This window comes from Cnephaeus nilssonii, assembly GCF_951640355.1.
Source record: "Cnephaeus nilssonii genome assembly, chromosome: 10".
Classification (NCBI taxonomy): domain Eukaryota; kingdom Metazoa; phylum Chordata; class Mammalia; order Chiroptera; family Vespertilionidae; genus Cnephaeus; species Cnephaeus nilssonii.
The window spans coordinates 59,067,598-60,214,745 of record NC_137081.1 but is presented as its reverse complement, the minus strand read 5'-3'; the positions used below and the strand labels follow the sequence as shown (position 1 = coordinate 60,214,745).

Below are 1,147,148 nucleotides of genomic sequence, written 5' to 3'. Positions count from 1 at the left end.
AAAAATATAATATTTTTAAAAAGATACATTGGCTGCATATTTCTCTGTGTTATAGCGCCACTGAAAAATCATAAACTCTTGCAGTCAGGTGATTGTCAATTTTTTTCAATAAACAAATGCAGTGGTTTGAGCACAGGAGAAATTCATAAATATTGGTATCTGCAACATCAGGAACAATGTTTAATTACATCAATAAGATATAATAGTCTTTCTGGAAAGCTGGGCATTTTGCATACACACATTTTTTATTATGGTGGTGATAAAAATGAATGCCAGCAATTCTGAGACCTACATGTATTACTTTGTTTTCAAAAGTATATTGAAGCAAATATCAAGCATTATGGTATTTCATCCAAAAATACACGAGTATGCATCACAAATGAATAAAGACATTTCTTTTAATAATATGACCAGCATTATTACAGCTAACAAAATTAATAATTCACTAATTCTACTTAATACCCAATTTATGCTGAAATTTTTCTAGTTGTTTCAAAGATGTCTTTTAGCCATTGGTTTGAATATGGATCCCAAGCAGGATTCCACATTTCTTTGGATTTTATGTCTCCTAAGTGTATTTTATGCTCGAACATCCCCTCTTTGTCCTCCATGCCATAGTTTAGTTGGAGAATTGAGCCTCTTATCCTGTAGAATATCCAGTAGGCTTTAGCTGATTGTTTTCTCGTGGTATCATTTACCTCATCCTGCTGTCCTCCTGTATGCCTTACAAAATGGTTGTAATATAGAAATAATTAGATTCAGATTCGTTTATGACACCATATTCTCATAGGTTGTGCTCTGTACTTACTCATGCATCACATTAGGAGGCACAGACCGTCTGCTTGCATTTAAGTAGTACCAGCCTGATTCCTCCATGAAAAGGTTCCCATCCACTTTTTACCTAGTAATTTTAAAATCCATTGATTACTCTCCCTATTCAACATTTAGCTAGAGGCTGTAAAAGGGTGATTTTCTAATTTAATCATTTATTTGGCATTTATTAGTCATAACTCTTCTCTAAAGGACAGCTCGCTTTATTTGGCTGTTTTAAATAAGAAAAATAGGATGTCTTTTTTTTTCTTTCTTACAAAGATAAATTTTTAGTAAATAAGTTGTATTCAAACACATTTAATAGTATCTAATTGGTTTTTAAAATATTACTTTTTTGCTCAAACCTTTCATTATATTAGATGCTTCAATCCAGTACAGTCTTTATAGGGGCATACCTCGTTTTATTGTGCTTTGCTTTGCTGAGATTGGCAGATACTGAAATTTTCTCAAATTGGAGGCTGGTGGCAACCCTGTGTCCAGCAAGTCTTATTGGCATCATTTTTCCAACAGGTTCTGATGATGATTAGAATTTGTTAGCAATAAAGTATTTTTAATTAAGGTATATACATTGTTATTTTAGACATAATGCTATTGCACATTTAATAGATGACAATATAGTGTAAACATAACTTTTATATATACTGGGAAACCAAAAAGAAATTGTGTGACTTGCTTTATTGTGATATTTGCTTTATGGCAGGGGTCTGGAACTGAACCTGTGACATCTCTAGGGTATGCCTGTACTTTCTGCTGCTCAATCTCATGTCACTTAGACCAATGGGGGTCCCATTAAATTGGCTCTTATAATATTTAGATATGGTGCCCGAGGATTATCTTGTATATTTCCCAAATGGTATCAGCCATTTCTTCAAAGATTGTTAGTTTCTTTTAGTGAGAAATGATATTTAGAGACTGCAATCTTTGCCCTATAAGTATATTGCTAGTGGTAGAAAATGTATACATGGATAAATTATATTATGAAAAAACTTTGAGTGTATATAGATGTTCCATATTCAAGTGTACAATTACAAGATTTATACTCCTTTCATTTTATTTGTATCCTAGAGGCCCGGTGCACAAAATTCGTGCATGGAGCGGGGTTCCTTCAGCCCAGCCTGCACCCTCTCCAATTGGGGACCCCTTGGGGATGTCCGACTGATGGTTTAGGCCCGATCCCTAAACCGTCAGTAGGACATCCCCCTCACAATCTGGAACTGCTGGCTCCTAACTGCTCACCTGCCTGCCTGCCTGATTGCCCCCAACTGCCCTCCCCTCTTAACCTGGTTGCCCAACTGCCCTCCCCTGCCGGCCTGATCTTGCCCCCAACTTCCCCCCTCTGCTGGCCAATTTGGTTCTGATTGGTCGGTTTCTATGCCAGTCACTGTCAAAAGCTCCACCTCCTAGGCAGCCATTGGCTCCACACAGCACCCAGATTTGGTTCTGATTGGTTGGTGTATATGCCAGTCAGCGTCAGAAACTCTGCCTCCTAGGAAGCCATTGGTTCTTCACAGCACCCACATTTGATTCTGATTGGTCAGTTCCTATGTCAGTCAGCGTCTCTGGGCCTATCAACGGGGCCTGATCAGAAAGGTGGGGCTGATCAGCAGCCCAGGTGAAGGCCTGAAGAGAAATGGAGGCACAGCTGCTGGCAAGACTGGGAGAGAAAGAGAGAGGCAAGTGCTGATCAAAAGCTGCCACAGAGGCAACAGATCAGTCCCTGCTTCTCTCTTCAGGCTTCTCTCTGGCCCTGATTCGCAGCCCCCTCAGCAGTCAGTGCTGGGGCACTGTGCCTGCAGTGGAAGCAGTCAGCGCTGAGTTGCGGTTGGTCGAGCCTCCGTGGTTACAACCCAGGGTTTTTATATATTATGATTAATTTCTTCCACTTTGGATGAAGGAAGCATAGACTACCTGTGTCTGAAAAAGAAAGGGTGTTTTGCTTCTAAAAGATAAACAGTCCAGCAATGCTTTTACACTATAGCCTTAAAATTTCAAGATATATTACTAGCTAGATTTTTTTTATTGCAATCTAATATTTAGAATAAACCAAATAAAAGTTTAAGTATCAATGAGAAAGGTAATAGCTTTGTGTCCTGGACATACTTTTTTCTTTTGAAAATTTCTCTAAAAATGTAAATGCCAAAAATATCACTGCAATACAGTGGGGAAAAGATGGTGTCTTTTTAAAAAATATATTTTTATTGATTTCAGAGGGAGAGGGAGAGAGAGATAGGAACATCAATGGTGAGAGAGAATCATTGATCAGCTGCCTCCAGCATGCCCCCTACTGGGGATCAAGCCTGCAACCCAGGCATGTGTCCTGAGCTGGAATTGAACCATGACCTCCTGGTTCATAGGTTGATGCTCAACCACTGAGCCATGCTGGCCAGGCAGATGGTGTGTTTAATTAATAGTCTCGGTAGTCAATATTCACATGAGGGATGGGAGATTATCTTGACCCTTTATATCAAACCATACACAAAAAATTGATTCTAAATTGCTTTTGAATTTAAATGTGGAAAGTAAAACCATCAAACACTTTTAAAAAATAGAATATATTTATAACCTTAATGTAGGCAATAACTCTGAAACAGAATATGAAACAATGACAGAAGTAAATTGATACATTTAACTGGTTAAATTAATTATTTCTGCTTATTCAAAGAGACAATTAAGAATAAAAAGGCAACACCAGAGTTTGGGATAAGACATTTGTGCCACATATATTCAACAAAGGGCCCATATCAAATTGCATAAAGAACTCAAAATTAATTTTTAAATTAGTCAACCAAACTGAAAAATGTGCAAGAGTCTTATGCAGACAATTTTTTAAAAGTACATGCAGCTATTCTCTAAACTAAACATATAAAAAGTTGCTCAGCTCATCAGTTGTCAGAGAAATGAAAGTTAAAACCCCAAACAACATCAGTGCACAAGCTCCAGAATGGCTAAAATGACAACAACAACAAAAAGTATTGGCAAGGATGTACAGTAACTCAAACTCTAAAGCACTTTTTATTTGCCAGTTTCCACTAAAAGTTAACCCAAGTATAACCTCTGGCTAGAAAAATAAGAATACACTTATTATATTTATGTTATTAACATATAATAAATATATAATGTAATAATAATTAGCAATCTATCACAATAAAACCCTCCCACCAAAAACTATCCCATAATCTATTTAATCTCTGAAGCTACAATTTAAGGTAGTGGTAACTTTGGGGAACTATGTAATGGTTAGGGCTGGTATTTGCTTTTTTGGTGTGTTTTTTCCCCCCATTTATTTATTTATTTATTTATTTGAGCTCTGATTACCTGAGTGTATTCAACTATTAGAAAGTTGATGAACTGTGAATTTATGACATGTGCATTGTTAGGCATGTATAGCATACATCAATTAGTAGAAAATGTCATCTCTAGAATGACTATTATTAAGAAACTAGAGGCCCGGTGCACGAATTTGTGCACCAGTGGGGTCCCTCAGCCTGGTCTGCGGGATTGGACCGAAACCTACTCTCCAACATCCCCTGAGGAGTCCCAGATTGCAAGAGGGTGCAGGCCAGGCTGAGGGACCCCACCAGTGCATGATCGAGGCCAGGGAGGGATACAGGAGGTTGGCCATCCAGAAAGGGACTGCAGGAGGGTTCCAGGGTGTGTCCGACCCATCTTGCTCAGTCCTGATTGGCTGGACACCAGCAACAAGCTAACCTACCAGTTGGAGCGTCTGCCCCCTGGTAGTCAGTGCACATCATAGTAACTGGTTGGCCAGTCAACTGTCTGCCCCCTGGTGGTCAGTACACATCATAGCAAACAGTTGAGAGGCCTTAGTCTATCATTAGCATATTACACTTTGATTGGTTGAATGGATGACTGGACACTTAGCATATTAGGCTTTTATTATATAGGATTGTACTTTTACTCAACAAAGTATAAAAATTTGCTGTTGTAGATGAGGTATATAAACTTTTTAAAAAACATACTTTCTATTACAGTCTAAAAACTCTGTACCACTTGATGGCCATGTATCTTAGTAACAGTTTCAGATTTTCTGATGTGAATAAAAACTCTGATCAAATATTTAAATTTTAATATAAAAAATAGCAGATTCCAAGAAACAAATAATGCTACTTTGACCTCATGACATAAATTCATCCATGCTTAACATTTGAAGCTTAAACTTAAACAAAATTTCCCTTTATGAGTAAATCCAAAACTAGAGTTTGAGGCCCAATCTATCATTTGAGCACTTACTTAAATAAAGTTAGAAAGGAAATAGCAGAAATAACAGAAATCACCTGGCCAGAACGCTAGGAATCAATTCCCTGGAAGCAGTAGGAAGCTAAAGCATTTCTCTATCATGCATTCCTCAGATGCCCAAACCAAATCCCAATTAAGCTTTATGACCTCTGCCTTGCCATAGATTCTGCAATCAAATAGCTAGGCAGATATTTAAAGAATCCTATCCAGGAATTCAGCGTTTTGATAATATTAGTCCTGTAATTCTTGGTATTTCTCTTGATTAACATTATTTTTTTTTATAACTAGCCCTTTCTTTTATATAACTTGCTTTTATAACCAGCCCTTGCCTTTGCCATGTTAAGCAATTCTTGCCTAGTGCCGGAGTTCCTGTTACTTGGTTTCTGTTTTGAGTGACCTATCTAGGAGTGTCCTGCCTCAAATGTCAGCACTTTCTAGACAGAAGTATCATGATGTTTCTTCCTTTTTTTCCCAAGGCCTGAGGTCTGTGTGATTATCATTTGATGACTTGGTGCTGACAGCCAGTGTGTCCCAGGACAATGAACTACCACTGCCCTATTCCCAAGCTTTTCTGAAACCATGCAAGCCAGGACATTCACCTGTCACTCACTCCTCACCAGACCTCCGTGTGTCTGCATGGATTTCCACCAGTGCTAGTTTCCAGACTTCTTTTTCAACCAGCCTCAGGCAGCAATAGCCTGAATGGGCACCAACATCTGCCTCTCTAGAAGCGGTCATTTCTGAGGTACATTTTCAGCCCAGTAGATCCTTCTCACCTCAGAGTCCCAACTATCAGCCTGGCCCTTCTGATAATTCCTCATCTATGAAATGATTAGAATATGATTAGAATAAAACAATTTTAAGGTATCTTCCAATTTTAAAACACTATATTTATTTTACCTGTTATTAAAAAAATGGATTTTCAATTATACTCTTATAAATTTGCAAGAGCACAGGCAATATTGATATCAAGATCTATTCCTAAGAATTTATTAAAGAAGGAGCCCACCATGAGTTTATGGAAAATTTCAGCATTTGACTTGTAAAATTATGACTAAAACAAATGGAATGTATGTAACTTTAAAGCTATAAACAATCAATGGGAATAACATGACCAAATAGAGTGTAAATGTGTTTTCTGACCAAAAAAAATAAAATAATAAAAAATAAATACAGCTAACAAATAGTGAGTATAAAAAGGCAGAGTGTATGAAACATACAAGTTTACTGTCTGTCTCATAGGATGTGAATTGGTGTAAGAGGTTGTCATATCTAACTAAATTCTGAGGGGAAAGGAGATAATAATGAATAGGAAGTTACTAGCTAATTTCATTATTGTAACTCAATGAAAGTGGTCGACAGTATCAATAAAAGAATGGAGTAAGTATATATATTAAGCTAGCTAATAGAAAAAACACACAAACCTTTAGTATACAGTAAGTAAATGAGCATATCACCAATTTAATCACAAATGGTTCACATTGATTACTAGGATAAAGTCCAAATGAATCAGTAATCTCAAAACAAAAAATAAAATGAGAAAAGTACTGAAAAACATGGGTGAATTTGTTTTATATCCTGGGAGAGAAAAACACTTTCATATCTACCTATCTATCCATCCATTCATCCGTAGAGGAATGATCTATACCAGTGGTCAGCAAACTCATTAGTCAACAGAGCCAAATATCAACAGTACAACGATTGAAATTTCTTTTGCGAGCCAAATTCTTCTAATGCCACTTCTTCAAAATAGACTCGCCCAGGCCGTGGTATTTTGTGGAAGAGCCACACTCAAGGGGCCAAAGAGCCGAATGTGGCTCGTGAGCCGCAGTTTGCCGACCACTGATCTATACTAATAAAAGCCTAGGTGGTCCTTGCACCCTCACGTGTGATATTGTCACAAGATGGCCGCCACAAAGATGGCCACCACAAGATGGCCTCGTGCACAGCGGAGGTGGGGCCTGGGAGTCCTGCAGCTCCGCACAGCGTAGAGGAAGCCAGTCCTCGCAGAGGAGGCAAGTCAAGGCAGGGGAAGGCAGTTGTGGGAGATCAGGCTGGCAGGGGAGGGCAGTTGGGGAAGATCGGGCCATCAGGGGAGCAGTTAGGGGGTGACCAGGCTGGCAGGCAGAAGCGGTTAGGGGTAATCGGGCAGGCGGGCAGGCGAGCAGTTAGAAGCCAGCTGTTTTTACCATTAAAAAAAGAAAATCTTGCTGTTTTTAGTACTCCTTCTCTCAGTTGTCTTCATTGGGTACTATAGTTCATATATGTATATTTGCAAAGATGTTCTTAGTTTTTTAACAGTCTTAGATAAAATTGGATTGTTGGCTTTAGGCCACTAACTACTTCATATGCAATGTTTCTTTCATAAAAGGCTGCATTCTTATAATGGACAAAATATTTTTTAAAAAGTCAAAATGTGTTAAAACTAGTTATGAAATGTTTGTTCCTATGTCTGACTAAAAATTATTACTTAATTATATTCAACAAATGTATATTTACTGAAATTACTCAAACATCAAGACATCAACTCTTTATATACATGTATGTTTATAATCATACACATATATTCACACATAAGCACATATAAAAGCTCCTTTTATTTAAGGAACTTATTATAATCAAGATGTACCTCTGTGCATATATTTATATACAATTTTATACACATGCATATTATTTTCTAAGTATTGTGTCCTTAGAATTTTTCTTTAATTTTTTAAATTCCTAAAGAAACCTGGCTTCAAAATAGTGTTCTTTATACATTTACCACCATGCCAATATATGTCATAAGTGATTTTTAATGTCAGTTCTTGAGGTTAAGCCTCAAGGTTAGATCTATAACTGAGTCAATAAAACATTTTTGCTTTTCTGCTGGATGACTATAGTTTAATTTTATCTCAAGGAATATAGCATATACAAAACTAATTTCACTATATGACCTCAATTTTAAATTCATAAACTGTCATATCAACTCTAAGACAACACATTTGGCCCAGAGCCATTGTAATAGCTGCCTAAGACAGTTCATATCATTAGATCACGGGGAAGTCAAATTACTCAGAGTACAGGACGATGCATCACTTGTGAAGTCAAACCCTTCTCTATGCCAAGAATTCACAAAGGGAAAATGAAGAGGGTGAAGAAGACTGATCGGCAGCAAGCTTGACTGTATACCTGTCAGAGTGGAAATAAAGATCTTAAGATTCTGAAGGCACAAAGCCATTAGCTTTGGCTGTGTACGCCTGGAAGGAAGACACAGATGAGAACAAAAGCTGCCTGTGATTTTGCCTCAGAGGATGAGAACCATTTCACCTGTGGGACAGTAGAGACCCAGCGACTGCAAGTCAGTGGAGCAGGATGACTGTGGTGTAGTTTTCAGCCATCAGTGGTCAGGAAGCAATGTTTTATGGAGTTAATCTCACAAATGCTAAGATTGATCAGGTAAAACACATTGGCATTGCTCCTGGGTTTGTTAGCAGTCACCTGCAATGTACAAGTTACATAAAAGATCATAAAAAAGAAATAAATGCTGCATGCACTTACATGATATAGTTTTCATTGCTGACATAACAATTAAATCAGGCAATGAATAAAAGTCTTCTTGGCTGGGCTAGTTTTCTGGTTAATAAATTCTGGTCAATTACAAGTAACAACCTGAACCTTACAAAGGGTCTAGTATTTCCTAGGGTCTCTTGCACATATTGATTTGTATTGAGTGTGGAGCAGGAAAAACTGCAGCTTTCCCAGAGGTTTTAGCTCACAGCATAGAAAAGCCTAAAATCCCTTTTATTAGATGATGGATTTTTGTGCCACTCTCTCCAATCTAGGGGTTAAGATCTATCCTGGGTGTTGTTGACCCCAGATTTATTGAGAAATTTAACTAGCACATCAAAGGTCCAGGAGTCTTCTGGCTATAAATAAGTATATAAATAAACAATTTTTTTTTCTAGCACTGTATTCTAAGTTGTCATTTGCTAATAAAGGCTTCTAAGTCTTATGACTTCCTATTTACAATTAAGATGATTTTGAGGCCCTGGCTGGGTAGCTACCTTGGTTAGAGCATCATCCCAGTATGCCAAGGTTGTGGGTTTGATTTCCAGTCGGGGTACATATAGGAATTAATCAATGAAAAAAAAAAAAGAATTAACCAATGAATGTATAAATAAGCAAAAAAACAAATTGATTTTTTTCTCTTTCTCTCTCCCTTCATCTCTCTCTAAAATCAATAACTAAATTTTTTAAATATATATATATTTTATTGATTTTTCACAGAGAGGAAGGGAGAGGGATAGAGAGCTAGAAACATCGATGAGAAAGAGACATCGACCAGCTGCCTCCTGCACATCCCCACTGGGAGATGTGCCCGCAACCAATGTACATGCCCTTGACCGGAATCGAACCTGGGACCTTCCAGTCCGCAGACCGACGCTCTATCCACTGAGCCAAAACGGTTTCAGCAATAACTAAATTTTTAAAAATATATGATTATGAAATATATTGTTAATGGGAAGAACATTTTAAGGAAGAAAATGCTATTGTTCTGATTATAATGTTATTTAAAGTAAAGTGAGTCTCTTGTAGGCAGCATATATTTGAGTTTTTTTGTTGTTCACTCAACAATTCTGTGTGTTTTTTAAATTTTGAAATTCATATATATTTGAGAGGGAGAGGGTGATAAAGAGAGAAAGAGATTGATTGAGAAAGAGAGATTGAGAGAAACATTGATGTGAAAGAGTAACAGCTAATGGCTGCCTCTTGTATGTGTCCTGACTGGGGACCAGGGATGGAACCCACAACCTGGGTACGTGCCTGACTAGGCATCCAACCCACCACTTTCTGGTGTATGGGACAACCCTCCAACCAATTGAGTCACACTAGCCACGGCAACAATTTTATATCTTTTGATTGGAGAATATAGTCCATTTATATTTAAAGTAATTATGGCTAGTTATGTACATAGTGCCATTTTGTTCATTGTTCTCCAGCTGCTTTGCATTTTCTTTGTTTCTTATTCTCTTGCTCTCTTCCTTGGTGATTTTCTATAGTGGGTAGTATGATTAGATTCCTTTCTCTTTATCTTTTGCATACCTACTATAAGTTTGTGCTTTGTGGTTATCATGAGTCTTATATAAAACATATTTATAACAGTCTATTTAAGCTGACAATTTAACTTTGAATGTATTTACAAAGTCTCCATTTTTATTCCCCCTTGCACATTTTATGTTTTGATGTCACCACTTAAAAATTATTGTAATCCATTTATAAATTGTTGACTTCACTAACAAATTATTGTAATCATAGTTATTTTTAATACTTTTGCCTTTTAACCTTCATACTAGACTTATAATTGACTTATCCACCACCATTACTACATTACAATTCCATTATTTATCTTTACCTGTAAGATTTATACTTTCATATGTTTTTCTGTTACTAATTAGCATCCTTTCATTTCAGCTTGTAGACGTTTCTTCAACATTTCCTATAGGGCCGGTCTAGTGTTGATGAACTCCATCAGCTTTTGTTTGTCTGGAAAACTCCTTATCTCTTTTTCAATTCTGAAGGACGGCTTTTCTGAGTAGAGTCTTCTTGGTTGGAGTTTATCTTTCAGCACTTTGAATATATTGTGTCACTTCCTTATGGCCTACAGAATTTTTACTGAAAAATCTGCTGGTAGTCTTTTGGAGGTTCCCTTATATAGCAAGTTCCTTTTCTCTTGCTGCTTTTAAGATTCTCTCGTTGCCTTTCCCTTTGACAGTTTAATTACAGTGTGTCTCACTGTGGAGTTTTTGGCTTCTTATTTGAAACTGGGCTTCCTGTATCTGGGTGTCTGTTTCATTTTTCTCCAGGTTAGGGAAGTTTTTAGCCATTATTTCTTTGAAAATCTTTCTGTCCCTTTCTTTCACTCTTCCCCTTCTATGACCCCTGCGTTGTAAATATTGGTCCACTTAAGTTTCTTAAGCTGTCTTCATTTTTTTTTTTTATCATTCTTTCTTTCTTTTTGTTCCACTTACTGGATGAATTCAACTGCCCTGTCTTTTCATGCACTAATTCTTCTTCTGCTAATGTAGTCTACTGTTCAAACTCTCTATTGAATTTTCAGTTAAGTTGCTGTATTCTCCAGCTTTGTGATTTCTGTTTGATTTATATTCTTATCTGTTGAAATTCTCACTTTGTTCACGAAATGTTTCCCTGACCTCAATGAGCATTTATATTACCACTATTTTGACGTCTCTATGAGGTAAAACACATCTCCTTTCATTAAAGTGTATTTCTAGAGTTTTAATTTGTTCTTTTGTTTGGAACACATTCCTTTGTTTCTTTTATTTTTCTTTGCTCTCTGTGGTGTTGGTTTATGTACATTAGATAAAACAGTCATCTCTCCCAGTCTTGATAAAGTGGTCTCTTGTAGGAGATGAACTTTATCATTTAGCCTGGTCCAAACTCTTGGTGTTTTCCTCAAACTTTTGTCATTGTCCAAGCTGCCTTTGTTTTTAGTGGCTCCCAGGAGTGGAGGGTGTGCCAAGACCTGTCTATATCCCGGTGGAGAGGATCTCAATCAGTACTTAGAAGCTGGCTGCTTGAATATCAGGCCTTGAGGCAGCAGTTTTTAAAGTGTGAAAATGAGCTCTTTCTGGGAAAGACTGGGAGATAGCCTTTCTACCTGTCCCCTGTGTGCTGAACCTGGGGGTGGGGATTGGAGTGAATAGCCTCAGTGAGTTCCTCTAGTATGAAGGTTAAAAGGCAAATCGTTCCTCTGTTTGCCATGGCCTTGTGGACCTAATGGATGCAAACCAGGAGTAGGTGTTCTGGGGCCTCGCCTTCTGGTGGAAGTTTTACAATTTGAGGTAGTAGATATTGTACCCAACCATTTACTCCTTAGGGAGAATCTGGGAGTTGGGGATTCCCTGTCGATTGCATGTTATTATGCCAGAGGTGAGGTTTATGTCAAGAGTGTGTGTCAGCCTCTCCTATCGGTTTTTATGTGGGTAATTTTCTTATTCACCTAATGAATATGAACATCTCCACTAGTTTTGGGATTTTTTCCGAAGGAATTGTTCCAGGTGTAGCTGTAGGTTTGGTGTGTCTGTAGGAGGGGGTAAGTTCAGGAGCTTCCTGTGTCACCATCTTGGACCAGAACTCTGAACATTTATGAACACAGAAGAAAGGGGTTTTGCTGCATCTTCTAAGGGAGATAAAAATGGACATATACCTTCTTAGTAAAAATGCTTTTATGTTTTTAAATATACTTTTATTGATTTGTGAGATGAAGGGAGAGGGAGAGAGAGATAGAAACATCAATGATGAGAGAGAATCATTGATTGTCTGCCTCCTGCACACCCCCCACTGGAGATCGAGCCTACTGCCTGGGCATGTGCCCTGACTGGGAATCAAACTGTGACCTCCTGGTTCATAGATGGATGCTCAATCACTGAGCCATGTCAGCTGGGCCTAGTAAAAATGCTTTTAAAATTAAATTTCCTATATAGGCTTCTTGTGACAAATGCTTAAAAAGAAACAACTATTGCCACAGAATTATTGTTAACAGAAGAACTAATAGTAAAATGTATATTTAGTGATAATAGTTACAGCAGCAGTATATACTCCAGTCATCCTTGCTTAGATACATATTTAGTTGAGTATAAAGGAATTATTTTGGATATCTTTTTTTTTTTTTTGGGAAGTAGTAGATATTGGTATTATATATAAAACTAGAGGCCCGGTGCATGAAATTCGTGCACGGGAGTGGGGGTCCCTCAGCGTGACCTGCACCCTCTCCAATCTGGGAGCCCTCAGGGGATGTCCTACTGACGGCTTGGGCCTGCTCCCCGTGGTTCTCTGCTCTCTGCGAACCTGCCTGCTTTATGCCACCACAGGCCCTGGTGTCTGCTCTCTGTGAGGGCCTGCTTGCCCTTAGCCGCCAGGGCCAGGGGAAAGCAGGGCCCTGCTGTCTGCTTTCTGGCTTGCTGCCACAGGGGCAAGCAGGCCTCTGGTGTCTGCTCTCTGTGGGCCCTGCGGGGGACTGCTTGCTCCTCACTGCCATGGCCAGGGGCAAGCCGGGCCCTGCTGTCTGCTCGCTCACTGCAGGGGATTGCTTGCCCCTTGCCACAGCAGCAAGGGGCAACAGTCTCTCGCAGTCTGCTGTCAGCTCGCTTGCTGTGGGAAACGTTTCCGCCCCACCCCCGGCCACTTGTGTGCGCACCGGCTCGGAGCACCTAGGTCCCGGGGATGTTCCTGCCCCGCCCCCAGCTGCTCCATGCCTGTGTTCATAGGCCCGGAGCGGCCAGGGGTCGTTCTGGGACCCTGGCTTCTCTGAGCCTACGTGTGGGCCTACAGGCTCAGAGCAGCCTGGCTCCTGAGGACGCGTGTCCCTGGGACGCAGGCTGCTTGGTGCTGGCGTGTGCACAGTGGCCGCCCCACCCCCAGCCGCTCCATGCAAATTAACCTGCCATCTTTGTTGGGTTAATTTGCATACCCACTCCTGATTGGCTGGTGGGCATTGTGGAAATACGGTCAATTTGCATGTTTCTCTTTTATTAGTGTAGATTCCTGTTCATCCTTCAAAGCCAAAATCCAAATGACACCTCCTCTCTTGCCTTCATTGATCTAATCCAGATTCTTCCCACTTAGAGATCCTTGAGTATCCTCTACCAGAGTGCTCAACTTTTTGAGTTATAAATAACTGTTTGTATGTCTTTGCCTTCTTCATATCTTATGTCATCTTTATGGCATGTAATGACATACGTTCATATCTTATTTGTATCTTCAGTATTTGGGTAGTGGGTGGGACATTGAGTTGCCCAATAAATGTTTTTTGGATTACTAAATATAATGAAAAAAGACTCTTCTTTAGACTGGCACTTAATTTTTGTCAACTCAGAGTTGTTTGATTAGTGAATGAATATTGATTAAGAACCTAGTGTGTTCACCATCACTGTCTTAGACTTTTTTCTCATCTCTTCCATAGTTCTTTTATGGCCAAATATTGTGGTGTTCATTTTTACTTTCTTTTTTTAATATTCTCTTTATAAGTTTGCATAAAATAAGTATCTCCAAAAGGAAAATAAAAGTTAATACTTCTTTTAAAAAATAAGTATTGGTACCTAATTTTTTTTACTATTATCTTCTCTCTCTCTCTGTGTGTGTGTGTGTGTGTGTGTGTGTGTGTGTGTGTGTGTATCTTGTAATATTCATAAGGACTGAATATGCAATAATTATAAATAAGATTCTGGATCTTCATTTATCCACTCATTTAACAAAGATCTATAGATACCTTACTATTTGTAATTTGTAAGAGACTGTAAGCCTGTAAAAGACCTGGGTTTTGCCCTCAAAGACCTCTTTGATTTCCACCTCTGCCATGTGGAATATATAGTAATTTTGGTTACATTTATTTCTTTCCTATTCCTTTGGCCTTTACTACTCATTTCTTTAAAAATGCAAAATATTTAGAATATTTTGTTTCCAAAACAAAGTCCTGGAAGGAAGTTTGATCTTCTTTTCAGCTGTCACTTATAAGGCAAAGCAGAGACTCCAGTTCCTGTAAGAAGAAGGGACCTTTATTCTATGTACCTTTTAGTACCTGTATGCTTATTTGGTAGGAACCCCTAGTATATCTGGAAAAAGTGCTCAAATTTTCCTGGATATTTGCCCAAATATTTCCAATTTTATTAAATACTTACTCTGTAATCCATAATCAGCCATTTTTTCAGTTTAATTGAGAGAATATTTATAATTCCTAAGCCATTAATTGCACTCAATTTTCACTTGCCTTGATTAATGTTCTACATTGATGACAATCTCGAGAGTAAATACAGCCTTGACTACTCTGGCACATAGTGATTTCTAAGGGATTTTATTTATCCATGTAAATAATTATTCTGTTACATATATTTAATTTTGAGCCATTTGAATACCTGAGCAGAGTGTTTTCAAATTAGCCTATTAGAGTTGATTATAGCTTAGTAATGAGTAAAACTCTGATTGTACATCAATTTAATAACTTCAGGTGCCTGAAATCATTTATTTTTTGAACAAAAGAAATACATTTACTCCATTTAAAATAAATAAAAACATACTTTAAGAACCAAATTTTTATTAAAATATTCTTAACATTTTTTCCACCATTTTGATCATCTTAAACATATTTATAAAAATATGGTTGTGTCTTTAAAAATTATTTATGCCAGTAGCATTTTTACCTTTGATAACAGGATTCACTCATTGCCCTTTAAATAAGTCAGATTCTATTTCTTCTTAAAGTAATAAATAACAGTCTAGACAAATAAACATCCATTTTCCAGATATTGAGAGTTGTGTGTATAAGGTGCATTAAGCTTTTTAGATTTCGTATTGTAACTTTATTGGGCATAAATTTCTAAGTGCAACACATTTTCATTGAATATGAAATAAGTATTTTATTTTTAAGGTACTTCATCTACCTCAAAATTATTTGGCATATACTACATGTTAGGTACAGTGTTAGTTACTAGAGATAAAACAATAAACAAGACAGACATGGTGTCTACTTTCATGTTGCTTAGGGTTTGATGGGCAAGCTAGGCATTAATCACAAACATAATTATAAAATTATAGCTGTGACACATGGTATAAAGGAAATGTGCATGAGTGCCTACTATAGAGAGATTTCAATTACCATGGAGGTTGCTATGGTCTGAATGTTTTTACTCTTCCAACATTCATATATTGAAATCTGACCCCTATTTTAATATTTTGAGGCAGGGCATTTAGGAGGTGATTAGGTCATGAGGTCGGAGCCCTCATGAATCCAATTAGTGCCCTTATAAAAGAGGCCCCAGCTGGGTCTTCTGCCCTTCCACCATGTGAGAACACAGTGAGAAGATGGGTGTTAATCAGAAAGCAGGCTCTCACCAGACACTAGATCTGCCTGTGCCACAAACCTGGACCTCCCAGCTTTCAACTGTGAGAGACAAATGTTTGTTGTTTATAAGCTATCCAGGTTGTGGTATTTTTGTTATAGTAGCCTGAATGAACTAAGAAGTCAAGGAAGGCTTCTCGGAGGAAGCATCACTTACACTGAAATCCCAAGGATTAATAAACTTTAATCCATGGGAAAGGGAGAAAGAGAACTGCAGGCTTAAGTATGGGTGATGAAATGTGTAATGAGAGAACCTGGCAATGAAATTACAATTATTTATTAATGATGCACGTGAAATTATTGCTATTTGACCATTTTTGACATAAAGTGGCAATTTCAAACTCATATTGATATAATGACTACAAAAGAATTAACATCCAAAAGATCACATTTAGGAAAACAGTTGCTTTGCTGTTATTCTTAGGCCTCTTTATTTTCCCTAGATGATAAAAAAAAAGGCAAGGTGATTAAGCAATCATGTAGAACCCATGGGTGTTATTATAACAAGAATAATTTTTATTGGTTTTCATCTTTTCTTTCTTAATTAATGACAGAATCAACCAACCAAGCAACCTTTAAACTACTCACGGTGGGCATAGTTCAGATACAAACAGAAATGCTTTTAAGGACCTTGCAAATTTGTAACTATAAAATTCATAGAAGTTTTGAACTGAAAGTAGGAAGATAAATGTCTCAATTAGATTAAATGAAGCCACTCAAGCGGCTGGGAGATGGATTGTATAATCATATAATTAGATAATCCTTTATGCCTACTGTCACAATAGCATCATTTCCCTTTTCAAAAACTGTAATGATTCTGTTGCTTTTGTTTAGATTCTTTCCCAAGTGTCTCCTGTCTTTTAAAAAAAATGTCATTTATTTGCCATCCTTGTGAACAGTCTCTACTTGGTGAAGTAAAGTAAGAGGTGAGTGTGAAGTTAGGGGAAATAGATGCTGGAGAAGAGACTAGCGTTCCTATATCCATTCTTTCCCATACAGCACAGATTCCTAGAAAAATTATACTTCCATGGTTTAATACACAATGCACCACACCAATTGTTTATACTAGAATGTAACAAAAAACGCAGTTACTGGACTTGGGAAACCACTGACCCATTCTCTTGCACAATAGGAACTCTCCCAGGAGGAGCTTGCAGCCATTCTGTTTCTTTAAAATCTTATACAGAATAATGTTTGATGAATCCATGAAGACTAAGCTTCATAAAAAGGGTTTAGTTTTAACTAAGTAACTTTCCACAAAATAATTTGATCCATGCTGACAATAGTATCATAGATGCTCTATACTTGGTAATTATCCATTAATGATAGGCAATTTACATTAGTGAAGGTAAGTAATACTAATTTTATACAGCCAAATCAAGTATGTAGTTTACTATTTCCTTGGTAATTCTCTGGAATATGAAACTCAAACAATTGTGGAAAAAATTTTTCCTGATGTTTACATATTTCAATTCTTTTATATTCTCACTCACACTCAGTTTACTAGATATTAATTCCCATTACAATGAAATCTGATTCTTGCATTTAACACTCTACTAAACTGTTCTGATGTAGGTTACCAATAACTAACGGTAATCAATGAAGGTCTAACTTTGCATTAAAAATTCTAGAACTCCCTATTAGACTTTCCTGTCCTATATGTGTAGTATTTGTCCTGGGCCACTCTACTAGTACACTGCTTTTGGAAACATTTTCTCTGCTTGACTCCTGTGACACTGATCTTTTGAATTTCATCCTATCTGATTATTTTCTAATCTTTATCACCTGAATTCTCTCTTTTACTTCCCTTCTAAATTATCATATTACAAGGTAATCTATCAATTATCTGTACGTTCCTTTTGGTGATCTTATCTGTTTTAATTCAATTGCTCCCTATATGCTAACAACTCTAATCGCTTTACCTTCCAAATCTGATTTTTCTACTGAACTACTGATCAATATTTTCTATTAGAAATATACTAATATGCTGTAGGTAAAAATATTTGATCAAAATTTATCTTCTTCCTCACTGGCAGTTTAAGTACAAATTGTAAACACAATTGTTTTATAAGCTGGAAGCAATAAGGAATTCTTATTACCCCTTTGCTAATTGCTCTTGCCTTCATCTAGCTCAGAACAAATATATTTTGAAGTGTGCACAAACTCAGGTTTAAGCACCCTTGAGTCCTTGAAAAATAAAACTACTTGACTACAAACTCAATCAACCAAAAAGGAAATGAAAATCAGGGTCTTGGGTATAATGAAGCTATAAGAAAGAATACTAAAATTCTAAGACTAAATAATAGTGAAAATTAGTTTGGGATTAGTAAGAAATGTAAATAATATCAACCTAGACAAAATGTCAAATGCTTAAATAACATTGGGGGATGGAAAGGGAATGAGAAAGTGGGAGAAAATATAAAAGTATATTTTCCAATCTTTATAGTTTCATATTAAAATTATTTTGAAAGTTGATAAATTAAGATATAAAGGTTTATTTATATTATTTGAAGCATTAATAGTTTCCATTAGAAAATTAAGAGCATACTATAAATCTTATAGGTAATTTGATGGGGGAAAAAATATACTCAAAAGAGATAATATAGATCATGTACCAAATATTAGGAAGAAAAGATTTAAAAAATTGTAAGCACACAGTGATCAAATTCAACCAAGTATATTTGTTTATAACAATAAATGTAAATAAGAGAAATCATCTATTATAGAAAAAGGCTCTCTGATTGAATAATAAAACAAACCAAGCTATGTTATATTAAACAATTTCATCAGAAATAATATTCCAGGATGATTGAGCAAGGTGCTTTAAAAAATTGATAATGCTTAATACCTATTTCTGATATTTTAAAAAGTCACTTAAAAACTCTAAGTAAAATAAGAATAGAAGGAAAGTTTCCTACAGTGATTTTGTTTAAAGCCAGAAGAAATACCTAGAAGCATTTTCATTAAAGTTGGTAATAAAACATGAGCCCAATATAGTCACTATATTCTAACCTTGTTCTAGATGTAGTGATTAATATCATTAGACATGCAAATGAGATTGGCAATATAAATATTTTTAAAAGAATCAAAATGTTTTGCAGTAGATATTATATATGAGAAACCTAAACATTAACTTTAAATCAATTTAGAATAATATGAGAATTCAGACAGTGGCTGCTTAAAATTTTAATCTATAAAATAAATGTTAACATACAGGGTGGGGCAAAAGTAAATTTACAGTTGTTTATATGGAAAATCCTATCTAATAATAGACAAATATGCAAATTGTCTGCACCTTTGCTACACCCAAGCCACGCCCACCAGTCAAGCCACGCCCACCAACCAATCAGGACGCTTATGCAAATTACCCCAACAAATATGGCGGCTAATTTGCATACCAAGGCTGCGTCGAAAGAAGCCAAGAGCTGCAGAAGGGAGTAAAGCTGCGAAGAAGCAAGCAAGCCAGGGGGAGGAGAAGGGAGGAGCGAAGGCAGGGCCGGGGGCGAAGGGAAAAGCAGGCGGGGCCGGGGGAGAAGGCGGGGCGGGCGACAAGGGAGGAGCGGAGGCAGGGTAGAGTGCAGCAGGAAATCCTATTGCAGGATTTTTCCTGCAACAGGAATGCTAGTAATACAATAATAAACTGTGTTTCATGTACTCACAATTATAAACCTCCTTTTGCCTCCCTCACCTGTATAAATAAATAATCTATACTAATAATAGCCTAGGTGGTCGTCATGCCCTCACACCATGATGCCCTCACGCCGTTACAAGGAGATTGCATGCGCAGCAGGCGCACACGGGTGGGTGGAGCTGCTGCCCAAGGAGGCGCACTTGGGTGGGCAGGGACCTGACACTGCATGTGCTGTGCAGATCAGTGAGGCCTGGGGGTCCCGCAACTGCGCGCACCATGGAGGCGGGACCCCTGGCTCCGGCCTACCTGTTTGGGGCAATCTATCCAGGAGCCCGGGGTCCCGGATCTCACTAGTGTACAGTAATAGCCTTCTTGTATAGAAACAAGTAAGCAGATAAAATGAAAGGGGAGGGGTGGAAGGGAACTATTTTATTTACCCTAGTAATAAAAAGACAAATATTTAGTGTTCCAGTTACTCATTGCTACATGACAGATCACAAAACTTAGTGGCTTAAAATAACATATTTCTTATTATCTTTGTGATTTTATGTTTAGGCTCAGCTGGATGGTTTTTATTCTCCTCTAAATAATTGCTTCATAAGTAGCACTTCCTCTAGCCTGTAGGAAGCTCAGTCTTCTGTGGTCTTAGCGCTTAACAAAAACACTGGGTTACAAGTGAATACTATTAGGGGCAAAAAAATAGAATAGTAGAGACTAACTCTAGTTATAAAAAATATTAATCCTGCTCCGTTAACCATGATGGTTTTGTTCTAATTAAAGAAGGCATATTCTGATCTGGCTGGGAGTTGTACACCCAGGGAGTTAAGAACTACCTATTATGAAAAGATTAACAACCTGCCTGGAGGGTGTGGCTCAGTGGATGATCATTGATCTATGAAGCAAGAGGTCGCTGGTTCAATTCCTGGTCAGGGCACAAGCCTGGTTTGCTGGCTCGATCCCTTGTAGCAGGCAGGGATCCATTCCAATACTGCTGGCATTGGAATAAAGGCACATGATTCAACCCTATGTCTGCTTAATTGGCTCAAATAGTGATAGGCAGCCTCTACCCATTGGTTGTCCTGTCTCAATATGACCATAATAGTGATTTTAACAAATAGTAATTGACAGTGTACAATGTGCCAGGCACTGTGTTAAATCTCTAACAATGGAAATCTTCTTGAACCACTTTGACTGTATAAGGAAAGTGCTGCCATCTCTGTTGTATTAATTGACCCAAAGGTAAGCACATATTTACTGGTGAAGCTGGGATTTGAACCCATAGTCAGACCTCTTTACTACTGCTCTCTGAGACTTCAAGACTGTTTTCCCATATTCATTACCACATTTTGAGAAGAGGAAGTAAGATCAAGCTGTAAAACTCCTCAGAAGATATCCAGATAAAACTAAGGGAGGCTTTGATGATGGCTGTGTTGTAGGCAGACAGACAGACAGGAGCAGAGTAAGGACTATGGGCCAGATACAGAAGGCCATCAGCGTGGAAAGGCCCCAGGTGTCTAGCAATGGACAATCAATCAATCATGAGGTGGGACCTTGCCCCTACGATGACTTTTCCTTCCCTAGCATATCTCTGGTCCCAAGCAACAAAACCAGCCATGGCTGACATCAGGACCAGCTACACTGAATAATGACCCCCTACCCTGGTGCCAGCCAGTCAATCAGTGGAGACCACAACCCTGAAAGGACACTCTTTCTGAAAGTAAGATGCTCATTGTCCAAGGTTGTGTGTTCGATCTCCAGTCAGGGCACATACAAGAATCAACCAATGAATGCGTAAATAAGTGGAACAACAAATCAATGTTTCTCTCCCTCCCTCCCTCCTTCCTTCCCTCTCTCTGTCTCTCTCAAAATCAATAAACAAAATTTTAAAAAACTTTTAAAAAATAACACGTATTGTAAAGATGGCTACTGGCACATCACAAGTCTTAATGAGGTGGTAAAACCAGTTTTATGTAAATATTCATCCATTCCTCCTACCCACCACCCCCTAAGACACCACAGCCATCCCAAACCCTTTAGGCAAAAAGGACTAGAGAAATTCAGCTCAGTTATTTAAAAATAGGTTTGCCCTTCAGCTAACACCAGAGAAGCCAGAAATAAAAAGGCAAGAAGACAGATTAGAGGTGTTTGATGTATTTGTTTAGTTTATGCCAGAAGCATGCAGCCTCTGTGTATTTCTCCCAATTTCTTCCTGTCTATTTCTAATAAACTGTTGAGCATAGCATTTTCTTATTTCTCACCATCTAAAAATAACACTTCATAATTGCTATATCAAATGAAATTTTTATTTTCTTTCCAAATTCCAACTGAAATATAAAAACATATTAATCAGGTTCTCTGTTGCAAGTATCAGAAAACCCAACTCATGGTGATATAAACTAAAAGGAAGGGTTTGCTTGTATAACTGAATATATAGATGTGGTGCCAGATCCAGATATGACATGATCTACGTGTTCTTGCAACTGTTTTTATTTTTTTGTTTTTATTTTTTAGCTCTTGACGCTGTTCTATGTTGTATGTGCTTTCTCCTTAAGCTCCAAGGGATCCTAATATCTCCAGCTCTACATTTTCCCAATCTCACACTCTCCTGTACGGGAAACTTTTCAACTGGAATTTAAATGTGAGAGATTTAAAACCTGATGCCTTAAGACAGTTATTGTCTCAAGATTATGGATGTATTGCACATGAACAATTAACTTTCTTCCTTGGAATATTCGATGTTAATAGTGGGTCCTATCTTTGGGAGAATTCAGAAAGTAGTCATTGAAATTATTTTTCTGTGCTGGGATTCAGATGAAGAACCCTAGCTAAGAAAGGCTGAGGGAATTTTAAAACTATCTGAATCTACCTCTTAATGGGTTGAGTTATGACAAATAATCTTCCATAATTTAATCATTGTGGCCAGAAGGGTGAAATAAACAGATTAGTTAGAACTAACTCATAATGTGCATGAGAGTCATAGACTGCATGACTTAAATTACAGGAACTTATTTCCTCAAAGTTCTGGAAGCCCCATGCCTGAAACCTTGGTGCTGACATGGTTGGATTCTGGTGAGAACTCTCTAGTTTGAAGACAGCTACTATCTCTCTGTGTTCTCTCATGGTGGAAGGAAAGATCTCTCTCTCCCTTCCTTATTTAAAGGGGCCCCATCAAAACCTATTACCCCCAAAAGGCTCCACTTCCAAGTACCATCACACCAGGTTTTAGGGCTCCAACATGTGGATTTGGGGAGCATGCACTCAGTTCATCTGCCAGGAAAAGAGATTGTGAGTGGAAAAGTAATGGTTCTGGGAAGGGAATATGGGGCATCATTAACCACAGAAGGAAAAGAGATGTTGGAGGCTAAATAGAACAATAGCTCTTTGCTACACCATATTTATACAAATTCACTGTTTTTAAATTTACTTCTTTTGTAAGCTTTTTTATTCTGCCAATTTATAGTGCAGTCTTGGTTGGAAATTTATTTCAAAATCAAGAGCTATATTAAGTGCCTTGCCTGTTTATGAGTCTTCCTGCCATGATTTTAATATTACATATTCTTAAAACGGAGTTTATATTAGTGATGGTTGCATAATATTGTCTTTAGTGACTTGAGACAATATAATAAGCTATACAAAAATTAAACTGTCATAAGATATAACTTTCAAATCACGTTGACGCTTTTAATTGGTTAAAAACAACAAACTATAATATATATCTTATCCTTAAGGAGATAGGCACAGAATGAAGAAGGAGTTTTGTTTTTTTCTTTGACAAATTTCAGTTTTTCTTTTTTTGGTTTCAGCACTCCCACATATTTTCTTTCACTTCATGTCAGATGCAATTTCTCAAGCTGAACAGGAGTAAACTCTATTCATTTCCACATTGTCACTCCTGTTCAGCTTGGTTATAAATGAAATGAAAGCATATTGTACAATAGACCTTCACATACACTGTAATGCCAGAAAATGATTTCAATACACAGGAATAAATGTTACATGTATTTAGGCCTTCTGGGACTTTTTAGTTTCACATGGGCACACATAAGATATTTCCTATTCTAAGGAAACATACAAAGAAAGACTCCACAAAAGCAGTAAAAGATAGAATGTAAACTAGAAGAGAATATGTACCAAATAATATCAATCACCTAGACAAAGAAGAGTGCAAGAATGCTGCATAATTCCTGTATAACCCAAAGGGACTTAACCATGGTGAATCACTTGATTCGTTCAGCCATGTGTAACAGGTCAATGAAAATGCAAATACTGGAAAATTCTCAAAAGGGCAAATATTTAGTGCCATGTGGATTCTTATCCAACTGATCTGTTACTGCTGCATAAATAAAACAAACATAGGGAAAGGCCAAGAGCAAATTGTGGGGATTTATAGATCAGCAAGTCTCCACTAATTATGGATCTGGCTTAGCCAATAGAACAGTAGATATGAGGCACTCACACAATTCATATTTGATGCTTTTTAAGCTAAGATATAATATGTTATTAGTTTCTTTGACAAATACTTATTGTGCATTTTCTATATTCTAAGTATTGCTCTAGGCACTAAAGATGCAGTGAGCAAAAGCCCCCCAAATCCCTGTTTTTATGATGCTTAACATGTTAAGCGCCCAGCCTATTTTGTCTTCCTGATGGAAAGTATAGTGTCAGTCACCAGTGACTGACTGGGCGCTTAATGTGTTAATTTTAGTTTGGGGAGAGAGAAGATAAATCAAATATATCATGTCAATAGCAATTAGTTGGTGGAAAGGGCTTAGAAAAAAAAAATAAAGCAAGAAAGGGGATTTAGATAATTAGGTGGGTGAGGGGGTTAGTTTTAAGCAAGGAGTCATAGTAATACTCTACCTGGAAGGTGACACTGGAAAAAGACATGAGAGAGGCAAGGTGAAGGGTTTAATCATGTGGACATATGGGGCAAGGAATTTTGAGGAAGAGAGACCAGCAAGTGCAAAATCCTTGAAGTATGAGCATTCTTGATGTGAATATGGTATAGCAAGAAAACAACGTGGCTGGCATGGGAGAGCAAAGGGAGATTACTAGGAGATGAGAAATGATAATGGGCAATCAGATTATATAAGGCTTTGGAGATCATAGTAGAGACTAAGTCTCTAAGTGATAGAAGGAGATATTGGAAAGTTTTCTTAATAGGAATGACATGATCTAATTATGTTTTCATAAGATTGACCTGGATGCCATGTGGAGATAGACTAAAGGGCCGATGGTGGATAAATAGGGAAAGGCAAAGAGCAAGCCATGGCATCTAAAGATCAGCAAGTCTTCCTTAACTTTGCAATAAACCATGCTAGACATGACAGTGACTTAGAATAGTGTGGTAGCAGGAAAGCCAATGAGAAGTGGTCAGTCTTGGGATGTTTTGGGTGGAAAATCTGAATAATTTACTATTGTATTGGATGTGAGAGTGAAAAAAAAGGAGTCAAGGATAATGCCAATATTTCTTGACCTAAGACACTGAAAGATAGAGTTACCATTCATATAAACCGAGAAGAATATACAGAGGTAGTTTGAGATGAAGAGAACCAGAAGTCTTCATTTGGACATGATAAGTTTGAGATGCCCATTTGACATCCCACAGAGATATCGAGAGAGCACTTGGATATACAAGTCTGGCATGTAAGGGAGAGCTAGGCTATAGATATTAACTTTAGAGTCACTAGCAGATTGTTTTTAAAGTCATGAAACTAGATGATATTAAGAAGGGAAAGAGTATATATCCTATATAATAAAAGGCTAATATGCAAATTGACTGAACGGCAGAACAACCGGTTGCTATGATGCACACTGACCACCAGAGGGCATATGCTCAATGCAGGAACTGCCCCCTGTGGTCAGTGTGCTCCCACAGGGGGAGTACTGCTCAGCCAGAAGACCTGAGCTGGGCTCACAGATGACGAGCGCAGCAGCAGTGGCTGGATCCTCTCCCGCCTCCATGGCAGCACTAAGGATGTCCAACTGCCGGCCATCCCCTGAGAGCTCCCAGACTGTGAGAGGGCCAGGCCAGGCTTAGGGACGCAATCCCACCCACCCACTCCCAGTGCACGAATTTCGTGCACCAGGCCTCTAGTATTAAGATAAGCCAAGATTAAAGAACTGAGCTCTGGGCCACTCCAGTGTTTTGTGGTCAAAGAAACAAAGTATAACTAGCAAAGGAAAGGAAGAATGAGATAATGTTAAGCAAAAAAGAATGACCAGGAGAGAATGGAGTCATAGGAAAAAAGAGAAAAATGTTTTTAGAGGGAAAGAATAATCAACTATATTAAATACTGCTGATATATTTTGCTATGTTAGAATTTGACATGTATTGCCCCTTTGAATATAATAGACTTACTAATTCTTTGTTAGAAGAATATTAATTTTGAAATGGTTGGTTTTGTGGTTATGCTAAATTTGAAATTCTGACTTGGTTTCCATTATGATTAATGGAATGCATTTATGAGATGGATTTTTTGGGAATATCTGCTTTTGAAACTAATACCAAAGTCATTGACCCTTAAAGAGACATAATGTCTGGGCATTAGTGTTATTAATCAAGGAGTTTAAAAATGGGTTCAACTGTTGATGATTAAATGACAGGTCTGAATTCAATACAACTTGATTGCAATTGCTATGATGTTATTATGTCTTGTATAGCTTTAATAACAGATATATTGACCATTCATCTAAAAAATGAAAGTGTTTTTGTAGTCTTCTAGTTTCTTCCTTTAATTGACATATTTATTTACAAGGACATACAGCTACTTATACATAATAAAGCTGCATTTTACAACTGTGGTTGCTGTCAGGAGTAATCTTATAATTAAGTTCTGTCCAATGAAACATAAGTACAGTATGGATCTTCTGGGAAATATTTTCTTAGGAGGAGGCATATCCTTTTCTTTTTAGTTCATAAAGACATAATAACTAGAGCAAAACAAGTCATTTTGGAACATCACATAACTTTGGGAATGGAAGCCTCTCATGACAGAGATACAGGAGAAAAGCTGGGATCCTGAGAAATTAATGACTCAGAGCTGCCATATGTTGACAGCTTACATCAGGACTAATTGTATTGAATTAGATTCATTCTGAAATGGATAACCAGACATCACCATATGTTAGTTTAGAAAGTAAATGGTGATTTGACTCAAGGTATAGTAACCCTATTCTTTTCATGTTGGTATAGATGAAGCTACAGTATTATCTACAGATTAAACATTTTCAAAATTTCATTCATTTTTAGCCTTTTCTAGTAAAAGCTACCCTAGGCTTTACCATGAAAATATTTACTCATCAACTTTTCCTATTAGCAAAGAGAAAAATATGTCCCTGGATGCCTTTTCTTGAATCTTTACAAATCAAATCATATCCTTAGACTATTTTAATATTTTAAAAACATAAAGCTGGAGGTGAGGTTATACCTGATGTGGAAACAGTAGAACTCCATGTAAAAAAGCCTCAGGCTTAATTCTCAAGAAAGTCACCAGGTGGTTTAAAGAGTCTTGTTTCAACTTCTAGACCTACATTTAAAACTCTGGATATAGGAAAATTCAAAGGAAGTCCATAGTTTTCTGTGTATACATCATCGTCTGTTGTATCATTGTTAGGAGAGCTTCCCCTTCCTCACAAATACCTTTTTATGTTTGTTTTTAATAATCTCTATCATTGGTAGAATGGTTATATCACCATCAACATTAAAGGAGTTATTTACAGTGTAAGGATTGCCAGGAAAAGCACATGGAGAAGCTGCCGCATTTCCAAAGATTTTCCCATTCCTCTGTCATTGTTTTCTCCTGCCAAGGTGTGTTCTGAGTGACTGTGGGGCCCATTACCCTATATCCATAGCCTTTGGTTTTATTAAGTGTTGTAAATGACTTAGCACCACACTTCATCTCTTTGATAGGCTGGTCAGTGTAACCTGAAAATCCACGAAAAATAAATGGCATGGTTATTATAGGCAGATAGAAATTTTATGCAAATATGATTTTTACCAATCTCTTCCTCTCTCTCATATCTGGAGGGGCCTTCAGAAAAAAAAAAATTGCAATTAGACTTCACTGTAACCAATGATTAGATCTTATCCTTCAGTTATTTGGCTTTTGACCATTTTTTATCATTAAAGTCTCAGCTCAAACAAATCTCACCTCCTGAGTATGATGCCTATCAAAAGTGATATGCAGGAAAATCTGTTGATAAGTATTGGTCATACTGATTAGTTGGATTCTATGTCAAAGTGCTATATCAATTAAGTTAATATTTTAAATTATATGTGGCTCCTGCAGTTATGTAACTTGATATTCTAATCATTCAACATTAATTACCAGTAACTTTTATGAATTATTTAAAATCTATACAAATACATGAATAAGTATGATGTTTTTTATTAGATAGATTTTCCATTCACATAATACACTTCCTGTTCACATAAGGAGTATTTATTGGATGCCTACTGTGTGCCAGGCCCTCTGCTTACTGAGGCTAAAAAGAAACACATAGTTCTTATTTTCCTGAAGCTCATAGACTAGAGCAGGGAAGCTATCTAGTTCAATTATTCATTTTTATGGGTTAAGAATATAAGGCTCAGGGACGTTAAATGACTTTCTTAGGATCATGCAATTAGAAGCCAAGACCTAAATAAAGTCAGATCTTCTGCAGTCTGTCTGCACAGTGTGATTTCTACTCCTACAACATTCTGACTCCCCTGTCCAACCTGGGGCTTTAAAGCATGGGGAAAAAATGACTCTATGTGCTCAGTACACTTTCCTCCATACTTGAAATTCCAAATAGCTCTTTGTCAGCCTTCTATTCTGCTCAGTCTAAATCCCATTTTATTTTTTCACTTTCAGGTAGTAAAGTAAGTAATAGACTCTTTACACAGAGCTGGTAATCACTTCTTGATCGACTCCAGACCAAAATTAAACTCTTTCTTGCCCACTAAGCTCATCTGTCTTTATGGACAGAGGCTTTTCAATTATCTAAGACCATCACACCTGCCCCTAAAATGGCCTTATTTTCTCTATTATTATAAACTGCTTCAGCATACTGCAGTGAGCTATTTGCACTCAAAATTTTTTTTTTTTTTTTTTTAGTTTTTAACTTCTTAGGTATAAGGATGTTCTTTGAGAGACCATGGCATATTCAATGGAAGTTTCTTAGTAGATTCCCCGCCCCCCCCCCCCCGGACTGGTCCAGATTTAAACAGTCTAAAATCAATTCCTCTGGAGCCACTTGTCATTTCTTGTCTTCATTTTAGCAATGTGGGTGAACACATGTCAGACTTTGCTTTTACCCAAAGGGGGAAAAAAATAAAGAAATTGGTTATCAGTTCTTGGCCTCGCTTCTACTGCTGTATAAAAATAAATTGGCTTCCTTCCACGTGATGAAGCAAAACTGTCCCCAAGAGAGGTTGGTCAAGAGTTTTGAGGTTAAGATAAGCAAATATTTTTGTGTTTGAAGAATTTAGGACATTTAAGCTGTTCTGAGTTAATCCACTTTTAAAGAAGAAGCTCAGAGGAGAAGAGGGAGCCAAATCTGTACTCATGCTGAGGTTTTATGTCCCACCCTTATATAACATCGATGCCTTGAATTCTGGCACTAGAGGGTCTGTGAGATGCTGTGAGGGTCCTCATGATTAGAACAATACTGAGGAGGAGGAGGAGGAGGAGGAGGAGGAGGAGGAGGAGGAGGAGGAGGAGGAGGAGGAGGAGGAAGCCAGATGACTGGGTTCTAACAAGGCAATATTCAGCTCCCTACATTTACCCTCTTAACATCTGTCACTAAAGAACAACAATAGTGAGGGAGTTTCATGCAAAACAATGAGCACACATCATATCCAAACAGGACAGGTTTAGAAATATATCTCACCGAATACTGCTTTACATGCAGTCAAAGGCTTAGAAATCTAATGAAGATGTTGTTTCCATGGCTCATTTCTGCTATTAGAAGCACAGACTTGAAGAGAACTCTGCTGCATCAGCCAATGCACCCCAAGCTGAGGTGATACTTCAGAGGCCAACAAGACAATCTTGTACTCTTCATGCCAAACTGAATGCCTCTCATGGCTTTCCCATTGTGAAACCTGCCTCATGACTTTCAAAGTGCTATGACTAGCCACTTGGCCCAGAGTCAAGTGATCTATCTTTTTGGAAAGTTGGAGATCTGGCCCCTGCTTACTCCACAGCCTCCCCCTCCCCCCTCTCCTCCTCAGGTTCTGTTCTCCAGACTTACTGAGCTACTTACAATTCTCTAACAATTCTGTGTGGTATCTTTCTGCAGGTTCCCCCCTCCCCCCTTAGGTTGTTTCCTTTGCCTGATGCATTCTATCACCATGCCCTCCATCGACCACTTCTATTCTCCATCTCTCCTCACCTGAATAATACCTAGTTATACTTAAAATGTCATTATATGTAGCAGGGGTGGGGAATGTTCAGCCCACAGACCATATAAGGCTCGAAAAATCATTTGGTTCGGCCCTGACAAGGCAACCACAGATAGGACTCCAAATTCAATAAATCTAGGAGATTTTTCATAGCAACATACATTTACAGTAAGTGAATTATAGTAAGTGAATGATGTTACAAATATCTAAATGGCCCTTAGCAGAAAAAAAGGTTCCCCACCCCTGATATATAGTCCATATATCTGCTATTTTCTCTGGCCAACCCAGTGTGAAGGGGCCCTGCAGCATGCTCCTGTAGCATTCAGTGTGATCTCTGTATGAACAATTATTAAAGTTGTTTGTCAAAATTTTGTCCACTGGGACCCTATGTTTCATGAAGGAATCATGACTTTTTGTCATGAAAGTCTCAGAATTAACACGGTGTGGGTGTTCAATACTCACTTAACGAGTGACACCAGAGTTGAGGCAAGTTCCCTGAAATAAATTTAAGGTTGGCTCTATTTCTTTATCCCTCCGTCCTTGAGTAATGTTTATTGGTGCTTTCTCTACATAAAGAACCATTGTAGGCACTGGGTAGACAATGATGAATAAAATATAAAGTTATACAAATAATAAAGAGACTGCCTCATGCTATATATAATCCTGTTTTCTAAATGCATTATCAGAGAGAATTTATATTGAATGAATTATTCAATGTTTTAAGACAATAATGAGAAAAATATACAGCAAAGTTTTGAGTATGACTGAAGGCAGAAAGTATTCAAATAAGTATTTTTGTAATCATAACTCTTAGCACCAAAAGACAACAAAATTATCATTTTTTATTTCAACTGAAATAATGTATGATGTTATCTAAATTTTAAAAATAATACATTTTTATAGAATATACAAAAGTTGACACAGAGCCTAAACTGAAATAGACAAGTCTCTGTTTTTCTGTTTGTTTCTTTCAATTTAACAAACTGAGCTATAAGGTACTTTTAAAAAATATATATTTTTATTGATTTCAGAGAGGAAGGGAGAGGAAGAGAGAGATAGAAACATCAGTGATGAGAGAGAACCATCAATCGGCTGCCTCCTGCATGCCCCCTACTGGGGACCAAGCCCGCAACCTGGGCATGTGCCCCTGACCAGAATCGAACCCGGGACTTCTCAGTCCACAGGCTGATGCTCTATCCACTGAGCCAAACTGGCTAGGTCGCTGTAAGGTACTTTCAATATAAAAAGGTAGTGGTGTTTGCTATTAATAAAACTAAAACTATCAAACAATTATTTGTAAGTTTTGTTGTGTGGTCTCCATAACTCTTAGACATACCCATAATTTTCCCTGGATATATTCATAGAAATTTTCATCATAATTTAGAATATTGTACAGTAAGGACCTGTGTATGAAAGAGCATCTTCCAAAGACTGTCAGGAACACTTACCAGAAAGAGGAGACAGGTAAAATTTAATGTCATTATCTAATTTTGATCAGGTTAAAACAGATTTTTTTCAACCCATATGAATTCCTTTAAATTGAGATGCTGAGTACTTCACTAGAGCAAATACCTAGATGTACTTTAGAGTACAGCTTGTATTTAAAGGACTAGCCACACATATTTAGCTAGATTCTTTAAACCTTTCTTTTGTTTGCATCCACTACATTTTTTTTTCTCCTTTAAAATGTTTCCATTCAGATGCTCACCATCAATTTCCTTTTTGAAATGGAGAAGCAGCCACTGGGAGGATAAAGGACTTTTCTGAACAAGCACCAGGGACTTTAATCTGAGATGTTTACAGCAGAGGTGTCAGATTCTGCAAGCCTTCTAGATTATTCCCTGTTTGGTGACAACACGCTGCAGAGGAGGTTAAGAGATGAATAGCAGATGAATCACATTTTAAATACCTTCTAACAAACTGTATTGAAGCTTGTATTCAGTTCTCTAACATATTTAATGGTGTTTCATTTCTCCGAGGGCGTAATAAAAGTCATACAGACACATTTTTTGAAGTCCCACAGCTTTTCTCCCCTCTATCCCATCCAAGGTGGCAGAATGTATCAAACACAGATCAAGAAAAAATTAAGATTAGGTGGCAATTTCAAAACAGGTAGAAGATTAAAGAAGATTATATTTTTTTATTTTTCTTTTAAAGACAGATTTACATACATATTTGATTTAATTGCTTTGAAATTATAAAGTGGTACCTGAGTACCCATCACAACGATAGTGCTTTATGCTTTAACTAGTAGCCCGTTTGCACGAAGATTCGTGCAATAGACCTTCATTCACCTGGCTGCCTGCACCAGTTTTCTGCCAGCACCAGGGACCCAGGCCTTGGCTGTGGCCACCGCCTTCTGCCTTTTTCAGGGTCAGGACTTGGCCCCGGGCGGTAGCCTTGGGCTCGGCGGCACCCAACATCCTTGCTAAGGATCACAGGAGCCGACCCCCAGTGGTTTCCTGCGATCCGTGCAGGCTGCCCACTGGTGCCCAAGGCCGGGAAAGCCTCCGCCCCAGGCTTTCCTGGCCTTGGGCTCGCAGCACCCAGCGTCCCTGCTACAGATCAAAGGAGCCGACCCCCAGTGGTTTCCTGCGATCGGTGCAGGCTCCCCGCTGGTGCCCAAGGCCCGGAAAGCCTCAGCCCCTGGGACCCCCGGGAGCAGCAGGAGGGGCCAGGCCACGCCCCCCCAGGTGGCCGATGACCCCCGGAACCCCCGGGAGGGGCGGGAGGGGTAGGGCCACGCCCTCCCAGGTGGACGATCAACCCCGGGACCCCCGGGAGGGGTGGGAGGGGCGGGAGGGGCCCGGACACGCCCCCCTAGGTGGCTGATCGCCCCAGGCACCCTCCGGGAGCGGCGGCATGGGCCCGGCCATGCCCCCCCGGGGTGCCGATGGGCCCGGCCACGCCCCCCGGGATGCCGATCGCCCCAGGCACCCCGGGGAGTGGCGGCATGGGCCTGGCCACGCCCCCCCGGGGTGCCGATCGCCCCAGGCACCCCCGGGAGCAGCGGCATGGGTCCGGCCACGCCCCCCCGGGTGCCGATGGGCCCGGCCACGCCCCTCGGGGTGCCGATCTCCCCAGGCACCCCGGGGAGCGGCGGCATGGGCCCGGCCACTTGGCACCGCCATCTTGAACTTCTCAACGGCGGATATGCCACCTGGAGTCCCGCCCCCAGCCTCCTGCCGGCCCAATCGTGGGCATAGCGGAGGTGCGGTCAATTTGCATGTTTCTCTATTATAAGGTAAGATAGCAACTTTTGTCTAATAAGTCAAAGTATTTGAAAATGATTATTTTAGTGTCATATATATCTCACTAGAGATAGATATAGAGATAGAGATAGAGATAGAGATGATAGAGATAGAGAGATAGAGATAGAGATACATAAAATCCCAGAGTTGATAACAGTTGCAATAAAATGTTTTTAAGCCATACTGATTTCTGGGTCTGGAGTCACTATCTCTAACTAAAGAAAAAGTGTTAAGGTGAAAGGGGTGATGATTTTACAGAGACAAATAAACCGTATAAATATCAGAGACACTGCCTATACTTCTAAGGCTGCTCTGTGCTGCAGTTTAGGAGTGTGGCCAACCTTCTGCTCTGCTGTCCATTGTTGACCGCTGGGAGCAGATTAAAGTCCCAGAGAATATGCTCATGTTTCAGCATTCATAGTAAAGATCTGTGAATAAATATGACCAATGTTGGTGAATAAATATACAGGACTTTAAGCATATTATATAAAATGAGTAATATAGCTAGTAGAACTGAAACCAGATGGGAAAGAATCCAAAGTAGCATACTAATCATACACATACAGAAACACACAGAACACAAAACAGAAAGCTTAATTTATTAAAGGAAAGAAAATGAAGGTCTAGGAATGGAAAATATGACATTAAAGAAAGCATTTTAATATTTGTAAATAAACAGATTGGTTTCAAAACCTAAACCCAACTGTTGGCTGTATATAATAAATGTAGCTAAATTAAATGTTTCACACATTTGAAAAGTCAACATTTAAAGTTAGAACAAACAGAAAGGAGGAAAATGCCAACAATAAGAAAATATGAATTGTATTATTAATAATAGAAATGTTGATGCCAAGACTAACCTTTCCAATGAGAGAAAGAGGAAAATGAACTTTACAATACATTACAATCCACATTCAGGCTCAAAAAACATAATATTAAAATAAAGGACAAACTACAGGAAATACAAGTAAGTGTGATAAAACAGAAAGCTCAGAAATGTATTAATCAGATAAGGAATGTAGATATGACAAAGTCATATTTCACAATAGCATAAAAAGAATTATTATTTGACTTAAATGACTTTGAGAAAACTGGATAACCATTTGAAAATATAAAGTTAACTTTCTAACTTATACTGTGTATCAAATTAAATCCAAATGAGTTGAAACTTAACCTGTAGAATAGGTAAGTACTGAAAGAACAGTCAAGTATTGTGACTTCTAAGCGACATATGTATTAAATAAAAAATAATTAAATTGCTCAAAGTGACAGACCTAAATATTGGCTGACTTGGTTTTGAATATAGAAAAGTTGGTTCCGGGGTCAAAGGATTTAAATTATGCTGTGGGTAAAAACATAGACCAAAAAAACCCCGCATATGTAATCCTAGGATAGGAAATATATTTTAAGAGTAACAGGGACATTTGGTTTTAGATAGAAAACTTGATGGATTTGACTACATGAAAATTGCAATCCTTTTTATGTGAAAAATACCAACATGACAAAATCAAAAGTCAACTGAGAAAATAGTTGCAATATTCAATATAATAAAAGACTAATCCTATATAATAAAAGGGTAATATGCAAATTGACCCTAATGGCAGAACGACCAGAACAATCACTGGACCAGTCACTATGAGGCACACTGACCACCTCTTGGTCCCTTTCCCTGGCCGGCAGGCTCTGATCGCCTGATGGCCACCCGCTGCGGGAGTGGGGCGGGGCCAGCAAGCGGGCAGGAACAGCCAACCTCTCAGTCCCTTACCTCGGCCACCAAGCACCGATCACCCAATGGCGAACAGGGAACCGGGGTGGGTGGTGGCGGGGGGCGGGGCCGGCTGTGGACAGCTGGGGAAGATGGCCCTGATCACAGGCCAGGCCTAGGGACTGTAACCACACACGAATTTCGTGTGCCGGGCCTCTAGTATCAAAATAAACCAAATGGCGAAACAACCGAACAACCGGTCACTATGATGTGCACTGACCACCAGGGGGCATGTGCGAGATATGGTGGGTGTCGCCAGCAGGTTGCAGAGTGCAAACATAGCGGGCATTAGCCACAGCGGAATGGTGGAACAGATGAGTGGGGATGCCAGACCAAGGCGGGGTGCTGGTCTCACTATCATCAGGGCGAGCCTCTGGTGGTTACTGAAAATTCTTTGCTCCCACACACCGCAGTCCCGCTCGGTGCTCGCACCCACTGCTGGTGCCAGAGCCACCACTCGCACTCGCTGCTCGCACCCGGCGCCGGCCTCAATTGCTCAGCGCCATAAGTGGGTGCAAGCGGCAGCTGCCAGCCCTGATCACCCCTTGGGGCCTCTCCACCTCCCCCTGCTCCTGAGGGGTGATTTGGGCCGGCAGCCACCTCTCGCACCAGCTGCCAGCACCAGAGCTGCCGCTCATACCTGCAGCTGGTGCCCAGCGCTGGTCCCGATTGGTTGGCACTGTCAGCGGGTGTGATCACCCCTGAGGGGTGATCAGGGCAGCAGCCACGGCTCACACCTCCCACCCACTGATGGCGCCAGCCGCAATTGCTCCACGCTGTCAGCGGGTGCAAGCAGGGCCTGTGCCACCTTCAGTGGGTGGGAGCGGTGGTGGCAGGAGCAGGGCTGCTGGCAGACAGGGGACCAGCGGTCATGGTGGGAGGGGCTGGGCGGGGGTGCAAAGGATGGGCCAAGACCCATCCCTGTGCCCACCACAGCCTCAAGGCCCACAGTTCTTTCCAAGGTGCACGAATTCGTGCACTATGTCCCTAGTACATGACATAAAAATTAATATCCTTAGTACATTAGAGGTCTTACATCAATGAGAAATGAAAAATAGGCATAGGTCAGACAAGAAAATATATAAATGGTTAATAATTTTGGTAGACACAAAATTGTCAGTAAAAATGATCTTGTGAGAGTATTCATTTCCATGGAAAGAAGAACAATCTACTACTGTTAAAAGAAAAATGGCAGGTTACAGAAACAATATGATATTAATATTTTCCATGACATATATATATATATATATATATATATATATATATATATACATTTACATATATATGATATAGAAAATTAATATGTAATTTTAACTTGATCTCTCCTTGTCTTTTTTAAGAAGTTTTTGATGGCTTGCAGGATCTTTTTGTAGTACTGTATGGGAATAATGACTAGTGGGATATTGCACGTGAGAGAGAAGCTAAATGAAAAGGGCAGGTAATAGTTATTATTGGTTTCTTGCTAAAAATTATGCCTCTTCTTCTTCCTAAAAAATCAACATTTTGTGAGGTGCTATGTGGACTCCACTCCAACCTAATGACAAAAGTCTTAATTAGACCAGACCAGCTAGTAGCAGTTATTCCATTCCTCCTGCCTGTGGCTCAAAGTCCTAACAAATGAGGCTTTAGAATACCAGTGAGTATTTCTGAGAAAGCGTTCTTCATTCTTAAAAAGGGGCATGAGTAAAGGGCTTCCTCCTCATGCCTTTGGATATTTGGGGATAAGAATGTGCTCTTTGGAGTTGTTGCAACCATCTTATTGCCATGAAAGGGGGGAAAAATGCAGAACAGCCAAACTTTGTGTAGAACACCCCTTCACAAGGCCTCACATTGTGTTCTGTTTTGTTTTTTAAATATTTTTATTGATTTCAGAGAGGAAGGGAGAAGGAGACAGATAGAAACATCAATGATGAGAGCAAATCATTGATTGGCTGCTTCCTGCATGCCCCTCACTGGGAATCAAACCCACAACCCGGGCATGTGCTCTGACTGGGAATGGAATGGTGGACCTCCTGGCTTATATGTTGACGCTCAACCACTGAGCCACACCAGCTGGGCAAACCTCACATTGTTGAGCTGCTAAATAACTATCCTGAACTCACCTGCCCTCTACCATTCTTTTTTTAAAAAAATTCTTTATTGATTAAGGTATCACATATTTGTCCTCATCCCCCCATTCCCATCCCACACCCCTCCCCACACATGCCCCCACACCCCTGTTGTCCTTAACCGCTGGTTAGGCTCATATGCTTGCATACAAGTCCTTTGGTTGATCTCTCGCCTTTACCCCCCACCCTTCCCTACCCTCCCTCTGAGGCCCGACAGTCTGATCCATGTCTCCTTGTTTCTGGGTCTGTTCTTATTCATCAGTCTATGTTGTTCATTATTTCCCCTAGATGAGTGAGATCATGTGCTATTAGAAATACACTTATAAGAACCAAAAATGAGACAAGCAATAATGGTTATGCGGACAGGCAAATGAATCAGTCTGTAGCGAGTTTCTTTCTGGGCCAACAGTTCTTTTGAGACCCAATTTCAATGTCCAACAGTTCCTTATGTGTACATGTCAGCACTGACATTTCAGTTCTGGATGGTGGACAAATGGTGGTAATGCAGGTCTGACTCTCTCTGGTTTGGTTCTGGGCAACCTGCAGTGATGCACAACTGCTAACTGCTAATATGGGAAGGCCACGTCAGCATCTTCCATCTCTGGACTGCTTCTCTTCTGTCTTCATGGCTGGAGTAGTCCTGTCAATTCCTCTCTGTTGCTGGAATCCACATGGTCTCAGAGTTGTTTTCTGAAAATATACAAACATATTCTCGACCAAAAGTTAATAAAGGAATATTTTCTATAAATTTGACTTGGGATCCTATTTCATTTTTTGCCCAAATGATTTTCCTCTGGCTTGTTTTGACACCTTGTGTGTTTTTCATGGGTGTCTTGCTTTTAGCCTTACAATTAATTTTCTAAAGTATTAATTTTCTAGATGTAATTTACTTACTGGATATTTTACCTTACATGGTATTCTTCTACTATCCCCTCCTTTTTTGATTTAAATGTTAGGAGGCTTTTGAAAATTTTATAATGTAGTCTTGATGGCATTTTAATTTTTTGCACTACAATATTACTGTTTTAGGTTCATTACATGGTGCACAATTTTATCATGAGATGAAGTACCAATAAAAATTTTAGTTAACACTTTAGGAACACCTGTTTGTCCAGTACAATTAATTTTTCTAGAATATTCGCTTGTTTCAACTAGCCAATTTAAATTTGCCTGAAAACTTGACTACTATTTTACTGTCAAATTTATTACTCTAACAACAATCTTATTTTACCCTGTAAATATTAGTGGAAGGGATTATTTGCCTTCTTGAGTAGGTCCTGAGCATTCCTGATGGTAGTCTGGATTTAGATATCATAAACCCACTTCCCCACACCATGGGTACAAGACAACTCAAACAATTCTTGTAGGGGTGAGAGGGCAGCTGCTGTCGGCCAAGTCTCTGTCGGTCACCTGGATCCTGATCTGAGCTGGGCATGGGAAGCACGAAGCAACCATGGGGGCAGGAGACCTCCCTCAGAAGGGGCTAGGGTTCAGGCCCCTGCAATGTTGGGGGGGTGAGGGTCTGTGCCCCACCTCTGTTGATCCCCAAATTCTCTCCTGATGGCCCCTCTGCGACTGTGCCTGTCTTAGGTTGTTCCTTCCTTGAGGAATCTTACCCGTCTCTGGCTAACCAGCCATCCTCCGGGGCCAAGCAGGGTGACATGAGGTTCAGTTTTGTCTCCTTGGTAGACCATGCCCCCGTGGCCTCCATTCCCAGCACCTGCCTTGGGATCCCCTCGCCTGCTGGCGGGGCCCTAGCACTGATCACATATCTTGTGGAACCCGGGTTTCTTCTCCAGGGAGGGCTCAGTTCGCCCCACTGGGTGAGAGACAGATCCATGGCACCAGTCATCACGAGACTTCAACCTCGACATGAACAGAGAGCTCATGCAACAGCTGTGAGCAATTGAGTTGTGAGAAGAGGGTCTCTCTTGGCCTAAAGGGTAAGAAGGACCAATATAGAATGTTCAGGTGCCTTCCCAGGAGGCCCTCTACACAATGAAAAGGATTAAATCCTTACATGTCCTTTTTAAATTGCTGCCAGACATTCAAAGAATTAGTTTGTAAGTTTGCTTGGGATAATTGTATATTATGCTGTTGTAATTCTAAAGTATCAAGAGATGTGTTAAGTTTGTTTCCAAGCACCAAACAGATGATTTTTTTTTTTTTATCCCCAAGGGTGCGAGGAACTATTATAAGTACTAGGGGTGATCCAAATCTGGGAAAAATTTTAATGACAGTTCCTCTACCATTCTTATGTAGGAAGATAAATCCCTCATTAGCCATGTGACTTTTGTTTAATTATGTATTTATTTACTTGCAGCTGAAAGCATTCCACCTGGTACAGACAGGGAGATACTTATGGAAAAATTAATTTGCAAGTTGATAGGAAGGAGAATAAAAGAAATAAGAAATATAATCAGTGTAGGTTAGATTTTTCTAGAACATTTTGAAGGCAAGAAAGCAAATAGATTTTTTAGCAGCTTGCATGAGAATTTGACAGAGTATGAAGGCTTTACAGAAGCTTTACTCTATGTGAACTCAATGTAATTACTCCTCTGCTGTATATTTTAGAGGTTCCATAAAGATGTGCATTACTTTATCTATATTAAGTTTGGATTTACCTTTCTGTTGGATGTATCGCCATGCAAAAAGTGGCACTCAGATAACTCAGCTTTATTAGGCTTTTATATGAGATAAGATGAGAAAGTGTTTTCCTTTGAATAATACCCTAAAATATTTTCTACAGAGACAGATTCCAGACAGTTCAGGAAAATATATATACTGTTCACTTCTTAGAACTTTAAGTTGCCCATATTTTAGGAAAAAATAAGAAATACTGCTATAAGAAAAGTGTTTAACCAAGTGTTTTCCAAACAGAGAATGATTACCACTGAAGAAATTCCAGGAACTATTATATACGCAAGTAACTTCTAGATGGGGGCTAGAGATGGATGAATGGATGATTATTCCTTGAGAATAAGTTGTAAATATTCATTGTTTAGGACCACTCTATAGATGACCAATGCCAAATCAATAATAGTATTAGAGTGAAGTCCCATCTCATCTTTAAAGACATTACACGTAAAATGGAATTCATACAATACTTACTTCATAGGATTGTTGCAAGAAGTAAATTGGATTATTTTGAAGATTAAAGAAAATATTCCCTTTATTTATTTATTTTACTTTTTGTTAATCCTCATGTGAGAATATTGTTCCATTGATTTTGTTAGAGAGAGTGGATGGGAGGAGGAGAGACACAAAGAGAGAAATATCAATGTGAGAGAGACATATTGATTGGGTGTCTCCCCCCACATATCACCACCAGGGCTGGGGGTTGGGATCGATCCTGCGTCCTAGCTACGTGCCCTGGACCAGAATCAAACCCAGGACCATTCAGTCCATAGGCCGATACTCTATCCACTGAGTCAAATAGGCTAGGGCAAAATATTCCCTTTAGAAAATCTTTTTTTTAAATATTTTTTAATTGATTTTTTACAGAGAGGAAGAGAGAGGGATAGAGAGCTAGAAACATCGATGAGAGAGAAACATCGATCAGCTGCCTCCTGCACACCCCCCACCGGGGATGTGCCCGCAGCCAAGGTACATGCCCCTGACCGGAATTGAACCTGGGACCCTTGAGTCCGCAGGCCGAGGCTCTATCCACTGAGCCAAACCGGTCTCGGCGAAAGTCTTCTTGGCCCATTAAAAATATGCTTTATAGCTCGGCTAGTATGCTCAGTGGTTGAATGTTGGCCTATGAACCAGGGAGTTACGTTTCAATTCCTGGTCAGAGCATATGGCTTGATCCCCAGTAGGGAGTGTGCAGGAGGCAGCAATCAGTGATTCTCTCTCACCATTGATGTTTCTATCTCTCCCTCTCCCTTCCTCTCTGAAATCAATAAAATATATTTTAAAAATATATACATTATAATTATTAATAATTACAACAACTTTTAAGAACAGCATTTCATGAATATGTAAGTTCTACGTATGTTAATTATAAGTAAATATTACTAGTTTACTAGTAATTCTCTTCCCCCCACAAACATACTGTGGATTTCAGGCTGATGTCAGATATTAAATATATGACTTGAATTTTGTAGAGAGCAAAAAGTTTTATTTACAAAGATATTAAGTGGTTTTGACAGGGAAATTAATCATATTAATTTATAACTAAGAAGTAAGAATAAGGTTATATTTTAAGATATTCCTGAAATCTGCTAACGTAGTTGCTTGGATCATGAAGCATTAAAATAGCTACAAAAGCACAGCTTATGGCATTTCTTTAGGAATTGGCTGAACCTGTCCTCTCATGGTTGAGGTGAGGAAAGATGATTTGTGTATTTAATTTATGGTATTGCCAGAGAGTCAAGACACTGATTTTTTTTTAAAATAGCTTATTGATTTTTAGAGAGAGAGGAAAGGAGAGGGAGAGAGAGAGAGAAACCTTGATGTGAGAGCATAACATCAATTGACTGTCTCCTGCACACCCCCTTCCAGGATGAAGCCCTCAACCCAGGCATATGCCCTGACTGCGAATCAAAGTGGCAACTTTTTGGTGCACAGGATGACACCCAACCAACTGAGCCGTACCGGCCATCACATGATTCTTTGGTGTCACAGACATACAGTAGATATGGAAATAAGTGTTTCATAAATCTTTGTAGAAAAGGAATCCAACTATCTCAGGAAAATCAAATACGGTGTCCTTTATAACCCTTCAGGTGGTTATATTCACTATTATATGTGCTCAGAATTGTACAAAAATAAAAAAATACAAAGTTCTTATTAATAAAATTTCTACCTTTGATAGTGTCCAGTGGTCTCATCCTTCTCAAGCTTCCACAATGAGTTCATTGTTAAATTATACTCTGCTTTATCTTCAATATTAAAGTTACATTAAATGGCAGGTAAATAAAAGTAGGAACTTTTAATCTTATCTATAAAAGTAACACATGTGTACTCTTGGTGAATAAAAGAATGATGTGGTCATCCCTGTTAAAAATAGAAGAGCTCAGGGAAGTCCTGCGAGTGCTGTGATAATATCACTTTTCTGGGTTTTATGTTTAATAGGAACATTGAAGTTATGTGGTTATTGTGATTGTTCTTTCTTAATTCTGATGCTTGGCTACTTAAATTGGTGTTCCCCATCGAAATGGGTTCCCGGAACAAAGGCTATTTATTTCTGCAGTAGAAATGCTGTATTATGAGTGAGTGGTTTGTAATTTCTGTAATTCTCTTTTTCACTATAACCTATTAGGGCCCTATTCTAAGATCTACTTCTGACTCCTTTGACATTGGGCAAATTGCTTTCTACTCTTCCTCAACCGTGCTTTCCCTCATTGATGTAACGAGAATACTTAGCTCTACTTACTTCAACAGGAAATGTGTTTTATTAAAGGGCTCTTAGCTTCTTGAAGTAGAAAATTGTAGTTTTGGTGGAGTTTGCTATACTATGGCACTTGGCATCAAATCTTTTGAAATCTTTATAAATGTCTCTCTCTATGAATGTGCTTTCAAGGACAAATGAAAAGTAGGTAGTTTGTTGTGCTGCAGAAGAAGAAACTGCTTTTATTCTAACAAACGTAGCAGGTTCTTTTCAACTGATGGCAAATATTTTTTAGGCCTTTAAAATAAAAATTAATGGCATAATTATACATAGAGAATAGGACTAAATATAATGTAATTATTATGAAAATATGTAACCTATCTGATAAAGAATAATATGCTTCAGTTTATCAAAAAATGTTCAACTTGGAGAATTTTTATCAATTAGAAACATCTGAATTTCTAAGGCATACATAGGGATTATTTACAGATCAGATATAAAATAGTGTGTACCATTACACTTTAAGTTTCCACTTTTTAATATTTTTACCAATATAACTTTTATTTAGGATCTAGTAAGCCAGGTATTATAACTGAGAAATTATATAAACTTCTTCAGGGATGATAAACTCTATGGAGCCAATAAATAGATTGGCTTAAATATACCACCTTCTGCCAATCCTATGTGGAAGTCATTTAATAATGCTCTTTCCCATCAGAGTTCCCAATCTTTCTCTTTTAATTATGAATGCTTTTTTTACTTTAATGAAGATGATGTAGAGAGGTTGGGTGAGGGAGTTGGTTAGGAGAGTGGAAGAAGAAAATGAGATATCCAACTTAATTCAGAGTCTGTGTTGATTATTTGAACGCATTATCCCTAGAGATTCAAAGTTAAATGAAAAATGGAATGGCTTATTATGCTATTTTAATATTCTATTTGAGGGATTTTCTTATGATTCAAGGAGTAACACATTTATGAAATGTATTCTCAGAAAAGGCCTCCTGCTGCACAGCATTTGTCTTAAACTATGTTACTGATATACCGTATTTTTCAGTGTATAAGATGCCCCCATGTATAAGACACCCCCCACTTTTCCAACTCAAAATTAAGAAATCAATATTTTAAAGATTTTGCTGGGTTTCCTCTTAAGGCCTTCTTCTTTTTTGGCATCTTAAGGAGTTGTTCTTCCTGTTTTCTCCACTGTCTAATCATACACTCAGTGGGAGGAGGTCCAAATTGTCTCTCTGCAGCTCTATTTCCATGCTCTTTTGCATAGCTGATTACATTCAGTTTGAATTTTGCAGAGTAAGACAATCGCTTACCAGTATTTATCTTTTTATTTTTTGACATCTTTATGGGCTCAGAACACTCGGGTCCCTGTTGCATCTGTGTAATCTCCACCTCCACCTCCAATTACGGTATCAGTTGAGGTCAGTAACAATAAGGCTCGAGATTGGAGGAAGCCTATTTGACAAGGTATGAGCAGCTGTGCACCCACGTGGCCCCTCCTCAGCTGACTTCAGTGTAAAAGACACCCCTTGATTTTCAGTCTAACAATTTTAGAAAAAAAAATAGCATCTTATACATGAAAACATATGGTATTGACTCCCTCCCTTTACCTCTCCATCCATTGCCCTGTGACCTGGTGCCTCCCTCTGGTGGAGGAGACTTCCATGCCTTTATACTTTGGCTGATGGATATAAGCAAATGTGACATATGCTTTTGAAAGAGATTTCATCCCAGCCTCTTGCTTTTGCCCTCTGCCATGAAAACAGAATGTCCCAGACGGGGACTGTACCTCTACTCTGAGTCCAGGAATGAGAAGACACAGCAGGGCTAAGCAGTGTTGAACTCTGTCACAGCAGCCGTAGCCAAACCACAGTTGCATGCAATCCACTGAGCTTTGGGGATTGCTTATTAGCAGCAAAAATGTCCAATTGAGAAAGTAACTGCTAGACCTTTTTTGCTATAACAAAAATGCCTAATATATCTGACAAAGATTTTGCAGGATACCTGAAAGATAAGAAACTGTTATGGGAAACTTAGAAAGTGTTATACAGTGGCAAAATGTTTTGAAACATTTTTGTTTGAGATAGGTTGGGAGGCAGTTGATGTACAATACAATAAAAGGCTATGGCTTTGGGCACAAAGGCTTCAGAACAGCAACTTGCAAGCATGAGTTGTTAGTAGGTACATTTGAGAAGGCACTGTAAAGAAGCTGAGCCCAGCCGGCATGGCTCAGTAGTTGAGTGCCAAGCTATGAACCAGGAGGTCACAGTTCAATTCCCAGTCAGGGCACATGCTCGGGGTGCGGGCTCAATCCCCAGTGTGGGGCGTGCAGGAGGCAGCCGATCCATGATTCTCTCTCATCATTGATGTTTCTATCTCTCACTCCTTCTCCCTTCCTCTCTGAAATCAATAATATGAAAGCTGAAGTCAGAAAAGAATTGGTGTGCTTAAAAATATAAGGGTCCCAGCAATTGTGAGACTTGCAGAATTGAACAGGGAACAGTTTTTCAACTTCTATCAGTAAAACATAAGATTAGGAAATCTTTTTAAGTATCTCAGATCTATGCTCCATGTTTAGATTTCTGAGTGGATTAAAATGAAAGGCTGGGCTAAATGGCTGTGGTAAAGGAAAGGAAATAATTCAACAAAAATCTAATAGACTGGAAATGTCTGAAATGAAGTGAGGAGAAACCTACTTTCAAAAGAAATTGTGGGGGAATGAGGCTTATGGAGCTGACTATATTAAGTAGAATTTAGAGAAATATTCTTTTTTTTCCCTTTTTCCTTTTTCCCCCCCAGAAACTTGTATTGTCAAAAGTAACAAGAGCTTGGAACAAAGACAATGTGGACTCTCCGAGATACTAGTAAACTATCTCCAGCTCAGGAAGTGGCTGAGAAAGCTGTTCTATCCGGGAGAATCTGAAGCCCAGAGGAGTCACACAGGCACAGCAGTTCTGAAATGTGAGTAAGCCCTGTGAAAACCCCTTTCTCTGAGGCAGGCAATGATCTTGTTTGGGGCCTCTGTCCTGCTCCTCTGTTCACTGTATTCCATGGATTTTAGCTTCATGGTCGGGAAGTTCTCCCTTTCCTGTTACCATCCTTGGCTGCATTTGAATAGAGCACTGGAGAATGTTTAAATATGATTGCGTGGTTCATCTTGGCCCATGCTTACAACCCTGCCATAAGAACAAAATGTCCCAGGTAGGGGTTTCCCCTTCAGTCTGGGCTCCAGAGTGAAAAGGTGTTAGAGAGCTGATCAGTTCCAACACAGCCTAAGCCTGCCTACAACCTACATGTCGCATGAGGGGAAATAAGTGATGGTTGATGTAAGCCACCCACTGAAATTTTGGAGTCATCTGTTATCCAGAACTAATTAAGGTAGCATTTGTCTTTCCTTTTTATTCACAAACTTGTTTCTAGTTTTTCATGTACTTCCATTATGCAAATTGGAAAACTTGTTCTAAAGGAAAAACATCCTACAAGTGTATGAGACATATACCCTCATCAGAGATATATCTTAGAAATACCATCCCAACTGCCCCTCTATAATCACCAGCTTTCTAATTTCCATGTTATGAATTGGCTCCCAGTTGCAGATATAGAAGTTTTTCCAACTCATTCAGAGTAGAAATATAAACTTACTCATTGGGCGCATAGAAAGTGAAAAGTGAAAAGAGGAGGAACTCAGCATAAAGATAGTTATTGTAATAGAAACACATAAGTCTCCACACAGCCTTGTACATCAAGGAATACATTGTAAATGGAAAGGAAAGATAAATAACAAACCTATTCTTCATAATATGGGCTTTTAAAAAAGCAAAGTTTCTGGATGCTCTGTTCTTTTCATAAGGGAGCTTCTAAAATCTAAGGTTTCACTATATGCAGTGATTTTTTTGGGGAATATATAATTGTTTTTTTCAGTTCGACACTTCTTGTTCCAATACGAATCTGCCTCACGCATGTTTGCATTATTCCTGCCTGGCACATAGGAAGTCCTCAATAAATATTTGTAGAATTGAACTATATTCGTGATAAAAACATTGTATAGTTTTCCATCATTGTTGAAATTCCCAGTTGTTGCACAGCCCTCAAAGTAAGAATAGTGTTTACATTTTTTTAAAAGTTGTCAAAAGCAAAAACCTAACAATATGCAGTAGAGAAGCTAACATAGTCACTATTTGGCCCTATGCAGAAAATGTGAGCTGACCTCTGATCTAAATTCAGAGAGTATTCCCTAAACTTAGTCCCAGACACAGGGAATTCATGCAATGACACAAGCAATATTTCAGATGGAGAAATAACATTACAAATAGAGGAAGATGCATATGGGAAGAAGTTGCTAGAAAGTTATTCTCAGTCTTAAAAAGCGACAAAGGAAGACGTGCAGTCTTTTTCTTCCTAGTAATCTGAGTTTTGTTGTGTGAGGATGCAACAAATGCTTGAAGGTGCCATCTTGGGACCACGAGGGTCCAAGCCTAATGATAAAAACCAACACACTGAGCATTGTAGAGTGAAAAGATGAGTAAAACCTGGTCCTTCCTTAATGATGTTATTAAACTCAGAATTGGCCAAATTCTTGAAGTATCATGATTATGTATCTTGCTATGCATGATAATATAGTTTCTCCCTATTATATAAGTCAGTTGATTCAAATTTCATATTCCTTGCATCTGAAAGCATTCTAAGGGATGCTGTAATTGAAATCTGGTTGTAAAGTAGAATAAACAGTCAGCTATTCTTTGAAATATCTGCCTGGGGTTTGTGAGTTGCTTGGTTAAGAGAGGACAGCTGGACAAATGAGCAGCTCAGGTATTTAATTCTATATCAAGGAAGACTTGGCATGATTTATTTCAGTGTTGTCATATTATCATATTGAACAAGTGAAAAATAGTCCCAGTAACATATAAACCATATGTTCCCAAATAACGTAAATGATCATAAAATATAAACAGTGCTCAGGCAAGTCCACTCTGGTAGCATGCGTGGGGAGACAGCCGTCCCACAATCACAACAATGACTTAAACAGCCCTCTCTTCTGACTCACGTAAGTGACGACTGCTTCTTTACTAATGACATCTGTAGACCAGCTTCAATCCCCCACATCTTGGAATAAAAATTATGAAGATACCCATTGTTCCCACCTCTGACCGCATTCATGCCAGAACTGGCCCACGCTTCCCTAGTCCCTTTTTGAAACTATCAAGCTCAAACCCAAATTCTCTAAGCAGCCTTTCCCAAGTTCCTATAATTGATAATCTCCCAGAGTTCCTCTGGGTTATGTTTACCTTGCTGTAAAAAGCATAGTAAGCCTAATATTTTTGTTACAGGCATTTTCCTGGTGGTCTTTTATTTATTTATTTTGATTAATAGACAACTCATAAGAAGTTTTAGGTTTACAGAAAAATTGAGCCAAAAGTACATAAAGTTCCCATATACTCTGCTTGCCACCTCTCAGTTTCTCCATTTTTGCATTGGGGTGGTATGTTGGTTACAATTGATTAACCAACATTGATGGACATTATTATTAACTAAAGTCCACAGTTGCAAGGTTTACTCTTTTTGCTGCATAGTTCTATGGACTTTTCCAAAAGCATGATGTTAATGTCTGCCGTTACAGTATCATACAGAATAGTTTCACTGCTCTAAAATGCCCTGTACTCTACCTGTTTATTCCCTGCTCCCCACACCCTGGAAACCACTGATCTTTTCACTGTCTAGATTTTTGCCTTTTCCAAAAGGTCATGCAGTTTGAATCATAGAGCATGTAGCCTTTTCAGGCTGGATTGTTTCACTTAGTAATAGGCATTTAGGAATCATGATTTGATACCTTATTTATTTTTATCACTGAACAATATTCCATTGTCTGGATGTACCACAGTTTATTTTTGCATTCACCTACTGAAGGATACGTTGGTTGCTTCAAGTTTAGGCAATTATGAATGGAGAGGCTATAAATATTCTTGCGCAGGTTTTGTGTGGACATAAGATTTTAACTTACTTGGGTAAAAACCAATGAGTGGGATTGATGAGTAGTATAATAAGACTATGTTAATGTTTTATTTTTTATTTTTTTTAAATAAATCTTTATTGTTCAGATTATTACAGTTGTTCCACTTTTTCCCCTCCATAGCTCCCCTCCACCCAGTACCCACCCCACCCCATGCCCTTACCCCCCCCCACTGGTGTAAGATTTTTGTCCAATCTCTTCCCGCACACCCCACACCCCCTTCCCCCCGAGAATTGTCAGTCTGCTCCCTTTCTATGCACCTGGTTCTATTATATTCACCAGTTTATTCTGTTCATCAGATTTTTTATACACTTGATTTTTAGATTCACTTATTGATAGATATGTATTTGTTCATTATTTTTATCTTTACCTTTTTCTTCTTCTTCCTCTTCTTAAAGAATACCTTTCAGCATTTCATATAATACTGGTTTGGCAGTGATGAACTCCTTTAGCTTTTTCTTATCTGTGAAGCTCTTTATCTGACCTTCAATTCTGAATGATAGCTTTGCTGGGTAGAGTAATCTTGGTTGTAGGTTCTTGCTATTCATCACTTTGAATATTTCTTGCCACTCCCGTCTGACCTGCATAGTTTCTGTTGAGATATCAGCTGACAATCGTATGGGTGCTCCCTTGTAGGTAACTGTTTTTCTCTTGCTGCTTTTAATATTCTCTCTTTGTCTTTTGCTCTTAGCATTTTAATTATGATGTGTCTTGGTGTGGTCCTCTTTGGATTCCTTTTGTTCGAGGTTCTCTGCACTTCCTGGACTTGTAAGTCTATTTCTGTCACCAGGTAGGGGAAGTTTTCTGTCATTATTTCTTCAAATAGGTTTTCAGTATCTTGCTCTCTTTCTTCTTCTGGCACCCCCATAATTCTGACGTTGGTACGTTTGAAGTTGTCCCAGAGGCTCCTTACACTATCTTCATATTTTTGGATTCTTTTTTATTTTTGCTTTTCCCGTTGGGTGTTTTTTGCTTCTTCATATTTCAAATCTTTGACTTGATTCTTGGGATCCTCTAATCTGCTGTTGAATCTCTGTATGTTATTCTTTATTTCAGTCAGTGTATGCTTAATTTCTGATTGGTCCTTTTTCATATCCTTGAGGGTCTCACTAAATTTCTCGGAGGTTTCAGAAGATTCTTGAGTAACCTTATAACCATGGTTTAGAACTCTATATCCAGTATTTTGCTTTCCTCCATTTATTTCATTTGTGACTTGTTTCTTTGACTCCACATTTTGGCTGCTTCCCTGTGTTTGTTTCTTTAAATTGCGTAGCTGCTAAGTCTCCTTGAGTTGATAGAGTGGCCTTGTGTGGTTGGTGTCCTATAGGGCCCAGTGGCTCAGCCTCCCCAGTCAGCTGAGGTGGACTCTCTTGGTGCACACCTTTGTGGGCTGTTTACACAGTCTTGTTGTAGTTAACCCTTGATTGCTATTGGTATCACTGGGAGGAATTGACCTCCAGGCCAATTGGCTGTGGTGACCAGCTATGTCTACACTGGAAGATCTGTTGCACAGGAGACACCCTTATGGGGCAGGACTTGCTTCAGTAGGGCTTTGATGCTCACTGAGTCTACCCCTTGAGTGTGTCTCTTATGGATGTGAAGAATTGTAATCCGGTATGGTTTCACTCTGACCACTGTGTACACTGGCTCTTGGATCTCCAAGGAGGTGCAAGGTCAGCCACTGTCTGGGGCTGCCCAGCAGGAGCTACAGAGACATCTGCAGATTCCTCCTCTTTTTATGGGGTTTGGAAGTGCCCAGATGAGGCCCAGCTGTGAAGCAAGGCCACTGCTGCTGCCAGGCCTTGGGCCTTCTTTTGGAAGCTCTGGGGCTCTCTGACCCAGCTGCAGTTTGACAGGTTTTTGGCGAAAGGACAGGCCATTCATATGCAAAAGCCGATGCGCACAGCTTGGGTGGGGTTGTAAATTGGGTAGGGTGGGGTCTCTGGGGATCACCAGGGTGGAGCAAACAGCAATGGCTGCCAGTCAGTCCTGAACCAGAGAGGTCCCAGGGTCTCTGCGTCCCGTGCCCCTGTGCAGGAACAATGATTGCTGTGAGCACCTCTAAGAAAGCCACCCTCGTGTTCCTGTCCCAATGTCAGTCCAGTTTCTCCCCATATGTGCCTGAGTCCCCCAGAGTCTCGCCCGGAACTGGAGTTCAGAGCAAGCGGGAGCTTGTATCTCCCTCCCAATTGAAAAAGCAGCACATCCAGGTGCCCGCACTTTTTGCGCCTCTGCACCTCTTACCAGTCTCAATGCGCTTTCTTCACCTCTCTAGTTGTGGAACTTCCACTCAGCCAGCTTTCCCGCGGTTCTAGGTGGTAGTTGTTCTGCCGTTTAGTTGTGGTTTTGATGTGGTTGTGAGAGGCAGCAAGTATAGGAGATTACCTATGCCACCATCTTGGTTCTCCCCGACTATATTAACTTTTTGTCAAAAACTGTCTTCTAAGGTAGCTGTAGCATTTTGCATTCTATTTGCAATCCCATAACCAATGAATGAGATTTTCTGTTGCTCCCCATCCTTGCCAGCATTTGGTAGTGTCATTGTTCTGGAATTTTGCCATTCTAGTATATGTGGAGTGGTATGTCATTGTGTTTTAATTCACAAGTCTCTAATGGCATATGATACTGAGCACCTTTTCATAGCATCTTTTCACATGCTTATTTGCTACCTGTATATCATTTTGGTGAGGTATCTGTCCCGACCTTTTGCCCACTTTTTAATTGGGTTGTTTTTTGTTTTTTTTTACTGTAGAGTTTTAAGAATTCTTTGTATGTTTTAGATGCAAGCCCTTTGTTAGGTATATGCTTGGTGCCTGATGGTCTTCTCTGTGTTTTTTTTTTGGCATTAACAAAAGAAAGGAGACATAATTTCTTAAGAAGTAAGATGCAACCAAAATGGAGAAATTTTGAGAAAATTAGAAATGATGAGTGGATAAAAAAGCTGTGGTACATTTACACCATGGAATGTTACAGAGCAGTAAAAGAGAAGGACCTCCTATCCTTTGAGACAGCATGGAGGGACCTGAAGAGTATTATGCTAAGTGAAATAAGCCAGTCAGAGAAAGGCAAGTATCATATGACCTTACTCATATGTGTAATCTAATGAAAAAAATTAACTGATGAACCAAATAGATCCAGAGACACAGAAGCATGGAACAGATTGCGGAATCTCAGAGGGAAGGTGGGGGAGGGTGGGTGAATGGGAAGGGATCAACCAAAGAACTGTGTGCACATATGCATAACCCATGGACACAGACAATAGTGTGGTGAAGGCTTCGGGCAGGGGGGGAAGATGGGCTAGAAGAGGTCAATAAGGAAAAAAGAGGGACATCTGTAATACTTTCAACAATAAAGATGTTAAAAAAGAATAAATTTGAGTTTGATTCACACACACACACATGCACGCACACACGCATGCACACACACACGATGCTGAAAGAGAAAGGATGTTTTCCAACATTAAATCCTCACAGTAACAAATCTATAAAATATCTCACTTTAGTATTATATTTCATATGATGATCTGCTAAATTCTGCCCAGGTGTTAGCTTTGTGCTGAACCTCTTATGAGGCTTTTGATTATATCACTAATATCTCTACATCTATTACAGAATAGCAAGAAAGTCAGCAGGGTATAGAATAGCTGTGTAGATCTGACAGTGGTCATGCCTTTTGCCTCTCATCAAGCCATTTAACCAAATTTTAAGGAAATTGCAAAATATACTTTTAATTTCCAACATAGATAAAATAGGAAACATAAGCTATGCCTTCCCCCATAAGGTTGAAATTGTGTACATTTTAATGCATATTTTTAAATTGCACAGCTGAGAATATGCAATCTTCTTGGGAGAAATACATATGTGTAAGCTAGAGGAAAATGAAATACTGTCTCACCAAGTGGCCTTTTTTATTATTATTCAATTTACTTCCTTTCACCATTGCAGATGATAATAAACTTGAGTAAATATCAGGTCTTTTTCACTTCAAGGTTTTAAGACTATTCCAGTTACAGAGACTAGAAATATATTTGGAGACTTCCTGTTATTTTTAGACACTCTAAAACCATAGCCTCTTCCAAGAAATGTCTTCTGATTGTTTGCCTACCAACATGTCACCACCACCACCCCCGCTCCACTGCCCACTTAGGAAACATTAATCATCTGGTGGTTACCTGCGGCATTTTCTTAAGAAGTTGGTCCTGTTTTCCATGTTTCTAAGGAATGTCTAAGTATCAGCCCAGTCGGTAATCTTTTGGTAATTATGGCATTCATTGCTTATTTCCAGAATACTCCAATCTTTGGAATACTTACGCTGGAAATCTGTGAAAGCCTCTAATATTTCCTTGGCATCCTATATAACCCCCCCCACACACACACACCCACACACCCACACACACACACTCTCCTGAATTTTTTCATAGCAAAATATTTATAGTACTTTTTTCTCTAGTGTTGTGGTTTTATAAATATCATATATCAATAATGTTTGTGGACAGAACTGTCAATCTCTTTTCTTTTAATAATTCCCAATGTCTGACTTTTAAATTCTACAGACTCTGAAGATTTTAAAATGTAGTTAACTACATTTTGCGTCCTGTTGCTTTAAAGATCATGATTTTCCATCATCCTTCTGAAAGATGTCAGGTGCAATGTAGAAAAATTTCCATAACTTTGTGTGGTATATTGATAAATTGTCAGAAAAATAAACAGAAGTTATACAGGGACTCAGTAATCCAGAACCACTAGGAAAATTCCTCAATAAAAGAGCCATACATAATTTTGAGTTTTATGATTTTACCAGGAAGAAATAAATGTTGAGCACAAATAAGTAAATAAGCATAAGTAATTAATCAAACTAGAACTGTTACCTGTATGTTACCTACAATTATATATCCAAAAAGGCATTTTAGTTGAAAGTAGTATGAGTGTTGAAAGGTATAAAATGTAGTAGCTGTCCATTCAACTCATTCTGTTCTCTCATAATACATTGTCGAGACATTTTTACAATTGTTGTTTATGATATCCACTCCAAGAAGTAAATACATGAAACCACTGCTCCTAGAGACTCTCATATTCGTCCACACATCCTTGGGAAAGTGACACATTATGTCGCTAACTTATGAGTATGATTTAATGATTAGAAAACAAAAATGAAGACCTCTATGGAACATAAATTATCCACTAGCAGCATGATATGGTTTTCACATGCATTACCTCATCTTGGGTTTCTATCATATTGCTGGGAGGCAGGCATCTTTAGCTCCAATTTGGAAATGTGAAAATTGAAGTTGAGAGAAATTAAGTGCTAAAGCAGAGTGATTTGAGAAGATTTTCTAGGAAGCATGAAACTTGACAGTTACTTTGGAGAAAAGTGGATGTTGAACAAGAGGAAAAAGAACTTTCTAAGAAAGGGAATGGAGGTGAGACTCTTGAAACAAAATGTGTGCTTTGTTATTTCCCTTTGTCTAGTCCTTTTAGTAGACCCAGTTCTGAGTGTCTGCCCAGCTGAAACGAAATTATTTTCCTGAGAATTTTTAGCACTCCTCAAGAGGAGGTCATAAAAGAGCACAATATTCTTCCACATTATATCTCTTTTGCTTCAGGTAGTTTGCAGTGAGTTCCTGTTATTTGTAACCAAATAATCTTATACAGAGATATTTTTTTCTATAATTTTTATGCAAAGCATAATAGAAAAAAATTAAGTCTTTAATATTAAAAGAAACTATGACTGTAAGAAATTTCATGACACTAAAAGTAATTGGAATTGGAAATGTAGACATTTAAAATTTTATACCAAGCTAGTTAATCCAAGAATGAATTTTGCAGATTTGTAAGGGGTCCCTTTCACTTCCTTAGGAATCATTCATATTTTAAGGATGAGAAGGTCTGGGGGTTCGTGTCTATGTCTGATGGTTCTGCTTAAGACTCTACTAACTTTATGCTACTCACTAGAGGTCTGTGAATACTGTGCATTCAATGTTTTCGCAGATTATTTGGGGGCTTTGTTTCTAGTATCATATTTTGTACACGTTTTAGAAAATGGGTTTTTATATTTTAGATGCCGTGAGACAGGGAGAAAAAAGAAACATGCTAGTAAATGTTTCATTTGAATAATATATTAAATGGAAACTACATTTATAAACATGCAGTGTGTGTGTGTGTGTGTGTGTGTGTGTGTTGCATATGTGTGTCTGTTGATGTGTGATGGGGAGAACTGTGAAGAGGAAATCCCAGAAATGGAATTTCTCTACCACATATGGTGATTACATTTTAGCATGCTGGGAAGGAAATCAGGCACAAAATACCTAGTATGTAAGAAGGTTTTTTTCCTGTCTAATTCTCTCTGCACCCTGCTGAATACATACCCATTTATGTTTAATTCCACACAATCCAAATGTAGTCACATTTTGAATGGGAAAAGAGTTTAAACCAAGACAAGCACTTACCTAGCTATTTTCTTATATTCCCCTTGGTTCTCTGTTACTGTCTCTAATAAAGACATGAACAGCACAATGTACATTTTACAAAATTAAATATGTCTCAGAAGATCCAAGATGGTGGCGGAGTAAGTGGAAGTTACTAGTACACTCACCCCCTCCCAGGACCAAACTGGAATTACAACTAAAATATAGAACAAGCAGCCTGAATAACCAACTGAAGACTAGCTGAACAGAATTCTTATAACCAAGGAGTTACAGAAAAAGCTACATCTAGCCTGGTAGCAAGGGCGAAGACACGAAAAGGGCTGCCCTGCTACCACTAGAGGAGACTGAGATTCTGGAGGGATGTCAGCTGTAAAGGTTTCCCCTGAGATGTGTGGGGCCTCAACCCCACACCAGGCTCCCCAGCCCAGAGCATCACAGCCAGGAAGAGGTGCCCATATAACATCTGGCTGTGAAGATCAGTAGGGATTCTGTCCACCATGGAAGGATGGAAGTTTGCTAGAGACACAGGCAGTGTCTTAAAGGGCCAGCACACAAAATCTTATTTGTAGTCACTCATCTTAGGCTCCCAGGGAGGAAGGGAGGAACAGATTAGAGTTGTATGAGGAAAGACTGGGGTTTGTAGCTCTAGGGAGAGAGCCAACGGATCAGCAGCCAGGGTCCCTGTGCTGAGTTCTTCTCCCACACCACAGATGCCATATATCTTAGACAACACGAGGCATTGTCCCAAAAAAGGACACTACATAATGATAAACAGAGCAACCCAACAAGAGGATATAACCCTTGTAAATATTTATGTCCCCAATATAGGAGGACCTAATATGTAAAGCAAATCTTGATGGACATAAAGGGAGAGAATGACAGTAATGCAGTCATCGTAGGGGATTTTAACATCCCATTGACATCAATGGATAGATCTTTCAGACAGAAAATCAACAAGGAAACAGTGGCTTTAAATGACATGCTAGATCAGATGAATTTAATTAATATCTTCAAAGCATTTCATCCTAAAGCAGCAGAATATACATAGAACATTTCATATTAGGACACAAAACAAATCTTTTTAAGTGCACATGGAACATTTTATAGAATAGACCACATATTAGGACACAAAACAAATCTCAATATATTTAAGGAGATTGAAACCATATCAAGCATCTTCTCTGATTATAATGGTATGAGCCTATAAATCAATCACAAGAAAAAAATTGCTTGAAAAACACACAAGACATGGAGGCAAAGTAACATGTGACTAAACAATGAATGGGTTAACAATGAGATCAAGGGAAAAAATAAAAAAATACCTTGAAACAATGAAAATGACAACACAACACCCAAAATCTATGGGACACAATGAAAGCAGTCCTATAGTAAAATTAACAGCAGCATTACAGGCCTACTTCAAGAAACAAGAAGAATCTCAAACAATTTCATTTTACACTTTAAGGAACTTGAAAAGTAACACAAAGTCCAAAGGGAGTGGAAGAAAGAAGATAATAAAGATCAGAGCAGAAAAAAATGAAATAGAGTCTAAAAAACAATACAAACATCAATGAAGCCAACAGCTGGTTCTTTGAAAAGATAAGCAAGATTGACAAACCTTTAACCAGATTCATCATGAAAAAAAAGAGAGGACCCAAATAAATAAAATCAGAAACAAAAGAAAAAAAGTAACAACTGACACCAAAGAAATACAAAGGATTGTAAGAAAATATTACAAACAATTTGCCAATAAGTTGGAAAATCTGGACAAAATGGATAAATTCCTAGAAATATACAATCTTCCAAAACTGAATCAGGAAGAATCAAATAATCTGATTAGACAGATTACAACTAGTGAAATTAGCAGTAATAATAATTAAAAAAAAAAACTCCCAAGAAACAGAAGTCCTGGACCAAATGGCTTCACTGGTGAGTATTAGCAAACATTAAATAAGAACTAACACCCTTCTCAAGCTATTCCCAAAAGTTAAGAAGAGGGAAGAATCCCAAGCTCTTTTTATGAGACTGGCCTTATTCTCATTCCAAACCCAGATAAAGGCACTTCAAAGAAAAAAAATTCCTGATGAACATAGATGCTCAAATTATCAAAAAATAAAATTGAATGTGTCTCAGTAAATAAATTCAAAGAGTCATGTTTTATTTAATAGTTTAAATCAAACTATTAAAACACACATTTGCTATTCTCTGATATTAGTGTGTAGAAAGTTCTCCCGTAGTTTTTCTTAATGGGCAAAATTTTCTTTAAGACTATGCTTAGCAGGAAATGCTATCATATATAATTACAAAATGCTTTTTATTTCATGAAGTGTTTTCCTATTCCAATCAAAGCCCCCTTTGGATAAAATGGGACATTTCTATTGCTTTAAAATTTGGAGAAATTATGGTTCTGGGTGGTCAGTTTGCCCAGGGCAACTCTAATGAATAATTGAAACAGCACTAGAATCCAAGCTGTTTATCCCTTCGGTCAGGGCTCTAACTGCTTCTCATTGTGCATCATTTAGATTCTCTGAAATAATGTCTCCAGTTACCGGTATTTGTTTCTCAGTTTCTAGAAATTTAAGAAAGAAAAATAGAAGGAGGATCTAAGGAAATTATTACAATAAGAAAGTTGAATCAGTGAAGGAAATATAGAGCAGTTGAGACAGTTTAGGCTGGAGAAGAGGTTCGATAGGTGACTTGATATGTGTCTTCATATAAAATGTTCCTGTGAGTAGGTGTTTTGTATCTGTCAAGGAGATGGTATAAATTATGGTGATAAACTAATGCGTCAGATATAAGGTAACATTTATGGACAAGGGTGTGCTAAATTTAAAAATAGGCAACAAAAAGGGTAAAACTCCCTTTTACATTGAAATAAAGAGAATAAACACTTAAGATACTGTTTACCTGATTATATTATAACATTATTTTTGGTTTTTCAAGCTGTAATATTATTTCTGTGGTCATATACCAAATTTCTGAATTTCTAAAATGCTCAAATCTTATGTGTAAAGATATCTATATGTGTTAATTCCCTTTGAAGTGTACATTGCCTTATCCTATTTGAATTGAATATTCTAACTGGAAGGAAGTGCAAGAAATTGCAATCTATCAGATGATGTTTAATTAACCACCAATACCTCAGGGTAAATCCAAAAGCTCTCTGCTCATGCAGTAGGAATTCCAATTCTGGCTCCCCCTTTTCTGCCTTTTCCCTCATTTTGCTTCAGTTTTTTCTTTCCTGTGTCATCACTGGCAAGCTCCTCTCTGGATGGTAGGACAGAGTTCAGCAGAAGTGAGAATTCAGTATTTCCTTATGTGATTACATCTTCGTTTAAAAAGTAGCAGAGGAAGGAGAGGGAAATAAACATCACAGCAAATTTGTTGCATTTTCTTGGAGCATTTAGAGCCACATTATGAATGAATATTTAAATCTATACACAAGCTCCTGCCAGCGATTGAGCAGTAATTAAAATACTGTGTAGAATGTAAGGGAAATTTAAAATATGGTCTCCACACATGAGGAGTTCATAGTAGTAACTATTGACAAAAATAACTTTTTATAATTAGACATTAACTTACATGATACAGACTTTAAGTGTTACAGAAGCTTACAAGAGAACAGGATTGATTGCATCATTCAATAATATTGAGCATATACTATGTTTATTCATTTATTCATGCATTCAATAAACTTTTATAGAGTACCTACTAAATGTCATGCACAGAGAACAAAGCCATGAATTCCTGCCATGGTAGAGCTATAGTTTTAATGAGGGTTGGAGTGAGAAAACATAATAAATAAACATGAAAATAACAGTCAAATATTGGTAAGTGCTATGGAGGAAACAAAAGCCAACTATCGGAGCCAGGGAGTGCTGCAAGACAATGGGAGAGGTGCCGTTTCGGTAGGTAGCCAGGAGGCCTCACTGAGTCCTTGAAGAAGCTGAAGGAACAGTCCTTAGACTCCTTGGCAGGGTCATCCCAGGAAGAAGGAGAGCAAAGGCAAAGGCTCAGAATGCTTGGGGAGGCTGAAATGGAGTGGATTTGGGTAAGAGCAGTAGGAGAGAGGATCAGAGAAGTGGCGATGGACTGATCATCTGGGACCGTGGTCAGCAAACTGCGGCTCGCGAGCCACATGCGGCTCTTTGGCCCCTTGAGTGTGGCTCTTCCACAAAATACCACAGCCTGGGCGAGTCTATTTTGAAGAGGTGGCGTTAGAAGAAGTTTAAGTTTAAAAAATTTGGCTCTCAAAAGAAATTTCAATCGTTGTACTGTTGATATTTGGCTCTGTTGACTAATGAGTTTGCCGACCACTGATCTGGGACCTTTGTAGATCAATGTAAAGACATTGGCTTAGTCTCTGCGGTGGGAAATTTTTGGAGGGATCTGAGCAGAAGAGTGCCATGACCTGACTTGTTTGTGAAACAAACATTCTGACTGCTCCATCCAGAAGGGGCGGTAGGAGGGCTAAAAGGGAGACACATAAGGAGTTACTGCAATGACCAGGCTGGTAAAACGGTTACTACTGTTTTCAGCACAATGTTCCTTGAGTGAATAAAAGTCATATATATATATATATACTCTAGTTTTATTACACTTGACAGATATTGAATTTTGTTTTTTAAAAATTAAAGATAAAACTCTCCACTAGCAAAAAGATTATGAGTTGCTGAAGCCTTATATGATGGTTAGCATTCTTAGCAATAAATTATTTTAATTAAAGTATGTGCCTTTTTAAGCATAATGCTATGCACACTCAATAGACTACAGTTATAGTGTAAACATTACTTTTATATGTATTGGGAAACCAAAAAATTCACTTTATAGCTGAGGTCTGGAACTGAATCCATAATATCTCCAAGGTATGCCTGTATAGCATGAGAAAAGTACAAATCAAACTGTATTTTTTCTAATTCATTAACCAGTTATTCCTGTTAGTATGCCTCAAATATTATTTGTAATATTCTATTTATAAAATATATATTGTAAAATTATTGTATTTAATAATATTGCAAAGAACTTAACATTTCAATCATATATTACACTTAGTTTTTTTGTGGATAGATTATCTGTTTTCAATTGATTAAGTTGTTATTTTGATGGAAGTACTAAGTAAGCTATTTAAATTGTCTTCATAGTTGGCTTTGAAGCCTGGAATTTCAAGCCCTCACTCATTCTTATTATTTTCCAAATTTTTTTGCTGTTCTAGCTAATTTATTCATGGGCTTGTTGCCTTTTAATAATTTTTAATAAATCTTTAATGTTTTTCAGGTGTCATTAAATTCAGACAGTCTTCTTTTATGCATGCATGTGAGTATACATTAAATTGTAATAATACACATTTTATTCTAATTGTATATGTTGTTTACAGAGACATTTAATGTACAAGAACATGGAAAGATTTAAAGAAAATAATAAAAATATGTAGAGCAGGCAAATGAAGTAGCTATTTTAATCAGAAAAAAATAAATGACAGCAACAAAAGTCATTTACTACAAAATTATGAAAGGTTTGATTCTCCAGAAAGATACAACAATTTTTACATTGTATGGGCATAGTAACACCTTCGAAAAAACATAAAACAGAATCTCACAAGACTACAGGGAAGAAAAGACAAATTTACCATATAGAAGATTTCCTCAGCATTTTGTCATTTATTGATAAAACACTCAATAATTATTGAGCAATGCAATAACAAGTTTGCCTAATTGAACCCACAATGAAAACATACTATTTTACTGTACAACTGAAACCTTTCCAAAAAATTGCCCATTGCACTAGGTAATAAAGTGATTTTCAACGAAACTTAAAGTAGATGTGATCACACCAGTTCTCTCCTCAAATGCATATATATTAAAACTTAATAAAAATCATATGTAAAAAATTATATTTGTTAAGGAACATAGCTAAATAATTGACAGGCCAAAATTTTAATAATAGAAATTAAAAATTATTAGAACTTGTTAGTAATTAAGAACCTGCCCATTGTAATTTGTGGGGTAAAGCAGTCCTAAATTGCCAAATATCAAATTTTATGTTAAAAAAGAATAAAGAAGTTAGAAAACTGTAAGTAAGCACAAAAAAATTAGAAGCAAAGATATGCAAAATTTAAGAGCAGCAATTAACAAAATAGAAAATAAAAATATGATGGAGTGGATCCACAAAGAAAAAATATTTCTCTGTAAAGACTACTAAAATACACAAATCTCTAGTAATAGTTATCTGCAGAAAGACAAAGAAGGCAAAAATAATCAATGCATTAGAGTTCTTAAAGGGACCATAACTGCAGATATAGCAGCAACTAAATTTAGTAAAAGAATGTCATAAATAGCTAAATAACTGTACTTTACATCCCATGACTATATTTGCAAATACCAATCTGTACTTACTAATCTCGTCACCCCTTTCACCCAGTTCCGCAACCACCCACCCCTGTGGCAACCACCATGATGTCTGTTCATCACATCTGTGAGTCTGTTTCTACTTTGTTTGTTTGTTCATATTGTTCTTTAGATTCCACATTTTAAAATACTGTGTAAAATGAACTGTAGCATGTAAGTTAATGTCTAGTTATAAAAAGTTATTTTTGTCAATAGTTACTACTATGAACTCCTCATGTGTAGAGACCATATTTTAAATTTCCCTTACATTCTACACAGTATTTTAATTACTGCTCAATCGCTGGCAGGAGCTTGTGTATAGATTTAAATATTCATTCATAATGTGGCTCTAAATGCTCCAAGAAAATGCAACAAATTTGCTGTGATATTTATTTCCTTCTTCTTCCTCTGCTACTTTTTAAATGAAGAAGTAATCACATAGGGAAATACTGAATTTACCATAAAATTATATGGTAGCTGTCTTTCTCTGATTGAATTCTTTCACTTATAATATTTTAATAACTATGCATGGTGCCAGGTGGGTAGTAAAAAAATCAGAGAAAACACTTTATAAAATATATGATTATCTAACCACTATGCTGTACACCTGAAACTAATATAAAATAATGTTGAATATAAACAGTTATTTTTTAAAAAACTCAAAAAATAACTAAATAGCAATAAAGATTAAAGCAGAATAACTGGAAGTATTTTAAAAATATAATTGAACAGAACTCACTCTAAATAAAAATGAATCTAATAGTTCTATAAAAATTAAATAAATTTACTTTAAATTCAAAACCTTAGCCCAAAACAACCACCAGATCAATCAATATTCTATCAAATTTTCAAAAAATAAGTGATTTCAATCTTGTACAAAATTTCCATATCATAGAAGAGTAAAATTCTAAAAATTACTCTAAGATATTAATATCACCTCACAATGGATATAAAAAATAGAGTGGAAATTTAGTGTAATCTCATTCAGGAATATAGATTAAAACATTTTAAAATATTAGCAAACTGTGTACAGAATGCATCAAAAGATAAATACTCCCTGGCCAGTTGTCTCGGTTGGTTGGAACGTTGTCCCTTGCACCAAAAGGTTGTGGGTTCAATTCCTGGTCAGGGCACATACCTAGGTTGTGGGTTTGATCCTGCATATGGAAGGCAACCAATTGATGCTTCTCTCTCACATCGATGTTTCTCTCTCTCTCTCTCTCTCTCTCTCTCTCTCTCTCTCTCTCTCTCTCTCTCCCCCTCCTCTCTATAAAATCAATTTTAAGCAAAGCATATCCTTGGGTAAGGACTAAAAGAAAGATAAATATATCACAATCAATTTGAATTTATCACAATGAAATTGATTAATGTGATTTATTACATTAGCATATCATCTCAGTGTATGCACAAAAAGCTTGAGAAAATTTAATAATAATCCTATATAATATAGAGCTAATATGCTAATTAGACTGGACAGCGTAACAAGGAGCCACAAGGCAGCCAGGGCTGCGAGGGCCGAGCCCCTTGCATGAATTTCATGCATTGGGCCTCTAGTTTACTATAAAATATTTGGCAAACTGTCAATAAAAGGAAACTTTTTCCATAAAGAACACCTAAATAAAACCTCAGAACAATTATCCTTAACAATTTTCTTTAACATTCTTTGTAATATCATGAAAAAGCAAGAATGTGTATTGTAATAATTTCTTTTCAACATTTTTGAAGGAGATTTTAGCCAGTTTGGTAAAACAAGAAATAAACCTATGAGAACTAGATGGGAAGAAGAGACACTGTCATTATTTGTAGATGATATGATTCTTTAAATAGAAAATCAATGTATTATGGATTGTTACAATCAATGGGAAATTTTAGTAAGGTGCTGATCTAAGAAAATATATAAATTTATTTTTATATACAGTTATACAAATATTTTGTTAATGCTGAAAGTATCCTAGTTAACATGTGCAAAGTATAGAAAATAAACATATTCTGAATGGGAATTCCTTAATTTTTTTCCTCTTAAACAATGAGTTTATAGTCTTTGGCCCTTTCACTATTGAATTTGATTTTCTTACAATTCTCCCCTCATCTCTGATCTAAGGGTTAGATAATTATAAGGTCAATTCAGTTATCTCTCAGACTGAGGTACGTGGGTAGGATACTGGAGCTGTGAGCAGTATAGTAGGAGGATCCCCAGGTTTTGTTTTATTTTATTTTATTTTCATGTGATAGTTGATACTCAGGATTCAGGGACATTATAGTAATGTACTATTTGTCCTGACCTCCACTCCAGCTATAAGGTAGAAAACTCTGACACCTCCCACCACTAAACCTGGGCCCACATCTTGACTCTCTGGCCATGCGTTCAGTCTCATTGGTCCTATAGATTTCTCCTACATTGGAATCCAATGTGGTATATCAGTGCATTTCCCAAATCAGGCAAAGTGTGTAAAAATTCTGCGCTCAGATTAGGACCCAGCCAATGATAGTGCCAATTTGTCACTATTAAGATTCACTTCTTGGGCTTTTTCTATTGAGCAAATGTAGCCATGGGGCCAAATCTGTTGACATATCCTACATATCCCTTTGCTGTCCTTACATTTCTGTTTGTACTATTTCAGTGCCACTATGAAACACTTGTCAGACTGCTGCATCTTTTAAAATTCATGTAAGCAAACCTCTCTCTGCATATGGCATATTCCCAGATCCTCCCTATTGTGAAACATTTTCCATAATTAAAAACATGCATAAAAATTAACTGTAAATAATTAGAGGCAGGGTTACTTCAGATTATATTCTATATGAATATGGAGACAAATGTGTGATTCATGGTGCAATGCTCTCTGCTGAGCAAGAGGCAGGATGTGGCTTTGCTCAAAGCTTGAGTTATATACTTAATTTTACACGTTAAAATTTAATGACCTTTTAAATGTAATATGCCTTTACTAAACAGATTTTGTTTCTTTTCCAATAGCCTAATTTTATAGTATTGTAGGAATAATAGTTTGGAGCATAGCTGGTAGGGTGTTTTTCCTAGTATACTTTTAACTATTTAATTTTAATTGATTTTTAAAAGTTTTTCCTTAAATAGCACTGCAATTTCTTTACAGTTCTGAAAACATTCTGAGATCAAATGGTTTAAAATAGAATGTTATATTTCTCTGGCTTAGAGAAAATTTAAAACTGTTCAAGTACATACTTTTCACCAATGTGTTAAATCTACCATCATATGTACATACAGAGCTGTTTGTACTCATCACGATTTATGGGTTTTGTAAATTAAGATAGTCTTGGACCGGAGGAAACATATTTTGAAATAATGTCTCCAGAGGTTTTCAGGGACAATTAGAACAGGGAAAGCATTTTTATAGGCAGAAGAAATGCGTGTTTCACAATACACTTACCTTCAAATGTTCCTGACAAGACTTTCACAGGATCTTAATTTTACATTCCTTCTCTCCTGTGCAGGTTTTTATTTCCCACCCATAAAATGAGGTAGTAAAGAAAGGTTAGAGAGTGGCAGGGGACCTGTTGTTATATTAAATATCGAGGCAACCAGCACCCATTCCAGTGTTTTACACAAAATGCTACTAAAATCTTAAATTTGTGGAGAGTGTTTTATACTTTACAAAATGGGTTCATATTTACATGATCTTGACTCTTGCTTTATGAGGTATGCTGAAAATATATTATCATTTCCATTTAATGAGTAATGCTAAATATGGAGTAGATTGAGGGTATTTTGGATATTTTCAAAAATGGTGAAGGTAAAATTTGACTCAGAAATTCTGATTCCATGTCTCTTCTTCTTCTACCTTATTGCACAAAGTATACTTTCAAATAGTGGTTGACTGACTGACTGAATAAAAATAAAATATTTTCTCATGGCTTACAAGTATATATAGGTAATTTTAAGAAAAATGTAATTGTCTTCAAAAAATATTCACCAAGATTTTAATTTTTAGATTTTGGAGGCATCTGTATTTCCAATGAAATTATCATTTACTCCAATAATGAAGTAAAATGTTAAACAACTAAGAGAAAAAATATATACAAAGTGAAAAAATTTAGAACTCTGGGCAAGTTAATACTTACAAATTTCTTAATTGAGGAGCTGTGTTTAAACTATTTGAAACATTGTGCATATTCCTCCCAGGATTAAGGATTATAATAATAAAACTTGGGTGTGGTGAACAATAACATCTCCTATAATCTAACTTGTACTGTTGATAGTGGCTTGACCAATGTCTAGACACTAGAGAGATAGTATTTATGTGACAGATGTGTGATAACAAAGGGTTCAAGGAAAGCGAATAAATAGGAAGATAAAAGATGAAATTGGAGAGTTGATAAGGACCAGAGGTGAGAATCAAATTACAGGATACAGTCTGTTTTCAATGTGAGAGAAACAATTTTATGAATATTAAGCAGGGACAAATGAGGAAAAGGAGTCAGGGAGCATACCTGATTGTGTGAAAAAACTGTTGGCACTTGTAACAGTGTCATGGTGAGCGAATGAAAAGATCTTTTAAAGCTCAGAGAAGAATAGACAATACCTTTCTGGCATTCCCCCAATATCCCAGCTGCCATTCTCTTTCCCTGCTGAAACCACCTGCACATAGCTATTATGTAATTTTCATCATTCTTAAGTTGACCATACTCTTGAAATGAAAAGTGTTCAATACATGGGAAAGACCCTCTTAACCATAGTAGTAACCATTGGGGCTGGCCATGGCGCTGGTGAAATATGCTGTTTCTAATAATGTGTTATTTTTTCTTATAATAACAAATTTGGGAAAGGATTGGAAAATGGAGTGTGTGAGGAAGGTAGGATCCTGTAAAATGTGCAAAATAGATAAATGCCATTGGGTTGATAGCATCTATTACTTGAAATATATTAGGTAGTGATCTCCCAGTTTTTTATTTATTTAACTTTATTTTTTAAAGCATTACAGATGTCCCTTTTCCCCCCCTATTGCATCACTGGGTCAAATGGCAGTTCCATTTTTATTTTTTTGAGGAAATTCCATACTGTTTTCCATAGTGGCTGCACCAATCTGCATTCTCACCAGCAATGCACTAGTGGTATTCCAAATGATGAAAAAAATGATGGTCAGAGCCAAAGAAGCTGCAAAAGTCATCATTTCAAAATCTTTTCTACCTCTTTTTAATTTAGTCCACTCTGGTTTACATGTAAAGTGTCTTGATGTATATATTACATAGGTTATGTATAAAGTTTGACTTACTAAATGGTTCATTTTGGTGATATCTCTGAGGGCTTAAACAAATATGTTTTGTAATAAATTGCTAAATACCTAAAGCCATTGCCAAGGTTGTAAAAGTCTTTTGCAATTAACTTGAACTTGGTAATTTTATTAAACAAATAGACTCATAAATTTGCAGGCAGAAAAATCAATAGCTGTGATTGATATGTGTTCTGTGCACTCTTGCCCTCAGTTTGAAAATAAAATGTAAAAATGTCACCAGTCCTTCCTAATGTAATTAGTCCCACATGAATTTAGAAACCTCTTCTAGTCTCTTTACCATCTGAAGCAGAAATTCTGATGTCATTCTAAAGTAAAAAATGGTTATATTCATATTAATACTATGTTATCAAAGAATTCATGAGAAAGCAATAGAAATTTCATAAAAGGATGGAGTATTCATTTCTTTTTTCCTTAAAAACTTGGGTGTAGGTATTGATAATAAAATTAAGGTCTGAGTTTTACATACATATGAATTTATAGAACAGAAATATATACAATAGGTAGCATATATTTTCAAAAGATTATACTTGCAGTTGGGTCAGGTAGTCAAGAAATTTGAGGTGTAAATTCATGGAAAATTAGGGCTATAGTTTGGGTTCCTTGGAAGCTAGATGCTGAAATAATTGTGGTGAAATGTGTTTATTAGGAATCAGCACATGCGAAGGGCAGGAGGGAGAAATAGGACTGAATAGAGAAGAAAAAAAAGGAGGAAAAATTTATTGATTCAGGCTAAACACTCCGTCAAACCACAAGGGAGCTTTGAAGACAGAATTGCCCTTTAAAGAGTCCCACACTGGGACTAAACGGCTAAACCTTTATAAACCTTTTCCACTTGGTCATCAGATGCAGGTTTCCCTGGGAAAGTCATGACCTTGGGTGAGGAATTACTGCAAAATTTTTGGCTGTCCTAAAAACTGTGCTTATGTTTGAAAAAGAATCTTTATTTTTTAGAACTGCTTATTGAAATACTAGAGGCCCAGCGCACGATTAAGTTGTGCGCATGTAGGGTCCCCTAGGCCTAACCTGCCACCAGGGCCATGTCCTCCGCCCTGCGAAGCCTTGCAAGCTCTGCAGATGCTGCTGATGCCCTGCAAAGCTCCAGAAATCCCGCCCCTTGCGGCCGCTGCAGGACCCAAAAGTCCCGCCCGCCACGGCCACTGAGGGACCCAGAAGTCCTGCCCGCCGCGGCCACCGTGGGACCCAGCAATGCACCTCCTGGTGAGTCCGGTAGTTGGTCATGACATGGCGTCACGACCACAGGCCTTTTATGATATAAATTTATGCATATAAATATGGTATGTGAGATTAAGAAAATTAGAGACGTGTCAACTTTGATTTCCATTGACTAAATATGGGTCAAATTGAGTCATGCTACCCCCCCAAAAAGACAGAAAAGTATCAAAACACTTAAAAATGCACATGCATGCCCTAACCAGTTTGGCACAGTGGATAGAGTGTTGGCCTGCAGACTGAAAGGTCCCAGGTTTGATTCCGGTCAAGGGCATTTACCTTGGTTGTAGGCACATCCCCAGTAGGGAGTGTGCAGGAAGCAGCTGATGGATGTTTCTCTCTCATCGATGTTTCTAACTTTCTATCCCTCTCCCTTCCTCTCTGTAAAAAAAATCAATAAAACATATTAAAAAAATACATATGCATGAGTTCATTATACCATTTTAAAATAGTGTCATATTAGGAGATTGCTTGGATAACTACTCATTATTTTGAAGATAAATAAATAAGGAAAATACCCAGCACTTTTTCTGTCTTTCTTATGCAAATGTATTTCAGAGTAATCAAGTGATTGAGAAAAATTCTTTACAAGAGAATTTAATGTAATAAATGTGGAATGATAGAATAGAAAAATTACCATTTAGCAACACTTAATAAAACAGTGGCTTTAGGAAATAATTATTAAAGAATGCTCAAATATTAGGTACAAGTTTGATTGAGAAGCTAATTGATGAATCAGGTTGAAATAACTGAACCAACTGTTCAATCTTGCTCAGTTGGACAATTGTATTTTATATACTTCCTGATAAGATGCATTAAGATGTACATGGCATTTCCTATAGAGCATCCCTACCAATAATTACACCTATGTCTTTTAAAGTCTCTAGCACTGACTTTATAAAAAATGTGGAAGATATGCAATAAAAATAACAGAAAAATCCAAATCCTAAAGCAAGAATGTGGATAAAATTATGACACAGTTTTTCAACAACTAATTGATATAAAAAAAAGAGAGGAAAAAAAACTATCATACAAATTTAAAGACTTATCAGACATTAGCCAGATTCAATTGTAAGGATCCTGACTTAAACAAAACAACTATATATAAATCTATTATCATTTAATAAATATTAGAAGACATTAACAAAATCTTAACTTCATAGGAATAATAATGTTATTGTGGTTAAAACATTAAAAATTTGCTCATTAGAGATATATACTGAACTATTTTTCATATTTATTGATTTATTAATGGATGAAATGGTATATAGTGGTTGTGATTAGAGGGGTAAATGAAATAAAATTGGCAAAAGTTGAAAATAAATTGTGGGTGATAAATTCATAGAAATTTATTATAACATTTTCTTTTATATATGGTTGAAATTTTCTATAACTAACTTTTAAAATATTAACCTATTTGTATAGAAAGCATTTTTATCAAACCAGTTTACCAAAAATGCCATAAATGACAGAAAATATATTGAATGGCAAATCTGGATTCAAAGGAATATTGGCAATCATTTTCATAGGCTGAATCCCACGAGATGAATTTTAACACATGTAAATGCCATTGCAAGTTGTCAAAATAAAGGTAAGTTTATTAAACTGCATTTGTGAGAAAGAGCTCACATTGTTTATTTGGAATGAATTCTACTGTGTCTACCAGTATGATTGAAGATTTTTAAATGGTTGATGCAAAGAAGTAATTTTTGTTTGGTTCTCACTTCATTATGTTAGCTGAGGTTGCTTAGTTCTGCAATTTTAATTATACTACAGGCCTGGTGCACAAAATCGTGCACGGGTGGAGTTCCTTGGCCTGGTCAGTGATCGGGGCCAATCGGGGCCATCTCACTCAGTCCCAATCGGGGCCGTTTGGGGCCAGCTGGCTGGGGGGAGGGACCATGGAGGTTGGCCAGCTGTGGGAGGTTGGCTGTGGGAGCGCACTGACCACCAGGGGGCAGCTCCTGCATTGAGCATCTGCCCCTGGTGGCAGTGCACATCATAGCGACTGGTCAACCAGTCATTCGGTCGACTGGTCGTAATGGTCGCTTAGGCTTTTATATGTATAGATAATTAACAAGATTGAAAATTTTGTTTTTGCTTTTCATCATCTTAAGCAGAGTATATTGGCATAATTTGTACATTGTCTTGATGCCTTACATCACTCTTGCTCATCAAATGTACCTGCTATAATATGTTTGACAATCTCTGTGGATGCTGAGTTGGGAAGAAGAGTGCTTTACAGTAGCTGGTTCTGCTCTTCTTACTGCCTCCTTAACTCATTGCTAAGTCTTAGTATTTTAGCTCTACAAGCTTAGAGCCTGGTCTCTCCCCAAATGTTCAAGTGCTCTACTTTTCTAAGCTATAGTGCAGTTTGAGGGTAGATCTGTTTAATAAGGATAATTAGGTTAGTTGTTCTTTGGGAGGGCTCTATTTTTTCCTAGTTTCTCACCCCTCTATAATTTTACTAAGATATGAGATTAAGAAAAACAAACACCTCATTAGAACACACAGAACAAAGGAACTATTACTGAACATAAGTCACCATTTGCACTTTAATGTATTTTTCATTGGTTTTAAGCCTCTCTTTTTTAAAAAAATGGTTTTTAAAAGAAATGTTTTTATTGATTTTTAGAGAGAGAGAAAGGGAGAGGGATAGATAGAAACATCAATGGCCTACTGCATGCTCCCTACTTGGGATTGAGCCCACAACCCAGGCATGTGTCCTCACCAGGAATCAAACGAGTGATCTCTTGGTTCATGGGTCGACACTTAACCACTGAGCCACACCAGCCAGGTGGTTTTAAGTCTCTTAAAGCTCAATTGTTCGCTTACAAAATCTCATGGTTGGGAGCATCATTTGATGCTTGTTAGTCAAGGTTTCCCAAACTTGAGCCATTAATGTAAAATTCTTCACATTTGTTCTATATAAATACAATGGTTTTTATAACATTTCATTAAATTGAATCAGTAATTTTACATAAATGTATTTAAATAGAAAATTTGTATTAGCACCAGAATTGTGCCTTTTTGGGAATTTACAAAGTCCCTTTGAAATGTTGATAATGAGTAAAGAAACAAATTTTCAATAGTGTGCTACCTAAAATGATAAATGAATAAACACATCTAACTGAAGACATCATAACGTACAAGTCCATATTATCATCACCTTTGATAAATTTACAATTTAAGGAGTGACATTATTGAAATCACTGCCTTCTACACCAAATTCTCTGAATGCTTCATTGACTAGTTCTGCTCCGTGTCTCTTGAGGAATAGCACATATTTAGATTGTAGAGATGACTTATTCATCACATGTAATTCATCCATCCCTAAACACTTGAAATATTAAACATTTTATGCTTATCATTTTATAAAATGTAACAGTGGCAGAATACAGGTAATTTCCTAATCATTAAAATTATCCAATTGACTTTTAACTAAAATATGACTCCACAGGTGAATTTTCCCTATATAAATTAGGTTTTTGAAAATCTTATTTAAAATATTTTTATGGATTTCAGGGAGGAAGGGAGAGGGAGAGAGAGATAGAAACATTAATGATGAGAGAGAATTATTGATCGGCTGCCTCCTGCAAACCCCACACTGGAGACAGAGCCCACAACCTGGGCATATGTCCTGACCAGGAATTAACTGTGACCTCCTGGTTGATGCTTGACTACTGAGCCATGCTGGCTGGGCTAAATTATCTTTTTAAACATTGGTATTCTCTAATATCCAGTTTCTATCCTTTAATGGATTAATAGGATTTTGCTGCCAAAATTATGTTGAAATGGTCTTTAAAAAGAGAGATTTTTATAATGACCAATAAATAGATCCAAATTATAAGCATAAGAATTATAGATAAAGATTTGAAAACTGCTGCCTAAATATCAGGAAAAATGGCCCAACTGAAGGAAGAACAGGGTAAGCAAAGCCATTTGGAATGATTGGTGCCTTTAAGATCTGAGAGTAGAGTATTTATATCCAGGAAGAAACTGATATCAGATATTTAATAGAAGCTGTGGCATGTAGCTTTGACAGCTTCTTAAACTTAGTTATCTCATATAAGAAAAGTCATTAATAGAATATTTGATAAATTCTCATTTACTGGTAGTATTATGTCTGTGATTGAGTGGAAGGAGAACGGTGACGGAAACCAGGTCCTGTGACTAAAGTTGATGCTACAGAGTGAGCAAATTTATAGCCAAGGAATATACTATAATTCTAGAGCTATCTAAAAGTAAGTCCTTTAATAACTATAGTGTTTTCAGATGTAAAAATTTTCTGTCAGTATTTCATTTAATCTTTTTTAAAAAATATATTTTATTGATTTTTTACAGAGAGGAAGGGAGAGGGATAGAGAGCTAGAAACATCAATGAGAAAGAAACATCGACCAGCTGCCTCCTGCACACCCCCTACTGGGGATGTGCCCGCAACCAAGGTACATGCCCTTGACCGGAATCGAACCTGGGACCTTTCAGTCCGCAGACCGATGCTCTATACACTGAGCTAAACCGGTTTTGGCTTCATTTAATCTTTATCATGAGGATGCCTTACCCACTGTATTGAATAAAATATAAATGGTTAAGTCTCAGCAATTAAACATTTTGATTGGCTTATGATTTAAATTTTAATGTCTTTGTAATAAAGAGCTAATTTTAAAATCATGCCAACAGGCTTATTAATTCTATATGTGTTTATTTAGCACCTACTCTATAGAAAATGCTCTGCCAGAGCATTTGAGTAAGAAGAAGAAGAATATGAGTAAGACAGTTAGACAGTGTGTGCTCACATTTCAGTTATAGCAATTGTCATAATGCATCATGATTGCTTTTTTTTTGCATGTTTGACCACCTTTACTTTCACTGTGTGTGTGTGTGTGTGTGTGTGTGTGTGTGTGTGTGTGTACTCATAATGTAAAAGAGTATTCTAATAGGGTAATAATAATAAAAAAGCATTTGGAAAATACCGCATTTAACTGTGACTTGCCTGAGAACAGAGAATTGTGGGCTACAGAGACTATTTCATCTGTTTCTCCTACAACCCACACTATTTCCAGAATATTGTAGAAACTCAATATTTGATGAATTTTAGGCAGTAGAAGAAAGGAAACGTTGTTAGAATAGTGATAAATTTCCTCGAACTACTAAACCTTAAAACAAATGATTCCATAAGCAATAAGGTTGTATTGTTTTTGTTACAAATGCTATCTAGGTAATTTTAAGGCTACTATTTAGGGAAAACAAATGTCAAGGAGAAAATTCCATGATGATGGATAATGTTTTTTAATGCATTATTACAATTTGCCAGGTGATCATGTCAGTTAGAGCTAGCAGGGAAATAAGTATGTCAAATATTGGGTTAAAATTTCTTGAGGAAGTGAGCAAGAGTCAGGCTTTGGGATGAAGTGTAAGAAATGAGAATGAAGCCCTAGGGTACAAATAAAATAGGAAGGGCAACTCCAGCTTTAAGAAGGTGGAGGCTTGGTAGCTATAGCAATGGGAAAGAAAACTTAAGAAGGCAATGGCCAGAACCCAGAGCCTCAGCTAGCTAAGTGACCAGATGATGATGAAGAACCGGGGTGGGAAATGGAAAAGGAGTGAATGAATCCTTCAGTGGAGTTGCAGGCAGTAGTGAACATTCAGATGGATCGCCATGAAATTACCAGCTTTGCAATAGCACTCACAGAGCATTTTGAGAAAATTTTACATTCAATGTTGTTCAAGCAATGAGGGTTTTTAGAAAAATGCACAGTAAAGACAGGTTTCAGATAGACCGTCCCAGGGTAAAGAAGAGAGGATGTTATTTTTTAGGCACTGGGGGAGGTAGTAAATTTTTAAATGGGAGAGTTAGAGGATCAGAAGTGTGCATTATGGCAGTGTCCAGAATAAGCAGAAGAGAGAGGAGAATTAAGATTGGTGCGGTAGGGAAGTATCATGTCAGACAGAAATAATAATCCTTGGTATATGATGGTCACGATACTAAGCATTTTATATGTATTATCCCCATGTAATCCCACAATAATTTGGTGAAGTAGATAAGGATTGTTGCTCTCCATCGTAAGGTTGGATCTAAAGCACAGAGAGACTGCATGATGTGCTAAGATCAAAGTGGCAGAAGACTGGAGGTCACAGTCAGGAAGCAATGCCCGTTTGAATATAAAGACTGAGCTCTCAATTACCAAGCTGCAGCACCTCCATAGATAGCATTCTAAGTCCAAAATTATTTTTGTTCCACATTTTAGAATGAAATAGTTCTGTGAACCACGTTTTTCAAGTTTAAGCTAACTTCTTTTTAAATCTTCAATTAGTCTCTTATATAGCATAAACCAATTAGACATATGTTTGAGACCAACTTGGCAGATTTCGCGATAATATGACAAGCCTGGGCTCTTATTATCCTTTCCATGCGTGCCCTTTTGAGCCTTAGATACAATATCTGGCTGACTTTGGGTATTGATTTCACTTTGCTGCCAACATCCTTCCATGGGTGTTGAAAATCCAGGCTGATCTATTAATACACCCTTCTGCAGCACAGGCTTGAAGTGAATTTTTAAAGAACGTGCTTGCAGGCAATTGTATTTCTAGACCTTTCACATAGGATCCTCAACAATAAGTTTCAAAAAATATATACAGCTTGGTCCTTCTCCCACACACCAAGGCCCAGCAGAGGCAGCCACACACTGGATCACTTTGTAGTTCCAAACAGGTTGCCCAAGGCTAGTCACAGGCTGAGTCTGACATAGACCTGCACCAGAATCCCTCCCAAAAGGCAGATACATCCAGTGACCAGCTTCAGACAACATCAGAGCAGAATTCAATTATCTTTACAATCAGCATATCCAAGGGGAGGTCTCGGCAGGCACCATACCCTGCTGAGGCATATTTTGCTTTGTGTGGTCAGCACCTGCACAATAGCTCATGCGCTGTGGTCAGCATCAATCCTCACAGCCAGCCCAACTGCAAATCAATCCTATGCATGAATGGGCCAATAGCAATCCAGATTCAATTACAACAGAAGGGCTCACATAACCTCCAAGAGAGACATTCATGGAGCACCAAGTTCAGGTCAGGTGATCAAGGAGATTGTGCCACTGGGTCCCACCAGTCACCTACTACATAAGGCCACCCTACTAAGACATTGGGAGACATAGCAGATCCACCTAGTATATAGAAATAAACCCAAAGAGGCAGCTAAAATGAGGAAACAAAGACCCAAAATAGCAACAGCAGTCTTGAGAAAGAACAACAACATTGGACAAATTTTGCTATCTGATATCAAACTATACTACAAGGCCATAGTAATCAAAACAGCATGGTACTGGCATAAAAACAGACACATAGATCAATAGAACAGAACAGAAATAAACCCATGCTTTTTTTAATAATGTAATTTTTAAATTCTTTATTATTGAAAGTATTACATATGTCCCCCTTTTTCCCCCATTGACCCCTTCCAGCCTGCCCCTGCCCCCACACGCCAAGCCTTCAGCACCCTATTGTCTGTGTCCATAGGTTATGCATATATGCATACAAGGTCTTTGGTTGATTACTTCCCACCCACCCACCCTCCCCAGCCTTCCCTCTGAGATTCCACACTCTGTTCCATGCTCCCATGCTTTTATGGTCAATTAATATAGGATTTCCCCCGCAAAAAAATGTATACATACTGAACAGCTGATAGCTCAATTGATGTTTCTTTTCAGATGTAATCGCATGGAAAAAAATAATAAGAGCCCAGGCTTGTCATATTATCGCAAAATCTGCCAAGTTGGTCTCATCAGTAGATGAGTGAATAAAAAAGCTGTGGTGCATTTACACAATGGAATACTACTTGGCTATAAATAAGAAGGAAATCTTACATTTTGAGACAACCTTGAGGGACCTGGAGAGCATTATGCTAAGTGAAATAAGCTAGTCAGAGTAAGACAAATACCATATGATTTCACTTATTTATATATGGAATCTAACAAACAAAATAGAAACAGAGTCAGAGATACATAAAATAGACAGCTGTCAGAGGGCAGGAGGGGTTGGGTGTCTGGCTGAGAAAGGTGAAGGGATTAAGCAAAAATAAACAAAACTAATAGATATAGGCTGCAGTATGGTGATTATGAGAGGGAAAGGGTTCTGGGAGTTATAGAAAAGGGTAAAATGGGGATAAATGGTGACAGGAAGAGATGACTTTGAATGGTAAATGTACACTACAATATACAGATGATGTATTATAGAATTGTACAGTTGAAACCTATATAATTTTATTACCCAATGTCACCCCAATAAAATCTATAATTTTCAAAATGTAGTGCCACTTATTATTATTTCACCTTTAACTTCCTTACATTATTAATTATATTTTTCTTTTCATTAAGTTTGTTGGGGTGACATTGGTTAATAAAATTATATAGGTTTTAAGTGTACAATTATATAACACATCATCTGTATATTGCACACACAATACAATATACAGATGATGAGTAATTATATTTTTATGTAACTATATCAGTCTAATTCAGTAGTTTATAGGTACTCTCTCCATCCCCCAGTTAGAGCACGATTATTCATATTTCTTTGAAAGTTACCAAATAGTTATTATTTTATTATCATCCTACCTAATAAAACAGTAATATGCAAATTGACCGCACCTTCGCTATGCCCAAGCCACGCCCACCAGCCACACCCACCACCCAAGCAACGCCCACCATCCAATCAGAGCAAGTATGCAAATAAACCCGACCAAGATGGCAGTTAATTTGCATACATAGGCGCCCTGAGCTGACCCCCTGCCACGGATTGCAGGGAGCCGGAGCGGAACCCCTGCCATTGTAGGCGGGGAGCTGGGTGTCCGCTCCGGCTCTGGAGGCTTTTGGCCTGGGGCACGAGCGGACCCCCTGCCATCGATTGCAGGGAGCTGGGGGTTTCTTCGGCCTGGTACACCAGCGGACCCCCTGCAATTGATTACCTGGGCAGGGAGCTGGGGGTCTGCTTTCGGCCTGGGCAGGAGTGGACCCCCTGCGATTGATTGTAGGGACCTGGGGGTCCACTCCTGCCCAAGAGGCTTTCGGTCTGGGCAGGTTTGGGCAGGGGCTGAGCCGGTGATCAGAGGGAGCTGGAGAGGCCTGCCCAGGCCTAAAGCTTCGGCCAGAGGCTTTAGGCCTGGGCAGGGCCCAGCCCTCCATTGGTGTGAACTATAGAGGAAATACCTTTTCTGACTGCACATTGGCTAAGCTTCCTGTACTGGTAATATTCTTAGTAACTTGGGTAATAAGAATCCAAAAAGGTGATCTAGGGTTTTTCCACCACACTTCTGGAGAAAAAAATGAAGGTCCACTGCTGGAAGGCTAAGAAATGTCATATCCTGCCCTAGCCGGTTTGACTCAGTGGATAATGCCTCAGCCTGCAGACAGCAGGGTCTGGGTTTGATTCTGATCAAAGGCATGTACCTAGGTTGCAGGCTCCTCCCTGACTGGGGCCTAGATCAGGGCTCATGCAGGAGGCAACCAATCAAAGTGTTTCTGTCTTTCCCTTTCTCTTCCACATTCTCTAAAAATCAATGGAAACATACCCTCAGGTGAGGATAAAAAATAAATAAAGAAATGCATGTCCTATGAAAGATACATCTTGAAAATGCCTAAAGAAAGTTGTCATTTTTTCTTGGTGAAGGGACTGGAGTCCGTGTTGATGAAAACACCTTGGTGGCTGTGGTGACTGACAGTGGCTGCAGCAGTGGGGTGATGGGGCTGGTGCCTTCCCCTGACCAGCCCGGTTGCCTCCCACAAAGGGAGGCCAGACTGCGGCTTAGGTACGCTCCCTGTGGGGCGAGGGCCTAAGTCGTCAGTAGGAAATCCCCTGAGGGCTCCCAGTATGTGAGAGGGGGCAGGTTGGGCTGAGGGACCCCCGACCCCCAGTGCACAAATTTCGTGCACCGGGCCCCTAGTTAAGTATAATAGTACATATTGTATATGAATTGTCATGAATTTCAAACTCAGGGAAAATATAGATAAGAGTTTTAGAAAGTCATTTGGGGATTACATGCCTTATCTAAAATGAAAAACTCTACACAGTGTCAAATTATTGCAATGTAGAAATGCATGTTCAGTGTTACCAGATCTTAGTGTGTGTGTGTGTGTGTGTGTGTGTGTGTCTCTGTGTGTGTGTGTGTTCAAAAAACCCCAGAAATCTTCATTTTCTTGTGTAATTTCTTTAATGTTGAATATTTGCTGAAGCAAGTTTTTAAACACTGTGTAAGGCGAAAAGAACACATCTGTTCGTCCATCTAGCAGCCTACATGTTTGTGCCTTCTAATGTATTTGTATCTGTCATTTTTATACAATATTTAGAATACTGTCTTCACAAATGGAATCATCATAATCCAGTGTATGAATATATACTATTTGTTCCTACATACAAGAATGTAACATAAAATTAAAAAGGACCCCAGTACGTACTAGTAAAAAGTCCATTTCACACATATATTTGAACAAGATTTTACGAACAATTTCCTATTGCACAGAAATGCAGTGGTGATGGTATTGCAGCCATTGATTCCAGCATGAGTTACTGTATCATTTATAGAAGTATTAACATAGACATTTGTCAGGACTTAATAGCAGTTGCCAGATTCTATATGTGCAAGAATCAAACATTTCTGTAGAAACCCAAGGAAGTGTAATCATTCTCTCTGTGTTTTATTTTTTCTTTCTTTTTTTCTGGGTTTAAGTTTCAGTTTAATTCAACCTTTGAGTGAGACCTTATGGTAGATGCTGTGAGGACACAAAAATGAGTAAAATGCCTTACCTCAGGCATGGGGAACCTTTTTTCTGCCAAGGGCCATTTGGATATTTATAACATCATTCGTGAACCATACAAAATTATCAACTTAAAAATTAGCCTGCTATATTTGGTCAAACATTTAATTAACTCACCCGAATGCCTTAACAGGGCCAGACCAAATCATCTCTCGGGCCTAATACGGTCCTTGGGCTGGACATTCCCCACCCCTGCCTTATCCTCTAGCTGCACCTGTGTTCATATCTTGCCTGCCTATCTAAATTCTACCTGTTCCCTCGAAGCCCAAATCTTTCCACGCCCCCGTGCATCTTATTGAGGGGCAAGACAAATAGTCAGATTAGTATAATACAAATGATACTATGGTAAGTTCTTCAAAGGAGACACCAAAAAATCATCTGGGTGCATAAATGTGTTAATACATGAAAATAAAACAGCAAAATGTAACAGAAAACGACTAGTAAGAATTGAACACAACCCTGTTTATTTTGGCCATCTGAACTCTCTTTGAGGATGTGATTTTTGAGCAGGGACCCAACCTAGAGAAGTGACTCTCAGGAGCCAGGCAAAGGGCACAGACTTGGCATATCCTATAAGTAGAAAGAAAACAAGTAGGACCAGAACCAGTGATGAAGGAAAGTAGTAGGGAATGAAGACAAATTACACCGGGTCTCATTGACCTTTATAAAGGCTTTGGAAGTCATTTGAGGTATAACAGGCAGTTGTTGAGGAGTTTTAAGCAAGGTAATAACACTATGTGATTTATATATTTTAAAAGATCACCTTGGCTTAAGTGAGCTGAGTAGATGGCATTTATTTTTTGAGATATGAAAGATTGGGAATAGCATCAGGTGTGGAGTGCATTTGCTTTTCTATGGTAACAAACACCACAATGCTTATGGTTTACAAAACAATTCCTCATATGTGTAACCTGTCAGTTGCTGCAGTTCAACTTTTGGGGATCTGCTTTTTGTATCTTTTTAACATATAGTCAGGTTGAAGGAGCAGAACCTATCTGGAACATATTATTCTCAAAGCATAGAGAAAAGAGCAAGAGATAGAGCCTGATTTTGAATTTGTTCTGAACATTTTTGCCCAGATGTGAGTCACATTCACTCCCATTGGCCAAAGCAGGTCACATGGCCAAACATGACAATGGGATGGGACCACATTCTTCTATGAAGAAGCAGGTGCTGCAAGTCAAACAGCCACATGTGAGCGTATGTAGCTACTTTACAGAGGAGGGAGGGAGTGAATAGCTGGGCTCAGAATATAATCTACCACAAGAGGTAGGGGGGACAGGTTTAAATGGTAAAAGGTGTTCGTGGGAATATCTTCAGAAGAATACAAGTCTCCAGCATTGGAATCATGTGACAGGAGGATTACCTGGAATCTAACCTTGCTTTGACACGAAAAAACTTGTGACCCTGAGCAAGTCCCTGGACTTTATTTTCTTCATATGTAAAATAATAAAGTTGTACTAGAATCAGGAAAGCTTAAAATGTCTTTTGAGAGGTCCATATATCCTAATGTTATAATTACTGTATACACAAATTTATGTTAAATTTATCACATTAAATTATCTTTATGTGATATAATTACTTATATAGAAATGTACATATCTGAATATGTATATTTTCTGGAGAAAGATGCTCAGCTGCTCAAAACCACTGGGACCTGGAGAAGGTAAAAAAACTATAGAAATAAATGATTTCTAAGATTCACAGTCAGTTTTAAACAACTTCTTACATACTTGCTGAGGCACATAATATTCCCAAGTTTAATGAATCATCTTTTTTCATTGAAAGCATACTAATTGTAACAACAAAAACAGCACAAAGGAACAATTAGTGGTCTCCAAACAACCCTGTTTATAATTGATATTAACTCCCTGGTATGAATCCTTCTGTTCTATTTTCCATGAACATGCAAGCATATATGCCACTTGTACAATGCATAATTTCAATTTTGTTTACTTTTCACAAAAAAGGTAATGCCAATAAGTTTAGACCAAACATATTTTCTGTAACTTATTTTTTCTCTCACATAATATATTGTAAAGATCCTTCCAGAATAGTATATATAGATTTCATTTCTCTTTAATAGCTTAAAATAATAATTCCCAAGTATGGATATACTATAATACATTTGACAATTCAGCTATTTAAGTAGTTCAGATTTTCTTCATAAAATTTCCATTATAAAATGTTGATATAAATATCTGCACATAATTCTTTACATTTACTGCCTTTATTTTCTATACTAGATTGTCCCAAGTGTTACTGCTGTGCCAAGGATATGTGTACTCTTAGTTTTGTTGGAGAAGTGGGTGTTTTGATTCATTGCACAGATATCGCCTCCAGGACTAGGGCACTCCTGTCCTAACTGGGGAGGTTGACAGCTAACTTCTCTCAGCTCAGTTCCTCTCTGGAACTTGCTCCTGGCTAAAGGCAGTTGAATAACCCAAATATTATTGGATTGTTACCCAAAGGTTACTGGGTTATGAAATGTTGTGCCTCTTTCCTGAGGACATTCCCCATCTAATGGCTGGTCGATGAAGTGGTATAAATGTTTGGTCTCCTTGCTCTACACTGGGACAAATCTCGAAGGCCATCTTTAGCTCCAGATCTCAATATGATTGGCTGGGTCTTTGTTGCAGCTGCAAGGAAGTTAACTTCCCCTTCTGCCCAGTTGGGTTTCCTTTACTCCCCACAGATGCTTATACTGAGAGTATTTTCCAATAGGCTGCTGCTCATTAATCCTATTAATCTGCATCTCTGCTCCCCAGGGCCCCAGCCTGTGACAATGACAGATGGATTTCTGTAATGTTTGGATTTCTCTGACAGTCAGGAAGTAAAGCCTCACAACATTGCTCTGTAGACTTCTTAACAAAGTTTGTATCGAATGAAGCATTTCGTCACTCAGATTTCCTCAGCAACAATTTGGTTATCTGATTGTGAGTCTTGTCTAATGAAAATCCAGTGCAATGAATGATTTGTTCACTCTGTCCCAATAATAATCATCTTCTATAATTTAAGTGCCTTCCTGTAGTATATTTATGTGAGTTTTCTTCAGAGTTAAGAGTTTACAACTTATAATAAACTCAGCAAATGTTTACAAAGTATTTACAAAGGCAGAATTTATGTTTATTAGGTATATAAGACTAAAAGACAAAGTGTTTGGAATTATCCTCATTTTTCTGTGAAGAGCTAGATTTCTAACATTTTGTCTGAAACTAATTTCCCAGAGTCAGACTATTAGACAGGAACTTTTAAGCAATCCATTCCTGAAGCAACTCTGTAGTGGTTCTCCCTGGCTCTCCTATCAATGCAAGAGGCAGACCTACACAGGGAGACTGTGAAAGAAAGATGGGAGGAAAAGAACTAGGGCAGGAACAAGGCGCTCTTATAAGCAACACTATAAATAAACTCCAGGATTGCTTTTTCTGTGGTAAATTGGATATCTAGCGATAATTTTGTCAAAATATTTGACATTTTGGTGGACACACCTACTTTGAGAAGTTTCTATAACCATTACACTTTACCTTTAAAAGTATAAAGATAATACAAAATAAGTGTATCCAGGGCATATAATATGTGCTCAGTAAAATCAGCAAAGGGGGATGGTACAATAACTAGATTTCCTTTAAGTGCGTAAGAGCAGGCCAATATGGAAAGGATACACTTTAAGTTGATAAGCTTCTTTATAATATGTTGACAATAAATCACTTTAATTTTGGCCATGGGGGTTGGAGGGAGTGAAAAGAAAATGTTTACTGAGCTTTAAGCTACTCTGTGTGCTGTGCAGAAATACAACAGATCGATTTCATTATCTGAAAGTAACTGACATGTTGAGTGTCAGTTTGAAATATGGCTGGAACATACCTCATCCAATTAAAGATTCCTCCTCCCCCCTCCCCAAGAACAATTTTCTGCAGCTCTGTACTGAGGGAGAGAATTTCACTTATGATAATAAAGTAAATGGCAGCAGCCGAGGGAGAGTGCTCCTCCTTTATTGTCCACATCCTGCCCTGCTAATGAGCTCAACTTCACCCTGGGGAGAGCTGTCTATTTGGGGCAGGGGAAGTTATTCTTTCTCATCGCCAGCATGCTTCTAATTCCTTCCTGAAAAGAAAGTGTCAGTCATGCCTAATTGCATTAAATTAGGTGTGATAGTTTAAAACAGCACACAGTTGTCTTAAAGCTCAACTCAATTAATCAAATTCTCCCTTCTTTCCTGAGCTCCAGGTTGGAGTTTTAAGCCATATCCATCTAAGAAATGTCACTGTAGGGAATTAAATGGCATGTGTGTCCAAGGTCACCTAACTTCATTTTCTGACTACACATCATACCTATTGTCAAGAGGAATTTAATCCCACCTTGTGTATGGAGCTCTCCTAGGAATGAGCCATAACAGCAGAGGTCATGGAATTCTGAATCAGACGATGTGGTTGATCACACACACACACACACACACACACACACACACGCGCGCGCGCGCAGTAATAAATATGAAATCTTTATTAATTTAACTCATTTGGAATCACTAATTATTCATGCCCCAGACTACCTCATCTTGCAGAAAAGTTGCTAAGGAAAGTAACAACACAAAGAAGATTTCACAAAGCAAGCTTGCCTCCATAAAGAAATATGCCTTCCAAACATGCATATATTTATTCCTGCACTCATTTATGTATGAATTCATTCAACTTTAGTTCTAAGTGTTCATTGAATGCCTTCCATATCATATAGAGATAAATGATACACTAAAGTAAGGTGACACATTATAGTTGCAAAATCTGGTCATTTAGTTAGAACTTACAGATATTTGTCAGTAAAATAGGCTTGAACTAATAGGTCTTATCTTTTCAAAGGTGGTTTTTTTCCCCCTTTTCATTAAAGTTTTGTTCTATAGAATAAATTTTTGTTTTTTATTCTAACCTGGGCTGATTCATTCTACCTGGTATTCACATTAATTCCAAGAGATTTATTATTGTTACCAGAATTTACAGATGTAGTTAACAGGTTCTTGAGATAATACCATTCACCAAAATATACATATGCATATCTGTCCAAATATAGATATGCATTAGCTTTCAGAGCACTTATCACAGTACCAGCTACCAAAAAACATTTGATTAGTATATGTTGATTTAGCCAGCACAATTTTTTGAAAAACAAAAACAAAAAAACCTTATATAGGTATTGTAGTCATCTAGCTCAGCTTATAGAATTTTTCTCAATTTCTTTTCCATAATAGACTTTCAAACTTTCTCAGAATTTTCATTTTATCTTGTAGTCCAGTCTCTCTGTGCCATCTGGATGTGCACCTGAAGGAGCTGTGCGTGTTAGGAAGGGGGTCATTGCAGCAGATAACCTCTATATTGTTGCTAGAGCTATTTCATCTAAGTGTGGCTTTATACTTAGCAGCAAAAGCAAAGTCACTTTTGAATGTTATCTGTTTCTTCACAGTTAAAGTGTAAAGGAAAAACCTTAATTTTTAAGATTTTTGAAAATAAAATCATTTATATTCCTGTATTAGTTCACCTTCCTATCAGTCTGCCCATTTATTTGTCCACCTGCCTGGCCGGCCATCCATCCATCCATACATACATAAATCCATCCATCCATCCATCCATCCATCCATCCATCCATCCATCCAGCTATTCACCCTTTCAGGTATCTTTTCCATACAAAAGAAACAATTGGACAATCTGTTCAATAAAGTAGTATAAATTTAGAGACATAAATACAAGATATGTTTAATGTATTTAAAAAATCATACAGTTAGGGTGGAATAAAAATAACATAATTTAGAACTGTTATAATTGACAGTAAGATAAAGGGGGCAATTTGAGGTTAATAAATAACTCGATGGGTCAAGAAAGGGAAAATTGTACCTCTAGGAAAAGGTATTTGGATAGGCTTTATAAGCTAAATATAAATTTGATGAATGGAGAAATAAATAAGTTAGAATTAAAGCTGAACTTAAAAATAAATTCAGCACCTTGATAGAAAGAGATACAGGCTTAAAATGTCCTTGGAGTAGAAAGTACTGTAAGTACTACTGCTCCTAGTTTAAAAAGCACAAGGTAATTGGAAAACTGTGTGTGGTCTAAATGAACAGGAATGTAGAGAATCTGAAGAGAATCAAAGACCATTATCATAGTTTATGAAAGCATGATTCCAGGTTCATCACATTCTTCCATCAAAAGTTAGGGTCAAGCCCTAGCCGGTTTGGCTCAGTGGATAGAGTGTTGGCTGGTTGGGGCTTGAGCAGGAGGCAAACAATCGATGTGTTTCTCTCACATTGGTGTTTCTCTCTGTCTTTCCACTCTCTCTAAAAATCAATGGGAAAATATCCTTGTGTGAGGATTTTAAAAAAAAGTTAGGGTGGATATGCCCTTTCCTTAAAACAGGGCAGGCTTATGAATGCTTTGACCAATAGAGTTCAGTGAAATTTATGATATGCGACTTCTGAAGCCAGATCATAAATGACCGTGCAACTGTTTCCTAGTTCTGTTAGGAAGTTCACTCTGATGGATGCCAGCCACCATGTAAAAAATATCACCACATGGAGATGGCTGTACTGGGAAGGCGAAAGATAGGCTCTGAAGTTGATAGCCCACCTGATCTTCAGCATCATCTGCCAGCACTGAAATAACCCTTTTTTTAAACCAGTCTAGGCAGCTTACTACCACCCCTGCCAATACAACCAAATGAATATTTTCCAAATGGGCCCTTCTGAACTTGCCCACATATGGTGAGCAAAATGAAATAGTTGTTATATTACACCATGAAGATGTGGTGCGATTTTATAGACTGCAATAGCAACTACAATAGAAATTTGGTACCCAAAATAGGATCCAAGCTGGCACACATTAAATAGCTGGCCAGTTTAGGCTTCTCATGCCAGTCAATCAAGAGGGAAGGAAAAGGCTTTACCCTGCTGGTGAGGGTGATCCATCCTGACTTTCAAGGGTAAACTGGGAAGCTTTACATCATGGAGATAAAAAGGAAAGTGGCTGGAATGGAGAAGATCCCCTGAAGTGTCTCCTCTTTTGTCCTGTTGTAAGTTAGGAAAAATACTATAATACTATAAGCAGCTACTAATATCCCAGACCTTTATAAAATAAAGACATAGGTCACCCCACCTGACAAGGAACTATGGTTAGTTGAAGTGCTTACTGAAGACAAAGAGCACATAGAATGGGCAACAGTAAAAGAAAATTATAAATATCAGCTCAACTATATCAGCTATAAAACCCAGGATCTGCAAAAAGTTATAAGTACTTCTTTCTTATTCTATATTAGGGGCCCAGTGCATGAATTTGTGCACCTTGAAAGGAACTGTGGGCCGCAAGGCTGCAGTGAGCACAGGGGCAGGTCTCAGCCCATCCTCCGTGTCCCCACCCGGCCCCTCCTGCCACAGCCCTTCCCCTGCCCCCTGCGTCACAGCGCCGGCCCCACTCGCACCCGCTGATGAGCGATTGGGGCCAGAGCTAGCAGCAGGTGCAAGCGGAGCCAGCACCATCAGCAGGTGTGAGTGGCGGCTACTGCCCTGATTGCCCCTTAGGAACAGGGGGAGGTGGAGAAGCCCTCAGGGGCAATCGGGACTGGTGCCAGGTGCAGCTCTGGCACTGGCAGTGGGTGCGAGCGGGGCCATTGTCAGCAATGGGTGGGAGAGGTGGCTGCTGGCCCTGATTGCCCCTCAGGAGCAGGGGGAGGTGGAGAAGCCCTGAGGGGCGATCAGGACCAGCAGCCACCGCTCACACCCAGTGACATCGCCAAGCAATCAGGGCCAGCGCCAGGCGCCAGCAGTGGGTGTGAGTAGCGGGCAGAACCGTGGTGCATTGGAGCAAAGAATTTTCAGTAACCACCAGAGGCTCACCTCAATGACAGCAACCAGTGCCCCGCCTTGGTCTGGTGCCCCCAGTCACCTGCTCCACCATCCCGCCACCGCAGCCGATGCCCGCCATGTTCCATGCGTGCCCCTTGGTGGTTAGTGCATGTCATAATGACCAGTTGTTTGGTTGTTTGGTTGTACCACCATTCGGTCTATTAGCATATTAGGGTTTTATATATATAGATTACTATATTAAGGGTGTCCTAAAAATGTATGCACACATGTTGGATAATTATAAAGGTAGTGTTTATTAAAATACATTTCAATTTCAAAATTGAGCTATCAGCTGTTAAAGTGTATAGACAATTTTTGGGGACACCCTGTATATGTAACGTGAATTAATTCTCTTCTATCATATCGCCCTTTCTATGAAATGTATTAATATTAACTAACTAGAGGCCCGATGCACAAAATTCGTGCATGGGGGTGGGGTGTCCCTCAGCCCAGCCTGCACCCTCTCCAATCTGGAACCCATCAAGGGATGTCCGACTGCCCTAAACGGGCAGTCGGACATCCCTCTCACAATCCAGGATTGCTGGCTCCAAACTGCTCACCTGCCTGCCTTCCTGATTGCCCCTAACCACTTCTGCCTGCCAGCCTGATCACCCCCTAACCACTCTCCTGCCAGCCTGATCAATGCCTAACTGTTCCCCTGCCGGCCCAGTCGACCCCAACTGCCTTCCCCTGACAGTCCGGTCACCCCCAAATGCTCTCCCCTCCATATTCCCTCTTTAGTAGATAGGGTTTTTTTTCTTTAACATATTGGACAGTGTACCTGCTGTGGTCTTCACAAACCAGTAAAAATGTAAACCCAAACTAAAAGTGTCATAAAATAAACTTAAACAGGAATTTCATGAAACCTTAGAAAGGTGATATGATGTGGTTGTTTCTTCCTTTTTTCCTTCTTTCTTTTTCTTGATGTTTCAACTTTTGTCCTTTCTTTTTTCCTTTTATTCCTTTTCTGTCCTCTCTTTCTCTTAACTTTTCCGTTGGTAGAATCGTCAGTACTTGAATCTGTCTTGCTTCCAGAAGACAAAGAAGAGGGAAACACACAGTCATCTGAAGAAAAAGATGATCTATGATGGGATCGGTGGTGTTTCTGGTTTTGCTCTTTTCCCGGTTTGATTGTCATTTCTGCCGGCCCCAGCATCTTCAGGACTTGTGCATGGGCACTTCTTATTCATGTCTACAAAACCTCCCTGCCTTGCTGAAAACTGTAGGGGAAAAGGCCTTCCTGGGTGGGCTCAAGCCCTGCCCAAGGTGCTGAGGAACCAGGGTGGGGAGCACTCTGCACCGCCGCTGCAGAGCCAACCTCCGGACCTCGGGGTACTCTCCAGTAATGTAACTGCAATGTCCCCGTTTGCCTTCAGAAATTGGTTGTAAGTTACTTCCGATGTGAAACCCTACCTCAGACATTTCCATTGTGGTTTCTAAAGATTTTAAACAAAACCCATTTACCTCCCTAACCTGGTCAGAAGTATCTACCTAATGGGAGAGGTTTGCTGGGCAGTATCGCCCAGATATCACCGCCCATCTCCAATCACTCGGCTGGCGGCAAGGGAAGTTCCAAGGCTATAGTGTGTGTGGGGGATCACTCCATGGGGGTGCAGCCTGACACCCAGGCTGCCTCTGGGAGGGAATAGCTCTGGGGGGCATGGCTGCCTCCTAGGCCTACACCCCCCAGCTGCAGATGGGAGCTGATTGCTGAGGGGGGGGGGAGGTGTATAGACAGCCCCTGGGTCTCGCAGGCCCACAGCCCAGGCGGGGACAGGCAGCAGATGGCACCAGCCATGCACAAGGGCACCTTGCAGGCCCAAGGCCCGGGCTGGGGCTGGGAGAGGATCGCACCGGCCATGTACGTGCCTCGAATGCCCAGACCAATGGCCTGGGCCGCGGCCCGGGCCTCCACGGGCAGCTGCTCGCGCCGGCCGTGTGTGGGCGCCGGCCAGACCCAGGGCCCGGGCTGCGGGGAGCAGCTGATCGCGCAGCACTGGGCACCGCCATCTTGTGTCTATGGGTGCCACCATTTTGTCGCGGAGTGATGCTTAATTTGCATATTGCTCTTTTATTAGATAGGATATATCTCATTATTAAATTACAGGATATCAAAAGAAGAGAGTGACTCAGCTAGAAGGATAAGCATTATTCAAAGATGGATACAGGGACTTGAAATCCTTTTTAGGTAGAGAGTCAGCAAGTTTTTGTTGAATGTGGCATATTTGCATCTTATTAAGTTGAAGCACAATTTCTCTATTGTATTTATTTGGAAGATGTAGGTTTTCCTTCACAAGAGAAAAAGGCCTGGGCTTAAAAATGCTACAAAGTATCCAGTTCTTACACACATTTGCACTAGTTATTATCTTGCAGACCTGGTCCCTCCCAACTGCCCTCCCCTGCTGGCCATCTTGTGTCCACATGGGGGCAGCCATATTGTGTATTGGAGTGATGGTCAATTTGCATATTACTCTTTTATTACATAGGATAGAGGCCTGGTGCACAGGTGGAGGCCGGCTGGTTTGCCCTGAAAGGTGTCCCAGATCAGGGTGGGGGTTCCCTTGGGGCGTGGGGCAGCCTGAGCAAGGGGCCTGTGGTGGTTTGCAGGCTGGCCACACCCCCCAGCGACCCAAGCAGAGGCCCTGGTATCTGGGATTTATTTATCTTCTGTAATTGAAACTTTGTAGCCTTGAACAGAGGCCAGGGCAGGCCAGGGTGTGCGGGAAGCTTGGCTTCCTCCATTGCTGGGGAAACCCAAGCCTCCTGCTCGCTCTGTGGCCACAGCCATCTTGGTTGGGTTAATTGGTATACTCACTCCTGATTGGCTGTAGGGCGTGGCTTGTGGGTGTAGTGGAGGTATGGTCAATTTGCTTATTAATCTTTCGTTAGATAGGATTTTTTTTTAGAGGGAGAGGAAAAGAGAGGGAGAAAGAGAAACATCGATGTGACAGCAAGATGTCAATCATCTGCCTTCTGCACACCCTATACTGAGGATATGCCTACAACCTGGGCATGTGCCCCAATGGGTAATCAAATTAGCAACCATTAGGTGATGGGACGCTGCCCAACCAACTGAGCCACACCAGCCAGGTTATCCTTCTTACAACTTAAATACAGCATGTTCAAAACCAAATTCAAGATGTTCCGTCTCATAAGTCTTCTTTTCTGTCTTTTTTAAAAACTGCTAATTGTATCACTCTTTTACCAGTATTCCAGACCTTAACAGATCAATTAATTTCTGCAAATTATTATGATGCATCCTTTGAATTTGGCATATGGTCTGACAAAGTCTCTCATGTGCATTCTTTCCGCAGTACCCCTCGTTTCTACACTCCATCCTTCAATCTCAGTTCAAATGCATTTCTTTGATGGATCTTGGTTAAACTTTCCTCGATACACTCCCATATCTGCAAGAACAATTCCACTCCAATACAATCCTTCATTATTCTCAATTCCATAACACAGTTTTTCTCTTATGCAGAATTTATCTTTGCCTCTGGGTTTTATTGTTTTGTGTATTTATCAGCTGGCTTTCGACCTCCGTTCCACAACACTAAGGGTAGAGGCCACGTTTCATCTTCCATTGAGAAGGCACTACATAAGTATTTGTTGAATGAATGGATGGATGAATAATGAATAAATATAGGAAAAGATAAAGGAAAAGAAGAAACGTGTTAAAATAGAATGCATGGAGTACACTGTAGAGTGAAGTGGGAAAATGTTGTGTCATGTCATGTGATAAATGAGAAGTGGAGTTGTTTTATCTTTTGTTCTATAGAGAGAAAAAATAAATGTGCCTATTTCTGCCACCCCAAAGGACATTTAAAAAAAAAGTTTTCACCCCCTACTTGGAGAAGAAACTGATTAGAATTTTTAAAAATAGAAGAAATAAATAGCAGATATCAATATGCAGGGTGGGGCAAAAGTAGGTGTGCAGTTATGAGGATGTGAAGCAGAGTTTATTCTTGTATTATTTATCAATTGTTATATTATTTTCCACACAAACAACTGTAAATATACTTTTGTCCACCCCACTCAATGTGTAAGTGTTAAAAATACATAAATTATTAATTCCCCTCATATAAACTTTTCACCAACATATTTTTACCTTCAAAAAATTACAGAATGCCCATAGGCTGTCTTAAACTTGATCACCTCTGATTTAAACATAAATAAATGCATTTCAGACTGCTGTTTATGGATCAATAAAAGTGAACATGGAAATACTCTGGTTTAATGTGATTTTCCCCCCTTGAGACTACAAATATGTTCATCACTTCACTCCCCTCATTAAAAAAGAAAATAAAAGACAACCAAAATTTCCTCTTCATGACATCATACCATTCTCAATGCCCCTTCAATGTCCCTCCTCAGAGTAATCTTCACTGTGTCTATTTCCTCATCCTGTTCCTCCATCACACACTCTTTGACACTTTGCAATCTGTTTTTGTTCTCAACTTCTTACTGGAAATGCTCTTTTCACCAATTAGCATAATCTACCCACTGTGAAATCTAGTAGCTGTGTGCTGGGATGTGAGCCTCCTTCCGAAATTTCACATGTAGAAGATACATATAGCAAAGGTATGGGGGCAGGCTTTCCTTCACAAGAGAAAAAGGTCTGGGCTTAAAATGCTACAAAGTATCCAGTTCTTACACACATATGCACAAGTTATTATCATGCAATCCTCAGCTTCAGGAGTTAATACTTGACACATTCTTCAAGGTGTTACTCTTATGCACCAGGCTTGGATGAGGTGCACTGCTTTCTATTGAGTAAGATTATACATTCTTGCTTTAGCAACTAAGCATCATCCTGAATGGTCAATGCCATGACATATTCGCTAGTATACACTATATGCTATTTCTCTTTGGGGAATTGTTGAGATCATAAAAATGTATGTTTGCTGGCTTTTCTATAACTGTCCCATATACTTTTCTTATTTTGACCTGTTTTGTTTTTCTGTAATAGTTGTGAAAATTTTTTTTAATTCTCACCCAAGAAGTGAGGATATTTTTTCCATTGCTTTTTTAGAGGAACAGTTGGAGGGAGGGAGAAGGAAGGGAGAGAGAGAGAGGAGAGAGAGAAATATTGATGTGAGAGAAACACATTGATAGGTTGTCTCTAGCACACACCCTGACCAAGGTTGAGGATGGAACCTAGAACCCAGGTACTGCTCTTGACCAGGATCAAATCCACAACCCTCCAGTGGGCAGGCCAACACTCTAACCATTGAGCAACACCAGCCAGGCTGTGAAGTTTTGTTCTTTTTTAATAGTGTGAAGTGTTAATGTTCCATTCTTTGAATCTACAATTTTTTTCCTTTAAACCTCTATTGCTTCTGTTACCAGATTTCTATAATATCCTGGTAAAACTTACCTCTTATACTCACTCCCTTGACTATTTTGTAACTCAGCTATCATCTTTATATGACTCCTGCGTTAATATCTTACAAAGGTCTTCCCTCTTTAACTCTAGCTCAGTTTCCAACTGTTTACTTGACTTATCTTCATGTATATGCTGCTATCAGTGCAAACTACGTACACTTATCTATCCTCAAAAGACAGTCTAAACACCTGTTCTTGCATAAATATAAAACAAATTGATAATGTGTAGTTCATTAGAAATTTATATTCAACATTTTCATCAATGATTGGATGAAACCCCAAGTAACTTTCTCATGAAAATTTCAGATGACTAGATAGTGTAACATATGTTACATATGGTTGAGTTGTTGTCTTGAAATATTTAGTAAGTCAAAATTACTTGATGTGTATAATAACATAAAACATAATTGGGAAATAGTTGTCCCAATCTTGATTCTTAAAACTAACTCTCTCTCTCTCTCTCTCTCTCTCTCTCTCTCTCTCTCTCTCTCTCTCTCTCTCTCTCTCCCTCCCTCCCTCCCTCCCTCCCTCTCTCTCTCTCTCTCTCCAGAAAATGTTGACATAGCTGAACTGCATGGCTTAAATGTTCTAAAGGAATGAGACTCCTGTCTAATTTAATTAGAAATGAAGTGACCAGAAGAGAAGGCATGGCTTTCTCTGTGCTAACTTGATTAGAATGCATCTGGATTATTATATTCAGTTATGGTTGCTACATTCAGAGATCTTCCACAAGTGGAAAAAGGGATGTTCTGAAAGCAGGTAAATGGTTAAGAAAAACAAAACTGGGAGTACTTAAATTTGAGTGAGAATCACAAAAGCTTCATTAATTGATTTCAGAGACTTAAAAGGTTTTTATGGAGATCAGGAAGATGTGCAGCATATTAAGTAATGCTCGAGTTCTGATACCAAGCAAACCTGTGATCAGATCTTTGCCATGACATTCCATTGTTGTGTGAAATTGGAGCAAGTCATTTAACTCTCCAACCTTTCGTTTCTGAACTTCATTAAGTAATTGAAAGAATGAAAATAAAAAATACAGGTGAAATGCTAGGCACAGTGTCTTGACACATAGTAAGTAATCAGTATTTACAAGTTGTAATTATCAGTGAGTAGAAATTAGACGGGCAAATTTTAGCTTTAAAAGTTTTCATTAAAACCTACAGTTTACATGTACATCATTGGAAACTTTAACTTCAAGAAATTTATCTTGATAAAATTCAGGATTATTTTTATCTCGTCATTTTTTCAGTGTTTTTGAAGAGATTAATGAATTAATTGTATTCTAGACTGTTTAATCTGTGTTATAATTCTGACTCTCCAATGTTAGTTATCTTGGAAATATGTTATTGGAGGGAATGAGTAGGTAAGCATAACTAAACCCAGTGAGAGAAATGCCCTGGGTCCTTTGATGCCTCTCAGATTGTACCATTGCTCCAAGGAGGTTTTCTCTGCCTTTGGGTACAATCTGCTGTGCAGGCTTTGAACTAAATGGTAGAAATATATTTTGCCAGTTTCCATCATTTCTAATCTTTTGAGAGTAACTACTTTTTTCTAGGACCTGTATATCCTTAATGGTAAATGTTTTGATAAACCAGTGATGGTAGAAAGAAGCAAATAAATGAATAAATGTATGTAACAAGAAATAATTGCCCCTCACATCCAACTACCACTGTCCTTCAGAATCTGGAAGTCAGCATTAAAAATTCAATTGGTAAAAGTTTTTGGTGAAATCAGCAGCTCTCGCTGAAGTTTTATATTAGTATTTTCTCTTTTTGATGAGAAGGCATATATATATATATCACAGGTCAGTACTACAGTCAAAGCATTTATTTTAAATGTTTTACATTATTTAATAGATAGCCTTAGAGAAATTAAAATTTGACACAGATAATACATAAGAACAGGTGAGATTAGTGAAACCAGTGGAATGGAATTTATTATGATAATTATTATTGTGAATTGATGTATGTTTTCTTCATGTTGTATTCACATTTCTTCTTGTTTCTAGCCTATTTCCCGCTGTCTGGGTTGTTATGTCTGTATGATGGCTCTTCTGACTATCATTATGCATGAACTCTTCATTGCTTCATGGGGGAACATGGAGTGCTTTATTTCAACTAAATGCTACAGCAGTGGTAATTAACCTAATTTTTTTTTCTGTTTGAGAATCACATCACATTACATATTAAAACATCTAACTTGGGTATTAGGGAGCTCCACTAAGCATTCAACCATTCGGAATGCTGACAAGTGGTGCGAAACATCATTAGAATACACATTTATTTGGGCCTCAGTGATTCTCTCAAATTATTTGTTTATTCTTGAGTTCACCTTTTCTTCAGAATTCATTTAATTTCTCTTTCACCTTAAAAAACTGTGTTGTTGTTGTTGTTGTTTTTTTATGTAGGTTAGCATTCACTCATTTCAGAACACTGTTTTCGCCAGCATAAGATGAATTGAAATTTACTAAATATTTGATTCTGATGAAGGTTCAGTAATTTTCTCATTCAATAAGTTGGATCGAAATAGAAAATATCAACTCCATCAAAAGCATGCTAGCATATATGCTGATTTAGTATATATAGAAGAATCTCTCTGTCAGCTTCCAAATGTAAGTCCTTTTAGATGTTGCCTGAAAGCACAGATTGCCTTAAAAGTTATAAAAAGGGGGTAGTTTTGGTATATTTTTAGGCATATATTTTCATATTTCAGCTTATGAAAATTAAGTTACTTTTCAAGATTTAATGTTTACAGAAAACATAGGAGACATTTAAGTAAAAATTGCTCTTACTACCAAATATTGAAAATATGCCCATGTAACTACACAATTATCTTTGTTGCTTTTAATCTCAGTATAATCCTCAAATTCTTTTCAGGCTGTTAACTTTAACTTTCAGTAGAGGTCATCCAATGATGGCCTACCATCTGTTTTTGAAAATAAAGTTTTATTAGAACATAGCTGCATCCAATCATTTACATATTGTCTATAGCTGTTATTATGCTATGGTGGTAGAGTTTAGTAGTTGCAAGAGTCTGTTATGGCCCACAAAGCTTAAAATGTTACATATCTGGCCCAACAGACAACATTTTGGCAATCTTCTCTTAGAACCTTCTGATGTGAGAAAATTTTTCTAGCCCATGAATAGCTTGAGGGCCCACTGTGCTCTCTGACTTTAACAAGTTGGTAGATTCCCACTATCACTAAATGTTTTTACTCCCTTCTTAATATTTTTAAATGAACTATTTAGTGCACTTTTTATTGAAATATAGTACACACACCAGAAAAGCTATAAGTAAAAATGATAGAAAATACTAGTAAGTGTTGGTAAGGATAGGGAACAGCTAAAAACCTCACTGATGATGATAGTGAAAACTAGCACAACCACATTGGGAGGAAAATTGGCAATATCTAGTAAATCTGAGCATATAGATGCTGTATGACCCAGGAATTCTATTCCTAAGTATATATGCAACACAAATGTATACTGATATTCTCCAAAATACATATATTAGAATTTTCATGGCAATATTATTTGAATTAGTCAAAAACTGGAAACAGCCCAAATATCCATTAGTAGTAGATTGACTAAATAATGTGGAACACTATACAACAATGGAAATTTATTGTTATGGATCTAATTCCATACAACAGTATGGATAAGTATTGGACAAAAGAAGAAATATACAGAAGAGTACATTATCGTTATTAATAATAATTATTAAGAGTATATTATCCTTTTATATGAATGATATAAACAGGGTAAGCTAACCCATTTTGTTAGGGGGGAGGATGACAGTTACCTGTGGGGCTGGTAGTGTTTGGAAGGGAGCACGAAGGGAGTTTCTGAGGTCCAGTACTGTTCTATTTATCTGGCAGCTGGTTAAATGGTATCTTTTGTTCTGAAAAATGTATTAAGATGTATAGCCATCATGTGAGCATTGTTGTTATTACATTATAATTTTAAAAAATAGTGCATCCCTGGAAATACCATAGATTGGTGCCATCTTCAGAGACATGAAAGCTATAGATAGATAGATAGATAGATAGATAGATAGATAGATAGATGATAGATACATACATACATACATACATACATACATACATACATACATACATACATCTTGGCCAGTACAGAGGAAAAATGAAGTTTTTGGAGAATGATTTAAATTGTTGCTACTATTTCAGATATCTCTTCTTTAGTTGGACTAAATCAACTCAGGCTCTGGTTGCTGGAATGTAGTCATTGATCTGGCCAAAGTTATTTTTCTCTCTATTGATTAGCAATGATCACCAGATGCAATTTGCTTTCATCTAGCAAGATAGCAGCACATTTTCATCGTCTTACCTGTGGCTGTTTTTCTTAATCTACTATCCAGCAATCTTGATCAACTTGCCTTTCGACATATATTGGGGACATATGTGTGGTCTAAGATACTGATGCTATTTTACTGTTTGAAAATAATGAACAGGCTTCCTGAATGTTCTTATAAGACATGTGTGTCAGAAGGTGGAGAAGATTAAGCTTCATGAAAATCCTTTGCTGCTACCTCAGGAAGTTTTTAGAAATCCAGTGGTAGGGCTCATGTTGTCATATTACCGTCATGTGAGAGACATTGTTACACATTATACTCCCAACACTAAAGCCTTGGTGGGACTTTTGTATATTGTAGGCAATATATAGCACATTTGAGTGTGCTCTACAAATCATTTAATATTTAAACCAGATTTTAGAGGATTCTAGAGAAGAAAAGATTCTGAAGCTGGTCCTAGATGCAGTGTAAGTTGCACTGCGCTGGAACTTTCTGACCCAGGAGATCCAGTGGTACTTGAAAATTTTGTGATTGTTAGAAACGTTGCCAATAATACCTTAAAAGCCTCAACAGTAGAATCACAACCCAGACCCTTAAATTTTTTTAAAAAATTATGTCTTCTTCAAGTAACTGTTTTATTTTTGTGAAACAGATTCAGGTCTACTCCGGTCCTGGGAGGTCCAAGAAACCCGTCATCAGTGGGTATTATCCTTCTCATTATACTATACAATTAGGCATTTACAGCAGCCAAAAATTGAATGATTTTAAATTCAGCTAAGCAGCTCCTAAGGGTACAAAGAAGTCGCATGTGGGTGACTCCAAGATCCCATGCATCTATGTCTGTTGCTTTGCTATTCTCAAACTACATGTATGACCTCAGAAAAATTTCCTAATATTTTTTGACAAAAATTTAAAAACTAGTGCTACATACTATAATATCAATGAATCTCACAGATATAATGAAAGAAAGAAACCAAACACAAAAAGGTACACACCAATATGATTCCATTTACATGACTTGACACAGGAATTGGCACAACTAATCTATGGTGTTAGAACTCAGAATAGTGTTTACCTTTGGTAAAGTATTGATAGAATGGCACACAGGGGAACCCTCTGGAACATTATAAATGGTTGTCTTGCTGTAGTTGAGTTACACATATATTGCAAAACTCAAGTTAAACACTTAAAATTGGACTTGTCAAGTAAAAAAACTTAAATGTAATAATGAGAGTTGAGAGAATTTTCACAAATCTGCTCTTCATTTCTATATAAGGGGACTGTCTGAGATGCTATGATCCTATCTAATAAAAGGGTAATATGCAAATTATCTGTTACAAAGATGATGGTGCCCATAGCCACAAGATGGCGGTGCCCAGTCCTCTCAGCCCCGCCTGAGTCCCCCAGTCTGGGGCAGCATGAGCGGCCTGGTGGAATGCTTGCTTCGTCACGGCAGCAACAAGGCAAGCGTTCCACCCTGGCCACGGATGGGCCTCTGGGCTGCGGAGAACCTCTGGGCAGCAGGCACGGAGTGGCCAGGCCCCCGCAGAGAGCTACTGGTGCACGGATTCCTGCACAGGGCTACTAGTTGGATAATAAACATTAAAATATGTTTTTTAAAATAATGAAAGATTATAGCAATGGTGTAGGTGGCCCCAAGACATACATGACACAACATATAGTTGTATTTACAGATATGGGTTTATTTTATAGCAGAAATATACAAAGAAAAATTAAAATCAACACAGATGAAAGTCACAGAATAAAGTCCAGAGGATATGAGGCACAAGCTTCCAACAGACTTGTCCCAGTGGAGTCATACAGGATGCAGTTAATTCCTCCAGCAATGAGTTGTAACTGTCTACCAGGAAAGCTCAGGAGAGACTTAGTGCCCGGAGTTTTTATTGGGAGCTTGTCACTTATGTACCTTTTAGACATGTAGCAAGATTCTAGACTCACAGAAAAAAAGCTGGTATTCCACACAAACTACACTGTTTGAACAGTTTAGGTACAGTAAGCCATTGAAATCAGGGAGTGGTGGGATCTCTCCCCAAGATCCAAGTTCCCAGACACTAGCTGACCAACCTTGCAAGCAGGCCTTTCTAAGGATAGCAGTCTCCCACCTGAAGAATTAACTATTTTCTGCACAGCAACCAAATATGAGCAGATCCAATCCGGTCTCCTATACTTCAGGTAAAAAGATGTGCTTTAGTCTACTACGTAAGAATCATGACCAGCTGAAGTGATGGATGAAGGGTAAGAACGCCCAAAACATGTGGTAGAAGATGGAAGGTAAAATATCAATTAAGGCCACCTGACCAGTTTCCATTTTAGAAAGGAAGAAATTCATAGTTGTGGATTTCTCTCCCTGCCATTGTAATAAAGTTATTATTGGTTTAATATATAGATTAACTTTATATAAAATTGTATTTTTTAAAAATGTGGATTATAAGTAAATTGGAAGAAATAATCATCACACAGAGGACAGGGATTGAGGTCTTCTTTTTGAAAGAAAGTGAGCACAGTTTTATTTTATAAGAGTTAATTGCTTTGTGTTAGACGGAAGCACATTGTTCTAGCTGTTTTTTTGTTTGCAAGGATAATATAGTTAGAATATGGATGCTGAGTAGCCAAAGTAGGGAACTGGGCTACTTTTTCTCTTGGTCATTTGTCCCCTTTATAGATCTTCCCCTCTTTTGATGGGCTAAAAATTTGGGAACTATACTTCTCAGACTCGCTTGTCTCTAAGGATCTGAATTCTGCCACACTTTGCCAAGGAGGTGAGCGCTCATAAGAACAGACAGGAAGACAGAGATCAAAAACCATTTTCTAAAAGTAATAGCAGATTGGTGGGCTCTTGCAACTGTGAGGGTTTCTTTCTCTGGAGGTAACCTGTCTGTGACTGCAGGGAATCTGTGATTTCAGGGGTAGTGTCCCATAATTCTAACTACTGCAGTAGCAGCATTTTCTTTTTTTCTCAACACCACGGTGGCAGCAGAAAACCTAAAAGCTAACAGGGCTCTTTCTGTCTGCTGCTCCTCTAGCACTGACATTGGCTTTGTAAGCACCTAATGCCCTACATTAAATTATTTCTGCTTACAAAGCCTAGTATGATTTCTGCTTTACTTGATTTTCTATGTTTTCTTCGGTTATAAATTCTGCAGTCTTGTGGCTCCCCTAGATCAACACAATAGTTTCATATTTGCCACAGCAAGAGAAAAGAAAGAAAAGGACACCCTGTGGGGCTTAGGCCAGAAGTGACATCACTGTCATTCACATTTCATTGCCTATACCCAGTCAGACAGCCCCAGCAAACTGCTGGGACGCTGGGAGGTGTAATTTTCCATATGCTCAGGAAGGATTGAAGAACTAGATGTTTATGAATATGACATGTGAATATGGGTGGGGGGGACCATATTCTAGACAAGGACAAAATTAATTACTGGGAACATGAGGCAGGAAATGACTTATTCCAGAACCAGTGAGAAGAGAGAGAGAAAAAAGAACCAGTGAGGATGCCAGTGTGGCTGGACCTGAGTGACTGAGAATGATAAAGTCAGGGTAATGGTAGGTCAGAGCACAAAGTGATTCAAAGTTCCTAATACGGATTTAGGCTTTTAATCTAAATAACTCGCAGACGTACTGTAGAGATTTAAACCTAGAGTAACATGATCTGACTTGTGTTTTAAAAGTGACTTGCATTTGTCAAGCTGTCAAGGAGACAAGCAGCTTGGAGTTTATTTCCAGAATCCGGATGAAAGGTAGCAATGGCTTAGACCAGGGTGGGAGCAGTGGGAGCAGTGAGAAGTGGTGAGCTTCTGTACATATTTTGAGGATCTAGTCAATAGGATTAATTGATGGATTGAATGTGGTGTATGAGAGAAAGAACTGCATCAAGGAGGACCTCAAGGTTTTGGCCTGAACAACAGCAAGAATAGAGTTGCTATTAACTTAGATGGAATGGTTGTCATCAGACACAATTTGGGAGGACATTAGGAGCTTTGTTTTAGGCACACTGAGATGGAAATTCCATTTAGGAAATTAATATATAACTCTGGTGTGCAGGACTAACATCTATCTTAAACAGGTACATTTTGGAGTCATCAGAATTAAACAGTAAGTAAAGGCATGACACCAGGTGGGCTCACCTGAAGAGTGAGCCCAGACAAGGAAAAGTAAAAGAGCAGGGACTAAGCCTTAGGGCACTTCACCTTAAAAGGTTGGGGAGATGAAGAGGAACCAGCAGGAGACGGAGAAACAGAGGCCAGTGAAATAGGGAGGTAAGTGTTCCCGGGAGCCAAGCAAGGGGAATGTTTAATGGGGAGAGTGAAAAGATGAGTCTAGTAGTGCTTATAGTCAAGTAACAAGATGCCTGCAAATTGACTATTAGCTTTAATAACGTGAATCATCTCGATAATAACAGTTTCTATAAAATTGTGTGAGTTAAAGCATGCCATCCATTTTCCATGCACGTTTTATGCTTTCCAAATTCTTTGCCCTCTTTGTCTTTAAAATAATTATCTTAATTCCTTCTTCCAGGTTACCAACTCCACTATTTTCTGTATCTCATTATTATTTCTTAATGGTATAAGTTTCATCTTTAATTTGCTTCCTTTTTATTCTTACTTCGTATTCTTTAGGTTCTTTTCCATTCCTAGAGGATATAAACTTAATTTTCATGCATTTTGCTTGTGTCATAATGGTATATATTCTTCTAGTACAGGTTTTTCATCTTTCCCTTCCTATATTTCTTTTCTTTCTTCTTTTTTTCTTCCCTTCCTTGCTGTCGTTCTGCCTGCCTTTCTTAGTACTTTTGAAGAGTGGCTTTTCATTTTATTTAGTTTATTCATAAATATCTCAAGTTAGAATTTGTTTGCCTAAGTATAAGGTAATTAGATCCTGCTTGAAATGTTTCCTCTTTGACCTTCTTGTCTGGTTCTTCCTTATTTATGTTTATCCTTATCAATCCAAGCTGAAAGTAGACCTGCACTTTCTTTAGGTCCAACTATCAGAAAAATAGTTCATAGACACAACTATATACTCTGTTTAGTCAGAGACTATGTCAAACAATGGAGAAGATATGGATTATACTACTAGGGACTAGCAGTCTAGTCACCTGAATCACTTTGTAGCAGCTTCTTCAGATTAAAATAAGGTATTATTTTGATTAACTCTAGAGACAATTCAGATGGAAAATTTCTAATTACTTTAACGTATTTCTTGAAATATTAACAAAGAATATTACATTGTTCTAATTCCAAAATGTTTCATTACATTTATTTCAACATATTAGATCTTTTTTTAAATTTCTTTATTGATTAAGGTATTACATATGTGTCCTCATCCCTCCATTACCTTCCCAACCAACCCCCCCCCCTCTCATGCCCTCACCTCCTTGTTATCTGCATGCATACAAGTCCTTTGGTTGATAACATATTAGATCTTACAAATACCAGTGCATTTCATTCTGGTTAAAAACTTACCTTATAGAAAGGTTAATATAATAAGAATCAGAGGAAATGACTCACTTTTACATATAACGCATTATATTATTCAAAACTTTCTTTTTTTCTCATCACCAAAACATTAAAACACAAATATCACTCAACTGTTTAACCCATAGAGGGCATTTTTTTTTAGTCCAGTTACAAAAAAATGTATGTTAAATGGCATGTTAAATGGAATTTTTCTTTTTTAGTTTTTAAAAATTATAGTTAACAAAAATAAGCCACTTACTTGGTTGAGCATCATATTAACTTTTCCTTAAATACCTTCAAAACTACCTCTAATTTCATTCTAATTTCCAGTGCACAGTGAGTGGCATGTGTGTAATTTTCTCATAGAAAACATAATGCATTTCCCTCTCAATGTGCAAACGCACCTCAGTTTTCAATGCAGAAGCGAAAAATCTCTCTTCTTAAAGCTTTGGAACTTATTGCAATTATAATGAAATAGGCAAAGTGGCTTTTGAGAGTGCACGTGACTTTGGAGAACTGTTTTTGAAAGGAATAATATTTTCATTTTTCTTCTAAACAGCAGCTACCTCCTTTCTGGGATATAAATGCCATCTAAACCAATGACTTATTACCAGATAGCAAATGTAGGCTGAAGTCTTGCAGTTAGGTTAATAGAAACCTGAATATTTTCACACAGATTTACAACATGAGGGATTTATTGCAGCATAAGGACAGAGCATTATCTATCCAGGATATATTTTTTAATGTAATAAACAGATCCCAGAAGACTGCCATCGAATACGTTCTTGGATACACTCACAAGTCCTATGATAAACATTAACAGGAAAGCTAGAATCATGGGAGAAATTCAATAATATAATTTATATTGATCAGTTTAATTTTGAAATGGTCATGTCAACTACTGAACATTGCATACCTCAGCATTCCTTAAAGCAGCCAAGTGTATTAGACTGTACTAAAATTTTGCTGTATGTGTACATTTAGTGGAAAATGTTGACTTGGTGCAGAAATTTTTTCTTGCCTCATATTATCTAGCAGAGATATTGACAAATGATAAGATCTGGAAGAGAGCACTAAATTGGGAGTCAAAAGTTGGTTTTGAATTGTGACTCCTCCACTGACTAGTCTTGGAAACTCACTTGACTTTTCTCAGTGTCTGTTTTCTCCCTGTAAAATAAAGATTATACGTCTAGCTACCCTAACTAGGTCTTTAGGCTTGTTGATAAGACCTATGGCAGCTTTTACAGGAGATTTATGAAGAAATTTCTGTTCTTTGATGGAGGTACCACTATTTAAAAGGTGATGAAGCAATTGCCACTGATATCAAACCCCTACAAAATGTACAAAAATATCCATTTATTTCTCATTCATGCATCTACGGTTAGTTGGTGGTGTTCAACTGATCTAGGCTGGGTTTGTTGGGATTTGCTTCAGACTATAGGTTAGGTCCAGGTCTCTTCCACATTTTTCTCTTTCTCCTTGGACCAACAGGGATCTGAAAGCTGGTATTCTCAAGGGGAAAGGCAGATGCACAAGAAGATAAGCCCATTTGCACAAACACATTTCAAGCCTTTGATCCTGGAATAACAGCTACCATTACATTGTCTAAGCAAGTCACACGGCCAGCCCACCATCAATAGGATCAATAGGGTCAGGAAAATATCCTCTGCTTCTCATGGAAGGAACTGCAGAGTAACATGGCAAAGGGTATGGATGTAGAGGGGAGGAAAGAATTGAGAACCATATGTAGACAACAACAACAGTAAGATTTTTTTCTTAGCACTGTTTTTCTTCTCCTTTTAAATTAAAAATCTACTTAAAATAGCAGCTGTCGTAGTATTTTTCTCTTCAGTTAGCTTTTGCAAACCATACATGCTGCTTCTTGATGATGATATCATTTAGTACAATCATTTATTTAAATGTATCTCAAAAGGCTACTGTCCCAACGCTAGGACCATGATGAAGAATAATCATAAAAGTTAAAACTCACTACAAAACTCTTGAAATTTAAACTGTGGGAATAAGTTTCAACTAGAGATAAATAAATTAGATAATTAAAATGTTGTAAAACGGCTTCATTTTAATATCAATGACCAAGTGATATGGGCAAAGTAGGCCCCCTCCTCAATCATTTCCATTAAATCATGTGTGTGTTTGTGTACATAAAAATACATTTTTGGGAACAGATTAAGTTGATTTCATCATGAACTAGAACTTTACATTCCAGAACATATTTCATATCTTTTTAGCAGAACCCCTTTTTGCTCCCTTTCCCATAATTCTTACTGTCCTTATTTTTAGTTCCCTTTAAGAATATAATTTTTGTCTCAATTTTTGTTCTGGCCTAATATAGCACAGAGGAATATAGGATGGATTGTAGAATCAAGTTCTCTGGCATTTACTCTTTACTTAACATTGAACAAGCTACCTAGACTGTGTAAATGCTTAACTATTTTTATTGTTGTTGAGATACAATTTACATGACATTATATAACTTTAAGGTATACAACCTGTTGATCTGATGCATTTATATATTGCGATATGATTTCCACTGTAGCAAGAGCTAACATCTCTATTATGCCACATAATTATCATTTCTTTTTTTGTGATGAGAACATTTAAGATATAGTCTCTTAGCAACTTTAAAGTATGTAATGCACAATTGTTGACTATAATCACTATGCTGTGCCTTATATATCAGGAACTATTCATCTTCTAACTACAAGTTTTACTCTTCGATCTATATCTCTCCATTTCCCCACCCCCAGCTTTTGTTAATCATCATTCTATTATCTGTTTCTATAAATTTGGCTTTTTAGATACCACTATACTTGACATCATAAAGTACTTGTCTTTCTCTATCTTATCTTATTTAGCATAATGCCTTCAAGGTCCATCCATGTTGTAGAAAACAGCAGGATTTTTCTTCTTTCTCATAGCTGATTAATATTCTATTTTATATATATATACTGAGTGGCCAGATTATTATGACCACCCCATCAGTACTTCATTGAGCCACCTTTTGCCTCCAATACTGCGGCGATTCTTCTTGGCATTGACTCCACGAGATGTTGAGAGGTGACACGAGGAATCTGACACCATGCCTGATGAATAGCACTGTTCAGTTCTGTGAGATTTGATGGTTGTGGAACCAGCTGCCTGATGGCTCTTTTAACTTCATCCCAAACATGCTCAATTGGATTGAGATCTGGTGATTGTGGGGTCCTCCTAAGCAAGGTAAAGTCTCCCTCATGTTCTTGAAACCACTCCTGCACAATACGAGCACCGTGGCATGGCACATTGTCTTGTTGGAAGAAGCCATCTCCATTGGGATAGGCCATCAACATGATAGGATGAACTTGATCAGCAACGATACTTAGGTATGTTGTGCTATTCAGACCTTGTTCCACACGAATTAAAGGGCCCAAATCATGCCAGGAAAACATGTCCCAAACCCCACCAGCTTGAAGGGTTGTACTCATGCATATGGAGTGCATGCTTTCATGCTGTTTTGGCAAAATTCTTACTCTGCCATCTGCATGATGCAACTGGAAATGTGATTCATCGGACCACATGACTTTTTTCCAATGCTCGACTGTCCAATCCTTGTGTTCCTGTGCGAATTGGAGACATTTTATCTTGGTAACTGCAGACAGCAATGGTGTTCGAACAGACCTTCAGCTTCCATATCCCATATGATGCAGTGTACGGCTAATTTGCCTACAAACATCAAGTGGTCATAATAATTTGGCCACTGTATATACCGTATATACTAGAGGCCTGGTGCATGAATTCGTGCACAGGTGGGGCCCCTCAGGATGGCCTGTGGAGATCAGGTCCCAGCTTGCAACACCAGCCTCACAGCCCCACAGCCCCGTCTGGCACCCCGCCTTGGCCTGGTGCCACCCCGTCACCTGTTCCACCATCCCATCTGTGGGGTGATCAATTGGGCCTGGGCCCCCTGCCCAGCTCCCTCAGCACCCAGGAGCCAGGCGGTGGCCCCACCCCCCACCGCTGCCACTGGTCACCATCTGCAGGGCAATTGGCGGGGCGATTGGGCCCCCGCTCTCACCCACCTTGACCTGGCACTGCCTGCTCACCTGCTCCACCATCCTGCCACAGTCCCGCTCTCATGGGGGCCCATCAGGGCCAGCAGCGCCTAGACTGCCGCCCACTGCCAGCACCACATCACCAACGCCCACCATGTTCCGTGCCACCCCCTGGTGGTTAGCGCACATCATAGTGAGTGGTTGAACTCCTGGTCAAATGACCACCTTAGGGGACAATTTGCATATTAGGCTTTTATTATATAGGACTAGAAGCCTGATGCATGAAATTTTTGCAAGAGTAGGCTTTCTTTTCCCCGACTGCTGGCACCGACTTCCCTCTGGCACTTGGGACCAGGGCTTCCCTTAGGCCGCCGGCAGGTATCCGGGACCCAGGCTTCTCTCTGGCCACTGGTAGACATTCGGGACCCAGGCTTCCCTCTGGCTCAGGCTTCATCCAGAATGATGTCTGGAATGATACCCGGTCTAATTAGCATATTACCCTTTATATGTATACAGTATATACTATATACTATCTACATAAGATGCCAGAAATGTTTTACTATTACGGAGAGGAAGGAATCCACAGATGTAGGGAGAAAGATAACATTAAATGGATTCAGTATGTTGAAACCATTCCCTCCACCACTCACATCCCCACCCCATTCCCATCCTCTTTCATAGAGGAAGTGCTGGTTCACTTATATTTCCACATTTTCAATTTGTATATTCTACTTAAGGCCCTCTTCAGACAATTTTTATTTTGAAGTGAAATAAAGTAATTGTCATTAGAAGAGAGGTATAAACCAAGGGACAGAGGGCTTCCTACAACAATTGGTGTATATTTGTTCCTTATAGAATAAAGAAGAAGCCTGGATAATACCAGGGCATGAATTCCATAGTCTTCATGGGGACCTCAAAGTGGCTTCCCAGATAACCCACTGGTGTGTGTGCCTATGTGTGTGCCTATGTGTGTGTGTGTGTGTGTGTGTGTGTGTGCGTACTTGTGTGTGCGTGTGTGTGTGTAATTGTGTGTAAAATAAAACTGCCATATATTCCAAACTGCTATACAGCACAGTAACAATTATGCATTTGATTACATGTGTATCAAATTAATGTTTTATGTACAACCAACTCAAAACTTATCATGTCATATAGTCTTTAAATTTATCATCACACTTCATGTAGCTTCTGGAAATTCCATATAGACTCAGATGAATGGGAAAAAAGAAAATATTATCTTAATATTATTATGAAAATGTTTTGACCTTTGGAGCCCTTAAAGGGTCTCAGTGACCCCCAGGGGTTCCTGAATCACATCTTTAGAACAACTGGTATAAATCACTTTATCTCTTCTGAATCCTAGCACAATTATCATATGAACTATACACATTAACCTTAAGAAGAAGAAATGGCCCTAGCCAGTTTGGGTCACTGGATAGAGCATGAGCCTGTGGACAGAAGGTTCCATTCTGGTCAAGGGCATGTACTCCAGTTGCAGGCTCGATCCCCAGCCCCGCCAGGCGCATGCAAGAGGCAAACAATCAATATGTCTCTCTAACATTTCTGTTTCTCTCTCTCTGTCTCTCTCCCTCCCTGACACTTTCTCTGAAAATCAATGGGAAAATATGTGTGGGTGAGGATTAATGAAGGAGAAGGAGGAGGAGGAGGAGAAGGAGAAGGAAGAGCAGGAGGGGAAGGAGAGTATATTTTGATTTCTCAGTTAGATTATAGCTCATAGGAGGCCAATCTTTGTTGTGCCTTTTTCTCTACTGAACAAGAGTAGGCATCCAACCACCCAGCAATCTTGGTTCATTTACTCTATGTGTAGTTCTCTAATACTCTTATCAAAATATCAATAAAATGATTACCAAAGGCATTGGGAACTGTTTAATTGATGTGGTTATGGTAAATGGTATATCAGTTACATTAACAAGTTCATACATTTTATTTCTTATTGCCTTTGTGAATTTGATTACTTTTAAGAATCAAGTGGTCTCTGAGAGTACAAATTTCCAAAAGGAATGTCATTCTATGCTACAAATGGTCACTATTCTTCAGTCTGTTTTTACTCTTAATCTGTATCCTTTAATGATAAAAATCTCAAAAATTGGATTTGATTTTATTGAAAAAACAAATAAGAAACACTTGTACCCTAGTGAAAAGACCTGCCTTTAAAAAAATATTTTAAGTCTCTTTTTTTCTGAGCTTTGACATAGGAACTTTGTTGTACAATTACTCAGCTCTAAACTCAGCTCTCTCAACCATTTCCAGTCACTTCTAAAGCCAAGTTTTTGAAGGATTCATTTATCAAAATTACTAAGCACAGGATTCTGAAATGGATTCATAAAAATTGCTGTTATAATTTGGCCTAAATCTGTAGCTTTATAACATTCATCGTGAGCATGGGGTTACATTAGTGGAAATATTAACTAAAAAGCTGGCCTCAAGTTAGAACTTGATGTCATCGTAACCTGAAATAGCTTATGCTATAGTCTTCTCTGGGAGATAATTATAATAAAAGCTACCACATATTGTGCAGCTCAATATGACATGCTAAGAACTATGTCCAGTCCTTTATATCTCTCCATTGTATTCCTGCCACCTTGTGAAGTAGCTATCATACTATCCTTTTCATAGATGAGTAAAAGGAACTTCAAAGAATAATTATACCAAATAAGAGAAATTCAGTTTGTATAGCAAATAAACCCAAATTGGCAGTGGTGTAATGCAACCAAGCTTTGTGGCTACTAGAGCTTTATGTCCATCTTGGGTCAGCTCTGCTATATATTTTCTTTACTCAGAAATGCAAGTTAACAGAGGTCTATCCTTTTGTTTATGACTGGTTGCTGTGACAGGGAAAGGGGACAGGGAGGGTTGTGCACGGGCTCTTAAAGACTTCATTTTTATGTATATTTTATATACCAAGGCAAATGTTCATGCCGAACTTCAAGGGGACGGGGACGTGCAGTCCTCCTATATGCTGGGAAGAAAGAAAACTACAATCAAAGTGGTTTTTTTGAAATTTTGAGTAAAAAGAAACTAGCTCTCCAAATATCTGTTCTTTTGATGCCACTGGAAATAAAGAATGAAATTGTTTGGCGGTATGTGATTATTTTTGACGCACTAGACAATGACAATGTAATTTTTTTTCTTCTTTAGAAACTTCAGGGGTAAAATGTCGTAAAATCTCTAGAAAAATAATTGGCAATTCTTATACCTCCAATTCTTATTAACTAGTAGAAAAACATACTTCAATTGGAAGTTCAATGTTTATATTATTTCAATATGACAGTTATTGGATTGCATGTGACATTCCTAGGAATTATGGCTTGCCTTTTGAGAGAAACTACCAACTTATTAGTTCTTCAAAGAAGAATTCTAAGGTTTAATAAATTTATCTTTTTTTTTCATGTCTCCTTCCTCAGCAATGAACAAAAATCACTACACCCTATCTCAAATCTACCCCTCAGTTCATATCAAAGCTCGAGACTCATCATAATGGGATAAAATTCTCATGTACAAAAAATATATATCATTATATTTTTGGAGTTGTAGCTTTGTTCATTTATTTTTTGCAATTAGAGAATAAGTTACTGAGTGGAAGATAATAGGTAGGACATTGTCCTGTCCTGGCATGGAAAAGTCTTGGACTTTTGGCCTGATGATTTGTGTTAAAACCTGCTCCTCTTGTTTTATAGACATGAGGAAGGACAGAGGCCTGCCACCCCATCTCATGATTATTCCTAAGTGCATTCACATGCAACTTTGAGGTTCACTAAATGGAAAAGGTCTTTTTTAAGTGGCACAAAGACTGCTTTCATGATGGCCTTCTCTTCTAGCATCACTTGTGGAAAGGATCATCAGTGACAGATAATTGGTATCTAATTATTGAAGCTAACACACAAGAGTCAGCCCACACAGAGGCCCCTGCCCTGTAGAGGTCAAAATATATATTGGTCCACCAATATTGCAATGGTATAATGCAACCAAGCTTTGTGGCTCACAAGGGCTTCATGTTCATCATGGGTCAGTTCCGGGCTCTGGTAGTCACATCCTGACCCACAGGAAAACATTAAATCCAGAGATCCACTTCAGCCTTCTTGTAAAATAATGGGTGAGGCTAACAACATAGAAGTCTGTGCTGTGGGAACTGGCCAACTATATCAAAGCAACTACATAGGCCAACATATAGATGAGTCACTCCAGGCATTCTGTTAATGGCATGAACCAAGATTTATGGTAGATAAGAAATTTAAATTATAGAGATATATAGGTTAAAGACTAGTTGGTAGAATGATGTACTTCTTGAAATTGGAATAAGTACCACTCACACATATTTTTATCTTTTAGGTAAAAAGTAGACTATATTTTAATATTTAATATTAGAGGCCTAGTGCACGAAATTTGTGCACTGGAGTGGGGGTGTCACTCAGCCTGGATTGTGAGAGGGCTCAGGCCAAGCCGAGGGACCCCACTGGTGCACAATCAGGGCCAGGGAGGGATGCGGGAGGTTGGCCAGCCAGGGAGGGACCACGGGAGGGCTCCAGGGTTTGTCCGGCCTGTCTCCCTCAGTCCCGATCAGCCAGACCCCAGCAGCAAGCTAACCTACTGGTTGGAACATCTTCCCCCTGGTGGTCAGTGCATGTCATAGCGAGTGGTTGAGTGGCCTTAGGATATCATTAGCATATTACACTTTGATTGGTTGAACGGTCGACCTGATGACTGGACACTTAGCATATTAGGCTTTCATTATATAGGATGAAATAGATGGTACCTTTATTTATTTCCCATGGACAGATAGATTTGAGAGCCAATAAATCTTGAGCAGACATCACCATGCTATTGCTTCTCCATCATCCACTCAGAAACATTGTGGGAATATACATCCTGATTCTTGGGTTCCTTCCCCTCTTGTTGATATCCCAATGTCTGTAACATTCCAATTTCTTGGAGTCGGTTCTTTTCTACTAGTCACTCTCTGTCTTTTATGGCTCTATGCTCTTCCATAGAGAGGCTGTGTCCTTCAGCGACCCTGGCCAACAGGAGCAAAGTCAAATATTAAAAATAGCCAGCACCCTGACAACTATTCTGCCACCACTTAGATCTCCAACTTTCCTTATTTTCTTAATTTTAATTTTTTAAATTATAGTTTACACTCAATATTTAACTTTCCTTCTTTTCAAAATGATATTATTTGCTGTCAATTCCATTCTCTGGCTGCCAACATCTCTGAAGCTTTTAGAATGCCTCATCTCTAACCATGAAGACTGTTCTGAGTAACTTGCTCTCTCTCTTCTAAGCAACCCTTCCCAATTTTTAGGGCCCCAAACTTAAGTCTTGGAGAAAATTCCTAGGGACAAGACACAGGCATTGAATGACAACAGTGTTGCATTGGTACATTATTTATCCCCGCAGTTTCTGTATCCCGAACAAATTTCTTAACTTTATTCTACCTCATGGTGAGTATTTGCTAACTTGGGGCATTCCTCCAGAGATCCAGAGATGTAGACACATTTGTTGTCTTTTTCATTTGGAATTGATATTTCTACTGAGAAAGAACACACTTATCATTACCAAAATCCCCATTATTTTTTCATTTAGGAGGGCCTCCATATGCAAATGAAAAATATAAAAGGCCTGTTTTATATCACAGAGTTCTCAAGGTAGGTTTTCAAATATGTAATTAAACAAAACACTTTATAGGCATATATATGGATATCATGTTTTTGCATAATGAATGAAGTCCTGCTCTCACTCAACCATTTCATCATAAACTTTTCAAAATGTTCTTATTATTTTTCCATATTTGAGAAGAACACATTCTAATATGCACCTGTAGGCTCTAAAAGCCACATTTCCCACTATTGTAATAGTAATGAATATATCATGACCATAGACCAATTTTTTTTTTTTTGATTGATGAAACCCTGAACTGGTTAGCTTAGACAATTTGCAATGTTATAATTAAGGAAGGGGAAACTAGGCACTGATCAAGTGCTAAATTAAAAGTGCCTGATGTATCCATTCAATCTCCCTAAGAACCCCCACCAGCCTAAATGAAGCAAGGCAAAATGAAAGTGGCAAAAGCTAAAATGGGTGCCCACACTCTGGATTCTAATGCTTGTCTATTTCTTCCTACTAGTTAGTCTGAATCTAGATATCAAGAAACAAACAGGGCAATACTACTTTATATTTAGTCCTCACCTCCTTCTTTTCATTCACTTCAAGTGTTCCTCATTACATCTTTTCTCAAATGCCAGTGGTAAGGAATATTGCCATAAGATGTTAATTGAGACCTAATTAAAATTTCACATGCCAATCGGAAATTTCACATTCCTTATTTCTTTAGTTTGTACAGGAATATCAAATACTAGAGGTCTGGTGCACAAAATTCATGCACGGGTAGGGCCCCTAGGCCTGGCCGGCGATCAGGGCTGATCTGTGGGGCAACTGGCGGGGCGATTGGGGCCACGCCTGCACCCGCCTTGGCCTGGCATCGCCTGCTTGCTGGCCCCACCACCCACTGCTGGCGCCGGTTGAGGCCTGTGGGCTGGGGGCAGCTCCTGCATTGAGCGTCTGCCCCCTGGTGGTCAGTGCGCATCATAGCGGCTGATCGTTCCACCGTTTGGTCGATTTGCATATTAGGGTTTTATATAGATAGATATGTCTGAAGTAGTTCATTTTTCTCTATCATTGTCCAACTTCTGTCATTCTATTCCACCATGGCTCTTAGTGAACTGTCAGCCTGCAAGGCATAGGAGTGCTCAGGATTTCACATTGGTTTCCTCTCAAACTCCAATTGCCGGGCTCTTGCTGCTCAGTTGTTGATTTCACTGGGATGTGTGCAATTTACTATTTTAACCGATCTGTATGTAATCAAGGGTATTTTTGTGAGCCTACTAAGTGTTAATTGCTACTAATGGCTTTGGTGATCATTAGGTCTGGGAATGAAGTTGAGAACAAAGTGTCTTTGGAAACACAGCACCTTGGAGGCAGTGGCTGTTTGCGCTGCAGCCCTCCAGTCTCCTTAGCTCCCAGGGGTTTTGGCTGGCTTGTGCCCCTCCACAGCGCATCAGCAGCTCTCTCAGCTGTGACTGGTGTACAGCCTTTTAACAGTTTTAAGTGGTAGATGCTAATGGCTTTGCAGCCGTGCAGTTCTCCCAGCAGGTCTCGGTGCCTTGTAGTACTTTAAACACAATGTACTTTGACAACATACATAAATTAAAGCTACACTGGCATCTCTAGTCTTTGGCATGTGCTACTTGTCAACTTTCCAAAAGGCAAATAGTTGATGTAAGGCATTTCAGCAGGCTGGGGTCAGAGTGTTTGCTCCCTGTGCTTCCCAACTCTGTCCTGGGGCTCCCATCTTTAGTCCACCCACTGCTCTCTTCTTACCCTACATTAACACCTTCCATCCCAAATTCACAGTCATTTTTGGTTTACATTTTAGCTCCTTCTTTTAAGTCCCTTTGTTTGGTCTGACTCATGGCTTGGCTCTCAGAGCTGAAAGTGGCCACACTTTCAAGCTAAGGTTTTTTTTTCATTTTACACACATATAAGGAAAGGGGCCAGCAGATGGTTGTCTGGACAGAGGGCTTTAGGATATTGAGTATTCTTGTTGTCATCATATCATCGAAAGGGCAGCAATAAGTGTTTCATTGGTAATAACGATTTGAAAATTAAGAAGAGATGGAAGAGAGGCAAAGAAAACCCTTGGTCTGTTGAGTATCAGTTGGACGGGTAACTTCCTCACCTGTGGTGGAAAGCAGTAAATGGGAGTCAAACAGAAAATGAGATGGAACTGAATTGCATGGAGGAGCTTCGGTCTCACGGAATATCACGGATCTCTAAAGCTCACTCAATGGGAAATGATAGTTCCCAGGCAGCTAAGGCAGCCAGTCATGACATTTAATTTTGAAGTTCAGAAATAATGCCTTTTGTGAAACCTCTCTGAGTAGGAAATAGCCTGTATTGCACACAGCTCAGATTAAAATTTTTCAGTGAAGTGTTGCATTATTGGGCCTTGCTCTCCACTGAAAATCTAGGTCGTATAATGACTAAATTTAGGGATCATTACAATGACCACCAGAAACTTTTGATGGCTCACTATAATGATGTACTAAATGTTGAATACTATCCTACTGAACACTAGAAAAGTACTGCTATGTCAAATAAACACGACTATGAATAGTAAAATTATTCTTAACTCTATAGAAAGGGACCTTAAAAATAAACAGTGTCAAGCTTCTCTCTTCCAAAAACAACCGAACAGGAAAGCCTCCTACTGAAAGCATACAAGGGAAGGGTAATATTTTCAAATTCTTCGCAAAGAGACTCTGCCTTTTGAGATGAATCCTGAATCCTGATCAAACTGTTGACTCCAAATAACATCCGTTTGCCTACATCTCACCTGGCATGCTCTGAACCACACCTTTGTCACTTCATCTGTAGCAGTGGAGACTAAGGGATAAGAAGTGTTTTAATAACTTTATTCAATATTGCTGGCACACTTTGAAAGCCATGCAGCTCCTCTGCCTGGGTGGCGGTGTTTATTCCCCGGACATGAAAGCATTCCCTGGTGAACCACTCAAAATAACAAACATTCTGCTTTGTCTTCTTTTTTTCCCCTTCTGAGGGCTGTTTGTTGTTCCTAATTGCTTGCAATATTGTCACTTATGGGAAATAAAAGTGCATATTAGTGAGTTCCACTTCCATTCTGCAGGGATTCCATTCCATTTTAATATTCTTTTAGACAATAAGTGAAGCAGACTTTCTGCTACTACTATGGCATTTTGAGTAGAGATTTAAACATCTATAGGAGAAATAACTTCTAAATTATTCCAACATACTGATTTATGCATTTTTTAAGCAGTATCAGTTATGACTCCTAAGTTATTTGTATTTTATTTTCTGGGGGGAAAAACAAACACTGAACATGGTATTTTACAGAGAAAGAACACACCCCCAAAATTATTTCAATATTAATACTTACATAACACAAATTGTAGGCCCATGTTTAATACTTTCAGCTAATTTTAAAATTTCTACATATAAATTATACAAATTTTAAACCTTCCTGCTCTGGTAGAACATTACTAGTACATAGCAGAAAAAAGAAAAGAAAGAAGCAGCACAAATGTTTAATATTTCAATAACATGCTGAATTTTTAAAGACCAGGGATTTTGTAATGATTGACTGTTAAGCTAATCTCAGAGCAGTCTGGTAACTGGTAACTGGCTTACTTTGAGTAAGAATTGAACAAACTGTATAGCAACTAAACAGCCAGAAGTCTTATTTAAGCATCAAGTAAAAACTTTCTCAACATTTAGAGCTTGTTCATCAATTATTTACAGCAAGGTTTACTTACAAAGTACTCAAGCCTAGTAGAGACAAGAAATAAAAATACCTAAAACTTAGTAAATTTTTAAAAATATATATTATAGATTTTTTACAGAGGAAGGGAAAGGGATAGAGAGTTAGAAACAGGCATCAGCTGCCTCCTGCACACCCCCTACTGGGGTTGTTCCTGCAATCAAGGTACATGCCCTTAACCAGAATCGAACCTGGGACCCTTCAGTCCACAGGCAGACGCTCTATCCACTGAGCCAAACCGGTTAGCAAAAAGCTTAGTAAATTTTTTACACAAAGTCACAGGAAGTCTATAAACTCTCTCCTTTGATGTTGTTCTGGAATCACTTGAAATTCTGAGAATGCTGCTCTTTTCTCTTTTTCCCTGAACCATGTCAATAAGACTCACTATTTTATTTTATTTTTGTACTTACTGAAAACATCCATAAATTGGAGGAAACTATTTTAAAAATAAATGCAGTTCCATTATTATTACTATCTCCAGGCAAAACAAAAATAGATCTTAAAAAAACACACAAAAAAACAGGGCATCATATGGGAGTTGAAGAAATGAAACAGGTTGTTAAGAGTCAAACTCAAAACAAAACAAATTTTTAAAAAGACAGAACTAAGACTGATAAAAAGCTAGTATCAGGACCAGGACATGAAGTAAAATAGTGAAATTTGTATTATGTATTCTTCAATATCTCCTATTAATTGACTCCCTGCTAAAAGAAATTCTGGTGTGACGTTAAAGCTTCTTTATGTTTTTATTTTCCTAGTTATTTTTAAACAGTTAGAAAGCTTTTAAAGCCCCACAGTATACATCCCTGTGTTGGAGGTGAAGGTGGGATTGGCAGCTATGGGTCTTCCTGGTGTCCTTCGAAGCAGGTTCCACAGCAAACTGTGTCTTCTTAAAGGACATGATGAGGCCACGTGTAGTCAGGACTGGGCATGAAAAACAAATCCTGGGTGGGGGGTTTATTTCTACTCCTTACCAGCTATAAGAATTTGCTGTTCCTTTACCTCCATGAGCCCTATTTTTCTCACCTGTATATAATAACTCCTAATCTGCCGACCTCCCAGTCTCGTGAGGGACATGGTTAGAATGCACTTTGAAAACCAGAAAGCACTATACAAACACGATGCACTGCGACTGAAAAGGACTTTTAAAACCTGCATCTAAACCATATGTTTTTACACCCAATGTCTCATTAAACTGTGGGATTCCATGTGAATGTGGGAAGGAATGCCAGGGTGATAACCCTCAAATTCCTGGGAAGGATTCTCTGTTGGTTTTAATTAACTACGTCAGGTTAACCCCCACTGGGACCCCTTCTCTGTTTTTATTCCACCGATCATGGCAGGGAGCCTAGGCCTTAGTTTTCTGTCTTCACATTTGGTGCTGGTTCTATTCGGGTGATTACAACAAGCATCCAACCAATCAGTAATGGCTTAGAGAAGCTGAGAATATTTAGCTTGGAAAAGGGAAGACCAGGATGATAAGTTCAGATAGAAATTCTGGCTTAGATGTTATATTATTCAGGGTTCTCCAGAGAAACAGAACCAATAGAATATGGATATGGATATAGATATAGATATAGATATAGATATAGATATAGATATAGATATAGATATAGATGATATAGGAGAGAGAGAGAGAGAGAGAGAGAGAGAGAGAGAGAGAGAGAGAGAGAGAGAAGAATATTTATTATAAAAATTGCCTCAAAGGGTTATGGAGGCTGAGAAATCCCAAAATCTGCTGTCTGGGAGCTGGAGAATCCAGGAAGCCTGTGGTGTCATTTAGTTGAAGGTCTGAGAACTAAGGGGCTGGGAGAGAGGAGGGATGGGGACTGGGGTGGGAGAGGGGAAGTGCTGGTGTAAGTCTCAGAGTCCAAAAGCTCCAGAACCAGGAGCTCCGATAGCCAAGGGCAGGAGAAGATGGACCACCCAGCTCCAGGAGAGAGAGAATAGCTCTTCCTCTGCCTATGCGGGCCCTCAGCAGATTGGATGATGCCTGCCCACATTCTGTGAAGAGGGACCTTCTTCATTCTGTCTACTGATTCAAATGCTAATCTCTAGTCTTTTTTAGAGACATCCTCATGGACACACCCAGAAATAATGTTTCACCAGCCATCTGGACATCCCTTAGACCAGTCAAGTTGACACATAAAATTAACCATCACAGATATTATCAAATATTTACATTTCTGTCATGTGAAAAAAGACTAGCCTTATCTATAGTCCCTTGCAAATCATTAGATTCTGTGTGCAAGTGACAAAATGCCCTTTTTTTTTTTTCTGGGGCCTTAATTGACATTGACTGAAAGATACCTTTGAAATATGTGATTGAGGAGGAGGAGGTATCTGCTTCTGTATTGGTCTGAAGTCCCTCTGAAAAGCTAATATGACTAAAATGAAGTTGTTCTGCCTTGAAATGTGAAGGTAACATAAAGCCATGGGAGTTTTCAAAAATAAATGGATAGGTAGGAGTAGGTTGAGAAAAGTTCAAGAGACTTTTGGGGGAGGAAAACATAAAGCTTATGATATTCTACCCCAGAGTGTCCAAAATTCTGGTCCCATGCTGCCAACTTAGCAGATGTTACTTTAGAGGAAGATGGATGCCGCTGGCAGTTGGCTCCAGCACTGTGATTTGAAACTTTAATTGGCATTCCTAATGTGCCACACAGTTTAATCATATGGAAAAGGGGTGTTTCTTGAATTTATACTCTACAAAGTATTCACATGATGTTGAATGGTTTAAAAAGTCTTTTTCTCTCTTTGGAGTAACTTATAAAACATTCTTTGTATTATCTTTTTGTGTGTATATGGAAATCTCAATAGTAATTTTTAGTATAAAATATTACTAGGAAATACACAGAGCCTCTATTTTTTTGCCAATGTTTTTGTGCATTTATGTAAATTTTAGTTTCAAAATAATTGTAAAATGAAGACTTCTGAGGAAAATTTTAACATATTTCAGTATATTAGATTGTTTTTTGTAGTCCTTTACTGGAAACACAAACCCAAACACACATACTCACATATAAACATGGAAAAATAAATGAATGTAGTACAGATCTCCATGTACATGGACTTTATATATTAGTTATTCTAAATTATAGCTTGAGCCATTTGGGAAGGTGCAATTAAAGTGATTGATTGGAATGACAAGTCAATGCTGTGCCTAATAACTCCCATAGACAAAACTTGTATAGTTTTTTTTAAAATTGCAAATTTATTTTTTTCACGGGGAATCAATACTTTAGGTTATTATTTTTTTAGCCATTCCCTGATGCAGCCATAATTTGAGTGTGATGAAATATGGCTTAGCAAGGCATGCTTTAATGAAATTCCTGCAAAATAAATATGATAAAGGATGCTCCAACCTAAATGTTGATAGATAGTGAAGGTCTAAACTTCTACCTATTCTATTTTCCACATAAGAGATTTATTTTAAAGATATATACAATTAAATCACAGCATTTAATTCACATACTTTCCCCCTCTTTTTCCCCCTGTTAAAGGAATGCATATTAATTAGCTCTTTTCCTGTTCAAAATGAATGTTAGCAACTCATGAGGTCCCATATGCTGACCTGAAGTCATGCAATTAGAGCTTCTAAATAGTAATATGGAGACCTATATGACATTAGCTAATTATCATATGGGCTTTAGTTATCTGATATAAATTCTAAAGCTTACTTTTCTCAGAAAAATGTAATCAAAAAGAGCACAATTAGGGTGATTGGGAACTCATTTATTTATCTCGAATTTTCTTAAATCCTATTCCTTTGCTATTAACTTGGTCATAGGTAAACATGCTCAGATTTCTAACAGAATAGACTGATTTTGTCTGTTTAGAAGTTTTGCATAAGTATAATTATAATGTACTATTTCTACCTTCTTTTGCTCAACAACAGGGTTTTTTTTTTATAGTTACCCATAGTTTTGCTCATAGTTGAGCATCATTCATTTTCATTGTATATTATTCTATTGTGTGAATAGGACAAAACTTATTCATTCTATTGTTGATTGGCATTTGGCAGTTCTTTTTGAGGTGGGGTGATTAAAAATAGTACTGCTATGAACATTTGGCATGTATTCTCTTAGAATTGGAGTGGAATGGAGTTGCTGGATAATAGTTTAAGCACATGTTTAGTTTTAGTAGATACTGTAAAGTATCTTATGAAGTGGCTTTACCAATTTCCACTTGTACGGGTAGGCTATGAGAATTCTAGTTTCTCTATGATGTAACACTGGGTACTTTCTGTATTTTAAAAAAATCCTCACCCAATGATATGTTTAGAGAGAGAAAGAGAAAGAGAAACATCCATGTGAGAGAGAAACATCGATCAGCTGCCTCCCCGACTGGGAATCAAACCTGCAACCTTTTGGTGTAAAGTACGATGCTCCAAACAACAGAGCCACCTGGGCAGGGCTACTTGCTGTATTTTTCATTTTAGCCCATCTGGTAGGTTTGTGACAGTACCATATTGTAATTTTACCTTGTATTTCCTAATGACTAATTTAGATGAGCACTTTTTTCTCATGCATTGGGACTTCTGTAATGTTTTGCTTCCTAATGAAAACCTAGAGACAGTGGCTGGCCACTCTCTTACCCTTTCTTCACCCCCTTTAAGGTGTTGTGTTGCTTGGAGTAGTACTAGCCATGTTGCAATCTTGCGGCAATGAGCCTAAGGATAGAAATTCGACTTGTGGAAATGGCAAAGTGAAAAGATATTGGTATCTTGAATGCTTCAGGAGATGAACCAATGTTAACACTACTTGTAATGCAAGGAAAAATAAGCCTGTGTTTGATTAAGCCATGTGCTATTATGGGTGAAAGCTTTCCGACCAAGCAAAACACAAACATTATTGGGTTGTAGGTTATCCATCCTCTTCATTATTCATGTGTTCATTGACATAGATTAAACTGCACAGGAAACAGCCTGCCCTTTAAGTCATTCTGTAAACTTGAAGATTGCAATGTCTGTGTTTGTTTATTTATATATAGCTTCCAATACAGCTCCCTAAAAGTAAAACATTTCTATAAATATTTGTAGAATGATTTTCCTTAAGCCACAATGATAAGATCCGTTGGATGCAGCTCCTCTTTTTCCCAATTATCCCTTTTCACCTACACTACCCACATGCATACATATTTGCACATTTATGCTGCCATGTTTCATAATGGGCGTAACATCATTTTAGAGAAACTTGTTTTCTGTTCTCTTTTACAGGGCTCATTCTAGCAACCTTGCAAATCCAGCCCTTTTCAGTGAAGACTTTTAGAATGAGTGTTATTAAGTCTTAAAAGCAGCTTTCTCTCTGTGGAAGGCATTTATAGCTGCTATTGAGCAAATGGTTATTGGCAATAACGTGGTGGTCTAAAGTGGAAGCCACTGCAGGCATGTAGTAGCAAAGTGTTAATTTCATAGCAGGCGGACTTGTGGAGTAAGACTTAATGAAAGTGAAATCATTTTGAGTAACACAGGGTATGAACTTAGGGCCTTCAGTGGATTTTCCAAGCAGACTGCTCAGTTAAAACATCTAATCCCCTCCCCTACTCAACAGTGTTCTCTTTCAGATTGTGAATCCATCTGACAGCCATTTCTTTCCATTTCTTCAATGTCTTCCCTTTCCTAGTTCTCAGGGAAACAGTCGGGTGTCGTTATTGTCTTTGACATGCTGGCACAGCCCAGGAACAGAGTGTCTATTTCATTGCTTAAGTAGAAGTTTGAGTCACTAAATCTTGTGACTGCCTTAAGCTGTGTATGTTGGAAACCAAGTTCCAGGTACCTCAGTTTAGTTTACTGGCCTTTGTAGGCCTCCACATGCACTAAAAATAATGTGCTTGTTTTTTGTTTTGTACTTAGAGGTCTTCTCCTGTAAACCATTTACCAGGAAGAGGTTATGCTCTTCAGTTTCATAATGTGTTATAACTAACATGCCTTCACACAAGCAACTGTTATCCTTTTCTCTCACGTGGGAGCCCCTGGTGAGAGCCTGCACTAGAAAAAACATGACTGCTAGCGGGAAAACAAAAGATGATCACCTGAATTGTAACTGTTTTGACTTAGTGACTTATCAAAACTACAGCTGTGCCAAGTCCGGTCTCCAGAATTTACAGTAGGCAAACAAGGTTGTAGTGAAATCTAAAGGGACATAAACAAAGGCTCAGGGATAGGTTTGCATACACTACACTAGCAGCTCGCTTAAACCGAGGACCCTACTGGCAGTCAGTGCATGCAAATGTACTAATATTCTACAGACTGGTGAGTTTTGATTGGCTGCAAAAGGGGATGGGTCCTGACCAATCACTTGGGCTGCTTTTCTTTTTGAAAGCACCCATTGGGCCTACATACATCTGCATAGCATTCCTCTCTCTCTAGTCTGTGACTCTGGATAAATTATACTCTGTGCTACTTTTTAAAAGGTTCGGAGTGGGCCGGGGTCAAGCACCTATGACATGAGGTCATAATGTATCAAAAGAGATTTTTATTCCAGGCACCTGGGTGCAGGCGGGCTGAGTCCGACCAAATGGAGTCAGCGAGGAGAGTAGGGAGAGAGAGGTTTTTATTAACTTTTGCTGGCTGCAAGCCATTCTGCTGTGGTAAGGGTCCATCAGTCCTTGGTTCCTCCCAGCGTCAGATGGCTAATGGTTATCTGGGCTATGCGGTGCTCAAGGCTGCAAGCTTTCTTACTAAGCACAGTAAGTTTTGCTAAGCACAAGCTTAGCTGCAAGCTTTCTTGCTAAGCACAGTAAGTTTTTCTCTGCCCCGTTTTATTCTCTTTAACCCTTTCACTTTTGAGATCAGAAATTATATTCTAATCGAGCTAATATTTTTTTGGTCTAAGTCAGAGTTAAACATTTTGGAGCATTCTTTTTTTTGTTTGTTTGTTTGTTTTTTGGATTGTTTTATTCTGTTATTGTTTTTTTTTCATACGTGTTTGCATTGTTTTTAATTGAAAATACCTGCTCTTGAATTGTGGATGCTAAGTTACTAGAGGGCCACAATCAAGTCCTAAGTCTGTCTTTTCATTTGCACCTCCCTGAGTATCTGGGACATGACTTTGCCATGGATTTCCATTGGTACCTGGAGCTCCATGGTTGCGTGGTAGAGAAACAGAACCACCACTGGATTTTACCTGAATCACAAAATATGAGTCACAGCTGCAGGCATTTTTTTCAGCACGTTCTATGTCCTGTTTGGAACTGGGTTCCTGACTTTTTATTTTCAGAGAATTTAGTTAATATTCATAAGGATGCTCTCTCTACATGCTTTTATTTCTGAGAGAAATTCTTGCTTAATGGAATTTCAAAAAAAACTTTGAATTTGGTCTCTAGAGCTTAACATTTCTTAAAAATGGTTTTAGGTTATTGGTCTACAGAGAGAATAGACCCTTTTCTCTAAGTTTTCATGCACCAAAAGCATTAAGTTGTCACCAATGTAGAATATTCTGAGTGACACACAAAATAAGCCAACTTTTTAAGAGCTTGCAATTTAAAAATAGGTAAAGTTGATGTTACTGGAAAAATTCTAAATGTAGTTTTTCAAAAATATTATGATAATGCCAGTAGGCTATCTTGATGAGGACAGGCACTGAATTTGCTTTTGCAATCACTGTGATGATATAGGTATCACTACCATGCATTTCACAGACTCCACTTAATCCTCACCAATTGTTTTAACAGATCCAATCCAGGGTCATGTGCTACATTCTGTTGCCATATCCCTTTAGACTCCTTTGGTCTAGAACAGTGGTCGACAAACTGCGGCTCACGAGCCACATGCGGCTCTTGGGCCCCTTGAGTGTGGCTTTTCCACAAAATACCACGTGCGGGCACGCATGTACAGTGCGATTGAAACTTCGTGGCCCATGCGTAGAAGTCAGTTTTCGGCTCTCAAAAGAAATTTCAATCGTTGTACTGTTGATATTTGGCTCTGTTGACTAATGAGTTTGCCAACCACTGGTCTAGAAGAATTTCCCAGTTCCTCATTGGAAACATTTTTAAGATCACAGGGCAACAAATTTTGCAGAATGTCCCTTAACCTACTTTGTCTGATGTTTTCCTATCCTTTGCTAAGATTTAGGCCACACATTTTTGGCAGGAATATTACAGAGGTGATGCTGTGATCATTTTATTACTCCCTAAAAGGCAGTAATAATTTTGATTTGTCCCATTACTGACGATGCTAACTTTGGTTATTTGATTTAAGTTGGTGATGGCCAACATTTCTTCATTGTAAAATTATTCTTTTTACATTTGAAATTAATAAGCATTTGTGAATCCCTCTTCATTCCCGCAACCTCTGGCATCCTTTCCTGGGCTCTCCTTGTGGCCATCTCCATTGGCATCACCCTCCCAGTGGGAAAGCCCTCCATGGGATCTAGCTTTCCATGCTGTGCTGTCAACAGTATTGCCAAACACATCATCTTCATCCTGTCATGCTCCAGCACCCACACCAGGCCAGGCCTCCCTCCCAGGCATGCACTCTTAATAGTTTATGGATTTACGTATGCAGGAAGGGAGGAAGGAGGGCAGGCAGGAAGGAAGGGAGACAGGTGAGAAGATGGGAAGAATTTTAAAGAATCAGGAAAGTCAGGAACCAAAAGACCTTTAGGAAAATGTTTTCATATTTTTCACGGTTATTTGGGGTGTTTCTCTTTTTAGTTTTTCTACTCTTTATATCTTTGTTCAAATATGTTGTTTTTTTCATTGTGCTTTCTATGTATTTGTTAGGATGTATTGGGTCTTTCTATTTTTTGATGGCCTACATAGTACAGTATCAGTTTTTTGCACATTCCCCATGTGAGTTTGAAAATAAAGCGCATTTTCTGTTTCCATTGTATAAAATTAATAACTATCTAAAGATTTACTATATTTCTTATGTCCAGATTTTCTTATTTACTGTCTACTCTATTTTTACAAACTTAGAAAAATGTACCAAAGTCTTATATAATAATTATGTTTCTATTTCAATTTCTTCTTATATTCAAGCAGATTTGTTTATATATTGTGACCATATTAATTATATTATATTGTTATATTATTTAACACATAAATATCCACATATATAGTACATATAGTTTACTTCTGTTAATCTCATGATTACTTTTAAAATATTACAAATTGCTTAAAATTATATTGCTGGCTTTGATATGTTAAGATTTTGCTAAATATTTTACATTCATAATCATAGGGATATTTGTGTCATTTTGGGGGTGATAATATTTTGTTAAGTTTTGATAATAGATTTATGCTAGTTTCTATTTTCTGTCATTTTTTTTCAGGTACGTATTTTTCTCACCTAGCCCTTGTAACTTTCACCCATTTAAACACACCTGTCACAATCAAACCTGTTCTTATTACATTATTGGATATCAAATCAGTCATTTGCTAACTGTTTTTGAATAATATAACCCGTTATTTTTTTATTAAGTGTATTTTATTAAGCTTTATGTGGTACAGAAATAAGGTCCCTTTATTGAAATAATTTTAGTTGTCAGGAAGAAAGGATTTTTTTCATCTTTTCTTTCATTTGCTTATCAACAAAAGAAAGGCACTCAGTATTCTTGAGGTTATGCAATTATAGGTGGCCACCTTGATATTTTAAAATTGTACATATCTCAAAAGCCAAACTGGTAAATGTAATGCAAGAGATTATTTTAATTTAACCTCCCTGGAGAAAGTATTTCTACTTTCACAATTTAGTGAGAGTATCTAATCAAGTTTGCAAAATAAATAGTGCCATAATAGACTGCTGAAGAACAAAATAAAGATTTTTGTTAGGAGAGATTTTTGAAGACTTCAAGTGACACGGTAATCATCGTTTAACAGCTATTTGTTTATAATCTCTCTCTTCCCACTAATATTAATCCTTACCTTATACCAAACCTTAACATGAATTCACACCTATACAGTTTTTAGAAATTATATTAGGCCATAAAACCTAAATTGAATAATAATCTGAGACTAAATTCTAGTAACAAACCATATATAACCTTAATTATAAATTTGATCCTAATCTTGTCTCTTATAATGCTAGCCATGAAAAGTAACAATAACGCATACCTAAATCTATAAAAGTAATTTTCAACACCCATAGGCAGGAACACCGAATATATATTTACTTATTTATAATTGATATAATTGATTATTTATAATTAATTATACATTGCTTGTGGGTAGCATTTAATTTTTAATAAACCTTTGCAGAAAAGTTGTTGAAATACATAATGATTCCTACTATGTTTTATAGGCTAATGTATATATATAATCTTTAAATTATGTATATAATTTTAGTGATTGAGAAGATAATCATAATAAATCTAATAAATTATAAATATGTATAAATTATAATAAATATAAGCTTGAAAATAATCAAGAAAAAATTTTGAAATATAACTTGATAAAACTTGTTACTGAATATCACTGGATGGTAGACTTAGAGGTGATATTCCCCCCCCCCTTTCTCCTTTTCCAAATTTTCTCTATTTATAAATTAATTTCATAGAAAAATATTTTAATAGAAGATGCCATTGCAATTATTCAAAAATACAGAATGTAAGATATCAATTTGACTATGTCTTATATAAAGGGAGCTTTAAGTGCTTTTCAGGTGAATGCAGAGTTTATTCAACCAGGCAAATCAATGATCAAGGCAAAACTCCATGCTTACACTTTTCCATGATCCCTTTGACAGGAAGATGCCTCCTCCCCTCCCTCCCTTCCTCCTGTTCTTCCTCCTCTGCCTCTTCCTCCCCCCAATCCCTCCTCCTCCCTCTCTGCTTTCTTCTTCTCCCCCTCTTCCTTCCCCTTCCTTCTCCCTTCTCCTCCCCTCCCCCCTCCTCATTCTCCTGCTTTTCCCCTTCCCCCCTTTTCATTCTTCTTCTTCTCCTCTTTCTCCTTCTCTTTCTCATTCTTCTTTTGGTAAACTTATTCATGTTAAAATGAACAAAAATAACTTCCAGTCCTGCCCTTCTGGTCAAATTCTGCAAATGTTCAAGCATATTCTCTGAAAGTAAAAAAATATATGATTCATTCTATTTTTACAGAAGTAGAATTAATTAACCCAAAATATTTTTACAAAGAAGAGTATTTATTTAATGGGCCAACTAAGAAGTAATGACATTTCCTTTTTATAAGTAAACTAGTGGCCCAGTGCATGAAATTCATGCACAGGGGTGGAGGTTCCCTCAGCCCAGCCTGTAACCTCTCCAATCAGGGACCCCTTGGGGGATATCCGACCGTAATCTGAAACCACTGGCTCCTAACTGCTTACCTGCCTACCTGCTTGATTGCCCCTAACTGCCTCTGCCTGCTTGTCTGATTGCCCCTAACCCCTTTGCCTGCCTGCCTGATCAACCCTAACTGCCCTCCCCTGCCAGCCTGATCTCACCCCCAACTGCCCTCCCCTGCTGGCCTGATCTCGCCCCTAACAGCCTCTGCCTTGGCCCCCACCATCATGGCTTTGTCTGGAAGGAAGTCAGACGTCCAGGAGATGGCCGGTCGACCAGGTCTAATTAGCATATTACCCTTTTAGTAGTATAGATAGATTATATAGGATAGGATTGCTTAAATGGGGGCGAGGGGGGGCTTTTTCATCAGGAGGAGATGCTCTTGGCAGACAAAAATATATAATCCCTATATCTGGACTGATAGCCAGCCATATGCACTATACTGTCAAACCGGGTCATTAAAAAATTAAACCATTTTTTTACACCTTACACCAAACAGCTGTTGCCCTTAAAACCCCTCCTCAACCCCCACCTTAGGTTCTGCCTTCTCAGTTCACCCATAGTAGGTTCTGATTGGTCGGTTTCTATGCCAGTCAGCATCAAAAACTCCGCCTCCTGGGCAGCCATTGGCTCCTCACACTTCACCCAGATTTGGTTCTGATTGGTCAGTTTCTATGCCAGTCAGCGTCTCCGGGCCTATCAACAGGCCTTATCAAAGGCAGGACTGATCAGCAGCCCCAGTGGAAGCCCAAGAGAAAGAGAGGTGTGGCTGCTGGCCAGGCCCTGAGAGAAAGAGAGAGGCAAGGACTGATCAACAGCTGCCATGGAGGCTATGGATCAGACCCTGCTTCTCTCTCCAGGCCTCTCTTCGGGCCTGATCTGCAGCCCCCTCGGCAGTCAGTGCTGGGTCGTGGTGCCCACAGTGGCAGGCAGTCAGTGCTGGGTCGCCATGGCAACCCAGAACTGACTTCCAGTCAGTGGAGCCTTTGGTCATTTTGAATGTCATGTACCCTGGGTTTTTATATATTAGGATAGAGAAGGATGGGCAGACATAGAGACAGTGAGGAAAAAGTTTGGTGCTCTTTAGAACACCTAATGTGTTACTAAAATAATGTCATTCAGAGTTATAAAAATAGATAATGACTCTTTTACTTTTAAAACTTATTTGGGACATTAATTTGGTTACAGTATTTTGATAGAGAAAGAATCAAATCCAGTATTGACACAAACATAATATTATTAAATAAGCATTGATTTTTTTATTGTGGCAATTTTTAAATTTAGTTTTTTAGTTTATTGTCAGAATTAATAAGGAAGTTGCATGGTAACCCATACTGTTATTTATATGCTGATCTATTCTACTCAATTTTCAGATTTCTATTCAGGGCAAAATTCCAAATTATTAAATGGAAAGGATTCATATGATCACAGAAACTATTCACTTACTAACAATAACTTACCTTTTTCCTGTAAATTTTCTTCATTCTTTTCCCACACATGAACCTATCCTGGACCAAAATATATAATTTCCAAGAAACATTAAGGACATTAAATCTAACATTTTTTTCTTCATGAATCCAGCTTGTATTATACTACTTACATTTAATTTTATGTTGCCTTAAAATACTCTAAAGTTGTTCACTTATCTTCCTAAGACCAAGTATCACATTATCTTTCTATTGCCTTCCTCAAACACAACACAATGCACTGAATAATACTGAATGACTAAGTCTTGTACAATTACCAGAAATCATCCATATTAAATATACTCCTCTAAGATTTGTTTGAGTTTTGGTGGGTTTTTTTTTTTTTTTTGCCTTTAAACCCACTGTACCTTAAGTAAAACCTAGGATTATTCATTAGAAATTAGTTTATAATGAATTATGCAATCATCCTTCAAATGAGGAGATGACCTCCTAATTGAAAATACAAATCAATGAATGGAAAACAAGAGAAGAAAAATTTAATGCAGATACCATTGTTCAAATGAGGAAAATCTATTCTGCCTGTTCAAGCATTCTTTTATACAACACAAAATTTTGACATAAGTATGAATATTATTGTTGAAATCAAGCAAAGAGTAAATTATGCAACCTACTATTTTGAAGTGCACTTTAATCTAAGAATATGGCTGAGAATAAAATACTTTTGAAGTTTGTATCCAGAAATTTTATAAATAAAGGTGCAATAGGACAGAAATTATTTATCACAGCTAGTTGTGTACATTCTCTGAAAACACCTGTCTAAGACTGGCATTCGTCCTCTCACTCAGTTTTGAGAAGTTCTAAACATTTATTTTGGAGTGTGTTCAATAAGGCCAAAGAACACCAAGGCTTTGAGTTTTCTCCATTTATCCCTTCCATAGCACCCTGTTAGCTTTCTTCAAGGACAAAACATCCTTGGTGTTTTCACTGTAGCTATTAAGTGATTTTTTTTTTTGTAGCTCTAAAATGTCAATTTCAGCAAAGCATTAACATCCAAGAGAAGCTTCTTTCAATTTCTCAATTGCTTATGTCTTTCATTCCTGCTGCTACCCATCCCAAAGATTTCTGACTAAGTACCTCTAAAGCACACATTTACTGAAAACATTTGTAAAGTGAATGTAAAAAAAAAAAAAAAAAGAGCCTGTCACTCTCCATAAGAATCTTTGTAGCTTCTCTTTGCTGTGCAGCCCTGACATTTCAGTAATTGCTTCAACCTTAGTGCAGCCAGGCTTTGTGTCTTCCCTAGATGAAACGTTTCCTAGACTTCTTATTTTAGAAGTTCTCCCCTTTGATTACTAAGGCACTAAGTTTTTCCTCAGCCCCGGCCAAGGCTGCTTTTAGCCTGTCAACATGTCTGAATCAAGTTTTCCTCAATGAAAATGGAGTACCCATGGTGAAAAGTGGTTTCATCATTTCCTGTCTCCTATTAAGGTCCCTCTGGGTGAACCAAATTTACTTGTGGAAGTAGTTTTCTTTCCTTTTTTTAATTAGGCTGACTGGCATTTTGTAATAACTGCAAAGCCACTGGAAAGAGATGTTTATAATAAGTACATCTGAATATTAGTGGCTTGCTGATGATCAAGAATTTTTCAAATTGAAATAAAACACTGCAAGGAATGATGGATGCTTGGGGAGGAAATAAGCTAAAATTAAAGGAATGGATAAGATGCTACCCTATTACCTCTGTTCAGTGTACCAGACACTTGGCAGTACTTTTGAGTGTTGCCTGTTTGTATGAGAGGTGGTGGCAGGAGAAAGGAGTGGAGAGGACTAGAATACTGTGCAGTTCAAAGAGGTCATTGTGGGAATTATAAACTAGTACACTTTCCAAAGAGACCTAATATAATCATCTAATAAATCTGAGGGTAATAAAAGATGAGATCAAGATACTTAGGTAAGCCAGTATAAAGGGTGTGGTTGTAAAACTTCTAAAAGCAATAGTAATTGATTTAAAAAGTTAAAACTTTGAAAATCACTTGAACATTTTATTCATACTATCTCTTGGGAACTTGTTACCAATAGTGTTGCCAATGTAATGTTGTGATTAATAGTCCCTGTGTTTCCCCCATACTTCCTTTTGATTCATGACCACTTTCCACTTTCATATGTAATCTGCTAAGCATTGTGCACTATGCTTCACTGAAGAGCTGGCACCATAAAAGGAAGAGGAAATAAGAAGTCCATGCTTGGGAAAATAAGAAGCAGTTAGGCTATAATCAATAGATTTGAAGTATTATGAGAAATCTTGACAAAGTTTCCCTGCCCCAAATTATACATCTATTCCTACCCTATTATCGGCAGAGTGGGGGTGTAGAAAAGAGCTAAAATGCTAAGCTCAGTGGCTCAATTTATTTACCAAGTTTACATGCTAAGGCAAGTCCTGAAATTGTTGCATGATACTTCAAGGCTGCATTGGCTTGAGTTAGCCTCTCAGAATTCCTCCTCGCTGGCAATGCCCAGGATCAGTAGGTCTACTCTGGTGTGCTTCAGGGTAGCCTGGGAGTAGTATAGAATAGTCAGTCCTGACCTATTTCCTTACATTTGAGAAGGGTGGAAGCATAGGACAGAAAAAGAATGGATCCCAACGTGACTTAAGGTCCTAACTGGCACCACCAGCATGTACTTTGTGGACTGAGTTTAACTGGATGCCAGTGAGAACGGATACTGAAATAGGCCAGTTATGCCCACCCTAGTTTTATACTATCTAGCCCACCTCTCCATCTGAAATCTCAGGAATTTAGATGTCAAGGGTAGTATTGTCAATTGATTGTGAATCCTTAAACCAGTTAGAGTGAGAGCTCATAGCAAAATTAGTGTTACAGAAAAATAAAGTTATGTTTTCTTCTCTGAGTTAGTGAACGAAAACTACAATACCTTATACCACTTGATGATACAGTAGCAAGCTAAATCCTTTGTGTATGTCTAAAACAGAACCATTATTTTGAATTACATCTAAAACCAGAACAGAGAGACTATTTAAGAACATCCTTAATATCAAAGAAAAAAACAAAAGGTATGCCATAATTTTCAGAAGCATCCAGGCAATAAATTAGACACACTGTTAATCCTAGTCTAAGCAAAGAGAAAATAATAGCTATTTTTTAAATTTGGTAAACATTTTGAATTCACAATCGATAAAGAAATGAGAAATGTTTTCCTTTATACTGAATCTCCTTTTTTCCCCCAACTCTGGGGCTGTGGGGAAATGAAGCAATAAGAATTTTTGTCATGGTTTTCTATTTCCTCCTTTATCACTGTTTCCTTTCCTTCTTTAGTTGTTTTTGTTTCTTTCATTCTTATCTTCATCATACTTCCTGCTCATCCAGTTTCTCCATTTTCCTTCTCTCCCTTCTGTCTTCTCATAAATCAATAGGATATACTAGTATGTAAAAATATAGCACAGATCAAAACTGATTTAGATACAAGTTCATTTGTTTTTAGTAATCTAAAGAACCTTCTTTACTCAATTAAATATTTAAATAAATGATTAAAAAATGAACAAATTGTTTATATAAATTTTCAAAACACATATGAAAAACACTTGATTCACTTATAACTTAAGAAAAGCATAAAGCAAAAGATATTATTTTTGCCATAGCAGAGTTGCCAAATTTTAAAGTTGCTTAAGTTGTACAGTTAAAATAACTTATAATTTCATAGGTCAATTATACCTCAATAAAGCTGGAAAAAAAAATTGGTGAGACCCAACTATTAGAAAATGAGGTATGTACTGAATTGGAAAGCTTTCCATAGTTACTAAGATAAAAATAAAACATTATATTTATGCAATATGATACCTTTTATAGAAACACAAAGAATATATTTATTTATATATCTATGATTGAATAAATAGAAATATCAATGAGGAAAGAGTTGGATAAGGACATTGCAGATGAAGTTAAATGTTGCCATATAATAGCTTTTTGAATGATATAAAAATTGGTAACAATATTTAATTTTGCTGAAAAATATAGAGAGCTAGGATGAAAGGAGTCAGGCTTTAATTTTGTGTTTTTATGACCTATTTAAACATTTTTAACATGAGTCCATACTTCTTTTTCCCACCAAAAGAGATTTTTCTGGGTCCAGACATTACTGAACATTCATTTTATATGTTTTTGTATTAAAACCTAATAAAGTGTTATTTAAAAAATGAAATTGAAATAAATTTCTACCTCATTTCTTTTATGCAGTTTAAGGTATAAATTTTTAAACTGTAGAACATTCAGTACAATCTCATGGGAAGCCCTGCTTTCACTTAGGATAGCACTGAAATTAACTTACGGTTTTCAACCTTTACTTTCACTTTTTTAGACTCTTTTAACATAAGCCATTTTGTAGTTTCTCCCTGTCCTCATTCTGACTTGGACTTGCCCAGGCACTTATAGGAAATACATGCATAATACCTACATGGAATTAATGTTAGCTAAAACTGTCAGAGGTACACTAAAACTTTGGTAATTGATAAACATTTACGTATCGTCCTTCTAAAGGTGTTTGCATTTTATTTTATTTATTTTTAAATATATATTTTATAGCTTTCAGAGAAGAAGGGAGAGGGTAGAGAGATAGAAACATCAGTGATGAGAGAGAATCATTGATCAGCTGCCTCCTGCACACTGGGGATTAAGCCCACAACCTGGGTGTATGCCCTGCCTGGGAATTGAACCGTGACCTCCTGGTTCATAGGTCAATGCTCAACCACTGAGCCACACCAGCAGGGCTAAAGGTGTTAGCGTTTAAAAAACAAAAATTTATGAATAACTTACATGTTATTGTAGAATTTCAGCTATGATTTATAAGTTTAAAAATATGAGTGTAGCCCAGCCGGTGTTTTACGAAGGACAAAGTTTGTGAATTCTTTATCCAGTGCCTAGTGCAAAGTACTCAACAAATGAATTGACTTCAGAGATGGGCACTGAATTTTTCCTCATTTTCTCTGTAAAGAATTCTATCCAGAGAGGTGAAGAATGCAAGTTTATTTATGCTATTCATTGAAAGCTTAACTACTCTTCTGAGCCTGTGAAGAGATGCTAATTAATAGCCAAAGTATTAGAAAATGTTGTCTTTCTATTAAAAACTGAGCCAATGCCACTAACACAATTTTAAAGTTATGGTTTAGACACAGTTACTTCAAAGGCAATTCTGATTCTCAGGTGTTTCTTTTTAAAATGCACTGTTGGCATTTAATTCTTATACTGCACATACTATGTTATTAATACTTAGATTTTAAAACTTCAGTAAAATTTAATGTACAATGCAATTCAAATGAAGTATCTTTTAACTTCAACTACATGATATACAAGAAAGGTTTTTAAAATGGTACATTTATTATTTCAGTATATCCTTATGAGCAGGGATTTCAATGTTAGTCTCAAATGCATTGCCATGTTCCATTTTTATATTATAAAAATAAGCTGGAAGGCATAGCTGATCTGCGTATTTCCAGACTCACAATCAAAGGCATTATTTCTCATGAGTGATACTAGAGACTACAGTTTTCATAAAACATCTGGATTACTATAGCTAAACTAGTTCCGATTTTCCTTAGATATAAATATAATATCCCAATGTAGCACAACAAGATTTTCAGCATTTTTTTCCTTTATGTCAGCCCCTGTAGTCTCTGAATAAATCAAGAACTGTTTACTATTTGTTCACTGTTCAGCTTCATTTCCATCTCACTTAACATATGGAGTGAATGTAATGTATTTATTTTTCAAGAAACTTTTCTGTTCTTCTGACACCATGCATGATTCAACAAGATACTATCAGAGTCAATGATAGCTCTGGTGAATTGCCCTCCTATCTCAGTCTGACTAGCAGAATACAGTGTCATGAAGTAGCTGGCATGTTTTCTCTTCCATGCCGATGATCCATTACATAATGGTTCTGTAGAGCTCATATCTTAAATCATGCAATCCTTAGTAACATAATCTTCTTTTGGACAGACTCTTAAGATTTACACATTTGAAGCTATCTTTCTGCACATTTGACCTTAATGTAATTCTTCTTAAACCTCACTTTTACCTACTTCCCAAACCCCCAAAGTCATTTAACTATCCGGATGGGCTATCGATCGCTTGGTGATGTTCACTGCAGTCACACTGGGCAGTCCTCGCTGATGCTTAACCTCATATTGCTACAAATCTTACCCAACTTCAAACTCTTGGTTCTGTGATCCCAATATTAATCACATATCTGGTCCTTAGGGTTTAGTATCAATCTTTGCTTTACTAACAGACTCTTCTATGTATAAAAGAACCCCTTACTCTGTCTACATACAATATCTTCTTGATGCTTACAGAGTCAAGCCTTAACACCAACCACTACATGATACCTTACAGATACTGATAAGAGAAATACTTCCACGTGGGGAACTATGGGACACACCATTAATGTACTTTTGGGGGAATTTTTCTTTTTTAATGATATACCCAAAACCATAGTCTACTTTGCACCCAAATTTCAGAGCAGCAAAAATATTGCCTACCCATTTGTGGCAGTAGTTTGGGGCCCTGTGAGATGCCAGGCACTGAATTAGGTGCCAGTGATACAGTGATGGCTAAGACAGTCATGATTCCTGCCTCTGAGAGCTTACAGTTTATTAGAGAAGAAGGTTAACTAAATATCTATGTATATAAAAGCCTAAGCGACCATCGTAACCAAATGGATGACCGAACAAGCTGCGTGGGGCGACTAGGCCAGCAGGGGGATTAGTGAGGGGTGACCAAACGACTGAGCAGCAGGCTGCATGGGGCAACCAGGCCCACGGGGGGAAGGGGGGGCAGTTGGGGGTGACCAGGCCAGCGGGGGGGGGGGGGCAGTGAGGGGCGACCAGGCCGGCAGAGGGGGGCAGTGAGTGGTGACCAGGCTGGTGGGGGGGGCAGTTGGGGGCAACCAGGCTGGCAGGGGGGCAGTTGGGGGTGACTAGGCTGGCAGGGGGGCAGTATGGGGCGACCAGGCCGGCGGGGGGGGGGGCAGTTATGGGCGACCAGGCTGGTGGGGCATGGCAGTTGGGGGCGACTAGGCCGGCAGGGGGGGCAGTTGGGGGCGATCAGCCAGGTGAGCAGTTAGGAGCCAGTGGTACTGGCAGTCGGACATCCCCCAAGGGGTCCTGGATTGGAGAGGGTGCAGGCTTAGCTGAGGTGACCCCCCCCCCCTCCCCCATGCATGAATTTTGTGCACCGGGCCTCTAGTGAGATAATAATACAGGATGATAATACAGGATGATAAAACTTATGATAATTTGTCATAAACATATGGAATGGTCAGGTGAATGTTTCCAAGGGACAATCATGTAAACTGGGGCCTCCGAGACAATTGGCTATTGGCTAAGTGAAGTGGCAGTGGTATGAGCATTCCTGGTAGAGAAAGGATCATGTGCAAAGGGACTGAGAATTTTTGTTCATTTATTTCCAGCAAATTGAAGTCTTGTTGCTGTAGAGTCATCCATAGTCTTAATATTACATTTTTCCACTTTAGGGTGTGACATATTGAATTGAAAACAATCATAGTGTCAGAAACTATAAAGTTGTTGCATTAGCTTTGTCACTGAGCATATTCAGGAGTGTGGTGTGACTTTCTATTGCTTCATTTTTCTCATTCTCACCCTGCCATCTCGTATTGTTACAAGAAAATGCACTCACAGACTTCTTGGTGTCACTGAATTAGAATGAACATATCTGTAGAGAATTGATTCATTTTCTTTCTAGTTGACATGTACAGCATGCACTGGATGATGAAGCTTTGGTGAGCATGACAGGCAAGAATAAGTAGAGCATGGATTCCCTCTCTGTGGCTAGGAAAACTATCCACCATTTGAAAGGAGGCTTCAGATTAGCCAACATAAGAAGCTAAGTACTTTTGATTTTCACCAATCTCAGAAGCAATGCTCAAAATGAAGTGCTTTGTTTCCCTAGAAAAACTGCCTTCAAATTTTAAAAAAGGTAAAAAAGAAAAAAAATACCCCACACACTAAAATCTAAAAGTAAGAGAGTATCAGAGGTGCCATTTCTGTTGTCCCACAATTAGTCAATAGAAATCAAAGTTGAGACAAAGAGGAAACAATACTCCAAATTCTACAGAGAATTATAAACAATTAGGGTTAGACACCACTTCAAATGAATTAGAATATGGCAAACAGGATAGTGTGTCACTTCCAAGATTAGGTTACAAAAAGACTCTGGCTACTATTTTGTTTACTCTGTCTCAACCTTTATCTTGCTAACTCTGAGGGAAGCTACATGTCATGTTGTAAGCTTTCCTATGGAAAGACCCACACAACAAGGAACTGATATCTATGGTCAATATTCAGTAGAATCTGAGGCCTGCTGTATGGGCTGAATTGTGTTACCCCAAAATTCATATTTTAGAGTCTTACTACCCCCAGCATTTCAGAATGTGACCAGATATAGAGACAGGGTCTTTTCAGAGGTAATCAAGTTTAAATGAGGTCATTAGGGTGGACTCTGATCTAATATAAATAGAGTCCTTATAATAAGAGGAAATTTACCTGGCCAGCATGGCTCAGTAGTTGAGCATCAACCTGTGAACCAGGAGGTCACAGTTCAATTCCAAGTCAGGGAACATGCCCAGGTTGGGGGCTTAATCTTCAGTGTGGGGTGTGCAAGAGGCAGCCTATCAATGATTCTCTCTCATCATTGACATTTCAACTCTGTCTTCTAATTCACTGATTCGATCCTCAGCTTCCCCTAATCTGCTGTGTATTACTTCCAATGTGTTCTTTATTTGTGTTATGTCATTTTTTATCTTAGACTGTTCTTTTTTCATAGTTACTATATATTTTTTATACTGTTGAGCACTTTTACCATCATTACTCTGAACTCTGTTTCAGATAAATTTCTTATCTCTGCTTCATTTATCTCTTCTTCTGGAGTATTCTCTAATTCTTTCATTTGAGGGTTGTTTCTTTGTCTCCTCATTTGGTTGTCTGTTTGGGTTTGTGACTATGTTTTAGGTAGATCCTCTATACCTCTCAATCTCTAATGTAGAACAGTGTTCAAGGCTGCTTCTGACTAATTGGATCAGGCAAAGACTCAAAGCCTCCAGAGACTGCCTCTGTCTCCAGACTAATATGATTCTGACTTGAATAACCCCTGGCAATCGTCCTCCTGTGTGCAAGAGTTGTTGTTTTTTTTTCAACAGGGTGGGGCAATTGCTTCTCCTGGAAGCTCACTGTTACTTTTAATCTCTTAAGTAGTCTCAGGGCAAGGTGTTTTCCAATGGGGTGTGTCAATTGTCTTCCCCCCAGGCAATGCAAATGAGTATGTGGGAAAGATGTCCTCCACTGTGTGAGGGAATGACTCAGCCCAGGAAACTTGAGGTGTCTGCCTTCTGAGCCCTATCCCCCGAGTCCCCAGTCCTGAGTTCTGTTCTCACAGCTCCAATCCATTTCACTCTCCCTCTGCCACAGCATGGGTGGGTGTCTTCACAGGGAATTTTTATGTGTTGGCCCTTCAAGAGGGTGCCTGAACTTTCAGCTGCCACTCCCTGGAAGATAGTACCCTGATGCTTTTCACAGCTAGATGTTTTGTGGGTACCCTCCTCAGATTTGGTGCTCTCTGCTGGGGAGCCCAGCTTCGGGATTAGATCCCAGAGTTCTCAGTGGCATCCCCCTCACCCCCGCCTCCAGCTAAGATATCTCTCCGGGACTTCAGTTGCTATCTGTGGGTGCCTAGCCAGCCCTTTTGCGCCACCACCCCTCCTACCAGTCTCTATGCGATCTCCACCTTCGGTCCTTGGGTATCAGGGTTCTTTCCTATGAGTTTTCCATTGATTATTCAGGAAGTCTTTCTGTATTTCAGTTGTGATTCCAGCTTATTTATGGGAGCATGTCCGTGCAGCAGCCACCTACTCTACCACCATTTTTAATCTCTGTCATCGTCACTGATGTTTCTGTCTCTCCCTTCCTCTCTGAAATCAAATATATATATATATATATATATATATATATATATATATATATACACACACACATATATGTAAAAGAGGAAATTTGGACACAGGCATGTACAGAGGGAAGATGATGTGAAGACACAGGGAGAAGTGGGCCATCTACAAGCCAAGGAGATATAACTGGGACAGAGCCTTCCCTCACAGCCCTCAGAAGGAAACAACCTGCAACACCCTGATCTTGGACATCTAGCTTCCAGAACTGTGGGGAAATAAATATGTTGTTTAAGCCACCCAATCTGTGGCTTGTTAGTCAGCCCTAGCAAACTAATACACCTGCCAACAACCATGTGTGTGAGCTTGTTAGTGGATCTTTTGAGGCCTGTCAATAGCCAGGTGAGGAGCTTGGAAGATCCTCCCCCAAACTGAGCCATGAGAAATGGTTACAGAAGCACTAGAAATAAGTAAATCAGGAAAGGAAATCTAATATGTGGTGAAAACTGATGGATATATTGGGTTTAGTAGAAAACTGAAAGTGAATTTTTCCAAAGAGGTTATGGATATTGGACTCTGGAATTCAAGGGTAAGACCACTTTGCATTTTGATATCAAAGTCTGTATTATGAGAATAGATTAGTTTTCTACATTTCTCATGTAGAAAATATATGATGAGAAAATCAATATGCCAAGGATAAAATATTATAGAATAGGATGAGAGAGGGAAAGAGGATCCAGCACAAAATCCAAAGAAGAAGAAATAAAATCCTAAAAGTAAGGTAATTGCAAATGCATCTTGAAATCAAGAGGAGAATCTTGAATTTAACAAAATAAAAGAAGAAACTCCTGATAATAGATTTCTGCCCCCTCTCTCCCAGTTGAGGATATAAGCAGAAGAAGATTTTACAACCCTCATTACCCTTTTCATCTGTTAACTTCAGTGTCCACTATTGCTTTTTGAGGATCCATTTTAATCTCAACTTGGATTTCCACTCTTCCTAATAGTTGACCAAGGCCAAGCCTTATACCCTCTATCAAGTGTTTGTCTTCCTCTCCAGGTAACCTTTCTTTTCTGGCTCCGTATATCCCCTTATTACCTCCACCCTTATACAGTCTATGATTTCTAATTGTGTACCTCAAAAATGTAATGTAAGGTGAGTGCTGTGCAATCTTTAATTTTTGGTACATTTCTGTGTTTGAAATATTTCATAATTTATAATGAAAACTAATGAAAGAATATTTGGAAGTCATGGGAAGTTACGTTTTATAAAATAGAAATTGTTTATAATTGTACTACCTGTTGGTAATCACTATAAAATTTTGGTCTTTATCTTTTCATTCTTTTTCTATGTATATGTTTATATGTAATTATTTTATTGAGTATTTTAATTATTTAGATTGGAATTATAATTAATAGTGTATACTATAACCTACTTTTATGACTTAAAATTCATGCTGAAAAAATTTCCAACTTTAAATATTTTTCTGGGCATAATTTTTATGGCATGATTTTTGTATGTATTAAACTTTGTATATCCTAGTTTATGTAATAAGTCTGTTACTATTGGTCATTAAAATGATTTTCCTGTTTATAGAAATGCTTGTTTGTATAACATTCTGTCTTTAAGAGAAATTTCTAGAAGGAGATAAGCATGTTCTTAAGGCATTTGATTTGTATTGCCAAATAGTTCTACAGAAAAGATGTGTAATCAATCTGGACAGAATTGGCATATTTATAATATAAACTAGAGGCCCAGTGCACAAAATTCATGCACTTAGGGGGGGTCCTTCAGCCTGGCCTACCCCTTCTCGCAGTCTGGGAGCCCTCAGGGGATATCCGACTGACGTCCTAAGCCATCAGTCGGACATCCTTAGCGCTGCTGCGGAGGCGGAAGAAGATCCTGCCACTGCTGCTGCACTTGCTAACTGTGAGCCCAGTTCAGGGCTTCTGGCTGAGTGGCACTCCCCCTGTGGGAGCACACGGACCACCAAGGGGCAGCTCCTGTGTTGAGCTTCTGCCCCCTGGTGGTCAGTGCACATCATAGCAACCGGTTGTTCTGCTGTTCAGTAGATTTGCATATTACCCTTTTATTTTATTTTATTTTATTTTTTTAATTACTTTATTGATTAAGGTATCACATATTTGTCATCAACCCCCCACCCCAATTCCCTTCCCAACCCCCCCACCACACGCATGCCCCCTCCCCCTGTTGTCCGTGATCACTGGTTAGGCTCATATGCAAGCACACAAGTCCTTTGGTTGATCTATCTCCCTTGTCCCCACCCTCCCCTACCTCCCCTCTGAGGTCTGACAGTCTGATCAATGCTGTTCTTGTTCATCAGTCTATGTTGTTCATCTTTTCCCCTAGATGAGTGAGCTCATGTGATACTAGGAATACACTACCCTTTTATTATATAGGATACTTCCTACCAGAAACACAGTATATCTCTCCATTTATTTAGATTTTAGTGTTCTGAGCTAATATATTTTTTAAAATTTTATACAGGTTCTATATATTTTTAAATGTATGTGTGTTTAATATGGTTCTCAGATAAAATTGTTTTGCACTTTTTCTCCTCTCTCTCTCTCTCTCTCTCTCTCTCTCTCTCTCTCTATCAGTATTTTAAAATTTTATTCTCATTTATAAGCAAATCTAGATAACAAATATGAAAAAAAACAATAAATAATAGTATTCCATGCTTGCAAAATTGTGGTGAAATGAACACTTTTTAAAAATCATTTTTTATTTTTCAAATACAGTTGACATAATTATTATATTAGCTTCAGGTGTATACCCCATGATTAAACATTGTTATATAGCTTACTAAGTGATTTTCCCAATAAATCTCCTACCCATCTGACACATATGTAATTATTAAAATACTATTGACTATATTCCTTATGCTATACTTTATATCCCCATGACTAATCTCATTATTCACTTAAGTTGCACTAGAAATATCTTGCTATTGATTCACAATCCATGTACACTACTATAATTTATAGATAAAATAGTCCTTATGCATTATTTAAATTATTTCATTTGGTTAGAAAATTGGCTGAAAATTGAATCAATTTGGGGGAAATTATAGTATATTAGCTGATTTTGTAAATACATTTCTTGACTAAAATAGAAAATGCCCCATTTACTGACATCAAAGCTGAAGTGATTATTCTCAGTGGAGGAAATAGTGAAATGAATTACCTGATCTTGGAGCTAACACAGATCATCCAATAATCACAGGAACTACCTGATTACCTCCTGGACCAAAAACAAGAGATATATTCAGAAAAACAAATCCAGCTAGGCATCTTTTTGTCCCACTTCCTCTAGCTTTTAGTGGGCAAAAAGCATCTTATAAAAGCCATCCTTTTGAAGTCTGCTTTAGACTTCTACAAAAATGATCATAATTTCCTCTTGGATTGTACCCAATTTGAGGTTATAATTGATTGCTCAAAGAGAGCCAGTCATGGGTATTCAATATTGGAAATTATTATTTCACATTTTTACTATTATATCTGTTTGTCTCTGACAGATGATAAAGAGAACCCTTCCTGCACTCCATTGAGTGTTCTTATCCCAGATCAGACAGTGCAAGCTTCAACTTCTTTCCTGCACACATCTGACTTTAGTAATGAGAGTATTTCTGTGCCAATGAGGAGTTTATATAGATGAAGAATTTAATATAGGGAGGGACCCATTACAGTGCATAGCATTAATCTTGTCCACTTGACTCCTGGCCCATGATTAGGCTCCTGGGATGCCACAGGTTGGGAGACCATGGGACTAGTTAGTGTGGGACAGAGGATAGGAGAGCGGTATAATGGAGAGCATTTCCTTCCTAATACAATGTGTATTTCACACACACGCACGCACGCACACACGCACACGCGCGCAAAAGTTTACCTGTGCTATTATTCTGTAATATGCATTACTTAATAAAACAAATGTCATAACTCAACAAACTCCAATGTTTATATTCCACAGCAATCTGATGACACTGAAATTGCTCATTTTGGAGTAACTAATTCGAAGCTCTGGCTTACCAATTGTCATGCAAATGATTATTTACAAAAATAAGGATTACACTTAAGTATAATAAAAGTTATATTATGAATTTGGTACATTGGAATTTAAAGAAAACATCCTTGTAAAAAACAACTTCTAAAATGTTTTAAATTCAATGCATGTTCCCAAACAAGCATAGAAGATATTGCTATAAAATACATTTTTCCCCCAAAATATTCTCTTTCTAATATAGACATACATGTTCATAGATGTTTGTGGTGTAGTATCTCATGAAGGTGAAAGTGGCCTGGTTGTCTCCCAATATTTTCTTTGATGCCATAAATTTTTTTAAAAAAATTAACAGCATGCTTTTCTCTCCTGCCTACTTAGTTACTCAGTTCTTATGAACAAAAATTACATTTTATAATTGCAGCAAATAAATCATTAAAGGAAAAAAAATTACCATCTTCTATATGTTTGAAGCAATGAAGTAAAGGGTTTATTTTTACCATTGATTTAATTGGAATCCCATTTTTCTTGACAAATGGAAAAAATGTTTTAAGCTTTAATTTCATATGATCTGTACTATCTAAGAGATAATAATGCATTCAATTAGCATTAACATGAAAGCTAGCACTCTGGCCACAATTAATGCTTACTTCATCACCCGACACAAAAGAAAAGTGAATAACACGGAGCGCGTCTGTTAAATGTGCCATAGTCAGAAGGGTGTTGTTTTTTTAAACACACAGTAAAAGCATCTAGTAACTAGCTTCAGTCTGAGACAGAAAAATGTCTAAAGCATGGCTATTAAGGTATAAATCACTATTGGAAAGAGCTGAGCTGTGTTTCCATACGTGGCTAGAAAAAGCGGCTCAGCGATGCTCTTGGTCTGTTAGAAAGTGTTAGGCTGTCATCTGACCAAAGGTGCCTTTTGAACCACTCTCTGAACTGACAGAATGTGGCATTCACGTTAGACAGCTTACAGAAGGCCAACCATTCTAAGACTTAAGCACATTGGCTTAGCATGTTCACTCTCACAGGATCCCTCCAGGACATTTCCTATGACGCGGCTTTCTGTTTCACCTCCCATCAGCATGGGTGGAGATCGGAGGCTTAATGTGTTTCCCTGAAGAATGTGTTTCCTACATTCTTCTTCGTCATTGGAAGTGAATCATAAGTGAATTAAAAACCTCCACTTGCAAACAGAGGTTAGTACTCCTGCAGGATTCCGTTACACCTTCAGACAAGAACCTTTGAAATGAAGTAAAGATAAAATTACAGAGAAAGACAAGCAGTGCAAAAGCCTGCTATTTGGCCTTGCTAAGACCCCATCCCTGCTATTGTTGGCTTGTGTCCATTGAAGTACTCCCATAAAGAGGTTAGAAATGGAGTGATATTTAGTCCAAAGCTGGTTGAAGAAGGTGAAGTAAGAGTGCTTGCTATAGGCTACTGTGTCTTTCTAGAATAATTCTGACATAGTTTCTATCATCACCTAGCACCTGGCTGTTTGTGGGCTCCGGCATTAAAATTACCTGGAAGGAAGCTTGTCAGAAATGAAGAATCTCATGCCTTTCCCAGATCTACTGAGTCAGTGTCTGCATTTTTAAAAGATCCTAACTAGAGACAGGCGGCATGGCTCAGTGGTTGAGTTTTGACCTATCAACCAGGAGGTCACGGTTGTATCCCCAGTCTGGGCATATGCCTGAGTTGTGTGCTCAATCCCTTGGCGGGGGTGCAGCATGCAGGAGGTAGCCAATAAATGATTCTCTCTCATCATTGATGTTTCTATCTCTCTCTCCCTCTCCCTTCCTCTCTGAAATCAATAAAAATATATTAAGAAATAAAAGACCACCAGTAAATTTGTCTGCACTTAAAATTTTAGAAGCCCTGCTCTTGATTTAAATCAACACATAACTTGCTTCATACTAGCCAGACTAGGTTCTCTTGATCTTCAGGATTTTATCTGCTTTTCTTCCTATCGCCTTTGCACTTTTCACTGAATGAATAGAAAATATTTGTTGGGAGGCAGTTTAATATTCACTTAAATTATTCAGCTTCCAATTAAATTTTATTTTGAACAAATTTTACTGTGTCATAATGTGAATAGTATATTTGGTATAGCATAATTAGAGGTAAAACAGGCCATGTAGGTAAATTTTATATAGTCTGAGTTTATTTTTGAGTTTGTTGTTTTACTGTTTAATCCTGTGTATTTCATGTGAATTCATGTCCTAAGATAGATGCCATGAGAGTAGTATGTACGATAGAGGGATGGTTCCTTCAGCCTGAACCCTGGAATAAAGGGATGAAACAAAACTACTTTGACTTATGACTTATGTTGTACACAATGTGAGGGAGAAGTAGCAATTGTTTTTGTCAGGCATGGACAGCTTAGGTTGTATGTTGCTGTAGCATAACCTTGCCTACATTGACTGATGAGATGATCAGCTATTCTGTCACTAACAACTAATTTCTCTTTCATTTTCTCTCTCCCTCCTCTGTGCGTGCGTGCGTGTGTGTGTGTGTGTGTGTGTGTGTATTTCCCCCTAATTTATTGTTTTTGCTTATGTATAAATCAATTGCTTCATGGTTCTTCTATTGTGGCTTCAAGTATGTTTTTGTTTCCCTTTGTCTTTCCTTTTCTGCTTCTCATACCTACCTACTACCAACCCACAAGAGGATAAGGTATTTTGATATCCTGTCGAGCAGAATGTTAATGACAAGCCAGTTAATTGGAAACTGGTCAGCTTTTATATTAGTATAGATGATGACTCAGCTGTGGCATGTTATTTACTATGTGGACAATATTTTTTGGTAACAATTTCCATGATTGGAAAAATGTCACATGGCCTTAAGTTTTCTTAGAAATGATAAATAGTTATTAAAGCCTGTGTCTTCAAGGCTTTCTCAAAACCTTAATTAACATCTATTAATGGAGTTTATTCAGGAAACCTAGATGTAAGCAGAAGCTGCAATAACATTGAAAAGAAAACTGAATATTTCTATTGTGGTTTCTCTTTATTAACCAGCATACATATTTTAATGAAAATCAAATTGATCTCTTATTTCAGGATATTTTATTTGGTTTGTTTTACTCCTAATCACCCTAGTGTTAGTCACAGGAGATGAATGATGCCATTCTATTCAGTCACTTCACAAACCTTACAATGCAGAAAGAGAGTTCTATATAATCTCCAGCCATGCTTCAGTCAGCTAGGTTTATGTCTATCTAATCCTTACAACCACGTTCTAGGTTGACAATTCTTAAAACATCAGTGGCTATGCATGCCAATTTCATGGAATATCCCTGTGAATTTAAAGTATTCCTCCTGCAGAGGAGAAATGGCTTCAACATTCTTTCATTTCTGTTCCATCAGTTTTCACAAATTCGTGTTCCTATACAGGCCTATTTCATTTAGTCACAGCATTGCAGAAACCAAAAGCTCAAAACACTTCTAAAACTATTCAATGGAATACAGACAAAATAGAAGCTCAGGCTCATGATGGCTGAGCATCTGCCCTCAGAAATACCGTGAAGTTTATGATGGCGAAACTGGGGAGAGAATGCATTAGAAATATTGGTGGTCTTATAGAGGAAATCCTGATTCTGCACCTTTCTGTATGATCTTCTCTTCTGTGAGTTTCAATGCTGCCAGCCATGACACAAATTACATTCAATATTCATTATAGCCAATTGGATATTTCTGTTTTGATGCCATCCTGTATTCCCCTAAGTCAATGTCTGCTATTTCAAACAGCCTCTGTAAGCTGAGACTCTTCCTCAGGACCAATGATGGACTATTAAGCTATGCACTATCTTATACTTTTCATCTTTCCCCATGTTTCAAAACAAGATGGCTATTTTTATTGTTTTATTTTAAATAATTAATTTCATTATATTAAAGTCTTGGACTAACTTGTGTCCCCGTAAAATTCATATGTTGAAACTCTAACTTCCAGTGTGACAGTATATGGAGATATGTTTTTAAGAGGTAATCAATGTTAAATGAAATCATAAGAATAGAGTCATAATCTGGAAGAATTGGTGGCATTATAAAAAGAGGTACCTCTCTCTCTCTCTCTCTCTCTCTCTCTCTCTCTCTCTCTCTCTCTCTCTCTCTCTCTCTCTTCTCTCTTTCCAGTGTGTGTGTGCATGTGTATGTATGTGTGTGCACAAAGAAGAGGCCATGTGACCAAACAGTGATTTGGTAGCCGCCTACAAACCAAGAGAAGCTTCAGCATGAAAACTTCACTAGCTATTACGGAAATTCAAGTCAACACTAAATGAGATACCACCTCACACCTGTTAGCATGGCTACACTAAGACAAGTAATAACAAGTGTTGGAGCAGTTGTGGAGAAAAAGAACCCCTCATTCACTGCTGGTGGGAATGTAGACCACTGCAGCCACTATAGAAAATAGTCTGGAGGTTCCCCCCAAAATTAAGAATAGAGTTACCATATGATCCAGCAACCTCTCTTCTAGGTATTTACCCGAAAATTTTGAAAACTTTTATTTGCAAAGATATATGCACCCCTACGTACATTGAAGCATTATTCACAGTGGCCAACCCATGTAAATAACCAAAGTGTCCTTCAATAGATGATTGGTATATACAATAGAAAAGATGAAATACTGCCATTTGTGACAAGATGGATGGACCTTGAGATATCATGCTAAGGGAAATAAGTCAGACATAAAAAGTTAAGAACCATATCATTTCACTTATATGTCAGATATGACTGATAGCAACAAAATAATAAACAAGAAATATGAACAAACAAAAACTCATAGACACAGACAACAGTATGGTGGTTACTAGAGAAAAAGGGGGTGAAGGGCAGTAAAAGGTAGAAGGGTTCAAGTATATGGTGACAGAAGATTAATTGACTTTGGGTGGTGAGCACAATGCAATATACAGGTCATGTATCATAGGAATGTACACTCAAAACCTATATAATTTTATTAACCAGTGCCAACCCAATAGATTTAATATAAAAATAAAAGAAACCTAAGTTATGAGCACCTTAATCTTTGAAATTCCCAGCCTCCAGAATTGTGAGAAATTAACTTCTGTTGTGTTAGCCACCCAGTCTATAGTATTTTGTTAAGGCTGCCTGGACTAACATATAATTACCTACTGCACTACTATCCATCCCCCTAATCCACAAACTGCTGGAGTGAACACATCTGCATTTTTCAAATGCTTCTCTTTAGTATTCTTAAACCAATGGAATGGCATAAATAGTAGGAATGAAATGATTGGCTTGTAACATGTCAATGGAATAGAAATTAGGTATACTATGAATATAATGAAGGAGCAGCTATAAATAAGATTCTGACAACAAGGGGGTGTGGGTGGAGGTGACAAGAATTATAAGGAAAACTCTGTATCTATTGATCCTCTATGTTTCTTCCTTGGTTTTCAAAAATATACAAATAATCAAACAAATAAAAAACTAGTGACTAGTTTAAAGGGGAAAGGAGAAATGAATTTTTTTGCATTTAAATCAAAAGCTTAAATTTTTTATTGCTTTGAAAAAATAATGTAACTGATTTCATGTAAAAATGAGTGACAGAAAAATACAACGTCAAATCCCACACATTTTATTATAATAAACGAAAAAGGAGTAGAATGACAGCTGTAGAAAATGATAGCACACCAGAAAGATAGGCTCATATAAAATACATCTAGAAAATAGGCAGAAGAGCATATAGATCTTTCAAATGAGTATGAAATCAGAAAACTCCAGACTGTGTTAAATGCTATTGGTCAAATGATTCAGATTCTTAAACTGATAAATTGTAAGTGCAAAGGCATGGAGGTGAAACCTGTAGACTAAAGGAATTGAAAATTATACCAAGTTTAACAAAATTTAGCAGTTACAATGTCTAGAGATGGCACTTTGGTGATAAAACTATAAATAAAGACATACAATGACTACCATAAAAGTTAACACTAGATACTTTGTGGGGAGGGAGAGGATAGTGATTGGGATAGGAATGTATAGAGGCTTCTTAGGTGGCTCGTAAAGTTCTTGACTGGGGTAGTGGTTACAAGAGTGTTCATTATCATTATTAAGTATGCTCAATCCGTGTAGTACTATCACAAAGTAAAAAGTGAATTTACTCGCCCTAACCGGTTTGGCTCAGTGGATAGAGCGTTAGCCTGCAGACTGAAAGGTCCCAGGTTCAATTCTGGTCAAGGGCATGTACCTTGGTTGTGGGCACATCTCCAGTAGGAGGTGTGCAGGAAGCAGCTGATGTTTCTCTCTCATTGATGTTTCTAATTCTCTATCCCTCTCTCTTCCTCTCTGTAAAAAATCAATAAAAATATTTTTTTAAAAGTGAATTTACTCTTTAGCACCCTCCTTTTTCTTCTCACTGTAAGTTATCAATAAAGTTATCATTTATAACACACTAGTTTACACCTTCCCAAATATTTTTCTAACCTCATACATATAAACTTGATATATAGATAGTTGGATAGATAGATAGCTGGATAGATCATAGATAGATAGATAGATAGATAGATAGATAGATAGATACAGATAAATATTCAGTAATAACTATAAGCATAAACTTATTGAAGTTTTTATGTATTTGCTTCATAGAAATTCAATCAACCTTTACATATTACCTGTTGACTTCATTTTCTCACTGAAAAATATGTCTAAGATACATTTTCTATTAAGCTCCTCCTTCTGAATGGCTATACAATATTTCTTAGAATGGCCTTAAAGTTATTTATTTATTTTAATTATTTTAATAAACAGTGTGTACATTTATAAATATATACAACATTTATAAATATATACATATATGAAATATATAAAGAATAGCAATACAATGAAGACTTGTGCTCCCATCAACCAGTTTAAAAATAGGTCAGTAACTTGGAAGTTCTTTAGATGTCAGACATTATCTTAGTCCCTTTCTTGGGCTATTTTACAAATCATTTTGGTTATTCTCGGAGTTTCTTGTTCTATGCTCATATATTTAATATTTTATTACATGTCTTTAAATATATCATGAATAATTATTTTAAAATCTGTGTCTGATAATTCCAATATCCAGTCTTAAGATCATGAGATTTTGTTATCTAATATTTCCATTTGTCTATGGTATCTTGTCTTCTAATACATTTTGTGATTTTTTTCAACTGTGAGTTCATAATTTTTGGATCTTTATTTATGGAAATTCAATGTGAACATTGGATTACATGTTGGTGGTTTGTCATTTTAGTGAAATTTTCCAGTTAATTTTGATGGATACCTGGCTAAACTACTAACTTGGAACCATTTTCAAATGAATTCTCCACTTATGTTTCATAAGGTTACCTCACAGAGTTGAATTTTCTCATCACTGGCTCTTCAATGTCTACTGAAGAGTGAATGGAGCAAAGTAAAAGTCAATACAAACAGCCTAAAGGGCTACATTTAGTACTGTGGTGGAGCTTTAAAATGTGACTTACAGGGATGTGACTGTGTTTTTGTTCTACAATCCTGACAGCTTTCTTGTGTTTTATATTATATCTCATTTATCCTCAAACTGCTCTAGTAGTTTATAACATTTAACTAACTTTTTCCTGCAGCATTCTCAATTTGTGCCTGTTTTTTTTTCTGCCACATACTACTGCCGTAGGGCCTGGAGGTGGTGTGACTGTCCTTATTGCTCATTCCACTTTCAGGTCATTTCCCCTGTCTGCTTTCTTTTCTTTAAATTCAGTCCTTTGGAGTGCTGATTTCAGACTAGATCTCCTATTAGTTCTCTTTCTTGCTGTCATCTAAGGATTCCAAGATTTTTTTCGTGGTTATTAAATACCTTGGTACCTAGCTCCTTCCTTCTCTAACTTTATGCTTATCATTATTCTGTGTGATTATACCCTCCATGTTATTGATGTGTCCAATACTTAGCCTCTCAAAAATCTCACATGTAAGCATCTTACTCTGACCACTTAAATGCCCTTTCTAATTCAACTTTGCTAATTCTCTCCATCAGTTCTTCTGTTTCTAGTGAAACCTCCAATCCTTTGACCTAAACTATTCTTCACTGTCATATACCTTATCTTATTCTCAATTTTCTCTTTACCCATGCTACCCTCCATGATTAATCACTTTAGACACTCCTTTGCAGAGGCCCTCACTCCTTTGCCTTTCTCTAGTGCCTTCAAAACGTGCCTGGCAAAAATGCTAAAATTAAAATGATTAAATGCATCATCTGCTTACTCTGAAAGTCTGACCATTACTGGAGAAAAACAGTACCACACTGATGGTTTTGTACATCATGTATATAGTCACCAGTCTTCACCAGCTACTCAGGAGTGCTAAGCAGCTCTATATTGCCCTGGTAAACTTCCTTGCCTACTCCTCTAGATGACTGTTTTGTATTTCTCCTCTCTCAAACATTTTACACCCTTTCACTTTCTTCACCAACAGTCAGTTAAGTTCTATTCTTGCTTCACTGACAACATAGAAGCCACCAGGAGACAATATCCTTGTCTTTTTATCATCTAAACTAGAGGCCCAGTGTATGAAATTCATGCACAGGTAGGGTCCCTAGGCCTGGCTGGTGATCAGGGCCAATCGGGGCCTTCCAGCTGCCAAATGGGCCTCCTTTCCCTGGCTGCCAGCTGCTGGCCAGGGCCTTCCTTTGTTCTGGGGGCAGTGCAGTCAGCGCATGTCATAGCGAGCAATTGGTCTCCTGGTCAAACTCCCATGGGGACAATTTGCATATTAGGCTTTTATGTATATAGATGTTCAGTCTCCATGTTTATGTCTCAATTGCTCATTAAACCAGTTAGGGTGCTTTTGCCAGCAAGCACAAAACTCACGACTAAAGTTGGTTTTTAAATAGGCTTTCTAATATCCCATTAAATAAAACCAGAGATATGTGGTTTCAGGAATGATTCATTCCATGAGAGCTCTGAGTGGCTTCTCTAAGATTATAAGATAGCTGGCACAACTCCAACATCATGTCCTAACACATCCACAGGTGGCAAAAGTTTCTCTTTGAATGTCTCTCCTTTTTAATCAAAGAGAAAAAAGTTCCTCAGACTTTTCAATAAACTTCCTTAACTATTTCTTTGAGCATATTTGGATCATATACCATTTCTAAACCAATTGTTTTCAAAAAGGAAATATGATTGGCCAGACCTGGTCCATTTTAGTGGATCCATCAATCCCAGGCATATCTTAACTCAATTTGGATTATGTTAGAAAGAACAAAGAAGGAAATCGCAGTTTAGGAGACAACCAACATTCTATATTGCTCCTTTATAATATGCTTTCTCCACTTTATAATATGTTTGTCTCTATACCTATTAAAGATAAACCCATCCACCAAGGCACTTAATCCCATTTCCTCTTGCTTGCTCAATTATTTTGGCTCTCAAGTAATCCCTTTTTCCTTTGTATCAATAATTTCTCCTTTTCTAAACAATTATTCTTATTAATATATGAATATGTTATAATATTTCTTAGCTTTAGAGAGTGGTGACCTTTTATTAAATCAAGACAAATACCATTTACATCTTTGTGGATTCCAATGTATGTAGCAAAATGCTTTACTCATAAATAGATACAACATAGTTATTTGTCAATTTTAATTTTCAAATTGTATTTTCAGAAAGACTGACCAAACATCATATGTGATTTACACAACCACTTGGTGAAGTAGGCTAAAAATGAATAATTATCTTTGTTTTGCTACATGTTGATTTGGGGCCAGTCATTTAACCTCTCAGTGCACTAACTTAATAGTTAGCAAAATGGGTATAAAGTCACGAATAAAGTTTTAGTGAGGATTAAATTAATTCAGCACCCACCACATAGCAAGCATGTTTGTGTTAGCTATTATTATTATTTTAAATATGGGAAACTGAGGTTCATAAAGGTTAGAATTACACAACTAGAGAGCAATTTCTTCATCAAAAATCTAGGTTTTATTTTTATTTAAATTTAGTGATCTTTCTACTCTACCATATTGTTAGAGTCAGTGGATAACATTTAATATGGATTTAAACATAAATTCAATTTCAGACAAAGTTTTATTTCCTTTGGGAGACTGATATTTGTCTTCTTCCTGACAATGAGAATTTAAAACCTGATTAGCTTTACCCCTGTTCACTGGCTGCTGAGACAGTGAATCAAATTTAAAGTGTAATCATAGCAATTATCTGTCTTTATTGCCTTTATCTTCATTGCCTTTATCTATGTCTTATTTGTATTCTGGTTTTTCCTGGTAATTACTTTTTACATATATTTTCTTATTAGCTCTCCTTCTGAATTCCTTAGAAGAATTACCATGTTGAACAAATAAATCTCTGCTACTACTATTGTTGGAGGTTGCAACATAGAGTTGCTCACATGAGAAGTAGATAAATTGCAAGCCAAAGCTTACAATTTGGAGCATCCACCCTTGTGGCTCTTTATTTAGGCTCATAATTGAAACCACTATTTGTCTTCTCTGTCTGTGATGTCTTAATATATGCAGAATGGTTCTTTCAATTGTCAGTTACACAAGCCTCTTTTTGTTTCTCAGGCTCAGCTGCTCTGGGGGGACAACAGTATTTCTTTTGAAGTGCTCATACCAGGGTTCTCCAATATTAACACATTTGCCACAGAGCCTCTACATTTTATCTTTTTAGACTGAGAGATTCATGTACGTATAGCAGAGTATGTAAAGTGCATTACTCTTAATTATGCAGTCTAAGAATTGTTTGCATATGTTTACATCCTTTTAACCCCCACCCAGATAAAGATAGAGAACATTTCTAGCACTTCCTAAGATTCCTTTGTGCCCTATCTTATCCATACCATCATGCCCAAGAGCAAACCTCTGACCTCTATCACCATGGACTCCTTTTACCTGTTCTTGAACTTTCTATGAAATGAAATCATACAGAGAGTATGAATTTACCTGTGCCTGTCTTTTTATTCACTCAATATCTATAAGATTAATTCATGCTTTGTATTATGCCTCTATTTGGGCGGTATTGTTTGCTCCTAAAAATGGCTGTATTTTGTAACTAGAATAGATTACTCTTTTTTATTTTTATGTTGTATTCCATTGTATGAATATACATCATTGTACAAATATCCCATTCTCCTTTTGATGGGAATTTGGGTTCTATCCAATTTGGGACTGTTGTAAGTAAAGCCTCTTTGAATGAAAATCTATTTTGGTATTTATGTGATGCTGAAGAGGCAAAATCATAGAAACAGAAGTTATTTTTGTTTCCTTCACTCCTGGTTTTTGGTTTTTGTGGTGAATCTCCTCAATTCTTTGTAAAATATAATAAATATAAAATTTTTGCAAAGTAAGGAAAAAGGAAACTAAAAGGGTTAAAATGCCAGTTGGGAGAATTTCATCTACTACAATTAACAATATTTCTCCACACCATTTATTCAAAATAAAAAAAGATACAAATTTTAGTTTTCTTTATACCCAATTCTTACCTTACTTACTTCACATTCACAATACAATAGAAAAGACATATTGAGCTGTGGCCATCCCCTACAGATTCTTTTCCTCCCCAGTGCTAATTCATATTCCTTTCCCTTTAATATTGCCCCTATTCCTTTGCTTATCTGAAGTAGAGACAAAGGATACCCAGTGCTTTTCTTACTCTGATATTATCTGGAGCACAATGGCAATTTCTCTCTACATGTATATACTGCTTTCTCTATGCACACAAACTGTTCCCTTTATTATCTTATGTAAACGGTTGTATTTTATAGGAATGTTGACTTTAAAAGATCCTTCAAGTTTTCTTCATTCTTACAGAATTATCTGAGCCATTTTACATGCAGTTTTTGTCTTATCTTATTCACTGAGATTGCTGATAGTTTAAAATATATAAAATATTTCAGAATGGTTTTCTCCTTTCATCTCACCTTTTCTCTTTTTATCTATATGCTTCATTTCTTAACACATTTTTACAGAGATCTTATTTCTTGTAGAGCTCATCATTGCATTATCATGCTTTGCTTAGAGTCTGTATATGAGTTTTAAATTGTTATCTATTTTTTTTCAGGGATTCAGAATCTAAGTACTGCACACTTTTCTGTTACAAATGAGTGGAATAATAATACTGAAGTGGAGGTAGGGAGGAGTGAAAAAGTGTAAAACACTGCTTTTTAGGATTTCCTGGGACTCAAGAGTTTGAATATTAAAAAAACAAATTTACTATGATATAACATATTTGTATTGTTATTTTTAATACATTTTAAATGCTTATATGATATCAAGAAAACTACATCTGGATAAGTGTCCTCAATATTTCTAAATCTTGTGTTAAAGAAACTTTGAGTAAATTCTGGAATAAGAAAGTAGATTACCCAGACCAATTTCCCTATGTAAGTTAGCTCAGACTTTGATTACATATTACCACAGGCTAGGTGGCTTCAAGGATTGAAGTTTATTTCTCGCAGTTCTGAATGTTGGGAAATCCAAATAAAGGTGCCAGTCCTTTCCTTGGTGAGTACACACACACACACACACACACACACACACACACACACACAGTGAGAAAGAGAGATCTTGAGAGAGATCTCTTCCTCTTCTTATGAGGCCATTAATCCCATGGTGAAGGCCCCACTTTCATCACTTAATCCCGTGGTCGCCAACCTTTCGGACCTCACGGACCACCAGTGGTCCACCAGTGGTCGGCGACCACTGATAATCTAACTTTAATTACTTTACAAAGGCCATATCTCTAAACACCATCCCATTGATGATTAAGGCTTCAACATATGAATTTTGAGGGAATGCATTCAGTCTATAACATCCCTCTTATGGGTTATAGGGAAGACATGCTTAATCTCATTTTCCCCCTAAATGCAGAAGATGTGGAAGGAAATTCCTATAGTATTTGGGTATCATGAAGTACCTCAAAGGCCATCTGGTCCAACCTTACTTATCCTGTGCATAGTGCCGGGGCTGACCTGAGCGATGGATAAATGGATTACTCTGATACATGTTTCTGTGAAAGAGAGGGCTAAGGGACTGCTTGGCTATAGTGACCAAACAGCCCCATTTCCCTGCCTCTTTTGGCTTTTATTGTAACAACAGCTTGAACTAAATTTAAATATTAGATACTATCGGCAGGGTAAGCATCCTTGAGAAAGCACATGCTTCTACAAGGTCGGGTCTAAAGACTAAAGAGAGATTCCAATAAAATACCCGGGGGCTCAAACATGTTTGGAAAAGTCAAGGAAGGGGCTGGCCACCTTTGGCAAGGTCTCCCTAGAGCAGTGGTCGGCAAACTCATTAGTCAACAGAGAAAAATATCAACAGTACAAAGATTGAAATTTCTTTTGAGAGCCAAATTTTTTAAACTTAAACTATATAGGTAGGTATATTGTTATTAACTTAATTAGGGTACTCCTAAGCTGGCCTTTGCTAAAAACTCAAGGGGCCAAAGAACTGCATGTGGCTCACAAGCTGCAATTTGCCAACCACGGCCCTAGAGGCCCCTGACCTTTTGGAGATTCCTCCTTACAGACTTTCCAACAAAGTTCCATGCTTCCCCACAGCGTAGGGTAGGTTGAATATCAGCAGTGTCTAGAAATCTCAATGTGATACAATCCATATGGATCATAAATACCTAGTATTTCAGGTATTCATTGATATAGAGCAAATAATCCCACAATTTAATAGCTTTTCACAAATAATGTTATTTCTCATAATTCTGAAAGTGATAAATTTGGGCAAGAATTAGCAGGGCTATTGTTCTAATCTGCCTATTGGCAATGGGGTCATTCACTAAGTTGCATTCACTGGCAGCAAGACTGGGCCTGACAATTCAAGAAGCTTCCTACCTGACACTCTGGTGCATCCCCACACCAGGCTAACCTCTAACTGCTTGTAGCATAGTTGTGAAGACAGAAGCTGCCAGGCATCTTCAAGTTTAGGTCCAGAAGAGGCAGGTCATCACTTCTTCCACATTTAATTTATTAAAAGAAGTTACAAGGAATCTAGGTTCAAGGGTTGGAGTGGGAGAGAGCAGAACAGACTTCACTTCCTGATTAGAGCAGCCACAATGTCTCATTGCCACAGGTTGTAGGACAGGAGATGTCATTGCAGTCACTCTCTACCACATTTGGAATGTAATAAAATCAGCCAGCACCACCTCTTCTCCCTTACCCTCTGCCAATCAATGTTCCTCATTATTTTTATTCCAATGGTCTCTCTACCCAGTTTCCAAAACATTTCTCAGGCATATGAACTCTAATCTTGATCCCTAATTCTGGACCAATTGAATTATTAAAATGTGTTAATAGACTTTATTCTCTAGAGAAGCTTTAGATTAATAGCAGAATTGCATGGAAGGTACAGAGATTTCCCATATGGTCCTGCCACTTCCTCACTCATGCATAGTCTCCTCTATTATCAACACCCCCCACCAGAATGGTACATTTGTCATAATTAGTGAATCTGCATTGACACATATTTATATTTGGACTCAAAGTCCATAGTTTACATTATAGTTCAGTCTTGATGTTGGACATTCAATAAGTTTGAACAAATATGTATCATGTATATCTACCATTATACTATTAAATGACCCAACTAAATATCTATTCTTCTGATATATATTTTGTTCATTCTTTTCACTGTCTGAGGTAGAAAGATACTCCACAGGGTAAACTATAATCCAAATCCCTGTGAATATTGTTAATTGTTTTCAGCTCTCTCTCTCTCTCTCTCTCTCTCTCTCTCTCTCTCTCTCTCTCTCTAGAGCATTTAAGTACTAAAGAGAGCTAACATGCTCCCACCCAAGCTTGTTCTTTGCTAAAGACTCCTCTCTTCTATCATTGTTTCTAAACCCTTCACTAGCCTGACAATTCACTTACATATGGACTCCATTTGGCTGATATAGCACTTAATAGAAACACAGTTCAATTGGAGAGTCTGCACAGTGCAAAATAGATAGTGTCATCTATGCCATAGTCCTGGGTACTATTAATCTAGTGACACTGTTCTCTTATACTGAGCTTCTGAACAAATAAAATTCTTAGGTTTTGCTCACATTTTCTCTTGTCATTTCCCCCTTATCCTAGAGTTAATACATCCATCTGGTTGTATATAAACCTGGTATGTATAAACTTAGGTCAAGTGTCTGGGGGCTCTTAGGGAAAGTGTCTGGGGGCACATTGGGAGTGTACAGTCATCTCACTCCATTTGAGTAGAGTCCAATAATCAAATTAGGATATATCCTATATAATAAAGAGGTAATATGCAAATTGGCCATCACTCCCTCATAAGATGGCTTGGCAGGGGGTTAATGAGGGACAACCAAACGACTGAACAAGCAGGCTGCTGGGGCAACCAGGCCGGCAGGGGGGTTAGTGAGGGACTACCAAACGACTGAACATGCAGGCTATGTGGGGTGACCAAGTTAGCGGGGGGTGGGGGGACTGTGAGGGGTGGCCAAGCTGGCAGGAGGGGCAGTTGGGGGTGACCAGGCCAGCAGGGGGACAGTTGGACGCAACCAGGCCAGTAGGGGTGGCAGTTAGGGGTGACCAGGCCAGCAGAGGGGGGCAATTGAGGGTGACCAGGCTGGTGACGGGGGGGTGGGTGGGGCAGTAAGGGATGACCAGGCCGGCAGGGGGGAACAGTTAGGGGTGACTAGGCAGGCAGGCAGGTGAGCAATTAGGAGCCAGCAGTCCAGGATTGTGAGAGGGATGTCCAACTACCAGTGTAGGCCCAAGGGGATTGAGCCTAAACAGGCAGTTGGACATCCCCCGAGGAGTCCCAGATTTGGAGAGGGTGCAGGCTGGGCTGAGGGGACCCCCCCACCCCCCCACCCCCCCACCCCCGTGCACAAATTTCATGCACTGGGCCTCTAATATATATATATTTCAAGTAAAATGTTTAAATGAGAAAGTAATAACTTTTAATACCTCTAAGATTTATTCCTTCATATTCACTAATCTTTAACTATACAAATCTTGAATATTTTTAGGTCATAGCTATAAACTACTATTCTGAAGTAGTTTGCATTGCAGACATGGTTTTTAAGTAGACTCATTAACTCTGCATGTCTTAATATAAGAATGTTTCCATTCCTTTTTTTTTTTTTTTTTTTTTTGGCAAAACATAATGGAACATTTAAAAAATATCCTCCTATAGTTACTTGTCATAAAATCCTGATTTGAGATTTTGTTACAGGTCTCAACTCCTATTATTGTTTGTCTTCCATTAAAATGTGCTGAAGGTTTATTCTTTTGTATTAAGAAAAGTCTGCGCATCTGAGATTCTTTATTCTAATAACCACTCAAGTTTTTAATCATATGCCCTAGGATACATTTATTTAGTTAGTTAAAATGTCAGTTTTTTCTTTCTATAAAATGATTATTCATGACAATGCTTCCATTTACTTCATTCACCCTTTCAGCAAGTGTGCTGGATGGAAGGCATACACCAGTGAGCCACGCAGGCCAGTTCAGTGCTTCTGTGAAGTTGACATTCTTATGGGGGAAATTAAGTAAATGGAAAAGTCTGTGTTATAATTTTAGATGTAAGTTTCATAAAGAAATGAAACAGAATAGAATGAAAAGGAATTCAAAGCAAGGGGGAGTGGATGGGGGGAGGACTTCTGTTAGGCAGTCAGGTAGGGCTATCTGTCAGCATCTGTGGTGCTGGCGTTTGAGCAGAGACTAGACTCCTGGGAAGGAGCCAATCCAAGGAGATGTGTGGGCAGAGCATTCAGGTCAGAGGCACAGAATGTGCAAAGGCATGAGGGTGGATCAAATTTTGCTTGTTCTAGTAGCAGTCTGAAAGTCATAGTGAGTGGTAGCAGCTGAGGTAGGAGAAATCAGTGAAGAGGGCAAGCATGGTGTCATCTGAGTGCCATGGCACATATTGTTCAGCTTCTAGTTTTAAATATAATGGAAACCAGCAGACACTGCTGGTATCACACTTAAAAATATTTCTCGGAACCATTTATCAGGCTATTTAGAAGGCTGCCAGTTTTGAGTAAGATCTATGGTGAAAAACAATTTTGTGGCAAGTTCATATTGCAGTGCAAGCAGTATTGCTGCTTATTGTACAAGATCTGGCAAATTCCAGAATTCTAGAAGAATCTGTGGTAAATAATGGCAACATTTGAGTCTCGGGCAACACCCAACAGGAGATTTGCAAAGCAGAGTCCTTGGGTTCTGGAGCAAAGTCATATATTAAGCAGATTTCTCCCCTGCCATGGTATTGAGCTCTGGTAGACTGAGTGCCTGCTGACAGAACATCAAATGTCTATGCAACTGGAGTTTCCATAACTAGTTATTGTAACCCACCAAGTTAAAAGGACTGTCAGAAACAACCATTATCTGCCATATAAGAGAAGTGCAACATTTGGGATCAGTTCTAAGTCAATGTCTCAAAACTCCATGACATGTTACACCAATATCTCTCCTTAAGTGTAATTACATAGAAGTTTTCATGTGTTGCTTAGTAGGATCATCTGATAAAGAAAAGTCTGACCAGGTTCAAAGGTGGATTGACTTTCACAAAAATTTACACATGGAAGTTCATAGCATTATTTACAGTAGACAAAAATCTGAAAACAACCCAAATGTCATCAATTGAGGAACAGAGAAAAGCATGTGTTATATCCATTAATGGAATATTATTTTATCATAAAAAGAAATTGAATACTGACACATACTAAAATATGGATAAATCTTGAAAACATTTTGCTAAGTGAAAGAAGCCAGTTACTAAGGACCACAAATTGTGTGTTTCTGTTTCTGTTACAGAGTAGGCAAATCTGTATAGATAGAAAGCAGGTTAGTGATTGCTCAGAGTTGGGAGAGATGGAAGATTTGGGGGATGATTGGTAAGTGCTTTCTTTTTGAGGTAATGAACATGTTCCAAAATGGATTGTAATGATGAAGCACAATTTTGTGAATACACTAAAAGCCATTGTATTTAATACTTTAAATGGTCAGTTGTATGGTGCATGCTTTATCTCAATAAAGCTGTTTTAAAAGAAGATGGATTGGCTTGTTATAATGGTAAAAGTTTCAAATGGATAACTGATACACTACAACTCTATATAGTGATGGTCCTGAAAGACAGTGGCAAGGGAGAAATCCTTGCAGTTGGGAGAACTTTGAGCAGAACTTATCTAGTCATCAATTTAGAAGGAAGAGAGAAGTGGTTGAAATTAAGGATGAACACAGATTTCTAATCAGTGACAAATAGTTTGGTTGATTGGGCAGGGACATGGAAGATCCAGAGCAATGAGGTCTGAGAAAGAAGCATCTGGATGGATCTATGGAAATGAACACAAAAATGTATGATCTATTGATCTGGCATCAAGAAGGGTTCAGGAACCTGGAGAAGGCGCTGTGTGTAAATTAAGAGTCCAGAGATGAAACATAATTTTGAAAGGCATATTGGGAAGTCAAAGACTTAGCTAAAGGAACTAAGTTCTCCTTGTCTTAGGACCCCTTGCTTTTTTTTTTTTTTTCAGGGCACACATTTCACATTTTAATGCACTTTTTCCACAACCATTGAATCCTGCTGGGCTGTGCCCAGGGCTCCAGATGGCAGGACCTGGAAGGTGATGCTATGCAGCAAGCCATTCCTGTGGAGGGACTGCCCGAGAGACCCCACGAGGATGCCCTGGTGGCCATGGTGGGGAGAACCCATCAAGGACCGAACCTGCCCTAGAGGGCCCTCAGGTCTTGCAGCCCCATCTCCCCACTGCCTCCCAGATGCTTCCCGAAAACAGGGCCCCTTGCTTTTTATTAACACAATTTGTCCTAAGGCAAGATGGAGATATACACATCAAAGGGTAGTGTTAAGTACAGAATCCATTGTCAGATTGGGGAATTGCCTACAGCTGTTCAGGTGTTTGGCCAGTAGGAGGCAATAACAAGTAGATTAAGATGCCCTGAGCTGTCCAGCAGCAAGCAAAGATTTTATGCATCCTTTTCAGGTTTGGGGAAATGCCTTTAGCCATTCCCAACAGGCATTAACATATGTGACTCAGCCCTTGTTGAGTCCCCACGTTCCATCAAACTTTTGATGAAACTCTTGCCATTATGACATGCTGGAATTGGCTTCTGGCAGTATGGACCTTTTTGTCTCACATTAATGACTACCAGGAATATCTATCACAATGAATAATCTGTGAATAGGGGGCGTCATATGGAGATCAACCAGCTTCTGCCTTGAACCACCCGTTGCTGGCACAATGATCCCAAAATGGAGAGGCCCTTGGAGCAAGGATGAAGAATATGCATGGATCTAAGGCATATAGCTACTATTGTTGCTCAACATCTAATCAGCCTTAGGGAAAAGTTCTGAGGTCCCATTGTTCCAAGAGATTAATAAGCAACTTGGAACAAGTTGATTACACCAGACCTCTTCCACATATGAAGGGGCATCAATTCATCATTATTTAGATGGACACATATTATGGGTATGGGTTTACATTTCATGCCAACAGCAGCATAGCTAGCACCATTATTCAAGAAATCGCTTGAAATCAATTGATCTTGATTTATCAAGATGTGATTCAGCATAAAATAGCCTTAGACCGAGGAGCTCACTTTTTTTGCTTAAAGGAGGTGTGACAATGGGCCTATGGCCGTGGAATCCATGGCTCCTGTCTTATGTCAATATTATGGAGAAGCTAGTAGACTGATAGAACATTGGGATGGTATGATAGGTAGAATTCTAAGATGGGCACCCAAGATTCCCAGCCCCTAGTGTGTGTGTGTGTGTGTGTGTGTGTGTGTGTGTGTGTGTGTGTGTGTATTCCTAGATATTCAGACTAACACTAATCTAGGTTTTTCTGTGAAGGGATTTTTTTTGCATATATGATTAATATCCAAAATTAGTTGTTCTTAAGATAGGATGGTTATCTGGATGTATTTAATCACATGAGCCCTTAAAAGCAAACAGACAATTTTCTCTGACTGATGACAAGTCCAGAATGATTTGATGTACTGTTGCTGGCTTGAAGAGGCCATTTGGCAAGGAATGCAAACAAACTTAGGGAACTGAATGTGGCACCCAGATGATATCCAGCAAGAACTTTACAGGGAATTGCAGTCCTAAAACCACAAGGAACTGAATTTTGCCAATAATCTAAATTGCTCCTAGTGGCAACGTTCTTGGTAATGCACCATTTATGGTGTTTCCCCTTTTTATATCTTATGTCCCCAGTCTCCTATTGGTGTTCCTTAGAATCAACTGTCATATAAATTCTTTGTACTTCATTCCCCATTAAGAAAGAAACATTTGGAGATTCTTAAGCCAGAGAATGATAATCTAATTAATATTTTTAATAGCCACTGAAGCTATTTTGTGACAAATGGGCAATTGGGAGGATGAGCAATAGTGTAAGAAAGGAAATAAGATAGAAGGCTTTTTCAATAGTCTTCTATTTAGACCCAGGTAGAAGCATTTAATCAGGTTGGATGGATTAAGTATAGAACTGGAGTTAGAGAAAAACGTCAAATTTTGGCATGAATAATTAGATGTGTTCTTGAGAAAATGAGGAGGAGGAAGCTGCTGATGGAAGGTGCTGAGGAGCTAGGACAGATCAGAGGGAATAAAAATTTATTTTTTATGCACCTGTTCACTGGTGAACTCTAACTTCTAAGGTTAGATCCTAGGCAGACAGTTAAATGTGGGAATGTGGAGCTCAGGGAAGAAGAGAATAAATTAAGTTTAGAACAATAAAAATATGAATGGCATTAACTTATTACTTAACCTAGAAAATAGAATTTCATAGTTGATATTTGGCAAATGCTACTTGCTAGAAAACATGCTTATATTCTATTGAATTTTAAAGAACAAACAGTTGACATTTAGAAGACTGGATCTTTTTATTTTGTTATTGCAGGAATCCTCGCAAGTCTCTCTAAATTTTCTTTTGGGGACTAATGAGGAAATCTACTGGCTCTGAAAATAGTGTTCAACTTCTGAATAAATTTCCCTTAATCAGTCTTAGATTAAAAAAACAACACACCTATGCTTTAGTAGTCTGATTTTATGAATGGTTTTCAAAATATTTTAAGAAATAAAACAATCACCTATCATTTCATCATTCTGAGACCATGGTAATTAATTTTTTGTATATTATCAAGAATACAAAATCATTATTTTGATTTAATTTTTAACCTTGCATGTCTTGAAAGTTTTCTGAGTTTCAAGCTATTTATTTACAGAACACATTTTTCAATCTCTACATAATATTTCATCACATGGCTATACTCTAATTTTCTTATGGCTTGACATTTATTTTATTTACAGTTTTCTATTATTATAACAGCAAATTGCACTGCATGAACCATTACCAAGCCTTTTATTATACTTCTCTTCATTTCCTTATGTTAGATTCCTAGAAATGGGAAAGTTATTTAAGATTGTATGGCACTATTGCTATCTTGTATTCTAAGCAGGTTGTACCAATTTATTACTACATGCAAATGTGAAAACACTTTTATTATTGCCAGTATTAAGTATTGCCTTGGCCAATTTCATACAAAATACATCATTTTTAAATTTTATATGCATATCTCTAGTTACTAAGGAGGATTAACTTTTAATATATTTTGCCATGTTTATTTCTTCTTTCTTGTTATTCAGATATTTCAGATATCTTGATCATTCTTCTAGGGAGAATAGTTTGTATTTATTATGTATTTATAAATTTGGGGGGATGACAAGAACTGTATCTCTTGTTTTGTATACATTTTCAAAATGGTCTCTAGGATCATTATCCCTTTCATTTTTGCATGTAATGACTTTGTTTCTAGAGGTCATACATTATATGTAGTCAGTGCAACTCTTCCTTTCATGTTTTCCTTTCTTTGTATGCTTCTACATTCTTTCTATACCCTGACATCAAGTAAATAGTCACCATTATTTTCTTAGTGTTATCATGTTTACTTGAAATTTTAGTTAAACTGAAAATGAATTTGGTTTTAAGTGTGATATATAAGATAAGGATATCTCAAATTTATTCCTAATATCATGTATTGATTAATCATTACAAGTTTGAAGATATAACAGTATTTCTCAACAACTTCTTTTAGTTAATTAATTTACACTACATACCTGTTATGATTCAGAGTATTATTATTTTACAAATTCATGATGCTAAAACCACTTATATTTGTTGAATGCCTTTGCCTGTCTTTTTAAAAATTACACTTGACCTTTAAAATATTTTAAATTACCGTCATTCTACCAACAATCCATTTATGTCTATAAACGTACTTGAGAAAAAATGGATATCTGCTGTATATTTACTATGCTATTGTCTCTCAGTCCCAACCCCACTCTTGTATACCCTGCTTTGTGAAATAGAGCTCTGAAAGCCACATTTCTTTTTAGCTAGCGGCTGTGTCAGGCTCTGCCACTAGGGGGTGCTAGAGGAAGGCTGCAAAGCTCAAAGAGGCAAGGAACTTGCTCCTTTCTGCTTCCTGTGGCTTCAGGTAGGCCATTCCCCTAGAAGCATTTCTTCTCCTAGAGCAGTGGTTCTCAACCTTTCTAATGCCGCGACCCTTTAATACAGTTCCTCATGTTGTGGTGACCCCCAACCATAAAATTATTTTCGTTGCTACTTCATAACTGTACTTTTGCTACTGTTATGAATCGTAATGTAAATATCTGTGTTTTCTGATGGTCTCAGGCTCTACAGCAGCGGTTCTCAGCTAGCGGTTCTCTACCTGTGGGTCGCGACCCACAGGTTGAGAACCACTGCTGTAGAGCCTAAGACCATCGGAAAACACCGATATTTACATTACGATTCATAACAGTAGCAAAATTACAGTTATGAAGTAGCAACGAAAATAATTTTATGGTTGGGGGTCACCACAACATGAGGAACTGTATTAAAGGGTCGCGGCATTAAAAAGGTTGAGAAGCAGCAATTCATTATAGCAGCAATTGTATCCATTTTTTAGATTTCCCAACCCTCATAAATTCAGCCTCACCATGGCCCCTCAGAGATCCCAGCACCAACTACCAGTGCCCCCTCCTGAAAGGTCTGAAGTTTCTCCTAAAACTTCAAAGTATCAATAAGTCAATTTCTTCCCTTTGTTTCCTCAGTCCTAGGGGTGGTAACTGCTACTGAGGCTGGCTATCTCTGTGGTTCTGTGAAGTTGTGTAGGTGTTTTTATTGTTGTTTATTTCTACCTTTTCAGTCACCTAAGAGCTTTATACCTCTCTGGTGTAATTGGGTTGACTTTTTTCCCGACTGGACTCTGACTAATAGCTGGAACATATTAGTTCTCCTCTGTATTAGTCAGGGTTCTCTAGAGAAGCAGAAGCAATAAATGGGTAATGCTATATGATTATGCACAATTAGGAAGTCCTGAGCTCTGCAGGGTGAATTGGCACGTTGAACACCCAGGAGAGCTGAAGGCTGGCAGGCTTGAGACCCAGGAAGAGTCAATGTTTCCCTTCAAGTCAATCGGTGCAAAAGAATTCTCTCTTACTCAGGGGAGCATCAGCCTTTTTGTTCTGTTTAACCCTTCAACTGATTGGATGAGGCCCACCCACAGGAGGGAATGCCATCTGCTTTATTCCGTCTATTTAAATGTTAACCTTATTCTGGGCAAGCAGCAAGGGGCCAGGGTGGGCTGGAGGGGGCCAATGGGGGAAAAAAGGGAACATATGTAATACTTTCAACAATAAAGATTTTTTAATGTTAATCTTATTCTAAAATAACCTCCCCCAAACATCCAGAATGTTTTACCAACTGTCTTCCCATGACCCAGTTAACATATCTACATTTATTGTTTTAAGTATTTTAAAAGAAATTTTTAGTTATATTTCTATGTTCACATTATTCCTTTCTAGATAACTATGATATATTTTATACTTTGGTGTTTGTATGCAGGGGGTAACTTTCCAGTATACTTCCTACCTGGTTATTGCTGAAATAAAGAAAAACATTTTATTTCCATTTTCATTTTAAGTAATTATTTTTCTGAAGTTACTGAAAGAAGAGAATTATATATTTTGGGGGAATAATTATTGAGGATGTTTCTAACAGAGTGTGTATGTTAAAAGCCTATGCTAGCATACCTTGAACCTCCTGTTCCATCGGTGCTAACACAATCTACTAGACCCGTGGTCGGCAAACTGTGGTTCCCGAGCCACATGCAGCTCTTTGACCCCTTGAGTGTGGCTCTTCCACAAAATACCACGTGTGGGCACGCACGTACAGTGTGATTGAAACTTCGTGGCCCATGTGCAGAAGTCGGTTTTCAGCTCTCAAAAGAAATTTCAATTGTCGTACTGTTGATATTTGGCTCTGTTGACTAATGAGTTTGCCGACCACTGTACTATCTAGACAAATGTCTGTATCAGAATACATAGTCACTAGGAAAATAAAGAAGGCATGGAGACTAGTAAAGATGGGAAATATCAAAACAGGCATTACTAAAAATAGCAGTTACTTCTAAAAGAAATACTATTTATAGTGAATTACAAATGTTACCAGTGATGTGATCCATGAAGGTATAAAAAATGCACTTTTTCAGTATGAGTCTTGATAAATGAATTTTGCCATGATCAAAACAAGTTTAAAAATAAATGGAGTTTTTTAAGTTTTATTTTTTATTTATTAAATCCATTTAATTATATTCTTTCTGAAATACAAAAGATAGAATAAATCACACCATGAAAGAAGTTGAGATGATAATATGATGGTGGCCAATTAATACACATAAATTTATTTTTTCTGGATAAACACCAAAGTACTTAAGAGGATTAAGAGATAATTCTTAAGCAGCATTACCTGGAAGACTATTTGGCATTTTAATATTGATTTCCAAAGTGCTAGATGGCAAGTCCAAGCAAGCATTTGTGGTCACATGCATATAAGTCCCAACAGTTACTGAGGATGAGAAATTGTCACTACTATTACCATACAACCTAAAAAATATCCATCCGTTCTAATTGCTCACCTGAAATGACCTTGAACAAAATCTCTGAAGAGTGGCTTGCACTTTTTTCTTCAGTCGTAACCTGCTTCACTTTATAACCTAGGAAGACAATGCTATTAGGACTGAGCTGGGGCAGGGCATACTGTTTCTTACACACAGACCTTGGACTTTTTCTATAGTCCCACCACCTCCCAGGCACTGCAGGCCCATGGGGACACGAGTTCCTCACTGAGGATAAGCTTGCTATTTCTAACGTCATTGACAACCTTTGAAGGGTCCCAGGAGGTGTCAGGGCTGCTGTCCGTGTCCGAGGCCAGCTTCGGTGTGGCGGGCATGGATGAAATGTCATGGATAGATGGCGACTGAGAAGAGGTGGCATTGCCACTTACTGCTGCACCTGCGCTGAGGGCTGGCCTTTCAAGACACCCTTCTTGCTTCTTGCTTCCCAATCCATTACTTTTCTGAAAATTAGCTCTTCCCATTCATCCATTGCATGTTCTCTTTCTTCCCGCTGGGCCTCAAAAACTTGAGGTTGCTGGTGCTTCTGATTCAGCAGGGTCATTCTAAAGCTTTTATGGGATTTAAGCTCTAAGACTTAGGCGAGTGTTTGTGAAAGATCTTTACTTTGATTCAAATACTTATCCAGGGAATATGGTTAGCGTAAAATAAAATGTGGGTTTTAGTTACAGAAAGACACAATCCAAACAGACTGCTGAACCTCAGAGGGAAGGTGGGGGTGGGTGGGTGGGTGGGTGGGAAGAGATCAATCAAAGAAGGTGTGTGCACATATGCATGGACACAAACAATAGGGTGGTGAAGGCCTGGGGCAGGAGGCGGGGGCGAGCTAGAGGGAGTCAATGTAATACTTTCAACAATGAAGATTAGCCCTAAGGGTTTGGCTCAGTGGATGGAGCATTGGCCTGCGGAATGAAGGGTCCCCGTTCGATTCCAGTCAAGGGCATGTACCCTGGTTCAGACACATCCCCAGTAGGAGGTGTGCAGGAGGCAGCTGATCGATGATTCTCTCTCATTGATGTTTCTAACTCTCTGTTCCTCTCCCTTCCTCTCTGTAAAAAATCAATAAAATATATTAAAAAAACAATAAAGATTAAAAAAAGAAAAGAATGACATAGTTGATTGTTTGCTAATAGATTTCAGTGTGAATATATGTTATTGATGAAATCATGTTGTAGTCCATTTCAGCCAAGGTCAAATGAAGGAATTAAATTACCCTGAAACAGAATTTAGATTGGTAGAAGGATAACCCATTAGAAGGGCTACTTTGTAGTATATTTAGGGTATCTAGCTATGTCTTCAGAACAGGGATAAGCAAACTTTTTCTGTGACGTGTCAGAGAGTAAATATTTCAGGTTCTGTGGGCCAGAGTCTCTTCACAGTTACTCAGCTCTGGCTTTGCGTGTGAAAGCAGCCAGAGACCATAGTAAACAAACAGGCATGGCTGTGCTACAACAAGACTTCCTTCACAAAAACAGGCGGCAGGGTTTGGCCCAGGGGTTGCAATTTGCCGACCCTGCTTTAAAGGATTAGAAGCAGAGACTGTAAAATCAACATTCCATGGAGAAACATTTTTGGGGAGTTCTGTTTTGGCAGCTCTCAACATATGGTGAGGACTCAGGGGTTCAGTACCACCAAGCTCTCCATTTCATGTGATCTTCGGAGTGTACTGATGGACAGATGCGCCCTTCAGGCTTCAGAGGTATTACCCTAAAAGGGTTTTTATGGTAGTTGAGCCACATTACTGATAAAATTGACTCTTCTGATGCAATTGCTTTTTATTTAAATATATGAAAGCTTGTTTTCATCACACTAAATCAAATAGATTCATATATTGGCCTGCCTCTCCTCACCCTCTTATATGAGAAATTGCATTACCTGTGTCTTCTGTTAATTAAGCAACTATACAGATGCTCCTCAACTTACAATGAGGTTATGTCTTGACAAACCCATCATAAGTTGAAAATATTGTTGCAGAAGACCAAGAAGACCAAGGACGCTTCTGAGGAAGTAGGAGGGACACTGTTTAATAACGCCAGCGGACTCAGGGAACAGCCTTCCAAATCTGAGTGAAGGAACGCGCATGGGGCCCTCCCTGTGATCTTTGTTCCACAAACATGGATCATGCTTCCGGTCCTTTTCTCGGGCCTTGCAAGAAGGCCCCCAGGTGTTGGGGGTCTCCAGGCCATATCTGGTGGTCTGGCCTGGCGTCAGAGTCAACAGCCCTCCCTCTGGCCAGTGCACTGTCCACATTCCAATGGCCTCTGTGACCGGTTCTGCAAGACCAGTGTCTGGGAAAGAGGTAGTGACTTAATCATAGGTCATCAGGAATGTACACCGAGCTTACTGGCCTTGACTCAGATCACCAGCCCCAAATATCAGGGCTACATTGGAATCAGCCCTTTTAGCCTCCTCAATATCAGAAGTTAAAAAATGCATTTAATACACCTAACCTACCAAACATCAGAGCTTAACCTAACCTACCATCTATGTGGTCTGTGTTGTGGCGAATGACCCAGAAGAGGCGACAGCCAGCACCCAGAGGAATCAGGAAAGTAAACCTTTATTACGCAGCGCTGCTAGTCCAGGGGACTTGATCCAAAGCCTGAACTTCTGATATATATCTGAAGGTTTTGATATATATCTCTTCTTGTGGTGGGCCCCTCGGGGTGGGCTTTATAGCTCCGCCCAAGTCAGTTAGAATGGGGAAGTAAGATTACTGTTTAACTAGATACTGAACTAGGCTGTAAGCCCCCAAAGCTGCCCTCCCCCCTATTTCTCCTCTCATCAGGACACTTACATTCTTTATTTTTTTTAAATATATTTTATTGATTTTTTTACAGAGAGGAAGGGAGAGGGATAGAGAGTTAGAAACATTGATGAGAGAGAAACATCGATCAGCTGCCTCCTGCACACCTCCTACTGGGGATGTGCCCGCAACCAAGGTACATGCCCTTGACTGGAATCGAACCTGGGACCCTTCAGTCCGAAGTCTGACGCTCTATCCACTGAGCCAAACTGGTCAGGGCAGGACACTTAACATTCTTAACCCCAGTTGGAAAAATCATCATGAGAGAGTGAGAAAGTGTCATATTGCATATCACTAGCCCCAGCAAAGATCAAAATTCAATATATGGTTTCTACTGAATGCTTATCACTTTCGCACCATCATAAAGTTGAAAAAGCCTTAAGTCACCTTCTGTCCTAATGCAGCCTCACGTGCAAGGTCAGGGCACAGTGCTTTATGCCAGGGAAGCCCCGTCGGGGCTGGCCACTGTGCTATGATGGGCTTATGTGCTGAGACAGACCAGGGGGTGCCCATGGAAAGCGAGCAGGTCACTCAGGGACGGTGACAGGCTGCAGGAGGCCCATGTAACAGGTCCTTCACTTTCTGCTGCTTAGAGGCTCTCCTTTAAAATAAGCCAGTGCCCACAGACAAAAGACAAAAGAACCTCAGCTTAGTGTGGAACACGATTGGGAGTGGTGGCACCCTATACAGCACAGGCTCTGTCTAGGGGGACTATATAGTTCATCAGCTCAAAAACAAGTAATTGTTTCTGTGAAGAAAAAAAAAATAAAAAGACTCCCAGTGTTGCCAGAATTTCTATTTTTTTCCAAGAGGTCACAGAAATTAGGATTATTTTTTTTGGGGGGGGGGACGGGGCGTGGGGGTGGGCTAAGAGGATAAAAGTTTCCTAATTTTTAAGTTTTGGAAGTTAATTGATTTTTTAAATATGTTTTTTAATTGATTTTAGAGAGGAAGGGAGAGGGATAGAAACATCAATAAGATAGAAACATCATTGATTAGCTGCCTCCTGCACACCCCCTACTAGGATTGAGCCTGCAACTTGTGCATGTGCCCTGACGGGGAATCAAACCAGTGACCTCTTGGTTCATGGGTCGATGCTCAACCACTGAGCAACATGGGACAGGCAGGAGTTAATTTTTTTAAATCCTTACACAGTGTATGAGCTTAAAACAAAACAGGTCTGACAAGTTAAAATGACCCTTGTGCCACATTTTACAGCTTCTGTAGTAGAGACTGATTTTCTTTTTAGAGAACTTAAATTTGGAAGTATAGAGAAGCATATAATAGGCTTGTGTAAGAGCCAAAATAAAAGGGGAGAGACTGACAGAAAATGAGACAGAGTTGGAGCCATGGCAAAATGAAGTCACCTATACCTACAACATAGTCCATCCCAGTAAATATTTGCTTTTCAAATTAAATAAACACATCTTCAAGTGAAATATTTGAACTACCGTAAAGCATGAGTAACCAGAGTAAGTCAATTGGCAGTAAGTCAATTGAGAGATGAGTAGAAAAGATATGCAAAAAAGCCTCCAGAAACTAAAAAGAAAAAAAGAAAAGATAATGTAGCCTATGAGAGGGGAGGGAAGAGAATCTGCTCCCTGGAGTTGCCTCTTTACATGATGCTTTTCATTCTAGTTCTAGACCTTTACTACATGTAAGTTTACAATCAAGTCTTCTTACTCTGAGCTAACCTGACTGGATTTCTTCGTAATGAAAAGAATCTGAACTAAGCCCATAACATTATTGAGTATATCTGGTTGTCATACAGAGCCATGGGGTTTAATCTTACTTGTGGGGCCCCAAGAAAACTCACATGCAAAATTATGCGATTCTAAAATCTAAGAATTGTTCATCATACGATGATGTACTTTTTTGTTAGTTATTTTAAGATTATAAGGTTGTTGCCCATCATTCAAAGGCTCTGTTGCAATTTTTGGAGCAAGTGATATTTTTAGTAATTAGAAAATAATTTGAAGATAGAATGTAGTTCTGTAAAAATAATTTAGTGAAAGGAGTTTTAGTTACATGCTATGCAAATATTTTAAATATTATAGTTTCTGGTAAACTGGAATCTTATTTTTTTAAAATGTATCTTTATTGATTTCAGAGAGGAAGGAAGAGGAAAAGAGAGATAGAAACATCAATGATGAGAGAGAATCATTGATTGGCCGCCTCCTGCACGTCCCCCAATGGGGATCAAGCCCGCAACCCAGGCATGTGCCCTTGACCGGAATTGAACCTGGCACCCTTCAGTCCACAGGCTGATGCTCTATCCACTGAGCCAAACCAGTTAGGGCTAAACCGGAATCTTGAGGGTTTTTTTTTATTTTATTTAAAAATGTCATAATTTCTTTAAGTTGAAATTCTTAAGTTTGAACCTTGCTTTCAAAATATATAAATCATTTTCTAAAATACAATAAGTCTATGTTTTATAATATGAAAGACAGAGTGAAATTTATCTACCTATCACATGTGTTACATTATTATTTTAGTGCTATCATTTCATGTCATATTAAAATATTTTAAATACACATTTTAACATGTTTGGATTCATGGACACCAACAAATTAACTCTTAAGAGTTGATGGATGAAGCTGCTCTTCCATGTCTTAAGGCAATTTGGCCATTCTAAGATTGAATATCAGATTAATCTGCACTAAGTAACACAGGTTTATTTTAGCCATGCCACTTTTGGAGAAGTGAGTTTAGCAAGAGCATTGAATTTACCTTAATGTGCTGAATAAAATAAAGCAATATTGATTGATATTTCTCACTGATTCTGTGTGAAGATAAAATAATTTTAAAGACCTAGACTTTTATTTCCAGTTGGCAAATTATCTAAGGATATCTGAAGAAGATGAGCAGCTATCAAATAACACATGAAGAAATTATTGATGTGATAAGACAAGGAAAAAGTATTAATTATGACTTACCTAAACCATTTCCCACAATATTTCTGAACTTGAAATCCATGCATCTAACTACTCATACTTTGTGGTCTCATTGGATGCTGAACCTTTCCTGAACTGTTTTGCTGTAACATTTTTATTATTTTTATCATTGACAATATTAGATACGGGGCCTATATTAGATAGACTTTTTCTTCTGAACCACTCAAGAGTCATTGTGTATCCATAAACTAAAAGACTCACAATGTCAAACAGGGAGTAAATAGAACACTATTTTAAAGCTGGTAAATGTATTGCCACAATCATGAAAAACTGATTCTATAAACAGCTAAATTTGCCACCAGAGGAAGACTAAGTAGTGGGAAGAACCTGACGTAATATATTTCTTTCAAAAAGTGATGGATGGCCTTAGCTGGCTTGGCTCAATGGATAGAGCATAGGCCAGCAGACTGAAGGGTCCTGGGTTCGACTCTGGCCAAGGGCACATGCCAGGGTTGCAGGCTTGATCCCCAGTAGGGGGCGTGCAGGAGGCAGCCAATCAATGATTCTCTCTCATCATTGATGTTTCTATCTCTCTCTCTCTCCCTTCCTTTCTAAAAATCAATAAAAAATATATATTTTTTGAAAGTGGTGGATAAGAGCCCTGGTCAAGTAACTCAGTTGGTTAGAGTGTCATCCCAATATACCAAGCTTATTTATTTATTTATTTATTTATTTATTATTTTATTTTTTCTTTATTGATTAAGGTATTACATATATGTCCTTATCCCCCCATGGCTCCCCTACCCCCTACTCATGCCCTCATCCCCCTGATGTCTGTGTCCATTGGTTAGGCTTATATGCAAGTCCTTTGGTTGATCTCTCCCTCTTACCCCCACTCTCCCCTACCTCACTTCTGAGGTTTGATGGTCTGATTGATGCTTCTCTGTCTCTGGATCTGTTTTTGTTTATCAGTTTATGTTGTTCATTATATTCCACAAATGCATGAGACTATGTGATATTTATCTTTCTCTGACTGGCTTATTTGCTTAGCATAATGCTCTCCAGTTCCATCCATACTGTTGCAAATGGTAAGAATTCCTTCTTTTTTTACCACAGCATAGTATTCCATTGTGTAGATGAACCACAGTTTTGTAATCAACTCATTTGCTGATGGGCACTTAGGCACAATTTATTATAGCTAAGATTTGGAAACAGCCTACACCAAGCTTTTGGGTTCAGTCTCTGGACAGGGCACATAAAGAATCAACCAATGAATAAATAAATAAGGGGAATGACAAATCAATGTTTCTCTCTCTCTCTCTCTCTCTCTCTCTCAAATCAATCAATCAATAACAATTTTTTTTTTATGTGGTGGAAAGGAGATGTGGGAAATGTACTTCTGGCAGGTGACTATAATTATTTACTCTATTGGCAATTAGTATGTTTGGCACATGGTAACTATTACTTGTTTATTTATGCATTTTTCTATGTGATTTTCCCCCTATGGATTGAAGAACTTTGATTACAAATATAAAAATAAGTACACTAACTAATAAATAATCTACACTAATGAAAGAGAAAAATGCTAATTGACCATACCTTTGCTACGCCCACGGCCAATCAGAGTGAGTATGCAAATTAACCCAACAAAGGTGGTGGTTAATTTGCATACACAGGCGCTGAGCTGCCTGGGTCACGGGAACATCCTCCGGACCCAGGCTGCTCCTAGCCTGTAGGCCTGCTCTTAGGCCCTGAGCAGCAGAGGTCCCAGAATGCCCTCTGGCCACTCCGAGCCTATGGGTGCAGGCGCCAAGCAGCTGGGGGCGGGGCGGGAACATCCCCGCATCACCATAGCAATGCGGGGATGTTCCCGCCCCTCCCACAGCCACTTGCAAATGCTCCAGCACCAAGCGGCGGTTTGGGTCCATGCCATCAGCCCGGCACCCATGATGGGGGCGCTGGTTGCTGGCCTCTGGGGTGTGCAGAGATCCTGCCGGCCACTGCTGCATGTGGTCCAGGGGTCCCTGCATGCCCCCCAGCCTGGTGCCCATGGTGGGGCTGGCTGCTGGCCTCGGGGGCGTTGGGCGATTGGGATGTTCCCACCCCACCCCCAGCAGCTTGCAGGAGCTCCAGCACCAAGCGGCGGTTCGCATCCATGCCCCCAGCCCAGCGCCCTCGATGGGGGGATGGCTGCCAGCCTCTGGGGTGTGTGGAGACCCCGGCGGCCACAACCGGTGGCAGGGACACGCCCCTAGCCCAGTGGACACAACACAGGGGCTGCATGAGCTGCAGAGGAAACACCTTTTTAAAAAATATATATTTTATTGATTTTTTTTTTACAGAGAAGAGGGGAGAGGGATAGACGGTCGGAAATATCAATGAGAAACATCAATTAGCTGCTTCCTGCATGCTCCCCACTGGGGATGTGCCTCCAACCAAGGTACATGCTCTTAACAAGAATCAAACCTGGGGCCCTTCAGTCTGCAGGCCCAGGGTTTATCCACTGAGCCAAACCAGTTTGACAGTAAATACCTTTTCTGACAGCTCATTGGCTAAGCTCCCTGTAGGCCGACACTTGCTGTGTTCTTGGTAACTTGGGTAATAAGAATCCAAGAAGAGTGATCTAGGGTTTTTCCACCACACTCCTGGAGGAAAAAACGAAGGTCCGCTGCTGGAGGGGCTAAGAAATGTCATATCCTACCCTAGCTGGTTTGGCTCAGTGGATAGAGCCTCAGCCTGCTGACCGCAGGGTCCGGGTTTGATTCTGATCAAGGGCATGTACCTAGGTTACAGGCTCCTCCCTGGCCGGGGCCCAGGTCAGGGCTCATGCAGGAGGCAACCAATCAAAGTGTCCCTCTCACATTGATGTTTCTCTCTGTCTCTCCCTCTCTCTTCCACACTCTCTAAAAATCAATGGAAACATATTCTCAGGTGAGGATAAAAAAAAAAAAAAGAGAAAGAAATGTCATATCCTATGAAAAATACATCTTGAAAATGCCTAAAGAAAGTTGTCATTTTTTCACAGTGAAGGGACTAGAGTCCATGTTGATGAAAACACCTTGGCAGCTGCAGTGGCTGGCAGAGGCTGCAGCAGCAGGGTTATGGGGCTGGTGCCTTCCCTTGATCAGCTTGGTCGCCTGAAATCCCTCAAGGGGTCCCAGATTGGAGAGGGTGCAGGCTGGGCTGAGGGACACCCCCAACCCCATGCACGGATTTTGTGCACTGGGCCTCTAGTATAATATAAATCCATTGGCAATAGCATTTCACTGAACTGTTTTGGATACATTATTTTGCAAGAATGATTGGCCTAATGAACATCCTTGGGAATCAACTCATGTAATTTGTGTAATCAATAACTTTCCAGGCAGCAACAATTTGATCACCATATTTAGAGGGAGAAGATATTGGCTAATGAAACACAAAATTTTGAGCTTTAAGTTAAAGCTATGGTTTCTGTGTGCATCAGAGTTGAAGCAGAAAAAAAGATGGTGCGTACAATTGGGTGATTTAAGGAATGTTTAATAAAGGACAGAGCTGAGGTACACCCCCAGGGATAGTGCAATACCCTGAGGCTTGTCACAACAGCTTTCAACAACTATGTGGTGAGGACTGACTGGAAGAAATAAAGCAAGAAATAAAGTCAGCCCATAGTCACTCTAGAGGGATACAGTAGGGGGATTATATAACTTGACCTCACTCTGTTGCTTTCCACTAATCTCCTGATAGTGTTGTCTATTGGACAAGACAATCAGAAGCCTTTCAGAACACAGAATAGGATACAGGATGGAGAGTAAAACTGAAGAGGTAAATCAAAAGAATTCAGCATAGATTTTATCTGGTATTTTCTGCCCTTTTTCTCTGGGTGACCTTGGAAAGTTACTTAACTTTTCTAAATTGGATCATTCTCATCTTTTAAATAAGATCCAATACAATTCTAAATTGTCATGATTCTCTGAAGACAACTTCAGAATCAGTTGTCCCTAAATATGCAAGGTTTTACACAACTTAATGGAATATGATTTAAAGTCTTATAATTATTTAAATGTTTACTTTTAATTGCTCCTAATTTGTATATGGTTTTATGACCCTATTACTTACTCTTGGCAGTAATCTAACTTTTAAATACAACGACTGTATAGTAAGAACTTTACCCTATTTAATATTTTTCTTCTTATAAAGGAATTCTTTTGAATTTCAATTCATTTCTCTTCTCTAATACATTTTGTTTTATATGTAAAATTTTTCACCATCTTAAAAATATATTCAATTTAATCTATTCTTTTATAATTTTAAAACCTAGAATTTCAGCATAATTCTAATTTATTTTTAGATACTTTTGCTTTGCATGATACATTTTTAAAAATTATTGAAAGAAATAATTTTAGATACAGGACAGGGAGACGTAGGAGATATGAGAGGGTCCATGGGAGAGGAATGAATAGATGGGGGCTTGGAGACACCCAAATGCTTATCTTACAGAGGATAGAGAAATGCCACAGGATAAGGGGGTAGGAAGACATACATTCACAGAGGATAAAGAAAAGTCACAAGATATCAGGAAGAAGGAAACATATTTTCACAGATGATAGAGGAATGTTGCAAAATAAGGAGAGAAAAAGAGGGGGGTACCACATGGGCTTTGAGCTTTGAAACTGATACTATGTAGCAGAGTGACCAATGAGGAAAGCAAGGGGGACCTAAATTAAGAATGGTCCAATTAGAAAGAGTCAGGATCAGACAAAGAACTATAGAATATATAAACTAATGAAACAGATTTCAGATTTTAGATTGCAGATTTTTGGATTTTGATTTTATCTGATGAGAGAGAAAGAGAGAGCAGGCTTTTCCCATTTGGGGACCCCTCCTTGGGGGCCCCCTCTGGGAACACCACTGCCCAGACGGAGTTTGTATATGCTTCCAATAAACTTCTACATTTTTATTAAAGAAGACTTTTAGTCCACGAATTTATTCTGCAACTTCATCGGACAAGAACCCACGCGAAGAAGTCTGTACCCCGATCCCCACATTTCACTATGAATGAATAATTAATATTGATTCAGCACTTTGAGTCAAGCATATTTTGAGTTAGAAATTTTAGATATGTTGTTTCATTTAAACTTATACAAACCTCATATTACATAAATACTAGAAACCAGTTTAATAGAGAAGCAAACTGAGGAGTAAATATTAAATCCTAGGTCAAGATGTAGTAAGTGATCAAGCCAGGAGTTGAGCACACATCCATCTCCTCTCAAAGCTGAGGCACTTCCTGAAACACACAACATTAGTGTTTATATTCTCCTTTCACTTCCTCTGATAATTTTTACTATACTACATGTTCCTTTCTTCTGAGAAAATCACACAAGCATCTGTGTTATGGTTACATTTTAAGTTTAAAGCAGAACATCTGTAAGGACAGGATTATAATGAGGTCCTTGTTTAGTAAATTGTCTGCCTATAACAATGTATTTCTGAGATCTAGAAAGTTCAAGTCAATACTCACAACAAAGTACACAAAAGATGCTGTTTACCTTTCTGATTTTCACTGTTGACATATTTCCAGCTAAGGACTTAAGCTTGTTGATCCAAAAGAAGACAAATGAGGCAAGTACTGAAATCTTAGGGGATGTGCTTTCCTGTTCAAAAGAAAGTACAGTGGGTGTGGGGATTTAATTTCCAATAATGGTAAAATAGTTTCTTGTGGAACAACTTTGCCACTGAGAACAACTAGAATAGATGGGGAAAAACAAAATCTGGCCCACAACATCAGAGAACTAGCAACGTAGCCAGGATGTGAGAGAAGAGAAGTAAATTAAGATAACCCGGACAGTCTTTATCTCTTTTCTTTTTAACATTATTTGCCAAAGAAAAAAAGAATTCGCACATTCATGTCACGTAGAGATGAGAGGCCAAAAAGTTGAACAAAAAGAGGCACTTAATGAATAAGAAACTGAACAGATTTTTGACAGTCTCAAGCTGATGAGACAAATATGGGAGATCAGGGAGTATCAAAGAGCAGAGGTCCTGGATAACATTAAAAATGTACATTTAGGAATCTGGAAGTGTTACAACCTAAGAGCAAGGGTGAACTGGAAATACACCAGCTCTCACAAAGGACCAAAACAACTTCAAGAAAGTTTAGTCCCAAACTGAATTGGTCATCATTTCCTACTCAAACTGCCTGCCATAACCAAAAACATGTTTTTGTGTTTGTTTCTGAAGAGAAATTACATCAGATAGAACCTCAGTTTCTTTTCATTTTTTAATATACACAAGGGCTGAAACATAATAAGACATAAAAAGTCAAGAATGCCAAATGGACAAATGACAAAAAATATCAAAGGAAAAATTATAAAATCAAACAATCCACCAGATAACCCTCATATTGGAGTAATCTTACACGACTTTAAAATAAGAAAGAGATTGTTTTCACAATAAATAATGTTGAATTGATTGAATACCAGGTGGAGTTAATCTTGACCTACACCATACATAAAATTAATTCAAATTTCAAAAATAAGTCAGTTATGTTTCTAGAAATTATGAGAATATCTTTATGACCTAGTGTTTTCAATGGGGAGCTCTCTGTGTCCCCACCTGTTGCAGGTGGAAGTGGGGTTCTTGTGACGTCACAAGAAAAATAATTTTCTGAGACTACACGGGAGAATGAGTGATATTTTTGTGCATGGAATTAAACTCCTGAGTTTCCAAGGTCCCATCTCCCTCCATCCTGCCAAGGAAAAAGTTCCATTTCATCTTCAGCAGAGCTAGGATTAAAGCCCGTGTCCAGAGTTGCCACCCCATATTTGCACAGTCCATTCCATAGCCCAGTATCAGACTAGCTTAGCTTGTGTTCCCAGCTGTAGTCTATTGCATGTGGGATCCACATGGTGATGGGCCATGCGCTCCTACGGCCACATGGCTATGGAAGGAACATGGGTGAGTGCAAGGCACAGGAGCAAAGCCAGAGGAATAAGAGAGAGAGAATTCCTTTGTCTACATGCGGATTTTAGCCTTCTAAGATTTTGTGCACTTGCAGTGGCTCCACGCCCTCTAGCCAATTTTCTTTGTTCCAGGTTAGACTGACAGGCAAGTACCTTCCCTAGTCACCCCTACTTTACCGCACAGCACCCGTCTTTCCCTTTGACCTGCAAGGAATGGACTGGTAGATCCCTGGGGAGTGTGAAGTTGCAGCTTCCTGGTGAAGCTGCCCAAATGACCATGCTTACAATGTCTGGCCTTCCTTTGCTCCTTCTGATTATTAATATTAATAACTAGCTAATTATAATGGTAACACTAGGAGTGGGGAAATGATTCTTAAACAGGTTATCTAATGTACTAAACATAAAAATTATTGAGAACTCTTAGAACTCAATAAAAAAGTTGTGTTTTTTTAATGCTTCTAGGTGTTTTGTGAACTTTTCTCTATGTTATTATTTATGTTATACTTCAAAATATAATCCTATGTAATAAAAGTCTAATATGCAAATTGTCCCCTCACCCGGGAGTTCTACTGGGAGTTTGACCACTTGCTATGATGTGTGCTGACCACCAGGGAGCGATGTGGGACATGGAAGTTGTTGGCGATGCAGCACTGGCAGTGGGCGGCAATGGAGGTGCTGCTGGCCCCAATGGGCCCTGATGAGAGTGGGACCGCGGCAGGATGGTGCAACAAGTGAGTGGGTGGTGCCAGGCCAAGGTGGGAGCAAGTGGGGGCCTGATCACCCCACCAATTGCCCCGCAGATGGTGAACAGTGGCAGCTCTGACACCTCCATTACACAGAAGTTAAAATATTTCTTCTAATTATTTTCCTTTCAATGTGCACGAATCCATTCACCAGGCCACTAGTTCATATGTAAAGGAGGAAAAATAGAAGTCATTGTAATTTCAAACAAATATCTCTAGAGTATTGATTAGCCCAAATCCAGAGAAAGTGGAGAAGGAGAGCTAAGTAGGCAGCTCTGAGAGAAGCAATAGGTCCAAAGCACTGATAAAAGCATTGATTTCTTCTCCATTTTCACCATTTAGATCAAGGGTCACAATCTTTTGTTTTTACAGAGGTCAGACAGGTGATATCCTATATAATAAAGAGCTAATATGCTAATTAGACTGAACAACAGAACAACTGTCCGGATGACCTTCCAGACAACCTTCCGGATGAAGCTGGGGCTGCAAGGGCTGAGCCCCTTGCACGAATTTCATGCATTGGGCCTCTAGTAAAAAAATAAAGATAGAGTTTGCATATTTACTCACATAGTAATATTCTGTAACTTCACACAGAAATGTTTTTTCTTGAAAATCACATAACTCTTCTTTATATATTTGCAACCTGATGATTAGAATATTGAGCCCTGGTATCATACTGCCAAGGCTGAATATAAGCTTTTTCTTTTTAGTTATGTGATCTTGAAGAAATTATATAATGTTAACTTTTGGTTTCCTTATTAACAATGTGGGGAAAATAAACATACTCCATCACTTATTCAAAGCAATTTATGGAGTAAGAGCCATGTGTCAGGTATGATTTTTAAAGCAGGGAATAAGCAAGAAATAAAATATTCAAAGATCCCTGATATAGAAGTAAAATCTATTTGTGGTGATAACCATGGAGGAAAGAGAACTAGGGAAGGGAGATAGGAGTGTCAGTGGTATATTATTAAATTAGGTGGGTAGTTTTCACTGTGAACATGACATTTAAGTTAAAATTTGAATGGAGTGAGAGAGCAAGATGTAACAGTCTGTGGTAAAGTCATTATAGACAAAGGGGATGGGAAATGCCAAGGCCCTGAGGGACAATAAGGCCTGCACTACTTGAGAAATAATAATGAGGCCAGTGTGACTGGAGCAGAGTGAAAAAGGATCAGAAGATAGGCCACCACACAAACCCTGATTTTTCCTCTGAGTGAGATGTGGAGGTGTGCAGAGTTTTGAGCAGAATAGTAATGTGATATAACTTGCGTTTAACAGGATCAGTTCAGCTGCCTCCTTGAGAAAAGATTCAAGGAAAGAAGAGATGGAAAAAGGAGGTTATCATAAAAACCCATGTGAGAAATAATAGCTGTTTGGTCCAACGAAGTAGCTCCATCTTGCATTTAGCAGAGTAGATTTAATTTTTCTACATATTCTAAGCTTAAAGATAACCAGATACCAAGGTTTCTTATTGAGAAAAATCCTTATTTTCTAATATTGCATCGATTTTTTTTAACATGTGAAGATTTGCATGTGCAAAACCCATGTCCACAGAATTTTCACCAGAATCATATGTCACTGGAATACTGTTTCTAACCCTCCTGGCAGCTCTTTGCTGCTAGGTCTATTCTTCATAAACAGATGGGTCTCCACAGCTTCTGGCTTGATGTCTCTCCTTTCTTATTCCATGCTCGTTGGAATTGGCTTTCCCTTTCCTGTACTATGTCTTGAAATACGACAAGTTATTTGAGAAATATAAACCTTATAGAAGAACAAATTGGAAACTGACTAGTATTTTTTTTTAGCCCTAGGGAACTATTTTGACAATATTTTTCTTTGATATTTATCTCAAAATATGAGAGGTTAAGAATTGACAAAAGAAATGGATGAATAAAACATTTCCCAGCGTTTACTTAACATTAGGAGAAAAAAAAAGAGCAAAAACATAGATTGGCTCTGAACCACAGATAGTGTCTATAAAATGCAAATTGGAGAACACTTTCTAAATGTTATTAAAATTTCATCTAAATTTCTATTTAAAGAGTGCATATTTTTTTAAATCTATAAATCTTCACTTCTATACTTTCTAATGAGAGAATTTTCAAAGCCTTGCAGTAAATGCTGCAATACTATTCAGAATTAATAGTCAGAATAATTGGCTTAGAATTCTGAGTTCTATAGGATGGTGTATCACAGGTAAAGTTCATAATTCACTTGTATAAAACTGGTTCTTCTTTTCATTGGCACTGATAACAAAAAACTCAATAGTCAAAAGGTAGATAAAAAGAGTGGGGGAAATGAGTCCTAGATAATTCACCTCTCAGTAATGGCTAAGTAAATTGAATGTGAATACATGAATTCACTCAGGGATTTTATACTTCTTCTGAAACTCTGGAAGTTGGGTTACAAAAGGCAAAATATTGTGCTAAAATGAAAGTTATCTTCCAAAATGCTTTGTAAAGAAAAGTTCTGAATTTGAAATGTTGGAATTATTATCGTAACTCATATCAGTACTCTGTGTCCTGGCGCACAGATCATGCTTCTATTCCTGTTCCTTCTTAAGAGCTTCCTGCATTTTTCACATCTTTGGCAATTTGGGATAACTCTGTTCTTGCCAGAGTTAGCTAAGGAAACTTCAGGCCAAACCAGAAATATAGAATAGAGTTACTTGCTTATTTATTTGGTACTAAATTGGTTGAACTCTATCATGTTCTTCTCTGAATAAGCAAAGCTTATGGAACGTTCAGCAGGGAGTTGTGGACAAGCTGGTCTTCACAGAGAGCAGCATTCATTGTCTAATTAGGAGGCGTTAAAAAGTCTGATCATGAAGAGACTATATGATAAAAAGCCAGTTTTCTTTTAGTTTGAAGTGGTTATTGAAAAGAGAAGAATATAAGACTCTATTATGATTCATGCTATAAATTGGGCCCTTATTAGATGGCAGGCACTCAGTTTTATCTAATTGGATAATTAAATGCTCAATGCAGACAAAGCACATGGAACTTACATTTTATAGGGGGAGCATGTGTGCATGTGTGCTCATGTCCAGTTGTGTGTATGATGCATCATGTACACATGTGTAAATGATAGGGTTCGTGTTTAAGTCAAATGTTTATTCTGATTCACAGTTCAAGCTATTATTTCTAGAGATTTGAGGAGGAAGAAAAAGCAGTTAGAGAATTTCTAATTTGTACCCAAATGGCATTTATCACCTTAATTCCTTCTCCTAAATTGTACCCATAGCAAGGAGCATGCAATCTTTCTGGATTCATTATAAACCCTGATTATATATGAAAACTGACACAGAGCATTCAAATTACAGGAATATTAGAAATAGTATCATTTATTGGGTACATAGTGTGAGTCGGGTATACATAATGCATCATTTAGTTCTAAAAACATCTATTATGGAACATAGCGTATCCTTATTTTACCAACAAAGTGACTACTTCTCAGGAGGGTACATGTCTAAGTTCACATAGCTGCCGTGTGATAGAACTGGACATTTAGTCCATGACTATTTTGCTTCAAAGTCAAAAAACTGTTTGTGGCCCCCAAGCCAGAGAAAGAAGAAGACATGTGGATGAAAACACACATACAGTTTTATGTTGGTCAATGAGAGAATATGAGTGTGATTTTTAAAAATTTACTAATTTCTATGGTATGTTTGTGATGAAAATAAAAGCAAAAGTATCACTTTTGAAAAGTTGATTCTAGTATAGTTAACTGCTGCACTTTTCTTTCTCTGATGGGTACCTTTAGGCCATTAGTTTGAGCTTTATATCAATATTAGAAATCTAACTGCTGGCAGCTTACAGAGTTTGTAGATTTGTGAGAAGAAAAGTATTATTTTCAGTTGTTAATTTTAACCACTCTGAAAATTTTTATTACTGATTATTGAATATCCTTGAACTGAGTATGACACCTATGTGTCACATGGCAGACATAGTTTCATTGTGTGTTTAATGAGAAATAACTATAAAAGCGAATTTTTCACAACCGAGTATCTTATAGCAACTATACACAAGACTGATAACTCTGGGTATTCGCTTCCTGAAAATAAATTATACCACAACTCACAGATACACACACACACACACACACACACACAAGCACACACACACACACACATATGTAATGCTCCCCTTTTTCAGAGAAGCAGTGCAAAGATGTCAGTCAAATTGATAATAACTGAAAGTCTGGAAAGAGAATTGTTTTTAATAATCCTGGGACAAGGATACATGTAAATGCTTTAAATTCTCTTTTCTTTACAAATATGAGTAGTTGCTAATATCCTAGAATATAAATTATGAAACATCAATTCCCATGTTTATGGAATTCTTGGTGGGTCTACCATTATGCTCTTTGTGACTTGCAAACTTGATTGATTTTATATGATACTAATGACTGTTCCAAAACATCACTACCTACTCTACTCTTACATGTCTTCTTTAATTCTACTAAGTTTAAAAGGCTGGGGTCTATTGTTTAAATGGTTTATCATTTTCCTTGTTTTTAACTATCTGCCAAGATTTACTTCTACACTTGTTATTACTATCCATTTACAAATGCTTTATACTTATCAAAACTACATGTGTGATATGTATATATGATATATATTTCTTTTGTATATGTCATAATATAATTATTATGCATTTCCAACAATGTATGATTATGCATTCCAGGCTAATGAATGAAAAATCCTAATAATAGGTTCTTTTAAAATATTTAATCTGTAGTATAATATGAGCTTCTGATGTTTCAAAATAAAGTGAAATATATTTCTTTATTTACTTGCTTCATAAGTTCCTCACAGTTAATTGTAGTCACTTTGTCCTGCTAAATGATAATCATTCTTCTGTCATTTAATGTTGAGACAATTGCCTATTCACATCAATCTGGCAACACAAATGGATTTAAAGTGAAATAGATTCTCTCTTTTTTTTTATCTGGACTCTAACCAGGTATTTGGTCCAGAACCAAAATTTGTGACTCTCCACTTAATGCTTTCTATTTCTTGTTTTCTGCTAAACCTTGAATAATTTATGTTTTCCTACTTAAAATTTTCTTGTTCAGTACATATAAATTTTATTTTTTGCATTGTGTAGCAACATAAAAAGTTTTATTTGAATAGGATAGCTGAGGAAAAAGCGGGACTAAAGAAAAACATCAAATATGATTCTAGAGACCTTTTGAAATGTTACAATTTAAAAATAGTGGTTTTGGTATGTTTCTTTGTTTCTTGTATCTGACTTAATCTAACTCTACAAGACAATAACTTTTACATTTTTACATCAACGGAGTAGATCATTATGGTAGTTATTTGTTGACTAAAAGATTTTGTGGTTGTTACATTTAGTTTGCTGTAGTTATGAGTAAATAAGGGTGTCCCATAAAAATGTATACAGACTTTAACAGCTGATAGCTCAATTGATGTTTCTTTCTTTTCAGATGTAACCCATTGGAATTATTATAATTATTCAAAGTGTGTATACATTTTTTGGGACACCCTATATTTAAACAACTAATTAAAACATACTGGAAAATTCTTCATTAAAAGAAGGTGATATTATAAATATAGTCTTAAATATGAAAAATAGTAAAGTTTACCTGTTTGTAGTTTATTTTTATAAGCATAAATATTCACATTTTAAAAATAAATTATTATTCTTAGGTGTGTATATAGTTTTGCCATTACAATAAATTATTCATGAGCTTTAATAAACAAGTGAAATATTATTGACAGGATGATTTATATATATGTAATTTAGTACATGTATTTAATAAATAAATGACTACTGATTATGTTTTAGACATTGTATTCAGGCCTGGGAAGCAGTGACATAGTCCCTGATTTCCAGGGATTTACCTTCTAAGATATGTCTATATGGTATATACAAGTGAAAATGTCTTGATGTTGTGGATATGTAAATTGTTTCATGCTTTGAACTCTAATGGCACTTGACATTTTACTTCACATTTGCAGAAAGGTTAAGTGATAGCAATACCACATTCCCTTAAGTGAACACCAATGCCTTTTCACAATGTCCTGCTTTCAATCTATTTACTTATCTCTTTTATGAATTCTGAATAATAACATAGTCTTTTACACATGTCTTTCTACTTGCTTATCCCTGTCAATGTATCCTAAAAAATAGCATAGTCAGGCTAGCCTGACCACATAGCTGGTTGGGAGACTCACTTGTTGCTCTCCATGGTGCTGAAATATCATTGTGGTCTTAACCTTTTTTTTCTCTAATTGTTTCACACTAATGATTATTGCTTGACCAAGAATTCAAAACAGGGACAGGAAAAGTCTAGTTGGAAAAAGAATTATAAAAAACAGAAAGGTTTACAGGAGAGCCTTAGCTATTGATTAATGGATATTTGAACTAATTTATTCATTCAACAAAAGTTTACTGTACAAAAGGCACTATGCTTGGAGTGAAACTACAACTCCCTCCACTCCCATTGCCACCTTGTAAAAGTATACTTTACTCTAGTGCATCCTACTGTATATTGGAGAAAACAGACATCAATCACACAAATGTGGAAAAATGTAAATTTGCAACTGTGTTAGGCACTAAGAAGGCTACAGGTCTGTATGGATCATGAGATAAAGTAGAGCAAAGATGAGTGTATTAATATGGAGCTTGGTTAAAGATTAATTATATTTTATTCAACTTACTAAATTATTATAAAACTATATATTAAAAATATAAAACCTACTGGATTGTATAAGACCTCCAAATAAAATCTTTTAAAAAATATTCAGTGAGATCTTGTTGCTGTGATCTCAACATTTAATAACAGATTTTATACTTGAAATAGCTATAATACTTGCTGATCATGACATTTTAAATGATGATATAATAGTCTATTATCATCAAGGCTGAGAAAATATGTTTGCACAAGTAGGGGAAAAATTCAAACCTTTATTTTTAGGGTCAAATATTTATATCAGTTGAAATGGTATTTAAAATGATCAGCCCCACTATTTTTTAATAATAGTTGTAATTTTGAATTTTTGTGGATATAAATGGTTTTGAAAACTGTTCAAAAATTTTGCCAAAAAATTTGAAATAATTATAAACCTTGCATATGAAGAATGCCCAACCTTTGTTAGAACAGCCAATCTGCAACTGACATGGCTAACACAGAAATAGAAAATAAGCAGCATATAGAATAGAATTACCTTATATTTATGTTGCTAGAGCTTTGGGTCATCTACGAGGGCTATGATCACTAGAACATCCTACCCAAAATCTTTGCTCCCCCATCTATAATGGACTATACTTTGAACTACATGCATTGTCCCTTGTGCCCTGAAAAAAAAAATCCTCAAATCATTTCATGAGCCATTGTCAGAGGCCTATAGTTGAATGCTGAAGTAGATGTCCAGAATTAGACACCTTCTTATTTTATGACACCTTCAGGAAGAATGGGACATATTCTCAGACCCTACTTGCTTAGGTCATTCTCCAAAGAGCCCTGAACAAGCTTTTTATGACTACAGACTATCTGACTTTGGACTCTGACAATTTGAGGTTTCTCTACTTGGTCACTCCTGATGGGTGAGGTGATCAGTATATCAAGGGATATCTGCAAACATTTTATAGCCGACTAATTGGAAAGCTCAGCTCTTAGCTGGTTTCAATTTTCTTCTGAGAATTTATTACCACCTGATAAAAGTGCTTATTTGTTTAGTACTCACCACACTGAAATGCAGCATTCAGGAAAGCAGAGTCTTTGTCTTTTTGCTCACATTCCCAGTGAATGTTGTAAGCACTCAATACATATTCACTGATGAAGGACTAGACTCTAAGTTCCATGAGGGCTGTCTTTATTTTTATTTGTGTTCAGTTCTATGCTTAGCTCATTGTAGGTATTAAGGAGATAAGCAGAGTCCAGATTATAAAGATTATCATAAGGTTTATTTGGGATTTTAGACTATTTCCTAAAAGCAATGAGAATCCACTGAGCTATTATAATTAGAAAGAAATATTATTAGATTTTTATTTTAGAAAATAAAGTTATTGCTTTCTGTTTCTCTTAATAATAGTATCTCCATTCTAATATTCATCTAATATTAAACCTCTCACAATTATATAACACCTTTTCCTTCTCCTTTATTGCTAATAATTTGCCATAACTAGATATTCTAATTTCAGCAATATCTATCTATCTATCTATCTATCTATCTATCTATCTATCTATCTATCTATCGGGATATATTACCCATTTTTCTCCATTTTAGTTGGGGCCTTCATTAACCAGGTCAATTGTAACTGCTAAACTTATATTCCTATCTTTAGTCTATTCTCCATCTAAGTTGCTCTATGCCTCATAGCCGATTAATCTTGCAATGTTGGTCATCCCATTTATCTAAACAAATACTTCAATAACTTCTCACTAATTAAAGATAAATTCCTAGCTTTCTATTTGAAAAAAGTATGGTATAAATCTTGATTAATTTCAACACTCATCCACATAAATTATTGCATTTAATCTTCTTGTGAGATAAGCAAACATTGCTTCTCCTCTCATTTAAAAATATAAATTCAAAGGAAAATATGTGGCAAAATTACTATAATAAATTTCCATATACCATTCACCAAAACTTATCAACTGTTAAAAAATTTTTCACATTTTCTTCATCATGCTCTCTGGAGTTATTTCTAAACCATTGTGAGTAAATTGAAGCCACTATGCCCTTTTTACCCCCCAAATATTTCATTAGAGTAATCAAAATTTATCAAAATTAGGATATTTAATAGTGATATAAAACTAATTGTAATTTAACATGAATAAAAGAGCTATATGTAGATATTACATAGACTTCATTCATAATTTACCTATTATCCTAATAATGTCATTTATAGACTAGAGGCCCGATGCACAAAATTTGTAAAAGGGGCTCAGCCCCTGCCACTGTGGCTTCGTCCGGAAGGTCATCCTAATTAGCATATTATGCTTTTATTATTATAGATACATTTATTTATTTTTTTTAGTGTTTCATCTAACAAGAATTCAGTGCAGTTTTTTATTTTATTTTATTTTATTTTATTTTATTTTATTTTATTTTATTTTATTTTTATAAATCTTTATTGTTCAGATTATTACAGGTGTTCCTCTTTCCCCCCCTCCAATAGCTCCCCTCCACCTGATTCCCCACCCCACCCCATACCCTTACCCCCCGCCACTGTCTTCATCCATAGGTGTAAGATTTTTGTCCAATCTCTTCCTGCACCCCTCAGACCCCCTTCTGCCTGAGAATTGTCTGTCGCCTCCCTTTCTATGTCCCTGATTCTATTATACTCACCAGTCTATTCTGTTCTTCAAATTTTTTTATTCACTTGATTTTTAGATTCACTTGTTGGTAGGTATGTATTTGATGTCTTTTTGTTGTTCATAATTTTTACTTTTACCTTTTTTTTTCTTCTTCCTCTTCTTAAAGAATACCCTTCAGCATTTCATGTAAACCTGGTTTGGTGGTGATGAACTCCTTTAGCTTTTTCTTGTCTGTGAAGCTCTTCGTCTGACCTTCAATTCTGAATGATAGCTTTGCTGGGTAGAGTAATCTTGGTTGTAGGTTCTTGCTGTTCATCACTTTGAATATTTCTTGCCACTCCCGTCTGGCCTGCATAGTTTCTGTTGAGAAATCAGCTGACAATCGTATGGGTACTCCCTTGTAGGTAACTAACTGTTTTTCTCTTGCTGCTTTCAAGATTCTCTCTTTGTCTTTTGCCCTTGGCATTTTAATTATGATGTGTCTTGGTGTGGTCCTCTTTGGATTCCTCTTGTTTGGGGTTCTGTGCGCTTCCTGGACTTGTAAGTCTATTTCTTTCACCAGGTGGGGGAAGTTTTCTGTCATTATTTCTTCAAATAGGTTTTCAGTATCTTGCTCTCTCTCTTCTTCTGGCACCCCCAAAATTCGGATGTTGATACGCTTAAAGCCGTCCCAGAGGCTCCTTACGCTATCCTCACACTTTTGGATTTTTCTTACTTTCCGCCTCTCTGGTTGGGTGTTTTTTGCTTCCTCATGTTCCAGATCTTTGGTTTGACTCTTGGGGTACGGTGATCTACAGTTGAGTTTCTGTATATTCTTTATTTCAGACAGTGTATGCATAATTTCTGACTGGTCCTTTTCCATTTTTTTGGTATTCTCATTAAGGTCCTTGAAGGTCTCTTCAAGTTTACAGCAGTTTTTAGAAGATTATTGAGTAACCTTATAAATGTGGTTCTGAACAATGTGTCGTCCATTAGTTTACTTTCCTCCATCTCTTCTATTCATGACCTGCTTCGGTGTCTCCACATTTTGGCTGCCTCCCTGTGTTGATGGAGTGGCTTTGTGTGGTCAGTGACCTATAGGGGCTGGTAGCTCAGCTTCCCCAATCTCCCTAGGTGGTCGCTCTTGGTACCCCCCTTTGTGGGCTGAGTGCAAAGTCTTGGTGTTGTTAAGCCTTGATTGCTGTTGGTACACTGGGAGGATTTGACCTCCAGGCCAATTGGCTGTGAGGATCAGCTGTGTCTATGCCAGGAGACAGCCTTATTCAACTAGACTTGCAAAATTGTAAAAGCCTCTGTGCTCAGCTTGGATGGGGTGGAGTTTTAGGGTGGAGCCTACTGCCTTGGCTTCCTGTCAGCCCCGCTCTATGAGGTTCCTGGATCTCAGTGTCCCTCAGTGTCCCTCTGTACTCCCTGCAAGCACCTCTGAGAGAAAGGCGCCCTGGAGTTTCGCCTGCTGCCAAACAGTCTAGTCTCTTCCCCAGTGAATCTGGATTCCCAGATTCTCACCCGGAACTGGGTTTCAGTGCAGTCGGAACTGGGGCTCAGCACAGTCCGGAGCTTTTGTCTCCTTCCCGCTAAGGCAATTCAGCGGCACAGTCAACAGTCCGTCCTCTGCGCGCATTCACGTGCACACCTCCGGAGCTCTGCCTTTCGCTGCTCCCCTGAGTTTCCGCCTTATAGCCCAGATTCCCCCAGTATGAGCCTGGGTCCCCAGGGTCTTGCCCAGAACTGGGGTTCAGTGCAGTCGGAGCTGGGGTTCAGCGCAATCTGGAGCTTTTATCCCCTTCCCGCTAGAGAACTCCGGCCAGGCACTCAGCCGCCCCGTCCTCTCCGGCTCTGTCCTACCCGCACATGCGCGCGTGCACGCCCGTGTCTCCGCCCATGTCTCCGTACCTCAGGCTTTTATGGCTCCTCTGATTTTCCTTGTGGTTTTCTCTTTCCTTCTAGTTGTGGGCATTTCAGTCAGCCAGCTTTCCTGTGGTTCTGGATGATGTCCGTTTTGACTTTTAGTTGTATTTTTGAAATTGTGCGAGGCTGCAGATTAGGTGTTTACCTATGCCACCATCTTGGTTTCTCTCCCAGTATCCAATTCTTGATTATACATTGCATTTAGCAATTATGTCTCTTTACTCTCCTTTGGTTTGGAACAGTTATTCAGCCTTTCTTTGACTTTCATCAGAGTGATATTTTTGAAAAGTACAGAGAAGATATTTTGTGGCATTTCCTTTAATTTAAATGTCTTTTGCTTCCTCATAATTACAGTCTATTATACATATTTTTTGGTGTGAAATACTAAATAAATTTTATTGTGTACTTCTTAGTGTATTTTTTAGTCAGCTGGTTCTATTATTGGTAATTTTAACCTTGATCATTTGGTTAATATAATATTTATCTGATTTATCCACTGTAAGGAATTTTTAATTTTCTTGTAATTAAGAAAAACCTATGGTAGATTGCCGGGGCTGACCAGCAGACCCTGAGTGACGGATGAATGATTACTCTGACACAGGATTGCTGTGAAAGAGAGGGCTAAGGGACTGTCTGGCTAAAGAAACCAGGCTTTTATTGTAACAGCGATTTGAGATAAAATTTATCTTTTAGATACAATCAGTGGGGTAAGTAATCTTGGGAGGACACGTGTTTGCAGTGTCCTTTAAGCAAGGACACCCAAAGATTAAGCATAAGGATTCCAGTAAACACCCGGGGGTCTGCTTGAGCATAGACTTGTTTGGAAAGGTCAAGGAATAATTAGGGGTGCTGCCTCCGGCGATCCCCTAAATCAGAATTCTGATAAATAGGGTAGGTCACCTTCAGTGAGAAGGCTATAAAGGGCTAATTCCAATGTAACCCTGATATTTGGGGGGATAGTGATCTGAATCCATGCCAGCAAACTCAGTGTACATTCTTGATAACCTATAATTAAGTCACTACCTCCTTCCCAGATACTGGTCTTGTAGAACCTGTTACTGTGAACAGTGCACTGCCCAGGAGGGAGGGTTATTAATGCTGGCACCAGGCCAGACCATCAGATATGGCCTTGAGACCCCCAACACCTGGGGGCCTTTTTGCAAGGCCCGCAAAAAGGACCGGAAGCATAATCCATATTTGCAGGACAAAGACCACAGGGAGATATAAAGGAAAGCCCCATGCATGTTTCTTCACTCAGATTTGGAAGGCTGTTCCCTGAGTCCGCTGGTGTATTAAACAGTGTCCCTCCTCTTCTTCGAAGCGTCCTTGGTTTTCTTTGGTCTTCTGCAACATCAGCACACTTCCCTTTTCTTGGAATGTCCTCCTTATAAACGTTCCAACCAAGTCTCGTGTGCTCCCCAACAGTAGATTACAAAATTGGTCTCCAGTAGTTCCCATTTGTGTGTGCAATTTGATTTTTTAGTTTCTCCTTTCAAGACATGGAGTATTTCACTCCACCTTTGAATCTGGGCTTGGCCACATAATTTGCTTGGGCTAATGGGACTTTACTGTGAACATGCACTGCCCCGGCAATGCAAATGTATGTCCACGGAACCTTGAAAAGTACGCTAAATGTAGCTCACACTCTATTGTTGCTTTTTGGAATCCTTCAACTACCACTACTCAAGAAAACAAGGTTAGTAGGAAGGATGACAGACCAGGTTGAACAAAGATGAGCCATCCCAGCTGAGCCTTATCCCCAATTAGCTTGCCAACCAGTAGATAAGTGAGTGAGGCCATCCTAGATCATCCAGCCCAAACTGAGCCAGCCACAGCAGAAAATCATCCAGACAATCCATAGAATCTTGAGAAATTATAGCTTTATTTTATTGTTTTAATCCACTGAGTTTTGGGATAGTGTGTTATAAAGTAAAAGCTAGTAATTCTCAGGGAGCTACTTTGTCTTGTTTCACCCACAGCTGTTACCGACTAGATTTATGGATTCTTGCCTGAAATATTACTACAAAGATTGCAAAATGGTATTGCTATTTTTTATTTTTATTTTTTTGAGATGAAGAAGGTAAGGATGGGGTATTATATTCTTCAAAGTATACATGCCTACTAAATGGTTGTGCCAACATTAGAACCCAAATCTTTTACCTGCTGGTCCTTAGCTTTTCTCAATTTGCCACGCAGAGGTGAGTAGCCTGATGAGAGAACAGAACTGTGTCACTCACAAGAGGGAGCAATAGAGAGAAATCACAGTGTCTGTCCCTGGTGTTATAGCTGGCACTCCGTGTCCTCACACATTCAGAGAAGCACCTCTGGTAGGTGGGAGCTCCATACTTGACAGGGGGACAGGGTGGCAGGATGGACAATGTAGGCTGAAACATTAAATACAGGTCATACCTATTTTGATGATAATCGATTCATGAGACTATATAAGGATAACATCTCTAGAAATTGTCTTTTATGAGTATCAATAATCCCACTGATACTAGATTGTAATTAATAATATGTTTGTACAATGTGGCTCTTAATATTTTTGAAGTTATTATATGATCCCCCAGTTTTGCCAAATAAACGAAGTAAGGGGAAGCTAAGATGGGTGAAGTGACACTGTAGAGGGGGAAAACACCCTTACTGGACTCCCTCTTACAAATAGGGAAACTGAGAATGAAGGAAGCCAAGGGCCAAAACTAACCAAGTCACCAATGAATAAATGATGAGGCAGGGACTTGAATTCAGCAATCGCAATTTCCTAGAAGAGGCCCTCCCACGTGGCAGAGGGGGATAGGTCCCAAGTCTTCAGATGCTAAATACTAACGGAATCTTAAGTATGTGCTTTGTGCCAGGCACTGTTCTAAGTCTCTTATTTACACGTTAACTCATTTAGAACCATGGCCTTTCCACACTACAAGTTAACCTTACTTAGAAATGACTGCCCATTAACATTCCTTTTGAAATGCAAGCCTACAGGTACTTCAGGGTGCGTAAGTATATTAAGACCATACCCTCCAGGCAAAAAGAAATCCAAAGATCCACTCTTTGCCTCTTCCTAAAAAAAATTAAGAGCGTCAGGAAGCGTTTTGCTTTCCCAGCTCTCTTACCAACCAGAACACCAGGACTCGGCAGGGTGGATGAAGTGAAGGGATAAGAGGCCAAACTGTGTTCCGTCCTTTCTACTTAAGCGCGCCCAAAACTCAAGTTCCCTGCAGCCTCTCTCCACCGCAGAGCCGACGACTGGTGTGCGGTAGCCCCAGCTTCCCCAGGGGGCAGTCCCGGACGCCTTAACATCCTCGCAGGAGGCTCGCAGGTGCAAGGGGCTTTGCGGGTGCAAGCCGGCTTTGGCACACAGTGGGGCCCCTGGGCTGCCAGGGTCGCGGGGCGCTCGCGGGGGAGAGGAACGGACCCCGGGGTTGCTCTGGGTGGCCGTGCTTGCCAAGTATCGCGGGACTTGTGCACGTCGCTGGAGCCGCGGCTCCGGAGCAGCAGGAGCGAGCTCCGCGCGCACCGCCCCAGCCCGGGGAGGAGCAGGAGCGGGGAAGGAGGAGGAGGGCTGGGGGTGCTGGTTACGTAAATGAAACTAGCCCTGTGAGAGGCCGCCCGGCTGGGTCTACGGGAGGGGGAGGGACCGCGCGAGGAGGAGGGGCTCTGAACGAGCGGGCTGGGGTGGGAGGGGGGCGGGGGCGAAGTGGCCAGGCGGCGGTGGTGGCGGCTCTGCCGAGGTGACAATGTGCTAGGAGCCCTCGCCCGGTTCCCTGCGCCCCCCCGGCCTCCGCGCCTGCTCTCGCCGCGCTCGCGGAGTCCTCTCGCCCGCCGCCGCGCTATGAGGGCGCCTGTCTGGGGCTGGCCGAGACCGGAGCCAGCTCGCTCTGCTCGCGGGGAAGCGTGAAGAGAGGCAGCGGCGGGAACCGGGCTGCGCGCGGCGCTCGGGGACCGGCGTGGGTTCCAGGTGAGCGCAGGCTCGGCGCGCCCGGCACTCGGCGCAGGTGGCGGGCGCCTGCCCGGCTGGGTCGGAGGCTGAATTCCGTGCGTGGACCGCCGTTCCCTCTTCGCGGGATCCTGGGCTACGATCGCAGGTCTCTGACTCTCTTGCTCCCCCTCTCTCCCTTGTAATTGCCGGGGGGCGAGTCCCCTCTGAGCGGCCAGAGTGCCCGGGTGGGCTCCGCAAAGTCCTGCAGCGAGTGTCAGGGAGCGGCGCCCAGCGCTCCGGGCCGGTCCCGGGGCAGGGGCGCGGGCAGACCGGGCGCGGCGGCTCTCCCTGCTCTCCGATCACGGTCTGCCGCCGCTGCGGGTCCGGAGGGTGGACCGGGAGGCGCGAGGCGCCGAACTTTGTGCCGCTGTCCGCCCATTTCCTCTGCGCTTTCTCCGCTACCCGCGGAGCGGGGGGCGCCGGCCACCTTCCGCGTCTTGCTGACACTCTGCGGAGGGGCGGTTCAGACTTTCCGCCCGGCAACTTTCTCCCACCCGCGGCGGGAGGCCGGGGGCAGCGGGGCGCGGGTGCTTTTACACCGCCCGCTGCCCGGGACGTTCTGGATCTTGGGAGTCTTCCTCGACGGTTGTCTTCCTCTTTTCCTGCCTCCCTTTGCCCGTCTCTTTGAGTGCCCCTCTGCCTTTCATTCTCTGTCTCTGACTCAGTTTCTTTCTCTCCCTGGCTCCCGCAACCCTCTGGGTCTCCTTGTTTCTCTTCCATTCATCTCCCTGCCTTTCTTGGGATGTCCCTGTGTGCCTGTTATTCTGTCTCTTCAGCTTGTCTCTCCGTGTTGCCGTCTTTCCTGCCTTTCCATGCCTATCTCTATCAGCCTTTCTCATCTGCCCTGCCTCGTCCTCCCGAACATCAGCTCCCAGATCCCGAGGCGCCTTGGTCAGGGGAACACACCCTGATCCACCTTCTGGGCACCTTCAGGTACAGAGACCTCCCTGCTGGGAGCTAGAGGGGATTGGGGGGGGGGGGGGAATGGAAGCAATCTGCCCTTGACTGAGCTGTGAAGTCGAGGGGCTGGGCTGAATGTAGGGCGCAGGGAACAGCCTCCCCTCCAAGGGCTCAAGGGTGCTGCGCTCCTGCCCACTGAGCGCACGGAGGTTGCTGGTTTGGAGAGCGAAAGCTGCGGGCGCCCCTCCCCTTAGCCGGTTCCTTGGCTAGGATCAATTGAATTTCTAGGTGGAGAGTCGACATCTCCAGCCTTTACAGGCAGTGGGCAGACAAACTCAGAAGCTTAGAGATCTAGTGGAAACTAGTCTCGAATGGGTGGGAGCTTTCGGGAGGCGCAGCTGTTACTAGAGGAGGAAAGGAGCACTGGGGTAGGGGTGGGGGCGCGAGGGGGGACTGCCTGCTTTAAACTGCCATAGCACTGGATCCTGGAGCGGTTTTCTTGGGAGAGGTCGCGGTCACTCCTCGCGGAAACACAGCCCAGAGATGTTACTTGTGGGGCTCAAGACACTTGGCTGCTCCTTGAAATTTCGTGTTTCCTTGGAGCCCTCAAATCTTTGGCTTTATAGTGAAGGCTGCCTTTGCTCAAGGTTGCTACTCCGTGTGTGTGTGTGTGTGTGTGTGTGTGTGTGTGTGTGTGTGTGTTTGCACACATGCCCTCTAGTGTTAAAGAAACCTGCTGGCTTTAGAATATTGAAAAGTAAGGTCAATCTGTTGGTGACTGACTTTGAACCTTCCTTATATTGGACTTTTTTTTTTTTTTGCATTGCGTTACTAATCTTTCCTTTTCACTGATCTCTACAAACTCCCCCTTCTCCTGCAGAACTAGAACCTTAATATTGAAACCTTGTTCCAGTGACTTCAGAGATGGGTAGCTTTGGAGAGTTTCCATAGGTGAAGGCTGACTTTACATAAAAAGTGCATTTCTCCACAGTTTGCCACACGCCAGGACTTCACACCTTTTTCCTGTGCTCCTGCTCTCCTTCAACTCCATTGAGAATGTCCCTCTCCTGCTCTTGTTTGTTTAAAAAACGCTTTTAACTTACCATTTCTGTGATACTCATCCCATTCCAGGGCTTACAAGGCACTGTGTCTCAGATCAGGTTTGGGGAGGAGGAAAAGAAAGCGTTTCCAAAGGAAGGACACCACTGCAGGTGTGCATTTATTAATTCTGGATCGCAGAGTCCAGAATGGGGCTGGGTGTGACTCAGATATGCACACCCTAGTTCAATGTGGGAAAACTAGTAAATGCTTAATAAAAACTTGTTGACTGATTAGCATGCAGCTAATTATAGGCTTTGAAGTCACCAGCTATGCTTATGAGCCTATGTACAAGAAGTTGCATTTTGCCTTCTCCCCCCTCTTTTGTGTTTCATTTAGTCTTTCATGAATGGGAATAGAGGACCACTACAAGTGATGCTGAAACATGAGTCCTCTGTGCCTTTTTAGCTCAGTCACTGCTTGAATTTGCCCTCTCTGCAAGTCTTGTTGGCTGATGTTCTTTAACATCATTGCAGAGCATAGAGGCTCTGGTGATGGCATTATTCAACCTTCCTACCTGAAAGTAAACGAGGACATGACATCGTTTGTGGGTGAATGCTTTTGTGTTGTTTTTTTTTTTTTTTTTTAACAAGTGAAAAGTTCTCTCTTAAAGAATAGATGTATCAGCTTAAAGTATTTGGGGGCTATAAATTGATCTGCACACTGAATCACTTATCTTAAATAATTTATAGGTTTCCTTACTGCTTTGAATATATATGAGAGCTGTGATACTACATGTATATAAGAATTTGCCAAAATACTTGGAAATGTAATGCCTCCTGATACATGATCTAGTAGGAATCTATGGGCTTCAATATCGCTTTTCTGATGATTTGATAGTTCTCTCTTAAAACAGTTGGGGATTTGCCATGAGTATTGTTCAAAATCATGCTCAAGACAATGTTGCTTTAAAATATTACTTACACATCACCTGATGCTCTCCCCATTTTTTTTTGTATTTAAAAATAGCAAATACATAAAGATGAAATTCTGATATTGGTTGAGATATGTTCTGATTTCTTACCACTAAGAATATTGAGGTACATTTAACTTTTTAATTTAATGTGCATTAATTTCAGGTTATACAGTTCCGTCAGAGTGGAATAAAATGTTTCCATTTTGCCAACTTGATTTTTAGAAGTGGTAGTTGTAACAGGAACATTACCATGTAATAGAGATTGTGCAGCTTTTAAAAACTTTGTCATTTTAGGAAGAGGGTGAGAGAACAAGCAAATTAGTATTTTTATTCTTTCTGGTTAGGCAAAAGAGAATATTGGTATTTCTGAATAACAAGAAAAGTAAGGGAAATGACTTAGAGTAAAGTATTAATACAGTCCTAACCTGTGAAATAAATAACACTATTACATGTATGTGACAGGTATTCATTGTGCTTTAAGAAAATGAACACTTTTGTAGTTCTATTCTTTAATTTGACTTCTTAGACATACTCTCAAGTGGCACTTTATGCAATAAACCAATTTTGACTGAATTTTAATACAGCACCTTCTTGGGTTTGTGTCACTGTCAGCAGTAGGAATATGAAGACATCTTAAATTAATAAGATCTAACAGGATCACTACTTTGAAGTCTGAGTGACCATATTAACTAGTAGTCTACTTATTACAAAATTTAACTGGGCTCTTGTTCTAAATCCTTCCTTCTACTCTTGTCATCAGAATAAATACATCGGAAATATCAAATCAATAATTAAATATATATGCTCAGATTGACTCTGACAATTTATTAGAAGACATTTCTTAACATCACTGCTCTCCCCACACATATACATTATAAGTATATGTTTGAACACATAAATCACATTTACAGCTCTGACACTCTCTGCTTTGATAAACCATTTATCATTTTAACAGGTTAGACTTTTGCCATTTAATTATGAGTGTACATGTTATTGAAGAGTCTAGCTTTCCATTGTTAAATTTAATACTAGAGATTTCAAATAAATTATGAAAATTAATACACACATTAATTTAGTTTTAGTTGGTCATTCACTTGGAGCATTATAAGAAATTATCTTTGGGAACAAAATATAAATCAAACAGACCTTATTCATTTCATACTAATTTCTCCTTGATTCAGATTTAGTCCCATGTATATGTTCAATGTGGGAAGAAATATTTATGATAAAATATTTAATAGATTTCAGCTTGATTATCAAGACATAATTAAAGGTGGCTAAAGCCATTTGTGTGATTAATGTATGTCCTAATGTCCCTTGTAAAGGCCTTAGCTAAAATTCATTTTTAGCTATCAGTTTCCCAATTTTATTTTCTTAGTATATCTTGAAATCTATTTAAGCTGAAATTCTTAATTTTTTAGAAGTTACTATTACAGATTATTAAAAGCTGGCTGGGGCCTAACGTTTAAAATGTAAGTTAAATTAGGGAGATATATCTTTTTTTCTAAGGGCCCAACTTCACTCGAATGTCCACATAATTAGTATAGTCCTCATGAACTATCAGTTTCTTTCTTAATGTTTACCCTACTATAATCATCCAACCTGTACAATAGAACTAAAACAAGATGCAAAATATCTTTTTTTAAAAAAGATATTTTAGCAGTTTTTAAAAGTTGTTCCATATTAATTGTTAATCCTCCTAACATAACTTGGAGAAGGATGTAGGGAAAGTAGTGAATTTTCCATCATCGATATGAACATATTTATGATCATATTTTTTATGTGAGAAAGTTAAACAGACTGTCTGTATTAAACATTGAGACTTTGAATTTTTTTAGAAGTACTTACTGTTAAGATATATGGGAACACGATATATCATATCAGGGTTTTAACATGATGTGGGATTAATTGGGAATCTGTTTGATGCATTAAATTATATTAAATTGTTATATAAGTCTCATTTAAGCTCTTGTAGATCATCATAGGGAAGAGTGTGATTAAACTGCTGTTTGGCACTTTGGTGAACATAATACATGAGCTTAGTAACCACTGTAAACAGAAAGAGAATTGAAAGTACAGCCTACATATTCAAAATCATCCAAATTATACCTCAGAGATAGTAGTAAATGTCAGCTTAGTCTCTTGTCTAATATTAATTGGCTTGATACTCTAAGCACAGCACCTCTTTTTTTGTTAACAAAATGGATTTTGACATATGGGGAGGATTATCTTCCTGTAGACCAGAAGCGTAATAACTGACTTAATTTCCTCTTGAGTTTTTAATTCTATAATTAGTTTTAGATGGAGAGGATGAGATTTATATGACTATCAAGACCCCTATGCAACACTGCCATTAGTCTAATGAACGAAAAGTGGGACAAAATACTTGGAAACAAATATACATAAGGTATAGCCATTTTAATTTATTTATGAGGGAGTTAATATGGTTAATTTAGTTATAAATTGATAAAATGATTAAAATTTATTGAATACTTAACTTTGTAATTGTTTTGTGGTTAAATAAACCCCTGACAGGATTTACCACATTTTATCATTTTATCCTCAAAACCAGATGAATAGTACGTAGTGTTACTATCCTGAGTGTGTAAATGATGACTCACTTGCTCAGAATCGCCCAGGCAATATGTAGTAGGGCCAGGGATCACATCAGTGCTTTCTGTCTCCGAAGTCAGTGCTCTAATAGTTCTCAGTCTGACATTTTTGCTGACTAATACATTTTAAAAAAAATGAGTGCCAACCTCCATGTGAACATTTTCTGTTGTACAGTAAGAATGATTTACAAAGTCTACTTATGTCACCATCATTTTATAAAAGGGAGTAGGCATTTTAACACCAACTAAGATGATATAACTGAATCTCAAAATATAGTTCTTAAAATAAATTAAGCACCCTGTGCATTTTCCTACACTGCAGTTACTTTTTCTAATTTAACAAATACAGATGAAAAGTTCATTGCATTATTGGTAATTAATTTCACTACATTCTGTAAACTGCGATTGTAATCCTTATTAGCCTAACCTACTATAATATACTGCCTTCCGCATGGACCCAAGTCAGCCACCAGGCACAGGACAGCATGGGCGTCATATTCATGACTTAATGAGACATAGACCCTAAAGCTATTCCATTCTCTCTCTAGTTTCAATTCAGGGCAATGCATTTGGACCTAGGAAAAATGCTAGCAATTGCTCTAGCTTCAGTTGACTGCTTCAATGTTTGTTGAAAGGTTAAGAGGATTGGAGGTGACTTGTTCCTTCCTGGTAGTTAAGCACAAATCACTGTCACTAAGATGGTGCCAGTCTGTGTCCTGGGATGAGGAATGAGTGCTGGGCAAAAACACAAGGTGCATGTCTCAACTTCCTCTTCTATCCCCCCCCCCCCCCCCCTAACCAGCTGTCTCAACCTTTAGGGATCAGGTTTCTGTCTTTGCCTTGGTGAGGACAAAGCAGTTTTGCTTTAGGTAAGAAAGAAAATCCCAAAGCTAAACTACTAACTGCTTTTATAAAACTGACTGCGGCTATTAAATCCTGTGGCCATTGAAGAGGAAAAGAGGGATGGTAGGGTGTGTGAGATCCAGCTAACTGACCTAAGACTTTGTTTGAGTGTCACTGCTGACAAACCAGTTGGCAAACTGAAATTACCTAAAGAAGTTTTTGGTTTTTGTGTTTGAATACAGGTTGTCAGGTCCTATTGATACAGATTCTCATTCGCCTATGGTGGGTCCACAGAATATATCTTTATAAACATTTCCCAAGCAAATGATCTACTTCTAGTATGTAAGTTTTCAGATTCATTTATTAATATTTTTAAACAAATTACTATGTTCTGAATGCCATTTAATGTGCTTTCGAGTAAAAGAGGGTAGAGGAAACTCCATACTGTTTTCCACAGTGGCTGCACCATTCTGCATTCCCACCAGCAGTGCAGGAGGGTTCCTTTTTTTCCCCATCCTCGCCAGCACTTGTTTGTTGATTTGTTGATTATAGCCATTCTGACAGGTGAGATGGTACCTCATTGTCGTTTTGATTTGCATCTCTCAGATGCTCAGTGACTTTGAGCATGTTTTCATATGTCTCTTGGCCTTCTGTATGTCCTCTTTTGAAAAGTGTCTATTTAGGTCCTTTGCCCATTTTTTTTTAGTTGGGTTGTTTATCTTCCTTTTGTTAAATTGTATTAGTTCCCTATAAATTTTGGAGGTTAAACTCTTATCGGAGATAACATTGGCAAATATGTTCTCCCATGCAGTGGGCTTTCTTGTTGTTTTGTTGATTGTTTCTTTTGCTTTGCAGAAGCTTTTTATTTTGATGCAGTCCCATTTGTTTATTTTCTCGTTAGTTTCCATTGTCCTTGGAGCTGTATTGGTAAAGATATTGCTATGACATATGTGTGCTATTTTGCTGCATAGGGCTTCTTCTAAGGTTTTTATGGTTTCCCATCTTACATTTAAGTCCTTTATCCATTTTGAGTTTATTTTTGTGTATGGTGTAAGTTGGTGGTCTAGTTTCATTTTTTTTTTTTGCATGTATCTGTCCAATTTTCCCAACATCATTTATTGAAGAGACTGTCTTGACTTCCATTGTATGCTTTTGCCTCCTTTGTCAAATATTAATTGAGCGTAATGGCTTGGGTCAGTTTCTGGGTTCTCTGTTCTGTTCCATTAGTTTCCTCAAAAAATTAAAAATGGAACATCCATTTGACCCAGTAATCCCACTTCTAGGGATATATCCCAAGAAAACAGAAACACCAATCAGAAAGGATATATGCACCCCTATGTTGATAGCAGCACAATTTACAGTAGCTAAGATTTGGAAACAGCCTAAGTGCCCATCAGCAGATGAGTGGATTAGAAAACTGTGGTACATCTACACAATGGAATACTATGCTGCTATAAAAAAGAAGGAATTCTTACCATTTGTAGCAGCATGAATGGAACTGGAGAACATTATGCTAAGCGAAATAAGCCAGTCAAGGAAAGATAAATATCACATGATGTCACTCATTTGTGGGCTATAATGAACATCATAAACTGATGAACAAAAATAGAACCAGAGACAGAGAAGCATTGAACAGACTGTCCAACCTATGAGGGAAGGTGTGAGGGGGAGGGCGGTTAGGGGGTAAAAGATCAACCAAAGGACTTGTATGCATGCATATGAGCATAACCAATGGACACAGATGGAGGTGAGGGCATGTGTTTGCTGGTGGGAGCGGCTGGGGAGAGGTCAATGGGGGGAAAGGGAGACTCATGTAATAGTTTAAACAATAAAGAATTTAAATTAAAAAACAAAGGAGGGTAAAGGGGTATAAATGGTGATAGAAGGAGACTTGACTTGGGTGGTAAACACATACTACAGTACAGTATATAGTTGAGGTATTATAGAATTGTGTACCTGAAACCTACATAGTTTTAATAACCAATGTCATCCCAATAAATTCAATTAAAAAGTTCTTTACAGATAATTTAATCATAACTACTTCCAACAGTAGGTTTCATTAGTGCCTCCACTTTAGAGATGAGGAAATTGAGATGCAGAAAGGTTAATGAGTAAGTTGTCCCAAGTAAGCTGAAAAGTGTCAGGGCAGGGTCTATGCTCTTTTGATGAAATGATTGACAAAACAACCTGCTTTAGGTCAAAAGCAGGAGAATTGAAAAGGGAATTTCAATTTCTGTGTCTTGTTTCTATTTGAGTAAGTTTTGCCTTTGGAAGAGAAGAAAACCTGACCAACTCAGACTTCTGGAGTGGAAAGCAAAAACGTTTCCTTTTTAGAAGCTATGGCACCAAATTAAGGAAGAAAGTTAATATGAAAGGAACAATAAACATGAAAAAATAAATCAGTGGTGTTCTTCATGTAGATAGTTGTCTCTACTTACATGCAGACCCTGCCCTGCCCCAAAGAAAACAAACAAAAATCCATAGTGATGCAGATAGGAAGACACAAATTAAATCCATAACTAAATCAGATTTCAAAATATAGACTTTAATCCATAACTAAAATCTACATCTGTAACTAACCTAATAAAAAATGCCTTATTTTTTGTAACGTTGTTGATAAGTTCTTTACATTACATTAGGAGATATTCATATGTATGAAAGGATTGGGGAAATCCTAGGGACTTTTGTTTTTTTCTCACGTATGTTTTTGTAAGGTTTTTATAGGATCAGATATCTTTGCTAATTTGTAGTCACTGGTAATCTAAGGAACTGATGTATCCATCTTTGATGTGGTGCATTTTCTCCTTACTCCTGACCTTTGGTTGATTTTCAGCAGCTTCCTGTTATTTAATATTTGTGTTTAATGCACTAAGACAGTGTTTTAATTAGACTTTTATTCAGTTTCTTTTAAAAATGAAAATCATTTTAGTCTGACTGATAATTGACTAGATTACGTGAATTATTTTTGTTAGAGACTCCTGGTAATGAGTCAGTCCACCTGTCTGTTTTTTTGTTTTGTTTTGTTGTTTGTGTGTGTTTTGACCAATCTGCACTTAAAAATAATTTGGTTTTCAGATTCTATAATCAAGTGAGAGTTCTTTGGATTACTGATTAACCTAGTTGCAAAACAGTGCAGTCCTTTCTCTTTTTCTCACAGCAAATTCTGCCTCTTTTTCTGAATCCTCAAGGCTTACATTTCTTTGATTCTCTTGATAGTTTAGTCTCAAATGGGATTATATATCACTTGACTGGAAAAATATTAGAAACCAGCCTTTTCCTGATCACGACCCAGATTTTACCCATATCCTATGGATTTTCAGTGTACCTCTATATTTTCTTCATAAATAAACACTGGGTACATAATTTCCTAATACTCTTTTTTTCCTCCCATATCTTTCTCCTTGCTCCTCCCTTCCTTTCATCTGTCTTCATGGTACTCTCTAAACTGTCTATTTTCTGTGGCTTAATAAATCCTCATGTATCAAGACTAGACTATGAGTTGTCTTGATTTTGTAAAAAAAAAAAAAGTAAATAGAGAAGAGCTTTTGTTTATTTCATAATTTAGTCTCTGAATAGGTAAGAGGCAGATGCTCTAGCTCTTGCATCTGGGTCATTTAACAGGAGGCTGGGGATGCTAAATTCGCATCTCATTACCTTTGTCTACTTTTAGAATTGTGTGCTTGAGCCCTGTGGTCAGCTGGCAGTTGGCAGGTCCCTGGCTCCAAGGGAATGCTGTTTATTTGAGGGGCTGCCAGTTTCAGTTGCCAGGCAGTTCTCACATTCCTTGGTCAGATTTTCCTTATAGAACATCCCATATGTGTTTCATTAGTAACTCTAGACTATTGACTTCATGTCAGAAATTCATTGTGGTACTATTATTGCTGGATTGAGATGAGCAATTTTTATAATTTATTTTCTGTGGCTCCCATTCTCTGACTTTAGGACAGTGTTTTCCCTATTCCATAAACCTAAAGCAGATATTTTGTCACAGGTTTTTAAAGAGTTTTATTGTTGTGCACTAAGTTGAGATGAATCGTAGGTAATTGGATGGTGCAGCTGAATTAACACATTGAATTGCCAGTTATGAGGCACTTCATTTGCTGGAGCAGACAACAATGGGCCCGTTTTGCTTCTACAATGCACAAATTCTTATTATCTATATAAAATTCTAATTTGAGTGGGATAACATGTATGCATCACTTCCAGTCCTTTTGTAAGGAAAATAACCTCCACAAATGTATTTGCAGCTATCTCATTAAATAACTTTGAACTTCAATAAATCTTTTTCTTTTAAGAATGTTAATCAGTTGTCTCATTCCCCACAAAAAGGATAGACTATAAAGCATTTCAGAAACAGAAATCAGTAGTACTACTTTTATCCGTGTTCCTTAAGATATGTGCAGATGTAAAGTTTGCTTTTATTTCAATAGAGAGCCACGTTTGCATCAGCGTGAACAGCATTGTTGTTCTCATGACTACGGTAATATGCAGCGCTGTAATAACTTTATTCGTTCTTGGGTTTTCTTCATTTTAGGTGTTTTAAGGATAGCTTCTCTAGGTCAGTGGAATTGCTTTGAAGCAGACGAGTATCCATTTTAAGAGTAAGGATTGAGACATACATAGCTTTATCTAAATTCCCTCCTTAGGACTCATTAACTTAAGCATTAAATGAAGGGATCAAAAAGTTATCAAGCTGTTACAAATTGTATGGAGTGAAGTCAGGCCGAGGAAACTGACTAAGATGTAGGAGAGTAACCTGAAGTTCAGGGGAAGCCACGTTGCCATTAACAAGGACTTGAGGCTCAATAATGCCAACAAAAATAGAAGTCAGAAGTGAGAGACTGCAGCTGAAACAAAATATTTAATCAACATGTACAGCTGGAATAGCCAGCCTTCTATTCACCAATTCTGCTTCTATGTAAACATCTATGAAGCTTATTCTCATCATCTTTCCAGACAGTCCCTCTTAGCACACACTAATGGAATTACCTGGATTGCTGAGGGACAATAAGGGCAGCTAGGTATGAATCTTAGAACCATAGAATAAAGTCCCTTTTATTTTGGCACGTAGGGTCTTTAAGCCTAATGATCACAGTTCCTGCTAACCATAAAGCACTGTCTTCAGTGAGACCCACTCAAGTACAGAGGGCTCAGCATTTTCTAGTATTTCATTCTTCAATATATAGCATTGTCTAGTCTTTCATTCTTAAATATAAAGCAGCAGCCAAGGACCACCAGACATTCAAAAAATAATTTGAGAAGACATTTTTAACAAAAGTCTGCAGCAAGAAAAAGAGAGTTCAAGATAAATGAAAACCAATAATTAAAAAATGACCTTGCAGGGAACAGATCATTAAAAAATCACAAAAGAGAACAAAAAATTAGAATCTTAAAGAGATTCAAGAAAACATTGACTTCATAACATAAGAGCATAATATGCAAACGAATAAGTAAGCAAGAATTTTTAATTTGCAATTGAAGTTTTTCAAATTATTAGTTAAAGGGAAAATTTGCACTTTTAAATAGAGAAAATATTTCAATAGTGCAAATAAACAAACAGAAAGATGGAAAAGATGAGTCACTATGAACTTCCCTGAAGTGTGACTTACTGCTAATTGGAGCTCTGTAAGAAAAAAATATAGTTAGGACAAGTTTTATTTTTTATTTTAAATATATTTAATTGGTTTTAGAGAGGAAGGGAGAGGGAGAGATAGAAACATCAATGATGAGAGAGAATCATTGATTGGCTGCCTCCTGCATGCCCCCTACTGGGGATCGAGCCCGCAACCCAGGCATGTGCCCTTGGCCGGAATCGAACCTGGGACCCTTCAGTCCACAGGCCGACTGTGGACTGTCCATTGAGCCAAACTAGCTAGGACTTAGACAAGTTTTAAAGAATTAATAGAATAATTCTCATATTTCTGAAGGAAGATGATTTGCAACTCAGAATTTCATATTCACTCAAAATATTTAGTGCAAAGGTAGAATAAAGACATTTTCAGACCTATAAAGAATAAAGATATTTTCCTCAGATATAGCCTTTCTTACAACTTTACTTGAGCTTGACCCCCAGCAAAGTATAATTAAGATAAAGACATGACTCAGCCAGCATGGCTCAGTGGTTGAGTGTCGACCTGTGAACCAGGAGGTCATGATTCGATTCCCTGTCAGGACATATGCCCAGGTTTTGGTCTTGATCCCCACTGTGGGGCATGCAGAGGCAGACAATTAATGATTCTCATCATTGATGTTTCTATCTCCCTCTTACTCTCCCTTCCTTTCTGAAATCAATAAAAGTATATTTAAAAAAAAGACATGGCATGATAACTATGAAGTAGTCCTAGAAGACAATTCATATTATTTCAATATGCTATAGGATTAGTGTAAAAAAAAATGGAGGGCTCTGGCTGGTGGAAAGCATTGGAATAAAGTGGGGACATTATACATTTAAATATATTTTATTGATTTTTTACAGAGAGGAAGAGAGAGGGATAGAGAGTTAGAAACATCGGTGAGAGAGAAACATCGATCAGCTGCCTCTTGCACACCCCCTACTGGGGATGTGCCCGCAACCAAGGTACATGCCCTTGACTGGAATCGAACCTGGGACCCTTGAGTCCGCAGGCCGACGCTCTATCCACTGAGCCAAACCGGTTTCGGCCATTATACATTTAATGTGCAAGAAATATTTTAAAAGACAAAGAAAAATAGTGCAAAAAATTAAAAACTCCAGGAAAAACAAAGGACTATGCAAGAAGGAAAGTGATCATAGAACTTTAGTTGGCCGTGAAAAAAAAAATTTCTTACATTAATTAACTATAAATGGTACTTACCGATTTTCAACTTTTAGTATCAATTTTTAGATAAAAATGTGGAAGATGATGACTATATAACAGAATGCAAATATTTTCAACAATGGCAATATTTTCATAGTAAACATACAGATGGTAGAGGTTGGGAGTTAGGTATGGAGAAAAAGGATAGAAATTGGAAAATTAGCATTTTACAGAATGTTTTAAGGGATAGTGTCTATAGTTTATACAAGAAATAGCAGTGACCATATATTCCTTAAAGTTCAAAAGATAACTTAGAGGAGTAAGTTATTAAGAGGAAGGGTACGGAAGTGGGGAGTGTGGTAAGTGAGGTAACTTAGGTAATGTCTAAAATACTTTGGGTCCGTTTGTTTGGTCAAAGTATGATTTAATTCGATTTTTAAAAAATATGATTGCTTTCATATGGGTATATATTCTCCAGAGTTCCACAGATTCCAATCACTCTCTGCTGAATCGCCCTGGCACATAGCGACATTTGAAGTAAAACTTCTGTGGCAGAGCTAATAAACAAAGGTGATGCTCTCTGCTGAAAGGAACTGGTTTGGGTTGGGGGAAGGGACTGCACTATATAAAGAAACATAAATACTTGGAACTTTGGTTACTAAACACAGTAGCAGTCATGGCCTACAGAATTTTAAAGATCATGGGGATAAGAGGAAAAGAATTGGATTCTAGTCTTCACAAAGCCATCAATACATTCTGTGGTATTATGTCCTTTAAGTTTTCCGATTTTCAGTTTCCTCATCTTTAAAATGAAGCAACTGGTATAAAAAATAGCCAGTATCACTCTAGATTCTAGTGTTTATTTTATGAAGACAGGACTATTAACTTCTTTGAAAATGAAATGAACTGTAACTTTTCTAGGTATGATAACACACTCAAGACTGACTCGGGGTTCTTTTCTTATTTATAAATGTTATTGACATACAATATTAGTTGCAAATGTACAACATACTGATGAGATATTTATATACCTTACTAGAGGCCCAGTGCACGGAATTCGTGCATGGGGGGGTGTCCCTCAGCCCAGCCTGCATCCTATCCAATCTGAGACATCCCTCTCACAATCTAGGACTCCTGGCTCCCAACCGCTCGCCTGCCTCTGCCTGATTGCCCCTAACTGCTTCTGTCTGCCAGCCTTATCACCCCCTAACCACTCCCCTGCAAGCCTGATCAACGCCTAACTGCTTCCCGGCCGGCCCGATTACCCTTTACTGCCCTCCCCTGCCATCCTGGTCACCCCTAACTGCACTCCCCTGCCAGTCTGGTCGCCCCTAACTGTCCTCCCCTGCAGGCCTAGTGGCCCCTAACTGCCCTCCCCTGCAGGCCTGGTCCCCCCCCCCCCCTCACTGCCCTCCCCTGCTGACCTGGTCCCCCCCAACTGTCCTCTCCTGCAAGCCTGGTCCCCCCCAACAGCCCTCCCCTGCAGGCCTGGTCCCCCCCCCCCTCACTGCCCTCCCCTGCTGACCTGGTCCCCCCCAACTGTCCTCTCCTGCAAGCCTGGTCCCCCCCAACTGCCCTCCCCTGCTTGCCTGATCTCTCCCAACTGCCCTCCTCTGCTGGCCCAGTCACCCCTCACTGCCCTCCCTGCTGGCCTGATCTCCCACAACTGCCCTCCCCTGCAGGCCTGGACACTCCCCCCACAACTGTCCTCCCCTGCAGTCCTGGTCACCCTAACTGCCCTCCTTTGCCAGCCCGGTCACCCCTAACTGCCCTCCCTGCATGCCTGATTGCCCACAACTGCCCTTCCCTGCAGGCCTGGGTGCCCCCCAACTGCCCTCTCTTGCTGGCCTGGTCTCCCCCAACTGCCCTCCTCTGCCAGCCTGGTCTCCCCCAACTGCTCTCCTCTACTGGCCTGGTCACCCCTAACTGCCCACAACTGCCCTCCCCTGCAGACCATTTTTGGTGGCCATCTTGTGTCCACATGGGGACAGCCATCTTTGACCACATGGGGTCAGCCATCTTGTGTCTTGGAGTGATGGTCAATTTGCATATTAATCTTTTATTAGATAGGATGAAATGATCACCATGATAATTCTGACACCATCTGATACTATAAATACTTATTACAATATTGTTGACTATATTCCCTATGCTCTATATTAGATCTACATTTCTTATTTCATAAGTGGACATTTTACTTCTTAAGCTCACTTTTTCCACCCTTCTTCTCACTCCCCTTCCATCTAGCAACCATCAGTTTGTTCTCTATAAGTTTGTTTCTGTTTTGGATTGTTTTTATTGTAGTTGATTTCCAGTTTTATGCCACTGTGATCTGAGAAGATGCTTGATATGATTTCTATCTTCTTGAATTTGGCGGCGGGGTCTGTTGTTATTTCACCTCTTTCATTTCTGATTTGGGTTTATTTGGGTCCTCTCTCTTTGCTTCTTGGTGAGCCTGGCTAGAGGTTCATCAATCTTGTTTATCATTTCAAAGAACCAGCTCTTGGTTTTGTTGATCTTTTGTATTGTTTCTTTGGTCTCTCTGTCATTTATTTCTGCTCTGATCTTTATTATTTCCTTCCTTCTGCTTACACTGGGCCTTTCTTGTTGCTCTCTCTCTAACTCTTTGAGTTGTAGGGTTAGGTAATTTATTACCATTGTTTCTTGTTTTTTTGCAGTAGGCTTGTAGAGCTATGAACTTCCCTCTCAGGACTACTTTTGCTGTGTCCCATAGATTTTACATTGTTGTGTTTTCATTGTCATTTGTTGCCATGATGTTTTTTATTTCTTCCTTGATGTCTCTGGTAACCCAGTCATTGTTTAATAGCATGCTGTTTAGTCTCCATGTGTTTGATTTCTTTGGATTGTTTCTGTTTTGTATGTTTGTTCATTTGTTGTTGATTGTTTTCACTACATATGAGTGAAATCTCTTTGAGTGAAGGTGTAAATTGCTTTTTTAACAGTGGTCTCTGTTCTCCTTTAAGTTTATCTCTTGATCTTAAGTATAATTGAATTGACCACTCAACTCAGAATCATGCATCTTTCGTTTTATAATCTGTAATAATCACTTCCCAAATAGGGTTGTTTTGATAGAATTTTTAAATTACTCAAGGCCTTATTTTCTTTTAACATTTTTAAAAGCATTAACAAACAATTCTTTAAAAGGTCCATTCTACCTCTTGTTTTCTGAACATACTAAAATATATATATTTTTTTATTTTAAAAACCATTTTTTAGTGGTTTCCAGATAGAGATGGTGAATTCTATAGTCCCCTGTGTTGTTAAATTATACCGGTTACTGTGATTACCTGATGTGTCTGCAGATTCACAGAAGAATTGATAGGTAAAGGATGGCCATTTCAACATTAAGCAGATGTGAGGATATTGTCATCTTAGATTGGCAGCTGCTTTTGAAGTTCTCTCTGCTTCTTGTTGTTTGGGCTAGCACTTTAATTTTGTAGCTAATCAGAAATAGTTTCTTTAAAAATGCTAGCTATTCCCAATGAATGTGAGAGCACATATGGGTCCCCCAAGAAATTACTAACTCGCTGGTGGTTTGAAGAATTTTGTAGTGTTTGTGTATGTGTGTGTGTGTCTATGTGTATGCTTTAGCATGTGTAGGAGAGAGAGAGAGAGAGAGAGAGAGAGAGAGAGAGAGAGAGAGAGAACTGAGAATCTTTCCCAGTTTCCCCCATAGCTTGGGATGTGTGCAACATAACACTTCTGTGGAAAATTGAGAAATAAAATTCCTTTTAATTGATATGTTAAAATCTTTTATGATATGGAATGATAGATGATTCTGAAATGAGAAAAAAAATTTAACCTGAAGGCATTCTTTAAAGCTGTGACTATCTGGTATCTGTTGACAGGTTGTGATTACAATCTCTTGGGTTGCCTCCTTTTATCATTTTCTGAGCGATCTGGCTCTTGGATGGTGACTCCAGGGCAGTGGGAGCTGTTTTGTCCTGTTATCTCACCTGGTTTGAAATTTGCTTTTAAGGTGAAGTTCTTGGCAATTTGTTAGAACCTTTAGTGTATGAACAACCCCTTGATCCTAATATAAGTTTGGAGGAGGCAATGGAGCATAGTTGTGTTAAAGACACAAATGTAAGACAGTGGTGCTTGCGTGAATGCAGTTCAAACCTTTCGACTCATCCAGTGACTAGCAGAATGACAAAGCAGTTACATAGCCTCTATGGAATTTAGTTACCTCATCTTTAAAATGGGAGTAGTAATAGTACTAGCTAACACTAATACAACTCAGGTCTCTAATTGGGCACGAGGGTCTCTTTAAGTGCTTTACATAATATTAGCTCATTAAATTTTCATAATACTAGGAGCTAGATACTTATTTTCATCCCCCTAATAATTGTAACTACTTTAATGGCTTGTCATGAGGTTTGAGATGACAACACAAGTAATGTACTGATCACTGTGCTTGGCACTTAGCAAGTGCTTAACAGAGCTTAGCTATTATTAGTGCATCTCCTTTTCCAGGGTCCTCTGCTGGCATTTAGTTTGACGGGTCCCTATTAAATCTGGCCTGCTTAACCAATGTTCAGAATAGAAATCTCAGACCTGGAAGAGTTACTGTAAGGGGTAACTACAAAGTCAGGTCCTGGGAGACAGTAAGTAAATAGGAATCAAAGAGAGGGTTGAAGCCAAGCAAAATAGAAACACCAAAAAAAACATATTAGTGAAATATATAGAATGTTATGTAAGAGAGGAGAAAAGGTAAATGTATGGAAGGGAAGGACCTATATCATGGTAAGTATTATATTATGGTCTTGTACAAATTGTGCATAATTCTTAACACTGCAATGCCATTTTGCAGAAAGTGATCTAGCTTGGAAAAAGGGTGATAAGCTTCTTCATTCCCTATAACGTCATTTGGAAAATTCCAACATCACTGCTGATTTTTTGGGGGAGTTCTTGGTTAAATGCAGTCATCTACCATTTTCACCTTAATTTTTTGATCAGCTTAGTTCATGTTATTTTTTCTTGGCTGACCCATAGAGAAATTGAAAGATGGGTGCTTTAGTGTATGTGTGAATATGAATAATAGTAAAAAGTTTAAAATACATTGTCATCTTAGCCTCACTATCTGAATGAAAAAGATGAAACATTATTATTATTATTATTATTATTATTATTTTGTTTAGAGACACAAACTTTATGTTTAGTGTGTCATGTCTAGTTGTCTTTAAAAATGTTTAACTGGAGATTTTCTGTTGCTTTTTAAATTTTATTTATATGAATACATAATGTGAAATAACAAATTGTAATTGATTTCTCATTTAGAAATATTTGTATTCCAATTGTCTTTTCTTATCACGGAGGAAAATATGTTGTTTTGAACATTGATAGTTTGTCAGTTCCTTCACAATAATTTGTACAAATGATAATTATACATAAATTAATAAACTGCTGGTGAGAATCTAATGATGCGTCATGCTGTTTTTGATTTATTTCTGAATTATTTCCAGACTGCTGAACTGTACCAAGATTAATTGTTTAGTTAACCTACAATTTCCTCAACTCCAAAAACATGTTTAGTAATATAGAAGTTATTTTTTAAAATGGTAAAGGACTAACTTACATTTTGTGAGATATTATTACTTAAGAAGTGGTTATATAGGTTATTAAATAATATATGTGTTTTATCTGTGTTTAAAAATCCTTCCCCCCCTAAAAAATAAATCCAACCATAGTAAATATCACATTAAATGTAAATGATTTACAACAGAAAAAAAAATCCTTTTCCCATAACCTCTTACTACTTTTACTAGAGTGATTCAAACAATTTTCTAATGTTGTCTAAAATAACGTTGGGTCCCCAGCTTTCATTTGCCTGGTATTCCTGTTGACTCATTCTGAAGTTGTGTGCCACTTAATATATCTGAAGTGTTACTAAAAAGAAAAGCTTTAACAACCTTGTAAAGAATTTCTACCTGAGAAATATTTAAAATCAAGTAATAATTTTTGCTTTGTTTGTGAGCCATACGTAAGGTTAATCATTTTCAACCATGGTTATGATAAGTTTCAGACAGACGATTGATTGGTTTTCTTGTAATGTTGGAACTATCTGCCCAAATATTACAACACCTATAATTATTTTATAGTAGGATGGTCCACTGATAATTAACCTGATAAACTTACTTTGTGAACAGCTTTCATTTTATTTAACAAATTCTTTATAAATTAGTAACTCACAAAATATATGCACTATCATTATAAATCTGAAACCAAGATACAGAAAGATTTAGCAATATTATTGAATTTGCAATGTGATTTTGACTAAAACTAAATCAAAGGTATACAGGGTGTCCCCCCAAAAAATGTATACACACTTTGAATAATTATTAATTCCAATGGATTAAATCTGAAAAGAAAGAAATACCAATTGAGCTATTAAAAAAATGTATGTATATACATTTTTTGAGATACCTTTTATACTTTTTTCTGTCATAGGGCAGGGCTGATGTGTGTGTGTGTGTGTGTGTGTGTGTGTGTGTGTGTGTGTGTGTGTTTCCCAAAGGACTTGTACTGAAAGTTGAGTTTTCATTTGTATGAGTTACTTGGGTATTTTTAAGTGAAGACCTTTACGGTCTGGTGCTTGGACACCCTCAAGCTAAATATAAGTTACTGATCTTATTTTATGACTAGAGGCCTGGTGAAAGGATTCGTGCACTGGTGGGTCCCTTGGCTTGGCCTGCGTGGATCGGGCCAAAACCGGCTCTCTGACATCCCTGAGGGGTCCTGGATTGTGAGAGGGTGCAGGCCAGGCCGAGGAACCCTACCGGTGCATGAATCTGTGCACCAGGCCTCTAGTATGCATATAAGATATTTGGTTAATCTCTTTCTGCCCTCCCCCTCCCTCCTTCCCTCTGAGATTCATCAGTCTGTTCCATGTTTCCATGTGTGTGGTTTCCATTCCTGCATTGAACATCTGCCCCCGGTGCATGAAAGTTCGGGCAAGAGTAGGCCTTCCTTCCCCCTGCTGCAGGCACCAGCTTCCCTCTGGTACCCGGGACCTGGGCTGGCTTCCCTCCAGCCCCGGCTTGGTCAGGAAGGACGTCTGGAATGATGTCTGGTCTAATTAGCATATTACCATTTTATTATTATAGATAGGTAATTCAGATTCATTCCTAACTTTAAGTTGCTTTGTTAACTATAAAGTTTGTTTTGACCTTTTGTTAGACCAAATTAAGTTTTACTCCAACACATTTTAACTTCTCTGTCTAAAATCTTATTTTCAGTGTAACTTTTTTATCAAGTTTAATTTAGTAGTTTGAGTATTGAGACAACCTTAAAATCCTTCACTCTTGTCATTCCTCTCCACACAGACACACCCTAAAACACCTACATTTAGTCATTTTAAAAATAATATTATTTTCTGTCCATCTATTTTTCCCCCAATCATATATGTATGTAGTATTTGCCATGGAAACATTTTATGTGATTTTAATCAAGTTGTATTATGTGCATCTGCATTTTATTATAATTCTCTAAATACCCATGCACTTTTAATTGGCCATATGGCTACATCTCATAATAACTTAATATATAAACTTGTGGTCCAATAAAATGTTGCCACATTTTAATAATTTATTGGTGCATGAAATGATTCCTGCATAAGGAGCCAGCACATAATCAATTAATAAATCTGGCCAGTGGTTTTGGGATCTACTTACTTTAGGGCACTATGTAAGTGCAAGATCAGGCACTTCCAAACTTTCATTAAAGGGCACATACTAACAAATGGTTTTTAGCAATGGGTTCATGTTCACCTCCTGCAATTACTGAGTGATTTTGCAATTCTAAAACCCTGGGGATCCACTAGGCAAATCCTCTTTTCTGTGTGCCTTGCATTTCTGCTTGCTTGCTCGGTTTTCAGATCTCGGTCTTCTTGAATTGTTATACTATTTAAATCATACATCATATTAAAAAGATGATTTTCTCATTCCTGTTTCTGAGGATTATTTCTCATTCAGAAATGAAAAACATCTGCAAAATAGAGCTATTTACTTTCATAGGCCACACTTTTCTATCAAGAAAGGGCTTTGTGTACCATAAATATAAACATCATTTTTTCTCTATGAACAATATTATAGGTTCATGAATCATGAGTGCATTACTACAGATTGTTATCTTGTAGAATTTTTACTCTTGCTGCTTTCTGTTTCTTTTAAACAAGGGTGTTCATACTGTGCTATTCATGACTGAATTTTATAGGAAAATGTGTGTCTCATTTGTTCATTCACTGTGCAGGGGCTTCAAGGACAGTGCGGTTCTTTAGTATCTAGAATTCTGATCTGATGGTATGCTTGGCTGATTGCCATCAAACAAGTCATTCAGAGGACTTAAGCATCCTGATGTCACACGCCCTGTATTAATCTCAGGGGCAAAATTCACACTGCACCCCAGTTTCTAACTTGTTCACCTGCTAACTTTCTCAACCCAGGTTCACATCTTCCGTTGATTAGAAATTTCATGAATTTTACCTTTTGGCTGACACCCACATGTAGACCGCTCTCTTCAAGGCCAAATGTGCTTATTGGAGAGGCCTAACACCAACACCAAATAAATAAATAAATAAATAAATAAATAAATAAATTAATAAAAGGAAGGAAGGAAAGAAAAGGAGCTTTTATCCCCAGATTGATGCTGTGCCATGGTTGGCCTGTCTCTCCTCCCTTCAAGTCCTTGCAGTCCTGTGGCATGCTATGCCTTGGACTGCTTCACTGACCTTGGCTTCCAGTGCTGCTAAAACTGAATAGGGCAGCGTTTTCCTTTTCTCTTCCAACAAGCCTCAGGAGTGAGATCTGGTCACTGGCATTTATTATCTGACCTTTAGTCGTGTTTCCCCTTGAAATGGAACTAATCAGGGGAATTGTCCTATTTATTAATGTTCATGAAGCATTTATGTAAAGTCATCTCAAGTGGCAACGCTTTTTAAATATTTTCCCCAAATCTATAAGGCAGAATTGTTTTATTTTTTTTTCTGTTTCCATATATATATATATATATATATATATATATATATATATATCCCTGTTGCTGTAGTTTAATGAATCCTTTCATCCACCTTCCTAAATTATAGATGCATGTCCACATGTATTTGTTTTTTGTACATTATGAAATCCAAGAAGGCAGTTTAGCACAGTTCTTTTTGTGCTGTACCTAGCGAAACGCTCTACGCGATTAAGTCCTTACTACATGCATTTAATTAGATTGTGCATGTACCGATAGGCCCCCTGGGACTTCCAAAGCAGTTGATGTTTCTTTGGAAAATGATGCAGGCCAAAAGATTTAGGTCAGTCAAATTGCTATCTGGCTTTCCCAGGAGGATAATTGAATGTGTCTTTCCACTGTGCTATATTAATGTCTTCTTTGTGATTTTTTTCCTCTCAAATTCCATTGTCAACTGGTCAAAGATTGTGCACTTTATATACTTGTTGTCAAACTCAGTGGGTGTTTGAAATACCAATGTCTTTATGATTTTCACTGAAGTAATTCAAGAGTCCTGCCACCTCTGTCATTTCTAAGAATTAGTCTGGAACTCCTTTGCTTCACAAGGGACATAAGTCACAGAGTTTAAGATTGAAAGGGATTTTGAGGGGTTGCCCTGTCACCCCACCTACCCTCAGTCATGGTTTTGCCTAGTCTAAACCCAGCACTCACATTTTTCTCTAAAATAAAGCTAGTTCCCATTCTGTAGTTCCTTACATACTCCACATTGCCAATAGAGGGTCTCTCCAAATATAGTTCTGAGCATGAAACTCCTGGTTGTAAAAACCCTTGAAAACTCTTCAGTTTAAATTTTGAATTCTTTACCATGTCATTGAAGATCCTTCATAGAAATCTACCCCAAATGACCTTCTCAGCCTCATATCTCATCTTTTGGTCCCATCTAATGTAGTATTTGCAGGATTCAGTTACTTCTCTGAATATGGCACGAATGTCCATGACTCTGTTTCTCGCTCACACTGCTTTTCAGCTTTCAATTACCTATCTCCTCATTTCAAGTCAGCTCAAGTGGCAACGCTTTTTAAATATTTTCCCCCAAATCTATAATGCAGAATTGTTTTATTTTATTTTTTTTTCTGTTTCCTTAGCACTTTGTTCCTATTGATGTTGCTAACTTATACCACATTATCACCATAGTTAGTTGTATCCTCATCTGTCTCGCATTTTAAATTGTAAGCTATTTCACAACGGAGGCATCACATATATTTTTTTAATTTGGTGCCGAAACCTGGGATCGAACTGGCATCGCATTTTTTATCATCCCCCTAAGATCTACCAAAGTCTACAATATAGGCAGTCATTCAATAAATATCTTAAAAAAGTGTTAAATATTGATTCTATAGGATAAAGACTTATGAAGTTACTGATGCTCTATTGAATGAATTTTTGTGACACTTCTCGTATCTTTTTCTGGAATATGGTGGGTATAAAAGGATATTAGTGTTGCCCAGCTGGTGTGGCTCAGTGGTTGAGCGGTGACCTGTGAACCAGGAGGTCATGGTTCGATTCCCAGTCAGGGCACATTCCCGGGTTGCAGGCTCGATCCCCAGTAGGGGGCATGCAGGAGGCAGCTGATCAATGATTCTCTCACATTATTGATGTTTCTATCTCTCTTTCTCTCTCCCTCTTTCTGAAATCAATAAAAATAAAAATATTAGAGGAGAAACCAAGATGGCGGCATAGGTAAACACCTGAACTTGCCGCCTCACACAACAACTTCAAAACTAAAACTAAAAGACAAAACAGACATCATCCAGAACCACAGGGAAACTGGCTGAGTGGAAATTCTACAACTAGAAGGAAAGAGAAAAGCACACTGAGACTCAGAGATGTAGAAGGCAGAGGTACAGAGGCGAGGTGCGTGCGCAGAGAGGGCTGGCAACTGAGTATGTGGCTGACTTTTTTCAAGCCGGAGGGAGACACAAGCTCCCGGCTGCTCTGAACTCTAGTTCTGGGCAAGACTCTGGGGATCCAGACTCATATGGGGAGAAACTGGACTGTCCGGCAGTGGGCGGAACTTGAGGGAGGCTTTCTCTCAGTGGTGCTTGCAGTGATTACCATGGGACACTGAGACCTGGGGGGGCCTCTTAGGGCAGGGCTGATGGGAAGCCATTGATGTGTGCTCCGCCCTGAAACTCCGCCCCACCCCAGCTGTGCGCAGAGGCTTTTGCATATGAATGGCCTGGTCCTTTGAAATCTAAACTTACCTAACAAACTGCAGCTTGAGTCAGAGAGACCCAGAACATCCAAAAGAAGGCCCAAGGCCTCACAGCAGCTTGCATTGCTTCACAGCTGGGCCTCATCTGGGCACCTCCAAAACCCAAACAAAGAAGAAGAATCTGCAGATCTCTCTGTAGCTCCTGCTGGGTGGCCTCAGGCAGAGGCTAAATGAGCACCTCATTAGAGATCCAAGAGCCAGTGTACCCAGGGGTCAGAGTAGGACCATCCAGATTACAACTTCTCAGATCCATAAGGGACACACTCAGGGGGCAGACTCAGTGAGCACCAAAGCCCCACTGAAGCAAGTCTTGCCTCATAAGGGTGTCTCAGAAGTTCTCCCATCTTAGACACAGCTGATCCTCACAGCCAGGTGTCAGAGTGGGACCATCCAGAATACAACTCCTCAGATCCATAAGGGACACACTCAGGGGGCAGACTCAGTGAGCACCAAAGCCCCACTGAAGCAAGTCTTGTCTCATAAGGGTGTCTCCAGCACAGTTCTTCCATCGTAGACACAGCTGATCCTCACAGCCAATTGGCCTGGAGGTCAATTCCTCTCAGTGTACCACCAACAACCAAGGCTTAACTACAACAAGACTGTGCACAAGCCCACAAAGGGGTGCACCAAAGCCACTCTATCAACTCAGGGAAGCAGCCAAAATGTGGAGACAAAGAAACAGGTAACAAATGAAAGCAAACGACTGGATATAGAGTTCAAAACCACGGTTATAAGGTTTTTCAAGAATTTTCTAGAAAAGGCCGATAAATTTAGTGAGACCCTCGAGGATATGAAAAAGGACCAACTAGAAATCAAGCATACACTGACTGAAATAAAAAATAATATACAGCGATCCAACAGCAGACTAGAGGATCGCAAGAATCAAGTCAAAGATTTGAAATACAAAGAAGCAAAAGACACCCAACCAGAAAAGCAAAAAGAAAAATGAATCCAAAAATATGAAGATAGTGTAAGGAGCCTCTGGACAACTTCAAGCGTACCAAAATCCAAATTATTGGGGTGCCAGAAGAAGAGAGAGAGCAAGATACTGAAAGCCTATTTGAAGAAATAATGACAGAAAACTTCCCCCACCTGGTGAAAGAAATAGATATACAAGTCCAGGAAGCGCAGAGAACCCCAAACAAAAGGAATCCAAAGAGGACCACAACAAGACAGATAATTAAAATGCCAAGAGCAAAAGACAAAGAGAGAATATTAAAAGCAGCAAGAGAAAAATACCCATACAACTGTCAGCTGATTTCTCAGCAGAAACTATGCAGGCTAGACAGGAGTGGCAAGAAATATTCAAAGTGATGAACAGCAAGAACCTACAACCAAAATTATTCTACCCAGTAAAGCTATCATTCAGAATTGAAGGGCAGATAAAGAGCTTCACAGATAAGAAAAAGCTAGAGGAGTTCATCACTGCCAAACCAGTATTATATGAAATGCTGAAAGGTATTCTTTAAGAAGAGGAAGAAGAAGAAAAAGGTAAAGATAAAAATTATGTACAACAAATACATATCTATCAACAAGTGAGTCTAAAAATCAAGTGAATAAAAATTCTGATGAACAGAATAATCTGGTAAATATAATAGAATCAGGGAGTGGACTGACAATCCTCGGGGGGAAAGGGGTGTGGGGGGTGCGGGAAGAGACTGGACAAAAATCATACACCTATGGATGAGGACAGTGGGGGGGTGGGTAAGGGCATTGGATGGGGTGGGGTGGGAACCGGGTTGAGGGGAGCTATGGGGGAAAAAAAAGAGGAACAATTGTAATAATCTGTACAGTAAAGATAAAAAATAAGAATATTAGTGTTATCTAATCTAAAGATAATCACCACAAATTCATAAAAATTGTGGGTTCAAGAGGGTGAATAAGTCTGATAAGATGGCTCTTTAATGCCACCAGGGATCCTTGTAGCCTTTCTAAGGTTCATGCACTGAAAATAGCTGCTAGAGTTCCAACCATTGTATCTATCTACATTTCGGGCAGGCAAAGGCCAGAGAGCATCAAAATACACTTAGCAGCTAAGGGAGGAGAGAATAGATATTGGTGAGGCAACTGGCAGGTTTAGCCACATCAACATCAAAAATCATATTTTCTTAACTTTTTGATAATTTCTAATTGCCTAATTATTCCCCAATTTTGTCCATACTGTTTATAGTTCTTTTAATGCTGAAGTTCTATCTGCTATACAGCTGTTTATTTCATTCTTATTTATGAACTGTGTTGCTTTTTTTCTGAATTTTTAAACTATTCTTTGTTTTTGGATTTTATAACATGACTTTTTTTTTTTGGTAGAAGATTTGAAAGATTAAGAAACGGAGAAAAATAGAAATTAATATTATAATTTTACATCATTCAGAGAGAGAACACTTTGTTACATAGTCCTTCAGTCTTTCTGAATTTTATACACATATGTATATATGTAAATATATGTTCATATATTTATAATTATTTGTATATTTGCTACCTTATACATCATATTATTTTAGAAAGTATTTATATTATTTTCAAAATATAGATTGAAGATTTATACATGTAAATAAATACTATTTGAGTCATGAGTTTTGTGACTGCATGGCATTCTATCAGCTGCACAACTCAACTTATTTAGTTGATCCCTAATTGTTAGACATTCCAGTTGCTTTTAAGGATTTACAATTATAAATATTATAAATGACACTGATGAAGTTCTGTGAACATGAATCTTTGCCTGTATCTTTAGTTAGTTCTTAGAATAGCTTTGTGGAAGTGGAAGGGGTGAAAAGATAGAGATATGTAAAGGAAAAAGTAAAATTTCTACAGAGATTAAAAATAATGACGTGAAAGATGTAAAATATTCTATGCTTTAGTGTATGTTTGCTGAAGGTGGGATGGGGTGTGTTAAGCAAGACTTCATCTCAGAGGATGAAGAAACCAACATTTTTTTCATTTTTCTTCAGGTAAATAGGAAAAGGTAAAGAAGGAGAAAGCATTCACATCTCTTTATGTAGAGAGATTGGTGGATGTGAAACAATTTGCCAGCCATAAACGTTCAATGAAAAAAAAAGGGGGTGGGAACAAAGTACTGACTGAGAACCCACTTGAGTTAGGAAACAGATCTCCACTTCTCTCCAACTGGATGGATATATAAAAGAGATGATGAAACTGTTTCCAGTTAGGGAACACCACAATGTAGACACTGTCAGTGTTCACACACTGCCAGAAATCAAGGGGCGAGGGTGTCCTAGGTCTTGGCCAAGGCATTACCTAGGCATTTAATCCTGGCGTCGATTCAATATGGAATTATATACTGATACGAGTTGTCTAGTAAACTTCAAGAGGATTACTTTTAAATTATGTACAGTATTCTGGAGATTCTGATTTGTCATACCTTTCACAATTGAAATTATCATAAGATTATGATCAAGTCATATTTGCAGTAGAAAATTAGCTTATGGTTTTTGAAGTCCAAATGAAAATGGGAGAGGAGGGCATACTAGTGATGACTTTAGAAGTTGTATGTTAATCATTTTGCTTTGATATAGAAAAAAATAGAGATATAAATCAAAAAGGCAGTTGGTTTTCGTATACCTCAAAGATCAGAACAAATGGGGGTAACAACCAGCATGACTTTGAGAGAAGTAAATCACTGTGAGTTAATCTAATTTTGTTCTCTGACACAATGACAGGACTTAAATATGAGGGGAAGCAAAAGAGTTCATATATCTTCACTATGCTGTACACCTGAAACTAATACAAAAAATATTGACTGTAAACTATAACTTAAAAATAAAATTTAAAATAAGAGTTCATATATCTTCACTTCAGTAAGGTTTAGTTTTTGTCTCACACAATGTTCTCATCAACCAGTAAAGAAAATGTAATTTTGTGTAAAGGAGGGGATAGCTTGTTATTTGTCATGGAGTCAGTAACCTACCAGGACAGACCATGTAAAACACCAGAAGGGTTTATTGGGTGCTTATACTGAATGATATTTGTATTCATATCCAGAATTTAAGAATACAAAACATGGAATCTATAGAGTAGGAAAGTTGCTAACTGTCGGAAATTTACAAGAATTCCAAGTGAATATAGGAAGCAGGAAAAGTGGCTGAAGTAAGTTGAAGATCGATGAGAACCATTGGTTAAAATGACACTTAAAAAGAAAAAGGTAATATCTAGTGTAATGGAATGTAAATTGTATATGTAGTGCAAAAATATGGTAATTTCTAGGCATTCTGACACCTTGTTGCTATAAATTAGAGAAGAGACCTGGTATAGCTGCTTGGATTATTCAGGGGGATCTATAGTGTTTCCTGCCTTCACTTACATTACTCATCATGGAATAATCAATCCTTTGTATGTTCTCAGTTTTAAGACTAATACAGGTTCATCTGTTGTAGGTATTTTTAATCTTTAGGTTTTGCAAAGTACTTGGCTATTGCTTTGTAAAAAAAAAAAAAAAAAAAAAAAGGAATTGTGTTAATTCCTCCAAAAATAAATAATTACTTTAGTAAAGCTGTTCTATTTCCATATAAACAATTTTTTATTCCAATGTTAAATTGTTGGATAATCTCTCTGAAGATATTGAAAATGGTAATTAAACTAAACATATGTAATACAAGAATGCATAACACTCAATTTAAGACATGATAATATGAAGAGCCAGGCCCAAATTAGGGCATAGATAGGCACCAAATATTTTTTATGTCACAACTGCTATTGGCTACAGTGACTGTAAAATAGAACCTGATTGTGGGATTGTTAAAATATGAAGTTGTGTGCATCTGTACTAATAAGATATAATTTACAATGTCTTAATAGCCTCAAGCTATTTAATCTAGTAATTCCCCTTCTGGGTATTTTATCTTAAGGCAGTGGCTTTCAACTGATGTGCCACAAGAATTTTTAAAATGTGCAATACCTGACTATTTAGCCGGGGGCGCTGACCTCTTTTCCCTTAGGTTGTCAAATAAATAATGACAACAGCCAACACAACAAAAGTTATCCGGTGTGAATGACTTAAAATATAAAAGTATATAATATATAAAATACAGAAACAAATATATTTCTGAATTTCTTGTTTGTTATCCTAGTTGTCCAACAACATTGGGCAATGATTATGATTTATTCTAAATTTTTTTTCTTGGTTTAAAAACCCTTCACTGATTTATGTTTGACAATTTTCCTGTGATCCCAAGATATCTCAATGAAAGTAAAGCATTTATTTATTTCTACCTTTATTCTTTAATTTTAAATTTGGATATGGTTTCAAACATACAGAAAGTTTGCAGTTATTGTAGTTGTGAGTACCTGAAACAGGGAATAAGGTTCAGAGATCATGCTTCTTGAGTTGAAGTGCTCTTGTGTGCATTTTCTAAGAATAAGGATATTATCCTGTATAACCACAGTATAATTACTGAAAATAAGACATTTGTTATTAATTAACAAGAATATTGTTATGTAACTCAAAGTGCATCTAGGATCACACATGCATTTGGTTGTCCTGTCTTTTAAACTTCCTTTAACCTGGAGCAGTTCCTCAGTTTTTAATGACTTTGAATTTGAAGAGGTCATGCCACGTATTTTCAGACTTTCCTCATTAGGTTCAGGCCAGATAATATTCAGACATTCCTCAACTTGGGTTTGCCTGGTATTTCCTGATGATTAATTCAGGTTATGCATTTTTGGCAGATAGACCATGGAAGTGATGATGTGTCCTTCTCAGGAATAGCATACTTGAAGGCACATCATGTATATTTGTCCTATTGTTGATGATCTTGTCTTTGGTCATTTAGTGAAGGTGGTCTCTGCCAAGTTTCTCCATTGAATGTTTCTACTTTTCTTTTTGTAATTAGTAAGTGATTTGTGGAAAGACACTTTAAGACTATGGAAATACCTTGTTGATCATGCTTTCACCCACAAGTGCTGATTCACAGGTGTTTTCTATCCCCATCATTTTTAAATGCCAGAGAAAATGTTGCCACCTAGAATTCCATATCTTTATGTCTCCTTCCCATGTCTGTTATGCCAGGATAGTTTTTCAGGATTTTAATAATTTCAGGGGACTTTCTGAGAGTAAGTTTTGTGTCGGTATTAGAACATTTGTTTTCCTCTTTTCTCCTCCACATAGATTTTTCTGGACCCCTTAGATCTCTGCAATACATAAAGTGGATTTTGAAAGATATCTCTGTTAGAAATTGCTGTTTAATTTTCTGTTTACAAGTAATTTAACATTTTTATTATTCTCCAACTTCCAGTTATGTTAAAGATCTAGGATTTGTGTGGGGGTTTTTGTTTGTTTATTTTGATTTTTTGACTGTATATATTTTGCTCAATTTGTGAAATGTTTCAGACTTAGGTAGCTGCTATTAATGCTACCCAGAACTCTAGCTGCATATTTTTAAAGCATTCTACAAAACATATTGTTAATTCAAGTTATTTAAAACATGCCATGATGTAATCAGAAAATGTGGATTGAATAGCCTTACCTTTTGTGGTCAGTGTTAATCCAGTTTATTTAGTTAAATTGAAGGTTTTTTTCTCTCTATTATTTTTTATCAAATGGCATATTTGTCAATCCAGGAAGTCTCTGAAAGATGTGTGCATGGTAAAATCATTACTGGAGATAATTTCCTTGATTTGTACCAATCAATTGTGTTTGTAAATTTCTCCATTAGCTTTAAAAATGATCAAATGTATATTTAGACAAATGGACATTCAAACCCATGAAATTTAAAAAATGTATATAGATTAAAATAAGGTAACTAACTAATCAATAACACCTGAGTATAAAAACCAGTGAAATGTAGTTTTAAGCAGTTGCTTTAACTAATGAAATGAGCTTTTTGAGCCTAATTGAGGATAGTCCTTCCTCCAGTTTCATAGTAAAGAGGTCCGATTGTAGTTGGTATGTAGGGATCAGGAACAAAACACTGATGTTTGAAAATGGAAGAGTGGAAGACAGCTTGCAAAAGTAGGAAACAGCTGAGGGCAGAAAGTATGTCTCATCCAAGAGAGACAACCATTTCTATGTTCTCTGGAGGCTCAGCCTAACAAAATCTTTGCTTTTTCCAAAAGCTAAAAATGAGGATTCTTATGAAAAATATTACACTTCTGAATATTTTAAAAATACTTTTGAATCCATGATGTGGAATAAACAAACCATGTCAATAAGCCAGATTTGGTTGTTACACTCCACTTTGCAACTTCTACTCTGGATGCAATGGAGGGACTAACAGGTGTTGTAGTGAGAAGTAATTGGGTCAGAAAAACTGATTCTGAGCCTAGGATCACCTCTTAACAGTTGTGTCAAATTGGAGAGTCACCTAATTAGTGTTAACTTTAATTCTCTTGCCTACAAAAATGAAAATAAAGTGTAAAGAAACATACAGATCTGCTAATAGTTGCTTTATAAGTCTATTGAAATTATATATGAACTAGAGGCCCGGTGCATGAAAATTCATGCACTGGAGGGGGGGTCCCTCAGCCCGGCCTGCCCACTCTCACAGTCCAGGAGCCCTCAGGGGTGGGAGGCGATCCGGCCATCAGGGGAAGGCAATGCCCCCATCACACCTCTGCTGCTGCCACTGCCAGCAGCGCAAGCCTCGGCCGGCCCTTGTTACCTGAGCCTCGGGTGGCCCTGGGTGGCTGGGAAGCCACCATCTGAGGCTTGCCTGTGCCTCGGGCTGGCTTTGGGCGGCTGGGGGGCTGAGGGGACTGGGGGATTCCCGAGGCAAGGCACCCCAGCGGGGCTGAGGGGACTGGGCACTGCCATCTTGTGACTGTGGGCGCCGACATCTTTGAGGGTGTGGCAGTCAATTAGCATATTCCCTCCTTATTGGCTGTGGGTGCTGCCATCTTTGTGAGGGTGTGACAGTCAATTAGCATATTCCCTCTTTATTAGATAGGAGATGAATTTGCTTTTTTATTAAGCTTTAATTTTAAACTTCAAAAAATGAAAATTTAAAAAGGCATAGTTTCTTATGAATTTCTTGATTTACTTCTTTTGAAAATATGTTTATATTGATTTTACTAGAGGCCAGGTGCACAAAATTTGTGCACGGGGGTGTGTGTCCCTCAGCCCAGCCTGCACCCTCTTCAATCTGGGACCCCTCTAGGGATGTCCGACTGCCCGTTTAGTCGGGCCTAAATGGGCAGTTGGACATCCCTCTCACAATCCAGGACTGCTGGCTCCCAACTGCTCGCCTGCCTGCCTTCCTGATTGCCCCTAATCGCTTCTGCCTGCCAGCCTGATCACCCCCTAACCACTCCCTTGCCAGCCTGATTGATGCCTAACTGCTCCCCTGCCAGCTTGTTTGCCTCTAACTGCCCTCCCCTGCAGGCCTGGTCACCCCCAACTGCTCTTCCCTACAGGCCTGGCCCCCCCCCAACTGCCCTTCCCTGCAGGCCCAGTCACCTTCAACTTCCCTCTGCTGGCCTGGTCACCCCTAACTGCCCTACCCTGCAGGCTTGATCACCCCCAACTGCCCTCCCTTGCAGGCCTGGTCCCTCCCAACTGCCCTCCCCTGCTGGCCTGATTGCCCACAACTGCCTTCCATTGCAGACCAGGTCCCTCCCAACTGCCCTCCCCTGCTGGCCATCTTTTGGTGGCCATCTTGTGTCCACATGGGGTCAGTCATCTTTGACCACATGGGGGCAGCCATCTTGTATGTTGAAGTGATGGTCAATTTGAATTATTATTCTTTTATTAGATAGGAGGATTAGATAGGATAGAGGCCTGGTGCACGGGTGAGGGTCAGCTGGTTTGCCCTGAAGGGTTTCCCGGATCAGGGTGGGGGTTCCCTTGGGGCGTGGGGTGGCCTGGATGAGGGGCCTGTGGTGGTTTGCAGGCTGACCACGCCCCCCAGTGATCCAAGCGGAGGCCCTGGTATCTGGGATTTATTTATCTTCTATAATTGAAACTTTGTAGCCTTGAGTGGAGGCCTGGGTCTGCCAGGGTGTGCGGAAAGCTTGGCTTCCTCCATTGCTGGGGACAACTCAAGCCTCCTGCTCTCTCCAGCTCCATGGCTGCCAGTGTTTTTGTTGGGATTTATTTATCTTCTATAATTGAAACTTTGTAGCCTTGAGAGGAGGCCTGGGCTGGCCAGGGTGTGCAGAAAGTTTGGCTTCCTTCATTGCCGGGGAAACCCAAGCCTCCTGCTTGCTCCGTGGCTGCAGCCATCTTGGTTGGGTTAATTTGCATACTTGCTCCTGATTGGCTGGTGGGCGTGGCTTGTGGGTATAGCGGAGGTACAGTCAATTTGCATATTATTCTTTTATTAGATAGGATAGAGAGAGGAAGGGAGAGGGAAAGAGAAATAGAAACATCGATGAGAATCATCTATTGGCTGTCTCCTGCATGCCCCCTACTGGGATTGAGCCCACAACCCAGGCATGTGCCCTGTCCAGGAATTGAACCAGGGACCTCTTGGTGTATGGACTGATGATCAACTAACTCAGCCACACTAGCTGGGCTCTTGATTTATCTTTGACATTTAAATACAAATTTGCTAATTACGTCTATAATTTTCTCTTGTTTGAGAGGCTTTGTGTGAACCAATAGTAAAATCATTCATTCTTATGCCAGGTAGAGGCCTTTGCCATCCTGTGATTTTTACATACTCCAGGAAGATCCAACTCAATGTCTATTAGACATCCAACTCAATGTCTATTCTGTTTGGTGAACTGATTACACCTGGTTTTGGCAAACACAAAAGCACACCATCTGTAGTAATAAACTGGTGTTTCTTCTTAGTACTATAAAGAAGCAGATCACTCTGGGCAGAAATTCTGTTGGTTGCTGAGAACTAATGTTACTCTAAAGGTGTTTGTTGCTTAGGAGAATTTTATTTGTATTGTCCATAGTGTGTGTGATCTATCCGAAAAAACACATCGTACCTTAAAGGATTATTTTAAATATTATTAGATTGTATATTATTTTGTTTCTTTTGAACAATTCTTTTATAAAACAGTATACCCCAAAACATAAAATCCTATTTATGGTGAAATATAGTGAGCTTTGAAATTAATGTGCTCTTCACAACATCCCTCCTTAAAAAAAAAAAATAATTAATAACATTTTATTAAATAACTTTCTCCTTATAATTACATTGACTGTCTTAAAAAAGAAAAGAAAATGGATGTTTGTGTATTTTTGTGAGGCATGCAAGTGGCATTCCTACATTTTTCTCAGTGTGTGGTCTTAAATTAAAATTGACATGCAATTACAAAGTGAATTGGTGCAATTCCCTGGGTAAATCAAGCCAACCTCTCCATCAGAGATCTTAATACATTAGACAAAGATGCATTTTAAAAACTTGAATTATTTTAATAACCACCTCAAATCTCCAATTACATTTACCTACAGACATCTCATGATTTTGAATTGCTTTATGTTGTTCTACGGGCATTGTGCTTCTTATATATGATTCTGAAGTCTGTGTGCAGACTCTTGCTTCTTACCTAAGAGTGTCCTCCTTGACTGATGTTTAGAACAGTTGGGAATATTTCTATTCATCAGCCCATTATGTTTTGTAAGAGGTATAATCTATATTTCACAAAATTTTATTTCAGTATGTTAAGCATGTAGTGTCTTGTGTGTGTTGGTCTGGATTTGTATTTCTGTGTCCTTGGCAAGTTGCTTACTCTTTTGTTTTTCTTTTCACAGATGCATTTTGTAGGAGTATTTTGAGGATGACTGTTTGCAAATCATTTTGAAATTGCCAAGCGCCATATACAGTAAGTAATATGTATTTCTATTTTTTCACTCAATTGCAGTCATGCTGAATGAATTTGGCAGACTGTCATAAAAGAACACATTTCTATTTACAGTTTTTGATATCTGTGAATATCGATAAAAACTATATAAAAGATAAAAACTTGAGCTGTTGGCTAGTTGGAATTAAGTTGTATAACTTTAAGATTTCTAATGGCTGAATTTTACTATTCTATGTACATAACGCACACAATAATGTTTTTCACATATAATTTAAGATTGCTTTCTTCTGAATTGTACATTGAGAAGAGTGAAGAAAAAATTAGTGTTATTTTAGCCAGTGTTAATAAGGAAGTTTTAAAAAGGAGTATTGAATTAAGTATTAAGATTTGCTGAGCATTAGGATTTGCTAGTATTCCGATTTGCTCCATATCAGGCAATTTACATGTTGTGCCTTTAATTCTTATTCAAATATTTTAAGTTTATTATTTTTATTTCTATTTTTTTAAATAAGAAAACTGAGACTCAAGAAGTTTTAATGCCTTGCTCCATATCTATTCAAAGTGATAAATCTGGGCATTGGACATAAGACTTTTCAAGATATGCCTTCAGCAGTAGCAGAAAAAAATTAAATAACTTTTATTTAAGAGCCTGGATGTTTTTAAGAGTACAAACATGTCCTGATTATGTTTTTGGGTTTTTGTGTTGCTGAAGTATTATCCTGAAAATGTTGCAGGGTTGTTTTTTTTTTTTTCTTTTGTCTATCATGTCATTGCTTTCATTTCAAATTATGCTTTCCAATCCTTACTTGAACCACTTTGAACTAGTAGGAAATAAGTGACATGTAACTTCCTTAAAGAAAAATTATATAGTTCACCTAAATTATTCTTTTACTAGAGGCCCGGTGCACAATATTTGTGCACTTGGGAGTGGGGGGGTCTCTCAGCCAGGATTGCGAGAGGGCGCAGGCCAGGCTGAGGGACCTCACTGGTGCACCAATTGGGGCAGGGGAGGGACGTGGGAAGTTGGCCAGCTGGAGGGGGGAACCACAGGAGGGCTCCAGGGCATGTCCGGCCCATCTCACTCAGTCCCGATTGGCCGGACCCCAGCAGCAAGCTAACCTACCGGTTGGAGCGTCTGCCCCCTGTTGGTCAGTGCACATTATAGCGACTGTTGACCAGTCGACTGTCTGCTCCCTTGGTGGTCAGTGCACATCATAGCGACTGGTTGACTGGTTGACTGCCCCCTGGTGGTCAGTGCACATAATAGTGAGTGGTTGAGCAGCCTGAGCATATCATTAGCATATTACACTTTGATTGGTTGAACCGATGACAGGACACTTAGCATATTAGGCTTTTATTATATAGGATAAAAAGTGTTTAGAATTAGTATTAAAGTTCTTCAAGAGTCTTCTTTCATTCAGTAAATACAAGTACACAATTAAATACTACCATTTTATTATTTTAGAGCTGGAAGGGACCATAAAATCATTCTTGGCCTCCATTTGCTCAAATTTCTTGATTGATGAAGTGGGATGATCTGGAGGAGAATTTTAAAATATAATTCTCAAAAAAGGTAGAATCAATGCTGGCAGCATTGATGCTTACTCATTGTCTCCAAATACAACTACTTTAAAAAACGACAGCATAGTATAGTGGATTAAGATTTCTGGAATCAGACCACCTGGCTTTAAATCCTGGATTTATTACTTACAAGCTATGTGACTTTGTTTTTTGTTTTTGTTTTTTTGTGTGTTTTTTTCATCTGTGAATATTTTATTTTATTTATTTATTTATTTTTAAATTTCTTTATTGATTAAGGTGTCACATATTTGTCCTCATCCCCCTATTCCCATCCCACACCCCTCCCCATGGATGCCCCAACCCCCTGTTGAACTTAACCATTGGTTAGGCTCATATGCATGCACACAAGTCCTTTGGTTGATCTCTCCCCCCTCCCCCCACCCTCCCCTATCCTCCCTCTGAGGCCCGATAGTCCGATCGATGCCTCCTTGTTTCTGGTTCTGTTCTTTTTCATCAGTCTATGTTGTTCATCATTTCCCCTAGATGAGCGAGATCATGTGTCACTAGAGATATACATATATGAACTGAATGTGAGATGAGCAATAATAGTTATGCTGACAGGCAAATGAATCAGTCTGTAGTGAGTTTCTTTCTGGACCAACAGTTCTTTTGAGACCCAATATCAATGTCCACCAGTTCCTTATTTGTACATGTTGGCACTGACCCCTCAGCTCTGGATGGTGGACAAATGGTGGTAATGCAGGTTCGATTCCCTCTGGTTGGGTCTCGGCCGGACCCAGGGGCACGGCTTCATCCGGACCCAGGGGCACGTGGCCTCACCCGGACCCAGGGGGTGCGTGGCCTCACCTGGACCCAGGTGCGCGCGGCTTCCCCCGGACCCGGGATCCAGCCTCACCCAGATCCAGGGGCACACGGCCTCACCCGGACCCGGGTTCCAGCCTCACCTGGATCCAGGGGCACATGGCCTCACCTGGACCCGGGATACAGCTTCACCCGGACCCAGGGGCGCATGGCCTCACCCGGACCCAGGGGCGCATGGCCTCTCCCAGACCCAGGGGCGCGTGGCCTCACCCGGGCCCGGGACCCAGCCTCACCCGGACCCAGGGGCGCATGGCCTCACCTGGACCCAGGGGCGCGTGGCCTCACCCGGACCCAGGGGCGCGTGGCCTCACCCGGACCCAGGGGTGCGTGGCCTCTCCCAGACCCAGGGGCGCGTGGCCTCACCCGGATCCAGGGGCACATGGCCTCACCCGGTCCCGGGATCTAGCTTCACCCGGACCCAGGGGCGCGTGGCCTCTCCCAGACCCAGGGGCGCGTGGCCTCACCTGGACCTAGGTGTGTGTGGCCTCACCCGGACCCGGAACCCAGCCTCACCTGGATCCAGGGGCGTATGGCCTCACCCGGACCCGGGATCCAGCTTCACCCGGACCCAGGGGTGTGTGGCCTTACCCGGACCCACGGGTGCGTGGCCTCACCCAGGCCCAGGACCCAGCCTCACCCGGATCCAGGGGCACACGGCCTCACCCGGACCCAGGATCTAGCTTCCCCCGGACCCAGGGGCTCGTCGCCTCACCCAGACCCAGGGGCACATGGCCTCACCTGGGCCCAGGGGCGCGTGGCCTCTCCCAGACCCAGGGTCGCGTGGCCTCACCCGGATCCAGGGGCACACGGCCTCACCCGGACCCGGGACCCAGCCTCACCCGGATCCAGGGGCACACGGCCTCGCCCAGACCCAGGATTCAGCTTCACCCGGACCCAGGGGCGCATGGCCTCACCCGCAAGCTATGTGACTTTGAATAAATTACTTAATTTTTTTTTAAAAATGGATATAAGATTGGGAACTACCTTATTTGTGGCAAGTGAGATAATGCATGTAAAATATAGCACAGTTCCAGGTATAGAGTAAATGCTCAATAAATGTTAGTGGTTAATAAGTTGGAAGTGATATTTTTAGATATATTAATTCAACTATGTTTGTTAATACGCATCATAGCTTCAGAATCCTGTCATATAAAGTACACATCAAAGATATTCAGTGACCACTGCTGATTGACATGCCCAAATAGAAAGTAAATTTCAGTCTTTTTTATAAACAGAGCAAGGTGCTTTTTAGTAGACATCTTTACTTCTTTCAACCATCCTATCTAATAAAACAGTAATATGCAAATTGACCGTACCTTCGCTATGCCCACAGCCAATCTGAGCGAACAAGATGGCGGTTAATTTGCATATGCTGAGGGAGGGAGGAGTGAAGAAAACAGAAAGCATGGCGGCTGTGCGGGTGGGCGGCGGCGCAGCTGTGGAGCACGAGGCCATGGTGGCCTCTGAGGCAGTGGCGGGCAGTGTGAGCGGCGGCAATGTGGCCACAGCGGTGGCGGCGGCGGCGGCGGTGGGCGGGGCGCACAGTGGAGGTGGCAGGCGGGGCATGGCGGGCGGTGTGCAAGGCCGTGGTGGCCTTGGAGGCGGTGGTGGCTGCGGGCGGGGCGTGGTGAGGCGGGTGGCGCGTGGTGGGGCGGGTGGGCGGGCGGGGCTGAGGAGGCGGCGGCAGTGTGCGCAGCGGGTAGGGGGGATCAGAGGCTGCGGCAGCGCACAGCCACAGAGGCAGCTGCATCAGCGGGCGCAGAGGGTCAGGAGTGCGGGGCAAGGTGGGCTGGGTTGGGTGGGCGGGACGGGCGGGAGGCGCCCCGCCCATTCGGCCCGCCCCGCCCCGCCCCGCCCCGCCCGCCGCAGCGGGAGAGGTGGGGGGCGGGAGGGAAGCCAGCCACAAGTCTTGCAGGAAATATTCCTGCAATGGGTCTCTAGTTAGTAATGAAACACACCATTTTGACAAACATCAGGTATTTATAGTGTGGGGCAAAAGTAGATTTACAGATGTTTGTATGGAAAATAATGCAGTGATTAATAAATAATAAGACAAGAATAAACTCTGTGTTTTGAGTACTCACAGCTGTAAACTTACTTTGCCCCACCCTGTAAACAGTGTATAAAATTAGCATACATATTTATCTTACTGTGTGTTGACTATATTCCTAGGTTGAAAGTGTTTATATACTTTTTGGAAGAAACAGGGGCAGTTGTTAGGTGCTTAGGGAACCCAAAATGTTTTTTTTTTTTTGAAGAAGAAGACGACAGGGCAAACATAAATACAAAGTAAAAGAAATAATGAAATGATTGTCAAATAATTTGGGGGAATGATTTCACCCAGTGTTTTATGAAACAATTTATGGAAATTGAGGAATGTGGAGAAGAAAATAATTTTATTAAGCATTTAAAAATAATTTTATATTAAGCATTTAATTCTGGCAGAAGTGTAGCACATACTTTACATTCAAAATCTCATTTCATTTAAGCAATAATACCATGAAGTAGGTATACTAGTATTATTATCTCCATTTTTCACAGGAGAAAAATGTAGCCCAGAGAGTTTAAATCTATCATTCATGGAAATGAAGCTTGAGATTTATCTAATTCTAAAGCTTCTTTTATTTTTTTAAAAATTAAAAAAGTGTTTTTATTGACTTTTTAGAAAGAGAGGAAGGGAGAGGGAGAGGTAAACATCTATGTGGGAGGGAAACATTGATTGGCTGCCTCCTGTAAGCGCCTCCTGGGAAAGAGCCTGAGACATTTTGGTGCATGGGATGATGGTCAACCAACTGAGCCTCACCAACCAGGGCTTACCCTTCTTTCCTTATCCTCTTAACCTGGCTGTTAAATATTGAAATTTTGTGGCTGATCTGACTTTCTTTTATTTGCATAAAACACTGCTCCTAAACCTCAGATCAGACATATGAATTATTTAATAAATAAATAGATTATGATTTATTTCCACTATGATGATTGCCTTATATTAAATGTTGATAGGAGCACCCAGCAATCCAAACCTAACTGCCTTGAAAAATGCTGTTTGAGTAAAGAAAATTTTAAAAATAAAAAAGCTCCTTCCCCAAGGTTTGGGACCATATCTTATGCTTTTATTACTCTTACTTTTCAGAATTTGAAGTGACTGACCACACCCTTTTCTTGCAGTCCGTCAGCCACTTTATGCAATACAGAGAAGTTTGGAATGCAGAGTTCACCTGGACGGATTCCTTCTTGTCCCTGTTTTCCACCCTCAGGTGTATCAGCTTTCAGGGACATCCTAGACAACACCTTGTCCACACTGCTGCTTTTCCTTTTCAAGTCTGTGGTGATCTTCACTTTCTTCCAGTTCAGTCATCTGCTGATCCCAGTCTCTTTACACACCACTGCTTGAAACAAATCATCAGCAACATTTTACCTGAGAGATATTTTTACACTTACTGTAAAATATTTTTGCTCTAAAAACGAAGGGGCCAAGTCTTTTGCATTCTCACACTAACTGCTCTTTATTTTAAGACTGAAAGACTTCCAGAATGCTTTTACTTTCCATTTCAAGATTTGGTCCCTGAAAGACAAAGCTGGTGGTTACATTTAGTAATTCTATTTCATTTAATTCAATAAATATTTATTGTATGCTCCTATAATAAGAGAGGCACCTTGCTAGTAAGTACAAGAGCAAGTGGAAGGGAAAGACAAAACTGACTCTCAAGAAAATTCTACCATCAATTTGAGGAAATAAAATTCGCCCAGGCATAAATAAGGTGAATGATGTGTTATTAGATTATGGTATTATGTGAGTAGTCTAAAGTAGTCAAATTAATAAAGCTATTATAAATAATTTGAAAAGGTTTAATATAGGTGAAAAATAAAGCATTAGAGGAGATTTAAGAAAGGATATGTAATTCTCAACCCCATTGGTTCAAGATTTCATCATGGAGGTTGCATTTGCATTAGATCTTGATGCAGGTGGAAATGTGAACAGAGAAGTCAAGGAAATGGTATCCCCAGGTTCAGAGGTAAAGAGCCATACTTTACATTCTATGAAGGGTAAATTATTTAGCTTGGCAACAAAATGAGTTTCTTGTGATGGACTAAAACCAGGTAACAGTGGAAAATAAGACTGTAGCTAGGTTGTATAAAATACTGATAATCAGAATATGAAATTTGAATTTAAATTTAATTGGCAGGCAATTAAAAAAAACAAAGAGTATTTTGCAAAGGCCAGTTGTGTGAACAAAAAGTTTCTTCTTTGGCTACTAGACAGGAGTTGTCTTCACGATGGATTCCAGCTGGAAGACTTGTAGACAAGAAAAATAATTTTAAGAAAAATGAGCAATATAGGAATGAATGGATGAGGTAAGACATGAGGTCATAGCAGTGGGAATGGAGAGGAAGCAATAGGTGCAGGTGAGATTTAGAAAAAAATAGGGTCTAGGAATACTAATAATAATTAACACTTGAGTGGCATTTACTATGTACTAGGTTCTATTTTAAATTATATTTATTATTTAATTTAACTTTCAAACAATTCTAAGAGGTAGATGCTAATGTTACTTACATTTGCACAAGAGAAAACTGAGGCAGCCTTTAGCTAAGTAGATTGTCCTAGGTCAAATAACTAAGAAATGGTAGGGTTGATACCGTATTTTCCGGCGTATAAGATGACTTTTTAACCCAGGAAAAACTTCTATACGGCCAGTCATCTTATACGCTGGAAAATACGGTACTTTAGTCCAGTCAGCCAAGCTCCATATAGCTGCAGATAATCACAGTACACCATTTTTCTAAAACAAAACAAAACACATTTCCAGCTTGATTGAACCAGAAAATTATCTTACCAATAGTCAGAGAAACAGGTCCCCCCCACCCAGAGTGTATCCCTTCTTTAAGTTAAGTCTTTGGGTGGGGAGAAAAATTTGACCTTTAGGAAGAAATATCCCTTATGGTTAGTGATGAATGGCTTGTATACCTTCACTTCAATGCTTGGCAATAGGAGCAGAGTAATTTACGATATTGCTCAATTGTAAATTAGACTAGTAAATATGTCATCTTAATATGATTTGTTTTCTTTCCTTAGTAGAGTTTAAAATGAAAGAAGTTTAGAGTGCTAAATTAAAGATTTACTATCTTGGGTCCATGAAAGAACAATTATTTTAGACTTAGTTTACCTATCATGCTAAACAATAATGTTGACAAGGGGAAAAAACCAGCACCCAGCACAAAGAGTATTTGTCTTTTTCTGCATTGGAGAAAGCAGCATAATGTGCAGCTCAAGAGTGTGGGCTCCAGAACTATACTAAGGCATGGTCCGGATCCCAAATGAGGCCTCTTTAGCTGTGGGACTTTGTGTGAATTATGTAAGCTCTCTGTGCCTCAGTCTTTTACCTTTGAAATATTATAATAGTAGTACTAAGTTTCCTGAACATTGTAAAGGTTAAATGAGATAAAGCACTTAAAGTGGCTTCTGAAACACAGTAAATTCTCAATAGGTGTTAGTTATGTTCATTGTACTTTATCTCATCTATCATAATATTTAATTACAGAATTTTTGCCATCTTAAGCCTTTTTATTGTGAATTTGTATGTATTCAAGGCACAAAACAATGATTTTTACGAACAAAGAAATCAAGGAATAGAACACTTGATGCATTCCAGAAAACCTGCTTTTTCTGCCTCCCAAACATTACTCCTCTTCCATCAGTTTCCTGACAGATAACACTTCTGTGACTTTTCTAGTAAGCACTTCCTTGCTTTTTATTAGTTTTAGCATTTTATCATGCATCCCTAAATACAAAATGTGTTTTAGCTTTATTTTTGAACTTATGTACATAATAATCATAGGATGTGCTTTCCTTTGTGTCTGGTTTTCTCCCTTGAACATATATCCTAAGTTTCATTAATGTGTTTGTGCAGTTTATTAATTTTAATTGCTATGTAGTATTCCATTATATAAAACTAGAGGCCCAGTGCACAAAATCGTGCACGGGTACTGTCTCTAGGCCTGGCCTGTGATCATGGCCATCTTCCCCAGCTGCCGGCAGCCAGCCCCAATCCCCGCCGCCACCCATCCCTGGTTCCCTGTTTGCCATTGGGCTATCGGAGCCTGCAGGCTGGGGGAAGGGACTGAGAGGATGGCCAGTAGGCCCAGATCAGGTGATCAGGGCCTGTGAGCTGGGGGTGGCTCCTGCGTTGAGTGTCTGTTGCCTGGTGGTCAGTGCGCATCATATCGACCGGTCATTACGCCGTTCGGTCGATTTGCATATTACCCTTTTATTGTATACTGAGGATACTACAGAGTTTTATTCGTTGTATTGTTGAAGGACACTTAGGCTGTTTCTGATTTTGGGCAATTATAACTAATGCTGCTATAAACATTCTTTTAAATGTTTCTTGCTGCTCATGTACATGCATTTCTGTTAGATATATATTTAACAATGAAATTGCTCAGTTGTATTCTATGTAACTCTTCCATTTTAGTAGATAATGCCAGTTTTCCAAAGTAGTTATATCAACTCCAATTAGTAGTGTATGAGAGTTCCCATTGTTTCATCCTTACCAGTACTTGGAATAATCAGTCTTTTTAATTTTAGTCATTCTCATGAAAGTATAGTTTACATTTTGCTCATGAATTAATGTGGTTTAATTGCCATATAGATATTATTGTCTGTAAGTTTCCTGTTTGCCTTGCCTATTTTTCTATTGTGTTGATTTTCAAATTGTTAATATGCAGATGTTAGTTATATTTGGATTAAGAACCCCTTTCAATTAAATGTTACAAATACCTTTTACCCCCTGTGACTTGCTTCTTCAGTTTCTTAATGGAGTTTCTGAGGAAGACTTTCTAATTTTAATTTTAATTATTTTTCTGCCACTTTACATTTAGGTAATTCCACTTACAATTGATTTATGTGACTAGTTTGAGGTAGAAGTCAAGTTCTATTTTCCTTGCTAATGGATATCCAGTTGTTACAGAATTGTACTGAAAACTTTCTGTAACCTACTGTTCTTAAATGCCATTTTTATAATAAACCAAATGTCAATATATGTCTGCATTTTGGGGATCAACTATTCCTTTTAATTCATCTATTAGTCTATTCTGACTACTTGTAACAGATTTTAATTATGGTTGCTTTTTTATTATTCATGATATCTATGAAAACAAGTTCTGCCACCATGTTTTTATTTAAGGCATTTTGACTTTGCCTTATTTTATATGAATTTTAGAATTACTTTATCAGGTTTGACAAAAAAGTTGTGATTTCAGTTGAGATTGAATTCAGTTTATTGTTCAGTAAAGTGTTGCATAATTACTATATTGAGTCTTAATTTATAGGTCAACATCATGTATATTTCATATATTTAGGTGTTTTTACTTTCTCTCAACCATATTTTATGGTTTTCTGCATAGAGGTCTTGTACATTGTGGTTGATTTGTCCCTACAAGTTTTATGCAGTTTAAAGGTAATTTTTTATATTGACCTTGCATAAAGCAGATTGTAAAATCATTAATTCCAATATTGTCTTAGCAGATTCTTTTGGATGTTTTACATAAAAATCTATGTTGTCTATGATCAAAGATAATTTTATTTAGTATTTTTCAAACTTTATACTTTTATTTCTTTTTCATGTCTTATTCAATTGGCTAGAATTCCAGCACAATGTTGAATGAAAGTGGGAAGAGTGGAAATTCTTATTTTCAAATCAAAGGGAATACTTTCACCATTTTCCCATTAGGAATGATTTTACTGTAATTGTTTTTGGCAATAACGTATAATAGATTTAGAAATTTATTTTTATTTCTGATTTTGCTGGGACTTTTCATCATAATTTGGATTGGAATGTTATCAGGAGCTTCTTTGTCTGCTGAGATTATACAATAGTGTTTCTTTTTTACTTTGTTAATCTGATTATTTAAATGGATTGATTTTTTTTTTTTTCAGATTTCAAATTCCAGCAGCAGAGATGTTACTTCCTTGTGTCTAGTGTGGGACCTGGAATGTCAGAGCATTTTCTGTGTTTATTCTCTATCCTCCCCGTTTAGCATTTCCCACATGCTTGCACAACAGAGGAAGCCTCCTGTCACACTGTTGTATTTCCCCCAGTGGCAGAGTTGCTGTTGCTTATTATTTGGTGCAGTGTCCCTGTTGGGGTAGGAGGACTTGGCTCCAGTCTTCATCTGAGACTGTGCTGTGCACCTGGGCTTTAGGTGTGTGGCTCTTTAACCATTCCTTCTCATTCCCATGGCGCCCAGCCAAAATGCCTCCTTGACTCCACAGGGTTCTTTGGTGGGAGTGTCCTGTTCTTCCCCTAGTGATAGCAGATGTATTAGTGTCAGATTCTGGGCTCAAGAGAGTTACCTGCCCCTCCAGCAGGGCCAGATAACTTTGGCTTCTACCTCTTTCACAGAAACTATGGATCTTTTCTAGGGCACTGGGAGTATGAGTTTTTTTGGTTCTAAAAGACAAAATTTTTCTTTGTGTTAGAGAGAGTCTTGGGAGTCAGATAGAATGTTGTGCCTTTGCACACTGAAGTGCTCTCTTTGGTGTTCTGTCCTGACTTCAGTCTTTCTTCTGAGTGGCCAGTAGATGAAAAAAAGAGCTTATGAATGAGTGCATATCTCTTTGTGTCTGGGGGATCACAGGGTGTCTATAGTGTTCTGTTAGCCCATTCTGGCCTTGAAGTTTTATTTTATTTTGTTTTGTTTGTTTGTTTTAAACTTTACCTGCTTTCTTCTTACCCAGTTTTATAATGTGCACCAATTTTTCTCATGTTTCTGGCAAAAGTGAAATAAATGGTTTATGTCCTGTCTCTCCTCAATGTGGCCGTTACCCTTTGAAGTTTAGTTAATTAATCTCTTGGCCTTACAACCAGCTCTCTGATGGGCTCAACAAAAGTTATTTTGCAGATTATCTGTCCTTTTCTCATGGTTAGGATAAGAGCAATATTCTATTGTGGTTTTCTACTGTCTAAATGGAAGAAAAACTGCAATTTTTTTCATATATATTTTAACTATAGTTGGTTTTCCAAAGCAAGATGAGTTCTTTTTTTCTCCTTAAATGACCTAGTATGCATTTACCAGAGCTTCTTTTAATAACCTTTTTACACAAATATGAGTTGTTGCTGTTACAGTTTTGTGAGGAATTGCAACTCAGTGGAATTGGAGTACCATGGTTATTAGAGAATCTAGTCACCGCATGTAGTTTTCCACCATCTTAGCCATAAGATTTCATCCTCAAGGTTTTCCCAATGGCTTAAGTGACTACTGGAGCCTAGCTATCATATTTGGTTCTATGCAACAAAAATGAAGGAAAAAATACAATGACAAAGGGGCATGCTCCCAGCTAATTTATTCCCCTCAAAAAGATTGCCTGGAAACGTCACCCAATATTTTCTACCCAACCATTACTTTTTGTTGCAAAGAAAGCTGTTACATGTAGTGTTTTGGCAGCATACACAACTGCTCTGAATATGTTCCTTGTGAGGATGAGGATGAAGTAATTTGATCTCTGAGGCAAGATGGTGCGAGTTAAAATAGACAGGTTCTATTATTAAACAGAGCTCGGTTCTGATCTCAGCTCTGCAAATTACTAGTGTTGTGACCTTGAGCAAGGTCTTATCCTAACTGTGTCTACTTTCTCAGCTGTGAAAGGGCATAGTAATAACTACCTAGAAGCATTTCGGTGAGGGTTGAATATTATAATATATGCAAAAGGTCTGTCCCAGAGGAAAAGTTCAGTAGTTGGTTTCTTTTATTTTACCCCCCTTATGTTAACAAAAATCCAGTTATTTGAGGGGACAGAGTCTATTCATGCCTAATACTGATTAATAGGCTAGAAAGGCAATTTACCTTATTTCTCTTGGGTAAAGCTTTATCTTTTAGATGGAATTGAATCTCAATTTCTGCCCTTTAAGTATATTATTTTAATATTTTCAACTATACTGAAACATTGCTCAATATTTAGCCTTATATAGTAGCACTTATATAATGTCAAAGAAAGAAGTAGATAGAATGAGTTCCATTTGAATTCTGCCATTAGAAGGTATGAAACTTGTGAAAGTCATTATAACCCTCTGGACCTGTTTTGTCAGCTGACAAGTCAATTAGGTGGACAAGTTAACCTTTGCCACCTTTTCAATAGTTATAAAGCAACACAATTCTGTGCAATTTTTTGCCTTACACAGACACTTGTGCATATCATCTGTAATCCTAAATACCAGCAAATAAGGTAACACTTATTTATTAAAATCAGAGTTAAATTTTTATAGGAACTGACTTTGTTGAGAAGTTTTGCTAATTCTGAAACAAAACAATAGGTATTAATTGAACAACATGGTATTGTATGTTATAAAACTGGCTTCAAACTGGTTGTGAAGATTGCTGGCTTAGACAAAGTGTGTCACTTTGGACAAGTCATTTAAATTCTCTGAGCTTGAGAATTTATAAAATGGGAAGTATATATCAAAGCCATGATGAGGATCAAATGAAATAAGAACAATGTAAAAGTTCTTTAAAAAAATGGACAAGTTCAATTTTAAGCTCTTTGGAAGGTTCTGTGAGTAAAGTACAGTAAATACCCTCAGTCTCTGGTATGGAGATTGTATGATGACATTTTACAAATAGAATGAAATGAAATCAAGCTTTTAAGGATCTCTGTTTTAAAGTTCAGGTTAGATTTTGCCAACCTATTCATCTGCCACAGGAAATCATGGAAAGGAGGGGGTTATTTAGTGTACTCCACAGAGGCCAGATCAGCAGGCATGTCTCCGACTTTGTGTGTGAAGCGTCTCCTTGAGGTAAATTTCCAGATGTGATCTTCCAGGCATTCCTCTTGTGATCCAGCGAGGCTGAAACAGCAAATCATTGGCAGGGTGTGACTGTTAGTGCTGCCTGCTCTCTTCAGTCTGCCCATTTGAGTTGACAGTTAAGGCTCCTTTTCTGTAAATAGCACGTTAATAGTAAAAGCATGGTTGACATATGGCAAGATAGTTCCTGTTGTTAAACTAATTAGATGCAACAGCAGTGCTCAGTCTGAAAGAAGATACTCTGTTCTGTGATAAAAGCCTAGAGATTAATTTTGTCCCCAATTTGACATCTACCCTCTGTTTCTTTATGTGTATACTAGAGGCCCGGTGCACAAAAATTTGTGCACTGGAGGGGGGATCCCTCATCCCGGTCTGCCCCCTCTCACAGTCCGGGAGCCCTCAGGGGATGTCCTACTAACAGCTTAGGCCCGCTCCTACTAATGGCTTAGGCCCACTCCCTCTGCGGGAGGCAACTGGGCTGATTAGGGAAAGGTGCCAACCCCATCACCCTGCTGCTGCTGCTGCCACTGCCAGCCGCTGCGGCTGCCTGCCCTCCTTGGCCCTCTCAGCCGCCACGGCTGCCTGCCCTCCTCGGCCCTTGCAGCTGCCACAGCTTTGTCCTGAAGGACATTCCGGTCTATCAGTCTAATTAGCATATTACCCTTTTATTAGTCTAGATACATTTACTCATCTTGTTACTGCCTTTGAAACTCTTGAAGTATGCCATATGTATGTTAAAGTGTGAAAGGTATACTAATATTAAGTATACAGATTGACGGATATTTACATAGTTATATACTTGTGTTACTATTACCCAAAACAACATATAGAACACTTCCAAATCCCAAGAAGTTCCACCTACATCTCTTCCCCATCAATAACTTCTTGGTTTTCAATGTGTTTTTACTTTGGATTTATATTAATGAGCCTCTAAAAGGTATGAAGTATTTTGAATGGCAATTCCAATCTTTTAAAAATTTCTGAAGGTATTCATAATTACACAGAAAAGCATCTAAACAATAGTGCAATGACCTGTAATAATAATATTGCAAGTAATAAATTTCCTTATACACTCACTGAAATGAAACAATTGCAATGTGGAAATATCATGAAATTCTGCCCAAGTCTCCCACCTGTGAACCAAAAAATAGAGCTTCCACACATGCTGGTGAGCTCTCTCCAGGTCATGTTGCCAGGCAACCTCAGTCAGTGTCAGAGACACCCAGTTGTGAAGCAGAGAGTCAAACTAGAAGGGATCTTAGAAACAGTAGTGTCCAACAGAAAGAAGGGGTGAGGAGGGAGAGAGAGAGAAAAAGAGTGTCACTTGAGCATTTATCCATGTTAGTCATGACCACAAACAGTCTTTTTTTTTTCTAGTAACATGCAGCTAGCTTAGAGCAAAGTTCTTTGGGTTTCTACTTCCTTCACTGTATTTTCCTTCTTTGTTGTGTCTACAGTTATTAAGTGCAAAGGTTTGGTAAGATGCATCATTATTTTTTAGGAGAGGAGGATGGATGTTACAAATCATTTTTAGCACATTCAAACCATTTAACTCTGAGTTTGTTGAGATTTTAATTATATAATACCAGTGGCCCAGTGCACAAAATTTGTGCACTGGCGGGGGGGGGGGGGGAGTGGGGGCGGGGATAAGGTGTCCCTCAGCCCAGCCTGCACCCTCTCCAATCTGGGACCCCTCAGGGGATAACCGGCAGTCGGACATCCCTCTCACAATCCAGAACTGCTGGCTCCTAACTGCTTGCCTGCCTGCCTGATTGACCCTAACTTCCTCTGCCTGCCAGCCTGATGGTCCCTAACTGCTCCCCTGCTGGCTTGATTGCCCCTAACGACCTCTGCCTCAGCCCCACGTCTGGAACCCAGGATTCCCTCCTCCAGCCGACCACAGGCACCCAGGATCTGGGCTTTCCTCCTTCTGGTCAGCCATAGGCGCCCAGGCCAGCTGCAGCCGCAGGGGGATGGTGGGTAGGTGGCTTTGCCTGGACTGTAGCCTCAAGTGCTAATGGCCCAGGACTGCGGGGTGGGCGGCTTCTTCGTCTCCATGGCCACAGCTAGACACAGTTACTGGTGACCAGGACTACGGGATGGGCGGCTTCTTTGTCTACCAGGCTGTAGCCAGCCGTAGTTGCTGGCGCCTGGACCACGGGCGGGCGGCTTCTCCGTCTTCCCTGGGATGCAGTGTGGGAGACTTCTCCGGCTGGCTGTGGCCTGGGATCATGGGGCAGGCAGCTTCTTCATCTCCCAGGCTGCACCCAGCCTCAGGCGCTGGGGGCCCAGTTTCTCCATCTCCCCCAGGACGTGGGACAGGCAGACGTGAGGCTTCTGCTGTTGGCTGCAGCCTGGGATCATGGGGCAGGCGGCTTCTTCCTCTCCTGGCCTGCAACCAGCCTCAGGCACTGGCGCCTGACTTCTCTGACCCCCACAGGCCTGGAGCGGCGGGGGGTGGGGCTGCCTCCATATTTTCAGGTTAATTTGCATGCTCACTCTGATTGGTGGTAGCATAGCAGAGTGACGGTAATTTGCATGTTTCTCTTTTATTAGTGTAGATTATCTTTAATTCAATCATGCTTAAAATACTCTGATTTTTAAATGGACATACTTTGTTGTAAAGTGCAGAATAAAATGCCTGCTATCTGGAGTTAACCATTTGCTTGGGAAAAAGAAATAGGGAGGGACACATGCCTAGGTCCTTCTGGGTGGGCATCAGAGGCATTGATAGACACCAAGCAAATAGGGTGAGAATTTGGGATGGCAGCCTCTCTGGAGTCATCTACTGTAAGGATACAACTTTTATGTGTTTTTCTAGAGAGGGATCTTCTATTCTCCACAATGTTGTATGACAACTTTTCTACTGTCTTATGCTCTAACCTTTCTTCCTTTTTATTTTCCTTTCTTCCTTCTTAACAGATAACACATAGAGAAATTAGCATCTGCAAAATAGGAACAGAGGAGGTTACTACTAATTTACCACTATTCATTTTTCCTTTCTGAGGGTCCTAGCTCATATGAATATTTTCTTTCTCTTCTATATCTTTAGCCTTCTCCCTCTTGATTTCTTCCCATTGGCATTAAACATGCCCAGGTATCTTTCTCCTAAAAATACTAAACAAAATAAAACAAAAAATATATCTGTGCATAAATCCTCCCTTTATTCTAAGTCTATTTTCAGCTACACAGTAGCACTGATCTCTACTCCCAGCAGTTTCTTAGAATTGTCTATATTCTGTGTCTCAAATCTGCATCCTCCATTCACACCTCAACACACTGAGGCTTGCTTTTTCTGCTTGTCTGAAAATGTTCTTTCTAAGGTCACTAAAGTTAGTCCCGGGATTATAATTGAATAAACTTCTTGGATTTCTTCGCACAATTATGTACCATGGATCACATCCTTTATTTTAAAAACATTATTTCTACTGGGATCTATAACACTGCACTCTCCTGTTTTTCTCCCCCACCCCAATATGCCTTTATCCAACTCACTTGTGAGCTTACCTGCCTTTCACATTGGTACTTTATGAGTTCTTTTTGTATCCTCTTCTTTTCTTGACACAGTCTCACTAAAGGCATTTCATCAGTCCCATTGCTTTAATTAACATTGGTTTGCTGACTCCCTCTTCTTTACATATCCTGAAATTCCATTCCTACACTCACCTGACTTCTGGGAAGCTCCACCTGTATATCCCACAGAAGCCAGTAAAATGACCTTATATGTATGTATAGTTCTTATTACCATTTTATAAACATGGGAACAACTGGAGTTAGCTGAGCATTTAACCTTTCGGTTATTTCTAAATGAAAAGGTGGTGGAGGTGGAACTTGAATCAAACTCTAATACTCTTTACCATGCTATATATTGCTGAATTTTTATGAAAATACACACAATGCTTTCTATTTCTCTGCTCTGTGATACAATTGTTCATTGTTCTGATGGTGTTTTGTTTTTGTTTTTGTTTTCTTTGCTATTATTTAAAGGCTTCAGTGTGTCAGTACTGGCAAATGACTACAAGAACAAACTTTCTTAGGTATTATCAATTATCATTTTGGTTTGGGTTGAAATGAAGAAAGAATTTAGAATATATACTCAAGCTTTGGATAAGAAATAAGGAACTTCTGTAAAATGGTAAATGGAAATGGACAAATATTGGAATGGCCAAACAATATGTTGTTTTCTCTATAGAATGAGATGAGAATACAGGAAAGTTGGGAAAATAATGGAAAAAATAATTGACAAATGGAAAAACAACTAACAAATATCTTGTGCATAGCCAACTGCAAATTAAAAGGAAAAATTCAGGTTAAGTGATTTTTGTAATTAGAAAAAAGAGAAGAATACGGAGAGAAAATTAGATGAATAAAAAGGAATATAAGAAATATGATGAAGGGAAACATGATTTAAATATGATCAAAGGGAAATGTAATTTAATAAAAGTAGAGGAGTGGAAATAATCAGGAATTAAAAATGGTATAAAGAAAAAAATCCCATGCATCATTAATTCAGATTGCTGACTTTGTACAGATCTTTGCAAAAAATGTGAAGCAAAAATAAAAATAAAATGTTGATTGCTGTTCTGCTGGGGTGGAGCTGGATGGATGTGAGAAATATGAGGATTTTTATACTGATTATAGTTTTTTGCAGGAGAGTAATCATACAAGCATTTTCTTTCTCAGTTTGAACACTGTTTCATTCCACAGAAAATAATAGATAAGAGATTTTGGAGTGGAGCACACCTACTGATTGGTTCTGATGTCAATCAGTGGTTAGAATGTATTTACTATGCTTATCAAAATCAAAAGAAAATATTATAACCATTCAGCCACATAAATAGTGGAGCTTTTCCTTGGATTAAACAGATGTTATTGATGGTGAAGCTTTATACTTTTGCTGTTTTCACTATGAAACTATAAAACCTGTGAAAAAATGTATGAGCTGTTTGTTTTTAGATTTCGAACCTTGACTAAAAAATAAACTCTAATAAGAAAAAAAATCTATTGCCCAAGCTGGCTTGGTTCAGTGGATAGAGCATCCGCCTGTGGATTGAGGGGTCGGGTTTGATTCCAATCAGAGGCGTATGCCTGGGTTGCCGGCTCGATCCCCAGTAGGGGGTGTGAAGGAGGCAGCCAATCAATGATTCTCTTTCATCACTGGTGTTTCTGTCTCTTTCTCCCTCTCCCTTCCTCTCTGAAATCAATAAAAATGTATTTATAAAAAAAAGAAAAGTATCTATTAACTAGAGGCCCAGTGCATGAAAATTCATGCACTGGAAGGGGGGTCCCTCAGCCTAGTCTGCCCCCTCTCACAGTCTGGGAGTCCTCAGGGATGGGAGGCGACTGGCGACCAGGGGAAGGCGAAGTCCCCATCACACCTCTGCTGCTGCCACTGCCAGCAGTGCAAACCTCAGCCGGCCCTGGTTACCTGAGTCTCAGGCGGCCCTGGGCAGCTGGGCAGCTGCCATCCGAGGCTTGCCTGCACCTCGGGCTGGCCCTGGGTGGCTGGGGGGCTGAGGGGACTGGGGGACTCTGGAGGTAGGTACATGGAGCGGCCAGACCTGCCTGGGGGTGGGCCTGGCCATGCTGTGCGCCTGCTGCCCCGGCAGGGCTGAGGGGACTGGGCGCCACCATATTGTGGCTGTGGGCACCGCCATCTTTGATGGTGTGACAGTCAATTAGCATATTCCCTCCTTATTGGTTGTGGGTGCCGACATCTTTCTGAGGGCATGATGGTCAATTAGCATATTCCCTATTAGATAGGCTAACTCATGGCTTCTCACTGCTATGATGTAAACTATAAAGAACTCATCTCTAGAAAGGACATTTTACAATTGAGTAAATTTGAGTAGGGAAATAATAGCTTCTTACCATGCCTCCCTCCCAAGTTCTTCATCCCTCTACCATATTCCCCATAGCTAATTTCTGTTAAATAAACTGAAAGAATTTTTCTAGAAATTGATTAAATTGGCAATGACTGGCACAAAGTGATAAATGCACATCTTTTGGTGACTCAGAGACATAATATTTTTTATTTCATTAAAATATTAATTAAGGGCCGAAACCGGTTTGGCTCAGTGGATAGAGCATCGGCCTGCGGACTGAAGGATCCCAGGTTCGATTCCAGTCAAGGGCATGTACCTTGGTTGCGGGCACATCCCCAGTAGGGGGTGTGCGGGAGGCAGCTGATCGATGTTTCTCTCTCATCGATGTTTCTGATTCTCTATCTCTCTCCCTTCCTCTTTGTAAATAATCAATAAAATATATAAAAAAATAAAAAATATATTAATTAAGGTCTTTCAAAATATATTTATAGATTAGACATTTAAAAACAGACAATAGGATCCCTGGCCTATGTTGCTCAGTATTTAGATCATTTGCTCCCATACCTAAGGGTTGCAGGTGCAATTCCTGGTCAAGGGCCAACTGCATGTATCTGGGTTGCAGGTTTAATTATTGGCCCCGGTCTTGCGTGCAGGAGGCAACCAATCAATGTGTCTCTCTCATATCAATGTCTCTCTCTCTCTCTCTCTCTCTCTCTCTCTCTCTCTCATTCCCGTGTCTCCCTCCCTCCCTCCTTCCCTCCCTCCCTCTCTCCAACTCTCTCTAAAAATCAATGGAAAAAATATCCTCTGGTGAGGATTAACAACAACAACAAAAATAAAGATAATAGGATAGATTATACTAGCTGTATACTACATCATTTGTGTGTGTGTGTATGTTTCTGAATAAAACCAAATACTAGGGTGCTTGCTTTTAATGGAGTTTTTTTGCTCATAGTAACTCAGTTATTGAATCTAAACATATTTGTTATTATCTCACCATGATTGTTTTCAAATTACAGTATACTATTGATAGGAGACCATATTTTTCCATGGCGACAAGCACTGTAGTTTTCAGGTATTTTAATTAGCATGACCTTTTAATCTAAATTATATAGAAGAGAATAATATTTGGGGGTTCAAGTAGGTATGTCTTCAATATGTTAAAATGTCCTTAGATAACGGGAATTTAAAATTTGTGTTTTTTCTTTTCTATAAAGTTAGTTGGATTTGATGAAATATAGGGTGCAACAGTGAGAATGATTAGAAATGAGTAGTCTTCCCCAGCTTCAGTGATCTTTTAAATACTGGTCCTGATGATTTAAGAGGGTATTTATTCAGAAGAAAGGCCACAAATGCTACCAGAAAAAGACAGTCCCTGAATCTTGGGTGAGACTCCAAGTTTGAAAAGTTAGCCACTTTTTTGAAAGTTTTAGTAGAATTTTACACATGGGGCAAATGTTTTTTTTTCCAAAGCCACATAGATTTTTATAATATTGGAGACATTTAAAAAAGAGAAATTTGGAAACAGAACACTTAAATTAGGCTTTATTTTAATAAGGTTCTACGCTTCTTTTCTTTCTTATTTACTCTGTTTTGTGAATAACTTTTTACAGACCTTCGGGTCTGTTATTCTGTATTTGTTATATTTCATTATAACTGTGTGTGTGCCCATATATTCTCATATGCATATGCACAAATATCACATAACTCAGAATTTTATTCTTTATCATTATTTTTGGTGGTTTTCTTATCTACTCCAAAATAAATCATATATTTTATCATCATTCAGATAATGTATAATATTTCTGAATAATTTAGAAATTAACAAAAATAGTAAGAGGAGTGCAAAGATAAAATTCACACATTTCCACCAATTTTTTAAGTACTGTTTTATGGGTAATGTAAAAAAATATAGTTGTTACCATAGTGAAAGTGATTATCTTGATTTGTTCAATTTCATATTATTATATTAGCTTTTCTTATGCTATTAAAAAATTTCATGTTTGTAACAGTTGCATAAAATACTATGTTAGCGATGTGTCTATTTTGAACTGTCTTTAATTAATGATGCTACTGTAACATCGCCATGCACAGACTTCTCCAATGTGGGAGTTTCAAAAGAGAATTTTGCAGTAGGCAAAATTAGTATTTGAAAGTACATGATTATATTTAAGAAAGTAGTTCCAAAAGCATATTTATTTAATTTATTTATTTAGCTATTTTTTTCTTTATTTTTTCCCCCATGACCATTTATTCCCCATACCTTCCTCCACCTACCTCCCTTGCCCCTATAATCACCATACCGTTGTCCGTATTCATGAGTTTTTTCTCTTTTTTCTTTTTTTGCTCATTCCCTCCACAGCTCCCCAACACCCCCCACCAGAGATGTCTGCCTGCTCTCTAACTATGAGACTGACTTTTTTTGCATGTTAGACCAGTTTGGTTCATTATATTTCACATATGAGTGAAGTGATATTATGGTACTTGTCTTTCTCTGACTGGGTTATTTCACTTAGCATAATGTTTTCCAGGTCTATCCATGCTGTCACAAAGGGTAAACTTTTCCCTTTTATGGCAGAGTACTATTCCATTGTGTAAATGTACCACAGCTGTTTTATCCACTTATCTACTAATGGACACTTGGGCCACTTCCAAATATTAGCTATTGTAAATAACACTGCAGTGAACATAGGGGTGCATAGATTCTTTCAAAACTATTTAGTGTTTTGGGTTTCTTTGAATAAATTCCTAGAGGTGGAATTGCTGGATCATAAGGCAGATCCATTTTTTAAATTTTGAGGTAACTTCATACTGCTTTCCACAGTGGCTGTACTAATATTCATTCCCACCAACAGTGCACGAGGGTTCCCTTTTTTCCACATCCTCGCCAATGTTTGTTGATTTTTTGATGATAGCCATTCTGACAAGTATGAAGTGATGTCTCATTGTTGTTTTAATTTTCATTTATCTGATGATTAGTGACATTGAGCATCTTTTCATATGTCTGTTGGCCATCTCTACGTCCTCTTTGGAGAAGTGTCTATTCAGGTCCTTTGCCCATTTTGTAATTGGTACTTGCATAAAAACAGACATATAAATCAATGGAACAGAATAGAGAGTACACACCTTTATAGTCAATTAATATTTGACAAAGGAGGCAAAACATACAATGGGCTGAGGATAGTCTATTCTATAAATGGTATTGGGAAAATTGGATAGAGATGAGCAAAAAATGAAATTATACCACCTTCTTACACTGCCCACAAGAGTAAACTAAAAATGGATAAAAGACTCAAGAGCTAGACTTGAAACCATAATAATCTTAGAAGAAAACAGTGGCAGTAAAATCTTGGACATTTCTCACAGCAATATTTTTTTCTGATATAGCTCCTTGGACAAGGGAAAAAAACAGAAAAAATAAACAAATGGGACGACATCAAACTAAAAAGTTTTTGCACAGTAAAGAACATCATCAACAAAATGAAAAGACACTTGGGAGAACATATTTGCTGATACATCTGATAAAGGGTTAATATCCAAAATTTATAAAGAACTTATAAAACTCAACACCAAAAGAATGTTTGTTTTTAATAAACCACATTTCTTTCCAAAAAAGATTTTTACTAATTTACATTTCTTCCTACAAAATGAAAAAGGACACATTTATCCCAGCTTTGCTAAAGTATAATTTTCTCAAAGGTAGTGTTTAATTTTAATTTACAGGTCTTTAGTTACAACAATTAAATTAAATCCCCAATTAAATTAATTAGAAGTTTTTCCCTTTTGCCAGGGAAAATGTTGCCTTTATTTTGGATTGCCTTTTCATGTGCTTGTACATAAAATGGTAATCTTTGCTCAACTTTTAAATCTTGTAAAGAGGCATGATATCTTTCCCTTTCTCATGTGTTTTTGGCAAATTTCCTGTCTTTGTAGTATTTCTCTTTTCTATTATCCTATATAATAAAAGCCTAATATGCTAAGTGTCCAGTCGTCTGGTCATCCATTCAACCAATCAAAGCGTAATATGCTAATGATATGCTAAGGCCGCTCAGCTGCTCACTATGACATGCACTGACCACCAGGGGGCAGACAGTCAACTGGTCGACCAGTCGCTATGACATGCACTGACCACCACGGGGCAGACGCTTCGACCAGTAGATTAGCTTGCTGCTGGGGTCCGGCCAGTTGGGACTGAGCAAGATGGGCCGGACACACCCTGTAGCCCTCCTGCGGTTCCTCCCTAGCTGGCCAACCTCCCATGTCCCTCCCTGGCCCCAATCATGCACCAGTGGGGTCCCTCGGCCTGGCCTGTGCCCTTTCACAATCCGGGACCCCTTGGGTTTTGGCCCGATCCTGCTCAACACAGGAGTGCGGCTCAGCCAAAAACTGGGCTCATGGCTGGCGAGTGCAGCAGCAGTGGTGGGAGCCTCTCCCACCTCTGAGGCAGTTGGATATCCCTTGAGGGCTCCTGGACTGTGAGAGGGCACGGGCTGGGCTGAGGGCCTCCCCGCACCGAGTGCATGAATTTCGTCCATTGGGCCTCTAGTTAGATTATGCACTGAGTGGCCAGATTATTATGATCTCTGAACACATAATAATCTGGCCACTCAGTGTATGTATGTATGTATACACACACACACACACACACACACACACACACACACACACACACACACACACACTGAGTGGCCAGATTAGAGGCCCAGTGCATGAATTCGTGCATGGGTGGGGTCCAGCCAGCCTGGCCAGAGGGAGGGTACATGGACGGTTGGCCGGCCTGCCTGCTGGTCGAAATCTTGGTCAAGGGGACAATTTGCATATTAGCCTTTTATTATATAGGCTATAAACTGAGTGACCAGATTATTATGCATTCAGAGATCATAATAATCTGGCCACTCAGTGTATAATCCATTATATTGTATTGCTTTATATTGATTAACAAGTTACAATCTTTAGCAATTTCATATGACAAGGTGCTTTGCTAATAAAAATAGGAATTATAATTCTTTGGGGATATAATAATTTTACATAACTGTTAATTAATTGGGGACTAATTATTCAACATTCTGATTTTTAATTCTTTATTTATATCTTCCCTCTAATTGCCTGTCTTTTAAGGCACTTAATTTATAATTAATAACTTCACCAGGAAGGTTGTGGGGGGAAAAAAACAACTGAAGCTGCAAATCAGACTACTAAGTAAATATATAGTAGCTTTAATATGATGTTTTTAAATTGAAATTTATTTTTTGAAGTAGAGGAATTTGAATATTTCACTTGCTAATGTTTTTAAAATTAGTTTTAAGAAATGTGTATGTTTCTCACATGTATCAAATATGGCATAACATCACTAAATTAAAATAAGCATGCAAACAAAATTTGATTTACATCTGCGCAATTTTGTGATAAAATTTCAGAAAGGAGCTCTAATTCATTTTGCGTCTAGAATTTTCTGTGGCCACGTCCCTTCTGCACCTTCTCCTTTATGCTGCTGGGATCCTGTTGTACCGTAGAGTTCTGGGCTTTTGTTCAACTCCCCTTCACGTTCTTTTCATCTCCCACTAATTACCAGCTGGAGCAGAGTGACTCTGATATAATTTCACAAGATAATTTAATATTATTCTTCATTATTTTCTGCACATAACCACTCCTGTTTTGGAAAGAAAATCTAGAAAAGAAATAGCCATATAATTCTACACATTTCAAAAAAGTAACACTTGTAATTCATTCTTTATGTCTTTTGTCATAAAGAATTCAGAAGCCTTAAGGCCAGCTAGGAAGCTGAGGTTAAGGTTTTCTAATGGTTAGATGTCTCAGTGGAAACATTTGTTTTCTTTTTAACCATGTGATTTATGGCAGAAAATGGCCAGCTTGCTGGTAGGATGTCTATTGGGAACTGTTTTAAATCTCTAGGTTTTATATCCAGTTGAACATTTCGGTTTTCTATTTTCCCCTCTTGGTAACTAATAGTAGACAAGTTTAAGCCACTGGTATGTTATATTACTAGAGGAATACTGAGTAAACATTAAATACCTAAGACAAATAAATAATGAACAATTTTTAGATTGCATGTAGAAAAATTTTATTTTTGAGGGTCATATATTGCTTTTTACAAGATTTCTTCATGAAGACTTAATTTCATTATGTTTTAATGCTAATATTTTGCTTGTAAAGTCTCATTAACATGCATTTCAGGTTTTGACATTCATAGCATGTTCATAGAATAGGTGTTCCTATAACCAAGTGTGACTAAAAAGACCTATCTGTAACAACCTATCTTGATAAATGGCATCTGCCTTATAAACATTCTCTGTGAAGTTTCTCTCTTCTTTCAATCTATGACTGATAATTTTGTTTGTTGCTGTATTTTCTCAGCATTAATAATGGCATATAACAATGTGTTAATAAGAGTTCTACATCTAAAATCACTCCTAATTCCACTTACCTCCTTTCTTATTCCTTCTCCAATGCTCTTGTCTATCTCCCCTACTGGATCCTAACGCAGAAGTCAGGGATTCTGAATGTTTATGTGTTTTATCTTTAGTGCCTAGCATAGTGTTGGCATCTATATAGACACTTAATTGTCTGTTGGATAAAAGAAATAAATACTTTAGTTTTTATAATTAAGGTAATAGCTGTATTCTAGAAGTAATGGATGCCTCTATTAAAAATTCAAACCAGCAGAAGACTATAAATCAGTTCTACTCCTCAGAGATTATCAGGTTTAGGTGACAAATAAAACAGCAGTCAGACTGTCAGCTGCAGGACCTGATTCATTCAAGCAGGCAGGGGGATAATTTGGCCAGGCTCTGGTGCTGAATCTACTAGTAGGTGACAAAGAGAACAAGAATTGAACCTATCTCTTTCTTTCACCTGGTGGGATACAGTCTGTTTCCTCCCCAGATGTCAGGATTGTTACTCTCCCTCCATAGCCATGTGTCTCAGCTCAATAAATATAACTCAACCTCTTTTTTTCTATCATCTATCCGTGACCCAGACCTTTTTCCTATGGAAGGATTAGATGTGAATGGGACAAGGACTGAAAGTGGGAGTTCATAGATTTAAAAGGAGAACAGGCAGAATGGGTTTCTTTTCTAGCCATGTTCCTCTCTTTACATGTAGGAATGGAGTACGGGAAAGTTGGATTTAACCAATACATTCATTTGCTCGGGTTGTCCTAACAAGGTATTTCAGACTGTGTGGCTTAAACAACAGAAATTTATTTTCTTAGAGATTCTAGAAGCCTAAAACCAACATGTCAGTAGAACTGGTATCATCTTGAGGGCTCTCTCTGTGGCGTACAGGTGGCATCTTCTCTGTCTTTCCTCTCTATGTGTCTGTAACCTGATCCCCTCTTCTTACAAGGACTCCAGTCATATTGGATGGAGGCCCACCTATATGATCTCATTTTACCTTTATTGCCTCTTTTTTTTTTTGAAAAAAATAAATTTGCTTTTTTATAGCTTGGGTTTATTTATTTATTTTTCTTTATTGATTAAGGTATTACATATGGGTCTTTATCGCCCCATTTCCCCCTCTCCCCCCCCCCCACTTATGCCCTCACCCCCCTGGTGTCTGTGTCCATTGGTTAGGCTTATATGCATGCATATAAGTCCTTTGGTTGATCTCTCCCCCTTACCCCCACCCTCCCCTACCTTCGCTCTGAGGTTTGACGGTCTGATCTATGCTTCTCTGTCTCTAGATCTGTTTTTGTTCATCAGTTTATGTTGTTCATTATATTCCATAAATGAGTGAGATCATGTGATATTTATTTTTCTCTGACTGGCTTATTTCCCTTAGCATAATGCTCTCCAGTTCCATCATTGCCTCTTTAAAGGCCTACCTCCAAATATTGTATAGTTACATTCTAAAATACTGGGGATTAGAACCTTACATATAAATTTTTTTAGGAGGGCACAATTTAGCCCATAACTACTAGTACAGGAGTTTTAAAACTTCAATGTATTAGAGTGGGAAAGGGCATATGTAAGAGATGTGAAATTTTGTTCTCATATAGCTTACTATTTAAGAGGGACAAGCAAACAAATATACAGGCCAATTAACATTTTAAATATACTAGATGGATATATGCAAAGAAGAAAAATAAAGTGAGATAAGGAAATAGAGAGTGCATTGTTATTTTATACTAGATGCCCGGTGCACAAAATTCGTGCACTTGCGGGGGGTCCCTCAGCCCGGTCTGTGCCCTCTCGCAGTCCAGGAGCCCTCGGGGGATGTCTGACTGACGTCTTAGGCCCACTAAGCTGTCAGTCAGACATCCTTAGAATTGCCACAGAGGCGGAAGAGTTGCTCCCACCACTGCTGATATGCTCGCCAGCCGTGAGCCCGGCTTCTGGCTGAGCGGCGCTCCCCCTGTGGGAGCACACTGACTACCACCAGGGGGCAGCTCCTGCATTGAGTGTCTGCCCCCTGGTGGTCAGTGCGCATCATAGTGACAGGTCATTCCACCATTCGGTCATTTGCATCTTAGCCTTTTATTCTATAGGATACGCTGTAGATGAGGCCCCTTAGAACCATAAGAAATGCAACAAATTCACTGTTAACTCATTCTCGAATTGCCCCCACTTGAAATCAAATTGCCTCCCTGTGGGGCGTGTGCTGCATCTTGGGAACCACTGGGCTTGATACTTTCCCTCTCTGAGCTTCATTTCTGAATACATATGCATATACCATGGGAATTGTAATCTCTTCTCCACTTACCTCACTGGGTTGTCATGAGGAGGTTCTGAGATAATAAACCTAGAAATGTTTCATCAAGTAAGTGATGTCTAAATGGGAAGGGATTGTTATTTTTCAGCCCACGGGTACCCTCACAGGTAGCAGGTGCTGATTAGGGGAGGAGGGCATGATTGTTTCCTGGGACTGTAGCTATTGAAGCTTTGCAGAGGGTTCCACAGCCTTGGGAGGGGTGGGCTCTGGCTAGCAGCCCTGTAGCGGTGGTCATCCCTGGAGGCGCTAGCCAGGGGGACATTACGGGGGCGGTGAGGCCAAAGGGGGAGTAACTGTCAAACCTCCCCATTTGGTGCCATTCTTTAAATTGTATGTGGCTGTTTCACAGCTGTATGTGCTCAGGGTGGGGCTCCAATCTCCTGGAGTGGGGTGGAGGCCAGGGAGGTGGAGGGGCGAGCGGGGCCGGGCCAGGCCAGAGCCAGGTGGGCTAGGAGGGTGGGTTTAGCCGCGGCCCCCGAAGAGGTTCAGTGTGCTTGTGCTGACAGACACATGATGGTGGACAGTGCGGAACTAAAGATCAAGGGCAGCTTGAATTTACTTCTAATATTTGGCTGTGGAGACTGCACCGCTGCTGTCGGGGGGAATGGGTCTGACCCTGGGGGGCTGCTTGGGCCTGCCCCCACTCAGGTCTGGAGTTGTAGGGAGGAGAGGCGTGCCTGGCCCCAGCAGAGGGGGTCCGGCAGCGGCGGGCCACAGGCCCCGGTTGCCTCGGGACCCGGGTGCCTCAGGGGCTCTGACCAGTCATCTCCGGTGTGCTATTATTGTGGGCGCCCAGGTAGGGGTGGCGGGGGAAGAGATTGGGAGTTGGAGGTGCAGGCTATGGCTACCCCCAAGGCTGGGTCTTCTCCCTGCCCAGTTAGCCTCCCTGTCCTCCCGGGGGTGCGAGGGCTGTGGTAGGGTGTCCGTGCAGGGGGATTAGAAGAGCTCCCCGTGGCCACTTCTTCTTCCTTCTTTGCAGTCCAGGATTCTGTCAGGCACTCTCCTCAGACCCCTGGGAACTTGGCTCTGGTCGTCCCATCCCTCCATGGCTCCCTGCCGCCCCTGCCCCACTTGGCTCTCCCCGGCCACCTGCCTGTCAGGAGGCTGCCAGGCTGCCCTGCTGTAGGCACATTGACACAGGTAGGAGGGGTCGAGTTGCAGGGCAGAATGACAGGACCTGCTGGTCCCACACCCACATGTGGCAGATAAAAATCAGGATGGATATCTTGGCTGTGGAGGTTTCTCTGAGGAGTGAGGGGTCCCTGATCCACACCAAGCCCAGTGCTGGGGGTTCCAGTGCCAGGAAGAGAATTCCTCACAACTTTTGGCTATAAAAACCAGTGGGTGTTGTGGTTGAGTGACATGAAGGCTGCTGGAGTCCCAGGCAGTTCCTCTTAAAGGGCCCATGCAGAGACTTACTCAGATTCTCTCCCTCTGAGCTATAGTGCTGGGGCATCAGCTTGAAAGGAACCTGGGACATTTGGGGAGGAACTAATTTGTCTGGAATCATGGCAAGAGCTGGAGGGGCAGCTTTCTTCCAGACAGAAGGGCTGGCAGAGGCTAGTGTTTCTCTGCTAGGCCCTCCACATCATAGAGCCAGCAAACAGGCACCATATCTGAGTCTCCATCAACCTGGCTCAGACTTTTTGCCCCACCCTGGTGATTCCATGACACCCCACTCCTCTGAACTTGCAGGCTCATCCAAGCTATTTCCAGTGGCTTTTCTATACAATTGTCCTCTCTTGCCTCATGCTTTGGACTTTCATAAAATCTCTCAAACAATCATCAGCTGGTGTCAGCGTGCCCTGTATAACTCTCAGTAAGTGACCCCAGGCCTGACACTAGCAGCAGCCTTCCTTGGTTTACAGCATTGCATCTCCTGGGTATCTACAAGGTCAACACAAGTAGCAACCATCTACAGATTGCTTTGTAGATCATGCTGGGTGGTCCTGGGCAGGACTCAGACAGAGGCTGACTTTATACCTTATGGGAGGCCCCAGAGCCAGTGCACCTGGTGGTCAGCAACTTAGACCCACACCAGTTTACAACATTACCACCTCCACAAGTGACACATTCAAGGGGCGGACTCAGTGAGCACCAAAACCCCACCAAAGCAAATTTTGCTCCATAGTGTCAGCTTTTACACAGCAGCTCTTTCAAAACTGATTGGCCTGGGGATCAGTTCCTCCCAGTGATGACAACAGCCATCAAGGATCAACTATAATAGGACAGTGCACACAGCTCAAACAGTGGCACACCTGGAATGCCCAGCTCAGATGACTGGGAAGGCTGAACTACTGGGCCCTACAGGATACTTACTACACAAGGACACTCTACAAAGTTCAGGAGACATAACAGATCTACCTAATACATAGAAACAAACACAAGGTAACAGCCAAAATGTGGAGACACAGAAACATGCCACAAATGAGAGAACAGGAGAAATCTCCAGAAAATGAACTAAATAAAATGGAAGCAAGACAACTAGCAGATACAGAGTTCAAACAATGGTTATAAGGATGCTCAATGAATTTAGTGAGAACTTCAAGGAACTTAATGAGAAGATCAAAGACATAAAGAAACCAGTCAGAATAAAGGATATACTCACTGAAATGAAGAATAATTTACAGGGATCAACAGTAGAGTAGAGGACGCTGAGATTCAACTCAAGAATTTGGAAAATAAAGAAGCAAAAAATACCCAATCAGAACAGCAAAAAGAAAAAAGAATCCAAAAATAAGAAGATAGTGTAAGGAGCCTCTGGGACAACTTCAAAGGTACCAACATTCACATTATGGGGTTGCCAGAAGGAGAGGAGAGGAAGCAAGAAAATTAAAACCTATTTGAAAAAATAATGACAGAAAACTTCCTTTACCTGGTGAAAGAAATAGACATACAACTCCAGGAAGCCCAGAGAGTTCCAAATAAGATGAATCCAAAGAGACCTATGCCACGACACATCATAATTAAAATGCCAAAGGTTAAAGACAAAGAGAGAATCTTAAAAGCAGCAAGAGAATAGCAGTCACAAGGGAGTGCCCATATGACTGTCAGCTGAATTATCAGCAGAAACTATGCAGGCCAGAAGGGAGTGGCAAGAAATATTCAAAGTGATGAAAAGCAAGGACCTACAACCAAGATTACTCTACCCAGCAAAACTATCTTTGAGAATTGAAGGTCAGATAAAGAGCTTCCCAGACAAAGAAAAGCTAAAGAAATTCATCACCACCAAACCAGTATTACATGAAATGTTAAAGTGTCTTCTTTAAGAAAAAGAAGAAAAAAAAAGATAAAATCAATGAACAATAAATCCTCATTGTTTTTTCTTGTTCTTTTGATGATGTTCAAGATGATAACAATATTACCATTACTACTAATAATGGGTACTGTATAGTGAGCCCCTCTTATGAGTCAGACACTGTTATAAGAGCTTTACATGTATTAATCAGCTTAATACTCATCATAACCTTATAAGGTAGCTATTATTCATATTTTGTGAATAGTAAAAGGGAGGCCTGGATCATTTAAATAACTTGAATTAAACCATATAATTAGTGAGTGTTGGGACCCAGATTCAAATCATGGCATTGTAACTCTGAAATATATATTTCTAAATTTTAAGCTAGGTTGCTTTCTAATAGTCAAATCTTACAAATATTTAAATCTTCCTTGGTTTAAATGCAAATGAAGGCCTATATAACTTTCTTGCTCCCATTCCATCTTTTTTTCCATGAAAGGAGTTTATTTTACTTTACCTTTGTCTGCTTCTATGTCTCTCATTATATCTTTCAGTGTGGTGTAGTTTTGGACCCTTTAGTTTAGGCTGAGGGTATAATCCTGAAGTTCACCTTCATTTTAGATCTTCCTTCATACAAAGATCAGTCTTCCTGTCAATAAGACCTGTAGCTAATTCAGTGTATTTGTTCAGTGCTTGCTCACCTGATTTATCGGTCCATAAACCAAATTCCGCAAAATAACCCAGTCACCAATTCACAGAAGCTCCTGCATAGCCAACTTTTAAAGTGTGGTGGGTGCCTAAAACTTCTGGGAACATTAACATCAGTCTTTAGCTACCTTCCAGGATCCTTTGGCAGCCTCAATACAGCCTCTTAAAATAGACTGAATAAATTTGCACCTATTATTCAATTTTCTACAAAAGAAAGTATATGACTACAGATAAAAACAAGTTTAACATTAACTAAACTAGACTCCTCGGATAAGGGATAACTTCTAATTAAAAACAAAAACAAAAATGTCTTTATTTTTATTTTAATAACATAGTTACCAAACTTCTAAACTTTATTCAGATTTTACTTTTTTTTTTTATAAGCGAAGTCCATTTTGATAAAGATAGGGAAAATGGTATATATTTTCAAACAGAAATCGTGTAATATCTCACAGAATATCCGGCTGATACTATTATTTAGTGGGCAGGAAGAAAAGAAAAGGCAATTTTGACTGGGAAGATGGTACTTGATAGTTTCCTAACTCTTGAATTTTTTCTACCTAGAGAAATATTTTTAAAGGGAAATAACTGTGCTAAGAAGATTTTGAAACAATTAGAAAAAGTGTTGTAATTTTGGATAGGAGAGCCAGTAGTTTTTATGCAAAGTTGGTCATGCTCCACATGGGCTTGGCAAGCCCGGGATATTGCAGGACTTGGACTTGGTTTGAGAGACAGAACAGTGTTTGCAAATAAGTAGGGGCTTGCTGAATGAAAAACATAATACAGATGCTGATTCTCTTAAATAAACCTGGGCCACCAACTGTGCTTATGTTGGGGAGTGTTACTGTGTATATTGTACCATCCTTCTGCCCAACCAGTTCTGTTTTCATGCGAAGGGTATTGAAACAATATCCAAGATTACTCTTTTACAAGTGCCAGTAGATATCATTTGTGAATGATAACATGTAGTATAATTTCAAGGTACAGGTAGAATTAAAACCTTCCAATATATAAGAAAAGACAATTTCATAAATAAAAATTTAAACAGCAACTTACTTTTATCCCATAAAATACTAATGTTAGACTTTTCTCGTATTAATGTCTTGATGTATAGTTCTAGCAGGTTATGGAATTAGAATAACTTGAATAATTCTTGAAATGGTAATAAGATGTGATTTTCGCTTTTTATTATAGCGAAAGTTAAAATTAAATTCTCAATAACTTCTACTGTTAGGCTTTTAGGAAATGACTTATCTTAGACATTTTAATATTTAATATTAAGTGATTTCAGATTTTTCTATTATAATAATATTCTTCCTTTCTTTTAAAAATGTCCACATTCTTTATTCTGCTTAAAGCACAATATTTTGTGAAATGGGTAGGATAGAATATATCCATATATATAAAAGGCTAAGTGCCATCCATCCGACCGGTATCTATGATGTGCACTGACTACCAGGGGGCAGATGCTCAATGCAGGAGCTGCTGTGATGTGCACTAGCCATTTAAAAATAAATAGCGTCACGGATCTGGTGCCGACAAACCAACACTCGGCTTCCCCCAAGTGGGACACAGGCCCTGCCACCACTCGGGAGCGACATCCCACCAAATTACAGCTGATACTGCCAAGACCCCATGGCGCAAAATGTGGCCCACAGCCCAGCCCAGCCGAGCCAGGAAACGGTGGCTGTGGGCGCTGGGTAATGATGCCATGTAGCAACGCTTGGCTTCCTCTCCCTAGTGACTAGCCTCCTTGGAGTTTCTTCAGCCCAGGAACATGACTTGCTTTATAGCCAGGTGCAAACATTTTACACTGTAACCAAATGTCTGTGAAGCATTTTCCCATGCCTCATCTCATTTGATCCTCATAAAAGTCCTGGAGTAGGTAGATAGGAGAATCCTATTTTCTCATTAGCAAGACAATGGAGATTTAGAAAGTTTAGAAACTTGACCCAACTGAAAAGAAATAAGAAATGGTGGAACTTGAAAATGACTTCAGGATTTCTCGCTGCACAGAATATAGTCAAACACTGCTGCAGTTAAATATTTTACCCTTTGTTCTCCCTGCATGATCTACAGTAATATCTGCTTCCTGTTGATATTTACTGCTGTGTTGCTGACAATTACTTGAAAGAGAAGTTGGGGTGCTTCACTGGGCTGGAAAAAGTTTAGCTACATCAGAAAGCAGGTCTAATTAAGCAAGTTTATCTATAAAAAGGCTAAATTGACCCACACATGCATGATACATATAAAGCTCTTGCTGGCGCCAATTGCACGCATGTTTCAATCTGTCATTGTCGATCATAAATTTGGTTGACACTTCTATTATAGAGAAAGAGCGAATAGCGATATTAAAATATTTCTTCTAATTAATTTCCTTTCAATGTGCATGAATTTGTGCACTGGGACACACATATTATAAATAGAGAAAATGATGCCCTAACTGGTTTGGCTCAGTGGATAGAGCATCAGCCTGCAGACTCAAGGGTCCCACATTCGATTCCGGTCAAGGACATGTACCTTGGTTGCAGGCACATACCCAGTGGGGAGTGTGCAGGAGGCAGCTGATCGATGTTTCTCTCTCATCGATGTTTCTAACTCTCTGTCCCTCTCCTTTCCTCTCTGTAAAAAATCAATAAAATATATTTTTTAAAATAAAATAAATAGAGAAAATGAAAAACAGAGAGGCAAAATGCCTACCTAAAGTCATCGTTTTATGTTTTTTTTCTTTTTTTTTTGTTTTGGTTTGGCTGTTTTTGTTTGTTTTGTTTTGTTTTACTATTGTGGTACTGCCTTTACTTTATACAGGGATGTAATTATTTTTAAAATAGATTTTCATATTTTGAGAGAAGCCAAGTTTTAAATAACAAATTATTGAGCCCATAAAATTAGGTTTTAAAACATTTGGCATGATTTCATCAACAAATAAATTTCAAGGAACAAGATAAAAAGAAATGGAGTGTGAACGTATATATTAAAAGAGTCTTAAGAGACCTATCAACCAACCATAATATATTTAATAGAAACCTGATTCAAACCAACTAAAGGTTAAAAATTAAATTATGAGATAATCGGATCCACAGTTAAAAACTAAGTGGATCTTGAATGACATTAAAAAATTACTTTTGACTGATTTGACTTTGGGTGGTAGGCACACAATGCAATACAGATCATGTATCATAGAAATGTACACTTAAAACCTATATGATTTTAATGACTAATGTTACCCCAATAAATTTAATACAAAAAAGTAATAAAATAAAGTGAAAAAAATTACTGTTTGATTTTTTTTTAGGTGTGGTAGTGGTATTTTGGTTATATTTTTAATTCTGTATCTTTTAGAGTTTTACACAAAATATTAACAGATGATATGATGTAATGTCTGAGATTTTCTTCAAAACGATCCTGGGTGTATATAGGAAATGAATGGTTGTTATAGAGTAAAATATATTGGTCATATGTTGGCAGGTTTTGAAGCTAGGTGGTGAGTATATAAGTATTTATAATATTATCCTCTTTATTTTTGTGTATATTTCAAATTTTCCTTAATTAAAAGTTTTTTTCTTAAGTCATGCTGGTAAAACTATAGAGGAAATGTTGAAAACATTCTATTTTTCACCTTTTAAGAAGAAAGTGGCATGAAATGAAATGCTGTCATACTTTGTTCCCTAAATGCTTTAATTGATGAGTTTTATTTAAATATTTTTGCTATGTACTAGTATATTACTGAATTCCCAGTTGGCTAAGTCAACATATTAAATGGTGAGATCATGATCTTGCCAATATTTTAAAACTTTACTGATTTTATTGATTATATGTTTCTCATAGACATAGTATTTAGTTTGACAAGTTATAGAACTCCAGTCCTATATAATAAAAGGCTAATAGGAAAATTTACTGAACGCTGGAACAACTGGTCACTATGACATGCACTGATCACCAGGGAGAAGACACTCAATGCTGGAGCTGCCCCCTGGTGGTCAGTGCGCTCCCACAGGGGAAGCACAGCTCAGCCAGAAGCCAGGCTCACAGCTGGCGAGTGTAGTGGTGGTGGCGGGAGCCTCTCTTGCCTCTGCAGCTGCGCTAAGGTCCTCTGACTGTTGGACATCCCCCGAGGGCTCCCGGACTGCGAGATGGGGCAGGCTGGGCTGAGGGACACCCCTTTCTCTCCCCCCCCCCCATGCACAAATTTTGTGAACCAGGCTTCTAGTAACATAACAAAAATGTAGGTTCCTTTGTATATATTAATCTCTTTTGAGTATGTACCTTATTGGTGATTTTGAACATGAACTTTTATAACTGACTGTCATAGTGTCAAATGTTGATTTGGTCAAAAATGTTGCTTCTGACTGGTTCAAGCAAAACACTTCCCAAAGTGCAGCAGCAACAGCACAATCTGTCATATTTGCAATGAGGAAAAATTGGCAAGGATTACAAAAGTTACTTAAGAAAGAACTTCACAAGGAAATGAAGCACAAAAGGAAATGCCACATAAGTGGGATGTAGGGCAAATTCCTGAGGAGATCACAGAGAAATAGCAGAAGCTTGTAGGAGCTGGGTCAAAAAAACTCAGTAAGAAACAGGATGCCACATTTGTGGCCTCACCATTTATTTCTCCAAGTTTACTGTTAATTCCAACATCGATCAAACTCATTACTTTGTCAGTTTCTTCCCATTCTGAAGTGAATGATGGTGATCTTTCAGAATTCCCTTTGGAATTGTGTTACGCAGTTGAAGAACCACTCTAGTTAACCCTTGGATGTTTTCTCATTTGAAGGATAGGCGATGAGATCAGAATCTGGTTTAGACACATTTTTGATAAATGCATGTCAATCAGGGATTTTGGCAGTGACATTCTCCCCAGGGTTCAGGCTCTCTCCACAAATCCCCCATGTTCATAATCCAGTAGTCTCCGTTCCGGGATCCACTCCTACTTGTTCTTGTCCCAACAATGGTATGGTTTTTGACTTGTTTGTTCTTTTTTTGTGAAAAATTATTCTACTGACCATTGTGGGTTTAATTTTCTTTACCAAAGGTTCTGAGTTATTTTCTATTGGAGACTAATTGAGAGCCAATGGACTCTTTGCCAAAGTGACTTCATCTTGTCCTTCATGTTCATCTCTTTTCCCTTAGAAATTAAATGGATTTTCAGGGGACTCACAGGCTGGAGAGCATCCAAGGAGAAGGCCTGCAAATTGCTCAGGATCATATTCTTTTCAGAGATCACTGTCCTCTTGTTGAAAAAGGTTATCTGTATGGTTAGTTCCCTCACTGTTGACTTATGTGGTTCCCACAGAAGCGGTGGGTGGTCTAACAGGAGGCTGGAAGGAAAGCTTGCACACTCTGGAGATGTGTTAATTTAGAAATATTCCTGGTTGTGACTCATTCGATGAAAAGTCCAGAGGGGACATAATAGATGTTTGTTGCTGAGGTTGGGTTGAATAACTTTTACACTATTTTTGAGGGCAGTGTCGGAGGGGATAGAGGAGAGCAGTCAGGTGTTGGGCCTGTGGAGCTGTTTCTATGGTTACTCACTCCTGGAGCAGTAATTGCTCTGTCAGAGGCGTTATCAGTTCCCGGGAAAGGAGCTCTTGCAATTTCTAAGGAGCAAGTTTTCTTTGTAGCTGCTGTGTCCATGAGATCCCACAGAAAGTTCTTGTTTCCTGAAGGAAATGTATCCAGAGAAGCAGATAGTACAGTTTATATAGTGTCATTCATCTTCGTTGGCTAGGACCCAGTTCTACATGTTGAAAGTTCAGTGATTCCCATGGGGCTGGTTCCTTCAGGAGGTCCTAGAGAAGAATCCATTCCTGTTTTTCAGCCAACTCCATCCCTAATCCTTGGTTCAGGTTGCATCACTTCAACCTCTGCTTACATCATCATGTATCCTTCTCTCTAAAGTCATCTTTGCACTTTATGACATAGCTAAGAATGGTGTTGTTTATGTCTCTTTTATCCATCTTTATAATAAAGGATTTTATATAATACACTAGAGGCCTGATGCACGAAATTCGTGCAGGAGTAGGCCTTCCTTCTTCTGGCTGCTGACACCAGCTTCCCTCTGGCACCCGGGATCCGGGTTTCCCCCTCCCCCTGCCCCACCGGGCCGCCGGCAGACACCTGGGACCCAGGCTTCCCTTGCAACCCCAGCTTTGTCCGGAATGTCATCCTGAAGGACGTCTGATCCAATTAGCATATTACGCTTTTATTATTATTGATAGAAACTTTATTATAGGATCTTTTATTTTAAGGTATTCCTTATAAATCTGGGAATGTGCATTTGGTAACCATCAGTCTTATATATACTTTTTTTCTAGGACTTCTTTTCTGCAAAAAATTGAAGGGACCTCCTCCACCAAAGGAAGACAGAAAATTCGACAGCTTGAGTTGTTTCACATTCATATTCAGTAAAGCATACACATAGGAAATATATAGAGAAGAATCTTTCTCTTATCAGGTTTAGAGGCTCAGTTCCAATGGTTAGCTGTAATCTTTACAGAACAATAAAGTAAAAGTGAAATAAATAATTAGCATGGAATTTTTTTGAGAAAAATAACAAGCAGACAATAAACTCTAAATATCATGTATTTCTTAAATTTGTACAGTTTGCTTCTTTTTTTGAAAAACTATGCTGAATAAATGTATGTTTTATATAAATATTGAAAGTAGACCTTTTGGTATAATAATTTTCTAAACTGTCACTTTATATAAATTTTGAATTTGTTACAATCTGGTTAGTTTGTAACAGGGGCAACAGCATTTGTTGCTTTTGATACAAAGGCAGCTGCCTTTAACTTAAAGAGCTTCTGCCTCAGCAATTTGCACTTTGATGTTTTAATTTTGGGACAAATGTTTATGAAATATTCTGAATGCCTTTGTATTTAATGGCTCTTCTTCCCAAATGTCTGTGAAAACTATGTTATTGATTCACATCAATAAATTTATACTTCAGTTGATATTGTTTTAAATGTAGCAAATGATATGAGAATATATATTGTAAAGATACAATCAACCAGGTCCTTACTGTCTTATGCAGTATAAATAGAACAGATGTATATGGTATTAACCCTACACTGTTGTTGAATATCTCTCAATAATTGTGCACAGTTCTTTGCTCTGCCTTTTAGAATTCTTACTCTGGTTATTCTAAGTCACTCTATACTAATATGTTGTTTCTCCTCTGGTAGTATTTTTTGAATGTATACTGTCTATTCTAAAATAAACATTTGTTGTGGATACTTTCCATGCAGACCAGATGGGGTTTTTAAGGCTTAATAATTGATGGCTTCATGTAATTGCCCTTTCTGAGAATTTGAGAATTTTTGTCCCCATATGTTAATGTATCTGCAAGATGGTTTACAAGCATTATCATACTTATTCCTTATTGCAGATCTTTAGGTTTGGCATTGTTATTCTCATTTCATAAATGAAAAACAAAACAAAACGAAACATAAAAAGGCTTCCACAAATATGAAGTTAGTAGACACAAGCCTATTCTATATAATAAAAGGCTAATGTGCAAATTGACCAAACGGTGGAACGACTGGTCTGTATGATGTGCACTGACCACCAGGGGGCAGATGCTCAATGCAGGAGCTGCCCCCTGGTGATCAGTGCACTCCCATAGGAGGAGTGCCACTCAGGAGAAGCCCTGAGCTGGGCTAACGGTTGGCGAGCGCAGCGGTGGTGGCAGGAGCCTCTTCCACCTCTGCGCCAATGCTAAGGATATCCAACTGCTGGCTTAGGGCCTAAGCCGTCAGTTGGACATCCCCCGAGGGCTCCTGGACTGCGAGAGAGCACAAGCCAGGCTGAGGGACCCCCCCTCCCACGTGCACGAATTTCATGCACTGGGCCTCTAGTTTGTGTATAAAGACCAACTCTTAGCCTCTACAATATATAGTATCCCAGGTGATTCCTATTTCAGTGGCATTGGCTCCTTCAAAGTGCTGAAGCAGGGTAAGTTCAGAACTGCACTATTTGACAATCTGGTGCTCTACAGAATGTTATGATAGAAATTTGAGAAGAGAATACAACTTGATGAAATTGAATAGTTGTTCAGGGCCCAGCACAGTAATAGCATATCTAGGATTAGCTGTTCGAATTTTAGCTACCTGGCTTGCTTACAACTTTCATTTGTTTGGACTTTTAATTCTGAATTTGAAAGCCAAGTGCTGATATATATGAAAACATTAAGTAACTGATATATTTCATGTTATATCTCTATGCAAAACAAACTGTATGATAATACATTTTTCTTTTCTCTTTTTTCCTTTTATTTTTTTTAATGCAGTGGGATGCATTTTGCTTTTATGCTGGAGTTCACCCCTGTGGCTTGGATTTATCACAGTAGCATCTGTCTTCGGTCTGTTTGTTAACTAGAAATCAAGGCAAGCCATGAGGAGGTTTGTTTACTGCAAGGTGGTCCTTGCCACTTCGCTGATGTGGGTTCTGGTTGATGTCTTCTTACTCCTGTACTTCAGTGAATGTAACAAATGTGATGACAAGAAGGAGAGATCCCTTCTACCTGCTCTCAGGGGTAAGTGCTTAATGAAGTAAATGTTGCTTTTATAGAACTAGGGAATGGTAGTGACTCATGACAAAACATGAAACTTCAAAATAGGTTTTTTTAAAAAACAGCTTATTGAGTTAGAAGAACACTTTGGCAGAACTATTAATGTACATTTAACTGTGGTAAAGCTACTCTACTTTTCCTGGCCTCGGTTTCTTGTTGAAAGAAATGAGAAGAATGAAGTAACCTCTGAGGCACCTTCCAATTCTAATCATTTCTATGTTCTGGGGCTGTACAAAAAGAATAATTCAGCAAACATTCAACTTGGCCAGAATTTTAAATATAGGCTCCAGAAGCAAAAGCCCTTAGAAACCAAGCATTTAACATAAAGAAGGAAACCTATTAAAGTGAGACAGTGGGAACTGTAGCAAAATTGAACTGTACATGACACCCCTAAAGACATCCAAACATAATAAAACAAACAAACAAACAAACACTTTTTAAAAGAAAATACATTTTTGTGGTCAGGTCCAACCTGTTGGCCATCAGATTATTGTCCTACTAGAGGCAAATTGCACAGATTCCTGCATGTGGGGGGGGGGGGGGAACGTCCCTCAGCCTGGCCTGCACCCTCTCGCAATCCAGGACCCCTCAAGGGATATCTGACTGCCAGTTTAGGCCTGATCCCTGAACCGACAGTTGGACATCCCCCAAGGGATGTAGCAGTGTGTCAAGCTGCAGGCAGCCAGGGAGGAGCCCACGCTGGCGCCAGGCGCCACACTGTTCGCGCTCATCCCAGCCTGCTGTGCCTGCTGCCGCCTCTCAGTAGCGTTGCTGCAGAGTCAGGAGAGGCTCCTGCCGCCACAGCTGCACTCACCAGCTGTGAGCCCGGCTTCTGGCTGAGTAGTGCCCCCCTGTGGGAGTGCACTGACTACCAGGGGGCAGCTCCTGCATTGAGCGTCTGCCTCCTGGTGGTCAGTGTGCGTCATAGCAACTGGTCGACCGCTCGTTCTAGTCGTTTGGTTGTAATGGTCGCTTAGGCTTTTATATATATAGATATTAAGGGCAAATGATAAATTAAAGTATATGATAGTCACTTTAACTCAATATTTACCTCGTTTGGGACCAGTCTCAATGACTAGAGAAGAGTGAATTCCAAAGAAGCATAGTGATGTGTATAAATGGGGATTTATTGTGACATTATAGGCATTCATTTCCTCCAGTTATTTCAAATAATTTTCTCTGCTTTTTGTTGACTTATAGACCTATAAAGATATTCCTAGTAAATGAATGCTTCTAAAGTGTTTAAGGGTGCTTGAAATTAGTTTTATTCTCATTGAATCAAAACTTTTTTTCTTTGACGTCTACTTTACATTAATTCTGTTTAGCAAAACTTTTCTTCATAAATATGACAAAAGGTGAACTTTGAGTCCTATTTGAAATGTTTGTCCCTTTAGGAAGGTGAATATCAAGTAAGGCATTTATATTAATGCCTTACTTGATATTTGTATTTATTTAATGAATGTCATCAGCTTTCATTGTTATATATATATATATATATATATATATATATATATATATATATATATTTTAAAGATGAGAGGGACTTTACTTTTTAAAAATATATATTTTATTGATTTTTTTTACAGAGAGGAAGGGAGAGGGATAGAGAGCTAGAAACATCAATGATGAGAAACATCGACCAGCTGCCTCCTGCACACCCCCCACCGGGGATGTGCCCGCAACCAATGTACATGCCCTTGACCGGAATCGAACCTGGGACCTATCAGCCCACAGACTGACGCTCTATCCACTGAGCCAAACCGGTTTCGGCTGTTACAGATATTTTTGAAGTTATTTATTAATTAATTTTCTAATAAACAGAATTTCTTAGGTATTGTCTAGATGTATGAGGTTTCGGAAAACACAGAAGAGCATTTCCAAAAAATTAACTTTTGTCAAAAGTATTTAGGACATCCTGAGTTTGCTTTAGATTGCAATAATGCCCTTGCTCAATTGGAGAAATTCTAATTATCTTCCTCTTTCCAAAATTAGTTTAACTTTCTCACTATAATTTTTGACTATTCAAAGGTTTGAGAAAAAGTACTTGAGAACTTACTGAGCCATTTAAGTATTTTAAATGCATCTTTTATACATTTATACTATAACTATTCAAAGTGGAGAACATAATGAGTCTATCAGATTTTGATAAATGAACATGGGTTTGATTTGCTGGTCTTTACTTAAAATCCTAGAACAAATCAGCCTTCTCTGCTTCTTTGTTTGAATCAGTTCAGTTGCTGCTGAAAGTGGAAATGTGTTTTGATGAATTATATCAGTTTGGAATGATCACTTTGTCATTTGCTGAAGGAGACATGTAGATTGGTCACAGAAAATGTTATAATCTGATTCAGCAAAATTATAATAGCCTTTCTACAAGTACCAAAAAAGTACAGTTTTGCTGATTTAAGTTCTTAATGCTCAGTCTTAAATCTAAAAATGTGAACTGTAATGATACAATGCAAAAATAGTAATTTGGTCTTGTACTTAAATTGTAAAATTAAGTTATATTCTCTTCATTTTTAAGAGTTGTTTAGTTGTATGTGATGCTTGTCTTGAATGTTTGGGAGTTTAGTTACATTTTCTATTTTTAGTTATTTTTTCAGAATGTCACTTCATTTAGGAATTTGTGCCATGTATTTAGAATATATTTTATTTACAGGCAGATGATGTTGTGCAAAGTTTACTTACCTGAAATTTTCATGTTCAAAATATGCTAAAACAGGCCTTTTTGACTTGAAAAAAGTTGATCTTTGGGGATCTGTGTGTCATTATCTATAATAATCTATAATAATAAAAAAGCATAATATGCTAATTAGACTGGATGTCCTTTCCGACGTCCTTCTGGACGAAGCCAGGGCTGTGAGGGAAGCACGGGTTCCGGGCGCCAGAGGGAAGCTGGTGCCGGCAGCCAGGGGAAGGAAGGCCTACTCTTGCAGGAATTTCATGCATCGGGCCTCTAGTTATTAAAATAAAGGGTTTGAGATGAGGTGGTTTCTAAGAGCCCTTCTAGTTCTAAACATTACATTTTAAACAATTTTTAAGTACCCAATATTAGCATACACTATGAATTAATTTTTGAGAAATGTTCATTTATTTATTAATCACTCGATTATTTAAGTGCCTATGAAGTTAACATGTTGCATACCTTAAACTTACATAATGTTATATATATATCAATTATATTTCAATTAAAAAAGAAAAGAACAAGAAAAAAAATCCTGAGCAAAACCATAAGGACATCTGAGCTCACAGGTGATGTAACCAGATTACCACAGGGTTAAAAGCCTACGCTTTGTTGCCCTGACTGGTTTGGCTTGGATAGAACATTGGCTTGCTGACTTAAGGGTCCCAGGTTTGATTCTGGTCAATGGCACATGCCCAGGTTGTGGGCTCAATCCCCAGTAGGGGGCATGCAGGAGGCAGCCGATTGATGATTCTCTCATTTTTGATGTTTCTATCTCTCCTTCTCTCTTCTTCTCTGAAATCAATAAAAATATATTTAAAAAAATTTTTTTAAAGCCTAGGCTCTGTTGAACAACCTGGTTCTTACTTCCTCCCCATTGAACTGGTTATGTGACATTTTGCAAATTCCTTAATAAAATGATATTGTTCTCACTTAAAATGAGAAACTGAGAGGCAGTAAATCCTGCTTTACATGGTCGCCTTGAGGTTTAAATGAGATGATGTACATAAACCCTTCAGGGGAGTATTGACCCACAGTAATTTTTGTATCAATATCTGCTAAATGTGGAGAAGAAGACTGAAAGGTCTGAATGAGGCTCCACCTGGCATTGCTGTCCAGGGTGAATAGGGTCCAGAGTAGGGGATGAGGAGGAGCAATTATTCTGGATGAGGCTCCAAAGGAGGAAGTAACTCCTTTAAAAATAATTTGTTAAGTGCCTACTATGTGTCTGTGGTAAATCCTGGAGATAAAAGGGAACTGAGGTCCCTACTAGTGTCTTGAAGCTTATAGTCAATAACAAAGTAAACATTTTTCTCCCATTCTTTGTCGCTCTCTCTTTGAAAAAGCTAATTTAGAAATTTTGACAAGCATAATGTGTATAATGAGTACTAAGATGACAAAGAGGGATGCTCTGAGTAGAGGAAAATATATCTAGGGTAGTAGATAAAACTTCATAGACTGTGGCATTTAAGTTTAGATTGAAAACGTTAAAGTGGGAAATAACTAGTTAAAGAAGAAAATGCTAAAATTTTTATGAAATGATAAAGGTTACTGAATACCCAGGATACTTCTTAAGGAGAAAAACATAGAGGTCTTATAAAATTAGAGTGATTAAGACGGTAGTATTGGTCCAAAAGGACACAAAGGGTAGGCAAATTGCCCAGTGGAGCAGAATAGAAGTAGACGTACACAGGAAGCACTGCACATCAATGGGGAAGAGAATGGCTGTTCAATAAGTGGAGCTGAAAATAAAATGGGAATCCATGTGGAAAACAGATGAAACTGAATGTCGACTTCATGTCACAAACCAATATAAACTTTGGATATATTAATGTCAAAACAAAACTAAAACTTTTAGCTGAAACATTTAGGCATCTACTAGATCTTGAATTAAGAAAAAAAAAATCTGGCCCTAGCTGGTTTGGCTCAGTGGATAAAGCATTAGCCTGCGTACTAAAGGGCCCCAGGTTTGATTCCTGTCAAGGGCACATGCCTAGGTTGTGAGCTCTATCCCCAGTAGGGGGCATGTAGGAGGCAGCCCATCAATGATTCTCATCATTGATGTTTCTATCTCTCCCTCTTCCTCTCTAAAATCAATAAAAATATTTTTTTTAAAAATTCTGAAACATTATACAAAAAAATTGATCAGAAATAGAATATAGATAAATTTGTATTAAAATTGAGAAGTTTGGTTAATTCAACTATAACTTAACAAAAGAGAAGTTACAAACATGCAACTAAGAGATTATTGTCAAATGCATAGAAAGAACTCCTATTATTAATACAATAAGCCAAATAATCCAATCGGAGAAAAATGGGCAATAGACGTGAAAGGGAACACATCTAGCAAAAAAAACTTGTGAAGAAACATACAACTTCAGTTTTGATCAGGGAAATCCCGACCAAGGCTACAATGACCTATTTATATCCATTCATTTGGCAAAAATTAGACTAATAATACTAATTGTTAGAAATGATGCATCTCTACATTTTTATTATAATTTTAGTTAGCAGTTTGGCATTATCTTTGAAATCTGAACATTTGTGTATGACCCATTGCTTGTAGTCATATACTCAAGATAATTTGTTCCATATACACAAATATTTCGTAGTACTACTGCTCATAACATGAAAGGCTAAAAATAACCCATATTCCCATCAATGGAAAAGTTGATGAACAATGGTATGTCAATAAAAGGAATTAGTATATAGTAGTCAAAATGAATGAACTACAGTGATTCGCACCAAAATGAGTAAATCTTGATAATACAATTTTAAGTTAAGTATAAAAGTTAGGTCTCTGAAAGATGTTATATAGCATGATACAGTTTGAAAGCTAAAATCAACTAAAATTTGCAAATATACATTTTAGGGACATATCCAGATTAAATGAGATTTTAAATAAAACAAGCGAGGCTAATTATTAATATGGGATTTAGGACATTGACTCCTGTCAGGGGAGACAGGAGTATGGGATAGGGGGGAACATTTTGGCTGAATGTGGGTCATTTCTAGGGTTCCATGTTTGTTTCATGTTAGGTTTGATGTGTTTATCACATCATATAGATGATTAAATGAATGAATAAGAGCCACTGAAAGGATTTAAAAATTGGGGAGCCACTTAATGGGTTTAAAAGGCAGAGCAGACATGATCACATTTATGTTATGGAAAGATCACTATGGATTTACTTAGGACAGTGAATTGGAGGAGAACTAGTCTCTTCAGGAGGCTGGGTCAGAAGCTGTGGCAGAATTCCATGAATTCTGTTCAGGAAGTGATGCCTGCTTGGAGCAGAGTAGTGGCAGTGAGGTATGAAAGAAGTGGGTAAAATGAACAGGTATTTGAGATATGGGAGCAAGAGAGCTGGATGTTTGACTGACTCTGATGTGTGTAGGAGATAGAAGTGTCAAGGACAAGTCTCAAGTTTCTTACAGGGCATTAGTTGATTCAATTTCCTGAAAGTGAAGAGAATGTAGGAGGAGATGATTTAAGGGTGGATGTTGAGTTTATTTTAGACATGTTGAGTTTGAGACACCTGTTAAGCAACTGAATGGAATTGTTTCATAGGAAGTTGGCTACATTATTAAACTCTAAATATCAAACTTAAAAATCCATCCCTTCTGTGGACCTTTTCCCCCTAAAATGGATTATGTTCTTTATTAAATGGAGTACATGGAATATAATTGAATATTTGTAACTGAGTCAGCATTACCATTTTATGTATTAATTATTGAATGATGCTGTAAAAAAAGATTATTTCAAAGACTTTATGGGAGCATGTAGACTTGTTTCATTGTTAGTTAGTTTTCTGTGATTCCTTTCCTATTTTTTAAGGAGTCCTTTTTGGTAACATAAGTAGTAATTAGAAGAGCACATTAACTCTTTTATGCCACTCTGGGGCCACCTAGAACTAAAACGCACTGGAGGATATTTCTAACTCCTAATTGGTATGGCACACTAAGTGGTGCTACTCCCAGGTTGGAAGAGTTAGAATAGACAGCTGAGTAAATAGGTATTTAAACAGTCCAGTGCGGCTGCAGTGCACCTACAAACACTGGGAACATTTGAAGTTGTTTTGCTGGTTTGCACAAGCACTGCACAATATCAGATCCTACTCCTAGCTCCCTCACTAAGGGCCCATGTCCTAAGGCAAGTGAATTGACCTCTCTGGGCCTCGGTTGCTGTCTACATAATGAAATGAATATGAGTCATGGTTTATAAAATATATGCTAGTCTCCAAATAAAGGATGTTTCTCACTACTTTTTTTTCAATAAAAAAAAAATCAATAAAAAGTTGATATTTTAGTGCCAACTTTTGATTAGTCCATAGATAACGTGTGATCTGATATAAAATTGGTGATATGTAGGTGACATGGTAGGAAGCTGTCTGCTTAGAAACTGCAGAAAGGCCTTCTCATCACAACAAAGGCAGTAGGGGTATAAAATTATCATATTTAAGAATGGAAGGAAACTACCATTCTGTACCTGATCCTGAATCTTAAACATATTATACATGCTTAGGAAATTAAATTAAATTTTCTTTCTAAAAAAAAAGGGAAAATAAGAAACTGCTGCTTATATGTAAACAAAGATAAGTGCATTAGCCAACAATAATAACAATGATCAAAAGTTATTAACTACTCTATTAATGTACAGATTTATTCTCTCCCCCCTCAAAAAAAAATCTGTGAAGTAGGCATTCTTCTTCTTCTTTTATGTATGGGGAAACAGGCAAAGTGAGTGAATGGGAAAACAATTCTGTGTTTCCTCTTTACTCACACACACAAATACTTCTCACAACAGACATGTGGGTTTTTCCCATACTAAGCAATTCTCTGAGACATCAGCAGGGTGTCCTGCAATTCTGAGACCATCTAACTGTATTTAGCATCAGATCCCACAAGTTAAGTGTTCAGTTCAGAAGACTGCCTTCACTTGTCACCAATTGCAAATATTAGGTTGTCACCCGTACTTCTGACCGATCACTTATAAATTGTGGTTTCCAAGACCTGCTCTTTGGACTCAATAATTTGCTAGAATACCTCACAGAATTTAGGGAAACATTTATTTACACTTATAAAGGATACTAGAGGCCCAGTGCATGAAAATTCATACACTCGAGGGGGAGTCCCTCAGCCCAGCCTGCCCCCTCTCACAGTCCAGGAGCCCTCAGGGGCAGGAGGCAACTCGGCGATCAGGGGAAGGCGATGCCTCATCACACCTCTGCTGCTGCCACTGCCGGCAGTGCAGGCCTCGGCTGGCCCTGGTTACCTGAGCCTCGGGCGGCCTTGGGCGGTTGGACAGCTGCCAGCGGAGGCTTGCCTGCACCTCAGGTGGCCCTGGGTGGCTGGGGGGCTGAAGGGACTGGGGGACTCTGGACGCTGGGGCCCTGGGGGGGCTGAGGGGACTGGGAGCCTCCATCTTGTGGCTGTGGGTGCCGCCGTCTTTGTGGGCGTGGCAGTCAATTAGCATATTCCCTCCTTATTGGCTGTGGGCGCTGCCATCTTTGCGACAGCATGAGGGTCAATTAGCATATTACCTCTTTATTAGATAGGATAGTAAGAATATGAATGAACAGCCAGAACAATACATAGGGTGAGGTCTACAAGGGTCTTAAGTGCAGGAGCTTCTGTTCCCCATGGAGCTGGGGTATGCCCCCCTCTTATGTAGATACATTCACCAACCCAGAAGCTCTCTGAACCCCATACTTTTGTACTTTGGGGATTTTTATGGAGGCTTCATCACATAGATATGATGAATCATTAACTCAATCTCCAACTCCTCACCCCTTCCTGGAGCTTGGAGGTAGGCGTGCTGAAAGTTCCAAGCTCCTAATCATGGCTTAGTCATTGTGGTGACCAATCCTATTTGGGAGCCGCTCAGGAGCCCACTCATTCATAAGAGTTGTCTCGTTCTAACAAAAGACACTGTCGTCACCCAGGAAATTCCAATGGATTTAGGAGCTCCATGTCAGGAACAAAGTCAAAGACAAAGTGTTAGAACAAAAGATGCTCTGAGTGCTGTTATTACTTAGGAAATAACAAGGGTTAGAGGAGGTCTGTGCTAGGAACCCGAGTAGAGATCAATCTAGCTTTATTCTGCTATTTCACAGTGAGGTTATGGGAAGTGCCAGCACTTTTACAGTCAATAGAGTAGGATTTGGTTATTATACTGTACAAGAACTTGGTCATCAATAAATGCCAATTTTCATTGGACTTTAAGAACCATGCATTAATTCAGATACAATCTAGAGTACATCTTCTGAAAACCTGAATTTGAGTGTTTTGTCTTCACTCTCAGAGACACTCTACGTTCTGACAGATCTCCCTGGTTAGTAGGATATGGCAACTCCAGCCAGGAAAATATTTCCCAGGGTTTATATCTTTAATTTTTTATTTTATTTTATTTTTTATTGATTTCAGAGAGGAAGAGAGAGATATAAACATCAATGATGAGAGAATCATTTACCAGCTACCTCCTGCACAACACACACTGGGAAACGAGCCTGCAACTCAGGCATGTGCCCTGACTGGGAGTCCAACCATGACCTCCTGGTTCATAGGTTGACGCTCAACCACTGAGCCATGTCAGCCAGGCCATATCTATAATTTTTTAATTTTTGTCTTTTGTTGTTGTTAATCCTCATCCAGGATATTTTTTCCATTGATTTATTTTTATTTTTTTAGAGAGAGTAGAAGAGAGTTCATATCTTTTATACAACAGTATTAACTCTTCTGATATTTAAAGGTTCTAAAAAATTACTCTTATCCACTTCTGTCCCTCAGTACCCTCCCAACACTGTTCTGAATAGTGGAAATAAAGAAAATGAGTGGAATTGTTGACTGGCGATCTCAATTAGGTACCTCCATGTTTCTATTGGTCCTGCCTGGGAAACTAACTGATCCCTTCTCATAAATCTAGGGACACAGGTACCCATGTGCTATTGGAGTTTTGACAGTGGACTATTGTATCAGTCCTTTCTTTTGTTTCTTTCTAAATGATTTCCTCATAACATGAACACCTAGCAATGTACTCATTTATTAAACAATATATGTTTGTTGATTTTGTTTGATTAATCTTTGGTGCTCCAGGGGATAATTCCAGTGTGCAGGTATGACAGAAAACTGGAAAACTGGAAACTGATGAATTAGGGTGTTAATGCTAACACCATTTTTTTTAAAAAATATATGACTTCACCTTTTGGAGGAGGTAGAAGAGTGTGATGGATTAAAATGCCTTGTCAGTATTGGAATTGCTCTGAATAAATTATGATGACTGCTGGAATTTTCAGATGATAATATTTATAAACATATAAAAAGTGGGGCATATAGGCACAATCAACTTGGATTAAAGGCAGGTATTTCCCAGATAATTTTCAATAAAGTTTATAAATAGTGTTCAAATATTTATAGGCCTTACAAAGTTTTGACCTTTGATATTTACTTAGTTCTTTCATATTTTTATTCATAATTTACTCTGATCCCTCTGCTGTTTCACACAGATATATTAGTGTCAGAAATAAAAAAATATGTTGTAATAACGAACAATTATTAGGTATGCTGTGCTGGGTGCTTTAGATACATAATTTTTATTAATTCTGAAAGTATCATGGAAGATAGGTACTATTATTATCCTCATTTACATATGAGAAATGGAGACCTAGAAAGGTTAATTAAGTTCCTCAAGGTCACAAAACTGGTAAGAGGGAACAAAGGACTCCCAGCCTTTCTGGTCAGGTTTTACAGCCCAGACTTTGAAGGCCTGTGTTATGCTGTGTCCCTGACTCAGGTGTGCCTAGACTCTTTAGGCAGAGTACTCATAACATTTCTATACTATTATAAAATATTTACACAAACAGGGATAGTTCTGGAGGACAGAGAAGGAAGAGGCCTCAGACCTATAAAAACATATCTTCTTATAACGTGGGAGAAAAGTACTCTGTAGGCTCACCATCCCTTATTTTCGACTGTAGCAATTTTGTATTTATTGAGTCTCTACTAATTAATTTAGGTTGTAATTTTTCACAGCAGTTTCCTTTGGGGTTAACCCTCTGAAGTCTTAGAAAGAATACTTAAAAGTTGTGAAATGGAGCAGCTCTATTTTTTTTTTTCAGAACAATTGGGTATTATGAAATATACTGAGTTTAATCAAATGGAATATATGTTTTCAAGAATCATAGAGTCTATTGGAGCCCTGATGTATACATACATGGCGTATTCATAAATAACTACATTACAGAATAGAAAGTGGGGATTGCTATGAGAGAGATACCAAATAAACTACTGTGTATAGTATATAAATGATGTAGACATGTATAAATTGGGGGAGGCTAGATGTCAGAAGGAAAGAGAAAGCTGTTGCCTTTCCCAAAATAAGAATATAAGTGTTCAGTGAATTGGTTGATTGGAGCAGAATGAGACATAAAGGGGATTTCTAGATTTTAGGTTAGGATAAAGACAGTTTTTAAAGGATTCTGAATGCTGGGGAAAGGAACTTTTAACTTTGTTCCCTAGGAAATGGGGAACCATTGAAGGTTTCTGGAAAAGGTAAGATCTGATGATCATCAGCTGATGTTTAGAAGGAGAATGCAAGGCTGTTTAATATGTATGCAAGACAATAGCACAAAGACATTTTTATCTTGGTTTAAATAAAGACTCAGCAAAGTTTTATTCATTAATTAAAGCCACTTGAATTAGATGGTAACTAAATGGAATACTAAATCATTTCAATTGATTCACTTGGCAAATTAATTGGTAGGGACAAGAAAGTTTTCCCCTTTGTGAGATTGAGTTTAGATATTGTTTTAAAAAGTAAGTGCTCAAAATTTTAATTAGTATTAAATTAAGCTGAGGCAATTCATGAACACACATCTGAGTGCTTGCTTTGTGTCAGAACTGAGGATAGAAAGATAAAGAAGACATGTTGCTGTTTTCATGTTTCAAGTGGAGAAAGGGATTCAGAATTAAATGAATGAAATGTGAGAGAGAGAATATATGAAACAAGGAGAAAAATTCATTACGCTCAGATCTGTCTTTTGAGGGCAAGATCTACTTTTTGGTTCCATAAAGACCGGAGTTGCTTGAATAGAGAGTTGGGCATAAAACTGTTTACAAATAGTTTACTTATAAAGTGGAGATTAACAAATTTGATCTCCAACCACTAGAAATCATTGTCATTAGAGGGCCATATTGCAGCAGAGACAACTGGCTAAGATTGATTTTTTATCAGTTTTGTGCACTTTTTTTCTTAACACCTAAAACAGTTCTTGCCCCATATTGGGTGCTCAATTGATAGTTGTTGAATGAATGAAAGATGAATGCATGATCAGCTTGGCACTTTTCAGATGTTCTCATGATTATAGAGTATTCAGTTTAGATTGATGATTAAGAACTTGAAATAACTAAATTATCATGGCAAAAGTTTTGGATGCTGTAATTGTTATTTACACACATAGTCCAACCTTTTTGTTTTATCCTTTATTGGCCCATATAATTTTATTTTCCGTCCAAATTGGCAAATTTGTAGTCAAGGGACTATATTTTCTCTCCCAGAACCTGCCTTGTGTTGCATTTGTATATTGTCTGTGTGATGCGTAGGCATGTGAGATCACTGCATATTGGCAGGCGGTAGTGCTATCGTTGAAGAGAGCTCTTGGTGGAGCAGGCATACCCTGTGGGATGTGTGGAATGAATCAATATATAGAGGACAGAGAGGAACACTTATGAAAGTTAGATTGAGAAACTTTGAAAAGGATATAGGCATGTGGTGTATTTAATTCATCCATAGAATGAAGATAGGGAAAATGGAAATGATAGAAAAGGAATAAAAGAAAGTAATATTGGACATTTTTAAAAATGAAAATCATGCCGAAGCCGGTTTGGCTCAGTGCATAGAGCATCGGCCTGCGGAATGAAGGGTCCCAGGTTTGATTCCGGTCAAGGGCATGTACCTTGGTTGCGGGCACATCTCCAGTAGAGGGTGTGCAGGAGGCAGCTGATCGATGTTTCTCTCTCATCGATGTTTCTAACTCTCTATCCCTCTCCCTTCCTCCCTGTAAAAAATCAATAAAATAAAAAAAAATGAAAATCATAAAGAAAGATAACCAAGAATAAGGTGATGCCATTGTAGAACAGGGCTCGCAGTTAGTAAATGAGTAAGGCTCTATGTAACCATAACTTTGGGAATGATTGAGGATAGTAGCTGGTTAAGAATTACTTTTAAATATATTTTATTGAGGTATAGTAGAATGCTCCAATTTAAGTGTAAAGTATGATGCGTTTTGACAAATGAAATCCAGGGTTTAGCCTCACAGTGATGATTTCCCCTAAAATGTTCCTGCATACCGCTGTCCCGTTAGTTTCTCCCGTTTAGCTCCAGACAAGCCCTGATCTGGTTTTCATGACTATTGCTTAGTGTTGCCTATTATAGAAAGTCTGATAAATGGAAAAGTACACTATGAACTCCTGTGCTTCTTGCTAGTTTTGTTCACCACATGGGTTTTGAGACGAATCCATGATGTTGACTGTGTCAGTGGTTCTATTGCTGATACGTATTCTATTTTATGTGCATATTACAAGTTGTTTATCCTTGTATAAAGCTGCTACATTTGTTCATAAGTTTTTGTGTGGATATATGTTTTCATAACTCTTGTGTAAATATCAAGGAGTGGAAGTGCTGAGTCATATGCTAAGCATATTTAAATTTGGTAAAATGCTGCCAGTCTCTTTTCCCAAAATGTTAAACTATTTGCTGTTCTCTTCAGCAAAGTAGGAGAGATCTTATACATCATAACTTGTTTGGATATTTCCCCCTGACTTTTATTTATTTTTAAAATTTTTAAAAATATATTTTTATTCACTTCAGAGAGGAAGGGAGAGGGAGAGAGAGATGGAAACATCAGTGACGAGAAAGAATCATAGATTAGCTGCCTCCTGCACACCCCCTACTGGGGATTGACCCTCAGCCTGGGCATGTGCCCTTGACTGGAATTGAACCCGGGACCCTTCAGTGTGCAGGCCGATGCTCTATCCACTGAGCCAAACCAGCACAGGCCGACGCTCTATCCACTGAGCCAAACCAGCTAGGGCCCCCCTGACTTTTAAAAGGGAGAATAAAAATATAAAAATCTTTATAAATCCACTTATTTGCTTCCATGTAGTGGTTTCTCTTTTTTCTCTTCTATTGAGTTGTAATTCATTTCATTATTTGGGGCATATATAATTCTATTTATTATTTATCAAATGAGATATGAACTGAATCTCAAAAGACAGATTCCTAGAGGTAAGAAATTATTCTTGAAGAAATTGGCACTCTTGTAGAATTAGAAAGTTTGTGTGCATTATCAATATCTTCACTATCATTAGAGCTACTATTTATTGTCTACTATATGCCTAGTTCTACACTCCGTACTGTGGCTATATCATTTAGTCTTCAGACATTTCTATTGATAAGTTAAGAGAGAATTATCTTGACAGAATTTTATGTACTTACTAGAGGACTGGTGCACGAAAATTGTGCACTGGGTGGATCCCCCAGCCTGGCCTGCGCCCTCCCACAGTCTGGGACCCCTCGGGGGCTGTCCACCTGCCAGCTTAGGCCTGGGAATCGGGCCTAAGCTGGCAGCCAAACATCCCTCTCACAGTCTGGGGATCTTGAAGTTCGGGACCCCTTGCTCCTTACCGCCCACCTCCAGCGGAGGTGGGAGAGGCTCCCGCCACCGCTACTGTGCTCGCCAGCCATGAGCCTGGTTTCTGGCTAAGTGGCACTCCCCCTGTGGGAGTGCACTGGCCACCAGGGGGCAGCTCCTGCATGGGGCTGGGGTGGGATGCGGGAGGTTGGCTAGCCAGGGAGGGACTGCAGGAGGGCTCCAGGGTGTTTCTGGATCCCAGCAGCAAGCTAACCTACCGGTTGGAGCATCTGCCCTCCGGTGGTCAGTGCACGTCATAGCGAGTGGTTGAGTGGCCTTAGTATATCATTAGCATATTATGCTTTGATTGGTTGAATGGCTGACTGGACGACCAGACACTTAGCATATTAGGCTTTTATTGTATAGGATTGTTTAGAATTATCTCTCTTAAATACAAACTACTCCAATTGTGTGTTTTTTTCCTAAAATGACTGCACCAAAAATGCTTTCATGAAGACCACTGATAGCCTCCATCTTGCTAAATCCAGTGGCCAGTTCTCATCCTTTATCTTACTTGACTATGAATAACATTTGAAACAGTTATTCATTCATACCTCCTTGCAATACTTTTGTTACTTATCTCAGAGGCTCTCAGCTCTTCTGACTTTCTACCTCATTAACTGCTCCTTCCCAATCTCCTTTGCATGGCTCTCTTTTGTCACCGAACCTCTTAATATTGACCTAGCCCAGGAAATGGGGTTGGATTTATCTGTTTCTTATTTATACTCAGTCTTTTCAATGATCTCATCTAATCTGATCTCAGTGTTTTACATGCCATCTTCTAATTTTACAACTTCCAAATTTATATGTCCAGCCCACACCTTTTTTCTAATTTTTAGACATTTATGACCAAGGCTTACTTGATATATTCTTTTGAAGTCTGACATCTCAAACTCACTGCGTTCGAAACTGAAATTTTAACATTCCACTGAAAGCTTCCCTACCTGTGGTTTTCTCTATCTCAGTTTTTACAGCTCCTGTACTCCAGTTTTTTAAGCCAAAAACCGTAGTCATTCTTACTTTTCTCTTTCTCTCATAATTCACATTAGCAGATCCTATTTATTATTTCTTTAAAATGTATTCAGAATTTAGACTTCTCACCAATGAACTGGTCTCCCCACTTCTAACCTTGGTCACCAATAATCTATTCTCAATAGATCAATCAAACTGATTTAAAAAAAAAACTGATGTTAAATCATGTCACTCCTCTGCTCAAACCATTTTGTTGGCTCCCTGTAACTCAGAGCCAAAAAATTATAATCCTTAAATTGCCTAACTAAGTTCTATATCACATGTGCTGAAGTTAACCACCAAGTTCAAATCTTGTTAATCCCCCTTGTTATTGCCACTACATTCATATTGGCTTTTTTGCTATTCTTGGAATATGCCAGGCATTATTCCACTTCAGGGCCTTTGCACATGGTTTTCTTTTGTCTATAATGTTCTTTCTGTCTTGTTTTTTTCCTCCCCTCTTTTAGGCATTTCCTCAAATGTAAGTGACAGAGGGTGGCCTCCATGGCCACAGTGTTTGAAAATATGAATTATTTCTTATCTCTGCACTCCCTATCCTTTTTCTTTGCTTTTGTTTTTCTCCACTGCACTTTTTACACCTGACTTAATAAGTATTTCACTTGTTTAAATGATTTTTCTTTTTTTTCTACCTTTCTGACTGACACCAATACTGTAAGTCCACTTAGTTTACTGCTGGCATCTACTGTGCCTAGAAGTGCCTCTCACATCAGGTGTATGAAAGAAGGAAGGAATACTGACTGGTTACTTGCTTAATGGATTTATAGGGCGAGAACTCAACTTTTTGTGTCTAAAATAATTTACCACTGGAGAGATTCCTCTCAAGACTCTAACTGGAAATCTATAGAGAACATCAACAGTGTATAAACATGATCAATATATAAAGAAAGCATGAAATTTTCAAATATAGGTTTTCCAACAGCTGAAAGCATCAGTGTTTTTTTTTCTTTTTCCACATAACTTTATAATATTAATAAGAATATGTGCATTATTTTATATGCTAATATTTTCCATATTTGATGCAAATTGGTAAACTAATTCATAACTATGATAATGGGTTGAAAGTGTCTGAAAAAAAATTCATGTCTGTCTGGAACTTCAGAATGTGACCTTATTTGGAAATAGGATCTTTGTGGATGTAATCAGTTAAGGTGAGGTCATACTGAATTAGGATGGACCCTAGATGCAATGACTGGTGTTTTTATAAGAGGAGGAGAAGACAGAGGAGTCGCGGGAAGAAGAAGACCGTGTGAAAAGGAAAGCGGGAATTGGAGTTCTGTTGCCACAATGCCATCCAGGAGGTGGAAGAGGCCAGGCTCTTCCCCGGAGACTTTGAGGGGATCAGATCATAGTCCTGTTGAACTTGATTTTGGACTTCTGGACTCCAGAACGTTGAGAGAATAAATTTCTTTTGTTTTAAGCCACTAAATTTGTGGTAGTTTGTTATGGTAGTCTTAGGAAACATTTTTTTTTAATGATCCATGGTCGTGACAGTATAGGAAGAGTGAAAGCATAACTTGTCACAAATTACGAAGTAATTCAGTCAGGATACTGAAGGTGATATGGAGAAGTCTTTATTCCTGGTTCAAAAACTACCACAAATACACTTCTCCAACTTTCTAACTTTAATATCAGGATAAAAAAATATATAGTTCTATGAATATATGAATGCATATTTTAGAAAGAAAGAAAAAAACTTAAGAAATATTGAGAATGTATAAACTTTTACCTATTTAGATAAGCAGGCTGCTGCGATGATTGTTATATTTCATAATTTGCTGTTCTTCTTGTGACAAAAGGAGCTACAAATGAATTGGAAACTGTATTTTTCATAATTCTTTATAGTGGGTACACAGAGTAAAATTTACTAGTATGAATCACTCAGGATAGAATTCATATTATATGACATTTTAGATAGGTATAGAATTTTAGAGTTAGTAACAATCTTAGAAATAATCTAGTATAGTTTCAAGGTTTTAAAATTCTCAATGACATGAATATATTTTTCAAATAAAATCTTATATAAGTAGAATTTATAATCCCTAAAGTATAGAACTCTTATGTGTATGGGAGGAATTAGTGGTCCATAGCCTATATATTTTTCCCAATGAGGAACTGGAGATCTAAGGAGAGTGTATCAATTATCAAGGTTAGACAGTTATTAGAGACCAACCTAAACCTACCCAGAGCCTTGAAGACTCTGATCTAGTGCCCTATTTAGAAATTATAGTGAGCGTGAATGGGTCTGTACAATTTGCAACCCTGCTTTTGGCCTCATGAGTTCTATAGTGTATCTTCCTGAAATGTATCACTATCATGCCCATGATACCCAATGTCATTAAAAGTTACTGATTTTACAAAAAATTGCCCCAAATCTATTAATGCACTATTTTTGATGCATTTTGGTATATTTTATAGTAATATATTTTATCATATAGGTACCAATTCTAAAATACAACTTTAAGTTTATAGTAATTTACTGAAGATTTGTGCAATTCCAAGCATAAAGTAACCTTTTTCTCCTCTCAATTTACGTAGTACCTTATCTAAACTCCTTCCATTATAATACCTTTATTGTTAGGCTACTTATGTGAGGCTTTTTTGTTATTGTTCTTACTAAGGGCACTATGTATTTAGGACTTAAGATCTATCTGTCACTCAGGGAATCATGTACCTGAGTGTGTTTCATAAATCAGGTACAGAACCAACATTTGACGACTGAATACACTTCCATCTAGTTTGGATATTCTTTCCTACTTTACTTTAGGGTGTTTTTTTTTTTTTGGTTTGTTTGTTTTTGAGGATCTTTAAGTTGTCTATGCTATTCATATGCCCACCAAGTGGAATGAAATGAGCATGACCATATATAGACAATCTAATCTTATGACTTGACATAAAATGTCTGGTAGAGTCTGTTGATGACTGTTATGGACATTGCATGCCCTCAATAAATATTTGTTGAATGAACATTTGTAATAGGTCTGCATCTCAAAGCTGAAGAACAATTTGTTGTTACCAATGATTTATAGACTTTTACTTTGACTAGTTCCTGAAATTATCTTGCCATTGGGCTTTTTCCTCTGAACTATCTTGTGCCTTGATGTTCCCCTTCCAATCTATTCTCAACACCAATGACAGATAAATCTTCCTGAAACACTAGTGTGATGATGTTACTTGTCTGCTCAGTGTCCTTCATAACTCCCCACTAATGGCAGTTCAAAGTCATAACTCCTTAACTCTGGTACTAGAGGCGGTCTAAGTCAGAACACAGCACAAACTTCCAGTCTTACCTTTAAATGCATATATAGTGGTTACTACCTGTACTGTAGTGAGAGACAGATCTACATTTTAATCCAAGTCTGTCATTTTCTAAAGACATGACCTTGTAAAAGTCATGCGCCACTATAAGCTTTAGTTTCTTCATCGTGAAAATAGGAATAATGACCACATCCACTTTTTTAAAAAAAAATATTTTATCGATTTTTTTACAGAGAGGAAGGGAGAGGGATAGAGAGTTAGAAACATCGATCAGCTGCCTACTGCACACCCCCTACTGGGGATGTGCCCGCAACCAAGATACATGCCCTTGACCGGAATCGAACCTGGGACCTTTCAGTCCGCAGGCCGACGCTCTATCCACTGAGCCAAACCGGTTTTGGCGACCACATCCACTTTTATTCCTTCCTTTAATAAATATCTATTGAACGCCTACTGTATGTGAGGCACTTCTCTAGGTACTGGGATACATCAATAAAATGCAATAGACAAAATTATTGTGCAGCTTGCTTGCTAGTTGGGAGGATAGATGATAAATAGAATAAATGAATAAATACTCTATAGACTGTTAGAAGGTATAGGGACTATGAAAAAAATGTGGGTAAAAATATGAAGAATTGGGAAGAGGTAGCAGTGAAGAGGAACAATATAAATCAGACTTGAAATAACTGAAGTGTTCTTCTTCCCTTGCTCATATCATAGAGCTACCAGAAGAATTCAGATTTTAGAGATGCAACTGATTCAAGCTTTCTATCACTTCGTGTACTGTCAGAAGGTCCTAGGGAACTGGAGTTATGTGCAAGAAAAAAAAAGTTGGTTTTGACAGCTTAATCTTCTTAAGTAAGTCTTTGTAATTTAAAATAGTCTAGATAAAGGAAAGTGAATATTTTTCTTATGTGATGAGTGAGAAATGTTCGGATTTCTTTATTAGTATATTATAAAGGGTGGGGCAAAAGTAGGTTTACAATAGTGACTACACGAAATAGATTATTCTTATATTATTAATTATTAATTATGGCATTATTTTTTATATGGACAACTGTAAACCTACTTTTGCTATATCCTGTATAGGTATCACAATTAGAAAGAATAGAAAATATTTTATACCATCCTCTACTTTGCATATGACTCTCTTTGTTGTTGTTTTCTTTATGTTTCTGTATAAATACACAAATTAGGTAGGGAGAAAAAGAATTTGAGCAAAGGGTTCTGAATCTTAATTTAAACCAATATGCATCTTAATGACATTGTTTTTCCCCTGATTATAACTTTGTGGAATTCTTCATGATAGGCTAAAACCCAGATTCCTATTTTGCCTTCACATCTGTGGACCATTGGTTTTTCACACTGGATGCACAGCAGACTCACCTGGGGGCTTGAAAACAAATGCTTCTGTTTGAACACCAGGTTCTTCTCCCTCTTCTGATATAACTGACCTCTGATAGGTCCTGGGCATTGGTGCTTTGTAAAATTCCTCAGTTGATTTGATAGGCTACCTGGCCTGACAACCATTGATTTATGTGATCTTGTTCCCACCTCTTTCTCTAACCTCATTTCCTCCCATTCTTTCCATAATTTACCTTTCTCTACACGCAGGCCTTTTTTTCCATTTCCCCAAATTGAAAATTATGCTCATCTCAGGGCCTTTGCTTTTCCTACTTTACTCAAAATACTTTGCCCCAGATATATTCATTTGACATTTCAGCAAATACTTATTGATTACCTCCTCTCCCTACTGTGGATAAAACTGCATAAAAAAAAATCCCCTTTAGCCTGGCTGCCTTTTCTTATCATTAAAGGATTCATTTTAAATATCAGATACTGACAAACCTTCACTGACCATTTCAGCTGAAAAAGCCACTTCCTATTTTCTATCTCATCTTATTTTAATTTTTCAGTCCTTATTATATACTAGAGGCCCAGTGCATGAAATTTGTGAACTGGTAGGGTCTGTAGACCTGGCCGGTGATCAGGGCCAATCTGGGGGGGTTGACTGGCGGGGCGATCTGGAGCCGCCACTGGCACTGACCGTGGCTGGCCTGGGGCCTGTGGGCTGGGGGCAGCTCCTGCATTGATTGTCTGCCCGCTGGTGGTCATTGTGCATCACAGAGACTGGTCATGAGACAGGTCGTTCCACTGATCATTCTGCTGTTCAGTTGATTTGCATATTAGGCCTTTATTATATAGGATTCTGGATTTGTTTTATCCATTTATGTATTAATGTGTTTCCTACCTCTAGATCACATGTTCTATGAAGATGAAAATTTTGTATGTTTCATTCAACATTTCGTCCTCACTGCCTAGAATAGTATTGGCTATATTCTATAGTATTGAAATAGAGTAAGTACCCAGTAATTAATCATTCAACTATTTACTGTAACTAAACAGGGGCTCCATAGATCCTAACCTGAATCTTATTAACTATGAAGTTATTGAAGCATAAGCTTTAGGGTCATGAATGATCACAGACCATTTTTAATTCTTGTATTCTTTGTAAAGAAGTCCTCTAAAATGAATGTTTCAAGCCTCATAAAACCTGGATATCTCTTATACCTAATCTACTTTTTTCCTAAGTTAAATAGGTATTAATTTGTTAGAAAAGTATTTGTATTACTTTAATTAAAATTACTTTCGTAAAATAATTCTGTTCTAAAGAGTAGGCTCTGTTGGAATCCTATGACTTGCGTGTATAAAACATTTGAAACCAGTAATATATGTTTGCAGTAATAGCTCATTTTGAGAAACAAGAGGAGTTAATTTTACCTTTTATTGTAGAAATGGGTTTTTCTGTTAATCTGCTATGTTGGCCTATTTAAAATAAGCCACATAGTAATTATGTTTAATTCCATACTATTAAGTAATTAATTGTTGAAGAGCATTTGATGTTTGCATATGTTTTAGAACATTTTTGGTAAAAAAGTGAATAACATGGAAATATATGAATTGACAATCTTAAATGCTTGACTTAAAGTAGTGTAAAATTAAGACTTTAAATATTTATTCATGTGAATGTATATTTAATATGAAATAGAGCTTTAGGGTGAATAAAGTTTTGAAATAATTTTACCTAAATAACTAGAGGCCCATTGCACAAAGATTCGTGCAATAGGCCTTCCTTCCCCTGGCTGCTGGCACCAGTTTTCCTCCGGCACCCAGGACCCAGGCCTTTGCTCTGGATACCGCCGTCCGTCTTCGCTCTGGCCAGAGTCTTCACTCCAGCCAGAGCCTTCAGTCTTCTCTGCTCCGGCCGCTCCTGTAGCTCCCTCCCCTCCTCCCCATCCTCCCCCTCATAGCAGGCATCCCACCCTGCCTGGCCGCTCCATGCCTGCATATGCAAATTAAGCTGCCATATTTGTTGGATTAATTTGCATACACACTCCTGTTTGGCTGGTGGGTGTTGCAGAGGTACGGTCAATTTGCATATTTCTCTTTAATTAGTGTAGATTTTTAATGGCATGAACCTTGTTTTCTCTAAGAATAGAGGGAATAGCAGGCTTAACTAAATTGATAAATCATTTATCTTTAAGTTCTTTGAAACATTGCTCCTGTTGAGTTGAAGGAATACTTGTTTCTTTGAGAAAGTCTTGAAAGCAAATATCGTATTTGAAATAAAATATTAAAGTAGTAAAGCAGTTATTCACGGCCCTCCATGATTTGATTTAATATTTCTTTCCATTTACAAAGAATCTTTATTGTTGAGATTATTACAGATGTCCCTCTTTTTCCCCCCTATTGTCTCATGCCACCCGGTTCCTGCTCTGCCCCAGGCCTTTGCCCCCCTATTGTCTGTGTCCATAAGTAATATATATAGGCATATTAGATCTTTGTTTAATCTCTTCCTACTCACTAACCCCCTTCTCTCTGAGAATCGTCAGTCTGTTCCATTTCCATGCCTCTGATTCTATTTTATTCACCAGTTTATTCTGTTCATTAGATTTCTTTTTTTTTTGTCTAGATAAAACTTTATTATCAACTAGAGGCCCAGTGCTTGAAATTCATGCACTCGGTGGGTCCCTCAGCTGGACCTGTGCCCTCTCGCAGTCCAGGAGCCCTCAGGGGATGTCCGACTGCCACGGAGGTGGGAGAGGCTCCCACCACCGCTGTTGCGCTCGCCAGCCGTGAGCACGGCTCAGGGCTTCTGGCTGAGCGGCATTCCCCATGTGGGAGCACACTGACCACCAGGTGTAGCTCCTGCATTGAGCATCTGCCCCCTGGTGGTCAGTGTGCATCATAGCGACCATTCATTCAGCTGTCCAGTCCATTTGCACATTAGTCTTTTATTATATAGGATAGTGCATCTAGAGCACCATCATCCTTACCAACTACTAAATCATTTTTTGTCTTTGCTAGTCTGATCTCTGTTTTTTATTGTTTAAAGTATTACAAATAGTAGTACATATGTCTCTTTTTTCCCCCATTGACCTTCCACCCAGCCTCCCCAACCCCCAGCACTTGCCCTCACCCCCCTAATGTCTGTGTCCATTGGTTATGCTTATATGCATGCATAAAAGTCCTTTGGTTGATCTCTTGGCCTCCCTCCCCCCAACCCTTCCCTGCCTCCCCACTGATGTTTGACAGTCTGTTCGATGCTTTTTTGTCTCTATTTTTGTTCATCATTTTATGATGTTCTTTATATTCCACAAATAAGTGAGATCATGTGATATTTATCTTTCCTTGACTGGCTTATTTCGCTTAGCATAATGCTCTCCAGTTCCATCCATGCTGTTGCAAATGGTAAGAATTCCTTCTTTTTTACTGCAGCATAGTATTCCATTATGTAGATGTACCACAGTTTTCTAATCCATTCATCTGCTGATGGGCACTTAGGCTGTTTCCAAATCTTAGCTATGGTGAATTGTGCTGCTATGAACATAGGGGTGCATATATCCTTTCTGATTGGTGTTTCTGTTTTCTTGAGATATATTCCTAGAAGTGGGATTACTGGGTCAAATGGAAGTTCCATTTTTAATTTTTTGAGGAAACACCATACTGTTTTTACCCCACAGTGGCTGCACCAGTCTGCATTCCCACCAGCAGTGCAAGAGGGTTCCTTTTTCTCTGCATCCTCTCCAGCACTTGTTGTTTGTTGATTTGTTGATGACAGCCATTCTGACAGGAGTGAGATGGTACCCCATTGTCGTTTTGATTTGCATCTTTCTGGTTATTAGTAACTTCGAGCATGTTTTCTTATGTCTCTTGGACTTCTGTATGTCCTCTTTCAAACAGTGTCTATTTAGGTCCTTTGCCCATTTTCTTGATGGATTGTTTATCTTTCTTTTGTTAAATTGTATAAGTTTCCTGTAAATTTTGGAAATTAAACCATTATCAGAGATAACATTGGCAAATATGTTCTCCCATGCAGTTGGCTTTCTTGTTGTTTTGTTGATGGTTTCTTTTGCTTTGCAGAAGCTTTTTTATTTTGATGTAGTCCCATTTGTTTATTTTCTCCTTAGTTTCTATTGCCCTAGGAGCTGTATTGGTAAAGATATTGCTACGACAAATGTCTGCTATTTTGCTGCCTATGACTTCTTCTAAGATTTTATGGTTTCCTGTCTTATATTTAAGTCCTTTATCCATTTTGAGTTTATTTTTGTGTATGGTGTAAGTTGGTGGTTTAGTTTCATTTTTTTGCATGTATCTGTCCAATCTTCCTAACACCATTATTGAAGAGACTGTCTTGACTCCATTGTATACTCTTGCCACCTTTGTCAAATATTAATTGAGCATAATGGCTTGGGTTGATTTCTGGGTTTTCCGTTCTGTTCCATTGGTTTATATGTCTGTTCTTGTGCCAGTACCAGGCAGTTTTGATAACAGTGGCTTTGTAGTATAGCTTGATATCTGGTATTGTGATTCCTTCAACTTTGTTCTTTTTTCTCTGTTCATTAGATTTCTTATTCATTTATTTTGATTTTTAGATTCAGTTTTTGACAGGTCTGTATTTGTTACCATTTTGTTGTTCATATTTCTTATTTTTTTCTTCAAGAATGCCCTTCAACATCCTATATAATAAAAGGCTAATATGCAAATCGACTGAAGGACTGGTTGCTATGATGCGCACTGACCATCAGGGGGCAGACGCTCAATGCAGAAGCTGCTCCCTGGTGGTCAGTGTGCTCCCACAGGGAGAGCACCGCTCAGCCAGAAGCCCTGAGCCAGGCTCATGGCTGGCAAGCTCAGTGGCGGTGGCAGGAGCCTCTCCAGCCTACATGGCAGTTGGATGTCCCCCGAGGGCTCCCACACTGCGATAGGGCGATGGCTGGTCTGAGGGACACCTCCCTCCACCCCCCTGCTCACAAATTCCGTGCATCGGCCTCTATTTCATATAATACTGATTTGGTGGTGATGAACTCCTTCAGCTTTTTCTTGTCTGTGAAGCTCATTATTTGACCTTCAATTCTAAATGATATCTTTTCTGGATAGAGTAATCTTGGTTGTAGGTTGCTTTGAATATTTCTTGTCACTCCCTTGTGGCCTGCATAGTTTCTGTTGAGAAATCAGCTGACAGTCGTATGGTCATTCCCACCTGCTTTTTTTTTCAGGGAAAGAGTGTTATTGACTCTTCTTAAAAAAAAGTATGATTCTTTTCTGCCATGTAGATTCGCTCATATTATTTATATGTTGAGACTTATCTTGCTACTCAGGGTGTGGTCCTTAAACCAGTAGCCTTAGGATAACCTGGGAACATTTTAGAAAAATGAAGAGTTTTATGTCCCACCCAAATCACCTGAATCAGAATCTGCATATTAACAAGATTCCCAGGTTATTTATATTACCCACATGCACATTCAAATTGTAGAAGCAAGGTCCAGTTTTTGAACTTACAATTTTTTTTCACGATTGCACTCATATCCTACCTATTGAAGTCATCCCTGAAGCCTCTAGAGACGTCTCAAACCTGTGAATTGCTGTATTTTTTAAAACAGTGCCTTTAATTACTATTATTTGTGTACAGGCTTCCTCCGTGAGTATACTATTCACACCTAAATCACCTCCTAGCTGAATGGATCCCATAGAGTTTCCAAAAATGTTATGTCAATAATTATATCCATGTTTCCCAGAACATTACAAATGGAGTACTGAGTTTAATGCAAACTAGATTTCTCTGAGGTAAGAAGATAGATTATTGTCTCTAAACTTCCTAAAGTATTGCTTAATCACTAGCATTGCCGCTTCTCAGAGTCAGAAACTTTCCGTCTTCTCTCCAAGACAAATTTGTAGTGAGGAAACCTGATGTCGAGGAGGCTTCCTACATTTACTCTGTGGCTGAGACCCAACAGTTATGTTTGATGCATCACCTCTACTTCCAGTGGGGCAGCTGGCTGTGAATTCCTGCTTTGTCACCTTACTTTGTGTGACCTTTGACAAGTATCTTAGCGTTTTAAATCTTAGTTTCCTCATCTATGGAACAGGGATCATGACAATGCAGTAATATATTACCTACTTCATAGGATTATTATTAGGATTAAATTATATCTTGCAAAAATGCATATAAATTAGAATATAATGAATACTCTGAAATGACTATTATTGGTACTATTATTTCCTTTCAAATGTAGACTATTTTAGTGTAACTGTCCAAGGAAAAATGATGCAAACATTTTTAAAATTAAATTACTTAGTTTATATTTACCTTAATGAATAACTCCAAATCAATGGTTTTGAACTTTAATATAAATATTTTCATGAATCTGGTCAGTAATTTAGCTAGCCACACTTACTTAAATAATATGGCAAGTAGCTGAGGGGCAGAGGATCAGAAATTAATGAGGCAGAAGGCTTCCTTGCTTTTGAACAGATCAATATCTGTAAGTGAACCAGGGCACTTACAACTAAATATCCAGGAATGAATTAAAAATAGATTCACTGTTTGATGGAGTTAGGATTTGAGATTACGGTCTCTGCTAAAACCTGAATACATGTTCCTCTTCTATGATTCTGTCTTTCTGTAATGCTTGTCAATTACAATAGGAATTGATATACCTGCATGCTTAAAAGGATATTGAAGAGTTGAGCTTTTTGATCTGCAATAGCTTTGAATATACAAATACAAATCATAATCATTCTTTAGTAGAATCTTTGTACCTAACAACATATCGACAAATGTCTTACTTGTCCATGTAATTATAGACATTCTTCAACCTCATTAAAGTTTTAAATCTGGTCATGAAACTATTGATGAAAATAAAATGAAAGATAGGTCATATTCTTCTCCAGATCCCAGATTATCATTTACTTTCAACTGATAGAAGCTCTATTTTGTGCAGGACCTTGTACTGTGTGTGGGATATGAGGGTGAGCCAGAGCATACAGGCAATAGAAACAGAATTGCATGTTGATTATAATGTGATAAAAGCTTCTAAAAGGGTGACTTGATCTTGTCCGTGTCAAGGTCTTGGGGTAAGAAGGAGCTAACAGATTTGAGAGACTGAGAGAATGCTAATATTGCTGGAGGACATAGACCAAGGAAGCTGGTGGTGTGGTCAAATCATTTTAAGTTATATTAAGAGTATTGCTTTTAATTTTTTTTAAAGCAATGATACACTATTGGAGGATTTTAAACAGGGAAGCTGTAAGCTTATAACTAACTGCTGTGTGAAAAAATAGATTTGAAAACCAGAAAAGTGGGTGGGAGGGAAGTCTTATTGGGAAGTTATGGCAGTAGCTTGGAAGAAGACATAATGGTAGCTTGAATCAGTTTAGTGGCATTAGAGATGGAGAATAGGAAGAGCAGATGGCTTTGAGAAAGTGATATTTAGAAGGAGTAGCAGGCATCACTTAAGAGATTGTTTGGAATTGTTTGGGGGTGAGTGAGAGATAGGTGGTCAAGATGATTCCAGGTTTTCTGCTTGAGCTATTATATGGGCGACAGTGGTCTTTGCTAAGAAAATGAGATTAGTCTTGGATACTGTTGCATTTAAGGTGCCTTTGAGAGATTCCTGTAAGAGTGTTGGGCAGGCAGTTGGGTAGATGTTTCTGAAGCTTAGAGAACTCAGTAAGAGGCAGCTTTAAAATGTGAAAACTACCATTTTGAGGCAAATGAAAGGAAACACTCTGTACTCATCATGTGAACCAAGGAAACGTGTGCTCTTACCTTTCTTGAATGGGAGTAGTAAATAGAAGTAGGCTTCCAAAGGCTTCAGATGCATGCAGAGGTTTGGAAGCGCTGTTTCTCCGAGCTCCGCGGTATCATGAAGGTGTGTCTGAGTGTCTTGTGTACGGAGGAGGTGTCTGGGCAAAGGAGGCCAGGCCCTGCACTTCATTTCTAGGAAAGGGGCTCTGCTTTTAAGTACTATATACATTGCAACTTCAAATTATATTTTACTTTTTAAAATGATTCATTTTTTAATTAAAAAATGTACATCCATGGATGGAAACTCTCTGAAATAGTATTGAAGAGTAGTGAGGCATCTCATTTTACATCCCAAACATAGGGAGCTGAGGTCATGAAGGGCAACAACTAATCCGTATCTCCCAAATTATTTCTTCAGAGACTAAATATTGGATGAGAAGGACGATTGGTTTGGTCTCATGCAAAATTATTTTTATCCTTATGTAAATTTCGGAAACAATGGGGCAAAAGTTGCTTCAGTTTGCAGTTTCATAATGTGAGTTTTGCCTTGTCATCTGAGATTACCTATACACTGAACTGAATTATCTCCTTTCAGCTTGGGGAATTTTTCCAGTTCCTTGGAATACAGACAAGTGGTTCACATGCAATATTCCTTGCCTTACGATGGGATAGCCTAAGATATATTTTGTCTTGCTTCTTTTTCAATAGTCTTATTGTTAATTTATATTTTATCATACCTTTTATTGTAACATCATTTTCAGAATCAGTGAGTAAACTTGACCTTTTTCTTGCTACATGGGACAAATAATTACCCCACATGGAATGTCCCTCTACTACAGGTATAATTTCAGCTTTCTGATGCCCTTTCAAACTGACACCCAAGTCTAACAAATGTGTCCTGGAGAAATTGACATTTTTCTCTCTCATATCTCATTACAATCCACATGAACAAACACAGTTTTAACATTGATCATTTTAGGCCAGTGAAACCTTAGAAATCAATGTCACAGGCTAAGGGAGAAGTTATATCGTGAAATTAAACTTTATGATTCATTTGCAAGGATGAAAACGTACTCGGCTCATCTGAGTAAGTAAATACTGCTAAATTTATTGGAATATTGATCTGTTTTCAGGGGAAGGATTAAATAAATTTTAAAATGTGGAGGTTATAAATGTATGCAAAGCATTTTCTACTGTGATACAAATCCTGGGCCATTTCACCTTACAGTCTGTAAAGAGGTTGCTGATAACTGAAAATTCTGTTGTAAGTTATAACCATCATCTATCACCAAGTTTGTATGTGGAAGTGAGTATTCCTGAGAATAAATAGTGACAGGGACAGATTAGTTTCTCCATAGCTTCTTTCAGTGTAGAAAGCCACTTTATTTTACAGTTGAGAAACTTAACCACCTTTAGCAGGTAACATAGAGCCTGTTCTAGGGTACACTCTCTGTTTCCTTTAACAAGTGGCATGGAGAAGCTATAACTTCTTACTTGACTTTCATGTTGAATGATCTTAACTAAGCATCATTTTTCATTTCACTTTTAAAGTGATTTGAAGATGATCCCATAAATGTGACTATATATAAAAACCCAGATAACACTAGTTTTTAATCTGCCAAGAGGAAAAAAAAGAGAGTATGTATTCAATAAAAAGTTTTGGTATATTCTGTACCAGTGTGCTGGGAATATTTAAGGTACTGGGTATATTTAAGATGCAGAGAATTTTTGTTAGTGTTTGAAGAGAAAAAACAAGAAATTAAATTTACTTAAATTGTTGAAAGGATAATTATTTCTATCTGGAAATAATTTAGGTGAAAATAAAATATATGTATGTTATAAAGTTAATTTGTCAGTAATATGAAAAAACAATCTTGATGTAAATATATTCTTTTTATAAACTGCCTAATGTTCTCTCCTATGTGGAGAGCAAATTTGGTAACAACAATGTGTAGTGAAACTTTCTATAGCTTCTTCAGTTTTCACTGATTTTTAAATACAAAAAATTTTTTTTTAATCTTTACCAATTCTGAGCTGGGATAGAACTTCCAAAGAAATCTGATACAGGTCATTATAGTAGCTTAGAAAAATATAATTATTTATAGCATTGAAGTGATCTCCAAATTATATCATTAAAAAAATGTGTACATTGATTTTAAAGAGAGAGGAAGGCAGAGAGACAGAGAGAAAAAAAAACAGCAACAACAAATATCATTGTGAGAAAGAGCCCATCTGTTGGCTGCCTCCTGCATGCCCCTACTGGGGATCAAGCCCACAACCAGAGTATGTGCCCTGATCAGAAATGGAACCAGAGACCATTTGGTGCATGGGATGATGCTCAACCAACTGAGCCACATTGGTCAGGGCCAAATTATATTATTTTAAATAACAAAGTAGTTTCACCCCTAGCTGGTTTGGCTCAGTGAATAGGTGTCGGCCAGCAGACTGAAGGGTCTGGGTTTGATTCCGGTTTAGGGCACGTGGCAGGGTTGCAGGCTCGATCCCCAGTAGGGGGCGTGTAGTAGGCAGCCGATCAATGATTCTCTTTCATCATTGATGTTTCTATCTCTGTATCCTTCTTCCTTCCTCTCTGAAATCAATAAAACTATATTTTTTTAAAAAAAGAAAATACTTTTCTGTTTTGGGGGGTTTTAAAATAAAGTATATCAGTAATTTTATCTAAAAGTTAATATAAGTGTTAATCACATTAATACTGGTATTTATTTTAAAAACTCTGTAAGTATTGGAAACTATAACTTAAATTATGCATTTAAAATAATGCAATTTTCCCCTCTTCCTGCCCTCTTTTCTTTATTTAATCTTTGGATTGGTTAAGATTATTTGTTAAAGTTGGTCTGTGATCACACACTGAAGTATTCAATGGATACTTTATGTTCATAGTAATGAAAAATTCAGGCTTTAAACATTCTCTCAAACTGATTTCCAAATAGAACAAATTAAATGAGATTTTATTTGCTTAATAAAATAAAAAGAACTTGAGTATAGTTTATGTATCACAACCCTTTATATTCTTGGCATTCCATTTAATTTTTAACACCAATTTAACATGTGACAGTGTGCCCTTTGTAGTGTGACATATTGACAGTTTTTAAACATGTTATCACTTACCTTGTTCCTTTTAGAGAAAATATTGTCCTTCTTCCTAAAGATAAAGTGAGAATAAAACAGATCAATGTGTAATGGTATCACAGAACTGCAATACATTTTACTGGTTAGCTTAAGAAAAATCTATTATATTTGGTTATAACTATAATCCTTAATTTTAAAGTTTTATTTTTAATAATAAAATGCTTCTTAAAGAAACCCATTGAATGCTAATTTTTTTATTTTGTAGGAGCTACAGCTTTAAAAGTTTGATGAAATGCTTAATTCTTATACTGTGTTGCGGTCAGGGATGAGTTCCAATAACACAGTGCTTTCTTTGAGTTCCTGTGCTTAACATTTATGTGAAATTTGAATGTTAATTTCTCTTAAAATCCTTTTGATAGCATCCTGCCCAGACTCCCCTCGTCCCCCCTATGCATACAACTTATCTTCTCAACTGGTAGTTGAGTTGTGTGAAAAATTACTTCCCGTTTACTTGGTGTTCCTCTTTTATATCAATTTTTATGTTAGCTTTGATTTGCGTATGAATTCCTTTTTTTTTTTTTTTTTTTTTTTTTTGGATAAGGAGTTCCTGGAAGAAAAAGTGGGTTTTCACTTATTTGTCATATTTTCAGCACCAAACACAGTATCTAGCATAATAATTACGTGGTATTGAAGGGAAATATACAAAAAATAAAGAAATTTTAGAAAAAACAATTAACTTTTATGTGTGTCATTTCAATTTTAGTGCTTTTAATGGACTACATCAGCTTCATAATTTGATGACCTTTCTTTTTACCTGTCTTGGCAAACTGTAAAATATGAAGAGTTTACCTCAGTAACTGCTTTACTAGTACATCACATGAAAACATGTCCTGACCGAGTGTCTGCAGAAGACTTCCATACCTGTTTCATTATTTATTAAAATGCTCTTCAGGAAGCTGGATTTGGTGAAGGCTTGCCGTGCTGTATTTATTGGAAATCTTTGGCTGTATTTAGTTTCCTTGGTGTAAGTTGTTATGTGATCTCAGCACAGTTGTCCAGGTCAGAGCACTTTGGTACTTTTGTGGTAGTTCTGAAACTGGCCCCTGGCCAGATTACTACGCATTTATCTACAAGTAACCTGAAATGGCGAGATAGCATTTTCAGTGATGAGATACTGAAACACCGAGCAGGAGCCCCTGGGAGCTAGCTCTCTCCGACGCTTTGATCCTGGCAGTAAAAGAGAGCTGTGTCTCTTTGACTTTGCTCTTTTCCAAGTCCTTACCTTACAGTATTTACTTTTAATAGTAAATAATTGGCTTCCAAATATCAAATGCTATTTGCATTAATATGAAGGTTGGTTTATCCTGGAAGAGTATCAATTAGATATTATGATATTTCCTTTTTGACTTTGGACTTCCAAATCAGATGGAGATAATTCCATGTTCAAAAATATATGTTGCTTATTAAAACAGAAGTAAAGATTGTTACTGTTGTAAATGAGATGTTCAGTTTTAGATATAATATATACTGATTAATAGGTACTAAGATTACAAAAATATATTTGCTAATGTAACAAATACCAGCCTTGTATAAATATGAGGATTTGGTAATCAGACATTTGAAAATCACTATTATGGAGACATACTCTGAGTATTCCAATTTGAATTTGTGGGCATTCACAATTGCAAAGTTGCTTTGGCATTCATTTTTAACCCCTTCACTTCTAAGACCTTTTCTTTATCTCAGACTTATTCCAGTCACTTGTGATTAGATTTTCATGTCAGAATGGAAGACTCAGTGTTCTTAATTAGTGTTTTAAAAAGTAAAACACCCTCTAATTGTGTGTGTAAAAAGAGCTCACATATCCAAGGAATTAAGGCCATATTGGGTTTAGCAAAGTGAATGAAGGGGAGAATTATAAGAGATAACTATGGAAAGTTAGCAAAGAGGCAGCTAACACACCATCTTCTAGATTCTGGTAAAACTTTCGATTTTATCTGAAGTGCTGTGGGAAGCCACTAAAGAATATTAACAATAGAGGAGGAGCATGAGAGGGAACTGGTATAATTAGATTTACATTGGAAAAATGTGGGCATTGTTTGACAACTAGTTTCGAGAGAAATAAGAGGAGAATCATGAGGACCAATAACTTGTCTATTGCAGTAATCCAAGGAGACCGAAGGGGGTTTGAAATTAGGAGGATAAAATGGAGATGTTAGAAATGCATGGAGTTGATATACATTAATATGTAGAATGAACATGTCTTAATGATATATTGGATCCGAAAAATAAAGGAGTGAGAAGAATCAAGATGAAATTCAGATCTCTGGCCTAAGCCAGTGATCAGCAAACTCATTAGTCAACAGAGCCAAGTATCAACAGTACAACGATTGAAATTTCTTTTGAGAGTCGAAAACCGACTTCTGCGCATGGGCCACGAAGTTTCAATCGCACTGTACGTGCGCGCCCGCACGTGGTATTTTGTGGAAGAGCCACACTCAAGGGGCCAAAGAGCTGCATGTGGCTCGCGAGCTGCAGTTTGCCGACCACTGGCCTAAGCAATATATAAATGCTGAGGTCATTTAAGTAAAATTGGATGGGCCTGTAGCGAGAGGAATTGTTTGGGAGTAAAAGGAGGAGAATGGAGTTATTAGATAAGTGATTGAAAACTTAGTCTTGAATTAAAGAAGAGGACCTTTGTTGCCTCTACCCTGGAAAACAAACAAACAGTCCAGTCCGGAAAAGATACCTATTTAGGCCCTAATGGGGATGAATATTATTAGGCACAACCTGCGTGTTGAAAGATCTCATACTTTAATTGGAGAGGTTAAATGTATATGCATATGTTTAAATGGTCCCAGGATAGAGCCTATTCTTGTGCATATTGTAAGGAATGTGGGTATGTTAGCTTATGCCAGAGCAAGATGTTGGGATTATATTAGGGTAAGGTACTTTTGGAAGAATTATGCTACAAAAGCAAGTACTGGCAGATGACCTATAAGATGTGACCTCATAGTCAGTCATAGAAATAGGATTTGATCCTTAATTTCCCTGGCATGATACAAGATGCAATGGAACTCACCCTGAGATTGGAGATATCGGACTTCAAGCCAATGGAAATATATTCCTTGCAGAGTGGTATCATGGAACCAACCTTTGTTTTTCTGATCAACTCTATTACATATTTTGCAACAGAATTAAATGGGAAGGAGTGGTCAAATAAAAAGGCTATAATATTGAGGACTCTATAGCAATCAATAAAGTTGGTATTAAGCTCCTTAAGAACATGGTGGGAAAGAGCAGCATGAACTAGGAATTAAAAATATGGGCAAGACAACACTATCAGTGATGTCCAGTCTCACCCTCAAGAAACTTTTTAAAAATTGATGGAATGATGAGGACCTAAAATTCTAACATATAGTAAAGGCTACATATTTTTTAAATCTTCTAATTATTTATTTATTACCTTTTTTACTGAACTCAGGTGACTAGTTGAAATGAAAAGTATGATTTATGCATAAATCAGGAAATATATTGATTGATTCAAAGAAAGAGTAAAGTTTTTGACTCAATATATTACTGCCAGAGATGCTAGGAAAAAAGGATGATTCCCTCTTTCTGTGAGAGACATCATGTGGATTTATATCGAACCTTAAAAGGTAGGGCAATTTATGTCAGATTTGGTTAATCTTGGCCATGTCACACACATGCTTGCAATAATAGGTAAAAGTGCAATTATGGAGTAAGGCTTTTTTATTATTATTAAAATATCTTGACCAGTGTATTCTGAATTCATGAATCTTCTCCTAATCACACTTTCTAGGAATTTTCTAATGAATTAATGCATAATGATTAAAGAATAAGGCCAAGTAATACTTTATGAAGCTGGATTTGGTCCTGTGGAAACTGCATTAATCTGATATTTTTTGGCCTCAATATTTTAAAATCCAAGTACAGTGGTAGGTCTATATCATCTATTTTAAGCTATAAGATTAAACCTAAGTATCAAATCATACCCTTCTATTGCTTCAAAAGGCCACATCCTTTAGGCCAGAAGGGGCAAAAAAGGAGAGAGTAGACAGTGCTTAGTCCACCTGACTATTTATATGCCTTATTTATATGCATGGACCCTCTAATTCCTAAAACTCCCTAAACCTGCCTATTTTACCCCTAAAAATCCTTTCAATAGCATAATAAATAGCACTTATTGAAGGTTTCCAATGAATAGCTTTATATAGCACACATATTATTTGACATTATCTATAGGTTAGTGCTTCCCTCCTTTCCTTTTTTTTTTTTTTTTAAGATATAAAACATTGAGTCACACAGGTTAAGTAACTTGCTCAAGATCACACAAGTAGTAAATGGTGGGACTAGCATTCTAAATAAGGTATCTATTGTTTAAGAAAAGTAGAAGAGAAAAACATGTAAGAAAAGTGGGAAGTTGTCACAGAAGAGCTAAAGGGAAGATGTATTTATCAGTAGTGTGCTCTTTGTATCACAAATTGTATTTAGAAGACTTTTTTACACATAGATTGCCAATGCTAGAATCCTAAATCTCTGGGGCCTAAGACATGCCTATAATAAACAAGTAACTAATATGTACTTTTAGTTTATTAGAATATGTCTTTCCACATTTAATGTAGAAAATAGGTCACTGGAGGATGATAAATTTTAGAAATCATTATTATAAGGGAATTAGGCTCACTCAATCATATTTGAGAAATATGTGTCAGAGTCTGGTAAGACATTCATTACATATAGTGGTGCTCTGTTACTTTGGAAAAGAAAACAAAAGAGTAGGTTTGAGATTACGGAATGATAAATATCCTAAAGCTGTGCAAGAAACAAATCTAAGGGAATAATCAATCTAATGTGTACGCTCCTAGCCATAAAGCTTACAAAACAAACTAAAAGCTTCCTTTTTCAACTTCGAGCTAGATCAGACTAATATTTTAGAAAATGGTGATAGCTATTGTCTTACCAACTTGATGTGTAGACTGAAACACAAAATTCGCTATTAGCCTAAAACTTAAGTATTTTGTAGGAAGGGGAATACAACTGAAGCTAGTAAGTTGACTTCCGTGTGGGATGGGGCCCAGGGTTCTGACTAAGCTGGCTTTGTTAACTTTCAAATCTCTGGGAATGTACATTCAACTGACCTTTGGGAAATAGAGTAAAAAGAAACAGGGAAGCTTTAAACAAAACCATCCTCAGAGTTTCAGTGTGTTAACCTTTTCGAAGGTACTCAACCAGAACAGATCATCACATAAATTTCAGAGACATTGAAACCTAATTGCAATAAGGATTTTTTTTTAATGTGGGGAACAATATGCATCTCATTCCAATGGACCCTTGGCTAGGGCAGGATTGGGTGGGACAAAGAATCTGAGAAAGAGCTGACTCTTGGCCTAGTCAAAGGCTGAGGGTGCAAAGGCTTGAGGGTAAGCCGGAATAGGAAGGTAGAGTGAGGGACCGAGGGTCCAGAGGATCTATCCAAGTCAGATAGATTGTAAGATGTGATGCTGCACTGTGGCACATGGGTAAGATTCAGAGGGAAAAGGTCACCTTTGTCAAGGAAAGGTATCTGGATGGAGCATTTCCTCTCAGAGACTGGACATTCACTCCTCAAAGAAGGAACTATTGTTAAGGCACAGGTGCATTAAAAGAAAAGAATGAATTTGGTGTGGTTCAGATAGAGCAGTTTATAAACTAGTCATGGATACAGACCTATAAGCAAATAATTATCACATAGTGTATTAAACAGAGACATTGTTGTGCAGTGATTAAGGGGATGGGTTTGACCTACATTTGATTCTCATTTCTGGCCATGTTAACTTAGAGAGATTATTTAGTTTTTAAACTTCCTTTTCTACATCCTTAAAGGGGGGGGGGGTATAATAATACTGATGTTATTGGGCTGTTGTTTATAGATCTGTATGTTGAAGATCATCAAACATTTCCAGCTTACCAGGGACAGGACTTGACTTAATGCCAACAAAATACATAAACAATGTGGAGACTGATGGCTTCAATAATGTGTTTGAAATAACAAGGAAGTGAAATCACATAAATAAAATATTAATTTGAAATATTCTCTAAACCTTTCAGAGACAATATCGCACTATTTTGTTCTCTAATTTGATGATTGAATTATAATAGCTTTATTTTTATGTTATACTTTTAATTAATAAGTTTTAAATGATTAACAAAATGTCCAACACTGTTTATTTAAATGATTGAATATCACAAAATAGAAGTCAAAACAAAGTGGTAATTTTATGTTCAGTTCATTTTAATACCTCATATGCATTTTTATAATTAGTGTGCTAAGATAGTAAACACTTGTTCATTTGACTAATTTCTGAGGAAGAAGTTCAGGCACAAACTGTGCTTTCTACCTGCCCTGGCCGGCATAGCCCTCCACTCAACGCTACACAGTTTCAATTATAGAAGATAAATAAATCCCAACAAAAATGATGGCAGTCACAGAGCTGGAGAGAGCAGGAGGCTTGAGTTGCCCCGGGAGATGATGGAAGCCAAGCTATCCACCTGCCTTGGCCTGCCTTGGTCTCCGCTTAAGCTACAAAGTTTCAATTATAGAAGGTAAATAAATCCCAACAAAAATGGCTGCGGCCACAGAGTGAGCAGAAAGCTTGGCTCTGCTCAAGGCTACAAAGTTTTAATTATAGAAAATAAATAAATCCCAGATACCAGGACCTTCGCTTGGGTCGTTGGGGGGTGTGGCCGTCCTGCAAACCACCACAGGCCCCTCATCCAGGCCACCGAATGCCCCAAGGGAACCCCCACTCTGATCCGGGACACCCTTCATGGGTGGGGGCCATCTGGGCAAACCAGCTGGCCCCCACCCATGCACCAGGCCTCTATCCTATCTAATAAAAGAGTAATATGCAAATTGACCATCACTCCAACACACAAGATGGCTGCCCCCATGTGGTCAAAGATGACTGTCCCCATGTGGACACAAGATGGCCACCACAAGATAGCTAGCAGGGGAGGGCAGTTGGGAGAAACCAGGCCTGCAAGGGAAGGCAGTTGGGGGGGACCAGGCCAGCAGGGGAGGGCAGTTAGGGGTGACCAGGCCAGCAGAGGAGGGAAGTTGTGGGCGACCGGGCCTGCAGGGAAGGGCAGTTGGGGGAAAACCAGGCCTGCAAGCGAGAGCAGTTGGAGGGGACTAGGCCTGCAGGGGAGGGCAGTTAGGGGCAAACAGGCTGGCAGGGGTGCAGTTAGGTGTCAATCAGGCTGGCAGGGGAGTGGTTAGGGGGTGATCAGGCTGGCAGGCAGAAGCGGTTAGGGGCAATCAGGAAGGCAGGCAGGCGAGCAGTTGGGAGCCAGCAGTCCTGGATTGTGAGAGGGATGTCCAACTGCCCGTATAGGCCCGATCCGGGATCGGGCCTAAACGGGCAGTCAGACAACCCTCGAGGGGTCCCAGATGGAGAGAGTGCAGTCTGGCCTGAGGGACTCCCCCCCACCCCATCCCCCGTGCACAAATTTCATGCACCAGGCCTCTAGTAATGTATAATAATAAAAGTGTAATATGCTAATTAGATGGACAGCCAAACGACCTTCTGAACATCCTTCTGGACAAAGCCGGGGCTGCGAAGGCCTACTCTTGTACGAATTTCATGCATGGGGCCTCTAGTAGATGTATAAAAATGTTAAAATGGCTATACATTCATTTAATAAAATATTAGTATTATACAATATACTGAATTGATCATAAAAGTTAAAATAGTAAAATTAATAATTTCTTCCACTGTTCACTATAGTAGGTGGTATTAATGTGATCATATTCTATTAATATATTAGAAGATATGCTATAAAAATACATTTTGTGGTAATGGTTTTTATTTTCTTGCTTTTCAAAAAAATGTGTGACAGTCCACTGTGCATCCATGATTATATTTTATTTAGTTAGAATAAAACATTTTTTTTAATTGTTTCATTTATGTATTTTGAGTAAAATATTTTTGTTTAGTATTATAAAATATCAAATCATCTAACAAAGTTGAAATCTTTAGTGGACTGAACCCATCTATTTTTATATATGATAAAGAATATTGTTAATAGATACCTCTTAGGTTAATAAAGACACTTAAATTATTTCCATGTAGAGAAATTGTTTATCAACTTTAAAATAGGTGAATTATAAACATTTTCATATCTATATTGACTCTTTCATTTTTAAGTTCACTTATTAAATATTTAATTATTTACAAAATTCACATTGATAACGTAAAATGTGTAAATCAGCTCTTGATTTGCTTATGTGGTAAAGTTGTTTGAACAACTCAGCACAGTTTAATTAAAACATTTTATATATGTAAACACTAAACATAACACTAAACTCAATGTTGTGTTAGGTAGATGAATAAACACCAATTGCACATTCAGTTTTTAATATATGAAGGGTTATATGTAAATTAATAAGAATAAGACTTTGCTGTTGTTCTCAAGGAGCATAGAGTCACCTTAGATATATATCCAGCTATTTCATAACTGACATTTTAATTTAATTTTTATTGTGTTGAATACAAAGAATTGTTGTCTCCCTTTGGTGTTTTCCATATGATTATTTCTGTTACTGGTTTCCATAGAATACCTAAATAAAGTATTCAATTCCTCTGAAATTGTAAGCCATTCATTATGGCCCTAACTTTATAAGATGGAAGAAATATTGAAAAAGAGATTAGTTTCTGACATGGAACTTGAAATAAATATGGGCCAGACTTGCTTACTACATGCTATGGATCTATCTCTCAGTGTGTTTTATTTGCAGTTACTATCTCAGTGGATCTACAGGTCAGTACTTAACCTCTGGTGGTATCAGTGCCACAAAAATTGATCTGATGTCTCTCAATTAGTTCTGATCATTGATGGTGGGGGTGGGGTGAAGGTGGAGAACAGGCATTAAAATTTTCCCATTGGTGAAGAGAATAGTTTTAACTTAGTTATCTTTCAAATATATGTCTCTAATTGTGAAGAGAACAAATTTAATAAGCAAAATACCAGGTGAGTGGTGGCTCAATCATATTAGCATTTTATGTATTATATTATTGCTTGTTGTCTCAGGAAAATATTTAATAATTAAGAGTGTACTTAAAGTTAGAAAGAAAGGAATGACAATTTAGTAAATTTTAATACAAATTTACATAATATAGGGCTTTACAATTGCATGACTGTGTGGAAAGCTGATTATATTCTGTACATTTTTTAATTTTTGATCTTACGTTTTTCTGCTTTTAATTTCAGTGAATACTACATATTTTTGAATTTTGTCTTTTTCAAATTAAACTTTAAATTTATATTGAGAATTTATGAAAATGATTTTAAAGTGTTTGTTGATGAAATGACTAAGTCATTTGGTATTGATATTGGTATATAAACAGTAATTATATCTCACTTTTCAGAGGAATTACAAGCCACATACTCCTATATTATAGTTTTGGAAGTTTGAGTACTTATATCATGATTTTTATTTGTTGTGAATTTTATTTTCAGGTTTATGCTTTTATTCTGTGTGATTCTTGGTATGTCGGAAACTTGTGCCTACTATTGTATTTTTTAAAATCTCCTTTTAAATCCCTCACTACATAATCTGCAAGATTGAAGTATATATATTTTTAAATGTCTTTGTTTATAGATTATTTTAGAGAAAGAGGAAGAGAGCAGGTTGGAGAGATAGAAACATTGATGAGAGAGGGATATTGATCGGCTGTCTCCTGCACACCCCCTACTGGGGATTGAGCCTGAAACCGCTCACATGTGCTCTGACTGGGAATCAATCTGGTGACTTCTTGGTTCATGGGTTGATGCTCAACCACTGGGCTATGCCAGCCAGGCTGAAGTGTTAGTATCTTTGAATTATTATCTAATTGTTTGCACTACAACAGAACAGAATTTATGGCCCCAAACCTCACATGGCAATAAGAAATAACACTGGGATCTACACTCCGTCTAGGACCCTTTGCCCTGTGTCCCAGGGGCATATCCAAGACTGGAGTGTCTTTATTATTCCCTTCTTGATGAGACAGCTTATTGATGAATTCAAAGGGGGACACAAATATAAGAGAAGGTTTTCACAGGTACTTTGATCTATTTGTTTTGATGTCTTTACAATTAAAAAATCCCACTGCTATCAAGGTGAGCTAGATAAATGCTTTCCAAACTTTAGTGTGCATAAGAATCACCTGGAGGAATCTCTGTTAAAACCCATATTTTTAGCTATAACCTCAGGTATTCTGATTCAGTAGGTCAGTAGGAGGCTTCAGATTTTCAGTTTTAATGGGCTGCCGGTGGTTGCTAATGCTGCCTGTTTGTGGACCATGTTATGAGCAGCACATTGGTAGATAATGTTAAACAATTAGAGATATCAGCCAGATGTTTAAAATTTGAGCATAATGAGTTAATTTATTAATTAGGCACATAAAGCATCTTCCATGTGTTTGAACCTAAATCATTAATATAACTCCAAGGGTATAAATTTGGTGGTGCTGAGCACCTCTTTTGTTACATACAAATTTCACATTAGAATAATCCTGTGAGATTCTTAATTCCTAAAGTTTATGGGACCAGTTTATATCTCAAAATGGAAGCTTCTGCTATAAATGATCACCGATCAAAAAAACATGCAAATTTTTATTTTCAAAAGAATATTTTAAAAGATCATGTCTGAAAAATACACTAAAATATTTTGCTTAATGTACCTGGTAGTGTCTATTGCCAATAAAATTTACATTTAAGTAGAATGATTATCATTAAAAGCTGACTTTTAAAATCCATTGTGTAATGAAATCATTACAGATTTTACTGATTATACAAAGAAATGAAGCTAACTTTCATACTGTACCAGTTACTAGATTGTTGTTGTATTGGTGTGCTACATCTTGTAAATTCACCATCCTACCTAATAAAAGAGTAATATGCAAATTGACCCTAACTCCGCTACACCCACAAGCGATGCCCACAAGCCACACCCACCAGCCAATCAGGAGCAGATATGCAAATAAACCCAACCAAGATGGCTACAGCCACAGAGAGCAAGGTTTCCCAGGCAACGGAGGAAGCCAAGCTTTCCACCTGCAATTGCAGGCCTAAGCCTCCACTCAAGCTACAAAGTTTTAATTATAAGAGGTAAACAAATCCAAACAGAAATGGTGGCAGCCACGGAGCTGGAGAGAGCAGGCCAGGGTTGCCCCCGGCAATGGAGGAAGCAAAGCTTTCCGCACACCCTGGCCGGCCCATGCTTCCGTTTAAGGCTACAAAGTTTCAATTATAGAAGGTGAATTAACCCCAACAGAAATGGCTGCCAGCCATGGAGTGAGCAGGAGGCTTGGCTCCGCTCCAGGCTACAAAGTTTCAATTGTAGAAGGTAAATAAATTCTAGATAACAGGTTCTCCGCTTGGGTCGCCAGAGGGCATGGCTGGCCTGCAAATCACCACAGGCCACTTGCTCAGGCCGCCCCATGCCCCAAGGGAACCCCCATCCTGATCTGGGACACCCTTCAGGGCAACCGAGCTGGCCCCCACCCCTGGACCAGGCCTCTATCCTATCTAATAAAAGAGTAATATGCAGATTGACCATCACTCCAATACACAATATGGCTGCCCCCATGTGGTCAAAGATCCTGCCCCCATGTGGACACAAGATGGCCAGCAGGGGAGGGAAGTTGGGATGCACCAGGCCTGCAAGGGAGGGCAGTTGAGAAGGACCAGGCCTGCAAGGGAGGGCAGTTGGAGGCAATCAACCCTGCAGGGGAGGGCAGTTAGGGGTGACCAGGCCAGCAGAGGAGGGAAGTTGGGGGCAAACAGGCTGGCAGGGGAGCAGTTAGGCATCAATCAGGCTGGCAGCGGAGTTGATAGGGGGTGATCAGGCTGGCAGGCAGAAGCAGTTAGGGGCAATCAGGAAGGCAGGCAGGCAAGCAGTTGGGAGCCAGCAGTCCTGGATTGTGAGAGGGAAGTCCGACTGCCCATTTAGGCCCGATCCCACCGGGCTCCCAAATTGGAGAGGGTACAGGCTGGGCTGAGGGACACCCCCCTCCGTGCACGAATTTCATGCACCGGGCCTCTAGTCTATATATAAAACCTTAATATGCAAATAGACTGAATGGCGGAACAACTGAACAACCAAACAACTGGTCGCTATGACGTGTGCTGACCACCTGGGGCTGTGCGCGGAACATGGTGGGTGTTGGCCGTGGTGGGATGGTGGAGTAGGTAAGCAGGGGTGCCAGACCAAGGCGGGGCGCCAGTTGCTGTCATTGGGGTGAGCCTCTAGTCGTTACTGAAAATTCTTTGCTCCGGTGTGCCATGGTCCTGCCCGGTGCTTGCACCTGCTGCCGGCACCAGCCCCACTCACACCCACTGCCAGTGCCCAGTGCTGGTCCCAATCGCTTGGCACCGTCCACGGGTGTGAGCAGCAGCTGCCGGCCCCAATCATCCCTCAGGGCTTCTCTACCTCCCCCTGTTCCTGAGGGGTGATCAGGGCCAGCAGCCAATGCTCGCATTTGCTGCTGGTGACAGCCCCGCTTGCACCTGCTACCGATGGCGGCCCTAATTGTTCCACGGCGTCAGCAGGTGTGAGTGGGGCTGGCACCGTCAATGCATGGGAGCTGTGGGGGTGGGAGTGGGGCTGCCGGCAGACAGGGGACCAGGGGCTGTGGCGGGAGGGGCTTGTGGGGGCTCAGAGGATGGGCCGAAACCTGCCCCTGTGCCCACTGTAACCTCACGGCCCACAGTTCATTTCAAGGTGTACGAATTTGTGCACTACTTTGTAAATAAAATCTCATAAAATACTAGAAAATTGATTTCAGGTTCTAATAATGGTGGACCATCTTATTGTAGATTAGCATTTCTAATAAGAAAAAACAGAAAACCTAGATGCTATCTTAACCCTACCAGACCTGAGGCCCTGAACCTAACTGTCCCCTTAAACCACACAAAGTCAATTCAAACACATGGGGGCAGACATTTGCAATGGCTAACCATGAGGTTTGACCATGATTGGTTGGTTATTTTTAGTTTGTGACGCATTTCTTTTCACGTACTAGGCAAAGTACCGAAAATTAGGTACAGTGGTATAGCGGCAGATTCGGAAATTACCGAAAAATCGGTACAGCATTCTGGTAGGGTTAAAAAAGTAAAATTAAAATAAATTTAAAAACACATCACAGCCAACCTGTATTTGAAAGCCAAATACCAGTTACCAAGGTTGGGAGCATGTGAGCATGGAAGATTCCAAGGGTCCTGGAAAAAATTGAAGCAGATATGGGAGCCCAACACTCAGCACCAATTTATTTGTCTGATAATTGCTAATTTCCAAGTAATAGTTATGGGTTAGAAGCCAAGCTGAATTTCTGAGTCTTCAAGGGCTATGGAGTACATCCAGGTGCAAACGAAGGAGGCCTCATGGTAATACTCAAAGTTTCAGCTGATAACACTGAAGGGCTACACCTTGGATATTGGGGTTGTGATAGCAGGATTTTAAGATGATTTCCCAATGACCCGCATCCTTGTATCATCCCCTCCTCCTAAGTGTTTGAGGGCTTCTGAACCTGATGGGATATTATACTGTGACTAGAGGTATGGTACACAAAATTTGTGCACTTGGGGGGAGTATCCCTCAGCCTGGCCTGCACCCTCTCGCAGTCCAGGAGCCATCATCAGTCAGACATCCTTAGCGCTGCAGTGGTGACAGAAGAGGCTCCCGCCACCGCCACTGTGCTCGCCAGCCATGAGCCTGGCTTCTGGCTGAGCAGCGCTCCCCCAGTGGGAGTGCACTTACCACCAGGGGGCAGCTCCTGTGTTGAGCATCTGCCCCCTGGTGGTCAGTGCACGTCATAGCACCTGGTCGTACCACTGTTCGGTCGATTTGCATATTTGCCTTTTATTATATAAGATTAGGTTCAATTTTAAGACAGAGGTGAAAAGATTTTGCAGATGATTTTGAGTTAATTACAAAGGAGATTATTCTGGGTGAGTCTGACTTAATCAGGCAATTTCTTAAAAGAAAATTTTCCCATTCTTATGAGAGATTCTCCTACTCTTTTGAAGCAGTATGCTGCCATCCTGTGAGAGGGTCTAGAATTTGGGAGCAGCCCTGGCTGGCAGCCAGGAAAAAGACAGGGATCTTATTCCTATAACTTCAAGAAACTGAATATTGTCAACAATAATGTGCTTAGAAGAGAATCCTAAACTTCAGAAAGGAACATGGCTTGGCCAACCACTTGATTTCAGCTTATGAAATCCTGAGCAGATGGCATGCTGAGCTGTGCCCAAATTTCCGACCCCTGCAAACCCTGAGAATCCTCAGTGGTAAGATGAACATTTTGGCTTAGGTGATTTGTGTAGATCATTTTATTTCTAAATATAATATTCCCAAATTGCAATGGTTAATATTATATTCTGAATTTAGTTTTTTAGAGTTGATTCTGTATGAAGACATTTGTTTTTTTGTTGTATTGGAAATGATTTTCTATACCTAGGAAAAATCCCTTTAAGTCTACTCACCAAACTCTTAACATCTGATGTTATAATGGTTACTTTGGGTGTAGGATTACAAAGTTGTGGATGGGAGAAAGAGAAGGGAACTCTGTTTTCTTTATACTTGTCTATATTTTTTATTCTTTTTCTTTTTGTAGGAGGAGCATTCACTCTTTACTCTCTTGTACTCCCTGATATCAACTTTAATCCAGTGGTACAACCAGGGCCAAAAATAATTTCGAGTTTGAAAGTCCATTAACTGTATTATCATTCAGACTTAATGCCAGAGGGGAACCCATTCTATATTCAATGAAAAGATAGATCACTCATGTTCCCAGTCCTTCCTCATACTCACTCCTTTCTTGGAGCTGCCCAGGTACACTCATTATCATCAAATTTTTGTCTCTGGATATCCAACCCCAGTTTATAATCTATGTCATTATACTTTATTAGAATCTCATTATAGTTGGTAAGGTCATCTAAAATCTTTCTCTCTCAAGAAACAGGGAATCAAATCTGCTCTCACTCCTTTAGGGACACTTGGATTATACATTATTTCGCAACATAATTCCATGTTATCTTCCTGTCTGTCCTTAGTGTATTACTATTTGTGTGAATGGTTTCCCCCTGTTTGGGGTAAATTTTCTAGTTGTTTTTCTGCAACTTTTATCTTTCTGACAGTTCCCTATACCTACCTGACTCAAATTTATTAATAGAAAAAATATATCTATTTTCTCTACTGACATATATACAAAATAGAAAACAAATCAGAACAATCACATGCTATCTACAAAATATATATATTAGTATTTGCTCTTTATAGATAAATACATATTTAACAGGAAACAAACCCTCATATATGTCAGCACAAGAAATAAAAAAGGAAAGTAATAGATACATCCTTTCCAATATCAGAGTTTAAAATGCTTCAATTCTTATGCTACTTAAGATTTGTTATTGTAACTTACTATATAAAGTATTGCCATCAGAAGAAATCTAATTTAGTAGATTTAAGAAGTTTTATTTTTAAGTTGTGAGTGAAGAGTATGAGAAAATGAAATAAAATTAGTTATTCCTGATTCTAGATAAGATATAAGGCATAGCATCATTGATGGATTTTTAAGAAAAATCCCTTTGTGGAGCAGGGGTTTCCAATCAATAAGTGAGAGCCTGCCATTTAAATCAATGTGGTATCTGATACACTGTGTTAGCAGCCTCTCGGTGGTTTCCCAACATTCCCTTAGGAGAAAACACAGCTCTCAATGAACAACTTTTCTTATTTTGTTGTGGATTTTAAAAACTCTATTTCCATTTGGAAGTATATGCTACCACACTGTCTTCTCCTAAACTAGTAACCCTAAGTCTTGGAGGATATGAAGAAAAAAAAAAAAGCTTAAATTTTAAAAAAGGAGGATTTTATTTTCAGATATTTTGAATGTTCTTAATTGCAATCAGTGTTTTTCTCCAATATTTAGTGTGTTTAGTTTAGTTTTTGTACTCTCTGACCTGAAAAAGAAACCCTATATTCTTTCTTAACATTTTAAATCCTTTTATTCCCCCTAATATTTTACACAACAAAGAACAAGTAACTTGCCATTTGAATGTTGTTGTGAAAATGTGTAGATTTCAGGTACTGCCTCAGAGGTGCCAGCCAAAATGAAACTAATCAGTGTTGTTCTAGGCAATTACCAGCAGATAGTAGCAAATTAGGTTATTCTTTGACTTTTTATATATATAAAATATAATGACTTTTTTATTGCCTAAACACATAAAAATTAATTTGCTATAGTTGACTCAGAAAAGTATTTTGATTTCTCTGCTCAACATGAGCAACAGCAGCCCTTTTCTTAAATACAGGGTTAACTTTTCCCCAAGTAAATAACCATTTTTATTCTTTTTGACACTGAAACCGGACAACAAATGGGTCCAGGCTACCTGTCACTACTTGAGCCACTTAAGCATCCACAGATTGAATCATGTATGAGCATTTATTCCAATAATGCCAGAAGAATGGGAGAGCAGCAGGTCATCCATGAAAGTCTGATCTGCACCCCTCCGCCACCCTCCCCCCCGCCCCCTTCATAAGCCAGCTTCTTATATTGGGTAGAAGGACAAAGTTCACTTGGGAAAGTAGGCAAAAGGAATACAAATGGGTCAAATGGTTACAGATTGCAGGCAATGCTGGCTGGGGGGTTGCAAAGGGAGGCACCTCAGGAACTCCGTTGTTTTGGCAACAAGGTTATTAATCTTTCCATGCGGTTAGGCAGTTTTCAGTTAAGGAGAATGGACTGCATTTCCAGGTTAAATCCCCGGTCCTGGGTCATACAACTCCCAGCCAGGTTAGAATATGCATTCTTTAATCACAACAAAAGAATCATGGTTAACAGCATGATTGATATTTCTTATAACTACTATTATAGTTAGTCTCCACTATTCTATTTCTCCTTCCCGCCCCTAACAAAACTTACTCTATTTGTATCTCGCCATTGCAACCGGACCTGCACATACGGACTTTGTGTGATTCTTCATAAGGAGGATATTTGGCATTACATTATAGCTGCCTTCTGAAGTACTGGAATGAACTTTAGTGATGACATGTATTATCTTCAAATTTTAGGTTATATTTTTAGTACAGGTGGAAATAGGTTTTTTTTTGTTGACACTTTTCACTGCATATTGTTTACTTTTGTGCCTTCCAAAGTTTTTTTAATCAACATAGTCTTAATGTAGTTAAAATTTTTATAGCACTGTAAAGAAGTAATTATGTCAGGTTTCATTCTCTTAGTTTGCAATTGATAATACTGATAATCAGATAAATTAATGGATTTAAGATTGTCACATTTATACTAAATGGGAAACTGGAGTCAGACCCAGGTTCGGATGTCCTGTCTGTTGGTCTTTAGTGTACACCTCTCTAAATTTGTTATAAGGAAAGTTGAATGCTCTTTAGAGTTTCAGATAACTTTGTAGTCAAACAGAAGAGCAAACAGTGTAGCATATAGAAAATTTATTTTTGTTAGCAATGTTTTTCTGTTGTGCCTTTCCAGTTTTATATTTAGATATTCAAGAATAATAGCAACCTGAGAACTGTCCTTTTGAAAATTTCAGATAATTTATTCTTAGCTATAAATTCATAAATCTAGCAAATATCTAACTGAAAAAAAGTTCTTATTTCTTCTTATTATTTTTTGCTATTATTACATTTTTATTTATTGTTTGGGGTTTACTTTCTTCTATAACCTACCACCCACAGCTTAAGAGAAGGAACTATATTTATGAAATGTAATTATGTTAGCCCCTCCGAAGCATTGTGGACACCACTGATTAGCCACACCTTATCTATGCTGGCCAATCAGATTCTCTCAGAAGTTTGGAAATTGGGTTTACAGATGTTGGTTTCTATGGCCACTTGAACTAAGGTAATATAAAGTCAGGATGGAAGAATTCAGTCTTTCTTGGTTTATGTGACTAGAAAAGCAGAGACAATTGAACCAGAGTGGAAGAGTTGGAGATGGGGAGATTGTAGGTAACATGTATGAAGAGGAAGAGGATCAAGAGATTAAGTATCCTCAGAGAAATAGAGATCCAGTTCACAAACATGTTTTTATTCCCTTATTCTAATTCCCAGAATCTTGACTGCACTCCTTGCTCTTGGCTTTCTTGAGTTTTATCTGTATTATTTGTTCATTTATTTTACTTCATTCTTATAGACCTAAGCACCTTAAGTAAGACAAATTAAAGACACTCATATTTTAAAAATTAAATGGATTATTTATTTTTTAAATATCTTAATTCCACATAATATTTTGTTTTACTTTAGGAATAAAAATTTTATTGTCATATTTGAAAATGCATACATTTAAAAAAATTAAATATGATTTGCCTCTAATCTTACCACCTGGAAGTAGCTTCTGTTAATATTTTGATATATTTTCTTGTAATCTGTATGAAAGCACACACATTCACACACACATTAATTCTTACTGAATTGGAATCAACAATATGTACAGTTTCATGTTTTACTATTTTTATTTAACAAAATAATTTTTGGAAATTGTTTTCATTTACTGTAACATAATTTACTTACCCATTTTCCTATTTCTGATTATTGTGTTTTTTAATTTATGGATATTAATTGTAGACTCATTGGAGCTTTGATTTTTTTTATCTCTTCTTATATTAAATAAATCTTTATTAAATGTCTACTGTGTATTAAACACGTTGATACAGAAGCCACGTTAGCTTACCTTGAGGGGATTAGTGCCTTAATGTGATATGTTAATCAAATTTGGGTCAGCAATTTTCTGAGGAAAAAGGGTTGAAAACATTCTTCTTAGAGGAAAACTGGGCCTTAAACTTAGTCTTAACATGTGGATAAATGACTGAAGAGGAGCATACATGTAGAGCAACAAGAGACAAATTAGAAAGATAAGCAGGGCCCAAATCATGGTAGAGGGAGGCTTGTTTGCCATTATATAGGAATGGGCAAAACTGAAAGTTTCAAGTTGGAGGAGGGGCCTTGGTCGATTTGCATTTTCAATTGATTATATGGCAGTAGAAGATGGATTATTCAGGTGTAAAACTCGAAGTGAGGAAGCTACTTGAAGTGAGAAATTATTGAAATAGTCCACATAGGAAATGAGATCCAATATTACTATATTAGTATTGAAAAGAGATGAAGTTATGGCTTTATTGAAAAGATAATTTATGGTATTGGATGACAGGTTGGTTGTCAGAAGGTCAAGACTAAGGAGAATCTCAAATTATTATCAATCGTCTAGCTGGCTACGTTTACATTAGATATAGAATGCAAAAGGAAGGGCATATTTAGTAGAAAGTTAATGAGTATGAATTTAGACAAGTTTGGCTTGCGTTATCTGTTGGACGTCCAAGTAAAGGTGACCAGTGGTCTGCTAGTGTACTGATCATCTTACGTTGTTGCAAAAACAGAAAGAAATGACATAAACTAATGGTTTAAATCACATAAATTTATTTTCTCACAATTCTGGGAGCTTGAAGTCTGAGATCGGGTGCCGACTCCATCAGCTCCTCATGAGAGCTTTTCTCCTGGCTTGCAAGATGGTCACCTTCTCTCTCTGTCTTCAGTGGTAGAAAGGGGTGAACAATCTCTCTCACTTCCTCTTCTTATAAAGCCACACACAGTCCTGTAAGATTAGACCCTAACCCTTATGACCTCATTTAACTTTACCCGCTAAAGACCCTGTCTCTAGATACAGTCACCTTGGAAGTAAATATTTGCTCTGTGGAAGACACTGTTAAGAAAATGAAAAGACAAGGCCAGAGACTCCACAGGAAGAGTATGTTTACAAATCACTTAGTTTACAAAGGATTTATACCCGAAATATATAAAGAATTCTTAAAACTAAATAATTAGAAATACTCAGTTAAAACAAATAAATGAAAGATAAATAAGATGAACAGACATGTCACCAAAGAAGATATATGGGTGGCAAATAAACCCATGAAAAGAGGCACAACCTCATTAGACATAAAGCGAATGCAAATTAAAAATACAATGAAATACCACTACATTTCTATCAGAGTTAAAAAAGAAAAGGGAAAATGGACAGTAACAAATGCTGAGAAGAATGTGGAACAACTGGAGCTCTCATACATTGCTATTCAGAACTTGAAGTTGTCCAGTCACTTGGGAAAATAATTTGTCAGTTTTTGATAGGTTCAATATACACTTCCAATATAACTCAGCAGTTGCATTACTGGTTGGTATATACCTAAGAGAAATGAAAATTTATTTTTACACAAAATGTTATACATAAATATTTATAGGACCTTTATTCAAAATCACCAAAAAACATTGAAATAATCATGATGCCCTTCAACCAGTGAAAAGATAATGAAACTGCAGGACAACAGTGCAGTGGACACTCGGCCCTGAAAAGGAATAAACTATTGATTTGCACAAAATCACAAATTAATCTTAAATAGATTTTGCTAAGTGAAAGAGGCAAACACAAAAGCAACATACTGTATGATTCCAGTTATATGATATTTTGGAAGAAGTCAAACAAATAACTTTCAAAATAAAATTAGTCAATAGGTGAAATTTCTCAGTGTTCTCATTGGTTATCAAATCTTTATTTTGATTATTAAATGGTTGTTTTTGTGGTGTGCTGGTGTATGTGTGTGAAAGAGATTTTTTTTAATAGAAAGTATTTGCATTAAACTATTATTAGTCGTAGAAATGCATGTGAATTCCTGTAGCTTAATTATATCTTTTCATGTGATATAATTGTCTATTGGAAATAAAATGGACACTAGGATTTAGTATAATTAGAAATTTAATTTGGTCCCAGAACTTACTTACATTTTGCCCACAATGGTTAACATCACTGCAAATTGTTTCTCCATTACTGAACTACAAAGAAGAGTACTTTGAAAATTAGCAGATGTCTAGCATGCTATGATTAAATAATTTTAAAGTAGGAAACATTTCAAAGTGTGGTAGTTTAAACTATTAATTGATTTTTTAAAATTTAGACAGTATGCTAGGTTCATGAAGGCACAGATGCTATGATTACTGTGCTGTTTATTAATGCATAGGCTAGTGATTAAGAGCATCAGAGATATCTGATACATATTTGTTAAGTAATTTTGAATAAATGAATTTGTAATAAGAACATCATGACTAAATATAACAAAACCATTTTTCTAGAGTACACTTTAGCTGAATCTAGAACATATATATATCTTGAATATGTTTCAGGATTTTAGCATTATTATATTGCAAATATGGGTTGAATCCCTTAGTCACTGTTGAGGGAGGGAGGAATAAAGAATAAATAATCCTCTTTAAAATTAAGATCTTCCAAGCCTAATATTATAGATACCCAATAAGTCTTTGCTGTAAACCTGGCTTTCTATTATGTAGTGATTTTTTGATATTTTTGTTATAGTATTTTTAATGAGTAAATTAACATTTATATTTTAATAGACAGCTTTATTGAAGAAATGTAGTATTATGAGGATTCTACTCTGATGAAATTGCAAATGAGGCTTTGGTAATATTTATTTATTTAAAAAAATAAAGTTTAGCAATTCTAAACTTAGATTTCCCTGATTTCACTGTCTGAAGATTAGAATTTAGCTATCCTGAAACTGATCCAAATTAGTACCTGAACATAGTTACAGTATTTTCAAGAAGTTTGTTGTGAAGTGTAATTTGTTCTGAAGTTGAATTTCTTCTTTGATCAAATTTTTGTGAAGACTCCTCTTCTGTTATGAAAAATTTTAATTGTTTTACATATATGGCAAGTGTTTCTTACCTCAAATATAACATGGGTTTCCAGTTCTGTTGCACAGAGTTTCAGTTTCATTTTCTTGGGGCTAATGCAAACATGTACGCTTCAGGTTGCTTTGAGGAGCCCATCCCAATTACAGACAATATGCTCAGAAAAAAACAGAGTGAGGATAATGACACCAATATGTTTCTTCAAGTAATGGAGCAGGATCCCTACATAAGACTGCAGTCCTTGGTTTAAAGGAATAATTTTCAAAATTCTCAAATTTCTTGCAATTCTAAATATTGGAAAGAAGTTTAGAGGTGAATATCTTATTGTATACTCATAGTTACATTGAAGTCAAGCCAGTCCACGGATCATAAAGAAATAAAAAAGACCCTTCCGGTAGATACCTCTTGCAATGAGTTTTACAAGTATTTCAAATATGTAAATTCCAAGCTAAGTATTCTCTAATGCTGGCCTCCATTTTGCGAAATCAGTCATGGACAAAATATGCAGCCCATCAAAATGCTAATTAAGTTTAAACAGTTGAGAAAAGGGATGTACCAAAATCTTTATAGTTGGTCTTCTAATCTAATTGAAAGAACACAATGTACACCAGGCAGTAAGTCTGAAGATTGATCTCCTTTTGTCTAATACCATGCAAGTACTTTGATTCGAGCAGTTTGGGTCCACATCTGCCAAGGGCTCTGACATTATTCCTGGAGGAAGATTTTCATGAACAAATGGGAACTCTCTTCCAACTTCCAAGTCAGTGTTTGGCTTTAAATCTTTTTCTTGGCGCTCCTCATTGTGTTTTTAAATGATATGCTATTCCATAAGTTCAAGAGACTAGTGAAGGGGGCAAAGCCCTTAGCTAGTTTCACTTTGCACTTGCTACCATGTGGCAGGTCTCCCCCCAGCACCTGAGGGAGCCCTAAGGGCTCCGGGGAACCCTTTTCTCCTCCTGGCTTCTGTTTCTTTCTGATCTCTCTGGTTTTCCCGGCTCTGGTTGCTTAGAAGGTGTTGTAGGATGGCATATGCTCTCACCAGGTGATGCCATCCAGGCTACGATGCGTTGCTTTAAACAGTCCCAGTAAATTGCCAGCTAGAAACCGAGTCACTGGGGCGCTGTCCAGCCACTGACCCAGAGACCCCTCCTGCCAGATGCACAGTGGATCTTTGACCAGGGCCTGGAAGCTCTTTTTGTGTCCTTCCCTGTTGTGGTATTTTAAACTTTTCCCTACTGACAGCTGATTGGCTGTTTCTCTTCAAATTATAGAAATGTATTGATTCTGAAGGATTATTTATTAAGAAAAATTAAGTTTTTGTCTGACTTATTGATATAGTTTGCCAGCTATTAGTGTCCAACTTAAGAAATCTGTTATAGAAACTGACATCCCTAGAGGCCTTTAATCATAAAGTAAGAATATTTCATGTTATAGCTCCTTTGTTTAAATTTAACTATACTGAAAATAGCAAAATTGATCCCTTGATATACCTGATATATTCTAATTGCCTAGAATGTGAACCACAAATTCTGCATTGTAGATGCCATCACGGTAAATGTTGTTTAACTTAGGCAAAATTTATATTATGACAAAACCAAAGCTTCTGAGAAAGTAATTGTTTCACCAGGAGGCAGTTTATACATCTCAAACTCCATTGCTAAAGTGTAAATCACCCTTTGCTTACCATTGATTTACCTGAAGGACACAAATAATAGAAAGAACATATATACTTTTAAGATATATTTTTAGTAGCCCATGTGTTTATATAGGGGTGAGTGTGTATGTGTGTGTGTATGTGTGCACACACACACGTTTGAGTGCATACATGTATACATACACAAATTTTTTCACACATTTTCCTCTTTTTGAGAAAACTATATTTTTATTGATTTCAGATTGGAAGGGAGAGGGAGAGAAAGATAGAAACATTAATGATGAGAGAGAATCATTGATTGCCTCTTACACACCCCCTACTGGAAATCAAGTCTGTAACCCAGGCAGGTGCCTGACCAAGAATTGAACTGTGACTTCCTGGTTCATAGTTCTATGCTCAACCATTGAGCCCCACCAACTGGGCACACATTTTCCTCTTTTTACTAAATGTTGTTGTTTTTTGTTTGTTTTCATTTTCCTTTAGGCCGTCATGTGTTGTTACTTTGACCTCTACTACTTAACAAAGCCTGTCCTCTAATTGGATAAGTAGGTAAACAAAACAGTGTACGTGTATGAGTCTAGGAAAATTCAGAAGGATGGTCAACTTGACTACACATTGGAAACTCTTGTGTTTTATAGAAGTATTAGAGGCCCGGTGCACAAAAATCTGTGCACTCGGCCGGGGTGGGGGTGTCCCTCAGCCTGGCCTGCACCCTCTCACAGTCCGGGAGCCCTTGGGGGATGTCTGACTGATGGCTTAGGCCAGCTCCCTGTGAGGAGCTGGCCTAAGCCATCAGTTGGACATCCTTAGCGCTGCCGTGGAGGCAGGAGAGGCTCCTACCACCACCACCGCACTCGCCAGCCTTCAGACCAGCTTGTGGCTGAGCAGTGCTCCCCCTGTGGGAGTGCACTGACCACCAAGGGGCAGCTCCAGCCCCGCCCCCATCTCTCCACAGCAGCTGCTGGTGGCCTCCCTCTGTGGAGGGAGGCAGTATAAACTACTGGATAAAGGTGTAGGCTCTGAAATCATCTTGTTTTGGTTCAAATCTTTGCTTTACATCAAGTCAGCTGCACAATCTTGGGCAGGCTTCATGAAAAAAACCTGAGTTCAAGAGTATAAAAATTAAGGCCTTAATTGAAAGATACCTTGACAAAATATTTTAATGAATTAGATCTTGGACTATGAATTACAAAAGGGAGAATAAATTAACATCTAGTTAATATTCTAGCGAAACTGGCTAAAAATTTGCTGAAGTATAATGTTATAATTTATGTGTCAGTTGAAACTTTGAATGATCTTCAAGTGTAATATAAATTAATATCACTTAAAAATATCTCCTCAAAAGTTCTTTTTTATTTTTAAGTAAACATATTTCTTGCTTTACTGAATTGTTTTCTAATATCATAAATTTGATATTCAAATCATATTGAACACAAGTAATAATTTTTGTTAAAAATTATATATATATTTAAGTATATATATAATTTTATCACAAAGCCCTTGAAAGTAAAGTAATTTTCTTTTTAGATTCCACATATAAGTGAGATCATCCAGTTTTTGTCTTTCTGATCTACTGCACTTAGTATAAAATCTTCACTGTCTATCCTTGTGTTCACAAATGGTAAAATTTCCTCATTTTTGGCTGAATAATATTCCACTGTATGTATACACATTTATTTATCCCTTAATGGACACTTCAGTTGTTTCCATGTCTTAGCTATTGTAATTATGCTGTCATGAGCATGGGGGTGCAGATAACTTTTTAAATTAGTATTTTCATTTCTCTTGTATGTATTGTCAGAGGTAGAATTGCTGGATCATATGGTAGTTCTATTTTTAATTGTTTGATGAGCCTCCATACTGTGTTTTCCATAGTGGCTGCACCAGTTTACAATTCTGTCAGTGCACAAGGGTTCCCTGTTCTCCACATCCACTCTAGCATTTGTTATCTCTAGTCTTTTTGATGATAGCCATTCTAATAAGTATGAGGTTATATTTCATTGTGGTTTTAATTTGCATTTCCTTAATGACTAGTGATGTTGATCAGGAACAAGACAAGTGTGCCTACTCTCTTCATTCCTATTCAACATAATACTGGAAATCCTAGCTAGTGCAATTAGGCAAGGAAAATAAATAAAAGGTATTAGAATTGAAAAGGGAGAAGTAAAATTGTCTCTATTTGAAGATGACATTATTTATATGTAGAAAATTCTAAAGACTCCCCCAAAACTGTTAGATCAAGTCAGTAAAGTTGCAGGATATAGAATTAGCATTGAAAATTCAATAGGTGCATTTGAACTTCTTTAAAGAATTTATAGGAATTTATTTGAGGCCCTCCCTGTGCAAAAGCTTGGGGATATTCACTGTCCCTTATGTGGCAGGATAATATTGTTGGCTTGGTGATCTGACAGTGTAATAAGGTTGACCAAATTCCGGGTGCTAGATCAAACTGAGGTTTGGTTGCCCTGTTATAGAACTATAGTTTGATGCATTGAAAAAAGATGGAACAAGGGAAAGAATTGCAACAGTAATGCAGTGGGTTAGATTGACGCATGATTAATAACAATGTAAAGGACAGAGGTAAGTGGGACCAGATGTTAGAGGGTTCTAAGAAGTCAGTTTAGAAGGATATAGTGAATGTTTGGATGTGGGGGATGATGAAGATGACAGAGAATGAAGGATGATTTTCAGATCTGTATATAAAGGGAACCCTGGGACAGGAGCAGCTTTTTTGGAGGAGATAATGAATTTAATGTTAGTCATGTTTAATCTGCAGCAACTGTGGGAGATACTGTGTAAGATATCCAGAGGCTAAATGGATTGTCAGGTCCAGCTCTCTACTATTATCCATTTGGAAGCCATCACTTGGGAATGGATTGGATATTAACTGGACTTCAGAATTTGGGGTGTCTAGGGTCAGGTCAGTACAGGGGAAAGGGAACTTCTGAGACGACTGGTGACATGTTTTTAGAATAATGTGGAGACAGGTATTTAGTAAACTCAATGTATGCTGAGGAATGTGTAATAAGGTGGATGATGGACCTGTAGGGTGAGGCCAAATTATGGAGGGGAGTAATAGAATAATTAAGACCTGATGTACTTTTTAATTAAAGAGACTTTTTAAAAAGGGGAATGAAATCACGTGATGAAAGAGCCATTTAAAGACAACTAATCAGCCCTGGCTGGTTTGGCTCAGTGGATAGAATGTCGGCCTGCAGACTGAAGGGTCCCAGGTTCCATTTCAGTCAAGGGCACATGCCTGGGTTGCGGGCTTGATCCCCAGTAGGGGACGTGCGGGAGGCAGCCAATCAATGATTCTCTCTAATCATTGATGTTTCTATCTCTCTCCCACTCCCTTCCTCTCTGAAATCAATAGAAATATATATATTTTAAAAAGACAACTAATCAGGTGGATGTTGAAGGGCAGACTTTATTACAGTCAAACATGTCAATATAAGATTGCCCAAATATGTAGAGAATTTATATAAGAAATGATTTGAGCCAAACTGATGACATTTTTAAGAAGCAAGATCTTAAATGCTCCAGAGAATGACTGTTTTGCCAGGTTTTTATACAATTGGAATTAAGTAGGGAACGCAAGGAATCCTATCTAATAAAAGAGTAATATGCAAATTAACCATCACTCCACAACAAAAATGGCGCCCCCCATAGCCACAAGATGGCGGCGCCCAGTCCCCTCAGCCCCGCTGCTGGAGTGTCTGGGCCTGTCCGCCGGAGGGGGCAGATCCAGCCTTCCAGCTCCACCGGTGTTGCAGTGGTTGGGCCAGTCAGCCCCGCGGGGGTTCGCGCAGACCAAGCGGCGGGCAGACAGAGCCAGGACAGGCTTGTAGGAACCAAGCGGCGAGGCTGGATCTGCCTCCGGAGGGGGCTGATCCAACCTTCCCTCTCCACTGGTGCTGCAGTGGTTGGGCCTGTTAGCCCATCGGGGGTTCGCGCGGACCAATGGGCGAAGCTGGATCTGCCCCTAGACACGGCAGACAGAGCCCAGACAGCAGGGCTTGGGGGCTTCCTTAGCGCAGAGGCGGCGGGAACACCCCCAGGCCCAGCAGACAGAGCCAGGACAACAGGGCATAGGGGCTTCCTTAGTGTGTCCCTGTCGGCAAAGCCCCCAGGCCTGGCAGACAGAGCACACTGCAGGGCATTGGAGCTTCCTTCGCATGGGGGCAGCAGACAGAGCCCAGACAGCAGGGCTTGGGGGCTTCCTTAGTGTGGCAGTGGCGGGGAAGTCCCCAGGCCTGGCAGACAGAATCCGGACAGCAGGGTTTGGGGGCTTCCTTAGTAAGGTGGTGGCGGGAACACCCCCAGGCCCTGCAGACAGAGCCTGGACAACAAGGTATAGGGGCTTCCTTAGTGTGTCAGTGTCAGCGAAGCCCCCAGGCCTGGCAGACAGAGCACACTGCAGGGCATTGGGGCTTCCTTCGCATGGCACATGGTCGAGGCAGGCAGAGAGCAGACAGCAGGGCATGGGAGCTTCATCTCCATGGCTGCAGTGAAACCCCCAGTCCCTGCAGAGAGCAGAGAACCATGGGGAGTGGGCCTAAGCCATCAATAGGACATCCCCTGAGAGCTCCTGGATTGTAGAGGGTGCAGGTTGAGCTGAGGCTACCCCCATGCACGAATTTCATGCACCGGGCCTCTAGTATTACAATAAAGTGGGAGAAAGCAAGATATGGGATAGTTAGGATTATGTGTTCCCTTGAGGGTGGGTATGCCTTCCAGGGGTCTGGACAGGAGGATTACTTCTGACATTTCAAAGGTGTGTTAACCTAGATTCACAAGAACAAGGGAGAGGGCTTGCTTAAAATATTTTACTAAAAGAAGTTACAGGCCTGGGGCAAGACTGTCCAGATAGGAATTTATGATTAGATCAGATCACGAGGTTCAATCTCTGAACTTGTGCATACCCCCTTTTTCGTCCTCAAGCCCGTGTGATTAGAAGAGATAGGAGAGGAACATAACAGCCAGGATATCAGAGATTAAGAAAGAGAATGAAGTGGAAATTTATGTTCGCATGACATTAGATTGAAAATTGTATTTGTGATTTGCTTACATTTAACAGATGTTCTTTGTTGTTACCACACTGCTTCCAACTAGCCATGGCTTCTAAGAAAATACTCCCCTGTGACCTAGGCCTTAGTCATCTTTGCATTTGGCCTTTTCCTTCTGTTCTGCCTAGCTCTCATCTTTTACTCTTTGTTTTTGCTGACCTGCTGAGTTGGCAGGCAGCTCTGGAGGCAAGCTGTGTTGCTTCAAGAGGAGAAGGGAGAACAACATATCCTGCAGTTCAGATCTTGCTTTCTTGGCAGGCACAGAAAAGCAGGCTTTAACTTCTAGTGAAAGCAACTGCCTTAGATTCAAGGCAGCAGTTCTGATACTCCTGCAATTTTAGGAAAGAAATAAGACAGCAATAACAAACAAAAAAAGAAACCCAATTTAACACAGAGCAACATCAGATTGCACTTATCTTTTTCTCTCACTGAAAGACAAAGATTCAGTACACCTTTTTTACTGTCTTTGCATTTTTGCCATGAAAGATATTTATTTATTTATTTATTTATTTATTTATTTATTTTTCTGTCTAGTTAGTGTGGGGAAAATACTGCAGGGCTATTGGTGAGAGAGACCCTGATTGGCATTTCTGGACACAAGAAATTTCAAGTTGGGTCTTTGCAGGCCATCTCCATTTAGGTTTAGCACCTGTGGTGTCATCTTGGGATGCGACACAGTGCTATTTATTCTCATAAGTAACTTACAGATTTTTTTCTAATATCTGACTAACTGTTCTTTTAGTCCTCCATGAGAAAGGTCCAGCAGGTTCAGCCCCACGTGTCTTAGGAACTGTCCTTGCCACATGTTTGCTGAATTATGTACCCCCAAAGTCCAATGTTGAAATCCCAACCCCCAATACCTCCGAATGGACCATATTAGGAAATAAGGTCTTTACAGTGGTGATTAAGTTAAAGTGAGGCCCTTAGGGCGGGGCTCTAATCCAATACGGCAGGTGTCCTTATAAGAGGAAGAGACCCAGGGATATGCACAGAGACAAACGGCCATGGGAGGACACCTGCAAGGAGACAGGCCTCAGGGGAAACCAAATTCCTCATGTCTTGATGGTCTACTTCCAGCCTCCCGCACTGTAAGGAACACGTGTCTGTTATTGAAGCTGCCCAGTCTGTAGCATTTTGTTGTGGTAGTGCTAGCAGACTACTGCATCGGACATTCCTATTAGTAAGTTTGTAATTTCCCTGAGTTTTTGGTGGCATATAACTTCTCTCTGCTGTGCTGAAAATATGAGACATCCTAATGACTTGATGGTCTTTCTCTTGCCCTAACTTGCTTTTACATTTGTAATATGATACCAAAGCTAAGTGCTTTCTATTCTCATTTTCTTCTTAGTCTGATGTGCTTCAGTTAGGTGCATTTTTCATTTTTTAGACATTTGGAGTACATTTGCTAAAGCTGAAATGAGAATCTCAATAAATGAATAAATAATGATTTAGTGACATTTGCTGTGTGCTTGAACTTTATTGATCTTCACGAATGAAATTTTTCTAGTAGAGAATAATACATCAAGGGTTTCTTATAGATATTATTTAAAATGACACTTTTTAAAAAACTTATATCAGAAAATGGATTATCTGATAAACATGAAATAATAGGGTGATGTAGCCAAGAGTATATGATCTGGAATTAGCAAACTGGTTAAAATCTTGGCTCAGCCTCTTGAAAGCTGGGCAACAATGAGCAAGAGAATTAATTAAAAAGTCTCCTTTTCCTCATCCATAGAATAGGGATAATAATAGTGGTGCCCAACTCATTGAACTGTGATTGACACTGAATAAACTAATTAGTAAAACAATATTTGGTTTATGCTAAATGTTCCCTATATCTGAGCTATTATTTTCTTTTTAAAAAAATATATTTTATTGATTTTTTACAGAGAGGAAGGGAGAGGGATAGATAGTTAGAAACATCGATGGGAGAGAAACATCCATCAGCCGCCTCCTGCACACCTCCCACTGGGGATGTGCCCACAACCAAGGTACATGCCCTTGACCAGAATCGAACCCGGGACCCTTCAGTCCACAGGCTGATGCTCTATCCACTGAGCCAAACCAGCCAGGGCTGAGCTATTATTTTCTTAAATCTTGTTGCTGGCTGATCTAAAAAATAATTTTGGATTAATATTGTTCCTAGTGGAACCTTATTGTGATATTAATTGAAGCAGGTTTTCTCACTCTTGGTTTTTTTGACATATACGATATCATAATGTACAAGTCAAGAGACACAAGTACCAAATGGATCCAGTAGTCAGGATTTATTATATATAATGGGAGATAACTATCTTTCTTTATTAAAAATTACAATAATAGTAACTTTAAGAGCCTAATGGAGTTATTTAATGTATTTAGTAGTTACTAGACCAGGTTTTCATGTTAAGAGTAGTTTTTACATACCCTTTTTCTGGCCAGGTAAGAAGCTGGAAAAGAATTGAGTTGCCTCTTTATTCCTTACGCAGTCTGTAAGAAACAGTTATCTTTAGTTGCCACTTTGAGGATGTGTCCTACAGTTTTTGTCATTTTGAGAATGTAAACAATTATTTCATTTTCATTTTGTTTGATACCTTTTTTCTGTGAACAATACCAGCAAGTCTTCCCAAAATGAGAATATAGCTTTATCAAAACATATCTTTCTTCCTCAGTTATAATAAAGGTTTATTACTGATTTGGGTAATTTTTGTCAATCTTCCCTCCCCTCCCCTCCCCTCCCCTTCCCTCCCTTCCCCTCCCTTCCCTTCCCTTCTCCTCCATATCTTTGAGAATCTCTCCTGATTCTGAAAAATACAGCAGCCAATTTAAGAAGGACATAATATTGAAATGTAAATCATTTTAACAGTTATGTATTAGATGTGGTGGAGCTCAAAGAGGGGAGGTATGAATAGACTTCTGCCTTTTTGAGGTTTAATAACATTAGGGATATAGATCAATATCTTATATATGATAGTAGTACATATGATATATACTATATATGATATATGAAAATATTTATAGTTTATACATTATATATAGTAGAAAGAATAGTGAGTTTTTTTTCCCTGAAAACAATGAAATATTTTTATACTTAATATTTTTGTTATTGCCTTTTCTTATACTCATACTCAAAATCAATCAAATTCACTTCAGAAATACAGCATCCTTATATTGTAATATAATAGGAAGTACCTGAGTCATTATTGAAAAGTTTAAAGAAATCACATGCTTATTATTTCAACAACCCAAACTGAGTATTTTATGTCTGTCTTATAGCAACCAGCACACTATTTGATCCCCCTCCCTGCCTTTAGGACATAGGACAGTATAAGCTCCAGAATAGAATGTCTTCTCGGAAACTTGGGGAGCATGTGTCAGACTGAGGGTGCTGCTCAGATAAGAGCCAGCATTACTTCTAACTCTGAGTAACAATATCTGGCTTATCATCTCGTGAATCAGACATTGTCTGCGTGGAAATCAGGAGATAATGCCAAGGAGACATCAAATGTGCAGAATGTTCTTTTCTGTCCAGTAAGACTTGTTAAGTTTCACTCCTGTTTAAATCTCAATTACTGAAAAAAGCAGGTGGTGAAAATTTATCTCATTACTTCTTGAAGTTGAACCCTTCAACATTTAATTATTAATTAGCGTTTGAAACAAGTTAAAAAATCTATTTAGCTTTTTTCTTTTAAATCGAGTGCAAGTACTCATTGATACAAGTGTTAACAGATGAATGGATGTCCTTAAGATATGTAGGTACAATATTCTTTCTTTCTAGCTAACCTTATACTCTACTCCAAAATATGAACAAATGTAAACCCTGTGATTCTCCTATTTAGTAAAACATTTAACTCGGTGTACTGTTCTCTCCTAACTCTAAACTTTCAAAAGTCTATTTAGAATTGGTTTTCATTTTAAAACACTATACAGGTCTCAGTTTTCATACTTTTTAGCAAAATCAAAGTTAGTATGCAAAAACAATAGTTTGAATATTTATGTCTTTTTTTTTTACTTGTACTCATTTATACTAATACTCCTCTACCACCTCCCCTCCCAAAACCCAGCCTGAGTGCTTGAAAATATTTAATAATTGTCACTGCCTCTTGAATAAAGTCCTAGGTCCTAAACATTTATAATTTAACATCCCTGAGGGCAGACACTTGTATGTCTGACTTGTGGCTGATACTCTCAGTGCTTGCTGTTGTGCCCATCTTACAGTAGGCACTCAGGTAATATTTGTGAAATAAATGCTGTATCCCCTGACCTCAGTCTGCTTTCCCAAGGTTATCTCTCATTATCTCCACATGTTCTACGTTTAACCCAATGAGCTTATTTTTTCTGCTCCCTGAACATATCCCCACTTTCTCCATGCATTGTATGTACCTCTTTTACTGAAAATGGCTTACCCCCAATTCTCTATATTGCCTATCATTCTGTGAACCATCAGTTCAAATGTACTCTCTTTATATGATTTTGCCAATCTTCTCATATAGTTTATTTTTGTCTTCTTAAAACTCCCTCAAAAATTCTATTTACATTACTGTTGTTAAACTTATTTCTTTTTGTTTCTGGTTCACATTCACTGAATATGTCTTTTCTCACCTCCCTGAGGTGAGTATAAGCGGTTAGAAGAGTGTTTTAACTCCTCTGCAACAGTACCCTGCTCAGTATGCTGGTGCTCAGTAAATGATCGCTGAATGAATGGCTTTTCTACTCACATTTCATTACAGAATCGTTTATCTTTTAGTTGTCATTTTTCTCCCTAGGTATCTTAAAAATGATATGATTTGTTAGGGGTTTAAAAGAACTTGGCTCTCAAAGGTATCTGAAACATAACTTTTGATTTGAGATATATAACAAAAAGGAATTATTTCTCCCTTAAATTGGGAGGAAAAATCTTGACTTCAATGTCTAGCTTCTCTACAGTTTGTTTAAATTAATCGCTGTCAGAATCAGTGATTTAAAATAACTAACATCATATGCAAAATACCTTATATGCTACATGGCAACAATGGGTGCTCAATAAATACTCCTTCTTTCCATTTTCTATTATTCTTTCCCTTCACTTTTATCTTTTCCTTCCTGTCCTCCCCTTTAAAAGTAGTAATTTTCTTAAACAACTTTTAAATCCTTTTAAACTTATAAATCTTTTTAAAAACTTTTATGACGTGGAGTTCCTATTATATCCATTCAGCCTTTTTCTTTTCGTGCCTTTAATTTTCCATATGCAAAAACTGAGGAAAATTCTATTTGCTCTATACTGAAAATATGGAGATTAATGAAACAATTGTGCCTTAAGCTCCTAGAATCAATTATATAAATAGAACTTATTTTAAAAAAACAGTTTTGATTGGAAATGTCAAGTTTTTCTGCTACAATCTACCTCTTAAAACCCTTCAGAATGAATTGCATAATTCGAGAGGCCAGATACAGATACATAGACACACACACACACACACAAACACACACTCAATTGATTTTTAAGAAAAATATGCAATTGGAATTTAGTTGAAAAAGTATAGCCTTTTCAAATAATCACATTAGAAAAATTGGGCATCCATATGAAGAGTAAATGGACTTTGCTTCAGATTTTGCTCTATATTAAAAAATTAACTCAAAAATGTTCACATTTCCATGTGTAAAACCTAATACTATAATACTTCTAGAAAAAAACATAACAGAACATTTTTGTGACCTTGTTTAAGGCAAAACTGTTCTAACTACAATTCCAAAGCATAGCACATAAAATATTGATAACTTGACCTTCATCAAAATAAAAACATCAGCTTTTCAAAGCACACTGTTAAGAGAATGAAAATACAATCAACCTATTTGTAGTGAGAAAAATCCCAAATCAAATATCTGATAAGGTTCTTTTTTTCAGATTATATAAAGAATTCTTAAAACTCAATAGTAGCCCAGCTGGTGTGGCTCAGTGGTGAGCATAGACCTATGAACCAGAAGGTCCCAGTTCGATTTCCTGTCAGGGCACATGCTTGGGTTGCAGGCTCCATCACCAGTGAGGGCATGCAGGAGGCAGCCAATTAATGATTCTCTCATTGATGTTTCTCTCTCTCTTTCTCTCTCTCTCCCCTCTCTCTCTCCCTCCCTCCCTCCCTCTCTCTCTCCCTCTCCTTATCTCTGAAATCAATAAAAATATATATTAAAAAAAAAAATCTTAATAATAAAGACCCAAATAACCAAGTTATAAAAAGGACTAAATATTTGGATATTCCGGACAGAATACGTATAGCAACTAAGCACATGAAAATATGCTCAACATCTTTAGTCATTAGGGGAATGCAAATTAAAACCACAGTATGATATTGCCATATGCCTGTTAAAATGATTAACAACAGTAACAACAACAAAACCGATACCATGTAGAGAACTTTGGACTGTCTAAAATCTATACATTGTTGGTGGAAAAGCAAACATTTAGAAAAACTGTTTGGATGTTTCTTATAAAGTAAACATACATACAATTACTGTAACCCATAATCCCATTGCTAGTTATTTAATTAACTAAGGAGGGTAAAAACTTATGTTTAGCCAAATGCCTGTATACAAATGCTTACAGCAACTCTGTCCATAATCACTGCAAACAACCCAAGTATTATGCATCTGGTGGCTGGACAAACTCTGGTATGTCCATACTATGCAATACTCCTCAACAATTGAAATGAACTAATTACTGATTAATGCAACAACATGAATAAATCTCAAATCCATTATGCTAAGTGAGAAAAACTATAATCAAAGGGCTATAAACTATATGCTTCTTTAAAAAAATATATATTTTTATTGATTTCAGAGAGGAAGGGAGAGGGAGAGATAGAAACATCAATGATGAGAGAGAACTACTGATTGGCTGCCTCCTGCACGCCCCACATTGGGGATCGAGCCCTCAACCCAGGCATGTGCTCTGACCAGGAATCAAACCGCGACCTCCTGGTTCATAGATTGACACTCAACTGAGTTACCTTAGCCAGGCTAAATGATTCTTTTTCTATGGCATTCTGGAAAAAAGCAAAGTTATAGAGACAGAAAACAGATTAATGGTTGTCAGGGGAAGGGGAGAGAAATTTCATTTTATACAAAAGGACCCCAGGACATCTTGTGAGGTGATGGAACTGTTTTGTGTTTTAATTTTGGTGGAGTCGCACAGCTGTGTGTGTTTTCCAGACCTGATAGATCTATACATCAAAAAGGTGAGTTAGTGATGGAACTATTTTATATTTTGATTTCAGTGGTAGTTATGTGGCTGTAACATAAAGAACTGTACGTCAAAAAGAGTGACTTTTACTGAATGCAAATTATGCTTTAATTAAAAAAATAGAATTAATTATTGCTATATTAATTGGGAGAAGGATATCACTTTCGATTGCCTTGGGTTCAAAATTACATGAATCGATGTTAAGATAACCTGTGTTGGCATACCTGATGCCATATCTGGGTCCTTTTATAGATGTCTCTGCCTCTACTAAGATACCTGAGAGGTGAAGGATTATTGTGAGACCAGCGGCCCGATGCAAGAAATTCATGCAAGGGGCTTGGCCCTCGCAGCTGTGCAGCTTGCCTCAGTCCTCACAGCCCGGCTGTGTCTGGAAGGTCATTCAGGTGTCAGGTCTAATTAGCATATTACACTTTTATTATTATAGATTATTATAGATGGGTGTTTTGGGTTTAATGTAAAGGAACTGACTGGAGAATCCTGCAGGCGGTATGTTGGTGTTGGCTGACCAAAATGACATTTTCTTATAGTCATTGTGGCTTCCTTAGGGGAGGAAAAACAGTCATCTTGCTTTGCTTTTTTTCTTTTACACTGATAGATTCAGACCGAGAAATATTGTTCTTTCATAGCCTCACAAACAAGTGCCTGTGAATAAATATAAAGAAGAAAGGAAAACTATTTCTTGTGTGTTTTTTTTTTTAAGATAAAAGATCTCTTTTAATATCATATTGCTTCATAGGCTCAATCACTCAGTGACACTACTTAAATCAAATTGTTTTTATTTGAAACCTTAGAGAGTTAACTATGGTGACAAACATTGGAAGCAAGTTTTACAATTAAGGGAACTTGAGGCAGGTCCAGAAAGATTAAGTGATTGCTGGTGGTTGCATAGCTAATCAGTTGCCAGGTCAAGTCCTTTAACTCAGGCAGTTTAAGATTAAGAGCTCAGTCTTTTGAGCTAGCCGACATTCTCATTCTTTTTACCCTCCCCCCCCCCCCCCACACACACACACACACAACCTACAGGATTTATATCCTTGGGCAAAGTGTTTAACTTTGTATCCCATTTCTCAAAGTAGTTTTAATGGTAGTTCTTATCCCATATAATTTTTATTAAATAATGCATGTAATTAACAATGTCTGTCACATAATGAGTATTCAGTAAATTTAATTTGTTTTGGTTATATTTAAATCAAGTTTTCTTTCTCTAAGGCTGCCTTGCCTTCCTGGCAGAGACAGGTGCCACTTTTACATTGAGTTCTTTTTTTGCGTTAGGACGTTTAGATCTTGTGCCAAACAGTGGAATAACCATTTGTAAATAATAGAATGTTTGTAAATGAATTTAGATAATTTGTGCTTTTGTGGCTTATGTTTTAAAGAAATAGGATTTAAAGAACCTATAGTTTGAATGTGGGCTGACAATAGATAAAAAGCCACTGTTGAGAGTAATTTTTGAGGTAAATAGATCTTAATAGCTAAATGCTTTCCTCCCCACCTTCTACCTTTTAAAAATTTTACTTTATGTGACTTTTCTAAGAAACCTGAGAGTATACCTGTTCTGTGTTTGTGGTGATGATTAATACATTTAATAGAACGGATAGATTTTCCTATTATTGCACCTACCAGGTTCTTGACACTTCTCTATCATTTTCTTGCCTGAGGAACTCTGATTTATTTATTTTCCATTTACTTTATACTCATGACATTTTTCTCCTTTGCTTTTACTTTCTGCATACAAATAAAATGCAGTTTCTGCATGGAACATTCATTTTTAAGATTTCATCTTTTGTATCTGTACTATACCATTGGGAAATTTTCCATGTATGACCTTTTCTTCTTTATGGCACAAGGTTCAGTTCTTTCTTTTACTTCTCTTGTCTTGTTTTTTTTTTTTTCCTGTGATATCTTTCCCTTAATTTTCCCCCCAGATGCTCTCTGACGAAGTGTGTTATGAATTTCAAATAATCCATCTTCTAAGTGACATTCTCTTCCTCTACTATTATCCACATGAGGAACAAAGATGGAAGAGTGTTAAAGAAACATAAACTTTACCACAGAGGTTACTGCTAATTGATGACTTATTCTTTTTTTAAAGAATGCCTCACCTGAGGATATGCTTATTGATTTTTTTAGAGAGAGAGAGAGGAATGGAGAGAGGGAGAGTGAAACATCAATGTGAGAAATATCAATCAGTTGCCTCCCATACGTGCCCGAGCAGGGATCGAACCCACAACGTAGGTGTGTGCCCTGGCTGAGAATTGAACCCACAATCTTATTGATGTGTAGGACAATGCTCCAACCACTTAAGCCACTCAGCCAGGGTTGATGACTTATTCTTGTACTTAAGAGATTTACTCATGAAATGCAGGGTTTGGCAAAAGCAGGTTTGTAGTTGTTTGTATGGAAAGTAATAATACAAGAATAAACTCTGTGTTTCACATACTCACAACTGCAACATACTTTTCTCCCACCCTGTATTTTGCATTTTACATAGGAAATCTATATTAAATAGGGAAAAAATGCTTCTTTTAATTTGTAAGAAATTAAGGTATAAAACATGTGTGGGTATATAAATAATGTTTCAGAAATTATCTTTTTGTGCACAAATATTCATAAAATTGATTTCCCTCTTTCTTTCTGATTCCCTTCTTGCCAGGCAGGAATGTGGGGGTCTTATTCTTCCAGTTATAACATCCCTTAAAGAATGCATGCTGGTAACCAACATAGCAACTTCTATGTGGAAGGAAAGAAAACCCCAGTAAATTATGACAACAAAATTATTGGTAGAAGTTTCTTCACAGAAAGCTTTATGAAATGAAATAATGAAATATGAAATTAGAAATTATGATCATATCTTAAAAAGGTTTTTATTTTTTTATTTTTTGGACTCAGAACAGAAGCATTTAATAAACAGAGAGTGGATCTGACAGAATGCAGTTGGCTGTGACTAGTTCTGTGTGATTTCAGTGGGCTGCCTGACATGCTCAGTGTTTAATTAAACTGACAAAATATGATGTGTGACATAATTTTGTTAAAAGTAAAAGAATTCTCTTTTAGGCAAAGATAAGTAGAGGTTTGATCAGGGTTCTAGGCTCTCTGGTTCACTAAATCCCATGTAATTGTTCCTTTACTCATATGATTTCTCTCATAAGTAGGCATTTTGTCAAATGATGTTTTATTTTGCTATTTTGCATAGGTTGGTACGGCTGCCACTTTGAGGCAGCAGCTCTCCCTATGAGAAGGTAGGATAATGTCTTTGATGGGTTTATCCCCAGCAGGGGTCCTTCCTCTTGAGCCACTTTTCCAACTTGTAGTTTTCTTTCTTCCTCCCTTCCTCTCTCCTTTCCTCCCTCCCTCCCTCCCTCCCTCCCTCCCTCCCTCCCTCCCTCCCTCCCTTCCTTCCTTCCTTCCTTCTGTAAATTGAATCTGTATTGTTCATGGAATTGCAGTTGTATACAGATTGAAGTAAACACTGCTTTTTATTTTTAAGGGAGTGTGATCAGTCCTTAGTCATCTAATATTATTATATGGCCACAGTGTTCACAGCAGTTTAAACATATCTCATCCTCTGCAACATGTACGTTTTCAGAGACAAATAAATATATTATCATTATTAAAACAGATAGAGATAAGCATGTAATTGCAAGATTGCATTGAGTTTCAGCTCTAAGAATGGGAGTGACTAATTGAAGGAACTGTCCTAGAGGTGCAATTGTAGAGAAAAAAGCTGCATGGATAGGAGGAAGGATGCAGTTCCATGTAATTAGAATAGTGTGAGTAGAGAGACTTTTAAAAATAAGAAGCTAATTTTAGAGACAGCACAAAGGCAAGCTAGTGTCCATATGCAGAAACATACTCTGTTTAAATTTCCAGTTTCAGATTCATTCTCATTGGGAATATTGCATTTTCAAGTAGTGCTTTTGAGGCTTATGGCCTAACCAGAACAAAGGCAATAGAGTATGTTCTAATGGTCATTCTCTGACTTGAATGCATGATGTATCTGTCTACTGGGTCTAGAATTGCCTGTTCCCTCAGAAAAAGGAGATTAACTGAAATCTAAATTGTATTGTTAAATAAACCAATAAGAAGTTTTATCTTTGTAGTTATAATTCTGTGATAGGCTTTTCTTCATGCTAGAATTACTGATCCCCAATAAAGATAAAAGCTTAGGTAAAGAAAAATGTGTTTAAGCAGATTTTGTCCTATTTCATAGAGCTTTGCATCTTTTTATGTTGCCAGCTTGAAAAGAAAGAAACACTGAATATTTTTCTGGATAAAAAATAATTGAACAACATGTTGACCAAAAGTCAGTACAACTCTGTTGAGTTTAACATTCCCCAAACATGCCCTCTAGTTTGTACAAAGAAAAGTGGACAACATATTTTATTCACCTATAATAATTTAAGTATTACTGGACAGGTAGGTTTATAGAATTCATCATAGAAATATTTTAACAGTCTTATATTTTTAACCTAAGGCAAAATATTGATCATCCCATTCTGGGATGTAGTTAATCCATTAACTGATCAATTTAGCTGTCCTGATAGCTTCAGATCCATACATCAAGCAGTTTTTATAGCACTTAAAAAACCCTTTAGTTTTTGGTTTTTGAACTTGAGTTAATTTTCACTATTACTTCTTACTAAAAGTTATTGGTAGAGCCATCATTAAATAAATTGACATTTTAAATAAAATGTGTAGCTGATATTGACAACAGGAAATGCCCAAATTTTGGTTAAACTCTTAAATCTTTTCTTAAGGCACCACCACTCAGGTTCCACTGAGTTTGTTACAAACTTTAATAATTTTTTCCACATGCTTTTAGGGTGGGAAAGTGTGTCAAAACAATAAAAGTGTTCGCATATTTATATGGCATTTAAAAATAGAATCACCTAGAATAAAATGTTCACATTAGAAAAATTGAGGAATAATGTAAATTAATTCATTTTAGTCTTGCATTGAATTTACATGATTCAAGAATTTCTGCAGATAGCCTTCTTTTATGAAAAACGAAAGAAAACATTAAGAAAAAGACAGGAGGGAAATCTAATGTTTTTCTTAAATTTTGACACAATTATACATTGACAGGTTGCCAAAAATATACAGGGAAGTTCTGTGCATTTTTTTATTCCCTTTTTTTTCTTTTTATTCATTAAATATTTATGCAGTATTGACTTTATTTTTTTCTTTATTGATTAACATATTACATATGTGTCCTTATCCTCCCATTACCACCCCCTTCCACTCATACCCTCACCCCCCTGGTGTCTGTGTCCATTGGTTAGGCTTATATGCATGCATGCAAGTCCTTTGGTTGATCGCTCTCCCTTACCCCCCACCCTCCCCTACCTTCCCTCTGAGGTTTGATGGTCTGATCTCTGTCTCTGGATCTGTTTTTGTTCATCAGTTTATGTTGTTCATTATATTCCAAATGAGTGAGATCATGTGATATTTATCTTTCTCTGACTGGCTTATTTCACTTAGCATAATGCTCTCCAGTTCCATCCATGCTGTTGCAAATGGTAAGAATTCCTTCTTTTTTACAGCAGTGTAGTATTCCATTGTGTAGATGTACCACAGTTTTCTAATCCACTCATCTGCTGATGGGCACTTCGGCTGTTTCCAAATCTTAGCTATTGTAAATTGTGCTGCTATGAACATAGGGGTGCATATGTCCTTTCTGATTGGTGTTTCTAGTTTCTTGGGATATATTCCTAGAAGTGGGATCACTGGGTCAAATGGGAGATTCATTTTTAGTTTTTTGAGGAAACTCTATACTGTTCTCCACAGTGGCTGCACCTGTCTGCATTCCCACCAGCAGTTTTCTCTGCATCATTGCCAGCACTTGTCTTTTGTTGATTTGTTGATGATAGCCATTCTGACAGGTGTGAGATGGTACCTCATTGTCGTTTTGATTTGCATCTCTCAGGTGATTAGTGACTTTGAGCATGTTTTCATATGTCTCTTGGCCTTCCTTATGTCCTCTTTCGAAAAGTATCTATTTAGGTCCGTTGCCCAATTTTTTTTTTATTGCATTGTTTATCTTCCTTTTGTTAAGTTGTATGAATTCCCTGTAAATGTTGGAGATTAAACCCTTATCGGTGATAACATTGGCAAAGATGTTCTCCCATGCAGTGGGTTTTCTTGTTGTTTTGTTGATGGTTTCTTTTGCTGTACAGAAGCTTTTTATTTTGATGTAGTCCCATTTGTTTATTTTCTATTTAGTTTCCATTGCCCTAGGAGCTGTATCAGTGAAGAAATTGCTTCAGCATATGTCTGAGATTTTGCTGCCTGTGGATTCATCTAATGTTTTTATGATTTCCCATCTTAAGTTTAAGTCCTCTCTCCATTTACTGACTTTAATTGCTGGGTAACTAAGGTACACACAATAGACATTTCATGATCAATTATGAAATAGAGACATATTAGCAGATAAACGCAATTGAATATATGAAGTGCCATGGTGGAGCAAAGTGACCTGGGCCCACATAACCCTGCTTTGGAGCTGACATGGGGTTGGAGAACAGAGACAGAGGAAGCAATGACAAGAGAAATATTTACATTTGTATATGTTTGAAATACATGTACAGAAATATTTGAGTAGGATTTACTCAGAAATATTTTATTTTTTATTTAATTATATTATATTATGATTTCAATATCATTTAGATATAGTTAATCTACAGAATAAATGTTTATTAGATAAAACACTTTTAGAGTACTTAACAATTTTGTAGGGACTCAATACATATTTTCTGAACGTACTAGTTCATTAATTAATTCAACAAACATTTACTAAACACATGTTTACTAGTGTTAGTCATTGCACTGGAGTGCTAGTCATTGCACTGGAGTCACGGCAGGCCATAAATAATAAATGCCCTACATAAATGAAAGAGAGAGTTACAATGCAATGACTTCTAGAACAAAGAAAATTAGAAAAGACAAAGGGATAGGAAGTGATGGGATGAAAGACATGTTACAAATATTAAGTAGGAGGTCTGAGTAGGCCTTATTGCAAAGGTGACATCTGAATAAATATATAATGTTTATCTTTGTAATATTTGGGAGTTGAGCATTCCGGACTGTGAGAAATGCCAGTATAAATGTGGTATCATGCCTGCTGAGCTTGAGGAGCAGCTAAGAGGCAGTTTGGCTAAAGAAGAGGGAACATGTTGGAAATTAGCAGGCAAAGAGTGTAGAGAGTTAATGGGAGTGAGATCACACAGGGTCTTTTAAGCAATTGTAGACTTTGGATTTATTTAGAGTGAAAGGAGGAACCATTATAGAGTTTTGAGAAGTATGATATAATTTGTATTACTTTTAAAGGGTTTATTCTCACCACTGAGTTAAAAGAGACTTGTCAGAAGCTAGATAGAAGCAATATTAACAATTAGAAAGGTATTATAGTAATCTAGGTGAGAGGAGAAGATGGTTCAGATTAGGATGGAGTGCTGGAAGGGTTTCTATAAAATCTGACTATTCATCAAGAACCAATAGTTTTTGAGGTGTGAGAGAAAGGCAGGAATAAAGGATGACTCCAAGGTTTTGAGACTGAGCAATAACCTGAATAAAAGAAAATATCCCCTTTTACCTAACCTGCTGACATTAATATTCAATGATAAAGTTAATTAAAGTGGATTTGGTTATAGAATATGAACAGAATAATTTGAGAAAAATAGAGGGAAGGTAAAGAAAAATTAGGGAAAATAGCCATGTTGCTTTCTTTTTGGTACATTTTTTTTACCCTTCAGTGGTCCTAGGGGTCTTGATCATGGCTTCAAGGAAAGAGATAAAAGTGATACTAATTTATAATATAAAGTTTTGATAAGATATAACATAGACTTATTTTGTTTTCAAGGCATTGCTTTTGGTATCCATATGTAAATGTAAAATTCCTACCAACTTGCATATGAACCATTATGTTAAGCTACTTTATATACATCTTTTTTCTTCAAAGTGATGCTTTCTTAACACAATTAAATTGGTTTCATCTATTTTTCATCAGTGAAATGGATCATGTAGATATTTCAAAATGATTAATTTTTCACACTATTTCACTGTTTTTATGAATAGTTGCATTTTTTGTGTGATATATAGTTCTCAAAATATTTTCAGGATTTAAATACTTTACAATTTTCATGTATTATTTTGTTTTTCCAATTAGCATTATGTACCAGACAAGATCCCTGCAATAAAGAGATAGCAAGCTCAATAAGAATGACTGGGGAAGGGTTAGTAAAGGGGATATTTACAAAGGTGTTGCCAGGGTTGAAACTCACAAGGGATAGTGAAGCTTGAAGGTTGCTGTTGCACCCAGAGTTTAGGATCCTGGAACTTTCACTACTGAGGGCTGGAGGAGGATAAATGAGGGCTATTCCTACAGGTGCTTGATATGTGACCCTTGATTTAAACTTAAGGGGATTCAAACTGAGCCGGCATGCAAAGATTTATACTTCTATATTTATTGAGTCCATCACAAAGCAGGGTTCTATACTTGGTGTGGAAGTAAATAAAGAAGAAATGGAAGGGTGTTCTTTCATGTCGTTTCTGTACAGATAAATAAGAGAACCCTCATAAGATGATGTCTGAAATTTCTGAGACAACATGATAACACTATGTAGGTTCACATATTGATAACCAAATGCAAAATAGTTGACTCAAGAAGGTTAATCTAAGTTAGCATTAAAACCAGACATAGGAAGGAGTAATATGTATGGAGTAATTTAGGGCTGGTGTCTTTTAATGAAGAATATGCGGAGAGTTAGAAAGAGAAACAAAGAAACATGATTGAAAGTCACCAAATAAAGGAAAAAAATCTACTTTTTTCTCTTTCCTATTGTGACAAAGGAAGATTCAAGTTTGAGACAAAAGTTGTAGCATTTAGCTACTAATAAGATCTTAAAATACTTATGGGTGATTTAAAATGGATTATAATGAGGTTTTTCTGTAAATTGTATTTCTATATTGGGTTGCCTTTTTATAAAACTTCTGGAATCAATCATAGTCAGGAAAAATGCTAATTTTCCAAAAACAAATTTAAAAAAATAAAATTGAATGCTTCAGAAATGTTTTCTGATGTATGACTTTTTTGTTGCATGTTGGCACTTTTTTCTTTATTAATTCAAGCATCAGGACTTTCCCACTAATATTTCATCAATACTAAAAACCAAAATAACAAATTTATTTTCTTTCACTGGACCTATATTGGGAGTTGATGCCATTTGGATGAATAGCTGATAATGAAAATTGTCCTGAATTTCTGGATTTAAAATTTTTACAACAGATATAAAAAAAACTACTTTTGTTTCCTTAATCCTAACACAGTGTCAGATGTCCCTGAAGAGTATGAATTTAAAGATGAACACTTTTGCTACTGATAGAAAAAAATACTTTTGCAGTTCATCTTTATTTTCTTGATTGTATCATTTTTATAATTCCAAGTACCTTTGAACTTTAATTTCTCTATAAATACAGTCAATGCTTATTATCCATGGATTCTGTATTTGTGAGTTCACTTATTCACAAAAATATGTGTGTTACCAGAAATCAATACTTATGGCGCTTTTCTAGGCTTTCTTGCATATACACAGAGCAGCAAAAATTTATTTACCCAATGCCATGTTCCCAGCTGGGAGAGAACCAGGTACCGCTCTGCCTTCTTGTTTCAGCTTTCTTCCTGTAAACAAGTGTCTTGGTAGCAGTCTACTTAGTGACAGGTTTTTTGTATTTTTGTATTTGTATTGGTGCCTTTTCTGCTGAAAATGACCTCACGCATAGTGCTGAAGTGCTGTGAAGTGTTCCTCAGCACAGGAAGGCTGTGATGTGCTTTACAGAGAAAATAACGTGTGTTAGATAAGCTTTGTCCCAGCTCGAGTTACAGTGCTGCCGGCCCTGAGTTCAATGTTAATGAATCAACAGTAGGGAACATGCAGAGAAAGGAAGAGGAAATTGGTTGATTTGTACATAAAGTTGCTCTGCAAAGTGGTAAACTAACATCTGTAGTACAGGATGAAGCTCTGCAAAAGATGGGAAAGTGGCTAAACTTGTGGATTCCTGAGATGATGACCAATAAAAAGCATAGTGAACAGCCTTGTTATGAGACTGATAGTCAAAGAAATTTATCATCATGTTACCCAGAGTCAGGAAGATGCTGAACCCTTCTTGGCTAGTGCTGCTGGCTTGCTCATTTCTAAGGGTGATGATACAGCAAGAAAATGTGAAACTTGCAGGGGAGACAGCTTCTGCTGTTAGGAGACTGTAGAAGAAAGGTTAAATACCTGGTGAATGTTGTACAGGAAAAGGGTTATGTGGAAGAGCAGATGTTCAAGGCTGAAGAGACTGGCTTATTTTCTAAAGGACTTCAGCAAACCAACCTGTGTGATACAAATAGCACTTGGGATGACAAAAAATATTTTGACCAGAGCCTTGCAGGAACCTAACCCTGTATTTCCCCAAAGATCAACAGTTCATTATTTGTTAATGCAGTGTTCACTGCAACTTTACAGAACATAACTGCCTTATATAATAAAGATGTAATATGCAAATGGTCATTACGCCGTGAAGCATAACGACTGACTGCGTAATAACCGGATCACGTCAGCAGTAGGGTGGGGCAGTGAGCTACAAGTGGGTGGCGGAGAGCTACAGGAGGGGGCAGGGCAGCAAGCTATGAGGGGGGGCTGGGGGGCAGAGGGAGCTACAGGAGGGTGGGGCAGTGGGTGGAGAGCTACAGGAGGGCGGCAGCAAGCTACTGGCTACAAGTGGGCAGCGGAGAGCTACAGGAGGGGGCAGGGCAGCAAGCTATGACGGGGGGGGGGTGTTAGGGGAGCTACAGGAGGGCAGGGCAGTGGGCAGAGAGCTACTGGAGGGCAGCAGAGAGCTACTGGGGAGCTACTGGCACACGGATTCGTGCACAGGTCTACTAGTTAGGAATAACAAGAGTCAACCATACCTCATCTACATATGTGTATAGTCATTATGTTTGAACATAAGATTTTATGAAACTGCTGTTCATGACTATGATGGAAATTATTAACATATAGCTTACTGTTTACTATAAAAAAGACTGGACCTAATTGCCACTTTTCGCTTTTCATTACCATGTATTCAAGACTTGGCTCAAAACCACAACCTAACCCTGCAGCTCATGACTGTTAGATTTCCAGAGCTTACACATATACTTCCTTGTGTAATGCTCTCTCATTTACCATGTTTCACCCAAGAGAATCAGTAGAACACTGTTGCCTGGTCATAAGTATTAGGGGACTGGGACTACCCATCTCTCGACCCCTGGGGCACCTTATGTAGGTGGAGGTGAGACAGCAACTTCAGCATTTAGAGAAAGTTGGTCACACAGCTATTTTATGACCAACTGAAGTTAGTACTGTTTGGTACAGTCCCCAAGGTAAAAGTACATGGGAAAGGAATGACAGCAAAATTCCATATCAGATGATGAACCAAAGAACAGAAGGAAAGTTTTCTTACTTGAGATCTGGAGAATCAGTCAACTGATAAAGCAGAAGACTCCCAGGGGGATTAAGATGCTAACATTTATTGAGAACAATCAGGTTTTTACCGACATGATTTTGTTTCTTTTCTTCACAGTCCATGAAGGTGGGCAGTCACTATTTTCATTTTGTTGATGGGGAAAATGTGGTCACTGAGTTTTAGTACTTTTGCTGAAATCACACAGAAAGTGAGAGAGTTGGCACTAGACAGATATTCTCCACACTACAGGCCTTGCTGTTTGTGTTGTACCACATTGCTATGAGGATTATATTTTCCTTTTAGGTTTTGAGCCACATTTTGAGCCACATTTATACAATAAATAAACCTAGCATATTTGATTTTTAAATTCTTCTTTTTTGATATTTGCCTTGAGGACATGTTTTATTGATTTTAGAAAGGTGGGGAGAGAGAGGAGAGAGAAACATCAAGCAGCTGCCTCCCACAAGCACATCCCCCCACCAGGGATTGGTGATCAAACCTGCATCCCAGGTATGGGCCCCAACTGGGAATTGAACCGGCAACCTTTTGGAGCATAGGACAATGCTCCAAAATGCTGAACTACACCAGCCAGGGCTAAATTATTTTTCTTATTGTAACATTAATGCAAATAAAAATTGAAAAATATAAAAGGTGAGAAAATTACCCATGTGAATTTGTTTTTACTAAAATGGAGTTTCTATATACTTCTTTTAATATATCTATGTCTATAATCTCTCATAGGAATGTGGCAAATATTTGAATTAGAAGCAAAAATATAAGCAATCATATTCTATCCTATTATTTCCTACATTTTGTAGATGACAAAACTGAGATACAGAGAGTTTAAGTAATTTACCCACATTAAGAGATTTAATAAATTGGGAGCTGATGTAAACCTAGGCACTCTGGTTTCAGAGACGGTGCTCTGTTCCAATAATAGAAAATAAATTACATTTAGTAAAAATCACCTAGCACCTCATAGTATTTTATAAATATGACAACTCTATAATTTACTGACTAAACTCAACTCTTTTTCTTCGATAAATACTGAACCGAATGGGTTGTATAGATGAGTTTTAACCTGGGACTGATTCATGGAAACCAAAATGAGTGGTTAACCTAGTGGCAAATTTTTTAAAACACTGTACTCACTATTGGTTTTGCAAGTTTGGGTAAGAAATCTTAATCAGCTAAACACAAAGGCTTCACTGGGAACACATGAAGTAATACCTCCATGGCATAGTAAATATCTGTTGGTTTTGCTTCTTGGCTGAATACTGTAAGTGAGACTTATTAATGTTTGTAGTGTTTCCCAAGATGGTCTCTTAAATCTGCTCTATTTTATTTCATTGTAGCTACCATTTAAAGTAATAAATATTCCTAAAGTATGACAAATAGTAGTGCTAAAGTTTTAATAGCCAGAGTAGAATGAATAATAAAACTTACACGAAGAATCGTGATTTTTCTGACCTGAGATCTGGTACATGTTTTGTGTGCTTAGTCAAAGATTTTATAAATGTAGTTGAATATGCAAACTATAAAACCTCATTAATTTTAAAATTGATTATTCATGTACTTTAGGGGAGATTTGGTTTAAGAGCTTTTAGAAGTTTACTAGCCTCATTAATTGTTACGCTAAGAATTTTATTTACAACATTCCCATAGGTTTTTTTATGTAACATTTGGCATTGGAAAACTTAAAAGTGAACTGATCATGGGATCTGAAATAAGGAATTAACTCTGAAAAGAAATATAAAATAATAGTAAACAAACAAAAATATTTTATATTATTTGTGACAATATTTGTGAATAAACACCTCTTTAAATTAAAATTAAAAAGACACAATTTTTATCCACTAAATGGGCAAAGATTAAAAAATATATAACATTCAGTGTTGGTGAGGGTATAGTCAAATGAGCATTCTCATATACTGCCAGGGAGAGTTTAAACTGACATGACTTTTGAGAAAGTGATCTGAAATAATAGAGCAAGATTTTATAAGTAATCCTTTAGAAATACTCATAATCTTAAATGAAAGGTTTATCTACCAAAAAAGGGTTTATCTACCAGCATTGTTTTTAATATTGAAAAACTGGAGAAAATATTGAAAGGTTTGGCAAATTCTGGCCTGTTACTGTGGATGAATCTTACATAGTAATTAAAGTAAAACATACACCTACCCGGTTTGGCTCAGTGGATAGAGCATCGGGCCTGTGGACTGCGGGGTCCCAGGTTCAATTCCCGGTCAGGGCCATGCCCAGGTTGCGGGCTCGGTCCCCAGTTGGGGGCATGCGAGAGGCAGCCAGTCAGTGATTCTCTCTCATCATTGATGTTTCAATCTCTCTCTCCCTCTCCCTTCCTCTCTGAAAGCAATAAAAATATATTTTAAAAAAATTTAAAAAAAGTAAAACATGCTTTCAAATAATTCATTGTAAAAAATATTAATTGTTCAATGTTGAGTGAAGATAGGAGTGTCTAGAATTCTTAAACAGAGGGTGATCACCATTTTGCAAGGCAGAAGGAAATATAGATATGTTACGGATCATTAACAGCAGTATTAAATTGTGTTGTGGGGGAAATGGGTGACTGTTCTAAACTGAAGGTATTTTTAAATATTCTGCAGTAAGTTATTATTATTATCAATGGTATCATAAAAATCATTAAATGAAATTAAGCCATTTAAAATTTGTAATTACAAATAAAATGTGGCTTCTTTGGAAGAGTGTATTTTAACTTGACTAACCTGGCTTCCATCTGGTTTACTAAATAGCTTCAATCCATACATATTATATATTTGTGTATTTCATTTATTCCCGGTATAATCTTGTAATTTGTATGTACAGTAGAAGTTATTTTTAATGACTGGAATTTTAGTGGTAGGTAGAGAAAATTAAGATGATTTGCTCATCGCAGATTCCCACATTTCCTTTTGTGATGGAAGAATGTCTATTAAACAGACTGTAATTGCTAATAGAGAGAGAGATAAAGTAAGCAAGTTAATAAGTAAGAAACAAGTTCCAATTAGCGTGAATGTTGGTTGGAAGAAGGTGCTTTTTTCATTCTTCTTTATCCCTGAATAATGATGTCAAAATTGATGGAGGCACCTCTGATCACTTGCTGGCATCTTCATTGAAAAAACAATAATTTTTGTTCATTTCAATATACTTATATTTTTCCTAAAATTAGGGGTCCTAATTACCTTTTTTTCTTCCTTTTCAAACTACCAAATACATTGCATATGTGAGATAAATGATAAAGAATAAGTTACTAAAAACATGTTTGCATTGACACAGAACAGCAGTGAATACAATGGTTGAGAGAGTGGATTCTGGAAACATATTGCTTGTGTTTGAATCCCAGGATTGCTATGTGAGGTAAGGAAGGTTAACTTCTTTGTGCCTCAGTTATCCTTAGTATTGTAACATAAAGAAAACAATTGCTACACATTTTGGAGTTGTAAGGATTACATGAATTAATGATTACAAAATACTTAGAATAGAGTCTGGCATATGGCATGTTTAGTTATTATTTCAAGATAATTTTCTTTCAAAGTGAGCATAATTATTACAATGCATAGCTATTTCTTTGAGGAATACATAAACATATTCAAACTGGGGAATAATTTGTGGGGAGCCCCAATGTTATATGGAAGGATATAGAGGGTAATCAACATATAGAACTGACCATTAAAATATTTCTGGATATAGAAAAATAAGTGGTAACCAGAAGTTTGTTGATGAATTTATAATTAGAGAGATAAATATTATGAATGCTATGGGGTATAATGAAATGTTTTTAGAAGAAAAAATTCTTATGGGTTTCCCAAAACAGTATGATGATAAATATTCATGGATCAGAATAAAAGCAAGTCTTTCAATCTTGACAAAAGACATTATGCAAGAAGCTTTTCTTAATTTTATTTTTTAAAATTTAGATAATTGATAAAGAGAATACTTTTGAAATACATAAAATACATTTTAAATAATTTTCAATTATAAGTTCTTATGATTAATACTAGAGGCCCAGTGCACTGATTCCTACACATTGAAAGTAAATTAGTTAGAAGGTGGCCAGTGGGGTGGGACTGGGTGAGACGGGCTGGACACACCCTGGAGCCAACCTACCATAGTCCCTCCCCAGCCAGCCACACCTGGGGTGGCACTGGGGCTCGAAGGGCATCTGCGGAGTGAGTGGGGTCCCTTTGGCAGGTGGGGTCCCTCAGCCTGGCCTGCAGGGATCAGGCCAAAACCGGCAGTCCGACATCCCCGAGGGGTGCCAGAGTGCGAGAGGGCACTCTGCAAAGTTGCTGTCACTTGGCAGTTCTTGCGTTGAGCATCTGCCCCCTGGTGTTCAGTGCACATCATCGCTACTGGCCAGTCAGCCAGTCAGATGGTTGCTTAGGCTTTTATATATATAGACTAGAGGCTCAATGCACAAAAATTCATGCAAGAGTAGGCCTTCCTTCCCCAGCTGTGGGAACCAGCTTCCCTCCAGCAACTGGGACCCGAGCTTCCCTCCTCGGGCCGCTGGCAGGAACCTGGGACCTGGGCTGGCTTCTCTTGGGCACCTGCGGGCACCTGGGACCTGGACCGGCTTCCCTCGGGCCACTCGCAGGCACCCAGGATCTGGGCTGGCTTCTCTCGGGCACCTGCGGACACCTGGGACCAGGGCCAGCTTTCCTCAGGCCACCCGCAGGCACCTGGGACCTGGACTGTCTTCCCTCCAGCCCCAGCTTCATCAGGAAGGACGTCCAGAATGACGTCCGGAAGATGTCCGGTCTAATTAGCATATTACCCTTTTATTATTATAGATTACTTTTCTTATTAACATACATCATCAAACAAACAACTAAAACAAAGTCAAATTAAATTACTTTGAGCCATCTTTAACAATACTCACAATACAATATTGAAAAAGAATATTGAGCAAAATGAACATTCCATTTACCCTTCTGTATATCTTCATATAGTTTTTTTGGTAATCAGTATTTTGGACGTGAGTATATTTGTATATAATATACTCAAATACTTTGTATTCTCTAAATTCCTTGTCTTCCTAAAGTACTTTAGTTAATACAGTTGATGATCTGTGCAAGTATCACTTCAGCAAGTGTATTGGGAGGGAGGTGTGCTGCGGAGAGCTGTATCTAGGCACCTTGGCTGCTTTACTTGAACCATTTAGTTATTCTGCAAATATTTATTGGGCATGTACTAGAATAGCTAATCTCATCCGAGAGAGAGAGAGAAAGAGAGAGAAAGAGAGAGAGAGAGAGAGAGAGAGAGAGAAGGCGAAGGCGAAGGGGAAGGCGAAGGCGAAGGAGAAGGAGAAGGAGAAGGAGAAGGAGAAGGAGAAGGAGAATTAAATATTACTTAAGTATTACCTTTCTGTTCAAGGTGTTGAAGTGGTTTCTTTAGCATTTAATGAAAAAAATTAAGAAACAGAGTTAAGTAGCAATAAGTGAAGGTTGAAATACACATGGGCTAGGATATCAATCTGTACATATGATTAAATGATAGACCCAGCAATAAATGGAAGGAAGTTTTAGAATGTTTTCCCTTAAGGGTCTTTTAAAGACTTTTATTTCCCTCCAAGGAGGTGGCAAGGGAAGGAGTGTTTACTTGATTTCCTAACTTGAAACCCTGTTTAGATTCTCCTGGCATGTTAACATTGGTCAAATTTCAGGATATACAAAACTCAAAGCACCCTTCCATACTCAAGGCACCTGCATATTTATTTTCTCCCTAAATTTTGGCTATTTAAATGATGTTATCAAAGTATAACCACTTCAGCTATTTTTTTTCCATGAATTGGAATCTATGCTAGTTAAAGTATCTCTCATCATTTCAGTGTACACATTTTGCAGTTCTTTGGGTAAACTCATAGACTTCTGTTCAGGATGCCTAGCCAGGATGTCACATTTATTGTCTGGGATACAGGGCAGAAAATGTTGGATTTGGAAGAAAGTTTAGTTTTTGACATTTTTCATGGTCTCTTATATAAGTCACTTGACTCTTTGCTCACATTGAAACATTTAGTATTATTTTTTTATGTTGCTGTGCATGCAAGCTTTCTCTACATTAATAGATAGAGTTTCATGTCTTTGCTATCTGGATGTACCTGGGGAAGCCCTGTAATCTAGCTGATTTTAACATAAATTCCACAGAGAAGTTTTAAAGGCTGCAGACTCTTCCTCTATCTAAATCTCGTTTTCATTTCTGGATACTGACGTCTACCCTAACACCCTTCCCTTGACTTTTTCACTTTTATTTTCCTTCTACATCCTTCCACACTTGAAACCATCTCAATATTAGCATACGTACCTGTCTTCTTGAAACCGAAGTAGGCTTTCTTTTAGTCTACTACCTTCTGCTCCTTTTCCATGGTTACCGCTGTTCAGGACTCACCTTCTTAAAATGCCTCACATCACTTCTAATTAGAAATGCCCTGTGCCCTCTTAACCAGAAAATCCATATCACTGCCCAACATTTCCCTTTATGTGGCAGTATCATCATTTTTGTTGTTGTTGTTTGTTTGGCTTTTTTTTTCAGTCCTTTCTACAGTGAATGATAGTAGAAAAGTGGACTGTGCTAGATCAAGTATTATCATTCCAAAGATACTCCCACCCAAAACTCAGGTAATAGACCCTGAACATACCCTGAAGAACTTTTTGCTGATATTCCATGGCCAATATATATCCCTTTACCCCCATACTGCAAGAGTTTTCCATATGACTAATTTCCCATAGATATGAATTCTATCAGAGATTCAAGTGGAGTCTGTTTTGAAGGTAGACCATTGTCAAATGACCATTGATTTATCTTATTTATGCTTTGATAATATGTCTGGTGTTTAATAGTATAAAGTAGCCTCAACCTTTAATGGACACTTGTGGTTGAACCACAATAAAGCAATGTGCTTGAGCCTTGGGTTTTCTTAGTCTCTAGGCTCTAATTCAAGCAATTTCATGTCCATACAACCAAAAGATTCTTTAAACAGTTCATGAATATGACAGACTTCTTCAAAAATTGCATAAGTTACTAGTACCTACATCTGGTTAAAATCTAGAAACCAGTTTATTATCCAAATAGATTCCCTGGATTTATTTAATGAATTGCCTCCTTTGCTTCTTAAAATAACATAGCATTCATGAGTTTTATTTTCATTTTGTACAAAGTGAAGCTGAGGTAAAATAACTTACCTAAGGTCATAAAACAAAGATACAACTGTGCTGACATTTTGTCTGAATGCTATGTATCTTCAAAACAAAAACTTTCCTCTATTTTATATTTCAGAGCAGTTGAGATTTCTGTGTGATATATATATGTATAAAATTATTGCCCATTTCACAGTCTTTATATCAAAATGTTTCAAAAGAGAAAATAAAAGTTTCCCACAGATACTAAAAAGAAATTTCTGCATTTTCATTTCATTAACTTTGAAAATTAATGGAATCTAAAATTGTTTAATACTCTCACTTTCTGAGTTAGCAGTGGCACATGTGTTTTGAGCATGCCTTGTATACAACTTTATTATAAGGAATGTTGTGAAGCATAACAAACAATTCCTTCCCTCAAAGGAACAAATAACAAATATCTAATGATTGGTTCAAGAAATAAGTGCTATTGTTGTTCAGCTCTCTGAGTTAGAGAAAGAATCGGCTTCCTTGAGGAAGTGGCTTTGAAGGAGAACTTGAAAGATGAGAGATACCTTCCTTCTGTCCTCTGCTCTCTGATCCATGGATACGTCTGTCTGGGACTCACCTTTTTATAATGATTTGTGCCTCTGGTAATTAAGCAGTGCCTTTGTGTCCTCTCATCGGATAACCGCATCCTGACTGCCATTTCCCTTTATGCAGCAGTAGCAGCAGTTCTAGTTGAGTCCCTGCTGAAGTGAAGAAGTGGGAAAAAGTGATGGTGTGGGAATAGGGGTGACCGTGGCAGGCTTTAATATCAAAGGCAGATTGCCAATGCTGGGGAGTCCTGGACAATGAATGTTAAATGTCATGAGGAATAACTCAACCTTGATGTTTCTGTGGTAGTAGGAAGGGAGAAGGGCCATATTCTCAACCCAAAGACCAAAGGGAACAGGTTCATCTGGTGAGAGTGGAGGGCAGGTTGAGGAGAGCTACACTATGCAAATAGGCTGCCTCTGATATATACTTTTCAATTTTTACTGTCGGAGAGGTTTAGCTTAAACACTATTTATTGGTTGCTGTTTTTAGAGTACCAGTCAGTAATAGTCCAAAAGTAATATTTCAACTATAAATGTCACTTTCTATTGTAATAGGTTAAAGCACATTAGCAAATCACTTTTATTAACTTCCTTACTTGTGCTTTCCTGGACATTCTCTCTACAATGGGCTAATTATGCATTTATCATGGGAAATTTGTTGCTGAACTGGTTAACATGATTCTTGGTATATATAGTTTCTACTGTATGAATGCTACCTGTGTTTTATAAAAATTAGGTTGATATATCTTGAGTATGACAGGTCTGTCTAAATTGTGATCCATGAAACAATATTATGACTCTAAGGTAAGTGGACCAAATTCTAGGAAATTAATTTTAAATTAAGTATAATAGAATCCCTAAATTATTTAAATATACTTAAAGATATTATAATACATTCTAAAACTGCTTAATACTAATGCTTTTACCTACCTCTATCATTAATGGTGAAAAACCCATGTATTAAATCCATCTTTCATGCCAGCTATAACACAGGATATTTTTATTTTTTTATTTTTTTGGCTAAAATAAGAGAGAAGCTCATTGGTAAAGTTCAGATAAGGTTTCATGCTATTAGTGCTGCCTAAGAAAAACTACATGTATTATAAATATTTCCTTCTTTATTCCCAATGTTATTCTTTTTCTATTCCTCAACATAGACCAGTTATTAGTAACACTGTATTTTAAATTGTTCAGAAATCTTTTATATGTTGAGTTATTTTCCACAAGCATCGATTTTGAACATTCACATCAAGTTTCTTGCTTAAGAATGAAATCCCTATATTCTCTGTCACTCTCTTTTTTCTTGTTCACTAAGGCAATTTAATTGCTTTCAAGTAATTTCAAGGTCATGCTTAGTTATTGGTCCTGCGCCTTTTCCTAAAGAAGATTTTCTATAATGAAAATGCCAGAGAATGCAATTCCACACAATTGATCTATATTTATATTCCTGCTGAGCTGTGATATTCACCCTAACCCCCTCCTCCGGTCAGGAAATAGAAGTGTTTGGCAGTACTAAACTCAGAAAATAAAAACACTCTAAATGGAAGAAAAGTGCCAATTTAGATCATTTATTTGAAATAGAAAAATGTTCTTTATTTTCTTGCTCAGGTTTGAATAGTGACAACTGAAAATGTGGATTAGTACTAATTGCTAATTAAGACAAAGTGCAATTATGATTTTAGTATAACCTGTAAGAGTCATGTGTGAATGACTTCTTTGTGCATGAGAACCTTTGTTGCTTTCAGGTGCAGCTTAGTCTCACAAAAGCTCGTGGAAATAATTGCATCCATATGCACAAATTGGGGGAAACACAGATGGCCGCTTCATTCCAGATTCACTGACTTTATGAGGGACAGAGAGGTGTGAAAGAGGCTGTGTGCTCTAACTGATGAGGTGCCATGTAAAGGAGGGACTGAAGGCTTCAGGGTCCTAGAATGTTGGGTTTGATACCTTTGTCCATCATTTAATTGAAGTAGACTTCAGGCAACGTACCCAAACCCTGAGCCTCAGTTTCCTCATTGTTCATACAACAGATCTTCTGTGAGGATTACATGTGATGATGTATTTTAAGCTTTTGGCATATTGAGTTTCTCTCCCACCTTTGAATTTAATATGATGAATAATTCATTTATGAAAATTATATTTTCTTAAGTGCTTTGTAGTTTGGCTTGCTTCATTTTTGACAGTGCTTTTAGTAGCAGACATTGGCACGTTATACTGTAATTGTTGCCCATGGTCATTAGACAACGTTTCAGCAAGCTGTAATATAAATCTGACCATACCTTTTTTTCTTTAGTAAGGAATATATATATATAGCAATATTGCATAGAGAAATCTCTCTATACATGGGTTTGTCTTAGCTATAGATATGAGTACTTATGCATTTATAAGTATAGTCAGTACTGTACATATTCATTTGCATAAACTTTTGATTGTATGCATCTTTATTCAGAACACTGATTATTTTTTCAAACAATAAGTGTAACTTTCTGGGCAGAGGATTTACCTCTGAGTTTTCTTTGGTGATACTTTAAAGCATGGGTTAACTTTTAGAATACCAATGATTAAGTTACAACTTGGAAACTAAATATTTACTAAAGCTAGCTATACCTATTAAAATTTTAAATTTTATAAACACAACATAAAGGGATCCAACAGATTGATGCTCTCAGGAAAGTAACTTTATTAGCTAAGAAGATGGAATACACCTATAGATATACCAATGTACACAACTGAAACATCTTTCTGGAAGAAAAAATAAATCTAGCTTGTGATGAAATAGATGTAATTAGTTCACCACATGCACTCTGTCATTTTTTTTCATGAGAGGATTTAGTTATTTATATCAAATATTTGCAGGTGTGAATTCAGATTCCTGATAAGGAAAAGAGAAGGATAAATTGTTTTCTTCTGAAAGGAAGTGAGCATTGCTGAGAATGTGCAGATTACACACTACTGAGAAGCCTTGGCTGCTTGTCAGAAATGCTTTCCTAACAAAGTACACATATCGATGGCCCACAGACTAATTTTCCAACTGTTATACACATCAGTGAAGCCTTAGATAAACACTATGGTACATGATTTTTTAAAAAAAGTCTGAATTATTGAATCTCCACATATGTTGCATATTAATTGAAGGCACATGTATGTAGAATTCATTATACAGAGAACTTTTTTTGTTTCAGGGACTTTATTATCTTTAGCATGCACAAGTCTATCAGGGTTTTTTCAAATTTATTATATTTTAATGAGACTATGATTTGATATTATAAATCATTATAAGTGCATTTGTCTAAGTTTCCTATTAATTTGTCTACCGCCCCCGCTTCCTAAGTCTAAGCAGTTGAAAGACTTTATTCCTTTAAAGTATGATTATGTTAGCTTGATCCGTAGTCTTCTAACATATTAATGCATGGACTCCCTAAGACAATTGAAATAATTGTGTAAATTCAATAATTTAATTTTTAAATTGATAATTTTGATCAAGGATGAGAATGCATGTGGTCCATTTTCCTGTTATTTCTCAATATTCCAAGAATAACAACATGAGAGGGATGCTTCTGTCAGACCTCAGTGCCAGAATAGGCTGATCTTCAGAGCAACAGTGTAACTTTCTTAGAATAAAAAGTGTGAATCTATAACTAATTATGTTTTTCTCTTTTCTTTTGTCCAAAAAAAAAAAAAAAGAGTCAGAACTAAATCTGTGTTCCAGTTTTGTAATTATGTTGAACCTTATAGTATTTTTACAGGAATTATTCATGGCTTAACGTTAATTATTGAGTTTCACTTCCATTAATTCTTTTTTTATCAGAGAACTTTAATTGTCTCTGTAAATTACTTTATATTCTTTGTGAGTGAAGCAGATTACAAATAAATAACTATAAATAGATAACTATAATGCAGTGTGCAAAGTTTTACCATATTGTGAAAATGTATTAAACAGAAGTGGCCACAGGCTGTGTCCTATACACTATAATTAATTACAATAAATTTGAATCACTAATATAATTTGCAAAAGTAACCCTGACCTTCATCTCTTCTGTTATATTCAATATTATTTTACCTTATTTTACCTTTAGTAGATATGAAGAAAAAACTATTCTGTACTTTAATTTTATCTAGATTCAGACACTAATTTCTTTTGTTCATTAATCATACTATGACCCTTTATATTCTATCTATATATATAAAAGCCTAAGCGACTGGAATGACTGGAATGACTGGTCGCTATGATGCGCACTAACCACCAGGGGGAAGACGCTCAATGCAGGAGCTGCCCCCTGGTGGTCAGTGTGCTCCCACAGCCAACATCCCCCTGCAGGCCAACCTCCCATGGTCCCTCCCCCCGGGCTCGGACAGGGAACCGGGGATGGGTGGCAGCCGATGCGGCCCCTTTCCCAGGGGGGCCGAGGGCTGGCTCCCTCCTTGGGGCTGACGGCCAACCTCCCATGCCCTGTCCCTCCCCCCTGTTGGCAAGCCCTGATCAGCCCGCCGCCCACCTGCCATGGTGGCGGTGAGGTGGTGAGGGAAGGAGGGGGGAGGTGGGGAACCATGTGGTGGCAGGACATCAACGATGTGGTGTCGGCGTCTGGCGTCCATTCCTTTCGTGCTTGGCCCGGCGACCGTCACTTCCTCTTCAGCCCAGCCCTGATTGGCCTGGCCCCAATGGCCCTGATCACCAGCCAGGCCTAGGGACCCCACCCATGTACGAATTTTGTGCACCGGACATCTAGTATATTATAAAATTATTTACATGTTTTCTAGGAAAGTATTCTATACACAGTTATTCAGTTATACACTGGAGACCTGGTTGGTTTTGTTGACCAGTGGTCACACCGATAAATTCAATAAAAAAGTAGAGGCAATAGTGCTTGTTTTAAAATAAAATATCAGAACAATTTTGGAAAGCATTTTTGAAAAGAATTATCAGGGTTGTTTTTGTTCTCCAACATTAATTGCAAACTGATTTGAGCTATTGTTTTTTAAAATGCCCAGGGATAGAAATTGCTCTACAGTCTGCTCCAGTTAAATTCAGGCTGCTTTTCAGGAGTAGAGTTAGAGGCCAGTCTTTGATTTTCTTCTAAACTCAGGAGGGTGTTTCTTGACTCTCTCTTTACCTGGTTCTCCATGGTAAATTATAGCTGGCCTGTCGGTTAACTTGTTACTCTCATGGAGCTAATATTCTCCTCTTGTTGCTCTCTCCCAAAATTCCCATTGTTATAGAGAAAGTTAGCCTTTCGGCTCGATCATCCCTATACTCTATTTAAACAAAGTCAGTTCCTTTGGGGAGAACGTTGAAGATCTCTGTTCTGTGACCTGCATTTTCCCTGGACCAGTGGTCGGCAAACTGCGGCTCGCAAGCACATGCGTCTCTTTGACCCCTTGAGTTTTTAGTAAAGGCCAGCTTAGGAGTACCCTAATTAAGTTAATAACAATGTACCTACCTATATAGTTTAAGTTTAAAAAATTTGGCTCTCAAAAGAAATTTCAATCGTTGTACTGTTGATATTTGGCTCTGTTGACTAATGAGTTTGCCGACCACAAGGCCTGGGCAAAATCTCTGTGTTTCACTGCTCTGTGGCTGAGGGCAGAGCAGTGGCTGCTTCCCTCCAAGGTGACACCCCTATTGAGGGTCACTTTGGTTGTTTCCATGTCTTGGCCACAGCACAGCGAATAATGCTGCAATGAACTTAGGGATGCATATATCTTTGCGAATAAGTGTTTTCGAGTTTTTCAGGTAGATACCAGGAAGAGGGATTGCTGGATAATATGGTAACTCTATCCTTAATTTCGTGAGCAACCCCCATTCTGTTTTCCATAGTGGCTGTACCAGTTTACATTCCCACCAGCAGTGAATGAGGGGTTCTTTTTCTCCACCTCTCCAACACTTGTTATTACTTGTCTTGTGGATAACAGCCATTCTAACAGGGGTGAGATGCAATCTCATTGTAGTTTTGATTTGCATTGCCCTAAAAGTTAGTGAAGTTGAGAATTTTTTCCATATGTCCGTTGGCCATTTGTATGTCTTCTTGGGAGAAGTGTGTTCATGTCCTTTCCTCATTTTTTGGATTGTTTAAAAAACATGTGGTACATATATACAGTGGAATACTACTCAGCCGTAAGAAAAGATGAAATACTGCCATTTGCAATAACATGGATGGATCCTGAGAATATCATGCTAAGCAAAATAAATCTGACAGAAAAAGTCAAGAACCATATGATTTCACGCATATGTGGGATATAAAAGTGAAAGTAACAAATGAGCAACAAGACAAACAAACAAACAAACAAACAAAAATTCATAGACACAGACAAGAGTATGGTGGCTACCAGAGGGAAAGGGGGTAGGGGTAATGAAAAGTAGAGGAGGTCCAGTGTATGGCGATGGAAGGAGATTTGACTTTGGATGGTAGGAACACAGTGCAATATACAGATGATGTATCATAGAATTGTATACTTAAAACCTATATAATTTTATTAAGCAATACTACCCCCCAAAATGTAATAATAAGTAAAAAGTAACACTTCTTTATAAGCAGGACACTGGGCAGGGGTGGTACCTTCCACTCTTCTTAGTTTTCCACTCCTAGGCTAGAACGTTTGCCCTGTGAGTGAGTTGGGGCAAATGTGATAAAGCCCCATTATTCTTGACCTGCAGATGTTTCTTTGGCCTGCCATACCTACGGTAGACCTATTAGTGGAGGCTACATAAAAGAATAATCCTGAGGCCTTTCAGCCACAGTCTGGAATAGAGTTTCTGCAACACAGACTGGGGTGAGGGATGAGAAATGCTAGCTGTCTGCAATTTAAAATTTATTTTAACAATGCAAGCCCAAAATATAAGCCCATGAAAATACCAAATTTGATTTACTCATTCCATCCTTTTGAAAACCAACATTTCCTATCCTACAAAATGTATCTTCAGCAGTTTCCCCAGTCTATTTTAAAATAGCCTCTGTGATTAAGCTTCTTCCACAGTCTCAGGAAGCTGTTCCATAATTCATTTATTGTTCATAGTCAGGAAATCACTCCGGATATTCAACTCAAATATCCTTTACCTTTGTAAAAATAACTTTTCTCAATTAGGATAGTTTATATTTATCCTACTCACTTTTATGCCCCTAATGTTTTCATTTTGCACAAACATGTATGTCACAGTTATCCAACACAAATATGTATACATCAATAACACTTTAAATTTTAAAAATCTAAAATGCAGCAATTACAAATGTAATCCACCATATTGAATAAGGTGTCTGTGTGTGCGTGTGTGTGTATGTGTTGTGTTTGTAATAGGAAGAAAATAACAGATGTTCTCATTACAATCTTTTGCATAATTGCTCAGTGTTTTAATTTGATGAACCAGGCTAATTAATATAGAATTCTTAATATTACTAGAGGCCCGGTGCATGCAATTTGTACACTGGGGGAGGGGCCTCTCAGCCCAGCCTGCGCCCTCTCGAAAACTGGGACCCCTCAGGGGATGTCTGACTTCTGGTTTAGAGATTAGAAAAAATCTTGTGAGTGAAAAAAAACAAAACAAAACAGAGGCCACTCCAGCGAGGGTGGTTCTGAGGAGCTAGGGTTAACTTTCTGCGTGAAGATTCACCAGGCCAAGGGAGAAGGGAGAAGGGAGAAGGGAGGAAGGTGTGTGTGTGTGTGTGTGTGTGTGTGTGTGTGTGTCCGCGCGCGCGCCCGAATGAGAGAAAAAGAGAGAGAGAGAGAGAGAGATCACATCCCCAAAGACTCCAGACTCTTTTATTCTAAAGCACAAAACTTTGCTTTCCCCATATTTATCACATTTCTAAACACAAACCATCGTGCTCTTCAAGCAGCATGTGTTAGGGAAGGAGAATGCAGCCTCAAAGCAAAGGGTGGGGGTGTCAGAAGTAACTCCTCTCGTCCCCCAGCTGAAGCTCCTCGGGGGCCTGCCTCCTTGCGAATCCACATTTTTCTCTTGGTGCGTGGGAGGTAGGGAGCGCAGCATTATCCTGGGAGGGGAAGGTCACGGGGACTGCACCCGTGGTACTCGCCCCAAGTTTCATTTCCTCACCCTCCCGGGTCGCTTTCCACCCCACCACTGATCCAGGTAATGGGGTCGGAGGTCTGCAGCTGGACGCCTCCAGGCAGAGAGCGTGCTGGGGGCTGGGTGGTCCAGCTCCGAGGCCCCTGCGTCCACGCCCCACCCCCACCAGCTTCCCACCTGTGGGCAGTGGCTTGGTGTGTTCCATTCTGATGTGTGCCAGACTCAACCCAACTGGGTGTGGGGAGAGATTGGGTGGCTCCGAGGCAGGTGGCTCCATGGCTAGCACCTTTGAATTGCGTGCTTCTGGGGGGGAAAGAAAACTTCCCCATAAAGAGGTTTTTCAAAAGTCTTCAGGGACCAGGAGATTGGCCGGCCAGGGCCTTCCTTCCCCCAGCTGCCAGCAGCTGGCCCTGCCCCCCGCCCGCACCTGCCTTTGCCTGGTGCCGCCTGTACCCGCTGCCACCTACCCCTGGTTCCTTGTTCCCATTGGAAGATCGGCACCTGTTGGCCGGGAGGAGAGACTGGGAGGTTGGCCAACAAGCCCTGATCAGGCGATTGGGTGGTCAGTGCGTGTCATAGCGACCAGTCATTCTGATCGTTTGGTTGTTCCACTGTAATGGTCACTTAGGCTTTTATATATATACTAGAGGCCCGGTGCACAAAATTCGTGCACGGGGGGGGGGGGTGTCCCTCAGCCCAGCCTGCAGCATCTCCAATCTGGGACCCCTCAAGGGATGTCCGACTGCCCATTTAGGCCCGATCCTAAACGGGCAATCGGACATCCCTCTCACAATCCAGGACTGCTGGCTCCCAACTGTTTGCCTGCCTGCCTTTCTGATTGCCCCTAATCACTTCTGCCTGCCAGCCTGATCACCCCCTAACCACTCCCCTGCCAGCCTGATTGCCCCTAACTGCTGTCCCCTGCAGGCCTGGTCACCCCTAACTGCTCTCCCCTGCAGGCCTGGTCCCCCCCTACTCTCCTTCCCTACAGACCCAGTTGCCCCCAACTTCCCTCCTCTGCCAGCCTGGTCACCCCTAACTGCCCTCCCCTGCAGGCTTGATTGCCCCAACTGCCCTCCCTTGCAGGCCTGGTCCCTCCCAACTGCCCTCCCCTGCTGGCCATCTTGTGGTGGCCATCTTGTGTCCACATGGGGCAGCTATCTTTGACCACATGGGGGCAGCAATCTTGTGTGTTGGAGTGATGGTCAATTTGCATATTACTCTTTTATTAGATAGGATAGACTAGAGGCCTGGTGCATGAAAATTTGTGCACTCAGGGCGGGGGAGGGTTCCCTCAGCCCGGCCTGCACCCTCTCACAATCTGGGACCCCTTGGGTAGGGTCCCTAGGCCTGGTATGAGATCAGGACCTATCAGGGCTTTCCTTCCCCTGGCTGCGGGCAGCTGCCCTGCCCCCACCACTGCTTGCCATCTGTGCAGCGCTGCCCCCTGCTCCCTCTGCAGGCAACAGGTATGGGGTGCAATGGCTTGGCTGGCCTGGGCCTCCCTCTTTCTTTTTCTTTTCTTTCTTTCTTTTTTTTTTTTTTTACGTAAGAGTAATGTTTATTGAGCGATACAGAACTGAGTACTATGAAGGGTTTACCAGGATGGAAAGGCACCACACACCGCCCCTGCCACCCCCAACACACAGAGACTAAAGTATTTAGAAGTTATATGCAACGGCCATAACTGCTGTTCATAACAAACAAACCACAGCATATTTATACTGTATCACATCGAGTGATTATAGAAATCCACTTATATATTGCTTGTATAAAATCTTTTTTTTTTTTTTGTAAAAAATATTTTTTAAAAAAGAAAGTATAAAAAACATGTGTAGTTGAAAGCCCTGCCAGGACAGCCAGTCTGTAAACATTCAGTGAGTATGTGCTTTGGAAGGCTGCCCGTGCCTCGTGCCCACAGCAGCTCCAGCAGGGCCGGCGAGGGTGGGCCCCAGCTGCCACTCCAGGCAGGACCCATGGTGGGTGGGTACAGCAGGGACTCACACTGTGCCCTTCTCCAGCCTTGCATCAGGATCAGGGTCAGGGCTGGGGGCAGGCAGATTGCAGTTTCACTCTGAGTTCCATACTCAGCCTAATTTTGGTTGCAACTCATGGGCTTTTCCTGGCTGCTCGGAGGTCCTTTGGGTGGGTGCCCTGGTGGAGAGGCCGGAGAAGTGCCCACAGCTGCCTGGTTGGGCATCTCTCCAGCCCAGAGCCTCTCTCCTGCCTCCTGCAAGCCTGGCCCCATGCAGAACAGCCACCCCCCCCCCCCCAGGACTACTTTGGTCTCAGCGTTTGGTCCTGGGTTTCATCAGCCTGGGTTTCTTCCCCTGGTGTGGCTGATCTGAGTTTCATAAAAATAGCCTGGCTCATGCTGGCTGTGCTGAGCCTCATTGAAGAGTTTTTCATGCAGCAAGGAAGAGACCTCTGGGACCCTCTTCCTCCTCCCACTCTTTAACTCCTCCTCCTCCTCCTCTTCCTTCCCCCAGTCCCTGGTCACTTCTTCTCCAGCTGCTCCAGCAGTGGGTTGCCTTCTGAGTTGGGGTCTTAATGCTGTCGGTCCTGATGATGGGGCGATGCCGGTTGAGCATAGGATGAGCCGCTACCACTCCTGCTTCAGCTCCTCCATCTGGATTTTCAGCTCCACATTCATGAGCTCCAGCCACTCAGATTCCCGCTGAAGAAACTCTGTCTGCTCCTTCTTCTTGTTCCGGCATGGGGCTGCCGCCACTTTGTTCTTTTCCTGGCGCCTTTTCCTCCACTCCTCTTCCTTGTCTAGCTCACTTTTCACAGGTTTCCTGCCCAGTTTCACCTCCAGGAAGTGCAAGGGGGCCATCCTGTCCCCGGTGTTGTGGATGTCAGTGTATTTCGGCTCCTCTGCAGTCAGGGCTGAGCTGGGGAATCTGGTCAGGGGGCCGAGCCCTGGCAGAGAGCCCGTAGTCATGGAAGGGTCTGGGATCTGCCCAGGCATCATAGCAGGAGAAGTGGCAGTCCAGCCCTGCAGAAGCCGTGGGGAGAGGCTGCAACCCTGGGGCTTGGGCCAGGCTGCAGGCGCCATGCCTGCTCAGGCGCTGCCATGGCGCCAGCCCCGCCCTGCAGCCAGCGCCTCCTGTCGCAGCCACCCAGTGTCCCTCCCACAGGCTGTGGCCTGGGTCTCCCTCTTTAAGGTGATCAATTGTGGGGCTCTGCCTGCCTGCCTCATCGCCCCTAACCACTGGCCTGCCTGCCTCATCGCCCCTAACCACTGGCCTGCCTGCCTCATCGCCCCTAACCACTGGCCTGCCTGCCTCATCGCCCCTAACCACTGGCCTGCCTACCTGATCGCCCCTAACCACTGGCCTGCCTGCCTCATCGCCCCTAACCACTGGCCTGCCTGCCTCATCGCCCCTAACCACTGGCCTGCCTGCCTCATCGCCCCTAACCACTGGCCTGCCTGCCTCATCGCCCCTAACCACTGGCCTGCCTGCCTCATCGCCCCTAACCACTGGCCTGCCTGCCTCATCGCCCCTAACCACTGGCCTGCCTACCTCATCGCCCCTAACCACTGGCCTGCCTGCCTGATCACTCCTAACTGCTTGCTGGGGGGCAGGGCCAGCCCAGCAAGGGGCCTTGGTGGTTCTAGTCTCTGGTTGTTCTGACCGGTATGCCGTTATGGGTGCTGGGCTTTTATTGTATAGGATTAGCAGGAATGCAAAGAAATAATTCAGTAAGAGCCAAGTGTTTTCACTATAAAATTGCTTAAAATATCTTAGACTTCATAAATAAAATATAATATTGCAGTGTGATATGCAATATCCAAACTTTTCTCTGTTTTACTGTTAAGAGTATATTTAAAGTTTAGTGCTCTAGTCTTGATTTTTGATAAATTCTCTCATAATACTTTTGTCGAGAAGATCTCCACTTTGGGATGGAGACAATATAAAAGAAATGTTATTACCTTTTATCATTTTTATAGCATGCATCATACTTTTGGATTATATTTTATTATTAAATGTATGCTTTTGACTGTTTTAAATAAAAGAATTGAAGGCCAGTATCAAAATGTTTGTGTCATTTTTGATATATTTTATAACACATTATTGTATTAAATCATTTTAAAATGTTCTAATTCATTTATAAAATGTTCTAACTCATTTACTAGCATAAACCCTTTCTTCAGAATTGTCATTTCTGTCAGAAAAATGATATGTAAGGGTTAAACTGAACGTTTTTATTTTATTTTATTTTATCTTTATTTTTGAAGGTATTACATATGTCCTCTTTTTCTCCCCATTGATCCCTTTTAGCCTGCCCCCGCCCCCACCCAGGCCTTCACCAGACTATTATCTGTGTCCATGGGTTATGCATATATGCATACAAATTCTTTGGTTGATCTCTTCCCACTCACCCACCCACCCCTGCCTTCATTTTATTTTATTATCTTACTTTATTGAAGTAATTTTAAATATTCAGCAAGATATTAATGACTTGATGACCAAATGACGACTGTAAGGGTCTACAGTCAATAACTCAATGGGTTATGTACATTATAAAACTGCTTTACACTAATCAATATTTACTAGTACTCTGAGAGTTTATTATACAAATCTAGATAGATAGGCAGAAGTCCTGTCTGGCAACCCTGTTATCACAAGCTGAGTATAGAGAATCTTGCTGCCAGTGGAGGCATTTTATGCTTCTGTCTGAAAAAAAAAAAAGAAGAAAAAAAAAGGCTGTAACTTAGTTGTGTATGGTTGTTTGGATGGTTTCAAATTGGGGCTTTGACAGTCTAAGTTCCAGCTGCTCAGGCCTGTGAGTCTTCCTGTGAAAAATTGTAAACTCCCAGCTAAGTTAACTGCAGTCATTTCTGATAAATCTCACCTATATGGTAGGAATTGCCCTGCACTGCTCTGTTTAAAACTAATTTGGTTCTAAAATAAAAACTAATTGAAATTATTTTTAAAAATCTGAGGCAGATGTTTTGTATTTTGTATTCCTTAGAAGGCCCAGTTGTTTTTGTGAAGGCATTTTGGTAGACTAAATGAGAAATGTACACCTTCTGTTATAGTATGGATCCTTTGGAGTTTAAAAGCAACTACCCAATTTGTTATGCATGCTCCCTGTAGGCTATATTTCCTTGAATGCTGAAAATATCTTCTCCAGTTAACCTAATTAACTGAAAACTGTCACTGTTGGAATTGCACTGGTGTAGCCAAAAGCTTAAAATGTACAGTTATTGCTAGAACCAGAAGTGGCTTTAAGAATACCTAAGAATGTACTTAGAGGACAGGTAACCTTTTTAAGACTAAGAGAAATTTATGTTCGCAGAGAAGCATCGTTTACTCCATAATCAGAACAAGTAGCTAATTTTCAATGAGAATAATGTATCGCGTGTGCTTGGTAAGAGACATGAGATATGAGTACCAGGTACACTGTGGGTGTAGATAGCTGAAGGTACTTTTTTGGTGTTAAAAGGCCCCAGGTAGAGAAAAATGACTCTACTTTCTGTGCAGTGCCCAAGCAAATGTTTGGATTGTGTCCCACTGCTTGTTCAAAAGCTAAATAGAATACTCAACACGTCCACTTGAAAAGTACTAGTAGAAAATTTTAAAATATAAATTCAAGTACTGAAACTTAAGGGCTCAAAAAGATTTCATTGTCCATTAAATGAAAATAATATAATGCTACTTATATTTCAATAGAATCTCAATTGTAGAAGAAATAAAATAAAATGAGTAAAGAAAATGAGATATGAAATAGACAGTAAATGGTGAACATTTCTTTTAAACTGTAATTTTTTAGAAACTATTTTAGGGTAGAGGATTCTTTTATCTTATTCTTTTGTGTGATTTTAGTGATATCTTTAACAAAAATAATAGTGACTTCACAGATTATTAAGAGAAACCCAAAAATATAATGAATGCTTGTCTATAATAAGGACTAATGCTCTTAAATATTTTTAAATTTTAGTTTAGTACAGTTCAGCAATATTTGCTTAGCATCTCTAGTATACTGTACTCTATCATTATAAAAATGAGCAGTACATAATCCCTGTGTGTGTTTGGTGAAGAAGATGCATTAGATATGTAAGTATTTTTGTAAATATTTGTGCAAGGTATTATGCAACCACAATGAAAGAAAACAGTTCAAAATGAGAGTTTAGGGCAGATTTCTTGGAGGAGTTGCCACATTAAGATAAAATAATTAAATAAAAATAAATAAATATATTTATGGAACATCTTGTAATGTTTAAAGAAAATTTCCAGATAGTATTTCATTTAATTCTTGATGTTTCACAGGTTATTTTCCTCATTTTTTTCAAATGAGAAAATTTATGATAATGCAGTGAATAACCTTTCCCAATATACATGTACTCCCCCATACACTTGGTACATTGCAGAACATGGCTCAAACCAAGGTAATCTTCTAAATACTCCCACCGCGCCCCCCACATCATATTAAGTTGCTTGTTAAAGTGAATAAAAGTAATATCTACACTAATAAAAGAGAAAGATGCAAATTGATTGTACCTTCATGACACCCACCAGCCAATCAGAAGTGAGTATGCAAATTAACCCAACAAATATGGCGGGTTAATTTGCATACACAGGATCCGAGCAGCCGGGGACAGGATGCTTATGTTGTCACCATGGCGATGACGCAGGCGTTCTGTACTGCCCCAGCCATTCTAGGCCTCTGGGCAGCGTGGGAAGGCAGAAAGGCAGCTCCGGGCTGGAACAAAGGCGGTGTTGGCAGCCAGGGGAAGGAAGGCCCATTCTTGCACGAATCTTCGTGCATCGGGCCTCTAGCATAAATATAACCATATAAGGCAATAAATGGAACTACCTTTTGTTTTAAAAGTCAGATCTTTCGATGTGGTAGTTTTGTTGCTATTTTCTATGTGTAGGGCCTGTCACTGTTCGGAGATTGGCATATAAAATTTCCCAACATGTTGCATACAGAGTTATCTCAGAGTTGATATATGTAAATTACCTTTAAAATTGGGCACGTGTTATATACAGTATAGATAAGTTATTATTAGTGTTTTTCTCAAGCTTGTTTCTTCTATGCAGAACACAATTCTTTTGAGCAGCCATTAAATCCAGCTGGACAATTTCCTATAAAAGTAGGCCACCGGGCAGTTTCCACGGTAGCAAAGTGTAGTGCCTTCCCAATGAGAAAAGCAACAAGTGCTGTTGGGAAATGAAATATTTGACCAATGTCCTGTTCCCTTCTGTGGAAGTTTGCCATGCTCAAAGCCTTGGAGTAATGCTGCACAGCTTCAATATGTATTCTTAACTTCTGTTGTTGCCCTAGACTTGATTTTTTTTCAAGATTTTTCTTTTACTTTAAACAATGCTTTATTTTTCAATTACAGTTGACATATCTATACCTAATAATAGACAAACATGTAAATTGACCGTACCTCCGTGACACCAACAGCCAATCAGGAGCGAGTATGCAAATTAACCCGACAAAGATGGCAGCCCTGTGGGCAGCGCGCACATGCTGAGTGGCTGGGGGTGGGGCAGGAGACTGGCGTCTTTGCCCAGGCAACGAGGTCCAATGGTTTGCCCGCTGTATCTGCCTCCCAGGGGTGTGCCTTTACTGGCGGCTCCTACACGTGGTTCCTACCACTGAGGAGTGGTCAGACCCCAGGGCCACTGCTCTGCTGAGAACCAGGAGGCCACTGCCCTGAGGCCCAGGTGAGAGCACGGCTCTGCCTCCTGCTTTTCAGACCCACCAGGACACAGGAGCAGAGCCCGGCCTTCTCGGTCTCTCTGGAAGCAGCCTCCCCGGGCAGGTGAATGGGCTAGAGATCATGCCTCCAGCTCCGAGCTTTCTGGTGGGCAGGGAAGAGGCAGCTCGGCTCCTCCTCCTCTCCCCAATCCCTTCCCTTTCTAACCAAGGGCCTCACTGGGAACTTAACTTTCTTTGTTAAACAAGGGAATTCTGGACAATGATTGTCCGACCCAGCACCCAGTGGGAGAACATGTCTGGGGCCAGGGTGCCCCCACCGGCCCGGGACCGGGCAGTGACTGTGCACAAGCACACACCTTTCTTCCCGCGGAAGATGGACGGCTGCTCAGAGAACTCTGTGGAACAGCAGGGATCCGCTGAGCAGTTCTTGGGCATCCGGCGACCAGTCTACCTGTGAAGAGTTTACAGGAGAAGGGTGTCTCTCTGCCGCAGGCGCTCCTGGCCAACCCCTCTGACACCCCAACGGTGAGGTTTCCCACGGAAACTGCAATGCAGGTTGAGACCTGCATTTCCTCACCATCGAGCTCTCTAAGAAACTAAGAAAGAGGCTTCCAAAGCTGTGACTGTGAACGCTTCACGCAAACCCACATGACCGCCTCCCCAGTCAGCACCCAGTGCCTGCTATCACCCACGGGTCTTCCATGTTCCCTTCACCCAAACCTATGACAGCACACATCCATCGCTGCGACCTTAGAGGACCGTGATGGAAAAAGGCACCATGACTGCTCCGGGGATGCAACAGTGGGGCAATTCAGGGTGCAGAGAACTGGCCGCATTCCCAATGCCCTGATCTGGTTACTGCGCGGGATCAAGGCTCTGACTCCCCAGGCCGTGCCTTCCCCGTAAGCTACACACAGCCCTGATGGGCACCGCACTGCTGGGCAGCACGGAGCAGATGCATGAAACCCCCCAGCCCAGGAGCGAGCCAGTCTCAGGCAGCTGGTCATGAAATGGCCACTGCAGGGATGGCCCTGGTGGCCTCCCCGTACTCAATTGCCTGCCAAGGTCCTGACCCTATGGTTTGGTTCACTCCTCTTCCTCCCCAGCCCCCTCTAGAGACCCGAACTTGTATATATATATATAAAATCATCTGAAGAGAGAATGATTCAAAAGTTTCCAAATTTAGCAAAATATAGTAAAAAATATAAACTCACAGATCAAAGAAGCTCAGTGAATAGCAAGCACAGGACATAAAGAAAGCTACATCAAGACACATAAAAGTCACATTGCTCAACACCAATGATGAAAAGAAAAATCTTTTAAGTAGTCAGAAGAAAAGAGACACACTATACACAGGAATAAACATAAGGATTTCAAAAGATTTCTCATCAGAAACAGTGTAAGGGAGACAATAGTAGAGCAACATCATTAAAGTACTCACAAGGGGGGAAAATCCTCTCAATTTATAATTCCAGACTGAGTGAAAATATTTTTTAAAATAGTTAAAATATATTTTTCATATATAAAAGATTGAATGTTTTTTTTTTATCACCAGCAGATTTGTAGTGTAAGAAATGTTAAAAGAAGTCCTGCAAGCAGAAATAAAATTTTGCCAGATACAAATAACGATCTATGCCAAGAAATGGAAAACACCAAAGACAGTAAATGCATAGGAAAAAATATAATAGAAGTTTCTTATTATTTAAATATATTTAAAGGTAATTAACTATTTAAACAAATAATAATGTAATGTCAGTTTTATAACATCTGTGAACGTAAAATACACAACAATAGCACAAAGATTGCCCAGGAAAAATGAAATTTGTTACAGTGAAGTTTCTATACAAGATGTGAAGTGGTATAATATCCACTTGAAGATAGACCATGACAAGTTAAAATCGTATATAATAAAGGGCTAATATGCAAATAACGTCATGACCTCATGCCATCACTCCATAACTTCTCAGACAATCAACACTGGGGATAGAGGAATGGGGACCAGCCAGGCTGCAGCCCAGGAGAGGGACAACCACCCGCTCCAGGGTCCCGGGTTCCAGCAGCTGCGCCTGCACCTCTGACCCAGGAGAGGGACAAGCCACCCACCCCGCAGTCCTGGGTGCCAGCAGCTAGGGCTGCGGCCCTGGAGAGGGACAAGCTGCCCAGCCTGCGGTCCTGGGCACCAGCAGCTGTGCCTGTGCCTGCGACCCAAGAGAGGTCCAAGCCACACGCCCTTTGGTCCCAGGTGCCTGCAGCTGCAGCCTGGGTGAAGCTGCCTGCCCATGATCCTCTGTGGCTGTGGCCAGCCTAGGTGAAGCTGTACAGGTTCCTGGGTGCCTGTGGCTGGCCAGAGGGAGGGAAGCCCAGGTTCCAGGTGTGGGGTGAGGCAGAGGCAGTTAGGGGAAATCAGGCCAACAAGGGAGCAGTTAGAGGCGATCAGGCTGGTAGGGGAGCAGTAAGGGGCGATCAGGCAGGCAGAGGTGGTTAAGGGCGATCAGGCAGGCAGGCAGAGGGGTTAGGGGTGATCAGGCAGGCAGGCAGAGGCAGTTATGGGCACTCAGGCAGGCAGGCCGGTGAGTGGTTAGGAGCCAGTGGTCCCAGATTGCGAGAGGGATGTCTGACTGCCGGTTTAGGGATCTGGCTTAAACCGGCAGTCGGACATCCCCAAAGGGGTCCCCGATTGGAGAGGGTGCAGGCTGGGCTGAGGGAACCCCCACTCCATGCACGATTTTCGTGCACCGGGCCACTAGTAATATTATATTAGTTTCAGGAGTACAACCAAGTGATTAGATATTATATAACTTACTATGTGACCACCTCAATAAATGTAGTACCGATCTGACACCATACATAGTTATTACAATATTATTGACTATATTTCCTATGCTCTGCTTTACATCCCCATAAATATTATGTACCTATCAATTTGTACTTCACCTTTTTCACCCATCCCCAAAACTCCCCTCCCATCTGATAATTGTCAAAATGTTCTCTGTATCTGTGAGTCTGTTTGTGTTCTGCTTGTTTTCTTTTTTGTTTTTAGATTCCACATATAAGTGAAATGATATGGCATTTTTTTTCTCTGTCTGACTTACTATTTTTTACTAGAGGCCCAGTGCACGAAATTCATGCACTGGGGGTTAGGGGGGTCCCTCAGCCCGGCCTGCACCCTCTTGCAGTCCAGGACCCCTTGCTCCTTACCGCTCACCTGCAGTGTAGGCAGGAGAGGCTCCCCCCACCACTGCTGCACTTGCCACCTGTGTTCCCCGGGTTCTGGCTGAGCGGTGCTCCCCCTGTAGGAGCACACTGACCACCAGGGGGCAGCTCCTGCGTTGAGCTTTATAGCGACTGGTCTTTCCGCCGTTCAGTCGATTTGCATTTTAGGGTTTTACTATATAGGATGGCTGTGTCATATTTCATTGTATATATGCACCACTTCTTTATCCTATTCCTTGCTCTACTTCTATTGATGGACACTTAGGTTGCGTTCTATATTGGCTTTTGTAAATAATGCTGCAATGAACATATGGATGTATATGTCTTTTCAATTTAGTGTTTTGGATTTCTTTGAATAAATACCCAGAAGTGGAATTACTGGGTCCTTCTTTGTCTCTTGTTATGTAGTCTTTATTTTAAAGCTTATTTTGTCTGGTTTAAGTGTTGCTACCTCAGCTTTTTGTTTGTTTTTATTTTCATGAAATATCTTTTTTCATCCCTTTACTTTCATTCTGTGTGTGTCTTTTGATCTGAAATAAGCCTCTTCTAGACAGCACATGTAAAGGTCTTGTTTTGCTATCCAGTCAGCCTCTGCATGTCTTTTGATAGGAATATTTAACCATTTGCATTTAAAGTAATTATTGATAGCTATATCTTTATTGCCATTTTGTTATTCATTTTTTAAAATTTTTTGTCTTCTTCTTCTTGAAGAAGACCCTTTAACACAGGAGTGGGGAACCTTTGTTCTGCCAAAGGCCATTTGGATACTTATAACATCATTTGCGTGCCATACAGAATTATCAACTTAAAAATTAGCCTTGCTATATTTGGTCAAACATTTAATTAATTCACTTATAATGCCTTCTCAGGGCCAGACCAAATGATTTTGTGGGCCATATATGGGCCCCGGGTCAGATATTCCCCACCCTGGCTTTCACATGTCTTGTAATACTGGTTTTGTGGTGATGAACTTGTTTAGCTTTTTCTTGCTTGGGAAGCTCTATCGTTCCTTTGATTCTAAATGATAGCTTTGCTGTGTAAACTTGGTCTTCGCTTATCATCACTTTGAATATTTTTGCCAATTCCTTCTGGCCTGAAAAGTTTGTGTTGAGACATCATCTGACAGTATTATGGGAGCTCCCTTATAGATAACCAACTGCTTTTCTCTTTCTGCTTTTAAGATTTGTTTTTGTCTTTTAGTTTGACATTTTAATTATGATATGTTGTCTTGGTGTGGGACTCTTTGGGTTCATTTTATTTGGAACTGTGTTTCCTAGACTTGTATGTCTATTTTTTTCCCACCATGTTAGGGAAGATGTTTGTCATTATTTTTCACATAGATTTTCAATTCCTTGCTCTATTTCTTCTTCTGACACTCTAATGATGTGAATGTTGATATGCTTGAAGTTGTCCCAGAGGTTCCTTATACTATCCTCATTTTTTTTAGATTCTTATTTTTTTATTGTTGTTCTGATTGGGTGTTTTCTGATTCATTATCTTCCAAATCTCTGATTTGATCCTCTGCTTCATCTACTCCAAGGTTGATTCCCTGTAATTTATTATTCATTTCAGTTAGTGTAATTCTTCATTTATGACTGGCTCTTTTTTATGTTTCATATCTCCATTTTTATGTTTCTTGCCTCTTGGTTGAACTTCTCACTAAATTCATATAATTTTCTCATAAGTTCTTTGGGCATCCTTACAATCAGTGTTTTAAAATGTATTTGGTAGATTGTCTCCATTTTGTTTAGTTATTTTTGTGGAACTTTTGTTCTTTTCTTTTATTTGGGACATGTTTCTTTGTCTCCTTATTTTGTCTGTCTCTCTGGGCTTGTTTTTATGTATTAAACAGAGCTGCTACATTGTCTGTGGTTGTATAGAGTAGTTATTCTATAGGGTCCAGTGGCACAGCCTCTTTGATCATCTGAGCTGGGCACTCCAGTTGCACCCTCCTCTTGTAGTTCAGTCTTTAAAAATATATATGTATGTATTGATTTCAGAGAGGAAGGGAGAAGGATATAGAGATAGAAACATCAATGATGACAAACAATCATTGCTCGGCTGCCTCCTGCATATCCCACACTGAGGATAGAGCCCACAACCTGGGTATGTGCCCTGACCAGGAATCTGACCATGACCTCCTAGTTCATAGGTCATTGCTCAACCACTGATCCATGCCAGCAGACTTGTAGTTGAGTCTTGATGTCTGTTGGTAGATCAGTGGGAGGAATTTACTCTCAGATCAGTTAGCTTCGAGGACTGGCTGGGCAACTGTGGAGGATCAGCTATGTTTGGTTCCAACCCATAGAGCAGGACTTACTTCAGGGGGGCTCTGGTGCCTACTGAGTCCACCCCTTGTGTGTGTTGCTTGTGAAAGTGGTTGGGCAGTACTTTGATTTGATCTAATGCTGTCTACCAGGTGTGCTGATTCTGGGGCTTCCCAGGAGATGCCCTGCCCAAGGCCACCTGGCATGAGTCATAAGGCAGTCTGCAGGTGGCTGCTACTTGTGCTGGGCTTGGAGATGCCTGGGAGAGGCCAAGCTGAGAACTAAGTTCTCTATTGCTAGTACCAGGCCTGGAGCCATTCAGTGAGAGGTAAGGGGCATGCTGAGGCCAGATTATGCTTGTTGGAGAGATATTAGGAAAGTACAAAGCATGATGGGTCTTTAGTTAAAAAAAAGCCACTGGAAAGAGATTGGGTGGGCCTACAAGTTGGGTGGAGTGGGGTTTCAGGGAATCAGCAGGGTGGGGCCAACAGTGTTAATCAGATTGATGGAGGGTCAATTATGGTGGCTACCCGTGGTGGTATTGGGGGGGAGGTTGTCTGAGAAAGGAGCAATGAACTCTTCCAGCCCTTTGTCTGAAAGAAAGCTGCCCCTCCAGCTCTTGCTCTGATGCCAGACAATTCAGTTCTTCACCTTGTACCTTTGGTGCTGCTGACCCAGAGCTGAAGCTCAGAGGGAGTGAGTCCAAGTAAGTCTGTGTGTAGGCTCTTTAAGAGGAGAACATGGGATTCCAGCAGCTTCTCTATCTTACTTAACCACAATCCCTGCTGGTTTTCACAGCCAGAAGTTATGCGGACTTCTTTTTTTTTACTGGAACCCTGGGCTTGTGGGACTGGTGTAGGATTTGCTCCTCATGGGGAATTTCTACAGCAGAAATATTCCTCCCAATTTTTATCTGTCAGACATGGGTGTGGGGCCAGCTCTTTAGCTTCTCCACCCCCCTTCTACCAGTCTCAATGTGGCTTCTTCTTTATATCCTTAGCTGTAGGACTGCTGTTCAGCTAGATTTCAGAAGGTTCTGATGATGGTTGTTCTTAGTTTATTTATAATTTTGATGTGTTGTGGGAAGATTTGAGTACTGCATTTATCTATGCTGCTATTTTGACTGGAACCTGCCCTAAACTCTAAATAAGGCCTGGGTATTAAGATACAACAGGGTAGCAAATATGTAAAAATTATTTGCCAGCTGTAATCCTTGCCTTAAAAGTACCACTTCACCTAAACTCTAAACACATTTGGTTGAGGAAAAAAAAACATTAAAAGAAAAAATTAAGATATTTTATTTTAATTGGTGTAATCTTTTTTAATATATATTTTTTTATTGATTTCAGAGATGGGAAGGGAGAGAGAGAGATAGAAACATCAATGATGAGACAGAATCATTGCTTGGCTGCTTCCTGCATGCCCCGTACTGGGGATGAAGCCCACATCTCAGACATGTGCCCTGACCTGGAATTGAACCATGACATCCTAGTTCATGGGTCAATGTTCAACCACTGAGCCACATCAGCTAGGCTTGGTGTAATCTTATAATCAATCAATTTTCTTTCTCTATCTCCCCTCCTGTCCCTTACCCTCCTCTCCTCTCTCCTCCCTTATCCTCCTCTCCTCTCTCCTCCCCTCCTGTCCCTTACCCTCCTCTCCTCTCTCTTCTCCTCCTATCCCTTACCCTTTTCTCCTCTCTCCTCCCCTCCTGTCCTTTACGCTCCTCTCCTCTCTCCAAATAAATGTCAGTATTTAACTTGGCACTGAGTAGTTATGTACAATATTTAATTGGCAGACTGACTTCACATTTGAAGGAAAATATTATTTACTTAACACATTCTCTTGCTTTAAATGTTAACTATTCCTCTCCTAGTTATCTTGGGTGTTCTCATCTTTAATATTATCATTTTCAGAAATCTCCATCTGACATAACCTATATGCATAAAGCATTATACTTATGTATTGGATTAGATAAAAAAATTAATGAAGTAATTTTATGTTCAAAATAATTTAATGCATATTAATGTTTTTGTCAGTACAGTTCTTCCTATCAGCTAATTTCTCAATACCTAAGCCTATTTCTTTGAATCCAGGTCCAGTTTAAAAAGCTCAATATATTTTTTGTTTCAAAAATAATACAAAAACAATCTTATATGTATAAGATAAATATCTTTATAAGCTCTACCTGAGGCATAGGTGACTGAATTGAGGAAGGTTTTGAAAGTGAAAATTTCTATTGCAAATATCTAGAGATTAATCTGACCCATGTTGTTCATAAATACCAAATTTAATGTTGCACTGATACTTTTCATGGCTATGCCTTTTTTGATTCCTGCAGCTGTTAGCTTATAGTGGAAGTGTTATAATATCTTGAAGTATTATTTAGTCTAAAAACTATTTCAAAATTACTGGAGATACTAGGTTTGCTACTAGATCATCTTATATGATGTGTTAGCAGGGAAAATTTTATATTACTCTATCACAAAGTTCAAAACATATATTTTGATAACTATTAATTTAATTGGATTCTATTGTAACCCTATACATTTTATTATATGCATTAAAATATTAATCTGAAAAGAGCTATAAGTGCTTCACTAACAGGCCAAAGGGATTCATGGAAAAAAGAAGGAACAAGAACCCCATTTTAAAAGGTCTAATTTAGGCCCTAGACAATTTGGCTCAGTGGATAGAGTGTCAGCCTGCAGACCAAAGGGTCCCAGGTTCAATTCTGGTCAAGTGCATGTACTTGGGTTGCAGGATCCTCCTAGGCTTGGGACCTGGTCAGTCTCATGCAGAAGGCAACCAATCAATGTGTTTCTCTCACATCAGTGTTTCTCTCTGTCTTTCCCTCTCTTTTCTATTCTCCCTAAAAATCAATGGAAAAATATCCTCAGGTGAGGATTAACAAATAAACAAACAAACAAATAAAAGGCTTAATTTAGTATTTACTTTCAATTATTCTCAAAAACAAGCTATTTTTTTTCACTCCACCCTCAATTAATTCTTGCCTTCAAATCTCTTTCATTATGCATAATGCATATGGTCTCTGCAAAAGGAGAAAAGGAAAACAAGAGCTTTCTGTTAATATCTGAATAGAATGCAGTTCTATTTATTCATGGACTATCCCAAGAAGTATTGGATTATTTGCTAAACTTATAAAAGAAGTGAATAATAAAATGAATTACGTATAGGAGCATTTAGAACTTTTATAGTTTTTTCTGAATAAGTTTTAGGAAGTTAAATAATTGACATATTTTTAAATACATTGGCTTTAATATTTATAATATTGAGTACAATGTGTTTTTTATATTATACCTTATGAAAGTTTTCAAGATTAAGCATGAACCCTTATAAATTGAATATTACAACCTCAAATTATGTAGATTAAAATAATTGGTTTTATTTCCTTTAGATTCCATATCTATAAAACATATTTGATAATGTTTTATCATATTATTAGCAAGGTTCTAGACAAGATAATTATTTTAGGTTTTTTTTCAGCTTTGAGATGATGTATTTTATTCTATATATATAGGGTGTCCCAAACAAGTGTGTGTATATATATATATATATATATATATATATATATATATATATATCTTTTTTGAATAATTATAAAGGCAGTGTTTATTATAATACATTTCATTTTAAATATTGAGCTATTAACTGTTAAAGCATATGTACAGGACACCCTATATTGCTGTATATATATTGTAAGAAATAATTATATGTATCCTTAAGATACCACTTTTATTAAAATACGTATTTTCTTTAGGTTAGCAAATTGAAATAGAACTTTATGTCTTCCAGTGTAATTAATGTGGCATATTGAAAGAGAATAAAATCACAAGTTTTGGATATATTTTTATCCCCACTAACCCTATTCCTAGTGTTAGGTACATATTTTCTTTCTGGCTTCTGGATCTGGAACATACCCAACTAACATAATTAATAGAGTGGAGACAAAAGGTTAATATTATTGTTATAAACCAGAGAAGTTCATAAGAGGCATGTCATTTTTTTCAACTGGCAGTTGGCAATGAAATTGAAATGGCTAATACTAATCTCAGTCTCAGTTAAAAATAACGAAGTATGTCTCAGCATTTCTTATCTTTTATATATACAGAGACTCAGAAACAAACTTGTATATATTGATCATCTCTTACAATATTTTCTCAGCTGATATTCTTGCTTCTCATCTATATATGTATCTCTATATAAAAGCCTAAGTGACCTTTACGACCAGACAACTGTCCAGTATATATGATTCGCACTGACACTCAATGCAAGAGCTGCCCCCTGGTGGACAGTGCGCTCCCACAGCCAACCTTCTGTGGATGGCCAGCCTCCCACAGTCTCCCCCCACTCCCCACACCAGCTGGCCCAGATCAGCCTCGAATGGGACTGGGGAAGATGGCCTCAATTGGTCCCCATCACCGGCCAGGCTGAGGAACCCCAGCCATGCATGAATTTGTGCACCGGGCCTCTAGTTTTATTATAAACAACTATTCCTTTTGCTACCACTGATTAATTATAACATTCTATGCTTATACCATGTAGTTCAAATACTACTAATAATTTCTCATTGCCTCCAGAACAAATCTAAAATTAGTAGTATAGTTATTAACTCTTTGGTGGCAATAACTGTGAGGAATACCAGTAAATAGCAACCCTCTTCTTTACATGGGTTCTAAACAAATGAAAAATTATGAAAAAATGTTATCAGTTCCAGTACTTTTATTAATGATAAAGATTAAATTCAAAGGCATAGTTTAGTATGGGAACCAAATGGCTCAGAGTCAAGTAGACCTACCCAGTGTGACACAGGGTACTTTGGGAGGACATATCCATTATCAGCAAGATAAGTAAGAAAATAATTTTGTAAATTAATAAACTTAATTTTTAATTCATTTTGATGAATTTAAACAAATAGCAGAATGCATGCTAAGTTGCTTGCAATTGTAATAAGGCATTGTTTTCATAGGGGATTTGCTGTTTAAACATTTTTTTCATTCAAATTAATACTATATAATTGTTGCAGCAAAGCTTTATTGAGTGCTTACTCTGTTCAAAGCATTATACTAGGTTTTGTTAGGAAACAACAGAGACTAGAAAAGTCTCTATTCTCCCATAGTTCATAAATTATTGAAACCTCTCTTTAGGTGGTCTGAAATTTGAAACTTAATTATTTCATGTTGATCTTTCATCAAATATTACAGTAGTCATATTCTTCCTTAATTATGTCTAGTAAAATTATTTGATATTTGCTTAGAAATAAAATAGGGAGATTAACAAAACTTTATTTTAAAATACTTATAAGGAACTTTGACAGTATAACAAAAGCTGGTTTGGACCAGTTTAGAGAATCTAACAAATGCTGTCCCACAGACTTCTCTGCAATGGTAGAATGTTTTAAAACTCTCACTGCCCAGTATAGTAGCCACTAGTTCTGTGTGAATCTTGAATACCTGAAATGTGACTAGTGCACCTGAGAGATTAAATTTCTATTTTATTTAATTAATTTAAATTATATAGCCACTTGTGGTTAGTGGCTACCATATTGTACAACACAGCTCAAAAGTGTATTTATAAAAATTAACTGGGGTATATTCTTGGCTAATTGATGAGGCAAGGAATTCACAAGTGATAAACCAAGGCAGAGAATGTTGGAGCCTCTGGGAGTCCCTGAAGCCTCCTTCAGCCCTCACGCTCCCGCTTCAGTGCACAAATAATGTGGTAGGCCTTGATATCCGATATGAAAGGAACAAATGAGCCAGACAATTGGAAGCATGAAAACTTGTGTATCTAGGAGGTGTCAAAGTGAAGCCACTTCCAGCCGGAGAGTTACATCTAAGCAATTTCATAGTTTTCTTATCTAATATGTGCATGTCAAATTAAAAAAAAACACACAGCCGAAACCGGTTTGGCTCAGTGGATAGAGCGTCGGCCTGCGGACTGAAGGGTCCCAGGTTTGATTCCGGTCAAGGGCATGTACCTTGGTTGCGGGCACATCCCCGGTGGGGGGTGTGCAAGAGGCAGCTGATCGATGTTTCTCTCTCATCGATGTTTCTAACTCTCTATCCCTCTCTCTTCCTCTCTGTAAAAAATCAATAAAATATATTTTAAAAAAAAAGAAAAAAGAAAACAAACAAACAAACAAACAAAAAAACACACACAACACCCTCAATAATTACTTGCTGAGTAGATCATCAAACAAAGTGAAGTCACTTTATGATTAGAAAGGAATAAAGTAAATAAATACATGGAAAGATTACAAAAATAGAATAAAGTACTGTTCAATTAATTCCCTTGTGGTCTGAAAACATGCATTGTATGGTTTTTATTCTTTACATTTTTTAATGTCTCAGAATGTGATCTGTCCTGTTAAATCTGCTATGTGAGCCTGAAAAGAATGTGTTTTCTGTTGTTTGTTATTAGATGGAGTATTCTATAAATATCAATTAATCAAGCTGATTCATTGGACTGTTCAGGTCTTCTATATCCTTAGTGATTTTCTGCCTGCTAAATTTCTCGATTATTACAAGCGGGGTGTGAAAATCTTCAATTATATAGTGGATTTGTCTAGTTCTTCATGTAGTTCTATCAGATTTTTGACTCATTTATTTTTATGTTCTTTTGTTAGGTGCATACATGTTGAAGACTATTATTTATTTATGATGATTTCCCCACTATATCATTATGTGAAAACCATTTTTTATTCGCAATAATTTCCTTGCTGGGAAGTATACTTTGTCTGAAGTCAGTATAGCTAATCCAACTTTTTCTTGAATTCTGTTAGCATGATCTATATTTCTCCATTCCTTTAGTTTTAACCTACCTAAGTCTTTATATTTAAAATGAGTTTCCTGTAGACAATATAGATTTTTTTACCTACTCTGACAACCTAACTTTACTTAGAGTATGTAGAGCATTTACATTTAAAATGGTTATTGGTACAGTTGGATTAATATCTGCTGTGTTTATAAATATTTTCTATTCATTGCAATTGTTCTTGAACCTTTTTTTTTTACTTTTTTTGCCTTCTCTTTATATAATTGAGATTTTATGATGTTATCTTTTCTTACAACATAAATTAACTTCCTAAGTTAAAATTTTGTGGTTGCTCTAGAATTTACAATATGCATTTTAAGATAATCTAGTTATACTTTCAAATGTTATACTATTTAACATATTGCACAAATAAGTTTAACAGAGAATTACCAATTTCTCCATCCTATACTTATGATACTTCTTTTATGTCAAAGTTCCTTATAAATATTTTAAAAATAAGGTTTTGTTAAATTTCATTTTTCTATATGCTTATTTCTGTTATTACTTTAGACAAACAGTTATTGGTCAACTAATTTTAAGCAACCTTGACAGGACAGTATTTCCATCGAGAGGTGCTAAAACATTTGGCTATCCATATGTAGACATAAAAAATGAACTTTTATCTAAACATTTATTTATTAAAAATTATTTTGAAATGGATTGTAAAGCTATATGTAGTAAGTATAACTATACAAATTACACAGAAAATAATAGGAGAAAATTCAGTGATTAGTGCAAGTAGATATTTCTCAGGTAGGATATAAATGAGCAAATCATAAAAAAGAGATACTATGCTCTGAGAATTATTTGATGCCTTTAAATTGACTTTCAATATACAGTATAGTTTCAGCTAGATCAGAGATCATGAATTGAGTTTTAGTTTGCTATTGAACAGGTAATTAAAGTAAACATATTAAATGGAATGCTATATAAACCTTTCTGGAGAGATTTAGACAGGTACGATATATCTATCGGTAAGCAGCACAAATTCTGAAGTTAAGCTGCCTGGGTTTGATCAGGGCTTCACTTGTTATTTGGGCAAGCTTAGAAGTTATTTAAACTTTTTTTTTCTATTTCTGTGTTTCTCCTTTCACATAATGGGATAAATCGTGCCCACCCCATAGACTTATTATGCAGATTACATGAATTAATATATGTAACATGCTTAAACAGTGCCTAGCACATGAGCACAGCTTAAGTGTTACCTGTTTTATTATTGTTTTTATTAAATGTTAACACAATTTTTCATTGAAAAATTTCTAGTGGAATATGTAAGAAAGGATATCATAGAAGAAAACGAAAACTGTTGGTTGGTGAGGCAGAACTATGGAATGTATATTCTAAGATGCAAGAAATGCTAGGGTAGGGTTTTTTCTGTATTTTTCACTGGCTATGTCAAAGTATCCCAAATGAAGCCTGGCATTATAGAAGTCAATAAATGCTTGTTGAACTCAACTGAATAGAATGTAAAGAGACAGTTCTCTAATACCCAACACTATGAGTTGAATGAATGCTCAGCTACATGTGAATAATTATAACTAAACATGCAATATACATAAAAACTGAACTTCAAACTGTTTCATGAAATATAACTGTACAATTGAAAAAGGAATTCTGCATTAATTAGATAATTTTCAGGTAGGAAAAAAAGGCTACAAAATGTCTCAGGATGTCATTGGGATTTGATGGGACAAAGAAAAGGTTAGAATAATTCACATTAGATGAGAAAAAACACACAAAGAAATGGAAAACTCTAAGAAGAAAAATTATTATTAATCAATGAATTCCTGAGTTGTACCCCATGGGGAAATATATCATACTGAACCCTACACAGTTAAACTTAACAAAGTTTGGTTCCATCTTTCCCATCTGCTTTTCTCATCTGCATGGTGAAAAGATGACAACAAAATTGAAGTTATCTAAATAATTACAGTGAAAACTGAACTTTATAACTCAGTCTTGGACCTCCAGTTTTAGCTTGCTTTAAAGTCATGGGAACACTTTTTCATAAGGGCAGAAGCCTTCACATAATGATCCCAAATTCTTTCTTTTATGGGAGATAATGTCCTTTCTTCAACAATAGCCAGCTGAGGGTTTCTATTTCCCTGGGAGAAGAACACGTTGTGTCAGTGAACAGGCAAGGCAGTAACAAGTCGCTACCATCATGTGACTCTGTTCCGTTGGGTGCACTGCTTAATATATAAAGGAACTTTACTGCATTACTCTACCTTCTCAATTTTCCCATCTATTTTTCCTGAGACACATATTTTAACTTCTTAAACTATCATAGGAGATAAATTTGCAATACTGACTTGCAAGCTAAACTCTATTTTGTAACCCCATTAGGTAAAGAGATCTAGATACTCTGGCTCTAAATAATTTTCTATTTAAAGCACTTTTGTGCATTCAGACAAAACACCTAAATGTACAATCTTGAGATATTGTGAATCTATAATTTTATAAGATGTGCAGGTATCTGGGTGTTCATGAATGGAAATCAGTATACCCTAAAACATACAATGCATATATATAATTGGTCTCATATTTGAGAGTGCATAAAATAGCACAGTACATAGGAAGAAAGAGGCTGGAGTGAAGAAATAGAGCTGGAAGGAAACAATATCTAAAGGATAGTGGAATGTGTTTGCTGTGCTGGGATGGAAGATTAACTAAAATTTGATCAATAATCAACCTTAAAGTCCACTTCTAAAAGAACAGTTATCTTATGACTGCACTTAAATTCACCAAACAAATCCAATTTTGAAATTACTGAAGTGTTTTTACTTCTGAGTACTATAAAATAAGAAAGGCAATATAATTCAAATTGTTTCAGCAATACAGAAGAATAAATATAAAATAACCGTGAACATATAACAATATAATGATGCATATTAAATTAGTTGCTCCTTCCCAGTAGTATGATGAAGAGCTATTAACCATAAATTGCTATGGAATTACCTGTTAGATGACATTAACTCCTAATATAAGAGATTTTAAAGCTGTTTTCTAAAGTGACTGCTACTACTTATTCCATAGAATACTGGATTTATTACTAAACATTGGAAGGCTATGTAAGAGTAAGCTGCTTTTTTTCTTCATGTTAAAATAAATACATGGGGAAAAGGCCTCCAAAGGTTTATATAGAGTTACCTTGAAAAACAAGTCAGAGTACAGAATCTCCCAAAATAAATTTTAACCACAAAGGTTTTAAGTAGTACAGGATTTAAATTAATTATGCATATACAGGGGACAGCAAAAGTAGGTGTATGGTTATAAGTGAAACAGTTTATTCTTGTATTATTATGTATTGATTATTGCATAATTTTTTGTATTATAACTGTAAATCTACTTTTGCCCACCCTATATAATGACAATTAAACACTTCCATATATAGTATAAAAAGGTGAAAATGAAATCATCAAACATTATAAAAAAAAAAGGTATCAATAGGATGGTTAAAAAATTACCACCAAAAAATCTTGTGTGTATATATAATTTTTGCCAAAATATAAACATATTTCATATACATACATATATATGATATATTTACTATATATAATCAGGTGGGATGTTAAGGATTGTAAGAGGAAACTATAAAGAAAAAAGGAAGAGGTTATTGCTTATGTTTATGCTTAGAGCACTGTCTGTTATTTTATATTGGTTCACTAATTTAATCTGTAATTTACCCCATAGTATGCCTTTGACCTTATGATGTAATAAAAATTCACTTATTAAAAAAAAGGTTTAGATAATAAAATCCAGGGTACATTTGACAATATTTTATATAGATCTGATGAATTTTAAGAAATAGCTTGTACTTACTGGCAGTTAAGCATTGTGTTGATTTTTATGTCAGCATTTATATTGTAGAATTATATTTTTTTTGGCACAGAAAGTAGATGCTTATTAAATTAGTATTGACTTAGGTCTTGCATGTTTTGAATGACTGAGTTCCTAGAATGTTTAGATACTTTATAAAGGGCAAAGGCAATTTATGATGGATTTCTGAAATTTAAATGACATATTTGCATTATTTGGTCAGCACAATCAATTTAATTCTTATGACTATTAAATGAAGCATATTATTAGTATCCTAGTTATTTTTATTATTATTATTAACTAACAGAAAAGGCCCAGAGGCTGTGGAAAACTAAAAATTCAGTATAAATTAATGCTGAACAATAAGATTTAAATACAAGGATCAGCAGCTGGTTTATGCAGATGGCCATTAAAATGTTGGAATGCCTCAAACAAAACATAAGCATAAGGGGTGGCAGTAGGAGACAGGTAGTCATTAGATATGTGATCGCTGAGGTTAGCTTTTAGTCTGGGTAGAACGCTGGACTTTTTCCCCCTCCCACCAGAGATTTTCTCCACGAAAAAATAATTATCAAAATGTTACATTTCACATTATGCTGCCTCTTGCAGCAAATTTACATCCATTTATTTTGATACCCTGAAATTATTACTGGAGCTTCCGACAAAGATCTGATTTAAAAATCAAATAATATTTAGGTAATAGAAAATCCGAGCCTATTCTGTGACAGCTAACTTGAAGAATTGATATAAATTCATTTTTGTGAATTTATGTGAAATATTCAAGCTTACTGTCATGATTGCATCTGATCATTTCGAAATGTAAACCCTACAGACCTTCATTAGTCTCATATTTTCAGCATCATAGAGATTGGAAATGCACGATTCTAAGCAATTCATGCTGATTAATATTTAAGATAAAAGAAGCATATTGTACCTTCATGATTCCACTTTTTGTGTCCTACTATTCTAAACTTTCGTTTTCCAGTATTTTATTTCCCTAAAACCCCACTCATCACTCCACATCAGAATGAATACATATATGCAAGACCTTAGCATACCTTATTCCGCAACATGTGACAATGTGATTCTCAGGGAAGGTAGCAAAGCACACCTACCATTTGAACCTATTCCATGTTTTCCTCCTAAGAAATTCTGTCTAGTAATTTCTCATTTGCTTGGTATTGTTCTATTATCGAAAATCAGTAAGAAGGTCAACCCCATACCCAGCAGCAAGAAGTGAGTACAAAAATGAAAATAGGACCTACATACCAAGTACCAAACAATGATGACAAATCAACCTTTCTTGATAGCAAAATGTCTTGAGACAAGAAAAGAAATGCATGCTATCACTTTATCTACAGTGATTTCCAAAACGTGCTCTATGAATCTCAAGGATGCCTAAGATACTTCATTGGGGTAGAAAAATAAAATATTAGAATTTTTCTTTATTTTTACCTTATTTTAAACCTTTTCCTCTCGGATGTCGAGTGTGACTCGACATGGTTAGCATCGGTAGCAGCTCGTATGTCGAATTGTATTGAATGTATCAATAATTTGAAATATTAAAAAATCCAAATAAATAAGTTTGTATGAAAAAAAATCCAGTTTTTTATTCTACTGCCGCGCTTTGTAAAATCTGGGGTATTTAAAAAATTAAATCCCGAGTAGAATAAAGGAATCGAGAAAAAAGCAAGCAAGTGCAAAGGGTTAAATTTTCTATTTTTGATTTGCTATAATATCTATATTAATCACCAATGAATAAACCTAATTTATTACAGATACATGCTTATATGTTTTTAACTGATGGAAGAACATGACACACACACACACAAAAAATAAAAAAGACCTTTAAGAAAGTATATTAGAGAGTTAAAGTAGAATTCAGTCCAGAGAAAATGATGGATTAAGTGTTAATTAATGTAGTTTAAGTGTAAACTTAGTCATATAAGTGAGGAATCTACTAAGGTTTCTACATACTTTCTAAACTCTTTTATCACCAGGAAACATGCCATGCTTCAACCAAGTAGCTGAGAATATAACATAAGGGCTATTTATAAAGGAGTCTACAGAATTTAGGAAAAACAAGAAGGGATGGTTGTTATCTGGGGTTAAGTCATTACTACACCCTCCCCTTAAATGGAAGAGGAGGAAGCAATTATATGAACTTACTAAAAAAATACTTCTATGGAGAGAACCATCTGACAGAGACCATACCCTTTGGTCTGGGGACAGAGCCAGTTTGTGACTAATACATAAGGATAAACCAAGGGAGTCAATATCTTGGCTTTATTTTTGTTCTACTGTCCACATACTTGCTGGTTTCTCCATTGGCCAAAACCATCTGAAATCAGAGAAGAAAGTCCAGATGTAGTTCATACAGGTCAGATTCCTGGGTAATTATTTGAGAAAGATAAGAGTGGAGTTTGGATTTGGAGGAACAAATTTCCTGCAGTCCAGTCATCTCCTCAGCTTTCTACTCTTTTCCAGATGAAACATAGGTCTCCCTACTACAAGGGATACACAAATTCCATCAACTCCTATATCCTATGAGTTGAGGTCAGTCTACTCATATTCCCAAGCAAAACCTAAAATGTTCACAAACCTCACTGTTCTTCAGATAAAATAATCTAGACAAAAGTAGGGAAATGAGTTCATAAATAACGAAATATAGCTGCTGTAGTCTCATGATTTATGTGGGCTGTTCATGAGGTCTTAGATGATAATTATATACTTGTAAAAATATTTTTATTGATTTCAGAAATGAAGGGAGAGGGAGAGAGATAGAAACGTCAATGACGAGAGAGAATTGGTTGGCTGCCTCCTGCACACCCCTGACAGGGGATCGAACCATGGGCCCTGACCAGGAATTGAACCATGACCTCCTTGTTCATAGGTTGACACTCAACAACTGAGCACACTGGCAGGGCAATAATTATACATTCTTTTAGCTACATCTGTGCAATGTGTATCCTATGCTCCATCAGTAACTAGTTTGTATAGTATTCTTTACCTGGTGGTGTATGATCTTGTGATATAAGCCTTTGATTGATTTGCCCTTATGGGGTTGCCTCATTTTTCTATTACTCAGTCTAGTACAGAAGTGAGGTGCTCCAGAGGGAAAAAAAAAACACCCTCCAGGTTCCAAAAATAGTTCTGCTTGCCCCTGTTGTGTGGCAGCAATCTAATTTCCTGTTGGTAAATAATATCCATCACCTCAACCATTATTGTGGTTCCTTTCTCTGCCAGTACTTTCAACAGCTTAAGGAGCTCATAATGGCCAGAGGGTAGACTCAATTTCCAATTAAACAGAGCCTGATTGTGTTCTCCAGTGGAAGCATTGCTCACATGGAAACTAGAACCCTTCTATGTATAAAGCCTGAGGTTATATAGAGAGAAAACAAATATTGCTTCAATGAGTTATTTGCTGAAGAGATTTCACTCTCACTTCCTTCTTGGATTACTGGGCCTATTCATTCTATCTATAGAAGATATGATATCACACTTTGGATATTTGTAATCCACAAGGTTTTTTCTCCCAAATGGTGCTCAGCAGTCTTTAGCATATTCTATTTCAACAGGTCAGCTGCTTATAGACGTTGAGGACATGAGACCAGGGGATATTTTGGGTGAACCCATGGTCGCATTTCTTTGCCATAAATTATTTTCCCTGGTCTGAAGTGAGATTATGCCAAAACCCAAGAAAAATAGGATTTTGTACGTCTACAAATGGTGATACTGACAGAACTGTGGCCAGAGAAGACAGATTCCAGATCTCTTCCCCGCTGTAAGAAAACATTTTTTTCCTCACAGTGATGAAAGGGGTCCAATAGAATCAGCCTCTCACCTGCTGATCAAGAATGGTGTCCTTTGTGTTTTCTCTTGCTATTGGCTGGTTGGGTGGCCATAATCATATCAACTGTGGTGAGAAGTTCATGTCATCAAATCCATGCATACTCTTCCTCTGAGTTATCCTGGTCTATTAGTACCTCTCCTGCCCATTGAATAACTGAAAAAAAGAGACTGTAAAACATACTGACTGTCAGCTATGGGAGGGATAATTTTGTCAATCTGATTATTGCAGGCTCCTCTGCAGTGGAAGCCCTTTCTGGAAGATTACCTGGGACATTAATATCTATTTTTGCATCCTCTTCAAGGGGAGCATTCACATACCCCTCCTATCAGACTTCTCTGTCATTAATTTTTCATTCTTATTCCTTTAAATTTCTTACCAGCTGTCCAGCTTGTTAGCTACTGCTCATGGATTAGTGTAGCCATTACTACCCCAAGCTATTTCTCATTCACACAGTATTCAGTCAAATTTCCTCTCTGAAGTTTTGCCTTGTAGGCAGATTCCCTTCACCCACTGACTTTCAGGGCCACCCCTGAGTTAGACTTCAAGTAGCTGCTAGCATAGAGGATAGATTCTTATTTAATGTAGTCTTGCATTGTTTCTTACTTTATTAACTGGTCATAGAACATTCCCCATGACATTATCATTGTGAGTGAGAGAGCCAACCCTCAGTGACTCAACAGAGAGGAACAGGGAAATAAATAGCTCAAAATCATTAATCTTTTGTCCCCTAATACTGTCAGTACCTTCCCAACCAAAGTTAAAGGACAAGGGAGCTTGCTTGATGTGAATATAGAAGTTAGCAACTTAAGATAACATAGAAGTTAGCAGGCTGGATATGATGCAGAATAAGGGCTAAAAAAAAGAAGAGACATTCAACACAACTACCATCAACAAAACAGCACATTACAGCAGGTTTAATTTGATGACTTAAAATACTTTAGGTATTTGATGTGATTCATTTTTCTGCGCATACTTAATTTAATATTATTTTATAATAATTTTAATTGTAGACTTTTATGAATGAGTTTCTTTACTCATAACAACCAACTGACCAATAGTCGCCTCACATTTTCTGTGACTAATATTAGTTAATAAATTTTGAGAATTTTAGACAATTTTTGCAGCTTTATCTACACTAATAAAAGAGAAAATGCTGAGGAGAGAAGAAAAGATGGCGACCGGCAGGAAGGTAGGGAGAGAGAGAGTGTGAGTGAGGAACCCATAGAGGAGAGTGTAGATGTGTGTGGTGTGTGTGTGTGTATGAGATAGGGTCAGTTAGATTCTGCAGGTCTTCCAAGGGGCTCCCGAACAGGGCAGCCCTAGACGGCGGAGCCCCGCGCACAAAGCGGACACTTCTCGGCGGCTGGTGCGGACGCAGAGACCACGCCATCTTGAGAAACAGAGCTGCCTGAGACTCAGATCCTGGCTTCTGACACAAACCAGGACCCTGCAGCCACCGGGAAAGAGAACAGCTATCACAGCTTCAGACAAACAAACAACAAGAATCCAGACTTCCCGGCAGATTTCCGTGAGTCAAAGAGCCTATCCCCCGCCTCGCAGGCGCTGATAGCGCCATAGTAACTGATAGACCTGCCCCTCCCCCAAGCTGCTGAGCGCCCACAGCGCGCGGAAAGCGCCATAGTAACTGATAGACGCGCCCTTCGCCCTAGCTGCTCACAGGAGCGCGCACAGCGCGCACAGACAGCGCCATAGTAACTGATAGACCCGCCCCCGGCCCAAGCTGCCGAGCTTTGCGCAGGGACGCGCTCCCTCTTAGGGAATTTGGCGCGCGTTCGCGCACGGGACAGAAGCAGCTCCCCGTCGGGGAAATCTGTCAGTGCGCACAGAGGGCTCCCCTTCGGAGAATTTGGGGGAATTTGGCTCGCGGGTCACAGCTCCCCCTTCGGAGACTCTTAAGAGCCAGCACAGAGGGGCTTCCCTTTGGGGAATTTGGCGCGCAGGACGGACTCCGCCCCCCTTCTGGGACTTTGGGAGAGTGCACTGAGCCGGCTCACCTTCAGGTTTTTAAGAAAGTGCGCTCTAGCCGGTTTGGCTCAGCAGAGAGAGCACACACAGGACGCAGCTCCACTTCAGGGAATTTGGCACGCAGGACACAGCTGCCTGGGATCCCTGACTCACAGCGCATTCACACTAAGAGCCAGCGACCCCAATTGTTGGTGCGTGCACACACAGGGACCCTGATTCTCAACGAGAAACCGCACAAGGCAACAGAGACTTTGACACTCGAGTCTTGGTGCAGACACAGGGAAACTCTGACTCCTGGCACATGCTAAGGATCTCATTCTCGGCACATACCAACAGTGTGGTGCAGACAGGGCCCCTGATTCTAAATGTGCACACGAGACCACACAGAACACTGGGGACACTGATCCTGGGCAAGTCTGGTTCCCACCAACCAAAGACAGCCACACGTCCTAGTGTCAGAGCACTTCAGTGAAACTAGGGTGGAGCGAAGTCCCCACAGCACACGGCCCAGGTCCACGCAAACAGAAGCTTAAGCTTTCTGGTAATAGCCAGAATGGGGAAACGAAATAACTCACAGAGGAAAGAAAATGTGGAGTCGCCAAGAAAGGAAATTAGTGAAAATGAAGCTTGCAACATGACCGAAAAGGAATTCAGAGTAATGGTCATGGAATTTATACATCGGATGGATGAGAAAATCAACAACTTATGCAAGAATCAGGAAGAAATGAAAAGTGATATAGCTACAATCAAAAACACCATGGAAAGTTTCAACAGTAGACTACAAGAAGCAGAGGACCGAATTAGTGAGTTAGAAGATCAGGTACAGAAACAAGCTCAAGCTGAACAGCAATTGGAGAAAAAAATTAAAAAGCAGGAGGAAAGCCTAAGGGAACTTCGGGACAACATGAAACGAAGTAACATGCGTATAATAGGGCTGCCAGAAGGACAAGAAGAGCAGCAGGGATTAGAAAATCTATTTGAAGAAATAATGACAGAAAACTTCCCGGATATGGGAAAGATAAAAGTTACGCAAGTAAAGAGAGTCCCAAGCAGGATCAACCCCAAAAGACCCACGCCAAGACATGTCATAATTTCAATGGCAAATATAAATGATAAAGAGAGAATCCTAAAGGCGGCAAGAGAGAGACAGAGAGTTACCTACAAAGGAACACCCATCAGATTGTCAAATGATTACTCATCAGAAACACAACAAGCTAGAAGTGAATGGAAGGAGGTATACAAAGTGTTGCAAAGCAAAGGACTGAATCCAAGAATACTATATCCAGCAAGACTATCAATCAAAATTGAAGGGGAAATCAGGAGCTTTGCAGACAAAAAAAGCCTCAGGGAGTTTATCACCACCAAACCAGCAATGCAAGAATTGCTAAAGGGAATACTGTAAAAAGAAGAAATAAACAGGTAAGAAGGAATACAGACACAAAAATAGATATGACTGCAAACAAATACCTTTCAGTAATAACTTTAAATGTAAACGGACTAAATGCTCCAATCAAAAGACATCGAGTAGCTGAATGGATAAAAAAACACGACCCATATATATGCTGTCTACAAGAGACCCACCTCAGAACAAGAGACTCACACAGATTGAAAGTGAAGGGATGGAAAAATATCTTTCAGGCAAATGGAAATGAAAAAAAAGCTGGGGTAGCAATACTTATATCTGACAAAATAGACCTCAAAGTAAATGCCATAACAAGAGATAAGGAAGGCCACTTCATAATACTAAAGGGAGAAATCCAACAAGAAGAAATAATTCTGGTAAACATATACGCTCCCAATATAGGAGCACCCAAATACATAAAAAAACTCCTGGAGGATATCAAGGGAGAGATTAATAGCAACACAATCATAGTAGGAGACTTTAATACCCCACTATCACCACTGGACAAATCCTCTAAACAAAAAATCAGCAAAGAAACAGCAATCCTAAATGACTCACTAGACCAGATGGAATTAATTGACATCTTCAGAACATTTCACCCCAAAGCCACAGAATATACATTCTTCTCAAGTGCACATGGGTCATTTTCAAAGATAGACCATATGCTGGGTCACAGGCAAAGTCTCTTCAAATTCAAGAAGATAGAAATTATATCAAGCATCTTCTCAGATCACAGTGGCATAAAACTGGAAATCAACTACAATAAATACAATCCAAAGAAATCAAACACATGGAGACTAAACAGCATGCTATTAAACAAGGACTGGGTCACCAGAGAGATCAAGGAAGAAATAAAAAACATCATGGCAACAAATGACAATGAAAACACAACAATCCAAAATCTATGGGACACAGCGAAAGCAGTCTTGAGAGGGAAGTTCATAGCTCTACAGGCCTATTGCAAAAAACAAGAAACAATGGTAATAAATTACTTAACCCTACAACTCAAAGAGCTAGAAAAAGAGCAGCAAGAAAAGCCCAGTGTAACCAGAAGGAAGGAAATAACAAAGATCAGAGCGGAGATAAATGACATAGAGACCAAAGAAACAATACATAAGATCAACAAAACCAAGAGCTGGTTCTTTGAAAGGATAAACAAGATTGATGGACCTCTAGCCAGGCTCACCAAGAAGCAAAGAGAGAGGACCCAAATAAACAAAATCAGAAATGAAAGAGGTGAAATAACAACAGACCCCGCTGAGATACAAAGGATTGTTACAAAATACTACGAACAACTCTATTCCAACAAACTGGACAACCTGGAGGAAATGGACATATTCCTAGAAAAATATAACCTTCCAAAAATCAATCAAGAAGAATCTAAACAGCTCAATAGGCCAATAACTATGGACGAAATTGAAGCAGTCATCAAAAAGCTTCCGACAAACAAAAGCCCGGGGCCTGATGGCTTCACAGGAGAGTTTTACCAAACATTCAAGGAAGAACTAAAACCTATCCTCCTCAGACTATTCCAAAAAATTCAAGTGGAAGGAACACTTCCAAGCTCCTTCTATGAAGCCAGCATCACCCTAATACCAAAACCAGATAAAGACAACACAATGAAAGAGAATTACAGACCAATATCCCTCATGAACATAGATGCCAAAATCCTCAACAAAATTCTAGCAAATCGGCTCCAGCAGTACATCAGAAAGATCATACACCATGACCAAGTAGGATTTATCCCAGGAATGCAAGGATGGTACAATATCCGCAAATCAATAAACGTGATACATCACATAAACAAATTGAAAGATAAAAATCACATAGTCATATCAATTGATGCAGAAAAAGCATTTGACAAAATCCAACACCCTTTCTTGATAAAAACTCTCAACAAGGTGGGAATAGATGGCTCATACCTCAACATAATAAAAGCTATATATGATAAACCCACAGCAAACATCATACTCAATGGACAAAAACTAAAAACATTTCCCCTAAGAACAGGAACAAGACAGGGATGCCCACTCTCACCACTCCTGTTTGACATAGTACTGGAAGTATTAGCCATTGCAATTAGACAAGAAGAAGAAATAAAAGGCATCCAAATTGGAAAAGAACAAGTAAAGCTGTCTCTATTTGCAGACGACATGATATTGTACATAAAAAATCCGAAAGACTCCGTCAAAAAACTAATAGACTTAATAAATGAATTCGGCAATGTAGCAGGATACAAAATTAACGCCAAGAAATCTATGGCCTTTCTATACACCAATAGTGAACTTACAGACAGAGAGACTAAAAAGGCAATCCCATTTACCATCGCACCAAAAAAATTAAGATACCTAGGAATAAACTTAACTAAGGAGGTTAAAGACCTATACACGGAAAACTACAGGACACTGAAAAAAGAGATAGAGGAAGACGTAAACAGATGGAAGAACATACCATGTTCATGGATTGGTAGAATCAACATCATTAAAATGTCCATACTACCCAAAGCAATCTATAGATTCAATGCACTCCCCATTAAAATACCGACGGCATATTTCACAGACCTTGAAAGAACTCTCCAAAAATTCATCTGGAATAAAAAAAGACCCCGAATAGCCACAGCAATCCTGAGAAAGAAGAATAAAGTAGGAGGGATCTCAATACCAGATTTCAAGCTGTATTACAAAGCCACTGTTCTCAAAACAGCCTGGTACTGGCACAAGAACAGACATATAGATCAATGGAACAGAATAGAGAATCCAGATATTGACCCAAACCACTATGCTCAATTAATATTTGACAAAGGAGGCATGAACATACAATGGAATAAAGACAGTCTCTTCAATAAATGGTGTTGGGAAAATTGGACAGATACATGCAAAAAAATGAAGCTTGATCACCAACTTACGCCATACACAAAAATAAACTCAAAATGGATACAGGACTTAAACATAAGACGGGAAACCATAAAAATACTAGAGCAATCCACAGGCAGCAAAATGTCAGACATATGCCAAAAGAAATTCTTCACTGACACTGCCCCTAGGGCAATGGAAGCTAAAGAGAAAATTAACAAATGGGACTACATCAAAATAAAAAGCTTTTTCACAGCAAAAGAAACCATCAACAAAACAACAAGAAGGCCCACTGCATGGGAGAACATATTTGCAAATGGCATCACTGATAAAGGTTTAATCTCCAACATCTACAGGCAGCTTATACAACTTAATAAAAGGAAGATAAAAGATCCAATAAAAAAATGGGCAACAGACCTAAATAGAATCTTTTCAAAAGAAGACAGAAGGAAGGCCAAGAGACACATGAAAACATGCTCAACGTCACTAATTATCCGAGAGATGCAAATCAAAACAACAATGCGGTACCATCTCACACCTGTCAGAATGGCTATCATCAACAAATCAACAAACGACAAGTGTTGGCGAGGATGCGGAGAAAAAGGAACCCTCGTGCACTGCTGGTGGGATTGCAGACTGGTGCAGCCACTGTGGAGAACAGTATGGAGTTTCCTCAAAAAACTGAAAATGGAACTCCCATTTGACCCAGTAATCCCACTCCTGGGAATATATCCGAAGAAACTAGAAACACCAATTAGAAAGGATATATGCACCCCTATGTTCATAGCAGCACAATTCACCATAGCTAAGATTTGGAAACAGCCTAGGTGCCCGTCAGCAGATGACTGGATCAGAAAACTGTGGTACATCTACACAATGGAATACTATGCTGCCATAAAAAAGAAGGAATTCTCATCATTTGCAGCAACCTGGGAGGAATTGGAGAACATTATGTTAAGTGAAATAAGTCAGTCAATGAAAGAAAAATACCACATGATCTCACTCATTTATGGATAATAAAGAACATTATAATCTTGAACAAAAAGATAGATACAGAGACAGTAAAGCATCAAACAGACTGTCAAATTACAAGGGGAAGGTTAGGGAGAGGTGGGGGAGATAAGAGATCAATCAAAGGACTTGTATGCATGCATATAAGCATAACCAATGGATGCAAAACTCTGGGGGGTGGGGGCATATATGGGAGGGGGTGTGGGGAGGGCAATGGTAAGATATGTACACATATAATACCTTAATTAAAAAATTGAAAAAAAAAAAAAAAAAAAAAAAAAAAAGAGAAAATGCTAATTGACCGTACCTTTGCTACGCCCACAGCCAGTCAGAGCAAGTATGCAAATTAACCCAGCAAAGATAGTGGTTAATTTGCATGTGCTGAGGGAGGGAGGAGTGAAGACTGAAGACAGCATAGAAGGAAGAGGGAGGGAAAGCAGAAAGCAAGGCAGCTGCGGGAGGGAAAATGCGGGCGGGGCGGGCAGTGGTGATGGCGGTGGGCGGTGGCGGGCGGGATGGCCGCAGAAGGGAAAACACAGGGCTGGGGTGGTGGGAGGGAAAGCGCGGGGGGGGGGGGCAGTGGCTGCAGGAGGGAAAGCGTGGGGTGGGGGCAGAGACAGCGGGAGGGAAGGGAAAGCACCAGGCGGCGGCGGGAGGGAAAATGTGGGGCAGCGGTGGCGGTGGGAGGGAAAGCGTGGAGGGTGGGGGCGCGGCGGAGGAAAAGCGTGGGGTGGGGAGTGGGGGGCAGAGGCAGCAGGGAAAGTGCAGGGGGGTGGAAGAGGTGGTGGTGGCGGGAGTGAAGCCCGCCGGAAGCCCTGTTCTTGCAGGAATCTTCCTGCAACGGGCCTCTAGTAATAAATAAAATATTATATTCGGGAATTGTTTTAATAATATGTTTCTATTTCCACAGTGACATGTACATTCAATGAATGCAATGCTCTTTTGTGTGTGTGTGTGTGTGTGTGTGTGTGTGTGTGTGTGTGTGCGTGTGGTCAAAGTGTTTGTATTTTTGCAAACTTGATTAATCTTTTCTGGGATGATATGTCAAATGCTGAGTTTATTGTGTATCTTAGGAACAATTTATAATGAATGTTGGGTTATGTAAGGGACTTCTTTAAAATGCCCATTGTTTCACTTTAATAAAAAATATATTATATTGATTTTTATAGAGAGAGAAGAAAGGAGAGGGAGAAAAGAGAGAAATATTCAATTGGTTGCCTCCTTCAGGCAACAGACCTAGGATGGAACCTGTAACATACATATGTGCCCTGACTGGGAATCAACTGGGGACCTTTCAGTGCCTGGAGCAGTGCTCAATCAACTGAGCCACACTGGCCAGGACCATTGTTTTAGTTTTGATGTCCCCTTCCATAGGACTTCCCAAAGCATTTTGAAGCGAACATTAGTGGGGTTTTTATTTTATGAGTTTTTTCCCCCCCAAAGAAGTATTGGGTTTTTGTTTTGTTTGTGTTTTGGTAGTGCAAGCAGAGGTAGGGGTATGGTGAAATTTCCTATTCAAAGCAGAAACTAAGGTGATTACTACAGCCATTGCAATTTGGGGACTATTTATTATATGTTTAATGAGGAGGCTCACTTTTAAATTGATTTAAAGAGAGAGGAAGGGGGAGAGTGCGAGAGAAACATTTTTGGATCGGTTGCCTCCTGCATCTCTGTGACCAGAGATTGAACCTGGGCATGTGCCCTGACCATAAATCGAACCAGCGTCCTTTTTGTGCATGAAAACACATTCAACCGGCTGAGCCATACTGGCCAGGGCATGAAGTTCATTTTTAATGCAGAAGGAAATAATTTCATATTTCAGCATGATTTTATTACCTTAGTAAACAGTTTATAAATTGGGCCAATTGTTTCCAGGAAACATTTATGACTATAACATGTGCCAAACAACCTCTTAATGTATATAAGGATGGCATTGGCTTTAATAGATGTGTAGAATGTTTTATAAGGATGACTGTGAAAGTGAAAACTTTTTATACTAATACTAGAGGCCTGGTACACAAAAATTTGTGCCCTCGGGGGGGTCCCCTCAGCCTGGCATGCACCCTCTCATAGTCCGGGACCCCTTGGGGGATATCTGACTGACAGCTTAGGCCTGCTCCCCAGGGGATCGGGCCTAAGCTGGCAGTCAAACATCCCTCTAGCAGCCTGGGAGCCCTCGGGGGATGTCCGACTAAAGGAGTGGGCCTAAGCCGTTAGTCAGACATCCTTAGTGCTAGTGGAAGCGGGAGAGGCTCCCGCCACCGCCGCTGCTCTGGCCAGCCATGAGCTGGTTTCTGACTGAGCAGTGCTCCCCCAGTGGAAGCACACTGACCACCAGGGGGCAGCTCCGCATTGCGTGTCTTCCCCCTGGTGGTCCTTGCGCGTCATAGTGACTGATTGTTCCCAGTCATTCCACCCTTAGGGTCAATTTGCATATTACCCTTTGATTATATAGGATTATATAGGATGTTAAGGTACATATAGACATATGTGTACACACACACCCCCACCACCACCACCACCACACACACAGACACATATTGAAACAGGTATTGCATAGCTAGAAGGGACATTATAGTAGTGATTACTTGGAGGACATTGGAAGAACATTGGCCTGTGTATTGAATACTGATTCCTTTTAGTAAAACAGTCAAGTCCAGGATATTGCTTTGAGGTCCCAGTTACAGAGCGCAGAGTCTCCAAATGTTCCTTGACCTTTGCAATTATATGTCACCACCGTGAAAATTATTTTTACTTATTTAAAAATGTTTTCAGGATGGATTCAAATTGCTGTGGGGATGAAGTATTGTCCATCTTTCCTGGTTTTACAAAGATATAATGGTAGTAGGTATGTGAAATACCAAACATTTAATGGATCTGAAAATAAATTAATGTTGGTATATTTTCACAAGTTCTCTTATTTTGTGCAGCCTGATCTGCCCAATGCTCAACTTCATCCCTATCTAACAAGCATGTTAAAAAAGAAGTCAGAGAAGGTTTTACTTTTGATATTTTGTATTACATAATTATTAAGTGTTGATTAGCCGGGTCATGTTATATATCTAGACTTGAAAGACAACATGCAGCATTGACTTAATGAATTAAAATAGGTTGTTTCTTTAGTGTTGTGTATGGTTTGTAAGTAAGCAGTGAAAGATTTGATGATTGTATTATTGTCAGTATATAAATAATACAGTTGGGAATCAAATCCAACACAAGAGTCTATTTACTAGTATTCAGTTCATTATCTATGTTTTTATGTATGTGTGCACCTGTGTATATCTTACAGCTGTTATTTCAAGAAACCAAGAAGGGCCAGGAGAAATGGGAAAGGCCGTGCTGATTCCTAAAGATGACCAGGAGAAAATGAAAGAACTGTTTAAAATCAATCAGTTTAACCTTATGGCCAGTGATTTGATTGCCCTTAACAGAAGTCTACCGGATGTGAGATTAGAGGGGTGAGTTTACATGTGCTATATAATCTTACACATCTCAGAATACCTCAGAAATTCATCTAATTCAGATTATTTCCGTTCCAGAAGTATGTGGTTCAGAATAACTATGCCATAGCCAGATTTTACTGTGCATGCATATGAGGAGAAATCTGAACTATTTTCTTCCATGGCATAGCAAAATATGTTATTTGAAAATAATTGCAGAACACACAGCCTAACAGGTTTTTTCTTCATGAGATGATTTTTGTTTGCTTTTCCTTTGCTTTATCTTGCTAAAGATAGAGCAAACATGCTCTTTAATAGATTATTTTCTTGCCAGCATATATGACTCTTACACTTTGATTTGAAAAACTATATGCTTTGCTATTCTAGCATAAAAGTAAAAAATTGCTTGTATGATTCTTTGACCCTTTAAAAATTATTTATTATGGACTCCAGCAATTTATGCTGCTGTTTATAATTAGAATACTCAGTTATTGGCCATGGAGGAAATAATTACTTGGAAATAATAATGCTGCATGAAAAATTAAGTTGAAAAATTAAACTTGTATGTGATTAACTGTAAGCTATGCTCTAGATCAGGCGTCCTCAAACTACGGCCCGCGGGCCACATGCGGGTGTTTTTGCCGTTTTGTTTTTTTACTTCAAAATAAGATATGTGCAGTATGCATAGGAATTTGTTCATAGTTTTTTTTAAACTATAGTCTGGCCCTCCAATGGTCTGAGGGACAGTGAACTGGCCCCCTGTTTAAAAAGTTTGAGGACCCCTGCTCTAGATAGTTGAAGGAACTTTAAATGGATTAATGAAATTAGATATTTATAGTTTTGTCATTCTAGTATATAGCCCTTATAAAGCAAACTCTTGGAACTCAGAAAGTTATATCCTGAGATTTTAGAAAATTTCTAAGTTTACAGGTATGTTCTAGGGCATACTTCTATGTAAATAGAAGTTTTTCTTTTAGGTATGTAATTACTTTTCCTATATACAACAAAATCATAGTTAATGCAAATAAAGTTCGCCACATATAATTGGTTATATTATGTTAGTATTGTAGTGTTGTTAACATCATAATGCTAAATCTGAATTTTTTCTCCTTTCTGAATTACATCAGATGAGTCCAAAGTAGAGTAACTGACACCTTACTGAGATGCTGGGGCTGAGTTGCCAGAAGGTTCATTTGGTAGCTAAATAAGTAGCTAAGAGTGATTTTGTACACTCTTTTATGCTTTTCAAATGTCTCTCTCAAAAAACCACAAATAACTATCAATTATGGATGTTTTTGGTCCCCAGCAAATGGTTAAAACATCAAATACTACATTTGTGCCTTCTTAAGGGCTAAATAATTTTATAGGTAGTTTTGTCCATATTTGTATATTTTTGTTGTATTTGAAAAAGCACAAAAATCATATTCTTCTGATTAATTTAATTTGAGCATTTTATATGCTGTTTATAATGTTGCGTTTATTATTTAGTTTTATACACCATGCTCTAATAAAATGGCTAAATGTGATACTTAGGCATTCTGAAAACCATGTAAGCATTAGTTCAAATTTAAAAAAAATCTTTATTTTCAACTATCAGAACACAAATAAATTTTATATAAGATCTGGAGTGATTAGGGTAAGAATCATTTTAGTATAGAGCCATCCCTTTTTAAAAAAGTAAAATCACTCTTGCTGGTTTAGCTCAGTGAATAGAGCATTGGCCTGCGAACTGAAGGGTCCCAAGTTTGATTCCGGTCAAGAGCACATGCCTGGGTTGTGGGCTCAAACCCCAGTGGGGGCGTGCAGGAGGCAGCCTATTAATGATTCTCTCTCATCATTGATGTTTCTATCTCTCTCTTTCTTCCTCTCTGAAATCAATAAAAATATATTTAAAAAATAAAAATAAATAAATAAAAATTTAAAAAGTAAAATCTTCATTGAGAATCCATTGAAAATATTTGTGGCCAATGCTATATTTTCTTTTTTTAAATATATATATATATATAAAATAAGTCTTTATTGTTCAGGTTATTACAATTGTTCCTCTTTTTTTCTCCCATAGCTCCCCTCCACCCAGGTCCCACCCCACCCCATGCCCTTACCCCCCTCCCATTGTACTCGTCCATAGGTGTTCAATTTTTGTCCAGTCTCTCCCTGCACCCCCCACATCCCCTTCCCCCTGAGAATTGTCAGTCCACTCCCTTTCTATGCCCCTGATTCTATTATATTCACCAGTTTATTCTGTTCATCATATTTTTTCACTCGATTTTTAAATTCACTTGTTGATAGATATGTATTTGTTGTCACTTTGTTGTTCATAATTTTTATCCTTACCTTTTTCTTCTTCTTCCTCTTCTTAAAGAATACCCTTCAGCATTTCATATAATAATGGTTTGGTGGTGATGAACTCCGTTAGCTTGTTCTTATCTGTGAAGCTCTTTATCTGACTTCAATTCTAAATGATAGCTTTGCTGGGTAGAGTAATCTTGGTTGTAGGTTCTTGCTATTCATCACTTTGAATATTTCTTGCCACTCCCCTCTGACCTGCATAGTTTCTGTTGAGAAATCAGCTGACATTCCTATGGGTACTCCCTTGTAGGTAACTAACTTTTTTTCTCTTGCTGCTTTTAATATTCTCTCTTTGCCTTTTACCATTGGCATTTTAATTATGATGTGTCCTGGTGTGGTCCTCTTTGGATTCCTCTTCTTTGGAGTTCTCTGCACTTCCTGGACTTGTAAGTCTATTTCTTTCATCAGGTTGGGGAAGTTTTCTCTCATTATTTCTTCAAATAGGTTTTCAGTATCTTGCTCTCTCACTTCTTCTGGCACCCCCATAATTCAGATGTTGGTACACTTGAGGTTGTCCCAGAGGCTCCTTACACTGTTTTCAAATTTTTGGATTCTTTTTTCTTTTTGCTTTTCCGGTTGAGTGCTTTTTGCTTCTTTGTATTTCAAATCTTTGACTTGATTCTTGCGGTCCTCTAGTCTGCTGTTAGGTCTCTGTATAATATTCTTTATTTCAGTCAGTGTATGCTTAATTTCTAATTGGTCCTTTTTCATATCCTTGAGGATCTCACTAAATTTTTCACAGGTTTCTAGAAGATTCTTGAGTAACCTTATAACTGTGGTTTTGAATTCTATATCCTGTAGTTTGCTTTCCTCCATTTCTTTCATTTGTGACATGTTTCTTTGTCTCCGCATTTTGGCTGCTTCCCTGTGTTGATAGGGTGGCTTTATGTGCTATGTGTCCCATAGGGCGCAGTGGCTCAGCCTCCCCAGTCACCTGAGGTGGACACTCTTGGTGTACCCCTTTGTGGGTTGTGTGCACAGTCTTGTTTTAGTTAACCCTTGATTGCTGTTGGTATCACTGGGAGGAATTGACCTCCAGACCAATTGGCTGTAAGGACCAGTTGTGTCTATGCTGGGAGAACTGCTGTGTTGGAGACACGCTTATGGGGCAGGACTTGCTTCATTGAAGCTTTGGTGCTCACTGAGTCTTTCCCTTGAGTGTGTCTCTTATGAATGTGAAGAGTTGTAATTTGGTGTGGTCTCACTTTGACCACTGGGTGCACTGGCTCTTGGATCTCCAAGGAGGTGCTAAGTCAACCCCTGCCTGAGGCCACCCAGCAGGAGCTACAGAGAGATCTGCAATTTCCTCCTCTTAGTTTGGGGTTTGGAGGTGCCCAGATGAGGCACAGCTGTGAAGCAATGCAGGCTGCTGATGAGCCTTAGGCTGTCTTTTGGAAGCTCTGGGGTTCTTTGATCCAGCTGCAATTTGTAAGGTTAGGTTGCAAAAGGCCAGGCCATTCAGATGCAAACGCCTCTGCGCACAGCTTGGGTGGTGTTGTAAATTGGGTTGGGCTTGGTCTCAGGGAATCACTGGGTGGAGCAAACTGCAATGGCCACCAGTCTGCTCTGCCCCAGATAGATCCCTGGGTCTCTGTGTCCCGTGGCCCCGTGCATGAACAATGAATGCTGCAACCATCTCTGAGAGAAAGCCGCCCTCATGTTCTGGCCTGATGCCAGACAGTCCAGTTTCTCCCCATATGAGTCTGGGTTCCCAGAGTCTCGCCTGGTACTGGAATTCAGAGCAGTTGGGAGTTTGTATCTCCCTCCCGATTGAAAAAGACCATAGCGTACTCAGTTGCCAGCCCATTTCCACGTGTGCCTCCATACCTTCACTCTTCCACACTTCTGCACCTCCTACCAGTCTAGATGTGCTTTTCTCTTTCTTTCTTGTTGTAGAACTTCCCCTCAGCCAGCCTTCCCATGGTTCTGGATGATATCCATTTTTTCTTTTAGTTGTAGTTTTGATGTGGCTGTTCAAGACAGCAAGTTCAGGTGTATACCTATGCTCCATCTTGGTTCTCCTTTAACCCTTTGCACTCGCTTGCTTTTTTCTCGATTCCTTTATTCTAATGCTAACCGTGTTGAGTCACACTCGACATCCAAGTGCTAAAGGTTAATATATATATATTTTATTGATTTTAGAGAGGAAGGGGGAGAGAGAGAAAGAGAGATAGAAACATCAATGATGAGAGAATAATTGATTGGCTGCATCCTGCACGCTCCCCACTGGGAACTGAGCCTGCAACCTGGTCATGTGCTCTTGAGTGGAATCAAACCTGGGACCTTTCAGTCCCCAGGCTGATGCTCTATCCACTGAGCCAAACCAGCTAGGGCTATATTTTCTTTTAATGATCACTTAATATATTAAATACTGGAATAATTAAGCCTTATAAGGAAAGATGCAGATTGATTAGTATTAAAAAAGTTCACAAAATGCCATATTTACTTTGGATAACATAGTTTCAAGCTTGATATTTTGCAAATAGTCTAGGAAGTTATATTGGTGAGATAAGAAATTTTCCATTTCATTTTAATATCTCAAGGAAGTGTATGCTATCAGTGAAAAAAATCAGACAGAAAACAAAAATAATGTAGGTACCATCCAGATTTCCTAGATAAATCATGAAGTGTATGTGAAGTCCACTGGGGACATTTCCAAGTCATTTTGAGAAACTCAGTTGTGTGACTGCCTGGGAACAAATGCTGGAAAACATACCATGAATCAGATATCCACACTATTATTTAAAAAACGTCAAAATCTATTAATATTCATTTGATGTAGAAAACGTATTTTTTTAGTTTTGGTATTAGTTACAGTTTAATTTTTGTATATTTATTTCTTAAATGGATGGGGCACATTAAGATAGTGTCAATGATGACTGCTGTAAATGTATGCAATATAAAAAGATGGGATTCACAAATAATTAGTTTTTAAAAACTTTTTAGTAGAAAACTTAAGTTGACATTTAGAAAGTGCATTGCTCAATTCATTAGAATATTTCAGCATTTTATTAGATACTAGAGGCTCAGTGCATGAAATTTGTGCACTCAGGGTGATCCCTCAGCCTGACCTGCACCCTCTTGCAGTCTGGGAGCCCTTGGGGGATGTCTAATTGACAGCTTAGCCGTCTGTCAGACATACTTAGTGCTGCCATTCAGGGCTTCTGGCTGAGCAGCGCTCCCACTGTGGGAGCATACTGACCATTAGGGGGCAGCTCCTGCATTCAGTGTCTGCCCTCTGGTGGTCAGTGCACATCATAGCGAGCAGTTGAGCAGCCTTAGCATATCATTAGCATATTACGCTTTGATTAGTTGAATGGCCGACCAGACACTTAACATATTAGGCTTTTATCATATAGGATATCCTTAAATTGGCTCAATCAAATTCAGAAAATTGTCCAAATAGTTTAATGTTGTATTTGGCTTTAACATAAATCTACATATGCTTTGAAGAAGTTTTTAGAGGGATGAATTTAAGCAAATTCTTCATATTTTTCCAAGGAAGAGATGAGATAATAATAGTTCTTCTTGGAGACAATTGTAATTAGACATCAGGACAAGTTGAAGTTAATTTTCAGACTGTCCATCTCTATGGATGCTGAAGTACTTAATATTAATTTGCTTATTCACTTAATATATTTAATTTATTAATATTTAGAATTCATTTATCTATATATATATAAGCCTAAGCGACTGAATGTCCAGGTGACCTGTTGCTGTGGCATGCACTGACCACCAGGGGGCAGACACTCAATGCAAAAGCTGCCCCTTCATGGTCAGTGTGATTCCACAGCCAACCTCTGCGGCTGGCCAATCTCCTGCAGTCCCTCCCTCCAACCGGCCAGTGCGATCGGCCTTGATCACCAGCCAAGCTGAGGGACCCCACCCGTGCACGAATTTGTGCACTGGGTCTCTAGTCCTACCTAATAATAGACAAATATGCAAATTGACCGCACCTTCACTATGCCCAAGCCACGCCCATCAGCCAAGCCACACCCACCAACCAATCAGGACGAGTATGCAAATTACCCCAACAAAGATGGCAGCTAATTTGCATATCAAGACAGCGTAGAAAGAAGCCAAGAGCTGTAGAAGGGAGCAAAGCTGCGGAGAAGCAAGCAAGCTGGGGGGAGGAGAAGGGAGGAGCAGAGTCGGGGCTGGGGGAGAAGGGAGAAAAGCAGGCGGGCTGGCGGAGAAGGCGGGGCGGGGGAGAAGGGAGGAGCGGAGGCGGGGCCGGGGGAGAAGGGAGGAACGGAGGCGGGGCCAGGGGAGAAGGCGGGGCGGGGGACAAGGGAGGAGAGCAGGCAGGGCTGTGTAGAGTGCAGCAGGAAACCCTATTGCAGGATTTTTCCTGCAACGGGAACGCTAGTATATAATATTTAGTTATTTGAGGGATATAAAATAATTGTATCACAAGTAATCATGGTACTCGGATAAGTTAAGTTCAGTCAAGGTTGAAGGCCTTACTAAATATCTTACTTTCTTGAATACCCTCAGTTTCTGAGATTCCTGTTAAAGTTTGTAAATACATATAAATAAAATTCCAGACAGATGTAATCAATCCTTTCTTTCCTTTGCCCATCCTCTATAAACTAAAAAATTGCAATGTCATGAAATTTTGATTCAGAACTTTATACAGATAATGTATTATAGAAATGTATATTTGAAACATATATAATTTTATTAATGATGTCACCCTAATAAATTCAATAAAAATATAAATTTAAAAAATTTAAAAAACATAATTAACCTAATGTGTTAATGCATCATCTTTAGGGATTATTAGCATATTTCTCATCAATTATGTGTCTACGTTTTTTAAACTTATGTAATTTGGGATTTAAAAATAGGGTCTAAATATTTCAGTTTTTAGAAAGCATATAAATATACATCTTTAGTTTTTAACATAAGATTTTAGTGAGAGAGGAAGAGAGAGAGAGAGAAATGAAAATTGCCAAACTAAAGAAACCTAGTAAAAATATTAAATATATTATTTTTGAGCACCTAATATGCTAATATGTGCCAACTACTGTTCTATGTGATGGGGAGATAGCAGTGAACAAAATGAAGTCCCTGCTTCATGGAATTTAGAACAAATTAAAGAATGAAGGAAGGTAAGAGATAGAGTGGAGTAGTGAGCAAAAGCCCCTTTGAGAAGCTCAATTTAAGTTGAGTGGATCTTCTGCACTTAAAAATTATTTCATTTTGCTAATACACAGAGCTGTTAAATAATTACTAGGTTCTTGGAACTTAGAATGCTAGAAATATAACAGATCTATGGATATATAAAACTACAGAAAAACAACAGGATAAACATTAAGTAATGCATAGATGTGTGCATGCATGTATGTATATGTGTGTATGTTCATGCATGTGTGTATTACTTTTTGAAAACAGTGTTTAACTTTTATTTCCATGAAAGTCAGCAAAATCACATTTTGGTTTACTAAGTTTTCTGTAGCCAATGTTTTCCTATGCACTATGCTTTTCTGGAAGCAGAGAAAAGAGTATGATTGTGATCATAATCAATGAGGTGGGTACATGACTATTCCATTAAATGTAAAACAAATAAAGAGAACAAAAAGCCAACTCTGGAGACTTTTTTTAAGCAATTAAGCAGAAAATCTTTAGATATGGAACCAAAACACATAGGTTTAATATCTATGGTTTACTATTGGATCTTGGATAAGTCATTAATTTTCTAAGCCTTAGTTTTTTTTTCATTGATTAAACCAACTAATCAAACAGTCAACCAATCAACCAATATTTGTTATTTATTTAATACAGGCTTAGCTTTGAGAATAAAAATAAATGGATATATCAGGCTCTGACTGTGAAAATATAAAGAATATATTTACCTAAACCACTAACTATAGTATTGTATGAACAAAGCAATAATTGCAAAAATGACAAAGTAAGAATAAGATTGGGCTGAGTTTCTGGAGAAATTTATATTTATTATTATTATTATTATTTATTATTATTATGTGGAATTTTCTTATGCCTTGGGCTCTGTTTTTGGACTAACCACAGTAACTTTTTAAGCAAGCGGCTTCTCCCTTTAGTCTTCAATTTTCTAAATTAAGAAATTACAAATATTTATGGGGTGAATATTTATTTGAAAAAGTTATGGGGAATTAAAAATTAAAGCAAAATGTTAAGGTTCCTTAGCATTTACTTGTATTCAGACATTTAATAGCACCTCAAGTTCTTGTACTGAGTTATTTGAAGGTTATAATTCAGCTGGCATTTAAATCTATTTCATCAGGGAAAAATGAGAAAATAGGAAATTTATTTTAGCTATTTATTTTGTAGACCAAATAACGGCTTCTTATGTATGCATACTTGCAAGCTGATAAGGAGAAAAAAACACTAGTAGTCTTGCATTATTGTGGGAGAGGAGCAGTAGCATACAAATTCTGATTAAGTTTCCCTCAATAGCAAAGAGCTTATTTACCACATAAAATAGAAATAAACCATAGGATACATTTTTCTCTGCTCAATTTCATAAGTGTACCTGTTCATTTACATGGATTGCCTTTCTCATGAATTAAAATGCGATCAAAGTAATATTGATTGCACAAAGGAGAAATTGAAAATGAAAATATTAATTGGCTTTCTGATCTCTGTTCCACATCTTTTCTTTTTAATTTGAGAATTACTACAACTTTTATATGTTGACAAAAATTTTTCCTATGAAGATAATTTCTATAATACTTTGATTGATGCTCATGTGTAGAATTAATTTTACTACCCAAATTGAAAGTACTGTGTAAAAATGTGTGTACATGTGTGTTTATGTATGCATATAAACATATATATGTATATATATGTACATATATATACATATATATTTGAAGAAGATGGAGATGATAGGTACTATTACTATTATGTTGGGGATACTGTTATACTATAATTTTTCTTTCAAATAAGGAAGTTGAGTAAAACATTACTAGGTATGTTATATATTTGTATACTACTGTATGCAGAAAGAATGTTGCATAACTCCATTTACACTATTACTTAGAATTTTTAAAATTGTGGTAAATATACAAAACAAATTATTATCTTAACTATCTTTATACAGTTTAGTAGTGTTAAGTATGAAGGTGATCGGAATATGCCACCCCCAAATATGCCACTTTGACATACATATAATTTTGAACTGAAGGCAACCGAGAAAAAGCAGACATGAGTAAAGGTCTCTTCTCTCCCTCCCTCAATATCTAAAGGCAAAGCATAAATTAACCTGGTAAAGTTATTCCTCTTTCTTGAACCAGGAGGGGAACAACAACCTTTATCACTAGAGGCAAATAAGGTGCTGAGATGACTCTGCATAAATTAAACCTTATCTTCTATTAGTTTTCTCATATATTAGCCTTTCCTCATTTTACTACTCCTAGAAGCCCAGACACCGTTTTCTGTATTGTCACTTCTCCACGATTTATCACCCTTCATTAAAATGATATCTAAGCACTGGAGTTTAACCACTTCTTTGGGTATTAATTTATTTTCTATGAAGGTCTTCAAAGTATTAACATCAAATAAAATCTGTATACCTCTTCTCCTGTTACTTTTTCTTTTGACAGTTTAATTTGCAGGCTCCAGGCACAAAACCAAAGAGGGTAGAGAAAAGGTTTTCTCCCCTCCCCTACAGGTGTATCCATATTATTGTGCAAACAATCTTCAGAACTCTTTCACCAAATCTATTAAACAACAACTCCATATTCCTTCCTACCCTTAGCCCCTGGCAACCACCATTCTAATTTCTGTCTTTGAATTTGATTACTCTTGGTATGTCATATAAGTGAAATATACAGTGTTTGTCTTTTTGTGACTGGCTTAGTTGTAGCATATGTCCCAACATTTTAAGGCTGAATAATATTCCATCATGTGAATATATCACTTTTGTTGATACAATCGTCCATTGACAGTCACTTGTGTTTCTTTCACCTTTTGGCTACTGTGAATGATACTACTATAAACATGTTTTCACAAATATCTTTTTGAGACCCAGTTTTCAATTCTTTTGAGTGTATATCCAGAAGTGGAATTGCTGGATCATATGCTATTGCTGTTTTTAATAATTTGAGGAAGCACCATCCTGTTTTCCATAGTGGCTGTACTATTTTACATTACAGGGCACAAGAGTTCCAGTTTCTTCACATCCTTGTGGACACATTTTTTATTTTCTCTGTGTGTGTGTTTTAATAGTAGCCATCCTAATAGGTATAAGGTAGTATCTTGCAGTATTTTTAGTTTGCATGATTAGTGATGTTGAACATCATTTCATGTTGTTTTATGCTATTTGTATATCTTCTTTGGAAAAAATGTCTAATCAAGCCCTTTGCCCATGCTTTAATTAGATTTTGTTTTACTTGTTAAATTGTAGAAGTTCTTTGTATATTCTGAATATCAACCCCTTATCAGATACATGGTTTGCAAATATTTTCTTCCATTCTGTAGGTTGGTTTTATTTATTTACTAGAGGCCCAGTGCATGAATTTGTGCATAGGTGGGGTCCCTTGGCCTGGCTGGCAATCAGGGCCATCTCGCTCAGTCCCAATCAGGCAAGCAGGGACAGCTGGCCAGGGGGAGGGACCGTGGGTGGTTGGCTGGCTGGCTGTGGGAGGTTGGCTGTGGGAGCACACTGACCACCAGGGGGCAGCTCCTGCATTGAGTGTCTGCCCCCTGGTGGTCAGTGCACCTCATAGCGACTGGTCGACTGGTCGACCCATCGTTTGGTCATTTGATCGCTTAGGCTTTTATATAGATAGATAGATTTTAAAGCATTTATTTATTTATTTATTTATTTATTTATTATTATTGATTTTTAGAGAGAGAGGGAGGAGAGGGAGAGAGAGATATCAATGTGAGAGTAAAACATTGATCAGCTGCCTCCTGTACACCCCCTACTGGAATCGAATTTACAACCTGGAAATATGTCATGACTAGGAATTGAACCAGCAACCTTTTGGTGCATGGGATGATACCCAACTAATTGAGCCACACCAGCCAGGGCTATAGATTGATTTTAAATCCCTCAGTTTATCTATTTTTACTTCTTTTTCCTGTGCTTTTTGTGTCACATCCAAGAAATTGTTGCCAAACTTAATGTCATGGAGTTTTTCTCCTATTTTTTTAAATAAAATATTTATAGTTTTACTTCCTATGTTTAGGCCTTTGATCTATTTTGAGTTTATTTTTGTATATGATCTAAGGTAAGAGTCAGACTTCATTTTTTAATGTGGATATTCATTTTTATCAACAGTATTTCTCAGAAAGAAATTATCTAATTGTATAGTCTTGGCACCCTTGTTGCGAATCATTTGACTGTATATGTAAGGGTTACTTCTGGAAACTCTATTCAGTTGATCTTATATGTTTTTATGGGAGTACCAGACTGGTTTTTTTCTTATTTTTTTTATTGTTTAAAGTATTACATGTAGTAGTACATATATCTCCTTTTTTTCCCCCATTGACCTTCCCCCAGCCTCCCCTACCTCCTGTCGCATGCCCTCATCCCACCCCCACAGTGTCTTGTGTCCATTTGTTGTGTTTATATGTATGCATACAAGTCCTTTGGTTGATCTCTTTCCCCGCCTCCCCAACACTCCCCTGCCTTCCCGCTGTAATTTGACCGTCTGTTCAGTGCTTCACTGCCTCTGTATCTATCTTTTTGTTCATCAGGTTATAATGTTCTTTATTTTCCATCAATGAGTGAGATCATGTGGTATTTTTCTTCCATTGCCTGGCTTATTTCACTTAACATAATGCTCTCCAGGTCCATCCATGCTGCTGCAAATGGTAAGAATTCCTTCTTTTTTATAGCAGCTTAGTATTCTATTGTGTAGATGTACCATAGTTTTCTAATCCACTCATCTGCTGATGGGCATTTAGGCTGTTTCCAAATCTTTGCTATGGTGAATTGTGCTGCTATGAACATAGGGGTGCATATATCCTTTCTTATTGGTGTTTCCAGTTTCTTAGGATATATTACTAGAAGTGGGATTACTGGGTCAAATGGGAGTTCCATTTTTAGTTTTTTGAGGAAACTCCATACTGTTATCCACAGTGGCTGCACCAGTCTGCATTCCCACCAGCAGTGCACGAGGGTTCCTTTTTCTCCGCATCCTCACCAGCACTTGTCGTTTGTTGATTTGTTGATAATAGTCATTCTGACAGGTGTGAGATGGCACCGCATCGTCGTTTTGATTTGCACCTCTCGGATAAGTAGTGACCTTGAGCATGTTTTCATATATCTCTTGGCCTTCCTTCTGTCTTCTTTCATAAAGATTCTATTTAGGTCCGTTGCCCATTTTTTTATTGGATAATTTATCTTCCTTTTGTTAAGTTGTATAAGTTCTCTGTAGATGTTGGAGATTAAACCTTTATAAGTGATAACATTTACAAATATGGTCTCCCATAGAGTGGGCTTTCTTGTTGTTTTGTTGATGGTTTCTTTCACTGTCCAAAAGCTTTTTATTTTGATATAGTCACATTTGTTTATTTTCTCTTTAGTTTCCATTGCCCTAGGAACTGTATCAGTGAAGAAATTGCTTGGCATATGTCTGAGATTTCTCTGCCTGTGGATTCCTCTAGTATTTTTATGGTTTCCTGTCTTATGTTTAAGTCCTTTATCCATTTTGAGTTTATTTTTGTGTATGGTATAAGTTGGTGGTCTAGTTTCATTTTTTTGCATGTATCTGTCCAATTTTCCCAACACCATTTATTGAAGACACTGTCTTGACTCCATTGTATGTTCATGCCTCCTTTGTCAAAAATTAATTGAGCATAGTGGTTTGTATCAAAATCTGGGTTCTCTATTCTATTCCATTGGTCTATATGTCTGTTCTTGTGCCAGTACCAGGCTTGTTTTGAGAACAGTGGCTTTGTAATACAGCTTGAAATCTGGTATTGTAACTGTAATAAGTTTTGAATTCAGGCAGTGTGTGAGACTTCCAAATTTGTTCTTTGAATTTTTTTAAATGAATGATACCTCCTTCCAGGAACTGCCAATAAAACTTTCAGCTGTCATTTATATCCTCATCACTTTATAAAACAGAAATCTTTTATTATTTTACTAGAGGACCGGTGCACGAAATTCATGCAGAGTGGGTGTGTCCCTCAGCCCAGCCTGCACCCTCTCCAATCTGGGACCCCTCGAGGGATGTCTGACTGCCCGTTTAGGCCCGATCCCGGATCCGGGATCGGGCCTAAACGGGCAGTCAGACATCGCTCTCACAATCCAGGACTGCTGGCTTCCAACTGCTCACCTGCCTGCCTTCCTGATTGCCCCTAATCACTTCTGTCTGCCAGCCTGATCACTTCCTAACCACTCCCCTGCCAGCCTGATTGATGCCTAACTGCTCCCCTGCCAGCCTGTTTGCCCCTAACTGCCCTCCCCTGCAGGCCTGGTCACCCCTAACTGCCCTCCCCTACAGGCCTGGTCCCTCCCCAATTGCTCTCTCCCACAGGCCTGGGTCCCCCCCCCCCCAACTGCCCTTCCCTGCAGGCTTGTTCGCCCCCAACTGCCCTCCCTTTCAGGCCTGGTCTCGTCTCTCCCAACTGCCCTCCCCTGCTGGCCTGATCACCCACAACTGCCCTTCCTTGCAGACCTGGTCCCTCCCAACTGCCCTCCCCTGCTGGCTATCTTGTGATGGCCATCTTGTGTCCACATGGGGGCAGTAATCTTTGACCACATGGGGGCAGCCAACTTGTGTGTTGGAGTGATGGTCAATTTGCATGTTATTCTTTTATTAGATAGGATTAGATAGGATAGAGGCCTGGTAAATGGGTGGGGGTCGGCTGGTTTGCCCTGAAGGGTGTCCTGGATCAGGGTCAGGGTTCCCTTGGGGCATGGTGCGGCCTTGGCGAGGGGCCTGTCATGGTTTGCAGGCTGGCCATGCCCCTGGCGACCCAAGCAGAGGCCCTGGTTTCTGGGATTTATTTATCTTCTGTAATTGAAACTTTGTAGCCTTAAGCAGAGCCAAGCCTCCTGCTCACTCCGTGGCCACAGCCATTTTTGTTGGGATTTATTTATCTTCTATAATTGAAACTTTGCAGCCTTAAGCAGAGGCCAAGGCAGGCCAGGGCAGGCAGAAAGCTTGGCTTCCTCCATTGCCGGGGAAACCCAAGCCTCCTGCTCTCTCCATGGCCACAGCCATCTTGGTTGGGTTAATTTGCATACTCGCTCCTGATTGGCTTGTGGGCGTGGCTTGTGGGTGTAGCTGAGCTATAGTCAATTTGCATATTACTCTTTTATTAGATGTATTTGCACTTATGAAGATCTAATTGTGTATCCATGAAAACTGAGGGAAACAATTCTTCATCACAGATCATTATGCATGTAATACAGAAAATAACTAAAAATTATAGTACATAGAAGTGGGAGTTTAAAATTACCATCATGTAGAGGTGAGATAAAGGAAAAGTTTTATAAGAGGGTCTATTTGAAGGTAGGCTTTTTAGGGTGTTTGTATATGGAACCAGGCTTACACAGGAAACATTTTTCTGGACAGGAAGAAAAGCATAGGGAGGAACAAGCCAGTTCTGGTTGTAGCAGAGACAGTGAAACTACTTGTTAATAACATGGATTATAGGTAAACTTGGGTATGTAATAATGGCTATTATTTCATTTATACTCTTAAGAGTTTATATATTCAAGTTGAACAAATACCTTTTTTTTTCTTTTGTTTAGCAAATTTTAAATGAGAAAGCATAGAAATTAGTCTTTATTTTCTAAATGTACTATGGTAGTCATATTTATGTTTAAATATTTATTACATGAGTTATTTTTTACTAAAGGAGTTTTATATTTACCTACTATTATGGCTATTAATGTTTCATTATATTTCTGTTTTTTGTTTTGGTTTACTATATTTTGTTTTATGTAATTTGGGGCAGAAATATTTATTTTGTTAAATTTTCATTAAAAACCAGACCTTTATCAATAAAATGTGATAGAACATAAAGAATTTTTTGTAAAAAAATTTAATAAACCATCTTTCAGTGCATAAATTTTGGATAATTGAGGAATAAAAAGGGTAATATAATTTAGGCAGAAAGTATATGAGTCCTGATCAGGACACAGTCCAACCAGCATGAAAAGTGGTAAGTAGCCATTTGGAATCATAGGCCTAGGGAGGAGGATGAAGAATCTTAAATCAGGGCTTCTGCCTCTGCTTAGACATGTCATGATAAGCAGCTAGGAGGTGTTGGAGCAGAAATATGCCATGAAAGAAATTATATTTATGAAGAGATATGCAAGCAGTTTTATATAGCAGACATTATAAGAAAGGGAAACCTAAATTTAATAGGATTCCCTTTGGGCTGTTATCATCACATACATGTAATTAGGTTAGAAATTGTCTGGGATAGTTTTCTTAGAAATATAAAGCAATGAGTAGTAATAAGTTAAAATGAAGGGGAAAAGATGAATAAAAATTCAGGGTAGCTTCAGGAGGTATGGGCATGAGATAATTTGCAATTGTATCTCTGTGTGTGTGTGTGTGTGTGTGTGTGTGTGTTTTAAATCTGAAACAAGTAAAGGGGAGGGGAAGGAACTATAAGTAGTAATGATCTCAAGAATATTTTGAACCCTGGCTGGGTAGCTCAGTTGGTTGGAGCATCGTCCCCATAGTGAAGGTGGAAGGTTCAATTGCTGATTGGGGTACATACAAGAATCAACCAGTGAGTACATGGATGAGTGTAACAACAAATCAATGTTTCTCTCTCCCTCTGTGTCCTTTTCTCTCTTTCTAGGGTCAATAAATTTTTTAAAATAATATTTTGAAATGATACTTTAGACTTGGTGACTGACAAGCTATAAGGGAAGAGAAAACAAAAAACAAAGGAATCAAAAGATGACTCTAATGTTTCAAATTTGGGTTTCTAGGTTTTTGTTGGTATTGCTGTTTTACACACACACACACACACACACACACACACACACACACACACACACTGTGTCTGTGTTATGTGCCATTGAGTTGGCTCCAACTCTGGGCGACCTTCTCAGTGAGTGATGTCCACAATTTCTTGTCCTTAAGAGCCCTGCTCAGCTCCTGTAGACTGATGCCAATGGCTTCTTTTATGAAGTCAATCCATCTCATAGTCGGTCTTCCTCTTTTCCTGCTGCCTTCCATTTTCCCCAGCATTGTTGTCTTTTTAAAAGAACATGGCCTTCTCATGATGTGCCCCAAGTAGAGCAGCTTCAGTTTTGCCATTTTCCCCTCCAGCAATATGCAGGTTTAATTGACTTTAGGACCTTGTTCATCTTTCTAATAGTCCAGGAACTCTCCATAGAACTCTCCCCAGTACCTTATTTCAAATGAATCTTTTATATATATATTAGCCTTATTCACTGTTCAGCTTTTCACATTTGCACATCATTTGGGGGAATACAAAGGTGTGGATGATCTTAGCCTTGGTCTCCAGTGACACCTCTTTGCTTTTGATTATCTTTCCTAATTCTCCCATTGATATCCTTTGACGTCTCAGCCTTCTCGTGATTTCTTGGCTGCAGTGCCCATTTGGATTGATGACTGAACCCAGGTAAGCAAAATCTTTAACAATTTCAATGTCCTCATTGTCTGTATTAAAGTGTTTTTCTTCTGTAGCTACGGGTTTGACTTTTAGATGTACAAATGGCACTTTCTTCTTTCATTGTTATTTTATTTTATCTTTATTGTTGAAAGTATTACGTAGATCCTCCTTTTCACCCCATTAACCTCTCCCAGCCTTCTCCCATCTCCCCCACTCCCGCCACGCCCTCACCACCTAATTGCCCATGTTCACAGGTTATGCATATATGCACAAAAGTTCATTTGTTGATCTCTTCCCACCCACCCTCCCCTGCCTTCTCCCTGAGGTTCTTGTTTCAAGTTGTTGCTACTTTCTTCCAGTAAGATGGTATCATCTATATATCTTAAGTTACTGATATTTCTTCGACCAATTTTCACTCCTCATTCCTCTGAGTCTAGCCCAGTTTTTCCCATGATATGTTCTGCATGCAGCTTAAATAAGTAGGGAGATAAAATTCACCCTTGTCTGACAACTTGGTCTACAGGAAACTGTTCTGTCTTTTCATATTCTGTCCTGACTGGCTTTTTGTCCACAACACAGGTTAAGCATCAGGATAACCAAGTGCTGAGGCACAAATTTTTTTCCAGAGCAACCCATAGCTTTTTACAATTCATGCAGGCAAAGGGTTTACGGACTGTAAACCTAGACTGAACTTCTAAAATTCTTCAGAGCACTCCAATATCTAATGAAGGCTTTCAATTAGATCTCAAATGCCCCTTAATTTTCTGAATTGAACATCTGGCATTTCTTGCTCCATATACAGTAGGAGCCTTTGTTGGATCACCTTAAGCATCACTTGACTTGCTTGGGACATTAGAGCGATGGTCCTATAGTCACTGCACTCCTTGGCATCTCCTTTCTTGAAGATCCGTATGTATGTCAAACATTTCTAGTATGGAGGCCTTTGTTTTGTTTTCCATCTTTGTTTTGGTAGAGAGCTCTTGACTTTCCTTTTTTGGCGTTATCTTCTATCTCCTTGCATTGACTGCTGTGATAGTTCTCTTTATCTCTATGTGATAGTTGTTGAAAGCCTATGTTCAGGATACTAACCCTGATTTTGTCATGTTTAACTTTTGCCTCTCACCTGTCTGCTATTTTTTTATATTTTTTAAAAATGTATTTTATTGATTTTTACAGAGAGGAAGGGAGATGGATAGAGAGTTAGAAACATCGATGAGAGAGAAACATCAATCAGCTGCCTCCTGCACACCCACTACTGGGGATGTGCCCGCAACCAAGGTACATGCCCTTGACCGGAATCGAACCTGGGACCCTTCAGTTCACAGGCCGACTCTCTATCGACTGAGCCAAACCAGCCATGGCTCACCTCTCTTTTAACAATTTTTAGTGTTTCTTTTGTCATAGATCTAGTTTTTTTCCTTCCTTTTTATTTATGGCATTATCTTTTTGCATTCATTCCTAATATTATTTCTGTTTTAAGTTCACAGTTCAGTTCTTCTGGTTGCTGCTCAATTCAGTTTAACAGTGCAAATCTATTTTTTATGTGGACTTTAAATCCATCAGGAATCTTATTTACAGGACATTATATTTTGGTGCTGTGATTCTTTTAGTGCTCTTCTTCAGCTTTACTCTCATGTTTGACATTCACAGTTTCATGTTCAGTGCCACAATCTGCTCCTGGCCTATTTTTTCAGAGGGAATATAGCTTCTCCATCACCTGCTTCCAATTACAGAGTCTATTTGGTTTCTATATAGGCCATCTGGTGACATCCATGTATACAGTAGTCTGTTTGATTGTTTGAAGCATGTGTTTGTGATGGACAACTTGTTGGCTTTGTAGAAATCCATGAGCTGATCTGCTTCGTTTCTAACCCCTAGTCCAAATTTTCCAGTGACATTCAATTCTGGTTTATTTCCTACTTGTGTGTTCTAGTCACCTGTAGTTACCAGAATGTCTTGTTCTGGTGTGTGACCAATTTCTTCTTGGATACTTGCACAAAAGCTTTCAATTTCATCTTCTGCCTCTGTAGTGGGTGCATAGACTTGAATAATGGTTATGTTAACAGGTTTCCCTAAAAGTCTGATTTATATAATTCAGTCTGACCTTGTAGCCCCTGACTGCCGGTGTTACATCCTACTTCAGCGTTAGAGCCACTTCACTTCCTCTAAGTTTGCCATTTCCCAAGTAGAACCCTTTGTAGGTGTCAGACTGTAAATGTTCCATTCCAGTCCATTTTAGTTCACTGACACCAAGCACTACAATATTTAGACGTTCCATTTCTTGCTTTATAATTAACAGTTTACCTTGATTCATGCTTCCTATGTCCCATGTTCCAATTGTATGTGTTTTGCAGCATCATCCTTTGTGCACATCAGCTGCCGGTCATCTTTCTGACTTTGGTCTAGTTACATCATTGGCAACAATGTCATTTGTACTTGTTCTCTGCTCTTCCCCAGTAACTGAGTGCTTTCCAACCTGGGCGTCTCATCTCAGCACTAGCTTGTTTCATTTTGGACTGTTTATCCTAGAGTTTTCAAGGTAACACAAAACAAAGAAGAAAGAGAACAAGAAAAGAAAAAGCAGTAGTGGTTTACCATTTCCTTTTGCGGCTCAGTGTGTGGGTCTAAAACCTGTTTGGGTCTGTGGTGTCACAGTCACCAAACACCTACAAAATGTAAGTGCTCCTGTAATTACACACACACAGAAACATACCTACGTACACTTTTAATTGGGTAGGGAAATTCATTCCACACATGTGCACATTAGATAAATCAAAATATTGTAGAAACTATTGTTATGTTTATAGGCAAAGTTTTTGCCAGCATATGAAATTTGTAGTAATTCTCAAATTAAGAGGAAAAGATGTGGAACCAATATCAGAAATCCAATTAAAATTCCCATTTTACATTTCTTCTTTATGAAATCAATGCTACATTTATGTGTGCATTGTTAGCATATTTGAACAAACTATGATTTTTTTTTAATGTGATTCTTTTGTTTTGAAAATTACCCCTTAAAAGTAGATTTCGTGGTTAAAATGTGTAGTTTTTTTTTAACTTACCATATAAAAGAAATCTAAAAATCTAACTTACCATATAAAAGAATTTCATTTGTCTTCTGTATGAAATTCTTGCTCACTATTTTTTCCAATGACAGATGTTTTCTGTACACATATCAGTGCATTAGGGAAGGTTAAATTGTTCTAATACCAACTTACAATGTGATTTTGCTGAGGAAGAATTTGCTTTCATAGTTAATATACCCGGGTCAGTAAGACATTATTTTATTGACATGGGAGATGTTGGCATATGTCTAAAAATTCTCATTGTATATTGTAATTAATATTTCATGACTTTTCAGTGTCTCCTTTAGAAATCAGTATAATTTCTGAATGATAATTGCTTTATAATGAAAAAATCTGTGATTGGTCTTTGAATTTTATATTTAATGTCTTAACATTGCTATGTACGTTTGTCACATTAAACATATTGCAAACAAAAATAAATAAATTTTATCAAGTACACTCCAAGTCCATCTTGAAATTTATGAAATGTATGAGTGATTATAATTTTAGGATAGACATATGTGTGGAAAATTATATTTTACCTACAGCATTTAATGTAGTATGCTTTATTTTTTCCCTCAGGAAAGGCATTATTTCTGTTCCTTTTATGTCTTTTCCTTTTGAAATAATGATACTGTATAGATAAGAGAGACATTTTCACTAAAAAGTCATACAAAGCTGTGTGGTTATAATTTTTAAGAAGGTTATTATTTTAAGATGGTGTTGTATGAAATTCAAGGAAAGATCCAGTATAAAGTAATTACTTTATCATCCATACTATGTAAGATAAATTTGAATTTTACAATGGAAGTTAATAAGTAAAATTCAATTTCATAAATATTCATCTAGGGTCTCCTTTCTGACCAGCAGTTTTGTGAGAAACTAAAAAAACAAATATAGCACACAGTTCCTATCTTGATGATTTTACATAACATAGTGATTAGGAAAATATCATCCCATAATAATATATACATTCTCTAATAATAAATGTAGCTAATAGTTAATATTTTTTGAACTTTTTACTGCAGAGCAGGCATTGCATTAAGGAGTTTACCTGTATTATCTCATGGAATTCTCAACAAGAGAATATCCTATGTTTTGTTGCATTTGTTTTATGAATTAGGAAAAACACTCAAGAGATTAAGGAACTTCACCAAGGTCATGCTGCTGATATTTGAATCCAGGCACTATAATCCCAACATGTGAATGTAATAGGGAAAAGATAGGCTAGAAAGTTATGTTACCAAGAGCTTCATAGAAAACTTGACCCATGGGTTAGCCCTTGAATAATTATGTGGAACGTAAGAACACAGAGATTCCAAATGGGAGGAAGAGATAAGAGACACAATATAGGATGATTATATGGTCCATTGAGACTCATCTAGAATAATAGTGAGCTTATTTTGCTGACTGTTCATATAATCATGCTGACTGTGCTGACTCATACAGTCACTACCCTCAAGAAGGAGCCTAATGTTGTCCATCATTATGTGACCTTTCCCTTATCTACTTTCACTTCCACTTTGTAAATTATTATTTCACAATTATAACAGTTCCCTCATACCGCTTTAATCTTCACTGTCAGCTTATACTCTTACTTTCTATTTTATTGAGGAAAATAGAAGAAAATCTCCACTAGTCCTACCATCACATCTACTGCCTTACTCGCATTTGTAGCTTTATAGTCTACCTTCCCTCACATTACCACTAATGCATTGTCCATACTTCTAATCACAACCAGCCCTTCTATCCTTCACCAGATACCATACCCTCTTTTTTTAAATTTTTTTATTGATTGAGGTATTACATATGTGTCCTTATCCCCCCATTACCCCCCATCCCCCTAACTCATGCCCTCACCCCCCTGTTGTCTGTGTCCATTGGTTAGGCTTATATGCATGCATATATTACTCAAGCACATTGTTCCAGCAGTTCTGCCTACCTTTTCAGACATCAATTCTTTTCTCTCTTGGATTCTCACTAACAGCATGTAAATGTGTGTTTATTCTCCCTTAAAAACAAACATGTAAACAAAACACCTCTTTAAATAACACCTCTCCTTACAGACATCTCCATTTCTCTTCTCTTCTTATTCAAAATATTTTTGAAAGAACTGGCTAGCATACTCACTATCTTGAACAACACCCCTCCTCCATTTTGTCCTAAATCCACTTTGGTTAACTTTAATCCTATAAAACTGCTCTTGCCAAAGACACGAATGATCCCTATGTTTCTCAGTTTAATTGTGCATTCTCAGCAGTCCTCGTTTTTCTTGAGCTATCAACATAATTTGACACAGTTGATTTTTTGGTTAATCCTCATACCTGAGGATATTTCCCATTAATTTTTTCCAGGCATATGCCCTTGACCAAAATTGAACCTGGGACCCTTCATTCGGAGGACCAATGCTCTATCCACTGAGCCAAACCAGCTAGGGCTCTCTCTCTTTTTTTAAAACAAATTTTTCACTTGGCTTTCAAGTCACTATGTTGTACTAATTTTCTCATATCTCCATGCACATTTCTTCTGTTATTTTTTGGAGTCTTTTATTTTCCCTAACCTCTAAATGTAGGTATGTCCCAAGAGTAAGTCCTTGGAGCTGGTGTATTTTCTGTCAGCAACTACTCTTTTGGTAATTTCATGTAGTCTCTTAATTTTAAATATCATCTCAAATTCTAGTCTAGACTTTTCCTGAACATTCAGAATTGATCATCCAACAGGGTTCTTGATATCTTCACTTAAATGTCTAATATTTATTTGAAACTTAACATGTCCAAAACTTAGCACCTGATAGTACCCATGAAACCTCCTATTTCCATGGGGTTCATTATCTTAGGAAATGGAAGCTCCATTCTCCCAGTTGTGATACCAAATCTTGGTGTCTCATTTAAGCACTCTTTTTCTCTTGCAACTCACATCTGACACATCAGCAAATTTAAAATATTAGCCCTTCCCATCCACTGCTATCATCATAATCCAAGCTATCAATAGTTTTCACCTGAGTTATTGTAGTAACCATGTCCACTTTTCCTTTGGTACCTTACAGTATTTGATCAAAATAAGTCAGTGATCCTATTAAAATATGTCAGTTTGTGCTACTACTTTTCTTAAATCTCCTCAGTGCTTTGCATCTCCTTTAGTGTAAAAGCCAAAATCCTTTCAGTCACCTACAAGAGTCTACAGCAGTGGTTCTCAACCTTTCTAATGCCGCGACCCTTTAATACAGTTCCGCATGTTGTGTTGATCCCCAACCATAAAATTATTTTCGTTGCTACTTCATAACTGTAATTTTGCTACTGTTAATGAATTGTAATGTAAATATCTGTGTTTTCTGATTGTCTTCACAGAACCGCTGCTATAGAGCCTCAGACCATCGGAAAACACAGATATTTACATTACGATTCATTAACAGTAGCAAAATTACAGTTATGAAGTAGCAACGAAAATAATTTTATGGTTGGGGGTCACCACAAGATGAGGAACTGTATTAAAGGGTCACGGCATTAGAAACGTTGAGAACCACTGGTCTACAGGATCTGTCTTTCCATTACTTCTCCCACACTCTGCCTAAGTGCTCATCCACTTTCTTATTCAGTTCCAGGTGTGAACACGGAAGCACACCAAGAATACTATCACTTCAGGGCTTTTGGATTGAATATACACATGGTTTGTTCCCTTTCCTTCATGGTATTTACTCAAATGTCACCTACTCTCTGAGGTCTTCCCTGACTACTTTACATAAAATTACACTCATTAATGACATGTTCTCTCTCTCTCTCTCTCTCTCTCCTTTATACTACTGTCTACCTAAAGAAGAATGGTTTTACTTATGCATCTTCTTTGTTATCTGCTTCCTCCCCTAGAACATAAGTTTATTGAATGTAGAGTTCTTTCTGTGTCTTATTCTCTGTTTTTTCCCTTGTTCCTAGAAGAATTTTTGCTATATGGTGGATACTCAATAAATATTTGTTGAATGAATTATAAATTAATGAATAATGAGATATATTGTTAGTATACAGAGGATGTGACAGGCAGGAAAGCTTGACTTGATTTTGTAATAAAAAGAGAGCTGTTATGGATTTTCAGAGGGATACTGACATGGTGAAAGAAGTGTGGATTTTAATTGAGCTGAGTTAGCATTTCTGTTATCTTTTTCTTTTTTCCCCCAGCAATGCAGTCTAGCCAGGAGCAGAGTAAGGAAAATGGAAATTGGAATTAGTTCAATGTTGGGAATTATTATAGTGTGCTTTGTAAAAGAACAGAGCAAAATTGAAGTAGTTGGTATTTAGTGATACCTAAGAGAGGACAAACAAAATGTTAAATTTAGAGTTGGGGGATCCTTAGCTTCCATTTATTAAGAAACAACCAGATACAACTCACTATGTTAGGTGCTTATACATGCTCAAACTGTCTTCCTCCTCTCCAAGACTCAAATTAGGTTTAAAAAATAAATGGCATTACTCTCATTCTATAATTAAGGAACCTGAGGTAAAAAAGACACTTGGGGGTGGTGGTGGATGAACTATTAGAAATGGCTTTTTCCTGTAATTTATTCTGAACTTGCTGCCAGATCTTCCTTTCCAGGCTTTGGATGACTTATCTGCAGTTTTCTAGCCATTTTAAGCTAGCAGACTCATTTTCAAATAGTAAATGGTGCAGCCTAAATTTTGGCTATTACTGTGTGATCATCATACTCTCCAGTGTGGCAGGCATCCAGGTTTTCATTTTGAGTGATGGGCGTTTTGGAGGCTTCTTCACTATCAATTGCTAACAGGGACCAAAGACTCGTAGCTGATTTCTTTCAGTCTCTGTAGCTCAGTTCCTGCTTCAGGCAACTAACCACCCAAGCATTTGCTTCTGGGTCCCACTGAGAGCTCTACAGAACACAGCAGACAGCTCTACAGAACACAGCAGACAGACAGCTCTACAGAACACAGCAGACAGACAGCTCTACAGAACACAGACCCATTGAGAGGACTTGAGTACAGCTACCTCTTACTATGTCCACTTGCCCTTAGAAACTCATGGTGCCATGCCACATGAAAAGGTACAAATGTACTTCTTCACTGCTCCCCGCACCCCCACTCCCCCGCAAGACCTTATGGATTCTCTAGGATGCCTCCTGCCTTGCACCAAGGAAATCACAGCTCCCCAAGTACTTTTTCATTGCATTCTGTTATGGCCCAAAGCATCACTTCAGGTTCCAGTCTTAGAGCCAATAAACATCCATGCATAAAAGGTGATTCTGATCTTTGAAAGACAGTCACAGTCTCTGAGAATGAGTTAAGAATTCTGTCATTTGGCTTGATAAGTGAGCAGTACTTTTCTCCCTTGCCGCAGAGGTAGGAAATACCACCATATACCCAATGCCTTTGAATTCCCTTATTTCATTGAACTCCTCTTCAATTTCCTGTTCTTCTTTCATTGAAGCTGGATTTTGGGTGACAGAGATTCACAGTCACAGTATCAGTTTTGCTGTTTTTCCAGTAGTTTCTTTTAGAACTTGGGTTACTTAACACTAGCTGGCCTCAGTTTTGACACTTGTTGAATGAAATACTAATAAAGAGAATATTTTTATTTCATTTTACATTTTCACATTTATCTGTTATTAGACAATATATAAGTTGCAAAACCAGAATTTGTACAAGACTCTCTGACTCTATAGTTGTGCTCTTCCTGATGTTCCTTATTTGAGTTCGTTGAGAGGACAGAGGACACTGTAATATGTACAGAGCAAGGAAAAAGATTAAGATTATAAAGGGAAAGCATAAATATCTATGAAATGCTGCAGTGTGGTTCTAGCCAGTGTGGCTCAGTGAATCAAATCCTTGGACTGAAGGGTACTGGGTTCGATTCCAGTCAAGGGCATGTTCCTCGGTTGCAGACTCAAACCCTGGCCCCAGTCAGGGTGTGTGTAGGAGACAATCAATAGATGTGTCCGCTCACATCCATGTTCCTCTCTCTCTCTCTCTCTCTCTCTCTCTCTCTCTCTCTCTCTCTCTTTCTCCCTCCCTCCCTCCCTCCCTCCCTCCCTCCCTTCCACACTCTCTAAGAATCAATGATGGAAAAATATCCTTGGGTGAGGATTAACAAAAAATAAATAAAATAACAATAAAAAAGGAAATACTGCAGTGTGCTTTGTTCAATGAATGTAAACCGAAGGTCTAGTGAATGTATACTGTACTATTAATAAGTATTCAACTAGAATAGATATGTCTGCATTTAAGGCATCTAGAAGTTGATGTCAAATGCATCTCCAGACCAGATGATTGAAATGGACCTTGGAGTAAAAATAAAAAGAAATGTGAATATTGCTTTGATATCATTTTAGGGAGTCCAGAATTGGTATGCCTTGTGGTGGGGGTGGGGACTAGTGGGAACAACAGGAATGATTAAGTGGGTGGCTGAGACAGATGGTGTCGATTTCAAATAAAAAAACTCAAAGGGTAGAGGATAAATAATGATGAGATTAGCATTGGGAGTAAAGGGAAAATTGGACAATTTCATCCCCAAAATTCAGGCAATCGAGGATGAGATAAGACCATTTAATGTTTACTGCCTTTGACAAGGAAAATTACACAACAGCAAATAACGCTTGGAAGAACATTTTTCAAATATTTTTGTTATAAGCTCTTGCTACAGCCAAGAGGATCAGGTTCTAAGAAAAGAAGGCTGAGCAATATAACAGAATCAAATGTATTTTTTTTGAAAAATTTGTGATTTCCATCATAAGATTGATAATCTATATCAGAAAACAAACAAACAAAAACAAGTTGAGTGAGAAACATTTTCATATAACTGGAATTTAAGTTAAAAGAAAATTTTTATTGGTGGAAGAACCACCAATGTGTATATGTGGGAACATGTCTATTTAACTGTTAAATCTTTGTGTCATGTGCAATTCCAAAATAACATAATAACTTTTAAAAAGACATTTAGTGTCTTCCATAAACAGTTTCAGTTATCTGGGAGTCAATTCAGCTGTGAGTGATTTTAATAGAAGTAAATTGCTTCAACTGTGTGCTTAATAGACTGTATCACAAAACTGAAGCCCAGAAGACAGGAAGCTGAAAGACATGAGGTATACATGAGATGCACATGTTTCAATGATAGTCTGGCTGTGGCAGATGCTTTCTGGGAGAACTTGGCTGGGGCTACACAACTGCCATATTTTCACATTTATTTTTGATAATATAGGGGATAGACAAAGATAGGATCTCTCTAATAAAGAATATTCATTTACTTTTTAATATATGCATCGAATATTTGTGTCTTACAAAGAATATGGTTAGATAATTCCTTACGGTGAGCAAAGTTAGCAGATATTCTGGATCTTTCTGTTAGATGAAGAAGCAGTCTAAAAGAAACATCACCAAGGGGCACTGATTGTAGTTTTTGGCTAGAGAAAGTGAAATTAAACCAAGATCAGGGCTCCAAGCTGAGAAGAAAATTACACAAAGAGAAAGGCTACTAGAAGACCTGACTAGAAAGGATATTGTTGGGTCAAACTCCGCAGGTGGCAGACAATTTTCTATTGATTGTAAGCTCAATGGAGTATTGGGCAGAGCCACTTTTTGCTTGAGATCTTGGGCACAAGGCGGCTGTTATTGAAGGCTCTTTGTGAGAAGTTTGCACGCCATGACCTAAGTGTGGTATGTAGTCAGTTTCTCTTGAAGTCTCACAAGCGTAAATACAATAGCTTTCTATTTGTCCTGAAAGAAGGGTCTAAAGCTGTGGTCAGCAAACGGCGGCTCGCGAGCCACATGCGGCTCTTTGGCAACTTGAGTGTTCTAATGCCACTTCTTCAAAATAGACTCGCCCAGGCTGAAAACCGACTTCTGCGCATGGGCCACGAAGTTTCAATCGCACTCTACCTGCGCGCCCGCACGTGGTATTTTGTGGAAGAGCCACATTCAAGGGGCGAAAGAGCCACACGTGGCTCGCGAGCTGCAGTTTGCCGACCACGGGTCTAAAGGAACTCAACTAGCTTGTTCACTAAATATTTTTAGAGCCTACCAGGTCCCAGGATCTGTGCCAGATCCTGTGATTGCACATGTGAGTTAGACATGTTCCCTGCCATTGTGGAGTTTACATTCTAGATGAGGAAAAGAGAAAAGAACTCAGGAAGCACATTGTATATGAGAAAACATAACATGATTGATTGATCTGTTTCTACAGCACACACATATACCACTTTAAGAAATTGTATTCTAAGGTTGATAGAGGCATTTTAGTACTGATTAAGCTTTTGATGATTAAGCAACTTGTAGGAGTTAGTTCAAATGTCTGAAAGGTTAAAAAAGGCAGCCTCTTCTTTGAGGTTTGGAGAGTGACAACAAGAGTAAGCTTTTCCTTCATGTTCAAAATAAAGCAAAGGGTTTTTCCCTTTTCCCTTTCCTTCCATTCCCCCTTTCGTCTTAAAAATTTTAGTCCAAAAACTATTAGGTAGGCTGAGCATGAGTGGGGGGCCATGGTCAGCCCGTCGGAGAGTCAGAGCCCATGCCGGTGAGAAAGGCACCCATTTGTGGCGTAAGGTGTCAGAGCCTGTAGAGTATTAGGAGGGCAATCCCATGAGCGTCAGAGCCCAAGCAGGGTGAGGAGACAGTCCATGTAGGAAGGTGAATTTGCATGGCGTATCAGAACCTAAACAAGTCTGGGATGGCCGTCTCATAGGCAGTGGCCTGGCCTGGCATGTCAGAACCTGAGGAGCTTGAGAAAGGCATCCTCATAGGAGGACTTCCCAGAACAGAATGCTAAGAGCCTGGGTGAGACGAAGAGTGATTTCACAGGGGCCTAGCCAGTGTGTAGTTGCAAACCAAATTGGGTGTGCTGGCATCAATGCTTGGGGAGAGGTGTTTGGCATGGGGAGCTGGGTGAGTAGGTTGTCCATTTAGGAGCCGACCCAGGGAAGAATGGTGGAGCCTGGGTTGGGTGAGGAGGGCTGCTGAGTGGCAGGGTAGTCCAGAACTACATGTCAGAGCATGGGTAGAGGGAGGAAGATGGCCAAATAAGGCTGGAGTGGTGCCATGCGCTTTGCTGCAGAGCTCATTTGTGTGAGGAACATGACTGAGGTGATGCATACAGTGGGCTTGATCCAATAGGGCAGACTTCTTACTGTCCCAAAAGGGAGAGAAAAACATGGAGAGAGAAAAACTAGAATGGACCCTGTGGTATTAGAATAAAATTGGGGGTATTGATGTTAACTTCTGAATTTTAATATGTAAAGAGAGACAGAAATACATTTTAAAAGATAAGTGTGTATGTGTGTTTGGGTATATGAGTACATACAAATACATACACATTCAAACACACACACAGATTTTAAGATACCCACTTGGCATCATTGGATGGGAAGTAGAGAAGAGTTAGATGCACAGATCAGCTCTTGAGAGTTGGTCCTGGCCAGCTCGAGCCCACCACTGACGTGACCTGTGATGCCGTGTGAACGGGAAGGGTTTCATACTACCTGCTACTCTTGGAACTTGTCCTCAATTTCACTTGCCTCCCACCATTCCTCTATAACTTGAAACCTAATATGTATAACAACTAGATTGTAAATTGGTATGCTCCCAGTCTATAAACTGGTCTTATGTACTACGTCTCAGTTGAACTACAAAATAGCACATGAGTTGGCAAGTCAGAGGATAACCCATTTCACAGATGGGAAATACACAGTTTGGAGAGGTTAAGAGACTTGCCCCAAGCTGTACAGTTAATAATTGGAAGAGACAGATAGGATACAAACCTAGTTTGTATAATTTGGACACTCTGAGGTCCTTGACTTTGAAATGCAGGCTCTTGGGTGTCTTATTAAGGCAGCGGCAGTGAAGTATGAATGCATAAGTGCTAAACTGTTTCTCAGCTTCACAGCTTGTTTTTCTCAGCTATTTCAAGATTATTCCACTGGAGAGTTTTGTACTGCTGGCCTGCTGTGAGTCACTAATGATATAATCCATTTGTGGAAGTGGTGGTAAATTGTGGGTTTTGATAACTCGGCTATGAAATTTTTATTAATTATGTACTATCCTGTTACCTTTTTACTTAGTAGGCTTGCTACTTATGGTCAATACAAGAATGAAATACATACACAATGTCAAGCTAATCAAGTGAGTTTTATTTTTACTTGTCCTTCAGTTTGAACATCAATTATGAATCTGGATTCCTGAAAAACTGAGTTTTAACTAACTTTACCAAATAAAGAGGGTTTCTGAGGGTCAATTTGAAATGAGCATTCCCAATAAAAATGTTCTTTGAACTTAAGTTTTATAGACATAATCTAGTTGCAGTATGTTTACAGTATATGATTTTTCGTAGCTTACCCTTATAAGAGAATTTATGATGCATTGAACTTGTGCAGTCTCAGTATCTACACTGATAGGTTGGATGGTCTAAAAGTAGTTTCAGCTAGACAAGTAGAGAAGAGTTAGATGCCTCCATGTTTGCAGATTCCTTATGGAATGCCAGTGTTCAAGGGAAGGGGACAGGGAAGGGAGCAGTTGCAGCCGCAGTCTGAACTAGGCAAAGCATTCCTAACCTAGGGAACAAAATTTGTTGGGCCAAGCAGAAAGTAGACACCAATCTATAGAGTTGAAATAGACTGAGAAACAAGGGAAGCGTAGGGTATATAGGGTTTTTATTAAATAGGAAATTTAGGGAGATAAATATCATGATTTTCTAAGCTTACATACAGTTCCATGAGCATGTTGAAAAGCATTAAATGGAGTAGACAAACATAACATTTAAAAAACAAACATTGCCCAGCTGGCATGGCTCAGTGGTTGAACATAGACCTATATGAACCAGGAGGTCCCGGTTCAATTCCCAGTCAGGGCACATGCCCAGGTTGTGGGCTCTATCCATAGTACAGGGCATGCAGGAAGCAGCTGATCAATGAGTCCCTCTCTTCATTGATGTTTCTATCTCTCTCTCCCTCTCCCTCTTTGAAATCAATAAAAATATATGAAAAAATAAAATAAAAAACAAACATTAACTTGTTTAAAATAATTATTTCTCGTCAAAGGAGGTGTTTAAGAAAAACTAGTAGAAGTATTTGACTTTTAGTAGATTTATTTGAAAGTGTATAAAAATATATCTTTTCCTATTATAAGCATATAAAGAAACCTTGACTTTTTATTTATTAATTTTTTGGATTTAGCATTAAGATATAAAGCTGAAGCGTTTTTAAGATTCTAAGCAGTTGTGAAAGTGCAACTTTTGTTTTTGCTCTCTCTTATTTTTATTGTGATTACAATGGATTACATTTTTCTGGCTGCATATCTATTTATTATAAGAAGATATTTTTAGCCTTGGAGAAATAAGGACATTCTTCTTGTCAGCATAACACTATTGCTTTTCATATGCTTGATTAAAAAGTCTCTGCATATTTAAAAGAGAATTATCATAAGTTCTTATGAATACTAGAGTTGATATTATTTCATTTCAATGTGATTATAATAACCATTGTATTTTTTCTAAGCAAGTCATGTATAATATTTCCTATCACTTTGTTAGTTTGATTAGACACGTTGTAAATTTGGGTCTCCCAGTATTTGAAATGAACCAGTGCGACAAACATCTGCATAGTCTTACCAGATAATTATGTACCTTTATTAGAAACTTAACTAATGATTTGAATAATTTTAATTTTATCTTTCTTTTTCACTTTCTGGAACAGCTTAGTTTATGCAGCAAATACATCAGTGTGTGACATAGCTGATCTGTTAATTTCAACTGTTCTGATAAATACTGTGGTCAACTCAATTTATAGAGATCCACATTGACCACATAACAGGACATTTTCAACATACTAAGTTTCATTCAGAAAGCCCTGTGTCTTTCTATTGTCTGAATAGTCACCTTTCCAATATAGACACTGAATATGAGAGGCACTCATCAAAGGCCAAAATTGAGAACTATTCTGGATGGAATAATTCAAACCATTGCTTCCCTTAGTGCTGATTTGTAACAGGAATGATATAAGGGTCATAGACTACTTGTGCAATTTGGTTAAACCTATGGACACCTTCTTGGAATGTGTAAATTAGGAATAAAATAAAAAAGAACCCAATTATATTGAAATATAGCCACCAAAATATTTTGAAATACACCTATAAAAGAATAGTGTGTTCTGCAATATTACCTCTACCTTGAGGTACTTCTGATAATCATCAGATTTTCAAAATAGTGATAAACATAGATGATAATCCCAGATGCCTGCAATTGTGATGTGATGTTGAAAATGTCTATGATTATTATTTGTGTCAAAGTAACAGGTACTGCAATATTTCCATGGTCTGCTGCCTACATTTATAGTTAAAGTAATTGCTGTTTCTCATTTAGAAATTAATGAACCATATATATTTTTCCCATCCAAGTTCATGAATCCCTGATTTTTACCCTGAGCCCCATTTGGGGGAAGTAGAAACCAGGATTAAAAACAAAAACAAAAAACCCTGTGACAATGATTCTCTGAGAGGTAGAAGTGATAATCACAGCCTTGGACTATGCTACTTAGATTATGCACACATACACGTGGGAAAAAAGGACTGTTTCCCATTTTGTATTAGAACTTCTATCCTTTTGTTATGGAGAATATGTGCCTCTTATAAATCAGCATGATCCAGATTATTCTTGTTCAAGTTCCAGCACAGAAACATATAATTTAATTAATAAATGCTCATTTTAAGAAACCTTGGTACTAAGAGAATGAGAAAGCAGTTACTTAGGTTTAAAAATCTATTAGGAATAATGGCATGAATGCTGTTATATAAAGCAAGAAAGGGGAAACAGTCTTGATGGGAATGTCCCTTTATTTTGTTGTGTTTCTTTTATGGTTATTGTTCTCTTTATATATTCCTGAAAATGTGGAAGTTAAAAATAATGTTTAGTATATCTTTTTTAACATGTCAACTAAAGCAAAAGGAAAAAAATTATTCTGAGAATACTTTCAGTGACTTAATTTTATCCCAAAACTCCTCTTAGGTCAGATTTATAGTTTAGATGATCTAGATCAGTGTTACTCATTGTGGGCCAGGGACCAGCAGCATCTGCACTGCCTGGGAACAATGGGATGCGCAAATTCATGAGCCTCTTCTGATCTATTGAGTTATAATTTTGGGAATATGACCAAAGGATATGTCTTCTAACAGACACAGACAATGGTAAACAATAGTAACAACAACCTGAGTTAGTTGTCAATATATAAACATTGTATGACTTCACGTTCAAAAGAACCTAGAATTCTAGTCTCGTGAAAAAAGAAAAAGAAAAGTTAATTTTCTGGGCTACATCCAGACTATAGACTATTATTCAACTCAATGATAACAAGAATGAGCTCTCAAGCCATGCAGAGACACGGAGGAACTGTAAATGTCTATTGTTAAGAGAAAGAAGGCAATTCAAAAAGGCTATACACTATATGAGTCCAAATAGATGGCAGTCTGGAAAAGGCAAAACTATAAAAATGGTAAAAAAAAAAAAAAATCAGTGGTTTCTAGTGTTATGAGCTACGAAAAGAGAGATGAATAGATGGAGCCCAGGGGATTTTTAGGGCAATGAAACTATTTTGCATGATACTGTTCTGGTAGGTACCTGTCATCACACACTTGTTAAAACCTATAGAACGTACGACAGGACAAGTGAACCCTAATGTAAACAATGGAATTTAGTTATGAATGATGTATTTATATTGACTCTGCAGATGTAACATATGTTCCATACTAGTATAAGATATTAATAATAGGGGAAACTGTGGTGAGGAGATGGGGTATAGAGGAAAAGATGGTACACAGGAACCCTGTATTTTGTGCTCATGTTTTCTCTAAACCTAAAACTGCTACAAAAATTTAACTATAGTAAATGGATCTGCCAACACTGAGCTAGATTTTTAGTATGGTAATTCTCCACAGTGAGTAGTGGCCACTCTCTTTTGAAGGATCAAGACACATTAGTTTGCCTCAACACCCAAGTTACCATTTTAGGAATTTGATGTATATGCTGCAAGTCCCCACAAACAATTACTCAATCCAAAAGTAAGTTTTAAGAGCAGAAATGGAATTAAATTAATTCAAAAATTGAAATCCTTTGCTCTTGAGAATGCTCAGTGAAGGGGCTAATGCTATCATGCCTAGCTCTGGTCATTTCTCAGATGGTCTAGGTACCATGCTATGTGCCTTGCATATTCTAGCTCATTCACATCTTCTATGGGATGGGTGCTAAGAGATGGAAACAACTTGCTTGAGTTCATATAAGCACAGGATGGAGGAGGTAGCAAGTGTCTCCTGGCAAAGCTGGAACTTAGAATCACTGGCCCAAACTGTGATTATGTCTGACTACTCTGGCATTTGACATATTTGGCAGGAATTTTTCAAATGGGAAATATAGTATAGAGTGAAGAAACTATGTCTAAAGCATGGGAACTGCTAAGTGAGAAAATAACTAAAAAATTTGCAGGTTTTGTTTCACTCACTCTGCGTATCCAGATAGTCACTGTCCTTCATTCTATCAATTACATATTCCTCTCCCTCCAGTCTTACAGTCACACTGTCCTCATCATTTGCTGCCTGAGGGTTTGCAATAGCTTCTTAATTTATCTCCCTGTCACCAGCTTTGCGGTCAACTTCCTTCCACATTCAGCCAGCTCCAATTTCTTTCACAAGTCTGCTAGAATTATCTTCTAAATGCATATATGGTCATATGGCTCCCTTCCTAACATCCTTTACTGACATTCTAGGCTAAATGCCTTGGAATCATTTATAACTCCTCAGGCAGTCTAAGTTCATCTTCAGCCCCTGCCCCAAAGTGCCTTATGATCCAGACATACAGAACCAACTGGGGGTTTTTAGAGGACTCAGTTTTCTCTTACTGGCATACCCTTTTGCCATGCTGTTCCCTTAGCTTGCCACGTCCCTTCTTTGCCAAGTCCACCTGACAACACCCCTCTACCCCCTCACCCTTCATAACCCAACAAAATTATCTCCTTCCTCTGAAACTTTTTCTAATACCTTCTATCCCCTAATTCTATACCAGGTATGATCATTAGTACCCCTCACAGAGCACTTAGTTTATACCTTTTTGATAGCACCAATTACACAGTTTTTTTTAAATACATATGTTTTTATTGATTTAGGAGAGGAGGAGAGAGAAATAGAAACATCTGTGATGAGAGAGAATAATTGATCAGCTGTCTCCTGCACGCCCCCTCCTGGTGATAAAGCCTACAACCCAGGCATGTGCTCCAACCAGGAATCATCTAACCTTGATCTCCTGGTTCATAGGTTGATGCTCAACCACTGAGCAACACCTGCTGGGCACACAGTTTATTATGATTACTTTTTACACATCTGTTTCCCTCCTTTAGAGTGCAAATCAGATATTATATTTTCTTTATCTCTGTTCTTCCAGTATATAGTAAATATTCAGTAAACGCTAGGTGAACAAATAGGTACATGGATAAATGGGTGGATGAATCTGCATGTGAAATATGAATGTTATTCTTCAGCCTGATTTCTTTAGAATTCAATTACCAAATGGGAAATCGGTGGTAAGTTGCACACATGATCTAAATTTTTGTAGATTTTCTCATATTCATTTTAAAATTATAAGTATGCATAAAGTTTTCCAAAGTGAGAGAGGGTGGATGATTTTATATAAAATGTGGGAGATAATGCCTTAAAAGGTGATTTTTTTTTCAGGGTTGCAGGATTGAGTGTCAAAGGACTTTGCTAATAACTCATTATAAAATAAAATGTCTTGGATTTGTTGTTTTTTTATTCTTAAATAGGCCATGAAGACATACCAAATGTTGGTTTTCAATGACATTAAAAGTTAAAGAGGCGTCAGCTGTAATTTCAGATCCAGGCAAAGCAGCTTTTCAAAAAAGGACACTTAAGTGTCACTACTTTTGGTTTGGGACCCTCATTCATGATGAAAATCTTGAAGAGCGTTAACTCTGGCATAATTCTATTTGTTAACCTGACTGCGTATCCAATTAAATACTTTGGGAGGCAGACATTTTTGGACACACATTTCTCTATAGCTGACTTAGTGTGCATTTTATTATGTGCTTGATTTGAAAACAAATTTCACAGCAAAATTGACAGAAATATGCTGCTTAGTTTGTAGTGCAATTGACATACTCAGCATGAATATGAATTTATGAAGGTGTCATCAAGTCGTTTAAACCAACCCAAACACACGCAATGCAGATGGCATTGAAGGCATCAGTGCGTGAACAATAATTTGTGACATCTGTAGCCTTCTCATACTCATTTCGGGTTTTGTGCTCTTTGTTTGGTGACTATTTTAAGCTGTTTAAAAATACAGACAGACTCATTGCAACATGAAAATTGTTTTTCTAAACATTAAAAATAAAAAGCTGAATGTATGTAATTATTGTTCTTTAATATTCTACTACTTTAACATAACTAGAATGTTAAGTATATTTTGGAAGTTCATTTTTCTTTCCTTGTTTCTCTATGGTTCTTTTTCTCAGGTTAACAAACAGATTAAAAAATTTGTTTAAGTATTGTTTTTTAATATCTACATTTATAACTTCTTAATAAAAGGTACAAATTTTTATAGCTATATGTATTTGTTGAAGCAAATAGATTTTTTTTCTGATTATAACTATCTTAAAATTTTATATAAAATTTTCCAAAAATTCATTATCAGGTAATAAAGAATCTAAAAACCACCACTCAAAATAAGCATAGTTAAAATTTTGCATTCATAATTCCCACCTTATTTTTCTAAACTAATATCTTTATATAGATATCTCTATTTATATATATAACTAGATAATTCATCTATGTAGTACTTAGATTTTTACTGATATCTTTTAATCTGCTCTGCATTTAATATCATGGCTATCTTATGATATCAGTAACTGTAGATCATTATAAGCATGTAAACATGTTAATGATAAAACAAATATACAATGTATCTAACTCTTTTGTATTTAGTTCATCTTTTATTGTTGTATAATGAGTCATTTTCTTAATGTCCTTTAGACTATATTGTCAATAAAGCATTTAATAGAATAGGTTTTAGAACTAAGATTAGAATCCAGAGGCAAATTAACAAAATAAGAATATATTCCTTAAAAGGAAAGTACTTTATCCTTGGAGGGAAAATATTCTTTGCCAATAGGCAGTTATGTAATAACATTTATAACATTTCTCCCCTTACATTAACATTTTGCTCTCTGGTAAGTACTTTAGTAAAATAACAATTTTAGGTTTTATTAGTTGACTTACAATGAATATCTGCTTTCTCCAAAGGGATCATTAAAACTTCAGCAATGTCGTTTTGCTTTTTAAAGCCAGTTAGTTTGATAAACTTTCAAAACATGAGATAAAGCTATTTAAAATTTAACGATAAAACACGTTTTTCAGTTTACTAGAAATAGCTACTGTATTTTATAAGTACAAGTAGAAATGATTTATTTTCTAATTTGATCCAGGATTACTGCATGTTATATTTGCATGTCTCTTGGACACTGTCAACAATGATTTTTCTTATGTTAAAAAAAGTGAATTACAGAAAAATACTTAATATGAACAGTATTTCATCATTTTAGTCATTTCTCTGATATCTCAGCTAATATTATGAATGTCAAATAAAGTCCAAGAATTATTGTATTATTTAAGAACATTTTAAGTCTTTATTCTGTCTTCCATGCATCTCTAGTTGCACAAATGGCAAAAGCACAGGTTACTACTGTTGTGTGTGTTTTTGTTTGTGTGAATATGGTGCAAGTATTTCTAAATGTTTGAAAGTTGCCATCCTGTTCTATATACATGATTAGAATTGGTCTGAGCCTCAAAGGGCTGATTTATGTTTGCTTTTGTGATGTTGATTCCGTTCTGGAGTCATTAAGGATCCTTCTTTCCCACTATCAGTAATAAACCAACAGTCTTAAACTTTAGTCTTAAAAATTAGTGAAGAACCAAATATTGTTTATCTAATAGTAAATTGACTTCCCTGGACACATGTCCAGAAATTACAAGGGAGGCTCTCATTGGCTCACCTTCGGTCAGATAAACACTCTGGACCACAAAGAGTAATGATCAAGAACCAGGAGTCACAGCAGTCCCCACCCAGACCATAGACATGGATATGGGCTGCTGATAATCCCCAGATAAAGAGCAGTGTTGTCTCTGAAAGGGAGTGGCTACTAAGAAGACAAAATAAAGATGTGTACAGTACTGCAGGGATGGATTGTTACAAGATACTTAAAATGAGGTTTATTGAAAGTTATAAATTATAGGTATAAAATGTATCCATGTTAATAAAAATAAAATCTATTACTAAGCTGACTGCCAGCTGGGAAAACAAAGCACAAAAAGTTATGATTATGAACCCAGCTGAAGTCTTGCATGTAAGTTAATTAGTATTTATTAATGTTAAAGCTGAAAAAGATAAGCATATTCATCTCTGAATAGCAAAAAACATTTAATAAACAGCAGACTATTTTGAAATTAAATTGGTGACTATTTCATTTGTACTTGTATATAACAAATGAAGTAAGATATGACTTTTCTCATTTGTGTTTGCCTATATCTTAAAAAAATAATTGTAGAAAATGAAGCATATTTTACTTTATTTTATTATTAAAATATATAGCATTATCTCACAGTCAAACACTCAAAATATGATGTTTTATTTTTCTGCACCTTGCCCTAGCTCTAAAGTATTTCTTAATTCTCTGGTTTCTTTAGTTACTAACTATAATAGTCTTGTATCAATCATTTACTTAGTGTGCCTCAATTTCCTGATCTCAAAAACAGATTTAATAATCCTATCTCATAAAAACACAAGTTTTGAATGAGGTCATATATTGGAAACATTTTGGATTGAGATAAATTGTTTCTCTTCTGTAAATAATTATACTTTCTGACCTTTCCAACAATAGCATTTATAGAGAGAATGGAGACATTCTCAATGATAAATAGGAAAAAAAAAAAAAAGGTAAAAAGTGAGATAAGAAGTAGAAGTGAATTTACGAAAAAATGGAGTTGAAATGCTAATGATAAGCGTGATGTCAACTTCCATCTCAATAAATATTAGAAGACTGACCGCATTGTACTGTGCCACCCTACTAAGGTGTGGTCTGGGGAGAATGCTTCAGTGATTTAAGAAAAGCTGTTTTACCAACATTAGTAACCATCGCCTCACCTCACAGAAAAAAAGTCACATTTTTATAGCTATAATAAGGTTGCTCGAGTTTTTCTATGAAAACAACAAAAAGAGTGAAAATAATAGATTTTTAAGCAAAAGTGTCTGATCACATAAGACATCTTGTTTGGTTTCCTTCCTGTGTGTGTTTCTTTCCTCTGCCTTGTCCTGGATGAAATGCCATCGCAGGCTCCTTGGAGGCGGGCTTGCTTGCAGCAGGTCCCATGATGCGAGAGCACTGTAACTCAATTTTCTGATTTAATAGTGCAGGGCTATTCAGGCATGAAATTACCTCCTTCATGTAGAGCAATCCCCTTTGCCTGGCAAGTCAAGGCTCAAAAACTTGATGTCTACTGTGATTACAGCTGTTGACCCAGCCAATTGTTGTGGAGTCAGAGTTAAGCTTTTCTCTGCCCCCACTGAAGGAAATATGTCTGTTCAGACACTTGAAAATAGATATGTGGCTCTCCTCAGAATCTCAGCACTGTGCCATCAACATGCTGGCTTCGAAAGAACCCTATATGATTGTAGCCATGATAGAAAGTGTTGTATTTTTTAAATTGACTATAAAAATGCCTTTATAGATATAAACGTGTTACTTTTAATAAACATTCTACCAGGTTTAAAAATTACATAGGAGGCAAAGTCCAGCTGGGCTTTGTTTCTGACCATCTATTAGGCAGGAAACAATCAATTTGTTTTTTCCTCATGAACTTAAACACCCTAAGTGCTATTGTTTTTGCATTGCAGCCCCTGAGGTCTGAAAGTGGTAATAGTTTACAGAGCTGTCCAGTAAGAGTCTAATTTGAACCACAAATGTGAGCCATGCATGCCATTCCATTTTCTTCCAGGTTCACTTTTAAAAACTAAAAAGAAATTGGTGAACTTGATTTCAATAGTATACATTTTAACTTATCCAATATATCAAATGCAGGAATATTTCGATGCTTAATCAATGAAAATGTATGTGTTCAATTACATATTTTATATTATGTTTTTATACTGTCTTCAAAATCTGGGATATATGTTACACTTGCAGGACATCTCAATTTGGAATAGCTATATATTTCAAATACTCAGTAGCCACAAGCTTCTATCATTGGGCAGTACAGGTCTACCATCCTTAACATCACCAAACAACCTGGACTCAGGGTTTGGCAGTCCTTAAATAAGTGGCAACCACTGGAGATGTGAAATGGTTGAAAGCATTGGACACAGGGCACTTGCTTTAGTGCGGCTTTGTCAGTAAGGTAAGGCCATAAAGGATAAGGTTCCTTGTATATACGAGTAGTACAATGGAAACAATTGCAAATATTCACACACACACAGCACTTATTTTCCTGGCTTAGTGACTTTTCTTATCTTAAACAAATTATGGGTTAACAAATGTAGATTTGTTGAGATTTTAAAAATGACTTTCAGAAGAAAAGAAAGTCTAGAAAATGACTTTCAGGAGAAAAGATAGATGTGGAAGGCTGCAGCTGAAAGCAAGAAAACTCATTTTAGGGTGAGAGTGATACATAGAGATGGAAGTTCTCCAATTACAGGAAGCAAAATGCAGACAGGTAACAATTTGTTATGTGATAGGAATGGACAACTTGGGTTATCCATTTTAGTGCCTTTGGTGAAGATTTAAATTATTTTTTAATAGGTGAGATGTTGAATTGATGGTTTTTAGACCGTGACATGATACCTACATGGGCATGAACTGGCCAGGTTTGCCTTATATTTATATTCAAAAGGGTTGTGACCAATGATAGAGCTTTTTTAAAAAAAACAAAACTGAATATGCTTGTCACTGGTTATACAGTGTGCAAAACGTTATAGTTCACAACAATGTTAAATAAAATAACTTGTTTTGCTTTTTTGTGTGTATGAGTGAACATGGCATAACTTTACATTTAACTCTAAAATTTGCTTTCTCATACTTATTAGTCAGAAATTAGTTTCATTCTCATAGAGGTTTCCAATAAATAATTTCCACCGGTTTATGTTAAATTCACAAAATTTTAGAAATAGTTTTTAAAGTATTTTAAAGGCAGGACTTAGGAGACTAGAATTTTTCTAAGCAAATTTTAAAAGTTTCAAGGTTGTTATTTACTTACTAGAGGCCAGGTGCATGAAATTTGTGCACGGGGGTGGGGGGGTTGTCCCTCAGCCCAGCCTGCACCCTCTCCAATCTGGGACCCCTTGAGGGATGTTTGACATCCTGTTTAGGCCAGATCCTGGTGGTGGGATTGGGCCTAAATGGGCGGTCGGACATGCCTCTCACAATCCAGGACTGCTGGCTCCCAACTGCTCACCTGCCTCTGCCTGATTGCCCCTAACCGCTTCTGCCTGCCATCCTGATCACCCCCTAACCACTCCACTGCCAGCCTGACCGACACCTAACTGCTCCCTGGCCGGCCTGATTGCCCCTAACTGCCCTTCCCTGCTGTCCTGGTCCCCCTCAACTGCCCTCCCCTGCTGTTCTGGTCCTCTTCAACTGTCCTCCCCTGCAGGCCTGGGTCCCTCCAACTGCCATCCCCTGCTGGCCTGGTCTCCCCCAAATGCCATCCCCTGCAGGTCTGGGTTCCCCCCAACTGCCCTCCCCTTCAGGCCTGGGTCCCCCCCAACTATCCTCCGCTGCAGGCCTGATCCCCCCCAACTGCCCTCCCCTGCAGGCCTGGGTCCCTCCAACTGCCATCCCCTGCTGGCCTGTTCTCCCCCAAATGCCCTCCCCTGCAGGTCTGGGTCCCCCCCAACTGCCCTCCCCTTCAGGCCTGGGTCCCCCCCAACTATCCTCTGCTGCAGGCCTGGTCCCCCCCAACTGCCCTCCCCTGCAGGCCTGATCCCCCCAACTGCCCTCCCCTACAGGCCTGGTCCCCCCGCAACTGCCCTCCTCTGCTGTCCTGGTCCCCCTCAACTGCCCTCCCCTGCAGGCCTGGTCCCACTCAACAGCCCTCCCCTGCAGGCCTGGTCCCCCCCAACTGCCCTCCTCTGCTGGCCCATTCACCCCTAACTGTCCTCCCTGCTGGCCTGATCACCCACAACTGCCCTCCCCTGTAGGCCTGGTCCCCCCCAACTGCCCTCCCCTGCAGGCCTGGTATCCCAACAACTGCTCTCTCCTACAGGCCTGGTCCCCCCCAACTGCCCAACTGCCCTCCCCTGCAGCCTGGTCCCCCCAACTGTCCTCCACTGCAGGCCTGGTCCCTCCCAACTGCCCTCCACTACAGTCCTGGTCCTCCCCCCCAACTGCCCTCCCCTGCAGGCCTGGTCCCCCCACAACGGCTCTCCTCTGTAGGCCTGGTCCCCCCCAACTGCCCTCCCCTGACAGCCATCTTGTGGTGGCCATCTTGTATCCATATGGGGGCAGCCATCTTTGGCCACATGGGGGCGGCCATCTTGTGTCTTGGAGTGATGGTCAATTTGCATATTACTCTTTTATTAGAGAGGAAGGCTTAGGTGTAGTCCAATAAATTTTTAGAATATCTTTGTTGTGAAGAATCATTTCACTATTTTAGAAACACATAGCTTAAAATTTACCTTAATTTTTATTAACTAATTGACAACAAAAGTTGAAATGTATTGTTATTTAAATTAGCTCAAAGTTCCATTTCTTGATAATTGAGATATTGACAAACATTAATTAAAATAGTTAAAGAGTAAATATCACACATATATTAAATATTTTGGTAAAAACATATTATTGTGTGTGTATGCATGTGTTTCTGAAAAAAAAGCATGTTTTGCTTCAGATCAAGATAACAATAGATATATCTGACTATTTCTGAACAATAATAGCAAATAATTTTATTTGAAAATACCTGTAAAGATTTTACAGCTGTTGTGCACAAAATCAGATGAGCATAAATATTATATGTATATGTCCATAGGATTCACCCCATCTTATCTCCTACAAATTTAGATGGTACTGCTATCTCTAGCTGCTTTACTTTTCGCTGTTACTGAATAGAACCCATAGACTCAGGCTGGAAGGCATTCAAGTTTGTGTCCTTCATTTGAGTCCCCAGAATTAGGACAGCTCTCTTTGGGGAAGAGTAGGTGTCCTTTCTCAGAGCCAACCAGTCTGCATAGTAATTATTTCCTGAAGAACCGTGACTCTGATAAACATCACTTGAATGTTATAAGTTTTTCTCCTATGACTTTCTCCTGGCGCCTGAATTTCCCCAGATGCCTGGTCTTTGCTCAGTCTTAGTCCTGGTCTTGGCAGGGTCTGACAGGAGCACACTGCTCTGACCCAAGAAGCTCCTTTCAGTGCCACACAGAATCCCACTGTGCCTCAGAGATAATAAATAATGATACTTTTTCTCATCTAATTTATCTCAGCTAATTCCTTCAGAGTGAATGTCAAAAGATTGCTTTGCTTCCTACCATTTGCAGTTAGTAGGTGGCCTCTTACTAGCTGTGCTGCTTGGGGCAAGTAACTTAACCTCCCTGTGCTTCATTTTCCTCACCTGTGAAATGGAACAATAATAGCAGCCTATCTTTTAGGATCACTGTGAGGATTAGATGACTTGAGGGTCAAATGAGTGAATTCATGTAAACCACATGGAGTAGTTCCTGGCACTTGAAAAGCAGTTGTAATTATCAGTAGGAGAGTATCTTCTCACAGCAGTGGTTTTAGTTTCCCCAAAAGAACTATCCAACAAAATGTTTTAAAATCTCCATATCTGAGTCTCAATTTACACCGACTGGATTAGCATCTTGAGAGATAATCGCCATCACGTGCCCTTCTTTTAAAAAGTTTTACAGTTGTTTCTGATATCCAGCCATCTTAATTGGTGTCATGTTATATCTACAAACTCAGTGATCATGATGTGTTTCATTGACCCTAGACCCCCGGTCGGCAAACGGCGGCTTCCGAGCCACATGCGGCTCTTTGACCCCTTGAGTTTTTACCAAAGGCCAGCTTAGGAGTACCCTAATTAAGTTAATAACAATGTACCTACCTATATAGTTTAAGTTTAAAAAATTTGGCTCTCAAAAGAAATTTCAATCGTTGTACTGTTGATATTTGCCTCTGTTGACTAATGAGTTTGCCGACCACTGCCCTAGACAATTAATTAATATCAATATTTATGTGGAGATCTTAAATGAGAGGCTGAGGCTAATTTTGTCTATGCCATACACATACAGAGTTCAAAAGAAGAGCACTTGGGATCAAAGCTGATCTATGAAGATAAACTGCAGAGAAAGAGAGAAATCAAGAATTCTGTAAAGTTCCTTAGAGTGAGCAGTCATTTGCTGAGGGATTGGTGGTAAATTGGCTGGGTCTGTTTGAACCAGATGATACTTCTGACTGTCACTATATCTTAGATGTCCCCAAGATTTCCACCACATTCTGTGTAGGATAAACTTTTCATATTATCCCTGGTATTTTCTTAGCTAAGATTTATTAAAGGCCCTTTGGGAATCAAATACTGTTCTGTGGGCTTTGCATGATTTTATCACAGCAATGCAATGAACTAGAAACTATTAATATCACCATTTTACCTATAAGGGGTCTGTGGGCAAAGAGACTAAGCAATTTGCCCAAAACCACACAATTTATAAATCAGACAGCCAGGATTTTAAGCATTTTAACCTTAAAGAGTCAACTCCAGAACCACATTCTTAAAACCACTACTCTGTGCCACTGTCTCCCTCAACCACAGTTCTTCAGTCAGATCCTTTTGAGAATAAATATATTCCTGTATAGAGACTATTGTTTCTGGGAAACAGAAGCGCTCTTATCTAGGAATTCCTTTTTCTCTTCTGACTTTTATCTTCAGCCACCAGATTTGGCCACTAACAGACCTTCTCAGTGGCAATTGCTGTTCTTAGCATTTCAAGTTTAAATGCTATTGAGCACTGTTTTCCATTTTCTTCTAATAGTTACCATGGGAGAAATGAAGCCATTTCTCTTTCAGGTTCTTTTCTTTAGATAGGATTACATAATTCATATTAATAATGTGCTCAACCAGGTGAAACAGCGAATTCCTAAGAAATCATAATTTTCATAAGTTTTAAAGACTGTTACTTCAAATTTTTTCAGATAAATACTTCTTTAATCATATCATCCTGATTTTCTCTGCCCCCAGCACTTACCAGATTTTCCATACCTCGATCTGACAAAGATTTTTAAAAAATCTATCCTTTCTTTGTTTAGTGCTCAAGGCCTTCCACCCATATGGGGGATATAGCTCATAGCTTCTTAGTGCTAATGAAACATGGACTTCTTCAAATTTTGAAAAAGTGGAAGCTGTGAGACTTCAATGAATTACTGTGTCTTTTAGACCAGAAGATAGTTATGCATGCAAACCGAACCTGCACATCTAAGCTCCTACAGTGAAATGACTCTGTCACTGGCAAGCATCCCTCCTCCCACCCCAGCTTCATGGGAACAGAACCCCAGCTTCACTGTGAAAAATGGGACTACTCACATTCATAGATCTTCAAATTGGGTATTATTGACCCATGCAAGCTAGAAGCTGAATATGCGAAGTCCATTCTTCTGCCCTTATCAATTTCATCAGACCTGGCCCTGTGAGTCAGTTTGAGCCAATGGGACTATGAGGTTCAAAAATAATTTTCTTCTCACCTTCTAAGTTTTCCTGGCTGAACTAACAATCAAATTAACATGGTACAGGTTAACAGGAAAAAGTTTCAAAAGTGTTTTATGGATGTACATGCAGGCATGCCATACAAATAGGAGACATGAGGACATGTTGGGCAATTGAGGTTTATATGTCAAGATGGAGCTAAGGAGAAAGACAGGGGCTGTGTTTTGGGACTTCAAAGGGTTGGAAGGCAATTCACATGGAGATGGAAGATCAAATGTTTGCTGGGCCATCTTTAACAATGGGACACAGAGAGGACTTTGGTTAATGGGCCTCTATACCACATACTAGTTTACAAAGTAATAAAGTATCTACACTAATTAAAGAGATACATGTAAATTGATAGTACCTTCGCGACGCCCACCAGCCAATCAGGAGTGAGTATGCAAATTAACCCAACAAAGATGGTGGGTTAATTTGTATACGCAGGCACCGAGCAGCCGGGAGCAGGGTGAAACGCTTATGTCATCGCTATAGCAACGACGCAGACGTTCCGCACCACCCCAGCAGCTCCAGGCCTCTGGGTAGCGTGGGAAGGCAGAAAGGTGGCTCTGGGCCAGAGTGAAGGTGGTGCCGGCAGCCAGGGGAAGGAAGGCCCATTCTAGCACGATTCTTCGTGCATCGGGTCTCTAGTCCTATATAATAAAAACCTAATATGCTAAGTGTCTGACCATTCATTCGACCGTTTGACCAGTCACTATGATGAGCACTTATCACCAGGGGGCAGAATCTCCGACTGGTAGGTTAGCTTGCTGCTGGGGTCTGGCGGATCAGGACCTGGCCAGATGGGCCGGACATGCCCTGGAGCCCTCCTGGGGCCCTTCCTCAGCCCCGATTGTGCAATGGTGGGGTTCCTCGGCCTGGCCTGTGCCCTCTCACAATCCAGAACCCCTCGGCCCCTCAGGAGATGTCAGAGAGCCGGTTTTGGCCTGATCCCCACTGGCCAGGATGAGGGACCCCACTGCTACATGAATCCGTGCACTGGGCCTCTAGTTGTTATATGTGATGATATCTCCCTTCCTGGAGCAGGTCTTCAATCTAAATTCCTTTTCAGCAGTTAGGGGAAAAGTCAAAGTTATTTCCTGAGTTTTATCTTAAAAATAACCAGCTAAAGACAGTCAGTATCTCAATGAGTAATCAATATGATGATCAATGTGTATTTCAAAACATGGTAATACTAATAGAAGCTACTGCCTGTCATTGTTGATTATTTTTTAATTATTTAAACTTTGTGATATTTACAAATAAAACCATGTTTGAATAGTCACATTGTAATTATAGATCTGGGTTTTCAGAATGAAATTTATTATTCTTTTGATACTCTTTTGCATTCTGATTTCAAAGAACTAGGTTCTTTTAAAATTATTATTTCATGAACTTTCTGTGGAATGCCTTTTGGCAATATATTTGTTAAGTGGTCATTCAGCCAATGTTTAAATCTCTTGAGTTCTAATCTTGATTGGTTCTGTTAATTTCTGCTTCCTACATCAAAACATGAATCGTTCTCTTGCTATCTTATTCCCTTGGTGCCAGACAGAAATTATGTTTACACATGAAAGCCTACTAGAATTTTTAAAATATTATTTTTAACTTTCCCTCTCAATCTCTAACATTTTCTGGATAAAGTCTCTAAACATCCTCAAGTTATTTGATTATTTTTTCAACATGTAGTACATGCAACAAGGTGGTTTCCCCTTGAGGATGTGACTACCATCTCAGAACAGAATATTGGGGTGAGGAAGGTGCTGAAAGAGATTATAACTTCCTCCACTTTTATGGAGTGATACTTTGAATTATAAGGGATACGTCTGAGCAGATAGCCTTTTCAGCTGAGGTTATAGAACATTCTATAAATGTTATTAATCTTGAAAAAAATAAAATGACAGTAACAAATTAGAAAATGGGGAAGTTGAAGGGTTGAGAAGTTAATATGCTCATCGTAAAAACTAGAAAATCAAGATACACCATCAATAATTGACATAACAAAAATGGGGATTTAGATATGGTATTTACAAATACATAAGTACAAATAATAGAGTAATTTACAATGGTAATATCACTATATTGGGAAGAGGAGCATGATTTAAGTGAACTAAATATTAACCTAGTATAGCAGAATATCAGTGGCTGATGTTAAATAACCCAATAAAAATGAGCATATATGTTCACATTTAAAAAAATTTATGGTTTGCCCTAACTGGTTTGGCTAAGTGGATAGAGCGTCAGCCTGCGGACTAAAGGGTCCCAGGTTCGATTCCAGTCAAGGGCATGTACCTTGGTTGTGGGCACAACCCCAGTGGGGTGTGCAGGAGGCAGCTGATCAATGTTTCTCTCTCATCAATGTTTCTAACTCTCTATCCCGCTCCCTTCCTCTCTATAAAAATCAATAAAATATATTTTTAAAATTATGGTTTATTGTTTGCAGCTATGGAGAAGTAACAACAGAAAGGATTCAAAGTGCATGGATCTGATGAGCTTGACTTAGAGAAGGGAGGTTGATCAGGAGATTATAGCTTTTAATTATAAGGTTCTCTGAACCTTTTTCTCTCTCTGTATTTTTTAATCATTTCCATATATTGCTTTTATTTAAAAACTAGAGGCCCAGTGCATGATTAAATCATGCACGTGTAGGGTCCCCTACACACTTTCGCTTTCGATCACGGGGGAGCTGGGTGCCTGTCCGCTGGTGCACCAGGCCTTTCAGAAGCCTCCAGCATGGAGGAGGCTTCTGAAAGGCCTGGTGCCTGAGCCGACAGGCACCCAGCTCCCACGCTTTCGCTTTCCATCGCAGGGGAGCTGGGTGCCTGTCCGCTGGTGCACCAGGCCTTTCAGAAGCCTCCGCCACGCCAGAGGCTTCTGAAAGGCCTGGTGCCTGAGTGGACAGGCATCCAGCTCCCCCGCTTTTGATGGTCCGCGGCGGGACGTGAGCTCGCTGCCCCAAAGGCCCCTTCTGTGCCGCAGCACAGCCATGGTGCAGACGCTGAGCCAATTGGCCACCCCGGCCACCCCGAGTCCCGCCCCCCCCGCACCTCCTGGCCAATCATGGGCATAGCGAAGGTACGGTCAATTTGCATATTTGTCTATTATTAGGTAGGATAATAATTTTGTTGGGTTTAGAAAAATGATTCTGTTCTGCCATTAATGTCCCTCTTAAATTTGTGTTATATTTAAATGCTAATAGTTTACTATTAATGGACTAATATGCCTATTATAGGAATTGCTGTAATAATGGAATGCTAGAGGAAAGGAGAAGAATTTTTACCTCTAAGGATAAAATAAGTTTCAAATAATTTTTTAGGTTGAAATATATTAAGTAGAATATAGCCTTCATTTTAGAGAAGATTTTAAACTGTATTACGCTTTTTTAAATTAAATTTAATTTTTTTATATATACAACCAAACAAGCACACAGTGGCAGCAGGAAGCTTGAGATGCAGTCACTTTTCCTTCCTGCATTCAATATCACATTTCATAAATTTGAGTTTTTATTTTTATGCAATTTATTTGTAAGACAAGGTAGTTAGTGAGTGAGTTTTACAGTAAAAGCTAAAATATATGAGTGGAGTGATTTTTGCTTACATATATGCTAGAATTTTTTATTAGTGCAAAAATAATCAGTCTTATAATTTTGTCATAAAATTTGATTAGGGACATAAAACTGGAGATTGTAATACTATTAAAATGTAGAGACTCTGCAATTTTAAAAATATCTAATTTTGGAATGTGTCTCATTTGGATTCCAGAGACAGAATTTTTTTTACCCCGGGGTAAGAAATTTTTTATATGAACTCTGTTTTAAATTTTCTAAGACTTGATAATCAAGGCTTGGATGGAAAGCATAATACATTATTCAGATATGCATTATGTCCTTGGTCTTATAATTGCAGAGCAAGAATCCCAGCGATACACAGTTGCCATATTCCACATAGATGCTTCAGAAATTATTTCTTCAACATATGTAAAATTATTTCTACTAGCAAGACAGTTATTTGGTGGGGACTAGAAAAGAGTGATTAACTTACAGAAAGTTAAATATTAAATCTCCATAAGGCATTAAATCTCTATAAATTATTATTCCTGTAAGCTTTTATTTTAGAAATAAAAATGATATGTTGAACAGTGAACATAGAATTAGATGTTGTCCTTTCATATTGAAATCAGTTCTCTAGGTATTATTATTACTTAATTTATGCATAAAACATACTTATTATTATCTCTAATTTGAATTAAAAGCTCTTGCTGCATTAACTATGTGGGTGAGAATGGTGAATAAGAGGCTCCCACTAATGCTATGAATGAGTGGTCTGGTAAGTGTATGGTAGGAGGGACGAGGGGTTGCCACTATCCTTCTTTTAAATGCATTTTTCCATGAGTACTGTACTTTAAAACTTGACTAATGTATATGATGATGTTGTTCATCTTTTTAGTTGTATTGTGAGTTAAAGAGACTTTAGGAGATAGAATAAAAAATTTGACATTCTATATAATTTTGTTTTTCAAAGATAATACAACCCAATTTTGCAACAATATAATGAACTTTAAAATACATCTTTTAGCTTGGTTGTTGTGGTTTAGGGATTGAGCATTGACCCATGTACCAGGAGGTCACAGTTTGATTCCTGGTCAGGGCACATGCCTGGGTTCCAGGCTCAATCCCCAGTAGGGGGCGTGCAGGAGGCAGTAGATCAATGATTCTTATCATTGAAGTTTCTATCTTTTTCCCCTTCTACCTTCTCCTCTCTGAAATTAATAAAAGCATAAAAATATTTTGAAATATTATCAGTTCTTATACTTGGTCACTGTGTGTGTGTATGTGTGTGCGCGCGCATGCACTCATATTGGTTGGCATATCCTATCTAATAAAGAGGGAATATGCAAATTGACCGACACACCATCACAAAGATAGCCGTGCCCAGTCCCCTCAGCCCCGCCAAGGGGGTGGCAGGTGTGTGGTGTGGCCGGACCCGCCCTCAGCCCCCCAGGTGCCCAGGGCCGCCCCGAGGCGCAGGCAAGCCTTGGATGGTGGCTGCCCAGCCGACGCCTGAGGCACAGGCAAGCCTCGGATGGCGGCTTCCCAGCTGCCCAGGGCCGCCCGAGGCTCAGGTAACCAGGGCTGGCTGAGGCTTGCGCTGCTGGCAGTAACAGCAGCAGAGGTGTGATGGGGGCGCCGCCTTCCCCTGATCGCCAGGTCATCTCCCACCTCTGAGGGCTCCCAGACTGTCAGAGGGAACAGGCCAGGCTGAGGGACCTCCCCTCCAGTGTATGAATTTTTATGCACCCGGTCTCTAGTATGTAAATAATATGCTTTGTATTTGTTTATGAGCACCATTATCAAGTTCAGCTGGCTCACTGAAGGAATGATAGCCCATGAAGCATTTGTCATAGGTATTAATAATGTAATCTGAATGACTGCACAGTGATGTAATTAAGAAATCCATAGTTAATAAAACAAGAGAAAAAAATCTTGTGTGAATGTATGTTGATGACAGTGTGGGGGAATTATTCTCTCTAGATGCACCTTGAAATCCTGGCCTGTCTTAGAGGCTTTGTCTGATTTGTTTCTGTTGCTTTCTTGACAGAAATTCAATTTAGGAAGGAAAGCCCTGAGACCAATGCATCTGTTAGCTGCTTTGTGAAGCATGGCATTGAAAACTGTCCCACACCTATTAGCAATCATGACGAGAAGACCTTAGTGATGATGGCACACACATATCTCATCACCCTCTAACTTTATTTAAAATGACATGGGATTGCGCCCCACAAATATCTGTTTCAAATGGGCTTAGATAATTTTTCACTGAAACATACAGAAACAATCAAAATCACAGACCATAAAATGTTGTTCTTTAGACTCTAAAGTTTAGATCACATTTTCTAAAGCACCCTTTGTAACTGCTCCTTTCACAGGCTTCCTTTATCTTCATCTGTGTTCTTATAATGCTGAGAGTCAATCCTCAATGTCTTTTTGCCATAAACATGTGTATTTGAGAATTATTTGCTTTGCATTTACAGAATTGGTATCTGTTTGAACCGATACATCTAAAAGGATTGATTTGTCTGGGAAGTGCTTTTCCATTCACCTAAGTTCTTGTTCAGTTAGAGTGACTCATGTTAATAGATACTGGTGCCATCTGTGATTTGTCCTTGACCTTTCAAAGACTCTGAGATATTCAGCTAACTTTATTATTGCTGGTTATAGTCTGTCTCTTGACAATCACATTTTCACAACTATGTTGCATTGATGAAAGCAAACTTCTGGCATTTATAGTACTTATACTGCCTAGTGTTAGATTTAATTCCATCAGAATACTTTAATGAAAAACCTACTGTAGGAGAAGTTGCACTACATCTAGCAGGGAAGACAGATAAAGGACTATTTGACAGAAGAATAATGCAGGCATGTATAAAGTGTTAATGGTGCATCTTTAGTGGAGAAAAGAAAAACTCTGCCGTTCATGGGAAAGGAGCTAGTTTAAGGTAATCAGGGAAACTCCAGTAAGGTAATATTTGAACTAAACTTTGAAGGATATATATATTTTAACTTAATGTAGTAAGTACTGTATGTTCCCTGATTAAAGATCTCATTTTCAGGAAACATTACTTCTCTGAGTCCTTTTTTATAAAATTTCTTTATTGATTAAGGTGTTACATATATATGTCCTTATTCCCCCATTACTTCCCTCCCATCCCCCCACTCATGCCCTTACCCCCCTGTTGTCTGTGTCCATTGGTTAGGCTTATATGCATTCATACAAGTTCTTTGGTTGATCTCTCTCTGAGTGCTTCTTGAGGACACAATTCTGATTTTGGATTGCTAGTATAAATACAAATGTAGGCACATTTAAAAAAAAATACAGTTCCTTTAGGTGGATGGTTTACAGTTGAGGATTATTACTTTCAGTATCCTTTTCCTTCAACCATGATCCAGGAAGCCCAGAATGACTAAAATCCATATAGTAAATTAAGATCAGTAGCCTGAGAAAATGCAGGCATTTTCTTGGCTGCCTGATGGGCAATACTAAGGTCCAAGCTTTTGTCTGTAATGAAAATTTTATAAACTGAAATATTTAATAATCTCCCATGATTCTATTCATTTAACCACCACATACATATAAAGAAGCTTTATATGTATTATTTATGTGTGAATATATATAAAGCTTCTGTTTAAAGTATACTCTCTTTTGATATTCCAAATGGCTCAAGCCATATTCCTTAGTACTTCAAACTGTATGTCAGTAATCCCATTTGTCCACCATCAGTTGCTTCAACCTAAGTGTTCATCGGGTTCACTGAGGGAAACTAATAAAAATGCAGAAGCCTGAGCCTGGCATTGGATATTTTTGTGTAGAAAGTCTGGGAAGAAAAATAAAATAAGGACTTTTAGTATGTAATTTAGGCTGCTCTGATTCAGTCAGTCTATGATATGGGGCCTGGAAGCCATTGACCTAGCTTTGTATACCAGCTAGTGGAAATACACATTTCTTACATTTCCAGTCTGTGCTTTTGTTTTCAAGCTATAACTGGTCCCCAAGCAAAAAGTAACCGAGAAGGAGGTGAGGGATACAATATAATGAAATTCATTATCAGTACTCATAACCAGTCAGCCATTTTTGCCTTGAGCTGCCCTGCCAGGAGATGATGGGGGAATAAATGGGAGTGTTTTATATTCCTCCCTGTTCACTTGCAGTTCTGTTTTCATGTTAAACATCTGGATGATTAATAACTTATTAATATTCTGCCATAGGAAGCTCTCAATTTGTCAAGGTTGAAAGCCTTCCTGCCAAGCTATCAGGATTGGCATTCCCAGTTGTAACTGAATTGTCTTTTCTATGATAATCGTTTCATGTCACGTTTTCTATATATAGAGAGAAATATATCTTTTTAATGTCAATTTTCCTTTTGCTGCTAAACCTCCTTCTAGTCTTGCAATTCCTTTCTAAGTCATTCACACTAGAAGCCTGGAGGCTTGCCTTAACTCCTGATACCCAGGCGACCCCCTGCATCTGTACCTCCTCCAGTGTTCCCTGCAGAGTGAGTAATAACAACTTTCACCCAATGCTGTGGAGGAAACTTCAGGATACTTTCTGGATACTTTTCTTTCATTTACACCGCACCTCAATTTATTCTCCAGCTATCTCAAACACTTATTCATCCAGCTCCACAATGTATCCTGAACAACTGATGATGGTCAAATGGGATTACTGACATCTGTTTGGAAGTACTAAGGAATACGGTGTCAGCCATTTGGAATATCAAAAGAGAGTAGACTCCAATTCACTTCTCTCTGACACCTAGGCTGCCATCCTCCATCACTACCATTGCCTGTGTTCCCATTGTTGCCTGTCTCCCATTCATTATCCACAGAGCAGCAAGAAGCAACTTTGTAATAATTAAGAATGATGCCATCACTACCTCAGTAGCGATGCCCCATTAGATTCTGATTGCAATAAATAAAATGCCAAAGACTTACCTTACTTACGAGGCTATCATTATTAATAGAGCTTCTGCCCACCTCTTTTACCACACATATACTAGTATCACATTCCCACAAGCCCCTTTTGATCCAGGCCATAATTCTCTTCTTTGAACATTCAAGCTCATTCTTTGTGGGCCGCTGCCCTTTGCTCTCCACTGAGGCACTTGACCCTGACTGTCTCCTTGTTAATCAAGTCTAAGTTCAAACATCAGCCACTTCTGCTATCCCTTCTCTGTTCAGCCTAACTATAGTGCCAATATTTCATATTCACTCTCAATAATTGATCCCATTTCATTGTTTCATGGACTTAAATATTTTAAAATTGCACATTGATATCATTAAATTTTGCTCCCCATAAAGTATCTGATTTTGTTTGTCTTATTATTACTATATTCCTCACCCTGGAAAAGTCTTTTTCATATTGTAGGCACACAATAAATATTCATTTAAAAATATAATTCAATGCATAATACATTTCAGTGCATAATGATTGGAATTCCTGACTTTTCTTTTTTTTCTGTTCTAAAATTCCCTGGATTGTGGGAGGTCTTTAGTATGTTTTCCTTTCTAAAACCCCCAATTACAATGTTCAGTAATTCTTTCCCCAGTTTTGATCTCACTGCAATCCATTTTTCCATAGAATTAAATGTTCAACAAAGTTAAATTTTTAAACCAATAAAATGATGTGTTTTTATAGTTCCCCAAGTCTATAAGATAAAGTCAAAAGTCCTGAGTAATGCCTATAGGCATTTTGTAGTTTAGTCTCCATTTTTATTTCTTCCTTATTTTCTGCTATCTTCCCCTAATTAATCCCACTATCCAATCATATAAAACTATGAATAGTCTCAGACATACCATATTAATTTGTAAGTTATATCTTTGCCCACGTTAGTACATTATTGCTATGGATGTTCACTCATGTCAGTTCTCTCCTTTTCATAGTAGTTAGTGGCTTGCACAAGTCTCTATCTTAGCATTTATTGTGCTTTATGGTAACTATTTCTTTATATATATCTACATATACTTCATTTATGCAAATTGAATGAGTGATGGATAGATGGATGGAAGATATCATGCTGCTAACCTGTAATCATCATGTGGACAAGATTCTTTATAAATCATGTGAGTGTTGCCTTGTCACAGGGCTTTCCGCATGTTAAAGGCTTAACAGCATTTGTTAAATGAATGCATAAAATCAATAAGGACTTATTGAGTGAGTAGTTAAAATAATAGTATTCTCACACATTTGTCTAAAGGAGAATTATTTTCCTCTTTAAAAAGTATAGTTATTTTGTGTTTCATACCTGTGTCTGCTAATATTGTAGTCACTAGTAACTGAGCTACAGAACACTGGGAATGTTGCTAATCCAAACTGAGATGTGCTGTGGGTATAAATTGCACATGTAGACTTGGTAAAAAATATGTGTAAATATCCAGGCAATAATTTAAATGAGTTACATATTGAAATGTTAATATTTTGGGTATATTGTGTAACATAAGATATATAGTTAAAATTAATTCACCTGTTTCTTTTTACTTCTTTGGTGTGACAACTGAAAAATGTAGAATTACATATATAGTTTATATTTTATTACAATTTTAATTGTCTAATTTCCAATATGGCTTTTATTTATTAAGAGCAGTCATGTCTAGCTCACACACTATTTATGCCAATGATACTACTCTGTTCCTAGAAACAGCTCTTGTAATCATTTTTTTTTTTTCAGGATGAAATAAGTTAGATGTGTATCACATAACTTTTTATTTGTCTCTAATTTATCAGTAACCCTCCTAAAGCATAATCATTGACTCAGTTTCCTTTTTACCTCCATTGCCTGAAAAAATCTAGAGATTGTTTCCAAAATTTTAGAATATGCCAAACTTTAGTATCAGAAAATATAAATTCCTTTAATTTTCTTTATATTTTATTCAGCTTTATCTTAAATGCCTTATTTGCATTGATTTTTAATTTATAAACTCTGCCTTATTCTCTTTGAAAAATTTATAATTTTATATTTATTTATTTACTGTAAGGCAAATTCAGTAACTAAAAACTTTCATATAATTTTTTCTTTAGTTGAATAAAAGTGTGGTTCTGCAGAAGTTTGCTTAATGCAGCTACAAATAACCCACTAAACACTCCAGGTTTAGGATCACATTTGTCTAGGGTTGTAAGAGGAAGGGAATTTTGCAGTTAAAGAATAAGTCTAAAGTCAAGAACACAGCATCTATTTCACCATACAGAATCAGGCTTTGGGATTTATGTCTAATTATTCATCAAGCTCATCTCTGATGCCATGTCCTATTTTAGGACTGCATTACCTCTTACCTGGGTGACTTCAACATTCTCCTGTCATTTTTTTTTCTCTCCAGTATTATCTCCCTTAAATCTATTATCCATGCAACTACCAGGTAGATTATTAAATAATTATAATCTAAAAATATATCTTTCCTAAGTAAGAGCCTCTGTTAATCATTAGCTATGCACCCATTAAGTGCAGAGATGAAGTCTAAACCTCTTGGGAGGGCATACATGTGCAATTGAACTTTTGGCTGCTTCTCCAACATGGTGTCTTGCTTCTTAGCTCTTCCTCCTGCCATATTTTCTAGCAACACCAATCATGCCTTCCTCTTTCTCATCTTTGTACCCTGCTCCTCTGCTTGCCTTTACTGTATCCTTTTGTTGCCCTCTCTTTAATAACCAATTGATTTGCCTATCATTTTGGTACCCAATTTTGTTATGAATCTTTTTATTAAAAATCACCCCACTATACTGTTTGTTTCATAAGGCTGAGATCTTGCCTTATTTTCTGAGGCTCATTTTCCTCATCAAAAAAAATGAGACTGACACATTACTTGTAGGAAGATTAAGGTAATACATGTGCCTGGAGAATAGGCAGTGCTCATTAAGTGTTAGTTTATTGTGATTCCTGTTGTTATTACAATTAGCAAAACTAGTTGTAGTTTGTTTGCCATATTGTTGACATCTTGTAGGCACTCAGTATATATGTGCAGACTGAATAAAGAACAGGTGATCAACTGCACTGAGGAGCCCAGGAATAAGAAATAGGAAGAGAACTGAATTGAACTATGAAGGACAAAACTGTGAAAAAGAAAGCTTGCGGCCAGAAATTTTCAGCTGAAACCAGCAATGCCTCCATCCTGGACTGAACCTTGATCACTCAATTTGACTATCCCCTGAGGAGTCATTTTTCACACAATCATTATAAGTTCCTACAGAGACCTTAGTAAGTATCAGGACTGAGAGAGCATACTTAGTGCTAAAATAGAACTTTCAATTACCCTCTGCAGTAGTATCCTAATTTATTTCCTACAGTTTTTTTTTTTTACTACTAATTCGGCTCTTTTCTACTTAAACAATAGATGGCTAGAATATATTTTTTAGTGACCAGAATGTTAGCCAAAATCCCCTTTATATTTTCTGTATTATTTTATCAACATTGATCAAGTCACTTCCAAGTTGTCCTAATTCCACATCACAGAGTCAGAATCTTCATTGTGTTTGGGTATAACAACAAAAACTGCAAGAACTATGGTTTTCTAAAAGAAAAAAAAGGAGGAAAGAAAAAGGGTTTGTGAAAAATTCAGAAAAAAAGAAAGAATATCAACAAATGGGTGTGAAAGGTGTTTCCTACTGGATGAAATGAGGTTACTCACATCCTTCATAAAAGCCAATGTAATTAAGTCTTAGGATACTTGGGGTTTTGTTGTCATGGTTGTTGTTGACCTATTTTTAGGTCACAAACCTCAGTCGAGAATTTAAAGAAAGCTAAGATTTACTTTTTTCTCCCAAGAAAAATGCAAGTAAATACAAACTTTTTCCATTTAATTTTAGGGAATAAGACCCAAAGGATGCACCTTAGGTTAATAACTTCTGACAAATTCTATAAATTAGGATTCATGATACTAAACTGTACTTAGTTTTCTCTATCTCCTGCTAAAGATTTTTTCTTCTAAGTTCTAACACTTTTATTACTGCTTTAGCATTTGGTATCTGCTCCCTTCGTTTACATATGCAGATTCTAATCTCTAAATTCTACTAGTAAGTTTGTTTCCAGTAAAAAGTTTTAGAAAAAATATCCAACCTTTCAAAAGTTGTCCTACATGCCCAGTATATTATTTTGGCATTACCTCAGAGAGATAATTGCATGTTTCTTGAATTTCAATCATGTGTGTCTATATATCTAGTGACAAAATCAGTAATTTAAATTTCTTGTAGGGCGATTTTATATCAACCTTCCGTTTAAGTTTTACACTAGACTAATATACATTCTTTCTGTATTCTCAATTTTTGTCATGTTCATGTAAAAACTGTAGATCATTGAAATACCTTGAATATTTGGATCATATATTTTTACAATAGTGTTCATAGTGTTTTTCCCTTTTTTGGGTATTTTCCCCATATTTGTGAATTTTTAGTTATTGGGAAATGCCATCAGCATTTGGTGATAAGTTATATACAAAATGCATTTTAAATTATACAAAGGTATGAATATATGTATTTGTTGAACATATGTTCCCAGCAAATTGCTAGATGCTTGGAGTGCAGAGATTGTTCTAGTTAGGACTCTGCCCCAGTGGGGCCTACAGTGTAGAAGATAGCTTATAAACTGTTAAGCCACAAAATGGATTTGCAATTATAATTTGTGATAAATGGAATAGAGGAAAAAGCAGGATGCTGTGATATAGAATAATCTGTGAAGAGGCCCACTTCTTTGAGAAATATATATTTTGGGTGATATAGTGAGGACCATAAAATGACTAGCATCTGGCCACATGAAAATGGAGAACAAAATTTCCATCAAAGAGAAAAACATGCCCTCTGCTGAAATGATCTTGGTATATTTAGGGACCTGAATGAAGGCCTGTGTGCTGACATATATAAACTATTGGAAGAATGTCAATGTGATTTGAGAGGCAAGTTTAATATCATGCAAGGTCTTGAGGGTCACGTTAAGGAGTTTGTATTTCACTTAAATGTAATGAGGGCTATTTAATGACTTCACACTGGGAAATGACAAGATCATAATTTCATTTAAAAAATATTGTTTTGAATAGTTTATAAATACAATGGATTGGAGTTGGGCAAATATGGTGGCCGGGAAACCATTTTGGAGGCTCTTTTTCTAGTACTGCTAAAGAAAATATGATCATTTGAATTAAGAAGCTATAGTGATGATAGACAGGAGAAAATAGATTCAAGATATATTCAGGGAATAGAGTTTACTGACTGGAGGTGGGGGGTAGTATTAGAAATGACTCCTAGGTTTCTAGTTTAAAGAACTTAATGGGTGTGGGTATCATTTATAGAGATGCTGAAAACTGGAAGAGAGGCAGGACTGGTAGTTCAGTTTTGGGTATGTTCATTTGAGATGTCTGTGAGACATTCTAGGGATACACCAAGTTGACAGCCCAGAGAAGAGAATAAGGCTTGATATAGAAAGGTCTGACTCATCAGTATCTAAATGGTATGTAAAGCCATGGTCCTCGATGAGATCCCCTGAGGTGAAAATATGAAATGAGAAGAGAAGTGGATTCAAAGGTAGCATTCAAGGGCAGTCTTTGTAAAAGTAAATCGAGGAAGAAGAATTGGAGAGACAACAGGATAAAGGAGACACACACACACACCACACACACACACACACACACACACACACACACACACACACGGCGGGTGGGGGGCGAGTAGTGGAGATTAGAAACCCAGGAGAAAAGAATGGTAATCTGAGAGATCTCTGAAGGTGAGGATTGTAAAAGAAACAGTGAGTTTGGAAAAAAATGCATGTCATTGGTGATTCTCTCCAAAGCAATTTGCTAAGATACTAGAAGTCAGACTGAATTGGGTTTTAAAAAGAATGAGAAGTAAAGGAGTAGACACAGTGAGTATAGGCAATTTTGAAGAATCTTTGCCTCTGAAAGTATACAAAGTGCTTGGGGAAAGGGTAGCATAAACATATGCTCTCTGCTTACTCCCCTCCCTGTAGTCTTCTTTTTTTTTTTAAGTCAGTAGATACTAGTAGAGAATGTTTAATTGACTAGAGTAGATAGAAGCAGGTTGCAAATGAAGGTAATTATAATCCTTTAATGTAATACAATGATTATTGAGAATTATGCATATTCATTTCCATATTTCTTTTTTTACTTAGATACATACTTTTTATTAATCACAACAGTAGAAATAATAGGATAAATCTCAAAACATCTTATGGTCTTCTAATGTGCATAAAGTATAATATACATTTTGGATTGTTGTAGAAGTCTGAAGAAACTCAAGCGACGCTTAGAGAAATGGAGTTACACGGCTTTATTACGCCGGTGGTCTCAGAGGAGTTGCCTCCAGAGTCTGAGCAAACCAATATGGTAGAAGCCCTTTTTTTTATCCCCTTTTGAATTCTTTGTTCCCCCAAATATGGATGGGGACTTCCGGACCTTTCATGGGCTTGCAAAAAGCCCCGTAGGTTGTGATGGGGATCTTGAGATCATATCTAAGGGCCTGGCCTGGCGCCAGCACTAACAACCCCCTCCAGGGTTCATGGTCTATGGTCTCTATGAAATGTGAGCATTTAGGTAACAGGTCTTGTAAGACCAGATTGTGGCGAAAAGGGGCAGTGACTTAATTATAGGTTATCAAGAATGTACATTAGGTAACTGCACAGATTCAAATTGCTAGCCCCCCAAACATCAGGGTTACATTGGAATTACCCTTTTAGCCTTCTCAGGATCTTGAAATCAAAGGACTGAGCCAATAATTAAAGATTTCCCTGGTTTAAATAGGAAGAATGGTCATATTTGCTATAAAGGTGAAAAAGTATGGGCTTAGGTGTAAAGACAAATAGTCCTCGTTATGTTGAGGTGGAGTCACATGGCTTTGAGTTTGAAAGTAAATGTTGTATATGGGATTAGCAGAAAGCAGATTATAGATATACATTCTTAAACTATTCATGAAGTCAGATTCAAATTAATAAGACATATCTAGCAGACACTACATTAGAATATAGAGAACAATATTGGGTATGGTATGGGGAATGAGGTATCTGAGTTGTTATGAAGAGGAGAGGAAGGGGAGAATTTTGCTTAATAAGGGATAAGAAGGGAGTGTAGACATAAAGCTGAAAGTGCGAATTTGGGTGTTGCTATATACCAATAGGAGATGGTGGGTCTGACACTGACTCTGGGTATATAGTGTCAGAATTGAAATAAATTGTAAAACACCTGCTGCGTCCCAAAATTGCTTGATGTGTAAAAAACTACCCTACATTTAGTGAGCAGAAGTGACAAAAGTGAAGTTAGAGTATTGAGAGCAGAGGAGTGTTTTCCTTTATAATTTGGTATTCAAGACCAGATCCACAGTATGTTATCATTATGAACTGTGGCAGCTGAAACTATGACTGAAGGGTTTCATTTTTACAGACTAAAACCCTTTTGATATTGCATAATGGAACATTGAGGAGCCACTTTCTCTACATATTTCCATGTCCATCATTTTCTAGATATGAAGATTGATTGACTTTGTCTATTTTCATTCAATAAAATTTGAAAAATGAGAGTAACCCTTGTCCACATGAGGCTATCAAGCACTTGAAATATAACTAGACCTAATTGTGATGTGTTATATGTATAAAATAAACAGATTTTTGAAACAGTGCAAAAAATAATGTAAAATACCTCAATAATTTTTATATTATATGTTGAAATGATATTTTGGATATATCAGATTAAATAAAATATTAAAACTAAAGAAAAGTTAGTGAAGTTGTAGTTGTTTTATAGATCCCATTTTCTCCATGGGAAGCAAATTATTTATTGTTTTTCTGATTATTGATATGATAAATTATAAATTTGCAATGTAAATGACTTATATATTTTTAAAAATCTCTAAATAATACCTTTTTATTTATTAAAATTAGATTAAAATCATATTATTACAATAGGATTTCACTTTTCTTTTGTGTTTTTTTACTGAGGGAATTGGTAAACCGGAGAACACAGAATACAGTGCTGGACTGCAGGGTTGGGTTGGAGTCAGTAGGGAAGGGGAAGTAGATGAGCATGAAGGCACTGGGTCCCTGAACATCAGAGAAAGAGGAAATAGTCTAAATGAAATCTTTGGCCACATTTATATTTTGCTCAGTGATAGATTAGACTGTGAGCATAAATCAAAGCCTGTCACATTACCAGTGCTAGCTGGAAGCCCCAAACCAAGCTTGTATTCCTATTGACATATGGTGCTACCCTGAGTCTTATGTGGCTGTGAATCTCTGTCTTGACTTATAGCATAAAAGAACACTGTGAAAATGAGAACTTGTTGCTTGGTACCACCTAAGAAACTTAATCCTGTTCAATTTTCCTAAATGATGCATAGGAGAGATTTTACACTACTGAAATATCTTTCTTGTTTCCTAGTGTTACATCTGCAGGTGCATATGGGGAAAATCCTGAAAAGAATTTGGTCAACTGTGACTACATAGCCTCATGTATGGGAGTGCCTACATCCTATTCAATGTTATACTATTAGGCTGGGATATTGTATATTTTCCCTTCTATTTTAGTATTATGTTCCTTTCTCATATAAGATATTGCTGGTGAGACAATGATAGCAAGAGTACTCTGTTTGACTTGGTTCCTTGAGCATGAGGCCCACTGAAAGCCCCTAGGATGAAGTTTATTGTGACTGTCAGGAAGAAAGGTAGGAGGGGATGAGATCAAAACCAACTGATCTCTAGCCCTAGCCAGTTTGTCCAGTGGTTAGAACGTCGGCCCACACACCAAAGGGTCTTGGGTTTGATTCCCAGGCAAGGGTATGTACCTGGGTTGTAGATTCGATTCCTTGCCCCAGTAAGGGCACGTGCCGGAGGAAGCCCATCAATGTGTCTCTCACGTCAATACACTTTTCTTCGTTTTTAATTCACAGTAATTTAGTATAGGCAGAACTTTTAGAATAACCACTTTCCATAGATTGCTATCAATGTTATTTCTTATACTTATTAAGAAGAAAAATGTCAAAATAACTTGTTTCCCCTTCTTTAAAGTTTCTTATATAGTGTCAGCTATATCAAACACCTTCCATTTATTTTTATTTCTCTTTTTTTTAAAGTAAGTTATTCAAGTTGCTTCTGTCTTCCTAAAAAATTTATATTTTATATTATTTAGGGTAAAAAAAAACACCCTTATCATTTGCTTTACCTCTCATGAAATCCTTAAAGAACATGACAAATAACAAATAAAATTTAAACTTCAGTTTCTAGTGATGAAATTCTCACTGTTTAGTACATAACTCACATTTAACTTCTCATTCTGAAAGATAAGTTTGAGCAAAGTACTGTTTCTGGAGGGGATTACATCTGGCTCTACATTTAGAAACCAGTCTCATATGTTTGAAGGGGAAACATAATTGCCTAATTGTGTAAATTAGTGGGAAGAAGGGTTATCAACAACATTTTTAAGTTTACATTTTAATTTTATGTATTATATGTTCTATTCTAATTTATATACTTTTTGATTTCAATGATAGTAAAAGATATTATACACATGTTCTAGCAATTGTTAGTCTCATGAATTTTATAAACCTTGCTGACTCTGATGCTTTTCTTATGTATAAAAGCTTTAAAAATATCTATCAAAAAATTCTTGCTGAGAAATTAGCATTCCAGGAATATGAGAAGTATGCAATGTTAAGAGTAAAATAACATTTATTTTTCATGATTCTATGAGAAATGTATGCTTGTGGCTCATAAAAAGAGAAAAGAGACATTAACAGTACTTTAAAACTGTTTAAAAGCATTTAAAGTAAAAAGTAAAAAAAAAAAAAATTAGAAAAGCTCTTCTAAGACATTTTCTAAAGTGTGTACGGGAACAGAATTTGTGTGGACTTAATCACCTCTGGACGTAGTTGACAATATACAAAATTGCCAGAAAGAGATCCTAGCTGAGCAGTAGGAATCTAGGAGGTATATCTTGCAATGAAAGACCAGGAAGATCTACTAAAATAGAGACCATCCAACAAGGACACACAACACAGAGCCCTGAGGGCATTTATATCAGATATGGGTTAGATATCAGATTTCAGGAAATTAAAAAAATGCAAATTTGAAAAAAGAGCTGGATACTAAAAGGTCAAATGCATAAATAGGTCAGTGAACCCAAACAGAGAATACTCTGGAGACAGGCCAGTAAGCCAGGACTATCAGAATAGGGAAACTGAGACCAGATAGTTAAACAGTAGTGAGCAGCCATCTAGAAAACCTTATCTTCCCTAAACCAGGGACACTTAAGAGTAAGTGGTTTACACATCACCTCCCCCACCAGAGAGGGTAAATAGCTTAAATCACCCTACTCAGAAATCCAATTAGTGCTATTTGCCAGCAACACCAAAAGACTGATGAAATTAAGAGAAGAAATCTCATTTTGATACACCAGCATCAAGCTGATGAATATTCTATTGAAATCCTTCCCCTAAGACCTCCCATAAGTGCCCAGCCTTTAAAACCCCTATAAACAAAGGTCCTGCATGTGCTCTCCTTCCTAGGAGCCAGCTGGTGGCTCCCATCCTTTTCCCACAGGCATGCATTGCCTAGACTTTATGGGACCCCATGAGGCTTGCCACCAGGGCAGCAATGGGCAGTGGCAGTTCATCCCAGGCAACCCCCCCGAACCTGTCCCCAAGGCCTCCTTTTTAGTGAGCCAAAGTCTAGGCTCATTTTCCCAGCTCATTCTTGTTTCACTCCCCTCAGCTTTAATAAATGTCCTCTAAAATTCATCTGGATTCGTGTGGTGAAATTTTTCCTGCATGAAGTTAAGAACCCACACACTACCTACTGGCCCTAGGCAGACACTCTGACTTTCATCAGTGGAGTGAGTCTTCATAGTCAGCCTGGGACATTGACATTCCACCAGGATTATATTTACTCAGTTTACTCAGAGGCTGTGAACAAGGTGATTCCCTAAATTTCCTACTGTCAGCCATAAACAGAAATGTGACAGTAATCACTTTTGTTTCTTCAGTCTTCAGACTTTCCTCTCCTACTGACTCTTTTCTCAGCTTAAACACCCCTAAATTATTTCTATCATACAAAAAATCAGGTAAGCAAAGTTACATACAGGAAATATGCCCTCCCTTGACCTCAAACCCTCCTCCAGATGTTGCACTATTTCTCACTTTTTCTGAACAGTCAAACTTCTAGAAAAAGTCATCACTGACTGTCTCTACTTGCTTATTTCCAATTTATTACTCCATCCAGTGTAATCTGGTGCCTGTCCCCAGATTGCAATTCCTCTCACTGGGGTCACAAAGGGCCTCTGTGCTGGGAAATTCAGCAGAGACTTCAATCTTTCTCTAAGTGCTACTGACTATGCCTTCCTTGAAATCACATCATCTTAACGCTTAACTGTTATCTAAATTCTCTCAGTGTTCTTTTCAAGGGTCCTCCATGAGTTCTTCTTTTACCTATCATATCCATTCTTGACACATAGTTTTTCATCCCTAATTACTAATTTTGTGAATAATCAATTGTCTGCTGATGATTTCCCATTATCTGCTTAACATTTGACTAACTCCAGAGCTGCAAAGTCAAACATTTTATCTTTTGGTTTCCATATATTTTTTAATCTATCAAAGTCAACACTTAACCTAAAATGATGAATAATCTCTCTTTTGCCTCTCTCATACCAGTTACTCTTAAGGTATTGCTTATCTCTAATAGTGATACTTGGAAACCTGGAGTCGTATTGTACACCACTAGCATGACTCAAGTTCAGTTTTATTATTTCAAATCATCTTACAAATAAGCCACTTCAGTTTCTGCGTATAATGAACTTAAACCACATCCACCCAGTTCTCTTCCCACTTGAGCTGTCTTCAGATGGCCATGGCTTCAGGTCTTCTTTGGGAAATGGAGCTATCAAAGTGCCAACATAGCTCTGTGGTCTCTGGCCCTGAAGGTGTCATGTTCCCTGCTGAGGCAGGAGAATGCCACGCCCCACCTGGGAAGTGAGGATTCCTAGCAGAGCTTGTGGTTTGCTGAAAACTTAGAGCTCAAACCTTTAGTCTGTGTGCATAATGACCTCTAGATGCCCACACACTGAGACAAGAAGATCCTTGGCAAGCTAATTTCTGATAATTGAGGAATGAGGAAATATCTCATTTACAGCATACTCAACCTTCAGGGCAGATCTGGGATGGTCAGACTTGAAACTTAAACTAATTTGGTGTCTTCTTTAAGAAAAATAATAAAAATTGATTATAAAATTAGATATAGATGCTTAAGCTTCTTTATAGTACATCTGCCTCTGTCCACTTCATTAACTTTCTGAGTCATGTAGACTCAACAGTTCCCCCATGAATGAATGTTCCCATACGTTCCAAATATAAATGTTATAAATCAGCCATAAATGAAAAGATTGAATGTATAGTTAAAAGAAAAACTTGAGATAATTTGTAGTGATTATGAAGTAGAATAAGAAATCTAAAAAAATATTAGGCTTAGTAAAAATCTTGGAGCTCAAAAATCTGAAGAGAAATTAGTTACTTGATGATTTATCAAAGAAACGAATTACCTACTTTCCAGTACTTATATTCTCTAAATAATTTGAAAATAATTTCTTCCAGATATCAAGCTCTTAAATTAGTTTTAGTTCATTTCTTTACCTCAGATCTTAAAATTGTATGTGTGCATATATGTGTGTATGTGTGTGTGTGTGTGTGTGTGTGTGTGTGTGTGTGTATTTCTGAAAAATCAAATGTTATTTTTAACTTGAATGACCTTAACATTTGGCCTTGTGGTTGAAGTTCTTAAAATGTTGATGTCATAAAAATTCTACACTTGAATATCTTATTGTGAATTCTACTATTTTGGTGTTAATGACAATAATAAAGCAAGTTCTAATATAAGTAGTCAAGACTGAATCATCCTCATCACTATGTTCAAAACTAGTACCTTTTTTACATTAGGATTCTTATGAAAATATACTCTTTGACTTAGTATTTCACCTAACTGAACTATTTTGTTTTGCAGGTAGGTACTTCTTTTGACTGTTGGCTTGAGTTTGACTTTGTTCCCTAACATTGGGATCCATAATGTACCATTTGAGGTCTCAGAGAGGGCTGACCTTTAGTATGTAATAATATGATAATCACAGCTGCAGTCATTTCTCCTTGCAGAATGACAAGCAATTCTATGTGTGGTTTTTAGTAACGGATTCCAGTGATAACTCATTTCTTCCTGCAGCATGTGGAAAAAGGACTTACAGTTCAGACACTAACTCTATTCACTACTTTTGAAACCTTTCTTCTGACATGGGAACATTCTCTTTAAGAACACGAAGATCAACATGGAAATGAAGTTAGTTCTTGTTCTGGCTAAAAACATCTCTTGTTTTTCTTGTTCTAGAGAGTCCTTTGTTCTGCTTTCTCATTAGTGTTTGAAGTGGAGCGCACAGTGGTCTTTCCTCTTTCCAAAGAGGCTACATTACTGTAGTTCTCCAAGAGGGGCTCTCCCCAGTGTTTCTCCATAATAGTTTGTGTTTCCTGTATAGTTGTCTCAATTCAAGTTGTGTTTGCTATATTGAGAAACATTTAAAATACCATGTGTGACTGCCTTTTTTTTTAGTACCTCAGGAACATTACCATTTTAATCCTTTTTCTTCACTATTCTCTACATACCTTTAATCTATTCTTTCCTGCTTCCTTTGTCATGTACAGGTTTATCCCACTCTCCCTAGAAAAGAAACCATTAGGTCTATAAATCCTATGTAGAAAACCTTAGTGAAATCAAATATTTACTCTAGATACAATTAAAATCCCTAAAACAATGTTATCATTAATTCTACAATGAGTTATATAAATTATTGGTCAAAAAAGAAATATTTCACAGCTTTTCTCATTAGTACTGTTGTCTCAATGAAACTGTATATCGAACAGACAACATCATGAAAGATGAAAGGAGTTTTAATAATAAGGAAAAGAGATAAGGACAGACTATATGAAAATGAAAGAAAAAAAAAGTACCTTGTATTCCATTAATCCCTAAAATGATTTTTAATAAAACACTGAAAGACCTGGCCTGTTCCTCTTGGTTTTGATTTATTGTTGTATGCTTCATAAGAGATGAAATGTGTAAGCATTTGTCTTTTTATGGGGAAATATCCCCTAATAGTTCTTGGCACACTGAGGAGGCAAGGTCACGTTCAGGGCATTCAGTGACCTAGATTCGGCTCACAACAAAGCTACAAGGTATTTCTGAGACTTTTGTCAGGTTATTTTCTATGTTGATGCAATTTTCCCACTCATAAAAGTAAAGGCATTAATTGGTCTGTAAGGCACCTCTCTTGTCTGTGATTCTATGGACATTATTATAAACACAGTGTAAAATAAGGGAATAGAAAACGTATACTCACATATAACTTTGTCCATGGTGGCAAGAAGCATGATGTCTTAAGGGTCCTGGTTTCTTAGTATGTGCCATAGCCGATATCAGTAATCCCCCCTCCTCTTTGCCAGCTTCCACCTCTCCTCCCCACATCACTGCACTGAATGTCTCTGTGGACATAATTCTACAGAAAGGAAATTGGGTTAACTGTCCAGGGAGTAAATTACAATGCTGGTACCAGGAATCTAAGCCATCTGGAAACTAATGAAACAGGGGTTGCAATGAGAAAATAGATGCTAAATCTACCCAAGGTGGTTATCTCTCAGGAAGAGAAATTAAGAAAAAAAGAGTTAATGCACATATGTTGTCCCCAAGCACAGACTGGTTCAGCAAGTGTAAGTGCATGGAGTAGGTTGGATTGGCAAGGGAGCATCATGAAGTGGTAGAAGCTGTGGGCATGAACAGGAGAGAGAGGCAAACAGTTCTCTCTCTCTCTTTGTAATGTCACTTTATTCCAACAAGGTGTAAGGACAAAGAACATGTTGCTTACATAAGTCATAAAGAACACTGAATTAAGAGATTTGTCCAGGTCTAGTCCAGAGCTTACATGTAGCAAAGAAATACTTGATTAAGTGTGGATTTCTATTTGTTAAATCAAAAATTGTAGTTTTTGGTTCATTTATTTGAAGGCAATATCTAGAATTTATTTAGCATATAAAACTTATAAAAGTATCCACATTTAAGTATTCATTGTTTGTTTGTTTTTATTGATTTCAGAGAGGAAGGGAGAGGGAGAGAGAGATAGAAACATCAATGATGAGAGAGAATCATTGATCAACTGCCTCATGCACACCCCCTACTGGGGATCAAGCCCACAACCCGGGCATGTGCCATGACCGGGAATTGAACCCCGACCTCCTGGTTCATAGGTCGATGCTCAACCACTGAGCCACGCTGGTCTGGCTCCCCATTTAAGTATTTAATCAGGTGGTCTTAAATCTTAAATATGAGTTAAAAGGGAAAACCATTATACTGATATTCAAATTATTTTTCAGATTTTTAAAATAAAGATCTAAAATTTTTAATAAATTAAGTAAACAACCCAGGCCGGTTTGTCTCAGTGAGAGTGTCAGCCCTTGATGGAAGGATCATGGGTTCAATTCCAGGTCAAGGGCACTTACCTCAGTTGCAGGCTCCATCCCTGGGCCCAGTCCAGGGTTTGTGCAGGAGGCAACCAATTGATGTGTCTCTCTCACGTAGATCTCTCTCTCTCTCTCTTTCTCTCTCTCTCTCTTTCTTTCTCCTTCTCCCTCCTTTCTACTCTCTCTATAAATATCAATGGAAAAAATCCTCAGGTGAAGATTAAAAAAATAAATTAATTAATTAAGTAAACACATACCATGTTTTAGACAGCCCAATACACTAGTTATCAGCACTATGCAGAGGCTGCTGGGCAGATACCAAATCTATTTGGAAGTAATTATATTCACTATTTCACTTCATTATGTAATTATAGATGGGTAGCTGCTCTACTTTGCTGGAATTCATTACTTCATTTTTAATAAATCATTTGGAAATTGCCTTACTACAGGTAAAAGTATTTATCACCCAGATTCTCATTCTTCAATAGTAAGGGCTGCTCTTAACTAGCATTACATTGAAATGAAGAACAGATACACTTGACATTTTGATATTACTCGCAGTCACTGAAGCATGATATTTGATGTTACATTTAGCAATAACATTTGAGACTCAGGGCATTCATGAAGTGTTCATGATAGGAAGGGTGGAGTTGATACATAGAGATTGCATTGACTTCAGTTATTCATTAAAATTCAGAAAAAGCTCCAGAATAAGGTTGTTCTTTATATTTTTTAGGTAAAAATAGAAGTTTACACTGTTGTGTGTATGTATAAAGAGAGAGACAGAGAGAATAAAATATATACTATATGTTATGGCAAAATAGTCATATGGTTAAAAAGAGCAGACAAGTTAAAAAAAAGAGCAGAGAAGTGGTTGATTTGTGGGCAAAAACTTTCTTGCAAATAAATTTTCTGCAGTTGTGATAATGTTTTATATCTTGAGAGGAGTTTAGGCTACACAGGTGTTGGCACTTAACAAAGCTTAGGAAATGCACACTTAAGATTTGTGCATTTCATTGTATTTAAGTTTTACATTAAAAGTAAAAAAAAACTGATTTAAAATCAAATTCTAGTTAATAAGCATGATGCAAAATATAGTGGGGAGTTTGAAATTCATTAAAGTAATATGGGTAGAGGGCCTCATAGGAGAAATAAACATGACAGAATAACAAGGGAAGCAAAGACAGAACTACAAGAGGGAACTAGTCCTACCAGACATTAAAACATAGCTCTATAATTAAAACAGCTTAATAATGGGGCATGGATAAAGATGCAAATGGAATGAAACAAGAAGTATAGAGATAACTGTAGGAATAAGTGGAAGTTTAATATATGATTAAAGTTACATCTCAAGTCACTGTCCTAGTGCTGGTAGTGAGGCTGGGATAACTGGTTAGTCATTTGGATGTGTCTGTCACACATCAATGATTCTCTCTCTCTCTCTTCTCTCTCTCTCTCTCTCTCTCTCTCTCTCTCTCTCTCTCTCTCTCTCTCTCTCTCTCTCTTCCCCTCCCACCACCACTTCCCTTCCTGTCTGTACTCAGTGGAAACTAATGTGGAGAGAAAAAAGTACTTTTTATTAATTAACTGGGTGTGGAGAAAAGAAGAGGAATTTATGATGCATACAGTCTTAACTATTACTTAATTCAGCAGCAATTAAACCTTGTTATTACTCTTTGTTATTTTAAAATTTTATTTTAGTAGTTAATTCAAATTGATTTCTATGCTTTAATTTCTTCACTTATTTTATACATGAGACTGATTTTAATTTTATTTTGTTATTATTTATGGGTTTAAAATATTTTTGTATATATTATATATATATATATATATATATATATATATATATATATATATATATATATATATATCATATATGGTATTTAAGTTTTATACCACAGGAACAAGGTGTAATTTTTCCCTGTAGCATTTCCTTAATGTCAAAAATGTATGCTATTCAATTTCAGCATATTATTGAGTATAATTTATATTGATTTATATATAATGATATTTTTAGAAAAACATAGTTATAGGTGGATATGTAGATATATAATGCTTTAAGTAAACAAAACTAAAACATTGTCTGTGCCAAAGTAAAAAAGCTAAATTCTCAGAAAGCCCACATACTTGACTCCATACACACAGACTCTTCACATTGACCCCATTCCAATAAAGTGCAATGACCTGCCTAAGTGTTTGCCCCCTATTCATTCTATCCCCAATTCTTTTTTTGTTTTTTTTTGTTTGTTTGTTTGTTAATCCTCACCCAAGGATATTTTCCCACTGGTTTTTAGAGAGAGTGGAAGGGAGAGGCAGAGACAGAGAGAGAGAAACATCAATGTGAGAGAGACACAGTGATTGGTTGCCTCCCGCACGCACCCGACCACGGCCAGGGAAGGAGCCTGCAACTGAGGTACATGCCCTTGACCAGATTCAAACCCTGGACCCTTCAGTCCAAACTGGCTAGGGCTGTGTCCCCAATTCTTAATCTAAAGATGAAGCGGTGCCTCTGGGAACAGAGCTAGTCATCTTTATATCCAGGATGATGAAAGGGCGTCTCGGCTTAGGGCATCCCTGTAGAGTTGTCCGAGTGCGCGCAGCACAAAGACATCAGCTGAAGGACTGAGTGGGTGCACTTGCTTATGAGGCTGTGCACTTTGCTGAGGGGCTATTTCTCACTGGAAGAAAGAGGGCCTTTTTCTGGGCACAAAGGCCTCATATGCTTTTAAGTCTGTAGTGGCAGGACTCCACTGTCCAGAAGGGGTGTATTTTTCTAATCATACAAAGGACAGTGTAGTCTGATGATGGCCCTGATTCTAGTTCAACAAGCCCATTTATAGCTTGCCTGATCCTAGTGCCTCTCTCCGTTAACACGTTGATCCTACGATCTAGCTCCCATGTTATACCTGATTCATGAACTGTTTTCTGAGCTTACGTATCAGTATCTTTGCCCTGGTAAAAGTAGACGCCCAGTGTCTTCATGAGTGAATTATTTTCTCCCTTTGAACTTACAGGTACTGTGTTGTTCTATTTCTGAATTCATCATCTGGAGTTGGTCCCTTTATCTGATACTAGGCCCCACAAATATCATCAAATTTTCTTTTACCCTATTTTCATTTTGCTTGTTTAGGCACCACCTGGCAATGCTTTCGCCCCTGACCAACACCAGGCTATTCTTGACATAGGCTTTTACTCTAAAGCATCATCAATAACAATTCTCTCTGGAGAGAGAACTTCACTTGACCAGTTTGAACTTTCTTTTATTTATCTATAACTCCATCTTCCCTCAAGAGTGCATGGTTCATTAACGACATATTGCTTGGTATATATATATTTGATGAATACAGTAGTCCCTATTATCCAAGAGATCTATCTTCTAAGACCTCCAGTGGATGCCTGAAACCACAGATAGTACAATGCATACCATCTCCCCCCCACCCATACATACATACAAAAGGAAGCACTTTATGGCTTCTATTTGGCATATCCAAATTGCTAACATACATCACTGCTCTTCTGCTTTGGGGTGATTATTAAGGCAAGTAAGATTTACTTGGACACAAGCACTGTGATACTGCTACAGTCAATTTGATAACTGAGAGGACTACTATGTGACTAACAGGCAGGGAGTGTATACAGCATGAATGAGCTGGATGTAGGGATGATTCACGTCTGAGTCAGGAATGAGCTGCATGGTGAGAGATTTCATCATACTACTTGAGTGTGCAATTTAAAACTTATGAATTGTTTATTTCTGAAATTGTCCATTTAATATTTTCAGGCAGTGGTTAATGATGGGTAACGGAAACTGCACAAAGTGAAGTCGTGGGAAAGGGAGGACTATTGTAAATAAAGACTTTATATTGAAAGACTTCTATAGCTAGAAGGTTACAGCACTTATTAAAATAAATATGTAAAACATACTGGAGTTTAGGAAAGTGAACAGTTGAATATCCCTGGAGAAAATTTGGTTTCATAGGGGAGGTTGATTGAGCCCTACCTGGAAGGATAAATGTGTTATTTAGGGAAGAAAGCATTCTAAACACAAGGAATTCAGAGATAAAGAGAGATGCCTGTGTGAGAGAGAGCTTTGTTTCCTGAAGGGACTTTGAGATGTTCAATATTGTTGAAGACTTAAATGCCACTGAGAAGAGAAGATCACATGAGTGGTGCTGAGCCATATCAGGAGGAGCCTTTGGATTATAGCTGTAGGCAATGAAGAGCCATCAGAAACATTTTAATAAAGGAGAGGCTGTTTGGATCTTCATTTAGGTCTCCAATGAGGAGGGTATACTTTTGGCATCAAGAATGTTCTACAGATGCACCATATTGACTCCATGACATAACTTAAAGAAGAGGTGGTGGTCTACAAAGAGGATATAGTGGAATGGAAGAATAAGAAAGATACTGAAGGAAGCATTATCAGGATTCTGTGACTCATGATGTTGAAATCACCATAATAATGTTAGCATCAAAGTTTCTGGCTTTGAACCTATGTGGCTGGTGGCTTCATTATCTCGGAGAGGTGAAAAACTTGAGGGCCTGGCTGGTGTGACTCAGTGGTTAAGTGTCAACCAATAAAGCAGGATTTCATGCTTTGATTTTGGGTTAGGGCACATGCCCAGGTTGCAAGCTTGATCCCCAGCAGGAGACATGCAGGAGTCAGCCGATCAATGATTCTCTCTCATCATTTATGTTTCTATTTCTCCCACTCCCTTCCTTCTGAAATCAGTAAAAATATATTTTAAAAAACACACAAAAACAAACGAGGCTCAGGGTGATCAGCTGACTTGGATAAGCCCATCAATGAAGGCAGAAGCAAAGCCTGGTCCCGATTCCAGGACTATTGGTAAAAAAAAATCAGTGTTATTTTTTCACTAACAAATGTAAGAATTTAAATATATGAATGCAGTAGCAAGTAATTTTGTTGCAAAATACTTCCACTACAGTTATCACATTCAATAAACACATTTATTTTAGACAACTCATTGTTAAATACTTTCATAACTCTTTCATGAATGAATTATATTCAGAGGTCACTCACAGAAAGGGAACAAGCTCATAACCTTGTGTTCTAAAACAACAATGGTCACAGCACTTACTTGAATGACATTCTTTTACTTTTAGCTACAAAGTTGATTTACATCATTAATTTCTAAATACAGGAAAGTTCTTCACAATAGAAAGAATATAAAATTTGCTTGTATCATACTTATTTTTATGTCTTAAAAAAGATTATTTATTAACTATTGACATCATGGAAATAACTCCAATGGGACTATATGATTGCCATTTATTTGGTAGGAATTACATCTATGATGTTTTAGTTTTTAATATAAACCAGATGTCAGCTGAGTGTATCCAGTCTATTAAAGTCAAGATGAGGTCAGTTTAAACCCCAAAGGAATTATCTGATGAAGTCCAGAGCTCTTCCTAAAATTTATTCAACTCCCCCAGTGGACTTAGGGTTTTTTAATTGCTTTTGTCACTGCTTTCTCCATTTCTCACAAAGCAATCCAAATACTAAACCTGGCTTCTTCCTAAAATTAGAGACATAGTCATGCAACCACTAATGCAGTGCATTTGAGAGTAGGGCAGACTTGATGAACAATAGAAGGAGAGTTGGGATTGCATTACAACATTGTAGTCCAACATGAACTTTAGACACAACTCATCTTTCAAATATCCTCCAGTTATCACAACACTGAAGAAAGTCCACTGGCTACTCTCAGCATTGTAATTGCTCATCACCTCTCTCTACACCTTTTTATTACTTTCTTTACTGTACCTCACCTCCTGGCCCCATCCTATTAGAGCAAAGCAAAGGCTCCTCTCATCTCATTCAAAGCAGTTAGACTTTGTTTCCTGGGATTGCATGTGTTCAGGCTCCTGCCTGCCTCCCCAGATTCCTTGTCTAGAAATTCTCCATAACAAAGTAAGTTTCTTAAGAGGCAAATAACCTTATCCTATCAGATAGAACTGCAGCTTTTGAAACCTAGCTTCCTCACTTAGAAGCAAGCTTTTAAATGATCTGAATAGCAAGATCTTTATTTATCAAATGGGTGTAATAATATAACTAGTTCATAAGAAATATTATAAGGATTATCAACTGCTTACTCCACAAAAGACCACCAGAATAACCACCAGCTTGTCAGTTCTAGGAAGAGGCTATTTATATAGGTGGATGTTTAAAGAGATTGGGAGTCTGGGTCTAAGTGGTTTATGACTGGTTTTTCAACATAAAAATCTTATTGGGATTAATCAAGTATGTGATGTAATAATTTAGGATTGGTGGATAGAATGAGGTGATAGTCTTGAGGTGAATTGATAATCAAGAAGTTTGTCTAGTTAAGATATATTGTTCTGAGAAGAAAGCCATTTTCCCAACTGAGCAGGCTGTTCTCCTTAGAAGATGTATTTTTGAGCAATTTATGTATAGATTGGAAGTTCTGAAAGCATACATTAAAGTTATTTATAAATTTACAAGAGGCTCAGTGCACGAATTCGTGCACCAGTGGGGTCCCTCGGCCTGGCCTCTGGGATTGGGCCAAAACTGGCTCTCTGGCATCCCTTGAAGGGTCCTGAATTGTGAGAGAGTGCAGGCCAGGCCGAAGGACCCCACTGGTGCACAATAGGGGCCGGGGAGGGACTGTGGGAGGGCTCCAGGGCACATTCAGCCCATCTAACTCAGTCCCTATCAGCTGGACCCCAGCAGCAAGCTAGCCTACCGGTCAAAGTGTCTGTCCCCTGCTGGTCAGTACATGTCATAGCGACTGGCCGACCAGTTGACTGTCTGCCCCCTCGTGGTCAGTGCATGTCATAATGAATAGTTGAGCGGCCTTAGCATATCATTAACATATTATGCTTTGATTGGTTGAATGGACAACCAGACACTTAGCATATTAGGCTTTTATTATATAAGATAGCCTTGTCATAGTACTGATAGTTAACCACTGAGGGTCAAATGGGATGACCCATATAAAATATATAGTATAATGAATATATATATATATATACATATATATATTACAATGAATATATATAGTACAATGAATATATAATACAATGAATATAGTACAAAAATATATAGTATAATGAAGAGTTCAATAAATGTTTGCCACTTAGTACTAGCTTCCTTATTATGTTACTGGAGGCCTGGTGCACAGATTTGTACACCAATGGGGTCCATCAGCCTAGCCTGTGGGGATTGAGCTGAAACCAGCAGTCTGACATCCCCCGAGGGGTCCCGGAGTGTGAGAGGGCACTCCGCAAAGTTGTTGTCGCTTGGCAGCTCCTGCACTGAGCGTCTGCCCCCTTTTGGTCAGTGTGTGTCATAGCTACCAGCTAGTTGGCCAGTTGGCCAGTTGGCCAGTCACTTAGCCTTTTATATATATATATATATATATATATATATATATATATATATATATATATATATATATACTAGAGGCCCGGTGCACAAAATTTGTGCACGTGGGGGAGGGGGTTGGGGTTGTCGGACATCCCTCTCACAATCCAGGAGTGCTGGCTCCCAACTGTTCACCTGCCTGTCTTCCTGATTGCCCCTAACCACTTCTGCCTGCCATCCTGATCACCCCCTAACCACTGCCCTGCCAGCCTGATTGATGTCTAACTGCTCCTCTGCCAGCCTGTTTGCCCCTAACTTCCCTCCTCTGCTGACCTGGTCACCCCTATCTGCCCTCCCCTGCAGGCTTGATTGCCCCCAACTGCCCTCCCTTGCAGGCCTGGTCCCTCCCAAATGCCCTCCCCTGCTGGCCATCTTGTGGTGGCCATCTTGTGTCCACATGGGGGCAGCTATCTTGATCTTGAGTGTTGGAGTGATGGTCAATCTGTATATTACTCTTTTATTAGATAGGATAGAGGCCTGGTTCACAGATGGGGGCCAGCTGGTTTGCCCTGAAGGGTGTCCCAGGTCAGGGTGGGGATTCCCTTGGGGCGTGGGGCAGCCTGGGCGAGGGGCCTGTGGTGTTTTGCAGGCCAGTCATGCCCCCTGGCGACCCAAGCAGAGGCCCTGGTATCTGGGATATATATATCTTCTACAATTGAAACTTTGTAGCCTGGAGCAAAGCCAACCCTTTTGTTTGCTCCGTCGTGGCAGCCATTTCTGTTGGAGTTTATTCACCTTCTATAATGGAAACTTTGTAGCCTGGACTAGAGGCCTAGGCAGCCAGGGCAGGTGGAAAGCTTGGCTTCCTCGGTCGCCAGGGGCAACCCTAGCCTGCTCTCTCCAGCTCCATAGCTGCCGCCATTTTTCTTGGGATTTATCTTCTATAATTGAAACTTTGTATCCTTGAGTGGAGGCCTGGGCTGGCCAGGGTGTGTGGAAAGCTTGGCTTACTCTATTGCTGGGAAAACCCAAGCCTCCCTTCTGCTCTCTGTGGTGGCAGCCATCTTGGTTGGGGTTAATTTGCATACTCGCACTGATTGGCTGGTGGGCATGCCTTGTGGGTGTAGCAGAGTGGTGGTTAATTTGCATATTACTCTTTTATTAGGTAGGATATTTCTTAAATCAGGGTTTGAATGCTGGAGGATTGGTCCTAACTCTGGCTGAGAAATCAAGGTTTGATAATAACCCACAGGAAGCAAGTATTGGTGGGCAGTCCCAGCTTTGGTTAGTAGGTAGAGAGCTTATGGATATTCAAGGCAAGGCAAGAAGCAGAGACCTCAGCAGGCAGGCAGAACATGACTCTCTGAGCTCTTCCAGCAGAAAATAATAAGCAGAGACTACGGTAAGCAAGAAGGAAGATTTAATAGCAGGCAGCCACAGCCAGCCAGAGAAATTTTAGATTAGGGCAATAAATGATTTAGAATGACTACAAGGAAAAGACGATGGTCTTTTGTTCCACATTGCTACCCTGGACAAACAAGTAAAGCAGTTCTTAAGCCAGGGAGGTCTAGACACCACATCTATTATTCAAACTGCTTTGGAAGTGAAGAATACAGTGGAAACCTGACCACAGGAACTAAGTATAAGAGACAAATTATTAGAACATGGCCATGGTCAGAATCCTAGCAGAAGCAAAGCAGACCCAAATAACATACAGACCTTATCTGTATTTTATACAGTGTTTCATAATAAAAGGATAGTGTAATAATAAGTGAATTTCATACAATTCCTTTATAATTTCATTTGTTTTCCTCAAAATTCATGTAAAGTAGATATGGCAGCAGTGTTACCCAAATTTAGGTGATGATAAAACTGAACCTTAAAAAGAGTCTGTTCACAGATACTAAATGGCAGAACTGGGAGGCACACATAGGTTTTCCAGACAGAGAACTTGCTCCAGTATGTTTGAATAGGAGTGATGTTACTTAGGTTTGAGTGATGTTATAATAGAATAATTCGTAGACCAATTTTCTTACACTCTTTCCTGTTCTGATCCCTAGCTTATTTATTTGCCCTGGGCCTAGAAGATGAAATAACAAACCCAACTGAAGATATGAAAAAAGAAAGTGGAAAATGTGGTGTTTCTACACCTCTAGTTCAGATAATAACAAAGCAGAGTTACCACTGGGAAGTTGATCTGATGATTCATACAATAGTCTGACTGTGAAGTTTATATTTCTCAACCCCTTATTAAATATATTTCCTGACATGCAGAATGCTAGATCCTGGAGAGGCAGAGATAAATAAGATTAATCTTCTTTCTTCTTTTAAAGAATCCCTTAGCCATTGGATAAGATAGATTTATTATGAAAGAGTAAAATAATGTTATAAAGATTGAGGCATATATGCGCTATAGAATTGTGAAAGGAAGCAGAATCATTCTTTGTGGGGTTAGGGAAGAATAGAGAAATTACCTGGCTCCCTGTTTCTCTTTCCTCCAGTTTGTTAATCTCTCTCTGAGGTCCTTGTGGCATATTTCAGAAAGAAGCCAACAAGCAAGGGAGTCTTGGAAGCACATCACTAGCCCAATAATTCTCCCGCCTCATCCACCCATCCAAATGTGTAGAAGAAAACAGAAGGAGCGAATGGCTTTAGTAGCAAATAGGCCAAGGATGCAATACAGGGTCTACCTGGATTTTAAAATAAAGTTGTTTGGGGAAGATGGATAAAATCTGATTTTTAAAAAAATGAATTATTGAAGTAATTATAACTTATAGGAACTTACTTTTGAAAGGTTTAATAAAATGTAAATAGAAATCAATCTATAGAAACCCACACAAAATTAAATGCTTCATTTTTATGAGACCCCCAAGCTGTTTAATGATTATGAAAGAACCAGTTTCCTGTTGCCTAAGTCTTCTTTGCATGGATGCATTGGAAAATGATGAAATTTCTCTCTGTACATATGATTGTTAATGATTTGGAAACAGAAACCTTGCGTAATTCTGCAACATTCAGTGCAATTCCCATAGCTTTTAATAATAAGAAGGTTATAGAGGACTTGTATTGTAAATCTTTATTTTTAATTACTGTTATTAATTTTCTTTGATTGAGATGATAAAAGGTAACCACTGACTCACTGAACAACAATCCAACAAGTCATCAAACTACAGTGTTGAAAGCCTTTGTTTGTAGTCTTAAATGGATTATGTCTAACTAAACCACTATGTAATTATGAATCTTTTAGTCCATTTTTCTTTTTTTTGATGTGGCATATTATATTCAATAGCTTATCTGAAAACATCAATATGATTCAAAAAAGGATAAAATTAAACTGTAACAGTCTGTATTCCTGTAATATGTGCATATCCAAAGGGAAAGATGGTAAATTAGGTACACTATATCACTGTATTTTCATGTTCCAGATATAGGAAACATGATCCCACCCCTATATCTTCTTGAAAAGAGAATGGGTGGATTTATTTCTCATATATTTATAAATCAACAGCTGATGCAGTGAAGGCTGGACTGACACGTGACAGAAGAGATTATAAATTAAGTAGAGAAGACTTTCCGAATCCAGGGCTTACAATTATAGAAAAAGGTGACATTAATTTAATCTGCTATAAACATAAACAGATATTAACCTTATGTATCTTACTTTAAAATGTTGATGTAAGCAAAAAAGGTTTTATTTATATACTTACATATTGAAATTTTTTTTTCTTAAAATCCAGAATTTCTGTTCATTAACTTTTGGTAACAGTTTTCAACTTTGGCTGTACATTCAACCATTCAAATCCCAGAGGGAGATATATTTTAAAATCCCATTACACATGACCACACCCAGACACTGAAATCAGAATCTGTTGCTGAAATTCACACATCAATGTTTTTGTTTTTGTTTTTTCATGCTCATGGGATGATTCCAATTGCAGCCAAAATAAGAGTCACAAATATATTATTACAGAATTAAAAGGAAATAAACTTTCACTTCAAGCATTAGAGATTTAGCATGTCATACTATGGTGTAAATATGAAATATTGCTATGATAATACTTATGATTTTCCTAGAATACCAGATTTCAGGAACTTAATTGGACTAGTAGGCATCAACTACTCCTTCCAAACTGATGAAAATTGCTAGTGCAGTCTGCTACTTTTACTCTCATTGTGCTCCCACCAGAATGTCAATTTGCCAATCTCATTTAGATGTTTATATAAGAGAAAAATAATCTCTTCATAAAACAGAGTGCTAAAAGAGTATTTGGTCTGTATGTTCATAATTTTAATGAAAGCTGATTTTTTATGCTCAGTTTTAATGAAATGATACTGGGGAAAGGTTATTTCTCTCTCTTTTTTTTAAATTGAAAGGAGAGGGAGAGAGAGATAGAAATATCAATGATGAGAGAGAATCATTGATCGGCTGCCTCTTGCATGCCCCAACTGGGGATCAAGCCTGCAACCTCGGCATAAGCCCTGGCCAGGATTTGAACCATGACCTCCTGGCTCATAGGTCGATACTCAACCACGGAGTCATGCTGGCCGGGCTTATTTCTCTATTTCATTATATATATATATATTTGCGTGTAAGATTAAGTCATATTTTTGTATGATTTAAATGTGTGTGTTTTTTTCTAATTTTTCAGACACCAGTAATATTTAAAATGTTTAATATAGCATATACCCCAGGGAAGAAGGCATTACTGTTACTAGTATTAAATAATACACTACTTCATTATTATCATTATTATTACTTTATGACCCAGAGTATTGAATTAGCTCTCTGACTTGAGACTTGTATTCTGTAAAATCAAGGTTGGAATTATTCAGCTTTGAAAATCCTTTCCAATTCCAACATTTGGAGATTCTGAGCTTTACTTTGTAGACCAAGTAATATCTAACACTGATTCCAGATTATATACTTTATTCTTATGAAAAATATATAAAAGCTGAGGTGAATAGTGTTGAAGTTTTTCTTATAATATTACAGAGAAGTTGTTTGCCATCTGTCAGGGAGAAGAGAGTATTAGAGTTTCAAACTCTACGAGCTTAGAAACTAAATATATTAAAAAACAAAACAAAACACTAAAAAACACGTTAAGTACTTTTTCTGTACTACACAAAAAATTATTATATTCACCTGTTCTAAGATATGCATTTTGTATAGTTTATATGTCTGAAATCAGGATGAGTTTTATAGTCAACTAGAGGCCCGGTGCATGAAATTCGTGCACGGCGGGGGAGGGAGCTGTGTCTCTCAGCCCAACCTGCACCCTCTCCAATCTGGGACCCCTTGGGGGATGTCTGACTGCCTATTTAGGCCCGATTCCATTATCCCTTTCACAATCTAGGACTGCTGGTTCCCAACTACTCACCTGCCTGCCTTCCTGATTGCTCCTAACCGCTCTGCCTGCCAGCCTGATCACCCCCTAATCACTCCCCTGCCAGCCCGATCAATGCCTAACTGCCCTCCCCTGACACCCCGGTCACCCCCAAATGTCCTCCCTTGCACATTCCCTCTTTATTAGAGTTTTTTCTTTAGCATATTGGACAGTCCTAACTGGTTTGGCTCAGTGGATGGAGCATTGGCCTGCAGAATCAAGGGTCCTAGGTTTGATTCTGGTCAAGGGCATGTACCTTGGTTGGGGGCACATACCCAGTCGGGAGTTAGCAGGAGGCAGTTGATCGATGTTTCTTTCTCATAGATGTTTCTAGCTCTCTATCCCTTTCCCTTCCTCTCTGTAAAAAATCAATAAAATATATATTATTAAAAAAGAAACATTTAAGATTCCTCCATATCTGCATGGCTGGTGTGACTCAATGGTTGAGACCCCAGGCTGCCACCGCTGGAGGGGTTTGGGCCCTGGCCAGGCTGAGACCCCAGCCCAAGACTGCCGCCTCAGCCCAGCCAGGCTGAGACCCCTGCCCTGGCTGCCATCTCAGCCTGGCTGCAGATAGCTCAGTGGGTGCCTTCCCTGGCCTGAAGATCACGCATTGGGGGTGCACTGCGCTGCCGGCCTGACACCCCGGCCCCAAGCCCCGCGGCCCGCTTCGCCCCCGATCGCGCACGGCTCAGGGGGCGGGGCGCTGCTGGCCTGACACCCCGGTCCCAAGCCCCGCGGCCCGCTTCGCACTGATCGCTTGCGGCTCGGGGACAACCAACCGGACACCCCGGACTGCCGCCACTGGGCAGGGATTACTGTGTGTGGGGCAGTCGCCTCCCAGCTAGACACCCTGGACTGCCACTGCTGGGCAGACTTGGGGACTCCGCTGGGACTCGGGGCTAAGAGGACTGGGCGCCGCCATCTTGTGGCCATGGGCGCCGCCATTTTGTCGCCGGGTGATGGTTAATTTGCATATTATCCTTTTGTTAGATAGGATGGTTAGTTGCCGTCATTGTCTACCCGTTGGCAGTTGTTATGTAGCCACTATATTTTAAGCTATATGAACATGGTCATGGCTGTTCATATAGTCATGCTTCAATGAAGTTTTGTGTGCTGATTATACTCCATATGTACAATTGTCATCTGACATTTCTTCAGATAGATGACAATAAGATTCTGTTGCGGGGGGAAAGTTATTGTCTGAAAAGAAAGGCAAGGAGATCACAACAAGAATTAAAATTCATATGATGAAGCAAATATTTATTGTTGGAACAATTCTGTATTTTCTTGCTAGTCAATAGCTGACTGATTTATATAACTTTGCTTCTTATCATGTCTATCAGGGATCAACAGAGGGGACATCACCAGAGATCTTATTAGAAATACAGAAACTTGGGCCCATCCCAGACCTACTGAATCACAATCTGCATTTTCTCAAGATTCCCATTTAATTCCTTCACACTTTAAAGCTTGAAAACACTTTACAGTACCAAGGAAGATACACAAAAAAACATGAAGCTGATTCATATTTTGTAAGTGCTAATGATGTCTCTCATATGTTAAGCAATACAACCTAAAGCAAAGAGAAAACCCTTAGAATAGATGACAGATGATTAATGACTGTGACGTTGAGTGTCTTTTCATATGTCTATTGGCCATCTGTATGTCCTCTTTGGGGTGGGAATGCAGACTGGTACAGCCACTGTAAAAAACACTATGGAGTTTCCTCCAAAAAAGTAAAAATGGAACCACCTTTTAACCTAGTGATCCCACTACTGGGAATCTATCCAAAGAAACCAAAACACTAATTTGAAGGAATATATGCATCTCCATTGTTCATTGAAGCATTATTTACAATAGCCAAGGTTTGGAAACAGCCAAAGTGCCCATCAGTAGATGAATGGCTAAAAAAGCTGTGCTACATTTACACAATGGAATACTACTTGACCATAAAAGAGAAGGAAATCTTACCTTGAACGACATCATGAATGTACCTAGAGAACATTATGCTAAGTGAAATAGCCAGTGAGAGAAAGACAAATACCATATGATCTTACTTATTTGTGGAATCTAATGAGCAAAATAATTCAACAAACAAAATACAAGCAGAAACATAGATAACTGTTGCTACTGATTCATTAGCAAACATGACAATATTCATAGAAATCTATGTCCAGCCCGGCTGGTGTTGCTCATTGATTGAGCATTGACCTATGAACCAGGAGGTCACAGTTTGATTCCCGGTCAGAGCACAAGTCCAGCTTGCAGGCTTAATCCTGGAGGCATGCAGGATGCAGCTGATCAATGATTCTCTCTCAGCATTGATGTTTCTATTCCCCCGCCTCTCTCCCTTCCTCTCTCTGAAATCAATAAAATATATATTAAAAATAAATGTCCAAATAATTTGAAAAGATTTTTCTATAAGCTTTATTTAAGTGTTAGGTAGATTCTAGTGATAAAAAACATTATGTCACAGTTTATTTGAAAAAATTTTTTTTTTCATTTTTTAGTGGTACCTAAAATTATGGTGTACCTTACCATAGGTGAAAGAATAGCTTTGATGAAATACAGGCAATAATACCAGTTCAGTGTAACACAAACCTGTCAGAAACAATGAATATCCTAGCTCTTGCTGATGCATATATCATTGCACTTGAGGTAATTAGATAAACTGACAGAAAATGATTGATTGATGTGTATAGCTTAAGAATTATTCTATATTTTTTATTGTCATACAAAGTTTGCTTTGATAAATAACTTTTCACCTGGGAATAAGAGGAATAATTAATAAAAAATATTAGCCACATTTTATGTTTATGCTACATTAAATAATAATAGTGTAAAGGTTCTCTAAGTATACATAATAGCTGCATTAATAGTAAATTAGGTCAATATAGCTTTGTCACATATTATGAATAAAAAATTAACATTTGTGAGTGCATTTTTTAACCACAAATAGAGCATGATAGAAATAGTTTAAGAAGATAGATCCAAGTGTCTGCTTTTTATTTTGACCTTTTAAATGATTTATCTATACTAACATGTCATTCATATTTTCTTCGTTGGCATCTAGCATAGTGTAGAAAAAATTGATTTAAAATTCATCACTTTGTTCCAAATGATATTGAGTAGCCTTTATAGCCTATTATCCTTGGGTTAAAGCCAGTTGTCATTGACTGTTAGATTGCTTTCAGCCTGTATTTCCAGTTTTACTTCTTTATTGATGATAATGATGATGATGATGATGATGATGATGATGATGATGATGATGGTGATTCTTACCATCCTTTTTCCTTAGCATGCTGAAAGAGATGGGGTGTGATGAGGCTGAAGAATTGAGAGTTGAGAAAAATCATGGAGAGAACCTTTCTGACTTATCAGGATGGCTTTCTAAGTTCATATAGTGCTGAGCTGCCTGGGGTTACAATTTAGTTGACGAAGCACATAGAAACTACTTGAATCTTGCTGGCAGAATGGGAAGAGATGACTATGAGTCAAACTACCTTTTTGCACTACATTTTTCTTTTCCTGTATACACAATATCATATATTATGGATGCTTAATGTTTTTCAAATAAATATATGCTGAAGGAAAAGTATATGTATATAATTTTTAGTTCAAGTATATGTACATTATTACCTGGTTATATTGCAGGAGACTTCACTGAGCAGGTGAAATTTAAACTACTTTAAAAGATGATTAAACTATCAGTAGATACACAATCAGTATTTGTTTTATTATATGCCTTTAACTCCCACATTTTATTGGATTTTCTCATTCACCCATGAATGAGACTAATTATAACAATGCTTGTTTTGTGTCATGTATTAGGTTGTTCATGAGTGGCAAGAAATGTTGGATTCATTTTATTTGGTGGAATGATTTTAATTCCCTAGCTCTTCAGAATATTTTATATGAAAAAAATAATCTAAGGTGAATAAACTTTAATTCTTGCTATGGATACCCAGGGACATTTTTTTTATTCTATAATGATGATGATGTAAAATCACGTGACAGAAATGTCTGAATGTTGACAAGTTCATGGGAGTAAGAAACATCTGCATGTTAAACTTCTGATACTACCAGAGCAGTATGCATATTATTTATCCAAATGTACATTTTTGAATTGATTGCCTGAAAAGTAAAATCTGGGCTGCTTTGCACAAGCAAAGTTAATTTTTTTTTTCCTCAAGACATCAAGTTCTAATAGTAATAACAATTATGGGTGCGCTCCAGACACCAGCAACATCTGAATAACATGAAAGTTTTCTTAAAAACACAGAATCTCAGGCTATAACCCAGACCTATTGAATCAGACTGTGCATTTTATTTTATTATTTTTTAATATTTTAAAATTTATTTCAGAGAGGAAGGGAGAGGGAGAGAGAGATAGAAACATCAATGATGAGAGAGAATACTAGTAATTAATCGGCTGCCTTCTGCACGCCCCACACTGGGGATTGAACCTTCAACGCGGCATGTGCCCTGACCGGGAATCAAACCCTGACCTCCTGGTTCATGGGTCGACGCTCAACCACTGAGCCATGCTGGACAGGCCAGAATGTGCATTTTAACAAAGCCCTATTTCCATTAAAGTTTGAGAAGTGCTGGTGGCCTGCCTATTCCCTGTCCTGATCTCAGATTTGATTATATAGCACTAATTGAGAATCTATAAAATACATCCTGGCTCCTGAACTTTTCCAACAAAGGAGACATGGTGCCCACCACTCTCAAGCAGAATGAAAAGCATGCGTGAGTAGATTTTAGAATAGAAAAATAATCTGTTTTACATGCTTCAAAATTCTGTGGATGTATGCCTTTTCTATGTTCTCATGACTTTTTGAGTTTTATACAATAATTGTCCTTTTCTCAACAAAGAATAAAATTACATCCAGTAAATGAATTCAGCTGTCCCTGTTGTACCTGGTCTCCCTGTTGATAGTCTCAGAATGTTATTTTAGCTTCCTTAGACTCGTGGAAATCATGCTGCTTGGTTCCCTGCAGGAATGAAATGAAATATTAGTAATTGTGCATATTTAATTTTCAAAATGCCAACTGATTACTCACAGCATTTATAAAAAGGAAAATTATTGTAGATGTGCATAAAATCTTTCCTTAATAAGGACCTTTGAAGTCTAAAATTGTGCTATCATGGATATTTTTTATTTCAGCGATCAGAATAAAAAATGAATTATTTATTAACATATCTTTCTTCTTTTCCTTTTTCCAGATGCAAGACGAAGGTCTACCCTGATGAACTTCCAAACACAAGTGTAGTTATTGTGTTTCATAATGAAGCTTGGAGTACCCTCCTTCGAACTGTTTACAGTGTTATAAATCGTTCTCCACACTATTTACTTTCTGAGGTCATCTTGGTAGATGATGCCAGTGAAAGAGGTATAAATGTTTTTCTCACATATTTTCTTAAATTAGAACACTTTATTATGGTCAAGAAGACAGCTGGGAAATGATCTGTATTTTCCTTGTAATTATACTAACCCTGAAACCACCCCTCATCATCAGTGCATTTCCATCAATGTATCTAGGCAATCCCAACTCTAGAGACAAGTAACTAATTATTACAGTTTCTTGCATGATTCCATTTGGTTCTTACTAACCCAGGAAATCAGCCAAAATGACTTTCAAAAGACTTTCTTTTTCCCCAACTCAACTGCTCATATGATTGAACATTTATATGACTTTATGGATACTTATCCTTTTTTTTTTTTTTTTTTTTAGTTCAGGTAAATGCAAAATAACTTAATGAAGGAGCCCGCATTTGCCAGTGTGGCTTCGTTTCTCCATTAGAGTCTGACATGTTAACTTCCTATTTTATCCTTATCTTTGTCAGCCAAGTGACAGGTTTTAATTACTGTACATTAATACACTCATGAAGTCTCTATCCTTCATGTCACCTACTGCAAAAAATGTCGACAGGAGTTCACCACCATTTCTGTGTGTTGGGTTTTCATCTGGGCAGTAGTATCGCTGCGGTGTCTTAAAACAGTTTCAAATAAAACTGTTAAACTTCCTTATAAATTCTTATTGCACGTTACAGATTTTCTCAAGTTGACATTAGAGAATTATGTGAAAAATTTAGAAGTACCAGTAAAAATTATCAGAATGGAAGAGCGCTCCGGGTTAATACGTGCCCGCCTTCGAGGAGCCGCTGCTTCAAGGGGGCAGGTCATCACTTTCCTCGACGCACACTGTGAATGTACCGTGGGCTGGCTGGAGCCCTTGCTGGCGAGAATAAAGGAAGACAGGTAAGGACTCACGTGTTCTCTCTGCCTGGGCTATGACTGAACCTGTCAGGACAGTGTTGGCTTTCCATCAGAACATCTCTTCCAGGTTGCTATTTTCAGGTGTATTCCTAGCTTTTAAAAAAGCCGTCCCCACCTTTCTCACTTAATAAAGACCTTGGCTTAGTAGTGCTGAACATGAATATTTGATTAAGAAATGGTCAAACAATTCAAATAGTAAACATGTTGAATATTCATTTTTAGGGGAAGGAAATCAGGCTAATTTGAAATAGTACAATTGGGTAAATTACATTTTCAAAGCACCTTATTGTACCCTCACAACCGCTGTGTGAGGTAGGTAATGTATATATTCTTACTTGTACCTAATAATAGGGAGGAACACATAAATTAAGTAGCTTGCTCCAGTTATTGGAAGTGATGGGAGCAATTCAGTTGTTCCTATTCCCAGACTAGTCTTTTTCCTGCTAGGTCAATGTCCTTATTCAAAGTCTAGTTCAAAACCACCTTCAGGATCTTAAAAATAAAAACACATAAATTCCACATTCCAATCATAAAACATACAGAGCACAGCTATATAGAATGCTTAATTATTTAAACAGCATTGCCACTTTGTACATAAAAATGATGGAATCTGAAAGATTGAATGTTACTTGTAGAAATTAAGAACCTCCTGGTTACCTGAAATTCTCTTTAATGATGAGGCTATGAGGTATGAGCTTTTGCTGAAGATATTCATAAACATTGGTGATTAATGAGTATAATTCCCAAGCACTTAGGAAGACAACCATGTTGAATACTGTCTGATATAAAAACATAGCATTGTATAAACACCTTGCTTGCAAAGTAAGTTCCCCTGCAATAGAAAGGTCTTTCTAGAATTGAAGTTTTTAATTAAACACTCAAAACCAGGGCTGTGTAGTGAGAGCTAGTCCAGCTATATCACTTAAATGGCAAGATTTGATACTGGCCACGAAGATGGATGGATTTTGCCAGTAAAAGGAACCCTAGCAGTTGAATAAAGCAGTAGGAACCTTTTAGTCAACTGCGTGTAGTACACAGCTAATAACATTTTTCCACTCTGTGTATTGTACAGTACTCACAGGAGGGTAAGACTGGCAAAATAAAATGAACTTGGAACATCTTAAATGCATTTCTTGGCAACATTCATACATTATGCTGCCTTTTAAAGCATGTTTCATATTCAGCTTAGAGAGTTTTTAATATAATATTGTTTCAATATGGTCATGCATAGATCATTTATTTTTTAATCTAACAACACATTTAAATTATATTTCTATGTAATGAACTCTACTGTTTTGTTCTACTTGTGAATTCTAAAGTTGCCATAACTAGATAATAAAGTCCTGTTCAAAGTTATTAGATCTAATTTCATCTTCCTACAAATTAAATTATTAAATTTAATAAATAAATAAAGGAAGATATGGATTTTGTAGGGACCAGTGTTACCAAGAAGTTTTTTCAAGGGTAGGTGAATTCAATTAACTTCAGAGAAGTCTAGTCTTTAATTAATTGTGTGGAATATAAAACAGAATTGAAAATAAGTATTAGTGATGCAGGTGTTACCAAAGCAGAATAAATGATGGACAACATTTATTTGCTTTCCACATCTATGTACGATTCAAAAGCATATTTGTATGTTTACCTTCTACCAAATATGACAAATAAGCTCTGCTCTTCAGAATTAGCTACAACCGAGGCAAACTTGGGTAGAAGTATGCATTTACTGTGGAGATGACACAAGTTTGATACTATAATAAGACATATAAGCTGGGAGCATGGGAAGGCACAACATGGGTTAAGAGAGTACCTATTGATCTCCCATGGCGAACAATTCATTTTACCTTAAAAGCCACCATCAAGAACCCCAAATCTCCTGGCTTTTTCTCTTACTTTAAGAAAAGATGAGTCAGGGTATAAACACCAGAAATTGAAGTTGGTTATCTTTCCATATCTTAAAAGATGTAGATTGTTACTATAAACTCTTAAGTCTAGGACAATTCACTCAGAAATTGTCATGACCCTAATATCTTTCATGGGAAACATTTACTTATACTGTACTGATTATTACTATTTTATTGTTATTTCTGTTTGTTGATTTTTGTTGTTTGTTTTTTGTAATAGATATTTTCTCCATAAAGATTTTCATAAAACGATCTCCTTAATCTAACGTAACCCCTCTGAGATTTGAACTACCAGATCTAATTTGCAATCATCCATTCTCCACTCCCTATAAGCAATTACTTTCTATAAAAGATATAGCTAAAATGATGCATAATATCAAAGCAGCTGTACTAATCATGCTGTGGGCAGAGATTTTATGAATAATAGACCATGTCCATCCTGCTGAGTTAGTACTTAGAATGTATTTGAAAATCAGCTTGAAGATCAATCACTGTATCTGATTAGATTATACATGGTAGTATAAAGTTGACTGAAGGAAGATCTGGTAAAAGGAAATAATTCCATAGGAAAAAGGACAAAATAAAAACATATTAATGTCACAAAATAATTAAATTTCAACACATCAAATATATTGAGCTGGAAGAAACACCTGTAGCACTTAAATTATTATTTATGTGTAAACTGGTTTTACTTCTTCTGCAGGAAAACAGTTGTATGCCCCATCATTGATGTGATTAGTGATGATACCTTTGAATATATGGCTGGGTCAGACATGACTTATGGGGGTTTTAACTGGAAACTGAATTTTCGTTGGTATCCTGTTCCCCAAAGAGAAATGGATAGGAGGAAAGGAGACAGAACATTACCTGTCAGGTATGTAGATGCTATCTTCCTAGGGTAGTAAGTGTGTTCCTATAATAATTCAGAAGTATTATAAATTTGTGTTCTCATTTTTAAGTCTTTAAACATCAGATATTTTTATTCATACACACATATGTGTCATCATCTTTTACACTATCATCTAAGAATCAATGGCTATATTAAATCTAGTTTAAATTAGCACTGGCAAATTAGCATTGGCAGAAGTAGCCAAATTTCTTTTTAAACTTTGTGTATCCTTATATTAAAATATATTTATTGTCAGTTTTCTGTGTGACAGATATGTGCTAGCCTTGCCAATTAATGTAGATATATACCTTACTGAAATGTATATGTGTTATAGTAGAGGTGTACCCAAAATTAAAATAATAAAAAAATGTTTCGGTAAATATTCTAAATTTACTTGAAGAACTATCTTCCTGACAGATACAAGAGAAAGATCCATTTAGTCAATTTTACTATATTAATAATTATGAAGGATTTATTATTTGTTCTAAGTCATTGAAAATAGCTACTTAGTTTGAAATATGTATTCATAAAGTACATTTTTTCTTAATAAAAAATGAGAAATATATGCATCTTTAATTTTCTAGATAGTTATTACCCACTTTATGAACATAAAATTATCATCTTCTTACTTTAACATATCATTGTGTACTTCTTAACTGCAATACAATTTTGATTTTATGAATAATATTTTGTGGAAGGAGTTCACTAGTTTAGCTCTTTAAAGATTCATTTGGCAAATCATCATTTAGTTAGAATAATAGAGAAATACCCTAACATTCTAAAACAATATATGTAGCCCATTATCTAAACAAGAATGTTTCCTAACCTAATGAAGGATTGACTTATCCATTGGCAAGATTAATTATGTAATGAATTAATTAAAACTAACTAACAATTCACTAATAGAAGGGAACAGCTCTAATTGTTTGTTATTGAACAATTAAATTTGAGGCTGTTAACCCTCTACAGGAGGTAGTACTACATCAAAGAGAAAAAAAATATGGCTACAAACAATTGCATAAAGATGTGAAATTATTATATCAGCATTTAAAGTGTGATTTAGCAGCCCTGAAATCTTGTAGCAATCTGCACATTCACCAAGTCTTACTGAACCTTGCCTTTAATGATTTGAGGAAATACAATAGTTCATATTACTATTATTTATAAGAAATTCTGGTAACATTTAGTGTTAGCTGATTTTTCAACTTCAGATCCCAAGTGAAAACTGTCAAAATACTTGAAAAATACACTCAAATATAGATGTGTTTATTCATTTGAAAATGAAGTAATAAAGAATGTGTTTTGTTTTTTTTGAAACATTGATCATGGAGGTAATAGGATTGTAATCCGGCATAGTCTGAAACTGTCCCCCAGGTGCACTGCCACTGGGGCCTCCTGGGAGGCGCAGGATCAGCCACCACCTGTGCCCTGCCTGGGACCACCTGACACTCGCTATAGAGTGATCTTCAGATGGTTGCTACTTGTTTGGGATTTGAAAGTGCCCAGGAGAGGCCATGTTGCAAGACAGGCCACATTCCTCGTAGTGCCAGGACCAGGATCACTTAGCAAGAGACATAGGTCATGCAGAGACCAGTTGCTGCTTATTTGACAGATAGTAGGAAAGGCCGAATCATGAGGCATGAGAGACCATTTGTATGGAAAAGCCACTGTAAATGGCTTGGATGGGCCCACAAATTGGGTGGAGCAGTGTCTCAAGGAATCAGCAAGGCTGGGCTAACAGTGTTAACCAGGTGGATGGAAACTCAGATATGTCACCCACCTGCCAGCTCTGTGGGGAAAGGGCTCATCAAAGAACAATGGCCTCTGCCAGCACTTCTGTCTGGGAGAAACCTGCACCAGAACCTTGAGCTGGGAATTCTGTTGTGGGGCCAAGAACCCTTGCTCCTTAGAGTGTACCTTTCTGGCCAAGATTTCTCTCTTGATTTTTAATGACCACACGTGGGGGTGAGACCAGCCCATTCTGTGTCTCCGCCCCTCCTAGAAGTCTTGATGTGGCTTCTTCTGTATATATTTATTCATAGGACTTCTGTTCAGCTAGATTTCAGGTAGTTATGAATGATGATTGTTCTGTAATTTAAATAATTTTTAAATTATAATTTTTAAATTGTAATTTTTATGTCATTGTGGGTGGTTCCAAGTGCCATATTTACCTATGCCACCATCCCAACCAGAGCCTACCTTTATTTTCTCACAGAATGAAAAGGTAGATAATTATATGGTAGCCAACATTCATAATAATTTACTGATCTCATTCATGAAAGTAAAGATTTACATAGAAATCGGACATTATCTCTCATCTTTTATTAACTAAAACATAAGATGAAATAGCCTACTTGCTATACTTTGTGGCTTTATTGTAGTAACACGGAAAGCTGATAAAAACTAAGTATATTTTATTTGTATCCTTCAGTAACGGCACAGTATTTTGCTCTTTAAATTGCTGAAGGAGCCAGAGCAAAAGAAAAAGAGAATGCTATCTTTGCTGATGTTTCTAGATATTTATGGCAAAAGGTTAATTAATGCATGGGTTATGTTGTAACAGCCCACAGGTAATTTTCATCAGCATAGCTATCATGTGAACTTTCTTTGTACTTATAATCTATTACTTGAAGATGTGATCATTTTTCTCACATTTATACAAACACATTAATCATTCTAGGTGTTGAAGACGTTTTTTTCTTATTTGATTAATAGAATTCTGAATAGCTAAAGTGATTAAAGAGGTTGAAATTTTAGTTTTCTTAGTGGAATATTTCTTTTAAAATGTCAGTTAAGACAGAACTTCCTACTGACTATAATTTGCTAATTTAGTCATCACTTAAAAATACAATCAAGCCTCTGTGTATATAGAGAACCAATTTGAACTTGTGACCTAACCTTAGTTATACCACTTTTAAATTAAAGTTTATAATTGTTATTATTATTCTCTTGTCACCTCTAGGCTTTGATATTTCAATTTGATAATAAATGAAGTGTGTGAAATACTTGGTATTTGTGAAGTTATGAGAATGGAATAATAGCACATTTAATCCCTATTATTTAGTTTTCTTTAATCTGTAAACTCTCCTTAATATTTTAGTTGTTAAATTATATGACTTTTTAGGAATATCTCAATTATAGGTGCAACAATCGAGTAATCAAATTGTTAAACCAGAGGTCATATACCAGGAGTTAGCATGTCAAATATGCTGTGTAGGTGAATTTTTACTTGGCCTACATAGTGTTTTGAATTTTAAAAATTACCACCACCAAAAACATGAAATGTTTTAAAGAAAAATCTGGATTTTCAGCTTTTCTTGAGAGTCAGAATGTCTTGCTCTTATGGTCCTGGGTGCCTAATTGGCACCATCAGGTGGAGTTGAGTAGAACCTGTCCCTATAGAAGTAGCATGAAAGTGTAACATAATCCCTATAACTCTTTTTGTGTGTGTGTGTCCCTGACCCTGAGGCTGAGGATCAGTTGTTGCCATTTGTCATCATTCTTATACTTGGAAAAATATTTCTCTGTGCCTGCTTCCCAACCAAAGGTGAAATAAATATGCTAATTACAACTAATCAATTCCACATATCGATATTATTTACCTGACTAAAATCTTTTTAAATTTGTAACTTTTGACTTAGAGGAAATGGCTGCATTTTAAAGATTAATCAAGTTAGCCTTGTATGAGTATACATATTCATAACCTAATGGAATAGCAACTAGTAGCATAAATTATCTGGTAGTGCAGATAATCTCCCAAATCATTTAATTAGTTTGGGGGATGTATGTTTACAATTTATGTAACTTTTGAGTTGATTTGGTTCAGGCTATTGGAATGAGTTTGATTTCATATGCAAATACACATTGTGCACCATGCTAGGTTTTGCACATACGAAGATTAATAAAGCATTCTGTGCTCTAAGGTTGCTCACTCTCTGGGAAGGGTCATATGTATGTTGGATGAGGGAAAAAGACCAGCATATGCGGTCAGAGCGTGGCTACACAGGAGTTAAACTCAGCCAACTGCTAGAGTTGTGTGGGCTTCTGGAAAAGAATCCACCTCTATTCTTATTCATAACTTTCACCTTTTAGTTATGCCTTGTAAGTAATCCTCAATAGTTATAAAGATATTTGTTTCTACTTTAATTTCTTAATTATTAAAATAGATATCTTTACTAGGAAGCTATAGGTTATTTAACAAGCCTATTTAACTTTTTTTTAATCCTTCTTTTCTTATTTTATAGACTTTTGCATTTAGTTATTATTAATAATCTTAATATGACTTCTTTCATTTTCACTTGGAGTACCATTTTCATTATCGTCCTAAAGCAAAATAAAAGAATTTTATATATTTTTTCTAATTCTTGCTATCATAATAAATCAAACATAGATATAATTATGAATTTTCTCTTTCTGACACATTTTACTTACTTTGATATCCCTTTTAGTAACATGTGACTGATCTCTTACATTTATTTTTCTTTCAAAGAAAGGAATTTATAAAGAAGAAAAAATTAATAGCGTTCTTAATAACAGCTCAGATGACAGTTATTGTGCCTTTATTGGGAAAAACTCATAGAAATTTTACATATCTATTTCTAGCATCTTTATAGTATGACATTACAGAAGAAATATTAAAGCTGGCTTTGAAGAATCTGGGTTTTATTTCAAGCTCCTCCAATTGGAAAATTACCCAGTCTTCTCAACTATTAAATGGAAAATTATTCTCGCTGCCTTGCTTAAGTCATGAAGTGCTATAAAATATTAACTGAGAAATGTATTTGAAAGGTGTTATTTTAAATTTATTCCTGATATAACATATGTGCATTGCAAAATAAATGTGACAAGTACCTAAAGCATAATGAAAAAGAACACCAACGAGCCACTTTTTTAAATATTTTGTTATATTTCCTTCTGGGTACATTTCTCCATAGTTTAGAAATTGCTATATCATGGGTATTTTCTTATGCCAGTAATTTTTTTCACAAATAAAAATTTTAATAGCTCTAATATCTCAATTATTTACTTAGCTTCTCCTATATTTTTCATAGTCTAAAATCATTGGAGAGTTTATTTATACTTCATTCTTGCCAATTATGTCTTCTTATCTATAGTTTTTATAGATAATGTGGTCTCCTTAGAATTATGCAGACAATATGAAATTTGTCTTAATATTGTTACCTTCTGCCAATTTATCCTCTTCAATTTATTGTTCCTCTAGTAAGTGTAATAAATGAAAACCATTTATTTTATTCTGAAAAATGTTATAAAATATAGTCATATTTCTTATTATTTAATAGCAATTAATAATGTAATTTTTTAATTTAAACTCATGTATTTTCTATTAGGTTTTTCTCAATCCAATGAAAATATACTTTCAATTAGAAGACAGAGCAGAGATAAATTCTCTCAAAGCCTGTGAGACACTTCTTTACAATTGGAGATACTAAAGCAACAGCACAGGGAAAGGTCAAGGTTGTGAACAGAACAAAGACTTCCATAGAAATAGTTGAATTTTGGAATGTTCAGCTATCCACATTCTCACCTACTCATGTTAAAACCTAATACTTGTTGATTGAGAAAAAGATACAAACTCACATGGAATCTATGAATTTATATTCTTTGGAGAAAAATTGCATGTTTATATTATATTGATTTCTAATTGTTTAGGGTATAAGTTATAAGACTTTCCTAGCAGTTGGTTGAGATGAGAACAAAACAAGGGTAGTATAAAAAGTTTTCAAGGTGATGAATCAAATATCACATTAATATGCTGAATAATTTTATCGCGTTACCCAAAATATTTTAAAATATCTGATTTCAGACGGCCTCATTGCTTATTTTGACCCCTCTTATACAATGAAAGTCAAAGGACAGATCAAATCCTGTGCCAACTACTGTGCATCCTCTTGGAAGCTAATGGTCTTATCAGTTCATGAGGAATATTAAAAATGAAAATATACTTATAAATTAGAAGACAGAGCAGAGATAAATTCTCTCAAAGCCTGTGAGACACTTCTTTACAATTGGAGATACTAAAGCAACAGCACAGGGAAAGGTCAAGGTTGTGAACAGAACAAAGACTTCCATAGAAATAGTTGAACTTTGGAATGTTCGACTGTCCACGAAGGAAAAAAATAACTGCTCTTTTTCTTGGGAATGTAGGTATTTGAGCACATATAAGGTATTTGATTCTGATACTTGTTAAATTGGTTCTTGGGCAGAAAAATAAGCCATTTCCCATACTAAGAAAAACTTTAATTTTTTTCTTATCCTTTAAAATAGCTTTGAAACTGTTTGTGTTCCATAGCTTCCACAGGATTTGAGTAAGCTTTCTTGCTTAGAGCTTAAGCCAGAATAAACTCCTACAGCAACAGTTTCTTTTCTATAGAAAACTGCATCATCTCACCCAAACATATGTTCAAATGAGTGTCATGGTGTGAAATATTGCACTGAACTTCCCACTTTTTCTCTGTAAAAACCTTTAATCACATTCAACATTTGATTATTCATTGCTCTAATAAAATAATTGTTATGCCTTTGCTTCTTTTCTCTCTCTTCTGCTTTCTATATTTGGGTACAGTGGACAGATTAAGGAAGGAAGAAGAGAGACTCAGCATGTAATTTTCCTTTGATTTCAAAACCTGCCAAATGTTTAACCAAGTGAAGTCATTATAATCTATGGTATTAAAAATAAAATTGTTTTACTATTTTAGATTTTTGTGCCTCACATATGTATATGTAATGAAATATTTATATTTGTCATTTCTTTTTATTATGGTTTATACTGTATGAGAAATGTTAGTAATGTAGAGCTATAAATACTAGCAGCCTACATATTGTGATATTTGACCAATGCAAATAACAGCTTAAAGCTGAGCTATAGTCTCTCAAATCTTCTTTAGATTTTTTTTTCTCCTGACACCTTGGGTATTTGCCAGGTAAGATTAAATAGAATCCTGATATAGCAAAGAAAAAAATAGTGAGAAGAAATAATGTTTATATAACTTCGAAGAAATTGCTCTGAAAAGCATTGCTAAAATTCACAGGAAAACATGGTACATAAATTTGGAACTGGAAATCAGGAAAATGTATTTTGAATTAGCTACCTCAAATTCTTTGCTGTATAAGTTAAAAGGATCAACTGAGAGACCTCTGATTAGTAGATGATGGAAGGAAGGAAGGAAGGAAGGAAGGAAGGAAGGAAGGAAGGAAGGAAGGAAGGAAGGAAAGAAGGAAGGAAGGAATGAAGGAAATATGTTTTTTTTTAACTGGGCCACTCACTACTATTTGTGGTCCTAGAACAAGTCATTTGAACACATTGTGACTAAATTTTGTTGATCAAATCTGTAGAGTTCTGTAGTTCTAAATACTATAGTTCTATTAAAAATTAATTGGACTCTGAAACCAATAAAAAATAAAGTTGATTGTAATCTTGGCAAACACAGATGTTTTCTTCTTTTTAAGTAAAAATAATATTTATAATGTATAGTACTTGTTGGTACTATGCTTAAAGTGTTACATGCATTAACACATGTCCCCATTTTATAGATGATGAAATTGAGGCACAGAGTTTAAGCGGCTTGCTGAACATCATCTGTGGGGATGAGTTTTGAACTAGATACTAAGTCCTTACTCCTAAAAACTAAATGTAGCTGACTCTTAGAGACTCCTTACTGTGTGCCTGCTTTTCATACATATTGTGATAATCCCAGTGTGAAATGTAGGATACATTATTTTCTCAGTGAAAATGCAGGCATTTCAGTCAATAATCACATTTACTTTATCATTTAAAAAATTTTTTAACTTCTGGTTAAAAGATACAGTTATGTTTTTATGTCAAATACTTACTTTTTGGAGTCCTTTAATATGTTACATTGTTACAAAGCTTTATATCTTTAATTCTGAAGTACTATCACACTGAACTCCCAAAACCCCTTTTAAAGACTTTAAAAATCTTGGAATCAATGAAGACATAAACTCATCAGTTTATCAGGTGTGAGCCAAGATTTTTGTTATAGTTTTAGAAATAAAATTGTAGGTAATTTAAACTTTTAAATAGATTGTTGTTGTTTTTTGTCCATGAAATACATTGCTCATTTTAAAATTTTATTTATTCAGTAAATATATATTACTAGTCTAATGCTATTAAACCAATATATTGAGTATACTTACAGAAATAGTAAAATGTACATAGACATAATATGTAATATTTGATAGCAGTCACAAGTGCCTTGAGGCAGAAATAGGGTGTTATAGAAGGTAGAAGGGAATTATTACATCTAGATTGTACTAAGGGCAGACTGCATGGAATCTGTGTTTGTAATGGCCTAAGAATAGAGCAAGTGTTTACAAAGGAAAATAAAAGTGACAAATAGATTTGAACATATGTACCAAGGTGAGAAAGTGTGAAACGTTTAGTAGTAAAAGCTAAACACTTTAAATACAGGGAAATAGTTCAAAGGATAGATGGAGCTCATTGGGTGACTCCAGATCCCTGGTGCCAGGATAAGAAGCTGGCATTTATTCCTTAAATTAGGGATTTGAACATCTGGTTAACATTTTTAGAGAGTTTTAATTTAGAGAAATTAATCTGGCTATGGTTTATAGAATACATTTTGGAAGCAGCAGGCTCTAAAAGCAAGAAGATTCCATTAGCACACAGAAATATGGGGACTAAAATTGGATAGTGACCATGATAACAGAGAACACAGGGAAGCATCAAAAGTGCTTTGGAAAGAAATTGGAAGTATTTGGGAAATGAATGAATGAGCCACAAAAATTAAAGGTGCTGAAAGGCATTTTCATCATTTTATATTAAGGCTCTGGGAAGGAAATAGAGGACATTGAGAGAAGCAGATATAAACGGGTAGCACATTCTCAGTTCTGTGCTAAGCACAATGAGCAGAGTCAGAAAGATTTTTTTTTAAAGAAAATAACTAGTTATTTAAAAATAACATTTTAAAGAAAATAAAAAAGCACACAATGCAGAGGGAAGAAGAGAGAAAAGAAGCACAGATTAGGAGTCCCACTCATAGAGGTGACAATTAGAGACATATGACAAATGAGTTTATAGAAGGATAGAAAGAGAAAAGTGTTACTGAGAGACCCTTGGGAGGACTACATTTGGGGACAAAAGACGATAATTGTTAAGTGCACATTGTTAGGAAACAATGATATAAATTGTATAGTGCACTCATGTTGCAGATGTGAAACTAAGAACTTGACTAAGATCTGACAACCAGCAAGGGAAAGGAAGAGGAAGGGGCATCAATAAGAATCACAAAATGAATATCCTACTTGGAAGAAGGAAAAATCTCTCTAGAACAATGCAAGGGGAGTCAGAGATGAAAAGATTTCAAGCAGGGGAGCCGATGAATTGTGTTAAATGTTTTCAAATGGAGACGTCCAGGAAAGGCAATTGAGGTTCATAATCGATAAGGCCTTTCAGAATAAAAAGTTGTCGTAGAGGTGGGAGCAAGATCCAGATTTTAGTTAGAAAGTGAAGGGGAGTTGAGGGAGTATATAGAAAGTATCCTTTCAAAAAGGTTATCCGTGAAGGGAATAGAAAATATATGTCCCTAGTTTAAATGAGTCTTAGGATGGCATTGAAGGTGTATTTTGATTTAGCATAGAACTTAATTGAAGAGTTTTATAAGCTCAAGACGACAATCTGGATAAGTCAAAAGGCATAAAACATAAATGTAATAGCCAATGAAAAAGTGGCTGAAAGAGTAGTCAGAAAAGAGCCAGCTGAGAGGACAAGAGTAAATGCTAGCCCATAATGAGAAGAAAGGAGATATTCTTGACTCTGAAATAAGAGAGAGGGTCAATAAGAACATCTATCATCTATCTATCTATCTATCTATCTATCTATCTATCTATCTATCTATCTATCTAATTATCTATCTATCTAGAGAGAGGTAGAGGTAGAGAGTGAGGGAGTTCACATTTTATGCATTGACTCAATCTCTAGTTTCTAGAGAAGCGTCCCAAACTTTTGGAAAAGTTTCAAATGAGACAAGTGAACAAATAAACATAGGTAGAAGGATCCTTAGCAATTTGTGGACTAAGCAGAGAGTCAATAGCATGGACTTCCAGTATGACCAGTTGAACTCATCATATTACTTTTTCAATGACTTTGTGGGTCTTCGGAGCATAAATAGATGAGGTAAAGGTTAATCTTACCCAGGTACTATATTTACAAAAAGAGAATGAGTTATATAAGGCCAGGGCAGAGAACCTAGGGGGTTAGGCTAGTTTTTTTTCCTTGACATGGCTGAATCTTGGAGATGCAGTGGGAGAAAGAAAGCAATTCCTGAAGGGGATTATTATGTGAGAACGTTGAATAGCTAAGAAACCAAAATCACCAATGAAGAATAAAAAATGACTTCCATTGGATTGAAACAAGAGGGCTTATAAAATAAAGTTGTGTTCAGAGTGGCAGATTTCAGAGTTCAATGTCTTGGATATGAAATAGTTCTAAATGGTTTTGAAATCTAAAATGGGGGTGTGTTTATGGAGAGCTAAAATTAAGGACATTCAAGTCTTTTGTTTGAATGGTTACATCAACAACAAAGATATATCACCTAACTTTATTATGTGCTGGGCACTGTGCTAAGTGTTTTTCTTCTATTAATTCATCTTCACCTACCTACTGTGTATGTAGTAGGTCACGTTCATAGCCATTGAGCACTGCACCACCCCCTCCATTGAATGAATTAGTTGGTTGGTGTGACATTGTATAAACACAATATAAAAAAGAATATAATCTCAGATAATTCAACTATAATCAAGGTCTTTATCTTCTAGGCACCTGAACACTTAAGGTTCACATAGGCATATATAAATTGCTCATTTAGTTTACTTATAACAGAATGTGTTGCATAACACTGGCTTTGGCTATAAATATAATTTAAGGAATCGTCTATAAACTATTTGAGACAGCTGACATTGCAAAGACAAAAAATTGTCTCTAGCAGCTTATTTCCTCAGAAATACAGGATTTTTTTTTAGTTGCTATTTTATTTTTGTTACTTTTCAAGAATAAGTGAAACTTTTTGAGTCATTCCTATATTTAAATATGATTTATTGTAGGCATTTATTATACATTTCTCACACATGTATAGGAATTATGACCAAAATGTAAGATCAAAATCAATACTGGTATTTAACTTTAATGCATTAGTCCTTTATTAGCAAGTAGATAAGTGGATAGGCACTCTTAACTGATCATTAAAAATGCATTACTTAACATTCTTAAGCACTTGGTTGCATTATGACAGGATAATTGAAGCAGTTTTTTTGTTCCTCATTTCATTATATAAGCTTTCCAGCACTCTAGTACCGTATATAGTTATTGCCATAGAGTTCCAAAACCCCAGTCAGGTGAGGGTTGTGGCTACCATAAGTACCATCTGTTTCACTTTGTTAGTGTTTCTCTAATAATTCAGAAGGTCAGTGATGCTGTTCCTGATAGGAACTCAGCAAGACTAGAAGTAATAAAACTGCTCAGAGACTAAGAGAGCCTGTGCTTCTCCAACTGATGGGCAGTTAATTACCTGAGAATAAGACAGTGAGAGCCCTGGGAGAAATCAGGAACGTCACAGTCTGGTAGCTATCCAAGTACAATATTATTGGGTGGTTTTTCATTGAACTGTACTGTTCAATTAGAGGACATGAGCATATCCTGTGGCAGAAGAGGATATAATTTCAAGAAAAGCAAAACAATTGATATTGTTCATCCAATATCAGACTAGGTGGATGAACATTCCAAATTAGTTACTCAACCAGTGTTTCTCCTCTTGAACAGCACGTTACAATTAGCTGGGAACTTTACACAACACCAAAGGTCTGGCCCCATGTCCTGTTAATGAAATCTGAATCTATGGAGAGTGGTACCCAAGCATGGAAATGCATTTTTTAAAAGTTTATCAGGTGTGCTAAGATGATTGGAAACCACTATACTACAATTAATGTTCAAAAATATTAATTTCCAATGTAGATAAATTCAGTTGTGAACAACTAGAATTTTCTTTCCTTTTATTTTTTTAAAGAATGGTTTCTTGATTTTAGAGAGGAAGAGATATGGAGAAAGAAAGAGCAACATAATAGACTGCCTCTTGCATGCGCCCTACCAGGGATCAAGCCCCCAACCCTGGCATGTACCCTGATCTGGAATCCAACCAGCAACCTTTTGGTACATGGGACTATGCCCAACCAACTAGGCCACACTTTTTTAGTTAAATTTATAATACTATATAATAAAGAGGTAATATGCAAATTAACCCTCATGCCCTCACAAGATGGCTGCCTATGACCAGGCCGGCAAGGGGGTTAGTGAGGGACAACCAAACGACTGAACAAGCAGGCTGCGTGGGGCGACCAGGCTGGCAGTGGGGTTAGTGAGGGTTGACCAAAAGACTGAACAGCAGGCTGCATGGGGCAACCAGGCCAGTGGGGGGCCATGAGGGGTGACGAGGCCAGTGGTGGTGGGGGGGGCAGTTGGGGGCTACCAGGCCAGTAGGGAGGGCAGTTGGGGGCAACCAGGCCGGCAGAGGGGGCAGTTAGGGGCGATCAGGCCAGCACACAGAGGTAGTGAGGGGCGATCAGGCCAGCAGGGGGAGGGCAGTTAGGGGTGACCAGGCAGGCAGGCAGGTGAGCGATTAGGAGCCAGCGGTCCAGGATTGTGAGAGGGATGTCCGACTGCCAGTTTAGGCCCAATTCCAGGATCAGGCCTAAACCGGCAGTCGGATATCCCCGGAGAGGTCCCGGATTGGAGAGGGTGCAGGCTGCACTGAGGGCACCTCCACCCCCATGCTCAAATTTCGTGCACCGGGCCTCTAGTACTTGTATAGAAAGACTTGTATAGTTCACACATCAACATTGCTTTAATGATCTTTTAAAATTAATTAATCATTTAAAACGAAACATTTGACTTCTTAGTTCTTATAGAGAAGTTTCAAATTTGAGAACCAAAAGCATTTATTTCTAGGAAAATGTTTTAGTATCTGTGCCAAATTTACTTTAAATCTCTGCATAGCAAAGGGATCTATGTTTCTCCAGTGCTATATGATTGATTGTGTTATTTTAGTTAGGTAAAGGGAAGAATATGTGATTAGATGTAAAGCTCTGATGTTTGAAAATACTTCTGTAATTCTTATTACTTAACTGTCTATAAACATTTTATAGCATTCAATATTTTTCATATTTAAGTAGGCTATATATATTTCCATAGAAAAACCATTTTCACGTGAAAATGATTTATAATCAGATGACAAAAGATCACAACTGGCAGTTTCATGATTAGTAATCTCTTAAAGGGTGGTACAAAGAGCACTAACTTCTCTTCACTTTGGCTTTCAAAAGGAATGTAGATGTCCTCCTCTTAAGTGCCCTGTGTTCCTTCCATGTGTCTGTATGATCACCTATAACAAAAAGAGGCTAATCTAAATTTAGTTTTACAGAAAATATGATAAAATGCTATTTACTAATTTTAAAACCTCTTATACCTTGGCTTTATGATTTCAGTTTGAGATTTTTGAGTAGTATTATTTTTAATGTAAAATGTCTCAAAGATATTTGCTACAGTCATTAAACTCCACATATTGTTTTCAAAAGATATTCTTTTCTTTTTGTTTTGTTTTTTCAACTAGGACCCCTACTATGGCTGGTGGCCTATTTTCTATTGACAGAAACTACTTTGAAGAGATAGGAACTTACGATGCAGGAATGGATATCTGGGGTGGAGAGAATCTTGAAATGTCTTTTAGGGTAATTGCCTTTTCCTTTATTTTTTGACTCTAAACATACTATTCTGTTGCATGCACACATAGACCTAGTCGTTTACTGTGGAATCTTTTTTTGTGAAGTGATGCAAATTGCTGATCTGTTGGTCATTTTAACACTTATTAAAAAGATTTGCTAGAGTCTTTTGCATGCAATATTTACTGTTAAATGGGAAATTTTAGGTATTTTTTTAAGTTTTCAAAAATAATTATTTTATTAATAGTACAAAGACATTGTCTTTCAAGTGTTTAAAATAAAGACAGGCTTTATTTTTTTTTCAATAAAGCAGTTCCCTATAAAATCAATGTGTATTTTGGCACTAAAACTATGTTATCTGAATTTGCAAGTGCTGTCTGAGGTTATTCTCAAATAATTTTAACAATAATCTGGTGAAAGGATTTCTGTATAATTGTGTGTGTAGCATGACTACTTTTACAACCATAGACTTTGTTTGATGAATCAGTTTAAATAATGCAAATTCACTTATTAAATGACCTTCTAGGTAAATAAAAATTAAGGATTACTCCCTCATATATATGATTTAAGAAACATATGAATATTTTTAACATTTTGTTATATTCATAAATTTAAAATACAGACACATAAATGTGCTTTCATGCTATCAAATAAGTGCTAACATACTGTTGTTTTTTCTTCAAACCACATATATTATCATTTTAAGTGAAATAAGTTAGTAGCACTGTTATTTTTTCCATTTTAGAATTTAACATGAAATATTCAAAACACTATTGTTTGCCAAAATTATTTGTGCAATGAAATTATTAGAGTTTATATATATTTATCAATGATATATAGATTTATTATATACTTTGGACAGTAAAGTTTGTTTTTCACTTACAAAATATAATAATGTTCTATAAGAAAATGTTCCAAATTGAAACTAAGAATTACTTTGAATTTATATAATATGGAACTTAATGGATCTTGCATAATCTGAATTATTTTATAAGTACTAGAATGGCGTAGTTATACAATTGTTTGCCTATAAACCTTTCTTATAGTCAGATGTCTGAAAACATCATTAGTTAATGGAATTTTGTTCTTTCTGTATTTGCTTATATATTTATAGTCTATTGCAACTTGCTCTACAGTCTTAGTACAATACTCAGGAATGTGTTCTTGCATCAGGCACATGATGCATCTTTGCACAACCTTTGGGGACATTTGGGGACCTACCATTTTTACTTCATGGGGTTCAGAAAGTGCAGAGAGTAACAAATGACAGTTAAGAAATGGAAGAAGAAAAGAGAAAGAGGAAAGAAGGAGGGAAGGAAGGAAGGAAGGAAGGAAGGAAGGAAGGAAGGAAGGAAGGAAGGAAGGAAATTCAAACCTTAAAAGCAGTTTGTCCTTAATCTTAGATGTAATGATGAGAGTATTTACATACTAATAAACCAATATTCCTTGGATATTGCACTGAGATTACATAAGGAAAAAATCAACATGGGAATATTACTATTATCTGTGATTCTACAGCCCACCTTTTTTCATTCTTTTCTAAGATTCATGTTCACCTCTAGTCTTCTTGCCTGTTAAGCCTGATTCTCTGCCAATGGACTTCCATTGCTTTCAATACATAGCTCCAGTACTGGGTGGATACTCTTCATCTGATTTAAAGATGTGCTTAGGAGTAATTTAGTGTAATAAAACAGAAGAACATGATCAGAAAATGCAACAGAGGTATAAATGTATCAAAAAGGAAGACTTGAGAATATGAAATTTGAAAATTTGATAATATTTGATGCAGATACCAGGGGGACAGAGTGAATGCAACTAGTGGCCCTAAGTATGATCAGATCCCTAGAAAATGATATAAGAGGTTTACTGTGATTGGTTGCTTGAGCTTATTAAAAAATAAAGTATTCATAAGTGACTACTTTTCAATTGTTTTAAAACATATCATTGACTTCAGTTTCCATCTGATTTCAGTAGAAACAACCTATATATTTTGCTTTTTGATAGACTCTTGATTCATGCTTACTTTCCTTTCCATGATATGAATAGAACAGTTCACTTAATAACTAGTACCCTAGTTGAGGAAGATAGTAAGAAAAAAATGCTGAAACAGTATATTAACAAAGGAATGAGACTTCCCCGTTAGACTAATTATATGAAAAGATATGACTTAATAAAATGAGACTATATTGAGGATTTACAATCAGAAGACCTGAGACTAATATCCAGCTCAGTCATTATAGAGCAAACATATTTTGAGTATGTAATACATGCTTTACACATTCAAATGCTGAGACCACAAAAATGAGTAAGGCATAATGCTTTTACTCTCAAAAAGCAACATTTCTATGAGAGAGATACATAGTTATTATAGACAATAAAATACGATTTCTTAAAAAGAAATTTATGTATGAGGTGTCTTTGTCATGTAGGCAAATCATTTAACCTCAACTGTGGAAAGGTGATTGTAATCATAGTGAAATTCTATTTTGCAGCTCTGGTTTACGTAGATTTGAGGGTAATTAGAAAACAGAGAAATATTAAGGGCTTGCAAAATATCACGAGTCTGACTAGCCTTACGGGAGTTTAAGCCAATCTAAAGAATTGCATCTTGCAGATTTATTTATAATAATATCACTTGGTCTTTGATGCCCAGAGTATTGTAAGTACTGAGACATTGAAAATTTGATGAAAACTCTTAGATCTCCCCAGAGTAGGTTTTAACAGTTTCATAGGGTTGAAGAATTTCTTGAAGTGTCAGGATAAATAAATTTTGGCAAAAAATATTAGTGATTTCTAATATTTATAGAGCGATTAAGTGGAATAGTTGAGAATTGAACCCCAGTGTTCTGAGACCATCAGCTATGGTGCTAATTACCACACTGCTACCTCCTCATTAAGATTCATCCCTCCATAACATGTCACTCGTAACTGCTGATGATATTATCGGGAGAGAGAGGAGAAGCTAATATGCAAACGTGATCTTCCTCCAGGCTTCTGAGATGGCTGCCTCATCTAGTGATCTTATCTTCCTGTTATAGGCTTTAGTCTTCTTTGGTATATAACATACGTACATCTGATAACAGCGAGACTATGTACAGGTAGATGCTAATACTCCTGAAAGCTTAGCCTCAGATATTGCTCTCTACTTCCTTCCGCAACAATCATCCAAATAACATAAATCCCAAGAATACTGTCTAAACACAAATGTTGATTTATTTGCTGACATTTATTGAGTTTTTATTCAGTCAGTTCATGGGATACAGTAGTGAACAAAACAGACAAAATGGTGTGTCCTTATGGAAATTATATCTTAGAGAAGGAGACAGACAATAAACAAGGGAAGTAAAATACAGGGGCGGACAAATGTAAGTTTACAGTTGTGAGCAAGTGAAACAGTTTATTCTTGTATTATTATTTATTAATTATTGTATTATTTCCTATAGGAACCACTGTAAACTTACTTTTGTCCACCCCTGTATGTTAATATATTGGTGATAAGAGTTAAAGAGAAAAAATAAGGGAGAGGAATATGAAATGGTAGATGTTGGAGATTGGTAGGAGTTGAAATTTTAGATAGGAGAAACTCAGAAATGAATACCCATATAAAATAATTGATAAAAAAGTGAACCCATGATAATATATATTTACCATCAAAAGTGTCATTTTTAAGCAATATCTATGATGTCAGCATAAATACCACCCAACAAGCATCACCAGCAAAAGACCTTGCTTTTCATGAGTAATAGCACAGGAGCAATATTTCCAAGAATGCACAATATTCTGTTCATTTTGAAATGAGATAGTCTGCCATTGTTGAGCCAATTGAGGTCATAGGGGGAGAAAAGTGAGAAGTCATCAAGGGACACAGAAGAGTGTCCCACAGCCATGAATGATAGAGTAACAGTTACAAGAATGATCTAGGAGTCCAACAGCCTGGATTCAAGTTCCAGCTCTGACACTAATTAGCTGTACTAGAGGCCCAGTGCATGAAATCCATACACAGGGGGTGGGGGAGGTGTCCCTCAGACCAGCCTGTGGCCTCTCACAGTCTAGGAGCCCTCGGGGCTGCACTTGCCAGCCATGAGCTCAGCTCAGGGTTTCTGGTTGAGCACGCTCCCCCTGTGGGAGCGCACTGACCACCACGGGGCAGCTTCTGTGTTGAGCATCTGCCCCCCTGGTGGTCAGTGTGTGTCATAGCGACCAGTTGTTCCTCCGTTTGGTTGTTCCGATGTTTGGTTGATTTGCATATTAGCCTTTTATTATATAGGATGATTTGGGCAAGATACTATGTCTCCTCAGCTCGAGTTTCTTCACATCTACAATAAGAAAGTTTGTAGCACTTTCCTGATACGCTTTCAGAGATGATTAAATAAAGCTTTGTATATAGTATTGAGCACCCCAATGACCACACATATAGTAAAGTGTGTAATAAAAGGCAGCAATTGTTGCTGTGGTTATAAGCTGTGCAACTTTGAGTAAGTCCTGACACTCCTGAGACTCACTTAATAACAACCTTCCCCTTAAAAATAAGTACTTAACCATAGATAATCAATGAAGGGAATGTACATGAAAATACCTTTAAAGCTAGAATATGCAATACTTACATAAAGTACTACTTCCCTAATTGTTAGTTAAGATGTGGTTCTAAAACTTCCCTGCCCAGAAAAGAGATTAAATTTTTTAAATAAATCATTATTGTTCAGATTATTACAGCTGTTCCTCTTTTCCCCCCCAGCTCCCCTCACCCAGTTCCCACCCCACCCCATGCCCCCCCATTGTCCTTGTCCATAGGTGTAAGATTTTTGTCCAATCTTTTCCTGCACCCCCCACACCCCCTTTCCCCCGAGAGTTGTCAGTCCACTCCCTTTCTATGCCCCTGATTCTATTATATTCACCAGTTTATTCTGTTCTTCAGATTTTTTATTCACTTGATTTTTAGATTAACTTGTTGATAGATATGTATTTGTTGTCACTTTGTTGTTTATAATTTTTATCTTTACCTTTTTCTTCCTCTTCTTAGAGAATACCCTTCAGCATTTCATATAATACTGGTTTGGTGGTGATGGACTCCTTCAGTTTTTTCTTGTCTGTGAAGCTCTTTATCTGACCTTCAATTCTGAATGATAGCTTTGCAATCTTGGTTGTAGGTTCTTGCTGTTCATCACTTTGAATATTTCTTGCCACTCCCGTCTGGCCTGCATAGTTTCTGTTGAGAAATCAGCTGACAGTCATATGGGTACTCCCTTGTAGGTAACTAACTGTTTTTCTCTTGCTGCTTTTAATATTCTCTCTTTGTCTTTTGCCCTTGGCATTTTAATTATGATGTGTCTTGGTGTGGTCCTCTTTAGATTCATCTTGTTTTGGGTTCTCTGCACTTCCTGGACTTGTAAGTCTATTTCTTTCACCAGGTAGGGGAAGTATTCTGTCATTATTACTTCAAATAGGTTTTCAATGTCTTGCTCTCTCTCTTCTTCTGGCACCCCCATAATTCAGATGTTGGTATGCTTGAAGTTGTCCCAGAGGTTCCTTACACTATCTTCATAGTTTTGGATTCTTTTTTCTTTTTTACTTTTTTGGTTGGGTGTTTTTTGCTTCTTCGTATTTCAAATCTTTGACTTGATTCTTGGGATCCTCTAGTCTTCTGTTGGATCTCTGTATATTATTCTTTATTTCAGTCAGTGTATGCTTAATTTATGATTGGTCCCTTTTTCATATCCTTGAGTATCTCACTAAATTTCTCAAAAGTTTCTAGAAGATTCTTGAGTAACCTTATAACCATGGTTTTGAATTCTATATCTAGTATTTTGCTTTCATCCATTTCTTTCATTTGTGAATTGTTTCTTTGTCTCCACATTTTGGCTGCTTCCCTGTGTTTGTTTCTATGTACTGGGTAGCTGCTAAGTCTCCTTGAGTTGATAGAGTGGCCTTGTGTGGTAGGTGTCCTATAGGGCCCAGTGGCTCAGCCTCCCCAGTCAGCTGAGGTGGACGCTCTTGGTGTACCCCTTTGTGGGCTATGTGCACAGTCTTGTTGTAGTTAACCCTTGATTGCTATTTGTATCACTGGGAGGAATTGATCTCCAGGCCAATTGGCTGTGTTGACCAGCTGTGTCTACACTGGAAGATATGTTGTGCAGGAGACACCCTTATGGGGCAGGACTTGCTTCCGTAGGGCTTTGGTGCTCACTGAGTCTGCCCTTTGAGTGTGTCTCTTTTGGATGTGAAGAGTTGTAATCCAGTATGGTCTTACTCTGACCACTGTGTACACTGGCTCTTGGATCTCCAAGAAGATGCAAGGTCAGCCACTGTCTGGGGCCGCCCAGCGGAGCTACAGAGACATCTGCAGATTCCTCCTCTTTGTATGGGGTTTGGAAGTGCCCAGACAAGGCCCAGCTGTGAAGCAAGGCCGCTGATGCTGCCAGGCCTTGGGCCTTCTTTTGGAAGCTCTGGGGCTCTCTGACCCAGCTGCAGTTTGACAGGTTTTAGGTGAAAGGACAGGCCATTCATATACAAAAACCGATGTGCACAGCTTGGGTGGGGTTGTAAATTGGGTGGGGCGGGGTTTCTAGGAATCACCAGGGCAGAGCAAACAGCAAGGCTGCCAGTCAGCCCTGCACCAGAGAGGTCCCTGGTTCTCCACATCCTGGGCCCCCACACAGGAACAGTGATTGCTGCGAGCACCTCTAAGAGTAAGCCATCCTGGCGTTCCTGTCCCCATGCCAGACAGTCCAGTTTCTCCTCGTATGTGCCTGGGTCCCCCAGAGTCTCGCCTGGAACGAGTTCAGAGCAAGCGGGAGCTTGTATCTCCCTCCCAGTTTAAAGAGCAGCACTTTCCATGCCTCCACACCTCTTACCGGTCTCAGTGTGCTTTCTTCACCTCTCTAGTTGTGGGACTTCCTCTCAGCCAGCTTTCCCGTGGTTCTAGGTGGTAGTTCTCCTGCCGTTTAGTTGTGGTTTTGATGTGGTTGTGAGAGGCAGCAAGTATAGGTGATTACCTATGCCGCCATCTTGGTTTCTCTCCCAAGAGATTAAATTTTAGGAAAGAAAAAAAAACACTTTCTGTTTTGACTGTTTCAATGTCCTTTGAGATGACTACTGGCATCCTAAAAACCTAGAGTATAAAACATTTAGCTATACTCATAATCAATTTTAATAAAATAATTATTTTTAAAGAATCATCTAGACTAGGCATAACAGTTAACAGTTACTTGGGTTGCACATGAACACCCACACTTGAATCAATAAAAATGGACATAACACTGTATATGAAATAGGAGATTTAAGCCACTGGACAGCAGGTCATCGAGGACAGTGGTGTCCGAGAGATGGGACACAACAAGGAGAGCAATTGCCTCAGCTTTACTGCCAGAGCAACTTCAGAAAGAGAAGGAGGACCTGCACAGAGCCCAGTGGACTCCATGACGTGAGAAGTTGGAGGTGAATGACTGGGAAGATCAGGCAGCTAGAAGTTGGACTGAGTACCAGAGGGGAGAAAGCTACACAAACAGAACTCAATAGTAAACCGACCAGCACATATGTGAGAAAATGACCCAAACTGAGGAAAGAACCACGAGAAAGAGGTCTCTTTGCCCCTCATTTAGGACCAGCAAAAGTAGGCTGTACTCTCCAGCCAGCCTGATTCATGGGGCGTGGGCAGAGTAAATATTGGGGAACTCTGTGATACACTTTTAAATAACCCATGGATCAAAAAAGAAGTTCAAAATGAAATTAATAATATTTTGAACTGAATGAAAGAAAGGAAAGCACAGTGTTTCAAAGTTTGTAGTGCCGGAAAAGTAATACTTAGGGGGAACTTACAGCACTATACATCTCTGCTGAAAAAAAGAAAAATTGGAAATCAACGACTTCAGCTTCCTCCTTCAATAACTAGAAAAAGGAGGAGAACAAATAATAAAGATCAAAAAAAGGAGGAGGAAACAATAAAGATCAAAGCAGAAATGATAAAATGTAAAAGAGAATAAGTTTCCTTGAGAAGAATAGTAAAATTGATAAATTTCTAAGCAAACGTAATAGAAAAAAGAGAAGACAAATTACCAATATTAGGAACGAGAAAGGTGACATCATTGTCGATGCTAGATATAGTAAAGGCTTATAAAGTAATATTAATAGCATTATGGCAGTAAATTTGACTTCAATAAAATAGACAACTTCCTTAAAAGACAAACTATCAAAGCCCACAAGAAGTAGATCAATCAAACAGCCCTAAAAACTGGTAAAAAAAGAAAGAAAGAAAGAAAGAAAGAAAGAAAGAAAGAAAGAAAGAAAGAAAGAAAGAAAGAAAGAAAGAAAGAAGAAAGAAAGAAAGAAAGACTTGTACTTTAAAAAACGACTATTTGCAAAGGAAACCCGCTTGCCAGATGACTTCACTGGTAGATTCTACCCATAGTTTTGGGTAGAAATAAGAACAGTTTTACACAAACTTCCAGAATATTGAAGAGGAGATAATACCTCCCAATTTATTCTGTGAGGTCAGTTTTATTCAAATAGCAAAACTTGACAGACGTTAAGAGAATAGAAAACCACAAGTCAATACCCCTCATGAACATAGATGTAAAAATTCTAAATAAACTTTAGCAAATCAATCCTTTCAATATGTAAAATGAAAATGCATCATGACTAAGTGAGGATCACCCCAGGAATGGAAGGCTGATTTAACATTCAAACACCAATCAATGTAATTTACCATGTTAACACATCAAAAAGGAAAAAATCAAAGGATCTTCTGAATAGAAGCAAGAAAGGCATTTGAAAAAAATCCAATTCCATTCCTTATTAAAAAACAAACAGGACAAAAGCACAAACAACAACAACAAAAACCTGAGCAACGTAATTATAGCAGGGAACTTGCTCATCCTAATAAAGGGCTTGTAGGAAAAGCCTACCTCATATTACTGTTAAGAAACCAAATGTTTTCTTCTTAAGATCAAAAAAAGATAAGGATATTGGCTTTTACCACTTCTACTTAACAGTATAATGCAGGTTTTAGGCAGTACTAGAAGGTAAAAAGTATAAACAAATGCTATCCATATTGTAAAAGAGAAAGTGAGACTGACATTCCAGATGACATGATTATCTAGAAAATCCAATGGAATTTATTTCAAAAGCTACTAACACAAGCAGGTGATCTACCCAGTTTGCAAGATACAAGAATATTATATAAAAATCAATTGTATTCCTGTCTATATTAGCAGCAAACAATAAAAAATCTAAATAAAATTTAATTTATAATAGAATCAAAGATATGAAATAGTGATAAATCTGACAAAAGGTATACTAAAATCTAAAATTTTAGGTAAATGCAAACTAATCTATAAGTGATAAAAAGCAGACAAGTTGTCTATGGACAGCAAATTGGGGTGGGAAACTAGAGTTGGAAGGAGGGATTCCAAGGGGGCATATGAAAACTTTGGGGGATAATGAATATATTTATTACCTTGATTGTGGTGATAGCTCCACAGGTCTTACATAAGCCAAAACTTATCAAATGGTACATTTTAAATATATGCAGTTTTATGTATTTTAATGATATGCTATAAAGCTGTTAAAATATTAAAGCATGCACATACACACACACACACACACACACACACACACTGCTGGCATCTACAAAAAGAAACAAATGAAGAAACATGTAATTGATGGTATCATCTACTGCAGACATGTATTATTCAGTCTAGATCCTCAGTATGTCTTAGCCTACTTACTTTTAAATATCTACTGATGTGAGTCAAAAATCTACCTCTTAAGACAATTGTGTGGAAATGAGATAATACTTATTGGAGTTTTTCATAAACTATTCTGTACTGCAGAAATATTAGTTTCATTATCATTACCCTTAAAAAGTAGAGGCAGTTTTGTCAATAAGCAATATTTTAATTGACAGGATGGGGTTTACTTGAAATGATCCAATTTTTCTTTGTCTTTAAAATCACAATGTAAACAGCAGTAAATTTATCTGAAGGATATAACCAAGTGAAATGTCCTATGATGTGAAATCCGCTTATTTCCAAATTGCACAAGCAATGAAGTGAAAAAGAAATAGAAGCAGACATCATAAATAATGGAAAAATGAAAGGCAGACGGTTTTATCGAACAGAACAGTATGGTAAATGAGGCAAAGAAGTTTGTAGACTTTGGGGGATTGTAGTATCCAGAATTTTAAAAGAAAGTAAAGAATTTTCTAGAAATGTCCACATGATTTTGACAAGTGAAAATGTCAATCATAATTTTAGACAGAAACAAATTTAGACAAAGTCTAGTTCTTTTAGAATTCTGCCTTTTTTTAAAAAAAACTTAATATAAATCTGAGCATAATGGATTGTCTATGTTTAAAACTTGACTATTTTGTTTTATTGAGTTGCTGATAAAAAACAAATTTTAATAGAAAAATTGCAGTTAAGTGAATTTAACTTAAGTTCATGTTATCCACAATTTTGGTGGAAATGGTTTTGTGGAGCACTTTTATCTATAATAATAAAAGCATCATATGCTAAGCACGCTTAATCTATACCATAAAAGGCCTGTGGTCGTGATGCTGTAACAGCGGAAAGACCAAACAATTGGTCACGAGGAGATGCTCCATGCACCTCCTGTGGGCCGGGACTAGAGGCTTGTGTGGCAAGACGGGGCTCGCGTGGCCAGCGTGGGGCTGGTGGGGCCCGCGGCTCCCGCAGGGTGGGTCTGGGGTTCCGCCGGTGCGGCGGGTCTGGGTCTCACGCGATTTCGTATGCTGGGCCTCTAGTATTAATATAAAGATTTATTAGCCTCTTCTTTTCCTAGCTTTATTGAGGTGTAATTGCCAAATGAAAAGTGTGTATATTTGAGGTTTACAATGTGATGATTTGATATACAGGGGTAGGCAATCATAGGTTTTCCAGTTGTTCATATGGAAAATAATACAATTAATGAATAATAATACAAAAATAAAATGCCTTGCATACTCCCAACTGTAAATCTACTTTTGCCTTACCCTGTACTATATTGTGAAGTGGTTACCACAATCAAACTAATCAACACATCCATCACCTCACATAGTTGCTGTGTGTGCTTTGCTTTATTGCTCTTCACTCTTTTGCACTTCTCAAATATTGCTTTTATTTTTATTTTTTTAAGTAAGTCCAAGATTTGTGACAACCCTGCATAGAGACAGTGTATGGGTGCCATTTTTCCAACAGGCCCAAATGATGGTTAGCATTTTTTAGCAATAAAGTATTTTCTTAATTGAGGTATGTATGTTGCTTTTTTAGATATACTGTTATTGCACACTTAACAGACTACAATACAGTATAAACAACTTTTATATGCACCGGGAATTCAAAAATTTATGTTACTCACTTTACTGCAATAGTCACTTTATTGCAGTGGTCTGGAACTGAAACCACAATATCTTCAAGGTATGCCTGTATTTCATACAGTATTATTAACTATAGTTACCATACTGTACATTAGATATCAGAACTTATTCATCTTATAACTGTGTGTGTACTCTTATTGGCTTCTTCTTTTTTTTTGAGTCCAAGAGATTATAAACTGACATCATATTCATGTATAGCCTCCATAAAGAATATAAACAAATGTTGTCCTAGCCGGTTTGGCTCGGTGGATAGAGCATTGGCCTGTGGACTAAAGGGTCCCAGGTTTGATTCCAGTTAAGAGCAGGTACTTAGGTTGCAGACTTTATCCTGGGCCTCTGTTGGGGTGTGTGTGCGAAGCAACCAATCAATGTGTCTCTCTCACATTGATGTATGTTTCTCTCTCCCTTCCTCCCTCCCAACCTGCCTTCCTCCTTTCCACTCTCTAAAAATCAATAGAAAAAATATCCTTTGGTGAGGATTAACAACAACAACGAAAAGAATATAAGCCAATATTAATGAAACTGTCCAGCACATTTCTCTCAGGTTACCTATTTGGTGCAGGGTAAACCTAAGCACATTGCAAATGACTTGAATTTTTAGTTTTCGTGTTTACAATTAGATATTCTGGTGTCTGTTACCACGCTACCTTAATCCATTGCTTAAACATACCTTATTGAATCTCCTTATTCTTTGTTTAATTGAAATCACAGAAAAAATAACTCTGGGTAAGAGATAGCTGAGACATTGTTTATAAAGACTATGTTACATCTATTATATACATTTTAAAACCTTGGGTCAGTAGGATCCATATAATTATATTTAATTAAGATTCTCTAGAAGAATCAATTTTTCCAAAATAAAAGTGTGAGAATTTTATTTTGGATGTTAAATGCAATAAATACATGATTTCATATGCTCCTTTAGAAAAAAACAAATGAACAACAGGAAAATTAGACATTAATCAAACTTTAGGAGAATGTTAGCTAATGGTAGCAGAACTTGTTTTGCGTTTAAAACTATAATAGCCTAAGGCTTGGTAACTTTGATTACTCTACTTCTTCATTAAAACTTTCTGGTTCACAAAACCAGAACATGAGAATAGATTTAGATGGAATAGCCATCGATGTAATGCTTCACCTTGCAAACATACTACATGGAGACATACTTATGTTTTTAGAAATATAAGGCATTGTAGGAAACTTAGGTACACTAGAACTTGTTATTAATCTCTGCTTCTCTTTTATCATCTTAATCATCTCCTAAAGTTATTATTATTTTTTTTAAGAAACAAATGTCTCATGTTGTCACAGTCACAATAACATTCACTGCTCTTTTTCATGACCTCACAGTCTTATCATATGAGTGTTTCTCTGCAGAATGTAAACAGGGAATATTTATCAGCCTGCAAATATACTCATCTAATGTCTAACCTATGCTGTCTACTCTTTTATCTATTTATATCAATTTATCTATACTAAATTTATATGTATGTGTGTTTGTGTGAGTGTGAATGATATTTATGAAGACGCGGAATACAAGTTTCTAGTATTAATTAGTGCAAAGGATATAGTTTAACAATAAATTAAGAATTTAAGAAGTTATAGCATAAGTGGTCTCTATTGCCAGTAAATGCTGAGTGATATTCACTATACATCCTAAAAGAGTTGGGACTCAGATAATTAAGAGAATTAGGGAATTATTAAACCCTGGAAGATGGCTAGAAATGAAATGCATAAAAGGAAAGAAATGGAGTGAAAGTTATATAAAAATCTTGTGTAAAATATGAATTTTCATTTCCCTTAACATATAAAGCAGAGGTGAATGACATTTTTACAGGATTTATTCAGAAATATACATTGGAAATAAATTTTATTGGAAAATCATTCCAAATTTTTGTTCTTCTTTAATTAAATCATTGAGTGGAAATAAAGGTATGTGAAAAAAGAATTTGATTTTTGAACTATGATAAAATGTTGCTCCTTTACAAATACAGTGGTATTTCAAACATACTAAGCAGAATTTCCCTGCTTACAGCAATAAGCCAGGTATACCTGTTTTTTTTTAGTGAGTTTCAGTACATTTAGAAACCAAGAATCATTACTAGATATAAATATCTGAATTGTCACCTTTGGGAAACACACTCCAACTCTGTGACTGTTTGCTGACCCTTCTCTGCTAAAGTGGGCATACTCAATACGCACCTGCATTAACCTTAAACATTTATATGATCCTTCCCACCCTAAATATACAGAACCTCAATTTAACTGTTTGAATTTATGGCAATGAAAAAAACTACCGGAAGAAATTAAATGTGCTCAGAATTATTGTACAGATAAATATAACATCTTCTATGATGGCCAGATTTTACTAAAGCCTCTCATTAAGGGTCCTTAATTATACAAAATGGTGTGAGAATTAAGGCAATTATCCTGCTTATTTACATTTGAAATGCGCCTAAGTCATTCTGATGAAACATTTAACTTTTTTTTGTAGTAGCTAAAGATGCGGTGCTTGAATTGACTTGGAACTATTTATTTTACAAATTAAAGTTCCATTTTTCTTTATGGAAATGAGTTAAATAACTTCCAAAAATGTTTCTAGTTTTGAAATTTTTAGAATCATTTATATACACTGTGTTTGATTAAATGAGATAAACCTGTCATTAAATTCAAACCAAGTTTGCAAAATATACAATTCAAAGAATTTACTAATTAATTCAAAAATATTTAGTAGTTGGGTATAAGGAGGTAGAGGACACTAGGAGAGGGAGGACAGTCCCTGTTCTCATAAGATTATGCTGTTGGGAGAAGATAACAATAAAGGAGTAAACTGGGGAATTAGCCTGTTAATTTCAGATAAAGACAAGTGCTTTGAAGAAAATAAAATGAGAGGTGGAGCACAGCATTGCATCAAAGTGGTCCAGGAAGATCTCAAAGAAAGCATTTTATCAGAGTTCAGACTGACAGGAAGCTGTGCAAGGTTTTGTAGAGGGAACTTTCAAGATAAATCATCATGCAAGATAGAGTAAATGCAAAAAGCCTTGGGCAACTGAAATTATGAGCTTAATTCTCTCCTTCTAAGTCTATAGGATCACAAATATCCTAAAGCTTTTGAAGGGGGAAAGCATTCTTATTCAATGGCTAAAGTATAAATCATTCTGTAGGACAAATTTTGGCTGATTGATTTATTCAGAGAATAGTTTATATGCACCTACTATGTACCAAGCTCTGTGCTAGGAACTAGAGATAGAGAAATGAACATAACAGGCCAGGCCACGCTCTCTAGGAGTTTATTTTTTGATGAGGCTTTACATTTGAATAGCACTTCATAGAATGCTTTTACACATATTATCATAATGGATGTTGGCATTTCCCCCATAAATTAGTTGTTTTGTTTTTATCTTTAATACATTTTGGAATGTTTGCATTATACTGTGGATTACTTCTTTGTAGCAGCCAGGTATCAGTATCCTCTCATTTTAGCCATTAATCAATATAAGTATTTATATATGTACTAGAGGCTCCGTACAAGAAATTCCTGCACTGGGGGTGGGGGTGGGGTCTTCTCAGCCCAGATGTGAAAGGGCGCAGGCCAGGCTGAGGGACCCCACTGGTACACCATCAGGGCAGGAGAGGGAGGCAGGAGGTTGACCAGCTGGGGAGGGATCACAGGAGGGCTCCAGGGCATGTCCGGCCGTCTCGCTCAGTCCCAATCAGCCGGACCCCAGCAGCAAGCTAACCTACTGGTCAGAGTATCTGCCCCCTGGTGGTCAGCACACATCATAGTGACTGGTCGACTGGTTGACTGTCTGCCCCCTGGTGATCAGTGCATGTCATAGTGAGTGGCCTTAGCATATCATTAGCATACATTAGCATATTACACTTTGATTGGTTGAATGGAAGACTGGACACTTAGCATATTAGGCTTTTATTATATAGGATACCTGCAGTAGACACTGTGAGTGGTATACATACAAGATATGGCTCTTGATCTCAATCAGTTTGGAGAGTGAAATATGGTCAAGGTGTCATTTCAAGGTGTAAATATAAAATGCTACATTCAAAGCAGGAAAAGATTTCTGTGGTCAAGGATAGTCAGGGAAGAATTTGTAAATTAAAAAGTCAATGATTGTATAAACAGCAGAAGAAAAGCAGGGGCTAGAAATAGGTGAGCTTTCAATTTCCATTCTATACACTTGTGGTTCTCCTTTGTGCTTTGAATAATACCTAAGCTCAGGCTAGAATATCTGATCCCCCCTCCATTTTATTTTCTCTCTTGAAAATTATATGAATGAAGTATTATTAAACCATTAAATATGTATTTTGCAGAAGTAGGGTTCAAATGACAGAGTTAATGAAGTATTCATTAAAAACTTAAGAAATTGAACCTATTGCCCTAACCGGTTTGGCTCAGTGGATAGAACGTCGGCCTGCGGACTCAAGGGTCCCAGGTTCGATTCCAGTCAAGGGCATGTACCTTGGTTGCAGGCACATCCCCGGTAGGGGGTGTGCAGGAGGCAGCTGATTGATGTTTCTCTCATCTATGTTTCTAACTTTCTCTCCCTCTCTCTTCCTCTCTGTAAAAAATCAATAAAATATATATTTTTTTAAAAAGAAATTGAACCTATTATTTTTATATTCCTATTTGATGCCTTAAAGATTTCTAGGACAAAATTACAAAAATGCTGTTTCTATATGTGTGCATTTTGTTAGGAAACCTCATGCACCTTGCTAGCCAAATTTAATGCATTCAAATTCATATACTTTTTGTTAAAGAGCAAAATTTAAATCACTATGGTAACTACTACAATAAATGTGCAACATCTTAAGCTATGATTATACTGTCACACTTAGTGATGTCTGTCTTAAGCAATGACTACCAATCATTTCAGGGTTGTTGTAGTCAACCAGACATGTAGTTTAAAAAGGAAACCAATTATGAGATTTATTTAAATACGGCTAAGTGATTTCATCAATAACAGATTTGAGATACTAAGGGTGATCCTTTTGAGGGTGTGAGATAATGTTAAGGAAAGACTTTGAACCATGTTTTCAGGTACCAATAACACTGAGTCTTAAGTACCATTGAAAAGGTAGCTGTAGAGTCTTAATAGATGTTTAAAATTATCTTTAAAAATAATGCAACTTAATTGTTTTCACTACATATGTAAATATTCAGCATGATGAATTACACATTCTTAAAATATTTAATTATAAAAACTAGTCACTGGTTTACACTGGAAATATGCTAAAATTGAAATAAAAATTTTGGTGTAGGATTATTAGCTCTCTTCTATGATATGCTTGAATACTAAAATATGTGTCTGCATGCACTACTCAATTGTCAAAGATTTGACTACAATTTTACTTATTTTATTACTTTATAGTTCAGCAATATGAGATCTCAGTCTTGTAATTTTTTCAATATCAATGGGTCAACAACATTTTTTGTTTATATTTTTAAATTCTGTGTTTTCATTGGTTAACCAACTTTATATTCTGTATTTTTAACTGTTCAAATGAAGCTGTTTGGGTTTGATCAATCATAATTCCTGCAACTCCTGAACTAAGATAAGAATCTATAAATAAACAGTTTAAGGGCAAAGTGCTCCCCACTGAGCCTGTAATGACATATTTGAATAGTAATTAGACCTGATGAAAGACTCCATGATTTCTCTGGTCCTGTAGGAAAAATCCTCAGGAACTGTAACCTTTCTTTTCATATTTGGAGAACGGAATGGAAACTTTTGGGTCTTTAAGGTCATGGAAAGTTAAAGATGTACCTGAGGAAGTTGGAAATGGTTGCGGAGTCGAGGCAAAGTATAAGGGGAGTGACAAGTTGATAGTTACCTTTTTGGAATTTATAATTAAATAAGCGTCTGAGAATGGATGAGTTTGCCAAGAAAGAAAATAAGAAGAGTAGACCAGCAAGGCATGTCCTTAGGTAGCACCTACATGTAGGGGTGGGAGGAAAAAGAGAAAATGAATGCTATGTCAAAGCTATCAGGGAAGAACAAATATAACACCCAAACTTAGAAAGTTGTGGTGATTTTCAGCAGTGTCAAATGCTGCAGAGAAGTAAAGAAGAATGATTAAAGGTCCTAAAATGCTTCATGAGCATGTTCAGATGTTAGAATAAAGATATATATATATATATATATATATATATATATATATATATATATATATATGCTAAGTGTCCGACTGTTCGTTCCACCATTCGACCAGTCACTATGATGCACTGACCACCAGGGGGCAGATGCTCTGACCAGTATGTTAGTTTGCTGCTGGGGTCCGGCCAATCGGGACTGGGTGAGACCGGCTGGACACGGCCTGGAGCCCTCCCACAGCCCATCCCTAGCCTTTAAAATATTTCTTCTAACTAATTTCCTTTCAGTGTACACAAATTCATGCACTGGGCCTCTAGTTAGAATGTAAGATGCTAAGAAAATTGGATTGTGAAGATGTTTATAGAAAAGAAAAACTTTTAAAGAAGTTTCCCAGAAAACAGGAAAGAAAACACACAGTAACTTAAAGGGTAAATATGACAAAGTAATTATATTTGTTATTCTTTTATTTTATCATAGGTGATAAGGTAAAATATAAGCTGGTAGGAAGAATTAAAAAAACCTAGGTAATATTGAAAAAGACGAAGGAAGAATTGATGGGTAAATACCTGCAGGTGTTGGAAGAATATTATAGAGAAATAAAGTACTCTCTAACACTTTTTGGTCTATAATGCAGTTTTAGGCCTATTATTTCATTATGTCCTTACCAGAACACTGTCTTAGTGTCTTATTCTATAATTAACAGTTTTGAGTCTCAAATAAACTAAGTGATGTGGCTAGAAGTTGGCGGGGTTGAACATCAAACCCACATCTTCTGTTCCAGGTCTCTTAGTCCTCTATTCTGAGTTCAAGTTCCCAAGGACAGGGTTTAACTTGGGAAAGAAGATTTGACTCTCTTCCCAAATGGAAAGAAGAAACTAAGGCATTATTGGGTGGTTCAAGGAGGGAATGAATAGAAAGTCAGGTCAGCTGTTCTTGAACTTAAGAAAAGTAGGAAGCAAAAGATTATGGACAGAGAGGATGGGGTTGATATTGGGGCTTGCCAAAGGAGAAAGTTTGGGATGAAACCTGGCTTCTTCAGCAAGCATTTGAAGGAGCATTGATGGTCCCTATTAAACAACCCTTACATGTCACAAGAACGGCATCTTGCAATTCTGATGAAATAGAGGAAATGATCCTCACTGTGCTTTAAGCATCATGTCGGGAGAAATAAACTTTGCACTGCACTCTCCACATTTGTGACTGATAAGTGAGCTAAGTAACATGCTAAATGGTTATTTCTTTACTCTTCTGCCAAAGCATAATGTAACTGGCATTGATGACTACCAATTTATTTTTTAAAAAACCAAAAACTGTCAAAGTAGAGGACTACCTTCCCTCACAGCAGGTTTTGTGGGTATTTATAATGAGCTCTTGATGTGACACTAATTTGGATATTTTTATAGGTTTCACATTTATCACACTAAACATTTTACAGGAAAAAAAAAGATGCCAGTAAGATGATTTTTGGAAGGGAATCATAGTTTTCCATGGATGGCATTAGAGTTTTCTATGTGCTCCCTAGGGAAAGTGTTTATCTGAAGCAAAACTTACAGTTTCCTATAAAAATATCGATACGAAACGAAATGTAACTAATTAAAAAGTGGAAATGTCTGTCTATGAAAGGATTGCAGTTGGGGTGAGTACCTCTTAAAACAGTCCTTTTCTTGTAGGATTGAGAGGACTCTTCAACTGTCAAATGCAAACTGATGACTGGACTTTAACATGCTCAGTTCTGATACAACTGGCCTGGCCTATGAGCTTCTTAAAGACAGAGGGCCATGTTTGATGATTCTTTCTTTATGCCCCCGAGCCCAGCATGGTGCTTGACACAAAATCAATGGCCTGTATATATTTTCTGAATAGATGCCAGCCAGGGCCTGAGGGAAAATGCTGGAGAGGGGAGAGGTCATTTCCTCTCTTCGAATTTATCATGGGGTCTTGCCTTTGAAAGGCATTTGACCACTTCCCAAGTGATGCAGGGAATTTTGTTTCCAGGAAAATGCTATAGCTGCAGTCAGGTGAGGTGGGCAGTTTACAAAGGGACAAGCAGAGTCACTGAAGGACAGCTTTCTGAAGTACCAGGTTTCTTCCCCTACCCGATCCAAATTCTGTTTTTAAAGCATATTTTTATTGATTTCAGAGAGGGAGGGAAAGGGAGAGAGAGAGAGAAACATCAATCATTGATTGGCTGCCTCCTGCATGCTCCACACTGGGGATTGAGCCTGCAACCGGGCGTGTGCCCAGACTGGGAATGGAACCAGGACCTCCTGGTCCATAGGTCAACATTCAACCCCTGAGCCATGCCATCCGGGCCGATCCAAGTTCTTTTAAGCATCTCTGGCGTCCATGAGAGAGCAGGAGATGTTGTCACACACTGCAGCTGGGGACAGGTGGTCTACTGACTTTCAACGGGGACTGTTCTGGCATGAATTCTAGGGCAGCATCCCGCAACTGTCATGAGCTGCTCTGTGGCCAGAAGCAGCAGATACTGCTGATATCTGACAGGCAGACAGATCATCGGACAGTGGAGGAAGCCAATGTAAGATGTAAAATATTACATTTTTACTTGTGGGAAAAAAGTTCTTTGTGGTTTTCCTTTTTTAAAAAATTGTTTTTGGTAACATTTGTGACCTTTATAAAATAGGGTAACTCCAAATCTGATGGGGTGGAAAATACACATTGATTGCCTCATAATAAGTTTTACAATGTCATCTCTCATACTTTCTCTTGTTCAGAGAATCGTATTTGTACCATGTACTTCTAATACAACTAAAATAAAGTCAGCTTCCCTGAGTAGGAAAATGTTGATTGAAATTTTGGATGCATATATCTTTTTGAATTAGTGTTTTGGATTTCTTTGGATAAATACCCAGAAGTCAACCTAGGTATCATTTAATAAGTCATAGACCCTTTCAATCCATTTGTCAATCATTGTATCTATATACAATTCTCTCACAGTTGAGGTTTATTTGTAGGATTAACTGTACAATGAGAAAAGCACAGATTTTAAAACTTCTACTTTTGTCTTAGTTAATATTCCCCTTAAAACCCCTGAAAATACTTCCAGAACCTCCAGTATTTATTACACTTTAAGATTATTGATTATCGAATCATGAAAAAGTGTGACTGTCTCGCATGTTATTCCTTGGGTTCCCTTTTTATAAATTATCTGCTTGAGACAATCTATGCTAATAAAAAAGCAATACCTTTTTGTAAATATGAAAAGCTCGACACTAATTTTCTTAAGCAGAACCACCTTATATTACGTAAGATTTTCAATATCCGGTAGACAGCTTGTTCATTTTGTGTCTGCTATATTCATCCATTTCATTTAATCAGAAGATGGGAGATTTGCCATAATGCAAATAGGACTCTGTTGCTCTGAAATCTAAAGGGGTAGTTGGAACTTTCTACAGTAGCATCAGTCCTAGTAAAATGTGGGATAATGACAGGTGACAGTTTTTCCGAAGCTGAGAAATAAAGTGGACATAACACATGGTAAGTCTGAAGATTAGAAATCTCCAAGGTGAAGAAAGTTGATGAGAGGCTAAATGTGAAGGTGGAATGTACATGTTGGCATGAGTATGTTGGAGGCATCTCCACTACGTATTTTAAAAGCTGGGATGGGTATTTGTATTTGAAAACAGTGGGAGGTGAAGTTAAAAAGACAAGTATCACATGATCTCACTCCTTTGTGGAATCTAATGAACAAAATAGCTCCAGAGACATAGAAGCATAGAACAGACTGTCGAATCTCAGAGAAAAGGCAGAGGTGGGTGGGTGGGAAAGAACCTGTGCTAGTATGCATAGCCCATGGACACAGACAATAGAATAGTGAAGGCCTGGGTGGGGGGCAGGGCCAAGCTAAAAGGGGTCAATGGGGGAAAACAAAGGGGCACATATGTAATACTTTCAACAATAAAAACAAACAAAAAACACTCGATCTGTGCCCTGGCTGGTGCCTCTCCGTGGTTAGAGCTTCTGCCCACACACGGAAAGGTGGAGGGCTCAATTCCCAGTCCTGCGTTGCAGGTTCAATCCCTGATCCCTGTCGGAGCTTGTGCAGGAGGTTACCAATGGATGTGTCTCTCTCACATTTCTGTCTCTGTCTCTGACTGTCTCTCCCCTCTCTCTCTCTTTCTGCCCCCTTCCTCTCTACTTTCCACTCTCTCTCTCTAAAAAAAAAAAAGAAGAAGAAGAAGAAGAACAAAGACTCCATCTGTGGCCACAACCACCTCACTATACCTCTGATACTCTCTGGTTCATACACATACTGTCTGGGTTGTACTTCCAAATAATTCCTCCACTTCAAGCCATACCCAGTAAAACACATCTTCCTTTGTTTCTGCTCTATTTCTTCTTCTTCTCTCTCTTCCTCGTACTCCCCTCACTCCCCAACCTGAAGAATCACTTGCCAATTCTTTGACAAAAGAGAAAGTACACTAAGTTTGGAGACATCACTTAAAGGAAATTATTTCAGGATTAATGTGTTAAGTCCTTAAAAAAATGAGTAGGTATAAAAGGGTTCATTTTTAATTTGGGGCTTTCAGGAGATTATTTCTAAGTTAAGATGAATAGTACTTTGTAAAGGAAAGTACTTGATAACTGGTCATTTTAGGAGCAAATTAATGTGATAAATGAAATGATATAAATGCAACTCAGAATTGTCTACGTTTAATGCCAATGTGAAAATAAAATATTCAAATTACTCTAGTATATGGCTATTTCTTGAAAAACTATCTTGTGGACAAAAGTTCTTTGTGGTTTTCCTTTTTTTAAAATTGTTTTTGGTAACATTTGTGACCTTTCTAAAATAGGGTAAAACCCAAATCTGGTAGGGAGGAAACCCATTGATTGCCTCATAATAAGTTTTACAATGTCATCTCTTGTAATTTCTCTTATTCGGAGAATGCTATTTGTACTATGTATTTCTAATATAATTAACAAAAAGTCAGCTTCCCCCAAGTAGGAAAATGTTAATTGAATTTTTGGATGCGTATATCTTTCTGATTTAGAATTTGGGATTTCTTTGGATAAATACCCAGAAGTGTAATACTGGGTCATAAAGCAGTTCTAGTTTTTAATTTTTTAAGGAACCTCCATAATGTTTTTTATCATGGCTGCTTCAATTTGCAGTCCCACCAACAGAGCATGAGGGTTTCCTTTTCTCCACAGCTTCACCAATGCTTTGTTTGTTGATTTATTGTTGACAACCATTCTGACAGGTGTGAGGTGACACTTCATTGTGTTTTTTAATTTGCATTTCTCTGATGATTAGTGACATTATCTTTCCATGTGTCTATTGGCCATCTGTATGTCCTCTTTGGAGAATGTCTACTTAGATCCTTGGCTCATTTTTAAATCAGATTGTTTATTTAAGAAGATGTGATAAATACATATAATGAAATGTTACTCAGCCATAAAAAAGAGTGAAATCGTACTGTCTGTGACACATGGATGAACCTATAGGGCAGTGATGGCGAACCTATGACACGCGTGTCAGCACTGACACGTGTAGCCATTTCTGATGACACGCAGCCGCTGAGGCGGCCGCATGCCGAGGATGAAACATTTGCTGCTCCTGAGGATGAAACATTTGCGAAATAATGTTTTTTTTCCTCAAAGTGACACACTACCCGAGTTATGCTCAGTTTTTTGGCGAAGTTTGACACACCAAGCTCAAAAGGTTGCCCATCACTGCTATAGGGAATTATGGTAAATGATATAAGTCAGACAGAGAAAGGCAAATACCATATGTTTTTACTTATTGTGCAATTGAAAGAATAAAACAAACAAACAAAACAGAAATTGACATGTAGATACAGAGAACAAACTAATGGTTGCCAAATGGGAGAGGGTTGGGGGACTGGGTGAAAAAAGTGAAGGGAATATCATCTATATAATAAAAGCCCAGCGACCATTATGGCAGAATGACCAGAACGACTGGTCACTATGATGCCCACTGACCACCAGGGGACAGACGCTCAATGCAGGAGCTGCCCCCCAGTGGTCAGTGCACTCCCACAGCTGGAGTGCTGCTCAGTGAGAAGCCGGGATCACGGCTGGTGAGCGCAGTGGTGGTGGCGGGAGCCTCTCCCACCTCCACGTCAGTGCTAAGGAGCGGCGAGCCAAGTGATAAGGAGCGAGCAGGCGGGCGATTAGGAGCGAGGTGTCTCGGATTGTGAGAGGTATGTCCGACTGCCGGATTGGGCCTAAACCCGCAGTTGGACATCCCCCGAGGGGTCCTGGATTATGAGAGGGTGCAGGCCGGACTGAGCAACCCCCCATCCCCTCTGCATGAATTTGGTGCATCAGGCCCCTAGTCAATAATATTGTAATAACTATGTATGATGTCAGGTGGGTACTAGGATTATCAGGGAGATCATTTCATAAAATATATAAATGCCTAACCACTATGTTGAATCCATGATCTCTGACAACTTAGGTGAGCGCTGGAAGGTCACAGCAGCTTGATGTAGGAATTCATCTTGAAATGTTAGGGTGATATCAGAATATCACTCCAGCTCTAGAGACCTCTTCAAGATCACATAAATGTCCCCAATTAAACTCTGAAGTGAAAACTAGGCCAAGAGTCAAACAAACAATATAAAGAATCCTCTCCCTAATCAAAACAATTATGAGGAGTAACTAGCAAGCTTCATGTCAAGAATGAATAGAGATGCCTACAGAAGCCCTTATACCTGACCCTTTTAAATAATGAATTCCATGCCTTTTATGTTTGTGTCAACCTGTTAAGGATCATAGTGCCTTCAGGATCTCAATGCAGACTCATTTAGATTTTGTTTCAATTGTTAGAATTAAAGAATTTGTCATCAGTGTACTTGAGTATGTATAAACAAAGTGGAGAATTGAAGTGCCGACAGGGATTATTTGAAAGAAACATTGACTATAGAAAGAAATGTTTTGAAAATTAACTCATCAGTATCTCGTTTTAGTTTTGCCTTTGTCAGAACTAAGAAGAATGTCTTTTGTTCCTAATTGCATTTTATGAGACATTTTTGTGTACACTTTGTGATTTTTCCAGATTTTGCTGTATTAATTGACTAGCTCAATCACTATGTATTACTTTGAAAGCAGTGATTTAATGGTATATGTAAGTTCTGATATTTTTCACTATATGTAAATTATACCAATTGCATAAAGTGAATTTAAATTTCATGTGATGATGAAATTCAGTTTCATAATGTGAAACAGGTGATGCTTCTTCTTGAAGGGATAATAATGTGGTTAGAGAGATAAGACTAATGTGTGAATTAATACACACATGAACATTTCACAAGATGAAAACCTGTATAGAACTAAGCTACATGGGGTGAGGTGGTCTAGAGGCAAGTATAAAAGCTACGAGTCAGGAAATACTGAGATCAATGAAAGGTAGCATATAGTTAGGAGCTGCTTGCCAGAAGAAATGTATGTGAGTTGGGCCTAATAGGGAAAACATCATAGAAAGGGAAAGCACGTACATTAATTCTTAGTTTTAATTCCCCAAACTGTGTCAAGTTATTATATTCCTCTCTACTCTCTATTTCCTTTGTCATCACTCTGGTTGAAGTCATTATCATCTCTCTCCTAGAATAGATTAATGCAATAACTCCTTAATAAATCTCTCCTATTAGCGCCATTCTGATCCATTCTTCACATAAAGGTTAAGTATCTTTATGTGCATCAGGTTGCCTTCATCCTCATTAACAACGCTGTGAGGTAGGTTCTTCTAGTCTCACATTATTACCTGAAACCTGAAGCACAGAAAGATGTGTTCACCCTACTAAGTGGCAGAGTTAGGATATGGTCTCAGGAACTAGAACCTACACACTCATAATCATCATGGTATGTGCCTCCATGGTATATTGCTGTTTTTATTTAGGCTATTTTAAAGACTTTTGCCAGAGGTAGTATATGTGTGGGAGGGAGTGAGGGGGTAAAGATTAGTATAAAAACAAGCAGCTGCATGAATTTGGCACAACAGCTGTAAAATTAGAAACAATAGTAGCACTTGAACTGAGATTTCAAAGTTGAAGCTTATGAAGTTTATGAACCTTAATTAAAATGTCACTGGTGCAGATGCCAAAAAACATGAAAAGAATAATGTATGTTAGTTAATTGTCTTCTAACTAGGAGAAGAAAATCAGGAAGATAATCACATGAGCAATAGGCATTTTACATTTTGATTAATAACTTTCTCCATCATCAAAAGACTCTCATAAAAATATCTGGGAACAAGGACAAGTAGCTAACTACCTTCAGTCCTCTGTGGATAAAAGGACAGTTTGTATTTTGTACATGATCAAATGTACTTGAGAGAGATATGATGTACAAATATTAATTTGTTAGAAGCCTAGAAAATAACAATCAGATATGCTCGATGATGCAAAATAATTTGGACATCATTTGTTCATGTGCTAATTTGGACATTATGTGTTCATGTGGATGAGACATCGTGTTTATTCAGTGTATACTCTTTGTTCAGACACTGTAAAATAATTTTAGAGAACAAAATGTAGTATTCTAATTGGAGACCAATTGGCTATTTTTTAAAACTCCTTAATTTACCTAATCTCCTAGACATTGTTATTGTAATTCCAAAAAAGGCTTAAATAAAATATTTCTAAGAAGCAAGAATAAGCTGATAATCTGTAGAAGTTTGTTTCCCTGAACAACAACAATGATAGTTAAGTTAATATACAGATAACAATTTAGTTCTTCCTATATAAAGTGTCAGGCACAGTGCTTGATACACAGAATCTCATTGGGATCTTAGGAAGTGGTTATTATTATCCCTATTTTCCAACGGGGAAATTAAGACTTAAATAATTTTCACAAGTACTAGTATACATAGATACTAAGTGACAGTCACTAAAACATTTCTATTTGCTTATTTCCAAACCCAAATTCTTAATGACTGTGTCATACTCTCTCTTCCTACTTTTCTCCTTTCCTTCATTTCTTCCATCCTTCCCAAACATTTATTGAAGATACACTGAGGGAAATTATCCTGATAAGCACAGGGGACTCCACTCATTTTGAATTCTTTTCACTTTAATATTGAACTATATTGTTTTCTGGGAACTATCTACCAAGTACATGGTAACTACCTGGTCAATATTTGATCAACTAAATGTTTTGTTTTTATATTAACTGGGTATTATCATGACCATATCACTCTATTTAATGCATAATGTTATGTATTCCTACCTTGATATTTTCATGTTCATGTAAATTTGGGGGAGAGACTCTACCTAGGAAATGCCATATGAATGTTTATCCCCACATTCTGTGCGCACAGATGGCAAAGGGAAAAGTACTCACTTTGTTCCAGGAGTCAGTCGACTATGGCTCAAAAGCAAAACACAGGCCAATATTCGCTGAGCTATGGAACAGTTACCTCTACCTCTATTATCTCTCCTAAATGTGTTTAAGAACTGGCTCCATCTGTGAGACTCAAAATCAGTGACAGCTTTTTCCTCTGTCTTGTAAATCAACAACCATTATTGCATTATGCCAATACTTGCACACACAAAATCTCATTGCAAGTTAGGAGGATTACCCAAAATCAGCACTTTCATATATCCTCACCATTTCCTATTAAGAAGGAAAGAAGTGAAACCATTGGAACCTGCTTTTAAAAGATTTTAAACTAGATATTATTCTGTTTTTGTGTGCGCGTGTTTAGCAATAGAATCTATAAATCTACAAACAAGGGTACGGTGAAGAAATGGCACAATGCAAATAAAGTATCCTCGCTTACACAACCAGTTACAATCTATATTTGCAAAAAGGCAAATTGGGAACCTAAGGAGAGTTGCCAATCACTAATTTATATACAATAGGGCTTACTGTATAGTCTGAGTTTAATAGGGTACAAAGTTAAAATAGTTTTACTTTTTTCTCCAGTCATTGTTTCATGCTCTGAAGAACATTTCTTTCTAATCCCAATGTCATTTGGAACAGATTCTGTAGCTTTCTGGTCATTTTAAGTTATTAAAAATACTAGTAATTTAAAGCTTTGGTTTCAAAAGCAATACATATCTCACATTCTCTTCTCTCCTGGTGCCCATGCTGATAGAAGTGCTTGGAAGGGTTTTCTGGGATGCCAGTCCCCCAAGGTATAGGATCAAATAGGAGGGCTAGAGAATGACAGGTCCTAACTGATATCATGTTTTATGATAGCTGCCAATTACTGTCTCAGTGTGGTTCCACTTGCTATTTGTGGCCACCAGCCATATGATAGTAGGACCAAAAGCCAGATAATCTAAGAAGGAGTCCACTATGTGTTCATCAAGGGGAAAATTCGTGATTTTCACCATGACACTTTTGGGGTAGCTACAGAAATAGGAAGCATTTCACAATGAATAAAAGAATGGATAGTGCTCGCTTCGGCAGCACATATACTAAAATTGGAACGATACAGAGAAGATTAGCATGGCCCCAGAAAAAAAAAAAAAAAAGAATGGATAAGAATAGAGGAAGGGATGTCCTGGCCTGTGTTTCTCAGTGGTTAGAGCATTGACCTGGGCATTGAAGGGTCTCAGGTCCAATTCCAAGTCAAGGCCATGTACCTGGGTTGCAGTTAGATCCCCAGGCTGGTTGGGGCGTATGTAGGAGGCAACCAATCAATGTCTCTCACATCAATGTTTCTCTCTGTCTCTCCTTTGTTTCTCTCCTCCTCCTTCTCTCCTTTCCACTCTCTCTGAAAACAATGGAAAAAAATATCCTCAGGTGAAGATTAACAAAAAAAAAAAAAAAAAAAAGAAATGAGAAAAATGAAGGATCAGGAACAACCTATATCATTACACATCTCATGTTAATTTACAGTGACAGGAAACAGAAAAATGTTGAATGGAAATTTGAACAGAGGAATGGAGTTTTTGTTGTATTTAGTGATTTTAAAAATTTGTTTATATATTTTTAACCTATTTGAGAGATAGGACATTTTAGGGGATACTAAGTGAAGACAGATATAGTGTAGTAATGAGGGGAATGATTCGTGTTTCAGGAGAAGATTAAGGGGAGGACCAAACCAGTGAAGTCTTTAGGACAGATTTAAGGGATGTGATCTAGACTGACAAGTACAAATTTGTCTCTGATGGGAGAAGAGTCAACTTCCTCCATTTCAATACTAGGGGAGAATGTAAAGATGTATGTAATTTCCATGCTAGAAAGATGAGAAAGTTACCAATTAGTTAAATACTTTGATTAATTAAGAATGAGCTAGCCTGTCTTTTGAGGGGAATTGTAACTTCCATTCTTCTTTTATATTGCTTCATCATTTCAGTGTTGGATTGTAACATCTTTTCTGTTAGCATTATACTCTTTAGACAGTTAGAAAATGAGAAAGGATAGCTGCTATATGTAACACACAAAACAGAGTTGATGAATATAACTTGTTATTTAGCATCTTTCATTTTCTGGTAAAAATGAATATCTCATACCACTGCCTAAGCCCAATAGCAGCCCTCTTCTAAGATGAATATTACTTGAGGGACTAATTGGAGTAATGTTTTCTTTAAAGATAAGCAACTCTCCTTGAAATAAGAATGTTAGTTACAGTATAAAACCAGGTCCTTTCAATTACATATAGCAATCACTATGACCTTATTTATTGGGATAAAAACTATATTACATATGTAATATATGTATGAAATAAATATCCAAGTGTATAGTATATGTATATATAAATCATATCTATATACTACATATCTATATAATATACATATAATATTTGTTTATATTAAACACACATAGTAAGTATAACTTATGATTATACAATGTAATTGTATAGAAATAAATGTTTATGGGTACTTTACTTAATACATACCCTCAATTTCACAGTAAATCTAGGATAACAAGAAATACATCCCATATGTATTCCAAGTATTCATAATTTGAAAGGAGTGATAGTGGAGTAAACCACTGCTTACACTACAGTGAAATTATTTCTTCATAAAAGCATGCTTAAAATATAAAACACACATCCTATCTAATAAAGAGGGAATATGCTAATTGACCCTCACGCCATCTCAAAGATGGTGGCACCCACAGCCAATAAGGAGGGAATATGCTAATTGACTGTCACGCCCTCAAAGGTGGCGGCACCCACAGCCACAAGATTGCAGTGCCCAGTCCCCTCAGCTTCGTTGGGGCGCCTGCTTCAGGAGTCCCCCTGTCCCCTCAGCCCCCCAGCTGCCCAGGGCCGGCCCGAGGCACAGGCAAGCCTCAGATGTCAGCTGCCCAGCCTCCCAGAGCTGCCCAAGGCTCAGGTAACCAGGGCCGGCCGAGGCTTGTGCTGCCAGCAGTGGCAGCAGCAGAGGTGTGATGGGGCATCGCCTTCCCCTGATTGCCGGGTCGCCTCCTGCCCTGAGGGCTCCTGGACTGTGAGAGGGGGCTGAGGGACCCCCCCTCCAGTGCATGAATTTTCATGCATCAGGACTCTAATATTAAATACTAAACAGAAATGTTCTTGGAGATGGGCTTTGAAGGATGCACAAATGTTGAGGCTATATAAAGGAATCTTAGCACAGTTTAATAAGACTAATAACATATCCAAAGACAGGAGATATGGACAACTGGGAATTAATGGTCATTTAAAATTCCAGATGGATGCAGAATAATAGACTGATTTTCCTTCAAATCAAATTTAGTTATTGAACATGCATCTAACATGTACAAATTAATTCATTCACTGCAAATTTTGGATACCAAATACTATCTGTTAAACAGCAATTAGGTAACTACTAGAAACTAAAAATTAGGTAGTCTAATAAAGACACATAAAAATAATTGTCTTATTTCTATTATTGTAATGCTACAGTATTTAAGTATATTAAGTAATTTCAAACTAGAATCCTTTGCCAAACCTTAGTGTATTAGTTCTACATTGTGTTCATCCAATGTTTGCTTGAACCATATAAGATCTGACGATTTTGCCTTAGCCTCAGCTGTTTCTCAGACAATATTACTGCATTATCTGCAATGACTATTCTATGACAATTGCTATTTTCCCCAGATTTGGCAATGTGGAGGCTCATTGGAGATTGTGACTTGCTCTCATGTGGGTCATGTTTTTCGGAAGGCAACTCCATACACTTTTCCTGGTGGCACCGGTCATGTCATCAACAAGAACAACAGGAGACTGGCAGAAGTGTGGATGGATGAATTTAAAGATTTCTTCTACATCATATCCCCAGGTAAACAATTCTGACAATTTTCATTCTCTGCAGGGGAAAATATAATTTTAAGGATGTTGAATATGTGTTTCATTATTGTTGCTATTCTACCTGTTTAAATAAAATGTCATCACCATTATGTTGCAGAAAGTCGTGTTTGAGAAAGTTGTACTATGAAGTTAATTTTCACCTAAAATGAGAAACACTATGTTGATCTCATATGCCTAAGTATCCTTTTTTCTTTGTTTCTTTCTTGGCATATGCATTATATTAGAAAAATGGAGCAAACAGTACACAGAGAGCTCTAAATGTAATTAACATGTATCAGGTCAATATAAGAAAATAATTTATTTTCAAGAAAAGGAAGCCTTTATTTTCTTGTTTCACATATAAAACTGATTGAGTTGGTAAGAAATTTTGATAATGTTTAAGTGGAGATGTTTTCTACTGCCTTATTTTCTTAAATAGCTGACTAGCAAAAGGTTAAATGACCTACAGAAACAAGATAGAAAATTATGCACATATTATTTTTTATTTTTAAATACTTTTTAATAACAGTAAGTTACTCATCAATAGGTATGTGAAAAAGCTTAATAGGGGCAATAAAATGTTATCCTACTTTATTACAGAGAAAAATAGATACGGAAATGGAAGTAAATTTGGGCTATCACTGGGTGGTGACATGAGTAATTTTATTCTTTTCCTTTTATTTCTCTATATTTTCTAAATTTTTATTATAAAACATTATTAATTTTCCACATAAGACATAAATTAATTTTAGTAAACTCTTAAAAATTGAAAAAAAAAATTGAAAGTCATTACAAAAGGAAAGAAAGCCTTGTGAGAAAATCCCATTGCAGGATTGTGTGATTGTAACCAATTTTATTCTTTATAATTTTCTAGAATTTCTCCAGCCATCATGTTACTTAATTTTTAAAAAAATTTACTCTGAGATGTTACTTATTTTTTAAGGAAAAAAAAAATGAAGCATGAGAAGATACAAATAAGAAAATGACACAGGGTTGCCTTCCAGATCTCAGAGACACCAAAGCATAAATTAATATAACAGGAATTCTCAAATACAATGATAAAGTAAACTTTAATGTTCTGTTTTGATAGTTTCTATGTAGGCCCTATGGCCATCAATGTCATTATTATGAAAACCATAAAAATAACAAAAATCCATGCCCACATCCTCTTTTCTATATTATATTCAACTAGAGGCCCAATGCACGAAATTTGTGCAAGGGGCTTGGCCCTTGCAGCCCCAGCTTTGCCAGGAAGGTTGTTCAGCTTTCTGGTCTAATTAGTATATTATGCTTTTATGATTATAGATTATAGATTACATGGCTTTGACAAGCTTGTTTTATTTCTAGTTGACAGACTCTGATTTCTGAAAGTTTATATGAGGCTGTGAAACTCTTATAGATGTGAAGGGAGTGAGCAGGGTGAACTTTCCTATTAAGATCGAGCATTACTCTATAGAAAAGAAAAATGAGGAATGCATGTGTAAATGTGTGATTAGGAGAAGGACTTTTTTTCACACATTTTCAAGGCCTCTTCTTTGTCAAGCAGCTATTGCCAGATACACTATTTCATGCCTAAATGTATTTCCCTTTACAGTGGAAAGCCATTCCAGATGTTCACAAACTTGAGTTCAGCAAGAGCATGTAAAATTCACAGCAAGGCAGTGGCATTTATACAACCTTTTCATTTTCTTTCGATGACCCTTTTTGAATATAAATCATTACTTGTAGAAATATGTAAGTTCAAAATGAAGAAAGGAGCGATGGAATGAAGAAATATGTAATGTGTGATTATATACTCCTTACATTTAGGAATATAAGTAATTGAAATAATTGTAACTATATGTATTATATTCACTCTTGATGAATATTTTTTGTAAAAGTGATGTGTAACTCTTTTGTATAATTTCCCATTGAGCAAAAAAGGCAGATAAACAGTGGAACCATTTCTGAAACTAATAAAATGACAAGCTTTAGAGTTTAAAGGGTGAAAAATAAAGCTTGCTGTCTGGAACTAATGACACCTTGTTACTCGATAGGGACTGTATAGTCTGGAACGTGTAGTTTTTACATTACAATAAATACCACTAGGAAAGTTATTGTTCTTATAAAACGGGCTCATTTAAATCCAGAAAGGTGCCTTGGAAAGCAGAGAAAGGGCATTTGGGGAATGTGCTGGAAGTATGCTGGAGTTTCCTAAGAGGCATTTATGCTTATGTATGTCTCAGTCACAGCATTGCTGAGCATGGAACCTGCCGCTGTAGTGTGAGCAGAGAGAAAATAAAAAACATGAAACATTAAATTGCTTCTCAGTGGAAAAGGAAGAGTAGTAAGCTGGAAACTGGAGTTGGATGCTTAAAAACAATTCTAGCCCTGGGCAGGTTTCAAATCATCCAAAAACAGATAAAGTGGGTTGTATTGAAGCAGCCAGGAGTCTGTCATATGAATGGTGTCTAGCCATTTGGAGTGGATAACTATTCTCGTCATTACCGATGGCTTCTGTTACTCTTACAATAAAATCTCAGATTTCTTTGCTATTGTCCAGAATTGTTGGGTTTCTATTTTTTATCTCATTGGGTAACAGGTAAGTTTATAAAGAGGGAAGGTGGTGTGGGGGAGATTAGAGGTATACATACATGCACATTCATACTGAGAATTATATGCTTTATTATCATAGTCACCAAAGGCCCGGTGCATGAATTCGTGCACGAGTAGAGTCCCACAGCCCGGCCTGTGGGATCAGGCCAAAACTAGCTTTCTGACATCCCACGAGGGGTATTAGATTGCGAGAGGGTGCAGGCCAGACTGAGGGACCCCACCGGTGCATGATGGGGAACAGGGAGGAACGTGGGAGGTGGGCCATCCGGGGAAGGACTGCGGGAGGGTTCCAGGGTGTGTCCGGCCTGTCTCACTCAGTCCTGATCAGCAGGACCCCAGCAGCAAGCTAACCTACCAGTCAGAGTGTCTGCCCCCTGGTGGTCAAGTGCACATCATAGCGAACAGTTGACTGTCTGCCCCTGGTGGTCAGTGCACGTCATAGCGAGTGATTGAGTGGCCTTAGCATATCATTAGCATATTATGCTTTGATTGGTTGAATGGAGGACCGGACAACTGAACACTTAGCATATTAGGCTTTTATTATATAGGATAAGCACACACATATTTATGAAGAACTCTAAAAAGTTTATACTGAACTCTGTTTAATTCTCCTGAACCACCTTGATATTCTGGCTAAGGAAATTGTTCCTTTCTAGAAGCACCACCATGTATCAGTTAATTCGTCCAAGATGTTTTGTGAGGAGAATCCTATTTTTTATACCAGGACTTCTCTGAATCTTATTTTTCACTTATGCAGTTATTAAAGATGCAATTTTTAAGTACTGATCCATTATGAATTGAATTCGGACAACAACATTGCTTCCTTTCAATATGGTCTATAAAATATCCACTTTATTGGTTGTTTTCAGGGACACTTCAGCTCTATCTCAAACTAGGTATTCTTCCTTTCTAGAAGGTAGATTATTCATTGTAGTTTTGACACCATGGCCAATACATTATTACTCTGTATCATATTGTTTCAATTTTATTATTATCATTTCTATATCCAAGGTAGTTCAGATACATGCATTTCCAGTGCTTAGTAATTTCCTGTCTGTGTAGTACTTGAAAATAAAATAGGCTGAATAATTAAAAGAATGAATGAATGAATGAATGACAAAATGAATGAATGAATTTTGAAAGGGAGCCACTTTATTTTTATTTTTTAAATTCTCACCTAAGGATATGTTTTTATTCATTTTTAGAGAGAGGAAGGGAGAGAGAGAGAGAAATCTATTGGTTGCCTCCTGTACACACACCAACCGGGGATCAAAACCACAACCTAGTTATGTGCCCTGATCAGGAATCAAATCTACAACCTTTTGGTGTATGGGATGATGCTCCAACCAACTGAGCCACCTGGTCAGTGCAGGAGACACTTATTTTTTCCTTTCTACTGAATTCTTCATTGACATCTGGTCTATGTCAGGGAATCTCTTCATAAGACTTTCAGCAAATGAGAAGCCTTTATCCCACCTCTCTGAGCCAATTCCTGGTTAAGGACCCACTGACAAAAGAAAGGTGAAGGTTACTCTTCTTACATCTGCAATATTTTTCCTTTGAGTTTGCCATCAGAAAAGACCATCCCATTGGCTTACCCATGTACTTAGGGATTTATGATTCCACCATAATCAGAGGCATACACAGTAATATAACTTTTCAAAAATTTATCTTTATTGTTGAAAGTATTACAGATGTCCCTTTTTTGCCCCATTGACCCCCTTCACCCCACACCGCCCTCAGGCCTTCAATACACTATTGTCTATGTCCATGGGTTATGCTTATATGCATATACAAGTAAGTTATTTAGTTAATCTCTTCCTACCCGCCCCCCTTCCCTCTGAGATTCATCAATCTTGTTCCATGCTTCCATGTCTCTGGATCTACTAGTATTTTGTTTGTCAGTTTCTTTTGTTCATTAGATTCCACATATAAGTGCAATCATGTGATACATGTCTTTCTCTGACTGGCTTATTTCACTTAGCATAATCATCTCCAGGGCCTTCATGCTGTCTCGAAGGGTAAGAGATCCTTCTTTTTTACAGCTGCATAGCATTCCATTGTCTAAACATACCACATCTGTTTAGCCACTGATCTACTGATGGACACTTGGACTGTTTCCAGATCTTATCTATTGTATATAGCACTACATCAAAATAAAAAGCTTCTGCACACCAAAAGAAATGACCAACGAAGAGAAAAGGGATCCCACTGTATGGGAGAACACATTTGCCAATGATACATCTGATAAGGGGTTAATTTCCAAAAATATGTACAGAATTCATACATCTTAACAAAAGGAAGACAAACAATCAAATTAAAAATTAAGCAAAGGACCTAAACACATCTCCAAAGAGGAATACAGATGGCCAAGAGACATATGAAAAAATGGTCAAAGTTACTAATCATCAGAGAGATGCAAATTAAGTGACAATGAAGTATCATCTCACACCTATCAGAATGGCTACCATCAACAAATTAACAAACAAGTGCTGGCGAGGATGTAGAGAAAAGGAAACCCTAGTACACTGTTGATGGGAATGCAGACTGGTGTGGCCACTATGGAACAATAGGATGAAGTTTTCTCAAAAATTTAAAAATGAACTGCCCTTTGACCAGGGATTCCACTTCTAAGAATATATCTTAAGAATCCCGAAACACCAATCAGACAGACATATGCACCCTACAGTAATGTAATGTTACCTTCCAGAATTAATATAAAGTCTAACAAGCACAATTTACACAGATAATAATGTTTTCTCATAGAGTAGCATAAGACTTGATAAACTTAAAATAAGATTATTTTCCACACATTGATTTTTATTTTTCTCAAGCCTCCCCATTAATTTAAAGTTAAAATGGTATATATATAAAATGTATGTGTGAATTAATTTTATCTGATTTAAAAAATATATATATTTACTCTATAGCCTAATTGTTTTGGCCTGTACACATTAGCCATTGGCAATAGTGGTAGAGTTGGCATTGTCTAATTATGTCTCCTAGATGGTTCTTAGAATGAAGAGTAGAAATACTTTGAAATAGTGCTGAAGAGTACGTGTTCAACGCTTGTTTAGTTTGATTTTGGGTTGTCTTTTTAAGAATGCAGATACGATAGCATCATAGGTTTTTACAGCCCCGTAGGCTCTTAAAGGGTGAGATTTTACCACTAATTTGGCTGGCTGTTTCAGCTTAAGCCAATCCACTTGTTCTAGCAAATCCTTTGAAATGATGTGATGTCAGAAGTCAACCACTCTTCACAGAACAGTCCAGGCTAAATGGCAACATTCTTTCCCTGTTGGTCACAGGTAAAAAGCTTACTTTCAGTGTAGTCACACTAACCATATATTTGAAATGCTGGCTGTTCTATAGATGCATATTTATTTTCTTTCTTTGGGGAGGCAGATTTCTAAAAGTATATCAATCAACATGGAGCTTAGAAGCAGCTGTTCTTACATAACCTCCCACTGTTCTTCCTTTTGTTAATGGACAGCTTGTGCTCTTGTTTTGAGAGAAAAAAAAAAGATAATAAAATTTAAAGACTCCCAAAACATACCTTGAAGGATATTTATGTGTAACTAGGAAAGCAGCATATTTTCTTTTGGCAATATTGTTGTATTTTGATCTGTATTCCAGGTAAACAGAAAGCACATATTTGCAGAAGGATCCTTGAACTTGTTTTGAAGGTTAACTGTCTATTTGTTAACCTTTTAAAAATCTTTGGAAAATCTGCTCATTAAACGTAGCCTTTGTTAGCAGCGTCTTTGGATCCTTATTAACATCAAAGGCCTATATTCATTTCTATCTCTTGAAATTTGTATCTATAAAATACAAATATTTTTCAGCATGCTGAATTTTTAAAGCTACAGTATTTAATAACCAGCCCTTTGAGTGTAGGGCCTAATTTCTTTTACAAGTCAGAGAACTGTGGTTTCAAGATGATTTAATAAGCACAGGTTTTGATGTTTCCAGCAAAATGTGCAGCATGCACATTTTTTAAATAATTCAAGGATATCAGTTTTTGCTTGGGCTAACATGAAATCATCTGAAAAGAGTGCAGCACTTCTGAAAGTAAACTACATTTGTACCTATGAATTTTGAATTTTTATTTTTTAACCAATGCTTTTTCAGCAGCACACACCATGGTATCACTGAATGAATACAATATTATGAGGTGAAAATTCTAAATTATTTTGCTATGCTATATTGTAAAAACACATAATCTTTTACCTGTGTGATATCTTGAAATGTTAAATGTTGAAATAAGGGATGCCAGCTCTATTCAGCATTGTTGGTGTAATGGATAGACAACTGCTTTTCCTTGCTACTGTCAATCAAACACTTTTGAATTCTTTAATAATTCTTTAAGGCATTGTGTCCATTTTTATTGGTATTTATGGATATTTATTTGTATTTTTATATCTGTGATATGTGTCTGCACTCTGCAGATGGGGGATATAAACACAAATAAGATGTTGTCTTTGCTTTTAAAGAGTGAACTCTTGGTTTGGGGCGGGCGGGGGGTGGGGGTGGGCCAGAAGGGGTCAAAGGGGGAAACAGGGGGAAATATATAATACTTTCAACAAATAAAGCTTTAAAAAATAAAAAAGAGTGAACTCTCTACACCAGTCGTTGGCAAACCGTGGCTTGCGAGCCACATGCGGCTCTTTGGCCCCTTGAGTTTCTAGCAAAGGCCAGCTTAGGAGTACCCTAATTAAGTTAATAACAATGTACCTACCTATATAGTGTAAGTTTAAAAAATGTGGCTCTCAAAAGAAATTTCAATCGTTGTACTGTTGATATTTGGCTCTGTTAACTAATGAGTTTGCCGACCACTGCTCTACACCATCACGATTAATTAGTTTAAATGAAAAATAAGATTAAGTGCATAATACATGGGGAGCATGCTGCCAGAATTAAAAGAGATACTTAATGTGAACTACCTACATTTTCCTTGATTCCTACTTGTCACTCATAAACTCAGAGTCAAATGAGACTTCAAGTCCTTTCTATTCTGCCTGCTAAGTTCTCTCAAATCCATTCAATTATCCTTATTCTCAGATTCTTCCTGCATCCAGATAACCTCAGGTCTGCCCGGATGGCTCTCCCTCCCTAAAAACTTGCCCACATTTCACCCACCCCTATGCTGCTGCCAGAGCACCTCTCTGAAAGAAAATCTCTGTCGATCTCTTACTTACCTAACAACATTTTAATGATTTCACACAAAGTCAAAAGTCTGTGTGATCTGGTCCTTTCCCAGTTTTTCAACTGCAGCATTTCACACACCAAAGCTCAATCCTGCTGTCTTCTGCTTTTAGATTTTTGCATATGTGTAAAACAGTATGAGTTCATGAATGCTGCTACCTCTGCATGAGATACCTTCATCTTCCACCTGCATTAATCATTCATGTATCAAGTTTGGTATAATTTCCCTAGGAACTCCAATGGCTCCCTGGAGTTCTCCCATTGTAGCATTTACACATTTTTAAAGTATTCCTTTCCTCCACTAATCTATGTGACTAATGTAACTACATGTTATTTATTTATTGGGTTTTGCTTTTAGAGTTCATTGTGTTCAAACCTGTTTTTATTTTATTACATATGATGGAGGCAAATACAACATATATGTCAATCACCATCGATATCCCCTTCCCTAAAATTTCTATATACCGTTCACATTCTTCTCTTATGTACTTGCACACATAGATATATACACAAATATAAATAAATAAGATTATATAATAGGTACTGTTTAGATTTCCTTTCTCTTAACATGTCTTGCAGTGTTACATATATATAATTCACATAGGATTGTATAATTCCACTTTGCAGCTAAATAGATTTATAGTGCATAGATATATCAACACATATTTACCCATACCAGTATTGAGAAGCATTAGGTTTCAGTTGTCTGCCATTGTAAAATATTACAGAAATATTTCTTATAACCACTTTGTGAACCTGAGAGGATATTTCTAAAGAATAGTAGCATTGAGAAAGAGAGCTCACCCTAGCCAATTTAGCTCAGTGAATAGAGTGTTAGCCTGAGGACTGAAGGGTTCCAGATTTGATTCCAGTAAAGGGCATAAAAATCTATGTGTCTCTCTCACATTGCTGTTTCTCTCTCTCTCTTTCTCTTCCCCTAACTTACACTCTCTGAAAATCAATTGGAAAATATCTTTGGATGAGGATTAACAAGAAAGAGCTCTAGTGGCAAACTGCCTGGATTGGTTCAGATCCTGGCTCCATGTAGCCCCTGTACTTAACCTCTCTGTACTGAGTTACTTTACTACAAAATTGCTATTATAACAATAGGGCCTTCTACATAATGTTTTTTAATACTTAAATGAAAAAGATATATAAAGCACTTATGATAATTGCTGGTAAAATTAAACACTAAATTTGTTATATATTTCTGTTATTAGCTAGATTTATTTATAGAAATAGATTTATTGGATCAATGCATATTCACACAAATATTATGGTAGATATTTTCAGTACTTCCATCTAAAAAGACTGTAACCATTATCACTCCCAGTAAGACTGCTTGAGTACTTATAGTATACTATCAACACTCTAGATTATCTGTCCTTTTAATTTTTGCATACATATGTTTGTGCATATATGCATATGTTTGTTTATATTTGCATATATATCTTGTCTCCTTTATCACATTCCTACTAGGCATGGACATCTTTTTTGCCATTTTTTATTTGGATTTCTTCTTTTCCTTTGTATCCTCTATTCATTTTACTGTTGCATAATTTTTGCTCCTCTTTTAACATAGGTCTTTTAACTCTAGATATATAAATGATATCTTAAAAGGAAGTTAGCTGTTGAAGCAAAATATGTCAGTCTTAGCCTTTATGACTTTTGGGGTTTATTTTTTGGTAAAACAGTCTTTCCTAACCTAGCATATTTTAGGTGCCCAGAAATATTTGGTGAATGATTTAGGTTTCAGTTTAATAAAATGCATATTTTTTTTCTCTTAAGTACTCAGTGTTCTTTCTGGGCAATAAACATGAACAGAATTTCAGAATCACATAACCCTCCTCAGGAAAAGTATTATTATCTCCATCCATGGAGCATAAATAAAAGTATCAGCTATAACAGTTAAATTTTCAATAAATCTATTAATGTGATTATATTACTTCCCATTACCGTAATTCTTTCTAAGTATCTTGAATGCATTTATGCTCCATAAAGCTGATAAGCAGATGGTATCAATAATATTTATTGAATGTTACAAGATATTGAATTTGAACAGTAAGGAGTAGTCATTGTATCTTCAGAGGTTTTTTTTATTAGAAATTCAGCAGCTATTTCAGATAAAACCTCTCAAATAATCTTATCATTATCAAATCTGGTTAGTTTTAAAGTATTTCTAGAGTGAGTAAATATAACAAGTTCTTGTATAGATTTATTCACAGAATAATCACCACCTTCTAGGATTTAGATACCAAAATTATACATACATCTAGTTTTTGCTTCTCCCTCACACAAAGCATGCATAACTCCAATCTAACCACTCTGTGTGTACAAATAATGCAATATTCTGAAATTTCCAATTAGTACATTCCACTTCAATTGGATTGTATTTGTCGTAATTAATTGTATTATTTTAAGGCTGTTGAAAGTAAGAATTTTTAATGTTCTTCCAATTGGTGCAAATGATCAAAAACACTTGTATAAGATGCATGGAGTTTTACTGTCAGGAGTTGGCTGAGTTTTTATTTGATGCAAGAGTATTAAATATGAATAAAACATGATTTACATACATACAAAGGCTTTACAATTCCTATGTTCATCTTGTCACTTATTTTTCAGAGTGCCCCCATTTTATTATTTAATTTTAGCATAATTAAAACTGAACAGCTTAAGAATTATATAACTAATTACATGAAATTTCAGTTCTAATTCTTAATTGAATTGAATGGATCACTCTCACTCTTAGCAGCCCTCATCTACAAAAAATGATTGGTGGTCAGGTGGTTACACATGATTGCAGATTTCTTCTAATACTTTCAGGCTAAGTCTCTAGTATTAGGGGTTCTGGTGGATCATCTTTGCCTGATTTCTATGCTACACTCATCTTTTAGCGATTTTAAATAAAATATTTGTTAAGTTCCAGAATTATTTACTTACACATGCTCTTAGAAAGGTGAGTAGGGTCCAGGATAACTTTCTGGGAACTAGCAAACCCAATATTTTGTAGATATAAGAATGACACAAGGCAGATTAAATTTCCCAGATGTGCTAAATTGAGGCTCTTTAAAATGGACCCTTGCAAAATCAAAACAAAACAACAAAACTAACCTCACAGTGCTACCAGAAATCAAACTTAATGACAGATTACCTCAGCATTCAAATAATTTGCATTCCCTTATAGTAGCTATCCTTCAGCTTGTTAACACAAATTACCTGCCAAAACCGGTTTGGCTCAGTGGATAGAGCGTCAGCCTGCGGACTCAAGGGTCCCGGGTTTGATTCCAGTTAAGGGCATGTACCTTGGTTGCGGGCACATCCCCAGTAGGGGGTGTGCAAGAGGCAGCTGACCGATGTTTCTAACTCTCTATCCCTCTCTCTTCCTCTCTGTAAAAAATCAATAAAATATATTTAAAAAAACAACAACACAAATTACCTGGAAAATAAACATTCTATTTTTATTACTTATCTTTATCCAATGGTATTATAAGTTGAAGAGAGATTTTCAGCAAGTCCCTGGTAGGAAGGAAGTCTGGACAATGGATATGGGCCAGGATAGAAGGGTACATCAGGTAGACAGGATGAGGGCTTTGCAAAGGGAAGGAGAAACAATTTCTGCAATGTAGGATGTCTGTTTAACAAATAGATTTTTTGCATAATTTTATCAGAAGAAGTGTAATATGCAGTACTGTTAGTGTGGAATTATTATGCTTAAAAATAGATAACCATCATATTGATAACTGTCTGTCTATGAGCCCTGATGTGAGAGTGCTGTGTGAGACCATGTGCACAAATACACATAGAATCATTAACACGTGGTTATGTAGATATGAATGGGATGATTCAGCAGCACTCATAAGAAAGTATATCTTTCTCTGACTCAGTACTCTTAAATTGGGGCAAGGCACAGGGGCAAGAGCCAAAACAGAGAGGACAAGAGTCTTGCTCTCAGAAACTAGGAGAACAATTAAGTAGGAGTATAACTGGTATTAGTGACAGCCCTAGTTGGAAGGACTCTGACTTAGGTTAGAAAGCAGTTTCAGAATTGTTAATACCATTTTATCTCTGTCTTGTAGTCCTTCATAGTTTTATCCTTGATCCCTTGTCTTTAACATTTGTGGTAGTCAGTTCTTAAAGCAAAAACATTTTATTAAATCCCATGATTCTTTGGGTTAGAAGTTCAGGCAGGGCTCAGCAGGATGATTCCTCTGCTACATATGGCATTGGCTGAAGTCACTCAGTGGTATTCATCTGGCAGATGGGCCAGTCTGAAGAGTTCAAGGTGGTTTCTCTTGCATATCTGATACCTTGCTATGAAGGCTGAAAAGCTGGGCTGAGCAGGGATGATCAACTGAAATGCTTGTCTCTGGGTACACAGGTGATTTCAAGGAAGCTGTCTTTCCTTAGAGCAAATGTTTCAAGTGGCCTAAGTAGAAGCTGCAAAGATTCTTATAAGAATCCCAGCATATCCATTATCACATTCTATTAGCTAAGCAAATCATTAAGACAAACTTAGAATCAAGACAGGGGATTTTAGACCCAATGTTTCAAAGGAAGGAGTAGCACAGTATTTGTGACTATTTTTATCATAATGTTCCCCCTGAATTTGGGGTAAAGAGAGTTTAGTTAATCATACTTTTTGGTTCATGGCTATGACTTCTTTATTTTCCCATGATAGGCAACCATTCCAATTTGCTCAATATGTATATTTCATTTTAACACTTTATTGAAAAATGTATATTGTTTGGGGTTATTTTTAAATAGCATAAACGGTTTTGAGTTTTCCATTCTTTGTCTTCTCTTTATAACCCAAACATTAGGGTTTTAACACCCATTCCTGGTTTCTAAATACACATCTACATGCTGCATAGCCCTCCATGGTGGCCCTCCACTGCAGCTTAACTATTCACCCTTTGCGATGGGTACTCAAAGCAGCTCCAACTCCCTGACACCATTAATTTATTAGTTTCTGATTATTTGATTAACAAATAATATCAGATATTTTCTGTGTGCTAGGTACTCTAGATGCTAACAACACACTGCTCTCATGGACTTATATAAGAACTAGAGGCCCGGTGCACGAATTCGTGCATGGGTGGGGTCCCTCGGCCTGGCTGGCAATCAAGGCCTATCAGGGGGCCGGCTGGCCAGGGGGAGGGGCTGTGGGAGGTTGGCCAGCCAGCCGGGAGGTGGGGCTGCAGGAGGTTGGCCAGCTGCGGGAGGTTGGCTGTGGGAGCACACTGATCACCAGGGGGCAGCTCCTGCGTTGAGCTTCTGTCCCCTGGTGGTCAGTGTGCATCATAGCGACTGGTTGACCGGTCATTCCAGTCGTTCCAGTTGTTCGGTTATAATGGTCATTTAGGCTTTTATAGATAGATAGATAGATAGATAGATAGATAGATAGATAGGAGTATTGAGTTATACCCAAGATCAAAATTTCTGCGCCACAAAATTTTGTAAGATGGTTTTGCAGAATCACAGCAAGTATCTTCTCCCAGGTGCCTGTTAACTTTGTCCATGGGTTTTTCATTAAGCAGGATTCATTTTCTTTATTTTAAATGCTGTTTAAAATGTTAAATGTGTAATACATTCACATAGTTCAAAAATAAAAATGATATAACAAGGTCTCTGTAGAGAATCTTGATCAAAACCTATTTTCACCTCTTCCATTCCTCTCCCATACTTTGTGTAATTTCTCCTGTATCTTCCAATGAGAAACCTTTGATTTTGATGTTGTTAAATTCATTGATTTTTCTGCCTTCTGGTTTATGCTCTTGAAGTTTTTTTAGAAAAATATTTTCTAATACTTTTCTAGATATTCTTCTCTTTAATATTTTGGTTCTTTAACATCTTCTTATTGTGAGATATTTTATTGCCTTAAATATTCTAAATTATATCTTGTTCGTACTAACTTTAAAATCATATGCAAGGGATACCAAGTTTACTAATTTTTTAAATAGAATCTGATCTTTGACCTCTGGAGGTTATGAGCAGTGCAGTGCATGAAGATTTTTGTGTTTTTATTGTGCTATATTTAAATGAGAAGTTTGAGAAGCTCTCACAATGACTTGGCAAATGCTACCAGCATTTTCTATGCAGCTCTGCTCTGTGCAGATAAAATCTATTGATTTGCATGAGGATCTTATAACTTTCTGGAGGGAAGGAACTAATCCTCTTTTAAGTTCCACATTTAAGGGCTTAAACTAGGGTGGCCACAAAAAAGAAGGTAGGTTGCAGAGAAGGTAGGCAGGACCAGTGGGGCAATACTGAGCCGGAATCAGAAAAGGTGGACATGGACACAGTTGTTCTGGTTCACAGAGAAAAGATGAGACCACCAGTTGTAACTGAGAGAACCTGGGTCTGGCTGCTCCTGGCAGTCGTGTGGTCACTGGGGACTAGCAAGTGGGACGAGTAGGTAAGAATCCTTGAGGCCTGCCATAGTGCTCTCGACATGACCTCTAGAAGCCATAGGTGCTTTCCTATGAAGAAACTCAACCTTATTTGTGAGCTGCTTCACTGTTAAAAGTGTTTGCCTCATCTTCATTTCTGTCTCTTTATGGCACCGTATCTCCCTGAGTCCTGAACCTGGAGGCACGGTTCCACTGTATTCAGAACCTTCAACACCTCATCTCTATGAGACTAAACACTGGGCATCCCAGCTCCCTGTGGAGGTGGCTGGGTGAGAAAACCATACGTGCTTTCTACTAGAGAGCCTGGGCCAATTAAATAGGAGCAGTCTCATCCCTGAGCCTAACTCAAAAAATGAGTGAGCCAGGCCAGCCTCACAGGCCAGCAAGGTACCACCTCAGGGCTCATGGCCATCCCAGAAAAGAAAGTTTTGCTCCTACCCTTCAATGTGAAACATTTATTCAAGTCCACCTTGATGTACCAGTCTTGGGTATTTTTATTATAGCAGCCTGAACTTAGATAGCAATGTATCAACACCTGCATTTTAAGAAGACCTCTAGTGACTTTTGTTCAGGTTAAAGTTTGAGACTATCATTCAGTCTCATTTTTTTCTCTCCTCTGGTTGACCCCTTGTTTCCTCTGGCCCCTGGAATAGATACGCAGGTTTGTTTCTTTTTTCAACATTTAATCTCTTAATTCTAAAGTCACTAAGCTTTATAATATGATTAATCAATACAGAAAGAGATTCGTTAATAATAATAATAATGATAATAATGCAAGATTCCATGTTAAATTTGAATGTCAAGTTAGTTACCAGAATTCTCCACTACCTCTGCATTAAAGGAACTGAATTGGGCTCCTCCAGTCAGGTACTCAAATTCACGTGAATATATAAAGGAACATGGGGTGAAGCCTGGAAGGGAATAGATCTTACTACAAATGGCACCAGGATTTAAACGTTACTGCCTAGGAACTATGTGAGTTACATTTTTTTGTATCCAAATTTGGTATGCCCATATTTAGATATTTAAATTTATTCTATAACCTTGTGTAATTTATTTTTAAAATTAGGTGTTTCCTTTTAATTATGTGTAATTATGCATATGTCATCCTTTTTTGTTCTACTTTTCCAAGTGGTATATAAATATCCTAGTCATATATAGATCATCTGTGATTAACTCACTCTCAAACACTGTGGTTTTCGCAGTGTGGTCTCAACAAGCCTAAAGAGCATCACCTGAGAACTTATCCTACACTGAGGGTAGGGCCAGGAATTGTGTTTATTGAGCCTCAAGGTGATTCTAATGAACATCAAAGGTGAGAAACACTATTGTAACCCTTTCTGGTCAACGTGTTCCAAGTGGCATTGTCATTATCTGTGCTTATTAGCACAGTCTCAGGCCCCATTCCACACTCACTATAATGAACTGAATGTATATGTCCCTCTCAAAATTCCCAAATTGAAATCCTAATCTCCAATGTGATGGTATTAAGAGGAGGGGCCTTTGGGAGATGATGAGGTCATGACGTCATGAGGGTGGAGCCCTCATGAGTGAGATTAGTGCCCTTATAAAAGGGAACTCGGAGAGCTTCCTCGCTTTTTGCCACATGAAGAGACAGTGAGAAGTACTCAACCTGGAAGAGGGTTTTTACCAGAACGGGACCATATTGGCACCCTGATCTCAGCCTTCCAGCCTCCATAACTGTGAGAAAATATTTCTGTGTTTACAAGCCAGCCTCTCTCCCCATACCCTGTAGTCTATGGTACTTTGTTATGGTAGCTCAAACTAAAAAAAACCAACATTTTTAAACAAGATCTCTGGTGATTCTGGGCCATGTTTGAAAAACACTGAAGTCTAGTAAATATTCAGTCTCATTTCTTGTCTCCTCTGGTTTGCTCTCCCGTTTCCCTCTGACTCCTGCAATAGATGCAATGGTTTACCAACATTGAGCCCCTTAATTCTAAAATCAAGTCACTAATCTTTAATATGATTACTCCATAAATAAAGAGATTGTAGCCTACTCCCCTACCCCCCAAAATACAAGATTCCCTGTTAAATCTGAATATCAGATAAATGACAAATAATATTTACTGTGTGTCCCATGTAATGATACTTGGGATATGTTTATACTAAGAAATTGTTTCATCATCTGAATTGCAAATTTAACTGGATATTCTCTATTTTTATTTGCTACATATGGCAACTCTACACATAATCAAAATCCCCTCCTTATAGAACTAGTAATTTCTGTCAGCATCAATGTGAATATTTACTAAAATAGCCATATCTTTTTACATTTACAATTCTTCATGTGTTCCCCCCAAAAAGAAACTGAAGATGAAATTCTGGTCTCTACTCTCTATACCTTTGTATACCCACAAAAGATATAATTAGTTCCTTAAATAGGAACTGGCCTTGAGATACAAAACACCTGTCTAAGACTTGTCAGAAGAAAAGAATTCAAAAACAAAACATTTTGGGGAGAATATATTCTCCAACTTACAAAAAATCAGCAACTAATTGTAGTAGGTTAAATATTTCAGATGCCAGGGACACATTTTGCAGCTAAGTAATTCTGGCTTATTCATCGGGAGTCAAATTTGCTTTAAATTCGGTACTCTCCCTGCTGGATCACTGCTAACAGCTCCTCTAGTCTTGGGAGATAACAGGTAACACGTGCTATAATGTTTTTTGGGGGTGGTTTTCTTTTAGGTTAAAATGGTCTCTGCTATAATCCATGTAGGGGATTGGCAGTGGAATATACTAGTAGGTTCAGTGCCCAGGACGGGGAGAAAATGTACTTTCTTAAAGGAATCTCTTTGTGGTCATTCTTGAGCCAAACACTATGTGGAGATGAAGTGCACCTTTATTTGGATGCGAGTAGTGGATGAGAGCACTTTTTAATTTCAATCATATATTACAAAGTCTCTCCCTGCTCGCCAGGGTTCCACAACTTACACAAGTGAACTTAATCAGTGATATCATTACTGCAATTTAAACTCTTCTACAGGAGTACTACCGATGTATAATGTGTAGTTTTTACCAAAAGTCTCATAGAAGATCATTTAAGGGACAGGCTGCTAACAGTGCACACCGCTGTACACTTAAAGTTTATTTTTGGATCAAATTAGAACACCACAGAGCTGTAAATTTGATCAGATTACTTTGGCAAAATTGCCTTTTCTGAATGTTTTTTTAGATTTTGCCTTCACATTTTATCAATTGTCATAGAAGATATAGTTCCATGCATTTTGATTCTCACCTTTTTATTTTGATTACCTTATTTTCTTTTTATAGTACATTTACATTATATACATTATCTTTATATTAGGGACATAGTGTTATAATTTTTGTTTAATATGAAAGTCAGCATTTGTGTGATAAAGGGCAGTTTAAAAAATAATATAAAATAAACATACTTGTACCCAACATGCTTTAAAAACTAGGTACTAAATTGCCCTAGGTCCGTGGTCGGCAAACTTCGGCTCTCAAGCCACATGCGGCTCTTTGCCCCCCCTGAGTGTGGCTCTTCCACAAAATACCACGGCCTGGGCGAGTCTATTTTGAAGAAGTGGTGTTAGAAGAAGTTTAAGTTTAAAAAATTTGGCTCTCAAAAGAAATTTCAATCGTTGTACTGTTGATATTTGGCTCTGTTGACTAATGAGTTTGCTGACCACTGCCCTAGGTGGTTTTGCTCAGTGGGTAGAGCATTGGCCTTTGGACTGAAGGGTTGTGGGTTCCATTCAGGTCAAGGGCACGTACCTGGGTTGCAGGCTTGATCCCCGGTCCACATCAGGATGCATGCGGGAGGCAACTAATATATCTTTCACTCTTCCACTCTCTCTAAAAATAATGGATAAATATCCTTGGCTGAGGATTAACAAAACAAAACAAACCCACCTAGGTACCAATTGTATTTAAAAGCACCTGCATGCCTCTTCTTAATTGCATCATCTTGACCATCTGCTGCTAGAATTGAGTGCTATTCTAAATTTTGTGATATTCTATTGCTTCCTTTCCTTACTAGTTTTTACCACATATATGTTATTTGCTTGTTTTGATCGTTTATATAATGGGAATTATTTGTATGTACACCATACCATGGATCAAAAATTCACACCCTTTGCTAGCCCCATTTTGCCTCAGGTTCAGCTATGTTTTCCAGTATAGCCCACATGAAATTATACAGGTCCAAATAACAAAATGAAGTATGGCATAAATTTAAACAATATAACCTATCCTTCATTAATATCCCTACTGAGTATTTCTAAATCCCCTCTCTTTCTAATAATGTAAATTCAAAGGATTCCAGTATAAATATTTTTCTCCAACAACTTATTCCCCTTGTCTCAGCTGGATGAGTGACAAGGGCAATAGATAATATGACAAAAGTAGAATGGGAGTAATTAATATGCCTGGACAGCTTGTTTCTCATCATTATGTCTTATGAGGAACTAAAGAAAAACTCACAGCTCATCATCAATATTCCCTTTATAGAACTATTTGCTTTTCTATAAAAAATGCAATGCAGAATAAAACTAATCAAGACATTGGCTACACATAAATACAAATATAATACAAGCGTTGAAAATGCAGAGAAAAGTATATGGCACAATTTGATAAGATTATCTCGACATAATATATGATAAAAAAGCTATTAATTATAATTTTTAGTACTTAGAAACTTCCCTAAATTTCTATTACTCAAAAATATTCCTTTCATTCTGAATAACTCCTCTAGACATTTAATGAAAATAAATTTCTAGAAAGTTAGTTTAGATGAAAAATAAGGATATAGTCTACTTTTAATGAAGTAATGTTTATGTATTCTGAATGGTGCCTGTCTGTATCAACAAACATCTTAATTGTATGTTCATCTGCCCCTGAGGAGTGAGAAGTAAATTGGAACACCTTTATTTTTTTTCTCCAAAACCACAAATATCTAGCTCTTGAAATAAGTTGATAGCTGCTGCTTATTACAGAAATAGAGAAGAGTAAATGTGCTATTTCTGAAGGACACAGAGCTCTGTAGGAAAATGCCTGAGGCAATCTTCATTAAGGGAGAAATTCATTGACTGGTTTGAACAATTACAACAGCAGCTGTGTTGTCTCTGTGATCTCCTTTGGGCTTGAATGCGGTTGTAGTGGGTTGCATAATTAATTTTGTCTTATGGAAAATATTTGAAGTTATTGCTCGTGTACTCGGCATTCAAAATACCTTGATTCTTAAGCTTGGCTAGCACTACAGACACAGTTTGCTTCTGTGTCTTTATACACACTCTTCTTTCAGCCCAGAATGCTCCATTCTTTATTCATCTGAAAAATGCCTTCAAGATCTGGTTCAACTATGGTCAACTATTTTTGCTGAATCTCTTCACATATCACTTTATCTGTAGCCATAAAATTGCATTTATGACTATGTGCTTTTATTTACATCTTTAACTCAATTGGGAGCTCTTGAAGATTACTTTGTAGTCAGATGATTACAAAACTTGTCCAGTTTCTATAAATCTTTGAATCTTAATGAGTATCAGCAACTCATCTGTAAAATGGGTGTATTCAATTCTGCTCTATCTACTCCACAGAAAAAGTGAGTCTCTAAACAAGGGGATGATATGTGATCTATAAAACTACATAGTTTGCAAATGACATATCTCTATTTTTAAAGTAATATTCTTTACTGAACTCACTTTTCTGGATGCTGAGAGTTCAACCAAACAAGTGGAGGGGTCTATTACAATAATGCTCCTTCTGGTTGCTCACTCAGCAACAGAGATATCACCAGAACGTGAATGTGTCTTCTGGCACTCAAACTTGTCAATAGCTGCAGCCCACATGTCTCCTCCCTCAGAGCCAAATTAGTAGTGAGGTATCTGTTAAATGTAATGAACAAAATAAACTAGCAAACAAAATAGTAACAGATGCATAGAGACAGAGAACAGACTGACAGCTGTCAGAGGGGGATGGGGGTCCTAGGTGAAAAAAGGTGAAGGGATTAGCAAAAACCAAATCAACTCATAGACACAGACAACAGTATGGTGATTACCAGGGGGAAAGGGGGCTCAGGAGAGCTAGAAGACATAGATAATGGGGGTGGGGGAGGGGACTTGACTTGGGGTGATGAACACATAATGCAATATACAGATGGTGTATTATGGAACCGTCATCTGAAATCTATATACTTTCATTAACTAACTATGGGCCCAGTGCACAAATTCGTGCACCTTGAAAGGAACCGTGGGCTACGAGGCTGTGGTAGGCACAGGGGCAGGTCTCAGCCCATCCTCCACAACCCTGCCTGGCCCCTCCCACCATAGCCCGGGACCCCTGTCTGCCAGCAGCCCCCGCTCCTGCCACTCCCATGCGCTGATGGTGCTGGCCCCGCTTGCACCCGCTGATGGTGCAGAGCAATTGGGGCCAGCACCAGCAGCAGATGTGAATGGCGGCTGCTGCCCCATTCGCCCCTCAGGGGCAGGGGGAGGTGGAGAAGCCCTCAGGGGCGATCGGGGCCAGCAGACGCCATTTGCACCCGTTGATGGCGCCGAGTGATTGGGACTGACGCCAGGCACCTGCAGCAGGTGCGAGTAGCGGCTCTGGTGCCAGCTGCTGGTGCAAGCAGGGCTAGTGCCAGCAGCAGGGTGAGTGCCGGGCGGGATCACAGCATGCGGGAGCAAAGAATTTTCAGTAACCACCAGAGGCTCGCCCCATGACAGTGACCAGCGCCCTGCCTTCCTGGTGGTCAGCGCATGTCATAGCGACCAGTTGTTCTGTTGCTCTGGTTGTTCCACCATTCGGTCTATTTGCATATTAGCCTTTATTACAGTGATGGGCAACCTTTTGAGCTTGGTGTGTCAAACTTCGCCAAAAAACTGAGCATAATTCGGGTAGTGTGTCACTTTGAGGAAAAAACTAACTCCAAGACTCTAGTCGCAAATGTTTCATCCTCAGGAGTAGCAAATGTTTCATCCTCGGCATGCGGCCGCGTGTCATCAGAAATGGCTACACGCGTGTCATAGGTTCGCCATCACTGCTTTATTATATAGGATGCCAACCCAATACAGTCAATTAAAAAGAAATAATTTTAAAAACAGATTCTATAGCATATTCAGAAATTGATATGCTCTAAGAAGTGTTATTTATTATATTCTGCTACATAAATTATATTTCAGTACAATATGAATGATGTAAATATTGAAATCCAAATGCCTTATAAAGCCTCAATGATTTCCATTATAAGAAAAAATAAGCTTTTTTAAAAAAAGATGGCCAAATTTATGAAATTATATTAATTCAAGCCTAAAGGCAAATGCTGAAAGTTTATCAGGTTTCTTATGTGACCACAAAAGGAAAGGCATGAAAAGTATGAAATCTATTTTCTCGATGTGTTTCCTGTCGCTCAAAGTTTTTGTTGTGGGAAAATAAAATACACACAGGTGTGCACCTGTGCCTGCTGCCTCCTCTTGGGAGCTTTCTGACGTCTCGTGTCTCTCTTCCCTAACTCTCCCTGAGCAGAACGAATCACTCCATTAGCAACGCTTCTGTAGAATTGCCTAAACCTTTGTTTTAAAATGTGACATTGCTTTGGAATGATCTGTCTGTGTCTGCTTTGTCCCCCAAACAAGCCTGTCTTTTCCTCTTGTAGGACCTGCCTAACTCACACCCAGGACTCAGAAGGGCCCCAGGAAACACGGACTCTTGAAAAATGCGGGACTTTTTAAATTTTTCCTCCAGACCCTTAGTATTAAGTATGCTCTGAAAAAGGCAAAGGAAACAGGGGGCTTGATTGAATACATGGTAGAGAATAGAGAGGTTTGGGAAAAGGAAAATGAAATGGCCATATTTTCCGGAAACCTTGGTAGTAATGGAAGGCTGTTTAGCTCTTTCGACTTTGTACTGAGCGAACGAGAGTTTGTCACTTGTTGAAGCTGTGCTCTCTATTCATATGGATGCATTTAGAGGAGGGACATAGGAAAGAGCTACTTCAACAAAGGGCCACTGTGAAGAAGGGTCCTGGGAGTCTGTTATTCAGCTTGACACCCTTGGTGTTGGCACTGTAAGGACTCAGCTACAAAACAAATAGGAAATGTGCCTGTGACAGAGCAATGGATTTCATCTGTACGGAAAAAACCCCGGTCTCTGAAAGGAGAGGACAAAAATGGAAAAACATAAAAGAAATGTGATACTTCTGGAATGATGACCTTATTTTATATTCGGGATAGGTCTACGGAGTTTAAAGCCCTAAGTGGAGGAAAATTAGATCGCTAATTCTTTTGGCAATAAATTTGAATTGTAATAAAATGTATATGATATTTTTTCTGGTAACTTGAATGTATTGTTTTTCTTCAACAAAGGTTGGGCTAAATATAATATAATCCTCATCCTCGTTAATGTTAGCACCTGGAGGTGAACAACGGGAAACAAGCAGTTAGGATGCAGTTGAAAATGAGAAAGAGGATGGAAGGTGTACAGCAGGGCATCTAGGGAAGCTTCTGCAGATGGTTTTAGGAGGCCAGAGCTGCCTTTCTAAGTGTAGTGATTTCCAAGCTGAGACATAAGTGATGAGCAGCATTTAGCCAGGTAAAAAGGAGACTAGTTCGAGCATGGAGTTTTTTTGAGAGAGGATGAAAGTGTGGCACTTCATTGAATTAAGAGAGAGTGTGGTGCTTTTGGGGAACTGAAGGTGAGAAATATGATTGGAAAAGTTAAGCAGCAGGAGGGAATTTATCTCAAAGGGCAACTGGGTTCCAGTGAAGGACATAGTGGAAAGTCAATTGCTTTTATTTATTTTGAGAAATCACTCTGTTACGTGGTGGGAAGATTGGAATGGGGGTGAGATCGGCGGCTGCAGGATGCAGTGTCCTACACCAAGTGCAAAATGTTGATACTAAGTTCAGATAGTGGAGAGAATAGGGAGATGTACACAAGTCCAGGAATAGTTTTGAAGGAGAAATAACAAAATGTGGTGATCGCTTGAAAGTTTTCAGTTAAGAGAGGAGGAAAGTGAAAGATGAGAGCAAGTTTTCTGATGCAAGCAAGTGGGTGGATGGTTATGGCCTTTGTCTGTCTGAAATGGGGAGCTGAGGAGGATGTTCTGGGCAGTGCCCCCAGGGATTACATGGTAAAGACTGAAAACCCTTACCAAGTACTTGGCTTTGTTTGCTGTCTCATAAATTTCTCCAGGGCTGAGAGCACTTCTGATTCCACTTCAAGTGTAAAGGTTGTATGTTGATTCCTTTGATATCTATGGGATTTCTCCGTGGGTATTATGAGCATCCTTAATGAGAACCCGTCCTATGTTTTTTCCTAAGTGGAGGCCGCAAAAAAAGAAATCTCAAGGCAATTGTGAAAATGATTTTAAGCTACTTGAGATTAGCTGGAAGAATCATATCTTGAATATTAGTGGAATGAAAAAGCATCTTATTTCTCTGTTATGGCAAAGAAAGTCTTATGGGGAATCTCCTAGAATGTCATTTCTGAGGAGGTAGAATGGAATGTTTAAGCATCCTATGAAAGAAAAGAGAAAAGAAATGTCCATGAGGAAACATAACAATAGGGTTTAAAAGCGATATCAATGAGTGGCAATGTGATTGGCAGCTCCAACATAATGAACTCAGCTGTGTGTGAAGCTGTGCAAGTTACCACAATTGTAGATAAAAGCCTCTCTCATATTATCTTCCTCGATTAGTATCCAAGCCAAGACACCAGATTAGTTTCATATCTAAAGAAACAAAAGGCTAATTTTAAACGAAGAAGTTTCAGCTGCCACTTGCAGATTTAGTAAGAAGACAACTCACTTTTTTCCTTTAACAGGAATAAATATTCACCATTTTAATTTGTCTAACAGGAGGGATAGATGCTAATTAATTGCTTTTACAATAGGAGGAACTTTTCATTTATGATTCTAGTCATTTCTGAACACTGATATTTTGAAATATTTCTTGGCTTTTCTTTTTTCATTAGGCAGAGACATACAGAATTGTTATTTCAAATAAATTGAAAATGGATTTTATAATATGAAGAAACAGGGTAAGTAGAATAGTGTTATAGAAACCATATGACTGCACAGTGGCAGATTTGCAGATTTCTTTGCTTCCCTCAATGATTTTGGTTCAACAAATTCCAAGTAACATATTTCATTTCCTACTTTCAAAGAATAAAGCTTTTTAGATAGAGCACTTATGTATTTTCTTTCATGAAGCACTAGAGCAACTGGCTAAAGAATAACTTTAATCATTAAACCATTTCTTAAATCATTTTTTATATTTCATATTTTCTTTATCATAAAATGAATATTTATGCATAAAAAAAGAAATAAATTGTTTTTAAAGGCAATAAGAAGCAACTGTAATTCTAGTACCAGTGATAATCACTGTGGGCATTTCTGGATATATTCTTCAAATCTCTAGATACAGGGGGGAGAAGAAAGAAAAAGAATTAACTAATATGCCTTGCACATTTTCTCATTCGGGAATTATATTTACACTTCATTATGACTGCATTATGTTACATTATCTGGATTAATCAAAATGGTTCAAACCCCAGTAACTGGGATTCTGGGTCATTTAAAATATTATAAACAACATAGCAATGCATTTTTTGAAATTAAATTTTTGCCTAGCCCCATGGTCGGCAAACTGCGGCTCACGAGCCACATGTGGCTCTTTGGCCCCTTGAGTGTGGCTCTTCCACAAAATACCACGGCCTGGGCGAGTCTACTTTGAAGAAGTGGCGTTAGAAGTTTAAGTTAAAAAAATTTGGCTCTCAAAAGAAATTTTAATCGTTGTACTGTTGATATTTGGCTCTGTTGACTAATGAGTTTGCCGACCACTGTCCTAGCCTTACAATAAATCATTAGAAGTTAAATGTTGGAGTAAGTAGTAAAATAAAAGAATCAGGTGTTTTTATGATCTGACAATTTCCTTTATCTCTCATATCTCCTTTAAATCTACATTTAAAACAGTGCATATTTATTAAGAATCTACTTGGTACTTTAATTTGTTAGGAAGCCTTAGGGATTCTAAGATGAACACATGTCTCTTGGGATGAGTGACAAACATGTAATTATACCAAAGGGCCAAGCAGCATGAATTAGTGGGTCAGAGAAGGACCTGAGTGCCTTCACAAACGGAACTATCGAGCAAATCAGAAGTCTAACTAATTAAATGATCTCCTGATACCGTGGGAGTAAAAGAACAGACTGTGAGGGACAACTTGAATAGTTAGTGGTAAGAATATTTTAAATAAGAGATGCAGTTTGTGAGGTCAAGAGTCACATAATGTGTTTTTACAATGATAAAGTTTGTTTTACTTTTGTAATTACAATTCAATAAATTTAATTTAAAAATTAAAAAAAGAGACCAAGGAGCCATAGGCTTTCTGGTCATCTTTTACAAGTGGCCCTCACCTTGCCAACCCAGGGACCATCAGGAAAACCAGGAAGCCTTGCCAACCCAGGCAACTAGAGACCTAGAGGCCTGCTCTGAGGTGGCTGAGAACTGCTGTTCTCTAATCCAGGGCATTCTTGGTTCCCAGCTCATTTGTGAGATCACAGGGTTAATTTAAATTTTAAATCATCAATTGCATTCATCTCACTTTTAGAACCTCTCCTATGAAGCACCAAAGGAATACAAGTTACTTTTTTTTTGATGGAGCATTTTATTTAAAGCGTGGTATATTTAAAGGATGCTTTTAGAATTCAATTTAGAATTCAGATATGAGGGATACTTTTCTTTGTCTTGGGTAGAAGTCTTTTTCAACATAATTACAATGGTCAAATTTATTTTGTGATTAAAAACCCTCTTTAGTAATTTTAACTTGGCATTTGGTTGTTCATAATATTAATGTCCTGATATTGATGAGTAAGGGAAGCTACAGTGATTTATTTTAGTTTCCTGGGCACTCCATGCAGTGGGACTTTTTGCTGCAAGGCCCTTTAGATGTACCTAACTGGGTAAATTAGTCCTGGGACAAGATTCCTAATTGGTGCAGTATATTCTGCTTTGATGCTCTAAATGCCATAGAAGCAAAACAAAACAAAACATTATAATCAGTAACTTTGTAAATATACCACCTCTAACGATTAAGTGAATACAAATTTTAAATGGTTAAAATATTTCTTTATGAACAAACTAGTAGCCCGTTTGCACGAAGATTCGTGCAATAGACCTTCATTAACCTGGCTGCCTGCACCAGTTTTCTGCCGGCACCGGGGACCCAGGCCTTGGCTGTGGCCACCGCCTTCTGCCTTTTTCAGGGTCGGGGCTTGGCCCCAGGCGGTGGCCTTGGGCTCGGCCGCACCCAGCGTCCCTGCTACTGATCAAAGGAGCCGACCCCCAGTGGTTTCCTGCGATCGGTGCAGGCTCCCTGCTGGTGCCCAAGGCCGGGAAAGCCTCCGCCCCAGGCTTTCCCGGCCTTGGGCTCGCCGCACCCCAACGTCCCTGCAACAGTTTCCTGGTGGGTGTGGTTGGCAGGTGTGGCTTGGTTAGTGTGCGTGGCTTGGGCGTAGCGAAGGTGTGGTCAATTTGCATATTTGTCTATTATAAGGTAAGATATATACATCCCCGTCAAAGGACCCCCTGATATACCTGGCAGCCTCCAGTGGGGTGTCAGACCCCATACAATAAGCATTCCAAATTAAGGCCAAGGTTTAATTGGAAAGGCTACCACTATAAAATGTAAGATAGGATGCAGATTAACATTAGTATAAAGAGACATCACAGTATCACACCAGATAGATTTAATATGATTTTCCTAATTACAAAGTCATATATTTACTGTAGAAACTTTTTAAGTATATATATATATATATATATACACTTAATATATGAAATATAAATGCTTTATAGGTAAATTTTGGTGAGAAGGAAAGGAAGAGGGATAAGTGAAGATTTTAGCTGTGTTTGTAATGTTTTATTTTTTAAAAAAAGATCTAAAGCTAATATGGTAAACTATGTGCCTTTTTTACACTAGATTGTGGGTACATCGTTTAATTTTTCTATTTTTTAATATTTAAACATCTAAAATAAACCATTTAAAAACACCTATAAATTCACCACATAGTGAAACTCACACGGCGTTTAGTGATTATCCTTCCAGCCTTTGTTATATGAACAACCAAATACATATTTTGTTATAATTGTAGAATTTTACTTTTTTTATACTTTTTTATATTTTTTCTTTGAGCGATGTATTATACATTTCCATGTAAGAGATAGTACATATTATAGATTAATACATATTACTCACCGCTTGAATCCATTAGGTGTTTTAGCTACCTGTGTGTTTTTTGGTGTTGAGGTTTTTTTTGTTTGTTTTTGTTTTTTGTCACAAGTTAATTGTTGCAATTGGTTTGTTTTACAGCAAATTATACTCAGACTGACCAGTTTAAACTTTTTTGCCAACTTTATAGGGGAAGGTGTTTCCTTGCTTTCCTATGAGATGATTTTTTCTCCATGGAGTTGCATTTCTTTTGGCAACAGTTTGAACGGACACATTTTCGCCCAGGAATTCTGTTTTAAGGGTCTCTGGGATTCGTTTTAATCAGGAATGGTAGCAGGTGGACATGAAAATGAGTGTCATAAAGGAAGAAGTTAATTTTCAGAGATGCCTAGAAGCAGGAGACATGCCGTGCAGGGGCCCGGCCGGAAACACCAGGGTCAGGCAGGAGGCAGAGGGAGTGAGGAAGATGTCCCCAAGAGCCCCTAGTGCGGTTTCCGGGGAAGGAACAGGCTGGCAGGCTGAGCAGGGCTAGGCTTCCTTAATTTGAATATTTTCCTCAGGTTCTGGTACAGAGGAGCTGCCCCTAGTTGTCTGGTACCTGGCCCTGTGGTGATTAGAGCAAGTGCACGGCGGCCCTGGAGTGTGAGAGCCCTATAGACAAGGTGCTTGGGGGAGGTGCAGGCTCTCTCTTTTTGGGGTTGCATGTGACAGGGATGGTCCATGGTAGATTGTTTCTCTAGCAATCACCTACCCTGAAAGTATCAGTCTTTCCAGGGTTAGCAAGATCCCAAGTGTGAAAGCATCAGAATACAGAAAAGAAAGAGGTCTAGAGCACACAAGTTGGTGCTAAATATGATTTTATGAGGAGTGCATGATGCATTTGATGGTAAGGGAATTGGAACGAAGATAAGATGGTTGTAAAAATCATTTTTTCGTTTACTGGGCAAATATTTTCTGAGTGCTGACTCCATGTTAGACATTTAGTCACGGGCAAAACCAGGCACAGACCCTACTTTCATTTAACTCACACTGCACTGCGAGCCTCATTTTAAAACACATTATACTGCCCTCACCGGTGTGGCTCAGTGGATGGAGCGTCGGCCTGTGGGCTGAGCGGTCCCAGGTTCAATTCCGGTCAAGTGCATGTACCTTGGTTGCGGGCACATCCCCAGTAGGAGGTGTGCAGGAGGCAACTGATCAATGTTTCTCTCTCATCAATGTTTCTAACTCTATCCCTCTCCTTTCCTCTGTGTAAAAAAGTCAATCTTACCTTATAATAGACAAATATGCAAATTGACCGCACCTTCGCTACGCCAAGCCACATCCACCAACCAAGCCACGCCCACCAACCACGCCCACCAGGAAACCGTTGCAGGGACGCTGGGTGCGGCCGAGCCCAAGGCCGGGAAAGCCGCCCAAGGCTTTCCCGGCCTTGGGCACCAGCGGGGAGCCTGCACGGATCGCAGGAAACCACTGGGGGTCGGCTCCTGCGATTGGTAGCAGGGATGCTGGGTTCGGCCGAGCCCAAGGCCACCGCCCGGGGCCAAGCCCCGACCCTGAAAGAAGGCAGAAGGCGGTGGCCACAGCCAAGGCCTGGGTCCCCGGTGCTGGCAGAAAACTGGTGCAGGCAGCCAGGTGAATGAAGGTCTATTGCACGAATCTTCGTGCAAACGGGCTACTAGTAATAATATATTTTTAAAAATAATAAAACACATTATACTAAGGTAGCTTTCTCATGGTTTATGTTAACTCAAGAGGTTTCAAAACCAAGAGTAACTAACATGAAGTCGGCGCCTCTATCATATCCTGTATCTTCTCTATCTGATGGCTATGCCAGACTTTCAGGCTTGTCTTACTCTTTAACAGAGAGTAACTTGTTGATCATAATTTGGAGGAACTCTGGATAATTGACACACTTTTTTTGCAGTGACTCAATAAAATAATATGTATATTTTAGGCTAGTGTTAAAATACTCTGATGTTAGTATTACTAACCTCCATTAAGTCAAGAAGTTTTATGGCCAAATGGGATGTTTGAAATATACTCATTATTTGGAATGAAATTGCAGTTTCCCTCCCCCTCGCCCCCAATATAGATGTTCTTACAGACATGTTTAAATGAAAATAATAAAAATAAGAATTAACACTGATGGTGAGGTTTTAGGGAGAGTTTTAGCTTTTATTTGTGTTCAGTTCACACACAGAAAGGGATGTTTACTTCTTTTTTTTTTTTGGTGTATGGCAATAATTTTATAGTACATTTGAATAATTGAACATAAGAGAATAGCAAAAGTAAATCTTTTGGAAAAAAGGAGGACAAATATTTAGACCATATAATGATCACTAACACATGTAGCTGTCATCTGTGTAGTCATCTAATTAGCTAGTTCCCCATTTAGCTAGTTATTCTGGAACTATCTTTTTTGTGACCATCTTAAGCACCTCTTTTCTCCTTCTTTGGGAGCAGGGGATCATCCCCATTATGCAGCTCATATAGTTTTTATGTTATTTTATTGTTTAAAGTATTACAAATAGTAGTACATATGTCTCCTTTTTTTTCTCACATTGATCTTCCCCCTGCCTCCCCTACCCCCTGACATATGCCCTCACCCCTCCCCCCCCCCCCCCCCGCAGTGTCTTGCATCCATTGGTTATGCTTATATGCATGCTATGCATGCATACAAGTCCTTCGGTTGATTTCTTACCTTCCCCTCACCCCCCCCCCCCCCCCCACCAATCCTCCCAGCGTTCCCGCTGTAGTTTGACAGTTGGATGTTAAATGATTTTAATAATCACTGATTTACTATATTGATTTCCAAAGAATGATTTGAACTCCTGTTAATGGTAAAAACTCTACTTTGACCATCAGTTTTGGTGCCTGAGCTGAGTTTCTTGGATTGATGGCTTATTTCCCAATTGCTGGAAGGGATTTTTTCATTCAATCTACTACAAGTTTATTGGTAGATAAAATACATTTTCAGTTGCAAGACATACTTTGTGAACATACATTTTCTGTTGCCTTATCATGGGAATATTTTGCAGGCATATTTGATATTATACAAACTGATTTTAAAAGAAGCTATCCTATTTCTGTCTTCAAATTATAGTGAAAAAATTGGAACGTCATAGTGGCTTTGAAGTACTAGAACCTGTTAACACTCCCTAAAGCAGCCAGCATAGTATTGTTATTTTCATTGTCTGTCTCTCAGCAGGTCTCCATTGCTCCAACTTTCTAACTTGGTTAGGTATCCAAGGTTCCCTCCCACCCCATCTTCTGCTTGCAATGCCACTAATCCTCCTTGAACCCCTTCCTCCCTTCACATTCTTCCTCACCTGCATAATACACATATTCCTCAGATGCAGTACATGAAATTATTTGGCTCATAATGCCACTTGACACCTTTTCTTAAAGAGTTTAATAAAATGCATTTTCCATTCATTTATTTTATTTGTCTTTGTCACTTGATATATTGATGTTGACGGTAAAAATTGAATTTTTTTTCCAATACTCCACATTCTTTTCTTCTTCCATAGTTGGAGAAAAATCACTATGCCATCACCCTGAATTTAAAAACCAACAAACAAAAAACACACCAAACTAGTCTTTCATTTAATTCAGATTACAGGGTCCATGGGACACAAATAAATATATAAATGTAATGGATTCTATTGCTTGTCCTAAAGTTATTAGTGGAAAAATATATAGTAACCTCTGTTTGTAATGATCTCATGTTGAATGGCATTTAATAAATTAGAACTTACCCAAGTTCATACAGATATAAAGTGACATATCCAAAGCTAGAGCCCAAAATTTGTGTCTCTTGATCTAAAGAATATTAAACTTTTTTATTTTTAATAAGAAATCTAGGCAATGCACAAAGAAAAAAATTATGATTACTCATAATCCTAGCACCAAAAGATGTTCAGTTATTCAACAAATACTTTTTGAATTTCTACTATGCCAGGTACTATTCTACCCTACGGGGGAAAACCCCAGTGAAAGAAACAGATAAAAATATGTGCTCTCATGGAAATTACATTCTAGGAAGGTTATTGAAATAATTTAATTGGCAGTGTTTTTCAAATGGTGACACTGTGATGGAGAAAAATTAAAGCGGGGAAATGCTGGGATTGGAGGAATGGGATATAGTATGAAATCAATCAGGGAATGCCTCATTGAGAACGTAACATTTAAGCAAAATTCTATGTTACAAGCATCAGGTACAGTATTCCAGACAGAGGTTTGACCATCATGCTTAAAGTACAGTAAGGAGACCAGTGTTGCTGTAGCAAAGTGAATAACAGCAAGCGTTGAGGAAGATCAGATCAGACAGATTGGGGCAGGAAATAGGAAACATGGGTGTATTATGTAGGGTACAGCAAGGACTCTGGTATTTTCTCTGAGGGAACTGAAGCCATCAGATGGTTTCCAACAGAGGAGTGACATAATCTAACTTAGTTTGTAACAGATAACTCCAAATCTCATATTAAGAATAAACTAGATGTCTAGGGATGGAGAGAATAATGGGGCCAGTTGAGAGACTAGTACAATAATTCACATGAATGATGATTATAATAGTAACAGTAGCAATGGCATGACATGACTGTATTTTAGATATATTTTGAAGGTAGAGCCAAGAGTATTTGTAGGTGGAATGGATGTGTGTTGTAAGAGAAAGAAAAGAATCAAAGGTGACTCAGTTGGCCTGAACAAATAAAAGAGTTGCCATAAATTAGAATGGATGGAAAGACTATGAGAGAAAAATGTTTAGGAGGAAGATCATGAGCTTAGTTTTGGAAGTGTTAAGTTTGAGATAAACTTTAGACATACAGGAAAATGTTGAGTAGGGTATTTGACATATGTGTTAAGGTTCAGGTAAAAAGTTCAGGCAGAGATGTAAATTTGGGAGCCACCAATTTGGAGATGATTTTCAGGTCAGGACACTCCATGAGCTCACCAAGAGAGTAAGTATAGAGAAAATGAGATCTAATAAAGGTTGGGAACTAAGGCAATCCAAAGACACTAATGATAAAAGAGTTAATTCACCTCTCAAAAGGTGGTTGAGTTTTTAAGTCAGCACATAAGGAAAGAAAAAGTGCACAGTAAACATTAATCTTAGATATTCCCTAAATAACCCATAAATTTCAGTATACATGTTACACAAGGCTTGGTTGATACATGGGACAAATCCAATCTTCTGTCTATTTTTGTTTTTGTTGTTGTTTTATGGCCTGTGAGCTAAGAATGTCGAAATGACTGGGAAAATAATCAAAAGGAGAAAAATATTTTATGCCACATGAAAATGCTATGTATTTCATATTTCAGTGTTCACAAGTAGTTTTATCACAACATAGACATGCTCATTTGTTTGACTATTTAGGGCTGGTTTAGTGCTAAAATAGCAGAGCTGAATAGGAGCAACAGAGACTATGTCCCACAGAACCTAAAATATTTACTATCTGGCCCTTTACAGAAAAATTTGCTAACTCTTGGCTTATACACTTCTATAAAGTTGTTTGTATGTACAGTAAAATACAATACGTAGTTAAGACTATATACAGGTGTCCCAAAAATGTATACACGCTTTGAATGATTATAAAATCAGTGTTTATTAACATACAATTCATTTTCAAAATTAAGTGAGTTATCAACTGTTCAAGTGTGTATACATTTTGGGGGTACACCCTATCTATATATGCAAGACAGTTTTTTAGGAATTTTTAACTTTAAAGATGTAAAAATAATTATGGAGCACATACCATACTTAATTTCCTTGAGTTAAGTTCACTGTACTTATTATCACTATTAGAGCATCTGCTATGTGCCAAGTTTTGCAGACAAGAATGTTGGGGATCAGAGAGATTGAAAACATACAAACTCAGGCTGATTTGGTTTTTAAGTCTGGAATCTCTTTTACTCTACCACAGCCTGCCATATGGAGCTAAATATATGAGGCATCAACACCTGACAGGTCCTCTCAGAGAAAATAGCAGAGGTTTGGACAATATTTCGAGTTTTAGAAAAGGCAAGTGAAATGATTTTTTTAAAGAAATACAACAGTAAAGAACTGTTACCGACATCAGAAATTAGAACTATTTGGGTTGTATTTGGAGAGGGGGGCGGGATTGAGTCCTATCAGTCAATACATTCATTTGCTCATTCATAAATTTACCTTTTTTAAAACTTTTTTTCTTTTTTTCTTTATTGATTAAAGTATTACATATGTGTCCTTATCCCCCCACTGTCCCCCCCCACCTCCCCACTCAGGCCCTCACCCCCCTGGTGTCTGTGTCCATTGGTTAGGCTTATATGCATGCATACAAGTCCTTTGGTTGATCTCTCTCCCTTACCCCCACCCTCCCCTCACCTTAATACATGGTTTTAATAGGCACTTTCCTGAGATATGGAGAGATAAAATAGTAAATTATACATTTCTTGATTCCAAGATAATTTAAAACCAGTGGGCAACTTTATGATGGAGGTACAAATATGATGTAATCCAATAGGCCTGATACATTAGAATACTGGAGCTTTCATTAAAAAAAAGAATGTATTTAGATATTTAGTCTAAATTTTGAAATTTACATCAAGAAGTCAACAAACTAGTCATGCCCTTTCCCAGCACACCTTTGATGCATCTGTCAAGCAGCTTTCTGACTTGAATGAACCTTACATATGAGGAGGTCCCGGAAGTCTTAGGTTGTCTTGAATATGATGTCCCAAATCATGGCTACAACATTGTGTACTGAAGCAAGTTTCCTCACAGTTATTGGTATAATTAGAATGGGACAAGAGTCCTCCTGGGAACTTTGAAATAATAGATTATGAAAATATTTTAGAAAAGGGCTTATGAGCTATTCAAACTTGGGAAGGTGGCTGCTCTGCTGTTACTATACCTAATTGCACCCCTGGGGGAGAACATTTTGAATTTTGAAAAGACATGTGATTCTGTCACCTGTCTATTTATAGACAGAATATTTCAGCGTTTTGAGTGGCACCTCAGTGGCTTGTAAATATGAAGACAGCTCCAAATATACACTGCTTTGTGTATATCTCTCTGCTTTGTGAGTCTTATGACCCATTGCTTGACAGAATGTTTCTAAGAAGGGTTTTATGCATCCTGTCTCTATGGTCTTTACAAATTCTTTATCAGTCAATGACATTATCCTTAGATCTACAATGTTCTGCTTTTAAAGCACAAAATATTTTGTTTGCAACCTGTTTAATCACATGGTAAAACTTTACAACATTTAAAGCAAATTAACGCAAACACACAGCTCACAAATAGAGTTCTTGCTTGTTGACCAGCCTGACAAAGACTTTTAACACACTGTTATGTGGTTGTTACTGTCATCCTTTTATCTTTGAACTAACAAACAACATTCTGACAGTGTTAAAGGACTTCTGAAATATTTCTGCAGAAAACAGCCCTGAGCTGAGATCAGTGCTTTCATAAAGGAATAAAATAAAACTGGCGGAGATATTAGCTTGACATTATGGGTGGAAACTGTTAGAACAGATTTATATACAAATCCATTGTCCCATTTAATCTTCACCAAAAAAAACAAAAAACAAAACAAAAATGTGTGATAGGCATTATTGTCCCCATTTTTCATATGAATAATCCAGCTCAAGGTATTTGAGTACAATGCCTATCATCATACCTAATAAAATGGTAATATGCAAATTACCATCACTCCGCTACGCCCACTATTGGGCCGGCTGGAGGCGCAGGGGGCGGGACTCAGGGTGGCCGATTGGCTGGCGGTAGGAGCAGGGGGCGGGGATTGGGGAGTCCCCGACCCCCGCTCCTCCCGCCGGCTTAAACGGCCAGTGCTGCTTAGGCCAGCGCTGCGGAAGACGCTGGTGGCGGAACTCGGGGTGGCCGATTGCGTGGCTGCTGGCACCAGTTTTCCGCCAGGAGCAGTTTTCCTCTGGCCACCCGCCCGATCGGAGCACCTCCTGATCGGAGTTCCTCTCGGGGTGGCCGATAGTGCTGGCGGGAGGCGCTCTGATCGGCGGGTGGCCGGAGGAAAACTGCTGCTGGCGGAAAACTGGTGCCGGCAGCCAGGTGAAGGAAAAGTCTATTGCACGAAACTTCATGCAACGGGCTCCTAGTAGCTACATAATTAGGAAATGGTGGAGACAGAACTAAACCCAGGTTTTCTTATTTCATGTTTTATCCTTTTTCAGTGATACAGTCTTGAAAAACTACTGCCCACACCAGAGAATTCAAGTATTCTTATTTCTAGGGCATTGTCAAGTAATCACCATTAACCATTACATACATAGAGAAGAAATATTTAATGCAGTTAGCTAGAGAGAATTTTAGAAAGCTTTATTTTGATGTCAGAAAGAGAAATAAAGGGGTAGGATAAACTTTGAGCTTGGTAAGAATTAACTAGGATTGGGTGCTGGTCTCCAGGACTGTGGGGGGATATTTTATGGGCTCCAAGCATACTGTGGTTACAAATATGGGAAAATAGAGAGAGAGACTCAAGGCAACATGTACATGCACTGGACAACTTTGCTCCAAATAGGAAAAGCCTTTGGATCCATTGTTTGGGGAATTAAGTCAAGTAGGGTAGGATTTCCCATCAGCAGCCTTTGTATATCTCCTGAGATAGAGTTCTTCAAAAAGACCTTAAATAAACATACATTCCACTCCTTATAGTATTGTTGATTAATGAGTGATTCTTTCTAGCTTTTACTATTTTTTCCTGACATCTTAATAGATGGGAAATGCATAAATAATCACCAAACATCTGGAGCATGAGACATAAGGTCCCCTGAGATTAAGAACATCCCCACAGGAAGAATCCAAGCTCTCCAAATGGTTCAAAAACGTCCTGTGTTCCCTGAGTTGAGGGTCCTCCTCTCCCAGAAAAAAAAAGTAGCTATGCTCTAGGAAATTTACAGCTCAATAGAATATCCACAATGACAAAGATGTTCTATAACTTTGCACTGTTCAGTATGGTAGCTACTAGTTGTAAGTGCCTATTGAGCACTTGAAATGTACCCACAATGATTAAGGCACTGCTTTTCTAATTTTATTTAATTTAAATTTAGATATCTGGTCAGCACAGCTTGACCCAAGTGCATAGCCCTAAAACCAAATCACTTTTTGAGACCTACTGAAGAATGCTGGAGTGACACAACTCCTAATAATTACAGAAGTTCAGTCTCTTCTGGGATCTCCACCAACTATAATGGAGACCCTCAGAGATACCTCCGAGCTATAAACATAGTCTCAAGTGCAAATGTCTGTTTCTGTTGTAAAGAGATTCGAGTCAGCATTTCCTGATAATGCATTTTCACTGCAGTCTTACTCTTTTAGCAATCAGTAGGACATTTTTATCCCAGTGTTCCCCAAATAGCAAAAGCTAAAGAAAACCTCATTTGTATGTGTGCACTCCCTCTATTTACCCCAGCCTCTGTCCGAAATCTCTGTTGTAGTCTACAGGAGAATTTTATTCTTTATCATTGAAGCTCATATATTAATTCTCTTTACTTCAGGCTGGCATAGTAGAAAGTAGAGAACCCTTAGTCAGGAGACTCAAGGTCAAGCTCTAGCTGAAGTCCTGACTGGCCTTCTTAGGGAACTTGGGAAAAGAAGCCATTTAACTTCTTTCAGTTTCATATTTTTATCTTTAAAAGTGCAAAAAGATATATTTTGCAGAATCATTTGAAGGAATTAAATGAGAAAAATACATATGACAGTGCTTTCCAAAAAATTTAATGAAATGCTAGGAAAATGTCAAAAATTATAATTACTTTGTCAATCATCTATCCTTGTTCTTACAGACTTGGCCCTTCTTCCATGTCTAAAGTAACACCACTAATATATTCACAGCAGACATTTTATTTTCAACCTACTTTTAACTATAACACTGCATACATTTACTGTCTGATGCTTACATTCTCTTTTAGACTCTAATCAAGTATCCATGAAACTTAGTTTCCAGAAATAGTCTCAAAAGAGATTTAATATATAATTATTGTACACAGCAATGAATTGTGGGTTCCATGTGTCTCACTGTAGTAAGAAAAATTTTGTCAACTACTTCAATCCTGTTAATCTAATATCCAATTATTTTATGTAAAAATTACAGTTAAGAATAATATCTCATTAAGGAATTTGAAAGTTAATGGAAACTCATTGTAGACAAGTTAGTTTTAATAGGCATCATCTCCAGCAGTAATTATTAATTTAAATTATATAATAATAGGTGATTAAACATATCTCAGTATTTTAGTTTGTTTACTTGGATTAAGAAACATTCTGAATGTTTTATTTTATTTTTTTAATAGTTGTATTTCTTCTGTTGTAAAGTCTTTCCCTGCTTTTTCCCACTAATTTATCAGGGCCTTAGTATATGCTCACATGAATTAATAATTAACATACTATCCTTTATAATAAAGGCCTAACATGCTAAGTGTCTGGTCATCTGGTTGTCCATTCAACCAATCCAAGCGTAATATGCTAATGAAATGCTAAGCTTGCTCAACCACTCATTATGACATGCACTGACCACCAGGGGGCAGATGCTCAATGCAGGAGCTGCCCTCTAGTGGTCAGTGCGTTCCCACAGGGGGAGCGCCGCTCAGCCAGAAGCCAGGCCAGGCTCAAGCTGGCAGGTGCAGCAGCAGTGGTGAGAGCCTCTTCTACCTCTGCAGCATTGCTAAGGAGGTTCAACTGCTGGCATAGGCCCGCACCCCCATCAGGCCTAAGCCATCAGTCAGACATCCCCTGAGGGCTCCTGAACTGTGAGAGGGCACAGGCCTGGCTGAGGGACCCTCCTGAGTGCACTAATTTTGTGCACCGGGCCTCTAGTGTAAAAGTTAAACTTTGATCTCTCATGTTTGTTATAAATATAAAATTTTATTCAAAATGCCTTTTCCTTATTTGTTAATATATTTTGGGGATATCACTATTTAAATTTTTATATACTCAACTCTGCAATTGTTCTTTGTAACTTTTTTTCCATCTCTTCTCAACTTTGTAAATCGTGCATCCCCCAGTGGCTTGACCAATTAATTATTGTCAAATTTGGTCTCTCCATATTCAGTCACCTATATATTTTGTTTGTTCTTAACTCTGCCTTTGCTCATAATTTTAAAACTAATATGCTTACAAGATGATATTGTCAGACAAGAGTCACGGAAGAGGAATGTTCAGTCTTTTCAATTCTCAGCATATGACAAACATTATAGCCTTAGACTTACATTGAAGGCAAAAGAGACTAGCCAAGTACCACAGCAGGCGCTTGGCATGTGTGACCTTATTTCATGTTCACTATGACTCTCAAAAGTAGGTGTTATTCCTATTTACAGAGGAAACAGCTGAGCCTATGCAAGGCTAAGTAAAGTGCTAAAATCATACATCTAGAAGAAGTTGGCTTCCTAATCCAGATCCAGCTAGCTCAAAGTTCATATTCTCTTCTCTAGGTTGACATTTCTAAGTTCTAACCAGAACTTTTCTTTTTATCAGATACATTCATGTTAATAACAATAATTCAGAAATAGCCAATAATTATCAATCCTTCCTAGGAATCAGGTAGGCACCCTGCTCAATACTGGTCATGCTTTATCTTATTGATATTGACCATAATACTACAGAATTATATTCCTGTTTTAAAGATGAGGAAACAGAGGCTCTAGGTCACAGAGTTATCAGGTATTAAAGAGGGGCTTATAACCTTGATCTTGTTCCTAACTCTTGGCCCATAAACAGTCTATAAATCCTTCAAACTAATCCGTAGGACTTCCCAAGCATTTTAGAGTGAAAAATACTCTCATGAATTGCTGGCCAAATAGGGTGTTCTTTTTAGCACTTCTGTTTGATTAGGCATTCTTAATATATTCACTGTCAAATTAATAGTGTTAGTAATAATAGCTTCACAATGTTAAAATGTGCTTACTTTGTTTGTCTTAAGGCTACTTTTTTTAGGCAGAATTTACGGTCAGCAGGGAAAAAACACCCACAACGGTGTTAGGTTTCCTAGCAAGTCCTGGAGCTCCTTTGAAAAGCAGTGTACATTCCCTCCTGACGGGAGCTTTGACCCTGAAGTCTGTCATATTATAACAAAGCCCTCGCGCCCGTTTCATGGTTGGGCCTGGCCTGTCTCTGAAGTGCTGTGAGTTGCTTCCCAGCCGCGTGCCCCAGCAGGGGAATCTATTTGAGGAACTCCCAATGCCATTTTATACCAGACAGTAGGAAAGCCTTCACAAAGCAGCCCCTGACACTTTTATTCTGCAAGGTCTTAGAAAGGCACTTGAATATCTGGCTCCCTGGAGTCTACACGTTATTCAGAGTGAGCGTTAAGGATAAACGAGCATAGAATGGATCAAACAGAGCCTTTCCAGAACTATTCAAAGGGTTATGGAAATGAAAAGACTGTGGATTCCTTCTAATAATTCTGCCTTTCTTTACTTTCCATGGAGTCATAGGAATGAATTTTATGATTCTCTCTGTTGCTGATTCATTAAAATACTTTACGTATCAAGTTATTTGAAACTAGAGGCCTGGTGCATGAAATTCGTGCATGTGGGGGGGGTTATACCTCAGCCCAACCTGCACCATCTCCAATCTGGGACCCCTTGAGGGATGCCCGACTGCCCCTTTAGGCCCGATCCCTCTCACAATCCGGACTGCTGGATCCCAACAACTCTCCTGCCTGCCTGCCTGATTGCCCCTCACTGCTTCTGCCCGCCAGCCTGATCGACACCTAACTGCTCCCCTGCTGACCCAATTGCCCCTAATTGCCCTCCCCTGCAGGCCTGGTTGCTCCCAACTGCCCTCCCCTGCAGGCCCGGTTGCCCCTAACTGCCCTCCCCTGCCAGCCTGGTCACGCCTAACTGCCCTCCCTGCTGACCTGGTTGCCCCTAATTGCTCTCCCCTGCTGGCCTGGTCGCCCCCAACTTCCCTCCCCTGCAGGCCTGGCTGCCTCAACTGCCCTCCCCTGTAGGTCTTGTCCCTCCCAACTGCCCTCCCCTGCAGGCCTGGTCCTCCCCAACTGTCCTCTGCCAGCCCAGTCCCCCCTAACTGACCTCCCCTGCTGGCCTGATCACCCACAACTTCCCTCCCGTGCTGGCCATCTTGTGGCAGCCATCTTTTGTCCACATGGGGGCGGCCATCTTGTGTGTTGGAGTGACAGTCAATTTGCATATTACCCTTTTATTAGATAGGATTACCATAATATTTGAAGACCATAACAACTTAGACTGGCTCTATTAATCAAATGCAATTCTAGAGAGTACCAAGTCTCAAAGACTGTTCACTTGAACAATCATCAGTAAACAGCTTTGTATAATCCAGGAAGAGAGCCATAAAGTGGGAATCAAAGGATCTCCATTTATTTTTCATCATCAATAATTAGACACATAAATGAGAGAATGTGGCAGTGGAATTAGCCAGTTACAATTTCCTATCCATGAGATGTAGATAAAATATAACCCCCTTATCTTGCTTTCGGAAACATTGCAAAGATGATCTTAGTGCCATGCAAAATCATTTAAAGTGCTTTTAATGAAAGGGACTGCTGTCCAGGTTTTTTGTTTGTTTGTTTGTTTTTCCTTCTTGGCCAAAAATGGATTAGCACGATAAACACTTGTATTTATAAATATTTTTTGAAGGTGGAAGAAATCAAAATGGTCTTTGCATAAAATCAAATTATTCATGAGCAACACTACTGTTAGATCCAGTGTTAAAGTGATCACAAATCACTTCTAAGGATGTGTTTAGCCATAGCCTAATTTACTGTGAAATCATTTAAACTGGGAGAGACCTGGGGACTGATGTAAATCCAAACCCCAGGGCGACACAGGTGCATAGAAAGATGCCAGAAGGGAAGGAGATAGGCATATCCAGAAATTGCAGAGAGGAGGTTATCCAACCTAGCCAACAGACTTCACATCCTACATCTATGGACACCAGTAGCAGGTGGCCATCCAGGCCCACAGGCGAAGCAAAAGGGATCCAGTGTTAAGTAATATCCTGCATGTGAGTGCCCAGCATGGCGAGGCTGGATGAAAAGCAGGGGGCCATGCCAGTCGCGTCTGCTCATTAGACTGTGCAGATCCAGAAAACTTCACACTGAAACTGTCTTAAGTGACAAGTATAAACTAGTACTTCCACTTCAAAAATAATATTTAAGACAGAGGAAGCCTGTGTATGTGTGTGTATAATATATAGGGTGTCTATATATATATAGATATATACATATATATATATATGTATATATCTATATATATGTATATATATACATATATACATATATATAGATATATACTTTGAATAATTATAAAGGCAGTGTTTATTAAATTTTCTTTTCAAAATTGAACTCTCAGCTGTTAAAGTGTGTATATATTTTTGGGGATATATAATATGTTTTTAAAGCCTAGTTTACTGGAGAACTATAAATAGTGTATTACTGAAGATTAAATGTGTATAAGAGAATGGGGTTGGAGCGGAGGTGGGAAGATGAAGATGCAGGATTTGAAGCTGAAGAGAGAGGAAATTTCATGAAGGTTCATGTATGTCAATAAAAGAGCTCTGGTCTTTATCAAGAAAAACATAAGGGGCATTGAAGGACTTTTAGCCAGAGGAATGTCTTAGCACAATTTAGTTCTGATTCAGTCCAAGCATCATTCATGTCAAGACCATGAAATAGTCTTTGGAAATGGTGTTTTAAAGATGATGTTGTTATTTTGAAAGATCTCAGATTCAATACAGCTGATAAAAGTTCATTTAGAAACATGAGTCAGCATTGCAATCTTTTTTTCATCTTGTTGTAGAAGATTGCAGTTGTGAGCTTCCAGAACTGAATTGTGAAAAAAAAAAAATGCAGTCAAGATGAGAGTTCTGTTTTCTCTTATCACTCAGTCACTAGTTCACAAATGAATGTCCATGCATCTCCATCACAAGGAAAGATTAAGCTCTAAACATTTTGATCAATAAAACAAGCAGTTTTATGTAAGCATATAAAAAGGAAAACAAAATAGGTATATTAATCAACCATAGATTATAAAAATTTGGCCATTGTGTTCATTTTTTTAAACAAAATATTTACTAAATGTACCATGTCTTAGGAAGTCTATTTTTTTTAAAATCCTCACCCAAGGATGTTTTTTCCATTGATTTTGGAGAGAATGGAAGAAAGGGAGAGTGACAAAAGAAAGAAACATCGATGTGAGAGAGACACATCAATTGGTTGCCCCCACACTCACCTAGACGGGGCTCAAGGGATGGAGCCTGCGATCGAGGTACATGCCCTTGACCAGAATCGAACCCATGACCCTTCAGTAACTTAGTCAAATCAGCTAGGATGGAAGCCTAATTATTTCATGTGAAGTTTTTCTACATTTCAGTTCCATGAAGATTTTTCTTTCATACCTTTTCAGTGCTTTTTGATAAAAGTAAAACAAAACTGGCTTACATGTTTCAATTTTAGGGCGTGTACTTAAATACTATTTTATATGGCTTCAATCTTCATAACAGGCTATAAAATAAATATATCATTACCCCTTTTAATAAAGGAACAAGTGGAAGCTTGATAAAGAACAGTATCGCTGTACCTGCCTGAGCTCCATTTCTTTGTCAGCCTGCCTCACGTGTGCTCTGTAACCAGTAAGGGGAACCATGGATGTGCCAATGCCATTGCCTACCCGCAAATCTCACCTCCAGCTGTTCTGGGCCAGTTCCTCTCTAACTTTGGCCACGTTTGGTGTTTCTAAAGCTTTGTCTTCGATGCTCAGGTAGATAAAACAGGTGTTTACTTTTATACATCTTCTGAAAAGTAAAATATGCAGCCTCCTAATCAACAAGCGCTACTATTTTTTGAGGTGTTTGCTAACCTTGTTATACACAGTTCTAAGTGCTGTTCATGCATTATCCCCTTTACGGCTCATAACCCATGACGTAGGTACTTTTACTTTCCTTGGTTTACAAATGAGAAATCTGAGGCTCAAAGAGGTCAAAGAAGTTCCTGAAGTCTGCCACTTCAGGTGGTGCAAAGCTTGAATTGAATATATGTCAGTCTGACTCCATGGCTAATATCCTTGTCCACACTGCATTCCCCCATCTCTTTCATGGCCACCATTATAAGAAATGATTCCCCATACTCCCTACTTAAGTCCTTTCAATGTTCCTTCTACTGGTGTCTCCACTTGCCTGCTGAAGCTCTCTGAGAAACGGGCAGGTCCAGAGCACAGACTCACGGGAGCATCTCCTTGGGGCAGCGTGAGTCTTCCAGGTAGCATCTCACTAATCTTCTGGCGCACTGGCAGCTGCAGGCAAACTATGAATGACAGTTACTCAGGAGTGGAGCACTGGCCTTTTCTCTGTGACTGGGTAGTTTTCTTGGAGAAAGTCGTGGAGAGATCATTTTACCACTTATCCATTATACAGACGGTAACATGAAACTCAAAGTGTTTAAGTCTCTTGACAAAAGTTGCACAACTAGTAATGGCTGAGTTGACATTCGCATAGTGACACCTATATAGTTATCACTCAATAAACCTCTGTTACTATAATTTGTAAACCCAGGTCTCCATGCCATTTCTCTCTTTTGTACTCCAGCTCCTTCATATCTGGGTTTCTCTACATGAATGCTAGTGTTTCTATGCCTGGGACTTCCCACTTGTTTCCATGATATTGGATCTCTGCCATAATCTTTTCCAGACAGAAATCAGACTTGGGTAATAATTATGTAATTCCTATCTTGTGTGGACTGATTTTGAATTTATGAATGACATTTAAGCTTCAGTCCCCACTCACCTGCCAGTAGAATAATACATCCCAGGCTTGTACCCAGGCCCAGCCCCATGTCTTGCCTCTTTCCAAGCTCAGTTGTATTATTGCATGCAGATCCTATCTAGTAAAAGAGTAATATGCAAATTGATTGTCACTCTAACACACAAGATGGCTGCCCCCATGTGGACACAAGATGGCCGGTAGGAGAGGGCAGTTGGGAGGGACCAGGCCTGCAAGGGAGAGCAGTTGTGGGTGATCAGGCTGGCAGAGGAGAGTAGTTGGGGGTGACTGGGCCTGCAGGGGAGAGCAGTTGGGGGTACCAGGCCTGCAGGGGAGAGCAGTTAGGGGTGACCAGGCCTTCAGGGGAGGGCAGTTAGGGGTGACCAGGCCAGCAGGGGAGGGCAGTTTGGGGCAATTGGGCTGGCAGGGGAGCAGTTAGGCATCAATCAGGCTGGCAGGGGAGTGGTTAGGGGGTGATCAGGCTGGCAGGCAGAAGTAGTTAGGGGCTATCAGGAAGGCAGGCAGGCAAGTAGTTGGGAGCCAGCAGTCCTGGATTGTGAGAGGGATGTCCGACTGCCCGTTTACAGCAGTTAGACATCCCTCAAGGGTAGGATGGACATCCCTCTCGGGCAGTTGGACATCCTTGAGGGTAGGATCGGGTCTAAACGGGCAGTCGGACATCCCTCGAAGGTCCCAGATTGGAGAGGGTTGAGGCTGGGCTGAGGGACACCCCTCCCCACCCCCGTGCACGAATTTCGTGCACCAGGCCTCTAGTATAGTTATAGTTGACTAAGTACTTTCAGATTTGCTATCTCATTTGATTCTTGCAATAAATCCGTTGAGGACTTGTAACAAGTCAGATTAAGAAATGGAGACTTGCTTTTTAAATATAATATTTAGTTGAACTTGATGAAATTGCTGATATTTGAACCTTTTTGACCTACACAACCCACCAGCATTTATTTTTATGATACAGACTAATACTTTCATAAGGATGCAGGATCTGAGTTCTTTTTCTTGCATTAAATAGTCTTGGTTCTTGAAGTGAATCAGCACAGGTATGCGTAAATGTCACACTTCATTCTGACATTATGGTGTTTGCCACGGTGAAATGAGAGGAGCCATCTTTAAGCTTTCCTCTTTGGCATAAAGCATGGGAGTCCAAAGGACAGATGCTGTCTTGACTTATCAACTGGCACGGTATGAGCTTTTAGAACTCAAAAAGCTAAATTATTTGTCATGCTTGGAAGTTGCCCAGATGTTCTTGCTTAGTCTTACACATTAATGCCTCTCCAGGTATGAGTTCAATACGAGAAGGACTGGTAACTTTTTGTGCAACCCTATAAAACATAGTATTAACCAATGTTTCCTTCTTAGCACAACTGACACATTGTAGTTACATAATAAAGCTACATTAACTAAATTGATAAACAAATCAACTAAAATAATTCATTATCCAGGCACTATTTAATGGGTAGTGTATGTGCATTAAACTTATTATGTAAAAGAGTTTCATATGGATTGTTAAAAAATGGAACCTGAAAGTAAATGATTTCTGAACTCTATTCTGAGATATCCTCTTAGCTAAATCACATTACCTAAAACATTAATTTTCTCAAAATAGCTAAAATAGCATACATCAATGAGGCATTGTGCCTTGAGCACTTAAAAGTGTTTACAGGTTTTTACTGATTTATTTTATAAGCATTTCTTAGCACCACTCAAAAATTAAGAGTCTCAAAAGTATTTTTCTCTAAATGCAAAAAATAATTATGATTATATTTTAATTACGATAAAATCTTACTTTTCACATGAAAGCAAAAGGTAGTTTGTGAACACCCTTTCACTGATGTTGTGATCAAAGAAGCATAAAAATGTACTACACAGTTACTGTTCATCCTATAGTTTACAGAAACCACTGGATGCCTCTAACCTCCTCCTAAGGATGCCATTACAGAATTCAAGTGATACTTTAAACTCTTGTTGGTAAGTGTGGTGTTTGATGAGTAAAACAAAAATTTTTATTCTATGTCCTTATCAAACCAACTTTAGTGAATAGCAGTATGGTCAATCTGTTCTTATTTGTGAGCTAAAAAACCCTAAATCACTTTATATGTTTTGTTCAAATCATATAATTTTTAATACATGTTTTTATTGATTTTAGAGAGAGAGGAAGGAAAAGGGAGAGAGAGATAGAAACATCTATGAGAGAGAAACATTGTGTGGCTTCCTTCTGCATGCCCCGCACTGGGGATGGAGCCTGCAACCCAGGCATGTGCCCTGATTGGGGATCGAATTGGCAACCTCTTGGTCCATGGGACAATGGTCAACCAACTGAGCCACACCCGCTGGGCCATATAATTGTCTAGCAACAATGTTACTTTTCTATTATATTTCTATTATTCTATCTGTGGACAAAGTAGTATATTTTTCCCCCTCAAAATTTTATGAAAATTTTTAAACATAAAGGAAAGTGGACAGAACAACTTATCCAACTACCTATATGCTGCTATTAGCATCTTATTGTATACTATCTATCCATCTACCTAGACCAGTGGTCGGCAAACTCATTAGTCAACAGAGCCAAATATCAACAGTACAACGATTGAAATTTCTTTTGAGAGCCAAATTTTTTAAACTTAAACTTCTTCTAACGCCACTTCTTCAAAATAGACTCACTCAGGCTGTGGTATTTTGTGAAAGAGCCACACTCAAGGGGCCAAAGAGCCGCATGTGGCTCGCAAGCCGCAGTTTGCCGACCACTGACCTAGACTTTATCTATCAATCCAGTTTACTTTTGATGTGTTCCAAAACAAATTGCAGACATCAGTACACTTCTTATAAATACTTAAACTTAATACTTTATGTAAATATTAAATGTTGAAGTATGTAATAAGTATTTAATACTTGAATACTTAAATAGCACCAACTAAAGTTCATATTTCTTTACAAGTTTTTTTAGGTGAAATTTACATATAAAGAAGTGTACCTATTTCTGAGTATTGACAAATGTATATACTGTGTAAATCAAAATACAGTGGTCCTCCCTTATTTTCAGGGGATACCTTCCAAGACCCCCAATGGATTCCTGAACCTGCAGATGATACTGAATCCTGTGTATATCATATTATGTTTTATCCTATACATACATACCAATGATAAAGTTTAACTTATAACTTAGGCACAGTAAGAGATTAACAATGATAGCTGATAATAAAATAGAACAAAATATAACAATATTCTGTAATAATAGGTGAATGTGGTCTCCTTCTCTCAGCAAACCAATATATATATTTCTTTTTCCTTCACAATTTGACAGCTAGGAGATTCGTTCTTACCATAGGTCTTAGCAGCCTTGGCATACAATATTTTCTTTCCTTATTAAATCAAGGACTTTCATCTTTTCACTGAAAGGAAGCATTTTACAGCTCTTTTTCAAGCCCCTATTGTTATGCTATTTTTTTTTTTTAGATTTATCTGTGATATTGCATGTATCAGTGGTCTTGCTTCCATTGCTAAGTAGAATGCCATTGTACAAATATACTACACTTTGTTTATTCATTCTCCTATTAATCGATGCCGGGGTAGTCTCTAGATCTGTTTGGTTTGGTTTTGCTATTATGAATCAAACTTCTGTGAGCATTCATGAACAAGTATTTTTGTGAAGAGCTGCTTTCATATAATTTGCATAAGCATTTAAAAGTAGACTTTTGAGTCACGGGATAGGTGCATATTTAGTTTTATGAGAAATAATCAGACCACTTCACAATTCCACCAACAATGTATGAAAGTATGGTTGCCCATATCTTCACAGAGATTAGATATGGATCAGTGTTCATACATTCTGTCATTCTGGAGTATGTATGATGGTATCTCATTGCGTTTTTAATTTTCATTTCCCTGGTAAATAATGATGTTGAGTACTTCTTTGTGTGCTTATTGGCCACTTAAATATCTTTATTTGAAAATCACTGTTTGAATATTTTCCAGTTTTTAATAACTGAGTTGTCTTATTATACCAGTATTATTGATTTGTTGAAGGACTTTATATATCTTTTCTATTAGTTCTTTATCAGATATGACTTGCAAATATTTCCTGTCTGTGGTTTCCCTTTATTAATTTTTTACTAATGTATTTTGATAAGCCAAATTTTGAAACTTTTGAGGAATCCTAATTTATCAATGGTTATTTTGTGATATCCTAAGACTTCTTTTTCTATCCCCATGTCACAAAGTTTTTTGCTTATGTTTACTTCTAAAAGCTTTATTGGCTTAGCTTTCATATTGAAGTGTGTGATTAATCTTAAATTATTTTATCTGTGTAATATGAGGTAAGGGTTGAGTGTTTTTGTTTGGCCTATGCAATTAGTTATTTAAGCATCAAATTTAAAAATATATATTTTTATTTTTCATTGTGTTGCTTGGCAACATAGTTGAAAATCAAATATCTCTGTAAATGTATATGTATCTCTGGATCCTCCATTTTGTTCCACTGTATGTGTCTGTTCTTTTGCCTACTCCACACCACTTGATTAATGTAGCTTTATAAATTGAAGTCAGGTAGTATAAATTTTCTAAATTGGTTATTTTTAAAGATTGTGTTGTGTAATGTAGATCCTATCATTTTAATGAACAATTTAAAACAATAATTGGCTATTTTACACTGTTGGAAGGTACACCAGGGCAAAGAATATTATACAAATACTTTTCTAAAATAACTTTGGTTTTGTTTTTCTTAAGTGTCTATATATCTAAAAATTTAACTAGAGTGGTGCCGAATTAATGGATTTGTCATCTTAGAAAAATAATATTTCAAATATTTCTGGAAAAGGTAGACATTCCTTTAAAATTCCTAATAAGATACATTTAAATTATTTAAACATAATTTAAAGTTAAAATTCATTTTAATTATTTAAACATAATTCAAAGTAATAAAATACGTAAAACTTCTCAAAGATTGAAAGAACATGATTTGTATTTAAGAATGGATACAAGGGACTTCTGATTACATAAATGTAATACCAGCTCTTGAAATGTCCGTGTGTTTCTGGGCTGTTTCTTATTTATCCCTTTACTCTGGTAAACCCTGAGGAACCTAGTCGGTGTCCATGGACTTATCTGTTGTCTTTGTTGGTTATTTTCACAATTGAGCCTAAAGAAGATGACATGAGGTCTTCGGAAAACTGAAGAGTGAACCCAGATTTCTGAATGAGACATGTTTAATTGTAGGCACCTAATAGGTATTTTGGAAATGTACAATGGTACTATTGATCCCAAATCCCTTGAACCTTCATCACTACTGTGGATATTAAGAGGTTTAATCTCCATTATTATTTTAGATAATGTAATTCTTGTCTCTCTTTAGGCAAATGTAGTGTATCTTTAGCTATGTGAGATGAATTGCAACTCTGGCTGGCATCGTTTTTAAAGTATCACTTTAGGAAATATATTTCAGATTCTGGTGGAGAATATCTCAGATTGTATATTACATATTACAGTGCAATATGCCTTTTAAAATTATATATATGTGAAATCATATATATAGAGAGAGATGAAACATAAACAAAAACATATAAGCTAATAATAAAAGTTTATTATAAAACTATGAAAAGTACATTTTTTTCATTTTCATTATTGCTGATATGCTTAGCTGATAACCCCAGAGTTTATAAATGTAATAAAATCTCACAGCATCCACAGGGCAACTGTTTGAGAAACTGCAGAAAATGAGTACTTTTCTCAAGCAAAATTATCTACTTAATAATGTTTTAGAACTTTAGACACTGTTCTGAGGTTGAATTGACTTTGATAATACTGTGAAGTCACATTTTCCCCTTGATATTATTAGTGTACCAAAGTGGGGATTTAACATTTTCTTACTTAGTGGTAAGAGACTCAAGTCCAGCATTCTATCTTTCTTCCTGCCAATATCTTTAAATGACATTTGTTCTTATTGAAAACAGAATTTCTTGTTTGTCATCAAGTTCCCCTTGAAATTAAAATGGTTTCAGGAATCTCAATTTCACTTCATTTAGGTTTGATATTATTCCCTAAATTTCTTTTTTTTTTAATTGATTCCAGAGAGGAAAGGATAGGGAGAAAGAGATAGAAATATCAATGATGAGAGAGAATCATTCATTAACTGCTTCCTGCACACGCCCCACCCCCACCCCCCGGGGATCAAGCCCATAACTTAGGCATGTGCCCTGACTGAGAATTGAACCATGACCTCCTGGTTCATAGGTCAACACTGAACCACTGAACCCAACTGGCCAGGATGTTCCCTAAATTTATGTGAAACACAATTTCTAATGCCTTCTCTTTGATCAGCATTCTATTACTATTTTGAGCAAAGACTCTCAGAATTGGATTCAAACCTGTTTGCTTTATTTTCGACAAAGTTATCTACAAATTTTTCTGCCATTAATCAAGTAAATTTAAATTTAACTACAGTTTAAATCTAGCTACTATTAAATAGATTTCCCTTTCACTCTTTGGGGGAAAAAAAGAAAAGGAAGAAATGGGTCTCTGGTGTACTATTCCAAATTTCTAATCCAGACTAAAAAATGCTATGTTTTTACTTAACAGTATGATAATTGCCAGTTTTCAATTTGCTCAGATTGGATTTTAGTTATGAGAAATCTAGACCCAGAGAAAAAATGCTTTTTAATCCTTTCTTGAAATCAATATAGCAATAAAGCAATACATATGGAATAAATGATGTTGAAAAATACTTTGTAGAGTGAATATCATGAAGTATTCTAGCTCATTTCATATTTAAGTGAAGTATTTTATCATTTACACGAAATTATTCTATTTAGGAAACCTCATTACTGGTGCAGCTTTTGGTAAATAACCACTATTCTCAATTTAAATGTCCAATATATTATACTTTAGATCAATATTTCCCAAACTCTGTCCTTAATTTACCTCTTTCATTACTTTTGCCATATCCTAATGTATATTTATTTTTTTCTTTAACTTGATTTTAAAGCTCATAATTTAACAGAGTCTTAAATTATGAAATTATAGGTTGATGCATATTAAATATATACTCAGCTATACACTAAACATATAAATTTATGTATATAGCACCTATAAATAATTATGTTTTCTAGTAGTGATAAAGGTACCTCAGTTTAAGAAAAGCTTTGGTTGTCTTATATGATCTTTAATAAGATGAATATTTGGCAAACCTGTTTTTTATTAACCTGGAGGTTGATTGAAAAGAAATAGAGGTATGGAGATTCAGGCAGTCAGTTGAAAAGAGCATTGTACTGGGAATTAGATAAAATAGATCTATCTTCCAATTGCCTTTATATCTCTTCCATGCAACATAGTTTTCGGTACATTATTTTCTGAGGCCAAATCAGTTGCTTCATCTCTACATCAAACTTATGGACTCACTAAGATCCCTTCTAGCTTTTAACTCTCTAGGAGAGTCAAAAAATGTTTTAAATCATTCTTGCATAATGATTCATTTTTAGCAGTGAATCTTCTAAATTGTATTACTATTACTATTTTTTTGTATTACTGATAAGAGTAATATTCTTTGTTTAAATGTGCCATGTGAGTTATTGAAGCCTTAATAGAGTTTACTGTCTGGCTTGGGATTCCACATGTATTTAGGTTTCTCATTTGACGACATGTTCAATGTAGGAAGTAAGGTGCTCTTGATATTTCAGGAATGCAAATTCTTTTTTTTCCCCTTGTATTATTTATATTTATTTTTAAAATATACATATTTTTATTTTTGACAGTATTACAGATATCTCCCATTTCTCCTCCTTTACTCCCCTCCACCCAGCCCCTACCCACCTCCCCACCCCCAAAGGAATGCAACTTCTTTGGTTAGCTGAGATTTCTCACTAGCAGGAGGCAATCATGAGACCTTGTGTTTGGTGGGGAACGGTTGACATTGATATTCCCTGTAACATTAGAGAAGCTAAGCAAAAACTCCGGTCTTCCATGTTATCACCTGTAACAAAGTTACACATATTAGACCTGCTATGGGAGTATGGGTCAGAGGATAACTGATCATTCAATGGCGTGGTCAGGACACTCTGACACCCCAGTATTAATCACATTTGACATTCAACTGGAGCAATAGCAGGGATTGATAGAAATTATTGGTTTTCCAGGATGTCTTACAGAGAATAAAAAATGATAATATGCACCTCTGTTATGTTCAAATGGGCATTATAAATAGACTACTGACTAAATAAAATAAAACTAAAAAAATGTTTTCACTTTTCTTATTTAAACTTAGTAATTGTTCTTTAGTCCTCTATATCGAAGTTCTAACTTACTCATCTCAGCAAATTTTGAGTATATCTGAGTTTTAAGTGGACTGTGCCCTTACAAACAGTGCATATTTCTGGAGAATGGGAATGTTTTTACATATGCTTATGTAATACTTGACTTCTTGAAATCATCTTCTTCTTGGCTTTGTCCTGACATAAATTACTTGGTGCTCTAAATATATACATTAGCGGCAAGAAAGCTGCTCCTCCAACAGCAAGTTCTGTTACCATGGGAGAGAGATCCAGTTATCTACGATAGGATTTTTCTTCCCCCTTATTTATGTTAGTGAATCGCTCATCTTGGAAAAATCTGTCATTTTTTTTTCATGAGGTGATTTATTTTAGGTGAATTTTGGTACTTCCAAAAATATTTTCCTCTGTCCTCATTATGTGAACTCAGAGTTGGTTTCACTTTACCGAATGCTTTGGTTAAAGATCAGCAAACTGAGAGATCACTTGTTATTCTAAGCTAATTCTGTATGCATCCACAGAATTGTGTTCACGGTTCTGCACAATAGTGCTTTATATAAGAAAATACTGAGGTTCAAAATCACTGAATTTGACATTTCCATGAAATATAGTAACTTTCTTCAAAAATAAGAAAAGTTACAAAATGCTGCAGGTAAGAATCATAATGGATGCTGTTTTGGTCTTGTTTACTTTTTTTCTTTTCAATATTAAAAAAAATAAACAATCTTCCCTAATATATCTTTAATTGTTGATTTGATTTACAAATTTGCATGATCTTTGAACAAGGCACTTGTCCATTTTTTACATCATTTTAAGTTTTATGCATCTAACATTACTACTTAGATACTTGCTAAGTGCCGTCTCCGGGTCTTGTAGTCTACAAGAGGCTACAATGAAGGAAATGTGTGGCCTGCATTCATGGTACTATGAATTTTTTAAACTCACCGAAATTTACTAAAAACAGATCCTGTTTTTTGGCCATTTCTTATTTCAATCTGCATTCCTTGCCTGAATAACTATAATAAAATAGGACAGAACAAATTTTGATGGGCAATTTCCTCACAGACCATCTGTTCGGTTATGCTATGCTGCAAGAACCTAGGCTTATCTGTCCTGCTGCTTGTAGGTCTGCCTTCCTATAGTGTAGAGAATCCAAATAACAAGGTATTTCATTTACTGCTGTTTTTACTGATTGTATTCAACCCCCCTTCCCTACCCTTCACAGTGGAGCTTAAGCAACAATCAGGTAGCTAGTGGTACCAGAGGCGAGAGAATTCAAATGGAGTTGGAACCAGACCAAGTGTCCTATTCAAGGTGGTCCTGATGACAGATCAGTAATAGAACTAGTTTAAACTATAATCCACGAGGGAGAGCTGAGATGCAAATACTAGCGAGACCAACTCTGTACTCCAAGTTCAAACAACAGGAGGATAATTAAAGTGGGAATTCAGAGCCAATACTGAGCAGGTGGGCAGAGACTAGATCAGCACATGAGCTGATAATAATCCAACAAAAACTATTGCTGTCTGGAGCCATGATGCTACTGTTTACCAACTAGAGGGTTCCTAGGATTAAAACATCATCAAAAGGTTGACCACTACCTCAGTATTTGAGGACTAAACTAGGCAACTGTGAGACTTAGGGCCTTCTCTACTTCCCTGGCAAAATTCCTCAAATCTTCTGCTTCATTTGAAAGAGTTTATTAAGGAAGACAATCTGGTTGTAAGACATGGGTCACTTGTTCTTTCTCCAAGATGGCCTTGCACAATTTATTATATTTTATTTGAATGTAAACACAATTACTGAGCAGTAAATAATGATTTTCCTTACCTATTGATTACTTAGTGCATGTTGATGCTAGAGATGCATTGATTTGTTCAAACCCAGCTTAAAATGGAGCAGATGGATATGTAAAAGTTTACTCAAAATCAATGTGAATTAGATTGTTACTCCTAGCAAAATGAATTATAAGTTAGAATTGCTATTTTCTTAAACATAATGTGATACAGTGCTGTCTAAGGCACCTGTTAAGGTGGAATGATGGAAAATGTAGCCCTTAATCTAAAAAATAAGCATTGCCAAAGAAACTTATCATTTAATGAGCAGAGATATAACTATCATATGAAGGGACCCAGATTGTGTCTCTGAATATGTAGTTAATGAATTTTTGCAAATCTCTGAAAAAATGGTTGGCAATAAATATCGTAGGAAAGAAAGATGATCATGTCCTTTTCGGTTATACAGCATTTCATTGACTGCTTTTCTTCCTACATTTGGGTGTTTGCAAATATTCACATATACATATGTTATAATAGTTTCATCATCCCACTGCTCTGAATGGGCAAGTGTGACTGGATGGCTTCAGTTAAAGTGAAATCATTAATATTTATGTCCTTGTCACTGCTGTTGCTTACAATGTACAGAAAATGATAACCCATATACAGTGTATTGGCTCTCTATTCAGGCTTATTCTTTCCTTTCACACAAAAATGTTCTAACAGTTCACATCCTAGAATATTAAGGGAATAGGCAATTCTTTGTCCAACTCCTTTCCTACCTACATTATGTGGTTTAGAAAGGCCAGGAAGAAGAGGAAGGTGCCAGAAAAGATATGACAGACTGAGTTTTCTCCTAGCATAGGGTGCCTCTTTGGCAGGGCTTTTTTTGCTAATGGATATGCTCATCCGATAGGTTGTACTTACAATCTAATGTTTAATTTTAGAGTGATAGATTTGCAACAGTGTACATAGGTGTGCATAGATGTTCCAATAAAGGGTCTGTTCTCATAAATGAGACTACTCAATAAACCTTGGAGTGTGTATTTTGTAGGAAGTAATATATTGTGCACTAGGGATATAAGAAACATAAAGCAGAGCTCCTGCTTTTAAGGATCTCACATTTTGTGTTGGGACCCTGATAACTATCAGTCAATATAAATTCTATGCAAGCTTGGTGAGTACAGTGCTCCAAGAACTCGGAGGAGGGAGTGTGAGATTAATCTGGCCAAAAAGGGTTATGGCATTAAAGTTGGGCTATGAAGATAAATCACGCTTTGGATATTGGGGATGGCAGGGTGGAGATCGGATTGGAGAAAATGCTGGGGAATTTTTTTTTAAGTAAGTGAAATAGAAGTGCAATGCATAATTTGGAAGGGTAGGTTGTATCAAGTAGTTGGAACATGGAGTGATTGGTAGGGACAAAACTAAAAATCCAAAGAAACATTTAATTTATTTTTATATGATTATTTAATTTGAAAAAGAGTTTATTGAGCAGAATGTGATCAACACTGCTGGGTATAACAAAGAATGAGCATATTTGTAGATCAATAAATTTAACGATATGTTTATATATACATTGTATATACATATATAGTGTAAAAATTCCTTTCAAGGTCGTTGTGTAAATAACCTAAATTAGATTATAGTTCCAATTCTGACACTAATTAAATTAATATTTAATTTGGCTTACTTTATTAACTAACCATTCTGGAATTTAACTGGATGGTCTCTAATATTTCTTTCAACTATAACCTTCTTTTGATGGACCATATAATATTGTGGTTTAAAGCAGAATGTTTGGAGCTTGGCTATCTTGAGTTCAAATTCTAGCTCTACTGCTTACCAGCTGTGTAAAATAATTTTTTTTTGCTATAATACATAGTATTCTTATCCTCATCTCCCTCTTGTATAAAATTGGATTTAAAATAGTGTCTACATCACAGGATTGCCTTCAGGTTAAATGTAAGGTACTTTTTCTGTCACACAGTGAGTTCTTAACAGATGCCACCAATTATTATGATACTGTGTTGATTAATAAAATAATAATGCTCACTCAATTCCTTAGCCTTTGAATGTAGAAAACAAGTCTTTTCATTAACATTATTCACCTTAGCCTTGGGCAGTGACTTCTCATGCTTCAATTTTAGTTCTTGCTTTCCTAAGCCTTCATAACTTAGTTTCTGGTATTCCCTTAAGACCTGATATATTTTTAGAAAACTAATTAGACCTTTTTTTTTTTTTTAAGGTAACTCTCCCCTGACTGACAACCTTGCTCTAGTTTGTTCATAGTTTTGGGTAAGATGTGCCAGCACTAAGCCCAGTCACATGGAATTGACACTAACTGAGCTATCACTTCAGAAATAGAAAACAAGGAGCAAAATGGGAGTGAGAATATGTAAAGAATTAGGTGACCATACAGAAAGGTAGCACCTGTTATTTTCACAGAAACATAGGCAGTGAGAATTGGAATGATTCCAAAGTTTCCACTCTAACAAACATCATGGAAGAGTACAAAAAATGACCACAAAACTAGTGAGTCTACTTTTCACCTTTGGAATCTGGTGAAAATTGGCCTCAAAGTTGCTTTTGTGGCATAAGTGACATAGAGTAGGTTCTGAGTCTAAGACTAAATAAACTCATTCCTATACTTCATCTCCCCGTCTTGGAAAAGAGAATGCCAATTCTAGCCTATTGGAGGGTGAGAACCCATGTAGAGAGGTTCCATTTCATCCTACTTATCAGCCAAAGTCACCATTAACTAGCCAGCCCCTACTAACTCAGCAGCTCTTGGCAAATGCAAGAGGAAACTTGAACTAAAATAAAAATAAAAAAAGAAAAGATAAAAGCCCAGCTGAACCCAAGCAAATTGCTGACTTGTAGAACTATGAGCTAAATAAATGGTTATTAGACAGCAGATGGGAGTGGCTCGTTCTATAGTTAAAGATAACTACCTACTACACTTGCATGAAATGTCCTCGACATGTGGCCAACTAGCTTTTGCATTAAGTTATTCCATCCTTCTTTATCCCCATATTCATCTTCATGACTGAGGAGACTAGATCGGTTTAATAATTAGTTTAAGTCAACCTTTGAAGCTCTTTAAAATACTAAATACATGAACTGAGGTTTCACTATAACAGATTTAAATCACAAATACATTTGTGGTCTGTTTTTAAGGTAACACATTCCATTACACAGCTTTTAAAGCATCATTGTGCCGTATTCCTTTCCCTGGACTGTCAGTGCATGGGCCGATGCTCTAACCATCAAACAACTCGGCCAGGGCTCATTTTCACTTTTGATTTATGTTAGCCCAGTAATATTTTCTAGGCTTAAATGCATTCAAATTCCCCCCTCCCCTTTTCACCCAATAATACTGATCTCTGGGATTTGCTAAACTTTTCTGAATCCAGTTTTTTCTAACTTGTTCTAGCATTGTAATACCTTAATCTTGAGAAAAACCCAATAGGCTTGTTAAGCCAGATGTGTGCCTGTCCAACCAGCTCACCCCAGTTTGAATCACTGCTTTTTCATAATCCCTGTCTTCCGTTATGGCTTACATATTCTCAAACTTAGGCTTGCCCCCAGCCTTTTCAGAGCAGCATTCTGAAGTATGTCCATGGCATTTGTTTTATCTTCTTTGGATAAATGTCTTGATCATTTATTCTATGGTTTTCTGTGATGGACCTAGTGAGGATTCTGCCTCCGTAGTTACCACTATCAATCCAACAGCTAATTGCATGACCTTTTCTTTAAAAATGCAGTTTTATTTCAATCACTGTTCTGTTCATTCTGATCCATCATAATAATGAAAGAAAATTAAAGCACACTCCAAAATAGGAAAAAAAAGCAAGGAGCTGAATGGTGAAATGAAATGGTTTATGTCTATAGCTTGAAATCTAAATGTGGACAAATTCTTTGTCTGTAGGGAGTTTTTATGTGATGCTCTTTTAGAATAAATATAAAAGATAAAGACTGAAGTTAAATAGAAGTGTTGAATTGCCCCCCCAGCCCTGTGCCTTCTACATCATGTTTATGCAATTGTGTTTTTAAGTCAATGTCTTTATTCATCTGAAAATATCACCCAAGTGTTTTGTCCCATCTACAAAGGAATCACATTCCAGCACTGCTCAGTGGGTTGGCATAAGAGTCTTAATCCCTTTATAGCTATCAGATGAAACTAACTGGGGAAGTCTAAAAAGCAAAATAGTCTCAATCGTTTACCTTTCAATATTTTTTTTATATATAAAGAGCATTTGAAATCTATCCTTGAGCTGCATAATGCATAAGCTGAAAATCACACAGGTTATATGTTGAATAGAATACAATAAAAAGTATCATATATTGAGCAAACGGAGATCGGATATTATCGTCTATCCTTATAGAATTCGAATTATATCAGAATACCTATTTGTTGTCAAGCAGTGTTGCATTGAGAGACAAATAATTTACAACTATTATGTAAATATAATTTCTAATTGTATCTCATAAAGTTAAAATAGAAACTTAATTCTCAATTAATCTTATTCTGGGAGCACAATAATGCAATCTCTTTTTTGACAAGAAGACATTTATTTAACCTAACTTTAAAAGCACTAACATATTTTTCAATATTATTTCTCCTTAGGATATCACAAAATTTAATAATTAAGGAGGAGTGGCCCTAATTATTCAAGGGAGAACATATCATTTTCAGGGAATTCCATTAACCCTTTGCACTCGCTTGCTTTTTTCTCAATTCCTTTATTCTACTCGGGATTTAATTTTTTAAATACCCCAGATTTTACAAAGTGCGGCAGTAGAATAAAAAACTGGAGTTTCTTTTCATACAAACTTATTTATTTGGATTTTTTTATATTTCAAATTATTGATACATTCAATAACCGTCACACTCGACATCCGAGTGTAAAAGGTTAAGACTGTGAGAATAGTATGACAACAATTAGAAAGTACAGCAAATTAATAGACTACTCTAAGCCCAATTAAATCAGGTCTTACCTAAAATGCTGTGTTTTCTAACCCTGTATTTCGAAATGAAATTTTAATTCATCTTTATGACTATTAAATATTGTTATTCTACCCTTTTATGAGCATTTGTATTCTTATATTTTTCTGCAAATATATAACTGCCGGTTTAGTCCCTCCTAGATAATCTAACTCAACAAGCTTACTTTACATATGAGAAATAGAATCCCATTTAGTTGAGGTGATTTTTCCATTCTGCTCTAGTGCTTTCTTCTTTTTGAATGGGTAAAATCATTAACTTCATTGAGGCTCTATTTATCCATTTACTCCATTCACTAAACACCTTTACCAAGCCTGTTGCTACATTAGGCTCTGGGGATACAAGAATAGACACATTCTTCCCTTAATCCAATCAATTTCTGAATATAAATGAATAGCCTTTATACAAATTATTCCCAACAGAAACCTTCAATTTAAACAAACAAACAAACCAACCCCACAAGTATACCATCATCAAAGAATAGAAAGAAAAATATAGTTCTGTTTATAAACTCCCAGTATTTTTTTAAAAAAGTGAAATTATTTTTTAAAATGCTTCCATTTATATTACACAAAGTTCCTTCAGTCTCATTTATGCACTATAATGATTTATACCAAAATTGCTTGAAAGGGTAAGTTTTTCCAATAAAGTTACAATTCAGGTTGCAAAAAGCATATCTATTTCATAAAGTAATGTGGGCGCTATAACAAGATCATCCTATAAATGCACTGAGACTTGCCACAGAAGCATGGAAACACCTCTCTACGGGTTTTGGGTTTTTTTTTGTTTTGTTTGTTTTTTCAGAGCCCATAGAAACAGCCATAGACCTGGGATTCCGTTGCCTGCATTGTTTCCTGTTAGATGGTCGATCAATGCAATTAGATTGATTGACTAAACAGTCTTATTTACTGCATATAAAGAACCATCTCTATAAAAGGAAATCCCCCCCTGTAGCCAAATCTTCTGAAGGATGTCCTCAGTGTAAAGGGAAATAAGCATGTCCCTCCGGAGGAAAATGCACTAATCAGCAGAGTGAAGAGGCCTAGACCCATGTCCATTAGTGAAAAGTCAATACTATTGACAATCATCAGCTGCTTTTATCTTTTCCACTAGTGTACTTGAGAAATAAATGTTGATGAAAACTAAAGCTTGTTGATGTGTTCCTGTAATTAATCTTAATTAATAATACATTAAATATTTTCCTGATTGTATGTACATCATTTTACATTGATTTATGCCAAAGTCATTACAGAGAATTTAGTGGCATATCATAGTCAAAGTTATTCTTCAGTTTCCTACCTTTCAAAATTATCCCCATTACTAAATATAAGCAAATCTGATCTTATTATTTAAAACAAAAGTAACATTCCTGCCTTTTGTGAAAAGAAAAAGTTTTTAATATTGTCTGTCTAAAATATATAGTTTAGAAAGTATACATACTTTAATTTGTATATATGAGTATGTGCATGTCTTCCTATGTAATGTATATCAACTGATATATTTATATGATAAAAAATAAAGATTATTTAATCATTTAATATTGTACATGCATAGCTTCAGACATAAATTATACCAAGTTTACTTACTAAAGAGAAGACTATGATGGTCATAACTGGAACCTAATAGGGAGACTGGGTAAACCAGCTGACATCTTTCTTTTGAACTAATGAGATATTAAATGCAATGAGTTAAACTATTAAAGCAAATTCAGATCTGCTCCAAATGAGCATTAATTTCCATAATGTGTAACATAATATTAGGATTTTTGAACAGTGTTAATCAAGCGGGAATTATCAGGTGAAAATCAAGGTGGTTTGTCAAGAAACTGCGCAGGAACTGGCACACAATGGGAGACCTTCTCTGTGAGGTGATAGAGACTCGGGTAGAGTTGAACAATAACTAACGTGTGAAAAGAGGTCACCAGGAGGAGAAAAGAAGGAGATAAAAGCTACACAGAAAAAGCAAGTCAAGTTTGAGGTCAGGTGGTCATAAATGAGTCAATTTCAAGATGTCATTAAAGGTGCAGAAACCCAATAAAATGGGCCACAGATTAAAGGTGAGCATATGGGGACAGATATTAGACTGTATTATGAGTAATGTAGATCAAGGAATACCACAAATACTGTTTTCCTTATGCCAGTTATACACTATAAAAGAAGGAATCATTGCTACTACCTTTTATCTTCATTTATATAGATACCAGAGGCCCAGTATACGAATTTGTGCATGGGTGAGGTCCGGCAGGCCTGCCCCAATTGGGGCCCACAGGGGCCAGGATGGCTGGGGGGAGGGGTCGTGGCAGGTTGGCCCCGCCCATGATTGGGGTCGGGGGCCAATCGGGGGCCTGGTTGGCCAGGGGGAGGGGCCATGGGTGGTTGGCTAGCCAGTCCCACCCCCGAATGGGGTGGGAGGACCTATTGGGGCCGCAGTGCGCATCAAAGCAACTGGTAGTTCCTGTGTTCCCAATGGTTCACTTTTATATATACAGATCATAGGCACTATGATATTTTTCTTAAAATTAGACTACACATAACCAAAATATATATGATAATAGAGCCCAAAGTTTATTTGGTCCATGACAAAATAGAATTTATTGACTAGATCCTCGAAGAAATTAAAATATGATAAAATGCTTAAGATCACAGTTCAGCCCTGGCCAGTGTTTCTCAGTGGTTAGAATGTGGGCCCCAATCACTGGAGGGTCATGGGTTTGATTCCTGGTCAAGGGCACATACTTGGATTTCAGATTCGATCCTCTGCCCAGGTATGGGTGGGTACAGGAGGCAACTAATCAATGTGTGCCTCTCATATCCATGTTTCTCTCCCTCTCTCTCCCTCTCTCTCTCTCTCTCTCTCTGTGTCTCTCTCTCCCCTTCTCCCCCTCCCTCCCTCCCTTCCTCCTTTCTACTCTCTATAAAAATTCATGGAAAATAATATCCTGGGGTGAGGGTTAACAACAAAAAGTGCACAAGTCAGAGCATATCTGCCTATAGACCCAGACTCTTAACAATTATTAGTTATGTCACTTGAGAAGGTGAGATTGTCTCTTTCATCTTTAGTTTCTTTAAATATAAAATGAAGAAAATAATTTTTATCTCAAAGATTTTGAAGAAAATTTACAGAATTATATATATAAGGAGATTTTACCACAGAGCTTGGAACATAGCAAAATCTCAATAAATGGTTGTTATTGTTCATTGTGGTATAACCCTCTTGAGTTATTGCAAGATTTTAGAGATCACCATGAAAAGACAAGTTAAGATTGAAGAAAAGAAAATCGAATACTAAAAGAATAGGAGAAAATATGTTTGTAAATTAAAGATAAACATATGCATATAAAGATAGGGAATGAAGGCAATGAATTAAAATTTCTGTAACGGAGTAGAAACCAAATTTTCTATATGCAGTGTGTATAGTTCCTGGGTATAAGATAATTGAGGGTAAACCATGAATGAAGAGATAAAACAACTGATGCAAACCTAAGCAAGATCATTCTGTCAAGGGACAGAAGAGTTCAAGATGTTAAGAACCTTCACATATACAGGGAAAGAGAAGATAACCATATCAACTCCCACCCTACCCAACCTCCACTCTGGATTTGGTCCCTGGAAATAGACAAATAGTCTCCAGAAAAGAAAAATTGCCCTGGCAGGCATTGCTCAGTGGTTAGAGTCAGCCCATGCACCAAGAGGGTCTCTGGTTTGATTCCTGGTCAGGGCCACATACCTGGATTGCAGGTTTGATCCCTGGAACCATGTACTGGAGGCAACCAATGGATGTTTCTCTCTCTTCCCCTCTCCTTCCCTCCTTCCCTCCCTTTCCCTAAAGAATCAATGGAAAAAATATCATTGGGTGAGGATTAATTGTTTTAGTTGTGCAGGCCAAGATGCCTCTATCCTCTCTGGACCCCCTTCCTTCCTGTATTAAGCTTGCTAGTTAACCCTTATCAAGAGGGGAGTGGGGTTGGGAGGCTGAATGAAAAAAAAGGTGAAGGGATTAAACAAACAAACGAAAAACAGACAGCGACAACAATATGGTGATTGCCATAGGGAAAGATGAGTGGGGGGAGGTGGAAGAAGGTAAAGGGGGTGGGGGGATAAGTAGAAGTGAAAAGAAACTTGACTTTGGGTGGTGAGCTCACAATGCACTATACATTCGATGTATTATAGAATTGTACACCTGAAACCCGTTTTATTAACCAACTAGAGGCCCATTGCACAGATTCGTGCACCGGTGGGGTCCCTCAGCCTGGCCGGCAGGGATCAGTGGACCTCTGTGCCACTGCAGCCTGGCTTTACCTGCCAGCTCATCGGGCTCCAGTCCACTGTCCATGTTTATCCTGCACAGCACGAAGTAGTGCACGAAGCGGCAGGCAGCCAGGGAGGAGCCCAAGGCTGGGGTAGGCACAGCGCCACTCCTGCTCATCCCAGCCCTGCTGCACCTGCTACCATCGCTGCTCAGGCACGCAGGGGGATTGTCCACGGGAGAGGCTCACACCATCGCAGCTGCACTCGCCAGCTGTCAGCCTGGCATCTGGCACCCATCTGTCAGCTCAGCAATGCTCCCACTGTGGGAGCACACTGACCATCAAGGGACAGCTCCTGCATTGAGCATCTGCCCCTTGGTGGTCAGTGCATGTCATAGCCAACGGCCAGTTGTCTGGTTGTCTGGTCATTTAGGCTTTTATATATATATATATATGTCACCCCAATAAATTTTTTCAAAAGGCTAGATTTGTATGACCATGCCAATTTCTCTATTGATAAAGCAAGAGTGGGAGGGCAGAGATAACTTTGAAATATTTTAAATGACAAACATGGAGAAAAAATTGTCCAAAGTAGAATAATTATGGAACAAAAGCAGTTAAGGATGAAAAAAATTGCCATGGGGAATAGGAATACTGGGTGTGCATAAGAGGGATTCAATAGTAAGCTATGGTGGTTTAGGATAAGAGATATTATTGCAATCTTTTCTGAGATGTGTTTGAATAAAAGTGAGTAGTAAGTGTCAAGCCGGTAATACAGATAGGAAAGACTAGGTTCAAGCAAAGAATGAATTTTGAAACATGGGTATTTTTCTCCCTCAGAATGAATTATTTGTATATGTACCCAATTAATTCACTTTGATAAAAAGAAAATCTGATGGGTAATACATTGGATAAAATACATAAAACATTACTGACTCATGAAGAAAGGTAATCTCATAAATTTGCTATCACAACTTCTTCATAATGAGAAACCCACATGAATTTTATTTTTCCCTCTGATATTCATACTGTGGACTTGTCCCCATAGGATATTGGAAAATGCAAAGACCAGTATTGTTCAAAGCTGGTCGCAAAATAGAAATCCCTACCAGCATTGAGATAATAGCAAAGCCACCTCTGGAAGAGTGGTTGACCAGAGGCGACTAATCTTTCTCTTAAAGAACTATGAATGCCACTTAGTGGAGTGATGGCAATTCTTCTATAGAGGATAGTCAGTCTGATATCTTCCTAATATTATGTTGTATTTGATGAGTTGAAATCTACTGGGCTGTATCTTTGGAGGAACTGGTCCACTGTTAGCAAAAAGTTTGATTGGGTGGCCTAGTGTGGAGCTTAAAAGCCAGTAATCTGGGGCCAGACTTGTCATATTTTAATTCCATTTCTGTCATTGCCTTCTTCTTAGAGGGCGTTATTTCTCTAAGCCTCAGTCTTCTCATTGCAGAGCCTGGTACAGAAGAAATGCTCAATATATGTTGACTATTACAATTTTACCTACTAACATTTCAGAAAATTCTTCACAATTTTCTGTGGCTAGTAAAAGATGGCAGGGGGCAAGAAGATGCTATTGAGGTACCATTCTCTTCAACTTCCTTCAAAGGTCAGGTCTTGCTGGATATATACCATAGTTTGTTAAGTGGATATTCTGTTTTATTCTAGAATTGTAGGATATCTGGTGAACATTTGAAGGGGCCACCAAGTTTATTTTTTTGAGGATTGTATTTACTTATATAAGACAAAGTTTTACTTGGGGAGCCCTAAAAGCCTGGGACAGATTTTTTTCTCAGTGCCATTACTGTATATCTGGTTGTATCTGAAAGGGACTTTGGGAGAGGCAACATTGAGAGAGCACAAGATTTTTTTTTTCTTTTTCTTCCCCCCCCCCCCCCCCCCGCCACATTGTCCAATTTGTTGGCACATAGTTGTTAATAAAATAGAGCATAAGCTTTTTAAACAGACTAGGCTAAATCCCTCTTATTTACATGGAACTTTGGTTAAGATTCATTTATATGAGCTTCAGTTTTCTTAAATGAAATGAAATCACAGTCCATATGTGCCTGAGTTTTGTGAAAATTATTTAAGAAACACATGTACAATACTTATGGAAGCTTTTTATGCAGTCAGTGCCAGCTCTCAGGAAAGGGAAAAAATAAAAAACTTCTATTTAAGAATTGCATGTTTGCCAATACTGTATCAATACCTCACGTGGCTCTTTCAAACTGCTTGTGTATTTCTCAGACCATGGACTTTGTCTCCTTTGAGAAGTCCTTTTGGCTTTATTAAATTTTCTAATGAGTCCCAGATATTTATTTATTTAACAAGCACCTATTAAGCTACTAATATGTTCTAGGCAGTGTTCTGAATGCCAGAGGTACCACAGTAGACAGCACAGATGCAGTTCCAGCTCTCTTAGAGTTTAAAGTTAGTGGAGTAAGTGGAAATTTCCAAGTAGGAAAATAAGACAATTTCAAAGATTAAATGCTAAGAAGAAAATAAAACTGGGTAGAAGCAACTAGAAGAGATGGCTGCAATCTGGAGACAATGTTCAAAGTAGAAGTCTAGTGCAAAACCATAAGATGAGGATTAACTTGATATTTCTGAGGAAAAGAAAGAAAACCTGTTAGTCTTCTCATTTGGGCATAACAGAAACTGCAGACTGGGTGGCTTAACTCCGTAAATTTATTTTCTAACAGTTCTGAAGGCAGCATAGTCCAAAATAAAGGTTTCAGCAGGAGAGGTTTCATTCTGAGGCCTCTTCTCTTGACTTGTAGGCAGCTGCCATTTCCCTGTGTGCTCACATGACGTTTTCTTTGTGGGTGTGCAGAATACTCTCTCTCTCTTCGCTTTCCTTCCCTTCCTCTCTTCCTCTTCCTCCTCCCTCCCACTTCTTATAAAGCCACCAATCCTATTGGATTGGGGTGCACTCTACAACCTCATTTAGCATTAATTATATCTTGAAGGCCCTATCTTTGGATATAGTCACATTGGGGATTAGAGTTTCAACATATGAATTGGGGATCAGTGTACATCAGTCCATAATGGACAGTAAGGCATAATTAGTGAGGACATGGATTAAAACAAGATATATGTGAAAAGATAGAGATTGATTAGGAGATATAGCACGTTCTAGACCAGTGGACGGCAAACCCATTTGTCAACAGAGCCAAATATCAACAGTACAACGATTTAAATTTCTTTTGAGAGCCAAATTTTTTAAACTTAAACTTCTAATGCCACTTCTTCAAAATAGATTCGTCCAGGCCGTGGTATTTTGTGGAAGAGCCACACTCAAGGGGCCAAAGAGCCGCATGTGTCTCGCGAGCCGCAGTTTGCCGACCACGGTTCTAGACTATTCTAGTACTTTGATTTTTATCCTAAATGATGGGAACTCATTGGAGGGCTTGTAAAATATGACCTACAATTTTGAAAATTACTATTGTACCTCTGTGGAATATTGAATGTAACTAGGAAAAAGTATATGCAAGAAAACCAGTTTGAAGGGTGCTTCATTGTCAAAAGAGAACTGATGGCGTCTTTGATTAGGTCAGGAGTAAGAGGGATTGCATAAGTGATGTGCACTAGTATATGTCATAGAGGTAGAGTCAACAGGTTTTGCTAATAGATTGGATGGAGGGGAATGGTAGGAGAAATAGAAATAAAAATCATAGATTTCAGTTATGAGCAACTGGGTAGTTGGAGGTACCATTTGCTAAGGTGGAGAAGATTGGAAGAAGAGCAGTTTCACATTGGGTAGGGTGAAATTTTGATTTGGACTTGTTGAGGTGTTAAATAGCCAATTGGATTTGTAGATCTTGGGTTGTTATGATTAGTGTTAACATTTTGAGAGTCATCTGCATATAAGTAGTGTCCCTTCGACTAAGTGAGATTACCTCAGGAGAAAGTTTAGTTTAAAACAAAGAGCATCTCAGAATCTAATCTCAAGGCATAACATTTAGAAGGCCAGCAAAAGAGAAAGCACCAAAGAGAATCTAAGGTGGCTTTTGAGGAAGAAAGAAAACCAGAAGAGTGGTGTCCTGGAATCTAAGATAAGATAAACTGGCAGGAAGGGAATTCCTGTGTGGGAATGCCGCTAAGAAGGTAAGATGCAGACAGAATGTGACTACTGAATATAGTAGTGGGAGTGATTGGTGACTTTGCTTAGTGGAATTTCAATGGAGTGATATTGATGGAAGCCACCTTAAGTAGATTGAAGAAAGAATGGGAGGTGTGGAATTGGAAACAATATAAACCAGAACTTTTCAACCCTGGATTCATCTGTGGAACTTTGGAAATCATCAATGCTTAATCCCAGATCAATATAACCACCAATCAATGAAAGCAGAGCCTCTGAGAGGGAGGAGTTGAGAGAGGAGCTTAGAAGTATTCTAGGAGCTTGGGGTATTTTTAAGTCCCCAGGTAATTTAATGTGCTGCCAGCATTGAGAATAACTTTTATCAACAAACTAGAGGCCCGGTGCACGAAATTCGTGCACGGAGGGGGGTTGTCCCTCAGCCCAGCCTGTACCCTCTCCAATATGGGACCCCTCAAGGGATGTCCGACTGCCCGTTTAGGCCCGATGGGATCGGGCCTAAACGGGCAGTCGAACATCCCTCTCACAATCCAGGACTGCTGGCTCCCAACTGCTTGCCTGCCTGCCTTCCTGATTGCCCCTAACCACTCTGCTGCCAGCCTGTTTGCCCCCAACTTCCCTCCTCTGCCGGCCTGGTCACCCCTAACTGCCCTCTCCTGCAGGGTTGATCACCTCCAACTGCCCTCCCTTGCAGGCCTAGTCCTTCTCAACTGCCCTCCCTTGCAGGCTGGGTGCCTCCCAACTGCCCTCTCCTGCTGGCCATCTTGTGGTGGCCATCCTGTGTCCACATGGGGGCAGGATCTTTGACCACATGGGGGCAGCTATATTGTCTGTTGCAGTGATGAGCAATCTGCATATTACTCTTTTATTAGATAGGATACCTCCAAAGCACAATGAGTAAGAATCTGAAGGTTTATGTGGCTTCTGTTTGGTTTCTAGGACAAAGTTCTTTCCTTTACCCACCACTCACTTCTCTCCTTTTACTCTTGAATGTTAATTTCAACATAATTTTTGTAACACCTCTTGAAAAGGATCCCACCAAGTTTTTGATAGTCCACATGATAAAACTTACAGAATAATACAGCATGAGACTTTCATTCTCTCACTAAGTTCTTCATATAACTGTAATTCCTCAGCCTCTAAAGAATGAAAAAGGAAAATAAAAGTGCCTTCTCTCATTCCAAGGCCTTTCTCAGTCAGGCAACCACAAAAAGAAAGAATGAGACTACAATTCATGTCATGTAATCTCTATCAGGCATAATTCAAATCAAATCCCATCATGCAAAGTCTGGGATAATTAAAATGTATAAGAGAACAGTGGTGACCTGGGGGAGAACTTATGAAACCTTGTCTCCTGCTTTTGCTGACTATTCTTTTCGTTATGCTAGACTCCAAGTCCCTATCGGGGACTTGGTCAGGCGGCTGTGGGTGCTAACCCACGCCACTTGGATCCGTGATCCGGGACCTGGGCAGGCGTCTGCGGGTGCTAACCCATGCCACCTGCCATGGTCCCTGATCCCTGATCGTGGACCTGGGCAGCCTGCTGCAGGCATTAACCCACGCCGCCTGCCCTGCTCTGAGATCGGTGATCACGGACCTGGGCAGCCGGGTGTGGGCTTTAACCCACGCTGCCTGCCCTGGTCCATGATCCCTGATAGGGGCTTTGAGTCAGCTGCCACTGGCGATGGCTGACTCGAAGCCCTTATCCAGGACCTGGAGGCGGCTGTGGGCGCTAACCCACGCCGCCTGCCCTGCTCCGAGATCGGTGATGGCGGACCTGGGCAGGCAGCTGCGGGCGTTAACCCACGCCGCCTGCCCAGCTCTGAGATCAGTGATGGACCTGGGCAGGCAGCTGTCCTGGTCCGTGATCTGTGATCGTGGACCTGGGCAGCCGGCTGCAGGCGTTAACCCACGCCGCCTGCCCAGCTCTGAGATCAGTGATGGACCTGGGCAGGCAGCTGTCCTGGTCCGTGATCCCTGATCGTGGACCTGGGCAGCCGGCTGCAGGCGTTAACCCACGCCGCCTGCCCTGCTCCGCGATCGGTGATGGCGGACCTGGGCAGCCAGCTGCGGGCGTTAACCCACGCCGCCTGCCCTGCTCCGCGATCCGTGATGGCGGACCTGGGCAGCCGGCTGCGGGCGTTAACCCACGCCGCCTGCCCTGCTCTGAGATCGGTGATCACGGACCTGGGCAACCGGGTGTGGGCTTCAACCCACGCTGCCTGCCCTGGTCCATGATCCCTGATAGGGGCTTTGAGTCAGCTGCCACTGGCGATGGCTGACTCGAAGCCCTTATCCAGGACCTGGAGGCGGCTGTGGGCGCTAACCCACGCCGCCTGCCCTGCTCCGAGATCGGTGATCGCGGACCTGGGCAGGCAGCTACGGGCGCTAACCCACGCCGCCTGCCCAGCTCTGAGATCAGTGATGGACCTGGGCAGGCAGCTGTCCTGGTCCGTGATCTGTGATCGTGGACCTGGGCAGCCGGCTGCGGGTGTTAACCCACGCCGCCTGCCCTGGTCCGTGATCCCTGATCGTGGACCTGGGCAGCCGGCTGCAGGCGTTAACCCACGCCGCCTGCCCTGCTCCGCGATCGGTGATGGCGGACCTGGGCAGCCGGCTGCAGGTGTTAACCCAGGCCGCCTGCCCAGCTCTGAGATCAGTGATGGACCTGGGCAGGCAGGTGTCCTCGTCCGTGATCTGTGATCGTGGACCTGGGCAGCCGGCTGCGGGCGTTAACCCACGCCGCCTGCCCTGCTCCGAGATCGGTGATGGCGGACCTGGTCAGCCGGCTGCCGGCGCTAACCGCCTGCCTCAGTCCACCATCATGGCTTGGATCTCATAGGCATGGGTGCTGCCCTTTCCCCCGCCATCTTTGCTGGTTTAACGTGTATATTTGCTCCTGGTTGGCTGGTGGGCGTGGCTGGTGGGCGTGGCTTATGGGTGTAGCGAAGGTGCGGTCAATTTGCATATTACTGTTTTATTAGATAGGATGGTTCCAGAAGTTATTTCGTGTGTGTGAAAGAGCAGAGAGGTGACCATGTGGCAAGAAAAATATTTATTGCTTTTATTATTATTGTAGTTTTGACTATATATATTTTTTTATTGGAAACACTAGAGGATATTTACATGCTCATAAGAAGGAGCTAGTAGAGAGGGAGAAGTTGAAGGTAAAGACATACAATAGCGAAAGGAAAATCCTTGAGGAGGCCAGAGGGGACAGAAACTATGTAATGTTATGTATCTTACATTCTGTTAACAGGAGTAGACATTCTTATTTTCTACCACTAGAAGAATTCATTTTGCCTGATATGCAGTTGTGGTATAATTCTGAGTGGGGAAAAGCTATGAAACAATTCCTTAGGGTTATTTTATTTAAAAAAAATGTATTTTCAAAACTAATTTTTAAAACTCTCCCTAATTTTTATATCTTTTTAAAATAATTAAAAAAGACAGTTCTCATACATATTAGTACTTTAGTTAAATCTTAATTTTCCATAGAAACATTAGTCTTTGGTCATTATTATTGAGAGCCTGAGCAAAAATGTGATATAAATACTCACCTGTCTCATATTTTGTTAAATAGGAATGAACAGGTTATTCAGTACAGAGCTTTCCAAAGTTTAAGAGCACAAGCTTACTTAAGCACTTATCCATGACCTAAACAAATACAAAATAAACAAAATGGAAATTTGTTGCCTAAAACCATATTCAAAAAGTTATATAGCATATTAGAAAGAAAGTGATGCTTTAATCTAGGTTAATGAATATAGAAGGCTACTTTTTGGTACATAGTTCAGACATCTTTGTGAATATTCTAAAGCTGACTTGCTTTCTAAACAATAAGCCTTTTTTTACATCATGAATTACTTGGATTTACACATAATGGATGGTTTAATCCAGAACTTCCAAGAGTCATCAAATTGAGTGAGATTTGTGACATTTACCTGAATTTTGTCTAGTTAGAGAGGAGGATAGAATTGCTCATGCTAATAATCCTAAAGGTTTTAAGATCTTAGGGTGTGTAAAAATTCATGATTCCCTCCTTTGCTGCTTTATTTTTGTGGTTGTAAATGTTCCCTAGCAACTAGAGGCAATAGAAAAACGTATTTTTGGTCCCAGGAGTCCTATTAATAAAGTTGTTTATTGGTTATTATACAATTTTTGCAAATATTTATGCACAAGTGCATTTATCACAATGTCATTTATAATACTTTACAGGAATAACATCTGACAATTGACAATAGGGGACCAAATAACTAAATAATGGTACATCTATTAGATTATCATGAAGCTATTCAAATATTTAAAAAGTGTTTTTTCATTAGCAAATTGCTTAGGAAACAGGTAAAATATAAAAAATAAAAATGCAAAATACAGTATGTTTTCAGCTAGACGAAAAACACATAAAACATAAATATTGAAAAAAATATGATAAAAATGTTACAGTTGCTTATTTCTGGGTAGTGGGATAGTATATTTGAAACTTTCCCCAGTGGCTATATCCTTTTTCTGTGTTAAAAAAAAAACAAATTAAAAAAAAAATAAACACATCATGCCTTTATTGTGAGCTCAAATAATAAAAATGTTATAAACTCCAGTTACTTTTCTTTGCTTTTTCAATATGATATGTTAAAATAAGTTTTAAAATGAACTTGGTTTTTCATGTAATCAATATATGTCTGAAATATTTTTAAGCATTTTTTAAAGGAAACAATTTCTAGGAACTAAGACAAGCTAAAATTGAATTTTGATTTTAAAAAGTCACAACATTTTACTAATTATTTTAATGCCAAAGTCAATTAGAGCCAAGAAAACATTATGAAAAATGAATAACATGCAAAAGAAATTCCTCAGTTTATAATAAAGCTTCAGCACTTGTAATTTATTGCCAGTTGCTGATGCTGAGATGAAGACATCTGGCATAATATATAAGGAAACACTAATTAAAAAGGAAAATATATGAACTTAGCTGTTTGGGTAATCAAACTAAATACAGGAATAATATGACAAGATTGAAGTTATATTATTATGTTTGTCCTCACAGTTTCAATTGAGACTTGAATCTGAATGACCCCAGGATTTTTCTCTTCCTTTCTCTTTTGATTCTGCTTGCCCATGCCTCTATAATTCAAAACTTGAAGGTAATTGAAAGCCCCCAATTTTACAAATAAGAAAAGTGGTGTCCAAAAAGGAATACTCCTTGTTGAAGAACACAAATGCAATAGAACAGAAAACAGTACCATCAATGGACCCCCCCATGCCCCCGCCAAAATCTTGTGTAAAAACCATACCTGCTTTTAAAATAAATGAGCATTCCATGTTTTAATTTTTAAAATTTAATTTTTAAAACATTGTTTTGTATTGCAAAATAGCTAGGTCAAATACAAAAAAACACACAACTGGTTTTGATCAAAGAATGGTAACAAATGTTTTTCCATCTTGGGCACAAATTTTAGTCTTGCAAGAGTAGTTTGCAAATTTGCAAAAGTACTTTGTTAAGGACTTTTAAAGTATGAATAATAACAAAGATACTCAAAGCTCTGTGTGTTTTATTGTGTGTAGGCATACCTTGGAGATATTGTGGGTTTGGTTCCAGACTGACGCAATAAAAAATCTTTTTCCGATGTGGGGTCTTGACTTCAACTTATAAAAAGCACACCATATCTGTGAAGCACATAAAGCAAGATACAATAAAACAAGGTATCCCTGTACCTTGTTTGTTTAAAGCAGACCTTATGTATCTGAGTGCCGTACTTTCTCCTAAGCTGTGAGGCTAAAGTTGTGTTCAAATATACTATAACTCCTGAGAGCCTTTTATGAGAGATCCTCCTCAGACATGTCAACTAAGAAGTTCACCAGCTACAACTGTGTTATCCTCCAGCCTCCTTTCTTTTCCTGCTTTCTACTTCCTTGAATCGTGTGTGGTATAGAAATTGGGGCTCTGACTGCAAGATGACGCTGTCCGTTTTGCAAATTGGAATGCTATTTAATTGCACTGCTGTAAGCTCTTTAGAAGGTAGTGAATTTCCAGTAGTCAGTAAACAAGACCAAAGTGTTTTATCCACATCTCTGCTTGTTGAACAAAGAACATTTACATACCATTAACCTAGAGAACTTGTTGAGGCTGTTGTTTTTTAAGTTTAATTAAGTAGATTGCCTTTTGGTTCTTTAAAAGCATATGGGAGATGGTTTAATGAGTTTTCAATGAAACGTGAGCTGATGACTCTTGCTTAGCACAAGACAAACGGAGAGTGTTTAGAACAGTTAGGAGCTATTACCAAAGATAAGGCTCTAATTTACAGCTTAACTATAAACTTCAAAACTGAGTAACAAAAGGAGGATGGGGGAACCATTACCTAATTGTGATGAAATTCAGTAAAAAGTAGATAGCTTTGATTCAAGTACCCAGCTACTCTTGTAGAAGTTGCCCTTGTACATAATTGCTTCATTAATTTGACTTGTAAGCACATGGAAAGACACTATTCAATTGCCTCCTTTAGAATTAAAGAAAAGTGTGGTTTTCCTGCCAAACTCTTAATTCCATGTTGAGGTATGAATTGACAAAACGACTCTGCTTACACTGTACATTGAAATGCTCCAAACCCAATTTTTAATATCTTTCAAAGGGACAGAGAGCTAAATAATCAATCTAAGAGATTAATAGTGATTTAATTCAAAATAGTGATTAACTCTGATCAATTATTTAGAATGCAATTCATTCATTCCCTGGACAGTCTAGTGGAAGAACCATCTATGGATATTCTCAGAGGTGATACTCAGGACTCTGGTGAGAAAGCAGATGTGACAAGCCTAAGAGAGGAAGAGAAGGCCATACGCAGGGACAAAGAGAAAAACAGCCAGGCCTGTATTGGAGCCTCAGCCCTCAGGAGAATTCCTGGGCCACTTTCCTTTGCTCATCCCAGGAGAGGCTAATGAGAATGTCCTCGCTTCTCATCTGAGGATTGCTCCAATAGGACTGTAATGTAAGGAAACAGATGTAACTGCTGGCCTAAGGAATTTTTCACTGAGAAAGGGCAATGAGAGCATGGACACTAATGCAGGAAGACAAACCAACTGCAGCCACCAAGAGCCTGGCTTCAGGAATCAATCCATTAATTTATGCTTCCCTTTCTCATTCACCTCATGGGGATCCAAACAACTAGACTTTCGTAATGCAATTTTCAAACCGCTTACAAAGCAGGTAAATTGTGGTCTTTCTGATATGCTCTTAGGAGAGCTAGTGGTTTTTTTGTTTGTTTGTTTCTCTCCCCCCAGCTATTTCCATCTACCCTTTCATCAGGAATAGCAAATCAGACCACATGCGTTTGAAACAGTTTGAATGTTAAAAGGGAAAGGCTTCCATCTACTGGATCCTTGGAGTAATAAAATGTATGAGAGTCCACATGAGATTTTCTCTTGTGTTGGCAGTGCATAACCTGCCCCGTCCACAAAGGTTTCATAATTCCTTTAAATTGCATTTTTTATATCAAGTATCTAGTCATTAATGAACACATTTAGATTTTACAAAATATAAACCCCACTTTCTATCCCACAAGGGAGTCAAGAGGAATCTTAAATTTGCCTTTCTTTTCACTTAAGGAAAGTGATATGAAGCAGTTAAATACACAACACAAAGGTTCTATGTAAAGCAACACCATAATAAAATAATGTTGCCTGAAATATGAAGACTGTTGAAAGAAATGGGGTGTTTTGTTTAATTATGTACATAGACATGCCACTTTTTATTTTCTAAAAATGTCCTACTTTTCATAAGCAAATTCCTTCTCCATTAGAGTGTCCCTATTTTGTTCAGCTAATGCTGCCTAATGACATTTCTTTCTGCTTTTATGTTACATTACACAGTTAGATAATGGCAGGGGTCTTTTGAGGAGTATACTTTGACATACACTAGAGGGTATATATACAGTTTGAGTTTTTTATGGAATATAATTATTTCCTATGATATTTTACTGAGTCAGTATAAATAGGTACAGAACTCTTTTTTACCCCAGCAGAGTTGGATTTCTAAAAAGAATGTAAGAATTTAAGAATTTTTTTTAAAATTCAGCATAGTGACTATTGCTAATAATACTGTATTGTATATTTGAAAGTTGCTGAGAGTAAATCTTAAAAGTTCTTATCACAAGAAAAAATTGTAACTATGTATGCTGATAAAGGTTTACTAGACTTACTGTGGTGATCATTTTTGCAATATATACAAATATTGAACCATTGTGGTGTACACCTGAAACTAACATGTTATATATCAATTATACCACAATTAAAAAAAAAGGAAACCAACATTTTTAAGAGTGATAATTATAGAACTGGGAGGGTAAAGCAGAGACAATCAAGCAGTGAGTTACCTAGGTAAGGCTTTCTAAGGGAAACATAATGGGTTGTGCATCTAGCAATGGATGACTTTGAAATGAATGCCTAAGTAATCACTAGTTTAATGCCAGGGACTTAAATTACAACCTAAAAAGCTACTTGTCAGGCACTTAGACTATAGTTTGACACTGTCACTCAAGGAGACTAAACAGTAGTGCCAATTTCTGATTTCTTCCATGACTTCCTTGTTAATCCATTCATTGTTTAGTAACATGCTATTAAGCCTCCATGTCTTTGTGTATTTTTCAGTTTTTCTCATGTGATTGCTTTCTAGTTTCATACCATTGTGGTCAGAGAAGATGCTTGATATAATTTCAATCTTCTTAAATTTATTGGGACTTGTTTTGTGTCTTAACATGTGGTCTAACCTAGAAAATGTTCCTTGTTTATCCTGAAAATGTTCAAGAATGTACATTCCTAGCCCGACCAGCGTGGCTCAGCAGTTGAGCATCTACCTATGAACTAGAAGGTCAAGGTTCTATTCCTGGGCACATGCCCAGGTTGTGGGCTAGATTCCCAGTGGGGGATGTGCAGGAGGCAGCTGATCAATTACCCTCTCTCATCATTGATGTTTCTCTCTCTCCCCTCTCTGAAATCAATAAAAAAAATATTTTTTTAAACGTACATCCTTGAAAAGAATGTATATTCTGCTGCCTTGGGTGAAATTCTCATAGATACGGAGAACAGACTGACAGCTGTTAGAAGGGAGGACGTTTGGGAGACTGGGTGAAAAAGGTAAAGGGATTAAGCAAAAAAACAAAACAAACAAACAAAAAAACACAAACAAAAAAAACAACTCATAGACACAGACCACAGTCTGGTGATTGCCAGAGGGAATGGAGGAGGAGGGGTAGAAGAGGGTAAAAGGGGGATAAATGGTATTGAAAGGAGGCTTGACTTGGGTGGTAAACACACAATACAATATACAGATGATGTATTATAGAATTGTACATTGAAACCTATATAATTTTATTAGCCAATGTCACCCCAATAAATTCAATTTTTAATTAATATATACCCTGAGTGGCCAGATTATTATGATCTCTGAACGCATAATAATCTGGCCACTCAGTGTGTGTGTGTGTGTGTGTGTGTGTGTGTGTGTGTGTATGTGTGTGTGTATTAGAGGCCCGGTGCATGAATTCGTGCATGGGTGGGGGGGTCCAGCCAGCCTGGCCAGGGGGAGGGGACATGGGCGGTTGGCCGGCCTGCCTGCTGGTCGAACTCCTGGTTGAGGGGACAATTTGCATATTAGCCTTTTATTATATAGGGTACACACTGAGTGGCCAGATTATTATGCGTTCAGAGATCATAATAATCTGGCCACTCAGTGTATATATGTCATGTAAAAATAATTAAAAATTAAAAACAATAAATTGTAGTGCCATGAGATGCCTTCCATCCTGAAGGGGGAAGTATTTTGTCTTTACTTTTATATGGGTTTGCCTTCCCTGCCTGCACTACTTGTTCTAGTGTCATTAACAAGAGGGATTTCAGACTCCTTTCCCAACATGGGATCTCACATATCATCATCTTGGACCAAAAGAACCACTTTACACTGAAGGAGGTTTGCTAAGGGGACCCATTGATTGTATTAATAACTGTGTTACCCCAGAAGTTATCAGCCTTACAGAATATTGGAATGGCCTCTGAGAGGCTCAGCTAAGGCACCAGCTGGAACATCCCATGGGTCTGGGTACTCTCCTACAAGATGTGGTATACGTTGAACCAACAGTAATTATGTGGTACTGTGTCCCAGTAGCAAGAACACATACTCCAGAAATCGAGGAGTAGAAGATTGACACCTATCATCAGGAAGTCAATTGGGGATTTTGTGCATCTGTTCCTACAACTTTCAGGTCTATTGTACTTGAAGTCATGGCCCCCAGAGATGGAATGCTTCCACCAGGTAAAATGATAAGTATTCCACATAACCCAGAGTGACAACTATAGCCTAGTTAGTTTGGACACACATGTGGATAGACCAGCAGCAAGGTAACATTTACTCTCCTGGTGTGAATAACTGATCTTGGCTATCATGAAAAGCTAGAGATGCTGATACATAAAGGAACTGGGGTGAGTGTGCCTGGAACTCAGGAGGTATATTGGGGTACTTCTTGGTGTTTCTATGCCTGCTGATAGCAGAGGCAGTCAGCCTGACAGAGGAGCAAGGTAACCAGGAGCTGGGATCCCTCAGCCATCAAGGTCTTGGTCTCACTAGACAAGCCAACTTAGATGAGCAGAAAAGTCAGTGAGGGTGAGAAGCATCCAACAGGTGAAAGAGAGCATTGAAAGAAAACCAAAACAAATTCAGTTCATAGAATGCGAATGTACATGCAGCATAACTTTTAGATGTGTGTCATACTAAACTCCTGAATGTGTAATTCCAATTTATGTCAAAATTATACTTAATATCTTTCACACCAAATGAGAATGAACAAGAAATGTTCAGGCTAAGGTCCATTTATAACTATGGATGTTTTCTGGCAAATAAGATAAAATTTAAAAATTATGACAATTTTTTCCTCTTTAAACTCCTATATATCTGAGATAGTATGTCTATGGGGTTTCCATAGCGCCATAGGCTAGATTAAAGAAATAAGGCAGAAAAATCTTAAGATTTGTCTCCTAAGCAGTAACAAATATCTAAGGATTCCCAGATGAGTTCTTTAATTCTTTCCTTTACAAATTTTTAAATGTATAATTTCACACCGAGGAAAAACTGTATTGCTAAGCAAGATTCTGTTAGGGTTGCTTGCTATAGACCTAATTTTGAGTACTCTTAGCTTGAAAACCTGGAAAATAATAGAATGTTAGGATCTACCTAGCTGAGATCAGACCTTAGAATTGTACCTGAAGAATTTTCTAAAATAGAACTTTTGAAGACAGTAAAATCATTTGCTGAGAATAATAGGTAATGTAAATAGTTTATATTTAAATATATATTAGCGTGGTGATTATATGCAACAAGTACTAAATCCTATATAATAAAAGCCTAATATGCTAAGTGTCCAGTCGGCCATTCAACCAATCAAAGCGTAATATGCTAATGATACGCTAAGGACGCTCAACCACTCACTATGACATGCATTGACCACCAGGGGCAGACACTCCAACTGGTAGGTTAGCTTGCTGCTGGGGTCCAGTTGATTGGGACTGAGTGAGATAGACAGACACGTCCTCCCGCAATCTCTCTGCAGCTGGCCAACCTCCTGCATTCCTTCCCAGCCCCAATCGTGCACCGGAGGGGTCCCTCGGCCTAGCCTGCACCCTCTCGCAATCCAGGACCCTTCAGGGGATGTCAGAGAGCCGGTTTCAGCCCAATCCCACAGGCCAGGCTGAGGGACCCCACTGGTGCACAAATTCGTGCACCGGGCCTCTAGTTAAAATAATGATGATGATAATCATCTTTAGTAAGGAATTATTTTAGTCTTGTGATTTCTGCTTTTTTAATTGTCTTGGATCTGTTTATTTTATTTTTTTTACCTATCTATGACCCATGCTGATTGATACTGGGAGTTTTTAGTTTTATTTTCACAACAGAAGATTTCTTGAAGTGGATGCGTGTGTGCATGCGAACACACACATGCACACACACACAGGCAGCAGGGGAGATGGGAGAAGGGAGAGGGATAAGAAGAAAGAGAGTCTAGAGGCCTTTCCTTTGCACTTGCTCCACTAAAAAAAAATTAAGCCCAGACCTTCTAAATTTAGCAACAGACAAATCCATTAACTTTACATTATTTAAAGGAGATTTTACAAAGGAAATTAAAATGAAAACAAACATTTATTGTTTTATATGTGCCAGGCATTTTTCTAGGTCTGTGGATCAAGAAGTGCATGAAACAGACATACCTGTGTTCAAGGAGCTTATTTTGTAGCACAAAGACAGACTAGATCACAAATAGGATAATTAAATAGTATGTTTTATTGTGATAGTAGCTAAGGAAATTAGTAGGGTAATGAAAGGAGACTCGGCAGGATAGTCATGCCATTCTAGATAGGGTGGTCAGAAAAGGACTCATGGAGAAACTTTAGTGATTTGACCATCCTGGCACTGTGGCCTCCCAGGGAATCAAAGCTCAGGGGTTTCTGAGGACACACCATCCTTTTAGGGATGCACCCCCTTTTGGTTGGCTTATCTTGACCTACCTCCTGGTGACTCTGTTCACATTACTCCCATCATCTGGGTGTACTCTTAAACCCAAGTGGACCACTAAAATTTCAGACCACGAACCATTTCACCTCCAGTTTCCTGTCCAGAGAGAATACTAATTCTCTGCAAAGAAATCCCATCCCTAAACACCGCACTTAAATTTAACCCCAAGAAGTTCACAGGGATCCTAGCAGGAGGTAGCTGTGCTACATTTACTCAGTGTTCAGATTATGAATTAATCATTTATCTGAAATATTATTACCTGCCCCCCCCCCCCCATTGACTTAAGCCACACATCTATTTTCTCACAATTCCTGTGGGTCAGGAGTCCAGGCACGGTCTACTGAGTCCTCTGCTTCAGAGTTTCTGACATGGCTGCACTCAGCCTGTGGGCCAGAGCTACAGTCTCATCTCAAGGCCTGACTGGGGAAGGATCTGCTTCAGGTTCACAATGGTCAAAACTGAGTTTCTCTCAGATTGTCAACCTGAGAGCTTCAGTTCCTTCCTGGCTGTTAGCCAGCAATTCTTTGCCAGGTGGGCCTCTCCATAGCACGGCTTGTAAGATGGCAGCTTAATTTACCAAAGCCAATAAGTGAGAGATTCAGTAGAGAATATGCTGGCAAGATGTATGTTATAATCTTAATGTCACATTTTCATGGCAGTGATATCTCTTCACCTTTGTCACATTCTCTTGGTAAGAAACAAGTCACAGGTTCCACCAAAACTCAAAGAAAAGGAACCACACAAGGGCATGAATACCAGGAAATAGGTATCATTAGGGCCATCTTGTAATATGTCTGCCACAGAAAATAATGCAGTAATAGAGAAGTGAATAATTTAATAATAGCCAAAGAAAAGCAACCTTATTATCAATACTAGAGGTTGGGTACATGAAAATCGTGCACGGGTAGGGTCCCTAGGCCTGGCCCGCAATCAGGGCCAATTGGGACCTTCCTTCCCCTGGCTGCCAGCCGGGGCCTTCCTTTGTTCTGTGCTGCCCCGTGGTGGTCAGCACATGTCATAGTGATCGATCGAACTCCCGGTTTCCTGGTTGAACTCCCGAGGGGACACTTTGCATATTAGCCTTTTATCTATATAAATGCTCATAAACCAGTTAGCATTTCCTGCAAAGCCCACCCAGTTCACTCTCCACCTCATCTCACCCACCTTTGAATGCGTTTTCAGCTCAATATTCACTTTCTTAGAAAGCTTTTCCTCATCTGCTCCTACCTAACCACTAGTGAGTCAGTTGCCTAGTCTACCCTTTTACACCTTGCACATCTGCCTAATACATTTGTAAATTTACATTTGGTGATTTTCATTTGTGTTGCTTATTTTTTACTGATTAAGCTATCAGGGAAGAAACTCTATATGGTTTTTGTTCAACATTTTATCTCTACCACCCATTCAAGTATAATGTGGGAAGAGAAACAATGACAATATGCTGAATGAAGGAACAGATGGTAAGAGCACTGACCTGGAAGTCAAGAGACCTAGATTCCAAGGCAGGCTCTTTCACCAATCTGCTGTGCTACTTCACACAGGGCCAGTCAGCTTTCTGAGTTTTAAAGGTTTTCATCTGTGAAAAGTCAATTTTGGCTCAAACAGTTACAATTTTGATTCAATTTTATGATTTTTACACAGTTGTTAATCAGTAAATTTTCACTGCACTAAAAGTAACTACATCCTTTATATTTTAACCAACGATGTTGCTGTTTTAAACATTTCCAACAAGCAAGGTCGGAGGACAGGAGAAATGATGTAAGAAGCTTAAATTCATGCTTGCAAGAATAGAAACACTCTTGATATTCTTCAGAGTTCATACATTTGAATTCCACAGCTATGTTATGATTTGAAATACTTTCCTTTTCCCTAGACAAATTAAACCCTCACTAGAAAACAAAACAAAACAAAACAAACAACAACACTGCATTACACTCATACTATTCCTTTCAAGATGTTGACATTCTGCCCTCCCATTCAGCGGCCCAATCCCCTCTGTGGACCCAGAGGGTTTGTGGGATTATATTGTAGCATAGCCTTAGATCAATGACCTGCTGAGAAAAATACAAAGCTCTAAAAAAAAAAAAGAAGACAGGCGTGTTAGAATTCTCTATGTAATAGAGTATGAGACTATTATGTAGAAGGATATTTTAGCATCCCAATAGTACAGCTGTCACACTTGGCCTGCTTTCCTGATGCCTGAATGTTGCCCTTATTTAGGAACTGCTGAGAAGTTCTCATACCATGCAGTGTTAAGGCTGGTTTGTGAACTGTAACCTATGTTTGCAATAAATAAACTTGGCTTTGTTTTCAGTATCAAGTCTTTGACATGACTAGTGCCAGAAGAAGATAAATGCGGCATGGAAAACCCAGCAGCAATATGTTCTTCTACCATTCCCAAAAATCATAAGTCAGACTCTTGCTTATTGAAATTTTTGTCATTGGTTGTTCCATAGTGACAGTGTGCAATGTCCCAAGGGTGACTAATGGCTCTGCTATAGCCTTTCCAAGCTCCCTCATTTATAATAGTTCAGGTCAGGGGTCCAAATTGTTTGACAATGGAGATGGAGAATATTTTTAACATTTTTCTTTCAAAATGTAAATCAATCTGTTCTCTTAGAACAGTGATTTGTTGTTGTTTTTTTAATCTGAATTTCTACTGTTCATAGTAGTGCATCATCTTAACTGAAAGACCATGATTATGGAATTTGTGTTTTCTTGTGTGGCATATGTGTCAAAATCACCACAGTGCACAAATGTGGGCAGGGGAAATAGCAGGTGCAGAGATGTGTGGAATTTCACCTTCATTTTATTGTACTTTGGGTTCAGAAAAATGCTTCTGTTGAGACTTTAAATGATACCTGTAGGGATGAAGTTCCAAAATCTTGAACGTGATATATGGCATGCATCTCACTTAAAGGGCATGTGGGGCAAAGTTAAGTTATTAATTTCCTACTCCATTATCTGATATACAACAGAAGTGAACAGGCTCAGAAAATAACTAGCCCACCTTACTGTAAAGGGATGATGTGCCCCTTGAGGTCCGTATCCATCCTAAAACAACAACAAACGTAATAGGTAACTTTTAGTGAGCACCTACTATGTACCCTGCATTTTAACTCATTTAATAATCACAGTAACACTTTGAGGATGGTGCTGTTATTATGCTCACTTAATAGAAGAAAAGAACTGAGTCCTTTTGAGGTTACATAAATTGCCCTATATCACACATTCAGTACATGACAGAGCAGAATTCAAATCCAGAGAGTTTGAACTAGTAGGTCCTAAGGAAACTGGCATATTCTTAATCTCCTTTAATCATATCTACATGCATACAGAATTCTTTCCTGCTGCATAAATAGAAATTGTTAAATTATATAGAATTTGTTCCTTTTGAAAGAAGTTTTATTCCCTAGGTTTATGTTCTGTTAGCCTAGATAATCAAGAATTGAATATGTGTACTTAATATTTCTCCTATTTGAGTTAATGTGTCTCATAATGTAATCTCGGATATTAGTTGAATTAATAAGATGCGACAACCAATTCTCACCAGTCTTGGATCATATTAATTTTTCTATATCCTAATAACTCGTAATTCAAAAACATAATTAGATTTTCTTATTGGCTTTGCAGCAAGAATGCTGATTAAATACAGACTAGAAAAATGCACTTTAATAAATATTAAAAATTTTTGTTAATGATGTTCTTTCTCAATGAGGCCAAGTAACACTTTGGAACCAAAGTTTGCATAAATTTTCTCTCTTTCTCTCTCTCATATATATATATATATATATATATATATATACACACATACACACACACACACACACACACACACACACACACACTGAGTGGCCAGATTATTATGATCTCTGAACGCATAATAATCTGGCCACTGAGTATATATCCTATATAATAAAAGGCTAATATGCAAATTGTCCCCTCAACCAGGAGTTCGACCAGCAGGCAGGCCGGCCAACCGCCCATGTCCTCTCCCCCCGGCCAGGCTGGCTGGACCCCATCCATGCACGAATTCATGCACTGGGCCTCTAAAATATATATATATATATATATATATATATATATATATATATATATATATCCAGATTATTATGCATTCAGAGATCATAATAATCTGGCCACTTAGTGTATATGGATATATATATATGTCCATTTTTTTAAAATATATTTTATTGATTTTTTACAGAGAAGAAGAGAGAGGGATAGAGAGTTAGAAACATTGATGATAGAGAAACATCGATCAGCTGCCTCTTGCACAACCCCTACTGGGGATGTGGCCACAACCAAGGTACATGCCATTGACCAAAATCGAACCTGGGACCTTTCAGTCCGCAGGCCGATGCTCTATCCACTGAGCCAAACCGGTTTCAGCTATATGTCCATTCTTGATATATAAATAAGTCTAAAATACTTTTAGTAAATAACTATAAAGTAGTAATTCTAAGCCATGTAATCAAATATATAGAATATATTTTACATACATATATGTGTTCAAGTGAGAGAAAGAAAGAGTGAACAAGAGGAAAGAATAAAAGGGAAGAGAGAGCATGTACCAGAGAGTAGTATACCTAATCCTATATAATAAAAGGCTAATATGCAAATTGTCCCCTTGATTGGGAGTTCAACTGGGAGTTTGATCAGGGCATGGGGCCGGCTGGCCAACCACCCGCGACCCCTCCCCCCGGCCGGCCATGCACGAATTTGTGCACCAGGCCTCGAGTATTTAAATAATGTCTATTGCCATATACTGTTCTAGGAACTGAAGAGAAATACACATGTCAACAAATACATATATTTGAATTTCCTATCATTGTCTTGGTTTAATTAATATCTTGCAATGGAAACTTGCTAATGAAAAAATTTAAAAGAATACAGATTTTTTTCCCCACAAAGAATTTTCTCTAATGGGATTAATTTATATCCTATCCATAATTAATAGTTTTGCAATATAGCTGCATTTCTCAGTGGTTTTAATGGAGGGTTGTTGTCTCAAATTTTTGGAAAAAGATAAATAAATTTGGGAAATAGTATTTACTTTAGATATTCAAAATACACTTTAGCTTAGTAAAAGTTCTGAGGAGTCCTATAGTAAAGAAACCTATTGAATGTGTTTAACTTATTGTTTCTCTTAAAATATGACCAGGTACTAAATGTTTAAGCACTTTTTCCTCTACTTTAAGCTACCATCAACTTAAAGGTCATCATTTTATTATATACCTGAAAGAAAAAGTTTCCAATCTATAATCCTATATAATAAAAGAGTAATATGCAAATTGAGCATACCTCTGCTACACCCACAAGCCACGCCCACAAGTCAATCAGGAGCGAATATGCAAATAAACCCAACCAAGATGGCTGTGGCCACAGAGAGCAGGTGGGGTGCTTGGGTTTCCCCGGCAATGTAGGAAGCCAAGCTTTCCACCTGCCCTTGCTGGCCTAGGCCTCCTCTCAAGGCTACAAAGTTTCAATGATAGAAGATAAATAAATCCAAACAGAAATGGCAGCAGCCACGGAGCTGGAAAGAGCAGGAGGCTAGGGTTGCCCCCGGCAATGGAGGAAGCCAAGCTTCTGAAGCCCTGGCCTGCCTTGGCCTCTGCTCCAGGCTACAAAGTTTCAATTATAGAAGATACATAAATCCCAACAGAAATGGCTGCTGCCATGGAGCAAGCAGGAGGCTTGGCTCCACTCCAGGCTACAAAGTTTCAATTGTAGAAGATAAATAAATCCCAGATACCAGGGCCTCTGCTTGGGTCGCCGGGGGGCATGGCTGGCCTGCAAACTACCACAGGCCCCTCGCCCAGGCCGTCCACACCCCAAGGGAACCCCCACCCTGATCTGGGACACCCTTCAGGGCAAATCAGCTAGCCCCCACCCATGCACCAAGCCTCTATCCTATCTAATAAAAGAGTAATATGCAGATTGACCATCACTCCAACACACAAGATGGCTGCCCCCATGTGCTCAAAGATCCTGCCACCATGTGGACACAAGATGGCCACCACAAGATGGCCACCACAAGATGACCACCACAAGATGGCCAGCAGGGAAGTGCTGTTGGGAGGGACCAGGCCTGCAAGGGAGGGCAGTTGGGGGCGATCAAGCCTGCAGGGGAGGGCAGTTAGGGGTGACCAGGCCTGCAGGGGAGGGCAGTTAGTGGCAATCAGGCTGGCAGGGGAGCAGTTAGGCATCAATCAGGCTGGCAGGGGAGTGGTTAGGAGGTGATCAGGCTGGCAGGCAGAAGTGGTTAGGGGCAATCAGGAAGGCAGGCAGGTGAGCAGTTGGGAGCCAGCAGTCCTGGATTGTGAGAGGGATGTCCAACTGCCCGTTTAGGCAGTCAGACATCCCTCAAGGGGTCCAAGATTGGAGAGGGTGCAGGCTGGGCTGAGGGACACCCCCCCATGCACAAATTTCATGCACCGGGCCTCTAGTAATCTATAATAATAAAAGTATAATATGCTAATTAGACTGGATGTCCTTCCAGACGAAGCCGGGGCTGCAAGGGAAACCCGGGTCCCGGGTGCCTGCCAGCAGCTAGAGAGAAGCTCGGGTTCCAGGTGCTGGAGGGAAGCCTATGCCAGCATCCACGGGAAGGAAGGCCTACTCTTGCACAAATTTTTGTGCATCGGGCCTCTAGTTAAACTATAAGACTCCTTTTCACTAGGTCACTGTTACCAACAGGAGTCCCCAATTTGGGGTGTGGTAAAGGGGGACAGAGATTTTATTCAGTGCAGGCAACTCAATTGTAAAACAGCATGCTGTGAAGCAGCACAGCTAAGAGGTGGTCCCAGTGAGGTAGCCCTGCTGTTAGGGCTTTGGTGTTACAGCTTTGGTGTTAAAGCTCAGTTCTGTAAAGACAGCTCCACTCTGGTGTTACAGAGCCAGCAGATGTTATAGTTCCATGCAGGTAAACACAGTCTTCAATTATTGAAAGTAAAAATGCTCTTTGAGAGCCAGGGGGAGCTGCCTTAAACAGTGAGAAGTTCCCATCCCTGATCCCTGATTGGTCAGCCCTCATACAAATGCAGGCTCCAAATCCTCAGTTTGATTGGTCCAAAAGGGATTGTCTTGACTGGTTGGAATGGAGCCACTCTGATTGGTCAGTGAAGATGCTAATGAGGATGTAGCTGTGCAGTTCCAACTGCATGGGAAAGGTTTCAATCCTATTGGTTGAAATACAATTTCAGGAATTCCTTTATAAGGGTCCAGTTGAAGGCAAGACTACATACAGTGCAAATAGATAGTTCAGTGTGGAAAGCAGGCAGTTTAATAGGAGGCTTCTCCATGAGGTGCAGCTTGTGTGAGATGCCCCAGTTTAGCAATGGTTGCTGCTCTGTTTATAAATATGAGCCCAATTAGTCCTTCTCAGCAGGAATATTCATTCTTGAGGTTAACATATTAAGGAACTGTTTTAGATATAAACTAAGTCAGATACAACTTTTTTATTGTATCTCATTCTTATGCATACATATAGTTTTTTCAAAATAAGTAATAAATTGATCAAGTAATTTCACATTTTGAGGCTGACTTTTTGAATCACTTTCATTGCAGATTTACTAGTTTGTATGTGTTTTCCATCCACTGTCATTCTCAATGCCCTCAAGATGATTTATGATATAGACTTTCTTAAAACATTATTATCCCTGGGATTTCTTCCAAGTCCCTGAAACCATTCAGCAAAGTTTAATCTTGTTACTTTCTTGATTTTACCAGAAGTATTAAAAGTTTTCAGACAATAATCAGTATATATTTAAATGCCCATTGGTTTAAATATCAACTAATTACTAAAACTACAATTGACTAGTTATTTCCACAAATAGAAAAACAAGTTTGCATATGCTCAAAAGAAGACAACTAGTATATAGCTGTCTTCTCCCCAGAGGCAACTGTAAGATGTCATTGATTATAAAATATATCACTATTTCAGAGATGTAGAATAACATAATATTGTCATAGCACTGAAGCAATGGTTCTATCTAGCATCCTGAAGAACTAGTGATTGATTAGACACAATTTGTGAAGCACTATAGGGACATATTTTGCTCAATTCTGTTGCACACTAGAATCTTCTGGCTTATATTTAATTGTCAAATCAATAGAATAACTTCCAATTGTGTCATTGCTGATTACTTATTTTCATGAATTCAAGTTTGTCCAGAACCTTGTATCACATCTATTTTTCAGGGAGAATTTGCCAAGTGGATTATATTTTTCATGGGATGATAATTACTATGTTTTGTAATATATCTCTATATCGGTTTTTCAAAGATTTTTCCTCTAATTATAGTAGAGTGGGCATGATCATGGACCTTGATATTAGATGGATGTGAGTGACTTCTTAATCCTCCTCCTGCTACTTTCTAAGTAAGCTTGAGCAAGTTAACCATTTAATGTCTTAGTTTTTTCATCCTTAAAATAAATAAAACAATAATATAGAGTTTTAATGAGAGAGTATATACAAATGTATTTATTGTGGAATTAAGAATATGAACTCCCTTAAATAGTGCTATATCTGTTGTTTCAGTACTTTTTGGCCCTAACCATACCATACCATGCCATGATGAATAAATGCTTGTCCTATTCCAAAAATGGTTTGAGATGTCTTTATTTAATTCCAAATTTATATGATACACTGGCTAGAAAATAGAGGGATACCTTATCAGCTATAAAGTTAGCAGTATTTATAAGATAAAAATAAATCAATTTGCTATTGGAAAACACAGCTTTTCTTGTTTCTAAATTCATAAAATAATTACTGCTGAGACTTCCTATTAAAAACAAAACAAAGCAAGATTATGTAATGAAATACTCAAGGACCTGAGCATATTCACACTGCTGGTACAATACGTTTTGAATAGCTACATTTTTTTACCCTCAATGAAGATGAATATCAAAATGCAGATACTCATTTAGATTTCACAGGGGTTAAAATAATGGAATCTAAATATAAAGTTATATATTAAACTAAACTGATCCTAAATAAAATGTATACTATAAAAGTGTATGGCATGTAGATTTTTCCAGCAATAAAGATAAATTAGAGAGTTGGCTAGTGTCCTTAATTAAAGCAAACAAACAAAATCAAGTGAATCATTTCAAAAATATATAGTGTATGTGCAAAGAAAAACAATAAAATCCAAAATGGAACATGGTTGGAGATATACTAAAATAAATTTCATATGATTAATGAGTTAAATGAAAAAATATATAAAGTGAAAAAATTTAAGGATGTAAGAATATATAGCTGGACTTTAAAAAAAATGTTAAGATAGTGAAAGTCAAATATCATATGAAGGGCACAAAGCAAACAATTTTTAACACTTTTTGTATTGCCAAATTAAGTACCAAAAATTAAATATTTGCAACATCTGTCTCCAATATTGTTGTATCAAGAGTGCTTATACATCAAAAAGTGAACATGTCAATGGAAAACTGGGAAAGGGAAAGAATAGGCAGTTTATAAAAGAAGAAATGGCAAAGCCAATTGGAGAAGAATTGTCATCACTAGTAATCAATTTTAAATAATATTGAGGTGCCATTTATCTCCACATAACAAAAAGTGGTAAATTAAAGAATACATTAAAATAGTCAGTGTTCTGAAAGGGAAATTAGGTTCTTATCACTGTTACAGGGTATGTAAATTTGATATATCTTTCTGGGGAGCAGGTTAGTAATAGGTATGTTTTTTTTCTTAAGTCTTGAAGTCAGCACATAATTTCTCAAAATGAATTGCTTCTAGCAATTATTTTAATGAAATAAGAGCATAATAAAAGATATAAAGATGTTCATTGATTTTGTAGTCTAAAATGAGAAACAACTTGAATGTCTAACTATAGGGAACGGATTAAATAAGTTATTATCAACATGTAAAATAGAATGCCAAAGCTATAGAAGAGTTCAATTGACCTGAAAAGAGTTCGTGGCCTACTGTTTTAGGAATAAAACAAGTTATTAGTGCACATTGCAGTATAATTAAATCTTAGCAAGAAAAAATCATTACCATCATGCAAATATAGCTGTATTACAGATGACTTTTTAAAAAAATTTTATTGATTGATTTAGAGAAAGAGGATGGGAGAGAGAAACATCAATTTGTTGTTCCACTTATTTGTACATTCATTGGTTGATCCATGAATGTGTCCTGACTGGGGATAGAACTCACAACCTTGGTGTATAGGGACAACTCTAATCAACTGAGCTACTTAGCCAAGGCACAGATGACTTTTATATTACTTTTTGTATTTACCTGTTTTAAAAATTTATCTGCAATGAGTACATAATTCTCAAATAACCATTAAAATTTTGTAAAAGTTAAACATATAAATTGTATGCGCTTTTGTTCTTAATATGGGGGGATAAAAAACAAAACAAAAGACAAAATGCACAAGGTATATCAGTGGTGGTTCATTGGCTCAGTACCTCTCTTGCATTTTCTATAACATGTGTGAGTAAGGGAGCAGGTGATGGTATATACTCTGACTGCTGTAGCTTATAAAGGGTGGTAAACATTGCCTTGAAGGTCCTTACTTGGATTTTATTTTTCCTAGAAATTGTGGATTTTATAGTTGATTTGCTTCAACTGATATCAAATTGACCTTTATTTTTAAAAGGCAATTGCAAATGTTCACTTTTCTTGTTTCCCATATTCTCATTCATCTAAAACCAAGTAGTTCAATATGAGATTTTTTATTGTCAAATTGAACTAAAGTTTGAGGCAAATGGAAAATTTAGCCTCAAGCCCTGCCCAAACTTGACTATGGAGCTCAGACAGACTTAAATCAATTGGGAAGTTGTCTGATCTTTGCTTCTTCTACGTGACATAGCTATGTTCTTTGTACAAGTTATTATCTCATCTTTATCCCATTAAAATAAAATTGCAATCATAATAGTTAATGCTAAATTCAACAATCACTATGTATTATTAGCTGGCATGGGCCATCAGCCTTTAATGTGGTTCTATCCAGTGATTTCTTAATGAGAGATTATGTGTTGGGGTGATTTTTGTACATATCAAGAATGGGTAAAAATGGAAATGCTGGATTAAAAGAGTAGTTTTGTTGTTGTTGAATAATACAAAAGTATCCCAAGTAATTTGCTAAACCTCTGACACAATCTAGTATTTATATACTCTAAAACACACTATTCTCTAGTTGGCTTAAAAATTATTTATCTTTTTATTATTACTACTTTTGAGGAAAAAGGAATGCAGATCCTTATTCATAAAGCTCGCAATGACAAGTGTTCAAAGTGAATAACAAAATAAAGAGTATATTTTTCTGTTATAGGGAATTTTTAAAATATCACAAAAAAATTCTTAGCTGAAACTATGGATATTGGTCTACTGAAATATACAAGTGTATTGTTAATATATCATTGTGTATAAAAAATTTTATGATTAGCTACATAGTTTTAATTGTTGTGCTTAAGGAAAAATACCGTATTTTCCAGCGTATAAAACGACTTTTTAACCCAGGAAAATCTTCTATACGCCCAGTCGTCTTATACGCCGGAAAATACGGTAAATGTATTAACTTCTTGTTCTTTTCTTAGTAGGTAGAAAAGGGAATGTGCTGTTTTTCTTCTCATTTTTTTAATTGTTGTTTCATATATTTTCATTTTACTTTGTTATAATAACAGTATAAGAAAATTTGTTTTATCAACATTTTTATATTCTTATACAGTTATAATTTTAATATATGAATTCTATTTTGTCAATTAGATAAGTATATCATTGATTTACTTACTCAGTCCTTATTGAAGGAATATCATTTCCCCTTTTCTTAAGCTCACAGCAGTACATATTCATATGCATCAAACTCTAAGCTCTAGGCTATTCTATTAGGTATCCTGATTATAGGGGAACAAGAACTATTAGGCTTATTAGGCATCTACTAGGGAAGAACTTAAATAAGTTCATTATGATCTTCAATCTGTTTAAAAATTTAAGTTGGATATCCTACATATCTAAACTTAATACTACCATGAAGTAGATTTTAAAATGATGAATAAAGGACAGGTTATTTAATAAAGTATAACAATGAATAAGTGTTATCATGTGCCTCTTAATCAAACCTGCATACCTGTAGTTAATTAAAATGCTCTTTTTTTTCTAATTCATAATGCATCTTTATCTTATTGTCAAAGCTTTTCCAGATTTATGCCAATCCCATTGAAATATTTACCTTTACAACTTTCAACTCTTTAAGTTGCCTTTGAAAAAAAATTTTTTTTAAAATGCATCCAATTCTTGTATTGCAACCTTCCTATCTCACCCTAGTCTGTTTATTTGTCTTCCTCCACTAGAATGTAAACTCCATAGAGGAAGATACTTTTGTTTTGTTCACTAATAGATCCCAGGTGCCTAGAAAATGCACCTGGTATGTAGTTGGAATAAAATAAATAAGCTTCTGCTGACTTAATCTTGGCTTGGCCTCTGCTCTCTCTCTCTTTTTTTTTCTCTTTCTCTCTTTCCATCTGTTTATTTTACTCTGCATTGGCCTCACTATCTTAGGAGTTCTCTCTATGGTGGCCCCAGAAACTCCAGGCTTAAAGCATCCAGATACAGAGCAATTCCACAAGAATTAGAGTGTCAACTTCAACTAGCAAATTCTCAGTACGCATTTATTAGGCTGGCTTGTTCACATATCCATTCCTGAGCCAATCATTATGATGGGTTGGGTGTAAGGTTGAAAATGGAATGCTCTGGTTGTCTTGAATGTTACTCAGAACTTGGCCTGAGTAACTCATGGAAAGCATCCCTTGGAAACTATTAGATGTGCAGACTTTTGGGCCTCAGTTCAAACTAACAAAATTACATTCTGCAATTTAACAAGATTCCCTGGTGACATGCCTTTAGCATGTGCCCACAGTTGAAGCTGAAAAGGTGGATAGGGGAATGGAGTCACTAAACCATCATATTGAAAGTGGGGAAGGGATGCTCTTAGCAGAAGGCAGAATGGGTATTGGCATGGGAAACAACAGATATCCAGTACAATATACAATATGTATTCAGCAATTATTATATACCAGGCACTGTTTTATGCCTTTTTCAGGCATTATTTAGTATTTACAACATCTAATAAGATGTTATCAGATAGGATACTCAAGGCTTCAAGAGATTAAATAATTTATTCAAAGTTTTTGATGTGAGGCAATGGGAAGATTAATCTGTAATATAATATCAAGTGGTAAGAAGTGCCCTGGAGAAAAATTAGGCAGGAAAGAGGAATAGAGTCTGACTCAGGATGATGGCATGGAGGGATCAATTTAGATAGGAAGGCCAAGGTGAATCTGAGGAAGTGAAGTTTGAGCGGAAACTTGTATGAAGTGAAGGACAGCTCATGAAAGTTGCAGGGTAAGCAGAGAACCAAGATGGCAGCATAGGTAAACACCTGTACTTGCTGCCTCTCACAACCACATCAAAATTACAACTAAAAGACAGAACAACTATCATTCAGAACTGCGGGAAAACTGGCTGAGTGGAAGGGCTACAACTAGAGGTAAAGAAGAAAGTGCATTGAGACTGATAGGAGGTGCGAAGGCGTGGAATGGGCTGGAACCTGGGTGCGCTGCCTTTTTAATAGGGAGGGAGATACAAGCTCCTGCTTGCTCTGAACTCCATTTCCAGGCGAGAATCTGGGGGACCCAGACACATACAGGGAGAAACGGTACTGCCTGGTATCCAGAGGGCATCTTTCTTTCAGACAGAGGTGCATGCAGCAGTCATTGTTCCTGTGCCGGGGGACCTCTCTGGTGCAGGGCTGACTGACAGCCATTGCTGTTTGCTCCACCCTGGTGATTCTCTGAGACCCCACCCCACCCAATTTACAACCCCACCCAAGCTGTGTGCAGCGGCTTTTGCATATGAATGGCCTGTTCTTTCTCAGCCTAAAACCTGTCAAACAGGCAGCAGCTGGGTCAGGGAGCCCAGAAGCTATCAAAGGAAGGCCTTGCTTCACAGCTGGGCCTTGTCTGGGCACTTCCAAACCCGATACAAAGTGGAGGAATCTGCAGATCTCTCTATAGCTCCTGTTGGGTGGCCCCAGGCAGAGGCTGACTTTGTACCTCTTTGGAGATTCAAGAGCCAGTGTACCCAGTGGTCAGTGTGAGACCATACCAGATTACAGCTCTTCACATACATAAGTGACACACTCAAGGGACAGATTCAGTGAGCACCAAAGTCCCACTGAAGCAAGTCCTGCCCCATAAGGGTGACTCTACACAGCAGCTTTCCCTCTAAAGTCCCAGCTGGTCCCTATAGCCAATTGTCCTGGAGGTCAATTTCTCCCAATGATACCAACAGCAATCAAGGCTCAAGTACAAGAAGACTGTACACACAGCCGACAAAGTGGGGCACTAAGAGTGACTGGAGAGGCTGAGCCACTGGGCCCTATAGGACACCTACAAGGCCACTCTATCAACTCAAGGAGACTTAGCAGCTACCCAATATATAGAAACAAACAGAGGGGAGCAGCCAAAATGTGGAGAAAAAGAAACATGTCACAAATGAAAGAAATGGATGAAAGCAAAATACTGGATATAGAGTTAAAAACCACAGTTATAAGGTTACTCAAGAATCTTCTAGAAACCTCCAAGGAACTTAGTGAGATCTTCAAGGATCTTAGTGAGAATGCCAAAAAAAAAAAAAAAAAAAGGAAAAGGACCAGTCAAAAATTAAGCATACACTGACTGAAATAAAGAATAATATACAGGGATTCAAGAGTAGACTAGAGGATCCCAAGAATCAAGTCAAAGATTTGAAATATGAGAAAGCAAAAAAAAAAAAAAAAAAAAAGAATCCAAAAATATTAAGATAGTGTAAGGAGCCTCTGGGACAACTTTAAGCGTACCAACATCCGAATTATGGGGGTGCCAGAAGAAGAGAGAGAGCAAGATATTGAAAGCCTATTTGAAGAAATAATGACAGAAAAATTTTCCTACCTGGTGAAAGAAATATACTTATAAGTCCAAGAAGCACAGAGGAATCCAAAGAGGACCACACCAAGACACATCATAATTAAAATGCCAAGGGCAAAAGACAAAGAGAGAATCTTAAAAGCAGCAAGAGAAAAACAGTTAGTTACCTACAAGGGAGTACCCATACGACTGTCAGCTGATTTCTCAACAGAAGCTATGCAGGCCAGAAGGGAGTGGCAAGAAATATTCAAAGTGATGAATAGCAAGAACATACAACCAAGATTACTCTACCCAGCAAAGCTATCATTTAGAATTGAAGGTCAGATAAAGAGTTTCACAGACAATAAAAAGCTAAAGGAGTTCATCACCACCAAACCAGTATTATATGAAATGCTGAAGGGTATTCTTTAAGAAAAGGAAGAAGAAGAAAAAGGTAAAGATAAAAAAATTATGAACAACAAAGTGACAACAAATACATATCAACAAGTGAATCTAAAAATCAAATGAATAAAAAATCTTATGAACAGAATAAACTGGTGAATATAATAGAATCAGGGGCATGGAAAGGGAGCGGACTGACAACTCTCGGGGGAAAGGGGTATGGGAGATACAGGTAGAGATTGGACAAAGATCTTACACCTATGGACGAGGACAGTGTGTGTGGGGGGGGCAAGGGCTTGGGGTGGGGTGGGAACTGGGTGGAGGGGAGCTATGGGGGGAGAGGAAGAGGAACATCTGTAATAATCTGAACAGTAAAGCTAAAAATATAATAAAACCAAAAAAAATAAATAAAACTTTTTAAAAAATTAAATAAAAAAGGAAGTTCCAGGGTAATACTATTCCAGATAGGAAAAAGGATGAGTACAAAGCCATGAAGTGGGAATGAACTTAGCATGTAAAAAAAAAAGGGGGGGTGCAAAGTAAACAACAGAAATCCAATGTGGCTATGATAAAGTAACTATCAATGATTAATTCAGAGAGATAGCCAAGAGTCAGTTCATGAGGATATTAAGCAATGTTTAAGACATTGTCAGTTATTCTTAACACAGTAGAACATCATTTGAAGCTTTAGAACAGGGGATAGACATGATTTTATTTAAATTTAAGATATACTGTCTAGGGAGCAATGAATAAGGGATAGATGGAAAAATGTAAGATGTCAGTGGGACTAATTAGGAGGCTATTACAATGCTAGTTTAGGCAAAAGATGAGAGAGGGTGGGACCAGCATGGTAGAGGGGAAGGTGGGAGGGGGCAGCAGGGCTGGGGATATATTGTAAATGCAGAGCCAACAGAAATCACTAATAAATTGAATATGTATGTGTGAGGTAAAAGAATTACTCCTCTGTTTTGCCCTGAGCAAATTGGTGGATTTTTGTGCTAGTTACTGAAATGGAGAACCTTAGAGACGGAACAAGATCGAAAATCAAGAAGACTGTTTTAGACTTGTCAAATTTGAGATGCCTCTTAGAGATCCCAGTAAAATTCTTGGGCAAACAATTGGATAAACTACTTTAAAGAGGTTTAGAGCTAACAGTTTGGAAAATAAGGCAGATGGCATTTTAAACCATGGATCTAAATAATCTAATTCAGGCTCTACTTCATAGTCACTCATCTCTTTATATGATTTTGAAGACTATTATATAGGTGATTTCAGTTGCCATAGCACTTAACACAGAGAGATAGTCTTTTAGTCATCTATTTTGTAAATGTTTTCAAGCCTTTTTTTTAAGGTTAAACTCCAGAATGGAAGTTCTAGACAAAATTATTTTGATAGCAAATATGTATTCATTTAAAATGCCCAAAGACCTGGTTGTTTTCTTTCTAAACACCAGCTAGAAAAGTCAATATTTTCTTAGAAGGAAATGGTTTGGTCTGTAAATATGAGCAGAATGCTTTCTAATAACACTAAGGCATTTCTTTTTGTAAAACAAAAAAATCTGAAGAGACAGCAGAGGAAGAGTGAAGCTAGCAGGTGATGGGCTCCAAGAGTGTTGCTGCTTTTGAAGATAAAAAAACAAATAATGATATTAGTTGTAGACAGTTAGGTTGTCTAAACAATTGTTTCTTATTTTGTAGAATGATTGATGGGCTTTGCTGCTTGGTTGGAATAGAATATAGTAAATACTGGGCCATTTATTCTACCCTAATGTCTAGTTACTACTTGTCTTAAAGAAACCTATTAAATAGAGACCTTTCCAAAATAATCTAAAAAATAATTGCAATCTCATCACAATTATTTAGTCATTTTGGTCAAAAGTCACCACATATTTTTATATAAAAGTTAGTGGTGTTATCGTTTTTACTTCTCAACTAGAAAGCATTTTCTTATGATCTTCAGTGTAAATATTAATTTTATATATTCTGTTTTGATATGAAGTAAAGCTAAGCAATTTTAATATGCCCCATGAGTATATTCCATTTGTTTAATAGTTTCTATATGCTTATTTATTCACTACCTTATCCAAGGATTTCAAGTAGCTTATATTAACTCATAAAATAAAATAAGGAAAAAAAATCAATAAAGAAAAAAATCAGGTCTATGAGAAGCCTAGATAGAATAAACATTCAAGAAGAAGAAGAAGGGAAAATTAGAACATGTAAGTGCTTTACACTGTTGAGCATCATATTTATATAGTAAATTTCTCATGAAATCTGCAGGTGGTAAATAAATGACACTGTAGGGAAAATATGAACATTCACAAAGGCATTGGAGCTATTGAAATTTTTATGAAAGAAAAAACACCTCAGTTAAGCTTTGAATATAAGATGCTAAATTAATAGCAATTTACACTTAGTTGATTAATTATTCAACCTAAGAAGTACAAGTACTTGGTGATAAATATTTGCATTTGAAAAGTCATAACCAATGGGAAAACTATTTTTATGTCAATTTAATGTACTAATTGGATGTTAGTAAGAAAATCAGTGCAATAGCAGCTGCATATGCAATTGAATTTGATGGAATTATAATTACAGAGAAAAGACTGATCAAAATTAAACAGAGTGAAAGTGTGCTAAAACCAAAATAGCACAAACTGATTTGTGTTTTTCTGAAAAATTCCAGGTGTTGTCAAAGTGGATTATGGAGATGTGTCAGTCAGAAAATCACTGAGAGAAAATCTGAAGTGTAAGCCCTTTTCTTGGTACCTTGAAAACATCTATCCGGACTCACAGATCCCAAGACGTTATTACTCACTTGGTGAGGTATGAATTATTTATTTTGGTTGAGTTATAAATATATTTTGAAAATAGAGCAATATCTAAGGAGCTCAATCTTTCTTATATTATGAACAAAATGCTTTAAGGGTATTTAAATAGATCTGTTTTAAATGACTTGTTATATATTACCAGAATCATAAAAATCTTTACCATTGGGCTTTATAAAAGTATGGGGATAGTTTAAGACTGACTAAATATTTTCTTGTTTCTTTATCAATGGCTCCAAAACTTTTTGGTCCTATGGACCTTACATTCCTTTTTTCTTAAATTTAATTTAATTTTTAAATTAAATTTATTGGGTTGACACTGGTTAATAAGAGTACATAGGTTTCAAGTGGATCTTACACCCTTAAAATTTATGGTAAACTGCAAAGATCTTTTGTTGATGTGGGTTATAACAATACTAGAGGCCCGGTACACGAAATTCGTGCACGGGGATGTGTGTCCCTCAGCCCAGCCTGCACCCTCTCCAATCTGGGACCCCTCGAGGGATGTCCGACTGCCCGTTTAGGCCCGATCCCCTACTGGGATCGGGCCTAAACGGGCAGTCGGACATCCCTCTCACAATCCAGGACTGCTGGCTCCCAACTGCTCACCTGCCTGCCTTCCTGATTGCCCCTAACCACTTCTGCCTGCCAGCCTGATCACCCCCTAACCACTCCCCTGCCAGCCTGATTGATGCCTAACTGCTCCCCTGCCAGCCTGTTTGCCCCTAACTACCCTCCCCTGCAGGCCTGGGTCCCCCCCAACTGCCCTTCTCTGCAGGCTTGGTCGCCCACAACTTCCCTCCTCTGCAGGCTTGATCACCCCCAACTGCCCTCCCTTGCAGGTCTGATCACCCCCAACTGCCCTCCCTTGCAGGCCTGGTCCCTCCCAACTGCCCTTCCCTGCTGGCCATCTTGTGGTGGTCATCTTGTGTCCACATGGGGGCAGCCATCTTGTGTCCACATGGGTACAGCCATCTTTGACCACATAGGGGCAGCCATCTTGTGTGTTGGAGTGACACTCAATTTGCATATTACTCTTTTATTAGATAGGATAGAGGCCTGGTGCACGGGTGGGTGCCAGCTGGTTTGCCCTGAAGGGTGTCCCAGATCAGGGTGGGGGTTCTCTTGGGGTGTGGGGCGGCCTGGGTGAGGGGCCTGTGGTGGTTTGCAGGCCGGCCACGCCCCCTGGCGACCCAAGCAGAGGCCCTGGGATCTGGGATTTTTTTTATCTTCTATAATTGAAACTTTGAAGCCTTGAGCGGAGGCCAGGGCCAGCCAGAGCAGGCGGGAAGCTTAGCTTCCTCCATTGCCAGGGAAACCCAAGCCTCCTGCTCACTCCGTGGCCACAGCCATCTTGGTTGGGTTAATTTGCATACTCGCTCCTGATTTGCTGCTGGGCGTGGCTTGTGGGGGTAGTAGAGGTATGGCCAATTTGCATATTTCTCTTTTATTAGTGTAGATTTACTGTATTGAAACTAAAACTGATAACCTTAAGACCTATTTATTAATTCACTAAAATATTTGTTATATGTTAATATATGTATAAGTAACATTTTTGAAAGTAATATATTTTCCAAAGTAAAAATCAAATGGTAAGAAGATTAGCATTATATATAGTTTTATATGTTGCATTAATATCTGGCCTAATAGAAGTTATCCTTAATCTCTGTTTTGGTATCCAATCTACTGTAATATCACACACCATGTGGTCTCTAGAAGACTCCTTGCACATTCTGAGAAGTGACAGTGAAAACAGCGAGGTATACCTTAGTAGTATTATTAAAATCGCATCGACTTTTTTGTGGGTCCACTGAGAACAGTTCTTTTTCAAAATATATATTATCTTTGCAAATACACAATTGCCTTTATCATAATTATACAAACACATATTCATAATATATATTCAATTGTTCAAAGTAGGAATTATTCCTTTTTGAATTATATCTTCCTTATTGGTAATTTCCACCTAATGGACATTAGATTTGGGAATAAAAACTAATTTAACCTTTTGCACTTGGATGTCGAGTGTGACTCGACATGGTTAGCATCGGTAGCAGTTTGTATGTCGAGACACACTCAACACGTAGTTTCACCGTGGGAGGAAGGGGGATTTTTGTATATTTTTCCAGTATCTTTTCTTGTTTTCATTAGCATGAAAGGACAAGTAAAATGTAAATGCCGTCTCAACTGATGCCACCACCTAAGATTATCCTTTGCATAGGCCCAGCAATCCTGAGTAGGAGGGTCCAAGGCATGAGTCATTGCATCATGCCTTTTTGAGCTTGCATCATCTTCCCTTGGTAAAGAACCTTCCTTATCTTTTCATCTCTTAGGTTTGTTTAGGTTTCTATTAGCATATCACAGATGTTGTCATGACACAGGGTTTAGTTGGATGATTGGTTTGCCCCCTAGCAGTCGCACATTCTGAGTGAATTTCCTCTCCTCAGGATGGATAAGTTTTCCAAAGACATAGAAAGCAGCAATGATGAATTTTACTTCGAAAACGAAGAAAAAAGTGAAAAATGTAATAGTGACGAAAGTGAGTTATCCGAGGATGCGAGTGGAGATGATGAACAAATCGCTGGTCCTAGTGGAACTACAGAAAGGAAAAAGTCCCTTGCTTTGCCCAAAGATCTGGCTGAAAGTACTGACAGTGACAGTGACATTGAATTCATAAAGGCAAAACGAAGACGCACAATTGTTTATTCGAGTGAGAGTGATGGAGATATAGGTGATATCATTGATAAATCGGGTATAAGACCCAGTGAAAGTTACGTTTCTAGGGGAAAGCAGGAAAAAGAAAAGTGGACATCTACCTCTGTGAATGACAAAGAGCCTAGCAGAATCCCTTTCTCCGCTGGTCAGTTACATGTTGGACCTCAAGTTCCTTCTGGATGTGCCACACCAATAGACTTTTTTCAGTTGTTTTTTACTGAGACGTTGATAAAAAATGTAACGGATGAGACAAATGAGTATGCTAGGCATAAAATTAGCCAGAAAGAACTATCCCAGAGATCCACTTGGAATAATTGGAAAGATGTGACGATAGAGGAAATGGAGATTTCTTGGTGTAATACTAAATATGGGTGTATTGAATCACCCCAACTTGCAGAGTTATTGGTCCATGGATTTTGAGTCTCATATACCATTTTTTCAATCTGTTTTCAAAAGAGAAAGGTTCTTGCAAATATTTTGGATGTTACACTTGAAAAACGACCAAAAGTCAAGTAAAGATTTGAGAACAAGAACCGAGAAGGTAAACTGCTTCTTGTCATACCTTGAAATGAAATTTAGGGAGAGATTCTGTCCTGGAAGAGAGATTGCTGTTGATGAGGCTGTTGTTGGTTTCAAGGGAAATATACACTTCATCACATATAATCCTAAAAAGCCAACAAAATAGGGTATTTGTTTATATGTCCTCTCAGATTCAAAATGTGGTTACATACATTCATTTGTCCCTTATTATGGAGGAATAACATCTGAAACGTTGGTGAGACCTGATCTCCCTTTTACTAGCAGAATAGTTTTAGAGCTTCATGAAAGATTGAAGAACTCAGTACTTGGTTCTCAAGGTTATCATTTCTTCACTGACAGGTATTACACTAGTGTCACTCTTGCAAAGGAATTGTTCAAAGAAAAAACACACTTGACAGGGACAATAATGCCCAATAGGAAAGATAATCCACCTGTTATCAAACATCCAAAGCTAATGAAAGGAGAGATAGTGGCTTTCAGGGATGAAAATGTAATGCTGCCGAAACCGGTTTGGCTCAGTGGTTAGAGCGTCGGCCTGCGGACTCAAGGGTCCCAGGTTCGATTCTGGTCAAGGGCATGTACCTTGGTTGTGGGCACATCCCCAGTAGGGGGTGTGCAAGAGGCAGCTGATCGATGTTTCTCTCTCATCAATGTTTCTAACTCTCTATCCCTCTCTCTTCCTCTCTGTAAAAAATCAATAAAATATATTTAAAAAATTATTTTAAAAAATGTAATGCTTCTTGTGTGGAAATACAAGAGGATAGTCACGATGCTCCGTACATGGGACACTTCAGAGACTGAGTCTGTGGAAAGGAGAGTGCGTGGTGGTGGGAAGGAAATAGTTCTCAAACCCAAGGTCGTGACCAACTATACAAAGTTTATGGGGAGTGTTGATATAGCTGATCACTACACAGGCACATACTGTTTTATGAGGAAGACTCTAAAATGGTGGCGTAAATTGTTTCTCTGGGGGTTTGAGGTCAGTGTTGTAAATTCCTATATATTGTACAAAGAATGCCAAAAAAGAAAAAATGAAAAACTGATAACGCATGTGAAATTTATTAGGAAACTAGTAGATGATCTTGTTGGAGAATTCAGAGATGGTACACTAATTTCCAGGGGTAGATTATTATCCACTAACTTAGAGCAACGTTTAGATGGAAAGCTCCATATAATCACACCTCACCCTAACAAAAAACACAAAGATTGTGTTGTTTGTTCTAACAGAAAAATCAAAGGAGGAAGAAGAGAGACGATTTATATTTGCGAAACATGTGAATGTAAACCAGGTCTTCATGTGGGTGAATGTTTCAAAAAATATCACACGATTAAAAATTATAGAGATTAAAATTACTCTTTGAATGTATCAATAATTTGAAATATGAAAAAATCTAAATAAGTTTGTATGAAAAGAAACTCCAGTTTTTTATTCTACTGCCGCGCTTTGTAAAATCTGGGGTATTTAAAAAATTAAATCCCGAGTAGAATAAAGGAATCGAGAAAAAAGCAAGCGAGTGCAAAGGGTTAATATTGGTTGTAACTAAAGCATTTCAACAGTAATCATGTAATGCATTTGGGAAAGAATTATTAATTTTGTTATTCATTTGAAATTGGCATTTTTACAGGTCATATTAGGATATCTGAAAATTTATAGAATTTGACCTAATACTTTTTTGATTCATTGTAAAAAAAAAATCTAACTTTATCCACACTGTCACTTTAATAGACACACATAATCCTATCTAATAATAGACAAATATGCAAATTGACCATACCTCCGACACACCCACAAGCCACGCCCACCATCCAATCAGAGAGAGTATGCAAATTAACCCAAACCAAGATGGCTACAGCCACAGAGAGCAAGGTTTCCTAGGTAACAGAGGAAGCCAAGCTTTCCGCCAGCCGTTGCAGGCCTAAGCCTCCACTCAAGCTACAAAGTTTCAATTATAGAAGGTAAACAAATTCAAACAAATGGCGGCAGAATGGAGCTTGAGAGAGCAGGCCAGGGTTGCCACCGGCAACAGGGGAAGCAAAGCTTTCCACACACCCTGGCCGGGCCCACCCGCTTAAGGCAACAAAGTTTCAATTATAACCCCAACACAAATGGCTGTGGGCCTCGGAGGGAGCCCCAGGCTTGGCTCTGCTCCAGGCTACAAAGTTTCAATTGTAGAAGGAAAATAAATTCCAGATACCAGGGCCTCTGCTTGGGTTGCCAGGGGGCGTGGCCGGCCTGCAAACCACCACAGGCCCCTCGCTCAGGCCGCCCCACGCCCCAAGGGAACCCCACCCTGATCAGGGACAGCCTTCAGGGCAAACCAGCTGGCCCCCACCCCTGTACCAGGCCTCTATCCTATCTAATAAAAGAGTACTATGCAGATTGATCATCACTGCAACACACAATATAGCTGCCCCCATGTGGACACAAGATGGCCACCACAAGATGGCCAGCAGGAGAGGGCAGTTGGGAGGCACCCAGCCTGCAAGGGAGGGCAGTTGAGAAGGACCAGGCCTGCAAGGGAAGGCAGTTGGAGGTGATCAACCCTGCAGGAGATGGCAGTTAGGAGTAACCAGGCCGGCAGAGGAGGGAAGTTGGGGGCAAACAGGCTGGCAGCAGAGTGGTTAGGGGGTGATCAGGCTGGCAGGCAGAAGCGGTTAGGGGCAATCAGGAAGACAGGCAGGCAAGCAGTTGGGAGCCAGCAGTCCTGGATTGTGAGAGGGATGTCCGACTGCCCTTTAGGCCCAATCCCAGGGATCGGGCCTAAACAGGCAGTCAGATATCCCTTGAGGGGTCCAAGATTGGAGAGGGTACAGGCTGGGCTGAGGGACAACCCCCCTCCGTGCACGAATTTTGTGCACCTGGCCTCTAGTTTACTTATGATTAACTAGAAAATAATTAAAGAAAAAAAGAAGACTCAAACTGAATGGTCCTTAGCTGAATTGTTCTGCAAGGCTATTTTTCTGTGCTATATCCATGCACTGTTTGACAAATTGCCACTTCCTCATTAGCCATGTAAATATCTCTCTATATAATTTTTCAGTTTACAGATACTTAACCTCAATCTGAATAACGTAGTGCAAAGATTTATATGTAATAACACTGAATGTACCACTTTAGTCATTTATTAGTCCTGTGCCTCAGGGTTTTATTCACTTATTTGTTTGTTTTTATGGGAGGGGGTTGTTGTTGCCATCGTTTCCAAATCCTGTATAATAAAAGCATACTATGCTAAGTGTCCGACCGATTGGTTGACCTTTTGGTTGACCAGTCAACCAGTTGCTATGATGCACACTGACCACCAGGGGTCAGATGCTCTGACCAGTAGGTTAGCTTGCTGCTGAGGTCTGGCCAATCAGGACTGGCCTAGAGAGCTAGACACGCTGTGGAGCCCTCCCGCAATCCCTCCCCGGCTGGCTGGCCCTGATCGGCCCCAATCGAGACTGGGGAGATGGCCCTGATTGGCCCTGATCTCCAGTCAGGCCAAAGGCCCCACCTGTGCATGAATTCGTTCACTAGGCCTCTAGTATGTAATAAATCCCATGTTAGCACCAATGTCACAGCATTTATATTCAGTACATGACATATATGACAGTACTTTTTAAACTCGAACAGTGTTTGCATGCTAGTTATTATATTGTAGTTTACTGGAGATCCCAAATAAAATAGTTAATACTATCATTTCTTTACTGAAAAGTTTGCTTGAACAATCATGAGCCTGCCTGTACCCTTAGAAAAAGTGAGTTTTTTTATTCTTGTGGTAGAGTATTTCTCCTATTGTCGTCAGTGGACCCAGGTGACCAGTAAACATTGATTACTTTTCCTAAAAGGAGATATAACCAGAGCATATAACATCATCGGTGTGAGTAAAGAGGACTTTTTGGAAATTCTCTAAGGCCACCAGGTAACTCCTGAGAAAGACTCGGTGCTCTGAAATGAGACCTTGATGTTTACTTCCAAGTTAAACATCCAATTTTATGCTTTCCTGCACTACATCAAGGAAATCTAATTAATTGACTTACTGAAAAAGTAAAAATAGAGTATAGTGTGGACAAATTTCTTTGTACAACCTACTGATTTTGAATTAGCTATCTTCTGTAATGGATCAGGTAGCCATATTTTAATTTCTAGAAACAGTCTGAAAAGCTTTGAAGGAGAGATATTGTGCCTTTCTGGATTTTTGAAACATATCCAGAAGAGGCAGTATGTCATGTTGAAAAAATCCCGGGCCTTGGAATCAAGCAGAAGAGGGTTTAAATTTGGACCCCACAGTTTACAATTTGAGTGGTACTAGGTATCCTCTCTGGTACCTGTCAGCAGCATAGAGATAATCATACAGGGTTATAGTGATGATTGAAGATAAGGGAATTTAGCACTGTGCCTGGCAAGAAGTTGTAGCAGCACCAGTACAGTTATTGCAATTATTATCAATACCATTTATTGATTTCTTACTATGTCAAACATTATCCTAGATGCTTTATTTCAATTACATCATTTAAAAATCACAACTCATGACTTGGGTTTTGTTATTATCTTCCATTTAATATGGAAACTGACATAGAAAAAGTATATGATTGACCTATGGGTCATAGAACTAGCTAGCTGTTGAAGTCAGATTCAAATACATGAATTTAGTCTGACACTAAAGCTCGCATTCCTTATAACTAGAAGGAGAAAATAGATTACATTATTCTATTTTATGTGTTCAAAAATGCTTTTATTAAATAAGGGCTTAAGCTGGAACCAGTATTATATAGTAAGGATGCAAAGTCAAATAAGGAAATACCTTTATTCTTGAGCTATTCTACTGGGTGGAGGCTGGCAAGAGAGAACCAAGAAACTCAGTAGAAATCAAAGGTGTCTTACATCAGGTATATAGGCATGCTATGAACTGCTGTTTCAAGAACCTGGCACAAAAAGTCTAAGATATAAGTTTTGAACTTTCTGGGATATTAATGTACTATAGTTTTCCACTTTAAAGCCAGCAATCCAGCAACTGTTTCCATGGAAACAAAGGACAAATTCACTGAGCACTACTTCTCAATTCAATTTTGTGTAGTCAAGTATACACAATTTAAGATGGACATTTTGATAATGAGTTTGAGATGATGATCTGTTAATGGACAAGTAACTTACTTAAAGCTTTGTATTTCTTATTGTCTATCATTAACTATTACTAAAAGAATGTAAAAGCTATTTTCCTTATTTATGGAGGTACTATCTATCAAATAGTTAGAGCCTCAAAGTGATATCACATGTCTAAGCTACTTATCAAGACAACAAAATTATGTTATTATAGTATATTCATATCTACTCAATTTCAAGTGAAATTGTTAAGATTTAACAATTTACAGTTTTCTTAAGTTTCAGTATTTCTCAAAGCCTATATATAAAGACAGTATTTATTAAAATACATTTCATTTTCAAAATTGAGCTATCAGCTGTTAAAATGTGTATACATTTTTGGGGACACCCTGTATTTAATGTTGCAGTATATTGGTGAATATAACATTTCCCTGTAGATTTTTTTAACTTTCCTAGCTATACTAGAAGATAGAGGCAAATATGGTATTCAATTTTTCATTATAGATTTTCACCAAAATAATCATCAGTAGAATTACTGACGTCAGATGATTATATCTTAATTTCTTATGTTTTTATTTTACTCAGGTAATTGAAATATTACTTCACCCAGCTCATGAATTTCATGCAATTTTGAATGAGAAGTTAAAAGCTGTGCAATTGCTTTGAACTAAAACCTTTAAGTAGTTTAATGAAGCATGTGCCTTTTAGACTCAGTAAGGAGATCATAATGGGATAAGGAAGTCAAGCTCTTTGCAGCATTACATTCTCTCTTTAGTAGTCCTTTAGCTTATGTAGATTCAGCATGCCAGATCCTGATCTTGCACATATGAAGGGTAATTTAAGTTTAACATTGAAAAATGGCATTCTAACACAGTAATCTCTCACCCAAATTTTTGGCCCATGACAGGCCAGCATTTGGGGGAGGGGGGAAGTATTGTGAGCTATATGGAACACAAGAGTACCAGAGGGAAGAAGAAAGAGAAGGGGATTTCTGGAGCCAAGTGACTTAACGCCTGGGGCTTAACATTTGCAGTTGTGTCTTTGCTTTGAGGATGTTTAGATACCTGTCTCTGCATTTTATATTACCTACTTGACCTCAGCATATCTTTTCCCTCTTATATCTTTTAACTATAACCACTAGTTAAGGCATTGGCACATATTGGTACTGCATTCTTAAATATCGTTAAAGAGCAAATTTAAGTTACTAAAAATAGAGATCTATGAAGCTGCTTGGCTGCAGAGATTCAGGGTATAATCAGTTACTGCCAAATACAGAAGCAAAAGCACTTAGAGCTTTATCCTCTCTGTTGGTAATCAGGAGATCAATCTATTTATAGATTCACAGTCTTCTTGACCTTTTAATAGGATAACCAGTAAAAAAAAAAAAAGCCTTATTGTAAATGAGTTACAGAAATGGGGGCATTCTCTCTGCTCATGATTATATTTCTGAAACTCTTTGGTACCAAAATAACTAATTTTCATGCCAGGGTAACTGAATATGCATATGTATAGACAGGATAAATATGTTATTCTTCATTAGAGGTTAACTTTAAAGAATGTTGGGCTGGTTGACTCACCTGTGAAAAAAATTGAGTTTATTACCTGAAAAATATTTTTAAATATATTTTTATTAATTTCAGAGAGGAAGGAAGAGGGAGAGAGAGATAGAAACATCAATGATGAGAGAGAATCATTGATCGGCTGCCTCCTGCAAACCCCCCACTGGGGATGGAGCCTGCAACCCAGGCATGTGCTCTGATGGGGAATTGAACCATGACCTCATGGTTCATAGGTTGATGCTCAACCACTGAGCCACACCGGCCAGGCCTGAAAAATACTTTTAATTCAGATTGCTGATAATTAAGCTAGAACAAATTTTAATTTTATTACTCAAATATATATTGACACAAAACAACTGCAACAAACTATATATGCAAGTTAGACATACACTGAATTCTCCCAGGATTAGTGGTGTTTGTTTTTGCTATTCACCAAAATAAATAAAATTGTTTCATTTCTTACGTTCTTTTTTGATGGAATGGGGTTAAGGTATCACATATTCAGAATCTTAAAATTTCACACTCATTAATCAGGGCATTTTAAATCAAAGTCAGCTTGGATTTGTTAAGCATATAGGTTTTGCACACATCCCTCTGATTTATTCATAATTTGGTAAAGAGAAAATATACTTAAATGCCTCTTTTTAGAATTGGAGTTTTCATTGTTGCTTGCTATTAAGATCCAGCAGAGGGAGCAAAAGCTGGTGAGTAGAAACATTTTGAAAAAGGCTTGCTAACATAAAGAATGAATCCAAAGAATCTTCCAGATTTCAGAACTATGAGTGTGCTATACTTTAGGCTGATATAAGTCGTAGAACAAACTCTGTAAGGAGTTTCTAACAGATAGAGTTCTCCAGTGGTTGGTTGCCTAGATTTTTCTTAATGGCATGATCAAGCAATTGGTATTGTCAGGTACCAGGGTCAAGATCAGGATCTTTCCAGAAATTTCACTTCTTTGCTTATACAACATTCTTTGACTAAGGTCCCAGGATGTTCTTAGAAAGGTTTTGATTTTAAAAATCACACAAGATTACCCTAAATCTGATTATCCTTTGCATCTCAAAAGATGAGATGCATGGTTTGAACTTTCTGGCATGCCAATATCTTATCATTTGCATTAAGATTTTCTTTTTAAGGATTGCCAGTATGCACTAGTGACCGTTTTTTATATTTTGAAGAAAAATGTAGAAAATCCCCATAGTGTTGGGCTTACTAATTTAGAAAAAATCTGATGAGATTTTTTAAACCAACCTGCCTTCTACATGTGCATGGAATTTTTTTAAAATCTGGATATCACAGGCCTAGTGGCATAAACTTTTCAGATATTATCTGTACCCCTAAGATATGTTCCTCCTATATATTTTTTAAGATGATATTGATACCCCTGTTTCCTGATACTCTGTGCCCCATCCTGTTTGTATCTGATGTCATCCTGGCCATGGCCAGAAATCATTTACGTGACCTCAGCCCAGCAGTGTGGCAATCAACATGAAAGAAAACCTTATTTTTAGTCTTCTGAACTAAAAATCTAGGCAACCAACCACTGAAGAACTCTATCTGTTAGAAACTCCTTACAGAGTTTGTTCTTGATCTGAACCTCACCAGTTTTCATACGTCTTGTTCTATGTGCCTTCACCATTGTCTGGATTGCCTGTTGTTACCTTTATTTCTGGTCAACTGGAACTCAATCCTCCCTTGCTCCTCCCAGGCCTCCTTTCTGATGAATTCTGCCTGCCTCTCAGGATGTCAGGGTTGGGCAGTTCCCAAACTCATAACTTTCAATTCCTTATTTGGGCAAGTTTCTTAACTTCACTGTATCTTAATGCTTTCATTTGTCATGTGGAGGTAAAAGGTTGGTTATAAATTTTAAATTAGCTATTATACAGAAGTGCTTAGAATAGCACCTGACACATGCAATTACATAATTGCTAATTATTATTGCCGATGGATGATATTAGTGGTGGTGGTGGTAGTGGTCTCTCCTGTCTCATCTGGCAGCTGCCCTAAGCCACTGACTTCTGTCTATTCCTAGTCTCCTAGATCCCGTGTCCAGCCCGCCTCACCAGACTTGAGTCAAGTTCCTATATTGTATCCTCTTAGCATCTGTTACATTCTAAAGGACAATATTACTTGTCCAGAAGTGAACAAACCACTCTGTAGAAAAGTTAGAACATGTCAAAATTGTAACAGGCTTCTTTTCTTGCAGTCCCCAAAATGAGTCTGTCCTGGAATTCTGAAAACACAGTGGCAGCAGTGACATGGTGTATGAATGTCCTTGAATTCCCCCATGAAAATAGAAGGAGCATAGAGGAGAGCAAAATCAAAAATTGATGACAATGTTGACAACAAAATTAGGTGGCGAGGTATTCTCACAAATCCCAAAATATGAGCTGTCAATTTTATGACCGTATCATATTACAATCTTTGCAGTAGGAAGCAAAGGGAAGTAGTGGGGTGTCTGATGGAAATGAGACCAGGATAACACCCACATTACTAATAAATACTCGTGAGAATTTGATTCAGGGCAATCAGATAATAGTTAAAACTGGAAAAAGTGTTTTTATACAATCCATTTATGTCAGTGAAAAGTCTCCTTTCTAATGCCTGAAGGGTCTGAACACTGTGCTGTGAATTCTTAAAACTCACTAGTTGAAGATTCTTCTCAGGATAAATTTGAGGGACTAAAGCCCGTGTGTTTTTCTGTGTGAATAATTTCTAACACTGAGAGCTGGTGGGAAGTAAAGGAGGTTTTCATAACAAAGCCAATTCCTTTTCTACACAGCAGGGATGTTTAGGGTAAATGTTCCAGCTGTCCTTGACATGAACTGTTTACACAGGAGACATTTCTAATTTGACCAGTCTCGATCTCCTGTTCCTGTACTTTTTGAAGAGTTGGAAAAAACAAACAAAAAAAACTGTCCCTTATTTTTTGAGATCTCCTAACTCTGTTTATCTTTTCTACTTTTATCTGGACCTTCCATTTCCTTTGTTCCTATTGTCCCCACCTCCTCAATTTGGACATAATTTTCTTCTTGGAGCTTATGTCCTTTCCCTCTAATATCCACATTGTGTTCTGTGCTTTCTAATGGGTTGCTGCTCAGAATTCTTGATGAAAGCATCCATAATCCTGCTCAAAATCTCAACCCACTAGAACAGGGTTTGACCACTGTGCTCAGTTTTTTTCTAACCCTTGCCAAGTGCGAATTCCAATCCCCACTGTTCTCAGTTGCCAATTGGGGCTTTAATGCAAATCACATCATTTTTTCCAATTCCAGGAACTATTACTTGACCATGGAGAAAAGCAAAATGTGTAAACCTAATCCATCTTCTTATTCATTCGCCAAAATGAATAAACATGTACCTAAGCCATAGATAACTAAGGATACATATCCAAGTGATTTATGAGTGAACAGTAAAATATGCATGTCGTAATAAGAGTCAGAGATAAGCAGAGTGGACAAGTATAACAAATGCATACTTAGGGTTGAGACTAAGGAAAAAATTGAAAACATTCCATATATTAGAAAGGTTTTTCTTCTCCTTTTTTTGCATTCACTTGTACATGACTTAGTAATTTTAGCATTTTAAAACTTAATGAATATCTTTTGTATTTATATTTGGCTCAAATATGTATTAACTTTATATTAATTATGGGGCTAATGCAGTGTTTGATTGTAAACCAAGAATCTTATGTTTGCAGTTAACAATTTAATCTTGCTTTTGAGGGATTTTTAATGTGAAGTCATCATTTAGCCTTGTAATAGATTTTCTTAGGGTCAACTGCTCTCCGTCAAGTTTGGCATTAGGAATGAAAAAAAGATGTATGAGTATGTTTTAGTTACAGAAATAAACAATGTAATTAATCTCCATTAATATATAAAATGAAGCATCTAGTAACACTGGAAGCAATCTATAAAAACATATACTTGAATATTTAACCAACTTGTTTATATTTATTTGCATATGGTACCATAGATAATTCAAGAATAGACTACCAGTATAGTGGGATTTGGACATTGTTCTAATTTTAAAAGAATTTGTAGAAGAATTCCTAATTTGTAATAAGTAGATGCCCCCTTCTTCTTTGATACTGTGCTGTAAACAAGTAGCTCCTCTTGAGTAGCTGCTACTGACAATGCCAGTGTTGGCACATTTATTTCAGTGGAGGTTCAGAAACTTACACGGATCTGAAAATGGAAACAGAAAATGGAAAATACATAATTTAAAGCAATGTGTTCTTTTTATATTTCCTTACACATGTGTATACTTTTGTTATCAATATACACTTTGATATCAGAAAGATTTTCTGACTTATCTCTATCTGACTTATGGTTTTATGTGTGTTTCCTTTAGATAAGAAATGTTGAGACTAATCAATGTTTAGACAACATGGGCCGCAAGGAAAATGAAAAAGTGGGCATATTCAACTGTCATGGTATGGGAGGAAATCAGGTAAGTTCTCCTTTTTTTTTTTAAGAGCTTCATATTGGGGGGCTGGCAGGAGGGACATATTATTATGAAAACTATCACACTAGACCATGGCTTACAACTCAATTACAATAAAGACTTAGTTTAGCAAATCAATGGGCAGTCAAATTAAGAACTAATTACACTCTTTTATTATCCCAAGTTTCTTAAGAAAGTACTACAGAATTTAATTAAATGGGCAAAACTTTCAACTAGCCTGCAGTAATGAGAACAGCCCAATATTTCAGACTCATCTCATTTTACCATGTATGAGCAAATGAGGACAAAATGTATAATGTCAAAACCTTAGGAATTCATAAATGAACTGAACAAAAGCTAAAATCCTATACCTACATATATTCTAATGTCTCTACATCATGAATTTAGTGACAAGATAGAAATTAAAAACAATATTTTTCACCTTTATGAATATTTATTCATGTCTATAAATATATGTACAAGAATGTTTACTGGAACCTTTTTTATTATAACACAAACAGTGAAAACACCTAAATATTTACCAAGAGGGCAATATTTAATTCAATCATGATGTATTCATAGTATAGAATACTATATAGCCAGCAAAATGACTGAGAGAAGTCTGTATGTATTGTTATCAAAATTGAAAAGAGGGTAATAAAATCAGTACAATTTATTTTGAATGATCTCATTTACAAAAAAAAAAATATGTGTGAACATTTTTCTCTATGTAGTATCTATAATATCTATATTTATATGGATCATTATCTACTCTATTAGATATGTATAGAAATCTATCTGGAATATAGATTACCTCTGGTGAAAAGATTGAATTGGAATAGGAAATTTTACTTTTACTCCACATATTTTGTATATATATATTACTTTCATAATTAAACAAAAATGAAGAAAGATGAACTGTTGATAATAAAAGAACATCATTTTATAGTATTAGTATAGCCTGGGTAATTTATGATAAGTTACATAATCCTTTTTAAATGTATCTTTATTCTTGAAAATATTATAGATGTCCCCTTTATTTCTCTCAGTGACCCCCTCTACCCTGAACCGCCCCCAGGCCTTCACTGCACATTGTCTGTGTCTATGGGTTATGTATAGATGCATATAAGTTCTTTGGTTAATCTCTTTAATATTTTATCCAGAAAGTGTATAAAAGATTTTCCCCATTTTTTTTCTCTAAAGATTAGTAAAATCTATAAAACAACTAACAATAGCCTGGCATATACTAGACATTCAGTACTTATTGCCATTATTATATTTACTTACTAGCAGCCCGTTTGCACGAAGATTCGTGCAATAGACCTTCATTCACCTGGCTGCCTGCACCAGTTTTCTGCCAACACTGGGGACCCAGGCCTTGGCTGTAGCCACCGCCTTCTGCCTTCTTTCAGGGTCGGGGCTTGGCCCCGGGCGGCGGCCTTGGGCTTGGCTACACCCCAGCCTCCCTGCTAAGGATCATAGGAGCCGACCCCCAGTGGTTGCCTGCGATCTGTGCAGGCTCCCCGCTGGTGCCCAAGGCCGCACCCCAGCGTCCCTGCGACAGTTTCCTGGTGGGCGTAGCTGGTGGGCGTGGTTTGTGGGCATAGCAAAGGTATGGTCAATTTGCATATTACTCTATTATTAGGTAGGATTATTTTATTTATGTGCTTAGTTATTTCTCTTTGTACTACTATAAGAAAAAAATAAAATGTTCATTTAGTGACTAATGCCAGAGGCAAGATAAATGCACAACACTTCCTATTGTTAAGCTAATAAAATAAACTGCCTCTCCTGTAGTTCTAACAAATATATATTATGAAAAAATTAACCCATTATATAAAATCCTATTATGATTTATACTTTGGTAGAACTAAATATTTCTAAGATCATTAATAATAGGAACATGTTTAAATTTTAGACTTACTTGAAAAAAGAACAGATTTTAGGATTTTGTTCTTAGAGCTACCTTCCCTGTTTATTGCTATCCTTTTTTGTTACCATGGAAGCAGCATCTATTTTTATGGTTATTTCATTTTGAATTCTTAAAAGTAGCCTCAATCCATAAAAATATTCAAATTTCTCTCTCCTGCTTTTATACAAAAGTCATTAACAAATGTTAACCCTGATTTTTTAGTATTTCCACTCAGTTACATCTCTAAAAGAAGGTTCTTCATGTCTGTTGACAATTATACCTTAACCATTTTCTCTTTGCACAGGAGTTCTGGTATTTCTTTTCTTTTCTTTTTTAAGCTCTGGAGATATTACTAAGAAACTAACCTTCAGTAGGTAGTTGGTTAGATATATTTTTCTTAAACACTCATATATCCAGCATATTCTCCTCTCTTTATCCCCAGCACCTGGCACAAGGCTTGGGATATAGTAGGTACCTAAAAAAAACTAGTTAAATAAATAGACGAAAGAATGCATGGATGTTTTTATAGCAGGAATACTGGAAAAACAAGATAGCAGGTGGAGTGTTATTAAATTCAACACTTGATCATCTTGAAGTGCTTTTTAAAAAAATCTTAATAATAAAAGTCTTCTACCTCAAATAACAATGACAAAATTAGCCACTCCATTCCTATCTGTTCTTGAAATGCACTTTTACTAGCAAGTAATATTATGATGATCATTAAACATTTTCAAAAGGATGAAAATTAAAAGGAATTTGATTAAAACTTGAACCTATATTTTTACATGTGAAATAAAGAACTTATAATTTACTGGTAGGAAGTGTTTTACTAGAAGTCATGGGATTGTGTTCTTTATACTTCTGAAAAGATAATGTACCTGGTAGATTCCTGGAAGCATTTCTCTGTCCCCTACAATGCTATTGACTCAGATTTTATATCTTCCTTACCAGCCTCTCTCCTGAGCTCTAGAATCTATTGCCAATTAATTATTAAAATCACAACTATTTTCAGATGTACTCATTTCCTTCCCTTTTACACAATCATCCAAAATTGAACCCCAACATAGACACTTCACTTTTGAATTTTAATTGGTCACCAAATCCTGATATTTCTATGAAAGTAATCCCTTGACTCCTAACTTTAAGTCCTTTTACAATGAGGGACCCTATATTTATCCTAGCCTATATCTTCTTTAACCTGCATGGTCAAAACATCTCATTATTTCCATACATCCTATAGAAGTTCATTCATATACCTCGTACATGCTACATTAGAATTAAAATTTTAGTGACATCTCCAATAATTCTCTCTGTTCAAAGAATAAAGTAGAAATTCATTAGTTATGATATACAAAGCTCGTAATAATTGTATTCCCATCTGGATTTCCAGCATAGTCTTCCTAATAATCCCTGTATTCTAAACATATGTCTTATAATTTTCCATTCCCTGGATGCTCTGTGCATTTTCATATCTCTACAGTTCACTGATAACTGTTCTCTCTAATTGCACTATTGGTTGCATACTGCTCCACTCACAAACTTAAAACATACTCACTGTTTAAAACCTAAATAAATTTGCTTTTTTTTTTTAACTACCTATTGGCTAGTAACTTATTAACCTAAACAGGATGTATTATTAATGGGCAAATTATAATGTATTTAATCAATCCATTATTGTTTAACACAAAGTGTTATTTGTGAACTTTCATTGTTATAGACAAGGCTCATCAATAACCTTGTAGCTAAAATCGGTGAGCATCCATATTAACTGCTTCAGAAAAAAACAAAAAAAAAGTCCAGAAGTAAATTTGAAATATCAGCGGTTATTCAGCAGTATAGGTCTTTCAGTATATAGTGACAAATTGTCATTTTTAATGTCTTACCAATTTAATAGGACAAAATTGGGGGAGGTACGCAACCCCCATATATATTGTATTCATTCCTAATAGCTAAAATAGGAAGAGACACTCTGATAGACATTTAACATGCCTTAGCCTCTTTGATTCTCACAGCAATCTAATACATGGTGTTATTACCCTAATTTTACTCATGAGTCTAATGTAAACTCTGAGAGATTAATAAAATGATTGAGGTGGTAAAACCAGTTTGAACTTAAAACCAGCTGACTATGCCAAATTTATATTCACTGCATTTATATTAGTTCTCAACCATACTCCCCCAGGATTGTGATCACAGTGGCCAAACCTAACTGGAAATTGTATTTTATTTGTTTTTCATCTTTGCCAATTTAGTATGGGAGAAACATTTTTCTTTATTTTAAACTAGAAGCCCAATGCATGAAGATTTGTGTAAGAATGGGTCTTCCTTCCCCTGGCTGCTGGCACTGCCTTTGCTCTGGCCGGAGCTGCCTTTCTGCCTTCCCATGCTGCCCAGAGGCCCGGAGCGGCTGGGGTGGTGCGGAATGCCTGCATCGTTGCCATGGCAACGACACAAGCGTCCTGCCCCACCCCCGGCCACTCAGTGCCTGTGTATGCAAATCAACCCACCATCGTTGTTGGGTTAATTTGCATACTCACTCCTGATTGGTGGGCATTGCAAAGGTATGGTCAATTAGCATGTTACTCTTTTATTAGGTAGATTATATTTCTAACATTATCAGTGTACTTAAGTATTTTTAAAATTGGCATCAATACTTTGTGAATTTTTGAGTCATAGTTTTTGTTTATGTTTTTATTGGGGGTTGAGAGGATTCTTTTTTCTCTTATCTACTTATAATAACACTTTATTAAATAAGATTATTAACTACTGTCACATTGCAGATATTTTTCTGACTTGACATTTTTGTTTACAGTGTATTTTCATATATAGACTTTTAAACAGTTTATGTATTCCAATCATTGCTTGCCTTTATGTTTTCTCTTTTTGATGTAGAAATACCATTGTTTTTAATGAGATGCTTTCAAATGACATTTATATCATCTTAAAGGAGCCAATACAAAAATTGGCAAATAGAGCTTAGTCTCATTGGGCACATATTATATCAACTGAAATATTGACACTAATTTCTATTTCAAATTTACCTGGATACAAATTAGATTAGTATGTTTATTAAAATAACCATTTATTTGAAATTAAGTATCAGTATACAATTTTTTTAAATTCAATGCTGCTTCCCGTTGAATTGCAATACATTTTCAAAACAAAACAGGGGGAGGGGAGCAACCCCCATACATATTGTATTCATTCCTTCCAAATGTAAAAAATACAAAAAACATAAAGTGATAGAAAAATGCTCACATTTTAGCAAATGTGTTTATAATGTTTCTTTTTCTCCCTAAAGACACTCATTTGAAGAGAGCTAGAAAGCACATAGAAACATTCCATGTAATTTATTGCAGTAGGTGATTCAGAGCCATTTTTCAAGGTAGCAAGCCTTTAGGAAAGCTTATGCTAACCATTTTTTAAAACTCCTTGTCTGCCAAGATAAAGAAGAGACCATTAGGTCTTATCTATACTTTTATACAAATATCTCATCCTCCTCTAAAATTATTTATACTTAAGAAGAATCTAACATTATAACAGGTATATTACAAATTTTTGAGAGTTATAGATACTTTCCTCATTACGGACCCTCTCCTATAGAAAGCTTAATTATTTTAGTAGTACATGCTAATGTACTCCCAGATTGTAATGAATATATTCATTCAACACATATGTATTCACTTTAAAGTTTGCATTTTTATAAGTAATATAATTACTTAGAAGCCATTTCTACACTAATTTTGTCCAATTTTAGTAACTTGCATGATGGAATTTAAACTCACCAGGGATTTCACGAAGTAAATTTGCAAGTGAAATGAAATGGCCTATGAGGAAAGAATGAATACGTGCCATTCATTAAATGTTTAAATGAGTTGGATATATGCAAGCTAGAAGAGAGCAGAGTTAGTATAACTTCTATAGAAATAGGAATTATTCTAAGAGCCTTTCAATCTAATTAATGCTTGGTTGGGAGAACATCTCTAGTCTTGGCTTATGCTCCTACATGAAGAGTAGAATATACTGAGGATGAAATGGTAATTTGGCTCAATCATTCATTTAACAAAACCTTACTATCTTAGCCTATAAGAGAAACTCTAGATGATGTTAGTCTATGATGTCAGTAGGAGAGAATATCCCAAAACAAACATTTTACATTGGTCCACTTTTTCTGGAGATCATAAGGTTTCTGCTCATCCTCAAGTCCATCAACAAGAGTTAGTTTCATTCTGAGAAAGTCTCAACAGGGCCTACAATTACAAGATCACTCTTGTGTCAACAAAGCCTTTGGGATACAGGTACAAGCCAGTGAGCCTATTATTTATTTTCCTAGGTAATTGATCCCCTCGAATTTACCTATAAAGAAACTCTAAAGTAATAACAGTCACTGGGCATTGTTTCAAACTGACTAATGCACATTTATATTTGAATGAAGAAGTGTAGCCTCAAGCTCAGTGTATCTATAACTACATCTTTTATTCAAGGCCTTTTTTTTTTTCATCCATCTTTTACATTTTCCTCTCTTACCTTTCATCACCCCTGTCCTCCCCAAACTAGACACTAAGCCCTGTGGATTCTTTCTAGTGTCATTTTTATCTATTTCTTCTTTTCTTTCAATAATAATTCTACTTTCTCTGTCTGGGCTTTGATTGCCTCAATAGTTTGATTACTATAATAGTTGTCAATATAGCTTCCCCATAGCTCCAATCTGCTCCCATCTTCACTCTACTCACATTCCATAATGAAGTGAGGACTCCTTCCAACATATCACTCCCAACTAGAAAAACTAACAAAACGTTTTTTTAAGTTCCTGGTTTTTACAAGATAAAAATAATGTTCTTTACAAGCCCAAGTTCTATCTAATCTGACCACTTCCTACCTTTGTAAGTTTATCTCCTGTTGCTCACCAATACAGATTCTCAGCTCCTTCAACTCTATTTAGAGTATAGCCAGACCAGACTTGAAAAAAAAAATTGTTATTAATTTGTTTTTGTTTTTCTAATCATCTTTCTTATACCAACTTGATATGACCTTTACCTACTTTTCTAACTATATAAATTCTAGTTTACACAGTTCCATAGTTTACGTAGTTTATCTAGTTCCAATTCAAAACTCAATCTTCTTCATATAGTATTGCATTTTTTTCTACTTTGCAATCTACGATGATATTTCCTTCTTCTGAACTCATAATATTTAAATGTTTCTCATTTTTTTTTACTTTTATATTATCTCTCAATATTTCTCTTACATTTTAGCCCTTATGCTGTCATTCAGTTATGTATGTTTATCCATCGTATCTTCAGAAATAAATTGTAAACTCTTCTTGAAAGCAATAATTAGTTCTTTTCCTTTTTTAATCTTCTATAGCAATAATTGCTTACTATATAAATGAATGAGTAAAAAATGTTCATACAAAAATTTCTAAGTTACTTAAAAACCTGCTGTTATCACAGAAATAGTTTCAGCATTTCACCCACATAAAGGAAAAATCTTCCTGGAGAATGAAATTGTTTCTTTGAAAATGCCTAGACTTGGAGCTGTGGTAGGCTGAAAAATGACCCCCAAAGATTTCTACATCCTACTCCTTAAAACCTGTGAATGTTACCTGATACAACTAAAATGACTTCACAATGTGATTCTGTCGAGGGTTTTGAGATGGGGAGGTTATCCTGGATTATCTGGTTGGCCCTAACTAAATACAATCACATGTATCCTGATAAGCAGAGAGCAATTTGACACACACAGAATAAGACAAGACAATGTGACCACAGAGGCAGAGAAGGAATGATCTGGTTACAAGTGAAGGAATGCAGGCAGTTGCCCTGAAGCTTTAGAAGAGGCAAGGAAGAGGTTCTGCCTTGAGCCTCCAGAGGGAATGCTGACCTACTAGTACCTTGATTTCTACCCAGTGAAACTGAGTTTGGATTTCTGGCCTCCAGAACCGTAAGAGAATAAACTTCCATTGCCTTAAGCCACTAAGTTTGTAATCATTTGTCTCAGCAGCCACAGGAAATTAATATAGGAGAAACTCCAGAAATAATCTAGTTTAGTATCTGTAAGCAATTCACCTCTTTGGAAAAGAGGTCTAAGATATTAAACTTACCTCAAACTTAAAAATATATATTATTTCATCTTGCTACTGCAAGAAATGAAGTGGTAGCTAAAAAGAATACAGCTTTAAATTACACTGGTTCTACAGAATGTTTCAATTATGGAAATTTTGCTTATGGAGATTCCATTTTATTTTGACTTTTTGTATTCTCTTTTCAATTTTAGTGTCATTGTAGCAGAGAAAATTTTCAATAAGCTCTAAGTCCTACATTTTAAAAAATTGAAAAATATAAAATAACTAAAGTGAATGCTTATAATATTAAATGATAATGGCCTCTTTAATTAATAGTTAATAAATTCTGCACTGGGATTCTAAAAATTGTTGTAATTTATTTAAATCTTAACTCAAGAACTGAGCCCTAACTGGTTTAGCTCAGTGGACAGAGCGTCGGCCTGCGGACTGAATGGTCCCAGGTTCGATTCCGGTCAAGGGCATATACCTTGGTTGCGGGCACATCCCCAGTAGGGGGTGTGCAGGAGGCAGCTGATCGATGTCTCTCTCATTGATGTTTCTAACTCTCTATCCCTCTCCCTTCCTCTCTGTAAAAAATTAATAAAATATATTTTTTTAAAAATTAAAAAAAAGAACTGAGCAAATAATCATAAATAACATTTTCTTAATTCAAATAAATTGCATTATTATTTACATTAAAAGAACATCTATTAAGCTTGGAGTTGATTAAAATTTTCAAGAACTTAAACTTAAGATCTAATTCTGCCTAGTTTTGCCTGGCCAGAATATTTCCTGGCATAGTAACAAATGGCAAATCCATTGTGTTCAACCCTTTTCTTTCCCTGGTAGGAGTTACTCAGATGTGAGACTTTTTTTTTCTAAATGTTTCCTAAAAATTAAATACTAATATTGTCTGTTTCTTAGATTTATTTTTTCTTCTAAACATTGTACAGTCTAATTTTATGTACTTCTGCATAATGATAGTTAACATCGATCACATACGACATTATTTTTTTTCAAAAGCCATGGAAAAATTGGCAATGCAAGTCAACCTACAAAGCACTTTTACTATTTTACTGTAAAAGTACTTAAAATTAATTCCCTGAAATCTTACATTCATTTTAATAAGCCACAATTTGGCTCTTAGCTTTCTAGCTACAAGTACAAAATGGATTATATGATTCATTATGTCAAAATGTAGGAGTAAACCAGCTTCAGAAAAGGCTCAATTATTCCTAGTGTTGAAATGGTAAAACGTTCTACTGTGATTCCTGATCAAGAAGCAGTAATTGGAAAATGGGCCGTGGGAGCAACAAGGAGGGGCACCAGACTGGGCTTGGAGGGGATGATAGTCTCTAAGAAGGTGTCTTAGGAAATGGTGATATCAGTGCACATAGTAGGATAAAAATATTTATTTTATTGATTAAACATAATGATATTTAATTATAATGTATCATTATATCAGCCCACACTCTAAAGTGTTTCAAACTAAATTTCCATAGGCTCAAATTTTAAGATATGTTAAATACTCTGGGAAATTTCACATACATTTCATTTCATTTAATAAATGAGATTCCCATAATATTTTGATTTAAAAAAACACCCTTCTGTAAAAAAGGAAAATATCACACATTCTCATAAAGCAGAAAGTTGCATATTATCCTAGTTTAATAAAACCCAACACACACACAGAAGCATATATACCTCTCTTATCCCACACCACCAATAGAACTCTACTCACTGAGAATTGTAGGCTATTAACCAAAAAATCTACTAAAAGAAAAATGTTTTGCTGGGAGCAGCATTAACCTGCTTCTTCAGCCAACCAGTTTATCTGCTCTAAAGTTCCTGTTGCTTAGAGATAGGTTCCACATTTTCTGCTAGTTTTACCAAGATATAGGCTTTTCTACATCAACTATTTGGTCCCAGTAGAACTTTTCTCTCTGTGCCTTTTCAATCTTCAGAACCTCATTCCTTTCTTCACTTTATCTTCAGATGCTTTTCTTATGCATCATTCTTCACATGCCAGAGACAGAAAGCAAGCTCTGGTCTCGTCCTCTTCTTATAAGGACACTAATCCCATCATGGGGACCCCTCAGTCATGACCTCACCTAAATCTATTTACTTCTCAGAGATCCCACCTCCAAATACCATCACCTGGCAGTTTTAGGGCTTCATATATGAGAGGGGGGTGGGGCACAAACCTTCTGTCAAGGCAGTGAGTGGCTTTATGAAAGTCCTTTGTCCTTTCTGTCCTTCAGTGTCCAATACTATACATTGATATGTTTGAACTAGATGTCCATCAGTTCTAGTATTCTTAATCTCTTTTGTTAAAGAGGCAAGAGCAGGAAATCCAAATGATTTGTGAAATCTTTGAGACAGTGACAGGATAACTGAATTTAGAAAGCTTGAATTTAGCAGGGGGAAAACATTTAGAAAACAAATGCTTTTAGAAAATGTCTCAGAACAATGTGACAGTTTTGAGCAACCTGCTAGCTAACCAAAAACTAATGATTTAAAGAAAGAAAAAATAAACTTATTACTCAAGATTTTGTTGAATACCATATAAATACCACACATGTACCCAAATAGCATATGGGCACCAAGGGGAATACAAAAATATACCTAAAGCACCAACTCTTGTTTTGTGTATGAGGAAGGTGGTGAAGATGCTATTTGTTAATGACATAGAGTCCTTCCCATGGATTCCCTTAAGAGAATTTCATACTAGTACTGTACTGGATATTATCAAGAGTTATTTGTCTCCTGAGTAAGAGGTTTTCTTTTGCGTATTGTTGTTTTTTTCCTTTCCTACTAAACACATAGTCCATACAGAAAAAATTAATAATATTCTATTGATTATTATTTATATTAGCTCATTCTTAGATTATTTTTATTATATTACTAAAGGCCCGGTGCATGAAATTTGTGCACGGGGAGGAAGGGGTGTCCCTCAGCCCAGCCTGCACCCTCTCCAATCTGGGACCCCTCGAGGGATGTCCAACTGCCCGTTTAGGCCTGATCTCAGATAGGATTGGGCCTAAAGGGGCAGTCGAACATCCCTCTCACAATCCAGGACTGCTGGCTCCCAAATGTTCGCCTGCCTGCCTTCCTGATTGCCCCTAACTACTTCTGTCTGCCAGTCTGATCACCCCCTAGCCACTCCCCTGCCAGCCTGATTGATGCCTAACTGCTCCCCTGCCAGCCTGATTGCCCCTAACTGCCCTCCCCTGCAGGACTGGTCACCCCTAACGGCCCTCCCCTGCAGGCCCAGTCACCCCCAACTTCCCTCCTCTGCCGGCCTGGTAACCCCTACCTGCCCTCCCCTGTAGGCTTGATCACCCCCAACTGCCCTCCCTTGCAGGCCTGGTCCCTCCCACTGCACTCCTCTACTGGCCTGATCGCCCACAACTGCCCTCCCTTGGAGGCCTGGTCTCTCACAACTGCCCTCCCCTGTTGGCCATCTTGTGGCAGCCATCTTGTGTCCACATGGGGGAAGCCATCTTGTGTGTTGGAGTGACAGTCAATTTGCATATTACTCTTCTATTTGATAGGATAGAGGCCTGGTGCACAGGTGGGGGCCCGCTGGTTTGCCCTGAAGGGTGTCCCGGATCAGGTTGGGGGTTCCCTCAGGGCATGGGGTGGCCTGGGTGAGGGGCCTGTGGTGGTTGGAGGCCAGCCATGCCCCCCGGTGACCCAAGTGGAGGCCCTGGTATCTGGTATTTTTTTATCTTCTATAATTGAAACTTTGTAACCTTGTGTGGAGGCCAGGGCAGGCCAGGGCTGTGGGAAGCTTGGCTTCCTCCATTGCCAGGGGCAACAAAAGCCTCCTGCTCTCTCCAGCTCCATGGCTGCCACCATTTTTGTTGGGATTTATTTATCTTCTATAATTGAAACTTTGTAACCTTGAGCGGAGGCCAGGGCTGGCCAGAGAAACACAAGCCTCCTGCTCACTCCATGGCCACAGCCATCTTGGTCGGGTTAATTTGCATACTTTCTCCTGATTGGCTTGTGGGTGTGGCTTGTGGGCGTAGTGGAGGTACAGTCAGTTTGCATGTTTCTCTTTTATTAGTGTAGATTATTTTTAGTGGGGGCCCAGTGCACAAATCCATGCATCTTGAAAGGAACTGTGGGCCACAAGGCTGCGGTGACAACAGGGGTGGGTCTCGGCCCATCCTTCGTGCCCCCGCCTGGCCCATCCTGCCATGGCCCCCCCTCCCCATTCCCTGTCTGCTGGCAGCCCCACTCCCGCCACTGCCACCTCCACACACTGATGGCGCCGGCCCTGCTCGCACCTGATGAAAGTGCAGAGCAATTGGGGCTGGTGCCAGCAGCATGTGCAAGTGGGGCTGGTGCCAGCAGTGGATGCAAGAGGTGGCTGCTGGCCCCGATTGCCCCTCAGAAGCAGGGCGAGGTAGAGAAACCCTGAGGGGCAATCAGGGCCGGCATCAGGCACTGGCAGAGGGTGCCAGCAGTGGCTCTGGTGCCAGCAGTGGGTGTGAGCGGGGCCAGCGCCAGCAGCAGGTGCAAGTGCTGGGTGGGACCATGGCACACGGGAGCAAAGAATTTTCAGTAACCACCAGAGCCTTACCCCAATGACAGCAGCCGGTGCCCTGCCTTGATCTGGCGCCCCCACTCATCTGCTCCACCATCCCACCACAGCCGACGCCCACCATGTTTTGCACTCTGCCACCTGCTGCTTATACCCACCATGTTCTGCACATGCCCCTTGGTGGTCAGTGCATGTCATAGCGACGGTTGTTCGGTTGTTCCACCGTTCAGTCTATTTGCACATTAGAGTTTTATATATATAGATGTGGATGTGTTTTTTCTCTTTTGTTTCCTCCCTATTATCTATTTTTATGTCATAAATATAAAATTTTGTGTAAATCCACTTCCACATTTTTACAAGATGAAAGATAAATAAGTAAATAGGAACATAATTCCTATACTCAATCTCAACAGTAATATAAAACAATGATTCTTGAAACAAAGAATTTTTTTTGCTGTTATGTAGGAAGCATTCACAAAAAAAGGTATGATAAGGACAGGAATGGTTCTAAAAGGCTTCAGAAAACTGACAGTGAGCACAAAGAATGGGTGTCTGAGGACAGCGAGTAGGATACAGGACCAAATGGAGTGGCAGTCCTGGACTAGGGAGAGTAGAAAATTAAGTTTGATAAGTAGAGTACCTAAGATAATAATAGAATGTAAGTTTCAAGCAAGGAAATTTTGAACTGAGGGGACAAAGGAGCAAAGAGCTTTCAGACTGCAAAGGTTGTCAAAGAATAGCTTGTAACCTATGTCTAATACAAACTCATGAAAATACTTGGACATGCACTTTTGTTATTAAAAATGGCCTGGTGAATGAATATAGCCAAAATGAAAAGGGCTTTTCATTCTTGTTATTTAGTGCCCAAGTATAATTTAACCACAAGCAGGGACAGAACTATAGAACTTTTTTGCAGTGCATTTCTTTTATTCTTTTATCAAAGGACTTGATCCAATACAGAGCAAGGAGCTACATGTGGTATGTACAGAAATGATACCTTTCCATTAAATGAAAAAAAGGCCTGCTTCAGTGAGTTACCATGGAAACAGCCTAGCGTCCATCTTCATTTCTCATAAAGAATCTTAGGCTTCTAATGAAAACCTACCAGATAGACATATTTCAACTCTTTAGTTGCTAACTTTATAAATAGATTTGGGGATTTTTTTAAGTTTAAAAGAAGTAAAATATGTGCATCTGGATGGAATATGCAGAACTTCGTGTATTTTTGCTTTTGTTTTAAGAGGTTCTTTCTTTTTCCAAAAAAACCCCTGATTCTTAACAAATTCCGAAATGCATTTTATGGCCACTGTAGCATCAAGGAATGAACAAAGCAGTATTTAAAGGTCACACCTGCGGGTGCTCAATCCAGGGCCTAACGACTGCAGAGAGAAAATGCCACTTGTAGGTGGCAGAATCCACCTACTACAGAGACCTTTTCTTTATCCAGTGAGTGAAAAAAGTGGCTCATGAGCTGGATTAATGTTTTATTATGGGAATCTTAAGAAACAGTAAATCAAATAAAAGGATATGATGCCCAATTTTAGACTGAAGTTAAGACACATTAACATTGACCTCTGGGATCTCCTGTACAGAATTCCAAATAATTTATGATCGCCCTTCCAGAAGATGGAATTTTTTATTCTTCCCACCTTATATGTGGGCTCTGCTTATTGACTTGCTTCCAAAGACTAGACGATGGAAGGGGGTTGTGGTGACTTATAGTGAAGAAACATGACAAGTGCTATGTCCGGGTAAGTGATCCAAGTTGTACATTGTGAGTCAGGTTGATACCATGCACCCTAGATATGATGTAATGACAACTGCACTTCCTCTGTGTGACCTTCCTCTTAAATACCTATAACCTCAAACTAACCATTAGATAAGTATTAGACAAACCCAAGCTGAGGGAAATTACCCTACTTCTTCTCCTCAAAATTGTCAAAGTCATCAAAAAGAGGAAAGTGGAGCCTGGCCAGTGTGGCCAGTGTGGCTCAGTGGTTGAGTGTCAACCTATGAACCAGGAGGTCACAGTTCGATTCCTGGTCAGGAAATAGAAATGTTTCTATTTCTCTCTGCCTTTCCCTTTCTCTCTGAAATCAATCATGTATGTATGTATTGATTATGTATGTATCAATATGTATGTATGTATGTATGTATGTATATAATTTTGTGTATATATGTACATACATATATATCTATATGTACATATACATATATATGTATGTATGTATATATATAATTTTTTTTAAGAGGAAAGTCTGAACATGACAGTTGGCTAAGGAGATGTGATGACTAAATATAATGTGGTAATCTAGATGGGATGCTGGGAAAAAATGAACATGGGCTCATGTGGAATTTTAGGGGAAAATTAATAAAATCTGAATAAAGTATGGAGTTTAATTTTTTTAAAAAATAATTGAGAAGCAAAATGCTAATGTGAGGAAGAGCATGTGAAAAGTGTGTGAAAAGGGCATGGTATTTGGGGCCTGATAAACCATACTTCAAAGACAGGTCCTTTCATTTTCAAAATGAGTGACTTCGGAAGTTATTTAACCTTTTTAAACCTCATTCTCCTCATTTTTAAAAGAATAATAATGCTTACCTGAAAGGTTCTTGAAGAAACGTATAGTATATGAGATGTGGTACATCATATTTAATATACATTGTCTTTTAAATGACTGATATTTTGTTGAATGCACACCAGGGGCTCCCAAATGTTGTTTAATGTCTTTCCTTCCATGTGCTTCCAGCTCCACATCCAAAGGCCAGAACCTCTGTCCCTTTACTGCCAGAGGCTGCTTTGTCCGTCTAGTCACACCTGGGGAATGAATCAGATCTACTCCCCAGAAGCACTCTTCAAGCAAAAGCTGGGGGCCGTGGTGTCATTACCCAGCTCCTTCACCTTGGAGGAGACTGAGACTAGGGGGCTTGTTCTATATTAGTTGCCAAAGATCCCCAACAGGATTAAGCTTCAGTTGCCCACAGTACAATTCATTAATTATGTGTCTTCTATTGGCTACTTTCCCTTCCTTATTGCTCTAGTGGTCTGTCCTGGGATCATCTACCTGATAAACTGCTTGCCTTTGAATCCTCGTCTCAATGTCAGCTTTTGGAGGAAGCCACACTAAATAGAGCCTGATCTTAGGGAAAGTTGGTATTAAATTGCCCAGGGCTAAAGGAGAGTATTCCATCCAAGAATGCACTTTTCTTGTTCTGCAATTTATATGTGTGAGGACCAATACTGAAGAAATGATACAATCAGTGGAAAAACATAGCACACAGGACCAGCAAGAGAAAGATAAATGTTACAGAAAATCATTAGTAATGAGCACTTGGAGGATAGAGTTCAAGGCAGGCTGGAATATTGGAAGAAACTTACAGAAATGTTGGCACTCTATTCGATGTTGATATATCACATTCAGAGTTTCATAAAGGGCCTATATGGATTGGAGAAAGCCTGAAGATTCTATGTGCTCAAAAGTATCAGTTGAATAAATAGATGAATGGTTGGATGAATAAATGATAGAGACACAGCATAGGAGAAGGTGTTCCACTTGGTGAGAATGATTCTAGTTTTTGCATGAACCTCCTTTTTCCTGATGGTCAGTGCGTTAGTTTTCTATTGTTGTAGAACAAAAAGCCCTATAAATTTAGTGGCTTAGTACAACATAAAATGATTACCTCACAGTTCTGTGGGCTGGAAATTCAGGCTCGATGTGGCTGAGATGTCTGCTCAAGGTTGCAAACAACTGATATAGAGGTGTTGCCTGGAGCTGTGATTTCAATCCAGGAGGCTCCAGATCCTCTTCCAGGATTTCTGGTTATTGGTCAGCTTCAGTTTCTTGCAGTAGGAAGACTGAGGTCCCCTCTTTGTGGTTTTTGGTGGTGTTATGGCTTTTTGTGTTGTTTTTTTCCTGGCTTTCTGCCAATGGTTGCTCTCAGCAGCAAGGGACAGCCCTTAGTTCCCTGTCGTATGGCCCTCTTCAAAACGTGGCAGTTTGAGTCTTTTCTTTTTTAAATATATTTTTATTGATTTCAGAGAGGAAGGGAGAAGGAGAGAGAGAGAGAAACATCAGTGATGAGAGAGAAACATTCATTGGCTGCCTTCTGCACCCCCCACACTGAGGATTGAGCCTGTAACCCAGGCATGTACCCTGACCGGGAATCGAACCATGACCTCCTGGTTCATAGGTCAATGCTCAACCACTGAGCCATGCTGGCTAGGCAGCAGTTTGGGTCTTGAAGGCCAGTAGGAAAATCTCTCTTTTCTGTTGGCTAAAAGGAGGTCTTGTATAGAATAATGTAATCATGGAGTGACTTTCCTGTCATAGTCAAAGTCTCAACCATACTCAAAGGAGGCGTGTTTATACAGGGCATGTACACCAGCAGGCAAGAAAGTTGGGGTCATCTGAGAATTCACCATAGTCCACATCTGCACATTCAAATAGCTAGTGGGGTGTCTTTTGGAAGGAATTGTGTTTGGGCTTAAATTTGTATTTAATACTACAATGATAAGATATAAGTATCTGGGCATAATGTTTACACGTTAGATTTCTTAAATTCTAGACTTCCTTGAAAACCCTTCAAGGCAGCTTAAAGTATTAAACATATATAATCTTTAACATCAGTAGTGTTTAAAATGGGAATATTTCACAATGAAGTGGAAAGTAGAAACATCAATCACATTTTGTTATTGTATTAGTGCATCCCGCTTATTATATTAACTTTCTTTCTCTGTTTTCCACAAAGTGAACTAGAGACTTCTAAAGGCAAATTGTTTTCATTTCAGTTCAGTAAGTAATTATTGGGCACATACATTTTTCCTAGAATTGTTTCCATAGATATTGAAAAAATATCCTTAGTATTGCTATAGGGACAACAGGCTTAAAAATAAAACAAAGGATGAGACAGAATGCAATAAATATAGATTATATGTCTAGATTTTGCACAGATAATAACCTATACTTAGATGTTACTTGGGGCAGCTACTGTGTTTAGAGTTTACATGGATTATCTCATTCAAACTCTGAAATAGCTCAGGAGACCAGGGGCATCTTTGTCTCTTTTCCCAGATAAGGAAGCCAAGATTTTGACAAAGCTTCACAGTAACTCTGCTCTGAGAATTCACCAGAGTCCACATCTGCACATTCAAATAGCAGAGTGTGGAGGGAAGTCTCAGGCCCAGGTCTGTGTCATTTTCCAAAGCCCATTGTTTTAGTGCTGTCCTGCTCCAAGATACACACAAATGATGCCACACCTACAACACAGTGCGAGCAAGCTATCGAGGTAAGAGTCCTTACAAAGAGCTGCTGAAGAAAGTCATATAAGGAGGGCAATCTTTTCCTGAGTGGAGCAGAACAGGAAGAATAGTCATAGTGATGTGATCAGCACATCCCGGGTCAGGGACTCAAGAATGAGATGACTGCTGAGCACGAATTAAGAAACAGCAAATTATTACATTCAGTTTTAATGAAGTGAAAGAAGAAAGTATTGATACGTCACAGATGATTTCAGGACAGGATGGAAACATTGAACACGAGATTCACACCCACATCCTGTTTTTAATAACAGTTTTAGATCATTGGAATTGTGAAACACCACAGATGTCATCTAGGCATGTAAGTTAAGAATACACAGCTAGAAGCTAGCTACTTCTCCTTAACCTCTTCTGCACAAACCACTGGGCAAACAGGCTATAGATGCAGCCTGGAATCAAGTAACAGAAAAAGGACCTGTCTGGGAGCAAAGTCTCTTTGCTTAGAAGCTCCATTGATGAATTCAGTTCCATCTGTGCTGATTTCAGGATTGTGTGACATACAGTAAAAGAGAGCATTTTGAAAAATCACAATGCTAAAGTTCTAACTTTTGTTGCTAAATGTTTTTCCTTTTTATTTTTATTTTTTTTCCAATTTTTTAATTAAGATATTATATGTGTACATATCTTACCATTGCCCTCCCCACACCCCACTCCCATATATGCCCCCACCCCCCAGAGTTTTGCATCCATTGGTCATGCTTATATGCATGCACACAAGTCCTTTGATTGATCTCTTATCTCCCCCACCTCTCCCTAACCTTCCCCTTGTAATTTGACAGTCTGTTTGATGCTTTACTATCTCTGTATCTATCTTTTTGTTCAAGTTTATAATGTTCTTCATTATCCATAAATGAGTGAGATCATGTGGTATTTTTCTTTCATTGACTGACTTATTTCACTTAACATAATGTTCTCCAATTCCTCCCAGGTTGCTGCAAATGATGAGAATTCCTTCTTTTTTATGGCAGCATAGTATTCCATTGTGTAGATGTACCACAGTTTTCTGATCCAGTCATCTGCTGACGGGCACCTAGGCTGTTTCCAAATCTTAGCTATGGTGAATTGTGCTGCTATGAACATAGGGGTGCATATATCCTTTCTAATTGGTGTTTCTAGTTTCTTCGGATATATTCCCAGGAGTGGGATTACTGGGTCAAATGGGAGTTCCATTTTCAGTTTTTTGAGGAAACTCCATACTGTTCTCCACAGTGGCTGCACCAGTCTGCAATCCCACCAGCAGTGCACGAGGGTTCCTTTTTCTCCGCATCCTCGCCAACACTTGTCGTTTGTTGATTTGTTGATGATAGCCATTCTGACAGGTGTGAGATGGTACCGCATTGTTGTTTTGATTTGCATCTCTCGGATAATTAGTGACGTTGAGCATGTTTTCATGTGTCTCTTGGCCTTCCTTCTGTCTTCTTTTGAAAAGATTCTATTTAGGTCTGTTGCCCATTTTTTTATTGGATCATGTATCTTCCTTTTATTAAGTTGTATAAGCTGCCTGTAGATGTTGGAGATTAAACCTTTATCAGTGATGCCATTTGCAAATATGTTCTCCCATGCAGTGGGCCTTCTTGTTGTTTTGTTGATGGTTTCTTTTGCTGTGAAAAAGCTTTTTATTTTGATGTAGTCCCATTTGTTAATTTTCTCTTTAGCTTCCATTGCCCTAGGGGCAGTGTCAGTGAAGAATTTCTTTTGGCATATGTCTGACATTTTGCTGCCTGTGGATTGCTCTAGTATTTTTATGGTTTCCTGTCTTATGTTTAAGTCCTGTATCCATTTTGAGTTTATTTTTGTGTATGGCGTAAGTTGGTGATCAAGCTTCATTTTTTTGCATGTATCTGTCCAATTTTCCCAACACCATTTATTGAAGAGACTATCTTTATTCCATTGTATGTTCATGCCTCCTTTGTCAAATATTAATTGAGCATAGTGGTTTGGGTCAATATCTGGATTCTCTATTCTGTTCCATTGATCTATGTGTCTGTTCTTGTGCCAGTACCAGGCTGTTTTGAGAACAGTGGCTTTGTAATACAGCTTGAAATCTGGTATTGAGATCCCTCCTACTTTATTCTTCTTTCTCAGGATTGCTGTGGCTATTCGGGGTCTTTTTTTATTCCAGATGAATTTTTGGAGAGTTCTTTCAAGGTCTGTGAAATATGCCGTTGGTATTTTAATGGGGAGTGCATTGAATCTATAGATTGCTTTGGGTAGTATGGACATTTTAATGATATTGATTCTACCAATCCATGAACATGGTATGTTCTTCCATCTGTTTACGTCTTCCTCTATCTCTTTTTTCAGTGTCCTGTAGTTTTCTGTGTATAGGTCTTTTACCTCCTTAGTTAAGTTTATTCCTAGGTATCTTAATTTTTTTGGTGCGATGGTAAATGGGATTGCCTTTTTAGTCTCTCTGTCTGTAAGTTCACTATTGGTGTATAGAAAGGCCATAGATTTCTTGGCGTTAATTTTGTATCCTGCTACATTGCCGAATTCATTTATTAAGTCTTTTAGTTTTTTGACGGAGTCTTTCGGATTTTTTATGTACAATATCATGTCGTCTGCAAATAAAGACAGCTTTACTTGTTCTTTTCCAATTTGGATGCCTTTTATTTCTTCTTCTTGTCTAATTGCAATGGCTAATACTTCCAGTACTATGTCAAACAGGAGTGGTGAGAGTGGGCATCCCTGTCTTGTTCCTGTTCTTAGGGGAAATGTTTTTAGTTTTTGTCCATTGAGTATGATGTTTGCTGTGGGTTTTTCATATATAGCTTTTATTATGTTGAGGTATGAGCCATCTATTCCCACCTTGTTGAGAGTTTTTATCAAGAAAGGGTGTTGGATTTTGTCAAATGCTTTTTCTGCATCAATGGATATGACTATGTGATTTTTATCTTTCAATTTGTTTATGTGATGTATCACGTTTATTGATTTGCGGATATTGTACCATCCTTGCATTCCTGGGATAAATCCTACTTGGTCATGGTGTATGATCTTTCTGATGTACTGCTGGAGCCGATTTGCTAGAATTTTGTTGAGGATTTTGGCATCTATGTTCATGAGGGATATTGGTCTGTAATTCTCTTTCATTGTGTTGTCTTTGTCTGGTTTTGGTATTAGGGTGATGCTGGCTTCATAGAAGGAGCTTGGAAGTGTTCCTTCCTCTTGAATTTTTTGGAATAGTCTGAGGAGGATAGGTTTTAGTTCTTCCTTGAAAGTTTGGTAAAACTCTCCTGTGAAGCCATCAGGCCCCGGGCTTTTGTTTGCCGGAAGATTTTTGATGACTGCTTCAATTTCGTCCATAGTTATTGGCCTATTGAGCTGTTTAGATTCTTCTTGATTGATTTTTGGAAGGTTATATTTTTCTAGGAATATGTCCATTTCCTCCAGGTTGTCCAGTTTGTTGGAATAGAGTTGTTCGTAGTATTTTGTAACAATCCTTTGTATCTCAGCGGGGTCTGTTGTTATTTCACCTCTTTCATATCTGATTTTGTTTATTTGGGTCCTCTCTCTTTGCTTCTTGGTGAGCCTGGCTAGAGGTCCATCAATCTTGTTTATCCTTTCAAAGAACCAGCTCTTGGTTTTGTTGATCTTATGTATTGTTTCTTTGGTCTCTATGTCATTTATCTCCGCTCTGATCTTTGTTATTTCCTTCCTTCTGATTACACTGGGCTTTTCTTGCTGCTCTTTTTCTAGCTCTTTGAGTTGTAGGGTTAAGTAATTTATTACCATTGTTTCTTGTTTTTTGCAATAGGCCTGTAGAGCTATGAACTTCCCTCTCAAGACTGCTTTCGCTGTGTCCCATAGATTTTGGATTGTTGTGTTTTCATTGTCATTTGTTGCCATGATGTTTTTTATTTCTTCCTTGATCTCTCTGGTGACCCAGTCCTTGTTTAATAGCATGCTGTTTAGTCTCCATGTGTTTGATTTCTTTGGATTATATTTATTGTAGTTGATTTCCAGTTTTATGCCACTGTGATCTGAGAAGATGCTTGATATAATTTCTATCTTCTTGAATTTGAAGAGACTTTGCCTGTGACCCAGCATATGGTCTATCTTTGAAAATGACCCATGTGCACTTGAGAAGAATGTATATTCTGTGGCTTTGGGGTGAAATGTTCTGAAGATGTCAATTAATTCCATCTGGTCTAGTGAGTCATTTAGGATTGCTGTTTCTTTGCTGATTTTTTGTTTAGAGGATTTGTCCAGTGGTGATAGTGGGGTATTAAAGTCTCCTACTATGATTGTGTTGCTATTAATCTCTCCCTTGATATCCTCCAGGAGTTTTTTTATGTATTTGGGTGCTCCTATATTGGGAGCGTATATGTTTACCAGAATTATTTCTTCTTGTTGGATTTCTCCCTTTAGTATTATGAAGTGGCCTTTCTTATCTCTTGTTATGGCATTTACTTTGAGGTCTATTTTGTCAGATATAAGTATTGCTACCCCAGCTTTTTTTTCATTTCCATTTGCCTGAAAGATATTTTTCCATCCCTTCACTTTCAATCTGTGTGAGTCTCTTGTTCTGAGGTGGGTCTCTTGTAGACAGCATATATATGGGTCGTGTTTTTTTATCCATTCAGCTACTCGATGTCTTTTGATTGGAGCATTTAGTCCGTTTACATTTAAAGTTATTACTAAAAGGTATTTGTTTGTAGTCATATCTATTTTTGTGTCTGTATTCCTTCTTACCTGTTTATTTCTTCTTTTTACAGTATTCCCTTTAGCAATTCTTGCATTGCTGGTTTGGTGGTGATAAACTCCCTGAGGCTTTTTTTGTCTGCAAAGCTCCTGATTTCCCCTTCAATTTTGATTGATAGTCTTGCTGGATATAGTATTCTTGGATTCAGTCCTTTGCTTTGCAACACTTTGTATACCTCCTTCCATTCACTTCTAGCTTGTTGTGTTTCTGTTGAGTAATCATTTGACAATCTGATGGGTGTTCCTTTGTAGGTAACTCTCTGTCTCTCTCTTGCCGCCTTTAGGATTCTCTCTTTATCATTTATATTTGCCATTGAAATTATGACATGTCTTGGCGTGGGTCTTTTGGGGTTGATCCTGCTTGGGACTCTCTGTACTTGCGTAACTTTTATCTTTCCCATATCCGGGAAGTTTTCTGTCATTATTTCTTTGAATAGATTTTCTAATCCCTGCTGCTCTTCTTGTCCTTCTGGCAGCCCTATTATACGCATGTTACTTCGTTTCAGGTTGTCCCGAAGCTCTCTTAGGCTTTCCTCCTGCTTTTTAATTTTTTTCTCCAATTGCTGTTCATATTGAGCTTGTTTCTGTACCTGATCTTCTAACTCACTAATTCGGTCCTCTGCTTCTTGTAGTCTACTGTTGAAACTTTCCATGGTGTTTTTGATTGTAGCTATATCACTTTTCATTTCTTCCTGATTCTTGCATAAGTTGTTGATTTTCTCATCCATCCGATGTATAAATTCCATGACCATTACTCTGAACTCCTTTTCGGTCATGTTGCAAGCTTCAGTTTCACTAATTTCCTTTCTTGGCGACTCCACATTTTCTTTCCTCTGTGAGTTATTTCGTTTCCCCATTCTGGCTATTACCAGAAAGCTCAAGCTTCCGTTTGCGTGGACCTGGGCCGTGTGCTGTGGGGACTTCGCTCCACCCTAGTTTCACTGAAGTGCTCTGACACTAGGACGTGTGGCTGTCTTTGGTTGGTGGGAACCAGACTTGCCCAGGATCAGTGTCCCCAGTGTTCCATGTGGTCTCGTGTGCACGTTTAGAATCAGGGGCCCTGTCTGCACCACACTGTTGGTATGTGCCGAGAATGAGATCCTTAGCCTGTGCCAGGAGTCAGAGTTTCCCTGTGTCTGCACCAAGACTCGAGTGTCAAAGTCTCTGTTGCCTTGTGCGGTTTCTCGTTGAGAATCAGGGTCCCTGTGTGTGCACGCACCAACAATTGGGGTCGCTGGCTCTTAGTGTGAATGCGCTGTGAGTCAGGGATCCCAGGCAGCTGTGTCCGGCGTGCCAAATTCCCTGAAGTGGAGCTGCGTCCTGTGTGTGCTCTCTCTACTGAGCCAAACCAGCTAGAGCACACATTCTTAAAATCCTGAAGGTGAGCCGGCTCAGTGCACTCTCCCAAAGTCCCGGAAGGGGGGCGGAGTCCGTCCTGCGCGCCAAATTCCCCAAAGGGAAGCCCCTCTGTGCACGCTTTTAAGAATCCCCGAAGGGGGAGCTGTGACCCGCGAGCCAAATTCCCCCAAATTCCCCGAAGGGGAGCCCTCTGTGCGCACTGACAGATTTCCCCGATGGGGAGCTGCTTCTGTCCCGCGCGCGAGCGCGCGCCAAATTCCCTAAGAGGGAGCGCGTCCCTGCGCAAAGCTTGGCAGCTTGGGCCAGGGGCGGGTCTATCAGTTACTATGGCGCTGTCTGTGCGTGCGCCTGTGAGCAGCTTGTGCGAGGGGCGGGTCTATCAGTTACTATGGCGCTATCAGCGCCTGCGAGGAGGGGGATAGGCTCTTTGACTCACGGAAATCTGCCGGGAAGTCTGGATTCTTGTTGTCTGTTGGTCTGAAGCTGTGATAGCAGTTCTCTGTCCCCAGTGGCTGCAGGGTCCTGGTTTGTGTCAGAAGCCAGGATCCGAGTCTCAGGCAGCTCTGTTTCTCAAGATGGCGTGGTCTCCGCGTCCGCACCAGCCGCCGAGAAGTGTCCGCTTTGTGCGCGGGGCTCCGCCGTCTAGGGCTGCCCTGTTCGGGAGCCCCTTGGAAGACCTGCAGAATCTAACTGACCCTATCTCATACACACACACACACACCACACACATCTACACTCTCCTCTATGGGTTCCTCACTCACACTCTCTCTCTCCCTACCTTCCTGCCGGTCGCCATCTTTTTTTTTTTTTTTTTTCTCCTTTTTATTTCAATACAAAATTTCCTGGGCTATTTTTATAGAATGAGGGGGGAAAAAAACCTAGTGTTTATTTTCTTATAATTTTTCCCTCTGGATGGTTGTTAACAAATTTCTCAAATTGATCATACTTCAGATACCTAAAGTGATCCCCCAGAGGGCCCAAAGCTCCAAAATGACTAAGTGATGGGTGTGTAAGGGGCCCTAGAGTCAAGTACAATAATAGTGACAATGACCTTGGGGTCCAGAGAGACCTCCATCACTAAGCAGCTCTGGCGAATTGGGTGAATCCAGTAAATTTGTTGGCTTTGATGTCTTCATCTAAGTAGTAAAGCAGTTGGCATAAAGGGATAGAGTCCCTTAAAAGTGTACTTTATGGAAAATATTGTTCTGAGGAACTCAACAGGAAAATTATTTTATAAATTAAAATTAAACCTTGGGAAATACCAACCTGCATAGTGAAGCTGGATAAAATAAGTGTGTGAACCTTTTAAAGAGAGATTATATATAATAAATTGTGTATATTGCAAAATATTTCTCCATCCAAGGAAAAAGAAAAGGCCTATGGCAAGACAGAGCCAGCAGAGGGCGTTTAGTTCCTGAGCCTCTTGCTGAAGGAGCCTTGGTCCAGTCCAAATAAGGAAACAGTGAATTTGCTTTGAAACTTGCACTGCTTGAAAGATGTACTTATGCTACTAATCTAAGCAAATATTTGCTTGCATTTTTCCAGAGCTGTAAAGATAAAGGAGTATTTTTAAAGAAATAACTACACAACATTAGCATTTTAAGCATGATGAAACTTTCAAAAGAATGTATAGACACAATCTTTCATTGTGTGAAATAAAGCATTAATTTCATGCAGAGTATTTTAGAAGATCATTCTCATAGCAGTCCTTGAAAATTGTTTAATTTTTGTCTTCATTGTGTATATTTGAAGAATTATAAAATTCCTTTGGACATTACTGAAATGAAAAAATCCAGAACAAACCAGATACATATACAGAATAATGAAAATGCTTACTTTTACTTAAAAATAATCAGAATAGGGGATATGGACACATATCTAATACCTTAATCAATAAAAAAAATCAGAATAACATTAAAAGGAATTGTGGTTGGAATTGGCTACCATCCTTCATATGTTGGAAATTATTGCTAAACTCATTTAAGACATCAATTAAGAAACAAATAATTTTGAGCTCTGTAAATATGCATAAAAGAAGAAAAATCACCTAGTCACAGTAAAGATCACTGTGCATATTTAAATAGAAAAATTATTATAAAAATGGTTGTTCCAAAGCTTTTGTAAAGTATAACTGGATGTCATAATTTTCATCCCAGACACCGAGATACAATAGATATGAAATATAGAACCAGACTTCCCTGTGTGCAGAATTTGCAGTGACAGTTTGGAACACCGACTCCATGATTTTTAGACCCTCCAACCTGCATAGCAATAAAAGGAACGGTGTTAACAAACTACCATAAACTGGATGGTTTAAAACAACAGAAATTTATTGTCTCACAATTTTTAAGCCTACAAGTCAATAATCAAGCTGTCAGAGGGGCATATTCCTTCTAAAACCTGTAAGGGAGAATCATTCCTTGCTTCTTCTAGCTTCTGGCATTTTCCAGCAGTTCCCATGACTTGTAGGCACATGGCTCCAATTCCCATCTCCCAATTCACAGGTCTGTTGTCTTCTCTCTGTATGTCTCTGTCTTCTTATAAGGACGACAGTCATTTTGGTTTAAGGGCCTGCCCTCCTCCAGTATGACCTCCTGGTAACATAAGTAATTACCTCCACAATGGCCCTATTTCCAAATAAGTTCACATTCTGAGATATTGGGGTTTAGGATTTTAGCATATCTTTTGCAGGAAGACAATTTAACACATAACAGGAGGACAGGAGTTTTCAAAAGGTGGAGAACTTTGTAAGGAATTCTGTGAGGGGAGTAGTTGCCCTCCCTCTGGAGGGTTGGGGCCAGTTTCCAGTGACACAGCTATGAAAAGAGGACTCAAGGCAGGGGCACCTTCATGGGTGTGCAATTCTTGCAGTTGACCAGGGCCCTGTAATCTTGAAAGTCAATAATTTTGAACAATAGGTTCTGCATTTTCATTTTGCATTGGTCCCTACAAATTATGTAGGACCCCACTCTTAGAGCTTCCTATGTGCTTCTTATACTTGTGGGGTTTGGCAGGCTGTGACCTGACTCACACATGGCAAAGCTGGCCGGGAAACGGAATTACAGTGACTGCCCTGCCTGGGTCATCTTGCCTCTCTGAGTTGTCAAGCGATAAAAAGTGGTCCTCTTAGCACTGCAGTGAGAGGTACTTAGTGATGGGAATCTAGGAAGAACCACAGTCAGGAGAGGGAGCATCAAATTCTGCCAGGCCAGAGAACAGGAAGGAGCTATAAAGAGACAGTTCAGGTAAGACCTCTCCTAGACTTTTACCAACCTGGAAGAATCAAAAGCTAATTAGAAGCCTGGAGGAATTTGGGAGTGGGCAAGGGAGATAAGAATCAAAACAAAACAAAAAACTTAAGACAGTGAAATAGAGAAGTCAAGGCTGCCCTATCCCACTGCAGACTTCCAACCTGATCTGCCACTAGATTTCACTCAGAGTTTCAATTGATAATATTAAACAGACCAATCTAATTTCTGAATCGAATCCCCAAGGGATCTAGATAAGTAAGCAGAAAAATAATAAACCCAGTAGTTTTCATCAAGGGGTAGGGAAAGATGCATTATCTCTTTTGATACATTTTAAAGGGTTGATAGGTATTATGGGCTGAACTGTGCGCCCCCTCCCCCCCCACCCCACCCCCCCCCCCCCCCCGCCGACACCCAACAGGCATTTCCTTGGGGAAGTCATAATTTCAGTGCCTCAACATGTGACTATATTTGGAGTTAGGATCTTTAAAGATGTAATCAAGGTAAAATGAGGTCATTAGAGTGAGCCTTAATCTACAGGACACAGGCAAGCACAGAGGGAAGACCATGTGATGATACAGGGAGAAGATGGCCATCTATAAGCCAAGGAGAGAGGTTCACATAGGAAACCAGTTCTGTTGATACCTTGATCTTGAACTTTCAGCCTCCAGTACTCTGAGAAAATAAACTTCTATTGTTTAAGCCACCCAGCATGTGGTACTTTTTGTTATGGTGGCCCTAGCAAACTAATACAGTGGAAGACAATAAAACCCGAGTTGTTACAGAGATCAAAGTAATCTTGGAAAAAATCATAAGTGACACGGTCCACAAAATGGAATAAAAAGTCATTCACTTCTCATGTGAGAGCTGAACTTAAAATAATTGAATAAAAATTGCCATCTTAGTTGTTTGTAGAACTAACTTGACCAACAGATTACAAAGGAAGATATAGTTCTATTAAAGGAACTTCACTTAATCACGTTTTTATACTGTTGAGTAGAATGCATAACCTTTGTGAAGGATTTCCTTTGAAGATGTTGGCTTAAGAGGTTTCTTGGGCTCCGTCATTGACTTTTCATGTTCCTCTTCTGACTTGTGATTTTCAGAGAAATCCTGAGTAGCATACTGTAACAGCAATCCTTTCAAGACTAACTTGTTCAGCTTAAAGACTAGGGTTCCAGAGTTTATAAATGATTTGTAGAGCTGACTTCCTCCAATCTTATCAGATTTGGTTTGGGAAACAAAAAGACCCTGAGATCATCTTCCTTATATACTCCTTCTGGACTTTGCAAGAGAAAAAATAGATACCCACAGAATCCTGAACCATGCTTATCAGAGCCAATGGAAGAAAACAACTTAGTAACTCTCATAAAACTTTAATAATCAATGTTTATAAATAAATTACTCACACCAGGAACAAAGCAATAGAGATTACATAGTATCGGTTTGAATAGCTAACAATGAGTCTACAATCCACCTTGACATTTCTTGGATATTTTGAGAATTGTAGTCAAGCCCAGCCCACAACACATGAGAAAGATAAGCAGAGAGCCTACCTTTATTGAGCTCCCTAGAGAAGTTAATCCTACCACCTTCACAGACTCACTAACAATATTTAATAAAATTTAGATGATGTACTTTTGTTATGGAAAGAAAGATGTAAAGTGCTTTATGAAAAACATCCTTGTCTCTAAGTGAGGCATTGGGCACATGGTAGTGGGAACCAGGACTGCCTTTTATTGAGCTCCTGCAATTTACAAACTTTATTTTGTTGAACCTGTGTGCGCTTTATAAGGCAAGTGTAGTGCAGGAAAGATGGTGCCGGCAAATAATAAGCATTTCATAATTTAGTTTGTTAAATTGAAACTTCACAAAAACCTTATAAAACATGTGACACTGTCCCTATTTTGCAGTTGAGGAAAAGGACTTGGAGAGATAAACTAGCTTCACAAGATCACACAGCAGAGATCATGAAAAGTTCATTTGATGTGAAAACTTTCACAGATAAACCTGCTATACTGTGACTTTTTGCTTTTAAGAAGATATTATTTTATTAGCTGAATTTTATATTTTCAGGTATTTTCTTATACCGCTGACAAAGAAATCCGAACCGATGACTTGTGCTTGGATGTTTCTAGACTCAATGGACCTGTAATCATGTTAAAATGCCACCACATGAGAGGAAATCAGTTATGGGAATATGATGCTGAGGTATAGTATTTTCCTTAATTTACTTATTTTTGAATCTTTCAACTGAGTTAACACTGGGTGGAGCAAAAGTAGGTTTACATTGTGAGTATGTAAAACAGAGTTTATTCTTGTATTATTATTGATTAATTATTGTATTATTTTCCATAACAACAACTGTAATCCTACTTTTGCCCCACCCTGCATTTCAAATATATTTAAAACCTGAGTTATTTTTTTCTGCATTAGAAAAACTGCACTTTCAAGCATGTATGCTTATGCTTATATTACATAATATTAGATGGTGTATTATATAAATAGGTTTTTGCCAAAATAGTCTGTAAGTATAAAATCTAAATGAGAAACATAAAGTCATTTTTATGTGCTTAAAATTTGTCATCATATGTACATGCTCAACATAAATTAGGCAAAGGGCAGGCTATGCTTATCTGAGAGTTATGTTTGCAGATGTACATACAGAACAGTATCAGCAATAGTTTCATATTTTTAATTTTACACCGTTGTAATCTCTGATATTTTTGCTTCTCACTTTAAAGGAAAAAAGAAAAATCTGACAAGATTTGCTTGAACATTCTTTATAATAGTAAATACTTTGCAAAATTCAGTAAACTAATTAGGTACATAATCAGTTAAGCAGCCTCTTCTCAATATAGCACATCTTTCTGAGAGAAGAGAGGGAGGGGAAAAACAATAAAATTACTGGGAATTTATAGGCAGGCAGTGTGTAAACACCAAACCAGCCATCAGATGGAGCTAATAAAAAAGAAATATTTTCCTCTGCATGAGGAAGCTATCTTGAAACAGCTTCATTTCTTTCATTTCTCTTTGCTTAACAAAGTGAATTTGTCGTCTGGGTTACATTTGCCACATTATTAAATGGTTGGTGACTTATTTAAGATAAGAAGTAAACCTCATTCTTACATGATAAATCATACAATAGAGGTAAATGAATTTCCCAAATGAAGTCTCCTATGAAAGCTTAAAATACCCTGCAAGAGTAACATTTTAAAAACGAATCTGCAGATTTGTTGGTATTATTGATATTTTAACAACGTCTTCTTTTTAAAAACTTTTTGAATGTCATTTTAATTTGCATGATGTTGTAATTTCTTAAGTGGAATATCAGAAAAACCTACTGAATTCTTAGATGATTTGAACCTAGTTACAGAGGGTTAAAGTTTGTCCCTAAGATTTATATAATATTACCAAGTTTCTGGGACATAATTAAGGCAAACACCATGAATCCTTCCTGTGTCGCACCACTGTGTTTCATCCAGACTCTCTGGTCCTCTCAATACTTAGTCATCTTCTTTATCTGACCACCATTATTTTTCTCGTCAACTATTGTCATCACCACCCTTTATAGTTAGACTGCAGAAGACATTTCCTCTAATAATACATGTGAGTAAATTTGAACCTTTTTTTAGTCAGTTCCCTACCTCTTCTATGGGGAGAAGTGCAGATAAATGTACAGAAAAAGGAGAAATCCTGAAAGAAGTATTTTTTAAAAATAAACTTTTTGTTGTTATTGTTGCACTTTAGTTTTCACCAGGATCCCAAGACTTTATTGGGCGTGTACTAAAATAAAGAAAGCTAGCATATAATTTTAAGAAAAGGGGGAAGAATGTACATATTTTTATAAGATGGAGTGTTGTTGAATTTTAGAATACCACTCAACCTTTAAACGTTTCTATAACTTTTGAGTGGATAATGGCTTTTATAGTCATGACTCAAGTTTCTTCATTTCTGAAATAACTATTGTTGCTAATTAGGCATATGTTTTTATTTCTATTTCTATCAGCCAGTAGGAGGATTATTGAATACTAAGGGATTTTGAAAGAAAAGTGGAAAATAAAATTGGTAGCCTCAACTAAGATAAAGAAATGGTTTTTGTAAACTTACTAATTGGATGAGTGTTATCTCTTGTAGCATTTTTAGATTATTGTACTATTTTGTATCATAGAAATTTTGTTTCTACAACACAAATAAAGCTTATACTATGTCTTAAATAGTATTGAGAAATGTTTATTTTTAAATTATCTAATCACCTCAATAATTATATAATAGTTTAATTTGCTGTCTTACATGTTTATGTTTTCAAAATTAAGTTGTGATATTCAACTTGTCTAAATTAAAATTTTTAAATCATAATGTAAATTTTTTGCCAAATTTATAAATGTATAAATCATAATATAGAGAAGTCACAAGAGAATAGAATATTTGTAGGAATGATGCATTGCCTTTCTGGGCATTTCAGTTTTGAAATAAAAAACATATTTTTTGTGAAAAGTAAGAAAAATGGAAATGACTTTTTTAAAAAAAATTGGAATATATTTACTTTTTATGATCATTCCTTCTTCTAAATTTTAGGGTTAGGGCCACTTCAGTCTATGGAATGGTCCCAATCTTTGCTACCCAATGTGTGATTCTAGGACTAGTAACAGCACCTGGGAACTTGATAGAAGTTAAGAATCTCAGGTATCACCCTGGACGCACTAAATCAGAGTCTGTACTTCAACAAAATCCCTAAGGCATTCACATACATAGTACAGTTTGACAAGGACAGGTCTACACAGTGGCCGAATATCTACTAATCTTCCTTAGTCTTTTTATACACTGTTGAAAAATATTGCAAAGTTAGGAAACAGCATATATGTACTTAGGAAAATGGCAAGGCTTCCCGGAGAGAAGGGGGAGGGAACAGGAGCAGAAGGTGAGAGGCGCTGAGTCAGGAGAGAGGAGTAACTGCCAAGTATTTCTAGTCTTTTCATATTCCAACCAGTGAAAAGTAGACAAGTGCTGCTTGCCACTTCTTTAATTTATTCTTTATCTATTGCTATCAAAGGCAAATTATTCTTTTTTTGAGAAACCTCTGAGGTGGTGCAGTTTCAAAGCAGAATAAAACTTGGTGGTGTTCACAGAATGATAGAGCTGAAACTTCCCTTAAAGTTCTCTTCTTTGAGCCTTTATCAGCAGAACTCTAAAGCACAAAGATCACCCCACTAGCAGCGGAGGCAGAATTAGGTCCTAATAAAGTATTCAAAGAAAGCTAGTTATCACTGCAATTGTGAATCTCACAGTGTGAACAGCTGAAATATTCCATCACCTTATCTCCTGGAATCCTTTCAGCCTTAGAAAAGTAAGTCATAAATAGGAACAGAATTGTGGGAAGATCCAGAGAAAAAATGGAAACTGTGTCATAAAGACTCAAAACATGTAGTCTATTTAACTGCTTTGTTTACTTTTTTAGATGGGCAGGTGGAAGGGAGTGGAAGGGAATAACAGTATACAGAGTTTCTATAATCTGTTTTCTCATACAATTCTAATGATAGTCCTATTTATAATACAAAAGCATAATATGCTAATTAGACCGAAGCTGGGGCTGTGAGAGAAGCCCGGGTCCGGGTGCCTGCTGGTGGCAGGAGGGAAGCCTGGGTCCCAGGTACCAGAGGGAAGCTGGTGCCGGCAGCCGGGAGAAGGAAGGCCTACTCTTGCATGAATTTTGTGTATTGAGCCTCTAGTAAGATAATAATATTTTACTTGTATTCTTCACATTAGTAAACATAAGCTTAAAGTATTTAAATGCCTTCTCTGGGTTTGCACACTCCAGGTTTCTAGCACTTAATTGAGCATTCTTTCCACATTTTTCCACATTCTTCTTGAGGTCATTGAAAAACTAGAAACAATTAGATGCTCTCAATGATTATGATCTGATGAGTTAAATGTACAGTACTATAAATGGAAGAAATAAATTATATCCATTATTTGTGTTACCAAATTTTATTCACATAGAATTTCCCCTTAATCATTGGAAAGATGTTCTGCAATAAGCATTGTCTATTGAGACAAACAGTCATAAAACTACTTTGTCAGTAGGATCTAATTGCTTAGACCAGTGGTCCGCAAACCGCGGCTCACGAGCCACATGCGGCTCTTTGGCCCCTTGAGTGTGGCTCTTCCACAAAATGCCACGTGCGGGCGCGCATGTACAGTGCAATTGAAACTTCGTGGCCCATGCGCAGAAGTGAGTTTTCGGCCTGGGCGAGTCTATTTTGAAGAAGTGGCATTAGAACACTCAAGGGGCCAAAGAGCCGCATGTGGCTCGCGAGCCGTGGTTTGCCCACCACTGGCTTAGACTTTATCCATATTCATAATACAATTCATATATAATTGCTTCTACTTTTATTTGAATGAAATAGAGTACATGTTGGTAAGCAATGTATGTCTTTGGTCAACTTTGATTAAAAATATAGTGCCCTATTTTCTTATTGAAATATTTCTCAAATAACACAACCATAAATTTAACTCAGTATCACCTATTCCTAGCTAAACATGTTTGATTTGGGGGCAAGCGAGCATCATTAGCAAATCTGCAAAGTCCTCACCTGATCTAGAATCACCTGAATAAATTACCTGAACACTTTGGTGCTATGAAAACGCATTGACTCAGAGTTAAGTCAAAAAGGGAGCGGGGGAAGCCTACATTTCATCTCACTGAACCACTTTAAAAATTATTTTCATAAGGGTCTGTCATTCATCCATTCTATTTAATTCAGGTTTTCTTATATTGTATTTGAACATTGCAATCATGTTTCAATCCATTTGAAATTCGCATTTTCCTGCAATAAGTGCACATAATCACAGTTCCTTTTGAGCATCCAGGCAGCTACATACAGTGTGACAGTCTAATTTTGGAACAGAACACTTTTGCTCAACAAACACTATGCAACAAAATAAAAAGGGGAGCAAAATATGATGCTAAAAATAAGTCTTGTTTTTCATGTGACTGAGCAAGTTGACTGAGAAAATATTGTTATGAATTCAATATCCATCTGTATCAAGTGTTTCAGAGTCATAATGCAAGGAATTTATTTTTAGTAGGTAAAATATGTTGGATTGGTATTTACTGAAACCACAGCAGCTAATATGTAGACTTTACTTATTACCTCTCTTATTTACCTTATCAGAAAGCAGGTAAATGGGAATATAATTTCAAGGTAAGTGATCTATTAACTGGCAACCCAGCCATTTCCCTGTGTAGCACTCCTAATAAAAATAGTTGCTTGATTTGCTTTTCGAAGGCTGCCTCTATCAGACAAGTGTTACCTTTCCATATTCCTATTGACCCATAGCTGTGATTTCTTATGTAGAATAAATTAGTGAATAGGAAATTTAATAGTTTAGTATTACAATTTTAGTTCTTGTTTATTAAACATTTTACTGATTTATTAAACTACTCATTCTGTTTTAACAAATGCACAGGTCACTTTATCTGGAGATTTAACATTTGGAATAACAACTTTATTATATTAATTTTAAATGACCGTTATTCTGTACTTGATCAATAGAGGAAATCCTATTGTATTTACAATAATAATATTAAATTAAATATCTGTAACAGTATAAATTAATCTTTCTTTGTTTATCCCTATGTGTAATCATTTAGGTTTCATTTTAAACTTTTAGTATGGCATCTTTTAAACTGAGACCTGTATGATTGGTTCTTCAGTCAACCACACAGTCACTCCTGTTTGTATTTTAATACAAAGGTACAAAGGTCTCATTTTATAATTTACTAGAGGCCCGGTGCACGAAATTCGTGCACGGAGGGGGGTTGTCCCTCAGCCCAGCCTGTACCCTCTCCAATATGGGACCCCTCAAGGGATGTCCGACTGCCCGTTTAGGCCCGATGGGATCGGGCCTAAACGGGCAGTCGAACATCCCTCTCACAATCCAGGACTGCTGGCTCCCAACTGCTTGCCTGCCTGCCTTCCTGATTGCCCCTAACCACTCTGCTGCCAGCCTGTTTGCCCCCAACTTCCCTCCTCTGCCGGCCTGGTCACCCCTAACTGCCCTCTCCTGCAGGGTTGATCACCTCCAACTGCCCTCCCTTGCAGGCCTAGTCCTTCTCAACTGCCCTCCCTTGCAGGCTGGGTGCCTCCCAACTGCCCTCTCCTGCTGGCCATCTTGTGGTGGCCATCTTGTGTCCACATGGGGGCAGGATCTTTGACCACATGGGGGCAGCTATATTGTGTGTTGCAGTGATGATCAATCTGTATATTACTCTTTCATTAGATAGGATACCTCCAAAGCACAATGAGTAAGAATCTGAAGGTTTATGTGGCTTCTATTTGGTTTCTAGGACAAAGTTCTTTCCTTTACCCACCACTCACTTCTCTCCTTTTACTCTTGAATGTTAATTTCAACATAATTTTTGTAACACCTCTTGAAAAGGATCCCACCAAGTTTTTGATAGTCCACATGATAAAACTTACAGAATAATACAGCATGAGACTTTCATTCTCTCACTAACTTCTTCATATAACTGTAATTCCTCAGCCTCTAAAGAATGAAAAAGGAAAATAAAAGTGCCTTCTCTCATTCCAAGGCCTTTCTCAGTCAGGCAACCACAAAAAGAAAGAATGAGCCTACAATTCATGTCATGAAATCTCTATCAGGCATAATTCAAATCAAATCCCATCATGCAAAGTCTGGGATACTTAAAATGTATAAGAGAACAGTGGTGACCTGGGGGAGAACTTATGAAACCTTGTCTCCTGCTTTTGCTGACTATTCTTTTCCTTATGCTAGACTCCAAGTCCCTATCGGGGACTTGGTCAGGCGGCTGTGGGTGCTAACCCACGCCACCTGGATCCGTGATCCGGTACCTGGGCAGGCCTCTGCGGGTGCTAACCCATGACGCCTGCCATGGTCTGTGATCCATGATCGTGGACCTGGGCAGCCGGCTGTGGGCTTTAACCCACGCTGCCTGACCTGGTCCATGATCCCTGATAGGGGCTTTAAGTCAGCTGCCACTGGCAATGGCTGACTCGAAGCCCTTATCCAGGACCTGGTCAGGCGGCTGTGGGCGCTAACCCAAGCTGCCTGCCCTCCTCCGAGATCGGTGATGGCGGACCTGGGCAGGCAGCTACGGGCGCTAACCCTCGCCGCCTTCCCTGGTCCGTGATCCCTCATCATGGACCTGGGCAGGCGGCTGCAGGCCTTAACCCACGCTGCCTGCCCAGCTCTGAGATCAGTGATGGACCTGGGCAGGCAGCTGTCCTGGTCCGTGATCTGTGATCGTGGACCTGGGCAGCCGGCTGCCGGCCTTAACCCACGCCGCCTGCCCTGGTCCGCGATCGGTGATGGCGGACCTGGGCAGGCGGCAGCGGGCGTGAACCCACGCCGCCTGCCCAGGTCCGCGATCTGGGATGGCGGACCTGGGCAGGCGGCTGCCGGCCTTAACCCACGCCGCCTGCCCAGGTCCGCGATCGGGGATGGCGGACCTGGGCAGGCGGCAGCGGGCGTGAACCCACACCGCCTGCCCAGGTCCGCGATCGGGGATGGCGGACCTGGGCAGGCGGCGTGGGTTAAGGCCGGCAGCCGCCTGCCCAGGTCCGCGATCGGGGATGGCGGACCTGGGCAGCCGGCTGCCGGCCTTAACCCACGCCGCCTGCCCAGGTCCGCGATCGGGGATGGCGGACCTGGGCAGGCGGCACGGGCGTGAACCCACGCCACCTGCCCAGGTCCGCGATCGGGGATGGCGGACCTGGGCAGGCGGCTGCCGGCCTTAACCCACGCCGCCTGCCCAGGTCCGCGATCGGGGATGGCGGACCTGGGCAGGCGGCTGCCGGCCTTAACCCACGCCGCCTGCCCAGGTCCGCGATCGGGGATGGCGGACCTGGGCAGCCGCCTGCCGACCTTAACCCACGCCGCCTGCCCTGGTCCACCATCATGGCTTGGATCTCACTGACATGGGTGCTGCCCTTTCCCCCGCCATCTTTGCTGGTTTAACGTGTATATTTGCTCCTGGTTGGCCGGTGGGCGTGGCCGGTGGGCGTGGCCGGTGGGCGTGGCTTATGGGTGTAGCGAAGGTGCGGTCAATTTGCATATTACTGTTTTATTAGATAGGATGATTATTTTGTCTCTGAAATTGTTTCCCTAGCCTGTTTCAGTTGGTTTTCAGTAGTAATTATATCTTCAACACAGTTGATTTAAGGAAACTCCATGACATATCTTGTTTTAGGTGCAGACATACAAATAAGTTTAAAGGCAGGAAGTATTCACTTTTTCTTAAGCATTTTAAAATACAATGATTTAAATTTTGTAAATCCCAGGAAATACTAATTCTTTTACTTCAGAGAAGAAAAAGTAAGTAGTGCTATAATAGATTAGTGGTCATATTACCCTGTTTTCTAGTCAATGTTAAAAAAGGCTACAGGAAGAGATATTTGGTAGTATGCTGCATGTCAGCCTGAATATCACATTGCCTTCAAAGCTGAGTTAACATGACTGAGTCTTCTACAGCCGTGAGAGGCATTTGCAACAAATGTAAGAAAGAACAATTTTAAGAAAAAATGTACACCCAATATGAAAAGATGCAAGATCTTGAATAAATAGCAGAGGAGAAATATGAATAGCCAATAAAAATAAAAAACATTAATTTAAGGAACTATCAAAAACACATACATAAAAATTTTCTCATGGTTTTTTTTTTTTTTTTTATGTTCCTGTCAATCTGTCAAGCAATGTTTTTAATGACAACACACAATGTTGCCGTAGATGCAGTAAAACTGACAACCACTATCCTGGCACATAATAAGCATAAGAAATATTGGCTGTTGCTGCTATTATAGAATAATTATTATAGATAGTTTTTAAAATTTGCTAATAAATATTAAAATGTTTATACTTTTGACCTTGTGATTTTACTTCTACTAATTATTTCTAAAGAAAAGATTATAATGTGGAGAGACATGTGGAGAGAGATTTATCACAGCATTCTTTACAATAGCTCCAAACTGGACAGAGACTGCCCCCAAATGAGAAAGTTAAATGACTTTTGGCAAATCTACTTTGTAGAAATTGTTTATTTTCTGTGTTTTTAGATTATTTTAATGATAAAAGAGATGTCCACAATATAAATTGAAGGGTATTTAGTTAGATGACCTCTATTACATAAATTTTCAGAATGTGATAAAAATTACTAGAAAACATAAGATAATAATTGGTATCTCCTCTAGGCAAAATACTCAGAAAAAATATACTGTTATTTTTTAAATAAATGAAGACACCAAATGTTTTTAAATTGAAAATAATTTTTATCTTAATGTTGTTTGAGATTTCTAATTTTGCTTAAAAGTACCTAGGTTGTACTTAGGGATTTTTAAAGTACGTGTAGTGAAAATTATTGATTTTTTAAATAGTCATTCATGTGATAAACATTCTGGGTCAAAATATTACAAGTGTATTTTGTATGGAAAATTTTATACTGTATTCATGTTCTGGAGTTACATTTCCTGAGCATAAGTAAAATGAAGTTTTGTTTTTGTTTCAAACCAAGGAAAAGTTTATAATTTATTTTATAATTTTTTTTTACCGGCACATGAAGTTCTGAATCACTAACACTGGGGTCTTTGATGTCAACATGAAATTTACTAAGAAAAGTTCATTGCAAAACAAAAAAATCAATCACTGAGGGTAGAGGATTACCAAAGTAGAAATTTTAAACAATATAAATAGAAAATAACAATATAGATAGGAAATTCAAGTTTGGCTTTTTGAAAAATCCCCAAACTAGTCTCTTTAACAAATCAAACTATATACTTAATTGCTGTTTTACAAATAAAAATGTATTATATGTGATAATGTTACCTTTCCTACTTTTATAAATCTTTAATTTACCATTTTACTGTAGGAAGTCAGTCCTTGAAATTGAAAATCCAATGATTTGTGTCCATTAAGGTGCCCAAAATATGTAGTTAATTTTATCAAAATAAATTTTTCTGCATTAGCCCTTCACTAAGTGGTTTAATCAACAAACCTATGAGTGCCTCCTATGTGCCGCACTGGGTTTGATGATGTAGGTTGTCATGATCCCTGGCCTTCCTGGAGTATGCTCCTTCTGAGAAAATAGATGGAAAATAAGAAACAGACAAATTAATTACAAATTGTGTTTGGAGAATGAAGTCAAATTAAGAGCCCAAAATGGACTTGATATTTTTCTTTTTCCTTCCTTCATTAACTTCCTAATTGGAATTTAGATTAATGTGATAATATGTATGTGGGACATTTTTAACACCACCAGGTTATCCCTGTGAAGACATAGTGGAAACAGTTTGAGTACAAAGTAAAGCAAAACCTTATAGCTAATTATCCCTTAGATTTTCTCCTGGCATCCACTGAAGTTTATGGCAAAGGAATGAGGAAACCAAAGACCATGATTGAAAACTCTGTGGACTAGTCAATGGTTTTGAATATCCTGACAAAATATATATACTGACAAAATAATGCATGTAGCACTAAAAACATTTAATTACTAGCATGGACACTGAGAATACAACCTTTCCTCTCTAAGTTTTTCAGCATTTGATCTCAGACTCTGCTCCATATTCTTAGTCCCATCTTCATTTACTCCTGCCAATACACTTGATATTGAAGCCGTGTGAAAGGATGTGGCTCACAGCTCCGTGGATGTGATTATTGTGACATGTGCCTTCCATTCTTATCCAGTAGAAATTGTATGTTGTAGAGAATGATTGATTGGTTACTGCCTTTGTATTTGATTTTGTCATTATTCATTATTTTCTTTGTCAAACAGACCCACACTCTTCTTCACATAACCACCCAGTCCTGTCTCTCAGTGAGAAAAGTAACTGATGGCTCCCAACAGCCCACTGTGGAAATATGTAATGATAGCCCTTTGCAAAAATGGCTACTAAGAAACTATACAAGAGCAGAAGTTTTTAGAAATATTTTTGAGAATCCTACTGATACATTCTCTAATAATTTTTGGAGGTTTGTGTTGCAGACTTTACTAATATTAGTTTAGTATTTTTGTTATCAAAATCTAGAAATTTACTTCTCTAATATGTGGTTAAGGAAAATTTTTATGTGCTATTTCTCCGTGAAGTTATTTTTCTGTCTTATACTTCTTAGCTGCTCCTTAATTTGGAGTGTGCATGTATTTAGTAGTGTTTAGTCTGTTGTAATTAATTAGTAGGTATTTTCCATTTTATTCTTTTATTTTAAATAGATATGCCTAAATATAATTGATGGAATGTATTATGACATATTAGCTCTTTTTTTAAGGCTAACTATAGCATAGATTTCAGCATTAGAGCTGAAAAACCGCTAAGAAAATTAAAAACATAAAAATTAAGATAGCCAAAATATTTCTTTTGGAACATTGAAATTATTTAATGTTGTTAATTTCAATTCAGATACTTTGGTTGTGGGCAGATAAACCATACCCTTTCTGGAATTTATTATTTTAAGCTGATACTAAGCATTATTAAAGACTAAGATTATTGGTTAAATTATATAATTATAATAATAAAGCATATAAAAATGTACATTTTCTCTGTCACTTGCATGATTTGTGAATATCTTCTCAGTAAGCAATAAAATTAATCATTATTAAGCATACACTAAAAAAAGTACTGGTATGGAATTCTTGTAAAGAGTGCAATTGGTCTTAAGGTGTTCATTTTCCTTTGTAAATAAAGTATGTTATATTTTCCAATACCTTGCTATGAAAACACATGAGAAGTTAGGGAGGGAGTTTTTCTGGTTCAGATGAACCAACAAGGCTGGAAATAGAGCTATGGAGAGGAGAGGAGAGGAGAGATGAATGTTGTTTAGGTTAGAACTAGGGCATTCTAAACATCTGTTGGGAAGCTGGAAAAGTCTGGTCCTTTTACACAATGGTAACTTATGTATAGAGCAATTTACATATATTATCTTAGTTTGTTTTTAAAGCAACTTTAACTGTTAGACACAATAGCCAACAAGGGACAGAATTCTAGGGTAGAAACCACACCTTGTTTCTCAACAGAAATTGTCTCACTTCCCATAGCAATTCATACTGCTTTATGGGAGCTGGCAGCCCTGTGCAAGGGGGATGAGAGCCACATCAGGTGGGTGTGGAAAGCAACCTGGCTTCATAGCCTTATGCCTCTCAGAAGACAGAGTCTCTGTAACAATCTCATAGGCAGAGCTTCAAGTAAACCAGTGGGACATGCAAAACTCCAAGTCTTTGCACTTAGAGAAGCCCAGCTTGGCTTCCTATGAGGTGTTTTTATTGAAGTTGATTAGATGCAGATACAGTTTATCAATCAGAGGTCATTTTTACCATAAGTAATGTTGCCTAGAAATATAGTTAACATTTTACCATTATCAGGTTGCCAAGGGGTCATAGGTAAGAGAGTTGACTGAGGTCAAATCTTTTAATCAGAAAAGAAAAGGGCATTTTTAAGTATTCGTCAGTTTAACTGAGCATCTTCTCACAAAGAATCTGATTGCTCAGATAATTTAAAAACTTGCTCAAGTTTTCACAGCCAGTAAGTAGGGGAGGAAGGGCGGGAATTTACACTTAGGGCTGCCTGACCCTAAAATGTCTGCTGTTTCTACTGCACAACATTAAAAATGAGAGAGTTTTGGTTGATTGGTTGGTTGTTATCTCTACAGTTGTGGCTTTTGACTACTAATGAATTCCTTCAAAGAAAACATACATTTTTAGACAGAACAACACTTACTAATATTTTTTAAAAAGTGTCCCTATTTATGTAGCTGACAACATATTCGCTTTGATCCTTAAAGTCATATATGTATATTTTAAAAAGGAATCTAATAGAAGCAAGCAAGGGCAAATAGCTTTTTTAAAATGACTATGTACACAGAGGATCTCAGGTATGTAACAAAAATGAATATTTTGTTGGTTTTAACTAGAGCTTGCTAGAAAAAAAATCATATTTGTTTTGTTTTGAATTTTTTTCAAGTTGGCTGTTGGTTCATAAACCAACAACATGATTTCTGTCATCATAAGCATAAATCAACTACCTTCTTGCCTATGTTTGTTCATTTTTTCTCTGTTCTTCAGTATAAATAGCTTGGTTCTGTGTATTGAAAGAGCAACAACAAAGGCCTCAGTCTTGAAATCTTCTTCATATCTGACAACCTTGCTTTTTTAATTTCCTGCTTGTTGTCTATTAAGCACCCTCCACCACAAACCTGGTTTCCATTCCATCTTTTCTCAGGACAATGAGGTCCAGGCTGCTTATAGGTCTAATCCAAACAAATTATGATTGTCTAGGCAGTGTTTCTCCACCATTTTTACTACATTCCCCCTGCATTTTTTTTCATACAACTTTCCATTATAATAGTATGAGCCAGAAAAAAAAATTGTCTACCTTTAATTTTGGTGATTTGAAACAAGATATACCTGCAAATCACCTCCCATGCATGCAAACACTTCTCTTCTTGGAAGTTTTTTATGTAGTATGGTTCTAGGCATTGCCCATGAAACTGAGCAGACATGTACATAATCAGTGAGCATAAATTAGTATAACGCATGTGGACTTAAAATGTGTATCTGTAAAGTCCAAAATTCATAATTTCACAATGTAAATGTGAACTCAAAAGGGAAGATGTATAATGACGGTTAACATGATGCAGTTTTTGGAATTACATTTCAGCATTTGGGTACTGAGAGCATGCTTATTAATGAATACCATCATTATAAAGAAAATGTAGATATAAATTTTAAAATATGTGACAATCACATCCCTGACTTCATTTGGTATTAAGTTTTTTAAAGATTCTCAGAAATGCAAACCAAATTATGGTGAGTATGTTATCAAGCAAGACAGGTCTTCACTGTGATAATCACTCAAATATGATGGATTTCTCAGTCACAGAGGCTACGGCCTGTTTAGTATTTGGAACTGGAAACATCTCTCGCAGTTTTCTCATTTGGGTCACAGCTGTGACATCTCTTTGCATGTTTGCCAAACGGTTACTGAATAACACATGCCTATGATAACTAAGCTTTGGTGAAAGCTTGTTAATATTTACAGCCCTGGACTGAACTCAGAGCTCACAAATGGGCCTTTCGCAAAGGAACCCGAATCCTTGGCAATGCAGAACACATGTTGGCTAATTTCTTTAACCATCTGCAAATAAAGGTGTATGAGACAGTGACGAAACCATGACAGGGAAAGTTGTATGATAATTAATTCACAACCACCTGTGCACAGTTCCTTTTATAAACATATCACAGTGTTTATACTAAAAAAAAAATCAGAAAGGTCTTTTAAAGGGCAGATTTAATGTGATGTGCTAGTGAAGTTAAGATACAATATGTTGCACTGATTATGGGTTATCTTTTCCAGAGACTCACCTTGAGGCATGTGAACAGTAACCAGTGTCTCGATGAACCTTCTGAGGAAGACAAAATGGTGCCTACCATGCAGGACTGCAGTGGCAGCAGGTCCCAGCAGTGGCTGCTGAGGAACATGACTTTGGGGGCATGAAGGCCATTTCCCCCAAGCCATGAAAGTGTCTGCACTTTTGTTTTTCCATTATTTCAATTAAGGAAAAAGATTAACTTTGCTGAATTGAAAGTTTTAAAATCCTTTTAGTATTCTAAAACACAGTTGTTTGTAATTCATTTTTAGGAATGTTTGCTTATTTCCCTACAAAATTTGTATCTGATCAAAAGCACATAAAAATATGAATAACAGCAAACTGTTATTAAACATTTGAAAAACTTAAAAAAAAAAAGTGTTTGCTTAAAAAAAACCCACAACTCTTTATTGCCCTCATGTCACAGGATTAGTTGTGGGAGGGGTATTTTTATTTTTTATTTTCATAGTGATTGAAAGAGAGACAATGTAAATGCCTTATAAAATATCTTCATTATGAAATAGAATCATTTTATAAACTCACTCTGTTTCTACTGGACCTTCATGGAAACATGTTGAATTTCTTTGTCAACAGCAGGCCACACATTGAATTCTTTCTGAGCAATGAATTCATCATACACATTGAGTTCCAAGTTTTGTACCAGAAAAAACGAAAACAAAAAACTGGACCTTGACTTAAAGAGTTCTTATAAAAGCATCACATTTAAACAAAAAAAGAGGAGAAGAATTTGAAAATTCAATTTAAAGGACATGAAATCAGAAGCATCGGGGAGCAAGATGATGAAGCTAAACTGCAACAATTGAATCATTTAAAAGGATTCTGTTTAGGTGGTAATCAGTCCTCTCACAGGCTGAGTGTTTAACAATCATATTGGTTCCAGAGTTGAAGTTGGAAACTCAATCCTTAACAACTATCTTTGTCTCACATAAACCATGCAGTCCTTTTCTCTTCACTCTAGAGATTGTGGCTTGTCACTTACGCTGTACAGAATTGTAGGTAAAGGGTGGAGAGTATTAGCCCTGATTTTCTTTTCTCCTACATTTAAAAAAATTTAGTTCACTATTACCATTTTAATTTTAAAAAAATGATTCACTGCTATGCTAGAATATCTAAACTTTTCATTACTAAGGGAATGAACTCAGTACAAATCCATGAAACTTTTAATTAACCTGTTAGATACCATTTGCCGTAAGTTATGGCTCAAGGAGCACAGTCATGTTAGGCTAACTTCACGCATTCTATTTCCATCTTAAAGCCCTTTGTGTTCAAAATGAATGAGTAGAAGATACTAAAAAGAAGAAAACTCTATCAGTGAGAATTGAGCTAATAACTTTTAGTATTTCACACCATTTCAGTATTTCACACCATTTAGTATTTCACACCCTTAAAGTAGCTCTACGTATGTATTTTAGTCATTAATAAATACATTCAGCAGCCAAGAGAAATTTGGCGGGGGTGAGGGGGAGAATGGAAGAGGCATCCTGCCATATTTTTGGCTCACATCTTTTCTTAAAAAGCTCTGGAAGGCCAATAAAATCTTGTATGATTTTCCTGCTAGCATTAGCATTATTTCTTTGTCTTTATACTGATAAAACTCTAAGGAAAAATTCTACAACCTGGAGCATTTCAGGTGTACTTCTCAAAGTGCAGACATTCCTAAAGAGCCTATACCCAACTACAGGGCATGAGGGTTGTCATTAGCCAACTTTTGTGGGAACTGCCTTTGAATGAACAATTGAAGAAGTGTGAGGTCCCAGCTACTAAAACAAACTGGATGTCCCTCAAAAGCAGCTTGGGTTTCCTAGCTGCAGACCCTGGGAAAGTGAATCAAATCTTTTTTGCACTGATTTTCCTTTCTAAGTTCATTTGCTTTTAGTTTTCTAAGAACTGTAAACTCTGGCTATTTTCTATGTTCTCAGGACCCCTGGGTAGACAACAAAGCATGATTTCAGAGTAGACATAAGCCAAGAAACCACAGCATTGATTGTGCTGAGTCTAGACAAATAAATTTATATACACATCCAAATTGGAAGAAAAAATTTATTTCTTTAGGTTTCAAACACTGTAATAAAAATAAAGTAAAAATAAAGACCTGTTGCAAAGTTAAAAAACAACAACAACAGCAAAAAGTGTAGACATTCATCAGCTTGAGGTCTCTGAGTATCCCCAAATCTTTTAAAATTACAAGCAAAAGTTTGAGTGTTGGGCATTTCTTTTTGGTAGAGAATCCATTGTTTACAGCAAATTTATAAGGAAACTGTGACACCCCAGAGGTAGGGAACCACTGCCTTAAATTGACAGTGGCCTCACAAGTCACCTGAGGACTCTTTTTCTTCTCCTTTCCTCTTGTCTCACTAAATTAAAGTTAAATGTCCCTGCACATTTTGCCCTTAAACTTATAAAGCTGAAACATTCAAGGTCTCTTTAATATAATATATTCCATTTATTGTGGATTTGTCAATAAAAATACACGTTATCTAGAAAATGGTCAAAGACAATTTTTTAAAAAATGGTTACTCTATCCAAACTGAATTTGACACATTTCAGCAGCATTTTAAATATCTGAAAGTTCATTATGGTCATAGCAAAAATACAAGAGAAATAAAAACGACACGAGTTTCATGCCAGAGAAGAATTTTCCAAGAAACCTCAGATGGTATGAGCATATGTTATTAGAGTGTCTAACAAACAAAAAATGACATAAAATACTAGAAAACACCAAAAACTAGAAAGCATTTGCTAATTCAATGTTCTTTTCAAAAATATTTATTGTATGCAGTACAGAAAATTAAAATGATTGGATTCTTATACTTTATTATCTTTCTAGATTAATAGATCTTTCAAATGACTTCAAACTTCCTCTTCTGAGGTCACCCCCATTGCAACTCCAGTCTTCCAGATGCTCAGATCAAAAACCTAAAGTCAGTTTTGAGTCCTCTCTTTCTCTCTCAACTTCCATCGAATCCATCAGAAATCCCATTTTATTCTAAACCAACTACTTACCACCACATCTTCTGTGTCACTAACTTTATTTAACCTTTTTAACTGCAACATGCTTATAATTTGGTTCCCTAATTTCCCAGCCCTTGCTCCTAAATAGTCTTTTCTCAGTACAACAGCCACAGTGATTCTATTTAGCATAATTTTATTGTGTCACTTCTCTGCTCACAACCCTCAATGACTTCTCATGTCTCCCCAAACTTCTAATAGTGGTCTTTACAGTCCTTCATGAATGACACTCCTATGAGCGCGCGCGCACACACACACACACACACACACACACACACACACACACACACTTCTGAATACTTACCCCACTCTGGCTGCCAAGCAAGTTTCTGTCTTAGGTTTTTGTGCCCTTTGCCCACCGAGCTTTCTTGGTCATTTTCTTCAGGTCTTTACTCAAATTTTATCTCATCAGTAAGGCAAACCCTTCTCCCCCCTGCCCTGCCTAGTCCCTGTAAATTCTCAGACAAACTATAAATTTGCTTCTTTATTTTCTGTCTACCTTTCCACTTTCAAACCCCCTACATTACCATTGCACACCCTAGAATGTCACTTTTTTTCACTGTGTTATTCCCAGTATCTAGTAGAGTTATTGGGACATAATAAGTCTTCTTTAAATATTTTTGAATGAACTGAAAAATATTTGTTAAAGTTACTAAGTGCTACTGTATCCTATATTTTTTGCACAGTATTTTAAATTTTAAAATGAACTCAAGTAGTATATTTAGACAGGATGTACATTACTTTCTCCAAATGATAATTTTCTTCCTACTATTCCTCAAATTAAAGGATGGGCTATATTTTGTTCTCTATGTTAGTATATCCTGCTTTATGGAAATGAAATATATGACATTTTATAAACATGCTGCTACATTATATAAGTTTCTTCATTAAGATAACAATTATTTTTATTTTTTGGTTGTCTTTAATGGCCACCTGATGGCATAAATAAGATTTTTACTTTTAGGGGGGAGACATGTATCATTTTCTTAAAAACCATATGTATTTTTATTGTTTCACAGGAACTATTATTAAATGTATTTTCTAAGTTCAAGTCTATGAACAATTGTAGAAACTTTAAAAAACTTTACAGATGATTTATTCTTAGTTTCTCTGTTTATAGATAATAAGAGAGAATCAGATATGTAATTTAGTTTGTTCAAAGATCATACAGCTGTATGCACTGATGTCAGGACTCATCATTGTTAATATAATCTAACACTGTCTTCAATTACAAAGCACTCAAAATGTAATAAAAAGGGCACAATCATAAGAGAAAAATGTCTTTATTAAGCATTTTGTAGTAATTACATTGATTCTTTAGAAATATTAACTTCTCTTCTTTAGATATATTATCTTTTTTAGAGATAATTAACTTTGGAAATTTAACTACTCACCACCTTTCATACTTAAATAAAATTATTTCTACAAAATACTACCAAAGGCAATAAATAAAGACCTGCAGCAAAAGTAGAGAAATTAACAGGAGACAGGCTGATTACAGAACATTCTAGCATTATTGGGCAAACAGTGTTTCAGAGAAGCAAAGCCTCTTCAGCAGTAAACAGGGAGCATATTCTCCCTTCACTTCCACTTCCTTATGATTATGTTCAAGTTTAACGTAATATTGGCCCACAGCTTGCATTTAAAATTAGACCACCTATTACTGTGAACATTGAGTAAGTTCTAGGTTATTTGGCTTAAAAGACTGCAGGATAATCAGCAAAGACTGCTAGGCTTCCCAGTGGAGCTCTGTAGACTCTAGTAAACACAACCCATACATCCAATTTTTCCATGGTGCTTAGAAACTGGTGTGGCTCAGTTGGTTGGAGCATTGTCTGTGCACAGAAGTGTTGTGAATTCCGGGTCAGGGCATATGCCCGGTTTCAGGTTCAAACCCTGGTTGCTAAGCATGGGGGAAGCAGCCGATGATCAGTGTTCCCCTCTCACATTAATGTTTTTCTCTCTCTTTCCCTCTCCCATCCTCTCTCTCTAAAATCAATGGGGGGAAAAAAAGAAGCAAGTTAATAAATAAGTAAAAAGGGGGAAAAATAACTCTAACAATAAAACAATAGGAACAATTTTATTTTTCGGTGAGAGCATAGTACAAATTGATTCAATAAACCTGAAAATATTGGCTACCCCTACACTGTTTTCATCACTTGAGAAATGATCTTATCTGATCACAAGCATGTCACTTGCATCTCATTATAGATGCTACATCTAGTCTCAGAGGAGGCAAAGCTTGTATGCATTCTTAAGTTATAAAGTATGCTACCTTGACAAATATGAAGAATTTAAGGAATTCCAGATCCTAAAGGATGTGTCATCATCCACAAGCTGTCTTTCTGCATAGCTGAAATCTGCAAATCTTGAATAAATCTGCAATTCAGTTGGGCAGCAAAAATTCAATTAAAGCTTAAAGCAGCTGTTTCAGGATTTAGCTGCTACCCACCATTTTTCTCCAATATGTCAATATATGGAATAGAGAAACACAGTCCTCTTCTGTACAGTATATGAACATATCTGATGCAACAGCATCATGTTCAAACTGCTATTAAATATAAGCTATTGTGTGAATTTAAGGTGTTGAATGAACACCAGCAATGTGTTTTAAATAGTTTGTGTGAATTTGTGTCCAACTTTTGCTTCATATTGTTCAATAAATTCTAAAGGCAGTTTTCATTGTATTTGTTTAAAAAACCCTCTGAAATACTACTGCTGCAGGGCAGTGTTTTTGTTAACTATTTTTAAAGATAAAGATCACTTCCGTGATACTCATTTCATCATGATATGAAGTTATCTTTTGTTTTTGTTTTTAGGTGGGGAAAACAAATCATTTAATATTCTGTTTATAATGAGTTAGAATGAGGATAGGAAATTAGATGAGTAAGGCTATATCTATAATGGTTAAGAAATGAGATTTTTATCATGCATTTAATTTGGTGTAAAAATGAACGTAAGCTGTTGCTTGGTTTCAGTTGTACTTTCAGCTAAAAATAGCACAAGCAGAAAAAAAGGACTTGATGATATGATTTTTTTTGCGGTGGGGAGAGTTTTTGGAGGTTTTGGTCAATGCAGCCGCAAATGAAAGGGAATCATTTAAAAAAATGTTTTAGATATGTGCTTGACACACAGTTCTTTAACATTTATAGAAGCAGATTGTTTATAAGGAATCACACATCTTAAATATTGTAAGATTACTAAGTGATATAATTGTTCTTTTGCTATAAATTTAAATATTTATACATTTTTGTAGAATTAACATATAGCAATTTAGTTTTCCTTTGATATGTTGTCTTTTAAAGAATTTTGTTAACATTTTAGACAGATAAACAATTTCAATATTTTATGCTTATGTTCCATATTGTAGATTATTTAAATAAATAATGAAGTGGCCATGGGTATCTCTTAGCAGTAAGAAAATATTGTGATCCATATGAAATTTTGATACCAAAAATGTAAAATAGAAATATTAAAATGTGCACAATTCTAAAGAATTTATTATTTAATTAATTTTCATTCTAATATGATTTGATTGATTTTTTTAATTTTTCATTTTTATAAAAGGACTTAACATAGAAAAGTAAAATGTTTAATATTATATGCTGAACATTATTTTTCAGGATACTGTGAATCATATCCAATTCTTTGATTCTGGTGCTGCAGACCTGGAAGACAGTCTGTCAGGGTTAGGAGGGGAGGACGGAGGAGGCTTCCCACTCCACAGAGCAGTGATTCCCCAGGATCAATCCTGCAATCTATTCACGCACGGAATCAAGAGGAAAAGGAAAAGATAAGTTTGCTTGCTAAAAGAAAAAGGAAGAAGGAAGAAAAGAAGGAGGAAAGGGAGAGAGGGAGGAGGTTCTAATATTATCTAGTTTCATAATTTTGGTCTGAAGAAAACTCAACTAAAATATTCTATTCTGTATGCATGATTCAGAAGCTCATTGATTTGCAAACATCATGAATACCCCACTGGCTTTCCCAAACTTTATAACTGTCAGTAAGAGCAAAAGACAGTGTCTAGATTTTATGTTTTACACACAAAAAGTCTTTCTGTGGATTTCTGTAACCATGTGGGACTCACTCCATGTGGCCCCTACTCTTTCTGCCTTTGTTCTATTGGGTTACTCTTGTCTAGGAGCACAGCCTTGCATTTGAAGTATTAACCACGTTAACCTTATAAGCCAGCTCTGCCCACCTCAGATCTTGGTAGATCCATAATTTAGTGATTACTAAGTGATATAATTGTTCTTTTGCTTTCCTTTAGCACCCAGTAGAAAAGAAAAAAAAAAAGGTGAACCCTCCCGCTCAACAACTGTACTCTTGTGACTCCTCCTTTTCTGATAGAATGATTATTTTTTCTACATGACAGAGGATAGTAATACCAATCTCAGCTTCTATCAGAAATATTTGGCAAATAGAGCGTTAACACAATGCCTGCTGACAAATCTCTTCACCAATTTTGTGAAGTGGAAACCGAGACAAGCATGCAAACATCTGTTTCACAGTTTTTTTCTATTAATGAGAAACATGAGTCTGTGCAGTAAGCACCCTTCGTCTACCTTGTGACAACTTATATAAGGCAGAGCCTAAGAGGTCAACCCTGTCTAAGCAGCTGAGATCAGAACTGACAATAGCCTTCCCAAAGATGTATGGCCCTTTGTTTTCTGCTTCTGCGCTCAGCCCGATTTCTCTGTGTGTATTTGCAAATTTTGGCCCTTAAATGACAACATGGAGTTAAGTTGCATACATAAAAGCACTTTAGCCCTAGCCAGTTTGGTTCAGTGGATAAAGCATCGGCCGGCGGACTGAAGGGTCCCGGGTTTGATTCTGGTCAAGGGCACATGTCCGGGTTATGGGCTTGATCCCCAGAAGGGGGTGTGCAGGAGGCAGCCAATCAGTGGTTCTCTCTCATCATTGATGTTTCTCTCTCTCTCTCTCTCTCTCTCTCTCTCTCTCTCTCTCTCTCCCTCCCACTCTCTGAAATCAATAATAATTTTAAAAAGCACTTTAAAGTTCTTCCTCTAATTATATGAACCAATGTGAGAGATGAATCCATTTTAATCACACACTATAGTTTTCATTGGCAGATTTAGAAATATGTAACTCAGCAGATCACCTTTAGATAGACTTTCTTCATTTCTTGGTCTCCTACCTCATTGGTCAATTGATTTCAGTTTCATTTATAGACTGTCCCTCCTTCTCCCATCTCTTAATATTGGAATGTTCTGGGTGCAGTCCTTAGTCATCTTCTCTATGTACACTCATTCCTTTGGTGATCTCATCCAAGACCTTGAATTTTCATACCACCTACATCCTGCTCACAAGCAAATGTCTCTCCCCAGGTCAGAACTCTTTTAAGTGCACCTACTTACTTGACATCTCCACATGATGACTAATAGACATCGCAAACTAAGTATGTCTGAGACTGAACTCCGTGCCTTATTCTACAAATCTGATCAACCAAAAAAGATTTTTCATGTCAAAGGATGGCAACTCCATTCTGTCACTTGCTCAGTCCAAAAATCTTGTTGCTTTCTCCATTAAAAAAAATTGTATGATTTCACCTTTACTAACTTTCTGAATTTAACCCATTGTTAATACCTCCATTGCTCTGAATTTGACCAATTGTTAACACCTCCACCCTGGTCTGAATCACCATCTGAATTGGTTGTACCCTTGTGGCCTCCACAGTCTATTATCAACAGAGAACCAGAATGATTCTATGAAATATAACCCAGATACATCTATCCTTTGCTCAAAACCTTCCAATGGCTTCCTGTTTTGTATAGAGTAAAGGTTATATCCATACAAGAGCTCTGTATGATCTGCCCCCTGTTAACTTTCTGACTTTCTTCCCTACAATGCCCCTGCTTGTTCATTTTATTTCAGTCACTCTACTTGCTATTTCTTTGAGCAAGCCACGCATGCTCTTGGTTTTGGGCATCTGCCAAGAATACTTGTTCCTAGATACACACAGGTTAACTCCTTCACCTTGATTACAACTTACATTCTCAATGGGATCTCTAATCCACCTATTTTAATACTACATATAACCTACCTTCCATATGTCCTTGAGATATACCCGTCCATAACCCTGCTCCACATTTTGTTCCATAGCACTTCCCACCTGCTAACATACTATCAGATTCACTTATTTATTGTTTTTAATTCATGCTTACTTACTTATTGCCTCTTTCCATTTCTACCCTTGCCCAGAACCCACCACTTGAATATAAAATACTAAAAAGCAGGGAACTTGACTTCATTGTGACAATGCATGTATATAGAGCAATGCCTGGCACATATTAGGCACCCAATCAATATTTTTGAAGGTGAAATGAATTTCCATCTTTTCTCCTCTCTACTGGAGTGAAGGGGAGGAAGAGAGAAGAGATCTTTTAAGATTTTCCTTTTTCATTTTGTGTTGATACATTTTACCTCTTTACTTTTTAAATGTCCTTCTTCTAAAAGAATTACACTGTCTTTCTTCATTTCAAAAACACAAATTTTAAGGAAATGGATGTATTTGGGACTTGAGACAACTTCATAATTATATGAATATTAGTTTGATATGACATAGAAGGGCATTTTTCCTCTAATAAAAGCATGATATGTTGTGATAGGATAATGGAATGTGAGGGTGACAAGGCAGCTGGAGATGTGATAAACCCTTGAACTATAAAATAACACTTGTTATCACTAACTTTATTTGTAGGAATTTATTATAATTTCTCTGTAAGGGTGTAACATTTAAACAAAATACATAGTATAAATTTATAAATCCCAAATTAAAAAAAATACTCAAGAATAAAATCTCCCTGCTGTGTTCTTTATCAGGGTCACCATTTATGTGTACAAGTCTCAGAAGCTGGGTAGGTAGGTGGGCTTCTCCCTCTTCTGTTTCTCAGATCTGAGGTGGTGTCAGCTATACTCTTTGACATCCTCATCTCTTCCATCATCATGGACAGACACAGGAGACACCATGTCACTCTTGGCAAGAGGCGGAGGTGCAGGTTTTTGTTAGTTGTGCTACAGAGGACAGATGCTGAAGACCTAATGACAGTTGCCCGCACCTAACAGAAACCTCTTTCAATACCAGTCAAGCAACAGAAGAGCTATGCTTGCTTAGATAGCCACTGAGGTCAGTCTCATTTACCTTGAAATAGATCCTGACCTTTTAATTCTATAATTAGGGTGTCGTGGGAAGAGTATAGATTTTGCAGCCAGGTGGCTTATGTTGCAATCTCATGTGGGCCACATGTCAACTGAGCTGGCAAGCCTCCGAGTCCTCATCAGCCAATGTGCCCACCTAGGGCACACCTCAAAGGGCACTGCAGAGGGTTGGCAATCATTCAGGTAAATATTTTGCCTCTTGAGCAAAATATATAAGAGCAGTTTTACACCGTGTCCGGCATGCTCACTGTTGATTCCTCCATCTAGAATAGCTGACACAAAGGATGCTTTTGACGGATAAGAAATCCAGGCATTTTGTGTTTGTCTTTCCCCCTTTCCCTCCGTGTATGGAGGTTGGATTCTGTTTTGCACTGTAAGCAGACTGAAAGCCCTGTGTGTATCCTTGTGGGCCCACAGTCAGTGGAGCAGGATTTAAACGAGAGCAGCCTGAGGCAGCTACATCCTGGAACTTAGGAACTTTATGTAAGAAGCTCTTCAGATCAGCTTCTCTGAAACGTATTACCTTCGATTTGCAAAAGTTAGCCCAGAATGCAAACATCTTTGGCCACCCCTCAGTAACTACCATGCTGAAATGCAAAACTTAGTTTATAACAAACTCTACTGACCCTCAGTTCTGATTTTTACAGGTAAATATTTCAAAAGGGGTTCCTTTTAAGTTATTAGAGTTATTGTGTTGTTTATGAAAAGATGCAAAGCAATTGGCATTAAAGTTCAAATTAATGTGCATGTACCTATATATTAGTCATTATGTAAGCTACTTCTGACTTTAGGAATTGAAGTTGTATATGACATTGAACTTAAAATATTAATTAATGTCAAGGATGGAAAATGAGGCCATTTATTTTTCTCACGTTAGCCTATTTTCTAATTATCTTTTCAAATATTGCCCTGATTAAAATAACATGCATAACTCACTACAAAGATCATCGTCAACTAACCTGAGTGTGTTGAAAACAAGTAGGTATATTACCATAAGTCACTATGCTTATATGCTAATTTTTCAGGGTTAGAGAATATATAGTTAAAAGGTGATTTTCAAGGTAAAGCTCTTCAGCCAACATGAAATTCAATAAACCTAGTTTCTGACTACTGCTCTGTGACAAGATTGCTGCTTGAATATTAATGTGGAGATGAGATGGGTAGATATATAGAAAGGCTTACACATTTACTATGACATTGACTTATTTTATGACTTCCTGCCTATTTGGAGCTACACTTTTTCAATTACTCCAAAACAAGAAATCTCTCTTTTAAGTCAAAAGATAATGTTGACCCTTGAACAACACAGGGTTGAACTGCATGGGACCATTTATACATGAATTTTTAAAAATAAAGATGTATAGTATTATGCACTAATGACTTCATTTAATTTGTTTATACATGAAAATACCATATTACAAATAAGGCCACATTTGGAGGTAATGGAGGTTAGAATTCCAACATATCTTTTTTGGGAAGACACAATTCAAGTTATAACATTTGGGGCTTGCCTCTTTAAAGCTGACTCACAAAAACAAGAATATAAAGAAAGTTATGCAGAAATTCTGCATTTCTTATCCATGCTCCATACCTGTGCATTCCTTAACTTTCTCACTCCCCCACTCCCTTTTCTTCTAAAAACATACTTTTTCTCTGTAATATTGTTCCCTACTCCCCACCTCCTTTATATAATAAGATGATCAACAATCAGAACTTCCCATACGAAACCCTGCTGAGGTAAGTGGCATCATTTCCTGACACCTTTCTTTCCACTCTCCCTGACTCACACCTTAGGTGATTCCAGTTTTCACAGGGAAAGGACTCCACTCATAGACAGGCCATTCAGACCAAACTATGAAACCCGGCAATATCACTGCAGTGGAGAAACATCTCTGGGAATGTGGTAAGATGAAGCGAGCTGTCCCTTTCTCTCGTCTCCATTTGTGGATCAAAAGAAATACATTAATAAAGTGGTGAGGGGTCACCACATAGAACAGGATGTAACTTCTTCCCTCAAAGGTCACATTTCATAGCCATGAGTAATACTTGTTATTCGTAAAAAGGAAGTTCTCACTAAGGCTTTGATTTGCTTGGTGGGAGTTTGTATTCTGGGTTTTTACATAAGTAATCTTTTTCACCCTGTTATCATCTCCTACTAGAACTCTTTAAACCAGATGTTAGGTGACAGGTATGCTGAGATGTTGATATTCCCCAGTCTTCAAAGGACAAATGATGCCTTTTGCTGCCTCCCACTTTGCTCATCATGCCTAACAAACAGTATTCTCATTTTCTATGTGTCTGTGCCACGAAGCATTGCTCTACACCAGCGGTCGGCAAACTCATTAGTCAACAGAGCCAAATATCAACAGTACAACGATTGAAATTTCTTTTGAGAGCCAAATTTTTTAAACTTAAACTTCTTCTAACACCTCTTCTTCAAAATAGACTTGCCCAGGCCGTGGTATTTTGTGGAAGAGCCACACTCAAGGGGCCAAAGAGCAGCATGTGGCTCGCGAGCTGCAGTTTGCCGACCATGGCTCTACACTGAGACAGCACAGTGCTCAAACACTACTAGAAATACACCCATTGTCAAATAAAACTGTTTATTAAGGTGTTGCAGCAAGACAGACATATGCCAGGGTGATCCCTGGGTTACCTCAGTGAGAGAAAGTTAGTAAATAAGGAGGGAGAACTTGCATAGCACAGGAAGCAAGACACACAATGCATAAAAGTATGAATCATGATAGTGCAATTAAGGAGCTGTATGAGGTTTGTTATGACAGGAGCATAGAGCTCCTGTGGAGGTAAACAGGAATAAGAAAGAAATAAGGGCCAGGACATGAACAGCTTTGCATGCCTGATAAGGATTTGGAACTTTTTTTTTTTTCTAAAGGCAATGAGGAATCATTGAAGGTTTAGAAGAAGTCTACTGATTTGGTTATATTTACATTTTAGAAATACCTCTTTAAGTCAGAAGGAAGTAATAGCTGTGTGAGCTTGAGAGTTTTGCAATAGGTTAGGCTTGAATAGGTTAAACCTTGAAGTAGAGCCCATGGCTTCAGGAATAATTTGTGTTATGTCAGAGATGAAATTGTATAACTTAATAGGTAATGGGGGTGAAGTAGAAGAATCCAGGGCAATAATAACAAATAGATTTCAACACAGGTGATAACTTGGATGAGTTTGAAGTGCCTGCCAGGAGTGCTCAATTCAGAGTAAATTGGGGGGCTGTATGAACATGTATGAAGAAAGTGATAGATTAACTATAGTTGCCATGGCATGAGAGGGGAGATGGGACATGTTTGCCATGTGAAAAGAGCATTATTAGTTGCTGAACTATAAGCTGATTCCCATTCTCATTCCTTCCAGAACTGCACTTTTCTTTCAGACAGCCACTCCTCTGAGATATAATTCATGATCTTATAGGGCAACTTTAATAGATACTCACGATATCCTATCCACCTTTTACACAGAAATTGTTTCATGAAAGTAAGCCTAAGGCAGTCAACACTTGACACTTCCATAAACATAGTGGCTGGTTTAGAAATGGTAACATGATACAATTCAGGCCAATGAGATGCTAGGAGAGTTTTTCTGTGGGCTTCTAGGAAAGTGCCTTGCTCTTAAGTATATTAAGAGCAAGCCAGAATTAAGCCATCTTTAACAAGCCAATAAATATCCTTGTTGTTTAAATGACTTTAAGCTATTCATTTTGCTACATGCAGTCAAAAATTAATGATGTTTTAATTAATGATGGTTTTTCTTTTCTCTATTGAGCTCAACTCCCAAGTTTCTACTTTCAAGGGCTAAATAAAATGTTGGTTCCACTCATCAAGCTGGACCATCGAGGCAGGAGAGGTTTTAGTCTTAGGTACTTGGATTTGTGAGACACAGAAAACATCTAGAAAAAGATATCTAATAGGTACAATTATATATATACGAGAGGCCTGGTGCATGAAATTCGTGCACGGGGTGGGGGGTGTCCCTCAGCCCAGCCTACACCCTCTCCAATCTGGGACCCCTTAAGGGTGTCTGACTGCCCGTTGAGGCCTGATCCAGGTAGAATCGGGCCTAAACGGGCAGTCGGACATCCCTCTCACAATCCAGGACTGCTGGCTCCCAACTGCTCACCTGCCTGCCTTCCTGATTGCCCCTAACTGCTTCTGCCTGCCAGCCTGATCACCCCCTAACCACTCCCCTGCCATCCTGATTGATGCCTAACTGCTCCCCTGCCAGACTGATTGCCCCTAACTGCCCTCTCCTGCAGGCCTGGTCGTCCCAAACTTCCCTCCTCTGCTGGCCTGGTCATTGCTAACTGCCCTCTCCTGCAGGCTTGATCGCCCCCAACTTCCCTCCCTTGCAGGCCTGGTCTCTCCCAACTGCCCTCCCCTGCTGGCCTGATTGCCCACAACTTCCCTCCCTTGCAGGCCTGGTCCCTCCCAATTGCCCTCCCCTTCTGGTCATATTGTGGCAGCCATCTTGTGTCCACATGGGGGCAGCAATCTTGTGTTGGAGTGATGGTCAATTTGCATATTACTCTTTTATTAGATAGGATAGGGGCCTGGTACACGGGTGGGGGGCAGCTGGTTTGCCTTGAAGTGTTTCCCGGATCAGGGTGGGAGTTCCCTTGGGGCGTGGGCCAACCTGGGCGAGGGGCCTGTGGTGGTTTGCAGGCTGGCCACACCCCCTGGTGACCCAAGGGGAGGCCCTGGTATCTGGGGTTTATTTATCTTATATAATTGAAAATTTGTAGCCTTGAGCGGACGCCAGGGCAGGCCAGGAAGCTTGGCTTCCTCCATCACCTGGGGGCAACCTAAGCCTCCTGCTCTCTCCAGCTCTGTGGCTGCTGCCATTTTTGTTGGGATTTATTTATCTTCTATAATTGAAACTTTGTAGCCTTGAGCGGAGGCCAGGGCCGGCGAGGGCGGGTGGGAAGCTTGGCTTCCTCCATTGCCAGGCAACCCAAGCCTCCTGCTTGCTCCAGCTCTGTGGCCGGCCGCCATCTTGGTTGTGTTAATGTGCATACTCGGTCCTGATTGTCTGGTGGGCGTGGCTTGGTGTAGCGGAGTGATGGTTAATTTGCATGTTACTCTTTTATTAGTGTAGATATCTAGACTTTAAGAATGAGATCTAGGTTAGAGTTTTAGATTTGGAAATCACATTAGCATACAATAGATGTTTTAAGATGTGCAATATTAGATCAAACTAGTGTGCAGAAACTGTTATTCTGTTTTTCAGTGACAGAATGGAGTAACTAGGGTTGGGTAGAGTACAAAATATCAACATATACTGAATGGAATCAAGGAAAATGTTGTTTCTTAAAACTTTTATTTTTTTAGTTATATACATATGTGGTTTGGATCATAAAAGAAAATATATTTCTTACTATAAGCAGCAGCCAAAATAGTTTTCAAAACACTGCTATAAAGTGATAAACAGGAAATCAGCAAGAAAACCTGGGTATCTTGTAAAGAAAAGGCATGGGAAGAGAAATCTGAGCAGGAGGCGGCCAGGGAGGTAAAATGTGACCAGGGAGGTAGGAAGATGCAAAATCCACACAGAATGTCCTCACCTTTTGCCAAACTTATCTACAATTCTCTTTTAGTGAAAATTTCTGATGCAATTATAGGTCAATGTAATGTCTAATTTGGTTTGGCCACCATTTGATTTAGTACCTGTTGTATGTCTTAACCACCTGTACCTTGAAGAATATGCCCTTACTTTATTCACACTGATCCTTTATGACTTTGACTCCTGAACCCCCATCAGCACCCCATACATTTTTTGTAGTAAGTTTTGTATTTTCATCAGCTTCAAAAATTTTGATTCATTTCTTTTTATATCAGCTTAAGAACCATCTACTTCAGCTATTGTAAACTTCTTGGATTACTTAACACCCCAGAGTAACCAAAAGTGTCAAATAAAAGTGAGAAAAACCATTAGTTTTGGTTTTTATAGCTGAATCATCTTATGGTATTTTTAATGAAGCATTTAATGACTTGGTACATGAGGACTTAGATTTAATAGGCTTAATCACTTTTTTACTTCAATCATAGGAAAAATGTCATTTTCACAGAGGAAGATGTAATGTGATGTTATAGGTGATCCCCAGAGACTTAGTTGGGTCAAAATTCAATTCTCCTTTTAAACAGATTCCAAACAGCATGAATCACTGTTTTCTGCATCCTCCCATATAGTTACAAAAATTTCATGCTGGCACCTAACAAATCAATGTTATTTTTAAAATACTTTCTTTTTGTGGATTTGTTGAAGCATCTACAAGGATTAATTTGCTTTTTCATCAAGGTTCATACCACACAATACTGCATAATAAATATTCTAATACATGCAGTTGTCCTTTCGATGATTGCTTCTTTGTTACAAAATGTGTATTATAATTTCAAAATATGTCTGGGATATTATTTGATTTGTATTGTATAATGTTAATTGATAGTCCACAAATGCATTTCTCTAGGAATCTTTGAATAAAGATTCAAGGAAAGAACAGAATATTTTGTTCCTCAAAGTGTCTCAGAATCAAAAATAGAAAGCAAAAATAGAAAATTTAGAGATGCATACTTTTTACCCTAAAGATATGCCAAAAATAAAAAAGGAGTGACTTATGAATGAGGCTATTAATTAGAGAATTATTTATATGACAATTCTAATGGCCCAGACGTTTAGGAATGAAGATTTATGTTACCTCTGCAAGCAAGGAACCATCATCCATCTAGGTGCTTGCCAAGGTCAAAGAGGATATGGTGGATGCAGTGGAGATGGTAATTATAAATATCAAGCTATAGCTATTTGCCAAATTGAAGAAATGAAGTGATAGTCATGAATATTTCTTCCTGATTTTGATATAAATATATCTATGTGTGTATACATAACATTTTAAAATAATATTTGCCTCCCTTTCTACTATTCTCTACCATCTAACATGTTCACACTAGCAGACATGATACATTAGTATTTAAGTTATAGAATACCATAGGAGAAGCATGCTTCAGCAAGAGGAGGCATATGTATCACCAAAAATAGATCAAAGGATCCTTTTTTGAGAATAAGGCAATGCATTTTTGGTTATATGAGGTATAGTTGCATTATGTAAGATTAAATCACAATTTTGCTATTATGTCTTTTAGGAATTAAGTATGATTAAAAGAGGGATATATATTTGATGACATGTTGACAAAGGATGGACTATGGTGGCTTTGTATTGTTTCAACTTAGCTTAGTTGGACCTAAGTTTCCCAGTATTCTTTTCCATGCAAGGTGCTAAGTTAGGGTCGACCACATGCAAAATTGCATGGAGTTTGAAGCCTGCTATGTTTACACTCTGCTCAGCGTGAGGTGAGGCACATTGCAGTTCACACAGCTTATGACATAATGGAGGATCTGCATGGAGCTGCAGTTCGGCAGGCAGCTCCTCCAGCTTCCCCTACATCTCTTCCTTCAACTTCTCTGAATACTTGTCACATTGTGGCAAAGTGTCCCAGCTCTTTGGCAGGTTACCAACATCAAAGCCAGAGCTTTACGGAGCTGAGGCACCACTGCCAGTTCACAGAAGGTTCCATTGCATCTTCACAGGTCCCCGTTTACCCCTTCCCTCCTCACTTTATGTACATCATCCTTTCCCGACTGCTCATCCTGCTGACTTGAAGCCCAGAGTCAGATCTGGGGGTACTAGGCTTATAGAGACCATTAAACCAGCTTCTAGGATTGTGTAATGTCTAATCCATACAATAAATCCTCTATACCACTTACAAATGGTTCTGCTTCACTGATCAAATCCTAATAGATTCAGGAAGGTTTGTATTGGATGCTATTTTTCTTTTAAATAAAAAAGGAAGGATAATCTGAAAATGAATAAAAATGGTTACTCTGTGGAAAGGAGCGAGTAAGTAGGGTGGGGACAAAGCATTTTGGTTCAGAGTTTTGACTTTGGAATCATGTAAATATTTTTAATGAATTAAAAACCAAAATTAAATTAAAACAAAAAACCAAAGCAATGCCTTAATAGTGAAAGAAACCAAAAATAAGCCTAACAGTATATCAAGTTGGTGAAATAACTAAATCTAGAAGAGTGATTTTAAATGACTTTAGAAAACACAATATTTTTACTCAAAAATGTAGAAACACATATTCTAAGGTCCGAAAAAGAACTACATTGATTTTAAACTGTGTTCAGTGGGCATGCTTATTTTTATATGGATAACTGTATTTTTAAACAATTTAATCTACATATACAAACTATTTTATAAACATACATGTTATAAGAATAAGCAAATATAATTATGCTAACATCATTTAGAATAAAAAATTTTGAGGGTGAGAAAAAATATACGTATTTTAAAAATCAAGTAAGATTTTACATATTAGGTAAAACTCTGTAATGCCAATTCTAAAAATTAATATAAATTCATACTTTATTGTTTGTCTAAAATTTGTATATTTTCTAACTCTGTGCCCTGAAAAGTCCTAGAAGCAAGGAGTATCCCTAATGTCCATACTGTCATCTATAAATGCAACTTTCCAGTGAAAGGAACCAGTACTCTCTGGACAAAGGGCTGATTCAGGTCTCGGGCAGGAAAGGTACAAGATGAACCTGAAATATCCCATTGTACCTAAAAGCAAGAAATCCATCAAAAAAAGAGGAGCCAGGAGCCACTGTCATTGACAGGATACCTTGAGCATCAAAAAGAATAATGACTGCAAAGGACTGAAATAATAAAATATGATAAATCTCGTGGGTTCCTAAAACAAACAAAAAATAGAACAAACAACAAAACAGAGCATAAATTATTGATCTCCTTAGGACTTTATAAGGGCACAGACTCATTATTTGAGAACTGACATTGAGGAAGAATCAAGCATTTATCACCTATCTTCAGTGGACTTTCACAGTCATCAAATTGTTGATAAAGATCTTCTTTATGTAAGAATCAAGGCTAATAAATGCAGGAAAAAATGATAAAACTAGAGAGTCACCTTTTGTAATATTTTGTAATAATGAAATAATATATCTAGGTGATAACATAATAAATCTTAAAATCCTTAGGTGAAAATTTGAAAGGGATATAAAGATGGATGGCACTGTGGGAAACTATTGATGAATCTTTCCAATACTAAATTCAGACAACCAAATACAATGTGTTCCTTGATGGAAGGCAGTGGGATGCTCAATAAGTCAATCCAGCCACCTATTTACAGAAAATAAAGAAAATCAATGAAATAATAAGAGCAGACTAGAATGTTGATCATTGCTGAAACTGGGTTATAGGAACATGGAAGTTCACTTTATTATTCTCTCAATTTCTATGTGCATTTTCAAATTTTCATAATAAAGGAGTTATTCATTTTTAAAAATTGTATATTTTTATTTCTAGCTGAACATTGGTGAATAAACAACTTTTTAGGAGCACTCTAAGTTAAGGCTCTTTGAAAACCTGAAAATTGTTATTCCAAATTTTTCTTTCCCCTCTATCATATCATGAAGACTTTATATATATATATATATATATATATATATATATATATATATATATATATATATAAACTATGGAGTGAAAACAAAGTATTATAATAGGTAGGATGCAACACTTGAGATGAGAATCAAACTTGACAATATTTCTAATGTGTGCCCTACTATAAAGAAAGTAAAGCGCCCTCCTGGTTTTAAAATGTTGTTTTTAGCTTCATGTTTCATAACAAAATTACAAAAATGAAAAACTTCTGCTTTTTAAAACCATATAAAAATCTTCATGCTAAAAACTACTTAATTTTTCATGTGTTTTATTATTACTAATTTTGTTCAGGCCTAAAATTCAGATTTTTATTATTTCCTGATATTGATCATTTCTGCTAGCAATTAATTTGTGAGAATGTGTGCTGTTTTAAATCAATGAGTGAGCTTCATCTCATGAGCTCTGAATCACAGGGATAAACTATAACACTGGCACAATATCAAGGTTGAATGAGTTTGGGAAACTTTCCTAGAATTTCAAGTTCTCAGTTTCTTTTTAATAGGTAATGGGTGGCCAGGGTCAAGCTTCCTAACATAGCAGTGGTCATCACAGATCATTTGTGAAACCAGTTTTATCAAAATAAACTGTATACTGATGACTTTTCTCTTTTTTTTTTCAATATTTGTGCCTTTGTGGCTTGATCACTTTGTTTCTAGCCCACCTGAAAACATTGAGCTTAATGGGTGGGCAAACGATGAATGAAGTGATCTGACAGAAATTAGAGGTCAGAATGCCTCGCCCAACTCTAAGAGGTTAAGCAACTAATAATTAAAGAGCTACTGGGGGCGGGGGGTGGTGGGGGGAGTGAAGAGCTGCCCGCTAGAGCCCTATTAGGATGTTTTCCAAGGCAGCTGCACAAATATACCCACCAGAATAGGGCAGTTTTCTCTCTGCAAATGTTTGGAAAGTATATTCTCTGGGCTTCTGCTTCCTGCTGTAGATCCCTAGGGTATGTTAACGGCTGGCAAACAGCAGCATACAGAATCTGATTGCTCAGGGCATTATTTTTTCCCTCTAGAGTTTGCATCAGGGAATATTTTTCAAAATGCTTCTAAAGGTCATTTGAAATATTCTTGAAGCTAAAAAAAATAATAATAATGAGATGCCTGGAAATACAGAGACACTTTCCTTTCAAACAGAGAGCGGAAAGCACAATAAGCTTTTATGTGTATGTCATTATCAAGACAGCCTTCATTTTCTGCAGGGATTCTCTCCCCCACAGGAAGCAGCATACCTGAAAGAGACAGTGCATAGTAATCAGTGCTGAAGTTCTTAGGATATATGTTGCTAAACTATTCTAACACATTTTGCATATTTCCAGGAATATAACCTCATTCCTGCCACAGGTAATTTCCAATAACTAGAACAACTTACTGAAGTGCAGAAGAGCTAAATCCTCACCCAACTTTAAGGTTCTTAAACACAAGTCTCACTTACCCCAAAAAACACTGGTAATGCCATCTACACTAATAAAAGAGAAACATGCAAATTGACGTACCTTCGCGACACCCACCAGCCAATCAGGAGTGAGTATGCAAATTAACCCATCAAAGATGCCGGGTTAATTTGCATACGCAGGCCCCGAGCGGCCGGGGGCGTTCTACACCACCCCAGCAGCTCCATGCCTCTGGGCAGCGTGGGAAGGCAGAAAGGCGACCCGGGGCCAAGGCGAAGGCAGTGCCGGCAGCCAGGGGAAGGAAGGCCCATTCTTGCACGAATCTTCGTGCATCGGGCCTCTAGTTTAATATAAAATTCTCTGCAAGCAATGCTGTTCAGTTCTAATGAAATCAGTAGTAATAATGTTGATGATTAAAATACAGACAGTCCCAACATGATGGTTCAACTTATTTTTAGACTTTATGATGGTGGGAAAGCAATACACATAATAAATTATATAAGCTATTCAACATATTATAAAAAGCCTTTGTGTTAGATGAGTTTGCCCAACCATAGGCTACGGTGTTTTGAACACATTTAAGGAAGGCTAAATTTGATATTCAATAGGTTAGGTGTGTTCAATGCATTTTTGACTTAACAAATGTTTTTAACCAATGGGTTTATGGGGACATAACCCCATCATACAGAGAGAAGCATCTGTAATCGTAGCAGCTAGAGTTAATAAGCTTCCATTTGAGAAGTATAGTTATTTACTCATGAACAAGTTGGTAATACTTACTGCTTATAAATGAAGACAAAATTATTTATTGTAAAAGATTGCAATTATTAATAACAATGAAAATTTTGCTTAATAATTTTGACACTAATAGAATTTTTTTCAAACAATCCATTTTGATAACACTGTGAGAGGGAAGTCATAAAATCATGAAATTTTAGAGCTGAAATGAACCATGGCTTTTTCATAGGAGGAAACAATAGGCCCAGGGAGCTGATGTTGGGCCTGAAGCAATTAGTGCCAGTGTTGGGAATAGAACTCAAATTTTACTGATCTTCAAATTAGGGATACAAGAAAGCAGCAAGGTCAGCAGGCATTGCCACTTTCTTTGGAGCGTGTAAATTCTGACCCTCCAAATGGGTAGAGCAGTGTCCATTCCTCTCTTTTCTGATTTGCATTCTTCCTTCTTTGTATATTTATTCTTTATGCCATTTCTAAGTATACTAGAGGCCCGGTGCATGAAATTTGTGCATTGGCGGGTATCCCTCAGCCTGGCCTGCACCCTCTCCAATCTGGGACCCCTCGGGGGACGTTCAGCAGTCAAATATCCCTCTCACAATCCGAAACCGCTGGCTCCTAAATGCTCGCCTGCCTGCCTGCCTGATCACCCCTAACTGCCTCTGCCTGCCTGCCTGATCATCCCTAACTGCCTCTGCTTGCTGGCCTGATCACCCCCAACTGCCCTCCCCTGCAGGCCTGATGGACCCCAACTGCCCTCCCCTGCTGGCCTGATCAACCCCTAACTGCTTGCTCCCCTGCTGGCCTGATCGCCCCTAACCACCTCTGCCTCGGCCCCCACCACCATGGCATTGTCTAGAAGGAAGTCGGACAACAGGAAAGATGTACAGTGGACCCGGTCTAATTAGAATATTATCCTTTTATTAGTATAGATGGGAAATGCAGGGGTGAAAAAAAAGTTGGTGCAGAAGCATTTACTTCCAGGGTGACCAACTAATTTAGGGAAACCTGCTCCCCCTGTTCAAAATAAACTCGAATTCTATATGCAATGGGAAAGTTTCTGGGAACTGGAGGTTGTTCCATATCAGGATAAGATGGAATAGGTACAATATAGTTAATAGTTTACTATGGACCAGTTACTGTTCCAAAGTCCTTTAGAGGGATAATGTTTGTTTGTTTTTTAAATATTGTTTGATTTGAGAGAGGAGAGAGAGAGAGAGAGAGAGAGAGAGAGAGAGAGAGAGAGAGAGAAGCTACCCAGCCAGGGTGGATAATCTTATTTAAGCTGCCTAAACTCTATGAGGTTGTTATTACAGATGATAAAAGTAAAGCACATATAATTCTAAGTGATTTACACAAATAACACAAGTACTATGTGTTGAAACCAGAATTTCACTTTAAACCTTATGACTCTAGAAACAGTGTATTATGAAGATTATGCCAATTCTATCATTAAATATTATATTCACAGTCAACTTTTTTAAAGTTTCATTTTGGCTAATAAGTCCAACCTTATGCAGCATGTATTATACAACTCATGAGAAGGAAATATTACTGATAGGAGATTTAGCTCCTTTGCTGTGGGGCTGGAAGCTGATTCCTATGGAAATGGAATTCATCAGGTTATTTAACAAATAGTGCCCATTTTGCAGATCAGGCATCATACATGAAAATAGAATGTGAGATATGTAGAGAAGACAAGTTGTATAATAAGGAAATAATAAAAAATAGAAATCCAAGATTATATCACCTATCTATGTTACATTTAGAAAATGTTCATGCATTCTCCTAAATAAGTAGACAATTCTAACCTGATTAAAAAAAACAAAAAAAAAACAAGTTTGTTTTTTTCCTAGAAATGGACATGTGAAGAATGATTTGAAAGAAATACTGAATGCTGAAAACAGTGAATGTTGGCGATCTCCATTCTCCAATATTGTTTAGAGTAGTGGGAAGACCAAACTCTCTTTTGAAGGAATTAACTTTCTTGAGAGATTTCCCTGGGGCAGCGAGTGAGAAAGAACATCTCTCTTTCTTAGCTCTCAAAAGAATATCTTATCCATTTTTATTTTCTATTCTTCCTTGAAATAACAATGAAAAGGGCAAAGGAATTTTTTAAAACTTCTGCTATACACCTACTAAAAGAAGTTTCTACTATATTTTTAAAGGAACGGCAATGAGATTAATAGGAAGACTTCCAGAACATACAACATGGTATGTGATTGAAAATCTTTTTTTCTCCCCCAAGCTAATAGAGTATATTATAAGGGAAAAATCAGACTTATTTAGATTTTTATTATCCCCCAAAATGGAAAACAGTAGTGAACTTGGCACTGTTTTTTTTTGTGTGTTTTTTAATGTATCTCCTTTTGATAACCCAGTGTACTTTCCCTTGATGAAAATTGGAAGCAAACATTTTTATATCCAGGCAATTTCCATATAAATTTGATTAAGGATTTCTGGGTTGTTTTCTTACAAAATATGTGTGCATGTTCATTTTAGCTAGCACATTAATCTTAGATGAAAAAATTCGCTGGGTTATTTTTGTTCTTTTCTAGGACAACACATGTAATTAGCCCGTTAGTTAAAAGCTTGCTGAGGAGGGCGACTCATTCAAATATGTCTTTGCTCCAGTGTACAGCAGTAAGAAAAGTGGTTCTCATTTCCAGTTTCTGCCCATTGCTTTAAATCTCAACCCCTAAATCATTGAGGGACTTGAAGTTCTCGCTTTCTTATAGTTTGTTGCGATTGATCTGTTATTAATTTAATCTTTAGAAATAAGCCACTCTTAAGGGTATAAATGTGAATTTACTTGCAAGGATTTGATTGATACTGGGTCTTAATACCAAAAAAAAATTAAAATGCAGCCTGTATTGTACATAATGTTTCTACATTTAGCAACAATTCCTGTCTGTGGCAGGCACTGCGAATAATTTGTTGAATAAATGGACAAGTCTCTTTCAGCCCAGCAGTTCAGAAGTACCCTATCAAAATGAAATTAGAGCTGGTTAGAATCAAGGTCCTTCGTGAGTGGAGCCGGTTAGGCCTTTGGAGTGACAGAGAAAGGTGTGTAGAACAGCTGGAGCTGATTCACAGGCCAATCAATACAGAGGAGAAAGTGTCAAAGACAGACTCTCCAAGTAACTGCTTTGCACAGCACCTTGGATAGAAGGGCCTACAATCATAAATTATGTGACCTTATAAAGTGAAATTATTGAGTGATGACACTCGTTTTGTTATGTAAATGGGAACTCTGTCAAATATGAATTACTGCTCTGGGGATTACACTATTAACAAAGTATCAGAAATAAAACAATCTTCAGGGGAAAAATGGTTCCTTCCGTTCTTTAATAACAACTGAAGAGATTTGGTGTTTAGGGTCTTATTCTGTCTTTATAGAATCTGCAGATTCTGGCCATTGAGGAGTATATTGTGTGAGTTCAAATTAGAAGTGTTTTCTCATGTGCTGGTATACAAATAATATTGGTTTTGAATCTTCAGACACAGAAACCAAGTTTTGCCATTTCCCAAGTTACACAAGAGCATGAAATACAGTCTTTAACAGACACAAATAAGAAGAGGATGCACCCGAATCTTCAGAAAATACTCAGGGGTTTATTGCTGTTTCCCCCAGCAAACTGAAACTATGGCTTCAAAAGCCCTTGAGAAAATTTGTATTAAAAAGCAGGGAAGTAGCTGTGGACTTTGGTCTATTTTTATTTCTCTTTGGAAATTCTCTATGGTTTTCACACAGAGAAGTGATGGAAAAGATGGCACTACTAATTAATTTTTCCCGTTCGTTTATGTTTTAATACTCTGAATTTCTTGGGAGAAAGTGAAGCATGTCAGGGTCTAAGAATAGTGTGAATTCCCACCTGGAGATTCTCTCCAAGGTGGTGGGCCTGGAGCAAACACCTGTGGAGCAGGTGTAATGACTTGCTATTTGAGTCCCCTCCTGATACTTGGGAAGATGAGGGCGCTGAAAGATGCTACCTGGGAAGTTTCCTGACATAAACATTTGAGTTTATAAATAGAAAAAAAAAGTACACTGAAAATTTACCTTCCAATTCAGCACAATAAATCTTTTATATATATAATGCCGCTATAGATTAAAAATTACACAATTTGTGCTAGGTAGGAGACAATTCAGAACTCAGACTCCAGATAAAAACCCAGTCTAACATTTATTAAATGTACCACCTTAAGAAGTGTCTTCAATTCCCAGTTTTTTCATCTGTAAAGTGGAATAGTAATAATACCTAATTTGTATAGTTGTCTTAAAAGCTAAATGAGATAATACATGTTTACTACGTAATAGCAGAAGGTCTGGCACACGAAGAATGCTCAAAAATGATTATGATGGTGATGGTCATAGTGACAATGATTATATCCTGATATAACTCAAGTTGTATTCACACCTGTAGTCTTACTTTTTTAAAAAAATTCTACATAGTAAGTAGTAACCTCATTTTCTGATAGACTTGGAGAGTAAGATTTCATAAAGTCGAAGAAGAAAACATTCTTTAATTAAAAGAAAAAAGCAAACTGTAAAATTTAAGAACAGAGTAAAGAAAGGAAGGTTTTGTTGCCTTGGTGTATTCATGGTTGAGTTACTCTACTTTTAAAAACTGGAGAAGGAGCAAAATAGCAAACTCCTCCTGTTTTGTTCTTGTTGTTTTTTAGTATATTTTTATTTATTTTAGAGAGAGAGGAAGGGAGAGGGAGAGAAACATTAATGTGAGAAACATTGATTGGTTCCTCCTGTATGCACCCTGACCAGGGATGGAACTCACAACCTGGGTCTGTGCCCTGACCTGGAATGGCACCTGCAACCTTCGGAGCACCAGACAATGCTCAACCAACTGAGCCATACCAGCCAAGGCATTTTTTTAAAAAAAATGTGTTTTTATTGATTTTTAGAGAGAGAAGAAGGAAGAGAGATAGAGAGGTAGAAACATTGATGAGAGAGAAATATCAATTAGCTGCCTCCTGCATGCCCCCTATTGGGGATTCAGCCCGCAACCCGGGCATGTGCCCTCACCAGGAATTGACCTTTGGTTCCTGGGTTGAAGCTCAATTGCTGAGCCACAATGTTAACAGGTCCTCCTATTAACATTGATGAGGATACAGCCCTAACTGGTTTGGCTCAATGGATAGAGCGTCGGCCTGCGGACTGAAGGGTCCCAGATTCGATTCCGGTCAAGGTCATGTACCTTGGTTCCGGACACATCCCCAGTAGGGGGTGTGCAGGAGGCAGCTGATTGATGTTTCTCTCTCATCGATGTTTCTAACTCTCTATCCCTCTCCCTTCCTCCGTAAAAAATCAATAAAAATATATTTTTAAAAAATTGATGAGGATACATACTTGACTGAGAATAAGTTACTTTCTCAGGATCACAAATGATTTAGTCACAGATGTGAAAGCCTCATGAGTGTTAATTCCCTAAGGTCAAGCCTGCATCTTTCCCAGGCTTTTCCATTCTGACACTGCTCTTTCTACTATTTGACAGTGGCACATTAAAAACACTAATGAAGACAAAAACAAAAAACAAAAAACACAACAAACACTAATGAAATTTCAAGTCTAAGAATATTTCAAGTTTTACTACATACTTATGAGGTAATATCTGTCATCACATGGTAATAACAACACAAACAATATTTAATGGTTGTTCCTGCTCTTTTGAGAACCACAGGGAATGTGAGCTGGACTAGTTAGTGCTCTGTGGGTAGAGTTCCAAGCTTAGTCCATACTCTCAATAAATCTAATCAGAGGGCAAAAAGCATCTTGAATGAAATATTTTTACTGTAAGTAATATTTCTAAGATTACGTCTTCCACATTAACAACATTTGACTTCTCCCTATTCTTGTAATTATGATATTTCTTATTGTATCTATATATTTAAAAGCCTAAGCGACTGAACAACTGGATGACCGGTCCATTGGTCACTATGACACACACTGACAACCAGGGGGCAGATGCTCAAAGTAAGAGCTGCCCCCTGGTGGTCAGTGCACTCCCACAGCTGTGGCCCCTCCCCCAGCCAGCCAACCTCTCCCAGACCCTCCCCCTGCTGGCCAACCTCCTGCAGCCCCTTCCCCACTAACCTCCCATGGCCCAGGTTGGCCGTGATCACCCGCCAGGCCGAGGGACCCCACCCATGCATGAATTCGTGCACTGGACCTCTAGTGTGATTATAAAGATCAGAATGTGGCTGAACACCAAACTGCATCTCTTGCCAGGGATTTTTGTTTTCAAAATGCAGAAATTCTGGTGAGCTGTGTAGTCACTTTGGTTTGAATTAAAGTTGAGTTAATGTTACCTGATTTGCTTCTTTGATCTCCCTCCCCCTGTCACTTCCTCAGGGTGCTCTGGCCTGATCTTCAGTCAAGGCCATTTATCTAGTTACAAGTGCAAGCTGGGCTCTTTCCCCTTCAGGGCACTTTTCTCTGTTAGCAATGCATGTTTATTACTAGGTTCATTTCACTAATGGACAACTACTCCCACCTAACAGTAGTTTCAGTCAGAGCAGAGACTGTATTTTCTTGGCTCACCAATATTTCTCCAGCCTGTCGTCGTGCTGGGCACCAAGTAGACATCCAACAAATATCTGTTGAATGTACACACATTTTTAATTAGATGGAGAAATGTTTCCCAAGCTCAGCATTAAAAATGTACTCATGTTCATTTTTGGAGAAAAGGTTGATCTGGAAATAGTACTATTTGTTCTATATTTTAGTCTTCATAAAACTTCTGAACAATAACATTTTTAGATTTGCCAATGTTATCTCCGATAAGGGTTTAATCTCCAATATTTACAGGGAACTCATACAACTTAACAAAAGGAAGATAAGCAACCCAATCAAAAAATGGGCAACGGAATTAAATAGACACTTTTCGAAAGAGGACATGAGGAAGGCCAAAAGACATATGAAAACATGCTCAAAGTCACTAATCATCCAAGAGATGCAAATCAAAATGACAATGAGGTACCATCTCACACCTGTCAGAATGGCTATCATCAACAAATCAACAGACAAGTGCTGGCAAGGATGCGGAGAAAAAGGAACCCTCGTGCATTGCTGGTGGGAATGCAGACTGGTGCAGCCACTGTGGGGAACAGTATGGAGTTTCCTCAAAAAACTAAAAATGGAATTCTCATTTGACCCAGTGATCCCACTTCTAGGAATATATTCCAAGAAACTATAAACACCAATCAGAAAGGATATATGCACCCATATGTTCATAGCAGCACAATTTACCATAGCTAAGATTTGGAAACAACCTAAGTGCCCATAGCAGATGAATGGATTTAAAAACTGTGGTATATTTACACAATGGAATACTATGCTGCTGTAAAAAGGAAGGAACTCCTACCATTTGCAACAGCATGGATGGACCTGGAGAGCATTATGCTAAGCGAAATAAGTCAGTCAGAGGAAGATAAATGTCACATGATCTCACTCATTTGTGGAATATAATGATCAACATAAACTGATGAACAAAAACAGATCCAGAGACAGAGAAGCATCGATCAGATGCTCAAACCTCCGAGGGAAGAAAGGGGATGGTGGGGGGTAAGGGGGAGAGATCAACCAAAGGACTTGTATGCATGCATATAAGCATAACCAATCAACACAGACACCAGGGGGTGAGGACATGATCAGAGGGGGAGGTGGGGGGAGACAATGGGCGGATAAAGACACATATGTAATACCTTAATCAATAAAGAAAAATATATATATATATATATTTTTAGGCTTTTGCCCAAAAAGAAATTTTTTATTTGGGGTGGAAGGAGTCGCTGATATTTTGTGTATAATGGTACTCAGCAAGTAGATAAATCAATAAACTCAAATATCAGGCTGGTGATTGGCTGTTAATTTTTAATGAAGGTTGAAAACATATGTAATACCTGAAGTTGCCTCAGGAATTTCATATGTAAGGCCAACAACCTTAGACAGCCTGGCCCTTCCTGAGGTTTTCTACCCACTGTCCCAGGGCAAACAGCCTAATGACACGCCCAGTCGTGGATGTGTGAGAGAGAGTAGTAGGTAGCTTATGATCAAATGGTCTGGGCACTTCCTAAGAAAATGAACTCTTACATGTTTTTGTTTTTGCTGATTTATTTTGGTAATTTAAATATGGTTTTAACCCAGAAGTCTGCTGACTTTATAACCCTTCATTCAGAACTTCAGGGACATGGTTAGGGACGCCTCATTTGTTTTTAGAGATTACCAAATGCCTCAACTGTCGGCTTCAGTGCCAATCTTTCTGTTAATTTCAGTTCCAATATAGATCTCATCTGCTCCTGTTGGAGAAAGCTTGCTATTGCCACACCCTACATGGAAATGTCAAAGCCCCTGCCAAGGGATCCCCTCTCTGTGTACGTACTACTGCTTACAGTGTGAAGTAGTGCTGATGTCCATGCAGGAAGAAGCTTCTCTCCAACTTTCAGGCTTACCTTCTTATCAGAGGCCTGAACTTTCACAGTTTCCCGGGAATTGTTTCTGCAGATCGGGCTCTACTCCTCACCCAGCAGCAACCAATTCTATGGAAAATATATGCCAGACACAGGGCCAGCCCTACACTGACGCTAAAGAAGGGAGGATGGTGCCTGCTCCTATCTCATCAGTTGTTTTCCAGTGCTTCCTGCTACAAAGAAGGCAGGATTGAATGTACTCAGTTCACTTAGGCAATCTGTCTCTTTTAAACTCATTTTAATGTCTTCTTAACTTAGGCAGTAGCGACAATAGTAAGAATTTTCAGGATTACCTTGAAAATAGACAAATTTTGTCTTGACCACCCTTTTTTCTCCATCTCCTATCCTTCTTTCCTCCCTGTGGAAATTAGGACCGTCTCAATGTCTCAGTGTTCAGTGTCTAAACATTGTCTCATTGTGTCTTTCTGGCTGTTCAAATAGATGCATATAGTTTCTTAGTCTTTCAAAGTAAAAGATCTCCTCACTTCAGTCCTTGACAAGCTAGTGTTTTTCTGAAGTTAATCATTTAGAGGAAGGTCTAATGGACAATGGATAATGGAGGGTTGATATCACCTTGAGATATTTCTATGTAAAACATTTGACAACCCAAATGAATTTTAATTGCAGAACATTAGGAATGAGACATCCTGCCCATTTCTTTCAGGGAGTAACATATGTGAAATCAAAATTTTCCTTTCAAGCTAGGTTTTTTTTTGTGTGTCATTTCACCTGATTTTGCAGCACAATACATAGTAAAGTGAAGAAGACAGGTATTAGGTGTTATAAGAATTCAAGCCTGGCTGGTGTGGCTCAGTGGTTGAGTGCTGACCTATGAACCAGGAGGTCATGGTTCAATTCCCCATCAGGGCACATGCCTGGATTGCAGGCTCTATCCCCAGTAAGGTGCATGAAGGAGCAGCTGATCAATAATTCTCTCTCATTGATGTTTCTCTCTCTCCCTCTCTCTCATCCTCTCTGAAATAAAAAAATATATAGATTTAAAAATATTTTTAAAGGTCATGCTAGATTTTAAAACCTAGAAACATAATTTTTAAAAACTGTTAAAACATTCCAATATAAACAGATGTACAATTTTAAGCAAAATTTGAAGGAAAAAAACCTGGTTGACTGTCTTAATCCTTCATTATTAGTAATAACATTTAAATGAGAGCCTGATTTTCTCTTTGGCATTAAAATTTTTCACATATATGCCAATAGAAAAAAGTATTTATTAAGTATTAAACTTCCTTTATACAGAGGTGGAATAAATCATGTGTGCTCTTTAATTCCCAAGAATCTGCAACTGAGACTTAGATTTCTATCAGAAGAAAGTATTTATTAAGTGAACACTTAGTATTATTCTCTCTCATTTTTGAGTTTGGTCAGGAAGGAGATAGATAGGAGCATGGTGAGTCCATATTACATTCTTCTCCTTAAAGAATTGTGCAACCAGGGAAGCATTTATCTGACAACTGAATGTGTCCAACTATGATACGTGTCTACCACAGTTCACAACATATCTAGACTTGAAGTCAAGAATCATAACACAAAGAGACAGGCTGAGGGGAAGAAAGCCCTCAGACTAGTTATGTGGGAGGCATGCAGCCACAGTGCTGGGCATTGAAGACCTTTCAGTCAGGCAGGTGGAACAGAATCGGCAAAGAGCTCAGTCATAGCATTTACTCTAATTCAGCAGTTTTCTTCAAGTACATCTAAAAATTGCAAATATGCTATTCAGTACTGCAGCAAGCAGTACTAGGAATTCAATTAGGCAGTGGTTGAAGGAAGAGGAGCAAATAACCTCTAGGGGCCAAGATATTACATGATATCTTAATGAAAACTAGAAATAAGAAGATACATTCATTACATATTTTAAAATATGTTAGCATGGCAAAATAGAAAATACCCTGAATTTAGAGTTAGATGATGGGAATTTAATCAAGTTTCCTCCAATTGCTACCTACTTGAATTTTGAAAACCTACTCCTGTTTATTTATTTACAAAAGGGGTTGCATGGCTTACCTTCCTCAGAGGGAAGGTAAATGAGAGGATGTGAACAAAAACACATTTAAATACTACAAAAAATGTAAATAAGAAAATTAGAGAAAGAGAGTCCAACATTAGTAATATGACAGAAAGCACGCAAAGGGGAGTAGAGGGAGCTGTCCAAACAGAAAGAATTAAATTTTGCATTCAGATAGAGAGAGAGGTGGAAAAAGCTGATCTGCCTACGTAAATATTCTTTTGTTGGTTTGAGAGATTAATCCCTTCTCATTTCCCTTAACATGCAAATTAATTATCTCTTGATCCCAGCTCTTCAGCTACTTTGTATTTTTAAAACCTTATTAATGAATGAGTTGGTTACTAATAGCAGTCTGTATGAAGTGATTTTCTGGAGGACAGTATTGACAAATAGAGCAATGTAACAGTACAGACCTATAGAAACAAACAGAAGCTGTGGAAGTCAGTGTGTCTAACCATTAGTCCCTAAAGGTTAGAAAGAAACTAAAAACTGTTGAGTGCCCAGCTCAGGCCAGGGAGTGTGCCTATCTCAAATCCTCACAGGTATCTTATGAGGAAGGTGTTGTTCACATGTGGAGAAATGAAGGTCTACTGAGGTTCAGTAGATTGGCAATATGACTTCTAAAGTCTCTTTGAAATTCCTAACTGTGATTATGTTTTTTAAAAAGTGCACTGGTCAAGATGAGCAGACAGAAGTTGGTTTTATTCCCGTACTACTGCCAAGCAATAGGGGAGAGACGGCACAGACCCAGTCTGGATGCCCAGCTCTGCTGAGACAAAGGGCAGAGGGGTTTTTATGTGCTCAGGTGAGCGAGTGGGGAAGTACTGGAGGACATTAGGAGGGATATCGATCAGTGGGCTGGAAGGAGCACATTGAGTTATCCCTGAGTTTACAAATGTTTTGCTCTCTAGATTAGGCCATCTGTGTTTGCTAATTGGGGCCCATCTATTCAAATTAAGTCCTATTCTCTCACAGAGACTGGGAGACAGGGATGCTATTCCCCTTAAATGTTTAAATTTCAAAAAGGCAGTCAGCAGGTCCTTTAGAAAGATATTTTCTGGGTTATAAACTGGCAAGAGACTGAGGAAAAGTTTACATCCATTTCAAAGGAGCAGAGAAAAAATTGCAAGTTTTCTAAAGTGAATGTTCTAAGAAAAGGGAGGGCAGGGCCTATAGTCAGGAAGAACCGTGTTTAGAGTTTAGCCAGGCTGAGGGGAACTTTAAGACTCTCTTGGTCAGTTAAAATTTACAATCATTCTCGGCCGGCATGGCAAAATGGTTGAGCATCGACCTATGAACCAGGAGGTCACAGTTCAATTCCCCATCCAGTTGCAGGCTCAATCCACAATGTGGGGTGTGCTGGAGGCAGCCAATCAATAATTCTCTCTCGTCATTGATGTTTCTCTGTCTCTCTTCCCCTCCTTTCCTCTCTGAAATCAATAAAAATATATTTTTAAAAATGTTTATAATCATCATGGGAAATATAAAACAAAGAAACCAAAACCAAGACAACCACAGGCCCTAGTCTAGACTAATTAAAGCAGAAAATCAGTATTTCTGATAAAAACATGTAACAGGAAATCTACTTTCTTAACACATTTTTCAGTTTACAATATTGTATTGTTAACTATATGCACAATGATGTACAACAAATCTCTAGAACTTTTTCACTGTACATGATTGAGACTCTAACCCATTAGAAAATATGCAGAAAATATGCAGTATTATTGTACTTTCGATATAAGCATTCTATTTGACACTATGTCATAACATGGTGAGCCAAAACTGAGACTTATGTAGAGGTCACAGAATTCATCATAAGAGAAGAGAAAGTGCTCTTTCTATGTCCTTACACATATCCAGAATCATATCTCTGCCGACAACATAACAGCAGAAACATTCAGAGATTGCCTTGTTTTAAAATGATTGATGTGTGTGTTTCTCTTCCGTATTGAAATGTGATCCCCTGGAGGGTGAAGGCTATGTTTTATTTATCTTGGAATCCCTTCCAGCCTTAATTGAATGCTTTGCATGTGCCAGTTGCTCAGTACGTGCTGAATTGAGTGTATAGAAGTTTGAAGTCAGTAGCTGAGTGATTTATGAAGAGTGGAATAAAGTGTGGGTTGAAGTTCTCTATGGAGACAAAAGTGCCTTTAAGAAAACACTCCATGAAATGATTGTCAAGAGGTCTCCTTTAATTGGTCTTTGCACCATCACCACCATCCCATCATCACTTGAATTATTAGGTTTAAGTAGAATAATCAATCTAGAAAGTCCCTGTACCCTTTCATTGGCTTCAGTGACAAACATTGGGTACTCCTGAATAGTTCACTAAAATTGCTATTTTATTTTATTTATTTAATTTTGATTGCCATTTCCCCCCAATGCTATCTACTATCCTAAAAGCTCATGTGAAACTGTTGGCTGCACCTCAATCCCTCTCACCTTAGCAATGAAAATATCACACCAGTTTGGCTCAATTGCCCTGCAAGGACAGTCATGTGCACTGATAGTGGAGTTAAAAATAACTGTTTCTGTTTGGAATTCAGGTTGGGTAGGAGACTCATCAGCCTCTAAGGCCACAGCCTTTTAGAACTGTCAACTGCCACTCAAGGGACTTAACATAGTTGCGAGGCATCTCAATACCAAATATGTTCGCCTCAGCCGAAGGTGACTCAAGAGTGTACAGGAGGGAAGGAAATCTGCTTAGGGCAAGAACTCCAACGGTCTTTTTGGTTATGCGAAGTCCCACTGAACGTTATTATTTAAGTGCACACAGAGCTACAAGGAGTCCCAGGAAGCTCTACAGATATGGAGTCTTTGACTCTAGGGAGGTCAGTGCCTGCACTACGCATCACAGATTATTAGCTACCCAATTTTTAAAAGTATCAGACACGAGGATTTCACGAACACTGTAGAGAATCTGACCTGGTGTCAATCACCATTAGCCTAAAACAGTTATTTCATCTGATCAATTAAACTCTTTGATACTGCTATAAATGATGTAGCTATCTGACCTTGTCAAAGAAACATGAATAGCCATTTAGAGCAGTCTAAAAATAAAATGTTCTATTTTACCACTAAAATTTAACAATTAGGTGCATAACGGTTTCCTGGACTTTATTCTCTCTTTGATCGTCAGTCGCGTTCTAAGTTCTTCTGAAGAAGGTCATTCCAACCATAAACCTGCCACTGCCCAACATTCCTGCCCTCAGCAACTCAAAGAACATGAACCACAGTCATTTTCTTCAGGGGCATCTATTGTCTTGTTGTATGCAAGCTTAAGAGTGGCTCCTTGCTTTCTTTAAATAAAGTGAAGTCTATATGTCTCAGAAAACTTATTTTTAGGGTTATGTGGCCTCTTAGCCAAATAAGAATAAATCTGACAAAATATGCAAGGTCTGTATGTAATGTAAATCTACAAAAACATTCCTGGGGAAGCAGGGAAACACCAACTCTCCAAAACATCTATTTTGCATGGTTTTAGCAAGATGCTGAACTGACCCTGGAGAAAAAGGCAATAGTGTATCACCCTTCCTTAGATTTATGAGATTTTGAGCCTTTTCAACCAATTTGGGTGGATAAAATGCTGTTCCTGGCAATTTCCACTGGAGGATACAACCACCACTAATGCTAGGTATAATGAACCCACAAGGGTAATATGTTTACAACTCCCATGTTTTACCAAGCAAGCCAAATAACATAAACCCTTCTGTACATATAGAAGATGGTCTGACATCTAACAGGTCTGAGCTTCATTCCTGATCTTTCACATATTAGCTCTGGGAATTGAGACAGCTATGGAGCCTCTCATGCTCTGCCCCTAATCTGTAATATTGGAATAATAATAGTACGTACCTCACAGAGTTATTGTGACGTACCTACCACAGTGCCCACAGATAGAAACAGTGCATTTTTAGCAAACTTCCAGATAATGCTGATATTGTTGGTCTGGGGTCCACACACTGAGTAGCAAAGCATGAAGGGACAATAATGGCTAGCTAACTAAAGAAAAATATTTCTTCCTTAAGTCTGAAAACAGTGTCTGAAATTGCAAACCTAATAGACCTTTCTTTAGGTTAATTCATGGTCTCTGAGCAGCCTGGGTTAGGTTTTACCACCAGCAAATGACATTTAGCAGGAAGGAAGTAGCATTTGAATTCATCAGATTAGCTGGTTTTTACCAAAACATGAGATTAAGAGAATGAGACACAGAAAAGTTATGATTACATCGGAGTTTGAAAAAAAAAAAAGGCAGTTTTTAAAAATATATATTTTATTGATTTTTTACAGAGAGGAAGGGAGAGGGATAGAGAGTTAGAAACATCGATGAGGGAGAAACATCGATCAGCTGCCTCCTGCACACTCTCTACTGGGTATGTGCCCACAACCAAGGTACATGCCCTTGACCAGAATCGAACCTGGGACTCTTGATTCCGCAGGCCAACGCTCTATCCACTGAGCCAAACTGGTTAGGGCAAAAGGGCAGTTTTAGAATACAGAAAGATAAATGTCTGTGTGGAGGGGCCAGCCAGGGCCTCAGTGGCAAAATGACAGCAGTGTCCTCAGCTTCTGTACCTGAGATATCTCAAAGGAATGAGGAGCACTATTAGAAAATGAAAGTGCTGGAGATGAATTTTCATCCTTAACAATTCAGCACAGAGAGAGCCCTGAAAAATATAATTATGATATAAATAGAGGTAATAAGATGATAAAAAGTCTTGTGGTGTTTGATCCTAAAGACAACTACTATATGATTATTTGTTTAAAAAGATAAGATTTGGAATGTGAATTCATTTTGAGTTTAAAAATACTAACTATAATAGAATTGTTGATTGACTCGTTTCATGCTGGAAAAACCTATCTAATTGCCTATACCAGAGAAAACTAAGAGATTTAAGTAAAAGCACTATTCAAGTCGTTTTAATTGCTTTATTTCTCAAAAGCCTGTGTCTGTACCAGCCTCAATCCAGGTTCTCAAAACCAAGTTTAGATCCATCATGTATGATTACCCTCAAGAAACCCAGTTTTACAGATACTGTGATTCTCTGAAATGGTCAGCATCAGCCCCCCTCAAGGGCAGTGCTAAGCAGGGGCTGGTTGTGGCATTCCCACGCATGTTAGAGGAGCAGAGAAATGCCCATCCCTGGATTTATCTACATTTCATCCCCCAGAACAACTGAGCAATTGTAAGAGAACTGTAGTTGCAAGAAGGATCCAGTGGCTGGGCATAAGGCCTCCATACGGCATAATAATAAAATGTAGTGTGTCTGTGGTATTGTGTCATATACACAATGCATTTTTAAGAGAATTACAGGGTAATTACAAAGATGTTAAACAGAATCATTATCTCTTAGAGAAAGTGTGTCAATATTTCTTTGAAACAGAGCTGTGGATTAAAAGCTAACACAGAGATAAAGAAAAAGTTAGAGGTTAAGGATCACTCCTAAGGAATAAAGGGGAGCTATGAAGAGGAATGCTAAAAGAAATCAGTGTGAGACCTCACATTTAACATTGCTCACATTTATTACCAGAAAAATAAGGTAAACATACATTAATTAAATCTGCAGGTGGTACTATATAAAGCTTATTGTTAATTTTGATAGAGAATCTTATTTTCAGAAAAGAGACTCCGAGTTGGGAAATAAGGTCATGAAATGCCTAAGATGTGATTCCAAAACAATCCATATTTATAAAGATTTCAGCATTTTGCAATGCAAAAAACAAGTACATCTTTATTTTTTATTTTGCTTTTCTTCTTTTTTTAATTATTTATTACACAATGCTCATCAGAAACAAAATTGAAAATATACATCATTTAAAAGAACAAAAATGAACAGCGACTATTAACATATTATTGTCCTTTAGTGACTGTTTTATTTCACTTAGCATAATGTCTTCAAGGTCCACCATGCATTTGTCAGAAGTTCCTTCCTTTGTCAGGTTGAATAATACTGAAACAGGAAATTTGGACTGGAAACAGGCGCTGTTCCTCTGGGCAGGATGGTTCCCAGGCTCTCGTCCGGTGGAGTCGACAAATGAAACCATGGATGAAAGACGGTATAGTAAAAGGTGGAAATTTATTGACAAACAAGCACAGACTCCCACGTGAGGAGGGGGAAAGAGTCCCACCATGTCCCCCTTCCCATGGTTTATAAAGGCTGTAGTTTTCCGTGCCTTGATAACCCCTCTGATTGGTCACTATTCCCCTTTGATTTGGTCACTATAGCAACTCCTGAGCTCAAGCTTCAGGTAAGTGAGGTTCCCTCCTTCTTCTCCCTTACTGTTCTCCTATTCCCTCTGAGCTTTTCTTCCTCTTTCTTTGAATGAGGGGCTTCCTTCCCTTTATTTGTAAATGTGTACCCTTTGCTGCTCTCAGTTCCCTTATCTTATGGAAATGTAACTTTTGCCGCTCCCGGCTCCCTTGTCTTAAGGAAATGTACCCTTTGCAGCTCTTTAGCCCTGTGCTTTGTCCATGGACCCCTTAATTCCTAAAATTTCCTAAACCTGCCTATTTCACCCCTAAAAATTCCTTTCAATACTCCATGCATGTATATACCACATTTTGTTTATCTATGCATCCATCAAAGGACACTTGGGCTTCCACCTTTTGGCTATTGTGAATAATGCTGCTATGAACATAGTTATAGTACATTCTTTCAATACTTCTGAATATATGCCCAGAAGTGGAATTGCTGGATCAGGTGGTAATTCTATTTTTAATTTTTTGAGGAACAACAATACTGTTTTCCAAAGTAGATGCACCATTGTATATTCATACCAACAATGCACAAGGGGTCCAACATCTTTGCCAACACTTATTCTCTATGTTTTTATAACAGTCATTGTAATGGGTATAATGTTTATTTGTCAATATTTTTTAACTTAAGCTTGGTTATTAGAAAAGATGTTTGTTTTTGCTTTCATTTCTGGGAAGTTAATAAAATAATAACTCAGTAGATTGTTTAAAAAATGAAGTTTCTAATTATTTTCTTTAAAAGATAGAAGTGGAAAACTAGAAACACCAATCAGAAAGGATATATGCACCCCTATGTTCATAGCAGCACAATTCACCATAGCTAAGATTTGGAAATAGCCTAAGTACCCATCAGCAGATGAGTGGATTAAAAAACTGTGGTACATCTACACAATGGAATACTACGCTGTGGTAAAAAAGAAGTTCTTACCATTTGCAATAGCATGGATGGAACTGGAGAGCATTATGCTAAGTGAAATAAGCCAATCAGAGAAAGATAAATATCACATGATCTCACTCATTTATGGAATATAATGAACAACATAAACTGATGAACAAAAATAGATCCAGAGACAGAGAAACATCGATCAGACTGTCAAATCTTAGAGGGAAGGTAGGGGAGGGTGGGGGTAAGGGAGAGAGATCAACCAAAGGACTTGTATGCATGCATATAAGCATAACCAATGGACACAGATGACAGGGGAGTGAGAGCATGAGTGGGGGGGATGGGAGGGTAATGGGGGGATAAGGACACATATGTAATACCTTAATCAATAAAGAAATTAAAAAAAATAAAATAAAAGATAGAAGTGGAGCCCTAGCTGGTTTGGCTCCGTGGATAGAGCGTCGACATTGACCTGTGGACTGAAAGGTTCCAGGTTTGATTCGTGTCAAGGGTACATGCCTGGGTTGTGGGTTCGGTCCCCAGTAGGGGGCATGCAGGAGGCAGTGGATCAATTATTTTCTCTCATCATTGATGTTTCTATCTCTCTCTCTCCCTCTTCCTTCCTCTTTGAAATCAATAAAAATATATTTTAAAAATATATATAGAAGTAGATTTCCATTTTCCTACAAATATGTCATGGGAAGCTTTCTAATACTTTATACTGCCTATTAAAATATTACATCTGATTTGGAACACTCTAACTTTCTCCATAGACAAAAAGAAATCTGTACATGACAAAATATTACAAATGTGATGTATGTGAACTCACCCCTGCTTCTACAGTGATCTGGTGTCCCCCGTATTGAGTCTGCCAAAAACATCCCAGGTATTTCTGTTGGCCATTAATAGCATTAAAATTAAGGCTTAAATATTTCAAGCCTTTTAAGAAAAAAAATATTAATAGGTTTTACATATAGGAAATAACCTTTGCTTGTCATGTATCTTTTAGTTGTATTCACTTCCAAAAGAAGCAAATAGAATATAAGCAAAATAAGTAAGCGATAAGCAGAAAATAAAACAATAGCTTAATAAAATCTAATATTTTCATTCTCTCTATTATTGTACAGCAACACATAAGCACAGTTATCTTCCAATTGTTTAAATATCTTTCTTGCACTGGCTGGTGTGGCCCTATTGGTTGGGTGTCATCTGGTGTGCCAGGGGATTGCTGATTCAGTTCCTGGTGGGGCAAATACCCAGGCTATGGGCTCAGTCCCAGTGGGGGGCCTGTAGAAGGCAGCTGATCAGTGTTTCACTCTCACACACCAATGTTTTCTCTCTCCCTCCTTCTCCCTTTCCCTTCCTCTCTCTCTAAAAATCAACAAAATTCTTGTTAAAAAATCTCTTTTCAGGGCTCTTCATAATGATCATATACATTAGTTGCAGGTATTGATTGCATGCCATTGAAGAAAGGAAGAAAGAGAACACTGATTTGATTTTTCTACCTAGTACACATATTTAAAATTATTTAAATTCTTAGGCAGGGTTAGTGGAGCGTGACAATATTAGATAGTCAAACACACAAAATCCCTCCTTTCAGTGGTTGTGAACCATTTGAACAGATATCTGTAACTTCTGACAGCAGATTGCAAAGGGAAAGAATAAAAATCAAATGGGAAGTTTTAAACAGAACTGTGATCAATGGACACATAGGCAAAGTGAAAGTATCAGATACTCCAATTGCTGCCCACAGCTAAGAAAGTTTCCAAAGGTCTTGACTTTTGTTCCTTACCTATAATTGATATTTGGCTTGATTTGCATGATTTACTAGTTTTTGATTCTAAGCTCTCAAAGCAGGATAAAACAAAAGATTTCTGTGTTGCTTTTTTTTTTTTTTTTTTTTTTTTTTTTTTGCAGTGGGACCAACATATGTGGAGCATGTGGGATTTGTGAATAATGTGCTTTGCTGGGCCAACAGCATCAGTGCCAGCTTAATTGTTCCAAGTAATGGTTTGTTCCTTAATAAAGATTCCACAATGCAATTGCTGTAGAAAAATAATGATTACTTTAGGACAGATGGCAAAGTAGCAAGATGGGGAACTTTTTCATATAATTCTTACTCTCAATTCTGAATTTGATGAAGGATAAGGGTCTGACTGAATACTCCAGGAGGGGTATTTATACAGCTCTGAATCACCTACTTATTGCTCAGCTCTTCATTCTCTTTTCCTTAAATAATGCAATCTTTGCCTATGGGGCTGGAAAAGTGAATGACTGCTAATCCTTTAATTAAATATTTTGAGTAATGCCGAAGTGTTTTTGTATTTTTGCCTCTGCATGTGCATGTGCATATGTGCTCTAAAGTTTGAAATGCAGAGGGAAAAAATAAAACTAAATGTCCAGATAAATAGGTTTTAAAAATTAAAATATGAATGACTCAACCATCTGGTTTTTTTAGATTTAAACATGACTAGTTGTGGCCTCCACATTTGTTTCTGTAGCTATAAATCTATGTTCAAACATTATGTATACATCTACTTCAGCAACATTGAACATATGGACATGCATCTTACATAATTTAATAAAGAAAACCTTTGGTATGTTGCATTAATAAAGCTAATTTTTAATTGATCTGTTATTCTTAAACCAATCATCTGCCTTTTGATTCAATCTCCTGTAATAAAATTTATAACACTATTAGTGGCCCTGGTCAATATGGCTCAGTCCCATCCACAGAGAGATCACCAGTTTGATTCCTGGTCGGGGCACATGCCTGGGTTGCTGGCTCGATCCGTGATCCCAGTGGGAAGCAACCAATCGATGTGTCTCTCTCACATCGATGTTTTTGTCTTTCCCCCTCCCTTTCACTCTCTAAAAATCAATGGGAAAATATGCTTGGGTGAGGATTAACAACAACAAAAAATGATATTCTGACTTGATTGCCTTAATAAACATTTCAAATCATTCTGACATAGGAGTTTTGTGGACTGTAGTTTTCATAATACTGGTCTAAGAGCCTTGGTCTCAATTCTTCAACCTGCATAAATCTTGGATCTGTGGTGGACTTTTATCAAACTCTCTAGTCTGTTACTCACCCTGCTTTCCTTCCAACCAACTTCCTAGTTACAGGGAGTGCTGAACTTAACTAGTGCTGAGGCTGTTTTCATAACTTTTGCATTTTTTCATACTTTTCTCCATGCTTTAACTGCCCATTTATCACCTTCTCCATATTTAGGTCCAATTTTCAAGGCTGTTCACAGATGTCACCTCTTCTTTAAAACTTCAGGTCACCACCCGCTCTGGGTATACTTATTCTACACCACAGAGCAGAGATAGCAAAGAAACAACATGCAGACTGCCTCTCTCCATCCCATATCTATGGCTCTCATCACCAATTGATCATGTCTCTGATTCAGTTTCAAACCTTTCCAAGGTATTCTCCAGAAACTACCACCAACCTATAAGGTTTGGCAGGTGACATTATTATGGGTGGAAGTGGAGTTCTTTGGGTGCTGTGGAGAAAAGAATTTCCTGAAGCCTGGACAGGTGGATGGGATTTTGTGGAAAGCTTTATTGATGCTGTAAAATTAAGGGGGCTTCCCTCCCAGGTCTCATCTCTGTCCATCGTGCCATGGAAGAAGTCAAATCTTGTCTTCAACAGGGTTAGAATTAAGGCCACTGCCGAGAGAGTTCCTGCTCCATATTCAAGTTCAGGCCAGTCCAGCATCTGGCTAGCTTAGCTTGTGTTCCCAGCTGCAGTCCATTGTGGGTGGGGTTTGCACAGTCATGGGCCAGGCGACTGCTTCAGGCCACGTGGCTATGGAGAGAGGACACGCGAATGTATGGGCAAGTGCAAGAGAAAGCAAGAGCGTAAGAGAGAGGGAACTCTTTGTTTGGGGACTTTTAACCTATCAAGACGCTGCGAGCTTGCAAGGCTTCACCCTCCCAGCCCACCCATTGTCCCTCAGGCTAGACTGACAGGTGAGCACCTTCCCGTGTCATCCCAATTTCCCTGCATATGACTCCCCATTTGTTCCATCCCTGCCCTCGGGGATTTGCAGGGAATGGACTGGTGATTTCCTTGAGAGTAAGAAACTGTAGCTATCTGGTGAAGATGCCCAGATGACTCTACTTATAATGTCTGGCCTTCCTTTTGCTCTTTTCCTATTATTAATATTAATAATTAGCTTATAACAATAACAAAATAAAAAACCTGTTGGCCATTTCAGATGTTTTTGACATTGTAATGATTATTATTGCTATAGTATTGTATGAGATTTATTTATTTATTTATATATGTCTCCTCCTAGAGAGAAACCAGGGATCATGCTTTATTCAGCATCAGCTCCTGCCCTAGTACCTGGCACAAAGTAAATCCACAATAAATGTTTGATCAATACATTCATAACTGAATGATACTACTTTCTCAAAGAAGATAGTAGATAATTTTATGTGTTCAACTCAAAAAAACGCTTCTGCTCTTTTGTTTCTCAGACTATAGCTTTACTCAATAAATATCTTCATAATCATTCAAATGAGGGTAAAAGCTAAATGTAATGTAGTCTGTCTGAGAAATATTTTCATTGTATAATATGTATGTAATGAAGATCTCTAAACCAAGACATGTCACCAGGAAGTTTTTCTTCTGCTTTGTGTAACGAATTGGAGACTGCTCAACCTCTGATCAGCAGGAGTTATCAGAGATAAAAATGTAAGGCTAAAGTCTCCTCTGTCTTAATTCCTACTTATCTTGGGCAAACACCATTTTATCAGCATCACAGCAATAGCATTTACTGAATATCCTCTAAACCTCTCACTTTGATATACAAGGGTTTCACTCTACTGACCTGCCCTTAAAGAGCTTTAATAAAACTTATTCTTCTTAATGGGATGAGATAAGATTGCATTGGAACAGAACTGGCATAATAAGATAGAAGGAACCGAAAGGAACAAATGTTCAGAGCAAAGCAGATATGATTAATAAAAATTTTCAAACTAGAAGCAATTGAAATGTCCAAAGTCCTTGTTATGAACAAGAATTGTATCATTTATAACATTACTGTGAGTTTATATATTAAGCACTTCTAAAAAGCTCAAAACAAAATAGATTTCCTACAGACATTTAGTTTTATAAGTTGACTATCCAACTAAGCAATTAACGTGGGTGAGAAAAAAATATATAACCAGTAGGCCTAATTATTCAAGCTTTTGGAGCTTTTTAAAGTATGCCTAGGCAAATGTTTGGTGAAACAATTAGTTGGCAATGCACATGTGGGATGTTAGCTGGTTTATACATTTGAGGGGTGTTAGTTACTAAATAATAAAACTGGAGTTTTTCCTAAAACATCAGACGATTCATTATTTTTTTAAAAAGACCTTTTGATGGCTGTTTTTGATTGGCAGCCCTAATTATCCTCAAAAATATTCACTCTTTTTTCTAACATTGTTCCCCACTCATTCTATTGGTTTAATAAATGCTCTGAGCTGAACATGCATGTTTAGCCCTCCTTGCCTAATGGGAAATGATATAGTGAGAGACTGGCCTAGCTCAAAATGTTCTTAATTAAAAGAAATTATTTCAGAGTTATAATTGCCAAGAACGATTATGTGGGTCCCTCAGAGAGGAAGCATGCCTCAGGAATAAGATTGAGTGGTTCAAGTAAATGCCAGATGAAGAAAAGTACAAGTTTATTCATTGTAACATGGGTTGTAATAGCAAATTATTGGACTGGTTGACAAATTATGATATATCCATATAAAAGAAGACTCGGTAGCCATAAACAAAGAAGTTTTTCTAAGCTGATATTGAATATTAGTAACAAAAATAAAGCAAATTGTAAAGGAGCATGTATTGTGTGATAGTTTGTGTTTTAAAAAGAGATTTTATATACATATATGTATACACATTTTCTTTTTCTAAAAATTATAAGCATAAATAAAAATCTGCTAACATTGAATGCTAATGTTTAGAATTTAAACCATGCTATTATAAAACTTTTTTTAAAAATAAGCAAATACAGTTTCAAAGCACAAGTTAAATGATAAATAAAATGATTTGGACACCAGTCTTCACCTGGCATTGAAGCTTGGCTCCATTACTTGTAGGCTGTGCAAATCTGAGTAATTTCACTTACTTTTGTGGATCAGAATCTTCATCTACAAAATGGGGTTAAAATAATGCCTACTCCCCATCCTTTGGGAAAGATTAAATGAGGCAGTACATTAAAAAAATTTTCTGACACATAGTACCAGTCAGTAAATTATGTTATCATCATCATTATTAAGCTATAACACCTCATTGGACTCAATTTTCCTGGGTTAAATAAACATTTCCCTCTCAAAAGTGATCCAGAGTTTGGGGAATTTAAAGAATTTTCCATTTCCCACCAGCCAAGAATTACAAGAAAAATAGAAAATAAAGAAATAAATACTTGTGTTAAAGTTCACAGTCTGTTTATTTTAAAGAATTTTATTGTGGTTTCTCAGTTATATACTACCTGAAATGGGATTTCTCACTCTGAATTTTCTATCAATTTTTAATCTTGAAGTCTTCGAATGATCTCTCACTTGCTAAATGTAATTACTATTACTATCTCCATTTTTCTTTCTTTCCAACCTCTATCACTTCAAATTTTCATTCTCATTATCTGTTAATCCTTATTTGAGGATATTTTTTCCAGTGATTTTTTTTTTTTAGAGAGTGTAGAAGGGAGGAAGGGGGGAGGGAGAGAGGGAGAGCGAGAGAGAAAGAGAGAGAGAGAGAGAGAGAGAGAGAGAGAGAGAGACATTCATTGTTACAGAAAACCGGAGAAGAACCAAGCAATACTTAGAGAAATGGAGTTACATTTATTACTCGCAGGTCCAGAGGAAAATGTCTCTCAAATTCTGGGCCCCAACATGGAGGAACTTTCCCTATTTATATGTTTTTACCTTCTTTGTCAACCAAATATGGGGTGTTTTCAGCCCCCTTTGCAAGTTCTTAAAGAGCACCTGTGTGCTGGGGCCTTGAGACCTCAACCAAAGGCTTGGCCAGCACTGATACCATAATTTCGTCCGGGGAAGGTTTAATGGCCTCTCTGAAGTGGGAGTAGTCTTATTTTCCTTATTATTTAAGCAAGCAAGCATTTACAGAAGCCAAATAGCAGGGTTAAAATTTCAAACAGCAGTTTTTATATAAGATGGATGCTTCATCATCAGTTGTCTCTTGCATACACCCAACTCAGGCCAGGATTGGGCCTGCAACCCATGTATATGCCCTTGACTGGGAATTGAACCCAGACCCTTGGGTCTGTGGGCTAACACTCTAACCACAGAGTCAAACTGTCCGGGGCCTTTTTCTCTGATTTCAGCAAGTTACCATATTTAAACAAATCAGACAGAAGTGGTATTGAATCCTTGCTCTGCCACATGAAGCTATTTGATGCTCTAGATTCTCAAGCTCTCTAGCCATCAAGTTTCCTATATTAGAGTTCTGTACTTGGCTAATATTTTTTTGAGGATCAAACTAGGTTTCCAGTGTCAAAAAGCCTGGCTTACATTACATGTTCCTTTCCTTCCCGTGAACCATTCTAATTTCACTGAATCTGTAATTAGTTCTTTTTTTTTGTTTCTTTCTACTTTTGTCTTCTTTGCTAGTTCTTTATCATTCTTTACATGTCATCCCTTCTACAAACTCTAGCCAAATTCAGACATTCCCGAGATTAACTTTCAGCCAGTCTATTCCAATAATAAACAAATGAAGAGAGCAGAACAACCGGGACTTAACCTCATGATACCATTGATTATAGTTGTGCATTCATTTTCTCCATAGTACAATCAATGCTTCTTGAAGATATAATCATTGTCTTATCAATTGGTTTTCTTTAAGGCTGACCGGTTTGGCTCAGAGGATAGAGCATCGGCCTGCGGGACTGAAAGTTCCCAGGTTCGATTCCGGTCAAGGGCATGTACCTTGGTTGTGGGCACATCCCCAGTGGGGGGTGTGCAGGAGGCAGCTGATCGATGTTTCTCTCTCATCGATGTTTCTAACTCTCTATCTCTCTCCCTTCCTCTCTATAAAAAAATCAATAAAATATATTTTAAAAAAAGAAAGGACTTGTTGATTGCTCATTATATGCAGGTGAATCTGCATACCAACATTTTTATGAGAATTAGATTTCTCTTCAAAATATACATGATACTATTTCATTAAAAAAAGCATGCCTGGCCTGAACAAAGGGGATTTTCCCTTAATTTATGATTTACATAAAAAGTTCACACAGGAATAATCATTGAACATTTTATAAAAATATTTTTATTGAATAGAATCTAATTACACGATGTGAGGTCTGTCTTAGACAAAAGTGGAAGAACAGTAACTTTGTTTCAGTTATTCTTGCTGCACAACAAACTGCCTATGTTAATTCAGCTATTCAGATGTTCCAAGAAGCAGATACCAAGATGGGATGAGATACGTAAGATGTTTCTTGGGAGAAACGTCTATGAGGTTAAACAGAAGGGAAGCAAAGGAGAGGGAAGAAAGGAGAGTTTGGTAAAAGAAATTTCAGATTTTACACAGTTCTGAGAATGTTTCTTCCAGGCCAAGAAGGAATCCTCAAAGTCAAAATTAAAACATCCCCATGCCTCACAGGAATGAGTCTGGACTTGAGTTCCTGGCAAACTTAGCCATCAGCTGAGAGCAGCTGGAGGAAACTGTGGCTTCAGCACTGACCGAGGTAGATCAAGAAGGAAAACAGCTGAGGCTCCAGCAATATGCTTCCTCCAAGGTTTCTTATGGGCTGGGCCAGGAACAGGGATAGCTTCACTTCAGCTGCAAACCAAGGCAGGTCTCAAAGCCCAACCCTGCTTCAAGGGGAGGGTAGTTGGCTGCCACACATACAGAATTTGTGGCCATCTTTAACCCACTATTCTTTTCCCAGGAGCTGACTACTGGGAAACTTCTCTTGAATTGACAGGCCAAGCCTCCTTCAAAGCCCCTTCCTTTTATGATTCTGGATTACATTGCCTGAAAGTGAGATTTACATGAGATTTAGAAAATGGAAGTGAAGTAGCAACACTTACTCTCTGAAGATCTGTTATTAGGTGCAGTGACAAGACAGACACACACACCGATGGTGAGAGATTCCAGCTATTCCTCATTCTCTCCCACTCCATGTGCAGTTTCCAACTACTGATCATGTTGACTAACAGCTGTCTGAAGCTCATCACCAGACTGCTGGCTGAAGATCAAATAGTTCAAAGAGGCAATGGTTTTCCGTACACTTTTCCACTGGCTCCCCCTTCGCAGTTCCACTTCAGCAACTACACTTGTTGGCTTCCCAGGTTGACTGTTGCCTCACTGATTTTCTTACTCTTATTTTAGAGCTCCCACACCCAGTGCCTCCTTCTTTATGTAAGGTCTGATCTCTATGATAATTCCTTATTACATAACTCATAGGAGTTCTGCATTCCTGATTAATCTCTGACAGATACATTCAGATAACTTTCCTATAAAACCTTGAAAATTACTTTTCTAATCTGATATGCAATACTTAGAACAGTATGAGGAAGAGTTTCAGATCATTATCAGTGATTTCATTTCTATTGCATTAAAATTTCTGGGACCAATTATTTTTAGGGAAAGGTAAATACTACCAAAAAAGGGCATATAGTAAAAAAATTTATTGCCTACATTTCTGTAGAAATCTATGCAGTATACTGTGGAGAGAACCATGAAATCATTTGACTAACTTTGAAGACTTTTAGGTACAAAATATAGAATCTGAGTTGCTTAATACACAAAGGTTTGTTTTTGCTCTCCCCATATTACAGCTTAACTTACTTGAGAGATTTGAGAGATTTGCTCTGGGCCTAGGCCCATAGAGAGTCCTCAATCCTGTAAATGTGCTATCTGTCATATACAGAATTTTAGTGCAAGAGACAGCTGGGAAGTTGAGCTTCTACTGTTCTGTGCTTTTTTTTCAGAGGTGACACATGTCATTTACGCCCCAGCCCATTAGCCATAACTAGTTACATGGCTCTACCTAATTGCAATGAGGCTGGGAAATGTGAGGGAAAAGATGGAATGTTTCATGAGGACCATTCACTCTGCTACCAAGAAGGAACAAACATTAAATCCTGGAAGACACTTTAAAAAAACATATTAAAGCAAGTGCCACAAATAAAGAATAAAGTAAATTTTGGGAAAATTCAGATGAAAGGAATAATACAAATTGGTTTATCAATTATGGTTAGAAGCCTTCTTTAAAAATAAGAAGTATTGAGGCCAGTTGCAAAGGATATGTAGAGCATAGATGAGCAGTAATTGATAGGTCAGACTTCCAGGTAAAAGAAGAGAGTTAGAGATTGATGATTAAGTGCTGGCAATTGTGTTGTAAATTAAGTGCCCACAGGGTAATACTACTCTGATGCAGGCAAAACAAACCAACAAACAAACAACAACAACAAAATACCTGGTAGTGTGGCTCAGTGATTAAGTATTGACCTAAGGACCAGGAGGTCACAGTTCAATTCCGGTCAGGGCACCTGCCTGGGTTGCAGGCTCAATCCCCAGTGTGGGCATGCAGGAGGCAGCTGATCAATGATTCTCTTTCATCATTGATTATTCTATCTCCCTCTCTCTCCCCCTTCTCTGAAATCAATAAAAAATATATTTTTAAAAAGAAAGAAAAATAAAATGTCCTTACAATTAATTTTCTAATAAAGAATTAAGATGGAATTGATGAGAAGAGCATCAAAAATATATATTAGGAAGTTGACTCTGCAGATTTAACTTTCCCTGTTAATTTTAGAGTGTGCCTACTTTCCAAAATTATTTTAAAAAGAGTTTAGTCTAGCAGCCATGTGAAGAGTAGATTAGAAAAAGGGCTGAAGTCATAGGTGTTGATATGTCCTTATTGGATTTTAAAATTTCATATCTGGTACAAAACAGCTTGATTCTTCTTGAAACAAACTGTGAAGTTGTCCATTGGGTGTATAGTCTATGCTCCTGGGCAAATACTTCATTGAACAATGAAGTCATGTTGATGTGGGTGGTCTCAGTTCTCAGTCCCAGTGTGGGGCGTGTAGGAGGCAGCTGATCAATGATTCTCTCTCATCATTGATGATTCTATCTCTCTCTCCCTCATCCTTCCTCTATAATCAGTGGAGTTATATTGATGCAGGTAATTTCAAATCTCATAAGGAAAGCTTGTAAAGAGAAATACGAGATTTAGCTGTGAATGAACTACAGAAGTATTGAAGAAGGAATCTAAATTGGCTCCCACAATGTGAAACTCTGAAATTTGGGAGACAAGAAAATGCCTAATTGTAAGGATCTATGATCTCTATTGCTAATATAAACAAGCTGGGGAAATAATATGGCATGATGGTTATAGAATATGAAATTGAAAATTTAGTATTCAGTGTCAAGTAATTAACAGTTTAAAACCCATGAATGATTGAATGTAGGAGGAAAATATAAAAGTGGAAATAGTATAAAAGTAGAGAAAGTTTGAAAATCAGCTCAGGGGATGATAGTACCTAATAATCAATAAAGAAACATAAAGTAATGCCAGAAAGAGAAAGAAGGAGGAAATTACAATTAAGGAAGCTATGCATGATAGGTAGATTTATAGTACAAAATTAAAGAGTTTAATGTGTGGCTGAAATCTAGAAAATAGTTTTATTTCATAAATGACAGAACAGAACTCAAGAAGTTTGTGACTTAGGTAACATCTTACAACTAATTTCCTATAGAGCTATTAGATTTAAAACAGGTTTTCCTAATTCTTGGTTGGCCTCTATAATATGCGGACTAGCCATTGGCCTTTCATGCAAATGAGATGTCAACATGTATAAGCATTTAGAAGAGAGTGACAGCTTTGCCTTGGAGGAAAGTAACCCAAGACTATCGGCCTAATACTTGCAATGAAAGTAGGACAAAATATATCAAATAGTGTATCCATGACGAGTGGAATTGCTGAGGAGAGGCAACAGATAAAGACTATTTGCATGGCTTAGAGATGTTGGGGCAGTAATTAAGAGACATTTCTTTTTAAGACATCTGAGCTGAATTGAAACTTAAGCTTTTTTTAAATTACAGTTTGTACATCGTATTTTTAGAACTTTGCCGTTTTATTTCTTCCAGCTTTTCTTGCAGCATAGCCTGTCACAAAATTCAAGTTTAAAAAGGTCAAACCTATTAAAAAACAAAAGTGCTGGAGATATTTTCCTGTTCTTTCTTTAAACATTCTGCCTTAATTTTGATGGTTAACCGGAAACCAGCTTCAGCTCTAACTGCCCAGTTGTAGTTAAAGACAACTGTCCTTGTAACTGTGGCTAGCTGACCGTCAGAACTCCTCTGTTAGGTCATGTCCTTACTCATTTGGGGAAACTTCAGAGCTGATTTAAACAATAATACCCAGTCTACCAGTGAAAGGCTCCTAGCTTTGCTGTCAGTAGAGCAAGTAGGAAGTAGTCCTTAAACAGTACCTCTGTTAGTGTTAGACGTTTCTTTGAGGTCCTGTGCTTGATTCTTATTGTCAATTAGAAGGGCTTACCTCTTCTTGCACTAAAATCCATTTTGCTAGCAGGTGGGTATGTGCCCAACAGGTATGTATAACAACAGGTAGGTATAATAACAAGTAAGTATACACCTGACAAGTTTGCAGTTCTCTCTGAGTAAGACCATAGCTCTGGTTCTCTAACATAAAAATCCCAGGCCTTCTATTTACTAGCTTCTGTCCTTAAATAAACTTTTTAGGCTTCACTTATTCAGTCTTAAAGTTGAACTAATAATATAAGTTGTCATGAAATGTTATGTTGAGCATTACATGTCATAACACTTAATATACTGTATTTGATTATTAAGTAACTTGATCAAAGCTTCAAAGCTAATAAATGGTAGAGTTTGGACTTAAACTCAGTTCTATATCTTTCATCCACAGTAAATATGATGGCGCATCTATAAATATTTATCATTACTATTATTATTGTGTTCAGGAAAATCTGCTAGTTCCTGTGAGAGTACAAAAGTTATTATACCCTTTTACTCTTTTCTCTACTGCCTTAGAGTAATATGGTTAAAGAAAGAGGACATTCATAAGTGACATATACTATTCAGTAGCCAATAGTATTGTGCCAAGTGAGCAGTAATCATTAGGTCTGGGTAAGACAGGTGAAGGGATCAAGCAAAAAATAACAAATTAAACAACAACAACAACAACAAAAAGTCCCTTATAGATACAGACAATAGTATGGTGATTACCAGAGAGAAACTGGGGGGGGGGGGGACAGGAGGGGGAAGGTAGAAGAGGGTAAAGAGGAGATAGTTGGTGATGGAAGGAGACTTCTTTGGATGGTAAACACACAGTACAATATGCAAATGATATATTGATGTATTATAGAATTTACACTTGAAACCTTATCATTTTATTAACCAATGTCACCCCAACAAATTCAATAAAAATTTTTAAAAATTGTATTGAAAGAGAGATTACTTAAGGTTGATGTATATAGGCAAACTTCATCAAGAGACCTGAGTTAGACTGTAAGGGATAGTCAGTGTGGATAAGAAGAATGAAAAAGGAAGAGTATTCAGACAGGAATTAAATGAACAAGACATAGAAGCTATATGAATTGGGGATAATCAGATTTGTAAAGTAATAATAAGAAATACATGGGGGGAGAGAAGCGGTGATGAATAGTAGAGTTCCTTGAATGCCAAGCAAGAGGTTACACTTTTTGTGGACAATGGTAAATTGATAAAGGACTTAGGACCTTTAGATAGTTTGTCTTCTGTTCAAATTTGCTTTAAAAAATGCCATCTGAAATTATACCATGTTTGCAAGACACATTGCCCCAAATCTTATCAATTAGTTGAGAATCTCAATTTCCCTCAGTTTAGTAGAATTTATCACTTCATCTCTTTTACAATGAAAGCAGAGATCAAAATGCAGATTTGAAGCTCTTTAAAATGTTAAAATAAACAACAAAACATATGAACAAAAAGATTTCTGACAGAAAAACTTTCAATAGACAAACAAAACCTTATTTATGGAATAATTAGAAAATTGTTATATCTAGTGTTATTTTTAATATTATTATGAAGATAAGGCTACATCAAATCTAAAGCCTAGAAATAAGATGCTGTCTTATTGATGCTGATGTGACATTCTGTAGACTATGGGAAGGAGTATGGGCTGTGTTTTTCCTCTCTTAGTTTTCTATAAAGTCTGCTTTTGTTAACATGGTAGGTGTTTCAGTAAGCTAATCATAGGTATTCACTTGATCATACAAAATAAAATACTAGTTCTAAACCCACACACTCACACCATGTATACCATATTCTTGTCTAGTGTTCTCAATTTTAACAAATAAGATAACCATCTAGGATTTTTTAAATGTCTGATACATGTTTATAGAAACATAACCCAGGTCAGTAGTTAACGCTTACCAACACTTCTATTTATAAATTTGTATTTTTAGAGGGTTATCAGTTATGTACAAATAATGTTATAGCTTAGAACTTGGTGTAAGGTTGTGGTAGTCACACATCTGTTTGTTTCTCTTTAAAACAAGCTATTTTAACTACTTAGTTTTAGAACAGCTGAGTTAAAATGAGATTGTCAATTTTATACTTGCTCTCTCACAGCTATAAAAATGGCTCCATTAAGTGAGTAAAACTGTTCCAGGTCATTACACTCTTATGTGGTGGGAAATATATTAGCAGCATAACAAGAATTTGACATTTTAAACCTAGTTAAATTCTGAAAAGTAATAGGTTGGCGACTGACTACCAAATATACATATATCAGGGAGAGTTTAAACAAAGGTTATTTCTTTTGAGATTTAGAGAATATTTTTTTTGCAAATCTCAGGCTCAGACCCTTTTTCAAAATTCACCATAGTTATCCATACTTGGATACACCTTTTAATTGTTTCACTCTCAGATATAGAGAAAACATTTTTATTAAAGGAGAAAAGACATTATTTGAAAATATTATGACAGAAGTAACTTGTCAATCAATGGCAGATATGTGGTCATTTTAATTTTATTAAGAAACTAGAGGCCCAGTGCATGAAATTCATACACTGGGTGGTGGTGGTGGTGGGGGGTGTCCCTCAGCCCAGCCTGCAACCTCTCCAATCTGGGACCCCTTGAGGGATGTCCCACTGCTGGTTTAGGCCCGATCCCATAGGGTCCCATAGGGATCGGGCCTAAACCGGCAGTTAGACATCCCTCTCACAATCTTGGACAGCTGGCTCCCAACCGCTTGCCTGCCTGCCATCCTGATCACCCCCTAACCATTCCCCTGCCGGCCTGATTGCCCCCAACTGTCTGGTTGCCCCTAACTGCCTTCCCCTGCTGGCCTGGTCATCCCCAACTGCCTCCCCTACCAGCCCGATTGCCCTTAACTGCCCTCCCCTGCCAGCCATCTTGTAGTGGCCATCTTTGACCACATGGGGGTGGCCATCTTGTGTGAGGGCATGAGGGTCAATTTGCATATTACCTCTTTATTATATAGGATTTTACTTATATTTTATAAAGCTTATTAGCTTTTAAATCACTTTCTAAGAAGATTGTGTAACTTTACACTCACAGTGATAAGGAAATTAGGAGAAATGTTATCTCAATTGTAGAGCAAGTAAAAATAAAAGCTTAACAATGTGTACTTTCTTTGGTTCATTTTCACCTCTCCAGGTAGTCTTTATTGTGAAACCAGGGTGCATTTTCTAAAACATATATTCATTGTTTTATCTGGCATCATAATTAGTCTTCTCTGTTGCACCCAGTGTCCCCAAATTTATTGGAGAATGAGGTTGTGATCTAGCTTCTCTGAATAACTGTGGTACTTTCATCTTGAAGCCTGAAGTGGGAGCTACCCTGACTGCTTAGTCAGTTTCCTCTGTTCTCTATTTTGTTTAAACTTGCTTTCTGGATATATATCTAACTTCAAATACCTTTCATTATTTCCCTTTCTTATCACATTTCTGCCCATTTCTAAATTACGTGATAGTGCTGTGAACACAGAAACATCCGTCATCTTGAGGATGTGGGTTTCGTTTGTGTGTGGTTAGTAATCCTGCTGCAGTGGTTGTTATAGTAACCAGCTCTCTTCAGCAGAGGAAGGAGTATGGGCATTTGACAATGCTTAAGATTCAATAGAAGAAGAAAAAATTTCCTAGATTTCATATTTCATTAGGAGATGATTCCAGGGCAACTATTATCTGTTAAAGTCTGTATTTTTAAGAAAAGGATAAAATAGATGCAGGTGCTACCCACCAGTTCCCTTGAATTCTTCACTCCACTGGGCACTTTAATCTGTTTATACAGTTATTCATCTAATGCATATCCAGATATGTCAGACAAAAGTGTCTGAATTGCCCAGAAAAATGAGCAAATTACATAAGCTATAAAGTCAGTTTTGTATGATCAGGCCACTCACAGCAGGCAATTTGCAAAGAATAACTAGATTCTCAGCAAGCAGGTCCCTCTTTTGCTTCTTTTATTTAGCTTCTTTGTTTTATTTATCCTTTATTGCAAAAGTATCATCTATGGGGTTGAAACAGATACTTCTTTATTCTCTTTCCATTTTCAATTGTTTCCCAGAACTAGTGCTATTAATAGATCATTTTTTGTGCAATTACGGGAATATCAATATCCATACTCATGTCCTGCTAAAATCAATGCCCACACAAAAATATGGAATTAAAAAATACTTACATTTTATCATAGAGTATCAGAGTTACTTTTATTCACTTAATATATTACACAATTCTTTCCACATTAATACATGAAAGTATATCTTATTGAAATAAAAGAGTTCATACTCTGTTTTGCCATGATTTATGTAAACAGTGCCTAGTATGGACCAGCTAAGTACTTTTCAACTGACTCCTGAGTGAGCAGTGTTGTAGTGAGGGCTCTCATCCACAGAGCAAGTACTGATGGAAGAGGAATTGCTGCATTATGGATAGGAACACCTGACGTTTTATAAACATTGCTAAACTGTCATCCAAATGAATGTTACAACTTATAATTCTATGAATGACATATATACATGTGAATATTTTTACATATTCTTCAATGATAGATATCATTTTTCTTTCATAAACTTGTTGCCAGTCTGATAGGCAAAAAAATGAAATTACACGGATGTCTTTATTTAGGAGGAAATTGGGGCATTAAGCCTTCTTTATAATTATAAGAATGTATGCTAACCCTTGAACAGGTTTATCACATATTTCTTATTTTACTATTTTATTATATAAAATTCATTGTTTATATATTTAATTCATAGGTAAATTAATCAGTATCCTATAATATAATAGTTTATTATATACAATTCCATAAATATATGGAGTCAGGATTTCCCCCCAAAATCTGTCACTTTTCTTATACTTTTTAAACAGTATCCTTCACTGCACAAATGATTTACATTTTTATGCTGTCAAATCTATCTGATCTTTACTTGGTAACTTCTCTGTTTTCATATGATTTACCTTCAGTATTTTATACTTTATACTAGTACTTTACATCTTTAATGCAACTTGAGTAAATGTTTGTGTTTAGTATTACTTATGCATATAAAGGAAGGGAAAAACAAAGGAGTAAAAAACAGTTATAGAAAAATACCAAGAAAAACAAACAGATTTCTATCAATGGATAAGCAAAATGGTATCACTGTACAGTGGAATACTATTCAGCAATATGATATGATACATGTAGTAAAAGGAAATTAAATCCTGATATATTCAAGAACATAGGTAAATTTTAGAACTATTATGCTAACTGAAAGAAAATGTATAATCTAGTCACATGAAATTCTTCACTCTGCAAAACTAATTTACGATGTTAGAAATCAGATTGGTGGCTGCTTCTGTTGTGAGGGCCTGTAAGGTTGACTGAACAATGGGCATTAGGGCATGAGGAAACTCTCTGGGGTGATGGAAATATTTTATATTTTGATCTGAACATATCACTGTATGTAAATGACTCAATTGAATACATATTCTTTTCATCAAAAGGCACTGTCAAAAAAGTAAATGAACATGCTACATCAGGGGAGAAATTATTTTCATTAACATATATGTGACAAGTAACTTTTATTCAAAGTATATAATGAACTCATTCAAAGAAACTTTAAAAATAAAGACAAATAAATTAAAAATGAGCAAAATATTTGAATGGATAGTTACAAAAGAAGTTATATGAATGACCAACTATAACAAGAAAAATTCCTCCATTTTATTAGTGGTCAGGGAATGAAAATTAAACTCACGATGAGGTACCATTATACACTCATTAAAATAGCTAAATCTAAAAATACTGAAAACATCAACATTTATTGAACATATGATGCAATTGAACTCTTTACATTGTTGATGGGATTAGAAAATAGTGCAGCTACTTTGAAAAACCCTTTGGTACTTTCTAATAAAGTTAAACATGCATCTATCTTATATCTAGCAATTCTACCTTGGTATTTAGCTAAGAGAGATGAAAATCTATTCCCACAAAGAGACTTGAACAAAACTAATTATAGTGGCTTTATTCATAATGATCCCAAATTCAGAGTAGCCCATATGTCCATCAATAGGGGAATGTAAAAACTAAATATCTTATAGTTATATAATAAAATACTAATCAGAAGTAAAAAAGAATTCACAACTGAATTAGAAAATCAACATGGATAAACCTCAAAAGTATAATGTTGCCTTGAATAAAAGGCCACCACAAAAAGACCTTATTGCATAATTCTATTTATAGAAGATAAAGGACAAGCACATAGAAGTCAGAGCACATTGAGTGGTACTGTTTTAAAGGGGACTGAAGAAACTTGTGGGGTGATGGAAATCCTACATAATAAAATGGTAATATGTAAATTACCATCACTCCGCTATGCCCACGATTGGGCCAGCAGGAGGCGCAGGGGGCGGGACTCAGGGTGGCCGGGGTAGCTGATTGGGCCAGCAGGATGCTGAGCTCGCGGCGCCACTGGCGCCGTGAGCTCAGCGTCTATGTCATGGCTGCGCCGGAGGCTTTCGGAAGGCCTGGTGCACCGGCGGACAGCCGGCCAGCTCCCCCGCGATCAAAAGCCAAAGCGGGGGAGCTGGCCGGCTGTCTGCTCCGGCACAAGGCCTTTCGAAAGCCTCCGCCGCGCCGGAGGCTTTCGGAAGGCCTGGTGCACCGGCGGACAGCCAGCCCGCTGGTGCACCAGGTGCATGATTAAATCATGCACTGGGCCTCTAGTGTTTTATATCATGATGAGTTGGTAGTTATGAGTGATTCCATCAATCAAAAGTCATTGAAATGCTTACTAAAAATCAGTGCTCTTCACGCTATGTAAATCTTACCTCTACCAAAAGTACATGTAAAATTTGTTGCTATTTTACTCGCTGTGTTGCTTAATATTTTGGACAAAATTTATTGCTGAAAAGTAAGTGATTTACCAAGCTTATAAAATATTATCATGACCAATTTTTTGTACAGCATATTAAGGGAAAGATGAGTGATGAGCAGGACTGATTATTCTTTTGTGACTATTAAAAGTACTGAAGTGAAAAAACTGAAGCTTGAAATAGGAAACAAACAAATATAACCCATGTTCTCATGGAAACAAATCCTGGAGCCATTGTGTTCTCCCACAAACTGTCACAGGGTGGATCGGGGTTCTGGAATAATATTAGTGGCAGTCAGTGGTCCTACCCTTGCTTAGTTAGAAATACCCTTCTATAGTTAACCATTCTTTCATCCTTGCCTGAATGTAATTCATTCTTTCCATGTCAGTGTAGTTTAGAGTTTTTGAGTTCATTTCTTAACACTGATAAATCTACCCATTAACATCAGTCTCATTTGCTATGGATTTTGGATTTTATAAGGGATTGAGAGGAGCAAAGACTTGGAACTAATAAACATGGGTTCTGATTTTAGCTAAACCAGCTGCTAATTCTGGGATCTTAGGTAAATGAATTAGTATCCTAGAGCTATAAGACCTGTTGATTTAATGTGCAATTATATACTATATACAAAAATTTCCCTGCTTATTTCAGTAGAGGAAGGAAAAACACACATGGAATAGGTTTATATTTGGCCAGCATTCTCTTAGGAAATATTATTGTCTTCATATTATAGCTTTGATTTTAATATTCTTAAGTATTCAGATATATGTGTGCATAGTATATACATATGTATATAGACATACATAATATTCTTTCAATATATTTTCCCTCTTTCTAAACACACACACACAAACACACACACACATACATACACTTACATTGTCTATTCAACTTACATATTAAAACAATTTATTGGGAAATTCATGAATTTAGAGTATAGTACATCATACACAAGTACTCATGTGTTTTAGAAACTATTACTAAATAAAGCATAGACTAGAATTTTTAAAAAAGCTATATCTAAGTAAGACCTTGTTTTAACAGAAAACCTTAATGAAATTGACCACTCATAGCTTTCATCCCAGGTTCTATTTGTGCCTGTAGCAGCTTTAGAAGTACCAGTGGTAAGATATATATATATATATATATATATATATATATATATATCCTTTAAAATAGACTCTAAAATATAAATACTCAATAGCTCTCTAAGAGTACTACATAAATAAATGTGCCAAATATTTATCTGAGTTTAATCTCACACTCATTCTGCCCTGTGTTATGGGCTGGAAAGTTAAAATTATATTTTTTAAACTCTTTTGTCCGTGGTTTGCTGATTAGGTTCTGCCAAATTGCAGTATATACTGGTCTATGATTGAATATCTATAATAATAAAAGTGTAATATGCTAATTAGACTGAACAGCCAAATGACCTTCCAGACATCCTTCTGGACGAAGCCAGGGCTGCAAGGCCAAGCCCCTCGCACGAATTTCATGCATCGGGACTCTAGTAGAAATATAAGAAAGAACAAGCCATATTATTTATGCTCTGTCTTCTACAGAAGATGCTACTGGAGGTGGCTGTTGGCTCTAGCAGTACTGGGGAAAGGCAAGCAGCTTCATTGGAGAGAGGACTTCAGACTCATGCAAGATCAGAATGTGGCTTCTAAGCTGTCCACTTAGTCTAATTTGGTGGCATTTCCACAACACTCTTCTGGCACAGCATCCAGCTTAGAGATAAGATAGGCTTTGGGTAACATGACTTTCTCACTCCCTAACACTTCCTAGTGCTTCTAACACTGCTGTAATCACTTCCACTAATAACTACTCTCTGTTTGAAATGCCTACACTAGTTTGATTTTTTTAGCCTATACAGATACAATATGAGATAAAGAGAATTTTGAAAACTAAAGAGCATTATAGAAGATAAATATCAAAAGTGAAGAAACTATGAATAATAGTGTTGTAGTTAGGCTTGGGTATATAAGTGCTAAGTGAATACTAGCAGCTATTATTATTTACTAGAGGCCCGGTGCACAAATTTGTGCACCAGTGGGCTCCCTCAGCCTGGCCTGCAGGATCAGGCTGAAACTGACTCTCCGACATCCCCTAGGGGTCCTGGATTGTGAGAGGGAGCAGGCCAGGCCGAGGGACCCCACTGCACGATCAGGTCCGGGGAGAGACGCAGGAGGTTGGCCAGACAGAGAGGGACCGGAAAGGCTCCAGGGCATGTCTGGCCCATCTCACTCAGTTCCGATAGGCTGGACCCCAGCAGCAAGCTAACCTAACCAGTCAGAGTGTCTGCCTCCTGGTGGTCAGTGCATGGCATAGTGAGTGGTTGGGCAGCCTTAGCATATCATTAGCATATTATGCTTTGATTGGTTGAATGGCCAACCAGTTGACTGAACACTTAGCATATTAGGCTTTTATTATATACTAAAGGCCTGGTGCATGAAATTTGTGCAGTCGGGGAGGGGGAGTTCCTCAGCCTGGAGTGTGAGAGGGTGCAGGCCAGGCCAAGGGACCCCACCGGTGTACAATCGGGGCCGGGGAGGGTCGCAGGAGGTTGGCCAGCCAGAGAGGAACCACGGAAAGGCTCCAGGGTGTGTCCAGCCCATCTTGCTCAGTCCCAATCAGATGGACCCCAGCAGCAAGCTAACCAACTGGTCGGAGCATCTGCCCCCTGGTGGTCAGTACACATCATAGCGACTGGTCAACCAGTTGACTGTCTGCCCCCTGGTGGTCAGTGCACATCATAGTGAGTGGGTGAGCAGCCTTGGCATATCATTAGCATATTACACATTGATTGGTTGAATGGATGACTGGACGACCAGACACTTAGCATATTAGGCTTCTATTATATAGGAGGGTTCTCATTATTTGCTGGACAATAGTAAGGTAGAATTACTCTCAGCCAGTATTAACTACAGGGGTTTGTTGGTTTTAAGAAGAATAATAATTGGAATGTCTTCCTACAGAGGGGCACTTCTGTTTCTTTCATTATCTAAAGGATTGGTTTCAGACAGCTCTGGTAATCTACCACATTCTTGTCTACAGGCGTAGGCTCTATTAGGAAACTAGGTTTGTCTTTAGCATGTAAATTTCTTACAAATTAGGTCTTTAAAGGCATCATCCTAATATTAGCCCTTGAACGGAAAATGTTCTTGGAAATCTATTTACTAAAAATAGATTATTCAAGATAAATATCTCAGTGATAGTATTTTGTAACTGACATCAACTTGTATCAAAATATACATCGTGGAAAACTTCACCTTACTAATTCAAGTTTTACTTCTCCCAAAATTAATTTTTCCTAGCTCTGTCTTTATCATTTGTAGATTACACCAGAAGCCAAAAAAGATGCCATTATTACTGAAGGAGGTTGAGGGTGTGAAGTGGGAAAGCTTTTTGAACAAGAGGTTAAATAGAAGAATTAGAACATGGAGTTTTAGGTGAAGTGGATCCATAAAGGTGATGAAATTTATAGGTTTTTTTTGCAAGTGGAGAACTTATTTGAAATTACATATTATTTTTCTAAAATATGTGCTCCATATATACAAGACTCACAGATCCACAGTGTTTGTAAGTTAAGTACATAAATATAATACCAAACACATTATCCAAAGAACCATACACTTCAACCTTAAGTGTTAGAAATTTCCTACTGAGCAAATAATTCCTGGCAAGTAAAATAATGTTATATGAGCTATTTTGAAAATGGTTGGCTGTATCACAAAGCTCTTCAAGAAACATATACTTTAAACCCTAACCTTATATATAAAGAAAGTGCATGATGTTCCTCTAAATAAAATGTCTAATACAGAAAATAGAAATGAGTTAATTTTAGTTCTTAAAAGGTCATATAACAAGTCTGCTGGAAATTTTTGCACAGTTTGGTGATGAGAGCTTGGCACAAGAATTGGAAATTTATATTCTAAAGATACCTTGCAGTGCTTCATATAGACCAGACCAATTATGGTTACTCCCTGTATTTATTCAGGCAACGAGGAAGGGAGGAAAATCAGCCTTCTATATCCATATGCAAATTTGAAAAATAAAACACTTTCATTAATGTTTTATATCTCAGCTTTTAAAGTGATAAAAATACATGCCATTAACACTATACAATAAAATGCTCAAGATCTATCTAAACTAATAATAGAGGAATATGCAAATTAGTTGGGACACCATAATGTCACAACCAAACAACAGGGACCTGAGGCTGCAAGGTGCCTGGCAGGGAGAGGGACCTCAGGCCATATGGGGCCTGAGACCATGCCCCTTGCCTGGTGGGGCTTGACAGGGGACCTGAGACTGTGCCTCCCTCCCGGCGCCAGGCCAGGGGTCCTGAGGCTGCACCCCCCACCCGAAGGGGCTTGATGGGGGTGGAGCCGGCCGGGTCTGGGTTTCACCCAAGGTGGGTGGGGCCAGCTGGGTCTGAGTCTCCTTCTTTTTCTAAGTGCGTGCGGGTGGTGGGTGGGGACTTGACTCTAGGTCCTGCAGCATGCCCCAGACTCTGACAGGAATGTGATTTTCATATACATTTTACTAATTTTATTTCATATCTGACACTTCTATTATAGAGAAAGGGCAAAAAGCAATATTAAAATATTTCCTCTAATTAATTCCCTTTTAATGTGCATGAATTTCGTGCACCAGGCGACTAGTATATATATAAAAGCCTAATTTGCAAAGAGTCCCCTCAGGAGTTCGACCAACTGTTGATTTTTATCGCTCGCTATGATGTGTGCTGACCACCAGGGGGCGGTGTAGAATGAAGGAAGGCCCCAGCTGGCAGCCAGCAGCTGCTAGGGAACCTATCCATGCACAAATTTTGTGTACTGGGCCTCTAGTTGAAATATAAAAAAATGTAAGTGTACATCCTCCAAAGAGCTCAAAATTGGGGATACTATCATTAGCCATTCAGAGTTATTCTGAATTACATGAGGCACAGGTAGTAAAAACAAGTATGTGCTAATAGTTTACCTTTACTCTAGTCATGGCCAAATAAAATCTCAGAACTCTTTCTTTCATTTTGGACTTGAAATGTCTCTGCCCTTGTTCAAAAGCAGAAACAGTCTCTGATGCCGAAACCGGTTTGGCTCAGTGGATACAGCGTCAGCCTGCGGACTGAAAGGTCCCAGGTTTGATTCCGGTCAAGGGCATGTACTTTGGTTGCGGGCACATCCCCAGTGGGTGGTGTGTAGGAACCAGCTGATCGATGTTTCTCTCTCATCGATGTTTCTAGCTCTCTATCCCTCTCTCTTCCTCTCTGTAAAAAATCAATAAAATATATTTTAAAAAAAAAGAAAGAAACAGTCTCTGGAAAGTGAACTCCTTCTCAATGGGAGAAACGCCTCTCCCTTGGCTTTCCAACCATTGATAAAACCTAAACAGACACAGAACTGTAGCCAGAACAATTCCAGCAAGATAATGTTTAGCTTTCTTGCCTCTGAAGGTTAAAAAGATAAAAGGGAATAAAGATACTGAATGATCATATATAGCATATGTGTAGAGCAAGAACAATGTAAAAATTATTCCTAATCATGAAGAGTTAAAATATACATTTGAAATCCTCTACGATATTTCATAGTTAATTTTTGTTTGCTTGCTTTTTAATCAGTAGGAGACTTTTTATAGAGTGCCTTTAGGGGAAATACCTATGGAAGGTAAGGAAAGGGAGCAAGATTGGGCAGAGGAAGATGCAGTCTTTATAAAAAATAACTTAAACAATTTTTTTTTTCAATTAGAAGGACATTGAGTCTTAAGGAATGTGTGAACTGACTTTACTGGGGGTCTCAAGATTCAATAAAGCTTCAGAGCTGTCTCAAGTAGTGTCAAGAGGGCCAGGACTTTACCTCATGTCCACTAGGCACTGTTAAGATTTTCCTTCAGAAGGAAGATTGGCCTGAGTGAGGCAGGTCTCATTAGCTAAGGCAAGCCCCCAAGGGGAGTGATAGGTGAAGGATGTCTGCTGGCAGCATTCCCAGCAGCTGGGGTAATAAGAATTTTAATCCTAAAGGGGATCTAGGTGATACAACCAGGAACATCATATACAAACCATGGAAGAATTAGCCAATATTATATATTTAATTGATCTTATTTCCTATGATTAGAGCACTAATGATGGAGATAGACTGTTATTAGTGAAAATAATTATGGTGAAAACTGAGAAGTCCTGAACGCACACAAACCAGCCAAAAGGCTTGTTTTGCATAGGTGTGTGACATATACATGCACAAAAAGAGGATATCTTTACCTCACATTAATGTACCATTTATAAGTAATCTTTCCTAATATAATAAAGTAGTACATTAAAATCAATGACTCCACTAAAACAAAACTAATCAGAGAAATAAAAATTAAAATATTGTTGAATATTATTCCATAATCACATAGTCATAGTAGAAACACAAGGACCTAGATTTTTAGAGAGAATGTGAAGAAATAGAAACATTTCGATTGGTGATAGTAATGCAATAATGAAATTACTTGCAAACGACTGTCAAATTACAGCGGGAAGGCTGGGGAGTGTTGGGGAGGGAGGGAAATAGATCAACCAAAGGACTTGTATGCGTGCATATGAGCACACCAATGGACACAAGACACTGGGGGGTGGGATGAGGGCATGCGACAGGGGGTTGGGGAGGCTGGGGGAAGGTCAATGGGGGAAAAAAAGGAGATATATGTACTACTATATGTAATACTTTAAACAATAAAAAATATAAAAAACCCAAAAAACATTTTGAATTAGTATTAAAGACTTTATTAGGTTTTTAATAGAATGTTGGCAAGAAAATTATATCATTTTATTATGTGTATTGCATATTGCATCATATTAGAAAGTATATGATGTTGGGTGGGACCACTATTAGTGGTGTTCGTTCCTTTGTTCACTTTAATAGTAACAGCCAGATATTTTCTTTGGAAAGGCTTTGCATTTAGAAAATGATCTATAGCATAATATTGTGTAAATATGGTTTCACCTTATGGTTTTATCACCCATTAATGACACTTATGTGAATCAGTTATTTCATTGGCTTTGCAAAATTGTGATTTTCTAATTTTGTCATTTTTTATTTATTTATTACCTTGCATTTTTAAGTAATGATGAGTTTGATCATCCAATAGGATGAACACCTTATAAAAATGCAGAGTTGCTTGGCCAATTTGGCTCAGTGGTTGAATGTCGACCTATGAACCAGGAGGTCATGGCTCGATTCCCGGTCAGGGTACGTGCCCAGGTTTTGGGCTGGATCCCCATTGGGGGTCATGCAGGAGGCAACTGATCAATAATTCTTTCTTATATCATTGATGTTTCTATCTCTCTCTCTTCCCTTCCTCTCTGTAATCAATGAAAATATATTAAGCTAAAAAAGAAAAACCAGAGTAAATCGTTGTTATCTTTAATGTTCTATATTGAAGTAAGGAGCTCCTGTATAATAGTCAACTTTATTAGTGATACAGGCAGTCCTTGGGTTACGTCGGAGATCCGTTCCTACAGCGCAACGTAACATGATTTTTGCCGTAAGTCGGAACCCACCTACATAAGCACCTATGTCACTCACATGGATCACATACACAGCAGTAATGAAGTGAAACAGTAAAAAAAATTTAAAAGAAAGATAACAATTCCTGACCTTTACTTGTGGTAAATAAGTAATAAAAGACATAAAGCACATATGTACATACGTCGAAATGACGGAACTTTTTTTTTAATATAAATACTGTAATTGGGAGATGGAGACGTAACCATGAAATGATGTAAGTCAAGTCCGATGTATCCCGAGGACTGCCTGTATATGAGTTTTATCCTTTTTAAAAAATTGTTATAGGCCCCGGCTGGTGTGACTCAGTTGGCTGGAGTGGTCTTTCATAAAGCAAAAGTTTAGGGGTTGATCCTGGGTCAGGGTACATGTCAGAGGCAGCCAATGAATATTTCTGTCTCACATGGATGCTTCTCTCTCTCTCTCTCTCTCTCTCTCTCTCTCTCTCTCTCTCTCTTAAAAGAATGAGAGAGAGAGAGAGAGAGAGAGAGAGAGAGAGAGAGAGAGAGAGATTTATGTATTCAATGTGTAATCATCAATTGCAGACATTATTTATTCCAATGTCTATATTGTACCAAATTTGGCCCATGATAACTCCTTCAAACTGGGTTCAGGGCCCATTGGATCCAGCATCAATAGTACATTTCCTTGATTTCTTACATAAGAAGAATTAACCTGCATTTTTCCTGCCTCTACTTGGAATAGCAATTTCTCCACAAAGTTCTGATTTTTTTTTTTTAGCTGAGAATATTTTTTGAAACCAAGATTTAAGGACTATGGGTGCCATTGAACTAATTACTATTGAAGTGACATTATTTCTCCTAACTTTGAGTGAATAAAGCTAGCACATTTTTAAAAATAGACGTCATCTATAATAATAAAAGCGTAATATGCTAATTAGACCAGACGTCCTTCCAGACATCCTTCTGGATGACCTTCCAGATGAAGCCAGGGCTGCAAGGGAAGCCTGGCTCCCAGGTGCCAGAGGGAAGCTGGTGCTGGCAGCCGGGGGAAGGAAGGCCTACTCTTGCACAAATTTTGTGCCTCGGGCCTCTAGTGTGCTTATATTGATAGTTTTTACATTGTTGTATTTACTAATTGTATGTCTTTTCTCTTGCATTGAGAGTATTTGTTCCTAATATTGTTAAAATATTAACATGGTTGCTTATTTGCTTTATCTTATAGTATGTTTAGAATGGTGTTAAAATTACAATGATAACAATACTATTATTATTATACCTATTGTGTTAGATTTAAGATTTCTTTGCTGGTTTTTCTCTTTCCTTAACATATATACCTCCAATAATATACAGAGCACAGTGTTTTAAAGTCTCTTGATATAATATTATCCTCTTTTTGGTTAAGGTCATCAAATTAGTAAATAGCTAGAATCATATCTATTAATTTTGTTTTAGTGTTTACTTTTTATATACTTTATAAATTTAAATAGATAAAACATATATATATATATACCTCAAAGAAACATAAAATCTTTTATTCAAAGAAGTCTCTTTTCTATTCTTATCTCTACCACAGTTTTCTTGCTGGCTTCTTCTTTAGTTGTCTATTATAGCTTCTGGCTTATATTCTCCGTGTTTCTTTATGCAAAAATAAGCAAATATTTATGTCTTTTGTACTCAATTTATGTAATTTCTTCTTTCTTATAGAAAATGCAACTATTATATAAAAGTTTGGTTTCTGGCCTTTTTAACTTAAAGTATACTTTAGAGATTACTTTCTATAAGTATATAAATACTCTTGTATTTTTTAGTTGCATATTATTCCATTGTGTATGTGATAAATAGCTGTTTCAATTAGTACCATGCTGATAGACATTTAATTCAATATTTTTTTGCTATAACAAATAATGCTACAATGAATGATCATATGCAGCCATTGTTTTATGCTTATGTTGAAGTCAAAGTGAAAATTTATTTATCATTTTGTTATACTCAGGACATATCAGTTTTTGAAATGTTAATTTTTAAATAATCTTAACATTTAAATTATATAAAATAATGTGATTTGTGAATACACTGATGAAAACCATGTGGGCAGACAACACTTGAGAAGTTTCATGGTTTATAGAAAAGGGGGGAGAAGGATATAATTACTTTTTAAAAATATAAATATAACTTTTAAAAGAGTACCTTTATATGATATGAAAATTTAGTACATGCCCCAAGTGTTTAATTTACATATTGAAAACCTTATGTCTTATATACCTAATGTATTTTGCTAATCAACTAGGTGTTAGATTTTAATGCAGTAAAATTATGACTCTATTAAGAGATTAAGAGATTTCATAGAAGTTTTCCATTTGCGTTGGTCAAATGAGATAGAATATAGCCCAGATTCATTTGTAGTGTCTACTAAACTTTTTTTTGCATGGTGGTTATTTTAGGAGCTTCTTTTAACAAGCATTTCCAGGACCAAGATTATATTCTATTAATTCTCCCCTAATTTCCTTTCTCAAGCAACTGTATAGTTTGAGTTAATTATTTCTGAAACCTTGGAAAACAAAGATAAATAAATTCATTCATTATTGCTATTATTTTTATTGCATTAACACTGAGTAGGGAAATTTATGTCTATGATTCTGACTTTTTATCTTAATCATTACCTTCAAAATGCTTTTCACACTTTAACCTGTCTTCCCACCCCACCCTCTAAAGGTGGTTTTCCGTTATTTAGTGCATGAGCATGAGAAATGGCCGGCTTTATATCATCATTCTATTTACCTGTTAACAGTTGATGTCCTATTGCTATCTTCGGGGGACTAACTGCCTTCCTTAAAATTTAAGCAAGAGTCTTTAAAATATTCTATAAATGTAGCATAGATTAGTCAAAATGAAAAAAGAAAATTAGCCTTACCCTGTTAAATATTAGCATCTGAGAAAATTGCTTAATAACTCTACATCAAAATTTTAATTTACATAATCAAAATATGACAGCATTTCATGTACTACTCATTTACATTTTTCTCTCTGAAGCACCTTATGGGAATAAAACAAAATTGATATGATTATACTGTACCTTATTTGCAGTCAAATTTTTTTTTTAAATGAAAAAAATTTTTTTTCAGTGTTTTGAAATTAAGGCTTAAAAAAAAATCACAGTTTATTTTACCAGTTAATGAAGCACAAAGACCCAGGTATAATGGTATATTTTCTAGCACTTCCTTTTTAATATTATAAACTTTTGTATGCAGGTTATTTCTATAGTGAATTTACTTTACTTAATCCACATTTTTCTTGATTTGAAAATGGATTAATATTCAGAAATAGTTACAATTTGCCATGTTGGAAATAATTTTTTTTAAAAATCATAGCTTAGCCAGTGTGACTCAGTGGATTGAGCATTATCTCATGCACCAAAAGTTCACCAGTTTGATTCCTGATCAGGGCACTTGCCTGGGTTGTGGGCTTGATCCCTAGTGAGGGGCATGCAGGAGGCAGCTGATCAATGTTTCTATCTCTCTTTCCCTCTCCTTTCCCCTCTCTCTAAAATTAATAAAACATATTTTTTTAAAAGTCATAAATTTTTGATAAGTAATCCTATATAGTAAAAACCTAATATACTAAATGTTCGACCTTTGTTCGACTGTACGACCAGTAGCTATGATGCACACTGACCACCAGGGTGCAGACCCTCTGACCGGTAGGTTAGCTTGCTACTGGAGTCCTGCTGATTGGGACTGGGCGAGATGGGCCGGATACACCCTGGAGTCCTCCTGTGGTCCCTCCCCGGCCCTGGTCATGCACTGGTGGGGTCCCTTGGCCTGGCCTGCACTCTTTCACAAGCCTGAACCCCTCAAGGGATGTCAGAGAGCTGGTTTCAATCCGGTCCCCACAGGCCAGGCCGAGGGACCCCACCGGTGCAAGGGTGCCTCTAATTTTACATAAATCATATCAATTTATAAAATTTTTAAAATATATTTGTAATGCATGAATCTCCTATTAAATTGCTCTTTATTTGCAATTTGTTTCAAATATTCATCTTTCAATTCATATAATACATAATCCATATAAGGTCTGAACACAAAAACCAAATTGGGAGTTCATAAACTTTTCATCCTTTCTCACAGCATAAAAGTCATCAGTTTTTTTCACAAAGAAGAAAATGTGATTGAAAGATAAATTACCATTTAACTTCAAACTTAAAACCTTGGGCTATAAGGAAGGCATAAGCAAGTTAATATTTTAGGATAAAGAAAATATGGAAAGGGCTGGAATATATATACATATTTAAATATATACTAGAGGCCTGGTGAATGGGACTCGTGCACTGGTGGGGGGCGTGGCCTGCGGGGATCAGCCTGCTGTGGGAGCGTTGCTCATCCTGGTCAGAGGAGCAACGTTCCCACTGTGGGAGTGCACTGACCACCAGGGGGAAGCTCCTGCATTGAGCGTCTGCCCCCTGGTGGTCAGTGCGCATCATAGCAACTGGTTGACTGGTCATTCTGGTCATTCTGCTATTCAGTCTCTGGGCTTTTATTATATAGGATAACTTATGTATTGTTGAATATTATGGCATATAAAACAATATGTCAATATTACATGTTAATAATTTGATATTCTACAATTTCATAACAGAGTGGAAAGAGCCAAGACATGGAAGCTAGAAAAACCCTGGTGCAAATTGTGCCATATTCCTCACTTGGGCATGATTTTTAACTTTTCTCAATTTCACTTTTGTTTAATATAAAACAGAGATGAAAGATACAGAGAGTTTTTTAGGATGGTCTGAGATAATATATGCAAATAAAATTACCTGACATCTCTGTGTCAGGAGAATAATATGTACTTTACCTGTACCAACTCTCCAAAAGGCAGATTGTATGATGGAAAAAATGACTGTGTGACATGGTCCAGTCACACAGATGTATTAACCTAGCATACAAACGCAAGTTAGCTTGACTTTCCATCTACTTCCTTCTAACATGCATCAGCTCCCATAGAGTTAGTTATTCAGTGGTGCTCAAGAAATGCTGGGCACCTTCCTCACTCTTTCCTAACTTTAAATTCTGGTGAATTGAATTCATTTGGACATCGGCAAGACATGTTTATGTTTGCTATGGAATTGAGACACAGTGAGTAATATGAAACTTCATCACTTTCAATGTTAAAAATAGAAACACAATTGTGGAAAACAGACAATTTAGGGGGAATTTTTGCTCTTACTTATATGCTTTATGATACAACTGGGACAAATGTTTATTGGGCAATAAAGTTCTCTGCCCAGTGTTATTACCCAAGGTGCAGTCTGTGATCATTTCCTGTCTGTAGTTTGTTATTTGGGTTGAATTTACTGCTAAGAAAAAGACATATTGTCAAACCAGGAACGTAAGTCCTCTATTGGTCTTGGTAATATGTGCTGGGATCCCTGGTTAACTTCATCAGCCTCCAGCAGAAGTATATTTCATCACAGGGGCAATTTAAATGTCCCAACTAGTTAACTTTTCTGAGAAACCGTGCCCTTGGTGGTTAATATTGAAGACTCGTATTTGTTATCCTTCATTTGCTTGTGCTTCACTTACTCTTCCCATTTCAATCTTTCAGTCTCTCTCAGTGAGCTAAGGGAAAGGGGTTCAAGAGCACAGAAACATTTGTGCTCCACACCCCCCACCCCCTCCCATCAGTGCTCTGTTTGGAATGGGGACATACACCAGGGAGACAATGCATGGAAGTTACTAATAAGGACATTGCTTCCCTACATTTCTGTAGTGCTTTGCAATATAAATTTAAACCTTCCATGTGTCCTTTCAGGTTCCTAACTACACTGTAAGCTAGAAAGGCCAGTATTATTATCCAGATTCACAGAGTGAGAAATTTGGGAGGGAGTTCTTTGTAAAGATATCCAGCTGGTAATTAACAATCAATACCCAAACCTGAGTCCTAGGATTTCTAGTCCATTTCTTTGGTCAGCACAGTACAACAGAAAGAAATTACTGTCATTTTGTGTTACCTATTTGTTTAGTTGCCATAAATAATGTTTGAATAACTAATTTGTTAAAGAAAATTATTTCCTGGCCATTTCCTATAAAAGATAACCATGATATAATATTTTTGTATCTTTTTATGTAATATTTTGTTGTTGTTGTTAATCCTCACCTGAGGATATTTTTCAATTGATTTTTAGAGAGAGTGGAAAGGAGGGGGAAAGACAGAGAGAGAGAGAAACATTGATGTGGGAAAGACACGTCTATTGATTGCTTCCCACATGCTCCCTGACCAGGGCTGGGGAGGCTAGGGTTTCATGTAAGGTTTTTTAAAGCAAAATAAAAGCACATGGTACTATGTAAATAACTGTCTACCATCCCACTCCTAGGCTGAGCAAAAATCTCCATAAAAAGAAACTTATCACAGTAATTCCTTGAAACTGGAAGCTAATGCAAATATTTTGAGCTTGGCATAAAATGAATGTGAACAGAACAATTAAAAATGGTTTGGAGACTTCTGGTTTCAGTTCTAACATGTAATGAGGTTAGAAGCCATCACTTCCTGTGTTACAAGAAAAAGCTGAATAAATTGAAAATCAGTAACTTTTTGTGGGTCCATCAGAGAACTGGTTGCAGGGAAAACTACTGCCCTGAAATCAGGAGAGACAGGTGAACCCATAATGTTGCAACTGATAATTGCTTACCTGAAGCAGAGATCTCTGAAGCCAACATCAACTAAGTCTTTCATTTTCTGTATTCTGATGTTTTGACATCTGGGGTCTTGCTACTGATACTGAATTTTTGACTGGAACCTTGATTCTTTGTCCACCTGAATCGAAGAATGAACCCATGGACAGAAAGTGGTATAGCAAAGGTGGTAATTTATTGAAGAACAAGTACAGACTCCCACGTGGGAAGAGGGAAGAGTCCCACAGAATGGACTCCCAAGTAGGGAGGGGGAAGAGTCCCACTGGGTTCCCTTTCCCTATGGCTTATATAGGCTGCAGATCCTGGTGCCTTGATATCCCCTCTGATTGGTCACTATTCCCTTAGACTGGTTACCATAGTACAGTGATGGCGAACCTATGACACGCGTGTCAGCACTGACACACGTAGCCATTTCTGATGACACGCATGCTGAGGATGAAACATTTGCTGCTCCTGAGGATGAAACATTTGCGGCTAGAGTCTTGGAGTTAACTATTAGACACTCTGTGCCGGAGGTCTGTAGGCCAAAACAACAGAAGTCCGGCACAGAGCGTCTAGTTCTGGGACTTCCGGTTAAGCCGGGATCTTTGCCCTCACTTCCGCCGGCAGAGCAGGGAGCAGCGGAATGCAGCAGGGGACGCATCTCTGGGGGCCCTGCCATTACCAGTAATCAAATAACAGTTAACCACAGCAACCATTATCTACTGTTCTGGGGTGTCATGGATTTCTAATCCATCATTACTGAGATAAGTGAGGGGGAGGCTGGGAGAGGCAAGGGTTTGTGGTGTGCTATGGGTGCCATTTCCCGCCATTAGAAATAGCGGCAGCTATTTTAATTCACATAAGGAACACCATCTTGCTCCATAGTGCAGACTTCATTTCACCACTATTACTGTTGTGCATCCTTATTAACCCCTATTTCTGCTTATTAACCCTGCCCTTTCCTAAAAGACAGATATATGCACCATTTTGTGGTTAGTTAGGCTAGTTAACCCCTAATTGCCTGCAGGCCTAACAAGCTATCTATAATTCTATCTTCTGTCACTGCCCCCCTGATGGAGAACCCAAAAAATAAAAAAAACTAAGGTTAAGTAAAGGAAGTGGTAGTAGCAGTGGCCGACCCTTTCAAGAGACATGGACCGAGATGTATGGCTTTATAGAAAAAAATGGCAGATCATTTTCCGTTCTATGTACTGAAACGGTAGTAAGCAGAACGTGGAATATAAATAGACATTTTGAAACTAATCATTCCCAGCTCTTGGAAAAAAGTGAGGATGAAAAGAAGGAATACATTTCCAGGCAGCTACACCTTTATAAGAGCCAATCTAATTCCATCCTTAAATCTATGAAAGGCTCTACAAATTTAACATCTGCAAGTTTGAACATTGCTCACTCTCTAGCTCAGCATGGAAAAGCGCTCAGTGAGGGAGAATTTATTAAAGAAACTCTCCTAAGATGTACACCAGTTCTATTTCACGATATGCAGAATAAAGATGCAATTATTAAGAGAATATCTGAGTTACCACTCAGTAGAAATATCATAAAAGACCGAATAATGAGACTGAATACAAACGTACAACATCAATTAAAGAGAGACATAAGGAAGTGTAAATATTTTTCGATCTCTCTTGATGAAACTACTGATGTCACATCACATGCTCAGTTGGCCATTATTGGTCAATATTCTGATGGTCTCACAATGAGAGAAGAGTTGATAAAGTTAGTATCAGTGTCAACAAGTAAATCAGAAAGCAAAATATGTAAGGTTGTTATACAAACACTTCGTGACCTAAGCATTGATATCTCTAAAGTTGTGTCAGTGATGACAGATGGGGCACCAAATATGGTGGGGGAAAAAGTCGGATTTGTCAAATTGTTTACAGAAGCTATTGGACATCCGATTGTGCCTTTTCATTGTATTATCCATCAGGAGGCTTTATGTGCCAAGGCAGGATTCACCGACTTAATGTCAGTTGTTACAAAAATAGTTAATTTAATAGCTGCTCGCCCCCTTCACAAGCGAGAATTTTCGGCACTTTTACTGGAGGTTAATTCCACCTACAGTGGACTGCTGATGTACAATAATGTAAGATGGCTGAGCCGAGGCAAAGTTCTTGAGCGCTTTGTGGAGTGCTTTGAAGAAATTAAGGTATTTCTTGACGATAAGGATCTGGGAAATTTTCCTCAGCTTAATGATGATAATGGGTCAACACCCTGATGTTTTTTACAGATCTCTCTGTTCATATTAATGAACTAAACTTAAAGTTACAAGGTTTTGGCAAAAGTATTGACATTATGTTTGGATACATAAAAGCTTTTGAAAGTAAAGTTAAAATTTTCAAGCGAGATGTAGAAACTAAAACTTATAAGTATTTTCCTCGAGTAACAAAGTATTTTGAGAAGGCCAGTGCAGCTGTACAAAATGAAAGGGAACTCTTGCATATGAAGTACCAGCATGTTTTAGACTCGTTACTTGACCAGTTTAGTGATAGATTTAGTCAATTTAGAAGTCTAGAACAGACCATGAACATAATTAAGTATCCTGATGTAGTAGTCTACAGTAGTTTGGAATTAAATGGTTTCCAATGGATGCAAATTGATGATTTGGAGATGCAACTTGCAGAATTTCAAGACAGTATCTGGGCTCAGGTGTTTGTCGACTTGAGGTCAAAGCTTGAGAATCTGGAAAGGTGCCGCTTGGAGAATCAAGAGGAGTGCCACTACGAACAGGAAATTTGGAGTGCCTGGAACCCACTACCAGACACTTTTAGCACCCTGAAAAATATAGCAATGGCTTTACTCACAATTTTTCCCTCTACATACTTTTGTGAGGCCTTATTCTCAGCGTTAAATAATATCAAAACTAACAAAAGAAACAGATTGACAGATGAAGTTAGTAGCGCTTGCTTGGGCCTGAAGTGTACAAAATACCAACCTTCAATTGAAGATTTAGCCAATGAAATTCAGCAACAAAAAAGTCACTAATAGGCAGGTTAGTTAAAGAATTCCCCCTCCCCCTCACTTATCTTAGTCCACGGCACCCTACACAAGCTAAATAATGTCAAGACCAACAAAAGAAACCGACTGACGGATGAACAAAGAAGTCACTAAGCGGGTAAGTTAAATATTTAGTTTTTGGTTTATTAAATATGTGGACGAAAGGAGCCACATGCTAACCTGACAAGTTCAGGGGAGGCCTGTGTGGCAGTCTTGAAAACTCAGAGACCTAAAATAACCACAAAAGATGGTCTGAAAATTAAATATTTAACTACAAACAGGTTATAGTGGGCAGTCATTCCTAGGCTGATATTTTCCCCGACAAAGATCAACTTTGATCATTCCTGAGCCCATTTGCCTTTTTGCTCTAAGATAACATATCTGTGAGATGTCTGGGTAACTTGTAACTTCCTTTTTTTTTTTTTTTTTTCTGGAGCCCCTGGGGCACAACCAAATGTGGTGGGCGCCAGGACAGATGCCTCAAATTTCTTCATTATTATGTTAATTGTTCCTGCACCCACCTAAGTGTGTGTCCATCATTTTACTTTTTATCCAATCCCAGGGGTTTCCCACCGCTTTGCTTTATCCCACCTCCTTAATCCGTCACCAATGAATTTCATGTAACCTACCTATGTCCCTCCTTTGATGGCAATGTATAAATACTGATGTAACCCGCCATTCTTTGGAGCATTATCTCAATTCATTGAGGTTCTGCTTCCCGGCATATGTCGACAGTTTGGCTCAAATAAACTCACTAAAATTCTTTACAGGTTTCAAAGTTGTTTTTTTTTTTTCCATTAACAAATACAATTATATATAACAATTATACATTTATGTTATTTAAACTATAAATATTGCGAAATAATGTTTTTTCCTCAAAGTGACACACTACCCGAGTTATGCTCAGTTTTTTGGCGAAGTTTGACACACCAAGCTCAAAAGGTTGCCCATCACTGCCATAGTAACTCCTGGGCTCAAAGGTTGAACCTCACATGGGACTTGTGATGTTCTCCCCGCCTCCTTCCTTATTGTTCTCCTATTCTCTTTGGGCTTTCTTCCTCTCCTTCTGAATGAAGGGCTTTCTTCTCTTTATTTTTTAAATATGGACCTTTCTTGGCTACTTCCAGTTCCCTTGTCTTATGGAAATACACCTGTTGCTGCCTCCTTGTCTTATGGAAATGTAACTGCACCTGGCTTCCTGGTGTTATGGGAAAGTATCTTCTCCCAGTCTGCAGCCCCATGCTTTTTCCCATGGACCCCAATTCTAAAAAATCCTTAAGTCTGCCTATATTCCCCCTAAAATTCCTGCTTCACTTACTGATACCGAATTTTTAGACTGGAACCCGGATTCTTTGTCCGCCGGAATCAAGAATGAATCCACGGACAGAAAGTGATATAGCAAAGGTGGAGATTTATTGAAGAACAAGTACAGACTCCCACTTGGGGAGAGGGAAGAGTCCCACAGAATGGACTCCCAAGTAGGGAGGGGGAAAAGGTTCCCACTGAATTCCTCTTCTCAAAGGCCTATAAAGGCTGCAGATCCTGGTGCCTTCCCCTCTGATTGGTCACTATTCCCCTAGCCTGGTTACTATAGTAACTCCTGGGCTCAAAGGTCGAACCTCACATGACAAGTGAGGTTCTCCGCCCCCCCCCCCCCTTTCTTATTGTTTTCCTATTCCCTTTGGGCTTCCTTCTCTTTATTTTGTAAATATAGACCTTTCTTGGCTACTTCCAGTTCCCTTGACTTATATAAATATACCTGTTGCTGGTTCCTTGTCTTATGGAAATGTACCTTCTCCCAGTCCATGGCCCTGTGTTTTTTCCATGGACCCCAATTCTAAAAAATCCCTAAGCCTAGCTATATCCCCCTAAAATTCCTGCTTCGCTACTCTGGAGGGACTGCCCCTCCCAAGGTTAGCCAATTCCAAGGGATAGTAAGCAACTGTGCTTTTCAAATGCAAACTGTGCTTTTCAAATGCAAACCAACCACACCCCAGTCACCTCCTTTATTATGTTCTTATATCTATTAAGGAAATTAAGTAAAAATTAATAATTTTCAAAAAAAAAAAAGAGAGAGAAAGCAACAGGTTGTTTCACTGGTGAATTCTACCAATATATTTAAGGAATAAATGATACCAATTTTCTAACATCTGTTCCAGAAAATGGAAGTAGAGGGAACATATTCTAACTCATTTCATAAGGCCAGCATTGCCTTAATACCAAAACCTGATAAGCATATTACTAGAGAAGAAAACTATAGATCAATAATCTCATAAATTTAGACACAAAACCCTTCAAAGCCCCTAAATTTCAAACATAAATAATACAATTTCTAATCTCTTCTATTCACAGTATTTCTTTTGACAATTTTCAACTCTCTTGAATATCCAAACCCTCAATTATGTAAAATAATTCAAACTTCCTTAAATCACTTGTATAATCAAGATTAGATGATGAATGATTAGTCATTGTTATAATGAAGTGGAAGGATGTTAAGTAAATATTTATAAATGATAGTCAGGATGTGATCACTCTGATGAAATTCTTTTTTCCACAAAAGGTGATGAAATAATCAAACCAAAGTTGACAACTTCTTTTGGATATAACACAATTAAAAATAAATAGGAAACTGTCAAGATTGTAATTTATTCACTTTATGAGTTTAAATTGTTGCCTGTATAAACAAATTATTTCCATATAAAAACCTTTATTTTGAGGTGATTTACAGTTGTTTTTTAAACCTTTCATCTGTCTGGTGTTACTTAACCCTCATAAAAATCCCTTAAAGTACATTAAGTAATCTTTATTCCAGGGATGAGGAATCTAACTAAAGTTTAGACAGAACAGGGAGCTTATAGTTCTATAGCACAGAAGAATAAAGTATAAACTTGGGACCTGGACAATCTGGGTTCAAATCCTTTTCTACTCATTTATTGAATGACTTTGGGCAAGTTACTGAAACTTTCTGTGCCTTACTTCCCTTATCTATAAAATTAGGTCTTGGGGTGCTGCTGGTCTATGAATTTCCAGTGGCCCCCAAGAGAGGATGGTGTCTTTCAGAAAGCTTTGTTCCTGGGGAATTACCCCCTGAGTTGCCAAGGTCCCATTGCCCTCAGTACCACCATAGAATAAGTGTAGCTGTGGTTTCTGCAGAGCTAAGATGAAAGCCAATGAGCAGAGTTTCCTCTCCATGTGGGAGCACTGATCCAGTCCATCATCAGGTAACTTCTTGTTCCCTACTGCAGTCCATCAGTGCACTGTGTGTGGGGGTCTGCAGGGCCACATGGTTTTGAGGGAACATGGGCAGGAGCAAAGGAACAAGAGAGCCCCATGAGCCAAGAGAGCCAAGAGCAACAAAAGAGTGAGCTCCTTTATCTACAGCAGGGGTGGGGAACATATGGCCAGGGGGCCAAATAAGGCAGGGAAATCAAATCATTTGGTTTGGCCCTGCCAAGGCATTAGGGGTGAGTTAATTAAATGTTTGACCTAATATAGCAAGCTAATTTTTTTTTCAAGTTAATTTCTAAATTGATAATTTTGTATGGCCTAGGAATCCTTCCTATATAATAAAAGGCTAATATGCAAATCAACTGAACAGCAGAATGACAGATTGCTATGGCATACACTGACCACCAGGGGGCAGACGCTCAATACAGGAGCTGCTCCCTGGCAGTCAGAGCCCTCCTACAGGAGGAGTGCTGCTCAGCCAGAAGCCGGGCTCACAGCTGGTGAGTGCAGCGGTGGTGGTGGGAGCCTCTCCCACGTCCACAGCAGCAACTAAGGATGTCCGACTGCCGGCTTAGGCCCGCTCCCCCAAAGGCTCCCAGACTGCGAGAGGGTACAGGCCAGGCTGAGGGACCGCCCCTGAGTGCACAAATTTTGTGCACTGGGCCTCTAGTGATGTTATAAATATCCAAATGGCCTTGTTAGAATAAAGGTTTCCTACCCCTGGTCTAGGGAAGTATGTGTTCCCAAATGTTTGACTGACAAGCAAGTACCTTCCCTATGTCACTCAGACTAATTGCAAATACACCCATCTTTCCCTTTGTTCAGTCCCTCCCCCAGTGATCTGCAGGGAATGGCCAGTGATTCCATGGGGAGTATGAAATTGCAGCTTCCTGGTGAAGCTGCCCAGATGGCCATGCTTACAATGTCTGGCCTTCCTTTGCTCCTTTCCTATTATTAATAACTGGCTAGTTACATTGGTATCAGCTAGGCAGAGCCATACAGCTACTTAAGTCCAATGGATTGTGACTGACTTATGAACAAAATTCAATTTTTCTTTCCCTGACATTGTCATAAATGTGACACAAGTTCAAAGCAAATTAAATCCTTAAAGAGTTCCCTGGATGTGAAACAGAATTTGAGTCAAGGCAGAAAAAAACTGGTGATGTGTTAAGTCACTGAGACTTTGGAGTTATTAATGCACAGCCTACCCTATTATCAACAATATAGAAAAATAATTCATAACCAGAGTTTATAATGAACTGCTTTACAACTCAATAGGAAAACTATAAATTACCCAATAGAAAACAGGCAGAAGACATGAACAGATATCAAAGAAGGTGAAACTGAAGAAACTGAATATGAAATAAACATAATAGATCCTGGACCATATTGTTAAGTGGAAAAATGAAAAATAAAACCATAATTTCATGCCTATTATATTGGCAAATTTTATTTTATTTATTTATCCTTACCCGATGATATGTTTCATTGATTTGAGACAGAGAGGAAGGGAGAGAGATGAGAGAGAGAAACATTGATGGTAGTGAGACAGCAATCGGTTGCCTCCCATTATGTATTCCAACCAGAAACCCAACTCTCAACTAAGGTATGTGTCCTGAGCGGAAATCGAACCTGCAACCCTTCAGTGAACAGGACCATGCTCCAACCAACTGATCCACACTGGCCAGGGCCATATTGGCAAAACTTTAACTGTCTGACAATGTCAATTGGTGGCTAGAAAATGGAGAACAGGAACTTATATATGGCTGGTGGGTGTGGATTAAAGCAACCACTTTAGCCAGCGATATTGCAGTATTTGTAAAGTTAACAGTGAAACAGGAATTTTTAGGGGTGAAAAAGACAGGTTTTAGGACATTTTAGAAATTAAGGGGACCATGGAGGAAGCACACGCTGCAGAGCAGCATAAGGTATATTTCCGTAGAATAGGGGAGCTGAAAAGCTGCAGCAAGTACATTTGCATAAATGAGGGAGCTGGGAACAGCAAAAGGTCTATATTTACAAAATAAAGGGAAGGAGGGGAATACCATGTGAGTTTTGAACTTTGATCTCAGAAGTTACTATAGTAACCAATCCAAGGGACTAGTGCCCAATCAGAGCGGATATCAAGGCACAAAGATCTGCAGCCTATATAAACCATAGGGAAAGGGAACTCAGTGGGACCCTTTCCCCCTCCCCATGTGGGAGTCTGTACTTGTTCTTCAATAAATCTCCACCTTTGCTATACCACCTTCTGTCCGTGGATTCATTCTTCGACTCCAGTGGACAAAGAATCCGGGGCATCCTGCCCAGGGGAACACCACGTATTCCAGACCAAAAATTCCGTATCAAAAGTGCTCATAACTTTAACTTATGCTCAAATGCTGTGTGTGACATCTATAAGTCCTTACCTGACTCTCAAGTAGTCTGAGGCAAATCTCTTATATTTGGGATAAATTCCATAAGATTTATTATAGTTATAGCAGACATTGGTTACCTTAGGCTTCCCAGAATTCAAACATGTTCCCTCTTTGGGGAAATACAAGAAGTTAACCAGAGAAGGTTTTACTTGCAAACAACAGCCTTGCTTTCTCACTAACTTACCTGAGGCTTGGACAAATATCTTTTCATACCTTGTGCTCAACATCTAGAAAAATATCTAGCTCTTTGTAAGCACTCAAACATGACTTTAATTTATCACCACAGTATAACCAGCTGAGCTAACCAGCCAATGGTGTAAACATGACTTTAATTTAAAATATTGAGTAGTACTTGGGTACAAATTAGATTGTCTGCAAGGTGGTTCATTAAGATATTACTTATAATGTAAGATTAGAAGCTTAATAAATATCATTCTAATAGTCTGTATGGTAAGTATTCTTCAGTAAGGAAGTTGTTCAAAGATACATTTATTTAATGTGAATATTTAGACTATTTTATATAACTTACTATTGCTTTACAATTTATACATTATTTTCAAAGTACCATTTTTCTCTACTGGGAAAAATTATTTGAAGAACTTGAAGTAACTGTTAATGTGTTTTAATTCAGATGTGATAAAAACCCACTTAATTTAGAAATGGAACTAGAAATAATGCAAAAATTCATATATAGTATATGTAAAATGCTTTTCTATTTAAAAAACATACATGGCCCTTTTCTTTTCACAAGATGCCTGTGTTCAAATGTCCATGAAACTGCTGAACACGGTAAGACCTGATAACTTCCTGAATTGGAAATCACATTGGTTTTGCAAAGCTGGGTAGACCTCAGCTTTATTTTTTTCTTGTATTTTTGTAGTAACTATTCCATGGCATATTCAGAGAGATCAATAAAGCTTCACCTTTGTTTCACATAGCTCAGTAGGCAGGATTGTGACTAAAAGTTCATCTGGATTCATTATTACTTGCATGTGCTCCTGAAGGTACACCACAACTGATCAAAATGACTTGCCTTTAATTTCTTTTGGGGGCAAAATACTGGCATGGGCAATAATGAATTATCATCTTGCCTCTATCTCTTTTCTTGGAGTTTGTCCCTTTGAACAACCCAGCAATAGCTGTTGGCTATGCAATTAGGCAACTCTTTTTGCCTTCCTTTCAATCTTTTTCTCCTTGTTAAGCTAGTAGGAAAATGTTAAGCCCCTAGGCATCTGCATCTATTAATAGGAAGAGAAGATTAACTGTCACTCTTACATAGATTCATGGTTAGTAGACTGCTGGCAGAGTTCTTTTTTTTTTTTAAATATATTTTATTAATTTTTTACAGAGAAAGGGAGAGGGATAGAGAGCTAGAAACATCGATGAGAGAGAAACATTGATCAGCTGCCTCCTGCACACTCCCTACTGGGTATGTGCCCGCAACCAAGGTACATGCCCTTGACCAGAATCGAACCTGGGACCATTGAGTCCGCAGGCCAACGCTCTATCCACTGAGCCAAACCGGCCAGGGCCAGAGTTCTTTTTTATTTCCTCCTTTTCAGTAACAAGAAAGCCATGGGCGTCGTTAGGACATCGGAAAGGGGCTCTGCTGGGCCTCTCTTCTGGTCTCTGATGGGAGATTGTTGGCCCTCCATCTTGAATTGCTCATCCACAGGATTAGGAAAAAAGAAACAAGTCTACTTAGTCCAAGTCTCATGCTACAGATAAAGAAATAGAGTTTACGGAACCTGTCAGAGGGCAGATAGGTAATTAATGACAAAGTATGTAGCGTGTGTGCTACTTCTAACCCATCATACTGAAATTGTCACATCGCCTATTATTTTGGGACTAGCATTGACATTTTGTAGAAGTCAAATATTTAGAAAATCATTCTTTTGGGGAAATAGAAAAATTTATGAACAGAGTTATTGGAAAAGGGTTAGTTGTAAAGGCTGTGTGTGCCTGCCAAAAGACTTTTCACTTAATTCAAAATGCTGTTTTCAAACCATCTGCGGATTCTCATTTCACTTGTTTGTGTTGTTGTTTTTTTACCAAAGATATTTTTAAAACAAAATTTTAAAAGCTACAAGTTAGAAATATGGAGAGGTATTTGTCCCATGATAAAGTGATTCTTCAAGTGCAGTGTCTGGACCAGCAGCATCAGAATCACTTGAGAAATTGTTAGAAACACACCAGACCTACTGAATCAGAAATTCATGGACAGCAGAAATCTGTGTTTTGACAAGCATTTCAGATGATTTTGAAACAGAATAGGGATAACATCTGTATTCCATCTCGACCAAAAGAACTCCACCTTAAAGGCCTATGACTCCTTGCTTTCAGCAAAATTCCTTAGTTAAAATAAACCTAACCACATCTTTAAGGAATATATGACAATAACATCTTTCTTAACATGTTCTGAAAAATAGTTTTGTCAATTAAATGGTAACAAGAATGTTTGCACAAGCATTATTTTACATCCTTTGGGTGACTCACTGACCATGGAAACCATCTTGTGACGATTTCAGGATCAATTACAGTCATATAAAATCATGTCACAACTGACCTCAACCTCATTTTTAAACCCCACCCCTACGATCCACAAGAACCCCTCCGGTAGCTCGATTTATCTTTTCTGGTTGACTCCCTTGTGCAAAAGATCTTTTTAATAAACTCTATTTGCTTAATCTTGTATTGAGTGTAATGCTTAGTTCTATGACATTGAGACTTAAGAACCTGGCATTCAAGGTTCCGTAACATTCTGACATATGCTGAACCATTGGCAGAGTCCTTAATAACAGTGTCTCGAAAGTCAGTCGCTGGGATTAGATCCCAGCCTATCACTGAGGGGTGTGACCTTAGGTGAGTTACTCTGTTCTTCAGTTTCTTCTTGTGTAAAATGAAGAAGGCTACACTAATGATGCTTATTTCATAGTGTGTGATGAATATTTAATGAGTTGATATTTGTAAAGCACTTAGAACAGTGCCTGGCTTATTATAAGCATTATGTGCATTACATATTCTTACTGTTAACGTATTATCACACTGTAACTTGTGTTTAACTTATTGGAATTTAGCTTCAAGAATGGCCTTGAAGAAATAAGACTATTAGAAATAATGAATAAAAAGTAATAAAAGTTGCTATGAAGAAAACATGCCTGAGTTGAAGGCCTACTGAGGTACCTGATAAAGCATAGCTGCTTATGGACCAAGGGGGTCTCTACATATGGTAAAGAGACATTTGCCACAAAAAATCAATAGAGAACAAGCTGCAATGCTTCACATTTCGTTGTGAGATTTCTAAGAAAATGCAGACCATCTATGGATAACATCTATGTTTTTCCTACAAAAACAAAATTTCAATTGCTTTCATGGTTTTTTGAAGGAACCAGTGTTTCCCCTGTTCCTGGCCTACTGTCACTTCATAGAAATCTGTAAAGGAATCTGCAAAAGAAAATATTGTGAAATCCTTTGACTAAGAAACAAAGGATTGAAGCCTTTCATCCTTTACTATTTCCTCCTCTTTGACCAGTGCTTCTCAAACTTAAATATGCATACAAATTACCTGGGGACCTTGTTCAAATGTAGATTTTGATTCACTAGGTCTCCAGTGGGGTTTGAGAATTCTGCATTTCTAACAAGTTTCCAAGAGATGCCAATACTTCAAGTGGAGCCTCCACCCTCTATGTAAGCAAAGATTTCTATCACATTTTTTATTAACAAATTCTGTTGATTCTTCCTTCATGTTGTTTTGGACATCAGTTATTCTATAACCTCTTCATTCAGGCCCTTAATCTCACAACCACGCTTTTACTATTAGTCTTTCTCCCTTCAATTCATATGTCTTACCACTGCCAAAGCCATCTTTTCTAATCAGTGTTTTGATCACATTCTCCCTGTGATCAAAAACTTTCAGATCCCTTGCCTAAGCTTCATTTACTGGGTATCACCTATATGATAGGGACTCTGTTATATCCTAGGGTTGAAAGTATGAAGAAAAAAAAAGCATAGGCTCTATCCTTGAAAAGTTCAAACATCACTAAAAAATTGAAAACAATGAAAGAGGGCAATGGTATAAATACATACATGAATTGTTATAAAAGCATCAGAAAGGGTTTAAGAATTATTTGTATAGATTACACATTAGATGATTTTTAAGGGATTAATGAGTAGCTTTGAAAATAAAGCCAGGGGAAAATGATAGGGAAGGTATGGAACAAAAAATGGTCAGAACAAAGGGAAAAAGGCACTGGTGGGCTACTAAATGTTTAACAACAGGCTCTGGGAAAAAGATGTGCATAATTTGTTCTTTTACAAGAGCCAACTGCAGCACATCACTTAACAGAGATATGCAGCAATGTGGAAAGGTGAGCAGGGAAGTATAAGTAGTTTGGTGTAACCAGGACATGGAGTACATATTTGGTTGTTGTTGTTCAAGATTTTCCATGGTTGAGCCTGACTTTAGATCTACCAAGCTACAGAGCCTTGGTGAGTTACAAAACCAACTTCCTTAGGTCTCAATTTACTCTGGGAAAAATCAAGGTGTTGAATCAGGCCAATTCTAAGGAGCACTACATCTTAATTCTCACAGGTGTCATTGAATTTTAGCCATTATTTACTATCATTCCCCTTCATGTTCTCCATATCCTAGTGGTTAGCTTTTCTAGACCACCCCCCAAAAAAGCCTTGTGATTTTTCCTTCCCCATAGTCATCTTATAAAATTATAGATATCAGATCCTTAGTCAAGCTTACTGTACACAATATATAGGCAAAGTTATTATTTAACTTTGCATTCATTAGAGCAACAACTGCTACCAAAGCTGGAACTGTGGTCCTTTTGGTTGGCTCAGTTGTATTCAAGACACAGAGGCAGTAGGGTCAGTAAGTATGACATAGCCAGACAGATGTTGTCCCACCACTTTGAGGTATGATATATGGAAAAGTTATTTATAGTTCTGTACCTCCTATTCCTCATTGGAAAAGTAGAGATGATAACTGGACCTGACTTCTTGGAGTGTCTGAGTTAAATACTAGTTAAATACTAGTATAATAAGATTAAAATCCAGTTTAAGTGGCAGTAATGTTTTGGGTTCTCAGTAAATATTAGTGTAATGGTTAATTTTATGTATCAACTTAGCTGGGCCACGGGGAGCCCAGCTATTTGGTTAAACTTTATTCTGGGTGTATCTGCTGGTGTGTTTCTGAATGAGGTTAACATTTGAATCAAAGGCGCAGATTGTTCTTCCCTTGGAGGCCCAAATAAAGTGAAAGATTGAGTAAGGCAGAATTTGCTCTTCGCAGCAACATCCATTTTCTCCTGCCCTCAGACTTGGACTCTGACCGTGACTTACATCATTGGTTCTCCTGGTTCTCAACCTTTAGACATGGTGGGAAATACACCATCAGTTCTCCTGGGAATCCAACTTCCCAACTGCAGGTCTTGGGATTTCTCATCCTCCATAATCATGTGGGTCAATTCCTCATAATACACACACACACACACACACACACACACACACACACACACACACACATCCTTTTGCTTTTGTGCCTCTGGAGAATCTTGCCTAATACAATTAGTAATTTTTATGATCAGAACTCAAGAAGACATTTGTTATGATTAAGGCTTCTCACTTCCCCTGCTCTTTTATGCCAGGTTAGCCCCACTTTCAGGATAGATTACTCTCAAGTTTTAAGGACTCAAGATGTATTATTTTAGATCATAACTAATCTTTAGAATTCCTTGGTGTTCATGCTGATTTTTTCAAGTCACATTTCTGCTTTATTGAGAAGGACTTTGAGGGCTAAGGGATGGACAAGGTGATTTTTTTCTGAATCTCCTGAAAATTATATAAAGTCTGAAATAAATGTCACTGGACTGAGAGAGAATTTGTGTGTGCAGAATCATCTTCTTTTTACTCAAGCTTCCCATATTTGAAGATACTTATCTCATGTTACATAGTAAGCCTGAACAGAAGATGACTCCTGATAATGACTTGAGCATCTCTTCTCCTCTACTGAGAACAACATTTCCTCTGAAAAAAATATTTCTCATGTTCTTCAAGATTCAGTTTTAAACCAACTTCTCTATAAAGTCTTCTCTATTTATATCAAGTTTTGAAATGATCTCTGATAGTTTTGAATCCCAAAGGATTTCATGGCTAGACACAAAGTGGGGATTTATCATATGCTTCATTATTTTCTATTTGTAATATAAAGTTTTTAGTGCCTAAAAGGCAAGACACTCTCTGATATTTCTATATAATATGCAAATTATTTCACTGTTAGTCATCTCAGTATTTTTCATAAGCAGTTGGTGAAGATGGCAACTATTAGATTCAGCATTGGGATAATGTCCTGCCTTTGGGAACCATATCCAAATGAAAGATCCCTTTTTAAAATATTTATTTATTTATTTTTAATTCTTACCTGAAGATATGTTTAGAAAGAAGGAGGGATAGGAGAGAGAAAGAGAGAGAGAAAGAGACAGAGAGAAAGAGACAAAGAGAGAGAGAGGGGGGGCGGTGAGAGAGAAACATTGATCAGCTGCCTTCCACGTGTACCCAAACCAGGGACTGAACCTGCAACTTAGGTATGTGTCCTGACTAGAAATCAAACCTGCAATCTTTTCATTGTTGTTGTTGTGTAGGACAATGCTGCAACCAACCCAGCCACCCAGCCCGGGCAAGAAGATTTCTTTTTGGAAGGACAATAAGATGTTGAAGAATTCGGAGAACCAAGATGGAGGCGTAGGTGAACACCTATACTTGTTGCCTTTCACAACCACATCAATATTACAACTAAAAGGCAGAACAACTACCACTCAGACTGTGGGAAAGCTGGCTGAGTGGAAGTTCCACAACCAGAGAGGTGAAGAAAGAGCATTGAGACTGGTAAGCGGTGCGGAGGCATGGAAAGTGCTGGCACCTGGATGTGCTGCTCTTTTAACCGGGAGGGAGATACAAGCTCCTGCTTGCTCTGAACTCCAGTTCTGGACAAGAATCTGGGGGACCCAGACACATATGGGAATAAACTAGACTGTCTGGCATCGGGACAGGAATGCGAGGGCGGCTTTCTCTCAGAGGTGCTCGCAGTGATCATTGTTCCTACACAGGGGCACAGGACATGGAGACCCGGGGGCCTCTCCAGTGCAGGGCTGACTGGCAGCCATTTGTTCCTCCCTGGTGATTCCCAGAGACCCCGCTCCACCCAATTTACAACCCCATTCAAGCTGTGCACATTGGCTTTTGCATATGAATGGCCTGTCCTTTCGCCTAAAACCTGTCAAACTATAGCTGTGTCAGAGAGCCCCAGAGCTTCCAAAAGAAGACCCAAGGCCTGGTAGCAGCTGCCTGCCTTGCTTCACAGCTGGGCCTCGTCTGGGCACTTCCAAACCTCATACAAAGAGGAGGAATCTGAAGATGTCTCTCTAGCTCCTCCTGGGTGGCCCCAGACAGTGGCTGACCTTGCACCTCCTTGGAGATCCAAGAGCCAGTGTACCCAGTGGTCAGAGTGAGACCATACCGGATTACAACTCTTCATATCCATAAGAGACACACTCAAGGGGCAGATTCAGTGAGCACCAAAGCCCCACTGAAGCAAGTCCTGCCCCATAAGGGTATCTCCTGCACAACAGATCTTCCAGTGTAGACACAGCTGGTCACCATAGCCAATTGGCCTGGAAGTCAATTCCTCCCAGTGATACCAACAGCAATCAAGGGTTAACTACAACAAGACTGTGCAAACAGCCCACAAAGTGGTGCACCAAGAGTGACTGGGGAGGCTGAGCCACTGGGCCCTATAGGACACCTACCACACAAGGCCACTCTATCAACTCAAGGAGACTTAGCAGCTACCCAGTACATAAAAACAAACACGGGGAAATAGCCAAAAATGCAGAGACAAAGAAACAAGTCACAAATAAAAGAAATGGATGAAAGCAAAATACTGGATATAGAGTTCAAAACCAGGTTACTCAAGAATCTTCTATCAACCTCTGAGAAATTTAGTGAGACCCTCAAGGATATGAAAAAGGACCAATCAGAAATGAAGCATACACTGACTGAAATAAAGAATAATATACAGATATTCAACAGCAGACTAGAGGATCCCAAAAATCAAGTCAAAGATATGAAATACAAAGGAGCAAAAAACACCCAACTGGAAAAGCAAAAAGAAAAAAGAATCCAAAAATACGAAGATACTGTAAGGAGCCTCTGGGACAACTTCAAGTGTACCAACATTCGAATTATGGGGGTGCCAGAAGAAGAGAGACAGCAAAATATTGAAAACCTATTTGAAGAAATAATGACAGAAAACTTCCCCTACCTGGTGAAAGAAATAGACTTACAAGTCCAGGAAGTGCAGAGAACCCCTAACAAAAGGAATCCAAAGAGGTCCATAACAAGACATATCATAATTAAAATGCCAAGGGCAAAAGACAAAGACAGAATCTTAAAAGCAGCAAGAGAAAAACAGTTAGTTACCTACAAGGGAGTACCCATACGACTTCCAGCTGATTTCTCAACAGAAATTATGCAAGCCAGAAGGGAGTGGCAAGAAATATTCAAAGTGATGAACAGCAAGAACCTACAACCAAGATTACTCTACCCAGCAAAGCTATCATTCAGAATTGAAGGTCAGATAAAGAGCTTCACAAACAAGAAAAAACTAAAGGAGTTCATCACCACCAAACCAGTATTATATGAAATGCTGAAGTGTATTCTCTAAGAAGAGGAAGAAGAAGAAAAAGGTAAAGATAAAATATTATGAACAACAAAGTAACAACAAATACATATCTATCAACAAGTGAACCTAAAAATCAAATGAATAAAAAATTGGATGAACAGAACAGACTGGTGAATGTAATAGAATCAGGAGCATGGAAAGGCAGCAGACTGACAATTCTTGGGGGGAAGGAGTTGTGGGGGGTGCAGGAAGAAATTGGACAAAGATCTTCACTTATGGATGAGGTCAGTGGAGGGCAGGGAGGAAAGGCCTGGAGTGGGGTGGGAATGGGGTGGAGGGGAGCTATAGGGGGGAAAAAGAGGAACATCTGTAATAATCTGAACAATAAAGATTAAAATAAAAAAATATGTTGAAGGATTCACTCTGGCCCATGTGGCTCAGTTGGTTGAGTGTCTTCCCGTGCACCAAAAGATTGTGGGTGCAATTCCAGGTCAGAAAAAATGCCCAAGTTTCAGGTTTGGGTGCATGTGGGAGGCAATTCATTGATATTTCTCTCTCTTTCCCCCTCCCTTCCTCTCTAAAATAAATAAAAACGTATTTTTTAAAAAAGATGTTGGGCTGAAACTGGTTTGGCTCAGTGGATAAAGCATCGGCCTGCGGGACTGAAAGGTCCCAGGTTCGATTCCGGTCAAGGGCATGTACATTGGTTGCGGGCACATCCCCGGTAGGGGGTGTGCAGGAGGCAGCTGGTCGATGTTTCTCTCTCATCAATGTTTCTAGCTCTCTATCCCTCTCCCTTCCTCTCTGTAAAAAATCAATAAAATATATTAAAAAAGAAGAAGAAGAAGATGTTCGAAGATCCAGAAATGTGTATACTCGACCTTGAGAAAAGACATTTCTAGATGATTTGATAACTGTTTTAAAATATTGAGTAACCATCCTGAAAGACTGGGATTGGGTTATTATTTGTGACAGAATATCCTGCACTGTATAAGTAATATTACTTCCACTTCAGGCTAAGCCTGAAGGCATTATGGCACTTTGGTTACATGGGCCAGTTGGGAAAGAGGAGGAAGCCAAGGATACTTGGGAATCAAATCTACAGGACCTGATTCGCTGTATAGCCATGCCAAGGGTAAGTAATCCACACTTCACTTGTCCAAATCTAAAGTCTAATAAATAAAGGTTGGCTCAGAAACAAGGCAGAACTGAATCTGGCACTTAGCCTCAGTGCCTGTTGCTGACAAGGGCAAGGGAAAGCAAGTGACAGAAATATTTCATTTCAATAATTTTGAAAATGTGCTTTTTGTTATTAAAGAAAGCTCTTTGCTTTTGAGGAAGGGATAGGAATTATATAATTCAAAGATTATCGTCTAAAATAAGACATGTTTCCAATAGGAAACAAGTACTAACAGGGTTTTCTAACTTATTCAGTCATCTCTACCCAGGGACAAACTAGAAAACACAACACAATCAAGATAAAGAAACACTCTGAGTGTGGAGTAAAGTTTATGCACAATTTAATAGCAAGCTAAGGCATAGTCTACAACAAAGACATGTACACATGATGCTGTTTGGAAAAGGTTGAGATTGATATCTGATACCATTGATATGTTTTCTAAAAATGAACTTTATTTTTAGAATAGTTTTAGATTTACAGAAAAATTACAACAATAATGCAGGGTTTGCAAATATCTATGCTAATTTCCCTTTTATTAATATCTTATCTTAGCATATACATTTGTTATAATTAAAGTAACAATGTTGATACATATTATTACCTAAAGTCAATAACTTATTCAGGTTTTCTTAGTTTTTACCTAATTTTTTTTCCCCACTTCCAAGATCCCTTCTATGATACTACATCATATACAGGCATCCTGTCTCCTTAGGCTCCTTTAAGCTGTGAGAATTTCCCAGACTTTCTTTGTTTTTTAAAATCCTCACTCAAGGACGTGTTTATTGATTTGAGAGAAGAAGAGAGAGAGAGAGAGAGAGAGAAACACAGATTGATTGTCTCCCATAGCACCTCAACCAGAAATCAAACCTGCAACCCGGGCACGTGCCCTGACCAGGAATTGAACCTGAGATCCTTAGATGCACAGTATGAGGCTCTAACCACTGAGAACACTGGCCAGGGCTGCTGAGAATTTTTAATTATAAATGCATATTGAATTTTGTCCAATTTTTTCTCAGTTGATATGATCCTATGATTTTCCTCCTTACCCTGTTGGTGTAATGAATTACAGTGCCTGAATGATTTTCAAATGCTTAACCAGTCTTTCATACTCTGTTGACAACATATATATAGTCTAAACTTCTCATTCCAGTCCTTTCAACTTTCCATTAAATAAAATATCTGTACAGGTAGTTTCTTGAACCACAAAAAAATTGGGGGAAGTGCACTTTTCATGTGTCACAACTAGGTAATGGGGAGAAATGACTTTAGACATAATTTGAATAGAAATGTTCCTAAGACTATAAATGAAACTGACTTTCAAACTGAGATGCATATTACACTTTTTATTCAAATACTAGAGGCCCGGTGCACGAAATTCGTGCACGGAGGGGGTGGTGTCCCTCAGCCCAGCCTGCACCCTCTCCAATCTGGGACCCCTAGAGGGATGTCCGACTGCCCGTTTAGGCCCGATCCCGGTGGGATTTATTTATTTATTTATTTTTTCTTCCTTTTTTCTTTTGATTTCTTAGTGTTTCCTTCAAAGAAAAGCTCTTAACTTTAACTTCGTCCGGTGGGATCGGGCCTAAATGGGCAGTCGGACATCCCTCTCACAATCCAGGACTACTGGCTCCCAACTGCTCGCCTGCCTGCCTTCCTGATTGGCCCTAAATCACTTCTGCCTGCCAGCCTGATCACCCCCTAACCACTTCCCATGCCAGCCTGATTGATGTCTAACTGCTCCCCTGCCAGCCTGTTTGCCCCCAACTTCCCTCCTCTGCTGGCCTGGTCACCCCTAACTGCCATCCCCTACAGGTTTTATTGCCTCCAACTGCCCTCCCTTGCAAGCCTGGTCCCCCTCAACTGCCCTCCCTTGCAGGCCTGGTCCCTCACAACTGCCCTCCCTTGCAGGCCTGGTGCCTCCCAACTGCCCTCCCCTGCTGGCCATCTTGTGTCCACATGGGGGCAGGATCTTTGACCACATGGGGGCAGCCATATTGTGTGTTGGATTGATGGTCAATCTGCATATTACTCTTTTATTAGATAGGATTCCAGATTGAGCAGGTGTTCTATACTATGTACTATATTTTTCTATTTTTTAAAATTCATTTTTAAATTACAGTGGATGTATATTATATTAGTTTCAGGCATACAGCATAGGGATTCATGCACTGGTGGGGGGCATGGCTTGCAGCGATCATCCTGGGAACACTGCTCATCCCCGATAGCTGAGCAGCGCTCCGATTGTGGGAGTGCACTGACCACCAGGGGGCAGTTCCTTCAGTGAGCGTTTGCCCCCTGGTGGTCAGTTCAAATCATAGCGACCAGTCAACCAGTGGTTCCGCTGTTCAGTGGCTGGGCTTTTATTATATAGGGTAGCTCTATAATAGATCTTGATATTCAGTGTAGAGTAAGAATTGTTTCTTTACAATATTGTTTTCCTTTGCCCTTGCCCTTTACATTCACATATATTTATGCTTACTAGCTTGTCAATTTTCTCTCTCTCTCTCTCTCTCTCTCTCTCTCTCTCTCTCTCTCTCTCTCATACACACACACACACACACACACACACACACACACACACACACCTATCTACTGGGATTTTCCTTTCGTTTGCAAAACACCTATATATTACTTTGACAAAAATGTAATACCTTTTTATTTTTATCTTCAATAACTGCTAGAACTTAGAAAGTGCATTTAAATTGTCTACATAACTACATCTAATTTTTAAGAAATTCTGCTAAAGTGTATGCCCAATTTGTTTTAGGACATTAAGTATAACTGACCCTGGTTACATCTGCACTTACTGATTCAAGGTTAACTTGAAAGAGCTCCTTCAGGAATCAATTTGCTTGCACTGCCCACTTTTCTATTCACTCATTTGCTGAAGTCAACCTTCTTCCCTGGATCCTGGTTTTCTAACTTTATCCTTTTCACTTATATTTACTTCTAGCATTTACAATGCGTGGTCCTGATGAAGATAAAGAAAACTAAAGACTCTCAGCATAGTTGCAAAACAAAAAAGCCTGGAAAGCCTGATTTGTAAAGAGCTGCTGCAGACATATTTTTAAGGCTGTCAGTGCAGAATCCTTGCAGCTTCACTACCTGAACTAAATATGGCTAGAGATGCCAGGGACTTAAAGACATATTTCTAATGACCTATCTTTTGTATTGAGTGAAGTTCATTAGAAACAGAGATTGAATGAAAATTTGTGTGCGTTTTTCTAAGGGAGTGATTTTAGGCAAAACCTTCATGGGAGTGAGGGGAGCTAGATAAGACAGAGGAAGTAGCAATACAAGTCACCATTGTCAGGTGAAGTCTAGTCCTCACCTATGTATTTCTCAGGGAACTCTGGAGCTTATACCGTGATGCAGAGTCTATCCCAATTTCAGGCAAGGGAGTTAGACTTTTGTAACCACCACCAGTCTTTTATTGAGTATACACCTGGCTTTGTAATACAAAGAGAAGTAGTTCTGATCACCCAAGGGCAAGATTCTGAAGGAGCTACCGGTGTGAGGTGTGAGAAACAGTTGTGATTTTTGAGGGACAGGCACACTGGACAAGTACAAAAGATTCCAATGTATGTGGCTAGGAGCCATCATTGTACTCACTTGAGCACTCTCTTATACCTGGTCCAATGTTTATAACAAATACCCTTCATTATTAATAATGATTTCTTACAATATTCTTTTATTGTATTAGAATGATTTATAATGTGAAGGTATACATAATTTTAGAAGGTTGTTATTTGGCTTCTTACATGGGCTTAAAAATTGTATCTGGGGATCAGAAATTCTCAAAGGAACATGTATTGAAATTATAATGGGAATTAAAGGGATACTAATGGAATTAAGAGACTACAAAAAATGCTGGCTAGCTGTCTGGCAAAACTATTTTCCTGTTGTTTCTTTTATTCTTACACTATTTCCCAGGGTACTCCTATTGGAAGGGTTATATGACTGAGTTATGGCCAAGAAAATGTATTTGGAAGTGATGTATGTGACTAAAACTGGCCTCTAAAAACCTCTCATTTGCTCCTTTAGGATTTCTTTCTTTCTTTGTGTACTGGTTGGAAGTCAGTGCCCAAGGTGATCTTGGGGAACATGTATTCAAGATGGCAGAGTCTTAGTCAATCTAACTTTTTGAATCATTGAATAGGGCATATTCCTTTCTTCAGTGAAGGATTTCTAAAGATCTAACTTGTGGATATTTGAAATTTTTTGCTTTGGAAAGTAATAATTAGCTTTATTGCTCTTGCAAATAAACTATCTGGGAAGAATCTGTACATGGTTTCTAGAAACCTAGAAAAACAATCTGACACTAGTTTGCATGTCTCTTTATAGCATCATTATTTGAAAGTGCATAAAAAACAAGTTTACTTATAATAATTTTTATTCCAGTGATGATGGGGGTCACAGTGTATGTCTATAAATTTCAGTTTCTAAAAATCAATGCCATCAAAATTTCTTAGCAAATGATTAAGTTAAACTAAAAAAAAATCATAGATTGTTCAAATTGTATCTGTTTTCTTAAGTAAAATAACACCCTTTCCAATCAGATATAGAGACAGTGCTCAGGTATTCTTTCCTAGGTGAATATAAGATTTGATATGGCTTATATACTAATCTGAAGATTTGATCCTGAGTAACTGGATAAGGTGGGCAAAGACCATGGAGATTCATTTTGTTTCCTAAACCCATATATTTATTTAGGTAAAATTTGGGTTTAGGGAAGTAAGTCGATGTGGAAGGAGCTATGAATATATAAAGGTAAAGAAAAAAACTTACACATATTTATCCCATAGTATTTGCCAAGCTTTAGATTAGGTACTGTATATACAATATTTTTTCTGAATCTATAACAGCCCTGTGAATTAGACATTATTTTTTCTATTGTACAACAGATGGTTTCTAGAGTCACCAGTGAGAGAAATGAGGAGCTAAGAATTGTGAAGGGCTATTTTACTAAGAAGCAAGACCATGCCTGCCTTCTCACTTAGTGCCTTCCAAGAACCAGACTTTGTGCCTTCTCCTCAGGACAAAGCACTGTGGACGAAAAGGGGCCACATGCTAACCTGACTAGCTCGGGGAAGGCCTGCATGGCAGCCATGCAAACTCAGAGACCTAAAGTCACCACAAAGGATGGTCTGAAATTAAAACTTTTTAAACTAAAAAGCAGTTTATGGTGGGTAGTCATCTCCTAGGCTGGTATCTTCCCTGATACTTTACCTTAACTGAGCCGGTCTATTGTCTTTTTGCATATACAATAACATTTTCATTGGAATGTCAAAGTAATTTCCTTTTTCTGGACCCCCTCAAAGCACAGGTACCCCACCAGAGCAGAGACCACAAATTCCTTCATTGCTAATTGTTGACTGTTCACTATCCTGCACCCACCTAAGTAAAAGAAGTGTGTGTCTATCATTTTACTTTTTATCCAACCTAGAGGTTTCCCTACTTTGCTTTCTCCTGTCTCCCTAAACTATCACCAATGGATTTTATGTAACCCACATCTCCCCTTTTTATTGTAATGTATAAAACAAGGTGCAAAATCGCCATTCTCCGGAGCATTATATCAATCCGTTGAGATTCTGCTTGGCATTTGTCAACCGTTTGGCTCAAATAGACTAACAAACATTCTTCACAGGTTTGAATGTTTCTTAGGATAACAGCACACATCTCTTTGAGCACTCCTGGGCCCTCACCCCTGACCTTTACTTCCCCTGTGAAAATTATTAGGGGCAAATAGTTATGAGAATGCTGAACTTGATTAAGGCCTGCTTGTTTCTCTGTGGAGCTATTAATCACCTGAGGAAAAAATATGTTTTTCCTCTCCTAAAAAATTTTCTCCCCACCCTGGTTGCTTATAGAAACATAGGCCTGGTTTGGGGCAGCAATGGGATTTCCTGAATTCAAGAGGCAAGGTTTAATATTGATTACCATCTGTGTTAGAGAGAGTCAAAACTTTCTCTTGTGCTTTTTATTTTTACCATTTCTTATCTTAGCTCTTCACAACCCCCAAACAAATAAAATACCTAAAAAGTAGTGACTGCGTTCCATGTAGTAAGAAAAGCTATCAGCAGAAAGGTGGGGTTGATATTTCTGCAGAGTCTACTTTCTGGGTGACGACTGCATTAAAAGAGGTGGGAGAAGACAAAGTGACACTTCAGTTTATACATGGGTTAAATTCATAGTGTTTTTAATTAAGAAAAAACTGACTTAAAAAGCAGAACAGAAAACTTTTGTTTTGGTGGTATCAAAACTATTGATGAGGATAGAAAATCATCTGCGTATGCCCTATAAATTATTTTTCCTGCACTGCATATCTATTTATATTACAGCTGTCAGAGTAGGTGCAGGTTTTCAAGCAAATAAGCACAAGCAATGTACTCTCTCATGTTCTGTCTCACTATTTGTTTCTCTCTCAAGGGCAGGGTTATAACTTACACTCCGACTTGCATCCTGCCTTTTCATAAGGAACTGTGGTATTTATAACAAAATTGGTGTCGGTCTATTTGAAAGTGCATTTCCATTTCTTCAGCAGAGTGTCTCCTTCAATCTCACATCCACTTGCAGAGATTATAAATTAAGCCCCAGAAGATTAAAAAAGGTATGTAGTTATTAAGGAAAGGCACAGTACCAGAATATATCAAAGTGGAAATGCTTTACCAGGACATCCTATATAATAAAAGGATAGTATGCAAATTGTCCCCTTGACTGGGAGTTAAGACCAGGGGGTGGGGCTGGCCAGGGGAAGGGAGGGAGGCCCCAGCCAGCAGCTGGAAGCTAGAAGCCAGCAGCCGCTAGGGGCCCTACCAGTGCACGAAGTTCACACACTGGGCCGCTAGTAGTATATATAATCAAGTAAATCTTGCAAAGCTAAAAGCATAAGAGAAATCTATATGTTTATTTCATTATGTAGATGTTGTAAGAGAGAAAAATTTTCCTCTGCTCTTCTAAATTGTTCTGACTGGTCTAATAATCAAATTGACACAAGACAGATTAACCGGACATTATCAGGGAGAAATAACCAAATTTATTACATATGTATATCCAGGGTCTCCCTAAAAATATAGGATCCTAGGATAAATCTGGCAGGTGAAGCTTATACACCATCTTGAGCTAAAGCAAAAGAGGGGTAGTCCTTTGGCCTTCAAAGCAAAGGTAGGAAATTCAGAGGTGAATGAGGAGGAGCAAACAAATTTTTGCTGGGCCACCCAAAAACAATGGGACATTGGGAATGTAACAAACTGACTTTACTGGGTTCCACCCTGTCTGCCAGTTAGTTCATATTATGATGCTAAGGTTATATCTCCCTTCTTTTAAGCAGGTTTTTCTATATAAATTCCTTTAGGCAAGTAAGAGGACGGCAAAAGTCTTTTTTTTTTAGTCTTTTGTTTGTTAAAATAACCAACTTAGAGTAATCAATATCCCAATCAAGGCATCTTTAGGGCAGCAAACTCTGCTTCCTCTCAGTGTCAATATGGCACATGTTAGTATGTATGAAATGGTGATTTGGGATCTTTTCCAAAGAAGGAAATGATCATTATCCATAGATGTCTCTGCTATTTCCCTATTGACTGGCAATCTGATATTTAACTAAGCTTGCTTGCACTGAAATGAATTTCATTTGTACAATTTCCTTTGTGAGCTTGAGCAGATTGCAATTTTAAAATTCAATGGGCTGTGGTACATCAGATATTACCATACAAAGGGAGGAGACTGATTTCTTAATCCATTGTCATTTAAGAAAGAGAGAAAAAGTAAAAAAGAAACCTTACTCTTAACAAACTGCACACATGAATATTTGGTGCAAAAATAACAGCAGCAGCAACTAGAAAACTGAAACCATGACTTATGAAAGTATATAGGGATCTAGCTAAACAGATTATTAGGCTTCGTTAGATAATTCCTAGAGAATGCTATAAAGTAAAATAATATTGTTTATATGGCAGAAAGATGAAGAGTTTGGTATTTCCTCAGTATTCACTTATATACTCATTCATTTTTCTCCCTCTATTTATTCATTAATGAACATATTTTAAGTACCAATTACTAGAACTAGAAATAAAAGTTAAAAGCAGATTACTGGCAAAAAAATGCATCAGGTTGCTGGCATCTAGATTGGTGGGAATCAAATAATAATCACGTAACAGAAAATAACTTTTTAAATTTTCCAACCGTTTATAAATTCCTTTTCATCAAATATGTTTGCAGATACATACATTGATATTAATATAGATAGAGACATAACAGGACTTGATTAGTTTTGTTAATGGAGGGGAGAGGTCCTTGTCTCCCCCATTTGCTAGTGAGGGTGGAATTCTTGTGATATCCCCCAAAAAATAATTTTCTGAGACTCTCATTGGAGGATAAGATATAGTAGGAATCTTTGTTTCCATGGAATTATACACCTGGGTTTCCAAAGTCCCATTTCTCTTAGTCTAGTCATAGAAGACGTGTACCTGGGGCTTCGGTAGAGCTAAAATCAGAGCCAGTATCCAGAGTTTCTTTTCCATGTTGGAGCTAAGTCCAATCCAGCATCAGGCTAGCTTCGCGTGTGTTGCCCACTACAGTCCATTCGTCCATTGTATGTGGGTTACACAAGGCCATGGGCTATGGGGTGAATAAAAGAGTCAAGAGTTACAAGAGTCATGAGCCAAGAATGCCAGGAGAGAGAGAACTCCTTTGTTTAGGAAAGTATGTATTCCCAAATTTTTGTGGGCTTGCAGTGGCCCCACCCATTCTGGCCATGGATCTTTGTTCCCGGTGTGACTGATAGGCAAGTACTTTCTCTATGTCACCCCAACTTTACTGAGCATGTGTCTATCTTCTCTTTGTTGGCTCCTTTTCCTCAGGGTTTTTCAGGGAACAGACCTGTGGTTCCCTGGGGAGTACAAAGTTGCAGCTTCCTGGTGAAGTTGCTCAAACAACATGGCTATAATGTCTGGCTTCCCCCTTTGCTTCTTTTCTATTATTAATAACCAGTAATTACAATGGTATCAGTGTCACCAAGTTTTTAAATTTTATATTTCAGTTAGAAAGAAACTGCTTCTAATATATGCTCAGAACACTCTAAGCACCAAATGGCATCATCCATTTACAGGCTCTCATAGCGTGGGTTGAAATGTGCCAAGTAATAAAATATATTGGACTTTCTTTTTCTTTCCCTGATGTCATGGACATTCTTATGACTCTGAAATGGAATGGTGCTATTTTCAGAAGACCATATATGTGTGCCTCTTCAAAATCTTTTTATCTTTTATTTTACCTTTACCATAATAGTATTTTATAGCATTTTGATATTTTTAAAGTTTATATTTTTCTACTTTATATCTTCTGAAAGTCCTGTCAGATTTCCCCAGTATAATCAACTCACTCCACATTCAGAAGAGCAGATAGGGATCCCTGCTGCCCAAATTCTATGTGTCTACCATACAGAAATAAGTAGCTCTTATTAAGGGCTTCACTGCTACCTCACTTGTTAATATGAATCATTTAGAAAAGGAGCAACTCTGTTCCCCAAAATGGTTTCACTGATAACTCTAAGGAAATTAGAAAGTGTTAGCTAATATGACTTTGGGAGTAAGGGATCTTTATAGTTATACTAGAGGCCCGGTGCACGAAATTCGTGCACTGGGGAGGGTGTCCCTCAGCCCAGCTTGCACCCTCTCTAATATGGGACCCCTCGGGGGATGTCCAACTGCAGGTTTAGGCCCGATCCCTGTGGAATCGGGCCTAAACCTGCAGTTGGACATCCCTCTCACACGGATCGCCCCAGGCACCCCCGGGGAGCGGCGGCACGGGCGCGGCCACGCCCCCCCGGGGTGCCGATCTCCCCAGGCAACACCGGGGAGCAATGGCAGGGGCGTGGCCACGCGCCCCGGGGTGCCGATCGCCCCAGGCACCCCCGGGGAGCAATGGCAGGGGCGTGGCCACGCCCCCCCGGGGTGCCGATCGCCCCAGGCACCCCTGGGGAGCGGCCACGCCCCTATGCCATGCCCCCCCGGGGGTGCCCATCGCCCCAGGCACCCCTGGGGAGCGGCCACGCCCCCATGCAACGCCCCCCAGGGTGCCGATCACCCCAGGCACCCCCAGGGAGCGGGCACGGGCGCGGCCACGCCCCCCGGGGTGCTGATCGCCCCAGGCACCCCCGGGGAGCGGCAGCATGGGCAGGGCTACGCCCCCCGGGGTGCCGATCACCCCAGGCACCCCCAGGGAGCGGGCACGGGCACGGCCACGCCCCCCCCGGGGTGCCGATCGCCCCAGGCACCCCCGGGGAGCAGCGGCACGGGCGCGAACACGCCCCCCACGGGGTGCCGATCGCCCCAGGCACCCCCGGGGAGCGGCAGCAGGGGCGCGGCCACGCCCCCCGGGGTGACGATCACCCCAGGCACCCCCAGGGAGCGGGCATGGGCGCGGCCACGCCCCCCCGGGGTGCCGATCACCCCAGGCACCCCCAGGGAGCGGGCATGGGCGCGGCCACGCCCCCCGGGGTGACGATCACCCCAGGCACCCCCGGGGAGCGGGCACGGGCGCGGCCACGCCCCCCCGGGGTGCCGATCGCCCCAGGCACCCCCGGGGAGCGGCAGCAGGGGCGCAGCCACGCCCCCCCGGGGTGCTGATCACCCTAGGCACCCCCGGGGAGCAGCTGCACGGGCGTGGTCACGCCCCCCGGGGTGCCGATCACCCCAGGCACCCCCGGGGAGCAGCTGCACGGGCGTGGCCACGCCCCCCCGGGTGCCTATCACCCCAGGCACCCCCAGGGAGCGGCAGCACGGGCGCGGCCACGCCCCCCCGGGGTGCCGATTGCCCCAGGCACCCCCGGGGAGCGGCAGCAGGGGCGCGGCCACGCCCCCCCGGGGTGCCGATCACCCCAGGCACCCCCGGGGAGTGGGCACGGGCGCGGCCACGCCCCCCCGGGGTGCCGATCGCCCCAGGCACCCCCAGGGAGCGGGCACGGGCACGGCCACGCCCCCCCGGGGTGCCGATCACCCCAGGCACCCCAGGGGAGCAGCGGCTGGGGCGTGGCCACTGGGCACCGCCATCTTGATTTTATCAACGGTCGACAGGCCACCCGGAGTCCCGCCCTCAGCCTCCGCTGGCCCAATCATGGGCATAGCGGAGGTGCGGTCAATTTGCATGTTTCTCTATTATAAGGTAAGATATATACTAGAGGCCCAGTGCATGAAAATTCATGCACTGGAGTGGGGGTCCCTCAGCCCGGCCTGCCCCCTCTCACAGTCCGGGAGCCCTCAGGGACAGGAGGCAACCCAGCAATCAGGGGAAAGCAACGCCTCATCACACCTCTGCTGCTGCCACTGCTGGCAGCACAAGCCTCGGGCAGCCTTGGTTACCTGAGCCTCGGCTGACCCTGGGCAGCTGGGCAACCGCCATCCAAGGCTTGCCTGCACCTCGGGCCAGCCCTGGGTGGCTGGGGGGCTGTGGGGACTGGGGGACTCTGGAGGCAGGTGCGTGGAGTGGTTGGGTCTGCCTGGTGGTGGGACCAGCCTTGCTGTGCACCTGCCACCCTGGCGGGGCTGAGGGGACTGGGCGCCACCATCTTGTGTCTGTGGGCACTGCCAACTTTGAGGGTGGGACAGTCAATTAGCATATTCCCACCTTATTGGCTATGGGTGCCACCATCTTTGTGATGGCATGAGGGTCAATTAGCATATTCCCTCTTTATTAGATAGAATATCTTTATTTTCTAAGCCATTAATTTATGTCAAATGATTGCTTGATATTTAATTTTAACTTCAATTAAAAAAAACACCTGCAGTAGTTATTTTCATCAACAGTTCATTAATTCTTTCCAATACATTCTGGTTAGAAATAAAATAAATTTAATCAAACCATCTTCACATTATTTTTCAGATTTAATGAACAAAAGTTTGACAACTCCATCTCTTTCCTTTAATTTTCTTTTTCTTCTTTATCTACCTCAGGAACATTAGAGCCCTCTTAAATTTCTTTTTAAGTTTACAGGTGTTAAAAGGCAAACTGAGGCATATTAAAAATGTTAAGAATTTATTTGAGTAAAAATTGATTCAAGTTCTAGAAGTGGTCAGAAGTGCTCTGCTGACAGGAGCTGGGGGAGACTTTTATAGAAAAAAGGCAGAAGTAACCCAAGGAAATTATTTGATTGGCTACAGCTTAAGTATTTGTATAACTTGGCAAAGCCTAGTTAACTGTTTTTGATTAGTTGTCCTTAAGTTTTAATTTTTTTAACTTGAGCATTTATAAGCTCAAGTTTTGGTTGCTTGTATAGGACACCAAAGCATTGGAGCAACTTTGTAATAGCGTCCTTTTTTAATTTAACACGTGTAATTTATTTCCCTATCTTTTCCAATTGAGTTTTGATAGTCAGATTTAATTGATGGGACAACCAATTCTTTTTTCATGTGGACATTTTAACGACTCCATCCTTACCCAGAAGTGCTTGTATTCTTGTGTCCCTAACCAACTGTGATGTCAAAATAAGCGTTTACAACAACCAAATGATGCTTAAAAGTTAAACCAACAAATTACTTGGTTTCAGTGGCCAGAACATTGAATATTTAATCTTCGGCATCTCACTTTTGGCCCCTTGAATTTATATTTTGCCCAGGTCTTGGCACTGAGACTTCAAGCAGTCTCTTTACTGCTGCCCCAAGACATAGCTTTACATTGTGCTGACATTTGAATGACCTAAAATAATGGCTACCTTCCTCTTACAAAGAAAAAAAAATCAGCTTTTAAGTGCTTAGATTCACCTGGCATTGAACAAAACATAGTAATGATAGCTTTAACTATTCAAATAATTCAGCTACCCAATTCTGCTCTTATGCCATCTAAGTTAATATGTTTAAAAAAGGGAAGTATAGAAGTTTTGAGTCTATTTGTATGGAAAAAATGTTCTTATTTTAATATTTTTTTGACCTTTGCTTCTGGTATGAGTCTATTATATTTTTCAGTAAAATCTAGGATCTGTCTTAATGAGCCACATGAAACTGTTGTAAGAATTAGAGGGCTCAGAGAGCCAAACCTTTGACTCTCCACTTGCATAACTCCTGCCAGAAATTCTTCCTTCCAGTAAAAATATAATTTAAGAAGTTGATTACTACTAAAATCAGGTTTGTCTGGAAACTTATTAGATGAAATAGATTTATAAAAAAATTAAGCATATTAAAAAACAACAACAGTAGTTTAGAAAATCAGTAAAACCAGTTATAAAATATCAAGTTTAGTTTTAAGAATAAAGGATTATCATTCAATGTTAAATGTGGTTCCCTATTTCCATGAAAGCACTGAAAAGCTTTTAATAAAACATTTTTATTTCTTATGTTTTTGTTCTATTTATATTATTTCCAAGTTAAAAGCTTAAAGAAAGTCTTTTAAGACAAACCATGCATATAATTTTTCTTAAAGGTAATTATTGTAGGTAAGAAATAAAAAATGGTATTTTGGGAAAAAAATTAATAATTTTGTCCTGGGATAGCTTTAATATGATGCAAAAATTAAATTTTATTGTGTTGGAACTGTAAGGAAAAATCTATACAGCATATTTCTCTTTATTTCTCAGCTGCCTAAGTTAGTATTTTTTCTAATAAGGGAGGTTTTGGAAAAGGCCAGTGCATCACAATTTCTGTGTTCTACTCTTTCCTGCACTTGCACCAGAATGCTAATGTTTATTCCTTCCAACCATTTTCTCAAAATCTTTTTGAGGATATCACTCATCCTTTACTCATTCAACAGATATATATTGATCTCTAATTATGTTCTATATTTTGGGTTAGGGATATAGGAGTAAAAGAAAGACAAAGTTCATCTTACCCTCAAGGAGTTTACATTCTCATCAGGGCAACATGGAGCAATCATAAATATGTTAAAATTAGAATAATTTAGACAGTAAAAAAATTCTAGGCACTATATGAGACATGAGAGAAAAAAATGAGCCAGTCATGCGCTTTTCTGGTATAAGAAGATTCCAGACAAAGGAAACTACAAGAAGTAAATCTGTGAGGCTGGCATGAGCTGGACGAGGGACTGAGAAAGGCTGGATTTTGAAACCTGATGAATGAAGTGAGGGACAAGACAAAGGTAGGCAACCATAGACAGATTGAAAGGGATCATATAGGCCATGGAAGGAAGGAGTTTTGTTTTTCCTATTAATATTATAGTAAGAATTTTTATTATAGGAAAGATAAAATCTGGTGTGTACTTGGAAAAGATCACAAAGAATGGGCTCTAATCAAACTATACAAAGAGTGACAAACTCCTACAGGTGAACCTGTCCTTGCATTGTTTGTATTTAAAAGGCAATGTGCAGCAGTAGCATGATTATTTGTAGAATCTTTCATATGAGGGTAAAAAAAATGTTTGTCAGAAGCCTGTAAGTTTGTTCCTTACACCTGCACATCAGTAAGGTATCCCTTCACTTCTCTCTGGCCTTTCAGGCTTGAAAAGGGAGGAGCTCCCACTCAATGACAGACCAGTTGGTCCATGTCTCTAGTAAACACCAATCCCATCCAACAAGGAAGAAATCTGAAAGCATATAATTCATGACCTCCGAGAGCTCACCATCACATTCATAACCAAAACTATTGCAGGAGACACTCTAAAAAGAGCTACACTATAATGTAAACACATTACAACAAGGACAGAAAGAGAAACTATTTCCGCCTTGGGGAAATTAGGGGAGATTTCACATAAGATGTGGTATTTGAACAGGCCTAAAGATGACTTAAAGAGGTTGTAGGCAGAGAAAAATCTCTAAATTACAAGAAGAAGAAGTACAATGAAGTAATGTATATGTGTGAACATATCTGATTTTAAAAATTAAAAGCATGTGACTTTATCAGAAAAAGTGAACATTTTACTGTTATTGGCAACGGTAGGAAATTAAATTGGAAAGCCTGATATTTGAAACTATGGTGAGGAGTTTGAGCATTAATTTTTAGGGCCTTAATGGAGAGTTACTGAATAATTTTTGACTTTACCAAATTTGTGTTTTAAAAATATAAAGCTAAGAAAGAGTGTAGAGATTAGCAGTAAAAAGACCCAGTGTAAGTCTTTAAAATAATATAGGTCAGAAATATTAAGGGCCTATGTCCATGGGAATACACATAGGGAATAGGAATATCTTCAATAATCATGTTGATATAGAAATGGCAGGGTAATGACCGGCTCAGGTTTATCTGTGAAGACAAGGGAAACTAAGGAAGTTTATAAAGCTTCAGGTTTAGACTACTTGCTGGATGAGCAGGCTGGTGATCAAGTAGCCTAGTACCTGACCCACCCAGAAGAGGTCTTGTTGAAAATAGTCACTTAGTAGATGGAACTTCCTCCAAATCTCCCCATTATCATCCTGACTTTAACTCTTTTTTTTCTCCCACAGTGTGTTTCATTTGCATAATAAATGTGAACTCTTTTCCAACAAGGTGCAATAAATATGCTTTGTGTTTTGAGTTGGAAATATGTCTCCTTCCTTTAAGTTTTGTCAGTGTATTTAATGTTTGTTTTCCTTATGTAGATGAATTCATTTTGACTGAACCATTGCTCCTAACAGGCAATAAATTTACATATTGCTTTAGGTCTTGCTTCATAAAGCAAACATTTTTTAGTTACTACTGATTCATATTTAGTTATATTTCATCTACCTCAATTACTACAATCTAAAGAAGATATGGAATTCCAATTTCATATCAGTGATATAAAATGGTTACTTTATAGCGTTAAAATGTGCTCAGCTGCATATAGAAAAATACAACTATTTAAAAAATGAGATATTTTTAATCTCATAAATCCAAAAAATAGAGCAACTACTAGGCTGATTAATCAAGAGGCTAAATATTAAGGATACAGTTTCTTTCAATCTTTTTACAGTACCATAATGTCATTTTCATCATACTGAGTTGTCTTTTTAGAGTGGATGCCCTCATAGCCCTGAGATAATTCTCAGTTCCAGACACCACAGAAAAAATGATATTGTGTACCTTTACAAGAATTAGGTGATGTCAACTAGACTTCTCTTCATATCTCACTGACCAGAATTGAAATACTTGCTCTGTCTAAGTCAATGAAATATAATGGAAAGAATAATGAGACCACCATGATTATTTTAGACTCATCTTCCTCTGAAACATATGACCATTTAATCCTTCAACAAAATCAGAGTTTTGTCTGTAAGGATAGAGGAATTCGTCTTATAGGTAGGCAACCAACAGTATTCACCACCACAGTATCCCTGAAATGATGTTTCTTCTGGAATATTTTGACATTTGTTAATTATATAGTACTAGAGGCCCAATGCACAAAATTCGTGCAAGGGGCTTGGCCCTCGCGGCCATGGCAGCTGCCTTGGCCCTCAAAGCCCCAGCTTTGTCCGAAAGGATGTCCAGAAGGTCGTTTGGTTGTCTGGTCTAATTAGCATATTATGCTTTTATTATTATAGATGTTCTCTGTGTACATAACCCTCCTTTTTTACCTCCCTGAAACTTAGCCCCCAGTATCTACTGGTCACTCATTGGAGAAATTAAAAAGAACCAGTTCTCAATGGAACATAGTCTCAGGAATTTGAATTGGATATTGTTGAATTTCAATATTGGTCCTTGCTCAACACCTCTTTCAGTGCCGACCATTTTGCTGTTAGAACTTGGTGCATTCATGCTGTTCTATGACTACACAGAGACTTTAATTTATGCATTTGCTCCAATTAGTAGCTTTATTTTTTAAGTTTCTCTCTTTCAAAGTAAACCTGTCTTTTATCTTCTGAACCATTTCTGAATACTCTAAGAAAGTAAATTCTGTATTCACTGGGAATAAGGAATTAAAACAAACAAGCAAACAAATAGCATGTCTCAAGCAACAGAAGTATTTTTAACAACAGAAGGTATGAAGGTATTAAAGAAATTGTATTTCACAGCCTACTTTACATTTGACCATGCTCTGGTTATATTACATCTCAAAATTAAACTCTGCCTACCTCTTTCTATGTAAGAACCAAGAGAAATAATATGGTTGAGAGGGTGCTGTCATTGTGAGGTTCTGCATGGTCTGCCACTAAGAAATTATTTGGGGGACCTAGGGCAGAAAATACACTTTAGGAGCCTAAGAACACAATGAATGGCATTTTAGGTACTAGCTAGCTTCAGTTTTCAACAAAAACAAAACTCTGGTAAATCATGGTTGTGAAAAATCTCTGAATTATGGAGTGATCACCCTCCTCACATCTCTGAGAAGTCATGATTTAATTATTTTGCAAACTATTAATGTTTGATGCCCAGCTATCTGAGAAAGATATAACTGATTTCTATAATTGCTGAGAAGCTATGATATAGTGACACTAGTTAGAAAATGAAGATTATAATGAGTGTGCCAAATGACATCTCTTCATACAAAAAAATGTAGCATTAAAACAATTAGAGATCATTAGATCTCTATATATGTAGAAGCAGAGAGAAATTCTTATGAAATCTCACATTGCTTAATAAATGTATGTATGCCTTGGGAATTTATATATTTTCTGAAATTCAACAGAATATGGGTCTGCAGTGTTCTGAATATTTATAACAAGAAGACAACTTTATTTGAAAGGTTTTGATAATAGAATAGGATAGTTAAAGTTTTCACTTTTTAAATCATTTTTTTCTTTCAGTTTTTTCAGATTTTGAATCTGACTTTCTTCTCGGAATGTCAAAGATAATTTATGTTAACTTGATGGGGTATTGAAAAATAATTTAAATTATTAAAATGTAGCTCCGTCAAGTATGAAGAGTTCATTCGTGCCTTTTTATTCTTCGTTATTTCAGAATGACTTCCTGCCCTCCTTCCCACAGTGAGGCCTTCTCCACTTGTCTGAACACAAGTGACATCTTTTATGTATAAAGACTAAAGTGAAGTACCATGAATCATTTCCTTTTTAATGTCTCCCATTGAGCATTCTCTCTCTCTGTCAAATAGAAACCCACATTATTCTCTTTTAGACTCAAGCCTGATGTATTTTATTTTTGCTTGGAGTATTTTTCTATTTTACTTTGTTTCTGCATTACTTCTTATGTCAGGCTTCTTTGCTCCATAATTCAACATGCCCACATTATTGCTTTGTAACCTGGCCTTGTTGTTCAGTGGAATAGGACATTCCAAAGCCCTAAGTGTCTGAACACAAGATGATTTATAAAAGATAGTATAGAAAGTCTAATAAAATATGGTTGTGAATTATAAAGTCTCATAAAATTTAATAATGTAGTTGGAGAAATAAACATTATAATGACCAAGAACAAAATAAATCTTTCATTTCTTTGTCAACCATATACATAGTGTAATAACACTAGCTCTGGAGTCAGAAAAAGCCACTAATAAGCCCTATGATCTTCAAGCCACTTTATTAGCTGGGCATCTGTTTCCACTTTTCATAAATATATTAAATTTGAGCTAAATGTTACTATAATCCCTTCCAGGTCAAACAATTTCTGATTGTCAACATAATAGATTTCTCCTTTATGTTATTTTATCATGATCTATAAGAAATGAAACTTTAATATTCCTTATGTAAACAATTTCTAAAGCACAAATTTGTAATTACTGTTCAGAAGAATCTTATCATAGTGTACAGATTTTTAGGTAGTTTTCTGTAATGAGTCAAAAATTTTTTAAAAATATATTTCTTTATTGATTTCAGAGAGGAAGGGAGAAGAGAGAGATAGAAATATCAATGATGATAGAGACTCATCGATTGGCTGCATCCTGAACACGCCCTACTGGGGATCGAGCCAGCAACCCAGGCATGTGCCCTTGGCCAAACCTGGGACCCTTCAGTCCGCAGGCCGACGCTCTATCCACTGAGCCAAACTGGCCAGGGCTGAGTCAGAAATTTTCTCAGGAGAACTTAGGATGGGGGTAGTTACATATATTTTTAAGAAAATATTGTATACATTTTAAAGAAATTATACCTATTTGAAAGAATATTGTCCTGCTCTCCCACTCCATTTTTTAGAAGTCTTTAATTCTATAATTGCTATCTCAGTCTTATTATATACAATTTTGCTCCTCATGCAGAAAATGCATTGAGTAACTGTCTATTTGCTACCCAATCTATATGATAGAATTCACAGTTATGAGAGAAACCATGCTAGCTAATTAAATGAAACTTAATTTATTGGAAGGATTTATGTAAAGCTGGGAGATTAGGAAGAACAGACAAACCCAATGACTGTCCTGAAGGACCAGAAAGCAAAAAAATACAAACTGTTTCAAAGCTGGAATAGCTGAAGGTATAAGATCTATATATATAAAAGCCTAAGCGACCAGCTGACTAGATGTTAGCTATGACGTGCACTGACCATCAGGGGGAAGACACTTAACACAGGAGTAGAAACCACAAGCATGGAAACATGAAACAGCCTGATGACTCTCAGAGGGAAGGGGGGAGGGGGAAGTACGGGAAGAGATTAACCAAAGATCTTACATGAATACTAGAGGCCTGGATTCGTGCACCGGTGGGGTCCCTCGGCCTAGCCTGTGCCCTCTCGCAATCCGGGACCCCTCGGGCAATATCGGAGAGCTAGTTTCGACCCAATCCCGTAGGCCAGGCCGAGGGACCCCACTGGTGCATGAATCCGTGCACTGGGCCTCTAGTATGATATAATCAGCTACTGGCATGGATCCCACAGGGATAAATCATCTCTTAACAATAATCCCACCCTTCTTCAGGTGCTCAGGATTCAATGCCCTTGAAGGGAGACTTGACTAGAATTAGGACATACTAGAGGCCCGGTGCACGAAATTCGTGCACGGAGGGGGGTTGACCCTCAGCCCAGCCTGTACCCTCTCCAATATGGGATCCCTCTCACAATCCAGGAATGCTGGCTCCCAACTGCTTGCCTGCCTGCCTTCCTGATTGCCCCTAACCACTTCTGCCTGCCAGCCTGATCACCCCCTAAGCACTCTGCTGCCAGCCTGTTTGCCCCCAACTTCCCTCCTCTGACTACCTGGTCACCCCTAACTGCCCTCTCCTGCAGGGTTGATCACCTCCAACTGCCCTCCCTTGCAGGCCTGGTCCCTCTCAACTGCCCTCCCTTTCAGGCTGGGTGCCTCCCAACTGCCCTCTCCTGCTGGCCATCTTGTGGTGGCCATCTTGTGTCCACATGGGGGCAGGTTCTTTACCACATGGGGGCAGTTATATTGTGTGTTGCAGTGATGATCAATCTGCATATTACTCTTTTATTAGATAGGATAGAGGCCTGGTACAGGGGTGGGGGCCAGCTGGTTTGCCCTGAAGGGTGTCCCGGATCAGGTGGGGGTTCCCTTGGGGCCTGGGGCGGCCTGAGCGAGGGGCCTGTGGTGGTTTGCAGGCTGGCCACGCCCCCTGGCAACCCAAGCGGAGGCCCTGGTATCTGGAATTTATTTTTCTTCTACAATTGAAACTTTGTAGCCTGGAGCGGAGCCACGCCTGGGGCTCCCTCCGAGGCCGTCAGCCATTTCTGTTGGGGTTATAATTGAAACTTTGTTACCTTAAGCAGGTGGGCCTGGCCAGGGTGTGTGGAAAGCTTTGCTTCCCCTGTTGCCGGCGGCAACCCTGGCCTGCTCTCTCAAGCTCCATCCTGCCGCCATTTGTTTGAATTTGTTTACTTTCTATAATTGAAACTTTGTAGCTTGAGTGGACGCTTAGGCCTGGCAAGGGCAGGCGGAAAGCTTGGCTTCCTCTGTTACCTAGGAAACCTTGCTCTCTGTGGCTGTAGCCATCTTGGTTTGGGTTAATTTGCATACTCGCTCTGATTGGATGGTGGGCGTGGCTCGTGGGCGTGGCTTGTGGGTGTGTCGGAGGTATGGTCAATTTACATATTTGTCTATTATTAGGTAGGATGGGACCCACATGCAGTTTACCAAGAAGAGGGAAGATGTGACCTCTTGTTTTCTCCCACCAATAAGACCAAAATGGTAAGGAAATCATTCCTCAATAGGAAATTTAGGTGCTATGAGGGGGAAGGCAAGAATCCTTGGCAGCCAGAAATTGACTGTTCTTTGTACAGAAAACAAACAAATGTACAATATTTAATTTCTCTTAACTTGATCTTCAAAATTAGTCATTTAGGATAATCACAATAACATCCTATTTTTAGCTCTAGTGTTCTATAGGTACTACTTTGATTTCTATAAATTATATTTATTACTATCTTACTCACCACTGAGGATATTTTATAGCAGAAGTATAGGATATAAGCTATTGAATAAAAATTGTATTAAAAGAGTGGAGAGCTTTTTAATGGTTTATATAGTGTCGTAAGGTCATTTTAATAGGTAGACGAGTTTCCCAATAGGTCTGTAGTTTTTCCAGATTAAAAAATAAATACAGGCCAAAAGAGCATAACAAGAAAATTACATTTATATGATTGTATTCTTACCTCTTGACAGCAGTTGCATGTCTAAGTCAACATAGGATAGTTGTTAAGCACATGGACTTTAGACTTGGTTTGAATCATCTTATATCATGGCTAACTATCTATATGACCCTGAGCAAGCTTCTTAAGGTGACAATAGTTCATGCATACCTCATAGGGCTGTTAGGAGGGTTACATGAATTAGTATTTGTAAGCACTATGCAAATGTATATTTAAAGAGACTTAAATATCATTCTTCCAAATGTACACTCTCACAAATTCAAATACATGACATTTATCAAATAATTGCTTCTTTCTTCAATTTACTGATTATTTATATAAAATCCCACATGTATTGGGTCCTTAGTGAATCCTATATAATGAAGAGCTAATATGCTAATTAGACAAAATAGCAGAATGATCATCTGGACGACCTTCCAGATGAAACCGGGGCTGCGAGGGCTGGCTCAGGCTGCGAGGGGCTATGAGGGCTGAGCCCTTTGCACAAATGTCATGTATCAGGTCTCTAGTATATATATAAAAGTCAAAGAGTATGTATATAAGTAAAAAATTTGATTTATTGCTCTAAATTTCCATTGTAACAGCTTGGGATATGTATATGTTGTAAATATCATACAACTTTTGTTTTTACTCTTTTTTAATTTAATTTATTGGGGTTACATTGGTTAATAAAATAACATACATTTAAGTTGTACAATTCTATAATACATCACCTGTATATTTTTTATGTGTTCATCACCTCAAGTCATGTCTCTTTCCATCACCATTTATTCCTCCTATACCCTCTCCTACCTCCCCGCACCACCCTTTCCCACTGGTAATGACCATACTGTTGTCTTTCTATGAGAAATCCTACCAGGATCTATTCATTTAATTTTGCCTTATTCATTCAAAAATAAATCCATAATTCATAGCTCTCAGGTGAGAAAATGACCTTGAAATCTTCAAGTAACACTACTGAATCAATTCCATTCAAGGTATATAGATGTTAAAACAATTTCATAATAAAATGATCTCACCTTTTAAGATGGTTGCAAAAAACTAAGACTTCACCAACTTTTTGTTTGTTTCTATTTTGCTTTCCCCCCTTAATTATTTACCAATCTCTATTACCTAGTCTACCTATAATCATCTTAGTCAGTTTTGGCCATATTTACTCAGAATCTCATAAGAAAATGAGGTTGTATAATAAATGGCCATTTTCTTTCCTCTGAGCTTTACAAATAACAAATGACAGAATAGCCATCCATGAACCTAGAATTAAAGGATATGGTTGATTCATAACCATGTTAATTAGACAGGCAGAATTTTCTGGCTAGTCCCCTGAAAAACCAGTCACAAAAATTGCCAAAATCCTCTTTGGTATAAAGGGACACAAGGATACTATGTTAAAATGATAGCTCAAGTAGGAGAGAAGTTTAGTCAGTATGTTTCCTAAAATGTGTGCAATAATTAAAAAAAAATTACTCAACAATTATCACACTGGTGTTAACTATTTGAATCCTTATATTTTAAATATGCGAATAAAAGAGAATTAGCATATTGTATGAGATCTGGGCTTCAGAATTTTCAAGTTTTTGTCTGTTTACAATGAAAAAAGAAGCATTCGTCATACAGAACCCTTATTATTGTGACAATTTTACTTGATGATAAAGAATAAAGAAAAAGTCACTTTCCCCCATCAAGGTGGAGTATACTGATGACATAGAGTAGTTGTCAACTTCAGTATTAATATGTTTGATCTCCCTGCTAAAAATAGAGATATTTGATTGCCACTTCCAGAGTTTCTGATTCAGTAGATATTAAAAACCACCCTTAGGGGATGCTGGATCAGAATCTCAAGGACCACAATGAAGAACAGTGTCATATGTGAAGGGTGCCCATCTCAGACACTTCTTGATTATTTTGAACCCCATTAGTAATTATAATTGGGTGGGTTACCTATTACCTGAGATGTAACTTTCACTTCAAGCCCCACTCTCCCAAAAATCCATTTTGTTAGGGTTTTTACAGTAATAGCAATAGCATTCTCCTTGGGCAGCTTTGCCCAAACAATGACAGCAAATACTTTAAGTGATGCTTCTTCGCACTAGTCATGACCTGTGAAACTGCTAGTACTGTCAGTAAAAGGAGGGAGGAAATGAAATGAATCTGGAAGGCAGAAACCCCTTTACCTTTAGGTACCAGAACTTTCTTATGATGAGATAATGTCAGTAGCTGAACTTGTTATCTCTGCATAAATGGCAATGTACTGATTGACTTACACCAGATGTACAAATTAGAGAAGATCAATAGCTGGTATCCTTTTATACTCCAAGCTGTGGAGGAGAGATTCATTGATTCTATTTCTTTTAAAAAATATATTTTTATTGGTTTTAGAGAGAAAGAGAAAGGGAGAGAGAGATAGAAACATCAATAATGAGAGAGAATCATTGATCAGCTGCCTCCTGCACACTCTCCACTGGGGACCGAGCCCACAACCTGGCATGTGCCCCTGACTGGAATCGAACCGGAGGAATCCTCAGTCCACAGGCTGATGCCCTATCCACTGAACCAAACCAGCCAGGGCATTAACTCTATTTCATATATGGCTACTAAGCTGAGAGCATTTAATCACACTAATGTTGTTGTGTGTTTTTAACCTGTCATCCATCTTTTCTTTTTAAATTCTGCCAGCATGGAATCAGATCAGTTACCCTCTGCCTGAAGAGCTTCGGCCTTGCTATCAGAGCCATCCACCTATCTGACTCAATCTCTATTTCCACAGAAGATAGACTTGCACAAGTTTATGGATTCCTTATGACATAGCCTAAGAGAAAAGCCTCATGTAGAGTCATAGAAACTATTCTTTAAAAACGCATAAGAATGAAATGTCAGACTACAAGCAAAAATAGTTGATAGGATACAATTAGTGGTCTGTGCTGGAACTGCCACAGTGGTTTTTCATACTTTCATGTCACCAGGCAATGAATATGTATTAATAGATCGCCTCTCCTTCTTTACATACCATTATCTGTATAGAAAGAAGGTAAAAGTCAACATAAAGTGTCTCAGTAGAAAGAACATTCTAAATTAGGAAGACCTGGGTGAATTCTGACTCCTGTCACCAGCAAGTTTACTTAGCCTGTATGAAATGTGATTCTGCCTTATGGGATTATTCTGATGATGTGATACATTGATGAGCTTAAAGTGACAAATTGAGTCTCACTGAATCTGGATCCTAGGTGTATAGAGGTGGAAAATGAGCTGCTTTCTGATGCTAATGCAGTTATGTTCTAGGGTCCTGGAGACTGCAAATTATATCAGCACAAAAAGACTTGTGGTGACAAAGACAGAGCAGGGATTCTGATGCCCTGGGGTGAGCATAAATAGGATAAGTGGCTCCATTCTATCTATAGCTACATGCCTTTGGGTATTTTTTATTTTGTGATTCTTAAAAAAATGACATTGGCCCACAAATTATGTTTAATTTAGATTTACGTATACCAGTGATTTTCAAACCCTTTTCATCTCATTGCACACATAAATTAATTACTAAAATTCTGTGGCATGCCCAAAAAATAGTTTTGGCTAATCTGACAAAAATATAGGTATAATTTTGATTCTTTCACACCATATGGCTATTGTTGTGTTGGCTGTTGTCATTTTTTTTAAATTTGGCAATCTAAGGCAAAAAAGGTCAGTGTCCCTGACTAAATTGTCAGATATTGCACGTTTTAAAATTCCTGTGGTACACCAAGGTGCCTGCCATGGCACACTCATTGAAAGTAGCTGATTTATACTTATTTTTCTATAATGAGACTTTCAGTCACGCACGACAAAATTCAAAATAATAATGATAATAAAAATAAAGTTAGAAGATTTTAACTGAATAATTTGGCAATTGGTCAATATAATAAATGAAAATAAATCACTTTTTGTTTGTTCCCAAGGTCCTTTAGCCAGTGTAATATTGGCAAAGTGAGTTAAAACATAATGGTATCATTTCTTCAGTTGCAGTAAGAAAAAGATTTTATATGGGCCTTCAAAAAAGACATTAGATGTCATAATGACAATATAGTTGATAAATTCATGACAAATGTAGTATGATTACTTAGTTTTTTAATACTATCTTAAGTCATAAGTATTCCTAATTCAGGAAAAGTTATCCTTAGAGGTACTAACAGGCATACAGCTTTCTGGTGATCCAAATAAGAATTGGATTCAAATAATAAAATACTAATAGAAGTGGATGAAAGATGGAAAGTATTTTGTTTAAACAACTTTCCATGAACATTACTTCAATAAGCTGAGATTTTAAGAGTGAGTGATTTGATGTATGGTTAGTAACATCGTGATTCTCAGTGCTGACAGTAAAATCATTCTTGAGAGATCAGCTGCACATATGACAAGATTGACATGATATTAGAAAAGTCAAGAAGTACATTCATTGTTTTCATTAAATATCTCCCTACATCTGTCTACATATGTGGTCTACGAGACTCCCAAATTTATGTTTGGTAATTAAAATTTTATAAATTGCTTCTATGTACTCTTCTATCTTTCAACATCCGTGATTAAAAAAAAAATCCTATTCTCAATTCCAATTCCCTGAACATCTTTCACTAAACTCTCTCCTCCAACTTTCAGATATTAGCTAGGTCCTACTACATTCTTTAATTCATCAACTGCTTATATCTCATAGCAAACTTAGATTTCTCAACTATTTCTATCTTCTTGCCTCTATCTACAAATAATGCAAAATACTTCTCTTTTTTCAGGTCAATTTAGGTCAACCTAGATCACCTTTATGTATCCCTGACCTCCATCTCTCACTAGACGGTGAGTTCTTCTAGGCCAGTTATTGTGTTCTAACCACTTTGTGTTCTGTGGCAGATGTGCAAGTAGCCTGCCTATACCCCCTGGCCTTACTATTTTAATGCACTAACCTTTACGTCATTTTGCCTGCAATATCTCTAGTGACAGTGCTGCTTTGCTCACATGCACTTCATTGAGAGATCCTTTCCCCTGACCTGAATTCAGCCCTCAATTGATGACTTTAAAAAGCTGTTACATAATACTTTTAAATTATTTTTTAAAGCTGATATATAAATAGTCCAGCCTCTCTGTGGAATGGCTATGAGGCATATGCTCTATACTACTTTACAGAGTTCACCAGCATGATGAAATTCTAGTGAACTACGGTAGTAACTGGTTTAGCAGTGCACCCACCCTTCTTCATTGGTTGCTCTCCCTTCCCTGTCTCACTTCTTCCCTCCCCTACCCAGACACTTCCTGAGATCACTTTCCAGAGAATAACTGACAGCCAAATTCTTGTCTCTGAGTTTGCTTTTGGAGGAGCATAAATTCATGCCCCCAACTCTGAGTCTTCCATGTAGTCAGAACTTTATCAGTGTATGTTTAATGAAAATATAAATAAATTAGTAAGGTTAACAAACCACAAATCTTGCCATGTTACTTGAATTTATATAAGCTTAGCATGTCTTTCAAGGTTTAAAATGACTCAACCACTATACTTGCCATATTTTTACACTACCCATAATTCAGAATTATGTCTACATTTAGTAAACTTAGATTATCTTTGCTGTAAATTGCTTCACCTGGCCAGTGCATGTTCTTTTACACTAATATTTTTCTAGATTGTAAAAGGTTCCCAGAAGAATAAAGCATGTGCAATTTACATGCCAGACATGGCTCACAATTACCAGAAATTTAAGATAACAGTGTCAGCTCTATCTTCAAAACAGATCACAATGGTAATTGTAAGCTTCTCCTGTGGGTGGGAGAAACGCATATTTGCTGTGCCTCCCAAATAAACATAGAAGGCACATTTGTGCTGGAGACATGTGTCATTGGAATGCCTTCTTATTGTAAATTATATTGGACCATCAGGCCCTTGAGTTCTTTGCAATCATTGTTTGTCTCTCCTAATTGATCAGTAATTGTAAAGAAAGGTACCATGTCAACTAAGATTTCAAGATGTTTTTCTCTCTGTCCTCCACAGTCCAGCAGAGGGAGCAGTGTGTCACCCTGAAAAGCCTCAGCCACCTACATACCTGAGTATTGAAACTGAGAGGTAGACAGATGCTCAAATTTCAATGTGAGGTTTTCCCTGACAGAAGCAAGCAGAGAGTCAAACAAAATGCTAGTGAAAATGGAAAGGACAGTCACTGATGTGGTAGAATTTGAGAGACTGGGCCAAACATATCTCAATCTGATTTCTCTTTCATAATCATTTCTTTCTATGGCTGCAGTAAAGATTCCCATAAAAAAGGAAATAGTTTTCAGAAGAAGGGAAAGAGACTCCAGGCCATTATAATGCCTCATAGACATCTTCATAAGGGTTAGTTAGTAGGGATCAGTGAATGTTATGGCTAAGAGCATGAGCCTTGAGATCACACTCCAATGGAGCCAGGCTCAATTTCTGGCACCTTCACGTAGTCATATGACTTTATTCAAGTGGTATAATACTTTTAACAATCAGATTCCTCATGTTAAAACAAAATAAAATGTCCTTCATAGTACAATTGTGAGTATTAATAAGATAGTGCTTATAAAGAGTACAGTATAAACAGACAAATAGTAATTCAATACATATTAACCCTTCTTATAGCTGAGTGAAATATTAAATCATGACCCTGAGGAAAAGGGACAGGTTAATGAATTTCAGTGTGAAAAAGAACAAGGTTAAATTACATAGGAAGGAATTCTGTGAAGGAGATGAAATGATGAGCATTCAATTTTGAAGGTCGCTCAGCATGTCCACTGGTAGGTATTAGGCACCTGAGAATTGAGGTATGAAGGTAGGAAAGGTCACCAAAAGAGGCAAGAATGTGATACTTAAATCAAACATTGTTTGTTTCACATAGTTAACCAGCTTGATTTGGCCAGGAACTTCTTTCATTAGGACCAAAGTGTTCAGATAGAGGGTGAAATAGCTGAACTCAATGCCCAACTTTGCTCAAGTCAGCTTTTCTTTAGAGTGTACAGAACATAAAAATATTGGCAAAGGGATATGAACACTTGCCATCAAAAGCAGGGAATAAAGGTAGGCTAAGCTGTCTTTTTTTGTGTGGCAATCCATTTTATTTTATTTTATTATTTTATTTATTTATTTATTTAGTCCTCATCCGAGGATATTTTCCCCTTGATTTTTAGGGAGAGTGGAAGAGAGGGAAAGACAGAGAGAAACATCGATGTGAGAGAAACACATCCACCGGTTGCCTCCTGCATGAGCTCTGACCAGGGCCCAGGCCAGGGAGGAGCCTTACAACTGAGGTACATTGCAGGATCTATACACTGAGCCAAACCGGCGAGGGCTGTGGTGATCATTTTAGCTCTGTTTGACTATGGGCCAGCCTTGGGACATAATTTGTTCCCCTGCTCCTACCTTAAGAATCTTCTTTGTATTTATTTTCCTTACCTGACGTTCAGGAGCAACATCTCTCTGTTTTAAGTTATTATGAGTGATATGAGACTAGACATGATTTAATCTGCAAGTCTCTCAGTCTGATCCCTTCCCTTTTCTCTATTTCTCTTGAATTTCTTATTTTCCCTTGAAAATCAACAGTATTACATTCCCACAGTCCACTGCATTTCACCTGTACTTCCTCTCCCCAGCTGGCCCTTGTCAACTCCTCCTTGCCCCCACAATTCCATAGAAGGGATGTTGCTGTGGCAACCTTGTATGAGAAAGCTTTCCGGCTGTTCTATTACTACTAGTATATATTAAAGAAGATTATAGCAGAGGGAATCATTTTCAAAATAAAGAAATTTAACCAAATTTATATCTAAAAATTAAAAAGCTCCAGGGCTCAGAGTATAAAAATATTCGGTAATGGAGTTCCTCACTTACAAATATAATTAGTGTTATTACTCTTTGTATTAATTTTTACCTTGGGTTTGGAAAACCATTTCCATTTTTTTCCCTTTTCACCCAAGAGCTCACTGCAAATTGACATCTGGTACAATTGTTCTCCAGTGTATTTCTCAATATGTGCTATAATAAGTGTCTCTCTCTTTATTCTCTTCAGTTTTCAATAAATATTAGCTCATAATTTCCCTTTTCCTCCTCTGAATTACTCTTTGTGAAATAAAACTTCCATCTACAGAAGATGAATCGGCTCCTCTGTGAGATAGATCTATCATATCCAGAGCATCACAAACTGCATTATGGAAAAGCTTTGATTTCTGAATGTGGCTCTCAGGTGGCTCAAGAGGTAAGGGATATTGGAAGTAAAGTTTAGCCTTCTGTGGTGCTCTCCTTTCCTTTGCTTCTGCAGCTTCTACTTAAGAATAGGTATTTCCTTATTCTGTCAGCTGTGCTTAGGAGTGCGCGAGTGTGTGCACATGCGTGCGCACGCGCGCGCGCGCACACACACACACACACACACACACATACACACCACTCTTCCAGAGAATGGCAAAGCACACAGAGGCATTTATGTACTGCATTCAGAGGGAAAGATTTAAGACACCTATTTCTTGTGGGTTCTTTCCCATGATTCTGTTTCATTCTTCCCCGTCCACAATTCTAGAGTCTGTGTCTTTTAATTCTTGTTATTTTTAGGCTCATTAGACTGAAAATTCCTGAGACGAGTTATAGCTTGTTCATTTTTCTATTCCCCTGCACAAGGTCTGGCATATTTAAGGCACTTGTGCAATGATTTGTTGAGTACTATAAAAATGACATACAGACATTTTATATGCTCCACAATACATATATACAACTTTCTTAAGAATAATAACCATTGCAATATATCCATAGGAATTATTGATGTACTAGAGGCCCAGTGCACGAAATTTGTGCACAGGTGGGTCCCTCAGCCCGGTCTGCACCCTCTCTCAATTCCGGGACCACTGGCTCCTAACCACTTGCCTGCCTGCCTGCCTGTTCACCCCTAACCACTCGCCTGCCTGCCTCATCGCCCCTAACCACTCTGCCTGCCTGCCTGATCTCCCCTAACGACCTCTGCATTGGCCCCCGCAGCTTTGTCAGGGAGGATGTCCAGAATGCCGTGGGGAAGGTGGTTGGGCTATCTGGTCTAATTAGCATATTATGCTTTTATTATTATAGATGATGCAGTGTATACCCTACATACAAGTGGATCAAATATGTAAAAATTAATTCAGCTCACCTGAATACTTGTTCCATATTTTGGATATCTTATCATTTGTTTTTGTATCTATTTATTATTCACTAGCATTTGTATATAAATGCCTGCTGTTACTGAAATGTGGTACAACAATCTGCATCTTCATGAAATATTTCACAAATTCTACAGAGTAAGGCTATTACCTTATTGGACATATTTTGTATAAATTAATTTTTAAACTTCAATGAATAAAATTAATTGTTAAAGTGTTTTCCTTAATATGTAGTTACTTTAGCAACTTCATTTTCCCCACTCTAAGTTTAATGTAAATATAGATTCAATATATTCCAAATATAAAAAATAACATTTTTATATTAATGTTTTAATGTTTAATTAACCATTTTTAACTCTAGAGTTAACCATTTCTCTATAAAATTCCCCAATATTAGAATCATACAATTACTATTTTTGGAAGATATGGTATATTAGTCAGTGTTCACCAGAGAAATAGAAATGAGATTTATTTTAAAATATTGGCTCATATTATGGAACCTGAGAAGTCACATGATCTTCCATTTATACTGGAAACCTGGGAAAGGTAGTGGTGTAATTTGAAAGCTTGAGAGAAGATCCATGTCCTAGCCCAGGAGTCAGGCCAAGAGCAAATGCCAACTTCATCTGATTTTTTTTTTTTCTATTCAGTCCTTCAGTGAATTGGATGATTGGACAATGCTCACCCACATGGGGGAGGGCCATCTGCTTTACTCATAGACACACCCATAAATGCTTAATTAGCTACTTGGTCATCCTGTGGCCCAGTCACTTTGACCATCACAGGTCTACCTCTTGTTGAAATGCAAAAATTGAACTGGAACGCCCTGAATTCCCAGGTTCTTGTCTCGATGGTTTTGAAGAATGAAGCCATGGACAAAAGGTTATAGGTGAAAAGTACAGAAACTTTATTGCAAGCAGACACTACCTCTAAAACCTAATTCTAAATTCTAAGCCTGGGACTCTGTTCCTCCTGGAGGGACAGAGGGGCCCCTGAGAAGGGTGACCACTGCTTCTTTGTCTTGAGGCATTAAGTAGGCTGCAGTTCTTTGTCTGAACCTGATCCCTTCTTATTGGCCATTCTGCCGCATGGAATTAGTTTTCAAAGCTCAAAGCCCACATAGTGTCCCCCATTTTCTCTCCCCTTATCTTGCTGGTTGGAGTCACTTTTGATTTATCTTATAGCTCTTCCAGTTGTGTTGGCAAAGAAAGCCTTATCTTATGGCTCTCCCGGCTACTCAGGTCAGGGCTACTTTTGGCTTAACTTATGGTCTCTAATTGCTCAGGCCCGAGATACCTTTTGGTTTATGGCTGTCTTAATTGCACAGGCCATATATATTTCTATTTGCCTATTCCATTTCTCTACTCTCTGTACAAGTAAAATAAACACCCTAGCACCTTCAAGTCTCCATTATGTATTCCTCTCCTATAGACCCCTTTCATTCCTAAAACTTTCTAAACCTACCTAATTAAACTAGCTACCTAGCCCTTTCATTGTCAACAGGGCACCCATACATGCCTTCTTAAACCATACTTAATCTCCAAGTGAAGACTTTAACAAGGTAATAAGTCTGCCTAACATATTACAGTTATCCCACATATAGCCAAAAACACACTAACTGCTTCCCCATAAAAGGAGGTAAAGTTCTCGAATAACATTTACCGTATTTTCCAGCGTATAAGACAACCCCCAACTTTTCCAGTTAAAATATAGAGTTTGGGATATACCCGCCCTATAAGATGACCCCCGACTTTTGAGAAGATTTTCCTGGGTTAAAAAGTCGTCTTATACGCCGGAAAATACGGTTCTTTTCTCTTTGATATCCTGTAACTTAAACACTATGAGGTAAAATGAACAATTCTTAAAATCTATGAAATAATCAACACATCTTATTTTAGGGGTTGTGAGTGAATGTGGGACCTGAGGAGAATCATCATTGTCTAGTGTGGCAATGGCCTCAGGGGGCCTTTCCAGTTTCCTCAGGCAAGGCCGGGTTAATCCCTTTACTTCTGAGAGTGGAGAGGCAAATACCCTTGTGGGTGGGGATGCTGCTACCACAGGGAGGAGGGGGAAGCTGCTTCAGCTGGGGCAGAGAGTCACTTCCACTGTCAAAGACTTATCAATTAGGGGCTCAATGTCCCCAGCTTCATCAGGATCTTCCCATACATCCCATTTCAACGTGTAGGACCCCATTTTTTCCCAATCAATTGCTTCACTTTAACAGCAAATAGCCTGCAAGGCTGAATTTAACTTATATGTGATTCAGCCAGTCTCAGAATGAGATTCTGTATTTGATTTTTAGTAATTAGCCCTGAGGTTATAAGAGGTAAGGATCTCCTTCAGGGCACACAGAGAAGTATTTAGGTTATTTATATGGAACTTGAGCTGGGAATTTAAATCCCTGAGCTCATTCTTTTCTTTCATCATTTGTCCAGTTATATTAGGAACAACCTGCTAACTTTATTATATGTTAGTTTTCTGAAAAATTTTGAAAATATCATATGCACAGTCATCCATCTCCTTGCCTCTTATAAGTGGTTGATGAGGAGTATCCAAGGCACATATTTTGAGTGTCACTATAAACAGTTGGACTATCAGTGCTCTCTTTACTATTGAAAACTAGAGGCCCAGTGCAAGAATTTGTGCACCAGTTGGATCCCTTGGCCTGGGCTATTGGATCAGGCTGAAACCAGCTCTCTGACATCCCCCAAGGGATCCCTGATTGCGAGAGGGTGCAGGCCAGGCTGTCTTAATTGCACTGGCCAGATATATTTCTATTTGCCTATTCCATTTCTCTACTCTCTATACAAGTAAAATAAACCCCCTAGCACGATCAGGGCCAAGGAGGAACTCGGGAGGTTGGCCAGCCAGGGAAGGACACTGGGAGGGCTCCAGGGCGTGTCTAGCCCATCTCCCTCAGTCCTGATTGGCAGGGCCCCAGAGAATCTGCCCGGGGTGATCAGTGCACGTCATAGCCTTAGCATATCATTAGCATATTATGCTTTGATTGGTTGAATAGCCAACTGGATGATTAGACACTTAGCATATTAGACTTTTATTATATAGGATAGTCAGTAGCATGTTTAAATCTAATCATATTAGAGAGCCAATTTCAGAAATCCCAAAAGTAATTCAGAAAACTGATCCTTAAACTTTTGTTCCTCTAGAGCCATTCCCAGTATCAAAATCTGTATTAGTCAGGGTTTTCCAGAGTAACAGAACCAATAGAATATGTATGTATGTGTGTGTGCATGTTTTTGTATTACATGTTATATAACCAATAGGAGATACAGATAAAGAGATAAACTATTGGCTCACATGATTACAGAAGCTGAAAAGTCTGCAACCTGGAGAGACAGTAATGCTAGTGATGTAGTTCAAAGGCTTGAGAGGTGAGAAACAGAAGGTTACAGATTCCAGTCTGGATATGGAAGCCTGAGAATCAAGAGTACTGCGGGCAGGAGAAGGTAGATGTCCCATCTCAGCAGTCTGGCAGAGAGCGAATTTAACCTTTTGTCTTTTGTTCTAGTCAGGCTCTCAATGAATTGAATGATGCCTGCCCACGTTGCAGAAGGTGTTACTCAGTCCAATTCAAATGCTAATCTATTCATTCATAGACACACCCAAGAATAATGTTTAATCAGCTATCTAGGCATCCCTTGGCCCAGTCAAGTTGACACATGAAATTAACAATCATTACATATAACTTTAGTGAATGTTGTTCAGAAATATATTTTACTGTAATATTCTGGGTATGCCTGACATCTTATCAGGGGTATTACCATATATGCTGTTATTAAGCAGCCAGTGGTAAAATTGGTTAAATAATTCTATGATTCAAATTATGTATTTCTCCTCCATCCATTTTTCCATAATTTATTATATAATACTAGAAGCCCGGTGCACGAAATTCGTGCACGGCGGGGGGTTGTCCCTCAGCCCAGCCTGTACCCTCTCCAATCTGGGACTCCTGGAGGTATGTCCGACTGCCCGGCTACAAAGTTTCAATTGTAGAAGGAAAATAAATTTGGACAGTTGGACAGTTGGACATCCCTCTCACAATCCAGGACTGCTGGCTCCCAACTGCTTGCCTGCCTGCTTTCCTGATTGCCCCTAACCGCTTCTGCCTGCCAGCCTGATCACCCCCTAACCACTCCGCTGCCAGCCTGGTTGATGCTTAACTGCTCCCCTGCCAGCCTGTTTGCCCCCAACTTCCCTCCTCTGCCAGCCTGGTCACCCCTAACTGCCCTCTCCTGCAGGGTTGATCACCTCCAACTGCCCTCCCTTGCAGGCCGGGTGCCTCCCAACTGCCCTCTCCTGTTGGCCATCTTGTGGTGCCCATCTTGTGTCCACATGGGGGCAGGATCTTTGACCACATGGGGGCAGCTATATTGTGTGTTGCAATGATGATCAATCTGTATATTACTCTTTTATTAGATAGGATAGAGGCCTGGTGCACAGGTGGGGGCCAGCTGGTTTGCCCTGAAGGGTGTCACAGATAAGGGTGGGGGTTCCCTTGGGGTGTGGGGCGGCCTGAGCAAGGGGCCTGTGGTGGTTTGCAGGCCGGCCACGCCTCCTGGCAACCCAAGGGGAGGCCCTGGTATCTGGAATTTATTTTCCTTCTACAATTGAAACTTTGTAGCCTGGGGCAGCAGCCATTTCTGGGGCGGCAGCCATTTCTGTGGCAGTTAATTCACCTTCTACAATTGAAACTTTGTAGCCTTAAGCGGGTGAGCCTGGCCAGGGTGTGCGGAAAGCTTTGCTTCCCCTGTTACCGCCGGCAACCCTGGCCTGCTCTCTCAAGCTCCATTCTGCTGCCATTTGTTTGAATTTGTTTACCTTCTATAATTGAAACTTTGTAGCTTGAGTGGAGGCTTAGGCCTGCAACGGCTATGGAAAGCTTGGCTTCCTCTGTTACCTGGGAAACCTTGCTCTCTGTGGCTGTAGCCATCTTGGATTGGGGTTAATTTGCATACTCGCCCTGATTGGCTGGTGGGCGTGGCTTGGTTGGTGGGCGTGGCTTATGTAGCAGAGTGATGGTTAATTTGCATATTACCATTTTATTAGAGAGGACTAGAGGCCTGGTGCACAAAATTCGTGCACAGAGCGGGGGATGTCCCTCAGCCCGGCCTTCACCCTCTCACAATCCAGGACCCCTCGGGGGATGTCCAACTGCCCTGCGGGATCAGACCTAAATCGGCAGTCGGACATCCCTCTCACAATCCGGGACCACTGGCTCCTAACAGCTCATCTGCCTGCCTGCCTGATCACCCCTAATCACTGTGCCTGCCTGCCTGCCTGATCACCCTAACCACTCTGCCTGCCTGCCTGATCACTCCTAACCACTCACCTGCCTGCCTGATCGCCCCAAATTGCCTCTGCCTGCCTGCCTGATAGCCCCTAACTGCTCGCCTGCCTGCCTGATCTCTCCTAACCACCTCTGCCTCAGCCCCCACTGCTGTGGCTTCATCTGGAATGATGTCTGGAAGGTCATTTGGCTGTCCAGTCTAATTAGCATATTATGCTTTTATTAGTATAGATTGGGGTGTGGTGATTATTTAATTATACTTTTGTTTTCTGAAAAATTATACATAATCACATTTCTTTTTTATCAGAAATTTATAAATATTTAAGAATGGCAGATTACATGTACATATTTATTATAGCGTAGACAATATGGCCACATAGTGCAATATTTTTGCAAATAGTATATGTATGTTTTATGTAACACTTAAAAATTCTTATATTCTCAACCTCTCTGGTACTCACTTTCCTCATCTACAAAAGAAAGATTCAACCGAATGATTACTCACATTTATTTATCTGCTTTAATTTTCTGATTCTAAGTATACATTTATCAGAAACTCATGACCATCTCTCAATTTGATTTTTAATCTTCCTTTGTTTCCTACTTCACTGATTATTCCCATCATTCATATTGTTTCCCAAGTCATGGACAGAGTATTTCTTGTAAACTCCCTCTCTTTTGCTTCTCTTATATGTCATCTATTCCTGCTCTAATTTATTCCTAAATTTCTTACAAATGGTCCACATCCATTTCTCTATAATAATTCAGTTTATGATCATATTTTGCTTGGACAATTGAACAGCTTCTTAATGGTTCTCCCTCAACCTTTCCTTACCCTATTCTAACTCTTTTTGCATGACACTCTTAAAAATCTAAAATGTGCTCATATTATGGCATTGGGATCCAAACCCAACTCCCTAAATTGATCATGCAAGGTCCTGGTTAATCTAATCAACTCTCATCTGTTTCTCCACTTCCGTCTTGTTGTATTTACCAGTCCCTCTTCCTTTTTCTCTTCACTCTTGCCATATTAGATGTCATTTGGTTCCTCAAACATATAATGTTTCCTTATGTCTGAAGACTTTTGGTATTTTCTTCCATCTATCTAGACATTACTCCATGTCATTTTACTTCTACTTCTACTCATTTTTCTGATGTCCACTCCAGGAATGTTTATTTAGGCAAGACTACTTTGAAGTTCTATATTAGACCAACATAATATCATTCACTCTTTATTTTGCATAATATTTTAATCTGTTAGCACTCATAAAAGCCCTAAATATTATATTAGCTATAAATATCTGTCTCTTCCATTAGACATTAGGTTCTATGAAGAAGGAACTGCATTATTTTATTTACCCTAAAGTTATTGTTAAGGATATTTAGACACAGAAGAGAAGCACCTGTCGTAGGTGCTGGTAATGTCTCTTGCATTATAGATAACAAATCTCAACATAGCAGTGCAAATGGTTCACCCCAGGAAACACAATTTTATAAAAATGGAATAGTGCAGTATTTAATGTTTATAACCTGCTACAATCATTTACAAATTCAATAAATTGTCAGTAGTTCCATATCATTATAAAAATCTACTGCAACAATTTTCTATAAACTGCAGAGAAATACATTATAATACTCTACAATTCCCACTATTTTCACCTGCTTTGTTTTCTTTGATTTTTTTTTTTACTAAAACAACAATTCTATGATGATTCAGAAAACTTTATATGATCATTTCCAAGGGTAGTGTGCTTCATCTTGTTAATTTGGAGTATACCTAAGGCAGAAGAGAATAGAAGAACATGAACCAAGCCTGAAGTGGCTCTTAAAATAATGTGATAGTTTATATATATCCTGCAATTTTTTTTGTCTCCTTCGTGGTATCATGATATTTCAAGAAACTAAACTAACATATATATGTAGGTGAAATAAAATAATATTTTATTATTTCTTTTATGGCAGTTCATGAAGACAAATGGCAGATTGCTGCACAAGAAAGAGCATATGCAATCCTTTCAGATCACTTTATGGAAATGTTTATGAGGCCCATCTTGGTTAGATGTGTAGGTGCTTGGGTCTTATGGTTGCATGAAAGAGTCTCATCTACTCATCAATCATTTCACTATTTCAAAGCTCCCCTCTCCTCACATTTTTTTTTTTTTTTTGCTTTTGTTGTTTTCTTGGAAAAAAGATGAGTGCTAACATGCTTTATTTTACCAGTCATTGTAATTTTCGTCATGTGCAAATGAACCAAGAATCACTAATTAATTCATGAGATTGATCAATAACACTTTCATCCAATACTCAAACCTGCTTTCATGTGTGTTGTCATGTGTGGTAAAAGCACCCATTTCTCACTCTTAACATTCAGAATTTAAACAAAATATTTTCAAATTAATCTATGAAAATAAAACAACTTAATTATTATAGTTTATCATTAATGCTAATAAAAATTTTATTGACCTTAGCCAATGGATTCGTTTCTGTAGGTCGATACCTATGAACCAGGAGGTCATGGTTCAATTCTCAGTCAGGCACATGCCCTGTTTGTTGGCTTGATCTCCATTGTGGAGCATGCCAATCAATGATTTTCTCTCATCATTGATGTTTCTATCTCTTTCTCCCTCTCCCTTGCTCTCTGAAATCAATAAAAATATATTAAAAATATATAAATAAAACAGTTTAAGAATTCTATCAGAGCATTCTTTCTCACTAAGTCAGCATATATTTCCATAGGAGAACTATTTCTTAAAAGTTTTCTCTATCTCATTAAATATTTCTTAAAAATAATACTTAAGCCATTTATTTTTTTTCCAGTTTTAACTTTATTGAGCACAATGAAAACAAATCAAGAAAAACAAAACTTGGACGCAACATGTATTTGATGGATAATGAAGAAGTTGTTTCTGGTGCATAAAGCTTTCGATGAGAGCTATCACTTTCACAGTTCACACTTCAGATTTAAATGATTTTACGTATTGCATTTTTCTACCTATCTCTTCTACCATAATTTTAAGTTATGCATCAAATTCTTGTTTTTATTCACAACTCTATCTTATGAATTAAAATTATGCTTTTAAAAGGACATATAAATTGATATTAAATTACTAGCTTCCCTTTTTTTTAATCATTGTGGTTAATAGGTAATTCAAAGTGAAATGTTACTAAGTATAATTAATTACAACATTCACAGGACTTTAACTGATTTATTAGAATACATCTTTCTTTGGGGGTGAATCAAAATATAGAGAAAAATATAAATGACAAGGATATTTTAAAATATGAATCTTAGTGAACTCTTAGGATATTAAGAAACCACACAATCCAGCCTATTTGCTCAAAAGAGCCAAAAGTAGCCCTTAGCCCAAGTCAGATTGACTGTGTTTTACAGAGTTCACTGACATGAAAGTTGCACATTCATCAATGTAAGCTCTTAGAACTGCTTTTTTTTATGTCAGGAAAAAATTCCCCCATATCAGGATACTGATCATCTGAATATAAGTATGTGACAAAACTGTTTTAAAAAAAATAAGAACTTTCATTTGTTCTCTCAAAACATATGCCAGGAAAATGGACCATGCTTACCCCATAGTTCCCAAAAACTCTTGCAGGTACACAGAAAAATCAAAATGAGAAAGAACCTAAGATACATTTTTAGAAGTGGCTGTCATTATTTGGGACAAAGAATACTTTCAATTATTTTGTCAAATTGCCTGCTCTTTTCTTTCTTTCATACAAGTACAGTTTTACATTCCCACTGGTAATATGAGAGCCTATTTTCCTTCCTTTACCAGCATCAGTGGGATCTTCTACTTTTCAAAACTTTCCCTTTTGTGGGAAGGAAGATAATTTTTATAGGAAAAAAATCTCAAATTATGAAGGTCAGGCTTACAAATAAAAACAAAAAAGGATTGTATTTAGATAAAATGAACCTTTATATGAGAACCATAGAAAGTAGTGAGGGCCTTTGTCTTGGATATGATAACCAGATGAGAAAGACATTCAAGTGTAAGCTCTTAATCTTTTTCAACAATCATATCCATGATCAAACCATCAAAAATTTTCAAAATTAGTGTACAAACGCTTATTTCATACTAATTTATGGGAAAGAAGGAGTTAATTCTCCTACACAAAGACAGCAAACTTTATGCTTTCACATGCCATGAGAATTCCACAAGGATGGAGGTCATACTACATCTCATTTCTGCTCCCCTATGTACCCAGAACCTGTCATCATACATGCCATAAAGCATGCAATTAATATTGGGATAGAAGTATTGAAGGGGTTAGTGTATAGATTGAGTGATAGATGGATTGAAGGATGTTATATTGAGTTAAAAACTAGTATCTTGAACTATAATGAAAGAATGGGTAAAGTTTGAAAACATATATTTTGCTTGATTCTTTTATTTGAACTGACTCTCAAAATTTAGAATATACAAGCAATACATTTTAATTGATTTTTTTCCAAGTAGAATTATTTATATAGTCCTGAAAATAACAAAGTTAATTTACAAGATTTCACTCTGGTCAAAATGAAGCAAAAAAAAAAAAAATGCTTTTTTACCCTTCCAGGTCAAATAATTATATTTTGAGGGAATATGTTTAAGGATATACTTAAAATTTACAAAACCAGAAAAACAAAAACATACATTCAAATACCCATTTAAAATAATCCACTTAATGTCAGATACTTTTTAAATTTCTTTATTGATTAAGGAGTTACATATATGTCCTTATTCCCCCATTCCCCCTCATCCCCCCCACTCATGCCCTCACCCCCCAAGGCGGAGAGATCAACCAAAGGACTTGTATGAATGCATATAAGCCTAACCAATGGACACAGACAATGTCAGATATTTTACCTAAGTAAAAATGTTAACAAGATCTTAAATATCTTGAGAATTAGGTTTATAGATTTTCTTAATTAGGACAGATCTAATATCACTTATTTTCACCTTGTGAACATCCCTAATGTAATATATTATGTTAAAATAAGATGTCTTTATTCATTTAAATTTCATTTACCTTTATTTCAGGTTATAATTAGGCTTAATCTATACCTTCATCCTCTATTATGTGGTTGGGTAGGTAACAGTTTCTGAAGGGACTTCATAATGTTATATTGCAGAAAAGAATATGACATTTCAGAGGTGAAATTCTGGCAAGTGGAAGCCTAGGTAAGGAAAAAAATATTTGTCATTCCTTTTCCTGGTAAGTATTATTTAAAATTATTTCTGGTATGTTTAAAGATTCAATCCTTAAATATTGTTCACTCTCTCCCCTCTCATCACATTTAGGTTTATATGGGTTCAATATAACTCTATGTGGATATGAATGACTCATGTTAAAATTAATAATAATAATATAAAAGAGTCAAATGTGAATGTAGCATCCTAGATAATAAAGAGCTAATATGCAAATGGTCGTCACACCTTTATGCCCTCGAGCTGGGGCTGGGGGACCTGAGGCCGTGTCCTCCACCCAGCGGCGGGGCTTGATGGGGGTGGGGCTGGCCAGGTCTGGGTCTCCCATGATTTCGAGGTGCGCGCAAGTGGGCGGGTACTTGACTCTGGGTCCTGTGGCACGCCCCAGACTCTGACAGGAGGAAGATTTTCATATACATTTTACTAATTTTCTTTCATCTCTGACACTTCTGTTATAGAGAAAGGGCAAATAGCAATATTAAAATATTTCCTCTAATCAATTCACTTTTAATGTGCATGAATTTCGTGCACTGGGTCACTAGTCAAATATAAACAAAAACTAGTTAAGCATTATGAAATATTCAGGTTAAAAATCAAATTCACTAACTGGTGATATGAGATCTGCAAAAATAAACACTAAAACTTTTGTTTTCATATTATATATTTTTAATATTACATTTCAATTTACATACATGTTCAATTTTTATGTAGTAAAATCTATTAATATTTTTCTTGATGATATCCTCTATTGCAATTAAGCTCAGTGGTTCTTTCTTTATCTGAGTGCCAGTTAGCCTCATATATATTTTTTATACTTTATTGGCTTAAATTTTATGAACTATTTAAAATGTGTTCTTTTAATGTTCAAAATGCTACAAATATCTTTTAATGAATTTGATCTATACAAGTCTAATAAATAGGGAAGTGGTTGTGACCAAATGGATTTTTATTGCATACAATCTATTGCACTTAGAAGTAGGAGAATTTAGCTATTGAATTTATATGGTATGAATGGTAAGACTATATATGACAACAGAGCTCTGACCTACAACCTCTGTAGCAATAGGCCTGGGAAGCCAAACCATAAGCTCTGTAGACTTCAACTTAGAGTGGTCAAGGCTTGTTCAAAGAATTTAAGTTTCTCTAATTTTTGCCTTCATTTTTAACACAGGACCAACCAGAGGTAGCCAAAACGTTAGTCTAAATCAAGTATATAAGATGCCTTGCTTCTAGTTACACCACCTCCTCATGCCAAAAACTTCTAATCAAAGCATACCTGAAGCATTTCCCCCCCTTTTTTTACTATAAAGCTTTCCCACATCCTTGCCTGCCTTTAGGTCTCTGGCATATGTAAGTAATAGTGGCTGATGCCTTCCTATAGCAAACTCTGAATAAATAGACTCTGTTTTCATTTTGATGATCTTCATTTATCTCCAATGTGACATGTGCTTTGAGCCTGGATAATTTGTGGATTTCTGTTTTCTACCTTTAAATTAGAATATGAAATTATCATGATATGCCCAGTGGTGATTTGGTTTTTTATTAATAGTTTTGTGTGGAATTCTGTGATTATTATCAATAAATGTACTCAATCCTTCCTTGCCAGACATTTTTTTTCTGTATTATATCATATACTGTTGTTTCTTTTTCTATTTTCATATTTCTCACTTGGAAGCAAATGTCATTCTTGTTTAAATCTACATTTTCAGATTTTCATATCTTTTGTCTTCTCTGTCATGGTTTCAACAATATGTCTTTTACTTTCATATTCTGTTCTGTTTTCTCCCCAGGTTGCTTTTAATCTACTCTTAATATTATAAATTTGATCCTACTACTCTCTTTTGGGATATCTCAGAAATCTTATTTCTTCACCCATTTTTTTTGCCTCTCTACTCCCATTTATTTAATTTTGTTTACAGTTTACAAAAATCTGGACCATGTCCTTTATGGTGTTTTTAAAGACGTAGAGCATAAATCTTACAAAAAAATTTTTGTTTCCTTACACAAGAATGCTCAAATTACTAGTCTCAACCCTAGGGAAACAGTAAGTTCACTAAAATGGTTAAGAAAGATAGTCGTTAGGGCCAAATAATTAACACATTAACTCTGATTCTTCCTAATTGTGCTGGGTTGGATCAAAGCTCTTAATTCCTTGTTCTTAATCTTCTCACCTTAGAGTGAGAATGACAGTGCTTATCTATTTTGGGCCATTGCAAATTCTTTTGGAGTTTCTTCATAGGGTGTGGATGAATCTAATATTTTCCTCCCATCTCCTTTGTGTTTGTGCCAGTGGTTCTCAAACATCAGTGGGTATGAATATCATCTGGAGAGCTGGGTAGACCACAGATTGCTGCGCCTTACCTGCAGAGTTTCTGACTCAGTAGATTTGAGATTGGAGCTTGTGAATTTGCTGAATATGCATTTCTAACAAATTTCCATGTGATTCTAATGTTCTAGTCCCCGTGATTCCAGGACCACACTCTGAGAAACTCTGGAGTATGCTTTTGTGTTTGTTTTATTTGGTTGTTTTCCAAAAATCAAGTACATGGTGCTTAACTCGTGCCTCTGCTTCTCAGTAATTTATCCCCAATAATAAAGTTTATGAACTTCCCCTCTGCCTGTTGATATATGATTTTAATTTTATTTTTAGTTCCAATGCTACTATTTGTTTTTGTGGGCTTTTTTTTTTGGTATATTCATGGACATTTTAACAGGAAGTATAAAGACAACTATTAAAGCTGAAAATCTTGTTACCATATGAACCAGGGAGTCCTATATTTCTGTACAAAATTTTACCATGTGTAGAAAATTAACTTGTGTTTTTTAATTATAAGTGTAATGTTATAAAATCCACAGCTTAGATTCAGGCTATGATGTATTATAACTTAATGTTGACAAATGAAAGTAATTTTTACTGTTACTATTTTTGCCAAATCAAAAGGGGGAGGATTACAATGCACTAAACGGGTCTGAAATTTGTCTCTATTTCCCTTAATCTTCTTTGGAACCAGTTCAGTTTCTCTGCCAGCGTGCCTTCTCCCCTCCCTTGCAGTGTTGATGCAGAATTTCCATTTCTAGACTCCTCTCCTTTTTTGCATCAAGCTTTCTACTGTGTAACCATTTCATTCTTTTCCTCAGCATGACTCATATAAAGAGCTTTCCCCTACCCAATGCATTAACTGAAAGTGGAGGCTGGACTTAATAAATTATGAAAGAATAGCATTAAATGTTGGAGTTCTGAATTTGTTTTTACTGATAAATGGGATTTTCAAGCTTTAATGGTATGTTTTCTATCTTAAGCTCCTGGAGTTTCACTATTTAGCTTTCCAGATTGGATGAGGTTATGTGGTTTTTATTTGCTAATAAAAGATTAATTTGGTTGCTACAAAATCAATTTAATTCTGCTTTCTGAACATATTTTACTTCTCAGCTTCTGCAGGAAGTTGAAAACTGGATAGCATTTCCTCTCATAGTGAGTTGGCAAGGGCCTCTTAACTTGATATAGAGATATTCTAGCATTGTTCGATTGATATTTCCTAAACTGAAACTTTCCATTTTTCAGAGTCATGTTTCATTGCTCATAACAATAGGGACAAACTGGTCATTGAAATTCATTAATTATAATTTTAATTACATTATTTAATTGCATATAAGTGATTGTAGAAGTCCTTTTGGGTGACTGTGTAGCCCACTCCTTTCTTCCTTGGGAACTTCTCCTTAGAGTCTCATTTGTACCATGTAATATTGTCTACTTGACCATGACTTACTAATTTGGGTTTCATTGGAATCCAACATAACTTTGAATAACTAGCTTATTATTTTTTTTGAAGTATTCAAATTGGCTGTTTAAAATATCTAGGCCTATGTTTGCTCTTGTATATTTTCTGGATAACTTTCAACTATACAATTCAATGATTAAATCCTATTTACCAGACATTTGGTAAAGATAATTTGCATGCAAATGACTCCTGAATATTTAAGACTTGGTTATGCACAAGTGCAAAAGGCTAAAATAAAATTTATAATTGGCACCGTATCTTGAAATCAGTAATATGCAAGAAGCTTTTCACCTTTTCCAGAAAGTCAATAGTTCTTCTTGGATAATACTAAAACACAGAGGCAATTTGCATGGTCATAAAATATGAAAGCTCTGAAGCCAGACTGAACACTATGATTAGGTCTGCCACATCCTAGCGTGTGCCCTTGAACAAGTTACTTTTACATCCCATAATTCAATTTCTATAAAATGGGTATAATAGTGGTGTCTTATGTAATAAGACTCCTTTGACATTTAAATGCATTAATACATTCAAAGTGCTTTATATAGTATTTGACACATAGGAAGCACTCAAGAAATTATGATTATCGTAATTACTACTACTATTATTATTGTGATCCCATAATTATATATTCTAAATTTCCCCCCATTGATTTTCTTACTAACTAAACAAGTTCAGCATGTGGTTACGATATACAAACATGGCACACATAAAGTATGGAGTTTTATAGCTTTATTCCAGCATGGAGTCCTTAGGGGACATGTCTTTTATTCAGAACTGTCTCATGATGACAATTTGGGTTCCATTTCAATCTAGTTAATTTCATCATTTTCGTGAATGTTCCAGCCTACATGAAACACAAAATTATATTCTCATAAAAAATAAAAAGCTTCCTGGTCCATGTGCCATGCCAGGACCTTCATGCAAGAAAGGGCAAAGCAACACTTTAAAAGAATTTAGCACCATTGCTGAGAAATATAGCACATAATATTTGGTTGCAGATTATCATCTCTGTTAGGAAGCTTGAAAACAGAATATCACTGTGTCCTACAAGATTTTATAGCACATTTGGTGAACTGCTCTTTATGAAGGCTCCAGAGAGGTGTCCTGTGTTTGGGTCAAGATGAGTTTAGCTCTGCATTTTCTGCCCTGTTCTAGCAAAACATCTCCCTTTACTTTGGACAAAAATATTCCAATACAGCTGTAACAGAGTGACATAAAAAGCATTATATCAATTTATGTTTCTCTATTGATTTCTTCAAACCTCATTAAACTTTGTAGATATGCATATCATGTACTTTTCAGCTCTAACAGCTTTAGGATGTAATGGGTTATTTATCAGAAATAAATTCATGATCATTTTTACTCTCCCATTTAGATCCAGGACATAGTTATGTATTTTTTCAGCTTGTGGCTGGGAGAGAAATTTCCAAGTTATTTGTCCTTGAGGATAATCTAGTATGTGAAGTGGAATTACCAAGTGATAGAGTGATGACAGAGTATGAGTGTAGTTAGCACAAGCTTAAAATTTTAACCTTTCCTGACAAAGCATACATGTTTCTATTGTGGGGAGCCCTGAGAAATCCTTTAGCTTTTTCCTTTCATAGGCATTTGTTGAAACATTATTATATACCAGACACTGAGTTAACTGGTCAGAGAGATCCCCAGCTGAATCATGTCTCTCTTTTTCAAAGTGCTAATGGTTTAAAAGCAGCTCTAGACTCCCAAACTATAAATGACAGCACGATGTGGGAAATGCTATACAGGAGGTTATGTATAACATGTGATTTGAGTATAGGACAAGAGGAGATTAATTATGTCTGAGAGCTGAGGTTGTTGCTAAGAATATATTTTCAGGGAAGTTATAAGCTCTATGTTGGAGAATAAATAATAGCCTTCCAGGCAGAGAAAGGGGGTCAGGACTTTCAAGCAGGGGAATAAACATGTATAACTACATGGATTCCAGAGGAAATAAGGCATAGTTGGAGGAAAGTGAGACACTGTTGGAGGAGGTCATTGAGAGGGTGTGACTGATCATTAAACTGAGAGCTGAACCTGGGCAATCAGAGGCTCCTCACCCCTGTCCCTGGCCCTTGAATTATATATGTTCTGCCGAAACCGGTTTGGCTCAGTGGATAGAGCGTCGGCTTGCGGACTCAAGGGTCCCAGGTTCGATTCCCGTCAAGGGCATGTACCTTGGTTGCGGGCACATCCCCAGTAGGAGGTGTGCAAGAGGCAGCTGATCGATGTTTCTCTCTCATCGATGTTTCTAACTTTCTATCCCTCTCTCTTCCTCTCTGTAAAAAAAAAAAAAAAAAAAAAAAAAGAATTATATATGTTCTGCCCACTGTTGCCACAGTCAGAGCTGTTTTCAAGGAATCAGACTGGAGAGAGTAAGGTGTTGTTGAGACCATCTGGATGGTATATGTGACTAAATCCAGTAAAGGTCTCTATGTAAACTGTTAAGATTCTGGTGTGCAAGTGTGGAGTGGAGATGTAGTCAGCTTGAGGCCACCCAGGACAAGTCTCATATGTAAGTTCCCTTGCTTATTAAACCTGTACCTACCAATCTGGAGTGGTCTGTCTCTTTCTTTAGTATCTCCTTGTCATCTGTGTATGGGTACCAGTTTCTTATTACATAGGGAATCTCCTGAGTCTATGAATCAACAGATATACAAACCAAACATAGAAAGTAGGCCCAGAAATGTGTGAAAAAATCTTAGTAAAATAAAATAAGCCCCAAGAGATAGATTGGGATCTGACCGAGAAGAGCTGTGGAAAACATGCTGAGCAGTTTGATTGTCCTGTAGGGAAATGGGTGGTTTACTTTTTATTTACAAAGGTAACCGGAATATGGATCTTGACGATAGATGGAAGGGGGAGACATTCGTGGTGAAAAGTCCAAACAAGAGTAGATTGCAGCACTCAGTGTGAGAAATGATGAAGAAGTTGGCGACAGAGTTGGCGATAGTAAGGGCAAAGAAGAAATAAATATAGGAATACTTTAGAAGGTAGGAAAAACATGCATTGCTGATGGGATGAGAGCAAGAAAGGTAAGATGAAAATAAAATCTTTGATGACAATACAACAAATAATGAAAATCTAAGTAGAGAATGAGCTGGTACCAACATAGACCAGAGCTAAGAATGTCAATATTAGAATGCTAATTTTGAGAAGCTTGTTGGTGACATAGGAGATGACTAGTGGCATTTGTGAATATGATTTTGGTGCTTAATATGGAGGTCTGACATGAATATGTCAGCACATAGAGGAGTCATTAGAGCCATGGAAATGGACGAAAACAACCAAGAAGCTTAACGAACAAGAAAAGAATGATTGCGAACAAAATGATCTGATCTGAACAGATGATCAGGAAAATAGACAAATGCAGAGAATGGATTTGTCAATTGGGATGCTTTTGGATGAAATGAATGAAAAACCTGATTTAAACTGGCTTAGTAAGGAGAGGGATTATCTCAAATGGGAAGAAGTCCATAGCTGGACTCCCCAAATCTGGTTGTGATGACTTTTCAACTTTAAACTCCTCCTCAGTCTGTCTTTCCTCATCCATACCAAAGGGCTGCTAGAGGTTATATGCTTGGGAAAAGTGAAAAAAAAAAAGTACTCTCTTAAACATGAAAATAAAAGCTGTTCCCTTCAGACTGATAGGACTGTAGCATGTGCCCATCCCTAGTCAAATAACAATAACGAGGGAAAGGCCATGGTGTGCCATTGTTGACATGTGGCATAGGATTGCCATCGTTGCCATGTGGAACAGGATTGCAATAATTGACTAGACCAGCTATTTTCAACCTTTATCATATCATTACACACATAAACTAATCACTGAAATTCTGTGGCACACCAAATAATATATTTTTTTGCCAATCTGACCAAAAAAAAAAAATAGGTATAATTGTGACTCATTCACAACAGATAGCTATTGTTGTGTTGGCTGTTGTCACTATTTTATTTCACAATCTAAGGGAAAAGAGGTCAATGCCCCTGACTAAATAGTCAGGTATTGCATGTTTTAAAAATTCTTGCAGCACACCAGTGTCTTTTATGGCATACCAGTTGAAAATTATTGGACTAGAATATTTAGGACCTATTGAATATGACTGACTATGAAACTGAAAATTATGTCATCTTTCCTTGAGTGACATGATCTGGACTGAGAGGGATAGATATCTAAAAAACAGATATCTAGATAAGCAAACAACATTCTCTATCACACTGGTATTTGAAAGGATAAAATGTGATAATTTGTGTTAGCTGATATTTACTAAAATTTAAGAATGTTGGTATGCACATTATATCCTAGAGGCCTGGTGCATGAAATTCCTGCACTTGGGGGAAGGGGGTCCCTCAGCTGGGCCTGTGCCATCTTGCAGTTTGGGAGCCCTCAGGGCATGTCCAACTGATGGCTTAGGCCCATTCCCAGGCCTAAGCCATCAGTTGGACATCCTTAGCACTGCCGCTGCACTCGCCAGCTCTGAGCCTGGCTTCTGGCTGAGTGGCGCTCCCACTGTGGGAGTGCACTGACCACCAGGTGGTAGCTACTGCGTTGTCTGCCTCCTGGTGATCAGTGCACATCATAGCAACTGGTCATTCCAATGTTGGGCCGAAACCGGCTCTCCAACATCCCCCAAGGGGTCTCAGATTGCAAGAGGGCGCGGGCCAGGCCGAGGGATACCACTGGTGCATGATTGGGGCCGGGGAGGGACGCGGGAGGTTGGCCAGCCAGAGCCGGACCACAAGAGGGCTCCAGGGAATGTCTGGACTGTCTTGCCCAGTCCTGATCAGCCAGACCCCAGCAACAAGCTCACCTACCAGTCAGAGCATCTGCCCCTGGTAGTCAGTGCATGTCATAGCGAGCAGTTGAGCAGCCTTCACATATCATCAGCATATTACGCTTTGATTGGTTGAACAGCTGACTGGATGACCTGACATTAGGCTTTATTAGGCTTTTATTATATAGGCTCAGGGATCAGGGTCAGGCCTGTTGAGAGGAGGAGATGGTGGGAGATTGGCCGGCCAGCCTGGCCTGATCAGGGCCTGATCAGGGTTGAGCCATCTGGGGGGAGGGTCCATAGGCAATTGGCCTGTGGGCCCCACCCCAAATTAAGGTGGGGGTGTTGATTGGGAGCAGGGCCAGCTGTGGGGAAGGGCTGTGGGCAGTGGGCTGGCTGGCCCTGCCCCTGATCGGGGGTCAGTGGCCATGGGAAAGGCTATGGGAGGTTGGCTGGCCAGCCCCACCCTCGATTGGTATGGGGGGGTTGGTCGAGGGTGGAGCTAGCTATGGGGAGGGGCCGTGGGCCTATCAGGGTGGTGGGGCTGGCTGTGGAGAGGGGCCACAGGCAGTTGGCCAGTCTGCCCTGCCCCTAATTGGGGTGGGAGGTCTTATCTGGGGTAGGTCTGCAGGAGGTTGGCTGGCCAGCCCTGCCCCCTATGAGGTAGGGGGGGCAATCAGGGGCGGAGCCAGATGGGGGAGGGGCTGTGGGCCAATCGGGGTGGTAGGGCCCATTGGGGGCAGGGCTGGCTGGGGGGAGGGGCTGCAGGAGGGTGGCCCCAAGACCCTTCTCCCCCCCCCCCCCAATCAGGCCTTTTCTCTGGCCACAGTGGCGTCATAGCTACCGGTTGTTCTGGTTGTTCCGGCATTCAGGTTGCTGGGTTTTTATATATATAGATGATCAGGTATTCTTTGTAAGGAATGATTTTATTATTTATTTAGGGTAGAAAGAAAATAGGTCTGTCTGTGGAGCAATATCATCATAGCACCGCTTAGCTTTCTGAGAACAGGAACTTGATATCCTGATGCTATCCACTGAATCTCACTTGGCTCCCTGAGTTGCAACCTAATTGCTGTCAAAGAGAGCCTCTTCTGATATTTTGGCTCCTGCTCAGGTTCCCAAGCCTGATTTCCCCATGTCCATTAGTTCATGGTTTCTATCCTATTTTAAGATTCTGTTCCAAACATTTGCAGTGTTCCTCAGACTGTCTTTCAGAACTAGGATTCTTCCTGGTCTCACCAATTATTTGCCCTAGGAACTTGAACCCTTACTCCTATTATTTTAATTTGTCCTGGGTCTGAAGCGTGGATGGAGTTACCAAACAGCCTATCTGCTGTGTTGAATATTCTAGGTACTCATACTACCCCGGTGGGCAATTTGAGGATAAATCTGGGCTCTTTCCTATACTTGAGATATCTGACAATAAATAAAGAACCCTGCCTCACAGATGAACACTGAGAGAGAACACTGTCAACTCCAAGCTTTAAACAAATTTTCAAGTATTTCTGTAATCTAAAAGGTTATATATAAGTAATTTAAAAAATGTTATTTGATAAGTATTAATGGCTTAATATTTTATCTATCTGTCATCTGTTTATTTAAATTAAATTTAAATAAATTAAAACTTTTAACTTTTTAAAAATGAATTTGAGAGAATTAAATTAACTTTTATTTTAAATTTTATTTTATTATTTAAAGTATTACATATAGTAGTACATATATCTCCTTTTTTTCTCCCCATTGACCTTCCCCAGCCTCCCCTACCCGCTGTCGCATGCCCTCACCGCCCCCCCCCCCAGTATCTTATGTTCATTGGTTGTGTTTATATGCATGCATATAAGTCCTTCGGTTGACTTTTTAAAATTTGATTTGAGAGAGAGGAAGGGAAGGGGGGAGAGAGGAAGAGAGGGGGAGACAGGGAGAGAGGAAGAGAGAGAGAGAGAGAGAGAGAGAGAGAGAGAGAGATCATCAATTTTTTGTTCCACTTATTCATATTTATTGATTGATACTTGTATGTGCACTGACCGGTGACTGAACCTAAAACATTGGGATATCGGGACAATACTCTAACCAACTGAGCTACACAGCCAGGGTTTAAATCAACTTTTTAATAAAATACAGAAAATATGATAACTTGGGTAGGAATTCAAGATCTTACTTATACTCAGTCTATAACTGGAATTCTTAAGCAATTTGCAGAGCCAACATAAATCTAGTCAACTTCTACTATCAAAGAATTGTGCTATTGATAACTGTCAATTATGTAATCTTAAAACCAAGGCAAGTTCACACTCTAGACTCCATCTATAAGACATAAATAAAAGGATACATTTCCCCAAACCCCTTGATACTTGCAATCTGTCCATCGGAACAGATGTCACTAATTTGGTTAAAGATTCATCTGTGTTGCTTCTGGCTTGACAGGAGCTCAGGCTGCAATAGCCAGCTCTTCTGAGATTCTGATGCTGCCAGGAGGCCGTTTTTCTGTGAAACGTGTTGAAGAAAGAATACTTATATAAAATGGGAACATTGTACTTGATTTATGTTCCTGCCTTTTAAGCCAGGTAAGTGTCTGAAACTGAATCCTTATTTTTTCTATCCCAACTCCCTATTATGTACAGGACAGTTCAAAAAGAATCAAACACTTTAATAAATATATTACTTACTCAGTAAGTTGAATATATATATACATATATATATATATATATATATATATATATATATATATATATCCGGTGCACAAAATTCGTGCACAGGGGCGTGTGTCCCTCAGCCCAGCCTGCACCCTCTCCAATCTGGGACCCCTCGAGGGATGTCCGATTGCCGGTTTAGGCCCAATCCCGGTAGGATCGGGCTTAAATGGGCAGTCAGACATCCCTCCCACAATCCAGGACTGCTGGCTCCCAACTGCTTGCCTGCCTTCCTTCCTGATTGCCCCTAATCGCTTCTGCCTGCCAGCCTGATCACCCCCTAACCACTCCCCTTCCAGCCTGATTGATGCCTAACTGCTCCCCTGCCGGCCTGTTTGCCCCTAACTGCCCTCCCCTGTAGGCTTGATCGCCCCCAACTGCCCTCCCTTGCAGGCCTGGTCACTCCCAACTGCCCTCCCCTGCTGGCCATCTTGTGGTGGCCATCATGTGTCCACATGGGGGCAGCCATCTTGTGTGTTGGAGTGATGGTCAATTTGCATATTACTCTTTTATTAGATAAGATATATACTGAGTGGCCAGATTAGTATGATCTCTGAATGCATAATAATCTGGCCACTCATTATATATATATATATATATATATTAAAGGCCCGGTGCATGAATTTGTGCATGGGTGTGGTCCAGCCAGCTTGGCCAGGGGGAGGGGACATGGGTGGTTGGCCGGCCTGCCTGCTGGTCGAACTCCTGGTTATGTGGACAATTTTCATATTAGCCTTTTATTATATAGGATATACACTGTGTGGCCAGATTATTATGCGTTCAGAGATCATAATAATCTGGCCACTCAGTGTGTGTGTGTGTGTGTGTGTATACACACACACACACACACACACACATATATATATGTATGTGAATATATAGTCAAACCAATTTGAAAAGAACAAGCATGAATATCATTACACATGTTCAACATGTATCTTTCCTTTCACAGGTCACATCTCAATTTTGTAGTCTAATTCTAACCATGCTGTGGCAAAGAGTAAGATCTCCTTTTTTTGCACATTGCTTTCTGTGATTTAAATGGGTTCCACCACTTGTTCCTTCTTTTTCTGAAAGTTATGAGAAAGAAATGTCACAATATCATTTAAGAATTTATTGCTCTCAGAGTTGTGGTTTTCTATCTATGAATCTGGGCATCTGCTCTTCAAGTATTTATTATATACTAGTCTATGGAGTATATATGTGTGTATTTATTTTTTACTTTTCATAAATATTATTTATCATAATTTGAGATATTATATAATAATAAAATAAAAGTGGAAGTAGTTATATTTCTTTAACACTGTTAGAAAGTACTGAACAAATGTTTATCTTGCTGATTTATCAGGCAAGACAGATAACTACAGTATTATTTTATTCTAAATTTAAAAATTTTACAAATGGCAAGTATAAGGACAATAAGAAAATGATAAAAAGTAATAAATATTTTGAGATGCTCTGAGAAATTAACACTTTTCTATCCGATATTGATGGGAAAAGATGTCTTAACTATGACCTTTCTCACTAAAAAGTCTTGAGCCAAAATGTATATTTTTAAAATGGATTTAAATAATAGAAAGTGGGGAAATTGCAAAATTTTATATCACATAGGTCATTAATTGTCACCCACAGACAATGTAGATATAAACTTGCAAGTTAGCTATGCATAGAAGACTTGGAGAAAATTATATTTGTTATTAAAATGTAGAACAGCAGTGTATCCAAGGTACAATTATTTATAAGGAAGGCTTGATTAATTGAGACACCTTTAAACTACCAGTATTCATATAATTAATTTCATATAACTAAGCGATGCACGGTATTTAGAAATTAGTGTTTAGTTATATTGGACAAAATACAAGGACTATTATATCAGAGTCAAGAGAAAAGATGTCCTTGAATCAACTTCAAGTTCACAATATAACTCTAATTATCATTATTCTTCATTTAATGTTTTTTAATATAATATCCAGATTTAGTCTTTGAATGACCCCAATGTCTCACCATTGAATATCTTTCAATTATTTTACTTAATGTTTACATTCATGTAATAACAGGCATTTAGTTAAAAATTATGGTTGATTTCTGTTTAATATCATACTACAGTATTCTTCTTCATTTAAAAAATACTTCTATTGAATTTTTTTAGAGAGAAAGGAAGGGAGAGAGAGAAACATCAATGTGAGAGGGGAAGAGCAATTCAATGCCTCCTGCACAGCCCCTACCAGGGATCAAACCCACAACCCAGGCATGGGCTCTGACTGGGAATCAAACTGGCAACCTTTTGGTGTATGGGATGATGCCCACCAATTGAGCCATACCAGCCAGAGCAAGGCAGTATTTCTAATAACTTTTTAGATTACAATATATATGTTTAAAAAGACCAACTCTAGATGTCAGAATAATCTCTAAAAGCTAAATGATAGAACTTAGCTTTTCATCATGTTCCATGCAAGATGTGCATTTCTAAAAATTCTTTCCTGAGATATGAAATTCAATGTGTCTGTTAGAGAACAGAAGTGAAGGAGCACATTAATATTTAGAAACGTATTTTAAACACACATGAGGTATGCATTATGAGCCAAAGCTATCAACCTTGGAAAACTTGGGAAATCTAAAATGCTCTCTGGAAGAACAGAATAAATGATTATTGAATTGCAATGCTGGAAAATGAAAATATAATTTCAATATGATGGAAAGGCAATAATGTGAAAAATGAATTATTGACATGAAAACCAATATTATAAGCTTGTAGAATATACATTGTCTGTCATTTCTTCTTCCCTAGGGATACATTCTAACCAAGAATGTGTATATATATATATACATACATATATATACATATATATACATATATATATATATATATATATATATATATATATATATATGCCTAATATGCAAATAGACCGAACAGTGGAACAACCGAACAACTGAACAACCGGTCGCTATGACAAGCGTTGACCACCAGGGGGCACACACGGAACATGCATGGCGGGTGTCGGCAGCAGGAGGCAGAGCATGGAACATGGTGGGCATCGGCCACAGTGGGATGGTGGAGCAGGTGAGAGGGAATGCCAGATCAATGTAGGGCACTGGTTGCTGTCAACAGGGCGAACCTCTGGTGGTTACTGAAAATTCTTTGCTGCTGCATGCTGCGGTCCCGCCGGGTGCTCGCACCTGCTGCAGGCACCGGTTCCAATCGCTCTGTGCTGTCAGCACGTAGGAGTGGTGGCGGCAGGAGCGGGGCTGTTGACAGACAGGGGAAGGGTGACTGTGGCAAGAGGGGGTGGGCGGGGGTGCGGAGGATGGGCTGAGACCCACCCCTGTGCCCACCACAGCCTCGTGGCCCACAGTTCCTTTCAAGGTGGATGAATTCGTGCACTGGGCCCCTAGTATCATATATAAGGTTACCATAAAATTATCATGCAAACAAAGATACATTTGAACATGAATAGGAGCTCATATGGTATTTGTCTTTCTCTGACTGGCTTATTTCACTTAGCATAATAATCTCCAGGTCCATCCATGCTGTCACAAAGGGTAATATTTCCTTCTTCTTATGGCCACATAGTATTCCACTGTGTAAATGTACCTCAGCTTTTTTACCCACTCATCTACTGGGCTCTTTTCAGATCATGGCTATCTTATACACTAAAACCCTAATATGCAAATTGACAGAATGGCGGAATGACTGGTCGCTATGATACGCAGTGACCACCAGGAGGCAGATGCTCAACCCAGGAGCTGCCCTTGGTTTCAGGGCAGCTCCTGCATTGAGTATCTGCCCCTTAACAGGAAGGCAACCACAGTGGCAATTGGGGGGTGGGGCCTGCCAGTGGGTGGCACCAGGCTGCCAGTCAAGGTGGGTGCCAGCAGGGGCCTCCCGATTGCCCTGCCCACTGGTCACCCCACAGATGGCCCTGATTGAAGGCCAGGCCTAGGGACCTTACCCTATATATTGGGAACAGTCTCTTAGATTTAAAAATTAAGACCTGGCAAGGCTACTCTAACACTAAAAAAAACTGGATGTTGCAGCGATGACATGCATGGACTCTGGCTTGCACATTTTGTGGCCATCCCTGATTCTGACACTTATAACTGTGTGACAAAGCCAATTAACTTCTCTCTGCTTCAGTATTTCCACCCATAAGAAGGGGAAAATGGTACAACTGCCTCAGAGGATCATGTTATGTACTAATTTTTATAATCAGGGCAAAAAAATGTAGCTGCCCATACAACACCAAGATGCTTTTCACCTGTATGAAAAGTATGGTCACTGGTGCATGCAATGCCCTGGATTGTGAGAGGGATGTCTGATTGCTGATTTAGACATGCAGGGATCGGGCCTAAACCGGCAGTCAGACATCCCCTGAGGGTGCAGGCCGGGCTGAGGGACCCTCCTCCCCCATGCATGAATTTCATGCACCAGGCCTCTAGTTGTAAATAATGCTCCTATGAACATAGGAGTGCATATATTCTTTCAAATTGGGTTTCAGAATTCTTAGGATATATTCCCAGAAGTGGGATTGCTGGGTCAATAGGCAGTTCCATTTTTATTTTTTTGAGGAAACTCAATACTGTTTTCCATGGTGGCTGCACCAGTCTGCATGCCCACCAACAGTGCACTAAGATTTCATTTTCCCCACACCCTCACCAGCAAATATATTTTTAATGAATGTCTGGGCTAACATTCCACTCCAACTCAACAGAGCTATAACCTCTCTGAACATGTAACATTCTCTATATGCCTATTTCCTCCCCAGTGTAATAGGAATAATAAATAATAATTTTCTTTTTAAAAATATATATTTTTATTGATTTCAGAGAGGAAGGGAGAGAGAGATAGAAACACCAATGATGAGAGAGAATCATTGATTGGCTGCCTCCTGCATGCCCCACACTGGGGATCAAGCCTGCAACCTGGGTGTGTGCCCTGACTGGGAGTTGAACCGTGACATCCTAGTTCATAGGTCTACACTCAGCCACTGAGCAATGCTGGCTGGGCAGGAATAATAATAATTTTCAAGGCCGTTGTGTGGAAGTCTTCTAAAATTACTATATAATTTTCTAATATTACATTTTTTGTTGCTGCACAATATCACACAGCATTACATTACTAATGGCACATAACTTATTTAAGCAATTTAGATAGTTTACAATATTTTACTATTATGAACAGTAATTGTTTATAAGCAATATAAATGTCATTGCACTTATATCATTTCATGTATGTATGCATATATTTCTGTAAATTCATAGACATGGTATCACTTGTCAAAAAATATATGCATTCAATGTGTTTTTGAACTCTCAAAAAGTTTAAGCCATGGAAATTCTCTCTATGACTTGAATATTTCATTGCTAAATCATGATGTCTCATAACATTTCCCCCCCTGAATTTTAGTCACTTCTAAAGCTGTTATTTTAAGCTTTAATTTTAAAGCAATATATCTTAGAATTTTGTGTTTGCAATGTGGAGCAAGGAATAAAAAATAAAGTTAAAAGAACATGATGAATAGGTTGTAATACAGAGAAGATAATTTGATGGTAACATTACTGCCTTTTTTATTCGATTGGAGCTCAGAAACAATTAATTTTCCTTGTGTGTGGCAGAATCATTTATATTTATTAAGTGATTTCTTGAGCCTTGTTTCTATCCATCCTAAAATGGCACTCATCCCAATGTGCTCTTCAAACTAAGTACCAATTTCCAGCAAATCACCGTAATTAATGCTAGTTAATTATTTTTATACTAGAGGCCCAGTGCATGAAAATTCATGCACTGGAGGGGGGGGTCCCTCAGCCTGGTCTGCCCCCTCTCACAGTACAGGGGCCCTCAGGGGTGGGAGGCAACCCGGCGATCAGGGGAAGGTGACACCCCTATCACATCTCTGCTGCTGCCACTGCTGGTAGCGCAAGCCTCGGGCGGCCCTGGGTGGCTGGGCAGCCGCCATCTGAGGCTTGCCTGCGCCTTGGGCCGGCCCTGGGCGGCTGGGGGCCTGAGGGTGGGTCCGGCAGCACCGTGTGCCTGCTGCCCTCCGGTTGGGCTGAAAGGACTGTGGGACTCTGTTGGGGTTGAGGGGACCGGGCGCCGCCATCTTGTGGCTATGGGCACCGCCTTCTTTGTGATTGCATGACAGTCAATTTGCATATTCCCTCTTTATTAGGTAGGATTTCTCCTGCCTTGTGCTATGTCTCTTCTCTTTCTGGGACTCTAGTTATGCTTATATCAGACATTTTTACAGATTTTTCCTGCATTTTCATCCTTTTGTCACATTCAGTATTAACAGGAATGTTTTTTTCTGACCTATATTCTAGTTCACTGAGTCTCTTTTTAGCTGTTACCTAATTCCCTGTGAAAACAATACTTTGAGCTCTTAACTTCAGTAACGGTCTTTTGTAGTTATGGAGTTTGCATTTGGTTATGTTTTACAATCCAATGTCTACCAGAACTCTAAATCTCGTCTTTTGTTTCCTCAAGCATATTAAGTACAGTTATATTTAAACCCATTTCTGCTAATTCCATCCTATGTGCTCCCTGAGTAACAAAGGCTGGTAGTGCCTTGCCATCATCTCCTAGGCATTTATCTCTACAGGCCCAAGCAGTCTTCTGCCAGCCTCACTTCCTTCCTGCCTGTTCAGCTTTGTTTTGCCCATGAGAACATGCCTGACCTTGGCATAGTGCAAGCTGGAAATGCTGATAAGATAATGCCTGCAGAAGTAGCATTCATGTAAAGATTGTTTGGAAGTTGATGAATGAAAACCCCGGTTTCCTCACCTCTTGGGTGAGGAGACATGTTTTACAATATCTCATTAAGGTTCCTAAAGAGATTGAACTTCAGTTATCCGCAAAGGTAATTGGCTCATTAATGCATCCTTTATTAGTTTTCTCCTTTTCCTCTTTCTTACATCTCCACTCCTCTAAAAATGTTTCCTCAGGTCATATCCTCTCAAATATATTTGTACTTGACTACCCCTTTCAGGGCCTACTTCTAGGAGAAACCCATGTCACAGTGCTTTCTTTCTACTTGTGTGCCTGGATCATGTTGATTGCGAGTTAGAAGTTGTATGTAAAATATTATAGAAAAAAGAAAGTTTGAATGATACTATCTTTTAAAGGTGATTTAAGTTATTATTTTTTTTTTTTAGCAAGAAACACCCGTCTAAAGCAGGGGTTGACAATTTTTTTTTTTCTGTACAGGTCCAGATAGTAAATATTTTAGGCTTTTAGGGCTATACTGCCTCTGTCATCACTACTCAGCTGTACCACTGTAGCAAGAAAGAAGCCATAGACATTGACAAACGAATGTGACTGTTTCCCAAGGCAAGTTACTTTACAAAACAGGTAGCAGGTCAGACTGTCCCCATAGGCTATATCGTTCCCTGACCGCTGGCCTACAGGAACTTGCAATTCCAGCTCATCTTAATCAAAAAGGGAATAAGATTCCTTAAAGCTGACAAAGAAGAACATTGCAGATATTGCCTCCATGAAGCCTGCCAGCTACATTGAGGCAGCTGCTGAGTCTTAAGTTCTAAGATATTATTCCACTGCGACGTTGAGACTTTTGTCCTAGTTTCGTCCCTTTTCACTACTATCATAAACCAAAACCAACCCATGGCAAATTGTAGCCATCTGGACACCAATAAAGAACTAAGACCTCCATTGTAACTCACATTGCCTCTGCTGATAGTTTTAAAAGAAGGACCTTACTTCATTATTGTCAAATTTTGAAATCTTGTGACACCTGGTACCACTCCTTCCACCCTGAAAAAAGTTCTAGGTCCATGTAAACCCTCTAATAGCTTGACTTCAGGGGTATTCCTAGAGTTTTTCCTAGGAATATCAAAGTACTAATTTCTACATGTCAAGTTGATCCACAAAAAACAAAGAAACAAACAGAAACCCTCACAGATTATGATCTTTTAATTTTATTTAATAGACTGAAGGGTTATACAGAAATGTATACATTCTTATCTCTAAGAAGATAGGAGAAAATACAAACTAATTCACATTTGACATCAGAAATTCTCCTCCCTTCAGATTCAAATGAATTATTATCTCTCTTAGGTCTCTATAGTAAGTTTCCATTATTTAGCACATTATGATATAGCAGCCTGGAGAATCTACCTGGTATAAAAATCCAGTTATGCCACATAATAGCTCTATGATTGAGCAAATATTTAAACTCTCTTTGCATAAATAACTCCATCTGTAAAGGATTTGTGAGGATTAAATAAGATAGTTACCCCAAATGCTTTTAACAATGCCTGGCATATAAGAAGCACTCAATTGACATAATCAATCATCCTTGTCTTCATGATCATCTTTTATTTTCATTGCATTATCATCAGCTTTTGTAAAGAATAGATAAAATCTTAACCAAAAGTTCATAATATATTAACTGGGGTGGGGGGGGGGGAGAATCAAAATATGGTACATAGTGCAACTGCATAAAATGTGATAGCAGTTTGGAAAGCATTACATAGTTATTAGCAATAGCAAAAATAGTTGTGTTACCACGAATTTCTTCTGATATAATATTTATGTTTTAATTTTAAAAAAATAGAGTCTCTCCTGGCTTTTAAACTAATCTTCCTCTCCTGGAAATTAGTCTGAGCCAACCTGATGTTCAATTTGGTCAGTGAAAATGTGCAGTGATATTTCTCGTAGAGGATTTCTAGATCCCTGTTACTGCCCCGATCCTCCATTGGTCATCCTTGAAAGATGGTTTGATTCCCCTAGTGAATGTTCCCAAGTCATTGCGTCCTAGGACCAAATGTTCTGACTATTGGAAACTGTTTCTATACTTATCCTGAGCTTAAATCTGTCTCCCAGTTATGGGCATTGATTGGAACCAGTTCTGCCTTCTGAAGCTGTCCCAGTAATTCAACATGTTTTCAGAAAACCATGCTTCTTGTAATAGAGGATTTAAAACAAGTCTAATCAATCTATGAATGCACATGTTTGTTTTATCTGAACTTCAATTTTATGTAAATAAAAAAATGCTGTGGCTACTTTTTATTTTTTTTAGGATTCTAATTTTAATGTGTCATAATATTAATTACATAAATAAATTAGTTCAGTGAATGCTGTGGGTAAATGCCTTGTTCTGTTTTTTTTTTAAAATATATATTTTTATTGATTTCAGAGAGGAAGGGAGAGGGAAAGAGAGATAGAAACGTCAATGATGACAGAATCTTTGACCAGCTGCCTCTTGCACACTCTCCATCGGGGATTGAGCCAACAACCCAGGCATGTGCCCTTGACCGGAATCGAACCTGAGACCCTTCAGTCTTCAGGCCGATGCTCTGTCCACCGAGGCAAATCAGCTAGGGCCCTTGTTCTGTTTTTAAATTAAATTTAAATTTTAAAATAAGCTTCCATAATAAAGTTAGAATATTTGAAAAGCATTTATTATTATTGTGTATGATTTCATATTGTGGTATGTGTTAAAAGCTTCCCATTTGTAAAAAATGAGGTTTTTTATTTTCTTCATTTCTGGATTTGTAAAAAATATATTTAATTTTTTTTTAAAGGAGAAATGCTTTTTGGTACAGTAACTTGCAAATGTCATCCCAGCAGGAGAATTTTTAGAGTGCTCTGAATAATAGAAAACACAGCTTACTAATCATAGTTATCTTTCTGGTAGGGTTTTCTTTTGCAAACACTGTTATGCAGAGTTCCAAAGATTACTAACTTGTAAAACACAGTCATCAATGTGGATCTAAAATATTTACACTCAATTTTTGTAGTTTATCTTTAACCTGATTTTTATTTTGGACTATTCTAAATATAAAACACTATTTTAGCTTAGAATACTAATTCTATAAATATAGTGTTTAGTGCACTTGTCATTTTAAAAGCAAAGGCATTTTATTTAGATACCCATTTTAATAGTTTTTAAAATTTAAAGATAATTAAGTGGAGCGTATGTAAAATAGTACTCCAGCATGGTAATTTTACTTCTTCCCAAGATTCTATAACCCTTATGTTACATTTAGAGATTTAGGAATATTTTCCTTTCTCAAACATACAAAGATGAAACAATGGAAAAAAAGATAGATCTTTAAATAAAAAGGGCTTTATTTCACAAATGAGGTGATAGGATGGAAAGGCCATTGTTGTCAACCTCATGCTAGACAGTGATCAGGTGTGAAGTGTTTGTTGTTCTTGCTTTTTTGTTTGTTTTTTTTTTCTTCTAATTTGTTCCCCTATTTAGAAGTTGGAAGAAGGGCTATGAAATTAACCAAGAAAGAGACTATGTGTTTTCACAAAGTAACTAATGATTTTTTAAGCATGTTGTTATATCCATAATTCAAATAAAGAAACTAAAGATCAAGAATTCTATAATTTGCCTGAAGTCATGATGCATGGGAGCTGTAATGATAACACAAATGAGTCTTAACTATGTAGTTGCAGCATTTCCCACTTCACCGTGCTGCTGCTCCAATAGCAAGATACCAGGTAATCAGCTCGGCCGGTGTGGTTCAGTGGTTGAGTGTCGACTTATAAACCAGGAGGTCATGGCTCAATTCTCAGTCAAGGCACATGCCTGGGTTGCAGGCTCAATCCTCAGTAGCGGGTGTGCAGGAGGCAGACAATCAATGATTCTCTCTCATCATTGATGTTTTTATCTCTCCCTCCCTCTTCCTTCCTCTCTGAAATCAATAAAAATAAATTTTAAAAAACATACCAGGTACTCAATCAAATCAGTTATATATAAAACCATAGTTCATATGAGACATTCCTGATGTTACACCTTTGGAAAATGCACATATAGGACCTGTCTGACATTCTTCTAAACCAGTGTTCATGTGGCTCTTTGGCCCCTTGAGTGTGGCTCTTCCACAAAATACCACGTGCGGGCGCGCACGTACAGTGCGATTGAAACTTCATGGCCCATGCGCAGAAGTCGGTTTTCAGCTCTCAAAAGAAATTTCAATCGTTGTACTGTTGATTGAAATAGTTTGGCTCTGTTGACTAATGAGTTTGCTGACCACTGTTCTAAACAATATGACATAGTATTTAATGTGCTATACTGACACAAAATACCTTTGCACATAGAATTAAAATTGATTATGGAAATAATTCTGTGAATTAGATGTAATGATTACCACATAATTAATAGAGATGAGAATGGATACAAAGAAGGCTTAAGATTATGAGTAAAGAGAAAAAAGTGTAAGAGTTTTCAAGAATTCTCAGAGTTCCCCCCATTCTCCTTTCCTGTTTAAAACTGTTTAAAGACTCTGGGCCATTTTTCATAACCACCATTCATCCTCACAAATAAATACCATGTCTTTTTACACACTCCACTCTCCAGCTCTCTCTCTTCACACACACACACACACACACACACACACAAAAGCACACAACTTTTTTTTTTAATTTATTTTTTTTACTTCAACACTTGAATTTGGACATGGTGCCAGGCTCTGTAACTTTTGTGGTAAAGATCTGTAGAGGATCTGTAGAATTTCTTCCTCAGAAGTTATTTAAATTAAGAAAAATTATAAGCAAATTTAATATATGCTTTGTGTTGATACTTTGACTATCAATTTGTGTGATCACACACACTTTGAAAAATTCATCATGATTTCTCTAACGCAGTGGTCGGCAAACTCATTAGTCAACAGAGCCAAATAACAACAGTACAACGATTGAAATTTCTTTTGAGAGCCAAATTTTTTAAACTTAAACTTCTTCTAACGCCACTTCTTCAAAATAGACTCGCCCAGGCCATGGTATTTTGTGGAAGAGCCACACTCAAGGGTACAAAGAGCCGCATGTGGCTCGCAAGCCGCAGTTTTCCGACCATAATATAAATTTGAAAAGGAAGTAATTCATCAATGATTAACTTTGATAGAAAAATACCAAAAAATATAAGTACTGGGAGATATTGTAGCTTGAGTAGTTATAACATTACTTGATCATTCTCTTTTTCAATGTAGTTCTGAATTTGGCCACCTCTGCCATAATGTGATGCTGCCATAATGTTTGACGGTGAAAGCCATTTAGGACAACAGATCTAAGAGCTCTGAAATAAACTGGTTAACATCTCAAAAGGTTTCCTTCTTTCAACTTCTCAGGAAAACTGTGGAATAAAAATGGCAATGGTGCCTTAGCCAAGCTTTTAAAAATGTATCTTTCTTCCTCTAAGAACTACTTTCCTGAGTATGCATTCTCAGTAAATATACTGTCTTTTTAGGCATATGTGAGCAATCCAGTCTTTTACTTGTTCAGTACTTCTCTAAAATACCTCTACATTTCAAATGTAGGTTTCAGTGTGGCTTGCCTCTGGGCTGATGAACCTCAGATTTTCACCCAGGAATGCATGGAATACAGACATTCTGATACATGGAACCCAGAATGTACTTACTAGTATATACAAAAATGATTCAGATTGCTCTATTGGCCAAACCAGTATAGCTCAGTGGTTGAGTGACGACCCATGCACCAAGAGGTCCAAGGATCCATTCCAGGTCAGGCACATACCCGGGTTGTGGGCTCCATCTCCAGCAGGGGGCATGCAGGATGCAGCCAGATGGATGTTTCTCTCTGGAGCTCATCAATGTTTCTATTTCTCCCCTTCTCTCTAAAAATCAATAAAAACATATTTTAAAACATATTGTAGCCAATTGTTTCTTTTTCACATCAATGTCTCGTTCTTCCTCTCTAAAAAATCTATGAGTATGTTTTAGGGTAGGATTGAAAAAAAAGACTAGACAAAGACAGTGCTCAAACCACAATGACGCACTTAAAATTGTCCTGGTACTTGGTACATTTTGTCTATTGGAGTAAAAATAAAAGATCACATTTTAAATGTGGATTTAAAATCCCATATTAAAACATGGATTTTTCAATAGAGAAATTCTATCTATCTATCAAAATGAACAAGCATACATATAGGAAGGGAGACATTTTCTTATTTTACCAGATACATAAAATACTACAAACTGAAGAATTTAAGAGACTAATCTAATAACTTGAACTCTGCAAACAGTTTTATTAAAAAACCATATTTTTAGTGATTTCAGAGAGGAAGGGAGAGGGAAACAGAAACATCAATGATGAGAGAGAATCATTCATTGACTGCCTCCTGTACGCCCACTACTGGGGATCAAGCCCACAACCTGGGCATGTGCCCTGACCTGAACGGAGGTGTGACCGCTGGGTTCATAGGATAACATCCAACCACTGAGCAACACCAGTCAGGCTGCAACAGTTTTTATATTTTATTCTAGCTACCTATTTTGTTCTTTCTTTTCTGGTAAAAAAGAATAATTTACATCTAATCCCAAACTGCTTTTGCAAAGTACATACTTAGCAGATTTTTATATAAAACCCAATTTCACATTTGATGCATAGGAATTTTTAAATTATGATTGTAGTTTATTTTTATTTTGTATTATTATATTATTTTATATTAATTTATTTTTATATCACATGCATTTATTTATCTGAGTCAGAATGAATCAACCTCAGTCACCTCTTAGTGTCATTCCCACCCTTCTAGGATCGCCCAGAACTCCTCCCCAGGGAAGAAGCATTTGCTACTACCTCCAAGGTTATTCCTCTGCTGCTTCATGCTGAGGGTCAGCCCTGGAGTCTACTCTTCTTTCCTGGACACTCTGCTCTAGAAAGGTTGAAAATGCCCCTGGTGGCAATCCTCTTTGCTGATGGCCACCATGAGCCTGCAGGGCACTTGTCCTAGCCACCCGGTGCACATTTCTGCTCAGTGGTCAGGGAGCACCCATTCTCTCTGTGATCTACCTTGTCAACACCTCCTTACCCACTCCTTTTCAGGCCTTTGAACAAAATTTCACCCAGGGCTCCTTTAGAAGCTCAATGCTGGCCTACTCTAACATGTAGTGGCAAAAGACATCATTCATTATGCTAACTCTTCTGTTACTCCTGTATTAAAACAAACAAACAAACAACCTGACCTTGTGACATGGCTAGAAACTCAGTTTGAACCAATAATAAGCTCTGATTTCCATGCAGGCTAATGTGATCTGAGGTGAAATAAATAGGGGATTAATGACTAGAAAAGGTCCTGCCCATCCCTGTGTTGTCGGTCCATTCCTGGGCACCTATCCCTCTTTCTTAGTTTCTTTTTTCTTTATAGAGACAATATAGTGATGGATCAAAACATGCTGTGGATATTGTACACTTGGATTTCAGCAAGGCATTTGACAATATGATGTGAAATGTGGAATGGGTGAAAATATAGTTAGAGGAACTTTATTTCTACATGCAAGTGCTTGTGTACCTGTGCATCCACATGCATGCGTGCATTCACATTGGTAGCAGCTTCGGCGGAGATTTTATGTGTCTCAGAATGGGAACCACATTTTGAAGATGCTATTCACTAACTGGAGCTTATCCAGAAAGCAGTAGGCAGACTGGTGAGGGCACTTAAAACCATGTCAACATTATGAGAGGGCTGTCTTGGGGAAGAAGAAATTGTTTTTGCTGTTGTTGTTGTTGTTGTTGCATGTAATCTCAAAGGGCAACACTAGGACTAACGGGTGAAAGTTACATGGCTCCAAGTTTAAGCTCTTAGAGCAGGAAGAATTTCTAGCCATTAGAGGAATTGGCAAGTGTGATGTTTGAAATGCCCCAGTGGACAGCAACTTTGTTGTAACTAGAGGCATTCGAGCAAAAAGATAATTCCTTATAGGAACACTAGAGGCCCGGTGCACAAAACTTGTGCACTTGGGGGGGGGGGGTCCTTTATCCTAGCTTGTGCCAGCTGGCAGTCCGGGAGCCCTCGGGGGTTGTCTGACTGATGGCTTAGGCCTGGGCCTAAGCCATCAGTCGGACATCCGTAGCGCTGCTGCAGAGGCAAGAGAGGCTCTCACCACTGCCACTGTGCTCTCCAGCCATGAACAGCACTCCCTCTGTGGGAGCACACTGACCACCAGGAGACAGCTCCTGCATTGAGCATATGCCCCCTGGTGGTCAGTGTGCATCATAGTGACCAGTCATTTGTCATTTGGTCGATTTGCATATTAGCCTTTTATTATATGGGATTGAAGCAAAGAGTCAGTGAATAAGAAGAACTTTAGGGTCTTCAGATCCTACAATACATTTTTTGTTTGTTTAGTTTTTTTTCTAAGAATATTTGAATACTCTTTTAAAAATTAAGATTTTTGTGGTAACATTGGTTAATAACATTATATGTCCATATGTTTATAGTACATCATCTGTGTATTGTATTGTGTGCTCATGACCCAAAATCTACTCTCCTCTGTCACCATATTTTTGAACTAATCTCTTCATATTTCCCCACCCTTCTTCTCCTCTTGTATACTACTTAGCTATAAAAATAAGGTAAATTAGTGCCATTTGTAACAACATGGATGGATCTTGAAAGTATCATGGTAAGAGAAATAAGTCAGATGGGAAAGAACAAAAAAAAATGATTTCACTCTTATGTTGGATATGAAACAAATAAAACAAACAAACTAATTGATACAGAAAACAGTATGGTGTTTACAAGAGGGAAAGGAAGGTGAGAGGAGGATAAATAGCGTAAAAGTAAAGTAGACTTTGGGTGGTGGGGAAAATGTGATATACAGATGATGTAAGATTATATAATGTTATTAACTATTAAACTTACCCGAATAAATTTAATTTAAAATTTTCATAGCACTTCTCATTTCCTAAAACTATATGTATTTTTATACACTTATTTATTATCTTTTCATGAAGTCAGGATTTAACATTTATAATTTTATATTTATTTATTTATTTTTGTTACCAAGGTAAACACATACAAATTGCTTTTGAAAATCACATAGTTCAGAAGGCTTTTATTTTTTTACCTTATTTACTTAATTTTCATTTTAATTAATTAATGAATTTTTTATTTGACACCTCTGACTCCCATTTACCTCCTCCCCTTTGTCAACCATCAGCTTGTTCTCTTTACCTATGGATCTGTTTCCATTTTGTCTTGTTTATTTATTTATTTATTTTTTATTCCTCCTATAAATAAATGCATATGGCATCTATGCTTTTAGAAAATGATTTAACAGTTACTGTTGAGGGACTTTTTGTGACTGAAATGGGGCAGAACTATACTTCTGTGATTTTAATTACATAGGTGTGCTGATTTTATGGAAATAAATCAGGCTGTGCACTTACGACATGTCCTCTTACTCGTGTGTATTGTACTTCACTAATATATTAGATATCAGAAAGAAAACTAAAATCCCATTTTATCTCTAGCTCTACTAATAATATCTTCTCTTCCTTTCTCTGGACAAACTATTTTAGCAGATCAACTTCTTTGTATTTACATATATACATGTATGTACCCCTAGAAAACATATTATTTCTAAGTATATATTTCTGTTTCCCTCCCCCCCCAGCATAAATGATATCAAACTTAGCCATTTTTATATCTTAGAAGTCTTTTTTTAATATAGAGATCTAATTGATTCTTGGATAATTTAGTCTTTCATATCCTGATGGATATTTAGTGAGTAAATTTGATTCTAATACTTACTCTTTCAAAGTCTACACTGAACACACTTATATATTCTTCTTTGTGGTCAAGTATGGATCTTTTTCTAAGATAAACAGAAACTGAGTTGCTCTATAAGAGTATATGATTATTTTTAATTAGATATTGCCAAATTGATCACCCCCCAATTTACACTCACATCTGCAGTGTTTGAAAGTATCAGTTTCTCTACATGTTCAACCAAACTGATAAAGTTTTTTCCTTTTTTTTGTTTGATTGTATATTATTATTGTTTTAATTTGCATTTCCCTAGACAAGCTGAGTAACTTGTCATTAGTTGTTGGCTTTCTGATTTCTATACTGAGTCTAAACTGGAGTCTTCAACTACCCACACCTAGAAGACAAGAAGGAGGATGGTTGGTAGACAAGAGGCTGAGAAATTCCAACCTGAATGAATTCTCTCTGTTCTTCTTCCTCTGATATTAACTTAATTCTTCTCACTAGAGTTGGACAATTTTAAGTCTATCTGTTCCCACTAGTTAGTAAGCAGGGCATTAAAAACTATGCTGTATTATTTTTTCCCCAGATCTACCACTATACTATAGATATCTTCCCATTTTGGACTGTAATAAATATGTAGTGAATAATGTGACATTGAGATTGGAATAAAACCTTTCCAACTGTATATACTAATTTTAAAGTTCTTTGAATGAACTTCCTAAAGCTTATTTATTTGTTGTAATTAAAAAAAAAAGCTAGTGTTCTTCAGGAGACCATACAAAGTCTTACCCTTTTGCTTCACAATATTGAAATAATATATTTTTGAGTGTATAATCCACAAGACAAAAGAAAACACAATTTAAAAAAACACACACCCATTTCAAATAATCTCTTTGAATTAAGTTTTCATAAGCAAAATTTGCTGATAGAATTTGACTATTCTATTTGTGATGTTAGGCTATTGCAGGAATACCTGGGTGCTTCCAAAGGACTCTACTATAGACATTTCCAATAAATAGAGACATACTGAAATAAGATGAAGCTTTGCACTAAAAGGGAGATGCATTGAGGTGACTAATTGGATGAACATATATATTTAAGAATTATCATCAAACACTTCAGTTGCTTTTATTTGGTTCCAAAGTTGTGACAAAAATAAATTGCTCAGTTATCAATAATAGTCCACTTAAAATATAACTAATAATGTTGACCTAAAGCACTATTAACATACCACACAAGATATTTATTTTAGAAGTTATTTTGAAGTCTTGAAGGACAGAAAAGGAAGTTTCCAGTACAGAGAAACATTATATTTTCAGCACCATAATTATTGTCATTTACAGTGCTACAAAGCTTAAATCCAGGGGAAACTCATCAGTGGAATATGACTCAGTTTGATCTGAAAGTCCTTGAGAGGGGGAGAAATATCTGCAGATGGTTGCTCATCTGCATCTCATAATTGCAGTATATCTTCACACTCTAATAAACCTAAAAATATATGGAAACCAATATAGCTAATCCTCTGAATAAGCAATAACTAATGAACATCTGGAAATGGCAACATGACTTATAATTGAGTAGATAATTTCCAAATCAGTGAAGTGTTGGCTGTTAATTTCTGAGTGTAAGTACTCTAGTACCACCTAGGCATTTAAAAAGCAGCTCAAATCAACCAAAGGACTTGTGTGCAAGCATATGAGCCTAACCAGCGGTTAAGGACAACAGGGGGGTGGGGACATGTGTGGGGAGGGGTGTGGGCTGGGAATGAGGGGATGAGGACAAATATGTGATACCTTAATCAATAAAGAAATTTAAAAAAATAAATAAAAGTACATAAAAATAAAAAAATAAAAAGCAGCTCAATTTGAAACATTTATTTGTGCAGGTTATAACATTATATAGTTCTAAGTAAGTCTCTGTATGAAAATGTACTTCTTGGAGATAGACAACCACATGCTTTGGTGAACAATTGGGAGCACTGTTAGAATGATTCTAGGAAAACCTGACTAGTAGGAAAATCAGTAAGTTCTGTTCACATACTTCTTATAGCTATAGATGAGACACAGGAAAAAAAAAAAGCATCCCTAGGGGAAAGAAAAAATGATTCAGAAAGGGCCAATTAGTGCAAACCTCAATTCCAAAGACACCTCATTTTCTGTTGGATTTCTAATTTAGTTACACTCACCACTTTTGTGGCATTTGCAGAAAATGAATTGCTAAACTTATTCACTGGGAAACATGACATTCTTAAGATAATGGAATTCCAAATTTGTTATTTTAGCTTAGTGCTCTGGGCTCCTAGCTTTCTGAGTCTGAATCAACCAGATTAGCTCTGTTTTTGCTTGTTTTGTCTTTTCAAATGCCATTAGTGCTTGTTTTAATAAGGCGTTGTGCTAGCAAACAGAAAGGTTTGCAACCCATTCATTGAAGGACATTTCTATTGTAAAGAAGCCAGATTGATACTTGACATTGGCACATAAATCATTCAATGTAAAATTTCAAGAAAATTGTGCAACGGGCCTGAACTGGATGTAGTGTAACCTAACAAAATTTCTTAAAATTAATGACCTACAAAAAGAAAATATTTACTGGTAATCTATTGGCTGGACTATAAAAATAATGTTTACTAAGGTATTGGAACAACAGAAAATGTTTACATTAGTATTTTTTTTAATGAGTAAAAGGGAAAAAATGGATAGGTGCGATTTAAGAGATATATATCACATAAATTCATATTTAAGAAAAATGAAATAATTATATTAAAATACTAATAATAGTTATTATTAGATAATATGATTATGGGTATTTTTACCACCTATTTTTCCTTTTATATATTTTCAAATTTTTAATTCACAAGCTTATATAGGTTTTATAATAGAAAACTGTTTCCTGCATAGTCAAGTCAGTATTTGAAAACACTGGTTGGTAGTAGAAATGAAAATGATCTCTCAGATAAATTGACTTATGTACAAGCATTTTCAATCTTTGAATGAAGCACTACTCTTCTAACAATTTATTCATTTTTCCAACACATTTTTATTGAGCACTTACTGTATGTCCAGTGCAACAATGTGCTCTGGGATTGTAATTAAAACAAAGACCTCATTCTTCTTAAGATTTTTCTAGTTGTATCATAGATATTATTGTAAAATGCAAATGAAATGGACTTGGTGCCTGGCCAGTGTGACTCAGTGGCTGAGCATCTACCTATGAATCAAGAGGTCCCTGGTTCAAAAACGCCTTTGGCATCATCTATTATACCAAAATAAATGATGCATTGCATTGTCTACTTGGGGAAAAGTGTAAGCATTGAGTGCCAAGTTAGTTGAAAAAAAAAAGTATTCATATTTGTATATCTAAAGCAGGGATAGGTAGCATCAGGCCCACAGGTACCTGCAAATCATTTGGTCTAACCCTGCCAAGGCAATTGCAAATAGGACTAGAAATTCAATAAATCTAGGAACTTTTTTTCATAGCAACATAAATTTATATTAAGAGAATGATGTTATAAATATCCGAATGGCCCTTGGCAGAAAAATGGGTCCCTACCCCTGACCTAAAGTAACAGGTATTTCAGTTTTGAGTTTACTAAAATGTACAGCATTTATTTTTGCTGCTATTCACATTCACACAAAAAAATATGAACAGAAGAGAGTGGAGCTAGTTTTCTCACATAATGCCACACCCTCAGTTCTCTTAAAGTATCATTTTTCTGTAGAGATAAGGAAAGAAAAAGAAGTCTTTGGAACCAAGAATGGTGTTGGTTACAGGTTTTGAAATATCTAGTTGTCCAGGCCAACTTTCTCTTAAATTGGAATGAAAGTAGCACCTATTTTTAACAACTTAAAGAAGTTACATGAAGATTAAATAAGATGATGCCTATTAAGTGCTTAGCAAAATGCCTGAAGTGAATAAAAGGAGGGCCTTTGGCTCCTTCTATCCTTTCACATTTTCTTTTTTTATCTAAAAACTAGGGAGGACATACTATTGGAGCTTTGGAAAATAGGTATATGGAAGTCATTTCCAAATGCAAAATTATTATTTGTATTAATATTATTTTGGTTTGTGGCCTTTTCTTTATGTAAGAGCAGTCCTAATATTTTCTGTAGGTTAAAAAGTTTGTTTCTAATGAAATATTCATAGATAAGTACCAGGAAAGTCCTCTTTCAAAAAATATCTACTAAGAACTGGATATGTTAATTTAAATCTTTAAATTTGACAAATGTGAGAAAAACTCATCATTACTTTCACTTTTTTTCATATTTTAGCCCATCTCATTGTTTTGTACATTTTCTAGTATTTCAAATTACTATTATAACTAAGGGGATTTTTACTTATCAAATATACATTTTCCTTTGAATCTTTCATTTCCTAGTTTTCTTTGCTGTTTACTCACATCTTTCTAGTAAAGAATAATTTTCATATATATCAAACCTTTTTAGGATAGTGATTGTTTATTATAAAAATGACATTAGAACTATCCTATCTAATAAAACAGTAATATGCAAATTGACCGCACCTTCGCTACACCCATAAGCCACGCCCACCGGCCACGCCCACCGGCCACGCCCACCGGTCAACCAGGAGCAAATATACACGTTAAACCAGCAAAGATGGCGGGGGGAAAGGGCAGCACCCATGTCAGTGAGATCCAAGCCATGATGGTGGACCAGGGCAGGCGGCGTGGGTTAAGGCCGGCAGCTGCCTGCCCAGGTCCGCCATCACCAATCACGGACCTGGGCAGGCGGCGTGGGTTAAGGCCGGCAGCCGCCTGCCCAGGTCCGCCATCACCAATCACGGACCTGGGCAGGCGGCGTGGGTTAAGGCCGGCAGGCGGCTGCCCAGGTCCGCCATCCCCGATCGTGGACCTGGGCAGGCGGCGTGGGTTCACGCCGGCAGCCGCCTGCCCAGGTCCGCCATCCCCAATCACGGACCTGGGCAGGCGGCGTGGGTTAAGGCCGGCAGCCGCCTGCCCAGGTCCGCCATCCCCGATCGCGGACCTGGGCAGGCAGCGTGGGTTCACGCCCGCTGCCGCCTGCCCAGGTCCGCCATCACCGATCGCGGACCAGGGCAGGCGGCGTGGGTTAAAGCCGGCAGCCGGCTGCCCAGGTCCACGATCACAGATCACGGACCAGGACAGCTGCCTGCCCAGGTCCATCACTGATCTCAGAGCTGGGCAGGCAGCGTGGGTTAAGGCCTGCAGCCGCCTGCCCAGGTCCATGATGAGGGATCACGGACCAGGGAAGGCGGCGAGGGTTAGCGCCCGTAGCTGCCTGCCCAGGTCCGCCATCACCGATCTCGGACGAGGGCAGGCAGCTTGGGTTAGCGCCCACAGCCGCCTGACCAGGTCCTGGATAAGGGCTTCGAGTCAGCCATTGCCAGTGGCAGCTGACTTAAAGCCCCTATCAGGGATCATGGACCAGGTCAGGCAGCGTGGGTTAAAGCCCACAGCCGGCTGCCCAGGTCCGTGATCACCGATCTCAGAGCAGGGCAGGCGGCGTGGGTTAAAGCCTGCAGCAGGCTGCCCAGGTCCACGATCATGGATCACAGACCATGGCAGGCGTCATGGGTTAGCACCCGCAGAGGCCTGCCCAGGTACCGGATCACGGATCCAGGTGGCGTGGGTTAGCACCCACAGCCGCCTGACCAAGTCCCCGATAGGGACTTGGAGTCTAGCATAAGGAAAAGAATAGTCAGCAAAAGCAGGAGACAAGGTTTCATAAGTTCTTCCCCAGGTCACCACTGTTCTCTTATACATTTTAAGTATCCCAGACTTTGCATGATGGGATTTGATTTGAATTATGCCTGATAGAGATTTCATGACATGAATTGTAGGCTCATTCTTTCTTTTTGTGGTTGCCTGACTGAGAAAGGCCTTGGAATGAGAGAAGGCACTTTTATTTTCCTTTTTCATTCTTTAGAGGCTGAGGAATTACAGTTATATGAAGAAGTTAGTGAGAGAATGAAAGTCTCATGCTGTATTATTCTGTAAGTTTTATCATGTGGACTATCAAAAACTTGGTGGGATCCTTTTCAAGAGGTGTTACAAAAATTATGTTGAAATTAACATTCAAGAGTAAAAGGAGAGAAGTGAGTGGTGGGTAAAGGAAAGAACTTTGTCCTAGAAACCAAATAGAAGCCACATAAACCTTCAGATTCTTACTCATTGTGCTTTGGAGGTATCCTATCTAATGAAAGAGTAATATACAGATTGATCATCACTGCAACACACAATATAGCTGCCCCCATGTGGTCAAAGATCCTGCCCCCATGTGGACACAAGATGGCCACCACAAGATGGCCAGCAGGAGAGGGCAGTTGGGAGGCACCCAGCCTGCAAGGGAGGGCAGTTGAGAAGGACTAGGCCTGCAAGGGAGGGCAGTTGGAGGTGATCAACCCTGCAGGAGAGGGCAGTTAGGGGTGACCAGGCCGGCAGAGGAGGGAAGTTGGGGGCAAACAGGCTGGCAGCAGAGTGGTTAGGGGCAATCAGGAAGGCAGGCAGGCAAGCAGTTGGGAGCCAGCAGTCCTGGATTGTGAGAGGGATGTTCGACTGCCCGTTTAGGCCCGATCCCATCGGGCCTAAACGGGCAGTCGGACATCCCTTGAGGGGTCCCATATTGGAGAGGGTACAGGCTGGGCTGAGGGACAACCCCCCTCCGTGCACGAATTTCGTGCACCGGGCCTCTAGTTATTAATAATCATATTTTTTTTGGTAACTGGGAAGGAAGAGTAAAGAAAGTTTACAAAACCAAAGGCACAGGAAGAGAATGTGTTGCTACCTGGGAAAAATGTCTTTCTGTGAAGATGGGTTTCCTCATTTCAAGGTCTATCCCTCCTTTTATCAGGATTAGGAATTAAATTAAGTTTAGAGACCATAGGATTGTCAGGAATAGTCTCCTGTTAAATACACTATCAAGGAATTGATGCACAAAAATCTGAATGTCAAACGCTAACAATCAATGAGAATAAAGAATATATCCTCTACTACAGGAAATTTTGCACAAGAAGCCAAATTATAAAAAAATAATTCTTAGTGAACATGCAGGTAGTAAATGGAGAATTAATTGCAATACTTCTAGGGTTGAGCCATGAATAGAATGCAGTGTTCCCTACACCCTGTTTTATAGAAACTGTGGTCCTATTTATGGAGCATTGTTGGCACTTCAACAGTTGCTTATTTGGGCTTATTTTTCCTCTATGTTCACAGCAGAAAAATCCATCTCTCAATAACACTGTATCACATTAGGTAACTTAATATTTATAAGTTATAGGTACAGTTCAACTGTCTGACAGTCATTTTGTCTCATGATGAAGCTGATGATCATAATGATGATGATGTTGAAGTTAAAATGATGATGATGTAAAACTGCTTTGTGTGTGTGTGTCTGTGTATTGCTTTAATTCTCTATAAATGGTATTTATAGTTTAAGTCAATAATCACAATCTTATTTTTTTATGTGCAAAGTTCATGGCTAAGATGAATAGGGAAATACGTCACATTGCTCTAATGCAATTCAAAAAAGAAGAAAAAGTTTATAAATATTATATAACTAGAGGCCCGGTGCACAAAATTTGTGCATGGGGGTCGGGGCGGTACCCTCAGCCCAGGCTGCACGCTCTCCAGTCTGGGATCCCTCTCATTATCCCAGACCACTGACTCCTAACTGCTCACCTTCCTGCTAGACTGGTCACCCCCAAATGCCCCCCCTGCTGGCCTGGTCGCCCCATGCAGCCTGCTGTTCAGTCGTTTGGTCATCCCTCACTAACCCCCCTGCCAGCCTGGTCGCTCCACGCAACCTGCTGTTCAGTAGTTACTGTGAGGGTGTCCTGACCAATTTGCATATTACCCTTTTATTAGTATAGATTTCTTTGATTATCAAGAAATTGATATGATATACTATGATATGGTACACTAAATTCCTTTTTTTGAATGACAGGAAGTCAAGATTCTACAGGTGTGACCATTTAATTTTTTGCTTAGCTATAAAGTAAACACAGCTGCTCTCTTTAGAACTCTTTCATGTAAAACAAACACCAACTTTTGATTAGTTGGTGACTTCCCTTGTGTGGGGAGGAAATAAACTTTCTTCTACCCTCAAGGCTCCTTCAGCTGGCCTAATAATCAAATAGACATCAGAGAGATTAGAAAGAGAAAATGACCAAATTTAATTACATTCATACAAATGGGAACCTTGCATACATGAGAGGTTCAAAGAAAGGGAACATTTAGTATATATGACATTCTGAGCTAGGGAGGAGGTAAGGCACCTTGGGGCTTTAGAAGATCATTGCAGGGAGAACACGTATTCAGGTCAAAAAAGATGAACTCTGATAATCTCCTTTTATGGGTAAGGCTCCTCATTCAAATTCTTCTAGGTAGTTAAGGGGAGATGGGGGAGAAGTTTCTCTTCATATCCCAGGGTCTTGTCTTGGTTGCCTTTATCTCAAAACAATACACATACCACAAACCAATATTTTGGGATGACTCGTTTTGAACCCCTTACACTTGAAATCACTCAGATTCTACTGACTTTCAGAATGTAGCTGCTAACTCAATCTTAAATGTCTACAGCTGTAGCCACCATAACTGCCTCTTCCATCACTGAACTTTCTCTCTGTCTGCGTGGCTGCAATGGATTTACCAAGCCATTGTGTCATAATGCCTGTTTCCCAGCTGTGAGCCCATCAGTCGGTCCCACACATCTCTGCAGCAGGAAGCAGAGTACAGATGACCTAAGCCATTACCCTGTAGCTTCACTGCAGTTTATCTGGCTAATGACGCATCTCCAATAATTTTCCTTAGAGAAAGCAATTATCTGCTTATGGGGCCTGAACAATAGCATCATGATTTTTGATCATAGCACTCTCTTAGGAATTTTTGATCCCTTCTATGCAGATTCCAAGTAATATTGACAAAATTGTAACTGATGAATTTGCTTTGGTGCAACCCCTGCATCATAGGTCAAAGAAACTGTTGTAGCAAAATCTGGGAGAAGAAAAACCTCATTATGTGTTTATACTTGCCATCATATTCCAAAAAATGACAAAACATTATTTTCACTTCGGTAACCTTGCTGAATATTGACTTCTTTTATTTTTGCCTTTAGTTCTAACTAATATACATAAGAAAATTGGCATAACTTGTGCAATATAACATCTAAATATGTACTTATAAGGGACATAAGATTTCTCTTGAATACTTCAAAATGTTGACAAAGATGGCATGCCAATGTGAAAATTATGATTACTAAAGGTAAGTCTAATTCACAGCATATTTATTGCTAATAACATTTCTGTTTCTTCTTCTAATCCAAATGAATATACTTCTTTGTACAAAGTGATTCAGTTTACTTCTGATTAAAGCACTGAAGCTTAATCTACTATAATTTTTGAGGCTGAACATTCCAATATTTGGTATATACATTGACTTTCTTCTAGGCTGCTTTCCCAAGATCAAGTGAACCTTAACTTATAGCAGAGATTACTTTATATCTTGTTGTCATTCATTCTTTGAAAATATACAGCTTAACTAAATTATACCAGGCAACATAGATTGATGGTATGTGTGTGTGTGTGTGTGTGTGTGTGTGTGTGTGTGTGTGTGTAGAGAGAGAGAGAGAAGTGAATGTGTGTATCCATTTGTGATTATTTGTGATGAAATTGTTTTGTATGAATTGGTAGCATTTATATTTTAACATAATTGCTACTTCCTAATCAGCTTAAATACCTGTTTGTTGACTTGTTTTAATTAGAAGGACTTAAATCGAAAGTAACAGAAAACTCCAATTTAATTAGCTTAAAAAAATAAAGGAAAATTTTGGTTGAGTCTATGTATTGGTGGAAGCGGAGGTTCAGCGCTCAGACATGATTTAATTCAGGGGTTTATTATATTGTGAGAAATTGAGTTCTGTGTCTCTTGGATCTATTCATCTTCACATATTGGTTTTTCCTAATGATGACTTAAAGTGATTGCAGCACATGTAGGGCTTTGCATTACTATGTGTGAAATCATCTATGGCAGCTATTTTCAACATTTCTCATCTCATGGCACACAAAACTAATTACTAAAATTCTGTGGCACACCAAAATATGTTATATTTTTGCTGATCTGCTAAAAATGGGTATAATTTTGATTGCTTTACAAAAAAATAATAATAGTAATTACCTACCCTTTTTGTTCCAAAGTGACTTTTTAAAAAATCAGGTGCCTATTATACTTGTATATAAGAATTTCTGGTACCAAGAAATAACCAATCAGATTGAGCAAAAAAGGAAGAGAAAAAACTCATGGACACAGACAACAGTGTGATGATTGCTGGGGAGAGGGCGGTAGGGGAAGTGGAAAGGGTATAGGGCAGATAAATGGTCAAAGACTTGACTTGGGATAGTAAACACTCAATACAACATACAGATAATATGATGCAGAATTGTGCACCTGAAACCTGTATAATTTTGTTAACCAGTATCACCCAAATAAATTTAATTAAAAATGATTAGCCAATTGGACACAACCTTATTATGTGATGTGACTAATAATATGCAACTCTATTATATGACCTATATGTTTATCATTCAAGATGGCATTTACACCTGAGCGCTATTGTTATGTTGGCTGTTGTCATTTTCTTAATTTGACAATCTACGGGAAAAGAGGTCAGTGTCCCTGATTAAATAGGTATGGCATGTTTTAAAAATTCTTTTGGCACATCTGTTGAAAATTGCTGATCTAATGTAAGGGAGCCTGGTCGCCATACTTCAAAAATCCCGAGGCTGACTATTATTAGACCAACCTAGAATGAATATTCAGGTCTGAACCCCATGACTGTGAAAAAGGGAATGGAATTATACTGAGTCAAGGTCACTTCCACGCACCTGAAGCTTGGAGGATGCCCAAGTCACATTACCCATACCTGAAGCTGGGAGAAGAGCCAATTTTCCTGGAAGCACCAGGATCTCTAAATAAAACCAGAGACCGTTGAAAAATGATAAGTTAAAAAGAAAATGCATATTGAAGATATAATCAATGAATGCATTGCCTGTTGCAAAAAAAATTCTGTGATACCAGACTCTCATCTCTCATTCTATAAAGACTGACATTATTCTAAAAGACATTTTAGCTACAGAGAGTGGTGTTAAAGAGGAGTTCAGCAGGGGAGCAGAATGAAGAGAAAGCTGGACAGTTTCCCAGCTCTCCTGAGTCAGGTGTTCACAGTACGGCTTCATTAATCTCTTTGAAGCAATTTCTCAGAACACCAGACACACATTCAAATGTAAGTACAAAAATACATTTCAAAGCCAAATATATGTGCTTTCCATACCATGTATCATTTTGGATTAATTACATCTCTTTGATAAGGTGGAACTATTCCTCTAGGTTTGGGACAATAATGGCTTAAGGAGGGCCAGGATAGATAATAAAAATATTTAACAAACGCTATGTCATGGACTTCTGCCAATCACAATGTCCTACCTAGCTAAGGATATGGCTTGCCAGCTAGTCTATGAGTCTTGATTAAAGGAATCTGATTAGGTCCTTCCATGGGGAACCCTTGAGTGTTATCGTGAACTCTAAAGATCTAAGAAAGATTTATTATTTTAAAAATGTAAAAAAAAAAGAGAAAGAGAACTCATGGGCATAGACAACAGTGTGGTGATTGTGGGGGTGGAGGAGGATGGGGAGAGATTGGAGAGGGCATAGAGGGGATAAAAGATGATGGAAAAATTACATTAAGTTAAATTAAAAAAATAAAAATGCAAATCTAATGATAAAACTGCATGCCAAATGGCTTGATATTTATGAGTATGAGGTCTCTTTCACTGTTGTTGACCTTTCACTATTGGTCTGAACTTTTCTGTTACAAAAAGTAAGGGTAAGTTGATGTTTTTTAAATAGATTGCAATTGAATATATTTAAGCTTTTTGACCTAGAAGAACAAATAAATAAACCTTCTATTTAGAAATTATTTCTTTACATGAATAATCAGTTTTTTGTTTTGCCTTGTTTTTCATTTGTTGTTTGTATTTCATTAAGCTGTCAATATCTTTCATTTAATCTTTTGGGAGAATGTCTTTGCTGAAAGAAAGCCACCATGTCTTTGACTGCCATTCAGCAATCCTTCATTTGCATTCAACCTTAGAGATGAGTGAGTGCAGGGCCCACACCTGAGATCGCCAAGCCCTGAGACAAGGAATATTTTGCTGAGAAATTCAGTTTTTCTCAGAGAGGCACTGCTGATAACTTCTGGACAAGTTTTGGTGACTACTGTGCTCTAGTCACCCACATTTTCTGATGTCATAGTCTCCAGAATTACCGTTGAAGTAAAACCTGGAGTCAAGAAAAACAGTTCCCGCAAATGTCAGACATTTAGTCCTATTTTTCTAACATCAAGAATCAATCATATTTGTATGTGTAAATCTATTAATATCTTAAACAAAAATCAAAGAAACTTTTACTGAAACGACTACACTGGATTAGTGTTGACTTTCTATGCTACTAGGGTTCTACCTTAAGTTCTGAACCAAATAAAAAATTAAAACAAATAAAAAGGTTTGAAGGATCATTTAGAAACTTTATTGATCTCTCTCTCTCTTTTTTTTTTTCTTATCGGGCTGGCAATGCAGTATCTTTTTTTTAAAAAAATATATTTTTATTGATTTCAGAAAGGAAGGAGAGGGAGAGAGAGATAGAAACATCAATGATGAGAGAATCATTGATTGGCTGCCTCCTGCACGCCCCCTACTGGGATTGGGTCTACAACCCGGGCATGTGCCCTTGACCGGAATCGAACCTGGGACCCTTCAGTCTGCAGGATTATGCTCTATCCACTGAGCCAAGCCGGCCAGGGCTGCAATGCAGTATCTTAATCATAGTTCAAAGAAGCACATTTTGACCAGACATAAAATAAGTTAGAAAATATTTCCACTGCAATATTTCACGTTTATTCCAAATTCAGCCCCTTTCTCTCTTCTGTAATAATTCACAGTCCCTGAAACCAGTGTGTTACCAGAGAAGAGAGCATACAGAGGTTGTCAGTGTGATGCTCACTCCCAAATTTATATGTGTAGTCTAGACATATATACTCAACTTCTTGCATTTCAAACTCAAATGCCCAAGAGGGAATTCCAAACCTGATCTTTCTGGTTGTTTTCTATTTAGTAAATGCAAGTGTCTTTTTGCCATCTATTTCCTGTAGAAATCTAGAAGTCACCTCTGACCCCTCACTCTTTCTAATGCCCATATCCAGACAACTAATTGGTAATTTTCTGTTAATGTACCTTGAATCATCACTGCTACTTCCCTCACCCGTCATTTAATCTTATATGTCTGTACTTATCCCTCTTCACCCAATTATTCTCTCTGAGCTGCAGAAATGAGCATATAAAAAAATCAAATGTGATAAAGACACTATTTTATTGAAGCACTTTTAGTAGCTTCTTATGATTCCTGGAATTAAAAACAAAAGAACACAGACGAACAAACCGCTGGTTTTGATATAGCACATAAGGTATGGATTGGTGGTTCTCAACCTTGACTTCAAATTATAATAAATGCCTGTGATTCTTTTATTCAGGTACCTTAAGGTGAATTTATTTCACTTTCTCAATTTTATTTCTGATGTGTCAGGAATGCAGTGTAGGGTGGAGTGGTCAAGTAGAGGATTAAATGGAATGGGATTATCAGAAAGTTATACAGTGCTAGTGAATCTATGAATAGAAATTCTATAACCTAGCTTAAGAAAGTTTGGACTAGAGTGATTCTATAGTTACTGTCATGGTTTCCCCCTATATATTAATCAGGGTTCTCCCGAGAAAGAGAACCAATAGGATATGCATGCATTCATTCAGTCAGTCACTCATTTTATTTTAAGGAATTGGCTCTCATTCTTTAAAAAAAAATGTTTGATCAGACTGTCGGTCCTCAGAGGGAGGGTAGGGGAGGGTGGGGGTAAAGGGGAGAGATCAACCAAAGGACTTGTGTGCAAGCATATGAGCCTAACCAGCGGTTAAGGACAACAGGGGGGTGGGGGCATGTGTGGGGAGGGGTGTGGGATGGGAATGGGGGGATGAGGACAAATATGTGATACCTTAATCAATAAAGAAATTTAAAAAATGTTTTTAAATTGATTTTAAAGAGAGAGGAAGGGAGAGGGATAGAGAGATAGAAACAATGATGAGAGAAAAACATCGATTGGCTGCCTCCCGCATGCCTGCTACTGGAGATCAAGCCACAACCAGGGCATGTGCCCTGACCTCTTGGTTCATGGGTCAATGCTCAACCACTGAGCCATACCCACAAGGCTTAGCTCTCATTCTTATGGGGGCTTGGCAAGTCCAAAATCTGATGAAGGAAGCTAGCAGTTTAGAAACTGAGGAGAGTTGTAGTTTGAGTCCAATGGCAGTCTGGACTCAAAGAAAAAAAGAATCACCTTTTTTTCTCTTTATTTTTTTCCATCATAATTTATCCCTACTATACACTAAGCACTCCCCTTCTGTTCCCCCCACCCCCACCCTGCAATGACCACACTGTAGTCCAAGTCTAGGAGTGTGAAGATCCTCTTTTGCATATGCAGATTGAAAGCCGTCTGCTGGAGAATGTCTGCTTGCTCAAATGGAAGGGCAGAATTCAGTCCTATGTTGTAATGGAGCCTTCAACTGATTTTAACAGGCCCATGTGCAGTATAATGGGCTATCTGCTTTACTCAAAGTCCACCAATTAAATGCAAATCTCATCCAAAAATAGGAACATCCAGAATAACGTTGGACCAAATGTCTTGACACCATGGCCCAGTCAAGTTGACATAAAAATAACCATCACGCCCTGTTTGTTCCCTTTCCTTCATTAGCCTTTTCATAGACTGTTATCATTGAAGGCAGGTATGTAAAGTGCTTTCTCATAATTTCTGGATTATTTGCATAATAAATACAAGAAAAACTTCTTAAAGCCTCTTGGGTCCCAATACAGATTACTGGAATCAGAACTTGCCTCTTAATAAATACAGCAAATCATTTTTCTATCTAGTAATATTTGAGAATAATTAAATTGTATTTCTTCTGAAATAATCTAATATGGTAGTTATTATTATTTCCTTGAATTGCTTGCTTTTCTAATACATGGTAATGATCAACATGACTGCTTTTCATTATCAGCATTGCCCTGATATCTCAAAATATTTTATTTATTACTGCTGTTGCCCTGTGGAATTAGACATCTTCCATGATATTTGCTTGGTGTGGCATTTAGAAAGTAACCTTGCTCTAAGTTTCTTTTACTTGCCTTACAAAATATTTCAAGTTTAATAAGAAAACTTTATTTTTGGGTCATATTATATATTCTTCCAAAGAATAAAGATTTACACGAGAGGAAAGTAACTTTATTATCTCATTACAGTGAATTAATGAATTTGTGTACAAAAGCATTTTCAAAATCACTTCATTGGGATACTACTCATTTCAAATTTAGTTCAGTAGAGGATGTGTGTGTGTGTGTGTGTGTGTGTGTGTGTGTGTGTGTGTGTAAAACTGGAGTAATTAATTTGCTTGGGCATGTCCTTGACCAAGCAATGACAGATGGGTATGTTTGGGGGCGGGCAGCTAAAGATACATTTTTCTGCCTCTTGGCTGCAGATGATGGCTATGAGAAGCAAATACTGCCTCTTAGAAATTGTCTTCTGAGGGGGAGCAGTCCACTCTATCCTTGCATTCTCCATTGGCTTTCCTCATTTTACATTCTTTCACTCTTGCTATCTGGGATTATACTCACTAATTAAAGGGTATCCCATAAACCATTGCCTCAGGACATGCTTTCCATGAATCCAAAGAGAAGACATTATTCAACAATATCAACAACAATGACATCCATTAAGAACCCATTCTTTCCTCACTGGTTTGGAGTTCTTTTATGATATAAGGTATTCGGTGGGTTCCTGGGTGTATAATCTATTCTGTTGATTTCTCTTTAGTTTATTTATTTCAGTTATATAACACATTTTAATATGAGTTCTTTTCACATTATTCTTTATTTTCAAAATGTTACTTCTCTCTGTTAATGCATAACATTATCAATGTATAATGTGATCACTGGGGCAGCATTCATGTCTAATGTTATCAAATTTATAGCTGTGTTTCATTCATCATAGACCTTAAAAGTCATGAACAAGACAATAGCTACCAAGTTCCTGCATTTCTAAAATGAAGTGCCAGACCTCTTTGACACATGCTCAGTGATTATGAAATTGACTCAACCAACATTATTCCATTAGCCATTTTCAGCTGGATGTAAGAAAACAAAAACTTATTTGAGATTGTAGTGAGAACTGCTTTGTAAAAAGTTAATAAATTTCTGTGTTCTTATATCTTCCTGTGAGGGAATGAGAAAGAGAAAGCCAAATGGAAGGACTATTATTTATTTATTTATTTATTTAGTTAGTTAGTTAGTTAATCCTCACCCAAGGATATTTTTCCATTGCTTTTTAGAGAGAGTGGGAGGGATGGGGGGGGGAGGGAGGGAGTGAGGGAGAGAGAGAGAGAGAGAGAAACAACAATGTAAGAGAGAGTTTGATTGGTTGCCTCCTGTAAGTACCCCAATCGGGCTGGTGAATGAACCTGCAACCGAGGTACATGCTCTTTCTGGGAATCGAACCTATGACACTTCAGTGAAGGGACTGACGCTCTAACCACTGAGCAAAACTAGCCAGGGCAGAAGGAATTTTTTGACATGAATTCCCTGGAACTTGAGGGACACTGGAACAAATCCGGAGTCACACCTGAAAAGTGTAGAGGAGAGCTATACATGGAGAGGAAGCCAAGGCAGCTAGGTAAGGGGGCTCTCATTGGGAACAAGCTACACTTGGTGGGGCAAAGTATCTGTGGGGAGTGGAGCTGGCTGTGAACCACTTTGGAAAAGAGCCCAGGGTGCTCCTGCTAGGAAAGCAAAGGAGACCAGGGATGCAGACCCAAATGCAGGAGGCCGAGGGAGCGGTTATAAGCAGCCAGCATGGTCCATGGAGAATTTGGAGGGCACCAGCAAGGGAACTCTTAGGTTTATCAAAAATAACAGTCAAGACATCTTTAAAAGGGGCAATCTTCAATCAAGAGGCTAATGCCCTTGAGGTTCGAGTTCTTTCAATTATTTGTCACTTCATGATCAGTGAGACTCAGGTAATGGTGAATGCCAGCAGCAGGGCACATTGGAATTCCAGAGGGAACAAGGTGGTTCACAGTAAGGCATTACCTGAACCAGCCCCTGATGTTTGCACCTGGGAGAGAGACTGTTTTCTCTACCCCAAGTTCCAGTTCTGGTGGCCAGCGTCTTATCACTTGGCTACCACCCCGGGAAGCTAAGTCTGATACCATGAACATTGGGTCAGAGCAGAAGCCACCTCATGAATCCGGAACACATGGCTTCCGTTGCCTTATTTCTCATCCACACAGAGCCATACCCTTTAGCATACTAAGGCGACGGCCTTTGCTGTGCCTAAGGAAAATAACTTCCGGTGATTCCAAGATGGATTGCCCTGCTAAGCAATGCTCTTCTCAGTGATTCCATTGTAACTTCCCATCTTTATTTATCTTGTAATGTAGCACCATCTTTTTTTTAAAAAAAGAAGAAAAGTGGGAAATCCACGCATTCACTCTCTTGTAAGGCAACCAGGCTGGAATTTACCTACTACATGTGAGCCCCAAAGGGCCAAGGATCTCTCCTTAGCACAATGAGGAATGACTTGAATATTTCAGGAAAGGCCAAGGACAGAGTGTGGAGACGAGTAGAGAAAGAATGTGATCAATTATTTTCTTAAATCTTGAAAGAGTAAAGATTATACAATCTTGTTCTGTGTGGTTAACTTCTTTTTTCCTTGCCACGTTTTCCCAGCATTTCTCTTTCAATTAATACAACTTCTACTATCCAACTCATTTTGGGGGGACCTTTTGGTGGTCGCTCATTATTGTTGATGGGCAAGTCTAGGTTTGGTCAAGTAACATAGACTTGTGTTTTCCCTTTTCCCTGCTCTTCCTCCTCTCAGGAAGTGGAATGACCACAAAGAGAAGAAACTTCTGTTTGTTGTCAACTCTGGGCATTTCACTCTCCAGCAATGACATTTTCCTCCCCTCTGTTCTGAGATCGAGTCCACTTCACCCCATAGCAAGTAGCCTAGATGTTCTTTGCATGTCCCGGTGTTCCAGAAACTAAGCTTATTCAAACTCACTCTCTCCTACTATGTTAATACTTTTCTACTAGTTTACCAAAGCATGCTGCTTATATCCAACTTTTCCTCCACAGACTTTTAAATGAAGCAGTCTATTCTTTTTTCAAATTTAGAATCCCATGAACCCTTTTTAACACCTGCACATTGGTAAGATTCGTGCATTACATGAGCTGATTAGTGCCTGAATGAGAGACATTTGTATGACAGGTACAAAATTGCAGAATTGCTCATCTTTCTCTTCTAAGTCTTTGTTACTAGTATCTTGGCCCCATTCCCTCTTCCCTTGTAAAGAATGAATTGTCTTTCATGTCTCTTAAGGAATTTGTTTTCATCAGGTTGGCCCCATCATTCATCCAAATGTGAGAGAATCCCAGGAGTGTATACAGTGTGGGATAAAGTTGGCATCTCTTCCTCACCCACGCCTCTTCCATTTTATCTTTTAAATTCCAGACAGTCATGAAGGATGACCTATGCTCCTCAGAGCCCTTTGCTTTTCCAGCTTTCCTGGGTGCCACTATAAGAGAGGAGGAAAGGTCTGAGTGGGTGGGTTTCTGTGCCCCAACCCAGCTCCAGCAGGAATAGCTCTGTTTTATCTGTTTTATTAGTTTGCTCTCATGAGCTTTCTTTTTAAGAATGAGTTTCAAGAATTTTATTCTCCACTACCTTCAATCACAGTTCTTATTGTCATGAGTGTTAGCATTGATAACTATGACAAGTAACCCTAGTATAGATGCAGTCAATCCTAACTTCTCACAAATAGATGGCGAATAATATGCAATTCTGGAAAACATACTTCCAATACAAATTTTTCCTTCTCCCCACATTCTCATCAAAACACTTGCATGAAACTAATGTATTACTTCTAAGTGCCTTTGCTTTTGAAAAATAAAATTCACTTGCTCTAGAATGTGAGTAAAAGATCTTTCTCAGGAGACTGTAAATATACATTTGAATCATACCCCAAAGTTACAGCTTTTCATACTGTTTGAAGGGAATGTAGAATTGAAGTATCAGTGACACTTTTTATAGTCCAGCTGTTTGCCTTTAAATAGCACCAGTTTAAATGTGCGTTGTGTTAGATGGGATTAGCTTCTAAAGTCATTAGTTGAAATACTCTGCTAGTGTTTCTAGATTATTTGCACGGTTATTTCAATAGCCAGGCCTACCTCTATCTCTGAGCTTCAAAATGCTCATTTTTCAGTTGTGCCATTTCGTACCCCACCGGAGCACAATGAAAGGTTAATGGTGAAAACGCTGATTTGGCACAGCCCCTGGGCTCTTTGACTTGGTGATGTGAACGAAAAGGGGGCCACATACTAAACATGACAAGCTCAGGTGAGCCTGCATGATGGGCCCTACAGACTCAGAGACCAAAGTAATCACATAGGATGTCTAAACTTAAAAATTCCTGACTGAAAGCAAGTCATGGACAGTAGGCATGTAGCTTCTCTTTCTTTACCTTAAGTGAGACTGACTGATATCTTTTTGCATCTAAAATAACATACATTTCAATTCCAGAGTAATCTCCTTTACCAGACCCCACAGGGCACACCTACCACACCAGAGCAGACCACAGAACCCCTCATTGTTATCTTGTTCCTTGAGTACCATCTCTATGTGCTGTAAATGTTAATTGTTAACTATCCTGTACCCACCAGTGTAAAAGAAGTATGCGTCTCTCAGTTTTACTTTTTATCCAATCCCAGAGTTTTTCTCACTTTGCTTTCCCCTGCCTCCCTAATCTACCACTAATGGATTTCATGTAACCTTCTTATGTCTCCACCTTTGATTCTAATATATAAAATAAACTGTAAAACTGCCATTCTGCAGAGCATTTTCTCAATTCATTGAGATTTTGCTTCTGACGATGGTCATCATTGTGGCTCAAATAAACTCCTATAAGACCTTTTCTTAGGCTGGACATTCTTTTGTTGACATACTTGGTGTAGCAAGCAGGATTCCAAAGAAGCCCACCCAAACCACCCTGCAGACCCAGACCCGGTGCTAGGTACCACCAGCAGGAGCCTATTGTGCCATCCAGCACTCTGCTTTGGGTAAACTTGAATGAGTTTTTCTTGGAATTCCAGATCTTACTGTTTTAAGATAGAAGCCTCTGACTTTATTTGAGCTGTTCTTAAAAAAATAAAATAAAATCCTCAAGGTGGCACAAAAAATTTAGGAGTGAGATAACCCAGGCTAAAGATAAGGCTTGAGATAATGTAGGACAGAGTAAAAAATAATGGGTGACTGGTTTTTAATTTTGGCTTTTCGGTTGGAACTAGTTATTATGAGTCTGAGCAAAACCTTTTGCTGCATAAATGACATTCTGAACTTGTTCAGGTCTGCAGCTAAGGGACATTTACTTCTTCCAACTTGAATGTAGGGTGTTCTTAGGTAAGTAAGAATCTACGTGGAGGTGTTTGAGGGCACCCTTCAAAATGATCAGGGCCCCATAGAAAATTCCAACACAACTGCAATTAAATAACTGACTCATTTGTGGACATGCACCTCAAGTTCGGTTCCCTAGCACTCTGAGTGCTCATGGTTATATTAGACAGCTGGGGAGAGAAACTGAGACTTGTGCGAAAGTTGAAGTGACTCAAGAGAGTATAGCCCCATGGAGCTCAATCGATAAGCAGTGCACTTCAACCAGCACTACACAACATCCCTAGAAATTTGTTCAGATCTGAAAAGAAAACTGAAATTAACATGGGAAATCATACCTCCAAAGCCAATATGCCCCAGTATCCTGCCCCCATTAATACTCCTGCAGATGGACAATTCATTGGGAGCCTTTACTTGCAAGTGCTTATAGAAATGAGAAGATTTAACTAGAAGTGATATCAACTTAAGATGGCTGAAATGGAGTTCTTTTGACACCTAAATTAACTTTTTTTTGCATGTATTAGAGGAAAAAATAAAGCCAGATCTAAAATAAAACTGAATGAATGAGAGGCTTACCTCAACCGGCAAATAGCAGCAGAAGCCTCTGAAACAAAGCACAGAGAGACTGTTTTCTTCAGGAAGTTAGTAAGAAAATTGTAGAGACTGTCTGTGAACTAAAGAAGTTTTCCAAAGCTGCTCAATACCAACACCCTATTTTCCCCTCTTCTCCAACTGCCCTGCTGTAACCTTTACTTTGTAACTTTTACTCTCCTTTCTTCCCCACCCCTTTTCTCTCTCTTCTCCACCTCCTCCATCACAGTTCTCTACTGACCTAGGGGGCACTCAGAATCGAAAACCAGACCAGAATAGACTAGAAAAAAAAAAAGCAGAAATTTTGGCAGCTCCCTTTGGAGAAAAGCCAGTCTTAGGCAGAGGGGAATCAAAAAATGTATTCCATGGACTAGAACAGAATCTACCTAAAGATTTTTCCTACCCTTTCCAGGACCCTGATGGGTTTCCAAAGGAATTTGATTTAACTGTTAGAATATACTAAAGGCCCAGTGCATGAAATTCATGCATTGGGGGTGGGGAGGGGGAAGGTGTCACTCAACCCAGCCTGCACCCTCTCCAATGTGGGAACCCTCAGGGGTTGTCCAACCAGCAGTCAGACATCCCTCTCACAAACTGGGACTGCTGGCTCCTAAACACTCGCCTGCCTACCTGCCTGATTGCCCCTAACCACTCTGCCTACCAGCCTGATAGCCCCCTAACTTCTCCCTTGTCGCCCTGATTGACGCCTAACTGCTCCCCTGCCAGCATGATTGTCTCCAACTGCCCTCCCCTGCTAGCCAGATCGCTTCCAACTGCCCTCCCATGCCAGCCCGATCACCCCCAACTGCCTTCCCCTGCGGGGCTGAGGGGACTGGGGGACTCCAGCTGGATGAGGCGGGGCTGAGGGGATTGGGGGACTGAGCTTGGATGAGGTGGGGCTGAGGGGACTGGGGGACTGAGGCTGGATGAGGCAGGGCTGAAGGGAATGGGACTGGGCGCCGCAATCTTGTGGCCATGGGCATTGCCATCTTGTGAGGGCGTGGCAGTCAATTAGCATATTCCCTCTTTATTGGCTGTGGGTGTTGCCATCTTGTGAGGGTGTGATGGTAAATTAGCATATTCCCTCTTTATTAGATAGGATGTTCCTGGATATTCTGACCTATTCCAATTAATACACGTACTTCTGAGAGTAAAGCAACAGAATGAATAAGGTTCACTGGGAAACTCTTGTAGAGGATGTTTTAAAAGACAGAGGGAGACATTTAAAAAGTTGTGGTACATATATGCAGTGGGATATTACTCAGCCATAAAAAAGAATGACATCTTACCATTTGGAACAACATGGATGGACCTAGAGGGTGTTATGCTCAGTGAAATAAATCAGTCAAAGAAAGACAGATACTATATGATTTTACTTATATGTATACTCTAAAGGACAAAATAAACAAACAAAATTGAAACAGACTCATAGACACAGAGAGTGGTCTGGTGGTTGCCAGAGGGGAGGGGGCTTGTCAAACTGGGTGAAAGAGGTGAAAGGATTGAGAAGTACAGATGTGTAGTTACAAAATAGTTATGGGAATGTAAAATGTATCTGAAGTATAATCAACAATATTGTGATAACCATGTATATTGCCATGTGGGTACTGGAAATGTAAAGGGGAGCACTTGGTTAAGTTTATAATGGTCTAACCACTATGTTATACACCAGAAACTAATACAAAATAATATTGAAAGTTAGCTGTAATTTAAAACATTTTAAAAAATAATAAAAAAGCAGAGAGGCAGACCGACTGAGAAAAATGCAGGAAATTCGCCTTTCAGGCTTCACCAAGTAATACCTGAGATTTTCCCCTAGAAAATGGACTGGACCAAAACCCAGCAATGCAAAAGAGAGCCTGATAACTTGACTTCTTTGATTTGCTTGATTTCTTTGAACGTTTCAAAAAAACAACAAAAAAACAACAACAAAACTTTCAAACAACATTCAGGTCTATCTCCAGTCAGTTTTGTGTGATTTTTCTTCCAGTCAGTTTTAATGATCATCAAAATGAGCCTAAATTCAGCATTTACTAAATTCAGCATTTTTGTAAGGATTAGATAAAGAGCTTATAACTCTGATTAAACAATATAAATTAAACTGTCCAACCATGCGTACTAATGAATGGGCAATTCTGGCTGATCAACTATCTGAAACTATTCAAATGAGAGTAAAAGACGAAGCTGCCACAATCATGAACTTATAGCTTCAGCAATTAAGCAATCAGATCAGACCTCCCCTAAGGTCTCTTAGACAAGGGGAGAGAAGAGCCTGTCCTTATTGTAAAAAGTCAGGTCATGGTAGCCTGCAGGTTAGAAATGATCCCTAATAAAACAACAATTTTAGTTATTCTTTAATATTTATAATGTATAATAATAGATTTATAATTACCTTACAATATTTAGTGATTGATTTGATAAATATTTTCACAATAACATATTTTTGCCCTATAATTAACCCTTTGCACTTGCTTGCTTTTTTCTCGATTCCTTTATTCTACTCGGGATTTAATTTTTTAAATACCTCAGATTTTACAAAGCGCGGCAGTAGAATAAAAAACTGGAGTTTCTTTTCATACAAACTTATTTATTTGGATTTTTTTATATTTCAAATTATTGATGCATTCAAAGAGTATAAAAAGAGCTGCTACTGATACTAACTGTGTCGAGTCACACTCGACATCCGAGTGCAAAAGGTTAATGCTATGCCTCTTATTCTTCACAGAGTAGATTTGGAACAGGAGACAATATGGAGTTCAGGAACAACCCTTAGTCACTTTGTATACATATTGCAAAGACTTTATCACTGTGCCATTGGGGTTTGTGTTATCTGACCTTCATTAGCAATTGCAGCCTCCTCTAAAAATGTAGGCTCTAAATTCAATTCCATAGGAAGCAATATTGTGGGGGAAAAAGGACAAATAAAGAAGAAAATTAGGAGAAACCAAGATGGCGGCATAGGTAAACACCTGAACTTGCTGCCATGCACAACACTTCAAAACTACAACTAAAAGACAAAACAGACATCATCCAGAACCACAGGAAGGCTGGCTAAGTGAAAATTCTACAACTAGAAGGGAAGAGAAAAGCACACTGAGACTCAGAGGAGCTGCAGAAGTAAAGTCCAGAGGTATGGAGGAGCACACGTGGAGAGGGCTGGCAACTGAGTACGTGGCTGGCTTTTTCAATTGGGAGGGAGACACAAGCTCCCGACTGCTCTGAACTTCAGTTCCAGGCGAGACTCTGGGGACCCAGACTCATACGGGGAGAAACTGGACTGTCTGGCAGCGGGCGGAACTTGAGGGCGGCTTTCTCTCAGAGGTGCTTACAGCGATTACCAAGGGACACTGAGACACGGGGGCCTCTTAGGGCAGGGCTGACTGGAAGCCATTGCTGTTAGCTCCACCCTGAGACTCCGCCCTATCCAAGCTGTGCGCAGAGGCTTTTGCATATGAATGGCCTGGTCCTTTGAAATCTAAACTTACCTAACAAGCTGCAGCTGAGTCAGAAAGACCCAGAACATGGAAAAGAAGGCCCAAGGCCCCACAGCAGCTTGCATTGCTTCACAGCTGGGCCTCATCTGGGCACCTCCAAACCCCAAACATAGAAGAGGAATCTGCAGATCTCTCCGTAGCTCCTGCTGGGTGGCCTCAGGCAGAGGCTAAATTAGCACCTACTTGAAGATCCAAGAGCCTGTGTACACAGGGGTCAGAGTAGGACCATACATCCAGATTACATCTCCTCAGATCCATAAGGGACACACACAGGGGGAAGACTCAGTGAGCACCAAAGCCCCACTGAATCAAGTCTTGCCCCATAAGGGTGTCTTCAGCACAGAAGTTCTCCCAGCATAGACACAGCTGATCCTCACAGCCAATTGGCCTGGAGATCAATTCCTCCCAGTGATACCAACAACAATCAAGGCTTAACTACAACAAGACTGCACACACAACCCACAAAGGGGTGCACCAAGAGTGTCCACCTCAGGTAACTGGGGAGGCTGAGCCACTGGACCCTGTAGAACACCTAGCACACAAAGTCACTCTATCAACTCAGGGAAGCAGCAAAAATGCAGGGAAAAAGAAACAGGTCACAAATGAAAGAAATGGAGAAAAGCAAACTACTGGATATAGAGTTCAAAATTATGGTTATAAGGTTTTTTTAAGAATTTTCTAGAAAAGGCCGATAAATTTAGTGAGACCCTCGAGGATATGAAAAAGGACCAACTAGAAATTAAGCATACACTGACTGAAATAAAAAATAATATACAGAGATTCAACAGCAGACTAGAGGATTGCAAGAATCAAATCAAAGATTTGAAATACAAAAAAAAAGCAAAAAACACCCAACCAGAAAAGAAAAAAGAAAAAAGAATCCAAAAATATGAAGACAGTGTAAGGAGCCTCTGGGACAACTTCAAGTGTACCAACATCAGAATTATGGGGGTGCCAGAAGAAGAGAGAGCAAGATACTGAAAACCTAATTGAAGAAATAATGACAGAAAACTTCCCCCACCTGGTGAAAGAAATAGACTTACAAGTCCAGGAAGCACACAGAACCCCAAACAAAAGAAATCCAAACAGGACCACACCAAGACACATCATAATTAAAATGCCAAGAGCAAAAGACAAAGAGAATATTAAAAGCAGCAATAGAAAAACAGTTAGTTACCTACAAGGGAGCACCCATATGATTGTCAGCTGATTTCTCAACAGAAACTATGCAGGCCAGAAGGGAGTAGCAAGAAATATTCAAAGTGATGAATAGCAAGAACCTACAACCAAGATTACTCTACCCAGCAAAGCTATCATTCAGAATTGAAGGTCAGATAAAGAGCTTCACAGATGAGAAAAAGCTAAAGGAATTCATCACCATCAAACCAGTATTATATGAAATGCTGAAAGGTATTCTTTAAGAAGAGGAAGAAGAAGAAAAAGGTAAAGATAAAAATTATGAACAACAAATACACATCTATCAACAAGTGAATCTAAAAATCAAGTGAATAAAAAATCTGATGTACAGAATAAACTGGTGAATATAACAGAATCAGGGGTATAGAAAGGGAATGGACTGACAATCCTCGAGGGGAAAGGGGTGTGGGAAGAGATTGGACAAAAATCATACACCTATGGATGAGGACAGTGGGGGGGGGGGGCATTGTAAAGGCATGGGATGGGGTGGGAACTGGGTGGAGGAGAGCTATGGGGGGGGGAAAGAGGAACAACTGTAATAATCTGAACAATAAATATTTTTAAAAAGAAGAAAATTAAATGACACTTATCTTTTAGTCTATCTACTTGATAGCAGAAATTCAGAAATCCATGTTAATTATTAAATGCTTTGCATTAAGTTGTTTAGTCAATATTTATTTTTTGAGGAGAATCACAGTATTATTTACTGTGTTGGGTTGGCCACTGGTTGCATATATAATTTAATAGCATCATTTCAATACATCTGATGACTACATTGTCCTTCATCTATGCTATCTCTAACAATTGGTATGCAACCTTTTCTAGCCGTAGAGACAACCTTGTCATTCATTGGTGTTGTTAAGAAGCATAAATAATCACTGGGTGACATTTTGACACAAGGGTTTATTTAGTGATGTTTGCATTCTGACATTGACAGACTATGTGAGGACATTTCATCAGCAGCAACTCCAGCCAAACAGAATGCAAAAAAGAATTTGCAGTGGACAGATAGCTAACACTGGGCCTTGACCTCCCTCTTCTATCTTTCTTCTCCCTGCCCCTTTCTCTAATGATTACACCCCTATTCTTGATTTGCTATAAAGAACTCACTGAAAGAACTTTCTACATATATAGGATGGGATGGTATTTTATTATTTGGTCATACCACAACACATTTTTATTTCTTTTTAAAAAATCTTTCAGCTTGATGCAAAACCAAAACAATACATACATGTAAATATTAAACAGCAGACATATTTTTTTATGTTATATGCCTAACAGAGTGCTAACATCCATCCACTCTTTGTAATAGAAAAACTCTCTTGTTTTTTAAAAACCTGTCACTCATCTAAGCTCTATTTGGAGAATAGACTTTCCAATTAGTAGATAGAGATGAGAGAGGGAAAAGAGTGCTTTAGTGCTTTAGAGAATCATTACAGTTAATTATTATGTTAATACCAAGATGTTTCTAGAGTCACAGTATTATCTATTGGGTCATAATAAATAGGTAGAGGCTCTCCATGAATGAATTAGATACAATTTTTACTCTCAGATCAGTTTTGAACAGTAATTGCTACTGACTCATTGAATCACCTAAGCACCCACTTTGTAAATTGGAACCACACAACAAGAAATTGGAAAGTTTTAGTGCATTCCCACTCCACCCCTAAATAAATCTCCAGGGCCTCTTCCATTATCTCATTGGGACTATGAAGATGAGCTGTGGACTACTGGGTAATCAGTAAAGTGGGTGACCTCAAAGCAGTTATCTTTCTTGTAGTGGAAATCTAAGTGAGAATTTTTGAGAATGTTCTTTGTATAAAAACTGGGAGGAATTCTAAAAATAAGTGTATGGAAATGATATCTTACTTTCTAATGGTTATTGTCTTTATTACTGTGATTCTTCTTCACCTCTCTCTCTCTCCAAACAAGCATGTAGTATAAAGCAAATGGCCAATCTCAGCTTGGCTCTTTGCCAGTGTGGCCACACTGTTTCAACAGTGCCATGTTCTTCCACTGGTTTATTGGTAGTCCTTGTGAGAATCTTAATTTGGGGGCTTTTTCTTTCTTACATATATTATTGATTTCATAGAGGAAGGGAGAGGGAGAGAGATAGGAAAATCAGTGATGAGAAAGAATAATTGATTGGTGGCCTCCTGCAAGCCACCAACTGGGAACGGAGCCCACAATCTGGACATGTGCCCTGACCAGGAATCAAACCATGACCTCCTGGTCCATAGGTCAATGCTCAACCACTGAGCCACGCAGGCTGGGCACATTCACTTTCATCTCCACAGACAACAGAAAAAAAAAACACATTATTAATAAAAAACTTAAAACATTTATGGGCTTTACAGTTCAGTGGTCCCAGATTTCTCCATTCATGTTCATTATTTATGACTGTGGGTGATAGAACTGGATTGAACTACAGTCAACGCACAACATGTCCTGCTTTTCTCGGGTGCTTTTCAAATGAGGGGAAGATCCTCCTGTGACCTTAAGTTCGTGTACATACCTGTTGGGCTAGTGATTTATAAGAGGACAGTACATCAGTTTTTACTAATCCCAACTGTCTCTCTTTGATGCCCATGGATGAGGGCTCTGTGGAGTGGGAAAGGAAGATGGATGGTACTTCCTTGTGACAGTTCTAGGAAGCTCCTTTACTGAAAGGCATGAGGTTCCCACAGATCCGAGTTTCGGAATCCTAGCTGTGCTGTCAGAATCAATACTTATCTGGGGTGGATTCGTGGGGTGATTCTAATGCGCAGCTAGGAACTGTAAAAAGGGTAATTTGATTTGATTTCAGAAAATTATATTCATTGTTCTCCTTTCCTTTCTCATCTGGATCACGTGCCATGAGATGTTGTTGGAGTTCTATTCTCCATCCCTTTGTCATCCAGGGTCATTTATGCTTTACTGGCTTCTCCTTTCTTCCCCTCCCCAGTTCTATGGTCCAACTGCTCCATTTCTCCTATCTCTCCCTCCCCTTCCTGCACTTTTAAGGTTGCCTCAGCATTGGAAGATGCTAAAATAAATTAAATATGTATATATGAATATATTCCTACCCTCTAGCAGACTATAATCAAAGGCAAGATCAACATGGCCATGTTATCCATCCTCTCCAAACAAATAAACAACCAAAAAAAAAAAAAAAGATTTATGTGATGGTACCAGGACAAAACTAAAGTTACTAAGCACACATTTATAACCGGTTTTATGGAGTATACTAGTGTTTCTGTATATTTGTAACACAAATTATGTGAAGACACTAATAAATTCTACTTCCACTCAAGATTCTGCTCTGTCAGCCATGGAGGTGTGCCACTTGGTGTCCCTTCAAGAAGAACACGCCTTTGGCTAGAAAGAGTGCATTGAGCTGATGGCATTCAGCAACAGCATCTTGCCCAATCAGATACAGCATTCAGCTAAAGTCATTTTCTTTCAAGAACTACCAATGACAACTCAGCAGGCACCTTAGGACAGAACCATCTCAGCCCAATGTAGTAATATTCTAATGGGCAACTTTTGCTCTAGAGCCTCCCATTGAGGTGTCCAAGAATTACCTTTTACAACAGCATAGATGGACCTGGAGATTATGATGTAAGTGAAATAAGCCAGTCAGAGAAAGACAAATACCACGTTATTTCACTCATATGTGGAATCTAATGAACACAATAAACTGATGAACAAAATAGAAACATTGGCATGAATACATGGAACAGACTGACAGCTGTAAGAGGGAAGGGGATGAAGGACTAGACGAAAGAGGGTGAAGGGATTAGCAAAAAAAAAAAAAACACAAAACACACAACAACACACACATCTTATATAATAAAAGGCTAATAAGCAAATCGACCAAATGGCGGAACGACAGGTCGCTATGATGCACACTAACCACCAGGGGGCAGATGCTCAATGCAGGAGCCGGGCTCATGGCTGGCAAGTTCAGCGGTGGTGGCGGGAGCCTCTTTCTCCTCCGCGGCAGTGCTAAGGACCCCTTGGGGGATGTAAGCCAGCAGGCGGACATCCTCCAAGGGGTCCTGGACTGTGAGAGGGCACAGGCCGGGCACAGGAACCGCCCCCCCCCCCCCCCCCCAGTGCACAAATGCTATGCACCAAGCCTCTAGTATATACATAACACACAGACACAGACAACAGTGTAGTGAATGCCAGAGGGAGAGGTGGTGGGAGCTAGGTGGAGGTGGGCAAAGATGGGGGTGGGGGTGGAATGGGGCTGAAAAGAGACTTTGCTTGGGAGGATAGGTGCAAGACGCAGTGTGCAGATGATGTTTTGTTGAGTTGTACACTTGAAACCTGCATGGTTTATCATCATAATAAATTCATTTTTAAAATTTTCACCATAGACTGTGTGTCCTGCTACTGAATTCTGCTTCCTCTTATCTTTCCTTTTCTTTAGTTGATGTCAGGTCAGCATCACAGACTACAGTTATTTCTGCTTTATTCTGTTCCTTTCCCTATTATCTTTAATGTGCATTGCCCCTAACAAACCTTTTGTCTCCCTAGCTTTGTCTCGGTTTCTGCTTCCCAGATAAACTATACTGACACGACCTGTCAATCTTTTAAAACATTTTTTAAATGGCAAAAGTCGCATTATTATATTTCAATAGTGGAAAATGATTCCAATCTCTTTATATACACTAACACAGAAAATTAGAGTGAAAAATTTACTCTACCACCTCCAAAAATGCTAGCTATTTGCATTTTTCTTCTAGTATTTTAATACATGTTTGTAAGGTTCTAAAAGATAAGTACAAATTATGTCTCCTCTTTTTTAAATTATGCAAAAATATTACCTCTTAGAAAGCTTGTCATTAAAAATCTAGCCCAGCTGGCATGGCTCAGTGGTTGAGCATCGATCTATGAACCAGGAAGTCATGGTTTGATTCCCGGTCAGGCCATATGCTCAGGCTGCAGGTTCCATCCCACACTGTGGGGCGTGCAGGAGACAGCCAATCAATGATTTTCTCTCATCATTGATGTTTCTCTTTCTCACTCTCCCTCTCTGAAATCAATAAAAATATTTTTTAAAAACTTATCTTCAGCCCTAACCGGTTTGGCTCAGTGGATAAAGTGTCGGCCTGCGGACTGAAGGGTCCCAGGTTTGATTCTAGTCAAGGGCATGTACCTTGGTTGTGGGCACATCCCCAGTAGGGGATGTGCAGGAGGCAGCTGATTGATGTTTCTCTCTCATTGATGTTTCTAACTCTCTATCCCTCTCCCTTCTTCTCTGTAAAAGAAATCAATAAAAAAAATTAAAAAAAAAACTTATCTTCAGATTTCCAAAATAAAGTTGCTTGGACAGAGGTAACTTAATGCTTAACAAAATGTGATTCCAGTTTGATAGGTTACATTAGCTAGAGGAGTATTTCCTAATGAGACTTGTTCTTCTAAATGTAAATAAAGCAATCTTTTCCTTTAGTGTTCACTACATTGTATTAATTACTATTATTGTTGTTGTTAATATATTTTGTTGTCATTATTTCTGACCTGCACAAACCTGATCTAATGCTAGGCACATGGTTGGTGCACATTAGGTGTCTGCTGTATTGAACTAAACAACACTCTTGTCCATATTTTGACATCTAGTATTTCATTGGTGTGCTCAGGGGAGAAATCCTGAGAAGTATAACTTCCACTGACATGGAAAATGATAGGACATTGTTGTTTTTCCTTGATGCTTTGCCAATAAGCCCTTGGGTCTGATAAAAACCAGCATTTCTTTCTTAATAGGTGTTGAGTTCTAGAAAAGTTTTTAAAGTCTCTATTCTTTCATAAACCAGAGTACTCCCAGGCACAGTGCTGGAGTAAAGAAAGGGTTTAAGTCAGGAAAACGTTGCTAAATAAATGGCCTCCAAGTGACGATGGCATTTTGCTTTTCTGTGAATCCTCAAGCAGAGGCCGGGATTTGGAGCCAAGATTAAGGGCTGGATGAGTCACTGCCAGGGTATGGCAATGGCTCTGTTCTCAAGTCTGTGCAGTGAAATCTCAAGCTGATTTCTCCTTTTCATTTTTCTTATTTTATTTTATTTTTTTTTAGCAAGAGAGAAAATAAATTCAGTATTCTTTTTTTAGGAGTGCTAAAAAAAAAAGAAAGAAAAGAAAAGAAAAAAGAAACACCATTCCATTGCCTAAAATTGCATATAGAATTTCAAAAAGTGACCTCTTCCCAGATATAGCAGAACTTATGGTGACAATGGGAATGTGTTACCGTTTGAAGCACACAGCTTCGGATCCCCAGGCCTGCCCATCTCTTCATTGTAGTTCAGAGGATGGTAGGATTAAGAGTAAAGGAGTATTAAATATAATAACATTTTCGCCTGAGAGTAATTAATATTTCCGGTCTCACAGACTAGCACATGGCAGGACACAGTGACAATAGTGAATGACGAGAAGGCGCACTCCAGGTGAACCGAGGTGTTCAAAGCCTGGCTTTCTCCACAGTTGGCCGATTAAGTCATTTTTAGAATTTGGACTTCTCAAGAGCAGAGGTTTTTCTACTTTTACAGTCAATGTACTCTTTTCCTCACACTGTTCAGTTACATAATAGGGTGAGCGCAGGTGCAAAGTCATGCCTCTTTAGTATTAAAACACAGAATGGTATGCCTTGTTTTCAAAGTTACGATTTTTTTGGTAATATTAGTCATTTTAAACACAGAATAAATATGTAGCTTGTTCTTAACTGAGTTTGTTGGTAAATATAGCTTTAATCCTCCCCCCTCCCCTTACTCCCAAGATGTGTATGGTAGTTTGTTTGTAATCTACCACCCTGTCTTTATATGTTAAACACCAAATGCTTGTGCATTCTGTAGTGATATTTTCCAGGTTTGGCTTTGGCTGAAATCCTGTGCCTCTCCTTCCTTTGACCCATTCTTTTTTTTTTTTTTTAATATATTTTATTGATTTTTTACAGAGAGGAAGGGAGAGGGATAGAGAGTTAGAAACATCGATGAGAGAGAGACATCGATCAGCTGCCTTCTGCACAACCCCCACTGGGGACGTGCCCGCAACCAAGGTACATGCCCTTGACCGGAATCGAACCTGGGACCTTTCAGTCCGCAGGCCGACGCTCTATCCACTGAGCCAAACCGGTTTCGGCCCTTTGACCCATTCTGTTTGCAGTATTTCACTTCAGTTCATCAGACAGCACCTGATTAGGTGGCCTTCTGTCATCCATTCCCCACACATCCCGCCTGGCTTTGGCACCGAGGGGCTGGCCGGCCTCCAGAGCCTCATCATGGCAGCAGCTGTGCTGACAGAAGAAGAGTTTCGTTCCTCTTTAAATATTTTCAAGGAGTTGGACTTAATGTCACAGAGAGGTCAAGGCTCAGCCACATTGACCGTGTGACATAATGGCATCCTGAACAACTAGTTCATGTTCCAAGAAGTACTGTTTCTTTAAAATGAAGACCTTGAAAAAGGACAGCGATGTTTTGGAATACATGCTCTATCCTCTTTCTAGCTATGCAATGGGAATACTAATTGTAAAGTTCCAAGCACCAACAATATTGCCTGGCACATTAAAGTAAGCTCAATACATTTTAGTCCTCTTTAAATATTTATAAATATTTACCATGTGCAAGGCAAGGTTGGATAACTGGAGTATTGAATGGTATCAAAATATTGAGAGGTAGATGCTCGGGGTGCTCTTGAGGGAAATCTTGGTAAATTCCGAGCTCAAATATAGGCTAGAAAGGAAAAAAAAAAAAAAAAGCCACATTACAAATCTTGGGAGGTAAGAATTCAAAAAGGGAGATATTTTTGTTAGTGGAAAGATAAAGTAAAGCTTCATGGGGGAGGTGGCACTGGAAAATAAAAGTCAAAGAAATTATTTCCTTCCCCAGTGACAGTGATTCGGATTTCGCAGGCATAGAAAAAGGGTACTTAAGTGACAGGGAGGAAGTTGAGCAAATGAAATCACAAATGTGAAGACACTAATAAACTCTACTTCCACTCAAGATTCTGCTCTTGGGGGCATTTTGGGGGAATTGATAATGGTCAAAGTTGGTTGGAGTATTGCCCCCATTAAAGGCAGGGTAGGAGATAATTTTGGAACTATAGATTAGGCATATTTTAAGGACCTGAGATCTCAACCTTCCGAGAAGCATGATGTAGTGGAGGGTGGCCCTGATTATGAATCAGAAATCCTAGTCTGTCTTCCAGGCACCTGGTAAGGGATGGCAGAGCACTCTGGTTCTGGAGGTACAATGTTCTGGGTTCAAATCTCAGAGTTTTCACTTATCAACTCTAACACTGAACAAGTTATCTTCTCTTTCTAACCTCAATGTGCTTATTTGTTAAATGAGAGGATTAGATTAAATTATATCTCTTGAGGTATCAAATTACTTGTTTGTTTGTAAATTTGGTTGCTGAAAAATGGCAAAGGTTTCCCATAGAAAAATGTTTTTTTTAAAAAAGTGGGAATGTTTACTAGCAAACGTTTGGAAAAGAAATAATCAGAGAACTCTTTCATTTTCATTTCCTTACTAAACTTTTATGGTTCTAAGAAAATAGATCTAGTGATACTATCTAGGATAGTTTGAAGGAGTAAAAGACTGTAGGCAAGAAAATCATTTCACATTGGGCCTAAACTGAAATTGGGATTTAAAGAAAGATAGTAGCATTTTTAAAGGGAGAGGGGAAATCATATCAAAAGAATTTGGCATCTGATTGAATATCCATTCTATACCTAAGAAGCACAGAAAGCATTCCTTTTTTATTTATATGTTCTTTTATATTGAACTAGAAGCCTGGTGCATGAAATTCTGCATGGGGGTGGGGGTGGGGTGTCCCTCAACCTAGCCTGTACCCTCTCCAATCTGGGACACCTCAGGGAATGTCTGACTGCAGGTTTAAGCCCAATCCCTCTCACAATCTGGGACTGGTGGCTCTTAAACACTCGCCTGCCTGCTTGCCTGATTGCCCCTAACCACTCTGCCTGCCTGCCTGATAGCTTCCTAACCACTCCCCTGCTGGACTGATTGACACCTAACTGCTCCCCTGCTGACATGATCATCCCTAACTGCCTTCCCCTGTGGGGCTGAGAGGACTAGGGGACTCCAGCTGGATGACGCGGGGCTGGGGGGACTGGGTGCCGCCATCTTGTGGCTGTGGGTGCCGTCATCTTGTGAGGGTGTGGCAGTCAATTAGCATATTCCCTCTTTATTGGCTGTGGGCACCTCCATCTTGTGAGGGTGTGGCAGCCAATTAGCATATTCCCTCTTTATTATATAGGATCATATAAGTGACCTGACTTAGTGATGACTTTTAATTTTGTATTACTCAGAGAGAGTTTCAAAGTATGTGGAGTTCCTAGTGATGTGGATTGGTACATGTTATTGATCCAACAGATATATTGTGGACCTGGTATATGACAGGCTGTGTTCTAGGTGTTAGGGACATAGTAAACGAGAGAGACAAAGTTCCAGTTCTTATAGAGCTTGCATTCCAGGACTGTGATGTAATGGGAGAGAGACAACAAACAAATGAAGAAAATGTCCTTTAGAAAAAAGTGCTGTGAAGAAAATGAGCCAAACTGATGTGATAGAGAGTACAGGGCTAGTGGAAGTCTCCCTAGGAAGAAGCACCCAGGTTGAATGAAAGAAGGAGCCAGTGACATGGAACAGTAGGGCAAGAGCATTCCAGAAAGAGGGAACAGATAGCACAAAGGTATAAGGATGGGGATAATGCTTTGGTGGGTTTCAGGAAATGAAAAAAGCCAGCCTGTTAAGGGCATAGTGAGTCAGAGGGAGAGCAGTCAGAAATAAGAAAACAATACACGTATTAGTTCACTGGATGGGGTCAACTCCAAAAACTCATTTCTGATCTCCTCTTGGCTTTGTTGCATTTTTATAGCCCAGTAGGTAACATCCCTGGCAGCAAAGGTAGTTAATAGAACCACATTCATTCTCTTTTCCCATGCAAATTTTGGAAATATGTTGAAACTCCCAATTTTTCAGAGCAGGAAATTGGGGCCCAAATATACTTAGCTACTTGTTCAAGGTCACACAGATGGTGAATGGCAGGGCCAGGACCCAAATCAGGTCTTATGATTCCAGGTCCGAAGCAGTTTCCACTTCCCGCAGTGTCACTTTCTCTTCTTATGTAATCCCAAAGAATAAGAGAATTACTGGCCTCTTATCAGACGGCCTGCAGGAGAAGAGCCTGTAACTGCGGGTAGCTGTTTTAACTAAATGACAGTGAAGAGCCCTTGGTTTATGGCTGAGAAGGTGACACATGCTTGCCTGCACGAAGGTTTAAGGGTAGAGAAGTAGGGGGGAGTGCCCATAGGCAGAGAATTGGTAGAGTGATTGTGTACCTATTTTCCTATAGCAGCCTTTTGCTTTAATGATCTCAGGAGTTGATGATTTTTTTTCCTAACAAAACCGATTTTATACATCTGTACCGAAAGGCCTGAATGTAATGAATATGTCACAAGATACCATGGCATTCTTAAAACAAACATGAAAGGTGGTAAATAAGCTGGTGTTTACACATGGGCACTATATTAGCTATTTCTGCACTTTGACCCTCCATTAAGTTAACTGCCAAGCCTGGGCCGTTCCAACCCAGCCTTCTTCCCTCAATTACAGCCACACGTTAACTAACGCTGGGCATCCTGAACCTTTTTAATAGAGCCATTTTCAGGAAAGATGATGAGCTTCCCTCTAAGTGTTTCTTCTCCTTTCTGTCCCCATCCCAAGGCCCCCTTTGCTACTTGCAACTTTGAGTTCTAGACACGCTTGTCTCGGAGCCAGTTGGGATCTCTGTGAGGCAGTCCCCAATCCAGGCATCCGTTTCGAGGAGAGCCCTAGTTATGGAGACAGATTGTACTGCTTTGCTTTCAGAGACCAGCATCTGCTGCTGGCTGGGGGCTTGCTGCCTGATGCGGAGCGGAGAAGAAGGAGTGCTGCCTGGCGTTTGGGAGCCAATGGAGAAACGCTTCTCATTGGAGAGGCTCGGTTTTCTCGAGCTGCCAGACACTGCAGGCTCAACTGAGGCGCGGAGGTGCAATTCCGGCTGGTGGAGCAGCGGGGGAAGCGGGGACAGGCGGGGCTAGCGCGGCTCTGCAGCTGATCGCACGCACCCTCACCCGCACCGCCGCCGCTCTCCTGCCGGCGCCTGGCGTCTTCCCCCCGAGCCCCCGAGGCGCGGGCCGGGCGTAGGAAGACCTAGGAAGACAGAGGTGAAGGAGAGCCCCGTGCAACCGAGGAACAGCTGGAGTGCCGCTTGCCTCTAACCTGAAAGTGACCGGCAGCTCGAGGCTCGAACCCTTACCACGGTGCCACTGCCGCCTGCAGGGAAGGCACGGCGTCCCGGAACCCTCAAGTCCCGCGCCCCAATCAGTCTGTGCCCGAGGCTCCAGGATCCTTCTAGTGGGGGCAGCGTGCCGCTCTCTGGAAGTTACGGCGCTCAGGGTGGGTGGGTACTGAACTGGCGCCCCCCGAGGTACAGCAGGAAAAGTGGGGGCGAGGAAAGCAGCCCTGAGCGCACAGCGAGGCCGGGCTGCCGCGGCCGCTGCGCCGTCTCCGCGGGGTGAGGGCTCCGGGTTCTGGCCCCGCCGCGTCTCCGCTGCGCGCGGGGGCGGAGGGGGGACCTTCAGGGTCCGCCCGAGGGCCCGGTGGCGCCCACGGGAACTCGGCAGCCAGCAGACACCTCTCCGGAGTGTGGAGCGGGGGACTCTGAGCCTGGAGTAAGGGTGTTGCAACACTACTTGGCAGACATGCCTTTGGGCGGGATTTTGGCCAAAAGATAGGAGGGCGGGGGGGAGCGCCGGGGGCAGGCGGGAGCCGTCCGGGGGAGGGGCGGGCGATCCGGGGAGCGGCGGGGTAAGGGGAGGGTCTGGTCCCAGCAGGTAACGCAGCTGGGGCAGCCTGGCGAGTTGGCAGGTGGCGTGGAACTCGCGTGTCAACTCTTAATTTAAAGAGTCAGCTGGGGAGGGCAGTCGGGAGGGCTGGGGAAGGCGAGAAGGGGTGGCCGGGATGCGGGTGGTGGGGGAAGAGAAGAGACGCCTCGGAAAGCTCGGAGGCGAAATTGCGCTCGTGGTCCTCGCCGCCCTCCTGCCTTGAGTGCGGGAGGACACTTTTTACAGACTCAGCCTGGTAGGCAAGCCTCCGTCCCAGGGGGAGGAGAGGGGGCTGCAGCGACCGCCGCTGCCGGCCGGTGCGCCCCCCAAGCCAGGTGCGCTCTCTTTTGTCCGCCCCCCTCCGCTCCCCACTCTCTCCCCCGCCCCCACCGCCTTATTGGTGCTGGTTTGCAGCGCTCGGCTCCTGCGCCTTCACTTCGCGTTTGAATCTGGCTCGCCCCTCCGTATTATGTCTGCACTCCGAAGGAAATTTGGGGACGATTACCAGGTAGTGACCACCTCGTCCAGCGGTTCGGGCTTGCAGCCCCAGGGGCCGGGCCAGGGCCCGCAGCAGCAGCAGCTGGTGCCCAAGAAGAAGCGGCAGCGATTCGTGGACAAGAACGGCCGGTGCAATGTACAGCACGGCAACCTGGGCAGCGAGACGAGCCGCTACCTCTCGGACCTCTTCACCACCCTGGTGGACCTCAAGTGGCGCTGGAACCTCTTCATCTTCATCCTCACCTACACCGTGGCCTGGCTCTTCATGGCGTCCATGTGGTGGGTGATCGCCTACACCCGGGGCGACCTAAACAAAGCTCACGTCGGCAACTACACGCCCTGCGTGGCCAATGTCTACAACTTCCCCTCCGCCTTCCTCTTCTTCATCGAGACCGAGGCCACCATCGGCTATGGCTACCGCTACATCACCGACAAGTGCCCCGAGGGCATCATCCTCTTCCTCTTCCAGTCCATCCTCGGCTCCATCGTGGACGCTTTCCTCATCGGCTGCATGTTCATCAAGATGTCCCAGCCCAAGAAGCGCGCGGAGACCCTCATGTTCAGCGAGCACGCGGTGATTTCCATGAGGGACGGCAAACTCACGCTCATGTTCCGGGTGGGCAACCTGCGCAACAGCCACATGGTCTCCGCGCAGATCCGCTGCAAGCTGCTCAAGGTAGGTGCGACCCGCCCCCTTCCCCACCTGGCCCCCGCCCGCCCTCCAAGCTGAGAACCACCCCAGCCCCTGAGTCTCACCTTCCGCCGCAGGTAAAGGTCCGCTGGGGAGGGCGGGGGTGGGGCTGGGGCCCGGAAGCACAGTGGACAGTGCTGTCCTTGCTCCACTCACTCGCCTGCTCTTCCTGAGCATCATTTGGTTGTGCTTGTATCACTTTCTGCACTAGTGACACTTACGGAGTGGTGTGGTTTCCTGGAGCCCGGAGGTAAATGAGTGTGCCTGTTTTCTGCCTTACCCTTGCTGCTCTGCTCTTTAGAGCTCTTCTGATTTGTTGTCAATACTTTTGCTTCATTAAATTTCGGGTACTAAAACCGAGCAGCTTTTATTTTGAAGAAATAGCTGCTGAACTTACCCCAACTTTTACTTAGAGCATTTTTTTCCTTTCATTATTTCTCTCCCCCCCCCCCTTAATAATATCAGCATATCAGCAGGTGGATTATTCCTCTAGACCCAATAACATTAACTTGGTCTACGGCCATCTTTTGAATGAACACAGAGGCCGCCCCCCCACCCTCCCCCCACCAAAAACAAACAAACAAACAAAAAAACCAAGCAAACCCACAACGGTTAATAAAGTGGAAGAAACAACACCTGGTTCTTTAAAATTTTACTTTTACTAAATATTTTCCTAGAGAAGTATTCTGTGAAAGCTTGAGTGCTTTTCCTGTAGAGCCTCTTGTTAATTTTATTCTCAGTTGCCTAGTTCTACGAAGCCTTTGTCAATTACCGATTTCACTTAAAGCTTTTCAGCATCCATTAAAGAAGATTGCCTCCTACCATGAGCAGTGTAAATGCTAAAACAAATTGCACATAAGAGTGGTTGCTAAAGCAAAGTTCACCTAGTCGTTAGAGGGCACTACTACAAACAAGAAGAGAAGCCCACCCTAATGACTCACCCAATTAGAGTCTGGGAACTAGGATGTAAGCCCAGTTCTCTGTGTGTTATTTACAATTCATCTTTTTGATGGATTTGGGTAGTTTTCAAGTATTCACAACTTTAAAAGGATGTCCTTAAACAAAATCATAAAAATTTATCTGAGCTTGCATAAAGAATCATAGCCAGTTTCCAAATTTAGCATTGACAAAATGAAAATCGGATACATTTATAAATTGAGATTTGGCTTTGAAATTTCAATTTGCACTCTACAAATACATATTGTTTTACATAATCTCAACTTACGTTGTGGTTAAAAGTGATCCAACTTGCTTTGAAAAGTTTGGACCTTGTGTCATTTTCATGATTCACGTATAAGATCTTACCCTAATGACTTGACCATGTTGCTCAATAAATTGTTAGATTAAAGCAGTTTAGTTGTTCTGCCATTCCACATCAGACACGTATTTACTATTCTTACAGACAGTGTAGAAATTAAAGTTTGTAGGGCATGGTGGAAAATTTTCAACCTGGTTCTGATGTACATGTTCATTAAGATAACTGCAATAAATAATTTGAATAGCTCATATGCTGTATAATTAACTTCAATGAGCTACATACAGCTTTTTTATTTAACTTAGCATGTTGTGTTACTGACCACTGTTTGAATTAAGTGAGTAGTTTGGGTCAAGCTAAGCAGTTGTGTTGTAGATTTGTTTATTGCATTAATATTTGTAGTATGTGCCTGTTCTGTTAATAGAACAAGATGTATAATTTATCTGTGTTAGACCTACTTTGTTAATACAGTGCAGTCTCTCAAGGAACCCATGTCTATGTGTTGCTTTGAAATTCTTATTGAAGAGTAGATTACCATATTGATTGCTCTATTGGAAATTTAAAATTAGACTTTAAAGATAATTTTACATGCTGTTCTCTAGTTTTCCAAACATGGAAAGCCATTTATTAAAGCAAATATCCTTTCAAAGCAACATATTTTAGATGCTTTTAGACTTTATCAAGTTTTATTTTAACAAAGCCAGAAATAATTAGAATTAATTTACATATCAATTTTTTTTAACAAAGGTACAATGGATCTGAATTATTCAGTGTCTACAGTGGTTCAGAACATTGATAATGATTTCTATGCATAAGACCATGTACCACATGTACCTTAAGGAATTTCCTGATTAAAAAAATAATAAAAGGTGGATAATGTTGGCAAATTTGGACCAAGGTGCTATATCAACACAAGGTGATAAAAACAACATCCAATTAAAACAATATGTATGATATTCCTATAAAATATTTTGCTTTTGATTTCTTAGGAAGATATCATTGCTAGAAGTTAAAATGATTGGCATGTGGCATCAATTTGTATTTAAACAGAATATGGGGAAATTCTCTCTTGCTTTTTTGTGAAGCAAGAAAGTTGATTGGAGGCAGCTCATCATCCAGTCAGTTGTAGTTTGAAGTTTGTTTTTTTTGTAGCCATGGTAATTAAAATGAATTCTCATAGTTTGCATCATTTCCTTAGACTTCACTAAAAAGGAGTCATGTTTTATTAGGTAACTGATAACATTCAGCAAAATTAGGTGGGAGATTTGCTTTTAATATGTTTCCCTTATTTTTTTTGAAGGGACTGATATGAAGTGACCTAAAATAGCCAACCAACTATATTTTTAAAGAGAATCTATACTAAATCATATAGTAATACTATTTTGATATTAGTCTTATACAGTCTTCTTATAAAAATCACAATACATATTCAGTTTCCTCCTTTAATCCCTGTTTGACATTTTAAATATTAGATTTATGTATCTTTAATACAGAAAAATATACAGAATTTTAAGGAACCAAAAACCATTATATTTAATGGTAGTAATTATAGTCTATATATGTTATTCCTATTACCTAATTTAATTTCACTTATACAGAGTTGGGCAAAAGTAGGTTTATAGCCTGACCAGCATGGCTCAGTGTTTGAGCGTTGACCTATGAACCAGGAGGTCAGGGTTCAATTCCAGGTCAGGACACCTGCCCTGGTTTCAGGCTGAGTCCCCAGTGGAGGGCATGCAGGAGCCAGCCCATCAGTGATTCTCTCTCCTCATTGATGTTTGTATCTCTCTCTCCCTCTCCCTTCCTTTTTGTAATAAAAAAAATGTAGGTTTACAATTGTGAGTATGCAAACCAGTTTATTCTTGCATTATTAATTAATTATTGTATTATTTTTCCATACAAATCACTGTAAACTTACTTTTGCCCATCCTGTATTTTCCTATTGAAGTTTTTCTCTTTTTGCTGAATATAATCAATCGTATTTTATAGTATTAATAAAAACTTACTTTTTAATAACTATAAGGCACTTTCTATTCTTTGGAAGATTGTAAGAACAAGGATATGACTTTTTAATCCTTACTAGTATGAAAGTTTCCATGCATATTTCTTTTGAATTCTCTAAGTTTTGATGGAAGTTTTTTTATAACTTCTCTGCCCTGTTTTTAATTGTTATTCACTTACATGAAAGCAAATTTTACTTCAACACTATTTCTGTCTTCCAAGCTTGTGAATACTGAAATTTATTTCTATATTTAAATATAGATTTTCCCATTTTATGCCTGGAGCTGTTGGTCCTTTTTCTACTCAGAAAACAAAAAAGGAAGCAGATTAAATTAAAAACATTAATATACTATGAAGTTATTTTTATGTTAATATTTATAAGTTTATCATCTCTTTAAAAATGAATATTTCTCTTTTCCTATTTTTGTCTTCATGCTGATTTTTATTAGATTTTTCTATTTATTTTAGTTTTTCTTTTGACCTAAAATATAGTGACTAATGAGTAGCAATGTCATGTTAATACATAATCTAGTTGAAAGTTTTAATAAAAATGTCTGGATTAGGGATTGAAATTGATGCCTGAAATGTTGGACCCTGTAATTTACTATTGGGTATAAAGAATTTGGACATTTCACATACTTCTTTCTACAAATATAATATTAAAGGTTGACTGCCCCAGATTTACATCTTATTAAGGGGAAGATTTTAATTGTCTTTTTTGATATATTATTCAGGAATTTACGAACTTATTCAGAAGCTGTCATATGTATATATGACATATAGGCACTCAGTTAATCCTTAGTCACATAAAGTAAACCTAAAATAAACTATTATTGGATCCATATTTTGAAATAAAGAGATAAGGAAAAAATTTTTTTATGGAAGTGTATTTCTTGACATTTTAATTCATTGTAGGTAGTCATTGTCTTTCTTTCCTGGGAGGTCAGCTGTGCAACCCTTAATTTTCAATTATTGAAAAAGTAATGGTGTACAATCTTCTTCTAATGTATCACATGCATTATTTTTGTATCACTTTTTAAATTCTTTATTTATATGGATACTCAAAGTTGGGTGTTATCTGGCTTACTCATCTAAATGTGAATAAGTGAAGATGCAATAAAAAACAAAATTGTTGGACTCTTTCACTGATTGAGCTAGGCCAGTTTGCACTTTAGTTTTTATCTGCTTTTAAAAAAAATTAAACCCACAAATGATTATTAAAAAAACAGGTTTTCTGAACATCATACAAGCTGTTAATAAAAATATTCAAGGAGTCTAGAACTGAATACCCCAGAATTCTTAGAGCTAGATCCTATAATTTGGGTGAATTTTTTACATGGGTTAATTATGACTTAGGGGAAAAAAAAAAAAAGGACACAATTCCTATTTAGTCTAGCTTTGTTTTCTCTGACACAAGTACAATAATTTTAAAATATATAATTGTTATTATTTTTAAAAATAGTAGTAATATGTTGTTTTGTTTGCTTTTGTTCTTTACTTTTAATTTAGTACTGAAAAGTACAGGCTGGCTTGTACTCAGGAGAATACAGTGTGAATAAATAAGGGAAATAAAGATCCAAATATAAACAGCAGTAGGTAAGGAGAAATGATCAAGGGAAACAGGAAAAAGCATTTAATGCATTTGAGGGTGCTTGTAAGTAGGAGGGTGCTTGTGCATGGAAGGATACAAATTCTGTCCACAGTTATTATAAATTCCATAAAACGCCCCTAAATAATTATAAAGCTGTTCTTTCATTTGAATGGCATAAAAGTCTCACATGATTGATTACAACACAAATTCCATTCCATTCCATGAGGTACTTTCTTTTTATAAAGTGAACATATTTTGATGGGATAAGTAGCTTAGTATTAAAAAAAATCTTTATTTTAGAATTGATGCTGGCCATAGGTTTTTCCACTTGATATTGATAGAATTTCAAGCTTACAGTCAAAAGAAATGCACAATTTAATTGTAGATGGTCTAAATAAAATGATACATCCACACACTTCTCTACCTGACCTTAATTTTGGTCTGAGTCCCAAAACCATTGCCAAAACTGCTTTCAGTCACAAGGCATTTTTTTATTCCTTATCGTGGTGCTGGCATTTGGGCTCATTTCCTAATTTTAGCTTCCAGAGAGCACTCTGACCTCATTCCATGTGTTTTCTTCCTGACTTCAGCATCTATTCAACACACACACACACACACACACACACACACACACACACACATACACACACACACATACACACACACACACACACACACTTAGGAGAAGTGAAATTACTGATAAAATCCTGGACAGGTGATCAGCAAGACTGGTTTACCCGCTCCAGCTGGGCCTCATTTCCCTTCTTTCTTTCCCTTTCCCTGCAACTGGCCTTCAGTGCCCTTTAGCAGTAGGGACTTGTGGGAGGTGATGGGTGTGGATCAAACCTTAGAGCATGATAGAGGTACATTTCATGAGTCAGATGATAGTGACTAAATGTTTCATTCAGAATTTCCCAAGCCTCCCTTGGAGCCAGGACAGACCACAGTGGTTATAATTAGAACAGAGTAATGGGTTAGAGAAATGGAAGAAAGGCAGCAAAGAGATTGATTGTGTTGGTGAAGTGTGTTCTTGCTGAATGAATGTGACAACTGGTCACAAATCTCCCAGAAGGAGGATGGCCAAATGTGGGTCTGCTATGCCAAGACAGTGCTAAATGTGTATTCCAGTTGTGTGTGAGTGTGTGTGTGTGTGTGTGTGTGTGTGTCTTTGAACAAGTGCTCAAAAGTTTTTTTATTTGTAATATAAAAGCCATTTATCAGTAAAGTATGTTATTGGGGACTATCATGATAGTCCCTTCTAGTGATCTCTGACTTGAATCATTTTCCACCTGTAGTCAGAATTGTAATTAATTATTGTGTAGGCCTTTTTGGACTCTCAGTTTAAAGTCATTTGACATTATCTGCTTCTTTGAAATTAGTACAAGTGACTATAAAATGAGCAACAAGCCTTACATTCTATACATATATATATATTTGCACATAATTTAAAATGTGTATAATAGAAATACTACTTTTAAATAATAATATTTTTTCTTATTATTTGTGAAAATAACTTAGAAATGATTTTCACAACCTAAATTGTAAAAACAATCATTTTAAAAAAATCCATGATCTCCTAATTATAATTTTTGGGCAGTAAATTTAAACAAACTTTATGCTATAGATTTCTTTGATTTTTATCTTAACTCCCAGCATTTGTTATAGTTCAGTCAACCAGAAAACCTTTCAAATGGAGGAAAGTTTTTATTTCCTTCCCAAAATTCTATACAATTGAAAATAAAAGTGTATTAAAGCCAACTCTGGTCCTATTGTTTTCAAATTATGTTCTGAAATTTTTAAAAAATATATTTTAATGATTTTTTACAGAGAGGAAGAGAGAGGGATAGAGAGTTAGAAACATCGATGAGAGAGAAACATCGATCAGCTGCCTCTTGCACACCCCCTACTGGGGATGTGCCCGCAACCAAGGTACATGCCCTTGACCGGAATTGAACCTGGGACCCTTGAGTCTGCAGGCCAAAGCTCTATCCACTGAGCCAAACCGGTTTCGGCATGTTCTGAATTTTTAAGACTTTCCAAATTCCAAAGAATTTCTTTTCACTTTTTTCTCACTTTCTTGTTTACTCAATAGTTTTATAGTTCTGAGTGATTATTTCATCAATTGACGTCAATTTTAATTATCCACTCTTTAGAAATTTAAATTATTTACTACATCAATCCTAACCTTTAGCAGTTGTTTTGAATTATTGTTGATCTCCATCATATCTATTTACACATTTTTATCTAGAAAATGGTCATGGTTCTGTGTTCCCTTGAAATTAGGAGGTTTAAAGAACTAATGGAGATAATTGAACCATTAACGAATTGCTCTATAAATGAAAGATTTCTTCTTATATATAATAAGAGATAACATAATAAAGGTTAAATTGGTTTTTATCTAAAATTTCTTACACCTATTGTCAAAATTTCTGGGCCAATTGATAGTTAAATAAGAGAATTAGAAACTGATGGAATATCAGTGCTGCTGATTTATTACATAGTCCAGGTAGAGATCATGCTTTAATTTTATAAAGGACATGCATAACTCCTTCCCCTTCCTCTTCTCCTTCCCCTTCTCCCTCCACTCCCCCTCCCTTCCCCCCCTCCCTGCCCTTCTCCCTCCTCCTCCCCTTCCCCTCCTCCTCCACTCCCCCTCCCTTCCCCCCCTCCCTGCCCTTCTTCCTCCTCCTCCCCCTCCCCTTCTCCCTCCACTCCCCCTCCCCTTCCCCTTCTCCCTCCACTCCCCCTCCCCCTCCCCTTCTCCCTCCACTCCCCCTCCCCCTCCCCTTCTCCCTCCACTCCCCCCCCTCCCCTTCTCCCTCCACTTCCCCTCCCCTGCCCCTTCCCCTTCCTTTCCCCTTCTTTTCCCCTTTTCCTTCCCATTCCCTCTCCCCTTCCCCCTTTTCCCCTCCCCTTTTCTTTTCTTTTCATGTACATGTGTATATTACAGTTGCTTGAACAAAAGATTTCTCACTCTGCTTGTACAAGTCAAGAGACTTAAAAATATGCATTTTCCCCCTTTGCCCCAGAAAATGTCTGGAATTGCATCAGAATTAGAAAAACCTAGATTAGAATTTTTGGTAAGCCTATAGTAGAAGTATATGCTTCTGAAAATGTATTCTGTAGGCGTATGTAGGTTTCTAGAACATCATAAGTGTTTGAGCATAAACTTGTTCTAACCAGTAGCTCAGATTTTAAACAAGTCCACGACTCCAAGCACCTTCCACACTAAAACCACATCCTCCACTCTTACAACTAAAATAGCATTCTATTTAATTCACAGTGATAAATAGGTTTCCCAGTCTATAATAAGTGGAGAAAGCAAACAAAAACCAGGGAGGTAAGAATATATAAAGTTGAAATATTTGATTGTCTAACATAAAGAAGACCTGAAGATAAAATTGGGGATATAGAGTCTCTGAGTCATTTAAAAGAAGGGTAAATTAGATAGTACCTACTGGCAAATACTTTTCAATTAATACCTAGGGAATTTCACTTACTTGAAAAATATATAAACATGGAAAACATCTTTCAAAGAAATGTAGTGTTATTACTTTATCCTCAGTGTCACATAAGAGGTACAGTGTCAACTTTTTCCTACCGAGACTTGGATAGGACATAAAGCATTGGAGGTGGGGGGAGGGGAGGAGGCATAGGTATAATTTTGAGTATATAGGACAGGTTTCTTTTAAACAAGAAGGTATATGGAGTTTAAATAGAGCATTTTCATGCATACTTAAGTCTAAATTACCTATATGTGAATAAACTGCTTTGCTAAAAACAAAATATTTCTTACTCTAAGTTGGCATTCTCCTGATAGACTGCCTATTTCTAGGCCATTTCTTTTCATGGGTTGTTGGATGATCAGTGAATTTTAAAGTTAATTACTCACTCAAAAGCTTTTAGAATGAGGCAAAGGCATAAATAGAACATATATAAAAAAAGGAAGATGAAATTTAATTTTGAGGTACGTATGTAATCATTAGAAAAATGTATCTCCTTTGGGGAAAATGATTTTTAAACAAACGGGAAATTGAGTTTTTAAAGAATTATCTTGTGAACACTTACATTTAGTACTGAAAATTCAAAGCTTAGAATAGTTAATAAAATGACCCAATATCTGTTTATTAATTATAAACACCAGAGTACCACCTTGTGTTTATATAGCACCTGTTTCTTAGTAGACGAGAGAACAGTGACACAGGGTTTTTGTTTTGATTTTGGCTTTTGCTGTGTTATACTAATCAGTACTTATACAACGGTGTAGTTGAAAAGATGCTGGTCTCATCCATATCTTACTGGGTTGAAGACAGGTTCAGAAACATAGGTGACTTCTACTGGCCTAGAAATACCCAGTTTTCTCTAACATTGGTTGGTAGAGCTGCTGTTTTTATTTTTGCACTATCAGATTTTGTCATGGATTTTTCTTTCTTATCAGTAATCTCTTCCATGTATTTGTTTTTTAATAAACCACTCACAAGGTAGAGAAGATAAATAGTCTCAATATTTTCATTGGATTTCTTTCTGCACAAATAAAAGTCCTGAGTATCATTAGTTAGAAAGTAGCCTCTGAAATTCTGCTGTTGAAACTCCTTGTAGCGATTGCTGCCTTACAATTGTCCACCAATTTGAAACTCTTGGTTCTGTTTTGCAATGGAGTACATCTTCCTAAAGCACATTTCTCAGTGTTTTCACACTCATCTATTCTACATAAAAAGCCAATGTATTTCTTGGAATTAATTTTGAAAGTAAGGATTTTGTCTTCAAACTACCATTGGACAGACCTGTTACAGATTCTGTGATTGTTTTGTTCATTGAATTAGCTTTGCAAAGAACCTGTTAAATGTTTCCAAGCCCCATTTCACAAACAGCAAGCATCATTACACAAATTAAACTTTAATTTTATATATGATTCTTATAAGTAACAGACATGTCAAATAAAGTAAAACTGAATAGAAAATAAAAATAGGTTTACTTTCATGGTTTATTAATTTTAAATAGTTGCATATTTAAGTTTCAGTTAAGTTTACAGTGATTTATGCTGATAGTGAATGCTGCTGCCTCATGAAAGTTTTAGTAAACCCTAAGTTTATCCAATATGGATTATCAAATGGCATTTTGATCTTAAAAATTTGTCTTTAGCCCAATTTTGTACACTGCTTTAAAATTCATAAAATAAATAGAGAAGTGAACAACTTTAATGCAATTTATTATTAGGAGTTTGAAAGCCACTAAATAATAGCATCTGCCTTTTATTTTTACTGTGAGCTGTTGTTGTGTGTGTACATAACATAATTTAATATGGTAACATCTTCACCCTTCTATTTTATATCTATTTGTTGCTTTTCAAAAGTCCTGGAAAATAAATTCTTAAGTTTTGCTTTGTAATAATGAAATAAAGCTCACTTTAAATTATGATCAACCTTCTTCAGCTTTAACAAACTCCATAAGAATTGCCTGCTTATTTGCTTTCTGAGAAAATATCTGGCCTGCAGTGGGTTCCCATGCTGCAATTTATGTCAAGAAGTAGCACATGTACTTTCAGTTGCACAGTTTGTCCGAACAGCCATTGTTGGACCAGGCATTTCTCCAAAGCTCACGAGTTAGGGAATGGTAATTATAGTAAGTCGTGTATTATAAATAATGCATGGATGTCCCGCATGAGCTATGTGGGATTTCGGCCCATTTGCCAGAACATAGCTGCATAAAGACTTGTTTGGAGTTTGTTGCTGATGATTGATAGTGCAGAATGTTGCCAATGATGTAAATTACTGTTAGGCTGCCTTGAAATTTCAGTGCAAGTGGTGATTTCTTCTCTTTTTCTGTGTGCTTGTCTAGTCTCGGCAGACACCTGAGGGTGAGTTCCTTCCCCTTGATCAACTTGAGCTGGATGTAGGTTTTAGTACAGGGGCAGATCAACTTTTTCTTGTTTCCCCCCTCACGATTTGCCACGTGATCGATGCCAAAAGCCCCTTTTATGACCTATCCCAGCGAAGCATGCAAACTGAACAGTTCGAGATTGTCGTCATCCTAGAAGGCATTGTGGAAACAACTGGTGAGTAAAAACATAGATATGCCATCACATTTCTTTATTTCATTATGACATTATGTTATATGCACAATACTTGTCATGAATTGGGTTAAATTTCTCAGCTCACAATGATGAAAATGATGACTTGCCTCTTATTTCTTTGTAATATTAAAATGATACTTTTAATGTGAAGATTTGCTGTGGCGATGGTTGCAGATGTAATATCAACTCAGGAATACTCACTGCGAAAAAAACACACAAAAACGAAACTGAGATGACTCCTTAGAAATGATTATGATGTTCTGTTTTTATTAGTCTTGGATTTTCTATAATCATAATTTTTCTTTAAAGACTTAAGGTTAAAGTAAATTCTGCATAATTAGTGAGCAACCTGGACTCAGCATGCACATTCTTGCCGTGGGGATGGTGATTCAGGGTGTCACTGATAGAGCTTTGATATGCTGCTATGTGCAACCTCAATGGAAAATTCCTGTGTGTGTGTGTGTGTGTATGTGTGTGTGTGCGTGTGTGCATGGCCACATGTGCTAAAGCAGCACTTTAATTTCAAAATGGGTCAGTAGATTTCTCCAGATGAACCTTGACCCCCAAAAATTAAAGCATATTTTTTTCTTCTCTTTCTGCTTTGGGATAAGCTACATACTGTGTGTTATTTGTTAAGACGCAATGTAGCATTGGTATACCACAATTTTCTATTCTCTAAGGAGAGTAAAATTGTCAAAAGGAATGAAACAATAATTAGAGGACTTTGTTCAGGGCCTGAGCATTGCCTAGTTGGTTTGGAACCTGAAAGATGTCTGAGATGAATAATATACTATCCACGTAATTGTATAAATATATGTATGTATATATATATATATATGTGTGTGTGTGTATCCCAGTTGAGTTGTACCCTTTCTACAAGTAATGAGAAAGAAAGATACATTTTAGCTCTCAATATTTTAACCAATATTATTTTAACAATCTTAAAGTGCTAATTATTATGTAAAAACTATAGTACTATAGAAAATAACATTGGCAGTAACATGGCAACATTCAAACTTCAAAGCCAGGTGGGAAACTACATAATCAAATATCTCTCACCTTTGTAGAAAGCTTTGTCCAAGGAGCAGGTGAAGAAGGCATTGTAATTTTCTACACCTGTCACATAACACCTCTTTGAAATTTGGGCAATATACGTAATCTCTTAATCTCTATAAGCTTTTCTTTTTCTTTAAAGCATGAATCATATAATAACCATCTTGAAGCTGCTTATCATTTTCTAGCATTCTATTATAGTAATTACTTCAGCTTAAACATTAAGATTTTTAAGAATAGTGAGTAAACATTGAACTCATCAATCTATACCGGAAATTTTATTTCCGTAGAATATTTTATGGATTAAGCCCTCTATTTAGTTTTTTAACTTAATATTTAAATGATACCATAATGTATTTCTAAAATGCCATATATTGATAAAGAATACAATCAATTTACAAAGGCTTTTAGTTTAAAAAATTTTTTACATTTAAATTTCAATTTTCAAGGCATCTTATTTATTGAAGTAGTCATATATTGTTAGAACTTAAACAGCAGATGTTGCCATTTTTATTGTTGTATTTCTTATAGTTTATGCTTCTATCTTTGACACCCTGCTTATAACTTACCAATTGCTTTTTATTATTCTAGTCACTGACATGTGAGAAGTTTCTGTTTCACTTGATAGCCTTAGAAGCCTTTCGTTAGTTCCATCCACTAACCTATCTACCCATTCTTTTTTCCTGTTTATTGCTAGTTTGTGTTTGTTTCTTAAGAAGGACATTTCCCTTCAAAATCACAGTGACATTTTAAAACGGAGGAAATTTAACGATACCATTACTACCATTTAGTTCTTAGAGCAAGGTCAAATATCATTAGTTGTCCTAGTAATTTCTATACAAGCTGTTCCCCCCCTGTTTCAACATCAATTTAAGGATTGCTTGTCTTCTTACTCCCGAGATGGAATCATTCTTCAACCTTACTTTGTGTTCTTGACCTTGACATACTCAAAAGTACAGGTCAGGTATTTTGTAGCATGTCTTCCAAATGGGATTTGTCTGAGGTTTCCTTATTAATTAATTCTTTTGATTTTTGACTTCTACATGGACATCTTAAGGGAATTTTGAAGCAGGTTGTTTTTTAAGTTTACTTATGTATTCCTTATGTAGCTTACGTGTCTTCATATTTCAAAGGGCCATGATTAATATATAATGTCTTACATAAGGTCATTAGAAGTTTTGTAATACTCAGTTATTTGTTAGGACTGTAGGTTTTATTTTAACATTTCCTCCCACCTCCCTTTTATTTATTTATTTAAAAAATATTTTTTATTGATTTCAGAGAGGAAGGGAGAGGGAGAGAGAGATAGGAACATCAATGATGAAAATCATTGATTGATTGCTTCCTACTCGCCCCCTACTAGGAATTGAGTTGCAACCTGGGCATATGCCCTGACCAGGAATCTAACTGTGATCTCATGGTTCACAGGTCGATGCTTAACCACAGAGCCATATCAGCTGGGCCCGCCCACCTCCCTTTTAAAACAAAACAACAACAAACCAATGAACTGACAGAGAATGCTTTTCACAGAAAATATGAAAAGTTAATGGAGACTGAGTTTCTTAATTAGATATTGCCTTTTATGAAGAAGAGATTAAAATCTGCTTCCTCTTAACCTCTTAATTAAGCCTTCTTTCTAGATCTAATATAGCAAGACAAACAGCATAAATATTACTCACAATTTATAGAAATTATATCATGGAAAATTTATCTGACATTTCATTTGTGTATTTGCTCTAATTAAATCCCACACTGTTTCAAACTCTGTTAAATATGTCTATATTTTCAGACTTCCCTGAGCCTTAATAAAAATAGCATAAACATTTTTATGTCTATTTGATTATTTATTATCTTACTAAAATTTATGTAGATTTATTTTTAAGGATGTTTCCTCCTCTAACCTTTCATTTTCAATATTCTACTTTCTCCTAATATTTATTGCTTAGAATAAGACAGATGAAATCTTTGGGGATATTCTGAGATAGCAGTAATACCCTTTTTACCCTTTTTGTTTTTTGTAACAGCCTGTGAATAAACACTCGATGTATCTTTCCATCATACTTAGCATGAAAATACTAAGGTTTTAAAAAATGATGTCTTCATCCATTAGACAAGTACTTGGGTGTATTCTGTGTGCTCAGAAGTATTTGAAATGCTGGCGATACAGTGGTGACCAAGACAGGCAGAATCCATTTCCTCATGGAGGTTCTATTCTAAATGGAGGCACAAAACAACAAAAAAGCAAGATGATATAGATAAAAGGTCTTAAGAATAAAAGACAAAACAAAACAAGGTTATGGGGAAAAGAGTGCATCACAGGCTACTTCAGATTGACAAGGAAAGTCTTCCCAAGGAGGGGACACCTCTGAGGAGACCTGACTGTCCAGAAAGATCTGGAGGGAGCGCTTGGCAGGCGTGGTGAAGGCGGGCACCAGGGCTCTGAGCTGGGAGCCAGCTTGACTGATTCCAGGAACGGAAAGAAGGTGGAGGTGGTTGGAGCAGAGGAGCAATGTGAAGAGTGGCAAGAGGGGAAGTCAGAGGGGCGGAGGGGCCGCCTCTTCACTAGATGATTGCATTGCACCGACAGGAAGTGGGAAGATTTGATTAAAAAGCAAAGCCTATATTTATACGAAAGCAATAATTTAGTAATCTTAAACTGTATATAATAAAAAAAAATACCATAGGAACACTTTTTTTCATTGAGTATATTTAAAAGTGAGTGACCCTAATGTGTTGGAAATGAATGCAGTTTAGATTTCCACTTTTTATTGTATTGATGCTAACACCCGCCTCATCCCCACTTCCCTCCAACACACACACACACACACACACACACACACACACACACACACACACACTTCACAGCAGTCCTCTGACAAGAATCTGCTTATCTCATTTAGTTTCTGCTTCTTCCTGCTCCTGTAGTCTCAGCAGGGGTGGTTGGAGTGGAGGAATGGGAGATGAGAAATTAGAAAATTAGAAGCTTTCTAATTTCCTTGAAGGTTTCAACTTTCAGCTTGGGACTCAAAATAATTACTGTCCCGCCTTCCTTGGATCAGATGCACCCATTGTTGCCCTCCTTGCTTCAAATGAGGTGGGTTTTCACTCCCAACAAGGAACACAAGATTTGCGTCTTCATTAATAACCTTTACCTCACCCAGCACATCCCTGAGAACAGGTTACCTCTAACTCCTGCTCCCTTTGCTGCTTCTCCCAGGAGAGAGAGCACCACTAGAGGCAAACAGCGTTGCAGATTTGGCTCATTAGAACTGGATGCTTTCAAACTTCAATCTGCTCTCTGCTGCTATTTGGCAGTCTGTTTAATTGTCTTTTCTGTACTCCCAGGCTCTCTCCCCATGGGAGCTATTTTAGACCTTGTCTCTCTTCCCGTGCCCCCAGTCCCAGCTGTCCTATCCCTTCCTTGGCATATCATCTCTCCACCTAGTCTATCAAAAATGTAACACTTCAACGCTTATATATTTCTTACTCTCATTAATCCTTTCCTTCGTAGTTTTTTTTTTCTTTCCTAGTGTTTGTGGGGGAAAGCATCTTTATTCTCTAAAACCATCTCCTTTGTAACTAGTCATGTTGTGACTCAAGCTCCAAAACTTACCAATGCATACCTAATACTTAAAATCCCATCCACTCTATTTGCTTTCAGACATTTCCGTGTTTTGTTTTTTGTATGAAAAAATACAAAATCTTATTGTTTGTCACTTTATTCTCAAGGTTGCTCCTGGGATTCAGAGACACCACATTATCCCTCCCCCTTTATAGTTTCCAATTGTTCCTTATGTACCGTATCACTGCCCCTTCCTAATCCTCCTCTCTGGTGTTCCCTGCATCTGCCCTTGTCTCCTTTTCCTTAGTATCTAGATACTTGCGTTTTTCTTTTAAAAAATATTTTTGTTTGATTTCAGAGAGAAGAAGGGAGAGGGGGAGAGAGATAGAAATATCAATGATGAGAGAGAATCATAGATTGGCTGCTTCCTGCACGCCTCTCCTCCAGCCCCCAATGGGGATTGAGCCCGCAACCCTGGGTATGTGCCCTGACCCAGATTCAAACCATGACCTCCTGGTTCATGGGTCAGTGCTCAACCACTGAGCCACACTGGCTGGGTGCCTTTTTCTTTTTTAAATGAATTCTCAAAGCACTCACAAATTCACCATTCCTGTGGAACCTCCTACCAGCTATGGTCTTATAGTTGCTATTCATTTTCAGGGCATTTTAATTCAGAGTCAATTTGTCCAAATGCCAATTCATCATTTAACCTTCAAATTACACCCTCATTTGGAAAGTTTGTCTCTATTAGAGACTGCAGTTTTATTGCAGACTTCTCCCCACACCACTTCCAATTAGTCTGTTCATTCCACAAATACATACGGAGCACCTATTACAGGATACACACTATTCTCGACCAGAGGGGACACATTAGTTAACAAAGCAAAATTCCTTCCCTTGTGTGTACATATATTCTTTTTTTTCTCATTTTTTAAAATTAAATTTATTGGGGTAACATTGTATTATTTTCAGAAGAATAAGATTATGTAATTCGACATCCGTGTCCTCTTTTTCATGCTACCCACCTGAAGTCTAGTTTCCTCCAGTTACCATATACTTGACCCCCTTTTACCCACTTCACCCTGCCTCTACCTTGTTTCCTCTCTGGGTGCATATATCCCTTATGGAGGAAGCAGACAACAGAATGAGGTATTGCTTCATCTAGAATCTGAGAAAGTGATGCATGCTGTGGGGAAAAAATAAGGAAATCAAGAGAGAAACTGGGAGTGTAGGGAGATCAGGGTAGGCTGCAGTGAGAAGGGAACATTTGAACTCAAACACAGTAAAGAAAATACCTAAGAAAAGGGCATTCTAGGAAGAAATATCAGTAAATGCTCCAAAGGAACCAGGTACTTGGCTTTCCTTTCTCTTAGTTCCCAAAGACTCTCAATTCACCTCTTCCTCTTTAAGCCCACAACATGTACCTCTAAATCACAGCAGTTGTCTCAGGAATGGATCCCCATCGCTAGGATCTCAGCTTACATGCAGATTGTGCAGTACTGCTCAGTAAATTTTTCTACAACACTACTTACTTTCATGATTTACCTGTGTTCAAAAATCCCTAATGACTGCCATATCCCAATGCTTTTATTTCTTCCTGAGAAAATTAGGCTGCTCTTCCTCATGTAATGTCTGTCCATACACTGATGCTCATTTTTGGTTCCTGTGTCTGTAAAAATACCATTTTCACTGCCTAGGAAAGCACTTCTGTCTTCTGTCACACGGCATAATAGCTGCTATATCAGTTCATTCTTCCCTGAGAATATTAGTCCATGTGTTTTTCTTTAAAACACACTTTAAAAAACCATTTTTATAATGAAAGGGCTATTAAATACATGCCCATAATGGGAAAAACAGAAATATGCAAAATAAAAACTTGACAATTTCAACTACTATTAAGATATTTCGTCATTAACCTTTTGACATCTGCATTCAAATATATTGTTATTATGCCACATGTGCTGTTTTATAACTTGCTTTATTGTATAATATATTGTTAACACCTTTCATGTCAAATTGTTATTCTACACCATTAGTTTTAATGTCTTATTGTGTGCTAATCTAGGTCTTTATTGTATGCTAATATAGGTATATATCTTAATTCTCATCACCTATCTCCTAGTCTGAGATTTTCAGTCATTTCCTTTTTTAATAATATAAATAGTATGATAGATTTGATATATATGCCTCCTTCACAAATTTACTATTTTATATAAATGTCTAGAGATGGAATTCCTGGGTACAGGGCATGTGAAGCTGTTGGTTTTTAATATATATTTCAGAGTTACTAACTAGAAAGTTGTACCAATTTACAATTATATATGAAACTAGCGTTCCCCTTGCAGGAAAAATCCTGCAATAGGGTTTCCTGCTGCACTCTACCCCGCCCCGCCTCCGCTCCTCCCTTGTCTCCCGGCCCGCCTTCTCCGCCAGCCCGCCCCGCCTCCGCTCCTCCCTTGTCCACCTCCCCCCCCCCGGCCGCCTTCTCTGCCAGCCCGCCCCGCTCTCCTTCCGTCTCCCCTGGCCCCGCCTCTGCTCCTCCCTTCTCCTCCCCCCGGCTTGCTTGCTTCTCAGCAGCTTTGCTCCCTTCAGCATCTCTTGGCTTCTTTCTACGCTGTCTTGATATGCAAATTAGCCGCCATCTTTGTTGGGGTAATTTGCATACTCGTCCTGATTGGTTGGTGGGCGTGGCTTGGGTGTAGCGAAGGTGCAGTCAATTTGCATATTTGTCTATTATAAGATAGGATTGCCCATTTCCTCATACCCTTATAATTATTTTTATTGTGGCCAATTTGACATATTTTTTTTGCTTTTCAATTATTAGTGAGATTGAAATTATTGTATCTATCATCTATGGGCTTTATTTCATAAATTATTAGTTAATATTGCTTATTTTGATGGCAATTATTTGTATGCATAAATTGCTTGTATAATTACACACTGTTGTGATAAACCATGTTCCTGGTAGTCTGTATACTTTATCAAAATATTTTCTTTATGAAGATATACATGTGTAATTTTATCACAGTATTTTGTATGTGCTTTATGATAGCTTCAGATAAACTTGAAATTTCCAGGATTGATTGGGGACTTTGTTTCATGGCTTTTTAAAAATATGTTATAGAATTCAGAAAGTGATTGATTTCAGTAAATGCTTCTGATGTTTGTTTTATTTTTTATTGATTTTAATAGAGTTGTTCTCTATTTTATGTTTGCTTTCAAAGACACCAGTTGTTTCTTATAGGAATTAAATCAATAAATGCTTGCTGATTATCTGTTATATTAGTTGTGAGATAATTCAGAGATGATAAAGGAGAAAGTCTAGAGTCAAGAGGGAGACAAAAGTTGAACTAAAATGAATATTAGCAATACGCATTCAAAAAGACATATGCAAGTCTACCATCAGGATCTAAAATAATGGTACCTGATGGATTTGCTTTTTGTTTTTTATTTAAGCTTTAGTGTTGAGAGTATTACAGATATCCCCCATTATCCCTGCATTGCCCCCCTGCACCTGCCCTGCCTTAGGCCTTCACCAGCTTATTGTCTGGTCCATAGGAATGCATAAATGCATATAAGATCTTTGGTTAATCTCTTCCTGTACCCCCTTCCCCCTTCCCTGTGAGATTCATCAGTCTGTTTCATGTTTCCATGCCTCTGATTCTATTTTTTATTCATCAGTTTATTTTGTTCATTAGATTTCTTGTTCATTTAATTTGATTTTTAGATTGTGGATAGATATGTATTTATTGTCATTTTATCCTTCGTATTTTTTTTTTATCATCCTTCTTGTTCTTCTTCTTAAAGAATACCCTTCAACATTTCATGTAATACTGAAATGTGGTGATGAACTCCTGTAGCTTTTTGTGGTGATGAACTCCTGTAGCTTTTTCTTGTCTGTGAAGCTCTTTATCTGATCTTCAATTCTAAATTATATCTTTGCTGCATAAAGTGATTTTGGTTGTAGGTCCTAGCTATTTATCATTTTGAATATTTCCTGCTACTCCCTTCTGGCCTGCAAAGTTTCTTTTGGGAAATCAGCTGACAGTTGTAAGGGTACTCCCTTGTAGGTAACTGCTTTTCTCTCTTTTTTTAAAAAAATATATATTTTATTGATTTTTTATAGAGGGGAAGGGAGAGGGATAGAGAGTTAGAAACATCGATGAGAGAGAAACATCAATCAGCTGCCTCCTGCACACCTCCTACTGGGGATGTGTCTGCAACCAAGGTACATGCCCTTGACCGGAATCGAACCTGGGACCTTTCAGTCCGCAGGCCGACGCTCTATCCACTGAGCCAAACTGGTTAGGGCATGCTTTTCTCTTGCTGCTTTTAAGAATCTCTCTTTTTCTTTAACCTTTGGAATTTTAATTGTGATGTGTCTTGGTGTGTGAGCCTCTTTGGGTTTCTCTTGTTTGGCACTCTGCCTTCCTGGACTTGTAAGTCTATTTCTTTTTGTTTTTATTTCTGTCATTATTTCTTCAAATAGGTTTTCAATATCTTGCTCTCTCTCTTCTCCTCTGGAACCCCCATAAATGTGAATGTAGGTATACTTGAAGTTGTCCCAAAAGCTCCTTACACTATCATCACATTTTTTTATTCCTTTTTCTTTTTGCTCTTTTGATGGGGTGTTTTCTGCTTCCTTATATTCCAAATTGTTTATTTGATTCTCAGAATCCTCTACTCTACTGTTGAATCCCTGTAAATTATTCTTTATTTTAGTTAGTGTATGCTTAATTTCTGGTCCCTTTTCATGTCTTTGACATTCCCACTAAGATCCTTGAAAGTCTCATTAAGTCTCTTGAAGCTCTCATTAATTCCCTTGAAGCTCTCATTAAGATCCTTGAGAAACCTTATGACCATTGTTTTGAATTCTATATCCAGTAGGTTGCTTGCTTACATTTCTTTCATTTGTGACATGTTTCTTTGTCTCCACATTTTGGCTGCTTCCCTGTGTTTGTTTCTATGTATTAGGTAGAGCTATTATATCTTCTGGAATTGGTAGAGTAGACTTGTGTATTAGGTGTCCTGTAGGGCCCAGTGGCTCAGCTTCCCCACTATCCTCAGCTGGGTATTCTAGGTGTGCCTCTGTGTGGGCTGTATGCACAGTCTTATTGTAGTTGAGCCTTATTGCTGTTGGTGTCCAGGCTAATTGGCTGTGAGGAACAGCTGAGTCTAGAATGGAAGAGCTGCTGTGCAGGAGACAACCCTATGGAGCAGGACTTGTTTCAATGGGGCTTTGGTGCTTACTGCGTCTGTCTCTTGAGTGTGTTGCTTGTGGATGTGTAGATTTGTAATCTGGTTTGGTTTGAAGCTGTCTATTGGGTTCATGCATGGCTCTGGGACCTCTAGGGACTTGCAAAGTCAGCCACTGCCTGGGGCCACCCAGCAGGAGCTGCAAAGAGCTCTGCAGATGGCTGCTACTTGTATTGGGCTAGGAAGTGCCCAGGTGAGGCCCATATGTGAAGCAAGACGGGCTGGTGCTGATGCCGGGTCTTGGGCCTTTTATTGATAGGTTTGATGGCAGCTGCTGCTCATTTGAGAGATTTTAGCAAAGTCTGAAGCCTGAGCCAGGACAGGCCATTCATGTGGAAAAGCTGCTGCCAACAGCTTGGGTGGGGGTGCAAATTGGATGGGCCTGGGTCTCAGGGAATCACCAGGGTGGAGCAAACAGTGTGGGCCATGCTGATGGAAACTCAGATTTGGCTGCCAGTCAGCTCTGTGACAGGGACATTCTAGCACAGGAATAATGACCCCTGGGAGTACCCTTGTCTGGGAAAAAGCTTTCCCCGTGTTCCTGCCTCAATGTCAAGCAGTCCAGTTCCTCCCTGTATGTCCCTGGATTAACCCCAAACCACTGCCCACAGAGGAAGCAGGACCATGTAAGTTTGTCAGGCCCTTTAAGAGTAATATCTGGGACTCCAGCAGCTTCCATGTCACTCAGCCACAATCCCCTCTGGTTTTTATAGCCTGAAGTTATGGGGACTTCTCTTCCCAGCTCTGGACCCCTGGCCTAGGGATCTGGTGTGGGGCTGGGGCCCCCTGCTTCTCACAGAAGGCCTTAGAGATATTCCTCCTAATTAAATAAATGCCACATGTGGGTGTTGGATCAGCCCGTTCCACGCTTCCGCCCCTCCTACCAGTCTTAATGTGCTTTCTTCATTACTTCTCTAGTTGTACGACTTCCGTTCAGCCAGATTTCAGGAGGTTCTGAATGATGGTCATTCTGTATTTTAGTTGTAACTTTAATGTGGTTGTGGTAGACAGCAAATACTGGTGGTTACCTACACTGCCATCTTGGTTTCCCTCTAAATTTGTTCTTAAGGAGTGTGAGAAGGCCACCTTAAAGGACATGACAGGAGCTGAGACAGGAAGGTGAAGCAGAAGCTCATCAGCAGGGGGAGAGGAGCTGGGCATTCTGGCCAGAGAAACAGTAAGTGAGAATTCATTTTGTTAGAGGAATCACATGATTTGGTACAGTCAGAGCATAGAAGAGGTGGAGTGGAAGTGGCTGGAGATGAGCCTATCCCTGAATCATAATTATACCTAATTCTTCTAGCAATAATACCCTTGAATGATTTTAAGCAGGAGAATGCCATGATCAAATTTGTTTGATAGAAAGATCCCTCTGGCTGCAGGTGGAGGATGGATTGAGTGGGGCTGAGACCGGAGACAGACCAGTTATTAGGCTGTTACAATAGGCCAGACCAGAGGTAATTGGGTCCTGCATGGAATTGTCTGGCTCAGGCAACTATGTGATTTTTGAAAATAATGAAAAAAGCCTCTAGTTTAAAGCTGTTACTTATGATTAACCAGGAATAGGAAAAAGGGCCACAGGAACCTTCCCACTGAGGTTCCACAGGCTATTTAAAAGAAGCCAAGACACCTAAAAATCAAAAGATAAATTGAGAAAAATAAATAAAACAGCACAAAAAAGCTATTGACTCTTCTTATTAATGAAAAACACTTTCAAATTTTCTAATGAATAAAGCACAGAGGATAAGCTCAACTTGTGAATAATTGCGATGTGCTAATAATTTTCCTCCTGAATGATTCTACAGTATTTAGCTTTATTAACTGTAATGAATCATTACTCCTTAGTGATCTGTCAGAAGGTAGTGATCAGCAAACCCCCTAGTGTTAATGAAAATGAGGTAGCACTCTCCTGACCATTGGAAATGTTATTCACCCCTCCTCATTGCACTTCTGAGTCATTAGCCTGTGAGCTCTTCATACTTGTGGTAGCCAGGCCCTAAATCAGGGGCACCAATGGGTTGTCTCTCTGGTTGCTTTGTTTTTGCCCAGATTGATGTTACTTTTTAAAGTAATTGCTGTGGTTTCAGAAGACATTCCACCATATCAAAGTTCATGGCATATGGATATGTATATATTAGAAATCTCGAAGTGCCTTCCTCCCAGTACTTTTTATTATTATACATTGATTAAATATTTATTGCTTCCTAATTATGATACTTTTCTCTTTTAGAGGTCCTTTTCAATAACTCTTTGAGTCAAAAGAAAACTAAAATTATTTTTGGGGGGTATATTGATACTCTTTAATCTAAGGCAACTTTTTATGACCAATCTATAATAATAAAAGGGTAATATGCTAATTAGACCGAACGTCTTTACGGGCATCATTCTGAATATCCTTCCGGATGAAGCCGGGGCAGAAGTGAAGCCTGGGTCCCTGGTGCCAGAGGGAAGCTGGTACTGGCAGCCAGGGGAAGGAAGGCCTACTCTTGCATGAATTTTTGTGCATCGGGCCTCTAGTTCATAAATAAAATACTACCCTACCATTCTCTTTTAATAGGTCATTATAGAAATTTTCAATGGATTTTTAAAATTAATGCTTAAATATGGAGGCAAGAAATAGGGTGGCCAACCATCTTGGTTGCCCTGGGACTAAAAGGTTTTCTGGGCCAGGGGGCTTTCAGTGCTAAAATCAAACTGGGATGGCTGGTCAGTCAAACCTTCCTGCAGCCCAGTTTCAGTTTATTTGAGAAATTTGAATTATTAATAGTGGAACAGATCCTTTCAAACTCATGATGGGTGTTACTAATTCTCTTACTCTGTTTTTGTCAACATTGTCTCAAAAAATACACAAAAAGAATATTTTCACTCACGTTTTTTTTCTCTATAATTTTATTGGTGTCTTTTGTAGAATATTTAATTAATGAAACGTGGAGTTTGGGGTGCAGACTTCTTCTCCTGGTTCTTGTCCGATGAAGTTGGAGAATAAATTCGTGGACTAACAGATTTCTTTAATAAAAATGTAGAAGTTTATTGAAAGCATATACAAACTCGATCTGGTCAGCGGTGTCCCCAAAGGAGACCCCTTAGGGTGGGGACCCCAAATGGGAAAAGCCTGCTCTTTCTCTCATGGAAAAAAATAAAAAATATATAATCTGAGTCTCTTTGTCTCTGGGTTTATAAAGGCTGTAGCTCCTTATCTGAACATGACCTTTTCTAATTGGACCCTTTCCTTAATTTGGGACCCTCCTACTTTCCTCATTGGTCACTCTGCTACATAGTATTAGTTTCAAAGCTCAAAGCCCACGTGGTGCCCATCACTCTCTCTCCCCCTTATTTTGCTGGTTGGAGTTGCTTTTGCTCTCTCTCAGGTGTCCTGGTGAGGATGTTTTATTACCCCTCTGGCTCTTCCAGCTGCTCAGGTCAGGGCTGCTTTAATTGCTCAGGCCAGAGATACCTCTGTCCTTGGTTTATGGCTATTTTATTTGCTCAGGCCAGAAATATCTCCTGGACCCCTACTTCCTGTGTGCCTAATTAAGTTAGCTAGCTAACCCTTATCATTAATACCACCCTTAGCATCTTAGGATGGAAGTTCCTCCTTTTTTTTGAGTAGGAGGTTGGATGGGTAAATTACTGTGAGTGAGGTGGGTTGGACAAGTATTGACACTGTATTTGTCACAATCTTGCCTACGGCTGATATGAATAAAAGATGTCAGCAAACCTTATGAATAACCTAGTTAATTTTTAAATGTAGGCATAGGGGAATTGTAATTGGGGAAAACAGTTTTGGTGAAGATGTGGCATAGTTCAATGACAAGGAACTTCACATTTTAGACATTAACTAACGTATTTTCAGAGATTTTTCAAGGTGACATCCTGGGATGACCTACACTAAGACCCCATAGGATGCTTATTAAAAATCTGACTTCTGGATCCTTGCTTAGACTTACATTGTTAAAATATCTGGTGCTTGTGGCCCAGGAAATTTGCATTTTTAGAAAGTACCCAGGAGATTCTTATTAAGAAAATAAAGTTCGATAACTTTATTGAATTAACTACTCAACTGCAATATTTTGGCCTAGTCTATCACACTGACAATTTGATAAAAATGAAAGACAGCATAGTTCTTTAAATTTCTGAAGTCTTCGGAGATGAAGCTTTATCTCACTTCAGTCTGTGTAGCCAAATGCAAATGAAGGTGGGTAGAAAAGGGTGAAAATCAGGAGTATGAATTAAAATGCATTGCTATTCATCATTATAACTAAGAACAAGATGTTACAGCTATTGTGGAACACTGTGTGAAGATGTAATAGAAATGCCAAACAAGGATGTTAGTGCCATTCATTGATGGAGAGAATTCTGATCACTGAAATTGCTGCACTATTACAGAATACTGTGTGTGGTTATTTACTGTTTCATAGGAGGGGATGTCATTATGCTTACTGAAAAGTTTCAAAGGACAATTTTCATAATTTTACAGTAAGGCTGACACTGGCTACTAGACAATATAGCTAAACTATTTGAGGGCTTTTCTTTTTCGAGGTTATATTTTGTGGAGATTGCAGAGATGAAACAGAAAATATGCTTTTAATGTAGGAAATGATAAGATTTGAGATCCAAACAGAGTGAGTTTATCTTGACAAATAAAGATTCTAGGCCCAATTTAACAGTGCTTGCTTTGATTAATTATTATATCGTTCCTTCCATGCCTTAGGCTCTGTCTGAAGAAGAGCTAGGATCATTAACCCATTCAGCTCACAGAGGAGTGCTTATAGCTGAAATTCAAGTGGGAAATCATTGCTGCTGTTGTTATTGTTGCTTTTGAAAATAAATGTCGAATGAGATCAATAAGAAGTAATTTTATAAACTGTGGCATTTTAATATTTACTAATGATGATGATGTGGTCACAGCATGAGGAGATCTTGTCTTGGGGCATGGGGGGAGAGAACAATCAATTCCTTGTTGTCCAAGGATGCCTTAACCTTGGAGCATCACCCTGTGGTAATTATACACGGGGTGCACTTGCTGAACCGCTTGTGCCAAAAATATCCTCATAAGCCTGAGGGTAACTCTAGTTATGATCTATCCCTGCTGCCACCTTCAGAGAAGAACAATGTCTAGACCAGGTGAGCGGGATGATTAGATCTTAAAGGCTTGTGGAGAAAGGGTTTCTTAGTTTCCCTGAAATTGCTGTCAAGCAATTTCCCCCTGTGTCTCTAAGTTAATTTGTAATATGATTTAAGCCCTTGAATTTGCCTAATTTTATTTTTATTTCAGACTTTTTTTTGTTATTTGAATTAGAAAACGTTCTGCCATTAGTTTTTAGAGACATCCCAGGTAATATCTAGTGTGTGCTTTACCTCCACATTTAGACACAGACAAACTCTGGTCCTTTGCAGGAATCACTTTCTTCCAAATGCACATAATATGAGGGGAGGAGTTTGGGAAGGGAACTGTGCCTGGGGCCTTGGTGACTAGAGAAGGCTTGGACCTGCTGCACTGAATGCATGTCTGTTTGTGGATGAGGTATCAGCACTTTCCGAAGTACTTTCTCTGTGCGAAGGGTTTACTTTCTGACTCATGCTCCTGATTCAGCAGTTTCCCCGAAATGGCTCCAATCCTCCCGTATTTGGCAGCACCACTTAGAGAATGTGGAGAGAAAATGATAGTCTCTTTATATGTGTGTATTTATTCAGATTAGCATTATCAGTTCCAAAAATGTTTTAACATGTGTTATCTGTTTCTTTCTGGTTTTGCTTTGCTCTGCAGTTTCTCCCAGTGGCCTTTTCTCAAGTGTGCTTCATTACCATCCATTTTAATTTTTATACATTAAGTGGAAAATGTGGAGGTTTACTAAACTTATATGGCTATTCTCTTCATTTAGTTATGATTTCAATGTTTTATAAACTGTAAATTGTAGAATGGTTGTGCCTCACAATCATTCTTTATAAAGAAGTTAAGTGTCTTAAGTTTTTGAGACGAAGTTGAAGACACTTTTTGATCATGAACTTTTTATGTCTATCTGATGTTTTTAATTCAGTTATTGAATATTGCCTAAAAGCTGAATTAAGCTTGTCTCTAAAATGTGTCTGAATTGTCAGTAAAGGAAGGGACCTGACCTTTATGGAGTGCATTCCTGTGTTTCAGGTTCAACTAGACCAGCAGTACAGATACCAGTTAAAATATCTGATATTATTGAAGCTGTCATTTAATTATGATATGATATCTTCCCTTGCTTGCAAATGCTTGATACAATCTAATATGCTAATTTCACCTTTAAGGGAGCATCAATAAGAAGCAACTTTATTTTCTTTGTAGTAGAAGCCATAATATTATCAGAACCAGAAAAAGTTGATAGAAAGAAAAAAAAAAGGCACATTTATGATTTTTGAATCTTAGTTGTCACCTAATTCAATAATAGAATTGGAATGATAGAATTATAAATACATTTTAGTGATAATCTAATCAAAATGTCTATTTGCTGGAAATGGAAACTATGATTCTGTGGGATAAAACAACTTGCCCAATTTTTTTTTCAAAACCAGTTGGCAAAATAGTCTGGAATATGTTTGTGTGCTTTGAGTATTATTCTGGCATTCTTCTTATTACCAACAATGTTTCATTTACTTAACTGCATTTCTTGCTTACCTACTACAACACAATTTATGGTCATTGAGACTGTATTTTGTTAAGAAATGTCAGAGATCTTCTTTTCTCTCTGTTACTTGGCTCTAAGTTTTAGATCAGATCATCTAGTTGCCTAGCTCAGCAGAGAGGAAGGTCAGTCAAGAGATTAATTCTTTATAGACTGCATCTTGAACAATTTTAAAAGTTCTTATCTGAGCAAATACAATAAGAGTGGTGGTTATTAAGATATTCATATTTTCAATGACTATGAATTAAGCAACCTTTAGATATAAAGCACTACTCCAGGCACTGGGTACACAATGGTCAATAAGAAACTCAGTGGTTCTCAGCCAGCAAAACCCATAATCCAATGAGAGAGAAAAACACTTACACAAGCAGTGATGAATGGTGTAAATTAGGATGCATCCCAGGAGATGGAGGGAAGTGTGAAGGCTACAATCTAGGCTCAGGAAGGTAAGTGGGAGTTAGCCAGGCAAAGAGAAATGCAAAGAGTATTATTGAAACAGTGTACAAAGTTAGAAGGCCGGAAGTGCAGGAGAAAGAGAAAACTAGCTATCTTTAAGGTACTGAATGACACTCAGAGGGTTAGAGGTAGAGTATGTGTGAGGTCACAGGGAAAAGAAGGAGTTGCAGCAGATGGTAGTGGGAGAAGACAGGAAAACGTACAGGTTTTAGTCATGTATGTGTTTGCACTTAATTGTGATGGATAATGGAGGGTCACAGATTTTCAGCATGAAAATGACATGATCACAATTACATTTCTGAATAAAAAGTTACTCTGGCTGACCTTGGGGAAGTGTTCAATGGGGCAAAACTGGAAGTGGGTCAATCAATTCAGGTGCTATAGCAGGAATTTAGATGAGAGGTGGCTAGTGGAAATTTGAAGAATCAGCAACCACTTTTGGCTAGGCTGTTGGAGAAAACTTGTTGAAAACTGGAATTAAAATATGTTTTCATTGATTTGAGAGAAAGAGAGAGAGAGATGGGTTGGCTGCTTCCTGCATGCCCCTACCATGGGGATGGGCAGCAACCCAGGTGTGTGCCCTGACCAGGAATCCAACAGGTGACCTTTTGGTGCTTGGGATGACGCTCAACCAATGGAACCACACTGGCCAGGGCAAAAACTTGAATTAAATAAAATTTGATGTTGCCCTTAATGAAGTTTGAAGCCTGAAGAGGAAGGAGAGACATTTAATATTGTAAAAGTGCAGGCTTAGGGGTGCAAAAATGGAGGGAATAGATAGAGGAGTTTCTAAATTCTGATTTGGACTGAAGAGTGTGATGTATAAAGTGAAGAAGGCTGGAGAGATATTGGACAGCCTAGGGCAGTGGTCGGCAAACCCCGGCTCGCGAGCCACACGTGGCTCTTTGGCCCCTTGAGTGTGGCTCGGCGTTAGAACCACTTCTTCAAAATAGACTCGCCCAGGCCGAAAACCGACTTCAGAGCATGGGCCACGAAGTTTCAATCGCACTGTATGTGCACGCCCGCACATGGTATTTTGTGGAAGAGCCACACTCAAGGGGCCAAAGAGCCACATGTGGCTCGGGAGCCGCGGTTTGCCGACCACTGGCCTAGGGTGCTAGAACTTCAATTATTAGGAAAAAATAAAAAATAAAAAATAAAAAATAAATTAAAAAATCCACAGATCTTTAAGCAGGAGAGTGCTATGTTCTGATTTGTACTTAAGTCTGTGTAAAATAGCAATAGTGTGTATTAATAGTGTGTATTTATCATTTTGTTGTGTTCTGTGTTCATTTTGTCCCTCCTGGGAAAGGTAACATAGATTAAATGGATATAACTTAAATTCATTTAGCTTTTGAAACATGCTTTATATCAATGTGATGAGTACATTTATAAGTCAGATGGTATATGCTCAGTGCTTTAGTAAAAATAGTCTGAAATTCTTATTTTAATCCAAAATTTGTTGCTAAAATTAATTTTAAAGAGTTATTAAATATTTAGAATATTTGTTTTCAAAACACAATCTTTTAAAGATACAGTGATATGCTTACTGTACAATGTACAATTAAAATAGGAATTTAAAACCTTTCCTAGAAGAAATCTGTGAAGGTATTTAAAATCATTCAATTATACATGTGTACTCTATAATTTAAAATTAAGTTCTAGAGAACACTTTTGAATCATGACCCACTTGTCTTTCAGAATTCTTTAAGAAATAAAATTATAATTGAAGAAAAAAATAAAATCTTAAGACATTTGATATGTTAAAATTAGATGACAAATTTTATAGTTATGGAGAGTATGCTATTAATGACACTATCCATTTAATAAGATGCTATGAGTATCTTAATTGCAAAATGTCAATATGCATGTGTCTTCTCATGAGCATACTGAAAGTTGTTAAAGAGCTGCTATTTATTTGATTTGTGCAGTTATGAGAATAACTTACTTCAATAAATGCTAAGCATAGATAAATTCTGCCCCACGTTTAGTTAAAATAAATTTCAAACATTTAGGAAAAAAGGAATAGATAAATCAATTATTTATTTTTTTAATGTATTTTTGTCGATTTCAGAGAGGAAGGGAGAGGGAGAGCAAGATAAAAACATCAATGATGAGACAGAATCATTGATCAACTGCCTTCTGCACTCGCCACCTGCAACCTGGGCATGTGCCCTGACTGGGAATCCAACTGTAACCTCTTAATTCAACCTCTGAGCCATGCCAGCCCGCTAAATCAATTATTTTTATGGTTCAAGGATTTTCTTTTGATGTGTCTCCAAGGGCAGTCTAAGTTGTTACACATTTCCTGCTTGTGCAGTGGTTCTTACTCTGCACACAAAAGTGAGAATAGGGCATAATCTGTTGAAAAATGCCTTCCCTGACACATTTCATTTTCTGGAACTGTGACAGCAGTTATGTGCCATAGGCATGGCGGGTATTGCCTTCCTGCATTCACTTTGCCATGCCCCAGTATAAAATGGTTTCACTTTGGGAAATGAGGATCTTACATGACTGGGAGAATAAAATCTGATGTTTGGATACAAGAAATTCTGTATTACTGTTACATTATACATGTAAGGTTTTACTTTACCTTATTTATAAATATAGGTAAAAGGTTCCATTTTAATTTTGTTGCACATACACCTTTAATGTAGAGCTGAGACTTGAAGTATTATTTGACGCTAAAGAGTTTTTGATGGTTCATCTGGGCTTTTGATGTTTCCTTTGAGATATTATTCTGCTGCTTAATGGCCCATGTTTTAAAATAATTTCCTTAGCCATTCAAAAATCTTAAAGAAATATAACTTCATTGGTAAAAATCTCAACTACAGCTGTTGTTGTTTTTTTTTTTTAAATTAAATCCTTCAAATTGTTACTGGTTTTGATCACATTCTCTCACTGTCATTTACTAGTCAGGTAATAAGTATTTATTAATTGTTTTCCCCCCTCCCTCTCTTCCAATTTCTCTTTTGGAGATTTGTCTTCAGTTACTTTCTACTTTTTATATCTTGCATCCTCTACCAACTGCTTGGGTGTTTTGGGAATATACTTTTCTTTGGAAGTTTTGTTTTTTTGGAAAATGGTAATATACCTCCTCCACTTATCTCTCAAAGAATTCAAATAATGTATAAAACATGTGTTGCAGAATAGAAGTCCTGTATAGGAAAACGTCTTCAAACTTGTGTCTTTTATTTTTACCCCCCTTACCCCCATTCCCGCACCACTTACTTAAAAACATGAACTTCCAAGGTTCTACTTCCAGTGTTTTTTCTTATAGATACTTGACTAATTTTTTTGTGTCAAACTTTATTTCACTAGTTCTTGACAATATTCTTAATATTTTATTAACTATTTGGTGTAATCTACAGAGATCTACCAGTAACTTGAAAATTAAGTTATGGAAAGAGTATAAACTAAATTTATTTAAAAGCTGTATCTTTCAGTGTTTACAGAATTCTGCAGTTCCTTTTATATAGTTTCTCACATTGAAAGTCTGATTATATTGAAAACTTCTAGAGGGCAGAGGTTATACATAGTATTGACTTTTTAAAATGGTGTTTAGAATAGTCTATACCTGCGTGGCTAGCTACTGTGGTAGAAAGAATGCTGAATTAGAATCTAGATCTAACTGGCCATATTATCTTTGCCAACTCAAATGATATTCTTGAGTTAAATTTTCCTATTTACAATATATGAGTAATATTTCTTGTCCTGTTTTTTTAAGGCAAAGAAAAGTTACATTTTTTGAAATTATTAAATGTCAGAATATGTAAAATACAATGATTTTGATAAATGAAAATTACTTAAGCATTATTTTCTTATGTCATTTTCATCTTGTTGGTATTTCACTTGTGTCATTATCTCTCAATTATGTTTCTTTAACTCTTATGGTTGTATTGAGAGTTTAATAGCATTTTATGTCATTTTGCTTATATTTTCAGGAAAGATATATCCGTGGTTCTTCATTGTGACCTCATTTTTTTATGACAGTGTATTTATAGCCAGTAAAACTGCTTGATATTTTATTTTTATTTTTATAGAAATAGCCTAGCGGCTTCCTTATATCTACTCTGTTATATACTTACTAGGGGCCCAGTGCACAAATTCGTGCACCTTGTAAGGACCTGTGGGCAGCAAGGCTGCAGTAGGCACAGGGGCGTGTCTCAGCCCATCCTCCACGCCCCTGCCTGGCCCCTTCCACCACAGCACCAGTCCCCTGTCTGCCGGCAGCCTCGCCCCCGCTGCAGCCGCTCCAATGCATTGACGGCACCGGCCCACTGGCACCCACTGACAGCGTGGAGCGATTGGGGCGGGCGCCAGCAGCAGGTGTGAGTGGCAGCTGCTGCTCCAATCATGCCTCAGGAGCAGGGGGAGGTGGGGAAGCCCTCAGGGACCATCAGGGCCAGCAGCTGCTGCTTGCATCTGCTGATGGTGCTGAGTGGTGGGGACTGGTGCCAGGCACCGGCAGTGGGTGCAGTGGTGGCTCCAGCACTGGCTGCGGGTGCGAGCAGGGCCGGCGCTGGCCGCAGGTGCAAGCGCTGGGCGGGACTGCGGTACGTGAGAGCAAAGAATTTTTAGTAACCACTAGAGGCTCTCCTCAATGACAATGACTGGCACCCTGCCTTGGTCTGGTGCCCTCACTCACCTGCTCCACCATCCTGCCCCCCGGGCAACACCCACCATGTTCCACACATTCCCGCCCCCCCCCTCCCCCCCGGTGGTCAGCGCACATCATAGCCACCAGTTGTTCGGTTGTTAGGTTATTCAGTTGTTCCGGTTGTTCCGCCATTTGGTCTATTTGCATATTAGCCTTTTATTATATAGGATATTTATGTATTTTATATACTCTGCTCTAATGCTGGGATAGTCATATAAATGTCTGGACTACTTTGTATTGATGCCAGTTTGGAAGGGGAACATCTGAAGGATCATATGTTCTCAAAACTTTTGTGATGTATAATAAGCCACTTCCCTATTAATTTATCACACTTTCTGGAAATTTTTGTGGTTGGTTCATGAAAGCACTGGAGTAAATCTGTTACCCTTAGTAAAAAGAGTCAGTTTTTGCAGAGTTGACTTGCCTGTAGAAGAATGTGTTGCATGATATTTCAACCTGTCGATTTAAAAACGTGTCTGGTGCCACAGAAAAGTGGGCTGTTGAGTTTAAGAGAGTTAGCACACAGGGTGATTATAGACTTTAGGGTCAGACTACCTGGTTTTAGAGTCTATAGACCATGTATTATTTGCATAATTCTGGGATAGTCGCCTAACTTTCCTCTGCCTTGGTATCCTCATATGGAAAATGGAGGTAGAAATTTTACCTATCTCTCTTTTTTTGAGGAGGGGAAATTAAATTAATTATATCAAAATAAGATAGTAGAGTGATCATATTATCTAGTACTTAAGTGCCAACCAGTATATATTACTAACTAGAGGCCTGGTGCATGGATTCGTGCACGGGGGGGGGGGGGGCGCTTGGGGGGGAATCCTTCAACCCAGCAGTCAGACATCCTTCTTGCAGTCCGGGACCCCTTTCTCTTTACCGCCTGCCTGCACCAGAGCCTGTGATCCCAGCTTCTGGAGTGGCACTCTCCCTGTGGGAGCACACTGACCACCAGGAGGCAGTTCCTGCATTGAGCATCTGTCCCATGGTGGTCAGTGCACGTCATAGCGACTGGTCATTCCGCTGTTCAGTCGATTTGCATATTAGGGTTTTATTATATAGGATTGTTTTTGTTATAATCAAAATCATCAGTGTTCCAGAATTCTTAATTTAGCTTATATTTGAAGACTAATAATGTATTAACATATGTACTATGCATTAATTTCCTTAGACTAATTTTTTAAAAAATTACTGGTGAAGGATGGATCCTGATGTGAAATCATAATGAAATTTTATTAATGAGTACCAGAAATGAAGGCTTCCTCTGTGTCAGCAGGGTTTTCATTGATAAGTGTAAGTTTAGCATGATTAGAATGAATTGAAAATTATATTTATGTCAGTTTGGAGGGATTAGTTTCAAAATTTATAATGTTTAAAATTAACTTTGCCAGCCAGACAGGAGAATTCACCTAGTCTTTCATTTTCAATGTTATTAAATGTCATAAATTATAACAAGAGTAAGGGGCTTTCCTGTAACTGAGTAAGCCACAGTAATTTAATTAAGTTCCTTTTGAACTGGTCCGTGATCCAAATCTAATATTCACTGTTCAGAATATTGGTCTTACATCTTATTTTATCCTCTATATATTTAGCTCCTAAATGAGCTAGGCCTTTCTTTTTCCATTTTGTTATGCTATATTTTTGAAAGCATTTTTCAATAGCTTAATCATTTTCTAAACCATCACCAGTAAAGCATTACATTGGTGTACAATGACTACCAAAAAAAAGTTAATTATTGAGACTTTTCATCATCAATGAGAAAAGCCAGGACTGGCGACTAATACGCTACATATCTAGATCAGAACACACTTACAAATCTATTTTTAAAAATGGAATGAATAGGAATCATTAATATTTTATTATAAAGCAAGCTGCAATAAAATATTGTTAAATAAGGCTAACTTTAAATCAGAAAGCTTGATTTAAATTTGCAATACATTTTCTCCCAAATATTGTATGAATTAGGCATGCATGTGGTTGTAAATAGTGGAAAATCCAGCCAGTGGCTTCAGGAGCTAGAGGTTTATTATTCATCTGTAACAAGATGTTCAGAAACAGGCCGTCAGGCTGGTCCAGCTGCTCAAGGATGTAATCAAAGACCAGACTCCTCCTGCCTTCCTGCTTTGCCGTCTGTAACATTTGTCTTTCCAGTTGGTTGTCATGTGGCAGCTACACCTTTAGGCATCATTCCCGAGTTACAAGCAGAATGTAGGGGGAAGAAGCCCAATGGGGCTTTCTCCAGGAGAGGCTTTGGTGCTGCATTCAGGAGAGGGCATTTCCTAGGATATTTTCTACTGTATTGGTCAGAACCTCCTCCTACTCCCTTGTCCCAACTGGAAGAGTTTTAGGAATTGAGTATTTTTAGCTATGCATAATTTCTTAAATTAAATAGGATTTTTTTGGTAAGAATAACAGGATGGGGGAATAAATATTGTCATGGGGAAAAAAGGGAAATTTAGGCAAGTTTTAAAAGTTATTTTGATAAAACAATGTAATGAGAAGTATTGTTTTTAAATGAAATTTCTCCTACTTAATTTTAAAAGGCAAATAATCAAATGCAAGAGTTTTATATCTTTTCCCATAAAAGCTGATATAAAGTAAAAAAATTAATAATAGAGGAATATTAAAATTATTCAGCCTAGTGATTTGGTTTTACCCAAATAAGCAAACATAACATTGCTTTTTTATATTAAACTAGGGGCCCAGTGCACAAATTCGTGCATGGGTGGGGTCCCTCAGCCTGGCCTGCCATCGGGCCAATTGGGGCCATCTCACCCAGTCCCCATGGGGGCCCATGGGGCCGGCCTGCCAGAGGGAGAGGGACTGCAGGAGGGCTCCAGGGAGTGTTCAGCCCTCTCGCCCAGTCGTGATTGGCTGGACTCCAGCAGCAAGCTAACCTACTGGTCGGAGTGTCTGTTCCCTGGTGGTCAGTGTGCGTCATAGCAACTGGTCAAGTGGACGACTGATTGGTCCAACACTTAACATATTAGCTTTTATTATATAGAATAAGGCTGAGGTATGAAGAAAGAAAAACAGCACAGGCTTTTTTCATTGCCTCATTAATTTTGCACCTATAAATACTAAAGCCCATAGAAAATATTATACAAATACTCAATTTTATTTTATCCTTAATTATACATTCATATAAGGGGCTTTTTTCTCCTAAACATATTCTGGTTTGAATCTCATCACAGATTTACATGTTCTCCCAGTAGATTTTTTAAAATCTACAATGTAATGTAAATCACACCCTCCAGTAAGTTACAATTATTCCCTACCTAAGCTATGGTACAATGAGCTTACCAAAAATTGAAATCACATTTCAAAATTAATTTAGCAATTTTTTCAAAAAAGGAAAAAGTATGCAATTCATTTAAATTCTATGTTGTGATTCATATAATGTTAAGAGGGATGTGGAATAAAGATGTACTTTTTGGAGGATGGTATAATTAAATTCCTCTTGAGTTTGAGGTCAAGGCAGCCTATCCAGATGAAGTGTTTACTGTACTGGAATTTTAAGAGATGAATAGAATTTACCCAGCACGGAGAGCAAAGGATTGAAGGAGTGATGCAGTGTGGTGTGATTTAGGGAAAGTTATGTGTGTGCCCTTCTATCTGAGACACAAGGTAAGAGATGGGGTTGCCAGATCATGAAGATATTTAGATAGCTGGTTTGGGATTAGCAGAATTCTTGACAGTCTTAAAAATTCAAATTTATAGGGTAAACTTTTCTGTTAGTTTCCATTGCCTAATTTTTTTTTTTTAGTAATTTTTGCCACAATACTTATACTTGTTTACTGTTTTTGTTGTTGTTACTTAAAATATTTTCTTATTTATTTCAGAGAGGAAGAGAGAGGGAGGGAGAGATAAAAATATCAATGATGAGAGAGAATCATTGATCGGCTGCTTCCTGCATACCCCACACTGGGGATCAAGCCCACAATCCGGGCACGTGCCCTGACCAGGAACCGTGACCTCTTGGTTCATAAGTTGACCCTCAACTGAGCCATATCAGCTGGGCCAGCTGTTGTTTTGTAATAAGAGAAGTTACCTAGTTAATTGAAGGGAAATCATTTTCTAAAATACAAATGTTTTATATATATATATACTTGAGTTGTTCTGATAAACCAGATAACTTCTTTCGGTATCTTTTTAATATAAGTAACTAAGTATTTTACAAAATTAATGATTATATATATATATATATATATATATATATATACATATATATATACACATATATATACTGTATATGTGTGTATATATATATATATATATATATATATATATATATATATATATTACTGTCTTACATAGTTGTTGTCATATGAAATTACCTTTTTTAAAATAGATGATGGTTGAACAGATCTTGCTTTGGAAAAAAAAGAAGAAAGTTTTTGCTTGTCAGTACTTTTTCAACTGAAATAATTCAAGTCACATTTTTTTCTACCTAATAAATTTGTCAAGATGAAAATGCTAATTTGTTTTGGTGGGTCTTTATAGAGCAAAAGAATTATTATAATGCTCTACTGACATATATTTCTAGTACAGTTACTATAAATTGTACTGTTACTATAAAATGTTTAGTCATAATCTTTCCATGAGTTAAGCAGTATTTTCTCATATATGTAGATTAGGAAACAGTCTGACAGTACTTGCCTTTTACATGTCAAAGTCTTCATTTAAATCTTGTAAGATAAGCTAAGATTCCTACCTAATAGGTAAAAAAGTGCTCGTTGTACAATATACTCATTTTTTCTGCCATTATGAAACTCTGTAGAGGTACCGCCTGGTAAAAAGTGAGTTTTGTGCCCTGTCTGATTCTGCATGTCTATGTGAGAATTTCTAAGGGTCCTAGATGTCCCAGGACTCTTTCGGTGCTATGAAAGTTGTCATTGTTTGCTAATTAGCATAGCATTTATGGGGGTTTTTCTACTTTATAACCCTCACTTCCTTTTTTTCATGACAGTCCATACTTTTCTTACCTATTGGTATTCAGATAAATGAAAGACAATTGCAGACTTCAATGGACTCTTTAGAAACATAAAAAAATCTTACAGAATCATATTTTGGAATAGGATTCAAAAGATTTGAGACTTTAATCATTTTCCCCCCTTTGTATTACCACTTGGTTTGAAGTTTTTCCAGGCCGGAATCCTGAGTGGCTCATTAGCTGTTCATTCCTGCCTTCTTTGCATGTCTCACTAACTGCCCATCAAAATTCAATGTGTAGCTCTGGGCCTGCTACAAACAATCTGGCAAGATACCATTCAAAAGCATGCAGTATTTACAGATCATTTGAAAGTACTAGGGATTAATCAAGGTAGGAAAGTATAAAAACACATTTAGCTTTTATCAGTGATTTATTTTAAAAGTGGAAAATAAATCAGATATTTATTGGCTTCTGGGAAACATAAACCAAGTCTGCCCAGCACAACATAAGAAATGCAAACAAATAAAAACGCTAGTATTGATTTCTGATTTAACCTGTTCTTATGTATACATTTTGGTTTTCAAAATCTACATTCCTTTTATATAGACTTAGCGATTAAACCAGTCAGTTTATTGATGACAAAAACTAGTTTTGAATTTTGAAATAGATTTTTTCTCTCACAGATTTCATTTTACCTTTTTATAAATTGCAAAATTAAATTGTTATTTTTTAAATTACTATGTTTGGATTGGCTATCAATCCTTAAACCTAATTTGCAAGATATTTTTTCTTACTCTATATGAATTATAAATTTTAACTTATGATTAAACATACAAATGTTTACCTTCTGCAAATTTAATCTCTAGAATTTTGCTTTTCATTGAGATATAATAAACATTTTAGGGAATGGTCAGTTTTATTTCCATGTTGCCTTGAAGGGAAACAATGTTTTTTCCTAGTAAAATAAAATATAAAATAAATTTATCTTCCTGAATATTTTAATCATTTTTGTTTTGAGTCTGTCTTTTGGATGAAGGAAGAAGCCTGAGTCAGTGATATACACCTGTGTTGTCTTGGGTGAATACTTTTATTTTATAACTAGAGGCCTGGTACATGAAAATACATGCACCGGAAAGGGGTCCCTCAGCCTGGTCTGCCCCCTCTCACAGTCCGGGAGCCCTCAGGGGCAGGAGGTGACCCAGCAATCAGGGGAAGGCGACGCCCCATCACACCTCTGCTGCTGCCACTGCCGGCAGTGCAAGCCTCAGCCAGCCCTGAGCCTCAGGCCGGCCCTGGGTGGCTGGGCAGCTGTCATCTGAGGTTTGCCTGTGTCTTGGACTGGCCCTGGGCGGCTATGCAGCTGCCATCCGAGGCTTGCCTGAGCCTCGGGCCAGCCCTGGGCAGCTGGGCAGCTGACATCTGAGGCTTGCCTGCACCTCAGGGCAGCCCTGGGTGGCTGGGGGGCTGAGGGGACTGGGGGAGTCTGAAGGCAGGCGCTCGGAGTGGCCGGGCCCGCCTGGGGGCAGGCCCAGCCTTGCTGTGTGCCTGCTGCTCCAGTGGGGCTGAGGGCACTGGGTGCCGCCATCTTGTGGCTGTGGGCGCCGCCATCTTTGAGGGTGGGGCAGCCAATTAGCTTATTCCCTCCTTATTGGCTGTGGGCACCGCCATCTTTGCGACGATGTGAGGGTCAATTAGCATATTCCCTCTTTATTAGATAGGATAGGAAGTCACATGCAACTCCTTGTTATCTTGAATTTTGAGGCTGGGGCTCCAAAGCCGAAATTACTAAGTGATAAGGGCCTCACATTATAAGGACATCCTAGATATGTTCATATAGGGCTTTCAAAAAGAAAGCAAAACTGGTTCAGTGCCTCTCAACCTCATTGCCCACTTCCATTTGCAGGGCTACTGTTGAGATTTATTAATGTAGAGTGTGTCTGCATACTGGAGAGTTTGTTGTCCTGTGGCATTTCTCCATCCTCTCTCATAAAAGATTGAAGAGAGAAATCCTAGTGAGAGTCCCTATGAGAAGCTGGTATGTTTGTTCCTCCTGAAGTCTGGTGAATATAACTTTGTATAGAGAATGTCTGGAGAAGTTCCAAGTTTTGTGGGGCTTAAAGCTTATATAATATGGGTTTGATTACATTAAACTTTATATTACTTTTTCAAATTTTACAAACGATCTGCTTATATGAAGACATTGCTAAGGCCCTTTTTAGAGATTTGGAAAGGGCCTGTTATCGGGGAAATTGGAGTATCCCTTTCTCCACTGAGTGCTGGGGGTGGAGTCCTTATGATTTCTCAAGAAAAATAATGTTCTGAGCCTCACATGGGAGGATGAGTGGCTTTTATTTGTGTGGAATTACATCCCTGGGTTTCCTAAGCCCCAGTCCAATCACAGAAGTGTAGCTGGGGTTTTAGTAAGGCTAAAAGCAACGCCAGTGTCCAGAGTTTCCATTCCGTGTTGCAGCCGGGTCCAGGTCAGCATCAGGCGAGTTATAGTCCCTTAGTCCCGTGGTCGGCAAACTGCAGCTCGCGAGCCACATGCGGCTCTTTGGGCCCTTGAGTGTGGCTCTTCCACAAAATACCACGGTCTGGGCAAGTCTATTTTGAAGAAGTGGCATCAGAAGAAGTTTAAATTTAAAAAATTTGGCTCTCAAAAGGAATTTCCATCGTTGTACTGTTGATATTTGGCTCTGTTGACTGATGAGTTTGCCGACCACTGCCGTAGTCCATTGTGAGTGGGGATCCCCATGGCCGTGGGCCAGGTGAGTGAGTGCCGGAGAGCCATGAGAGGGCACCACCTGCAGCAAGAGTCCTAAGAGCAGCCAAGAGAGTGAATCTCTTTGTTTAGGGGATTAAATATCCCAACTTCCGTGCCCTTGCGGTGGCCATGACCATTCTGTCCAATGACCTGTTTCCGGTGTGACTGATAGACAGGTGCCTACCTGATGTCACCCCAGTTTTATTGGGCATATGTTTATCTTCCCCTTGCTTCCTTCCTTTTATTAATAGCTAGGTTAATTATAATGGTATCACATCCTAAACTTAAACTTCTTATCTTTACGATTAATCCATCTCTAATATAAACTAGTATTTGCTCCCTACTTGTTGAATTCATGGAAATTCACTAGAGATGCTTGAGGTAACATAACAGAATTTTACAGGCCTGAAAGAGGTAATGCAGCTAGCATTTGGCATGGCCAGGATGCCTTACTTGCCATAAGCTAACTGAATGCCAGAGCAAGAAGCTGGCTTCATCTGTCCTAAGGGGAATCCTGCCTGCTGGAAGGGAGGGCATCTTAAATTATGAAAATCTAGGATGATTTTCTATGGTCAAGATCTGAGAAAGCAATCATTATAGCATCTCACCTCCAAAAAGTGAATTAGTGAAGTACTAAGGGTAAGAAATTCTGAGCTACCTCAAAACACACACACACACACACACACACACACACACACACACACACACACGCGTCCTATAAAAGAACCAGCAACTAATGATTGCTAGAATGGATTACAAGACAACTTCTTTGTGTTAAGCAAGAGAGGTACTAGTGTTTTACCCGTCTACCTCTAATCTCTACTCCCACTGCCCTTTCCAGTTTTGCAGAACAGCAGATGGGAAGAAGGGTGAGGGGATAGACGAGGAGAATGAAAGCGCAGACCATTGAAATGGAGTGGGGAAAATAATTGAGATTGATGTTCGATTTTATGGAAGTTTGAACCATTAATTGTAAAAGTGAATTGTAATTATCAGTTAAGGGACTATTCTGTACCTGAAAGTTGAGATGTTGTCATTCATTGAAGAATGAAGATCCAGCAAAGTGAACGAAAAGGCAAAAAGCAAAAAAAAATGGCCCTAGAGTGTTATTGGTTGGAGCATTGTCTGTGCACCAAAAGGTTGCATGTTTGATTTCCAATCAGGGCACATACCTAGATTGAGGGTTTGGTCCAGGTCGGGGCGTTTACAGGAGGCAGTCGATCGATGTTTCATCTCTCTCTTTCTCTCTCTCTCTCGCTCTCTCTCTCTCTCTCTCTCTATCTCTCTCACTATCTCTCTCTCCTTACCTGTCTCTCTGAAAAATCAATTAAAAACCATCCTTGTCCTAGCTGGTTTGGCTCAGTGGATAGAGCGTTGGCCTGCGGACTGAAGGGTCCTGGGTTCAATTCCGGTCAAGGGCACATGCCCGGGTTGTGGGCTTGATTTGTGGGCTCGATCGATCCCCAGTAGGGGCCATGCAAGAGGCAGCCGATCGATGATTCTCTCTCATCATTGATGTTTCTATCTCTCTCTCTCCTTTTCCTTCCTCTCTGAAATCAATAATATATATATTGAAATATATATATATATATATATATATATATATATATATATATATACACACATACATTATATATATATAGTGAGGATTAAAAAAGAAGAAGAATGAAGCCAATATTTCAGTCCACATCATGTTCAGGTTGCTTAATAAACAAGTTCCAATTATGTTTAGTCAAGTAATAGTGAGGGATTTAGCTTTCTGGACTTTGCACCCCCATTGTGGGCCTGTCTCCAGGACACTGGAATGAATATATTAATCTGTGTTCCTGTTGACACAAAACACCTGAAATTGCAAGACAATCAGCCTTCCAGGATAAGAACAACTGTAATTATGTGGCAGGTTTTCTCCAAACATGAAGAAAAACACTGGATATGTTCTTAGTAAAATCCCATATTATTTTCTTTTTATATGGGATGTAGTTAAATTTGCTTAAATTATTGATGCTAATACAAAGTGTTTTTAAATATTAAGATATTAAGAAGTGCAAGTTAAAAATGAAACTAAGGTATATAGAGACATTACCAGTCATTCTGAAAATTTAATTTTTCTTTAATATTATCATTTTTAAATTACCATCTTAATATTTATTTTCTTCAGAATAGTTAAAATGTCTGAAGGAGGTCATGGTTTGTAGATTTTCAGCCCCCACACCTCTAATATTTTTTAGGAGAAACAAAAGAGAACTGAACATTTTTTTATTTTGAGTGACAGACCTTGGACTGTTTCATAGAAAGTTATTATGGCTTGGCTAAACTGATTTTAGTTTCATTTCTCTAATTTGATACAAAATCTGTAGTAAATTCAGTTTTGAATTTTAAGTTATAATCTTTGACTCTTAGGAAAAGGCGACCGTGTTTCTATTAATGTCCTAGGACAGAGTGCATCATTTATTGTGGCCTTCATTACCTTTTGGAAACTTGCATTGTCTTTTGAATCATTCTTGGAATCCCTGTTTCCTATGCTCTTTCCTCTTTCTCTCCGGTTGCTGTAAACTACGTAGTGTCCCTGAGTTTATCACACATAGGTTAGTATAATAAGTCATAAACTTAATTATTACAGCTTTTGATACAGGTCATTTTAATGGCCACAGCCTGAGCCTTTTTCAAAACTAAGAGACACTCAAAGATTCTTGCCATTTTATCTATTTTATTTTTTTTTAAATATATTTTTATTGATTTAAAGAGGAAGGGAGAGGAAGAGAGAGATAGAAACATCAATAGTGAGGATCATTGATCAGCTGCCTCCTGCATGCCCCACCCTGTGGATCAAACTTGCAACCTGGGCATGTGCCCTGAGTGGAATTGAACCATGATCTGCTGGTTCATATGTTGATGCTCAACCACTGAACCACACCAGCTGGGCTTATCGTTTTTTTTTTAGAGTGGAAGAAAGTGACAGGGAGTCATAAGTAAAAATCAACAAAACAAAACAAAAAGATCTAACATTGGATTCTGCTTGTTGCCTGGGCTAACTTATTCTAATGCCATTTATCAACCCTGAGGTTAACAATGTGTTATGTATAATGAAGCAATAAAAATTGTAAAGAGTAATGAGTGTGGGGAGAAAAGAACATATTCTTACTCTTCAAACTATGTATGTGAAAGAAGAAACAAAATAAAAAACCTTCCATGCCTGCAATGTTGGAGTAACAGGTGTTAAGGTTATGTTTGGCTGGTGATGTGGGTTGTGAAAGAATTCACAACTGAGAGAAGAGATAGATGCAGAGAGAAAGTTTATTTTACTTTTCCCAAAGGGAAAGGGCCAGTGCAATACAAGGGCAAGAAACAAAAGTGGTGTCTCCTTTTAAGCCCAGGCTGTTGCTAAGCAACAAGGCAGGGAGAGGGGGACTTTTGGGCTGAAATTGAGCAGACATCAGAGGGATAGTAGTTTGTTTGTTCTTTAGGAGACATCTCTAGGGAGATGTCTTTATCAGCATCATCCCAAACTCATAAAACTCTTAGAGAGAAAATTACAGATTGAAAGAGGCCTTTTTTTAAAAAAATTTCTTTATTGATTAAGGTATCACATATTTGTCCTCATCCCCCCATTCCCATCCCAAACCCCTCCCCACGCATGCCCCCACGCTCCTGTTGTCCTTGACCACTAGTTAGGCTTATATGCATGCATACAAGTCCTTTGGTTGATCTCTCCCCCTTACCCCCACCCTCCCCTACCTTCCCTCTGAGGTTTGACAGTCTGATCGATGCTTCCCTGTCTCCGGGTCTGGTTTTTTTTTTTTTAATATATATTTTAATGATTTTTTACAAAGAGGAAGGGAGAGGGATAGAGAGTTAGAAACATCGATGAGAGAGAAACATCGACCAGCTGCCTCCTGCACAACCCCCACCGGGGATGTGCCCGCAACCAAGGTACATGCCCCCGACCAGAATCGAACCCGGGACCCTTCAGTCCACAGACCGACGCTCCAACCACTGAGCCAAACTGGTTTCGGCTCCGGGTCTGTTTTTGTTCATCAGTTTATGTTGTTCATTATTTCCCCTAGATGAGTGAGATCATGTGATACTAGAAATACGCCTTCCCATACTAGCAGTTAGCAGCTGTGCATCACTGCAGGTTGCCCAGGACCAAACCAGAGAGGGTCGGACCTGCATTACCACCATTTGTCCACCATCCAGAACTGAAATATCATTGCTGACATATACACATAAGGAACTGTTTGACGTTGAAATTGGGACTCAAAAGAACTGTTGGCCCAGAAAGAAACTCACTACAGACGGATTCATTTGCCTCTCAGCATAACCATTATTGCTTGTCTCATTTTCGGTTCTTATAAGTGAAAAAGGCCTTTTTGAAGGGGAGGGCAGAAGGGAACTTTCTACTAATAATCCCTGAGTTGTGAAAACAGCAGAGAGGAGGGATATGTATGCAAAAATGTTACCTTGAGAGTAATTTATCTTGTCTTGCAGTTTGAACAGAGGGGCTATTTGATCAAAGGAGCTAACAATATTGGGGTTTAATTACCAGGTGCTACTCATAAATTGTGGAAGGCCACAGGGAAGAAAAAGAAAGGCCTGCTTTTTCCTGTCTTTACAACAGGAACTAGGTATACATAAAAGTTGCACAAACCAACCAACTATCTGAAACAGGACATTGGATATCAAACAAGGAAGGGCAGTGATCACTGGGAGACTTGAAACAAATGAGGTGAGACCTATGACTGCCCCTGATTACTGCCTGCACAGTTTCCAGACTGGGGTGCCGAGAAGGAGACCCCTGGGGGCGTCTGGAGCTTTCCCTAAATTGGGAAGGAGAGCTGGAAGCCCAGAGAGGTCCAAGGGGCTGGAGTTCACAGGGCAGAATGCACGAGAGGACAGAGCTGCGCTGAGAAAGAACGCTGGAGAGCTGCAGACCTCTACAGTCTTCAGCTCACATGCAGGAGGAAACTTCCCACAGCTGGAGAAAGAACCGTCCAAAAGGATCAGAGGGAACAGTAGCTGGAAATCACTAGAGCTCTTGTTCTCACTTGCCAGAGTAGAAAACCTCATAATTCATGGGTCATTGTTAGACGATTCAGTATTAGGAAAAATACACAAAAATATACAGAAGAGTACTCAGGCTAATATATGTATACTGCCATATATGTTCTGACAAATGAGAGCTTTCTGCCTTTATTTTGCTGTTTGGAGAATAATTCAGTGTATTCATTTTTGTTTGGCAATGGACCGATATGGCATTGTGTTGTAGAGGGATACGTATGAGTTTTCTTCTCAGTAAACAGAAATGAGAAGCAGTGAGGGGTGGAAATGAAGACTGGCTGATGGGAAGAAAATCTCCTTATTAATTTGCCTTAGAATGAAGTGAGGTAGAAGTGGATTATAAGGGTTTCCTGTAGTTGAATAGAAGTTGAAGGTGATAAAATATTCACCTATGGTAGTCTTTTATTCTTTTTTTTGATTTTTTATTGTCAGTTTTTACTCATAGAGTAAGGGAAAGAACAATATATTTATCTGAGCCTCTTCCATTAGCGTCGTTGTCTTTAGTGGCTCATATCTCATTAAAACACAGCCCTTATTACTGATTTTATTTTCCCCTGAAACACTGAATAAGCTCAGAGCAGGTTGGGTTACATTAGTGTTTCTTCTTACCTAAAGCACAAATGGAAATTCATATTGCTCTCTTACCTTTTAGAAATAAAGCAAATCACTGCTAGTTTTTTTTCTTTCTCATTTTACTTTTCATTTCTTGAGAGAACTAGTATTACTTTTGATAGTGGGGAGGCTGGATAAACCTCTACAGTTCAGTTATTCTTAGCCACTTTAGATCTCTTACATATAAAAACTGAACAGAATTTGCAAATAATGGGCTTTATCTTCAAATAAAATGTGATATGATTTTGGGGCAATGTCCAAACAGCCATTCTTACTATTATGGAGTAGAGACCCTTCAGAGATAACCTGTGTGTTGGATTTACTGGTAGCTTATTGGTGGCACCTATATTTATGAATAAATAATGCTTGGTTTTTTTAAAACCAATAGTTACATAACTTGGAGATTTCAAATAGAAGTGTGGGTTTTTAAGGTTTCTCTTGAAAAATGAGATTTAACAATACCAGGCTCGCTTTGTAGCTGAATAGCATCTGGGCCCTGTACCTGGGACATTCTCTCCCCAGGTTCCCACAGGCTCACAGTCACCTTCGCTCATTCATGTTACCTGTTTGGCACTCTCTGAGTATGCAATCTCCCCCTTAGGAACTAAAGCTGCACTCAGCAAGTACATTTTCAGACTCAGCCTGGTTGTGAAACAGCTGAAGACTCTGAAATCTTAAAAGTCATATCCTTCTCTGATGTGTGGGAAAAATCTAATGGGAGTAAAAATCCAAATTCAACAAATTCTTGAATGAGTGTGAAGTACATTCTACTGGAGGATATCTCTGTTTCTGCACAATAGAGCCCCTAGGAATGGCATTAATTATAGATTGCTTTTCATTTTTAATGCTGAATGTTATTTTTTAGTTGTTAGTTTTCATAATCAGATCTTTGTCAGTGTATTGTGAAAACAGGGGAGAGCCTTATTGGTTTTCTTCAATTCTGTGCGGTCATTGGAAACTGTTTTCAGTAATGGCTGCTGTTATTACTTTCTTGATTGTTCATATGTTCCCTGTTGTTGCCAATGATTAAAAAAAAAAGCTGCCTGGTCACTTGGAAACCAGCTCAATACAGATTTTGCTTCCCATCTTACAATATGTTCATTTTTGTTAATAGAATTTTAGTCGTCTAACTATCTAATGGAAGCCATTCTTCATTAAGGAGGTTGCTTTTGTTTTCTCCTTAGTACTTTGTTGCCATTCTGGTGACTGATGCTTTTTGAGAGAGAAATTATAAAACTCTGATGTCACACCCCAGAAGAGACTTCCCAATTTTAGCATCTGTCCCCTTGGCACATTTCCTGGTGTTGACAGTTGGGTAAAAGACACCCCTGGGTTTTATAAAGTCCTCCTGCTACAGATGGTAGGATTTTGCGTTTAAACAGTCAGCTTTAGCCTTGACTTTTAAAAATCTCTTTCCTATATATTTTTTGGCAAAAGTTTTATATAATAAAACAATGCTGTTTCTCAAATAAAACTCATATACGATCATTTATGGCACATGGTATGAAATCCAAACCACAAGTTTTGTCTTGGCAGAATCGATGAGTTCTGGCTCTGCATCCTGCCAGACAGAAAACAATACAAATTGCAAATAAGACCAAGACAAAGCACGTTAGTCATTTTTTCCTGAGCTTTTGTACTAAGTACCAAACAGCTTCCTGTTTTACTCACTACACTGTAGCTTTCCAGGGAATCTTGGAGCTGATATTAATATTGAGAGGATATTTGGTCTGTATCTCTGGGCAGTACTACATCCATACTTTCTGAGAAACACCGCTTCTAATAACCTTAGTAAATCTTTTTTGAGTAATTGCTGTCTTAGTTCAGGTAAATATTTTTGAGTAATTACTGTGACTTAGTTCTTATTTTAAGTGTTTTCATATATTATTAAACCTCTCATTACCTTGAGGAAGGCACTCTCATCGCATTTTACAGATGATGAACCCGATTGTCAGAGAGGTTAAGTAACCTCTGCAGAGCCACACAGCTAGCTAATGGTGCATCTGAGATATGAACTCTTTCAGTATGATTTCAGGCCATTATGATGTACTGTCTGATTATCTCTGGGATATATTACAAAGCCATTTGGTGCCACATTTCCCTGATACATTGAATTTAAACTACCTTACAGAGAAAAAAGTATTTTGTCTTGTTTTGCTATATGATTTTTCAGTTATATTTTAATGAAAGTTTTTCTCCTCTTTAGCCCTTAGTTTTTTGTTTGTTTGTTTGTTTTGTGTGTATGTGTAAAGGGTTTCCTTAAATGGGTGACAAAAACACACACATTTGTATTAATATTATCAAAATTGAATTACTTTATTGATATTGGGACATGGTAACTTCTTTCAAATCTTCTGCTTGTGGAAGTAAGCAGACTTGAATGAAAATTTGAGTAAAAAAAAAATCCAATATGTATATGGACAATTTTAGCTGAAAATAGAACTTAAAAGTATTGACTTGAAGTTTAAGATGGCAGGTGAAACATATGAGTTTGGCTTCCCTCCATTCCCAAATTTCATTGAAATGACAGAAAAAAATGTATGTGCAAAGAACTGAGTTTATAAGAATCCTGGGAAGCAGGAAAGGGTACAATCAGTAGATAAGACATTTTGCTGAATTTTCAGAATGTGTTAAACCAATAAAATGCACTCAGGGAGGTAGCAGAGCAGAGAAATTTGAAACACAAAAATTGAACCTGAAATTTGCTTCAGAGCAAATGGATGTCACCCTTTATGGAAGTAACAAAAAAATTCTTCCCCTTAGAGAAGGAGCTATGCAGGGATGCTTGAAGACAGTCTGGTAAAGAGTTGGTCCACTTGGACTTCTCTGCCCCTCGGCCAGCTTCCATGTTTATAAGCCCGGAAGCCTGGGAGAACAGTTGTTTAGCAGAGGCGAGAATTCGAGAATTCGCTGGTGTGGGGCTGGGGAAAGGTGACGTCACTGAGGCTTCAGGACTTCACATGCCTAAATCTGAGGCACATTTTCTGCTTGAAAGGGGCTCTTAGGTTGCTTTATAAAACCCAGCTCCATGACGCTTAAAATGACAAAGATCAATTAGGGAGACAAAGTAAAAGGGCAGGCAGAGATATACCAGGCTACAGGAACTACATGATTTTTAAAAAATCAGGTAATATGTAATTTAGAGACTAATGCAGTAAATAAAAACAATTGTTAAAATGTGCAGTCTGCTGGAAGCTTGTGCTAAAATATTTTAATTACTAGTTAGAAGAGACTCAAAAGCAAACAAATTAATTAAAAAAAGTTATGTAAATACAATGATAATTCAGCAAATCTACAATGGTTCCATATTTCGGTCCAAGGTAATTATCAACAACAACAAAATAGAAGTGGGATATAATTCACAAACATTAGTTAATTTGCTTTATTAGATATATTGAACAGTGACTGCTGTACTGAGAATAACTTTTTATAGATTTACTAGAGGCCTGATAAATGGAATTCGTGTAAGAGTAGGCCTTCCTTCCCCCGGCTGCCAGCACCGGCTTCCCTCTGGCACCCGGGACCCGGGCTTCCCTCGCAGCCCCGGCTTCCTCCGGAAGAACCTCTGGTCTGATTAGCATATTATGCTTTTATTATTATAGAAAGGATATTTGCAAATGTTAAATATATGTAAATATACATGGTTAAACATACATTTTATCCATGGATAATATCCCAAAATATTTCAAAATTCATGCTCATATTGGTCAGATTATTTATAATAAAACTTTCTTTTGTAATTGCATTCTTAATACACTTTAAAACCCTACAAGACAGATTTTATGCACTGTATATCCAAAGTATTAAATATATCTGCTGACCCTCCATAAATATTAGTTGATTTCTGATCCAGATTTGGGTGAGGTGGGGAGAGAATGCTGAGATTTTTTAATCTAGGAGGTAACCTTTGAGCTAGTGAAATTTTCCCGTGCTTTCTAGCTTTACTCTATTCAGGCAGAAAACTAAAAATTTGGGGTCAACCTTTAGTTAAGATTTCCTATTCTTCACCTTGCTTCCCATCTTGGATTTTTCTTCTGATTGATCTTCCTATTTTAGAACCAGTCAGCCCTTGCTTTCTGATTACTGTACATTCATTTAAAGCTTTTGTTTTGACACTACTCTATTCTAATTCTGAATAACTCGGGCAAAGTGACTCAGAAGAAAGCTCAGGGATAGTTCTTGCAAATTTCAGTGTTAACAGTTTTGGGCCTTAATATTATTAATTAAACTTTTTATTTTGTGGTAATTGTTTATTCTCATCCACTTTTGAGGGATAATAGAGGTTCCCTGTACTCTTTACCTCATTTCCCCTAATGGTAACCCTCTTGCAAAATTTCATACAGTGCAATATCAGAACCAGGGCCCTGACAGTCAAGACAGAATATTTCCATCACTACGTGGATTGCTTAAGCTGCCCTTATACAGGCATGCCTACTTCTCCCCCTTGCTCAGCCTTTCCTCAACACTTGGCAACTACTAATATGTTCTCTAATCCTGTCATTTCAAGAATATCACATAAATTGAATCCTATAGTATGTGACATTTGGGAATTTTTTTTTCACTCAGCATAGTTCTGGATATTCATTCAGATTGTTGCATGTATCAATAGCTCATTCTTATCTGTAGATGTGGCGCAGTGGTTGAGGTCAGGGTTTGATTCCCAGTCAGGACACATGTCCAGATTGTGGCCAATCAGTGATTCTCTCTCATCATTGATGTTTCTATCTCTTTCTCCCTCTCTCTTCCTTTCTGAAATCAATAAAAATATTTAAAAAACACACTATTATTTTTATGTGTGTTTTTAAAATATATTTTTATTGATTTCAGAGAGGAAGGGAGAGGGAGAGACAGAAACATCAATGATGAGAGAGACTCATTGATCGGCTGCCTCTTGCACTCCCCCTACTGGGGATTGAGCCAGCAACCCGGGCATGTGCCCTGACCAGGAATGGAACTGTGACTTCTTGGTGCATAGGTCAATGCTCAACCACTGAGCCACACTGGCCAGACAATATTGTGTTTTTTTATATTGCTGAGTACAATTCTGTGATATCAATTTAGCACAGTTTGTTTAACCAGTCACCTTTTCAATGATATCTGAATTATTCTAGTTTTTGCCTATTACACATAAAATGTTTATAAACATCATGCACAAGATTATGTGTGAATGTAAGTTTCCATTTCTCTGAATGAACAAGAGTGCAATTACTGGGATGTATGATAACTGTATGTTTGGTTTTTAAAGAAAATGCCAACCTGTTTTCCGGAATGTACCATTTACATTCCCACTAGCAACGTGTGAGTGATCAGTCTCTGCCTCCATGTTATAGCATTGGTGTCTACACAATTTTTATTTCAACCATTCCTGTATGTGTCTCATTGTGGTTTTAATGTGCATTTCTCTAATAACTAATGGTAACTTACTTTCTTGGGCATATTTGCCATTGTATATTTTCAGTGAAATATATATTAATTTCTTCTACCTATGATCTAATTGTATTTTTTAATTGTTGAGTTTTGAAAGTCCTTTTTCTATTCTAGAAAGTCTTTTGTTATATTAGATATGTGGTTTTCAGATATTCTCATTCAGTCTGTAGCTCATCTTTTTATCGTTTTTACAGAATCTTTTGTAAAGAATTAGTTTTGATAAGGCTTAATTTATCAGTTTTTTGAATTTGTTCTCTTGGTGTAAAATATAAGAAGTCTCCCAACCCTAGGTCCCAAAGAATTTCTACTCTTTTCTAACAGCTTTTTAGTTTTACTTTTACATTTAAGGCTGTGAACAATTTTGAGTTATTTTTTATAAGATGTTAGTCTTAGGTCAAGATTAATTTTTTTCTCTGTGCCAATAGATGTCAAATTGCTCTAACACCATTTGTTGAAAGGGCCATGCTTCCTCCATAGAATTGCTTTTGTACCTTCATCAAAAATAAGTTAAGCATACTTGTGTGGATCTATTTCTGCAATTCTCTGTTCTGTTCCATTGATCTATGTGTCTATTCCTTTGACAATACCACTCTTGTTACTATAGCTATATAGTAAGTCTGGAAATGAGGTAGACAGATTCTTCCACCTTAGTTATTCTTATATGTGAATTATACAATAATATTGTCTATATCTACAAACAATCTTGTTTGGATTTTTATATGGATTTCTTAAACCTATATATCAATATGGAGGAGAATTGGCATCTTTACTATTTAAAGTCTTCCAGTCAATATTTTTTATTTTCTTTGATTTCTTTCACCAACATTTTGTCATTTTCAGCATAGAAATTTTATATAGGTTTTGTTAGGTTTACTCCTAAGTGTTTATTTTTTTTAATGGTTGCAAATGGTGCTAGTATATAGAAATAAAATTGGTATTTGATATTTATAGTCTGTCTTGCTATAGACTGAAAATTTGTGTCCACCCCACACTCAGATGTTGAAACCTAATCCCCAATACGATGGTATTTGGAGCTGGAGCCTTTGCAAGGTGATGAGGTCATGAATGTGGAGTCCTCATGAATTGGATTAATGCCCTTATGAAAGAGACCCCAGAGAGCTTCCTTGCTTTCTGCCATGTGAGGACACGGCGAAAAAATATTCATAAATGAATTCAAGAAGCAAGTTCTCATCATACAATGCATTTGCTGGTGCCTTAATCTTGGACTTCTCAGCTTCCAGAATTATGAGAAATACATTTCTGTTTGTTTATGAGCCACCCGGTCTCTGGTAATTCTGGTTTAGCAGCCTGAATGGACTTAGACATACCTGTAACCTTGATGAACTTACTTATTAGTGATAGAGGGCTTTTATTTATTTATTTTTTAAAATTATTTTGAAAATTTCTACCCATTTTTCAAATGTTTTTAGTATGAATGGGTATTGAATTTAATCAAATGCTTTTTCTGCATCAATTGATATGATAGTGATTTTTCTCTTTAGTTAATATGGTAGATTAGCTGAAACCGGTTTGGCTCAGTGTATAGAGCGTCGGCCTGCGGACTCAAGGGTCCCGGGTTCGATTCCGGTCAAGGGCATGTACCTTGGTTGCGGGCACATCCCCAGTAGGGGTTGTGCAAGAGGCAGCTGGTCGATGTTTCTCTCTCATCAATGTTTCTAGCTCTCTATCCCTCTCTCTTCCTCTCTGTGAAAAATCAATAAAATATATTTAAAAAAATATGGTAGATTATATTGATTGATTTTTGAATGTTGAACCTGCCTTCCATACTTGGAATAAACCTCACTTGGTCATGGATGAGAATTCTTCTCATATGCTGCTGAATTCTATTTGCTTACATTTGTTAGAGATTTTGACATCTATATTTCTGAGGGATACTGATGTGTAATTTTCTTTTTTGTACTGTTTTTATTTTGGTATTGGATTCATTCTAGCTTTATAAAATGAATTTTAGAGTCTTTTCACCATTTCTAATTTTTTAAAAGGATTATATGCAATTGGTGTTAATTCTTCTTTAAGTGTTTGGTAGAATTTTCCAGTGAAACCAGCCAGAAGATTTCTATTTGAGAAGTTTGTAATGAGAAATTCAATTTCTTTATGCTATCAGGCTATTCAAATATTTTTATGCTCTATTTCATTTGTGTTTTTTAAAGGAATTAGTCCATTTTATTGATGTTGTCAATCTTTTGTAGAGCTGTTCATAGTATTCCCTGATTAATCTTCTGATGTCTACAGAGTCTATAATGACACTAATAATTTGTATATATATTTGTTAGACTTTTGCTAAAGGTTGGTCAGTTTTATTGATCATGTCACACAACCAACTATTTGTAACACTGATTTTTTTAAAGTTGTTTTCCTGTTTTCAATTTCATTGGTTTATGCTCTTATTTTCTTCTTTCTGCTCATTTTGGGCTTAGTTTGCTTTCTCCCCACTCCCCCTAAATTCTTGAGGTAGGGCTTTAGATTATTCATTTGAAACCTTTCTGTTTTTCTAATATATACATTTAATGAAATAAATTTCCCTCTCAGCATTGCTTTAGCTGTACTGTACTAACTTAAATGTGTTAAAATTTTATTTTCATACAATTCATTGTACTGTTTGATTTCCTTTTAGACATCCTCCTTGACTTGTGGATTATTTAGAAATGTGCTATTTGATTTCCCAGTGTCTGGAGAGTTTCCTATTATCTTTTTGAGACTGACTTCAGCTTTGCTTCTGTTGTGTTCAGTGAAAACATGTGGCTTGATTTCAAATCTCTTAAATTTGATGAGATTTGTTTTATGGCCCAGGATATGGTCTGATGATGATTGGAGGACTATTTTGCAATGTTGATTAGATCCTGTTGGCTGATAGTATTTCTAGTTCTATATCCTTTCTAGTTTTCTGTAATTAGTCTATCAATTTTCAAATGAGGGGTTTTGGTCTCCAACTATAGTTATTGATTTATGCATTTCTCCTTTCATTTCTCTAAGATTTTGATTCACCTATTTTTTAATCTATGCTGTTTGTTACATACACATTTAGGATTGTTATTACTTCTTATTTAATGTCCTTATTTGTCCCTGGTTATTTTATTCCAGTTATAGTGTTTTTACTTCTAAAATTTCCATTTTGTTAATTTTACATCTTTTACTTTGCTGAGACCATAGTTTTTATTTGTTTCAAGCATACTTATAATTGTAGGATGATGTGTCTGATTTAAATTCTTTATCAGATTAGTCTAATATTTTTGTCATCTCAGTTTTGGTATATATTGGTTATCTTTTATTTCTCAGTTTGATATTTTTCTGAATCTTGGAATGACTAGTGCACAGTTTGAGACTCTGGACCTTGTCTAACTTCTCATTTAGCTGGCTTCCTCTAACACTGCTTGGGTGCAGTGAAAGTGAGGTAGGAGTGGGAGTCCAGGTTCCCACTTAGCCTCCTTGACATTGGAGTCTCCTCCTTACTGCTAGGCAGAGGGGGGGTATTCTTCCCCCCTAGTAGGCCACCATGGATACTGCTCCCCAAGTGGCCTCCACTGAGTCAATGGGTGGAAGGGAGTAGAATGGTTACTGGAGAAAGTCCTGTCTCTGTCTTCTGACACTATCACAGCAGGAGTGGGGAGGGTACCCTGCTACTACCCATTGGGAGGGAAGTCCAGACTTCTCACATGGTCTTCATTGACACAGCAGGGGTGGGGCTGGGTAGCCCCTACTTATTCTTCTCTGAGACCTCTCTGGTGGAGAGTTGGAGTTCCCTAGGTGAAGGTGAATTGCCCACTTGACACTTGCCCTGTGCCTGGGGTAGAACCAAATGTTTTCTATTGTGTTTGACTAGACCAGAGCAATCATTGTTTAAAGCTTTCTATACTTCTGTTCTGCCCTTTGTCTTTTTCTTTGGCAAGGAGAGCAGGCTTTTCATGGGACTTTTTTGGATCTATGTCTGTTGGCATTTCTTGGTTGCCAGTTCTTTTGCTGCAAGTCTGGGAAATTTGAGGTCAAAAGGAAACCCAGTAAATTAATTTCCATATCTTTCCCCAGTGACTAAGATCCCCTGTCATATTTGCCTTTTTTTCCCCTGCTTTCAATTTTCTTATGTTTGCTTTATATACAATATTCAGAGTTTTTAGTTACATTTAACTGGAGGAACAGGGGTAAGTATATCTACTCTTTCTTCCCAGAAGAGGAAGTTGCACTGGACTTTATTTTATATAAAAAACTAGTGGCCCGATGCATGAATGAAGATTCGTGCATGGCGACGACGCAAGTGTCCCGCCCCATCCCCGGCCACTCAGTGCCTGCATATGCAAATTAACCCACCATCTTTGTTGGGTTGATTTGCATACTCACTCCTGATTGGCTGGTGGGTGTCACAAATGTACCATAAATTAGCATGTTACTCTTTTATTAGGTAGATTAAATATAATCTATTAGCTGGTTATCTCCCAGAGAAATGTGTAACATTTTGATTTTTAGACGTATGTGTGCTAAAGTAATAAAGATGTAATAATATCATTCTCATGATCATTACCGTAATAAAGATACATACTCACATATAACATAGATGTAATATATATTTGAAATGTATTTATTTTGGAAAAAAAATCACAGTGAGCACAAGAAAGTTCATAAAGGCTCCTAAAGCTACATAGGAAATTTATAGGCCTTTAAATCTTTTCTTGATAGTTTCTTGCTGTAATTTCCTGCAAAATCATTTATGAAATGTATTCTCTAAGTTATCACACCACACTGAAATAGACAATCTTTTCATCTACATAAGCAGAAAAGCATGCTGCTCAGATCTTAGCAATAAAATCTAGTCTTCCTGATGTAAATGACAGTACAGACTTCTAACAGGGAAACTACTTCCTGCTATCTCTATTGAAAGAATAGGGAAGCCTGGGTCATGACTTTTGTACAATAGGTGGTGCATACTGCATTTACAGTACTTTTTCATTGCATAAACTTTTCATTTGTTAGAGATATAAATATAACTTTTAAATAAAACTTCTATAAAATACATAAATATGTTGGCATCTTAGAGTATGATACATCACCTTGACTGTCCCTTTTATTTTTAATATTACTATTATTTTTAAACTAGAGGCCCGGTGCATGAAAATTCGTGCACTTGGGGGGAGGGGGTGCCTCAGCCAGGCCTGTGCCCTCTCCAGTCTGGGACCCCTCGGGGGATGCCCACCTGCTGGCTTAGGCCCGGTCCCCGGATGCTCAGACCTAAGCAATTAGTTGGACATCCTTAGCGCTATTGTGGAGAGGCTCCCGCCACCGCCGCTGCGCTGGCCAGCCATGAGCCAGCTTCTGGCTGAGTAGCGCTCCTCCTGTGGAAGCGCATTGACCACCAGGAGGCCTGTGTTGAGCATCTGCCTCCTGGTGGTCAGTGTGCATCATAGCTACCAGTCATTCCCAGTTGTTCCGTTATTAGGGTCAATTTGCATATTGCCCTTTTATTATATAGGATAAGGAGCTTTGTATTTATTTAACTTTTATTGATTGTAGAAAGAGTGGAAGAGAGAGAGAGAGAGAGAGAGAGAGAGAGAGAGAGAGAGATAAACATGTAGAAAGAAACATCAATTTGTTGCCTCCCTCCCATACACACCCCACCTGGGGACCAAACCTGCAACCTGGGCATGTGCCCTGCCCAGGAATTGATCCAGCGAACTTTCAGTGCACTGGAAGATGCTCTTCCAAGTGAGCCACAGTGGCTAAGGCAGTTGACTGTCCCTTTTAAAAATGAAAAGAAAGTTACATGTGGTTCTTTGTTACAAGCTATATTTTTCTTTCAAATTGTTGTGGAGTATGATACTGTCTAGAGAGAGCAAGTGAGGGAGCAATTCTATATGATATTTTTAAGATGTCTGGTTCCCTTTGTCCTATGCCTTCGAACCAAACCCATCCAATGGTAAGATCTAGTTTAGAATAAATGTGAATGAACTGAAAATTATCAGTCATACAGTGATCAGTAAGTTCAGATATATTAGGAAATTAGACTAGGTAATAGCTTACATGCTCAAGAAGCAGTAATAAAATCCAGATTTTTCTTTTACTTTAACTAAAACTGTCAGGGAGAACACTGATAGACATATTAGGAAACATAAATTGTTTCATGTGATCTCAGGAGATTAGACATTTGGTAAATGTACTACAGATACGGATATGGTAACAATTATCTGTCAGCTACTTGACTTTTCCTTAGCATGATGGTGATAAATGAAGTGGCTTGCAAAGCACTTTGCAAAATTCAGCTGACTAGACTCATTGCAATATAGAACTTTTAGTATTTTCATTATTTGATACTAGAGGCCCAGTGTGCGAATTTGTGCACAGGTGGGGTCCCTCGGCCCGGTCGGGGCCTATCGGGGCCGTCTCTCCCAGTCCCGATGGGGGCCTGCCGGCCAGGAAGGGACTGCAGGAGGGCTCCAGGGCATGTTTGGCCCTCTCACCCAGTCCCAATCGACCGGACCCCAGCAGCAAGCTAACCTATCGGTTAGAGCATCTGTCCCCTGGTAGTCAGTGAGCATCAAAGCGACTGGTCAAGTGGTTGACACTTAGCATATTAGGCTTTTATTATATAGGATTATATAGGACTAGAGGCCCAGTGCATGAAATTTGTACACTGGGGGCGGGGGGCCCCTCAGCCTGGCCTGTGCCCTCTTGCAGTCCAGGACCCCTTGCTCCTTACCGCCCGCCTGCCATGGAGGCAGGAGAGGCTCACGCAACCTCCACTGCACCCGCCTGACCCCAGATCACACCCCCCTACCAGTGGGCGAGGGACGGGGCCAGCACTAAGAAGCAGTGAACCTGGCTTCTGGCTGAGCAGGGGGTGGGAGGGGGGTGTATTATGGCTCAACCAGAAGCCGGGCTCACTGCTTCTTAGTGCTGGCCCTGTCCCCTATCCACTGGTGGGGGGGTGACCTGGGGGCAGGCTGCCTGGGGGAGGCTGTGGGAGGTTGAGGCACCACGGTCGCACCCCATCCAGCCTCTGCGGAGGTTCTGGGACCGCACTGCCCCTTGTCCCCCCACCTCTGTGGAAGGTGTGGCCCCGGGACTGGGACCAGGCCCGCACCACTGCCTCTGCAGCTGCTTCTGCAGAAGGGGCGATGCTGGACCAGGACCAGGCCTGCGCCGCAGCCTCTCCCACTCCCTCTGTGGAAGGGACCGCCATGGCTGGCCTGGAGGTGCAGGCTCACCGGCCCCGCCCCCCACCCACTGGTCATTCTGGAAGGTCGTCCTGAAGGTCGTTTCGCTGTCCAGTCTAATTAGCATATTACTTTTTTATTATTATAGATTAGCAGGGATCATTCTCATTTCATTTTTAAAAGTTACAAGATGTGCTACATAAAAAGGATTGCTGCTTTTATTTTTGGTTGGAATAGGGAGTTGTGGCGTGAATTTTGTCAACACAGAGGTCAAGCAGTTCTTATAAAGGCTATTAATTTTGTACAAATTATCATTTGGAAATTTAGCCACTGAACACTAAATAATAGATTCACTGACAAGTAAGAGACCTTTCAGATGTATGTAGTTGATACCAAGTGACCCCCTGAAAATTAGTTTTCTCAGATATCTTTTTGTAAAAGCCTCATGTACATGTCCATGAAAAAGCTGGATTTGCTCAGAAGTCTCAGGAGACCTGCTTTATCATGGTCATGAAGGTAGTTAGCCTGCTAATCCCTAGTATGGTATCCCATTTCTCTGTCATTCTCAACATTCTATAGGCATGTTGTGAATAAATAAGCAAAACCTTTTTTGGTTGCATCTGATTGTCATAATATTACACAGACAGAACTTCTGATCATTGAACTCTACAATAATGTAACTCATCTTAGAGGGTTGTAATCGAGATATTTTATCTTTTGATCTTCTGTACTTTAAACTATTCATGAATTACTAGTTTTATCACTTCATTTTATAGTGTTGGAAAAGTAACATGACTACTCTGATATTTATTTCTCTTATCTGTAAAATGAGAACAGGTTATTTTTGAGAAAGTGGTGGTGAGTATATATTAACACTAAATAAATATTCATTCACTTACCTTTGTATAGACACAAAATTGTGAAAATTATGCTCTTCAATTAAGATGTTACATTTTTAGAAGTTATCTTTTACTCACATTTTCCCTTTGAACAATATTAAACAATAAAACTATATAAATATTATGGGAAACATATGAATTGGATAGTTCCATGTAAATAAATCCTTTATATTTTTTATACACAATTATGTAAGTAATTAATCCAGTAATTAATTAGCAAAGCCTTCATTTTAGCTCCAATATCTACAGGGTTTGATCATAAGCTTTGCTAATTCATTATAGCATTTTTGTAATAATTATTGATAATATAACTAAAATATCTATACTGAAGAAACTTTTGGGTAAGACAAATTTATATAAATTATGGAACTTTTACAAATTTAATGTTTTGTTGCTACTTAATATAGTGGTAACTTATTCTAAACTGATTAGAATTCTTTATATATGACTTTCCATAAATTCTTATCTTGAAATTATACCAATTATTGGAATAGGTTCTGAATCGTGGTATAATCCCTTTATTTCATATCAGCCCGGGATAAACAAATAGACAAGCACATAAGCAATAACAACAAAAACAGTATTTGACCAATTTATCTTCAATCTCATAGCTGCTTGTGCCTCTTATACAACTTTATCATAAGATAGAACTAAACACATGGCTTTGATTTACCCTTGTGGATTTGTATAAGGCTTTTGTGAGCTTCTCCTTCATCACTTTTCTTTTATTTATAGATCATGCATAGAATGAAAAAGGGTATAAATTGTGTATCTAGAGTGATAACAGAAATCATAATTGCATATATTTTCTAGTCAGAAATAACTTTTTCAGTTTTTACTTCAGTGATAAGGAATTATTTTTCATCAGACAAATTTTGAAAATCTGTATTTTGGAATTGGCAAATTGAGATTTGCATATATGATCATTACTAGAGGCCCAATGCATGAAATTCATGCAAGAGTAGGACTTCCTTCCCCCTCTGGCATCTGGGACCCAGGCTTCCCTCGTAGCCCTGGCTTCATCTGGAAGGTCATCTGGTCTAATTAGCATATTATGCTTTTATTAATATAGATTATGGCTAAAAACTTCATTATTTGGATGGATATTTATTTTTCTAATTTTTTTGAGATAAAAGTTTAGCCTGTTGACATTCAACCTTTTTTCTTTTTAGATATATACTATAAATTTCCCTCTAAGGTACAAACTTCCTTCTAAGAAAAGCTATACCTCCATCTCACAAATTTGGATAATACAGTTTTCATTAAATATAAAAATATTTCCTAATTACCATTTTTAAGCTAAGGTATTTAAAACTTTATTTTATAACTTCCCTAAATATGTGACATTTCAATTTAAGCTTTATTATTAATATTTTCCTTGATTGTTTTTCAGGCAAAGAACATTTTGGTGTACTCAAATTGAGATTGCTTTAACTGAAAACATGTCTCTACTTTTCTTCATGTTTTTTATATCCTTCTATAAAGCTTCATACTTTTTGTGTATCTTCCACATTCCTTCTTATATTTATTCATATGGATTTTGTAGTTTATGTGGTAACTTATGATGACTAAATTGTTTTTTTCCCATCACATTTCCTAATTGGTTATTGCAAAGGAAAATGGCTGATTTTTGTTGTAATACTTTTACAATGACAATAGTACACTTTAAAAGCAAAGCAACCTCAATTTGAGTACACCAAGATGTTTTTTCTGTATTCCAAAATATTTTTTTTATTCTGCACTCAAGATAACATCAAGGCATTTCACTTGTATGGATCCTTATAAGAAGGAATTAATTGAAATACAAGAACCTACATTTCTTTAAATGAGTACAAAGTAATTTTAATAGATGTCATAGGTTGACATCTCCCTCCCCCAATTCATATGTTGAAGTTCTAATTAACCCACAACACCTCAGAACATGACTGTATTTGATATAGGGTCTTTAAAGGGGTAAGTTAAATATGAGATCATGGATGGACCCTGCTCCTCCATGACTTATGCCATAAAAAGAGGAAATAGGGCAGGCAGACATAGGAGGGAGATCATGTGAGGCCAAAAAAAGAAAATGTACCAGTTATTTTCCTAAGAGAGCAATCTTATTTGTTTGGTATTGTTATTGACCTCAGATGATGACCCTAAATGCTCTCTTACTGGACACAAATTTTGTCTAATGAATTATAATGTAATGACCATTATGTATTTTTTTTTGTTTGTTTTTTTTTTAGCAAGCCTTTTTGAACTGTTGAAATATTTATTTGTCATGGACTGCTAAAACTATAATTATGAGGTCAAAGGACAACAATATGACCATCTCCCTATTGGTTTCAATGCAAGTTAAATCAATTATACTCCTCCATAAATGAATTTAGTAATGTTGAATAATAAAGCCATTTTGAAACAACATGGCAAAATTTGGGCTGATATGATAAAGCAATCTGCAGATGGCTGCTACTTGTGCTGGGTTTGGAGATGCCCAGGAAAGGTCAAGCTGTAAACCAAGGCCAACTACTGCTAGTGTTGAGCCTGGGGCCACTTAGTAAGGGTTATATCGCAGATGCCATTTGTCTGAGAGATTCTGGTAAAGTCATAATTGTAAGTCAAGACAGACTTTTTGAATGGAAAGCCACTGGAAACAGCTTGGGTGGGCTTGCAACTTGGTTGGTGCTGCATCTCAGGGAATCATTGGGTTTACTGCTTCAATTTCATCATTTTTCTATTGGCCTAGAAAAATACAACCTTCCAAAACTCAATCAAGAAGAATCAGAAAACCTGAAGAGGCTGATAACTACTGATGAAGTTGAAGCAGTAACAAAACAAAACAAAACAAAACAAAACAAAACAAAACAAACAAAAAAACACCCCAAAACCTCCCAGCAAACAAAAGCCCTGGTCTGGAAAGAGTCACAAGAGCGTTTTACCAAATATTCAAAGAACTAACACCCCTATTCCTCAAACTATTCCAAAAAATTCAAGAGGAAGGAACACTTATAAACTCTTCCTATGAGGCCAGCATCTCCCTAATTCTTCTGTGTTTTAAATATACGATTGTCCTTCCATACCATTTGCCCCAAAAGATGTCACTTTAAGGACATTTCTTTTCACTTTTATTCTGATGGTCTGAAGCATTTTTACATTATAGTTCCTAGATTTTCAGGCAGGTTTATATTTTTATATAGAATTCATGTTTAGGTAGAGATGCTACCTATACTATACCTTTTGTTCATTTTTCACTTTGTATACATACAGTAGGACTTAATACCAGTACCAAAGAGAGTTAGCTATCACCTATGTATATAAGTAATAATGATGATGATTGTAGCAATTGTCATATAGTATATTAATAACTTTCTATACGCAAAGTTCTATCTTAACCACTTTATGTGTTATTTTATTTTTAAAACATCACCATTTTATGTATTTAAGCACTAATATCCTCTAGTCTAATTATAACTCCTGCTTGATAATTCAGTGAATATCAAAAAAATCACATTTTTTAATATATTGGAAATCTATATATTAGAGTTCTATAATACTGGTGGTATAAGTACTTCTATAGTCATAGTGGCACTTTCATTAAATGTGCTATTTGCTATAAGAGAACAAAGCTCTTTCTTTTCAGTTCTCTTTAAAATTTAGGACAAAAGTAAATTTGTGTATTTTAATATCCATGAAATTTATAGTAGTAAGAACACAAGATATATGTGAGAGGATTTTGACTCTGATCTACTCCGGGGAACTATATGATCTTGGAAAAATGATACAACATCTCTAGGCCTGTGTATCCTTCCAAGTTAAATAGGTAAAAATAAAAAATAATGACAGTTACTTCACAGGCCATTAGAAATACATTAATAATGAATTTAAAAGGTACTTCTAAACATCAAAGCATTATATAAGTATTTTCACAGCAAGTGTGGGTTTTTCATAGTGAAATACAACACATTAATAGATGACATATTATAAATTAAGGCATATTTGAAAGCATCAGAATGTACTTTCTCTCTCTCTCTCTCTCTCTCTCTCTCTCTCTCTCTCTTTCTCTTTCTCTCTCGCTTCTTCTTAGATGAGCAACCTAGGAAAGCTGCTGAGTTTGTATTTGTGCAAGTATAATAAGTGAATATTTGGGGGAGGAGGGTTTAGTATTGTGGCAGCTGCTTCAGGCTGTTTCCCTTATCAGAAATAGTGCTTCTAGACTATCAAAAGTAGGAATAGAGCTTAAAATACAATTCTCACTCAACCAAGTAAACTCTTACATTTTCCCCTCCTATATTCTTCTCTGTATCTCTCAGATTTAGGAATGTGCACCTTTGGCTTATTTTCCCTCCACATGAGATCTTATTATATAGTGTGAAGAAGAAAAATGATTCAGGTACTTCACTCTGTAAGCTTAATTTTAATATTTGATTTTGATGGCATCTTTAGAAATTCTGCCCTTAAAATTAGGGGAATACTGACTGTTTCAATCTAAGTAAGACTAATTTTCAATCTTATTGAACATTGACTATGTAAGGTTTCTTAATCTCTTGACAATTGTTTTCTATGTTTAGGCTGAGTGCATCTGCTGAGCTTTGGGTAGAATTTCCTCAGAACTCCAGAACAAGAATTGTTTTTAATGTGCTGAAAATGGCACAGAAATTATACCAATGATAGACTTCCAGAGAAGTGGCAGATTAAATGCAATTCTATGCAAAGTAAAAACGTAAAGTACACAAGGTCTTAATGTAAGAGCTGTGCCTAAACCAGGTACATTTGCATACTAATGTTCAATGTCTCTGGGTGAATTGCAACCTTGGACAAAAGATAGAATGTGGTAAGGGAGAAAGCTTATTTTTTAACCTGAAAAAATACTGATCCCTTTTTTGGATTAAATAAAAAACTTAATATATAGGAGGACAGACAGTTTAATTACACAGGAGTCCAATTTAAAGAAATTGGGTGCTTTTCAAGTATTTGTCTTAACAGTTCTTTTTTTAGCTTTTCCTTTAAGGGCATTATGCTTAGTGATTTCAAGTTTGCAGCTTCCACTGTTGATTGGACTTCTGGGTTTGCCCTAGAAACCTCTGACAACAGTAAAACAAGTTTCATAAGCAAAGGATTCTTTCTAATGGATGATGGAAATTTTCTGGTTTTGCTGACTCATGAACAGATGGTGCTTCTAATCCTTCCATGAAATGCCCTTTTGTAATGTTCATGTCTGTAGCCAACCCAGAGTGCATCTCACAGCTGTAAAGTACAGGTTTATGTGGAATTGAACTGAACCTTGGAACAAACTCACAATGCTGGGTAATGTCAATTCTTAGTACTTTGTACAGTTGAATGGACATATCAATCTAGTGTTTGGACTGAGGATTATCTCAGACACACCAGAAGGATGTTGCACTTTTTATATCAGTGCAGTTCTAGAAGCTTACTTATTTGCCCTTTAAGTTGGTTCTTTTTGCAATATAACTAAAAGGCCTGTTTTGTTTGGGTTTTAATGCAATTTTATTTTACTTACAAAATATTTCAAACATCTTGGGTAAGCAGAAACATTTGTGTACCCATTTTGCAAAATTTAAGTGTTATTTATATTTGGGAATATTCATTTCAGATTTTGTGTTTTAAAAACACAAATCACTAGGATCTAACTAATTTTCTTTTCACTTTTTCCCTCCCCCAAGGACATTTTTATTCTGAAATGACATGTATTAATACCTTGCCCAGTTTTTATTTTCATACTAGAAGCCTGGTGCATGAAATCGTGCACTGGGGGGGGGGGGTTCCTCAGCCCGGCCTGCATCCTTTTGCAGTCCGGGAGCCCTCGGGGGATGTCTGACTGATGGCTTAGGCCCACTCCCTGCCTAAACCATCAGTCGGACATCCTTAGCACTGTCGCGGAGGCGGGAGAGGCTGCTGTGGAGGTGGGAGAGGCTCCCGCCACCGCCACTGTGCTCGCCAGCCATGAGCCTGGCTTCTGGCTGACTGGCATTCCCCCTGTGGGAGCGCACTGACCACCAGGAGTCAGTTTCTGCATTGAGAGTCTGCCCCTTGGTGGTCAGTGCATGTCATAGTGACCGGTCGCTCTGCCATCGGGCCGAAACTGGATCTCTGACATCACCCGAGGGATCCCAGATTGCGGGAGGGTGCAGACCAGGCTGAGGGACCCCACTGGTGCAAGATCAGTGCCAGGAGGGACGTGGGATGTTGGCCAGCTGTGGAGGGACTGTGGGAGGACTCCAGGGTGTGTCTGGCCTGTCTCGCTCAGTCCCAATCGGCCAGACCCCAGCAGCAAGCTAACCTACCGATCGGAGCGTCTGCCCCCTGTGGACAATGTATGTCATAATGATTGGTTGACCAGTGGACTGTATGTCCCCTGGTGGTCAGTGCACGTCATAGTGAGCAGTTGAGTGGCCTTAGCATATCATTAGCACATTATACTTTGATTGGTTGAACAGCCAACTGGATGACCGGACACTTAGCCTATTAGGCTTTTATTATATAGGATTTGTATTGTATGCATTCATAAAAATGAATGTTGATTTTTCTCTTTTAAAAATGTAGGTAAATTATATAATTTTCAATTTGTTTTTATTATTAACATTATTGTATGTTTTGAAAACTGAGATTTTACTCATGCATTTAACAGCTCTAAAGTCTTTCATTGTATATTCATTCATCAGTATTTTACTGATAGATTGTTTGTTTTCAATTGTAAGTACTATAAGCCCTTGCTGAACTGAATAGCATTTTAGAAGCTCCTCTCTCTCTCTCTCTCTCTCTCTCTCTCTCTCTCTCTCTCTCTCTCTGCTTTTTAATGGCTTTTGTTACTAAAAAAGCTTCTTTTAAAATTTTATTTAGCTTTCTGATTCTGTGCTTGTGCCTTCAATATTTTCACAATGATTTTCTGCTCCCCAATAAAGAAAGCACACTTGATCCTGTTACAGACACATTTTGCACACGTGGATCTACCATAGGTCCTGCTGACATGTTTTTTTTTCCGTTTTAGACAACCTCATTAGAACTTTAGGTCTCACAGCACGAACTCCAGGAAGTTGGCCTGGGCACATGCCACATCCAGATTTTGGTGCTTTCCCAACCTTCTTGGTTATAAAGGTAACCAATTCTATTACCAGGGGTTCAGGACAGCCTAGCTTTGTTAGAGATTGTGTTGCAAGAGAGCCTCTGACAGTATGTCAAATGCTGCACCATGGTGAGTGCCTGAAGTCACCATCCCCAGAAGAGGAAAAGGTAGAAATTTCTTTAGATAAGATAGGGTTTTGCAAGACTACAGAACTGTTAGAAGTAAAGCTGGATGGTAGAGAATGCGTAGTGACAGATTTTCTATGTACTGTAACACATTGCCAAATTCCTCTCTGAAGCACTATTTCACTTTGTACTCTGACCAACTATATTCTTGACCTCTATAAAAACCATATCCTAAATTATACTTGGTGTAATTAGACTCTTACATTTTTTGGCCAGTCTAGTGACTTAGAACTGTCACTGTCATTATTTTAATTTATATTTTCCCGATTCTAGGCAAATTTAACCTTTTCTCATAATATTATTAGTCACTTGATTTCCTATTTGAGTACCTATTATTTATTGATTTGTAGGCATTCTTTGACTATTTTGGGTGTAAGCTTTTATGAGATATGTGTTTTATAAGAATTTTCTTTTAGTTTTTGGCTTTAAACATTTGTGGAGGAGTTTTTGTTATGTAGTAGATTTCATTGGGAATACTTAAAGTTTTTACCATTCATTGTGAATCAGATTATTTCTTTTAACTTCTTGAAATGACTTGATCAGAGCCTGTGACAATTATGTAAAATGTGATTATCTATGATACTTTCATTTTTGAATTTAAGTTTTATGGTAGGAAGAAAAATGGCCTCTCAAAGTTGCCCATGTTAAAATCCTCAGGACCTGTGAATATGTTACCTTACCTAACAAAAACCTGCTGAGGTATAAATTAAAGATTTTGAGATGAAGAGATTACCCTGGATTATCCAAATGGACCCAGTGTCATCATGAGGATTTATAAGTGAAAGATGGAAGTGGGAGGTGAGGAAGAGTTGTAACTGATTGAAATAGAGGCTCTATTCACATGGCCACAAGCCAAGGAATGGAGGTAATTTCTACAGGCTTGAAAAGTCAAGCAATGTATTCTCCCCAAAAGCCCTTAGAAGAAACTCAGTCCTCCCAATATCTTGGTTTTATATTTCTGACCTCCAGACATATAAGATGAATTTGTGTTGATTTAAGCCACTACTGTGGTAATTTATTACAGCAAAAATTAGAAACGAATATGTGCCCTGACAAAATTGCTTTGTGAGGCTGTGTTCTATTTCAGTGTGAGGTAGAAAGTGTCTTTAATATTATGTATCAAAAAGCAAATGTTTTATTTATTTTAAAAAGTTTGTTAATTTACTAAATGTGCATCTAGGAGTAGGGGCATTTGGGAGAGGATCAGTTTTACCAATTGTCTATAAATAATGGACACTATAGAGTGGACCAGAAATTAAGGTTGGTTGAAGATAAGGGAGGCAGTCATTTATATTAAGGGAGTTCTATACTACATATTCGAAGACCCAATAGTCATTTATTTACAAAAGTGCTTCCAGCAATAGCCAGTTCACCTCTTCGGAACTTGGTTTCTTACTTTTTTTTTTTTTTAATCAGAAAAGATATCTCCCATATCCAGAAGTTGTTGGTAGAAACAAATAAGATCTTATATATAAACTCTCAAGTAGTATTCAGAGGAAAATAGTAGGAAGGACTTCACTCTCTAGGCTTACACTAGGGAAAATCATATCAGAAAGAGAAAGTCTATTGGTATTCAAATTGGATAAGATCCTTTCTAAATCTGGCCATTACATCACTTTGGATATTGACTTGAAAATACCGTAAGTAACTTCCACTGCTTATTCAGAGGGCCGGAAGCTTTAAGCTATTTGGCTTAGAGAAAGAATGGGGTGAGTACGGGATGGGGTAGAGTGAGTAGGGGATGGGGGACAGTGTCTTGCAGGTGGTCTGCTGGAAATTTCAGATAATTCCCCATTTTGCTATCAATTATTGGCTCAGGCCAATTATTTAATTTCTCCAAGCCGTAGTCTCTTCATCTGTAACATGAGCACAATTCTAAGGCTTTGCAGAGCTGTGGTGATGATAAAATAAAGTCACATAATGAAAATACCCATCCTGTCTCCTGCCCCGTATACTTATATTTGTAACTTTGGAAATCAGATGTCTGATAATCGATTTTGTGAGAATTTTGCCTAATTATTAAAAGCTTAAATGTGTTAGAGTATACCTTTATAATTTGTTTCATATTCTGCTACCAGAATGAATGTAGTCTCTTTCCTGTGGCTACCTACTAAGGCTTAGAACCTAGTGCAGTTTGGAGAAGGAGGTGGAATCTTTGACTCCCCATTAGATTTCCGCTATGTGTCCCTGTGCTTTTGTCCTTTTCAAGTGGTTTCTGACCAACGTAAATATGTGTCCATTTCAGCTATGTATTCTGCAGTTGGTAGTCTGAAGGATCTGAGGTAGTCATGACCTTCTGTAGCCATGAGTTGCCTATTTTGGGATCTAGGGTGGCATAGACTTTCCTTACAAGAGGAAGAGCTGAAGATGAGGAAGTAGGTGCTCAGCCAACCTCAGGGTCTGCCCAGCTGCTATGGAGAACACCAAGGGGTTGAAACACAGAAGGAGAATCAGTTACAGAGAAGAGAGAAGCTAGTATTTCTTTTTTGTTTGTTTCTCCAAACTTCAGGAAGTGTGGCATGGTAGGAGTTTGCATGGGGTGGAGCAAAAGTAGATTTACAGTAGTGAGTACATGAAACAGAGTTTATTCTTGTATCATTATTTATTAATTGTTTTATTACTTTCCATATGAACAACGCTGTAAACCTACTTTTGCTCCACGCTGTATATTGGGAAACTGTGAGAATCAAACTCGGGCTGTAGCTTTTAGTTTTTAAGTACTGGATTTGGACAAGTGACTTTTTCTTGTATGGCCTCACTTTCTCTGCCTTAAAGTGAGAACACTTGAGACTGGATAGAAACAAGTGAAAATATTTAGCTTGAAACCTGGTGTATACAAACTAGGTGTTTAACAAAAACCGCATTCCTTCTTTTTGTCCCCTCTGTTGTGCTATGAGGAGACATTTTTAAAGAGTGTATAGCCTCTGTCTAATGATTCATAAATTAGGGTATAACTGGTGTGCAGGTGTCCCTGCTGAATTATCCAGAGTTATCTCTCAGGTAATGAGCTATTCTCTCTGCCCTTGGTTGTGACATCAATGTTTATTGTCAGCTTACTGCGTCATGGACTTGCTTAAGTATGAAAAATGCTCTAACTATCTCAGTTATAGGCTGGGCTGAAGGAAATGTCCATATGAAGAACAGTGAAAGTCATTATTTATAATGGAAACCAAGGGGTGAAATCATCTCTGACTATAAAATACTTTTCTCTCTTTTCTGCTTTTGGTTTTTTTGGTTTGATCAAGTTATGCTTGTCCAACCTGCAGAATCTCACAGCTGCTCAGTGGCCAACACAAGCCACGATACAGTCATTTAATGACTGTACAGGCCTTTGTGTACATCACCAACTTTCCCTGATGTGTCACATTTTACAGCAGAAGCAAAAGTTGAAACTTCATACAGGCTGGCGTTTGCTTGAATAATTAAAATAACAACCATCTTCCTTTTATCCTGATGATTATTTAGGCAGAATCTCCTTTCTTCTAATTTACCCTTCAGTTTTGAGGATTATTGCAATTGTCTGCACTGGCCTTCATCTACAGTGGCACTCTCTTGGTTCACTGGGTACACCATAGTCTTTTTGAAGATCTTTGCACATGCTGTTCCCTTTTCCTGGAATGCGCACTGATGCCCTCTCACTTTCAAACACACACCCACATACACACCTATTTAAATCAGTCTCAGCACTATTAATATTTGGGTCAGATAATTCTTTGTTGGGGGAGGGTGCATTGAGGCTGTCCTATGCATTGTAGGATGTTAGCAGCATTCTTGGCCTCTACCCACGGGGCTTACCTGTGGAATCCCTCCCAGTCATAACAACCCAAATGTCTCCAAACTCTGCCAGATGTCCCATGGGGCAAACTCACCCTCAGTTAAGGATCACTACTTTAGAGTTTACTGCAAATGTTATATCCTTCTTCAGGAAGATTTTTCTCATCCCCTAAAATAAGTTGGTTCCTTCTGCCCTTTATTCTCAATCAGTGCCTATCATATTTGTCTGTTTGTTTCCTTTATAGCACTTATCACACTAAAATGACTGTATGAATATTTATTTTTATATTTTGCATTATTTGTTTCTGCTAGAATGTAAATTCCAAGAAGGAAATTACTTTTCTTGCCTGGTTTTGCACTAAAATCCTAGTGCCTAGTATACTGCCTTGCATATAGCTGGCACTCAATATGCATTTGTAAAATTAATGAACTGTGATTTGGTTCTGTTTATTTTATATTATATAAAACTAGAGGCCCAGTGCACAGATTCATGCACCAGTGGGGGCCCTCGGCCTGGCCTGCAAGGATCGGGCCAAAACTGGCTCTCCGACATTCACTGAGAGGTCCTGGATTGCAAGAGGGTGTTTCTCAGGTGATGCACCCCAGAATTGGGCTCTCTCCTCTCTGGTTTGGGTGCATCACCCAAGAACTGCAGCTGCTAAGTCACCGCAGCTCAGCAGCTCCTGTGTTGAGTGTCTGCTCCCTGGTGGTCATTGCGTGTCACACCTACCAGTCAGATGGTCAGACCATTGGACAGACAGTCGCTTAGGCTTATATATATATAGATTAATATATTTTTAAGTTAGTGATTCTTCATAATCATTAGAGTCCTCAGAACGTCTTGTTATTGTCATTGAAATAATCTTTAGCTCTGTGATTCCCAAACCATGTGCCAAGGTGCCCAGTAAATTCACAGAGGTTGTGGAATATTTTAAATACCCTTTCAAGGAAAATACAGTAACATCCCTGCTAACTACTAGCTTTAGTTGTTTCAGTTTCAACACTAAATTGTATTCTGTTACTTTTGACGATGTCATATCTTTGTGTAGCTAGGTTTTTGACAGTTGCTTTGACACAAAAAACAACTACTACAAGAAAAAATTAATGTGGAACAGAAAATGGGGCTAGTGATGTTCAAACTGAGAAATAGTGTATTATTAAACAGATGCACACATACCAGTAGTAAGTAACTGAGGTTGTTTAAGAATGAAATCAAGTACCATTTTTGTTTCATTTTTAAAATGACTACCAAACTGTTTAGGAAACACATTGGTAGGTTGTTTGAACCTAACTACTTAATGAATAGAACAAGTAGATATTTCTTTTGGTTAAGAGACTAATGACAAACTTTACTTTCCAGATTGGAGGCAGTAAGGAAGCAATGAAGAGAGAGAGCTTGGAAATCTCTGCATTTAGCCAATTTAATCATTTCCACTCTAGACACTTTCTTTTACTAGACACTAATTTCTAGTTCCTTATATGCGCATTAACATATATTAAGAGGTATGTCATATATTTATGACATGCTACATTATGATTTGTAAAAGGATATATGATAAGAAACTTAAGATTGATATAGGTTGCAGGTTTTCTCCTGCCATTATGCTGAAGCTCAATTCTCAAAGAAATTGGGGCTGATTTTAGAGCACTTTATAGGTTTCTTAAATAGAAAGAAGAAAATTTATTTAAAATTATTCATTCTCATTTATATTTTTTTGTTTTTGTAGGAGCTAAAACTAAGCTTTTTTCAGTATATGTTAGACTTTATTATTGTATTTACCAGAGGTTTACTAAACTCATAGGTTATTAACATCTTGGCTATACTAAATAAGGCTTTTATAAGAATTTATTTGGAATTGGTTTTAATTATCATTTTTATTAATTAAACTCCAAATCTCTTTACATTTTCTTTTTCAATAACTTTTGCTAAATTGTGCCATTGATTGCATAAATACCATTATAATTAAATCAGTTTTATTTTAGATGACAATCCAAATCCTGTTTAATGGCTGAGGAATTCTTTACATTTGTATTGGCCTCTATATACCAATCCCAACAGTCTGTGTTATATGAACTACTGCAGATATGCATAAAAGGGAAAGTTTATGACTCCTGCAACTATTATTAAACTTTGCTCGTTAGTGTAATTTATCCATTCATAAGTTTTAATGCAGACATTTTCAGTAATAAATTCAAGCTTTATAAAAGAATTTTCAATGAGGTGATTATATCTTCCAAAGAGTTTCACATATTAACTGAGAAGATAAGTATGTCATTTAGAGGAAATTCAACATTATGCAATTCTCAGTATTAAGCATATTTACCAAAGAAACCAAACAAACAACAAAAACAAGAAAAAACACCCACAAAAGCTCTTTCATGTCTTTCCCTCAGTTCATATCTATGTATTTCACTGCTCTCTCAACACCCTCTTTGAAGTTCCAGATATTGTGCACATATTACACATACTAATTTGTTAAGAATTTGTGCTGCTGAGACTTCTTGGAAAGATGAGTAGAATTCATGTTGGAGGAAATCTTCCTACTCCTAAAATCTGATCTAGCACAGCCCTTGAAAATGGAAAGCAACATATTTGGAAGATTTAAGGAACTGAGAAATAGAGTTTTTAGCTTTTTGTTTTGTTTTTCTTTCTTGCCTACAGTATTTTAGAGATGTATCATCACATAGTATCTTGATCATTTTGTGCCATTGCTAATTAGATGATTTTCTGATTCAAGGAAGTTGACTTTTGTCTGTTTTATTTATGCTATTATTGATTATTTTTGAAAATGTTGTTTTTGTCCTTAGTATGGATTATTGAGAAGGGAGTGAAATAGAGGGAGGTTAGGAATCATAAGGATCCATAAAGATGCTGTAATTTTCATTAACTCCTTTACCAGAAGTGCTTTTGTTATCCCCTACTCTAGTTTCTGCATGGCAGCTCTCTTAGGCAAAACACTGAACCCCTCATTTTGAAGGTGCCAGTAGAATTTGATTTATGTGATAGGATTGTGATAGTTAAATTATTAAATATTATCTCATAAACAGTAAGCCTCAAGAAGATAATTTTAAAGGTTATTGTTAAGAGCAATTTGTTGAGAATATGAAAAAAAAGAATTAAAAAACTAGTGATTTTACTCCTCACAAAATACAGGACTTTTCGATAAATGCTTTTAGGCAAAGTAAATAGTTATATCTGAAAAGTAAAATAAGTTTGGATCTATAGCTCGCATGCATGAGATGAATTGCAAGCATATCAAGTATTCAGCTATTAAAAATGAAAGCATAAAAGTACTAGATAAAAATATTGGGGAATTACTTTATAAATATGGAGTCGTACTGTAAAAAGCTAATGTCGGTGAGAAGGAATCTATAGGAAAGTTTGGACCTACTTGAGAGGGATAGTTGAAAAGGTAAAGGTGAGGGGGCAGAATAGGACACACCCAACCATGGGAGTGGGGAGGCAGTGTGTTCCAAAAGGTAGAACTCATTATACCTTGAGCCAATAAGCAAGCAGATGGTCTTTATTACGGTCGCTATCAGCTATTTCCAGCGGGCTTAGAATGTTCTAGAAAAGGAGCAAACACTGTTCAAAAGACAAATAGACTGACTCTACGTTCTAGCTTATGTTGATAGATGAGGGGACCATCTCCTTACATGACATCAGGGGCTTGACTCCTCTAATCATTAGAGGAAGAATTGATACTAGCAAAGTGGGCTGGCTATACAATGTACTAGATAAGGAACTTGAAGTTCAACATTAGTGGTAGCTTCACACAAAGGGTGACTTGTTACATTGAAGTAATATACTGAATTATTCTGGCTTAGGTTTGGGATTAATCAGAGAAATCACATGAGGTTGTGGACATTTAGTCTCACGTGTGCTGGAAACAGATACAGAAATGAAATATCTGGTGTTACAAGAGCTGAAAATATATAAATTGATACTGAGAAAGAGGACTGGTTTTGAATGAGGCCCTAAGCCAACATTGATATTAAACAACCATCTGTAATAAAAATTTGAATTTAGTGAGACATCCAAACAGACAGATATTTTTCTAATTATTTGCAAAGATGCAGGATTTTTAAATTTTATTTTATGTACTGAATAATCACCATCTCCTTGCATTTAAGTTCTCCTTGGGATAGGGTACATTGAAAAAAGGGAGAGAGAACAAGAGTTAAAAGCTGAGATAACTACAGCTAATAATTGCTTTATCAAAGTTCATTATTTTCACTTGTTCCATACTGCTGAAATAAAGAACATTCTAATATGTAATTGGTAGGTATTAAGAATGCATCATGTAAATCGGAAAGATTGCAGCACAAATAATATAAAATCTGCATTAACAGTTTTGCTCTAGAAATATGATTTGTGACAGAATTATGATAATCTTAATCTTTTACTTTCCTTGGTACTTGCCCTGATTGGTGGGAAAGAAATGTACTTCAGCAAGTAAAAGCATGTCTAATAAAGTTTTGATTTTAAAAACTCTATCAGAGATACTGAAAACAGATTTTGAATTATTATCTTTAAACTTCTGTTTGCAGAGGTTATTTTTTGTAAGCCTGATTCTGATGCCAGTGACAATCTTTTAAATATTTTTTGCCTTTACCATTTTCAGTGTCAAAAAAGTGTAAAACACTTTTAATCACTCAAGCTGAACCAAGTATAATGATTTTCCCCTAAAAAATGCTTCTACTAACTCAATATCCTATATAATAAAGAGCTAATATGCTAATTAGACCGGATGGTGGAATGACCTTCTGGAATGACCAGTGGGCTGGGGGCAGGGCCGTGAGGCACGAATTTCGTGCATTGGGCCTCTAGTTATATTATAATAATATAATTTTAAATTTCAAGTTTAAATTTTACTTATTATTAATCTGTGAAAATCCTTAAGAAATCGGGAGGTAAATTCCAGTGAATACATTGGGACAAAGCCGTTAATTGAATCAAGCATGGGGCCTAAGAAGAGACCCTCAATTAAAAGATATCACATTTAATATGGGTAGAACAACATATTTTAATTATTGAAATTAGTTTATAATGTATATTAACTGCTATTTTATTATTTATTTATTTATTTTATTGTTGACAGAATTACAGATGTCCTCTGTTCCATCCCTCTTGGCCCCTCTCCTGTATTTAGTCTTTATTTTTACACTAAAGACATCTCCTTGAATGGTTTACTGTATTTCCCTGAATCATGACACCATAGAATTGCCTTTTAAAAAATATATGTATATTTTTTTTATTGATTTCAGAGAGGAAGGGAGAGGGAGAAAGAAATAGAAACATCAATGATGAGAGAGAAAATTGATCGGCTGCTTCCTTCATGCCTCACACTGGGGATCCAGCTGCCAATCTGGGCATGTGCCCTGACCTGGAATCCAACTGTGATCTCCTAGTTCATAGGTCAAGGCTCAACCACTTGAGCCACGCTTAGCTGGGCTGAGATTGCTTTTTTTTTTTTTTTAATACTTTTCTTTATTGATTTCAGAGAGGAAAGAAGAGGGAGAGAGAGATAGAAACATCAATGATGGGAGAGAATCATTGACCGGTTGCCTCCTGCACGCCCCCTACTGGGGATTGAGTCCACAATCCAGGCATGTGCCCTTGGCTGGAATTGAACCTGGGACCCCTCAGTCCGCAGGCCAATGCTCCATCCACTGAGCCAAATCGGCCAGGGCAGGGATTGCTTTTTTTGGATAACTACTGAGATTAGCACCAGCATATGAATTTAAGAGTGTGTACTTGAGCCGAAACCGGTTTGGCTCAGTGGATAGAGCGTCGGCCTGTGGACTCAAGGGTCCCAGGTTCGATTCCGGTCAAGGGCATGTACCTTGGTTGCGGGCACATCCCCAGTAGGGGGTGTGCAAGAGGCAGCTGATCGATGTTTCTCTCTCATCGATGTTTCTAACTTTCTATCCCTCTCTCTTCCTCTCTGTAAAAAATCAATAAAATATATTTTTTTAAAAAAAGAGTGTGTACTTGAGGGGTGGTTATTGATTCTGACATATCTTTGAACCATTTTGCTAATTGGTTGGCTTAAATGCAATTATAAAAACAGGAATTTGGAGGTAGTTTAGGGGAGTGTTAGGATATTAGATTCCCAGGGTTTGGGGAGAGATTTTATGGTCCAGAGATGAACTTAACCTTTGGAATACTTTCCAGTTTTGTGCGGAACAACAGTGCTGTCAAATTCACTTTCTCTTTCACATGTCAAAAACCATCGTGCTAGAGTCATGTGAAGTCACATTTCAATTAATGCCTTTTATTTTTTACTTGTATATCACTAATATTCTGTATTTCACTCTTATATTAATAATTCAGGCCTATCCCGTTTTTGGTTGCACATTTTTTCCTTTCTGCACTTTTAGGAGTTTTGAAGAGTTATTAAAGTGATTGAATGCCTAATATTCATACTTGAGAGCATGTCTTAATATGTAAATTATACCTGCTAAAAATATTTGTGTAGTCATTATGAAATGTTACATTATTTCTTTAACACTTTGTCAGGGAATGATTTTCTTAGATACAAATTTATTAGTCTTCAGTTATTCATAGACTTACTATACAACTATTAATACCACCAATGCACAAGAGTGTTTTTCTTTAATTGTCTACATTTTTAAGAGTTCACATTTCATTTATGGCATCTCGGTGAGCTGCAAAAAAAAAAATAAAATCATTAAATGTAGTTTTGACATGTTACGTTGGCCACGGATGGATATTGGTCTCCTATTTTATTAAATTAAAAAAATTAGTCAGTGATACTTTAATATTTTAGTCACTTTCAAGTAGACCTACTATCATTTGCCAATCATAATTTACTTCCAGCACATAATTTTTGAAATGACAAGTATTCTCAAAATGAAAACTAAAACAAAAATCTAGTCCCGGACAAATGTTTTAAAGGATTTTATAGAGTAAAACTAGTTTCCTCAAATAGAAACTAATTTCTATGCCTGTAAACTCCGCTTCATTTCATTTTCAGAACTGGTTTGACAGCATTTGGATAAAGAAGGCTACACTTATTTATACCCCTTGATCACTTGCATTACTTCAGTGCTTTAATATAGTAATCTATAGTCTTAGGCATTAGTTTAACATTTGCATCAAATATTTATGTATATTACATCTTTATTATACCCCAATTATACAAATTTACAAAAATAGTTAACTGGCTTTGTATTTTATATTTAGAACCAAAGTCACAATTTCTTACATCTTTGACTTATTTTAACATCAACAAGAATCAAATAATGCTATTTCATTAAATATGCTAATTACATTTTAAAAACATTTTTATAAATGTCATTATGTAACAGCATTAATTTTAGAATCAAAGAAATGCAACATATTGCCATTTGGAATTTTATAGAACTTCTCTCCTAAACAATTTGGACATATGTAATTATGTAGACAATTGGAAGTATGAGAACTTAGACCAGGGCAACCTTGGGGGATGGAAAAAATACTAAGAGGAAAGGAGATAAAGTTTAGATAAACTTGATTTTTTTATGAGGCAGGCAAAAATTCCTTCCAACATACTGAGCTTGCTCTTTTTTCTTATTTTATTTTGTGGTTCATAGCAACATCTTTATTTTTCAGGCTATGAGCATTGATTTCAGAGAGGGAGAGAGAGGGTGAGACAGACAGAACATCAATGATGTAAGAAAATAATTGATCGGCTCCCTTCTATACACCCCACACTGGGGCTCAAGCCCACAACCTGAGCACTTTGGGAATTGAATTGTGACCTCCTAGTTCTTAGGTCAGTGCTCAACCACTGAGCCATGCCAACTGGGTAGACCATGAGCATTTTTCAAAGGAATTCAGGAGAAGGGACTTTTAGTGCTTCTGCTCTTCCCCTGTCATCATTTTCTTTCTCATCCTCCCTTTCTCCCTGGAAGTTTGGAGATGGCAAAGGAGCTTGAACAAAAGTAGTTGTTCCGTATTGGTCATGACAAAGACATATAAGCACAATACTATATTGATATACATATAATGAAGTAATTTATAAACTATTTAATTAAATATCTTTATTTTTATTGATTTCAGGAAGGAAGGGAGAGGGAGAGAGAGATAGAAACATCAATGATGAGAGAGAATCATTGATTGGCTGCCTCCTGCATGCTCCCTACTGGGGATCAGGCCTGCAATCCAGGCATGTGCCCTTGACCAGAATCGTATCTGGGATCCTTCAGTCCTCAGGCCTTCGCTCTATCCACTGAGCCAAACTGGCTAGGGCTAAACTATCTAATTAAATGTTGTGTATTTAAAGCTGAAGATTTCAGCCATTTAAAGGTAAGTTTAAAAGCACAATTTTTAGTATAACAGGTCCATCCATTCCATTCTTTAAATTGTCTTATACATAATATAGGAAGCATTCTCTTAATTGAATTATCATGCCTGTACAATATGATTTAGTAAGGATAGTTAAGTACTTAAAAAAACTTATCCTTGATTATATTGAATTAATATCTTAGTTTCACTGAAGATAAGGTACTAGTATATATCTACAATGTCAGTAAAAAAGAAATTACTATAGTTCAATTATGATAATCCAAGAAAAAGATGATAGTATTAAACATTTAGCAATGTTCCCCGAATTTATTGAAAATGTTTTATCTTTTGTCTTGCACTTCCATTTTCTTAGCAATGTATCGACAATAAATAGAAAATAAAACCCAACATATTTGAAACTAAGAATTTCTGTAAAGTGGAATTATGCTCTAGTGTTCTATTTTAACATGGCATCACTCAGTTTCTAAATGTTCCAAAAAAATTTTTCCAGCAGTGTCTTCAACTAATTTTCTTTCACATACACACACTCAAAAAAAGTCATGAATTGGAAAGAGGCAGTTGGGGCATGAGCTAAATTTGTCTGATGGATAAAAATAGTAAATCCAGCCTGAAATACCGCTTTATACATAACACATATGGATAAAAACATTTTGTATAAGTAGGGTCTTTTCAAACAGTTTTCATTGAGAATGTGTGGATTGAATTGCAATAAGCCTTGCTGTTTTCCTGTGATTGCATCATGTTCCTTGGTTTTTGAGTGTGTGTGTGTGTGTGTGTGTGTGTGTGTGTGTGTGTGTGTGTGAAACTTAAGAAAATTATTTTTAAAAATGTTTCTTTTGTAATGGGCATCACACACATATCTCGGTTTAGCCAGGTTGACTTTATCTGCTGTCAAAAATTACTGACCCAGTGCAAGATATGTAACCAGCAACAATCCCATGAAATCGTAACTGACCTTCCTGCTTTCTGTCACTTTGTCAAATTCTATTTTTTTCATTTTTATTTAAATTTATATATATATATGTTATTGATTTCAAAGAGGAAGAGAGAGAGAGAGTATGATAGAAACATCAATAGTGAGAAAGAATCATTGATCCACTACTTCCTACACACCCCACTCTGGGGATTGTGTCCTGACAATCAAACTGTGACCTCCTAGTTCATAGGTTAACACTCAACCACTGAGCCACACTGGCTGGGTGAGACTGGCTGTATGGTAGCCAGTAGGAAATGATTGAGCTCTAATGGTGAAGAACCAAAAGGTAACTCAATAGCCACTTACTTATTTATATGAAGACTGCAAGTGATATATTAATATCAACCCATCAACCACAACCTTTCCAGAGAAGCTTGAGCTTTGAATTTTAGAGAAAGAAACCAGCCTAAAAAGCAAAAAAAAAAAAAAAAAAAAAAGGAGAAACACACAATGAAACAAAAGTACAGATGTAAGAATTAGCCATGAAGAGTAGAAATTTATACTTAAGTAATGTGCATTTTAATTACTGAAATGATAGTAGAATTCAATAGCATGCAATATCTTTGCTTCTGAATGGCTTGCTTCTTGGCTAATGATGACATAGTAAGATAAAAATAGATCTTACAGGGGAAAATAAATCGACATTTGGATGTATTTTAGTGGCTTGAACTGTTAAATTTATTAGTAATAGCTATATCTAATGCATATAGAGATTAATGATGTAAATGTAGAGTACTTCTGTGACTTCATTTCTCCAACTGTGCCTACCTTATACTTAGTAGGAGCTCAGTGAAGACTTAATGAGTTCAATTGCTTTCATTCAATGTTTTTATTAGGTCAGCTAACAAATGATGAACTGGTCTATACTGCTGGACAGAATGTTCAGTGCCTTTGAGTGCTGACAAATGTTCTGAAGTGGCTGCATAATTCCTTGTGCCTTTTAAGCTGTTCTTGTGATTATTTGGCCTGTCAGTGACATTAAAGTATGTAAAATTATTGTTTTACTAGGGGCCTGGTGCACGAATTTGTGCATCAATGAGGTCCCTCAGCCTGGCCTGTGGGATCGGGCTAAAACCGGCTCTCCAACATTCCCCGAGGGGTCCTCGATTGTAAGAGGGCACAGGCCAGGCTGAGCAACCCCACCAGTGCACAATTGGGACCAGGGAGAGACGCGGGAGGTTGGCCAGCCAGGGAGGGACTGCTTGAGGGCTCCAGGGCATATCCAACCCATCTCACTCAGTTCCGATTGGCCAAATCCCAGCAGCAAACTAATCTAACAGTTGGAGCATCTGCCCCCTGGTGGTCAGTGTATGTCATAACGACTGGTCGACTGGTCGACTGTCTTCCCCCAGTGGTCAGTGCATGTCATAGCAAGCGGTTGAGTGGACTTAACATATCCTTAGCATATTATGGTTGATTGGTTGAACGGACAACTTGTTGACCAGACAGCATATTAGGCTTTTATTATATAGGATTGGTGCTGTTTTAAGAGTTCCATCTTGCTCATGTGCATCATGATTATTGGGAAGCATTCTTTGATGAGGTTATTTAAAGAAGAACTTGGTACTTGAGAAGAACTATGGAGCCAGGATACCTGGTTAAATGTAATTCTGCTACCTGCTCACCATGTAATTCTGGGCAAGCTCCTTTTCCTTTCTTTGACTGTTTCTCTGTGTGTAAAATGGGGATAATAATAATGCCTACTTCATAAGAATGCTGAAATGATAAATGAGTTAATATATTTAAGGTACTCAGAACAGTGACAAGTTCATAGTTAGTGCTAAATAAATGTTAACTATAATTACTTAATGTGATTAAAAATGGGTGAAACATGCATTTTAAACTGTTATAATACATGGCATACAAAATAGCATAGGTATTTGCTTTTATACAAAGCACACAGGCACACAAATACATACACACTTACACCTTCAACATGCATTTTATAGATCAGAAAATGGAGGAAAAATAATGATAAAATGTCTACTCATAAAAACAGGTCATCAGCTGCTTGTCTGGTGTCATGCATGAGAACTAATAAAGTGTTCCCTTCCAATCTGCCTTCGTGAAAAGATTTGGAAGAGAGATAGGGTTTCTTGGTAGTGTTCTACTCAGATCAAAGCACAGAGAATCCCATCCCTACTTTACTTTCTTATTTGAACAGGGAGTGTATGGATACAAAAGAAAACTAAGGGTTAAAGTTACTTTACTTGAGACAAAATTTAATATTTTCTTGGAATGAAGAGAACATTTCATGAAAGAACATTTTTAGTATATTTTGGTGGGGAAACACACAGAGGAGATATTGGAACAACAAAAAGTGGCTTAGAATTTAATAGTGTTGGAATAGTCAAGGATGTTAAAAATTTTTATCTGCATGCCCAAAGGCATTATGCATGATTCAGGCTTTTTTGTTTTTTTAACTGAACATTATAGTAATGTTCACAGATATGTTCCTTGTTGAATTCTTTGTTTTGCTTGGAATGAGACAGAGACAAGGAAACATGGTAATAGAGCTCAAATAACATAGTAAGAGAAGTCTCCTTAGTACATGTATTTCTGCCACCACAAACATCCTGGATTAACAACCAAATGGTAATCCTTTCATGTCTTTTATTTATTTATTTTTAATCCTCACCCGAGAATATTTTTCCCATTATTTTTTAGAGAGAGTGGAAAAGAGAGAGAAGAGAGAGAGAGAGAGAGAGAGAGAGAGAGAGAGAGAGAGAGAGAGAAATGTAAGAGAGACACATTGATTGCTTGCCTCCCACACGTTCCTCCACTGGGGCCCAGGATCGAATCAGCAACCCAGGTAGGTGCCCTTGACCGGGAATCAAATCTGAGACCCTTTGATGCCCAGGCCAACATTCCAGCCATCGAGCAACACCAGCCAGGGCCCTTTCATGTCTTTTAAAAATGCATATATAGAATATACTATGACCAAATCACAGTTTTAGGTAACTTGTAAATATTAACTTGTTAAATCCTCATAAAACTCTGAGGTAGGTGTTAGAATAATCCCCATAGAGAAGAGAAGATTAAGGCACCCAGAGGTTATATAATTTACCCAAGAACTCACAGCTATAAAGTGGTAGAGTCAAATCTGAACCCAACTAACCTTATACTCTACCTTTCTGAACTACAAGAGAGTGTTTCTTCTATATACAAGAAACTAAATGGTGACTATTTCCATTATTCTATTTTCTCAAAGAGGACCATTTAAATACTATGCATGCTGGTTCTTAGGATGTATTTGGATTACTGCTCTTTGATTGGATTAGATACAGAAAACAATTTCTAAAACACATATAAAAGTAAAATTCAACATTTATTCATGAAAGAATTATGGAAGAGTATGGTACTTATAAACTTTAAATAAAAATCAAATTTTTACTATTTTCTTGCTGGGAAATAAAATTTGAGGTTTATAATATACCTCATTTAGATTTGAAGGTATTACAGTAATTATATAGCAATAATTGTTGCAAGGATAAATTTGATTTTCCAATTTATAATGTTACCAAGGATTTTCAAACACTGTTTAATCATTAAAAGTTCTAATTTATTACAGAAACATTATTGTGACTGTTTCAAAACTCGACAAAATTTAGATTTAATGTGTCTGACTAAAAATCTATTGGCATTATATAAAAGAGAAAAACCTGTCAGCAGAAAGTGGAGATGACTTTTGTAATAAAGATTCAGGTTGCTCTGTTCTGGCGTAGCTCAGTTGGTTGGACCATCATCCTGTACATCCCAGTTAGGGCACATACCCAGGTTTCAGGTTTGATTGGGGAGCGTGGGATGCAACTGATCATATTTCTCTCTCACATTGATGTTTCTCTCTTTCTCTCCCTTCTTTTTTCTAGAATACACTAAAAAAAAATAGATTCAGGTTAACCAAAGGTAACTGAACCAAAATGGAAGAGAGTTTCACTTTGTAAAAGTCAGAGTAGTGTTTTAAACCCTATAACATAATGGTTAAAGAATGGTTTCAGGTTGTGGCTTCTGGGGTTTGTGTCCTAACTCTGTCTTTGGCTAACTTTCCTAACTTTTTGAGTCTGTTTCCCAATTGATAAAATGAGCACAGTAATAGTAGCTGCCTTGTAGAATCATGAGAATAAATTATTTACTATGTAAAGCATTTATAGTAGTTCCTGCAACATCCAATGCAGTCAATAAGAGTTAGATTTTGCTGTTGTTGGTGTGATGGTGGTGGAGAGAAAAAAAGGAGGAGGAGAAGGAGGAGGAGGAGGCATTTTACTGCCTTGTAATCTGAATGTTCTAATAGCAGCTAAGACAGGGAAATCAATTATGTAAATGAAATATTACCCTAAATTTGCTGCTATCAACTGTTCTCTCATAGAGAATATAGGATGACTATATATATAAATATATATATATATATATATATATATATATATATATATATATATATCCTATATAATAAAAGCATAATATGCAAATAGACCGAACAGCAGAATGACCGGTTGCTATGATGTGCACTGACTACCAGGGGGCAGACCTTCAATGCAGGAGCTGCCCCCTGGTGGTCAGTGTGCTCCCACAGGGGAGAGCTGCTCAGCCAGAAGCCGGGCTCATGGCTGGCGAGCACAGTGGTGGTGGCGGGAGCCTCTCCTGCCTCCACTGCAGTGGGGTGGTAAGGAGCGAGGGGTCCCAGACTGCGAGAGCCCTGGACTGCAAGAGGGATGTCTGAACACCAGCTTAGGCCCAATCCCTGGGGGGTCGGGCCTAAGCTGTCAGGCAGACATCCCCCAAGGGGTCCTGGACTGCGAGAAGGTGCAGGTCGGGCTGAGGAACCCCTCCCTCTCCAGTGCACAAATCTCATGCACCAGGCCTCTAGTATATATATAGTTTTATATAAATGATGTGTGTGGCAAAAACATTATATTAGTTTGCTATGGCTGTCATAAAATGGCAGTCTGTGTATTGTAAACCACAGTGATTTATTTTCTTCTCGAGACTAGAGGTCTAAGACCAAGGTATGATCAGGTTGTGTTTCCCCTGAGGTCTTTCTCCTTGGCTTGCAGGTGGCTGCTTTCTCACAATGTCCTCACAGAGTGTTTCCTCTGCTCTCATCCTGGTATCTCTCTCCTTTCCATATAAGGACATGAGTCAGATTGGGTTCAGGCCTACTCTAAATACCTCACCTTAATTATTACTTAACATCTTTACTTTCATATAGAGTCTATTCTAAGGTACTGGGATCAGGGCTTCAACATATGAATTATGGGAAAACACAATTCAGCCCGTAACAGTCATAATTGTGACAAATGAATTTAAGACCAGTGACTAAATGTCTGAACCAACCAAGAAATATTGTCATCTCTTTTTGATGTCTCAGTTTTGAAACTGAGGGGTCTCTTTTTAGGATTGCCTGTTGTGGTATGAATATCATCGCCTAAGGAAATGGATTAATTATAAAAAGCACTGTGCTCACTCAGACCAAAGCTATTTTAAAAGGTTTCAAACCTGATGGAAACTGTTGCAATAGAGTTTTTACTCCATTTATTCTGAAATTACCACCAGTTAGAAAAGTCAGTGTTCTATCTATTTTTACCTCCATTAATTCCTGATGATGTTTTTATCCCCTCACTTTGAGAACTGAGCGTAGAAGGTTATAAAAGTTTCCCTGGATAGAACTCTGGGAACATAGGAGACATCGAAGGCCAGGAATTTCCTGAAAAACAGATACTCAAATGTATAAATATTTCACTCATTTCTAGGGTATTAGACAATGGACATGAGAAGTATGTTTTAGGATCAATAGTGTTACTCACCCAAGCTCCGCAATTAATACTTGGTTATTGGACACCCTTTGTGTGAGGGATAAAATGTCATTGCCAATACTACTTTCAGTCAGTTCAATTGTTTCTTAGTACTAGATGCTATTGTATTTCTCATTGTGATGCAGATACATGTATATTTCCTTTTCAATACTTATCTGTTACTTATTACCGCTAGCCAAATAAAGCAAATCAAAACATTTTCTGATGACATCAGGATTGCTGTGCATCATTAATGAAAGGTATATAAAAAGAATTTCATTTTAGTCAACTGAGAAAAACAAGAAAGTATATATATTCCTTGGTTTAGGATAATATTTGCCAAAACTGAATGATGACATTCATTGTTTTTAGCTGAAGAGCTAAACAATAATGAATTAGCCATGATGTATCAGAGGATAATGTCCACATTGCAGGGAACTCGGAAGTTTTAACAGTTATGTTTATAAATATGAACCAGAGAATATTAAATTTATTTTAAAATTTAGATTACTATGCAACTTAGAGGAATCTTTGAGATATTAAGAGAGAAATATTAATGGATGATATTGTTTGGCATTTGTGTTGGAATCATTCAATGAATCTTTTTCTTCTGCCACTAGAAAGAATGTATGTCAATTTAAAAACAGTTTGAAAGTATATTGAAATGAAAAGGATCTTTTTATAACTGAGAAAGGCAGGAGGACTTTTTGTATATTTGGTTTTGGAATTAAGCTTCCCATTTCATCCCCTTTGTATTTTCTGTAACTTAGGTATTTCTGATATTACATGGTCTTCCTCTCCATTCACTAATAGTTCTTTCTCCTAGCATTGTTTCTAAAAGAGTGATTTTCTGTATATCTCTTTTGCTATTTTTGCCCTATTATTTGGAATAAACACTTTGGTAGAATTTCAGCATATCTTTATGGAGCTGCTCTGTACTAGGGATTGAGTCAACCCTGTGTGTTCTTCCCTCCCATCCCTCCTCCCTTCCACAGCAACCATGGAGAGCCTCTTCGAAACCCTAGGGAACCAGGAGCAAGATATGGATGTGACTACTGCTATCATTACAAACGTGTTTATTTGCCTCTTCTTATTGTTCCTGTTTTCTCAAACTTCCTCAAGTCCAATTCTCACAACAAGTAGCAGTTAATACATGGGAAAGCCATTGGAGGGTGTAGCATACCTCACCCACTATTCAACCTGCTCTGTTCAGGTTCCTTGAACCTACCCTCTGCCCTTCTGCATTCATGCATTTTTTTTCCATGATTTTTCTCCTAGGTGGAACACAACTTCTTCCATCTCTGGCTTTTGAAAAGCAATGCATTGTTTTATATCATCTCAAGTATTCTAAGTACCATTCCTTAGTGCTTTCCAACTAAATGAGATTCAGTGTTTATTTTTTATGACAGTAATTTTAACCTTTCTTGGAATATACGCTAACATTCACTTGTGCTAATTGACCAGAAATCCCTTGAGTAGAGGGACGAGTATTCAGGAAGAGAATAGGCATTCATCCACATTAATTTCATCAGTTTGGAAACTTAAAGAATGGAGTGGCTGATGTTGCCATGGAATTCATGAAAACTGAGATGAGAATAGATGTTTTAACAGAGCCTTGAAGATAACCAATATTTAAGATACAGAAACGGAGGCCAGTTAAAGAGAGTCAGAGAAGCAGTACACATGTATCTTTATTGATATATAAGGTACTAGGAAGTGTACTAGCAAACTATTGCAATTGAGAAAAATGGCAGTCTTTTTTATTTTGCAGGAGAAGCCATTTATTGGATAGAGTCTTCTTGTGTCTAAATGGATGTTTTGTCATTTGCTCTTATTCCTTTGATACTACTGCTTGTCTGCTACAAAACTAGTCCTTTAAATAAGCATTGATGGGAAATTTTGAAATGGCTAGTAACAGTTATCATACACATGTTTTGCATGGGCACACATTCTTTCTATTTTTTTAAATATTGACTTCAAATATATTTATGTTTTCTGCTATTAATATTTCTATAATTTTTAAATGGGTGAAAAAAATCACTATGTGAGTTTGAGGTGTGTTCTAACTCAAGTGTGAGACCTACTAATCAAATGTATTTGAAAGGATAATATTTAAGATGTAAGGTAGCATGCTGCACAAAAAAGGAGGCCATGGAAGATTAAAAAAACCACATTACCCCGAATTTGCCTCGGTGTGGATATGAGAGTTCTAAAGAAAACTATGTTACCTGGGATTGATTCAGAATTACTTGTGAGTCTCACTCTGAATTTCAGTTTTAAGGTTTGAGAAACCTTTATCAGTTGGTCAAGAATTTGTTGATATTTATGTTAACTTTTGCTATTACTGGTTGCCCTGTGTTATGTAAATTTCATAGCCCTTAATTTGCTGAAGGCGCAGATCTTGGATGGCTGATATTTTTCTTAGCTGTATAATATTATACGAAAAAGCACAAAGATCTTTGCGAATCAGATTTTTTTTTATTTTGTCTTACCAACAATCCCAGGAAGTTACCATGTATCTAGGGCCTAATAGTAATCAAGCTAAACTTAAAGTGAAGAAGACAGTGGCCTCCGGGGAAATTAAACCCACTATCTCTTTGAATTTGCTTTGTTGGTTGAAATATCATGGGGAAAACGCTAAGGATATTTATTTTATCTAGGAATCTGAATGGTGTAAGTTTATGGAAGACTTTATTAAGAGCTAGCTAGAGGAGCTAAGGAAGCTTGGCAATGAGTTACTTGCTTTGGAAAATACTAACTCTCCATTTTATGCTCTTAATATGCCTAACAGAGTAGAAGTAGAAGTCCATCTGACTACTGAAATAATGCATGCAAAAGTGACTTGAAATATATAAAGCATATGGTTGTCTGTTTCAAATGTTAGATATAATTAATTTGTTAAAACATAAACTCTTACTGGCCAGATAAAAATATAGCCATAAAAGATATATAGAGAAATTAATTTCCTTTATCCTCTGTCCTCAAAATTAGAGATCTGTATTTTCACCCAGGTATTTCATATTGTCATTTAGCGTCTAATCTTTATTGACATTCTGTGGAGAAATGTGTAATTTTGGTACTAAAGTATCCAAACAGGACAGGCTTTGGATATTCAAATATAAGTAGGTAGTTGGAAAAAGAAAGTTTAAAGAAGATGTGATGGAAGGAATAAAATTTGCAACAGAGGGCATTTGGACCAAAATAAAGGAATGCAAAATCGACACTAATGTGATTGTGGATCTCTAATAAGAATATTATGCATAACTAGAGGCCCAGTGCATGATTGAATCATGCACATGTAGGGTCCCCTACACGCTTTCGCTTTTGATCGCAGGGGAGCTGGGTGCCTGTCTGCTGGTGCACCAGGCCTTTCAGAAGCCTCCGGCTCAGTGGAGGCTTCTGAAAGGCCTGGTGCTGGAGCAGACAGGCACCCAGCACCCCCGCTTTTGATGGTCCGCGGCGGGACGTGAGCTCGCTGCCCCAGAGGCCCCTTCTGTTCTGCAGCACAGCCATGGCGCAGACGCTGGCCCAATCAGCTACCCCGGCCACCCCGAGTCCCGCCCCCTGCGCCTCCCGCTGGCCCAATCGTGGGCGTAATTGAGTGATGGTAATTTACATATTACCATTTTATTAGGTAGGATACTTTATAACGGGTGGGGATCCTCTGGCCTGCAGGTCATATAAGGCTCACAAAATCCTTTGATCTGGTCCTGCCAAGGTATTAGGAGTGACTTAATTAAATGTTTGATCAAATATAGCAGGCTAATTTTTAAGTGGCTAATTTTGTATGACCCAGAAATGATATTATAAATATTCAAATGGCCCTTGGCAGAAACAAGATTCCCCACCCCTGCTGTATAATGTTTGATAAATTCACAGAAATCAAGTTGCATCAAGTGTGATCAGTAACAAGGTGCTGTTTTATTACATGTAGGGAAAGGGGTAGACAACTGATTTGATACATTTCATAAACACCAGTCTCACTGAGCGGGGCATGTCCTTGGCTCCCACCTTCATGACAGGCAGGTATCAAATATTATTTTAACAGAAGTTCAAAAAAATAGCACAACTTCCAACACAAGTTGACCAAATTATTCACCAGTAATACAGGGAAATAAAAATAATATTCTTGGATATCTATGTTGCTGTCACCAGTAATGTAGTCATGTGTACAACAAACTTTAACTTGAGTGAATCTTACTTTGACAGCCAAATTACTATGGAAATAGAGCCGCAGATGCCAAAACAGAACATGTACCCTCTTTTGACATTTTTGATGATTTTCTAATTATATTGTTACATGAACTTCAATTATCTCCTCTGCTTGCTTTCATTGCTCCTTTTACATACTTGTCCTGAATCTGACACTCTTAAATTGCTTGGAGGTTTCCTGAATGAATGATTAGTAATGATGATAGTAAACCAGTAATTTTTAAGTATTTTGCTTGTCTGTTATTTTTTACTATAGTTTTTTTTTTTGAGGTTAAATGCTTTGAAGAGAGTTTCCTTTGTTCTTCATAACATCAAACATATTTTTAAGATTTATCATAAGATGTAAGAGAGCTTCCTTATTTTTGATGACTAAGATATTGGAGTTTTTTTGGATGAGTTTCCAATTAAAAGGCATATGTTTTCAAATCTGTGTACCTCCAATGGTTGCGGTGATCATAGCAGAAAGAAGTTGTATGGAATGTACAGCAGGGGCTCGGGGAGAGTCCTGAGGGGTCAGCCAGAGAGGTTTTGACCCTTCTGTGGATGAATGGGGTAATGTGATCCTCCTCAGTGAGCACATAAAGTGATCTTTGATTAACTCAAGAAATTATCCCAATAGAGATGACTAGCATTTGGATTTCAACAGCCTTAGTTAAATAAGACTTTATCTCATCCTCACGTTTTATCTTCTCCCCTACTTTCTGGGAAGGTGGGAGATGTATAGTGATAGAGGTTAAGAAGAGAAGGAGTTGCTTAGAGGAAGAGGAGGCGTTTAGAGGAGGAGGAGGAGAAAATACCAGAATAAAAAGGTAAATCCTGCTCCCATTGTCCACCTTTGGAATTTGTTGGTTGTGCTTGAGCTAGAGAAGTTTTGAAATTTAAATTGCTTACAATTAAAGTTTTGGTAGCTTAAATACATACTATAAGAGCTACTTGTTAATTAATTTCTAAAAGTGGTTAAAAATCTAAAGGGTATGCTCCAAATTTTTTCCAGGGAAGGAAAGGGTACTTCAAAGTTGATTTGGAGGACTATAATGTTTAAAAAAATAATGTTTTTATTTTTATTTATTTTTTATTTTATTATTATTATTTTTTATAAATCTTTATTGTTCAGATGATTATTACAGGTGTTCCTCTTCCCCCCCCTGCCCCATAGCTCCCCTCCACCTGATTCCCCACCCCACCCCATACCCTTAACCCCCCACCACTGTCTTCATCCATAGGTGTAAGATTTTTGTCCAATCTCTTCCTGCACCCCTCAAACCCCCTTCCCCCTGAGAATTGTCTGTCGCCTCCCTTTCTATGTCCCTGATTCTATTATGTTCACCAGTCCATTCTGTTCTTCAGATTTTTTTATTCACTTGATTTTTAGATTCACTTGTTGGTAGGTATGTATTTGATGTCTTTTTGTTACTCATAATTTTTACCTTTACCTTTTTTTTCTTCTTCCTCTTCTTAAAGAATACCCTTCAGCATTTCATGTAATCCTGGTTTGGTGGTGATGAACTCCTTTAGCTTTTTCTTGTCTGTGAAGCTCTTCGTCTGACCTTCAATTCTGAATGATAGCTTTGCTGGGTAGAGTAATCTTGGTTGTAGGTTCTTGCTGTTCATCACTTTGAATATTTCTTGCCACTCCCATCTGGCCTGCATAGTTTCTGTTGAGAAATCAGCTGACAGTCGTATGGGTACTCCCTTGTAGGTAACTAACTGTTTTTCTCTTGCTGCTTTCAAGATTCTCTCTTTGTCTTTTGCTCTTGGCATTTTAATTATGATGTGTCTTGGTGTGGTCCTCTTTGGATTCCTCTTGTTTGTGCGCTTCCTGGACTTGTAAGTCTATTTCTTTCATCAGGTGGGGGAAGTTTTCTGTCATTATTTCTTCAAATAGGTTTTCAGTATCTTGCTCTCTCTCTTCTTCTGGCACCCCAAAAATTCGGATGTTGGTACGCTTAAAGCCGTCCCAGAGGCTCCTTACGCTATTCTCACACTTTTGAAGTCTTCTTACTTTCCGCCTCTCTGGTTGGGTGTTTTTTGCTTCCTCATGTTCCAGATCTTTGGTTTGACTCTTGGGGTACGGTGATCTACAGTTGAGTTTCTGTATATTCTTTATTTCAGACAGTGTATGCATAATTTCTGACTGGTCCTTTTCCATTTTTTTTGGTATTCTCATTAAGGTCCTTGAAAGTCTCTTCAAGTTTATCAGCAGTTTTTAGAAAATTCTTGAGTAACCTTATAAATGTGGTTCTAAACACTGTGTCGTCCATTAGTTTACTTTCCTCCATCTCTTCTATTCATGAACTGCTTCAGTGTCTCCACATTTTGGCTGCCTCCCTGTGTTGATGGAGTGGCTTTGTGTGGTCAGTGACCTATAGGGGCTGGTAGCTCAGTTTCCCCAATCTCCCTAGGTGGTCGCTCTTGGTAGCCCCCTTTGTGGGCTGAGTGCAAAGTCTTGGTGTTGTTAAGCCTTGATTGCTGTTGGTACACTGGGAGGATTTGACCTCCAGTCCAATTGGCTGTGAGGATCAGCTGTGTCTACGCCGGGAGACAGCCTTATTCAACTAGACTTGCAAAATTGTAAAAGCCTCTGTGCTCAGCTTGGATGGGGCAGAGTTTCAGGGTAGAGCCTACAGACTTGGCTTCCTGTCAGCCCCTCCCTATGAGGTTCCTGGGTCTCAGTGTCCCTCAGTGTCCCTCTGTACTCCCTGCAAGCACCTCTGAGAGAAAGGCACCCTGGAGTTTCACCCCCTGCCAAACAGTCTAGTCTTTCCCCCAATGAATCTGGATTCCCAGATTCTTGCCCGGAACTGGGTTTCAGTGCAGTCGGAACTGGGGCTCAGCGAAGTCCGGAGCTTTTGTCTCCTTCCCGCTAGGGCAATTCAGCGGCACAGTCAACAGTCCGTCCTCTGCCCGCATTCCCGTGTGCGCCTCTGGAACTCTGCCTTTCGCCGCTCCCCTGAGTTTCCGCCTTACAGCCCAGATTCCCCCAGTATGAGCCTGGCTTCCCAGGCTCTCGCCTAGAACTGGAGTTCAGTGCAGTTGGAGCTGGGGTTCAGCGCAATCTGGAGCTTTTATCTCCTTCCCGCTAGAGAACGCCAGCCAGGCACTCAGCCGCCCCGTCCTCTCCAGCTCCGTCCTCCCTGCACGCACATGCACCCATGTCTCCGCCCATGTCTCCGTACCTCAGGCTTTTTTTTTAAAATATATTTTATTGATTTTTTACAGAGAGGAAGAGAGAGGGATAGAGAGTTAGAAACATCGATGAGAGAGAAACATCGATCAGCTGCCTCCTGCACACCACCCACTGGGGATGTGCCCGCAACCAAGGCACATGCCCCCGACCGGAATCGAACCTGGGACCCTTCAGTCCGCAGGCCGACGCTCTATCCACTGAGCCAAACCGGTTACGGCCGTACCTCAGGCTTTTACGGCTCCTCTGATTTTCCTTGTGGTTTTATCTTTCCTTCTAGTTGTGGTTGTTTCAGTCAGCCAGCTTTCCTGTGGTTCTGGATGATGTCCGTTTTGGCTTTTAGTTGTATTTTTGAAATTGTTGTGCGAGGCTGCAGTTTAGGTGTTTACCTATGCCGCCATCTTGGTTTCTCCTAAAAAAAATAATAATGTTTTTAATTCCTCGTCAAACTCTTCTGAGACCAGCCGGTTCTGCAAACTGGTTACATGTGCATTATCTCATTAAATTCTTATGAGGTGGGTTCTATTGTTATTACCATTTCAAAGAATGTGAGTTCAAGAGAGATTATGAAACCTATCTGAGCTCACACAGCTAGCAGATGGCTAAAACAGATTTTAAAACTAGACTGTGACCAAGAAATTTGCCCTTTCAACCAATGTGGACAAGTGTCAGAACCAGCAGGAAAGGCGATAAGGATGCAGGACTGTGGAGAGCAGAGTTAGGCTCCTGATATAATTGCTTTGAGGTAGATAAAGGGCAGGCAGTTAAAACCAAGGCCTGGGGACCAGGCTGTCAAACAGAGACTAGAAACCTTTAGTAAGTTTACAAGAACATTACATATATATAATGTTGTTGTTTTTTACAACCAAGAACGGCGATTCACCACAAAATACACTAGATCCAAACTGTTAATCAGCAAGATGCCTAATAGAATGGGACAAGTGCACAGGCAAACAGAATTCATTCATTCTAGAAAAATATAGTAACCCTTATTATGGCCCAGGCTCTGTATTAGGTCCTGAGATTGTATTAGGTAAAAAAAAAAAAAAAAAAAAGAAAAGAAAAGAAAAGCCCGTCCTCATGTAGTTTCTTCAAAAGGCTTTTTTTGTTTCTAGTTAGGAGCTTCCCAACTTTGGGTACATACCAAACAATTTTCAGATATGCTGCAAGACAGTCCACCATGGTTCACTTGTGCTCCTACAAGTCTTGCAGAGGGTGCCAGATCAGTCCTTTACCTATGCCCTTTCGCAAGATTGTTTATGCAGCAGGTGATTCAGAAAAGTGAGGAAATGCATCTCAGGAATGCATCATTTAAACCTGGCCCTTAATAAATATTGGTTGGTTGAAAAATGGCTATGGATTGAACATAGGTAATTGAATGTAATATCTCTAGACATTCATATGGTCAGTTCTGAGCCCAAACATTATGGTAGTTCTTTTTAAAATTTTTTTTTCTCCTCAAATAAATCCCTTGCTATTTTCAGGGGCTGTTATATGTTCACTTTCAGCAATGTAAAGTGTTTGGAAACTCTCAAAGCCAACCTGTGAGGAAAGATTGGTTTGGCTTAATTGGTAGTGGGCATTTGAAATGTAACTGGAAGAATGAGATTAATATGTTCTGTAATTCTATATCTTGAGCTATTGAGTAAGACTTTCTATTGCTCTATTGATAGGAAGCTGCCGTTCAGATAGAGTTGTTTTGTCAGAGAGGAAATCATATATATTTTGTTGTCATGTCTCTTTCATGTTTTTATTTCCTTTAAGAGCTGAGTGTACTTTCGAAATTTTTGTTCTTGTGCACTATTTCCTTTCAATGTTCTTTAAAATATATCTGCCAAGAAAATAGTTCACCTCCTTGCAAAATGTTAACATTTTCAATTTTAAGTAAAAGCCACCTTCCAAACAGTGTTATTTCAAAACGTTTGATTTGTCATGATATGTTCAGTCTATTTTTAATGTTCTGCAAATTGAATTTTGAAGATGGTGTTTGTTCCAAGTTAAAGCAGTGTGAAATATGTTGCATTATGACTGAGTGGAAGAGAAAGAGAGATCCAGGAATAAATAGATCTAGAAGATAACTCACAGCTAAATTCTCTCTTTTCATTTCCCCAGCTAAGGGGATTAACCCACCAAATGGCATCTTGCCCTCAAAGTCAGACTGAATTTCATTTATGAACAAGTGGGATCATTACTTTTGTTGAATTTTTCCATTTATGTGAAGCACTAAATATTGTTGAATAACAAATAAATCACAAGCCCCAATCTTTTCAATGAAAGTTCAATTTAGTGTCTTACTCTATTGATATAAGTATGTGCACAATGCTTAGCACATGGTAGGTATTCAGTAAATGTAACTGATAAAGTTTCCTGGTGCTTTCCCTATCAAAGGATGATTACCATGTATTGTTTCCTTCCTAATACCCAGACTATATACCAACCACAGTGTAATGGGTTATAAAAATGGGTGTAAACACCCAGCTGGTATGGCTCAGTGGTTGAGCATTGATCTATGAACCAGGAGGTCACAGTTGGATTCCCGGTCAGCGCCTATGCCTGGATTTTGGACTCGATCCCCAGTAGGGGGCATGCAGGAGGCAGCTGATTCTCTTTCATCATTGGTGTTTTTATCTCTCTCTCCCTCTCCTTTCCTCTCTCTGAAATAAACTTTTTTTAAATAAAGGGTATAAACAATGCTGCAGCAATTAGGAAATTCATTGTAAGTGGAGGGACACAGTCTGTGTAACACTAAGGGAGAAATACTAAGGCCACTAAAGAAGCTTCTTGAAGGAACATTTGCAAGTATCTTGGGATAATCTGATTGAAACTACCATTTTGAAGAATTCACTTTTTGAACGACTATAATTTCTTTTTATCTCCTCTAGGGAGCCTGTATTTTAAGTCTAGCAAGTGAGAATGCATTGTTGAACAGCAACATGCATGTCCCTTGTCACAAAGCAATGCCCTTCAGTAAATAGCTTTGACCTCATGAATGTTTATAAGATTAAATTCAGACTTATAATATACTAGTGGCCCGATGCATGGATTTGTGCACATTGAAAGGAAATTAATTAGAAGAAGTATTTTAATATCGCTATTCGCCCTTTCTCTATAAAAGAAGTGTCAACCAAATTCACAATTGACAATGACAGATCGAAACACACGTGTGCAATTGGCACCAGTGAGAGCTTTATCTGTATATTGCATGCACGACTCAACTTAGCCTTTTATATATAGAGAATAAACTTGCTTAATTAGACCTGCTTTCTGATGTAGCTAAACTTTTTCCAGCCCAGTGAAGCATCCCAACTTCTCTTTCAGGTAATTGTCAGCAACACAGCAGTCAGTATACCAGTATATCAACACGAAGCAGATTATTATTGTAGATCACGCAGGGAGAACAAAGGCTAAAATATTTAACTGCAGCAGTGTTTGACTATATTCTTCGCAGTGAGAAAACCTGAAGTCATTTTCAAGTTCTACCATTTCTTACTTCTTTTCAGTCGGGTCAAGTTTCTAAGCTTTCTATAAAGGAAAATAGGATTCCACCAAGTTTCCTATTTGCCTACTCCAGGACTTCTGTGAGGATCAAATGAGATGAGGCACGGGAAAATGCTTCACAGACATTTGGTTAAAGTGTGAAATGTTTGCACCTGGCTATAAAGCAAGTTGTGTTCCTGGGCTGAAGAAACTGTAAGGAGGCTAGTTGTCGCTAGGGAGAGGGAGTCAGGCATTGCTATGTGACGTCATTACCTAGTGCCCACAGCAACTGTTTCCAGGCTGGGCTGGGCTGTGAGCTGCATTTTGCACCATGGGGTCTTGACAGCGTTGGCTGTGATTTGGTGGGCTGTCGCTCTGGGGGGGTGGTGGGGCCTGTGTCCCACTTGGGGGAAGCTGAGTGCTGCTTTGTGGTCATCAGGTCCTTGGTGCCAGTGTGCGTCACGGCAGCTCCTGTGTTGAGAGTCTGCCCCCTGGTGGTCAGTGCACATCATAGCGACTGGTCAGACGGTCGGACATTTAGCATATTAGCCTTTTATATATTTTTTTAAATGTTGATTTCATCTATGCAGCACCTGTTTCCATTTTGTTAATTTTCTTCTTATGTCCTATACCTATTATGTTGACTTTCTTGTCCCTCCTTTAAATGGATTTAGTGTACAAATATGATCTATTTTGCAAAGTTTTAAAAGGAAAAAGAGTGTTTTATAAAATTAAAGATCATAAATCCTTAGCCTTTCACCTAGAAAATCAGAAATCAAGTAAAATGATCACTTTGAGGCTGAAATTATATTTTACTGCCTATAATAAATATGTATGTATGTGTTCATATATAAACATGCACATATATATTTCCATATATGTGTGTATATATTTTATATATATATAGTGCTTCATATTTAGTGGGCAATTAGTACTTAAAATTTAATTCCTTGTGTTTTTACTACTGTAATATAATACTATTCTTTAGTATAATTTTTATAAGTTTTTCAGAAACTTTAAATGCTAAAACTCATTTTTTACTATTGTCATGCATAACTTTTTCATATTTAAATTTTTAAGTATTTTAACTAATTAAGTACATTTTATTTAGAATTTCAGAGCCATTGTAATAGGCTAGAAGACTTTATTTTTAATGTTTCATATTGATTTGTTTTCTAACTGTCTAGAGGAAATAACTTACATGTGGTATTTTTGTCTTTTATACACTTGAAAAGCAGGCCTTTTGGAGACATAAAAGATCTTGTGTTTTATTTTTGTATTTCTTTGTGAAGTGCTTTCCTTTTTATCCTCCTTGCTAAATCAGTGTGGAGCCCAAAGCATCATTACAGAGTAAGGAAAGACTTAGAGAATTGGATTTCTACCTGGGAAATTGGATTTTGAGGAATTTGATTTTCCCATTGGAGTGTGAATGACAGTAACTCAAACACTAAGAGAAAGACATCTTTTAAAATGTCCTTGCAGACAAATTCACAAAACACTAGACCAGCGATTTTCAGCATTTCCATCTCCTGGCACACATAAACTAATTACTAAGATTCTGCTGCACACCAGAAAATATATTTTTTGCCAATCTGACAAAAAATAGGTATAATTTATAATTTTGATTCATTCACACTGATCGGCTATTGTTGTGTTGGCTGTTGTCATTTTTTTATTTGACAATTTAAGGAGAAATAGGTTAGTGCTCCTGACTAAATAGTCAGGTACTGCATGTTTTAAAAAGTCTTGAAAATTGCTGCCTTTGACAATTGTTCTTTGTTATTAAATCACAAGTTTTTTCCCATTGGCCTTTCTCCTTCTAGCACTTGCATAGCATGGGTGATGGATTAAACAGCAAGTTATGTTAGGAGTCAACAAAGGTTCTGATGCAGTGCTAAGTCACATAATCGTTTGAGGTTATCTAAAGGAATTTAAGTCTGTCTTTAAAGTACAAGATCTACAATAGAGGGGCTCATCCTAGAAGTGGCACTCAGCTGATAGTCAGAAAAAAGAGATGCCAAGCCAGATAGACACACACTAAAAACAGTTAGGTACGAAGATAGTAAAAAAAAAAAAAAAAAAAAAAAAAAAAAAAAAAAAAAAAGAGCTTTAGCATTTAAAGTTTCTAAAACGTTTATAAAAAGTATTTAAAAATCTTATTACATTACAATAGTGAAATAGCATACAGAATTTATATATTTACTAGAGGCCCGATGCACGAAATTCGTGCAAGAGTAGGTCTTCCTTCCCCAGCTGCCTGCATCCATTTCCCTCCAGCCACCTGCAGCTACCTGGAACCTGGGCTTCCCTCCGGCTGCCGGCAGGCACCCAGGACCCGGGCTTCCCTCACATCTCTGGCTTCTTCCAGAAGGTCGTCCGAAAGGATGTCTGGTCTAATTAACATATTACCCTTTTATTATTATAGATGTACAGATTTCTGTGGGTCTAAAGAAATCCTGCAGAGTATCTTCATACAAAAGTGAAAAAGGCAGTTTTTTCAATTATGTGGTCTAGACAATGGTTAAGTATCCCAATTACCTGTCTTTATCGTTTTCTCTCAGTGACCTCTCTGATATGTTGACATAATTATTTGTTTTGTATCTTTTAAACACTAGCCACCTTATTCAATTAAGTGACACCTTTTAGTAATTACTGAGTTGATGATTCTGGGGTACGCTTTTCCATCAATGCAGGCAAAACATTCACTATTTGGAAAGCTAACATAGTGGACTGTTGTGCTCATTAATTTTTGAGCCACTGAATTCAAATTATGCTTTGAAGTTTCCTTTGTGATAATACTTATGTGAAAAGATACTACATAACAGTTGAATGGCTTGATGCAGACAGATTATGGAGTGAATCCCTTGTTAGTTTTAATGCTGTTTATTATTTTCAATTTGCATGGGAACTTGAGTCAAGATTTGATATTTATTAGGAGGAGCTGTAAATCCAGTTGTGCAAGTCATTCTTTTAAAATTAGAACGTGTTTTCAAAATACTTGCTTCAGAAGTTGTGACTGCCGAGACCGGTTTGGCTCAATGGATAGAGCGTCGGCCTGCGGACTGAAGGGTCCCAGGTTCAATTCCGGTCAAGGGCATGTACCTTGGTTGCGGGCACATCCCCGGCAGGGGGTGTGCAGGAGGCAGCTGGTCGATGTTTCTCTCTCATCGATGTTTCTAGCTTTCTATCCCTCTCCCTTCCTCTCTGTAAAAAATCAATAAAATATATTAAAAAAAAAAAAGAAGTTGTGACTATAACTGGCTAAGTCTATTATATTCTAGACCCTTTCCCAAGCCCCATTCAATTGAAGACTTGCTGACCAAAAGGCTGTGGCTCAAAGCTGCTGAGTATTGTCTAGCAAAGGCCTCACCTGTGCAAGTTGTGAGACAAGAAGAGCCTCAAACTAGATGTTTGTATTCCTGGCCTCTAGAAACAATCTTATTGCTATTCAAGTTATTGAGCATTAACCAAGATATACAAAATTATCCCCGAATCACCTAGTGTTCTAGTTGCTGGTCATATAAAGGCAGCTGTCAATTTTCTGATGTTTTAGCATTTCAATTACATTTCTATGGATCATCTTTTGTCTTCTTTTCTCATTTCTAACATTGAATATTAGTATATTTCACAAAGTTGATATGAGACTTAGTGTATATTTTCTACTAGCCTGAAATTTGGCACCATGATGAATGCACAAATATGCATTTAATTACAAAAGTAAAACATGAAATATGTAAAATTTTCAATAACACAGAACACTACTATATATAAAAAATACAATCCCTTCTTCCCAAATCTCAGTGTTCACAGTTTAGTGTGCTATCTGATGTTTTTAGTAAATACATTTAGTTTTGTTATTGTTGCTGGTTTTAGTGTTATTATTTTATAAAATGGGTTCATATTACACATATATTACATGCATCAATATTATATGTATATGCATGTATATACATATACACATACATGTATATATGTATACATATATATACATATATATATGTACATGTGTAACACTATAACTTGCTTTATCCTGAAATTTATATTGTATGCATTCTTTCTTATGCATATTTTATGGCATATAAGGTTATTTAGTTAACCACTCCCCTGAGATTGAACATTTAAATTGTCTCTAAAAAAATACTAAATGAAGTTCTAACAGATGTCATGGTTCACTCATCTAATGCTAAGGTTTCAATATTTACATATTTTATCCTTTTTCATTGATTTATTTCCGCACTGTATTAATCACTGCAACCTTTCATATGTGTTGATATCAAGAAAAGTTAGTTCTCCCTTATTAGCCTATTTTCTTTAAAATACCTTGGCTATTCTTGCATTTTTTCTTCTAGATGGACTTTAGAATCAACTTGACAAGTTATAAAAAAATTAAAAACTTGAGATTTTGATTGTGATTGCACTGAATTTTAGATGTATTTGGAAAGAGCTGACATTTCAATTAAAATATTGAAACTTTGAAGTTTAACCATATATCTGACATTTGACATTTTAATGGTGAGTAGGATTACTGTAGCTGAAGAACAGACTCTGTGTGTGTGTGTGTAGTGTGTGTGTGTGTGTGTGTGTGTGTGTGTGTACGTGCACAGGGTTGAATACATAAGATGGTGAATCTTCAAGGATTTTATATATGACTAGGAGCCCGTTGCACGAAGTTTCGTGCAATAGACTTTTCCTTCACCTGGCTGCCGGCACCAGTTTTCTGCCAGCAGCAGTTTTCCTCTGGCCACCCACCGATCAGAGGGCCTCCCGCCAGCACGATCGGCCACCCCGAGAGGAACTCCGATCGGGAGGCGCTCCGATCGGGCGGGTGGCCAGAGGAAAACTGCTGCTGGCGGAAAACTGGTGCCAGCAGCCACGCAATCGGCCACCCCGAGTTCCGCCACCAGCGTCTTCCGCAGCGCCGGCCTAAGCAGCGCCGGCCGTTTAAGCTGACGGGAGGAGCGGGGGTCTGGGACTCCCGAATCCCCGCCCCCCGCTCCTACCGCCAGCCAATCGGCCACTCTGAGTCCCGCCCCCCGCGCCTCCAACCGGGCCAATCGTGGGCGTAGCGGAGTGATGGTAATTTGCATATTACCATTTTATTAGGTATGATTCCATGAATTTGTGGGAGAGTGGTGGAGTGGGGAGGAGGAAGGGAGAAGCCAATGTTTGAATGTATTCAAATATCTTCTTTTACCTTGGGCAGTTCAAAAGCTAGAACATTGGCTTCTTCTCCCTTCTCCCTTGGGGAAGAACCAGAAATGTGGTTGATTAGGAGACTGGTATCAGTGAAGGAGGGGCCTTTCTTCTAACTTAGAGACAGTCCTAGAGACAATAGGATTTAGATTTGGGGCTGTGCATGCCTCTGCCTGTTGGACTGAAAATGGTCATTATCTATCCCCAGTATATCATTCCATCCACATCCTTCTCCAAGTATAGGTTCTTGAGGCCTGATATTTCTTCCTGTGTTTTTAACCTGTTCTCTCATCCCTCCCTGGTTACTTCGCTATGTAACAAAACTAGCACTTCATTGATACCTGTTATGTGCCAGGCACTATCCTGTTCTTGGCATTTATCACTGAATAGCATGGACTAGTCCCATCTCTCATGGAGCTTACATTCTAGTCATAATCATAATTTATAAAATACTATAGTACTTTAGCAGGTATTAAGTGCTAAGAATTTATAAAAGTAGAGCACAGTGGGATCAAGTTGGGAGTTGATTATAATTTTAAAAAGGGTGGTTAGTACAGAGAAATGAGAAAGTGACATTTGTGGCAAGTGTTGAAAGAAGTTGGAGGATTGGATTAGCAGTGAATATATCTGGACTCTACAGTAAAAAGTTTATTTGCATTACCCTTGAAATAAAAAAAAAAGTCAAGAGACTATGTTCCTATTCATTCATTTGTGTATGTTTGTCCCATCTTCAGTAATTTATTGTGATCTAGAGGTTAGCTTCTCCCGTCCCTTAGTTCTGGAAAGTTTCCCATCAATATCTTGGAATACAGCTAAGTTTGTTCTAATTTCCTCTACAGGAATACTTGGAATTCCACTAAAATTCAAACAAAATGAGGGTCAGATGTCAGCTTCTTTTAGTTTATGAATTCTATACAAATATGGACATGAGTTTAGAGGCAAGAGGTTTTGGGTTTAAGCAGTCCTGGGGCAGGGAGAGTATTTGCTGAATGAAGAAATGGGAATAGATGTATAGATTTGCCCTCATTCTCTTTCCCCTACATGTATTGTGTTTTGTTGTTTGTAAATTTTCAGAGCACCTTTTATGTTTTTCCTCTACATTACTAATTTTCAGTTAATTCTGCTTTTTACTGCCTTCAAGCATGGACTTTAATTAACCTTCAGCATTTGGAAATTTTTGCATCTTTTACTTATTTCTTCCAACGTCTTTGTAATAACTTGTTCATTCTAGCTTGTCTTTTCCTTATAGTTCATTTTCTTGTTTTGTAGAGCATGTCATTCTTTGATGTCACCAAATAATTATTTTCAAAAAAATGTTTTGAATCCTGCTGTGCCTTTTGATAGTGCATTTACAGGAAACGTTGCCTTGTTATGTACATTATGTTTTAAGTAAAAGATATGAAAGCCTAATTGGCAGATGGCTGTGGAAAGTATCCTCTTGGTAGTATTATTCCTCTCAGAGGAGTAAACTCCCAGGACCTTCGTGTCCCCAAGAGCCTCCTGCCTGTCAGGCTCCCCACCTGGCTTGGAGGAGGTGCCCAGCAGGTGTTGTAGAATCTTACTAATAGACATTCTTACTTTTTTTTTTAAAGCCTCAGATATAGAAGATAGGATGTGGTACTAAGCCTTTGTCTATAACCCAGTGCATGAGTTTAAATTCCACTTTTCCCCACTCATGTCAGTTGCATGCCACAGGGCAAGTCATTTACCTTAATCTAGTTACTTGGGCTTCAATTTTCTGATCTGTAAAGCGGAAATAAAATTAATAAGAACTATGGGATCTATAAATAATAGTAAATAAAATGAAGAGTAAATTTGCTAATACATATTTCTTACTATTTGCCAACCATTCTTTAAGATATTTAAAATTGGAAATAAATATTAGTGGATGTATTTAAAATTTTAAATATCTTAAAGAATGGTTGGCAAGTAGTAAGAAATATGTATTAGCAAATTTACTCTTCATTTTATTTACTATTATTTATAGATCCCATAGTTCTTATTAATTTTATACTGGCTCTGCCTTAACTTGGTTCTGCTATCTCACATATAGTTTGGGTTATTATTGCCAGTTTTTGGAGTTGTGTATCTTCATAGTGTTTTAAGCCAATGGAGGGCTTCAGCAAAGGACTAAGAAAATTTCAATTGTCCCTCGCCGGTTTTGCTCAGTGGATAAAGCATCATCTCACATACTAACAGGTCCTGGGTTTGATTCCAGTCAAGGGCACAAACCTCAGTTGTAGGCTCAAGCCCCAGTCCTGGTATGCCGCGTGCAGGAGGTAATCAATCCATGTGTCTCTCTCACATCGATGTTCCTCTCTGTCTCTCCTCATTCCCTTCCAGTCTCTCTCTTTCTCAAAAAAAAAAAAAAAAATCAATGGAAAAATGTCCTCAGGTGAGGATTAACAAAAAGCAAAACAAAACAAAACAAAACAACAATGTACAAACAAAAAAAGAAAATTTCAATTGCATGTTCTGAATAATGAATTTATCTTTCATCCCTGAATTCAGTTAGTCTCTAATCATAACTTTCCAAACCTAGGACTTAAATTCTGGCTACTATCATAATACTTGTACATGGAGATATGCTAACATTTTTCCCTCTGTCATGGATTTGAAATAACATGAGAAAAGTTAATTAGAGCTTCTTGTTGACAAGATGCATACAGAAATAAAGATATCTTGTGGTGTGAAAATGAAATATAGTCTAGATTAAACTGAATTTGATCTAAAGTGTATTGCAAAAGGAATAAATAATGCTAATTAAGTAGTAGGTGAATAATAATAATGTCCTTGCTACAAAAAATTATGTGTTTTCAAGTATTATTTTTTAACTGATGGAAAAATAAAAAAGCATAAGAAAGGTTATAAAATCTAAGAGTTGTGATAGTATATTGCTATTTAAGTGCATTGTATATTAAGATATTCAAACTTATTTTGCAAAAAAAACCCAACCTTTTATATTTCTAAGAAATACAACTAAGATTTTTCTCAAGATGTTTTATTTTTTGGTCATTGGTTTTATTTTTAAAATAATAAAAATAATGCCTACTTCAAAGGGTAGGTTTTCAGACACAGTGAAAAATAATGTATGAAAAATAGCACAGCAGAGTGTGAGCACAAAAGATCCCCTGTGAAGGTTTGTAAGCATTTAACCCAAGCGAAAGGCATGCGGCCTACCTCTAAGGAAGTATTGAGAAGGGTTTTAACAAAAAAGTGCCAGTTTTTGCTAAAAATCTAATGGAGTAAATTTATTGTAGAGCTGTTTCAGATACTATATTACTTGCTTTGCTTGTCAGTCACACAGACTTTTTTCTCCATTGTCTATATCTGCAAAAAATCTGTATTTCTCAATTGTCTGGCAGAATTTCCACATTGTTTTAATGTGGAGAAGTGTTCAAGTGAGTAAGAATAAAGGATAACTCTTATTCTATCATATTCTCACGATAAATTTTCTGCTAAATTTCTCATCATGATAATAGCTCAGATTTACTCCACCCCCTGTGACAAGTAAATGTCAGGTACCATGCCAGGTGCCACTGATATAGCATCCAACCCTGTGAAGTAGGTGTTACCACATTTCATTGATTAATAACCCAAGTCAGAGGGAGTGAAGGAGTTCATTCGAGTTCAAACTAATGATATTGAGGTTGAAGGATGGATCAGTTTGGCTCAAAGCCATGTTCCCAACTTGAAGAATGCTTGCCAATGTTTGACATGTTCCTCATCATTTTGAATACTAAACTTAATAATCTGTACTATGAAATATTTACACATTACCCATTTTCATTATTATATCATTTGTGTTTTTCTATATCTTAATATAGAACATGAGGATAAGAAATATAATTTAAAATTGTCTTGAAAGTTGACAAAAAGCAAGTATAATTGTAAGGAAATAAAGAGACAGATCAAGATGTATTCAACTCTAACTAGGGCTTTTTAGTATTTTGAAGGACTAACAAATGGAATCCTGAGAAAAAACAAACACTTTTCCTAAAAAGTCCTTTCAGTAATTGGAATAATAGTATGTGTGTAATGGAAGAGTCACAATCTATAGATATGTGTACAAAACAGGTGGATTTAATAACTGAAACATTTTTTTATTTTCCTCTAAAATATTTTTTCTTTATTGGTTAAGGTATTACATATGTGTCCTTATCCCCTCATTGCCCTTCCACCCACCAACTTATGCCCTCACCCCCCTGGTGTCTGTGTCCATTGGTTAGGCTTATATGCATGCATACAAGTCCTTTGGTTGATCTCTCCCCCTTACCTGCACCTCCCCTACCTTCCCTCTGAGGTTTGATGGTCTGATTGATGTTTCTCTGTCTCTGGATCTGTTTTTGTTCATCAGTTTATATTGTTCAGTATATTGTACAAATGAATGAGATCATGTGATATTTATCTTTCTCTGACTGGCTTATTTTACTTAGCATAATGCTCTCCAGTTCCACCCTTGCTGTTGCAAATGGTAAGAATTCCTTCTTTTTTACCACAGTGTAGTATTCCATTGTGTAGATGTACCACAGTTTTTTAATCCACTCATCTGCTGATGGGCACTTAGGCTGTTTCAAAATCTTAGCTATGGTAAATTGTGCTATGAACATAGGGGTGCATATATCCTTTTGATTGGTATTTCTAGCTTCTTGGGATATATTGTTAGAAGTGGGATCACTGGGTCAAATGGGAGTTCCATTTTTAGTTTTTTTGAGGAAACTCCATACTGTTCTCCACAGTGGCTGCACCAGTCTGTATTCCCACAAGCAGTGCACAAGGGTTCCTTTTTCTCCACATCCTCACCAAACTTGTTGTGTGTTGATTAGTTGATGATAGCCATTCTGACAGGTGTGAGATGGTACCGCATTGTCATTTTGATTTGCATCTTTGAGCATGTTTTCATATGTCTCTTGGCCTTCCTATATCCTCTTTCAAAAAGTATCTATTTAGGTCTGTTGCCCATTTTTTGATTGCGTTGTTTATCTTCCTTTTGTTAAGTTGTATGAGTTCCCTATAAATGTTGAAGATTAAACCCTTATCGGTGATAACATTGGCAAATATGTTCAACCATGCAGTGGGCTTTCTTGTTGTTTTGTTGATGGTTTTCTTTGCTGTACAGAAGCTTTTTATTTTGATGTAATCCCATTTGCTTATTTTCTTTTTAGTTCCATTGCCCTAGGAGCTGTATCAGTGAAGATACTGCTTCGGCATATGTCTGAGATTTTGCTGCCTGTGGATTCCTCTAATATTTTTATGGTTTCCTGTCTTACGTTTAAGTCCTTTATCCATTTTAAGTTTATTTTTGTGTATGGTGTAAGATGGTGGTCTAGTTTCATTTTTTTTACATGTATCTGTCCAATTTTCCCAACACCATTTATTGAAGAGACTGTCTTGACTCCATTGTATGCTCTTGCCTCCTTTGTCAAATATTAATTGAGTATAGTGTTTTGGGTCAATTTCTGGGTTCTCTATTCTATTCCATTGATCTATATGTCTGTTCTTATGCCAGTACCAGGCAGTTTTGAGAACAGTCCCCTTGTAATACAGCTTGGTATCTGGTATTGAGATCCCTCCTACTTTGTTCTTCTTTCTCAGGATTGCTGTGGCTATTTGGGGTCTTTTTTTATTCCAGATGAATTTTTGGAGAGTTCATTCTAGGTCTGTGAAATATGCCATTGGTATTTTAATGGGAAGTTCATTGAATCTATAGATTGCTTTGGGTAGTATGAAAATTGTAATGATGTTGATTCTACCAATCCATGAACACGGTATATTCTTCCATCTGTTATGTCTTCATCTATCTCTTTTTTCAGTGTCCTGTAGTTTTCTGAGTATAGGTCTTTTACCTCCTTAGTTAAGTTTATTCCTAGGTATCTTAATTTTTTTGGTGCGATGATAAATGGGATTTTTTTCCCTCTCTTTCTATGAGTTCATTATTGGTATATAAAAAAGCCATAGATTTCTATGTGTTAATTTTGTATCCTGCTACATTGATGAATTAATTTATTAAATTTAGTAGTTTTTTGATGGAGTCTTTAGGGTTTTCGTGTCATTTGGTAATAATGACAGTTTTACTTCTTCTTTTCCAATTTGGATGCCTTTTATTTCTTCTTTTTGTCTGATCACAATGGCTAGTACTTCCAGTACTATGTCGAACAGGAGTGGTGAAAGCGGGCATCCCTGTCATGTTGCTGTTCTTAGGGGAAATGGTTTTAGTTTTTGCCCATTGAGTATGATGTTGGCTGTGGGTTTGCTATATAAGGCTTTTATTATATTGAGGGATGATCCCTCTATTCCCACCTTGTTGAGAGTTTTTATCAAGAAAGGGTGTTGGATTTTGTCAAATGCTTTTTCTGCATCAATTGATATGACTATGTGATTTTTATCTCTCAATTTCTTTATGTGATGTATCACATTTATTGATTTGCAGATATTGTACCATCCTTGCATCCCCAGGATAAATCCTACTTGGTCATGGTGTCTGATCTTTCTGATGTAATACTGGATCCAATTTGCTAGAATTTTGTTGAGGATTTTGGCATCTATGTTCATGAGGCATATTGGCCTGTAATTCTCTTTCTTTGTGTTGTCTTTATCTGGTTTTGGTATTAGGGTAATGCTGGCTTCATAGAAGGAGCTTGGAAGTGTTCTTTCCTCTTGAATTTTTTGGAATAGTCTGAGGAGGATAGATTTTAGTTCTTCCTTGAATGTTTGGTAAAAGTTCCCTGTGAAGCCGTCTGGCCTCAGGCTTTTGTTTGCTGGAAGCTTTTTGATGACTGCTTCAATTTCTTCCATAGTTATTGGCCTATTGAGATGTTTAGATTCATCCTGATTGAGTTTTGGAAGGTTATATTTTTCTAGGAATATGTCTATTTCCTCCAGGTTGTCCAGTTTGTTAAAATAGAGTTGTTCATAGTATTTTTTAACAATCCTTTGTATTTCGGTGGGGTCTGTTATTTCACCTCTTTCATTTCTGATTTTGTTTATTTGGGTCCACTCTCTTTGCTTCATGGTGAGCCTGGCTAGAGGTTCATCAATCTGGTTTATCCTTTCAAAGAACCAGCTCTTGGTTTCATTGATCTTTTGTATTGTTTTTTTGGTCTCTCTGTCATTTATTTCTGCTCTGATCTTTATTATCTCCTTCCTTCTGCTCACTCTAGGCTTTTCTTGTTGCTCTCTTTCTAATGCTTTAAGTTGTAGATTTAGATTATTTATTACTGTTTTTTCTTGTTTTTTGAGGTAGGCCTGTAGAACTATAAACTTCCCTCTCAGGAATGCTTTCACTGTGTCCCATAGATTTTGGATTGTTGTGTTTTCATTGTCATTCATTTCCAGAATGTTTTTAATTTCTTCTTTGATCTGTTTGGTAACCCAATCATTGTTTAATATCATACTATTCAGCTTCCAAGTGTTTGAATATTTGATTCTTTTTATTGTAGTATATTTCTAGTATTATGCCATTGTGGTCTGAGAAGATGCTTGATATTATTTTAATGTTCTTGAATTTGGAGAGACTTTGCCTGTGACCCAATATGTGGTCTGGTGAAACATTTTTAAAATGGGGATAAATGTGTAGTATTTTGTACAAACCCTTAATTAACAACTAATGAGAAGGCTGAAAGGAAGTGATGGGAATTGGGGGCTGATATCCTTCCTTTGTTCATGAACTGGTGCAGTACGTCTGGTGAAGCTCTGCTTTTAAAATGGTGAAAATCACTGGGTAGGAGCAAAAACTCAAGAAGGAGAGAACAATCTTGGATTAAAATGAAATAAAAGCTTTGTAAAGTTGACTTATTTTGTACTTATACATAGGATCTCTAAGTCATATTTGTTTCCTTTTATGTTTTAGAAAACATTTTAATAATACTTTAAAATAATTTTACATTTGTCTTTTTCTGTTTCAGGTTAATTAATAAATGGTAGTGCAGAGATGATTTCTAAGTCAGCACATTCTATGAATTATAATTTGGAACAAAGTAATGTAAAGATTGTATTTTTACTTTGTAAACTCTTGCCTCTAGATTTCTGGAACTTGCTGATTAAAGGGCTATGATGTAACTGGCTTTAAATTATTTTTAATACTATATTAAACTTTTAACTGTTATATTCAGAATTTAGATTATGATGTGAAACATGGACATGTTACAATTCAATTGTTTTCCTTAAAAAACATTTCATTTATATGCAAATTAAAGAGAATGATGATCAGATTTGTCAAATTTTGATAAAGCAATTATCAATTTAGAGAACAGGACTTTGAAAATGTGATGTCTAATGAGTTATAAACAGAATCACATAAAATAGACTATGAAAATATACTAAATAAAATGCAAAATGTTCCAATTCTTTTAAACTATATCAACATATAGTATAGGAGAGTGGTTAAAAACATTCTTTGTATGTATATTGCCTAGTTCAAACCCTAATCCAGCTACTTTCTAGCTAGTGTGCCTTTTATTAATTTTCAAGGTACATTCAAAAAAATTTGGACAGTGGTTAAGATATACTTAAATAGAATACAAGTACATCCCATTCAAAATGGATGTTGTTTTTCTAAAGAACTGTGAAGGTTCTGAGATTTGATTTTACCCTATTTGCCAGCCAAGAAGTCAGCTGGCCAAAATCACAAGCATGCTGGCGGAAGACATAAGACTCCAGAGACAAAGGACTTTATTACTCATGAGCATCAACATATTTCTCTGTCCTCCTTGCCTCCCCGGTGCCGCTGGGGCCGTGCAGTGGGCCCAGGTAGATGCTGCACAGGCCATGGGTTTGGTTCACTGATGAGGAGCCCAGGGCCCGGCACTTTTGAGCAAGCAGCAAACATTACAGCACAGGGGAGAAAGCAGATCCCTCTTTCACTGGAGTGGAAGCAGTTATGTGGTTGTCACACTCTGGTGTACTTGGCCTACTGAGTTGCTTATGTCACTATCTAGAAATACTGCTTAGTATCAGGAGATGAATGACCTCTGTAGTCTAGCACACTCAGCTAGAATATGCAGGGATGCTCAGAGCCCAGGAGGACTGTTTATAAAAAAACAAACTACGCCTTAGCTCTCTACAGGTTCTTAATGGGCCCCTATGATTAATCTTATCTACAGAGACTAGAACTGTATCAGTTCAACATTTGCCTCATACAACATTTAATTAAGGCTACCATTAACAGGACTCCACAGCAAATGGAGCCAACCTGCAAAATTGACTTTAACCATGATCCCCATGGTCCTAGACTCAGCTGATCAAGCTCCATAAACATCAGGGTATATACTTTAGAAACACACCTGACTTTCTCTTTAAGCTTCTGCATTGACCTTTCTACGTTTTTAGAGGAAATAATTTAGGTACAGCAATGAGTGATTACACAAGTTCCACATTGGTCTGAAAGAGGGATGTATAGTACAATACTGTGTTCTACAACAGTTCTGTAAATTGTTGCTCACTCCAAGTATGACCTACATCAGTCAGGGGATACAGGTGAACAGTGCCTCTAATGTGGCCTCCAGGCCAGCTGGTAGATCTCAGGTTCCCAAATTCTACTTTAGCCTGTGTATTCAGAGGGATTGCCTGAGGGCAGTCAGTCTGACTTACTGCTATTTGTCTGCACACTTGCAAGGTGGAACTCATCCATCCTATGGAGTGACCCAATGACAGAGATGGGAATGGAAATAAGGAAGACATAGAGAGGTGTTCTCGGGCATTTTGCTTGGGAGCTGCAGGAGCTGAGGCCACCCCCTAAAGTTTCTCATTGACTTCTAGATAAAGTTATTGAGACTGGTGATAAAGTCATGGTCTCTACCATTTAGTGTGGAATGACAGATTTAGGAGTCATTTAAATTTAAGTAGCTTGCTACTCTTTGGTAATGTGTACTGCATGTTGTTCTCCATAGTGTCTCTGAAAGACAAAGGATCATTGATTTCTCTTTCTGTTCTGTACCTCCTTGGTTTTAAAGTGTTCCCTTGCGAGATGTTGTTGTTGTTACTTTCCCTGTACTCCCACAAAATCAGTGTATCCCATTCCAGTAGCTATAAGCTCATGTTTTCTCCAATCAGCATCTCCATGCATCCAGAACTTTCATCTACAATGTCAGATGCAAGAAGGATAAGAACATTTTAGTAAAATTTATTCAGATGCATTATACCCATCACTGTGCCTCAACTGGGTCTCTGTCATGGACTCAGCAGTCAGTGACCTCAACCAAATGATTATTATCGTTATGATATCAGGATCATGTCAACCCAACTCGAGATTCAGATGGCTGAATTAAGTTTGAATTTCATAGGCTACCTTTTTGCCAGGCTGCCACGCAAAGAGTACCTGCCAAGCTGGCCAGAAGCTGATGTTAGAGGAAAAAAAGAAGCTTCATGGCCAGAATGGAATGGTAGAAACCATGAGGTTTCAAAATAGGTCTAACTAACTCCTCAACTCTGTGATCCTGGTCATCAACTCTGTGATCCTGGTCATAGGAGATGGACAAAAACAAGATCAACTATTTTGGGAAACAGCTATCGGTAGTGATCAAACTGCTTTTACTAAGGTGTGTAGGTGAGGGCAAGGTAAGAAAGGTGGAATCAGAAATCTTTTTTTTACATATTTTTTTAAAGATCAGGCTACTTAATATACCAACACTTAAGGATGAAAAGAGGCATGAACTGTCCATTGAATACCTTGACTGTCCGCCGAAGTCTGGAGTCTGGGTAGCCTTTGTGACAAAAAGTGCATCATTGCCAGAGGGTAAATGAGTGCATTGTCAGCCAGTGGGGTTGGCTGTTCAGATTTGTCTATCAATAGCTTCATGCTACACAGCCAGCTTACTTCCCTAGATAAAAGCAGTGCTAGACACTGCAGGTAGCCCTGTCCAGGGTTGGACACCTTACCACAGAGCAGAGGAGGTCAGCAAGAAGAAAACCTGCAACTCCTGATAAATCACTTAGTTCTTTCTCCTGATCTCACGAGTCAGATAAGTGAGACCAGTGAGAGGGATTTCCTCAATACCTCCGAGGGATGAAAACTTCATTTCAACAGACAGCATGTCAGGAAGAGGAGGGAATGATCTCACCTGCAGCAGTGTTGTGCAATGACTAGGCTAGAGAGTTAGCTAATCACATAAGATAATCAGGTTAATTACTGAATTGAGAGGCAAAACAAATTGTTTCCAAAAGCATTTATCAGAAACACTCATACAAGGCTGGGACTAAGTGATGTTGGATCGACAAAGAGTACTAGGGTTTTTTACCCCAGAAAGCAACTTTTATCCCGGAAAGCCTTGAGATTTTTCTTTCATTCACTGGTTTTCCATTAGAATCAGATGTGTATGCTCGTTCATGAACTTTAAACTGAAACCCAAAGTCATTTTGACTATGAACTCATACACAGCAATAATATATTTTGTAGTGTCTTATCCATAATAATAATTTATGTCTAATATGCAAAGAGCCAGCATTGCATACCTAGTTTATACAAGTTTTTATACCTTTGTATGAATCTTTATAAAGAAATAATATTACCTATTTCACATAATGCATATGAAATTCTAGATCATTAAAAATATGTAGCCCTAGCTGGTTTGGCTCAGTGGATAGAGCGTCGGCCTGTGGACTGAAGGGTCCCGGGTTCGATTCCAGTCAGGGGCACATGCCCAGGTTGCGGGCTCGATCCCCAGTAGGGGGCGTGCAGGAGGCAGCCAATCAATGATTCTCTCTCATCATTGATGTTTCTATCTCTCTCCCTCTCCCTTCCTCTCTGAAATCAATTAAAAAAAACATTTAAAAACTATGTGTATATCTGGATATATGCACATACATGCATATGCACACTGATTTTACTTACATTTTCCAAAAGTTTACTTCAGTACCACATACATAGAGTATTTATATGTTAAGGGCACTAAATATGATTTTAAAGATGATTAAGACTTGTTTTTTTACATTAAGGTCAGGGTATAAAAAAAAACAGGCAAGATAGGGGCACATTAAAAAAACATATTCTACTAGATAAGATACTATAAGGGCCAATTATTAAAGCAATGTATGAAATTAATACTATCATAAGAATAGACAGATGACAAAATATATCCAGAGACATGGAAGCAGCAACAGGCTAATGATTCTAGGCCAGAGGATGGGGGGAGGGGAGAGATTAACCAAACAACTTATCCTATATAATAAAAGACTAATTTGCAAATCAACCAAATGGTGGAACAGGTCGCTATGATGTGCACTGACCACGAGGAGGCAGACGCTCAATGCAGGAGCTGCCCCCTGGTGGTCAGTGCTCTCCCACAGTGGGAGCACTACTCAGCCAGAAGCTAGGACACCTTCCGAGGGCTCCTGGACTGTGAGAGGGCACAGGCCGGGCTGAGGGACCCTCCCTGCACCCCTCCCCCCCCCGCCAAGTGCATGAATTTTGTGCACCAGGGCTCTAATATTTATATATGCATAACCCATGAACATAGATAATAGTGTGGTAAAGGTCTAGGGAGAAGGTGAGTATGGGGAGGAGGGGGTCGATGGGTGGGGGCGAAAGGGGACATCTGCAATACTTTCAACAATAAAGATAACTTAAAAAATAAGAACAATGTATTCCACTCCCACTGAGTCAGTGGTAAGTGTATTGTCCCTATAATACTATGTTCCAAAGAAGGGTTTACATGCCCCAGATAAATATGCACAACTTGTAGCTTTTTAAAATGTGTATATTAATCAACTGGGTATGCTTTCTACATATTTGCCACTTACTGAGCAATTTCTACATGTCCCTTTAAATAATGTCATCACTTCTACTTTTATCATATTCTTTCCTACTCTATCATTTGTTCTTCAAAACTTCTGTCCAGATTATTGCCTAAGACACATTTTTTAAAAGATGTCACTTTCTTTTTTTACCTATATCTAATGATTTTTCCTGTTCTTTACTTGTGTGATTTTCAACATAAAAGGACACAGCTCCATTCCCAGGGACAGAGGTAATGCTATGAATGATCAGCGAAGCTTTCAAATACATAGTGCCTCATAAAAGGTATAGGCGTATTAGTAGCATAAGACACAGTGTTGTTTTAGAATTTAAAAATAAAATACGTTAAGGGAGAAAATCTTTCAGTATATTAAGTTGATAAAATTACTTCTGCCCCCCTTTCAATCCTTTTCTTTTATAATTATCTCAGTAGAGATGCTCAGGGAAAAATTAATAATCAGTGATATATTATGTGCATTATTGTGAAAGTTGGCCACCAAGGAACATCTTAAGATCTTTCTTATATCCTAAGAAAAAGGTAACAAAAGGCTTTATTGTGAGATGGTTAACTTAACAAAACACTTTTAGAGCCAGAGAGCAGTCCTGGAAAAGATCACAGCCATAAATAGGTAAGACAGTTAAAGCAGGCACCGTGACTTACACAGAAGCAAAGCTTGGCTATTTATGGCTTGTAGGATGTGCAGGAATAGTTGCTGCTGCCCCTGAGTTAGGCAGATATGGAAGTATGAATTGCCTAATTTGTTTGACTTCTATTCAATATAAGTATTCCCTCTAAGCCATATTTCTATGTAAATATTTTTCTGTGTTTTTTTTTTTGCTTCTCAGCTCCTTCAATATATGTTTTGAATTTAACTCAGTCCTAAAAAGGTGAACATACATGCTTATTAACTCTGCTGTAGAGAAAACACAGGGGTTTAAAAATTCTTGACAGTTAATTCTGTCCCAAAAATATATGTATATTTTTCCATTGATTTTTTTAGAGAGAGTGGAAGATGAAGGGAAAGAGAGAGAGAAACATCAACATGAGAGAAACACATGGATTGGTTGCCTCCTGCATGCGCCCTGACCAGGGCCCGGGCCCGGAGCCTGCAACTGTGGTAATCTTGACCGGAATTGACCCCGGAACCCTTCAGTCCCCAGGCTGATGCTCTATCCACTGAGCCAAACTGGCTGGGGCCCAAAAGCTATATTAATACTTGCTAATAGCAAACAACATTTACTATATTTTATTCAGTCCTTTATTTTACCTCTTTTTTAAAAAACAAACACTACATTAGACATTCATATTTATTGTAAAATCAGCTTTCAACAGTATCCTTCTTTGTAATTTGTTTATAAGTTTATTACACATGCATACATTCACCAGAGAGAATCAAATGCTGGTAGATGGAAAGTGTCTGAGTCACCCCAGCATTGACCTCATGTGCACTGATGCATCAGCTTATGCATGAAGAGCTCAAACATTTTGACTAAGGAGAGATCCCCTTCTTGTCTTCCTTATACCCTGTATCTCCTTCTTTCAGATACAAGGCCCATGGGAGCAGAAATCCCTGACTCAATTCTTAATGTTCATTGCCTCATGCCCTGTGGTTGCTACTACTTACCATGTTTGCAGTCACCTCAGGGCCTTTGCATTTACTGTCCTATTTCTGAAACCTTATTCTGACAGATATTTTCAGTGTCCTTTGCTCACTTTATTTACACATTTGCCCATCATGGAGGTGTTTCTTGACACCCACTATGTGAATACATGCCCTATAACACTGCTTTATTGTTCTTCAGAGAGTTTATCACTGCCAAAAATGATGTTATTCAATTAGTTGTTTATTTTTTAATCTTTCCATAAAATATACATTTCATGAGGGTGTTCCTTTGCTTGGCATGTGGTAGATTCTCAATATTATTTATAATTGAAATAATTGTAAATAATTGAAAAAATTCTTTATGAGAAATTCTGAATACTTTTAATGTAAAGAATTAATTAACATAATCAAACAAAACATTTTCTTAGAAAAGTAGCTACAGCGAGTAAAAATTGTGATACATAATACTGTGTGAAAGGGAATGCTGATAGTTGGAACTTAAAGTTTTAAAAAATTCTTACATTAAAAAAATGTTACACTACAGTAGGGTTACCAGTGATTTAAAAAAAACAAAACATAGTTTGTTTTTGGTTTGACTTTGCTTTTGTTCTCTGGCAAATCCAGTGTACCTGAGGCATTTGTCTGATGTCATATTCATAGCAGTCCTCAGTTGAAAAAGCGATGGATGTGAGGAAACAAGAAAGTACCACAAGCATTTAGTGTAGGCATTACATTCAACATGCAATCTTTTCTTCCCCTTGATCATAAGAGCCTATGTTCGGTTTTCTTCCCATTAATTTCATATTCCTATTTCATTCTAATAACACCTGCGATCTGCAACCGTAATCATGATAAGCAGTCTCACATCACTTTATCTCATCACAGTGTTGGATAAACACTTCTGATTTAAATGTGAATGATTCTGTACTAACAGTGCTGATGTGAGCCGTAGATGTCTGGTGGAAATGGTGCACAGGGATTACTTAGTAATTATTGGTTTCATTGAGGCTTCTGTGTGAGCTGCAGTTAGTGCTGTGCCAGAAATACGAGCCCTAGAGATCAAGCCTGGCCAAGCTTTCATGATGACTGCTGTTCACCTATTAGATACGTCATAAAAATTAAATTAACGTCTCTCCACTGGGTGATCAAACTGTCGGAAAATCTCATAGAACATTAGAATCATGGAATTTAAAGGAGCGCTCTATTAGATTATCTAATCAACCTCCTACCCCTATCTTTCTCATGAGGGACTCTTTTCTTAAGGCCATTTTTTATTATTTTTATCACGTCTATTTGGAATGACTGTGTCCATAATACTTCTATACTTCCCTTGAGAGAACTTACCCCTGCTCTAATAGATTTCATTGTTGGAAAGTGCTTTTTAATTGCTAGACCTTTTCCCCTTTAATTTTATACTTTCCTCTTATTTTAACCTTTGTTTTACAGTCCACTTGTTTCTATACATTATATACAGCCCATATCACGTATAAATTTTACATTGATACAATTGAGATTCAAAATGTGGGTAACAAGATTATTTAAATGTATGGATTTACAAGGACAACCCAAGGTAGGCTGTTTTTTAAAAAAATATATTTTATTGATTTTTTACAGAGAGGAAGGGAGAGAGATAGAAGAGTTAGAAACATCGATGAGAGAGAAACATCAATTCAGCTGCCTCCTTCACACCCCCTACTGGGGATGTGCCTGCAACCAAGGTACATGCCCTTGACCAGAATCAAACCTGGGACCCTTCAGTCCGCAGGCCAACACTCTATCCACTGAGCCAAACTGGTTAGGGCAACAAGGTTATTTAGAAAGGTAAAATCTTGGACAAACAAATCATACTTATTAACTAAGAAATTTCCTTATTTCATGTCAGAAAGTGAGATAATCATTTTTATATAATTGTTCCCCTCTCATGTTCTAACAGAAATCCCTGTGCAGAATTTCTATTAAAATATTGAACCAGACTTGATCATTTGGGATGTTTGTACCCCCCCTTGGTGGAGGGTGGGAGGTTAGAACAAGTATTTCATTGTCATATGCTATGGACTGAATTATAACCCTCCTCCTAAATTCATATGTTGAAGTCCAAAAGCTTAATATGATTATTTGGAGATAGGGCTTTTAGGAGATAATTAAGGTTAAATGAGGTCATAAGGGTGGGGCCCTAGACTAATAGGATTGATGGCCCTCAAAGGAAAGGCAAGAGAGGCCTGTCCGAAAGCCAGGAAGAAAGTGCTCTTCAGGAACTGAATTGGCTAATCTAGGACTTCCAGCCTCCAGAATTGAGAGAAAATAAATTTCTGTTGTTTAAGCACCTAAGTCTGTGGTTTTCCTTATGGCAGTTGGAACATACTAAGATAAGAAATAGAATGTGCTTTTATGATACCATGTATAACTTTGGGTTCCTCTAAGTTATGGGGGAACAACATATCCTTCCTCTATCTCCGAAATCCCTCACGGGAATGTCAACTGCTACAATCTCTATGGAAAACAGTATGGCGCTTCCTCAGAAAATTAAGAATAGAGTTTATATGTGATCCAGCAGTCCCTCTGCTGAGTATCTACCTGAAAATTTTGAAAACATTTATTTGTAAAGATATAAGCCCCCTATGTTCAGTGCAGCATTATTCACGGTGGCCAAGACTGTGGAGACATCTAATGTGTCCTTCAATAGAGGACTGGATAAAGAAGATATGGTACATATATAATGTGGGATGCTATTCAGCCATAAGAAAAGATGAAATACTGTCATTTGCAACAACATTGATGGACCTTGAGAATATTGCACTAAGTGAAATGAATCAGTCAGAAAAAGCTAAGAACCATATGATTTCACTTATATGTGGGATATAAAATGGAAACTCATAGATACAGATAATAGTATGGTGGTTACCAGAACCAAGAGGAGTAAAATAGGGTAATCAAAGGAAAATGAGGCCAAATATATGGTGACAAAAGATGACGCTTCTTTTATAATCTCTTTTTTTAAAAAAAATATTTTAAAAGTAATTTTATGGTTGAGAGTATTACAGATGTCCTCCATTTCCCCCCAAAACCTATATTGTCTTATTAACCAATGTCACACCAATAAATTTAATAAAAAATCCTTCTGGTTCTTACATTGTGCATTTTTCCATTAACAATTATCTGTATGATTTTAGTACCCAATGATAACTATTGCCTGAATCATATATCTCATTTGGAATTGCAAAATGGTAGTAATTTTCTAATTTTATTGTTTCTTTTACAATTTATTATCTGGAATCACAGTGTAAAAATAATTTACCTTTAATGTTATTTAGTTACCCTGTGTATTAGTTACCTAGGACTCCTACAACAAATTACTACCCACTGGATGGTTTAAAAACACCCTTTAAAAGTTCTGAAGTCTAGAAGTTCAAGACCAAATGTAGCAGGTTTGGCTTCTCCTAAGGTCTCTTTTGTTGGTGTGCAAATGGCAATCTTGTCAGTGTGGCCTTAAATGCTCATGAATTCCTGGTTTCTCTGTCTCTTATAAGAATAGCAGTCATATTGGCTTTGAGTCCTATGCTTATGAGCTTATTTTATGTTGATTCTCTATTTAAAAGCCCTGTCTTCAAATACAGTCACATTCTAAGTTACTGGATTTTATGTATCTATACTAATAAAAGGGTAATATGTTAATTAGACCAGACATCTTCCGGACGTCCTTCTGGACAAAGCCTCAGTGGCTGCCTGAGCCTCTGCCCTCGCAGCCGAGCCTCAGGCAAACCACGGATGGCGGCTGCTGCTGCGAGGGCCTAGCCGAGGCTCAGGCAGCCGTGGTGGCCAGCAGTGGCAGCAGCAGAGGCATGACGGGGGCATCACCTTCCCCTGATTGGCCCAGTCGCCTCCTCAGAGGGAGGCCAGAGGCAGCAGCAGCAAGGGGGTGATGGGGGTGCTGCCTTCCCATGATCATCTGGTCGCTTCCCACAGATGGAGGCCAGACTGCAGCTTAGGCCCGCTCCCCATTGACATCCCCTGAGTGCTCCCAGACTGTGAGAGGGAGGGGGCAGGCCGGGCTCAGGGACCGCCCCTACCCAGTGTACGAATTTTCGTGCACTGTGCCTCTAGTTTGATATATAAAATTTGAGAGTACAAAATTCAGTCTGCAACACCCTGAAATTTAATGTTCTCCCTTTAACTACCAATTTTTATAATAAAAGGTTAATACTCTAGCTACCTCCAGTGAATACCACATATTTTGCTCTGACTGGGTATTTTAGTTGGTTGGAGCATCAGCCTATACACCAAAAGGTTGTGGGTTTGATTCCTGGTCAGGACACATATCTAGGTTGCTGACTCAATCCCTGCTAGAGGCACATAAGGGAGGCAACTATCAATGTTTCTCTCTCACATCAATGTTTCTCTCCCTTCCTCTCTCTCTAAAAATTAATAAAAACATATCCTCAGGTGAGGATTTAAAAATATACAGAGAGATTTTATTTTTCTCTTTTATTTTGTTTGAACACTTTATCTCTCTTTATATCTATATCTATATCTATATCTATATCTATATCTATATCTATATCTATATCTATATCTATATCTATATCTATCTACCTATATCTATATCTATGCCTGTGTCTATGTCTATATCTATATCTATATCTATATCTATATCTATCTATATATCTATATCTAATCTATATCTCTCTTGGGAAATACATTTTTAAGTGTCATTTTGAGCTCATGATTTTTAATACATAGTGTTTCTATTAATTGTACTTATTCTTTTGCTGAAGATTTTTTATAGATTTTTTTTTTTTAGAGAAAGAAGAAGGGAGAAGGAGAGAAACATTGATGTGAGAGTGAAACATGAATGTGTTGCCTCTTGCATACCCCTTCCTGGGGATTGAGCCAATAATCTGGGCATATGCCCTGACTGGGAATTGAATTGACAACCTTTTGGTGCATGGGACAATGCCCAACCCACTAAACCACACAGGTCAGGGTGTTGTTTTACTTTTTCATACTGAAATTCCTCATCTTTCATCAGTACTAATCAGATCAGCCTGGTTCCTGTGTCCTTTTTACACAAACCCACTAGACTATGACAGTTTTTCAGCACAAGATGTAAGAGTCTCATTTTGTGCTTTATTACCTAATATCTGGAATGAGCCAATTCTTCAAAAAGCCTAAGATCATGTGTGTGTGTGTGTGTGTGTGTGTGTGTGTGTGTGTGAAAATGTATTGAGAAGTCATAGCCTGAACACAGGAGTCAAAAACATTGACAATGTATATTTCCTTGAAATACATTATTTTTGTGGGTAGATTAGTAGGCAGTTGATTATTCAAAAATAATCTACTGCAAAGCTTTAGAAGTTGGGGATTTTGTTAAAAAATATTTTACCAGTACCTTTTCTAAATTTAGTTATCTATAAATCATTTTCTGCAGAGGAATATAAAAATTTTTATTAATTATATTTTCACCTTCTTAAGAATGGCTTTCTCATTTAAAGAAAGCAAACCAAGAGAGAACTCATGGACTTGGGCAACAGTGTGGTGATGGCTGGGGGGTGATGGGTAGAGATGAAACAGGGCATAGAGGGGATAAATGGTGATGGAAAAATAAAGTAAATAAAATAAGATAAATTTTTAAAAGTAAAGAAAGCTTACAGTAACCAGCACCAAAACCTTTCAAAAAAGAAAAAGAGAATCTGCATCTGATAGCAGAACCACACCAAAGATGGCACTCTTGTAGCTTTAGAATGGATATTTTGTCAAAATATTAAAGATTTAATTTATTTTCTAATATGAAAGATGTTATTTTAATGAAGTACATAATACCATTATATTCATCTTTAACAGATGTTTCTAATAATTCATGTTGAAAAACAATATTGGCCAAGCAGTAAAAAGTATGGTGTATAAATCATACACATGCAACAGAGTTGACTTTTAGCCATATACTTCTATACATTAATGTAATAATATAAATAATAATTGAAAAATAAAAAGACAATGATACCATAAGGAACAGTTAATGTTGATACAGAATTAGAACATAGAAGTGGAAAAAACGTCAGGATAAATTAAAGGAGTGAGTTCCATAGAAACTTCCCATATTCTCTCTTCCCGTATCTTGTCAATGACCAAAGTCCAACAATAACACATGGTTTTATTTATTCATTCTTTTTTTTCCCCTCAGTCAACAAATATTTTTCAAGCATGTAATGTGGTAACCTCATTGATCAATTAATTAATGCCTACATCCTTACATGTAATCTCCTGTCTGGAATCTCACTGCCTTCATTAGCTCTTGAGTAGATCCATTCATTGTCTTATATTGCCCTTCCAATCATATAAATTACATGCGTATTACAAGACAAATTCATCCATTGCTTCCTATTGAATAGTGTTTCTCCTCTCATCCACAATGTCCAGTATTGATTAGATTTCCTGTTGTGTCAATATTTATACATACCTTTTTGTTTTATTCATGTTGCTTTTTGTGATGTATTTATTTATAATTTTGTCTTCTGTATAAGGCTACGATCTCTGTGGAATAAGAGGGTTTTGTCATGTTTATGTCATTTATTTTTCTCTGCTGTCATTATCTTTAATGTTTAGCATAAATGATGCACTCATCATATAACTGTTGAATTGCATGAGTGGATTATTAAAAGAGCTACCACCTTCTTGAAGTAAAAGATATTGGTGTGCAGTACTTGGCTTATTCACTTTGGTTTTTAAAGGGATGTAAATTTGAGAAAAATCTATTTGGCTTTAAATTATTCCACACTTGATATTATATTACTGTAATACTATTTTACTAATATTTTTATCAAAATACTCAGGTCAGTCTCCTTAAATATTAACCATCAGCCCTTCTTTCCATCAAATGTTTGAGTGCATAAAATTTCAAAGTCACACTGCATCAAATTTTAGTCCTTGCAAAGTAATTTAAAATGCAAGTGTTCATTGAGGGTCTACCACTGAAACAAAACCAGTGAGTAATCTATAACAAGCTTAAGATATTAACCAAAGGACTTACATGCATATATATGCATAACCCAAAGACACATACAATAGTGCAGTGAAGGCCTGGGGAGGGGGCAGGTACACGGTGGAGATGGTCAATGGGGAAAAAAAGATGACATCTGTAATACTTTCAACAATAAAGATAAATTTTAAAAAATATAATGAAATCTTGCCATCTGCAATAATGATAATGGACCTAAAAAGAGTATTGTACTGAGTGAAATAATTCAGACAGAGAAAGACAAATTCCATATTATTTTATGTATATGTGGAATCTAAAATACAAAATAAATTAACAAGCAGAACAGAAACAGACACATAGACACAGAGACTATTTTGATTGGTTGCCAGATGGGAGGGGATTTGTGGGGATGGGTGAAAAAGGTGAAGGGATTAAGGAGTACAAATTGGTAGTCACAAAATAGTCATTGAGATAAAAAGTACAGCATAAGGAATATAATCAATAATATTGTAATAACTATGTATGGTGTCAGGTGGGTACTAGGTATATAAGAGTGATCACTTTATAAGTTATGTAAATGTCAAATCTCTCTGTTGTTCAACTAAAACTAATGTGATATTGTACATCAACTATCATTGAAAAGTTAATTTAAAAAAATAAATAAAGTAGAAACATTATAATTAATATCCAATAATAGAGAAAAATTTCAGATGGAACAAACTGGGCCAATTTAAATCAATTTAAGCAAAGCCATCTAGAAATCCCAAAGGCAATGAGATAAAGCAGAACAGATGAAGATTCCTATAGACCACAGTCACAAACTTGCAAAAGCTGTATTACTGCAGGTGTGACCAAGGCAATGGGTAATTGTGTCAAGTCATATCATGAGAAATACATGGGATAATCATAGCATCAAAGGCACTGAGTAAATTTTTGGCTTGGGTCATGACATGGCTCATAGTTATGAAAATGAGGTGTAAAAAAAAAAAAGCTTAAGATACAGCTCTTTCTTGCAATGATACTCTTTCTCCTGAGAAAAATGTAAATGCGTTTACCAAATGGGAAAAGAGTGTGTATTTTTAAATCATATGAAATAGACCATAAGTATAAATTGTCATGTATGGAAACCAAGAAGCCAAATGCAGCCACAAGAAAAGGATGTTGCAAGAGCCGTAAGAAGGATTGTGTAACTAGATGACAGCTTATGTAACAAACACATTTCTAGTTAACCGTCCAGGGCATGCAGGCCAAAGCAACTACTTAACAATAAGGTCTGCAGAAAAGGGATCTTGTAAAGCACATGTGAAGGTGACCATGTTCAGAGGCTATAAAAGCAAAAAGTTTAAGAGGAAATAAATCCAAAAGTGATCACTTACCAGATATATGATACATTTAAAATCCTTCAATGCTTATGTATTTCCCTTAAAGTTCAATCTGCTTACTATGGTTTCATGGTTTCCCGTGACCAGGTCACTGTTTATGTTTTTGGTGTCTCATCCCTTCCTTCTTTTTTGGTGTCTCATCCCTTCTATTCTTTCTTTGTCCATAACTGGTTTTCTTTAAGACATAATTGAGGTGCTTTCTGGCTTCCCCTCTGGTATGCCGATCTCTTGGCCTGGGACAGTTTTCCTCCCAGCTTACTCTTTCTTTACCTGTCTTGGAAAGCTTCACTTTCCTGGACTTCTAATGACCATGGTGTCCCAAAAGACCCTGGAATAAAATTTATCAAACTTCAATGAAATGTTGTATTTAAAAATATATTCTTTGCTAGACTCATGAGTCCACTAGACTAGAGATGAAACCTGTTTGGCCCAACTATTTATACCCATGAATTTCAGTCAGGGCTGAGAGATGTCATCATGGAGATGGCAAGGAGAACAGCAGTTCACGTAGGATCTTAGCTCAGGCGAAAGACTATTCTGTTCTAACGGGAAGCACAAGGTTAGGCGGAGGCGTGACAAGCTGCACCCTTGGACAGTTCTTCCTCGGACAGAAGTGGAAAATCTCTCGTTGTTCTCTCTTCTTGTTCATTCTTTCAGATATGTGAAACCTTATATCCTTTCAAAAGCAAGAACTTTTGCTCTAAATTACTAGGTAGATTTAGGGGTAAAATATTTTGTTTAAGTTCTTCAAACAAAAGTCAGTGGGAAAGTAGAATTTACATAACCATTTCATTACAGCAAAAAATGCTCTAGGCTAGGTATGCTGGCATATATAATGGATTTTATATAATATTTAGGTCTACATTAATAAACTTAAAAATAACTGTGCAATGGTATGTTTTCATTCCCCCTCGTAGTTCTGTTACTTGTCTCCTTACCCTAGTTAAGTAGAGGTCAATGTAGCTGGTAAGACCTCAGAATAAGCTGAGGACTGAAATACAGATACTGTTTTTAAATGGCAGTAGGGAAAGAGACAACCTGCGCTATTAATTAAAATAAAGGGTTATTAAGAATGTAACAAAAATTATACTGAGAATTAAATTAATCTAGGTAACTTAGACAAGATCACAACTCTTCATTTTTAAAGGTGGGATTTAGATTGTATTCAAATTATGTGGTCAGTGAGCCCATGTTCCCATTTCACTTTTCTGGTGTTGACATCATTTATAAACAAAATTGTGTCATAGGTTAAAATAGTTAATGCTGGCACATGTACTGGAGGTTACTCATCTGTACCTCAGTTTCCCTCTTTGATACAGGTGGTATTTTAGATGATATTTCCTGAGTCCTCTCTAATTCAAACTATTCTGAGTTTCTTCAATTGCACTGCTCAGGCCATATGGTTATTCATCTTACAATAAGCATAATTCTTTGTCTCATCAAAGTCCTTAATAACATACATTTTCTTTTTCTTATTACTTTCAAAAACATCTTTATTGATTTCAAAGAGGAAGGGAGAGAGAGAGAGATAGAAACATCTATGATGAGAGAGAATCAATGATCAGCTGCCTCCTGCATGGCCCCTACTGGGGATCGAGTCTGTAACATGGACATGTGCCCTGACCATGACCTTCTGGTTCATGGGGCAACACTCAACCACTGAGCCACACTGGCCAGGCTATAAAGTACATTTTCTTTGCCTATTTTGCTCAGATATTTCTGGAAAAGAATAGTGAATTATGACTGCATTCCAACAGATTCCTATTAATTATAGGAAAGTTAATGGCTTCCATTAAAACTATATTTTAACCTCATCAGATCACTTGAAGATTATTGATCCTATGTGTTCAGAAAGGAGCCTTGGAGAAACAATTGTGTTAAGATGCACATCATGCATTTCTTTAATTTGATTAGTTGGCTGAGACCCAGCCAGTGTTCTGTCTGACCAGGAGTAAAACAAAGAAGCTATAATTAATGCCAGATATAGAAATGGAATTTGAGGTGACATTTCGGTCATAACATTTCCTTTGAGCTTAGAATGAAGAGACAGTTTAGCATGAAGTATTGTTCTTTGTTTAATGATTAGATGAAGATGGTTATTTCTTTCATGCTACTGGCTGCTAGGACTATAAATTGGCAGGCTCAAGGGTACAAAACTGTCTGACAATTTTAATTCTAAAGTTAAGAAAACAAAATGTTATGATTTAATTTACTATTTTAATCTTCCCTTTCTTACAAGAAGTACAAGTAAAATTTCATGGCATGGCCATTTTCATCATTCTAACAATAAGAAATGGTTGGTTTCCAGTCTTTCTCACCTTCTAAATCCAATCAGTTGTCAAGTCCTGTTAAATTTGCCTTTTAAATAATTATCTTTTCGATGCATCTTCACAGACACTTGCTTGGTGGTTGTCTTTTACCACAACTTCTCATTCATTACCAACTGCTGTACCTGCTTTAGTCTTGCCCTGAGCAGTCAAGGTGATTTCTGCAAAACACTATCAGACAGTGTCAAGCCTATGATAAAACACATCACTTACCACCCACTGAGTGGAGTGACACATTTTTTTCAGGTGATAAGTACAATTTTCCCTCAATGTAGAGTACCAAAGACTCCTTGTCTACAACATTTATCTAGTCCTTCAGGAAAGAGAAGAATGGAAATGTGAGGAAGGTCAAGGTAATTGCCAGGTGCTGTGAACTAGCTTTGGGGGGTGGGGATGGGGCACATTAGATCAGGTTAAGAAATAGTGTCCAGTGGCCAATTTCTATGAATGAGCTGTGGACTGGAGGTGAAATGGGAAATGTCTGTAAAAGGTAGACAGAATATATAATCTCCTTCCAAAGTTAATCAATATCAAGAACCGATGAATTATAAAATAATCTCTCAAAGTCATGGCAAATCTTTTTAACTGTGCCTGCAGTCTAGGTTGTGAACCTGGTTTTGATTATGTTATTCCATTCTGCAGGAGCAAATCTAGGCAGGGATGAATGCTTCCATCATTTAGAACGTTCTCTTTAAGGGGAAAAAGGAATACAACATTATGAAATCAAAGTTATGAAAATGGAAAAGATGCCTGCTAGTGAAAGTCCTTGAAGCTTAAGTTTTATAAGTATCGTGTTAAATCTGCCTCTGGCAGATTGAAGTTTTGAATGTTTACCTTCTGTTTCTCTTGAAAAATAGTAAATGTACTTTTCCCTTTCTTTTATGATAATAGGAACATTTCTTCATTAAGATCCTAGCATATGCTCTTAACTAGCATAGGCTTAAATCTTGTATAATAGTATTTATCATAAGCTCTACTTTTTCTACCATTTATTAGATATTATATGTACTTAAAGAACTGATGTCATAGAAAGGTTAAGAAAATGATGTATTACCTGATGGAAGAAGCAGATAAGGTTACTTCCTGGCTTGATAGCTCATTTCTTTTTATCATTGAATAATATCCATTTGTATTGATATATAACAGGTTGTTTATCCATTGACCCATTGAAGGACATTTTGGTTGCTTCCAGTTTTGGAAATTATGCAGCAAGTTGCTATAAACATTTGTGTTAGATTTTGTGTGGACATTAAATTTTCAACAAATTTGGGCAAATTCTAAAGTGCCTAATTGCTGGATTAGATGGTAATAGCATGTTTAGTTTTATAAGAAACCACCAAACTGTCTTCTAAAGTGGCTGTACCATTTTGTATTTCCACCAACAATGAATGAGAATTCCTGTTGTTCCACATCCTCACCAGCATTTGTTGTTTTCAGCATTTTCATTCTCAATTCCTTGATGCCATATAATGTCAAGCAACTTTCTCTATGAGCAATTGCAATTTGTATATCTTCTTTGATAAAATGTCTGTTCAGATCTTTTGCCCATTTTTTAGATACAAGTCTATCATGTAAAAAAAGAAGATAGTAACTATTCCACAGGAAATTTGAAAACAAAATAATTCATTTAAATATTGTAGCATAAATTCTAGAATATATGTGCAGTAGATATTGGGTGATAGTACTGTTATGGATTATCTAAATTACTTTATAATTATATATCTGAAATAAAACTTACTTCTCAACTAGCCTGCCAATTAGCTTTCATTCCCATTTTTAAGAAAATCATTACCTCAAATATTTTTTCTTTTTATTTCACTTAAAATAGTTCTATTATTCTTGACTCATCCCCCAAATGAAAATTTCTGTCATTTCTTTCTGTAGAAATTTGGTTAAATAAAGACATGAATTAGTGAATGAAACAGTCTCAGAATAATTTTGGATAATTTTATGTCAGTATATATGAAAGAGATGCCTGGACATTGTGCTCAGTGATTGAGCATCAACCCAGGAACCAGGACGTTATGGTTTGATTCAGGTCAGGGCACATGCCTGGGTTGTGGGCTAGATCCCCAGTAGGGGGCATGCAGAAGTGCAGAAGGCAGCAGAATAAATGATTCTCATCATTGATGTTTTTATCTATCTCTCCTGCTCCTTCCCTGTCTGGAATATATATATTAGAGGAATATGCAAATTAGCCAGGACGACTTAATGTCACGACCCAACAGCAGGGACCTAAGGCTGCATGGTGCCTGGCCTGGGCGAGGGACCTCAGGCCACATGCCCCGCCCAGTGGGGCTTTATGGGGGACCTGAGACTGCGCCCCCCACCTGGTGCCAGGCTGGGGGACCTGAGGCTGAGCTCCCTGCCCGAAGGGGCTTGATGGGTGGGGCTGGGGAGGTCTGGGTCTCACCCAATGGGGATGGGGCTGGCCGGGTCTGGGTCTCCTGTGTTTTCAAAGTGTGTGCGGGTGGTGGGCGGGGACTTGACGCTAGGTCCTGCAGCATACCCCAGACTCTGACAGGAGGGAGATTTTCATATACATTTTATGAATTTTTTTCATCTCTGATACTTCTATTATAGAGAAAGGGCAAATAGCAATATTAAAATATTTCCTCTAATTAATTCCCTCTTAATATGCACGAATTTTGTGCACTGGGCCACGTGTGTGTGTGTGTGTGTGTGTGTGTGTGTATATATATATATATATATATATATATATATATATATATATGAAAGAAGATTTAATCAAGCACAATTCAGTATTTGTATTTTTAGGTCAATCAAATGAAATATTAATTTGTTAACTTCTGGAATGTTTATCAGGCAGAGTAAGATATTACTTGAAACAAAATACCTGCATATACTAAGCTATTTTCCCGTACTTATTTGCATTTGTTTTTTGAAAAGTCTGTTAAAATTGGTAGACTATATAAACTGTAGTATCTAATTATGAACAACACAAAATTGATACCTGTGGCCACCAAATAGGTCTGTTCTATACCAGTTATTAATTCTATCTTATAATTCCTAAGTGGGCATCTGGCCGGGAAGTTTGATTTACAATATTCTAAGTGGATGAACTCACCTGCCTCTCCTCTTTTTCCCCCCTAACTTCCTTGATTAGAACTTGGCTGCATTACTTTTGCAATATTAATAAGCCTTTGGATATTAAGCAGTTTTATATGTTGTATATCTTAGTATCATCTATATGAAATAAACAATTCTGCTAGTAACTTATATGACATCCTGCAAAGATATATGTGATAAAATTTCCCCAGAAAGTCACCAGACCAGCTGAGAATTTTACCCTTAGACCTTGGTTCTCTACATTAACAGAATGCATGTTGACAGATCATTTGTCATTTAAAACCTGGGAGAATACCTAGGCTGCCTTAGGAGTTGAGCTATATTTTAACATAAACCTACAGAGTTTGATTATTTGCTTTCTGCAAATGTCAAATTTAAGGAAGTTACTGTTTGCATTTCATATGATATTTTCCTCAGCATTTTTATATCTTTGCCTTTTTTGAGATATTTTTAATTAAAAAACTATCTAAGAAGATGAGAAATTATGTAATTTGGGAAACACTTAATAGTTTGACTTTTAAATACTTGTTTATGATAGCAGAAAATAAAATTCTTTCATAAGACTTACATGCACTAACCAATCATTCATTTTTCTTTTAAAATAGATGCACTAAAATATCATGTATTTGTGAGTATTGCTGTGATGTCGCATTTCCACATCTAAGATAAAAAACACTCAGTAATAGTTCTCATAAATTTATATGGACTTTATTTTTCATTTAGGCTCAAAAAAAAACAAACATAACAGCAAAATTAGAAGCAAAATGCTCTGACCGTTCCCTGAAAAGCATAGAACCAGAACAACTGCTGAATTGCAAATATTTATTCAGGCTCCATTCTAAGCCTGCAAGCAAAAAAAAATGTATGTGAATATCTGCAAAGAAGATGTTAATGAAAGAGCTTTAGTTAGTGATTTAAAAAGATGTAGCAGCCTATATAAAAAGTAAGCCTGTCCTAGCTGGTTTGTTTCAGCAGAGAGAGTGTTGGCCTGCAGACTAAATGGTCCTGAGTTCAATTCCAGTCAAGGGCACATGCCTGGGTTGTGGGCTCCATCCCCAGTGTGGGGCATGCAGGAGGCAGCCAATCAATGATTCCCTCTCATCATTGGTGTTCCTATATCTCTCTCCCTCTCCCTTCCTGTCTGAAATCAATAAAAAGTATGTTTGTTTTTAAAAAGTAAGCCTATTTCATAAAGTGATCTGTTATAGCTTCATGAGGGATAGAAATTTCTCCAAAAATAGGTTTAACTAGAGATCAAGTATGCAAGTATATCATAATATGCAATTAATTTAGTTATCATGTGATTTAATAGTTAAATGCAGATAAATGTAACCTCTCCAGTAAATGTATGTAGACAATACATTTATTGGTGTATAATTTTACAAAAGTGAAATTATAAACTAACTGGTTATCTTTGAATGCAACTTACCAGCAAATGTGTCTTGCTTCTTTATGCAAAAGTTATTCATATTTTATAGAGTGATTATATATCATTTATTTTGAGAATTTCCCCCCTACTTACTGATCAAAATAAACTTTTAGTATATATGTTTCAAAGCCAATGTTGGAGTTCATGGGTAGAACTGATCATCTCCTTGAAAGCATCCTATATAATAAAAACTTAATATGCTAAGTGTTAAGTCATCCAGTCAGTGGTTGAACCAATCAAAGCATAATATGCTAATGATATGCTAAGGCCGCTCAATTGCTCACTGTGATGTGATGTGCACTGACCACCAAGGGGCAAACACCCCAACTGGTAGGTTAGCTTGCTGCTAGGGTCTGGCCGATCGGGACTGAGCAAGATGGGGCAGACATGCCCTGGAGCCCTCCTGCGGTCCCTCCCCTGCTCCAGTCATGCACCAGTGGGGTCCCTCGGTGCTGGCCTGCACCCTCTCGGGGGATGTTGGAAAGCCTGTTTCAGCCCAATCCTGCAGGCCAGGCTGAGGGACCCCACTGGTGCACGAATTCATGCACTGGGCCTCTAATAGAAAATATTTAAGATGGACATATTACACATATCTACTTCATTAATAATTATATTCCTTGCCAATGACAATCACTCCTGGTGGTAAATAGATTGTTAAAGTGTGTAGAAGTTAACGTCTCCTGCACAGGCAATTTTAACCTTTCTATTCTTCCTCTTCTTCCAATCCTCCTACTGTCTCTCCCCAAGACTTCATTGAGTATCTGATACATGGTACAATGTTGGATACTAGAGATGCCAAGGTGGATAAGAGCTCCCTTAAGAGCTTGTTCTTAATACAATATGATTCTTTAACTCAGTGGTCAGCAAACCGCGGCTCGCGAGCCACATGCGGCTCTTTGGCCCCTTGAGTGTGGCTCTTCCACAAAATACCACGTGCGGGCACGCACGTACAGTGCAATGAAAACTTCGTGGCCCAGGCACAGAAGTCGGTTTTCGGCTCTCAAAAGAAATTTCAATCATTGTGCTGTTGATATTTGGCTCTGTTGACTAATGAGTTTGCCGACCACTGCTTTAACTGAATGAATGAACAAATAGGAACGTTGTACAATGAAATGTGTGTAAATGTCTTTCCCCACCTCAGAATGTGTTTTTCTCACATTGTGGATATGGACTGTGTGGCTAACTATTACTCATTTTCAAGACTAGGTTTGAACATGGAGGTTGAAAGGATTTATTCTTTTTTTTTCCCCCTCCATTGCCATGGCACCTTATAATTTAGCACCCAGGAGAGTGCCTGTCAGAACAAAGATGTTTCATAAATTAATAAATCTTAACTACTAATACTGATTGAATTTAATTGCGTATGTCATTGAGATATGTACAGAACCTAGATAGTGAGGAATGTGGGGGTGTGTGCCTGTGCATGTGCACATATGTGCATGACAGTGATGTATTTAAAAGTCAATAACTTAAAATTAAACCATAGAATTAAGAGCATGTGATCTGAGCTTTGAATATGAATTATTATGTCAATGGGTGGAGAGATGGAAGAGGATATTTTAAGCCATTGAAACAGCATGGACCAAGAAATGTGCATGGAAAACAATAGTTACTAATGGGAAAGTTGTACAGGAAATAGAAGCAGAATAGAATAGAGGTCAAAAAAGCTGGCTCTGGAATTGGAGGGCTTGAGTGTATTTCTTGACTACAACCATTTCTTGTCATATATCATTGGACAAGATATTTCCCCTCCTGATATGTCAGTATTGTTATCTGTCATATGAGCAAAAGAATAGTACATACTTCTTAGAGTGGTGGAGAGAATGATACAAAAACATACATAGTTCAAAACACTTAGTACCTGGCTGCTGTTGTTTACCATGTGTTACGATTATTATTGCTAAGGTTTTTGAAGAGATAAAATGTAATGATAACTTAGAACTAGGTTTTAAAGGAACTAGGAAGACATAATAGTAATTTTGGGGGTTATTGTTTGTTTCTTGTTTCAATTTATTTATTTATTTTGTTTCAATATTACATAGTTTGAAAGTTACTTAGCCATACCTTCTTATGCCATCACAGTAGGGGAGAGTAGGATTTCAACTTATTTCCACCATCACACCACACAAAATAGTTATGAATTTATATTTTAAAGCAAAGTTTTAGGAGTATCTTTTAAAAACAGGATTAATCTAAACATTTAATTATTGTAATTTACATGTAACATTTTTTTAAAAGTTTACATATGTGTTGTTGCTTCTGACAGTATTTCAAACGGTTTTCTTCTCTATGACTAGGAATCATCTACAAAAATAAATTCCACTGTCATCTGAAAGATGCTCTGTTTTCTTTTACGCTAGAATTTTATTACATTTTTCCTTAGAAAAATATATTTTCTAATGTCAGTCTTATAATATGGGGTATTCCCCAACAGTGATTAGGTTGCATTGTGTCTATGACGTTATGACATTAAGATGTTTTGGAAGCTAAAAGTCATAACTTTACAAGAGTAAACAATAACATGAATAAATTTAGGTTGCTAATCCTATATAATAAAAGCGTAGTATGCCAGTTGTCCCCTTGACCTGGAGTTCATCTGGGAGTTTGACCAGGGGGCGGGGCCAGCCAGGGGAAGAGAGGGAGGCCCCCGCTGGTTGCTGGCAGCTGCTAGAATCCGTACCAATGCATGAATTTTGTGCACTGGGCCTCTAGTGTTTCTATAATTGGCAATGCAAGGAGGCATGTTATAGTAGATACTATGAAGGTAAAGAGAAAACCAAGTGCTAAGAATTGGATATTTCCATTGTTAGGTTAAGGCAGTGGTCGGCAAACTCATTAGTCAACAGAGCCAAATATCAACAGTACAACGATTGAAATTTCTTTTGAGAGCCAAATTTTTTAAACTTAAACTTCTTCTAACGCCACTTCTTCAAAATAGACTTGCCCAGGCCGTGGTATTTTGTGGAAGAGCCACACTCAATGGGCCAAAGAGCCGCATGTGGCTCGTGAGCCGCAGTTTGCCGACCACGGGGTTAGGGGAATGAAGGCAATCAGTTGAAAGTGTTCTGGGAAAGCTCTGTCATACTTCTATATGAAGTGAGAGTGAGAGCCAGAGGGAGTGCAGCGGAAGTTAATTTATTTTGTGAGATGTAGCTGCTACTATAAAGTTAGCCACATTTGTGCAGGGCAGGGCAGATCGACAATGCTAGACTTGATTCAGTTCATAATGTGTGTAATAATAGGCCTTTTTCATACTCCAAATAAGTATAGACAACATGGTCTAGTATATCAAATTAATAGAACTTAACAAGGTGAAACTTACTTCATCTGTTTAAGTGGATTCTAAAAAATGAAGTGATCACTAAAGAATTGACATATATCTAAGATGACCTTTTAGTTAGTTGGAACCTCAATAATAATAATGATTGATAATAGCTACCAATTATTGGTAGCTATACCAGGTAATATAGTATACTCATTAAATAGAATATATCATTTATAACTGTAATAAACCTATAAATTACATGTTATTATCCCTTATTACTATCCATATTTTATCTCAGTCAAGGTTCAGATAACTGAAATAATATGCCCAAGGTCTTACTAAAGACATCTTAATGTCATAATGTCATTGTTAAAACAGCAACAATCTCAAGTTTATATTCAAAGTCCATGTCTTTCAAACATATTTTTAGCAGTATGACCATAAATTCCCTGTTGGATTTTCTACCTGCCTTTGACCCTTATAGCACCTGCACTTATATTCCTTTTTGGGAGCTAACGTGTTCTAGTGGTCATGGTTAAAAATCAGCTTTCCTTTCTTTTGTTCGTCTGAGAACTTAGAAACCTAAACTATTCCATTTGAAATATTTGTTACTAAACTTCTTATTGACACTTGATTTTCTAACAAACATAATCGGGTTTTCCTTCTTGTTTTTATTTTTTTTATTTATTTTTAGAATTCTTTGACCTAGCTTGAGCAATAACAGCAAACTGATACATGAGAACACATGGTAAGAACAACTGCTTGTGAATAATAGAGGATAATACTGGATTGACTCTGTGCCAGAAACTTCTCTAAAAGTCTATCTGAACAGAATACATTGAGCTTAAAAGAGATTTCATCTATTTGAAAAGTAAAGTTTCTGGAAGCAATTATATATTCTTAGCAGCTTTGCAACCTATATCCCTGAGGAGCCTGATGTCACAATGTTAGTGTTATTGACCAGTGGTGTACACAGTGTCTTTATGTTTTATTTAACAAGATTTCTTTTAAGTATCATTTGCTTCCTCAAAAAGTTTATCCTTTAAATTTGGGTTCTTTTCAGTGCAAGAAAGTAGAGATCGTGCAGAGAATGCCAAGTAAACATTACGGTTATTATATCTTGGGGGATGGGTGAAATTTTGAAAGTACTTTAGGGAAGAAACAGCTACAGACCTTGTTCAGTAATTGTCAGAGCAATACCTAGAGCAGTCTAGAAAATTACTTTGTAATATAACTCATACTGTGCATGCTAAGCTATTCATCAATTGCCCTGTTGAAGAAAAATAAGCAAAAATGATAGATTTAAGGAATAAAAACAAAATATTATTTGGCTGAATTTTGCAGTTTTGTTTGTGGGTATGAGTGCATGTATTAATGAAATTTGTAGAATAGTAACATAGCCTGTAATTAAGGACTCTTCTGGGAAAAGATGGCCAATACTTATTGTGCATGCAATTTATATATATTCATTTAATCGTCACAATGTCCATGTGAAACGAATGAAATCAGCCCTTAATACATAGTTGTTCTGAGGATTCAAGATAATATCCAAAAAGTGCTTAGAAAGACACTTGCACGTAGTAAGCCCTAAAGGGATATTAACTATTATTATTATTACATGACTTAATTGAGGACTTGCTTTTTTCTCCTTTTGTTTACAGCGTACATAGTGAAACACAGCTACCATTATAGGACAATCCTCTCTCTCCCCCCACCTCCACCCTAGGCTCCCTCTTCTCCCACTCCCAATCTCTCTCTCACTCTCCACCTTCTATAGTAAGGTTACGATAAGGCCTCCACTGTGCAGAAGCTATTAGTTGTTTGATAGTTTCTGTGTCTCAGCAGTCAGACATCCCCCTTGGCCTGGTTATAGTGTATTTAACAATCACCTACTCACCTCATGTAGGCGACATATGTACCACCCCTGACCAGGATATACTGAGTTAGAAGAATTCTGAAAGATGAATTAAGGACTTTTCAAATAACAACTCACTTTGCCATGTTCACTTAAAAAGCATTCAGGCTTCGTATTTGAATGAACATTCGACTCAGTTCAATAGATGGACGTAATAGCATGGTGGAAAGGCAGAATCAGGAAAGGGAAAAGTAGAAAATAAAGGCATTAGCCTACATTGCTTCTGTCCTCTTAGACTGACATATTGACACTGGAATGAATTAGATGAAACAATAATATATAGAGGTTTTATCCATGAATCAGTTCACAGAATAAATCCCCACCCCCCGCCAAAAAAAAAAAAAATGTTTTTCATCTAAGGATTCAAAAGTCCCAGCTATTTCCAGAAGCAACATCTGTTGCTTTGCCAGTTTCCACAGAGATGAGCTCGTGTTGATTTTCATCACATTTGTTCAGATCTGGAATCTGGTTAAAACATGCAAACAGTTGCAGTGCCAGTTAAGTGATGCATCATATCGTACCCTTTGAATAATACTATTTTTCTGCATTAATTTTGATTCTAGTGACATTTTCAATTATGGATCCAAGTGTGAATTATTTTAAAATAATTTGTGTTAGAGTAAGAAATAGAAAATAACACATTCTAGAAGGAAGAACACTATGATACATACATGTTCTTAGAAAACAGTTATACGTTAAATCTTCTCAATCGGAATTTGTATTTTTTAGCACCATTTTTGGGATAACTCGTAAAATGAAGTAGTCTCTCAATTGCATGTTATGTTAGCATATTGTTTAAACTACAGAGTGACCATCACAGACCTTTTCCTGTTATCCAACTTTTAATGCTTTCATGTCATTATCCAGAGGTTGATTGCAGATGAGTATTTTGAAGTGAAACCATGTATAAAAACTATGATGTTTTTAAAGTGGAAATGTCTGATGTTTGTGTACCTATATCTAATAAAAGTGTAAAAGAAACAGCAGAACAAACAAAGGTTAAAGTGTTGGAAAATATTCTTGGGATAATTACCAAAGTATGATAATGGATTTAGTTACTCAGCTTGCTGCAGGCCTTTGCAATACACTGAGTCTACAGTCAGTCTCTCCTGCTATAATGTTATCAGAGATAACAGGTGGAAAATATTGAGAAACTCTAAATGTTGCAAATATAAGTAATGCATTTTTTCTATATTTTAAAATATTTTGGATATTTAATCATTTAAAAAAGAGAGTTGCTATTTGATATCTAGTGATTTTTAAATTTAATTTTCTGTATTTCTCATATGGGACAAATGACTAATATGTCAGAATTTACAGGAAGAACAGGAATTGCAAGTGATCACTACAGAAGTTAGATAAGCACAGTAGTCGTAATTTTCTGAGCATTGCCTAAATACTAAGCTTTGTTCTGTACTCTTCACTTATCTCAAATTCTCAATAACATTATAAAGGAAGTTGTTGTTATCTCTACTTTGTAAAAGAGAAAACCAAGGTTCAGAGAGCTTTAGGTAATTTTCACAAGCTATTTAGTAGTGGAATTGGTAGTAAATTTCTTATACTTTTGAATTTAAATTTTGTTCCAGTGTTTTCTCTATTGGTAGAAATAACTGAACAAATCCATGATCTAAACTTTTAAAACTAATATTGTTATCTTCATATATAAATAGGTACATGCATTCGTGCACTGGTGGGGTCCCTCAGCCTGGCCTGCAGGGATCGGCAAAAAACTGGCTCTCCGACATCCCCCGAGGGGGTCCCAGATTGCGAGAGGGCAGTTCTTGGGTGACACACCCTGGAATCGGGCTCCCTGCTTTCTGGTTCTGGGTATCACACGAGAACCACAGCTGCCAAGACACCGCAGCACAGCAGCTATTGCGTTGAGCGTCTTCCCCCTGGTGGTCAGTGCACATTATAGCTACCGGCCGGTCGGACGGTCGGGTAGTCACTTAGGCTTTTATATATATAGATTTCTGGGGGCTATTCCTGATGTAATATTGATTATCAAGATTGATACTTGGTCACTATCAGATTTCTACCATGACAGTTAAACTGATAGGTTCCTTAAAATTGGTTTCCTAACAAAAATACAGATATATTGTGGCAAAATAAAAACAGCAACAACAACCCCAGAAACTAGAATAATACTGACACCTTTTTTTTCTACAGCTTTCTAGATCTGCTCCCAAGAAAGGTCAAGATACTTAACCTATTTGAATAACATATTCTTTATTTTAAAAATGGATGTAAGAATATTTTCATATCAGGATAATATTGAAGATTACAAATAATGTAGAGAGAGAAGCTAATAGTGCCTGAGATATGATAAGTATTTATTTTCTATGTAAATTTCTTTTAAAACTTTCTGGGAAAAAAGACAGTATTATAAGTGGCAACAATTTATTCTTTGGTGATATATAACTGATAATATAAGGTGAGATTTTTGGAAAGAATTAATGAAGGATTTATCTTTATTATGGTTTTTCAATTATGCACTTTATTCTAAGTATTGTATGTATAATTATTAGTTGGAGGAAAAGGAAAGAATGTCCCTTTATGCAAACTATTCCAGGTTTAAACACAATAGAAATTATTTATAAAGTGACAGAGGGAGAATAGAAATGAAAGACAAAAGACTGTCATTGTTTAAATTACACTTAATTATTGAAGAAATGCATTTTTTAAAGATTCATCTATCATTTTACATTGTAATAGCTTCTAGTAGAAGTCTGAGAATAAAGGTAGAGGGAAGTAGTAAATTTTGTAACTTAGAGAAATTGTGTCTTTTGACTAATATAAGACTGAAATTTGATATGTTATTAATTTATTCATGGACTTCCATTGTGTGAAGACTGGAAGTTTTCAATGAATATTTACAAGTTGACTGATTTAATAGTAACTTATCCTATATAATAAAAGCCTAATATGCTAAGTGTCTGGTTGTCCAGTCATCTGTTCAACCAATCAAAGCATAATATGCTAATGAATATGCTAAGGCTGCTCAACTGCTCGCTATGACATGCACTGACCACCAGGGGGCAGACAGTCGACCAGTCGACCAGTCGCTATGACGTGCACTGTCCACCAGGGGACAGACGCTCTGACTGGTAGGTTAGCTTGCTGCTGGGGTCCGGCCGATCAGGACTGAGCGAGGTGGACCGAACATGTCCTGGAGCCCTCCCGTGGTCCCTCCCCAGCTGGCCAACCTCCTGCATCTCTTCTCAGCCCCGATCGTGCTCTGGTGGGATCCCTTGGCCTTGCCTGTGCCTTCTCACAATCTGGGACCCCTTGGGGAATGTCAGAAAGCTGATTTCGGCCCGATCCTGCAGACCAGGATATGCCTCTAAGCTATCAACCTTTATGCACCAGGCCTCTAGTTTTAAATATACGTTTATGAAGAGAACACACTTGAGTAAAACAAACTAGCATGAGGTAAATGTCCAAGTGATATAATAAATAAATAGCAAAATTTGGCATTTGATATCCAGCATACGTTTCAGAGATTTTTATAACACGAATAGAACTTGAAACATCACATGGCCCAGATTACTGATTTTAGCATGTAGATTTATAACTTGACCAAAAGTTCACCTAGCCTTAAAGGTCCAAAAGAATGGAACCACCACAATGACTTCCCATTATCTAACAAAGAAATATTTCCCAACTTTTATTTATTTAGGAAATATTTGGGTTAGTTATTTTTGCTGTCATTTATAAGAACAAACTGTGTGTAGACATTATACAACATATTTTACATTTCTGTACATGTTATTTATTATATTTCAATCTCAGAGCTGTCCTGTGGACTGGTGTTATTTTCCATGTTTTATTCAACAGAAGTGATGCTCAGTTAAATATCTTTCATAAGTTTACACGGTGGTGATGTTTGGATTCAAAGGCAGGTTTGTTTCATATATCACATTGTTTCTTGAAAAATGGAAAATTATTATATAACTTCTACACTTATCTCCTTATAGAGACAAATTTGTTGCTATTATTGCTATTATTCAATGCCCTTTTATTTTGGTTTATGGATAAACAATTAAGTATGCTATTGGTGTATTGCCCTTTAAACATGAAAGTGCCTCATGTTTTTCATTGGAAGAAAGTATATGCCTCTAAGCTATCAACCTTTATGAAAACTTTTAACATATTTTGTTACTTATTCTACTCAAATGGACATTCCAAAGATTAAATACGAAACCAAGATAAATTCCTTAGTTCAAACTAGCTTCACTTGTGCTTCCACTATGCATAAAATTTTATCAAGGACTTTTTTTTTTTTTTTTTGCTTGCAGGGATGACTTGTCAAGCTCGAACATCATACACCGAAGATGAAGTTCTTTGGGGTCATCGTTTTTTTCCTGTAATTTCCTTAGAAGAAGGGTTCTTTAAAGTTGATTACTCCCAGTTCCACGCAACATTTGAAGTCCCCACCACACCTTACAGTGTGAAAGAACAGGAAGAAATGCTTCTTATGTCGTCCCCCTTAATAGCACCAGCCATAACTAACAGCAAAGAAAGACATAATTCTGTGGATTGCTTAGATGGCCTAGATGACATTAGTACAAAACTTCCATCTAAGCTGCAGAAAATGACTGGAAGAGAAGACTTTCCCAGGAAACTCTTGAGGATGAGTTCTACAACCTCAGAAAAAGCCTACAGCTTGGGAGATTTGCCCATGAAACTTCAACGAATAAGCTCAGTTCCTGGCAACTCAGAAGAAAAACTGGTATCTAAAGCCACCAAGATGTTGTCTGATCCCATGAGCCAGTCAGTGGCTGACCTGCCACCAAAGCTTCAAAGGATGGCTGGGGGAGGAGCCAGGATGGAGGGAAATCTCCCAGCCAAATTAAGAAAAATGAACTCTGATCGATTCACATAACAAACACCCTCTTAGGCATTATTTACTGTTTGATTTAGTAATAACCTAATATTTGGCTGATGAGGGAATCCTCTCTAAGGAATCCGAAAGGTACATTTCCTCCCCAGTCAGATATGCTTATTTGAGAAGCCTTATTTCCCAAGTACTGCTACTGTGCAGAAAGCAAACGTTGTGAAGGGAGGGCCTCATAAGGAAATTCTTACTAACGGGCATGTATTATCACATCATGCATGCAATAATGTGCAAATTTTGCATTTAGTTTTATGGCATGATTTATATATGGTATATTTATATTGTATATTCTGGAAATATATATATACATATATATATTTAAAGGGGTGGTATTCTCCATGACATTTCTAACATGTAAATTAAGCTGAACATGAATAGATATCTTTCAGGGCGATAAAACTATATATATATGTATGTATATGTATATACATATATATGAACACACTCATGCATACATACATATTTATCTGATAAAATTGTGATGTTTTGTTCAGAGTTGTAGTTCTTGTGCATGTTTACTTTATTAGGCTAGGAAGGCTACTGGCATTAATTATTAATACCAAATATTTTAGCCTTAAATTATTTGTCATTTTTAAAATCTAATTTAATGTTTTCTGCTGTTTAAGGTCCTGAAAGGTTTTCAATTGTACTTTATATGAGGGAGTCACACAAGTCTGTTCTATTTATGGCCCTGACAAAATATAACTGTTATATATTTAACTTGTAAATTTTAGAGCATATCAATATGTTGAAGATTTTTTACAATTTTTAAAACTTGCTAGTACTGGGGGAAAATAAAGATAAATTAATTTGAGAATTGGTCCTCTCCTGGACTAATTAAAATCTGGACACCTGTTTTGTATATGATTTAACAAAACTGTGAGCTCTGAACAAATGCTGAATCATTGTGATAGTCAGTAGCCAAGTTATACTGAATGCAGAGAATGTGTGAAATTACATAATTAATGGTCTCTGTTTCAAACTGAGTCAATTTTCACTTTGTTTCTGAAACTTCTGTCATTTCAAAAACCAATAATTTTTCCTTGCAGAGACACAACAATACACTGAAAAAGATGATAAATATTTATGCTTTAAATATATGTCTAATTGAGTGTCTTCTTTTTTGTCAGAGATTTCTTTTAATTAAAAAATTTTAAATACATTTTTATTGATTTCAGAGAGGAATGGAAAGGGAGAGAGAATCGCTGATCAGCTGCCTTCTGTACGACTCACACTGGGGATCGAACCCACAACCTGGATATATGCCCTCACTGGGAATCAAAACCATGACCTCCTGGTTTCTAAGTCAACCACTGAGCCATGCAATTTGGGCTAATTTTATTTTTTTATTACAGTTTCCATTCAACATTTTTTTGTGTGTGTTAGTTTCAGGTGTACAGCACAACAGATAGACATTGATACAATTTACAGAGTGTTCCCTCTGATTCTCTTTTCTTATGCCTTTAAAAAAAAATTGATTTTTTTACAGAGAGGAAGGGAGAGGGATAGAGAGTTAGAAACATCAATGAGAGAGAAACCTTGATCAGCTGCCTCCTGCACACCTCCTACTAGGGATGTGCCCGCAACCAAGGTACATGCCCTTGACCGGAATCAAACCTGGGACCCTTCAGTCTGCAGGCCGACACTCTGTCCACTGAGCCAAACCAGTTAGGGCTTCTTAGCCTTTCTTTTGTTAATGGCATTTGTTGTAATAGGACAGACTTTGTTTCTTCACCTGGGGAACCTATCCTATCCAACACCTGTCACTCAGTTTGTGACGAATGTTTTGTATATACTTGAGAGAATTTAAAATTTGATGAATTGAAAGTATTTTACCCATTCGTGTGTTTTTTTATTTATTTTATTTTGGTATTATTGTTTGGTTGGTTAAATACTGATTTCATTGGTATATTGGATCCCTGGCCTACCAAAATAATTTTAGCAGTACAATTTCTTAACCTTAAGGTTTTATATTATAATTCATTACAGAAACAAACTATTGCGCAGCAGAACACCTACAAAATAAAGATTTTGAATGCGGATATTTTAATGAAAATTTATGTGTTCCTTATCAGAATATAATGGATTTTCCTATAAAACTTTTTGAACATTGCAGTGTAACTCTGCCCATAATTAATCTATTTGCCTCATTAACATGCAAATCCTTAATGGCTGGTTTGGCGCTCATCATTTCCTGTTTTTAGCAATCTTGTGATAATTCCCTTATTGGAAAATTATTACATCAACAATTTAATCATTGACTACAAGAATACCTTCTGGCTACCTCTGTATCAACCAAATTCTGTAGGTGCAAACATATACCAGGGAATTAATTGTTACTGGCAAAATGATCAACCTTGAGCATCCATCCACTGTGAATAGAGCTGGTTGCCCTACCCCTTAATCTCTGAACTTTCCTTTTTGCTGGATATAGGAAATGAAATAGTAGCAGAAAGAGGAGTTGGCGGGGGGTGGGGGGGAAGGGGAGGAAGTATATTTATTACCAGTGGAAGGAACTGCATAGATCATTTAGCCCAAACACTTAAAACTAAATAGAGCCATAATTTAATTTGGGTAGTTATTTTGTCTTTAGTACCAAGTAGAATATGGGCCCCAAAAAAACTCTCCAAAGGTTTTCATTAATTCATTTAAAAAACAATTTTTTTTTTTTGCATGCTTTGTTTTTTTATGTCCCAGGCATTTCTCCCTCCTGGGGGATTTGGGTATGACTAAGTCAGAGGAGGTCACTGCCCATTTGAACAATGCATATCAGTAGGAGAATGGGGAGGGCACTGTGAGACAGACAAAAAACAAATGAGATGATTTCAGATAGTAACATTACTTGAGGAAAGGAAAACAGGGTAAAATGAAAAAAAATGACTGGGTGAAATAGTAATTATTTTAGAGGCGTTTACTGGTTTAGGGAGGGAGTGATACTTAAACAGAGACTTGGATGATGAGAAAGAACAACCACTCTTGCCAAAATTAATATATCTTAGTGAATGCTATTTCCTTATTTTTACCACATATGTATGGGAAAGATATGATTTCTGCATGTAATTGCAGTTTAACCCCTATTGCTAAGTTGATCATAGGCCCAGTTTCCCTAGAGTCCCAGCTTGTCCTGTTGTACCTGTGTAATTGCTAACAGCTCTCCCTTTCACTCTTCCAGCGTCTTGGTTTGGATGATATACGGTGACTCTACGTTTTTGTTGAAACTAACTAAATTATAAAGTCTAATATATTTGGATAAAAATAAAGAATTGCTTTTATTCTCCTTTTGTTGATTTTTTTTTGACACTGATCATTCCACACAAAATCTTTGCAGTTTCATATATGAAAAAGTGACTGGGTGAAATAATTATTTTAGAAGAGGTGACTTCTTATCAAAGTGATTTTGTGTAACATTTGTTCATTCTGCACATGACAGGTTTTCTCAGCAGTGAAATGTTTTGCATTTTATTGATTGAATAAAAAAATAAACCTCTGGTGTTTCCATTTCAGGAACTTGTATGAACTCAAATCAAAGAGAGTAAAAGTCAACGTAAGCCAAGGAAGTTTTCAGCCCACCAAAATATAATGTGTTCATTGAACTTAATAATTATTTAACAACTGCAAACTAATCCCTTTTTATGGGATTTTTATGGTGTATGTAGCTCCTGTCATGATAAAATATTTCATTCTATTTATCAAAATGATGTAAATAAAAGAAATACAATTATTTTGATAATGCTTATCTTCATTTTAAATATTACTCATCCTTTTCAGCAATAGGTGAATAGGCTTTTGCAAATACTTACCAAATGAAAAATAAGGATATATCATTAATTTTCAAAAAAATTCTTAAGCTGTTCTAAATTCATTCATAGATGTATGACTTTAAATACTATAAAAAAAGCATTTAGCTGTCTGATTATTCAAGAGCCACTTTATCTAGACAAGATGGAACCTTAATAGATTATTTCTGTGGAAGGAAGAGGGAGATTATGAGGAAGGTGTCTTACACGCTGTTTGTATTATGAAATTATCTATCATTCCATACTATGAAGAGAGTTCACCTTGGATACACAGCACATCTGTGAGCTCTACTTCAGTAGTTGTGCTTGTGCTTGAATTATATATATATTAGAGGCCCGGTGCACGAAATCGTGCACGGCTGGAGGTTGTCCCTCAGCCCAGCCTGTGCCCTCTCCAATCTGGGACTCCTGGAGGAATGTCTGACTGCCCGTTTAGGCCCGATCCTGGTGGGATCGGGCCTAAACGGGCAGTCAGACATCCCTCTCATAATCCAGGACTGCTGGCTCCCAACTGCTTGCCTGCCTGCCTTCCTGATTGCCCCTAACCGCTTCTGCCTGCCAACCTGATCACCCCCTAACCACTCTGCTGCCAGCCTGGTTGATGCTTAACTGCTCCCCTGCCAGCCTGTTTGCCCCCAACTTCCCTCCTCTGCCAGCCTGGTCACCCCTAACTGCCCTCTCCTGCAGGGTTGATCACCTCCAATTGCCCTCCCTTGCAAGCCTGGTCCCTCTCAACTGCCCTCCCTTGCAGGCCTTGTCCCTCACAATTGCCCTCCCTTGCAGGCCAGGTGCCTCCCAACTGCCCTCTCCTGCTGGCCATCTTGTGGTGGCCATCTTGTGTCCACATGGGAGCAGGATCTTTTACCACATGGGGGCAGCTATATTGTGTGTTGCAGTGATGATCAACCTGTATATTACTCTTTTATTAGATAGGATAGAGGCCTGGTGCACGGGTGGGGGCCAGCTGGTTTGCCTTGAAGGGTGTCACAGATAAGGGTGTGGGTTCCCTTGGGGTGTGGGGCGGCCTGAGCGAGGGGCCTGTGGTGGTTTGCAGGCCAGCCACGCCCCCTGGCAACCCAAGTGGAGGCCCTGGTATCTGGAATTTATTTTCCTTCTACAATTGAAACTTTGTAGCCTGGAGCGGAGCCAAGCCTGGGGCTCCGGCAGCCATTTCTGTGGCAGTTAATTCACCTTCTACAATTGAAACTTTGTAGCCTTAAGCGGGTGAGCCCGGCCAGGGTGTGCGGAAAGCTTTGCTTCCCCTGTTGCCGCCAGCAACCCTGGCCTGCTCTCTCAAGCTCCATTCTGCCATTTGTTTGAATTTGTTTACCTTCTATAATTGAAACTTTGTAGCTTGAGTGGAGGCTTAGGCCTGCAACAGCTATGGAAAGCTTGGCTTCCTCTGTTACCTGGGAAACCTTGCTCTCTGTGGCTGTAGCCATCTTGGATTGGGGTTAATTTGCATACTCGCCCTGATTGGCTGGTGGGCGTGGCTTGGGGTGGGCGTGGCTTATGTAGCAGAGTGATGGTTAATTTGCATATTACCATTTTATTAGAGAGGATTAGAGGCCCGGTGCATGAAATTCGTGCACGGGGGGGGGGGGGGGGTCCCCTCAACCCAGCCTGCACCCTCTCCAATCTGGGATCCCTCTCACAATCCAGGACTGCTGGCTCCCAACTGCTCTCCTGCCTGCCTGCCTGCCTGCCTGATTGCCCCTAACCACTCCCCTGCCAGCCTGATCGACTCCTAACTGCACCCCTGCCGGCCCAATTGCCCCTAACTGCCCTCCCTTGCCAGCCTGGTCACCCCTAACTGCCCTCCCCTACCAGCCCGATTGCCCCCAACTGCCCTCCCCTGCTGGCCTGGTCCCCCCCAACTGCCCTCCCCTGCTGGCCTGGTCCCCCCCAACTGCCCTCCCCTGCAGGCCTGGTCCCCTCCAACTGCCCTCCCCTGCTGGCCATCTTGTGTCCACATGGGGGTGGCCATCTTTGACCACATGGGGGCAGCCATCTTGTGTGTTGGAGTGATGGTCAATTTGCATATTACCTCTTTATTATATAGGAGAAATATATATATATATATATATATATATATATATATATATATATATATATTCAATTACCATCAAACTAATTTCATTGTCTGGCATGCAATTTATAATTATTTAAATGAACAAGGTCATTTAGGTTACAAAAATATAAACTCATGTATTCAATACTGCAACTTCAGTTTTATAAAAACTATAACTTTCAAATCATGATTGGGTTTAATATTTAAAGGGTGTTCATCATTTTTCCACTTCCCAACAGTTAATTACACATATTTCTTGATTCAATGTGTTTATCCGAAGACTCTTAACTCTTAAAAGGTAATAATTTAATCCATCACAATTCAATCCTTGAAGTTAATTTTTATTTTGGCTCCTTATTGGTGAGACACGTCAGCAATATAGAACCTGAACTTAATGCATATTATTTGAGATCTGCATTTCTTGGAGGTGTCTTCATGAACAGCTTCTCCTTTGCTGAGCCAGTGTGTTTCAAAAGCCACAGTAAGTACAACAGACAAATCCTTGTTTTGTTTAAATAAGAAGTCACCTTTTTAAAAAGTGTTCAGCTGCTTCTTTTGAAAGAGTTTCACAGAAGAAGTATATTCCTAACTTTGGACCAGGCCCGTTCTGTGATATGTCATATGCCCATGGTACCTCTCAGAATTAATTTTAAAAGCTAGGTTCCTACAGCTTCTGGCCTAGAGGAGTTCAAAGAAGATGGATCTCATCATTTAGTAGAATATTTTTTTTCTTTTTTCAAATGCTGATTTTCTTACCTGAAAAGTCTTGAAATCTTGACTGTTTCAGAATATTTGGGCTACGTGTGATCAATGAGTACTGTAGACAGCAAATACAGTAGGGCCCATCACCTCTCCACTGCTTACTAAGAATCTCACCCAGAACTCCTGCTCATCCTTTCCCAGCTCCGCATGTCAATCATTTGCATGGTAATTTGCCCACATTATTTGAATCTTCGCAACAACTATATGGTAGAGATTTTACAATAAAAAAAAACTAATTCTCAGGTAGTCCACTTAGTCTGTTTTTAATTAAATTAAATCTAGAAACATGAGAAGTCCCTGCCCTCTTGGGTGGTTCAAACTGTTATTTATATGCAAATCCCTAACCATTCTTAAATTGCTTCTTGATTTTCCATTTGGGAACATTATCTATTTGCTTTTAACTGAAGTAGATGAAAACCCAATTTGGTTTTGTTTTGTTTAACTTTTGCTACCCACTACACCTCCACCACATCCACCCTACCCTAAATTTCCAATGTTGTTACAGCATGCTTTAATTAGATTAACCATGAGTGTTTTCTTTAAGTGCTATAACAATTGAACCCATATGTTTTTTCTTTTTATTAATTAAGGTATTACATATGTGTCCTTATCCCCCCATTTCCTCCCCACCCCCACTCTTGCTCTCACCACCCTAGTGTCTGTGTCCATTGGTTAGGCTTATATGCATGCATACAAGTCCTCTGGTTGATCTCTCCCCATTACCCCCACCCTCCCTACCTTCTCTCTGAGTTTAATGGCCTAATTCAGTGGTTGGCAAACTCATTAGTCAACAGAGCCAAATATCAACAGTACAACGATTGAAATTTCTTTTGAGAGCCAAATTTTTTAAACTTAAACTTCTTTTAATGCCACTTCTTCAAAATAGACTCGCCCAGGCCATGGTATTTTGTGGAAGAGCCACACTCAAGGGGCCATGGCTCGTGAGCCACAGTTTGCCGACCAGGGTCTAATTGATGCTTCTCCGTCTTTGGATCTGTTTTTGTTCATCAGTTTATGTTGTTCATTATATTCCAGAAATAAATGAGATCATGTGATATTTATCTTTCTCTGACTGAGCCCATATGTTTTGATAATTTTCCCATTGTGTTGGGATCTTCCTTTAGGATCATGCTAGGGAATTCCATTTATGGCATTCTTGGTGTAGAAACCCTGTTTTATGGGCATATGTTTTCATCTTTTCTTGGTTTACTTCTTTGTTTTCATTAAACACATTTTTCAGGAGCTTCTCAAAAAATATGATAGTGAACTTTTTGAGACTTTGATTTTTAAAATAATCAATCTGTACTTCCTAATTAATATTAATAGTTTGGTCTGGTGTAGAAATCACTTTCCTTCAACATTTCAATGACATTGTTTCTTTTCTTTTTTTTTTTTTTAACCTTCTAATGTTGCTACTGAGATGTCTGATACTACTTCGAGTTTTAATTCCTTTTCAATTTAAAGCTTTCAGAATATTATAATCTTCCCCACTGTTCTTAACTTGCAAGATGTACTGCCTAAGTGTGAGTCAAGTTTAGTCCATTTTGCTCTGTCTTTTCAGTCTGGACAGTTTTCTTAATTTTTTAAAATTTATTTCCCTCTATTTTTCTCTATTCTGTCGTTCTAGAATTTTCATTATTTGGCTGTTGGAACTTTTGGCAATGATTTTCTAATGTTCTTACATTTTCTCTTTTGTTATTGTTATGTACTTTTTCTCTACATTCTTGAAGACATTCTTAATTTTAAGTTTTATGACTTTCAGTTTATGTCCATTTATTTCATTTCATTTCTTTTCCAAGATTTTCATTTCTTCTATAACAGTTTTATTTTTCAATAACTTTTTTGTTATCTAAATATGCCTTTAAAACAGACTTTCAAGTTTTATTTTGCTACTGTCTCCTTTCCTTACCTCTTTGCTTTGCTAAGCCTTTAACATTTCGCTATTATTTCAGTGTTTTAGGAAGCAGTAGGAATAAGTACTTATAGTATTTAATCTGCCACTTTGAGAAGAAAGGTTAGCATAACTGCATTAGTTTTCTATCACTGTTATCACAAATTAGCAGCATAAATAATACAAATTTATTACCTTACAATCTGTAGATAGAAGCCCAACATAGGTCTCACTTGGCTAAAATCAATGTCAACACAACTGTGGTTCTTTTGTGTTTTTTGCTTATTTGTTTGCATTTTCTGGAGCCTTTATAAGAGAATTCATTGCATTGATCTCTCCAGTTTCCAGAGGCCATCCACATTCTTTGGCTCATTGCCCCCTCCCTCCATCATCAAAGCCAGCAAAGTTGAATCTCTGTGTCTTTGTGACTCTTCTACCTTTCTCTCTTCCACTGTGCTATAATCCAAATAATACCTCCAGCTCAAGGTTCTTGATCTAATCACATATGTCAGTCCCTTTTGCCAAGTAAGGTAACATATCCATTGGTTCTAGAAATAAATTCATGTGGACTCCTTTGAGGGTCATTATTCTGACTACCTCACAACATTTCTTACTTATCCCCTTTTATATAAAGAGAGTTTTATTTCAATAAAAGATTTCCTCCCCAAATCTAAGTATAATTTTATGTAGATTTAAAAATCAGAGCAGGCATTTTCAAAATAGATGCTTCTTCACAGGCATTTCCTAGCTTATGAAGAAACATCTATAATAATAAAAGCATAATATGCTAATTAGACTGGATGTCCTTCCGGATGACCTTCCACATGAAGCTGACCTTCCAGATGAAGCAGGGGCTGCCTGGGTCCTGGGTGCCAGAGGGAAGCTGATCCTGCAGCCAGGGGAAGGAAGGCCTACTATTGCATGAATTTCGTGCATCAGGCCTCTAGTATTTAATAAGACATTAATTATTCTCTTAGGAATCTATTTTTGTCATTGTGAACAAATGTCTGACCAGGTTTTATTTTATAGTTCTTCATGGAAAAAACAAACAAACAAACAAAACAAAACAGTGTTTTAAGAAATAAATTGATAATAACATCCAAAAAAAAGTGTTTCAAGAAATAAATTGATAATAACATCCTAACCTTGTATGTCAAATCCACTTTTTTTTGGTTAGCCACCTCACCCGTGGGTCTTAAAACTATATCAACCATGGGTTTAGGTTTCAGTTAATCAGCCTTAAACTGGTACCATTATTTGTTGGCAGAAAAACATTACTGTGCCACATAGACACTTAAAATATATGAAAGTTTATGACCTGAAGTTACTTTTAGCAATAAATTTTATTGTATTTTAGCCAAATGATCAATGAACTATATGCAGACACGTTGGATGGGCCCGTGGGAGTTGGCACTTAGATCACTTGTGTTTCAGTGGCTGACTGACAGAGAAGGGTAAACCTGAAAATGTCACTTAGATGTGGGTTTATTTTTGTAAGTGAAAGATGATAGCATGTCTTCTACCTAGTATCCCATTGTTATGAAAATGACTTGTGATGTCTAATGAGATTTATGGCTTCTTTTTTATTAAAGACTAGAGGCCAGATGCACGAAATTCATGCAAGAGTAGGCCTTCCTTCCCCCGGCTGCCAGCACCGGCTTCCCTCTGGCACCCGGGACCTGGACTTCCCTGACAGCCCCGGCTTCATCCGGAAGGACATTTGGTCTAGTTAGCATATTATAGTTTTATTATAGATTCCTAAATAAATGATTTCTTATCAACTTTTATCTCCCTTTCCTTTTTACTGTAGAGGGACTTCTCAGTTTTATAAAGCATACATTATAGGAAAAATTGTGCACATAATAATTATGATAGAGACTCATATTTTTGTAACCATCTATAGGCTTTACTTCACTGGCTTTCACTTTCCCTATATACAAAATTAATAGAATGAAATTACATTGCATTCTTAGATTCATATTTTACATTATTTACAACTTTACTTAAAATATGTAGATTTGGACATGTGAGTGAACTCTCTCGTCCAACCATAGTTTTTTGACTAATATAAGATTTATATTTAAAGCCAGTCCCTTTTCATTCTAGCATCCTTACAGAGTTGATATGCAACTTTAAAGAAGAAATTGAGTGGAAGATATTTGGTAAATTGAGATTGATACCACGATAGGATTACACAGTTTCTTAAAGAAAGTAAAAGTAAGGATAAACCATGATCCTTTGATTTATTAATGGAAAAGTCATTATTTTTTTACCATGACTATTTATCCCCTCTATGCCTTCTTCCACCTCCACCCCTGCCCCCACAATCACCACACTATTGTCCATGTCCATGAGTGTTTTCTTCTCTCTCTCTCTCTCTCTCTCTCTCTCTCTCTCTCTCTCTCTCTTCTTTTTTATTCAATCCTTCCATAAAGTAATTATTGATGACCAAGCTGGAGGGAAAATTTTGCTTTGGGAAGAATCAATATGTTGGTTACAGTTGAAATGGAACACAAACTGTGAATGACCAGTATTCATGCCAATAATCTATTCTGAACCAGTAAGGTAAGGTAGTTTTAAGTAACTGGTTATATATTTTATTGGTTGCTTTCCCCAGTACCCTACTAATACTTTCCAATTGTCAAACATGAATGCCCTTTATATAGATGGACCTCTTACTTGAGAATGATGGAATCAATTTGTGCCATGTGTAGACTGCACCACCTATTGTCCTTTGTTGTGTTTTTAAATGTATTTATTTAATTTTTAATTAAATTTATTGGAGTGACATTGATTAATAAAATTATATAGGTTTCAGGGGACAGTTCTGTAATACATCATCTGTATATTGTATTGTGTTTTCACTATCTCAAGTCAAGTGTCCTTCCATTACCATTTATCTTCCCTTTATCCTCTCTTACCTCTCCCAACCCCCTTTCCTTCTGGCAATCACCATGTCTTCTACCTAGTATCCTATTGTTATGAAAATGACTTGTGAACTCATAAATGGCTTTATGAGTTCATTTTTTCCCCTTAATTCATTCACCTTTATCACCCAGGCTCCCCTTCCCCCCTGGAAGCTCTCAGTCTGTGTTCTTTGTCTATGAGTCTGTTTCTATTTTGTTAACTTATTTTGTTCATTAGGTTCCACATTTAAATGAAATCATATGGTATTTTTCTTTCTCTGACTGGATTGTTTCACTTAGCATACTACTCTCCAGGTCTATTCATGCTGTTGCAAAGGGTACGACTTCCTTCTTTTTTATGGCCTTGTAGTATTCCATTGTGTAAATGTATCACAGCTGTCTTATCCACTCTTCTACTGATGGACTTGGGCTGCTTTCAAATCTTAATTACTGTAAATAATGCTGAAGTGAATATAGGGGTGCATATAGTCTTTCAAATTAGTGTTTCTGGTTTCTTGGGATATATTCCTGGAAGTGGAATTGTTGGATGATAAGGCAGTTCCATTTTATTTATTTTTTCTTTTTAAAAATTTTGTATTGATTTCAGAGAGGGAGAGGGAGAGAGAGATAAAATCATCAATGATCAGAGAGAATCATTGATTGGCTGCCTCTTGCATGCCCCCCCCCCCTCCCCTTTCTCCAAGGGACTGAGACCAAAACCCTGGCATGGGCCCTGACCTGAAATCAAATTGTGACCTCATGGTACCTAGGTCGATGCTCAACCACTGAGCAACACCAGCTGGGCCCATTTTAATTTTTGAGAACTCCATACTGCTACCCACAGTGGCTACACCAATCTGCATTCCCACTAATAGTGCATGAGGGTTCCCTTTTCTCTACATTCTTGCCAACATTTGTTATGGATCTATTGTAGATAGCCATTCTGACAGGTGTGAGGTAATATCTCCTTGTGGTTTTAATTTGCATTTCTCTGAGACTTAGTGACATTGAGCATCTTTTCGTAAAGTTTGCTATCTGTACGTCTTCTTTGGAGAAGTGTCTATTCAATTTTGTTTTTACATCTTTGGATTGTTTGTTTTCTTGGAGTTGAGTTTTATAAGTTCTTTATAAATTTTTTATATTAACCCCTTATCATATGTATCAGTGAATATATTATCCTATTCAGTGTGTTATCTTTTCATTTTGTTGATGGTTTTCTTTGCTATGCAAAACCTTTTCAGTTTGATGTAGTCCCTTTTGTTAATTTTTAATTTTGTTTTCTTTGCCCTAGGAGATACATCAGAAAAAAATATTGCTACCAGAAATGTCTGAGATTTTACTGGCTGTGTTTTCTTCTAGAATTTTTACTGTTTCTAGTCTAAGACTTTAGTCTTTAATCCATTTGGTTTTATTCTTGTATAAAGTGTAAGAAAGTGGTTTATTTTCATTTTTTGCACCAATCTGTCCAATTTTCTTGACACTATTTATTCAATAAACTGTCTTTACCCCATTAAATGTTCTTGCCTCCTTTGTCAAATATTAATTGACCTTAAAGGAGTGGGTTTATTTCTGGGGTCTCTATTCTATTCCGTTGATCTATATGTCTGTTTTATACTAGTACCAGGCTGTTTTGATTACTGTAGCCTTGTAATATATTTTGATATCAGGTAATGTGATTCCTCTAACTTTGGTTTTCTTTCTCAAGACTGTTGTAGCTATTTCAAGTATTTTGTGTTTTCATATAAAATTTTGGAATATTTGTTCTATTTCTGTGAAATATGCAATTGGCATCTTGATAGGAATTGCATTGAATCTATAGGTTGCTTTGGGTAGTATGTATATTTTAATAATGTTAATTATTCTTATCCATGAACATGGTATATGCATCCACTTATTTGTACCTTTTCAATTTCTTTCTTCAGTGTCTTTATACTTTTTCTAGTGCAGGTATTTTATATCCTTGATTAAATTGATTCCCAGGTATTTTATTTTATTTTTTGGTGCATTTGTAAATGAGATTGTTTTATTGGTCTCCCTTTTTGATAGTTCATTATTGATGTATAGAAATGCAACTGAAATCTGAACATTTATTTTGTATCCTGCTATTCCTTTTGACATTAACTTTCTGGATAATCATTTCCAGTTTGAATTTAACTGAATGATTGAAATATCTACAGAAACCCATAACTTCACATGAATAATGATTTGTTTAGTTAATTTTTTATGCCTATTATGTTATAGGTTATATGGTATCCCTGGAGTATACCATATATATATATATATATATATATATATATATATATATATATATATATACATACACACATATATATATATACACACACATATGTATATATATATACATATGTATATATATACACACATATATATACACACACATACACATATATGTATATATATATGTGTGTGTGTGTGTGTGTATATATACACACACACATATATATATATACACACACATATACATATATATATATAAATATATAAAGGCAGTGCCCGTCACGACCAGGATGACCAAAGGACCAACTGGTCACCTCTCTCTAGCCCATAGGGCACTGGAGAGCTGTGGTGGGCGGCAAGCGGCAAGTGGCTTGTGCTGGGCCAGCCCCTACCTTCCCCCTGCCGGAGGCACAGCAGAGCCCATGTCAGAAGGAGGCAGGAGAGGCGCCAGGTTCTCAGACCCCTGCGCCAGCATCGAAGCCTCGGATGCCAGCACTTTGTTATCCACCACAACTCCGTGGACCCAGCGCTGCCCGGGCAGAAGTTTTGCGCGCCTCACCTATGCGGCCCAGGGCCAGTTTCTCTGTCTACTCTTGCCACCTGCTGCCAGCCCGCTGCTCAGGGACCCGAGCCAGGGACTCACTGTGGAGTGGGCCCAGACACTCCTTCCCACCCCAAGGGTCTGGCAGCCTTTGGCAGCACCTGAGCCCACGACCTGACCCTGGGAAGGTGGTTCTGGGCTGGGGATCCATAGCTCCTCTTCCGCAACATCCTACCCAGCAGTGGGGGAGGGGGCAGCCTCCCTCTTTCCAGCTCTGTCCCAGTGCAGAGGCTGGGGTACGTCTCCCCCCGCAACACCCTCCAAAACCCTAGGAAGAAGTGCCCGCCTGCCCAGCCAGGACCGGCACCTCAGGTTCCCCACCCTCGCGAGCCCACCCCCAGCCTCGCCAGTGGCTGCTGCTCCCCTCAGCCATCAGCCCGCCAGCATGGGAGGAGAGGAGAGGAGAGGAGGAGGGAAGCTGTCTGTGTGACTCTGTCAGGTCAGCTGGCCTGCCTGAAAGCTCTCCCCATGTGCCTTCCTGCTCCGCCTCTGCCGAGGGGACCCTGCTCCTGATGCATGTTCGTCAGGGTTGCCGCCATCTTGGGAAGGTCAATGCCCGGCTGATTGCCAAGGCCTCAGGCAGTAGACGCCCCACGGTCACCATGACAAAGAGGTCATAGAGGGTCAAGACACTGCCTCTGGTTGAAGCAGGTGCTGTGGGAGCAAAGGGGCCAAAAAATGGTTAGGTCCAACAGCCATCTCACTCCACACGTGGTGTGCGGATTAGTCATTGTTAGAACCGAATTTAGTACTGGTGTGCCCCATTTTAAGCAGACCCCCCCCCCCCCAAATAAACTTACCATGTTGATAATTCACTTTACTACAGAAAGAATGCGCAAAGATTCTTGAAATAAGCAAAATATTTTGTACCTCATAGTACAAAATGTTTAAACATCATTAAAAATAATCTCTATGAGTAAAGGGAGTTGATATTAGCAAAATCTAATGTACCCAATTCAAAATGTCATTCAGAAATGCATCTTCTATGTAAAATCAAAGTATGGGATCTAGGGTTTGGAAAAAGCAACTTTACTCCGCTCGACCTGCTCATCCCCTCAGCCTTACGCTTTGCACAAAAGTCTCAATAAAGAGATGGAGCAGAAGGAAAAGTAATGCCTTATGGCACTGAAATTTATCAGTTTCTTCAATAAATATTTATAAAAGTTGTATTAACTTTGTGCCTGTATTATAGAAACACAATACAGCTCTGTCCCTATCTTCAAAGGGCTTAAAGTCTCTGTGAGTTCCCGGTAAGGTAAACCCATAAACAGCCAAAGAAGGAACAGGTTCCAATACAATTCTTATTATAAAAATTACTGAGTAAAAAACTGTCCTCACTCTCCCTCTAGAACAAGAATTAAAAGGAGCAAATAAATATAATGAATGAATCTGAACTCTTTTGGGGGCTCCAACCCTCAGGGACTAACATAGGTTTTGTGAGGCCTAAAGTTTATTGAACCTGAATGACTAATTTTAGGTGGGGGGGGGGGATTTTTTTAAAATAAAGTTCAAAAATGACTTTATTTAGAATAAGAAAATAAATTACAAATAACTGTAGGCTTGGGGAATCTGTCCCTTTCTCTTTTAAATCATTTCAGGCAGGTTATCCAATATGCTGTTGGTTACACCTTGCTTGCTCTCTCCCCCAGAAGAAATCCAGCCTTCACAGGGGCTCTGAAGCTTTCTTAGCTTTACCATAAAAATAAAAAATAAAAAATTAAAAAATTAAAAAAAACCACATTTCAACAACACTCCTTTCTGGACAAAATTCTTTCTTTTTAAAATTTTTAATTTTATTAAAGTAGTAAATACATAGTTGATAATGTATCTTTTTTTTCCCTAATAGGTGTGTAGTGTAGTGGTATATCATTATTGTTTTTATTCTATTGCTGACACTATTATAGATGTCTCCTCTTTCCCCCCCTTTACCCTCCTCCACCCCCCCCCCCAACCTCTGGCCATCACCACACTTTTGTCTATGTCCATGTCCATCCCCTCTGACCTATGTCAGTCCCTCCCATCCTATATAACAAAAGGCTAATATGCAAATTGACCAAACGGTGAAACAACCAGTCGCTATGACGCACACTGATCAACAGGGGCAGACGCTCAATGCAGGAGCTGCCCCCTGGTGGTCAGTGCGCTCCCATAGGGGGAGTGTCGCTCAGCCAGAAGCCCTGAGCTGGGCTCATGGCTGGAAAGTGCAGCAGCAGCGGTGGGAGCCTCTCCCACCTTCATAGAAGAGATAAGGATATCTGACTGCTGGCTTAGGCTCTCTCCCTCGAGGACATCCCTTGAGGGCTCCAAGACTGCAAGAGGGCACAGGCCAGGCTGAGGGACCCCAGCCATGTGTATGTTGGGGGCAACCAGGCCAGCAGGGGAGGGCCATTAGGGGGACCAGGCAGGCAGGCAGAGGCGGTTAGGGGTGATCAGGCAGGAGGGGAGCAGTTAGGGGCATTAGGCAGGCAGGCAGTGTTTAGAACTCAGTGGTCCTGGATTGGAGAGGGTGCATGCCAGGCTGAGGGACCACCCCACCCCACCCCCTGTGCACAAATTTTGTGCACCAGACCTCTAGTATAAAAGAAAGGAGCTCCAAACTTATTAACAACTAGAGGCCCAGTGCATGATTGAATCATGCACGTGTAGGGTCCCCTACACACTTTCGCTTTCGATCGTGGGGGAGCTAGGTGCCTGTCCGCTGGTGCCGGAGCAGACAGGCACCCAGCTCCCACGCTTTTGCTTTCGATCGCGGGGGAGCTGGGTGCCTGTCCGCTGGTGCACCAGGCCTTTCAGAAGCCTCCGCCCCGCCGAAGGCTTCTGAAAGGCATGGTGCCTGAGCGGACAGGCACCCAGCTCCCCTGCTTTTGATGGTCTGTGGCAGGACGTGAGCTCGCTGCCCCAGAGGCCCCTTCTGTTCCGCAGCACAGCCATGGCGCAGACACTGAGCTGGCGCCGCCGCTGGCGATGGGAGCTCAGCGTCCCGCTGACCCAATCGGCTACCCCGGCCACCCCGAGTCCCACCCCCTGCGCCTCCCGCTGGCCCAATCGTGGGCGTAGCGGAGTGATGATAATTTACATATTACCATTTTATTAGGTAGGATGTGGTCCACTAATGCTAATGAAATTGCAGCATTCTAAGTGTTTGAAACATAACTGCACAGGATACTATGAGTGTACCCTGAAAACAGGTGATCCAATTGAAATCTAATGTGGGACTGGTGTTGGGTTAAAGAAAGATCTTGTTTTGTAGTTAGGATATATTAGAATTATGTTTTCAGAAATTTGAAGAAATTGCATAGATACTAGAAGGAGGGGACGTAAAGGAAGCAGCATGTGTAGATTCATGGAGTTTGGAAACAATATTATGTTTTACAAACTTAAGTAATTCTGAAAGACTAAACCATGCGATGTGAGAAGTAGATTAATTTGGGAAATAATTTAGAGAGGTAAGTAGGGCCCCATTCATTTTATAACCCCTAGAAAATAGTTGGATTTTTATGAAGACAACTTTTAAAGATTATAAACGGGTGGTGGGATCAGATATGTACATTAAAAAGTTCACTCTTGATGTGTCAGCACTGACATTACAGTTCTGGATGGTGGACAAATGGTGGTAATGCAGGTCTGACTCTCTCTGGTTTGGTCCTGGGCAACTGCAGTGATGCACAGCTGCTACCTGCTAGAATGGGAAGGCCACGTCAGCGTCTTCCATCTCTGGACTGCTTCTCTTCTGTTTTCATGGCTGGAGTAGTCCTGTAGATTCCTCTCTGTTGCTGGAATCCACATGGTCTTGGAGTTGTTTTCTGAAAATATACAAACATATTCTCGACCAAAAGTTAATAAAGGAATATTTTCTATAAATTTGACTTGGGATCCTATTGCATTTTTTGCCCAAATAATTTTCCTCTGGCTTGTTTTGACAACTTGTGTGTTTTTCATGGGTGTCTTGCTTTTAGCCTTACAATTAATTTTCTAAAGTATTAATTTTCTAGATGTAATTTACTTACAGGATATTTTTCCTTACATGATATTCTTCTATTATCCCCTCCTTTTTTGATTTAAATGTTAGGAGGCTTTTGAAAATTTTATAATGTAGTCTTGATGGCTTTTAAATAAGGAACTGTTGGGACATTGAGATTGGGTCTCAAAAGAACTGTTGGCCCAGAAAGAAACTCACTACAGACAGATTCATTTGCCTGTCACCATAACCATTATTGCTTGTCTCATTTTCGGTTCTTATAAGTGTATTTCTAATAGCACATGATCTCACTCATCTAGGGGAAATAATGAACAACATAGACTGATGAACAAGAACAGACCCAGAAACAAGGAGGCATGGATCAGACTGTAGGGCCTCAGGGGGAGGGTAGGTGAGGGTGGGGGTAAAGGGGAGAGATCAACTAAAGGACTTGTGTGCAAGCATATGAGCCTAACCAGCGGTTAAGGGCAACAGGGGTGTGGGGGCATGTGTGGGGAGGGGTGTGGGATGGGGATGAGGGGATGAGGACAAATATGTGATACCTTAATCAATAAAGAAATTAAAAAAATAAAAATAAAAAGTTCACTCTTCCAATATACACCAGAGATAAATGAACTCCACAATTTTGTTTCATTGGAACCAATATATTTTTATTAAACTTTATTTATAGCTCACATCCCTCAGAAAAAGAATTTTGGGGGCTTAAAATGTTATAGGAAAATATGAATAAAATTGAATACACAAGAAAGATGAGAAAAATAAAACACAAAAATATATTCTAACTACGAAGGTTAATATAGATGCTATAACTGAATGCTATTGTATTGAATGCTCACTCCTGGCAGGTAAGGAAATCATTTTGTGTCATTCCTCTTTCCTGTAAAGGACAAAGATAACAATTTACCAACAGCAAACAATAATTTCAGACCTTTTTAGATCTCATTAGACTTTCACAAAAATTTATCTTTTTTCTCAACCATTGCAGTCAAGCATTACAAATTACTTGAACCATTCCCAAAGGAAAGTGTTGTTTAAAGGTTTACTTCCTCTCTTTCCTTTTCTTGTTACATTCAAGAGCATTAAATTGATTTTTTTAAAAGGTGGTAAAATGTAAACTCTGAAAAAGAAAAGGTTTAAAAATATTGACACTGGACCTCTTGCTAATCAAGAGGTGATTTTGTATCAGGAACACGTTTCAAGATATTAGCTCTTATTCAGCTTTAATCCAAAATAGAATTTAAAAAAAGCAATTTCTAGTGTTGGCATATAAGCTAGAGCCATCCAAAATAACTTTATAGATTTTCCATGATTTGGCATTTAATAATTAAAGATTCTCTGATTAGCCTGGCTGGTGTAGCCCAGTGGTTGAGCATCAGCCTATAAACCAGGAAGTCGCAGTTCGATTCCCTGACAGGGCACATGCCCTGGTTGCAGGCTTGGTCCCCAGTGGGGGGCATGCAGGAGGCAGCTGATCAATGACTCTCATCATAGATGTTTCTATCTCTCTCTCCTTATTCTTTCCTTTCTAAAATCAGTAAAAATGTTTTAAAAATATATATTTAAAAAATTCACTGGATAAATCATTTGTATAGTTTTAAGTGTATGCAACAAAATGTTGTTTTCCAATAATTACTTGCATACCAATAAAAAGGAAGAAATGTTTATACATTGACCCTTTCCTTCAACCTAGGGGTTCATCATTATGACCCATCAATGTGGACCACATGTGGACTGATATTCTAATAGATAATCCCCATATTTTTTCATCCCTCGGACTGTGTGAGCTTTGGTGAGATACAAATCAGAGTTGCTTTTTTATAATTTTAATTTATAGTTAATATCCCACATCTATGGAAAGAGGAAAGAAACATAGCCAATCAGTGGTATATAACTTGCTGTCTCCAAAATCAAACAGATCATTTAGAATGTCAATGGAAACTGAACTGAACTGAAGTGAATTGACCACCCTAATCAATACCTGGAACAAGGGGCACAGATAGATTAGTTAGGTTAAGAAATATGCCACACTCCATTCCGTCTTGCCATAAAACTCTAGTTCCATTGATAGCTAGTGAAAAAATAAATAACAGAGCAGATATTTTAGTTTTATTATCAGGTTTATTTTCAATGTTCTCTCAGAAAAAATTTAATTTTGAGGCTTTCTTGGAAGAAATTCACTCCTGGACTTACCTGAGTACTCAGTATGCTTACTGGCCATACTGACTTGGCAAAAACCAAAAGGGAAACAATACTAAGATGCGGACTCTGAGAAAAATAAAATGTCAGCCTAACTCAGTCTCAAAGTGGCTTTTTTAAAAGTCTAAATTTCCAGATCACTAAGCCAAGTACTTTCTTTAATTAGTGCTAGAATTCATGCCTATTCAATACATGAAAAATAACTAGGTCATAGTTCAAAATAATAAATGACCTAAATATATTTGCATATACATGTGTTTAAACACATTCCCAGAATGTTTGTAATGTGAAAATTATGAGTTTGTCTTGAGAGGGAAGAGAGGACACTTTCTATTGTAGATGCCTGAACTCTCATATATAAGTGATTTCAAAATTATATGTAATTGGTCAGAGGATATGGAAAATAGATAAAATATCCCGGATGATTTTTAATGCATTAGGAGGACTACTTTTACATTTATCTATAAGTGAGACACAATTCATAGTATAATTTCATTTGATTCTATAGAAGAAAACTAATTACAATGGAGAAAATTTAGGGACTCGAGTCTATACCAGGCCTGTAAACAGTCTGGATGGTTCAAACAGTTTGCTTCACTCTGTGGCTTGATGGTCAATAATTCTTCTCATTAAACAAATAACACCTTAAGTATTTGCCAAATCTTTTTCATACTCATCCACCAAACAGTCCCATGCCAGAGAGGATATATTTGTATTGAATTATATTAGATTTTCTTCTAGAACTATGGTACAAGAAAACACATTCCTCAGGAAATAACGGTGTGCAACTACTGTTCCAACCATCCTGCAGAAGGTTTTCAATAAAAGCCCATTAAACCTTTCCTTAATGTGCATTCCATTCATATCCAACACAATGGTAGCTTCTAACATTAAATATGCAATATAGTTGCTGAGTGCTATTTCCTGATAAAGCCTAATTAAATTGACTCTTGTTCTCCCACCACTAAGTGATAAATATATGGGTCTGCTTATCTTTGAATAATGATTAAGCCGTGCATTATAATAACCCTACTGCTCAGAAGCAATATGATTGAGATAAGTAAGAAGTATTCCATTCCTTGTGGCTGTAGGATTCAAGGCAACTTGTTTTCTTAAAGCCAGCAGTAGAAACAGGTGCAACACTTTTAGATATCATATATATGTAACTGTCTAAAGCCCATCACCTTTGCACAATCATTCCATGTAAGCAGGCCACAGGTCCTGTGGACACTCAAGAGTAGGAATTACATAAAGGCATTAATACCAGGAGATGGGGATCATGAGAAAAAAAAAATTTCTGTTTGCCTTAGAGACTTTGACAATTCTAAGTAGAATTTAACAAATGGAACAGATATAGTCCCCAAATCTAGTTCACCAGGAAATTGTCAGAATATGTCCCCTGATGCTCTCTGCATCTTTAGAATATACCAAATGTGTAGGTACATCCACACAAACCTCCAGGTAAATCACCAATTATATTGTTTAGTCCTACAAAATATTCTCTTTATTGTTGAGAGTATTACAGATGTCTTCCTTTACCCTCCAGTGTCCCCCTCCACCTGGTTCCCACCCACCCCAATCCATCACCACTCCATCTATGGGCAAGCCGTATATGCATATAAATTTTTTGGTTAATCTCTTCCTACCCCTCCCCCCTTTCCTCTGAGATTTGTCAGTCTATTCCATGTTTTCAAGCCTCTGGTTCTATATGCATTAGTTTATTATATTTATTAGATTCCACATATGTGATATGTCTTTCTCTAGTTGCCTTATTTTGCTTAGCATAATACCCTCAAGGTCCCTCCCTGCTGTCTCAAAGGGAAATAGATCCTTCTTTTTTTACAGCTGCATAGACATTCCATGTGGAGATGTACCACAGCTTTTTTATCTACTCATCTACTGATGGGCACTCGGGCAGTTTCCAGATCTTAGCTATTGTAAATAATGCTTCTATGAACACAGGGTGCATACATTCTTTTTGGTTGGTGTTTCGGGTTTCTTAGGATATATTCCTAGAAGTGGGATCACTGGGTCAAATGGCAGTTCCATTTTTAATTTTTTGAGGAAACTCCATACTGTTTTCCATAGTGGCTGCACCAGTCTGCATTCCCACCAGCAGTGTACTAGGGTTCCTTTTTCTCCACATCCTTGCCATCACTTGTTGATTTATTGATGGTAATCATTTTGACAGGTGTGAGGTGATACATTATGGTCATTTTGATTTACATCTCTCTGATTAATAACATTGAGCATGTTTTCATATGTCTTAAAATTTCTAAAATGATGAAGAAAAGAGTATACCTCTGAACCAGATTTTACCTGTGATATTAAGTGAGACTTAGCAGTAATTAGGAGTAGTTTCTATTTATGCTTAAATTAATATTTTCTTTCTAATACCTGTTATTAAAAATGTACCTCTTGTTTCCTTATGTATTTATTCATTTTTTATTTTCCTCATTTTTCTGCTTTTTAGATCCTCATCCACAAAAAAATCTGAAGTAGCTTTTATTTATTATTTTTAATAGATTTTTATTGTTGATAGTATTACAGGTACCTCCCACTTTCCCCCCTTCCCCCCTCTCCTCCCAGCCCCTACCCACCCACACCAGATCTTCAAATACAATAAAATTGTAAAATTTAAATAAATTATTTTAAAAGTCAAAGACAAAATCATGGCCAAACCAAGAAAAGAAAAAGAAAGAAAGAAAAAAAGAAAAGAAAGAAAGAAAGAAAGAAAGAAAGAAAGAAAGAAAGAAAGAAAGAAAGAAAGAAAGAAAGAAAAAGAAAATTAGGGACAGAAATATATGACTAAAAGGATCTTAGATTGTGCTTTAATTTGGCTGAGGATTTGAGTTCACTGTGCAGGCTTCTGGAGCTTTATGTTGTAGCTTCCTTCCCTCTGTAAGTAACAAAGCAGAACCACCACCACCACTCCAACACGTCATAAACTACACTTTGAAAATTTCCACACACTTATTTGGATAACAACTTATAAAATGCAGCAAGAAATAAGACATTGCATTTCCCATGAAAATGGCCTATAAGACAATGGCAATTTTTGTACACATTTGTAAACTAAATATTATCCTCTTTCCAAAAGAAAAATGTGTTTTGAATTTTTGAGGTATTTCTATGTAAATAATTAGATTATCATAATGCCTTTATTAAAAGGGAATAATGTATCAACTAATTATTTTTTCAATATTTTAGGCTTTTTGTTTCTCCTTAAAAACTTTTTCTACAGAAGTAACTCTAATATGATTATAATCCTATGCACTGTAAAATTTAATTAAATTATTTAATCTATGCATATAAGTCCACTCAATCATTGAATTCAATAATTATTTTTAAAAAACAAGCACTTTTAAAGTGAACTTATCTACAAATACCTTTTTGTGGTAAGGTCAAAGTACAATTTAATGTTCAAAGTACAAATAAGATCAATATTTACTTCACTAAAGTTTTTGTTTTTGTTTTCTTTAAAAGCAAAACAATTTTTTTGGCCTTTAAAATTTTAATTTTTCTGGGTGAAAGCAAGGTAATTTTTATTTTTGGGTGTGTGTTCAAATTGTATTGAGTAAAATTGTTGAAAAAATAAGCCATTTACATATTTCAGGTTCTGAGATTAGTTTTTACAATATGTTTTTATTGATTTTTCTTAGAGAGCAAGAAAAGGTGAGGGAGAGAGAGATAGAAACATCTATGAGAGAGATACATCAATTGGCCGCCTCCTGCACAGTCCCCACTGGGGATCTAGCCCACAACCTGGGCATATGCCTTGACCAGGAACCAAACTGGTGACCTCTTGGTACATGGGTCAACGCTCAACCACTAAGCAACACTAGCTGAACTGAGATCAGTTTTTAAATCTGACATTGAAAATTTAATTTGCAACATTCAACAGAAAAATTTATTGTCTATCTAAGACAATGCCTTTATGTACCTCAAAATTACTATGATCTTTAGATGAAGCTGATCACTGAATAGTAATAATACTTAATCATTTTAACATTTGCATTCTTAAACTTACTTGATGAAATAATAATAATATCACTAAATTGCTGGTACAACTGTGTCGTTTTCTAACAATGGTGTTGTTGGTAATGCAGCAAAAGTGTAAAAACATGAGATTGGATGTGACAACAGGAATAAGTAGATATCCTATATAACAAAATCCTAATATGCAAATCAACCAAACAGTGGAACGACTGGTTGCTATGACACGCACTGACCATCAGGGGTCAGACACTCAATTCAGGAGCTGCCCCCTGGTGGTCAGTGCGTTCCCACATGGGGAGCACTGCTCAGCCAGAAGCCAGGCTCACAGCTGACTAGCATAGTGGCAGTGGCAGGAACCTCTCCTGCCTCCACCGCAGTACTAAAAACCCCTTTGGGGATGTCCACCTGCAGGCTTAGGATGGCTCCCCATAGGGAGCTATCCCCCGAGGTGTCCTGGACTGAGAGAAGGTGCAGGTTGGGCTGAGGGACCCTGCCCCCCCGCCCCCCCGCAGTGCACGAATGTCGTGCACCAGGCCTCTAGTACATTAATTAACATCCCAATAATTTAGAAAGGCCAGTGGTTTGTTATTGTTTAAATGGAAAACATGTACATAGAAGTTATATTAAAAAGTGAAATCATTTGGTAACAGATGCCAGAGGCTGCATATACCACAGAGAATTAAAGTCTTGGGAAGATCAAATGTTTGCCTGTATGTTTTGAACTGCACAGCTTGAAAAATGGAACAGGTGAAAAGGGAATCCTTTGTTTCAAAAGATGATTTTTTTTTTGCTTTGTAGTATATAAACTAAGGAGAATTATAATAAAGTAAAGAAGTAAGACAGAGAAGGAGATTGTAGATATGAAATGGCCTGCCCTGGCGAACACAGGATGGCAAGAAAATACTAATAGACTTCTGAGAATATGAATCTTCTCTGCTAATTAAATTTTAGTTGTCTATGCTCTTTAAAAACTAAGCAGTGAGCCTTTTGTTTTGATTTTTGTATTTTAAGAGAGCAAATCAAACCAATTATTCCCTGAATCACATAGCTAACCATTATCACTCATCATCATCATCATAGTTGTTATTTATGGAACCCTTACTAGGTTCCCAGCATAGGACAACTCTTGAATGTGTATTTTCTTCTTTTTTAACTGTCAGAAACATTCAATGAAATAAACGTGACTATCACCCTTATATTAAAAATGAAGATACTGACACATCGAGGCAGTGAGTAGCTTGACAAATGCTCTTCTAATTCAGGGATGTACATGGTCAATGAAGGAAATGAATGTATCTCCTAAAAAAATGTATATTACATGAGACAAAAACACCCCAAACAAAAAGAAATATGTTTTCTTGGAGCTGGTATTATAGTGTTGGAAATATAAGAAATAAATAAAACGAATAGGTAAAATATATGCTATGTAGACAGTGACAACTGCTATATAGAGGAAGGATGATAAGCGGTGATAGAGTGAGGACACAGGAAGGCTTTCCTGAGCTAGTGACATTGGAATAATGACCTAAAGGCGCTACCAGAAGCTCTCTGAGAGCAGAGCATTCCGGAAAGTGGGTATATTCTACAGGCACAGACATGGTTAGAAATTTGATTTTAAAAAACAAGGGCAAGTTAGCGAGGGATGATTGAGAAGGGTGAGATGAAATCAGGGAGGTAAAATAGGAGGTGGTGGTGAGTGGAAGATGTGCAAAGGTGTGTGGAATATTTTAATGCTTTTGGACTTCACTGCCACAGAGTGAGGAATTATTGAGAAAATGTTGAGCTCAAAGAAATGGCATTAATCCCATCTACATTTTCACATGATCACATTGGCTGCTGTGTTGAAAGTAGGTTGTTATGGATCATAAACGACTCAGGGACACTATTCAGGAAGTGTTTACAATAATCCAGACAAGAGATGCTGACAAAAGAACCAGGGAGGCAGCTGTGGGTATAGTGAGAAGTGGTTGTATTCTGGACATTCTCTCAGGTAACTTACAGGGTTTCCTAGGATAATAGAATGAAATCGCCCTTATAATTTTAACACAACACATGACACATCCAAGTGTCTGTACATATTTTGTAATCCTAACTCACCCACCAAAGCATCGTCTAAATGATAAATGTCAAGATATAAAAGAAACACACACACACACACAAAAAAAGTTTACTTGCAAAAAGTCAATGAGGTCTGGCAGGTATGGCTCAATGGTTGAGCATCAATCTATGAACAAGTAGGTCAGGGTTTCATTCCCTGTCAGAGCGGGGTTGCAGGCTTGATCCCCAGTAGGTGGTGTGTAGGAGGCAGCCAATCAATGATTCCCTCTCATCATTAATGTTTCTATCTATCTCTCCCTCTCCCTTCCTCTCTGAAATCAATAAAAAAAATATATATATTTTTAAAAAGTCAATGGGGTACTGGCTCACCAAATAAAATATCTCATTGTTTTAAAGGGGGAAAAAACACATAAGAAAAACAAGGCTATTGTTGGAAACATTATTAACATATTAACAAGGCTTGCCATAGATTTTCAGAGGTGAGCTCCCTACATCAGGGGGAAAAGTGTTTGTTTTTATTGGGAGAGGGTTAAGGAAAACCTCAGGGTGTCATTTATTTAGGGAACTGTAAGTGGAAATGGGGTGGCTGTTTTGGAGAGAAGGTTATTCATTTATTTATTTATTGTATGTTGATTTATTTGAAGGACTAAAGTTCTTTGTCTCTGACATGGGTTTGGTGCACTGCTCACTCTAGTGGAGGCAGGGCAAGGTGTCAGTCTTCTCTGACCGAACTTGTTCTAGCTGACCTTAGGTGGACTGGTAGTTCTGAGCTGATCCTGGAATTTGTGTCCATTTTTAGGTTGGCCATGGCAGCAGCCAACAAAATGAGGATAAACCACAGGAAGTACCACAATGTCAATAAAAGAAGAATGTGTACTCTGTCAGAAATGGAAATACAGTATGAGAACTGAAAATAAAAGAGAAATAGTGGCTAGGGCATTTTACTATATTGCTTTGGATATAAATGGCAAAGATCATATGTAAATTTGGTGTGAATAAATTTCTTTATTAGCCTCACGTTTGCTTGACTGTGAATGTGTCCAATTTATATTGGATGTATTTTTTCTCTTTTATTTTTTTGCTGGTGGAGGAACTGGAAGTGGTGAGAGGGGGTAGACCTTGGGGTAATAGGATGGGGCAGGTGTTGGGAAGACAGAGTAATTGTAAGAGGGAGAGGAAGGAGATGAGGGTTTGGGGTATAGGATGCAGACAGAGGTAAAAGGGTGCGGTGTTGGTGAAGAGCTGGTTGGGAGGAAAGGAAAGTTGGGAGAAGAGGAGCCAGGGCAGGGGGTGGACTGTCAAATCCAGATTCTGTTGGGCGGGGGCTCTTGGGGGTAGTAAGGTGTGTTTGGGGGAGGTATTTCCTCCCCCGCCCTCATCAAGACTGGGTCTCTGAAGTAGGGAGGCCTGAGCTTCAGGGTGTGGGGAGAGGAGGGCCGGGGTGAGATGGAGAGGGTGGGGGAGGTGCCCGGAGGTTGGCCCTGGCTCTGTGAGTCCAGGAGCCTGAGGGAAAGGACCTGGGGGGTGGGGGGAGTGGAGGGCGTGCTCAGCGGAGGTGTCGGGGTCCCTGGCAGTCCCTGGATTTGGCAGGCTGTGATGCAGTTTTACAGTATTTGGTCGCCAGGTGTGGAGGCTGGTGCCTCTGGACCCTGAAAGGGAGCGCAGGTCAGAGACCCAGCACAGCGCCTGGTAAAGGATGTATTTTTCTCTACAAAACTAAAGTCATAATCATCAAACACAAATACATATATATATACAAACATGTGAGTGATGAAACCATCAAGCATCAAGGAGAATGCTTCCTAAACTTCTCGGGTAACAAGATTTGTGGAACAAGAGTTTTATTGAGCTCAGATTTAGTAAGTCAGGAAGACAAATCAACAGCCACAAGGTCTTGGAGAAGCATTTCCTAACCGTAGCCCTTACATTTTTAATGGTTTCATTATTTTTAAATCTTCCATTTCTTGAAGCGAGTCACTTCATTTCTTACCTTTCAATTTACTCTCACTTCCACCTCACTTCCACCTACCTATCCTCCTACATTTTTTCTTCTTCTTTCATCTCTCTTATTGTCTCCAGACTGTGATTGTTGGAGAAGGTACTTTCTGAAGTGAACAATGTTACGGTAGATTAGGGTCTCAGCCCTGAAGAGCACCCGCTGGCAAGAAAACCAAGGGATAAATGAGGAATGAATGATGTGTCCTATCTGTTCTCCGAGGCAAGGATAACAATATTAACATTTTAAAAAATAATTATTTCTACTGTGAAAAGAAAGACCGAGGATCAAGCCGGGACCTGGAACAGGAGATTTTAGATAAAGACTTCAGTAGTGGTGCAGTTCACTCTCCAGCATCCCAGCACCGTGTATTCTGACCTGCTTTGTGCAAAAATCCAGCAGTCTAAGATTAGGGGTTTTCAGAAATAGGCCCAAGGTCAATATCTGTATTGCTCTCTTAAAATAATGAATTAGTGATGGGAAAGAGGGCACAGAAATATTTATTTAACGCTTGAGAGATGGCCTTTACTTAAATAGACTAGTACAAGCACCTATTGTGTTGTCATTTGACTCTGGCAATTATGATATGTTTTCTTTTCTTTTTAGCATCTTTTTTTCCCTCCCATAACCATCTTATGGCCTGACATTCTAGCATGGTCTTTTGCATTGTTCTAGCAGTTGAATGTACTCCTTTTCCATTTAGGTCATGGAGGTTAATTGGCATTGTGCCTATTGGACTATTAATAATAGCTGGTATCCAGAGAATGTTTTGCATTAAACCATATGGCATTCAACTCATGATGCCTGTGGCTCATAACTGTAGGAACAGTATTTATGATCTTGGTTTAGCAAAAGAAAGAGAAAAGATTACCTCATCTCATTGCAATAAAAAAGAAGAGAAAAGCATAGTGAGCCCTCCAAATGCAGGCTTTACAAGACAGTAGTAAATAAAATGATCTCTAAATCAATGCCTCTGCCCAGGAGAAATGATGGTTACCTTTGCTGAATTAACAATAACCAATAACTTTAATTTTGGGTTGTTACACCTCAAAGTATGGTGATATCTCTTAAGACACAGCTCTGTCATTATCTCAGTGATTTAGATGTTTGCTTTTGTGAAATAATTTAAAGTTTATAAAAGGTATGGTCTCATTGATTGCTCTCAATGATTGCTTGGGGCTGAATTCACACAATGCCGGGCCCACCCAGACCTACTGGATCAGATCTGCATGTTAACAATGGCACAGGTGTATCCTATGTATGTTAAAGTTTTGGAAGCACAGACCTATAGAACTAAGAGGCCAAGTCCATGCTGTGCTCTGTGCGGAAGTGAGATACATGCTAATCTCCGCACTGTTTGTCATCTGGAGTTCTGAGAGCTGTTTATGCCTTGTGCCGCCTGTAAAAACAGCTTTTTATATTCAGCCTAGAGTTCCTCTCCCCTTTTGCCTCAGGCACAGTTCATTGCCCCTGCTGGAGAATTATTACCCAAGGCAGGCAACACGCTGTGTTCTACAGTCCTTTCTAATTCTCCCAGGCACCTTCACAGAAACCTTTTCCCTAATTTATTTTTTCGGGTTAAAAAAATTTCTCTTGCAAGTAATTCCTGGTGGATTCACCCACTGTTCATCAGACAAGCCCAGAAACAAGCTGAGTCAGAAGCTTGTGACAGTCAGCTATAAAGTGATGCAGTTGCTATGGTTGGAAATAGACCTTTAAAGCTACACTGTCAGGGTTTGAATCCCTGCCCCTTCACTTACTCTCTGTAACATCTTTGGCAACCTACAAAACATCTTTGTCTCAGTTCCCTCACTTAAAAAATGATGATAATTATAGCACCTAAGGATTAATTGAATAAACCCATGTAAAGGTTTTAGAAAATTTCCAAGAACACAGAGTACTAGATAATATTAAGTATTAGAAATACTGTCCTATATAATAAAAGCCTAATATGCTAAGTTTCTGGTGGTCCGGTTGTCTGTTCAACCAATCAAAGTGTAATGTGCTAATTATATGCTAAAGCTGCTCAACCACTTGCTATGACATGCACTGGCCACCAGGGGCCAGATGCTCCGACCGGTAGGTTAGCTTGCTGTTGGCGTCCAGGCGATCAGAATTGAGTGAGACTGGCCAGACATGCCCTGGAGCCCTCCTGAGGTCCCTCCCTGGCTGGCCAACCTCCCGTGTCCCTCCCCAGCCCTGATCGTGCACCAGTGGAGTCCCTCGGCCTGGCCTGTGCCCTCTTGCAATCCAGGCTGAGGGACCCCCTCGTCCCCACCGAGTGCACAAATTTCATGCACTGGGCCTCTAGTGTATTATATAATATTAAATTATTAAAAATTCTTTTTATTGAATTTATTGTGATGACTATTAACAAAATGAGCTAGCAATTAGTATATCTAGTCATGATGTGAATGGTAGCCCAGGGCCCTCATGCATTCATATACTCAACAAATTTTTATTGAGCTCCTAATATGTGCTATGACTATGCTAGTACCTAGTAACACAGTGAAGACCATGATTAATCCACATCCTCAAAACATATGTAGTTTAGTTTAAGACATGAACAATAATAAGTAGGATGTATGGCATGATGTGGGGAAATGGCCGACAGTAGTAGGTTGATTTGTAAGAGTAACATAGAGTGTCACAGAACAGGCAACAATAATCTAAGACCTGAAAGAGGAGTAAGATTGTCGTGGTAAATAAGTCAGGTTGACTACTTTGGAGAAAAGCAAAGAAAATGTGAATTGTGTTTTGGAGACTGCCAATACTTATGAATTCCTGTAACATAAAGTTTGGGGGTGACAGTGGTGGAAAAGGGGCCAAATGACAAAGGTCCTGCATGGCATGAAAATTTCTTTCAGGTGATGAGACCCACTGAAGAATTTTGAACGAGGACATGACACAATGGGATTTACATGATGAGTCTCCCTGACAGAAGTGATGACTACGACTCAGGTAATAGGACCCAGTGAGGCAGGTATCATTGAAATAATCTTGAGAGCAAGGCCTTGGAAGTATAAACCATATGGGCCCATTTAGGTCTGGAGGACAGAAGTGTGATCCCTGATTCATGAACAGCCACAGGTTCTAATGGAGAGTTGAGGAGGAGGTTAGATAGGCAAGAGACTATACAACAGATACACTCATACTGTGAAATGATAGGAATAAATTGATAGTAGATGTAATGATTAAATTAAAACTCAGAAGAAAGCAAATGAGGGTCAAAGATATCTTAAAATTTTCATACTTTGATTAGAGTTTGTGCTGATTATTTAGGCAAGTGAATATAGTAAGCAATGTTTACTAGTAACAATAGTAATAATATAGACCTAATAAACATAAACTAGATTAATGTTCTGTAATGTTAATACACAAATATATAATGTGTTCTGTTATAAAATACAATATAAAACATAATAAATATATGATAAATCATAGTAACAAAGAGACACAGAATGTAGATAGGTTCATAAGAACTAGCTACAATTGGCATCGGTTTGTCAGCCAACAGCATTGTATCTGCTTATCACCAAAGAGAAATGCAAGAAGGTCAAGGCTGATTTCTTTCCTGTGAGTCTCAATACCCAAGTCATTCTTTTCCTTTCTTCTGTAACATATGGAGTTTTAAATATTTTCATTTTATAATTTTAATATGCAGTTTAGCTTATTCTTGATGCATAAAGGTATTTCAGAAAATTATTGAATTTTTTGAGTAAATTTGGCCACACATACACAATTGAATTTAAAAACATTTATCAAACTCTGTCTTATAAGGCTCCGGGATATTAATTAGTACAAAGTAAGAATAGGTGATAGAGAATGAACCATTTGGATGCATTGATTAGCTTTAAAAAAAAAAGCTTTATAAAAAATACAAGTCAAATTACATAAAGTTCATATAGGCTATTTTAATTACTTATATAAACACTTTATTCATATCCTTAACATTAATTATGGTAATTTCTACACCTGGCATAAGGTGGTTTTAGGGACTTTTTTTTCAATTGATCCCAGCAAATATTTATGGAGGAACAACCCCGTGTTAGATAGTTGGGCACAGAGATAAGATATGGCCTCTGTATACAGTGAACTCACAGTACAGCTGGCAGATAGAGATCATGCAGCACGTAATTATAATTCGGTATGTTAGGTGAAATAACGTGTGAGGAACAACGATATGATAGTCACCATAAATATTACAATCATTGATCAGCTCTTTGGTGAGAGGCACTATGTGACATTATCTCTAATTATTACAAAACGCTATTAAGCAGGTTTTCTTTTGCCTTGGCTAGATAAGGAAAAGGAAGACAAAAGAGATAATGGCTTGTTAATGTCTATGCTGCAAAAGGATGGGTGGAGTCAGGATTACATTCCAGAGCGAGCTGACTGTGCTTACAACCGCATGAGCCACATGTCACTATCCTTTTCATGAGTCTATTTTTTGAAGCATCAGGACATAAAGGTAGTAACTTATATGTTTTAAATTTATTTTCTAGGATTATCTAAATTATTTCTATAAAACTGTGAGGGGGCCTGATGCGGCGGGGATCTCCCTTTTCCGCGGCCACCACGGAGAGAGATGAAATGGGTTCTTGGTAGAGGCGGTCGGGGATTGAGAAATAAAGAAATAAAGAGAGTTGACACAGAGATAGATTCAAACTGGGTCCCGGGTGGGTCGCTGACCTCTTCTGCTGGAGAGACAGACGACTGCCCTGAGCCACGCAGCACATTTATTCATCCTCCCATATACAAGGGGGTTTCTTTCACCGGAAAACTTAAGATTAAAGGAGCTTGGGAGGGTCCAGGTCCATTTCATTTCCTCTTTTCCGGTGCTAGACTGGTTCCATGTCTCAAAGCCCTCTTCCGGAACCTAGACAAAGGTAAGCCAGGAACTGACAACACCCCCGCACTCCTGGGGCGGGGTGCAACTGACATGACTCCGCCAATGTCTCGGGCTTAGTCAACAGCAATCTAAAGAATGTTCAGGTGTCTTCCCAGGGGGCCCTCTACAAAACTGATTCATTAAAATAGCCATATCATTCAAAATAAAGACTAACAACCACTTTAGATTGCTTATCAAAAATTGTCTATTATAGTTAAGGAATCAAAGGCTTTGTCTTGATGACATTTTGGGGGAAGCGATTGAACTTCTTTTGCTGTCTTTCTGTGGTCACTGGGATTTGATGAGCTACAATGAGTCTGTCCCTTTCAAAATCTCTTGGCTTTCAGAAAACACCTCCTGTGTAACATAAAGAAAAGCAGGACATAAGCCCTATAGCTACATTGTAGACAGCAAAGGAGGATTAAAGATGGACATGGCCAACGAAAACTGGCAGCTGAATCATTTGGCACTAAAATTAAATTCACCAGAATTATGTTCCCCAAACTATGGCTGAAAATTTGTAATACATTGCTAATTTGAAACAATAACACCTAGTTTTTTGTTTGTTTGTTTGTTTTATCAATATATCTGAAACAATGTAATCATTGGGTGTTTGCAAAAAGTAAACTATCATAAACTATATTGATTTTACCTCATTTTGGCTTGAATTCCTTCTTAGGTGCTTAAACAGAGTAAATTCCCTCTTTCTACCTTTCTGCTTCATTCCATGTTATTCAAACTTGAACAAGTTTTTACTACTTGAATACCCCCTAGCCTCTTTCACAATAATAGCCAGCAATTTTGCACTGGCTTCTCAAAGTGGGGGTTTTCTGGCTAGTGATCATTCCTCCAGGTTCAGTTAATCTATATCTGTAAAAGCCCAGCGATCAGAATGGCAGAACGACCAGAACAACTGGAACAACCTGTGGCTATGACATGCACTGTGGCAGCCAACCAGCCTGATCTGGGCCCCGATTGCCTCCCACCCACCCCCTGCCAGCCCGGACCCCAGTTGTCCCCCAACACTCTAATTGGGGGCAGGGCCAGCCAGCTAACCTCCCAGCTGGCCCCACCCCCAATTGGCCCCCAACACCCCAACCGGGGGCGGAGTCAGACAGCCAACCTCCCTCGGCCCATCCCCCGCCGGCCTGGCCCAATGGGCCCCCATCACACCCATGCATGAATTCATGCACCGGGCCTCTAGTATTAGATAAATGGGAACACTCACATCCTTTGGATAGGAAGGTGTGAAATATTTCCAGAAGGAGGGAAATATTTCAATAAATTATAAAAATTAAAACATACTTATCCCCAAAGCAATTTCATTTGTGGGAATACATCTAATGAAAAATTGGAAGAAAACATGAATAAATATGGAGAGGGTTATTCATCAAATAAATAATATCAGTAGCAGTAGTTGGAAGAACTAAATGTTTTTTAAAACTGAATAGTTATGCCAAAACCGGTTTGGCTCAGTGGATAGAGCGTCGGTCTGCGGACTGAAAGGTCCCAGGTTCGATTCCGGTCAAGGGCATGTACATTGGTTGCGGGCACATCCCCGGTGGGGGGTGTGCAGGAGGCAGCTGGTCGATGTATCTCTCTCATCGATGTTTCTAGCTCTCTATCCCTCTCCCTTTCTCTCTGTGAAAAATCAATAAAATATATTTAAAAAAAAAAAAAAAAAAAAAAACTGAATAGTTATCATTACTGGATATGATACTATTGATAATATTAACAATGCCATACAAAAGGCTAACAATGTAAACATCCAGCGTTACAATAACATGAGGCAAATATATTTGCAGTTAAATAAAATTTATACTTGTTAAGTCTATATTTGAAATGCCTATATTAAAATATATCAACATATATATTTCTTTAATAAGTGGATCTTACTAGTATATTTTCAAGTGCTTAAAGCAAATTTCATTAATATAGTCAAGATGCAGAACATTCTATCAGCACAAGGATCCTTCCTGCTGTCCTTTAGAGTCACACTCCTCTGCCCACCCTATCCTTGACCACTGGTAACTACGAATCTGTTCATTTCTACAACTTGCTCATCACAGAATCCTATCTAATAAAAGAGTAATATGCAAATTGACCATCACTCCAACACACAAGATGGCTGCCCCATGTGGACACAAGATGGCTGCCACAAGATTGCCAGCAGGGGAGGGCAGTTGGGAGGGACCAGGCCTGCAGGGGAGGGCACTTAGGGGTGACCAGGCCTGCAGGGGACGGCAGTTGGGGGTGACTAGGCCTGCAGGGGAGGGCAGTTAGGGGCAAATAGGCTGGCAGGGGAGCAGTTAGTCATCAATCAGGCTGTCAGGGGAGTGGTTAGGGGGTGATCAGGCTGGCAGGCAGAAGCGGTTAGGGGCAATCAGGAAGGCAGGCAGGCAAGCAGTTGGGAGCCAGCAGTCCTGGATTGTGAGAGGGATGTCTGACTGCCCGTTTAGGATTGGGCCTAAATGGGCAGTCGGACATCCCTCGAGGAGTCCCAGATTGGAGATGGTGCAGGCTGGGCTGAGGGACACCCCCCCTGCACGAATTTCATGCACTAGACCTCTAGTCCTACCTAATAAAATAGTAATATGCAAATTGACCGCACATTCGCTACACCCAAGCCATGCCCATCAGCCAAAGCCATGCCCACCAGCCAATTAGGGTGAGTATGCAACTTACCCCACAAAGATGGCGGTTAATTTGCACACACTGAGGGAGGGAGGAGTGAAGACTGAAGACAACTTAGAAGGAAGAGGGAGGAAAAGCACAAAGCAAGGTGGCTGCCAGAGGGAAAGCCCGGGCAGGGCGGAGCGGGGCGGAGCGGGGCGGGTGGCAGTGGCACGTGGGTGCAGGTGCGGTGGCGGCTGCAATGGCAGTGGCAGCGGCAGCGCACGCGGCCGCAGCGGCCGCTTGCAGGATTCTTCCTGCAAATGGGCTACTAGTGTTATATAAATGAAAATATAGAGCATGTACCTTTGGGAATTGGGTTTTCTTTTATCCAGAATTGTATTCATTGGAAATGTATTCAAGTTGTTGCATGTATCAAAAGTTTGTTCCTTTTATTGCCAACTGGTATATAACATGCTTTAACTATTCACTCCTTGAAGCACTTTTGAGTTGTCCCCAATGTTGAGCTATTATAAATAAAATTGCTATGAACACTTGTGTGCACATTTCTGTATGAACATCATTTCTTATTTCTTTGGGATAATTGCCCAGGGCTAAAATGTTTGGGTCATATGGTAGTTGCATGTTTAATTTTTTTTAAAATATATTTTATTGATTTTTTACAGAGAGGAAGAGAGAGGGATAGAGAGCTAGAAACATCGATGAGAGAGAAACATCGATCAGCTGCCTCTTGCACACCCCCTACTGGGGATGTGCCCGCAACCAAGGTACATGCCCTTGACCGGAATCAAACCTGGGACCCTTCAGTCCGCAGGCCAACGCTCTATCCACTGAGCCAAACCGGTTTCGGGGCATGTTTAATTTTTTTAAGAAACTGCTAAATAAGGTTACAGAGTAGTTGAAGTCTTTTATGTTCCCATCAGCAACATATGAGTTATCTAGAGTTTCTTCTCAGCATTTGTATTTGTCACTTTTTAAAAATTTTAGTCATACTGATAGGTGTGTAGTGATGTCTCATTGAGCATTCAATTTGTATTTTCCTAATGGTTAATGATGTTAAATATATTTTCATGCGCTTATTTGCCATTTGTATATCCCCTTTAGTAAACCGTCTTTTCATATTGTCATTTTCAAATTGAATCACTTCTGTTTTTGACAGCTAAGCTTTGAGAGGGTTTTGGTTTTTTGTTTGTTTGGTGTTTTTGTTTGTTTGTTTGGTTGGTTAATCCTCACCAGAGGATATTTTTCCCATTGACTCTTAGAGAGAGTGGAAGGGAGGGAAGGGGGAGAGAGAGAGAGAAACATGGATGCAAGATAGACACATCTGTTGCCTCCTGCACACACCCAATCCAGGCCAGGATTGGGTCTGCAACCCAGGTACATGCCCTTGTCTGGGAATCAAATTCAAACCTTTTTGGTGCACAGGCTGATGCTCTAACCACTGAGCAAAAACCATTAGGGGTAGAGTTCTTTATATAAACTAGATAGTAGTCCTTCTTCAAATTGAGGTCTGCAAATATTTTGTATGAAGTTTTCCATCCTTTTCCCATAGACCTTTGCATAACAAAAGTTCTTAATTTTTATTTAGTCTAATTTATCAATATTTCTCTCATGGATCCACTTTTATGACAAGTCAAAAAACATTTGGTCCTGAAGATTTTGTGCTATGTTTTCATCTAGACGTTTTAAAGTTTGTGTCCGTGATCCATTTTGAATCAGTTAGTATAAGGTGTAGATCGAGGGTGGGTCTTCGTTTGTTTGCTTGTTTGTTTGTCTACATGTGTATATCTGACCTCTAAGTAAATGGAAACGTGTATGGTATTTGGTGTTTGGAAGAAAAATATGTTTAGATATCAATTTTTTTTCAAAATGAATCAATTCAATCCCAGTGAATCTCTTGATTTTTTTTTTTAGAAATTGACCACTTAATTATAAAATTTATATGGAAAAGCACCAGACCAGTCAAAGCAATTTTTAAGAAGAACAGACTATTAGATTTCAAGACATGCTATAAATAAAAACATTTTCAAAAAATCAAAAGCTGAGAGAATTCAAGGCAGTGTGTTTTTTTTTGGGGGGGAGGGGGGGAAGACATAAATATCAATGGAACATACTGCAGAGTCCAGAAATAGACTGACCTATATAAATTTATTATTTTTGTGAATGGGGCCAAGTTAATTCAAAGGCTCAAAGAATAATATTTTGAACAAAGGGTGCTGCAATTATTGGACTTTTATATGTAAAAAGAAATATATCTTTAACCTTATGTTACATTATATACAAAATTAACTTGAGGAAATAGATATAAAGGTAAACAGAAACTTGAAGAAATAGATATAAAGGTAATATTTTTAGTTAAAATATAAGAGAAAAATTTTGTACCTCGGATTAGGCAAAGAATTATTAGAACAAAAAGAACATGAGCCATAAATTAAAAAATTAATTAAACTTCATCAAATTAAAGATGTCTGTTTTTCTGAAGACACTGTAAAAAAAATGTAAGCTATGAACTGGCAGAAAAAAATTGCAAAACACATATCTGAATAATAATTTGTATCCAAATTATATGAAGAGTTTTTACAACTCAATAATAAAGAATAAAAATAATTTACTAAATTATAGCGCTAAGGATGTGAACCAAAGAGCATGTATGGAGAACAAATAAACTTATGAAAAAAATGCACATAAGTCATGAGGGAAATGCAAATGAAACTCATAAAGAGGTACCTCTATACACCTGCTATGATGCTTACATTTAGAAATACTGATAATTCCAAATCTTAATGAGGATGCTGAACAGCTGGAACACTTCTGCATTGTTTTGGGAATGCAGTATGAAGTAGCATTTTTGTTATTGTTTTAATTTATCTTTATTGTTGAAAGTATTACAGAATCCCCTTTTTTCCTCCATTGACCCCTTCTAGCCTTCACCTACCCCCTGCCCCAGGCCTTCACCACATTATTGTCTGTGTCTATGGGTTATGCATATATGCATATAAGTTATTTGCTTAATCTCTTCCCACTCTCCCACCCACCCCCACCTTCCCTCTGAGATTCAACAGTCTTTTCCATGCTTCTATGTCTCTGTATCTATTTTGTTTATCAGTTTATTTTGTTCTTTAGATTCCACATATGAGTGAGATTATGTGATACCTGTCTTTCTCTGGCTGGCTTATTTTGAGACAGCATTTTGGAAAACAGTTTGGCAATATCTTATAAAGTTACCTATACACTGAACACATGAACCAATAATTCCACTTCTTGGTATTTATTCAAGAGAAATTAAAACATATGTCTACAGAAAGACCTGTACACAAGTAGTTATGGCAGTTTCCTTCATAATTGCCCCAAACCGTCAACAATTCACATGACCATCAACATGTACATGGAAAAACAAATGTGGTGTTTCTATACAATAGAATAGTTCTCAATAATTTAATGAAATGAGCTACTGATGTATGCAACAAGATAGATAAATTAATAGAACATTATGCCATGTGAAACAATAGAGATTTATAAAACTACATATTTAATGCTGGCATTTATATGATACTCTGGAAAAGAAAAAACAACATCTGTGAAGGCAGAAATTAGATCAGTGATTTCCAGGGGTCTGGGATTGGTGATGGGAATCAACTACAAAGTGCATGATGCAATAAAAATATATCTCACGATGTGGTTTCACTACTGTACTCATTTGGCAAAACTTATTGAACCATATGCTTATAGAAAGATATTTTTTTAATCATATGTAAGTTAAACTTCAAGAATATGACTTAAAATGTATTAAATTAAAATAACCATAGTTCTTATAAAATTGGGAAAGGTGTTTCTGATCACTGAGTTATGTATAACCTTTCTTGTAATTTATTTTTGATTATAGCCAATCACCAATGGTATTTCAGACTACAGACAATTCTAAAAATAGACATTGTATTTTCTTTCCTTTGGGAACTCACAATACAACAGATGTCATTGTAACTAAAGGCACTTGATTATTATCAAGGCTTAATATAATATCATGAATAATCAGTGTTGTAACAAATGCTTTGAGGTGGTAAAGCTATAAATATTTTGTTATTTAAATTTTTAAATCACTATTAATATTTCATTTTTAAGATTCTTAAAATTACTTGTGTAATGCTTTATAATTTTAGACTTATTTTTTAATTTGATCAACCCAAGTGGTAGAAAGCTTTCCAACATGTTACTCTAAAATTTAAATAAAGAACAAAATGATTTTTTAAAGAAATGGATACTCTAAAACCAAATTTAATTTAAAATATTTTTTTTCCATATAAGCCTAACCAACAGACACAGACAACAGGGGGGTGGGGGCATGAGTGGGGGACGGGTTGGGAAGGTAATGGGGGGATGAGGACAAATATGTAATACCTTAATCAATAAAGAAATTAAAAAATTAAAAAATAAAATAAAATAAAAATAAAAAGCCAAAAAATAAATAATTTTTTTTTCTATTTTGCATTAATTTGCAAATTTCAGGCTTACTATACATTGAAATACAGGTCAGATTGAGCAAATAAATCAGAATTAACTGTTTTTATTATAAGAGAAAGGTGAAATGTGATTCTTTTTGGACTCTCACTATTAACTCAACTATATATTCCAAGATTTAAAACAAAGTCAAAATATTTATCTGCAAGCACATCTGAAAAGTGCTGAGGTGATGTTTAAAACCAAGAAAACATCACGTTGTGTAATCTAAAGACTTTTCTCAAAATTCTTTGAAAATCTGAAATGCATTTTATTACAATTAAACACTTGAGGGCTATTAGGAGTTAAAAATGTTTCTAACCTGTAAGTGTTAAGCAAGGCAATCTGCTCACCGAGGGAGTAAACTGGCACACATGTAAGATCACCTTTTCGCTGAATCTTTTCTTCACATATCAATTTGTTGAATCCACTGATTCTCTGTCATTTGGATAGATTTTCCATAGATATTTTCTCTCTTCTAGTTCTTTATACTAAAAAGATTTTCCTCTGTCTTCTTTTCTATGAAATTTAATAATTATGAAGAGTCCCAGTACTTTATTATTCATGACTCTGATAACAGAACACTTTTTAAAATAAAATTCCTGCTTTTGGTCTCATTAACTACAATGAGACATAAAAGCTTTCTAATAGTTTAAAACGAGAACAATGCCTAATATACCCACTATCACTGAGTGGTGAGAAAATGGCCTCGTTCTTATTCAGGATTGGATATATTCTTTGAGATAGCTAGCCTGCTCCTCAGTAAAAAGCTCTACTTGGTGTTATCATTAGCAAGCATAGCAATATTAGCAATCTAACACTCTAGCAGCATATAGATTGATGGTGCTCCCTAGAGGTTAGCAGTGAGAGGTTACCAGAAAAGATGTGAAGTAATACCAGATAGTAAAACTGGAAGCAGTTAATTATTCTGAGCACTTACCATCCGCTAGGCCCTATCATAAGTGCTGAATAAGTGTTAATTCACTTAATATTCAGAAAAACACTATGAAATCCATCTTTTACTATCTTGAGGAAAAGGATAATCTAAGAATGTAATGACTTTCCAGAGGATAAATGGATAGTAACAGAACTCATATTCCAAACCAGAGAGTATGGCTTCAGAGAAAAAGTATTTATAGCTTTTTTAGAAGGTATAGAGTCAACATTACATGAAAAGAAGAAAATATTTCTAATGTAAACCAGAAAGAGAGTGGGAAGTGGAGGAATTAGAGAAGATTATGTGGAAGGTCTTCTGATAGCCCGAGGGGTATCCAAATCAGATATAAACTCAGAAAATCCCAGGAAAAACAAAAGATCTGAAAATTGAGCACAGCAGGTGACCCCAATTTACGAACTCAGCCATATGTTACCGTTTGGGAATAATCTCCAGCTCCATTAATCAGGAAATTATTAAACTTCCATTGAGATACAGAGTTTATTTCTTTTTTAAAAAATATATATTTTATTGATTTTTTACAGAGAGGAAAGGAAAAGGATAGAGAATTAGAAACATCGATGAGAGAGAAACATCGATTCAGCTGCTTCTTGCACACTCCCTACCGGGGGTGTGCCCACAACCAAGGTACATGCCCTTGACCGGAATCGAACCTGGGACCCTTTAGTCCACAGGCCGACGCTCTATCCACTGAGCCAAACTGGTTAGGGAGCAGAGTTTATTTCTTATGAGAAGAGGTTTGGGGAGTGGAGAGTTAGGCAGAATTTATATCATTAAAGGTACAAGTATCATCGTCACTCTGGACCAACCTGAAATCATTCTTCAGCAGTCTGAGCCTGCTAGAGGACAGTAAATTGGTAACAGAATCACTCTCCTTAGGAAATAGCTAAAAATACCCATTATGGGGCCAACAAAAAAAATTAATCATAAAGATTAAATTTTTTTCATGTAGAAAATATAAATGCATCAACTATTAATGTCTCTCAACTCCTTTCAAGGCCTATTATAATTTAGTACCATTTTCTTTCTAAATCACTGGTTATCTCTCATTTTGTCCCCAATATAAAATCTGCTTCATTTAGATCATTCACCCTTCAATAGATTCTAGTAATATCCATTTTGCTGACCTGTTTCCTTTTATTGTACTATATTTGCTTGTTCTTCCCAAATTCTATGATTTTGAGGCCCACTTGAACTTATAAATTCTTTCACTTTTACATTGTCTTTTCTTATGTCTATTATTTTTGTCCTTGTACATTTACATTTTACTAGAGGCCCAGTGCACGAATTCATGCACTGGTGGGGGGTGTCACCTGTGGGGATTGGCCCATTGTGGGAGCACCACTCATCCTGGTCATTCGAGTGGTGCTCCCACTGTGGGAGTGCACTGACACCAGGGGGCAGCTCCTGCGTTGTGCATCTGCCCCCTGGTGGTCAGTGCGCATCATAGCAACTGGTCATTCTGGTCGTTCTGCCATTTGGTCACTGGGCTTTTATATATATAGATGCCACAACAGGTATCACTTATAATTATGTGGTATTGCTAGAGAATGGAAATAGTATTTTATATGTATTTTTATTTCTTACTAGAGGCCCGGTGCATGAAATTCGTGCACAGGGGGCGGGGGGCTCAGCCCGGCCTGTGCCCTCTCACAGTCTGGGACACCTTGGGGGATGTCTGATTGCCTGGGGATCAGGCCTAAGCTGGCAGTCAGACATCCCACTCACAATCCGGGATCCCTCGCTCCTTATCACCCACCTGCTCGTTCCTTACTGCTCAGCTTGCTGCTCTTAGAGTTGTTGCAGAGGCAAAAGAGGCTCCCGCCACCACCACTGTGCTCGCCAGCCATGAGCCTGGCTTCTTTGTTCTGCTGTAATGGTCACTTAAGATTTTAATATATAGACTAGAGGCCCGGTGCACAAACATTCTGTGCTCGGGGGGAGGAGTTCCTTCAGCCTGGCCTGCGCCCTCTCTCAGTCTGGGAGCCCTCGGGGGATGTCCGACTGACAGCTTAGGCCCGCTCTCACAGACATCCCCGTGGGAGCGTACTGACCACCAAGGGCAGCTCCGGCCCTACCTCCCATCACCCCGCTAACACTGCTGGTTGCTGCCTCCCCCCAATCGCCGTCCCCTCCCTCTGCCTGCTGGCACCCACCTTGAGTGGCCTGGCACCGCCTGCTCACAGGCCCCGCTCCCTGCCGTCCAGTTGTTCTGCCATTCGGTCTATTTGCATATTAGGTTTTTATTATATAGGATAAAGTTGCACAGAACAGACCCTGTACATATAGTTGTAAATAAAGTAGAAATTATAAAATTTAATACATAAAGGGACATTATTATGAGATGCAGCATGTCTCTCAAAGTATTTTGTTTGAACATTTTGAAAATTAATAATAACAATAATAAGATATGGAATAGAAGATTTGTCAAATGCTAACATATAGTTTTGTTTCAACATTTTAATAAAAGTAGAACATTACCCATGCATTTGAAATCTATTTCTTTCTCTCCATAATTATGTTGCTTTTTTATTATGCATTAGTAAGTATCCTTTTACATCATGAGTATTATAAAAATAAGATTAGTTAACTCACATAATATTCCACTTAAAATTTTACCACAAATATATATAATTGCATTTACACACACACACACACACACACACACACACACACACATATATATATATATATATATATATATATATATATATATATATATGTGTGTGCATATGGGTATGTTGATCCTATATTTACTTCAACAAAAATAATATATGCACATTTACAAATATATATATCCTACCTAATAAAAAGGTAATATGTAAATAACCATCACTCCACTACGCCCACGATTGGGCCAGTGGAAGGCTGGGGGGCGGGACTTGGGGTGGCCTATCCAGCCATTGAGAGGCACGGGGGGCGGACCTATCCGGCTATCCGGCCATTGAGAGGCGCCTGAGGCGTTTGGCCTGGAGTCGGAGCGGACCCCCTGCTGCCCCGGCCATCGGAAGCAGGCAGCTTGGGATCTGCTCCGGCTCCAGGCCAAAAGCCTCTTTTTGGCCTGGTGCACGAGTGGACCCCCAGCTCCCCGGCCATCGGGAGCGGGCAGCTGGGAGTCTGCTCTGGCTCCAGGCCAAAAAGATCTGGTGCACCAGTGGATCCCCAGCTCCCCAGCCATTGGAAGCAAGCAGCTGGGGGTCCGCTCCGGCTCCAGGCTTTTGGCCTGGTGCATGAGCGGACTCCCTGCCATCGATTGCAGGGAGCTGGGGGTTTCTTTGGCCTGGTGTACGAGCGGACCCCCTGCGATTGATCACCTGGGCAGGGAGCTGGGGGTCTTCTTTTGGCCTGGGCAGGAGCGGACCCGCTGCAATTGATTGTAGGGAGCTGGGGGTCCGCTCCTGCCCAATAGGCTTTCGGTCTGGGCAATCCTGGGCAGGGGCTGAGCCAGTGATCAGAGGGAGCTGGAGAGGACTGCCCAGGCCTAAAGCTTCGGTCAGAGGCTTTAGGCCTGGGCAGGGCCCAGCCCTCCATTGGTGTGAACTATAGAGGAAAGACCTTTTCTGACTGCACATTGGCTAAGCTTCCTGTATGTCACTGGTAATATTCTTAGTAACTTGGGTAATAAGAATCCAAAAAGGTGATCTAGGGTTTTTCCACCACACTTCTGGAGAAAAAAATGAAGGTCTGCTGCTGGAAGGCTAAGAAATGTCATATCCTGCCCTAGCTGGTTTGACTCAGTGGATAATGCCTCAGCCTGCAGTCAGCAGGGTCTGGGTTTGATTCTGATCAAAGGCATGTACCTAGGTTGCAGGCTCCTCCCTGGCCGGGGCCCAGATCAGGGCTCATGCAGGAGGCAACCAATCAAAGTGTTTCTCTCTGTCTTTCCCTTTCTCTTCCACATTCTCTAAAAGTCAATGGAAACATACCCTCAGGTGAGGATAAAAAATAAAGAAAGAAATCCATATCCTATGAAAGACACATCTTGAAAATGCCTAAAGAAAGTTGTCATTTTTTCTTGGTGAAGGGACTGGAGTCCGTGTTGATGAAAACACCTTGGTGGCTGTGGTGACTGACAGTGGCTGCAGCAGCGGGGTGATGGGGCTGGCGCCTTCCCCTGACCAGCCCGGTTGCCTCCCACAAAGGGAGGCCAGACTGCGGCTTAGGTATGCTCCCTGTGGGGCGCGGGCCTAAGCCATCAGTAGGACATCCCCTGAGGGCTCCCAGTATGTGAGAGGGAGCAGGTTGGGCTGAGGGACCCCCAACCCCCAGTGCACGAATTTCGTGCACTGGGCCCCTAGTGTGTGTGTGTGTGTGTGTGTGTGTGTGTGTGTGTGTGTATATATATATATATATATATATATATATATATATAGAGAGAGAGAGAGAGAGAGAGAGAGAGAGAGACAAACAAGAGCACAGAAGACATTGAGTATATGGAAGCTGAGAAGTACAAACCTGAAGGTGAAAAGCAGCAAGTGGCAGGAATTTTCCAAGAATTCAGTGAATCCTATGCATTCAATAGGAAAGGAATGTTGAAGATATAAAACTTCAAGGCAAGATCAACAATGAGGACAAATGGAAGATTCTTGACAAGTGTAATTAAATCAGCCCCTTGCTGCAGAGGAGGAAGAATCTGAACATCAGCAGCAAGAGGTGGAAAATCAGCAACCCCAACATTACCAAGCTCCAGCATGCAGGAGGCATGGGGAAGAAATGCTTGGAAGCTTCCCACTGGTGAGGCCCCTACATTTGGTGGTGTTCCCTGGAGGCTCCCCATTGAGGAGGTTGATTAACCTAACCTTAGCATAGATTTAACATTGCTGTACATGATAAAACATTGAAGGAACCAAATTTGTAACAAATGTCATAACTGCTATACTATATAATAAAAAGCTAATATGCAAATTATCCCCTCAACCAGGAGTTCCACTGGGAGTTTGATCAGGGGGCAGGGCCGGACAGCCAACCACTCACAGCCCTTCCCCCTAGCCAGCCCCGCCCCTGATTGGCCCCCCAACTCCGAACATGGTTGGGGCTGGCCGGACCCCACCCGTGCATGAATTTGTGCACTAAGCCTCTAGTAGTAAATAATTGGGCATTCTCCATACTCAAATACGGAATATGTGCACAGGCAAGGGGAATACCATTATACTTTATAAGCACTTTATTGTAAGTAGAAAATACAATGTCTTAAAACTGTATTTACAATTGGCATCATATAAAATGTGCACATATATGTATATGTCTGTATACACACATATACACATATGTGTGTATGTACATTATTTCCAAAATTTAGTTATTTTTCACTATTTCTAACAATGCTTCACCTGAAAACCTTCACAGGTCTTCTTGTATACATGCATTTCCAGAAAGAGAATGAGTACAAAAATTGCATTAGTAATATGCATTGCAAATATTTTTCTCAGACTGTGGATTTCCTCTTATTTAACTCTATAGGGAAAATATTGTTTGTCTTATTTTTAATCTCTCACATTGATGTCATAAAGATACTTTAATATATTTCCTTATAAATATTGCAATGTTTGGTTTTATACATGTGGTTATTTAACCCATCTGGAATTTATTTTTGAATGCAGTGTGAGGTAGGCATCTAATTTGTCATTCTCTATATGGAGAGCCAGTTGTCCTAGCAACATTTATAGGAAGAATGCATCCTTCTCTTGCTGATGCTTGGCGTTTCTTCTGCCAAAACCACCTTCCAGTATAGTCAGAGATCTGTTTATGCCACATTTCCATGAAATTTGTGTCTTTTACTAGTCCTCTCTATTTTGTAGCATCTCTAATAATAAAAGCCTAATATGCTAATTAGACCAGATGTCCTTCCAGATGTCCTTCTGGATGACTTTCCAGACGAAGCCGGGGCTGCAAGGTCAAGCCTAGGTCCTGGGTACCTGCTGGTGGCCAGAGGGAAGCCCAGTTCCCAGGTGCCAGAGGGAAGCTGGTACCAGCAGCTGGGGGAAGGAAGGCCTACTCTTGCACGAATTTCATACATCGGGCCTCTAGTAAATATATATTTGGCTAACACTACTTTAAAACCACATAGTTTTAATTAGTCAATACATTTTCAAATCTTATTACCAAGTTTCTGTTACTTATTACTTTTCAAAATTGTCATGGCTACTCTTTTATTCCTTTACATGCCTTTTAGATAACTTGATAATTTTTATTAAAATTGTGTTGATATTTTTATAGCTATGTTAAATGTTCAATTTTTCTATGAAACCTGGTATTTCTCATTCTTTATTGAGTCTTCTTTTTTACATTTTGATGTTTTATTAATTTAACCTTTAAAATATTGGTTAACATTTGATATGCTACAGCAGTTGAGATATTAAAATAGTACTTAAAATATTGTATTTTCTAACTAGTCTCCAGTGTATGAAATTATACCAATTTCGATAATATATATTTGAGCTAACAATACTGCTGAAATTTTCATAACTTTTGTTAGTTGGTTTTTTGGATTTCTGTGTTTAAAATCTATCATCTAAAACAATTGATCATCTGTGAATAATGATAGTTATATTTTTTCTTTTCAATCCTTAAACCTCATTTTTTTCACTAATTAATGGCATTGACAAAAATATCCTCTTGATTCAGGATTAAAAATATAGAATACTTTGGATTAATTAAGCAAGTATTTTTTAAATATATTGTATAATATAGTTTACTGTACTTTCCTGTAACTCTTGTTTTTAGTTATATCTTTTTTATTTCTACATTACTTCTTTTTACCTTTTAGTGAAAAATGACATATACACTAATCATATGTATATCACTTGATGATTTTTTTTACATATAAATACACGTAATTTCCCAACTGGTTTAATCAATTTAAATTCTTGCCAGAAATGTATGAGAGTTCTAGATGTTTACCTTCTTAGCACACTCTTAGTATTATTTGCCCTTTTAATTATAGCCATTCTTATGTGGTATAATTATCTTCTGGTTTTATTTTGCATTTCTCTGATGACTAATGATGTTTGCACATATTTTTATTATATGCATGCTGAATAATTTATGGATATATCTTTTCAAGTATATTTATTGCAAGTCTGTGACTTTCACTTTATATTACTGTAATTTAATGCACAGAGGTTTCTTTATGGTAGTCCCTCCTATGTCTTGTTTAAAAAAACCTATTACTATCCCAAGGTTAAGATTTTATTGCCCTAGACACATCGATTGGTTGCACTCTGCACTCACCTGGACCCAGGTTGGGGATAGAACCTGCAACCTAGGTACATGCCCTTAACTAGGAATCAACCCAAGATCTTCTGGTATGCAGACCAATGCTCTAACCACTTAGCCAAGCCAGCAAGGGCTGTAATTTTAACACTTAGACCTAAAATCCATATCAAATTAATTTTTATGAATTATTTGAAATAATGTTCAAAGTTTCTTTTTCGTTTTTTATGAATATTTACTTGGCTGTGCACTATTTTTTTTTTTTTGGTAAAGAATATCCTTTCCCCATGAATTGCAGTGGATTTCTTTGTTATAAACCAGATCTATGTGTGAGTCTACTTATAGACTCCATTCTGTTTCAATGATTTATTTTTCTAAACTTATGCCAAACCATCCTGCCTTAAATATAATAATATTGAATAAATCTAAATACCCAGTAGTGTGAGTCTTTAGCATTGTTATACTTAACTTTCTAAAATTTTTTAGGTTTCTTGTTTTCTTAACCAGTCTTGCTCTAAGTTTTTCTCTTTCATGGGCGTTTTAAAAGAGCCTTGTTTTCCCATTTTTGGTCATTTTTAAAATTTTTGGTTATTCTATTTTAATTATTTCTGCAATTATAATTGTTTTCTTTTTTATTTATACATTCTATTTGATTTCTATTGCTTCTGGAATAAATCATATCTTACAGTGTGTAGGTCAGATGCCCAGGTAAGCTTAACAATGCCTCTGCTCTTGGTCTCACAAGGCCAAAACCAAGGTGCTGGCTACCCAGGGTTCTTACAATTGAGTTTCTTCTGGCTGTAGGACTGAGATCCTCATTTCTTTGCTGTCTGAGAGCAGGGAGCCTCTTTAATGCTGTGCATTCTCAAACCAGCAACAGCAAGTCAAGTCCTTTTGGTGCCTCAAATCTCTCTGACTTCTCCTTCTGTCATCGCTGTTCATCTTCCAGAAAGCCCTCTACTTTTAGGGGCTCGTACACAAAATAGCACATGTTGTAAAGTTTCACATATGAAACCTTAGAAAACCCAAATCTATATTTTTAGAAAGCGGATCAGTGGTTGCCTGGTTGCCACAGAGTGGGTTTGCAGTGATGGGGCATCGTTATGGGGGAACACTGAGGGGTAATATAAGTCTTCTACATCTTGATTATATTAGTGGTTAAAAGGTGTTTACATTTGACAAACTATTGAACCTTGCACTCAAAGAAGGTTCAATTTATATAGTGCAATTTATACTTCAATAAAGTATTTTCACAAAAATATGTTTCGCTATTGTTTAGATGACCAATGTAAAGCTTTAAAATTCAATAATTTGTTTCAGAGGATATTGCCACAAGATACTAGAAAAGAAATGTAAGCTGCCTAGTATGTTTCAACTTTGTTTCATCCAGATACAAATTAGAAAAGTTTTAAAAAAAAATGCTATCAAGAAGAATAGATTTTTTTTTTTTAGACTATGAAACAGAGGAGTGTTCAGAAAAGAAGAAATTATTTCATGCCCTTGGGGAACTGAAGCTGAATCCCAGCAGAGAAAAAAAAACACACAAAAGAAAATTATTCTAAAAATTGGAAGTTATAAGAGTTACTAATATCTATACTAGATTTGCTATGCATTTATATCTATAAAAAATTTGGGGCTGTGTATTTAATGACTTCTATGCCAAGAAATATATAACATTTTAAAATAAGAATAGCCTCTGAGAGAGTCAATTTTAACTTTTTTCTGTTTTGCAACACATTTTCCATTTTGATCTAACTACAATAGAGTCGTCAATACCAAGAGCAAATCCCACCCACCCCTCTGCAACAATTAGAATGTCAGGTAGTGAGAAATACTCTTCTTAAAGAAGTCCCCTTGATTCGATGCTTACAATTTTTAGACACCCTTTAAACAGTACTTTGTTTCAATTTTTAATTTTACTAGTAGTTTTTAAAATTACGGTAAATCATTCATAACGTAAAATTTACCATGTAATGATTTTAAGTATTTAATTCAGTGACATTAAGTACATTCACATTGTCGTGCAACCATCACCACCATCTCTATCTTCAGAACTTTTTCGTCTTATCAAACTGAAACTCCATTCCTATTAAACAATAACTAGCCAAACTCCCTTCCCCAGCACCTGGCCATCACAATTCTATTTGTATCACTTCTATGAATTTAGCTATTCTAAGCACCTTATAAAGTAGAATTGTATAATATTTGTTCTTTTGTGCCTGGCTTATTTCACTTAGTATAATGTCTTCAAGATTTAGTCATATTGTAGCAAGTACCAGAATTTTATTCCATTTTCAAGGTGAACAATATTCCATTATGTGTATATACCATATTATTTTATTGCTTCCACATTTTGGCTATTGTGAATAATGCTTCTATTAATATTTGTATGCAAATATATACTCAATGCCTGCTTTTAATTGGTTTAGGTATATACACAGAAGTAGAATTGCTATATCATATAATAATTCTGCTTACTTTTTTGAGAAGCCATCTCATTTTCCACAGTGTCTGCACTATTTTTCATTTCCATCGGCAAAGCACACGGTTTCAATTTTCCTCAGCCTCACAAACACTTGTTAATTTCCATTTAGTTTAACTTTTTTATACTAGCCATCCTGTGGACATTAGTCTCATTGTGTGTTATCTCCTCACCTCCAGCCTCCCCCCACCTACCTCTTCCTTGACCTTTACCAAACCATTGTCTGTGTCCATGGGGTATGCATATATGTTCTTTAGCTATTTCCTTTACCTAATTTATCCAGTCTCCTCCTTCCCCCTCCCCTTGGGCACCAGCCAGTCTGTTCCATGTATCCATGCTTCTGGTTCCACTTTTGCTTTTCTGTTTATTTTGTTCATTAGATTCCACATATTAGTGAGACCATATGTTTTTTTCCTTTCTCTGACTAGCTTATTTCACTCAGTATAATATTCTCCAGGTCCATCCATGATGCCGTGAAGGTTAAGATATCCTTTTTTATAGCCTCATAGTATTCCATTGTGTAAATGTGCCACAGCCTTTTTATCCATTCATCTGCTGATGGGGTTTTGATTTGCATTTCACTAATGATTAGTGATGTTGAGCACCTTTTCATGTAAGTGTTAGCTATTTTTATATCTTCTTTGGAACAATGTCTTTTGAAGCCCTTTTCCCATTTTTAAATCAGGTTCTTTGTTGTTAAGCTGAAGGAATTTTTAATACACTATTTATATTAATCACATGACATATGGTTTGCAAATAGTTTCTCCTAGTCATGGATTGTCTTTTCTCTCTGTTGATATGGTTCTTTAATTTTTTTAAAAAAGTATTAATTTTGATGAAATCCAACTTAGCTAGTTTTTTCTTTTGTTGTCTTTGCTTTTTGGTTCTGATATCCAAGACATCCTAAGCAGATTTGGTTTTATTTTTTTAATTTAACGGAAAAATATATATTGTTCTAGAGCATTGTGAAAAATATTTGAATTTCACTTGACATGAATGTAAAACTTAGGAGTTAACTCTATGAGTCCTTTTCTCAACAATTCAGGACAAATAAAACGGTGCTGTCTGCTCTTAAATCTATCCTAAACTGAGAGGCAGGCATTACACATTATATTTGATTTGCAGTGCTGACTAGAAAGTGATTATCAAGGAAGTCCACAATGTGTGTGTGTTAAAATCATCAAAATGTAGAGAAAAAAATCTTAATAGAGAAATAACTACCAGGAATATGTTCATGTTAAAATATCTTACTCTAGTTGACTAATTAAATGTAAAGGAATTCCTTAAAGCAAAGTTTTAACATATCTGAAAACTGAGAGAATAATCTAAAGCAAACTTTTGTCACTATTGTCCCTTCCAGAGGAGACTCTTCTGGGTTCAGAGAATGAAAATAATGTGTTGATATGTTCTTTCCCTTTCAAATATGCCATGGGGAAGTAATGGGCACTGTGTATTCACCAATCCATTAATCTAACAGCATGCATGCAGAATCACACATTTCTCCTAAATTTCTTTTTTTTTAAAATACTTCTCCAGTCTTTAACTTCCTTAAAAATTATTTAATGTCATTAAGTCAGATTTTAAAAGTAAGCACCTTAGGGTTTTAATTATCTGTTATATGCTTATACAATGTTTAAAGAAATTCATGCAACCACTTCATTATGTTAAAAAAATAAATTTTCTGTGCAAAATTCAAATGTTAATACAGAACTTATTGGAAGATAGTGTGTAAATAATGGTTGCCTCAACTTTTGGCCCATTCATAAACACGTAAGCAATGTCCATATATAGATATTTTAGCATCCCTGAAATTATGTAATTTGGTATAAGCATAGCTCACATTTATGACACATATGTACTACCTAGTAAAGATAATATATTATTCTAAATATGATTGTTTAAAATATTGAATACATACTCTACTAATGACCAGTAAATAAGCATTCTCCCCTAAGGCTGTATTTTTCTTTCTACTGGTGAGTCAATGTATCTCATTATTATCCATCTGTTATATTAGCTGTTCTTATAATTAATGTTATTTCCAATCCAAACCTCCTACACTTAAATAGAAAAATGCATTAAAAAACAGAATTTTTTTAAAATAAATGGTAAATACTTCAGGTTAAAATGGGGAGCAGTCTAAAAAACATCATTTCCTTCTAGTGGGTTGCCTAAAAATTATATGAAATGAATCAGAATGGTTTGAATCCTCACCATGCTTAAGGGGGTAGACACTAATGGAAGTGCAATAACTCTTAACAACTATTGTGTTAATGCTGGCTTCCAGCTCGTATCTCCGCCTGGCTTCCAGCTTTTCATCTCTGTGATGATGTTAATTGTAGGGAGGGAAGTCAAAACCTAGGCTGTTTATATTATTTTTTAAGTTTTACACAGGATAGCGGAAATGCGACTTGTCTGCTCTGAGGTTGCTAACTTCTGGGATTCAATTTCCAGTAGTGAGTTCCAGTTCACTCATTAGAACGATGTGGATATAAAACCACATGATTTATTATTTATTATCTTGCTCTCTACCAATTACTCTGTCATCCAAGGAAATATCAATGATGTTAATGAAGGGAACTCTAATATTAATGACAAATGTTTTACTGAGTTCTCATATAAGAAGCATTATACTCAACAGTTTACCTTCATTATCTCATTTTGACCCAAGAAAATTGTAATTTAGAAAGAATAAATGTTAGAACTACTGTATATCTAAATTTAGGAGTTAAATAAATGTGATTTTGTTAGCCTATCATAAAAATTATGTGGTGGCTATGATCAACCAAATAGTACAATAGAAGAATTTATGGTTAAAATCATGTCTTCAAGATCACCTTTCCCAGCTCTTGTGCCCATATTCTGAGGCAGCATTCTAACAGTAGTCTATTTTAGTTTTCCCTATCTATTTCTTCCATAATTATAGACAGCATTTTTACCTCAACTTCTTAATTTATCAACTTCTGACATTTGACTATACTTTTAAAAACTAAGGATTTAGCTCATTTTATATTCTCCCTTCTTGTCCTTCCATCTTCTCAATGTTTGATAGTTATAGTATTATTTTATTGGCACTGATTATATAAAACCTTAAAATTTTATTTCTTGCTTCATCCATTTTTGATAGTATTTATTGACTCACTGTTTTTGAATATGCAAATAACAGTGAATAATAGTGCCTGTAAATTTCTTTCCTTCCTTTTTTTCCATATCCTATCTCTATTTATTTTAATTTTATATTGTTGAGGTAATTAAGATTACATTACATTCTCAATCAAAGATACATCTTTGCCTATGTCTTGGCTCAGAAATTTGAGAACACTTTTATCATTATTTTGATTAGGCAAATATTGTTTATCCTAGCATGGTCAAGTTCAATTTCATTCTGGTTAATGTCATTGTCACTGACTATTACATAATCCACAGACAGATCTTCCATTTACAGCATCTTTACCTCTCACTTCAGACTCCAAATATCTGCTGATTTAGAACCTTGATCCTCTCCTGTGCTCTCACAGTTACGTGGCCCCAACTCCTCAGCAGTCACACAGCAGCCTCCTCTTTCTATCTTCTAGAAGTTATAAAAATCTTGTTCTACTGTGCCCACTTTTTTACATTCTCTTTGCTGTTATAGATTCATTCCTTTTGTGTAGTCAGACTTATTTCACAAGAGTTTTGTAGCTGAAAGAAGGACAATGCATTTATGCAGTCTGTCATCTTCAAAGGGAATTTGTGAAAATTGTAAATCTTCTCAACTGTCTCCATGGTCCAGGCTTTTTCTCTTTAAATGAATATGGCAGTGATGGCTACATCTCAACTCTTTTTAAAAATCATGTCTAGAGGGCACTGGATCTTTTCTAAGGCCACTCTTCCAGGAAAAGGTAAGGAGGTTGGGTCAGACCTCAAGGTGTCATGTGAAAGGAAAAGACATGTACCATGAAAAGTCCTCCTACGATAAGGTGACCAGATTTTAACATCGGTAAAGCGGGACACCATTGACGGGGGCAGAGGGGGGGGTGTGTGGTGTTCTTGATTAAAAATTTGGTCTATATGGAGCAACAAAAATTTTCATAGAACGCAAAAATAGTATTGTAATACATTTTTTTTAAAATTTCAACTTAAGTACAATTTACAAATATAATAAAATAAAAAAATATATATAGTATTATTTTATTCTTTGGCATATTTCTCATTTGAGTGAATTTTTTTAGTAGGTTGCTGTCGTTGTTTAAAAGGTCATGAATTTGCCGTAACATAAGTCGTAAGTGTCACTTTCAAGGCCGGCGCTAGACTTTTTGCCGCCACTATAAAATATAAATAATACGAGTACTGTCTGCTAAATTCAAGAAAATTTATGTATTTATGAAATAAATAAATAAATTACTTACCTAAATTATCTGAATAGCTGATTTGTAATGGCATCACTTGTTTAACTAGCTTACTAGCACGCAGTATGATGTGTATCGTCTGAGAGACAGTTACAAAATGTTTTCGTCGTTGCCAATCCCAAAAAATGCCATTGTTCATTAAGTCCAAACAATGGCGGTCGAATTCTAACAACTGATCAACAATGCGAACTTTGATAAGCAGTTCTCGATAATCAGTTCTCAACAATTATTTGTTATTATTAAAGTTTAACATTATAAAATTAACAAAAATAATATAAAACTCATATCCTGGCTAAATAGCCACATGGCCGCCGAAAACCGTACATTCCCTTCCCGTTCTCCTGCCGTTCCCTAGCTTGTTGTGCATTCTTTCCAAAAATCGGGACTTTTTTAAAACGCCGCGGGACGCGGGACAAATTGTTAAAAATCGGGACTGTCCCGCCAAAAGCGGGACGTCTGGTCACCTTATCCTACGATGTGAATTAATAAATCGTATGGTGAATCAACAGTCCTACATTATTTTTAAATATTTTTTATTGATTTCAGAGAGGAAGGGAGAGGGAGAGAGAGATAAAAATATAAACAATGAGAGAGAATCATCAATTGGCTGCCTCCTTTATGCCCTCTATTGGGATCAAGCCCAAAAACCAGGCATGTGCCCTGACCAGGAATTGAACTGTGATCTCCTGGTTCATGGGTCGATACTCAACCACTAACCCACACTGGCCAGGCAATAAACATTATTTCTTCCACTTAATTCTTACCTGATCGCTCCAAGGTAGGGGGCTTAATTCTTATTATCATATTTACACCTAAGAGTAGTTTTGTGTTTCCAATTATTCTTAGTTTCCCACTTATCTTGCTTAGAGAGATAGAGAATAAAAGACCAATATTATTTTATTTAAATATAACTGACAAGTAGAGGCTTATTATTTTTTATTGATAGCATCAAATAAACACAAAACATCACTATCTTTTACTAACCACCCATGGGGGGGGGGGGAAATAATCACAATCAGATCCCATAATTAGTTTTCTCTTAGTAAGTAGGCATGATGCCAGCTACAGAGGGTACTGAAATCCATGGGGTAATGGTGGCTTGATGGAAAAGTAAAAGGAAAGAGAGGAACAAAAAAGCAAGACAGGTGATCTTTTCTGTTCTGGAAGGAAGGTAAGATTTTTTAAAAGATAAGAAAAACTAAATAAAACAAAAAATCTAAACAGCCTGGTTTCAGGCCCTTAGAGGGTCCACTTTGATAGGTGAGAGTTCAAGGGTAGGCAATGGGGAAATGATGGGCCTTTAAGAACTTGGGCAGCATTACTTATAACCACATTTAAGTTTGTGTGGCTTACAGGAATATCCCAATAAGATGGAAAAAAAATCAGAATATGATTCAACACTATGAAATGTTAAGGAATAAAGAAATAAAGGTAAAAGAATTTTTGTTTAATTTGATCAACATACAGATTAAAATATTTAAGCCATGGAATTGGGAAAACTTTTGGGCAGAATCTAGTAATCTGAGGCCAGTGTTTTCCATGGTACCTCAGTTCTGTTAAGCTATAGGTGCTCTATTTTAGTTCATAGGATGACAGGTTGCTTCCAAATCCCACTTGTTCACGGCAATGGATTTCTTAAGGCTCTGCAGTCCCATCTTCTTTTGATTTATGGGATTAGGCTGGGACATGTGTGAACTGACAATTTGCCTTTCATCTCTTATGAATCTAAAAACATATGTGATTGTAAAATTCTTCTTTAAATTTTATCTGCCTTCTGTTACTGTTTTATTCCAATTCTTTCATTTTAACCTCTCTGTTGGAAATTCAAAAATCAATTCTTGACCATGCAATCATTTTCAGCAGGGATCCACAGGACAAGACAGAAACCCCCTCCCATAATGCTCCATGACTATTGCATAAAGAGTGACATAAAGGTGAATTTGTCACAAACAAGCCTCTCTCTGATCATCTGTTTTCTTGCTGTTTTTAAACATATCACACTAAGTGACACCCAAAAACACTACCAGAAGATGTACAGCACTACGAACAACTTGCTTTTTTCCTAGTGTGAGAATATGTAAGCTATAGAATGTTCAGGCTACAAATACAGGATAATTTCAGTCTAATGAACACAGAAGGCAATTAGAATTCAAGAACCAGATCAATCAAAAGTTTATGAAGAATCATGTGGGTCCCAACCAATGGGTTGACTAGATGTATTATCTGGTGCTATCAGTGAAATTTTTAAGTATCTCCTAAAAGAGGACTTAATTATGATAAAATGGGGTTGTCAAATGTAAAGTGTCAGATTGCCTGGAGCCAGTTCCAGCATGTCATAATTACAAGAGTTTCATCAAAAGGTTGATGAAGCTTGGGGGTTCAACAAGGGCTGAGCTACATATGTAATCATCTGTTGGAATGGCTAAAAAGCATCTCCCCCAAACCTGAATAGGATAATCATTTGCTGCCAGACAGCTCAGGGCATCTTAATCTACATGTTATTGCCTCCTGTTGGCCAAACACCTGAATAGCTGTAGGCTATTCCCCAATCTGACAATGCTTCTGTACCCTACCCTTTGAAGTGTATTATCTCCACCTTACCTTAGGATAAATTATGTTAATAAAAAGCATGGGGTCCTGAGTCAAAGAGTCTTTAGCTCCTTAGCTGAAGCTCCTCTGACCCCCAATGACTTTCAAAACTATCTTTCATCTTTGGACTACTGTTTGATCTACGCACAGCCTTTCTCCAGATTGCTGAACCCTTCGTAATGCTGGGACAAGAACACCGGCATCAGATGTAAGCTAAAATTGAAAAATTGTTTGGAGCTTGGATAGAACATATGCTACAGGACAAAACACAATATATTCAAAATGCAAAATATCCACATATTTAAAAAAATGTAATTTTGACTATTTCCATTCAACTATAGGAGCATATGCTTATGAGAAAAATAAAAAATCTAGAGAAAGAACATCAATATTTAGAACCAATAAAATAAGTTTTTGTTCCTATTTTTTTAAAAACCTATTGATATGCCAAGGGCAAGAACTTGCACTGTGAAATTTTGCAAAGAATTCCATTTCTTGGAGGCAACCTACATCAGAACTAATGTTTAAGAACAGCTTGAGTTTTATAGGCAAAGGGTGGCAAAACTACTTTCATAAAGCTCACCCCTGCTGTTCTTATTGATGATACCCCCTGCAATGCATTAAACCTTCTCTGTGTGCCAAATGTCTTTGGTTTTAATCCACAATCATTTAAACTCTGAGTTTTCAAAATCCCGGTAGCATAGAGCTTATAACTAAAGAATGCAACAGAAGAATAACAGTGTTCCAAGTGAGAATCCAGTTACCGCTAAGATCTCCATATAATTGTGTCTAATGGGTTGGCCTGTGGACAAAAACAAAAGCTTTGTTTCTATCAAAGGGTATTTTAAAAAGAGATTTTTCTGAATTGTTTTAACTTTTTTATTTTATAAACATTTGTGGTATATACTTAAATTAACATGACATTCTGACTTGGCCTATAGCAGACTGCCAGAAATTTCTAAACAGACCATAGGTACACTAATATTTCCAGTTAGGGAAAAAAAGTCGTAACTAGGGATAGTGTGAGCTGGCCAAATTGGATAGAAAACTCAGATTTCATAGTCATCCCATTGTTTCTAATGTAATCATTCTCACCAGCATGAGATTTTGTCTTATATTTCAACTAATATGAATTTATTATCTGTCACAGTAACATTTTCCTGTTTGCACAGCCTCATTATAGACCAATAAACACTATCAGTTTAAATACATACATGTATTTGAAGGCCTTTTTCTAGGATTAGACAGATGTTGTATTTCAATATAAGAGGCATACTATTAATTATCTAGCACTTAAAATGGTTCTAAATGATGATGAATATCATGTAATTCTGTGCCCTTTGATAGCTCCAAATATAACTAGACAATGAATCTTTACTTGACTCAGTATTTACAGTTATTTAGCATGTAAGATTCTTGAGTACAAAATACAATTGTTTAGTAATTTTAACTAACAAATAGTAGATTCATAATCTATTGGTCATTTGGAATTTTTTTCCCCCCTGAGGTATAGATAGGCAATATTGTGGTATAGTGAGTGTTTTTAATTACCTAGAAAACAATTTCTTCTAATCTAAAGCTAATTTATATTAATTCCCCATCCTGGGATTCTATATTAATCAGAGATCAAAAACAGCTTGAGCTATTCCATCATTAGATGCTCAAGGTGCCCTTAGCTCTCACAATAGCTTTGTATTAAAGGGGAAAAAGGCAAATATGGATAAATCAAGCAAAAACACCAAAAGCTTTATATAAAACAAAGGACAAACTCAGATATCACCTATAAATCTCCAGTGATTATATTCTGATGGGTAGGAAGAAGCACCGCATTCTCACAGGCAGTGTCCATGGCTCAAACACCTAACCATCAGAGTTCCCATGGTTGAGAAGTAGAAAGTAGAATATTACATAGCTTGTTTTGCTGAAATATTTATGTCATAATCTTGTACTTTCCTTTTTTTATTATTTTCTGGTAGCATTATAATTTGAACTTAAGCTATCATTTATCTACAATTTATTTTCTAAAATTAAAGATAATTTTATATTTAACCAGAAGATAGATGATAATACAGAAACCTATTTTATGAAGTTTAAGAGGATCTGTTCTCTTGAACAGAGGTGGCAGTCTACATTTTAGTGGAGTCTGTGACATCAAGTTATACTTATGGAATATGGGTCTCAGCTCTCATGTTTGGTTCTGTTTTGAGTGCCTAAAAATATTTGGCAAGTCCCCAACATAGAGAAAATTATATTTAACTTAAAAATTTCAAAAAAGACAACTCTCATTAATTCTTTAAATGGAAAAGCAATATAAAGTCAAAATAAGTATAGGTCAGTGTAAACACTGAGATTCTTGATCCAGACTGCCTGGATTCTAACCCTACCTACACTATTTTTTAAAAAATATATTTTTATTGATTTCAGAGAGGAAGGGAGAGGGAGAGATAGAAACATCAATGATGACTGAGAATCACTGATTGGCTGCCTCCTGCACACTCCACAATGGGGATCGAACCCACAACCTAGGCATATGCCCTTGACCGGAATCGAACCCACGACCCTTCAGTCCGAAGGCAGATGCTATATCCACTGAGCCAAGCCGGCTAGGGCTACCTACACTACTTTAATAGCTATGTGACCTTGGACTAATTACTTACCTACTCTGTGCCTCATTTCTAAAATGGGAATAGGACAGTTTCTATTTTGTGAGTTATTACATGAACTTAATTAACCAAGATTTAATTCAAAGATATAAAAGATCTTAGAGTAGGGCTTGGTATAAGTTAGTATTACATACCTGTTCCTTGTTGTTGTTATTATTAATTTGAATAAGAAACTTTTCCATATTGCTATACAAAATGACTCCACACTCAATTTTTTTTTTCTGTTGGCTGCTTATGACTCTAATTGAAGATAACAAATGGGAAAGTCTTTATTCAAAAAATTAGCACTTCCTATTATTTAATACTGGGTCTAATCCAAATGCTTTTGGCACCTGTGTTGCCCTTATAGTCATTTAATTTTCTGATGTGATGTTATGAAGATAAACTTGTACCCAGATAAATTTTCTCAAGTAGCAGGAAGCAGAACTTTCACGAATTTACAAAAAATGAGAAGTTTGCAATCTTATCCCTCCTTTCCTTGCAAGCCCTCTCACTTACCTTGTCAGTGAATATTGAGACTGTGTAGCACCTTATGGTGGGCTTTTGAATAATACCTCTCTATTCTTTGATTGAACCCTATGTATTCTCTGTATCATAGTAAACTAAAAAAATAAAATACCTTTATTGTTGACATTGTTAGCTGATTTTTTAGTTCTATATGCAATTCACTTAGGGTATTCTTGTTATAGACCCAACATTATATTTTATTTACTTTTCATCTCTTTTATTTACATATTTTATAATATACACTTCATTTCAAAAATACATTTCAATGTATGAGAAGTTAATAATATCTATACTAATAAAAGAGAAACATGCACATTGACCATCACTCTGCTACACCCACCAGCCAATCAAGAGCAAGTATGCAAATTAACCCAACAAAGATGGTGGCGGCCACGGAGCTGGAGCAGGAGGCTTGGGTTGCCCCCGGTGATGGAGGAAGCCAAGCTTCCCGCCTGCCCTGGCTGGCCCTGGCCTCCACTCAAGGCTACAAAGTTTCAATTATAGAAGATAAATAAATCTCAGATACCTGCTTCCAGCCTGGCCTCCGCTCAAGGAGGGGCTGGGAGCTTGGGTTGCTAGGGACAACCCATGCTTCCAGCCAGCCCTGGCCTTCACTCAAGACTACAAAGTTTCAATTATAAAATCACAGATACCTGCTTCCAGCTGGCCCTGGCCTCTGCTCAAGAAGGCGCTGAAAAAAAGAAAAAAAGAAAAAAGGAGGGGCTGGGAGTTTGGGTTGCTGGGAGTGTGGCCAACGTGCAAACAGCCATCAGCCTCTCACCCAGGCTGGCCAGAAAACCCAGCGGGACCCCCTACCTTGAAGGGGCTGTGGCCAGCCTGCAAACAGCCATCAGCCCCTCACCCAGACTGGCCAGGCACCCCAGCAGGGACCCCCTCCCTGAAGGGGGTGTGACCAGCCTGAAAACAGCCCTCAGCCCTTCACCCAGGCTGGCCACACCCCCATGGCCTTATCCCTGTAAATGGGCAGTCGAACATCCCTGGAGGGGTCCCAGATTGGAGAGGGTACAGGCTGGGCTGAGGGACATCCCCCCACCCCGTGCATGAATTTCATGCACTGGGCCTCTAGTTTTTAAATATTACTGTTTAGAAACTATGGAAACCATTAAGATTACCAGCTATACAGCTTGTCTCAGTAGTTGAGCTTCAACCTATGAACTAGGAGATCACGGTTCAATTCCAGGTCAGGGCACTCGGTCGGGTTGCTGGCTGGATCCCCAGTGGAGGGCGTGCAGGAAACAGCCAATCGATGATTCTCTCTCATCATTGATGTTTCTATCTCTCTCTCTCTCTCCCTTCCTCTTTGAAATCAATAAAAAAATTTTAAGTAGAAGATTACCTTATATAAAACACACAGTCTATTGTCTCGGTGCATTCTGTCAAAGAGCTGTCCTAAGGAACAATTTTCTTACAATTTAACACTGATAACAATTTTTGTAACAAATACATTTATTTTGAGTATGTTATTGATAGAGAAAAAGTTTATACTCTAAAGATTATAATTTTGTAAATGAATTGAAATGATCTTTATTTGGTGAAAGCACCATTGGATGGAATTACATAAAATCTACAAGTGTTAAGACAATTTAATGCCCCCTCATCATGGCCAATATTTCTTGGTTTGCTTTGTCTTGCTCTTCTATTTCTAGTCAATGAAGAAGTGGTAACAATGTACTCTTGAGAGTCTAGTCTCTTCTCTATTTGTCTAGAAGCCAAGGTTTGAAAAGTGTTGACTTAGAGATAAATATTTCATCAGGAGCCAATTGCTTATGAGATAAAGCAAAATTGACCTTTATTGAGGGTTAGCCTTAAAACAACAAATCCCAATGAATCAAAATCTCTCTGTGCTTCCCATTCATGTTTCTGCTTTCAGTAATGCCTCTGCATAAGAGAGTATCCTCTCAAATTCTAGATTAATTTAGACATAAGGTTAACAAAAAATTCTGACACCAGATTTCTTCTTGACTCAAAAAATTAGACAAACCATTTCCTTATAAAATAATAATAAGGCAGGCAAAATAAAGGTTTTGTAATTATGGGGGCATTTAAAAAAATCATTCTGAGGCCTCTGTTTAAATTAGTAAAAGCCCAATTTCATTAGCCACAATATCAATAGTCAGACTTAGTGCATAGTCTGTGCCTGTATTTGATCCTTAATTATTAGTATTTATTTAACACTTTTTCTACATAATGGAGAAACCAAAGGCCTGAAGACATTAATAAGTAGGAAAGCAAGCTAATCTACATCAACAATATGAGAATTGAATACTTTAGTCAACAAAAAAAGGCATGAAAATTAATGCCACAAATAGGACACATGTTAGATAGACCTTGTTGTAACTAGAATGTAGCAGTTCAAATGTTTCATAGCCCACAGTGCATAGGCTTAAAGATAAAGATAATGCGGGGGGGGGGGGGGGGGACGGGGAAGGGATATTTATTTATTTATTTATTTATTTTTAAATGAAAACCCAAATGAAGAAGTATAGAGAGAAAGTAATCAATTGCAAAATTTTGTCACAGGGGAAAAAATTCACAGTTCATAAATTAGTGGCTCAGCAGGTAGGATACACACCAGAGTATGTGGGTTTTAATCCTTGTTCTGCCACCTACTAGCTGGATGCCTCTGGGAAAATTATTTTACACCTTTGTGCTTAATCTTTCTCATCTATACAAGGGAATGGTAATAATAACAGTACTTTCTTCATAGAGCCATTTGAAGATCAAATGAATTAAAATCTGTAAAATGCTAAAATATCTGGACCTTGTGGTTTATTGTTATTACTGAGTGAATAAAAAATGGAGAACTAGCTAATGAGAAATCAATGAATATATGCGCATTGGCAAAATTTAAGTGACAGGAGGGTCTGAACAAAACCATTGTTTTCCTTCATTGAATAATTGCCTTTAAAAATAATAGATTTGGAATAATTTTTTAAAGTTAGATGCTTGATTAAAGGTGAGATTTTTGTTAATGAAGAAGATTAAATTTAGTTCAATTCTTCACTACCCTGAAGATCAGTGTTACAGGAAAAATTATTACATAACTTATTTCAAGGTTTCTCAAATTTTGGAAAGTTATACATTTCTTCTCCTGTATTTAACTTTCTTATTTACGTTGCTTTCTTTGTTTCTCAGTTTATTTTTTATTTTAAAACAGTTTAATCTCCTTCAAATTATCTCAACATCTCACAATGAACAAAGTTATATTTTTCCTGTAAATTGCCCTCAAGATATATTTTGTAATAACTATTGTCTAGGCACTTGATTTTATTTTGCTCTGTCATAGATGAAATCAGAAGTTAACTCTAGTTTATTATTTTGCCAATTCAAAAAGTATTAGGTAGATGGTACTGCTGGGTTTTAGTTCTCTTGGTTGTTGTTTTTTTGTGGGAACTGTATTTGCATTAACATTCATTAGTTTTCATACAGAATTATAATTCCCTGGAACAATTTTAATATATTTTTTCTATTTTCTTTTATGATTTCACATTATGATCTGCATCATTTAAACCAAGTATAAATAAAGCAACTGTTCCGAACAAAACAGACAAAGGAAGCGGTTGCCTAGCAACAGAAATCACAGAACAGATCCGAAACTCCTACTCACATGGAAGCTTGTACCCCGGCTTAGTGGTGAAAGACTTCCATTCTCTCACCGTGTATGCCCCTCACACTGGGAGCAGAGGCAGCTTTTGATCCTGCTATTAAATGGAATTGGAAAGTAATAGGCTTCGGAAGAGTTTGTACCATTTTCTTTGAGGTTCATGAATTACTATATTGAAAATGATGAATAATTTACACGCCTGGCATGCTCACACTTTTGTTTCAAAGCTGAGTGACTAAGTACCTGAGAATTATTCTGAATGCTCATGGGGTGACCATATGGGCTGAGCTGGAGATTAAAATGCATCTGAATCTGTGTGCGAGCAAATCCAAAACAAGCACTGGGACACCCTGGAAACCAAGTCAGTGTGATGTGTCCATGTTGGGAATACTGTTGCATACTGCTCTGGGAACTGCATATGAGGATCTGTAAACCCATGCAAGTTACAACTAATTTAGATTTTCACTCATATCATCATTCTCGGTGTTTGAGCATGAGCATCTTCAAAAATGATAGATTTTGTTGTCTTGCTTTTACATTTCTATCCAAAATTAATATGTTAAAGAAGACCTGTATAGCTTATAATTATTATTAATTTCTTTATTGATTAAGGTATTACATATGTGTCCTCATCCCCCCTTACCTTCTCAACCCCCACCCCACTCATGCCCTCACCCCCCTGTTGTCTGTGTCCATTGGTTAGGCTCATTTGCATGCATACAAGTCCTTTGGTTGATCTCTCTCCCTTACCCCACCCTCCTCTACCTTCCCTCTGAGGTTTGACAGTCTGATCGATGCTTCCCGGTCCCTGGATCTGTTTTTGTTCATCAGTTTATGTTGCTCATTATTTCCCAGAGATGAGTGAGATCATGTGATATTTATCTTTCTCTTACTGGCTTATTTCACTTAGCATAATGCTCTCCAGTTCCATCCATGCTGTTGCAAATGGTAGGATTTCCTTCTTTTTTACTGCAGCGTAGTATTCCATTGTATAGATGTACCACAGTTTTTTAATCCACTCATCTGCTGATGGGCACTTAGGCTGTTTCCAAATCTTAGCTATTGTAAATTGTGCTTCTATGAACATAGGGGTGCATATATCCTTTCTGATTGGTGTTTCTACCTTATAATTATTATCAAATTATTTTAAAATTCTAGATTAAGCTTTTTATTTCTTGGTGGATGTTAGGTGCACAGAATTGGATCAATCTTAGTTTGTGTCTCTTCGTATGATATCATCATTGGTATATGGAAGGCCTCCTTCATTTTATTTTATTTTGAATGTAGAATTATATATATACACATATGTATATATATATTTTTTTGCATACATCATGCCCTTTTATTCTTAAACAGTACAATGCTAAGAATAGGAATATTCTCTTACATGTCAACTTCAGTAAATTAACATCAATACAATATTTTATCTAATCTACCATGCACACTCCAATTTTGTCAATTGACTCTATAATGTTCTTTATAACATTTCTTGTTCTTCCTCTAGTATAGGAACACATGAAGGTCCAAGTATTTTATTTAGTTGTCACATCTCTTTAGTCTCCTTTCATCTGGAATATTTTGCAGGTTTTCTTTGTCATTTATGACACTTTTGAAGGTACAATCTTGTTTTTGTGTTTAATAGAAAGTTTCTCATTTTGGAGGTTTTCTGATGTTTCTTCATGGTTAGATTACGCATCCCAGCTTGAATACTATATAAGTGATACTGTGTCCCTCTCAAGGTATCACCTGTGGAGGCAACTCACTGATGATGTGAGTTGATTATCCAGTCAAGAGGTTGTCTAATCTCTCATATGCACACATTCATATATATATATATATATATATATATATATATATATATATATATATATGATGCCCGGTGCACAAATTCGTGTACCAGTGGGGTCCCTCAGCCTGGCCGGCAGGATAGGGCCAAAACTGGCTCTCCAACATCTCCCGAGGGTCCCAGATTGCGAGAGTGCACAGGCCAGGCCGAGGGACCCCACCAGTGCACGATCGGGGTGGAATGGCTGACCTCTTGGTCTCTCCCCCAGGCCTGCAGGCTCCAATGGATCAGTGATGGTGAACAGGGGAACCAGGGTGGGTGGCGGGAGGACCAAAGCTACTGGAACTGGCCAAAGTGCTAACTATTTATTTCCCTCTCGCCTTTCTAATTTGTTGTGGTGAAATGAATGGAATCTGCGTGGAGATTCATAGCAGGTAGGTGGCTCCTCTGATAGACTGTCGCAAACTCTGCCTGCATAAGTCTGCACTTATTTCATAGATTTGCCCTGCTTGTACGTTGACCTTGCACATTATTTAGGAATGCAGAGTTCATTTGAATTGAACATTAGGACATTTTCCTAACCATAATTGTTTCTTCTTACTGTGTGGCATATCACATCAGAAGTCACCAGAGGCTCTCGGCATAGACTGAAAGTTAAAACTGATACCAGTGACACCAGAAATGATTCAGATGGCTGCATAGCACTATTCCTTGATGGAAGAGTAAGAAAAACACAGAACAGGAAATTGAAAAATTAAAATGGACATCTTGGATCTATCATTTACTTACCATATGGCTTTGTTAGGTAGTTGAGGATATAGGAGTTCAATTTCCATTGCTGGAAAATTAGAGTAATACTTACCTCTCTGTTTTGGTGTCAGGATTAATTTAGATAAGCAAATGTAAAGGGTCCAGTACATAGCAAGCCCTCAACAAATGCTGGACCCTCTTTCTTCAGTTCCCCTATTCGCTTTGCCCTGATGCTGCCAGTCTTAATTCTTCACAGCACTGTGCTGGTTTGAACATAATCTGTTCATTAATGTTAATTTGTGAATCTAAGCATTGAGTGTTGTCACACCTCTGCACTAGTGAAAAACTACCTGCTGAAAGATTTGCATCTTGTCATTGTAACTTTTGTGTGGTCCGGTGGTCGTTGTGATTGTGGACCTGATGTACCCCTAATTTAATGAGTGCATTCTCCTAATTTCTCAGGCTCCACTCCCATAGCTGGCAGTTGAGGTTTTGTTTGTTTGTTTAATTTACAGGAACCTTCAGCCTGTGCCATACATGTCTGTGTAAGACAATTAAACTTAACAGTTAATTTTTTTTCCTCCTGCAACATTGTGAGAGGCTGTTGAAACCTAAGAAGAAATGTTTCATACTCACTGATAATAGAGCATCCATAGTTAGGAATGTGTTGTTTCCTCAATTTTCACAAAGCTGCTTAGCTCCACTCATATTTGTTCATTTGTTTATTCATTAACTCACTTATTACTGATGATCAATTTTTAATGAATGCTGATTCTATTCCAAATGGAATATATTGTATTTGCCAGCCTTTATGTTGCAAGGCATAGACCATGATTTTTGCTTTCCCATTATAATGTGCTTAGTAAGATGCTTTACATCATGATTACTCAATTCTATTCAAATGATTCTTGGAAAAGAATTGCTGTATTACATTTACTTTAACATTTGCTGGCTCCCCATGATATGATTGATAGAAAAAGGGGAAAGAAGATGGTAAGTGAATTTTATTAATATAAAGGCAATACTTTATTTTTCTATGTCATAGGTACTGATCTTTTATTATTAGAAATCAATCACATGTATTGCATCATACTCATGCCACATCTTTGCCAATTTCATATTCCATTGACATTCTTTCATTAATAGCAGCCCTGGCCAGTGTTTCTCAGTGGTTAGAGGTTCAACCTGTGGACCATAGGTGATTCCTGGTCAAGGGCACATACCTGGGTTGTGGGTTCGAGTCTCATATTGATGCTTCTCTCTCTCTCTCTCTCTCTCTCTTGTTCTCCTTTCTTCCCTCCCTTCCTTCCACTCTATCTAAAATATTAAAATAAAATAAAAATAAATAAATAGCAAATTTCAGTAATTGACTTTAGAATGCAAGGCCAGAAGGCTTTAGATTTTAGAAATTTGGAAGTAATATCAGTAAAAACCAAAGTACAAGAGGATCAATATTTGACCATCATAGGAATAATATAAAATAAAATATAATACACATAATCTCTCTCTCTCTCTCTGTCTCTGTCTCTCTCTCTCTGGTCTATCTATTGAGAGAGAGGAAGCATTTCACTATAAAGTAATATGTTTTAATATCAAATTCTTTTCCATTTTTTGAAAAGTGTCCTATGTATGGTTTGAATCAGAGAAAAAAAAGTCAGAATGCTTATTAATTTCTAACTTAGGTAGTATAGTTCATATATTTTTTTCAAGCTATAGTGAAGGTTACAGATTGGATCTTACCAGATATTCATAAATTAAATTATTGTATACAAAAGTTTAAAGAATTAAAAACAATATTTTACAGCATTTTCTAGTGATTTAAGTAATTCTGCTTCATTTTACAGGTAATAACATTTAATTTTAAATAACTAAAAAACATTTTTCTTTAAAATTCCAGGGATCAGAAATTCATTAATCTATCCCCAAACATTCCATTTCTGATTAGTTTATATTTCCTAGCATGACTGATTCATGGTGGGGCTATATAAAAACCTATATTGTTTTGCAAACAATACATAAAATGAAACCTGGTTCTGATCATGGACATCTTTACCATTGGCCGGGACATTTATGTCCTCTGCCCCCAAATGCACACACAGCCCTTTCTCTACAGAAATGCTTCCGAGAGGGTGGTCTACGGGCTACATACATTAGAATCACCTGGGAAGTCTGACAAAATGAAAATTTGCCTACTATTCAAATTGCCTGAATAAAGCTCGACAGAAATAGAAACCTGGGGATTCATAATTTTAACAAGCTTCCTTCAACATTGTTCTGTACACAAAAGTGTGAGAATAGCTGCTAAACTTTTAATATGAAGCCCCTCCTTCAATATGAAAATGTGATTCCAGACACTTTGATTATCTGGAGAAACTGTCCGGTCATTCAGAGATCCAGGTGTTGGGAGTTTTGAAGTACAAATAATATCCACAAGAAGAGATGATACTTGATAGTATAGCACAGAGAAAAAAAAGAAATCTACACAGAGCATACAACGTGATGTTTCTCCAGGTTGAATTTGGGGAGCACAATCTTGGTAAAAGTGAATTTCCTTCAACTGTGACCAGCCTTACTGGGACATGTAAAAACAAGCATACATTTTAGTTTGAGTCTGAAATCCCAATCCACTTTTAAGAAAAGTGTTTTACTTCTCTTAAAAAGACAGTAGGTAATCAACTTTCCTACACAATTTTCCTGTACAGATGTAGACAGTATAGTCTAAGACAATGCTGTCCGATACAAATATAACATGAGCCAAAATGTAAGCCGCATATGAAATTTTGAATTATCTAGTAGCCACATTATTTTAAATAATAAACAGGTGATATAAATTTTAATAATATATTTATTTAGCCTAATGTAAAAATATTAACATTTCAAAATGCAAGCAATGTATAAGTTATCAATAAGATAGTTTACATCTTTTATTTCATCTCAAGTTTTCAAAATCTGATATATGTTTCATATATGTCAATTGGAACTAGCCATATATCAAGTGTTCCTTAGTTACATGTGGCTCGTGGCTATCGTATTGGACTGTACAGATCTAGTAGAAACACAAAAGTTTTGTTCAAATCTTGTGCTGGTTTACCACTGCTATGCTTGGTGACATCCATCAAGTCACATAAGTTTGAGCTATAGTTTTTTCTCATCTGAGCAAATGAAAATCAGCAATAATACTCTAGCAGTATTGCTTAATGGATAGAGCATCCTGGGTTCGATTCTGGTCAAGGGCACATACCTTGGTTGCAGGCTCCTCCCTGGCCTGAGTCCTGGTTAGGGCCTGTGCAGGAGGCAACCAATTGATGTGTTTCTCCTACATCAATGTTTCTCTCTGTCTTTCCCTCTTTTTCCTACCCTCTCCCAAAATCAATGGAAAAATATCCTTGGTGTGGATTAACAACAACAGCAACAAAATAATAATAATAATAATAATAATAATAATAATAATAATATATTCCTTACAGGACTGTTGTATCAGTTATCCTGTAATCTGCAAGGTACCAGTTACATGTATTCATATACAGGGTGGGGAAAAAGTAGGTTTGCAGTGTGAGTACTCAAAACACATAATTTATTCTTGGATTATTATTTATTAACTCCTGCATTATTTTCCATATGAACAACTGTGAAGCTACTTTTGCCCCACCCTGTATATGTTGGTATGCTGATTATGAAGAATGACTAGAAAAGGAAATTTTCATCACCTCAAGTTTAATCAAAAGATGACCTATGTTAAGGTGGTCTAAGAGTTAATGGGACAGCAATGTTCCTGGCCAGGTACAGAGATGACAGTTATAAACCTAATACCAGGATCAGGATTTCAATCTTGGCTTATTGTTCATGCGGACCCTTTGTTCCCACAGAGCATGGGATGTAGCGATAGGACAACACTATCTGTTGCACACGAACACACCATCTACCTGTGCTTTTCTTCTTGAGGGAAGATAAGAATAGCCCAGAATAACCTGGTATTTAGTGACTTTGGAGGCAGATTAGTTATTGATCAACTTTCCAGATCCATAAGTAGTAATGCTTATATCTTAAATTATCACCTCACCTGAAAAAAAGTGTTACTTAAAATGTCTTACATTTGCCTACAGAACACTGAAGAAGTTCACTAAATTACTTTAGCGTTCTGTAACAAGCATGGAATGAGTTGGCAGTCTAGAAGACATATCTGAGAAAATTCCATTTCTCTGCTTTAAAAGATGAGGCTTTTTCTAAATACAAAGCTATGCTTCAATGTGTTCTGGCGTTGTATTCATTGATAGCGAAGTTTGTCACAAAATGAAATAGCAAAGGGATACTTATCTTTTATTTAGTTTTTCATGTAAGGACAACAGGGATTCTCATGTGTTTTATTTATTTGTAGGGAATACATGTATTGAAGCACCATTGCACAACATGAAATATTGAAGCAGGCTTAATAACTACTTATTTATTTGTGAGCTGTAAAGGGTCAGATAAATAGGAAGTCTTGAGTGGCTTGCATTTTCTTACTTTGATCAGGGGGGAATATTTGAGCTAAAGCTATAAATGACATTATTTTATATGCAGTCAACTAAAATTAATGGCATTTTTTTGGCTGAATAAAATTCCCTATTATTTTATTAATCAAGGCAGGCTGCAAGTTTTTAATTTTTCTCAGAGACAGTAAAGGAGTTTGAGTTCTCTAACACTGTCTTCCTGGGATTTGAACGTACAGAATAGCTAATAAAATTAGTAGGTGTGCATGGCTTGCCACATTTTGCTTGTTCATTCAGTCAGCAGTGTTCTTTTGAGCTTTCTGTGTCTAAAAGAGTAAGACAAATTGTGTCCTTTGTTTTCAGCAGAACCATCACCAGAGGCAATTATCTTTAAGTTAATGATTCAGGTTATTCTTCTAACACATGGCGTGTGCCATGGCTCGGCATGATTTCATTTGCACTTCTTGGAACATGAGACCCAGACAGCATGTACAATATCTACAGCAAGGATTAGAGACACGTTGTTGAAAGCAACACAAAAAGCTGAATACAGCAAAGAACACATCCACTTTTCCTTCACTTCTTTTTCTCATTAACACAGATTATTTTCCAGAAATGACTTCTCCTGAGATGATTCTCTGGCACACATCCTTTTAAAGTTCACTTCTCTCTTGGGAGCCAGTTGTAATTTAAGAGATTAGAAGTGTTAACTCTTAACACTGCCTCCTCCAGACACTTCAGCAAGCATCTTCTGACAGTCAACAGGAGTTTGGTGGGATTTGTATAAACAAAACATTTCACCTAAAGGAATTACCACCCCAATGAAATTTATAACAATAAGAAGTTAAAATGTAGACAATTATAAGGGATATTCCCCAAAATTGAAACAATGCACATAATTAAGAGAACCAAGCTTAAAAAGCCAAAGCACCTGCAAAAATGCATTACATTTGTATAAAGTTCAGATAACACTCTCAACAATCTGTATGGCATCCTTAGTATCCTTGAAGCAGTGTTGACACCCAAGAAGGGTAAGATGTGACCCCTAAATTCCCTACAGCTCAGGCTGGTGCAGAGAAATTTACATGTGGAAAACTTAAGTCATATATATTTAATTGAATCGTGATCATGGTTCTTGGAAAGCTAAGAGGTGGGGACATTTTTCTGACTGGGGAGGGAATTTTCAGGAGAAGGTTTGACTCAAGAAATGCCACCTGAGATGAGGATTGAGTAGATGTTTACTAAATGAACAGGAGGAAGAAAAGTGTTCTAGGCAGAAGAACCAGAAAAAGAAAACATGACTCATTTAGTAAAACCTGGGATGTTAAGGTATATATGGAAGTATAGGAGGATGCTTATAAAAAATAGGTACTGGCCAGATCCTGAAAGGACCTAGATTTCCTTCCTGTATTTTAGAATTTAATTTTGGAGCTCATATTCTATATAATAAAAGGCTAATATACAAATGAACTGAACGGCAGAACAACCGGACAACCAAACAACCGATCTCTATAATGTTTGCTAAACACCAGGAGGCGCATGCAGAACATGGCAGGCATCAGCAGCAGGCAGCAGAGCACTGAACATAGCGGGCATTGGCTGTGGCAGGATGGTGGAGCAGGTGAGCGGGGGCACCAGATCAAGGTGGGGGGCCGGTTGCTGTCTTCGGGGTGAGCCTCTGGCGGTTACTGAAAATTTGCTTGGCACCATCAGCAGGTGCGAGCGGCAGCTGTTGGCCTCGATCGCTCCTGAGGGCTTTTCCACCTCCCCCTGCTACTGAGGGGCAATCAGGGCAGCAGCCGCCATTCACACCTGCTGAGGGCACTGGCTCCACTCGAACCCACTGCTGGCACTGGCCCCAATCACTCCGCGCCATCAGTGGGTGTGAGTGGGGCTGGTGCTGTCAGCGTATGGGAGCGGCAGCAGCGGGAGCAGGGCTGCCGGCAGATGGGACCGGAGGCCAGGCAGGGACGGGGAGGATGGGCTGAGACCCGCCCCAGTGCCCACCGTAGCCTCGCGGCCCACAGTTCCTTTCAAGGTGCATGAGTTCTTGCACTGGGCCCCTATATATTATTGTAATTAACTGGAGGCCCAATGCATGAAATTCATGCAAGAGTAGGCCTTCTTTCCCCCGCTGTTGGTACCAGCTTCCCTCTGGCACCCGGGACCCGGGCTTCCCTCGCAGTCCCAGCTTTGTCCAGAAGGTCGTCTTGAAGGACATCTGGTCTAATTAGCATATTAGACTTTTATTATTATAGATTTTTTCTTTGAAAAAAACACACTCTGGTAAGCTCTTGAACATTTATAGACATAGATTTGGAGGGGTCCAGTTAGTAATTATCATCTATATTACTAAAAGAGTAATATACTAATTAGACCAGATAGACCGGATGTCTTCTGAATGACCTTCCAGACATCCTTCCTGACAAAGCTGGGGCCCAGGTGGTGCCACTCAGTGTCCCAGGTGCCTGTGCCAGCCTGGGTGAAGCCGATCCATGTCCCAGGTGTCTGTGGCCAGCCAGAGGGAGGGAAGCCCAGATCCTGGGTGCCCGCGGCCGGCCCAAGTGAAGCCGGCCGGGGTCCTGGGTGCCCGCAGCTGGCCCGGGTGAAGCTGGCTCAGGTCCCGGGTGTCTGCGGCTGGCCAGAGGGAGAAAAGCCTGAGTCCTGGGTGCAGGGGCCGAGGCAGAGGCAGTTAGGGGTGATCAGGCAGGCAGGCGAGTGGTTACGGGCGATCAGGCAGGCAGGTGAGCGGTTAGGGGCCAGCAGTCCAGGATTGCGAGAGGGGTCCCGGATTGTGAGAGGGTGCAGGCCGGGCTGAGGGACCTCCCCCCTCCGTGCATAAATTTCATGCACTGGGCCTCTAGTAATATTATAATAGGAAGAGATGAGGTGGATACAAGCTAAAGAAGTAGGAATGGAAACAGAAAAGTGGATGGATTCTAGAGATATGTAAGAATCAGAATTGGTGAAACTCAATCTAAATGGATATGGAAATTAAAATAAAACAAGGAATTAAATATAATTAGCATATTTGATGATGGGTAACTGGATGGATGTTTGTTTTCCAAATCAGAAACAGTGTATAGGAATAGCAGCAAGTTTAAGAGGTGGGGTGGTTGCCATAGTTTAAATTCTACTTTATCTATAAGTTCTTATTTCAGGAAGCAACTGAATCCTGCACTCTTAAAAATTCACAAGGGATTCTAGGACTGAAGACGTGGATTATGTCCCAATCTGTTCCTTTTATAGTAGGTTCTCCTGCATTGTTCTATGGCATTGCTGAGCATATGACTCAGAGTCTTGGTTCAAGGCTGCAGGATTTTTCTTCTTCTGCTAACCGCCAATAATTTATTGCAGGTTAAAATTGTTTTTGTTGGAATTTCAAAACATCAAAATAGTTGGATTGAAGACAGATATCTGACTGGAGAAATAGAAAATTGGAATCCAGCAGGTGATTTGACAGAATTATCAAAAGGTTGGTGGAACAATGAATGTGCTAGCAATTCATTCTGGAGACCTTCTATGGACTGCCAAATCTATCACAAAGACCAACTAGATTTTAAACTGCAGACTCAAAAACTCCATCAGGAATTGATAAAACCATTGAAAGAGTACGCAGCATAGTCCTCAAGTCCAGTTGATTTGGAAAATTTTTTTTTGTCACTCTTCCTTCTTTCAAGAACAGAGAATGAATTAATGACCCTCTGAGTTGGTGAGTCAATTTTATTCATTTAAATTAGTATGGTAATCTCCAAATCTCTACAGACAGGTTCAGGGGACTTTTATGATGCAGATTTTATCTTGCAAGCATATCATGTAATATGTATTGTTTATGAGGGCCTAGAGGCAGTTGAATTAAGAATCCCATGGTTCCCTAGAATAAAGAGACTGAACAATTGTAGAATGATAGATGGTATACTAACACTGTTTAGTACATAAATCCATCTGTCTTTTTCAGGCAGTTTCTCCTCCCAAGGTGGTCAGATGTTGCATGTGCTGGGGGACAAAGTTTTTATCATGTCACTTTAGGCAAAATTCAAAATAAGCCAAGTTTATCTTTGGCATCCAAATTCATGCTTTTCTCTGCCTTCTTCCCCAGCCACACTGGCTGCCTTCCCACGCCAACCCCTCCAGACACTCAAAATTCTACTCCTTTCTTATTTCCTTCATGCTCCCTCTGTCAAAAACTTCTTTTAAGAAGACACTGGATAAACTCCACAGTAGGGTTTATATTTTTGATGCAGCTTAAATTGGTATAGTACAATTATTTTCATCTGCTTTTTTCCCCCAGCTGTAGAAACGAAATGTACACAACAGTAGAACTTCAAGAGCTGGCAACCGTGTGGGTGCTGAGGAGACCACTCTAATCATCTCTCCGGGGTCTGCTGCCACCTCCATGTCCTCTTCCCCAGCAGCATTGCAAGGCAAATGCTCTCCTCCCCTTTCCACCTTTGCACCTAGGAAAACAGAATGTGTGTTAAACGTGATTCTGATGTCCTCGCTGGCTCCCTCACTCCCTGCTCCTGACCAGTGACCTATAAATCATTTCCAGAAAATGTTCTACTGTCTCATCAGTTCTCTTCCCTGTTTTTGTTTTTCATTTCTTTCTGCAGCAGGTCTAACAACTGAACATGTTATTCTTTCTTCTTTATATATTCTACCACATCCTATATTTGGGATTCCTTTTCCTTCTAATTCTGTTTCCTCTTCCCCCATGTACTCCAGGCTCCTTTCATAAAAAAAAAAATGTTTTTAATGTACTTTTAATGTGGGTCATCATGGAACTGATAACAATAACCACCAAGGGCAAGTTCCAAAGAATAACCCCTTTGAAGCCTCATTAAAGGGTTTTTCCAATGTGCCATACGCCCAGGTACAAAACCATAGAGTTGTCTTTCTCCCTGGCTCAGTAATAAAGATCTCAAACGTACCGAAAGTTGTACATTATGTGGCAAAAGTAAAATTATTATTATTTTTTAAACAAAATTAGACAACTGAAAAAGGTAAAATAGAAATGTTCTAAATGGTACATGTTTTTAAAAAGGTAGTAACTAAAACCTCTGTAAAGAAACAAAATTAATACACATATTTTCTTTTATACCTTTATTTAAGAAATATCAGTCTAGTTGTACTGATTGAATTAAGTTTCTCCACTCAGAGGAGTCTATTTTACAAAGACACCACCAGAGGAAACATGAATATGGATAAAAAGATAATGCCAACCCAAAATAATATAGGCAATCATTAAACCCATAAATAATTTTATTCACCTTTTAGTTCCTAAATCAAAGATTTTTTCACTGCAAAGTCAATTCACATGAATGTCTTATAAATACAGAAATAGGTATATATTTAGAGTACATTAACTATCAGTGACAAAGGTTTTATTTTTCTCTAGTTATTTCTCCCTAGAGTCATTTTTTCCCCTCAAAAAAATCAGATATGCAGGGAAGGCAGGCACATGGTGAATAGGAGGAGTAGGACCAGTTCAATACAAACACAAAGTATCCCCATTTGGCCTCATTGAAGCTGAAGTTAGAGTAGTTTGAATAGTTATTTCATCCTCAAACTGCATGCCCAGGAGACCTAACTTAATTTGTCTAGATAGAGGAATTTTTGCACATTTCTATGCCGAGTTATTTTTCCCCTATGATTGTCAATACTAAATCGTCATCCAAAACCCCAAAGAAATGACTCCTGAGAGTTTATCAAAAGCCAGAGATCATTACCAGAACATTCTGTGGACTGAATCAAGGAAAGACCTAATTTGTAAAATGGCTCAGTGGGAAAGGCCCTCTTTCATGCACCCTCACTCCCCTTACAATAACCAATTATGAGAAGCCTCCAGAAATGGAAGAGAGAGAAAGCCCAGACAAAGATAGCTATAGACACAGCAGAAGCTGAATGGATATATATATATATATATATATATATATATATATATATATATATATATATTATTGATATATTATTGATGTCAGAGAGGAAGGAAGCGGGAGAGAGAGATAGAAACATCAATGATGAGAGAGAATCATTGATTGGCTGCCTCCTGCATGCCCCCTACTGGGGATCAAGCCTGCAACCTGGGCATGTGCTCTTGGTCAGAATTGAACCTGGGACCCTTCAGTCTGCAGGCAGATGCTCTATCCACTGAGCCAAACCAGCTAGGTCTGAATGGCTTTCTTTATTGGAGGGTCATAACCTTTTTGCCGTGAGGGCTGATGGTGGACACAGAATAACTTTCAGATTTGTCACATGTTCCAAACATAATTTTATGACTATTTAACAAGAAATATATGGTGTGTTTAAAAGGCTTTTTATTTATCTGAAACCTTTGCTAACTCAACTCTCTAAAACATTGGGCATTTTCTATTTTGTCCCTCATTAAGTAAATATTTAAACTTTAAAAAACTTGTTTCAAAATACACAAATAATCTTTTTTTATAGTATAACAATTTGAATAGAAATTACTTTTTAAAACAGCAACAAAAGACATGGATAAGAACAATTTTCTCTAAAAAGCATAGAGGCAGATACCCCAAGCAAAGCAATCTAGTCTGTTACTGTTGCATTGTTATTACAAACACAGTAGAGAGTTCTGAGTGGTACAAAGAGAACTTCTGAACACTTAACATCTTTGAAGTCTCATTAGAACCCATTAACATCTCTAAATACAAGGACAATCTGGCACTGTGAAAAGACTGTGCGGAATGCAGATGTATGCAACCCCAATAAGACAATTATGGAGTTTCTTAATGTTGTACAATCAAATACAGAAAAGCATGAATGTGCTTTACAAATTATAACACTGCACTAAAATGTGATAATATTTGTTATCCAAATTCAATGTTCTCTTTTTACCATGCACATCCTAAGTGCAAAGACTCAAACTAGAATGTTTGAGATTTCTTAAAATGGCCTGTGAAACATTTATAAATGTGCTGAAGAAGTCAATTTAGTCACTGGAATGTAATATTATTTCAAAGCCCACAGTAGATGCAATGATCTTCATCTTAAAAAAAGCAAATTCCTCTCAGAATCTAATAAAGAGAGAAGTGGTTTTCAAATCATATCATGTTTAAGATACAGTGGAAGGTTTAACCACTCAAGGCAGCTTTTGTATCTATCTTTATAAACTCAAATTTATTTTCTACACTAAATTCATTTAGAAATATGTTCTTCACAGTGAACATTACCATGGAAAATGCATTTGCATTTAACTGATTTTGTGATATTCTGCATATAAATTTTTAGTCACTAGGCATGCTGAGTTTTCATATTGCTTGCTCATAGAAAGAGAAAAAATATATCAGAAAAAAATGTCTGTTTGGTCCCTATAACAATGATATTACTCACTGTAAATTTATAAATGGGTATTTTGTTTTTACATGTCAGTTTCAATGTCTAAAATAGTGTCTGGCACATAGTAGGCGTTCAATATATATTTGTTTATTTTATTTGCTTTCTTTTTGTTTTATTTCTTTCTTTCTGTGCAGAATGTTGTAATTCTTTTGCCTAAACTGGGAATCTCAAGTACTCTATGTCCACGCATGTTGACATAACTCTTTTTCTGTGTTGCCAAAGTAAAGGGACTGACCTCAGTCAGTGCTAAGTTCAAGTTAAATGCCATTTCACAGAGATTATCTCCTGATTGTCAGTGATTTTTTTCCCCAAATGATACCATCCACTTTTTATTTTCATGGTGACAAGAGCACCCTGACACAGTAAGTAGAGTATAGTTGAAAGATTTCTATGAATATTCTTCCACGAGTAGTTTGCAACTCTTGGGCAAATGGAAGGTTCATATCAATGTTTAATTACACAAGCAAGAGAGTTTTAAAAAGTAGAATAATCTTGCAACTTATTAAAAATCTTGCAATATTGAGACGCTTAAACTAAAAAAGTGAATGGAGCCTTTGGCCAACATGGAATAAAACATGGACATAATTTACCCTCACTCCTCCCTTTCTGGAAAAAAAAAAGCTACAAAAAATGCACAATCATGGGATACAGTGGTTTCCAGAGACTAAATATCAGACAATGAAGGATTTCTATGAGTTGTGAACAAATGAATGAACCCCATGATTGGGCCAGCTTATTCCCATGGGTTACCAGGCTGGAGCATGGGATGGTAGACTCCGACAAAACCCAGGAAACTCCTTCACACAGTGCTTAGAAGATTGTCTGGTCCAACCAGCCAAATTGGAAAACCTCCTGATTCATATTACGGAGGATAAAGTACCCAGAAAGGTAGTATTGGATAATTACCTTTAGATAGATAGTACTACTCCGATTCTAACTAATGAACCTTGAAAGCAAAACAACAACAAATGTTTAAATTCTTTTCAACAAACTTAATTTGGCCCAGAAAAAAAATCAAGAATATTTACCAACAAGGTAAAAATTAATGATTTTGACATCAACTCAAAAATTTCCAAACATGAAAAGAAACAGGAAATATAACAAAGACTGACCCATAGCTAATTCCAAAATAAAATGCTTGACAGGAAAGATTAAAAAAATCAAAGAATAAAGTACTACAGTGGGAAGTGTAAAATATACTCCATTAATAATAGATTGCATATTGTAGAAGAAAAGGTTAGTAGAATTTATGATATTTTAGTAGAAATTATGCAAACTATAAAAGAGAACAAATTGAATAACAATATGCAAACATAATGAATGCAGTGCCAATGAACTATAGGACAACTTTAAGTGGCCTAACATATGTGTATATGGAGACCATGGAGAAATAGGAAGGATTATATAACACAACAAAGCTGTTAAAGAGGGGGTGATTGAACTTGATGGAAAAAATATCATCTTAAACTATTTTCCCAATACGTGTATACCACCAATGAAATGTCCATTAAAGGTAATCCAATTATTGCTCAATGTAATCATGGTTAAGAAAACTGGAGAGTTTTACAATTACAGAATGTATAAAAAATATAGATTTATAGAATAACACTAGTGGCCCGGTGTATGAAATTCGTGCGCAGGGGGGGGGCGGGGGCGGTGTCCCTCAGCCCAGCCTGCACCCTCTCCAATCTGGGACCCCTTGAAGGATGTCCTACTGCCGGTTTATAGGGATCGGGCCTAAACCGGCAGTCGGACATCCCTCTCGCAATCCGGGACTGCAGGCTCCTAACCGCTCACCTGCCTGCCTGCCTGCCTGATTGCCCCTAACCACTCTGCCTGCCTGCCTGCTCGCCCCCAACTGCCCCCTGCCACTGGCCTGCTCGCCTGCATATGCCCCCCTGCTAGCCTGATCACCCCCAACTGCCCACCCGTGCCAGCCTGCTCACCTCCAACTGCCTCCCCTGCTGGCCTGCTTGGCCCCACCTTTCCTCTCCACTGGCCTGCTTGCCCCCAACTGGCCCCCCTGCTGGTCTGCTTACCCCCAACGGCCCCAACCCCCACCAGCCTGATCACCCACAACTTTCCGTCCCATCCTGGCCTGATCACCCCCCGGTGACCCAAGCTCCCAGCCCCTCCTATTTTTCTTTTTTTCAGTGCCTCCTTGAGCAGAGGCCAGGTTGGGTGGAAGCTTGGCTTCCTTCATCGCCAGGGGCAACCCAAGCCTCCTGCTTGCTCCAGCTCCATGGCCACTGCCATCTTTGTTGGGATTTATTTATCTTCTATAATTGAAACTTTGTAGCCTTCAGTGGAGGCCAGGGCCAACCAGGGTGGGTGAAAAGCTTGGCTTCCTACATCACCAGGGGCAACCCAAGCCTCCTGCTCATTCCAGCTCCGTGGCCACCTCCATCTTAGTTGGGTTAATTTGCATACTCACTCCTGATTGGCTGGTGGGCATGACTGGTGGGTGTAGTGGAGGTACGGTCAATTTGCATGTTTCTCTTTTATTAGTGTAGATAATTGTATAGCTAGTAACAATCTTAAAAAATACCTAGTTTAATATCCCCAATTCTTCAGTCACAGCTTATAGAATTTAAGAAATCTAGTATGGGGCATGTAAGACAACATATTCATAGCTATTATGATGTATATAAGGAGCTGAAATCTATGGAAGCTTATTGATTTTTTGAGAAAATATCTGCTAAGTTTCAGTCTAGAGTTGTTTCCAGTTTTATAATGTTTTCTCAATCAATTTGTGTATCATTCTCTTGTGCATTTTCAGTTATGTTTTTCTCAGAACCAAATAGCATGTATTAGCATTGACTTTATGTCAGTTAATAAAAATTGTTGAATTGCTATCATTTGTCACCAGGCAAAAAATTTAAATGCTTCATTTGGGGGTAACATCAACATTTCAACAAATTAATACTTAATTGTTCAAAAGTCTCAGTTATTGGTTTCTGATTGCTTCTCACTTTAATTCATAGGTGTAGGAGGGCTTTTGCCAAAGCTTTAATTGTTCAGTCTATTGCTCAAAACCTTTCAGGACTCCATTGTTTCTTATTTTAAACTAGGGGCCCAGTGCACAAATTTATGCACCTTGAAAAGAACTGGGCTGCAAGGCTGCGGTGGGCACAGGAGCAGTTCTTGGCCCATACTCTGCACCCCTGCCTGGCCCCTCCCACCATGGCCCCTGGACCCTGTCTGCCTGCAGCCCTGCTCCTGCCACTGCCACTCCCATGTGCTGACGGTACCAGCCTTGCTCACACCCGCTGACAGTGCAGAGTGATTGGGGCCAGCGTCAGCAGCAGGTATGAGTAGAGAGCAGCAGCTGCTGCCCTGATCACCCTTCAGGAGCAGGAGGAAGTGGAGAAGCCCTTCCTCAAGAGATCGGGGCCATGCTGGCAGCGGGTGCAAGTGCCAGGCAGGTCCATGGTGTGGGAGCAAAGAATTTTCAGTAACGACCAGAAGCTCACCCTGATAACAGCGACCAGCGCCCTGCCTTGGTCTGGTGCGCCCTCTCACCTGTTCCACCATCCCGCTGAGGTCGATGCCCGCCATGTTCTGCACATGCCCCCTGCTGGTCAGCGCACGTCATAGCGACTGGTTGTTCGGTTGCTCAGTTGTTCCGCTGTTCGGTCTATTTGCATATTAGCTTTTTATTTTATAGGACCAGAGGCCCGGTGCACGAAATTCGTGCACGGAGGGGGGTTGTCCCTCAGCCCAGCCTGTACCCTCCCCAATATGGGACCCCTTGAGGGATGTCCGACTGCCCGTTTAGGCCCGATCCCTAAACGGGCAGTCAGACATCCCCCTCACAATCCAGGACTGCTGGCTCCCAACTGCTTGCCTGCCTGCCTTCCTGATTGCCCCTAACTGCTTCTGCCTGCCAGCATGATCACCCCCTAACCACTCCGTTGCCAGCCTGTTTGCCCCCAACTTCCCTCCTCTGCCGGCCTGGTCACCCCTAACTGCCCTCTCCTGCAGGGTTGATCACCTCCAACTGCCCTCCCTTGCAGGCCTGGTCCCTCTTAACTGCCCTCCCTTGCAGGCAGGGTGCCTCCCAACTGCCCTCTCCTGCTGGCCATCTTGTGGTGGCCATCTTGTGTCCACATGGGGGCAGGATCTTTGACCGCATGGGGGCAGCTATATTGTGTGTTGCAGTGATGATCAATCTGCATATTACTCTTTTATTAGATAGGATAGAGGCCTGGTAAAGGGGTGGGGGCCAGCGGGTTTGCCCTGAAGGGTGTCCCTGATCAGGGTGGGGTTCCCTTGGGGCATGGGGCAGCCTAATTGAGGGGCCTGTGGTTGTTCGCAGGCCAGCCACGCCCCCTGGCAACCCAAGTGGAGGCCCTGGTATCTGGAATTTATTTTCCTTCTACAATTGAAACTTTGTAGCCTGGAGCGGAGCCAAGCCTGGGGCTCCCTTCAAGGCCGGAAGCCATTTCTGTTGGGGTTATAAATGAAACTTTGTAGCTTAAGCGGGTGGGCCCTGCCAGGGTGTGCGGAGAGCTTTGCTTCCCCTGTTGCCGCCGGCAACCCTGGCCTGCTCTCTCAAGCTCCATTCTGCCGCCATTTCTGTTTGAATTTGTTTACCTTCTATAATTGAAACTTTGTAGCTTGAGTGGAGGCTTGGGCCTGGCACGGGCAGGCGGAAAGCTTGGCTTCCTCTGTTACCTAGGAAACCTTGCTCTCTGTGGCTGTAGCCATCTTGGTTGGGTTAATTTGCATACTTGCTCTGATTGGATGGTGGGCGTGGCTTGTGGGTGTGTATGAGGTATGGTCAATTTGCATATTTGTCTATTATTAGGTAGGATGTCGTATTTTCACTTGATATTAAAGGACTTTCATGTTAGAACTCAAATTACCTTTATGGCCTTCTTTCTTTCTATTGTTTTTCATGTATTTAATTGGATGCTTGTTTTTCTCTAAAGGGGAACACCAGACTTTTATTTTACTTAGAATACTTTTTTTTTTTAATATATATTTCTTGAGGTCTTAGAAGTCTTGACATTCTAGCTTGAATATCACTATCCACCACCTCATGTCTTTATACAAACCACAAGTGATATTCCTTTTCTTGGATATAATTATGTTTCCTTGCTTTAGAGTATGCATTTGATTTTGACTAAAATATCTACATCTGCTAACATATAAATAGGAATAAAAATTTAAATACAACTTCCTGTATGCTCAGCTAGAGACAGTGAACGTTGCATGTGATTTTAACAGAAAAAATTACCCTAAAATGATACAGCCTTCATTAATGCAATCTTTATCCCATTAATTGCTCCCTGGACTCCCCAAAACAAGCATGGTTTATGTAATTCCCTTCATTTTCACTCTTCTTGCTACAGAATGTAAAATACTGAAAATCCATGTCAGGAGTTGTGATTCCTGAACTTCCAACATTGGCATAAAACTTTATAATAATTAATAGGAAAAACAACACTAGATATATATATCCTTGAGAGAGACTCAGTAGTAAAATCAAAGACTTGAGAAATATTAGACAGTCATTGAAATTTTTAAATTTTTATATCTTTGCGCAAGTATAAAATACACAAAGCTTTCAGAAGCAGTCCACCAAAGATGATCCAGACAGGATCAGGATGGAAACATGTTTGTTATTCACACCTGAATGAGTATAATGAGCCATGGGATTATAGGGAACCAGAATGTGTTTCATTTGCACATGAAATAGCTCCAATTAAAAAGCTTTGAGCTCTGGGCATTTTTTTTTCCCTCCCTGAGTCATGAGTCATGAGAGCTCAAAGGGGGAGCAGTGGTGACCACTGGTCTCACTTTGATTCCAGATCTCCTCTCTTTTGTCCACCTACCTCTCATCTCTGTAAAGGTATTCTGTATATAATCCTGGTATGCTCTCTGATTGAACACTGGAATTTTAAGCCAAAAACCAGGATAGATAAAATATATTAATTTATTGTTCTGTGTTCTGTGTACTTCACATTGAGGGTGGTTGGTGGAGTGAGGGAGGAGGGAACTAATGTCTTAAACTTTAATTCCTCAAAATAATTATAGCACCTTTAATTTGTTTATTTCTTTGAGCGTGTGAATTACTTTAACGGAAATGTTCTCATTTTTATCATTGCAATTTTTAATGTAAATTAGTGGATTATCTGCGTTTGGCAAATTTCTGACCCAGACCTGGTGATTGTGTTGGGTGGTGAACAAGTGACATGATTCTCAGCCTCATGGACATTACAGTCCCACTAGAGGCCCTGTGCACAAGATTCACGCACTGGGGGGGGGGGTCTCTCAGCCCAGCCTGCACCCTCTCGCAGTCTGGGAGCCCTTGGGGGGAGTGGGCATAAGCCATCAGTCGGACATCCTTAGCGCTTCTGCGGAGGGGGAGAGGCTCCTGCCACCGCCGCTGCCCTGGCTTCTGGGCTTCTGGGCTTCTGGTTGAGCGGAGCTCCCCTGTGGGAGTGCACTGACCACCAGGGAGCAGCTCCTGCATTGAGTGTCTGACCCCTAGGGGTCAGTGTATGTCATAGCGACCGGTTGTTCTGCCATTGGGTCGATTTGCATATTACCCTTTTATTATATAGGATAAGAAAACTAAGAAATTATATACCTACAAGCCATGTAAAGTCATGTAAGGAAAGAAATCAGGTTCCAGGAGATAGAATAGTAAGAAGGGATTTATTTACTTGGGAGATTCATGGATATCCTCCCTGAGGAGGTGATAAGAAAATGAAACAAGAAAGACAAAAAGAACCCAAGCATATGAAAAATTTGGAAAACATTTTCCAGATATAGGCAATCACTTTAGGGATGTTTCAAAGTCATGCATCTAGTTAGGTAGCAGAGCTGAAATTTAGCATAAATTTCTGAAAATGATAATTAACATTTTTGTAGTTTTTTTAAAAGTGCTTTGCATGTGTATAATCTAATTTAATAATCACGCTCTGAGGTGGAAAACTTAGGAAATGATTGATATGTAGAAAATCTGTTATCCTTTTTTTTTTTTAACTTAGATTGTATTATTAATTGTGAAAGAAAAATCTGAGATTCAGTTAAAAACATTCTGAGTGGCATATGAGTCATTTGTAGGTAAAATATTCAATAAAATATTTCTGAACAATGTTGAGAAGGAAATATCATACATGTATTCAGACGCATGTAATTATATGCTAATCATTCACTTTCATTGAGCCTACACTGTGTTTCGAGCTTGTATGAGGGTTTTTAAGGGGGAAAAAGGATTTAATGGAGAAGTAAGTTTTAAAATAGTCTAAAATTCTTTCAATGGAGACTTAGTGTACACACAAACATATTTAAATATTTCTAAGTGATGTACATGTGTATATACACTTAGTGGCCAGATTATTATGATCTCTGAACGCACTATAATCTGGCCAGTCAGTATATATATATATATATATATATATATATATATATATATATATTTTTTTTTTTTTTTTTTAGAGGCCCAGTGCATGAATTTGTGCATGGGTAGGATCCGGCCAGCCTGGCCAGGGGGAGGGGACCTGGGCAATTGGCCGACCTGCCTGCTGGTCGAACTCCTGGTCAAGGGGACAATTTGCATATTAGCCTTTTATTATATAGGATATACACTGAGTGGCCAGATTATTATGCATTCAGAGATCATAATAATCTGGCCACTCAGTGTATATTTTAGCTCATATAATCCATATCAAGTTGCTCTCCATCTAGTAAAAATGACAATTCATATTAGCATATTTAAAATGTTGCTAAATTAACAGATCTTAGTAGAAACTCTGACTAAGTAAAACACCATGAAAAATACATTATTATGCTAGAACAATTTGACATATTCAAGCAAAATAAAATAAGTCTACATGCAGACTTTATACCCTTCATAAAAATTAACTCAAAATGCATCATAAACCCAAATATAAAATGCAAAACTATAAAAGTCTTAAAAGATAACATAGGAGAAAATCTGGATGACCTTGGGCATGGTAATACCTTTTTAGATACAATAGTCAAAGATACTAGTCATGAAAGGAAAATTGATAAAATGGACTTCATCAAAATGGAAAGTTTCTGCTCTGCACAAGACAACGTCAAGAAAATGAGAAGAAAAGTCACACATTAGAAGGTAATATTCACAAAAGATGCATTTGATAAAGGACTTATCCAAAATATAGAAAAAGCTCTTAAAACTCAACAATAAAAAAACAGAAAATTGAAAAGTGGGCCAAAAACCTTAAGGAACATCTCAACACAAATATATGAACTAGGGGGCCCAGTGCATGAATTTGTGCACCTTGAAAGGAACTGTGGGCTGCAAGGCTGCAGCAGGCACAGGAATGGGTCTGGGCCCATCCTCCGCTCCCCTGCCTGGCCCTTCCCACTGTGGCCCCTGGTCCCCTGTCTGCTGGAAGCCCCGCTCTGTTGCCATGGCTCCCACGCACGGATGGTGTTAGCCTTGCTCACAACCACTGAAGGCACTGAGTGATTGGGGCCGACTTCAGCAGTGGGTGCAAGCCGGGCTGGCGCTGTCAGTGGGTGTGAGCAGCAGCTGCTGCCCTGATCACCCCTCAGGAGCAGGGGAGGTGGAGAAACTCTCAGGGGCGATCAGGGCCTACAGCCGCCACTCGCACCCGCTGATGGCGCCAAGCGATTGGGACCAGGCACTGGCAGCAGGTGCGAGTGGTGGCTCCAGTGCTGGCAGCAGGTACAAGTGGGGCCGTCGCCAGCAGGTGAGTGCTAGAGGTGACTCCAAGCTTTGATCTCCCCTCAGGAGCAGGGGGAGGTGGAGAAGCCCTGAGGGGCTATCGGGGCCGGCAGCTGCTGCTCGCACCTGCTGATGGCGCTGAGCAATCAGGGCTGGAGCCAGGCTCCAGCAGTGGGTGCAAGCGGCAGCTCCAGTGCCAGCAACGGGTGTAAGTGGGGCCGGCATCAGCAGCAGGTGCGAGCGCCAGGCAGGACTGCAGCACGCAGGAGCAAATAATATTCAGTAACCACCAGAGGCTCGCCCCCATGACAGCAACTGTTGCCCCGCCTTGGTCTGGTGCCCCTGCTCACCTGCTCTACCATCCCACTGTGGCCAACACCCTCCATGTTCCGTGCATGCCCCTTGGTGGACAATGCACGTCATAGCAACCAGTTGTTTGGTTATTCAGTCGTTCCGCCATTCAGTCTATTTGCATATTAGCCTTTTATTATATAGGATATAAAATAAGCATAGGAAAAGATACTACACATCACATGTCATCAGGGAAGTGCAAATTAAAACAACAAAGAGATACTACTACATATCTATCAGAATGGTCAAAATAAAGAATGCTGACAACCACCAATGCTGGCTAGGATGTGAAGCAACAAGAACTCTCATTCATTTTTTAAAAAATATATTTTTACTGATTTCAGAGAAAAGGGGAGAGGCAGAGAGAGGTTGAAACATCAATGATGAGAGAGAATCATTGATTGGCTGCCTCCTGCAAACCCAGCACTGGGGATAAAGACCACAATCCAGCATGTGCTCTGACCTTCTGGTTCATAGGTTGACACTCAACCACTGAGCCACATCACCGGTGAGCTCATTCATTGTTGATGAAATTGCAAAATGGTATAATCGCTTTGAAAGACATTTTGGCAGTTTCTTACAAAATTAAAAGTTACTTGCCTTGGACAGTGGTGCTCAGTAGTTAGAGTGTCACTAGCACATTGAAGGGTCTTGGGTTTGATTCCAGTCAAGGGCAAAGGCATGTACCTGGGTTGCAGCTTCAGTCCCTGGCCCCCGGTTGGGGCACTTGGGGGAGCAATCAATTGATGTGTCTTTCTCATTCTCTCTCTCTCTCTCTCTCTCTCTCTCTCTCTCTCTCTCTTTCTGCTCTGCTCTCTGTTTCTGATAACTGATAGGATAACCCAGGTGGGCTCCTAAGTGACCAAAGGGTTGATAGCTTATGCAGTGTGGATAAGCTGGACAAAAGGATGATTGACATCCCGGGCGGTGGGGGGTGGGGGGAGAGGGACAGTGGGAGATTTTATCATGTTATTCAGACCTAGAAGCCCGGTGCATGAAATTCATGCACGGGAGAGGGGGGTGTTCCTCAGCCCAGCTTGCACCCTTTCCAATCTGGGACCCCTTGTGAGATGTCCGACTGTCCATTTAGGCCCGATCCTATCGGGATCGGGCCTAAATGGGCAGTCGGACATCCCTCTCACAATCCAGGACTGCTGGCTCCCAACTGCTCACCTGCCTGTCTTCCTGATTGTCCCTAACCACTTCTGCTTGCCAGCCTGATCACCCCCTAACCACTCCCCTGCCAGCCTGTTTGATGCCTAACTGCTCCCCTGCCAGATGATTGCCCCTAACTGCCCTCCCCTGCAGGCCTGGTCACCCCTAACTGCCCTTCCCTGCAGGCTTGGTCCCTCCCAACTGCTCTCCCCTCCAGGCCTTGGGTCCCCCCCAACTTCCCTTCCCTGTAGCCCCGGTAGCCCCCAACTTCCCTCCTCTGCTGGCCTGGTCACCCATAAATGCCCTCCCCTGCAGGCTTGATCACCCCCAACTGCCCTCCCTTGCAGGCCTGGTCCCTCCCAACTGCCCTCCCCTGCTGGACATCTTGTGGTGGCCATCTTGTGTCCACATGGGGGTAGCCATCTTGTGTTGAACTGATGGTCAATTTGCATATTACTCTTTTATTAGATAGGATGGTGTGCAATTTAAAATTTAGGAATTTTTTGAAAGTGGGGTCTTCCTCTATTTTGTTTTGTGTTATAATCCTAGTTTAGGAGAAAGTGAGTGATCAATACATATTTATTGAATAGTAAAATGAATAAAAGTAGTACAACAATATGTTGGTTGTAAAGAGATATACTGGTGAGTTTTACTATCACAATTGATAGATACCTCCCTATGTAAACAGATTTTCCATATAAAGGTAACACTATGCTAGAAGTTACTCCAATCCTTTTGCCTTGGGAACAGTGATGGAATTAACATTGATAGTGCAAAAGCAAACAGTGAAATGAAGAGCATTTTACCTACGGTTTTATTTTTGGGTAATGTAATCTAACGAGGTCGAGTAGAAGATTTACTTGATGTTTTCCAGAGAAATACTCATATTCTGCCTTTCTACATATAAAAATAAGATATTAATTTATTCAAGTTAAAAAATATGAACATGATTGATAATATTTTAAGTAATATAGAATAAACATAGAACAACCAGCCTTGAGCAAGAATGAACCACTCCTTGGGCCAAGATGGATAGCCTTATTTAAATACCATTCATCTCTTGTAACAAGGAGAAGCAAACACCAATGAATGCAGTAGGAAAGGCAGCCTATCCTGGGTGAAGTACACACATTTATTTGCTTGTTTAATCCCCAATAGGGGAAAAACATAGAGTATTAGACCAGAAAGTAACCTGAGATGTCGTCTACAACGCCTTCATTAGCAGAATGAAAGCTGACACCTAGATGAGAAAGACACAGGGCTGGGTCATGAAGGAGCCTGGGCTAGCTTGCTGCCTGCTCCCGGGTAATCCCCGCTGCAACACTGTGCCTCATCCTCATCATAACAAAGAGTAAAATGTAAAACCCACCAGAATACAATTTACAAGTAACAGATAAGTAAGGACAATGGCAAAGCAGTTTGCATCTAGCAATATACAGATAAACACAATAAATCACAGTAAACGGAATAATAAGAGCTGCTGGAAGGAGTGGTAATAAATTCACTTATGGGAAGTGCCAACATGTTCAATGTTCTTGTTAGGGAAAGAATTTGTTGATTCTAATCATTCGACATCAAGAGATACCAATATGTGTACTTTCAGATGGTCCAAAACTTTTCTTAATATTTAGATAGGGTGATTTTGAAAAAGCCGATGAGCAAGCTTCATGTTTTTTGTTGTTTTCACTTTTAAGCTTTACGAGTTTCATAAAGCCATCCTGGCCTTCACAATCTTTTTTAATATTATGTGTAGTCTGTCCATAATAACTACGTATATTTGTGCTGGAATTCACATTTATGAAAATAGCTACAAATTGATTTGAGACAAAATTAAGAATTACAAGAATATAAAGTCCAATTTTCAACAGATATTTAACAGTGGGGCAGTGCATGGTCTTCTTGGAAGATTTATACTGAATATTTACATTGATTTTAACAGAAAGTTTGGGGCTAGATGATCCTTTAGAGTCAATCTCTCTTAAAAAAAAAAAATGAACCAGAGAGCCAAATCCCCGTTTCTTCTTCGTATGCCAGCTGTTGGACCTCAGACAAGTTACTTAACCGCTCTGCAAATCAGTTTCTTCACAGGTAAAATGGGGAGTGTTAACATCTACCTCACAGGTTGCTACAGAACAGTAAGAGCTCATCCACCCAGTGCTAGCAGAGCCAACACTAACCACTGAGATTTGGGGGGGAGTATTGGAAGTTAATGCTCACAGCCTGAACTCCCTACTGGTGTGTAGATTACAGATTATAGAGGGCAAACTCACAAGACACCTTGGGTTAGGAGATGAAGTAAGGGAAATATATAATTTCTTCCATTCTTGAGGACACAGTTCTGGAGAGAGAGAGAGAGAGAGAGAGAGAGAGAGAGAGAGAGAGAGAGAGAGAGAGAGAGAGAGAAAGAGAGAGAGAGAGAGAGAGAGAGAGAAGAGGGAATTATTTCTGGAGCTAGGATGTTAAGCTAAATTTAATCAAAGTTGTAAGGCCCCTAGCTTTCAGGATTGATGTGAGGATTAACTGATTCAATATCTGTAGAGTGCTTAGATTATGCCTGACACATGCTAGTTACAATTAGAGTACTTGCTAACTATTACTGCTACTACTTCTCTAATACACTTCTTATTTTGTAGGTTTGGAGAAAAGGATATGCAGATATGGGATAGACGAGGCAGGAAGGTTGGTGACAATCAGAGAAAGATATTTGGTGAAGAGCCTTGTCTGACTAAAGTAAGAGAAGGGTTTGGCTCTTTGAGTCCCAATTGATGGACCTCCTGTGTAACCCACACGGGGTATGGAGCCCATGCCCTGGCATGTGCCCTAACCGAGAATTGAACTGTGACCTCCTGGTTCCTAGATCAACACTCAACCACTGAGCCAACATCAGCTGGACATCATATAATTTTTTAAAGATGGCACTTAACCTAAAATATAAATATATAACCTTGTAAAATAAAGAAAAATATTCACATGCTTTGGAAAGAGAACAGAACAGGAAACCAAGCACTTTATTTGTAAGCATGCTGATTCATGCAAGATGAACTACTGAAAATTATTACATAGAAATTTAGAAAAAAACAGGCATTATCAGAGATAGACGTAATACCTTAATCAATAAAGAAAAAAAAACATTATAAAAAATAGACGTACATTTTTAAAGACTGACATCTATCGCAAATTATCGGCATATATGGATGCGTTAAATTTCATTTCAACAGAATTTTGAAGGCAAATATGCTGAAGACTAAGGAAACAAAATACCATGTTAAATTAAGAACACTTTTTTTAAAATCTCTTATTTGTATTTTATTTTACTTTTTTACAGCTGAGAGTAGGAAGCAAAATTGTAGTTCACTCTTAATTATAGAGTTGCAAAAGCAATGCTGTAATTAGAGCTGTGAAAAATGTCTGGCGACAGATTTTCTTTGTAGTTTGAAGGAGTGAAAAATCCTATTGATAGTATTTGATATGAGTTTCATCAAAGTGAACCAGAGATACACTAACTTCTTTATGTTTCTCTGACACTGAATGTGACAACTGCTAATTGTTATCATTTTCGTATGTGGTAGCTGTTTTTAAATCCTCAGGCTTGTATTTATAAGAGGTTTGCTACTCTTCTTTCATAATGAGAATTTTACATTTAGACGATTAGAGAAGTGGACAGGATATAAATACTAACTGAACACTAGAGTCAAAGCTTTAACTCTTAAGTCTTATATAACACCAAACATATCCTCTGCTTATGGTGAACATTAAATGATTTGTAGCTAGTTATCATCTCATTGAATTCCCTGATTTCAACAATGACATGAACTCATGCTCTACTGCATACATACCTACAAATTTGTGTCTAAATGACCTAATCATCCTACTCAAAGAAATAAATGTATTTTAAACAAAATATAATTGTCTTTATATATAGAAAAAGGAAAACCAGAGAAAAGTCTTAAAGTTTTCCTTTCAAAGCATACATATCTAATAGAAAATCATTTTTAAAAGATAAATATAAGTAATTATATCTATATTAAACTATTCCATTAAAAACATATCTCAAGGTATATTACATAATATTTATTTATTATATTTGTATAAATATGGGCACAAAGACTACTGTGGGCAGTTAACATTATTTTCCTTCCTCTGGGTGCGGCTTACACATTAAAAAAAACAACAACAACAAAAAAACACACACAAAAAAACTTTGTTCACATTCATCTAGCAGCCTGGCCAGTGTGGCTTCAGTTGGTTGAACATTGCTCCATGCACCAAAGGTCACCTGTTTGATTTCCAGTCAGGGCACATGCCTGGCTTTTGGGCTCGATCCCCAGTCGGGGGTGTTCAGGAGGCAGCCAATTGATGTTTCTCTCTCACTGATCTTTCTATTTCTCTCTCCCTCTCTAAACATCAATAAAAACATATTTTAAAAAGTAAATAACTAAATTTTATCTAGCTTACAATTACAATTTGTGTGTTTTTCAATGTGTACATACTTTAATAAATAGCTTATTCAAACATTTTTTAAATAATGTTCTACTTCTCTGCTTCCACACATTTCTGTATGACAGTAAATTTTATGGGCAGATAGATCCTAGTAAACATGGGCAGAGCAAGGGCGATGGGCCAGGCACAGATACTCACCAGGGCCCAAAGCCCTGGATGCCTTGTAAGGAGCAAAACGGGGAAAACAAGAACCTGGGCCCAGGGTAACCTATCCTCCTTCAACATATCACTGGTCATGCGGTTTGGAACCCGGATCTTTCATATCGCTGGTCAGGTGGTTTGGACCCCCTGTCCTTTTCCTCCCTAAAGATAACATCTAGGCTCAGTTATATGTCAGCTCCAGGCCCTGAAAAGCAGCACAACCAGACAAGGGACACCTCAGGGCCAGCTACACTGACTAAGGACCCCCTGCCCTGGTGCCGAGCATCAGTGGCGACCACGACCCTGAAAGAGCACACCTGGAAAGCTGATGAATATTCTACTGAGCTCTCCCCTGAGACCTCCCCTAACCCCATGGGATTTGCAACCAGGGGAGCAATAGGCAGCAGCAGCTCATCCCAGGCCAACCCCCTGAACCTGTCTCCTAGCCCCCCTTTTCTCTGATTCTCGGTGAGACAAAGCAGCCCAGACAAGGTTTTCCTGTTGCTTCTTCTATGCCCTTCCTTGTTTCACTAGTTTTGCTGAAGCCAATAAATACTGACTTTGCTATTCTTTGTCTCTTGATTGAAATCTTTTCTTCAAGGAAACAAGAACCAAGGTCTAATTGTTTTCCCCTAGTAATATAACTATACTTCAACTTATTTTCTAGAGATAGTTCTCAAGCGTGTTTTATTTCTTTGTTTATTTTGCACAATTACCCCTCTCTCTCTCTCTCTCCCCTCTTCTCCCCCCCCCTCCCCCCTTAACGGCAGCTAACTTGAAGAGATCTGAAATCATAAGATTGACTGGTAAGGCCATGCTTTCAATTTTATTTTATTTTGCCACACCTCAGCACATCTGTCTGACTGCTTCTTTATGTTTTTGTGGTTGTTGCTCAAATTCCTTTTTTTGGAGAGCGTGGTAGGTATCATTTTACTGTTCCACTAGAACCTTTGTTTTTCAAAGTGTTTTTCAGTCTCATTTTCTGCTTTTTGGGCCTCAGGAACAATTGGCTTTTCCAACCTTGGCAAGAGCTTAAGCTCTGGATTCTCTATCTTGTCCTCAATGTGTGTGCAGACCCAGTGGTTTAATCCCTCGCCTTGTAAAAAGCTTTCGGAAGACCTTGTAGAAAGCGTGGAGAAGCCAACCGTGTCCCCCAGAGCTACAGACTCACTAGGGACTTTGTAAGCCTTCACCTGATCTCAGATGCTTTTTTCCAAATGTTTTGCAAAGGTGTAAAGAAGATATTTGACTTTCCTGATGGATAACTCTGTTTCCTCACTGCCCAGTAACCCAGCCACAGTCATGACCTTTATTTATTCATTTTCAGCTCTATAACTTTAGCATGGTTTTCTCATTTAAACAAAATATCTTTTCTTTTCTTTTTTTCTAGTACTTCCCAATAAAAGTTAAGTAGAACAAATATTCTTATATTTTTACCAAATTGTTTGAGGGATGAAATATAGTAGCTTTTCAGAGATTTTTTTTTTTTGTCTCAAGTCTTAATGCTAAATATTTTACCAATTTAGCTTACCAATGTGCAAGATGTTTAAAGAGAACTTACTCTATTTTTACACAGTGGTGATTAAAAGCTTTTTGACATTTGTTCTTAAACACTTTTTTAATTGTAAAAATACTCTTTATTTTTGTGTTTAATAAATTAAATTAGTCACACATATTAGTTTATGTAAAACCAATATTAGGATTCTTTTTAACATTTACTGCTCAGGAGGCAAAACATATTTGTTCTGTGTTTGGAAAAAAAATCTATGTGACATTTTAAAAGAAAATGAAATTAAGTTGATGAAGATGATTTTGTAAAACTTATCCCACAGAGAAGCAAATCAAGCTTTTTAAGGAAAATGTCAGAGTTAGTTGACAGAACAAAAGTTATCACAAAGATGACTTATTTTTCTTCTTTCCTGTTATCACAAATAAACCATCTATAGTTATTGAGTGAATTAAGCAGGTAAATAAGATAAATAAGTTGTATAATTGAGAAACCAAGATGGTTACTCTGTAATACTACTTTAGAAAAGTTTCAAAATCAATTTCAAATGCCTATTTTTCACGAAATTAAGAAGAAATTAAAACTTGTAAGGCAGCTTTAGTAATGTGTTTAATGCAGTTACTGAAATTCAGTGACTGGGGGCTTTTTTATATTAATGACATGCTTAAAGCATAAATAAGAAAAAGAAATAATGTTAAGAAGAGGAAAACATAAGAGAAATAAAGCTACAAGGAGGAGGATAAAGAAGAGGGAGAATCTTTTTAAAAGAAATGTAATGCTAGCTACCAAAAATATCAAACCTTCCAGCAAAATTTCAGATTAAAGATAATTTCCCAAAATCTAGCTTCCCCTTTCTGGGTTTTGTTGGTTTCTAGGAAGATCTTATTCTATAGTACCCAGAGCTGTACATTTTACCTATGTGCTCATTTCCAAATCTCTGCTCTCAAGAAGTGTTTCAAAGTCAAGTATACCTTGGGTGAATAAGGGCAAATGTGAACGCTCCAGGAATACCTGCATTTTGCCTTTTGTGGCTAATCTATATATATAAAAGCCTAAGTGACCAGCCAACCGGCTGACCGGCTGACCGTCCATCTGTCGCGTAGCTATGATGTGCACTGACCATCAGGGGGCAGACGCTCAATGCAAGAGTGGAAACCACAGGCATGGAAACATGGAAAAGTCTGATGAATCTCAGAGAGAAGGGAGAAGGGGGAGGGCAGGAAGAGATTAACCAAAGATCTTATAGGCATACTAGAGGCTTAGTGCACGGATTCATGCACTGGTGGGGTCCCTTGGCCTGGCCTGTGGGGATCAGGCCGAAACTGGCTCTCCGACATCCCCTGAGGGGTCCTGGATTACGAGAGGGCACAGGCCAGGCCGAGGAACCCCACCAGTGCACGAATCTGTGCACCAGGCCTCTAGTCTATATATGTAAAAGGCTAAGCAATCATCTGACTGGTAGCTAAGATACGCACTGACCACTAGGGGGCAGATGCTCAATGCAGAAGCTGCTGAGCTGTAGTGACTTGACAGCAGCGGTTCTTGGGTAACACACTCTGGAACCAGAGAGGTGGGAGCCTGATTCTGAGGTGAGTCACCCGAGAATCGCCCTCTCAAACTTTAGGACCCCTCAGGGGATGTTGGAGAGCCAGCTTTGGCCCAATCCCCACAGGCCAGGCTGAGGGACCCCACCAGCCGGAGGAATCCCGCTCACTGTGCAGACACCCTTCCAGCCATGGCACTGCCCCAGGTGTGGCCGGCACGAGGAGGGACCGCAGGAGGTTGGCTCCAGGGCATGTCCAGCTTGTCTCACCAAGTCCCACCCTGCCGGCCACCTTCTAATTAACTTCCTTTCAATGTGCACGAATCTGTGCACCAGGGCACTAGTTTTTGAATAAAATTTTGTTACTAAAATTTTAAAAAAGGAGATTTACAAAAGCTTAAGGCTTTGCTTGCTGATGAGAAATTGCACCATTAAAGCTACTCTGGCTACAAAGTATGTGAGGATTTTTTTAGACTAAATATCATATCAAAATCACATATCTCTTAGATGTACATGACCTTCAATAAAACGTATTCCGTGGCAAGTTATAAATGAAGAGAGACCATTTTAAAATATAAAGTTACTATATAAAATATATGCATAACCCATGGACACAGACAATAGGGTGGTGGAAGCCTGGGGCAGGGATGGGTTAGAAGGGGTCAATGAGTGGAAAAAGGGGAACATATGTAATACTTTCAACAATAAAGATTTGAAAAATTTTTTAAAAGTTATATATATTAAACAAAAGGGAAAGATATTTCTAAAAATAGAACAAGTATAGTTCATCAAAGGCAACATTAAGTAAGTCTAAATAGACAAGAAAAAAGCATAATATCCCCAAACTAATAACCATGCTTAAGGAAAGAACTAAATAATTTTTAAATCAATTTTATTTATTAGTTTGTTATTTAAAAAAGTTAATGACTAGATATTTAAGAAAGAGTCATTATTCTTATAAATAAATGCAATGCTAAAAGAAAAGGATTTTCAAGTTGAGAGCAATAGCATTTTTTTTTTACTAAGGCTCTTCAAAACAAGCAGACTTCATCCAAACAAGAGGCCTTTCTCACCAACTCTCTTCTTGCTCTGTAATGCTCGGGTAGATGTGCCAGAAGCCACAGCTAAGGAGCAGTCCTACAATGTGACTCCGAAGCACGCTCTTGGACTCCTCATTGCTGTCCTTTAACTATTAAACTTTGGCCATTAAGTTCCCCAATCATTAGCTTTCTCATGAAGATTTTAATGACCACATTTTTTGGTACTACTGAGAACCAAATAAACAACTTATCATTATCCCTACAACATACTAGCTGTAATCAAACTTGCAAACAATTTGACTAATAAGAGAAAACAACTTTATTTTCTTTCCCTATCAACACAATCTTATTCTCTTTCCCTATCAACACAATCTTATTCTCTTTCCCTATCAACACAATCTGTTCTGACCCTTGGCTGAAATCCAGGAAAGGTCTGTATTTTTTCTGGCTATTCTCAGATAATGAAAAAGAAAATCCCCTTCAGAATTTCAAGAGGCAAAGCTACTCTTAGTTTCATAATTAAAACACGTGTTTGTCATTATACTCAAACTTGCAAAGTTTATGGAAAGTTTAAACCATCGTCCTCTCCTAGTTCAGACTTGCTTATGGCAGGAAGTTGAAATGGAAAAACGGAAATTTTTCCTCCCTCACCTTCCATTAATAGTTATTACTCCTCATTCCTTGGTGGCCAGAGTAAAGAAAGAAGCAAAGATAAAGGATCAGAAAGTTCATATTTGCTATGGTTAGCTGAGATACACTGTGGGCTTGGCAGGCATTTTATGGGACATGTTTTATGCTTTCAAAGTGTCTGTCTCTCTCCCTCTCTCCCTCTCTTCCTCCCCCCAGATATTCAGACACTTAGTCCACATGAAACACAAACCACTTCCTGTTGGTGGGAGAGCATTTACTTCCCTCCCACAGTCCTTCATTTTGCTGCTATGAGCCACTTCATGCAGCTTCTTGCCTTTTAGAATGTATGCTCAGGATTGAGGTAAACACATACCTCCTGTGACCCACTTCCCATCGCCCCCGACCAACTCCTGAGGATACTTAATAAAAGTCCTCTACGTGGCCTCTTTGGAGCCCCCTTTATAGGTCTGAGCTTAGGAGGAAGTACATTGACGGAAATTCCCTCGTTTATATCCTACCTCTCTCTTGATCTTTCCAGATTCTTTCACAGGCTGGAACCTGGTACTTACTGTAGGTCACACAGTGTATTTGAATAGATAATCTGTGGGACTTTGGAGGAAGGGAGTATGTCCTAGTTTCCTATTACAGCCTAACAAAACTTAATGACAACCACAATTGGTTATTACCTCTTAGGGTTCTATGGTTTATTTGGCTCAGCTGTAGGATTCTTGTTTGGGTTTTTTTTTCATGAGTTTTTGTCAAGTAGCAACTCAGGTTAGAGTTATCAGAAGGCTCCACCGGACAGGAAGCAGGAGCTGCCAGGGCTGTTAGGGACCATGTTTGGGGCGGCACAGAATCGTGGCTAGTTATTCAATTGGTTATAGCAGTCACAGGGCCTGTTCAGACCTGATAAGGGGGTGGAGAGATGGATGTCATCTTGTGATGCAGGGTGGCAAGGTGGCCTTGGTAAAGAGCAAATGACATGGAAGATAGTATAGCCACTTTTGGAAAATGCAACCTGCTATGAAGTACTTGCTGCCTATATTCTTAGAGCAGTATTTAAAACTGAGAAACATTTTCATTTTAAGTTCCTGATAATGTAGGCATTCAGAAGATGTTCGCTACCTATTCTTCCCACCACCCACACTTCCTTCAGTCCTTTCACAGTGCTTAAGCAATTTGGTCATCCCCTTAGTTACCAAATTTATGAGTATATTTGGAATGGAAATAAAATGGTTTGTCCCCCCTTATCCACAGGGAATGTGTTGCAAGATCTCCAATGATTGCCTGAAACTATAGATAGTATCAAACCCTATATATAATGTGTTTTTTCCCCTGTACATGCATACCTACGATAAAGTTCAATGCCTTTCCCTTATTTTTTAAAAATGTTTTTATTGATTTTAGAGAGGGAAGAAGGGAGAGGGATAAACGAATAGAAACATTGATTGACTATCTCCTGCACAGCCCCTACTGGGGATGGAACCCACAACCTGGGCATGTATCCTGACCGAGAATCAAATTGGGCACTTCTTGGTTCATGGGTCTATGCTCAACCACTGAGTCCCACCAGCTGGATGCCTTTCCGTTCTTAATTAAGCACTAATCATGCACTTGTGGTTATAATGTGTTTTTTTCAGTTTGAGATGCAACAGAAAAAACGAGCATGAATTTCTTTCCCTTCTTCACAATTTACAAATAGATGATTTGTTCTGAACATAGGTCTTTGCAACCTCAGCATATGACTTTTTTTCTTTGCTTCTTAAGTGAAGAACTTTTGCCTTTTCACTTAATGATAACACTTTATGACTTTAGCATATGTGAATGTCCAACATCACTACTTTTTCACTTTGGGGCACTGCTAGAATAAGGTTTACTTGAACATAAGCACTGTGTGTGACGTGTCAACAATCAGGCTGGTAAACCAGTCTACTAAATGACTAAGGGATGGAGAGAGAGTGGAACACGAATACACTGGACAAGGAAATTATTCACATCTGACACGGGTCATAGCGTGATGGTACAAGGTGTCATCATGCTACTCAGAATTTAAACTTATGAATTGTTTGTTTCTGGAATTTTCCATTGAATATTTTCAGATTGCAGTTGACTTTGGGTAACTGAAGCCGTGAAAAACAAAACTGCAGATAAGGAGAGATTACTCTTTGAAACCAGTACCACATGAAACCTTTTAGAATGGGAGAAAAATTAATTTTCCTTTCTTCTTAGAGTTTATTTTAATTTAACTTATTGTTTTGAAAATTAATGCATTTCTTGGTGTAAAGTTTTATGAATCCTAACACATGCACAGGTTCATGTGGTCATTCATAACTACCACAATCGGAATTCAGCATAATTCTATTGCCTCCCCCAAAAATTCTCTCATGCTATATATATCCCTTTGTAGTCAGATTCTTTCTCACTTAACTTTGGCAACCCTTAATTTCTTCTCCATCATTATAGTTTATCTTTTTCAGAATGTCAAATAAATGGAAATATATAGTATACAACTGTGATTGGTTTTCTTTCACTCATCAACATTCCCTTAAGATGTATCCAAGTTTTTGTGTGTTCATTAGTTTTTATTGCAGACCACTAGTCCATTGCATGAATGTTTCACAGTTTATCACTCACTTGTGAAAGATATTTGTACCATTGCCAGTTTTTGAGAACTTTGAATAGAGATGTTATGAACAGTAGTATACAGGTTTTTGTGTGAACATAATTTTTTATTCCTTTTGAGTAAATTCCTAAGAGTGAGATTGCTGGGTCATGGGGTAAGGATACATTTAAATTCCTAAGACACTGCTAATCTTCTTTCCAGGGTGGCTGTCTTATTTTGCATATCTACTGGCAATCAATGTAGGAGAGGTCTCATTGCTCTGAATCCTAACCAGCACTTCCTATTTTCAGTAATATGCATATATTTTTAATTGGAATGATTATATTAGGTAAGTAGTATTATCTTATCAGTTTGATCATTTATTTCTTGAGCTTATATTGATGATTATATTAGGTAAGTAGTATTATCTTATCAGTTTGATCATTTATTTCTTGAGCTTATATTGATGATCATTTATTTCTTGACTGTATATTGATGTATTATTTTGTGTCCTAGTTTACATAAGTTTATGCTCTTAGGCCAAGTATATGTTCAAGGCTTTTGTCAATTTTTTAATTGAGCTATTAATTTTCTTATTGTAGCATTTTGAGTGTTGTTGTTTTTTTTTATAAATGACAAATGCAAATTCTTTTTCAGATTTTTTTATTCTATTAATAGTATCTTTAGCTGAACAAATTATTTTACTCAGCTCTTGTCTAAGATGGCACTTACTGGGGGCATATTTTTATTTCTTTAGTTTTATATTTTAAAGTACTAGTTATGGCCCTAACTGGTTTGGCTCAGTGGATAGAGTGTCGGCCTGCCGACTGAAGGGTCCCAGGTTCAATTCTGGTCAAGGGCATGTACCTTGGTTGCGGGCACATCCCCAGTAGGGGGTGTGCAGGAGGCAGCTGATTGATGTTTCTCTCTCATCGATGTTTCTAACTCTCTATCCCTCTCCCTTCCTCTCTGTAAAAAAATCAATTTTTTAAATATATTTAAAAAAATAAAATAAAGTACTAGTTATGATTGATTTTGCATAATTTTTAAATAGGATATGAGGTTTAAGGTTCTCTCTCTCTTTTTCATGTATTCATATGTTGAAAAGATAAATTTTCCTATTTATTTGCCTATATACTTAAAAAAATAAATTATTGACCATCTCTGTTCTGTTCTACTCATCTATATGTCTAGATCATATGTTCATAATTACCATAGTTTAAAATATTCCTAAACCCAGGTAGCATGATGCCTCTAAATCAATCTTTCTTTATTAAAATTGTTTTGGCCAATCTATTTCTTATTTTAGTTCATTTGTCTTTCCATATAACTTTTCAAGTGAGCTTGTCTATATCTATCATAATACTGCTGGGAGAAGGTTGATTATAATTGCAATAAATTTATAGATCATTTTGAGAATAACTGACAGCTTTAACATGCTGAATCATTTGATTCATTTTTAATTTAAGAGAATTTAAAGTATTTGTTATTTTCTATATTAACAAAAATAAAGTCATCTTGTTCACCAGCAAAGCTCAGATAAAAAAAAAATAATTACTGTTGTAAACTCAAAAAAAATCTATAAATATATAAGAATAAATGTGAGAACATGTATGCAAATATTTTGTGAAAATTATTAAAATATTATTGAAAGACATATGATATCTAGATGGTTACATTAATAGTTCTTTAATGTAACCTAAAGATGTAATCCCAAGTGAAACTTCAAAATTCATCTTGAGGAATAAAAATGCAAAAATAACCACAATAATTATGAAAAAATAGGTTTTCTCATATATATATATATAAATACTATAAAGATACTAATGCATAAATATTCATAGAAAACATTGGACTAGAAGTGAAAATGAAAAAAGACATATCAGTGGGAGTTTTCTGTGTTGTTCAAAAAAGTGGGGAAACATTCTGATGTGTGTGGGTGTGTGTGTTGCGTATATCACTCATGTGTGTTCATTATATACTAGGGTCCCAGTGCACAAATTCGTGCACCTTGAAAGGAACTGTGGGCCGCAAGGCTACGGTAAGCACAGGGGCAGGATTTGACCCATCCTCCGTGCCCCCGCCTGGCCCCTCTTGCCATGGCCCCCTGGTCCCCTGTCTGCTGGCAGCCCCGCTCCCACCGCCGCAGCTCCCATGGGCTGACAGCGCCGGCCCTGCTCACACCCGTTAATGATGTGGAGGAATTGGGGCTGGCGCCAGCAGCGGGTGCGAGTGGGGCCAGCACCGTCGGTGGGTGCGAGCAGCAGCTGCTGCCCTGATTGCCCCTCAGGAGCAGGGGGAGGTGGAGAAGCCCTCAGGAGCAGTCAGGACTCGCAACCTCCACTGGCACCCACTGATGGCACCAACCCATCAGGACCAGCACTGGGCACCAGCAGCAGGTGCGAGTGGGGCTGGTGCTGGCAGTGGGTGTGAGGTCGGCTGCTGTCCTGGATCTCCCCTCAGGAGCAGGGGGAGGTGGAGAAGCCCTGAGGGGCAATTGGGGCCGGCAGCCGCCACTTGCACCTGCTGATGGTGATGGCCCCACTCGTGCCTGCTGACGGCACCAAGAGATTGGGGCTGGCACTGGGTGCCAGCAGTGGGTGTGAGCAGTGGCACCAGCACCAGCAGTGGGTGCAAGCAGAGCCGGTGCTGGCAGCAGGTGCGAGCACCAGGCAGGACCGCGGCACGCAGAAGCTAAGAATTCTCAGTAACCACCAGAGGTTCATCCTGATGATAGCAACTGGCACCCCTGCTCAACTGCTCCACCGTCCTGCTGCGGCCGATGCCCGCCATGTTTTGCGCATGCCCCCTGGTAGTCAGTGCATGTCATAGTGATCAGTTGTTTGGTTGTTCAGTTGTTCCGGTTGTTCTGCCATTCGGTCTATTTGCATATTAGCCTTTTAATATATAGGATATCCATCTATACTATATCTATGTCTATATAGCTATATAATTTCTTCAAGCTTATTAATGATAGTGAACAATTAAAATAAAAACAAAGTTATTCAATAAACTAATAGCTAAACACTCTTATCTCTTTTATAAGAAACTAGAGTACCGATGCATGAAATTTGTGCAAGAGTAGGCCTTTGCAGCTGCGGTGGTGGCCTGGATCTGTCCCTTGCAGACGCAGGGTGGCTGCCTGGATCCCTCCCTTGCAGCCGTGGGCCAGCTGCCTCCATTTGTGGCTACAGCCCCAGCTTCGTCTGGAAGGATTTCCTGAAGGACGTCCGGTCTAATTAGCATACTATGCTTATTTATTATAGATACTATACAGAACTTTTTTTAAAAAAACACAAATCTTCCTATCTAATAAAGATGGAATATGAAAATTGACTGTCACTCCAAACAAAGTTGGCGGTGCCCGCAGCCAATAAGAAGGGAATATGCAAATTGACGCATAAAGATGGCAGCGGCCGGGCCAGGATGCTTGCATCATCGCCATGGCGACAACGCAGGCGTTCTGCCCTGCCCAGGCTGCTCTGGGCCTCTGGGCAGCGTGCGAGCAGGTGCAGAGCGGCTGGGACGGGACGCCTGTTATGGGGGTGGGGTGGGGGATGAAGGTAGCTACAGGAGGGTGGCAAGGTGGAGCAAAGGTGGAAGGCGGCGGCCAGAGTGAAGGCCCGGGTCCTGGGTGCGGGAGGGAAGCTGGTGCCGGCAGCCAGGGGAAGGAGGCCTATTCTTGCACGAATCTTCGTGCATCGGCCTCTAGTTTGTTTATATTGTTCAATAAAAAGAGCAAGTCAAAGGGGAGTATACATAACATCATTTACTATATAAATACAAAATTGTGTTTGTGTTTATTAAATTACATATAAAATGAAATTCCCTTTCTGTGGGTAAGAATAATACATGTGTACATAAGTGAAGTGCATATATAGTATGTATTTATATGTATATATAATTACTTAAGGAGAAGGGTGAGACTTAGGTATATGTGCAAGTGAAAGGGATGAACATTTACTTTTTCTGTCTTTAAATTTCTGTATTGTTAGAATATTTTACAATTAATATGGATTCATAGTATAAAATTTTAAGAAAAATAAAAAGCAATATTCTAAGTAATTAGCAATAAATTGTTAGTCTTTTCCTACACTTGGTTTAATCTTTACATACATATATACAGGTAACTGGACATGTGTCCTTTTTTAAAGGATATTTCTTAAAAGGAGAATTATATGAGCATTTTGTTTACTAGAGTAAATCCCTATAACATTTTTCTTAGAAGTAATGAAACATAGCCTGAAGATCAATATGAATCTCTGATCTCTGCAGCCACCACATCACTAATAATTATAGCCAGTAGGGTAGAGGCAGGCTTAGCTATCTTCATTTGAATTTTATTTCTGAACATCATTATCTCTCTTCATGTCAAGCAGGTGGAATGAATAACAGCTCCCATCTGTGACATTCGATGGTTTATGAAATTCTAAGGCTGATTTAGAGTGATATTGGTCTTCATCGCATATGTTATTGTTTGGCCCACAATAGTAACCCTGGCTTATCATTTTTCATCCCCAAACAAGATATAATCTTTATAGAATCATACTGCTACTATGCCAGAAGGACAATATAATTATGCACATTCCATTTTTAATTCCAATGTGTAGCTGTGAATATTTTAAATTGTGTACCCTTCTAATCTGCCATGTATATCCCAAATATAAGTAAAGTTGTACTTAAGGTACCTTTAATAATGATAACAGATTCATATTTTTAATTGAATCTATTGAGGTGACATTGACTAATAAAACCATATGGGTTTCAAGTGTACAAGTTTATATAACACATCATCTGTATACTGCATCGTGCACTCACTACCCAAAGTCAATTCTCTTTCCACCACCATTTATCTCCCCTTTGCTCTCTTCCACCTGCCCCAACCCCCCTTTCCTCAGTCAATCACCATACTGTTGTCTGTATCTAACAGATTCAGATCTTTAGCAATGTTTCACATGGGACAATTTGAATAAAGCTGGCCTGATTTTGCTTCAGAGAAACTAACAACAGTTAGTTAATTGATTGACCCATTTCTGGTTCCTGATATTTTGGTCCATGATGTGAGCATAGGATGCTTATCCTGTGAGTCCTTAGGGACTAAGGTCAATACTCATCAATGCATTATTCTGGTGGGAAGGGAAAATGAAGCAGTAGAGGAATAGAATATGTCAGTTATTTGGGGGCCCAGGAGAGGATTAAACTCTAAATTCTTGCAGGGAATTAGTAAAGAGGGAAATAGTCGTGTGTTTATGTCCCTGAATAAGCATATTCTGCTTATATTGATTCCTTGTGCCACATAATTATGGATTTGTTGTTGCTGTTGTTGTTGTTATTCTTCACCTGAGAATATTTTTTCCATTGATTTTTAGAGAAACTGAAGGAAGGGAGAGAGAGAGGGAGGGAGGGAGGGAGGAAGAGAAAGAGAGAGAGAAACATAGATGTGAGAAATTGGTTGCCTCCCCCAAGTGCCGCAATCGGGGCCTGGGATCAAACCTGCAACCCAGATAGTTGCCCTTGACCAGGAATTGAACCCAAGACCCTTCAGTGTGTGGATCAGTGCTCAGACCACTGAGCCTCACCAGCTAGGGCTAATTATAGATTTTTTGCTCCCCCCCTACTTCATTGCTGGAACATGTATAAACATGTACAAATGAATGCACCTGGAAATTTAACTTATGTGGACTTCAGTGCACTTGGTTATGTCTATTATCATTGATTTAAGTAGGAATATTAGGGTGAATATCAAAACACCACTAATTTTATCTTGGAGCTTTATAGGTCATAAAGCCTATGAAAATTCTGAGTCTCACAGAGACTTAAGAAACTGGCATCTTGTGTTTTTCCACTAGAATTTTCTTTGATGGCTTTCATGTCTGGATTCACAAAATGTTTCTGTCCAATTTTTTGCTTTAAACAAGATTTTTTTTTTCAGTTTTATCATGCAGCTGCATTGGTACTGTCCTTCACAGAGTAAACAAACAGGAATTAAAAAGTGCAGTGAAAAAATTGTGGTTTTTAAAGTCTTTCACATTTTTTTTCCTAAGAAAATTAGTATAGTTTAAAGTTTCCTAATATTTTTTATCTTATAAATCAATCCATATTTTTATTACTTTTTCTTTTGATTTTCATAATGCTATTGTCCTGACTGGTTTACTAAAATTAATATTTATATTATCCAACAATTGTTCATATTTTCTCCATATTTATGATTCCTATATAACATTTAATTTTTAGCTAATGCTACTCTTTTATGTGTAAGAGACATAAACTCTCTTTTTGTATCCTAGAAAGTATGTGTCCATTCCATTTAATGTCGTTATCTATGATCTTAATAATAAAAGTGTAATATGCTAATTAGACCGAACAGCTGAACGACCTTCTGGACATCCTTCTGGATGACCTTCTGGACGAAGCCGGGGCTGCGAGGGCTGAGGCAGGCCACTGCAGCTGTGAGGACCAAGTCCCGTGCACAAACTTGTGCATCGGGCCTTTAGTTTTCTTATAATCAGTGACTTGCTTTCTTCAGTATTTTTGTGTGGGATGGGGTGCAAGCATGTGTGTTTGTGTGTATGTAATTCATGACTGATCCATTTCAGAGAAGGTTTTGAATATCCTCTTCATGAAAACACATTGAGGAGAAAGAAAATTAATAGGTTGACCACGGTGGAATACGATTATATAAAACAGGAGTAAATGTTTCTAAACACTTGTAATAAATTAATAGCTACAACATGGCACTAAAATTTATTCTTCGCTTTCTTGAAAACAAAGGGAAAAAGAAACATATTGGATTGTAACCTTTTATCTGAAAGCATATGAATACATCAACAAAGACAAACTACATTTGGCTTAAAATCCAACAGAAAACAATATTCATTCAACAAGTATGTGTTGAGACTGCATTGTAATATGTGATCAAAATACAAATCTGCCACTCAAAATTAAGGCGCATTAGGAAAACCCAAAATGAATGATAAAAATAAAGACTTATTTGAATATCTTACATTCTTCTGGGGGACATGAGGGATTTGAGCAATTTTGGTCAGACCTAGAGTATATTAACTTTAAGGTTAAAAAGAAGAACCAAACCAAAACAAAACACTTAAGAAAATTTTAAAAATATAGATAAAATCTATACCAATTTCTAAAAATGTACACCAGCTTAGTGAAAAAGTGCCTAGCTATGACAGTCAGAGCACAAATTTAAAGGCATTAAAGATTACTAGGACAATGAAATCCAATGTTTCTCATACATGCTTTTAAGTTTAAATGGTTCTCTTTATTCTTTATTTGGGTTATACAGTTTAATTAACATTTTTCATCTTACTTACTATGTCCTATTTTAAAATCTGTTTTTTTGTTGTGTGTGTGTTTTTTTTTAATCTACCCTCATTGGGTTAATTAAGATTTTAAAAACAATTTCATTTTATCTCTATCACTGAAAGTTACTCATAACTCTCTTTAAAAATTACTTTTTATTGTTGACCAATGACTTTCAATGTACATCTGTAAATGATCTTATTTCTAGGGGAGGAAAGGGTAAAAGAATGGAGGAACAGACATTGTCTTTTCCAGAGCAGCTGCTATGCCTTTCCGAAAGCATGAACCACTAATGGTTCAATATCACTACTGTCACCAATATTTTTTGTGAGCGCCTGTGACGTTTGTGGAGTAGAACCCATGGGTGGATGTATATTCTTCTTATACCTGTGACTTACAGGGTTCTTATATTCTCTTGCTGGTCCGCACACTACATTTCACAACTCATTGACATTTTTACCCAATTTCTTCTTACAACTGTCTGATTACATCTACCTCAGAATGTAAATACTTATGTCTTCTCTTTCATTTCAGGTACTTGTCTTTCTGCAGATTTCAGGTTAGTTGTTTTCCCTGTGGCCTTTAATCTATAATCAGTTGTAGAATGTTAGTGAAAGTGCACATTGTCCTGTTTGTTGGTTGATAGGTTGGTTAGTAGGTTGGTTGGTTGTTTGGTTTAAGAATGCAAACAGTGCTTCTACCAGTTTCCTGTATTCTAAGAAGATATCAGAAGTAACAGTACTCTTTAAATAAAGAGAATAAATATCAGTTTAGTAATTAACAACATTATATCCACAATTTCCTACTAACATTTCAAGAAGCACAAAGGCATAACCCATAACTAGTTATATTAACAATTAATAAAAATAAATTCAGAAATAACACAATGTGAAAATTCACATAAAAGAATATTGAAACAGCTGTAGTTAAATTATTTAAAGGAATTAATGTGCATAATGAATGAGCACAAGGAGAATAGAAGTCCAGAAATATAAACTTTACTAAGTGGAAGTCTTTCCCAGCCAGCATGGCTCAGTGGTTGAGCATCGAGCTATGAACCAGGAGGTTGTGGTTCGATGGTTCGATTCCAGGTCAGGGTACATGCCTAGGTTGCAGGTGTGATCCCCAGTGGGAGGTGTGCAGGAGGAAGCCAATCAATGATTCTCTCTCATCATTGATGTTTCTTTCTCGCTCTCCCTCTCCCTTCCTCTCTGAAATTAAAATATATATATATATTTTTTTAAAAATGGAAGTCTTGATTCCAAAACAATTCTTGCAATGAAAAGTTTCCTGGGTGAGCTTACTAGCTAATTAGGTCTTCAAAATAAAACAAAGTGGGTGAATCTGATATTTTCTAGTCACTAGCAATGAAATATAGTCTTCAATTTTATAAATGGGTCATATAAATCAATCAACCAATAAAAATAATTTGAGTCCATTATTTGCCTTATAGTGAGCTAATTATAGAAATAAAAAATACTTAGTGTTAATAGTATCTTTGCATAGTGATGAAATGAACAAAACATTTAGTAAATTACTAAGTACATGCATATGATATTGTCAGTGCTTTAGAAATTCAGAATTCAAAGTGTGAATTGACTATAACAGGCAACATTATTTGATCAAATTCACACTTGAAAGATGGAAAAAAAAATACTCACATAGCAATTACTGTGTGCTGGCTCTTAGTTTTAAATTTTCACATGTTTTATGTGGTTAAATTTTATAGCGACCTTCTGAGAAAGTAATATTATCTCCACTATATATATATAAAAACAGTCTCAAATCAGGTGCCTTCCAAAATATAGTAATGACAACCTTATGACGCAGATCCAGACTATCTGTTTTCAGGGTGGATACTCTTTAAGTATTAACTCTACTGCTTCATCAGACTGAATGTCAGCCAAAGATAATGGGACATTTTAAACAAAAGTACAGGATGGGAATTTATCTGCCATATTTGGGCGACAGCAAAGAAATCCTTCTAACTGCAATAAATTATTGAAGTTTGGATTTTTTGGGAAATGTGATCAGGCAAATGAAGGTCTTCTCTACTGTTTTGCAGAACTGCTGAGAGTCTTCTATAGGCACAAATATAATTCCCTGTTCTTTCAATTACTTTCAATTGATTTCTAGGCTAAGAGAGAAAATGCAAACTGTGTTGGCTATAGAGATGGAAATCCTTTCTAAGTGATGGACATGGAGCTAAAAATATCAGCAGGGAAATTGAATTCACAAAGCACCACTTCACATGACACAGGGCAAGCTATTTGCCCAACCGGTATTTTTAATAGAGTTGCCTTCTGTGACTCCATTATAGCTTCTCAGAAGTCATTGCCTAAAGATTTTAAATTATTTGGTTTAAGGCAAGACCAAAATAATCGGCCTTTGAGAAACTAAGCCTTTTATAGGGAAGACATGCTTTTTCCTATTGTTACTCTTCATTGTAAGAATTTAAGAACTTTAACTTTGCTTTGGTGCCCTGAACTTAGCATGAGGAAAGCACTGTTATATGCATGACACTGACTTATTTCTGAGAGGTATATATCCTATTACCACCTACCCTTGTTTTGTCTGCTACCAATTGCCTTTGAACAGTGAAAACTTCAACTTCTATATAAGTACTATGCATTTTGTGTGTATATGTACAGCCAATAGAGTATTCTTATGTGGCAAACCTTCTAAAAAGAAGTATAATCATCATAAAAACTATTGATTTCTCAAGAAATAATTATCTGATATCATTTTAGAGATGTTGTAATAAGTAGCCATGGTTCACTAATTTACCCAGCGGCACACTATACTCAGCAGTAAACATTTGTATCAATGCCAATTATTTGAAATGGTGTGAGGAAAAATGAAAACTCATCCAAGAGTCTGGGGTGTTCCAACTGTTTCTGATGCTGTTTTGGGTAAATTAGAAGGCAAACACTATTTCAATATATT

At 38.1% G+C, this 1,147,148-nt stretch overlaps 2 protein-coding genes and 1 pseudogene across 6 annotated transcripts; 2 read left to right on the top strand and 1 right to left on the bottom strand.

Moving 5' to 3' along the window:
• The first annotated feature begins 194,911 nt into the window (after positions 1–194,911).
• Positions 194,912–699,410, top strand: GALNT13 (polypeptide N-acetylgalactosaminyltransferase 13). 4 transcript variants are annotated; one of them, XM_079782940.1, is made up of 14 exons: positions 194,912–195,307; positions 230,255–230,325; positions 270,298–270,543; positions 402,586–402,754; positions 490,443–490,609; positions 491,271–491,478; positions 494,101–494,271; positions 507,942–508,059; positions 538,556–538,736; positions 636,886–637,025; positions 651,278–651,376; positions 680,600–680,734; positions 691,332–691,528; positions 694,903–695,044. In XM_079782940.1, the coding sequence occupies exons 3-14, from the start codon at positions 270,402–270,404 to the stop codon at positions 694,913–694,915; spliced, it is 1,740 nt and encodes a 579-aa protein (XP_079639066.1). In that variant the 5' UTR covers positions 194,912–195,307; positions 230,255–230,325; positions 270,298–270,401; the 3' UTR covers positions 694,916–695,044. The 4 variants fall into 4 exon arrangements, with proteins under 4 accessions (XP_079639066.1, XP_079639065.1, XP_079639064.1 ...); XM_079782939.1 differs by lacking the exon at positions 694,903–695,044 and adding an exon at positions 692,589–692,765 and having other exon boundaries at positions 194,912–195,180; XM_079782938.1 differs by lacking the exon at positions 694,903–695,044 and adding an exon at positions 692,589–692,765.
• Positions 699,411–893,458: 194,048 nt separating this feature from the next.
• On the top strand, positions 893,459–1,035,413 carry KCNJ3 (potassium inwardly rectifying channel subfamily J member 3). The gene is made up of 3 exons (XM_079781809.1): positions 893,459–894,210; positions 904,911–905,127; positions 1,034,825–1,035,413. Exons 1-3 carry the CDS (start codon positions 893,506–893,508, stop codon positions 1,035,409–1,035,411), a joined length of 1,509 nt encoding a protein of 502 aa, XP_079637935.1. The 5' UTR covers positions 893,459–893,505; the 3' UTR covers positions 1,035,412–1,035,413.
• LOC307105888 (large ribosomal subunit protein eL34-like) lies at positions 960,477–960,835 on the bottom strand (annotated as a pseudogene). The gene has a single exon. The product of its transcript is annotated as a large ribosomal subunit protein eL34-like (transcript).
• Positions 1,035,414–1,147,148: the final 111,735 nt, after the last annotated feature.

What these genes read in the sequence shown, in the direction of transcription:
- GALNT13 (XM_079782939.1), top strand. Translation starts at nt 270,402, where the DNA reads ATGAGGAGGTTTGTTTACTGCAAGGTGGTCCTTGCCACTTCGCTGATG. An exon ending in AGATGATGCCAGTGAAAGAG is followed by an intron (nt 490,610 to 491,270) that starts GTATAAATGTTT and finishes TGCACGTTACAG; the next exon opens with ATTTTCTCAAGTTGACATTA. An exon ending in TATGGGAATATGATGCTGAG is followed by an intron (nt 680,735 to 691,331) that starts GTATAGTATTTT and finishes TTTGTCAAACAG; the next exon opens with ACCCACACTCTTCTTCACAT.
- KCNJ3 (XM_079781809.1), top strand. Translation starts at nt 893,506, where the DNA reads ATGTCTGCACTCCGAAGGAAATTTGGGGACGATTACCAGGTAGTGACC. An exon ending in TCCGCTGCAAGCTGCTCAAG is followed by an intron (nt 894,211 to 904,910) that starts GTAGGTGCGACC and finishes GTGCTTGTCTAG; the next exon opens with TCTCGGCAGACACCTGAGGG. An exon ending in AGGCATTGTGGAAACAACTG is followed by an intron (nt 905,128 to 1,034,824) that starts GTGAGTAAAAAC and finishes TTTTGCTTGCAG; the next exon opens with GGATGACTTGTCAAGCTCGA.